The 1,017,707-nt window shown below is 46.8% G+C and overlaps 2 protein-coding genes across 9 annotated transcripts; one reads left to right on the top strand and one right to left on the bottom strand.

The window, feature by feature from the left end:
* Window positions 1–90,062: 90,062 nt before the first annotated feature.
* On the bottom strand, window positions 90,063–187,807 carry COPS3 (COP9 signalosome subunit 3). Its single transcript, XM_078665212.1, has 12 exons — window positions 187,264–187,807; window positions 155,446–155,575; window positions 144,956–145,068; window positions 144,819–144,868; window positions 139,863–139,955; window positions 136,562–136,741; window positions 116,886–117,026; window positions 111,641–111,814; window positions 107,253–107,339; window positions 94,929–95,042; window positions 92,468–92,548; window positions 90,063–90,329 (listed from the first exon to the last, which is right to left on the bottom strand). Exons 1-12 carry the CDS (start codon window positions 187,316–187,318, stop codon window positions 90,276–90,278), a joined length of 1,272 nt encoding a protein of 423 aa, XP_078521338.1. The 5' UTR covers window positions 187,319–187,807; the 3' UTR covers window positions 90,063–90,275.
* Window positions 187,201–588,699, top strand: NT5M (5',3'-nucleotidase, mitochondrial). Of its 8 annotated transcripts, none has more exons than XM_078665214.1 (7): window positions 187,346–187,480; window positions 341,623–341,715; window positions 471,082–471,343; window positions 510,130–510,230; window positions 522,316–522,376; window positions 577,912–578,026; window positions 587,565–588,699. In XM_078665214.1, the coding sequence occupies exons 2-7, from the start codon at window positions 341,690–341,692 to the stop codon at window positions 587,732–587,734; spliced, it is 735 nt and encodes a 244-aa protein (XP_078521340.1). In that variant the 5' UTR covers window positions 187,346–187,480; window positions 341,623–341,689; the 3' UTR covers window positions 587,735–588,699. The 8 variants fall into 8 exon arrangements, with proteins under 8 accessions (XP_078521346.1, XP_078521340.1, XP_078521345.1 ...); XM_078665217.1 differs by lacking the exon at window positions 341,623–341,715 and adding an exon at window positions 368,180–368,322 and having other exon boundaries at window positions 187,376–187,480; XM_078665216.1 differs by lacking the exon at window positions 187,346–187,480 and adding an exon at window positions 368,180–368,322.
* Window positions 588,700–1,017,707: the final 429,008 nt, after the last annotated feature.

Here is a 1,017,707-nt window from a genome sequence, read left to right as displayed (position 1 = left end):
GGCTGATTGCCGTTCTCAATGGAAGGATAATAGGGAGGGGTAGGATGAGAAGGAGTGAAGATCTTTGCACAAAAAGCTGTCCGGGCGAAACCCCTGCTAATATTCCCAAACACATACCCTCGCTGATTTATTTATTTATGCGATTTTATTTAGCGCGTAAGTTACCAGAGCCGTCAGAGAGCTTTACATTAGAGCGCGGAATGTTACATGAGAAGGTTTGGAGTAACAATGTAGTAGGGGACCAAACTCATGGTTATTACGGTTACTCAGGGTGAGAGTTACGTATCTATAAGATTACATATTATATTACAGGTAATATGTTTAGCAGGTTACACAGAGAAAGAATACATATTTACAGAGATAAATACAAGTTGTTATACGGTATAGTTAAACAATTTAAGATACACCATATTAATTCACCACTAATCCTTTATGGACTTCCGGAGTAGCGTGCTTCAACACCCCATCAGGGGTAACAAGCGCTACATAAATACAAACCTTTTTTCCTCCTCTATCCTTCTGCTACTCGCCGAAAAAGCGCTTCGACGCCTCATCAGGGGTAGTAAGTGCTATATAAATGCAATTACAATACAATACAATATAATAGAAGCCTATGTTCTGTTATGTTATAGAGTAAGTTCATTCAATTGTTGTGAAACAGTCAGGGTCATGCCATTGTTATAATTTTTTGTTGTTGCAGATTTCTATAGCGCAAACTCCACCCGAAGATATTGGAGCGCTTTACATTGACCAGTTACGTTACACAAGGACACATACATTTTTTTGGGTAGGCACGGGCAGGGGCGGATTGGCAAGGCGGGCATTCGGGCATGGGCCGAAGGGCCGGTGCCTCAGTGCCCTCTGTGGGCCGTTTTTTTCTCCCCTGTCCCAGTCCACAGAGAGTGGACTAGGAAAAGGGGAGAAAAAAACCGGCCCACAGAGTGCACGGAGACAGACAGAGAAAATGAAAGCAGCCTCGCTGTGTGGCCTCTCCTTCACCCCTGCCCTGTCAAGCAATCAAGCTGAGGCTGGGTTGGGGAGGGGTGATTGTTTGCAAGAATCGGCCTCCCTGGGGGCCAGGTGTTTCTCAGGCCTTTGAGCCATTTTCACCTCGGCCCCCCTGGGGCCCATGCAGCCCAGAAACGGTGTTAGTCTTAACACCTCGCCCACAGCCCTTCACATTCAGGGCATAGTGGGCGAGGAAGAATGGGTCTTGCTGTGGGGGCCAGGTGATGTTTGGAAATTTTTTATTTTATTTATTTATTTATGCAATTTTGTATAGCGCGGACTTTACCCGAAGGTGTCAGAGCGCTTCACACTAGGAACAGCAATAATACATGAGGAGAAAAATTACAAGTGGACAAATTCCAAATGCAAACGTTAAGTTACATGAATCAAAAGTGACAATAGTGAGCAACCAAAATAAAAATACATGAGGTAGCAATCGGTACATTACAGGAGGAAAAAGTGATATGTGTGCAGGTTAAAAAAGCGTACCAAGTACAAGTAGAGGTATAATACTGCAATAAATGGCAGACACTCCAGCACAAGAACAAACGTTACGTAGGCAATGGTGGCACTTGTGCAAGTATCTAAAGCAAACAAAAGTGAGAGGTAGCATACAGTGTGATACCAGAGAAAAGTGACGTGTGCAATTTACAAAAGGGTACCATACACAAGTACAAGGGTAATACTACAGTAAATGGTAAACACTCAAACTGCCAGAACACACTGGGAAGGCACTTCCCATGCTCCAGCTTCACCTCAGCCTCCCCCCTGGCTACCTGGCTACCTTGGATGACCCAGAAAGCTGTGTTTTGTGCTCCCATGCCAGGACATTTTCCTGAGGCCTGGAGGGCTGATTAATTTACTAATTGCAGGGGCCTTACCTCTGTTCATGTGCTCCTGAGCTGAAGGTCTGGGTAGGGCTAAGTAGGTTAGTAATAGCAGGGGCTTTGCTGCTTTTCAGGTGCTCCTGTGCTGGAGGGCTGGAATAATTTTGTGACAGAAAGGGGCCTTGCTATTTTTTTTAGTTGCTCAGCATGTAGGCCATTGTCACCTTGGCCCTGTGTCCTGTGCAAGAACAGTATCCTCCCACTTTCATTCCTTGTCTGTGCAAATGGTGTTTCATGAAAGGGCATGCCCCTTAAATGTGGGCCACGCCCCTTAAATATGGGCCACGCCTCTTGAATGTGGGCCACTTTTTTCGTCAGTGCCCGGGCCGAATTGTGATCCCAATCCGACCCTGGGCACGGGGAGATTACGTGATTTGCCTAGAACTAGGGGCGAATGCCTGCTGAGGAGTGTTATTGCGAAATATGACTTTGGAAGAAAGGAGTTTTGAGATACGATTTGAGGATCTGCAAAGAGGTGGTGGTGTGCAGGTTAGGAGGCAGTGAGTTCCAAATTCTAGTCGCATTCCCTGAGAACAATTACACTTCTGTCTTTTCTAAGCATTCTATTAACAGGCTTTACAATGACAAGCTTTTGTGCTATGCACCGTGTGGGAATGAGAAAAACATGATCTACTGCCTGACTTCATTGTGCCATTATGTCTGCGTAGCGCCAGGACACCTCCGGGGGGGGGGGGGGATGTATGGTTTATAATTATAATTCATTAATTTATTCCATAGTAAAATATACTTTAGTACTCTTCTAATTGCAACCACTACCCTTGTCAGAATATCCTTAGACTTAGCACTGGATGTTCTGGCGCGAGCCTGGGGGAGAAGCAGGCAGTTTTGAGATTTATGAGACCTGTGCCTTGCCACTTAAACTGCTTCTGAACTTGTCTTCCCCTTGCTACTGCAGATGATCTTAAAAGAGTTGAGAGGTCGTAGGAGGGGAGAGAAGATGAGAGACAAACAAGGAGAGTCAGAAAATGTATAGGGACAATGAAAAGGCACTGATAGCCTGCAATAGAAACATTAAAAGCAGGCAGCTAGGTCAACGCCTAGTTGGCCCAGTCCCAAGTCTGGCCCTGTAGACCTGTCACGGTGTCTTTGCGACAGGCAGGCAGGCAACCCCTTTTAGCTTCTGCCCACTTTCCTGGGGCTCAGGCCGAGCATGATAGCCATATAGTGTATAGCTAGATACAAGGTGGCAGTTGTCTAAGGCATATTGAATTGTAATTGCATGCATAAAGCACTTACTACCCCTGATGTTATATTATGTTATTTGAATTTATAAGGCGCACAACGACCCCAAGAGGTTTCCCGGTGCCAGCCTGGTAAGGAAAGAGAAGAGGAGCAAAGACGTTACAAGTTGAACAGCCAAGTTTTTAGACATCTACGAAAATTCCCATAAACCGTTTCTTTTCGTAGTGAAATGGGAAAAGAGTTCCACAAGGAGGGTCCTAGGTAAGCAAAGGATCAACTCTCACATGTGCATCAATCTGATTCTGGGAACAGTAAATTTAGACTTGGTAGTGGAGCAGAGGGGGCGTGAAGGTATATAAGGTTGAACTAAGGATTGCAGATATTGAGGGGCTAAACCAGTTTTGATTTTGAACATAAAGCTCAAGGCTTTGAATTTAATACGATTCTCCACCTTTAGCCAATGAAGGTCGGGAAGAAAGACTTAGATAGAGGCAGTCTTGGGAACCTGGCAGAGCAGTCTGGCAGCCGCATTTTGCACCACCTGCAATCTTTGTATCACATCTTTGTTAGAACCCAGATATAGGACATTGCCGTAGTCCAGCCTTGATGTAACAAGGGCCTGGACTACTGTTCTCTGAGTAGAGAAGGGTAGCATCCAAAGAATTTTCTTTAGCCATTTGAGAATGGTGAAACGGATTGAGGCCACCTTCGTGACGATGTTTCATTGATAACTGATCATCGATGATAACGCCTAGTTTACGTACTTGATGAGCAGACTGGGGTAAGACACCCATTTCCAAGGGCCAGTGCTGGGGACCCCAAAGATCTTGTTTTTTCCCTAAGATCAGAACTTCCGTTTTTTCTCCATTAAGTTTGAGTAAATTATCTTGCATCCAAGACGCGATTTTCCTCAAACTAGCCGGGAGAGCCGACTATTCAGATTCCTTAGCTGCAGAGAGGGAAAAGATTATCTGAGTATTTATTTTATTTATTTTAACGACTTGTAGAGCGCCTGGTGACCCGAAGGCATCCCCGCGCTGTAATGATTTTGATATCCAGATGAGATGGAGGAGAGAAAAGGAAGAAAAAGAAAAAAGGGGGGGGACGTTATTTCGGAAATAGAAGTGTTTTCAAATTTTTTCTAAAAATAAGATAGCTGGGTTCCAGTCTGAGGGAACGGGGGAGTGAGTTCCATCTGGTGGAAGCTTTCACAGAGAAGCGTCGGCCACCAGTGCGTGTCTTTTTAAATTTGGGGATGATGGCTAGATGTTCATTCTCGGACCGCAGGGATCTGGGAGCTATATAAGGCGTTACCAGGTCGCTGAGAATCGGGGGGCCAGCTCCATTAATCAGTTTGTAAGCCGTGCACATGGCTTTGAATTCCACTCTTTGACGCACCGGGAGCCAGTGCAGGGCTTTGAGGGCAGGTTTAGCTGACACTCTGGAGGGAAGGTTCATGAGTAGTCGGGCTGCAGCGTTCTGTGTTCGTTGTATTTTAGCCAAGGTGACCTCAGGGGCACCCAGGTAAACCATGTTACTGTAGTCCAGCCGTGACAATATTAGCCCTTGGACTAGGAGTTTTCTGGAGGTGGGCGGGAGTAGGGGAAGAATCTTGCGGGTGGTGCGCATAAGCCCAAAACAGGTTCCTGCAGTTTTGGCCGCTTGTGTTTTCATTGATAGATCGGGTTCAAGCCAGACTCCTAGGGTCTTAATTTCTTTTTTCGGGGTGGGAATTTCCCCGAACACGTCTGGCCAGGCTGATGGGGGGATGGTCACCCATTGCTTTCCCATGAGCATCACTTCGGTCTTCGACCCGTTTAATTTGAGTGAAGATTCACACATCCAGCTGTAGATTTTCGTAAGGCAATTTGCCAAATTGTCTGGGTGATCGTCTAGTTGGGATAGGGAGACGACCAGCTGTGTGTCATCCGCGTAACTCACAATTTTGATGCCGAAGGGTGTCACCACGTCTTCAAGGGGGGCCATATAAGCATTAAAAAACGTAGGGCTTAGAGATGATCCCTGGGGGACTCCGCTCGTGAGGGGGAGGGTGGACGAGTGGTGATTGCTGTCCCATACCTGGAACGTGCGCCCGTCAAGGAAGGACTCTATCCACCTGAGCGCCATCCCGGTGAGCCCTGCTGCCGCCAGCCGTTGGATGAGGACACGATGGTTGACTGTGTCGAAGGCTGCACTAAGATCCAGGAGGATCACTGCCACTGACCCTCCTGAATCCAAAATGCGCCTTGCCTCCTCGATAACGGTCAGAAGGGCGGTGTCAGTGCCATGACCCGGGCGAAACCCAGTTTGGGATTGCCGTAAGATGTTATTTGCCTCGAGAAACTGAGACAATTGTCCGTTGACCAATTTCTCAGCTACCTTGCTGATGCCAGGGAGGAGTGAGATTGGCCGGTAGTTTGCCATGTCTGCTGGGTCTAGCTGGGTTTTTTTAAGGAGTGCTTTCACGACTGCGCTCTTCCAGCTATCGGGGACAGATCCTTGGGCAAGCTAGCTGTTAATAAGCTCTGTGATCGTGGGAACTATGACAGGGGCTACGGTTTTGAGGAATCTAATTGGTGCTGGATCCAGAGGTGATCCGCTTTTCATTTTGGCCAAGGTTGCATCTACCTCGTTGCAGGTTACTGCCCTAAATGTAGCTAGTTGGGGGCGCATGCTGCTTCCTGGTTGGCTGGAGGGTGATTCATTGTCCGTGTGACTAGAGGGACAGGGGGGGGAAGGGATGTTAAGATTCGGGCAATTTTGTCATTAAAATAGGTGGCTAATTCGTTGCTTCGGTCAACAGGGGGGGCGTTGGAGGAAGGAGTGGTTGGTACTTTCAGTAGCTCTTTTACGATTAGGAAGGATTCCCTAGCTAAGTTGGTAGATTCTCTTATCCGAGTGTCGTAGTGGGAGGCTTTAGAGTGCTTAATGGAGGCTTTGTAAAATCTAACAGAGTTCTGGTAGGCTTCCTTGCTGGCGTGCTGCCAGTCTTTCCTCCATAGCCGTTCGGCTTTCTTGCATTTTTTACGTAGTAATCGAAGTTCCGGGGTATACCACGGGGCGGAACCTGGTTTCCCGTTTTTGTCCTCCCGGGTTCTAAATGGGAGTACGGAATCCAGGGAGGTAGTAATCCAGTCTCTGAATTTACTATCGGCGATAGCCGGGTCTTCTGCATGGGCGGGGATAGTGGACTCTAGGGTCCTGGCCCAGTCTTCGGTGGGGAGCTTGGACCAGGCCCTGTCCCTGGTGTAAGAGGAAGGTTTTTGAGATTTCCTGAAAGGTCCTAGTAGTTGGAAAGAGACTAAAAAGTGGTCCGTCCAGGGGAGGGGGAGGGACTCGTTGAATTGCATGGTGGGGGTGCTTGTAAACACCGGGTCCAGCAAGTGACCTTTGTTGTGTGTAGCTCCGGAGTTTAGGAGGTGGAGGTCGAGAGCCGCTAGATCGGTGATCAAGTCGGCTGCCCCAGTATCTAAAGGGTCATCGAAATGAATGTTCAGGTCTCCTAGTATCATGAAGTTGGTGATGGAGTGGGCCTGAGTTGCTACCGTGTCCAGGAGAGCGCTAGAAAAGGAACCAGGGTGACCGGGGGGGCGGTACAGTAGGATGCCTGTGAGAGAGTTAGTCGGGTCTAACTTAATTGTGAACTGTAGGCTTTCAGAGTCGGGAACCTGCGCGTCGTTGAATTTGCAGGGGAGATAGTCCCGGTGAATAATGGCGACCCCACCACCTCTGCCTAAAGGGCGAGGTAGGTTCTGAATGAGGAAGCCCGGAGGGGTGGCTAGAACCATGTCTGATGCCGAGTGTGGGGAAAGCCACGTTTCCGTCAGAAATAGAACGTCGAGAATAGTATCATCAGCATAGCGGAATATGAACAGCCCTGCCTCTTCGGCAACAACGGCCAGTGGGCGAACGTAAACATTAAACAACAGAGGGCTCAGTACAGAGCCCTGGGGCACTCCATATGGGGATAAGTGGGGTTTAGAGCTGGCCGTGGAAGAAAAAAACCTGAAATGTACGGTTAGTAAGAAAGGAGTCAAGCCATTGGAGCGCTAGGCCCTCAATGGATTGCAAAGCTTTCAGCAACACGGTGTGTGACACCGTGTCGAATGCAGCTGTCAGGTCAAGTAAAATAAGGACCACCTTGTCACCAATGTCCAGTCGGTGTCATAGCATTTCAGTGACTCCTAATAGAGTCGTTTCAGTAGAAAACCCCACTCTAAAACCTGATTGAGACGTGTAGGAAGTTCTGGGACTTAACAAAGGAGTATAACTGGGAATTTACATGTTTTTCAAGAATTTTAGAAAAGGCCGGAAGCAGTGAGATCAGTCGGAAGTTGGAAGGCTGAGAAGGGTCTGCATTGTCCTTCTTTAAGAGAGGGAGAACCATTGCATGTTTCCATTCTGGCGGGACTATTCCCACCTGTAAGGAGGCGTTGAGGAGTCCCATAATTAGCATAAGTGAACAAGACTCAAGCTGCTTCAGTACAGAGATAGGGAGTAAATCCCACGGAGAGCCAGCTTTAAAGTTAGCCAGGAGCTGATTAAAAGAGCTAGTTTCCAGGAGAGACCAAGCTTCCAGTTTGTTAATGGATTTAGTATTCCTACAATTCTCCGCCAATTATTACTGGCTGCATTGGGAGAGGTGTTGGCCAGATGTAAGATATTAGACAGATTGTCACCAGCTAGTGCAGAATATATTTAATCGAATTTGCTCACCAAAAAGTGGGCAAGATCCTCACATTGTGCGTTTCATTGAGGGTAAGAGGGATAGTCTGACTATCTGATTCGGATAGTTCTTTGACCACCTTGAACAGGTTCTTAGAGCAGCTTTGCGCTTGAACATTGTAGAGGAGACATATTTAGCTCAAGCTTGTAGTAGTAGTATCGGATTTGTTCCATCTTGTTGTGTTGTTCTTTGGTTCATCAATATAGAGCCTGCTTGCATCAGGTCTGGTTGTTCACCCATGGCACGCGCCCCATTAACCCTGCCTTTCATCTATAGTGTCCCAGCTCAAGGGGCGGTATCGATTATAAAAATGTAGGTGCTCGTAGACCCTTAAACCTAGGGTCGCGACCTTTCGCACTCAAATATACAGGCCGTTTAGGGATTCTAGAATGGTTAAAAACGCTTGAATAGTGTTTACAATAAAATGTATTTAGAAATGCAGACAATCGTAAATGTGCCCCCTCTCCCCATAATGAAATAGCTTTAATGCCCGTGGGTCTCTGTACTGCTGCCAGTCAGGTCTCAAGGGAGGGGCAGACTAGGGCCTGGAAACGGAGCACGCTGCTTTGTCAGCCATAATACCACGAATCTCGCGCTATGACCCCCAGACTCGCTGTCGGTTATTTCCCCTCTGGCTGTGTACACAGAGATTCAGCACGGAATGAACACTTGCTTAAAACAAATAACTGTTGCTGTAAAAAAACAAAAAAACTCACACATTATGATTGTGTGTGGATGGAGGGTGTGACTGGCCGAGGTTAGTGAGGGGCAGGAAGGGGAAAATTGCAGGCAGGGGGACTGGAGCCCCCGTACAGGAGCGCCAAGAAGGTTTTGATATTAATTCGATCAGATTCCGTCCACTCTAACTCTGTCCCACACAGATGGGATATTTGGGCGATGATGTCATCACCCACCACACTCCCCTCCCCCACGGGGTACTGGACAATTGGGTAAGGTCATCAGCAGCCAATCAGGAGCCACCCCGAAAATGATTTCAGTATCGAGAGAAAGGCAGGGTGGAGTGCGGTAGAAGTGTGCCATGAGAGAAAGACAGCGTTGTACATACAGTATGAAGCGGGGGAGAGGACAAGAGAGGGAAGCAGATGCATTACATGTGCGCGAGAGGGTGTAGGAAGACTGGCATAGAAAGGGGCATGCGAAGGGGTGCGGGCAGAGAATCCGAGAGAAAGAGAGAGAAGGCAGTTTTAGAGAAATAGGACCGAAGTAGGGCCTACAGCAAATGAGGTTCTCCGGGAAAAACTCAAGATTTTTGTAAAGGGCAGGAAAGTCTTTGGTTATTTTTCAATTTTATATTTTAGTTATTCAGCAAATCTGTTTCCTTTATACCAAAGCAGAATACTCACACTCAAAAAATGGGTAATTTTCACAACTCTCCTCTTTTTCTCTCACACTCTTAACTCTCTCACTTACGCTGTGTCACTAATCCCAAAACTATGCTGTAGGAATGAAGGTTAATTTGTAACTGGAACCCTATTCGCGAAATGTGTCCCTCGCCTTGTCATATAGAAGGAGACGTCAAGAAGTGGAAGTGCTGGGATGAGGACCCAAAAGTGATAGTGACCACGCTAAGGCCAGGCTGATTAGAAACAGATGGCCCCATAAAGATAAGAAATTGCTTCACAACAGCCGTGAAGCAGACGATCCAGTCCAGATGGGCCGGACGAAAAGGAGAAAGGGCGGGAACAAAAAAGCATCCTTTTCAATGGGAAGCCAGCGTTTAGCATAAACGCGGACGCGACCCAATGAAAAGCATGGGCGGGGCTTCAAGCTCCCTTCTGAAATCTCCTCATCCACAATATCTCTCGCACAGCGAGCAGCGCATGTGCGCTGAAACGCTAGGCGAGACCGAAAAACGAAGTAACATAAAAAAAAATGTCTAGGTTTATTGTCCTTGCAATGCTGGCAACTTCTTTCTGCCTGTTCTAATGCTTGTTTTTTATACCTTTTTTTTGTTAGAAGGGGGTGCGGAGGACATGAACCATGGGAGTGTGGAGGTTGGGAAATAGTACCTGAATTTACAACACGAGCAGCGGACAGACACTAGGGGAGACTGAGGTGGTGCTGAGTAATGCTGAGGTGGTGGTGTGCTGGTGCGGAGTTGATGCACATGTGAAGCTGAGGCGGTGCTGAATGATGCTGAGGTGGTGTTGAGCGATGCTGAGTCATGCTGAGGTGGTGGTGTTCCACTGGTGCTCAGGTGGTACTGAGTTGGTGCTGTTCTGAGGTGGTATTGCGCTGATGCTGAAGTGGTGCTGCGTTGGTGCTGAATTACTACTGAGGTGGGGCTGCGCTGGTGGTGCACTGATGTGGAGATGGTGCTGATGTTGAGGTGGTAGTTCGCTGGTGCTGCACTGGTGGTGCTGCACTGATGCTGAGACAGTGCTGTGCTGATGGTGGTGCTCAGGTAATGCTGAGTGATACTGAGTTGATGCTGGGTCATGCTCAGGTTATGGTGCCGCGCTGCTGCTCAGGTGGTGCTGAGCTGGTGCTAAGTGATGCTGAGGTGGTACTGTGCTGAGCTGAAGTGATGCTGCCCTGATACTGAAGTGGTGCTGTGTTGGTGCTGAATTGCTGCTGAGGTGGGCTTGCGCTGGTGCTGTGGTGGGGCTGCACTGGTGGTGATGCACTGATGATGAGGTGGTGCTCTGCTGATTCTGAGGTGGTGCTGTGGTGGTGCTGTACTGATACTGAGGTGTGCGCTGATGCTGAGGTGGTGCTGCGCTGATGCGGAGGTGGTACTGCACTGGTTGTGAGTAATACTGAAGTGGTGTGCTTGTGCGGAGGTGGTGCTGAGGGATACTGAGGTGGTGATGAGTGAGGCTGAGAGGGTGCTGAGTGACGCTTTGGTAATGATCAGGTGGTGCTGTTTTGGAATTCAGGTGGTGCTGAGTGATGCTGAATTTGTGCTGTGCTAGTGCTCAGGTGGTGAAGCGGTGCTGAGTGGTTGCTTAGGTGGTGCTGAGGTCGGTGCTGATGCTGAGTTGGTGATGTGGTGGTGGTGCAGTGATGCAGAGGTAGTGCTCTGGTGGTGTTGAGTAATGCTGAGGAGATGGAGATGCAGAGCTGGTGCTGAGTGATGCTGTGGTGGCGCTGAGTGATGCTGGGCTGGTGCTGAGTGATGCTGAAGTGGTGCTAAGTCATGCTGTTGTGATTCTGAGTAATGTTTGTCGTGGTGGTGGTGCACTGATGGGGAGGTAGTGTTGAGCTGATGTTGAGGCCTCACTACGCTGGTGCTGAGGTGGTGTTGCACTGGTGCTGAGGTAGTGCTGAACTGATACTGAGGTGGTGCTGCACTGGTGTTGGTACACTGATGAGGAAGTGATGCTGTGTGGATGCTGAGTTTGTGCTGCACTGGTGGTGGTGCACTGATGAGGAGGTGGTGCTGTGTTGATGCGGAGGATGTGGTGTTCACTTAATGCTAAGTGATACTGAGGTGGTGGTGCTGCGCTGGTGCTGAGGTGGTGCGGAGTGATGTTGACTTGTTGCTGTGCTGAGATGATGCGCTGGTGCTGAGGTGGTGTTGCACTGGTGCTGAGTTGTTGCTGCACTGGTGGTGGTGCACTGATGAGGATGTGGTGCTGTAGTGGGGTTCAGGTAATGCTAAGTGATACGGAGGAGGTGCTGAGTGATGCTGAGGTGGTGGTGCTGCGCTGGTGCTCAGGTGGTGCTGAGTGATTCTGAGTTGCTGTGCTGAGATGATGCGCTGATGCTGAAGTGGTGCTGAATTGCTGCTGAGGAGGAGATGCGCTGGTGCTGAGGTGGTGCTGAGTCATGCTGAGGTGGTGGTGCTGCGCTGTTGCTAAGGTGGTTCTAAGTGATAGTGAGTTAATGCATTGCTGAGGTGATGCACTGATGCTGTCATGGTGCTGAGTGATGCTGTGGTGGTGGGACTGCGCTGGTGCTCAGGTGGTGCTGAGTGATGTCGAGTAGTTGCTGTGATGAGATGATGCGCAGGTGCTGAGGTGATGTTGCACTGGTGGTGCACTGGTGGTGGTGCACTGATGAGGAGGTGGTGCTGTGTTGATGCCGAGGTGGTGCTGTAGCGGGGTTCAGGTGATGCTAAGTGATGCAGAGGTGGTGCTGAGTGATGCTGCGGTGGCGGTACTGTGCTGGTGCTCAAGTGATGCTAAGTGATGCTGAATTATTGCTGTGCAGAAATGATGCGCTGATGCTGAAGTGGTGCTACTTTGGTGCTGAATTGCTGCTGAGGAGGAGATGCACTGGTGCTGAGTCATGCTGAGGTGGTGGTGCTGCACTGTTGCTAAGGAGGTGATGAGTGATAGTGAGGTGATGCAGTGCTGAGGTGATGCACTGATGCTGTGATGGTGTGGTGGTGCTGCGCGGGTGCTCAGATGGTTCTGAGTGATAATGAGTTGGTGCAGTGCTGAGGTGATGCGCTGGTGCTGAGTTGGTGTTGCACTGGTGCTGAGTTGGTGCTGCACTGATGAGGAGGTGGTGCTGTGTTGATGCTGAGGTGGTGCTGTAGTGGGGTTCATGTGATGCTAAGTGATACTGAAATGGTGCTGACTGATTCAGAGGTGGTGCTGAGTGATGCTGAGGTGGTGGTGCTGCGCTGGTGCTCAGGTGGTGCTGAGTTGGTGCTGAGTGATGCTGAGTTGTTGCTGTGCTGAGATGATACGCTGATGCTGAAGTGCTAATTTGGTGCTGAATTGCTGCTGAGGAGGAGATGAGCTGGTGCTGAATCATGTTGAGGTGGTGGTGCTGCGCTGTTGGTAAGGTGGTGCTGAGTGATAGTGAGTTGATGCAGTGCTGAGGTGATGCACTGATGCTGTGATGGTGCTGAGTGATGCTGTGGTGGTGGGACTGCGCTGATGCTGAACTGGTGCCGAGTTGCTGCTGTGGTGGGGCTGTGCTGGTGGTGGTACATTGATGCAGAGGTGGTGCTGTGCTAATGCTGAGATGGTGAGCTGATGCTGAGATGGTGTGCTGATGTTGAGGTGGTGCTCTGCTGGTGCAGAGGTGGTGTTTGACTGGTGATGGTGTATTGATGAGGAAGTGGTGCTGTGCTGATGTTGAGGTGGTCCTGAGTCATGCTTAGGTAGTGGTGTTGCACTGGGTACTCAGGTGGTGCTGAGTGATGCATAGTTGGTGCTGTGATGATGCTGAGGTGGTGCTGCACTGAGGGTGAAGTGCTGCTGCTTTGGTGCTGAGTTTCTGCTGAGGTGTGGCTGCGCTGGTATTGGTGCACTGATGTGGAAGGGGTGCGATGCTGAGGTAGTGCTGATGCTGAGGTGGTGCTGTACTGGTGCGGAGGGATGTTGAGTTGTGCTGTGCTGAGATGGTGTGCTGATGCTGAAGTGGGGCTGCGCTTGTGCTGAGGTGATACTGTAGTGGTGGTAGTACACTGATGAGGAGGTGGTGCTGTGCTGATGCTAAGATAGTGCTGTGCTGATACTGCTGCGGTGCTGTGCTGAGCTGGTGCTGTGCTGGTGCCAAGATGGTGCTGCACTTGTGCAGGGGTGGTGCTGAGTGATACTGAGGTGGTGGTCTTCTTGTGCAGAGGTGGTGTTCAGGTGATGATGAGTGATACTGAGGTAGTCCTGAGTGATGCTTTGGTGGTGCTGAGGTGATGCTGTACTGGTGTTCAGGTGGTGCTGATGCTGTGGTGGGGCTGCGGTGGTGATGAGTTGTTGCTGCGCTGATGGTCGTGCACTGAAGCAGAGGTGGTGCTGTGGTGGTGTTGAGTGATGCTGAGGAGATGTACTGGTGCTGAGTAATGGTGTTGTGGCGGTGTGTGATGCTGTGCTGGTGCTGCGCTGATGCTGAGGTAGTTCTGTGCTGGTAGTAAAGTAGTGCTCAGGTGGTGCTGAGTGGCGCTCACTGGTGCTGCGCTGATGCTAATGTGGTGCTCAGGTGGTGTTGCACTGCCTACTTGCAGGATATATCGTTAAGTAACAGCATTACATGCAACGTTTGGAGAGCACAAGGAGGCCTCCCTTGATATTGGTTTTATTTCACCAAAGATTGGAACCAAAAAGAAAGCATCAAACGTTAAAAGTGTGGAACTAAAAGCTGCTTCCATTTTCATAAAACAGAGCAATAACAATTTAGCTAGGTTGATTCTACTGTTTATTCCGTCTTCTTAAACAACACTTCTATTAAGTAAGTACATTATACAAGGTAAGGACATTTGATCTAATGAAACCAAAAATGTGTTAAGATGAAAAACAACATATCCTTTGGCTGAAAAGTGCTTGTGAATCCAAAGACAGTGGAAAACAAGATAAGGACATGATTGCAGCCCTCAACTGAGCATGTTCGGAAACAAGCCCTGGCAAAAGAAAAAGTAGTGCGCTGAAACTAACTTATATGGGCAATAGTGAAGTGATCCATGTAACAGGTCCAGTCTCCAGGGCATGGGCAAAACAGCAAAAGGAGGGACCAATGTACACTATTCACCAACGGAAACAAAAGAATTTCAAAAGGCACATGAAGGAACGAATCAAATCAGAGGTGTGTGCTGAAAGCCCATACAGTAGATACAGCTTGTGTCAAGAGACAGCGTATTCGCTGCCTAGTCAAGATCTAAAACAAACATTTGCAATGCAGTAGGTCTTGCATTTGCAAGAGTTTAAGTTATTGGCATTGTTAATGACAATGCATTTTATTTATCTGTTTTGAAGCACAACACATAAATAAAAGGCATGGTCATTTACAATGACAATAGCTCAAACTCTCGCAAAACGAGACCAATTGCATTGCAAATGCTTATTATTATTTGTCATCCGGGTGATGGGGACACAATGAGAAAAGTTATAAAATATAGATGAGACAGACTAGAAGAGGCTGCATTTGGGGGGGGAGTTAAGCAAGCTAGAATGCCTTTTAATTTGATCTCTCAACATACTCACGTTTTGTGCAAAAATTAATTGACTATTATAGTTGACACAATACAGGTAGGCCAGGCTGAAATTGGAAAGAAACACTTCAGTCCCAGGTGTGACTGTGTGTAAGAACAAGCACAAGGCCCTTTGAACTTAGATATTATGACAGCCAATTATCAATCAAAGATATATATATATATATATATATATATATATATATATATATATATATATATATATATATATATATATATATTGTTGTCCAAATGCCCGAAAGCTTTTAAAGAACGCACTCCCAGCAGCTTATACCGACAGGCTTTTATTCTTAAGGAACCGGCATCTACATTTGAGGCAAGTTCTCGCCGACGCGTTTCAAGGACACAGCCTTTTCTTCATGGGCAGCTTGCGAGCAAACACAGATGATTCCAATGTCTCATTATTATATGCAAATCCCCTCAGTGGTGCATGTGCAGTGCATTTGTATAGTATTTTGCATTATGGGACCTCGAGTCCCCATTGGAAAATAGTTCATACTCATAGTGAGCTCTGTGCAGTTCGTTTTAAATAAAAGCATATTAAACACCCTCCAGTGGGCCCCCAAATGCCTTGCCAGTTGTAGTGTCCATCACTGCTGGACTAGCCGCGGCTTCCGGCAAAGTTCCAGCGCCGCGTAGCCTCTCCTTTCTCCTTTGATGGAAACGGTGCGTTCTTACACGGCAGGGCAGCCGTGAGAGTTAATTGTTGTGAGGTACTGGGTTTTTAGGAACCGGTGCCGAACCGGTAACCCAGCGGTGCCAGGGGATCAACACACCAAAGACCTCGGGTTCTCCTGAGTCAGACCCACAGAAACTTCAGAGTCTTCTAGGTGAAGTCAAAGATTAGTTTATTGGCTGCAACCAAGGTGACAGGGTCCTAGAAGTACGATACAAGTATATTCAGGAGACTGCACACTTTCATGAAGTCAGGCTTCTCTTCTTATACCTAATATTCACCCTTTGGCGAAACATTCCTTGGGTGCGCGGTATTTCATTTATGGTTACTGATTACAAAAAGAAAGCAGAGTCATGATGACATGTACGTATTTCACGTCGTGCTGCCCATAACAAATCATCCGGCAAGGCCCAACATTTCATCAGATATCGCTGGACCCCTAATAAAAATGGTCACCTCCCCACCATAAAGTAAGTGAGGAAAAGGAGTGGAGAAAGATGTGAGCGAGATATGGCAGGTGTGCGTGCTGAAATGGCTTTATGGCTGGTTGGGCCTAGATACTATCTTGCTTGGCCACTGGGAGGGAACTGACCTAACGAGCTCGGCCTGGGGCAATGGTTCTAACTTGTACTGGGGTCAGAAAGAAGTCGATTAAGGAGTACGTGTCCTTGTGGAATCAAATTCGACTGGATTAAGGCCTATGTAGAGGGCAACATGCAACTAAGGGTTCAGAAGGTAAATGACGATTTCGAGGTGCAATTGTCACTCGAATATACTGAAAATACATGTGCTTGATGTACTCGTCATTTCCGGTCTTTTAATACCAACTTCGTCCTATTTCGACGAAGTTTTTATTCTCGAGTCCGGGACTATTACGGATCCATATTTTTCAGAACCACAGACCCTCCTTTTGCCCTTACATAGGCAATTAATCTACCCTTATGTTAATCCGAGTCCAGATCTATATTCCTAAAGTCATTGAGGTGTTGCTGCAACATCATTCTAGTGCTGGGTTCGTGTCTTGACACAGGCTTCCTTACACATGATGTAGCACAGAGGCCGCATATTGCAGGAGCACACTGTATGCATAGACAGAACAGGAAAAGAATGGTTAAGACCATCCCAATGACCATCAGAATTTTCCATCCCCAGGCAGATATCAGCCCCCAGAACCATCCCATTAATGACCAATCTCCTTTGTCCACATGGATAGATTCGGAAATCTTATGTAGTTTGGAGATGGCCCTGTACACTGTTGGAGCATTATCTGGAATAAAAATGCAACAACTGGACTGGATCAATTTGCATACCCCACCCCGGTCCGCAAGTATTACATCCAAAGCGACCCGGTTCTGAAGGGTCATCAGTCGATCCGACTGGAGCTCAGCAGTCAGGTTACTAAGGGCACCAGCAGTTTCAATCACGGTGGATTCAACTACCCTTGTCAATTGCCTTATGTTTCTGCTGTTAACCATGGCTCCCCAGAACGGCAGAATACCCATTGCAAAGTCACCAAATTCTTGACCCGCAGTGTCTTCTTTACTCAAAACACCTCTAACTACCCTTGTCCGATGGTAATCCGCCGCTGCTGTGTAGGTGGGAGGTAACAGGAATGAAACAAAACATGAGCCCGAGAAGTCAGGGGGCAACCATGTATAGGCTCTATCGTGGCAGATGAAATAAGTACCCTTTGCGGCTAAAAAGGCAGGGGAAGTCTGAGATCCAAAAACATACGTTTCTGCGCAGACACTCTTCCCTAGCTGAGCTCTGGGATTCCTACCAATACCTTGCAGACACAGGTGACCTTGATGGGGTACGATCCAGATAGGGGACGATCTCTTGGCTTGCTGTTTCTCACTTAGTGTAGTGCCATATCCGGTCACATTCCAACCTACATATGCAAGTATCTCATCGTCTGGGGTATCTTCGTAAGAAGTCACTTCCTTGATCATGTCAACTATACCCTTCACTAGGGCGCTAGTCTTGAGGTTGTCTTTCACAGAACGTAGGGGTTGGATTTCTCGTGCATATATGAACATTGTCCTATATGCCCATACTGACCCATTGTGACTAAATGGCAGGACCAAATAGGGGATACCTCTATCCGTGGTGTGGGGCATGAGACCACACACCCAACAGTTGGTTGTGTTCATTACAAGTTGGTGTTGGTGTAATAGCTGAACGAAGGAGTTATTAATGAACTCTAATCTCCTATTTGATTCGTGGTCAGGCAGAGAGTGGAAAGAATGAGAGGAAACAGTAGTGGGAGGTATGGGCGATGTAGTAGGCGTGAATGTCATATGAGAAGAAAATAAAACATAGCTTATCAAAAACACCATTACGCTAAATAGCATAAAAATACACATCATTATAAAAATTTTCTTTCTCATTGTTTTCAAAAGTCTCTGCTTAAAGTTCATTTGTCTGGCAGTTCTCTCCACATCAGGAAACTCCATCCTCTCTAAGGTACTGCCCGCGGCGGTAGGTTGTTTCTGCTAAAGGATGCTTCCGTCAGTCTAGGGTGGCTCCCTTCGACCAACTGGAACCAGCAACCTATTGTTGTCAGCTGCACCCAAAAGTCTTTAATCAACCGCGACCCTAGCAGCGGAACCCGGATGGCGGTTCAAAAAAACCAAAAATAAGCAAGTTACCTAGATGGGAGAATCTGCATTTTCAAAATAGCATTTTGGAAGGAAAAACTTATTATTTTATTAGTCCACAGGTTTTTCTCTCGGATCAAAAAAAAATAAAAATAAATCACTTTTACTTTAGTCTGTTTTTCTCGGTCGTAAATTATAGCGTCTTTTCCCGGGTGCTGTCTGGTCCGGAAATAGTAGCTCAGGTTCCACAGAGTTCAATTGTTCTGATGGCGGCGTAGTTTCTTGAAAAATGTCCTTACTGTCACAATCGCGTTTAGCTTCTTTTACGCGTTCATCAGTTGTGCGTTTTGAGTCAGTGCCTCCTGTCCGGACCCATTGGTCATGTGGCAGAGGGAAAGGTATTTTCTTACAGTGGATCCCGTGGACCCAATTGGCCTTCCCCTCCACTTTAACAGTCGACCTTGTAGACAGGAGGACGAGGTGAGGTCCGGTCCATCTGGGCTGGTCGTTTCTTGTCCTCTGGAAATTCTTGACCAGAACCCAGGAGCCAGGGTCAATGGAGTGACCCGGTGTCTCGGAAACCGGAGGCAAGGTGTTGTGGACCTGTTGATATAAAACATGCAATTTAGCCGTCAATTCATACAGATAGTCGAGCAAAATGGGGTGTTGCAGCTCGCTAAACTTCGTGGGCCTAGGCACTCCCCATATGTTGGCTGGCCGACCAAAGACTATTTCATAGGGGCTGAGTTTCATTCGCGAATGCACAGTCATTCTGGTGGACAGGAGTGCTAAGGGTAGAGCGTCGGGCCATTTAAGACCCGTGCTCGCTTGGATTTTGGCCAATTTAAGTTTAAGCGTGCCATTGTAACATTCCACTAATCCAGCTGATTGGGGGTGATTTGCAGCGTGGAACTTCTGACTAATGCCTAGCCCTTCACACACTTGTTTCATCACACAACCCACGAATTCACTTCCGTTGTCCGACCAGACCATTCTAGGCATTCCGAACCTGGGGAAGAACTCTTTCACAAGGGCTTTCGCTGTGGACAAGGCAGTATTGTCCCTTAGGGGATAGGCTTCTACCCACCTTGAGAAGGCGCAAACAACCACGAGCACATATTTTAAGTTGTTGCACCTCTCCATGTGTATGAAATCTAGCTGCAAAACCTCGAACGGATACGTAGGAGGTGCAAAATGACCAGCTGGAGTTGGGGTTCCCCTACCAGGATTGTGTTTCAGACATACCATGCAATTCTTGACAACATTCTCTGCATACTTGGGAATCCCTGAATTCTTCCACACTGGGGCCAACGACTCGCAAATCCCTTTCGCGCTGATATGGGCCATCCCATGAGCCATTGTAACCACTGCAGGCACATATGCATCGGGTAACATCCATCTTTGTTGCTCTGTCGATTCAATCCAACAACCATTTGCATCCATTCTCCCTGTACTTTCTCTCCACATGCTTAACTCTTTCTCCGTGGCCTCAGCTTGGATGGACTTCACACTCTCTATCGTGTCTTCACATATTCCAACATCATCAGTCCATCTTTCTGGGCTCGCAACATACATTCGGCTCATCACATTCTTTGCCGTTTCTTTAGCAGTTTCATCAGCAAATGCATTTCCACGGCCAACATCATCGATCACTTTCTTGTGTGCACTATATTTTACAACTGCTACTTTCAGGGGCAACGTCAGTGATTCAAGAAGCTCATTCACCAACTGACCATGCTGAATCTTAGCTCCATGCGACGTCAGGAACCCACGTTCTCTCCACAGTCGTCCAAAACTGTGAGCCACTCCAAAAGCATACTGACTGTCGGTATAGACAGTCACTTTCATTCCTTTTGATAACACACATGCTCTCGTTAACGCCACGAGTTCGGCGGCTTGAGCCGAACCATGTGGTATTCGCGCAGTTTCAACGATTGTGTGCAGAGTTGTGACAGCATATGCTGTAGTCACGTTACCATTTGGGAGTTTAAAGCATGAACCATCCACCCATAATGTACCATCACATTCGGCGAGAGGAGTATCGGATAGATCAACTCTCCCTTTGGTCTCCTCCTCCGTTCTGAGGAAACAATCGTGCTGTTCTGAAGCATCCGATTCCTCAGTAATTGGTAACAATGTGGCTATGTTCAGAGTACTGCACCTTTTGATGTGCACATGGCTTGCTAGTAGTGTCAATTCATAACTGGACAGTCGAGCACTAGTTAAGTGCTGTGTCTTGGTCCTATTTAGCAATGTGTCTACTGCATGTGGGACCATCACGATTAGTGTATTATTCATTACTAACCCTGCAGACTGTCGAATAGAAACAGCTGCTGCTGCTGTGGCCCTTAGACAACTTGGCAATGCTCGTGCTACCGGATCCAAAGTTGACGAAAAATAGGCGCATGGCCGTTGTCTATCTCCGTATAACTGAGTCAGCACAGACAATGCACAACCCTCCTTCTCGTGGACATATAATGTGAAAGGTTTATTGTAGTTGGGGTTACCTAACACAGGGGCCGAACATAATGCTGTGCGTAATTCGAGAAAGCTTTTCTGACACTCATCGGACCAAGGTATGGGATTGGGTGTATTTGTACACGTTAGTGCCAATAAGGGTTTGGCTAATAACGAAAAATTTGGGATCCACTGTCTGCAGTACGATGTAATGCCCAAGAAAGCGCGTACTTCTCTCTGCGTTCTTGGCACATTTAATTTTGCTATTGCCTGAATTCTTTCTGGGGTCAGTTTCCTTCCCTCCTTCGATAAGAGATGACCTAAGTAGGTCACTTCTTGTCGGCAATATTGGAGCTTGGAAAGTGACACCTTGTGATGTAGATCACATAGATGACGCAGTAGTGCTAATGTGGCCATTTTACATATTTTCTCAGTATCCGCGGCTATGAGCAAATCGTCCACGTACTGTACGAGAGTGGAACCTTTGGGCAAAACCATTGCGTCAAGCTGACTTTTCAGAGCTTGACTGTATATTGAGGGGCTTTCACAGTAGCCTTGAGGAGCGCGTTTAAAGCGAAAGCTGCGACCACCTAAACTAAAGGAAAAAATATCCCTGCTTTCCTCAGCAATCGGGATACTGAAGAAAGCATTCTTCAGGTCAATCACCGAAAACCAGGATGCAGATGCTGGAATCATAGTCAATAATGTTGTAATGTCGGGGACAACTGGGAATTGTGGCACCACTATCTTATTTACTTCCCTAAGATCAATCACAAATCTATACACAGGTGGCTGAGAAGGGTCAGTTCGTTTTAAAACAGGCAGAACAGGACTATTGCAAACATTTCCTCGTGTTTCCTCAATTACGTCTTTCTCAACCAACTCGTAAACAATCGCTAGCAAAGCTTTTTCGCCCTCATTGGATATCCTGTATTGGGGAATTCGTGGCATTTTGACATTCGACTTCAATGTTACAACATACGGTGGAATTTCTAAAAGACCTACATCATTCGGACCAGTAGCCCAAAGAATATCCGGAAGAAGTGTCAATTCTGTTGGAAGCGTATTTCTCGACAAATACATGGGAGAAACCACTTTCTTACCTAAAGTAAGTTGTACTCCTGAGGGAGAACAGTACAAAGTCGCATACAATCTTTTTAGCAAATCTAATCCTAGCAAATTTTCACCACAACCTGTTGTCAAAATAAGGGGTGCTTCGAATTCACAAGGACCAACAGAAAGAGATAAAGGGTCAGAAATCGGATTTCTAACCGGGGCGCCAGAAAAACCTACGGAAACGTTCATTTCGCCAGACAAAGGTGCGCCAGGGAGTTTGGAGTGCATAATAGAACTCTTTGTAGCACCAGTATCCAACAGAAAAGGTTCTGACACACCCGATGTAATCACCTCGACGTAAGGTCCACTCTGATCTACTGGAACTGAAACGACTCCCTCTCTTCGTCTAAGGCTGTCCTAGCAATCGTTACTCTCCCACTGCTCATTTTCTGGGTAATACTCATCGACGTAGTATTGCGCTGTCCTGTCAGATACGTCATTTTGCTGGTCAAACCTGTTCATAGAGTTTTGTGGTGGAAGGGGACGTGCGTCCTGAGGGGTGTTTCCACGCCCTCTACCTCTGGGCGCTTGCTGACTACCACGACCTCTTACACCAGAAAATTCGTTTGTTCGTTGTGGCAGGGCAGGACAGTCATATTTGTAATGACCTTCTTGTTTGCAGTATAAACACTGATTGGGACCTATGCGGTTTTGATTGTAATCGAATCTCTGCAAGTTTCTCTGCGGCTGCTGAATAGTGTTCCGGTAGTGATTCGGACCATTATTATTTCTATTACCACCACCACGTGGAGGATAGGCTTGCTGTAGCAAAACCTTCGTTTTGAGTTCTCTAGTTTTCTTTTCTACTTTATCTTTCTCATCCTTGTCTCTATTCTCGTAGTACTGTGCGGTAGCTAATATCTGGGCTGAAGATGAGACTGCCCAAGAGCTTTCTGAATCTTTCAATTTTCTACACAAGTCTGGAAGCAGATTGTGCACAAATTTATCGACGAACAATCTCTGACCACCTTCTGTGGTCATATCTTGACCGCTGTGGTCAATGAATGTTTCTTCAAATCTGGTGAAGAAATCTGACACAGTTTCTTCTTTCTTTTGCTTGCATGCAGATAACTTATCCCAATTTACACGTATCGCAGGCATTATTGTCTTCATGTAATCTACTATCCTACCAGGTAGTTCCGCTATCAGGGGCTCAGGCTTTGCACCACCAACTTGTCGTGCATCTGCAACAGTAATATTAGCCCACGTGTCACCTAATTCCTGGTCATGATCTTCATGACGAATTTTTCCCCATAAAGGCTGTGGAACAACGTTCCCGAATAACATATCGATATCGGCTAAATTCATAATACATGACCCAGCAGTTTGCGATAATTCTTTATAGTACCCTGCAGGATTTTTACGCGGATCTGGTAGTGTTTGTTTGAGTGCTAAAACTTCAGCTCGCTTCCATGGGACATGTACCCATACACGGTGAAAGTGGGGCAGGACAGGTGGGACAGCTGTCGCGTCACCCTCTCTCCACTGTGGGGGAACTTCTCTCATAGGGTATTGTCGTGCCTTTTTCCTACTAGATGCACTAGATTCTGATGATGACCCAGAACTACTTCCCTTACTTCGATGTGATAATAGCATTTCAACTGCTTCTTCCACATCGGGACCTACAATCATACCCAGACTAAACTTGAACCTTATACGACACATCTCTTGTGGGAGGCACTCCTGATCATTGTCTTCTAAATCTTCGCAAAGAAAAACACACATCTGTTCGAACACATATCTCTGTGTCGCTGTTTCCCATTGAGGAAAAACTTCCATGACAGACTGTAAATCATATTTTGCAGTGTCCATGACCCATTTCCGAGCTAAATTATTCAGGGAATCTCTCTCTTGATAATCGGGCAGTTGACTTCGCAACTGTCTTCTTCCTATGTTAGGGGTCGTAGCAGGCGACCCGAAAAGTGGTAAAAGAAGATTAGTAACAGTACTGGCCATTTTCTGCCGAAGGGAAGGTGAAACGGAAGAACAAACAGATGAAAGAACGGGGTGAGGTAAAGCGGATGCAGAGATGGCAGAAGAGGTATGAGGAATAATAGATGTGGTACTAGGCAAAATCATAGAAGGGGCATTTGTAGAAAGTACAGTAGGCAAGATCGTAGAAAACACGGGAGCAACAGAAGTGGTCGGTGGGCCTGGAGGAGGCTGCACCGAAGAAGTAGGAGCCAGCTGAAAAACAGCTGGTGGGTGCTGTGGAAAAGCCAGAGGCGCAGATTGTGCAACTAAAGGTTGCGGGGGTGCTGTAGCATTCTGCGCATAGGGCGGTGGCGAAGTTAACAATTGCGACATTAATTGGTCTTTTTCACGCTCTTTTGCTGTCCCTTGCTGAAGAGACGGCAAAACTGGATAGCACTTATCTATTGCCATTTTACGTTGCCTGTGCAATTGTTCATTTATCTGCTCTTCCTCATTATCTTTAAACTGCACGGCAGCTTGCATTACTGAAAGTCCTTCTTCTCTCTTATTTTTCTTAGCTAATTTAATTTCTTTTTGCTTGGCTTCTTTGCGCCATATGCGGAAAGAGTCAAACATCGCCGGCCGGGCTTTCTTTTTGAAGAGTTTAACTTCAAGGTTGTCTAAGATTTCAGAATCAAAGCTACCATATTGGGGCCATTTTAAAACACCGTCTTTCCTAGTGTATTTAATCCATACCTCGTTGTAAACGATGGGGCCTACCCCATGTTTAACGTATAGCTCGTAAGTCGGAGTTCCAACTGGAGGAACCGGACATGAGTCCTCCAATCGGGAGTCCCTATTATTACTACCAAGACAAAACAAATTTCCGAGTCTAAGACTAGGCATCCTTCTTCTCTAGTCTAGTTCGAAAACTTCAAAGGAGTTATCGATTACGATATTGCTCGTGAAAACACGAGTCCTTCGGTTATGGTACTTGCAAGAACCAATAAAAACCTTTATGTATCTCTAAGATATCACAAAAGTAAGTCCAACTAAGGACTAGGAGACGCTCCACTTATACTTAACTGAAAATTATCGATGGCTTCACCAGAAGACTCGTCTCAGCGTTTCGCTCTACCGAAAATGTCAAGGGTCCAACATCAGAGCGATAGCCAGGGCAGCAGTCCTTGTAGCCGTCGGGAAGCGGGGAACCTCGTAGTAAAGACCTTCGGACCACGTCGACATGCAGGGGTCGATGAGGTGGTGGGCCCTCCTCCGGAATTTTCACACGAAGCTCCTCACGATCTTCAGGCTGATTGGTACCACTGGAATCGCCCCACGTTGGGCGCCAAATGAGGTACTGGGTTTTTAGGAACCGGTGCCGAACCGGTAACCCAGCGGTGCCAGGGGATCAACACACCAAAGACCTCGGGTTCTCCTGAGTCAGACCCACAGAAACTTCAGAGTCTTCTAGGTGAAGTCAAAGATTAGTTTATTGGCTGCAACCAAGGTGACAGGGTCCTAGAAGTACGATACAAGTATATTCAGGAGACTGCACACTTTCATGAAGTCAGGCTTCTCTTCTTATACCTAATATTCACCCTTTGGCGAAACATTCCTTGGGTGCGCGGTATTTCATTTATGGTTACTGATTACAAAAAGAAAGCAGAGTCATGATGACATGTACATATTTCACGTCGTGCTGCCCATAACAAATCATCCGGCAAGGCCCAACATTTCATCAGATATCGCTGGACCCCTAATAAAAATGGTCACCTCCCCACCATAAAGTAAGTGAGGAAAAGGAGTGGAGAAAGATGTGAGCGAGATATGGCAGGTGTGCGTGCTGAAATGGCTTTATGGCTGGTTGGGCCTAGATACTATCTTGCTTGGCCACTGGGAGGGAACTGACCTAACGAGCTCGGCCTGGGGCAATGGTTCTAACTTGTACTGGGGTCAGAAAGAAGTCGATTAAGGAGTACGTGTCCTTGTGGAATCAAATTCGACTGGATTAAGGCCTATGTAGAGGGCAACATGCAACTAAGGGTTCAGAAGGTAAATGACGATTTCGAGGTGCAATTGTCACTCGAATATACTGAAAATACATGTGCTTGATGTACTCGTCATTTCCGGTCTTTTAATACCAAATTCGTCCTATTTCGACGAAGTTTTTATTCTCGAGTCCGGGACTATTACGGATCCATATTTTTCAGAACCACAGTTGTCCAAATGTCCGAAAGCTTTTAAAGAACGTACTCCCAGCAGCTTATACCGACAGGCTTTTATTCTTAAGGAACCGGCATCTACATTTGAGGCAAGTTCTCGCCGACGCGTTTCAAGGACACAGCCTTTTCTTCATGGGCAGCTTGCGAGCAAACACAGATGATTCCAATGTGTCATTATTATATGCAAATCCCCTCAGTGGTGCATGCGCAGTGCATTTGTATAGTACTTTGCATTATGGGACCTCGAGTCCCCATTGGAAAATAGTTCATACTCATAGTGAGCTCTGTGCAGTTCGTTTTAAATAAAAGCATATTAAACACCCTCCAGTGGGCCCCCAAATGCCTTGCCAGTTGTAGTGTCCATCACTGCTGGACTAGCCGCGGCTTCCGGCAAAGTTCCAGCGCCGCGTAGCCTCTCCTTTCTCCTTTGATGGAAATGGTGCGTTCTTACACGGCAGGGCAACCGTGAGAGTTAATTGTTGTCCAAATGCCCGAAAGCTTTTAAAGAACGCACTCCCAGCAGCTTATACCGACAGGCTTTTATTCTTAAGGAACCGGCATCTACATTTGAGGCAAGTTCTCGCCGACGCGTTTCAAGGACACAGCCTTTTCTTCATGGGCAGCTTGCGAGCAAACACAGATGATTCCAATGTCTCATTATTATATGCAAATCCCCTCAGTGGTGCATGCGCAGTGCATTTGTATAGTACTTTGCATTATGGGACCTTGAGTCCCCATTGGAAAATAGTTCATACTCATAGTGAGCTCTGTGCAGTTCGTTTTAAATAAAAGCATATTAAACACCCTCCAGTGGGCCCCCAAATGCCTTGCCAGTTGAGAGGATTTGCATATAATAATGAGACATTGGAATCATCTGTGTTTGCTCGCAAGCTGCCCATGAAGAAAAGGCTGTGTCCTTGAAACGCGTCGGCGAGAACTTGCCTCAAATGTAGATGCCGGTTCCTTAAGAATAAAAGCCTGTCGGTATAAGCTGCTGGGAGTGCGTTCTTTAAAAGCTTTCGGGCATTTGGACAACAATATATATATCTCAAAATTCCTTCGGCAACAAGAGAATCGACCGCACTCCACTGCTGGAAGTTAAAGACCGGATTTATTACTCTGTCAATTCACAACAGGACGCGTTTCGGCTTCGCGCCTTCTTCTTACTGTTATGGCACACATTGGAATTCAAACATTTTAAATAAAGTTTTGGATTTCGTCACATCATTTCCTGATAATTCATGAACACAAATAATGCACTCATCGTGACTAAATTCTGTGGCAGCCATCTTAGCGTGTGTTTTGGTGCAATCTCAAATTTAGGGACAAAAGCATTTTTTAACCATGATTCGTCTATCACTACATGATTAAATATTTACAATACAAATGTTCAAATTCATTCAAATACGGACATTTAAATCAAATGTGCAATTTCATAACATAATTTCTTGTTACTTTCATTGAAATAAATAATGCACTAAACATAAATAATTCATATGGCGGCCATCTTACATGTGGCAGTACTTTTCTGAACGCAGGAACAAAAACCTGATTAAGCCGTGAATCGGCTTTTTAAGAAATCAAGCCTTGGATAGGCACTAACCTAATTCCTGAATACCAGCCTCAGATCCTGACCAATAGGTTGATTATTTCAAAGGGACAGATTGTGGCTAACCTAGATGTATTGATAGTTCCTCTTCCATATTGAGGCCTACTGGTGTCTTGGTTAGTAGGTCAATAATGTACCTGGATTCTAGCCTGTGTAATTGTAATTTTCTGTCCCCCCCACGATCTTTGATGGCAATGTGATCAAGAAAAAAGAAACGGAGGAGGTTCCGATACTCTGATGTTTTAGGGCAAAATGCCTAGCTACAGGATAATTCAGGTCGTTGTGTTCAATTGCTCTGGCATGCTCCAATACTCTCCTTTTTACGGGATGTATAGTACTGCCTATATAGTGCAGCTTGCAAAGACTTTCAAGACAGTATACACAGAAGGGAGTAGTAAAAGTAATGCATTTGTTGATCTTTCTGTTTGAGGTACTCCCAGCGATTTCATAATGAGTGACTTTGGGACTGTTCTTACATGCTTTACATCGATGACATGGAAAAAACCCCGTGAGGTTCCCTAATCTGGGGGTTCTGGGAACTGGATCAAAGTGACTATGTACAAATAAGTCCCTCAATGAACGATTTCGTCTATATGTTATCTGTGGAAATTCTGAAATTTCAGTACCTATAGTACAGTCTGATTTGAGGATATGCCAATTCCGTGAGAGAACTTGGTGGATGCTTTTAGAATCTTGAGAAAAAGTCATAATGAAACGAATAGTGCTTTTCGTAACTGTTTCTTGTTTCCTTCTGTCTTTTAAGAGACATATTCTAGGGATTTTCTTGACTTTCTCTAAAGCTTTCACTAAGACCTGGTCTGAGTAACCCCTTATTTTAAAACTTGCTAGAGAATCAGATGCTGCTGTCTCAAAATCCTGTTCTATGGAACAATTCCTTTTCAAGCGCAGCAATTCCCCATAGGGAACGCTGTTCTTGAGAGGTTTAGGATGACAGCTGGTTGGCTCCAAAATGGAGTTACCAGCTGTAGTTTTACGAAATAAAGAAGTGTAAATCTTCCCTTCCCCGATTGTAACTTTCAAATCTAGAAAGTCAACCTCTGTGTCACTGATCTGTCCTCTGAAATGTCAATTCAAGTTGTTGTTATTTAAGTGTTTGATGTACATTTCTGCCTGAGTCTTAGTACCCTTCCAGAAAATAAAAAGATCATCGATATATCGATGCCAAACGATAACTGATTGGATATATATATATATATATATACATATATATATATATATATATATATATGTAATTAATTGGTAATTGGCTTTCATAGTACCCAAGTTCTCAATAAAGGGCCTTGTGTGTGTTTGTGCATTAATAAAATACAAAAATATGCACAATACCTGGGTCCTCTCTCGTTCGTTTGTCTTGAACGACTGATGTGAACGAGGAATCGTTATATATATACATATTACCTACTGGCGGTCGCCAGTAGGTATATATAGTTAGGATTTTTTCTCTATGGGTTTTTTGAAAATTCTATGTCTAATAACTTTGGCGTTTGTGGACGGAATCGGCTGAAATTTTCAGGAAAATGGCACATTTTGTTTCTGAGCAGCCCTTGAAAATTTGGGGGGGGTTCGTCCAGTGGGGGCCGAGAAAAAAGGGGGGTCCCAAAACGTGTTTTTAACATTGAGTTTTCCATAGGGCGGTTGGCCTCACTTTTAGCCCGAACGGCTGAATGGATTTGCACGAAACTTGGCAAAATTGTAGGGACTGGTAGCCCGATGTGCCTTTTGTAGGTCTCAATATATGTGCTCCAGTGGATTTTGAGAAATTAACGTTTAAAAAAAGATATATATCTGTAACAGCGGACCGGTTAGCGCTCTGGTTCGCGGACTTTTCGCGCAACGGAGCTTTGTGAAGCGAAGCTGATTGGTTCTCCGGCGTCTGTCAACATTCCAAACAGTCCGTAGCGGCCGCCATCTTGTCTCTCGGTAGGATCGAGAGACAAGAGGAGGTCAAAACAAAGGGGGAAATAACTATAAGGGGGCATAGTAGATCCTCGCTGACCCCCTAGGTTTGATGTGGAGGTTTTAAAAGGGCCCCGCGGGGCAAAAAAAAAACAAAATAATAATAATCGAACGGCTGAATGGATTTGCACGAAACTTGGCAAAATATTAGGGACTGGTAGCCCGATGTGCCTTTGCTAGGTCTCAATATATGTGCTCCAGTGGATTTTGAGAAATTAACGTTGAAAAAAAGATATATATCTGTAACAGCGCTCCGCTTCGCGTACTTTTCGCGTTACGGAGCTTTGCGAAGCTGATTGGTTCTCCGGCGTCTGTCAACATTCCAAACAGTCCGTAGCGGCCGCCATCTTGTCCCTCGGTAGGATTGAGAGACAAGAGGAGGCCAAAGCGAAGGGGGAAATGACCATAAGGGGGCATAGTAGATCCTTCCTGACCTCTTAGGTTTGATGTACCATTTTGCCAAGTTTGGTGTAATTCCGTTCAGCCATTCAGGCTGTAGACGTATGTAAATGTCCTATGGAAAATTGCATGGGGAAAACACATTTGAAAGTGTTGAAATTTAGAACCAATTAAAATGTTACTTTGGTTTTGTATTTGTGTGTGATGAAAGTTAATTGGTTATGTATATATGTCAAATGAGAGGAAACCACAGCCATTTTGTGATACTACTGTCTGAGGTACATTTGTGAGGAATTTTTGGTGGTGAATTTCTGGTGTTTGATTTACACAGTACTAACACTTCTGCTACTTTTAAAAAGGTGAGTTGTTAATTTGTAAGGGGAACTATGTTGTACACTTGAAGATAATTTGAAAAATGTTTTCTGTTATTTATTTGCAGTCCTTCTGTTATACTAAATACTTGATGAAGTTAGTTTTATATTATGTATTACTAAAAACGATAAATGAAAGTGATTATTTTTTTCTGCAATTTACAGCAAGCAATTTCAAAATAAAATGGCTCACAATGAAGAGACCGTGGCAATTTCTTTTGAATTGTCCACTACATTGATTGAAATTGAGAGCACCAATAATGAAATATTGTCACAAGGAGGACATGACTTGTATGATTCCATTAGATTGATTGAAATGGACAGCACCAAGAATGAAATATTGTCACAAGGAGATGACTTGAATGATTCCACTACATTGATTGAAATTGAGAGCACCAATAATGAAATATTGTCACAAGGAGGAGATGGCTTGTATGATTCCATTAGATTGATTGAAATGGACAGCACCAAGAATGAAATATTGTCACAAGGAGATGACTTGAATGATTCCACTACATTGATTGAAATTGAGAGCACCAATAATGAAATATTGTCACGAGGAGATGACTTGAATGATTCCACTACATTGATTGAAATGGACAGCACCAATAATGAAATATTGTCAGAAGGAGGAGATGACTTGAATGATTTTTTTGATCAATCTCTTGATGGCGAATTTATCGAGTGTTTGGAGACCATAGAGTTACAAGAATCATCATTGCAGACTTTTAATGAGGAGATTCCAGATGAGATGATTGAAGAGGAAATTACTGATGAGGACATGTTACTAGTTGTTTCAAATTTAGAAAATTCTGAAGAATAAATTTATATTTAGAAATCAAAAATTGTTTGAGACATTATTTATTTTTAATTTATGAGGTTGTAGCGAAGTGATTGTAGTATAAAATGAGACTTATAGTATAGAGTGCAACATTTTTATGTTACATGGTAAGTTTACTCATATTTACTTCCCTTCTGCCACTATATTATCTCCAATGTGTATTTGACATGTCTTCTTCATCTCCGGCCTCCTTTCTCTCACTGTGTGTCTCCGATGCATCTTATCGCTGGTATTTTGTGTAATTACAGAAGAGAGTAAAATAAAATAGTTCGGAACGTGAAAAGGGGGCAAAGTAGAGTACTCCTCACCCCCTAGGCCTTTTTAGGCGGTCCCAAAAGGATCAGTTTCTGCTTTCCTGAGAGATTATGGTATGAGTTCCATATACCACAATAACTTGCATTACAACATGCAAGATATCTATCTCCTATTACCAACTTTTGGAGATATTCGCGCTAAGCGCGAATATCTCCAAAAAGTAACACCTGCCCTGAGCAGTTCTTAGCCATGTTATCCAATGGGAGGTGGATAACATGGCTAAGAGTATTAGCTCGGTAATGCATGAATATCGCTGAGTTTTTAGCGATATTCATGCATTGCGGCCGTTTATTATCGCATTTGCGATAAACCTTGATAATAGTAAGGTTTATCTTCGATAATTTCTGACGATGCTTAGTGGTAAAAAATTGGTTGGTAAGCATCGTTAGCGATAAATATCGCTTAACTTTGGTAATATGCCCCAACGTCTGTTAACGTTCGATTCGAAGGAAATGAGGAAGTGTTGAAAAACATTGTCTGCGCCATCTTGCCTTTTTTGAAATGCCACACTTTTGTCGTGCACGGCAGCCATTTTAGATGTCTTGACCAGACTCACTCTCTGCACGCTGTCGATTCGTAGCATGGCTCCTCACCCTCGTAAGCATCTCCCCCAGGCACTGGTCACCACCGCTCTCTGTCTTATGCATGGGCAATAAACCTTCCCCCATCTGCGCTGCTCTTCCCTGAGAATCACACTCTGTGCCCGCCCGACACCTCCCTTTCGCCCTATTCACTACCGCACCCTCTGACACTCCTCTTCCTCTGTGTCCGAATGTCCAGGCCGGTCCTAGGCTATCAGCTAGCCCTGCAGATGTAGTTTATGGCCCCAGCTGTAAAGAATCACCCCTCTTCAAAGGAGTTATAGTAGATCAAGGCCCACACCCGATGTGATCCGTCACAGCACACGCGTTCCTACTATCTGAAAACCATCCTGTATTGTGATTGGGGAGGGGACCGAGCCTGAAGCGGAAGATTCCAGGAATGACTCTTTGTACATCAAAGTTTTTACAATTATGTGTCACATTAAAAATATATAGCACTCCAACAAAGTAGTAGGAATATAAAACTTTAATAACATATAAATATATACAACAAAACAAAAACAGTAAAAACATTTAAACAACGAAGAGACCGTGGCAATTTCTTTTTAATTATCCAATAGATTTATTGAAATTGACAGCACCAATAATGAAATATTCTTGTCAGTAGCGGTCTGTTGTGCGAATAGTTCCAAGGCAGCAGAACGCGCTGAAATCTAGATGGCACGAAAGTGATGTCTAGTAAGTTGCCGCCCAGCAAAAAACGGCGTGGGGCGCCGCGGGGGTGAGTGAGTCCAGTAGGCACCACAGCTATTCTTACCGGCATTGCAGAATTACTGCTGGGGACAATGCCTGTGCTGTAGCAGGGTCACAGCAGAAACAAAAAGGATTCTGTTGAAGATGTTGTTGGTTTTCAATTTGAAAACAGTTCTGGTGTCAACTGCTATGCTAATGTAGTGGTTAATGTTTTGTTTTCTCTAGAAAATGTAAAAGAGGGGGAGGCAGTCCAAAGTTCCGTTAAAAGGGCAAAGGAAAGGATCGGTGGTTTGAACTATCAGTCAAAAAGGGGAGGGGGTGCAATAATTTTTCCTACCGGGTCACACTGTGCTTTCACCGGAAGTAAGGTCTGCAGGATTGTAGTAATTCAAAGTGAGGCTGGCGCCAGCATGGGAGCGCCGACGTCCCGCGGATACAGTTTCGTCACTCCACGGGCGATCATGGCAGTCATTCCCCATCGGGGGTCGGAGACTCCCGCGGCTCCTCTAGAATCTTCAAGGTCGTGGAGGACTACGGTGGTGGAGTCAACCAGTGACCGGGCCATTTCTTTATGTTGGGCCCGCTCTTGCCAGGTCGACCGCCATTTTGAGAGTTCGGCAGCTACCGGCGATCGCGGGGTCACATGAGCGGACGGGCTCCACCCTGCCGGGCGAGACGTTGCAGCATGGCCACAGTGGAAGAACCGTTATCTAGGTCGTTCCGAAACTGTGCAGCACTGTAGTTGTTAGGATGCCACCGCCTGGAGCGCTGAGGGTGCAGCTGGGAAGCCTCCACCTGGGGAGGCGGGAGAGGCCTGTTCGCACCGTCTCTCCCTCCCAGTGCACCCCACGGCGTCTCGCTTGAGATTTGTTATGGCCGGACCAGGCGATGAGGACGAGGGGGGGGTCGGAGGCATGTGCAAGACATCCCCCTCCAGTGTTGTCGCAGCCATTATAAAAGAAAGAAGTGTCCCGTCCGTCTTCGGGCCGGGCTTCCGGTGGATGTCGGCCGGACGCCCCTGGCTCTGGCCCCATGAACGGGTTTCTTGGTTTATCGGCTGCAGCCGGATCCCGTCGGCCTCGGCCCCCCGACCGTTGGTGGTCGGACCGGAAGAGCATGTGGCGGGACTACCTGCAACTCTCAAGGGCCACCGCGGCCGGACTGGGAGAGAGAGGGGAGGGTCGAGGAGACATTCCCCCCCCCTGCAACTGTTCAGCGTTGTAAAGGCAATCCCCTGGCCGGGTCCCGCTGGTCTCGGCCTCTCCTCCGGCTACACCCTACGTTAGGATCTCCTGGCCGAGGCGTGGCAGCAGGACCTGCCTTATATGGGCTGCTCCCGGCTGGGCGTAGCCGGAACCCTGCCCCACCTTGGAAGTTTCCAGAGTGGGGGTGGATGTTCTACTGACTTGCATTTTCCCTAGTCTATCGATTTTTTTGGCGTGGCAGGCGGTGGGACAGCGAGGGGTGATTTGGTTTCTCTTACTGTTTTTCTGGTCTCTCACCACTGGCATATTTTAACGTTTTCTTGTTTCTAGGACATTAATAGGTTTTATCATTACGTTATGTTATCGTTTCTTTGTTCGTTGTTTAATAAAAGTTCATGTTCATCAGTGGCCTACTGATTTTCGTTTTCCTATTTTTTTCTTTCCAGGTTGTTTCATGGTAAAGTTTCTGTTAACAGGATACAGTGATCACTTCGTTATTATTGCATATGTCCTTTTCACTAGGGGTGCTCTCTGGTCGGGCCAGATGACGTATCTCTAGTAAATGGTCCGGGTGAAAAAGGTGCATCAATCAGTGGGGAGTAGATAGGCATGACAGATTACAACGGGGGAGAACGGTCCGCATTACGTACCCTTTCACTACTTGCAAAGATTTTCCTACGTTTATTTGCAAACAGGGAATACCTCCAAAAAGAACTAATTCCCAAACAGTCAATGTTCGGACAATCAATCAATCAATGAGGAATGAAATAGGTACGACGTGTTAAAGGCTTGCGTTACCTACCCTTCACTATCTGCAAAGGGAGATAGAATATTCCTATTCTTCCTCGTTTGCAGGTAGAGAAGATCGTTAAGAGAATTAACTTCGAACAATTCAATGCTCGATTGAAACAATCAACAAGGGGTACTGTGAACACAAATGAACGCCGCTTATATACATACGCATTGCTATTTTCAACAGGTTGTTCCTAATGTTTCTATTTTAGCGAGGTCAAAAGAGATCCCATTAGTGGCCTACTGATTTTGCTCGATTCCTTTTGTTTTTTTACACGATTTTTCGCTATCTGCAAAGACTAAACAGAGTATTGCGACTCTGTGCTTGTTTGTAAATAGAGAATGAACCAAAGAGAACAATCAATCAAATGGAGAGAGAAGCAGGCACGACGGATTACAAAGGGGGAAAGGGCTGCGTTAACTACCCTTCACTATCTGCAAAGAGAGAGTACTCCTAATAGAAATGAGGGGTGGGGGGCAGCAATCAAAGCAGATCAGTGTGCATAAACACGAAAAAAAAAATTCTTACCACGTACTTGACATTCGACAGCTTATGATATTTGCTATTAAAAAACCATTGAAATTCACTGAAAAAACCATAGGTTATAGACCATATATAGTTAGGAATTAGCATTTACAAAACCTTGAAAATTCACTGAAAAAACCATAGGTTATAGACCATATATAGTTAGGAATTAGCATTTAAAAAACCTTATTTTACTCACACAAAACCATTGAAATTCCATATATAGTTAGTTGCACTAACTATATATCGCGCACCCGCAATCCACTGCTGATCATGTCACATATTACATCATTCATGACATGGTCAGTGACATCACTGATGACATCACTGATGACATCTCAAATGACATCACTGATGACATCACTGATGACAACATCCAGTGACTGTATGTTTCTGTAAAGTTAAAATATGTCTTACATATTGAAGAATGAGTGGATGTATAAGTGTCTGGATGAAGGATTTAGTAGGTGCGTGACTGACTGTATGAGTGAGTGATTAAATGTGTCTCACTGAATGCATGGGTTAGTGACTAAACTGTCTTAATTTGTGCATCATTATGTCTGTTGTTCTGTAAACTGCTGCATGTGTTGATCATTAGCTATACGAGAGGCTATATGTGTTATTAATTGGTTGCCCAAGTATTTCTATGGGAGATTGAGTTTGTGTGGGGGTGGCTGGAAGGTGTGTGACTCTATGCATAGATGTGTGAGCAGTTTATTCACTAGGTGTATGAGTTCAAGAGTGCATGTGGAAACAGCTACATGGGCAGTTGACTGTGTGCATGAGTGTATTGATGAGTGAATGGATATCTCAATGCTACATGTCATAGTAAGTACATATGTAAAACACAGTACATGTGAGAGTTGGCATATATAAATAACTGTGCATGAGAGCCACTGAATGAGTGAGTGGTTGTATCGATCATTGGGAACTTGTATCAGGGATTGTATAAGAGAGTAAATATGTGTTAGTATATGTTTCAATAAGTAAGGTGAGTTTAACTGTATAGTTGAAGAAATGGAGGTGAGATTGTTTCTTTGCATGACTGACTGGGTGTGTGAGTAACTCCATGGATGAGTGGCAGTGTGTGAGTGTCTGTATACACTGAGTGTATCTAAGGTTATATTAGAGTCTGAAGAGGTTTATCGTATTAGCACAAGAATGATGTCAAATGAGATGTCATCAGTGATGTCATCAGTGATGTCATTTGAGATGTCATCAGTGATGTCATCAGTGATGTCACTGACCATGTCATGAATGATGTAATATGTGACATGATCAGCAGTGGATTGCGGGTGCGCGATATATAGTTAGTGCAACTAACTATATATGGAATTTCAATGGTTTTGTGTGAGTAAAATAAGGTTTTTTAAATGCTAATTCCTAACTATATATGGTCTATAACCTATGGTTTTTTCAGTGAATATATATATATATATATTACCACGTCTGTCCACACCATCAAGGAGGCGTGATTGATCCCTGATGGATGATTACATGTTGATAGTGCCACTGTGTCTATAGAATATTACATGGTATGGCTACCTTTACCTCTAAATTGTACACGTTTTACAAACTGATATAGGAGACTTCAAATCCCAGCAGACATCTTGGGCAACGTAAAGCCCCAGGCACAGAATACTGTGCAGAGAGCGCATTGTTCATACATTTCTGCAACGTTATGGCTTACCCTCTTAATGATACCACCCTGATTATTGTTTAGAGATCTGTACTATGTGATACTATTTATGGAAACAAGCCACTGTATCCTTTAATGAGTGCATCTCCCAATTCGTGACTACACACACATGTATCAGTATATCATGTATTCATTGTCTAAGCTTGTACTGGCATTGTTTCTAAAACTCCTGTGGTCCAATGCCTATATAGTTTCTAAGAATCCTGTGGTCCAATCTTCTTGACATTTGTGCTTACGTTGTACTTGAGAATGTGCATGATTCATAGATTGCTATTAGTATGAATACACTTGAATATGGCAGCCGTCCTCGGTCACAGCTTGCAAGGCTTCGGCCGAAACGCATTGGCGAGCCTACACTTTGCCACAGTAAACGCTCCTAAGCAACCTGCAGTATTTTACGACTCCTGCTTCAGCACTCGTCAGGGAAGCAGCAGTTAATTATTTCATTGAAGCAAGATGCATTTCACCCCTTTATTACTATTTTGCATCAAATGTTTGTCTGGTGGGGTCTTCCACAGACGTCCATGGAGTAAGGGAGTTTCTATGCCTGCTTCATTGACTTTTGTATAATATTTATCAGGGTGAACAAGTCTTTGTGGTGAAAATTGCCAGCGACAAAGAGCTCTTACACGCAACAACTAGAGTGATGCCATTCAAGACCAGAACAAGAATAAAATGTGCAGCCCATTTCATTGAACCTTCCTGCAAAACTGGCTCATTTCATCGTTAAACTCACCACAAGAGGACTAAAGCACTCTGTCTGCAAGCCAACAGCATCACAATGCGAGGAGCGGTCTGTAAATACAAAATAACAGAATACAGATCCAATCTGTTTGTGATATGCATTGCCAAAACTCCATCAAACTTTAAGAAGGTGGGACACAAGGATTATGTATTCTTCTATAGCACCATTTCCAGCAGGAACACTCTTATCTAGTAAAAACACGGGCCAAAGAGTGTTCGCGGATTGTGTCAAAAAGGCCAGGACATTTCTAGAGGAGATTACAAGGGATAAATGCTTTAAGTCAGAGCACGTGAATATGCGTGCAAGCACCTCACACGAGCACTGTGAAAACAAGTAACTACAACAAATATTATCACTGGGGAAAGCACCAGGCACTATAAACGGATGAAAACTACAGCTCCGAAAAGCTAAAAAACCAAAGAAATGATGCACACCAGGCGCACATTGCCAAAACGGTGTTTACTGACTAATGAAGGAGACCGTGTAAGCCGCAGGTAAATGATCCAGTCCTGATGGGCGGTCACAAAAGGAGACAGGGCGGTAACAAGGAGGGACTAAGAAGCCTTATTGTCAATCGGAAGCCAGCGTTTACCAAAGACAATGGCACCAGCCAATGAAAAATATGGGCGGGGCTTCCACGGCACTTCCAAAACAACCCTACTACAAGAGCGAGCAGCGCATGCACTGCAACGCTAGGCTCGACCTAAAAAGGATGATAAAAGGGCAAGAATGGAGTAGGTGGCATGAGCAGTAGCCATGAACCTTTTTATGGCAAGTATGCTGCTTACTGCTTACAAATACCCCCAATGAACAAGGAAGGAATCTGCAGAGCAATCACAGCTGGCAACTTTCGCAGTAGCTAAACAATGTTGGAAGGCCCATAATCCATTTACTCCTGCAAGGCTGATGGAAGCAAAAAATGTTGAGCTGGTGTTAACAACCTAAGCACCTCTTCAACTCCGAAAAAGCAGACAAGCACCAGTTAGTCAAGTCCTTGTCAGCTCGTGGCTCAGACCATAGCCTGATGGCACATGTGACAGTGAGCACGAGGTGGTTGGTAGGTTTCTCCCATGACAGTGTTGGAGCAGATCAGCCTGCCTCATGCTACCATTCCATCCTCAGCCCTCCCTCAAAGCCAATACTTTTACTAGATCACAGAAACGGTTAATCTTCTGGTTTACATTAGGAGGCATCCTCCAGTATTCCGAGTTCCTTGCCTTGAGCTGCACCATCACTGCAGCACATTCCATAGTGCAAAAATACCACTTTTCAATACTTCCTGAATGTACTCTGGGTATTTCCAACTTTCACCAATATATTCCTGAACTAGAGTTAAAATAGTAAATAAGCCTGGAATACGTGGGTTAAAGTTGCGCTTTACCCAGAAATTCTAGAACTGAAGGTAGAATAGTTAAACTTAACTCCCAGTGTCCGCCATGCACACCTCTGCCCTGAGGGTTGCAGTTCAAGGCAAGAAACACAAACATGCACATACCCCTGCCTAAAATTTCCTCCCAGATAACTTTCAATGTTATTATTAGCTGTGAATAAGGATTAGTTACTTGCCTGTAATCCTAGATTTCATCTGGTCTTTTACATTGAGGTGTCCAGTTGATTGCCTTTTGTGGGCTGTGTTACAGTTTCACCATAATCTGGTATGCCCATCTCCTGACCCCACCCCCTGCCCTTGTAATTGAGTCAGAGCAGGTCAGAGTAGATACCACTGTCATATGCTCACCCTCAAAGTAGCCACCTTCAAAGAAACAGAGCCACAAGGAGAGAAAAGAGGCAAACTTAACTTGTCAAGATTACCACCAGAACCATAAAATCCATAAATAGGGGATAACTCAGGGAAGGAGATGACACCTACCTTTAAAATACCGAACACTTTGTGGATCATAGTACCTTGTTGGAATGTCATCCTCAATGAGAAGCAGCAAAATAAACCGTTTTTTTTCTCCTTATCCCTCTCCTAAGTGTCCTCATTTTCCACTATCTTCTGCATTTTAAATTTGTAATTCATCATCTACTCTTGATACGTAAATGCTCCATGGCTGAATACAATTAAAACGAGCTATTGGAGTTGTTAGTGACAATGTTTTTACTTCTGTTTTTGTGTTTGCAAGCGTTTACCAATCCTGCACTGGCTAGAGCTTTGGTGAGAAAAAGGGAACACTGAAAAAACAGGGGACATGCACTTTCAATGGCAAACATAAACACTAGGATCACGGAATCAGAGAACATGTTGAGCCATTGTCAGTATCTATGCATACAATAAGTAATGGGTGATAGCATGTCTTGACAAAGCATGGACCGCCATTCTAATAGATAAGCAATAGTGTGCTGCCAAATCTCCCGGGACCTAGAATAAACACATTCATGATGTAGCCATAAAGGAGATTTTAGTCTCTCACCATCTTGGGCAATCACAGTATTTAATTACTGTATTAACACCGGTCACTGTTAGTGTGTAAACTGTCACATTAGCACCACATATTGTCGGTATAAAATATTTACTGACCGCAAAGTTCCAGAGGTTTTGCCTCCACTAATTTTCAGCCAACATTATCAAAGACACTGCTGCAATCCAGACCACACAGAGTCTAAATTGTGTTTCCCTAAGTATAGTCCCAATTAAAATATGTAAAAAAAAAAAAAAAGGAGTAATAATCACCCCCATGAGTCTGGATCCACATTAGAGACACATGTGATGCAAGGAACACTGAGGACTTGTGTCCGTACCTCTGGTGTAATTTAAATACCAAAATGATTGACATAAAAAGAGGAAGTGAAGTCAAAAGTCCCGTCTGGATCAGCCGTCAATGGTGGCCAAAATTGAAAAAAATATATAAGCTCACGAAACGTGTTTAAAAATACAAATTTTCACATTAAGGCGGTTAGCAGATTCCTTCAATTCATGGATTTGGAGCTCAAATTCAAAGAAGTGCTACGTTATATATAACCCAGATTTAAAAACAAGAAAAGAACTATTGTATGTCGTGGGCAGTATGCAAAATACTAGAGTCTTACCCTTAAAACAATAATATAAAATGCGCTTGTTGTTCTCTACACCAACGCATCAATGATGCAGGTAATTACCATCCTAGTGCCAGGTTATATATTGGCGGAAATTCCAAACAAGAGGTGGAGATGGTGGGGCTGTAGCAGGAGCAGAGAGGCCTTCGGAGGCTGGAGCCATGGAGGTCGCACTAAACACATGACACAAAAGGGGTGGATATCAGTAGCAGCCAAGTGTGCAGCCTAGTCCTGGTCATGGAGCCGAGGTGCACAAGAGCGATGGGAGGTAGTGGGGGTTGCAGAAGAAGACGGGCTCATGACCATTTAACAGTCCGAGTGGCGTGCAACAAAGCTGCTCAGTAGAGTAGTCCGAGGCATGAATCCCTAAAGAACCCACCGATGTAATTGGATATTCTGACTGCGTCTCACCATTTACATGACGTTACTTACAGGATTCCTGTGCAACAGCTAAATGATGTGCCTAGGACTTGTGTGGTCTACAGGAGGCTCAAGCTTGCAGGACAGCTTGTGATTGGGTGCAAGTTTACCCATAGAGCGATGTGACGTAACATAAAGAGCTGCCGACTTTGGGCCTGGGGAACCGGGTTTGAGTCTCTGCCCTACAAAAAAACAAATGCTGATGGTAACAAATGTAAACGCATAACAAATATAATTATACAGTACAGGATCGGGTGAACAAACGTTCTGGGAGCAAAAGAAAACAAGGATGAGGGGGAAGTACACATAACAGGTCCCTCAGACTGCGTCTGATGAGTAGAAAACAAAGAAATGCAAATGCTGCTCGAAAGCCAACCCAGGAGGGGAATTGCACGGAACAGGCACGCTTTGAACACATCTTATTAGCAGGAAACAAAGAAATGAAAATGCTGTATTTGCTAAAAAATCAACAAAAAAAGTGTGCCCACAAGTTATGGTAAATAAAATTAAAGCCTAAGAGCACATGTAACAGGGGCAATCCTCATGGGAGGTTACAAAAATGTACAAAAGGAGGGACTCCTTGGTGTACTCACCAATCAAAAGCCGGCATTTACAAAGGACCGTTAGAGTAACCAATGAAAAAGATGAGCAGTTCTTGAAGCCCATATTCTAGATACAGCGTGTCCTGAAGAGACAGCACATGCTGCATAGGCGAGACCTAAAAAACAAATGGCAGTTGCGACTTTGTGACAGAATGAGGAATGTTAAGGTTTTTTTTTTTAAGCGGAGTAGTACAACAGCCCTTTTTACGTCCAAAGTAAATGTGCGCTTATTTAATGAAAAGTCAGAAACTTTTGGAATAAACGTATGATGGGAAGTAAAAGTTGAAGGCTGACTAGAATATGATGTTAAGAGTCATAGGAAATGGGATTTGCGAACATAGACCAATTTAGTGAACCTGGCTATAGTAAACTTAAAATTTAAATTTAAACTTTCATCTGGTTAGGGAGAGATTAGTGGTTGATATCGAAAGAAGCTGGATTTTTTGTAGTCTTCTCTAACAAGGCTTGTTCAGAGGTGGAGGGACTGATTGCAGAGGGAAGTGAAATCAGTAAGTAGACCAGGATTTTCATGAGTGTGGAAGGGTGGTGTGTATACTGATGAGTGATCCAAACGTTATTGATCTAGAAGTGTGATTGTTTTCTAAATTAGGGTTTGGCATCTGAGAATAATGTAAAGAGTGGCAGATGGTCAGATAGGATGTAGTCTATTGTTAAGGTCCCCGAAGAAAGAGCCCCAATATCACCAAGAGCATTATAGATAGTTCCCATATATAGCGGTATCACAGACCTTGATACAGGTTTCTGTGATGGTTAAAAATCGGAGAACCAAAAGCAAAAGTCACAATTGTCTCTTAAATCATTGTTTTATTCCACAAATAGGGAAGTTGAAGGATTGATAAGTCTTAGTATCCGGTGGATATTTAGCTCTGGGAGGAAAATTAAGTTTCTTATGAGTCGTTTATTAAGTAAGACTTTTTTTTTTCATAGCACACGTTCGGCCAATATTATGGCCTCCATCTGGGTCCAGTACATTCTCGTCCTGATGTTGATTATTTTGACCTAGATGGGTTTACGAGCTGTAACGCTATAACAGTGCTTGTGCTTCTTTTGTTAATTATAGTCAGCATTTTAGTAATGGGCATGCCAATTACTTTATGAGATATAATGTGTGTGACGGGTAGCGCTGATGGCTTGCCCGCTTCATAGCCTGTTGGGTGAGTATTAACTGGAATTGGAGACCCATGATATCCACCTATTGGCCTATGAGGTCTGACTAGATCAGATTTCTATTTTACGTATTCTATTCTCGCCTGGCTTGTGATCTGTAAGGTTGGGCATGTGCTGCTGTAATCACAATAATACCCAACTAAATGGCATAGCTATACTGTATTTAGAAGTGGGTGATAAGTTATGTCTATTGTGTATGCTTTGTGTGACGGAAAACATATAACACATTAGCATGTACCTAATCAAGATCTTGAGTGACCAAATCTTGGAAAGAAAGATAACATATTTTACTTCTGTGTCCACTAACCAAACCCATACAAATATGGAGCATGTTTATTAACGGACGTTTGACCCCCATCAGTGCCAAACACATGAATTGCCAACATGTCCCTGCGCAGGGAAGTAGCACTCACCTCCAGGAAACAGTCCTCCAGAATTTAGAGTAGTTGATACCCAGTGAACCTTGCCCAGTCATTTGGAGCAGTTGCTCTCCAGGGAGCAGTGGCACAGCATTTTGAGCGATTAATATCCAAGGAGCAGCGTCCAAGGATTTGGAGTAGCAGTTGTTGCTTTACTAAAAGAGTTTGTAATCCTTATACGTGTGGAATAAAAGATCACAGAACAGAAAATTAGACTGTCCAATGGCCTAATGCATATCTTTATAAAACATTAGTAAGAAACCAGTTTTCAGTAGAGTGTAAACATTAAATATGAGTTGCTGCAAGAAAAATCAACGTAAGATTATAAATATTGAAATACAGCCAGAAAGACATACTGTGTTGTAGAAGTAAAACTTCATCATGAAATGAAAAACACTGAATTGACTTCCGGTAGGTACTGTCCAAATAGATAACATAATTCAGCAGTAACTCACCTTCCTCCCCATCACAGTTTGTAAACGGACCAACTACCCCCCATAGGCGGTGAGGCCAGAACAAGGACCCCTTTTGAGGTGCTTTCAGATCTAACCAGAAATGTTATTCATTAAGATATAAATTTCAGATTCTTGCTCCCGCAGCTACAATTTAGTCCACTTTTTCAAGCTACCATTAACTCAAATGTCCAATTATTCCCGCTTTAGTGGTATTATGTAGAGGTTCCAACTTGTTGTACTCCACCACTGGCATGACTCAGCTAAAGAACCTTATGCTGAGGTCAACTTGAGATTCTTGCATTAGTTTCTGCAATTTCCAACCATATGATGGAAAAAGAAAAAAAACACTTGTTCAAGCAATCTTCAAATAGAAATTAACAACCGAAAAAGTAGAACAACTGAATCACACATATTTAGTTTCAAAAGCAGTTGAGTTCCTCCAGGACTGCAGACAGTTGTCTAGCTACCAACATTCGTAAGATTATACCTAGGGTTGATAGAAGTGTTATCGGGAGCCAATGTTTATGTCAGATGCATCCAGATTGGGGTTTTTTGTAGCGGGTTGACCACATCATGGTTCTGTGAGGCCTCAACTACACCAGAAAGATGTTAAGCAGTTCAACATTATTACCTGTCAGTGCAGGAGCTGGGACTTTAAGCACAGCAAGGGGACAGGGGACACCAGGGGAACTAGCTTAACAGAGGAAAAATGGAACTATCACTTCCTCTGATTGTAATCTGAAGTTGGACCCTTCTACATGAAGGTCCTCCACAGCGCATGGTAAAGATATTCTACTATGTATTTTACTATGCATGATTTTTCTACCTTGTATATGTAAACATTTCAAACAGTTGGATTGTAGGTAAGTTATTCTTCACGCACTGTGGCAGATATTTTCACAGCTATCATTATTTCATATTCTGCTTCTGATAGCATTTATATGTACATCACAAGTTTAGGTATCTATTCTTTTCTCTGGGTGCACCATATATATGCAAACTTTGGGGCTAATTTACAAGTCCCTTACGCCGCCGATGTTCCACTTTTTTATATGGGGAAAAAGTGACGCACCAGCGGCGCAATGAGCTCGTAAATAAGCCCCCCTGTGCTCTGTTTCTGCATTTTATTTCTTAGCCAACATCTTTACAAATGTGCAGCATATCAAAATCAAGAATATTTGAACTGGAACATGGTGCTATTACATAGGACCAGGCTGCACAGTTGTTGCATTTAATGTTTTTTAGAGCCTAGACATGAGGCATCTTGCCCATGACAGGAAAATCATTATTTTGTGTGTTAAAATCCTTTCTGTTGTAGGGGATCTCTGTGTATAGTCATAATCTAGTGAATAGTCCCTCCCATGTGCGTGGACCACGGAGCAATCAAAAATAATCTCTTTATCTGTCTTCTTTGCAGTCTTGCATAGACACTTAAGAGAAAATCAAGACAAATAATGCAGCCTAACACTTCCAAGGCTACAAAGGCCACCATTTCATCTAAACAGTGAAAAGGATAGCCAACAATGTCAGATTTTACACATTTTGACCAAGTTTCCCTCATAGAGAAAACTCCCCTTCACCAAAATCCTTGAAATGATAGAGAGGAAGGGTTGGACAGACAAGCCCCCATAGGCTGCCATTATGTGTCTGGAAAAGGGATACCGTGCCTTTAAGGAACTCTCCAGAGACCCTCGGTATCCCAGGATACACAGCCAAAGTCCTTTTACTTTCAGTTCTTTTTTCCGGCTCCTGCTAGCAGGACCCTGGAGCATTGAGCTCTCCCTTCTTTTGGTATTTCTTAAATTTTTGACACTTCAAGTGTTTTGAGTCTTTCACTCGACGTCTGGGGCCCTCCTCTTCCTTTTGCTATATTTTTTAGCCAGTTTTGCCCACTCTTTCTGTCGAATATGCCAGCTCTATTCGACAAGTGCCCTGAGTGTGCCAGGAAGAAGGCTAAATCTGACCCCCAGAGAGTATGCATACTCTGTCTCCCTCCCATGTCCCTGAAGCCTGTGAGATTTGTCAATCTTTCTCCAGGAGCACCCTGCGTGACAGGAAGAAGATTCGTCTCCAAGGCCTGGAGCAGAGGAGACATCAGGAACCAGGTGAGTCTGGGCATGGAGGGACTCTGCCCGTGCTTCGGCCTCTGGGGGGCTCTCCAGTCAAGAAAAGGCCCAGAAAAGGCACTGGTCCCAGTCGACGTCGATGGCTTCGACGTCGGCGTCGAGCGGCATGACCACTATCTGTTCCCGTCGAACCAGGACTCTGGGTCGAAGCGTCGTCGACGTCGAGGGGGAAGGACGTCGAGACCTCGGACGAGGTCGACGTCGAGAACTTCACCGGCGTCGACACATAATCGACATCAAGATGAGTCCAGGAGGCACCGGCGCTCGCCGTCGAGGCAACACCGCCGTTTGCCATCGAGGTCGACTAGACGTTCGACGTCGAGGAAAGACAAGTCGACGTCGAGAAGAGAGTCGACGTCAAGGAGTTCATCGACATCGAGAAGCAGAAAGGCGAAGAGGTCGACGTCGAGGAAGGAAAAGTCGACGTCGAGGAGGCGTTCAAGGGCCAGGACGGTGTCCTCTGCCTCAGTAGTCAGCCTATCTTCTGCATCTACGAGTCACCGGTCGCAGCAGCGCCAGTGCTCGGATGAAAAGAGGTCTGCCTCCAGAGCATCCTCGTCAAGACCTGCGCAGAAGAAGAGGAGAGTGGTCAGGTCTTCGGAATCCGAATATTTCAGGACCTATTCGCCTTCTAGGCCCAGGACGCCTACGCCTCCCCATTACCTATACCATTGCCTCCGAGGAAGCCTCCTCCGCTACCTCCCTTGCCTCCTCCTTCAACTTTTCTGCCTCCTCCTCCTCCTCCTCCGCCTCCACTGCTGTCTCCTCCATCTCTGCTGCACCTTCCGTCACCGCCTACGAGGCCTCCACAGCCTAGGACTCCGATTCTTCCTCCGCAGCTTCCGCCTCCTGTAAGGCCAGTGGATCGCCCAAGGCCTAGGAGGTCTAGATCATGGTCCAGAGGGAGACATAGATCACGGAGTGACCGTCGGTCTTCGACACGGTCCCGTCATCGTCACCAGAGGGATAGGTCACGGTCCCGTCATACGGACTCTTCAAGTGGCCGGAGGTATTCCCCCACCTTGTCGGATTCCCCCCATACGAGGGTGTCACCGGTGGATGACATAGTAACATTTCAGGAGGTGCTACTGCGAGGGGCAGCAAAGTTGGGGATCACTTTGACGGTACCCACACCTTCTACATCGGTGATATTTGAAACCTTACACAAGCTGTATTTGTCTCACCCCTTGTTGCCCTTGGTGCCAGGACTGCAGGAACCGGCTATGGAGCTTTTTCTGACTCCGGCCTATGTGAAATCCGCTCCGTCCATTCCAGAGGCGGTATGGTTCTCAAAGACGAGGGCAGGGTCATTAGGCTGGTCAACAGCAACAACAGCAGCAGTACCAGCGGCAGCCATTCCAGAAGCGCCAGAGGGGCAGAGGCGGACAGCAGTCCTCCTCGGCGAACAAGGGCCCGGATGGGTCTAAGCCCTGAGGTGTTACTTCCCCCTCTTCCGTTACCCACTCCGGTTGGGGGAAGCATACAGAATTACTTGGCAGAGTGGAGAAAAATTACTCAGGATAAGTGGGTGCTGAATATTGTTTGCAATGGATACAGTCTTCGTTTCGTCAGCCCTCCTCCAGCGATTCCACTGGTTTGCTCGCAGTTCCAGCTGCGCGAGCTCCAAGCGGAGGCCGATACCCTGTTAAGAAAAAGGGCGATAGAAGACGCCCCTTTGTCTCAAAGGGGAAAGGGTCTGTACTCTCGGTTCTTCCTGGTGCGCAAGAAGGACAAGAATGAGTTCAGGTCCATTCTGGATTTGCGACAAGCAAACAAATAGATTCGCAGGGAGAAGTTTTGCATGCTGTCTCTGCACCAGATTTATCCTCAGCTGCAAAGAGGAGACTGGCTTTGCGCAATAGATCTGCAAGATGCGTACTTCCATGTGCCCATTGCACGGAAACATCGGAAGTTCCTGCGATTTCAGGTCGGCACCAATCACTATCAGTACACCGTACTACCGTTTGGACTGAAGTCTGTGCCCAGGACCTTTTCAAAGTGCATGGCAGTGGTGGCGGCTCACCTGAGAAAGAACAAGGTGTTTGTCTACCCGTACCTGGACGACTGGTTGATCAAAGCCTCCACCTTCCAGGAAGCACAATTGCACTTCAACAGGACGGCCGTTCTGTTGAACCAGCTGGGGTTGCACATAAACATTTTCAAGTCTGTTCCGACTCCTGTCCCGTGGCTACAGTACTTGGGAGCTGTAGGAGAGTAGGGTCTGCAATCCTATGATCACCCAGATTTTTGCTTTTTGCTGCACTGGTTTACGACTTTCCCTGGCTGTGGGCCTGCTAATCAGACCCACAGCCTAGCTGTTCTCTCTATCCAAATTGTACTCAGGTACTGAATTGGCACTGGGCCCTCTCCAAGTCCCTGTACCCAGGGCTGAGGTGCACCCAGAAGTCTCCCAGGGGCTGAAGCATGTATTATGCCACCCCTGGATTGACTAACTAAAACTGACACAACTGGCTGCACGACAGCTGGGGCAAGGTGGTGTACTCACCCTTTGCTTTAGATATAGTATACCTATATCTAACCCTAAAATGGACACACAGATCTCCTATCAGTCACTCCTATGGCAGGCCTTAACAATCCTGAAGGCAGAGTGCTTGGAATCGTGTGAGATGGTGTTCTGGCATGAGCTGAGCCTGTCTGCGGCTTTCGGGATCTATCCCTTAGCCGTTTCCATGATATCGCATACCATATACTCTTAAGTGCATTATAATCCTCGCGGTTATGTGCCAACTCTGGTATCGCTTTATCAAAACATGTCGAGTAAGGTGTCATACGAATTGGAATACTAACCCCTCGCCAATTCTGGCGACGGGGTTAGCATTCCACCCTTCTAGAGGGACACGACATGCCTGTAACCTATAACCCGGTTAAAAGTCAGACAGAGCCTTAGCATTCACAAAATGGATGCTGCCACCGAGACACAAGTCTGCCCTCCTGCTGCTGGGAGTCCTCCCAGAGCAGGAGATAAGGACAAAGGGTTTCCTGCCAGGGGCGGTGCCAGCACCGTCCCAGACAGGGTTTTGTGTATTGTAGGTAGGCAGGGCTTTAGAGGAAGGTGACTGCACGTGGCACCCCGGTGCTCACTGTGCATAGGCTGGCTGAAACCAGTTCCAGGGTCACTCCAGACCCTGTGCTGGGGAAAAGCCCGCCAAGGAAGTGGGTGTAACCACCCCCCTCCTAGTCCCACCCATAGGGCAGGACTTAGTCGCGTGCCAGCCCCTTTTTACAGGATAAAGGTAGAGACTGGCCCCCTTCCAAATCAGATCATCTTTGAATCCTGAAACTACTTTCTGCGAAAGGAACTCAAGACTTCTTCCTAAGATTTCTCCCTTGTGACTAAGGAGTAGTCACCCTGCATCCGCAGGCACCATCTAAGAACACTGCGGTCTGCTGTAAGTCCTTCCTCCGGAATCCGACTGCCCAGCTCGACGAGAACCGGCTTCCCTGGCACCTCTGACCTCTACCCACCTCTACAGCCCAGCTGAGAACCGTGGGTGCGACGAGACCTCAAGGGACCGGCCATCTGCAAGACTGCACGACTTCTTTCCAGCAAGCCCGCCGAGTAATCTACTGGTGAGTGCTTTGGGGTCCGAGAAGCCCCGACTCTGAGCAGCTCCAGCTCCGAAGTGCAGCCCCCCAGCATCTCCACGATCTGCGTGGGGCCCTTCTGCTTTCCGCTGCTCACCGCGTTGTTTGGCTACTAGCCCGTTGGCTTGTGGCCTTCCTGACGACGCCCGACGACATTTCTGCTGCTGGTCTGGTTGCTCCAGACTGGCCCTTGCTCCCTTCCCGAAGAGGAGCCCCCCGGACCCTCCTGGTCCACTCAAGACGCCATTTTGAGTCCACCGCGTGGGCTTGAATTAGCCAAGGCTTGTTGCCCAATCCTGGGTAACTTCGACGCCGACAACTTCATCCGTCGTGGGACAGCTCGCACCTCCATCCTGGTCGCCGACAACGCCTCCTGGTCCGAGAGACTGCAGAGCCCAGCAGCGCCCACTCACCTGACTGCGGTGACTTCGCCCGGTGCCATCCTGGTGCCCACTTAATCACTGGCTAGTGATTCAAGAACTTGGTCCCCTCTGCTTTCAGGTTTCTTCTTCCTTGATCCAGGCTTGGATCCATCGAACTTTCCTTCACTGGTCGCCTGCCAGCAACTTCTTCCTTCCAGGCTCCTGGTCCGGCAACGAGATCCCCGACGTCTTTTCAGACCTATGCAGCTGCAGCCCCTGGGCTAGGTAACTTCGGCACTCCGGTGTCCCAGCATAGCCTCACTATCCAAGGGTCAGGATCCACTGTCGTTTTCTTCCCACCAGGTCGGGTTCGCCCGTGAACACTAACTTTACCTTTACTAGCCTCCATAGACTTTGTCCCGCATCCCGCGTGAGAGTGCACACTCTGCACCCGAGTCCCCTGGGCCTCCTAGTAGTAATCTAACGATTCCCTAGTCCAGTCCTAGCGATTCCAAAGCCTATTAGAACTGTTACTTACCTGCTAGTAATTCGCATTCCACTTTGAAAGTATATGGTTTTTCGTGCCCCTCGGGCATTTGTGTAACGTGCTAACTTAAAAGTATTTTCGTAAGAGTTTTGTTGTGTGCTTAGCACCCTGTCCTCATAAAGAGTACAGGGTTGTTGTGATTCTAATAAATACATTGTTTATTTTCATAACACTTGTGTGGTGTCCTTTCACTGGGTGTTCAAGGGGTAATGTGATGGTAAAACAGCTGGCTTAACACGCCCTCTAGAGTCTTAGCCTTAGACTGCTCGTATCCATGCTACTAGGATAGCTGGTCCATAAGGTTGACTTACAACCAATCATCAATAAGGGTTGTTTGGACTGATATATAGTGATCACTAGAATAGTGAGCACTGCACATCAGGCCAACTTCTCACATTGGTGAGCAGCGGTTGGGATTTGAGCTTGCTGTTGTTTTACCACACATGCCCTAAGAATATCTTGTGAAAGATCACATAAGTACTAAAGGTACATATAACTTAGCTTAGAATACTCTGAGTTCTACTGAACCAGCTGTTGTAGCTCCTAGGGCCTAGCACACCCTAAACTACAACTCTAGCAAGGGATCAGTAGGCAAACATATAGTGTAGGTAAGTGCACCACTTACACCTCACTAGAAAAGCATGTCGACTCAGGGGGACTCTACTGAGACTCCCCTGGTCAGTGTTGACCCTCCACAGGTCACTTCAAGATATGCAGCTCTCAATTTTCAGGAGATGAGACAACTCTGTGTCTCCAGGAAACTGAAGCAGGGGTCTAACCCCACCCTTCCCTTTCTGATAGGTCTCTTAGAGACATATGATGCCAGAAAGCTCTCTCAGTTACATGAGAGCATGCCAGCCTTAGAGGGAACCTCTGGGGATCCAGACCTCCCCAACACTGATTCAGCAGTTGAGGAGGAGGATGAGGAGGTACTCTCTGGGGATGAGGTAGACAAGGGTCTTGAGGTAGTCAGAAGGCTAACTAGGACCAACTTAGACTTACTTGGGCTAGGATCTGGGGGCCCCCCAGTACTAACCCGAAGTGGGCCTAACCTTGGAGTTAGGAGAGATAGATCTCTTTCTAGGGACTCCAATAGATCTCTGCACTCTAATGCCTCTTCTCAGGGGAGAAGGAATCCTCCACAGAGGAGATTTACTTCCCCTCAGAGAAGGGAGCATGAGGCTAGGATGAGACAAGCTGAACTGAGGATTGAAAGGGAAGAAATTGCCCTGGCCAAAGAGAAGCTTGCCCTGGCAAGAGAGCAGCAGATGAGTGGGCTAGCTCCCACTGGTGGCAGCAATCTCCCAAGAGATAGAGAGAAGGGTTTAGATACTAAACACCTGACTAAAATAGTGCCCCCCTTTAAGCAAGGGGATGACATCCAGAAATGGATGGCTGCTCTGGAGAGGGCCTGCACTGTGCAGAACATTCCCCAGAGTCAGTGGGCAGCTATACTGTGGCTCTCCTTTGATGGTAAAGGTAGAGATAAGCTCCTCACTACAAGAGTGGAGGATGCTAACAATTACCAGGTCCTGAAGAATACACTGGTTGATGGGTTTGGTTTAACCACTGAGCAGTACAGGTTGCTGTTCAGAGACACCCAGAAAACTCAGTCTCAGGACTGGTCTGATTTTGTGGATTGTGCCACTAAGGCTTTGGAGGGCTGGTTGCTGGGTAGCAAGGTTACAGATTACACAGGATTGTATAATCTAATGATGAGAGAACAAATTTTGAACAATTGTCAGAACCAGTTGCTGCACCAGCACCTTGTTGATTCAGATCTGACCTCTCCCCAAGAATTGGGAAAGAAGGCAGACAAATGGGTCAGGACAAGGATCAAGCAGAACCAGAACCAGAACCAGGGTGGTCAGAAGAAAGCAGACCAGAAGGGTAATGTTAAGAATGAGCAAAATGACCAGAAGTCTTCACCAGGTCCCCAACAAACCAAAGAGGGTGGGGGTCAGGCTTCCCAGAAGAAGAAGACTCAAGAAGGCCAGTCAAAAAGGTGGTGCCAGTACTGCAAAAGTAAATCTCACTGGTTTAGTGAGTGCACCAAAAGAGGAGGACAAACTCCTGCCACTACAGCTCCTAAAGCAACTGCACCCCCTAGTACAGTCAGTAGTGGTAGTGTCACTCCCAAGGCATTAGTTGGGTTAACCTTGGGTACTGAGGGGTCTGACAACTTAGTTGGCACACTCACTCAGGCTGTCCTTGTCTGTACAGGGGATATGGATATGTCCCCTGAAATAAGTCCCAATACTTTGGGCAAATACAGGCAGACACCTTTGATTAATGGCAAAATGGCTCAGGCCTATAGGGACACTTGTGCCAGTGTCACCATGGTGACACCTAACTTTGTGGACCCTGGACAGATCATGCCAGGTACTGATTTCCTGGTGACCAATGCCAGCAATGTCACTACTAGTCATAGTGTGGCAATTGTGGCTTTCTCCTGGGGTGGGGTGAAGGGACAAAAGAAAGTTGTAGTCAGTTCAGACCTCCCAGTTGATTGTTTGTTGGGCAATGATTTGGAGTCATCACAATGGTCAGAAGTGGAGCAGAGGACTCACATGGAGATGTTAGGCTTGCCAGCACATGTGCTTGCTGTGACTAGGTCACAGGCCAGAAGATGCCCCACTGAACAGGTGCTGGATCCTGAAACTATGGACCAGACACCTCCCAAGAAGAAGAGCAGTAAGGGTAAGGCTTTGCCTTCCCCCTTGCCCCAGGTTGAGGATCAAGTCTCTGAGGAGGCTGATCTAGAAGAGCTGAGGGAAACTGAGCCTAAAGAGCTTGAACTTGATCAAGTTGAGTTTCTGGGCTCAGGGGGACCCTCCAGAGCAGACCTGGGGAAGGAACAGTTGAGCTGCCCTTCCCTTGAACCCCTCAGACAGCAGGCTGCTGCTGAGGCTGCAGGGAATGCCACAGGTGCCCACAGGGTATACTGGGAAGATGGACTCCTGTACTCTGAGTCAAGAGACCCCAAGCCTGGTGCAACCAGGAGGCTGGTCATCCCCTTGTCTCTGAGAGGTTTCCTTCTCACCTTGGCCCATGAGATTCCCCTTGCAGGTCATTTAGGTCAGACAAAGACTTGGGACAGGCTTGTCTCACACTTTCACTGGCCCCATATGAATGAGAATACCAAGGAGTTTTGTCGCTCATGTGTCACTTGCCAAGCCAGTGGTAAGTCAGGTGGCACAACAAAGGCCCCCCTCATACCACTACCTGTGGTGGGGGTTCCCTTTGAAAGAGTGGGGATTGACATTGTTGGTCCAATGGAACCCCAGACAGCATCAGGACACAAGTTTATACTGGTGGTGGTGGACCATGCCACCAGGTATCCTGAGGCTATTCCCCTTAGGACCACTACAGCCCCTGTAGTGGCAAGAGCCCTAGTTGGAGTGTTCTCCAGAGTGGGTTTCCCTAAGGAGGTCGTTTCTGACAGAGGTACAAACTTCATGTCAGGATATCTGACTGCCATGTGGAAAGAGTGTGGTGTGAACTACAAGTTCACCACACCCTATCATCCACAATGCAATGGGCTTGTTGAGAGATTCAACAGGACCCTGAAAGGGATGATTCATGGACTACCTGAACCTCTTAGGAGAAGATGGGATGTCCTGATCCCCTGCCTCTTGTTTGCTTACAGAGAGGTCCCACAGAAGGGGGTTGGCTACAGCCCTTTTGAGCTTCTGTATGGGCATCCTGTAAGAGGACCCCTGTGTTTGGTGAAGGAAGGATGGGAGAGACCTCTCAAAAAGCCTGCAACCAACATAGTGGACTATGTACTTGGTCTCCGCTCCAGGATGGCTGAGTATATGGAGAAGGCATCTAAAAACCTTGAGGCCAGCCAGGAACTTCAAAAAGCTTGGCATGACCAAAAGGCTGTACTGACTGTGTACCAGCCAGGACAGAAGGTGTGGGTGCTGGAGCCAGTGGCCCCAGCAGCTCTGAAAGACAAATGGTCTGGGCCCCACACCATCATTGAGCAAAAGGGAGAGGTTACCTACTTGGTGGACCTTGGAACTCCCAGGAGCCCTCTCAGAGTGCTCCATGTTAACAGGCTCAAGGCATATGTTGACAGGAAGGACATGAGCTTGCTCATGGCCACAGATGAGGGACAGGAGGAAGAGAGTGACCCTCTCCCAGACCTGCTCACTCAGAATCCTGATGATGGGTCAGTTGATGGTGTTGTCTTTTGTGGCAGCCTCACTGAACATCAGCAACAGGATTGCAGGCAAGTTCTGCAATCCTTTCGACATATGTTCTCTCTGACACCCAGCCAAACTGATTGGTGTACCCATGATGTTGACACTGGAGACAGTCTGCCTGTCAAGAGTAAAATCTACAGGCAGCCTGATCATGTTAGAGACTGCATCAAAACTGAAGTGCAGAAAATGTTGGAACTGGGAGTCATTGAGCCCTCAGACAGCCCTTGGGCTAGCCCAGTAGTTCTAGTGCCAAAGCCTCACACCCAGGGTGGTAAGAGAGAGATGAGGTTTTGCGTAGACTACAGAGGCCTCAATGCAGTCACTAAGACTGATGCCCACCCAATACCAAGAGCAGATGAGCTTATAGATAGATTGGCTTCTGCCAACTTCTTAAGCACATTTGATTTGACAGCTGGGTATTGGCAAATCAGGTTAGCTGAGGAAGCCAAACCTAAGACAGCATTTTCTACCCCTGGAGGGCATTATCAATTTGTGGTAATGCCCTTTGGACTGAAAAATGCACCTGCCACCTTCCAAAGGTTGGTGAATCAAGTCCTCACTGGGCTGGATGACTTCTGTGCAGCTTATCTTGACGATATTGCTGTCTTTAGCTCCACCTGGGAGGATCACCTGGTCCACCTGAGGAAAGTGTTAGAGGCCCTGCAAAAGGCAGGCCTCACTATCAAGGCCACCAAGTGCCAGATAGGGCAGTCACAGGTTGTATACCTGGGCCACCTTGTAGGTGGAGGCCAGGTTCAGCCACTGGAGAGTAAGATACAGGCCATCAAGGACTGGACTCCTCCAATCACCCAGACTCAGGTTCGAGCTTTCTTGGGCCTGACTGGGTACTATAGGAAGTTTGTCAGAAATTATGGGTCCATAGTGACCCCCCTTAATGACCTGACAAGCAAAAAGATGCCAAAGAAAGTTCAGTGGACAGCAAGCTGTCAGAAAGCATTCAATGACCTAAAGCAGGCCATGTGCACAGCACCTATCCTCAAGAGTCCAGATTACTCCAAGCCATTCATTGTCCAAACAGATGCTTCTGAGTTGGGTGTGGGAGCTGTTCTGTCTCAACTGAATTTTGATGGTAATGATCAGCCTATTGCTTTCATTAGTAGAAGGTTGACACCCAGAGAGAAAAATTGGTCAGCTATTGAGAGGGAGGCCTTTGCTGTGGTCTGGGCCCTGAAGAAGCTGAGGGCCTACTTGTTTGGCACTCACTTCACCATTCAGACAGACCATAAGCCCCTCTTGTGGCTAAATCAGATGAAGGGTGAAAACCCCAAACTGCTTAGGTGGTCCATTTCCCTACAGGGGATGGATTTTACAGTGGAGCATAGACCTGGGACTGATCACAGCAATGCTGATGGGCTCTCCAGGTATTTCCACTTAGAGCAAGAAGACTCACCTGGTCAAGGTTAGCTTATTGTCCCAAAGTTTGGGGGGGGGTCATGTAGGAGAGTAGGGTCTGCAATCCTATGATCACCCAGATTTTTGCTTTTTGCTGCACTGGTTTACGACTTTCCCTGGCTGTGGGCCTGCTAATCAGACCCACAGCCTAGCTGTTCTCTCTATCCAAATTGTACTCAGGTACTGAATTGGCACTGGGCCCTCTCCAAGTCCCTGTACCCAGGGCTGAGGTGCACCCAGAAGTCTCCCAGGGGCTGAAGCATGTATTATGCCACCCCTGGATTGACTAACTAAAACTGACACAACTGGCTGCACGACAGCTGGGGCAAGGTGGTGTACTCACCCTTTGCTTTAGATATAGTATACCTATATCTAACCCTAAAATGGACACACAGATCTCCTATCAGTCACTCCTATGGCAGGCCTTAACAATCCTGAAGGCAGAGTGCTTGGAATCGTGTGAGATGGTGTTCTGGCATGAGCTGAGCCTGTCTGCGGCTTTCGGGATCTATCCCTTAGCCGTTTCCATGATATCGCATACCATATACTCTTAAGTGCATTATAATCCTCGCGGTTATGTGCCAACTCTGGTATCGCTTTATCAAAACATGTCGAGTAAGGTGTCATACGAATTGGAATACTAACCCCTCGCCAATTCTGGCGACGGGGTTAGCATTCCACCCTTCTAGAGGGACACGACATGCCTGTAACCTATAACCCGGTTAAAAGTCAGACAGAGCCTTAGCATTCACAAAATGGATGCTGCCACCGAGACACAAGTCTGCCCTCCTGCTGCTGGGAGTCCTCCCAGAGCAGGAGATAAGGACAAAGGGTTTCCTGCCAGGGGCGGTGCCAGCACCGTCCCAGACAGGGTTTTGTGTATTGTAGGTAGGCAGGGCTTTAGAGGAAGGTGACTGCACGTGGCACCCCGGTGCTCACTGTGCATAGGCTGGCTGGAACCAGTTCCAGGGTCACTCCAGACCCTGTGCTGGGGAAAAGCCCGCCAAGGAAGTGGGTGTAACCACCCCCCTCCTAGTCCCACCCATAGGGCAGGACTTAGTCGCGTGCCAGCCCCTTTTTACAGGATAAAGGTAGAGACTGGCCCCCTTCCAAATCAGATCATCTTTGAATCCTGAAACTACTTTCTGCGAAAGGAACTCAAGACTTCTTCCTAAGATTTCTCCCTTGTGACTAAGGAGTAGTCACCCTGCATCCGCAGGCACCATCTAAGAACACTGCGGTCTGCTGTAAGTCCTTCCTCCGGAATCCGACTGCCCAGCTCGACGAGAACCGGCTTCCCTGGCACCTCTGACCTCTACCCACCTCTACAGCCCAGCTGAGAACCGTGGGTGCGACGAGACCTCAAGGGACCGGCCATCTGCAAGACTGCACGACTTCTTTCCAGCAAGCCCGCCGAGTAATCTACTGGTGAGTGCTTTGGGGTCCGAGAAGCCCCGACTCTGAGCAGCTCCAGCTCCGAAGTGCAGCCCCCCAGCATCTCCACGATCTGCGTGGGGCCCTTCTGCTTTCCGCTGCTCACCGCGTTGTTTGGCTACTAGCCCGTTGGCTTGTGGCCTTCCTGACGACGCCCGACGACATTTCTGCTGCTGGTCTGGTTGCTCCAGACTGGCCCTTGCTCCCTTCCCGAAGAGGAGCCCCCCGGACCCTCCTGGTCCACTCAAGACGCCATTTTGAGTCCACCGCGTGGGCTTGAATTAGCCAAGGCTTGTTGCCCAATCCTGGGTAACTTCGACGCCGACAACTTCATCCGTCGTGGGACAGCTCGCACCTCCATCCTGGTCGCCGACAACGCCTCCTGGTCCGAGAGACTGCAGAGCCCAGCAGCGCCCACTCACCTGACTGCGGTGACTTCGCCCGGTGCCATCCTGGTGCCCACTTAATCACTGGCTAGTGATTCAAGAACTTGGTCCCCTCTGCTTTCAGGTTTCTTCTTCCTTGATCCAGGCTTGGATCCATCGAACTTTCCTTCACTGGTCGCCTGCCAGCAACTTCTTCCTTCCAGGCTCCTGGTCCGGCAACGAGATCCCCGACGTCTTTTCAGACCTATGCAGCTGCAGCCCCTGGGCTAGGTAACTTCGGCACTCCGGTGTCCCAGCATAGCCTCACTATCCAAGGGTCAGGATCCACTGTCGTTTTCTTCCCACCAGGTCGGGTTCGCCCGTGAACACTAACTTTACCTTTACTAGCCTCCATAGACTTTGTCCCGCATCCCGCGTGAGAGTGCACACTCTGCACCCGAGTCCCCTGGGCCTCCTAGTAGTAATCTAACGATTCCCTAGTCCAGTCCTAGCGATTCCAAAGCCTATTAGAACTGTTACTTACCTGCTAGTAATTCGCATTCCACTTTGAAAGTATATGGTTTTTCGTGCCCCTCGGGCATTTGTGTAACGTGCTAACTTAAAAGTATTTTCGTAAGAGTTTTGTTGTGTGCTTAGCACCCTGTCCTCATAAAGAGTACAGGGTTGTTGTGATTCTAATAAATACATTGTTTATTTTCATAACACTTGTGTGGTGTCCTTTCACTGGGTGTTCAAGGGGTAATGTGATGGTAAAACAGCTGGCTTAACACGCCCTCTAGAGTCTTAGCCTTAGACTGCTCGTATCCATGCTACTAGGATAGCTGGTCCATAAGGTTGACTTACAACCAATCATCAATAAGGGTTGTTTGGACTGATATATAGTGATCACTAGAATAGTGAGCACTGCACATCAGGCCAACTTCTCACAGGAGCCTCCATGGATACTCTTTCAGCAAGCGTGTCTCCTTCGGAGGAGCGACGCTTATCGATCCTTCGGAAGGCTCAGGCTCTCATAGCTGTTCCATCTACGTCAGTGAGGACGGTGTCTTCTCTACTGGGGTCGATGGCCTCTTGCATCTTCCTCACGCCACACGTACGCCTCCACTTGAGGCCGCTGCAGGAATGTCTGGAGGATCAGTGGGACCAGAAGCGGGGGAGCTGGGACGACAGGATCCGGCTGTCCCTTCACGCTCCACAGTCCCTGAGATGGTGGTGCTCAGCAGAGAACCTCCTCAAAGGGATTCCATTCCACAAGGACATTCCCATTCAGACTATCGTCACGGATGCTTCTCTCCACGGCTGGGGAGCGCATTCAGGCCATCTACAGATCCAGGGAACTTGGTCCCTGGCGGAATCCACGTATCACATCAATTTCCTGGAACTCAGAGCTGTTCACTTGGCACTGAAGGCCTTTCATCTGTCCTTCCTGACCAACTCCTTGCTTGTACAGATGGACAATACGACCACAATGTATTACCTCAACAAGCAGGGGGGCTCGAGATCGCGCACACTGTCACAAGAAGCGCAGGCAATCTGGCACTGGCTGCTAGCCAGAGGACTGACGATAACGGCTACCCATCTGCCAGGTGTGCAGAATGCTCAGGCGGACGCACTCAGCAGGCTGGTGCAAGAAAACCACGAGTGGGTTCTAAACGACGAAGTGCTAGGAGACATCTTCGACAGATGGGGCACTCCGGACGTAGATCTGTTCGCCACCGCCGAAAACAGAAAATGCTGAGACTTCGCCTCCAGGTATTACCAACCGGGGACTCTGAGGAACGCGCTATGGATCAGCTGGTCGAACAGCTTCATGTACGCTTTTCCACCCATTCCCCTGATTCCGGCCGTACTCATCAAGCTGTCTCAGTCCAGAGCACGGATGGTCCTCATTGCTCTGGAGTGGCCCCAACAGTGGTGGTTCACGGACCTGCTTCACCGGTCTCTCCTACCCCACATGCGGCTGCCGTGTTGGCCAGACCTTCTCACGAAGTTTGGGGGGCAGATGGTGCACCCCAACCTCTCATCGTTGAGTTTGGCGGCATGGCTCCTGAGATAGTGCAATATGGACACCTGAATCTTCCTGATGATTGCATGACTATACTTAAGGAGGCTAAGAAACCTTCCACTAGGTTTTTCCTATGCCTACAAGCGGAAGAGGTTCTGCATCTGGTGCACTTCCAGGAACTATTATCCGACAACCTGCAAGGAAGATGTCATTCTTCCATACCTTTTGCATTTGGCTCAGTCTGGCCTTAATTTTCATTCTATTAATGTTCACCTCGCAGCATTGACTGCGTATAGGAAATGCCCTTCACAGACATCCTTCTTCCAGATCCCTGTGATTAAAGATTTTTTGGAAGGATTGAAGAAAGTGTTTCCTCCTATTTGGTGTCCTTCGCCATCATGGGAGCTGAATGTGGTGCTGTCCCGGTTGATGAAGGAGCCTTTTGAATCTATCCATAAGGCTTCTCTGCAGCACTTGTCATGGAAGGCGGCCTTCCTTTTGGCCATTACATCGGCCCGCAGGGTGAGTGAAATTCAGGCATTGTGTTGCCAGGAACCTTATACTGTATTTCATGCTGCTAAGGTTGTGATGCGTACTCACCCTAAGTTCCTTCCAAAGGTGATTTCTGATTTCCATGTCAATCAGACTATAACTTTACCTACTTTTTTCCAAAATCCTTCCACTCCAGCGGAAAGGTCTCTTCATTCCCTGGATGTCAGAAGGGTGTTGAAATTCTACTTGGATAAGACCAAGGACATTCGTAGGTCAGACCAATTGTTTGTCAATAATGGGTCGGTCAGGACTGGTCTTGCCACCTCGAAACAGTCCATTTCTAGATGGATTGTGTCCTGTATTCAGTTATGTTACCAGAAGGCTAATAAGACCTTAGGGGGTAAGCCTAAGGCTCATTCTACCAGAGGCAAAGCAGCTACAACAGCTTTGCTTCGTAATGTTCCCATTGCAGAGATCTGCAGGGCTGCCACTTGGAAGTCGGTCCATACCTTTGCTAAGCATTACTGTCTGGACTCTGATGCCACAGCAGATGCTCAGGTTGGCCAGGCTTAATTGATAAATCTGTTTGCACAATAGAGGTGTTGTCTGTTTTTTCTCCACCGCCGGGCTGGTTTTTGGGATGGGCTTGCCATTCTATTCACTAGATTATGACTATACACAGAGATCCCCTACTACAGAAGGAGTAGTTTCTTACCTGTAACTCCAGTTCTGTAGTAGGGGTATCTCTGTTATAGTCATAAGCACCCGCCCACCTCCCCGGTGGAGAAAATGGTACTGTAATGTATGCTACAGGCCTTGCTTTATACACCTTCAAAAAGAACTGAAAGTAAAAGGACTTTGGCTGTGCATCCTGGGATACCGAGGGTCTCTGGAGAGTTCCTTAAAGGCACGGTATCCCTTTTCCAGACACATAATGGCAGCCTATGGGGGCTTGTCTGTCCAACCCTTCCTCTCTATCATTTCAAGGATTTTGGTGAAGGGGAGTTTTTTCTATGAGGGAAACTTGGTAAAAATGTGTAAAATCTGACATTGTTGGCTATCCTTTTCACTGTTTAGATGAAGTGGTGGCCTTTGTAGCCTTGGAAGTGTTAGGCTGCATTATTTGTCTTGATTTTCTCTTAAATGTCTATGCAGGACTGCAAAGAAGACAGCTTAAGAGATTATTTTTGATTGCTCCGGGATCCACGCACATGGGCGGGACTATTCACTAGATTATGACTATAACAGAGATACCCCTACTACAGAACTGGAGTTACAGGTAAGAAACTACTCCATCTTACGAATACTATAAAGGTATTATATTCTTAGAAATGGAGTATGGATACAACTAAAGAAATCTACTTAAACTTCACCACTGGCCACTCATTATTTTTAAATATTTTGGCGTGAGGAAAGTGAGTTATCCCAAATACATTAAAAAGATATTTTAGGCCATATTCATCTGGCCCCGTTGTCTGCACAATTTGCTAGTGATCGTGTCAGAAACTGAACCATGAACTTCAAAGTCACATTGAGTATTAAAGTCAAACATTTATCAGTGAAGGGAGCCCCCAAGAGTAGCTGTGAGTCTGAATTTGATGATGAGCCAGACTTCCACCATTCAAATCTTACTCCACCCGCAACAATTTCGGTCTAGTTGCACCTCTGAAGTCAGTCATGCCACAAACATTTGTCATGCCAACATGTCAGGAAGCAGCCAATGTAGCAGCAGGGTACAAATCGAACCAGTGTTAATAGTGAAGATCTACCAGCTGGCAGGACTCAGCCTGCCTTCATCTTTTAATGCAATAAAGGCATATTTATGGTTGATCAATCTACAATGGAAAGGGTCAGCAGGGTGGGACCAAGTGCCCAGGAATCAGCAAGACTAGGCCAAAACATGGTGACCAGCCTTAAAGTAGTAAGGGGTACAAAAGGGGGTGGTGATGGACGGAGCATCTGAATCAATCAAACACTCACACCCAGTCAAAAGATCTGGGTTTAATCCATCACCGTTCTTTAGCCCACTCTGCCACCCCAGTTCAGACATGGCTATATGCAAATCAGTCTGACCCTGTGCGTCATGGGAACAGTCCAGCCCGAACTGCCAAGCCATGTCTTCCCTGGACCGGAAACAAGCTTCCAAAGACCGGTTTCTGGCTATCAGCCTTCTTCAGCCTGGATAGCTTGACTCCAGTGATGTGGAGAGCCTGGGACTCACGTCTGAGCATACCCAGCCCACTCGGGGTGAAAATTGCAAAAACCACAGTTGATGGACAGAATGTAGAACAATGTCTTACATTCACCCCAGTACAAAGATCTGGGCGTGTGCTGATGACGGCCGGGAGCCGTCATGACCACGCCTGCGATCGGAATGTCAGCACTGCGGCGGAATTCGCGCCGCAGTGATGAGGTTAATGGGAGGGAAGATGAGAGTAGGGGGGAGGGTAGAAACGTACCAGACAGAGGCGACGGGAAGGAGAGTTTACTTGAGTAGACATATGAAAAAACTCAAGGGTCAGAGAAGAGTTTTGCTAAGATTGAACAAAATGAAAAGTTCTAAGTATGTGCTATATTCCTGCCCTTGCCAAAACTATATAAACAAAGAAAATCCAACTTTGGGGGGGGAAAGGGAAGAGTGATCAAAAGGATATTGAAGCACTCAGTGTTTGATAAAATACCCCTCACACACCAAAAGGCCCCTTGGTGTCATGCTTCATCATTGGGGTCTTCGCACCCCTCTATCGGGATGCGGCGTGCTGCGACCTACGGATACGCGGGAGCACTTTCAAGTTGGCTATGTGTAGTGTACAGTGTGTGGGGTATGTGAATAAAGTGAGTAGGGAACGTAGTGAAGGTTTTAAAAAGTACCTGGCACTTGAGAGAAAAAAGAATTTTATTCCGAACTCTGGCTGGTACTATTAAAAATAAGTGCAGGGCGAGATCAACCTGTTGTGTTAATGAACAGGATCTCTGGTGTGCTATGTTGTCGACATGTTTCGAACAGTTGCCCACTGATGCTGGTCTTTTCCAAAAGGAACAAAGATGGGTGTTCCGTCTGGGCACCCATATCATTGGGCTTAATGATGATGTGCCCTGGAGCCAACTATCAGCATAAGTACCACTAAAACATCAGTACTGTACTTGATAGAGGTATTCCCATCTGTCAAAAGGTTCCCCTGCCATGATCCACTGTCATTTATTCTCAACCTTAGCAAGGGGTTACTAATCACTTCGGATGTATAAGGTCGCTATCCTCACTCAGCGCCATTCAATAAATAACTGGTGCATCTAGCAGACACGTGGACCGTAATCGCGCTCCTCCGATAAAAGAACCCAGTGCGCTTGGCGCTTGGGGCTCACCGCGCATGCGCGAGTGATTAGACAACCTGAACTCGCTCTACGCATGCGCGAAGACATAGCGGCACAAAGGGAAACTAACCATACCAGACAGACACTGATCCTGTGCTCACGCAGCAGTAACATACGATCGCCCTGTATGGCTGACATGCGGAACACCCATACATGGTGTCACTCCCGTTTCCGCCCAATTAACGAAACAGAGTATAAATACCCATGTCCTTCGCATGACTCCACACCAGCGGAGTAGCGCGAGGGGTAGGCGGCGATCAGAGTGTCCAGACCTTGTGAGTATATCACCTAAAAAAGAACATCCTACAAGAGATCCTCTTTTTCCTCCAAAGTAAGTGAGATTGAATTGTAAAATTACAGCTACATCATTCTCTACTACAGATAGCCATTGGAGCAACACCCCTACACGCTGTTCATGAAGCCCACCAACCAGGCTTCACAAGTATGAGTACAACTGGCAGTAAAATCCTAGTTTTATGTGTTTTATGTTGTATGTGGTGTGAGTCCGTTTTTACTAGCTTATTATCAAGCAAATGGTGTGGTTCAAGGCGACTGCGTCTTGCAACTACCCGCTACATGGGTAACCATTAGTCTTTTGGTTTTTGTCTTTCTGCAGGTCATTGTACTTGTAGCAGACCGCTGTAGGCACACTTAGCCTATTCCTACAAAAATTTCACTTTTCTGTAAAAATCACACTTTTTTTGTAGAAGAAGACGTGAGTAGGGAAGGGAGTTTGTGCCCCTGTCCTGAAGAAGGAGCCAGTCTCCGAAACATGTCGACAACATAGCACACCAGAGATCCTGTTCATTAACACAACAGGTTGATCTCGCCCTGCACTTATTTTTAATAGTACCAGCCAGAGTTCGGAATAAAATTCTTTTTTCTCTCAAGTGCCAGGTACTTTTTAAAACCTTCACTACGTTCCCTACTCACTTTATTCACATACCCCACACACTGTACACTACACATAGCCAACTTGAAAGTGCTCCCGCGTATCCGTAGGTCGCAGCACGCCGCATCCCGATAGAGGGGTGCGAAGACCCCAATGATGAAGCATGACACCAAGGGGCCTTTTGGTGTGTGAGGGGTATTTTATCAAACACTGAGTGCTTCAATATCCTTTTGATCACTCTTCCCTTTCCCCCCCCAAAGTTGGATTTTCTTTGTTTATGTAAGTATCAGAGTGGAGCACAAATCCGACGAATAGCTCTACCTCCCTTTTTTTGGTTTAAACTATAGTCTAGGCAGCGTGCAGCTGCGGGAGTATCCCTATCACACCACAGACACATAATCACATACACTAGGTAACTGTAGACCACAGCGGTCTCTCTGAAATGGAGGACGAACATGGCTTAACCTTCGGCGAGGATGAAATTGACAGGATCTTGGCAGCAGTAAATCCTTTTGAGGGCCTCACTAACCCTGAAACCGGCCCAAACATTGATGATTGGAATGAATTGGTAAAACTAAGACGCAACCAAATAAAGGCAGCTTTACATGGTTTGATAATGACCGGGTACCTGAGGAACAAGATGGGACCAGCTGGACTAATTGTAAAAAATGAACCGTTTATCTTCCAGACTGATATGCAATTTAAAAAAGAATGGTCGTTGATCTCTTGGCATTGTACCAGGGACTGGTTGGTTCTAATAATTAAAACAGCAACCAGAATCACACAAGAACTTAAAATAGAGATCGGTAAAATTGAGGTCAAACTCAATACATACATGTCAACAGAAGACCTTAAAATCAGATTGGATGAATTGAACCAACAAATGACAGAATTTGAATTTACTTTGAAACAAAGCAAACTTAACAAATTGAGTAAGGACAAAGACAAATTCACACCAGAGGGAACCTACCCCTACACTAAGGCGGACTATGTGTCCACGAGAAATGACACAGATAGTGATGGGTCAGACGGTAGCTCCACCGGTTCGAATTCCAGCGGTGGCAGAAGGAACCGCCCGAATAGAGGCGGGTGGAGACAAAGACGACAACAATTCCCAAGACAAAGAGGATGGAGGGGATACCCGCCCCAGTACCCACAATTTATGGCACCCCCACCTTTCCAACCTTTCCAGTTCAACCACCAACCGGATATACAGGGTTTCCCACAATGGAACCAGGACTTTAATGGAGGTTTTTACGATCCACAGCCTTTTTTAGGCTCCCACCCAGGAACACGGGGAAAGAACCGGAAGGGCAACAACGTCACCTGGGAATCAACGGACCAAGGGAACCCCAGACAAACCAGGAGCATGACAGGCTCCCTACCCAACCAGGCATCAACCAGCAACCAGAGAGGGACCTAGTGGTAAATCTCACTTCCAAACCTCTGACGAGTATCCAACGACAGGTACTAAATAAAGGTTTGGGATTTGTACCGACACAAAAACCGGACATCTTCAAAGTAAACGTGGAAATGAAGGAATTTGTACGAAAACTAAAACTACAGGTCTTTTTCAGTGACAAACCAACACAAGCTGTGATGACAGACACTGGTCTGAGACCAAAATCGACCTTCACACCTCCTGACCCTACACTCCCCATTGAGCTACTCGCTTTTGAGAAGGCAGTTATGACGGATGTCAATAAATTGGATGTGTCACCCACACAAATCTTCCACAATACGACCAAGGAGGAGCAGCTTGCCTTAAGGAATTTATCTGAAGATATCAACATGGTAATAAAACCAGCGGACAAGGGGGGAGCAATAGTATTACAGTCCACTGAGGACTACGACAATGAATGCATGCGCCTCCTGTCTGACAGACGAAACTACATGGTTTTACAACAGGACCCAACTGAACATCTCAGGGTAAAAATCGGATGCATGATTGAGGAAGGTTTGACACACAATTGGCTGAGCAAAAAGGAAGGCGAATTCCTTATGCAAAAGAAACCTCGCATTCCATATTTTTACAGTATCCCCAAAATACATAAGGACATCAGAAAACCGCCGGGTAGACCAATAGTCTCGGGCATTGGATCTATTCTAGAACCTTTGTCGAAGTTTGCGGACGCATTCCTGAGACCCCTGGTGCAGTCCACAAATACGTACCTAAAGGATACCAAGGCAGTACTACAACTCCTCCAGGAAATGACTTTTGACCCTCAAACCCAACTACTAATGTCTCTTGACGTGGAAAGTTTATACACCAGCCTGCCCCACGATGAAACTTTGATGATCATCGAAGAAGTTCTCTTTTCGACCCAATGGAAATACCAGACACCACGTAACTTAGTTCTGGAATGCATCTCACTGGCCCTGCAGAAAAACTTTTTCCAGTACAAGTCCACTATTTACCAACAATGCCATGGGACCAGCATGGGAAGCACCTTTGCTCCGAGCCTAGCTGGTCTCTATGTGCACCACCTCGAGACCAGTAAGATACTCCATGAACACAACCCGTACTGGCCAAATATAAAATGTTGGAAAAGATATATAGATGACATCCTGGTCATATGGCAAGGCGACCGCCAATCAGCGAAGCTCTTTTTGGAATGGCTGAACACCCAAAACACATTCCTGAAATTTACGAGCACCATTTCAAACCAAACGTTGGTGTTCCTGGATCTCAACATCTATGCAGATACTGGTTTACTTAAAACAACCACCCATTTTAAACCTACTTCCAGGAACTGCCTACTAAGGTACGATAGCTTTCACCCTCGCCACCTACGAGAAAACCTGCCCTACGGGCAGTTCCTACGGCTCAGGCGAAATTGCACTGACGTGTCTGCTTTCAAGGAACAGGCGACCGACCTTAAAGACAAACTCAGACAAAGAGAGTATCCAGACAGGATCATCAACAAAGCACTAAAAAGAGCTAGAAACAATAACAGGGAATCATTACTGGAGGAACGAACCAAGGAACCCACTCAAAACAAAAGACCAATCTGTGTGACCACTTTCAACACAATGTCCAATGCAGTATCCAAGATTGTGAACAAACATTGGAGAATACTGACGAGCGGTGATCTGGATCTAGACAAACCAATGTTTGCCCACCGCAGAGGACGCAACCTCAGAGATATTTTGGTACACACAAGACCGAAACCTACAACAGCATACCCTCAACCATCCATAGGGATTCAAGGTCATTTCCCATGCGGTAATTGTAGCAGCTGCCATTTAACCGAAAAAAGCAAAAAACTCACATTCCGTAATGGATCGACATGGGAGCAGCGGAGATTTACGAACTGTAACTCCAAAAACGTTATCTACCTCATCAAGTGCCCATGCAATCTTGAATATGTGGGAATGACAACACGAGCCGTCAAAACACGATTGAATGAACACAAAAGCAATGTGAGATGTAAGAAAAGTACGACGAAAATGGCCACACATTTCCTCACTATGCAGCACTGCGTCAACGATTTGAAATGGACAATAATCGAACAGTTGCCCACTGATGCTGGTCTTTTCCAAAAGGAACAAAGATGGGTGTTCCGTCTGGGCACCCATATCATTGGGCTTAATGATGATGTGCCCTGGAGCCAACTATCAGCATAAGTACCACTAAAACATCAGTACTGTACTTGATAGAGGTATTCCCATCTGTCAAAAGGTTCCCCTGCCATGATCCACTGTCATTTATTCTCAACCTTAGCAAGGGGTTACTAATCACTTCGGATGTATAAGGTCGCTATCCTCACTCAGCGCCATTCAATAAATAACTGGTGCATCTAGCAGACACGTGGACCGTAATCGCGCTCCTCCGATAAAAGAACCCAGTGCGCTTGGCGCTTGGGGCTCACCGCGCATGCGCGAGTGATTAGACAACCTGAACTCGCTCTACGCATGCGCGAAGACATAGCGGCACAAAGGGAAACTAACCATACCAGACAGACACTGATCCTGTGCTCACGCAGCAGTAACATACGATCGCCCTGTATGGCTGACATGCGGAACACCCATACATGGTGTCACTCCCGTTTCCGCCCAATTAACGAAACAGAGTATAAATACCCATGTCCTTCGCATGACTCCACACCAGCGGAGTAGCGCGAGGGGTAGGCGGCGATCAGAGTGTCCAGACCTTGTGAGTATATCACCTAAAAAAGAACATCCTACAAGAGATCCTCTTTTTCCTCCAAAGTAAGTGAGATTGAATTGTAAAATTACAGCTACATCATTCTCTACTACAGATAGCCATTGGAGCAACACCCCTACACGCTGTTCATGAAGCCCACCAACCAGGCTTCACAAGTATGAGTACAACTGGCAGTAAAATCCTAGTTTTATGTGTTTTATGTTGTATGTGGTGTGAGTCCGTTTTTACTAGCTTATTATCAAGCAAATGGTGTGGTTCAAGGCGACTGCGTCTTGCAACTACCCGCTACATGGGTAACCATTAGTCTTTTGGTTTTTGTCTTTCTGCAGGTCATTGTACTTGTAGCAGACCGCTGTAGGCACACTTAGCCTATTCCTACAAAAATTTCACTTTTCTGTAAAAATCACACTTTTTTTGTAGAAGAAGACGTGAGTAGGGAAGGGAGTTTGTGCCCCTGTCCTGAAGAAGGAGCCAGTCTCCGAAACATGTCGACAACATAGCACACCAGAGATCCTGTTCATTAACACAACAGGTTGATCTCGCCCTGCACTTATTTTTAATAGTACCAGCCAGAGTTCGGAATAAAATTCTTTTTTCTCTCAAGTGCCAGGTACTTTTTAAAACCTTCACTACGTTCCCTACTCACTTTATTCACATACCCCACACACTGTACACTACACATAGCCAACTTGAAAGTGCTCCCGCGTATCCGTAGGTCGCAGCACGCCGCATCCCGATAGAGGGGTGCGAAGACCCCAATGATGAAGCATGACACCAAGGGGCCTTTTGGTGTGTGAGGGGTATTTTATCAAACACTGAGTGCTTCAATATCCTTTTGATCACTCTTCCCTTTCCCCCCCCAAAGTTGGATTTTCTTTGTTTATGTAAGTATCAGAGTGGAGCACAAATCCGACGAATAGCTCTACCTCCCTTTTTTTGGTTTAAACTTGCCAAAACTATGGCAGCAAAATAAGTCACCTTTCACCTTATTTCTTTTTTTAACATGGATTGTTCTCATCCAGGGGATACACAATTAGTGTTAGACTGGGCACAAGCTAGTTTGTATTTGAAGATTAAAGTTTGTTGTGTGCCACGGAGGTATCACCTGGTCGGTCAATGGGTGTGGGGTACAAATGAAAGAATAGCGTCTGATCGTATTGTATGTATTGTATCGTATTGTATGCAGCACGAGAAACGTGCGGCGTTTCTCGTGCTGCATACAATAGTCCGTCTTTCTTTTTCATAACCTGGGGTTACCCGACCGTAGGTGGTCATTTTATAGAGCCGAGTTACTCGATACACGAGAATCCTGCTCAGGAAACATTTGAGAGACCGTAAACCTTGTTAAGCGATTCCCCTGATGAAGCGCCTGTTATGGGCGCGAAATGCATTGGGAATATGCCATTTCAAGTGTCTTCATGGATGTAAAACATGATTTATAAGCAGAGAATTCTTGGATGTGATATTGAACATCGAGTCTCATGCTATTGATACATTAAATTCAACCTGATGAACTTCACAAATTGTGGTTTGAATATTTAAGCTCAAAGAACTTTGATGAATTAGTAGTAGATCGGTTGATCTCTAAAGTTGTGCCCAGAGGGTCGTTCCCTATACCCAGGGGACGCTATTCTTTCACTCATCCAGGGGATACTCATCAATAGTCATAATCTATTAATAATCCCCGCATATGTGCGGGATCCCTGAGCATATAGAAAAAAAATATATATATATGTATATATATAATATATAATAATAATCCTGAGCTTATACAGCACCTGGTTACACTAGCCAGTGTGTCCCCGCGCTAGTCATTGGCCCCCAGCCACCAAACTGTTACAGCCTCCCCCAGCCCGCCCCAATGGATCTAGTCCCTAGGGAATAAATAGGTTTTTAGTTCTTTACGAAAAACCACCTCAGAGGTTTCCACGCGAATCCTAAGAGGTAGGGTATTCCAGCGCCGGGCAGCCAAAAAACGGAAGGATCTTCCTCCCCTTCTGGCCCTTCTAATTTTGGGAACCTGCATCATGCCAGCCCCTTGCTATCGCAGCAGCCGAGTCGGAGTGTAAGATGTTAGCAGATTGCGAAGAAAGCAAGGACCTTCCCCCCTGCGCAATCCTGTGACTAACATAGAGGGCTTTAAACAGGACACGCTCCCTAATGGGAAACCAGTGCAGCGATTCCAAGGCTTTTTTTGAGGTGCCTGTTTTAGGTAGCATCAACACCAGGCGGGCGGCAGCATTCTGAATTTATTGTAGTCTCTGGAGACATTTCACATTAGCTCCCAAATAGAGGACATTCCCATAGTCCAGCCTGGAAGTAACCAAAGCATGGACTAGGGCCTTCCTAGCTGTAACAGGGAGCAGATCCAGCGTCTTTCTAAGACTGCGCAGAATGCCGAAACAAGTTCCCGCCACACGTCTGTGTGATACTCATAAGATATTTTAGAATCGATCCAGATTCCAGATTCTTAACTTGATCCTTAGGCACAGGTAAAGGATCCAGTGACTGGGGCCACCAGGCCGAGGTCCAGACTGACGGAGTCTTACCCACAATCTGCACCTCCGTTTTATCACCGTTCAGTCTGAGACAATTATCGGCCATCCAGCCAGCAAGGTCTTGGAGACAAGACGCAAAATTGCTGGCTGCGCCCTCAGCAGGCTGTGCCAAAGCCACAACCAGCTGCGTATCATCTGCGTAAGTCACCACTTCCACCCCATATTGCTCAGTTATTATTGCCACAGGCGCCACGTAAAGATTAAAAAGGGTAGGGCTCAGGCTGGAACCTTGTGGAAACCCTTGATCCAGGTTAATAGCCTTAGACCTATGGGACCCTTGCTTGACACGAAAACTACGCTCGTGGAGAAATGATTCCAGCCAATCCCATGCCTTCCCTACCACTCCACCCTTCCTCAGACACTGCAGCAAGGTGTGATGCGCCACAGTGTTGAACGCGGCACTGAGATCAAGGAGAATCAGTACCGCGGTATGCCCCTCATCCACATGTCTCCGTAAGGCCTCTGTGGAGAAGAGCAAAGCTGACTCCGTAGAGTGACAGGCTCGGAAACCCGACTGTGATGGATGTAAGAGCCTATGGGTTTCAATGTGAGCTGACAGTTGCTGATTAACCAACTTTTCAGCTATTTTAGCAAAGTAAGGAAGGAGTGATATGGGACGCAGATTACTCAGCTTATCCATACTAATCTGTGGCTTTTTCTTTAGTGGAAGAACCACCGCGTCTTTCCAGGTTATCGGCACCGTGCCAGATCCAAAAGACCGCTCTAACGGGTATCTAATGTAAGGTGCTAAGGCCTCAATATTTCCTCTCAGGATTTGAGCTGGAGCAGGGTCTTTAGGTGAGCCGGATTTCAGACCCCTGGCTACTTTATGCAGCAAATCATCATCTGGAACCCTGAACACCTTCAGGCATTCTTCTTCCATTAACCCACCCATGGGTGTCTCCTCACTACCAGATCGGGCCCTAGCCTCCCTCGGGAAGGTAGAGTAAATATCCTTCACTTTGTTGGCAAACAATTCTGCTATCTGATTACAAGATTCCGCAGAGCCAGCCTCTGGTTCCCCAATAGAGGCCAGTGAGGATAACTCTTTATATACCAGGAACAGTTCTTTGGCGGAACAGTCTGCCTTATCAATCCGCTTTGCATAGTAGGCGGAGCGAGTTTTCCTTATCAAGGTATGTTATATCTTGAGGCTAGATTTATATACCCTCTCCGGGGCTGGCAGGTAACCATTTCTCCAGCTTCTCTCAAGTTGCTTACAAACAGTCTTAGTCTCCCTTAATTCAGCATTATACCATGCGGCAGATTTGGTTCGGCGTGTGGGGCCCGTACTAGGCCAAGGCACTGTCCTGTCCAAAGCGAACTCAATGCGATGGTCCATGGCCTCACAGGCACCATCAATCTTGGCGCCTAATCCTACCGGGGGCCCACCCTGAGCCAGGGCGGTACGAAAGTTCTCAGAGGAAAACTTAGCCCATTTTCTCTGCCTTTTGTTAGTGCCTCCCGTTTTCCCAGAGGTATTACCCAGGATATAATTAATTTGGAACAGAACCAAAAAATGGTCCGTCCAAACCATCGGCATTGAGGGTTCAATATTAAGAGCTTCCCAATTGCAAAAAATAGGATCCAAAAGATTTCCCAACTAATGTGTAGGAAGCTCAGATTTTAGTAATAATTGCAGAGTTAACAAGTCCTGTCGAAGTTCTTGGGCAGGTGCATTAGAGGCATCCTCAAAGTGCAGATTCAAATCCCCTAACAAAATGAACTTCTAATATCGCATAGCGGGGGGCATTAAATTATGAATGAGGCTTGCGGTGAATTGAGTGCTTCCTCCCGGCGGTCTTTAGACTAAAAGACCCTTGATTTTATAATTATTCGACACTGTTATAGAAAAGGCACCTGCTTCACTATCAGATATTATCACTGGCTCCAGAGTACACTTTATGTTGCCCTTGTGGATCACAGCGATCCCTCCCCCCCTCCCGCAGGGTCTATCCAACCTACATATCCAGTACCCAAGAGGAAATGCATCCAATATTTCTGGAGCAGAATCCTCATCCAGCCAGGTTTCAGTAATAAAAAGTATGTCCAGCTGACTATCAACCAAGTAGTCTCGTATTTCCACACTATGCTTCTTAAGACACCTACAGTTGATCAAAGCGCATCTGAGCTCCTTATTAGTCCCACTTCTCCCTAAAAAAGTATTAGTAGTAAATCCGCAGTACCTACAATCCTTAGTTTGGTCAGCCCCGTTAGGGTCCATACTATGTCTGCAATTGACCATCGCACCAGTGCCTAGAGCCAGCAGCTCCTGCTGCGTATAGGTTTGGCCTACCTGCCCTCCTCCAGGGGTCCTGGCCCCAGGCCCCGTCCAGCCGCGGTCGCAAGGGCATGTGGAATTTATGCAGGATTCTCCCCTGCAACTAGACCGCTAACCTGCTAAAGCGGAAGTGCCTGACTCTACCTACCAGGCCCTCCGCGCAACGGTACTAGCTACCGCGTCGGACCAGGGTGGGTAGGACAGGTCACAGAGAACAGGCCGTCGTTCCTCCCAGGTAAGTGCCGAGTGAGCCCAGTTAGCGCGTGTGCAGCAGGCTAAGTGTTCCCCGCAAATAGCAGAGTGTCCCCTTCACGCGTAAAAACACAGAGTGCGCAAATTACTTAAAATTCCATCAGGTCAGGGTAAAAGAAGCGTAAAGTAGGATCACCATAGTCCAGCAAACGATTCAGGAGGGAGCTGCCACCATCCCCCTTCCTCGCAGCGCCGCCACCAGTCCAAGCGGAATTTATGCAGGATTCTCCCCTGCAACTAGACCGCTAACCTGCTAAAGCGGAAGTGCCTGACTCTACCTACCACGCCCTCCGCGCAACGGTACTAGCTACCGCGTTGGACCAGGGCGGGTAGGACAGGTCACCGAGAACAGGCCTTCGTTCCTCACAGGTAAGTGCTGAGTGAGCCCAGTTAGCGCGTGTGCAGCAGGCTAAGTGTTCCCCGCAAATAGCAGAGTGTCCCCTTCACGCGTAAAAACACAGAGTGCGCAATTGACTTAAAATTCCATCAGGTCAGGGTAAAAGAAGCGTAAAGTAGGATCACCATAGTCCAACAAACGATTCAGGAGGGAGCTGCCACCATCCCCCTTCCTCACAGCGCTGCGCCGGTCCAAGTGGAATTTATGCAGGATTCTCCCCTGCAACTAGACCGCTAACCTGCTAAAGCGGAAGTGCCTGACTCTACCTACCACGCCCTCCGCGCAACAGTACGAGCTGCCACCATCCCCCTTCCTCGCCTATATCTATATAGCCTCTCCTATACATATACATGAAACAACATCCCTCCACTACGAAGAAATCTGAGGCCAGAGGGGATTCCTTGGGAGACAGCTTGTTTAATTCAGCACAGCAAACAGTGGCGGCGAATGCATTTCGGCGATGTGCCTTCCTGCACTGATTTGAGTCCTTCATTCCAATGCACAAGTCCTGCTACTCTTTTGATCGTATCCTGCAAGCTCCTCCCCCTAGCTGATACGGCTCACCTGTCGGTTGTTTGCTATGAATGAGCAAAACTTCAACTCCCTGAATGCAATATGTTAATGCATCTGGGTCGGCAGTATGGGGGAACATGTGTCAATTGGTACGAGCTTGTCAGTCTTATGCAGGTAGTGGCGAATGAGTCCCCAATATAGTGCCAAAGTCCACAAATAGCTTCCTTGGGTCCCCTCGGACTGCTGCCGCCCAACAAATCAGGAAAGCGAGTAAGCAGGGGCAGCCATGCGCACCATAACGCCCTGTTGGAGGTAAAATAACTCGCTCCGCTTGTGCCATCCTGATAATAGTGGCGGACACCGGACTTCTCTGTACCACAAGCCTCCAAGTCCAAGTCGCATATGTGAAAACATATATGCAGCCTAGAATGTTTCCAACATGCCAATTATGCCGAAATTACATAGGTTTGCATTGCAAGAACAATGCCCTCCTAACCTACAAGGAAAAGAGGAAGCACTGAGAAATTGTCATACAACAATGCTTTATTGCCTTAAGGAAAGCTTCTTATTGCAGGCAGTTGCCTGTTGGCTGCATAGAAGAGCAATGCAACAAAGAAAAAACTGACAGCTTGCCTTTAAGGCTTTCAAGAGTTAGGGTACCGTGCCTTTAAGACCTGCAGGAGACCCTCTGCTCCAATGATGCACCACAGGTGACAGTTAGGTCTGTTCTTTTTTTCCGGCTCCTTCTGTGAGGATCCTGGAGTTTTAGCTCTTCAGTTTTTTGACTGAAAGTGATATATTTGATATTTTCTCAGAAAATTCGACAGTTTCTGATACCTAGAGGCATTTTCTACTGTTTTTTTGGTTTTTAACAATTTTTTTCCAGTCAGAATGCCTGCTTTTTCTCGGAAATGTCCCTCCTGTGGCAAGAAAATGGCACTGTCAGACCCACACTCAGTGTGTATTGTGTGCCTTCCAACTTCACACAATCCTGACCAGTGTTATCATTGCCAGAAGTTTTCTAAAAGGACTCTGCGTGACAGAGAACGCATCAAGCTTTATACACAGCTGGAGAAGGACAGAAGCCATCATGGAGGTGACAATGGAGACTTCAGAGCGCCTTCTTCAAGTAAGCAACAACGAAAACGGCGTCATTCCACCTCCCCTGAGTCCAGGAAGAAGAAGGTGACTGAATGTTTGCCGTCGACGTAAAGATCGCCGTCGAAGAGGCCGAGGCACTCTTCAGCGTCGAGGGACAAGTCATCATCTCGACGTCGAGACTCCCCACCGCATCCCAGTAAGTCTGCGTCGAGGCACAGCACTTCGGGCTCGAAGGCTGTGGGTCTAGAGAGACCTGATAAAGCTCCGTCGACGTCGAGGCATTCTCCGCCACCCCCGAGGGGGTCGACGTCAAGAGACTCGCCGGCGAAGACCAAGCCGCGACTGGAAGCCAAGAGCATCGTCGAGTTCACATCATTCGACGTCGAGGAGATCAACATCAGCCCGACGTCATGGGAGGTCGAGGTCTCCCCATCGCCGTTGACAGTCAACGTCAAGGTCCCCACATTGCCGTAGGCGATCGACGTCGAGACCCATGTCGAGGACAGGACGGCGTTCCCACAGCAGATTGCCGGCGAAGGTGACGCAGACCTCATCGACGTCGAGGCGTTCGACATCGGGACAAAATTGCAGAGGCCACTGAGGAGGCCCGGCGCAAATCATCGTCGAGATCCCGATCGAAGTCAAGAGCCCTGTCATCATCTTCAGGGCTGAATATTGTGCAGATTTCTCCAGAGAGATCTCCTAGAGCTGGCGAAAAGAGGACCTACGGTCTGTCGCCTTGATGGCTGAAGGGCGTCGGAACAGGTGACCGCAGAAGTCCAGGCTTGGACTACTCTTGGACATACTCACCAGCCAGAACCTCAAGAGACCCTGATAGAGGTGCTCCTGCAAAGCCTTCCAAGTCACCTCCCAGAAGACCAAGGTCGCCTTCAACACGCCGATCACGGTCAAGGGGTTGTCACAGCTCGCACCACGAACCTCCACACAAGAGGAGGCGCAGAAGATCATCCACCTGGTCTTCTTCCACGAGGTCTTCTGTTCGGGACTATTCACCCACCTTTTCATCGACTCCACCTTCAAGGGTGTCTCCCATCGATGACATCGGGACTTTCTCTGACGTACTTGATAGAGGAGCAAATAAGCTGAATATCAGTTTGCACACTCCTGTGATCCCTACGTCAATTATTATTGAGACATTGCACCATCGTACAGCTCCCAGACCGCTGCTGCCTCTGGTGCCAGGGTTTTTAGAACCAGCTATGGCCACGTACCCCACCCTACCACAGTGGGGTCAGTTCCGTCAGGGATCACAAAGAGCTACAAGGCTTTAGCCGAAGATCCCTTTTTTCTTAGGTCTGATCCCCCAGCGGACTCAGTCATTGTGGCAGCCGCCATGAAAGCACACTCCGCATCCTCGTCAGCATCAGTTCCTCCAGAAAAGGACAGTAAGCAAATGGACTCTTATGGTAGGAATATGTGCAATACTTCTGCATCATTTATGAAGATTGCAAGTGCCTCAGCCCTTCTCGGGCGATATGACAGATCTCTTTGTGACTCCCTGGTTAGGTTTACTGACAAGCTCCCCAAAGAAGATCGACAGGACTTCCATGAGATCCCGCAGGATGGTGGTTTAGTAGCCAACCAGGTCATCAGTGCGGCAGCAGACGCCTCAGATCTCGCCACGCATGGCTACTCACAAGGCATCTGTTTGCGGCGCTCAGCGTGGTTGCGCCTCATAGGTCTTAAGCCAGACGCTCAGAAGAAGATCCTTAAAAGAAGTCTCATGTTTGAGCTCAATATCCCGTGATCAAGCCTTCAGGGCAAGGCGAAACGCGTTGGGTTATTGACGAGAAGCAGGGCAAAAATAAAGCTGCTGGTCTGAGCAAATATACCTGAGTGAGTGCCTTCTTCATTTACCGACCGCGTGTCGGATTTGTTAAAAAAAAAAAAAAATATATATATATATATATATATATATATATATATGTATATATATGTATAATTTCCAACAAGGCCCACTTTTAGGCTCCCGGGCACTCTGAGGCTGTGCGTCTGAAGTACGGCAGAGCCGCGGCGTGATTCAATTCAATCAAATTTCCCAAAGGGCATTCCTCGCGCACTCTTGGATTTTCAATAAGCACAGTCCACACAATCCGTGCAGTTCAGGTTATTTTATTTCATAACAGCCCAGCCAGCAGCACAACTCAATGCGTTTCGGTCTCTTCGGAGACCTTGCTCCGTAGAGACCGAAACACGTTTAGAGTGCGAGAGGAATGCCTTTTGGGAAATTTGATTGAATATATATATATATATATATATATATATATATATATATATATATATTTTCTATATGCTCCGGGATCCCGCACATGGGCGGGGATTATTCATAGATTATGACTTTGATGAGTATACCCCTGGATGAGAATGGGCCATTATCGTCCTATCCTTTCCCAGGTAGGAGGCAGGCTCTAGCAAAAAGAATGAGCACACAGCACCATGCCTAGAACTATAGCCCAGCTTAATCCTTCAGTGTAGTGGTAGCATGGGATCTCAGTGACCAGAAAAGAAACTGTGCCCACCTTTGTGAAGCAATTGAGTTTCTAGAGCAGTTGCAGTTTGGTCTCAAAGTTACTGCTGGTTTCTTCTCCCCTCTATGATACCAGGGTCAGGTTGATAAGTCTGATCGAGAGTGCAACCATGTGCCATGTGCTTTGGTCTTTTACATGGTAATTAGCACTACTTCGGTGGAACCATTGAGACTAACTTTCACATGGTTGGATCCCAGGTGAACAGGCATATTAATGTGAGACAGTTTTCTTACTACATGGAAGTACTAGCCTCTACTCCAGTGTGTGCTATTTTCTGGCATCTAACAGTTTATTTAGTACATATATATTTAGATGTTAAAATCATGGCACAGGGATTGTGGATCAATCCAGGCTTTGTACGGAGTATTACATCAGTCTTGACGCTGCTCCAGTGAGAACAGTACAGCTTAAACTGTCAGACCAGGTCCACCCTTAACAGGAAGACAAGAAACCCTTATTAGGGCTTAGCAGCCAGATATAGCTTAGTTTCAGTAGCACAGTACCTACAATTGGGCACATACATGATACTTAGAGCATCAAAAACAAAGTGATGGTTGGAATGCTTGAATTAATCTCAGCCAATGGCAATTGCTTAGGGCTTCATCCCAATCCCTTGTTTTTCATTTACCATGCTACCTCAGTTTGGCCCCAGCCATATGAAAATCCGTCTTGACCCTGCGCTAATGGGAACAATCCAGCCCGAACTGCCAGGCCAGGTCCTCCTTGAACCGGAACACAAGCAACCCAGGAACGATTTGGCCCTTATTAGGGCTCATCAGCCCGCTATCTCTTGGTTCCAGTTTGCAAAATAATGACGGCTTAGCATGTAACCGGAGTAAGTACCAGTGGCTGAGATTAATTTAAGCATTCCATCCATTACTTTTTTATATTCTTTAATCATCCTAAGTGAGAAGGGTATGCCCAGACGGCAGTCATGTGCAGACTACCACTGGAAATATGCTATATCTGGTTGATGATCTCTAACTAGGGCAAAACAAGTTCTGGAAGGACACCTGGAAGCCTCAAAAGGGAGATCAATGGATATCAACTGCTGCCGCTCAGTCTCCACACATGGAGGTGCAGATTGTTCAGGTCCAGGAGCAAGACCCTGCCCTGCTGCTGCGATAAAAGTCCTCGCGAAGAGGCAGCCTCATCAGAGTACAGATGCTTAGGCCCAGAAGTTAGGCTAAAATAATTCTCAGCAAAATCTGGAGCAATTAAGGTGACTTGGATCCGGTTGTTCCTTATCTTCCTCAGAACTCTGGGCAGGAGTGATAGCATTGGGAAGGCATACAGAAACCCGTCCTCAGCTCTAGGTGGAATGAGTCTGAGCGCGCCTTGGAAAATCCAACACACAGAAGTGTTGACACTGCACATTCTTAGTGGTGGCAAAGAGATTGAGTCAGGGGATTAAGCTGCACCCCACCTCAGGATGCAGTTGCCATTTGTGATACGCTATGTGTTGCCAGCTTAGTTAATCCGCCCTGGTGTTCAAAGATCCTGCCAGGTGGTGCACTACCAGGGAGACACCCTAATGGCTAAGACCGTACCAGAGGCAAGGAGCAAAGCCTCTTGGCACAGGACCTAAGACCACATCCTGCCATGCTTGTTGCAGTACTACGTGGTGGTGTTCACGAGAACTTGCACCAACCTCCTTTAGATAGTTTGCAGGACACCCCACAAATAGGCTAGTGCTTCCTTTTCCATCACAGAATTCTCTTCGGTTCCCTTTAGGGTCCTTGAATCAGACGCAATAACCATCTATTCCATGATGTATTTGCACTCGTACTGCACCCAGCCCATACACGCTCACACCTGTGCTGAGTATGGTTTTGTACTCTGGATTATAGGACTTCAATATAGTAGCTTTAATTATACACTCTTTCAGCCCACAAAATGATCTTTCACATTCATCAGACCGCTCATACTTTTCTCCCTTTTTCAGAAGTAATCTCCTGGGTCTGGTCACATCAGCAACACGATACACATTTGCATAATATTTGGCTAGGCCAAGGAGTGATTTGAGTTGTTCCTTGTTCTTAGACTGGGGGCATGTTGTATGAGTTACTTACCTTCGATAACTATGTATCTGGTAGAGACGATTCTAGCCGCAGATTCCTTAACGTAGAATAATCCCCAGTCGTGAGACTGGATCCGGAAAACTTTTTGCCACAGCATCCCTGCGCACCGGGGGGACGGCGCCATGTGACTCCGCCAAGACGTCGTCCATGACGTCAGCGAGGATACACAAGTCCCACCCTGGCGGGCCTACGTCAGTTTTCTTCAGCGAACTTTTCTATGCCACAACACAGAGCCATCACTAACAAAACGGTGAGAATACTGGAACAGTGTGCGAAAAAAACGCTAAATAGAAGGGAAGAAACAATAGTGAGGAATAGCACCATCCAGAATAGAGCCAGGCACTGAGGCACCAAGATCTAGAATGAAAGAACAGGGCACCCCTACTGGAGAGCAATCCTGCAAACAAATACAACAGCCTCCCCGGGTCAGAAGCATGGGAAAAATACACAGCAGGCATTCCGCAGAAGAGAGCCTTGAGGAGAAGGGTGGAAGGAAAGACAGACAGGGTCATGCGGAGCAGTGGGTGGCGATGCAGAAGCGACTGAGGCACTGGATCACCCGTAGCAGGGCGCCCCCAAGCCCCCATAAGAGAATTGTGGAGTGAGACTTCAAAGGGAAGAAACAACTCCCATCCACCAGAGCCCTGGTGGAAAACTTCCAAAAGGTTGTCCACAGGAAACGGAGTGACAGGTTCACCCATCCGCAGAATACCAGCGGCTGTGGAAATGGCCCGAACAAAAGCAACACTAGCCTCGGAGGGCACCGCAGAGGAGAAAGTAGTTCCTCCGTGGGCAACGGCTGCAGGCTGGGCTGTCTGTCCCCATGTCTAGGTGGAAGCGGCCAGCCCCGGAATAGTGGGGGGTCCACAGATGAATGGGGAATCTGAGGAGCCCCAGGAGGTAGAGAGGCAGGGGGGGGGGGGGGGGACCAACCGCGAGTCACAAAAAGAAGGGTTCAAGGATTTAGGACGTGGGGGCGGCGAGGAGCCCTCCCTGGAAGATTCCGGTGAAAAGGCAACAATACGGCTCCCTGTCTCCGGGGAATAACACCAACAGATGGCCAACCTCCAAAGAAGAAGGGACCCAGATGGGGCAGCCTCCCACGCCGAGGACCGAGGGGGACTCGGGAAAGCAACCTAGGTCCCTGCCTCCAACCATGACTCCAACGGGGCCAGGGAGGAAGGCTCCTGGCGCCGAAACAGCGCCGGCTCGGCCTCTGGCGAGGCAGCTGCCTGCTCAGAGGACCGAGCGGGACTAGGTGGCAAGCCCAGAGTCACGGCGGTCTCCTGCGAAGCCACAGGGAGCCAAGTCGGAATCTACAGCGAGGCAGGGATGCCAGGCGCCGAAGAGGGGAGCCCCGAAGGACCACACCTCGACGGCACCACCCTCCTACAAGCTGGAGCCGGAAATGCCGGAGCCGCCGGCGACTCCACGCGAGGCAAGGGTTCAGCGGACATCTCAGGAGGTGGAGAAAGGGCCAAAGAAGCCTGCAGCGCCGCCGCGTAGGCTTTCATTTGGGCCCTAGTCGCCTCTGCGCCGGGAAATGGCGGGTAGGAAGGCGACAGGCAGGGGCGCATGTTCGGGGGAGCAGGCGCCCACAGCGAAAAGCGGACAAGGCCTAGGAGACAAACGAAAGGACCTACCAGCCGGCGTGTGTATATTTCTGCATTCTTTTTCAGATCCTCATTGAAGGCAGTATCTTGTTCAAAGCCAGTTACCACCATAGTTACATTTGGCTATGTTCTACACAGAATATTGTCTGTGTACAAACCGTACTATACTGTCTCATGTGAGTAGGGTAGGGATCTGTGCACCCCGTCCTGAAGAAGCTTTATGCTTCGAAACATGTTGACGCACATAGGAGGTTATGTACATTAAATACAAAGACCTCCACCACACCTTTTTTAACAATACCAGCACGGAGGTATATTAAAACTTTTTCTAGCCCTCACATGCTAGGTATTTTTTAATACTCACATATCCACTCACTATCCTCACGCACCACACATAGTGATTATATCAGTGCTACCGCCTAATCATAGGTTAGCAGCACGCCGCGTTCCGTAGAGGGACGCAAAGACCCCTATGATGAAGCATGACACCAAGGGCCCTTTTGGTGTGTGAGGGATATTTGAGGGATATTTAAAGAACACGGTGTGCTTCCCACCATTGTAGGAAACACACCCAATCCTGGACCTTGTGTCCTGGCTTTCATCTATACTGTTTGGGTGGATTCTATTTGTTTATAAAGTACTCAAAAACCTACATATTGTTCAATACTTTCTCCTGGTACTCGGCACCTTCAAAAGAACTTATGTTGCTCTACCTCAACATTTAACTTTTTGCTATAATGTACATGTAAGGCCCTGATGGCGTTGTCATACTCAATGACATCCTCCTTCTTCCTCCTCCTCCTCATCATCATCATCATCATCCTGCCCTTCGGGTAAAGGCAAACTTTTCAAAATGTTCCGAACCTCAGTACCTAAATTATGTTATAATGATTTATAGAGCGCAAACAAATACCCGTTGGTGTCAAGATGCTATCTCAAAGCACTTTATTGGTTTCCTAATAAGCAAAAAGCCATGTTTTTAAATTATGTTTAAGTAATGCTAATTTCTATTTGGGAACAAAACTGTCACCTCCTAAGGCTTCTAAATATGCCTCAAAATCATCCTTCCAATCGTCCCACAAAATAACCGGATACTCAGGATGTTTTAGAAACAGGTGGTCTATAACAGATTCCATTTCAAAGATTTATTCTAAAAGATTCAGCACAAAAAACGAACAAAACTCCAATTCTTCTTAAGTCTACTTTCTATGTTCATGCTGCAACTTGAATCAAATTGTTCATCTTCAGTGTCGATTAACAAAAGTCCTCCTTCAGTGTTCCCTGAACTGCTCCATACTTAGTTGCATTCTTCAAGTCGTGGCTCCCAAAACTCATCGGCCTCTATTGCAGATGCTTTCGACTTGGTAAACGAATAAGCTTTCCACGTTCACTTTTCTAAACTCACAGATAGCATTTCCTTTTCTCCAGCAAGTCGCATGGGGATTCACGATGAGCTGCAGGCCGCTCTTAAGCTGAGAGTCCAGTGTTCTGGGCTGTGCGCACTCAGCACTTGGAAGCACAATAGTATGACAGTTTCTAGGCTGCATGTACAGCATTCTGAGCCGTGCGCACCCTGCACTTGTCCTCAAGGCAGCTCGTGGCAGCGCAATGATTTGCAATGCTAGAATACAATGGCAATGCAGTGGAAGCCTTTAGTAATAAGGGCATCATTACATGAATTTTTTAAATATTGCATACTCTGCGATAGCTTCTTTGGAGACAAATTTACAATTAACTATTCAAACTTCACGTCCTATGCCTTCAAAATATTCCAGGTTTGATTATTCAAAGCTGCTTACCACCACAGGGCATGACAAAGTCCTTCAGTACACAGGGTTCAACAGAAACGTGTTGTCGGTGAAGGAGCTTCTCTGCAGCCAGTTAGTTTTTATATGTTTTATTAGATGAGAAAAGTGCCATATACAACTGAACCCCAAAATGCAACAACATCCACTACCTCCATGGAAGTTCCACTTTTTACATAGAAAAGTTGCACGTAGTCTGACAATTAAAGCAAAAGTAACCACAGAATATAACCTCAGAACACAAGAGTGGGTTTGTACCGGAGACCAAGGTCCCTTGCTCTTCAACTCTCCCTAATGGCCTTCGCAAACCAGTAGTGATGCGTATGTCACCACCATCAATTCCGGGTGGGGAGGGGGGGTTGTGTATGTGTGATGGGGACTGCTCCATTTGCAGTCAAACAGCCACCACTGCAGATCTTCTGCAGTCTCTTTCGAAACTTGGAAGTAGTCGCACAGGTTCCCCTGGTGCTGGGCCCACTGAGACTTCAGCTCTCATTGTCCAGCTTGAATGTGCCATTTGGAATGGTTGGCGAGCAGGATACAGGAGGCCAATAAGCCTCAGAGGCAACCTCATGGACACCTAGGACAGAGGTTGAAACATCGGGATCATAGCCCTAGTGTTCAGTAACGTAAGAAAGGATTCTGTATTGTGAAAGCCTGTATTCAGCTTACTCTTCTAGCTGAAGTGAGCACCAACAGCAAAGTTACCTTCCATGTGAGAAACTTGAGTTCCACTCGGAGGATGGATTCTAATGGAGGTTCCATAAGCTGAGAGAAGACTACATTGAGATGCCATTCTGGGGGTGGAGCTCGTACTGTAGGGAAAGCTCTAAACAACCCCTTCATGAATTGTTTGATGGTTCTTGTGGAGCAGAGAGAGAGAGGGGAAGAGCGTCTATAACTTGATATCGGACCGAGATGCACCTTGATGGAGGCATGAATCAAACCTGATCGAGCAAGCGAAAGGAGATGAGGCAGAATCTGCTTAGCTGATGTCTATAAAGGATGCAGATTGACTTGCTGACACCATAGACAGAACTGTTTCCATTTTAATTTGTAGGTTTTGATGGTGGCTTCCACTCTTGGTTTTGCTAAATATCCCTGCAGTCCTGAGGGATATTTAAATGGTGGAATTAATTGAATTTAGGAGCCATGCACATAAGTGAAGTGGTTGGGTCCAGATGCAGAACTTGGCCCTAGTTCATCGTCAAAAGAGCTGGCATTGTCCGTAAGTGAACGGGATTGGACTCCAACAGCAGGAGAAGCTCCCTGAACCAGTGTTGTCTGGGTCACTTGGGAGCAGTCAAGATGAGGCTACAGCATTCCACTTTCCTTTTGTTGAGAACCTTCAGTATTAGTGGTAAGGAAGGGAAAATATTATGCATAGATCCTGGACCATCTGATCAAAAGGTCATTCCCCCACGACCTGGGGAGCAAGTTCTCGTTCTCATTGGTAGCGAAGAGATCCAGTGCTTGCTGTCCACATAATGAGACTATTTTGTACGGTTCTGACTGATTCCATTCCCACTCATGACATCAGCCCTTGGCTGGAGTGTGTCCGCCTAGGTGTTACTTGTGCTGGATACGTGCTCGGCTCTCAGAGAAATGTTGTAAGTTGTGAGCCAGCTCCAGAGCTGTTGGGCTTCCTGGGAGTGCTAGCGATCTTGTGCCCCCTTGCTAATTGACATAATGCATGCTGGTCATAGTGTCTTTACGTACCAGCATGGATGACCCTGCTATCCTTGGTAGGAATGCTTGCAAGGTGAGAAAGATAGCTTTCAGTTCTAGGAGGTGGATATGCATTGTTTTCTTAAGCACCAACCACTTTCCTTGGATTTGTAGGACTTGGAGATGACCGCCGCATGCAAGGCAAGCAAGAGGGACCAGATTTAGTGGAAGACATTATTCCCATCAGCGACCTGTACAAGCGTACTGAAAAGGATTTTCTTCTGGAAAGTTTGATTGCCAGATGTGCTAGTCTTTGTTGACCTTACTGCGAGAGAAAAGCTTTGTTTCAGATTGTATCGACGTTGAAGCCTAGAAACAGCATCCAGTTTGAGTAGTTTTTCATGGTTGACAGAGACCCAGCTTGCGAGGTGAGGCAGTGAGGCAAGCTTTCATGGCTTTGGACGCCTGTGATGGTGTTGGACCTTTTATCAGCCAGTCATCCAGATGGGGAAATACCGGGTGACCTTGCTTTCTAAGTATGAATGATGGTGGAACAAGGCATTTGGTAAAAATGCAGGGAGCTGACTGGAGGCCGAATGGGAGGACTCTGAACTGGTAATGGGTACCAGCTACGGTAAAGCAAAGATATTTGTGGTGTTTGGGATGAGTGGGAATATGGAAGTATGCATCCTGTAGGTCCAGAGTTGTCATAGAATCTCCTTCGTTTAGGGGATGCAGGATGTCTGAGAGAGAAACCATACAGATAGATTGTTTCCACAATAATTTTTTCAACTTCCTGAGGTCTATAATGGGTCTCCAGTCCCCCGATTTCATCTTGATTAAGAAAAACAGGAGTAAAAACCCATACCCTTCTGGTAGAAAAGGAAATATTTCGATTGCTCCCTTGGCAAACATAATGAGGGCTTCTTTCTTGAGTAACTGAAAATGAGGGGGTACGCTCCCCTTGGCGGATTGTTGGGAGTCTTTGGATAAACTCCAGGGTATGGCCATAGGTTACGAGATCCAATACCCATCTGTTTGAGGTTATCTGGGGCCAGAGGCCTTGGTAATGTTCGCACCCACAGGATGGGAGGAAGTGGAAGTAGCCGATCCCTGATTTAGGTCACTGTTTACGACCTGTGTCTGGACTCCGAGAGCGTTCTTCTTTCGAAGTCCTTGTTTTGTATATGTGGCCGTGGGCGGTATGGTCGATGTTGATAAGGAGCTCTGATTTGAGAGTGTAAGGGCCGATACTGTTGGGAGCATTTGTATTCTTCTCAGTAGGTTGAAAAACCTCTTCCAAATGCTCCTCGAAAAGGCATCTTCCTGAATTGAAGTGTACCAAGTGACCTGGCCGTGTCTGTGTCCATTTTGATGGCCAGTACAGCATCATCTATGCGCTTCCCAAACAGTGACTCCTCATCGTAGGCCATATTAAGAGTTTTTGAATGGAAATACTGGTCTGAAAGTTGTTGCTTTTAGCCAGCCCTATTGCCTTAAAACTGCTGCATCAGTTAGTTGGCGAAAACCAGTGGATGCTATGTCCATTGTGAAGCTCTCGGCTGAAGTGCACTCACCCTCTTGTAGCAATTTCCTTACCTCAGAATTTCTTTCTTCAGGCACTAGGTGAATGAGGTCCCCAATGTTGGACCACATCTGCCTATCATAGCTGCACAGGATTGCTAGTGAATTGGCCACACGCACCGGGATAGCAGACATGGCAGAGAACCTCTTACCTATGTTGTCTAGCCACCTGCCCTCTTTATCTGGTGGCATAGATATAGGAGTTGAAGGATTCTTAGAGCAGCGTTGGCCCACCTGGGTTATGACCGACTCTGGTTTGGGATGTACTGAAAGGCAGGAGGGAGAATTTTCTGGAGCCTTGTATTTTTTAATCAAATAATGCTGCCTCAGAGATTAGTTTGCATTTCTCCTTCTTCACAGATTCTCTGTGGTGGGACGTCTTATGGGCTTTCTGCTTTTTTCAGAGATCCTTTGGTCCTGGGAACTGTATCTTTTGTGAGACCTTGCGGAGGTATCACTGTCCTCTTCAGAAGATGTCAGTTTTTTACTTCTGAAGCTACTGAAGAAACCTCCCCTGTCTGTCCAAGGTTTTGGTGGGAAAAAGTGCAACACATTTTACACTACTTTGCCTTTTGTTGGGGGTAGAGGCAGTATAGACAGTCCTTATGTGGTCATCTACATAAACCCTGTTCTTTTTGCAGGTCTTACAGGGTCTGAATACTGCTTTCTTCATTGTATCAGACATTGCAGGAGAAGTAGAAATAGCTTTTCAAGATTTGGAAGTAGAAAACTGAGCAGAGCTCAGGGAGACTCCTTTTACACATGATGTGCAGTGAAAATCTGAAGGAATCTGCCTCTCTTCTGAGTTTACTAGAGGGTGCTAGCGCCTGAATGGTTAAGGTTTGAAGTTTGGTCCTTTTACTAAAAAAGGACCGATGGGCTATCTACGTGATTTTTCATTACCATGGTCGCCAAATATAGTGACACAAACTGCTTTATTATGGTACTGTGGGACTCCCACTTTGATGACCGGGAATGATTCAAGCAGGTGAATCTATGAAAGATCCAATACTGGAGAAAGGTACTCAAGCTGGCTGTGCTGGTGGAAGATCTTCGATCTCCAGCTCTGAGTTGGAGCTGTTGTCAGGAGAGAAAGCTTCCTCATCTCCAACTGACAGTTGGGGGGTGTTTCCTTGATGTCCTCTGGGACGAAGCAGTCCGGGGTGTCGTCTGCGCTACTACGTGGCATCTTGAGATGTCAAGCCAGACAGCTGCAGAGGATCTTCTTAGAATAGAAGGAGCAGCAGGCGCCGCAAGCAGCCTTGTTGAGTTCGGAAGACAGATCAAATTACAGACCTGATGGAGATCGGTGTAAGGGAATTTTGTATGGCAGCGAGGACAGTAGCAGAATGGTGTCTGTTCCATCACTGTGGAGGCATGGTTGCAGGGGGGGGGGGATGCGGTCAGGAGACGAAAGGAGACCCCGAAGGGTGATGGCCCATATGGGGCCGATATCGACCAAGAGTTACCCGGAGGAAACTGGAGTCGTTGACCCACAATGCAGGGAAATGCGATCGAGAAACAATACAGATGGAGGGAAGGAGCCCGTGAAGACCTAAGAAAACACAGAGACTGTGTCGAACTGGAGAACACTGCCAGATGGCGGAAAGAAAACAATCTAACAATGGTGTTGATGACTATGAGAATTACAAGCAAGAGGAGGAGTCGCAGTACCTCGTGACTTGAAAGACTTCTTCGATGAAAAAAAAAAACTTGCACGCATCCTGGCCCAACACTAGATGGCAGGAGTATGCAGAGTATGTGTATCTACAGCCACACATGCCTCGAGCATATATTTCTTTACCTTCAGTTTAGTATTGTTTGTTGGATGACCAAAAACCTAATTGTGTGAGAATTTCAGGAAACATTTAAAACTATAAAGAACTAATATGAACAGGGCTTCTGAGTAAATAAAGTATTTGTTACAACCGACTCGGAGAGGCTCATGATAAAAGTTTTATCCTGATGCCAAAAAGTGACCAGTTACAACTTTTTTACTTTGAAGCCTTACATTGCAAGTTTACAAAATTCACGGTATACATAAAAATGTACTGAACACAAAAAAGGGGATGGGGGAATGCTTGCGAATATTGTAAAACATTGTTGGTCGCTCTGGTAAGTATTCCAACCCATTGTTTTTAACCAGCTGTGCCACTGCAGACACTGGAATTCAGTACTGGGCCCTGCTCATGGGAACAGTCTGTTCCACACTCCCTGTTGAGCACACCTACACAGATTCTGACTTTGTTACAAAGTCCTTGCTTGGTACCAGTGGCACAGCGAACATGGGACAAATGCCTGGGCATTCCCATAGCCACTTGGGGCATTACACAAAACACACTAAGGTGATGGGAGGAATACTTACAAATAGTCTAAACCACTGTGTGCTTGATACAGAAAAATGCAGCCATGAACATACCACAATTTGAAGAAATTGATCTCAACGGCCAAAATGGGTTGTGGTAAAAACAACGTCTGGCTATTCGGATTATGGGTGCAACTTGAGCTCAAAAGAGAATGTTGACTATCAGCTCATACACACAGAAAACACAAGTAGGTATTCTCCCCAGGCATTATTACACATATTATACCTTAAGGTAAACGAAATTAACAAAATTTGATCATGGAATTTGTACATCATATACAGGAGTTTTCAAAAGATATCCCAACTGCACCATTATCAGGACGTTTCTTTGTTTTAACTTTAATTTTATTGCTTTTTGTGCTGAAGTATTTGGCCGGAGGTTTAATTTAGCCCATAATTCATACATAATTCTTACTCTGGACCACCAATTCAAATATTACTTATGAACTAGCTATTCATCCAGAGGTAAACAAAACTAGGACATCAAGAATGCTTAGAACCCAACTCAAATGTTCATGGTATACATATTATGAAGTAGTTTAAAAAAAAGAATTTGAGCAGTATGAGAAAATACCTTTTCCAGGCTGACAGACAAGAGTAATTAAACGTCATTGTTTGAATACCAAAAAGCCGCTTATAATGAAAGTCAAGGTATTTAATGACAATAACTGCAGTTAAATCCACCACAGATTTTATTTTTGCATTTTATTTTCTGGTCATAGCTGAATATTTTGGAAGGTACACAGCTATGGCGAAGACTTCATAAATATTTGTTGATTTTAATTAAATGTCCAAGCAAGAGTCTCCTTTCTCTTCGGAGGACTTCGGGCAGGGGTTCCAGTCCTGATGAGCCACAAATGTCCAGGAGACACAGTGCAGTGTTGTGGTTAAGAATAGCTGGACGGTTTGTTTCCAGAGTCGTCATCTTGGGAGCCCATACTCTGTTGAAAAGAATATACAGTGAAAAAGCCACGTACATTTTACAATGGTTCTCCAGTTTCGGTCAGGGCTGTGCATTCACAGGTAGTTTATTTTTAAAACCTGATTTTTTTAACATTTCAATCATTTTACACTATTTTAGCATGCACAACCCCATAATGAGGACTGTAGGCCTCTGCCATGGTGGAGTGCACGCTTCAGTGTGCCACTCCTGAACCAGGACTGAACTGTATCAAATGTAGGCTTAGCCATTCGCGCATATGCTGGATCGGCACAAGGCTGGGGCCCAAACAAAAAAAGCATTTGCAATGCAATTGGTCTTGCATTTTACAAACTTTGGCCTATCGGTATTATAAGTGACAATGCCTTTTATTATTGTAGGTTTTTTAATCATACCTAAAAGGCATTGTCATTTACACTGCCAATAGATCAAATAATCGCAATTGCGTGACCTATTGCATTGCAAATGCTTGTTTTGGGTGGTACAGCTACCCTTTAAATTCCTGATGTGTTCGGCTTCACCTTACATAAGCGCATGGCCTGGCAGAACAATTTCCTGTTGCAGAATCTCTTCCACTTGCACATTAAATTTGATCTTGGATAGTCTCTTCACATTTGTTTTCTACATAAAATGTGAAGGAAGGTCTATGTGTCTAATGTAGGACTTCAGAGGTCAGGATCTCAAGATCAGGGATATTAGATTGTGATAATAGATTTTTGCCTGTCGCATGAAAAACTCACCCAGCGACCATGCCAGCCTACAAAAAGGTTGATTCAACAACTAAAGATATGGAAAACCATCACTGGATGCACCAACAAGGTTTTTTTTTATAAGAAAAGTGCTGAAAACCAATGGGAAACTAAATAAAAGATGTGAGAGAGAGAAAATGAAGCCTAGCTGGCTATTTTTTATATGGCAAACAACAAGTCTCCAGAAAAGCCAACAGGTCAATCATGGGTGTGGCAACATCTTAATTTAAATACTATTAATCAATTTCCCAGAGAAGCACCTACGAAGGTGTTCAGCTACTGAAGAAGCTGAATTAAGGTCTAACAAATCATATATTACATGCTCAATATCACAACACTTGGGGTTCTCTGGAAAGAAGGCTCAAGCTTCTTATTTCCACTATTACGGTCTGGCAGAAATGTAGATCTGACGAACTAGCAGAAGACGCGTGTCAGGCTAAGACATTCAGTCCAGACTGGAGGATTATTTATCTCAGTCTCTCTAGGAGTTTGAGTTTCATTGTTTGAGTATGCTTGCAATATTCAATACTGACATATTGTAAGCAAAGAAGCCTTGAAGAGCAATTTTCATTGCACACCTTAATAATGGATTTGGTACAGGTCTTAAATTGGGCAGAAACTCTAGGAAATAAATGAAAACATAATTGTAGAAAAAGAAGAATGGTGGAAATAGAAGTATTTCTACGAATACTAAGCGCACATAAAACCATACAAGAGTATTATGGAATCCTTTCCAGTTGAGGAAAACAAAACCAGTTTTGTGACAGAGTGCATGCATCATGGCAGGAACGTTTAAAGAGGCAGCACACAATTTCTTGGGAAGCCTCTATTACTGGCTAAAATGTCATTCAAAACAGTTGTTGTGAAAAAAGTAATGTAAAACTAACTTTGAGGAGCAAATAAAAATGTGTTCTTGTAACTTTTTTTGGGGAGTTTTATATAGCGCAACCTCGAAGACCTGAAGGCATCAGAGCGCTTTACATGAGCACCAGTTTCGTAATAGATGGACACATTTATTTTTTTGTTAGGGACGGGGAGATAAAGGGATTTGCCCAGAATCACAGGATGTCGAGCATCCCTGTCGAAACTTGAACCCAGTTGCCCAGGTTTGCGGTCGACTGCTCTAGCCATTAGACCATATCCTCTCCCCCACACAAGTTATTCTTCCAGTCAACATATGAAACCATGAGGATCCCTTGATGAAGAATTATACTTTTGCCCTTCACAGTTTACTGAAACATCTGTTTCAGCACTAAATAACAACAGAATACGCACCTTAGAAACTGTAATAAGCTGGTTATAAGGCAGACAATTAAAAGGGTCCTGCACCACCCAAAGTGGCTTAATCTAGCTCTCCCATCCCATGGCTTGAAATACACATAATAATTACCTTCTGCACAAATTGAGGGTTCACAGTGATCTCCTGATCCATTGCTTTCAGCCGCTCATCTAGTTCTATACATCTCAGCATCTGAGAAGAATCAAGGAGCATACATGCCATTAGTGAAAAACAAGTCAATGTCATAATCCCATTCCCATTTGCTGCACTTTAATCAAGCATGACCGTACCAATTGTTGCACATGAATGCCATAACAAAATGTAAAACAGCACATAACACAAGTATTAGGATCACATAGTAAAATATCAACACCATGGCAAACCTTAAGGCACAAAAATGTAGTTCATGCACAAATAATGCAATTGAGTTGAATTGTACAAACTCAATAGCATAGAGTCGAGAGACTTTTTACCACACATAAAAACAAGGATTCTATGTCGGGACCGGAGGCAAGGATAATGCTATTCTTTCTTCACTTTATTGAATAGCAGCAGGATTTGTTAGCTCGAATATTTCCCATAAAAAATAGTGGATAGTGACTGCACTGCTAGCTTATCAAGATTTTATGCACTGTTGTCTTATTAAAGCTAGCATGTGGGTGCGTTTTACCTAGATGGCCAAGTTAATAGAATATCTCCCGCTACCTCACAGGGGGTTCCTTTAATTTGGGGAAGAATTGCCTTGCATGTTAAAGATATCCACACTGGAGTTAACTGGAGATCACATTCAGCGCACTTGACTGGTGTGGATGGGGGAACCTACAAAAAGATACTTTAATCCGGATTCTCCAACACAGCAATCTTCCCTGAAGTGATCAACATTGAATCTGCCCTGCCATGTGCCAGACCCCAGAGTATTAAAAGATACACATCTCTTCTATTTATATATGCTTATGTGCAGGCTAAGTTAACTGCATTTTGTTCTTTCTTTTAAAAAAGCCAATCGCAAATGAAAAACTGTCTGCAATGTAATAAGCGTGGAGGAACCATCAAATATTAGTCCTTTTAAAAAGGGAAACAGAAGAAATATGTTGAGGCTAGCATGACCATTTTGTTGAGAAGAAAATGTAACCCTGCACTTTTTAAACCACAGCGAGTGGTAAGGTAGAACAAATGACACACGGGTATCTCAGAACACAAAAAAGGAGAATTATCGTTTGTACAATTCAACGACATTCAAGCAGTACATTACAATTATTGAAATCACCATCCAAACTCTAAGCTGGTAATATTCTTAGGCAAATTAGCCCAGGCATTTTCCCCAAACCCGTCCATATTTGTGGTGAAGCCTCTGGCCTCCTAGACTGTATGTTCTTGTTGCATGCACCAGCCCACACAGTGCATTCTAATGTACACAGTGGGATCACAATATCCGAGTCATCGGAAATGATAGAGCATTACACATTAAGTATGACAGACTCCCATCACCTTCCCTAAATCTTACTGTACTAATGTGGGCAACCTTGTAAATTAGCTGTAGGAGGTGCCGGCTGAAAACCAGGCAACTGCTGTACCAATTCCTACGAGAGTACACGGCCCTCTACAAGCCCAATATCATCCAGGATACCATTAGCATAGTTACATCAAACGCATTGGGTTAATTGGCCAAATTATAAAAATGCATCCCTACAGTAGCAAAATAAGTAATCAAGATACATAATTAACAATGATGTGAAAAGACCTATTGGAATCCACTGTACCACTAAAAAAGTTTTGCAAATTAATAGGGATGATGTTCAAGCAAGGTGTCCAGAACATTGATTTATAGATAACTATCAACACAAACTATGAGGCTTCCTTTTTCAGTCATATCATGACTAGGATAACACAATTGCAGTTTTCTATTAGTTGGCGGAGTGAAAGGGGTTTGGAAAAGGCAAATATTATATATTTATATATACACATATACATACACACACATACATACACACATACATACATTGTTTACTACGAGTTCAGTTAAACACACAATAGGCCCATAACTTGCAGTGGCCCTTTCACTCTTTGCAATAGTTCAGTCCTCTTCTGTTACACTGAAGTTGCTTTGCATAGCATGGGGGTAGCAGACTAATTAATGAAGATCAGAACCTCTTATAAATCATTTAAAAGGAAATCCATTGTAGCATACTTGGGCACAGAACGTTATAAAACCTTTAAAGTAACAATTCATTTTAGAGAAGGTTTTTCTGGCCCTGCCTTGCCCTTGTAGGCATTACACAGTAAAGTGTAAACTGCATGACTGTAGGAGGTCAAAGACCAAACTGTATTCAGAAAAAGGTTCTGTGACAAAACCTCACACTCCAACTTAAAGACCATCTCTTGCTCCCACACCCTCGGATTTCTCCCACTCAAGCCCTCACTTTCCTGCCAGCACTTCTGGACATTCTGAAGTAATCTTCAGGAAGCATGCTGAAGAAATAATTAAGACATGCAGACACACAAAAAACACTGGGCAGCTATAAACATCCATACCATATAGTGAATGGTAGCTACACAGACTTAGAGTACTTGCCTCCTGATCAATATTATGGAGCATTGCAGGATTGTTATATTTCTCTGGATTGTCATGAAAGCAGACCATCCCATCCTTCTGGTTAATACTTGCAAAGATTTCACCATCATCGATCTGCAAGGGTCAAGAAATATGAAACTAAGGATTAGCGGGTGGCAAGGCGTATATTTTATCACGTAATATTGTTGGAATTCCCTCCTCAGTCTTCAGAAAAAGCAAGTCATGCTAAATAAATGTACCTTCATTTGATTTTTAAGTCACTAGAATGTATTCAGTTTCAGCACTGATGGAGTCTTACATTTGCTGCCTAATGAAAATCATTGAAAAACTAGGTATGATTTGGATTACTAACTTTTTCAAGACGCAAAGTGCGTACAAATGTCACGTCTGGTTTAAAATGAATCAATCTGTGTTTTACCTGATAAATGCGAATTGAACATTTCAACTGCATCACCTTATTTACTAGGAGGTTAACTTCCAACATCACAAGTGATTCTACTAGTTAATGGAATTATCTTCACAGATGTGTTTAATTTTCGTAAGCATTTTAAACATATAAAAACTCATCTGATTAAATTGTCTCATGGGTTGCTGTAAATTACTATTTAGCTGTATGGTCGATGCATGCTATGGGTTTAAACAGGAAAGGATATATTATTCTTAATAAAGTCTACCTTTTTATTTTCATGGCTTGGGGGGGTCAGTTTTTATTATGGATACATGAGGTGTAGCTTTATGTGCGCCTGCAGCCCAGATCAATGGTTTGGAATGGTTGCGCTTTATATATAAAATAATTATATATACCTACAATAGTAGAAATGCAAAAAAAGCCTTACGTTTCTTCCAAACACAGTAGGTCTATCAGGGATATTCCCGGTCTTAGTGGTATGAAAAATATCTTCATGAAGGTTGACAGTAGTATTTTGACGCAGACACTGCAGCGTGCCCTCGGTGTGCGACATTAGGCGTAGAATTAGATCATATGCTGTGGACATGACTGATCTTGGAGAAGTATTGGAAGGAGGTGGGAACCATTTTGAACACGATTACAGAGAGGGGCTTAGAATTTGACATGGCAGTGAGTGTCCTACACTGGTTCCCTCATACCCCCAAGAATAAGGTCACTAGCAAGTTTATAGACATGGGGCTCATATTAGCAAAGCGAGAAATTACGAGACACTGGAAAGCACCGATGGGACTCAACGACACTAGATGGAGAAATGAGTTTCTTAAGTGGGCTCAGGGAGAAAGTATGTTAAGGTTTCACACTGCACGGAGGCAATGTAATGACAAAGCTCTAGAAACAGCTCAAGCTTGGGACGCATTAGTACAAGCATTGCGCGATTATGATACACGTGACGAGGCGACGGCCTAACACTCTGCCCAGCGCACTCCCCCCAAGACACGCCAGGTACATCACATTGAGCATCTCCCAGCGGCTCCTGTACACACACGCAACTTTGTTGACTGTTATCATTAATATCCATCGATGATGAGGGTTCAGGGAGGGGGGAGGGAATATGGGATTTCTTGTTAGTTTATTGGGCGAAGGCGCACCAGGGTGTATTTGTAGGAGAGCTCACACACATGGTCTGACTATCATCCTGCTCTACTGCCTGAAAACGTGACTTTGGGCCTTACTGGGTGTTAAGGCACTATAGAAAACGTAATTGAATTTGTATGTTCTGTGTAACAAAACCCAATAAAAATTTGTTTAAAAAAAAAAAATGAAGGTTGACAGTACATCCATCAGTGACATGCAAAAAGGATAAGGTGTTAACCGCTGGTTATGTGTGCACAGCCTAACTAGCATGTAGTTGAAGTATTCAGGAATAGTAAAGCTTCCAAAAGACAGTTGCAGCAAAGGAGACAAGAGGAACAGCCAACCAGCCTTGTAAGGCAGAACGCAACCGCCTGCACTTTATAAACTTAAAAATGTAGTTGTTCAGACTAACTTTGGACTAAAGACTAGACTTTCTGCTATCAATCTGGGAAAACAAAATAAGAGGCATGCCTCACATTTGATTGGCTTCTTACTACCATTCTATCGCTTAACATTTACCTCAAACTTTGACATGTATAGCACTATCAAGTTGCTCTAAGGTGCATCGCTGTGCTTTACAAAACTCTTAACTAAAACACAGTAGAGCACACAAGATTCCTCTGTCTCCAGGTTGGCAAAACTATGCATAAAAGTGGCACAGGTCTTGCACGTAGTTCTATGGAAGATATTTGCATCAAATGCCACTGCTCATGTGTAAATAGTAGTAGAACAAGTTAAAACTCTATAACTTTATGAATTATTCAGACATGTTGCCTTCATCTCCTGTAGCAGAGTCTGGGAACTGGAGAATGGTGAGCGAGGGAACAAAAGGGATGGAAAATCTTATGAAGCTCACTTGTCAGTAAACTGAATTCCTCAGTCTCTTTCAACCATGCTCTGAGATGCCAATTTCAGCCACAACTATTTTAAAGAACTATTTAACATCATATTAGAGTAGGCTTTCTCCAGAGATAGTAGGCCGTAAGGGCAGTAACACGTTTGAACTGAACGTGAATGCATCTGCCAAAGGTTAAGAAAAACTATTTATGCCTCAATGCTCAGTACTCCGGGATTAACTCAACAGTCCACTTTACAATTATAGGCATGAGTTGAAGGAGAGGGTGCATAATGAGGGGTGTAGGAAAATGCCCCTTTTTGTCATTGCCACCCCCACTTTTTGCCAAGTACTGATGTTTTCCTGCTGATGTGCGCTTGGTCCCTGCTAACCAGGCCCCGGTCCCTGCTAACCAGGCCCCGGTCCCTGCTAACCAGGCCCCGGTCCCAGTGCTCATTCCCCAAAACAAGGTGAAATGGTCTAATGTCACACAACTGGCACACGCTTTGACACCCTTGTAAGTCCCTAGTAAGTGGTACCTAGGGAATGGGTACCAAAGAGTGGCCCCAAGGACTGCAGCATGTATTATGCTACCCTACGGAACCCCCACACATATTGCATGCAGCCTGTCATTGCAGACTGCGTCATGGTGCAAGCCATGAGTGAAAACATGACATTGCACAATCACTGTGTGCCATGCCAAAGGCACTGCATGGAAGATATGCAAGTCACCCCTACAGCAGTTCTTATAGCCCTAAGGCAGAGTGCATTATATTGCATGTGAGGCAGATATGCCCCTGTCCTGTCTAGTTCAACTGCTAGATTGTACAGGTGAACAGGGAAGCCATCTTAAGTACATGTACTGGGCACTGGTCATTACGAGTTCCCCAGCTACATGATGGCTTTACTGAAACCTATGGCATTTTGTATCAAACAATTTGTAGTGATAAATATGTACTATTGCCAGTACAAGATTTATTATGAAATGCACCCAGAGGTGCCCCCTGAAAACTTACTAGTCCTCAAGTGTGCTGGCTGACTGGTATCGACAAGCCTGCCACCAGAGAGGACTTCTTGACCTCCTGGAGGTGGAATCCCACGCTCGGAGGCCAGAAATAATGCCTGCTCTGGATGAAGGTGTTCCCTTCTCCTCCAGCAGGATGACTGGTGAATCTGCATACCTAGGCCAGGGGCTTCAAAGCCCCTGCTGCCTTGGATATGCAACCCTGGCTTCCCCAGACCTGGAAGAATCTACCCCCTGCCCTGGGCCCATTTGGCACCAGTACAGGCAATGAATTAGCTATGCAAGTAGACGTGTTGCATAACAGGCTAATAACACCCTTAAGGTGGCCTGCTTGATGTGCTCCACAAAAGAAGGTTTCCACCATTTTGTTTTTGGTGGAATTAGGAACTCTGGGACAGGGTTATGCCCACTCCCCACATGAAGTGGTCATATGGAAGGATGTAGTGGCCCAAGGGTGAGTGGCCCATTGGCTACTACCCTTCACTCCCCTGAACACACCTAAATTCAGTATAGGAGGCCGCCTGGGACCAGGAACTCAGCTATACTTGACTGAAAAGGGACAAAGAAGACCCAAGGCACGCAAGAACTGTGGACTAGCTGTGGACTTGGTGCCAAACCCTGCCTGCTTCTGTCTCGACAATTGCAAATACCCGACTCGTCCTGCAGCTGTGCATCCTCCAAAAGCCTACGAGGGATACCAGCACTTCACCAAACAGCCAGCCAGCATCTCCTTTGAAGTGGAGGAGCCACTTACCTACAGATTGCAGGCACTGACTGCAGCATCCGGTTCCCCAATCTGCTAAACACCTGCCATGGAGGAGGTCACTGTGCTTCAGGAGGTCAGATCAGTCTCCCCACCAAGTCTGGATACGCCAGAAACTGCCCTGCACCAATACCGGGGTACCAGACTCCTTGCAGCAGCCAACGCTTGTTCAGTGTCCAGCCTGGACACAAACACTAGTACCCCTATGCAGTATATGTTTCTCCCATAGGATAACATTGCTTCGTTCAAGGCTCATGCTTCAAATATGACAGCTGCATTTTTTGTATTTACTGAACATTAGAGAGAGAGAGAGAGTGTGTGAGTGTGTGTGTGTGTGTGTGTGTGTGTGTGTGTTTGTGTGTCCTCCGTGTGTGTGTCCCCTAACACTTCCCTATGATAAGCCTAAGGCTGACTGACCAAACTACCACAAATAGATCACCTTGAGATTGTTAAAGCAAGCCCTTTTACGTTTATAAGTGACACCTGGACTCTTTGCACAGGGCAACTCACTTTGGTACACTACATAGAAAGCCAGCTTCCTACAGGGGGTAGGGTAATCAATTAAAACCGGTAAATAACAGACAGCACATGGCCTGTCACTTAGTACATGTTTACCTAATTTCACCAAAGAAATCGAGGCAAAAAACAAATGGCTACTTACCTGTAGGAGTATTTTTGTAATGGAAGGATTTTATTGGCTTTACATGCTGTGATATTCCGCCATCTAGTGGTTGAGTCCTGAATGGTCTCTTTTCTTATGTTCCTTTTTTGGGAGCATGGGTGTCATTGATCACCATCTGGTGGTATGTCCACCCTCCAATGACTTCAGATGTACACTTTAGAAGACTTTGCATGAGGTCATCATCTTCAAAATATTTTCCCCCTTGGCTACTCAAGTGTTGTTTGGCTTACCTATGAACAGTCTGCACTCCCTCCTTTCCAGTTCCAAGTCACCTAGTTTCTCGCGGAGGTGGGAGTGTAGCATGTAAATCCTGAGAATGCTTCTAGCTGCAAAAATACTCCTCCAAGTAAGTAATCATATCGTTTTCCAGTGTAAATTGTATCTTGATTCGCATGCTGTGCATAGATTGTGTAGCTTTGTTCCTTTGGCAGGTTAAGTTGAAATTAGGGTGCGTTTGCGAATAGATGTGTAAGTATGTGTTGTCATACTTCGCTGCTTTGTTAGCTTGTATATCTACAAAGAAGTGCTTAGTGACTATATGCAAGGAGGACCATGTGGCTGCCCTTCAAATGTCATTATCTGAAATATTAGAGGTAAAAGCTAGTTGTATTCCTTTCTTCCCTGTTGTGTGCACTCAAGACTCTTCCCTGAATGCCAACACTCCTACCTTGTAGCATATTTGGACATCTGGATGGTTTGTACTATTCATCTTGCAATATTCCTTTAGTCACAGGTGATCCTTTGCTTACCATTGCAAAGAAAACTAAGATCAGATTACCCTCTGCACTGATTTGTTTCCTATAAGTAGGACATCACTGCCCTTCTGTCATCCATTGTGTGAAGGGCCCCTTCTGCTTGCAACTTTGGTTTATGGGAAAGAGCTGGTACCTGTATAGCTAGTTTTACATGGAAGCGCAGGAATACTTTCTGTTGAAATAGTGGGTCTGTTCTCATCACCACTCAGTCCATGTAATCTGTAAGTAAAGTTCTTATGTAGCAAAAGCTCGTAGTTTGCGCACTTTCTGTAAGGATGACGGAGATGAGAAAAGGCCATCTTCAGTGTTACATATTTGAATCCACCTTGTGTATGGATTTAAAGGGCTGTTTCATCAACTGTGTGAGTAGAAGACTCAAGTTCCATAGTGGTGTGGGTGTTGACCTTGGTGGGGCTTTTCTCCATTTTCTTCGCCCCTTCCAGGAACCGCTTAATTCCTGCAATTGAGGAAGAAACTCCTTCCTACAATGCCACTATGGCTGACAAGTGTACTTTTAGTGAGGCGTAAGAAAGGCCCTCATCTGCATGTAAGGTACCTGACAATGGTAATGTCCTGTGCCCACCCGTTTCTGCGTCCAGCTCTAATGCATCAGTGAATAAACCGGTCCTATTTTGCTGTGGAATACTTTCTCATGATAGACCTTCTAGCTTCTCTTAGAACTTCCATTGACAATTGTGGTAGTCCTAGATAACCAATCTCTAAGTCTTCAGGAGCCATGCCGCTAGGCTGAACATTGCATGTTCTGAGTGGTAACCTGACCCCATTGGGTTGTCAAGAAGTACAAGTCCTGATTAGCCGGTAGTCTACTCACTCTGCCCTGTGCCATTTGCACCAGCTCTGAGATCTAGGTCTGTCTGGTTCATTGTGAGGGCTATCAGAATTATTGTACTCTGTGTTTACTTTGTGAGTCCAGGACAAGTATTAGTATGGGATTTCTAACCTAGTCAAACAACAGCCAGTCAGTGGAATTGGGGAACGGCATATGCAAATTTTCTTGAGCAGTCTACTGATCAGGGATTCCCTAGTGATAGGAGTTCTGGACAACTGGATGTGAAGCAATGGCATTTCACATTCTCTTGTGGACTAAAGATCTGGATGGAGTGTGCTGCTTCTGGGCACATTGAAACCGGAGTGCTGGACCTGGGCAATTCTTCTGCTATTCAGAATAAGGAGGATACATACGGCTAGGAGTCCAAGAAGACTCAGAACCGTCCTCACCAAGACCCAGGATTAATCCCAAACCATGGGATTTATAACCAGGAAATCCTGAACTCGCTGCAGCAGTAAAAAGGCCTTGAACGCCACAGTGTGTGGAACAACCTGAATGAAGGGAATACTCTGTGTGGGACACAGGTAGAACTTCAGCTCCTTGATGGAAAACCTCCAGGATGTCCAAACCTTTACTGTTGTCTGTGGGTGTTTATGCAGCAAGACCTTGAGGTATGGATATACATGTATCCCCATTTGAAGAAGGGCAGCAACTACAGCCATCATCTTTGTAAAGCAAGGCTGAAGGGGAGCACGATAAAATGATAGTGTTCCTGTGCCGCCTTGAACAGCAGATAACACCGGCTGAACTGCTGGATGGGTATACGGAAATAGGGGTACTGCAAACCCAGTAACAACAACCAGGCTCCTGTGTTCAGAGCTGAAAGGACCTAACCCAAGGTGAGCATTGTGAACTTGTCCTTCCTCAAAATGCAGTTTTGCATGCAGGGATCCAAGATGGGTGTAAGTCATCAGTCCTTTTAAATGAAAAAATAGTGTGCACAGCATTGTTACCACACCTGCCCCCACCCTCACTGTGTGACATCCGCTCTATAGGACCTTTGAACAACAGAAGAATGACTCTCTCAGTCAGGACTGTAGAGTGCTCCTTTGCAAGTTGCTCTGCCGTTGGATGAAGATGGGTGGGACTGAAAGGCAAGCTGTCGCCCCTTTGAACACTTTGTAAGAACCACTGGTTGATGTAATGTATCGACAAGACGTGTAGGGAACAGGGTTTTTGTTGCAGCAACCCTATCCCCCCCACCCTCCACCCTCCACCCCCCCACCCCTTTTAGCTACAAGAAGATATGATTTTTGACTCGGACAGTGCACTGTGGCCTGCTAACCAGACCTCATTGCCAGTATTCCTTCCCTAAAACAAGATGAAGTTTAATAGTGCTACAATTGGCTAAGGACTTAACACCCCTGGAAGTCCCTAGAAAATAGTACTTCAGGTATGTAGGAAGGTGGCTCCTTTTTTGATACACCACTATGTGGTTATAACATGCAAAGAGTCCAGATATTCCTCCACTTCCTGACACTTACATTATCTAAGAATAGATACAAATAATGTAGGGGCATATTTGCTCATGCAGATGTGCCCACACCAGAGTAGTAGTGCACCCTGCCTTAAGGCAGGAAGGCCTGCTAGAGGGGTGACTTACTAATACCTTAAGCAGTGCTAGTTTCACAGGTAAGTACACCCAGTTGTGTACTTACCTGTCAAACTGCATTCTTGTTTTCCTCGCATAGGATAACGTTGCTAAACGGTCTACTTTTTAAAGTCGAAAGTATTTTTCCTGAAAAACATATTACCTTTTTGCAAACATCTTGGTCTTAAAATAAATCTTGAAAGAATCTTGATTTTCTAATATGGAGCTCCTTTTTTTGAGTTGTGTATCATTTGTTAGTTAATGTGTGCACAACTAATGTCTTACACCCCTCTGTGATAGGCCACACTACCACAAATAGAGCACTTTGGGTTTGCATTGAGCCGTGTACACTTCTGGGGGAATCTGTGCACGGTTTAACCACTTATTAGAATACAAAGAGCCAGCTTCCTACAATGGAATTCTACTTTTTGTGTTTACTTCAGGTAGTCCATCTAAGGGGTGTAATTAGTCTGTTAGTGAACACACCTCCTGGCTAGCTAATTTTCCAGGCTGTGCTGGTGCTAAATGGACCCTAGGCAGGGACTGCTAGTGACCCTGTCTGAGGGAAGCCAGGGTGCATATCAAATGGCGGTAGAGGCCTTAGCAGGCTATTGCCTTGATATGCTGATTACTACCCATCCTGCTTGGAGGAGGGGATACCAACTCCGGCCAGAGCAGGCACTGTTTTTTTCCCCTCAGAAAACGTGGGTTCTCACCTGCAGGGGAGTTAGAATCCTTTCTGTGGTGACAGGCTGGTCTTCACCAGTCAGCCAGCACACTAGAGGCTGGTAGATTTTCAGGGGGCACCTCCAAGGTGCCCGCTGGGTGCATGTCTTAATAAATTCACTACTGGCATCAATATGGATTAATTTAGACAAGGTGTTTGATACCAACCACCATAGGTTTTCAGTGAAGCCATCATGTAGCTAGGGAACATGCAATGACAAGTGCCCAGTACATATACTTTAGATGGCTTCACTGCTCCCTGGCACTGTCTAGTAAATGAACTAGACAGCACAGGGGTATATCTGCTCATGCAGATATGACCACACATGTAATATAATGCACAGGCCTTAGGGCTGTAAGGCCTGCTGTAGGGGTCATTCAATCAGGGTTTATTAAGCGCGCTACTCAGCCATGAGTGTCTCACGGCGCTGGTGGGGGTGGGGGGGAGGGGAGAGCCAGGTCTTGAGTGCCTTCCTGAAGGCGTTTCGGCCAGTGCGAGGTTGGAAAATCGGAGGTTTCTTTTGGGTACATGGAAGTTGATTCTGTCGTTGAGGTATTTGGGTCCGGTGTTGTGTAAGCATTTGTGAGGATTTTGAAGGAGACTCTTTTCTCTACAGGGAGTCAGCGGAGCCTTCGAAGGTGTTGGTGGATATGTCCGTGCCGGGGTTGCAGAGGACGAGTCGGGCGGCGGTATTCTGTATCGTCTGGAGTTTTCAGAGTAGGGACTTGTTTATGCCGGGGTATAGTGCGTTTCCAGGGGTGACTTCCATATATTTCATGCATTGTCTGGTCTGGGGTCATGGTGCACAGGGTGTGGGTGTGTACAATTTTGTGTTTTCACTTTTGTCTCACCATTTCATGCATCCTGCAGTGGTAGTCCCTTAGGATCGCACAATGCATGCTGCAGCCCTTAGGGACCCTCTTTACAATTTACTAGGGACTTACAGGGGTGCTAAAGGTCTTGCCAAATATGGAACAGTTGCAAAGTTACCTTGTTTTTGGGAAAGAACACTGGCACTGGGGACCTGGTTAGCAGGAACACTGGGCACTTCAATCAAAGTTGCATCAAATACCAGGCAACAAATGGGGAGACCTTGTCAAAAAGGGGCCTTTTCCTACATTTGGCAAAAAAAAGCCTCGCCTACTGATACTCAATATGCATAAAAGCCCAACTTTAAGAGTTGTAGCTAGAGCTCAAGCAGCACAAACACACATTGTGCGGATCTATTCATGTGGTCTTGGTTTGGATTGGACCCTGTTGTTTTCAGTGGGTGCAACATTCACTACCACACTGTTGTAGAATTCTGGAAGTCTTTGGAAGACAAAGTTTGGAGCAGAGCTCCAGGTCCGCCTCAAAGGATGTGAAAAGAAAGGGGCTGATAACAGCACTGCAGGGGTAGTGCTTATGAGACTCTGCCCTATACTTCCGGGGTGGTACAGACTAACCGCGGAGCAGCACAATGCTACCTATCAATGTGCTGGAACACTGCTAAAAAAATCTTGAGATACCATCTGGCATCTGTGGATATTCTTAAAGTAAGGAATCTGCAGTAAGATGTACCCATCATTAGTATCCCCATTTCTCTTAGATGGTCCTTTGCATTTGTAGAACATTTTGTGGTAAAGTCTGGTGGTGCTAGGCATAACAGCTGGATTCTAAATTAGTCATTTTGTTCCCAAATACAAAATATAATTTCTCTGTATCACCTTGAACTTTATCTAGTAGTATGCATGTCTCAAGCATACACAGATTTGAAAACTATATGAGAAATTTGCAGTGTTTCCACAAATACAGAGTGAGCACTTCTAATGTCCTTTCCTAAACATGTTAAACAATATCGCGCTCCGAACTGTTTTTAAACACTAGGCCTTAATTTAAACAAAAGAAGTAGTGTTGGGTATACAATGTTCTCACTTTACTAGATCCAAACAACTGACAATGCTACTTTAACGAAAAATTAAATGGTCATTGTGGACGTTAGCAGGGTCTTGACATTTTGAAGACTTGCTAGAGAGGTGGCCCTTATAAACTGGTTCCTAGAACTGATTGCTCTGTTGAAGAATGTGTGGAAGTCTCATTCCTTCGGTTGATGGCACTGGTAACAAACCTCCAGTGGATTTAACTTGCAAGCAGCCCAAGTTGTTCCTCCGAAAGTTGCCTACACCTTCACTAGGTGGGTAGGGCCTGGAGAAATGTGTATGCCACTAGTAAACTGTAATGCACTGCTAGTAGGCTCCTGAAGGTCAGGGATTAATTATAGAATAGTGAGATCTTTTAATGTAAAGACCTCCACTTACTCTGCTTTATACATTTCTAACATTATTCTCTCCAGAACCTGGTCAACTGGTTTGTATACATAAAAGCCAGACATCGCTAACCTAAGTCTCTGAGCATTCCTGTTGCTATATAATGCGTTCATGTTCTCAGGTCACATTTGACTTCCTTCCACTAATAGGACTTTAAGCTCTGATTGTAGGTCGCCAAGAAGGAGTTATATAAATACTTCCATTGCAACAGTTTTATTTGCCAGATCTTGAAAGAAAAGGGCTCGTTTTAACCCACAGTGTATTAAATGTTTATCTTTTTTACAACATTTTATGAAATCCCATAAAAGTTCCCAAAATGTTAAATAGATAGCGAAATGTGGTTCACAGGTATCCTTTATGACCTCTTCTTTGTAGTTGCATACATCACTGACCCACGGACAGCAGATGCAATTGATTTATTTCAGGAACCGGACCTTTCCTCAATATTTGAGTGATAACTCACTTACTCTTAGATGAAAGGCTCTAGGTTTACAGGAACAATTGCCATTTCTTGATAAAAGTGTTTCTGTATACATTTGAAAAAGAGGCTATTGAGCTTATGACTAATGATAACTCCCCTGAACGAGAACTAAGCCTACAAGCAAATACGTTTCGCTACACAAAGTGGAACTAGGAAGGTCTACAAAATCGTAACCCACAAGGACTGAAATCTAGAAGTAGATGGAGAAGGCTCTATTTTCAAAATTATTATTCATTTTTCCACAGTTAACCCAGGCTAATGTTTTCTGTCTAAGCAATTTTAATGCAGCCTAACAGTTAAACACGGAGAACTTTTGAAAAAATAGCTCTCCAATGCACCCCTCCAGGTGCAAAAGGAAAATTTCAATGATCGCACCATTTAAAATGTTAAAGAGAAAAATCTCTGGGCCTCGAAAATATTCTGCACGAGAGAGAAAAAATATTTAAAAATATTTTTTTTTTAAATGCAACCCAATGAGATGTTCGATATTAAAAATTAGCAAACTTTGTGGGGAAGAAAGTATGCTTGTGAAAATGAAAGGAGCTTGTAGCACAAATAACGTAATTAAGGTGCCCTTGCTTTGTGTTTTACATCCTGAAACCTCATGAATGTTCCTTCTATTAAACATGTTATATATAAAATCCCGGTGGAATTATTCTTTAAAGTATGCCAATTTAACAAAGGTGTAGCAAAATTACTTGTACCTCTCATAACACATACCACAAATGGCTGACTGACTTCGTACAAATGATGAAACATTTTCTTACCATGTGAAGGACATACTTTTCGGCTTCCTGGGCTCCTGACAACTGTACTCTACTTGCCATGTCTTGCAAGGACAGCGTCAAAAAAGTCTGAAATTAACACCAATGATTGCAATGAAAATCCCTGTAATTGTATTATTCTTACTAAATGCATGTATGCACACAGAGGAGAATAATTGGCAATTGTCATATGATACATGAATGAAAACAATATAAATGACTATAATGGCCTGCATGTAACAGTTTATAGTGATACAGGTTAAAGGTGTGGTATTTAGTTTATTTACCAGAAGGGATTTGGCACTGGGCTTTCGACTTTCCTAGAAATTCTGGTAGATCAGACGGCAAAATCTACACCAGAATGTTGCACATCTGTTTGCTGCAAGTCTTAGGCTAGAGTACATCACCTGCTGAACCGAAATAATCTGCGGGTCCCAAGTCATCGGACTGTGTTCTAAACCACTAAATGGGTATTTTCAAGTATGTGCGCTTGGAGGATTTTCATACTGAAAAGGTGGTAGAAGAACTCTGGAATGGGGGTGGTACTCCTCACCCAGGAAGTAGTAAGGAGACAGACTAGTGCTGTCTCTTCTCAAGACAAAAAGTTGTTTAAAAAACGATTTTCACTTTGTGTTTACTGTCTATGCCTGTGGTTGTTACAGTTTAAAATTGTAGTTTTAGCCTGCCTGTAATTGCATATTTTATCACCTGTGTGGTTTTCCCTGCCCATGATTGCCTTCATTTAGTGTGTTGAATTGTGGGATTTGCAGTCCAACCCCCCCCCCCCCAGCAACAGGGATTTTCTCCATCAGAGGGCGCTTCTGTGAGCGGTTTAAACTGTATTTACTGGGGCCTGTGCACTTCGTTTTTTGGCCAGCAGGGGGAGTAAAGCTTTATTCAAACAGTATTGTTAGATTTCGAGTTAGTGAAGCCTTTACCTGCTAAAGTCCAAAGTTGTGGATTGAGCCTGTGTCTCCTAGGAGATTCTGAACAGGAGCAAGCAGCTTCCAACTCCCTGGCCAGCAAACCTTGTCTGAGGTTGCTGGGACCTTATGTGGTGTCGTAGTGGTTGGCACATGTGTACACTGATTGGTGGTTGTATCTGGTGTTTCTATTGGGTTAGGGTTAATGTCCTCATTGGTTGGGTATTTGAGGGTTCTGATTGGTTTCTCGGTCTGTGATTCAATCATTGCAGGGTTGGAACTAGGGCTAGGGTTAGGATTTCTATTGGAAGTAGGGACTAGGGCTTCCTATGTTATTGGTTGTTGGGAGTAGGGTGGGACTAGGGCTAGGGTTAGACCTTTAATTGGAAGTAGCTATTTAGGGCTTCTGGTGTGATTGGTTGTTGGACCAGTGGTGGGACTAAGAATAGGGTTAGGCTTTCTATTGGAAGTAGGGACTAGGGCTACCTGTACCATTGGCTGCTTGGACTTGGGTTGGGACGAGTGGTAGGGCTAAGGCCTTTATTGGACGTAGAGATCAGGGTTTTTGAACTGATTGGGTGCTTGGACTAGGGTTAAGATTGGCTGCAAGGTCCTGGTCTCCTATTGGTTCTAGATGTTAGGGCTAGTGTTGTGATTGGATAGTGTTAGGGCTAGGGTTCCCATTGGCTGAAGGGGTCACTTGATTACTAGGGTACAAAAAAGGTCAGGCTTAGGGCATCTCAGCCCGGGCGTCGAGGCTAAGGGTGGAGAGGACAAGGGCAGTTGCCTGTTTGAGCCTGTTAAGGGTGGAGAGGACAAGGGCAGTTGCCTGTTAAGGGTGGAGAGGACAAGGGTAGTTGCCTGTTTGGGCCTGTTCGAGACTGGTCGGGACAAGGGCCAGAAATGCTGCCCTTCTTCACATTTAACAATACCCAGCCCACACCATCCACAACCACAAACAGAGCAACACACTCACACCAAATATACACCACGCACAACACTATGCACAGATTATTATACCAGCATGCACCATCAACCCAACCAAACCACATCTACACACCCTACTATCCCAACTACCACACATATCCACCATCACCCACAAACAGTACACAACTCTATCCTATACCACTAACCAATACACTCATTACTAACACGCCAATCAACACCATAAATAACTACATCCCACTCAGACACACTCTCCCTGCTGTAATTACACCGAACAGTCCACCTTTTATCACTAACAAATATATAATGATCCTTCCATCAGTTGACTTAAAAAAAATCCTTCACTCTTATCCCTCCACTATCCTTTTTCTATCAAAATTAACAGACTAACATGTTCACTTCTCAAATTCCATATTCCATATTCAACTATACTAATATACTGCCCAAATAACTGAATAACATATCTACTACTCAAATTACTTCATATTTATACTATACTAATTTTCAACACTAATCCTTTATGGGTTCCAGAGTGGCGTGCTACTCGCCAAAAAAGCGCTTCAACACCCATCAGGAGTAACAAGTGCTATATGAATGCAAATCTTTCTTCCCCTTTTATCCATCCGCCATCCTTCTCACTCCAAGTAACAGACTAATATCCACCACTGAAATTACCTCATATTTCACCATATTAATTCACTACTAATCCTTTATAGGCTCCCTGAATAGCATGCGTCAACAAGCGAGCGATAAATAAATACAAACTTTTGTCCTACTCTATCCTTCTATCATTCCAAATCCAAATAACTGACTAACCTATCCACCACTTAAAATGTACTTGCATGTTTCACTGTTCTAATTCAACACTAATCCTCTATGGGTCCCGGAGTAGCGTGCTACCCGCCGAAAAAGAACTTTGACGCCTCGTCAGGGTATACAACCTTTACAACGCAACTTTTACCACGACCTACCATTACCACGCATTTTTTACAACGCAGGATCCATGACAACGCATACCATTACCACGCATGTATTTACAACGCAGGTACTTTTACAACGCATACCATTACAACGTAAGTATTGGTAAGTATATTATTTTATTAAAAATATTATTTGTTTTTTTTTGTAAAGGGGTATTTTTTGGGTTCAGGGTCAGTTTTGGGTTTTTGGGTAAAGGGGTATTTTTAGGGTTCAGGGTCAGTTTTCAGTTTTTGGGTAAAGGGGTATTTTTAGGGTTTAGGGTCAGTTTTCAGTTTTTGGGTAAAGGGGTATTTTTAGGGTTCAGGGTCAGTTTTCAGTTTTTGGGTAAAGGGGTATTTTTAGGGTTCAGGGTCAGTTTTCAGGTAAAGGGTTATTTTTAGGGTTCAGGGTCAGTTTTTGGGTAAAGGGGTATTGTTAGGGTTCAGGGTCAGTTTTGGGTTTTTGGGTAAATGGGTATTTTTAGGGTTCAAGGTCAGTTTTGGGTTTTTGGGTAAAGGGGTATTTTTAGGGTTCAGGGTCAGTTTGGGGTTTTTGGGTAAAGGGGTATTTTTAGGGTTCAGGGTCAGTTTTGAGTTTTTGGGTAAAAGGGGTATTTTTTGGGTTCAAGGTCAGTTTTGGGTTTAAATTTAAATTACATTAAATTAAATTACATTAAATTAATTAAATTAAATTACATTAAATTAAATTAAATTAAATAAATTGATTAAATTAAATTACATTATATTAATTTTAATTAAATTAAATATTAAAAAATATTATATACTTACCAATACTTACGTTGTAATTGTATGCGTTGTAAAGGTATATGCGTTGTAAATACATGCGTGGTAATGGTATGCGTTGTCATGGATCCTGCGTTGTAAAAAATGCGTGGTAATGGTAGGCGTGGTAAAAGTATGCGTTGTAACGTCATACATCCCCTCGTCAGGGGTAGTAAGTGCTATATAAATGCAATTACAATAAAATTAGAGGCTAGGAAGATACTATGGAACTTTTTGAATCGCTTGAAACTAGTCTTCATTGGCATCCACCGGAGAGACAAGACTTATTTTGTTAATCAAAAAAAAGATGTTTGGGAAAAAAACGCCCTTTCACTAATGGAAAGGCTGCAAATGGGACAAGAATAAAAGCGCATCGAAAGGTAGAACGAAAGGGGTATGATCCTTGACTAATTTTCAGCTGACCAGAGGGGAAAAAAAGGAAATGAGTTGTGTAAACTGGTAATGGATAGGGCCAAAGCTAGCACACAGGGCAGGCATATTCATGTTGGAAGTCAGAGGCTCATCTTCCATCCTAACTATGATGCAGGCCATTCACACCCATTATTGAAAGAGGAGAAGCAAAAGAGTAATAAAAGGTAAACTCATTAATGGTTCTAGTTTACAAATTATCGACAGTTGGCTATGAAATCAGAACCCAGATTGATGAACCCGCAGCACCTGTGAGGCCTTTAACTTCAAAGATCAGTTAACGTCAATATGCATCAATAGTTGTTTATAATACAAACGTAGACTAACAAAGAAAAATAACTAAGCACCTTACCTTTGTTAGCCTCTGAATATTCTTTTTATAAAGAGATGACAAGCACTGTTTCACCAATCCCATGTTGTTCTCCCTGGTAAATGTCTCGCTGTGCTTATTTACTAGAATTCGGAGCTCTGCAGGATTGTTGGTTGCATAAACTTGTGCTAATTCATGGTAAGCATTGCTCAAGGGCTGCAAAGCAAATGTAAAGATATTGACAGTGAGGCAGGATGTAGTGCTTTCAAAAGTAAAATAGGTATTTTAACCTACATGACTCACCACTCCAAAGCATTTCCGTAGGGGCAATACATATCAAACACCACACAGAAGATAGAACTTTAAATCAGAATTGAGAAAGTTCCCCAAAATCATTTAGTACAATAAAATCTTTAAAGATGTCATCTACCACTAACTGGGATTTTCCAATTACAATGGCATATCTTTGCCCTCCAACTTTCCATGTGCAACTCCCCATCACATGTTTGTCTTTGCTAGCTATATCCAAGATGGTGGGCACTAAAAAATGTGCTTCACTTCGCCTCCAGCACCTGAGGGGTGGAGTTGGGGAGGGCTCACCTCTTCTCACCAAGTTTCCCGCCGGTTCTCCTGCCATAAAGTGGGAGTTTGAACCGGGGGCTGCCATCTGCTGCTAGCAGCAAATGCTGGGGTTGCATTACAAAGGCGGAAAGGCCTTTGAAGCTTCCCTCTCGGGCACTGTGCTCATCCTGGGGGAGGAAGTGTGACACCTCCACCCAGAACAGGCTTTATTTCTGACCTCAGAGAGCAGGGGCTATCGACCCAGCGTTCCAGAAACATGTCTGGTGGTGGCAGGCAGCCTAAAGCCAGTCAAAGACCACACCAGGGTGCGTAGGTTTTTAGGGGGCACCCTTCAGGTGCCCTCTGAGTACATGTTTTAATAAATCCAACACTGGCATCAGTGTGGGGTTAGTTAGAGGAATTGTTTGGTACGAAACACTCCTGGATTCAAGGAAGCCATCATAGTGCTGGGAAACTCGAGTTGTCGAGTTTCCAGCCCATGTAGTGGCTATGGCTTCCCTGACCCTTACGTTATCAAGAATAGACTTAAATATTATAGGGGTATATCTGCTCATGCAGATATACCCACACCGGAGATATAGTACACCCTACCTTAGGGCGTGTAGACCTGCTAGAGGGGTGACTTACCTATATCTTGGGCAGTGCTGCTTTCACATGGCACACAGGCAGTGTGCCATGTCGACCTGATCGTTTTTGCCTGCACCAAGTCATGCAGGATGCAGTGGCAGTTAGCATGGCCTTGGTGAGGGGAATCTAGGGGACCCTCTTCAGTCCAGACCAGGGTACCATTTACTAGGGACTTACAGGGGGGTCTGAAGTTGCCAACTGTGGTACAGTTTTAGGGAAGGAGCTCTGGCACAAGGAACCCGGTTGGCAGTGACCCTGTGCACTTTCAATTGAAACCACACAATTTTCCAGGCAAAAAGCCAAGGCTAAACACACAAGATGATCGACGGAAAACATTCACCCCCAGTCACAGATCTGGGTTTAATCTATTGATATTTTGCTCACCACGCCACCCCAGTTTAGACATGGCCATATGCAAATCAGTCTTGACCCTGTGCCTCATGGGAACAGTCCAGCCAGAACTGCCAAACCATGTCTTCCCTGGACCGGAATCAAGCATCCTAGGACCGGTTTCTGTCTATCAGCTGTCATCAGCCAGGATAGCTTGACTCCAGTGGAGTAGTGAGCATGGGACCCACGTCTGGGCATACCCTTCCCACATAGGGCGAACAGCAACACACAAGATGATGGACGGAATGTTGCACAATGGCAAAACATTCACCCCCAGTCACAGATCAGGGTTTAATCCATCGTTATTTTGCTCACCACGCCACCCCAGTTTAGACATGCCCATATGCAAATCAGTCTTGACCCTGTGCCTCATGGGAACAGTCCAGCCCGAATTCAACCCAGATCTGTGACTGGGGGTGAGTGTCTGAAAAGTTTCAGCGCTCCGTCCATCATCTCCTTGTGTTTGCAAAAAGCGGAGGCTAACCAGGTCAGAAGAGGCACTTTCAAACTCACGTGTTTTTCCCATTGACCGCAACACTATTGTTTTACACTGGTAAAGTACTGATTTATTTAATGCTTCAAAACTGATAAGCCTGGTACTCCTGTAGGTATCAAATTTAGTTTTGGTGTCTAAAAATTTATAAAAATCAGCTTTATTTTTTATAAATTGTTGTCTGATTACTCTTAGGTCGTGTCAATTACTTATCGTCCATGTTGGTGATGTAAAATACTTAACACGTGTTCTTTTAAGTACCCGGTCTGCTCTTTTACACTTTAACAGGACTGAGTCAAGGTGTACAAGTGAGTACCCAAGGTCCATCTTTGGGAATTGAGCTATTATTATATGGTAAGACACCCCTGCCATACCACATAATACTTTCACCTTGCAACATTGTGATTCTCTCTGACCTCGCTCTGAAGAAAGTCAGTGTAGTAAGGCAAAGTAACAACAGAAGCTTCCCTGGAGGCCTTTCACTTTTCTTCTCTTTGGCACTATGGCTGATACGGCAGAATCCTTCCAGTACTTATCCAGAAGCATTTAAAGAACTTGCCAACAGATGCTCTGACTTTGCTAGAAGTTTGAGAAAAAAGTGCATAATGTTTACTTTGCCCAAGCGAGATATGTTTGAGTGATAAAACAGAATTTTAGTAAGATATCTTGTTGGAAGGTAGAAAAGATGACAGTGGAAATAAGGTCTGGACAGTCCATTTAGACTGCAGAATGTGATCATGAGTGAGAAATGGATGTATATTCTATATGTCCACATACGTGATTTTAGTGACAGTTTAATAGATGGAAAGTTACTCTGCTTGTATATGTTTCAATTACAGGAAGCTGTATGCATCTTGTTATAAGACAACAGATGCCTATGGAGCGTACATCTAACCGAGAACTTTAAGAGACAACCTGTGTGATGCCCATCTTGGGAAGATATCTATGTCAAATTGTAGGAAAGTGCCCCTTTTGTCATGGTCATCCCCACTTTTTGCCACTGGTACTGATGTTTTTCTTCTGATGTGCACTGGGTCCCTACTAACCAGGCCCCAGTTCCAGTGCCCTTTTCCCAAAATAAGATAAAATGGTCTAATTTTCAAACAATTGACACACATTGTGGCACCCCTGTAAGTCCCTAGTAAATGGTACCCCTGTAACTAGGGCATGGGTACCACAGAGTGTTTCCTAAGAGCTGTAGCATGTATATGCCACTCTAAAGGACCCTACTACAAACTGCATAAGCCTGGCATTGCAGACTGGTCATGGTGCAAACCATGAATGAAAACACGTGGCAAACTCACTGATTGTCATGCCTAAGTCACTGCACATAATATATGTAAGTCACCCCTACAGCAGGCCGTGTAGCCCTAAGCCAGTGTGCATTATATTACATGTGAGGGCATATCTGCATTAGCAGCTATGCACCTGTGCTGTATAGTTCAATTACTAGATGGTGCAAGCGAACAGGGAAGGCATCTTAACTACATGTACTAGGCACTAGTAATTATGAGTTCCCCTGCTACATGATGGGTTTATTGAAACTTATGGTGTTTGGGATCAAACATCTTGTCTTAATACATCTGTACTGTTGTCAGTACAATATTTATTATGGCATGCACTCAGAGGGCACCTTAGAGGTGCCCCCTGAAAAACCTATCACTGTCTAGTGTGCTGGCTGACTGGTAATGACAGACAGCCAAATACATACATGGTGATAAGTGTTATTGACATATTAAGATGTAGTGAGAATTTGTGAAGTGAGTGGGTGGGCTATAATGAATAACATGTATAATATTTCAACTGAATGGTGTATGAAACATATTGAAAAACGTTTCTAATATTTACTAGATAATAAAACTGTAAAAAGGTTTCATTACATCTGAGAAGTAGGAAGAGTGTTTTTGTAACAAAAATATGGTGTACACATGACAGTTTTCGTATTTTTTTTTGTTATACTGAAAAGTACTTCCTTCACCCAATCAGATTCTCAGTGAGACTAGGCTTTTTATTTTGCACTTGTGCTGGATACAGGATGGTCTTTGTGAAACTGATATGAAGGGGGTGAGGAGTTAGCCTAACGGCTGGGGCGGTCAACCTAGAATCTGGGGAACTGTGTTGGAGTCTCGGCAATGATGCTGAACATCCTGTGATTCTGGGAAAATCACTTAATCTCCCCATGCCTAACAAAAATGAATGTGGCCTCATGTAATGCAATGTAATGCTATGTAAAGTGCTCTGATACCCGATTCAGGTCAAGTCCCCACTATATAAAACTCAGTAAAAAAAAGGCCTGAGTCGAGAGAAGGAACAGAGTAGATTAGGAAGTTTAGATGATAAAGAAGACTTCAATAGTCAGTCGTCAAGTTACGTATTAACCAAGATGCCCTATCTTCTTGGGATAGCCATGATTTCTGCCATGCATTGTGAAAATAATTGAGGTGCGGATTTCAGGCAAAAAGGAAGAACACTGTATTGGTATTGAGAGTTGCTTGTTTATAATTTAACCTCTATGAATGATATTCAATCTTTCTGTTGAAAATGTGGTTATATCGGTCGCACTGCATTTAGCATACATGCTTCCAAACCCCACATGTTCAATCTATAGTCATACCTAGAAATCCTATTGGGCTTGAAGAAGTTCTAGAGACAATATTCACACTTCCATACCTATAGAGCAACATCTGATGCGGCCAGCCTTCTGCTCAAGCTGTCTAAAAGTCATCAGAAAAATTCAGAAGTAGGAGACAGGCACTCCTCAGCCTTTGGCACCCTCACCTGTCTGTAACGATCTCCCTGCAGACATCTGCAAGACTTCGATTCATGTTTCTTTGGGCAGGGTTAAAAACCCTCAAACTCATATCATGTTCGATTAAGCCAGAGCTTTTAATGTTATGCACGTCGATGAGTTGAATATTTTTTTGCCTGAATAGATGACTCTTATTTCTTCATGTAAGAAACTGTCACTGTGAATGTGGCAGTACCTATTTAAATAAATGTGGCAATGTGCAAAGCAAATTGTGCTTCAACTTTGGCAAACATATTAAAAGGGAATTCTAGGTAAAGCACTTCTCAATTTATAAGGAACCTTTTTCCCACCCGATTCAAGACACCTATAAGCAATGATGTTATATAGTTTGCACTACACAAACAAAATAAACACACATAAGATATATAGATACGCTCTCTGCTCACCTTAATGAATCGACCTACTATCTGTGAGGTGTATTTCGGCAGCTGCTGAACTTTGCCATGTAATATCAAAGAGACTAGTATATACTTTTTATACGATTCTAGCATGATATGACTGACTGCCATGGCTGGTGTTGTTATTGCCTGAATGAAACAAAACAAACATAAAAACTGTTAGCGCATTCTTTAAAATATCCTCCTGAAATGTAACACAAGAATGCTTAAGAAAACATGGGGGCATTATCAATGCAATTTAACATTTTATGCAGTATATGATCACCAATTACTGGATTTCTTAATGTTTCTGTGCAGAGCCTGTCCATTATTGTGGGATTACACAGATGTCAAGGGATCCCTGGTGTATGCCTACCAATAAGCCTTTGGCCAAAGTGTAAATATGGTGTGGAAAGAAGGGAGACAGCTTTGATTCTGCCTGTTGAGTCTGTAAGGAGCAAGGGTAACTCTTATGTCCTACGTCACAACACCTTGTAAAGGGAGATACATTTAGGGTGTTTGTGTGAAAGCAGTGAGCACAAGAACCATTAGACCTCTGCCAAAGCAGTCAGTTGAAATCATAGCTCGACCTTGAACAACCCTTCCCAGGGATACTTCTGGCAAATGCAGTCCAGTGCCCTGACAGGCAGGCCAGTTCTTCCTCCTTCCTTACCAGGCAGTTTTCCCCCAGACTTTGGTATAATGATAATCAGAACTAAGAAGGTCTACCACAAAGTTAGTCCTGGTCCAGTGCATTTCTTCCGTTCACCGGCAGGCCTCGTTGGTATCAAAACAATCACAAAAGAGGTGATTTGTGTGCTTTACTTCTTGCTATTGGGTTGTGAAAGCAGCATAAAGTCATCAGAAGGTCTATATAGCCATCAGAGGGTCTGCAATGTTTGTAGAATCCTCAAACTCTAGAGAAATATTTGATCCTGTTGCTGGCCTGATTGTATAGGCTTTTAACAACAGATTATCCAGTCAAACTAGTTTAGACTAGCCAGGGTGGGATGAGAATTGGCCTCAGAAAACACACCTACATCTGCTCTTATTGCCAATCAAGTTGGGTGCAACACCAAAAAAGTAGGAAAACAGAGTTTCACTGTAGAATATTGGCTTTTCACATGGTTCCCATAATTCTCTGCCAGGTACTACTGGTATTTGGACGGTCCACACTGAGAAAGCACAGTCTAGTTTCTCAATGCACGTGTTTGCTTTATACCAAGTAAGTTAATGGTACCAAGTTTCACAGCTGAAGGCCTGCAACTTGCCAATTCTTTGCATGAAAGGGATGCAGGAGGGCTGATTCCATTTGCCGGACCTCACAGGGTTCTGAGTTCTTACGTTGGATGGGAGGAAAGAGGAAAAAGAGGGGTGATAGCCACACCCTAGGAAGCCCAAAGAAATAAGAGGAATGTGTATGTGCAGGACGATGTCTATGCTACAAGGAGTCATAAAGGACTAGCAAAGCTCCGATTCAAAAACAGGGAGAAGAAAAAGACTAACCTGTAAGCAACTTTTAGTAGTGTGTTTTGCTCTAGATCACAGGCTCTGCATACCCCTGCCTTCTAGTGTTGTTGGGACGCTAAGTGTTTTAGCCAGCAGGTGTACTGCTCCCTTTCTGCCCGCATTACTGCCAATTTTGGGAGCCTGCACATTTTAAATGAGGTATTTTTTACTTCATTTTATTCCTATGTGTTTTAATTGAATTGCGCTTTGCACTTTCCCTTAGCTGCCTCTTGCACAGTAGTTTTGGTCTTCCCCGGTCCACAACGGCGTCAGCTGATTGATGCAGAGGAAAGACCACAGTTGTTACACTTCTGGTGTGTAACTTCCACCCGGTGAGCGCTCTAGGCTCCAGAAGCACCTATTTAATGCGCGCTGGAGCATACGAGCGCCACTGGTGTGCCTAAGGCAAGCCCGTCCGCATCTGGACCACGCCTAGGGCCAGGATCCCTGGCCCAAATACTAAATACAAACCTAGTACAACCTACTCTAAGGAGAGCCTTTTTTCGCTTGGTTATCCTAGGGGCACGAGATAACATCAATTTGCATGTGAAGAGATGTTGCGGCTAGAAAACCCCCAATGTCCAGAATGCTTACTCAAAATTCACAAGAGTTGCAGGGAGAGGATGAAATTTGACAGAAACTTGAATAATGTTAGCACACGGAACACAGAACTTCAGCTATTGCTTATCAATGCCAGGTCATTAATACTCATAATAGTCAAATACTAACCCCCCCTGCTCAAACCTCAGCAGCCCTTTCTTATTCAGAGCCTTGATATCCCCTGGGATGAATGCCGCGCTCTACAAATACCACAAATAAAATAAATAAAATTAATTAGACATAGATATGAGATAGCAAATTACTGATAACAAGTTGGATGTTATGTTTGTTACAGAAACCTGGGGCGAAGAATCATCCGACCCAGATTTTAATATTGCTGTGCCCTGTGGGTATAAAGTCTTCAGGCATGATAGACCTATAAAAAATAGACGGAGGCCTTGCAATAATTCATAGGAGTGAAATTATATCCCACTGTAGAATTCTACCTGCTCCAGACTGTGAAGCTCTTCTTTTTATTATTGGTGTATCTGATCAAGAAACATTTAAAGGATTATTAATGTATCACCCACCAGGTGCTAGAAGTGGATTTCAGAACTTATTTCCTTTGCTTGAACTGGGTATCCAATCTAGATGTTTCACCTTGCTGGGCGATATAACTTTTCACTTGGAAACACTAGCTGATAAAGAGACTAAGGAACTTCTCAACATTACATCAGATTTAGGACTCCAACAGCTAGTCCAAGGCCCTACGCATCAAGCAGGACATACCCTGGATGGAGTGTGACTAATAATCCAGCCATCTCTATCACATCTGTCCTTCCTCTCACGTGGTCCGATCACCACGCTGTTCTATTTCGATATGACTTGCCTGGATCCAAGGCAACTAACACAGCGAGTACCAATATTAGCGTGAGAGCTTGGCACAATATTGATTTAGGCGTACTGGAAAGCCAGCTAGTGCATAGTCTCCCAGACCCAGAGTTGGAAGTAGAGGTTTCAGCTAGAAGTTATACTTCTTGGCTGGAATCCAATTTTGCTCAATTAGCACCTGTCATGGACGCCATCTGCCCCATGGTTTTCTGAAGCTCTTAGATCAGATAAAATAGCCAGTAGGAGGCAAGAAAGAGCCCGGCGTAAAAATGAAGATGCAGTTGAGAAAGAGCAATATAAACGAATGTTAACTGATTATAAGAAAAATATAAATCACTGAGAAAAGCCAATATTTTACGTTGAAGATAGAAATGGTGGGTAATTCAAGTAAGGAACTTTTCAAGGTCATAAACAACTTGACAACCATTAAAAAGGATGATGCTGCCAACTGCACTCAAGATTTCTGTAACACTCTGGCGCAGGCGTTTAAATCAAAGGTTGATCTAATTTATTATCAATTTACCTTGTATACACCTAGCACTAATGTTACAGAACAGGAAGCTAAGACCGCAATGCCGCTCTTAAATTTTACCCCTACCTCCCCAGTGCAAATTGCCACCCTTTTGTTAAGGACTAAATCTGGCTCTCCGGATGATCCCTGTCGTCCGAGGATTCTACATAATATCAGCCATATTATTAGTCCTCAGCTATCTGACATCTACAATCTGATGCTCTTACAAGGAATGTTTCCAACACTGTGGAAACAGGCCTGCATCTTACCTTTATTAAAAAAACGAATCTAGATATAACGGATCCGGACAACTATCAACCCATTGTGAGGCTCCCGCTTCCTGCAAAAATTCTAGAGGAAATTGTAAATTTAGAACTTTCTACCTACATCCTAGAAAACCACATTTTAGACCACAGTCAGTTCGGTTTTAGGTCATGGCACAGCACTGAGACAGCTCTGATAAAGACTATAGAGGAAATACGCACCGCATTAGATGGCGGAGGGTCTGCGGCTCTCATCCTCTTTGACCTGTCCGCGGCATTTGATACTGTGGACCAAATCTTGTTGACTGAACGTCTAAAGACCATAGGTTTGGGAGAAAAGGCCCTTTGACTTTTAACTTCGTTTTTAGTAGACCGGACACAGACAGTGCAACTAGGCATTTTAATTCTGCACCTTTTGCTCTGCCTTGTGGGGTACCACAGGGCTCTTCATTGAGCCCTACGCTTTTTAATATTTATGTGTCTGAACTAGCACCTTTGATCAGAAGTTTTGATCTAATCCCAACCTCGTATGCCAACAACACCCAATTGGTTATTTGAAAAATAGACAAGGATATTAACTACTCCACCAAACTTCATGATTGTATGGTCTTCCTAAGCAATTGGATGAGTAGGCATTGCTTGAAGTTAAATTCAATTAAAACGGATGTGGTGCTATTTGGAAAGCTGTTTCCTCTATGGTCTCCAGTTTGGTGACCAGGTACACCTTGGGCCCCCTTACTACACCGGTAGCAAAGGCTACGATTTTGGGGGGTCTTAATAGATGAAAAGTTTAATTTTAAATCTCAGATTTCAAAGGTGGGGCCTTCTGCATCTAAACCGTGCGTAAAATTCTTCCATTTATCCCTAAAAATCGCAGAAAAACTGTTTTAACTTCCCTGGTTTTATCAAAATTGGACTATTGTAATGCCTTCTATATTAACGTGCAGTCCAATCAGCTCAGAAGACAACAATAAGTGTAAAATGCCACCGCCAGATTTGGACGTTCCCAAACACCAGTCCATTAGGGCTGGGATTCAAGAGTTACATTGGCTTCCAGTCGCCCACCGCGTGAAATTCAAGGCACTTTACGGAGAAGGACCACAATTTCTTTGGCACGCTTTTAGCTGGTCTCTCCTAGTATATCACTACGGTCGGCCAATGATCTCCTAATACCCGCCTCCAGTGTCAAAAAGACGAACTTTGAGAGGGGGGGGATGGGTTTCAGACATAGTACTATCAGGATATGGAACTCTCTTCCACTTTCTCTCAGGAAGATTTCATCCCGGTTTAAATTTAGAACACCTAAAAACCTGTTTTAAAAAAAAATTAGCTTCCCTCTTACAGCATCGGACCATAAGCGCCTAGACACCTAAGGGTATTAGTGCACTATATAAATTGTTACAACATTACATAGTGTTGGGCTTGGAAGTTTGCAGGTTCTATTTCATGTTTCAAAGTCTTTCGAGACACAGGATGCACAGTGACTCAGCCTTTAATGGACAATGTGCAAAGGTACCAACTCTGTTAGATTGTTTTTCGCACATCGGGTAAATAGGTTTGGAATGACGGTTGAACATAGCATGTGCACCATGTGTATTGAGCAGTGTCAAACAAGTTATAAGATAAGAGATCAAACTAGAAGGTTATGTAACCATAGTTTGCTGTCAGGCCAGGAAATCCACACTTCAGCTTGCGAGCAGGATATTACCCAAAAAGGCCATGGTTGCACTTTTTTTTTTAAGGGTGGAGTGTGCCCCAGGATGGAGGTAGTTTGGGGTTAGTGGTAGGGTCTTTTGAGCTTTGTGTTAGCAGGTCTGAATGCCATTGACTACCCACTTAGTTATGCCAGCCTTCGAGAAGGGATGGCCCTTGTGGCATTTTGAAAAGGTAGAAAGAGATGGTCAGACTTGCAGAAGGATTTGTTTTTTTCAATACTGTGCATGTGGCATGTTTAACGTCAAGGGCAGTGCTCGCCAAACTTTTTGGAACCACAACCTTCTTTTTAAAATGACAAACTTTCACGACTCACCTAGCTTTAAAGGACATGAGGCGGTCTATTTTTTAATAACTAAAACATGTGCGGCTTTGCACTGTCATTTCCTGATAGTGCATTTTCAATTGAAATGGCCACTAAATGTGCAGAGAGAACAAGTTGTACTGATAAACCTATTTTGCACGCAAATGATAATGTGTGGAAATCAGGTTTCAGTGATTATTTATCATTTGTGCATCACCGAGAAAAGTTGCTTGAGTTGTTTTGTTTCTATTAAAATCTATATTTCCATCATACTTCAGAATTACAAAAAATGAGTGTAGGAAAGTGCCCCTTTCTGACATGGTCACCCACACTTTTTGCCTGATAAACCAGGTCCCAAGTGCCAGAGCTCTTTCCCAAAACTCTACAATTGTTCCTGCCAATTGGCAAAACCTTTAGCGCCTTCTGTAAATCCCTATTAAAGGTACCCTGGTACCTAGGGTCTGAGGTATTAAAGAGGGTTCCTAAGGGCTGCATGCAGCACGACTTGTGCCATCCTAAGGGACCCCTCACCAAGCACATGCAAGCCTCCCACTGCAAGCTTCGTGTTCCGTGCAGACAAATGTAAAAACACGACGTGTTACATTCCTGTGTGCCATGTTCCTAACACTGCATGTAATATTTGTAAGTCACTCCAACAGCAGGCCTGACAGCCCTAAAGGCAGGGTGCAGAATATTACATGTGAGGGCATACCTGTATGAGCAGATAGGCCCCTGTACTGGTCAGTCCTATTACTTCCAGTACAAGTTACCAGGTAAACCGTTTTAAAACATGTGCATGGTATCAAACATCTCGTATTGATAAACCCACACTGATTCCAGTGATGGATTAACCAATACATGCACCCAGAGGACACCTTAGAGGTGCCCCTTTAAAACCTACCAGCTTCTGGTGTGCTTGCGAACTGTTCTGACCTCCTAGGGTCTCTGCTATTAGACGACCCAGAACAAGAGCCTGTCTGGAATGAGGTTGTAACACCCCCTCCCACAGGATGACCTGCTGATTAGCCTTCCTTCAGCGGCAAGCCTCAAAGTGCTGCCACCTTTGAAATTCGAATCTGGCTTGCCCTCAAAGGAGAGGAAGCTGACGCCTTTGTCCAAGGCCCCCTTGGCACCTGGACAGGTGGGAAAATTAGCTAGTCAGGTAGGCGTGCAACCTCCAAGCTAATACCACCCCTAAGGTGGGCTACTGTGAGGTGTGATGGCATACCTAGGAATTCTGGGACAGGGTTAAGCCCACTTCCCACAAGAAGTGGTCATACAGGTGGCATAGTGACCCCAAGAATCAGTAGTCCATTGGCTACTACTCTACACTCCCCTAAATTCAGTATTTAGGGGAGCCCCTGGCACCAGAGAAGCAGATCCTGACGACCTAAGAAGAGTGGACACCAAAGACCTGCAAAAGCAGAGAGGAGGGAAGAAGCAGCTGACCTGGTCCCAACCCTGCCAGCCTGTCTGCATCCCTCATCGGAAACTGCGCCAGAGTTGACTGGTCCTGCAGCTGTTGCTTCCAGAACCTTGGGAGGACTGCCTGCCTTCGATAAAGACCCAAGACATCCTGTGAACAGCAGACCTGTTCTCCTGCTTCCTGCAGAACCTCCAAAGCAAAACTTAAGTCATCCGGAACAGAAAAAACCTGACATCTGAAGCAACCACTGCACCCGTCGCCCCGAGTTGAAGTGGGCCGACGGTGCCAACAAGGACCCCCGGCCTCAAGAGCTTGAGTCCATTGTAGTTTCACCCCTCGTGGACTCCCCCACGGTGCCTGTAGCCTCTGCACGCAGGTCCCCTCGCCTGTAACTGCTCTTGGTAAGAAAACGATGTCTAAAGTCACCTCTGCAGCTGTCGCCTCCGGGCCGTGGACAAGGCCCCAGGTACCCCTACGTTCCCGAGCATCGCTAGACTTGAACTGCCCTATTGGTTCTACGCGACTGGCCTTCCAGCCAGAGCCTGCAGCCTCTAACCTAGCTTTCAATCTCGATCTTTAATGCGCAGTAAAGTTAACCAGATAAGTACAGAGTTTAACAACATCTTTATTTATTGCTTGGACTTTCATGTCACACCGAAAATAAGGCTCTCCCCAATACAGAGTCTGGCGATCTATAGTCTGAGGTGGAAAGGGGATACAACCATGGGGGACAATCTTGGGGTTAGTTCTGAGAGCAACCCTGTCTCTGTGAACCTGAAGGAAAGTGCCTGCGGCTCACTGGTGCATCTGAGATAAGTTAAGGCTATGTGGAGAGTCACCTTCCATGAGAAGAACTATAAAGAGCAAGAGTACAGGGGTTCAAAGGTGGAATCCATGATCCTGGGTAGCACATTAAAGTTCCATGCAGGTACAGGGTCACCCTGAGAGGTATGATTCTCAAGGCTCTTCAAGAATGCTTTGATGACAAGAATCCGGAAAAAGGAAGAATGTTTCCAGTTTTGCATGTAGGAAGTAATTGCGGCTAAGTGCAGCCATATAGAAGTGTAAGTGGGGACTAACTTTTTCAGGTGCCAGGTGCAAGAGGTAACAAGCATTTACAATGCAACGGTCTCACCTTTGCAAAAGTTAGAGTTATTGGCATTGTAAATGACATTTATTTATGTGTTGGTTTTGAAAACAGATAAATAAATGGCATTGTCATTTACAATGCCAATAGCTTAATCTCTCACAAATGAGAGACCTATTGCATTTGCACCCACACACATACACACACACAGAGCCACAAACACAGAGCCACACACACAGAGCCACACACACAGAGCCACACACACAGAGCCACACACACAGAGCCACACACACAGAGCCACACACACAGAGCCACACATGCCGGAAGTTGCACAGCTGGGGCCTGCCAAAGAGACACACAGAGAGGAAGTCCCCTCGATAATTTTGAAATACAAATCAACGTACAGTCAAAACACTATGCTCAAAAGCAATTCAAACGTCGCACAAACTACAGCCACAGTGCTGGGGAAGTTATGTGAAAGAGTAAATTATCCACACCAATAAACGTCTCCAAGGCCTCCAAGCAAGGGATGTGAAGCTCCATCCCGCATGCACACAGTGCACACAACCCCACACTCCGCATACACACAACCCCACACCCCGCATACTCACAGTGCACTGATCCCCACAACCCGCATAAACGCAACCTCACACTCTGCATACACAGTGCACAGAACCCCACATACTCACAGTGCACTAAAGCCCCCACCGTGCTTATACACTGCACAGAACCACACCCCGCATACTCTCAGTGCACTGAACCCCACACCCTGCATACACACTGTGCACAGAACCACACACCCTGCATACTCACAGTGCACTGAAGCCCACACCTAGGAATGGGACATGCCCCCATGGAGCCACACGAGGACTCGGAAGCTTTTTTTGGGCACCGTTGGGGCGGCCAGCTGCCATCCGGGGCCGCCCCAGCCCTAACTCACCGGGCTGCTCCATGCGCTGGGCGGGGGAAGATCTGTGGCCTACGCGGCGGGGCAGGCACCGGCAATGTGCCTCGGGCCCCTCCGCGTCTCTGCAACTCTCGGTGGCGCCTGCGGGGCTCTCACTCCTCAGGAGAGCCGGGACTTTGAAAATGCAGCCCGCAAGGCTCCGGGCGCATTCTTCCTCCGGGGCTCCCCCATCATCATGGGAGCCCCGCAACTCCCTTGCTGCTTCCGGCGGCGGTGAAGAATCTCTGGTCCCCCTCCATCCCTCGCCCATCATCATGGGAGCCCCGCAACTCCAATGCTGCTTCCGGCGGCGGGGGTGTTGGGGGGGGGGGGGGGGGGGGGGGGGAATCTCCGGGGGAAGCGGAAGTTGCCTCCTTCAGGCCCCGCCTCAGCGAGTTGGTCCCCCATCCAGGGCACGGGGTAGGCACAATACGTGTTGCTGCCGGAAAGGGTGCCGTGGGCTGGTAAACTGCACCGCCTCTCACCAAGGGATACATCCACCCGCCGGACCGCAATCATCGCACCCGCCCCAGCTCCATGAAAAAAAAAAAATGTCGCCCGCAAATATCCGGAAAAAAAAAAAGTAAACACCCACATGTTCATGACGGCAAAAAAAGGGCGGAGCGAGAAAAAAATCACCGGAATGCCCACGAATCTGCTCCGACAATTATTGACACATCTCTCTTCCAATGGCTAGCCTCCATTTATGGAGCTAGCCAATGGAAGAGAGAGGCGGGTGAAAGCCCCTTACTGAAAAACATAAGATTTCGCTTGCGCGACACTGCTGCGCAGTAAACGCCAGGCAAAACCTAAAAAATGATGTCCTGAACCATAGGCTTTAGCGGGCCCAGTTGCTTGGGGATGCAATAGCGGACAAATCCTAACCACTTTGCAGCACAACAGGCCCTTGCAGTAGGTCTGCAGGTTTCCTGCAGGATCGTCGTGCACTCCAGCTGGAGATAAAGATCGCCAAACTTTAAAACCGCAGGTGACAGGTAACTAGGTTGAGCGGTCTGGATGCCTGATTTTGCTTTGGTTGTGTGTGAGAAGGTCCAGTATGTAAGGGAGCTTCCCGTTGGGACTGATAAAATTCTTGAGGAGGGTTGAGTACCAAGGGCTGCATGGCCCACGTGAGAGCCACAAGGATCGGTGCGAGGTGACGTTTGCAGCATCTTCTTTACGACGCACAGAAGGAGGAGGAAAAGCATAGGCAAATATCCCTCACCAGTTCATCCCAACAGCATTGTTCATGGACTGCGGTGAGGTTACCTGGATCAAATTGTGGGTATTTTTTGTTTCTGGAGGTAGTGAACAGTACGGTATTTGTGGGCACCCCAACAGACTTGAGTGGGGTTCCCGCTCATGGACTTGATTATACATCCAGCTGAGCAGTTTCTCAAAGTCTTTGTCTACATCCAGAAGTTACTTCCCCAAAAGGTGTATACAGTAGGGGGATGGTCCAGTGCCAGATCTTTTGCACTAGTACTGATAGCGAGAGAAAGTGCACGCCATGCCACCTTCCTTCTGGAGGCAATATATGGGAGTCATTGTCTGTCTTGTTGAGGATTACTTAGCCCTAAATGACTTGAAAGAAGGCTCAGAGAGCAAGGCATTTGGCCAGTATACTCATATCATCTAGATGCGACGACAGAGAGGCGTTCAAGGTAATGGTCACCTGCGGGACCCGATTTGAGAAAGGCCAGGGCCCGAAATATCCACTCGTATTGTTGAGCAAGATTAAATAATGACGAGCGATTTCTAGGAACTACTCCCCTGAAAATCCTCTAATGTCTGTGGAAGACAAACTGACTTTTGACCTCTGTCTCTGAAAGTGGAGCGAATGTGTCAAGATAAGATTTAAAGGCATCTTTATTGCTCACAATGTAAAAGAGCAATAAAGATGCGTTTAAATCTTGTTTTCTTGTCACAATTGCTGGCTTTTAGAGACGGAGGTCAAAAGTCAGTTTTTCTTTCTACATTTATTTTTCTGTGACTGAAGTTGAGGATTTTGAAAAGTAAACTTGTTACAATTGAACTGCTCAAAGCATGTGAAATGAATGGCTGTAAGATGTCAGGCTTTTTTCTAATACAACACTGAAATAGCTAACCAATACAACAATGAAATAGCTAAGTGAACTGTTCAAACAGTTCAAATGTATTTCACTAGTTATGAAGACATGTTTGTAATTCTGCTGTGCAAAAATATTTTTATAGGCTCAAAACAAATTAGAACACTTTCCTGGGTGATTTGCAAATTTTAAATATTTGTTCTGAAACACAATTCTCAAACATTGTTTATGCACTATTATCAGTGAAGCTACATTTTACTGGGAAAGCTTTGTGGCCGTTTCAATGGAACATATGCTATCTGTAAATGGCAGTGCACTACCACATCATGCTTTAGTAATATATTTATGCTCCTGCCCAGATGACAGTGCTAATAGTGAACTAAGGGCCAGATGTACGACCGTTCCATTCTGCGATTCACAAAATGGAATGTACAACAGTGTCAGACACGGTTTGCGATTCTCAAATGGGTCGCAAGGGACCTGCCTCTTTAATATTCATGAGGCAGGTCGCAATTTCCAGCCCATTGGGAATGTCTGGAAACACCAGGATGGTGGCCTGCTGAAGGCAGCAGACCCCCATGTCTGATTTTTCAATAAAACAACCTTTTTTTTGTCCATATGCAGCCTGTTTTCCTTAGAGGAAAATGGGATGAATTTAAAGAAAAAATGTTCTTTCTATTTTTTAAGGGTAAGCAGTGGTCCCTGGGACCACTGCCTGCTCTTAAAAATATGTTTGCACCCATTCACAAAGCAAAAGTGGTCCCATTGGGACTCCTTCCCGTTTGCGAGGGGCTTACTTGAAGTAGGCGGTAAACTTCAAGTAGTTTTCGACCTAAACAATGGTACATACACTTCTGACTCGCTATTAGGAAGAGATGACCTTGGCATGCCCCTTCCTAATAGTGACTCACAAACACTATTCTGCAAGTCACCTACTTTCAAAACAGCGTTTGTACATGCCACCACCCTTTTTTGCGGTTGCAAACGGGCCTTTTTCCCATTTATGACTCTAAAAAAAATGTTGTAGATTTGGCCCAAAGAGGCATGCCAGGGATCATGTGCACCCTCCCTGTATACGGGCTTGATTCTTGTTATTCATGGAGCAAACATGGAGTCTAGAAAAAAAAGGTTTTTTGGACAGCAGAAACAGTGGACTTCAACATTTGAATGTGCTCTCTTATGTGATAATAAAGAAAAGGACGGCTCCATAACACAAAATATTTGCATAGGATCACACAATTTTAGACCAGTTCACGGGTCAAGCACATTACAGTTCGGTCGAGTAGATTAATCAAATTACTAGACCTGCAGGCCTAGTAACATTTTTATGTATTTTTGAGCCCTGAAGGCCTACCCTGCAACAGATAGTTGCTGCTCCAACACTGCAGGAAATGATGGGTACTTGCTTTAGCAACAATAGATCCTCAGTGAACCTCTACGTGTGATCACTGGGCCAAGAGGCGCTACTGCAACAGGCACATATGAAACCTGGCATGGGCACTAGAGCGATGCATTATGCCATCTTCCTGAGGAGGTGTATTATGGTCCTGACCATAAGTTGACCACTGGGCTCAGAAAGAGGAAACAGCTGCTGAAATGCGAACACCAACTGCTGGCTGGTGTAGGCTTTGAATGCATCTGTGTTTAGGACCGACCCCAGGACAGGATGGACCTGTAGGGGATTAGAGGTAGAACTTTGAGGCATTACTGGTAAATCCCAGACTGTGGAGCAGGGAGATTGCAGTACGAGCGTAGGCTAGGCAGTGCCGCCCCTTCTTCGGTGAGTGGCAACCATCGCCATGCACTTTGTGAACACCCTTACAGCAGTTGTAACCTTGAAAGGAAGCAATTTGAAACAGTAGTGTTGTCCACTTACCACAAAGCCAAGGTAGCACCGATGGGCGTGCTGGATGGGTATGTGAAAGTAGGCATCCAGAGAGGTCATGTAGTCACCGTTTGATTAGAGGAATGACGTCCTGCAGGGAAGTGGAGTGAAAATGTTCTCACAGGATATGGTTGTTAAGGGCCATGAGGTCCCGGACTGCCCTCTTCTTGCGAATGAGGATGTTAACAGAGTAAACTCCTTTCCCCTGGGACTAAGGGGATGCTCTTTCCATCACGCCCTTGTAGACGATCACTTTCACTTCTTCCTCTAGAAGGCAAAGGTGTTCACTGGTGATAAAAATTTGGGGAGGGGTTGTGTGGACTTCTAGGCAGGGAAGAGAACATTGTGTAAACCTCTCTTCTCTCCCACAGGTGACATGTGAGTGGAGTGGTGGACGAGGAAAGTCAAGTGTTTGGAGCGGACAACCCCTTTATTTCCACCGGAGCTACCTCTACCCCTTTCGACGCTTGTTGTTGGCCCTGTAACGCCCTGACAGCCTTCTGGTGTGAATACTTGTTGACTCTGATAAGACTGTGGCAGGTCAGGGGAAGAGGCTTTAGCTACTCGTGGCTTTTGCCTTTGAAAAGATTCCCTAGCAGCTGGAGTTTGAGTGGCACCTATGGAATTTGCAATGTTGGTGTCCTTGATCTTTTACAGCACATCATCAACCTGTGGCCCAAAGAGTGGTTTCCCATCTACTGGGAGGTTGAGGAGATGTTGTTAGATGTCCGGTTTAAAATCCAGGTTATAGAACCATGCAGGACATCCAAGGAGGATGCTGCTATTGCCGCCTCAAGAGGCTCTGTCCGTGGCATCGAGGGCACACTGGATGTTGGTGTTACAGATTATTTTGCCCCTGGAAACCATCTACCTTCCCCACCCCTTTTCTGAACTCCTCAGGAAGATGTTTAACGCACTCCTGTATTTCCTCCCACTGGAGCCTGTCACTGCTGGAGAGCAGAGGCCCTTTTCCAGGCAGCACGAACCACCAGAAATGCAGAGAGACCCTGGGTGTTACTAACCTCAACTTTACAAGGTCTTTAACCATTTAGATTTAAGCATGTCTATGAGCATGGAGAGGAATTGCACACTTTGCTCAAATTTAGAGAAAGTCCTCTTCTGCGTGGTGAACATTAATGTCCACCTTGTTGAAGGTGGCGGCTTGTTGCAGGCCCTCGTGGTAGGCGATGTTATCATGGGTGTCCCAGACAGGATAGTGATCGAGGTGTCATCTGTAGGCCGTGTCTAAAAGGGCATGTCAGAGATCAGCAGGACAGAAGGGCTGCCTGAATGTGAAAAGAACGGCGGGGATCCCTCGGGTGACTGTGGTGGAGGCAGCGGTAGGGGTGATGTGCCTGGAGGCAGTAATGATGAAATGTATGCAGGAGAGGACTACTGCTCTTGTCTCTTCGGCATCGGATCCCGGTCAGACCTCCAATGAGGTTTCCTCCTCTTGCAATGCAGAATCTCTGCTGGGTATGCAAAGATTGTTTAGCCAAAATTTTCCAGGTGACAGGATGAATGAAGAGATATCTCTTCCTGGCATCAAGATCTTCTTGGATCCTCTGAAGGATGGCCTTTTCTGAATCCTCAGATCCGACAGTTCTTTCAGCATTGATGAATTGATGGAGGCCTTGGCGCCGGCTTCAATGGTGCGTTCAGTGACAGCTTAGAGTAATGAAGAGGCTGGTAGGCGCCTTTGGACCATGTTAGGGTTCAAGGGCTGAGAGGGATAGATGCCCTTGTATGGGTCCTTCAGATCTGAAGCCTTCTCGAAGTGCCGACCGTAGCCCAAGGGTGGCAGAAGCTCTGGAGGTGGGAGTCTTTCATACACAGGATTTGACACCAGAATATCAGTAGCCGTCCTCTGCCTCGATGTGGGATCACTTTTGAGGCTTCAAGATCAGAGCAGTGCATTCTGAAGACCTTGGGTGTGGTCTTCATTCAAGGACCGCAGGTTTTGGGTGTCAGCAGAGCTTACGCTTCATCCTCTGGTACAGAAGCATTGGAGGAGGTAGAATTTGGGCTACGCATGGCTTGCCGTACCGAAAGAGCCATCGTCCTTACATTCTTCAGCGCATGCTGGGAGTATCAGTGGACGACAACTAGTGAGCCGCGGTGGACCCAGTCCCTCACTATTCGGTACTGTATGGTCTTTTTGGAGAGGAAGGTGAAGCAAGATGAGAGGCACATGTTTTGGATCTTGTGAGGGTCCAACCACACGTACCTGGCATGACTTCAAAGGTCAGCTCTGGAAGGAAGTATTCTTCTTCACCCTTTAACGATCCACATTCCCCGGCACAAAAGCTCAATGAAATGGGCATGCAGTCCTCAACGCTTGCTGGAGACCCAGCATGTGGGTACTAGGTCGCTGTAGTTTTTGGAGGGAATATGACAAAGTAACCTGATCAAGGATAGAAGCTATGGAGCACTAACTGATCGAAGCTATGGAGCACTGACTGATCCCTTCAAATGTTCGGTATCTAATTTCCACCGTGTAGGGCCAAAAAAGAAATGAGACACTAAAACCAGAAAGAACATCAGCATACTTTCAAATCTGAAGGGGGGAGGGGGATAAGGTAGGGTTTCAATAATACAATCTAACTTTGATTGGGGCTCATGTGCATTGTCCACTAAGCGAGGAATCACAGTGCATGCAGTGACTCGAAAGACTTTTTGAAGAAAAACAACATGCAAACGTCTGCGTTCAACACTAGAACAGGAGTATGCAAAGCATGTGCGTATATATACTCACACATGCTTGAGAACATGCATCTGACCTTCTCTTTCATGGAAGCCTAAGATCAGTGGTCACCAAAGCAGTTTGGGTGAGCCATGGGAATCAATATGAATAGGCTATGCAAGGGAAACTCGTTACAGTGGTGGTATATTCAATGCTTCGAAATGGCCATTCAGAGTTTTCACCGTAAATCAGAGCCTGTTGTAAATCATAGATCGGGAAATTATACTACGGGCATTCCCTCCCACCTCTGCAAGGAGCTATATAGGATGGCATTTCAGACATAATTGTTGGATTGTATACAAGCAACTTCTGCTGCATGTTGCTAACAAAACTGGGACACAGTCCCATGCCCAGAAGGAAGCAGTGGGACATGCATGTGGCCTGTCGGTCACTGTGCCATAGCTAATAAGACTCCCAAGAGAAACAACACAGCAGATCACCTGAACACAGACAGAAGACCAACAGACAGACCCGCAAAAGTGCCATCTGCAGAGCTTAAAAGGAAACAAGACTATGGAACCATGGGTGGGAAAGTGAGCTCACTGAGCAAGTCTTGTATATTTTGTTCTATGAAAGGATCAGTGTTGGTTGATCGCATCAGAGGTCCCAGGGTCATAACTCCTGTTGCAAAGCAGACTAGTTGTGACATTTTTGGCATTAGACTTGAAGATTCAATGCTGGAACGGAACAGGGAAGTGAGTGACAAAGGCAACTTACACTCACTGAAATTATATCTTGAAAGGAGAGGACTAGGGGCATAGTCTACTGGCTAAAGCAGTCTTGGATGACCCAGAAGAGATTCTCTTTGCCGATAAGAAAATTAGAGAAACACTCACAGGAACTCTGAAGTTTGGAAGCCGTGCCTGCCTGTATAAGGTGACAGGCTCATCCAGCCCCTCTGGCTGGACTGGAAGCAAGGCACCATCCGGAGCAGGGCATCATGCTGTTTTACTGAAGTAGGAAGCCTCCAGTGGCTACTTTTGAGCCTGGTTCAGGAACTTTCATGGACTGTCCATGCAGAATGGAGAAGCCACTTATAATATATAATTTAGCAGTAACTGATCAGTTGTTAGTCTCCTTCGTCCAGCCTCCTGGTCCGAGCCTGCAGCCTCTTTGTGTGACGAGATCTCCATTCACTTGCATTGGACGCCCAACACTGATTTGCCCCCTGCACTCGGCCGCCCCTGTGCCACTGGTGATGTATGGTTTTAGCTGCCTTGTGGCCCCCCTCTCCTTTGTACTTGCCTAAGCCCCTGGGGCATGTGCCCTGAAATCACGGGTACCTACCTGCAACCAGCACCTCTGTGGTTGCCCCCAGGCTCCATTGACTAACATTGGGCCCAGGGACCTCTGTACCCTGCTGTCCCCAGTGCCGCTGGTGGTGTAGGACCTGCTTTGATCTGACCCTTGCCCAGTGCTGATCCAAACCTCTGAAGACTGGATGTGTAAGTCGAGATCTTACCTGTAAATGTGCATAACAGTGTTTCTCACAAGGGATTGCATTTCTTGATATTGCACCAAGGGCCATATGTATCAAGCCAAATTGACTTCGCAAACGCCGAAATTCGCAGAATTTCGGCGTTTGCGAATGCAATTTGGACTAATGGTATTATCAAGCAAATCTGCTTGTAAAATAAGGAATTGCAAAAATTGCGATTTCTTATCTTGCGATTGCATTTAAGGAATCGCAAATTTTGCGATTCCTTTAATGCAATGTAAGAAGCCCAAAAAAATAGCTAATTGGCCTTAAGGAATCGCAAATTACCACCAACTTCTAGTTGGTGGTAAGTTGCGAATTCCTTTGAAAATGCATATTTTTTCATTTTCCAAAGTGCCATGTGACGCACATACATGCCCTTAGGGCATGTATGTGCGCCACATGTGCACCCATGCAGATTTCAGGGATGCAACAGGGTGTCCTTTGCACACCCCTGCACCCTTGAAAATATTCTCAATTTGCGATTAGCAAATTGCGAATTGCAAATTTCCCCTTCATTCCTATGGGCCTCCTGGCCCATAGAAATTAATGGGAAATTATTCCTTAATTGCGATTAGCAATTTGCTAATCGCAATTAAGGAATTTTAAGGAATCGCTAAAAAAACGATTTTCTACATACATACCATTTTGCAATTTCTAAATAGCGATTCCTTAAAAATCGCTATTTAGAAATCGCTAAACGGAATGTTGATACATAGTGTCTATCTTTTACATTGCTAAATTAACGCTATTCTGGATTGACACCAGAGTATTTTCAGTACAACTAACGTATTTTTATTTTCTTTGCAAATACATTCACACTGTAACTGAAAAGTATTGCTGTTTGATAACCGATACTTGCCTGCAACCGAGTTTCTCTTTGTTTTAAAATAAAAGTAACAATGTAATATTTTTGTACAAACAATTGTTCTTGGATTCAGTCTTTGAGTGTGTATGTGTAATCATTTCTTGCCCGAGTGTGTACAACAAATACTTAACACAGCCCTCTGATAAGCCTAACTGCTCAACCACACTACCACAAACGAGAATAAGCTATTATCTACTTTAACTTCTGGAAAGCCTTCGAGGGTCCACTGGACTGTGCGAACACTATACCTTACTATGGTATAGTATATTCAGAGCCGGTTTCCTACAGGCTGTTTTAGGGAAACGGTGCTTGCCTGACTGGGAACTAGGCACCAGGACTTCCTACAGGGTGGTGTCCAGAGCCAAGATTCTGACCTGGGCAATCAACACATTACAATCAGGGGGTCAGGAACTAAAAGTCCCTTGCCAGATATTTGCCTTTAAATTTGGAACAAGTTTATTTTAACGGATGAAAATGGTGTGTGCCTCTTTTTCGTATAAATGAAGGTTTATCTGGCAACCTTGCCTGCTTGGACAAATTATAGATGCAATTTTGGGGTTGAAGAATAGTCCATTACAGCAAAGCAAATTGAACAGCTTGAAACTGCATTGATAACACGCAATGAAGCTCATCTACTGCACATCACTCCAGGGGACACAGTGGGAAGACGGGCACAATCTGAAGGAGTACAAGAAACCAAATGGACATGTCCCATAGCTCTGCCAGAAAGAGTCCTTCACCTACACCACCATAAACAGGAAGTAGCGAATGAGCTCAAAATATGAATACGGCTGACCTGGATGCATAGCATGGAATCTGAGGTGAGAAAGCTGGCACCAGAAGAGCAGAAACTGGTGGCTAAGGAGTGTAAAGCAGATTTTAAATAAACCTTGCCCTGGAAAAAGTAGTAATCTTGGAGTACAAGACTGAACTTGAACATATGGACTGGAAGCTCAGAGAGCTTCTGTGACCACTAAATAGCTGCTGTAGATGAGAAAGTGCCTCTAGTTGCCCCATTTGCTCTTGTTAAAGGCTAGGCCAGCTTTTGCTCTTAAAAAAACAAATTAATTGCTCACACATTTCCTTGCTAATGGGTGGCTAAATAGATAAGCAGCACGTAGTTCAGGGATCTGTAGTAGTGTACTCTCTTCCACCTTAACTATTCTGCAAATGTGGGCAAAGTACCTACATGAATTCCCAGAAGAAATGAAATGCAGCCATCAGGGGAAAAGAAAATTATCCCGCAAATATATACAAACATAATAAAATCAAGGACAAAAGAAAGTTGTTTTTTGCCTCAGGTGAGCAAGTATCTTTTCTCACTCACTAAACTTTGTCTCAAAAGGTGCATGTCTTTACTATCATAACCGTCTAAAATGTTTCTATTTGTGATTAAAAACCAAAATAGCTGGCCAAAATGTGCTTTAATGAGTTCCATTAGTATGTCTCTTACCTGTTCATAAAAGTAGAGCGCTCTTTCAAAGTTCTTCAGACCTGTGTAAATCATTCCTCCATAGTAGTAATAACATAAAAAGTGCTTAGCATCGAAAGCCCCATTTTCTTTACAAATGTCCATCATGTCGACATCTAGATATGCAAGGGCAGGTTTGAAACATTTTGCCAACAAGCAAAGCTATAAGGAAATGAAGGGGGGAAAAAAAGGCAAAATGGTGTGAACTCAAATTGTAACATTTTATTTCAGAGTTATTCTTCGGAGACTACGAAGAAGAAGAGAACCATGACACAGCAAAAATAAAAAAATGTCACAGGTCTGCACAAACATCAAAAACACACCCATACAGCACCAAGCTCTCTTTGCAAATCCGGGTTTCATAAACCTACATTCCTTATTTTGTGGAAAGGGTGATAATTATGTTGTATTGCGACATTTAGTGTAGGAAACTGGGTTTTTGTTGTAGTAACCCCCACTTTTTGCCACCTTATTAGCTACTGGATGGTGGTTTTTAACTCGAACAGTGCACTGGGTGACTATCTGCATATTGCCCTGGAAACACTAGAGATCGAGGAAGCTTGGAACAGCAATTTGGAACTAACATCATTTAATAAAGTGTGTAATACCAGGGCTAAGTCACTATCTTTTGCGGAAGATAAAAGGAGATTGGCCAAACGCCGTCATGCATGGGTGGTAATAAATTCATATAAAAGACCAAAACCACAACCCTATTTAGCAGCCATTTCCGTCTATCACTAAAAAGGAGGTTCATGGCACACAGATTAGGTGATTACTGCTCAAAGGATCTGGTCCCTACCTGGAAAAGCAAACAGCAAGCAAAGACATGCCATCTATGTGGGTACCATACAGAAACTTTATGCCACCTAATGTGCGCCTGTGAGTCCGTAAAAGAAGAAAGGAGGAAATTGTTGAAAACACCCTTAAATGACAAACATTCGTACTTGCCGATATGCGGTAACAAGTTGGATGGGTGCCTCATCGACCATTTTAATATGCCGCGGGGTAAAATTTATGACACTAGTAGATAACCTACTCGCGAAAGTAGAAAAAGATCAAATGCTTGGGGCTGGAAAGGGAATTTTATAGAAACTGTAAATATTTTAAAGTATGACTAAGAATATGTTTTTCTTTTAATTTTGCCAGTTACAATTTTTTTTTAATGTATGCTTTATGGTTGTGACAAACCAAATTAAGTTATCTTTGACTAAAAGTGTAGAACAGTGCACTGGGCTTGTTACCCACACCTCAGTCCCAGTGTTCTTTCCTTTAAAACAAGGTGATATCTAATTGGAACACAACTGACAAATGACTTCAGTACCCCTGTAATTCCCTAGAAAATGGTACCATCTGTACCTCGGGCATGGGTACTAAAGAAGGTCCCAAAGGGCTACAGCATATCTTATGCCACCCTAAGGAACCCACACACAAATTCCACATAGATTGCCATTGCTGGTTCAAACCATTTAAGGTAAAATCATAAGGGTGTTCTGGTAGGCTGTAGGCAACCCCCATAATCATTGGCTGACATGATAGTCTTGTATGAAATCAAACATCTTATTTACACAAGCTCAATAAGGGTCTCATTCTGATCTGCAATAGTAAAATCTGCCAGTTATTTGTTTTACTGTACTGCACACACAATAAGAGAATCAGAATCCTTTTCTAGAAAAAGGATCTATGTCTAGAGCTCTCGATTTACTTTTCTGCTTTGGTCTCTGTTGACTTGCTCTACATGCATGGTAAAATGAAGCAAAAAAAAAACTGAAAATCAGAAGAACCTTAAGACTGTGGTCTTCCAAAGTTCACACTGCTGCCTCTTTGAATGGACCAGAAAAAAGAATGTTTAGTTTCACCACCAGCCTTCTCATTTCTGTGAAGGATGTTAGGTCATTAAACAGACTGCACTTTGAAGAGAACTAGAGAATTCTAAAGAAAGGTTAGCAGCCATTATTGCGCTGCATTCTATATATTATGTTGAACTAGTATGAAGTCATGGAGGAATGAGAACCCATTAGTGAGCTACAACTCCTTAGATCCAGAGAAGAGAACTTTCATGACAACCTGCTGGAGAATCACAATACAATGTTCTGGGTTAGGCTACATTGATACAGACTAAGAGTTTCTCCCTCTTGTTAACAACTACTCAATCCAATCTTGTTTCTTCATCAGTTCTTTCTCACTCATTTTTGCAGTTAATCAACCAGCGTTCAAGAGTGTTAGCAAAAACCCATACAGAATTCCATTTGACTGTTCTCATGAAGGAGAAAATATTGAAGAAAAAAGGAAATAGTAAAAAAGGCAATGAATAAAAGATAAAAATGCAAACTGAACGAGTACGATTGAGAATACATGATGAAATTCTGTGTTTTTTTTTACATAGGATGGTAGAGTTGAAAAAAAGAAAATTGTGCAATAAAATTCATTTTGTTTGAACACAATGGTTAGACTTAAGGTTATACTTAAGGTTAACTGCAAATATCTCCATTGATTCAGAAGTGTTTCATGATGATGTGCATACGCAGAAATAATGTTCATGAATATTAATGAACACTTCATAATGGAGGAACAATGCATCTGCCTCTGCATGCATTGTTAACATTAAAACAGTGACAAAATATTTTGCTAGAGATGGTGAATATAATGACTTGTTTTTAGAAGTTTTGGAACTATTGTAAAGTCACTTAAATATTAGTACACAGTTTAATAGCACATTTAGACAGATTTTAGTTTCTGGTGTGTACTTAAGAAAAAAAAGATAATAATCACACCGCAAATCTCAGCAAAAACAGCAAGATCCACTTCCAAAATGGGTCCATTCAACACGCATTTCGTTTGGACAGCATATTTCGGAAGTGGTTTAGCCAGCATCCACGTTGGAATTTGGTGCACTCCCTCCTAGCGACATATCGTTTAAAGTAGAATTAGTAAATTGCATTCGTGTCACTTCAGCTCCTGTCTAATGTCTCTATGAAACAAATAAGCTAAAGACCAGCATTCCTGGGCATTCTACCAGTCTAATGAATTTACCACAACTGGGATCTGAAGCGGGTAAGCATTACTTGAGGTAATGTTAAGCCAGTTAAATTAAGGATGTTTTCAGAACTGTTTTTGCATGGAGATATTTAACCAACAGAATATCAAAAAAGGAATTTGAAAATATGAAAAATTATTTGATTTGCTTTTTAGAATTAAAACGTAATTTATTTATGGAAAACTTTCAGACATTTCATTCCTTTCCAGTTCAACGAATATCAATGAACTATGAAAAATGGCTTCTCACCTGGCAGAGATCTGCATGTATTGAGGTTAACTGGTTTGTATTCATCTGCATCTTGTCGATGGCTTGCCTGAGAATGCCGATTCCACGCAGGGGCTGTCAAAAAGGACATCTTTCAGACAAAATAGCAGCACATGGCGGCTTTTGTTGACAGGTACAACACAAATACAACACATTGATTGTTAACTGAACAGGGTCTTACACAAGAGAATCTGAAATGAACAAAACCGACAACTTTTAACTCCTAACATGTTAATTCTAAAAGTAGCTTTACAGGGCAGTGCAGTTTCTCACAGAAAACAGCTTTTTTATAACCACAAACAAGCGGTGATTTGCAATGTAAGCTTAGGCTTTTACACGTACAGAATATTCGAAGAATCCACCAAGAGACTTTGTCTTCAGTATAACGAATCGGATGAACAAACAATGAATGAAGATTCCAAAGTATTACCTGCTGTGGGCATGAATCAATAACACCTTTACGACACATCTAAAGACTGGTGAAAGATTTTAATGCTGGAACTGTATATTGAGGGGCAGGATCTATCCTTAGACCTGGATCACAGGGACCATCTGCATGGCACTCCAGTGTAGGTATTTTGACAAATGAAGCAGATCTGTGAATCATCCCTAGCAAGACAACCATGGAGCAGTCAAGATGAATATTACCTTGAACTGTTTTAACCGTATGATCACAATGAGGATCGGGGAAAATAGTTAGAGTGAAGTGTCCGACTAGTTCATTGAAAGTGGTGTTGTTGAAGGTGACTAACTGTATGCAACAGCCATAATTTATGATATGGAGTATCCATTTGTCGGAGGTGATCCTCGTCCATTCTACAGATTCTTGCTCCTACTGGTGACGTGTGTTGGAGGGTTCCCTGTTGGTAGTGTTGATTCCCCCGGTAGCCCCCCCCCATTCACAGCTGTGAAAGGGCCGGCTGGAACTTGAGCGATACTGCCATTGTGGGGTGGGGGAGGGCTCACGGCGCTGGCTGCTGAATCTTATGTGGGACACATGTGGTTGCATAGCTTCTTTTGAGGAGGTTGTTCTCGTCCTCTGGGTCATCCCTTCCGGGAAGATTCCTTTGTATTGTAGGACTCCCATTACCTTGGAGGTCACACAGTCCTTTTTCATGCGCTAATGCGCTTTGTCTACCACCTCTCCAAATAGGATGTTCCCTGTGAAGGGCATATTGATAATGGTTGACTGGACTTTCTGCTTGAAATGAGAGATTCTCAGCCAAGCGTGCCAGCACAAAATTGTGGCTGTGCAAAGCGGTCTATTAACCATGCTCGCTGCAGTCAGCACAGATTTCAGTCACGTGTTTGCAACTGTGTTGCCCTCCTGAAACACTGCGCGTGCCCTCTTCTTGAACTCCTCTGGGAGATGTTCCATCAGTTTCTCCATCTCGTCTCACCAGTGGTGTACATATGTATTTAGCAGGGTATTTGAGTTGGCTAACCTCCACTGCGTTGCTGTGGACCTTTCCAAATTCCGGCCCACCAAGTCTACTCTCTTGCTTTCCCTGTCAGGAGGTTTTCCTGTAGCCATGGGTGTGTTAGCTCTTTTTTGTGCTGTTGCCACGATAAAGGAGTCCACTGGCACATTACCCCTAGTGTAAGGTGGGTCCTATGATGAGAAGCGTTTACTTCTTATCGAACCTTGGGGTTACTGCCTTAGCCACAGAAGGTTTCAGAAATATTTCCATGTCCTGGTCCAGCACGCTAGAAGCATTGGGATAAACTGGTTGCTCTTTTGTTCAAGCAGTAGTGACTGAAGGAAGAAACATGTTTGTAACTAGAGGAGGAACAATCAGAAGCATAAGTGGCTGCAGCCCTCTAGAAGTGGAGATACCACGAGGAGCACTCTCCCCATTGTTTGAAGATACATAATTTGCCGACTGCTATTGAAAGATAATGAGGAAGTAAGAGATTAAGTACTGGGATGTAGGTGCTTGCGAAAAACTATGTTTTACAACTGAGGACTGAACTGGATTATGACTTATTAGCCCAGATGAAGTCGGTGGAAATTATCCACAAGACGAAAAATGTGTTGGCTGCATTCTGTTCAGACTGGCTGTGAAATTACCTATTTGGAATTCTGACATTTGGAATTAAACAAAGAAATTACCATAACTAGGGACTGCTGGATTTACTATGGAATTGACATTTGCTCGGTATAAGATTTTGTTTGTATTGTTATTTGGGGATTCCATCTCTATACCTTGGAACGTTGGGTGGCCGCTCCACTTATCCTTGGAGGAAACTTTGGAATTTTGATTGTGCTACATTGCACTGACTCAGGGCAGAGTTGGCCCTGCCACTTTTAGACTGTTTTATTACTGCATTGTATGCAGTGATGTCAACTAGTTGTGATGGTTTCAAAGGGTAAGACTCCACCCCTTCATTTGGGGAGTCTGCATAAATGTCCTGCCAGGCATCTGTTTCCCCTATGTGTGAGAGGCCTTCTTGTTGTTCTTCCTGCAGATCAAAGAACTCCACTTCCAACTCTTTCTACAGCTCTTGGGTAGCTGGGGTTTCCAGCTCCTGAGTCCTCTACTTCCACTTGTTTTTTCCAGTGGAATTCTGTAACACTGAAGGGAGTTGTCGAACTCTCCCTTTTTAATTAGGACTTTGAGTTTGGCTTCGATGCGCTTTCTTTTTCCCTCTACCTCAAGCGATTTTCTTTCTTCATCAAGCTCCCTCTTGGTTTCCTTGTTTCAGTGTTGATGCCGAGGAATTTTTCGACATCTAGGTCGGGTGCCTCTGTGTTTCAGCATCAATGTTTTTTTCTGTGGCGCTGTGGATCCCGTCTTCGCAGATGGCGTCCAGCTGGCTTTCACCATCTCCCTCCCATCCCTTTGATCCTCTCTTGAGCTGGAAGCAGGTGTCAATGGTTTGCCTCCATCAGTGTCCCTTGCATTAGACCTTTGTGGCTCCTCGGGCTTCACTCTGGAATTGATTTCAGTGTTGTTTCTGGTTTCTTTGCATCAGAGGTCTTCTGCTTGACTGTGTCTCGGCTCTGAGAAGTTACTTCTGGTCTGTGTTCCTCCCTCGATGCCTTGTTGTGGCTTTTGCCGGACTGACCCTAGATGATCTCCTAGAGTTCTGGTTCATCCCCTAGGGCCTCTTCCGTCTGCCTCATCGCTTGACATGCCGAGGTCTTTTAAGTGCTCTTGTTTCCTCTGTGGTGACGTCATTGTATAGTGTGCCCACCTCTGTTTCCATTTAGCCCTGATGGCCTTGGGTAAGAACTCTGCGCACGCCTCTGGACTGTGGGCCTTATGGAGGCAGGGGTTACAGTCCTCCTGAGAGTCCTTCTGTGCGTACCTGTGGTGGCATTTGGGGCAGAATCTAAAGGGGATATGCGCCATGTCCATTTCACATTCTCTAACCACACTGTCTTTTTGAATCAGTCTCTCACCCGAGTGTCACTGTGATCTTCAGTGTTTTCTCTGGGTTTATCCGGTGTTTTATGTCCTATCAGTCGTCACCAATCCTGTTCCCTCAAATGGGATACTCAGTGAAAAGAAAGATTTTTTTTTCTTACAATTCCTTCTTTCCTCCTCAAATCCAAAGCTCTCCCCTAGGCTTCCAGACTCAACGGCGGGAAGAGAAAAAAATCTTAAGATGGTGCTGCATTGAGGGGTTTCCGGGGCATACGTCTGACATCAGACCAGGAAGGGGTTAAACTCAAATGGTACACAAAAACAAAAGTGAACTATTTCAAGGAGACTTTCTGGACCCAACCACTAGATGGCAGAAAATTGGGCTAATAAGAGATTTCTATTGAACAGAAGTTAGTCTCTCATTAGTTTGATTACCTTTTGCCACCGTTATCCAGAAAACCTCCCAAGCTGTCTACAATGGAATGGTGCACAATAAGCAATGACTATTCTGCAGCAGTACAAAAGAGGATTTGAGGTTGTGTGAAAATCTGAGGACGTTTGCAAAGTCAGGCTTCAAAAACCCATTCCTTGATTCATTCTTCCCAACACAGGTACTAAATATTTTTAAAATGGACCTCTACCACGTAATCATATGGAAAAGGTGTGTTTTGGCAGACTTTTGTCCAAATGGTAAGACTACTTTTTGAAAGTGTTAACTCTTCCATGTGAAGCTCAAAAAATATATTTTTGATTCTAGGAGGAAGAGAGGTTGAGGGAAGAAAAAAAATAAGAAGCACCCTCCAGCTCTAAGGGATTAATTGATTATTGGTAATTTATCACTTTTCTATTGACGCTACGGGATATTTACGTCCTCTGCCTTTTGACTTGTGTCTCTGCATTTGATGCAAAGATTTTTAACCCACTTTTCAGTGGCCCTCTACTCAAGCATTACTGTGGTCTGCAAAATTCCCCTCCATAACACCCCAAGATAGGATGCTAAATATTATACTCGTGCTCTAAGAGTGCTTCTCTTTCAACTCCGATAGTTTCTACGTATTTCCAGCCATCTTTCGAACTCTAACCACTGACATTGAAGAAAACCCATCTTCATACTCCAACAAGTGCATGTAAACCCGTACGGTCAGCACCTATGGAGCCAGTACCCTTCATAATAACACAGCTTGCACTCTGACAAGGTTAAGCCACATTCATGAGAGCCAATCTAAACCACAGATTTAAGTATCCAGCTTAACCTAAGATACATATCACCCTGTTTGCAAGCTTTATTTTAAAACTACAGACACGAAATAAAAAATAAAAAAATAATAATTTAAATCATACAAGCAGTACTACTCTGAAGTGCTGGTAACTTTAGGAAAACTCAGCCCAACAATAATGCACCATTTAAAGATTTAAACGAAAAATACAAAGTCCTTTCACTATATGGGAAAGTAGTCTAGATGCAAGTAAAATATAAAATATTTCAATCCCCTTGAAAGGAAACAGGCTTTTAGCACTTGCTTTAATTTCTACTGTACAATTTTGAAAGGAATGATTAGTTTCTTACCTGTTTTCGTTCCAACAGAGCATTTGTTAGCTGATGACAAAGGCCAGCAACTAAAAGTAAACATACAAAGCATTAAAACGTAACTGGATAAAGGACACAGATGAATACCATGTAGTGCGTCTTGAAATATCACTTACAAGTGTCTGTGGCGTATCTAATGTGCTCGCCGTTACAAGTGCTGATAAAAATCTGGACCTGCGAGAATAACGTCTCAAAGTCAGGGATACTGGGCATAGAAAACTTCACAAACCTACGGGTGCAAAGAGACAAACAGAATCCATGCATTTGTACCTTAAAGTGATTAACTTGGAAAGATAATATCTTGTACGCACATTTATTACATTAGAAGGCAACCCTGTACATTTGCACTCAATGGAAAAAGGCTGGTCATTCCCCAAACTCTTATCCAATCACCGCATTGTGCCATATTCAGTGACAAAGAAATTGATTTAAATGTGTCAAAGGCATAAGAAGTGCAAAGGCAAAAAAAAATCATAAGGTGCCAGAGAAAATTCAACCCCAGCACAGGACCAGAGTCTGGTTTGTGAATGAATGAACCAAATATAAGTTCACACTTTCATCTTACAACTTAGAAGAGCACCAAGAAGGAAATCTTAAACAAAAAACAAATGCAAGAGAGGTAGCGTTTAAAGAAGGTGCCTGTTCTGTAACACAATGCCCACCCAATACAAATATTGTATATGAATATTAAAAAGGGATTGAAAGCAAATACTGCCAAAGATTTTGTAATTTATCTGGGAAGCGGATTGCCACAAAAGTGTCTGATGGCTGCTACTGCCTTGCGGCTTTAGAATGCAGCCATGAGACTCTGAAAAACCAGGCTACTGCCTGGAAGCAAGACAGCAACCAGATTTGGCCAACATAACCTGTATCAGCATTTATGTGCCTCAGAATATGGACAGTATTACTACACCATGTAGTAAGGGAACGTAGGGGTGGTTGGCTACTCCTGAAAATGAAGGGGGATTGAAGGAAAAGATGGCCTGCACAAGTGTAGTAAGAGGGTGCAGATGCTGCATTTGTTAGTAGATTAGTAATGTGATCTGAGCTCATGATGGGAGATGCGACTTAGTAGCCAACTGGGACATGGTATTGGAGAGGAAGAAGCTACTTGTGAGGATATGGAAAAGAATGTGAATTGGAACTTGAGGGAAGTAGAATGCACCAAAATCCAATAAACACACTACCAAACGCATCTGGGATCTGTAGTAAATGGCCACATAGTACAAAATAGAGTGACACAAGCCCCTCCTGTTACGTCCAACACATCCTACAAGCAACTCACTAACCTATGCCACCAGCTTAATGGTGGTAGATTTTCAATCTGGTCTTCCTACGTAAATATTGTGCAATAGATGAGAAGATTAAGAGACATACTTTTTATTATATGGCCAATATTGGGAATGACGTAACAAATGAAAACCGAAAGGGTTCGATCTTAATATGGAAGCACTTGTCAGCAGATTGATCCGAATATGTTTGGACTACTGAAACATGCTTTGTATCTCTCCATTTGACTAGAGAGGAGACTTAAGGTTACACTGTGTAGTAAGCTAGCTCTTTATATGGTATACCAATAGAAAGTATACCGTGCAAAGAGTCGAGGCAAACCCCAAGGGAAATACAGAGGAACAAGTGACACCTCAAATGCTCTTTTGTGGTAGTATGGATGAGTAGTTAGGCATATCAGAGGGTAGTGCTAAGCATATATTATATATATATATATATATATATATATATATATATATATATATATATAATATATATATATATATATATATATATATATATATATATATACACATACATATACACACACTCATGCACGCACACACACCCATACACACAAATAAATTTAGATACCAAGATAATCAAAATCAGGGAAGTAATTTTGTTTTTCTTCACAGTTTTCAAAAATGGACACTACATTATCTGGATCAGTATTGTTATCCTATAGAGGGAAAAAATGTGTTGGTTTCTGTACTTGTTTGCGACTTACGGGACTGTTCTTCTGGACTTTTAGGTGAATATGGGGCAAGGTCTAGGCCACACCAACAGGTCACCTTGGGGAACTCTGGGGCATTCAGGTTCACTGGCGTGTCATGGTGTCGGGTGTCCCATGCACTTCAATGGAAGAGCTGCTGCAAGCTGGTACTAGGGGACAAGTCTGGGAGAACCCACAGGAGGGCTTAACTCTTGAGATCCTCGGGCACACAGGGACACCCTTGGTCCACTTCTCCTCGGGGTGTGGGTCTCGGGTGCAGTGGTTTCTAGGAGTCAGATCCGGTGCTGGAGTTTGTCGCGGTTGGAGGGGGCATGCAGAAAGAGACTGCAGGTGGCGACTGGAAGTCTAGTCTGGGCAAACCCAAGTGTGGGCTTAGCTCTTGTGGGTCTTCAGACCCCGTCGGCACAGTCACCTCCCTTGGACTCACATCTGGGTCTTTGTTTTGTAGAAGAGGGGGCAAACTGGACAGCTGGGCCACTCTTAATTTGGGTCTCTCTGTCCGTGAAGTTCTACTGCAAGGGAACTCCTTTGGCAATTTTCCAAGCACTGGCAGTCCTCGGGGTTTCTAGAGGTCTGCACAGTGGCAGGACGAATCAGTTGCTCCACGAAGGTCGGGTGCAGTAGACAGTCCAGCAGTGTTGGCGTCAAGTCAGCCATGCTCCTCGCTTTCCTGGTTCAGCAGTCTTCATCCACTCCTTTTGTGTCCAACGAAATCTGAAGATCTGGTATCAGGGGGGCCTTATACATTCAATTTAGGGGTGTTAAGGGTAGTGAGGGGAAGTGCCAATGGGCTACTTACCCTTGTGGTCACTACATCCCCTTGTTGACCACTTCCTATGGGGAGTGGGCATGACCCTGTCCCAGAATTCCCAATTCCACCACACACAATAAGGTGGCAGTTTCCAAAGATGTATTCACGTCAGACTCAGTCACCCTAGAAGTGTGTACAGCCTGGCAGTGCAACACACCTCATGCATAACTTATTTTTACACTGGTCTAGGCGCAGGGGTTGGCATCCTCTCCAGGGAGAGAAGCCAGACAGGTATAACAAAAGGCAGTGGCTCTTTGAAGCCCCCTGCCTTGGAATGCTAATTTTTCCAGCCTTTCTGGAGGGGGAAGAGGTGATAACACCTCTCTCCGGAGCAGGCATTGTTCCTGACCTCCTGAGAGTGAAGGCTCTCACCCCTGGGGGTCAGAAACTCGTCTGTGGCAGCAGGCTGGACTGAACCAGTCAGCTAGCGCATTAGATGGCTGGTAAGTTTCAGGTAAATCTCTAAGGTACCCCCCCGGGTGCATGTATTAATAAATCCATAACTGGATCAGTGTGGGTTTATTAATATGGGGTGTTTGATACCAAACACCATATGTTTCAGTGAAGCCATTATGTAGCTGAGGAACTCGTTTTCACAGGTGTCCAGCAAGAGCTTTTAAAATGGCTTTCCGGATGCCTTGCAATATCTAGTAATAAAACTAGACATCACAGGGACACATCTGCTCACGAAGATATGTCCTCACATAAAATATAATAAACCCTGCCTTGAGGCTCAAAGGCCTGCTGTAGGGGTGACTTACATATATTAGATGGGAGTGACTTTGGCATGAGACACACGAGTGTCTCATGTCGGATTTTCACTCATGGTTTCCACCATGCCACGCAGCCTGCAATGACAGCCTGTGTGGAATTTGTACGTGGGTCCTCTAGGGTGGCATAAGATATGATGCAGTCCTTCGGGACCCTCTTTAGTACCCATGCCCTAGGTACCAAGGGTACCATTTACTAGGGGCTTACGGGGTGCAAAAGTCCTTAGCCAATTGTGGCACAACTAGACTATACCCTGTTTTAGGGAATGGAGCACCGGCACGAAAGTCTGGTTTGCAAGAGTCAGCGCACTTTCAGAGTCAGAAATCAGCCCCTAATAGCTAAAAAGGGGGCAGAAAGTGTGTGTGTGTGGGAGGAAAGTTGAGGGGGAATAACTGCAACAGAAGCCCAGTTCCCTACACATTGTAAAACATTTGTAGCATGCTTTAACTTTGATTGTTTAATGGTCGTTGTTATCGCTCGATTTGCGTCACAGATCTAAAGCATCCTTGCAAATAATAGTTGAAATGAACAACCTCACCTTTCAACTGCACTGAGCCGAGTAAAATGTAAGCACGCAAAATAATAAAAACGTACACAAAAGAAAAAGTTATGTTTCAGCCAATTTACACTCAATTTCTCAGTAAATAACTTTTTAATTTTGTCCTTACTACTTACTCAACCGGTCACTAAGCACCCCAGAATCTGACAAGAAGATAAAGAACCAGGTACACAAAATGAATATAAATATGCAAATTGTTGACCTTCATATAAGATCAGCAAACAGTTCCATATTTTTTTGCTGATGCACAAAATCCAAGAGCCCATATTGAACTTCATGTAGTAAGATTTACAGTCACAATTTCCGTCCACAATGCACACTTTAGTGGTTCGAACACATTGCAGACGATCCACTAGAGTATGCATACAAAAAATGTGCAGACACATTTGTATTTTTATTTATCCACAGAGAAAACATGATCCCTTGCATCTTCCTCATTCCACACTTTCATGAATTATGGGTGTGCACTTTTTATTATTGTATATATTTTCATCACATTTTGCAAGCTTAAAACCTACTTCGCCACAGAATTCGCACTTCCCCACTCCTACAATTAATAATGTGTACTGTCTCACTACTTGCAAGTCATTCTGATAATGCTGACTGGTCGCAATTCTGTAAATCAAGATGAAGCAATTTCTACTGTCAAATCTTTTTTGTGCACGTATATTTTCACTTATGTACGTAGGCTCCAAACATTTTGAATTTTGTTCAAGGTGATATGAGTACACAATGGTCAGGATGAGAAGCTAGTATTAGAATCCAGCGTAAAAACTAGTCATGTAGTCGCTATGCCACATCATCCCTCTCCTTAATCCTCCTATCTCATCTTCTAAATGCCTTCATCTCCACCTTTTTCTACATCCTTTCCTTCGATTGCATTCTTAATATGTATTTTTTAATCTTCTCCACTTGCCTTCTTCCTTTGAGTCTCCCTTTTCTTCCTTCTTCCTTTGAGTCTCCCTTTTCTTCCTATCAAATATTTTTTCTTCATCTTCCTCAAAAGCCCATTTTTTGCTTTGTTGTATTCAAAGGTATCTTAATCACTTCCCCCTCATTTGTTACTTCTTTCTTTTATTTGGTATTTCCCATATCACAATTTCCCAATTGTTTTCTTCTTCACCTTTATTTCATCTCCTTTTCTCAAATAAAACCCATGTGTCAAAAGATGGTGTCGCTCTACAGGTTAACAGAAGGGGTTACTCGCTTTAAAATGTGTCTTAAAAGCTACACACAATCAAGAGGCTGAAATCATGATGGGCCGTTTCATGAGTTGATCAGTTGAAGGTCGAAAAATGTCTATGCATAATACCCACACCCTTTAGTGCAATACCTGTGTGTGCCATAAGCAGGTGTATTATGCCATACAGAAAAATGTACATCCTTTGGATCGGATATTTCTGGTTAATACTATATCTTCCAGAAGATACTTTACCTTATGAATATCTTGCAAAGGAAAGACTGGGTCTAAGAAAACACTTTCACCAAGGAACAGTTCCCCAGTATCACCACGTGGAACCACTATTGCGTCCATCCTGGACGCAGTAGTGGCCTATACGTGGCTCCTTCAGGCACACTAAGCTTGCATTTTTTCTGTGCCCAACCAAAGCGTGCAGAGGGAAACGGAGCTTAATAACCGTCACCACAATTTATATTTTAGTGCATACCATGGGATCTTATTTTAAAACAGCACTCACCCATAAGGGGAAAGGTTGTGGTAAAGAATCTGTGGGAAGATATTGTACCCACAGGAAATATTTTCACTGAAGATAAGTAACTTTCTTCTGATGGTTCCTACTTCCTACATATTTTCCACCTAACGAGAAATAATTGCTCCATCCCAGCGACTTCACAATAAAGGTGGGTGTAAATAGTACTAATTAATCAAGGAAGTCATGCAGCACAGCTCTGGCAACATATCCCTCACTGCGTGCCCATGCTGTAAAGCAGTAGTGATTTGCGAAAGTATGCAAAGACCACCAAGTAGCTGTCCTGGAAATACCAGCCACTGGGATGCTCCTGGGAGAAGCAGTGAAGATGCCGACAGTCTTTGTGAAGCACACACAAATCCCAGCCAGAGAATGTTTCTTGGCCAAGGCATAACAGAACATTTTGCAAAGGAGAACCAAACATGAAATAGTACACTTGGACGACCCCTTTGCCTTTTTCTGGTTCTAGTGAAGTCCATAATGTGCTATTAGTCCGCTGCATCTTGTCTGGTACAGTTAATGTAGTAAAAGACATGAGCTTCTGGCCCAGTCTGTGTAATCTTTATTTTTCCTTGAAAGGGTAAGGGGAGGAAAGAAGGATGAAGAGTGACACAATGGCCTAAAAGGAAGACAGATACCACTTTTGACAAAAAATTGTGGGCAGGTAGAAAATAAATCAGTTTGTTTTGGTATAAAGCAGTTAATGTTGGCCAGAACGATGGGGCCTGCAATTCCCTAGCCATGCAGGCTAAAGCGACTGCACCTAAGAACAGTCTTCGTATTAAGTAGACTACCTGAGTAACTGTATATTCATTTGAACTGCAAAGCCTAGAGAAAGGTTATACACCAAATTAGAATCCACCTGCTGAATAAAGGGCATGGAAAGACACAAACATCAGGTGTTTCAGAAAACACTAAGATGACCTAAATAAAGACGACTAAAAGTTCAACTGCTAAGCATTGTTCAGCAAGCAAAAGTGCAAAGCACAGAACATCAGCAGAAAAACAAAGCACAAAGAGGTTTAATTTCCTCTGCATCACACAAAAAAATACAATTTAGACTGCAGCTCACTTAGACTGAAGGCAGGTTTACTGGCAGTCAGGATGTCAGCCACTACTTTGGGTAGCAAAACATTTCTTACACCGCTCAACCTCCATGCATGCAAATAAGACATCTAAGAAGAATGGAGTAAAGGACTTGACCATCATGATCTGAAAGAAGATCTATTCTGTGTGAAAGAAGAAGTCGAATACAGCATACCAAACCCTCACCGCCTAATTTTGGGAGCAGAGAAGAATCGGTTGTGCGCCATTTTCTCACACCTTCTGCCTGACCTTCTATAACAGAGAAATTAGTGGGAACGTGCAAAGCAGAACCTGAGACCAACTGAACCGGACGGTGTTGCCCAGGAAAACATTCGGATGGAGGTACAGAGCAAAGAACAGAGAACACTGCCTGGTGAGATCTGTTGCAAAGAGTTCGGCCATTGACATAATCTTGAGAAGAAGGTGCCCATCACTTTCAGATGAAGTTCCCAATCATAATCACAAGAGGTGACTCAATGCATCTATCCTGTCACGGAGGGAGCCCTCCAGATAGACAGTAGCCAGAAAAATGCTGCAGAGCGCACGGCCACTCTTGCAAAGCCTCCCAACACAGGGCACAGGAACCCATACAGCATGGCCTGTTGATTTAATGGACTGTAGTTGTTTTATCAAATAAGGTTTTGAATGATGTTGCCTGAAATGGAAGGAACATATGCCTTCAAAGCAAGTCAGACTGCCCCCAACTCTAGCACACGCACATGCAGTTATCTGTCTAACATGGACCAAAGGTATTGAGCAGTCCTCTCCCCTGACATTGGCACCCCAGCCTGACAAGGAGGTGGCAACAATGGTGGGCTGTGGCTGAGCAGTCTTAAGACCAAATGGCAGTGCCTCAAATTGGTAGAGCGGAGATCCGCACTTTGAATCCGAGGTAGAGGCTACAAGCAGTGAGGATTGGTAGATGGAAAAAAAATTTCTGGGGATCCCGAGGTACCATCCAGATCACTGCATTGTGGGCCATGAACACTTGGTTAAGAAGTTAATTTTTTTAAACTGTACTGCAGAATGAAGGTTTAGAAACCTCATGTCCAAAATGGGTCAAAGATCCTACCCTTCTTGGTGACAAGGAAGTATATGGAGTAAAATCATGTGCATTTCTCCCCCAAGGGCACCCCTTCCACGGGCACTTTAACAGAACAAAAACATCCGCACACAAGATTGAGGAATGTGCTGGAGAGTACTTCCTTTTGGAATGAGGGTGGACTGTGGGGAGAGGGAACATAGAAGAGGTTGCAGCCCTTGCTGAAAAACTGGAGCACTCAAGAGATCGGTCGTAATCATTTCCCAATTGGTGAAGTATAAGACCGTCCCCCTACTGCAAGCTGGTGGTGGATGGAAAAGGAGTAAAGGTGGATTTAGGGCAGCAGATCCAGTAAAAGATGAGGAGACAAGAGCAACTGATGCTGCTGGTGTCCCTGAAGCTAACCTCTTCCCAAGAAAGGAGGTGTGGAACAGCTGTAGGGTTTGGCCTTTTTGAATGCTGATGTGAACACTGACCGGAAATGTTCCTGAAAGCAACAGAATCGTTGGTGGAAATGTTTTGCTGGGAAGGCAAGGACCAACAAACAAGTTGTGGGGCAACTGTTCTTGAAACATTCACAGAAAGAAACAATTTTCTTTCCAAACAGCCGTCCATCCTTTAAGGGCACACCAATTAGTCCGGCCTGCACATCGGAGACACCATCTAAGTGCACCCAGGCGTGACTGTGGACAATGCCTGCCACAGCCATTGGTCTCACCATCATTACAGCAGAAACCAAATCACCCATCAGCAACTGTGTGGAGACATCCAAACCGCTGATCAACATGTTGGAGTAAGGTTTCTTCAGGTGGTAAAGATGGCTAATTCGTTCACAAGCGTGGACATACATTACAAGTGCACAGGCTAAATTAAACTGTTTGATGCAAAAACGTTCTCAGTGTCCTGGAGGGATAAACCTAGAGTGCAGGGCAACCACTCAGTAGGAATTGAGTAGATCGACAAGTGGGAAAGCAAAAGCAGTAAGTGCTGGTGTTTTTTTTTACCTTTTTCGTGAATTGGAATTGACTCCTAGTACTTCTAAGCACTGGGGGGTGGTGGGGTTTCAGCTATCCAAGCCATCCTATCTATATTGATTCCAACAGCTTGCTGTATGTGTGGTGCACACGTTTTGAACAGCTACTTGCTCCCCACAGGAGCAGAGCTCTACCACACAGAAGGAGAAGTCATCCAGAGAGGAGCAGATGTCACAGTGAGACAGGGCTCGACAAATCTACTCGCCCACTCGCTATGGCAAGTCAGATTTGATCAAGATGAGCTATATGCAGGGTCCACTCGCCTCTTCTGGCGAGCTTAAAAAATACAGGTGTTCTATTCACTCACAAAGTGAAGAAGCATTAAAGATGCCTTTAATCTGGTTTTTATCTTGGCACATTTATTCTGTGTTCAGGGACAGAGGTCAAAAGCCCACTTACATCTACAATTACTTTTCTTTCTTTGACTGCAAAGTTCGAAGATTTTGTAAAATGAACCATCTGACAAACGTGCTGTACAAAAAGTGTGAACGAAAGGCTGTAGGACATCATTTATTTGAAGCCATTTAATCAATTAAAATGTGAACTGTATAAACATTTGAAAATACATTATGAAATCACTTGTTTTGTAATTCTGTGCAATGAAAAAATATAAATAGGATGAAAACACATCAGAACACTTTACTTGTTGATATGCACATGATAAATCTCTTTGCTGAAAACCAATTTCCACAGATTGTTTACATACTATATAGTCTTATAAGTAAAACTGCATGTTAGTGGGAGCGTTTTGGCTATTTCAATGGGAAATGTGCTCTCTGTAAAGGATAGTGCACTACCACCTCATGCTTTGGTAATATATTTATTAAAAGCGAGTTTAAGATGAAACTTGAGACATTCCTGCCCCTGCCCTGATGGCAATGCTATTAGTGAACCAAGAGGCAAGTCAGGGGTCATGTGTACCCCATATGTGGGCTAGGTTCTTGTTATGCATGGAGAAAACTATTAAATCAAACCAAATAGGTTTTTTGTACAGCAGTAATGCTGAACTCACATTTGGAAGGTGCTTTCATATGTGATAAACCTCAGCAAAATAAAATATTTGCCTTGGATGAAATGAGATCCAGTTTATCGGTCAAGTACATCACAGTTAGGATGAGTAGATTATTCAAGTTACCAGGTCTGCAGGTCTAGTAAAATTTTTATGATTTTTCGAGGCCTGCCATAGCAACAGCTGCTCCCAACTCCACAGTGCAAGTCTCTGGAATGGGAGGAGACCATTGACTGGGGCACTCACCTAGGAAAGTGTTGGAAACTACCCCCCCCCCCCCAGACAATGGTCCCAAAGCCCTGAACCAAGGAGAGACAAGGTGGATCCTTGATGCAACAGTGGCTTGATGGCTGTGCCCGAGTGGGACCTGGGTTCAAATTGATGGTACAAAAGACCCTCCAGAGCAGTGACACTTCCTCTGGGCTGGGACAACGTGGATCGGCGGGATCCAGCCTTCAGGCACTGGAACAAAATGCAAAATCTATTTTCAGAAGTAAAATGCAACAAGAAAAAGCACCAACTGTGTTACACCTAACCCTCCCCCAGACCCAACAGCGTTAAATACAAATGTGGTACTTACAAAACAGCCAGGACTCCCAGGGAGTGTTCTTGTACATCAAGAGCTCCAAGCACTGTATCCAGGTGAGACAGATTTTTTGCTAGCAGCTCCCCACTCTTATTGATTAACTCACATAGCTGGGTCATTTGACCTAGAAAATAAAACAAACATAAAATAAGTTACAGCAAGTCCCCTTCGTTTCTTGAATAATAAACAACGTTCTAAATTAACCAAAATATGAAAAAATAAAATAAAACACTGTTAAATCAACCACCCATTAATGCTAGGACAATAGCCACCCAAGCAGATATCGGTACGGTTTGACCCCTGGCAAGGTACATAGAACGAAAACTACTCTCCGTAAGGGACTAATGTCACGCGCCTGCACCCTTCCTTTGCTTGTTTTCTCTGAAGCAGTTACCCAACACTTATAATCACAAGGTGCTACGCCATCTCTCAAGGTCGGTGTTCACAGAGAATATGGCACTTGCATGCTTCCTCTTGTTACTAACAAACCACTCAACATGTCAAACTGCTGTTACTCCTATCTGAACATATCAAGTACCACATATGAGGTATACAAAGAGTAGTCCTATCTCCAACCATAAGATCCCATTTGGAACTACAGATGTCGCAGAATGGCTAATAAAAATTCACACCTGAAACTAACAGAACTGGCTCTGCTTAAAAGGAGCACATACTGTAAATATTCTAGGGCAACTTCAATTTAATAGAAAAATCAAAACATGTCAAATAATAGTAGTGGCACTAAGAATTAGAAAAATACAAGACAATTTTAATATTATATACGATTTTGTTGAAAATTTCAAAACATGATAAGTATGAATTACAGAGACAATTTGTGCAACATACTCACTGCATACATCCATCACACATACGTACCCCAGTCTAATGTTTGTTTAAATTGTCAATATACATGATAACATAATTCATTGGTTTATATAGTAATTAGTCAAAGACAATACATTTAGAGTATGACAGAGAATCCAATTAATCATATAATTTTCGGGTGGTTTCCAAGTTGTCTCAACGCGCCTCCTCAGAGTTCCACCTCCAAATTTGTTCTCGGTTGGTAAGTATCTCAAAAGATGAGGCTGATAATTTGTGGGTGTTGCTCACAGACTCTGTTTAGGCCAATGATTTCAGACCAGTAAAGTCCAGTATCACAGAGATTGATAAATGCATCAATATATTTAAAAAGACGGACCAATGGTCATATTGTTCCTACTTAATATGATTCTTATTCCGAGCTTATAGTAGTGGTTGCTTTCATAGTGGGAAGATTATAACTCTTCTAGATGCCGATAGGTCCTGTGAAGACATGCCTTGCACAGGGAAAACATGCGTTTTAGTGGACAACAATGAAATTATTCCAAGATAGTCATATGAAGTTAGGGACACTTTAAAAGCTGTAATAATACCTCACGAAAATTATTCCTTTCAGGATGGGCAATCTGCTACTCCACTAGATGCCACAAAATGTTATTGGTTCGTTCTATACGGACTTTGATGCAGGCAGCTCTAAATGGTGCTGGTCATCACAGATGAAGGGAGATACTCTAATGGAGCCAGCCATACCAGAATATGTCATTCTATTTCCATCCTGTGTCACACAAATGAAGACGTATCTTTCAGGCTCCTGATAAACTGTATCAAAAGACATTTTCATGCACCAATTTTTTTAAATATTTTAATTTAAATGATATTCTGAATGTATGTTTTAATAGTTCAAATTTCCCATAATGATGATTTTCATATTTCTACTTCCCAATGGGTGGTCTTATATTGCTATGTTTATTAACCAGTGTTCTGTATGATCTTGTACCTCTTTCTTGACTCGGATGTTAATATCTTGTAAATTAAAATGTGCTTTTATGGCTGCAATAGCCGACAAAGTTTTTTTTTAAGAAGAAGAAATAGTTGGCCAGAGGAGAGCAAGTTACAGGAAGAACAAAGTAAAATCAAAGATGATTTAAGCATTTAGATCGAGGTGGTGTAGAAAGGGGGACAGGGTGGTACCTCCAACAGGTGTAAGAGTGGGTGGTGTGGTTAGCACACGCTGGTTGCGTAAGGTTGACATCGATGAAGAAAAAAATCAAAGCTGTATTATTGGTGGCCTAGCATGGATGTTTTTACGGACATTTAAGGGTTGTATTCTACACATCAAAATGCAGACAGACACTGTGTGGTTATAAACACAACTTTATTTCTGGTTCTTGCCATGGGAGAAAGTTGCAATAGCTTTTATGGGTCCTATTTCGGTTTTCATTGATGGTGTGACGTTCTTAATTGCTCTTACTATCATTCAAGGGGGTATTTTACAAATTTGTTGACTGGGCTGATTGCAAGTCAGTGGTTGATTTTTCTTAAGTCTGTATTCTTTATTGGAGGGTACCCTATCTGGACAGTATCCGATGATGGTGTGCAGCATATTTAAGTCTTTAGGCATTTCACATATCATGGTTTCATTATATAGTCCCCAGTCAAATAGTTTGGTTCAGGGGGACAATAGAAAGTTCAAAGAGTGTCTGCAACTAGTTGTGCAACCAAAGTAGAATACTGAAGCTACTATTCACGAGAGAGTATGGAACTACCACATAACACCTCATACGACAATTGGAATATCCCCTCTCCAGCTGATGCGAGGTAGAGAATTGTGGTCTAGTATTATACTCGGATGGATAATGACAAGATGGCATGTGAAAGCGTAGATAAGGACCTGGTTAAGCAGAGGGTGGTAATGAAACAAGGGAAGAGTAGGGTGTATTAAGATTCTAAATGGTGTGCCAAGCAACTGATATTAGAGCCTCATGACATTGTGAAAGTCAGACAACCTGGTAAAATTAAGAAAGGTTTATCTAAATTCTATTAGTCTATGATAGTGATAAAAGTATCAAAGGGGGTCAGTGAAGGTGGAAGATGGAGGACGGTAGATTAAGAGGAATGTAGTGTTAATGAGGAGAGGTGTTCGATCCTATAAGAGGGAGGGTACTAGTGGAGGCGAAGGTTGTGTTGGATTCCAAAGGTGATGCACGTGTGAGCAGACATTTTTGGTGTAGTTCTGATCTACCTGTGGCTTGGGAGGACAAGGAAGATGTAAGGGTTGCAGATGAATTGTCAGTGAGTTGTCAAAATATGGGTTCTTGCTTATCAGCGGAAAGTAGTGTCAGGTTGGAAATCATACAAGAGTTGCGAGACAGTGATGGTAAAATAAGGGGTTTCCAGGTGATAGGTGTGTGAGAGCATGGAAAATGCGAGGGAAACCAGATTTAGAGGGGAATCTAGACATCTATGTGATTTTGTGTTATTGTTTTGAGGGCCTATGCATCTCTTGGATTTAATGTGATATGCTGAATCTTGATGTCAATTGTTAAGAGAGGAGTGATATATAATGAGTTAATTCACAACTGTGTGCTATTTATAGTTATACGCATGCTGTTCTCATGGAACATCAGTGTGAGAAAGCTCCAGAGCGCCATGTTCCATTGTGTATCAACTAGGTGCGGAGTTCTGACGAGTGAAGCAAGCAGTTGCAGGAATCACTCTGTCAGGAAAACACATTATGTTTTTATGCTTCATACTTCTCCAATAAACCCAGAACTATTCAAGCAGTGTGTGTCCAGAGAACTTCTTCATAACACACATATCTGGGTTAAAGCTGTATGGCATATCAATCTTCAGCAGAGCCTACAGAATAAAGGTGCCATCTCCTATTGGCCTTGAATCCCCTTGCAGTGGACGGTTGCTCACATCATTCTTATGATGCAATAGAACATATGAAACCAATCAAACGTTACTAAAAGAGCCAATGGTATCCAACACTTGTAATATAATGCTTGAAAAGCCCTCAAATGTCTCTGGGTCTAGCTGTTATTGCTTTTCATTACAGAATATAACATCCTTGAGTCAGTCGCAAAGTCTAGGAATGGAGGCTTTCAATCATGCTCCTTCCACTCGGAGTCTAGCCAGTAAGAGGAACAATGCCACCAGTTTCCTAGTATGACGAGGAACATCAGCAACACAGCCCAACATCAGTGGTAGCAGTGTACAAGTTAACTGGGAAGCAACAATCTCATTGACGACTCATGTGATTTCAGACCAGAATTCATAGTATCGTGGGGTAATGGCAAGTTAGGTGCATAAAATCCACTTTATCTACAGTGCATCTAACACAGCGAGGGCCCAGCACCACGGCTATTTGATAAAGTATCTTGGAGTATGTAATAACCTATGTATGAACTGCAAGGTTATGTCAATGGTTAATGGACACTTGTCTTGTGCAATCAGTTGTAGCACTGCACTTTATTAGCATCTTGTCCAAGTCTGTCTCCCATTGCGTTTTGACAATGTTGCTGGTTGGGGTAGGGGCGGGGGGATAACAGTACATCTCCCATTATCTTATACAGTCTGGAAACGCCAATATTCGTAGAAAATACATCTGCTTCAGTGAAAAAATTCAGCAGTATCTTGGAAGCAACTGTCCCAATATTCCAAAGCTTCCTAGTGCAATCTATAATAAGCAAAGAGGTTCACAACATTTACCTCACCACAAGCACAGAACTGTTCTAGTGAGATGAATCTAGTGTCCCTGAAGAGTTGTCCCAGCTTTGTTAGGATCAGTAGAATAAGCATTATTTGCACTGATTTAGTCAGTAGATGGATTGCATCTAGCCATTGCAATGCATTTACCTGGCTGTGCAGTCTGTAAGCCAGTATGGTGTCCCTGTTCCCTTTTCTAGTTGATCCCGATCAAATCGGAAGATGTGGGACTGTGCGGTGTGAATTAATCCAGTAAATAGCATAATGTGCCTTAGGTGCAAAGAAATATCTTTTGGGGTCAGATACGGCAAATCCACCCCGCTCATATTATCGTGTCAACGTTTCTAACCTTGACCGTGGAGTTTTACCACCCCAAAGGAGTCTAGTGAGCATGCATTACAGAATGGTGAATACACACTTCGATTAGGGAGTACCGGCATCTTTGTCAAGGGTATTCTACCTGCCATGGAGAGAGGAAATGAAATTTAGCACTCTACCTGTGCGTCCAGCTTGTCCAACACTGGAACGCAATTATCTTTTAGTATTGATTCACAGTTCGTTTACACATATACAAAGATAATGGATCGGACCCTCTATCCATAAGCAGGTATTCAATGGTAGTCCTCCAAGTACTCTCCATCGGGTGGAACACAATGGACCTCCTTAAGTTAATTCATAGGCCGGCGTAATTTTCTTTACGGCAACTTAAATATGTTCCTAAAGACTGTACGGAAAAACACTGGCACTCGAAATGATAAAACATAAGAGAGCACCGATTAAATGAAAGAGGAAACCAGAAACAAGAACTGGCAAAGCCAACAGGTCTCGCCATTGTGACCTATTGGATTTGCAAATAGTGTTAGCAATATGTTACTGTATATTTTGCAACTTTTAAAGAAATAACGACTCTTAATTTGTTAAAAAATGTAAATTCTGCTTAGTGCAATTTTGTATTGTAACTTGAATTTATGTTACTAAGTAATGGCAAAGCCAAGAGGTCTCTACTCTAAATGGCTGAGCTACTTGGTTTTCCAATGCTTGAATGGTACATGTGAGGGGAGATGAATTTAGGTGTTCAGGTGAGTTTTGTTTGTGGGATGTGTTCATAATGGGGCAAAACGGACAGCTCTGACAAGGAAGCTGGAGGCAGTGGGCAATAACGGTCTTCGGATTAGAGGCTGATCCTATCCTTGGCCTTTCGCCAGTGCACACATCTTGATGCTCGCATGTGTACCATTTGAACTGACCAATTCTTATCATTTACAACACAATCATTGTTACTCGTGTATATCAAACTGATAAAAGGCACTCATAAGGCCAATGGGTCTGTTTGTTTTAGGTATATGTTTCTGGTTGTGTGGTATATCTAGATGCGGTAGCAGAAAACTCACAAAGAGGCACTTAAATGCTGATCAGGCAACATGCTGTGTAAAGCTCAGGATTGTAGGTCACATATTTTAAATCACGATTGTAAGAAATTGGATTATTACTCGGGGTGGTGGACTACCCACCCCAAGAAATAATCATAACCCATGGCAGGGTGAAAACCTAAGGGCGCTAGATTAATTTGAGCTCAACCAACTGGTAGCTATGGCACAGAGCACACAGGCTTAACTCAGGACAATGTGTAAAGTATTAATGCAGTACCAAACATTGATAAAGTCAAAACGTAAAACAATAACAATCTCAAATAGAAAAAAAAAAAAAAACATTTTTTTAAATGACAAATCTAATAAGAGGAACTAGAGATATGAATTTTTTAAAGTTTTAAGTACGAATAGCACCAATAAGCACAAAATGCCAATAATAGTCAAAGGTAACAGTAGACTGGGACCTAGGTGCAATTTGAGGCTGATGTCAATAGAGCACTGGTTGGATCACAAATCAGGTTTATCCTAGTCAAATATTTTACCTTCTGACTCAGTCTTTTAAGTCCCAATCCACCACAGGAGTATACTTTAAAACCCCACAGGAACTCAGTGGAGACACTCTATTAGGGTGTCAGGCATAGGTGAACAGCAGGGTTCAGAGGCTACTTCCAGAAAAAGGTCTCTTGTAGCTTGTTGTACCCTTGTAGCTTGAACAGGAGGTCATGCTTATGACCCTGAAAGTCAACTTGATTCTTCTGGGTAGAAGAGGGAGCAGGTACAGTCCTCAGGGCTCCTCTCAAGTCACAAACAGCAGGTCCAGTTCTCTTCTGATCTTCCGCAGATCCAGAAAGTGTTTTCAGATGGGTGCCTAGAGGTGCCACATTTATGCCTGGCACTACCTGGACTCCTGCACAAGCCCTAACAAGTGGGGAAAAACTTTGAGGGCAACCTTACCCATTTTGGGCTTTTGAGTTGGTGAGTCTTCAAGCACAGTAAACTGAGAGCTGGAGATGCGCGGGTGGAGTTTACTACGGTAATCCTAGTGTGCTCCCACTTCTAACACTAAAACCCAGTTTGAGGCACCCACTGTATCCGTAATAAACCAAGAGACAGACGTCTGGCAGGACAAAAGCAAAGTCCTTCAGCAACCTGAGAGTGGATACACAGGAAATGTCTTGGCATCCTGTTCTCCTACCTTTAAATACCAGACTGCCTTCCTTCTGTGCTTCAATGCTGACATAGGGGGGGTTTATTAATTTTTTTAATGGTGTTTTTTTACTTGTCAAAAACAGTTTAGTTTGACAGGTCACAGTGCACATTTTTCAATGTTACCGTCAAGCTACAGTGGCAGGCCTTCACCCATGTTTGCACTGCCACTGTAGTGGATGGCTTAATAGGTGCTACAGTTCACTAAGCGTGCTTACCTTCTAGGCTCTGAGTACAATTGGTGCCATATACTAAAGACTTGTAGGCAAGTTAAATATGCCAACAAGCCAATTCAACCATGCTTAAAGGTGAAACATCAATACTTTATTCCTGGTTAGAAGGGGTAAAGTGCACAGAGTTCTTAAGCCAGCAAAATTATAGGGTCGCGTAAAAGCAACAATTCACAAGTGGCCATGCAGAAAAGGCAGATTCCTACAATGTCCTTACTTACTTAAAAGTCGGGCACCACTGTGCAACGGATGCACTCAATATCCCAATCATCACCATACTGTCAGGATCACTATTAAGCCATAATTGGGCACTACTATCACATGGATGTGCCAAATATGTCCCAATGACCACTATTCTGTCAGTGCCTGCATGTTGCCAAAGACAAGCATCTTTCCATGGATGCCCCTGGTATGCCAGGAATTACCACGTTGTGCTAAAGCAAGCAAGTTACCTATGATGGCCCACATAGTGTGAATGCCCAAAGGGCCAGAATTTGTACATTGATGACCTATGGGTACAGATCATGAATGCCCACAATACGTCAACTACCACTCCTGTTAGAGGGCCAGCATTTAATCACAGGTGGGTAACATACATCATGCCACGGATCCCTTCAAGCCGTCAAGAATAATCACATTATCATGGGACTCAAGGGAATAATATAAATTTTGCTTGCTGGACCACATTTGTAAGGAAGGCGACCACACACCAATTTTTTCACCTTTTCCATGGAAAAGCCAGTCCAACAGCTGGAAGGATATCCTAAAGAATTGGGTCACAAAGTATATTGTTATTGATATAATATGATTTTTGTTGAATTATTTTGTGAACTTGTGCCATTGTTCTCGAAACATGCACTTGAGGGAATGTAACATTGTGATAATTGTGCGATTCTGTTCTCACTACCCTCACCCTCCAACAGCCAGAAAATTAGCAGGTCTTCCTGTACCTTAGATCTTGGTTCCGGAATGAAGGAGCAGAACACATGTGCAAATGTAATAGATTGCAGGAAACATCAACATTTTTCAGTTGAATTAGGTTTGCTCCTAGTCTTAGATCTGAGAACTGATGGGCTGGGGTACCGGGAAAACTAATAAATAATTATTATTCCAAATAAATTAACCACTGTTATTAAGTGATCAGCCTTGGTAGGCAATCAGCATTACCCCAATGAAGCCCACCAGTGCCAAGAACTAGCATCCTTGTTCCATGGCCAGCGTGTTACCAGGGATAGGCAATGGGTATTGTATCATGGATGGCCCAATTTGCTGCACCTATGTTGCCTGAGATCCAGTACATAAAGCTTCTCAGATCTGTAAGATGGATCTGATTGCAGGGGTCTAAAGAGCTGGATGGGCATTGACAACAGCACAGCCCAGTTCATTACTTTGTCCGACACTGATCTACATGTCTGGCATCATCACTCTGATGGTTTGGATTGTGTCAGTCTAGTGTGAAGCCTCTGTGAGATATTGTAACGTGATGAGAATCTGACGACTAGTCTCCCTCGCCCCTGCAGAGCAACGAATGCATAGGCTTAATAGCTGGCGCACACTATGCACTGCACACCATACAATGCATGGATACAGTACAGACAAGCTTTATTAACTGATCATTTTTGTTAAACTTGCCTAGATAATAGAATCAGATGCCAGCAAGCTAGCCTAATGAGCTTGTAGTGAGGATATCACAAAGAAAAGGGAAATGGTCACATGGCGAGTTATACATCAGGTATTTAGAGCTACTAGTGGGCAAAGACACACCAAAGGACTGAGTCCAACACTGTATCCTATGGACATGGACAAATAAATACCTTGTGGTAAGATATACAAATGAGCTAACAGATAGGAGCTCCAGAATTCCAGAGAACCCAACAATAGTTTAGTACCTTCGACCACAGACGTACAGTACTTGGCTTGTTAAGACAAGCACACATGGTCACTGAATGCTGAACCTGGTGGTGTTCCAATTACTTTGAACAAAATGGTGTTTTATAGGACTTTGGCTTGTGTTCATCATCATCAATGGAGGATCTCTGTAGGTTGGTTGCCTGGAGTATTTCTGTAGACAACATCAGGTCCCTGTATTTTCAAAACAGGCTGAAATGTACAGGCAGTCCAGTTTAATAGAAGTAAGATATTGTTAGACACAGAAGGAATTGTCTGGTGTGCAGATTAAAAAAAAAAAAAAATTATCATGCTGATGCAGACAAGGTGGCCATTTCAACTAATCACAGTTGATAAAGGAGGAAAACCCCATCGAACGGCAAACATGATCATGTTAACCGTTTCTGAGGATCACATTCCTGTAGCAAGTGAACCGCTGGGGAAACATCGGCCAGTGTATCTCCTTCATCTGGGTATTACGTTGGCCTTGTTGTAGATATATAGAGCTCTGATGTTAAAGTAGTATTTATAGATGGGCAAACCAATAAAGGCTTGAGCAAGACATATGGTTCTGATTCGGCCTAAAGTTCTCTAGAACTCCTGGACTGAAATGAGCTTAGCTTTTGTTTTTACCTTTACAGCTACTGCTTTCCTCTTCCGCTATGTTTCTCACCTTCTGTCAGATCCCTTGGTGCAGCAGAGGGGTTGGCGAGCACAACAGGAGTACTTTTTTATCCTGAGAGCTTGTTTTGAGGTGCAGGGGAAGATATGAGCAGAGTTAAAGTTACCAAGGTTTCGGCACCTCTGTCCCTTATTTCTAATTTAGATGGAGCACCGCAGCAAAATAATATTTGCAGAGATAAACAAGCATTGTAACTTGTTTGTATGCAAAACCCATAATCACTGTTACAATACATAGTTCGTAGGGCGTAACTTGAGTTGGCCTCTTGACTGATTTAGATTAATGAGGGGGAAGAAATGATCGGAAGAGGGCTGCAGTGTTTAGGTTCTGCACTAACAGGGGACATTACAAAGAATGCATTTCGAATTATGTAGCAAAAAGCTTTAGACAAAGGAGGATATATGCCCTAATGGCTTTGCCACAAGGAAATCAGTAGCCTATTCTCACTTATTTCCCTCAACTAAGGTGGGTCATCCTTGGCTTGGCCTATCACAGTTTCCACCTTAGTCCGCAATCTAGTCTCTAAGCAAATAGGCGCCCCTTAGAAACAAAAGATAAATAACATTTTAAGCAGTCTGAACAAATATGTACAATGTCATTAGTATTTCCTCAAAAGGAGAAAATACTTTTATGAAATTGGTACAGTTAGAACACGTAAATGTGCATACAATGCGGCAAATAGGAGCTGTAATATTTGTTGAGCTATAAGCAACAAAATGTTTAATTGGGTGAGGCGTTAACATATTTCATAAACCAGGGCTCTGAAACGTTATAAAAATATCAACTTTACCAAGAGGCGAAATGCGTTGAAAACCTACTTGATGTGTAAAAAAATCCACGTGTTCCTTCTGGTGCCATGCAGTGTGATAAAGAATTATGTCAGCACATTGGAAACTTACTCCTGACACTGGCAGGGGTAAAACCTTTTTCAGAGGATTGTGAATTCCTGAAGTTTTAAATCTATTCTAGACCAATACAATGACATATACCTATGGGACACTTTTGTTGTGAATTTGGCCCCTAATTCGTTTTGATGTAACCCATAATGGTTTTACACTGATTCGCCATTATTAAACTTTAATTGCAGCCATGTTCTGCTAAATGATACACGATCAATTAAAAATATTTATTTTCAAGTTGTATTTTTTGTGTAACATTTTATTTTGAAAGGAAACAATCACCAATCTTGCCTTCCAATCAGTGAAGTTTACAATTAGCCTCAAACTGCTAAATTCTGCAAACCTATACAAGTTTTTATACCCGAACTACAGTCCAAGGCAAGGGGAGCTCTCAGGTCACTGCGTTCCCTTAGAGCTTTCACCCTCACAGCGAAGGCTTTTGCATTAATGAATCACATATATACCAGTTTGAACAACTTATATATATGGATACAAATCTTGCCTCATGTCAGACAATCTTCTTTCACAGATTTCAACTTTGGTACTACGAAATCACAATTAAGGATTTGTGCTGCACTGGTTTAATCATATTTGTCTAGTGGGCACAGAGAACATTAAAAGTTGTTGTCCTTGATCCCCAATAATGTATCCTTGGCATAAGGCAATAGAAATTCTTCACTCCTGACAAACTGAATACAAAAATACATGATTCTGATAAGCGATCTTACATTTTAGCAGTGAGGCACCCAAATCAATTAAAGAAGCTTTTTTTGCATCACAACCTTCACCTTGTGGGCTAATGCTTTGGCATGTCTCAGTCATGCAACGTTTCATGCACGAATTACTAGCAGTATTACTACAAGTACAAATTACTCAATAAAATCAGCCAGTACAAATATTGTTAAACTAGTGTAGGAATGTGCCCCTTTTGGACAAGGTACCACCACTTTTTGCCGGATATCGGATTCAATTTTGACCAATGCCCACTGGCTTCCTACTGTTCAGGTTTCCAGTGCCAGATCTCTTTCGCTAAAACTGAACATTTGGTCCCACAATTGGCAATACCTTGGGCACACCCTGCAAGTCCCTAGTAAATAGTAATCCTGGTACCTAGGGAAATGAGGCTTAAAAGGGTCTCTAAGGGTTGTAGCCCCAGATTATTCAAATCAGTTCATAGTGCAGACGGATGTAAATGTAAATGTGCTGGATTTGTAGAGCGCACGGCTGCCCGTGAGCGTCCCGGCGCTTGCTTAGGGAACCCGTCCTGGTATTCCCCTGTGAGAAACCCCGGCAGGGTGTCCACAAGGTGAAAGCCAGGCATCCCGCCGCGAGGGGCCATAGTGGAGATTAAGCAAGCTATTGCCCAGAGTCGCAGAGTGTGACCCCGTGGGTTGAGTAGGCACCAGACGAGAATTGTCGAGTCCATGGTATTTTTGAGCCCGAGACCCGCCGAGGCGGGGAATCGAACCCTGGACATGGAATTGGAGCGGTCCTTTCCTAGACCAATGATGATGGCCATGACCAGCCTGTTGCTTTCATTAGCAGGTTACTTCCCAGAGAGCAGCGTTAAGAGTGCCATAAAGAGGGAAGCCTTTGCTGTGGTTTGGTTCAGAGAAGCTGAGACCATACTGGTTTGGTACTCACTTCCTTGTCGAAACATACCAAAGGCCTCTCAGATGGCTGATACAAATGAAATGTGAAAACCCCAAACTTTTGGGGTGACCCATTGGCCTATAACGTATGGACTTCACAGTGGTGCACAGACCTGGGACTGACCATGCCAATGCAAATGGCCTTTCCAGTTTTTCCACTTAGATGACGAAGACTCTCTTGGGAAAGGTTAGTCTCATTCTCTTTTGTTTGGGGCGGAGGTCGTGTAGGAAAATGCCCCTTTTGCACATGGTCACCTCTACTTTTTGCCTGCATCTGATGCAATTTTGAAAGAAGTGTACTGGGTTCCTGCTATCCAGCTGCCCACTGCCAGATCTTTCTCTAAAACTATACAATTGGCAAAACCTTTTTGCAACCCCTGTGAGTCCCTAGTTAATTGTACTTCTGGCACCTAGGGCAAGGAGGCTAAAGAATGTCTCTTAAGGGCTGCAGCGTGTATTGTGCCACCATAAGGGAACAATCAGCACCAACATGCAAACTGTCATTGCAGGCTGCAATCCATGGTGAAGAGAAAAGTGAAGACACAACATGGCACACATCCTGTGTGCCATGCCTGCAGACACTGGATGCGGTATAGGTAAGCTACCCCTACAGCAGGCCTAACAGCCTCTAGACAGGGTGTACTATACGACATGCATAGACACATCTGCATGAGCAGATATTCCCCTGTGATGTACAAGCCTGTTCTTAGATATTGCAAGTGAACAGGGACGCTATTTTGAGCATGTGTTGGATACTGGTGCTTATGTGGATACACAAACTAGAGCGGTTTGGTATCAAACATCTTGTATTAATAAACCCACACTGCTTCCAGTGATGTCATGTACTAATACATGCACCCAGAGGGAACCTTAGAGGTGCCCTCTGAAAGCCTACCATCTACTAGTCCACTGGATGACTGGTGTAGATGAATCTGCAACCACAGACTGGTTTCTGACCCCCTGCAGGTAAAAGCTAGAGCTCTCGGAGGACAGAAACGATGCCTACTCCGACCGGAGGCGACTCCTCCTACAAGCAGGATGGCTAAGTGATTGGTATATCAAGGCAAGAGGCTTCAAACGCTTCTACTGCCTTGATATGTGACCCAAGGCTCCCCCCGATAGGAGAAATGCCACCCTCTGCCCCTAGCCCTATGGCACCAAGAGAGGCAGGAAAATTAGGTAGTAAGGTGTGTTCTCCCTCAGGCTAGTTCCACCCCTAAGGTGGCCTACCTGATGTGAATACGAATTTTAGGATTCCATCATCTTGGTTTTGGAAGAATTAGACTCTCTGAGTCAGGGTTGTGCCCAGTTCCCACAGGAAGTGGTCATATAGAGAGTGTAGGTACCCTAAGGGTAAGTAGCTCATCGACTACTACCTGTTACTCCCCTTAATGCCCCTAAATAGAGTATTTAGGTGGCACCCCGACACCAGGAACTCAGATTCAACGGCTCTAGCCGAAGAGGACAAGGAAGAGACATGAGAAAAGTGAGAACTGGAGACTGCTGTGGATTTTTGGTGCAAACCCTGCTGTCTACAATAGTCTCACCAATCGTGACCATCGACTTGTCCTGCAGCTGAACATCTTCCAAGAACCCCTAGAGCTTGCTAGCCCGTTGCAAAGTGCCAGTAATCTCCCTTGGAGTAGAGGAGTTACTCAACTGAAGTCCACAGGCACCAAAGAAGAAATATCTGGTTCAGCAAGTTGCCGTCCCTTGGCCAGCCCGATACAGCAGCCCCCTAGGAAAAGGTACCTGTGCTCCTGAAGGTCGGATCGGTCTACCCACTGAGTGAATGAATAAAACCATAAACATAACTAAAACCATAACTAAAACCATACAATACGAGACATTTACTGCAGCTGCAATCATTTCACCTTTAATAGGAAACATTCTCATTATTTGCTGCCCTTCATGAATTTAAGAGTAAAAATACTAGCATACAAATGATGAAAGGCGGTCGGGTGAATGAGCCAACCACAGCACCTTCCTACTACTCGAAAGTTGATTGGTCATAAACTGGCTTTTTCCCTGATTAGTTAGCGTGTATGTTCTTTACTATGTAGCCAGCTGTAATTCTACCAATAAAGTGCCAGTGTGCAAGACTATATGCGGTTAAAATGCACATGTGTAAGTCTAAGGTGCGAGTAAAGTATTTGTGCTTTACTATGCAGCCAGCTGCAATTTGACCGATAAAGTGCCAGTGTGCAAGACTATATGCAGTTACATGTCCATGTGCAGGTCTACAGAGCGGGTAAAGTGCTAGTGTGAAAAAAGTAACTGCTTGTTAGGCGGTTATTGCCACAGCATGACCAGATAGGGAGCAGCTGTTCACTCACTGGAGCTCAAAACTGCTGATCCTTTGTTTTCGATTCTACTGTGCAAGTAAACCGGCTTTATCGTCTACAACCTGTGCTGGCTGTTTGGATCTGACCCGGATTGTTCATCGTACCGTGGTGCTGCCTCCCCCTGACTCGCTGGTGTGAGCGTGAGCTGCACTCGGCACGCTCTGTCTGTCGCTCCCAGCTGGAGTCAGAGGGGTTGAGGCCAGGGTGCAAACAGTGGGTGCACCTAGCCTGGGGGACTGCGAGGACCAGAAACCTTAGCGGAGATCACCTGGCTCCTCTTCCCCCAGGCGACCCGCCCACGGACACGCCCCCAACGAGCTGGTTAAATATTCGTGACACCCGCTTCGCGGGCGCCACTCACTGGAGCTCAAAACTGCTGATCCTTTGTTTTCGATTCTACTGTGCAAGTAAACCGGCTTTATCGTCTACAACCTGTGCTGGCTGTTTGGATCTGACCCGGATTGTTCATCGTACCGTGGTGCTGCCTCCCCCTGACTCGCTGGTGTGAGCGTGAGCTGCACTCGGCACGCTCTGTCTGTCGCTCCCAGCTGGAGTCAGAGGGGTTGAGGCCAGGGTGCAAACAGTGGGTGCACCTAGCCTGGGGGACTGCGAGGACCAGAAACCTTAGCGGAGATCACCTGGCTCCTCTTCCCCCAGGTGACCCGCCCACGGACACGCCCCCAACGAGCTGGTTAAATATTCGTGACACCCGCTTCGCGGGCGCCACTCACTGGAGCTCAAAACTGCTGATCCTTTGTTTTCGATTCTACTGTGCAAGTAAACCGGCTTTATCGTCTACAACCTGTGCTGGCTGTTTGGATCTGACCCGGATTGTTCATCGTACCGTGGTGCTGCCTCCCCCTGACTCGCTGGTGTGAGCGTGAGCTGCACTCGGCACGCTCTGTCTGTCGCTCCCAGCTGGAGTCAGAGGGGTTGAGGCCAGGGTGCAAACAGTGGGTGCACCTAGCCTGGGGGACTGCGAGGACCAGAAACCTTAGCGGAGATCACCTGGCTCCTCTTCCCCCAGGCGACCCGCCCACGGACACGCCCCCAACGAGCTGGTTAAATATTCGTGACACCCGCTTCGCGGGCGCCACTCACTGGAGCTCAAAACTGCTGATCCTTTGTTTTCGATTCTACTGTGCAAGTAAACCGGCTTTATCGTCTACAACCTGTGCTGGCTGTTTGGATCTGACCCGGATTGTTCATCGTACCGTGGTGCTGCCTCCCCCTGACTCGCTGGTGTGAGCGTGAGCTGCACTCGGCACGCTCTGTCTGTCGCTCCCAGCTGGAGTCAGAGGGGTTGAGGCCAGGGTGCAAACAGTGGGTGCACCTAGCCTGGGGGACTGCGAGGACCAGAAACCTTAGCGGAGATCACCTGGCTCCTCTTCCCCCAGGCGACCCGCCCACGGACACGCCCCCAACGAGCTGGTTAAATATTCGTGACACCCGCTTCGCGGGCGCCACTCACTGGAGCTCAAAACTGCTGATCCTTTGTTTTCGATTCTACTGTGCAAGTAAACCGGCTTTATCGTCTACAACCTGTGCTGGCTGTTTGGATCTGACCCGGATTGTTCATCGTACCGTGGTGCTGCCTCCCCCTGACTCGCTGGTGTGAGCGTGAGCTGCACTCGGCACGCTCTGTCTGTCGCTCCCAGCTGGAGTCAGAGGGGTTGAGGCCAGGGTGCAAACAGTGGGTGCACCTAGCCTGGGGGACTGCGAGGACCAGAAACCTTAGCGGAGATCACCTGGCTCCTCTTCCCCCAGGTGACCCGCCCACGGACACGCCCCCAACGAGCTGGTTAAATATTCGTGACACCCGCTTCGCGGGCGCCACTCACTGGAGCTCAAAACTGCTGATCCTTTGTTTTCGATTCTACTGTGCAAGTAAACCGGCTTTATCGTCTACAACCTGTGCTGGCTGTTTGGATCTGACCCGGATTGTTCATCGTACCGTGGTGCTGCCTCCCCCTGACTCGCTGGTGTGAGCGTGAGCTGCACTCGGCACGCTCTGTCTGTCGCTCCCAGCTGGAGTCAGAGGGGTTGAGGCCAGGGTGCAAACAGTGGGTGCACCTAGCCTGGGGGACTGCGAGGACCAGAAACCTTAGCGGAGATCACCTGGCTCCTCTTCCCCCAGGCGACCCGCCCACGGACACGCCCCCAACGAGCTGGTTAAATATTCGTGACACCCGCTTCGCGGGCGCCACTCACTGGAGCTCAAAACTGCTGATCCTTTGTTTTCGATTCTACTGTGCAAGTAAACCGGCTTTATCGTCTACAACCTGTGCTGGCTGTTTGGATCTGACCCGGATTGTTCATCGTACCGTGGTGCTGCCTCCCCCTGACTCGCTGGTGTGAGCGTGAGCTGCACTCGGCACGCTCTGTCTGTCGCTCCCAGCTGGAGTCAGAGGGGTTGAGGCCAGGGTGCAAACAGTGGGTGCACCTAGCCTGGGGGACTGCGAGGACCAGAAACCTTAGCGGAGATCACCTGGCTCCTCTTCCCCCAGGCGACCCGCCCACGGACACGCCCCCAACGAAAAGTATATAAATAACATCTCGCTCCCCGCGACGCGGGACGCGCGCGGGACTAAGCGCGGGGAAAAGCCCGGGCAAAGGGCGGGCCGTCTGTGGCCGTCCGGGGACGTTTGAGGACGGGCCGGGCCCCCCCCCTTACATCCCGACTATCATTACAGAGAACACCGCACTTGGTAAGTTAACTAACAGCTTATATTAGAGCTTACATCGGTGTTTTTGTCCGGGAACCCATAACCAACAATAATCTAAAGTATATAGGTAAACAAATGGGCTTCAAAAAACTACGTTCCCGCACGATATTTATGAAAAGAATGGGGACAGAAAATGCTGTTCGGAAATCTACTGACAAGTCAATTAAACCTGGTCGGATAACGCTAACACCAGCAATTAGCAAATACTTCACTTCACTTACAACTAAAGACACTCAAGAATTGAATACATTTGTCAGAGAAGTCTCTCCCAATGTTTCCGTAATTTTAAGGGAATTAGAAAGCACCCCAACGATACCTAACCAACAATCAAATCTGTGTCCTCTGACCACCGATCCAAGTCGTAAATCACTTTCCATCCCAGCTGATTTACTAAACTCTCAACAAGAACAGACTACTCAAAAAACTTCTACTCCTATCAAAAACGGAGGGAGTTCAGCGCTTTTCGATACCTCGAATACCAATAAATCAGTTCTAGGACTGCAAATCTTGGAACATGCAGCAAGCCAGAACAATAAGGATAAAACATCTCTTCCAACAACCTTAATTGATCCTTCATCTGATCCTTTCAATATCAATTTCAAATCAAGTAATAATATTACTAACACAACATCACCTATATCAAAAGCCCTGTTTTCGCTGCAAGAGATTCTAGAATCGGTTCTCTCTCACCTGGGTAATATTCTTGATAACTCTGATCAAACCCTGGACGTCCAAATAGGGATATTAAAACATCTAGTTAATAAAAAAAGGAAAAAAGACCTCCTCTTAGTAGAGGCATACAATTTACCAACGAAAATAAAATCTGAGCAAAATGATATATCGAAAGAACATAATAATGAACAGAAAAAAAGTACACGTGATTTCGGTACCCAAACTTTTAAAACTCAAATACAACAAAAACAAAAGAGAGAACTTCCAAATGACACAACAATATACTCCTTGAAAAAACTTTTCAAAGAAGAACATCAGCAAAAAATTAACAATTTCCCAATCTTCAAAAAAAGAAGTGAAACTACTACATTGGTAAATAATTCCGTATCAGATAACCAGGAATTACATACGTCTAATATATCAGTACAAGATAGCGGAAAATCTACAGATAAAAAGAATCTGGAAAGTGACATAGAAGGAAGGAAAAAAAGGAGAAAAAAACCAATCAGGAGGATTCAAAAAAAGAAAGCTCACAAACTAAAATTTCGAAAGTCAGTTTTAAAACAAAACCCTGAAGAGGAACAAATTGGAAAAATAATAGCAATTGAAAGTATTGCAAAATCAGCAATTAGGAAAAACCTTGAAGAGAAGTCGCCACAACTAGATCCAAGTGCGCAAGAATTTGTCTCTCTCAGACTTCTAGAGGAACCAACTCAAATAAATAATAATATAATCATGGAACATCTAGACAGGAAAAAACAAAGAGAAAAAGTGTCTTCTCCTAAAATTTTACAATTTGAAGAACTGTTTCCTAGTGATTCATCCCCACTTAACAGAAGAAGGATAATACATCTACTACGCCATATCAAGCCTCTACAATCTTTGAGCAGTAACGAACTGGATTTAGTAACTTTTCCCATTAAAGACAACACTAAATTAGCAAGGGTAACATTTTGGTCGTCTGTCATCCCAGAACTTATCCTGAATGATAAGGAGATACTTTACAAACAAGGCTATGATGTTGTGGAAAGAAAAGAACCAATGATCAGTACAGTTCCAATTGGGTTTGATGCCCAGATTAGTGCACTTGCCAATTCATACAGGAAAGAATTTCCAAGACAAAATGAAGCGTTGGAAGATCAAGCAATCATGCACTCAGATACCTATTCTGTAGGGCAAGAAAAACTAAAAATCCTGGTAAACAAAGGTCAACGGGCCGTCTGGTATCAAGCTTTTAAGATATCTGTGAATGATAATAGCACAAAATCTTGGGCTTGGGTTTCAGAGACTCTAAATAATAACAAACCCAAGAGATCTCAACAACAATATGTTTAGCACTGGCATAAAAATAACCTCCTGGAACATCGCTGGTGGAACTAAGAACAAATTGTCCACGGCTATCAGAAATCGGCCGGATATCTTGATTTTACAAGAAACATGGGCAACCGAACCTATTACTGTTCAAAACTATTATGTTTACGAAAATCCAGCAATAAATACTCATCGAGGTCATGCTAGAGGCGGCCTAGCTATTCTATTAAGTGAAGAACATCTGTGGACCCAGGAACTATTAGATACCAACTTAGAAAACCTACAGTGCATCAAAATCTCCGCTAAAACCTGCAAGACAGCTCTCCCTAAAACAATTCTTCTTTTTAATGTATATGCTCCTCCAGGTAAAAAGCATGATACAATACTCTTAAATATCATGGAAAGGATTGAGATCATAACAGAAAACGATCCTCTCTCATCCTTTTTAATTGTCGGCGACTTCAATAGTAAAATTTCTAATTTTGAAATTAATAAATGGGCACAACAACACTCAGAAGAAGGTCTGGACATCATAGCTCCACAATTCCCGGAGGGCATACTGACTGATAAAAGAGGGAAACTGTTATTATCAGCATTAACAAACATAAATGGAGTAATATTGAATGGTAGCATGGAAGGGGACATCCCTGCAAATTATACCAGACAGGGAAATGGGACATCATCTATAATTGATTATATAATCACAAGTAATGATTTGTTAGAAACAGTCTCATATCTGCTCAATCAGTTCTGCCAAGAAAGCGATCATACCATGATGCACCTGACAACAGAATGGTTACCCAAATCTTCTGCAGCCTGTCACATAATATATCAAAAAAGCAAGGTAGTGGTGAACAATGAAAAGAGACGCATATTCTGGAACTCTCATACAATCGACAAAATTACGTCTCTGATTGACCATTCACAACTTTTGACGAGAATATACTCAGAAAATCTCATTGAAAATTTTGAATCCATTATAAAAGAGTTTAGATCTCTCATCCTTAATATGACAGCAATGGATTCAGCAGGCAGCGGTAAGAATAAAGATAAAAATCAGCGCACCCTTAGGAACTCTGAATTAAAGAAAAAACTAAACAAATACATACGCGCCCAATATATGAATCCCACTCTTGAAATAAAAAAGGTCATAAATCAGATCAAAAATCAATTAAGACGCGAAAATCTGAGAAATAAAAAAATATTACAAGATCGTAACTGGGTAGATATACAGACTGCGGCAAACAAGAATGACCAGCGCAAATATTGGTACCTAGTAGGAAAACTTACTGGATCCAAAGAGAAATTACAACCAATACCGGTCCCTCCGGATGCCTGGGAAAATTTTTTGACAAACCTCTACAAACCAAACTCAATATCTCCATTGGAAAGTAGTGGGGTTTACAATAAAGAAAAAGATAAACTTTCATTAAGTAAAATTACCGCAACATCTGTCGAACTAAACATACGTAAAGCAAGATCAACAGGAGCGTCTGGTCCTGATCAGATTCCGATCAAAGCACTAAAAATCGCCCCGAAGGAATGGAGTCAGTTGCTGTATCCCCTTTTTAATTATATCTTAGATACTGGCCAAATTCCAAAATCATGGCAGGGAAGTATAATCATTCTGATTCATAAAAAGGGAAGTAAAACCCAGGCAAGCAATTTCCGTCAAATAGCACTTATGGACTCCGTGGGCAAGGTATTTGCAGCAGAAATCTTACACCGCCTAAAAGAATGGGCCTTCACGACTGGTCAGATACCGATGTTTCAAGCAGGTTTCAGACCTAAACATTCGGTGACTGACAACATCGCAGTTATCCAAACCATCTTTGACAAATATATAACACAAAAAAATCAGGTTGTATACGCTGCTTTTATAGATTATTCAACGGCGTTTGACCGGGTAGACCGACCAACATTGTGGGAAAAATTGAGGAAACTTGGCATAAATGAGCAACTACTACAGTCTATAATTAGCTTGCACACCAATACTTGGTGCCAAGTTCAAATGGGGGGAGAAAGAGGTTACACTGAAAAAATCAAAACTGAAAACGGACTAAAGCAAGGGTGCCTCCTAGCCCCAATATTATTCTCCCTCTACCTAAGCGACTTGTGCCATTACCTGCAATTAGGCTCCAATCTACCTCCAAAAATTGCTGATAAAAAAATAATTGCTTTACTGTATGCCGACGACATAGTGTTGTTGGATCTTACCCCCTTCGGACTACAAGCGTCACTTGACATTCTGCACAAATACTCTAAAGAAAATTATCTAGTCCCAAATATTCAAAAAACAAAAGTGCTGGCTTTCTCGGGAAGGAAACAAAGCGCAAGATATTCCTGGAGATTAGGAGGGGAAAAGATAGAAGAAGTTAAGGACTATCCTTACCTTGGCAGGATCCTTTCAAAAAACGTATCTAACACCGCGCAATTGAATAATTTGTCAAGGAAAACAGATATACATGTCGCGGCCCTTCTGAGACTTTATAGCGCAACAGGGAATAGACATTTCTCCTCTCTGATAAATCTATATAAAGTAAAAATATCTCCTGTACTTTCTTACGCGATGGAGTACATCCCCGTAAAACAATGGGCTTTCATGGACCGAAAAGAGGGGAAGATCTTAAGGAAAATTGTGAAACTGTCAGATGCAGTCCCTGTCCAAGCACTGAGATTAGAACTATCAGTGACAAGTTCCTATGCAGTAGCAATTGCAAATGTAATAAGGTGGGCCTACAACTTATTGCACGCAAAAAGGAACACATTAAGAGCACTGTTGAAAAAAGAAACCTTTGAGTATGATGCTAAAAAGCAAGTCTTCAGAGAGAATATGGTTGAAGCATTTCGAGTAGCAAATATTACCGTTGAAATGCTGTTAAATTGGTCACCAGCACAACTAAAACTATTTTTAAAATGCTTCACCCCAAAACTCAGCTACGAAGCGGACTCTCGACACTGCACCAAATTATCTACCTATAAACCATTTATTGATTCCTTAGAATTTAAACAGAGTCGGCCTTATATGGGGCTAACCTTAACACATGGTGCAAGGAGAACAATTGTTATGCTTCGACTGGGCATCCTCCCCTTACTTTCATTTACCTCAAGATGGTTCCCGGGGGAATTGGCTGTATGTACATTGTGCGCTGGGGGGGGATCAGACTCTGGAACATGTTCTATCTGTATGCCCGAATCAGATCGTAGTTTCTGCTCGCACTAGATTTTTGGCACCAATATATCGCTCTTGTAGAGTCACGACAGTGAGAGAACTTATCGCTCTTTGCAAGCAACCTCCGAACGAATTTGTTTGTTTTAATTTGTATAAATTTCTAAAAACGTTTTTATCTTTGTATTAACGAAATTGAATCTCTTTTTATATGTAACTTGTATAATATATTTTGTGGTCCTCTGTTGAGTACCAGAACAAATAAAAAAATTTGACTTTTTGGAGCAGCTGTTCTCGCTTTCCCTAGCAGCCTGTCCTTGCATGTCCATTTACCCGCTTACAATTATTTACATAACTTGACTGGGTTGGCAGAGTCTTATGTCAATTTCTCTGGCAACCGTTACCAACAGGCCCTAGAACCTACTAGGAGCTTATCAATTCTCTTCACAGCACCCCCCCACCCCCACCCCCACCCCCCAAACACACATTCACCCAGCACCCGACCTAGCATCAATCAGGTCTTTAAAGATGGCCAGGAACTACACTAATCAAATGTTCAACATTGTATTTCTTGGGTACAGCAAATCCACCAATGCGGTCCTGCAGGACCTAATTCCCCGTCAATTAACTCTCTTCTTAAGAGGCTCCTTCGTTGGTTGACCATTACTGAACAGATACATATGACATGCAGCAGCGTCTTGATCTCCTGATGGCATAGCCGGCAGTTCTCAATTTTGGCAGAAAATCTAATGTGTTTATCTCACCAAGTCTGAGAGACAGGAATGACTGTTTAACTTTCCGATAAGGTGCTGTTCCGATGATAAGTGCTAGCAGCAGCGCTATAGCAGTGAAAAGGCGTGTTTGTTTGGGGATGTTGTGTACGTAACTTATGAAAATGCATAGCTGATAGCCTGCTCTTTTCCCTTGATCACCTATTTCCGGGATGCAAATGTGCCATTTGCATCTATTTTGACCCCTGAATACGCGTAGGTGGCAGCCTTTTCAATTTTGTTTCCACTGAGTTGCACTGAGTGAGAGGACACCAGGACCGACTAGAGCCACACGGGACCAATACCTGGGATACAAGACCCCTTGCAGCAAACAGCCCGTGGGAGTCCAATCTGGGCTCCCACTACACCGAGAAGCTGCCGAGGGCCGTCAGCACCACAGAGACCCACCTCCAGACTGGTCCAGCTGTCCTGATTTTGCACCCTCAACCGCAAGGCACTAGGATGCACAAAGCCCAGCCCACCTTTCCACTCTGCACCGAGTGCTCCAGCGAGAGTACCGGCGAACCAGCAGTGCCCCTTTGTTCCCAGGACCCTTGTGACCCAAGCCCCCCATTGAGAGCTCCCGGACTTGTCCCCAGCGCCCCTCTGCAGCAGTGTTCCAGGTCCCTCCCCCTTTTCTTTCCACTGGCGTAGTAAGCACAACTACCAACTCAACCAGCACCTCTGCACCCAGACGCCCCAGGGAATGTTACAAGTAACTAATGGTTGTACTCTGGACATTGGCCCCCTATGGCCCAAATCCCAAAGGAGACTCCCAGAAACATACTGAAAATAACTGAATGCAACATATGCCTTTTCTCCCATAGGGAAGCATTGCTGTGGAAAGACGCATTTAAGTGAACTGTTTACTTACCTGTGAAATTCAATATTTTAAAAAGTACTTCTCATATAACGAAGTTCTTGGTATCAACATTTCTATAAAAATACTAAATTGATCTCGTATTTATTGTTGAATGTGCATTTCATTTTTTGCCTCTGTAAGTACAACAAAAGCTTAGCACTACCCACTGATAAGTCAAAACTGCCCAGCCACACTACCACGAAAGAGAGCATTTACTGTTTACTTTTTGCCTCTTATAATCCAATAAGGGTTGCCTGGACTCTTTACACAGCATTCCTCGTTTTGGTATACTATATATAGAGCCAGCTTCCTACAACTAGTAAATCCTGCATTCATCTATTCTCCTTGCCTGTTAAGATTTACTTGTGTGTGCCATCTTTACACATTATGCAATCCACCATTGGTGTCAATCTCAATCTGTATTTAATATGTGCTGTATATGTGTGTCTGATTCACATAACTTCACTAATGTTCATGGAGAGTGTATTAAATTCAAACCAAGAGAGACATAAGGGCAGACTGTATAACATAGCAAATGAGAAGTCTACCTTCTGTTAATGTTGAAAGTTAGAATGCATGGGTTTAAAGCATACAATATATTGGGTTACTTCCTGCTGGGCTCCACAGAGAGGCTCTGGACCTTTTTAAAACAGTCAGCGGTGTGCTTGGAAGGGACTGGGACTCCTCTTTCTGGAGGAAATTATATTTTTAAAGCGGCGTTTAACATTATTTGTAGGCTCGACTTCTGCTTTGGCTTTTAGATCCAAGCTAAACCTCTTGCTCAGCTCTCCCGTTGAGTTCTCGGTTTTACCTAATAGAATTTACTCACTTGTTGGGCCATCCCCCACCAGCTAAGCACAAATGGGAAGGCATGTTGGGACACCCACTCACTGACGAACAATGGTCCTTTTGCTGTCGCCAAACTGGGGAAATCACCATGAGCAGACTGCGTATCATACACTACAAATATTTACACGTTTGTACTATAGACCAGCACGTTTACATCGCCTTCACTTGAGTGTACTATAGACCAGCACGTTTACATCGCCTTCACTTGAGTGATAACGATCAATGCGATAGATATGGGGAGGAGGGAGCTGATATCAGGCACTTGGCCTGGGACTGCACGCCTGTTCGCCGGTACTGGGGAGAAGTTATGCTGGCCTTAGATAAAATGATAGGGACATACGTTCTGGAAGATCCCCTTACTGCACTCCTGAGATACACTGAACCACCACCTGCAAAGATACTGCAATATATTTCCCTGGTGCTTCTCCTTGCTAAGAAGCGAATTGCCTGTAAATGGGGCAGAGGGAGGCCCCCTAAATTTAAGGAATGGCTACACGACCTCATATATTGCCAAGAACAGTTACATATATATGCTGAACTCTTACCGCCCTCCTCTCGCCCGAGAGATATCTGGGGTCCTCTCCAAACTTACCTCCTGGAACACATCACCACTGTAGATACAACCACTGACTCCCGCGCTGAAGGGATTGACACACGGGATGGAGGTGGGAATTGATGCATGGGGGACACCACACAGGAAGGGACAGGACTCCTAACATGTAACCTCAGGGGTTTGGGCACACCATGTGTGAAAGTATTTCAGAGGATGGACTTACAGATTGCGGCTATTTAACTCTGTAAAACCTGGTGAATAGTGGGACTGTACATATGTTATTAGAATTTTAGATCATACATGTTTTTACAACCTTTTTTGCGGCCAGTTACAATACATACCCACCTGACGCGGCAGGCCTGAAGTGGTTGTAGGCGGCTTGCTGTGTACTCTCCCTTCCGCCTCTAATACTATATCATATGTTAATTTGCATTGCCGGCCCGCCGGGGATGTAGGCACTATGCTGTGTATGGAACCATCTGGAACCAATAAAGGTTTTTAATACCAACAAACAAATTTACTCACTTGTTGAGAATGCGACAGAGCAACTCTGGTATCAGATGCTCAAACTAAGGGCATGGGCCAAAAGGATTTTTATTAGCAGGGCTAATATTCAAATTCTCCACGAGCACCAAGTCCAATACTCCGTCCACGTTTTCTGGCCCATCCAAATCTTTGTATGGTTCAGGGCCGAAAGCACATTAAGCATAGTTAAGACCAAAGTCAGCCTGGCAGTTATTCTTGACCACAAAAACCTTTTTTCCCCAAGCAACAAAAGTACTTCCTGGGTGCAGGCCAGATGGGTTCAGTGGATTATACAACTCATCAGGTTAGATACCTTTTAATATAAGTCTAATTTGCTGAGTGAGGAAATGGCCTTCAAAGCTATCTCACCGGGTGTAATCGGAGTAAATCCTACGGAAGAATATTAGTCGTGGAAGTTGATATTTAAAAGATTTTACTGTAAACTTATTTTACAAAACTTCATATGCGGAGAATTACCGTAAACACAAGCACATCATGCAGTTCCTGTCCAGGCAGATCATGGGTTTACTTAGGTTTAGGAAAGTTTCAAATCTAATAATGACAACGAAGCAAGGGTTATATCCCATCTGAGGTGAAAATGTATTTGCTTCTCTGCATATGCTGTACTAACTATAGCAAAAATAATGTTTAGTAATGCTGCATTAACCATCGAAAAATTTATAGCAATTCAAGGTTTTCTTCTTGCCAAGTTGATATTTTTAATGCTATAACATAGTTAGTAAATACAGCTTTTGAAACCCTGCAAATGAATTATTACAATATTTGATGTTGCAGGTTTGGAATTTAAGTATAAAGTACAAACATATCTGCTTCAACAGAGCGGGCAATTTAGTCTTTATGGCACTGGTGGAGCAAAAAAAGAACTAGATAGAAAAAAAGAGGGATGGATGGAACTAATACAGAATGTGAACTGAAAGAAATCAGTAATTAAGTCTTTTTACCAGGACATGTTTTTTTTAAAATAAATTAAATTAATAACATTTGTGATGCTGATTGCCATCAGCAGAAAAGAAAGTTGAAAAGCAAACTTAATCTCCTTGTATATGACAGAATTAAACTTCTTTCGCTCTAGCTAGGGAAATTCACATTCTGCCGATATACAATATTTTTAGGTCTCGGACCTATCGATGCGCGCATGCGCATCGAGCGGAGCGAGAATTCAAGTGGCGAAAACATCATGAAACCACCAGCTTTTTGCTGGCGTTTTCATGCAGTTCATGTGAACCACGTGTTCAAACATGAACGCGCATCAGCCTCCCTCCATTTGCCGCACAGCACATCAAAGGGCTTCGCCCAGCGTGCGCTCTGCGGCTTCTCGGCTTCTCCTCCCCTAATTACGCCGCACACAGCCTTCCTTGCATTTCTCCTCCCCCTCCCCAGCCAGCTTCCCCCAGGCCGTGTTCCCTCATCCCTCGCACCCCCTCGGCTCTATTTCTCCGATTCCTCTCCATTTGTTCTTCCTTCCTCTACCTTTTCACATCCTCTCTCTTTGCCTGTCCTACTTCCTCTTCATACCGCTACACCTTCAGTATTTGCACAGACTGTGACTCCTCAAACGACCCACCACACCTGGCTGTACATCTCCGAGTGCTGTTGAAAGAATTGAGTGAAACCAACCCTTCAGGGAAAAAAAGGTAAACTGTCTGCCGCTTTCAAATGTTGAGTGCTTTGGCCTCCTGACGTTGGCGTACGGCTCAGTTAGCTAAATGCTCTCTGCTGAAATCTGTGTAGCTTGGAAGTCACACGTTTGAACTGTGGCAGCAGTGCTTTCTTCTTTCAAAGGCTGATGTATATATGTACGCTTACACGCAGCGCTATTAAACATTTAAACATGTTGGTTCGTGAGCACTATATAAAACACTTCACTGCAGTCCTGATGAGAAGTAAAATTAATAAATCAGCAAGTGACTTAAAACGTACTGTAAATATCAACGACCACATTCCACAGCAACTGCCGTGTTAACTACATCAATCGGATGCCAAACACTGACAGCAAAGCTACAAAACAATTTCTTAAAATGGGAAGCGTTCAGAAACCTTGATTTAACACACGAATAAAAATAAACAAGCATTGGCATAGCCAATAGGTCTCGCTTGTGGGACCTTATAAGTATTTAGTTACAAGGATATTGTGCTGCAAAACTAAATACTTATAAGGTCCCACAAGCGAGACCTATTGGCAATGCCAATGCTTGTTTAATTTTACACTTCTTTAAAGGGACTACATATGGTGAATAGATTCCCTGCTTTAAGTTACCTTTGTGTGACCCCCAATAAATCAATGACTTGGCCTACAATGAAGTAATTTTTTTTCACTTTAATTTTGTTCCCTCCACATTCCCTCCATTATCAAGGTTAGAGGTAGTGTGCTCTTAGAATTTAAGTCACCTTTATAAAGGGCCTAATTCAACACTTAACTGGTAATCACATGACACTTTCCCCCAAAAAAGCACTTGCATATTATATAGGCTAAATAGGCTCACAAGGTGAGCCTATTTATGTTATGTGACACTATATGCAGGTGAGTAACGTTCGCAGTGATTATGCATGCCACCCAACGGTAGCTGAAGCCCAGTATCCTTTAAGTAATACTTCCTTCACCTCACACAGTTTTGGAGTAACTGTCAATCAACAGGAAGACAAACACAGGAGATCACATTTTATATTCTGGCTTGACCCTCCTATTCTGCACCCCATTTTTTCTGTTTTTTTAAACTTATAAAGCTCTCAGCTACCCCCAACGGGGGTTTCCCGGCGCTGCGACAGGCGGCAGTTGCAGGTATCAATAAAAGGCTATGGATTGAAAAAAGCCAGGTCTTCAGGATATGTAGAAAAATGGTTTCAGATTCAGCCATGCGCAGGTTATTCCAAGTGTTGGCAGTAATCACTGCAAAAGCTCTGCCACCCATTCTGGAACGGCGGAAACGGGGAGTCATCAAGAGGCGGAGATGGTCCGATCTAAGTGAGTGGTTGGATTGAGAATGCTTAAGTCGCACTCTAAGGTATGTTGCAGCCCGACCCTGAATTGCTCTAAAAGCAAAAACCAGCAACTTAAACTGGATACGTTTAATCACTGGAAGCCAGTGGAGCTTCTTCAGGTGGGGTGAAATCAAGTAGAGATATGGGATGTTACAGATCAGCCTTGCAGCCGCATTCTGAACAATCTGCAAGCATCTGATTAGGTAGGCTGGAGCCCCGGCGTACAGACTATTTGCATAGTCTAGATGTGAGGATCAGGGCATGAATAATGATCCGGCAAGACTCCAGAGGAAGAAAAGGAAAATTTGTACGAAGCATGTACAGTTTACCAAAACAAGCAGAGGAGACCTGGTTTATTTGAGATTTGCAGGATAACTCATTGCCAAACCAGAATCCAAGATTCCTAGCTGAGTCCACAGGTTCCGGAGGGGGATTCAACTCAGATGGTCACCACCGTAGTGGCAGAAGCGGATTTTTTTGATTAAAGAACACCACCTTGGTTTTGTCTGAGTTGAGCCGGAGCATGTTTAATGACATCCAGGAGGAAATGTTACACAGACAGCGTCTGAAATTGGAAAAAGTTGCTTCAGAGTGATCTTTAAATGAAAACACCAATTGTGTGTCGTCAGCATAAGAGATCACTCTGACTCCGCAGGATTCTACCAAAGTGGCCAGGGGAGAGAGATATACATAAAAAATAGTGGGGTCAGAGCAGAGCCCTGAGGGACTCCACAACTCCGGGGTTTCTCCTCGGAAGCAAATGGCTGAACGTGGACTTGTTGAGTGCGGCCACTTAGGTAGGATCGAATCCAGGACAGAGGGGTGCCCTGAATCCAGAGACTGCAGAGTCTCACAAGCAAGATGGCATGAAGAGACCGTGTCGTATGCCGCGGACAGTTCAAGAAGCACCAACATTGCTGCTTCGCCTGCATCCACGCATTCGCAAATGGTCTCAGAAACCTCAAGAAGGGCAGTCTCAGTGCTATAAACGGATCTAAACCCGGACTGCGAGTCATGGAAAAGATGACGGGACTCATAAGAGCATCAATCAATGGATAGTGAGAAAATAGGCAGCGTCTCAGTTGATTAGTAACGCCCACTCGTGTAGGCTTATGATCCGATTCTATTGGAGGACCCAATAGACTGCAATGTTTGTCATTAACTTACATCACGCCCTAATGCTCACATGTGGGCTTTAACTCAAAGTTAAGCAATCATATAACCAGCACATCTCACCGATGTACTAACTTATAGCTCCATAAAAGTAGTTCCTGTGTTCTTAATAGTCGATACAGTGGTTTTGGTTAACGGCTGCAACAGGGTAGAACCAATCTAGTTCTCCCTGGTTACTTAACAGTGCCTCAAATGTGGTTGTTCCCCTAACAATCCCAAGTAGACTCTATTTATCACGATCTGTTGCTTGACACTGACCCAATGGAGTTGGTCTCTGGTTTTTCCTGGGCGGACGCCCTATAGAACTGCCTGATTCTTTAACAACGCCTCCAATGTTGCCATTGTGTGGACGTCTGTAGTTTGCCCTAGTAGTTTAGCACTGTCCTAATTAGGTTGGGCCACTGTCACCCCTGGATGGATTCCATAAACTGCTTACCCTGGTGAACCCCACAGATGAAAAAGCATAGCAGTCACTACCCATCATGCAGTCCATTAACACATACGGACAGTAACTACAAAGCTGCTTAAATGTTCACACTGTGTAACTAGCCAGGATTATGCGCCATGTATTAGGTGCACCATACTTACACAACGCCTTAAAAGCTCACCCAATATGTCCCATAAAGGCTAAACTACAATCAACACCCTTACATCCTCTAAGATGGGCAACTAGTAATGTAGCACAAAATGGAACGCATAACGGCCTAGTATCAAGCAGTATGTAAATTACACATCGAAGATTCCCGTTTCACCTTAAGTACACATTTGACCTCGCAGTATGTGGGGAAGCGGTATATAAACATAAATAAAATACATGATATGGGGTATGTTGCCTAACCTAAAATACCTCACCATCCACCACAACACTGCAAACGTGTGGGCAAAAATAAAAACAATTCTCACTATTTAATAGTTGTATATGTTTTGTGACGTGCAGGGCTATTCCACCCATAAAACGAATACGTCTGTCTATTGGCAATCAAAAACAAAGAACGGCTATCAATCACTACAGTAATCAATCTATGGGTAACAGGAGAGTAGGTGGGCCCAGCCAAAACTTACTGTCAACAGCTCAAACATAGAAACCTCAAGAGCGTGAATGGGCGGGGCCTTGTCCAATGAAGCAACCATGTTGGGGTCAAGCGAAATGTCAATACCGCATCAAAATGTAACAAGCCGGTGGGATCGTGTACAAAACATTTATATAGCAATGACATTTCGCCTGACTGTGGAATGGCCGCAAATCAGGACAACAGGTTTTAAGGCATGCGCATTATGTTTTCTAGCTGCCTGAGTCTCTCGAACACAAGAGGTTCTCTCACTCCTTCACGCGCACACAAGGAAAGGAATGCAGGAAAGGGTCGCGCACAAGGGTAGGGAAAGAGATTCTTCTTTTACCTTGAGAAGATAACTGCCGGACGCTATTCACGAACTGCTCCAGGGCAGACGCCATCTTCGCAGCCACCACCTCCTCCTCCTCGCTCTCTATCCTGTAGAGGGGCTCAGGGATCCACTGGCTGCCGGAGCCAGTGTGGGAGAGGAGTGAGGGGAGCCACACCAGTTGCGCTGAGAGCTCAGCTCTCGGCAGCAGCAGTCACGAAGCTTCAGCCGTTGGGTAAGCGTGAAAACCTTCCCCTACTGCGCATGCGCTCTGTCTGTGTGAAGGGAGTTGACTAGCTGACCCACGGAAGCCGACGAGGATGGATTGGAAGATTTTGTTGTTATTGTAATTTTAGATAACGCGAACTCAACCCGAAGATATTTAGGCCCATCACAGGAGCACTTACATTACGCAATGTCACATTCCCTTTTTTACGCAAGGGGAGGTTTAGAATTTTGGAATCAGAGATTTTTGAGCCACGGTAGATAGTCGAGCCCAACCGGTTCCCTAGTCTCAAAGTCGGCAGCGCTGGCCTTAACACCTCATCCTCGCCCATTGATTGAAGTTAGCATAGAAATGGAAGATAGACTACAGCGCTTGCTTCAAAAGTAAAAAGTTGATTTAGAAAAAAATAATGTTAGCAGTATTTCCTGCACCAACCCAAGCGGCTCTCTAGAATTCAAAATTTGCAAACATTTGTGACTAGAATTTTCAATTCTTTTAAAGACTGGGAGTCAAGGGATATGCTTCTCTATTCTTTACCACTTTATTTTTCAGCAGCCAATCACAATAAACTTTGAAAAAAAACATTAAATATCCCATGATACTCTATAATCACGTGACCAACCAAAGAGTAGGTGCCTGTAGTATCCTTGAAGGAATCAGAATAGTCTTGTAGAGTAGAATATCCAATGTATTGAATAAGCAAGATGCAGGAACAAAAGGTACAAGCAGCTCAGTGTAGCTGACTGCACAACCATCTGAATAATAACATTCTAATTAACTACAGTAACAGTGATTACATATACAGAATTCCATAGTCATGAATTCCACATTGCATGTATACTGTTCTACTATTGTTCTTAAAGAAACAAACACTTACTACACATCCCCCTTTCTTAATTAATATACAATTAAAGCTAAATAATGAAAAGGAAATACATAGAAACAAAATCAAGAACGGATAAAATCCTGAAACTTCTTAGGAGTGACTACACGTCTACCAACCCTGGTGGATTTGTTTCCATACTCTCTACTAGGTTCCTCCATACTTTGCCCAACAGAAGATTCCTCTCTAGGTAAAGGTTCCTGAGATTTACCAAGATGAGAATCATGGACAGCATGGTTGTCTTCTCCCAAAATATCAAAAGATGAATCAACCAAACCATCATCAGATACCAAATGAGGATCAACTAAACTTCCTTGAGGAACCAGATCTTGTCTTTGATTTTCAACAACAACTCCAGACTCACCCCTTTCTTCCAAATTCGGTAAAACTTCTAACCACCAATAATTCTTTTCCTTAGAACATGTATTCTTCTCTAAAACTCCAGACTTATCAGATAAAGCAATGCGATTTAAATGATGAATAGTTCCATCATCTAATTCAACTGTGTTCTTCATAACCTTGGTGACAATTCTCGGGTTGGAAAACTTAGGTTCTAATTTCCCAGTTTTTCTACTAGTTTTGACTCTAACGTACTGTCCAACTTTGATATTCACCTCCTTGGTACCATGTTTGGCGTCAAAATAAGATTTATTCTTATCCTGAGATTTAATGATGGCTTGTTTAACCTGATCAGGATCCCATTCATATTTCTCACCTCTACCAATCCAACCAGGATTCAATCTACAATGGGGAAATCTACCTCTCATCAATCCAAACGGACTCTCCCCAACAGTGTCATGAACTGTGACCCTATACGACCAAATCAATTTGTTTAGCTCATCATCCCAATTCTTATTACCCTTCTTTGCCAATTGCAACAAACCTTTCAAAACTCTGTTCATTCTCTCCACAACAGAATTCCCTCTAGGATGGTACAAGGCTGTAAACTTCTGTTCTATTCCTGTGTAAGACAATTTTTTTTTCATGAGTTCAGATTTAAACTGTACTCCATTATCAGTTAAAATTGAAACAGGAAACCCTTCCCTTAAAAAACATTTATCTAAGAATTCGATGATCACTTGTGTATTAACATTAGTGACTACTTCAACTTCTATCCACCTCGAAAATAAATCCACAAGAACCAAAATGTACTTGGAAATACCATCCTGCCATACAACAGGACCCATTATATCCATCGCAACATGTTCCCAAGGTAAATTTGGACAACCTAACGATGACATTGGTGGATTAAGAGTCTTTTGTGACTTATCAGCACTTTCACACAAAATACAATCACAAACGTGCCTTTCAATATCCAAGTCAATTCTGGGCCACCAGTACAACACTTTGATATTTCTCTTGGTACGAGAAATACCTTGATGGCCTTCATGACCCAAAACTATCACATTGTCTCTTATGCCCATCGGAGGTACAATTTTGCCTGCTCTGCACAGGAATGTACCATCTATACTCAACTCGTTACGAACTTCCCAAAAAGGTCTGAATTTAGGATCCAATTTACACTCTTTACCCCACCCTTGAGTGACTTTGTCTTTTACAGTTTGTAGCAGTTCATCCTTCAAGTTTTCTTCCTCCCACTTTTCTCTAGATAAACCAGGAGTTTCAGCAAAGATTGTCGCTACGCACATATCATTCCAAGGGTCAGGATCGATTTCTTGAAGAGGTAAGGGAAGTCTACTGAGGAAATCTGCGATGACATTTTTAACCCCAGGTACATATTGCACTTCGTACACAAAATCCTGAATTCTCATTGACATTCTAGCAATTCTTGCAGAGGCTTTGGATAAACCTTCCGTGGTAAGTAACTTTGTCAAAGGTTTGTGGTCTGATCTCAGTAAAAATTTCTTGCCCCATATGAACTTTCTGAAGTGCTCCATGGCCCACACACACGCTAAAGTTTCTCGCTCTATAGCTGAATACTTGGCTTCAGCAGGGGATAAAGAGCGAGAAGCGAAAGCGATGACCACTTCACCTCCTTTTTCTGAGATTTGAGACAAAACACCTCCCAAACCTGTACCACTGGCATCAGTAGTGATAATATTTTCTGCACTGGGATCAAAACCCTGCAATGCAGGTGCATTTGCAATTGCACTCTTGATGCTGTCAAACGATTTCTGACACCCTTGATTCCAAAGAAAAGGAACCTTGTTTTTCATTAGCAACCGCATTTCATAAGTTTTCTGCGAAAAATTACAAACAAATTTCGCATAAAACTCGGCCAGACCTAAGAATGAACGTAATTCATCTTTTGATTTAGGAGCAGGGGCATTGAGAATAGCTTCTACCAAGGTACTCTTAGGTTTGATGCCTTCGCCCCCAATTTCATGGCCCAAATAAATGACAGACTTCTCTGAAAATTTACATTTAGCACTCTCAGCTACTAATCCATTGCTTCTAAGAATACATAAAACTTCTCTCAATAATTCATCATGCTGTGTTTTGTCTTTTCCCATGATCAATATATCATCTTGGAAAAAACCAATTTCTTTGATATGGCCAAATAGGTTAGACATAATCCTCTGAAAAACGGCCGCTGCCGAAGCCAATCCAAAAGGCATACGTATAAACCTATAAAAAAATTGTAGTATCCTTGAAGGAATCAGAATAGTCTTGTAGAGTAGAATATCCAATTTATTGAATAAGTAAGATGCAGGAACAAAAGGTACAAGCAGCTCAGTGTAGCTGACTGCACAACCATCTGAATAATAACATTCTAATTAACTACAGTAACAGTGATTACATATACAGAATTCCATAGTCATGAATTCCACATTGCATGTATAATGTTCTACTATTGTTCCTAAAGAAACAAGCACTTACTACAGTGCCCTATATAACACATTTCTCACATAAACGTATCTTCTTTCTTTGTAAAGATCTCAGAAAAACAGTTCATGCAATTAAAAATTATCCAACGCCAGAAACATCCAGAATCAGGATCCTGTAACGACAGGAAGCCCTTTCTCAAGTACAGTCAAGGTAAGACCCAACGTGGGTCTGCTTCATAACTCCAACCAACGAGAAACGCCCCCCTGGGAGAGCCAAGATAGACATCATCTTTTTGTCGCGCATGAAAGCTGGGTGGAGACCTGGGGATTTGTTTTAACACCCCTCCAACTAATGACACAGGTGGACTGTGGTGCCCAGTACAGGAGTGTGGGAGCATGTGTGCAGCAGTGGTGAAAGGAGGTGCAAATACTGAAGATGCTCCTTCTTTTGACTGTCTGTCTCCTTTTCCCCTCTTGTTCTTCCTCCGTTGGGTCGGCTCCCTGGTTTTCTTTGGACTTGGCCCTCGTAACTTTTGGACTGGAATTCGAGGGTGCCCCGCCATTTTGGGACCCTCTCCTGTTGTCGCTCTTGCCCTAGGCGCATCTTGCCATGTTGACATGGTTACCATCGATGCCTATGACCCGGGTCCGCCATTTTGTTGATTCTTGTCCTTTCCTTTGGACCCTTGGATTCCATCCTGCTGACCTTCAGACATTTCTCTTACGCTGGACTGCCTTCTCTCTTTCTCCTCTCACCAATCTCAGCCTCCAACTCTTCTCCCCCACATACCGCTCTACCCCTTTTTATTTACATTTAAAAAAAAATGTATTTCTCTTTTCACTCTGTAAATATGTGATATGTACTTGTCCAAGCCGAATCGCTGGTAAAATAGAATCCTGAGAAAATCTACTATTTGTATATATATGTATATAGAGATAACTCTAACCACTAGTATATGTAGTAGACCTTTGTACTCACTACCATTCCTATGTGATTCTTAGAGTTTATCCATTTGTATCTCTTCCTTGAGTGACTTTACAACTTGTACATTTGCATTTTTTTTCTATTTGTATCTCTTCCCTGTGTGACTTTACAACTTGTACATTTACAATTTTTGTTCCTGTTTGTATCATTTATATAACTCATGTAATCCTAAGTCCTTATGTATCGCAACTGGTTCTTTTGTAAAGCGCTCTGACACCTTCGGGTAATGTTTGCGCTATAGAAAATCGCATTAAATAAATAAATAAAAAAATAAATAAAAAAGAACATCCGAAGTCGATCTGACCTCTCCATAAAGAAACATGTCTTCACCAAACCAGGGGCCCATAGCTCAGGAAGTGCCGCCACTCCAGCGATCATTTTCCATCAGAACCTGAAAAAGGGAAAAGCAAGCCGTACAACTGATTTCACCAACATGTCACCAAACCAGGACAATTAAATTAGGGAGGGAATATTAGGAAACTGATCCATTATATACAATAGCTGTACAACACATTATACATTGGGTGGGATAATCCTCGCCTCGTGTCCTTAATAGAATTGAACATTCTTGTCACAAATGTTTTCAAACTTTGAATTCTATGTCAGGACTGGATGCTCCGATTATGCTTGTTAAAGCTTAGCCACCCAATCAGAGGGGGGCCCTGAGGCGAATAGGGCAGAGAAAAATTAGAGGGGAAAAAGCAAGCTACTCCAAACAAAATTTCTCTACCAATATACTTAACATGCGCTATAAGTCGCTAATATACATACACCGAGGGAGCTGGCCAAAAAGACAAAGGCATGTCACAACGCACAAATTAGAAACATATCACATTTATTGGTAATTCATTAACATCTTATTTGTAAAATGGACGTATATAACATCCCACACCACACTCACTCACACATTCACACCAACAATTTCATACCAACAGATTCATACTCTCACGTACCAACACATCCTGAAAATCAGGACTTCAATCATACTCATACCAACAATACAGGAGATAAGAACAGATGGACAATTTTAACAGATAAAGATGACAATGATAATAATCTAAAAACAGATAAATACTCCAACATTTATGTGACACCAAATATATCCAGGGTCCTCAAGATACATTAGAATTAGGATGATAACCAAGAGTATAAATCATGAATTAGATGTGGTCCATGAAGTAGAAACAACGCCGACATGTGTTTCGGTGATGGACGAGGTGCGGGTCCCACCTTCCTCAGGGCGAAGAGATCCAAAGGCGTGGCTGTGGGACGAGCCAAAATCTGGAGACCGACTAGAAGGACCTCAGGTTCACAGAACAAAAGACTAGGATTAAAGTAGAATACTTATCTCTATAGGAAACCTAAATAGTAATGCAGGAATCTAAACAAAAGAAGGGGAAGACTCCATTTTGGGTAAGTGCGATGTATATAGAAGAAGAAGAGAAAGATAGGTCCTCCACGTATATTAATGGAAGCGAAACTCCATCTTGAGGTTACCAAAAGCAATCCAATCGTGAGTCCGGTTTAATTCAGAGGCTCTGATGCAAGGAAACGTTCAGTGAAAGGATGAAAGAATCGCAGTCAGTATCCAGGGCATAGGAGAAGGGATAGTGATAATCGTCTGAAATAGTGTTCCTATGCGTAGCATACCCGTGTCAGATCTTGTTTTGAGTAGCTAAAGCTTAGCCACTACCACAGAAGCTACATCAACAATGGATTTACAAAAGAATGTTTTAAACGTAGACTCTGCTGACCAGTCATCCACTTTCAAAATATCAGAGTGTGTAGAACCCAAGGCAAAAGAGTTTGAAGCTATTGCACCATGTGCTGAATGGGCCCCAAACATGGACACATCAATGCCTACTTTGCCTATAATCCAACGCACCCATCTCGCCAGCGTAGCCAGGGTCACAGGCAAAAGGGTTTCTGCAAGGCGATCAACAATTTCCCTTTCATATCGGAACGAAACTCTGCAGTACTCACCTCGTACGCCTTCAAACATTGTACCATGCACAGCTTAGAATTTTTCCGGAAATGCAGGATAGGGAACTGAATCAGTATCGCATTTGGTCCGTCTAGAAATGGCAAAAATTACCCCTTCAGGGGAAAAGGCACGCCATGGCAAATCTAATGCATGGATGTCAGACACTGTCTTACATGAAACAAGACAAAGCAGCATGGTAAGCTTGGCTGACAGCTGCTTCCTCGACAGACACTAATTGCTCGGCCACGACTCAAAGAATCATAGGACAATGGATACATCCCTCAACACCGAGTACTTAGGACAAGGCGGACAGACTATACGGATGCCCCTCAAAAGCTTGCAGACTATAGGATGCTCCCCTATTGGTTTACCATCGACTGGAGCTTGTCCCGCAGAAATGGCCGATCCAAAGTTATTAATCGTTCTGAATGCTATACCTACTGAGGTGAGGTAAGACAGAAAATGAGTCACCAAAGAGTAATGTGCTCCAACTGGATCAGCGTCCTGTTCATGGCACCAGCTACCACAACGTTTCCAAGCGGAGGAATATCAGTTGTCAGTGTTATGTTATGTGATAGCCATTTCTAAAGCGCAGCAATTACCCGAGGGTGTCCTGGCGCTAACCACTATTCTCTGAGAAAATAAGATAGGAGGCAACGTTAAACTGTAAGAAAACAGGGTTTCAGTCCTTTCCGAAAAGTGAGTAGGTCAGGAGCCTTTCTCAGATATAGGGGGAGACCATGTCAGGCCTTTGCTGCGCACACCGTAAAGCTTCTCCCACCCCAAGAAGACTTTTTGATGTGTGGTACTTTCACCAACTTGGCTCCACAGAAGCAGGGGGTTCTCCTGGGTATGTAGTGTAGTTCCTATTATCCCAATAGGCTCTGCGCATTGGAATAATATCTTCAATAGTATAGACCTAGGGCAGAGGTTAACTAGGTCTTCTACCGACGATATTAGACTTAAAGTTTTGTGTTTGCCAGCTAGCTCAGAGTTCACTAGAAACTTTCTCGAATAGGCAAGGAGGATTTTAACCTCCCTGGATAGACAAGAAGGGATTTAGTTTCTGACAACCATAGAACATGACAACTTTGCTCTCCCCTAATCAAGAGTGTATCTCTAGAGTCGTGTGAAAACAAAAGACAACTTATTTTACTCAGTTAGTTCAGTGCATTCTTAGTTTCACCAGATTGTAGAGAAAAGGAAAAGACGGGCGTGTTCAATAAAAGATGTTATTTATTGATCAGTCTCCTTTCTCATACAAGAGAAATGAATCGCTATTATTGTAATACTTATAGTTAAGTAAAGTGCATACAGTAAAGACAGAATTATAAAATAATACTGTAAAAGCATTGATATGGTTTCTAAGCCATATGATACTTTAAAATGGATAAAATAGATACATACATATATACATTTGACTAATCATACTCAACTGGTGCTTCTAACCACGCCTACCCCAGTGTACCTGACCTAAGCCTAATACGTGGGCGGGAGTAGATAAGTAGCAGTTTAAGTTAAGTTTGTTTGCCAAGGGACTGATTCGAGAATTCTTTGCAAGGGGTTATTCAGTTCTGTACCTGAGATCTAGAATGATGGAGGGCTGGTATCTCTTATCCCAGGTCTTGATATTCCAGCTGCCTGCGAGGGCTGCTTGGAAGCGCCAGAGCTGGATTTCTCAGCAGGAGAAAGGCAGCGTCTCGTTCTCAGCGCGTCAGGAAGGCGGGGCAGCGCCTGTGGGCTTCGCTCTCTGCTGGGCTCTTCGGCATGTCTCGCTGCTCCGATCTCGTCACCACCGCATGTGTTTGCTTAAGGCAATGTCGGTAATATTTATACCTGAAAGGTGCCGAGATTGACGTAAGGATGGACATATATACGTCAATAAGGATGTCATATGAACGGGCTCGTTCGCACATTCTTTTGCTGAAGTTCTCTGTGAAATCAAAACAATGGCTATGGGAATTTCCCAGGTCGCTGTAGGTTTGATTTGTTTTGAGAACTCCGTATGCCTTTTCAGGGGCTGGAGGAATATCGCTTGTCTAATTAGATGGCATGCGTTATGACCTAATCAGATAACGCGCTTCTGTGCCGTGGTGTGGCTTAATCAGATAACGGTTTTTGCACCGTTGGCTGGCTGCTAGTTAATTATTAACCAGACCAGGGTCCGGAATAGGGGAATCGATACAGTACCTATAGGAATACATCACACCCACTCCACGTAGACTATGTCCATATTTACAAATCTAGGCATAGTGAAACCAGTAGCGTTTGTGTATATCGTACCACCCCAAAATACATTCATATGTATCCTGAAAATTTTGAACTACGAAATATACGAAACATAATCACATGTACTATCACATCTATCATATGCACAAGCAGTCTAATAATGCTAAACATATAACGCATATTTTAAATTTATCATGAAAAAATGCGAAAAATACACATGAAATGGCTCTTAATACAGAAAAAAAAAGGTGCGAGACCATTTCATCACAATCATAAAGTTATGTATAATAGTGCTAGAGGATAGCGAATGTCTCGTGACTACCTAAAATAGAAATTTAGTTCTCTAAGAATAATGTCTACTTTAAGCAGAAGATAAGTGTCCCAAAAAATCGTAAATATTTTTGAATTGGGGAAAAAAAAACTCTTGCAGTCTGAAAAAATGATGAGAAAAAATATTTTCATATCGCTTTTTGAGAAGTTGAAGGCCAAATTCAGCATGTAGGGAACTCCGAGTGCTAGTTTGCTCAAAGTTATTCCTGCTGCTCTGGTGAAAACATCATATCATTTAGACTGTTGAAAAAACTGTCAACAGCTTCTTGCGTAAGTTCCACTAATTCGGGAAAAGTTGTTACCATGCATTCATGAGCCTGAGCATGATTGCCTCCATTGATGTTTTGATCAGCATAGCTGACTGAAGGTCGTACCTGATCGATGCTGCTTTCATCTTGTGCTTCACTACCCCTCAATCGTAGTGGTGAAGTCTCCACGAATGCCGTCATCAGGATTGGTAGCCGCTGGGGACAGCACAATGCATGAGCCGTTACCGGACCCAACAAGGTATCTGCGTCCATTGGCACATCCGATAGTAGTGCCAGACAGGTGTCCAACACGCATTCTTCGCCGCATAGCAAGCACCTTAATACAGGCATAACACAACTTTGCCACATTGGTCTAAATGAAAGAGACCAAGTCATGTTCAGGTCTCTAAGCCGGGATAGTCCAAGGATTTTAGTTACCCGGTCCCGGTAGCCAATGGCTAGGATCATTTCTTCCCTTGTCGCAGGTGTTTTGTCTGTGACATGGTTTGCCATAGCGAAATAACAGGATCAAAAATAGAATACCCGCTACTAGTCCCAAAAGGAGTGGAAGTCCGCCAAAAATGGAATGGACAAAGTCTGGAAAAATACCCAGGATGGCTTTGAATGGAGTTAAAGCACCCGAAAACACTGCTTTAAATACACTGGAGACACCAGTGGTATCAGAAATATTTAAGATTTCGTTCAGTATTTCTGCGAAATGTATGGGGGAATTAGTTGATAATAATGAATGAATCTCTTCTGTTGTCCTTGCAACTTGGAGATCATACGTTTCTTTTGATGACGTCAGCCTGGTCGGCGTCTGTAGGAGCACAGTCTTCATTCTGCTTAAAGTATCTATTCGAATAGAAGCAATTTTCAAATCGGGCCATAACCTTGCCTCCCTGTCTGGAGAATCGTTCGGGAACAATACTCGTTCACAGCACATGACCTTCCTAGTCACGGTTATGAGATAAGGTTTTCCGGGCAGCAAACTACAACATCTGCGATCTACTATTAGAATGTAACTCCCGTTCGAGAGTCTCCTAAAGAATGGTGCTATTTGTGTTGCAGGTGTGCCTAGCTGGTAACATGAAAGGTTATTTGAAGTCCCTTCACAGGCTCCATGCAAGCTAATACCCTGACACAGAAGTGTACCGCTTAGTGATTTTGCACAATTATTGCCACTGAGAAACACTTTCTGGGCTTTATTACTGACACATTCGTGTGTATAGGGTAAGTTCCATATTGACTTAATGTACCCTTTACCCAACCTTTCATACTGGCCTGCCTGTATATATTTTTGGCAGAATTGAAACTGGAAAGTAGTTATCGGAATATTTATTATTCCATGTATTATCCATTCAATGACAGGTCGTTCTGACATTGTCAATGGTAATCTCTCAAGTCTTTCAATGCTCAGAATTGTATAGTCAGCACCCTTCTGCGCCAAACTGATTTGTTTATCAGTAATGTTAAAGATATTAAATAATGACGTTGTGTTGATTAAACGCCAAGGCACATAGCCAGAACGCAGATTTTGTAACGTCCAGCCAAGCTGTACAATAGAACGCAATTGGGACTGACCGTGTTGTAACATCAGTAAGTCTTGCAATATTATATCGATTGCTGAAGACACAATGCTGTCCAGAGAATATATTCTGGAGGACAGAGTCATTAACCCATTGTCCACCACAGAAAGTGATTTTTCCAAATTAATACGGTCAATTTCCCGTATTTTTTCTGCTGTCTCAATTTGAGTTACTTTCCAAACTTCGTTATAAGCTGCATATATAGAGGCCGCTATGAAACGTTTTTGACGCTGTTTGCGTGGTCCCAATATGAAATCACGCAAGTCAGCACCTTCTGTAAGTAAAGTTAGGTGTTGCTTAATTTCAGCCAGTGTGGACGTTCGTAGCCATTGAAGGCAGAGCTTGCCCACGCTGTAAGTGGTTACTATCCCTGGATGTTGTCTTTGGGAATATCTAGGGTCTGGCCTAGTCAATGTGAACCCCTGTTTTTAGGTCTCGCCTGTCGATGCGCATGCGCATCGAGCTTGCGAGACTATTGCGGCTTAACCACTCTTTAACTAACAAGCAAGGAATCGTGGCGATTCCTTGCAGTGCCCGTGACTTTTAAGCTCAATGCGCATGTGCATTGAGCTTAAAAGCGCGTGCACATCAGTTCCCTCAGCCGCAATCGCCGTCTGTTCCCTCAGCCGCATTCCTCCGACACCTTTTGAAGTGAAGCTTAGCTTCACTTCAAAGGCCCCGGCTTCTTCACACCCACATGCCGCTCTCCCCGCTCCGCCCCCTCCCCTGCCCGCCGTGTGCATTTCTCCTACACCCCCTCCCCACAGCAATGCCCTCCGTCTGTTTTACAATTTGCGCACATGGGGTTGTGTGGATAAGCGACTTTTCAGAGTTCTTGTTAATTTCAATGTATTCTTGTTTAGGAGTAGAAAGCCTGGCCCTGCTTGTTCATTTCGTGAAAAACAATATGATTGGAAAGGCGAGGTTGTTGGCCTATTACATTCAAGAGAGACTATCTTGCCGTTGTCTTGCATCCATGGGCTGCAATCATGTCTGGGATATTTAAATAGCTTGCATACATTTTAATTGTGGAGTTAGTGTTTATTGTGAATTTAATTACGTTCAGTTTTGAGGGGGATATTCGTGTGTCATCGGGCCTGCGACGAATTCGCTATGGTTGACATATTTTCCCCCTCATATGGTTTATTGCTGGTGTGAAACTGATGTAAAGACATGAAAGGCTGGCAATGGATGATTGTTGTGCTGTTTCAAATTTGTGTTGACTGACCGTTTGTTTGTTTTTTACCTTTCCTTTATAATGTTTTTATTGTATGTGTTTTTTTTCAATGTAAACACATTTATTTAACGTCCTGTCAGATTTCCTGTTTTTTTTTGTTGCACATTTTATGAAGTGCGAGCTCTACCTGAAGGTTTTGGAGTGATTTTCATTAGCACCATTTGCATTACACAAGAAAACTTTCTTTGCCGAGGGTCAATAATGCTGATGTTATGGGGGGAGTTGCACTCCCTAGACACGTGGTAGCCATGTCGAATTTGGAAGGCCAATAGTTTTCCTAATAAATCAGTTTCTGCTTTACATTTAGTGACTAGATTAAAATTGTCTTTGCCTAAACGAAGGTAGACAAGATTCTGTAGGCTTCATTAAAAACAAGCATTGGCATAGCCAATAGGTCTCGCTTTTGGGACCTTATAAATATTTAGTTATGCAGCACAATATCCCTGATGCAACAACATCAACCGCTGCATGGCTAAACATTTGTAAGGTCCAAAAGCGAGACCTCACCCTCACTCACCCTCAACCCCTCACCCTCAATCACCCTCACCCTCACTCACCCTCAACCCCTCACCCTCACCCTCACTCACCCTCACCTTCACCCTCTCACCCTCAACCCCTCACCCTCACTCACCCTCAACCCCTCAACCACCCTCAACACCTCACCCTCACTCACCCTCACTCACCCTCACTCACCCCCACCCTCACTCACACTCACTCACACTCACTCACCCTCACTCACCCTCACTCACCCTCACCCTCACTCACCCTCACCCACACTCACCCTCACCCTCACTCACCCTCAACACCTCACCCTCACTCACCCTCAACCCCTCACCCTCACCCTCACTCAGCCTCAACCACGTACCCTCAATCACCCTCACCCTCACTCAGCCTCAACCCCTCACCCTCACTCACCCTCAACCCCTCACCCTCACTCACCCTCAACCCCTCACCCTCACTCACCCTCAACCCCTCACCCTCACTCACCCTCACTCAGCCTCACCCTCACTCACCCTCACTCACCCTCACCCTCACTCACCCTCACTCACCCTCACTCACCCTCACTCACCCTCACCCACACTCACCCTCACCCTCACTCACCCTCAACGGACCTAGCGAGCACTCGGGCAGTGTGTCATCTCACTGCTGAGACACCTACTCGAGGAGAACAGAATTGCCGATTTTTTATTGAAGTGAAAGTTTTAAAATTGTATTGTGTAATTGAGTTGAACTAGCGCATTTTATTAAAAACACAAATATTGTTATTAGCATACTTGCCTGCTACCTGCACTCACTGTAGCATACACGCGCTCGATGCCTGCCGATTCAGGGCAAGGCACCGAGCTTCAGGGAATCTGTGGCGGCCATCTTGGGGCGGGACAGAGCGGCGAGAGCGCTCTAGTGTGAGGGATAAAAGGAAACAGCCCTACTCCGCGATAGCGGACGCGTTTTGAGCGGACGCGCCTCGTCTTCGCCGGAGTCCAGCCAGAGTCAGCCCGTCTGTGCCCGTCCGGGCCAGGCCGGGACATAGGGCACGACCCTCCGCCCACCTCATAGTAAAGATATGCTAACAGGTAACCAACTCAGGGCGTTACGCCCTTTTAGCCATGACATGTGTATAACTTTGAATCCTCTATTAGCTGGTGCACAAACATGCCCGAAGTGTACCCTTACCTTGACTAATTACCAGCCTTATCTCGATACCCCACAGGGGACTGTTTTTAAATCCCATCACCAGAAAGTGAATTCGAAGGAATTTTTATTCCTTCTGATTAACTGCCGTTCACTGCCCCAGCATAAATTAGATATTTTTCACCTATTGATTGATATAAAGCCCACCGCCATATTTTTAACTGAGACATGGCTTCATGATGGATCGGGCCCTGATGTTGCAACTGCCCTCCCCCCGAGCTATGCTATAGCTAGGAGAGATAGGGTAGGACAAATAGGAGGGGGCATTGCTATCATCTACAGCAGAGACTACGTGTGCACTTTCGAACCTGCAGCTATCCCTAACTGCGAGGCTGCCTCCTTTAAAATTTTCCTCAGTCCAAATTTCACCTTTTCCGGCCTATTAATCTACCGACCACCAGTAAACAACCCCTCTTGGTCAGTTGACTTGGCATATTTTATCCTACCCCTACATCTAAAAGCCCAAAACTATACTGTACTAGGAGATTTGAATCTCCATCTAGATGACATCCAAAATAAGACCTGTAAAAATCTAATAGATGACCTCATGGTGTTGGACATGACATTACGAAATAGTGGTCCAACTCACAAAGCCGGACACTTGTTGGACCCTATAATATCAAACATGAACGAACTTTCATGGCTTAACACCACGCCTGTGCCTTGGTCAGATCATTTTCTTCAAAGGTTCGCCATTTTGCTAGAGCCCAAAAAAGGTTCAATTTCGACTCCCAGAGAATCTTTTAGAAGAAACTGGAAATTCCTAAACTTGGATGACCTGAACAATGCTTTGAAGGATGATCATCCAAATTTGGATGGAGACATGGATAGCATTGCAGAGTTAACACAAAAGTGGCTAACTGGTGCCGTTGACACCTGCTTGCCCCTAGCTCGTTGCAAAGGGAAAGTCCATCGCCCTCCTGCTCCCTGGTTCACAGAAGCCTTGAAGAAAGAAAAATCTACCTGTAAGAACCTAGAGAGGCAGTGGCGAAAAAATTACGATCTTTATCAAAAAGAAGTTTACCGAAAGGCCAGAAACTGTTACCATTCAGCATGCATGAAAGCTAAAGCTTGCTATGTTACCAATACTATTAACATGGCCGTAAATAAATCCCAGACTCTCTTTAACACGGTAAAAGAGTTAGCGGGGGATAACGCTAGAGCAGAATTTACCCCTCTTAATACCCAGCAGTGCCAGGACTTGGCCTCGTTCTTTACGAATAAGATTGAGAACATTGTCTCTAGTATTAAAAATGCCAACATGTCAACAGACGAACAAGGGAATACTACCTCAGCCCCTAGAGTAAACTGTCGTCTTGAAGCCTGGCCGCCTATTAAATTAGATATACTGAAGGAATTATTAAAATCAATCAAATCGGGTTCCCCACGGGACCCTATTCCTGTCAGTATCATAAACACATTAGAGGATGCTGCTCTAACTCCCATAGCAGAAATACTGAATGCCTCCATAGAGCAAGCCATAGTTCCTGCTCTATGGAAACATGCTATGGTCAGCCCCCTACTTAAAAAACCAGGCGCAGACCCTATGATATTGGCTAATTATCGCCCAATCTCTTTGCTACCGGCCTTTTCCAAGATCTTAGAGAGGCATATCCACAAGGCACTCTCAACCTATGTAGAAAACAATAATCTCCTACATTCGTCTCAATCTGGGTTTAGGAGTGGTTTTTCTACTGAGACGGCACTGCTCGGGGTCACAGAGAAGATCAGGGAGCTTATGGATGACGGCCAAACAGTAGCACTGGTCTTGTTAGATCTCAGTGCGGCCTTCGACACCATTTCTCACTCCATACTGTTAGACAGGCTGGGGGAGAATGGTGTCGAAGGCAGAGCTCTGGAATGGATTAGATCCTACCTATCCCTCCGCACTTTTCAGATCTCCTCTTCGGAGGCATGCTCTGAGGTATTCCACTCTCCTCACGGTGTGCCACAAGGATCAATTTTGAGCCCTCTGTTTTTTAATTTATACCTACGCCCACTGGCCAACCTTGCAGAAAATTTTGGCCTAAGTGTAATGACCTATGCAGATGACTCACAAGTCTTATTCTCACTTTCTAAATCTGATGTCTCTACTCCATCTGCATTAAAAGTAGGTCTCCCAAAAATTTTTTGTTGGATGTCAGACAACCAACTAAAACTAAATGGAGATAAAACAGAGGTTCTCCTGTTAGGAAATAGCAAAGATCTCTGGAATGATTCCCATTGGCCACCATCATTGGGTAAACTTCCACCTCCAGCCTCTCAGGTTAGAAACCTTGGGGTCACCATTGATGACTGTTTATCCATGTCCCAGCAAGCTAACAAAGTAGCAGGTATATGCTTCGCCATTCTCAAATGGTTACGCAAAATCATCTGGATGCTGCCACCTACTACCCAGAAGACCGTGGTCAATGCCTTAGTGACATCCCGGCTTGATTACGGTAACATCTTATACCTGGGCTCAAATAAGGCAGTGATAAAGCGTCTGCAACTAGTGCAGAACACTGCGGTTAGACTGCTTTGCAAAATCCCCAGATCTGCTAGGATCACTCAACATCTCAGGGATCTGCACTGGCTTAAGGTCGAGAACCGTATTCGTTTCAAAGCCTTGAGCTACCTATTCAAAATTAAAGCTGGCACGGCCCCCAAGTATCTTCAGGCCCTTGCTAAGCCTTACCTCCCAAACCGCAACTTGCGTTCAGGTACAGCGGCAAACTTTGTAGTACCAAGGTTTAAACGAGCCAGAATAGGCGGGAGATCGTTCTCTTACCTGGGGCCAATGCTGTGGAACACACTGCCCATCCACATACGCAAAGAGGAAAGCTACGTGAATTTTAGAAAGAGCATAAAAACATGGTTGTTTAATAAATAATTGCTTTGTCTGTTTCTCTCCCTAGTGATATTTTGAGTGTTTTGCAGTTCTGGCGCCGGGAAACCCTTTGTGGGTAGCTGCGCGCCTTACAAATGCTATAAAATAAATAATAAATATAAAACTCACTCTCAACCCCTCACCCTCAACACCTCACCCTCAACACCTCACCCTCACTCACCCTCAACCGTTCACCCTCAACCTCTCACTCACCCTCACTCTCACTCACCCTCACTTACCCTCAACCCCTCAGCCTCACCCTCACTCACCCTCACCCTCACCCACCCTCAACCCCTCAACCCCTCACCCTCACTCACTCACTCAGTGTGGAGAAGTGTGGCTCACTGGTTAGAGGAGGCAGACCTGGAAGCAGAGGCCAGCCCGGGACCAGGGTTCAATTCCTGGCTCGGCGGGGTCTTGAGTCCTAAAATGTCCATGGACTCGACAATTCTCGCTCCGGTGCCTACTCGATTCACGGGTTCACACTCTGCGACTCTGGGCAATAGCTTGCTTAATCTCCACAACGGCCCCTCGCGGCGGGATGCCTGGCTTTCACCTTGCGGATACCCTACCGGGGTTATCTCACAGGGGAATACCAGGACGGGTTCCCTAAGCAAGCGCTTAGAAACCGCTTGGTGATTTGCGCTATATAAATTCCTGTACATTTACATTTACATTTACCCTCACCCTCACTCACCCTCAACCCCTCACACTCACTCACCCTCACTCACCCTCAACTCCTCACCCTCACTCACCCTCAACACCTCAGCCTCACCCTCACTCACCCTCAACCCCTCACCCTCAACCCCTCACCCTCACTCACCCTCACCCTCACTCACCCTCAACCCCTCACCCTCAATACCTCACCCTCAACCCCTCACCCTCACTCACCCTCACAACACATATTGTGTTACAATAGGTGACACATTTGCGGAAGATAAAACTATCTAGAGATGTAGCATAACGACCAGAGCTGCCATATAAGTCACGTAAATACAAAACATGTTGCATTCCAAATGCTATAGGTGTCACATTTGCAAACGTTATAACTATTGGCATTGTAAATGACAAAGCCATCAATATAGCAATCTTAACAACGCAAAAATAAATAAATTATGTCATTTACAAGACCAATAACTAGAACTTTTCTAATGCGCGACCTATTGCATTCCAACCCCACTTATCCACGCAACGCCACTCACACACGCAACGCCACTCACACACGCAACGCCACTCACACACGCAACGCCACTCACACACGCAACGCCACTCACACACGCTACGCCACTCACACACGCAACGCCACTCATACACGCAACGCCACTCACACACGCAACGCCACTCACACACGCCACTCATCCACGCAACGCCACTCATCCACGCAACGCCACTCATCCACGCAACACCACTCATCCATTTGCAAAACGAAAAATGTCTAACTATTCTATTGCGAGACCTATTGCATTTTCAATGCTTGTTTGTTCAGGAATCTGTCTTGACAGTTATTTGTATCTGTGGGCCAGATCAACCATTTTTTCCATTCAGGATGTGTTCTGTTTTGGTTTAATATATGGTTTACGTCTATCTCATCATCTATAGAGCTATTACTGTTCACTGTTGGCTTTGGAATAGACGGTTTGTTCAAATCTTTGATTTTGGCTAAGCCAAGACAGGTAGTTTGTTGAATAGTGTCATTCAAGAATATAATTTATTCTGGGATCATGCAGGCTCTAAACAATGATTCTATACCTTGTACTTGCCAATCTCTTGTACCCCAAACAGTTTTTGCTTCAATATTATTGTTCCAGAAATCAAACCCAAATGTATTCATTTGTTCAAAGAATGAATCGGAATATATCAATTTTGTGTTTGTAAGCATGGTCTTCATACCTGTCTTATTTGACAATTTGAAATAAAATGTTTCTGCATTACTTGTGTTAAACCCTAAAAAGTATGAATATTTATCATAAAATGTTTTTGAGCTGTCTTTTGGAGGAGTAGCACAATGTTCCCATTGGTTATAATTCTAAAACATTTCTAGGTTGAGCAGATTTATGTAGATAATGGTTACCATAGTGGTTGTAGCAGAACATCTGATCATAATTAGACGAACCCTGCAAATAATCATGTTCTGTAAATTTAGCAGACATCACAAGATCAGACATCATATCATTAATACTTTCAAAGTCCCAATCATCAGCAAATGGGCTCGGTTTTACAAAGTCACTCAATGAGATCTTGAATTGGTGTGGATACTTCAGGATTTCAACCGGACCATAGATTTCATAATCAGTTTTGTCCCATGCTACACCGCCTGGTATAGGATTGGCTGTGAAGTTCACTGAAGAAAGTTCTCTTTTCTCGATGTGTGAAGATGTGTGTGGTTTAAGGACCAAGTTGATTTTCTGGCTTGCTGTGTCCATTTTAGCATATTTTCCTTCAATGAAATGTCCCAAGCATAGTACCATGATGAGCCAAAGAATGAGGATAAATGCACCTAAGGCCACCCAAAATTCAATCCATGGAGAAATCAGATAGGTTTCTTTCAGCTGTTGAAAAAGTTCCTTAGCTTTGTCTTTAAAAGTTTTTGTTGATGGCTGTTTCTTTGCTTCACTCAGGTCTTCAGATGAATCATCGAAGTTGATGAAGTAGCCGGATGCTGTTCTGTCAATTGTTCCAATTGCTTTTGGATTTTGCTTTGTTTCATTAGCAAAGTCTGCAGTTACATCATCATAGGTTGTTGTTTCTTGATGAAAAGCTTTGATTTGGGTTTTAAGAGGTTCAAGTTCCATTGCTTTGTTGCATAGTCCTTGTTGATTCACTGTAGATTTTCCAAATGTGATCAGTCTTCCAGTTTGAGCCTCTGTATTCGTAGCAAACATTGGTGTTCTGCTACTTCTTGGGAGTCCACTTGGCCTACTGTTTGTTATCGGCCACATGATTGTGGTTTAACCAGGTCGATGGATACAACTCGGTTCTCCTTTTTACCAGCAAGGGGCGGTAGTACTACTGATCTTGTCCTGTTGACAGACAAGACAGGAACTGCTTTTCTGTAAGAAGGCCCAAATTCCTTCTTTACCGCGATCTTCTCTCTGACTAGATCCCCGACTTTTGGAATCCAGACAGGCCTTGCTGGGACAGGTGGTTTCTCTTCAGTGGTTGTTGGCTGTTGTTTCAAATTATGTTGCTCAGGTCTTTTCTTGTTTCATTTAAGTCCTGTAAAATAGCCAAACGATCTTTGATATCAAAGCTTTTGTCTTTAACCACTGAAGTCTGACTATCAAGATCTTGGATCATCATTCTAGTCCCGAACAATAGTTCGTACGGACTGAACCCTTTCAGAGAATTCCTTGGCAGGTTATTTAGACTACGTTGGACACTTATTAAATGTTTGACCCACCCAGCTCCCGAACCTAATACCTTTTCCGTTATAGATTGCTTTATGTCTTGGTTTTTTCTTTACACCATCCCGTATCCCTCAGGAAGGAAGTGAGAAGAGTCCCGCTATGCAATGCTCATTTGGCCATGCTTCCCTATAAGCCTGAGGGCTAAAGGGAATACATTATTCAAAACGTAGCATGCTCCTAGCGTATATGCCATTATAGACTTGCAAATCTTTTTATAACAGTCCAGACGTCAGCCGAGCGCTGGGGTCTACATATAAGTGAAAATTAGTCTTTTTATGTTAATATGACGCTTTTTCATGATGGGTACTTTCTTATTGTTGTTGTTTTTCTGGAGCGAAGTGCCATGGCAATAGTCCTCCTCGCTCGCCACTGCGATCTCTATTGCAGTCTGGGCAGTTTTTTACAAAAATGTGATGATGCAGGCTCATGCCTGGCCACCAGTACACTGATTGTAATTCTTCCAGAGAATCTTTTAGCTTAAGGTGTCTGAGACCCTCACCCATATGTGCGTCTGCTATTAACAAGCCTCTCCTGTCCGTGTTTGGAATTACTCTATCCCCCACTCCAGGGATTCGAGCAAAAGGGACTGAGTTTGCATCGATTATGTATGTATAATTGAGTGGATAATTGATCGGTAGTGCTGAACAGTCGCCTTTTGATGATGTTTTCACCGCCAGCACAGTTTCACCGTCAATGTGTTTTACTGCACGCTTTTTTGTAGCTACGGAAGCCGATTTACTTGCTACCGCTGTGGCTGTCTCAGCCAATGAATTCCCTGCAACGTGAACGCCATCACGCTGATGACTCAGTGAATGTATCACGTGAGTTTTTGGTAGTTCTTTCTTTAAAAGAACTAATTGTTCCCAAAGCGCTTTCTGCTTTATTGTGGCACCTGTGTCATCTTTGTAACCGTTTTTAATCCATTTCTGTAAGTCGTTATTGTATGATTTGACGCAGTAATACGAATCGCACACTATAAGTGTCGGGAATTCGCGATCGGCATTATCTAGCGCCATTTTTAACGCTATTATTTCAGTTTCTTGTTCTGAATTATTTTCCACTGAGTGTGTTTTTGTAAGTAGAGGTCTTAATTTGCCTCCGCGCCACACTTCTTTTACAATTTCGCACGTGGCGTTGTAAGCCAGCTCTCCCCAAACTGAGGGTTGAGCATGTCCATCTGTATATATTACACAGGCGTATTGTCGTAAAGGCAGAATGTCGATTCGCAGAGGGTATTCTCTCTCATATTTTAGAAATTTTAATTCTTTCATTTCCGGGTCAAAATAGTATTTTACTTTGTCTGTAGCAACAGAATTTACCCATTGTACCCATTCTGGATCTGGATTTAGTTGTCGGTAAATTACATGGTGTTGTTAATGCCTCAAAAGCTGATTCTGCTGTTCTGACTGTAACCTGTCTACCGTCTGCTTGGCATTTTTCCTTTGCTACAGCTGTTTGAACCGCATGAACAATGCTTTCCTTAATGCTGAACCTTTTTTCAGTTTCTGTGTACAAATGTGATTTGTATGCTATTGGTACCTTCTCTCCCTCATTAGAGGTCAGATATGTGAATCCGCATCTTCCTGGGATGACTCGAATCACAAGGTTGCGTGTGTTGTCACGTGTTTGTAATTTTGTTTTAATTAACATATCTGTTTGTAAAGATCTCAAAATTTCTGTGTGTTTTTGAGTCCAGTTGATTCTTTTAAAATCTGGTTTTATTAGATCATAGAGAGGTTTAATTCTTTCTGCATAATTTATAATGTAAGTTCTTCCGAAATTTAGGAAGCCTAGAATTGATTGTAAGTTTTTCAGTGTTCTAGGTGCTTGGATTACAGCACATTTCTCTAGGAAATTGTCAGCCAGGCTTTTGCCTTCACTTGATAGTTCATATCCTAAAAACAGGACTGTTAGATGGGCAATCCTTGACTTTTTAAAGTTGAATTTGTAACCCTCTGCTGCGAACCCAAGTATTATGGTGTTCACTCTCTTCAAGTGAGTATCCAAGTCATCATCTGTTAGATAGATGTCGTCGACATAAGATAATGCCTCGTCATCATATGTTTGTAGTAATTCTGTTACTCTCGCTTAGAATAATCCTGGGCTGTTCTTGAACCCCTGGGGCAAACGACAGAATTTTTTTTGCGTGCCATTTATTGAGAACGCCGTCAAATATCTGCTCTCTGGTGCTATATTTTGACAAAAGAATCCATTAGAAATGTCTAATGTGGTTTTGTATTTTTTGCGCACTATGTTATTCATTAGTGCAGCACTATGCGAGTTTTGTACTGCAAATGTTTTGCAACATGAGTTAAGGTGTCTGTAGTCCAAAACAAGACGATATGAATTGTCTGGTTTGGAGACAGGAAACAAAGGGTTGTTCATTTGTGAGGTGCAAGTTTCAATCACCCCCTGGTATTCAAGTTGATCTAGGATCTCTTTTACCTGTTTTTTAGCTTCTTGCTTAATCAGGTACTGCCTCTGTGCAGTAGGTTGTGATTTTAACTGGATTTTGTGAGGAGGAGAGTCCTCATCCCATCCCACATGATTTTTATATAAGGCAGGGGCTTGAGCTACTGCCCACTTTCTTGCAAGTGTATATTTTTTATGAATTGGAATATGGTTTGAGAAGGCAGGCATAATTATTTCTTCGCCATGTGGGCACTCCCTGACAAACTCTGGAGGTCAGTCTCGTTCAGCTAGAAGGATGTCATAGCCCTTGGAGAGATTATCCCAAAATAGACCCCTTATTTTTCTAGTCTTATCCCCCTCTATACGCAATGTTATTTCATATATTTTATGAGGTTTGCTAACTCTGGTATCTGCAATTTCCACCTGAATGTATTCATTCGTGTCCACTGTCTCCAGATGATTCATAAGGACTTTGCGAGCTATGCTCACTTCTGCTGCGCTGTCTAGCATTGTCTGAGCCCATTCTCCGTTTTTCAGCTGTGTCCTCAGTATTCTCGGCATTGTTAATTACTTTAATACTGGCTACCTTCTTTTTTGGAAATTGTAATTTTTTATTCAGATGAGCAGGTTCTTTGTCTTTGGACTTGACGTGCTCTTCCCTGTGTTCTGATCGTCCTCTTCTTTCCGATTTCTGCGAGGAAGTCTGAAAAGATTGAGAGGGACGTGTATCAATATCTTGATATCTATCAGGTTTTTTTATATTATCCCTATTTCTAAGGTTGTATTTTTTCGCAGAGGGCTCCCTTTGGGGAGACTTGCATCCTTGATCAGGAGATCTTTCTCTCTGCCGAGGAGACCTTCCTCTGGACAGGAATCTTTTTTCTTTAGGATTGGATTGTTTATTTCCATTCCAGCTCTTTTTTTGAGTGTTTAAATTATTTTTTATAAATACCTTTTCAGGACTTTCAACTAGTTGAGGTTTCACTGGTATTCCACCCAAACTATCTCTTCCTAGTTCTTCATAGGATTTTTCTATGATTCTGGCAATTTCAGATGGTTGGTCTGCTATATTTGTCTCTTTTAACCTCTGGCGAATCGCCACATTTGCTGCTTCTCCCTTTATGTTGGCTAATAATATTGCAGAGACCTGATTGAAATCTTTCAGTAGTTTCATACCGAGAGTTAAAGCGGGTTCTGGACCGTATTCATCTTGAATCTGTTTTAGCACATCTGGTATTACTGACATGGATGGTACACCATGTGTTTTTGTGTAAATGGAAGCAAAGACTGTTCCCCAAGTGTCACAGTCCTCCACATGTGGTGCGATTCCCATTGGGAGACAGATAGTCAGAATCCTATGTTTCTCAACAGGGGTGGTATCTGGAAATACCGCCTCTATTTGAGTGATTTTTTGTGCTAGCCAGAAAGGAATTTGTTCACGTTTTGCGGGTACTTTACCTAGACAGGACTGTATGTTCTGAGGTGTCATTTTATTTGTGTTCCCCTGATGAGTGGTCAGCTGTGGAATTTTAATTGCTGGTTGGATTGTTGAAGTCCGCATTACATATTGGACTAATTGTCTATGTATTTTTATTAATTGTTTTAGCTGTGCTAAAAGCTCTGGTGCAGGCATTTCTTCAATGTCTGGATGTGGTGTATATCCGGCTAGGACCGGCCACGTTGCTCCTGGTCTACCTAGTGGACCGAGCCTGGTGATGTGATTATTATGTTTTAGGGCGCCATGAAACAAGAGCAGGTGCTCTTGGAATTTGAGTGGTATTTCCACCTCCTCGAAAGGAGTGTACTCATTAGGAGGTTCCTCTATTTTGTAATAGTGGAAGTCCTTTGTTACAGCGTTTGCTGCTGGAAAGTTTATCCATGAATAGAATACCTCTGTCTGCCGATATTCGTGTGCCTCAATTACGAATATGACTGTACCACCTCTTGGTGTCAGTCCATTTTCTATAAGTTTTAGGGTTATAGATTTCCTTATGTTGACCGGGATGAGTATTGCATCTGGGTCATTTTCCAGCAGAGTATTGTCTGCTACTAGGAGTTCAGCTGCTAGTCTAACTGTCTCCCTTTCTTCTTCACTTTCTGTCATTTTACTGACAGGAAGGTTATTCTGTTTGTTTGCAGATCAGGTTTCTATGGAAACAAAGATTAGATGCACAATATTTTGGAACAGTGTATCCTTCAACGTTGAATAAACCAAGAACCATACATAGGAGTCTCCTCCTGCGAGGTTTGGCGGATATGACCTTTCACCCACTCCAGACGTCTTTGGAGTATTATGGGAAAAAAGGGGTTCTGTGTGAAAAAGCACGACTGAGTTACTCTAATGTCTTGCGTTAGTTTTATCGCCTATCCAAACGTTGGGCGCCATGTAGTGTAGTTCCTATTATCCCAATAGGCTCTGCGCATTGGAATAATATATTCAATAGTATAGACCTAGGGCAGAGGTTAACTAGGTCTTCTACCGACGATATTAGACTTAAAGTTTTGTGTTTGCCAGCTAGCTCAGAGTTCACTAGAAACTTTCTCGAATAGGCAAGGAGGATTTTAACCTCCCTGGATAGACAAGAAGGGATTTAGTTTCTGACAACCATAGAACATGACAACTTTGCTCTCCCCTAATCAAGAGTGTATCTCTAGAGTCGTGTGAAAACAAAAGACAACTTATTTTACTCAGTCAGTTCAGTGCATTCTTAGTTTCACCAGATTGTAGAGAAAAGGAAAAGACGGGCGTGTTCAATAAAAGATGTTATTTATTGATCAGCCTCCTTTCTCATACAAGAGAAATGAATCGCTATTATTGTAATACTTATAGTTAAGTAAAGTGCATACAGTAAAGACAGAATTATAAAATAATACTGTAAAAGCATTGATATGGTTTCTAAGCCATATGATACTTTAAAATGGATAAAATAGATACATACATATATACATTTGACTAATCATACTCAACTGGTGCTTCTAACCACGCCTACCCCAGTGTACCTGACCTAAGGCTAATACGTGGGCGGGAGTAGATAAGTAGCAGTTTAAGTTAAGTTTGTTTGCCAAGGGACTGATTCGAGAATTCTCTGCAAGGGGTTATTCAGTTCTGTACCTGAGATCTAGAATGATGGAGGGCTGGTATCTGTTATCCCAGGTCTTGATATTCCAGCTGCCTGCGAGGGCTGCTTGGAAGCGCCGGAGCTGGATTTCTCAGCAGGAGAAAGGCAGCGTCTCGTTCTCAGCGCGTCAGGAAGGCGGGGCAGCGCCTGTGGGCTTCGCTCTCTGCTGGGCTCCTCGGCACGTCTCGCTGCTCCGATCTCGTCACCACCGCATGTGTTTGCTTAAGGCAATGTCGGTAATATTTATACCTGAAAGGTGCTGAGATTGACCTAAGGATGGACATATATACGTCAATAAGGATGTCATATGAACAGGCTCGTTCGCACATTCTTTTGCTGAAGTTCTCTGTGAAATCAAAACAATGGCTATGGGAATTTCCCAGGTCGCTGTAGGTTTGATTTGTTTTGAGAACTCCGTATGCCTTATCAGGGGCTGGAGGAATATCGCTTGTCTAATTAGATGGCATGCGTTATGACCTAATCAGATAACGCGCTTCTGTGCCGTGGTGTGGCTTAATCAGATAACGGTTTTTGCACCGTTGGCTGGCTGCTAGTTAATTATTAACCAGACCAGGGTCAGGAATAGGGGAATCGATACAGTACCTATAGGAATACATCACAGGTACGTACCACTGCATTTGCCGTTTCAGGTAGTCTTGACCTACGCCTTGTAGTGCCTTATAGACGGTGCAGAGCGCTTTAAAGTGCACCAGTTTCCTAATCGGCAACCAATGCAGTTTTTTGATTTCCTTAGAAATAGAAGCAACTTTGGGAATGCCAGTGAGCAGCTTTGCTGCCGCGTTTTGCAACAGTTGCAATTTATTAAAAAAACGTTCCTGTATGTTTAAAATAAAGGCGGTTACAATAGTCAAGTCTGGACATAATAAGTGCAGTGACTACAGTCTGCTGGCTATCAGCCGGCAAGAAGGGGAGAACTTTCGGATTGATGAATTCATTAGTCTTGTGCGAAAGACCTGGGGCGCTCCATCTGTCCCCAAAACTCTCCAAGCCACTAGGGATAGGTGTTGTGACAAGATCAATGGACGTGGAAGTCCCCCTGGATCCAGAAGGAGATTCCAACATAAGGGAATCCGTATTGGGCAGGCACAAGTCAATACCAGGAGAACTGGGAACTAGGCTTATGCTCTCCAAAAGGGCTTTACTAACACTAGTTTTGCTCGTTGATGACGCACTTGTACCAACACTCTGGGAATCATCAAGAACGGAGGAAATGTGTAACACAGCTTGGGAGCCCAGGCTTGAAGAAAGGCATCTGTGGCCAGGGCTTCTGGGTCTGAGCGCCAACTGAAGAAGGCTGGGATCTGCCGACTCAGACGTGAGGCAAACCGGTCTATCATGCAAGAGCCCCAGAGATGATTCAATACATGGAAAACTCTTGGATGGAGTCTCCAGTCGAAGAAATCCCGCAAGTGTCTGGACTGCCAATCAACCACTGTATTGCTCTGGCCCGGAAAATAGTCTGCCACCACTGAGATCCGATGCTGAAAGCAAAAGTGCCAAAAGTCTTTGGCAATCTCCACCAGAATGCAAGATTTTGTCCCCCCCCAGCTTGTTCACATAACAAACCGCTGAGACCGTGTCCATGTGCAGCAGGATGCAGCAATCCATTTTCACCGGCGGGAGACTGCGAATGGCACAGGAGTCCGCCAGGAGCTCCAAACAATTGATGTGTAGAGAGAGGTCGTCTTGAGACCAGCGCCCTCCCCCGTGGAAACTGGTCCGCAGCTGGCTCCCCAACCCCACCAGCTGGCATCTGACTCGATCATAATTTCCGTAGTTGAGCCAAAGATCGCTCTGCCATTCCAGGCCTCCATGTGATCTAACCACCACAACATCTACAACTTCGCTTCCTCTGAGAGGAAAACCTGTTCGGCATACTTGAGGCCTCTCCGGAGATGCCAAATTTTTAGTCTCTGCAGTGCACAATAGTGAAGGGGGCCAGAAAAATGGCTTGTATTGATGAAGCTCGCAACCCCACTACCCGGGCAATCGATCGCAATGATACAGTCTGCCTGCTCAGAATCAATCTCAACTCCTTCTTGATATTCTTGACCTTTTGAGGCAGAAGAATCAGGTGGCATTTGAGAGAGTCTATCTGAAACCCCAGAAACTCTATGCTTTCGGTTAGGTTCAGAACTGATTTCTGTGCGTTCACAATGAAACCCAATTCCTGGAGCAGGGAGATCGACCAGTCCAGGTGAGTGACCACTAGATGAGGGCATTGCACCATGATGATGATGTTGTCCATGTAAACAATTAGCCGGACACCTGAGCCCTCAACAACTCTACTACTGGGCGTAGGAGCTTTATGAAGCACCACAGAGCAGAGGACAGACCGAAGGGGAGGACTTTGTATTCGTAGCAGACGTCTTGCCACATAAACGTCAGAAAGCGCCAGTGGGGTGGGAAAATGGGGATAGAAAGATATGCGTCCTTCAGATCCAGCTGGACCATCCAATCTCCCTGCCAGAGAAGACACCTCAACAGATGGATGCCCTCCAGCTTGAAGCGGTGGTATAACACACAGCCATTGAATTCCTTTAGATTTAGTACCAGTTGTGAGCCGCCCCCTTTCTTCTCCACCAGGAAGACACAACAAAGAAACCCATGAGGATGAGGGTCTGTACTTACCAGTGCCCTTTTTTGTAGGAGGGCCTGGACCTCGGAGGAGAGAAAATCTTGCTTGTGATAGGAAAAATACATTACAGGGGGTAACAGCTGTCTGGGAGATCTGTACAGTTCTAGTTTGTAGCCCTGCACAGTCGCTAGGACCCAAGCATCCTGCGTGATTGCTGGCCAAGCCTGCAGAAAAAACTGAATCATGCCACCCAACACCACTTCTGAACACAGAATCCGTCTCACCTGTGGTTCCTGAATCCTGAATGGCTCCTGCGGATCCTCCATAGTGACCCATCTTGAAGCGGTTTTTGTTTGCCCGGCGGGAGGGGTAGAAGGTGGGGTTGTTTGGGTCCTGATACCCTCCACGCTGTTGTTGATAATAACCCCTCTGAGGGCCCTTCTGGTACCCACGGCCAAACTGACACCCTCTAAATCGTCCGGCCCTGTCAAAAACCCGTCTGAACACCTTACAAAGGGATCCCTGTGCTTTGTCCAGGTTGCTGAAGGTAGCAACAAACCTTTAGAGCTCTGCACAAATGGACCGGCCTCCAAGGATGCGAGCTCGGGGTCCAGCTTCAGCAGAATGGACCTTCATCTCTCGCTGGACATGGCACAGTTGACATTGCCCAATTGACAGACTGTACATTGTGCCCACCCTATGAGCCCATCAGGATCAATCGCCCTGGCCGATTCAGTCACTCGGCGCATCACCGCAACGTGCAAAATTAACGCAGGATGGTTGCGCCGAATTTACACCACGGAAGATTTTAAAATACAATACATTTGCATAAAGATAAGCAATCCCTTAAAGAACAGCATTAAACAACAACGCTATAAAGACATTACATAACAATGCTAAAAAGGTAATAAAGGTGAAGTGCACTTAACTGGCTGCGAAGAAGCAAAGAAAGAGGATATGTTTATGTGAGAAAGATGCTATATAGGGCACCTACTCTATCGTTGGTCACATGATTATAGAGTATCATGGGATATGTAGTGTTTTTTTAAAGTTTATTGTGAATGGCTGCTGAAAAATAAAGTGGTAAAGAATAGAGAAGCATAATCGGAGCCTCCGATCTTGACATAGAATTGTAATTCTATGTCAGAACCGGAGGCTCCGATTATGCTTCTCTTTTCTTTACTTACTTTTACAGCAGCCAATAACAAAAAAGTTTTTAACAGAACTACATTTCCCACGAATGACCAACCATAGAGTCACTGTCCCCCATTAACCCCTCACAGTGTCTGTGGCCTCTATCTTTGCTGCTTCGAAGCCAGTTAAGTACAGCGAAAATTTGCCTTCAATGGTAATGGTCTATTTTATTGATCGTGTTTGGCTGAGTTATTAGCGCGACTCGCATCGCTTTGCCGTCTCATTGTGCATGCATATTTGTGGCCCTTGGTTAGACATTTATCATGGGCGTGCGCAAAGTAAAGCAGCGTGCGGTAGGTTTCTGTGTGTGGGGAGTGCTTTGCATCCTGACGGGGCTCTCGGCGCACGCCTCTCGATACAAGTGGAGCAGGAGAAGAGAGCAAGGACGCGCCTCTGCCTGGCGCTCGGTCCTCTTTTCATGCCAATGTAAGGTTAGCACCTCACATGCGTGGCAGACACTTTTATGCCTTTCTCAGTCGGAAGGCTTGAATAGAATGCGGGGAGCTGCGTATAACTGCTCTTTATGCCCTAGACTCTCATGGCTGCTCTCACCTGACGCCCTGCATTAATAGAATTCAGCATGATTGGAAAATTCAGCATAGGCATTGCCTAGAGTAACAAGCCCTCCCTCCACCCTACATTGATATATATTTATTGGATTCGGTGATCCTGTGAACTGACTTGTCTGGGGTTGGCTCTACTCCCCAGGATTGCTCCTGATTCAGGGTGTTCCCACCCTTGTCTGAAAGTGTTGGTCCCTGGTCTTTCCTCTGGGCACTCCTCCCGCACTGCAGAGATACATAGTATGGCAGAGTATTACGAAGAGGATTATTTGTACGAGGAACCCTCAGGTCCCTGGGGCAAGACCTAGTGAATGCATTGGATGTGAGGGTACAGCATTCTGTCAACCTAGCCTTGGTACGTGCCATTGAACCCTTTAAACGCCATCTATGTGGCTACGCTGAACAGCAGTGTTGGCTGCCTACCCCTCTATTGCCTGCCAGGGCCAGTGGGAAGACCCCCAAGGGTCCCCAAGCAGCAGATTTTTCCAGGTTTGCTTCCACCCTGAATTCAGACCACGATTATAGCACTTCTGATGAGGCACCAATCTCTGAAAATTTCCAAGAGTTCGAGGAAGGCTCCTCTTCTCATCAGAGCTCTGATCAAGAAGACGCCTCGGGACCCAGTAAACGTCAGTGTAAAGAGCCTCATACTGACCATGCCCCAAAACTCCTGACCTTTGTGCCCTCAAGATTGTCCACCGCAAATCTACTGCCTGGCAGCCCACCCAGGAAGTGGCCGAGTATATGCAGGCTCACCTGCTTCAAGCTTTTGACCAGGAGGTACAGGCTAGGTTACGGTAGAAATGCCCAAGGCCAGATCGCCAGGTTATGGTAGCTGACACCCCAGAAGTAGATCCCACAATGGTTACCTATCTTAACAAGCATTTACAATGCAGTGGTCTCGCCTTTGCAAAAGTTAGAGCTATTGGCATTGTAAATGACAATTTTTTTATTTATGTGTTGGTTTTGAAAACAGATAAATAAATGGCATTGTCATTTACAATGCCAATAGCTTAATCTCTCGCAAATGCGAGACCTATTGCATTTGCACCCACACACACACAGAGCCCCACACCCACACACACACACACACACAGATGTGGTGGATGTGGTGGTGGTGGATGTGGTGTTGGTGGATGTGGTGGTGGTGGATGTGGTGTTGATGTATGTGGTGGTGGTGGATGTGGTGGTGGTGGATGTGTTGGTGGTGGATGTGGTGGTAGTGGATGTGGTGGTGGTGGTGGATGTGGAAGTGGTGGATGTGGTGGTGGTGGATGTGGGTAGATGTGGTGGTGGTGGATGTGGTGGTGGTGGTGGTGGAGGTGGTGGTGGTGGATGTGGTGGTGGTAGATGTGGTGGTGGATGCGGCGGTGGAGGTGGATACGGTGGTGGTGGATGTGGCGGTGGATGGGGTGGTGGTGTATGTTGTGGTGGTGGATGTGGTGGTGGAGCAAGACCACTGACTCATTGTCAGTGAAATTGCTCTCCCACCCTCGCAGCTCCACCATTAAGTGAGGTGCCCCTGCCCCTGCACTCTTGAGTGTTGGTGATTGAGGCCCTCCTCCACCCGCAGGTTTCCCTGCGCCTCATCCCTGGTGGTCCAGTGGACCTCTGTCTCCTTTCTTTCTTTCTGATCCTTTACTCGTTTTTCTCCCCTTTCTATCTTTCACCTTTCTGCACCTCTGCTCTTTTGCGCCTTATTTCTGCCCATTTCCCTTTCTCTCCCTCTACTCCTTCACTCGTTTTCACTCGTTTTTTCCCCTTTCTATCTTTCACCTTTCTGCACCTCTGCTCTTTTGTGCCTTATTTCTGCCCATTTTCCCTTTCTCTCCCTCTGCTCCTTCACTCGTTTTCACTCGTTTTTTTACCCTTTCTATCTTTCACCTTTCTGCTCTTTTCTGCATCTCTGCTCTTCTGTGCCTTATTTCTGCTTATTTTCCCTTTTTTCTTTATCCCTTCTTTCCTCCCATTACCTTTCCCCGCCGCTGCTGCCCCCGCGGCCCCTCCCCCCCCAGCACGACCGGCCCAATCCAGCTCCCCTCCCCGCTCCCGCCTCCCAGCTATCCAGCCCTCCCCGACCCCTACTTAATGGCGGCCACTGCGGGGACAGGCGAGCAAGACCACTGACTCATTGTCAGTGAAATTGCTCTCCCACCCTCGCAGCTCCACCATTAAGTGAGGTGCCCCTGCCCCTGCACTCTTGAGTGTTGGTGATCGAGGCCCTCCTCCACCTGCAGGTTTCCCTGCGCCTCATCCCTGGTGGTCCAGTGGACCTCTGTCTCCTTTCTTTCTTTCTGCTCCTTCACTCATTTTTCTCCCCTTTCTATCTTTCACCTTTCTGCACCTCTGCTCTTTTGCGCCTTATTTCTGCCCATTTCCCTTTCTCTCCCTCTGCTCCTTCACTCGTTTTCACTCGTTTTTTCCCCCTTTCTATCTTTCACCTTTCTGCACCTCTGCTCTTTTGTGCCTTATTTCTGCCCATTTTCCCTTTCTCTCCCTCTGCTCCTTCACTCGTTTTCACTCATTTTTTTACCCTTTCTATCTTTCACCTTTCTGCTCTTTTCTGCATCTCTGCTCTTCTGTGCCTTATTTCTGCTTATTTTCCCTTTTTTCTTTATCCCTATTTTCCTCCCTTTACCTTTCCCCGCCGCTGCTGCCCCCGCGGCCCCTCCCCCCCCCCCCCAGCACGACCGGCCCAATCCAGCTCCCCTCCCCGCTCCCGCCTCCCAGCTGTCCAGCCCTCCCCGACCCCTACTTAATGGCGGCCACTGTGGGGACAGGCGAGCAAGACCACTGACTCATTGTCAGTGAAATTGCTCTCCCACCCTCGCAGCTCCACCATTAAGTGAGGTGCCCCTGCCCCTGCACTCTTGAGTGTTGGTGATCGAGGCCCTCCTCCACCCGCAGGTTTCCCTGCGCCTTATCCCTGGTGGTCCAGTGGACCTCTGTCTCCTTTCTTTCTTTCTGCTCCTTCACTCGTTTTTCTCCCCTTTCTATCTTTCACCTTTCTGCACCTCTGCTCTTTTGCGCCTTATTTCTGCCCATTTCCCTTTCTCTCCCTCTGCTCCTTCACTCGTTTTCACTCGTTTTTTTCCCCTTTCTATCTTTCACCTTTCTGCACCTCTGCTCTTTTGTGCCTTATTTCTGCCCATTTTCCCTTTCTCTCCCTCTGCTCCTTCACTCGTTTTCACTCGTTTTTTTACCCTTTCTATCTTTCACCTTTCTGCTCTTTTCTGCATCTCTGCTCTTCTGTGCCTTATTTCTGCTTATTTTCCCTTTTTTCTTTATCCCTTCTTTCCTCCCTTTACCTTTCCCCGCCGCTGCTGCCCCCGCGGCCCCTCCCCCCCCAGCACGACCGGCCCAATCCAGCTCCCCTCCCCGCTCCCGCCTCCCAGCTGTCCAGCCCTCCCCGACCCCTACTTAATGGCGGCCACTGCGGGGACAGGCGAGCAAGACCACTGACTCATTGTCAGTGAAATTGCTCTCCCACCCTCGCAGCTCCACCATTAAGTGAGGTGCCCCTGCCCCTGCACTCTTGAGTGTTGGTGATCGAGGCCCTCCTCCACCCGCAGGTTTCCCTGCGCCTCATCCCTGGTGGTCCAGTGGACCTCTGTCTCCTTTCTTTCTTTCTGCTCCTTCACTCGTTTTTCTCCCCTTTCTATCTTTCACCTTTCTGCACCTCTGCTCTTTTGCGCCTTATTTCTGCCCATTTCCCTTTCTCTCCCTCTGCTCCTTCACTCGTTTTCACTCGTTTTTTTCCCCTTTCTATCTTTCACCTTTCTGCACCTCTGCTCTTTTGTGCCTTATTTCTGCCCATTTTCCCTTTCTCTCCCTCTGCTCCTTCACTCGTTTTCACTCTTTTTTTACCCTTTCTATCTTTCACCTTTCTGCTCTTTTCTGCATCTCTGCTCTTCTGTGCCTTATTTCTGCTTATTTTCCCTTTTTTCTTTATCCCTTCTTTCCTCCCTTTACCTTTCCCCGCCGCTGCTGCCCCCGCGGCCCCTCCCCCCCAGCACGACCGGCCCAATCCAGCTCCCCTCCCCGCTCCTGCCTCCCAGCTGTCCAGCCCTTCCCGACCCCTACTTAATGGCGGCCACTGCGGGGACAGGCGAGCAAGACCACTGACTCATTGTCAGTGAAATTGCTCTCCCACCTTCGCAGCTCCACCATTAAGTGAGGTGCCCCTGCCCCTGCACTCTTGAGTGTTGGTGATCGAGGCCCTCCTCCACCCGCAGGTTTCCCTGCGCCTCATCCCTGGTGGTCCAGTGGACCTCTGTCTCCTTTCTTTCTTTCTGCTCCTTCACTCGTTTTTCTCCCCTTTCTATCTTTCACCTTTCTGCACCTCTGCTCTTTTGCGCCTTATTTCTGCCCATTTCCCTTTCTCTCCCTCTGCTCCTTCACTCGTTTTCACTCGTTTTTTTCCCCTTTCTATCTTTCACCTTTCTGCACCTCTGCTCTTTTGTGCCTTATTTCTGCCCATTTTCCCTTTCTCTCCCTCTGCTCCTTCACTCGTTTTCACTCGTTTTTTTACCCTTTCTATCTTTCACCTTTCTGCTCTTTTCTGCATCTCTGCTCTTCTGTGCCTTATTTCTGCTTATTTTCCCTTTTTTCTTTATCCCTTCTTTCCTCCCTTTACCTTTCCCCGCCGCTGCTGCCCCCGCGGCCCCTCCCCCCCAGCACGACCGGCCCAATCCAGCTCCCCTCCCCGCTCCTGCCTCCCAGCTGTCCAGCCCTTCCCGACCCCTACTTAATGGCGGCCACTGCGGGGACAGGCGAGCAAGACCACTGACTCATTGTCAGTGAAATTGCTCTCCCACCTTCGCAGCTCCACCATTAAGTGAGGTGCCCCTGCCCCTGCACTCTTGAGTGTTGGTGATCGAGGCCCTCCTCCACCCGCAGGTTTCCCTGCGCCTCATCCCTGGTGGTCCAGTGGACCTCTGTCTCCTTTCTTTCTTTCTGCTCCTTCACTCGTTTTTCTCCCCTTTCTATCTTTCACCTTTCTGCACCTCTGCTCTTTTGCGCCTTATTTCTGCCCATTTCCCTTTCTCTCCCTCTGCTCCTTCACTCGTTTTCACTCGTTTTTTTCCCCTTTCTATCTTTCACCTTTCTGCACCTCTGCTCTTTTGTGCCTTATTTCTGCCCATTTTCCCTTTCTCTCCCTCTGCTCCTTCACTCGTTTTCACTCGTTTTTTTACCCTTTCTATCTTTCACCTTTCTGCTCTTTTCTGCATCTCTGCTCTTCTGTGCCTTATTTCTGCTTATTTTCCCTTTTTTCTTTATCCCTTCTTTCCTCCCTTTACCTTTCCCCGCCGCTGCTGCCCCCGCGGCCCCTCCCCCCCCAGCACGACCGGCCCAATCCAGCTCCCCTCCCCGCTCCTGCCTCCCAGCTGTCCAGCCCTCCCCGACCCCTACTTAATGGCGGCCACTGCGGGGACAGGCGAGCAAGACCACTGACTCATTGTCAGTGAAATTGCTCTCCCACCCTCGCAGCTCCACCATTAAGTGAGGTGCCCCTGCCCCTGCACTCTTGAGTGTTGGTGATCGAGGCCCTCCTCCACCCGCAGGTTTCCCTGTGCCTCATCCCTGGTGGTCCAGTGGACCTCTGTCTCCTTTCTTTCTTTCTGCTCCTTCACTCGTTTTTCTCCCCTTTCTATCTTTCACCTTTCTGCACCTCTGCTCTTTTGCGCCTTATTTCTGCCCATTTCCCTTTCTCTCCCTCTGCTCCTTCACTCGTTTTCACTCGTTTTTTTCCCCTTTCTATCTTTCCCCTTTCTGCACCTCTGCTCTTTTGTGCCTTATTTCTGCCCATTTTCCCTTTCTCTCCCTCTGCTCCTTCACTCGTTTTCACTCGTTTTTTTACCCTTTCTATCTTTAACCTTTCTGCTCTTTTCTGCATCTCTGCTCTTCTGTGCCTTATTTCTGCTTATTTTCCCTTTTTTCTTTATCCCTTCTTTCCTCCCTTTACCTTTCCCCGCCGCTGCTGCCCCCGCGCCCCCCCCCCCAGCACGACCGGCCCAATCCAGCTCCCCTCCCCGCTCCTGCCTCCCAGCTGTCCAGCCCTCCCCGACCCCTACTTAATGGCGGCCACTGCGGGGACAGGCGAGCAAGACCACTGACTCATTGTCAGTGAAATTGCTCTCCCACCCTCGCAGCTCCACCATTAAGTGAGGGGCCCCTGCCCCTGCACTCTTGAGTGTTGGTGATCGAGGCCCTCCTCCACCCGCAGGTTTCCCTGCGCCTCATCCCTGGTGGTCCAGTGGACCTCTGTCTCCTTTCTTTCTTTCTGCTCCTTCACTCGTTTTTCTCCCCTTTCTATCTTTCACCTTTCTGCACCTCTGCTCTTTTGCGCCTTATTTCTGCCCATTTCCCTTTCTCTCCCTCTGCTCCTTCACTCGTTTTCACTCGTTTTTTCCCCTTTCTATCTTTCACCTTTCTGCACCTCTGCTCTTTTGTGCCTTATTTCTGCCCATTTTCCCTTTCTCTCCCTCTGCTCCTTCACTCGTTTTCACTCGTTTTTTTACCCTTTCTATCTTTCACCTTTCTGCTCTTTTCTGCATCTCTGCTCTTCTGTGCCTTATTTCTGCTTATTTTCCCTTTTTCTTTATCCCTTCTTTCCTCCCTTTACCTTTCCCCGCCGCTGCTGCCCCCGCGGCCCCCCCCCCAGCACGACCGGCCCAATCCAGTTCCCCTCCCCGCTCCTGCCTCCCAGCTGTCCAGCCCTCCCCGACCCCTACTTAATGGCGGCCACTGCGGGGACAGGCGAGCAAGACCACTGACTCATTGTCAGTGAAATTGCTCTCCCACCCTCGCAGCTCCACCATTAAGTGAGGTGCCCCTGCCCCTGCACTCTTGAGTGTTGGTGATCGAGGCCCTCCTCCACCCGCAGGTTTCCCTGCGCCTCATCCCTGGTGGTCCAGTGGACCTCTGTCTCCTTTCTTTCTTTCTGCTCCTTCACTCGTTTTTCTCCCCTTTCTATCTTTCACCTTTCTGCACCTCTGCTCTTTTGCGCCTTATTTCTGCCCATTTCCCTTTCTCTCCCTCTGCTCCTTCACTCGTTTTCACTCGTTTTTTCCCCTTTCTATCTTTCACCTTTCTGCACCTCTGCTCTTTTGTGCCTTATTTCTGCCCATTTTCCCTTTCTCTCCCTCTGCTCCTTCACTCGTTTTCACTCGTTTTTTTACCCTTTCTATCTTTCACCTTTCTGCTCTTTTCTGCATCTCTGCTCTTCTGTGCCTTATTTCTGCTTATTTTCCCTTTTTTCTTTATCCCTTCTTTCCTCCCTTTACCTTTCCCCGCCGCTGCTGCCCCCGCGCCCCCCCCCCCCAGCACGACCGGCCCAATCCAGCTCCCCTCCCCGCTCCTGCCTCCCAGCTGTCCAGCCCTCCCCGACCCCTACTTAATGGCGGCCACTGCGGGGACAGGCGAGCAAGACCACTGACTCATTGTCAGTGAAATTGCTCTCCCACCCTCGCAGCTCCACCATTAAGTGAGGTGCCCCTGCCCCTGCACTCTTGAGTGTTGGTGATCGAGGCCCTCCTCCACCCGCAGGTTTCCCTGCGCCTCATACCTGGTGGTCCAGTGGACCTCTGTCTCCTTTCTTTCTTTCTGCTCCTTCACTCGTTTTTCTCCCCTTTCTATCTTTCACCTTTCTGCACCTCTGCTCTTTTGCGCCTTATTTCTGCCCATTTCCCTTTCTCTCCCTCTGCTCCTTCACTCGTTTTCACTCGTTTTTTCCCCTTTCTATCTTTCACCTTTCTGCACCTCTGCTCTTTTGTGCCTTATTTCTGCCCATTTTCCCTTTCTCTCCCTCTGCTCCTTCACTCGTTTTCACTCGTTTTTTTACCCTTTCTATCTTTCACCTTTCTGCTCTTTTCTGCATCTCTGCTCTTCTGTGCCTTATTTCTGCTTATTTTCCCTTTTTTCTTTATCCCTTCTTTCCTCCCTTTACCTTTTCCCGCCGCTGCTGCCCCCGCGGCCCCTCCCCCCCCAGCACGACCGGCCCAATCCAGCTCCCCTCCCCGCTCCTGCCTCCCAGCTGTCCAGCCCTCCCCGACCCCTACTTAATGGCGGCCACTGCGGGGACAGGCGAGCAAGACCACTGACTCATTGTCAGTGAAATTGCTCTCCCACCCTCGCAGCTCCACCATTAAGTGAGGTGCCCCTGCCCCTGCACTCTTGAGTGTTGGTGATCGAGGCCCTCCTCCACCCGCAGGTTTCCCTGCGCCTCATCCCTGGTGGTCCAGTGGACCTCTGTCTCCTTTCTTTCTTTCTGCTCCTTCACTCGTTTTTCTCCCCTTTCTATCTTTCACCTTTCTGCACCTCTGCTCTTTTGCGCCTTATTTCTGCCCATTTCCCTTTCTCTCCCTCTGCTCCTTCACTCGTTTTCACTCGTTTTTTTCCCCTTTCTATCTTTCACCTTTCTGCACCTCTGCTCTTTTGTGCCTTATTTCTGCCCATTTTCCCTTTCTCTCCCTCTGCTCCTTCACTCGTTTTCACTCGTTTTTTTACCCTTTCTATCTTTCACCTTTCTGCTCTTTTCTGCATCTCTGCTCTTCTGTGCCTTATTTCTGCTTATTTTCCCTTTTTCTTTATCCCTTCTTTCCTCCCTTTACCTTTCCCCGCCGCTGCTGCCCCCGCGGCCCCCCCCCAGCACGACCGGCCCAATCCAGTTCCCCTCCCCGCTCCTGCCTCCCAGCTGTCCAGCCCTCCCCGACCCCTACTTAATGGCGGCCACTGCGGGGACAGGCGAGCAAGACCACTGACTCATTGTCAGTGAAATTGCTCTCCCACCCTCGCAGCTCCACCATTAAGTGAGGTGCCCCTGCCCCTGCACTCTTGAGTGTTGGTGATCGAGGCCCTCCTCCACCCGCAGGTTTCCCTGCGCCTCATCCCTGGTGGTCCAGTGGACCTCTGTCTCCTTTCTTTCTTTCTGCTCCTTCACTCGTTTTTCTCCCCTTTCTATCTTTCACCTTTCTGCACCTCTGCTCTTTTGCGCCTTATTTCTGCCCATTTCCCTTTCTCTCCCTCTGCTCCTTCACTCGTTTTCACTCGTTTTTTCCCCTTTCTATCTTTCACCTTTCTGCACCTCTGCTCTTTTGTGCCTTATTTCTGCCCATTTTCCCTTTCTCTCCCTCTGCTCCTTCACTCGTTTTCACTCGTTTTTTTACCCTTTCTATCTTTCACCTTTCTGCTCTTTTCTGCATCTCTGCTCTTCTGTGCCTTATTTCTGCTTATTTTCCCTTTTTTCTTTATCCCTTCTTTCCTCCCTTTACCTTTCCCCGCCGCTGCTGCCCCCGCGGCCCCTCCCCCCCAGCACGACCGGCCCAATCCAGCTCCCCTCCCCGCTCCTGCCTCCCAGCTGTCCAGCCCTCCCCGACCCATACTTAATGGCGGCCACTGCGGGGACAGGCGAGCAAGACCACTGACTCATTGTCAGTGAAATTGCTCTCCCACCCTCGCAGCTCCACCATTAAGTGAGGTGCCCCTGCCCCTGCACTCTTGAGTGTTGGTGATCGAGGCCCTCCTCCACCCGCAGGTTTCCCTGCGCCTCATCCCTGGTGGTCCAGTGGACCTCTGTCTCCTTTCTTTCTTTCTGCTCCTTCACTCGTTTTTCTCCCCTTTCTATCTTTCACCTTTCTGCACCTCTGCTCTTTTGCACCTTATTTCTGCCCATTTCCCTTTCTCTCCCTCTGCTCCTTCACTCGTTTTCACTCATTTTTTCCCCCTTTCTATCTTTCACCTTTCTGCACCTCTGCTCTTTTGTGCCTTATTTTTGCCCATTTTCCCTTTCTCTCCCTATGCTCCTTCACTCGTTTTCACTCGTTTTTTTACCCTTTCTATCTTTCACCTTTCTGCTCTTTTCTGCATCTCTGCTCTTCTGTGCCTTATTTCTGCTTATTTTCCCTTTTTTCTTTATCCCTTCTTTCCTCCCTTTACCTTTCCCCGCCGCTGCTGCCCCCGCGGCCCCTCCCCCCCTCCAGCACGACCTGCCCAATCCAGCTCCCCTCCCCGCTCCTGCCTCCCAGCTGTCCAGCCCTCCCCGACCCCTACTTAATGGCGGCCACTGCGGGGACAGGCGAGCAAGACCACTGACTCATTGTCAGTGAAATTGCTCTCCCACCCTCGCAGCTCCACCATTAAGTGAGGTGCCCCTGCCCCTGCACTCTTGAGTGTTGGTGATCGAGGCCCTCCTCCACCCGCAGGTTTCCCTGCGCCTCATCCCTGGTGGTCCAGTGGACCTCTGTCTCCTTTCTTTCTTTCTGCTCCTTCACTCGTTTTTCTCCCCTTTCTATCTTTCACCTTTCTGCACCTCTGCTCTTTTGCGCCTTATTTCTGCCCATTTCCCTTTCTCTCCCTCTGCTCCTTCACTCGTTTTCACTCGGTTTTTTCCCCTTTCTATCTTTCACCTTTCTGCACCTCTGCTCTTTTGTGCCTTATTTCTGCCCATTTTCCCTTTCTCTCCCTCTGCTCCTTCACTCGTTTTCACTCGTTTTTTTACCCTTTCTATCTTTCACCTTTCTGCTCTTTTCTGCATCTTTGCTCTTCTGTGCCTTATTTCTGCTTATTTTCCCTTTTTTCTTTATCCCTTCTTTCCTCCCTTTACCTTTCCCCGCCGCTGCTGCCCCCGCGGCCCCTCCCCCCCTCCAGCACGACCAGCCCAATCCAGCTCCCCTCCCCGCTCCTGCCTCCCAGCTGTCCAGCCCTCCCCGACCCCTACTTAATGGCGGCCACTGCGGGGACAGGCGAGCAAGACCACTGACTCATTGTCAGTGAAATTGCTCTCCCACCCTCGCAGCTCCACCATTAAGTGAGGTGCCCCTGCCCCTGCACTCTTGAGTGTTGGTGATCGAGGCCCTCCTCCACCCGCAGGTTTCCCTGCGCCTCATCCCTGGTGGTCCAGTGGACCTCTGTCTCCTTTCTTTCTTTCTGCTCCTTCACTCGTTTTTCTCCCCTTTCTATCTTTCACCTTTCTGCACCTCTGCTCTTTTGCGCCTTATTTCTGCCCATTTCCCTTTCTCTCCCTCTGCTCCTTCACTCGTTTTCACTCGTTTTTTCCCCTTTCTATCTTTCACCTTTCTGCACCTCTGCTCTTTTGTGCCTTATTTCTGCCCATTTTCCCTTTCTCTCCCTCTGCTCCTTCACTCGTTTTCACTCGTTTTTTTACCCTTTCTATCTTTCACCTTTCTGCTCTTTTCTGCATCTCTGCTCTTCTGTGCCTTATTTCTGCTTATTTTCCCTTTTTTCTTTATCCCTTCTTTCCTCCCTTTACCTTTCCCCGCCGCTGCTGCCCCCGCGGCCCCTCCCCCCCCAGCACGACCGGCCCAATCCAGCTCCCCTCCCCGCTCCTGCCTCCCAGCTGTCCAGCCCTCCCCGACCCATACTTAATGGCGGCCACTGCGGGGACAGGCGAGCAAGACCACTGACTCATTGTCAGTGAAATTGCTCTCCCACCCTCGCAGCTCCACCATTAAGTGAGGTGCCCCTGCCCCTGCACTCTTGAGTGTTGGTGATCGAGGCCCTCCTCCACCCGCAGGTTTCCCTGCGCCTCATCCCTGGTGGTCCAGTGGACCTCTGTCTCCTTTCTTTCTTTCTGCTCCTTCACTCGTTTTTCTCCCCTTTCTATCTTTCACCTTTCTGCACCTCTGCTCTTTTGCGCCTTATTTCTGCCCATTTCCCTTTCTCTCCCTCTGCTCCTTCACTCGTTTTTTCCCCTTTCTATCTTTCACCTTTCTGCACCTCTGCTCTTTTGTGCCTTATTTCTGCCCATTTTCCCTTTCTGTCCCTCTGCTCCTTCACTCGTTTTCACTCGTTTTTTTACCCTGTCTATCTTTCACCTTTCTGCTCTTTTCTGCATCTCTGCTCTTCTGTGCCTTATTTCTGCTTATTGTCCCTTTTTTCTTTATCCCTTCTTTCCTCCCTTTACCTTTCCCCGCCGCTGCTGCCCCCGCGGCCCCTCCCCCCCTCCAGCACGACCGGCCCAATCCAGCTCCCCTCCCCGCTCCTGCCTCCCAGCTGTCCAGCCCTCCCCGACCCCTACTTAATGGCGGCCACTGCGGGGACAGGCGAGCAAGACCACTGACTCATTGTCAGTGAAATTGCTCTCCCACCCTCGCAGCTCCACCATTAAGTGAGGTGCCCCTGCCCCTGCACTCTTGAGTGTTGGTGATCGAGGCCCTCCTCCACCCGCAGGTTTCCCTGCGCCTCATCCCTGGTGGTCCAGTGGACCTCTGTCTCCTTTCTTTCTTTCTGCTCCTTCACTCGTTTTTCTCCCCTTTCTATCTTTCACCTTTCTGCACCTCTGCTCTTTTGCGCCTTATTTCTGCCCATTTCCCTTTCTCTCCCTCTGCTCCTTCACTCGTTTTCACTCGTTTTTTCCCCTTTCTATCTTTCACCTTTCTGCACCTCTGCTCTTTTGTGCCTTATTTCTGCCCATTTTCCCTTTCTCTCCCTCTGCTCCTTCACTCGTTTTCACTCGTTTTTTTACCCTTTCTATCTTTCACCTTTCTGCTCTTTTCTGCATCTCTGCTCTTCTGTGCCTTATTTCTGCTTATTTTCCCTTTTTTCTTTATCCCTTCTTTCCTCCCTTTACCTTTCCCCGCCACTGCTGCCTCCGCGGCCCCTCCCCCCCCCCAGCACGACCGGCCCAATCCAGCTCCGCTCCCGCCTCCCAGCTGTCCAGCCCTCCCCGACCCCTACTTAATGGCGGCCAATGCGGGGACAGGCGAGCAAGACCACTGACTCATTGTCAGTGAAATTGCTCTCCCACCCTCGCAGCTCCACCATTAAGTGAGGTGCCCCTGCCCCTGCACTCTTGAGTGTTGGTGATCGAGGCCCTCCTCCACCCGCAGGTTTCCCTGCGCCTCATCCCTGGTGGTCCAGTGGACCTCTGTCTCCTTTCTTTCTTTCTGCTCCTTCACTCGTTTTTCTCCCCTTTCTATCTTTCACCTTTCTGCACCTCTGCTCTTTTGCGCCTTATTTCTGCCCATTTCCCTTTCTCTCCCTCTGCTCCTTCACTCGTTTTCACTCGTTTTTTTCCCCTTTCTATCTTTCACCTTTCTGCACCTCTGCTCTTTTGTGCCTTATTTCTGCCCGTTTTCCCTTTCTCTCCCTCTGCTCCTTCACTCGTTTTCACTCATTTTTTTACCCTTTCTATCTTTCACCTTTCTGCTCTTTTCTGCATCTCTGCTCTTCTGTGCCTTATTTCTGCTTATTTTCCCTTTTTTCTTTATCCCTTCTTTCCTCCCTTTACCTTTCCCCGCCGCTGCTGCCCCCGCGGCCCCTCCCCCCCCAGCACGACCGGCCCAATCCAGCTCCGCTCCCCGCTCCTGCCTCCCAGCTGTCCAGCCCTCCCCGACCCCTACTTAATGGCGGCCACTGCGGGGACAGGCGAGCAAGACCACTGACTCATTGTCAGTGAAATTGCTCTCCCACCCTCGCAGCTCCACCATTAAGTGAGGTGCCCCTGCCCCTGCACTCTTGAGTGTTGGTGATCGAGGCCCTCCTCCACCCGCAGGTTTCCCTGCGCCTCATCCCTGGTGGTCCAGTGGACCTCTGTCTCCTTTCTTTCTTTCTGCTCCTTCACTCGTTTTTCTCCCCTTTCTATCTTTCACCTTTCTGCACCTCTGCTCTTTTGCGCCTTATTTCTGCCCATTTCCCTTTCTCTCCCTCTGCTCCTTCACTCGTTTTCACTCGTTTTTTTCCCCTTTCTATCTTTCACCTTTCTGCACCTCTGCTCTTTTGTGCCTTATTTTTGCCCATTTTCCCTTTCTCTCCCTATGCTCCTTCACTCGTTTTCACTCGTTTTTTTACCCTTTCTATCTTTCACCTTTCTGCTCTTTTCTGCATCTCTGCTCTTCTGTGCCTTATTTCTGCTTATTTTCCCTTTTTTCTTTATCCCTTCTTTCCTCCCTTTACCTTTCCCCGCCGCTGCTGCCCCCGCGGCCCCTCCCCCCCTCCAGCACGACCTGCCCAATCCAGCTCCCCTCCCCGCTCCTGCCTCCCAGCTGTCCAGCCCTCCCCGACCCCTACTTAATGGCGGCCACTGCGGGGACAGGCGAGCAAGACCACTGACTCATTGTCAGTGAAATTGCTCTCCCACCCTCGCAGCTCCACCATTAAGTGAGGTGCCCCTGCCCCTGCACTCTTGAGTGTTGGTGATCGAGGCCCTCCTCCACCCGCAGGTTTCCCTGCGCCTCATCCCTGGTGGTCCAGTGGACCTCTGTCTCCTTTCTTTCTTTCTGCTCCTTCACTCGTTTTTCTCCCCTTTCTATCTTTCACCTTTCTGCACCTCTGCTCTTTTGCGCCTTATTTCTGCCCATTTCCCTTTCTCTCCCTCTGCTCCTTCACTCGTTTTCACTCGGTTTTTTCCCCTTTCTATCTTTCACCTTTCTGCACCTCTGCTCTTTTGTGCCTTATTTCTGCCCATTTTCCCTTTCTCTCCCTCTGCTCCTTCACTCGTTTTCACTCGTTTTTTTACTCTTTCTATCTTTCACCTTTCTGCTCTTTTCTGCATCTCTGCTCTTCTGTGCCTTATTTCTGCTTATTTTCCCTTTTTTCTTTATCCCTTCTTTCCTCCCTTTACCTTTCCCCGCCGCTGCTGCCCCCGCGGCCCCCCCCCCTCCAGCACGACCGGCCCAATCCAGCTCCCCTCCCCGCTCCTGCCTCCCAGCTGTCCAGCCCTCCCCGACCCCTACTTAATGGCGGCCACTGCGTGGACAGGCGAGCAAGACCACTGACTTATTGTCAGTGAAATTGCTCTCCCACCCTCGCAGCTCCACCATTAAGTGAGGTGCCCCTGCCCCTGCACTCTTGAGTGTTGGTGATCGAGGCCCTCCTCCACCCGCAGGTTTCCCTGCGCCTCATCCCTGGTGGTCCAGTTGACCTCTGTCTCCTTTCTTTCTTTCTGCTCCTTCACTCGTTTTTCTCCCCTTTCTATCTTTCACCTTTCTGCACCTCTGCTCTTTTGCGCCTTATTTCTGCCCATTTCCCTTTCTCTCCCTCTGCTCCTTCACTCGTTTTCACTCGTTTTTTCCCCTTTCTATCTTTCACCTTTCTGCACCTCTGCTCTTTTGTGCCTTATTTCTGCCCATTTTCCCTTTCTCTCCCTCTGCTCCTTCACTCGTTTTCACTCGTTTTTTTACCCTTTCTATCTTTCACCTTTCTGCTCTTTTCTGCATCTCTGCTCTTCTGTGCCTTATTTCTGCTTATTTTCCCTTTTTTCTTTATCCCTTCTTTCCTCCCTTTACCTTTCCCCGCCGCTGCTGCCCCCGCGGCCCCTCCCCCCCCAGCACGACCGGCCCAATCCAGCTCCGCTCCCCGCTCCTGCCTCCCAGCTGTCCAGCCCTCCCCGACCCCTACTTAATGGCGGCCACTGCGGGGACAGGCGAGCAAGACCACTGACTCATTGTCAGTGAAATTGCTCTCCCACCCTCGCAGCTCCACCATTAAGTGAGGTGCCCCTGCCCCTGCACTCTTGAGTGTTGGTGATCGAGGCCCTCCTCCACCAGCAGGTTTCCCTGCGCCTCATCCCTGGTGGTCCAGTGGACCTCTGTCTCCTTTCTTTCTTTCTGCTCCTTCACTCGTTTTTCTCCCCTTTCTATCTTTCACCTTTCTGCACCTCTGCTCTTTTGCGCCTTATTTCTGCCCATTTCCCTTTCTCTCCCTCTGCTCCTTCACTCGTTTTCACTCGTTTTTTCCCCTTTCTATCTTTCACCTTTCTGCACCTCTGCTCTTTTGTGCCTTATTTTTGCCCATTTTCCCTTTCTCTCCCTATGCTCCTTCACTCGTTTTCACTCGTTTTTTTACCCTTTCTATCTTTCACCTTTCTGCTCTTTTCTGCATCTCTGCTCTTCTGTGCCTTATTTCTGCTTATTTTCCTTTTTTTCTTTATCCCTTCTTTCCTCCCTTTACCTTTCCCCGCCGCTGCTGCCCCCGCGGCCCCTCCCCTCTCCAGCACGACCTGCCCAATCCAGCTCCCCTCCCCGCTCCTGCCTCCCAGCTGTCCAGCCCTCCCCGACCCCTACTTAATGGCGGCCACTGCGGGGACAGGCGAGCAAGACCACTGACTCATTGTCAGTGAAATTGCTCTCCCACCCTCGCAGCTCCACCATTAAGTGAGGTGCCCCTGCCCCTGCACTCTTGAGTGTTGGTGATCGAGGCCCTCCTCCACCCGCAGGTTTCCCTGCGCCTCATCCCTGGTGGTCCAGTGGACCTCTGTCTCCTTTCTTTCTTTCTGCTCCTTCACTCGTTTTTCTCCCCTTTCTATCTTTCACCTTTCTGCACCTCTGCTCTTTTGCGCCTTATTTCTGCCCATTTCCCTTTCTCTCCCTCTGCTCCTTCACTCGTTTTCACTCGGTTTTTTCCCCTTTCTATCTTTCACCTTTCTGCACCTCTGCTCTTTTGTGCCTTATTTCTGCCCATTTTCCCTTTCTCTCCCTCTGCTCCTTCACTCGTTTTCACTCGTTTTATTACCCTTTCTATCTTTCACCTTTCTGCTCTTTTCTGCATCTCTGCTCTTCTGTGCCTTATTTCTGCTTATTTTCCCTTTTTTCTTTATCCCTTCTTTCCTCCCTTTACCTTTCCCCGCCGCTGCTGCCCCCGCGGCCCCTCCCCCCCTCCAGCACGACCGGCCCAATCCAGCTCCCCTCCCCGCTCCTGCCTCCCAGCTGTCCAGCCCTCCCCGACCCCTACTTAATGGCGGCCACTGCGGGGACAGGCGAGCAAGACCACTGACTCATTGTCAGTGAAATTGCTCTCCCACCCTCGCAGCTCCACCATTAAGTGAGGTGCCCCTGCCCCTGCACTCTTGAGTGTTGGTGATCGAGGCCCTCCTCCACCCGCAGGTTTCCCTGCGCCTCATCCCTGGTGGTCCGGTTGACCTCTGTCTCCTTTCTTTCTTTCTGCTCCTTCACTCGTTTTTCTCCCCTTTCTATCTTTCACCTTTCTGCACCTCTGCTCTTTTGCGCCTTATTTCTGCCCATTTCCCTTTCTCTCCCTCTGCTCCTTCACTCGTTTTCACTCGTTTTTTCCCCTTTCTATCTTTCACCTTTCTGCACCTCTGCTCTTTTGTGCCTTATTTCTGCCCATTTTCCCTTTCTCTCCCTCTGCTCCTTAACTCGTTTTCACTCGTTTTTTTACCCTTTCTATCTTTCACCTTTCTGCTCTTTTCTGCATCTCTGCTCTTCTGTGCCTTATTTCTGCTTATTTTCCCTTTTTTCTTTATCCCTTCTTTCCTCCCTTTACCTTTCCCCGCCACTGCTGCCCGCGCGGCCCCTCCCCCCCCAGCACGACCGGCCCAATCCAGCTCCCCTCCCCGCTCCTGCCTCCCAGCTGTCCAGCCCTCCCCGACCCCTACTTAATGGCGGCCACTGCGGGGACAGGCGAGCAAGACCACTGACTCATTGTCAGTGAAATTGCTCTCCCACCCTCGCTGCTCCACCATTAAGTGAGGTGCCCCTGCCCCTGCACTCTTGAGTGTTGGTGATCGAGGCCCTCCTCCACCCGCAGGTTTCCCTGCGCCTCATCCCTGGTGGTCCAGTGGACCTCTGTCTCCTTTCTTTCTTTCTGCTCCTTCACTCGTTTTTCTCCCCTTTCTATCTTTCACCTTTCTGCACCTCTGCTCTTTTGCGCCTTATTTCTGCCCATTTCCCTTTCTCTCCCTCTGCTCCTTCACTCGTTTTCACTCGTTTTTTCCCCTTTCTATCTTTCACCTTTCTGCACCTCTGCTCTTTTGTGCCTTATTTCTGCCCATTTTCCCTTTCTCTCCCTCTGCTCCTTCACTCGTTTTCACTCGTTTTTTTACCCTTTCTATCTTTCACCTTTCTGCTCTTTTCTGCATCTCTGCTCTTCTGTGCCTTATTTCTGCTTATTTTCCCTTTTTCTTTATCCCTTCTTTCCTCCCTTTACCTTTCCCCGCCGCTGCTGCCCCCGCGGCCCCCCCCCCCCCAGCACGACCGGCCCAATCCAGTTCCCCTCCCCGCTCCTGCCTCCCAGCTGTCCAGCCCTCCCCGACCCCTACTTAATGGCGGCCACTGCGGGGACAGGCGAGCAAGACCACTGACTCATTGTCAGTGAAATTGCTCTCCCACCCTCGCAGCTCCACCATTAAGTGAGGTGCCCCTGCCCCTGCACTCTTGAGTGTTGGTGATCGAGGCCCTCCTCCACCCGCAGGTTTCCCTGCGCCTCATCCCTGGTGGTCCAGTGGACCTCTGTCTCCTTTCTTTCTTTCTGCTCCTTCACTCGTTTTTCTCCCCTTTCTATCTTTCACCTTTCTGCACCTCTGCTCTTTTGCGCCTTATTTCTGCCCATTTCCCTTTCTCTCCCTCTGCTCCTTCACTCGTTTTCACTCGTTTTTTCCCCTTTCTATCTTTCACCTTTCTGCACCTCTGCTCTTTTGTGCCTTATTTCTGCCCATTTTCCCTTTCTCTCCCTCTGCTCCTTCACTCGTTTTCACTCGTTTTGTTACCCTTTCTATCTTTCACCTTTCTGCTCTTTTCTGCATCTCTGCTCTTCTGTGCCTTATTTCTGTTTATTTTCCCTTTTTTCTTTATCCCTTCTTTCCTCCCTTTACCTTTCCCCGCCGCTGCTGCCCCTGCGGCCCCTCCCCCCCAGCACGACCGGCCCAATCCAGCTCCCCTCCCCGCTCCTGCCTCCCAGCTGTCCAGCCCTCCCCGACCCCTACTTAATGGCGGCCACTGCGGGGACAGGCGAGCAAGACCACTGACTCATTGTCAGTGAAATTGCTCTCCCACCCTCGCAGCTCCACCATTAAGTGAGGTGCCCCTGCCCCTGCACTCTTGAGTGTTGGTGATCGAGGCCCTCCTCCACCCGCAGGTTTCCCTGCGCCTCATCCCTGGTGGTCCAGTGGACCTCTGTCTCCTTTCTTTCTTTCTGCTCCTTCACTCGTTTTTCTCCCCTTTCTATCTTTCACCTTTCTGCACCTCTGCTCTTTTGCGCCTTATTTCTGCCCATTTCCCTTTCTCTCCCTCTGCTCCTTCACTCGTTTTTTCCCCTTTCTATCTTTCACCTTTCTGCACCTCTGCTCTTTTGTGCCTTATTTCTGCCCATTTTCCCTTTCTGTCCCTCTGCTCCTTCACTCGTTTTCACTCGTTTTTTTACCCTTTCTATCTTTCACCTTTCTGCTCTTTTCTGCATCTCTGCTCTTCTGTGCCTTATTTCTGCTTATTGTCCCTTTTTTCTTTATCCCTTCTTTCCTCCCTTTACCTTTCCCCGCCGCTGCTGCCCCCGCGGCCCCTCCCCCCCTCCAGCACGACCGGCCCAATCCAGCTCCCCTCCCCGCTCCTGCCTCCCAGCTGTCCAGCCCTCCCGACCCCTACTTAATGGCGGCCACTGCGGGGACAGGCGAGCAAGACCACTGACTCATTGTCAGTGAAATTGCTCTCCCACCCTCGCAGCTCCACCATTAAGTGAGGTGCCCCTGCCCCTGCACTCTTGAGTGTTGGTGATCGAGGCCCTCCTCCACCCGCAGGTTTCCCTGCGCCTCATCCCTGGTGGTCCAGTGGACCTCTGTCTCCTTTCTTTCTTTCTGCTCCTTCACTCGTTTTTCTCCCCTTTCTATCTTTCACCTTTCTGCACCTCTGCTCTTTTGCGCCTTATTTCTGCCCATTTCCCTTTCTCTCCCTCTGCTCCTTCACTCGTTTTCACTCGTTTTTTCCCCTTTCTATCTTTCACCTTTCTGCACCTCTGCTCTTTTGTGCCTTATTTCTGCCCATTTTCCCTTTCTCTCCCTCTGCTCCTTCACTCGTTTTCACTCGTTTTTTTACCCTTTCTATCTTTCACCTTTCTGCTCTTTTCTGCATCTCTGCTCTTCTGTGCCTTATTTCTGCTTATTTTCCCTTTTTTCTTTATCCCTTCTTTCCTCCCTTTACCTTTCCCCGCCGCTGCTGCCCCCGCGGCCCCTCCCCCCCCCCAGCACGACCGGCCCAATCCAGCTCCCCTCCCCGCTCCCGCCTCCCAGCTGTCCAGCCCTCCCCGACCCCTACTTAATGGCGGCCAATGCGGGGACAGGCGAGCAAGACCACTGACTCATTGTCAGTGAAATTGCTCTCCCACCCTCGCAGCTCCACCATTAAGTGAGGTGCCCCTGCCCCTGCACTCTTGAGTGTTGGTGATCGAGGCCCTCCTCCACCCGCAGGTTTCCCTGCGCCTCATCCCTGGTGGTCCAGTGGACCTCTGTTTCCTTTCTTTCTTTCTGCTCCTTCACTCGTTTTTCTCCCCTTTCTATCTTTCACCTTTCTGCACCTCTGCTCTTTTGCGCCTTATTTCTGCCCATTTCCCTTTCTCTCCCTCTGCTCCTTCATTCGTTTTCACTCGTTTTTTCCCCTTTCTATCTTTCACCTTTCTGCACCTCTGCTCTTTTGTGCCTTATTTCTGCCCATTTTCCCTTTCTCTCCCTCTGCTCCTTCACTCGTTTTCACTCGTTTTTTTACCCTTTCTATCTTTCACCTTTCTGCTCTTTTCTGCATCTCTGCTCTTCTGTGCCTTATTTCTGCTTATTTTCCCTTTTTTCTTTATCCCTTCTTTCCTCCCTTTACCTTTCCCCGCCGCTGCTGCCCCCGCGGCCCCTCCCCCCCCAGCACGACCGGCCCAATCCAGCTCCCCTCCCCGCTCCTGCCTCCCAGCTGTCCAGCCCTCCCCGACCCCTACTTAATGGCGGCCACTGCGGGGACAGGCGAGCAAGACCACTGACTCATTGTCAGTGAAATTGCTCTCCCACCCTCGCAGCTCCACCATTAAGTGAGGTGCCCCTGCCCCTGCACTCTTGACTGTTCGTGATCGAGGCCCTCCTCCACCCGCAGGTTTCCCTGCGCCTCATCCCTGGTGGTCCAGTGGACCTCTGTCTCCTTTCTTTCTTTCTGCTCCTTCACTCGTTTTTCTCCCCTTTCTATCTTTCACCTTTCTGCACCTCTGCTCTTTTGCGCCTTATTTCTGCCCATTTCCCTTTCTCTCCCTCTGCTCCTTCACTCGTTTTCACTCGTTTTTTCCCCTTTCTATCTTTCACCTTTCTGCACCTCTGCTCTTTTGTGCCTTATTTCTGCCCATTTTCCCTTTCTCTCCCTCTGCTCCTTCACTCGTTTTCACTCGTTTTTTTACCCTTTCTATCTTTCACCTTTCTGCTCTTTTCTGCATCTCTGCTCTTCTGTGCCTTATTTCTGCTTATTTTCCCTTTTTTCTTTATCCCTTCTTTCCTCCCTTTACCTTTCCCCGCCGCTGCTGCCCCCGCGGCCCCTCCCCCCCCAGCACGACCGGCCCAATCCAGCTCCCCTCCCCGCTCCTGCCTCCCAGCTGTCCAGCCCTCCCCGACCCCTACTTAATGGCGGCCACTGCGGGGACAGGCGAGCAAGACCACTGACTCATTGTCAGTGAAATTGCTCTCCCACCCTCGCAGCTCCACCATTAAGTGAGGTGCCCCTGCCCCTGCACTCTTGAGTGTTGGTGATCGAGGCCCTCCTCCACCCGCAGGTTTCCCTGCGCCTCATCCCTGGTGGTCCGGTTGACCTCTGTCTCCTTTCTTTCTTTCTGCTCCTTCACTCGTTTTTCTCCCCTTTCTATCTTTCACCTTTCTGCACCTCTGCTCTTTTGCGCCTTATTTCTGCCCATTTCCCTTTCTCTCCCTCTGCTCCTTCACTCGTTTTCACTCGTTTTTCCCCTTTCTATCTTTCACCTTTCTGCACCTCTGCTCTTTTGTGCCTTATTTCTGCCCATTTTCCCTTTCTCTCCCTCTGCTCCTTAACTCGTTTTCACTCGTTTTTTTACCCTTTCTATCTTTCACCTTTCTGCTCTTTTCTGCATCTCTGCTCTTCTGTGCCTTATTTCTGCTTATTTTCCCTTTTTTCTTTATCCCTTCTTTCCTCCCTTTACCTTTCCCCGCCACTGCTGCCCGCGCGGCCCCTCCCCCCCCAGCACGACCGGCCCAATCCAGCTCCCCTCCCCGCTCCTGCCTCCCAGCTGTCCAGCCCTCCCCGACCCCTACTTAATGGCGGCCACTGCGGGGACAGGCGAGCAAGACCACTGACTCATTGTCAGTGAAATTGCTCTCCCACCCTCGCTGCTCCACCATTAAGTGAGGTGCCCCTGCCCCTGCACTCTTGAGTGTTGGTGATCGAGGCCCTCCTCCACCCGCAGGTTTCCCTGCGCCTCATCCCTGGTGGTCCAGTGGACCTCTGTCTCCTTTCTTTCTTTCTGCTCCTTCACTCGTTTTTCTCCCCTTTCTATCTTTCACCTTTCTGCACCTCTGCTCTTTTGCGCCTTATTTCTGCCCATTTCCCTTTCTCTCCCTCTGCTCCTTCACTCGTTTTCACTCGTTTTTTCCCCTTTCTATCTTTCACCTTTCTGCACCTCTGCTCTTTTGTGCCTTATTTCTGCCCATTTTCCCTTTCTCTCCCTCTGCTCCTTCACTCGTTTTCACTCGTTTTTTTACCCTTTCTATCTTTCACCTTTCTGCTCTTTTCTGCATCTCTGCTCTTCTGTGCCTTATTTCTGCTTATTTTCCCTTTTTCTTTATCCCTTCTTTCCTCCCTTTACCTTTCCCCGCCGCTGCTGCCCCCGCGGCCCCCCCCCCCCCCAGCACGACCGGCCCAATCCAGTTCCCCTCCCCGCTCCTGCCTCCCAGCTGTCCAGCCCTCCCCGACCCCTACTTAATGGCGGCCACTGCGGGGACAGGCGAGCAAGACCACTGACTCATTGTCAGTGAAATTGCTCTCCCACCCTCGCAGCTCCACCATTAAGTGAGGTGCCCCTGCCCCTGCACTCTTGAGTGTTGGTGATCGAGGCCCTCCTCCACCCGCAGGTTTCCCTGCGCCTCATCCCTGGTGGTCCAGTGGACCTCTGTCTCCTTTCTTTCTTTCTGCTCCTTCACTCGTTTTTCTCCCCTTTCTATCTTTCACCTTTCTGCACCTCTGCTCTTTTGCGCCTTATTTCTGCCCATTTCCCTTTCTCTCCCTCTGCTCCTTCACTCGTTTTCACTCGTTTTTTCCCCTTTCTATCTTTCACCTTTCTGCACCTCTGCTCTTTTGTGCCTTATTTCTGCCCATTTTCCCTTTCTCTCCCTCTGCTCCTTCACTCGTTTTCACTCGTTTTTTTACCCTTTCTATCTTTCACCTTTCTGCTCTTTTCTGCATCTCTGCTCTTCTGTGCCTTATTTCTGTTTATTTTCCCTTTTTTCTTTATCCCTTCTTTCCTCCCTTTACCTTTCCCCGCCGCTGCTGCCCCTGCGGCCCCTCCCCCCCAGCACGACCGGCCCAATCCAGCTCCCCTCCCCGCTCCTGCCTCCCAGCTGTCCAGCCCTCCCCGACCCCTACTTAATGGCGGCCACTGCGGGGACAGGCGAGCAAGACCACTGACTCATTGTCAGTGAAATTGCTCTCCCACCCTCGCAGCTCCACCATTAAGTGAGGTGCCCCTGCCCCTGCACTCTTGAGTGTTGGTGATCGAGGCCCTCCTCCACCCGCAGGTTTCCCTGCGCCTCATCCCTGGTGGTCCAGTGGACCTCTGTCTCCTTTCTTTCTTTCTGCTCCTTCACTCGTTTTTCTCCCCTTTCTATCTTTCACCTTTCTGCACCTCTGCTCTTTTGCGCCTTATTTCTGCCCATTTCCCTTTCTCTCCCTCTGCTCCTTCACTCGTTTTTTCCCCTTTCTATCTTTCACCTTTCTGCACCTCTGCTCTTTTGTGCCTTATTTCTGCCCATTTTCCCTTTCTGTCCCTCTGCTCCTTCACTCGTTTTCACTCGTTTTTTTACCCTTTCTATCTTTCACCTTTCTGCTCTTTTCTGCATCTCTGCTCTTCTGTGCCTTATTTCTGCTTATTGTCCCTTTTTTCTTTATCCCTTCTTTCCTCCCTTTACCTTTCCCCGCCGCTGCTGCCCCCGCGGCCCCTCCCCCCCTCCAGCACGACCGGCCCAATCCAGCTCCCCTCCCCGCTCCTGCCTCCCAGCTGTCCAGCCCTCCCCGACCCCTACTTAATGGCGGCCACTGCGGGGACAGGCGAGCAAGACCACTGACTCATTGTCAGTGAAATTGCTCTCCCACCCTCGCAGCTCCACCATTAAGTGAGGTGCCCCTGCCCCTGCACTCTTGAGTGTTGGTGATCGAGGCCCTCCTCCACCCGCAGGTTTCCCTGCGCCTCATCCCTGGTGGTCCAGTGGACCTCTGTCTCCTTTCTTTCTTTCTGCTCCTTCACTCGTTTTTCTCCCCTTTCTATCTTTCACCTTTCTGCACCTCTGCTCTTTTGCGCCTTATTTCTGCCCATTTCCCTTTCTCTCCCTCTGCTCCTTCACTCGTTTTCACTCGTTTTTTCCCCTTTCTATCTTTCACCTTTCTGCACCTCTGCTCTTTTGTGCCTTATTTCTGCCCATTTTCCCTTTCTCTCCCTCTGCTCCTTCACTCGTTTTCACTCGTTTTTTTACCCTTTCTATCTTTCACCTTTCTGCTCTTTTCTGCATCTCTGCTCTTCTGTGCCTTATTTCTGCTTATTTTCCCTTTTTTCTTTATCCCTTCTTTCCTCCCTTTACCTTTCCCCGCCGCTGCTGCCCCCGCGGCCCCTCCCCCCCCCCAGCACGACCGGCCCAATCCAGCTCCCCTCCCCGCTCCCGCCTCCCAGCTGTCCAGCCCTCCCCGACCCCTACTTAATGGCGGCCAATGCGGGGACAGGCGAGCAAGACCACTGACTCATTGTCAGTGAAATTGCTCTCCCACCCTCGCAGCTCCACCATTAAGTGAGGTGCCCCTGCCCCTGCACTCTTGAGTGTTGGTGATCGAGGCCCTCCTCCACCCGCAGGTTTCCCTGCGCCTCATCCCTGGTGGTCCAGTGGACCTCTGTCTCCTTTCTTTCTTTCTGCTCCTTCACTCGTTTTTCTCCCCTTTCTATCTTTCACCTTTCTGCACCTCTGCTCTTTTGCGCCTTATTTCTGCCCATTTCCCTTTCTCTCCCTCTGCTCCTTCATTCGTTTTCACTCGTTTTTTCCCCTTTCTATCTTTCACCTTTCTGCACCTCTGCTCTTTTGTGCCTTATTTCTGCCCATTTTCCCTTTCTCTCCCTCTGCTCCTTCACTCGTTTTCACTCGTTTTTTTACCCTTTCTATCTTTCACCTTTCTGCTCTTTTCTGCATCTCTGCTCTTCTGTGCCTTATTTCTGCTTATTTTCCCTTTTTTCTTTATCCCTTCTTTCCTCCCTTTACCTTTCCCCGCCGCTGCTGCCCCCGCGGCCCCTCCCCCCCCAGCACGACCGGCCCAATCCAGCTCCCCTCCCCGCTCCTGCCTCCCAGCTGTCCAGCCCTCCCCGACCCCTACTTAATGGCAGCCACTGCGGGGACAGGCGAGCAAGACCACTGACTCATTGTCAGTGAAATTGCTCTCCCACCCTCGCAGCTCCACCATTAAGTGAGGTGCCCCTGCCCCTGCACTCTTGACTGTTCGTGATCGAGGCCCTCCTCCACCCGCAGGTTTCCCTGCGCCTCATCCCTGGTGGTCCAGTGGACCTCTGTCTCCTTTCTTTCTTTCTGCTCCTTCACTCGTTTTTCTCCCCTTTCTATCTTTCACCTTTCTGCACCTCTGCTCTTTTGCGCCTTATTTCTGCCCATTTCCCTTTCTCTCCCTCTGCTCCTTCACTCGTTTTCACTCGTTTTTTCCCCTTTCTATCTTTCACCTTTCTGCACCTCTGCTCTTTTGTGCCTTATTTCTGCCCATTTTCCCTTTCTCTCCCTCTGCTCCTTCACTCGTTTTCACTCGTTTTTTTACCCTTTCTATCTTTCACCTTTCTGCTCTTTTCTGCATCTCTGCTCTTCTGTGCCTTATTTCTGCTTATTTTCCCTTTTTTCTTTATCCCTTCTTTCCTCCCTTTACCTTTCCCCGCCGCTGCTGCCCCCGCGGCCCCTCCCCCCCCAGCACGACCGGCCCAATCCAGCTCCCCTCCCCGCTCCTGCCTCCCAGCTGTCCAGCCCTCCCCGACCCCTACTTAATGGCGGCCACTGCGGGGACAGGCGAGCAAGACCACTGACTCATTGTCAGTGAAATTGCTCTCCCACCCTCGCAGCTCCACCATTAAGTGAGGTGCCCCTGCCCCTGCACTCTTGAGTGTTGGTGATCGAGGCCCTCCTCCACCCGCAGGTTTCCCTGCGCCTCATCCCTTGTGGTCCGGTTGACCTCTGTCTCCTTTCTTTCTTTCTGCTCCTTCACTCGTTTTTCTCCCCTTTCTATCTTTCACCTTTCTGCACCTCTGCTCTTTTGCGCCTTATTTCTGCCCATTTCCCTTTCTCTCCCTCTGCTCCTTCACTCGTTTTCACTCGTTTTTTCCCCTTTCTATCTTTCACCTTTCTGCACCTCTGCTCTTTTGTGCCTTATTTCTGCCCATTTTCCCTTTCTCTCCCTCTGCTCCTTAACTCGTTTTCACTCGTTTTTTTACCCTTTCTATCTTTCACCTTTCTGCTCTTTTCTGCATCTCTGCTCTTCTGTGCCTTATTTCTGCTTATTTTCCCTTTTTTCTTTATCCCTTCTTTCCTCCCTTTACCTTTCCCCGCCACTGCTGCCCGCGCGGCCCCTCCCCCCCCAGCACGACCGGCCCAATCCAGCTCCCCTCCCCGCTCCTGCCTCCCAGCTGTCCAGCCCTCCCCGACCCCTACTTAATGGCGGCCACTGCGGGGACAGGCGAGCAAGACCACTGACTCATTGTCAGTGAAATTGCTCTCCCACCCTCGCTGCTCCACCATTAAGTGAGGTGCCCCTGCCCCTGCACTCTTGAGTGTTGGTGATCGAGGCCCTCCTCCACCCGCAGGTTTCCCTGCGCCTCATCCCTGGTGGTCCAGTGGACCTCTGTCTCCTTTCTTTCTTTCTGCTCCTTCACTCGTTTTTCTCCCCTTTCTATCTTTCACCTTTCTGCACCTCTGCTCTTTTGCGCCTTATTTCTGCCCATTTCCCTTTCTCTCCCTCTGCTCCTTCACTCGTTTTCACTCGTTTTTTCCCCTTTCTATCTTTCACCTTTCTGCACCTCTGCTCTTTTGTGCCTTATTTCTGCCCATTTTCCCTTTCTCTCCCTCTGCTCCTTCACTCGTTTTCACTCGTTTTTTTACCCTTTCTATCTTTCACCTTTCTGCTCTTTTCTGCATCTCTGCTCTTCTGTGCCTTATTTCTGCTTATTTTCCCTTTTTCTTTATCCCTTCTTTCCTCCCTTTACCTTTCCCCGCCGCTGCTGCCCCCGCGGCCCCCCCCCCCAGCACGACCGGCCCAATCCAGTTCCCCTCCCCGCTCCTGCCTCCCAGCTGTCCAGCCCTCCCCGACCCCTACTTAATGGCGGCCACTGCGGGGACAGGCGAGCAAGACCACTGACTCATTGTCAGTGAAATTGCTCTCCCACCCTCGCAGCTCCACCATTAAGTGAGGTGCCCCTGCCCCTGCACTCTTGAGTGTTGGTGATCGAGGCCCTCCTCCACCCGCAGGTTTCCCTGCGCCTCATCCCTGGTGGTCCAGTGGACCTCTGTCTCCTTTCTTTCTTTCTGCTCCTTCACTCGTTTTTCTCCCCTTTCTATCTTTCACCTTTCTGCACCTCTGCTCTTTTGCGCCTTATTTCTGCCCATTTCCCTTTCTCTCCCTCTGCTCCTTCACTCGTTTTCACTCGTTTTTTCCCCTTTCTATCTTTCACCTTTCTGCACCTCTGCTCTTTTGTGCCTTATTTCTGCCCATTTTCCCTTTCTCTCCCTCTGCTCCTTCACTCGTTTTCACTCGTTTTTTTACCCTTTCTATCTTTCACCTTTCTGCTCTTTTCTGCATCTCTGCTCTTCTGTGCCTTATTTCTGTTTATTTTCCCTTTTTTCTTTATCCCTTCTTTCCTCCCTTTACCTTTCCCCGCCGCTGCTGCCCCTGCGGCCCCTCCCCCCCAGCACGACCGGCCCAATCCAGCTCCCCTCCCCGCTCCTGCCTCCCAGCTGTCCAGCCCTCCCCGACCCCTACTTAATGGCGGCCACTGCGGGGACAGGCGAGCAAGACCACTGACTCATTGTCAGTGAAATTGCTCTCCCACCCTCGCAGCTCCACCATTAAGTGAGGTGCCCCTGCCCCTGCACTCTTGAGTGTTGGTGATCGAGGCCCTCCTCCACCCGCAGGTTTCCCTGCGCCTCATCCCTGGTGGTCCAGTGGACCTCTGTCTCCTTTCTTTCTTTCTGCTCCTTCACTCGTTTTTCTCCCCTTTCTATCTTTCACCTTTCTGCACCTCTGCTCTTTTGCGCCTTATTTCTGCCCATTTCCCTTTCTCTCCCTCTGCTCCTTCACTCGTTTTTTCCCCTTTCTATCTTTCACCTTTCTGCACCTCTGCTCTTTTGTGCCTTATTTCTGCCCATTTTCCCTTTCTGTCCCTCTGCTCCTTCACTCGTTTTCACTCGTTTTTTTACCCTTTCTATCTTTCACCTTTCTGCTCTTTTCTGCATCTCTGCTCTTCTGTGCCTTATTTCTGCTTATTGTCCCTTTTTTCTTTATCCCTTCTTTCCTCCCTTTACCTTTCCCCGCCGCTGCTGCCCCCGCGGCCCCTCCCCCCCCCCAGCACGACCGGCCCAATCCAGCTCCCCTCCCCGCTCCCGCCTCCCAGCTGTCCAGCCCTCCCCGACCCCTACTTAATGGCGGCCAATGCGGGGACAGGCGAGCAAGACCACTGACTCATTGTCAGTGAAATTGCTCTCCCACCCTCGCAGCTCCACCATTAAGTGAGGTGCCCCTGCCCCTGCACTCTTGAGTGTTGGTGATCGAGGCCCTCCTCCACCCGCAGGTTTCCCTGCGCCTCATCCCTGGTGGTCCAGTGGACCTCTGTCTCCTTTCTTTCTTTCTGCTCCTTCACTCGTTTTTCTCCCCTTTCTATCTTTCACCTTTCTGCACCTCTGCTCTTTTGCGCCTTATTTCTGCCCATTTCCCTTTCTCTCCCTCTGCTCCTTCATTCGTTTTCACTCGTTTTTTCCCCTTTCTATCTTTCACCTTTCTGCACCTCTGCTCTTTTGTGCCTTATTTCTGCCCATTTTCCCTTTCTCTCCCTCTGCTCCTTCACTCGTTTTCACTCGTTTTTTTACCCTTTCTATCTTTCACCTTTCTGCTCTTTTCTGCATCTCTGCTCTTCTGTGCCTTATTTCTGCTTATTTTCCCTTTTTTCTTTATCCCTTCTTTCCTCCCTTTACCTTTCCCCGCCGCTGCTGCCCCCGCGGCCCCTCCCCCCCCAGCACGACCGGCCCAATCCAGCTCCCCTCCCCGCTCCTGCCTCCCAGCTGTCCAGCCCTCCCCGACCCCTACTTAATGGCGGCCACTGCGGGGACAGGCGAGCAAGACCACTGACTCATTGTCAGTGAAATTGCTCTCCCACCCTCGCAGCTCCACCATTAAGTGAGGTGCCCCTGCCCCTGCACTCTTGACTGTTCGTGATCGAGGCCCTCCTCCACCCGCAGGTTTCCCTGCGCCTCATCCCTGGTGGTCCAGTGGACCTCTGTCTCCTTTCTTTCTTTCTGCTCCTTCACTCGTTTTTCTCCCCTTTCTATCTTTCACCTTTCTGCACCTCTGCTCTTTTGCGCCTTATTTCTGCCCATTTCCCTTTCTCTCCCTCTGCTCCTTCACTCGTTTTCACTCGTTTTTTCCCCTTTCTATCTTTCACCTTTCTGCACCTCTGCTCTTTTGTGCCTTATTTCTGCCCATTTTCCCTTTCTCTCCCTCTGCTCCTTCACTCGTTTTCACTCGTTTTTTTACCCTTTCTATCTTTCACCTTTCTGCTCTTTTCTGCATCTCTGCTCTTCTGTGCCTTATTTCTGCTTATTTTCCCTTTTTTCTTTATCCCTTCTTTCCTCCCTTTACCTTTCCCCGCCGCTGCTGCCCCCGCGGCCCCTCCCCCCCCAGCACGACCGGCCCAATCCAGCTCCCCTCCCCGCTCCTGCCTCCCAGCTGTCCAGCCCTCCCCGACCCCTACTTAATGGCGGCCACTGCGGGGACAGGCGAGCAAGACCACTGACTCATTGTCAGTGAAATTGCTCTCCCACCCTCGCAGCTCCACCATTAAGTGAGGTGCCCCTGCCCCTGCACTCTTGAGTGTTGGTGATCGAGGCCCTCCTCCACCCGCAGGTTTCCCTGCGCCTCATCCCTGGTGGTCCAGTGGACCTCTGTCTCCTTTCTTTCTTTCTGCTCCTTCACTCGTTTTTCTCCCCTTTCTATCTTTCACCTTTCTGCACCTCTGCTCTTTTGCGCCTTATTTCTGCCCATTTCCCTTTCTCTCCCTCTGCTCCTTCACTCGTTTTTTCCCCTTTCTATCTTTCACCTTTCTGCACCTCTGCTCTTTTGCGCCTTATTTCTGCCCATTTCCCTTTCTCTCCCTCTGCTCCTTCACTCGTTTTTTACCCTTTCTATCTTTCACCTTTCTGCTCTTTTCTGCATCTCTGCTCTTCTGTGCCTTATTTCTGCTTATTGTCCCTTTTTTCTTTATCCCTTCTTTCCTCCCTTTACCTTTCCCCGCCGCTGCTGCCCCCGCGGCCCCTCCCCCCCTCCAGCACGACCGGCCCAATCCAGCTCCCCTCCCCGCTCCTGCCTCCCAGCTGTCCAGCCCTCCCCGACCCCTACTTAATGGCGGCCACTGCGGGGACAGGCGAGCAAGACCACTGACTCATTGTCAGTGAAATTGCTCTCCCACCCTCGCAGCTCCACCATTAAGTGAGGTGCCCCTGCCCCTGCACTCTTGAATGTTGGTGATCGAGGCCCTCCTCCACCCGCAGGTTTCCCTGCGCCTCATCCCTGGTGGTCCAGTGGACCTCTGTCTCCTTTCTTTCTTTCTGCTCCTTCACTCGTTTTTCTCCCCTTTCTATCTTTCACCTTTCTGCACCTCTGCTCTTTTGCGCCTTATTTCTGCCCATTTCCCTTTCTCTCCCTCTGCTCCTTCACTCGTTTTCACTCGTTTTTTCCCCTTTCTATCTTTCACCTTTCTGCACCTCTGCTCTTTTGTGCCTTATTTCTGCCCATTTTCCCTTTCTCTCCCTCTGCTCCTTCACTCGTTTTCACTTGTTTTTTTACCCTTTCTATCTTTCACCTTTCTGCTCTTTTCTGCATCTCTGCTCTTCTGTGCCTTATTTCTGCTTATTTTCCCTTTTTTCTTTATCCCTTCTTTCCTCCCTTTACCTTTCCCCGCCGCTGCTGCCCCCGCGGCCCCTCCCCCCCCCCCAGCACGACCGGCCCAATCCAGCTCCCCTCCCCGCTCCCGCCTCCCAGCTGTCCAGCCCTCCCCGACCCCTACTTAATGGCGGCCAATGCGGGGACAGGCGAGCAAGACCACTGACTCATTGTCAGTGAAATTGCTCTCCCACCCTCGCAGCTCCACCATTAAGTGAGGTGCCCCTGCCCCTGCACTCTTGAGTGTTGGTGATCGAGGCCCTCCTCCACCCGCAGGTTTCCCTGCGCCTCATCCCTGGTGGTCCAGTGGACCTCTGTCTCCTTTCTTTCTTTCTGCTCCTTCACTCGTTTTTCTCCCCTTTCTATCTTTCACCTTTCTGCACCTCTGCTCTTTTGCGCCTTATTTCTGCCCATTTCCCTTTCTCTCCCTCTGCTCCTTCACTCGTTTTTTTCCCCTTTCTATCGTTCACCTTTCTGCACCTCTGCTCTTTTGTGCCTTATTTCTGCCCGTTTTCCCTTTCTCTCCCTCTGCTCCTTCACTCGTTTTCACTCGTTTTTTTACCCTTTCTATCTTTCACCTTTCTGCTCTTTTCTGCATCTCTGCTCTTCTGTGCCTTATTTCTGCTTATTTTCCCTTTTTAGGTCTCGCCTGTCGATGCGCATGCGCATCGAGCAAGCGAGACTATAGGGGCTCATCCAGACTTTATCTAACTTGCAAGGAATCGTGGCGATTCCTTGCAGTGCCCGTGACTTTTAAGCTCAATGCGCATGTGCATTGAGCTTAAAAGCGCGTGCACATGCCCCCAGCCGCCTGCCTTGCCTACTCTCTCTCACAGCCTCCCCCAGCTCCGCCCCCTCACTACTTGATTGCACGGCCGCTAGGCCGTGCCTCCCCTACTCTCCTCCCCCCTCCTCCTCTCCTCCCCTGCCTGCCTGCCGCTAGGCCGTGCCTCCCCTACTCTCCTCCCCCCTCCTCCTCCTACTGCCGTGTCGCACCTCTCCCCTCTCCGCCCCCTCCCCTGCCAGCCGTGTTACGGTGAAAGGCTTGTATTCTCTCCCTGCTCGTCATTTCTAGCATGTTTCCGTCCCCACCGCCATATGTTCACCTCCTCTCCCCCCTCTCCATCCGCCCTTCTCATCTCTTTCTGGCCTCACCTCGCACCTTATTTTCTTCAGGACAGTCTGGATGCTTCACAGCTCCTCTGGCCTCCCTGCCCCCTCCCCCCATTTGCTCCCGAGCCGCATTTCTCCGCCCCCCCCTAATCACAGCAATGCCAAGAGCTTGTTGTTTACAGGAATCCTCTCTACAAACCAGCACATTTATTGCAGCCAAAGCAAGTATCTTTACTTTCCAGGAGGTTCGTAATGTTCATGTTTGTAATCGTACTCCTTGCTCTACTGAAAATACTTGACGGCAGAGAGCAAAACAAACTGGACTCCAGGAATTTTACAATTCCTAAAGCGGACTTCATTTACTTATTTATTTAATGCGCTTTTATATAGCGCAAACATTACCCGAAGGTGTCCTTCCCCTCCCTTGTTCCTCCCCTCCTTCCCGCGTGCACCATGCAGTCCTTCCGCGGCTCACTTCTTTCCCCACATTTCTACCTGGGCTGCTTCTAATCCTGTGACCACCCTCTCCACTTTGCTGTCTCTTACTCCACGTGGCCTGTCTCTTTTCACTTGTTCTCTGACTGCCTTTGTCCCAGTGCCTCCTGATGCACACCACCACACACGTCACTCTCTTGACCTCTCTGCGCAGTCTCTCGTGCTCCTTCACTCCTTCCGCTATGCCACTTCCCCTCACCATTCCATTGCACCTACTCCTCCCCCCCTCCTCCTCTCCTCGCCTGCCGCTAGGCCGTGCCTCCCCTACTCTCCTCCCCCCTCCTCCTCCTACTGCCGTGTCGCACCTCTCCCCTCTCCGCCCCCTCCCCTGCCAGCCGTGTTACGGTGAAAGGCTTGTATTCTCTCCCTGCTCGTCATTTCTAGCATGTTTCCGTCCCCACCGCCATATGTTCACCTCCTCTCCCCCCTCTCCATCCGCCCTTCTCATCTCTTTCTGGCCTCACCTCGCACCTTATTTTCTTCAGGACAGTCTGGATGCTTCACAGCTCCTCTGGCCTCCCTGCCCCCTCCCCCCATTTGCTCCCGAGCCGCATTTCTCCGCCCCCCCCTAATCACAGCAATGCCAAGAGCTTGTTGTTTACAGGAATCCTCTCTACAAACCAGCACATTTATTGCAGCCAAAGCAAGTATCTTTACTTTCCAGGAGGTTCGTAATGTTCATGTTTGTAATCGTACTCCTTGCTCTACTGAAAATACTTGACGGCAGAGAGCAAAACAAACTGGACTCCAGGAATTTTACAATTCCTAAAGCGGACTTCATTTACTTATTTATTTAATGCGCTTTTATATAGCGCAAACATTACCCGAAGGTGTCCTTCCCCTCCCTTGTTCCTCCCCTCCTTCCCGCGTGCACCATGCAGTCCTTCCGCGGCTCACTTCTTTCCCCACATTTCTACCTGGGCTGCTTCTAATCCTGTGACCACCCTCTCCACTTTGCTGTCTCTTACTCCACGTGGCCTGTCTCTTTTCACTTGTTCTCTGACTGCCTTTGTCCCAGTGCCTCCTGATGCACACCACCACACACGTCACTCTCTTGACCTCTCTGCGCAGTCTCTCGTGCTCCTTCACTCCTTCCGCTATGCCACTTCCCCTCACCATTCCATTGCACCTACTCCTCTACCCCCCCCCCCCGCCCCCAATCTCTGGCTACGCCTCACTTCTTCCACATCATTATTTCCCCAGCCCTCCCTTTGCTCCCTCTCACCATCTGTAAGCATCTTCAGGTGCATTCTTTGCATGCCCTGTCCTCACTCTCCTCGTGTACCCTCTAGAGCAGCACTCTCTTTTATAATGTTCTCTCATCCATTTTCTTCACATCACTTCTCTTTGCCTCCCATTTCTTACAATATTCCACCCTAGAGTCCTCACCCGTCACTCTTTCTTTCCTACCCTTCTTACGCATCCACATTTCATTCTTGTCTCTCTTCCCTCTGCTTCTCCTTTCTCTTCTCCCCTCCACTATTCCCTCAGAATCTTTTTCCCTCCTCCTTCCTATGCTCGCTCCCTCACCCTTCTCCCGCCCTCCATGCCCTTCACTTCTCCAGCCTCCTTCCCATCCTCTCATCCTTATCTCATTGTTTTCGTCCCCTCCGCCATCGTCTCTTCTGTATCTCGTTATCTTCTCCACTCTTGCCTCATTTTCTTTATTTTCTCTCCCTATGCTTATCCGTCCTCATCTCCTTCTGTTCTCCCCACCCCTCTTTCTCATCTTACGATGTTCTTTCCTCGCCTTGCAGCGTCCTACTTCCCCTCTTCCTGCGTAAACCCCTTCTCTTCCCCACATCTGTTTTATTCTCTCCCTGCTCGTCATTTCTAGCATGTTTCCGTTCCCACCGCCATATGTTCACCTCCTCTCTCCCCTCTCCATCCGCCCTTCTCATCTCTTTCTGGCCTCACCTCGACCTCGCACCTTATTTTCTTCAGGACAGTCTGGATGCTTCACAGCTCCTCTGGCCTCCCTGCCCCCTCCCCCCTGATCTCTTTCTTGCTCCTCTCCTCTCCAGCCTCCTTTTCCTCTATAGTCTCTTTCCACTCCCATCTCTTTTGAGTCTGTCTCTTCCACCTACATCCTCGCCCTTATCTCATCCACCCTCCTTTCACCACCTTCCATCCTTTTCTCCTGGTCCTTCTATCCAACTCTTTATCCTCTCACCCCCATCTCTTTCCTGCCCACTCCCCATGCTTCTCCATTTCTTCTATTTTTTGTGCCTTCTTCTCCTCTGATTGTACTCGTTTTTCGTGCCTTCTGCTCCTCTGAAGGCACTCATTTTCTTGCCTTCTGCTCCCCTGATTGCACTCGTTTTTTTCTTGCCTTCGGCTCCCCCACTCCATCCATCCATCCATCCATCCCCCCCACTCCATCCATCCATCCCCCCCATTTCATCCACCCCCCCACTCCATCCATCCCACTCCACCCATCCATCCCACTCCATCCATCCACCCCCCACTCCATCCATCATCCATCCATCCCCCCACTCCATCCATCCATCCCCCCACTCTATCCATCCATCCCCCCACTCTATCCATCCATCCATCCATCCATCCCCCCACTCCATCCATCCATCCCCCCAATCCACTCTATCCATCCATCCCCCCACTCTATCCATCCATCCATCCATCCATCCCCCCACTCCATCCATCCATCCCCCCACTCCATCTATCCATCCCACTCCATCCATCCATCCCCCACTCCATCCATCCATCCACCCCCCCCACTCCATCCATCCATCCACCCCCCCACTCCATCCATCCATCCATCCCCCCACTCCAACCATCCATCATCCATCCCACTCCATCCATCCATCCATCCATCCCACTCCATCCATCCATCCCACTCCACCCATCCATCCATCCCACTCTATCCATCCATCTATCCACCCCACTCCATCCATCCATCCATCCCCCCAATCCATCCATCCATCCATCCCCCCACTCCATCCATCCATCCCCCCACTCCATCCATCCATCTCACTCCATCCATCCATCCCCCCACTCCATCCATCCATCCATCCATCCCACCCCATCCATCCATCCACCCCACTCCATCCATCCATCCATCCCACTCCATCCATCCATCCCCCCCACTCCATCCATCCATCTCACTCCATCCATCCATCCATCCCCCCACTCCATCCATCCATCCATCCATCCCCCCACTCCATCCATCCATACCCCCACTCCATCCATCCATCCCCCCACTCCATCCATCCATCCCCCGACTCCATCCATCCCTCCCCGCCCCACACTCCATCCCTCCCCCGCCCCACACTCCATCCCTCCCCCGCCCCACACCCCATCCCTCCTCCGCCCCACACTCCATCCCTCCCCCGCCCCACACTCCATCCCTCCCCCGCCCCACACTCCATCCCTCCCCTGCCCCACACTCCTTCCCTCCCCCGCCCCACACTGCATCCCTCGCCCACACTCCATCCCTCACCCACTATGCGCTACCACAGCATCACTGAACGCCACAGCATCACTCGTCGCCGCCACAACATCATTCAGAGCCACCACAGCATCAATCTGTGCAACCATTCAACAACAACTGATTCAAATATGTTCTCTCAATGTTTCAAACTTTATTACAAATGTCACAAAAAAATGTTAATATTTCACTTCTGTTCTTGTATTTTCATCACAATAAAATACACTAAACATAATCTTCCAAAAAGTTATTTGCAAAAGTTTAAGCTATTGCAATTAGAAATGACAATAACTTTTATTTAAGTATTAAATATTGGAAAAAATACAACCCATTGTTATTTTTAATATTAATACATCTAAGTCATGTAAATACAACACATATTGCATTACAAATGCTATAGGTGTCACGTTTGCAAAAGTTAACACTATTGGCATTGTAAATGACAAAGTTATTAATTTCGTTATTTTCAAAACAAAAACATAAATAAAAAATTTGTCATTTACAATACTAATACCCCTAACTTTACTAATGCGAGCCCTATTGCATTGCAAACGTATTATTTATAACATTTTTAAAAGATTGTGATTTGTCAGATCAATACATGTAAGACAGGGGAAAACTAAACATGTACCTTTACTAATGCCATAGATGTAACATTTGCTAAATGTATAGCTATTGGCATTTCAAATAACAAAATTAATACTTTTATAATTTGTAAAACATAAACAAAAATTAAAAAATATTTACATTTACCACACCAAAATCTTAAACTTTTCTATTGCGAGACCTATTGCATTTTCAATGCTTGTTTCTTTATCCCTTCTTTCCTCCCTTTACCTTTCCCCGCCGCTGCTGCCCCCGCGGCCCCTCCCCCCCCCCAGCACGACCGGCCCAATCCAGCTCCGCTCCCCGCTCCTGCCTCCCAGCTGTCCAGCCCTCCCCGACCCCTACTTAATGGCGGCCACTGCGGGGACAGGCGAGCAAGACCACTGACTCATTGTCAGTGAAATTGCTCTCCCACCCTCGCAGCTCCACCATTAAGTGAGGTGCCCCTGCCCCTGCACTCTTGAGTGTTGGTGATCGAGGCCCTCCTCCACCCGCAGGTTTCCCTGCGCCTCATCCCTGGTGGTCCAGTGGACCTCTGTCTCCTTTCTTTCTTTCTGCTCCTTCACTCGTTTTTCTCCCCTTTCTATCTTTCACATTTCCGCACCTCTGCTCTTTTGCGCCTTATTTCTGCCCATTTCCCTTTCTCTCCCTCTGCTCCTTCACTCGTTTTCACTCGTTTTTTCCCCTTTCTATCTTTCACCTTTCTGCACCTCTGCTCTTTTGTGCCTTATTTTTGCCCATTTTCCCTTTCTCTCCCTATGCTCCTTCACTCGTTTTCACTCGTTTTTTTACCCTTTCTATCTTTCACCTTTCTGCTCTTTTCTGCATCTCTGCTCTTCTGTGCCTTATTTCTGCTTATTTTCCCTTTTTTCTTTATCCCTTCTTTCCTCCCTTTACCTTTCCCCGCCGCTGCTTCCCCCGCGGCCCCTCCCCCCCAGCACGACCTGCCCAATCCAGCTCCCCTCCCCGCTCCTGCCTCCCAGCTGTCCAGCCCTCCCCGACCCCTACTTAATGGCGGCCACTGCGGGGACAGGCGAGCAAGACCACTGACTCATTGTCAGTGAAATTGCTCTCCCACCCTCGCAGCTCCACCATTAAGTGAGGTGCCCCTGCCCCTGCACTCTTGAGTGTTGGTGATCGAGGCCCTCCTCCACCCGCAGGTTTCCCTGCGCCTCATCCCTGGTGGTCCAGTGGACCTCTGTCTCCTTTCTTTCTTTCTGCTCCTTCACTCGTTTTTCTCCCCTTTCTATCTTTCACCTTTCTGCACCTCTGCTCTTTTGCGCCTTATTTCTGCCCATTTCCCTTTCTCTCCCTCTGCTCCTTCACTCGTTTTCACTCGTTTTTTTCCCCTTTCTATCTTTCACCTTTCTGCACCTCTGCTCTTTTGTGCCTTATTTCTGCCCATTTTCCCTTTCTCTCCCTCTGCTCCTTCACTCGTTTTCACTCGTTTTTTTACCCTTTCTATCTTTCACCTTTCTGCTCTTTTCTGCATCTCTTCTCTTCTGTGCCTTATTTCTGCTTATTTTCCCTTTTTTCTTTATCCCTTCTTTCCTCCCTTTACCTTTCCCCGCCGCTGCTGCCCCCGCGGCCCCTCCCCCCCCCCCAGCACGACCGGCCCAATCCAGCTCCCCTCCCCGCTCCTGCCTCCCAGCTGTCCAGCCCTCCCCGACCCCTACTTAATGGCGGCCACTGCGGGGACAGGCGAGCAAGACCACTGACTCATTGTCAGTGAAATTGCTCTCCCACCCTCGCAGCTCCACCATTAAGTGAGGTGCCCCTGCCCCTGCACTCTTGAGTGTTGGTGATCGAGGCCCTCCTCCACCCGCAGGTTTCCCTGCGCCTCATCCCTGGTGGTCCAGTGGACCTCTGTCTCCTTTCTTTCTTTCTGCTCCTTCACTCGTTTTTCTCCCCTTTCTATCTTTCACCTTTCTGCACCTCTGCTCTTTTGCGCCTTATTTCTGCCCATTTCCCTTTCTCTCCCTCTGCTCCTTCACTCGTTTTCACTCGTTTTTTCCCCTTTCTATCTTTCACCTTTCTGCACCTCTGCTCTTTTGTGCCTTATTTCTGCCCATTTTCCCTTTCTCTCCCTCTGCTCCTTCACTCGTTTTCACTCGTTTTTTTACCCTTTCTATCTTTCACCTTTCTGCTCTTTTCTGCATCTCTGCTCTTCTGTGCCTTATTTCTGCTTATTTTCCCTTTTTTCTTTATCCCTTCTTTCCTCCCTTTACCTTTCCCCGCCGCTGCTGCCCCCGCGGCCCCTCCCCCCCTCCAGCACGACCGGCCCAATCCAGCTCCCCTCCCCGCTCCTGCCTCCCAGCTGTCCAGCCCTCCCCGACCCCTACTTAATGGCGGCCACTGCGGGGACAGGCGAGCAAGACCACTGACTCATTGTCAGTGAAATTGCTCTCCCACCCTCGCAGCTCCACCATTAAGTGAGGTGCCCCTGCCTCTGCACTCTTGAGTGTTGGTGATCGAGGCCCTCCTCCACCCGCAGGTTTCCCTGCGCCTCATCCCTGGTGGTCCAGTGGACCTCTGTCTCCTTTCTTTCTTTCTGCTCCTTCACTCGTTTTTCTCCCCTTTCTATCTTTCACCTTTCTGCACCTCTGCTCTTTTGCGCCTTATTTCTGCCCATTTCCCTTTCTCTCCCTCTGCTCCTTCACTCGTTTTCACTCGTTTTTTCCCCTTTCTATCTTTCACCTTTCTGCACCTCTGCTCTTTTGTGCCTTATTTCTGCCCATTTTCCCTTTCTCTCCCTCTGCTCCTTCACTCGTTTTCACTCGTTTTTTTACCCTTTCTATCTTTCACCTTTCTGCTCTTTTCTGCACCTCTGCTCTTCTGTGCCTTATTTCTGCTTATTTTCCCTTTTTTCTTTATCCCTTCTTTCCTCCCTTTACCTTTCCCCGCCGCTGCTGCCCCCGCGGCCCCTCCCCCCCTCCAGCACGACCGGCCCAATCCAGCTCCCCTCCCCGCTCCTGCCTCCCAGCTGTCCAGCCCTCCCCGACCCCTACTTAATGGCGGCCACTGCGGGGACAGGCGAGCAAGACCACTGACTCATTGTCAGTGAAATTGCTCTCCCACCCTCGCAGCTCCACCATTAAGTGAGGTGCCCCTGCCCCTGCACTCTTGAGTGTTGGTGATCGAGGCCCTCCTCCACCCGCAGGTTTCCCTGCGCCTCATCCCTGGTGGTCCAGTGGACCTCTGTCTCCTTTCTTTCTTTCTGCTCCTTCACTCGTTTTTCTCCCCTTTCTATCTTTCACCTTTCTGCACCTCTGCTCTTTTGCGCCTTATTTCTGCCCATTTCCCTTTCTCTCCCTCTGCTCCTTCACTCGTTTTCACTCGTTTTTTCCCCTTTCTATCTTTCACCTTTCTGCACCTCTGCTCTTTTGTGCCTTATTTCTGCCCATTTTCCCTTTCTCTCCCTCTGCTCCTTCACTTGTTTTCACTCGTTTTTTTACCCTTTCTATCTTTCACCTTTCTGCTCTTTTCTGCATCTCTGCTCTTCTGTGCCTTATTTCTGCTTATTTTCCCTTTTTTCTTTATCTCTTTTTTCCTCCCTTTACCTTTCCCCGCCGCTGCTGCCCCCGCGGCCCCTCCCCCCCCAGCACGACCTGCCCAATCCAGCTCCCCTCCCCGCTCTTGCCTCCCAGCTGTCCAGCCCTCCCCGACCCCTACTTAATGGCGGCCACTGCGGGGACAGGCGAGCAAGACCACTGACTCATTGTCAGTGAAATTGCTCTCCCACCCTCGCAGCTCCACCATTAAGTGAGGTGCCCCTGCACTCTTGAGTGTTGGTGATCGAGGCCCTCCTCCACCCGCAGGTTTCCCTGCGCCTCATCCCTGGTGGTCCAGTGGACCTCTGTCTCCTTTCTTTCTTTTTGCTCCTTCACTCGTTTTTCTCCCCTTTCTATCTTTCACCTTTCTGCACCTCTGCTCTTTTGCGCCTTATTTCTGCCCATTTCCCTTTCTCTCCCTCTGCTCCTTCACTCGTTTTCACTCGTTTTTTCCCCTTTCTATCTTTCACCTTTCTGCACCTCTGCTCTTTTGTGCCTTATTTCTGCCCATTTTCCCTTTCTCTCCCTATGCTCCTTCACTCGTTTTCACTCGTTTTTTTACCGTTTCTATCTTTCACCTTTCTGCTCTTTTCTGCATCTCTGCTCTTCTGTGCCTTATTTCTGCTTATTTTCCCTTTTTTCTTTATCCCTTCTTTCCTCCCTTTACCTTTCCCCGCCGCTGCTGCCCCCGCGGCCCCTCCCCCCCAGCACGACCTGCCCAATCCAGCTCCCCTCCCCGCTCCTGCCTCCCAGCTGTCCAGCCCTCCCCGACCCCTACTTAATGGCGGCCACTGCGGGGACAGGCGAGCAAGACCACTGACTCATTGTCAGTGAAATTGCTCTCCCACCCTCGCAGCTCCACCATTAAGTGAGGTGCCCCTGCCCCTGCACTCTTGAGTGTTGGTGATCGAGGCCCTCCTCCACCCGCAGGTTTCCCTGCGCCTCATCCCTGGTGGTCCAGTGGACCTCTGTCTCCTTTCTTTCTTTCTGCTCCTTCACTCGTTTTTCTCCCCTTTCTATCTTTCACCTTTCTGCACCTCTGCTCTTTTGCGCCTTATTTCTGCCCATTTCCCTTTCTCTCCCTCTGCTCCTTCACTCGTTTTCACTCGTTTTTTCCCCTTTCTATCTTTCACCTTTCTGCACCTCTGCTCTTTTGTGCCTTATTTCTGCCCATTTTCCCTTTCTCTCCCTCTGCTCCTTCACTCGTTTTCACTCGTTTTTTTACCCTTTCTATCTTTCACCTTTCTGCTCTTTTCTGCATCTCTGCTCTTCTGTGCCTTATTTCTGCTTATTTTCCCTTTTTAGGTCTCGCCTGTCGATGCGCATGCGCATCGAGCAAGCGAGACTATAGGGGCTCATCCAGACTTTATCTAACTTGCAAGGAATCGTGGCGATTCCTTGCAGTGCCCGTGACTTTTAAGCTCAATGCGCATGTGCATTGAGCTTAAAAGCGCGTGCACATGCCCCCAGCCGCCTGCCTTGCCTACTCTCTCTCACAGCCTCCCCCAGCTCCGCCCCCTCACTACTTGATTGCACGGCCGCTAGGCCGTGCCTCCCCTACTCTCCTCCCCCCTCCTCCTCTCCTCCCCTGCCTGCCTGCCGCTAGGCCGTGCCTCCCCTACTCTCCTCCCCCCTCCTCCTCCTACTGCCGTGTCGCACCTCTCCCCTCTCCGCCCCCTCCCCTGCCAGCCGTGTTACGGTGAAAGGCTTGTTTGTTTATTTTACCCGCCGTGTCTCTGCTGCTTCCCCCTGTCCTGTCTCTCCTCCTCTCCCTCTCTATACCCTCCCCCTCCCCCCCACCACTCCCATCAAGTCCCTCTGGCCCTTCCCTCCTCCCCGGACCCCTCCTCCCCTGCCCCCTCCTCCCCTGCCCCCTCCACCCTTTCTTGTTTCTTTTCTTGGCATAGCTGATGACGTTGGTGGCCTCTGCTGCGCGAGCTCAGTGATGAGCGCAGACTTTACCCGAAGGTGTCAGAGCGCTTGTTTAACTAGCCGCCTCTTCCCGGCTAGCCCCACACTCCTCTGTGATCCTCAATAGAGAGCAGTCCTCGCACAGCCACGATAATGGAGAACAGGGTGTTCTGCTTTTCCGCCTTCTACTCGTCGGCCCTGGTGACCCCCCCTGACCTGTGCACGTGATCTAGCCTGATGGACCCTCCCCCCCCCCCCCATCACTGGCCTAACACTCCCTGCTGGCATGTGTGAGTAAGTGTGATGGAACCGCACACCCCTTGTGGCATGTGTTCCTCAGTGTGATCGACACTGCCCCAGGCTTGTGCCCTTGCCCCCCTCATCCTGCCCACCCCCACCCCCCCATTGACTGATTCTTACCAAAGTTCGAGGGGACCATTAAGAGGAGACAGTTCTAGCCGGTCACATTGGGTGTGAGGTATTGCGGGTGTCTCGTGTGTGTTTGTCCCTGTGTTCGACTGTACATGTCTCTACGTGCGTTTGTGTATTTCTTTCTGTCTGCCTAGTTGTGTGCCTGTCTGCGGGAGTGCATTCGGACTGTGTGTCCCCATTTGTTTATGTGTGTGTGTGTGTGCGTTTGTGTATATTCCCCATCGAGGATCTTATCCAGTCTTTCCTCAGCCTGTAGCCGATTGTTTCTTTCTCCTGTTTGTTGGTTGCCTCTCCACAGTACTCCCTCTGTTTCATGTAGAATTTACAGCGCTTTGGAGCCCTCTGAGGCGCTGCACAAAGACCGCGTTATGGTACTGAGCAGATTATGCCAAATTTCCCTTCCTTCTGTTGCTCCTCGACCTGGGGCGCGCGGACCTGGGCGCTGGCTGACCCTCCCCGGGCCGAGGGGCGGCGCTGTCCACTCTCCGCCAGCTGGACCCCCCCCCGACCTGTGTACGTGATCTAGCCTGATGGACCCTGCCCTCCCCCCCTTTCACTGGCCTAACACCCCCTGCTGGCATGTGTGAGTAAGTGTGATGAACCCTCACACCCCCTGTGGCATGTGTTCCTCAGTGTGATCGACACTGCCCCAGGCTTGTGCCCTTGCCCCCCTCATCCTGCCCCCCCACCCCCCCCCATTGACTGATTCTTACCAAAGTTCGTGGGGACCATTAAGAGGAGACAGTTCTAGCCAGCCACATTGGGTGTGAGGTATTGCGGGTGTCTCGTGTGTGTTTGTCCGTGTGTTCGACTGTACATACCTCTACGTGCGTTTGTGTATTTCTTTCTGTCTGCCTAGTTGTGTGCCTGTCTGAGGGAGTGCATTCGGACTGTGTGTCCCAGTTGGTTTATGTGTGTGTGTATGCGTTTGTGTATATTCCCCATCGAGGATCTTATCCAGTCTTTCCTCAGCCTGCAGCCGATTGTTCCTTTCTCCTGTTTGTTGGTTGCCTCTCCACAGTACTCCCTCTGTTTCATGTTGAATTTACAGCGCTTTGGAGCCCTCTGAGGCGCTGCACAAAGACCGCGTTAAGGTACTGGGCAGATAACGCCAAATTTCCCTTCCTTCTGTTGCTCCTCGACCTGGGGCGCGCGGACCTGGGCGCTGGCTGACCCTCCCCGGCTGAGGGGCGGCGCTGTCCACTCTCCGCCAGCTGGTCTGTTGAACAAGGTAAGTGGTCTGTGTTTACTTTTCCAGAGCGCGGCGCCAACCACGTGTGTATTATAATGTTGGACTTATGCTTTTTTGTGAGACTGTGATTTTAATGCACAAAGTGTTGTTTTTATGTTGCATGTAGGGTGCTGTGAGCATAGGAGTGTGCATCCCAGAGCAGCCCGGGGACTGCAGCCTGGAGGGTGTTTTTCTTCCTTACACCCAAGCGCATGCCTTTCAGCCAGAATTTAATGGATATAAGTGTGTGCACAATTACATGTTGGTGGTATGCTTAGCCAGGGCTTGGTGGTATGCTTAGCCAGGGCTGTTGTATGCAGTTAGGGAGTGCAGGCATGGGAACTGTTTCTGCAATGATGCAGGAATAGTGTTCAGGGTGATGTGGCCCCATGACATTAATGTAGGTCCTTGCCCTGTTCCCCTGACTTTTGCATCAAGGAGAAACTATGGCATTGTCATACACAATGCCAATAACTCAAACTTTAATGCTGCGAGACCTATTGCATTGTAAATGCTTGTGATAAATTATGTTTAAAAGCATGTTTAAAAGCCTAATCAAAGGTCAATTCTTGTGTCTCTAAAAAAATATTCACCAAAAACTCTACCGGTCTTAATTTTGTTCAGTTCTGGTAAAATTTTCAGCGTTGCAAAAGTGTCATCAGAATTAGAATAATAGTACTCTAATTTACCTGTTTTGTAAAACAAACTAGATAACACACTACAAGTAACGTCAAAGGGAGATGATGGTAAGTTACACCCTCTGATACAGATGCAGGCACCTTCATACAAACGTAGCAGTCACTTGCGTCCATAGTTTTCACATATTCAGACAGAAGTCTAGAAAAAGGGTTTATCGAAAAATCACTAATGGAATTATCTCTATGCAAATCAGGATTATATACATGTTTCACATTACTCTGACTCATAAGCCTTTTCTTTTATACTCTCATTTGTCTTTGCATGCTCAAATTCAGGTCCGAAAGGAATCACAATTGTGAATATTAGCCATACTAACATTAATAACCCTGTACATTTTAACCACATCTACACCATTTTCGAAAAGTAGCACATTTTGACCTTTGTACATCATTAGTAGGCATTTTATTTTCAGCACACTATTTTATTCAGTCTTTTATCACCACTAAAGTGTCTTTGAATTCCTTTTGCACTTAAAGTGTCTTTAATATCAATGTTTAGGTTCGTTCTTTATTTCTTTCTTTTATCCTCCTTTTTGTTTCCATGTTTTACACAATTCTTTTGTCCTTTATCAATCTTTTAATCACTTTGGTAATTCAGATTTTCTTGACTACTGTTGACTTCCTCTATTGAGGGCAATGCAACATATGTCCACTCAGGTGACTTATACTTTTGATTTGGTCTCCTTACTCTTTTTGGCCTTTGCAAAGTCTCTTTCCTTTCTTTCGACAACTCCTTTTGACTTGTTATCTCATTTACTTCTTCTTCTTGATTTTTGGATTTATTGATCAGTTTGGACTTTAGTCCATCATTTCCTTTAGGCCAATTGTCCCCTGTACGTGGTTTCTTACTTTCAGGCTCTATATTTCCTCGTTCCAATCTCCAAGCTCTTTTCCTTGAGCTTCTCCTCAATTTTGTTTCATCATCACTGTCATCCGACTCAGTTTTAGACTTTTCATCACTTCCTCTTATTCTGAATGTTTAATGTCTCTTTCAGGCACCAATTCAGTTACTCTGTTAGGAACTCCTCCATAGCTTGTACTTGGAACCTCATCCTGTTCGTGAGTCTTTTCCTTCTCACCAGTTTCAAGATTTACGTTCCTTCTTTCAGAGCTTTCAGATTGGCTTTTAGAACTATTCTCGTTACCAGTTTTCCCTTTACTTTGATCAGTGTCCAAACTGGTACTTGGATTTACCAGATGTCGACTTCCTGGTCGATCTTCAGAATCTGGTACTTCAATTATTTCCCTTTCTCCTTCAGATGCTGAACTAGTATCTGATATCTCCAGATGTCGACGAACAGGTCGAGCTTCATGATCTGGAGATTGGTCTTGTTCACCTTCAGAATCAGTCAGTACTACTTTCTGTTTCTTCTGATTGCTGATTTTCGGGTTCAGGGACACAAATTGTATGACTCGCATGAATCCATCTCTTTACTCCAGCACACTTGACTACAGTGGTGCAAACTAGGATGACTTGCCTCGGCTTCTCCCTGCGAGGAACTAGACAGTTTCTTCTCCTGTGCACCTTTATCCGAACCCAATCTCCAGGGACTAGATCATGAGCTGGATGTTTCTCTTTTGTGCTTGCATCAATTCCAACTTGATGGAATACAGAAGTCACCACATCAGAGAGGTTCTTGCAGTAATCCAGTATGATATCATCAATAGCCAATAGTTTATCAACTGGTACAAATGCTTGTCTCATTACTCTTCTCATTAGTATTTCATGAGGACTCAATCCTGTCTTTCAGGTTTACTTCTCAGGGTCATCAGAACAAGTGGCAAAGCATCAGGCCATTTTAGTCCAGTGGCCAAACACATGTTTGCAATTCTGTTCTTTATGGTTCCATTTACTTGTTCAACTACCCCAGAAGCCTCTGGTCTGTAAGCACAATGCATATTCTGACAAATGTCCAGTGCTTCCCAAATCATCTGTATCAGCTCATTCTAAAAATGTTTGCCTCTATCTAACTCAATCGTTACTGGGAAACCAAACCTTGGAATGCTCTCTCTTAACAAGACCTTTGCAACAGTCACTCCATCATTGCGTCTGGTAGGGAAGGCTTCAACCCACCGTGAAAACAAACAAATGATTACAAGTACATATCTGAGTCGATTACATGGTGGCAGTTCAATGACGTCAAACTGCATTCTAGTAAAAGGACCTCCCTCCCGTCCTATGGTTCCCAAACTCACAACAGTTTTTCTTCTTTGATTCAATTGTTGACAAACCAAACATCGCTGACACAAGCTTTTAGCGATCATCCTGAACTTGGGATTATACCAAGTCTGTCTGAATAAACGAATCATCGCATCTCTACGAATATGGGCGTGACCATGATACATTTGGGCCCTATTAGAGATCCTGCTATCAGGCATTACTGGTCTTTCATCTTTGTAAACCCACATTTCATCCTCTTCTCTACAACCTGCCTTTAACCTTATGTCTTGTTCTTCCTCACTTGCTTCTTCCTGCATTTGTTTTACTTCCTGCCACATCTCAACCACAGTTGTTAGAATCAAAGGACTTGAAACATGTTCTTTTTCCCTGTCCCGATTGATAGAAGCAACATTTTTAGCACAATATTTAGCAATCGAGTCAACAAAACGGTTGCCTTCAGTGATGTAGTCATCTCCATTTTTATGAGCAGCACACTTTACAACAGCATTTTTCTCAGGCAACTGAATCTCATCATCAACATTTTTACAAATTCAGCATTTCTAATGGGGGATCCTGCAGAGGTTAGGTATCCTCTTTGGGACCACTGTTGTCCATAGTCATGAACAACCCCAAAGCCATATTGACTGTCAGTCACTATGGTTACTCGAATTTCTTTTCCCAGGCCACATGCTCGAAGCAAAGCAATCAATTCCGCTACTTATGCAGAATGAATTCCTTTCAAACAAGATGCTTCTAGGACATCTGCCACTGTACATACAGCATATGCAGCACTCAAAATGCCATCATCAGTTCTCAAACATCACATAGTCAGACTCTTCCAATGGTTCATCCTTAATATCAGGTCTTGGTTTGGTACAGTAGCACATCCAAACACTTGTGATCAATTTCATCTTTCACTTCCACATCCAAGGTGCCTGGTAACAATGTCGATGGATTCACATTTACACATCTTGCCACTGTCACATTGTCTGCTCCCAGAATTATGTTCTCATATCTGGTCAGTCCCAGTTTGTTAAAAACTGGGGTTTAGTTCTAGTGAGGAGAATTTCAACCGAGTGTGGTACCTATACCTTCACTGGGTATCCCATCACGATACCTTCACTCTGCTCTTGGCTTACACTTGTAGCAGCAACTGCCTTCAGACATCCTGGCAATTGCCTTAGCAACTGGGTCCTAAACTGCTGAAAAATAGGCAATGGGGTCTTCTCATTTTTCCATGTCTCTGAATTAGAACTGATAATGCACATCCCTCTCTCTCACTGCAATATCGTTCGAATTCTTTCTCATAATCCGGCATACCTAGTACTGGTGCTTCACACAGACTGGTCTTTAGCTGTTCAAATGCTCCCATTTATTTCTCATTCAACACTATGGGGTCTTTCACATCTCCTCTAGTCAGTCTCTGTAAAGGCTTTGCAATCAATGAAAATCCACTTATCCATTGCCGACAGTACCCCACCATTCCTAGGAACATTCTCACCTGTTTCTGTGTCTTCGGGGGTTTCATTCCTTGAATAATTCTGATTCTTTCAATGGTAACCTGTCTTGCTCCTTTTCCAATCTTGTGACCTAAATACTGCACTTCTTTCTGGCAAAATTGTAATTTTGATGGAGACACCTTGTGTCCTCCTCCTGCCAAATAATTTAGCAATGCAATTGTCAGAAACTTTTGCATCTTTGGTTCTTGATGCAACCTGTAGGTCATCATGTATTGAACAAACACAGATTTTCCTGGTATATCTAGACTCTCTAGTGACTACTTTAGCAACTGATTGAAGATAGAAGGACTTTCAGTATATCCTTGAGGAATTCGGCACCATGCCAAAATACGCTCTCCAAACCGGAATGCAAATATTGGTTGGCTGTCGGGATGTAATGGAACTATGAAGAACGCATTACATAAATCAATAACGATATACCTTTCTGCATCATGTGAATTTGTATATAATATTACTGCTGGGTTTGGTACAATAGGACAACATGGGACAACGATTTTGTTTATCTTTCTCAAATATTGCACTATTCTAAACGTTCCATTTGGCTTCTTCAGTCCCATTATAGGTGAATTACATGGACTACTCATTATTTCTCTCAGAATTCCTTGCTCAATAATTTTGTCAATAACAGGAGTTATTCCTTCAATTATCTCTTGTTTCAATTTATACTGGGGAATATTTGGATAAATAGCTCCTTTTACAGAAATTTTAACGGGACTCACATCTCTCATTATCCCTGTTTCTTCACCTGAAAAATCCCATACTTCCTCTCTGAATGTTTCTTTTAGTTCACCAGGTATCTTCTCTCTGTCAAACATAGGAAACATTTCATTTCGTTCTGAATCTATTATTGACATGGTCATTTTATACAACCTGCCTTCATCTGCAGTTTGAAATTCAATGCCATCTGGTGAACAGTAAATGGCACAGTTCATTTTACAAAGAATGTCTCTCCCAAGCAAGTTTAACAGGACTACTTTCACAGATCACAAATCGATGCATCTCTCTAAAATTACCAATTTTAACTTCTACTGGTTCGGTAAGGGGTGTTTTAATCTATTTGCTACTCATACAACTTGGATGTACTCACCTGAGAGGAAGGTTTTGAATTTCTACTGATCTAATGGTAAAACGGGTAGCACCTGTATCCACTAGGAAGGTCATATTTACACCATTCACCTTTCCATTTACAAAAGGACCAGATTGATCTATCTCCAGAGTTGCGCCAAGCACGCACTCCACTTCCTCGCCTAGGGACCGTCAACAACTTTCATTTGACTGATTTCCATCTGACCTCAACCAATACTGCTGGATTGAATTTACATGTGGTGATCTTGTTACCTGTTCTCCTCCGTCGAATCCTGTCTCTGCACTGTATTTCTGCAGATTTACACTGTGTGGGAGTGGTGGCTGTGGCACCTGACTCTGCTGATAACTACCTGTTGCTGTGGCGATGATTGTTGATTCACCTCATTCTACACCTGTGGATTCAATGATTTATTTTTGGGATTAACCTTTTGAGGTAACTTACACTCGTTCTTCCAATGCCCTAACTTGCCTCAGTTGTGACATGGCCACTTCTTCTTTGCTTCATCTAAATGTAATTGTCCCTTGCCCTTATTTAGATTACCTTTCATTTTTGCTTGACTCCCGTCATTACTTTGGTTACCAAGCTGAGCTCCTTGTGGTTCAGCCACTTTCACTTGTGCCCACATAGCTTTCTCTTTAAGCCTTTGTTGTTTGGCATCAAGTTCATCGCTACAATATTTTGCATATCTTAAAACTTCATCCACAGAGCTGGATTACCAGCACATCATATGGTGTTTTATCATGTCACCTATTTCTGGTCTTAAACCAAAGACCAATCTGTATCAGTTCTTCATATCCACTATACTGTTTAAACACCGAAAGTAATCTCTCATAATACGAATGTACAGATTCTTTTATGTTCTTTTATGTTCGGTCAATTTTTACCCAATCTGTTTCTTTTGGAGGAATTTTATTTTTCAAGAACGTAGTTACCTGGTCATATTTACGCATCACTTCAGGCACAGGAGCGCCTGTTTTAGTATCTGTTGGATATTCAGCTTTTGGCCAGTCAATTGTAATTTTACATTTAGACCATACATCTGCTGGAGAACTATGTCAAACAATCCATCCAAATTTTCCCATAACCCTTTTGAAACCTTCACAAATTGATCTACTTGTTTGTACCATTCCACTGGTTTCTCTCGTAATCTGGGAAAATCATTTGTAAATGACACTATATCTTGCCTAGTCCAAGGTACATGTACATAACCTCCTCCCGGTATTTCTCTCATGGGGAATTTGTTCACTACAGGTTCCTTTTCTTTAACTGGAAATGCTAATGACGTTTTATCACTACTCTCCCCTTTTCATTACCAATTTGCTTCTCCATCGTTCCACATCTCCCCACTTTCTCAGTAACACAATTAATTATTTTATTTGGGTCAACATCCCTGAAGTATTTAGGTTGTCTATATCCTTCTCAGTAAAGTCTGCTCTATAGGGTTTCTGCAACATTTTAATTTTTGCAAATTCTATTCAGAGTTCAGTTGCTGTTTCTTCCAGTCTGTCATGCAAATTTGTAGCCCTCCGTGTAATACTTTTACACATAAACATGAGTTCATCATCTTGGTAGGTTTTTAACCTTTCAGTTCCAATTGTTCCAATAATTAATTCTTCCATGTCTATTTTTAGTCTAACCACATCTAAAAGTTTAGGTTCCTGATGTTTTAACCCAATCACTTAATTCTTCTGCTGTTGGTCCTATCAGAGTTTTGGTCAGATCAATTTTATCTATGCTCCTTTCGGATGTTACGGATTCTGATTCTGCACCCATAGGAATCCTATACACAGGATTTTTATTTATAGTTAATTCAGATGGGGTCATACAGCTGGTATTTCTAACTTCAGACAAATCTGGGTAAACCTTTTCTCCTACTTTTTGCAAACTTGGGTTCAAAGGGATTGTTAACGATGGTTCTTTTATCCTCTGATTTTCTAAAACCGGAATTACGGAACCTATTGTAACAGGCACAGTCACAGCTTCTATGTATTTAGTAAGTTCTTGTATTTTTTCAGTCAATTCATCTGTGGATCGCATTAATTCAGAGGTACTTGGATTTTCCTCAGGTTTCTGCTCTCTTTTATCAGAGATACTTTTAATTTCAGAATACTGTTTTAGAGTACCAGTAAACCTAGTCTTCATTGGCGGAGCATTTGGGGTCACTACTACAGAATTTGGCTGATACGGAGGGGGTCTTCTATTTAAAATCTCCATCAGCTCAACCTTTGATCCCATAACTCTTTCTCTCCGTTTCCACATTATTCCTTTTCTCCATAAATGTCCGTCCCACAATCTCAACTGTTCTCACCGGATACATTCCGTCCCACATGTCCGCATTTCTCCATCTTCTCATTCTACTCTCATGAGTTGTTCCCCATAAACCTCTCAGATTACACCTAGGTTCTCTGAACCCATCAACACTTTCTCACTCTAATTCATGCATCTCCTCTTCCCATTCTGTCAATGCCTCAAATTGAGTCGGTCTCGGTTCAAGCTTTGTCATCTTTTCTCTTAAATTTCGCAAAACGGCCGTACTGAATGAACCTACCTATGGAAATGCTAATAATCCATCGTTTTTAGTATATTGTGCCCAATTCTCTAACCAAATACAAGTGTGTTAACCATATTTTGTCATCATGTATGATGCAGGCGTTTTAGGTGGAGGAAGCAATTTTCCCTCTCTGGTATCTATTTCTTTGTCTTTTTTTAAACATGTTCTTAATTTTTTTAAACCACGTAGGTTTCTCTTTCTTCTCCGTAATAAAACTCAATTTTCTGCAGATTTCTTACTTCCAAACAAATGTACGCTCCTCCCCAAACGGCTTCACTACACCAACCTATCACAGTGCGATTCACCCTAATGCACCAATCAGAACAGAATACGTCACAGTCCCATCGACCTATGCTGGCACAGTCCTCTCTAACGCACCAATCTGCACTCAAAACGTTTTAGTCATGCTGACCTATCCCAGCGCGACACTTTTGACGTCGGCCCTGCTCCGGCTTCTGTCTCTGCTGACGCCTCCTTTACAAAATGTATCGGCACACTGTATTTATACTTTATACAACTAAAACCAGTTAATAACCACCTTAAACATTTCCATTTGTCTGTTTCGCTAAGACCAAAGGGATAGTTTGCTAAAACTTGCAAGAATTCTGTATTTCTGGTAGACCGCGCTTACCTCCTTTTCTACCACAGAATTTTAGCTTCGCCGATAAAGTAGCACTTCCCTCTACCTTACCCTTCTCTCAAGCTTGGGTAACAACTCTGCTACCCTCTTAGGGATGAGTTTTAATCAAAATACATTTGAATCCTGTGCTTAGAGCCAAGATTTTACAGGTGTCCTTCGCTATACATTCACCACTTTCACACGGAAAATGTCCCTAACTTGTAACGCACGACGATGTTACCACCTTGAAACAGACTATGTGATGTGCGACTTCACTTGCCACACGTTCCCCTCTGCCTGCAGACAGAGTAACCAGCTTCCTACTTCCCAGAAGCTTCAAAATTCCGACTACACATAACGTAATACAAACTCAACATATAATGTTAGTCATAATTTATGTACATCAGACACTATATACATGAACCTAGCCAAATCAATACATTGCTTATCCAAACTAACCTATAGCAACCAGACTCCTGCTACCAAGAAAACTGATCCAGCGCTGCTCTCAAACAACCCACCAAACCATCACGGAATACTCGGGAGCTATCGCACTTCACTCGTCTGTGGGGCCCATAACACCGCGAGTCACTCATTCCCACAAATCACACTGCTCCCAAGATCAGTGAAAACTGGAGGATGAGCGGCTGGACAGCGGAGTACCCTAATTAATCTACAATTTTATTTCTATATATTATATACATGTACATTCTATGGACATCGCCATGGTATTTTAAATTCATAAAAAACATTAAGGCACCCCACTATTTTGGTCGATGGACCAGCTAGTAGAAGTTAGTTGATGGAAATCAAGATCAGCTTAATTCACCATTTATATAGCTTTATATCTCTTATTAACTCATAGTTTGTCATGACTTTAAGTTTAAACTTCTAACCTTTCTTCATAAATTTTATTAAAACATGTTTCTATTAATTATTCAAGAAGGGAAAAATGAATAAAATAATTTTATATTTATTAGTAATACAATTTAAAAAGAAGAAATTTGAAAGCCATATTACCAATTGTCCTTGTCATGAGGAAAAGAACAGGAATAAACGACACAGGTTCCCAATATCAGCCTCTCTATCTTCCTCAGTGTCTACCTCCCATCAGTACTCCACATTCAATTCTATACCCCGTCAAAAGTTAGGAAAATTTCAAAGTCTTTTTGCACCCAGAAATCATTCAGTCCCACAGCATGTCGTGGTGTGAAAAAAAAATTCAGAAACAGCTTTTTTTCTCTCTCCCGTACTGGTTCTTTTATACCCTTTTTCACTAACTATCTAACTAAAATTTGAAACTTTAGGGTCCATCCTCATTTCTCATTGGTCTATTCGAGGGGTGGTGAAGATCACCACATCTCCTTTTTGTCCAAAATTTTGCTAAGTCACTTCCATATTTCTCATGTGGTAATAATTGTTCATTGTCAATACACATCATCCTGTCCTTTATGTCGATACTTCCCTCAATTTTCTCGGGCTCACAAACTCGAGCATCTTTTTGGCATCAATCCACTTTTCCGGGTCAGGCTTACCTTGACATCAGTAGCCCAGGCACAGGCCGCTCATACATCTCTCGAGCGCAGTCGCGCATGCGTAGAGCCATACTCTTTAGGAGTCTCGCAAAATTGCCATTTTAATGTAGGCCGCACCGGCTTTAATGGGAACTAACACAGAAACAAACACAACAAACGTTATATTTTGAAGTAAAGCCCTTCTGTTTACCTCCCACCATTTTTACCCTGTTATTGGTTACCTAGCAAAAAGCAACAAAAATGCACGGTTTACTCACCAATTTTGTTCGTTTTGCCACGAAAATACTTCTAACAAGCATACATGCATAGCTCTGCTCACTTGAAAGCAATATTGCACTATGTTAGTATGACGATTTCACAGGATTAATGTATTACAGTTTGCAACATGTGCAAATTAATATCCCATGTGTACTTTTCTGTGTGTGCTTTTTCTCTTTTTTGATTAGTTTTAACACTCCACTCGATTAATACATGTTATAGTTATGGGAAATTAACTTTAAAAGGGGTACACAAAAATTGTTGTCACTTCCTTGCTCCATCAAATATTCTACACCTAACAGGCTCTGGGCGATGGCTGTTAGCTTCTGAACATTCACAGCAAGAGCTGGGAAAAGGGGCTAAAGTCAGCCCCTTTTCACAGCATGGCTGAACTGCATTTTGAAGTTGCCGCTTTCCCCCACCCTCATTCCGATGCTCAAGTGACGAGCAAGGGAGGCTCCAGTGCCCTGCAGCACTTCCTCTGCCTTTCGCTTACCCTGCCCACTCCTGCATTTTGGAGAGGCAGGGATAGAGAAAGGCAGAGGCTGTTTATTAGTACTTTGAAATATTGAGCGCCAATAGCAGTTCATATGGGCCACTGCTACTGCATTGTCGTCAATGGAGCTCTCAACCTTCCAATGTTCTAATAGAACTTGCTAGAGTGTCGAAAAATAGAAACCAAGAATGTAGGAGGTCCTTTATCCTTGAAGTGTAGGTAGGAGGAATGGTCTTATGGGAGATTTAATCTGACATTATTTTTTCAAATGAAAGATCTTGCAGCATAACAGGGTTATGTGCCCAATGGTGCAGTTGCATACACTGGTATATATTTATCTCCGATCTTAGTCTAGTTAGCTGTCTTCAAGGAAATGTTTCCCCTTTTATGTACAGTTGACATGACGTACATAAGCTCCCTCTGTCTATCATAGTCACCAAACAAGTCCAAGCCTGGGCGAAATTTCAAAGTTGCCAAGTTGTAAATAATCTGAAGGAAGTGAGCAGGGATGGGGGGTAAGTAAGTTCGTTTCAGACATAATCAGTGCAAATTTCTTAGTTCATAAGCCTGATAAGCCAATATTACTTTACATAGCGATATTTGCTGTTTTTGTTGTTGTTTTTTGCGCTTTATGTGATGTGAGTTTTATATGCAAACACATAGTTTTCTATCCACACTTGTAGACCATTTGCACAACGGTTTGAGTATGGCATCCACTATATAGTGTTGCGTGTGAGTCGGAGAGGCCTCCCTTTAGAGAAAAACCTAACATTATCCTTTAGGGAATGCAAATGAAGTTAAGAATCCTGTGCTGTGCACTCTTGACTATCTCTCTTTGGTTTAACTGCTGGTAAGCATTCAATGGTGTATAGTAGTAGTCTAATACATCTTTATGTTGATAATCCTGCCAAGCCAAACTATTTATAGACCATTCTACTTCTGAGGTCCCTGAAGATATCATTAATGAGAGGCAGGATTGTTGTATTGATATGGCTAGAAGTGATATATCCCCCAACATGGTTACTGTAGTGTTTCACCCACCAGATATCCTAGCATTGTTTTGGTGTGACAACTTCTTAGGCCGGGCTACTTCTTTTTAGGTCTCGCCTGCTAATGCGCTTGCGCATTGCTGGCGAGAGATATAGGTCTTGACCAGAGCTTAACCAAACGGGCGATTTCATGCAGTGCCCGTGAAAAGCGCGTGCACGCATCAAAGCCACCAGCCTCACTCCCATAAGCTTCCCTCAGCATGCGCTCTGCCTCAGGCATTTCTCCTCCCCTAATTATTCACGGCCAGCCGGCCGTACTTTCACTTTCACGGCCGCCAGGCCGTGTCTCGCGTTTCTCCTCCCCCCTATTTAAGATCGCACATATAATCCTTTATTGTTAAGTTACAATAAGATTTACATAGATAGACATTCTTTTTATTGTTACATCTACTTCCTGCTCGTTATATCTCGATGTGTTCTCTTAACACACCCCCATCACGTGACACACACAGCCGCTTCACTAACATCATGTGTTGAGGGCTGTGTCAGTATCACATGATCGCGACGTCACACGCAGCCCCTTTAACGCGGGACCATTTCGTATTTAAACCCCGGTGTCAACAGCCCCTATTTCACCGCATCCAGGAAAACTACATTTACAGAGAATAAGAAGGAGATATCACCGCCAGCCTAAGACACACAGTAGGTACGTTCCACCATATGGCATGCGCTTAGATGTTTGATCGCTCTGCACGCTCTGCGAGTAGCCACCCGCACCATTTCACACAGTGCAGCATATCGAGCATGCTATTTTCCGTATAGCATACCTTAGATCTTTGTAATTAACATAAAAATCCCCCAACAGAGCATTGCTTGCATACGGAGCATACGGAACCATTCTGAGAATGCTTTATTATTAAACGTTTATCACGCATATTATGTGATATTTCCCTACACATAACCATGGCTCCACAAACGGCACGTTTGTCCTGCTGACCATGTCTTATGAGTCCACCCTATGTGTGATATCTATCACTAGTTTATTTTATCGGAGCATCGCGGTATACCTTTTAAACTGATCCATACCTCCTCCTCCCCGTCTGCATACAAGACTCATCTGCTTTGGTCCCTAAAACAAAGTAATCCCTTCCACACCCCTGCCACGTCGCATTAGTAGGCAGCCCACCCCCCTCCCTCTCCATATGGTCGCTCGAGCTGCAGGCAGCCCACCCCCTCCCTCTCCAGCGCCTGCCTCCTCTCTGCCCACGCATTTCGCGGCCGCTATTGCTGCCGCTAATGCTTGTTAGTATTGCTTCCCTCTGTCCGGGGTACACCAACCCACCAGAAGTGTGCCAGTACCCTGCTCTGCCCCTCATGCCCCCTTCGTCGAAAGCCTAATGGCTCTCTTCAGTTCTGTCTGAAAGCCAGCATCTGCATCTACCATCTCTTCCTGCAGCCAGCTCTGATTTACTGACCTCATGTCTTCTAGATTATCAGACAATGGCTAATAAATGATTTTAAGGTGAAGGGCTTTCATCTCGTTTTCTCTATTTTTTTAAAAAATGTAAACAACTTTTATTTTGCTTCACAATTACCTAAACCTACATTTAGAAGATCGTGATTGCCCAATGATAGTCAACTTTCTTTCAGATCTAGAGGCTTTAAACATCCACCTGTGGAACTCTGTTCCTTCCCATCAGGCTGGCCACCTATTGGACCCCATATTTGCAAATTTTGATCGCATTAAATGGGAATCGACATTACTCATTGTGTGGTCGGACCACTTTCTTAGTAAATTTACTATATGGGCTCCCCCTCACAAAAATATTAAAAAATCAGAAGTGTGGCTCAGAAAATGGAAAAACTTCAGATAAAAGATCTAGATGAACAACTAACCAGATCCAACCCAGGCTTTGAAATAGATATAATTAGAACTGAGGATCATCACAGAATTAATAGCTGGATAGCAGATGCTGCTCTGACGGTCGTTCCCCCATCCCTAAGTAAACTAAAATCATGTAACCCTCCAGCTCCCTGGTTCTCAGATAAGCTAAAAGAGGAAAAAAGCCGATGTAAGAAGTTAGAAAGACAATGGAGGAAAAATTATAATCATGTTAATAAAGAAAAGTATAAGCTAGCGCTCAATACATCTCACCTATCATGTAAAATCGCCAGGGGAAACTTTACCAAGAACACTATTTTAGAAGCGCAGAATCATTCAGGGACCCTTTTTAAGGTACCTAAAAAATTAGCGGGAGCAGCAACTCTACCTGAACCTCCTGTATTATCACCTACCCAATGCAAGAACATTGCTATTTTCTTTCATGAAAAAATAGCTACGATATACACTAATTTTACACCCAATAATGATGATATCAATATCAGCTCCCCTACACCTCTCGAAACAGATCAATGTGAGCTCCCGAGGAATCAAGAAATTAGTACATGGCAACCAATAGACGCCTTGGCCTTTAGAGCTGCCTTGAATAGCATAAAATCAGGTTCACCCCTAGATCCTCTACCTGCACATGTTCTTAAATAATTAGACAGTTCTACCCTGGAGGTACTTAGAGCATTATTAAATGCCTCCCTAGAGGAAGCTATACTACCAAATGACTGGAAACACGCAATGGTAGTCCCCTTGCTAAAAAAGGCCAATAGCGACCCCGAAGTGTTTTCTAATTTTCGCCCGGTATCTTTACTACCGATCATGTCTAAAATTTTAGAAAAACACGTCAACAAGCAGTTATCAGACTTTATCAATAACAATAATCTGCTTCATTACTCACAATCAGGCTTTAGAAAAGGTCACTCCACGGAGTCCACCCTACTCGGGGTTACTGAGGTCATACGACAAGAACTGGACAAGGGAGGCACGGTGGCACTCATCCTGCTTGATTTGAGTGCCGCATTCGACACCATATGCCATACCACCCTCATCAAATGTCTAGAAGACATTGGTATTAGAGGGAAAGCATTAAAACTGTTGGAGCAATTTCTCCTACACCGTACTTATCAGGTCTTCTCTAAAAGCAACCGGTCTGAAATACATACGTCCCCCTATGGAGTACCCCAGGGCTCTATATTGAGCCCCCTCCTTTTTAATGTGTATGTCACGCCCCTAGCTAAAATTGCAGAAGAGATGGATCTTACCATCCATTCATATGCTGACGACACACAACTTGTGTTCTCCCTTACACCTTTAGATAAATCTGACATCTCTCCCCTTCGATCAGGTCTACTCAAAATGGCCAACTGGCTCCACTCTAAAAAACTAAAACTGAATGGGGGAAAAACAGAGTTGTTAATTTTTGGCAATCAAAAGAATCTCTGGGGCCCAACTCACTGGCCCGCGGAAATGGGTGCCATCCCTACCGCAGTTCAATCCGCCCGTAATCTAGGGATTATAATTGATGATAAACTGTCCATGCAGACACACACATTCAAAACGGCCTCCACATGCTTTCTCATCCTTAAATGGCTGAGAAAAATATTGTGGCAATTGCCAGATGGGGCCCAGAGGACTGTTATACAGGCATTAATTACGTCTACACTAGATTACGGTAATATACTATGTCTAGGAGCTACGAATAGAACTCTGAACCAACTACAAGTAGTACAAAATTCCACGGCCAGAATGCTCCTCAATCTTCCAAGACGCACGAGGATGACAGACCATCTTAGAAATCTACACTGGCTGAGAGTGTCCAGCAGAGTAAAATTCAAGGCACTGTGCTATATGCACAGAATTAGCTTAGGAACAGCCCCGGAGTACTTATGTAAAATGGTCCAGAAATACCTACCTGCGCGTAACCTGCGCTCAATGAATCGAGCAAAATTCATTGTGCCCAAGATAAAAAGGACTCGACTAGGAGGTCGCTCTTTCTCCTTCTTGGCGCCGACGCTATGGAATTCACTACCCTCCAATTACAGCTAGAACCATGTTATTTACGCTTTCGTAAAGGAGTGAAATCATGGTTGTTTAATTAATAACTGTTCCCTGTCTCCTTTCAGTAACATTGATCCAGGGCGCCGGGAAACCCTCAGGGTAGCTGTTGCGCCATATATAAATGCAAAAATAATAATAATAATAATAATAATTACTGGATTCATGTGAATATTGCACACTCCCAGGTGTATTGTTAGGGTACCTCTTATGAGGTGGGAAGGTACACAAAATGGAATTCTTACATGGACGAACTAGATTCTTCATCTGACGACTGCCCCTTGAAGTAAGATGCACGTTTTCTGTGGTGTTGTTTTTTTTTTTTTATAACAAATGGTTGAGTACGTTTTGTTCTTTCTGATGAGCAAATGGCAGTGATGTTGTGATGCTGTAATCTCAGCATGCGCCCATTATGTTAAGTTTCGGTGCCACTGCGAGATTAGGGAAGCTTTCGTGCCAGGGGTAGGCGGTGTTTCACCAACACCATGTCAAAGGCCGCTAAGAGTGTGCCATGCTTTGTTTTTTTTCGAATAAGAGCAGATCTCCAATAGCAATGGCGTAGGTCATACAATAGCAGTCCACCTGTAATCTCAGAGATGCAATGCAGCACTTCTTTCCAAAACGCAGCAATTATTACGCACTGCCAAACCATATGATAGAAATCTGCTATTGGTTTAGTATATCTGGGGCGTTTACTATAAGCTGCCGGGGTCTAGGCCTCGGGGTCAGGTTTGTGTGATGAATGTAGTTAAACCGCTTATAACTTAGACCCGCATTTTTTGAAATGCTTTTCGCCAATCCAACAATGTTTTTCCATGATGAAGTTGACATTTCCTGCCCTAGTTTGGCCTTCCATGATTCTTTGGGTGGAGCCAGTTTTATATCCCTACACTGTAATAATGCATGACATAGGACAGTTCCCGCCTTTTTATTTTGCTTGTTTGTTAACATTAACGTGCTAAAACATCTCCCGACGTGCCCCACGTTTCGTGTGTTTAGTAAGAATTATGTGGTCCCCAAGCCACATGTTGTCAAAGGACCGCAGATGGCCATCATCTACTAGGTCCACCCACACCTCCAGTCCCTCATCCTCCCAGATGGCTGTACAGCTCAAGGATCGTAAAGCTCAGTGTGCAATATTTGCTAACGTCTCAAGGATCTGTTTTATCTTTCACTTCCATGAATGTTCTTTTGGCTGCAGTGTGTGTACGAAATCGGGATTATACTCTATTTAAGATACCGTGATATAGGGATCTATGTAAACAAGGTCATCCAACCTAGATCACTGCCTTCTACTTTGAATCTTAATGTTGTTTTTGCCCTCCTTTTTGTGTACAGTGTATCTGAAGTATACTTATAACCTCAGATTCCTCACCTTTAACCCCTTAATTGCTGCGCACGTTCAGCGGCCGACGGCACCACTACCACCGTAGTGCTGCCGTCGGCCGGTGAACGTTCGAACCTCACCTGCACAATGGAACGTCCAGCACTGGAGCTGGACGTTCCATAGCTTCTATGAGGTTAAAATATTCCCCTGGCTTCAGAATGGATCAAGAAGTTTTCAGAGCAGTTCTCCTTTGAGCCACTGAGTGGCTGCAGCTTGACCTCAATATGCCCAGAAAGTGACAGAGGATCTGCATATAAGCTCCAACCCTGTGTGACGACGTCTGTTCCTTTCTTTCTGTACCTTTGAATGCTGTTCCAGAGCACCGCTCCCTTCTTCGTTGGTTCACGATTTTATCTAAACTAAATTGCAGATCTGCTCATTGTGGAAACGTGCTTATTTTAGAGCGCTACCCCAGGATCACTCAGCACAACCACAGCACAACCACAGCACCACCCAGCACCACCCAGCACCACCACAGCACCACCACAGCACCACCACAGCACCACCACAGCACCACCACAGCACCACTCAGTGCAACCACAGCACCACTCAGTGCAACCACAGCACCACTCAGTGCAACCACAGCACCACTCAGCGCAACCACAGCATCACTCAGCGCAACCACAGCATCACTCAGCACCACCACAGCATCACTGGTTCAACATGTTCTCTCAATGTTTCAAGCTTTATTACAAATGTCACAAAAAAGATGTTAATATTTCACTTCTGTTCTTGGATTTTCGCCACAATAAAATACACTGAACATAATCTTCACAAAAGTGTTTTTACAAAAGTTTAAGCTATTGCCATTATAAATTACAATCACTTTTATTTCAGTATTAATTATCTAAAAAAATTAAAAGCCATTGTTATTTGTAATATCAATACATCTAAGTCAAGTAAATACAAAACATGTTGCATTACAAATGCTATCGGTGTCACATTTGCAAAAGTTATAACTATTGGCATTGTAAATGACAAAGCTATTAATTTACCTATTTTCAAAAACAAGACCTAAATACTAAATAAAAAAATGGTCATTTACAAGACAAATAGCTCAAACTTTCCTAATGCGAGACCTATTGCATTTCCAATGCTTGTTTCTTTATCCCTTCTTTCCTCCCTTTACCTTTCCCCGCCGCTGCTGCCCCCGCGGCCCCTCCCCCCCTCCAGCACGACCGGCCCAATCCAGCTCCCCTCCCCGCTCCTGCCTCCCAGCTGTCCAGCCCTCCCCGACCCCTACTTAATGGCGGCCACTGCGGGGACAGGCGAGCAAGACCACTGACTCATTGTCAGTGAAATTGCTCTCCCACCCTCGCAGCTCCACCATTAAGTGAGGTGCCCCTGCCCCTGCACTCTTGAGTGTTGGTGATCGAGGCCCTCCTCCACCCGCAGGTTTCCCTGCGCCTCATCCCTGGTGGTCCAGTGGACCTCTGTCTCCTTTCTTTCTTTCTGCTCCTTCACTCGTTTTTCTCCCCTTTCTATCTTTCACCTTTCTGCACCTCTGCTCTTTTGCGCCTTATTTCTGCCCATTTCCCTTTCTCTCCCTCTGCTCCTTCACTCGTTTTCACTCGTTTTTTCCCCTTTCTATCTTTCACCTTTCTGCACCTCTGCTCTTTTGCGCCTTATTTCTGCCCATTTCCCTTTCTCTCCCTCTGCTCCTTCACTCGTTTTCACTCGTTTTTTCCCCTTTCTATCTTTCACCTTTCTGCACCTCTGCTCTTTTGTGCCTTATTTCTGCCCATTTTCCCTTTCTCTCCCTCTGCTCCTTCACTCGTTTTCACTCGTTTTTTTACCCTTTCTATCTTTCACCTTTCTGCTCTTTTCTGCATCTCTGCTCTTCTGTGCCTTATTTCTGCTTATTTTCCCTTTTTTCTTTATCTCTTCTTTCCTCCCTTTACCTTTCCCCGCCGCTGCTGCCCCCGCGGCCCCTCCCCCCCCCAGCACGACCTGCCCAATCCAGCTCCCCTCCCCGCTCTTTCCTCCCAGCTGTCCAGCCCTCCCCGACCCCTACTTAATGGCGGCCACTGCGGGGACAGGCGAGCAAGACCACTGACTCATTGTCAGTGAAATTGCTCTCCCACCCTCGCAGCTCCACCATTAAGTGAGGTGCCCCTGCCCCTGCACTCTTGAGTGTTGGTGATCGAGGCCCTCCTCCACCCGCAGGTTTCCCTGCGCCTCATCCCTGGTGGTCCAGTGGACCTCTGTCTCCTTTCTTTCTTTCTGCTCCTTCACTCGTTTTTCTCCCCTTTCTATCTTTCACCTTTCTGCACCTCTGCTCTTTTGCGCCTTATTTCTGCCCATTTCCCTTTCTCTCCCTCTGCTCCTTCACTCGTTTTTTCCCCTTTCTATCTTTCACCTTTCTGCACCTCTGCTCTTTTGTGCCTTATTTCTGCCCATTTTCCCTTTCTCTCCCTATGCTCCTTCACTCGTTTTCACTAGTTTTTTTACCCTTTCTATCTTTCACCTTTCTGCTCTTTTCTGCATCTCTGCTCTTCTGTGCCTTATTTCTGCTTATTTTCCCTTTTTTCTTTATCCCTTCTTTCCTCCCTTTACCTTTCCCTGCCGCTGCTGCCCCCGCGGCCCCTCCCCCCCCCAGCACGACCTGCCCAATCCAGCTCCCCTCCCCGCTCCTGCCTCCCAGCTGTCCAGCCCTCCCCGACCCCTACTTAATGGCGGCCACTGCGGGGACAGGCGAGCAAGACCACTGACTCATTGTCAGTGAAATTGCTCTCCCACCCTCGCAGCTCCACCATTAAGTGAGGTGCCCCTGCCCCTGCACTCTTGAGTGTTGGTGATCGAGGCCCTCCTCCACCCGCAGGTTTCCCTGCGCCTCATCCCTGGTGGTCCAGTGGACCTCTGTCTCCTTTCTTTCTTTCTGCTCCTTCACTCGTTTTTCTCCCCTTTCTATCTTTCACCTTTCTGCACCTCTGCTCTTTTGCGCCTTATTTCTGCCCATTTCCCTTTCTCTCCCTCTGCTCCTTCACTCGTTTTCACTCATTTTTTCCCCTTTCTATCTTTCACCTTTCTGCACCTCTGCTCTTTTGTGCCTTATTTCTGCCCATTTTCCCTTTCTCTCCCTCTGCTCCTTCACTCGTTTTCACTCGTTTTTTTACCCTTTCTATCTTTCACCTTTCTGCTCTTTTCTGCATCTCTGCTCTTCTGTGCCTTATTTCTGCTTATTTTCCCTTTTTTCTTTATCCCTTCTTTCCTCCCTTTACCTTTCCCCGCCGCTGCTGCCCCCGCGGCCCCTCCCCCCCTCCAGCACGACCGGCCCAATCCAGCTCCCCTCCCCGCTCCTGCCTCCCAGCTGTCCAGCCCTCCCCGACCCCTACTTAATGGCGGCCACTGCGGGGACAGGCGAGCAAGACCACTGACTCATTGTCAGTGAAATTGCTCTCCCACCCTCGCAGCTCCACCATTAAGTGAGGTGCCCCTGCCCCTGCACTCTTGAGTGTTGGTGATCGAGGCCCTCCTCCACCCGCAGGTTTCCCTGCGCCTCATCCCTGGTGGTCCAGTGGACCTCTGTCTCCTTTCTTTCTTTCTGCTCCTTCACTCGTTTTTCTCCCCTTTCTATCTTTCACCTTTCTGCACCTCTGCTCTTTTGCGCCTTATTTCTGCCCATTTCCCTTTCTCTCCCTCTGCTCCTTCACTCGTTTTCACTCGTTTTTTCCCCTTTCTATCTTTCACCTTTCTGCACCTCTGCTCTTTTGTGCCTTATTTCTGCCCATTTTCCCTTTCTCTCCCTCTGCTCCTTCACTCGTTTTTTCCCCTTTCTATCTTTCACCTTTCTGCACCTCTGCTCTTTTGTGCCTTATTTCTGCCCATTTTCCCTTTCTCTCCCTATGCTCCTTCACTCGTTTTCACTCATTTTTTTACCCTTTCTATCTTTCACCTTTCTGCTCTTTTCTGCATCTCTGCTCTTCTGTGCCTTATTTCTGCTTATTTTCCCTTTTTTCTTTATCCCTTCTTTCCTCCCTTTAGCTTTCCCCGCCGCTGCTGCCCCCGCGGCCCCTCCCCCCCCCCAGCACGACCTGCCCAATCCAGCTCCCCTCCCCGCTCCTGCCTCCCAGCTGTCCAGCCCTCCCCGACCCCTACTTAATGGCGGCCACTGCGGGGACAGGCGAGCAAGACCACTGACTCATTGTCAGTGAAATTGCTCTCCCACCCTCGCAGCTCCACCATTAAGTGAGGTGCCCCTGCCCCTGCACTCTTGAGTGTTGGTGATCGAGGCCCTCCTCCACCCGCAGGTTTCCCTGCGCCTCATCCCTGGTGGTCCAGTGGACCTCTGTCTCCTTTCTTTCTTTCTGCTCCTTCACTCATTTTTCTCCCCTTTCTATCTTTCACCTTTCTGCACCTCTGCTCTTTTGCGCCTTATTTCTGCCCATTTCCCTTTCTCTCCCTCTGCTCCTTCATTAGTTTTCACTCGTTTTTTCCCCTTTCTATCTTTCACCTTTCTGCACCTCTACTCTTTTGTGCCTTATTTCTGCCCATTTTCCCTTTCTCTCCCTCTGCTCCTTCACTCGTTTTCACTCGTTTTTTTACCCTTTCTATCTTTCACCTTTCTGCATCTCTGCTCTTCTGTGCCTTATTTCTGCTTATTTTCCCTTTTTTCTTTATCTCTTCTTTCCTCCCTTTACCTTTCCCCGCCGCTGCTGCCCCCGCGGCCCCTCCCCCCCAGCACGACCTGCCCAATCCAGCTCCCCTCCCCGCTCTTGCCTCCCAGCTGTCCAGCCCTCCCCGACCCCTACTTAATGGCGGCCACTGCGGGGACAGGCGAGCAAGACCACTGACTCATTGTCAGTGAAATTGCTCTCCCACCCTCGCAGCTCCACCATTAAGTGAGGTGCCCCTGCCCCTGCACTCTTGAGTGTTGGTGATCGAGGCCCTCCTCCACCCGCAGGTTTCCCTGCGCCTCATCCCTGGTGGTCCAGTGGACCTCTGTCTCCTTTCTTTCTTTCTGCTCCTTCACTCGTTTTTCTCCCCTTTCTATCTTTCACCTTTCTGCACCTCTGCTCTTTTGCGCCTTATTTCTGCCCATTTCCCTTTCTCTCCCTCTGCTCCTTCACTCGTTTTTTCCCCTTTCTATCTTTCACCTTTCTGCACCTCTGCTCTTTTGTGCCTTATTTCTGCCCATTTTCCCTTTCTCTCCCTATGCTCCTTCACTCGTTTTCACTCGTATTTTTTACCCTTTCTATCTTTCACCTTTCTGCTCTTTTCTGCATCTCTGCTCTTCTGTGCCTTATTTCTGCTTATTTTCCCTTTTTTCTTTATCCCTTCTTTCCTCCCTTTACCTTTCCCCGCCGCTGCTGCCCCCGCGGCCCCTCCCCCCCCCAGCACGACCTGCCCAATCCAGCTCCCCTCCCCGCTCTTGCCTCCCAGCTATCCAGCCCTCCCCGACCCCTACTTAATCGCGGCCACTGCGGGGACAGGCGAGCAAGACCACTTACTCATTGTCAGTGAAATTGCTCTCCCACCCTCGCAGCTCCACCATTAAGTGAGGTGCCCCTGCCCCTGCACTCTTGAGTGTTGGTGATCGAGGCCCTCCTCCACCCGCAGGTTTCCCTGCGCCTCATCCCTGGTGGTCCAGTGGACCTCTGTCTCCTTTCTTTCTTTCTGCTCCTTCACTCATTTTTCTCCCCTTTCTATCTTTCACCTTTCTGCACCTATACTCTTTTGCGCCTTATTTCTGCCCATTTCCCTTTCTCTCCCTTTGCTCCTTCACTCGTTTTCACTCGTTTTTTCCCCTTTCTATCTTTCACCTTTCTGCACCTCTGCTCTTTTGTGCCTTATTTCTGCCCATTTTCCCTTTCTCTCCCTATGCTCCTTCACTCGTTTTCACTAGTTTTTTTACCCTTTCTATCTTTCACCTTTCTGCTCTTTTCTGCATCTCTGCTCTTCTGTGCCTTATGTCTGCTTATTTTCCATTTTTTCTTTATCTCTTCTTTCCTCCCTTTACCTTTCCCCGCCGCTGCTGCCCCCGCGGCCCCTCCCCCCCAGCACGACCTGCCCAATCCAGCTCCCCTCCCCGCTCTTGCCTCCCAGCTGTCCAGCCCTCCCCGACCCCTACTTAATGGCGGCCACTGCGGGGACAGGCGAGCAAGACCACTGACTCATTGTCAGTGAAATTGCTCTCCCACCCTCGCAGCTCCACCATTAAGTGAGGTGCCCCTGCCCTGCACTCTTGAGTGTTGGTGATCGAGGCCCTCCTCCACCCGCAGGTTTCCCTGCGCCTCATCCCTGGTGGTCCAGTGGACCTCTGTCTCCTTTCTTTCTTTCAGCTCCTTCTCTCATTTTTCTCCCCTTTCTATCTTTCACCTTTCTGCACCTCTGCTCTTTTGCGCCTTATTTCTGCCCATTTCCCTTTCTCTCCCTCTGCTCCTTCACTCGTTTTCACTCGTTTTTCCCCTTTCTATCTTTCACCTTTCTGCACCTCTGCTCTTTTGTGCCTTATTTCTGCCCATTTTCCCTTTCTCTCCCTATGCTCCTTCACTCGTTTTCACTAGTTTTTTTACCCTTTCTATCTTTCACCTTTCTGCTCTTTTCTGCATCTCTGCTCTTCTGTGCCTTATTTCTGCTTATTTTCCCTTTTTTCTTTATCCCTTCTTTCCTCCCTTTACCTTTCCCCGCCGCTGCTGCCCCCGCGGCCCCTCCCCCCCTCCAGCATGACCGGCCCAATCCAGCTCCCCTCCCCGCTCCTGCCTCCCAGCTGTCCAGCCCTCCCCGACCCCTACTTAATGGCGGCCACTGCGGGGACAGGCGAGCAAGACCACTGACTCATTGTCAGTGAAATTGCTCTCCCACCCTCGCAGCTCCACCATTAAGTGAGGTGCCCCTGCCCCTGCACTCTTGAGTGTTGGTGATCGAGGCCCTCCTCCACCCGCAGGTTTCCCTGCGCCTCATCCCTGGTGGTCCAGTGGACCTCTGTCTCCTTTCTTTCTTTTTGCTCCTTCACTCGTTTTTCTCCCCTTTCTATCTTTCACCTTTCTGCACCTCTGCTCTTTTGCGCCTTATTTCTGCCCATTTCCCTTTCTCTCCCTCTGCTCCTTCACTCGTTTTCACTCGTTTTTCCCCTTTCTATCTTTCACCTTTCTGCACCTCTGCTCTTTTGTGCCTTATTTCTGCCCATTTTCCCTTTCTCTCCCTATGCTCCTTCACTCGTTTTCACTCGTTTTTTCCCCTTTCTATCTTTCACCTTTCTGCACCTCTGCTCTTTTGTGCCTTATTTCTGCCCATTTTCCCTTTCTCTCCCTATGCTCCTTCACTCGTTTTCACTAGTTTTTTTACCCTTTCTATCTTTCACCTTTCTGCTCTTTTCTGCATCTCTGCTCTTCTGTGCCTTATTTCTGCTTATTTTCCCTTTTTTCTTTATCTCTTCTTTCCTCCCTTTACCTTTCCCCGCCGCTGCTGCCCCCGCGGCCCCTCCCCCCCAGCACGACCTGCCCAATCCAGCTCCCCTCCCCGCTCTTGCCTCCCAGCTGTCCAGCCCTCCCCGACCCCTACTTAATGGCGGCCACTGCGGGGACAGGCGAGCAAGACCACTGACTCATTGTCAGTGAAATTGCTCTCCCACCCTCGCAGCTCCACCATTAAGTGAGGTGCCCCTGCCCTGCACTCTTGAGTGTTGGTGATCGAGGCCCTCCTCCACCCGCAGGTTTCCCTGCGCCTCATCCCTGGTGGTCCAGTGGACCTCTGTCTCCTTTCTTTCTTTCAGCTCCTTCTCTCATTTTTCTCCCCTTTCTATCTTTCACCTTTCTGCACCTCTGCTCTTTTGCGCCTTATTTCTGCCCATTTCCCTTTCTCTCCCTCTGCTCCTTCACTCGTTTTCACTCGTTTTTTCCCCTTTCTATCTTTCACCTTTCTGCACCTCTGCTCTTTTGTGCCTTATTTCTGCCCATTTTCCCTTTCTCTCCCTCTGCTCCTTCACTCGTTTTCTCCCCTTTCTATCTTTCACCTTTCTGCACCTCTGCTCTTTTGCGCCTTATTTCTGCCCATTTCCCTTTCTCTCCCTCTGCTCCTTCACTCGTTTTCACTCGTTTTTTCCCCTTTCTATCTTTCACCTTTCTGCACCTCTGCTCTTTTGTGCCTTATTTCTGCCCATTTTCCCTTTCTCTCCCTCTGCTCCTTCACTCGTTTTCACTCGTTTTTTTACCCTTTCTATCTTTCACCTTTCTGCATCTCTGCTCTTCTGTGCCTTATTTCTGCTTATTTTCCCTTTTTTTTTATCTCTTCTTTCCTCCCTTTACCTTTCCCCGCCGCTGCTGCCCCCGCGGCCCCTCCCCCCCAGCACGACCTGCCCAATCCAGCTCCCCTCCCCGCTCTTGCCTCCCAGCTGTCCAGCCCTCCCCGACCCCTACTTAATGGCGGCCACTGCGGGGACAGGCGAACAAGACCACTGACTCATTGTCAGTGAAATTGCTCTCCCACCCTCGCAGCTCCACCATTAAGTGAGGTGCCCCTGCCCCTGCACTCTTGAGTGTTGGTGATCGAGGCCCTCCTCCACCCGCAGGTTTCCCTGCGCCTCATCCCTGGTGGTCCAGTGGACCTCTGTCTCCTTTCTTTCTTTCTGCTCCTTCACTCGTTTTTCTCCCCTTTCTATCTTTCACCTTTCTGCACCTCTGCTCTTTTGCGCCTTATTTCTGCCCATTTCCCTTTCTCTCCCTCTGCTCCTTCACTCGTTTTTTCCCCTTTCTATCTTTCACCTTTCTGCACCTCTGCTCTTTTGTGCCTTATTTCTGCCCATTTTCCCTTTCTCTCCCTATGCTCCTTCACTCGTTTTCACTCGTTTTTTTACCCTTTCTATCTTTCACCTTTCTGCTCTTTTCTGCATCTCTGCTCTTCTGTGCCTTATTTCTGCTTATTTTCCCTTTTTTCTTTATCCCTTCTTTCCTCCCTTTACCTTTCCCCGCCGCTGCTGCCCCCACGGCCCCTCCCCCCCCAGCACGACCTGCCCAATCCAGCTCCCCTCCCCGCTCTTGCCTCCCAGCTATCCAGCCCTCCCCGACCCCTACTTAATGGCGGCCACTGCGGGGACAGGCGAGCAAGACCACTTACTCATTGTCAGTGAAATTGCTCTCCCACCCTCGCAGCTCCACCATTAAGTGAGGTGCCCCTGCCCCTGCACTCTTGAGTGTTGGTGATCGAGGCCCTCCTCCACCCGCAGGTTTCCCTGCGCCTCATCCCTGGTGGTCCAGTGGACCTCTGTCTCCTTTCTTTCTTTCTGCTCCTTCACTCATTTTTCTCCCCTTTCTATCTTTCACCGTTCTGCACCTCTGCTCTTTTGCGCCTTATTTCTGCCCATTTCCCTTTTTCTCCCTTTGCTCCTTCACTCGTTTTCACTCGTTTTTTCCCCTTTCTATCTTTCACCTTTCTGCACCTCTGCTCTTTTGTGCCTTATTTCTGCCCATTTTCCCTTTCTCTCCCTCTGCTCCTTCACTCGTTTTCACTCGTTTTTTTACCCTTTCTATCTTTCACCTTTCTGCTCTTTTCTGCATCTCTTCTCTTCTGTGCCTTATTTCTGCTTATTTTCCCTTTTTTCTTTATCCCTTCTTTCCTCCCTTTACCTTTCCCCGCCGCTGCTGCCCCCGCGGCCCCTCCCCCCCCCCAGCACGACCGGCCCAATCCAGCTCCCCTCCCCGCTCCTGCCTCCCAGCTGTCCAGCCCTCCCCGACCCCTACTTAATGGCGGCCACTGCGGGGACAGGCGAGCAAGACCACTGACTCATTGTCAGTGAAATTGCTCTCCCACCCTCGCAGCTCCACCATTAAGTGAGGTGCCCCTGCCCCTGCACTCTTGAGTGTTGGTGATCGAGGCCCTCCTCCACCCGCAGGTTTCCCTGCGCCTCATCCCTGGTGGTCCAGTGGACCTCTGTCTCCTTTCTTTCTTTCTGCTCCTTCACTCGTTTTTCTCCCCTTTCTATCTTTCACCTTTCTGCACCTCTGCTCTTTTGCGCCTTATTTCTGCCCATTTCCCTTTCTCTCCCTCTGCTCCTTCACTCGTTTTCACTCGTTTTTCCCCTTTCTATCTTTCACCTTTCTGCACCTCTGCTCTTTTGTGCCTTATTTCTGCCCATTTTCCCTTTCTCTCCCTATGCTCCTTCACTCGTTTTCACTCGTTTTTTCCCCTTTCTATCTTTCACCTTTCTGCACCTCTGCTCTTTTGTGCCTTATTTCTGCCCATTTTCCCTTTCTCTCCCTATGCTCCTTCACTCGTTTTCACTAGTTTTTTTACCCTTTCTATCTTTCACCTTTCTGCTCTTTTCTGCATCTCTGCTCTTCTGTGCCTTATTTCTGCTTATTTTCCCTTTTTTCTTTATCTTTTCTTTCCTCCCTTTACCTTTCCCCGCCGCTGCTGCCCCCGCGGCCCCTCCCCCCCCAGCACGACCTGCCCAATCCAGCTCCCCTCCCCGCTCTTGCCTCCCAGCTGTCCAGCCCTCCCCGACCCCTACTTAATGGCGGCCACTGCGGGGACAGGCGAGCAAGACCACTGACTCATTGTCAGTGAAATTGCTCTCCCACCCTCGCAGCTCCACCATTAAGTGAGGTGCCCCTGCCCTGCACTCTTGAGTGTTGGTGATCGAGGCCCTCCTCCACCCGCAGGTTTCCCTGCGCCTCATCCCTGGTGGTCCAGTGGACCTCTGTCTCCTTTCTTTCTTTCAGCTCCTTCTCTCATTTTTCTCCCCTTTCTATCTTTCACCTTTCTGCACCTCTGCTCTTTTGCGCCTTATTTCTGCCCATTTCCCTTTCTCTCCCTCTGCTCCTTCACTCGTTTTCACTCGTTTTTTCCCCTTTCTATCTTTCACCTTTCTGCACCTCTGCTCTTTTGTGCCTTATTTCTGCCCATTTTCCCTTTCTCTCCCTCTGCTCCTTCACTCGTTTTCTCCCCTTTCTATCTTTCACCTTTCTGCACCTCTGCTCTTTTGCGCCTTATTTCTGCCCATTTCCCTTTCTCTCCCTCTGCTCCTTCACTCGTTTTCACTCTTTTTTTCCCCTTTCTATCTTTCACCTTTCTGCACCTCTGCTCTTTTGTGCCTTATTTCTGCCCATTTTCCCTTTCTCTCCCTCTGCTCCTTCACTCGTTTTCACTCGTTTTTTTACCCTTTCTATCTTTCACCTTTCTGCATCTCTGCTCTTCTGTGCCTTATTTCTGCTTATTTTCCCTTTTTTCTTTATCTCTTCTTTCCTCCCTTTACCTTTCCCCGCCGCTGCTGCCCCCGCGGCCCCTCCCCCCCAGCACGACCTGCCCAATCCAGCTCCCCTCCCCGCTCTTGCCTCCCAGCTGTCCAGCCCTCCCCGACCCCTACTTAATGGCGGCCACTGCGGGGACAGGCGAACAAGACCACTGACTCATTGTCAGTGAAATTGCTCTCCCACCCTCGCAGCTCCACCATTAAGTGAGGTGCCCCTGCCCCTGCACTCTTGAGTGTTGGTGATCGAGGCCCTCCTCCACCCGCAGGTTTCCCTGCGCCTCATCCCTGGTGGTCCAGTGGACCTCTGTCTCCTTTCTTTCTTTCTGCTCCTTCACTCGTTTTTCTCCCCTTTCTATCTTTCACCTTTCTGCACCTCTGCTCTTTTGCGCCTTATTTCTGCCCATTTCCCTTTCTCTCCCTCTGCTCCTTCACTCGTTTTCACTCGGTTTTTTCCCCTTTCTATCTTTCACCTTTCTGCACCTCTGCTCTTTTGTGCCTTATTTCTGCCCATTTTCCCTTTCTCTCCCTATGCTCCTTCACTCGTTTTCACTCGTTTTTTTACCCTTTCTATCTTTCACCTTTCTGCTCTTTTCTGCATCTCTGCTCTTCTGTGCCTTATTTCTGCTTATTTTCCCTTTTTTCTTTATCCCTTCTTTCCTCCCTTTACCTTTCCCCGCCGCTGCTGCCCCCGCGGCCCCTCCCCCCCCAGCACGACCTGCCCAATCCAGCTCCCCTCCCCGCTCTTGCCTCCCAGCTATCCAGCCCTCCCCGACCCCTACTTAATGGCGGCCACTGCGGGGACAGGCGAGCAAGACCACTTACTCATTGTCAGTGAAATTGCTCTCCCACCCTCGCAGCTCCACCATTAAGTGAGGTGCCCCTGCCCCTGCACTCTTGAGTGTTGGTGATCGAGGCCCTCCTCCACCCGCAGGTTTCCCTGCGCCTCATCCCTGGTGGTCCAGTGGACCTCTGTCTCCTTTCTTTCTTTCTGCTCCTTCACTCATTTTTCTCCCCTTTCTATCTTTCACCTTTCTGCACCTCTGCTCTTTTGCGCCTTATTTCTGCCCATTTCCCTTTTTCTCCCTTTGCTCCTTCACTCGTTTTCACTCGTTTTTTCCCCTTTCTATCTTTCACCTTTCTGCACCTCTGCTCTTTTGTGCCTTATTTCTGCCCATTTTCCCTTTCTCTCCCTATGCTCCTTCACTCGTTTTCACTAGTTTTTTTACCCTTTCTATCTTTCACCTTTCTGCTCTTTTCTGCATCTCTGCTCTTCTGTGCCTTATTTCTGCTTATTTTCCCTTTTTTCTTTATCTCTTCTTTCCTCCCTTTACCTTTCCCCGCCGCTGCTGCCCCCGCGGCCCCTCCCCCCCCAGCACGACCTGCCCAATCCAGCTCCCCTCCCCGCTCTTGCCTCCCAGCTGTCCAGCCCTCCCCGACCCCTACTTAATGGCGGCCACTGCGGGGACAGGCGAGCAAGACCACTGACTCATTGTCAGTGAAATTGCTCTCCCACCCTCGCAGCTCCACCATTAAGTGAGGTGCCCCTGCCCTGCACTCTTGAGTGTTGGTGATCGAGGCCCTCCTCCACCCGCAGGTTTCCCTGCGCCTCATCCCTGGTGGTCCAGTGGACCTCTGTCTCCTTTCTTTCTTTCTGCTCCTTCACTCGTTTTTCTCCCCTTTCTATCTTTCACCTTTCTGCACCTCTGCTCTTTTGCGCCTTATTTCTGCCCATTTCCCTTTCTCTCCCTCTGCTCCTTCACTCGTTTTTTCCCCTTTCTATCTTTCACCTTTCTGCACCTCTGCTCTTTTGTGCCTTATTTCTGCCCATTTTCCCTTTCTCTCCCTATGCTCCTTCACTCGTTTTCACTCGTTTTTTTACCCTTTCTATCTTTCACCTTTCTGCTCTTTTCTGCATCTCTGCTCTTCTGTGCCTTATTTCTGCTTATTTTCCCTTTTTTCTTTATCCCTTCTTTCCTCCCTTTACCTTTCCCCGCCGCTGCTGCCCCCGCGGCCCCTCCCCCCCCAGCACGACCTGCCCAATCCAGCTCCCCTCCCCGCTCCTGCCTCCCAGCTGTCCAGCCCTCCCCGACCCCTACTTAATGGCGGCCACTGCGGGGACAGGCGAGCAAGACCACTGACTCATTGTCAGTGAAATTGCTCTCCCACCCTCGCAGCTCCACCATTAAGTGAGGTGCCCCTGCCCCTGCACTCTTGAGTGTTGGTGATCGAGGCCCTCCTCCACCCGCAGGTTTCCCTGCGCCTCATCCCTGGTGGTCCAGTGGACCTCTGTCTCCTTTCTTTCTTTCTGCTCCTTCACTCGTTTTTCTCCCCTTTCTATCTTTCACCTTTCTGCACCTCTGCTCTTTTGCGCCTTATTTCTGCCCATTTCCCTTTCTCTCCCTCTGCTCCTTCACTCGTTTTTTCCCCTTTCTATCTTTCACCTTTCTGCACCTCTGCTCTTTTGTGCCTTATTTCTGCCCATTTTCCCTTTCTCTCCCTATGCTCCTTCACTCGTTTTCACTCGTTTTTTTACCCTTTCTATCTTTCACCTTTCTGCTCTTTTCTGCATCTCTGCTCTTCTGTGCCTTATTTCTGCTTATTTTCCCTTTTTTCTTTATCCCTTCTTTCCTCCCTTTACCTTTCCCCGCCGCTGCTGCCCCCGCGGCCCCTCCCCCCCCAGCACGACCTGCCCAATCCAGCTCCCCTCCCCGCTCTTGCCTCCCAGCTATCCAGCCCTCCCCGACCCCTACTTAATGGCGGCCACTGCGGGGACAGGCGAGCAAGACCACTTACTCATTGTCAGTGAAATTGCTCTCCCACCCTCGCAGCTCCACCATTAAGTGAGGTGCCCCTGCCCCTGCACTCTTGAGTGTTGGTGATCGAGGCCCTCCTCCACCCGCAGGTTACCCTGCGCCTCATCCCTGGTGGTCCAGTGGACCTCTGTCTCCTTTCTTTCTTTCTGCTCCTTCACTCATTTTTCTCCCCTTTCTATCTTTCACCTTTCTGCACCTCTGCTCTTTTGCGCCTTATTTCTGCCCATTTCCCTTTTTCTCCCTTTGCTCCTTCACTCGTTTTCTCTCGTTTTTTCCCCTTTCTATCTTTCACCTTTCTGCACCTCTGCTCTTTTGTGCCTTATTTCTGCCCATTTTCCCTTTCTCTCCCTATGCTCCTTCACTCGTTTTCACTAGTTTTTTTACCCTTTCTATCTTTCACCTTTCTGCTCTTTTCTGCATCTCTGCTCTTCTGTGCCTTATTTCTGCTTATTTTCCCTTTTTTCTTTATCTCTTCTTTCCTCCCTTTACCTTTCCCCGCCGCTGCTGCCCCCGCGGCCCCTCCCCCCCCAGCATGACCTGCCCAATCCAGCTCCCCTCCCCGCTCTTGCCTCCCAGCTGTCCAGCCCTCCCCGACCCCTACTTAATGGCGGCCACTGCGGGGACAGGCGAGCAAGACCACTGACTCATTGTCAGTGAAATTGCTCTCCCACCCTCGCAGCTCCACCATTAAGTGAGGTGCCCCTGCCCTGCACTCTTGAGTGTTGGTGATCGAGGCCCTCCTCCACCCGCAGGTTTCCCTGCGCCTCATCCCTGGTGGTCCAGTGGACCTCTGTCTCCTTTCTTTCTTTCAGCTCCTTCTCTCATTTTTCTCCCCTTTCTATCTTTCACCTTTCTGCACCTCTGCTCTTTTGCGCCTTATTTCTGCCCATTTCCCTTTCTCTCCCTCTGCTCCTTCACTCGTTTTCACTCGTTTTTTCCCCTTTCTATCTTTCACCTTTCTGCACCTCTGCTCTTTTGTGCCTTATTTCTGCCCATTTTCCCTTTCTCTCCCTATGCTCCTTCACTCGTTTTCACTAGTTTTTTTACCCTTTCTATCTTTCACCTTTCTGCTCTTTTCTGCATCTCTGCTCTTCTGTTCCTTATTTCTGCTTATTTTCCCTTTTTTCTTTATCTCTTCTTTCCTCCCTTTACCTTTCCCCGCCGCTGCTGCCCCCGCGGCCCCTCCCCCCCCAGCACGACCTGCCCAATCCAGCTCCCCTCCCCGCTCTTGCCTCCCAGCTATCCAGCCCTCCCCGACCCCTACTTAATGGCGGCCACTGCGGGGACAGGCGAGCAAGACCACTTACTCATTGTCAGTGAAATTGCTCTCCCACCCTCGCAGCTCCACCATTAAGTGAGGTGCCCCTGCCCCTGCACTCTTGAGTGTTGGTGATCGAGGCCCTCCTCCACCCGCAGGTTTCCCTGCGCCTCATCCCTGGTGGTCCAGTGGACCTCTGTCTCCTTTCTTTCTTTCTGCTCCTTCACTCATTTTTCTCCCCTTTCTATCTTTCACCTTTCTGCACCTCTGCTCTTTTGCGCCTTATTTCTGCCCATTTCCCTTTTTCTCCCTTTGCTCCTTCACTCGTTTTCACTCGTTTTTTCCCCTTTCTATCTTTCACCTTTCTGCACCTCTGCTCTTTTGTGCCTTATTTCTGCCCATTTTCCCTTTCTCTCCCTATGCTCCTTCACTCGTTTTCACTAGTTTTTTTACCCTTTCTATCTTTCACCTTTCTGCTCTTTTCTGCATCTCTGCTCTTCTGTGCCTTATTTCTGCTTATTTTCCCTTTTTTCTTTATCTCTTCTTTCCTCCCTTTACCTTTCCCCGCCGCTGCTGCCCACGCGGCCCCTCCCCCCCCAGCACGACCTGCCCAATCCAGCTCCCCTCCCCGCTCTTGCCTCCCAGCTGTCCAGCCCTCCCCGACCCCTACTTAATGGCGGCCACTGCGGGGACAGGCGAGCAAGACCACTGACTCATTGTCAGTGAAATTGCTCTCCCACCCTCGCAGCTCCACCATTAAGTGAGGTGCCCCTGCCCTGCACTCTTGAGTGTTGGTGATCGAGGCCCTCCTCCACCCGCAGGTTTCCCTGCGCCTCATCCCTGGTGGTCCAGTGGACCTCTGTCTCCTTTCTTTCTTTCTGCTCCTTCACTCGTTTTTCTCCCCTTTCTATCTTTCACCTTTCTGCACCTCTGCTCTTTTGCGCCTTATTTCTGCCCATTTCCCTTTCTCTCCCTCTGCTCCTTCACTCGTTTTTTCCCCTTTCTATCTTTCACCTTTCTGCACCTCTGCTCTTTTGTGCCTTATTTCTGCCCATTTTCCCTTTCTCTCCCTATGCTCCTTCGCTCGTTTTCACTCGTTTTTTTACCCTTTCTATCTTTCACCTTTCTGCTCTTTTCTGCATCTCTGCTCTTCTGTGCCTTATTTCTGCTTATTTTCCCTTTTTTCTTTATCCCTTCTTTCCTCCCTTTACCTTTCCCCGCCGCTGCTGCCCCCGCGGCCCCTCCCCCCCCAGCACGACCTGCCCAATCCAGCTCCCCTCCCCGCTCTTGCCTCCCAGCTATCCAGCCCTCCCCGACCCCTACTTAATGGCGGCCACTGCGGGGACAGGCGAGCAAGACCACTTACTCATTGTCAGTGAAATTGCTCTCCCACCCTCGCAGCTCCACCATTAAGTGAGGTGCCCCTGCCCCTGCACTCTTGAGTGTTGGTGATCGAGGCCCTCCTCCACCCGCAGGTTTCCCTGCGCCTCATCCCTGGTGGTCCAGTGGACCTCTGTCTCCTTTCTTTCTTTCTGCTCCTTCACTCATTTTTCTCCCCTTTCTATCTTTCACCTTTCTGCACCTCTGCTCTTTTGCGCCTTATTTCTGCCCATTTCCCTTTTTCTCCCTTTGCTCCTTCACTCGTTTTCACTCGTTTTTTCCCCTTTCTATCTTTCACCTTTCTGCACCTCTGCTCTTTTGTGCCTTATTTCTGCCCATTTTCCCTTTCTCTCCCTATGCTCCTTCACTCGTTTTCACTAGTTTTTTTACCCTTTCTATCTTTCACCTTTCTGCTCTTTTCTGCATCTCTGCTCTTCTGTGCCTTATTTCTGCTTATTTTCCCTTTTTTCTTTATCTCTTCTTTCCTCCCTTTACCTTTCCCCGCCGCTGCTGCCCCCGCGGCCCCTCCCCCCCCAGTACGACCTTCCCAATCCAGCTCCCCTCCCCGCTCTTGCCTCCCAGCTGTCCAGCCCTCCCCGACCCCTACTTAATGGCGGCCACTGCGGGGACAGGCGAGCAAGACCACTGACTCATTGTCAGTGAAATTGCTCTCCCACCCTCGCAGCTCCACCATTAAGTGAGGTGCCCCTGCCCTGCACTCTTGAGTGTTGGTGATCGAGGCCCTCCTCCACCCGCAGGTTTCCCTGCGCCTCATCCCTGGTGGTCCAGTGGACCTCTGTCTCCTTTCTTTCTTTCAGCTCCTTCTCTCATTTTTCTCCCCTTTCTATCTTTCACCTTTCTGCACCTCTGCTCTTTTGCGCCTTATTTCTGCCCATTTCCCTTTCTCTCCCTCTGCTCCTTCACTCGTTTTCACTCGTTTTTTCCCCTTTCTATCTTTCACCTTTCTGCACCTCTGCTCTTTTGTGCCTTATTTCTGCCCATTTTCCCTTTCTCTCCCTATGCTCCTTCACTCGTTTTCACTAGTTTTTTTACCCTTTCTATCTTTCACCTTTCTGCTCTTTTCTGCATCTCTGCTCTTCTGTGCCTTATTTCTGCTTATTTTCCCTTTTTTCTTTATCCCTTCTTTCCTCCCTTTACCTTTCCCCGCCGCTGCTGCCCCCGCGGCCCCTCCCCCCCTCCAGCACGACCGGCCCAATCCAGCTCCCCTCCCCGCTCCTGCCTCCCAGCTGTCCAGCCCTCCCCGACCCCTACTTAATGGCGGCCACTGCGGGGACAGGCGAGCAAGACCACTGACTCATTGTCAGTGAAATTGCTCTCCCACCCTCGCAGCTCCACCATTAAGTGAGGTGCCCCTGCCCCTGCACTCTTGAGTGTTGGTGATCGAGGCCCTCCTCCACCCGCAGGTTTCCCTGCGCCTCATCCCTGGTGGTCCAGTGGACCTCTGTCTCCTTTCTTTCTTTCTGCTCCTTCACTCGTTTTTCTCCCCTTTCTATCTTTCACCTTTCTGCACCTCTGCTCTTTTGCGCCTTATTTCTGCCCATTTCCCTTTCTCTCCCTCTGCTCCTTCACTCGTTTTTTCCCCTTTCTATCTTTCACCTTTCTGCACCTCTGCTCTTTTGTGCCTTATTTCTGCCCATTTTCCCTTTCTCTCCCTCTGCTCCTTCACTCGTTTTCACTCGTTTTTTTACCCTTTCTATCTTTCACCTTTCTGCTCTTTTCTGCATCTCTGCTCTTCTGTGCCTTATTTCTGCTTATTTTCCCTTTTTTCTTTATCCCTTCTTTCCTCCCTTTACCTTTCCCCGCCGCTGCTGCCCCCGCGGCCCCTCCCCCCCTCCAGCACGACCGGCCCAATCCAGCTCCCCTCCCCGCTCCTGCCTCCCAGCTGTCCAGCCCTCCCTGACCCCTACTTAATGGCGGCCACTGCGGGGACAGGCGAGCAAGACCACTGACTCATTGTCAGTGAAATTGCTCTCCCACCCTCGCAGCTCCACCATTAAGTGAGGTGCCCCTGCCCCTGCACTCTTGAGTGTTGGTGATCGAGGCCCTCCTCCACCCGCAGGTTTCCCTGCGCCTCATCCCTGGTGGTCCAGTGGACCTCTGTCTCCTTTCTTTCTTTCTGCTCCTTCACTCGTTTTTCTCCCCTTTCTATCTTTCACCTTTCTGCACCTCTGCTCTTTTGCGCCTTATTTCTGCCCATTTCCCTTTCTCTCCCTCTGCTCCTTCACTCGTTTTCACTCGTTTTTTCCCCTTTCTATCTTTCACCTTTCTGCACCTCTGCTCTTTTGTGCCTTATTTCTGCCCATTTTCCCTTTCTCTCCCTCTGCTCCTTCACTCGTTTTCACTCGTTTTTTTACCCTTTCTATCTTTCACCTTTCTGCTCTTTTCTGCATCTCTGCTCTTCTGTGCCTTATTTCTGCTTATTTTCCCTTTTTTCTTTATCCCTTCTTTCCTCCCTTTACCTTTCCCCGCCGCTGCTGCCCCCGCGGCCCCTCCCCCCTCCAGCACGACCGGCCCAATCCAGCTCCCCTCCCCGCTCCTGCCTCCCAGCTGTCCAGCCCTCCCCGACCCCTACTTAATGGCGGCCACTGCGGGGACAGGCGAGCAAGACCACTGACTCATTGTCAGTGAAATTGCTCTCCCACCCTCGCAGCTCCACCATTAAGTGAGGTGCCCCTGCCCCTGCACTCTTGAGTGTTGGTGATCGAGGCCCTCCTCCACCCGCAGGTTTCCCTGCGCCTCATCCCTGGTGGTCCAGTGGACCTCTGTCTCCTTTCTTTCTTTCTGCTCCTTCACTCGTTTTTCTCCCCTTTCTATCTTTCACCTTTCTGCACCTCTGCTCTTTTGCGCCTTATTTCTGCCCATTTCCCTTTCTCTCCCTCTGCTCCTTCACTCGTTTTTTCCCCTTTCTATCTTTCACCTTTCTGCACCTCTGCTCTTTTGTGCCTTATTTCTGCCCATTTTCCCTTTCTCTCCCTATGCTCCTTCACTCGTTTTCACTCGTTTTTTTACCCTTTCTATCTTTCACCTTTCTGCTCTTTTCTGCATCTCTGCTCTTCTGTGCCTTATTTCTGCTTATTTTCCCTTTTTTCTTTATCCCTTCTTTCCTCCCTTTACCTTTCCCCGCCGCTGCTGCCCCCGCGGCCCCTCCCCCCCCCAGCACGACCTGCCCAATCCAGCTCCCCTCCCCGCTCCTGCCTCCCAGCTGTCCAGCCCTCCCCGACCCCTACTTAATGGCGGCCACTGCGGGGACAGGCGAGCAAGACCACTGACTCATTGTCAGTGAAATTGCTCTCCCACCCTCGCAGCTCCACCATTAAGTGAGGTGCCCCTGCCCCTGCACTCTTGAGTGTTGGTGATCGAGGCCCTCCTCCACCCGCAGGTTTCCCTGCGCCTCATCCCTGGTGGTCCAGTGGACCTCTGTCTCCTTTCTTTCTTTCTGCTCCTTCACTCGTTTTTCTCCCCTTTCTATCTTTCACCTTTCTGCACCTCTGCTCTTTTGCGCCTTATTTCTGCCCATTTCCCTTTCTCTCCCTCTGCTCCTTCACTCGTTTTCACTCGTTTTTTCACCTTTCTGCACCTCTGCTCTTTTGTGCCTTATTTCTGCCCATTTTCCCTTTCTCTCCCTATGCTCCTTCACTCGTTTTCACTCGTTTTTTTTACCGTTTCTATCTTTCACCTTTCTGCTCTTTTCTGCATCTCTGCTCTTCTGTGCCTTATTTCTGCTTATTTTCCCTTTTTTCTTTATCCCTTCTTTCCTCCCTTTACCTTTCCCCGCCGCTGCTGCCCCCGCGGCCCCTCCCCACCCAGCACGACCTGCCCAATCCAGCTCCCCTCCCCGCTCCTGCCTCCCAGCTGTCCAGCCCTCCCCGACCCCTACTTAATGGCGGCCACTGCGGGGACAGGCGAGCAAGACCACTGACTCATTGTCAGTGAAATTGCTCTCCCACCCTCGCAGCTCCACCATTAAGTGAGGTGCCCCTGCCCCTGCACTCTTGAGTGTTGGTGATCGAGGCCCTCCTCCACCCGCAGGTTTCCCTGCGCCTCATCCCTGGTGGTCCAGTGGACCTCTGTCTCCTTCCTTTCTTTCTGCTCCTTCACTCGTTTTTCTCCCCTTTCTATCTTTCACCTTTCTGCACCTCTGCTCTTTTGCGCCTTATTTCTGCCCATTTCCCTTTCTCTCCCTCTGCTCCTTCACTTGTTTTCACTCGTTTTTTCCCCTTTCTATCTTTCACCTTTCTGCACCTCTGCTCTTTTGTGCCTTATTTCTGCCCATTTTCCCTTTCTCTCCCTCTGCTCCTTCACTCGTTTTCACTCGTTTTTTTACCCTTTCTATCTTTCACCTTTCTGCTCTTTTCTGCATCTCTGCTCTTCTGTGCCTTATTTCTGCTTATTTTCCCTTTTTTCTTTATCCCTTCTTTCCTCCCTTTACCTTTCCCCGCCGCTGCTGCCCCCGCGGCCCCTCCCCCCCTCCAGCACGACCGGCCCAATCCAGCTCCCCTCCCCGCTCCTGCCTCCCAGCTGTCCAGCCCTCCCCGACCCCTACTTAATGGCGGCCACTGCGGGGACAGGCGAGCAAGACCACTGACTCATTGTCAGTGAAATTGCTCTCCCACCCTCGCAGCTCCACCATTAAGTGAGGTGCCCCTGCCCCTGCACTCTTGAGTGTTGGTGATCGAGGCCCTCCTCCACCCGCAGGTTTCCCTGCGCCTCATCCCTGGTGGTCCAGTGGACCTCTGTCTCCTTTCTTTCTTTCTGCTCCTTCACTCGTTTTTCTCCCCTTTCTATCTTTCACCTTTCTGCACCTCTGCTCTTTTGCGCCTTATTTCTGCCCATTTCCCTTTCTCTCCCTCTGCTCCTTCACTCGTTTTCACTCGTTTTTTCCCCTTTCTATCTTTCACCTTTCTGCACCTCTGCTCTTTTGTGCCTTATTTCTGCCCATTTTCCCTTTCTCTCCCTCTGCTCCTTCACTCGTTTTCACTCGTTTTTTTACCCTTTCTATCTTTCACCTTTCTGCTCTTTTCTGCATCTCTGCTCTTCTGTGCCTTATTTCTGCTTATTTTCCCTTTTTTCTTTATCCCTTCTTTCCTCCCTTTACCTTTCCCCGCCGCTGCTGCCCCCGCGGCCCCTCCCCCCCTCCAGCACGACCGGCCCAATCCAGCTCCCCTCCCCGCTCCTGCCTCCCAGCTGTCCAGCCCTCCCCGACCCCTACTTAATGGCGGCCACTGCGGGGACAGGCGAGCAAGACCACTGACTCATTGTCAGTGAAATTGCTCTCCCACCCTCGCAGCTCCACCATTAAGTGAGGTGCCCCTGCCCCTGCACTCTTGAGTGTTGGTGATCGAGGCCCTCCTCCACCCGCAGGTTTCCCTGCGCCTCATCCCTGGTGGTCCAGTGGACCTCTGTCTCCTTTCTTTCTTTCTGCTCCTTCACTCGTTTTTCTCCCCTTTCTATCTTTCACCTTTCTGCACCTCTGCTCTTTTGCGCCTTATTTCTGCCCATTTCCCTTTCTCTCCCTCTGCTCCTTCACTCGTTTTCACTCGTTTTTTCCCCTTTCTATCTTTCACCTTTCTGCACCTCTGCTCTTTTGTGCCTTATTTCTGCCCATTTTCCCTTTCTCTCCCTCTGCTCCTTCACTCGTTTTCACTCGTTTTTTTACCCTTTCTATCTTTCACCTTTCTGCTCTTTTCTGCATCTCTGCTCTTCTGTGCCTTATTTCTGCTTATTTTCCCTTTTTTCTTTATCTCTTCTTTCCTCCCTTTACCTTTCCCCGCCGCTGCTGCCCCCGCGGCCCCTCCCCCCCAGCACGACCTGCCCAATCCAGCTCCCCTCCCCGCTCTTGCCTCCCAGCTGTCCAGCCCTCCCCGACCCCTACTTAATGGCGGCCACTGCGGGGACAGGCGAGCAAGACCACTGACTCATTGTCAGTGAAATTGCTCTCCCACCCTCGCAGCTCCACCATTAAGTGAGGTGCCCCTGCCCCTGCACTCTTGAGTGTTGGTGATCGAGGCCCTCCTCCACCCGCAGGTTTCCCTGCGCCTCATCCCTGGTGGTCCAGTGGACCTCTGTCTCCTTTCTTTCTTTCTGCTCCTTCACTCGTTTTTCTCCCCTTTCTATCTTTCACCTTTCTGCACCTCTGCTCTTTTGCGCCTTATTTCTGCCCATTTCCCTTTCTCTCCCTCTGCTCCTTCACTCGTTTTTTCCCCTTTCTATCTTTCACCTTTCTGCACCTCTGCTCTTTTGTGCCTTATTTCTGCCCATTTTCCCTTTCTCTCCCTATGCTCCTTCACTCGTTTTCACTCGTTTTTTTACCCTTTCTATCTTTCACCTTTCTGCTCTTTTCTGCATCTCTGCTCTTCTGTGCCTTATTTCTGCTTATTTTCCCTTTTTTCTTTATCCCTTCTTTCCTCCCTTTACCTTTCCCCGCCGCTGCTGCCCCCGCGGCCCCTCCCCCCCCAGCACGACCTGCCCAATCCAGCTCCCCTCCCCGCTCCTGCCTCCCAGCTGTCCAGCCCTCCCCGACCCCTACTTAATGGCGGCCACTGCGGGGACAGGCGAGCAAGACCACTGACTCATTGTCAGTGAAATTGCTCTCCCACCCTCGCAGCTCCACCATTAAGTGAGGTGCCCCTGCCCCTGCACTCTTGAGTGTTGGTGATCGAGGCCCTCCTCCACCCGCAGGTTTCCCTGCGCCTCATCCCTGGTGGTCCAGTGGACCTCTGTCTCCTTTCTTTCTTTCTGCTCCTTCACTCATTTTTCTCCCCTTTCTATCTTTCACCTTTCTGCACCTCTGCTCTTTTGCGCCTTATTTCTGCCCATTTCCCTTTCTCTCCCTCTGCTCCTTCACTCGTTTTTTCCCCTTTCTATCTTTCACCTTTCTGCACCTCTGCTCTTTTGGGCCTTATTTCTGGCCATTTTCCCTTTCTCTCCCTCTGCTCCTTCACTCGTTTTCACTCGTTTTTTTACCCTTTCTATCTTTCACCTTTCTGCTCTTTTCTGCATCTCTGCTCTTCTGTGCCTTATTTCTGCTTATTTTCCCTTTTTTCTTTATCTCTTCTTTCCTCCCTTTACCTTTCCCCGCCGCTGCTGCCCCCGCGGCCCCTCCCCCCCCAGCACGACCTGCCCAATCCAGCTCCCCTCCCTGCTCTTGCCTCCCAGCTGTCCAGCCCTCCCCGACCCCTACTTAATGGCGGCCACTGCGGGGACAGGCGAGCAAGACCACTGACTCATTGTCAGTGAAATTGCTCTCCCACCCTCGCAGCTCCACCATTAAGTGAGGTGCCCCTGCCCCTGCACTCTTGAGTGTTGGTGATCGAGGCCCTCCTCCACCCGCAGGTTTCCCTGCGCCTCATCCCTGGTGGTCCAGTGGACCTCTGTCTCCTTTCTTTCTTTCTGCTCCTTCACTCGTTTTTCTCCCCTTTCTATCTTTCACCTTTCTGCACCTCTGCTCTTTTGCGCCTTATTTCTGCCCATTTCCCTTTCTCTCCCTCTGCTCCTTCACTCGTTTTTTCCCCTTTCTATCTTTCACCTTTCTGCACCTCTGCTCTTTTGTGCCTTATTTCTGCCCATTTTCCCTTTCTCTCCCTATGCTCCTTCACTCGTTTTCACTCGTTTTTTTACCCTTTCTATCTTTCACCTTTCTGCTCTTTTCTGCATCTCTGCTCTTCTGTGCCTTATTTCTGCTTATTTTCCCTTTTTTCTTTATCCCTTCTTTCCTCCCTTTACCTTTCCCCGCCGCTGCTGCCCCCGCGGCCCCTCCCCCCCTCCAGCACGACCGGCCCAATCCAGCTCCCCTCCCCGCTCCTGCCTCCCAGCTGTCCAGCCCTCCCCGACCCCTACTTAATGGCGGCCACTGCGGGGACAGGCGAGCAAGACCACTGACTCATTGTCAGTGAAATTGCTCTCCCACCCTCGCAGCTCCACCATTAAGTGAGGTGCCCCTGCCCCTGCACTCTTGAGTGTTGGTGATCGAGGCCCTCCTCCACCCGCAGGTTTCCCTGCGCCTCATCCCTGGTGGTCCAGTGGACCTCTGTCTCCTTTCTTTCTTTCTGCTCCTTCACTCGTTTTTCTCCCCTTTCTATCTTTCACCTTTCTGCACCTCTGCTCTTTTGCGCCTTATTTCTGCCCATTTCCCTTTCTCTCCCTCTGCTCCTTCACTCGTTTTCACTCGTTTTTTCCCCTTTCTATCTTTCACCTTTCTGCACCTCTGCTCTTTTGTGCCTTATTTCTGCCCATTTTCCCTTTCTCTCCCTCTGCTCCTTCACTCGTTTTCACTCGTTTTTTTACCCTTTCTATCTTTCACCTTTCTGCTCTTTTCTGCATCTCTGCTCTTCTGTGCCTTATTTCTGCTTATTTTCCCTTTTTTCTTTATCTCTTCTTTCCTCCCTTTACCTTTCCCCGCCGCTGCTGCCCCCGCGGCCCCTCCCCCCCAGCACGACCTGCCCAATCCAGCTCCCCTCCCCGCTCTTGCCTCCCAGCTGTCCAGCCCTCCCCGACCCCTACTTAATGGCGGCCACTGCGGGGACAGGCGAGCAAGACCACTGACTCATTGTCAGTGAAATTGCTCACCCACCCTCGCAGCTCCACCATTAAGTGAGGTGCCCCTGCCCCTGCACTCTTGAGTGTTGGTGATCGAGGCCCTCCTCCACCCGCAGGTTTCCCTGCGCCTCATCCCTGGTGGTCCAGTGGACCTCTGTCTCCTTTCTTTCTTTCTGCTCCTTCACTCGTTTTTCTCCCCTTTCTATCTTTCACCTTTCTGCACCTCTGCTCTTTTGCGCCTTATTTCTGCCCATTTCCCTTTCTCTCCCTCTGCTCCTTCACTCGTTTTTTCCCCTTTCTATCTTTCACCTTTCTGCACCTCTGCTCTTTTGTGCCTTATTTCTGCCCATTTTCCCTTTCTCTCCCTATGCTCCTTCACTAGTTTTCACTCGTTTTTTTACCCTTTCTATCTTTCACCTTTCTGCTCTTTTCTGCATCTCTGCTCTTCTGTGCCTTATTTCTGCTTATTTTCCCTTTTTTCTTTATCCCTTCTTTCCTCCCTTTACCTTTCCCCGCCGCTGCTGCCCCCGCGGCCCCTCCCCCCCCAGCACGACCTGCCCAATCCAGCTCCCCTCCCCGCTCCTGCCTCCCAGCTGTCCAGCCCTCCCCGACCCCTACTTAATGGCGGCCACTGCGGGGACAGGCGAGCAAGACCACTGACTCATTGTCAGTGAAATTGCTCTCCCACCCTCGCAGCTCCACCATTAAGTTAGGTGCCCCTGCCCCTGCACTCTTGAGTGTTGGTGATCGAGGCCCTCCTCCACCCGCAGGTTTCCCTGCGCCTCATCCCTGGTGGTCCAGTGGACCTCTGTCTCCTTTCTTTCTTTCTGCTCCTTCACTCATTTTTCTCCCCTTTCTATCTTTCACCTTTCTGCACCTCTGCTCTTTTGCGCCTTATTTCTGCCCATTTCCCTTTCTCTCCCTCTGCTCCTTCACTCGTTTTCACTCGTTTTTTCCCCTTTCTATCTTTCACCTTTCTGCACCTCTGCTCTTTTGTGCCTTATTTCTGCCCATTTTCCCTTTCTCTCCCTCTGCTCCTTCACTCGTTTTCACTCGTTTTTTTACCCTTTCTATCTTTCACCTTTCTGCTCTTTTCTGCATCTCTGCTCTTCTGTGCCATATTTCTGCTTATTTTCCCTTTTTTCTTTATCTCTTCTTTCCTCCCTTTACCTTTCCCCGCCGCTGCTGCCCCCGTGGCCCCTCCCCCCCCAGCACGACCTGCCCAATCCAGCTCCCCTCCCCGCTCTTGCCTCCCAGCTGTCCAGCCCTCCCCGACCCCTACTTAATGGCGGCCACTGCGGGGACAGGCGAGCAAGACCACTGACTCATTGTCAGTGAAATTGCTCTCCCACCCTCGCAGCTCCACCATTAAGTGAGGTGCCCCTGCCCCTGCACTCTTGAGTGTTGGTGATCGAGGCCCTCCTCCACCCGCAGGTTTCCCTGCGCCTCATCCCTGGTGGTCCAGTGGACCTCTGTCTCCTTTCTTTCTTTCTGCTCCTTCACTCGTTTTTCTCCCCTTTCTATCTTTCACCTTTCTGCACCTCTGCTCTTTTGCGCCTTATTTCTGCCCATTTCCCTTTCTCTCCCTCTGCTCCTTCACTCGTTTTTTCCCCTTTCTATCTTTCACCTTTCTGCACCTCTGCTCTTTTGTGCCTTATTTCTGCCCATTTTCCCTTTCTCTCCCTATGCTCCTTCACTCGTTTTCACTAGTTTTTTTACCCTTTCTATCTTTCACCTTTCTGCTCTTTTCTGCATCTCTGCTCTTCTGTGCCTTATTTCTGCTTATTTTCCCTTTTTTCTTTATCCCTTCTTTCCTCCCTTTACCTTTCCCCGCCGCTGCTGCCCCCGCGGCCCCTCCCCCCCCAGCACGACCTGCCCAATCCAGCTCCCCTCCCCGCTCCTGCCTCCCAGCTGTCCAGCCCTCCCCGACCCCTACTTAATGGCGGCCACTGCGGGGACAGGCGAGCAAGACCACTGACTCATTGTCAGTGAAATTGTTCTCCCACCCTCGCAGCTCCACCATTAAGTGAGGTGCCCCTGCCCCTGCACTCTTGAGTGTTGGTGATCGAGGCCCTCCTCCACCCGCAGGTTTCCCTGCGCCTCATCCCTGGTGGTCCAGTGGACCTCTGTCTCCTTTCTTTCTTTCTGCTCCTTCACTCATTTTTCTCCCCTTTCTATCTTTCACCTTTCTGCACCTCTGCTCTTTTGCGCCTTATTTCTACCCATTTCCCTTTCTCTCCCTCTGCTCCTTCACTCGTTTTCACTCGTTTTTTCCCCTTTCTATCTTTCACCTTTCTGCACCTCTGCTCTTTTGTGCCTTATTTCTGCCCATTTTCCCTTTCTCTCCCTATGCTCCTTCACTCGTTTTCACTAGTTTTTTTACCCTTTCTATCTTTCACCTTTCTGCTCTTTTCTGCATCTCTGCTCTTCTGTGCCTTATTTCTGCTTATTTTCCCTTTTTTCTTTATCCCTTCTTTCCTCCCTTTACCTTTCCCCGCCGCTGCTGCCCCCGCGGCCCCTCCCCCCCTCCAGCACGACCGGCCCAATCCAGCTCCCCTCCCCGCTCCTGCCTCCCAGCTGTCCAGCCCTCCCCGACCCCTACTTAATGGCGGCCACTGCGGGGACAGGCGAGCAAGACCACTGACTCATTGTCAGTGAAATTGCTCTCCCACCCTCGCAGCTCCACCATTAAGTGAGGTGCCCCTGCCCCTGCACTCTTGAGTGTTGGTGATCGAGGCCCTCCTCCACCCGCAGGTTTCCCTGCGCCTCATCCCTGGTGGTCCAGTGGACCTCTGTCTCCTTTCTTTCTTTCTGCTCCTTCACTCGTTTTTCTCCCCTTTCTATCTTTCACCTTTCTGCACCTCTGCTCTTTTGCGCCTTATTTCTGCCCATTTCCCTTTCTCTCCCTCTGCTCCTTCACTCGTTTTCACTCGTTTTTTCCCCTTTCTATCTTTCACCTTTCTGCACCTCTGCTCTTTTGTGCCTTATTTCTGCCCATTTTCCCTTTCTCTCCCTCTGCTTCTTCACTCGTTTTCACTCGTTTTTTTACCCTTTCTATCTTTCACCTTTCTGCTCTTTTCTGCATCTCTGCTCTTCTGTGCCTTATTTCTGCTTATTTTCCCTTTTTTCTTTATCTCTTCTTTCCTCCCTTTACCTTTCCCCGCCGCTGCTGCCCCCGCGGCCCCTCCCCCCCAGCACGACCTGCCCAATCCAGCTCCCCTCCCCGCTCTTGCCTCCCAGCTGTCCAGCCCTCCCCGACCCCTACTTAATGGCGGCCACTGCGGGGACAGGCGAGCAAGACCACTGACTCATTGTCAGTGAAATTGCTCTCCCACCCTCGCAGCTCCACCATTAAGTGAGGTGCCCCTGCCCCTGCACTCTTGAGTGTTGGTGATCGAGGCCCTCCTCCACCCGCAGGTTTCCCTGCGCCTCATCCCTGTTGGTCCAGTGGACCTCTGTCTCCTTTCTTTCTTTCTGCTCCTTCACTCGTTTTTCTCCCCTTTCTATCTTTCACCTTTCTGCACCTCTGCTCTTTTGCGCCTTATTTCTGCCCATTTCCCTTTCTCTCCCTCTGCTCCTTCACTCGTTTTTTCCCCTTTCTATCTTTCACCTTTCTGCACCTCTGCTCTTTTGTGCCTTATTTCTGCCCATTTTCCCTTTCTCTCCCTATGCTCCTTCACTCGTTTTCACTCGTTTTTTTACCCTTTCTATCTTTCACCTTTCTGCTCTTTTCTGCATCTCTGCTCTTCTGTGCCTTATTTCTGCTTATTTTCCCTTTTTTCTTTATCCCTTCTTTCCTCCCTTTACCTTTCCCCGCCGCTGCTGCCCCCGCGGCCCCTCCCCCCCAGCACGACCTGCCCAATCCAGCTCCCCTCCCCGCTCCTGCCTCCCAGCTGTCCAGCCCTCCCCGACCCCTACTTAATGGCGGCCACTGCGGGGACAGGCGAGCAAGACCACTGACTCATTGTCAGTGAAATTGCTCTCCCACCCTCGCAGCTCCACCATTAAGTGAGGTGCCCCTGCCCCTGCACTCTTGAGTGTTGGTGATCGAGGCCCTCCTCCACCCGCAGGTTTCCCTGCGCCTCATCCCTGGTGGTCCAGTGGACCTCTGTCTCCTTTCTTTCTTTCTGCTCCTTCACTCATTTTTCTCCCCTTTCTATCTTTCACCTTTCTGCACCTCTGCTCTTTTGCGCCTTATTTCTGCCCATTTCCCTTTCTCTCCCTCTGCTCCTTCACTCGTTTTCACTCGTTTTTTCCCCTTTCTATCTTTCACCTTTCTGCACCTCTGCTCTTTTTTGCCTTATTTCTGCCCATTTTCCCTTTCTCTCCCTCTGCTCCTTCACTCGTTTTCACTCGTTTTTTTACCCTTTCTATCTTTCACCTTTCTGCTCTTTTCTGCATCTCTGCTCTTCTGTGCCTTATTTCTGCTTATTTTCCCTTTTTTCTTTATCTCTTCTTTCCTCCCTTTACCTTTCCCCGCCGCTGCTGCCCCCGCGGCCCCTCCCCCCCCAGCACGACCTGCCCAATCCAGCTCCCCTCCCCGCTCTTGCCTCCCAGCTGTCCAGCCCTCCCCGACCCCTACTTAATGGCGGCCACTGCGGGGACAGGCGAGCAAGACCACTGACTCATTGTCAGTGAAATTGCTCTCCCACCCTCGCAGCTCCACCATTAAGTGAGGTGCCCCTGCCCCTGCACTCTTGAGTGTTGGTGATCGAGGCCCTCCTCCACCCGCAGGTTTCCCTGCGCCTCATCCCTGGTGGTCCAGTGGACCTCTGTCTCCTTTCTTTCTTTCTGCTCCTTCACTCGTTTTTCTCCCCTTTCTATCTTTCACCTTTCTGCACCTCTGCTCTTTTGCGCCTTATTTCTGCCCATTTCCCTTTCTCTCCCTCTGCTCCTTCACTCGTTTTTTCCCCTTTCTATCTTTCACCTTTCTGCACCTCTGCTCTTTTGTGCCTTATTTCTGCCCATTTTCCCTTTCTCTCCCTATGCTCCTTCACTCGTTTTCACTCGTTTTTTTACCCTTTCTATCTTTCACCTTTCTGCTCTTTTCTGCATCTCTGCTCTTCTGTGCCTTATTTCTGCTTATTTTCCCTTTTTTCTTTATCCCTTCTTTCCTCCCTTTACCTTTCCCCGCCGCTGCTGCCCCCGCGGCCCCTCCCCCCCTCCAGCACGACCGGCCCAATCCAGCTCCCCTCCCCGCTCCTGCCTCCCAGCTGTCCAGCCCTCCCCGACCCCTACTTAATGGCGGCCACTGCGGGGACAGGCGAGCAAGACCACTGACTCATTGTCAGTGAAATTGCTCTCCCACCCTCGCAGCTCCACCATTAAGTGAGGTGCCCCTGCCCCTGCACTCTTGAGTGTTGGTGATCGAGGCCCTCCTCCACCCGCAGGTTTCCCTGCGCCTCATCCCTGGTGGTCCAGTGGACCTCTGTCTCCTTTCTTTCTTTCTGCTCCTTCACTCGTTTTTCTCCCCTTTCTATCTTTCACCTTTCTGCACCTCTGCTCTTTTGCGCCTTATTTCTGCCCATTTCCCTTTCTCTCCCTCTGCTCCTTCACTCGTTTTCACTCGTTTTTTCCCCTTTCTATCTTTCACCTTTCTGCACCTCTGCTCTTTTGTGCCTTATTTCTGCCCATTTTCCCTTTCTCTCCCTCTGCTCCTTCACTCGTTTTCACTCGTTTTTTTACCCTTTCTATCTTTCACCTTTCTGCTCTTTTCTGCATCTCTGCTCTTCTGTGCCTTATTTCTGCTTATTTTCCCTTTTTTCTTTATCTCTTCTTTCCTCCCTTTACCTTTCCCCGCCGCTGCTGCCCCCGCGGCCCCTCCCCCCCAGCACGACCTGCCCAATCCAGCTCCCCTCCCCGCTCTTGCCTCCCAGCTGTCCAGCCCTCCCCGACCCCTACTTAATGGCGGCCACTGCGGGGACAGGCGAGCAAGACCACTGACTCATTGTCAGTGAAATTGCTCTCCCACCCTCGCAGCTCCACCATTAAGTGAGGTGCCCCTGCCCCTGCACTCTTGAGTGTTGGTGATCGAGGCCCTCCTCCACCCGCAGGTTTCCCTGCGCCTCATCCCTGGTGGTCCAGTGGACCTCTGTCTCCTTTCTTTCTTTCTGCTCCTTCACTCGTTTTTCTCCCCTTTCTATCTTTCACCTTTCTGCACCTCTGCTCTTTTGCGCCTTATTTCTGCCCATTTCCCTTTCTCTCCCTCTGCTCCTTCACTCGTTTTTTCCCCTTTCTATCTTTCACCTTTCTGCACCTCTGCTCTTTTGCGCCTTATTTCTGCCCATTTCCCTTTCTCTCCCTCTGCTCCTTCACTCGTTTTCACTCGTTTTTTCCCCTTTCTATCTTTCACCTTTCTGCACCTCTGCTCTTTTGTGCCTTATTTCTGCCCATTTTCCCTTTCTCTCCCTCTGCTCCTTCACTCGTTTTCACTCGTTTTTTTACCCTTTCTATCTTTCACCTTTCTGCTCTTTTCTGCATCTCTGCTCTTCTGTGCCTTATTTCTGCTTATTTTCCCTTTTTTCTTTATCTCTTCTTTCCTCCCTTTACCTTTCCCCGCCGCTGCTGCCCCCGTGGCCCCTCCCCCCCAGCACGACCTGCCCAATCCAGCTCCCCTCCCCGCTCTTGCCTCCCAGCTGTCCAGCCCTCCCCGACCCCTACTTAATGGCGGCCACTGCGGGGACAGGCGAGCAAGACCACTGACTCATTGTCAGTGAAATTGCTCTCCCACCCTCGCAGCTCCACCATTAAGTGAGGTGCCCCTGCCCCTGCACTCTTGAGTGTTGGTGATCGAGGCCCTCCTCCACCCGCAGGTTTCCCTGCGCCTCATCCCTGGTGGTCCAGTGGACCTCTGTCTCCTTTCTTTCTTTCTGCTCCTTCACTCGTTTTTCTCCCCTTTCTATCTTTCACCTTTCTGCACCTCTGCTCTTTTGCGCCTTATTTCTGCCCATTTCCCTTTCTCTCCCTCTGCTCCTTCACTCGTTTTTTCCCCGTTCTATCTTTCACCTTTCTGCACCTCTGCTCTTTTGTGCCTTATTTCTGCCCATTTTCCCTTTCTCTCCCTATGCTCCTTCACTCGTTTTCACTAGTTTTTTTACCCTTTCTATCTTTCACCTTTCTGCTCTTTTCTGCATCTCTGCTCTTCTGTGCCTTATTTCTGCTTATTTTCCCTTTTTTCTTTATCCCTTCTTTCCTCCCTTTACCTTTCCCCGCCGCTGCTGCCCCCGCGGCCCCTCCCCCCACAGCACGACCTGCCCAATCCAGCTCCCCTCCCCGCTCCTGCCTCCCAGCTGTCCAGCCCTCCCCGACCCCTACTTAATGGCGGCCACTGCGGGGACAGGCGAGCAAGACCACTGACTCATTGTCAGTGAAATTGTTCTCCCACCCTCGCAGCTCCACCATTAAGTGAGGTGCCCCTGCCCCTGCACTCTTGAGTGTTGGTGATCGAGGCCCTCCTCCACCCGCAGGTTTCCCTGCGCCTCATCCCTGGTGGTCCAGTGGACCTCTGTCTCCTTTCTTTCTTTCTGCTCCTTCACTCATTTTTCTCCCCTTTCTATCTTTCACCTTTCTGCACCTCTGCTCTTTTGCGCCTTATTTCTGCCCATTTCCCTTTCTCTCCCTCTGCTCCTTCACTCGTTTTCACTCGTTTTTTCCCCTTTCTATCTTTCACCTTTCTGCACCTCTGCTCTTTTGTGCCTTATTTCTGCCCATTTTCCCTTTCTCTCCCTATGCTCCTTCACTCGTTTTCACTAGTTTTTTTACCCTTTCTATCTTTCACCTTTCTGCTCTTTTCTGCATCTCTGCTCTTCTGTGCCTTATTTCTGCTTATTTTCCCTTTTTTCTTTATCTCTTCTTTCCTCCCTTTACCTTTCCCCGCCGCTGCTGCCCCCGCGGCCCCTCCCCCCCCAGCACGACCTGCCCAATCCAGCTCCCCTCCCCGCTCTTGCCTCCCAGCTGTCCAGCCCTCCCCAACCCCTACTTAATGGCGGCCACTGCGGGGACAGGCGAGCAAGACCACTGACTCATTGTCAGTGAAATTGTTCTCCCACCCTCGCAGCTCCACCATTAAGTGAGGTGCCCCTGCCCCTGCACTCTTGAGTGTTGGTGATCGAGGCCCTCCTCCACCCGCAGGTTTCCCTGCGCCTCATCCCTGGTGGTCCAGTGGACCTCTGTCTCCTTTCTTTCTTTCTGCTCCTTCACTCATTTTTCTCCCCTTTCTATCTTTCACCTTTCTGCACCTCTGCTCTTTTGCGCCTTATTTCTACCCATTTCCCTTTCTCTCCCTCTGCTCCTTCACTCGTTTTCACTCGTTTTTTCCCCTTTCTATCTTTCACCTTTCTGCACCTCTGCTCTTTTGTGCCTTATTTCTGCCCATTTTCCCTTTCTCTCCCTATGCTCCTTCACTCGTTTTCACTAGTTTTTTTACCCTTTCTATCTTTCACCTTTCTGCTCTTTTCTGCATCTCTGCTCTTCTGTGCCTTATTTCTGCTTATTTTCCCTTTTTTCTTTATCCCTTCTTTCCTCCCTTTACCTTTCCCCGCCGCTGCTGCCCCCGCGGCCCCTCCCCCCCTCCAGCACGACCGGCCCAATCCAGCTCCCCTCCCCGCTCCTGCCTCCCAGCTGTCCAGCCCTCCCCGACCCCTACTTAATGGCGGCCACTGCGGGGACAGGCGAGCAAGACCACTGACTCATTGTCAGTGAAATTGCTCTCCCACCCTCGCAGCTCCACCATTAAGTGAGGTGCCCCTGCCCCTGCACTCTTGAGTGTTGGTGATCGAGGCCCTCCTCCACCCGCAGGTTTCCCTGCGCCTCATCCCTGGTGGTCCAGTGGACCTCTGTCTCCTTTCTTTCTTTCTGCTCCTTCACTCGTTTTTCTCCCCTTTCTATCTTTCACCTTTCTGCACCTCTGCTCTTTTGCGCCTTATTTCTGCCCATTTCCCTTTCTCTCCCTCTGCTCCTTCACTCGTTTTCACTCGTTTTTTCCCCTTTCTATCTTTCACCTTTCTGCACCTCTGCTCTTTTGTGCCTTATTTCTGCCCATTTTCCCTTTCTCTCCCTCTGCTTCTTCACTCGTTTTCACTCGTTTTTTTACCCTTTCTATCTTTCACCTTTCTGCTCTTTTCTGCATCTCTGCTCTTCTGTGCCTTATTTCTGCTTATTTTCCCTTTTTTCTTTATCTCTTCTTTCCCCCCTTTACCTTTCCCCGCCGCTGCTGCCCCCGCGGCCCCTCCCCCCCAGCACGACCTGCCCAATCCAGCTCCCCTCCCCGCTCTTGCCTCCCAGCTGTCCAGCCCTCCCCGACCCCTACTTAATGGCGGCCACTGCGGGGACAGGCGAGCAAGACCACTGACTCATTGTCAGTGAAATTGCTCTCCCACCCTCGCAGCTCCACCATTAAGTGAGGTGCCCCTGCCCCTGCACTCTTGAGTGTTGGTGATCGAGGCCCTCCTCCACCCGCAGGTTTCCCTGCGCCTCATCCCTGTTGGTCCAGTGGACCTCTGTCTCCTTTCTTTCTTTCTGCTCCTTCACTCGTTTTTCTCCCCTTTCTATCTTTCACCTTTCTGCACCTCTGCTCTTTTGCGCCTTATTTCTGCCCATTTCCCTTTCTCTCCCTCTGCTCCTTCACTCGTTTTTTCCCCTTTCTATCTTTCACCTTTCTGCACCTCTGCTCTTTTGTGCCTTATTTCTGCCCATTTTCCCTTTCTCTCCCTATGCTCCTTCACTCGTTTTCACTCGTTTTTTTACCCTTTCTATCTTTCACCTTTCTGCTCTTTTCTGCATCTCTGCTCTTCTGTGCCTTATTTCTGCTTATTTTCCCTTTTTTCTTTATCCCTTCTTTCCTCCCTTTACCTTTCCCCGCCGCTGCTGCCCCCGCGGCCCCTCCCCCCCAGCACGACCTGCCCAATCCAGCTCCCCTCCCCGCTCCTGCCTCCCAGCTGTCCAGCCCTCCCCGACCCCTACTTAATGGCGGCCACTGCGGGGACAGGCGAGCAAGACCACTGACTCATTGTCAGTGAAATTGCTCTCCCACCCTCGCAGCTCCACCATTAAGTGAGGTGCCCCTGCCCCTGCACTCTTGAGTGTTGGTGATCGAGGCCCTCCTCCACCCGCAGGTTTCCCTGCGCCTCATCCCTGGTGGTCCAGTGGACCTCTGTCTCCTTTCTTTCTTTCTGCTCCTTCACTCATTTTTCTCCCCTTTCTATCTTTCACCTTTCTGCACCTCTGCTCTTTTGCGCCTTATTTCTGCCCATTTCCCTTTCTCTCCCTCTGCTCCTTCACTCGTTTTCACTCGTTTTTTCCCCTTTCTATCTTTCACCTTTCTGCACCTCTGCTCTTTTTTGCCTTATTTCTGCCCATTTTCCCTTTCTCTCCCTCTGCTCCTTCACTCGTTTTCACTCGTTTTTTTACCCTTTCTATCTTTCACCTTTCTGCTCTTTTCTGCATCTCTGCTCTTCTGTGCCTTATTTCTGCTTATTTTCCCTTTTTTCTTTATCTCTTCTTTCCTCCCTTTACCTTTCCCCGCCGCTGCTGCCCCCGCGGCCCCTCCCCCCCCAGCACGACCTGCCCAATCCAGCTCCCCTCCCCGCTCTTGCCTCCCAGCTGTCCAGCCCTCCCCGACCCCTACTTAATGGCGGCCACTGCGGGGACAGGCGAGCAAGACCACTGACTCATTGTCAGTGAAATTGCTCTCCCACCCTCGCAGCTCCACCATTAAGTGAGGTGCCCCTGCCCCTGCACTCTTGAGTGTTGGTGATCGAGGCCCTCCTCCACCCGCAGGTTTCCCTGCGCCTCATCCCTGGTGGTCCAGTGGACCTCTGTCTCCTTTCTTTCTTTCTGCTCCTTCACTCGTTTTTCTCCCCTTTCTATCTTTCACCTTTCTGCACCTCTGCTCTTTTGCGCCTTATTTCTGCCCATTTCCCTTTCTCTCCCTCTGCTCCTTCACTCGTTTTTTCCCCTTTCTATCTTTCACCTTTCTGCACCTCTGCTCTTTTGTGCCTTATTTCTGCCCATTTTCCCTTTCTCTCCCTATGCTCCTTCACTCGTTTTCACTCGTTTTTTTACCCTTTCTATCTTTCACCTTTCTGCTCTTTTCTGCATCTCTGCTCTTCTGTGCCTTATTTCTGCTTATTTTCCCTTTTTTCTTTATCCCTTCTTTCCTCCCTTTACCTTTCCCCGCCGCTGCTGCCCCCGCGGCCCCTCCCCCCCTCCAGCACGACCGGCCCAATCCAGCTCCCCTCCCCGCTCCTGCCTCCCAGCTGTCCAGCCCTCCCCGACCCCTACTTAATGGCGGCCACTGCGGGGACAGGCGAGCAAGACCACTGACTCATTGTCAGTGAAATTGCTCTCCCACCCTCGCAGCTCCACCATTAAGTGAGGTGCCCCTGCCCCTGCACTCTTGAGTGTTGGTGATCGAGGCCCTCCTCCACCCGCAGGTTTCCCTGCGCCTCATCCCTGGTGGTCCAGTGGACCTCTGTCTCCTTTCTTTCTTTCTGCTCCTTCACTCGTTTTTCTCCCCTTTCTATCTTTCACCTTTCTGCACCTCTGCTCTTTTGCGCCTTATTTCTGCCCATTTCCCTTTCTCTCCCTCTGCTCCTTCACTCGTTTTCACTCGTTTTTTCCCCTTTCTATCTTTCACCTTTCTGCACCTCTGCTCTTTTGTGCCTTATTTCTGCCCATTTTCCCTTTCTCTCCCTCTGCTCCTTCACTCGTTTTCACTCGTTTTTTTACCCTTTCTATCTTTCACCTTTCTGCTCTTTTCTGCATCTCTGCTCTTCTGTGCCTTATTTCTGCTTATTTTCCCTTTTTTCTTTATCTCTTCTTTCCTCCCTTTACCTTTCCCCGCCGCTGCTGCCCCCGCGGCCCCTCCCCCCCAGCACGACCTGCCCAATCCAGCTCCCCTCCCCGCTCTTGCCTCCCAGCTGTCCAGCCCTCCCCGACCCCTACTTAATGGCGGCCACTGCGGGGACAGGCGAGCAAGACCACTGACTCATTGTCAGTGAAATTGCTCTCCCACCCTCGCAGCTCCACCATTAAGTGAGGTGCCCCTGCCCCTGCACTCTTGAGTGTTGGTGATCGAGGCCCTCCTCCACCCGCAGGTTTCCCTGCGCCTCATCCCTGGTGGTCCAGTGGACCTCTGTCTCCTTTCTTTCTTTCTGCTCCTTCACTCGTTTTTCTCCCCTTTCTATCTTTCACCTTTCTGCACCTCTGCTCTTTTGCGCCTTATTTCTGCCCATTTCCCTTTCTCTCCCTCTGCTCCTTCACTCGTTTTTTCCCCTTTCTATCTTTCACCTTTCTGCACCTCTGCTCTTTTGCGCCTTATTTCTGCCCATTTCCCTTTCTCTCCCTCTGCTCCTTCACTCGTTTTCACTCGTTTTTTCCCCTTTCTATCTTTCACCTTTCTGCACCTCTGCTCTTTTGTGCCTTATTTCTGCCCATTTTCCCTTTCTCTCCCTCTGCTCCTTCACTCGTTTTCACTCGTTTTTTTACCCTTTCTATCTTTCACCTTTCTGCTCTTTTCTGCATCTCTGCTCTTCTGTGCCTTATTTCTGCTTATTTTCCCTTTTTTCTTTATCTCTTCTTTCCTCCCTTTACCTTTCCCCGCCGCTGCTGCCCCCGTGGCCCCTCCCCCCCAGCACGACCTGCCCAATCCAGCTCCCCTCCCCGCTCTTGCCTCCCAGCTGTCCAGCCCTCCCCGACCCCTACTTAATGGCGGCCACTGCGGGGACAGGCGAGCAAGACCACTGACTCATTGTCAGTGAAATTGCTCTCCCACCCTCGCAGCTCCACCATTAAGTGAGGTGCCCCTGCCCCTGCACTCTTGAGTGTTGGTGATCGAGGCCCTCCTCCACCCGCAGGTTTCCCTGCGCCTCATCCCTGGTGGTCCAGTGGACCTCTGTCTCCTTTCTTTCTTTCTGCTCCTTCACTCGTTTTTCTCCCCTTTCTATCTTTCACCTTTCTGCACCTCTGCTCTTTTGCGCCTTATTTCTGCCCATTTCCCTTTCTCTCCCTCTGCTCCTTCACTCGTTTTTTCCCCGTTCTATCTTTCACCTTTCTGCACCTCTGCTCTTTTGTGCCTTATTTCTGCCCATTTTCCCTTTCTCTCCCTATGCTCCTTCACTCGTTTTCACTAGTTTTTTTACCCTTTCTATCTTTCACCTTTCTGCTCTTTTCTGCATCTCTGCTCTTCTGTGCCTTATTTCTGCTTATTTTCCCTTTTTTCTTTATCCCTTCTTTCCTCCCTTTACCTTTCCCCGCCGCTGCTGCCCCCGCGGCCCCTCCCCCCACAGCACGACCTGCCCAATCCAGCTCCCCTCCCCGCTCCTGCCTCCCAGCTGTCCAGCCCTCCCCGACCCCTACTTAATGGCGGCCACTGCGGGGACAGGCGAGCAAGACCACTGACTCATTGTCAGTGAAATTGTTCTCCCACCCTCGCAGCTCCACCATTAAGTGAGGTGCCCCTGCCCCTGCACTCTTGAGTGTTGGTGATCGAGGCCCTCCTCCACCCGCAGGTTTCCCTGCGCCTCATCCCTGGTGGTCCAGTGGACCTCTGTCTCCTTTCTTTCTTTCTGCTCCTTCACTCATTTTTCTCCCCTTTCTATCTTTCACCTTTCTGCACCTCTGCTCTTTTGCGCCTTATTTCTGCCCATTTCCCTTTCTCTCCCTCTGCTCCTTCACTCGTTTTCACTCGTTTTTTCCCCTTTCTATCTTTCACCTTTCTGCACCTCTGCTCTTTTGTGCCTTATTTCTGCCCATTTTCCCTTTCTCTCCCTATGCTCCTTCACTCGTTTTCACTAGTTTTTTTACCCTTTCTATCTTTCACCTTTCTGCTCTTTTCTGCATCTCTGCTCTTCTGTGCCTTATTTCTGCTTATTTTCCCTTTTTTCTTTATCTCTTCTTTCCTCCCTTTACCTTTCCCCGCCGCTGCTGCCCCCGCGGCCCCTCCCCCCCCAGCACGACCTGCCCAATCCAGCTCCCCTCCCCGCTCTTGCCTCCCAGCTGTCCAGCCCTCCCCAACCCCTACTTAATGGCGGCCACTGCGCGGCCGCACAGCGGCCGCGGGCTGCGAGCGCGCCGCTGGTGCACCGAAGGCGCGTCAAAGGCAAGCACGTCTGTGCCCGTCTGCGACCCGTCCGCGACCAGCACCAGGAACCCTGGACCTCCGCCCCGCCAACGCTACGACCCAGCAGCACTCCACGCACTCAACCCAGGCTGCAACAACAACTGCAAGCTAGCATCACCAGCCGACACCCATGGACCCTTCAGCTGTCACCGCTGCCGGCACACCTGCAGCACCGCCAAGAACACGGATCCAGCACAATCCGCCCACAAGAACACAACCGAACCGAAGACCCTGCAATGCATCCTCCTCAACGTCCGATCCCTCCACAAACACGCCACAGAAATCTGGGACCTCCTCGACAGCACAACCCCAGACGTAGCATTCTTCACCGAAACCTGGACCAACACCACCTTGGGACCGGACATCGCCATCGCCATCCCCCAAGGATACAAGATCTCCAGGAAGGACCGCCCCATCCACCCAGGAGGAGGAATCGCCATCGTCCACAAATCCAGCCTCCGCCTGAGCACACTCCCTGACGAGTCCACAGAACTGATGGAACACCTTCACTTCAAGATACTGGCCAGCCCCACCGCAGCCCTCCGAGGAACCCTCATCTACCGACCCCCTGGACCCCGCGGACCCTTCGCCAACTCCATCACGGACATTATCTCCCCGCAGGCCATCGCATCTACCAACTACACCCTGCTGGGAGACCTCAACTTCCACCTCGACAATCAACTGGACCCCAACACCACATCCCTCCTGGACAACCTCCACAACATTGGACTCCGCCAGATCGTGACCGAGCCCACGCACTCAGCAGGACACACCCTGGACCCCCTCTTCACTACAGGAAACTCCATCACCTTCAGCCACACCACCGAACTCCCATGGACCGACCATCGTTGCGTCCACTTCACCTTCAGAACACCCACCATCCACAGACACCAGCACCTGCTTCCACAAAGAAACTGGACCAAAATCACCGATGACCAGCTCACCTCCTCACTCAACAACTCCACCCCAACCATCGCGGAAAACGACGACCCCAACACCGCAGCCCGAACCCTGCATAGATGGATCTCGGACAGCACCAACACCATAGCCCCCCTCAAGAAAAACAACAATACCCGTGCCAAGAAAGCCAGATGGTTTACCACCGAACTTCAAGAGTCCAGGCGCACATGCCGCCGCCTCGAAAAGGCCTGGAGAAACACCAAATCCCCAGAAGCCCACAACAACTTCAGAGCCGCCACCAACGCCTACCATCAACTCATCAGAGAAACAAGGAAAAAAGCGATTGAAGACAGAATCTCCACCCACGCACACAACAGCAAGGAACTCTTCAGCATCATCAAGGAGTTCGCCCAACCCACCAGCGAGTCTACCGACATCCCTCCCTCACAAGACCTCTGCGACAAACTCAGCATCTTTTTCCACCACAAAATCAAGAGCATCTACGACAACTTCGACGAAGACAACCAACACACTGAACCCTCACCAACCACCCCCGACACCCGGAAACCAGCGATTGATGACTGGACAGCCCTCACCACCGAAGACACACTGAAGACAATGAAGTCAATCCACTCAGGGGCCCCCACGGACCCCTGCCCCCACCACATCTTCAACAGAGCCGCCAACACCATCGCACCCATGCTCCGCCAAACCATCAACCGCTCCCTGGCGACCGCCTCATTCCCCGACGACTGGAAACACGCCGAGGTCAACCCCCTCCTAAAGAAACCCTCAGCGGACCCCACCGACCTCAAAAACTACAGACCCATCTCCCTGCTCCCGTTCCCAGCGAAAGTCATTGAGAAAGCCATCAACAGCCAACTCGCCACATTCATTGAAGAACACAACATCCTCGACTCCTCCCAATCCGGCTTCAGAAAAAACCACAGTACGGAAACCGCCCTCCTCGCCGCAACAGACGACATCCGCACCTTACTGGACAAAGGAGAAACAGTAGCCCTCATCCTCCTCGACCTATCAGCGGCGTTCGACACAGTCTCCCACCGCACCCTAATACGCAGACTCTACGATGCAGGAATCCAGGACAAGGCCCTCGACTGGATCTGCTCCTTCCTCTCCAGCAGGACGCAGCGGGTCAGACTCCCCCCTTTCCTCTCGGACCCCACACCTATCACCTGCGGAGTCCCCCAGGGCTCCTCCCTCAGCCCGACGCTCTTCAACGTCTACATGGCTCCACTTGCCCCCATCGTCAGAACCTACGGACTCAACATCGTGTCATATGCAGACGACACCCAGCTCATCCTCTCCCTATCCAACGAGCCCAACACCGCCAGACGCAACTTTCGAGAAGGCATGGAAGCCGTCGCCAACTGGATGAAAAACAGCTGCCTACAACTAAACACCAACAAAACAGAAGTACTCATCATGGGCCCAAACCCCGACGCCTGGAGTGACACCTGGTGGCCCACCGCCCTCGGAAACCCGCCAACCCCCACAGACCACGCACGCAACCTGGGAATCATCCTGGACTCCGAGCTCAAAATGGACCGCCAGATCAACTCTGTCTCATCTTCCTACTTCCACACCCTCCGCCTCCTTCGTAAGACCTTCAAATGGATCCCCCTCAAACACCGAAAGACAGTCACTCACGCCCTTGTCACCAGCAGACTCGACTACGGCAACGCACTCTACGCCGGAATAAACAAAAACCTCATCCGCAAGCTACAGAACATCCAGAACGCCGCCGCAAGACTGGTCCTCAACCTGCCAAAACACTGCCACATCTCCCAGCACCTGCGCACACTTCACTGGCTCCCCGTCGAGGCGAGAATCACCTTTAAGATGCTCACCCACGCACTCAAGGCCCTCCACGGCACCGGACCAGCATACCTGAACAGCCGACTCAAATTCCACGCACCCCAAAGGACCCTACGATCAGCCCAGCTTTCCTACGCTGTGGTCCCCCGCACCAGAAAGACCAGATCGGGAGGCCGCTCCTTCTCCTTCCTCGCGGCCAAAGCATGGAACGCTCCACCTCAGACAGACAACATCGCTCCCCATCTTCGCAAGAAACCTCAAAACCTGGCTCTTCGACAGACCCCCTCCTTGATGGAATGGAACCTGCACCCCCCCAACTCCCCCCCCCACCCCTAGCGCCTTGAGACCCTTACGGGTGAGTAGTCGCGCTTTAACAAACTCCTGATTGATTGATTGTGGTGGTGGATGTGGTGATGGATGTGGTGGTGGATGTGGTGGTTGTGGAGGTGGTGGTGGATGTGGGGGTGGATCTGGTGGTGATGGTGGATGTGGTGGTGGTAGTGGTGGATGTGGTGGTGGATGTGTTGGTGGTGGTAGATGTGGTGGTGGATGTGGCAGTAGTGGTGGATGTGGTGGTGGTGGATGTGGTGGTGGTGGTAGATGGTGTGGTGGTGGGGGGTGTGGTGGATGTGATGGATGTGGTGGTGGTGGTGGATGTAGTGGTGAAGGTGGTGGATGTGGTGGTGGGTGTGTTGGTGGTGGATGTGGTGGTGGTAGACGTGGCGGTGGAGGTGGTGGTGGATGTGGTGGTGGTGGTGGATGTGGTGTTGGATGTGGTTGTGGTGGTGGATGTGATGGTGGTGGATGTGGTGGTGGTGGTAGACGTGGCAGTGGAGGTAGATGTGGCGGTGGTGGTGGATGTGGTGGTGGTGGATGTGGGGGTGGATGTGGTGGTGGTGGATGTTGTGGTGGTGGATGTGGTGGTGGTAGTGGTGGATGTGGTGGTGGTGGTGGATGTGGTGGTGGTGGTGGATGTGGTGGTGGTAGATGTGGTGGTGGTGGGGGGTGTGGTGGATGTGGCGGTGGTGGATGTGGTGGTGGATGTGGTGGCGGTGGATGTGGTGGTGGATGTGGTGGTGGTGGATGTGATGGTGGTGGATGTGGTGGTGGATGTGGTGGTGGTGGATGTGGCGGTGGATCTGGTGGTGGATGTGGTGGTGATGGTGGATGTGGTGGTGCTGGATGTGGATGTGGTGGTGGTAGTGGTGGATGTGGTGGTGGTGGTGGTGGATGTGGTGGTAGTGGTGGATGTGGTGGTGGATGTGGTGGATGTGGTGATGGTGGTATATGGTGTGGTGGTGGGGGGTGGTGGATGTGGTGGTGGTGGATGTGGTGGTGGATGTGGTGGTGGTGGTGGATGTGGTGGTGGATGTTGTGGTGTTGGATGTGGTGGTGGTGGATGTGGTGGTGGTGGTGATGGATGTGGTGGTGGTGGATGTGGTGGTGGTGGATGTGGTGGTGGTAGTGGTGGATGTGGTGGTGGTGGTGGATGTGGTGGTGATGGATGTGGTGGTGGTGGTGGGGGTGCGGTGGATGTGGCGGTGGTGGATGTGGTGGTGGATGTGGTGGTGGTGAATGTGGTGGATGTGGTGGTGGTGGTGGATGTGGTGGTGGTGGTGGATGTGGTGGTGGATGTGTTGGTGGTGGATGTGGTGGTGGTAGATGTGGCTGTGGAGATGGATGTGGCGGTAGAGGTGGATAAGGTGGTGGTGGATGTGGTAGTGGTGGATGTGGTGGTGGTGGAGGTGGTGGTGGATGTGGTGGTGGGGGTGGATGTGGTGGTGGATGTTGTGGTGGATGTTGTGGTGGATGTGGTGGTGGATGTGGTGGTGGATGTGGTGGTGGATGTGGTGGTAGATATGGTGGATGTTAGACCCGGCCTCGTGGTGTGGTCCTCCCTGACCCATAGTGACCCAACCCTGACCCGTGCACCACACCAGGCCCCTGATTATCACGGCCTGCCCGACCATTCCCTCCATGATCCACACACACGGCACTGGACTTCCCCGTCCTCCCCCCTCCATCTTCCCGGTACCGGACGCACCCAAACCCTATAGGCCCCAAAGGCCCCCGGTGCCCATTCCCCTGCACCTAAGATGGTCGCCCCCGGCCCCAGCACGACCTCGGCCCTAGACGCGCCATACCCGGCTGGGGGGTAGAGCGCTCCCTGTGAGCGAGAGAGGGAGGAGTCGTTCGATCACACCTCCCACCTCCCCTCGAGAGATGAGTTTCGATCGCCCATACGGCCTCCCTGAGGGCTGGCTCCAAGCCTGCTGCGTGTCTGGGATCCCTAAAGACCAAACTTGAAAGGATGAAAGAGGCCGCGTGGGAGGAACCCCCAACAAGCGGCCCCTAGGTGCTAAGACCTCTGCCTGCGAGGACTCCGGACATCAAAGAAGAGCAGTCATATATCATGGGGTGCTCTGGGACGATCAAGTTAGTTGAATCCTGGAACAACGAGAGCCCTGCTGACATCGTCGCTGCTGCTACCCGGCAGAGAAGGACTTCTGCCCGAAACCATCTGAGCCCTGCAGACATCGTCGCGGCTCCTACCCGGCAGAGAAGGATTCTGCCCGAAACCATCTGAGCCCTGCAGACATCGTTGCGGCTCCTACTAGGCAGAGAAGGACTTCTGCCCGAAACCATCTGAGCCCTGCTGACCCCATCGCGGATCCTACCCAGCAGAGAAGGACTTCTGCCCGGAACCATCTGAGCCCTGCAGATTTGGTTGCGGCTCCCTCGCAACCTTGAGAACACCTGAGCCTGCTGATAAGACCGTAAGAACTGCCACATCCTTGCTCAAGCCCTGCGGACGTGGTCGCGGCTCAGAGACTATCCTGGTCCGGCTGGACCCAAGATCTACTCGTATCCCCCAGCTCGAGAATTGAGAGCTGTGCGCCGGATACGCACCTGCATCTATCTTGAACACTAAGACTGTCCCGCTACCCTAATCCCTACCGAGACTCTTTGAGCCCTTACTCTACGTGTACATAAGAATCTTGCGGATCATAAAGATCCATTTACTTGAGATATAAAGAATACGTTCTCCTGAAACCTACAGTGTGGTGTCCCTTTGTCGAGTGGTGCTAGCTCAGCGCGTGCGATCCTAGATTCGAGACTCTCTCCCGGAAGGGTCTCCCGCGAGTGCTCGGCAGTGTTCCTAGGAGAGGTGGGTCACAGGGTGGTCAGGTACATATTCTGGCCTCCCCTGGGATCGCCCTTCTAACAGTGGATGTGGTGGTGATGGATGTGGTGGTGGTGGTGGATGTGGTGGAGCCCCTTGTGCACACATGAACTGTGATTAATCTCAGCATCAGGTACAACCATGTAAAACTTCATTGTGACCATCTTTAATGGGAAACAGTCCACCACTGGAGGAATGTTAGTAATGCACCATTTTCAGCACCTGTTGAAGCTACACTACTGCACCAAATTAAGGTTATGGACATGTAGTATGTTGTTAGACTAAGGACACCATGAAAAACGCGTAAACCAAATGGATTCAAAGACAGGCAAAGGCTGTCATCATATCGCACACCTAGATTTAGCTCAATATATTTCTTTCTGGTAATGTTTGGTCCCCCTCGGAACGTACAGGTAGGTGTCTCAGCTTAACACACCTGAGCTTAAGTTAGTTATGAACATCCAAGCAGTGACCGCGGCCAGGCACGCTAACAGACTAACCTAATGTGGAAGAAATGTACGATACTAACCTTGTGAATGTCAATGCACCCTTCGAGCACTCAGCCAACCCAGCATGAAAATGTAAAGATGACATTCTCAGAGCTGGGATTTGAGATTATAGGTAAAGCATCCAATAGTAAATGCCAGAATGACTTCTGATGATCTTGCATGTGCAGGTGTTTAATTTGAATAAGCATATTCCAGTAGAACGCAAGTCCCAAAACCTTTTCCACTGCCCCATATAAAATACATTGGGTGTGACCTAACTGTATAAAATATATCTACTCTGTGAATTGTGTCACGTGTAAAAACCCTGTAGTTTTTTGGCAAACATGCAACACTGTCCATAATTTCCAGACATGGCCTACAGTATATGAAGTTTATTTCAATACGCCATTATTATCGCTCTCTCCGCTTTGCAGCACTTTATTGTGTTTTTGATCAATCAATATTGCACTCATATACATTTTTTTATTGTCTTGTTATTGGTATGAACAGGAATAGCAAATTCTTGTACATTTCGGCACTCATCACTAGCTTTCTATCAGACACAATAAAACCACAGCTTTTCACAGTAAATACTGCTGATGGTGTCAAACAGCAGACAAAGTAAAGAGCTACAAATCACAAAAGCTGCTGGGCTGATACTATGTTGTATTACTTACAGAACAAAATACTCCCTTTGCATAACTCAGTGTATGAATCTTCAGCGTCCTTCTCTGGAAAAACCCTTGACGTTGGAATTGGATAACTACGAAGATCAGAAATTTCCTGCCTCACCGTAATGAGTGTAGTCAATGTCTGGTTCATGTGGATACTTTTAAGATGATTATTCCATGCACCTATGTTGTGTCTGATATGTTTTTTTTTTTACTGTATACCATCACTGTATTTGTGTATTACTATACATTAATTTTTCATTTTAATATTTAATTTAATAAATCACACCCTTTGCTATTTTTAAGGTACTAGGCTTATGTAAACCGCTCTCTCTCCCATTGGTTCTTCTGTGTACTATATGAAAATGACAAATAAATAAATACATTACATCTAGCAAATAGGTGAACAGCCTAGAAGCCGTGATTCCCATGATACTTGTGTATTTTTCTTTTAGAAGTTGTGACTCGCACATGTAAATGTTCTTGCTAATTCAAACACAATTTAGTGAAATGTAAATATAGAGATAATGAAAATTCTAAAAGGCCCGGCTCTAGTGGTTTCAAAGAAATAATTGCATGCTTACATGTGGGTTCAATACAATCTCGCTTCTTATACATATACTTTTAGGAGTTGAAAAAATAATAGTGCAGAAAATTGACAATGCACACCTGAATCTTTACTTTCTGTAATGACTTTTCATGTTTAAATGCATGTGGTTATAATATATCTCATAACAGCCGCTCGTAATTCCCGGAGGTTCGCAGATGCTGCCTAATTAAATCATTCAATCAAGAAGCAAATTTAAATGATATATCAGGGCAGCTCCCTCGGGGGAGAGAGTCGGTTCAGGCCAGCTCTCTGGCAATTGGAGGAGACCCGAAAGGACGTGACCCCAACGATGCTCTGCGCTTCCCGTCCTGTCAGCGTTTGTCGGAACATGTTAGGCACTTAAACAGCTCAAGCATTGCTCCGTGCAGCAGTTATCGCCTTACTTTCTCCAAGGTAATGAATTATATTCTGCAATATCATTCGAGCCCGCCTAAAGGAGAGCTGGTCCCGGAAGTGTGCAGTACTTTTCAGTGCGGAATGCGTCTTCTATACGAAGTGTTTCCGTGGTGCAGAAATATACAGAAGAGAATTATTTAAACATATCGCTTTCAGAATCATAAAAGTACTCAAGAATAACATAAAACAAAACCTCCTTTCCTTTTACAGCATCCTGCGCTATATTTTGCTTACTGTGGTAACAACCATTGGGTAGGCTCACCGAGGAGTCTATAAGCCCTGTCCTTTTCAGACTGGGGGCGTGTTTTTGAGGAGAGAAAGATACGCAAAAAACACGCCCCTCAATCCGAAACGGACGGGGCTTAGCTACAAAAAATGACGTCCGAGAAACCGCTTCTCAAATGGCTGGCCGCCGTTTAGGGGGCCAGCCAATGGAGAAGAGGGGTGGTTTAAGACTCGCTACTCTGAGACATGAGATCTCGCCAGCGAGACTGCACATGCGCAGCCTATGCTAGCCGAGTCCTAAAAAGTACTCAAAAGACCCTTTAAGAAGGGGATCGATGATGCCTGGCGATCCTGCCAGGACAACTTTTTAGACTTGACCGGCCCCTTAACAAGGATACTTGAATTGGGGTTCCGGGCTAATGAATTAGCCATGTCAATAGATCCAGAAGAGCACATTGGGTGGGCGCAATGACCCATATGTCAATTAGGGAATGCAAATTGCGCGATGAGACGGCAATCCATCCTATTGAAATTGGACCCTAAGCTCACAGACATTTCCATTTCAGAGGCCGGTCCCATGGCTCAGGGCCTTCTATTTGGGCAACCATTCCTCAAGGAGCTGTCCAGATTCGTAGCAACCTCTAGCGGTCTAGATAAGGCACTGGGATCCCTTTGTAAAGCCTTCCGACCGGTTTTCGACAGGGCTGGACGATTTAGAGGGGAATCGTTCGGCCGAGGTTACCAGTAAAGCAACCACCGAGGACACTGACAGCAACAGCATGGAGGCTATCAAGACCCCAACAATCCCACTCTCTACCCAACCTGACGCTTCAACAGAAATCGTTTCAGGAAGGGTAGATATGGAGGGAACCAAGGAGCCATCCAGCATTCAGGGACCACAGGTGAGACTTATTCTGTGTTCAGAAGTGGTGTTGGGGGGCAGGATTACATTTTTCCTTCAAGTTTGGCAGATGATTTCACAGGATGCATGGGTTCTGAAGACAGTGCAGGGGACAAATTGGAGCTCTACAGCTCCCCCAGGCAAGTTTCCCTTCCCCCAAGAATGTATTTTTCCCATCAAGAGCAAACGTTTATCGCCCCCGAAATTCAGACCCCTTTACACAAATTACGGATTACGGAACCTCATCCAGTCGGGTTTCTCAGCAGTGTCTTCTCAGTAAAGAAGAAAGGGGGGCGGAGCACAACTAGTTTTGAATTTGAGAGATTTCAATGGTAGTTTAAAGACATTTCAAGATGGAAGGCATCTATCTGCTCTGCGATCTACTTAAAGAGGGGTCTGCATGGTCTGCTTGGTCCTGAAAGACACATAACTTTCCATCCCCATTTTCGGACCTCACAGGCATATCCTGCAATTCATGTGGCAAGGGATATGTTACGAGTACAAAATCCTTCCCTTCGGTCTCTCATCTGTGCAATTATTCTCCACGAAACTCCTGCGTACAGAGTCCGTGAGGGCTTCGGGGATCCGACTGATTATTTATCTGGACGACATAATTATCATGGCTCGTTGTCCTCAGCTGGTGGTCACTCATCTCGAGTGGTCAACCACTCTCCTCTAAAATTTGGGATTCATTGTGAACCCTCAGAAATCGATTCTGTTACTGTCCCAAGTGATAGAATTTCTAGGGTTTCAGCTAGACTCTTGCAGTTGCCAACTGATTCTACTGTTACAGAAGGTCAGGACCATCAAGAGAGAGTTGAGATTGATTTTGAGCAGACAGACTGTTTCTTTACGATCTGTAGCCCGAGTGGTGGGACTACTGGTCTCCTCGATATAGGCAATCTTTCCAGACCCCCTGCACTACAGAGCACTCCAGAGACTCAAGATTCAGCATCTCCGTAAAGGCCTTGTTTATGCAGAACAGATTCTCCTCTTGGAGAAAGCGAGATCGGAGATGTTGTGGTTGGATCACATGGAGGCATGGAACTGCAGGACCATCTTTGGCTCCACACAATAGAGATAGTGATCAAGTTGTTTGCCAGCTGGTGGGGCTGGGGAACCAGGTGCAGACCGATTTCCACGGGGGGCAGGTGGTCCAAAAATGAACTGACCTTACATATCAATTGTCTGAAGATTCTGGCAAGCTCCTTTGCAATCCGCAGTCTCTCGCCAATGAAGACAGATTATTGCATTTTACTCCGTATGGACAATGTCTCAGCGGTTCGCTCTGTGAACAAGCTGGGGGGAACTAATTCTCGGGTGTTGGCAGAGATTGCAAAGGATTTTGGCATTTTTGCCTTCAACACCGGATACCGGTAGTGGCGGAGTATCTACCGGGCCGCAACAACACAGTGGTGGATTGGCAGTCCCAGCATCTCCGGGACTTCTGCGATTGGAGACTTCACCCCAGAGTTTCCATGCCATGAATCATCTCTGGAACCCATGTAAGATAGACTTGTTTGCATCCTGCCTCAACCAGCAAGACCCAAACTTCTTCAGTTGGTGTCTGGACCCAGAGCCTCAGACGCCTTTCTACAAGACTGGAATTCCAATCTGTACTATGCGTTTCCCCCCTTCTTGATGATTCCTAAGATACTGGCGCAAGTGCGTCATCAACGAGTGGAATTAGTGTTGATAATGCCTCTTTAGAGAGCACAAGCATGGTTCCCAGTCATCTGGAACTGTCTTGCACATCCTGATCCTTCTACTATTCCGCTGGAATCTCTTTCTGGATCAGGAGGCTATCCTCATCCAATGATATTGTCAGGTCATCTTTCCCTAGTGGCTTGGTTGGTTTCTGGTACAGATGGAGTATCTCTGGGCTTTCATGAGAAGCTAACAAATTCATTAGTGAAGCCTGGTCGGCCAATACCCACAAACGCTTCTCTTCTGCTTAGAAACAATGGTGTGGCTGGTGCTGTGAATGGAATGTCAATCCTGTTGGAGCACATTACACTCTGGTAGTCAATTTTCTGCCTTACCTCGCCTCTGCAGGTATGGCTTACAGGACGGTTAATAATTTCTGATCTGCCATTTCGGCAGTCCACGATCTGGTGGATGGCAAGCATTCTATGGCGGTTGGAGAACAACCAATAGAATGCAAACTCCTTAGGGGCATCTGTATGGTCTGGCTCCCATGTCCAAAGTACTCAACATTATGGGACATGTCCGTTGTCCTGCGGGGTTTTTGGAATCATGACCAGCCAATAAATATCTGTTGAGGAAATAATTGTCTGCACAGTTGAGTTTCAGATGTCCACGTTTAGATTTCGCGGGACACAGTGTTTCCCCTGAAAGAGTTACATTCTCCATTTCCAGGCGGACCAAATGCAATACGGCCTCGGTTTCTTACCAGGCATTCCCAGAAAATCCCAAACTTTGTGTGGTACAATGTTTAAAAGTGTATGAGGTAAGTACTGTTGATTTTTGTACAGATATGAAAGGACCATTGGCGGGACTCAGCTTGCCTAGAACCAAGATTGAAGCAGAGTAGGAGAGCTCCGGCGACCGCCCGAATAATTTTGCAGGAATCCGCTTTTATTTCAGGCAACAATCGGAACAGCTGAGCTGCTTAAGAATGCCTAAAGCAGCGCATACCATAGTGGTAACATGGGCCGTAGTCGAGCCCAGCATAGTTCCATTATCGGCGCAGGATGATCCCCACCCGCACCAAAAGTAAGAAAGGCATGCATAAATAAATACACCACACAACTTTTTTGTTTGGAGAAAATTATGGCTGCAGGTTTATTACATACAACAGTATGCAAATTATGGTGGGTTATCTTATGGGCCATCAAAGGGCAGGGAGCCGTACAAACCTATGCTACCCTGCCTGCCTGATGAGCCAAGCACTGTGGAAACCCAATCAGCGCTACCCTTGTAGGGTGATCCCCTTACTGGATCATGTGACACATTGGTTCCTTATTACTCGCGCCCCTTTCAGGGCAGAGCGTAGCAAGGCAAGCCCCCGGTTGTTCAGGTTCACAACCCCTCGAAGGACTTACGGGGCGCCAACGTCATTGTTCCAGGACCCTCCCCTGTGTTTCCTGGGATTTGGCTCTGGCTCCTTCTTGTGCTCTTGCAGAGGTATCCTTCTGTACTCAGCTGCTTCCAGATCACCCTGTAACTCCGCCACAGCTTTGGAGGCAGCCCGTCGCCTACTGAGCCCCCCACCACCAACAGCCCTAAACTCACTTGCAACCGGCTCCTTCAAGTGTCTCCTGCAAGTCCAAGAGCATCATGTCCATACTAACCTGTGACAAGTGCACCTTATCGGCATCAAAATAGCCTCTCAAATGTATCAGCTCATGCCCAATGAACCCAAAACCTCTCTGGTCTGCGAACTTGCGCATTGCGCTGTTAACCCTTTTGCGTGAATGCTCCACTGCTTCGTTGGACCTGGCCCCTTGCCAAGACAAGCGTGGTACTATTGCCGACCAGAAAAGCTCGCATTGGCCCATGCGTTTGCTGATCTCCCCCAAGTCTGCCTTCATTGCCTGTAGGAGAGCACCCCTGCCCATGGAGGTGAGATCGTTGCCTCCCAAGTGGATGATCAGAACGTTGGGAAAAGATCCCTGACCCGCCAAGCACCGTTCTAATTTGTTCAATAGGCTGGCCCACCTCATGCCGGGGAAACCCCACCACTCAAACTTGGTTTGTGGGAACTTTTGCATCCACTTCCTTTGCGAGGCCCACTGGGCTAGTCTGGCGACGAACGAATGGCCGATCACCCCCACCTTGAAACCTGGTGAAATAAACGGATGCCATTTTCACACACCGAACTTTAATAATCATTTATGCTTGAAAATTGCACCACAAGTTCTATTGATCAGCTTCACTGCACGCTCATTATATACTTTCTGCATAAACAGAAACGAATTACACTGCACACAAATTATTTACAATAGTCCCCTTTAAGCAGAATGGGCGGAGCTCCAGTTCACCAGGTAATGGGTGTCCCACTCAAGGACGGATGTAGCGCTTAAAACAGCCGGACTCCCACCACCCTACTTTCTTGATGCCTCCCTGCCCCATGCCTGCCTTAAATGCTGCAGTGGCCGCCCCAATCCTAAAAGAGTCTGAGCGGGCAAGGCCAGCCCGCCTGATGCAGCTGCTCATGACCTTATCCATTTGGAATTTTGAGAGGGGTACCTGGTCCACATGTATGGGGAAGTAACCCGGGACATCGGGGCGGACCGCCAAGTATTGTTAGACTCTGGAGCCCGGGCAGTATCTTAAATCCCCCAGTGGCATTAGGACTATGTTCCTCCCCTTCGCAGTTTGGTCCGTTTTCGACCTTCTGAGGTTAATCACTAGTTTGTCGGACACATTCACATCATGACTGCATAATGCGTCCCCCGACACGTCGGTTTTCGCCCTAGCCACCAGTTCACTACTTCGGAAAGCCCCAAAGAATGTGAGGCAGAAAGCTGCCGCAAAAAGTCTAGAATCAAACTGAGAGAGGGTAACCTCCCTTATCAACAAGGACATTGATATAGCAGTCCTTACTGAAACATGGCTTACGGAATCCTCATCCCCTACCATGGATCTCTTAGTACCACCCCAATATAACATTTTGAGACTTGATAGACCCATAAAGTTAGGAGGAGGTATAGCCTGCATTTACAGATCTGTTATTGAGGTCAAACAAATCCAAGCAGACCCTCTAGAATCCAGCGAATACCTAGGTCTTAATATAAGAACAACTAACAACCAAAGATGCAACCTGCATTCTTTTTACCACCCACCAGGAGACAGCGCAAAGTTTACAGAGGAGCTAATGGAGATCATAACGACCAACTCTAACGACGGCGTCAATAACATATTTCTTGGCGATTTCAACTTACATTGGGAGGACCGCAACGACAAACTGGTCAAATCGCTGAAAGATTTCCTCGATGAACTGAACCTTACCCAACTATGCACACAACCCACTCACTCGAAAGGAGCGACGTTAGACTGGATTATTTCACGAAACAAAGATACATCAATCCTCTCCATAACACCATGTGACTGGTCGGATCATCATGCCATAACATTCGTGATACCTATAATGGAAAAAGGCAGGGCCAGACAACCCCTCAAGACCAAAAAATGGGTTAGAGACACAAGAGATGCAAACTTAGAGCTACTAGTTGAAAGCTGTGAAAGAAACCTAAAACCTCCTAACAACCTGCAGAATGTGAACGAGCTGACCGACCACTACATAACAACTGTCGAAAATATTGTCAATAACACCATGCCATTAAAACTGAAAAAAATCTCGGAGAAGACAAAAAATCCATGGTTTAATGAATCACTAAATGAAGAAAGGCGCAAATTGAGAATGGCCGAAAAAAAATGGAGACAACACCCTTCATCCCCCGAGCTGAAAGCACTCAGAAAAATTAGAGGCCAATATAATAAAAAGATCATCAACTCAAAACAAGAATTCATACGTTCAGAACTGGATAGTGCCAAAAATAGACCACGAAAACTCTTTGAAATCCTAAAGCAATAATCAAACAAACTAGCCAAATCCGTCCATGAGAACTCAAAAACACCCCTAAATTGTGAAGAATTTTCTACATTTTTCACGGAGAAGGCGAAATCGCTAGAAATAGAGCTCAAAAACGCCGTGGCAAACCTTCCCACTGAACCAATGCCTACGAGAGATACCGCCGCTACAACGGAGAGTACCATGGCAAAAAATGAGGCAAGTTGGGATACGTTTGAACTATATGACCAGCACAATATCGCCAAAACTCTTTCTGAAATAAAACCAAACAACCACTACCAAGATCCCCTTCCTGCAAAATGTGTAAAAGAAATCAATCACGTTTTGGTTCCAATATGGACCGAAATTATAAATGCCTCACTATCACAAGGGATCCTCCCTGACTGCCTAAAAACAGGTCAAGTTGCTCCCATAATCAAAAAACCCTCAGCAGATACATCAGTCCCAAACAACTTTCGCCCAGTGACCAACATCCCGTTACTGGCCAAACTAATTGAGAAATGTGTACAGAACCAACTAAGCCAACACATCACCAAGTTCTCATTGCTTGATGAATGCCAATCAGGATTCAGAGCAGGGCACAGCACTGAAACAGCGATCCTCCATATTGTGGATGATGCACTACAGGCCCTTGACCAAAACAAAGCATGCCTACTGATTCTCCTAGATCTGTCCTCGGCCTTCGACACGGTAAATCACGAAGCATTACTGACCAGGTTACGGGACAGGATGGGACTGTCAGGAACTGTGCTGAAATGGTTTAATTCTTTTCTACAGAACAGGACGCAGCGATTCCTGGTCAACCAGTCAATCTCACCTCCATGCCCTATTTCAATAGGAGTCCCTCAAGGATCAACGTTATCCCCAGATCTGTTTAACCTTTACGTCGAACTGCTTACAGAAATTCTCCAAAAATCACAGATATCCTATCACATGTATGCAGACGACACGCAAATATACTTAAAGATCTCATCCCTAAAAGACATGGAACTAATGAACAAGACCTTAAAAATGGCTCTACAATGGTTAACTACCAACCAGCTGAAGCTGAATGCTCACAAAACAGAGTTCCTACTAATCTCACCAGCTAGGAGCCATACGGAAATAAAGGAATGGACGAAAGTCGTGACTGCGCTAATCTGCACCCCAACACTAATCAAGTCAGCGAAATCGCTAGGAATCACACTGGACGAGAATCTGGACATGAAAGCCCACATCAACTCAATGGCTAAAAATGCCCGATTCCACCTGAACTACTTAAGAAAATTGAAACCATTCATCTCAGAGGCGGATCTCAAATTGGCAATCCAATCCTTAGTTATCTCGAGGATTGAATATGGCTGCACCACCTTAGCTGGATTACCAAAAATGTCCACAGCGCCACTGAAAGCATGCCTAAACGCTGCGGCAAGAATTATCACCGGATCTAGGAAATACGATCATATATCGCCACACTTGAAAGCTTTAAGCTGGCTACCTTATGAAGCAAGAATCCAAATGAAGATAGCATGTATCACCCATAAAGCGCTACACCACAATACCCCAAGATACCTAGCGAAGAAAATCCAGCTATCGGGAGGTAATCGACCAGCTAGGAGTACTGAGGAATTGCTATTACGGCCAGCCTTTTTCCACAAGAAAAAAACCTATGACAGAGCGTTCTCAGGAGCTGCCCCCAGAATATGGAACTCACTCCCTCCTAACATCAGGAAGATCCAAAATGTGGCATCATTTAAGCGAGAAGTGAAGAGCTTTCTGATGAAGAAATACACTACCTAGAGTAGAACATTCACGAACTGATAATGACCTAACTATCATACTTGCTTACACATTTTACTTATGATAGAAGTATACCCACAATTGACTACTAACGCTAACTACACACGTGTTCTTGTATATTTATCATCTACCTCATATTTGTTGTCCGTATAACTGTCTGATATATGTGTCTTTCTCCTACGCCTTCTTTGTTAAGCGCTCTGATACCCACGGGTCTTGTTCGCGCTATACAAAACTTTATAATAAATAAATAAATAAATAAATAATAACCTGCTCCACAACGTCCAGTATGGCCTGGAGTGTGTGAAATTCGATGGGCGCCCTGGTATCTGGGCCTCTTACTTCTTCTCCGGCCCACCCCTTTAACGCTGCCCTGATCAAAAAAGAATTAGTGGGTTCCTGTTTTCCACGTAACCTGGCGTCATGAGTTAGAGCTGCCAGATGACCCCGCACCCATGAAATACTCTTTGTCTGCTTCTTGGCCCAGAGTATTAAAACCTTGCACCCGTTGCTCCAATGGATGCTCTGCTTGGCCTAGAGTCAGTGTAATCCTCTGGAAAGTGGCAAGCTGATTCCTGTATTCCTTCCTGGCCCCAGGTGCGAGAGACCGTTCGCCCATCGCTCTTAGTTCTTGTTCCATTGTAGCAGGAGCCAGAGTCGCGCAGGGAAGGGGGTCATTGTCGCTCTAGCTCGCGGCCAGGCCTCCTGGAAACGGAGCCACAGAAAACGAGAGAGAGTGTCAGCTGCCACATGCTTGACCCCCTCAATGTGTCTAGCCCTAAATTCTACATTACAGTGCAGGCAGACCCTGACCAACTCTCTCAACAGACATAACACCAGCGGGCATTTTGCTGTCTTCCCATTGATGGCCTGGACCACTGCCATGTTGTCGGACCAGAACACCACCCTCCTGTCTGACAGCGCCTCTGGCCATAGATGAAGTGCGATGGCAATGGGGAATAGTTCTAGCACAGTTATGTTTGCAGTCACTTTCTTTTTACGGCAAGCGTTGGGCCATTTTTGCGTGCACCACTCGCAATCCATTATCGAGCCAAAGCCCTCCCTGCCTGAAGCATCGATGAAGAGGCTAATTTCCGGGCTGCCAGCCCAGGGAGCCCTCCAGATGACTACCCCATTAAATTGTAGTAGATACCCATGCCACATGTGTAGGTCCTCTTTTAAGCCCCTCTCTAATCTCACCAAGTGATGTTTTTTGCGCACGTTAGCTGTGGCCCTTGCTAGTCTCCTTGCGAAGACTCTGCCCGCTGGTACAACCCTGGCTGCAAAGTTCAGCTTCCCTAAGAGGCTCTGGATGACACATAGCGTCGCTTTGTCTTTGCCTAGGAGAGCCTGGATATCCAGCCGCAATGCCTGCAACTTCTCGTCCGGAAGCCTGGACACGCCCTTGACCGTGTCCATCTCAATGCCCAGAAAAGTGAGGACCTGCGCTGGACCCTCAGTTTTCCCTGGCTCCAAAGGCACCCTCAAGTGTCCTGCCAGCTCCTGAAAGTGAAGTAGTGCTGTGCTGCACTCCTGTGTCCCCGCCTTCCATATGAAGAGAAAGTCGTCCAGGTAGTGCGTGACTCCGACAGTGTTGTACGACCAGGTGAGTGCCCACTGCAAGAAACTGCTAAACACCTCAAAGTACGCGCAGGAAACTGCGCAGCCCATTGGCATGCATTTGTTGAAATAGAATTTGCTCTGCCATTTAAAACCCAGTACGTGGTGACTCTCGGGGTGTACTGGGAGCAGGCAGAAGGCTGATTCTATGTCTGCCTTCGCCAGCCATGACCCCTTTCCTGCTCTACCTGAACATGTTAACCGCCATGTCGAAAGAACAGTAGGACACTGAGCATGTTCCTTCCTCCAACCAGTGGTTGACCGAATTGCCTTCTGGGTAGGACAAGTGGTGTATGAGACAAAAGTCCCCAGGTTCTTTTTTGAGGACCACCCCTAGCGGAGAGACCAGGAAATTTTCTAGTGGGGGGGTGTCAGAAGGCCCTGCTATCCTCCCCAAGACCTTCTCCTTCAGGATCTTCTCATGCACCACCTGCGAGAGTTCCCAGGCAGACCTCAAATTATCTGCATCCCTGCACATCCGTAGCCCTAGGTATGGGATCTTGAAGCCATCTATGAAGCCCTCAGCCAGGATCCTGCCATCTTTCGTGTTGGGGTATGCTCTGAGCATGGGGATGAGGGTGTCTATGCAAATTGGTGATGGGCCTTTTCCAGATGAAACCTGAATGGGAGCAGCTGCTGAAGGTGGGATGTGACCCGGGCTAATGTCGCAGTGATGGACTGGCAGCGGTGGGGGGCTCTGGGGGGGGGACTGCGCTACTCATTTTGTGTCTTGTCTTGCTTGGTGGCAGCTGGCTTATTGCCACAGGACGCTGCTGGGAGACCTGCCCCACACTTGCTGAAAATGTGCCCAAATTTGCAGGCCTTTCCCGAAGAGCAGAAATCTGCGTTGTACATTCTACAAGAATTTGAGTTGAAACGTTTGCCTCCCCTTCCTTGGTGGCCACCTCCTCGGCCTCCACGAAAGGACTGACGGAAAGGATGCCTAGCCGGATGTTTCTGACCCCTGACACTTCCCTGTCCCTTTCTATATTTTGAGGTGCCCTTGACGTCTGCTGTGAACTTCCCCATGTGCTCCACCCAGAGCTGGATCTCCTTTTGATCCCAGTTCAAATCTGGACACATGGCCATTCTCTTTCTGAAATCTCGATCGTAATTGTACCACCCGATGCGCCCTGTTGTTTCGGCCTCTTCATGTATTACGCGAGAGTACTGCCACATGGCGGGGCCTGCTCTGGAAATTTTTCAGACACCACTGCTGCCATTATAGCGAAAGCGTCGCCCCAATTCTTAATTGTTTTCTCCGGCCAATTCTGGAATTTGACCTTTTTGTCTTCATCCTTCCCCCCCATCCTCCTGGTATCTAGACCCTCTACCCCATGCATGAGCAGGGTAAAAATGTCCACAAATTTGCGCCTCCATATACCCTCTTTTGCCGCCAAAGGTACCTCCCAGTCCAGAGAGCACCGACCCGATTTGAGTGCTGCTACTGTGACGAGCGGCGCTGTTGGTCCTGTCTCCCCCTTGCCTGCCTCTGTCGGTACCACTGACTTGGTAGCGTCCAAAGATCCGCCAGAGTGTGTTGTAGCCGTGCCCACTGGACTGAGGGTGGGAGGGGGAGGGGTTGCTGGTCACTGTGCGGTGGTAGCTGGCCCTGATAGCACACTTGAGGTTGAGCTGCCCCTGCAAATGTACAAAAGAGAGTAGATATCTATACTACTATAATAAAGGAAGAACTTTCAGCCTTTGAGGCGGGTAAACTCGGGAACCACAGCGCCAATCCACACACCCGATACACCGTTGGAATCGTCAGGGTGTGTAGATGGTTATAGGCTATATAAATAAATAAAAAACGTTATTTAAAAAAATTTCAGTAAAAAAAAAAGTAGTCCCTCCAAAGTAGCGCCGGCCGCGACGTGCGTGCTCACGTCAGGAGCGCGGGGAGGAGCGGCGTCCAGGAGCGCGACGAGGAGCGGCGGACATGGCACGGGGGAGGAGCAGTGACGTGAGGAGCAGCGGACAGGCCAGCGGCGGTGCGAGCGGCGGACAGGCGGGAGGAGCGGCGGCTCAGGTAAGGGGACCCATGTCGGGGCAGGCGGGGGTCGGGGCAGGCGGGGGTCAGGGCAGGCGGGGGACAGGCCGGGCGGGGGCCCGGGCTGCTGCACAATGTCGGGGCGGGCGGGGGTCGGGGAAGCCTGTTGCACCCGGACAAGGTCGGGACGGGCTGCTAGTACTAATATAATAAAGAGAGAGCCCAAACCTTTGAGGCGGGTAATCTCAGGAACCACAGCACCAATCACAACACCCAATACAGCGTTGAAAAGGGCAGTTGCAGCAGAAGGACATAGGCTGTGCAGACGCCCACCATATACATTTAAAAGGTAAAAGAACCGTGCCAGCAAAGTAGTCCCTTGTGGGCGTGTCTGCGTTGTGCTGTGGGCGTGACAAACACTGGGGGCGTGTGGTACATTCCGCCCTTCATGCCAGGTCTCATATCGTGTGCTGTGGGAGTGTGCTGGGCGCGTGGGCGTGTGCGGGGCGCGGGATTATGGAAAAAAAAGCGAGCGTTGTGCCCAATATTTCATTGTTTTTTGTTCCCAGGTTCTGTACATTCCAGCTCCGGGTGTCCACCCTGCTCCCTTTAAATACCCCTGCACCCCATAATCATAACCCACCCTTACTCCTTAAAATACCCCAACACCCTTAAACACTAACCCATCTTAACCCTATAAATATACCCTGTACCCAAAGACCCAAACCTATCCCTAAACCTTAAAAATACCCCTGTACCCCAAAACCCAAACCTAGCCCTGAACCCTATAAATACCCCTGTACCTCAAAACCCAAACCTATCCCTGAACCCTAAAAATACCCCTGTACCCCAAAACCCAAACCTACCCCTGAACCCTAAAATACCCCTGTACCACAAAACCCAAACCTAGCCCTGAACCCTTAAAATACCCCTGTACCCCAAAACCCAAACCTACCCCTGAACCCTAAAAATACCCCTGTACCCCAAAACCCAAACCTAGCCCTGAACCATAAAAATACCCCTGTACCCCAAAACCAAAACCTACCCCTGAACCCTAAAATACACCTGTACGCCAAAACCCAAACCTAGCCCTGAACCCTAAAAATACCCCCGTACCCCAAAACCCAAGCCTAGCCCTGAACCCTTAAAAAAACCCTGTACCCCAAAACCCAAACCTACCCCTGAACCCTAAAAATACCCCTATACCCCAACATCCAAACCTAGCCCTGAACCCTAAAAATACCCATGTACCCGAAAACCCATACCTATCCCTAAACCCTAAATCTACCCCTGTACCCCATAACCCAAAACTATATCTGAACCCTTAAAATACCCAAACACCCCAAAACATATACCTCAGTACCCCAAAACATATACCCCTATACCCATACTTACCTTATCCAAACATTAAAAAAACATGCTTTTACCATTCATGCATTTACAACGAATTTCGTTGTAAATGTATGCGTGGTAAAGCATATAAAATGTAATGCCATGCGTTATAATGGCATTGCGGAGTCTTGCTACTTTCGAAATAAAAGTATGCGGAGTGATGGTATGCGGAAATAAAGTTGCGGAATAATGGGTGTTTACCCACCCCCGGTAAGTACATTGGTGGCACGGAGGCCGCCATCTCCAGCAACATACTCATATTTTTTCACCACCGATTTGAAAAATGCACAGGTCTCTCTCATTGATGGCCAGCACCGACATACACTTTTAGACACACCTCCCGCCACAAGTTCTAGAATTGCAAACATTAGAGCTGGGGAGCTACGTTCGAATCTCGGCATCAGCTCAACATCCTGTGATTCCAGGCAAATCGCTTTGTCTCCCCGTGCCTACCACAAATGAATGTGTTCTACTGTAATATAAATTGTGCTCATGCCATGTTGTCGAGTTCGCGCTATATAATATTGCAAGGAAAAATAAAGTAGGGAAACTCGAGTTCACACACTACTGAACGCGCACTCTTAAGTGCATCAGCAGTGCACTGTGAATCGGAGCGTTTCACAGGCCTGTCACAGATAAGAAATGCTATCAAAACGAAATCTTACAAAACAATATACTACTGGCTGGCAGCAATTCATACCCGGACAACGTCGGGACGGGCTGCTAGTCAGTAAATAAAACAATCAAAATCTGTGACAGCAGGCAGCCGTCATGCGAGTAATGGACGTGGGCCAGATGAGGCACAGGGGGCAAAGATCCTGTGACCTAAGGCATACATTTGCCCATGAGTAAAGACTTCACTTCTTACTCGAAGGAAGCAGTTGGTTTCTTGGTGCAGTGAGTTCCAGATCCTCGGGGCGATCCCAGAGAAGGCTTGGTTGTATGTTTATTTTGGGAAAATCTTTGTGGTTTCAGCAGTAGAGTGCTGACGCTTCTGGAAGATCTATCACCACCAGAGAGCACCAACTTCTGAGCCAGATATCGCGGGATATTGTAGATATGTGTGATTCTGCACATCTGCTGATGATTTTACCTGATTCTGGGAGTTTGATTCATGAAATTCCTAGTAATCGTATGCCAAGTGTGTCACAGCCATTTCAGCTTAGTAGTTCTGTGAAACCTTCACAAGTCAATATGGCGCTGATTCCTTCCTGTGATTCCTCCCCCCATCGTCGTCCTACTTAACCACATCGCTGCTTGATAGTTTCCCCTGCTGTGCTGGACAGCAATGAAAACGGGTGTGGTCATGACGAGCTCAGCATGGAAGGGGTTAACTGGTTTTAGAATGTGATGATTCAATGCATAGCAACGATTCTCCAAATGGCTCTCTCTCTTCTTCCTTCTGCTACCTCTTGTTCTTGCTACGTCTGCTGTTCCTGTTTCCTATCTTGATCCGCTTGCCTGAACTGCAAGAGGTTTTAGTCTACTCTGGTTTTACTCTAGAAAATGGAGTTTTCTCCTATCTGAATTTCTCAAGCCCCCCTGCTTTGGTGTTAACATATCATTCTGGAGTAAGGAACAAATAAGAAGAATGACAAACCATTTCTATGAAACCCAGAAAAGAAATAGAGATTTAACTTCACATAAGAACAGCAATTGTGAGTATTTGTCACCAAGCAATTTATGGACAAGAACCGGCGCATCTGGTTCTAAGATTCTGCTGGTCTCTGAGTTGGCAACTAAGATTATCCATCATCTTCTTATCTTCTGTTCTGTATTATAGGAAAAGGAGTGGACCCACCTTCTCTGCGGATTCGTGTAGACTTCCCATACTCCTATTCAGCTAAAGGCCACTGATGACAATTTTATATTTGGAACATACTTTAGCATGTTTGGCTTTTGCACTTTTGAAATACATTTGTAGATGTTATGATTCAGCCACACTTCCACTGAACAAGCATTTTTTAAATGTGCATGTACCTTTTTCTTTTTGTCCAGGTGGATGGCTTTGCACCAAAAATAGCATTCAGTTGACATAGTCATAAGGGCCAGCGTGCTCAGTTTCATGCAGATCTGTGCAGGGGTGAAAAGGTAAGCAAGTGAAAAAAAAGCTGTATTTTATCATTTTAGCTTCCATAGGAAATTGAGCTTTTGCCTACAGTCCAAACCGCAAATTGAATTTACTCTACACTTGGCACGAAAGTAGAATGTTAAACACAACGTGTGATTTTGTTTGTTTGGTGTAAATTCATTCAGTAGTTTTTGAAATATTAGCGTTAAAACAGAGTTTACGGTTGTGCTTGAGAGGGTTAACAAAGTGGTATTACTGTCACATGTGGGGTTCGTGGATGCTCCGTGGATCCAGAATTTCTAAACAAATTCTCATTGAATGAGGATGCCTTTTCTCCCATCGTGCCTTTCAGATCTGCAGTTCCAGAATTGGTACCGCACATTCGAGTGATCAGAATGGCAGCTGCCAGAGAAAATTTAGCTTGTGGTGGCGTTTCAGTATACAGAGAAATGTCCCTGTGCCCAGAACAAAAAAAGTGAAAGGTTGTGTAAGAGGACAGGGTAGGCATACCATGAATTCCAGGGCATCGTAGTTGGACACCCAAAGCATTCTCTAGTCAGTAAGTGTAAAATAAAATGTGTTACAGGATCTGCTGTACTTTTTATGAATCTGTCGATCTCTGACATCTAAAATGCTGGCCAGTGTTTGCTGTAAAAAGAGAGGTACTGCTTACCCCATCGGCATTTTAAAATTTGGGGATCCTGAAAATGTTCTCTGATCAATGCATCGTGTTTTGCAGAGGTGCAAAAATGGATTTGGCACTGCAATCTTCCATAAGGGTGACATGGGTGAGAGATGTTTGCAGTACCCAAACATGACACTCGCCCTACATTGGCAAGTCCAAACAAGGATCTGCGAATCCCAAAAAAGCTAGGCTAAAGCTAAAAATCTATTGGCCAACACTTTACCTCATGCATAGTTGGGCACATGACTGACCAAGGATCAGGCCCTACGGCCAACCACTGATGTGCACAGCTGAAGGCTTTGCGAAACGAGTGTTGACCAACCCCCACTGCACACAGCCTTGCACCATATTCAAAACAACAATTTGCCAAAAGTACTGAAACAAAGAAAAGAGCTATCAAGAGAACAACATGCTGGCATCACGAGCTATGGCCTATTCTGCATGCGTTGTTAAACATAATTTGAGAATTTCAGTGGCTTTCTGCGTTTTAGCCAAATCCATAACTTTTAACTATGGTCCAGTAAATATATATGTACCAGCAGCCCATCCCGACGTCGTCCGGGAGCAATTAGGCTTCAGGCCCCCCGCCGCCCCGACGTTGTCCGTGGGTCCCCCGGAGCCTTCCTCCCTATATTGCAGTATTATACCTCTATGTTTACTTTGTATGCTTTTGTAACCTGCACACGTCACTTTTTCCTCCTGTAATGCACCGTTTGCTACGCTCACGATTGTCACTTTTGTAATGCACCGTTTGCTACCTCTTGTATTTTTTTGGCTCACGATTGTCATTTTTGCTTTTGCTTCATTTAATGTAACGTTTGCTTTTGTTTTTTGCTCACTTGTAATGGTCTCATGTTCTCATCCGGCGCTCCCCGCTCCTTAATAAATAAATAAATAACCTACCTCATCCGCCGCTCACCACTCCTCCCCGCCGCTCCTCACCGCCTGTCCGCCGCTCCTCACCGCTCCTCCCTGCCTGTCCGCCGCTCCTCACCGCTCCTTCCAGCCTGTCCGCCGCTCCTCCCCGCGCTGATGTCCGCCGCTCCTCTTCCGCTCCTGCACGCCGCTCCTCCCCGCGCTCCTGATGTCACCACGCAGGTCGCGGACGGCGCTACTTGCAAGGGATTACTTTTTTTTTATCGTCAATTTTTTACATAACGTATATTTTTTTTATTTATATAGTCTATGTCCATCTGCACACCCTGACGATTACAATGATGTATCGGGTGTGTGGATTGGCGCTGTGGTTCCCGAGTTTACCCGCCTCAAAGGTCCAAAGTTCTTGCTTTATAATAGTAGTATAGATACATACAAACACATAGATGAATGTGTGTATACATCTATATTTATATCTAATCTAAATATGTTCACTGAAAAAAAAACAATGTCAGTTAAAACATATCATTTTAAATGAGGAAAAACACAAAATTTGGCCAGTTATAGTTATCTCAAGTAACTACAGCTTGTGCCATAAAATAACTGTTAGTTATAACTTTGCACCCATTTGACGAATGCCCACAAAACTTTCCATACCTACTACCCCCATTTTCATTCTCGGAGTAGTGAAAGTTTTGCAGCGTTTGGTCAAGGGGGTGCAAAGAAAAATGGTGGGTCACAAAACGGGCGTAAAAGCCAATGCATTTTACACACACTTTTGCATTTCAGGTAACACGAAAACCATCAATCGAACTTTGACGAGATTTGGAAGAATTATATATTATGATGCACACATGATTCTGTGGGGTTCTGCAGGTAAGTATTTCACATGTTTTAAAGTTGTTTTTTTAGTTAAGTTTGTGGTACAGTAGTACCGCAACACTCCCAAGGTACATAGCATCGATAAGTCATTAGCTGATTGACTAATGACTGCCTTTACAAAAGTTAAAGGCAGCCATCTTGCTTTCAACAAGAGTTTCACTGTGTTCTGTGATACGCCTTGTAAAGGTGGTAAGTATTAGTTTTGGTATATTTCCAATACCTATTACCACTTTGTTAAAGTGGTAATAGAGAGGGAAAAATATTTCTACGTTTATATATATATATTTTAAAACAATTACGGAGTACTGGGGTTCTACTGTGGTACCAAAAAACAATATATTAAAAAAATGTAGTTTAGAAAAATACTATAAAATTTAGTGTGCTAAAGTGTATTTTCCAATTTGAACATATTTAGATATGTTGAAAAAAGGGTACAAAGTAGTGTGTTAATTACTGAAAAATTACTGTGCTACTTAAAATAAAACTCTGCTCCTCTTAGAGTGCTGCAAAAATAGAGAGAAATTAGAAATAACAATAGTAACCTTACAAAATAATTTTTGGGTACCGCAGTAGTACCACGCAACTCCCTATTTATACAAAAAAATATAAAGAAACGTATAAATATTTTGCAAAATCTATTACCACTTTAGTAAAGTATTAATAGGTAGGGCAAAAATACTAAACCAATTACTCATCTACATCTAAAAGCGGAATGGAGAACACTGGAAAACGTATCTAAAAACAACATGCCAGCCTTGAAGTTTTGTAAATGGCAGTCATTAGCCAATCAGCTAATGATTTGGCATCACTATGTACCATGGTAGTACAGCAAAATACACCCATATTTCACAAACATACTGCATAAACTGATCTAAAAAACTTTAAATGAATGAAGAGTTCTAAAACAGTTACACTACTTACCTGCACTACCGGACAAAAAGCATCTGCGCACCATAATATCTACTGCTAAGTTTAAACCATATCCGAATGACTGATTTAGCAATACACACATTTAAATTAATTAAGCAATATGCACTTTTTTAACCACTTTTTGGGCCCCCCAACATTGACATATTATAATATATTTTGGCAAAAAAAAAACCATCTTTGGACACACTTTAATGCTACATTTATTTTAATTTACACACTCCACTTTACGCCACAACAATGTACAGTATTTACAGTATGCTCCTCCACTTTACGACTACAGTATACAACACTACAGTATACTCTAATCCACTGTACTTTATTACACTCTAAACTACCGAACAGGACTGTACACCATTGCAATGTACACCACTATATTTTATGCTAGTATAATGTTCCCCACTGTATTCTATTACACTTTCATGTACGACAATTTAGTGAACGCCCCTAAACTGTACTGCACACAACTCAACACTATTCCACTGTACCCTATTCCAATTTACGCTATTCCACTACATGCTATTCTAGTATGTCTCACTTGATGGTACACTACTAGAATGTATGTTTTTTTGCAGTCTCCGCTACTACACTCTGCGACACTGCATTGCATAGAAATGCTCTATACGTCACTGCACTGTACTACACTCAACTGCATGCTTTATCGTTTTTCAAGAACACATTCTGCGCCCTGTACGTGACTACCCTCTATGCTTTTATAATTAACTCAATTGATTTGGACACCACTGTACTGTATGCTACACCCCTATATAGCACTCCACTGTATGTCCAAACTGTTAACGCCACTAACTGAACTTTATTACATTAAAAACTACTAAATTCAACGGTACTCCACTCTATTGCACTATAGTTCATGCTACTCCACTATATGCTACTGCATTGTACTGTATTACACTGAACCCCACTGTAGTCTACAGTACACCACTTGGCACGACTGCACTGTGCGGCACTCCAATATGTCACTCCATTTTACGCAATTTTACTTTGCAACAATACACTGTACCACACTCCACGTTACGTAAGCCAGCTGTACACCACTCAACGTTACCCCACTCCACTCAATAGCACTCCAAAATACCGTGCTCCAGTGAGCGCTATTCCATTTACACCACTCCACTGCATTCTATTTCAGTAAGCAATATTCCAATAAAGGGCCCTAAACAGTACAACACTCCAGTGTATAGCACTACACTCTACATTTCTATGTTGTATGCGAAAACATTCTAAAATATTTACACAACATCAATCCACTTTACCACACTCCAGTGTATGCTATCCCACTGGGTACCTCTGCACTGTACACCACTATACTCTACGTAACACCGGCTGCCTCCCTTCACCTCCGCACCTAAGGACATCAGATGCTGCATACCCCAATGGTCATCCATCGGCCCCACCTTGTTCAACACCTACATGACCCCCATCACAGACAACCCCTCCAACACCAAAACCCATTCTGTGACACCATGACCATCATCATCACTGGATGAGAGACAACTGCCTCAAACTCAACTCTGACAAGACGGTAGTACTGATCTTCGGGAAGAACACCTCCATTTGGGACCACAGCTGGTGACCAACAACCACACCAACAGACCATGCATGCAACCTAGGCATCATCCTCAACAGCAAACTGACCATAAAAAACAACAAGTCAGCACAGTTGCCTCCTCCTGCTTCTACACCCTCTGCATGCTCCGCAGAATCTTTAGGTGGATCCCAGTCAACACAAAAAGACCGTCATTCAGGCCCTTGTCACTAGCCACCTCAATTACAGCAATGCTCTCTACGTGCCATTTCCAACCATCTCCTCAGAAGACTCCAGACTATACAGAATGCAGCAGCCAGACTCATCCTGGGCCTCCCCAAATGGTCCCACATCACAACCACCACACAAACCTCAACTGGCCTCCCACCCAGAAGAGATGCCAGTTCAAGATCCTTACTCACGCCTATAAGACTCTACCTGATCAAGTACCAGCCTATATCAACCAGTGACTGACCTTCCATCTACCGACTAGACACAACTGCTCCTCATTACTTGCCCGTGTGCACCCCCGCGTCCGTCGCAGCTGCAGCAAGGGCTGCTTCTTCTCCTACATCACCGCCAAGAACGGGAACGACCTGTCAGCCCACCTCCGAACAGCACCCTCCCTGGCAGACTTCAGATAGAAACTTAAGACCTGGCTTTTTTTCCCAAAACATATTTTGTTGTATGTTTTGCCATGGTTTGACCTGGAAGGCCCAAGCTGACCAGATTTATGGCTTTACATATGGCATAATTGCTTGCATTGATGCATATCAAAGACAAACTGCTATTGAATAAAACAACCCAGTGTGTAATGTCCCATCTGTGCTCCCCAAAGGTAGCCTTCCCATATCTAACGGTCTCCGCTCCTTGTAAGAAACATAGCTGACTCGAATAGCAGGAACTAAGATCATGATTTATAGATTTCGCAAGCCATTTCACACACTAGAATTACAGTGCTTACTGCAACATGGTTGGTAACTTACAATCGAGAGTACAACAAATTATGCAAAGAACTTAAAACAGTGCAATAAAATTGTATTGTTCGTCTTTAATCCGCACAGTTGCCCAGCCAACACATGTTTCATCAGGGGAAGTACCCCATGACTTCTTCAGGGCTTCTGGCAACGAAAGGATAAAATGCGCTCTTCCCTGTCGGTTGTAATGTTGCCAGGCACCGGTTAACGAATCTTCGTGCAATTTTCAAAACTAATTGGGTGCTCATGTCAGCTCCTGTCCTGAAGGTTTCGGGGTGATTCGTCAAGCGGGGGCATAGAAAAAAGGGGGGTCCCAAAACGCGTTTTCCCCATGTTAATTTTCATATGAACTTTAGACAAGGCTACAGCCTGAACTGCTGAATGGAATTGCACCAAATTTGGCAAAAAGGTAGGTCTTGGACCAGAAAATGTGTAAATCCATGTAGTAGTTGCTGAGAAATTAAAAAAATAAAAATATCGATATCTGAGCACCGAGGAGGATTCGCAAACCCGCACGAGCTTAATTCTTATTGGCTGCCAACACTCCAAACCAGGAAGTGTTGGCAGCCATCTTGTGACTCGGTAACCGAGTCACAAGAAAACAGTTAAAAAAAAAATTTAAACAAGAAAAGGGGGCTGGATAGAAACACCCTGACCGCCTAGGCCTGGTCAGGGGTCTCACAGGGAACGCCAGGCCCCCAAAAAGCATTTTTTAAAAAATTATTTCGGCCTAATTTACGTTAGATCCACGAATCCGGACAAAATTATTTTTAAAAAGCGAAGCGTGGTCTCTCTTCTCTGTGTATATATTTATATATATATATATATATATATATCAAATCAAATCAAATCAAAAGTAGCTTTATTCGGGTTCAAAATTCAGAATCCATAAAAGCACAACATTACATACTTTTAAAACACCACTAAAAAACACGAATTATACAGTCAATTAAAACCATATTCATAGACAGAAGAGCAATTTGATTACATAGGGTTAAGATCAATCAGTTCATTGTTAATCTAAATCTTAACAGATGCTTTAAAAATGTTGATACTGCATACAGTGTCAGCTCGTCTCCCAACATTTGTAATCTAAGGAGCGCTTTTCTACATTGCCTAAGTCCCCATTTCTTAAGCAGTGGTAGTAAGTACTTCTTTCTAATTAATGTGTAGTATTTACAAAACAATATGGAGTGTATCAAGGATTGGTGGGAAACGCCATCACATGGGCACAGTATTAATGACTTTGACCAGATATTTACGACAGGGAAGGTTACTAGCCTATATATACTTCCTACCCTGAACCGTGTCAATATCATCCTAGTGTAACTGCTTTTTATACACACAAGATAATGCTGAATGCCCTCATTCTGTAACATTAGTTGGTTTTGAATCACAGAGGTTTTCTTGGCCTCTGCATCCCACCTCTTATTTTCCAAGAAAGTTAAACACAATTCCTTCAGCCGTTTTCTCGGGATTACTGCCATGGTCAGCCGGCTCGCAAAGAATTCCAGATGTCCGATATCCGTTAGGAATTTCTTCACGTATTTAAACCATTCAATTTTATGGCTCCCTTGCAAATTCATACAATCTAGAATGGCGTCCCTATTCAAATCAGTCTCCTTAGAGACCCATATCTTGTGCCATAAAGATAAAGGACTGACTTTGATGAGATCAGTTATATATGTCAAACCCAGCTCTTGATGGCAAGCATACGTGGAGGTGGATTTGGGTACTGCAAGTAAGTATCGCACAAAGGCATTTTCACATAACTGAATGTCACTTATGTCAGTAATACCCCACAAACCTGCACCATAGATAACAGTAGATATACACTTCGATCTGTAAATGTCCAATAGTATGTTTACAGGACGCCCTCCAAGCCTAACAGCAACATTTCTAACTGCTCCAAAGGCTCGTGCAAAAGCAAGTTTCCTAGCATTGGCAGCAGCGGTCCATGTGCCGTTTTTGTCAAAAATTATTACCAGATAGGAGAAGGTATTTGTGGCTTCAATTCTTGTCCCTGAGAGCGAGATATTACACTGCACGGTCCTCTTTTTGGAACAACACATACTAAAGGTTTTACTACTATTTATTTTCAAACCTCTCTCCCCTATATAATCTGAGAAGGCCCGTAACGACCTTTGAAGCCCCACTTGGGTCCTAGCCATAATCACGGCATCATCCGCATATAATAGGATTGGTACAGGATTACCTCCAATTTGGGGGTAATCCTGTTTGCACTCCACCAAACGAGATGCTACACTATTAATATATAAATTAAATAAAAAGGGGCCAGGATACATCCCTGACACACTCCCTTTTTTATTGGGAACTTCGAGGTGCATTCTCCCTTGGCACCAAAACGAACCTTTGCTCCAGCCCCCCTGTAAAGCTCTTTTATAAAATTCAATAAGCTCAAATCAACTCCCAAGCTGGATAAAGTTTCCCACAAAATGTCATGACTTATGCAGTCGAAAGCAGAGCTTAAGTCTACAAAGACTAGAAGCAACTTTTCTCCCTTTGCAACAACATATTTTCCAATAATTGTTGCTAAATTCAAACCTTGCTCCACTGTCCCCAGACCAGATTTAAAACCATATTGGACTTTAGATAAAATACCAGAAGAATCTGCCCAATCTTGGAGCCTATTTAAAATGACTCTCCCTGCCACTGAAATATGAAATCCAGACATTTTCTGCTATAGCTATTTCTACACAATCCCTTGACTTTTCTACAAAGAATGGTGCATTTACCGTCTTCCAGAAGCTAATGTTATCCTTCTGAAGACAAGCTTGATGAAGGGCATTCCACGTCTCCACTTTAATTTCCTGTTTCCTTTTCTTTATAGCATTAGAATAAACAGATCTAGCTTTCTTAATCTCTGAAACCGATTTTGGAGCACCCTTAAGTGCTATCTTTAAAGCCCTATGGCCTTACTACATTCATGATTGAACCAGCCCTCAGGTTTATCCCCATTTAATTTCTTAAGTGAGTCCTCCAGGCATTTACTAATTTCCTCCGCGATGTTACAGTAGGCCGAAGTAACGATCGCTCCTTCATTTGTTTCTGTGAGGCAAGTCATGAAATCCTTTAACTTGGATTTTACTAAGCCTTGTGTGATGTATTCCTATAGGTTCTGTATCAATCCCCCTATTCCTGACCCTGTTCTGGTTAATAATTAACTAGCAGCCATCCCACGGTACAAGAAACCGTTATCTGATTAAGCCACACCACGGCACAGGAACGCGTTATCTGATTAGGTCATAACGCTTGCCATCTAATTAGGCAAGCACTATTCCTCCAGCCCCTGATAAGGCATACGGAGTTCTCAAAACAAATCAAACCTATGACAACCTGGGAAAATCCCTGCGGCCATTGTTTTGATTTCACCGAGAACTTCAGCAAAAGAATGTGCGAACAAGCCCGTTCGTATGACATCCTTATTGACGTATCCATGTCCATCCTTACGTCAATCTCGGCACCTTACAGGTATAAATATTACCGACATTGCCTTAAGCAAACACACGCGGTGGTGACGAGATCGGAGCAGCGAGACGTGCTGAGGAGCCCAGCAGAGAGCGAAGCCCACACGCGCTGCCCCGCCTTCCTGACGCGCTGAGAACGAGACGCTGCTTTTCTCCTACCGAGAAATCCAGCTCCGGCGCTTCCAAGCAGCCCTCGCAGGCAGCTGGAATATCAAGACCAGAGACGAGAGATACCAGCCCTCAATCATTCTAGACCTCAGGTACAGAACTGAACAACCCCTTGCAGAGAATTCTTGAGTCAGTCCCTTGGCAAAACAAACTTAACTTAAACTGCTACTTATCTACTCCCGCCCACGTATTAGGCTTAGGTCAGGTACACTGGGGTAGGCGTGGTTAGAAGCACCTGTTGAGTACGATTAGTCAAATGTATATATGTATGTATCTATTTTATCAGTTTTAAATATCATATGGCTTAGAAACCATATCAATGCTTCTGCAGTATTATTTTATACTCCTGCTTTTATTGTATGCACTTTACTTAACCATAAGTATCGCAATAATATCGATTCATTTCTCTTGTACGAGAAAAGAGACTGATCAATAAATAACATCTTTTATTGAACACGCCCGTCTCTTCCTTTTCTCTACAATCTGGTGAAACTAAGAATGCACGTACTGACTGAGCAAAATAAGTTGTCTTTTGTTTTCACACGACTCTAGAGATACACTCTTGATTAGGGGAGAGCAAAGTTGTCATGTTCTATGGTTGTCAGAAACTAAATCCCTTCTTGTCTATCCAGGGAGGTTAAACTCCTCCTTGCCTATTCGAGAAAGTTTCTAGTGAACTCTGAGCTAGCTGGCAAAACCTAAAACTTTAAGTCTAATATCGTCAGTAGAAGACCTAGTTAACCTCTGCCCTAGGTCTATACTATTGAAGATATTATTCCAATGCGCAGAGCCTATTGGGATAATAGGACCTACACTACATGGCGCCCAAACGTTTGGATAGGCGATAAAACTAACGCAAGACATTAGAGTAACTCAGTCGTGCTTTTTCACACAGAACCCCTTTTTTCCCATAATACTCCAAAGACGTCTGGAGTGGGTGAAAGGTCATATCCGCCAAACCTCGCAGGAGGAGACTCCTATGTATGGTTTTTTTTTTTTTTTTTGGGTTATAAACTTTTATTCATCAATTGTAAGCCAGTACACTGCTATTTAGCCAACAACCCGGAGGCAGGCAGCATTCGTAATTCCAAGTGGCCCACATAATGTGGACCTCAGTGCATGCAGATGTACAAAATACGTTATATCCATATGTAGGACCCTTATACAACTAAAACAATAACGCTTACACTGTCGTCATACACAAATTGTCACTTTCAAGAGTAGGATGTCATCAGTACCATGGCCACTCGGCCTCAACCGTGTCAAATGCGGAAAGGGGAACGCAGCGAAATTCGTGGGGAGGGAGGGGGTGTGGGGGAGGGGGGGCAACACGGGTAGGGAGGGGATCGAACCAGGAGACAGACCATTCAACGCCAGACGTGTCGTCGTCTTTTCGCAGGCATACTACCGCGGGGCCAGCCGTTCACAGTCGCCACCACTCCCATTCTGATTCTCTGTGGTCCAGCCCAGTGGCCCGGTCAGTCCCCCACCACGTCCATCATCCAACATCAGTCATTCTGCGCACTTTGTCCGTTCCTAATCATCCACACCACCACCAGCCAGCCAGGTCGTCAAGGGTTGCCAGATGTCTGCAGGTCTAGATCTCAGTGGCAATAGCTCTCCATATGTGGTCAGCTGATCCCGACAGTATAGCGCCGACTGAATCCAGTGCTCCACCTTCGGGGCGTGTTTCCGCTTCCAATGTAGCGCAATTTGCCTCTTCGCCAAAAGGAGTAGCAAGGCAGCTAACTTCCTCGAGGCCTTGGGAACATCTGCAACAAAGCCCAGAAGGGCCATCAGTGGATCAGGAAGTGTCGTTACCCCTATTATCTGCCCCATTCTTGAAAATATATCTACCCAGTACCGTCGCACCGGCATGCAGCTCCACGTGAGGTGGAAGAAATCAGTATCTGCTGCATTGCATCTCCAGCACCGAGACTCAGACAGTAGCCCTATCTTAAAGAGTTGCGCAGGCGTGCGGTATGTTCTATGTAAGAAATTGAAGTGTATTAAGCGCAGTCTGTAGTTCGGCGACAAGTTTTCTAATTGAGTGCAGCAGTACACCCATTGCTTGTCGGTGATACTTATACCCGCCTCTACCTCCCACTGAGATTTCGAAGGAGGTCGTACCCACGGTGCCGTGTCTTGTGTGATTTTATAGATCCGGGTGATCAGTTTTTTCGGAGAACTGTTCGACAGTACTTCCTCCAGTGCTGCAAGTGTCGGCGGCGCCATGGGGAACATCGGGTAACTGGCCTTGCACACCGATCTCAATTGGTAGTAGAGCAACAGTTCTGAGGCCGTGGGGATCTCTGATTCACATATATCCCCCAGTTCCACAAACGCGTCGTCTGGGTATAGGTCGCCGGCTTTCAGGAGGCCGCACTTTCGCGCCCTTTCAGAGAACTCCTATGTATGGTTCTTGGTTTAGTCAACGTTGAAGGATACACTGTTCCAAAATATTGTGCATCTAATCTTTGTTTCCATAGAAACCTGATCTGCAAACAAACAGAATAACCTTCCTGTCGGTAAAATGATAGACAGTGATGAAGAAAGGGAGACAGCTAGAATAGCAGCTGAACTCCTAGTAGCAGACAATACTCTGCTGGAAAATGACCCAAATGCAATACTCATCCCGGTCAACATAAGGAAATCTATAACCTTAAAACTTATAGAAAATGGACTGACATCGAGAGGTGGTACAGTCATATTCGTAATTGAGGCACACGAATATCGGCAGACAGAGGTATTCTATTCATGGATAAACTTTCCAGCAGCAAACGCTGTAACAAAAGAGTTCCACTATTATAAAATAGAGGAACCACCGGATACCTACACTCCTTTCGAGGAGGTGGAAGTACCACTCAAATTCCAAGAGCACCTGCTCTTGTTTCATGGCGCCCTAAAACATAATAATCACATCACCAGGGTCGGTCCACTAGGTAGACCAGGAGCAACGTGGCCGGTCCTAGCCGGATATACACCACATCCAGACATTGAAGAAATGCCTGCAGCAGAGCTTTTAATACAGCTAAAACAACTAATCAAAATACATAGACAATTAGTCCAATATGTAATGCGGACTTCAACAGTCCAACCAGCAAGTAAAATTCCACAGCTGAACCCTCATCAGGGTAACACAAATAAAATTACACCACAGAACATACAGTCCTGTCTGGGTAAAGTACCCGCAAAACGGGAACAAATACCCTTCTGGCTAGCACAAAAAATCACTCAAATAGAGGCGGTGTTTCCAGACACCACCCCGGTAGAAAAACACAGGATTCTGACTATCTGTCTTCCAATGGGAATCGCACCACACGTGGAGGACTGTGACACTTGGGGTACAGTCTTTGCTTCCATATACACAAAAACACATGGTGTACCATCCATGTCAGTAATACCAGATGTGCTAAAACAAATTCAAGATGAATATGGTCCAGAACCCGCTTTAACTCTTGGTATGAAATTACTGAAAGACTTCAAGCAGGTCTCGGCTATATTATTAGCCAACATAAAGGGAAAAGCAGCAAACGTGGTGATCCGCCAAAGGTTAAAAGAGACAGACATAGCAGACCAACCAACTGAAATTGCCAGAATCATAGAGAAATCCTATGAAGAACTAGGAAGGGATAGTCTGGGTGGAATACCGATAAAACCTCAACTGATTGAAAGTCCTGAAAAGGCATTTATTAAAAATAATTTAAACACTCAAAAAAAAGAGCTGGGATGGAAACAAACAATCCAATCCTAAAGAAAAAAGATTCCAGTCCAGAGGAAGGTCTCCTCGGCGGAGAGAAAGATCTCCGAACCAAGGACGCAGGTCTCCCCAAAGTGAGCCCTCTGGGAAAAAATACAACCTTAGAAATAGGGATAATATAAAGAAACCTGATAGATATCAAGATAATGATACACGTCCCTCTCAATCTTTTCAGACTTCCTCGCAGAAATCGGAAAGAAGAGGACGATCAGAACACAGGGAAGAGCACGTCAAGTCCAAAGACAAGGAACCTGCTCATCCAAATAAAAAGTTACAATTTCCAAAAAAGAAGGTAGCCAGTATTAAAGTAATCAAAGATGCCGAGAATACTGAGAACACAGCTGAAAAACGGAGAATGGGCTCAGACAATGCTAGACAGCGCAGCAGAAGTGAGCATAGCTCGCAAAGTCCTTATGAATCATCTGGAGACAGTGGACACGAATGAATACATTCAGGTGGAAACTGCAGATACCAGAGTTAGCAAACCTCATAAAATATATGAAATAACATTACGTATAGAAGGGGATAAGACTAGAAAAATAAGGGGACTATTTTGGGATAATCTCTCCCAGGGCTATGACATCCTTCTAGCTGAGAAAGACTGGCCACCAGAGTTTGTCAGGGAGTGTCCTCATGGCGAAGAAATAATTATGCCTGCCTTCTCAAATCATATTCCAATTCATAAAAAATATACACTTGCTAGAAAGTGGGCAGTAGCTCAAGCTCCTGCTTTATATAAAAATCATGTAGGATGGGATGAGGACTCTCCTCCTCACAAAATCCAGTTAAAATCACAACCTACTGCACAGAGGCAGTACCCAATTAAGCAAGAAGCTAAAAAACAGGTAAACGAGATCCTAGATCAACTTGAATACCAGGGGGTGATTGAAACTTGCACCTCACAAATGAACAATCCTTTGTTTCCTGTCTCCAAACCAGACAACTCATATCGTCTAGTTTTGGATTACAGACACCTTAACTCATGTTGCAAAACCTTTGCAGTGCAAAACTCGCATAGTGCTGCACTAATGAATAACATAGTGCGCAAAAAATACAAAACAACATTAGACATCTCTAATGGATTCTTTTGTCAAAATATAGCACCAGAGAGCAGATATTTGACTGCGTTCTCGGTAAATGGCTCGCAAAAAAGTTTCTGCCGTTTACCCCAGGGGCACAAGAACAGCCCAGGATTATTCTCAAAGAGAGTAGCAGAATTACTACAAACATACGATGACGAGGCATTATCATATGTCGACGACATTTACCTAACAGATGATGACTTGGATACTCACTTGAAGAGAGTGAACACCATAATACTTGGGTTCGCAGCAGAGGGTTACAAATTCAACTTTAAAAAATCAAGAATTGCCCATCTAACAGTCCTGTTTTTAGGATATGAATTATCAAGTGAAGGCAAAAGCCTGGCTGACAATTTCCTAGAGAAATGTGCTGTACTCCAAGCTCCTAGAACACTAAAAAATTTACAATCAATTCTAGGCTTCCTAAACTTCGGAAGAACATACATTGCAAATTACGCAGAAAGGGTTAAACCCCTTTATGATCTAATAAAACCAGATTTTAAAAGAATCAATTGGACTCAAAAACACACAGAAATTTTGAGATCTTTACAAACAGACATGTTAATTAAAACAAAATTAGAAACACGTGACAACACACGCAATCTTGTGATTCGAGTCATCCCAGGAAGATGCGGATTCACATACCTGACCTCTAATGAGGGAGAAAAGGTACCAATTGCATACAAATCACACTTGTACACAGAAGCTGAAAAGAAGTTCAGTATTAAAGACAACATTGTTCATGCAGTTCAAACGGCTATAGCAAAAGAAAAAGACAAGCTGACGGTAGACGTATCACAGTCAGAACAGCGGAGTCAGCCTTTGAGGCATTAACAACCCCATGTAATTTACCAACAACAGCGTTGAATCCAGAATGGATACAATGGGTGAATTCAATTACAACGGACAGAGTAAAATACTACTTTGATCCAGAATTAAAGGAATTAAGATATCTAGAATATGAAATGACATACCCTCTGCCAATCGACATTCTGCCTTTACGACAGTACGCCTGTGTAATACATACAGACGGGCATGCTCAACCCTCAGTTTGGGGAGAGCTGGCTTACAAGGCCACCTGCGAAATTATAAAAGAAGTGTGGCGCGGAGGAAAATTAACACCTCTACTTATAAAAACACACTCAGTGGAAAATATTTCAGAACAACAAACGGAAATAATAGCGTTAAAAATGGCGCTAGATAATGCCGATCGCAAATTCCCGACACTTATTGTGTGCGATTCGTATTACTGCGTCAAATCATACAATAACGATTTACAGAAATGGATTCAAAACGGTTACAAAGATGACACAGGTGCAACAATAAAGCAAAAAGTGCTTTGGGAACAAGTAGTTCATTTGCAAAAAGAACTACCAAAGACTCACGTGATACATACACTGAGTCATCAACGTGATGGCGTTCACGTTGCAGGGAATTCATTGGCTGAGAAAGCCACAACGGCAGCAACTGAATCGGCTTCCGTAGTCAAGAAAAAGCGTGCAGTAAAACACATTGACGGTGAAACTATGCTGGCGGTGAAAACGTCATCGAAAAGCGACTGCTCAGCACTACCGATCAACTATCCACTCAATTATACATACATAATCGATGCAAACTCAGTCCCTTTTGCTCGAATCCCTGGAGTGGGGGATAGAGTGATTCCAAACACGGACAGGAGAGGCTTGTTAATAGCAGACGCACATATGGGTGAAGGTCTCAGACACCTTAAACAAAAAGATTCTCTGGAAGAATTGCAATCAGTGTACTGGTGGCCAGGCATGAGCCTGCATCATCAGATTTTTGTAAAAAACTGCCCAGACTGCAATAGAGATCGCAGTGGCGAGCGAGGAGGACTATTACCATGGCACATCGCTCCAGAAAAACAACAACAATAATAATATACCTATCACGAAAAAGCGTTATATTAACATAAAAAGACTAATTTCCACTTATGCAAGTAAGACCCCAGCACTCGGCTGACGTCTGGACTGTTATAAAAAGATTTGCGAGTCTATAATGGCATATACGCTAGAGGCATGCTACGTCTGGCTGAATGTTTTTTCTTCTTGCCCTAAAGCGTATGGAAAAACATGGCCAAATGAGCCGGGCCGAAGACGGCTGTAATGCCAGAAACCGGTCCCCGGAAGCTTGTTTCTGGGATGGTGCAGTGAGCTAAAAAACGGTGATGGATCAAGCCCTGATCTTTTGACTGGGTAGGAGTGTTCTGCTTAATTCAGATACTCTGTCCATCACCACCCCCTTTATGAATCGTTTTGGCCACCACAAGTGTGGAAGGGTATGCTCAGATGTGAGTCCCTTGCTCACTGCACCATCAGGATTCAAGCAAGCCGGGCCGAAGACGGCTGTAATGCCAGAAACCGGTCCCCGGAAGCTTGTTTCCTTTCCAGTAAAGAATTGGCTTGGTTGTTTGGTCTGCCCTGTTCCCATGATGCACTGGGCCAGGGTCAGACTAATTTGCATGTAGCCAGGTTCTGAGCTGGGATGGTGCAGTGAGCTAAAAAACGGTGATGGATCAAGCCCTGATCTTTTGACTGGGTAGGAGTGTTCTGCTTAATTCAGATACTCTGTCCATCACCACCCCCTTTATGAATCGTTTTGGCCACCACAAGTGTGGAAGGGTATGCTCAGATGTGAGTCCCTTGCTCACTGCACCATCAGGATTCAAGCAAGCCGGGCCGAAGACGGCTGTAATGCCAGAAACCGGTCCCCGGAAGCTTGTTTCCTTTCCAGTAAAGAATTGGCTTGGTAGTTTGGTCTGCCCTGTTCCCATGATGCACTGCCCCAGGGTCAGACTAATTTGCATGTAGCCAGGTTCTGAGCTGGGATGGTGCAGTGAGCTAAAAAACGGTGATGGATCAAGCCCTGATCTTTTGACTGGGTAGGAGTGTTCTGCTTAATTCAGATACTCTGTCCATCACCACCCCCTTTATGAATCGTTTTGGCCACCACAAGTGTGGAAGGGTATGCTCAGATGTGAGTCCCTTGCTCACTGCACCATCAGGATTCAAGCAAGCCGGGCCGAAGACGGCTGTAATGCCAGAAACCGGTCCCCGGAAGCTTGTTTCCTTTCCAGTAAAGAATTGGCTTGGTAGTTTGGTCTGCCCTGTTCCCATGATGCACTGGGCCAGGGTCAGACTAATTTGCATGTAGCCAGGTTCTGAGCTGGGATGGTGCAGTGAGCTAAAAAACGGTGATGGATCAAGCCCTGATCTTTTGACTGGGTAGGAGTGTTCTGCTTAATTCAGATACTCTGTCCATCACCACCCCCTTTATGAATCGTTTTGGCCACCACAAATGAGCATAGCATAGCGGGACTCTTCTCACTTCCTACCTGAGGGAACGGGATGGTGTAAAGAAAAAACCAAAGGCATAAAGCAATCTATAACAGCGAAGGTATTAGGTTCGGGAGCTGGGTGGGTCAAACATCTAATAAGTGTCCAACGTAGTCTAAATAACCTGCCAAGAAATTCTCTGAGGGGATTCAGTCCGTACGAATTATTGTTTGGAACTAGAATGATGATCTTAGATCTTGACAGTCAGACTTCAGTGGTTAAAGAAAAAAGCTTTGATATCAAAGATCGTTTGGCTATTTTACAGGACTTAAACGAAACAAGGAAAGACCTGAGCAACATAAAGTTGAAACAACAGCCAACGACCACTGAAGAAAAACCACCTGTCCCAGCAAGACCTGTCTGGATTCCAAAAGTCGGGGATCTAGTCAGAGAAAAGATCGCGGTAAAGAAGGAATTTGGGCCTTCTTACAGAAAAGCAGTTCCTGTCTTGTCTATCAACGGGACAACATCAGTAGTACTACCGCCACTTGCTGGTAAAACGGAGAACAGGGTTGTATCAATCGACCTGATAAAACCACAGTCATGTGGCCGATAACAAACAGTAGGCCAAGTGGACTCCTGATAAGTAGCAGAATACCAAGGTTTGCTACAAACATAGAGGTTCAATCTAAGAGGCTACTCACATTTGAAATGCCAACAGAACAACAACAAGGACTATGCAACAATGCTATGGAACTTAAACCTCTAAAAACACAAATAAAAACATTTAGCAGAGACACACCAATCTACAATGAAGTAACAAATGACTATGCTGCTGCAACAAAACACACTAATAAAGCAAACAGCAATCCTGAAACAATAGGAACAATAGACAGAACGGCATCCGGTTACTTCATCAACTTCAGTGATTCATCTGAAGACCTGAGTGAATCAAAGGAACAAACATCAACAAAAACCTTTAAAGATAAAGCTAAGGAACTTTTTCAACATCTGAAAGAAACCTATCTGATTTCTCCATGGATTGAATTCTGGGTGGCCTTAGGTGCAATAATCCTCATACTTTGGCTCATCATGGTACTATGTTTGGGACACTTCATTGAGGGAAAATATGCTAAAATGGACACAGCAAGCCAGAAAATCAACTTGGTCCTCAAACCACACACGTCTTCACACGTCGAGAAAAGAGAACTTTCTTCAGTCAACTTCACAGCCAATCCTATACCCGGTGGGGTAGCATGGGACTATATTGATTATGAAATCTATGGTCCGGTTGAAATCCTGAAGTATCCACATCAAATCAAGATCTCATTGAGTGACTTTGTAAAACCAAGCTCAGTGGCTGATGATTGGGACGTTGAAAGCATTAATAATATGATGTCTGACCTAGTGATGTCTGCTAAATTTACAAAACATGATTATTTGCAGGGTTCATCTAATTATGATAAAATGTTCTGCTATAATCACTATAGTAATCATTATCTGCATAAATCTGCACAACCTAGAAATGTTTTGAATTATAATCAATGGGAACACTGTGCAACCCCTCCAAAAGGTAGCTCAAGAACTTTTTATGACAAATATTCATATTTTTCAGGGTTCAACACAAGCAATGCAGAAACATTTTATTTCAAATTATCAAATAAGACAGGTACAAAGACCATGCTTACAAACACTAAATTGATATATTCAGACTCATTTTTTGAGCAAATGAGTACATTTGGTTTTGATTACTGGGACAAAAATGTTGAAGTAAAAAGTGTTTGGGGTACAAAGGAATGGCATGTACAAGGTATAGAATCATTGTTTAGAGCCTGCATGATCCCAGAACAAATTATATTTTTGAATGACACTGTTCAACAAACTACCTGTCTTGGCCTAGCCAAAATCAAAGACTTAAACAAACCGTCTATTCCAAAGCCATCAATGAACAGTAATAGCTCTATAGATGTTGAGATAGACGTAAACCATATATTAAGCCAAAACAGAACACATCCTGATTGGAAAAAGTGGTTGATCTGGCCCACAGATACAAATAACTGTCAAGACAGATTCCTGAACAAAATCCAAGGGTTCACATTGACAAGGCCAGACCCTAGATATTCCCAAAGACAACACCCAGGGATAATTACCACGTACAGTGTGGGCAAGCTCTGCCTTCAATGGCTACAAACATCCACACTGGCAGAAATTAAGCAACACCTGACTTTACTTACTGATGGTGCTGACTTGCGTGATTTCATTATGGGACCGCGCAAACAGCGTCAAAAACGCTTCATAGCAGCCTCTGTATATGCAGCTTATAACGAAGCCTGGAAAATAACTCAAATTGAAACATCAGAGAGAATACGGGAAATTGACCGTATTAATTTGGAAAAATCACTTTCTGTAGTGGACAATGGGTTAATGACTCTGTCCTCCAGAATATACTCTTTGGACAGCATTGTGTCTTCAGCAATCGACATAATATCGCAAGACTTACTGTTGTTACAACACGGTCAGTCTCAATTGCGTTCTATTGTACAACTTGGCTGGACGTTACAAAATCTGCGTTCAGGCTATGTGCCTTGGCGTTTAATCAACACAACGTCACTGTTCAATATCTTTAACCTTACTGATAAACAAATCAGTATGGCACAGAAGGGTGCTGATTATACAATCCTGAGCATTGAGAAACTCGAGAGATTACCATTGACAATGTCAGAACGACCTGTCAGTGAATGGATAATACATGGAATAATTAATATTCCAATATCTACTTTCAGGTTTCAATATTGCCAAAAATATATACAGGCTGGCATGTACGAAAAATTGGGTAAAGGGTACATTAAGTCAACATGGAACTTGCCCTATTCACATGCTTGTGTCAGTAATAAAGGCCGGAAAGTGTTTCTTAGTGGCAATAATTGTGCCATGTCACTAAGCGGTACACTTCTGTGTAATGGTATTAGTTTACACGGAGCCTGTGAAGGGTCCTCAAATAACCTTTCATGTCACCAGCTAGGCACACCTGTGACACAAATAGAACCATTCTTTAGGAGACTATCGAACGGGAGTTACATTATAATCGTAGACCGCAGATGTTGTAGCTTGGTGCCCGGAATAGCTTATCTCATAACTACGACTGCGAAGGTTATGTGCTGTGAACGAGTATTGTTCCCCAGCGCAATGCCAGACAGGGAGGCAAGGTTATGGCCGAATTTGAAAATTGCTTCCATTCGAGTTGATACTTTAAGCAGAATGAAAACAGTGCTCCTTCAGACGCCGACCAGGCTCACGTCATCAAAAGAAACGTATGATCTCCAAGTTGCAAGGACAACGGCAGAGATTCATTCATTGTTATCAACTAATTCCCCCATACATTTCGCAGAAATCCTGAACGAAATCTTAAATATTTCTGATACCAGTGGAGTCTCAAATGTATTTAAGACAGTGTTTTCGGGGGCTTTAACACCATTTAAAGCCATTCTGGGTATTTTTCCGGACTTTGTCCATTCCATCTTTGGTGGACTTCCTCTCCTTTTGGGACTAGTGGCAGGAATCCTATTTTTGATTCTGTTATTTCGCTATGGCAAACCGTGTCACAGACAAAACACCTGCGACAAGGGAAGAAACAATCCTAGCCATTGGATACCGGGACCGGATATCTAAAATCCTTGGAATGTCCCGGCTTAGAGACCTAAACATGACTTGGTTTCTTTCATTTAGACCAATGTGGCAAAGCTGTGTTTTACCTGTATTAAGGTGCTTGCTATGTGGAGAAGAATGCGTGTTGGACACCTGTCTGACGCTACAATCGGATGCGCCAATGGATGCAGAAACTTTGTTGGGTCCGGTCACGGCTCATGCATTGTGCTGTCCCCTGCGGCTACCAATCCTGATGACGGCATTCGTGGAGACTTCACCACTACGATTGAGGGGTAGTGAGGTTCAAGATGAAAGCAGCATCGATCAGGTACGACCTTCTGTCAGTTATGCTGATCAAAACATCAATGAAGGCAATCATGCTCATAATTGCATGGTAACATCTTTTTCCGAGTTAATGGAACTTTCGCAGGAAGCTGTTGACAGTTTTTTCGAGAGTCTAAATGATATGATGTTCTCACCAGAGCAGAAATAATGACTTTTGAGCAGGCTAGCACACGGCGTTCCCAACACCCTGAATTTGGCCTTCAACTCTGATAATAAAGTATCATGAACAATTTTTTCCAGTTTACGGACAGCGGAACATAATTTTTTCAGCGGCCCCAAAAAATTTTGCAGTTTTTCGGGACACTTATCTTCTGCTTAAAGTAGAAACTATTCTTAGGGAACTAAATTTCTATTTTAGGAACTTTAGAGACATTAGCTGCCCTCTGGCATGTTCATAAATATTTTATTTTGTGATGAAATGGTCTCGCATTTTTTTTCTCTTCTGTATTAAGAGCCATTTCATGTGTTATTTTTCAATATTTTATTAATAATGATGTATGAATATGCGTGATTAATTTAGCATTTTCTACTGCTTGAGTGCATATAATGCATATATTTATCTTTTAGTATACTTCATGGTTTCAAAATGCATATGAATGTATTTTGGGGTGGTACGGTATACACATGCTCTACTAGTATATTTACTATGCCTAGATCTTGTAAATATGGACATAGTCTGCGTGGAGTGGGTGTGATGTATTCCTATAGGTTCTGTATCGATCCCCCTATTCCTGACCCTGTTCTGGTTAATAATTAACTAGCAGCCATCCCACGGTACAAAGAACCGTTATCTGATTAAGCCACACCACGGCACAGGAACGCGTTATCTGATTAGGTCATAACGCTTGCCATCTAATTAGGCAAGCACTATTCCTCCAGCCCCTGATAAGGCATACGGAGTTCTCAAAACAAATCAAACCTATGACAACCTGGGAAAATCCCTGCGGCCATTGTTTTGATTTCACCGAGAACTTCAGCAAAAGAATGTGCGAACAAGCCCGTTCGTATGACATCCTTATTGACGTATCCATGTCCATCCTTACGTCAATCTCGGCACCTTACAGGTATAAATATTACCGACATTGCCTTAAGCAAACACACGCGGTGGTGACGAGATCGGAGCAGCGAGACGTGCTGAGGAGCCCAGCAGAGAGCGAAGCCCACACGCGCTGCCCCGCCTTCCTGACGCGCTGAGAACGAGACGCTGCTTTTCTCCTACCGAGAAATCCAGCTCCGGCGCTTCCAAGCAGCCCTCGCAGGCAGCTGGAATATCAAGACCAGAGACGAGAGATACCAGCCCTCAATCATTCTAGACCTCAGGTACAGAACTGAACAACCCCTTGCAGAGAATTCTTGAGTCAGTCCCTTGGCAAAACAAACTTAACTTAAACTGCTACTTATCTACTCCCGCCCACGTATTAGGCTTAGGTCAGGTACACTGGGGTAGGCGTGGTTAGAAGCACCAGTTGAGTACGATTAGTCAAATGTATATATGTATGTATCTATTTTATCAGTTTTAAATATCATATGGCTTAGAAACCATATCAATGCTTCTGCAGTATTATTTTATACTCCTGCTTTTATTGTATGCACTTTACTTAACCATAAGTATCGCAATAATATCGATTCATTTCTCTTGTACGAGAAAAGAGACTGATCAATAAATAACATCTTTTATTGAACACGCCCGTCTCTTCCTTTTCTCTACAATCTGGTGAAACTAAGAATGCACGTACTGACTGAGTAAAATAAGTTGTCTTTTGTTTTCACACGACTCTAGAGATACACTCTTGATTAGGGGAGAGCAAAGTTGTCATGTTCTATGGTTGTCAGAAACTAAATCCCTTCTTGTCTATCCAGGGAGGTTAAACTCCTCCTTGCCTATTCGAGAAAGTTTCTAGTGAACTCTGAGCTAGCTGGCAAAACCAAAAACTTTAAGTCTAATATCGTCAGTAGAAGACCTAGTTAACCTCTGCCCTAGGTCTATACTATTGAAGATATTATTCCAATGCGCAGAGCCTATTGGGATAATAGGAACTACACTACACTTGGATAAACCTTTCTGGCTCAATCTTATTCCACTTAAGTGAATAACCATTTCTTTTAGCTAGATTTATCCTATGGCGATACAGGGTATTCGCAATTTGGGATTTATTTTTCCCCTGAGACGTTACTTCAATATCAAGGGAGAAATTAATGGGGTAATGATCGCTGATTGCAATTTCGGCTGTTTCAAAATGTACCACATTTATCGAGATGCTATTTGAGACCAAAACAAAATCTATCAAGGAATTACAACCCCTGCCGTTATATGTAGGTGAAAAGTCAACCTGCGGAGTACATACTTCGTTTGCAAAGCCTAGATCCATCTCAAACATCAAATTATTCACTAGGTTCCCTGTCAGGGAATGGACAAAATGACTACAGGGATCACCTTCCTTATTGAATAGTCCACATATATTTGCGTGGCCTTTGGGCACAAAAAACAATTAAAATCTCCCAACAAGACGATTCCCCGTGTAGCAATCCACATCAGATTTCAATATTATATGTGAAAGATATTCAAAGACATTTGGCAGTTCATCATCAGGGACATTGTTATAAAAATTAATCAAGGTTATAGTCTCTTGTACAACACGAAAGTCAGCTCCACACTCTGAAAGTATTTTGAGATACTATTATGTTTGCCGACCCTAACTTTGGAAGTGTTTGAAATGTACACACAAAGCCTTCCTTTATTTCTGCCCCTGTTTGATTGTACTGCAGCATTGTGGAAAGTTCGAAACCCATTTATATGTAACTCCTCCATCTCCCATGTTTCTTGGAGGCATATAATGGAGAATTGGGTCAAGAAAGGCAAAAAAGCTGGGTCATTCAATTTGTTAGATAACCCTGCCACATTCCAGGACACAAAGGTTGTAAGTTTGCTGTCGTCCTTATTAATATGGCTTCGCATAGATGGTGACTGAGTATTTGCCCCCTCAGGGTTATTATATTAGGTGTCATAAAGAGATGTTAAATCTTGACCCTTAAGGTCTACGCCCTCCTTCCCAATATATATATATATATATATATATATATAAAGAGTTTTTCAAGAGCCGGAGCGGCAGGGCATGCATATTTGAGACCAATACCAGCCAGGTCTTAGCTAGGTTCAGGAGTGAACCTATAGTCATCAAACACAGATTGACCTGCAGGACCGAATACGCAGTCTATGTTTTGAAATGCAAATGTGGTCTTAGGTATGTGGGCAGCACCAAGTTGCAGGTACAGCTCCGCATCCTACCTCATCTGAGGGCAATAGTGAACAGCAACCCCACGTACCCTGTTGCAAGACATTTCAAGGAAGTCCATGACAACAATCTGGACCACCTCAGATATTTTGTAATAGACCGCGTACCACCACTTAGGCGGGGTGGGAACAGAGACAGAATGCTCCGACAGCTTTATTCGAAATACATTCTAGAATTGAATTCCAAGGCACCTGCAGGACTCAATATGAGAGAGGACCTGCATAACTTCCTTTAGATCCGTTGCATGTTTACCATCCACAGGAGGCACATATTTCAGCACTTAGCCCATACGCCTCGCTCATTTGGTCATAAAACGTATATTTTTGTGCCTATTTTCTGTTCATTAGCACTGTCACTATTTACCTTTGGACTTTAGATACACAGTCAGTTCTCTTATGTATGTTAATTTTCTCTTGAAGAACAAGCCGGGATGCACCACTAATTTGTGGCCAATTTATGCGTGTTTACATGTACTTTGCAGCTTCAATCTGCACTTGTTTTCTCTCGCACTTGCGTCTTTATTTCCTGCATCTTCATTAATTCTCTGCATCCATTGCACTTCTGTTTGGTTGTCTTTTTAAAGCACTTTCATGTACAGTACACACACTAGATTTTGACCCACACATTTGAATTCATCAGTATTGAGCTCATCCCATACACTTGTTTCAAGCACATCATCACATTCCCAGTCTTCCTGATCCCCCCTTTTTCCTTTATCTTTTTTTTAAACATTGTATATAGTCAATGACTCTCACTTAGCAATACACCTTGTCTTTGACGTCTAACACTAAGCAGTTAGTATGTTGGCATCAGTCTTTTGACTTCCAGCACTAGGCAGGTAGTATGTTGAGGTTTCATGTGATGACTCACCTCAGTATGTGGCGTTAGACCCATCCATTCAGATTCCCTGTGCACTTCGGACCCACAGTATCTGGTGCCACTTTTGCCCGATTCCTTTCTCCTTGTGAATTCATGTTTTCTGGCAGCTCCTTAGATGCAACACATCTTTTACAGCTTTGGTCTTTCCCACATCTGCGCAATCCCAGCGTTTCATTTCTGTCTTCGACCGCACTCATCTTTGGTCTCCTCACACTTGGGAGAAGTGTTTCTTCCTGTCTTATGTTATTGATATTGCATAGGCCCAGTTTTTTCAGCTGAACAACTGATTTTGTTCCTCTATGAATTCCTTGTATTTTAGCCACATTCTTTTTCATTTTACATTTTACATTTGAGGTTATCAGCCGCAATGTTTAAGTCTATCGTTTATGTCAGTCTGTACGTTGCCTCACGGTATGTGCTCAGTCATCGGCCGCTGACACTGAGAATTTACAGCATTTCGTAAGGATTACACTACATGTCACTCAAGTATGGAAAGAGTAGAGTCACTACTCTGTTACCCTATATATATCGTGTGCTTCAGTGCAGCGCATTATATGATCAAGACCGCAGGCTTGCGGTCGAAACGCGTCATCTTGACATGTATATGAAATAAACTTTCCTGTTTGCATCGATTACAGAGTCTGTGCCCGTGTTTGACCCGGCGTGGTCTTTCCTTGGAATCCTGGATATATATATATATATTTATTCATTCATTCCTGGGATTCCCTCGCCTCCGTGTGAAGGTCTTTGATCACGGCGAAAGTCACGGCACCACAGCAAGGTAACTGATTTTTACAAATTAATTTATTAACACACCATTGTGCAAAAGTGAGCAAAATAGGACCGCCTATGCGTTTCGGCTACCACTAGACTGCTACTGGACCATAGAGTCCCACGCATCTAGACTGTGTTTAAAGAAAGTGCTTTGTGCTTATCCCTTTCTTTGTGTTTACTGCTTCTTAATGACTAGACTGCTAGCCTCAGTTAACATCCATGGTTCAATTCAATCACCATTTTGACAATAGTTGTAAAGTACATTCTTATATCAAGAAAAAAAGTGCTAGTGCAGGATAAAATTATATTTTTCCTCTCAAATTGTACAATTTAAAAACGACATGCAGCCATTTCATTCTGTTCTTATGTTCCTTCCCTATGTGTATTTTAAGATATATTAGTCAATAACTTATCATTTTCAAACCCATTTGCGGTGTCCGCTGTGAGAAATATATTATTATATCACATAAATATTCATAATTTTTGTCTAATTCAGTTCATTGTGCAGTACATTTCAAGATTGAATTTGACCTTCTTCTCAATTTCATGATTATGTCAGATGACAAAAATTAATTAATTAATCGAAGTAAATGTAAAGTTCAATTTTAAAGCCAAGATCAATTTAAAACACAGCTCCAGTGACCATTTCCATGGATATCAAGTTTTTGACAGTTCACAAAACAATCTTAAAGGGGAGGGAGATATACAACAACCTCTGCTTAAAATTCATCCTCCCTCTCATACTGATCCTTGGAGGGGTGAGGTCGGACCTAATCTATTGTATTGTACAATTATATCATCATTTAAATGAAAGTTGTTTTCAAGGTTTGTGCAAAGTTCTGTATACAGTGCCAGGGAATTCATGAACAGAAAAGTAGGAAAATATATGTATATACGCTAAGTTAAAAAACGCAATTATGATTCAGCTCTGTGGTTAACTTCAGTTAATTTTTCGCTATTTACAAATGTACAAATAGTTCTGCATCTTGCAGGAGCATGGTGGCAGATGGAAGGAACTGAAATTCTATGCTGTGGAGTCCGTGGGGATCCATCCGAGAGGTGGAGACTGTGAAAAAATCCTCAGGCAGAAAGAATCTAAACATTTCTTGAACTTTCAAACATTAACCCTGCATGGACTGAACGAAGATGAGGAGTTACATTATCGCCTGTAGAAGATCTGGACTTGCCTCAGTACCCTATATAAAGAGACAGGGATGACACAAATGGCCTCTCCATTATCATTAGTTTTTTACTCACTAGGGTTTAACAAACCTGCACATACACAATTAGTCACTGTTGGACTTGGCCCTTTTTGCAGGGTCATCCCTGAACTTTTTGCCTTCCTCCTACATATTTTCTGACCTGTTGTTGGCTATTTTATGACTCTGGGCACTTTACCACTGCTGATCAGTGCTAAAGTGCATATGCTCTCCCATTGTAAATTAAATGAATGTATTAATTAGTGATTCCATGATTGGCTATATGGTTTACCTGTCAGACCCTAGTACAGTGCACTGAGTGTGCCCAGGGCGTGTACATCCAAATGCTGCTTGTGGGCTTGCAGCACTGGTTGTGCCACCCACAGAAGCAGCCTTGTAAAACGTGTTTAAGGTCTGCCATTGCAGAGCCTGCATGTAGTCTGGTACTGTCATGCTGACTGGGCAAGTGCACCCACTTGCCAGTCCCGAAACCTTCCCTTGACTTCATATTAGTCACCCCCTATGGTAGGCCCAAGGGCAGGGTTCATTGTATGTACAAGGTAGGACACGCCCTGATGGTGTGGCATGTCCTAATAGTGAATTACATCCATTTTCGTTTTTCACTATTGCAAGGCTACCTGTTCTCTATATAGGCTAGAATGGGCTGTTGGAATTATTACACTTTATAATCCTAGCAGACTCAGAGAACATGGTAGAAAATCGAGTTTAGTATGCCTGGACTCAGAATAATAAAATACATATTTTAGTAAAGTTTATTTTAATATTCTTTGTTTGCAAATACCACTTTTAGAAAGTAGGTATTTACTTGACTAACCATTTGAGCCCGCCTCTGCGAGGTTGTGTATTCCTTGTCTGGGTTTGTGTGTGACAGGACTGGGGAATTCCAGGAGACAGACTGGGGCAGCCCGGTGGTGAATAGGGAGATCTGCATCTAGATGGGAGGGAGGAGTTGCACCTGGGACCTGAATAGGGCTGGGCCTTCCCTCTACAATGCTGGCTCCACCCCTGTGGTGTGTCTGATGTCTCTGCCCTGCACACTGAAAGAAGAGAAGGAAGACTGTCAACAAAGTGCTCCAGGACTGTACTTGCCTTCCACAATGCTGGCTCCACCTCCTATGGGGCGTCTGACGTGCCTGCCCTGCGCTGTGAAAGGAAAAGAGAAGTTTGGTAAACAGAGTGCTTCAGAACTGGCTTGAACTGGGCACAGGCCCCTCTCCCCTCAGAGAACAAAGGATTTTGGGGTATAAGTATTGGGACCCTGAGCCCATGAAATTAGATCACTCCTGGAACTGACAAGATAAAATCTCTGCTGAGGAGAAGGAACCTGAAGAAACTGAGGAGAGTCTATTCCCAAGCTGAAGTGCTGTTTGGGGGATTGGCCTGCAGTGGTTGCCTTGCTGCAAAGGGAGGAGAAAGACTTTGTGGACTTTTCTTTTCAACTTGTGCAAAGATCTCCAAGGGCTTGGAAGAGAGCTTGCCCCCTGTCCGAAGTCCCAGGACCAGTGGACTTCACCAGCCTTTGTGAATTGCTGCTGGAAACAAGTGGCTACAGAGGCAGGGAGCTGTGACCGACCGGCCAGGTGTCCTGTAGGCTCCGCACCGAGCAACGTCCGCGTCGAACAACGCAAGCTCTGCGCTCACTGACTCCGTCCCGATGCCGTCAACGAGCTGTAGCCTGCACCGCGACTGGAAGGACACCGCGACGTGCAACGCCTCGCTACACCGAATCGAACTGGTCTGACCGACGCGGTCACTGCTGACTTCGAGTCCTGTGACCGCACCGGAGTTGGGCACCGCCTCGCACGCTTTGCGACGCACCGCCCGACTTGCACCGCTGTCCGGACTGACCGACGGCAGCTCCCGAACTCCGCTCGTTCTCCGCACCGTAAAGCTGGAAGCACCGCAACGAGCAACGTACGCCTCGAACAACGCAAGCTCTGAGCTCACTGACTCCGCCCCGACGCCGTCAACGAGCAGTAGCCTGCACCGCGACTGGAAGGACACCGTGACCTGCAACGCTTTCTTTTTCTACACCGCGGTCCACCCCGGAACCGGCTCGCACATCCGTGCCGACCGCCTCAAGGAAAAGGTACTGTGACTGAGTCTGTCTACATTTGAGTGGGCCGTACTGCCACGGTCCGCTGGATTTGTTAGACTCTGTGTTCTTTTTAACAATGCTGTAGCCCGTCCGGGCTACCGACTCACACAGAACTTTGATTTAAGCCTTTTTAACCTGAACTCTTGAAATTTCATAGTACTGTGGATTCTTTTTGTCATTTATTGGTCTTGTGATAACTCTATATAAAGAACACTTAGTTTTTATATATAAAACCTAGTGTGGTGTCCATTTTTTAGTGCTGTCACTGGGTTACTGTATGTGGTCACAACTGCTTAACTTACATCGCCTCTGAAATAAGCCTTGACTGCTCGCGCCACGCTGCCTAGAGGGTGAGCAGGGGTTATTTTGAGAGAGTAATTCCCTTGCCCTGACTAGAGGAGAGGGTCCCTGCTTGTCACAAGTACCTACCTGTGCCAACCAGAGACCCCCAATTCTAACAGTCACCAATTTTATTGGGTTGGGGTGAGCACAGTAATTCAAAAGTTTAGTTTGTTTCTATACCCTTATATTTCATTCTGGTCTACTTAACTTAAAGGAAGAGCATAACTGAGTAGAGTTAGTTGGTGTGTTAATTTGATAACACAGGATTAGTGTACTGCAGTTAGCAGCGGGAGCTGGGATGCAGGCCCATGGAGGGACAGACGGCGAGAATTAGCCTAAGTAAATGGTATTGTACCCACAAGGCAGAATGTTGAAATAACACGAATACCCACTAGAGGGCGAAAGCAAGAATTAATATGCATCAAGAACTCTGAGAATCGTAAAATTAACAATTTTTTTCAGATTGGATTGAATAGCAGGTACACAATAAATATAAAGTGATGATAGAATACAATTTGTAATATAATGCACAGGTTTATTATTGCACAATTAGTGGTGTCAAATCATTATAATCTGATCAAACTACATTAACCAGAATGCTTAGCTACCCTGAAGAGGATGTGATGTCACTTTTTGAGCTATGTTATTTAAATACACAAAACAAATGTGGTTTTTGTCAGTCTCGTGAGCAAGGTCTCCATAGAGACCGAAACGCATAGAGTTTTCTGCTGGCTTGGCTGTTATGAATTAAAGAAATTGAACTACATTGCTGGTGTGGAAAAATACTGATTGATATCCGGAAGTGCGCAAGGGAGCCCTGTAGGGAAAAGGAATGCATGTTGGAACGGCGTGGCTCTGCCGTACCTCGTACGCACCGCCTAAGAGCATCCAGGAGCCTGGAAGTGGGCCGTTTGGTAAAGTATATATGTCTATATATGTATGTGTATATATATGTGTGCATATATATGTATGTGTATGTATATGTGTGTATATATATATATATATATATATATATATATATATGTATATGTGTGTAGAGAGTGAGAGACCTATGGCTGGTGGGAAGAGCAGGTGCTCAGAGCCAAGCATTCAAAGGAATCGAATGAGAATGTGGTTATGTGGAAAATGTTTACCGATGACCTTTTTGGTCTGGGAAGGCTCAATGGAGTCTGCAAAAGATTTTGTAATGCAACTAAATCACAACACACTTAATCTAAGATTCACAGACACAATAGACAGGGAGTCAGTAACATTTCTAGACCTGTAGAGCTATGTAAGAGACAACTTACTGCATACACGCACTTATAGAAAAACAACAGCAGGAAACTCAATCCTGCTTGCGAACAGTGTCCAGGAACTGGAAGGGAACTGGAGTTGGTGTTCATATATGTATATATATGTATGTTGTATGTATATATATATATATATATATATATATCTGTATGTGTGTGTATATATATATATATATATTGCCACCGCTTCCAAACACCAGCCAGATGCACACGTGAGCGGGTGCACACAAAACGGGGGTGTGCCCGTTAAAATAATCCAAGCTCCAAACATCCAAGGATCCTCAATCCATAAAGAATGTAGCACACACAGGGGGTAGTTCCACAGAAGATTTATTGTGGGAACTTAACAGCAACGACGCGTTTCGCCTTAGGGCTTTGTCAAATTGTGCAGAGAGCCGAGGCGCCCGTCTGCCTTAAAAGACGTCATTCATGTCATCAAGTGCAAAGAAGGACTATAGTACATATCTTAAAAGTGGCCGCCATCTTATCACGATGTAATTAACTAAATGGATATCACATATGCGACTCAGGTTTCAGAATAGTTCGCATGGCCAAATGCAAGTGTACATACATACATCAAAGATTATTATAAATATGATAATCATAACGCCCAGAATGGGCTGATACAGTCCAAATACTTGCACATAATACTAATCACGCCCTCAATGGGCATATCTAAGGCATTATCGTCATTTCAGAAATAGAGTGCGGAAAGATTAGGGTACATGTTACAGAACGCAGCTATTATCTACTGACATGAAACACGCTCTGAACGCTATTACCGCTTGAAACTGCACGTTTAACCATAATGCGTGCACAAAAGCATTCTGAATAAAACTTGGAAATGCATGTCTATAGCTTTAATGCTGCTGCTACTGTCTCTAATGACCTCACTCAAGTATCTATCTCGCCCTGGATGGGCAAATCTGAAATGACACCTTCAAATATACAGTTCATATATCCATCAGAATGACATCAATTCATTTAAAATTCTTGCATATCAATCATAATATCATCAGGGATGATCAAACAGGGAAGAAGATTCAAGGTACAGTCAATAAATGTAATAATTTCAGAAAAATATCTCAAAAGACGGTTTCAACTATCCTCAGCCCAAATGTACTGATAGCTCTTCGTGCATGTTAAGACCGTTAGGATTTTTGCTTTGTAAATCTATAATGTACCTGGATTCCAGCCGTCTAAGTTTTAAAAGGCGGTCACCCCCCCTGATGTTGGCCGGTACACTATCAAGGCAAACATAGGATAACAGGTCCCTGTTACTTCTATGCATCCTTTCAAAATGCCTGGCTACAGGGTAGGATTCATCTTTCTTGGCAATGGCACGCATATATGCTCTAGAATTCTCAACTTTACTGCGTTGGTAGTACTGCCAATGTAATTCAAGCCACAAGGGCAGGTGAGGCAGTAAATAGCATAAGGCGTAGAGCATGTCAAGAATTTCATGATCCGTTTAGGAGTCGCCAAGCCAGGTATCTTATAAGTAAGCGTCCGCTTACTATATTTGCAAGCCTTGCAACGGCCACACGGGTAAAACCCGCTGAGGACAGGCAATTTCGGGGTTCTCTCTGGAGCTTGGTAATGGCTGGAGACCAAATGGTCCCTGAGTGATCTGGCCTTTCTAAAGGTGACTAAAGGATTAGCAGGTAAGTCAGCCTTGATAACATTATCAGACAATAAGATGTTCCAGTTTTTCTTTAATATCTTCTTGACTTGCCCTGCATTCTGTGAGAAAGTAGTGATGAGACGAAAAGACCCATTGTTTGATTTCACTGTCTTTTTGGGCTTTAACAACTCATTTCTTCTCATCTTTTTAGCTCTCTCATAGGCACGTTTTAGCATACCATCACTGTAACCCCTTATCCTGAATCTTTTCAGGCTAGCGTCGGCCGCCTTCTCAAAATCACCATCGTTAGAATTATTCCGCCTTAACCTTAATAGTTCTCCGTAAGGGATACTATCAATTAATTGGCGAGGATGACTACTGGTAGCAAAGAGCGTGGAATTCCCCGCAGTCTCTTTTCTATACAATTTAGTCTGCATTTTACCGTCCTTATCAATATATACTGTCAGATCTAAATAATTTACAGAAGTCCTACTGATGTGACCAGAAAATTTAAGGTTCACATCATTGTTGTTTAGAGCATCAACAAAAGTGCTAGCAGTTTCTACAGGGGTTTCTAAGATGATAAAAAGATCGTCAATGTAACGATGCCACCCTATAATCCGGTTGTCCCACTCCTGATTGGCACTGCTCCAGGCCACCTGCTCCTCCCACCAGCCTACGAAAAGGTTCGCAAAGCTGGGGGCGGAGCAGGCTCCCATCGCAACTCCGGACATCTGCTTATACAGCTGTTTGCCGAATAAAAATATGTTATTGTTCAGGCTAAATGTCATGAATTCTAGTAACATTTTGTTGTGCTCATAGAATCGTACTGGACGTTTTTCTAAGAAACTGGCCATTGCTTTCAAACCATCACCATGTGCTATGCACGTGTATAGACTGGTGATGTCAAGCACCATCATACAGTATGTATCTTTCCAGATGACTTCATCAATGCAGTTCAAAAAATGCTTTGTGTCTCTTAAATAAGAATTCAAAGACATTACCAAAGGGGAAAGAAATGAGTCCACATAAATAGAAAGGTTCTCTGTAAGACTCCCATTGGATGCTACAATGGGCCTACCTGGTGGATTGCACATATCTTTATGAACCTTGGGGAGGTAATAGAAAGTTGGAATAACGGGACTTAGACGGCGTAAGAATAAGTATTCATCAGTATTTAGCATGTTGACATTGTACCACTTTAATATCATATCGTGATATTCAATTACGCTCTGATTATACACTTTTTCACTCACAGTCATGTAGGTATTAATGTCTCCCAATAGACGTAAAGCCTCCGTTTCATATTGGGTAGCTGTGAGGAGGACAATATTGCCCCCCTTGTCAGAGGGCTTACATACCAAACCTGAGTCCTCGCACAGAGTTTTTAATGCCATCTGTTGTTGTTTGGTAAAGTTACCATTAGACGGCACGTATTTTTTCGTATTTCTCAGCCTGGCGAGATCCCTCACAACGGCATCGGAGAAGGTGTCTATGTCATCAGTTCCCATGATAGGCATAAAGGTAGAAGCCGGTTTGAAGGCACTGGCCCCACCTTTTTGTTGTACATCAAAGTTTTCCAACATTTGGGTATTAGTTACTTCACCATCACCTCCTATGTTGATTTCCTGATGTAGGCCCTCTATCGCTCTAAGGCCCCCTAAGTCACCGCATCTCAGTTCTGCATCCCCAGTGTCTGTAGCCGACACAATATTTTCACAGAGTGGTTTCAGTTTGAAAAATTTGTGAAGTTTAAGTTTTCTTGTGAATTTAAAAACGTCAATTCTTGTCTGTGCAAATTCAAATTTTCTGCGTGGGCAAAAGGAAAAACCCAATTTTAATATGGAATTTTCTTCTTTAGTCAACACTTTATTCGTCAAATTAATGATGGGCAGATTGTCCTTGTTGTCCTGGTCCAATCTCAGTTCTTCTTCTTGTAGAAGTTCTTCCTGCTGCGTGTGACGGGTGGGGATCCTAATGGATTTCTTCCCACTGCCCCCCCGCCGCGTCTTCCTCTTGCCGCTTGATTGTCCGGAGGCTTTCCCCTGCCTCCCTCTAGCTGTTGTTTTCGCATAACTTTGTACTCTACATGAAAAGAAGAAGCATCTTCAGTGCCATCCTCACTGACCACCTCATCAGCAGTGGCATCTGATTCAGATGTTGCAGGTTCAGCAATTACTGGTCCACTTGCCTTTGTTCTTAATTGTTTCTTAGTGTTCTCATACTTTTTCGCAAAGGTCAGGACTCTTCCCATTTGGTAATCGTTTTCATCCCTTTCAAATTTTTCTTCTTTGCGCTGTTTGATTTTTTGTTCGTATTTCTTTAGACGTTTTTTAATCTGTTCACGTTTTTCTCCCAGGTTCACCTGGTCTTCCTCCTTTGATAATTCATCCTCGAGATCCTTGATCTGTACCAATGCTTTATCCCTGTCACTCCAGGCAAAGCGTACTAGTATTTTTAGACTCCCTTTGCATGACGCTGCCGTGTGTTCTGCCCATGCATCCAGCAACTGAGGATCGGGGTTCTCGTACGCTGGGATAGTATAAATCCTCAAGCCTCTGGGGACACGATCGACATCAATATAATTTTGTAACGATGTCGCCTCCCACCATTTCCTAATCTCTCGTTCATACAAACGTTCCAATGAGACCAGTTTGGTGTTCAGAGTCGTACTGCCCCCACTAGCTTGGCTAGTGCCTGCCTTTTGTGTACCATCCGATTTTTTCTTATTTTTGAACATGCCTTGTTCGGCTTCTCTTCTCTCTGCCTCGCAAAACATACTTTAATGGTAGCGCAGCCGCAACTACCAGCAATGTAAATGCTGTATCCCCCTTCGCTCTGAGTTTTATGCCCAAAATTCAAAATCTTAAATATCAAAGTCTCTGATGCGCTCACCGTGCCTTACCCGGGTAAATAGAACTGCCTTTCCGAGTGTGGTAGACCTGTAACGGCAATAACTCCGGGTTTCGGCAATACGGGACTTCCTCCAGGGCAAACTCGGTGCAGCCGGTAAATAATGCCACCGCTTCCAAACACCAGCCAGATGCACACGTGAGCGGGTGCACACAAAACGGGGGTGTGCCCGTTAAAATAATCCAAGCTCCAAACATCCAAGGATCCTCAATCCATAAAGAATGTAGCACACACAGGGGGTAGTTCCACAGAAGATTTATTGTGGGAACTTAACAGCAACGACGCGTTTTGCCTTAGGGCTTTGTCAAATTGTGCAGAGAGCCGAGGCGCCCGTCTGCCTTAAAAGACGTCATTCATGTCATCAAGTGCAAAGAAGGACTATAGTACATATCTTAATAGTGGCCGCCATCTTATCACGATGTAATTAACTAAATGGATATCACATATGCGACTCAGGTTTCAGAATAGTTCGCATGGCCAAATGCAAGTGTACATACATACATCAAAGATTATTATAAATATGATAATCATAACGCCCAGAATGGGCTGATAAAGTCCAAATACTTGCACATAATACTAATCACGCCCTCAATGGGCATATGTAAGGCATTATCGTAATTTCAGAAATAGAGTGCGGAAAGACAATCTGACCATCATTAATTTGACGAATAAAGTGTTGACTAAAGAAGAAAATTCCATATTAAAATTGGGTTTTTCCTTTTGCCCACGCAGAAACTTTGAATTTGCGCAGACAAGAATTGACGTTTTTAAATTCACAAGAAAACTTAAACTTCACAAATTTTTCAAACTGAAACCACACTGTGAAAATATTGTGTCGGCTACAGACACTGGGGATGCAGAACTGAGATGCGGTGACTTAGGGGGCCTTAGAGCGATAGAGGGCCTACATCAGGAAATCAACATAGGAGGTGATGGTGAAGTAACTAATACCCAAATGTTGGAAAACTTTGATGTACAACAAAAAGGTGGGGCCAGTGCCTTCAAACCGGCTTCTACCTTTATGCCTATCATGGGAACTGATGCCATAGACACCTTCTCCGATGCCGTTGTGAGGGATCTCGCCAGGCTGAGAAATACGAAAAAATACGTGCCGTCTAATGGTAACTTTACCAAACAACAACAGATGGCATTAAAAACTCTGTGCGAGGACTCAGGTTTGGTATGTAAGCCCTCTGACAAGGGGGGCAATATTGTCCTCCTCACAGCTACCCAATATGAAACGGAGGCTTTACGTCTATTGGAAGACATTAATACCTACATGACTGTGAGTGAAAGAGTGTATAATCAGAGCGTAATTGAATATCACGATATGATATTAAAGTGGTACAATGTCAACATGCTAAATACTGATGAATACTTATTCTTACGCCGTCTAAGTCCCGTTATTCCAACTTTCTATTACCTCCCCAAGGTTCATAAAGATATGTGCAATCCACCAGGTAGGCCCATTGTAGCATCCAATGGGAGTCTTACAGAGAACCTTTCTATTTATGTGGACTCATTTCTTTCCCCTTTGGTAATGTCTTTGAATTCTTATTTAAGAGACACAAAGCATTTTTTGAACTGCATTGATGAAGTCATCTGGAAAGATACATACTGTATGATGGTGCTTGACATCACCAGTCTATACACGTGCATAGCACATGGTGATGGTTTGAAAGCAATGGCCAGTTTCTTAGAAAAACGTCCAGTACGATTCTATGAGCACAACAAAATGTTACTAGAATTCATGACATTTAGCCTGAACAATAACATATTTTTATTCGGCAAACAGCTGTATAAGCAGATGTCCGGAGTTGCGATGGGAGCCTGCTCCACCCCCAGCTTTGCGAACCTTTTCGTAGGCTGGTGGGAGGAGCAGGTGGCCTGGAGCAGTGCCAATCAGGAGTGGGACAACCGGATTATAGGGTGGCATCGTTACATTGACGATCTTTTTATCATCTTAGAAACCCCTGTAGAAACAGCTAGCACTTTTGTTGATGCTCTAAACAACAATGATGTGAACCTTAAATTTTCTGGTCACATCAGTAGGACTTCTGTAAATTATTTAGATCTGACAGTATATATTGATAAGGACGGTAAAATGCAGACTAAATTGTATAGAAAAGAGACTGCGGGGAATTCCACGCTCTTTGCTACCAGTAGTCATCCTCGCCAATTAATTGATAGTATCCCTTACGGAGAACTATTAAGGTTAAGGCGGAATAATTCTAACAATGGTGATTTTGAGAAGGCGGCCGACGCTAGCCTGAAAAGATTCAGGATAAGGGGTTACAGTGATGGTATGCTAAAACGTGCCTATGAGAGAGCTAAAAAGATGAGAAGAAATGAGTTGTTGAAGCCCAAAAAGACAGTGAAATCAAACAATGGGTCTTTTCGTCTCATCACTACTTTCTCACAGAATGCAGGGCAAGTCAAGAAGATATTAAAGAAAAACTGGAATATCTTATTGTCTGATAATGTTATCAAGGCTGACTTACCTGCTAATCCTTTAGTCACCTTTAGAAAGGCCAGATCTCTCAGGGACCATTTGGTCTCCAGCCATTACCAAGCTCCAGAGAGAACCCCGAAATTGCCTGTCCTCAGCGGGTTTTACCCGTGTGGCCGTTGCAAGGCTTGCAAATATAGTAAGCGGACGCTTACTTATAAGATACCTGGCTTGGCGACTCCTAAACGGATCATGAAATTCTTGACATGCTCTACGCCTTATGCTATTTACTGCCTCACCTGCCCTTGTGGCTTGAATTACATTGGCAGTACTACCAACGCAGTAAAGTTGAGAATTCTAGAGCATATGCGTGCCATTGCCAAGAAAGATGAATCCTACCCTGTAGCCAGGCATTTTGAAAGGATGCATAGAAGTAACAGGGACCTGTTATCCTATGTTTGCCTTGATAGTGTACCGGCCAACATCAGGGGGGGTGACCGCCTTTTAAAACTTAGACGGCTGGAATCCAGGTACATTATAGATTTACAAAGCAAAAATCCTAACGGTCTTAACATGCACGAAGAGCTATCAGTACATTTGGGCTGAGGATAGTTGAAACCGTCTTTTGAGATATTTTTCTGAAATTATTACATTTATTGACTGCACCTTGAATCTTCTTCCCTGTTTGATTATCCCTGATGATATTATGATTGATATGCAAGAATTTTAAATGAATTGATGTCATTCTGATGGATATATGAACTGTATATTTGAAGGTGCCATTTCAGATTTGCCCATCCAGGGCGAGATAGATACTTGAGTGAGGTCATTAGAGACAGTAGCAGCAGCATTAAAGCTATAGACATGCATTTCCAAGTTTTATTCAGAATGCTTTTGTGCACGCATTATGGTTAAACGTGTAGTTTCAAGCGGTAATAGCGTTCATAGCGTGTTTCATGTCAGTAGATAATAGCTGCGTTCTGTAACATGTACCCTAATCTTTCCGCACTCTATTTCTGAAATGACGATAATGCCTTAGATATGCCCATTGAGGGCGTGATTAGTATTATGTGCAAGTATTTGGACTGTATCAGCCCATTCTGGGCGTTATGATTATCATATTTATAATAATCTTTGATGTATGTATGTACACTTGCATTTGGCCATGCGAACTATTCTGAAACCTGAGTCGCATATGTGATATCCATTTAGTTAATTACATCGTGATAAGATGGCGGTCACTTTTAAGATATGTACTATAGTCCTTCTTTGCACTTGATGACATGAATGACGTCTTTTAAGGCAGACGGGCGTCTCGGCTGTCTGCACAATTTGACAAAGCCCTAAGGCGAAACGCGTCGTTGCTGTTAAGTTCCCGCAATAAATCTTCTGTGGACCTACCCCCTGTGTGTGCTACATTATGGATTGAGGATCCTTGGATATTTGGAGCTTGGATATATATATATATATATATTACCTACTGGCGGTCGCCAGTAGGTATATATAGTTAGGATTTTTTCTCTATGGGTTTTTTGAAAATTCTATGTCTAATAACTTTGGCGTTTGTGGACGGAATTGGCTGAAATTTTCAGGAAAATGGCACATTTTGTTTCTGAGCAGCCCCTGAAAATTGGGGGGGGTTCGTCCAGGGGGGGTCGAGAAAAAAGGGGGGTCCCAAAACGTGTTTTTAACATTGAGTTTTCCATAGGGCGGTTGGCCTCACTTTTAGCCCGAACGGCTGAATGGATTTGCACGAAACGTGGCAAAATTGTAGGGACTGGTAGCCCGATGTGCCTTTTGTAGGTCTCAATATATGTGCTACAGTGGATTTTGAGAAATTAACGTTTAAAAAAAGATATATATCTGTAACAGCGGACCGGGCAGCGCTCCAGGACGCGTACTTTTCGCGCAACGGAGCTTTGTGAAGCAAAGCTGATTGGTTCTCCGGCGTCTGTCAACATTCCAAACAGTCCGTAGCGGCCGCCATCTTGTCTCTCGGTAGGATCGAGAGACAAGAGGAGGCCAAAGCGAAGGGGCAAATGACCATAAGGGGGAATAGTAGATCCTCGCTGACCCCCTAGGTTTGATGTGGAGGTTTTAAAAGGGCCCCGCGGGGCAAAAAAAAAATAATAATAATAATAATCGAACGGCTGAATGGATTTGCAAGAAACTTGGCAAAATTGTAGGGACTGGTAGCCCGATGTGCCTTTGCTAGGTCTCAATATATGTGCTTCAGTGGATTTTGAGAAATTAACGTTAAAAAAAAGATATATATCTGTAACAGCGCACCGCTTCGCGTACTTTTCGCGTTACGGAGCTTTGCGAAGCGAAGCTGATTGGCTCTCCGGTGTCTGTAAACATTCCAAACAGTACGTAGCGGCCGCCATCTTGTCTCTCGGTAGGATCGAGAGACAAGAGGAGGCCAAAGCGAAGGGGCAAATGACCATAAGGGGGCATAGTAGATCCTCGCTGACCCCCTAGGTTTGATGTGGAGGTTTTAAAAGGGCCCCGCGGGGCAAAAAAAAAAAATAATAATAATAATCGAACGGCTGAATGGATTTGCACGAAACTTGGTAAAATATTAGGGACTGGTAGCCCGATGTGCCTTTGCTAGGTCTCAATATATGTGCTTCAGTGCATTTTGAGAAATTAACGTTCAAAAACAAGATATATATCTGTAACAGCGCTCCGCTTCGCGGAGATAAAATTATATCTGTATTACCTAGCTGTTGCTAACACCAGTTAGCGACGGCTAGTAGGAGATAGCGACCATCTTGGGCCCCACTTTGCATGTGAGTGATATTTATCACTAATGACATGCAAAGTGGGCATGCCAAGATGTTAGCGACTGGAAACAGTCGCTAACATCGCTATCTCCTATTATCAACTTTTGGAAATATTCGAGATAAGCGCAAATATCTCCAAAAAGTAACAGCTGCCCTGAGCAGTTCTTAGCCATGTTATCCAATGGGAGGTGGATAACATGGCTAAGAGCATTAGCTCGGTAATGCATGAATATCGCTGAGTTTTCAGTGATATTAATGCATTGCGGTCGTTTTTTATCGTATTTGCGATAAACCTTGATAATAGCAAGGTTTATCTGCGATAATTTCTGACGGTAAAAAAATCTTTGCAATGCATCGTTAGGGATAAATATCGCTTAACTTTGGTAATATGCCCCAACGTCTGTTAACGTTCGATTCGAAGGAAATCAGGAAGTGTTGAAAAACATTGTCTGCGCCATCTTGTCTTTTTTCAAATGCCACACTTTTGTCGTGCACGGCAGCCATTTTAGATGCCTTGACCAGACCCACTCTGTGCACGCTGTCGATCCTTAGCATGGCTCCCCACCCTCGCAAGCATCTCACCCAGGCAGTGGTCACCCCCGCTCTCTGTCTTATGCATGGGTAATAAACCTCCCCCCATCTGCGCTGCTCTTCCCTGAGAATCACACCCTGTGCCCGCCCGACACCTCCCTTTCGCCCTATTCACTACCGCACCCTCTGACACTCCTTTTCCTCTGTGTCCGATTGTCCAGGCCGGTCCTAGGCTATCAGCTAGCCCTGCAGATGTAGTTTATGGCCACAGCTGTAAAGAATCACCCCTCTTCAAAGGAGTTATAGTAGATCAAGGCCCACACTCGATGAGATCCGTCACAGCAGAAGCGTTGCTATTATCTGAAAACCATCCTGTATTGTGATTGGGGAGGGGACCGAGCGTGAAGCGGAAGATTCCAGGGATGACTCTTTGTACATCAAAGTTTTTACAATTATGTGTCACATTAAAAATATATAGCACTCCGACAAAGTAGTAAGATTATAAAACTTTAATAATTTATAAATATATACAAGAAAACAAAAATAGTAATAACATATAAACATTTTTAGGGAAAAACAACGAAGTAGCGGTCGGCTGTGCGAATAGTCCCAACGCAGCACAACGTCCAGATTTCCGGCGTGGGGCGTCGCGGGGGGTGGGTCATCAGTAGCAAACTGTTGTGCGAATAGTTCCAAGGCAGCAGAACGCGCCGAAATCTAGATGACACGAAAGTGATGTCTAGTAAGTTGCCACCCAGCAAATAACGGCGTGGGGCGTCGCGGGGGTGGGTCATCAGTAGCAAACTGTTGTGCGAATAGTTCCAAGGCAGCAGAACGATGGCACCAAGGTGATGTCCAGTAAGTTGCCGCACTGGTTTTGGTATCCTACAATGCTGCTCCGAATAACGGCGTGGGGCGCCCCGGGGGAGGCGGCGTGAACGGGCCTCTCCAGGTGGAGTGTCATCTGTTGTAGTGGGGCGCCCCTTTACCGTTTCAGTTGCCATTCCGTCCGTTTTTGGTCCACTGTGTCAAAAGCCGCAATTCAGCTGAGTTGCGCCCACTCTTGCGGTGCAGCGATAGGCGGCTGTCACAGGACTCTCAAAATGGCGGCAGGCTCTTTCCTTTTTGGGCCTGGTCCACTGAAATGGCCCTGGGACACCTTGGAAATCGGACGCTTGTCTGCTAGGTCTTGGACCCCATTCTCGAAAGCGTCCCCTCCGCCTTGAGAATTCATCAAAAGTTTAGGGGGCCCGACTCCTGCAGGCTTCTGGTGGGGAGCGGCTGCCATGATTGCTCGCGGAATGACCACGACGGAGCTACGAGATGGTGGTGCTCTCATGCTGACGCCAGTTTAGTCTGAAACATCCAGAAACAAGGTGGGGCTTTCATCGTTTGGGAAAAAAAAAAGTTTTCATCCAATGAAAAGTGTTGTTTTTAGGTCATATGATCAAGCCTTCCATCATTAGGAAACCAAACGTAAAATGAACCAATGAAAAGTTTTATAAACAAGTCACATGACCTGTTATGCGGCATAGGGTATAAAATGCGGAGAAAATACGTTGGCACGTGAGGCGGCGTCAGTAGCGGACCGATGTGCGAATAGGCCGAAGGCAATACAACGCGCCAAGATCCGGATGGCACCGAGGTGGTGTCCAGCAAGTTGCAGCACTGGTGTGGCCATCCTACAATGCTGAAAGTCGGCGTGGGGCGCCCCGTTGGCCTGTGAGTTTGCGTCAGTAGCGGACCGATGTGCGAATAGGCCGAAGGCAGCACAACGCGCCAAGATCCGGATGGCACCGAGGTGGTGTCTAGTAAGTTGCCGCACTGGTGTGGCCATCCAACAATGCTGAAAGTCGGCGTGGGGCGCCCCGTTGGCCTGTGAGATGGCGTCAGTAGCGGACCGATGTGCGAATAGGCCGAAGGCAGCACAACGCGCCAAGATCCGGATGGCACCGAGGTGGTGTCTAGTAAGTTGTCGCACTTCTGTGGCCATCCTACAATGTTGAAAGTTGGCGTGGGGCGCCCCGTTGGCCTGTGAGATGGCGTCAGTAGCGGACCGATGTGCGAATGGGGCCAAAGGCAGCGCAACAATATTTTCTGACTGACACCACAAGGCGCTGAGATGCCAAGATCCGGATGGCACCGAGGTGATGTCTAAGTTGCGGACTGATGTGCGAATGGGGCCAAAGGCAGCGTAACAATATTTTTTGTATGGAAGATACCACTAGGCGTTGAGATGCCAAGATTCGGATGGCACCGAGGTGATGTCTAGCAAGTTGCTGTACTGGTGTGGTCATCCTACAATGCTGAAACTCGGCGTGGGTCGCCCCATTAGCCTGTGAGATGGCGTCAGTAGCGGACCGATGTGCGAATAGGCCGAAGGCAGCACAACGCGCCAAGATCCGGATGTCACCGTGGTGGTTTCATAGTTGAGAGGCACTTCATCTGCAGTGGGGCGCCGAGATCCGGATGGCACCGAGGTGATGTCTAGCAAGTTGCTGTACTGGTGTGGTCATTCTACAATGCTGAAAGTCGGCATGGGGCGCCCCATTAGCCTGTGAGATGGCGTCAGTAGCGGACTGATGTGCGAATGGGGCCAAAGGCAGCGCAACAATATTTTCTGAAGAGAAGACACCAAAAGGTGCTGACATTCCAAGATCCGGATGGCACCGTGGTGGTGTCTAGCAAGCTATGCAGTTGAGTTGTGTGCGCACTTGCGGCGAATAGGTCGAAGGCAGCATAACAATGTTTTTTGAATAGAAGACACCACAAGGCGTTGAGATTCGGTTACCACCGAGGTGATGTCTAGCAAGTTGCCGCACTGGTGTGGCCATCCTACAATACTGCTCCGAATAACGGCGTGGGGTGCCCGAAGGGGGGGGGAGCCGGCGTGAATGGGCCTTCCTAGGTGGAGGCTCGTCTGCTGTAGTGGGGCGCCCCTTTACCGTTTCAGTTGCCATTCAGCTGAGTTTCGGCTGCTCTTGATGCTACAGCGACAGGCGGCTGCAAGAGGACTCTCAAAATGGCGGCCTGTTCTTTGGATTTGGGCCTGGTCCACTAAAATGGCCCTGGGACACCTTAGAACTCGGACGCTCGATTTTTTTTCCCTTTCCTGTACATGCAAAAAAAGGTAAATGCCCGGTACGTTACACGCTTCATCTGCCACGATGAACTCTCCAGAGGAACCGAAAAAAAATATAGTTGTGGTAACTATACCATGCATCGTCATATGGAGAGGTGGCACCAATTAATTATAGTGCTGCATAAAAGAGAGATTTGGAGGAGAACCCCTGACCTGCTAGTACATTCATCAAAGAAGTGGCACTGAGAGCTTCAGAGGCAAGGGAAACGGTCCCAAATATTTAGAAGAACTTTGGAAAGATTAAAATGACATGTTTAGATTGTGGCAAATTAATTTCATGTGGACAGATGAGTGTTACTCTAATAAATACAGCATATGAACATCATCATAGTCGATGGTTGGTAGAGACATTTTGACTATATCCTGGACCTGCCCGTCCTCGCCCAAAATGGCGCCGGAATAAATGGGACTCGTAACTCCTTGTTGTGTACTGGTTGCAGAACCTTGAAATCACGAGATACGTATGCAGTTTTGAAGCACATGGCGGGCGGGGACGAGAATTGATTGACTATTTCGACATCCCTATTGATATTACGTTCTGATGTGTTATTGATTACTGTACTGTTGAAAGTTCGAATTAACGTCACCCATGGTACTTGCCCGCAAATGTATATCTTGATAATTTTATTGTAACTGGCCCTGTCGTATTTTAATTATAAAATGTACGTCCACCGATTCCGTAACTGTTAGACACCTTAGTTCTTGCAACCTAATGGCCCGCCCGTTACGTTCCTCTACAGTGTAAATGTCTATTCATCATATACGATTACAGTTTGCTCTGTGGCAGGCCCACGTGGTTATAGGCTCGTATTTGTATAATGAAATTTTCACAATAAAGGTTTTTAAAAGAAAACATGGTAGTAGTATATACATTGGTAAAGTTTTTAATAATAGTGACTGTTTTAGAATCATTAAAAGGCAAGTGAAATAAAGCAGACCAATTACATGAAGGGTAAAAGGTATAATACGAAGGAACGCAGTAAAGATAAATGGTCAAGGGCTGTTGTGTTTTCTATTCCTGCAACATAAAGTGATCGATAAGAATCTCATATTCAGGCGTATCGGCGACTAAGACAGCAGGTCGACCCTCTTTTGCTCAACGGCTCCGTCATGGGACGAAGAAACGCTCTTTTTCTCGAAAAAAGAATATATTTTACTTGCAGGACAGTTGTAAAATTTCCGGGAAAGTACATTAGCCTGGAACATTATAACATATATTTAAGAAAAAATAATGTTCGGAAGTAATGAAAAGCGTAATTTTTAGGTCATATGACCAAGCCTTTCATCATTACAATAAGAAAAGTAAAATGAACCAATGAAAAGTTTTATTAACAAGTCACATGACTTGTTATGCTTACGTTACGCGCTGCGCGCCCCGGATGACTTCCGGATGCGCTAACGCGGCGCGTCATATGACGCATTACGCAACAACGCAGGTACAGAATATAGTCAAAATGTCTCCACCAACCAGCGGTCGGAACACAACCCCTTTCAGCAGGCTAAATAGTTCTGTTAAATGACAACAGAGGGGACAGGCAACAAGAACCATCAGTCAAAGAGGGGAGGGCTAGTTCTTCTCTACCGGGTTACATTGGGGCGCTACCGGAACTGATCGAATTGGTAGTCTACAGTGTTTCTGGATGTTTCAGACTGAAGCTGGGGTTAGCATGAGAGCAGCACCATTTCGTAGCTCCGTCGTGGTCATTCCGCAACCAATCATGGCAGCCGTTCTTTATCGTTATTTTGGGCGGGGTGGGTGGCGGAGCTGAGCTGTTTTGCAGCCATCATTGTGTGGAGTTCAGTTCATCTCACTAGTTTTGTATTTGTCATGAGGGGTTGTTCCTAATGTTTCTATTTTAGCGAGGTCAAAAAGAGATCCCATTAGTGGCCTACTGATTTTGCTCGATTCCTTTTCTTTTTTTTTACACGATTTTTCGTTATCTGCAAAGACTAAACAGAGTATTGCGACTCTGTGTTTGTTTGTAAATAGAGAATGAACCAAAGAGAACTAATTCTAAAACAGTAAATACTTGGATAACAATCAATCAAATGGAGAGAGAAGCAGGCACGACGGATTACAACGGGGGCAAAGGCCTGCGTTAACTACCTTTCACTATCTGCAAAGAGAGAGTACTCCTAATAGAAATGAGGGGGGGGGGGGCACCATTGAAAGCAGATCAGTGTGCATAAACACGAAAATGTTTTCACTTACCACGTACTTGACATTCGACAGCTTATGATATTTGCTATTAAAAAACCATTGAAATTCACTGAAAAAACCATAGGTTATAGACCATATATAGTTAGGAATTAGCATTTACAAAACCTTGAAAATTCACTGAAAAAACCATAGGTTATAGACCATATATAGTTAGGAATTAGCATTTAAAAAACCTTATTTTACTCACACAAAACCATTGAAATTCCATATATAGTTAGTTGCACTAACTATATATCGCGCACCCGCAATCCACTGCTGATCATGTCACATATTACATCATTCATGACATGGTCAGTGACATCACTGATGACATCACTGATGACATCTCAAATGACATCACTGATGACATCACTGATGACATCTCATTTGACATCATTCTTGTGCTAATACGATAAACCTCTTCAGACTCTAATATAACCTTAGATACACTCAGTGTATACAGACACTCACACACTGCCACTCATCCATGGAGTTACTCACACACCCAGTCAGTCATGCAAAGAAACAATCTCACCTCCATTTCTTCAACTATACAGTTAAACACAACTTACTTATTGAAACATATACTAACACATATTTACTCTCTTATACAATCCCTGATACAAGTTCACAATGATCGATACAACCACTCACTCATTCAGTGGCTCTCATGCACAGTTATTTATATATGCCAACTCTCACATGTACTGTGTTTTACATATGTACTTACTATGACATGTAGCATTGAGATATCCATTCACTCATCAATACACTCATGCACACAGTCAACTGCCCATGTAGCTGTTTCCACATGCACTCTTGAACTCATACACCTAGTGAATAAACTGCTCACACATCTATGCATAGAGTCACACACCTTCCAGCCACCCCCACACAAACTCAATCTCCCATAGAAATACTTGGGCAACCAATTAATAACACATATAGCCTCTCGTATAGCTAATGATCAACACATGCAGCAGTTTACAGAACAACAGACATAATGATGCACAAATTAAGACAGTTTAGTCACTAACCCATGCATTCAGTGAGACACATTTAATCACTCACTCATACAGTCAGTCACGCACCTACTAAATCCTTCATCCAGACACTTATACATCCACTCATTCTTCAATATGTAAGACATATTTTAACTTTACAGAAACGTACAGTCACTGGATGTTGTCATCAGTGATGTCATCAGTGATGTCATTTGAGATGTCATCAGTGATGTCATCAGTGATGTCACTGACCATGTCATGAATGATGTAATATGTGACATAATCAGCAGTGGATTGCGGGTGCGCGATATATAGTTAGTGCAACTAACTATATATGGAATTTCAATGGTTTTGTGTGAGTAAAATAAGGTTTTTTAAATGCTAATTCCTAACTATATATGGTCTATAACCTATGGTTTTTTCAGTGAATATATATATATATATATATGTGTGTGTATATATATATTATATATATATATATATATATATATATATATATATATATATTGTTCACCAAATTGCCCTTAGCATTTAGGAGGCACACGACAGGTCTCCGCCTTTCCCGGCTTCACATTCAGCGCGTCACCCCACTTCGCAAGTCATTAAAATGCCCGACGCGTTTCTGGGAATCACTCCCGTCATCAGGGGCTGCCATCAGCGAGACTCGTTCGTGCAGCGGTGTATTCTGGGCTTTTTTATTCATTCAAGTCCCAACAGTAGGCATGTGCTAAGTGCGCCGTCATACTAAGTTTGGCTGGGATTTGTAGTCCTTTACGCTGCACTGTAAATGTTCTCTTTTAAGTAAAGACAAGAGTCACTGACCATTGAGGCACATTTCAAACCTATAGTAGGCTGCGTTGTGGTTCGATGCGCTGTGATTTTCATCGAGGAGTCCTGTGCCACACCTCCAACCAGTTTGGAAGCGCCGGCCTCAAACTGCTGTCAGACGTTTCTTGTTGCAGCAGTTGATGATGCTCTCCTCACGACTAGGCTGCCGTGCTGTAGATTGTTCACCAAATTGCCCTTAGCATTTAGGAGGCACACGACAGGTCTCCGCCTTTCCCTTTCACGAAGGAGAGAGGCTGCTGGTGGGAACTGTGTCCACGCCTGTTGCAGAACAGCAAGTGAAGGAAAAAATGATCAGCTCTGCACTCTGGGCCCCACTGAGGTAAATAATGGATTTTAAAAGTGTGAAGTTTTGAACAGAACCTACCCAAGGGAATGACTGGTATTAAATTGGACTACCTATTCCAGCATGCTTTGAAATGAAAAAAACGCACTGAGCAAGGTAATTGATGAACATTACATGCAGCTGGGTTTAAAATCCATTCTGGAAAACATTCACAATCTGTAAGTCGCCTCTGAAGAAAGGCAGGAGCCTTGAAACGCGTCAGGCGCTATGAATCTTTACTGGAATGCAAATGCTGGTTCCTCTGTTTAAATAAACCTTTTGGTTTTCATTTGCTGTCGTGTGCTTCCTGAAAAGCTTCTGGGCCTTTGCAAACACATATATATATATATATATATATATATATATATATATATATATATATATATATATATATATATATATATATATATTCACTGAAAAAACCATAGGTTATAGACCATATATAGTTAGGAATTAGCATTTACAAAACCTTGAAAATTCACTGAAAAAACCATAGGTTATAGACCATATATAGTTAGGAATTAGCATTTACTAAACCTTATTTTACTCACACAAAACCATTGAAATTCCATATATAGTTAGTTGCACTAACTATATATCGCGCACCCGCAATCCACTGCTGATGATGTCACATATTACATCATTCATGACATGGTCAGTGACATCACTGATGACATCACTGATGACATCTCAAATGACATCACTGATGACATCACTGATGACATCTCAAATGACATCACTGATGACATCATGACACACCAATACCAGTTACTACATACGCACTCACTGATTCCTACGTCTACACACACATTCACTCATTCACCCATACAATAACTCATACATACAGTCACTTATTATTACAACACTATCATATGCACTCATACACCTATGCAGACAGTCACACACTGCCACTCATCCATGGAGTTACTCACACACCAAGTCAGTCCTGTAAAGAATCAATCACACTTCCATTTCTTCATCTATACAGTTAAACACAGAACACCATACTTCAGTGACATCACTGATGACATCACTAATGACATCTGAAATGACATCACTGATGACATCTCAAATGACATCACTGATGACATCATGACACACCAATACCAGTTACTACATACGCACTCACTGATTCGTACGTCTACACACACATTCACTCATTCACCCATACAATTACTCATACATACAGTCAGTTATTATTAGAACACTATCATATGCACTCATACACCTAGTCAGTCCTGTGAAGAATCAATCACACTTCGATTTCCTCATCTATAGTTAAACACAGAACACCATACTTTTCACACATATACTAACACATACTTACTCTCTTATACAATCACTGATACAAGTACACATTGATATGCACAGAGTCACACACCTCCCAGCCAGCCACACACACACTCAGTCTTCCATACATCCAGTCATTCTTCAATATGTAAAACGTATTTAAACTTTACAAAAACACACAGACACTAGATGATGTCATCAGTGATGTCATTTGAGATGTCATCAGTGATGTCATCAGTGATGTCACTGACCATGTCATGAATGATGTAATATGTGACATCATCAGCAGTGGATTGCGGGTGCGCGATATATAGTTAGTGCAACTAACTATATATGGAATTTCAATGGTTTTGTGTGAGTAAAATAAGGTTTAGTAAATGCTAATTCCTAACTATATATGGTCTATAACCTATGGTTTTTTCAGTGAATTTTCAAGGTTTTGTAAATGCTAATTCCTAACTATATATGGTCTATAACCTATGGTTTTTTCAGTGAATTTCATTGGTTTTTTAACAGCTAATATCTGTAGCTGTAAAATTTATTCTTCTTTAAATCCAAAAATATATTTTATATGTTTATGAATAATTATTTTTTTAAATATTTTTTTTTCTTCGTTCCCGCTTCGCGAATCGGGAACCTTACAGTAAAAAAATGTTCAGCAAAATAAAAAAAAAAGTTCTTTTCAGAACTACCTCCCCGTTATTAAAAAATTGGTACAATATTTGGAACTGTGCCAACCTCTATTTCTCTTAGTTCGCTTCCTAGTTCGCTCGCTGGTACGCGAACTGGAAGCGAACCAAAAACAGTAAGTATAAGGGAAGGAAACACACACTTATGTTAAAAGAAAGACAGCTATAGGGGAGTAAACTAGAGATACTATTACCCATAATCCACTACTGATGATGTCACATATTACATCATTCATGACATGCTCAGTGACATCATCAGCAGAGGATTGCGGGTTTTTTGGCAACATGCCTTATCGACGGTTTAATAACGCTGCCTTTTGCTTTATATAAGTTTTCAAATTGTATGAAATATATACCAATAGGTCTTTATGAACCTTTAGGTAGTGCTTTTGTTCATGAGGTCTGGTCGCTTCCATACACATACAGATGTTTCAAAGATGATCAAGAAGTTTATCTGAATGGAGAGGAATGCACTGAGACGCCAGATCATTCACTAATGTGTAGGCACATACAGTTACACGATTCATGCAACAAACAGCGACCAAATATGGCTTGCGTGATGCAAGGCACGCCAGTTCCTGCTATCATCCCCACGTTCAAGTTGTTGGAAAATGGTAGTTATTTGATGCTCAATAATGAAGATTGTTCTGAGTTAATTAAAAGTATTCCTTTTATCGTAACAGTAAGTGAACGGGTTATTTGCTGCAGAAATGTTCTATTTCCTCCCACACATGAACATAGGGAGTTTTCAATCTGGCCACAAATACCAACCTTGGGACACGTTTCAACAGCATGACAAGAATAAGAGCTCTTTTGTCTCAGAGAGAGGTGGCCTTGAGTTCGGCCCGTGAAACTTTCGTACTTCACATAGCGAACACCCGTACACAGGTTTGCCTTTCAATTTCAGCAACATGTTTCCGACTATCTTTAACGCATCCTCCACAAAATCCCTGGCACACTTTTTTAAAGTTGTTACCAGTGGTCTCGTGACTTCATTTGAGAAAATCTTTGGAGTCATCCCTACTCCCTTTCATTCCATTTTCTCCACTCTGGTTCGTGGATTGCATTTTTACTTGCATTACCAGCGGACGCTCTTGTACTTTTTTACATTTTTAAATATGGATGTCCCTCCTATGCAACCTCCGACCCTGCAGCTGCTGACACTGTTCCGCAATCGCATGCTAGAATATTATGGCACAATGCCGTTGGCGATATTAAGCACGGCATATGGATTATCTTTTCGGTTCTCCTACTTCACCTGTGTCCAGCCTGTATTTCACTGCCTGACCTGTGATTTCGATTGGGCCATTGATTTGTGTCTCTGCGGACCGGTTTCTCCTGACGTCGACTTTAATCAGCTGATGACTCCTATCATTACTCACGAGTTGATTTGTCCTGGCGAAAGGATTATGGCTGTGGCATTGATGCATGGACTACTTGGTCCCTGGAATTTACTGGCGGCAGCACAGTCTTTCTTGGAACACAGCTTTCTTGAAAACCCACCGAGCTGTCCTCTGATGGTGATAGAGGATCCGGTGCTGGGAGAGCACGTATGTTCTTTTCCGCTTTTAAATTGGATGGCTGAACTGTTTTCGGATGAAGACGGTGACTTCCTGTTGGAGGCTGTTGCAGCTTATTTTGCATACACAGTTATGTCATAGACCTTTTTCATGTTTCATATGCTGAGTACTAGCATTTCATTGACAATTCATTGACTTAATTGTCAAGTTTTTATTATTTACCTTGCCTATTGGCTTAAGACTCGATAAAGTACTTGGCTGTTTTATTTTTCTTTAGCATTGAATTTTCCTAGTTTTTAATGCTTTACCTTGCGGACCGTCCACATATAAACTTGCAATCTGCTCTCATGAGATGGCACTTCTATTATCTTATTCAGTTCGTTTCCGGATCATGAGGAGGTGTCATCTAGGTCCTGGATATCTTTACACCGTGTTAAGTTAGCATGGGCTCATTACCGGTTTAAACGCCATTTTTCCTTTTTTGCAACTTCTGCACACGACATTTAGTTGTTGCTTTAGCTTTCCACCTAGTAGTTCATCGTGGTTTACATGAGAATAATATGTTATTGCTCTACTATCTGCTTTGCTTGTTAAACTATATCTGTACAGCGAGTGCTAAAGTTTCAAGAACAACACGATACAGAATTGTTATGAGGTCTGATCTCCACGACTTCATACTCATAACATAAGTGCAACTTCTGCCAATTCTGGGCATGAGGCGGGTTTTATATTGCTTTGCCGAACACACATACACAACAGTTGATGCGGTTCACATGAAGAGAGAGCTGGTGTATGCTGATGTGATTCCTTCAAATCTAAGACACTAAAGTATGGGCACGCCCTAAACCAACACAAAGAGACCTTCTTAGCAAATAATATAATATGTGTATTAGGGAGGGTGAGATATAAGCAGCCGCGGGCCGTGGAGGGAGTTACGGTGAGGCAGGGAGGCGGGGAGGGGGAGAAGCAGGGTGGAGCCCTCTCTACCTTGCCCCTCCCCCTCCCCGCCTCCCTGCCCCACCGTAACTCCCTCCACGGCCCGCGGCTGCTTATAAGTGTTGCTAACTCTTATTCATTTACAGCATGTTAACATACTGTCACCATTCGCTTTTTATGTACTAGTAACTATGCTGGTAATTTTGCTACTGATAATATGTGTACTTGTATTCTCCACCCTGCTTCTCCCCCTCCCCGCCTCCATGCCTCACCGTAACTCCCTCCACGGCCCGCGGCTGCTTATAAGTGTTGCTAACTCTTATTCATTTACAGCATGTTAACATACTATCACCATTCACTTTTTATGTACTAGTAACTATGCTGGTAATTTTGCTACTGATAATATGTGTACTTTTATTATCTAAGGTACTACGCCTGAGAAGACGGCATTAGTAAATAAACATTTCAAATACACATGTGTTCTTCTTAACTCCATGTTCTGGTTTCTAAGAAATATATAACGACCGACTGTTCATGAGTTCCACGTATCCTGAGGTACTATAAGTTCATATTCTGGATTGTCTAAACATTGAGAGTTTGTTATATCCAATGTGACACTGTACCTAGCTTGCTAAATAGTTTTTGATTACTAACGTGAGTTTTGGGACACCCTAATTCGCCGAGGTTCCAACCCTCTGTCCACAGTTCTGTGTGAGAACAGAAACCCTGCGACAGGGGCACCCCCGACCCTTGCTGGAGCTTCATCACACTTGCGATACAACTCCAGCAATGCGCCACCTTTACGGCACAGATACATCACGCATCTGTGCTGTTTTTGCCCCGTGATGCGCCGCATTGTAAATGCAGCACACCATAGGTGACGGAACAGCGGCACAGAATGACTAACACATCCCTGGTGATGCGCCAGTCATCATAAATCTATCCCTATGCTTCTTATCTTGTTAGAGATGAACCGCCATATGTATCATCAAAGTTATTTGCATTTCCTAAATAGCGAACTTTAAGGAATAAATAGCGATTCTTTACCATTCCTAGTTTGCGATGAGCTATTTGCTAATTAGCCGAATGTAGCCCAATGAAGCCCAATGTAGCCCAATGTAGCCCAAAGATGGCCGCCAGACACACAAAAAAACAAATGTAGCCCAAATATCAGCCAGATGTAGCCCAACTATAGCCCAGTGACAGAATGACCAATCAGCTTCGCAAACCTCCGTTACGCGAAGCGGAGCGCTGTTACAGATATATATCTTTTTTTGAACGTTAATTTCTCAAAATCCACTGGAGCACATATATTGAGACCTAGCAAAGGCACATCGGGCTACCAGTCCCTAATATTTTGCCAAGTTTCGTGCAAATCCATTCAGCCGTTCAATTATTATTTTTATTATTTTTTTTTGCCCCGCGGGGCCCTTTTAAAACCTCCACATCAAACCTAGGGGGTCAGCGAGGATCTACTATGCCCCCTTATAGTTATTTCCCCCTTTGTTTTGACCTCCTCTTGTCTCTCGATCCTACCGAGAGACAAGATGGCGGCCGCTACGGACTGTTTGGAATGTTGACAGACGCCGGAGAACCAATCAGCTTCGCTTCACAAAGCTCCGTTGCGCGAAAAGTCCGCGAACCAGAGCGCTAACCGGTCCGCTGTTACAGATATATATCTTTTTTTAAACGTTAATTTCTCAAAATCCACTGGAGCACATATATTGAGACCTACAAAAGGCACATCGGGCTACCAGTCCCTACAATTTTGCCAAGTTTCGTGCAAATCCATTCAGCCGTTCGGGCTAAAAGTGAGGCCAACCGCCCTATGGAAAACTCAATGTTAAAAACACGTTTTGGGACCCCCCTTTTTTCTCGGCCCCCCCTTGACGAACCCCCCCCAAATTTTCAAGGGCTGCTCAGAAACAAAATGTGCCATTTTCCTGAAAATTTCAGCCAATTCCGTCCACAAACGCCAAAGTTATTAGACATAGAATTTTCAAAAAACCCATAGAGAAAAAATCCTAACTATATATACCTACTGGCGACCGCCAGTAGGTAATATATATATATATATATATATATATATATATATATATATATATATATATATAACCTACTGGTGATAGCCAGTAGGTATATATAGTTAGGACCTAGCTACCATTGGAATTCCGCAACATTCTATTGGGAATAACTTTGGCGCCGGTTGAGGAATTTGCGTGTAATTTTCCAAAATCTTGGCCAGCTCCGCTGCGCTCCTTCCCTGAAAGTTTCGGGGGGATTCGTGAAGTGGGGGCTGAGAAAAAAGGGGGGTCCCAAAACGTGTTTTCCCCATGTTAATTTCCATAGGACGTTCTGACAAGGCTACAGCCCGAACCGCTGAACGGAATTACACCAAACTTGGCAAAATTGTAGGGACTGGTACGCAGAAGTGCCTTTGCTATATTTGGTGAAAATTGCACCATTGGTTTTTATGAAAATTAACTTCAAAAACACATATATATCTGGGCGGAGCCTAACCACACATCTCATCGTGAGATCTGATTGGCAGTCAGCACTTCATCCAAGAAGTGTTGGCAGCCATCTTGGGACCAATATACACGATAGCACCTCATTAAAAAGCATTGTAGTTAATAGAGGGTTTTAGGACTTTAGTTACATTATAAATCATTTGTTGATGGTACCATACTCATTTTAGGAATTGTGGTGTGTTCTAAGGTGATTTTACCATGTGAAAAAGCCTTCTGCTGGGATATCATGAATCATGTTTGAAAGAAAACTATTATCTCATGCTTTTCCCACAGTGGTTTGGAAGGGGATCTATAAGCTAAACTGAAAGCATATTTTCTGTAAATTCACATTATCTTTCTCAGTCATGTGAGAACGAAGTCTGACATTCTTAGTAAAACATGTACATCCAACAAGGACAGAGACTGTCAGTTGATTCCTTTGTGTTCTCCTGCAGCCTCCTAGAGTGTTCTAAAGAACAACTAGAGCGCTAACAGTCCTACTTATTACAAAGGTATGGCACACCTGAAGCCATCTTGATTGGAATAAAGTGGTAACTCTTAAAACATTTAATTTAAAAAGGAACAAAATGAGGGGGTATATTTTGCCATAGAAAGTATGATTAGTGCTGCAGAAAGAAACATTAGGGCACATTTTGAGTGACTTCCCAAATCCTCTTCTATTTCATTAAAAAATTCTGACATGCAGTCTCCCAAGATGGCCACTAGAGACAAAAGAGCCCAAATGTAGCCCAAATATCACCCAGATGTAGCCCAAGTATATCCCAATGACAGAACAACTAGAGCGCTAACAGTCTTACTTATGACAAAAGTATGGCACACCAGAAGCCATCTTCATTGGAATGAAGTGGTAAGTCTGAAAACATTTAATTTAAAATGGAACAAAATGAGGGGGTTCATTTTGCCATAGAAAGTATGATTAGCAGCAGACTTCCCTGGTGAGCAGTAGCTTTACTACAGTGATCTAATGAGCAACTAGAGTGCTAACATTCAGAATTTATGGCAAATGTGTGACACATCTGAATGCCTTCTTGATGGAACCAAAGTAAACAAGCATTGAAAATGCAATAGATCTCGCCCTCGTTTAAGTTAAAGCCATTCTGTTTGTAATGAGGTGGCTTTTTAGCTTTGCTTTTATTAGTGTTTTTAAAACTTTCATGTAAATAACATGCATATCTATACTACTATAATAAAGGAAGAACTTTCAGCCTTTGAGGCGGGTAAACTCGGGAACCACAGTGCCAATCCACACACCCGATACACCGTTGGAATCGTCAGGGTGTGTAGATGGTTATAGGCTATATAAATGTAAAAAAAAAACCGTTATTTAAAAAATGTTCAGTAAAAAAAAAAGTAGTTCCTCCAAAGTAGCGCCGGCCGCGACGTGCGTGCTCACGTCAGGAGCGCGGGGAGGAGCGGCGTCCAGGAGCACGACGAGGAGCGGTGGACATGGCGCGGGGGAGGAGCGGTGACGTGAGGAGCAGCGGACAGGTCAGCGGCGGTGCGAGCAGCGGACAGGCGGGAGGAGCGGCGGCTCAGGTAAGGGGACCCATGTCGGGGCAGGCGGGGGTCAGGGCAGGCGGGGGTCGGGGCAAGCGGGGGACAGGCCGGGCGGGGGCCCGGGCTGCTGCACAATGTCGGGGCGGGCGGGGGGCGGGGAAGCCTGTTGCACCCAGACAAGGTCGGGACGGGCTGCTAGTACTAATATAATAAAGAGAGAGCCCAAACCTTTGAGGCGGGTAATCTCAGGAACCACAGCACCAATCACAACACCCAATACAGCGTTGAAAAGGGCAGTTGCAGCAGAAGGACATAGGCTGTGCAGACGCCCACCATATACATTTAAAAGGTAAAAGAACCGTGCCAGCAAAGTAGTCCCTTTTGGGCGTGTCTGCGTTGTGCTGTGGGCGTGTGCTGGGGGCGTGACAAAGGCTGGGGGCGTGTGGTACGTTCCGCCCTTCATGCCAGGTCTCCTATCGTGTGCTGTGGGAGTGTGCTGAGGGCGTGGGCGTGTGCGGGGCACGGGATTACGGAAAAAAAGCGAGCGTTGTGCCCAATATTTCATTGTTTTTTGTTCCCAGGTTCTGTACACCCTGCTCCCTTTAAATACCCCTGCACCCCATAATCATAACCACCCTTACTCCTTAAAATACCCCAACACCCTTAAACACTAACCCATCTTAACCCTATAAATATACCCTGTACCCCAAAACCCAAACCTATCCCTAAACCCTAAAAATACCCCTGTACCCCTGTACCCCAAAACCCAAACCTAGCCCTGAACCCTATAAATACCCCTGTACCCCAAAACCCAAACTTAGCCCTGAACCATAAAATAACCCAGTACCCCAAACCCCAAACCTACCCCTGAACCCTAAAATACACCTGTACCCCAAAACCCAAACCTAGCCCTGAACCCTAAAAATACCCGTACCCCAAAACCCAAGCCTAGCCCTGAACCCTTAAAAAAAACCTGTACCCCAAAACCTAAACCTACCCCTGAACCCTAAAAATACCCCTGTACCCCAAAACCCAAATCTAGCCCTGAACCCTAAAAATACCCCTGTACCCCAAAACCCATACCTATCCCTAAACCCTAAAACTAACCCTGTACCCCATAACCCAAAACTATATCTGAACCCTTAAAATACCCAAACACCCCAAAACATATACCTCAGTACCCCAAAACATATACCCCTATACCCATACTTACCTTATCCAAACATTAAAAAAAACATGCTTTTACCATTCATGCATTTACAACGAATTTCGTTGTAAATGTATGCGTGGTAAAGCATATAAAATGTAATGCCATGCGTTATAATGGCATTGCGGAGTCTTGGTACTTTCGTAATAAAAGTATGCGGAGTGATGGTATGCGGAAAGAAAGTTGCGGAATAATGGGTGCTTACCCTCCCCCGGTAAGTACATTGGTGGCACGTCGGCCCACATCTCCAGCAACATACTCATATTTTTTCACCACCACCGATTTGAAAAATGCACAGGTCTCTCTCATTGATGGCCAGCACCGACATACACTTTTAGACACACCTCCTGCCACAAGTTCTAGAATTGCAAACTTTAGAGCTGGGGAGCTACGTTCGAATCTCGGCATCAGCTCCACATCCTGTGATTCCAGGCACATCGCTTTGTCTCCCCGTGTCTACCACAAATGAATGTGTTCTACTGTAATGTAAATTGTGCTCATGCCATGTTGTCGAGTTCGCGCTATATAATATTGCAAGGAAAAATAAAGTAGGGAAACTCGAGTTCACACACTACTGAACGCGCACTCTTAAGTGCATCAGCAGTGCACTGTAAATCGGAGCGTTTCACAGGCCTGTCACAGATAAGAAATGCTATCAAAACGAAATCCTACAAAACAATATACTACTGGCCGGCAGCAATTCATACCCGGACAACGTCGGGACGGGCTGCTATTGTATGCATATATGTATATGTATGCATGCATTTATATTTGTATTTATATAGATATGCAGATTATATATGTTTATATATGTATATATATATATATATATTGTTGTCCAATGTGCCTAAGCTTTTGGGGAGGCACTCGACATTCTTCCGCCCTGCGGGCTTCTCTCTTAGCGCACTGCCTCATTTCACATAAAATCAAATCTGCCCGACGCGTTTCTGGGAGCTTGGTCCCGTCATCAGGGGCTGCATTCAAGAAATGTTCGTTCATGCGATCGTATTTACCGGGCATTGCTTAAACCACACCCATGGGAGGCGTGTGTTCAGTACACCGTCTTGCCATGCTTTCTGGGATAGGTAGTCCGTTTGATGCATGTAGTTTTAATTAGGTCATTCTTGAAGAGTGATGCTAGTGTTCAAACCTTAGTAGGCTGTGTTAAGGTTCAGTGCGCTATAATTTTCTCATGGAGTCCTGTCCTCAACCTCCAACAAGTTTGGAAGCGATTAGCCTCGACTGCCGCACTTGGTGTCCGCTGCTGCAGTCGATGGTGCCATCCCCCCGACCGGGCGGCCGATGAGAATTTTGTTGTCCAATGTGCCTAAGCTTTTGGGGAGGCACTCGACATTCTTCCGCCCTGCGGGCTTCTCTCTTAGCGCACTGCCTCATTTCACATAAAATCAAATCTGCCCGACGCGTTTCTGGGAGCTTGGTCCCGTCATCAGGGGCTGCATTCAAGAAATGTTCGTTCATGCGATCGTATTTACCGGGCATTGCTTAAACCACACCCATGGGAGGCGTGTGTTCAGTACACCGTCTTGCCATGCTTTCTGGGATAGGTAGTCCGTTTGATGCATGTAGTTTTAATTAGGTCATTCTTGAAGAGTGATGCTAGTGTTCAAACCTTAGTAGGCTGTGTTAAGGTTCAGTGCGCTATAATTTTCTCATGGAGTCCTGTCCTCAACCTCCAACAAGTTTGGAAGCGATTAGCCTCGACTGCCGCACTTGGTGTCCGCTGCTGCAGTCGATGGTGCCATCCCCCCGACCGGGCGGCCGATGAGAATTTTGTTGTCCAATGTGCCTAAGCTTTTGGGGAGGCACTCGACATTCTTCCGCCCTGCGGGCTTCTCTCTTAGCGCACTGCCTCATTTCACATAAAATCAAATCTGCCCGACGCGTTTCTGGGAGCTTGGTCCCGTCATCAGGGGCTGCATTCAAGAAATGTTCGTTCATGCGATCGTATTTACCGGGCATTGCTTAAACCACACCCATGGGAGGCGTGTGTTCAGTACACCGTCTTGCCATGCTTTCTGGGATAGGTAGTCCGTTTGATGCATGTAGTTTTAATTAGGTCATTCTTGAAGAGTGATGCTAGTGTTCAAACCTTAGTAGGCTGTGTTAAGGTTCAGTGCGCTATAATTTTCTCATGGAGTCCTGTCCTCAACCTCCAACAAGTTTGGAAGCGATTAGCCTCGACTGCCGCACTTGGTGTCCGCTGCTGCAGTCGATGGTGCCATCCCCCCGACCGGGCGGCCGATGAGAATTTTGTTGTCCAATGTGCCTAAGCTTTTGGGGAGGCACTCGACATTCTTCCGCCCTGCGGACTATAACACCCCTAAAACTTATAGTTTTTTGAGTGAATTTTAAAGGTTTTTTAAATGCTAATTCCTAACTATTTAAGGCCTGAAACCTATGGTTTTTTCAGTGAATATATATATATGTAGAGACAGAGAGAGAGACCTATAGTGTCGCAAAAATTTAAATTAATCCAGTCTTGATGTCTCGTAGATTGACAGATGTTATACCCTAACAACTAAAAAGGTGTTAATTTCTCACCACCAATATAATCAATTGACCATACTCACACGTCACACCCATGTCACAATTCCAATAAACATAAGTTTTCTTTATACACAACATTATCCAGATACAATTTTACAACATGCCTTCGTTCATACTCATTCCTGTTTTAGATAGTGACTGAGAAGTTCATTTTTACAGTGTTAGTATTTTGGAGACCTGTGAAAGTTCCTGTTTGGCTTTATGTTTGAATTGTTGATGATGGTGATATACATTTGATTATAGTTTATGTTTATTAAGTTTTTTTAAAGGTTAGAAATACTACTGTGAGGTTGAGTGTTATTCAAGGTATGTTGTGAAATTATATGGTGTAGACTGCCCTCCGGTGCCAGGAACAAGCAACTGCAGCTGTTCCCTGCTCCTGTGTGAGTACAGCCATGGCTCCTGTGCCTGGAACTGGCTCTGGATCCTCGCCTTCGGTTGTGCTTCTCAGTCCCGGTGTACAGCGCGGCTAGTACAGTTACGGCCGGACTGGCCCTAGTGGGCACCGTTCATTTTCCGAGTGGGCCGCCAGGATGGGGGCCGGGTTTGGGCCCCTGGGCGGCCGATTTTGTTACAGGGCCATATTTACAGCATAGCTGCAATATTGGCCCCTGTAACAAAATCAGCCGTAACCGGCCCTGACAAACAGCTCGTTCGCACCCCCACCACCCCCTGGTGGGCTGGTCAAGCACTTTGCCAGGGCCAGTTTTGGTTTCCAGTCAGGCCCTGAGTATAGTGCCTCAGAAACATCGTGTTTCCATACGTGGGCCTGGGGGGATTCCCAGGAAGTGGACAGGACATCGGATGGTGTATGGGTGGAATCTAATGATGGGTAAGTGCCTGTTTCTGAAAAGTCAGTTACCCTCCAATTAAAGGTATTACGTCTCTCTTGAGAAGGGCCGGTACTCTCCCTCCCAAAATAAACAAGAAAAACGAGGGAACAGAGGGCAAGAAAAACGAGGGAACAGAGGGCAGGAAAAACGAGGGAACAGAGGGCAGAAAAACGAGGGAACAGAGGGCCGGAAAAACAGGGGAACAGAGGGCAGGAAAAACGAGAGAACAGAGGTGAATTGATTGACTGAGGCAACATTGAAAACATTATTTCCTGGTACCAATGGTCTCTTTAATAAGGCTTTTGCTAGCGCACTTTAAAATAGCTGCTATGTACAGTGCTGCTATGTCTGCTAACCAGCCAGTGCCCAGCTGGTTTGGTTAAGCTGCATGTGGTGTGTCTTGGGCCCTATAACTTCTGTAACAGATCATTAAGTGGGTGGCGAAGCCTCTTCACGTTGTACATTTACCAAGCACTCATGTCTAATAGCTATAATGGAGTCACAGTTGAACTTAGCAGCAATAAGGAGGCATTGGTGAGGTGAAATGACAGGCACATTGCTGTTCAAAAGCAGAACTGTGGGTAGGCTAATGAAAACCAACTTTTCCACCGAACAGAACCCTGTTAACAAAGAGCCGGAAAATAAACGAGATGAGAAAAAAGAACTGGGATCTCCATAAAATCAGATTGGGTTTAATGTCTTGTGATTTGGACATAAATAAGAATACCTATTGTAAATAAAATGAGAACTACTTGGGGACTTGGTCCAGCCACTTGTTTGACCGTGTTATTGCCCCCCTCCTCCCCTTCATTGCAAATAAATGTTTAAAATGTTCGAGTAGAGGTTTTACTTTCAAACTGGAGTTCTTATTTTGTATTTTTTTTTTATAAATAAAAGGATACCCCTAATCATATAATTGGCCAGCTGGTAATCTTAGCCTATCTGTGACACGCCAGTTGGCAGGTACAGTGAAACCGCCGCCCCGCCCTCATCCCCTGGGACTGCCTCAAAGCTCCCCTGTCTCATCTCTCCTGGGGACCGTCCCCAAACATTTTGAAGTTCTTTTTGAAAAAGGGGCGGCCAGCTGTCTGAGCTAATGATTGTCGGCGGACATGCAGATGGAGCGGGCGGGAGGCGGTCAGCCCAAGAGCACACCTGAAATATGGCTTTCCATTCAGCAGCTGTCTTGCTCACCCCAGTGCCCATCTTTGTCTGACTTGCCCCGTGGCCCAAACCGGGCCTTTTTAGGGCTCGGGCCTACGTCACACACTGCGAAGCAGTGTGGGCGGAGCCAAGATTCCTATAATCAGGGTCTCCGAAAAGCAACCCAAACATTCCTGAATGCTTGTGATTTTTCGTGTTCGTTTTTTGCCATCTGCATGGCAATTGGGCCTCGCATGCCTGTCTTTTTAGAAGTAAGCACGCAATAGGCCAGAGCTGTAGAGTTGCTCCACTTCCTGCATATTCCGTGCGGACACGAGCAGCAGAAGGGCATATATCATCAATTACCAGCTGTCAGGGGCAGCGGTAATTGAAGCCAGATGGTCGGCGCGCATTCAGCACTCTCCAGTTAATTTTTTTTTCAGCTGTGTGTGCGCGCATGCTGGCTCCCTGCCAAAGCTTGTTTACAATTTGATCGCTTTCGCAATCGGTTGAAGTGCCGCTTGTTTAATGTGCGGCGGTCCCGAGATCAGGTTGGAACTGTAAAAGCAACTCGTAACAAATACTGAGCGTCATTTGTAAAGGTGTTTTAAAGAGAGTTAAAACAAACACTTCTGTTACAGCCTCGGCTTTCTGTGGCAGTAGCTTAAAAGTGCGTACCCTCCCACGGTTTACAAGCCGGGGTCGGTTTTTTCTCTCCTTTTAGATTTATGGAAACCCCTTGTGAATGTTATATCTCAGAGAGTGTTCTTCGCGAGGTATGGGTCGGAGTCGCCTTTCACTGCCTGCCACTGCCTGCCACTGACAGATCCAGCGCACGTCTCCTCAGCCAGCACTTGAACTTTATGGGTTTCCTAATCCCCGCTCCCGCCCCGCTTTCAAGGAGGGAGTTTACTTCCAGGGAGATGGATGCGCACGGTCCGCACAACAGAGGCTTGTGTGAGCATCGGGCCGCTCCACGCCGCCACTTCACTTTTTCAGCAGATCTGCGCTCACTGCTGCAAGGCTGCGCGCTTCTCCTAACAAACAAAATAGGAAGGCCCTCATTTAATTCGGAGTAAAAAGGGCGCGAAGCAGATAAAATATCTGGCGATTAGGAAACCGGGCATTCTGTTCTTTCAACACAACTGACAACGTATTGGGTGTGTAATCAGGGCCACTGGAATTATGGGATTTTGCAACGGCGACGTTTTCCGCATAATTATGGATTTGCACTGCAGCATTTTTCACATAATGCATCATGTGCTGGTGCATAATTTGCAGGTTTTAACAAAAAAATCGTTTAAAATTGAAACGGATCAAAAGTTAACAAAAACATGCAACCCATGTTGCCTCGCAGTGAAAGGCCCTTTCCAATAGTTGACTGTTTCTGTTGCTTTTTATGTAGTTGTGTGTTAAACTGGTACTAGTGGGGTGAAACCTTTGATCAGGCAGTCTTAACCTGTGTGGCAATATGACAAAATAAGGAAATAATACTATCAATTAATGTGCTGATTTGTGCTGCATAATTGTTTTTTTCTTGTTACATAATTTGGTCATCATCTGCAGCATAATTCTAATGCTCCTGGGTACATGTATTATTTGTGAGCCGTACCTGCTAATTTTGCAAATATTTTTACGTGTAAAAGGAGAAGTCAAAGCCTCGGGACAGATGGTGTTGTGCTTCGGGCTCATCACTTCCTGGCAAACCATTAAGCTGACATGACCAAGAAGAGGAAGTCGGGCTTAGAGCCCAACTCTCTAAGAGTATACCCTCCCACAACAACAAATATCAGAGGCAACCTAGATTCTGAAGCTGCAGTCAATATCCTGGACTGGCTTCAAAACCCCAGAATCACGTTAGCAGTGTGAAGCCTCTTCACATGAACTGGGAACCCGCTTTCTATAGGGGTGATGCATGTTCTTCACTGGGAGACACCGTGTGAACAGAGCAGATATCATGTGACACCCGCGGGCACTGTGTGAGTTGGCAGGCCTGCTAATGAATACTTCTAATCACAGATTCTTCACCTTCTTTATCTCCCCATGCACCAGACTGGATCTGGAAACTCTTGCAATAGTTCCTATGTGCCAACATGTGACATCATCGATCTCCATTGTGATTTATCCCGTCTCAGGATATCATGACTGATGACTCGAAAATGCATAAAGTGTTACTCCTGCGCACTGATGTCAGTTCCTCTATTTTCATGTCCAAAGACGTGGATATGGAGCTTCGCTCCTACTTATTTCAGTTCTTCAACAAATTCTCAAATCCTTATCTTTGGCAATGTGCAAGACCGCCGCACCTGAAAATGACAAGTTTCAAGCCATGTGATGGGTTTCTGAAGCAGAGGTATAGATTGCATTGGTGCAGCAGCTGCTTTGGCACAGTGGCCTATTGAACCCTGGTGATTGCTGTATTATAGAATCCAAAGAGCAGCCAGGTGCACCCAGTTCCTTCTTTGTACTAGTTTTTTTATTGATTTGCGTTCGGTAAATATGTGTACCTCAAAGGGTCATTTACATTAAAAACCATCAGTACGCATTGCCTTGCCCTCAGTTGTTTCGGTGCAGACATTTGCCCTTTCCTGCTTGGTGGCTGGCGGCAGGTTTTTTTTTTCTTCTATTTTCAAGTGACTGCAAGGTGAGACTGGCAGCATGAGTGACGGCAGAATGAGAGTGACTGCAGAGTGAGAGTGACAGCATGAGTGACTGCAGAGTGGGAGTGACTGCAGAGTGGGAGTGACTGCAGAGTGAGAGTGACAGCATGAGTGACGGCAGAGTAAGAGTGACTGCAGAGTGAGAGTGACGTGAGAGTGACGTGAGAGTGACTGCAGAGTGAGAGTGACTGCAGAATAAGAGTGACAACATGAGTGACAGCAGAGTGAGAGTGACAGCATGAGAGACTGCAGTGAGAGTGACTGCAGAGTGAGAGTGACTGCAGAGAGTGACAGCAGAGTGAGAGTGACAGCATGAGTGACTGCAGAGTGAGAGTGACTGCAGAGAGTGACTGCAGAGTGAGAGTGATTGCAGAGAGGGACTGCAGAGTGAGAGTGACTGCAGAGAGTGACAGCAGAGTGAGAGTGACAGCATGAGTGACTGCAGAGTGAGAGTGACTGCAGAGAGTGACAGCAGAGTGACAGCAGAGTGAGAGTGACGTGAGAGTGACGTGAGAGTGACGTGAGAGTGACTGCAGAGTGAGAGTGACTGCAGAGTGAGAGTGACTGCAGAATAAGAGTGACAACATGAGTGACAGCAGAGTGAGAGTGACAGCATGAGTGACTGCAGAGTGAGAGTGACTGCAGAGAGTGACAGCAGAGTGAGAGTGACAGCATGAGTGACTGCAGAGTGAGAGTGACTGCAGAGAGTGACTGCAGAGTGAGAGTGATTGCAGAGAGGGACTGCAGAGTGAGAGTGACTGCAGAGAGTGACAGCAGAGTGAGAGTGACAGCATGAGTGACTGCAGAGTGAGAGTGACTGCAGAGAGTGACAGCAGAGTGAGAGTGACAGCAGAGTGAGAGTGACTGCAGAGTGAGAGTGACAGCATGAGTGACAGCAGAGTGAGAGTGACTGCAGAGTAAGAGTGACTGCAGAGAGTGACAGCAGAGTGAGAGTGACAGCATGAGTGACTGCAGAGTGAGAGTGACAGTATGAGTGACAGCAGAGTGACAGCAGAGTGAGGGTGACAGCAGAGTGAGGGTGACAGCAGAGTGAGTGACAGCAGAGTGAGAGTGACAGCAGAGTGAGAGTAACTGCAGAGTGAGAGTGACTGCAGAGTGAGAGTGACTGCAGAGTGAGAGTGACTGCAGAGTGAGAGTGACTGCAGAGTGACAGCAGAGTGAGAGTGACTGCAGAGTGACAGCAGAGTGAGTGACTGCAGAGTGACAGCACAGTGAGTGTGACTGCATGGGTGACAGCAGAGTGAGAGTGACAGCAGAGTGAGAGTGACAGCATGAGTGACAGCAGAACGAGAGTGACAGCATGAGTGTCGGCAGAGTGAGAGTGACTGCAGAGTGAGAGTGACTGCAGAGTGAGAGTGACTGCAGAGTGAGAGTGACTGCAGAGTGAGAGTGACTGCAGAGTGAGAGTGACTGCAGAGTGACAGCAGAGTGAGAGTGACTGCAGAGTGACAGCAGAGTGAGTGACTGCAGAGTGACAGCACAGTGAGTGTGACTGCATGGGTGACAGCAGAGTGAGAGTGACAGCATGAGTGACAGCAGAACGAGAGTGACAGCATGAGTGTCGGCAGAGTGAGAGTGACTGCAGAGTGAGAGTGACAGCAGAGTGAGAGTGACAGCAGAGTGATAGTGACAGCATGAGTGACAGCAGAGTGAGAGTGACAGCAGAGTGAGAGTGACAACACGAGTGACAGTGACAGCATGAGTGACAGCAGAGTGAGAGTGACAGCATGAGTGACAGTAGAGTGAGAGTGACAGCATGAGTGACATCAGAGTGAGGGTTACAGCAGAGTGAGTGACAGCAGAGTGAGAGTGACAGCATGAATGACAGTAGAGTGAGAGTGACAGCATGATTGACAGCATGAGTGACAGTAGAGTGAGAGTGACAGCATGAGTGACAGCAGAGTGAGAGTTACAGCAGAGTGAGTGACAGCATGTGTGACAGCAGAGTGAGAGTGACTGCAGAGTGAGAGTGATTGCAGAGAGGGACGGCTGTGTGAGAGTGACTGCAGGGAGTGACAGCAGAGTGAGAGTGACAGCATGAGTGACTGCAGAGTGAGAGTGACTGCAGAGAGTGACTGCAGAGTGACAGCAGAGTGAGAGTGACAGCAGAGTGAGAGTGACTGCAGAGTGATAGTGAGAGCATGAGTGACAGCAGAGTGAGAGTGACTGCAGAGAGTGACAGCAGAGTGAGAGTGACAGCATGAGTGACTGCAGAGTGAGAGTGACAGCATGAGTGACAGCAGAGTGAGGGTGACAGCAGAGTGAGGGTGACAGCAGAGTGAGGGTGACAGCAGAGTGAGAGTGACAGAGTGAGAGTGACAGCAGAGTGAGAGTGACAGCAGAGTGAGAGTGATTGCAGAGTGACTGCAGAGTGAGAGTGACTGCAGAGTGAGAGTGACTGCAGAGTGACTGCAGAGTGAGAGTGACTGCAGAGTGACAGCAGAGTGAGAGTGACTGCAGGGGGACAGCAAAGTGAGTGACTGCAGAGTGACAGCACAGTGAGAGTGACTGCATGGGTGACAGCAGAGTGAGAGTGACAGCAGAGTGAGAGTGACAGCATGAGTGACAGCAGAACGAGAGTGGCAGCATGAGTGTCGGCAGAGTGAGAGTGACTGCAGAGTGAGAGTGACAGCAGAGTGATAGTGACAACATGAGTGACAACAGAGTGAGAGTGACAGCATGAGTGACAGCAGAGTGAGAGTGACAACATGAGTGACAGTGACAGCATGAGTGACAGCAGAGTGAGAGTGACCGCATGAGTGACAGTAGAGTGAGAGTGACAGCATGAGTGACAGCAGAGTGAGAGTTACAGCAGAGTGAGTGACAGCATGAGTGACAGCAGAGTGAGAGTGACAGCATGAGTGACAGTAGAGTGAGAGTGACAGCATGAGTGACAGTAGAGTGAGAGTGACAGCATGAGTGACAGTAGAGTGAGAGTGCCATCATGAGTGACTGCAGAGTGAGAGTGACTGCAGAGAGTGACAGCAGAGTGAGAGTGACTGCAGAGTGACAGCAGAGTGAGAGTGACTGCAGAGTGACAGCAGAGTGAGAGTGACTGCAGAGTGACAGTACAGTGAGAGTGACTGCAGAGTGAGAGTGACAGCATGAGTGACAGCAGAGTGAGAGTGACAGCATGAGTGACATCATAACAAGAGCGACAGCATGAGTGACAGCAGAGTGAGAGTGACTGCAGAGTGAGAGTGACAGCAGAGTGAGAGTGACAGCATGAGTGACAGCAGAGTGAGAGTGACAACGTGAGTGACAGTGACAGTATGAGTGACAGCAGAGTGAGAGTGACAGCATGAGAGACAGTAGAGTGAGAGTGACAGCATGATTGACAGCAGAGTGAGAGTGACAGCAGAGTGAGTGACAGCATGAGTGGCAGCAGAGTGAGAGTGACAGCATGAGTGACAGTAGAGTGAGAGTGACAGCATGAGTGACAGTAGAGTGAGAGTGACAGCATGAGTTACAGCAGAGTGAGAGTGACAGCATGAGTGACTGCAGAGTGAGAGTGACTGCAGAGTGAGAGTGACTGCAGAGTGAGAGAGACTCAGCAGTGTGTGTGTTCCAGAGAGAGCAGGGTATGCTTGTGCGCTGAAAAACAAGAATATGAAAGGGGTCAGAGGAGATATAATTAAAGACCTGTCATCCCATCTCCTAAAACAACGTCTTATATACCAAGGAGGACGAAAGGTCTATAATGCGTGGTTGTACAAATAGCTGTGAGAACAGGCTTAGGCAAGTATTAGAGTAGCAGTAGGCTGAGATATTCCCATCAGACCACCAATTTTTGGCGGAGTCTCATCATATGGGATATTTGTTGGAACACCCAACTCTACCGCCCAAACCATCGGCTGATGGTGCGGAAGTGGATGAAGTAAGTACACTCTAGCCAAACTGCTGCTCATAGGGTGGTGCTGAAGGTATGTGTGCAGTGCTGTGGTGAAATGCTTGTGCGCTTACACAGTGCAATGACACACAGGAGCTAAAACAAAGAACAGCTGAACACGTGTCTTGGGAGCTTCATGGAGGCAGCCAGCCCTCTGTGAGGGGAGCAGCAAGGAGGGGACGCCCCAAACAATCAAGCACAACTACTCACAATTTACTGTACGATTACAACACAGGCCAAAGGGCAGAGCTAGGTCTTTTTGCATTACATAGGGTGAGCAGTGTGTGAGTGTGTAGGGTGAGCAGTGTGTGAGTGTGCAGGGTGAGCAGTGTGTGAGCGTGCAGGGTGAGCAGTGTGTGAGCGTGCAGGGTGAGCAGTGTGTGAGCATGCAGGGTGAGCAGTTTGTGAGTATGCAGGGTTAACAGTGTGTGAGCGTGCAGGGTGAACATTGTGTGAGTGTGTAGGGTGAGCAGTGTGTGAGTGTGCAGGGTGAACATTGTGTGAGTGTGTAGAGTGAGCGGTGTGTGAGTGTGTAGGGTGAGCAGTGTGTGTGTGTAGGGTGAGCAATGTGTGAGTGTGCAGGGTGAGCAGTGTGAGAGTCTGCAGGGTGAGCAGTGTGTGTGTAGGGTGAGCAGTGTGTGAGTGTCCAGGGTGAACAGTGTGTGAGTGTGCAGGGTGAGTAGTGTGTGAGTGTGCAGGGTGAACATTGTGTGAGTGTGTAGGGTGAGCAGTGTGTGAGTTTGTAGGGACAGTGTGTGAGTGTCCAGGGTACAAAACTCGAACTAAGTCCACTACACACACACATAAGACCACACACATAAGACCACACCACACACACACCACACCACACACACACCACACACACACACACACACACATACCACCACACACTCACAGCCACACACTCACTGCCACACACTCACCGCCACACACTCACCACCAAACACTCACCACCAAACACTCCCCACCAAACACTCCCCACCACACACTCACCACCGCACACTCACCACCACACACGCAACCACACACACAACCACCAGCCGTCAGTGCACGCTTTCACTGGGCACAAACACCACCAGCCATCAGTGCACGCTTTCACCGGGCACAAACACCACCAGCCGTCAGTGCAGGCTTCCACCAGGCACACACCACCAGACATCAGTGCACGCTTTCACCAAACACACACACACCACCAGCCATCAGTGCACACTTTCACCAAGCACACACAACACCAGCCATTAGTGCACGCTTTCACCAGGCACACACACCACCAGCTGTCTGTGCACGCTTTTACCAGGCACACACACCACCAGCCGTCAGTGCACGCTTCCACCAGGCACACACACCTCCAGCCGGCAGTGCACGCTACCACCAGGCACACACACCACCAGCCATCAGTGCACAATTTCTACAGGCACACACACCACCAGCCATCAGTGCACACATCAATTGTTAACGCATCCACAATTAACTATTGTAGCAATCATAGTATGGTGCACTTTACTTTTAAACATATTCATCTAAAGTGCAGCATGCCACCATTGCTACAATTCCACTCCAACCCACATAATTCCACTACACACCACATGCATACACTCCATAACACATGGCTAAAATACATGGCCATTTACAATGCCATTAGCTCTAACTCAAATAAATCCGAGACCTATTGCATTTCCAATGCTTGTTAATTATCCAAGCGTTTGCTTGCTGATCTGCCTCCCTGCGTGCATCCCCGGCCCCCCAGGCATGGAGGCATCCCCGGCTCCCCAGGCATGGAGACATCCCAGCCCCCCCCAGGCATGGAGGCATCCCCGGCTCCCCAGGCATGGAGACATCCCAGCCCCCCCCAGGCATGGAGACATCCTCCCCCTCCCCCCCCCCCCCCCCCCCCCCCAGGCATAGAGACATCTCCTCACCAGACTGACGCCGGCCCTGGAGGGAGTTGGATGGGGAGGATTTTAGAAAGTTCGGGGGTCGCGAGCGAGGGACCCCCCAGGACAGCTGCTGACAAGTGCAGTGATCAGCAGGCGCCGAGCTTGAAGCTCTCCTTACAATGCAGGCTTCCATCACCCCTCCCGGAAACGAAGACACGGGTATTATTTACTGCATTTTAAATGCAAGTTGCTTTTTCATTAATTATTGTTTAATTGTTTACTTCCTTTCTATCTTTAATGTTCAATTTGTGGTGCTTGCTGATCTGCCTCCGTGCGTGCATCCCCGCCCCCGGCCCCCCAGGCATGGAGACATCCCCGGCCCCCCCAGGCATAGAGACATCCCCCCCCCCGCTCTGCACCAGACTGACGTCGGCCCTGGAGGGATATGGACGGGGAGGATTTTAGAAAGTTCGGGGGCCGGGAGCGAGGGACTCCCCAGGACAGCTTATGAGCAGGGGGGGCTATCTACCCGCCCGGCCCCCCCGACTCCTGCCCCGATGATCCCCTCAGAGGCGCTACTCACGATGAAAGAACTCCGAACAGGGAAGTGGAAATGGAGCCCGCGAGGCTTATCTCTTATCTCGGCCGGCCCAGCCCACCGTCGGGCGCCAGCTTGGGCTCGTGTTTTCCTTTTTTTCTTCCCTCAATGCGGGGTGGGCCGATAAAAAAACAAGTCCAGACACCGACACGGGGTGATGGTATTTTATTTTATGCGTCTTTATATAGCGCGGACTTTAACCGAAGGTGTCATTTTGGGATTCGGGGCGTGTTTTTCTTTCTCTCCTCTTCCCGTTGGCTGGAAGGTAAAATTTCAGCCAATGGGAAGAGGAGAGAAACAAAAGAGAAAGAAAGTTAAAAACACATCCCGAATCCCAAAAAGACGGGGCTTGAACGGAGTGACGCCCCCCTCCTCCAATGTCTGGCCTCCATTTAGGAAGGCAGCCAATGGAGAAGTGGGGCAGGTTCAAGCCCCACTCTCTAAAACATCACTTTTCTCCCAGCGAGATTGCGCAAGCTCAGCCTTCGCTAGGCGAAACCTAAAAAGTGTCTGTACTCCGTACTAATCTGTACCGGCCCATGTAAAGCCTTAGGTAAGTGGCCATTTCATGCTAGGTGTGTGTGGTGGGCATGCGATGGTGGGTGTTTGGTTGCCTGGTGGTAGGCAGGGGTTTGCATCGGAAGGTGCGTGCATGTCTGATGGGTCACTATCAGGAGTTTTTTTAAGGTTTGGTGCAGCGCAAAGCTGTTCACTCTTTACACATGACGAAATATGATGCAATACGTGAGCAAATGTTCACAGAGATATGCCATGAACGTGCACCTTGCACACGTTTATTACTTAATTCAATGATTTATGTGAAACGTTATACTCGACATTATATTAAAAGAGTACATTTATTGTAGAATTAGAGAATCTATTCACAAAAATATGTCTAGCCATGCTGATAAAGATGTTTTAATAAAGTTTGACTCATGTAGGAACCATCCTCCTGTGAGAAGACCTGATTTTCTTAAACGTGTGCTACGTTTATGTTACTATTAGCAATTTTTTTAAATTTATTAACTACCATCCTCACGTGTAGAAACGTTGTGCAAGCTAAACGATAATGAAAATGAAATGTACTCATTAATGTTACATGTATGTACTGTCAAATATAGTTCTCAGTTATACTAATCTTTGACTATTTTGAGTTATTTGCAGTATGAAATAGGAACTGAAATGTATTAATGAACTTAGATTTTGTTGTTAATTTGTGCTCACGCATATTAAATCTAAACCATTGAATTAAATGTTTAACTGAGCTTGACTGAAGGCCTGTATTTCTTCATGCTGTATTTCACAAAGTACTGTGTTCCCTTTCTGCTAACGCGACAATTCTTGCAGATATTCATATGCATTGTTAGTTGTGGAATAATACATTCTGTACGAGCAATAGCTTCCTGCTTGCCGCCTTCAGCGGCCGCTCCCCAGGCCACGCCCACTTCTATTGGCCACGCCCACTTGGGGCTTTAAAAGGAGCTGAATACTAGCTCTGTGCATCGGATTGCTCCCCTGCCTTCCGCGAGAGCCACAGCCTTAGACAAGCCCATTTTAAAAAAACTTTATTTCACTTATACAGCGCTCGCTCGCGCTTTATTTTAAAACTGCCTACCTGCCTCCAGGGACTCTCCCTTGCCTCTGTTATCGCCGCGCAGCCCAAGGTGACGCTGCAGCGGCCATCGAAATTCCTGCTTGCCGCCTTCAGCGGCCGCTCCCCAGGCCACGCCCACTCCTATTGGCCACGCCCACTTGGGGCTTTAAAAGGAGCTGAATACTAGCTCTGTGCATCGGATTGCTCCCCTGCCTTCCGCGGGAGCCACAGCCTTAGACAAGCCCATTTTTAAAAAACTTTATTTCACTTATACAGCGCTCGCTCGCGCTTTATTTTAAAACTGCCTACCTGCCTCCAGGGACTCTCCCTTGCCTCTGTTATCGCCGCGCAGCCCAAGGTGACGCTGCAGCGGCCATCGAAATTCCTGCTTGCCGCCTTCAGCGGCCGCTCCCCAGGCCACGCCCACTCCTATTGGCCACGCCCACTTGGGGCTTTAAAAGGAGCTGAATACTAGCTCTGTGCATCGGATTGCTCCCCTGCCTTCCGCGGGAGCCACAGCCTTAGACAAGCCCATTTTTAAAAAACTTTATTTCACTTATACAGCGCTCGCTCGCGCTTTATTTTAAAACTGCCTACCTGCCTCCAGGGACTCTCCCTTGCCTCTGTTATGGCCGCGCAGCCCAAGGTGACACTGCAGCGGCCATCGAAATTCCTGCTTGCCGCCTTCAGCGGCCGCTCCCCAGGCCAAGCCCACTCCTATTGGCCACGCCCACTTGGGGCTTTAAAAGGAGCTGAATACTAGCTCTGTGCATCGGATTGCTCCCCTGCCTTCCGCGGGAGCCACAGTCTTAGACAAGCCCATTTTAAAAAAAACTTTATTTCACTTATACAGCGCTCGCTCGCGCTTTATTTTAAAACTGCCTACCTGCCTCCATGGACTCTCCCTTGCCTCTGTTATCGCCGCGCAGCCCAAGGTGACACTGCAGCGGCCATCGAAATTCCTGCTTGCCGCCTTCAGCGGCCGCTCCCCAGGCCACGCCCACTCCTATTGGCCACGCCCACTTGGGGCTTTAAAAGGAGCTGAATACTAGCTCTGTGCATCGGATTGCTCCCCTGCCTTCCGCGGGAGCCACAGTCTTAGACAAGCCCATTTTAAAAAAAACTTTATTTCACTTATACAGCGCTCGCTCGCGCTTTATTTTAAAACTGCCTACCTGCCTCCAGGGACTCTCCCTTGCCTCTGTTATCGCCGCACAGCCCAAGGTGACGCTGCAGCGGCCATCGAAATTCCTGCTTGCCGCCTTCAGCGGCCGCTCCCTAGGCCACGCCCACTCCTATTGGCCACGCCCACTTGGGGCTTTAAAAGGAGCTGAATACTAGCTCTGTGCATCGGATTGCTCCCCTGCCTTCCGCGGGAGCCACAGCCTTAGACAAGCCCATTTTTAAAAAACTTTATTTCACTTACACAGCGCTCGCTCGCGCTTTATTTTAAAACTGCCTACCTGCCTCCAGGGACTCTCCCTTGCCTCTGTTATCGCCGCGCAGCCCAAGGTGACGCTGCAGCGGCCATCGAAATTCCTGCTTGCCGCCTTCAGCGGCCGCTCCCCAGGCCACGCCCACTCCTATTGGCCACGCCCACAAGCAACCCTACAAAGCATGTGCTTTCACCGTACGTGCAGCGGACGGGCGCAGCGGGCGCGCCTAAGGCAAGCCCGTCTGCGCCCGTCCGCGCCCAGACGGGCCCTGGGCCCCGGGATGCTGCCCTTTTTATATCATACTCACCTGCTGCACTTAGAACTCTGCAGCAGCCTTCTTGCGCTCTCTCATCTACAACCTGGGACCGCCTGGCATCTCTCGGCATCGCGGCCGACTTGCCCTCCCCCAGACTCTCCCGTGCACCTGAGTCGCCTCTTGCACCGTCGGAAACTCGCATCCGCATATTATATCTCAATACTCGGTCTTTTCCCCAACACCACATCGATATTTTTCTCCTGCTAACCGCGGAAGATCCAGACATCCTGTTGCTCACTGAGACCTGGCTGACTGATCTTTCCCTCCCTGACATCTTGGCCGCTCTACCCCCCAACTACTACCTGTTGAACGCCAACCGGCCTCACGGCCGCCGTGGCGGCGGGGTTGCAGCAATCATTCGCAAAGACCTACCCCTTATTAAGTCTTCATCTCTATGCCTTCCCGACGTCGAAAATCTGGTAATCAGCCTGCCAACCGAAGCTGGGGCCTTGACCCTCATTGTCTTATATCGTCCCCCTACCCCCATGCCCCTGTTCCCTGCCACTCTTTGTGAACAGCTCACTTCCCTAATGACTTCCTCAGCCCGTGTTGCCATATATGGCGACTTTAATTACTGGTTCAACCACGCTGATGCTGGTCCCCACGCTACTGAATTGTTTGAGGCACTTTCCAGCCTCAACCTGACACAGCATGTTACCTTTCCCACTCACACTGGGGGCAACATCTTAGATCACATTTGGACTCAGGGTATAGCGCTCCTTGGTCCTACCATCTCCCCCTGTGTCTGGTCAGACCATTTACTGATTGAGTCATCTATTCTTATAAAGGGCCTGGTCAGGCCCACCCTCCAGCATGGAGGGTCTGCTCCGAACTGGAAGACTCTCGACTCACTTGCTTTCTTCTCTTTACTCGCCAAAACTCAGCCTCTACTTCTTGAGTCCTCAGATGTCAATACTATGGATGCCAATATTTCACACTGGCTAACGACGGCTAGCGACGCATGTGCACCTCTAATCCGCTTCTCTCGCTCTCACCCTAATAAGTCCCACAAATGGTACAACTCCATTTTAAAACAACAACATCTGGAGCTGCGCCGATTGGAGCGTAGATGGCGGCGCCATTATCTTGGCCCCGACAGGGAAGCATATGTGTCTGCGCGCAAAGCATACAAAGTCGCAATCACCACTACCAAAACCACTTTCATTTCTAACAGAATTTTAACAGCCCCCAACAGATCTAAGGAGATATTCAAAGTCCTTGGCGAACTGACATCGGACGCCAGGACACTCCCGAATCCGCCGTCTTCCTTAGAATCTTGTTCCGCCTTAAACTCCTTCTTCATCGATAAAATCACTACCATTAAGAATTCCATTCCTCATTCACTTTTTTCTGTTACAACAGCTCCACTTCCTGTTAACACATTCACTCTCTCTCAGTTCCCCGCGCTCGACCCGGATTCTCTTGCCAAACTGTCCACTCGCGTGAAATCTGGATCCCCTAAGGACTGTTGCCCTCCCTCCGTGCTTCGCGACATTTGTCACTCCCTTCCCCACTGTATTCTCCCTTTACTTAATTCCTCCCTTAACTCGGGCATAGTCCCCAGCTCATTCAAAGAGGCCGTATTGGTGCCTCTCTTGAAAAAGCCAGGTGCCGATCCAGTAGCCCTGACTAACTACCGCCCTATTTCCCTCCTGCCCTTCCTATCTAAAATCCTCGAGGCTCACGTCACGACCTGCCTCTCACATTTCATCGAGGAGTCCAACTTCCTGGCGCCCAACCAGGCCGGGTTCAGACCAGCCCATTCCACCGAGGCCGTGATCCTCGCTGTGCTGGACAACCTTAGACGCAATGATGACAGAGGACTACCCCAGGCATTAGTCCTACTTGATCTATCGGCGGCATTTGACACGGTGGACCATAACATCTTAATCCACCGTGTCGAATCCGCTGGAGTCTGTGGGGTCGCTCTGTCTTGGATTAAATCCTTCCTAGAGGAGAGGTCCCAGGCAGTTAGCATGGGTCCTTTTTGCGCCACCAGCGTCTCTTCATCCTGTGGAGTCCCTCAGGGATCTTCTCTGTCTCCCCTTCTTTTTAATTTGTACCTCCAACCACTCCTTCACTCCTTAGGCAAGTGGGATATCACCGTGTTTAACTACGCGGATGATTTACAAATTATTTTTCCCCTCACTTCTCCTGATGCTGTCATTAACTTCCAGACTGCCATGACACATATCCAGCACTGGATGAACCAAAACCAACTCAAGCTCAATCCGGGCAAGACTGAGCTCCTTCTCCCTGGGAGAAGTGCCACTTTCTGGGGCCCTCAGTACTGGCCGAGTGAGTTCGGAACACCTCCCTCTCCTGCTGGATGTGTCAAGAGCCTCGGAGTCTTGATTGACTCCGGGCTCACCCTCAAGGCACAGGTGAGCGCAGTTACATCTTCTTGCATGTTCCAGCTCTACAGGATACGGAAAGTCGCTCACCTCTTATCGCCTGAAGCCTTGCTGCAGGTCCTAATAGCCCTGGTGATGTCCCGGTTGGACTTTTCGAATTCAATCTACTACGGTCTCCCTAAATGTCAGCTGTCTAGGTTGCAGATCGTCCAAAACCAGGCTGCTCGGCTGGTCTTTAAAATCCCCAAATGGCAGTCGGCCCAACCTCTACTACGCCACCTTCACTGGTTACCAGTGAACGAAAGAATCTCTTTCAAGGTTCACTGTCTGGTTTTCAAAGCTCTCACAGGTCCCGCCCCTGCGTTTCTCAAATCCCTAATCTCCTCCTACTGCCCCCCTCGTACCTTGAGGTCCACCCACCTCCAGCTCCTTGTCGTCCCCCGTTTCAAACTCTCTAGATCGGGTGGCCGCAGCTTCTCTTGTTTAGCCCCTAAGCTGTGGAACTCCCTCCCCCTCTCTCTCAAGTCATCTTGTTCCCTTCTCTCTTTCAGGAAATCCCTAAAAACACTACTTTTCCCCCACTAATTTTCTTTTCTCTCCCTTGTCCCTCCTCCTCTCTTCTTAATCCGATTAGCGCCAGGAAACCTATGGTGACAGTGCGCTCAAGAAATTTGTTATAACATAACATAACATAACATTGTTAGTTGTGGAATAATACATTCTGTACGAGCAATAGCTATGAGGAACATTCCTTGACGACGAGCACACAAGAAACCAGGATGCTAATGAAAGGACCATTATTTCTTAACCTGAGTGTGAGGAGCTGTAGTTCCCATGTCTAGTGTGGGATTCAGTAGCGGCCGGCATGTTTCGTGGATGGTGTGGCGAGTGAGGGGGGTCATAATAAAAGAAAATATTAAAAACTTACCTTTCCGCCAGGTCCAGTGTCTTCACTGCTCCTGCTCGCCTGCCTCCAGCAGGAACAGGAAGCAGACAGCCAGGATCCCTCTCCTAAGCCAATCACAACGCTGCATGCAGGGTTGTGATTGGTCTGGAGTGCCATGACACAGTGCTCAGCCAGGGGCTAGAGGCATGTGCATGTTCTCCATGCACGCTGCAATGCAATGCATCCTGCATGGAGAAGGGCAAAGTGAGCATGACTGGTATTGTAATAACTAAAAGTTATGACCATTTTATGTTTTGGCTCCTCGCACCGAGAGAAAGCAGTGGGCCGACGCTCGTCTGCCATAGCGGAGGAGCAGCTCCTGGTGGGATTTGTGCCTCGATGTTGCAGTATGCAATGTGGGGATTGAAACATGGACAATGGACATCTATTGATGGTGTGACCAAATGGGTGTTGCATATGGACTTTTTGGACAATAACTTACTGACAACACCGCTGAATTTCAGAACTTCTTCAGAACTATTTCAGAACTGCCCCATATCCCTTGCATATTGCTTTGAACTTTTGTGCAGACTTCTTGGCCAACCCCCTTTCTGCAGACTCTATGGAGAAGCTTACTTGGACTTCTACCCGAACTCTTACATGATTCCCAACTACCCCTTGAATGGATGCTGAGAGGTTTACCCTGCATGCCCCTCTTGGTCTGAAGGTGACTTAGGTTAAAACTTAATCCTGACCTATTGAAGACTCTTGACTGAGCTTCTGAGATGCTAACGCTTGTCCTACTTATACTCCCATGCCTTGTCTCTATTTCCTATGTATCATCCCAAAAAGTATACGCAAAGTAGGGAATCTCAATTTTTGAGATTGCCTATTTTGCAAATGCATTTAGAGAATCGCAATTTGCGATTCTCTAAATACAATGCAGGAAGCACTTTTCAAATTGCGACCCTACTTTAAGGAATCGCAATTTACCACCAATTTCAAGTTGGTGGTACATCGCAAATCCTTAGAAAAATGCAAATGTTTGCTTTTTTTTAAGTGCCATGTGGCGCACATGCATATTTCAGGAGTGCAACAGGGTGTCCTTTTGGCACCCTTGCACCCTTGAAATTGCATGCGCAATTTGCGAGTACCTATTGAGTACTTCCAATGCGTAGGATTCGCAATTTTATTTGCGAATCCTTCATACATTGCATTTTGCGAGTCCATAATAGCGAATCGATAAAATTCGCTATTAGGGACTCGCAAAATACAATGTTAATACATCTGGCCCTAAATCTTTTCATGGTTGTGAGATGTGGTTGGTATCGTTGATCTCAGTGCACAAGGAATAACTGTATCAATCCGAGTGAGATCCCGCTGGTCGAAGTTTTGTTTGGAATAAATGTTTAGGATAGGTCTGAAAGTATTGTTCCAAATTGTCTCTTGTGTGTATGAACATCTATTTCTTTAGTGAATCAGACAGAGCTAGTTGTTGAAATTGCTTGTATTATTTGTGCTGATTGCTTAGAAAACACAGTTGAGAGAAATTGTAGGGGAGGTTTGTAAGAAAGTGCCCCTTTTCGACATGTTCACCCCCACTTTTTGCCTAGTATTTGATGCGATTTTGACTGGAAGTTCACTGGTTTCCTGCTAACCAGATCCCCAGTGCCAGATCTCTTTCCCAAAACTGTTATGGTTCAGGAGCTTGACCTGGCCCATTATCTGCAGCTTTCAATGCAGCAGCTAAGGAACCTCTTTAAAACATATAAAATCGAAACAGGCTCAACTCCTACCAAGGCAAATCTCCAGGAGCTCTTGACGGAATATGAGAAAGACTATCCAAAGGAGGAAACTGTTCCCCCTTAGGGTCAGGATAGAGACAATGGACAGAGGGAGTGCTAAGAGCTTCCCTCCTGGGGAGAGAAGACCTCTTACAGCAGGATCTTGCTTTTGAGACAAGCCAAGAGGGCAGCTTTAGATGCCAAAATCCTGGCTATAGAGAAAGAAAGAGCGAAGTTGGGCTTGGGACCAATCTTTGGTAGTAGCACAATAACAAATAGGGAGAAAGATTGCAAAGAAGGAGTTTTGCAACGTCTGTGCCACCTGCCAAGCCAGTGGAAAAGCAGATGGCCTCCTAAAGGCCCCCTTAATTCCACTTACAGTGGGGTTCCCTGTGAAAGAGTAGGGGTGGAGGCTATTTACCCCTTAGACCCTCCTCCAGCAAGAGGAAACCAATGTATACTGGTGGTAGTGGAACATGCTACCAGGTACCCTGAAACAAATCTCCATAGGACTACTAGTGCTCTTGCAGGGTCCTCATTGACATCTTTACCATAATGGGTTTTCCTAAGGAGGTGGTGTCAGACAGAAGTACAAACTTCATGTCTGGCTACTTGGAAGCCATGTGGCCTGAATGTGGGGTAGTATTCAAGTGTACCACTCCCTATCACCCACAAACAAGTGGTTTATTTGAAAGATTCAACAAAATCATTAAATGTATGAGTGGTGGACTCCCAGAAAAACTCAGAAGGAGATGAAATGCCTTACTACCATGCCTGATTTTCACCTACAGAGAAGTACTGCAGAAGGGAGTAGGGTTTCCCCCCCCCCCTTTGAACTTCTGTTTGGTCATCCTGCAAGGGGACTTTTGTGTCTAGTGAAAGAAGGCTGGGAGAGACCTCTCAAATAGCCTAAGCAAGACATTGTGGACTATATACTTGGCCTTCATTCAAGGATGGCTGAATGCATAGAAAAAGCATCCAAAAACCTTGAGCTGGGTCAAAGTGTAGAGTTGCACCTAGCCCCAGTTATTCATACAGTGAGGCAGGACTTTGATAGTATGAATAATTTACATCTGTCAATTGTTAGCTCGTGTAATATAGTCAAAATGATCTTCTTATCCAAAGTCCTCTATTTTTTTTAGAGCTATACCACCGTAGATTGAAAAGCACTGGTTTAAGGTAACGGAGGAGATGATTAATAGATGTATATGGGAAGACAAGGAGGGCCCTGAAATACATCACACTTCCCAGGGAGAGAGGGGGATGGGCCGTGCCGGACTTGAGGATGTTTTATTAGGCAGCAACGCTCCAATATGTGTGCCCTAGTGGAGGGAAACTCGATGGATCAATGAAGTCAGAATCGGTCACCAGATATTTATGAATTATTACTAGGAGATGACGCCAAAAATTGTTTTTTGAAGTATAATGAACCTAGTTTCTATAAGAAAGTAAGATTCAAAACCCTCTCTGCAGCATTTCGGGTATAGGCGGCTCTGAAGAAAAAAATAGGATTTGGGAGAATTAATTGTTTTTTACACCCCGCTTTTTAGGAACCCAGCACTTCCAGAAATGTTTCCCTGTGTGGTTATGTCACGTTGGGAGGATTCAGGCGTTAGGAGGATGATGGACCTCTTCGATGCAGGGGTAATAATCTGATTTGAGGAAGTTCAAGCCAATTACGGGGTTGATCAGAAAGATTTCTTTAAGTATTTACAGATACAGAGTTTTTTAGTTAAGAAAACTGGAGGGTCCAAGAGGTTTTACTAAAGATACTATAATGGAGGTTCTAAGGGATAACGAGGGCTGCACAATTAGTCGAATATATGTCGGTCTGAATCAAATGTTGCAAGATGACCTTGAGAAACAGGTTGAGAAATGGAAACAGAGACTTGGTGTAACAGGCGGTTGATTTTTAGAATCTTTAAAACTAGGTCTGACTATATTGTGCTCAGCCAGGTTACAGGCTCAAAATTATAAAACAATTTCTAATCTCTATTATACAACGGCTAAAATAGCCAAATCGGGGGGCGTGGCCAAGATGGCGGCTCAGTAGGACGTGTTTCTCTGTCCCTTTGGCTTCGCCATTCATTAGCCTTGTTATTGCCCCATCCCCGGGTCTACTCCCGATGAGAACAAATGCTCCATGTCTTGCGGAATCTCCAATGAAGCTTGGGAGGTGTTTTGCTGCCGCGTCTGCACCCTACACGGGGTGAAGATTTGACTCAAGCCGGGTCTGAGCGGGAAGCGGCTACGGAGGAGACTACACTCCCGGCGGGCCTAGCGCGAGGACTGTGGCAGCGCTGTACCCGTGCTCCGTGCGGCTGCCTCTGAGGAGACCTTTCCGGGGACTGACTTGCGGCCCGACTGAAGACGGACCGCGCAGACACGATGGCGGCCCAGACCGGAGGTAGGTGAGTGCCTGCCATTTCGCTCACCGGACTGCTGAGTCGGTGCCTCCCTATCGCCGGCTCGCGGCAGCGCTTTGGGGCCCAGCGCGTAAAGACTTTGTTGAGGGCGAGCCTGCCCCCTTTGCCTGTCTCTGAACATGACCCTGGCCTCCATCGCACTGTGGGCGGCCCTCCTCCTTGGGGCAAGCCTGCTGAGCATTGGCCATTTTAGGTGTGGGCCTCTCCCCTCGGCCCGCCATTAACTCGGTGGGAGTGCCGGGCTGGCCAGAGCCGCGACCCACAATCTGCTGCCCTCTCCAATACATCTCCTGACAGGAGCTGCTACCTCCGGACTTGTGTGCCTTCCCCGGGTGCCTGACGAACCCTCAAGTGGTGACTCCAGGGACATAGTGAACTACCACTCTCCTTCAAGTGCCTGTCACCACTTTGGACCTCCAATTACAGAGTGACACTTCGGCCTGCGTCAGGGAGAACACCTTGCATTGTCTTTGGGATCTTCGCCGCAACTCTGCCTCAGGAACCCAAGAGACACGTACCTCACTCCTCGCTACACAGGCCCTGGTTCCTTCCGGGGCAGGACCCCCATGGCTCCCCTACCGCAGTCTCACTAGCGCGGGCCACGCGCAGCTTCCTGGTGGCCTGGTGGACGGTTGTGTTCTCTCGTGCGAAGGTGCCCAGACAGATTCCTACATGGGCGATCTCCCATACTTGAACGTGCTCCCTCCTATTGGCAGGCTAACAGTTGGGTCCTCCTGGTGACGCGACGGCTCGGTCTCTTAGGTGCTGGTTATCTCGCTACGGCGAGGGGTCACATTGTCGACACCAGTCAGGGCGCTAACATACTGTATTCACCAGCACTGAAGCGATTAGAGGTTGAGCTCCTGGTGCAGATAGGAGGCCTGCCGCTTGGCCCTGGGAACGAGAGCAGTGCTGCACACTACACGTTTCAGTAGCTCCCGATATGCGGCCCCCCGAGCCCGAAGGGAGAAAACCCTTAAGGACCTCTTAGTGAAGCAAGTGGGTTCCTACGACACCACCCAGGCAGGCTCCCCAGCACCGGGCCACTCCGAGTTGGTGGAAAGCACAAACGAACCGGCCACAAAGGCTTTCATGATGGAGCTGTTCGCTGCTATCCTGGACCTTAAAGGTCAGCTCACGGCCAACCTCAAAGAGGTCAGGAGGGATGTCGATGAGATGGACAAAAGGGTGGCGGTCCTGGAAGAACATGAATTGACGCGAGAGGGCGATCTCCATCAACTTCAGCAGGAAGTGCTGCGGCTGCAGGGCCAGACCCTGGACCTGCAGGCACATGCGGAAGACCTGGAAAACTGCTCCCGGAGGAATAATGTCCGCATTCGTGCTGTGCCCTGGAAAGCAGAGGGAGAAGACTTGCGGTCCTATGTCCTGGCCCTCTTTAGACATATTCTAGATGACGATGGTCAACAAGAAATCCAGATGGATCGAGTACAATGTGTGGGCCTTCCTAGGGGAGAGAAAGCACCCCCGCCAGATATCCTTGTGTGTGTGCACGACTTCCAGCTTAAAGAACAGATCTTACGCAGGGCTCGGCCGATGCAGCCAATACAGTTCCAAGGACATTCTCCAGCCCTCTTCCAGGACCTAGCCGCCTCCACCTTGGCCAAGCGACGGGAGTTCCGAGCGGTCTTTTCCTTTCTGCATGACAAAGGCATCCCATACTCCTGGGGCCACCCTTTCCGAATCATCTTTAAGTACCAGGGGAGGCTCCGACAGATCCGCTCACTGCGGAAAGCTATGGAGTTGCTGGGACTAGATTAGGATGGCGATGCAACTAAGAGAGATAGCCGCAGGATTCACTCTCCGCCGCAACTGCCCCGTTGGCAGACAGTCGGGAAGGACTCGGCCTCCTTGAAGCCTGATCCGGCCGGATGAAGCAGCAAAAGGCCGCGAGGCAGTGCTCTCTTCCCTCTCACAGTCTCAAGGTTGCTCAGCTTCCCCTTGGGCATTTCAGCACAAGACCACCGGGGATGGATGTCATAGAGCGCGGTCGGAGGGGCACTTAGGATGACCACCTCTCCTGAGCCACGTGGGTGCCCCTCCGCGGCTCTTGGTTCTCCAGGACTCCTACACTATGGTCCTCCTCAGAACCATGTTCCCTTTAGATTATGCCTACCAGACAAACTGTTGTCACCGGTTTCTTGTTGGGATTGAGTTTTTATGGTATGTGTTTCCTTCAGTTTTTTCTTGCCTTTTCTTTTGGGGGCCCGTACCTGTCTCTGCGATCACACCCTGCACTTGAGGACCTACGTTCCCTTCCGCCCACAGTACATGCTCCACTCTCTGCACGCATGCTGTGCCACCTTCTCATAGTCTTTACCCGCCATGGTTAGACTTCTAAAGATAGTCAGCCTCAATGTAGTGACCTTAACCACCCTACAAAACGAACAGCGATTCTCTCTTTATTAGAACAGTCCGATGGAGACATTTGTCTCCTGCAAGAGACCCACCTACTTACCAAAGACACCCCCCATATGCGCTTGCGGCGCTTTCCCCATCAATACTGGTCTTCTGATTCCTCTAAGAAGAATGGGGTAGCTATTCTGCTTGGGACTAAGTTTGAGGGTAAAGTGCTGTCTACTCTGTACGAGCTCAAAGGCAGGGTCCTAGCGCTTCCCGTTCAATGGGGATACACTATTTTCACACTACTCAACATTTGTGCACCTAATGTTCACCAGGAAGCTTTCCTTCACCATCATATTTCCAAGGGTCTTTCCTCCCCAGACGCTGCTTTAGTGATAGACGGTGATTTCAATTTAGTCATGGATGGTGAATGGGATCACTCGGGACAGCCTGCTCTCAGGTGGAGGCTCTCTCCCCGGAAGGGAACAAGTGGATGGCCGATGTAAAAAAAATAAAAAAAATCTGTTTATTGATTTTCAACCATCATCAACACACCCAATAGTTAGATATTATCAAACAGGCACTACTGTCTCAATTGAAATAACAATAAAGCCACATGGCATGCAATGATATAGTCTATGTACGAGGTCAGGATAAATAATAAACAGTTGTCCAAGAACATTTAAAAAGCCCCAACATCCTCATATTATTAACAGTGCAACCAATTGCAGCCTATATATACATGTGCTGTAGAACTATACAATATTAATGCAACTACTCATCCCCCCCATAGCCCTCCCTCACCCACCCACTCTCACCGGCGTGCGCCCACTAAAAACGTAACTTATCTCAAAAACCATTTGTAGCTACATGACTGTTCAGGGTATTATACATACAATTACCATAGAAGATCATGACTATGATAGGGAAGGGGGCTCACTCGTACAGTTCGTTCCTTATGTTGTTGCCGTCATCTGTGAAGTTCCACTCCCTGAGTGCTCACTCAGATCCGACCCAGAGTCCGCATCAGTAGCCTTCAATTCCGTAACTAGGGCTTCCCACGCCCGGGCGGCATCTAACGCTTTCTCATTGTGGGACCTCTGGGCCTGTTGCAGGCGAATCACACTCTCACTCCCCGCCCATGTAAGCATTGCGGCCTTCCACCTAGCAAAACTAGGCCCCCCTACTGCCTTCCAATGGATTGTGATTTCTCTTTTGGCCAACACCAGCCCCAGATCTTGGAATTTACTCATTATTTTGGTCTTAATGGTATGGGGGAACCAGTGCAATAGGCAGGTACCCTTATCCAGAGTAACCTGCCGTTCCGTGACATTGCTTAGTATCTCCACCACATCTTCCCAGTATGTGCCCAATTGCGGGCAGTCCCACAACATATGTAATAGGCCCGCACCCGCAAGCCTGCAACGAGGGCACTGCGCTGTGTCTACATGAAAATATTGGTTGATCCTCGCCAGGGTGAGGTAGGCCCTATGCAGTATAAAGAAATGAACCAATTGAAATCTGGCATTTCTGGTGCTCTTCCATGCCCTCCTAACGATCTGTGACCAAGTCGGGTCCGGTATGTCTTTACCAATGTCTGTCGTCCATTGGTCACGCAGCTTCTGTAGAGGCTGCGATCCCTCCCCAAGCATACACCTATATAAACAGGTGACGGCCTTGTAGGTGCCCGCAGCCATCACCACATATTGACACGCCGTGCTTACCGGCGGCTCCGAAAGGCCCTCACCCCAGTACTTCCGCATTGCAGCTGTCAGGGCCGAATGGAGTAAGTAGTGACCGCGTGGGAGCCCGAATCTCTCTATAGGGTAACAACGTGCCACCCTCATATAAGTCGCCTACTACCTGTAGTCCGAGGGACTCCCACTCCGCAAGGCCCAGCCAGTCCCCACCATGTGGAAGGGCGGTACACATACCTACGGGTATTTCCGGGGCATAGGGGCTCCGCACCTTGATACCAAAATAACGTTTCCAGCAAAGCTGCAGAGTGCGTTCCTCTATGGACAGCGACTTCACACGCAATTTCTGCTGGAGTACAATAAACGATAGCACATGCCGAAGTACCTCCGCTTCATGGTCTCTTTCAGGGCCCCTGAATTCCATTGCCACCGCTTGAGTAAGCACCTGAAACTGTGCAGCTAGATAATATAATTCGAAGTCAGCGACCGCAAGACCCCCTTCTTCTCTCGAGCGCGTTAATGTGTCAACTCTACGTCTTCCGCTCCCCCAAATGAAGCCTTCCACCATAGACCTGAGCTGTCGAAATAAGGAGGCAGGTATCCACATCGGCAACGTTTGAAAATAATAAAGTAGCCGGGGAAGTGCTACCATTTTTAGCAGGGCCACACGACCTGCCACTGATAAAGGCAATGTCCCCCAGAACTGCATGCTGTTCTTGAGGCCTCGCATCGCCCGACCAATATTGCCGTCTAGTAGGTTTTCCTGAGTATGATAAATATGTGTCCCTAAGTAAGGAAGACAGTGAGGTTCCCACGCGATGCCCCACACAGCGGCAGGCAGGCCACATGCCGGATTAACCGGGAAAACACAAGTCTTCGCCCAGTTGACTCTGAGTCCAGAGACGTCCCCGAACTTATGGGGCAGTGCTCGAGCCCCTTCCAAGCCGTCTCCCGCGTCTTTTAAAAACAGCAGGAGATCATCCGCATATAACAATATAAAATGCATCTGACCTCGGAATTGTAAACCTTGGAATGCCCTCCCCGATCTAGCTCTGACAGCCAATGGCTCTATAGCCAGGGCAAACAACAACGGGGAATGCGGGCACCCCTGTTGTGTGCCTCGGCCCTCTGGGTAGGAAGAGGAAACAACTGTCCCCACTTTCACTCTAGCGCACGCAGAGGAGTACAATATTTCGGTCCAGCGAACATAACCTTCCCCAAGCCCGAAGGCTCTCATAACAAAAAATAAATAGGGCCATTCCAAACTATCAAACGCTTTTGCAATATCCACAGATAGGATTGCTGCCATTGGGTCCCCATTGTGGTCCCCTCCCAATATGCGTATCAGCCGGCGCACACTGCCTGCAGTATTACGGGTACGGATAAAGCCCGCCTGATCAGGATGAACCAAACGTACCATGTGCGGGAGGAGTTTGGTGGCCAATACGCGACTCAGAATTTTGTAATCGGAGGTGAGCATAGACAGGGGGCGATATGCAGCAGGGTCAGTCGAGGCTTTCCCTGGTTTCAATAGGGGAATGATGATGGCTTCCCTAGTCGAGGTCGGCAATATCCCTAGTTCTCTAGCTTCTTTAAAGACCAATAATAACCTAGGGGCAAGAAGCTCCGCATATGTTGCATAAAACTCTATGGGCAGGCCATCAATTCCCGGAGTTTTGCTTTGGCCATATGCTTGTTAGCGCTTCTAATTTCAGATAGTGTGATGTCTCGGCCAAGGGAGTCAGCTTGTTCTGCATCCAGTGCAGGAAGCTCCAAATCTTTCAAAAAAGCTCGGCCGTCCACCTCACCGGTCCGCAGCTTTGCTATCATACAGATCCGCATAATAGTTGCGAAAGTGGGTATTAATCTGACACTGAGTATATTCCGTTTGTCCCGCCGGGGAGTTCAACGCTTAAATGGGAGCGCCTCGGGGGAGGGGGTCGGCCAACCAAGCCAATAAGGTACCCACCTTATATCTCTGTCGGCATGCGCTCTAGCTAGGTAAGCCCTATTGTCGAAAAACCTCAAGCGTTCTACAACTACCACCACAGCCTCCTTTGATCTCAACACTAAGTCCCGGGCCTCAGGGTTAGTCGAGTGCGCTCTCTCTGCCTCTCTAAGTGTCTGTTCCGCAGTGTTGATTTCCTGCAACATCAACTTCCGTACGCCCACCCATTTGGTAATACACAAGCCCCGGATCACCACTTTAAATGCATTTTATTCCAGGGCAGTTGTCGTGGCTGTAACCTCATTGTCAGCAAAATAATATTCAATTCCCGTTTCCAGCTCAGCTCGGAAGACCAGGTCTTCAAGCATCTCCGGACGCAGTCACCAGGTTGGCACGGCCGGGCGCTCCTAAGCCCAGCAGAAACTCACCAATTGCGGGTTATGATCGGAGATAGTGCACGCCGGGTATTCGCTACGAATCACCATAGTAGCCAGGCCGGAGCTACACAACACTGCCTCAAGCCTCACATGCAACTCGTGCAATGCTGAAAAGTAGGAGGAATCACGTTCATCTGGGTGTTGCGTCCGCCATATATCTATAAATCCCCAACTATCCTGCCACTGTGCTCTGACCTTTGAAAGCCTATTTATGGGGGCATCAGGCAGCGGGGGCTGGGACCTATCCATGGTCACACCTGTTATGGAGTTGAAATCGCCCATCTTATTACCGGGGTTGTGGAATAAACTGCCAGTTTTTCAGACATATGAGTGAAGAAGGTCGCCTGCTCCACGTTGGGGGCATAAATACTGCAGAGGGTCACGTCCCGCCCGTGAAGGCGTCCTGCAACCGACCTCTGTAGATCTCTGTCTCTGTAGTGAAGAAGCCGTGCCACCATCGGTCGAGGCGGGCGTCCCGGATCCGGCGGGGGCGCCGGCACCCTATGAGCCCTTTCCAGCATGTAGAACTGTGATAGGCCTTCTGGCGCGACCACCTCCAGGAACCAGCGCTCTAGGTAGCCTACCATATCAGTCCCCTCAATACGTTCCGACAAGCCCACTACTCAGACGTTATTCCTCCTATTGCGGCCTTCCGCATCGTCTGCCCTCTTTTCCAAGGTCTGCAACCGGGCCATAACATCCACCATCTGAGCGTCCAACTTGTGCTGTGCTGGCTCCACGTCCTTCGATGTAAGTTCCATTTGTCGCACCCTGTCCGATAATTTAGCATGATCAGCCCTCAAGAGCCCCAGGCCCGTCGCCACCTACGCGATATCTTGTTGAAGGGCCGTTCTAGTGTCCGTTATAGCCTGTAGAATCTGGTCCACCTGGTGTTGCGGGAGCGATCCAGGATGAACGGTGTCCGGGTCTCGCCGGTCCCCGCTCCACATCCGGCTCCGCGCCGTCCAAGGAGGTCCCCCCCTGCTTTCCTCGGGGTTTCCCCATGTTCAAAGGCTGCCGGCCCAGGTCAGTCCAGGAGGCGAGCACCCTCCTTAAGCCCCGGGATAGTCTATTGCGCACACCCCTATGGGGAGTAAGGGACTGCCAAGCACTGCAGATATGCACCCGGTCCCCGCAGCAGTAATTCCCAAATTCAGGTAGGGTCAGGCCCAGCAGGGCCACTACAGCGAGTCGAAACCACCCTGGAAAGTCCAAGAGTTACAGGGTCCCCAAACGGTCCAGCTATTAACAATCTTCGCTGTTCCTGCACTGCGCCACTCAGCCACGCACAGAGTGCCTCCCGCTAAAGCCGTTTGTGGCGGAGCAAGAGGCGATCCATTTGTGAAGCAACAAGTCCATCGAGGCAGGGAAGGGGTACTCGCCCCCCAGCGCAGGGCCCTCTGCAAGGGTTCTGCCCATGTCGCAGCAGTTCGGGTGCCAGGTGCCCACAGCAGTCTAGTCCCACTAGCAGCCCCAGCGTCTCAACTCCGCCGCCACCAACTCACCCCCATAGTCATTTTATGCCACCATCGGGGAGGGGAGGGAGAAAAAAGGGGGAGTCCCCCCGCTGGGCCGGTCACGACCCCCCTCCACTCCTCAGTCGCAGCCCACTGCAGGGAGACCAGACAAAGTCTAAACAACGTGCCTTATAGGGCGGGGATCCGCTCCGCGCCAAGCCCCGCAGCGCCGCCGTCCCAACACGTCCCTCCGCTGCTTGCGCCCCAATGAGCTCCAGCGCCTACTTGGTCCCGGGTGAGTCTCCCATAGCCCGGTCGGGCCGCACCGCCATCCGCAGCATCCAGTGGGTTGCCGCCAATGTGGGAACAGAAAGGAACCCAATGGAGGAGGGGGAGAAGGTGCTCACGACCCTCCGCGCCACTCCCATACCCCCCCTCACTGATCTTTCGGCCTGGTTAATCAGGCTCTGGATGATCTTGGCCATGGAACGGATTGCGTTAAGCCAGGGCCAGGGTTACCAGAAATTCCTCGAACTTTGGACCCCTTTTAAAAATATGCTCACAAAGGACTTGCGTGAGGTTACATGCCCCAAACTCCTACAGGTGCTGCGCCTTATCCCTCCTCCTCCAGTCTTAGTGGCCCGACCTGAGTGGGCAGGGAGGTTTGGGTGGCTACCATCGGGCTCTGCGGGGCTTCCCACGTTTCTTATGTAAACTAGGTACGGTTCTCCCCCTCCTCTCCCCTCCCCTTCTTTTCTCCTTTTTATTCTTTTGTGGGGGTGGGTGGGTTTTTCTTATTTTATTGTCGTCAGATTCTGGCAGGTCGGCTTGCTATAGCCTAGGTTGTCTAATGTTCCATTTTCCCTGCCTGTTCTACTGGGCCTTTAGTATCACCGGCCTACCAATTGTTGGACTGCAAGCAACACTGTGATACATATCTATGTGGCAGGTCTTCTTAGCCGCCGGCCCCTGTGGTTGTAGGCGAATGGCTGTGTTCAGGTGTGACAGCACCGTTTGACTAAAATCAATAAAAGATTTGTTCCATAAAATAGCCAAATGGGGGGCTCAGTCGGTGTTCGGTGCCCTCGCTGCCGAAGCATAGAAGCAGATGTCGTATATTTGTTTTCTACCTGCCCTCTTAAAAGTAACCGTAACACCTGAATTAATGCTGTTGAGTATTTGTAGTGAAAGAATAATGGGACTACATCAATACTTTTTGTTTTTGGCCAATGCTCCCACTGTCCATCAATGACGTGCTCAGCTTTTATCAATATTTAATCTTGAAAAGGGGTTTGGGAACGGAAGGGGTGGAGGACTAAAAAATTAGGAAAGTGTTTATGGGCACTGATTTATCGCTGGAAAAATGATATAGTAATGGGTTAAGATGAATTATGAATTGTTTTTAATGATTGTATATAAAATTATATTTATGGTTTTTAGCACTAGGTAGCTCCTTGATTCCTATTTTTCTTAATGGTACTTTTTTACGGTTGAATGTCCTCATGTACATAACAGTGATAAAATCTCTAATAAAAATGTAGAAAAAAAAGAAAGTAAAAAAAAAAATCTTTGAGAGCAGCCAAGAGTTCCAGAAGCTCTGGTATGAACAAAAGGCTGCACTGGGCAGAAGGTGTAGGTTTTGGAGTCTGTGGCTCCCAGGGCCCTCCAGGGCAAATGGAATGGACCCTATCCTATACTAGAAAGAAAAGGTGAGGCCACCTATCTGGTGGACTACGGATCTTGCAGGAACCTTCAGAGGGTCATCCATGTCAACCGCCTTAAACCCTATAATGACACCACGCTGATGGTCACAGATGAGGATCAGAAAGAAGAGACCATTCCTCTCCCTGGCCTCTTCTCTCTTAACCCTAAAGATGAGTCAGTGGGGGTCTTTTCAGACACCCTCTCTGCCAGCAGCGGCTGACTACAGGCACATCCTGCAACAGCAAGCTGTGCTCTTCTCTTTGAACTCTGATCAGACAAGATGGTGTACACAAAATGGGGAGACTGGTGACGGTCTACCTGTCAAAAATAAAATCTGCAGGCAGTGTGAGAAAGTGCCATCTTTTTTGCATTGGTATGCCCCCACTTTTTGCTGGACTGCTGATGTGCTTTGACTGAGTGTTCCCTGGGCTCCTGCCAACTAGATACCCAGGGCCTGTGTTCCTTCCCTAAAACTGTTGAAACTAAAACTTATTAGCATCTCTAGCCACCTATCAGCCCCTAGTAAATGGTACCCTAGGTACCCAGGGCATGGTGACCAGGGAAGACCCCTAAGGGCTGCAGCACTTATTGTGCCACCCTTAGGGGCCCTGTACCCTGACACCCACACACTGCCCTTGCAGGCTGAGTGTCTAAGTACAGAACTAAACCAAGAGTCGACATGGCACACATCCCTGCCCTGGCATACCTCAGCACCCCTCTTGCTGGGTGCCCTATGCTAGTGGTGTGGGTACAGGTGCATGAGCCCTGTGCCCCTACAGTACCCAGGGCCATTCCTGGGCACTGTAAGTGCAGTGCTGCCATTAAGAGTATATGGTGCTGGAAGGCCGACATTACCAACTCCACAGCACCCTGATGGCCTCACTGAAGACTGAGAAGTTTGGTATCAAACTTCTCAGCACATTAAACCTGCACTGATGCCAGTGTGAGATTTAATGTAAAATGCACCAGAGGCCATCTTAGAGATGCCTCCTGAAACCTAACCTACAATCCACGTCTAGACTGAGAGGCTGCTTAGACTGCCACACAGCAGACATGTTGCTGGACCCCTGGGTGGAGAGCCCCCGCTCTCCTGGGCCTGCAACAATGCACATCCTGGGCGAGGTGCTAGGTCTCCTCCCCCAGGATGGGCAGGGGGAAGCTTCAAAGGCCCGCCGCCTCTGTAAGCTTCTCCAGACCATTTGCTGTACCCAGCAACTGGTCTGCACCGGTTCTGATCCCCACTCTGGCGGGAAGACTGGCGGGAAACCCTACATCAGGAAGGGGGTGTGCCAGCCTGTGCCAACCCCACCCCTCAGGTGGGAGAGGCAAGGTGAATCACGACCCCGGGCTCCGGCCATCTTGAGGATGGGGAGCCCTGCCCAATGACAGCCAGGCTTCTGCCCACCTCCCACCGGAGAGGAGCAGACTAGGGGGTGTAACCACCCCATGAAAGGGACCTATTGGTCCCTGCCCTTGCCCTACCTGTAACGCCCCTGAATTCAGTATTTAGGGGCTCCCTGAACCTTCCTTCCTTAGATCCCGATAAGAAAAGAAGAAAGAAGGTCCAGAAGAAGAAGACCCGCCGTGCAGCTGCTAACAGGACAACACCAACTGACTTGGCCCCAGCCCTACCGGCCTGTCGATCCTGGAACCTGCTCCTGCTTAATCCCGGCGACTCCTGCGGACAGCAACCTTGGGACCCCCGGAGGACCTGCCTGCCTTGACCCTCTTAAAGTCTAGGACTCCCATAAGCATAGGCTCTGCTTCAACACTGGTCCAAGGATTGAGCCCGTTCCTGGGTCCCACGGGACATGACACAGGGCTCCGCTGCCCAAGGCTCCTGGGATGCCCCTGTAGCGACAGGCTGTTCTCGCCAGCTCGGAGCACTCTGGGGACTAGTTACAGTCTGTCTTATAGCGGGATATTGGTGCGAGTCCCGAACTCTGTTCCGTTGTTGCCACGTCGAGACACGCTGACTGCACCGAGTCTGCAAAGTTCCCTGACTTTTCAGTTAGCCCCCGCTGCTCGACTCCGCCCCCCCGCTGGCTCGGTTCTGCTACAGTTGTATACACTGGATAAATGTAGGTAAAAACTCACAAGGTTGAATCCAAAGAATTTCTACAGTTTGCTCAACCCCCTTAACTACAGCTCCTCCTACAAGGGAGAACGAGTTCAGGACTCCAAAAATACGACGACCACATCAAGCTCATTGTCTCAAGGTATTACCACCTTTCTCCTTGCTGGCTCTTTGTGTCTTTATTAGCCCGCACTATATTATTATTTTATCTCATCTTCGTTGGCCTATTACTCTCCCAAAATGGCCGTGGCCGAAATCTAAACCCTCGCTGTTGACCTAAACTAATATCAACTGAAAGAGGACTATCCCCCTTTTATTACTTTTCTTTACCTCATTGGCTCTATTTTCAGTTTCAATTGAAAGAGGACTAGCCCTCCCTTTACAAGTCCATAGACATTGAAAGAGGACTAGTCTGGCTATCCATCAGAATGCCACTAGTCCGAAAGAGCATAGAAATAGGACTTAATTGATCTCCATTGCACTCATTGGAGATAGACAAAGGACTACACTGCACACCAACCCGAAATAGCATAGAAATAGGACTTAATTGATTTCCTTTGCACTCATTGGAGATAGACAAAGGACTACATTGCAGTATATCTTCACTTCAGATCAACCACTAACCTTATGGAAATAGGCAAAGGACTATACAACATCATTGGGTCGGCCATCCTAGAACGATCTCCATCAGTAAGAGCCCTTAGACATTCACTGCAGTTTTAGAATCCCCCATGGTGCACATGCTTCAATCCTGAGTCGTTCCCCTCCCCCACTCCAACTCTCTCCCCGTGATCCCACCCCCTTTTTCTCAACACGACTACATAAGCTTCTCCTCATAGCCTTTTTCCCAGCCTCCCTCAACTCGCCCACTCGGGAACTCATCCCTAGTCTGCACCCAGCACCCTGAGGATTACAAATTGACTCTCGAATTCCCGCCCTCACTCAACACGCTACTACCTCTCTTTCCCTCACACCACGTTCCCCTAAGAGGTCCATGCCTCCTCCCATTTCTTCTCATCTCATACCAGCTCACACACTGCACTACCCTGATAATGGAATTAGCTGGCACACACACCTACAACATCATCTACCCCCCCAACCACACAAAAAAATCAGCCAAACGCTTCAAACACAACTTTATAAAACAACACCCTGAAACGCTTTTTGCCGACCCCTATTTTTCATCACAAAAAGGGATCACAATCACTGATCTCATTTTTCACACAAAACGAAGAGCCCAATTGAGGATCCCCGGGGCCCTGGTGCTGCTTGATCTCTCCGCGGCATTCAACACTGTGTGTCACAGTTAACTGCTGTCGCGTGTGAGAGATCTAGGCATCGGGGGAACCGCACTAGGTTGGCTTACTTCTTTCCTGCAGGATAGATCGCAGAAAGTACAGCTTGCAGACCTAGTATCAGCAGCAGCGGCCATCACCTGTGGAGTGCCGCAAGGGTCGGCGCTCTCTCCGCTCCTTTTTTAATATTTATCTCCAGCCTCTGATTTCAGCGCTTAATCAGATGGATTGTCAGATCTATAATTACGCTGACGACACACAGATCATCATTCAAATAGAGGACACTCCTGGAGCTCAAGCACGCTTGCATAACATCCTGAGATACACAGTAAACTGGATGACTGCCAACTCCCTGAAGATCAATCCTGACAAAACAGAGGTGCTGCCAATTACCACCGCTGGCAGCCCCTGGCACGATGGATTTTGGCCCAGGGAGTTGGGCAGGACGCCGGTTCCAGCTACCGTGGTAAAAAGCCTGGGCATCCTCATTGATGGCAATTTGACCATGAGAAAGCAGGTGTCCACAGTGGTGGGTACATGCATAGGCCTCCTTAGGCAACTTCGCAAAATCTCCAATTTACTGTCCTTTTCTACTCTAAGGAGCGCAGTGACAGCCATGATTCTGGGGCGACTGGACTACGGGAATGCGTTGTATTTGGGTCTGCCCCAGCAACAACTGTCGAGGCTTCAAACAGTGATGAACGATGCAGCAAGACTAATCTATAGGAAGCCCAGGAAGGCGCATGCATCTCCTCTTCTGCGCCAGCTGCATTGGCTCCCTGTTAGACAGAGGGCATTGTTCAAAGGCCTGTGTATCTCCCATAAGGCTATTTATGGCTACATTCCAGGTAGGGCACTGAGGTCTTCAGAGGCCACGCTCCTGACTGACCCACGCTATCGTCTGTTGACCCAGGGCGGTCGAGCTTTCTCCACTCTGCTCCCGGCAGCATGGAATAAACTTCCACCTGATCTCCGTAAGGAACCAAAGCTGCTGCCTTTCCGACGGATGCTAAAAACAATACTGTTCCGAGAAGCCTGGGGAGAGTTGTAGGCTAGCTGTCTGTTCTATGGAGTTGTATGTCTGCCTGGTACAAGCGCTTAGAGACCCCCGGGTGATAATGCGCTATATACATTGAAATAAATAAATAAATAAATAAAAGCCTTCCTCACCTCACTCTCGATCTCCTCCTCGAAGAAAACAGCACAAGGATTCATTTTATCTATTTACCCTTCCCTGCTCTTCCAGGCGACAGCAACCCTCCCCATATACAACAATGGCATCATCCTTATCCAAGCTCAGACCACAATCTTAATCTCTTAGATAACATCTTCCCTGCCATCAAAAACCTAGTGACCATTGGATAACATTGCTAGATTTAAACTGAAAAGTTTCTAAGTGTGAACTTTTGAAATACCTTTTTATTCCTGAAAAAGCATTGCAATAACCAAAACGTTTTTACCAAACGGTTTTCAGCTTACACCCCAAGACTGGAACTAGGATCCAGTCCTGGAATTACAAAAGTAATCTACAAAGTAATTAATTCCATTTTTGTAGAAAAACCCATTGAGCTCAATGTTAAATTGTGTTTAGAATTGTGTTGCCTACAGCACCCACTGTACCTATTGTGTTTACCCAGTTATTACCTTTCTGCAAAGTAATTACCTGAGATCACCCATAATCGAGAAAAGTATATTTTGATATCTGTTGGTTCTAAAAATAAAATAACTATATCTTGTGATATATAAACAATTGGCCTGGAGTTCAGTCCTTGAGAGTATGAAACCTTTTGCTGACTGTGTACAACAAATGCTTTACACTGTCCTCTGGAACTGCCTTACTGCTGGACCAAGCTACCACTTTTAAGAGTAAGGTCAGCCCTGACTTTAACCTCTGTTATACCTCTGAGGTTTGTGGCCTCTATACACACTGTACCTTCCTTTGGTCCAGTACAAATAGAGACACTTTCTCACAGGCAGTCTGACAGAGTCAAAGAGCATCAAAGCTGAAGTAAGCCAGATGTTGGAATTGGCTGTCATTGAGCCCTCTGATAGTCCCTGTGCCAGCCCAGTTGTCTTAGTCCCCAAACATCATACCAAGGGTGGTAAAACAGAGCTGATGTTTTGTATGGACTATAGAGGCCTCAAGGCAGTAACCAAGACAGATGCACACCCAATTCCTAGGTACTTTTGATTTTACACCAGGGTCCTGGCAGATTGGTCTGACCCCGGAAGGAAAGTAAAAATCTGCATTCTTAACCCCAGTTGAGCATTATCAGTTCACTGTTATGCCCTTTGGACTAAAGAATGCCCCTGCCATCTTCCAAAGGTTGATGAACAAAGTGTTGCTGGGCCCGAGGCCTTTAGCATTGCATATCTAGGCTATATCGCTGTCCTTAGCTCCACTTGGCAGGATCACCTGATCCACCTTGGGAAGGTCCTTGAGGCTCTGCGGAGTGCAGGCCTCACTATCGAGGCAAGCAAGTGCCACATAGGGCAGACCTCTATTGTATACTTGGGACACCTTGTAGGTGGAGGCCAAGTTCAATGCTTACAACCCAAGATCCAGATAATTGTGGCAAGGGTAGCTCCAACCACCCAGACTCAAGTCCTGGCAGTCCTTGGATTGACTGGGTATTACAGGAGGTTTGCGAAGGGATATATATGTCCATTTTGGCCCCCTCACAGAGTTGACCTAGAAGAAAATGCCAAAGAAAGTAAACTGGACAGTGAGCTGTCAAAAGGCTTTTGTCTCTGAAGGAAGCAATGTGCTGAGCACCCATTGTAAAAGCTCCAGATTATTCAAAGCAGTTCATAGTGCAGACAGATGCCTCTAAACATGGGATAAGAGCGGTCTATCCCAAACCAATGACGATGGCCATGACCAACCGATTGCTTTCGTTAGCTGGGGGATACTCCCCAGACAGCAGCGTTGGAGTACAATATACATGGAAGCCTTTCCTGCGGCTTGGTTCCTGAAGAAGCTGAGACCATACGTGTTTGTCTCTCACTTCTTTGTTCAAACTGACCACAGGCCTCTCAGATGGCTGATGCAAATGAAAGCTGAAAACCCCAAACTGTTGCGATGGTCCATTTCCCTACAGGGGATGGACTTTACAGTGGGACACAAACCTTCAACTTAGAAGATGAACTCTTTCTTGTGAAAGGTTAGTCTCATTCTCTTTTGTTTGGGAGGGGGTTATGTAGGAAAGTGTCCGTTTTCGACATGGTCACCCCCACTATTTGATGTGATTTTGACTGGAAATGCACTGGGTTCCTGCTAACCAGGTCCCCAGTGCCAGATCTCTTTCCCAAAACTGTGTGATTGTACCCCCAATTAGAAATACCTTTGGCTCTCTCTGTACGTCCCTAGTAAGTGGTACCCCTGGTGATGGAGCGGTAATTTCTTCTGGTAGTTTCTCAATGCAAAACCCTCATGCTACCTCTAATTTACCACTCAAAGGGTGTTGGGCCCTTCACACCATGTATTACCTTCAGGAGACTTTAAATAAAGATGAACAGTCAAAAATGCAATTATTATTTTAAGCCAATAAAGAGAGTTGTTGAGTATTTAAAGGGTTTTATTTTCTAGTCAAAAGTTAAGTTTTTCTCTGACCCTTTATTCATTAGTAAAATATCAATCAGGTTACAGAATTTGGAAAACAGGAAAAATAGCATTAATTCAGAACATATTACAGTCTGCATATAAGCATCACACTTAGAAAAGCAAATGTGGCGCAAAATATCAGTCAAAATTCTTAAAGAGTTTCTAAGAAAAATAGTCTTGCAAAGCTAATCAATAATTAAATAGTTGGCAAAAATCTCCCATTAAAAGAAATAAATGCATAAGTCAAATAAATCTTTTCAGACCTAATTAATTAGTCAAAGCATAAACTTAAAGTTTAGCATCTAAATCTAAAGAGCCTTTCTATCTGTTGCTGCTCTGTGCATCTCTGTGTCTAAAGAGCAAAAAGGAGGGAGACAGCCCGCCCTTCACCAGACCTCAAAGGAATGTGGCCTGCAGTGCCAAGATATGACGTGGAAGCAAGAAACCTCCCCCTGAATCTCCTCGGACGCACCTCCCCTTCAGCAATCTCCCGGGACGTTTCGCGTACCTAACCCATAGAAGCCAGCTGAGCTGAGAAAGCCAGCCCCCATCCAGAGAGGACATTATTTTATACTCTAATTATTGGCAGACTACACAAAGATGTAGCATCTTTCAGGAAAACCTGTACGTGATTGGTCAGTCATGATGGCATGAGTTCTCACTACCCTGACGCATTCTAAAATCCTGACTTTACCAGTTTTAACAAAAGAAGCATACATGAATAACTACATTTATAAACATTTGCAACATTTACTAAGAAAAATGTTTCATTCTAATTCTCTTCCTTCCCTTCTCAGCGCAATCAGATGGATACTTTTAACTAACTGGTACATTGGCACAGTCACAAGAATCTACAGTTCAAGATGTCCTTCACTTCTTGTCATGAGGAAAGCTGCCACAGTCTGCGCATGCTCCCTTCTCATTAAATTGCAAGCCATAGCCTTGATGGATTCACAGGCAGCCATGTTTTGTGTAGGCCCCAAAAATAAAACAAACACAAAGATAATATTAATTTCATGTAAATCAGCCCATTATGTTTCCTAACTCCATACTAATACCCCTTATAAATGTTTACCTAGCCAAGTTATTAGTATAAAGCTGCTTTTTCTAATTTGTGTACAACATGCAAAAATGTGCAATGTGCAAAATAGCATCTTCATGCTTTGGTGTAAATTTTAAAAGCACACACAATTAATATAGTGCACACAGCAACATGCATTAGTGTTTTAGATAGCTTTTCATGCAAAAAGTATTTAGTCCCCTGTGAAGTGTTTGGTGCATTATTAATTCACACACATTATAAAAAGAGGTGTTATTAACTGAAAATATTTATCAAAATATGCAACAAGTCAAAGTATATTAAGACAGGAATAGTAAATTTAGATTGTAAGGGATGAGCTGGGAAGAGAGAAATACATTCTATTAATCTTCAAAGCTAAAAAGGCCACTTTTCTCTACATTGCAAAAAACACATGTTAATTCAGCAAAAGCATTTCAGACTGAATAGGCCTCACTTTCATGTTTTTCATGTGCCATGTTTTTAACTAGCACCAAAATGTGTGTGGCAATTTAAATGCAGTCTGATGCACAAAAAATAAAACAATGCCTGACTACAGATGAAATCTGCTCCATCACTGGTACCTAGGGCAAGGAGGCTAAAGAAGGTCCTTAAGGGCTGCCGCACAAATTGTGCCACCCTTAAGGACCCCTTATCAAACACATGCAGACTGACACTGCAGGCTGCGTGTCTTGGTGCAGACAAAAGTGAAAACATGATATGTCACATATCCCTGTGTTCCCCGTCCACAAACACTGCATGCGGTATAGGTAAGTCACTAATACAGCAGGTCTTACAGCTCTAAGGGAGGGTGCACTCTACTACATGTGGGGACATATCTGCATGAGCCGATATGCTCCTGTGCTGGTCAGCTCTATCCCTCAGACACCTATTGTTCCAATGCAAGCGAATACCATAGGTATTTTGAGTGCAAACCCTACATATAATCAGACTGGGATTGATTGGTCAAAGAGATTTCCTCAGCGATCATCACCTTTTTTCCTGCCCAACATGAATACCCGCTCCAAATGTGAAATACAGTGTCCCTCGGACAGAGGTGCCTGCGGGAATGTGGTAAATGCAAAAGGGACATGGCAGAAGCGGACGTGCCTATGGGAACGTCAGCTTCTGACATGTCCCTTTTGCATTTACCACCTTGTCTGAGCAATGGTACCTACAGCAGAGAAATAATTCTTCATACCCCAGCTGAACAACCAGGTCTGACTGCCCGAGAATTGATGATTGGCTCAGAGGCATAGAGACCCTAAAAAATAATGCAAATTCTGGAACGAGTGGGACATCAAGTCAAGTCCCAGATAGAGAAAGAGTTATGGATGTGGCCAAATTGAGACTACAATTAGAAGAAATGATCATTGGAACCCTTGGGTTGTCTTGCTAGATGCCTTTCAGGATGATGAACTGTTATTCCTGTGTAAAGACATTACTAGGCTTTCAGGAAAAGCTCATGACAGATTATCAGAACAAGCTCAGAAACATTGGATTGACATACAGAGGTGAAAAGTACTGCAGATAAGCTACAGATTGAGTTCCAGTGACCGAGATCTAGCAAACATGGGACCACCTAGAATAAAATTACAGATAAGAGAATTAATTTATGTCCGAAAATTGAGTGATTTGGATAAATGTGAAGGTAGATGATCAAACAAAAAGGAGCCAAAGAAAGTTAGGTTACAAATGCCTCCATCTGGGACATAGGAGGGTGTGGTTGTGTGTGATTGTGTTTGGTTGTGTGTGTGTGGGGTTGTGGGTGTGGGTGTGGTTGTGGGTTTAGGTGTGGTTGTGGGTGTGAGTGTGGTTGTGTGTGTGATTGTGTGGTTGTGTGTGTGGTTGTGTGTGGTTGTGGTTGTGTGTGTGGTTGTGTGTCGTGTGTGTGTGGTTGTGTATGTGTGGTTGTGTGTGTGTGGTTGTGTGTGTGGTTGTGTGTGTTTGTGTGTGTGGTTGGTTGTGTGTGTGGTTGAGTGTGTGTGTGTGGATGTGTGGTTGTGTGTGTGGGTGTGTGTGTGGTTGTGTGTGTGGTTGTGTGTGTGGTTGTGTGTGTGTTTGGGTGTGTGTGTGGTTGTGTGTGTGGTTGGGCGTGTGGTTGGGCGTGTGGTTGGACGTGGTTGTGTGTGGTTGTGTGTGTGTGTGGTTGTGTGCTTTTGGTTATGTGTGGGTGTGGTTGTGTATGTGGTTGTGTGTGTGGTTGTGTGTGGGTGTCCTGGTTGTGGGTGTGGTTGTGTGTGGGTGTGGTGGTGTGTGGGTGTGTTTGTGTGTGTGTGCGTACTGTACTCCATGCAAGTTGCGTGTTGAGAGCAATTAAATTAGGCGCAATACCAATTTGTATAGTTGGTAGGCATTGACGAGCAGAGTAAATACGTGGTCGTGCATGGAAAAGACTACAAAGTTTGAGACCAATAACTTTATTCACTAATAATAATAAGACTATTTTGGTGCAACTCGAAAAAGTTTGCACACCATGGTAATTTACATTTGGATTCAAACGAAAGTGAAAGTGATCGGACGGAGGCAGAGGGGAAAGCACTGGAAATAAAAACAAGCAACTTATTTCAGAGAGACTAGGGAGCTTGTGGAAGACAAAGGGATTCGACAAGTGGGATTTTATCTGGATTACACAGATTAAAGACATGTGGGGAGGGGGAGCAGTGCATACATTCGCCTCTCTCAAGCAGCAGTACAGCCTGCATGACAGCGAGTTCTATCGGTCCCACCAGATCAAACACGCACTCCTCACACACATACCTAGAGACGCAGCTCTTCCCAAGGCCTTTCTTCTGGAGGATCGCGTGCTAGACGGCTACCTCCTCGAGAAGATAATTTCTTTAATATATAAAAAGCTTATTAATAATATGGAAGACCCGCTGGGAAGAATTAGAACGCAGTGGAGTGCAGATGGGGTGGAGCTCGATGATGAAGACTGGACGGAGGCGATCTCCTCTCTGAGAGTGGTTGCGATTCAGATGCGACTTCGATTGGTACAATTAAAAATATTGCATAGGTCATATATCACAGGGCCTCGCCTGGTACGGATGGGTTTAACGGAGAGTGGTGAGTGCCGAAGGGGGTGAGGAGAGCTCGGCACCTTTATGCATATTCTATAGAGCTGTGCGGAAGTGCAGGAGTATTGGACAAAGATTCATGACGAGATGCGAGGCGCTTTGGGTGTGGAGATATGGCCGGAGGTCCGGAGATGTATACTGAATGTGTGGGAACCCACGGACTTGAAACAATGGGTAACACTGGCGTGTATGGTAGCGAAACGAAATATCGCTCAGTTGTGGGGAGCCAGTCAGCCACCCAGGGTTTCCAAGTGGGTGGAGGACTTGGACTGGTGTATGTTTCGGTAGAGGTCGGTGTATGTGGCCAGGGGTTGTCCTGAGAAATGGGGAAAGGTTTGGGGGACTTGGAATAGTTACCGAGGAGAGATTTGTGCGCCCCCGGCGCGACGAGTAGAAGTGGCAGCGCAAGAATCCCTGTGACCTGATACGTTTATACTGTTTTTATAATTTGGCGTAAACGAGACTGTGTCTTTGTCAGCTGTTGTAACTGTATTCCACCTGATGCTTTTGTTTTGTTTTGTTTATTTCTTTTGTGTTGTTTGTTAATAAAAAGATTTTTTTTTTTTTAAAGTGTAATGACCCGTGACGGAGGCGACAGATGGCGGCTGCGCATGTGCAAGCTATCTTGAGCGCAAGCGCTAGGCCAGCCAGTAGCACTTTCAAAACTCACCTACTAAATGTCTCGGCCAGACCAGCGCATGTGCTGGATCAGGTGAGACCTAAAAACATGCCTTGAGCAGCACAAGAGAGTATCTTACACCAACAGAGCACTTCTCATGCCCATGTCACATTCTGTTTTTTAGCTGTGGCTTTGTCACTACTCCCACATCTACCCGTCGAGCGCAGCGGTGTAATGAAACTTGAAGGGGCCCCCCTGCACAGTTCACAGAGGGGGCTTCCCATGCTCCGGACTCAGTCAGGAGGTTTAAATCCAAGGGCCACTGGTGCACAGTGCCAGAGGAGGCCCTCGTCCCCCCCCCCCGACCACTGGGGAGACTGCAGGGCTATTGTTACGGCACTGCCTGAGCGTCTTTTGTGCACTGAGAGACATGCCTCCTAGGTGAAAAGAAAAATACATCAGCAGAAACCAACTTCCACGGGGAACATCTAGGCATGAGGAAAAAACAGTGGATGCCTTCGAATGAAAGAAAAGAACAGACATAAAATACGTTTCAGGGCAACGAAATGCTGTGACTATTCCAAGTGGCAAACTAGAGCAGCAAATTCGACAGCACATAAGGTGAATATACACACACTACATGAAGAAAATCCAAATTACAGAAAAATAAACTGCAATTCTTCCTTGATCCCAATCAATGTCGATTGAAACGTGACAGCTACAACATTCAATTATAGCATCCGTTTATTTACGGCCTGCATCAGTGCTGTACGCTGATGAATTGGCGCAGGTCACTACCGGTTTCGGCTTGTTTTTTAGGGTGCCCGGTGGACACAAGTGTACATTTTAGGGAACATGCTACTTGACAGGGCCGGCTTTAATGCTGGTGGCGCCCAAGGCAACAGTGTTTGTTGGCGCCACCCAATGACCACCTCTGCCACGAATTCCCTCACTACCACCCTTTAAAAGTGCTCCTCAAGTCTCCATAACCTCTCTCTCCCAGATACATTTAATTTGTTTTATAGTGCCATTCATGCCTTTGTAGAGTGTCAGAGCACTTTTCATCTAAGACTTACATAAGACAAGGTGTGGGAGTCACAAGTCCTCCATACTGGTAAGCAGTATAGTTTAAGAGTGCTTGGTCTGGAGAAGCACAGACTCAGAATGTAAAACATACTGCCATGGTTGAGGCTTCTCTTTAATAATCAGAATTGCTTTCTTCCCATATGAACGCTTTTCTTTCACATTAGGATAATGAAAGACGAGAACAAATCATAACACTCTAATCTATTCCTTGCAATTTGCATGCAGCTCTTTGAAGACACTTAATAACTCACTGTTCTATGTTAGGATTTTAACTTATACACTCCAAGTAGCAAAAGGATCTCTCTGACACAAGCAGTAACCCACTGACCTATTTACATTATGTGCACTTTGTGATCTGCATGACACACGTTCTTTGCAGCGGGCATATTAACCCTCTGTGTTACCTTATGATGAGTCAAAACGTCCACTAGACAAAACTCCAATCTCTCCAGGAAGAACATTAATCACTGGAGTCATCTTGATATTGTAATTGTTGCCTGAAAATTGCTGGAGGCAAGAAACGCATCCGCAGGTGCTTTTAAGGCCATAATCTACTTTCAAACAGGGCGCCCCCACCCGAAGTCAGTGCCAGGTGCGGTGGCACCGGTTGCACTGCCATAGAGACGGCCCTGTTACCTGAAATTACTGCTGTTTACTCCAGTGCAGGCTGAAAGCCAGAAACCGGTCCTTGGATGCTTGATTCCGGTCTGGGAAAGACATGGCTTGGTAGTTCGGACTGGACTGTTCCCATCAGGCACAGGGTCAGAGCTGATTTGCATATAGCCAGTGTCTAACCCAGGGTGGTGTGGAGTGCTAAAAAACGATGGATTTAGGCCCAGATCCTTGTACTGGGGTGAATGTATGACATTGTTCTACATTCTGTCCATCAACTGTGTTTTTTGCAATTTTCACCCCGTGTGCTGGGTATGCTCAGACGTGAGTCCCAGGCTCTCCACACCACTGGAGTCAAGCTATCCAGGCTGATGAAGGCTGAAAGCCAGAAACCGGTCCTTGGATGCTTAATTCCGGTCTGGGAAAGACATGGCTTGGTAGTTCGGACTGGACTGTTCCCATCAGGCACAGGGTCAGAGCTGATTTGCATATAGCCAGTGTCTAACCCAGGGTGGTGTGGAGTGCTAAAAAACGATGGATTTAGGCCCAGATCCTTGTACTGGGGTGAATGTATGACATTGTTCTACATTCTGTCCATCAACTGTGTTTTTTGCAATTTTCACCCCGTGTGCTGGGTATGCTCAGACGTGAGTCCCAGGCTCTCCACACCACTGGAGTCAAGCTATCCAGGCTGATGAAGGCTGAAAGCCAGAAACCGGTCCTTGGATGCTTAATTCCGGTCTGGGAAAGACATGGCTTGGTAGTTCGGACTGGACTGTTCCCATCAGGCACAGGGTCAGAGCTGATTTGCATATAGCCAGTGTCTAACCCAGGGTGGTGTGGAGTGAAAAAAAACAATGGATTTAGGCCCAGATCCTTGTACTGGGGTGAATGTATGACATTGTTCTACATTCTGTCCATCAACTGTGTTTTTTGCAATTTTCACCCCGAGTGTGCTGGGTATGCTCAGACGTGAGTCCCAGGCTCTCCACACCACTGGAGTCAAGCTATCCAGGCTGATGAAGGCTGAAAGCCAGAAACCGGTCCTTGGATGCTTAATTCCGGTCTGGGAAAGACATGGCTTGGTAGTTCGGACTGGAATGTTCCCATCAGGCACAGGGTCAGAGCTGATTTGCATATAGCCAGTGTCTAACCCAGGGTGGTGTGGAGTGCAAATAAACGATGGATTTAGGCCCAGATCCTTGTACTGGGGTGAATGTATGACATTGTTCTACATTCTGTCCATCAACTGTGTTTTTTGCAAGTTTACTCCAGTGCAAGCAATAAAGCTCAACCCTTAGCCAAGCTATTTACATGAATGCTGAATTTCAGAGCGATGGCTGCCTTTCCCAGCCGTGTGTTTGATGTTTCCTCCAAATCAAAAAGATGAAAGGCACGGAGTGTGGGGACGGGAAATCCCAGGCTCTTCTCCTACCTGTCTTTAATATATGTTAAAATCTTGGCCAAGAGATGGAGAGGGAGCCAGGGAAGGAGGGAGAGGGAGTGGGGATGGATAGACAGTGTTTGTGTGGTGTGAGAGTTCATGTCATTTGTGCGTTTGTTTGCATGTGGCCGTCTGCATGTATAAGTTTGTACAAATTGTGTCTGTGTGTGTGATATCACTAATTACTAATGACATTTCAACCTGACAATAGTTCCCCACTTCCCGGTCCCTGAAGTTAGAGTGCGATATATTTGAACACAAGGCGCTGGGTATTTTCCTGTTACCAGCTAACATATCAACTGTGCTGCTGATAACACAGGGACTGTTAATGGTGTCTTAAAGAGGTTCCAGCCTGAAGGCGGAGACAGCCCTTTGGAACTTATGGATGCTTTGCTATAACAAGAAAAAGAAGTAATATGGCGGCGTTACCAGCTGCACACAACCTATATTACAAATGGAGAGCTTACCAAGCAAAAGCAAAAGTAAACCAGCAGGAGAGAGACTGTGGCGTAACCTACATAGCTGCTGACTTCGGACCTGGGGAACCGGGTTCGAGTCTCAGCGTCAGTGAAACATGGGGTACGCAGGGGGGGTGGCAAGGAGGGGCGCTTGCCCCCCCCTGGAGTGACCCTCCTTGCCCCCCCCTGCTGACGCCCATGAAAACAGTGACTTCAAGACGGGGTTCTCACTCTCTTTCCTCTCCTTTCTTTGCTTTGCTTCCCTGTGAAATGGATCCAAAAGATAAAGACACTTTTGCTGGAAATGTCATATTTTTCTGACATTTTAATTCCAAAGTGCAGCATTGGGAATAAAAGGCTAAAAATATGAAAAATAGATAAATAACTAAATAAAGTAAGACAGAGTGGTAGCAAACTGGCCAAACTGATTTTATTCACACTGAAACACATTAGCGCCACTTTTACAAAGTTTGCCAGTGAAGCGCTATTTTTGTTTTCTTGTCTTTGTTTTCCCTGGACTTGGAACTAGTGCACCAATCCTGGAGGTACTGCAATGTGTGGATTGGAAAACAAAATGTGTGCTGCCGCTCTGCGTCCAGGGACGTGGTCTTTTTACCCTACTGCTTACGTTTTATAAGGATATAAGCAATGGCCACTGAAATGGGTCCATTTAGGGCCCTGTAGTCGTGTCCTTAACTTTTCAGGCAAAAGCACTCACTGATTTCTGAATAGTGAGTGCAAAAGCATTAAGGTAACCATGTTGTTCCTGCTTACATTTCCCATGGTTTGCTAAATTTTGCATTCCCTATAAGTGTTTGCTTTTTCCAGGATGTTGTTACTTTTTTTTTTTGTAGGCCACATATTGCTCATGTCTAGTGCGTAATTTAAATTGAGCCGCATCCAGGTGTTTATAGCGGGCAACAATTGGGTTGTAGTTGAAGACAGTGGGAGTTTTTCTCTGTGGGGCAGTACGGTGTTCAGTGGGGGAGAGGATGTGGCACTATGGTCAGAGCTGCTGAATTTGGAACTGGGAACCAGGTTCAGCCTCAATAACCAGTCCACCAGACCACTCTCCTGGAAGAGCACATTCACATGCTAGACCTTAGAGGGCTTCGCAACACCTTAGAAGTCCTGGTGTCTTCGCACCAGCAGGTGGGCCCTAGCATGACAAGTGTAGGTTAACCTTCAAGTGTTGTCCACCACTATCCATACTGAAGTTCACCTCCAGTCTTGCGGGCAGGCCTATGAAGCAGCACACACTAAAACAACAGTCACTGAGGTCACAGGACCCTTGAGAACGGCCAGCTCTAGGGCAGTGCAACCAGTGTGACCGCAACGGGTGCTGACTTTAGGTGGAGGTATCATGTTTGCAAGTATATTATGGTTTTAAAAACGCTTGCTGCCTCCTTCCTGAACTCCAGCAATTTTCTGCAACAATAAAAATGTCATGATGACTCTGGTGATTAATGTTCTTCCTAGAGAGAGATCAGAATTTTGTCTAGTGGAAGTTTTGACTCATGGAAAGGTAGCTCAGAGGGTTAATGTACCGGCTGCAAAGAACTTGCGCCATGCAGATCACAAAGTGCACATAATGTAAATAGGTCAGTGGGCTACTGCTTTTGTCAGAGAGACCCTTTTGTTACTTGCAGTTTATAAGTTAAAATCCTAACTTAGAACAGTGAGCTATTAACTGTCATCTAAGAGCTGCATACAAACTGCAAGGTATAATTTAGAGCGTTATTTCCCCCCCCCCCGTTCCCCCCCAGTCTTTGATTATCCTAATGTCCCAAAAAGTGTTCTTTTGGACAGAAAACAATTCTGATTATTAAGGAGAACTCTCAACCATGGTATTACGTTTTAAATTCCGGGTATTGTGTTTCTCCAGACCAATCACTATAAAACTATATGGGCTACTAGTATGGTTGTCATGTGACTCCTACACCTTGTAGTCCTTAGTCTTATGTAACATTTTCTATACAGTAATTTACACACATATTGATTGTCTCTGTGTAATGTGTGTGATGTAAAGTGCTCTGACACCATACAATGGTATGAGTGGCACTGTAAATCAAATTAAATGCATCTGAGAGAGAGTGGTTATGGAAAATTGGGGGGCACAGTTAAAGGGTGGTAGTTAGGGAATCCATGGCAGAGGTGGTCATTGGGGGGCACTAACAAACATTATTGCACAGGACACCACCAGTGCTATGGCTGGCCCTGCCCTTGAGGCCAGTCTGCCTCACCCATAGGTACCTCCATTGGCCTTGTTTCAGCAGTAGTAGCTGCAACTCACCAGGGATTGGCAATGCAGGATTTGCACGCACACCAAACTAAGTTCGCAAACTTACAGTCACCCGGCTTCATTCACAAGCACTTTTAACATGTGCTGCCTGCTGTGGGGCCACTGGAATTAATTATGCAGCAAAGGATGACAACATTATGCCGTAGTGTTGACTAAATTATGCATTAAAAAAAGGCTGCAGCGTAATGCATTATATTTTCAAGATATTTTATTATTTTGACGTCTGTACACATGCTAACAGTCTCTGGAAAGATTTTGCATTATTAGTACCAGTGTAACGTAAAAACTCAGCAGTGAGAAAGGTGACCAGTCAACCTTTACAATAGGCCATCCACTCCGCAGCAACACAAGTCACATTTTATATTAACTTTTGATATGTTTGAGCTACAAACAATTTATTAGTTTAAATGGTCAGATCATGCAGCAGATCTTGCTTTATGAGGCAAATATGGCAGAGCCATAATTTTAGAGAAAACATTTGCAAACTAGGATATTTTGCCATTCATGTTTGAACTGCTGTTGTGGAAAAAGAGAGTAGTGCTGATGACAGAAACTCCATGGCTCTGAGACAAATGGCTTGTGTTTCCACATGTTATCGTATTTGGTACATTCTGTGATTAGAAGCATATCCCACTTTGTGAATATATTTTAATGTCAATAACTCATTATAACCTTAAATAATCATGTGTATCCATTGGTTGATTAAACTGGGCAGTGAAATGCCAAACAAATAGTAAAAATTGGGATGTCTGCGCATTCTGGCCACACCTCTGGCTCCACCCACAGATCCAATCCTTGGGTCATTCGCGCCCTTTGATTCTCCGCCCACTGTTCCCCTACTTTTTTTCCCCCCACTTCGACCACTGTGTATGACTCAGTATCCCTAGACCTGTGATGTGCCGCCGCTATTGGGATGTCTGCGCATTCTGGCCACACCTCTGGCTCCACCCACAGATCCAATCCTTGGGTCATTCGCGCCCTTTGATTCTCTGCCCACTGTTCCCCTACTTTTTTTCCCCCCACTTCGACCACTGTGTATGACTCAGCATCCCTAGACCTGTGATGTGCCGCCGCTGCGGTCGCCGCATGTGCCACACATTTACGGTGCCGGGCTTCCGCATAAGGGAGCTGGGCATTATTGTATCCCTAAACGTGGGCACGTTGTCAGTTTGACATTGACTACACGTAGAGGGACTCTAAGTTTCTTTTAAAAAATATAGCTAACATTTGGACCTATACATTTTATTTTGTATAAATTAATTGAATGTGTGTAAAATTTAGCACTGCCCGGGGAATTCTAGTAAAGGGAGCACCCATTGGCGAATCACTTGCGTTTGTGATTGCTGCATTATTTATTACTAACTTTGACGTTGTGCTTTAACTTTGGATAAAAGTTATCATGAATTCTAGCACCAAGAAGCCAATATTGGTAAATATGTATGCTACAAATAATCCCTAACATACACTGTGCATACAGTATATTTAATCTGGTGCTTTAATCATAGGCTGTTTTAAAGTATTCTGATGAAAATCGAATCGTGCTAAAGACAGCCTTGATTGGTGTTGGTTCGAGGACCCAGAAGTCTGCACACCTAGCAGACAGACATAAAGCACCTTGTCAGAAAGTTTAGCATTTTCCCTACAGGTGGTGTTTGTTGGCCTGTGGCAGGGTCAGTCACATGTCCTGGACTCCTGACATTTAATTGAGTCTATCCCAGTTCTGCGCCCCAGTGTTTCTTATGCCCCACCTGGCACACATCATGTCGGAGGATGGTGATGACGTTAACATTTTGCCTGCCCCTGGAAAAATTTCTGCGGACCCCCATGCAGTGAAACTCTGCCTTTCAAAATAAAAGATAGAATGAAAATACATGATCGATCATCACTAAAACAATGTCAGGAATGACGATAAAATAAAAATTAAATAAATATATATATCCAGCAGGATCAGCTAGAAGCTGCGCCAAAACAATAAATAAATGTAGTTAACATTGCGCAAAGCCTGTAAAAGTTTAAATAAACAAAGTGTGAAGCGTGTGCAGAATGCGCATCAGCCATAAAGCGGAAGCACTCGTTAATGATTCAACCGGTAACGTTTCAGTCTGCGGAAGTAAAGATATCAGGCACGAGTAGAGAAAGGCCAACAAAAAGAAAAGCGGGCTCTCCAAGGGGCATATTAGCAAGGACCGGTGTTCAAATTATCGCCGTTTTATCGGCAGTTTCCTGACGATAAAACGGCGATAATGGGCTTGACAATATGCCCTTGTTAATTCCCATAGACGCTCATGGTCTGATGTTAACATCTATGGGAATTAACAAGGGCGTATTATCAAGCCCATTATCGCCGTTTTATCGGCAGGTTCCTGGCGATAATTTGAACACCGGTCCTTGCTAATATGCCCCTCGTCCCATAAATTAACATGAAGAGTAACAGAACATGTAATAGGGGCAGTCCTCATGGGAGGTTCCAAAAGTAGAAAACGAGGGACTACTAAGAGTATTGACCAATGAAAAGCAGGCATAGACAGCAAAAGGAACCAATGAAATAAATGGGTGTTTTTTCAAACCCATATTCTAGATACATCATGTCTCGAAGAGACAGCGCCAGCGCTGCCTAGGCAAGACCTTAAAAACACCCTTGAACGTGGCTACCGATTCCTGGTCCTTATTGTGTAGCCAAATTAGTTACACTGTAAAAAACGCACATTCTACAATTCTTTAAACTATTGTACATTGCACCTCAACAAAACCTTCTATTTAAAATACATTCTCATACACATTCTACTCAAACATTCATCCCACTTCATACCATTCCATACATACTCATGTTCTGTTCTCACTCACTCACCACATCACCAGCATTCACCCCGTACAACAAAATGATTGGTTTCTCTTTAGAAATGTTCAACTAAATGCCATAGAAAACGAGTTGCAACATAAATGCACTGTGTCAAAATAATTCGACTTTGTTCATAATTCTTATGGCCGAAAAATAGCAGTTCCTGCTTTTTTTCGGCCATAAGAATTATGAACAAAGTCTAAAGAGAAACCAATCATTTTGTTGTACAGAGTGAATGCTAGTGATGTGGTGAGTGAGTGAGAACAGAACATGAGTATGTATGGAATGGTATGAAGTGGGAGGAATGTTTGAGTAGAATGTGTATGAGAATGAATTTTAACTAGAAGGTTTTGTTGAGGTGCAATGTACAATGGTTTGAAGAATTGTATAATGTGCGTTTTTTATATGTGAAAAACAAATTGACATAAATAAAAGGATTCATTTCGGACAGAAAAAGTGGTCTGTGGCACATGTTGTTGGACTTTCGATGTGGCCCCTCGAAAATGAATGAGTATTAATAAGGTATCAGTACTGGCAATTGTTTTGTTCTTTGTTAAATTGAGGCTTAGCCTTACTGTTTTGAGCCCAAACCCAGTCTTGGTATTGGCTCACTGAAATCTCAGCACTGTAATTCCTGCAGATATGGTCCAAACCCACTGAGTGCAGTTCGGCACCTACAATAGTTAATTCCATGTACCTGTCATTGAAAGGGGTTATCTAGCGCCTTGGCATTCTGTCAGGCCCTCCTTCACCTGTTCATGAAAAAATCCCAAGGCAACTATTGGTCTATTTAATATACGAGACCATTATTACCACATGATAGGAGAAGACTCAGTGTGCCACATATATCAATAAAAAATCTTTTTATTCATACAAACTCACTTAAAGTCCACAATTTATTCTGTTTTTATTTTTGGATCGACATATTTAAGACAATAACATAACATTAACAAGCATTGGAAATGCAATAGGGCTCGCATTAGAAGAGTTGGAGCTATTGGTCTTGTAAATCTAATAATTTTTTAAGTATTAATTTTGTTATTGTAAATGGCAATATTTATAGAATTTGCAAATGTGACACCTATAGCATTATTTAATATTTTTTGTGTCATTTGTAATAAAGCTTGAAACATTGACAGAACATATTTGAACAAGTGATGCTGTGGTTGCGCTGAGTGATGCTGTGGTTCCGCTGAGTGATGCTGTAGTTGCGCTGAGTGATGCTGTGGTTGCGCTGAGTGATGCTGTGGTTGCATTCAGCCAAAAAAAAAAACATCCTGCCAAATAAAAAAAAACACGGTTTTCCGCATCGCAGACACTTAAGAAAAAAGTATTTGCTTGCACAAGGCCACTGCATAAAATAAAGTTACTCAAATTAACTCATTGAACCTATAATGTTTACAAAATCATACATGCTGAAATCACAGGCGGGTGCGTAAACACATATGGTAACATGCACGCAAACACACACCAGAAGCTCAAACATATGCAGAAAACATGCACATGCACACAAACGTTTCACACACACACGACAGAAGGCAGGAAGGTTTAGAAGGTAATTGGACCCAGAGCAGGGAGAGTGGACCGAGCACAACGAGTTGCAACACAGCCGTGGAACAAAAGCTTGGCCACCATGTCAACAGATGAAAGGAAACCTGATCCAAGACATAATAACTGTGCCCTAATGCACGTAATAGCATAAAACGAAAGTGTGTATGTGCACCTCCAAGACGAGACAGAAGCTGCCAGAGTCCCTTGCCTTCTATGGCGGTGAGAGGTGTTTATTGACAGAATTGTGAGAAGCAGCTGATGTAAACAAGACTGAAGAATTGTGATGACCTGCTGCATTAACTATAAAGTAGCAAAGAATAGTATCTCTCACAACGTGTTTTAAAAAAACTGAACACCTCCAGAGGGCAGCAGAATGAGTCGGGGCATCGCATCGCCAGACTGATTGGCAAGAAATTCCGCAATAAAAAAAAAAAAACTAGCAAGAGCTATCAGATGAATGCAGGAACAGGCTGCCAGATGGTGCGAAAGATAGCATTTACAAAACCGTGTTTGAAGCAGCCAGAAAGGGCTTGGCGGACCGCAGGCTTGTCAACGAGCTCTGCTCTTCATCATGTCTGTCACTGCTGCTGCCTGCCCGCAAGCTTTTACTGCCAGCAGCTACAAGCAAATGCATACAAACATATACACAGACACGCACACACAGGTGGGTGCGTAAACACATAAGGTAACATGCACGCAAACACACACCAGAAGCTCAAACATATGCAGAAAACATGCACACGCACACACACAAAGGTTTCACACACATACGACAGAAGCCAGGAAGGGCTGTGGCATGGGTGACCAGCCTGCCGTTTCTGCTAGTGGAAGTGAAGTGAATAAATTAGGGGAGGAGGAATGCCTGAGGCAGAGAGGAGAGCACACGCTGGGGGATGCCTGTGGGAGGGGAGGCTGGTGGGAAGAAACACCAAAAAGACGCACGATTACTCTGATTCCTATCGGTATTTCCTGCGAAAACAATGTGAAACCATGTAGTTTTTAACAACATAATCCAAGAAACTGAACAAAATCAGTGCGCAGAACGCAGCAAGCTCTCTAGGAAAACAATATCCGTTGAAAACACAGTGTTAATGAAAGCACAATAATTCATTATTTTATGCTGTGTAAACCATCGCATTGTGACCTCGTGCATGCAAGTTCTTTACGCTTGTACATAGGCAGGTGAATTAGAGGTGAAAGTTTGTAGTATGACAGACTGAGTTGTGGCAGAGTTTTTACTCTACGTTTGAAGCGTCGTAATACAGAAATATAAACAAGATTAATTAACAAGTTACAAAAGAATAGCATGGCAGCTATTTTTAGTGCTGAGGCTGCTGCGATGTTAAACAAGCTGTCGCACCGGGAAGTGAAGTGAATAAATTAGGGGAGGAGAAGCACACGCTGAGAATCTTGTGGGAGGGAGGCTGGGCTGCCTTTGATGTGGTAATGCGAGGCAGGCAGGCAGGCGGCTGGTGGCATTGTGCACGCGCTTTTTAGGGCTTGCGCTTGCGCAATGACCTAAAAAGCACATGCACTTCATGGAATCGCCAGTGAAATCGTGCTCAGTTAAACTATGGTTAAGCCACTTGCCACATGCGCATCAGCAGGCGAGCCCTAAAAACAGCAATTATGATGAAATTATTGTTTACACAATATCTCATACAACAAGCACAGCTGTATGTCCAATAGATATGGTCCATATATAAAGACCTGTTCAATCGATCAATAGGTTAACTGAATACAAAGTATAAAGACAATAATAAGCTCAACAAAACAAATGGAAAAAACAAAAGTACAAAGAGTTTGAAAATACAATATGGTGGGTTTTAATTCAAATTATGAATCTTCGTAGTGTTGCCGGCCCTCTTTCACCTGACATAAAGGACAGTGAAGGAGGAAAGTCACTGTGTACACTTATTCCACTGTCCTGTTGTGCGAACAGGTCAGCAAAACAATTCAGTCCTGGTGGTCTGATCGTACACAAGAACAGAGGTGTGTGAGTAGATGTGGAGCCCAAGGTCTGCCTGTTACACATACTGTAACAGTGGATTCTCTGCAGTGAGGCTGGACTTTTCCTTTTTGTCTTTTTCCCTTTCTTCCTTTATTTCACTGACATCTGAGTGTGGGTGAGGGATGACTGTGGGTGAGTATGCACCGCGCACACAAATACATACTTGTTTTAAACGCCTGGTTAGCATACCAGTAATCTTCATTTCTCCGACTATTCCTTCCAAAAAAATAACGAAAACCATAGGAGAAAAGAAATAACCTTTTATTATCACACTCCAGCAAAAGATTAACAGAGACATCTGCCATCAACTTACACCCGTAACAAAATTACATATTGGCTGCCTTAGAAGTAATCTTTGTACCAAAACATAATTCAGTTCCTTGGGCCACATTTAACCACCAATGTGAAATAAATGTAGACGGATGCCTGGACATTCTGCCCTGAAAGCTGTCATACCTCTGGTAGAATGAACCTGCACCCACCCCAGAGGATCTCTGCCAGAGTCTGACTATAACAAAGAGATGGCTCTTTTTGATCCATCTACTTAGAATAGCTTTTGAAGACTTACAGCGCTCTTAGCTGCTAAAATTGATATACAGACTGCCAGTTTGTGTGAAATCAGCTGCTCTCAGCAGATACATCTTCAAAGCCCTCAAAATATCCAAAATATGAACCAATGACTAAGATTCCTATTGGAAACTGGCACAGTCGCATGAAGGATACTTTCCTTGTCCCTATGAAATGTTGAATTAACGGACAGAAAAAGATTTGACTGACAACCAAGACAATTGTTTCATCAAACGTTTCTAAGTAGTGTTGATGAGGGAATCACAAACCTACCTTTCAAATTCTCCTTTTTGTAGTAATAGACTCCAAGATTTTTTTTATGGTTAGGGACTTATCTAAAAACTGTCTGCAAAAAGAATGAAGCCAATGGTGGATCTCAAGAAGGATGTAAGAGCATAGACATTGGCCTTAACAGTCCAAAACCATTTTATAGTCTATAAACACCAGGGTCTCAAAAGATGAAAAAGCTCCCCAAGAGGATCTAAAGGTGTTTAATGCGTACCATTGAAATCCCAAGGTGGCTACTGACAGATTCTTGTCAAAAGCATCCTGAAGAAATTGCTGAAGACATTCAGGAGAACAATTTATTGGAGAAAGATGTTTCTCCACACCACTTGTCAAAAGATGACCAATGATGGTTATAGGCTTTTGTAGTAGAAGCCCTGAAAGAGGATTTGATTGACAGAGAAACAGGAAGAAAATTAGCCTTATTCAGGAGATGTAATCACTCAAACTCCAGACCGCCAGATTTAGGTGGCTAGAGGAATCAAAGGATGGGTCATAGGAGGAGGGGACAAAAAAGGATCTGGTCTTTCTCCACAGAAAAGAAATGGAAGAGAGGGACCCATGTCTTCCTCAGCCAGCAAGGAAGAACCAGGATTACCTCTTGTTCTTTCTCAATTTTAGTCAATGGACTGGAAGCAAGAGGGATTGGGGCGAGGGGCATTCACAAGAAAGATAAGCATCCATCCACGTCGTTTGAGGATCCTGAAACCTTCAAACAAAAAATGAGGCAGCAACGTTTTAGCTCTCATTGCAAAAAGATCTATTTTTGGGACACCCAGCCTGAGGCACATTTTCTAAAATACAAGGGGACTGATAACAAAGTCCTGTGAACACGGAAAGTCTGCCAAAATATTGTGAACTCGAATGTGAATTGCTGTAAGATAGATGGTTTCATCTCAAAGGCAAATTTCATGAGTTGTATGGTTGAGTTGGTATGTACTAACTGCAACAGAGAGGTGGGTTTGGTGGCAGGATAAGTGCAACGGCTTTTATTCCTAACAAGTGTAGTTGCCTGCTTTTTCGCCTTGAAAGTGTGGACAGCTTCTGTGAAATATATTTGACAATGGTAAGAGTATATGGTAGAGGTGGGAGGTAAGATTAGGTTACTACAGTATGGGTGGCAAAAAGGTTAATGCATGTCCTAGCTTGTTAATTTCATGTCTGCATAGATTTTGTACTGTAGCCACTTTTAACACCCTGTCACCCTTAACTAACCTTTAAGATTTTCGGTGTATCTGTAGATTTAAGACTCTTACAGTGGGTGCGGTGAGCATAATCTTGAGTGTTTTTGCTTTGTACAGACGTTTGGAAACTTCATATAACATTAAGTGGTATAACATTTTTATTTTTAATATGTATATGTTCAATAACATCTTTTTGACAAGTATATATTTAAGAAGCTGATGTGTGCTTCTGTTTTGTCATACAACTCTGCATGTGTTTAGTTAGTTTAAATGGCTAAAAAGTGAAAAGCTTTTCCTGTTTGCCCATTCTTGCATCATTCACAATCACCACAATGCCTCTTTGTTTGATGTCTGGCTTGATTAAAGTAAAATAGTTAGCTGAATATGTCAGAGACAACAATATTGTTTTGAACTAAAAAAAACACAGAAATTCACCAGTTATATTTAGTAGAGCTATCTAACTTGCACTCCCACCATTAACTGCTTAGACCTCACATATTACATCACTCATGACATGTTCTATGACATCATTTATGACATCACTGATGACATCTCAAAGGCATGATTGATGACATCACTGATGACCTCATTCAATGAGTGTGTTAGTTTGCTTTATAGATTACATAGTAGCGGGTAACTACCATATTACTTTTCTACCTAGTTATCTACAGCCTGTGTCCAGCTAATCGATGTAAGTGTATAGAAAACGCATGTGCTCCTAATACACCATAGGTGTGTAGAGGTATTGAACATGTTATAAACCTTTGTATTGAAGAGTAACTCTGTGGGCAGCTGACAGTTGACGACTTGTGTTCATTACATTCCACACATTTTTTGGTTCTGCAGAAAAGGTTTCCAGCAGGGCAAAGATTCTATCTACTATGTACCAAGCATTGTAAGCAGCCTTGAGCTATGAGACAGATTCGTTTCAGCATGACAATTTCTACTTAACATAGAAGACTGTGTGCACCAGGTAATAACAAATGTAAATATGCATGTTTTGCTTCAGAAGATGGGCTATCTGTAAAGTTTTCACCACAGTATTTAGGCAGCAGATGGTAGGGTGTTTAACATCTTCAGACCTTGGTTATTTTAAATAAATAGTGCTCTTTGGGCAAGTTTTGCATAGATTGTACACTGTGTTTAGTATGCACTTTTTAATACTCTGTGGTATGTATTTCTCATTAGAGTCTCACTGTCTTCAAACAGTGTGGTACAGAGTACATTCTCTCCATAGAGTAAACAGTGTTAACAGAACCCACATTTCTACGTATGTCCACTTAATTTCTCAATGTAGGTTCAATGATTGTCAAGGGTTTGAGTCAAGTAAAGACTATCCATAGTAGGGCATTAGTTATGTAACAGGGCTTGAGTATCTGGAGGAACTTGGTCTTCTATGAACAGTTGTATACAGATTGAACACTGTGTGAAGTAGAGGTTACCCTTTCATCTGTGGCTCACAGTCAAAATGAACTCGGCTACCCACGAAGTGTATGGTATAAGGTCAATGTTGCACATAACACAAGCTTGATTTATCTATGGGGGTTGTATGTATGATAGCAGTCATGATGTTTCATAGTATTCTGAGCTATTATGCTCTTACTTTCATAGCTTTAATGCTATACCTGTTTATAGAGCAATGTGTACAAAAGAAGCTTGGATGATGTCACCAGTGGTGTCATCAATAATGCCATTTGAGATGTTATGAGTGATGTCATCAATGATGTCATAGAACATGTCCTGAGTGATGTAATATGTGAGGTCATAAGCAGTGCATGGTGGGGCGCAAGTTATAGTTAGCACTTCTAACTATAACTGGTGAATTTGTATGTTTTTTAGTTCAAAACGTTAATGTAGCCACTGAGATATTCACAATTTTAACGTTACTTTAAGCTTTGGATTTTTTCAGTGGATTTCTAAGGTTGTTCTTTAAACAAAAACAGATTTTATTTATCACAACTAACTGTACCATTACTTTAACCATTGTTTTCTTCAGTGAATTTCTAGTTTTTTTTAAATGTAATCTTTTATCACCCTACGTAAAGCCAACCCCGCCACTCACTGCTATAGACCGTGCACGGAGTGGGGTTAGCCACAGGGTCTTATTTTTTTTAAGTGGAGGGAACCATGTGGCCCATCTCCCGAGTCTTATTAGCCCTGGGAACGCCCTCCCCAAGGTTCTTTTTAAAAAAAAAAGTTTTGGGGGGCAAGTTTTTTCATCAATAATTTCACTCCAAATGTTAAAGTGATATTATCAATAATGTCATAGAAGGTGTCATCCGTGATGTAATATGAGACTTATTAGAAGTGCCTGGTGGGTGTGTGCACTTAGAGTACCTTCCGATAACTGTAACTATAGCTGGTAAATTTCAATGGTTTTTAGAGTGTAAAACATTACATCATTACTAAAAATTTCTCCTAACTATAATGTTACTTTAACCTTTGGTTTTTCAGCGAACGTCTCTTTGTTTTAAACGTAAAGTAATATTTAATTACCATACATAAATCCAAACCGCGCCGTGTGTGCTGCAAGGGTTGGCTGCAGGACCTGGCCCTGTGGCCAACCCCCTGCAAGCAGCCAACCCCACGCTGCCTTTGACAATATAAAATAATGGTTGGTTCTGTCGAGCAAGACGGAATTTCTTTAGTATTTTATTCATAAAGTTTTATATAGCACGAACTAGACCCGGTGAGGCTATCAGAGCACTTTACAAATGTTACACCAAAAGAAATAAAGTGAGAACTAGGCACATAGATATGAGTAGCTGACAGGAGAGTGTAAATGTTGTCCTTAGTCAAAGGTCCAGATGTATTCAGGAGTCCGTTAGGTATTCTCGCTTAGAGTTCATCGTGGATCCTTGTAGGTGAGCTATTTGTATTGGTCCTGATCAGTAGGAAAGACCTATCGATGGAATATAGTTACCATACCATACAGGCAAACTGACAAATGGAGACTGACAAAATAAACTCCAAAAAGTGGCTGATATATTTTTTGTCATATATCGTATCTCACATTATATGTACAAGTGTAAACAAGCAGAAAACCATACACAAACATTGACATACATCAGCATGTGCAGTGCAATACACAAGAATTAACATGGAACATTTACAGTACACAGTGGGGGGAGGGGAAAGGAAAGGAATCTCCACAAAGCATCTGCAGTAACTCACCCATTATTTAGCACATGTAGCCTTGACATTAGGCATCACTATGTGAAATGTTGGTACAGGATGTCTTGTTCAGTACGTCGATGTTTCGACGCGTATGTTAAGAGTGTTAGAAGAAAACATCTCCACGGGTTTTCTTCAGGACTGGGAATGTATTTGGACATAGCCTGTATGGTAAAGAGACGGGAATTTGGGTGTTGAGAGTCACAACATAATGAATATATCACATCGGTGAGAAGAGATGCACTTGACACCATGCAAGCCAAGCACCTTGGGATTGCTTGGTTTGCATGTTGTCAAGGCCAGCACTTTAGACAGGAAATTCATTACTATTTCCTGTTATCTTCAGGTATTACGTTCATCCCCGGATTACCTCTCTGGCACCCTGGGCAGACCCAACTTTTGGGCTCCATGACTCCCAGTACCGTTAATTAAGCATACGGTTGCCGCAAAGGTGAGAAGTGCATCTCCTCTCACCGATATACCATTGATTGGTCTTTCCTACTGATCAGGACCAATACAAATACTAAATAAATTCCATCTTGCTCGACAGAACCAACCAGTATTTTATACTGTTATAGTACCCTAGGTTCTGTGAGATACTGGGCCGCCCCATTAATTTTTAATGGGCACACAGCCTTTGGCCATGTGCGGTGGGGGTTGGCCAAAGGGCCTGGCCCTGGGGATCCCATCTCCAGGGCTTTTTTTTTTAAGGGGAGGAGGGCCATGTGCCCCCCTCCCCCAAACCTATTATGGCCCTGGAACCCCATCCCCCAGGGCGCTGTATATTTTGAAAGGGGAGGGGAGCCATGTGTTGCCCTCTCCCTGAGCCTCATTGGACCCTCAGGGCCCCATCCCTTATGGCCCTATTTATTTTAAAGAAGGGGGGGTGCCCCCCCCCCCCCCCTGAGCCTTACTAGGCCATGGGGACTCCACCCCCCAGGGCCTTTTCTTATTAAAGTGGAGGGGGGCGTGCAACCCCTTCACCTAGCCTTATTAGGCCCTGGGAACCCCATCCCCCAGGCCCACTACTTAAAATAAAGGTGAAGGGAGCAGCATAACCCCCTCCCCGAGCCTATTATGGTTCTGGGGACCCCATCCCACTGGCCCGTACAGATAAATTAAAGGGGAGAGGGGGCCGTGTGACCCCTCTCCCTGAGCCTTATTCGGCCTTGTGGATCCCATCCACCAGGACCACTCTTAAAATAAAGGGAAGAAGGGCCTTGTGGTCCCCCTCCCCAAACAGTTATCATTCGCTGGGGCCCGGATTACTTATGGTGGGTGCCCTGGTGCCCACCACTAATCGAGTGATGCTCCCTCTCTTTTACTTAGTATAGCAGCCCGGGGAAGGGGTCCCTCGGGCCTTCAGAGGCTCAGGGGGGCTGTGATTCCCCCTCCCATTAAAAAATACAGCGGGCCTGTGCGGAATAAGACCTTGGGGTGGGGTTCACCCCCCTTCCTTTAAAGATATTTCGGGCCTGGGAGACAGAGTCCCCAGAGCTGCAAGTTGCTCCTGTAGGGGGGAGCACGCGCCCCCACTCCACATAAAACATAATTTGGGTCCCGGGGGCTGAAAATGGCTTGGCTGAAGTGGTAGCAGCCAATCAAATCTCACTTTATCAGTTGGCTCCGCGGATCCTCCGTTGCGTAAAATATACCATTTTTTTAACTTTCATTTCTCCCAAAAATATTGAACAGAATGACACTGAAACACAAAAATACCTTTTTCTAACCAAGATCTAGCTTTCATGTCAAATTTGGTGTTGAGCAGTTTGGCGTGTAGTGGTGTCTTAAGTTCCTATAGAAAAAGGAATAGGAAAAAACGCGTTTTGGGTCTCACCCTTTTTGTCGGACCCAGTTTGATGGATGACACCGAAACTTCCCATGTGCAAACTAGTCAAACAGTAGCACTTTCTGGGAAAGTTTTGTGGAGATTACTCAGACGTGGCCAAAGTTATTAGCAACACAATAAATGCATTTCCTATTGAAACACTACCTTAACCATAACTACCCAGTGGCGACCATACAACCCTATGTTTATGACCAATGTATGTTGTACAAAGTGAAAGAACCTGGCCAGGGGCTCTGCCCAATAGGCTGTGGTTTGTTCAACAACCGCTTTTCATGGCATTTGACTGTGCTCAGGAAGGGTTGTCTGCAGGACCTGGTCTACAGCCAGATCCTGCGCCAAATATTCGGGGTGATTTTTCCAATGCTAATTGGCCCTGGTCCATGACATACATAGTGTAGAATTGCGGCAACTTAGAATCCCCAGGCAGTGAAATGTCTGAAAATTGCTAGAATGCAGTATATATACTGCTTCCCGACGCGGATTCCTATCCACAAGCGAGACTTTGAACCGCCCCTCGGCCCCCGGATTCACATGGTGGACAGACACTATTATTAGGTACCAATTTTTGGACACAGGCAGTGGATCGATTGTTCCTGACCCTGCCTCCTCATCCACTACTTAGGCAAAATCCCTGGCCAGATCGGGGCTCCGTTTCTGTGCCCACGTCTCCTGCAGTCATTACGAATAAAGATTCGGAATCCGTTGAGCCTACACTGATTTTCTTCTGGACCCCATCGAGTCACTCCGCGGTTACTGGGTACTTTACCTCGCTGCCTACAGGAACACTTGAACACCCCCGCCGGCACTCGCCGTTCACTCATCAAACTGGCAACCCGGTCCTGATGATGATCCTGACTAGATAGGATCGAAACGCCGTCGACCCTGCATACAGCGCGACTCATGGCGCGCCATCAACCTTGGTTCTCAAACAAATATTATTTACTCATTTATTGAGGACGAACCATTGCTTCTGTATATATTGTTGTTTTTACCTTTTCACCTGCGTCCTTCGCTGTGTTCACCCATTTGTCACTCGCGCAGTCACTCTTTGTTTCACTAACACCAAGTGCACAAAGCCCCCTTGGGTTGCCACCGCATTTTATGCCAAAAGTGCTGCTACAACTGTCCTATATAAAATGTATTCTTAATACATGATGCTATATGCACTTTCGAAAACGGAAATCAAAAGTCTCTCTTCTTTTTTCGCGTTCTTGTAATGTCTTGTGCATACATGTATACTTGCCTTTTTATTGAATCCGATTAAGATATTGTTGTTCAAAACATATGTACACCCAGATCTCAATCTGGTCTATGGGTTATACTCCTGTTGCTTTGCCCTGAAAATTGCTGTCATTCTTGAACACTGAGGTCTTTGGGAGTTTCTTGGTTCATGTGCATCATAAAATTGAACAATTTGCCCTAACTGCAAGAAACAAGAACATAAAAAAATCCTATTAATTGGGTATAAAGTGTGAACAAGACTAGTGATCAAATTCATTTGCGGAAAACATGGTCACATACATTTTTGAAAGAAATGTTACAGTATGGATTCAGTACTGTGCGGGGGAGATTAACCAAACAAACCTGTGTTTGATTTTTCTTGGATACTGGTATGTTTTAAGTACCAGACAGCGTTGATGACAAATATAATGTAATAATCTCAGTACCCTCCCCCAGTTTGTCACGTTTCATATTGTTAGGATAGCTGCCATTTTTCCAGTTATTGCTTTAGAGCTTTGTTGATTGTAAACCAATAAGAGGTATGTTGGGTTTTGATACATAGCCTATATTTGAGAGTTATTGCTTATATGTTGTTTAGTTTCGAGATCGGAATTTCCTTAAAAAACACAGAAGACAGGAGGCGTTTGGCAAATAAAGAACAGCTTGTTTAATTTAACAGTTTTGCCGGGAGAACAGTCACAGGGTCTAAGGAATGTCTGAATTTATATTGAGTTTGTGGTTGCATACCATATATGATGAAGAATGTTGGTTGCTGCCTTTAGAGTCATAAATCAATGGTTAATACAGGTTGGTCTTGAACTGCATGGATACAGTGTGTCCAGTGGTGAATTTGTCCAGATGTCCACCATGGGGAGCACATGATCACTATATTTGCTAGGCCCTGATTGGCTATGTGTTCTTAACTCATGTGGCTTCTCACTTTATGGTGTGTTTTGAAGTGGCCATGTGTGCTTTATTGGGGCAATGACCCTTGAACATTGTAATGTCACTGCACCTATCTGTGGAATTGATCAAGAGTTTCCTGTCCGAGTGTTTGCCTGCCAGTTATGCACCCTCCAACCTGAGACCCATCAATCAGTAATCCCGGTTGTAGGGCCTGCCTGACTACATAATTGTGTGTCGAGGTAGATCAGAACGGGTGATTCTATCAGGGATGATACTTCATTTTTATAGTTGAATGAATCGATATTCATATTAACAGTTTTATTGATGGTACACTAATAAAAAAAGATTGAAACCTACATTGTGATTCCATCCATGTACAAACAGTAATGATATCATTAATAATAGCATAGAAAATGCACCATTGCTGCTTTGAAGGCACCAAATGTGTTTGCTCAACTTATCTGAAAGATAGTGTTTCTTACAACGTTCTAAATGCAAGCAAAGTACAAGGTCAATTGCATAGGTTCTGAACATCAGGTTACAGCTTCGAGCACGTAGTATATCTATGTCCAATTGCTCAAACGCAAAGAAGAGCAGCTTTTCTAAGGTCATGCCCAGCACTCTATAGTAAAGGGATAGTAAACACTGGTTCAGCATTGGACTCAGTGACCGCAGTCAAACGTAGAGATCTCTAGGGCTGTTAGGGCTACTGCAGTGGAGTGCATTTGTTCCCGGAGGCTGTTCACTACTACAAGAGCTGTTGGCATACTAGCAAGATATGTGCAGTAAGTCCTGAAGGATGTGGTGCTAATACTAGACCTCATGTGCACAGACTTCCTGAAGATTGTCCCAAGCTTTCAGAGAGCTCTCACCATAGGCAAATATTTTAACCAGTGAAGGCTTGGAGTACAGATGGTTAGGAGCACCCTACACACAGGCATCATTCATAATCACCAAGGTATTGCTCTTACATCTTCATTACTTTCGCTTTGTGCAGCAGCAGGTTATAGAGGCCTTTTTTTACATTCTTAGAGCATTCAATACAGCTATAATGATTTCTACTTTATTAAACATCTATAAGGATTTCTACTTTATTCAACATTTCACCTTCTGTGTATAGCATGTTCAAATTAAAATTGCCAGGCCTTGAGAGGCTGTTTTGTATCCTAGTTTAACATGACACTGCCATCCATACTTTCACCATTGGTATCAATTGTGAAGCGATTTGTGATGTCACTGGTGATGTAATCAATTTAATCACTTTAATGTCACTTGAAGATATGAGCAGTGTATTGATGGGCTCTTCGTAACTGTCATTTTTATATTTTTTATGTTTGAAATTGTAAGGGAAATTCTGCGTTTTAACAGATTTTTTAATGATGCACATGGTCCCCTGGGCAAACCAAATGACCACTGTGCCTGGTTCTGTGTTGTCATAAACTACCATGTACACACCCTTCAGCCATGTCCCCGGATATGGGGGGAGGGTCTACCATAAAGTTTTTTAGTGCATGATTCATACATTCAGTTCACAAATCAAATAATGGTGGGAGGAGAGAGAAAAAGTGATGTCCAATTAACCATCAGATTAGTTTGGGTGGATAGCGTGCCCAAATCCTTTTTCCAATAAATGTTTTTCTAGCCCTAGTTCATGAATAGGTTAAGGAACTTAACCGTGTAGATATAAGAATGTGAGTGTCAATTTTTATTAGCAACTACATGAAAAAGTACACCAAACCTCAAAAAGGGTCTATTCTAGAACACATTTATGCCTTCATGCCAAGGTTGTTGGAACTCTGGCCAGTATTGTGGGCAGTAGTGAAAGAAACTTTTAACATGGGGATTTAGTATATTCCCAAAACCGTTTTTTACGTTAATAACCTGTAAACGCCTTAACCATTCAGCACCGCACTTGGAAAACAGTCAAAACTAAATAGATATTGGATGCCTTTGCCAAGTTCGAGGACGTTTGTCAGACGAGGCGAAAATTATGGGCGGAACTAAAAAAAAAGTGCACTTTGTGTGAAAGAAACGACTCCTAAAATATCTACTTGCTGTAACAAGTATTTACTTGCACGTTTTTAATGTGACGTGTTTCATTTTAAATAGATACGACTGAAAATACCCGAGCGGCGGTTTGCTTTTTAAAAACGCATGAAACTTAGCAACAGAAGGGTGGGAGATTCTGGGTTCAAATTACTTACAGACCCGCTCCTCGCACTGACCACTTCGAACTCGATTTAAAGGGGTGTTCTGAGTTCTCAATATATTTGCCTCAGTGGTAAACAATTTCCTAAATGCAATTTTTGAGGCGAGCAAAAAGGTAAAATGCATAACATATGTTTACGTCCAATTTATTTTTTGCTGAGGTCAGGGGCGAAGTACAAGTTGGACTTGGCGCAGCGGGGACTGCCCCTTTAAAGGAGGTGCTGCAGCTGCTGCTAGGCAGAGGGGAGGGGGCAGGAACTCTCCGCCGGTGAACACTGCCGGGTTGAAGCGGTTGTTTATTCTCGAGCTATTTGCTGGGGTAGGACACCCTGCCCTGCAGAGCTCTGTCCCAGGCACAGGGCCCCCCGCCCCCGCCGCAGTGCCGTGGCCCCACACACCTCCCTGTCTTCAATCATTTACCAGCCTGCCTTTGCACAGCACTCTCTGTCCACTGCCGGGGGAAAGGGGGCTGGGATCTTCTGCCAGGAGAAGACACTTGTGCCATCTTTTGCGGGAAAATACAGAATCCTTTTCTGTACCAGCTGTTGTCCAAATGTGCCCACCCCCCGTGGACCCTGTTGCATTGTGGGGGACATTATCAGGGGGAAGCTATTACCCCTGCGCTGAAACGTTTCCCACTGTAAACAAGCAGGCAGTGTCAGTCACAGAAATCAGGTCTTGCAAAATGTAGATGACTGTCAGTTTTGCTCATGATTTCGTTGACAGTGTAGGGAGGGATCTCAGAACTGGGTGGTCCATGATTGTTGCTTATTTGGGTGCTGATAACCAAAATGGAGCTTTCACGTTCATAATACAAAACTCCTGTGCAGTGGGACTAAAGTGTATAATTTTTTTATGTATACGGTAGATGCTTATTTTTTTTAAGGCAGTTATGATTTTACTTTCTAGGTTTTTGTCTCTGCAGAGAAGGGGTGGTATCCTTATGTCACTGGGTGTAGGGTACTCCTCCCTGCCCAGGACAAGGTCATGTGATGCCAGGTTCAGGCCACTCCGTGTTTTAGTGGATATGGATGGGGTGATAGCGGATTTCGAAGGTGGATTTCTGAAGAATTTCAGAGCCCGCTATCCAAATGAGCCTTATATTCCCCTGGAGGATCGCAGAGGTTTCTGGGTGTCGGAGCAGTATGGGACGTTGAGACCAGAACTTTCTGTAAGTACATACATCTTTTTTGTTTATTTGTTATTTGATTGTGTAGCCCTATAACGATGCTTATATTCATAGTGATAAGCCATTTTACAGGCCTTGTTTGCATTGCACCTTTCCTTCTGTGTTGTTATATGTCAACCTCAATACTATGTTAGTATCAATCAAGCAGTGTTAAATGTTCTTGTATAGCATTTCATATCTGTGTATGCCTATTCCCGTTATACATTCTGTATACCAACCACAATTGCAGGTTTGTATATGCCAGGCCCCACTTCTCCATCAAAGCTCTTGATTGACAACCTCCATTTTTATTCACTCAGGTAAGTACCCCTGCAGGCTGATGTTTGCATAATGCACCATGAGACCAAGTAATTATGAACTCTGCTGTGGAAGAAGCAAGTCACATTGACTTCTAAAAAAATTGTTTATCATGCAAAACGAGCAAAAATGCTAATATTGCAGCTAAGAGAGACAGTGTTTCATCTCCCCTAGCATTTGAGCTTCTAATGCTAACTCCTCCAGAAATTTCCCCAAGACTTATAGATTTTCTGTACATGGCAATCGAAGGAGGGTACATGTGCCAACAATCAAAACTCTAGTTAGTGGTGTTAGCAGGTGCATTGCTTTCTTACAGGAGAGTGGAATAGACCTTCAAAAGGATACAACAAAGGAGCTCTCCAGATGCTGAGATGGCTCAATTGAGAATTCTTGCTTTGCTGTGCCAGGCTTGAAAGTGAGACTGTGTATGTCACAATGGAGATGGCCCAAAAGGCTTGGTTTAACATAGGCATACACAATGAAATGGCTGCACTCTAAGCAACTTCAGTAAATGTTCTGTTTTGGTTGAATTCACACAGTGATATATAGATATACCTAGTTCTCCAGCATCTTTCATAGATTCACATGCTTCGAGGCTGGAAACCATTGGAGGTCAATGTTAACACAGCAGCATCCCAATGCAGCAACTAATGTTAAAAATAAATTGAAAACATCCATAGACAAAAGTAGTCAGTCCAACTCATTTTATGTCATGAAGACCTGCCAAGCAGGTGTATGAGCTCAGAGGTACAACCCTCCTCTCAGACACCAGCTGTCAGATGTTCTGCTGCACCCCTGGTGAATGGTTGGGAAATCCTTTCTGCTGTTCTCCAGAAGTATTTCTTTAGTAGAAGGTCAAGATGTTGTCGCTGGCCGTATAGCTTTGTAGAAGGAGAGTTGTGTGCTTCCTTTTGTGGCTGGGAGGCTGATCCACGAACCTCTTTTTTTCTGCAACATGGCAGAGTCTCCCAAGAAGAAACATCTGCTCATCCTCTGTGACCCCTGTGGGGCTTGAAAGAATTCTGTGGATGATTCTCACACAAATGGTTTACTTTGCTTCACAAAGATGGAGATGCAGTAAAGAAGTGCTTCTAATTTATGAACATTAGTGCCAGAACCTTAAAAGATAAGCTTCTTTTAGCTCATAAAACATCTTCGCTTGGTGGTGAATCTGTTGAAAGAGCCTCCCCCCACCCCGGCTAAATCCAATAAGAGGTACTTATACCTCCAGAGATTCTACTTTGGAAGAGCCTTCTGGTTGTGTCAGCTCCTGGCACAGATCACAAGCCCTCTGCTACATTAAGAATCCAAATCTTACTAATCTTCAGCAGTGTTTTCTCCAGGTAAAGCTATATACTTTCCATCACTGAAGACATCACTGTCGACCAATACTGCATCCATGATGATCATCAAGATCCTGTTCAGGGCAGTCAAGAGACAGACGCTGACAAACGAGACCTTGACGTCAGTGACAAAGACATCTTTGTTGATGACATTCTTGCCGATGACAAAAGTACCGCAGTGACCCTGATGGCAGAGCAACCACCAACGATTGTATTGACAATGGTGACATCGGTATACGCCGTTGACAACAACTTTGCCCTTAGTGCTAGCAACTGGTCCATTGATACTCTGCTCTAGTCTGTTTTCTAACCGATTTGGATCACACAAGAGCCTCCTTCAAGGTTTCTTGGAGGAGATGATGATGATCTTTTAAACGACAACGAGAATGAGCTGATACAGGTGGACTCCGACAGCAATAACAGTAAGCAAGAAGCTTCTGTGAAACGCTCACATGAGGACCTATAAATACAATTTATACATGATGACGACTCTAGGAAGAGGCAACTTTAAATATTTAATGCCTTCGTTACAAGAGGCGTTGCATTGTTGAACCGCCATCATTCCCTGTGCTGCCAAATGTTGAAGTGTCTGCCAATTTCCTCGAGTCATTAAGCCCCACAGAATTTTTTTAATAGGATGCCTCTGTCTGAATAGTATCCATTGCATTATAAGCTTTATCCTTCTGTTTAGGCAGTACAACCTGTGGCCCTTGCACCACCACCACCACCTCCTCCTCAGACTGAGTCTGTCATCGATCCTTCTCAATGGATCAGGCCTGACCCTGAACTTCCTGTTCCAGCTCATGAACCTCAGAAAGACATAGGTGACGAATCTTCTGCTGTTGATGACAACAACAGTCCAGATCACTCTAATGATGATGCGGATGGCAACCAAGGCGATGACCCATCACCTACAGATGACCACATGCCTGAGTAGTATGCGTATGTTCAAAGGATCGCAAGATCCCAAACCACATAGCTAGCCACCCAAAAACATTTTTTAATTCTTTTTATTTATTTATTCAAGTTTTCAGATATGAACAACAAGACAAAAACATTATAGCCATTATTCAATTACAGAGCATTATACAGCATGATTGATACAATACATCGATCCTTAATTACCATGTCCTATTTAAGGAATTTACAGCAGGCAACGTCTCTATACGTTAACCAGCAGGTATGGTGAGTAGCTATGGAGTGAAGGGGCCCCATACATCCGTAGGACGTGAAGCGCAGGGCAGTTCCTCAGCATAACAATTAAGTTGATCACGGCAATACGTCATATGCTGTATCCAGTGTTCTCGTTTCGGACTTGCCTTCCCCGCCCAGTGAATAGAAACCCTCCTTTTTGCTAGTAATAAAGTTATAGCTACTATTTTGCGGTTGGTTGGCTGTATGGTTTTAATTAGACCTAGCAGAAACATTTGTGCGGTGCATTTCACCAGCTCCATGACCATAGCAGTGAGATTGCTTGTAACTTGTTCCCAATATTTCTGTACCCCTGGGCAGGTCCATGCCAGATGCATGAAGTCTGCATGGTGCACCCTGCATCTGATGCAGTCCACTTTTTCTCCTAACCCAAACTTACAGAGCTGTACTGGAGTATAGTATAGTTGGTGTAGGTACTTGAAATGTATAACTCTAAGATTACCATTTGCTGTCAGCTGTCCCTTTAGGGTACAGCATGCCTTCCAATCGTCCATGTTAAGTGGTGTGGGAATGTTGGCATTCCACTTGGCCAGAGGTCCCTCTACCAGTGTCTGTGCATCTATCAGTGATGTGTTATACAGGCGTGTGATTAAATGTTGCAGCGTTTCTGTCAGAAGGATCAGCTGGAGCCACCCCAGGGCCCGTGGTTCATCTGGGAATTGTGGGTATAGTGAGCGCAGGGCTGCATGAAGTCTGCTGTATGCGAAAATAAGCATGGGGTAAGCGTTACTTTCTGCTGTTATCTCTGAAGAGTCTATAAATTTGCCCTCCTGATAGACATCTCCCATAGTCCAAAGTCCCGTTGCTTGCAAAGTAGTTATTAAACCCCCCTCTCGCGTCACGGAGATATCAGAGTGATGCACTAGGAGCATGGCTGGAACATGCAGTGAGATAATCTGTGCTCCTCGGCCAAGCGCGAAACATGCATTTATTTATTTAATATATTTGTAGAGCGCAAAACCTGTCACCCAAAGGGCATCCTGGCGCTTTGATCAAGGAACCGTGCACTTTAACCGCTCAGGCCGTTTATGGGAATAAGTAAGTTTTTAATGCTTTCCTAAGCGGAAAATAGTCCTTGTAGCTCCTCAGAGAAAGTGGGAGGGAGTTCCACAATTTGGCCGCTGCCACGCTAAAGGAGCGACCACCCATCCTCACTCTATGAAACCTTGGAACCACCAGGAGGTGAGCCGATGAAGAACGAAGGAGCCGTGGAGCCGAGTACCACGCGAACATGTTTTGCAAAGGAATGGGGCCCAAAAGGTGTACCGCTTTAAACACCAAGCATGTAGCTTTGAACTGTACCCGCAAACCTACCGGGAGCCAGTGTAGGTCTCGTAGAGCAAGAGTTGAAGAGCTGGACCTAGGGCGGGAAAGAGCCAGCTTGGCGGCCCTGTTCTGCACCCGTTGTAACCTCCCCAACAGATTTTTTGGAGCCTCCAGAAGAAGCCCGTTGCAATAGTCAAGACGACTTAGTATGGTCCCACGGACTACTTCCGGCCTGGCTTGAGCGGGGAGAAGGGGCAGGACTTTGCGTAACATGCGTAGCAACATCATACACGTGGCGGTGGTTTTATTGACGTGTATGTCAAGTTGTAAGTTAGGGCCAAACATTACCCCCAGGTTACGAGCTGATTCCGCTGCCAGCACTGGTTCAGGGAAGGTACTGGGCCAAAAATTCTCAGGGAGTGCCCGTGGAATCCGGTCGGTGGAACAGTGGAGCACCTCCGTCTTCGAGCTATTAAATTGCAGGGAGTTAGCTCGCAACCAGTCCGCTGTAGCTGCCATGCAGCGATGGAAAGTGTCCAGCGAGACCGCATTGTTCCCTTCCAGAGAGAAGACCAGCTGGGTGTCATCGGCATAATTAAATGCCGAGACACCGAAAGATTTAATTAGCTGGACTAGGGGGCGGAGGTCCAGGTTGAACAATATAGGGCTGATGGCCGAGCCCTGAGGAACCCCCTGTCCTATACTCCTTGGCTCAGAGCTAAATGGCGGAAGTGAAACCAACTGTTGCCTGCCACCAAGATAGGATATCAGCCAATCTCTAGCCCCCTCAGTGACCCCACATTCCTCCAGCCTCCTGACCAGGGTCCGATGGCAGACCGTGTCGAACGCGGCCGACATGTCGAGCAGCACTAAAAAGGCTGCCCGACCACTGTCGACACGCAAACGAAGGTTGTCCAACACGGTCACCAGCGCGGACTCCGTCCCGTGTCCGGGGCGGAAGCCAAACTGGGTCTCATCGAACCACCCGATGTTCTCCAGGAAGCCTGAGAGTGAGCGGGTCACCCACTTTTCTAAGATCTTAATCGGAAAAGGGAGCAAAGAGATCGGCCTGTAGTTGGAAAGGCAGGCCGGATCCAAAGTTGGCTTTTTTAGCAGAGGTGACACTACTGCTAACTTCCAGCACTCTGGCACCGATGCCGACTCCAAAGATTGAAGACAGATCGAGAACAAAGGCAAGAAGAGTTCTGCGTGGAAAACCTTCCAGAATTTGGGGGGCAGCGGATCAAGCGGAGACCCTGAGGACACCGAATGAGCCACCTGACAAAATTCCTCAAAGGAAGGAGAAGGGAAAGACCTCAGCCAAAGTCGGCTGGGTAAACTGGCTAAACTGTCCGGGGCTCCCAGACCAAGGGCGACAGTGCCCGTCTGAGGTCGATTGGGCAGCTCCACCGGAGCTCCCACACCAATCGGTTGGGGTCGACTGGGTGAGCTGCCCGGAGCTCCCAGACCAAGGCCAGCAATGCCCGTCTGGGGTCGACTGGGCCGCTCCGCCGGAGCTCCCACACCGACCGGCTGGGGTCGACTGGGAGAACCACCCGGAGCTCCCAGATCAAGGTCAGCAGCACCTGTCCGGGGTTGACTGGGCATATCAGCCGGAACTCCCAAGCCGGGAGCCGCAGGTAAGGGGTGTATTAAGCCCTCCAAGATCTTAGCAGTCTTCTCCTCAAAAGCATTTGCCAATGAGTCACAGAGAGCCTGCGACGCACGAACCGTGTTAGCCGCACAAGCAGGATGTGACAGGTCCTTGACAATTTTGAACAGGGCTTGAGATTTATTAGGCGCCTGAGTCAAGGAGGCTTCTAAAAATGCTGCCTTGGCCTGCTTGATCTGATCCTTATAGCCTCTTAGTGCAAGCCTAAACGAGGCTTTAGCCGAGGTGGAGTACTCCCTTCTCCACACTCTCTCCGCCCGTTTACAGTTCAGCTTCAGCTGTCGTAGCTCCTCCGTATACCAGGGGAAAGCCCGATTCACTCGCACTCTCGCTCTGCGAAGGGGCACCATCTTATCCAGCAAGTCGGTAATAGACCGGCATAAGGAGGAATAACTCTCTTCCACTGAATTCCTCAAGCAGAAGTTAGCAGGTATTAAGGAGGGCAACGGAGATGAACTGAGCAATCGAGACCAAGGTCGACCCAGTTTCGAAAGTCCCACCCCGGCGACTTCCGAAGAGTGGTCTCCTAAGCATAAGGAGAAAGCCACCAGCGCATGATCGGTCCAGAATTGAGCTAAGATGTCATTAATCACTGCCGAGTGAGCGCCAGCGAAAATCAAGTCCAGAACATGACCGCCCCTATGAGTCGCCGAGCAGACCAGTTGCTGCAGTTGGATGTCAGCAAGGGCTTGACAGAGTGAAGTAAGCGCTCCGTCTAAAGGACCCCCCTGCCATAAATTGAAATCACCCAAGACTAGCAGCTTAGAGTGGGTATTATATAGGTCGTACACTAAGTCAAGAAACTCTGGCAAAGAGGAAGCCGAGCCCGGCGGCCGGTAGCACAACACCCCCGAAATCAGTGTTCTCTCCAGGTTTCTGAGAGAAAAACCCATTAACTCGAAGCCCGATACCTCGCTGATTTTAAGCTGGAAAAAGTCCAACTTTTCGCGGTAAATGATGCCAATACCGCCACCACGATTCTTCGGCCGGGGGGTGTGGATGATTTTAAAACCCGGGGGACAGGCCAAGCCCAGTTCAACTAGGCAGTCCTCCCGAGTCCACGTTTCAGTTAGAAACAACACATCCAGACCGGACGAGTCGACCAAAAGGGCAATCTCCGTGTGGTGCTTACAGAGCGACCGTACATTAAGCAATCCACACGACAGAGATTGAGGCAGAGATGGAACAGTGGCCCTCTGTATCAGGGGCGCCTGGGGCGGTCTTAGATCCAACAGGTCCGTCCATGCATTGTACTGTGCCTATTTCCCCATGTTTAAAAATTGAGCTTCTATTGGAGAGCATGGCTTTGAGCGGGACAGGGCGTACCGCGTCACCTTCCGCAGCTATGTGCGTGGTGTAGTTCGGAGCATGGTGCCAGTAATGGGCAAAGTGTGCCTGTGCACATAAGTAGTACGAGTGTAGGTCTGGGGCCGTAAATCCTCCCTGGTCATATGGGAGCGTACGTATCTCCCATTTAAGTCACGGTTGTATCCTCGCCCAAGCCAGCTTAATTAACAGTGATCGTAGGGTAGGGAAAAAAATTTGTGTTAAGAGTATGGGAATATTAGTATATGAATATAAGAATTTAGGCAATACTATCATTTTCATCAGTGCTATTCTATCGGCAAAGGATAATGAGAGTCTGATCCACCTCGTCACTTGTTCCTCCAAGCTCAAGATCGCCCTGCCATTTTGATTTTAGAACCACCTGTGGGTGTGTAAAGATGAGGCTGAGGCGGATAAGATGTTCAATGAATGGTTTATTAATTCCTTAAACCATAGACCCACCGGAGCAGCTGGGCAAACGTCCCGACTCTCCAGAAACCAACCGCCTTCTCCAAACAATACACCAAGCTCTAACATTCTAAATTACATCACTACATTCTAACTATGACATATACATGTAATACAGTTTGATTGGACATTACATTTACATTGACTCTAATAAAAGATATAATCAACTACCACATGTCTCTTTTATACAAAAATAACAGAATGAAATAAATCAAACATCTAAGATGTAATCGTCAAATTTCTTAGGAACTTTAGGAATCCTCTTGAGGGGTAAATGATCAACCTGAGCAGATGTTCCAATAGACTCCTGAAGATTGGAACCACCCTCACAAACACTGGAACTCTCTGAAGAAACAACAGTTCCAGTGCCAGCATCGTGAGTAGAGTCATCAGAGAACACATCAGCCACATCAGCAGCATGAAACTTCCCATCACAACCAAGGTCATTCCAAGTGCAACCACCATCCTCATCTTTGTCAAAAAAATGTTCTTGCCCAGGTTTGAGAAGAATAACTGAACCCTTGCTCCACCAACCCTTCTCAGCCAACAGAACAGCAGACTCAGTTACCCCTTCAACCTGAAACGGATTGGAAAACTTGGAAGAACCTTTGGGAGACATGGTAGGTTTCACCACCCGTACCCAGTCACCAACCTTGATGCATTTATCTTTGGACTTGAGAGAAGCATCATGATAACTTTTACCAGTGATGCGAGACTCCAGAATGTTTTGTTTGACTTCATCAATGATAACTTTCATGTTAACTTCCTCCCCCACGCTTTTAACAAAGTTGGGCCTTAAGACAGATTTAGCTTGTCTGCCTCTCATCAATAGATATGGAGAAAAACCCGTGGAGGAATTTGGAGTGATGTGGTAACTCCATAATTTCTCCTTCAAGAATTGCAGAACATCCAACTTGCTCTCTAAGGCAGCCTGAATTCCCTCCTTAATAAATCTATTGGCCCTTTCCACTTGGCCATTGGCCCTGGGACAATACAAGGGAGTGGTTTCAGACTTTACTCCAAACTTTTCCAAAAATTCTTTCATTTTCCTGGATACAAATTGCACCCCATTGTCAGATAATATGAAATTTGGAGCACCCTCCAAACTGAAAACAAAATTCAAAAAATCAATAACAGCATCAGTATTGGGATGTTCCACAAAGGTGTAATAAATCCATTTGGAAAAATTATCAATCAATACAATGGAGAATCTTCTCTCCCTTCCCAAACATTCAAAGGGGCCAGAAAAATCAATAGAAATTCTATCCCAAGGGCCAACAGCTCCTTCTTTAAGAGACAAAGGTTGGGTTGAAACCTTCCAGTGCTTATCTGCTCTGACACAAACAGAACAGTTGTCAATGACCTTCTCAATACCCGCATCCATACCAGGCCACCAATAGTGGTTCTTGAGAATCTTCTTGGTACCAGAAACACCAGGGTGACCAACATGAGCAAGCTTGATGAGTTTACTTCTTAAACCATCAGGAGGAATAAACAAGTGTTGACGCAACAAAATATTCCCTTCAATGCTAAGCTCATCAGCAACCTGGGCGAAACTCCTGAAACACTCCTCCAAATTCCTAATGGGAGGCCAACCATTACCTACAAAATTTTTAACTCTATTGAGTACCAGATCCTTGTCCATGGCCTCAATCCAACTTTCCTCTGAAATGCCTGATTCAAATGTGCTCACAGCATCGACCAGTGCCACTACACATTCATGTTCATCCAAAATATCATTGTTATCTTCCTCACTGGGAGGAAGCCTGGACAAACAATCAGCGGTGAAATTTTTTCCGCCTGGAATGTGCTGCGTTTCAAAATTGTATTCTTGAAGTCTGGCAATCAACCTCACCAGTCTGGAAGATGCTTTGCCGCTCTTTACACCATCCATCATAAATACCAGCGGTTTATGATCCGTGACAAGTACAAAAGGTCTGCCCCACAGAAAACTCTTGAATTTTTCAACGGCCCAGACACACGCTAAGGCCTCCTTTTCTATAGTGCTGTAATGCTTTTCAGCACCCCGAATAGCTCTTGAAATAAAAGATATTACTCTCTCTCTGCCCTCAACCATTTGAGAAAAAACAGCACCGAGACCAACAGTACTGGCATCCACGGTGACGAAGGATTTGCCCTGAGGATCAAAGGTTTTAAGACCCGGTGCTTTGGAAATAAGCTTCTTTACATTGACAAAAGCTTCATCATGGCTCTTGTCCCAACTAAACTGAACCCCCTTTCTAAGAAGCTGTCTAAGAGGCTCCACCACTAAAGCGTACCCTTTCACAAACCTTGAATAATACTCTCCCAAACCTAAGAAAGAGCGCAAAGAATCTTTATCCTGGGGTGTACTGATGTTATCTAAAGTGTTGACCAAATCCTCTTTTGGAAAAATGCCATCGGCCGTGATTTTGTGCCCCAGGTAATTAAGTTCTTCAACTAGGAATTTACACTTTTCTTTGCTGACTGTCATGCCTTTACTACCAAGAATATTGAGAACTTTGTTGAGAATAACATTGTGTTGTTCACAAGTCTGGGCAAAAATTAAAATGTCATCCTGGAATGACTGAACACCAGTGATGCCTCGAAACAAATTCTCAATGAGCTTTTGAAACACACTGGCTGCAGACGCCAGCCCAAATGGCATTCTTTTAAATCTATACAACCCAAAGGGAGTAGTGAAAGTGGTCAGATCTTTCGAAGAATCATCCAGGGGTACCTGATGGTATGCAGATTTGAGGTCTATGATGGAAAAATACCTGGCACCATTGACCGCTGACAACATATCCTGAATGCGAGGTAACGGATGCGTGTCAACGACAATGTTCTTATTGAGAGACCTCAAATCTACACATAGCCTCAAATCTTGATTCTTTTTAAGTGCCAAAACTATGGCCGACACCCATTCAGAACTATCAGTAGTCTCAATGATACCCTCTGAGCATAACTTGTCCAGATGGACCTTCAGTTTCTCACGAATGCCCAGCGGAACAACACGCACTTTATGTTGAATGGGAATGGCATCCTTCTTTAGCTTAATTTTATGCATATACCCTTTCACTTGACCAACAACATTTTTGAACACATTGGCATGTCTCTTTATAATCATATCTAAACTACATTTGTCCATGTAGATATTATTAACATCAAATTCTCTGAGTTGCAGGGGACGATCAGAACCAGGACACAAAATTACTCCCAGCCTTCCTAAGTCAAACCACCCAACTAAATTCTTACCATCAATGGCAACATAAATTTTGGTGAAAATTTTCCTAGACTCAAACTGAAGGGAATCTTCAAAGTAACCTAACATGGTGATATCAAAGTTCCCAAATGCTTTGGGATTGATGTCAGATTTATGGAGAACAACATTTTTCCAATTGTCCCTAAAAAACACATCAGACAGGATGGTGATCGGTGAGCCAGAATCAGCCATGGCTTGAAAAGAAATATCACCAACTAAAACCATGCCTAACGGTGCTTTAAACGGAAAACTGACATTGTTTACAGAATAGTCAAAAACACAGTCATAAATGGTTAACAACATGTTCTGCAGATCTTCATCAACAACGTCAACATTATTGACCCCCGAGCTTGAAGAACTAGCACTCCTCCTAGGTGCATGGCAAACAGAAGAAAAGTGGCCAACTTTCCCACAATTAACACATCTTTTTTTTACAGCAGGACAGTTGACATTGTTGGCAAGATGTGCTTTGGAACCACACCTATAGCAGGCAGATTTATTGACAGCAACCTGTTTAGAATTTGACTTTCCTTTGTTGGACAATTGCACAGCACATACCGAAGAAGCAGAAGATGAAGAATTGAAAGACTTGGCATTCTCAGCAGAAATGACTTTAGAAGATAAAATGGATCTTTCAATCCCCTTCGCTAGATCAACAGCTTCACTTAATGTGGGATTTCGACAAGCCAGAAGTCTTTCTTGGACCTTTTTTGATTCACATTCAAAAATCAATTGATCTCTAATACAATAATCCACAGTTGCCCCATAGTCACAATTAGCAGCTAGCACTCTTAAAGCAGCCACATATTCCTCAATTGTTTCATCAGGAAATTGTTTCCTCTTATGAAATGCATGTCTTTCAATAAGAACATTTGGCTCATCCTGGAATTGTTTTTCGAGTCTGGCTACTGCTTCCTTGTAAATATTCCAACCATCACCACCTCCACTGGGTGGAGGAATGGGAATCAAGTTTTTAAAAATCTCAATAGCTGCAGAACCCAAATAACTGAATAAAATGGCTTTTAATCTTTCAGCTGAAAACTTGGACCCATCAATAGCCACAATATAATTTTCGAAACTTTCAAACCATTTCTTCCATTCTAATTTAGGCTTACCTGGAATTTGTAGAAAAATTGTGGGCTGATTGCAGATTTGAGCATTTGCCATGTTACAAGTCTCTGAAACCCTGAATAAGGAGATAAAGTTAGTAGTGGCACCCACCTCCTAAGGAACTGTAAATTAAATAGACCGTGGAACTAAATCAGAATTACTCAGAATAAACTCTGAAGGAGTAAACAATGCGCCAATCTCAGAAATAGCTCAGGAAGACCAGCATATCAATTACATTGAGCATAAAAGTGAACATGCATTTGAGTGAAAGTCATCAAGTTGTTAAAGTGTGCGCATCATTGAAAACGCGCTGTTCAAAGAAATTAATAGTGTGCGTATTACTGGTTAGGAAAAGCTCATGAAGTAACACCTTGAAATTTGAAGTAAGATGTCAAAGTGCGCGCATCACTGAAAATGCGCAAATGAAGAAAATGGCCTGAACCATGTAGTAACACAATGACTTAGGATGAAAGTGTGCGCATCACTGAAAATGCGCTAATAGGCAAAAGCACGGAAGCGTGCGTATGTCTATTGCTGACGTAGTAATCGATCGGAGCCACAAGAAGAGTCTCACCGTTAATGATAAGTAAATAGCCTTGGATAGATACGCGAGGCAGCTGGACTGATCCTCGGTGAATTGCAGAAAATGGCCGCCAAGCGTGAGCACGTGATGACGTCACTGAAGCGCAGACAAACAGCAAACTCCCCACAAAATGGCTGAAGCAGCGTAGTGACGTTATCAAGTCACTGACGCACGCTGAAACGCACTGCGGGGTTATTGATGACGCTGTCAAATGCTGTGGCGGTTACTCACGCGCTGGAACTCCGGGCTCGATTTGAAGTTAACGATGTTAACTGATCCCACGAAGCAGGTAGGAGACTCCCAAATTAGATTAAAATGAAGTAACAGTACCTGGAAGATTGTAGAATGCAGCTGAAGTGATAAACAATTTTCAGATGAAAGAATTGAGTCTTGGGTTAGAATATCCGGTAACTGGTGGCAAAAATTACCGAAAGTAAAAATTTGCCGATCAATCCAGTGGGTCTAGTTGAACCATCCCATCCTCGTCGCCAATGTAAAGATGAGGCTGAGGCGGATAAGATGTTCAATGAATGGTTTATTAATTCCTTAAACCATAGACCCACCGGAGCAGCTGGGCAAACGTCCCGACTCTCCAGAAACCAACCGCCTTCTCCAAACAATACACCAAGCTCTAACATTCTAAATTACATCACTACATTCTAACTATGACATATACATGTAATACAGTTTGATTGGACATTACATTTACATTGACTCTAATAAAAGATATAATCAACTACCACAGGGTGTATGTGAATCCATATCGCCAGATACTTCACGGAGTCCTCACACCATTCCGGTGGATATCCTGATTCATGGGTGCTAGAACCGGGTCATCGATTCCGACACGGTAGCTTGGAACGAGGCAGGAAGGCACCCGAAGGCAATGAGTAAAGCATTGGTGCAGCACCCACTCACACTGACACAGTAACTCGCACGCAAGGAAGTGACACAACACCAGGTTGTTTTATGTAATCAGATTCTTTATCTACTTTAAGTTCAGGTAGGTAATGCTGGGCTCTCACCTAAAACAGGGTAACCCGTTCTCATAACCATAAATCAATGCAAGTACACTTCCTAGGCATACATTCAATTCAGGTAACATTTCTTATATGCATGGCCATAGAATGCAACACTTCGTGGGCCTGAATGTAACATCAATAACATTTCCCATGCATGTGGGTCGTCCCAGAAACATTTCTTGGGCATGGGGATCATATAGGCAACATGCACAACATTTCCTAGGTTCACATTCAATGAAGGCAAGATTTCCCATGCAGGTGTATTCTAGGAATAACAGTCCCTATGCAAGGGTTAATTCAGGGCATACTTCTGCGGCAGTGTGGACACAACTGAGCAACACTTCCAACCCACCAGGCTCTTACTCAGAGTAGGCGTGCAGACTCCTTCAGGCCCAGTTTGTCATTAATGAGGGCAGTTCTGCGCTTACTTTAGGCCCAGTTCACATCAGCTCCAAGAGGGGGTTAAACAGGGCATTCGCTGCTCGTTTTACGTCTCTAGGAGTGAGGGGCAGTCACTGGGCTGCCATTCCCATCTAATTGGGCTCCTCGGCAGCCCCAATATTAACACTGGAATTTCCTTATGAGGGGAGTACTATGAGAGTGTTCTATTTTCAAATCGCTCTTGTTCACTATGCCTCGGTCCATAGAGGTGTTTTCACTGGGGTACAGCCCCACCACAGTGCAGCGGGCCTCCTACCTATGGCGGTGTCGATCCAGCTGCCGCTCCCGCAGCCATATCGTATTCCAGCCTCCCTTGTCCAGGCCCGTTCGCGTTTAAAATACCCAGCCAGGTGAAAAGGGCTCCGTCCTAGCTGTCATTCAGTGTCACAGGCCGCTTGCGATTATACTCCGCCGTGTCCCCTCATTGCTTCCTGCCTGTGCACCACTCTTTCATTTCAGGCTTCACTCCCACTGGGGCAGTTGAGGCGACTTACCAGGCCGTTTTCCGCTCCAGTTAGACGATTGGGTCAGAAATAGCAATGCCTCCTCGTTCTGCCTTTTTATCTATCCCAAATGGTCAGTAGGCTTTCTTCAGGACCAATAAAAAGTGCAGTGAATAAGAGTGAAAGAATAAGTAAATGTATAACCTGATTCTTCGGGTGGTAGAGGGTCGAATTGTACCTCTACGAATTGCGGAGTTTGCTTCTTCAGGGAAGGGGGCACACAGAGGGAGGTTGTACTCAGACCTTCACCTCCGTTTTTGCAGCATGTGCTGTCTCTGCCACTCAAATGACGTGGCGGACCCGATCACACTTCTCGTTTATCCCCGTGTTCGGCGCTATCTACAACTTTGTATGGAGGCCGCCATTTTCTCCGGGTCCCACATTTGTTCATAGCAGGGGGTTACTGGCTCGTTTCACGTCATGCAGGCCGTCAAGTTTTCCTTTGGGACATATCTGCACTCTCCCTGTTCTGTTTCATTCTCGATGGCAGCTCTAGTGCAGGATTTTAAATGGGCTTGTAGCCCGACAAGCCAAGCAGCACTAATGTGCGGCCATCTTGCTTCGGGCTCTCTAGCGCCCCCCTGCCACCCTAAGACATTGGAAAGTTCTACAGCCTCCTACATTGAGTGGCTTACCAGTTTTACATACCAATACAATGTGAACGAAAAGAAAATTGAATTTGACTTTAAAGATAAAGTAAGGAAATGTTTCTAAACCACCCAAACTTCAACGGCTTGTGGGACCAAGGTCAATCTCATATGAAAAATCTGGCCACAGTATCAATATCAGTGGCATGTGTAGAGAAAAAATATAAGGCCCCTGTTTCTTCCCTAGTTTGCTTTCTGAATAATCTCTGCAGTAGCACTAAACCTTTTGGCTACTTGTACTACTCCACCTGATCAAGAGGGTTGTGGCCTGGATATAATAGGCAAGTGCATAGATGTATTTGTTGCACAGCCAAACCTGCCAATGCCTCTCTCATATTCTTATGGTACAATAGGCAGCTCTGGTATGAAATATTCCTTCTTCTACATGAACACTGTGCCCAGACCAGGGCTATTTTCAAACAGGGAGAACTTACATTTTCAGCCGTTATTGACACATTGTTAGATGCATCAGAGCCTTATACCAGATATCTGCAGGAGCCAACCTAAGGGGATATTTTGAGAAATAGGTTTGTTGATTGAAGGGAGTGTGAGCCCTTCTCAAGCAATAGCCATAATCCTTGTCGGGGTGAGCCACAAACAGTCACTAAACTAACATGTGCTAACCCTCTGGTAGCTTGGCACACAAGCACGCAGACGTAACTTAGACGCAATGTGTTAAATATTTATGCAGTACACAAATAGTAATTAAGTGAGAACACAACACAAGAAAAATCTCACACCAATTCAGAAAATTAGTAATAATAAATTATTTGACACCAAAATGACAAAAATCCAATCAGTAGAACTGGAGATGTTCAATTAAAAAGTTTTAAAGTAAGTATAGCGCCTAAAAGCACAAATCGCCCATTGTAGTTATCTACACAGTCACAAGTTCAGGCTGACGGCGGTGGAGCGCTGGCGGTGCCATGGACAACGTTTTTCCCAATGAGATTGTATCGTATGTCCTTCATGCGGGGCGTTGCACTGCTCTGGTTCTGGCGATGAGCTGCAAGGGCTGCGATGCGAGGTCCTGAATCGGTTTTGAGGAAACTCACATTTGGACCAGGCGGAGTACACTGATGCCAGCCAAGCATCCAGGACCTGGGGGCATGTCTTGGGGATCAGTGTTCCCTCCGGCAGAGGCCAGCAGCAGGGCAAAGGTAGGTCCAGGTGCAGCTGGGCAGATGCAGGACAGATCTCTAGAGCATATTATGTCCCTGGAGCTCAGAACAGAAAGCCAGTAAGCTAGCCTTTGAAGTCACACTGGTGGTTCTGGGTTCAACAAGCAGGCCCAGTCTTCCTTCCTCAGGCAGAAGGGCAGTCTTCTTTCAGGTGGGTAGCAGGAAAGTCCGCCTAAGAGCAGAGCAGTTCTCCTTCTGAGTCTTCCACAGGTCCAGAATTGATTTGAAGAGTGTATTTGAGGGTCATACTTGTATACCTGGTGCTAGCTTTGAAATGGGAGAAGCTTCTGGAGTTTTCCTTCCACAGAGGTGTTTGGAATTTCCTGCCCCCTGCCCTAGTCCCAGTCTGTCTGCAGTCACAATAAGCTAATGTGAAGTTCTTTGTGTTTGTGTGGCAGGTGACAGCTCTGCCCCTTCCATCAAGTCAGGATAGCCCAACCTGCCAACACCAAGGCCCTCCATTGTGATACTGCCTGGGAGGAACTCACAAAGGCCAACTACATCTAGTCATGTGACCCAGGAAACAGACTGCAGACACCGATGGTCACATGTATGTAACTTTTTTAAGGTTGCAAATGGCCCGGTTTGCAGAATCGACTGTTTGTGATTGTAAAAAAGGCTTTCCCAATGTACCAAACCCTATTTTGCGATTTGGCAACCTATTACCGATTTGCAAAATGGGTTAGCGCTTCGCTGTTAGGAAGGGGCGTATTTAGGGCATCCCTTCCTAATACCTAATTGCATCGGTATGTAGGAATGTCCTGTGACTGAAATGCAGTTACAAAACATTCACATGTTACCACCTACTTCAAGTAGGTCGTAACCCATTTGCAAATGTAAAGGGGTCCCCAAGGGGACCCTTCCCCTTTGTGAATGTATGCAAAAACGTGTTTTAAGAGCTGGCAGTGGTCCCATGGACCACTGCCTACTCTTAAAAAATTAAAAGAAAACTTTTCATTTTTTTCAAAGCGCAACCCGGTTTCCTTTACCAAAAACGGGCTGCATTTAAGAAAAAAAAGATTGCTTTATTTAAAAGCAATCACAGACATGGTGGTCTGCTGACCCCAGCAGGCCATCATCCCTGTGATTTTAGCGATTTCTAAGGGGTCGCAAATTGCGACCTGCCTCAATAATATTAATGAAATAGGTCGATTTGCGACCCCCCTTCGAATTGCTATATGAATCATTTGGGTTTCTTACATTTATAATAGCGATTACCTAATTGTGATTAGCAGAAAATCGCAATTAGGTAATCACTAATACAAATGTTGATACATGTAGCCCTAAATGGACAAGGAAATACCAACTTTTTAAATGTGTCATTTTCAGACTTGTGACTTAAAATCCGACTTTGCCATTTATGAAGGTTTTAAATTACAATTCCTCAGACACCAAATATAACATTCCAACCTGTTCCTATACAAAGGTTATCACTTATTAAAGGTAATAGGGTAAGCTGATGTTATCCTATGGGAGAGTTAGGCCTTGCAATAGTGGAAATGAGTGTAAGAGTTTTTCACTACCAGGACATGTAAAACTTTAAAGCACGTGTCCAACATTTCAAATACAACGCACCCTGCCCAAGGGGCTGTTTAAGGCCTACTCTAGGGGTGTCATATGTATTAAAAAGGAAGGTTTAGGCCTTTTGCCAGGTTGAACTGTACATTTAAAACTGCACATATAGGCTGCAATGGCAGACCTGAGACATGTTTTAAAGGGCTACCTAAGTGGATGGCACATTAAGTGCTGCATGACACTAGTAGCATTTATTTAATCCAGACCCACTAGATCCAGCAAATTACCATCCAATTTCCCTTTTGCCAGGGCTCAGCAAAATAGTGGAAAAACATATCAATCACACTCTCTCATAATTTATTGAGAACCATGACATCTTGCAACCCTCCCATACCGGATTTAGCTCATATCATGGCACAGAGATAGCTTTATTAGCCGTGGGGAAAGAGGTGAAAAGGCTGATAGATAGAGCAGAATAGGCTGTAAGTATCCTCCTTGATCTTAGTTCAGCTTTTGACGTCGTAAATCATAATATTCTGTTGGAGAGACTACGAAGTGCTGGAATTGGTGGTTCATCCTTAGTCTGGCTGATGTATTTCCTGAAATATAGAACCTTGCGAGGGAGATTGAACTTCAGAGAGCCTCCCCCGTTGATGTGGAGTGCCCCAGTTCCCATTGTTAAGTGCTGCTCCGTTTAATTTATACATGAGACCACTGGCAAATATTGTTCTCCCCTTTACCTCTAAAAGATTGGTAGTTCAGTCGGTTATTCTCTCTCACCTGGACTACAGTAATTCACTCTATCTGGGAGCTCCTAAAGCTACTGTAAAGAAATTGCAGGTGGTTCAGAACACTCTGGTGTGCACATTTTTTGGGTATACCTAGAAATCAATTGGCGCTTCAAGCTCTCCTTCTTCTCCATTGGCTTCCGGTGGAAGAGAAGATACATTGTAAATCTCTTTGCATCGCCCGTAGAGCACTTCTTGATAAAGGTTCATCTATCTCTCGGTCTCTGCTCTTCCCTTATAGACCAAGTAGATCCCTGCACTCCTCTAATGCTCATTTGGCTATGATCCTGGTCACCAGCAGAGAGATGTGGAGGGAGATCCTTTTCCTTTACTGCTGCAAAACTCTGGAATAGCTACCCCTCTCGCTACGCTCTGTGGATAGGGAATTCTCCTTTCGTAAATTATTAAAAACCTGGTTCTTCCAGACTATTTATATGTAATTCCTTTCTGTGTGGCACTGATACTAATAGCTAGTCATGCACTATAGAAGTGCTCCCAGAATAGAATAGAATGGAATTTACAGGCCCTAGGTACAGGTAATACCTCTTTACTAGGGACTTGCAAGTAATATAAATGTGGCAATTTGGTGTAAGCCAATTTTGCCATTTTTGAAGATTAAAGCACAAACACTTTAGCAGTGGATAGCAGTCCTAAAAGCCAACACAAATTGGTTTGGAAACAGAAGGGGTGATGGCAAAATGTTTGGGGGTGACCCTGCAGAGAGGGCCAGGTCAAGCAGATATGGATCGCTACACAGCACATCATGTGGGCCAGAAGTCTAATCTGGGCGTTTGATTTACACGTTGATTGCCAATACCTATTTGGCAGGCAGATCACACCTTGAAAATGCAGAGTATGCTTGGCATGATGCCATTTGCACTTCAGTGCCGTTTGTGAATGCATCCATTGTAGTAGCAATTAAACCTTCATTGGCAGCACCTCAACAGCAGCCTGGCCCTTGCAGGTAAGAGCAGTGGCCGTATTTGACAGACAACCAAGTCTTCGTCTGTCGAAATTCCCCCCACCCGGCCCACCACTCTTACCTGTATGGGCCGCTGCTGCTCAGCAGTCACTGGGATGAGTCTGTGGTAACTCCTGTCATAAAGCACTCACAGGGTAGATGTTTGAGAACGCTTTATTTGCAGGACAAGATCTGCACGTTCAAAATTACAGACAGTGTTGGCAAATGCTCTAAGAAAATATCAATTGGCCATTAATGGGAGATAGGATCCAGACAACTACAGGTATTGTTTCAAAGATGAGGCACTCCTGAGTTAGACCTCTTTGCAACACTGGAGAATACAAAATGACTGCCCTTCAGAAACACTTGTTGATGTCAAGGAACTCAAAGGAATGCGCTTTTGATGCGTTGGTAAACAACATTTGCCTACGCCTTTCCACCTATTATGTTGATCTCCAGGATCCTGTGGAAGGCCAAACAAGAATCCTACTGCCTCATCCTGGAGGCTTGGGTGGGGGTCAGGCAGTTCTGATATACAGATATATGAGACCTTTCGGTCAACAGACCACATCAGTTCAAGGCAGATCCACACATCCTAAATAAAGACAGCGACCAAGTACTATGTCACAACTATCACCTGACTGCTTTCTGGAGGTTTACATTGCCTCTGGAATGTCTGCAGGTCTAATGGCAGCACACGCTAATTCCTCTAATTTTACATTTGAGTAGGATAACATGATTTAAATCAAATTGAAATGGATCCAAACGTTTTCTTACTGCACTTCCTTAAATTGGATCTTTCATATTCTTCAATATGAGTACATTTGGCTGCCACATCAGTTTTTTACGTTCTTCTTCGAAACCTTCTCTGTTGTCGGCCAGGAGCATTAAAGAATTTAGGAAATTTATTTAGACATTATCCTCCACAGTTTCAAAGGCCTTCTTGAGGCTTAAGCCTGTTCATAAGTTATCCTTAACAACTCGGTCACAGACTTGTTGTGTTACAGCACAAATGGTGCGGACCGGCTAGTGAAAGGCGTCACTCTCTGTAATGACCGAATAACCCTTGATTCTGTGTGTGCATAAAGCAGCTCAATATCTGATTGGATAATGTGCTTGTCAGGCAGCTGTGTGCATGTTAGATGTATGTGTTGTGTCTAAAACAGATACTTTCCCTTGGTCCACCTTAGACGATGCATGCTAAATTGACTTTGTCTTATGAGAGACGTTGTGTGTGCCAGATATTTAACTTTTAAAGTGTGTCTTGTTATTATCCGCTTTTCTTCTTCGTCTATTCATTTATGCTTGTATGGTGTAAACCTATCTGCAGAGGAGCAACGGTGCCGGGGTTTTCTTCAATTGTTGTGCGCATGAGGCTGCCATTGGTTATAATCAATGGAGAATAAGAGGATTCATTGGAGCTGTAAGTTTTCAGCTCTTTTCAGGAGAGAAGGCTAAGCAAGTCAGCCCTGAATTTATTTGATCTCAGATCAAAAGTGAATACTGTATAAGCCTGTTTTTCTATCCTTGTGTACTGGCTGGTTTCCAATCTACTGATAGCAAACTAGTGTGGTGCATTGGCTACCAGAGATGTTGCTTTTTTTCACCAGGTAGCGTATTGTGAGGTTCAGTTACTGACGGCTTCTGTTTGATTTGATCTCTCGCAGTGTGAGAGGACTCTGGTTTCTCTTGTTTACTCAGTGGAGTTCAGTCTGTCCCTTCTCGGTGTACTATAGTACTGTCTTATATACTCTTCTTGTTGATCCATTGACCGCTCTGAAGGACCATTTAACTTCTTATCTCACAAAGCCATGATAAGGCTGATGATTCTTTTTGTGGTAGACCATGTTCTCCTACCTCTAACGCCAGCCGTTTGGAGCAACAGTGTTTCTCCATTTTTTGAGAACTATTTGATATATGGGATCACCTATTCTTCTGTATTTATTTAACTGTTTTGAGGGTTCCTGGTGTCTCTCTTAAAATGTATCAGAGGGGTGCAGACAGTTGACAATAATATTTTCTTGAAGGTTAGGTACTGTCTGTATAGCACAAGCCTTCTGCGTAGGAGCTTGAACCAAAAACACTTTGAAACACTAGGGCTGTACAAACAATATGAGGGATGGTGTGGTGTGGCCTGTCATAGCTCCAGTCACTCAATATATGTGGGCTACATTAAAAAGCATGTGCCAGCAGTGAATCTTTTGTACCTTGATTGACCTGAAACTAACAGTTATTGAACATGATTTCGTGGTGGCAAATCAGGAGGTAAAATTGGTGGGTAGATCAGCAGGTCTCCTGAGTTGGATGTAAACTTGGGTGTCATCAGCAAACAAATGGAGTAAGGCATTAAAATAGTCAAACAATGGAAATAGAGGGAGACGTGAACATTAGGGTAAATTGTAATTGTAATTGCATTTATATAGTGCTTACCACCCCTGATGAGGCGTCAAAGCGCTTTTTCGGCGAGTAGCACGCTACTCCAGGACCCATAGAGGATTAGTGTTGAATTAGTATAGTGAAACATGCAAGTACATTTTAAGTGGTGGATAGGTTAGTCAGTTATTTGGATTTGGAATGATAGCAGAAGGATAGAAGAGGAAAAAAGGTTTGTATTTATATAGCGCTGGTTACCCGTGATAGGGTGTTGACGCATGCTATTCAGGAAGCCCTTAAAGGATTAGTGGTGAATTAATATGGTGAAATATTAAGTAATTTCAGTGGTGGATATTAGTCAGTTATTTGGAGGGAGAAGGATAGCGGAGGGATAAAAGGGGAAGAAAGGTTTTTATACATATAGCACTTGTTACCCCTGGGGGGGCGTGGCTAGCTGCCGGAGAAGATGGTCGCAGCCTAACGAGGCTCCCGACCCCTCCGCCCAGTACTCCGGAAATTTAATCCTTTACCTGGCCTGGGATCCCCGAAAACTCCGGGCGATCCCAGGCACTACATCAGCGCCTGCTCCGGTTTGTTCGGCGCGTCGGTGGCTGCCCTGTGGGAGGCACATTTCGGTTGAGAAGGAGCGAATATCCGGAGCGCAAGATGGCGGCACCCGCGAAGCCGTCGATGGAGTGAAGGCTGCGACTCTGGCCCTGACGCCCGACTGCGGCAGACCGATCGAAGCCCGGAAGTCCTGAGGAGAGCGGGACCGGCTGATGAGACCCCCGACTCCTCCTGCCGGCGAAACTGGGGCCGCACTCCGCGCTCCGATACTCCCGGCGAGGCTCCTCCCTGCCTGAGAGGCAAGAAATCGACCCCCCGGCTTCCCGAGGCCTGCCATTGCTGGGAGTGCTGAGGGGCGCTCCGGGACCTTTCCGGCGATCCTGCCGGGCTGAGGCGACTGTGACGGGCCTCCGGCGACAGGGTCTGTGGTGCCTGGCGACCCCGGCGCCCCCTGGGGCTGACTCCACTGCGGGACGGCGACCCTGGTGGTGGCGGCCATCTTACCTTCGCCGCCCATAGGGGAGGACATCCACGAGCTGGGGCCTGGAGTGCTGTGGGGCCCGTCGGACCCGCCTGCCCCCTGTGGGATCTACTGCCACCCGCTCCATCTGGGGGGGGGGCGCTCCTCCGCCACATCGGTACCAGGGACGGGGGAAGCCCTGGGAGTCCTGGCTGCCTGCAATCACACGAAGCACGCGGTGCAGAAGGGCCTCCACAGACGCTGGACGGGGCCCTTCCCACCCGGGCGTTGCTGAGCGAGCCCCGTCCTGTGGAGGCGACTGGGGCCTGCGGAGCGGCCGAGGTGGCGGAAGCTTCGACCTGTGCTTGCCCCGGCTGCTGATCGATCACCGCAGCTGCGAGAGATCGGGGATTGGAAATATTCCCCTGTGTTCTGGACCACCATCGCAAATGCCAGGCCGGTGCCGCCCTACGGATGTACTGGTAGCAGGACTGTGGGGAGGACACCTCTACCAGGCGTAAGGTGTATACCAGAAGGAGGCGCGGGACACAACCCCACGACGAGTGCTGAACAGCGCTGGCTTGGACGCGTGGGATCCCTTGAGACCCGAATCTCCCAGGGTGCGGCTGAACCTGATCCTAGGGGGGCCGACCAACCTGACTTACCTGACCGCCAGACTGGGAAGCGCTGGTGCGTGTGTGGGGACACGGGCCTGTTATCACTGGCACCTGGAGGGGCCCGGACCGCACGCAGAGACGCATGATGGGGAAGCCCAGGGGTCCAAAGGGCGAGGGGGGCCCTAGCTCGGAGGTACCTGACGAGCCTTCGCGGCCCTCGACGGACCTACAACAGATGCAGAATCGTATCCTGGAGGCCATTGCTGCCACAAAAGACGCTCTACACCAGGATATAGCACAAGTGGCAACGGGCCTGGGCCTGCTGCGCGCAGATCACGGGAAATTGTCGGATAGGGTCAAGACAACGGAAATCGCTCTGAAAGACCTGGTGCCTGCACACAAATCCATGGAGGGTCGGCTGACAGAGGCGCTAGACCGCATACAGACCCTGGAACGGCGGGCGGAGGATGCTGAAAACCGCAGCAGGCGCAACAACGTGCGCCTGGTGGGCCTTCCGGAACAAAATGAGGGCCCTGATATCGTGGAATATCTAACCGACTGGCTGAGGACGGTAGTGGCACCGGAGGGGCTTTCACCATTCTTCACGATTGAACGAGCGCACCGAGTTCCAGCCAGGCCGCCTAATCCGGGACTACCTCCTCGCCCAGTGGTAGTTAAACTGCTGCACTACAAGGACAGGGACTGGCTACTGCAGAGAGCGAGGGGGGCAGGCCCCTTTCAGGTGGACAATAGCAGGGTGACGCTGTTTCCAGATTATACCTTCGAGACTCAGAGGCCTCTTTCTTATCCATCAAAAGAGAAATGAGAACGGAGGGCCTGCAGTACTCGCTCCTCTTTCCAGCCAGGCTACGTGTGGTGGTGGATGAGAAATCACTATTCTTCCCTACTTCGGCGGAGGCATGGGCTTGGTGGGACACTTATAAAGCTGGCACGGACGGAGCGCGGATGAGAGCGGAGGAAGCACGACAACAACTGCCGGTGAGGAGATCGCGGAAGGTCCGGAGACGTCAGCAGAAAGCCGGTAAACAGACGATTTCCCAGACGGAAGATGAGCGAAGAGCCGCTCTACAGGCAGTACTGGACTTGTCGTCCACAGCATTGACTCACCCGGGGCGCGCCTCGGGTTCGGAGGATCAAGCAACGGGCTCGGAAACAGAACTGTCGGAACTAGGCAGCACGAAGGGCCCAGAGGTCACGCCACAAACGTCGGGAGAGATTATTGAAGGCTGAGAGCGGAACATTACCCCTCTGCTAACTTTCGGCTACTGGAGCTTGCAGGGGCAGCAACCGGAGCGGGCAACATCTTTACTGTGATATCGTGAGTTACGAAATACATTGCGGGGCGGGGGGATGGGCCCACGGTTCAGGCCCTTAAAGCCAGTTCACGCTCCTTAGGGCCCTTAAGGTGGGTTGTAGAGCACGGTTGCTCACACACTGTTTGGATGGGAGCGGCTTTCGTGAAGTTAGGTCCTGTTCTGGGGAGGGGGCCTGGGGGAGTTGGGGAGATCCGAGGCACAGTTGAGGGTGGGGGGAAGGGGATGGTTTTTAAGGGGAAGGGGGAATGTTCCGCCACGAGCGCCTGGAGCCGTTACGAAGCTGCAATGTATCGAACGACATGGGACAATGGCTAATGCAGGAACGTTAAAATGTGTGACATGGAATGTGAGGGGGCTCCACACCATGGCACGACGACACAAGATTCATGCGTACCTGGTTCGTAGAGGGGTCCATATTGCGCTGCTGCATGAAACACACTTGACGAAAAAGGAGGGAATAGCGCTACAGCGTAGGTGGAGGGGACACTTGTTCAATACCACGTACTCGGCCTTTGCCAGTGGGGTACTAATTTGGATAAGGGCGGGTACACCTTTTCAGGCGATCAGACAGATGGTGGATCTGGAGGGGAGATTTGTGGCAGTGGAGGGGAACCTCAGGGGTCGACGCATAGTGCTTTGCAGCGTATACGCACCTAATGTGGATCAAGCGACATACTTTGCAAAACTGTCTGGGGAATTGGCTAGTTACCTTGCGGGTCCTATCTTGATGGAAGGGGACTTTAATTCGGTGGCAGATATCGCACTAGACAGGTCGCACCCACCACTACACACTTCCCCGGTGCGCAGGCTAGCGAAGTGCAGATCAGACTGGCAGGAGCAGTGGGAGCTTGCCGACGCTTGGCGCACACAACACCTGCTAGAGCGGGATTACTCGTTCCACTCCGGCCTCCATGACCCCCACGTCCGTATCGACGCCTTTCTGTGCTCTCCGACGGTGCTCCCTGCAGTGGCCCGCACCGAATACCTGGCGCGCACGCTGTCGGATCATAACCCCCTGCTGTTATCACTTGATTGGATGACCGAAATATCCCGTGTCTCGACGTGGCAACTGAGGCCGGACACATTGGACGACCCGCCGTTCCGCGAGGCGCTGGGGGAAAGAATTGGCCAATACTTCACGGAAAACGAGGGTTCCACTGACTCCAGAGCTACGGAGTGGGACGCCTTCAATATAGTAGTGAGGGGACATTGCATAGGAAGGTACGCTGGGGCCCGTAAAACTTTACTAGCTGACCTGGATAGAGCGGAACGCGCACTACGCGAGGCTGAACTGGTGCGCCCTAATCGGCCCAAGCTCCAGGAGAGCCTCTGCGAGGCGCGGGAGGCGATGGCGGTTGAAATTGAGCGACTCCGCAGTTACGATTATAAGGCTTATCTAACGAAAACGCATGCTGAGGGGGATAAAGCCGGAACATTGCTGGCTTGGCTGGCCGACCCCGCCAGGCGTAGTCATCCGATCCTAGCCATTTCAGAGGGAGAGGATCGCATGAGTGCCACGCAACCAGAGATCCTCAATAGCTTCAGGTCCTACTATGGAAAGCTATACCAAAGTGCGCTAGGTGACAGGGGAGAGGACATAGACGCATTCTTGGATGGCCTGAACTTACCGCACCTGGAACAGGCGCAAGCGGACGCCTTGGGCAGCCCGATAGATCTGGCTGAAATCAGGGGAGCAGTGAAACACATGGCCAGCAATAAGACCCCGGGACTAGACGGACTGCCGATAGAATTCTATGGGCGATACATAGAACAGCTGGCCCCGCGGCTCCAAACGGTCTACAACGAAGCCAAGGACAAGGGGCGGCTGCCGCACTCTATGCGCGAAGCCCTGATGATTCCCCTGTTGAAACCGAGAAGGGAGAGCACCAGCACGGCGTCATACCGACCGCTATCAATGTTGACAACTGACTATAAAATTCTAAGCACTGTGTTAGCGTCCAGGTTACTGCAACACATGCAGGAACTAGTCCACAGGGAGCAATCTGGGTTCATTCCCACGCGTAATACCACTCCCAACATCCGAAGGCTAACCCGCTTGATGAGCGACCCGTCGCCGGAGGCTAGAGCACCCCTAGTGCTGGCAGTTGATATAGAAAAGGCTTTTGATAGCTTGGAGTGGGGGTACTTGTACAAGGTGCTGCGGCGCTTTGGTCTCGGAGAGGGCTACATAGAATGGACGAAAGTGCTGTATGCGGCAGCGAAAGCGAGAGTGAGGGTGGGCACCCTAATATCGAACCAATATGACGTGTGTCGCGGTACTAGGCAGGGGTGCGCGCTGTCCCCGCTGTTGTTCGCCCTGGCGGTGGAGCCCCTCGCGGCGATGGCTAGGAAGGGCGGATACTACAGGGGACTGGAACAAAATGGAATTTGCCACTTTATCTCGCTGTACGCGGACGATCTTCTCCTCTTCTTGGAGGATGCCGACGAGGCTGTGGAGGGGGCGGAGAGACTTCTCGTGCGCTTGGGCAACGATTGGCAATCAGAGACCTATCCATGGAGGAAGGAACTTTCCGTCTTTGTTGGAACCGGGCGCACAGACGAGTGGTAGTCAGACATCCATACGCACCCGAGATCCCACTGGGCATGGTGACAGCACTCCCACACGGTGGGGATTGGTCGCACCTGCAACACTGGGAGGACGGGGGACTACAGATGGTGGGGGACTTATACGATGATGGGGCACTGGCCCCATACCAAACGCTGCAGGAGCGCTACGACCTGCCGCGGGGGGACTACCTACTGCACGCGGCGGTGGTGCGCGCCATCCAGGCGCACTGGGGCGAGGGACTAGTGGAACCACCAACGTCGCTGGTATGCCAGTACACTATGATGTCTGCAGGTACCCACAAGGCTGTCACATGCCTCTATTCTAGATTACTAAAAGAAGCCTTGCAGCCTCTGACCCGGCTGAAAGCCAAGTGGGAACTGGAAACTGGACCTGCAAATGGAGATCCCAGATACCGCGTGGGCACAGCTGGTGAGACGCGCTAGAAAGAGTACGAGGAACGCACGATTCCAGCTGATCCATTTCTATATCCTCCACAGGGCATACCTTACCCCAAGCAAAATAAGGGAGTACTTCGGGGCGGAGGAGGCAGCCTGCCCGCGCTGTAATAGAATAGGAGCGGACCTGACCCACATGCTCAGGGACTGCCCTCACCTACAGAATTACTGGGAGGAGATTGGCGACACCCTGAATGAAGTGGCAAGTAGGGACCTCCGCTACGATATAGCCGTCAGTATATTGCACTGGTTCCCGCACACGCCCAAGAATAAGATATCGAGCAAATTCATTGACATGGGCCTCCTCTTAGGCAAAAGAGAAGTGACCAAGGGATGGAAGTCGAAAACGGGCCCCACGCATCGGAGGTGGCTGAATGAGTTTTTGAAATGGGCGGCGAGCAAGAGCACACTCAGGTACCAACTGGCACGCCGAAAAGAGGACGAGAGGGCTCAGGAGGCGGCAATGGAGTGGGAAATCTTAGTGCAAGCCCTGCAAGATAGCTCAGTTGCGGAAGAGGAAGAAGAGGGGGAGGCGCCGGATGACGCGACCGATACACCCACGGCGATAGCGCCCTCACCAGGCACACACACCTAATAGACGATTATGATCTCCTGCTAGTCACTGCATGAACACATATAGGCTGGCTAGGCGCGAGTGGGGACGTTTGGGGGGGAGGGAGTTGGGGGGATGGGGGGGTTCCTAGATTAGGCGGTGCATGAGAGGCGATTCTATCGTGAGACACCGGGGGGGGGCCGAAACTCAAATGCAGACAGCGGACCTCCTCATACGACGCACACAGCGACTATCGGATGTAAAGATTTTCTTGTTTATGAGTATTCCCGCCCGGCCTCCGGGATGTGGGCTGAATGGCTGTGTATAAAGGATGGATGTACGGACAAGGGGACGGGGATCCAACGCTGATGACATGATACCTGTTTAAGATGCTATGCCTTTGGTTCTGCAATAAAAACGGTTTAACAAAAAAAAAAAAAAAGCACTTGTTACCCCTGATGGGTGCTGAAGCGCTTTTCTGGCGAGTAGCACGCCACTCCGGAACCCATAAAGGATTAGTGGTGAATTAGTATAGTTGAATATGGAATTTGAGAAGTGAACATGTTAGTCTGTTAATTTTGATTGAAACGGATAGTGGAGGGATAAAAGAGTGAGAGAAGTTTTTTGGGTTTTTTTTGCAGTAGGAGGAGGTTTTTGGAGGGGAGGAGTCCGAGGGAAGAGTTTAGAAAGGTTTGTTTTAGAGGATCGGTATAGTAAAAGAGGTGTCAGATGATGCAAGGAGGGGTAGAGTAGGAGAGAGTCTAGAAAGGGGTATTTTGGGGCTCATAGTAGTGGTATGGGGTTTGGGATAAATGAGAGAGTGGATGAAGAAGATATATTGATAGATGTAGAAGATATATTATTAGATGTATAGGATGAGAGATAGGGTAGTGCATTGGAAAGAGTAGTAGAAAGATGTTTGAGATGATTCAGGAGGTTGGGCTAGAAGACATATTGAGCGAAGTATAGGACGAGGAAAAGGGTAGTGCATTTGAAATGCTAAATTAGAAGAAAGTGATAAATATATAGATCCATAAGTACCATACGTTTGTGGATGTGGATGGTGTGGGCTGGGTATTGCTAAATAGGTTAATGGGCAGCATTTCTGGCCCTGGCCCTGATCAGTCTCGAACAGGCTCAAACAGGCAACAGTCCTTGTCCTCTCCTCCCTTAACAGGCTCAAACAGGCAACAGCCGTTGTCCTCTCCGCCCTTAACAGGCTCAAACAGGCAACAGCCCTTGTCCTCTCCGCCCTTAGCCTCGATGCCCAGGCTGAGACGCCCTAACCCTGGCCTTTTATAGCCCTAGTAATCAGGTGACCCCTTGAGCCAATGGGAACCCTAGCGCTCGCATTATCCAATCACAACACTAGCCCTAAAATTTAGAACCAATAGGAGACCAGGACATTACAGCCAATCGTAGCCCTAGTCCATGCACCCAATCAGCTCAAAAACCCTGATCTCTACGTCCTATAGAGGCCCTAGCCCTACCAGTAGTCCCAACCCAAGTCCAAGCAACCAATGGCACAGGAAGCCCTAGTCCCTACTTCCAATAGAAAGCCTAACCCTACTCTTAATCCAGCAATCAATTACACCAGAAGCCCAAATGGCTACTTCAATTAAAGGTCTAACCCTAGCCCTAATCCCACCCTATTTCCAACAACCAATAACATAGGAACCCCTAGTCCCTACTTCCAATAGAAATCCTAACCCTAGCCCTAGTCCCAACCCTACATTCATTGAATCACAGACCCAGAAACCAATCAGAACCCTCAAATACCCGACCAATGAGGACACTAACTATAATCCAATAGAAATTCCAGATACAACTACCAATCAGTGTACACATGTACCAACTACTAGCAGACCATATAAGGTCCTAGCGACCTCAGACAAGGTTTGTTAGCAAGGGAGTTGGAAGCTGCTTCGCCTGTTCAGAATCTCCTAGGAGACAGACAGGCTCAATCCACACTTGGTGAAAAAATATGCAATCACAGGCAGGTTAAAACTACAATTTTAAACTGTAACAACCACAGGCAAAGACAGTAATCACAGAAAGGGAAAATCGTTTCTTTAACAACTTTTATTTTGGGGAAGAGACAGCACTAGTCTGTTTCCTTACCACTTCCTGGACTCTGCTCATTGCAATCTGGGGCAGCCGCGGGCCGTGGAGGGAGTTACGGTGGGGCAGGGAGGCGGGGAGGGGGAGGGGCAGGGTGGAAAGTGTTAAAAACCGGCATATGGATAATTGCAGGTAAGTAAACAATTTAAGTATTAAAACGAATTTCGTAGCGCGCCCTGCATCGCAAAATGCGATGCAGTGTGTGCTATGAAATTCGTTTTAATAATTAATCTGGGGCACAGGTAGGCTGCAACTCACAAGATGGAGGAGAATGATTTGGGGTGCACCCAGCAAAGCCTTAAGGGGCCTGGGCAAGTGTGAGGGGAGGGGTCAGAGTTGCCTGGTAGTTGAATAGCCATTGGTCTGCTGGCCTGGTTGTGCGGGCTGGGGAGCTGCTTCTCCTGTTTAGAATCTCCTAGGAGACAGACAGGCTCAATCCACACTTTGGACTTCTGCAGGTAAAGGCCTCACTAACTTGAAATCAAACAATACTATTTGAATAAAACTTTACTCCCTCTCCTAGCCAAAAAACGAAGTACACAGTCCCTAGTAAACACAGTTTAAAGAGCTCACAGAAGCACCCTCTGATGTAGAATATCCCTGTTGCGGGGGGGCGGCAGGGGGGCTGGTTTCACTGGCTTGTGAACACAAAATGGTGGCTGGGGTGCACCGTTCTAACATACTGGTGTTAGCACAGAGCAAAGGAGAAATTTGGAGGGAAAACTGAATTGTCACCCCGAATGAGAGGGATAAGCTACAGAGTTTGGACTACAAATCCCACAATTCAACACGTTAAATGGAAGCAATCGTGGGCAGGGAAAACCCCAAGTTTAAAACACAAACAGGTGATCAAAGATCCAATCACAGGCAGGTTAAAACTACAATTTTAAACTGTAACAACCACAGGCAAAGAAAGTAATAACAGAAAGGGAAAATCATTTTTTTTTTAACAACTTTTGTTTTGGGGACGAGACAGCACTAGTCTGTCTCCTTACCACTTCCTGGACTCTGCTCACTGCAATCTGGGCACAGGTGGTCTGCAACTCACAAGATGGAGGAGAATGATTTGGGGTGCACCCAGCACAGCCTTAAGGGTCCTGGGCAAGTGTGAGGGGAGGGGAGGGCTCAGAGTTGCCTGGTAGCTGAATAGCCAATGGTCTGCTGGCCTGAGGGTGGGGACAGGGGAGCTGCTTCGCCTGTTTAGAATCTCCTAGGGGACACCCTCTGATGTAGAATATCCCTGTTTAAAGAATGTTGTTTATTTTTCAATTTCACAGTTGTTGAAATACATTCATAGTTTTATACTCTACAATGTTTATGAATGAAGAACACACTTTTAGCCATCCTGCTCCATCCCATGTAGCTGTCAGAGACGTTTCCCCATCCCTAAAGTTCCCTAGTTATACAGACTGTGTTCAGTATGGGTAATATTGCAGTCTACTATATTCTTATTCCTAAATCCTCTCCAGGTCTTGTTGCATCTCCCCTAGTCGGAGCCTGAGTGCATTGGAACACACTGTAACAGTAAGGAGCATTTATCAATTGAAAAGAAACCTATTAAGCCACGAAAAAGCGCGAACACTCATTTATAGTGTAGAAAGTAACTAGACTAAAACTGTCTCATTATGGACAGATTTATGGACTCATCTGAGAGAGTGGCTTCTCCAGGATTTCAGATACAGCTTAAGTGTTGTTTAGGCCTGGTAACATGGTGTTTTCTTGAAATCCTCAAGTAGCTCTGATAACCTGAGATCAAGAATGGAGTGGCTTCCAAAGAGAAATAGTGCACTAATGGGAACCTGCAGAGGCATGAGTGTTGCAAGCTTCTGTGTACAGAGCTATGGCTCAGTTAAATGGGCACGGGCTTATTCTGGCTGGATAAGTTGGAGTCGGACCATGCAAGATCCATAAGGAGATAGAGGAGTTGCCTGTGGCTCTACAAGTGCAATCTAAGATGCTACTGGGGTGAAGATGCCTCCCAAGGTAAATGTGCAAATGGGAGTTGTTAGAAATGGGGATCTCTAGTTGGCAGCGGCTGGCGCCGAGGTCCAAATAGGGATCCTTCTTCCTAAGTCAGAGTAAGGGGGCTACACCCTTTGATAACCCCTTCTCAACCCTGTGGTAACGTAGCACGAGCAGACAGGCCTATCTCAGAGGCAGTGTGTGAAGCATTTATGACCATACACAAAAACGCAGGAAAGACTCTACAAATGGACACCACAAGTAGTTATAGACTGAACGCAAGGCTTAAAAGCGATCAAGAAACCACAATGCACATAATTACAGATTCACTTCAAAAGCGATTGAGGACTCAAAAAGCGTGTGGAAAGAACTTAGTTTGAGGCCGAAGTCTACACGATGTACCTGAGATTTAAAGGGGCATGGTACCCAGCCTCACAAGGAAGTCGCGGTAATGACAGGCAAGCTTGCAGCGGTCACCGCTCCCAGCTGTAGCTGTCCAAGGCGTGCACTCACGATAATCCTGGGACGGGGCTTAAAGGCGGGCATCCAGCGGCACACGCAGGTGATAACAAGATCCTTGAAGTGGTGACTTGTGCTGGCACTTAGCGGCACAGCTCAGCATGCAGGGGCCCACAATAGCGATAGCGATGATTCTCGTAGGACGGCAAATGCGGGCACTCAGCGGCACAGCTCCTCAGCTGCAGCGGCCCACAATAGCAATTGCGATGATTCTCGTAGGACAGCATATGCAGGCACTCAGCGGTACAGCTCCTCAGCTGCAGCGGCCCACAATAGCGATTGCGATGATTCTCGTAGGACGGCAAATGCGGGCACTCAGCGGCACAGCTCCTCCGCTGCGGCGGCCCACAATAGCGATAATGATGACTTTGGTAATACAGGCAAATGCGGGCTCTCAGAGGCAACAGCTCCTCAACTGCAGCGGTCCACAATAGCGATAACAATGACTTTGGTAACCCAGGGAAATGCGGGCTATCAGCGGCAACAGCTCCTCAGCTGTGTCAGCCCACAATAGCGATGCGATGATTTTCATCCCGCGTTCACCGCAGTAGAACCAGAGGCTCTAGAATTCTCAACAGAGGCCTTACCTGCGAGTAGAATTCCCCTCAAATAGGAATTCAGAAGGCTGATGGGTGAAGTCTAATGACCCTGATACTTCAGCAGGAGGCAAGCTCAAATCAGGCCCTTGGGTAGTTGCTTCAGCAAGATGAAAGAAAGTTTCAGAGTCCTTTCCCTCTAGTTACACGGACAGAGGTTCGTCTTGACATCCAGAAGTAACACACCATGTAGGGGTTTCAGCACAGATCTTTATACCCCAAAAGTCTTTGTTCTCAAAAAGTCACAAATCACTGAACCCAGCCCGAACCTGTTTGGTGTCATCCTGGAGCACTTTATTTATGAGGCGGCATCCTGCCTTTCAGGAAGAGGGGGTCTGCCATCAGATGCCCAGTGGAAGGTGGAGCCATCATTCACCTTGCCAGGCACAGCCCAGCTCAGATCAAAGAGGTCACCCCTCCCCATACTCCAACTGCATCAATTCAATTCAGGTCAGCCTCAGTCTGCCCTGACCTTCCAAAACCAGACAGCCAATACACATAACAGCAGAGCACACGGGAAGGCTTAGGCAAGAAAATACCTACTTCCCAAAAGTGGTAGTTTTAAACACAGAATATAAAAATAACCGTCACTAAAAGATGCACTTTAATATTTGGAGCTCAGGCATACTAAATTCGACTTTCCTATCATGTTCCTTGGGTCAATTAGGATTATACCAATTCATACAGTCAATTTACAGTAGGGAGCATTCACGCTGTGGCACAGAATGGCAGTGGCACAGCGCCCAGAGCATCTAACACCAACAAAACACTGAGGAGACAGAAGCGAAAAATGGAAGGGAGACCCACGCCAATGGTGCCAGGTTTAATAGGAGTGATGCGATCATGCACACGCTCATTCTTCTGGCAGTGTCTAAAGACTGTAAATGTGTTGTCAGCTACTGGAAAATTTCATGGGCAGATGTCAGGATTTTCTTCATTGCGATTAGGGGTCATGCAGGTAGTTGTCTAAGTTTGTGCTTTTGCCAAATCTTCTGTCTTCTGATGGCAAATCTGAGTATGCCTGCATTGCCACTATTTCCCTAACCTCTTCCATGCAATGTTTACTGCTCAAGGACTGATTTTCTGACATTCAGTTACTTGCCTGCCTTCAGTAGTTTTTTTCTACGCTACAAATATAAAATTCTCTTACATGAACTTCAGCCATAAAACTCCCTGTGATATTGGAACGGAGATCCTTAGAATATTTCTTTTTCTGTTATACTTTATCTCATGTTTCAATGGACTCCTTTCTGAAATGCCCTATAGGCATTAGCTGTTGTGCCAGTGATAAAACCCATGCATCTAGATATTTCCAGTGATGAGAGCCTTACTCAAGAACAAGGTATTGTTCTACATGTAGGTAGTGGGAGATCTTGACGTTTTAGGTCATTGGTAACTTTTTTCTTCTCTTTCCATATATGTCCCTGTCTGATCCTTCCCATTGGCATATCACACATCATGTGCCCAATTCTGCTCTGTTGAGTCCCTCCCAGCCTTGTGGGTGTTTATATTTTATTCAGACTTTTCTAGTGCCAATTGATGGCCTGAATACAATCTTGAAAGCTGGTGAAAGAAGGACAGGGGCATTTTACACAAATCTACCACTCCCCAAATCTTGTACCATAGTGGCAAGCATGAAGTCCGAACCAATGTGAATCATCCTGCAGTAGAGGCTCAGTTGAAGGCTTGACCTCCTCATTTGTTTGTTAAAGGCAGTTCATAAGCGAGAGACTGAGAAGTCTAAAGTTTTGCATTGTTTGTTTGTGTTTGCCTTCTTGCATATGTGTGTTTTGAATTGTAAATGATTGGTCGCTTGACATTATTTTAACTTAAAAATAATTTTTTTCCTAGTCAGTGGGCGATCATCATCAATGAGACAAAGATTTCAGTAATGGTTTCATTTATTTTTTTCAAACTTTATTGAGAGTTTCCGGTGTGCGCAAACACTTAATGTACACAATGAAGAGAGAAGATACATAACAAAAGATACAACGAATCAATCGTGAATTATACAGTCAAGTGAAATCTTCTATATCTGGGACTAACCCTCCCTCCCATCTTATGACTAAAGGAAAAAAGGTAATAAAGTATTTCCCTCATAATTGTCGCAATCGCATAACATTCGCTCCAGTGTAATTTCTAATCATAGCACTATTATAACCTCCAGCTCCCACCCCCTTCCCTCACCCATCCCTCCACCCGAGGTATGTCCCTCCCAGCTCTACATACACACTACAGCGTAGGTCCACTGCACTTGAATTTCGGTAATAGGTTGTGGATTGTAGTGCACTGGTGAACGCCCAGCAATTGCATAGTCCTTTTGAAAGACGTGACTAGGGGTAACTTATCAGGTCCCACTCAAAGGTGATTGTCCCGATCCGCTACTTCTAGAGCAGGGGCAGTACTCACGGAATCCCCGTCACTATCACTTCAGTCATGGTTTCATGGGGAGTTACCCACTTTTTTGAAGAGAGAGGAAACTGGGGTCTCCAAAGGGTAACCAGGAGCTACGAGCAGCTAGCCAGTGATTAGCTCCTGGACATGAAGCCCAACCTTGTACATGACTAGGAATGGAGCAGTGCTTAATTTGAGCTGGTGCTTGAGGTGGGGCCCACCTGCTCTCATTTTGGGGGGCCCACACAGGCATGATAAAGAGAAAAATAAACTTGGGAAAATAAGAAGTATGAGAAAGACTGACAAGGGTGACATAGGGAGATAGTAGGATCCTGCATGAGTGGAATAAAGGGTAGTGAGTGACTGGTGGTGGACGTAAGAGGCATGAGGCTGTATCATGTTATGTTATGTTATGCACTTTTGTATTGCGCACAGCTGCCCCAGCTAAGGGGCGTCCTGGCGCATGGCAGGCAAAGTGCAACAGTTAGCAGAGACACAACACAGATAAAAGAATTTATTTAAAAAGGAAGGTTTTCAGGGCTTTGCGGAAGGCCAGGAGGTCATGACTCGGCAGCCTTGGTATTCAGCTTGCTCTCATTCAGTAGCACCTTCTGCAGGATTCTGAGCAAAGCTTTGGGCCCCAGCACTTATTCTTTTACAAACTAAGCACTGCGTGTGGAGTATGGCATTGCTGCCTTTTTCATAGTGCAGGTGGCTGTGCCGCTGAGCTGGAGTCCCTTGAAATGGCAGCCTCCCAAACCAATGACAACACAATGTGACAGACAGCAAGTAGCTTGCAACATGACAAACTGCCATGCAGCAAAGCTATCTGTTGAATAGAAATGTTGCCGAGCGCTGTCACACACAGCAGAGCACTGTAAATTGATTATAAGGCTGCAGAAACTGGGGTTGGTGAGTACGAACTGAATGAAAACGACAATCTGATGACTATCTGGTTGGTCACTGTTGTTAGAGTTATTAAGGTGATATACTTGGTATTAGTTCAGGATGGCTGTCGTAGATCATAAGTAGCTCTCATAGAAGAGTTTGGAGATCCCTGGATTAGAAGATGAGGAACAAAATCTGTCTGCACAGTAATTTTGGAGATGTGCACGCTCCATGTTATGTTATGTTAAAAATGCTTATAGAGCACACATACACCAAATGGTTTCTTGGCCCTAGGGTCAAGGGAATCCTGCCGCTAAGTGATTCATTCATAGGCCTGGTGGAACAACCACGTTTTTAGAAGTTTCTTAAATTGAGGATAAATTGCCAGGGATCTGATGTTCAAAGGAAGAGAGTTCCAAAAGTGAGGAACCAAGACAGCAAATCTTAGTCCCCCTAATTTCTCCCGTTTAAAGGTGAAGGTATATAATGAACAAATCTGTCTCTTTATGTCTCTACCCACCTGTATTTATGACATCCTGAATTAGGATCCTTCAAGTCTTCCATGTATGATCGGGTGCACCCATAGAATCATCTATTTCACTGATACTTTGTAATCTATACCTAAGCTTTTTAGCATTTTTGTTATCAGAACATGGTATCAAGATATATGTAGATGACATACAATTGATTTATGGTTTGCCAAGAATTGCACCAGTGGATAGTTCCAAGATAACTGATGTGTTAAATTTAACTCAAAAGTGGATGAAAGATATTTATCTGAAACTTTACCCAAGTATGACAGAGATCGTAGTCAATAAGAAGATAAATGGTTAGGACCCATAGTTAAGGCATTTTTACCTGGGGCAATGGCCAATTTCCAGTAATCGTTCCTGAAGTTTAGGCATTATACTAGATTTTATCCTGAATGTGGAACCTCAAATAGGGGCTGTAATGCAGACTGCTTTTTCCATTTAAAATAACTCAAGGTCTAATTGCCGGTTTGGCGGATGGCTTAGCTTGTCAAAAACAGGACATCTATCCCGTCCGCTTTATTAAAAGTGTATTATCTGCTGTGGCACTTGTAATGAGACGGATAGGATAGCCATCAGCTTTGGTAAGGAGTACACGTCACCCAACCCATAAATCAGGCCATCGGATGGATTTTTCCTTTCCTTCAACCCACTCATAGGGTTGTGGTAGCCAATTAATTTATTCACTCCATATTAGACTTTGGCTCTTCTGCGTTTCAGGATATTTCTTTAAAAAAAGTATTGATCAGCTCTAAAAATACAAACTGCAACTGCTAGGCTCATTTGTAATTTGAAGAAATGCGACCATGTCTTACAGGTCAGGGAACAGCTTTACAGTGAGAAAGCAGAAAAAAGTTAAGGTAGAGTGTTTGAAGCACAAATCTTTATATTGAATGATGCTAGCGTTTATTAGCAGCCAATTCAAGAAACCTACATGATATCCTATGTTCAACTAAGACCACCTTTGGGTTCATAAAGCTAGACTCTCTAAATGGGGAGGTAGAGTCATACATCTGCAAGGGCCTTTTTCTCTGGAATTGTTTGCCCACCCATATCTGCGCAGAACAAGATCACCTTAAATTCCTAGAAAATGGTGAAAACCTGGCTGTTTGCAGCTTAATTTGTATTTGTTGTTAGCTTGGTGTGCCCTATTTGCAGTAATTCATAGTGCCTTGAGATACTGTCAACGAGCGTGTGTGCGCTATGCAAATGCCAAAAAAAAAGAATAATGTTTGCTCTTTCTTGCAGGAGAAAGCCATAAGTATCTGGGAGGCCAAGAACTTCTTCCTCGAGTTGGATCCAATACCAGGAGCTGTGGATGCAGTGAAGCATATGGCTACCTTGGATGAGTGAGTTATATCTTATTATCATGAATATCAGCTTGAGTGCACACTAGGTGGGACCTGGTTGATTTTCAAACCAGGTCACCTTATGGTGCCATTTTTGCAGGTTTGTCTTGAAAAATTCGACTGTGTACATTTTCATATACAAATCTGCAGATTATAGCGTAACCTGTGAGTGGACTATTGTAATTCCATTATTTTGCTCTTTTCCTGCTCAAATTCGTGGACTGTTTTGGTGAAGGTGTTGGATTATGCTTTTTTTTGCCCATGCTTCATGTTCCTGTCCTTGCATAAATGAATTAAGACTACATTGAATTGATAAATTGTGCATGAATGGGTTCAGGGATTATGTTGTCTTCATTAGCCAAAACTCAGAAGATTACAGTGATGTTTCCTGTCTGCATCAGTAGGTCACACAGGTTGCAGGATGCCAGTTTTAGTGCACCATTGGGAATGCATTATTTCTGCAATGTATCCTGCATGTAATGTATTTATTTATTTATTTTATTTTGAGAGTTTTATATAGCGCAAACAAGATCTTTGCAGATATCAGAGCGCTTTACAACAAGGGGTAGGAGAATCAAGAGAGCAATTAACAAGCTTTTGAGCGAAGGATAGTTGAAGGTAGTAGATGAGTAGCAAAATAGGGTAGATACAAGAGGGAGCATAAAACAATCAGTTAAACCAATAATACAAGTAGACAGTCTGAAAAACGACATGTACTGGTGGCATTTCCTAAAGCAGGCAATGTCCAAGCTCTCCCAGGAATCTTATGCATTCGGAATCTGTTTTTTGTTATACAGCCATAGTAAACATAGTTCCTACTTACTCTCAGTTGAGAATAGCACGCAAAGAGCTTTACAGACAGTCGTCTTACACCTCTTTGACATTTACTGAGAAATACATTTTTAGTGCCTGCTTTTGTGTTCTGATGGATACTTCTTACTGCAGATTCCTCACCTCTAGAAAATTCCCAGACCCCATGCTGGATCTGGTATTCTTTAAAAAATATATGTTTTTATTGGTTTTCACTTTAAGCGTAGTTACATTGAGTTCAACAGTTGACTCAAGCCTTTTGGGGCCCATATGATGTAGTGGCGGCCGAAGCTGTTCTCACCAACAAACCCAGTGACCTTTTACATCTTCCTCTCTGACTCCAGGCACCACCAAGCTGCTCTGACTTGGCCTTTATGGACCACAATGAATCAGTAGGGACCACAAGCCGGTTTACCTCCACAGCTGTAAAGCTGTCTCCTCAAATCGAGGGGTATTGTAGATTGGGTAGTGAGACAAAATATCGAACTTAAAATATCGATATACAATAATATCGATGTTTTAATTTCGATAGTAAAGAATATCGATGTCCAAAATATCGACAGACAGAATATCGTTTTTGTAAGGTATGTATGTTACTAATATCGAATGTTACTAATATCGAAATTTTGTTTAGTGTTATGTATTTTAATGTGTTGTTTATATGTTTGTTAAACATGTTTTGTAATGTATGTTTGAAAATTTGTAAATTTGTGTACATTTTGCGTTTTAGTATCAGAGCGGGTTGTGGGTTTATAGGGGAATAGGGTGGGAAGTAATTTAATAATAATTAATTAATTAATATATGTTTGTAATTTTTTTTAATTAATACTTAATTGGTAATTAATTAATATTAATTAGTTAATTAATTTAATTTTGTACATATTTTTAATTAATAATTAATTGGTAATTAATTAATATTAATTAGTTAATTACATTAATTAGAGTAATTTTTTTATATATATAATTTTTTGTTATTGTTAATTAATTAATTGGGAAACTATAATATTAATTAGTAAATTAAATTATTTACAGCTAATGTGCTTATATATTTACTTTATTGTTATTGTTAATTAATAAATAATTGATAATTAAATAATATTAATTATGTAATTAAATTATTTAGAGTTCATGTGCTAATATATTTAATGTGTTGTTATTGTTAATTAATAATTAATTGGTAATTAAATAATATTAATTATGTAATTAAATTATTTAGAGTTAATGTGCTAATATATTTATTTTTTTGTTATTGTTAAATAATAATTAATTGGTAATTAATATTTATTAAGTGAATAAATGATATGATTTATTTCTGTGTAGTGGGTTGTGTGTTTATAGGGGGATAGGGTGTGATATATTTAAATGTAAGTAATTAAAGAGATTGTAATTTTCTTTGGTATTTATTGTTAATTAATTAGTAATTAATATGTGCTATTTAGTTCTTTTATAATTACATCAATTTAGTAATATCAATTGTTATTAATTGATTAATTGAAATTTATATTAATTGTCTTTTTTATATGTGTAGTGTGTTGTGTGTTAAAGTGGGAGTAGTGTGGGAATTAATTTTTACCCCCATGCTATCCAACGCTTTCCCTACTGTTGCACCCTCTGGAGTGTGAATAGTACATTTTTACCCCTACGCTATCCACCGGGGAAACAACCTTTACAACGCAAGTTTTACAATGCATACCATTACAACGTAAGTATAGGTAAGTATATAATAATATTTTAAATTGTATATGTTTTAGTTTTTTTAAGGGGTATTTTTAGGGTTCAGGGTCAGTTTTCAGTTTTTGGGTAAAAGGGTATTTTTAGTGTTCAGGGTCAGTTTTCAGTTTTTGGGTAAAGGGGTATTTTTTGGGTTCAGGGTCAGTTTTCAGTTTTTGGGTAAAGGGGTATTTTTTGGGTTCAGGGTCAGTTTTCAGTTTTTGGGTAAAGGGGTATTTTTAGGGTTCAGGGTCAGTTTTTAGTTCTTGGATAAAGGGGTATTTTTTGGGTTCAGGGTCAGTTTTCAGTTTTTGGGTAAAGGGGTATTTTTAGGGTTCAGGGTCAGTTTTGGGTTTCTGGGTAAAGGGGTATTTTTTGGGTTCAGGGTCAGTTTTCAGTTTTTGGGTAAAGGGGTATTTTTTGGGTGCAGGGTCAGTTTTCAGTTTTTGGGTAAAGGGGTATTTTTAGGGTTCAGGGTCAGTTTTGGGTTTTTGGATAAAGGGGTATTTTTTGGGTTCAGGGTCAGTTTTCAGTTTTTGGGTAAAGGGGTATTTTTAGGGTTCAGGGTCAGTTTTTAGTTCTTCAATAAAGGGGTATTTTTTGGGTTCAGGGTCAGTTTTCAGTTTTTGGGTAAAGGGTTATTTTTAGGGTTCAGGGTCAGTTTTGGGTTTTTGGGGTACAGGCGTACAGGGTAAAAATAAAATAAATTTATATTTAAATTAAATCAATTAAATGAAATTAAAAAAATTAAAATTACATTAAATTATTACATTTTTAATTTATTTTAAATGTATATGTATTAGTTTTAATTTTTTAATTATGTTTTAATGTTTTTATTTAATATTTGTAAAATTATATGTATTTTAAAATTAATTTTACATTATTATTTATACATTTAAAAAAACGATATTTTTTATTTCGATATTTTTGTACTACGATATTAATTTTTCGATATTTTTGTACTTACCTTTATGAAGATATGACTCCGATATTTTTGATTTCGATATTTTTGTGTCGATATTTTTGTATGTAGATATTCTGTCTGTCGATATTATGTCATAGATTCTGTAGATTGTTCTCAGGGCACACCTATCTTTCATTTCATCCACCCTTCTCATTCCATCTGCGCCGAACAATGTTTCGGCACCCCATTCTCCCAATCTGCTTCTGGCCATTGGTGCCATTGAGAGAGCACCTGAGTCAGAAATAGGCCATTGCAATGGTCACAGCTTCTCTTTGGCAATTAGGGATGCATGTGTTCCTGTACCTTGGCGACTGGCTGCTCAAGATGGGCTTGCTGCAGTTGCAGACCATTTCCAGATAACAGTTGCCCTTCATTCATCCTTGTGCTTTCAATTGGTGTACTCAAATCTCACCTGACACACTTACAGAGGATTCCCTTTATAGTGGTTGTCTTGGCATTCAGGCCCTTTTCACCACCACAGTAAGTCTAGGACTTTCAGGATATATCCCTGATGTTTCGGTGCAATCCTTGATTTGTGAGGATGGTTCTAAGGCTTTTTGGGCTCTAAACCTTGTGCATCCTTCTTGTTCCTTTTGCCAGATGGCATGTGCATACTCTACAGTGGAACTTTCAGTTTCAGTTGGCCCAGTACTGGGCAGTCTGTCCTACATCATCTGTATTTAATTGGTGGTCTGCAGATACCAGTTTGTGGAAGGCTGCTCTCCTTATCCTGCCCAGTGCTGAGAGTAGTGAGGGATGAGCCATCATTGGGTTGGGAGGTCGGAGAGGTGCAAATCAAGGGTCTATGGTTTTTAGTTAAGCACCAGCTCCACATCAGCCTGTTGGAGCTTCGGACTAGGAAGCTGGCCCTCAAAGCCTTCCTCCCAATCATCAAAGTGAAGTTGATGCAGGTTTTCTCAGACAGCAAGGACGCCATGTAGAACTGCAACAAGGAGGAGGCTGGATCAGCAGTAAGCACCTGCCTATGGTCTCTGATAGCCATAGCAGACAAACTGAGGAAGCGTTCTCTGGGAGATCATGGATGGCGCCTTCATCCCGGGGGTGACTCAGCATATCTTCCACCAGTGGGCATGCCCTAACTGGATCATTTCGCCACATCTGAAAACGTGCAGTCTTGAGACCATTACGCTCTGGAGTTTCCCCCAGGAAGGTCATTAGGCATTTTGCCTGTATGCATTCCTACCTCTTCTGCTTCCAGTCCTGAACAAAGTCACGACATACTGGGCCCTAGTCATCTCAACCGTATATTGGGTCAGGAGAGTGTGGTACCCAAATCTCTTGAGACTGAACATTTGCCCTCCAATCCAGCTACCCCTTTCGGGAGAATCTCTTGTCTCAGCAACAGTGTAAGATTCTGCAACCAAATCTTCACAATGTATGCCTTCAGGCATAGATATTGAACTGCGACAAATAGGCAATTTTGATTTGCCATCTGAAGTGGTGTATCTGATCCTTGCAGCCAGATGCCCCTTGACTAATTTCATTTATTCAGGGTGATGTGAGAAGTTTGTGGCCTAGCCTTGATCTCTCAGAGGCCAAGTTATCAGATGTGTAATTGTTTGTTTTTTGGTAGCCCATCACGGCTTTTCAGTGGGTCACCTTGAAGGGTATAAGCCAGCCAATACAGCTTTTATATGTTTGCCAGATCCGCCTTCCTTGTTTAAGTCACCAGTTGTGATACATTTTCTGAAAGGCTGACACTAGGTTCCCCCAAACCCTTGATCATGCCTCAATGGGATCTTAATTTGGTCCTCACATTTCTCATGTGCACGTCCTGTGAACCCATGCACCACTGATTCTTGAGGCATCTGACCATCATGTCATTTTTTCTTTTTGCTCTTACTTCTGCACCTTGTGTCAGTGAACTGCAGGAGGTTTCAGTGCAGTGTCTTTACACTATGTTCTTTTCCGACAAATTGGTGCTGCAGAAATGCTCTGTCTTTCTGAATAAATTGGTATATAACTTTCACTTGACAATCCATTACCCTTTCAGCATTTTTCTCTTTGCCACACCCCTCAAAAGATGAGAAGTAACTCCCATTGGCTTAATCCCTAGAGACCTTTAACGCATGGAAAAAATATTGTGTTGATGATCTACGTCTGTGTGCTATAATATTGGAGGCAAAAATATCACCACACCATATACCAATGTTGCATAAAAAATATTGAGAATAAAAATATAGATTTTAGATTTTTATGCAAACTGCAAAGATCTTGCCAAAAAATGTATATCATTATGTGAAATGTATTTCAATTATTACAATTTAAAATAACATAATTACAAATAATATATACAAATATTTTTAGTACTTGTAAAATAAAATATATACAAATATACTGTTAAAAATAAAAACAATACGTAAACAATTTACAAAATATATTAAAATCATTACTAATTATAAAAAGAAAGCAATCGTACGTGTGTATGTGTGTGTATATACATGTTATTATACGAGACCATTATAAAAATACAATAATGAATATATATTAAATTAATTAAAAACAATATTTCATTCAACTTTCCTAAGGAAAATTATACCTTGTACAAAGATGTATATTTCTTTAAACTCTTTTAATTGGTACATCGTCAATGAGTAGTACATATAAGGAACAGGTATATTGTGTTGCCATTCCCTTTTGTTATAGACTTGAGCAAAACAGTGATATTTACTACAGCGATATCGATTGGTTTTGACCCTTCAATTACATGGAACTCCCTACAAGCCTCTGTAAGTCTGTCAAGCCCTCATATCTTCTCCCTATTCCTCAGATATCCTTTGCTCTTGTACACCGTGCATTCTGCCTGTCAACACCAATCCAAATAATGTTTCCATTCCTCTACTGTTTGGAATGGCAGTTGGCCCCAATTTCTTTGCAATATTCCGTTTCGCAACCACAGCTGCTAATACCAACCACTGTCTTACATGTCTCAGCCAGTCCTATTCTCCTGAGGTCAATAATAGGAACGATTTTGGCTCCATCCTGACCTCTATGCCTACAACTGCTCCCATTACCTCAGCTACTTTCCTCCAATATGTCTGTAGGATTGGGCATTCCCATAATAAATGGTAAAAGGTCCCTTCTGACCCACACCCTCTATGACAGTGTGTGCTTTCACTACGTCCCATTTGATGCAGCACTGATCTGCGGTAATACACTCTATGTAGAACTTTTAGTTGTATCAATTGGAACCTTGCGCGTATTGCCACCTCTCTCTGGCCTTGTAAAACCTCTGTCCATTCCTCTTCCTCCATGTGCCCCACATCATGTTCCCGGGTGTTCCTCAGTCTGCCTAGTGTGTCTGGGGCATTGTTGATTATCTTTCTGTACAGCAAGGAAATGTTTTTTTCTTGTAGCTATTCCGTCAGCTTCCTGTCTTCTAAAGGACAGGCTTCCTCCAGAGCCTGCCCCTCACAGTTCTACCTCCGCTGGGCATGCCCTAACTGAGTATATCTTAGCCATTCCCCATTCCCCATTTCATATTCTGTTTGTAGGGTCGTGAATGTGATTTATACCTGTCGTCTAAACACGTCCCCCAGAGTCTCCAAGCCCAGCAGCTCTCACTTTGTGAAGCCCCCAGATCATATACTCCCTTAAGGCGGTCGCCCTCCCACAGGGATGTCATTCCTGTAAGTTTGCCTTTCCTTCCCAGATATTTTGTTTCTGCGTGCCATACTTTTATCAGTGTCTGAGTGTGTGTTAGTAGATTCATCCTTGCTCACTTAGTGTATAGTAACGCCCGTGGCCGATCTGTCCACCCTGTATGCTGGTTCGCCCCTTTCTCTGAACATCCATCCATTTATTGTGACCAGTTGGGCTGCCCAATAATAGCCACGGATGTTGGGCACCGCTAGTCCCCCTTCATAAATCCCTCTCTGGAGTTTGTTCATGGCTATCCACGACGCAGAACCTCCCCACAATAAATCTTTCAGTTTGGGGGCACCTCATGTGGTGTTTTCTGCATCGCGTACAGCAGTTGGGGGAGAGACATCATTTTGAACAGCGCTGCACTGCCCGCATGGTTAGAGGCAAGGTTTGCCAATGTTTGGCGTCTGTTATGAGTCTGTCTAGTTGCAGGCCCAGATTATTCCGATAGAACTCCTGGGCATCTTTTGTTATATAGATCCTTAGTTATTTAAAGCCTTGCTCTACAATTGGCACTACACACCTGCTGGCAGATGCATCAAAGTTATGTTTTGCGAGTCCTTAATAGCGAATTTTAAGGAATCTCTATTAAAGACTCGCAAAACGGGATGCATGTAGGAATCGCAATGTTATTAGCGATTCCTAAACATTCCTTATTAGCGATTCGGTAATAGCTAATCGCTAATCGCCTAAAGGCCCATAGGAATGAATGGGAAAGCCATTCCTTATTAGCGATTAGCTATTACTGAATCGCTAATGTTCCGCTATTTCAAGGGTTCCAGGTTGTCCAAAGGACACCCTGTTGCACCCCTGAAATGGACCTGTGCACAAATGTTACACACACACATGCCCTAAGGGCATGTGTGTGCGCAACATGTAACTTTGAAAAATGCACAAAAGTGAATTTTTCAAAGTTTTAGCAAATTACCACGAAGTTCAACTTCATGGTAATTTTCTCCCCCTATTAGCGAATTCGCTATTTTTTTGGGTTTCATGCATTGCATTTAAGGAATCTCATTTTGGGATTCCTTAAATGCAAGAGCAATTTAAGGAATCGCTATTCAGAGATTCCTTAAATTGCGATTTCTGCATTTGGGATGATGCATCCCAAATTCAAAAATACCGGGAGCAAACGGCCAGATTCTGAGAATCTGTCCGTTTGCTCCCAGTATTTTCTTTGATGCATCTTCCTGCTGGTTGTTAACACAGGAATCCCCCTGCCAAGGGGAAGAGAAGCGATTTGTCCCTGTTGATTCGGTACCCTTAGCATTCTCCGTAAATGCGAAATATTTGTAGTATTTTGTCTACCTTTTCTCTCGGTTTCTTAACATTTAGGAGGATATCATCTGCATATATCGATATCTGTTCTTCCCACTTCTCCCCGATTGTTATCCCCAGATTAATGGGTCTTCACCTATCCATGCCGCCAATGGCCCCAGGGCCGAAGCAAATAAAATTGGGTACAGTGGGCAACCTTGTCTTGTCCTTCTTTGTAAAGCGAACTCTCGAGACACTGTGGCATTGAGTCGCATTCTGGCCAATGGTTGTTGGTAGTGAAGTTTAACCCACCCTATGAATTTGGGCCCCATACCAAACAGATCTAAGACTTCAAAGAGATAGTTTCATTCCACACTATCAAAGGCCATCCTAGCGTCTAGGGAAAGGAAGGTAGACTGGTCCTCGGGGTTTTCCTCGGTTAAATGTAGGACCCTGAACAGTCTCCGGAGGTTCAGTCTAGTTCCTCTGTGTGGCATGAACCTTGATTGATCCGGGTGTATAAGCGAGGTAATCACTCGGGCCAGACCCAGGGACAGGAGTTTTGCCAGGACTGTTACCTCATAAGTAAGCAGTGAGATTGGTCTATATGACCCACACTCCGTTGATGGTTTACCTGCTTTTGGTATGACCACTACTGCCGCGGTCTGTTGATCCAACAGCAGTTTTTTGTCTTATTTTGTCTCTCCAGCATACCCAGCATGTGCTCTGCTGTTTCATTTAGCACAGATTTATAAATTTCCACTGGGAAACCGTTAGGCCCCTCTGTTTTGCCCAACTGCATGGCACGGGACGCTGCCTTTATTTTGTCAATTGTCAGCTTGCCCTCAAGCATCTCTCTATCCTCCACTCTTAGCCGTGGCAAAGCAAAGTCACTACAGTCCTTCTCCGCATTTGCTGACAAGGATGTGTAGATTTCCTCATAATACGCAGCAAATTTCTCCGCCCCTTGTGTCCCTGTTTCATATCTGCCTCCCTCTTCATCTACCAGTCCTGGGATCCATCCCCCATGGATCCTTCTTCTGTTTAACATGGCTAGTAGTTTATTCGCCTTGTCCCCCACGTCATATAGCTTATGCTGCATGGCTAATGCCTGGGCCCTTGCACTATCTTCTAGTAGGTCTCGTAATTCCTTTTGGCGTAGTCTTAGGCGCTGTCGTTCTTTGGCTGTTTGAGAGTCCCCCCCTGTTGCCGGGGATTCCAGGGCTGTTATTTCGCTTCAAAAGGTGTGGCATTTAAGTTGTTTTTCCTTCCTGATGGCCCCTGTTTTCGCTTGAGCTCTGAGGACTGTTTTAAAGGCCTCCCAGAGGGTCACTTTGGAGTCGACCGATCCCACATTATCCTTGGAAGAATTGCTTTGCTCATTTCCTCCTATCCTTCCTAAATTCCTCCTCTCTAAAAAACATGGGTCTATTTGCGGGGATAATGTGTAGTCTTTTTAAGGGCCCCTCAGCCTTGTTTCTCCGGGGAATGGTTTGACACACCTCGTGCTATTTGTATTGCCTCTGAATTCCCCCAGCCTCGGGTGCGGTGAAATAAGGTAGTCGAGTCAGGCTTTCGGTCACTGCTGACAGGTGGGTATATTGCTTCAGTTTTGGGTGTTGGTGCCTCCATACGCCCCACAGGCCCATGGCCTCGGGAAAAACCCAAGCTGACCTGCATTTCGTCCTGTGTTTCTCTCTGGAATTCCACTTCTTGCCACATCCATCTCTGCAGATAAGATGTCGTTCATGTCACCTCCCAAGACCAGCCGGCCCTCTGGGAGTTGCAATACCAGGAGACCCAAGGCCTCTAGTGTAGTGGTCTGGAGTCATGGGGGGAGTAAACCGAGCACAGAATAAATCTTCTCTCAGGTCCGATTAACCACCACGTATCGCCCCAACATGTCTCTCCATACTTTGCCTTGGATAAAAGAAAATGCCCTTCTACAAAGAACTCCCACCTCTCTGGATTCCGATGTATATATATCCTGAGTGTGCTAACAAAGTGTAACCATATCTATCTAGTGCTTTGCAGTAGTTAACTTTAAAGTGTGTTTCCTGTAGGAGAACCACATTGGTGCATGTCTCTTAATGTATTGCAGGTCCGTTGACCTTTTAAGTTTACTATTGAGTCTGTTTACATTCCAGGACCACACTTTCAATGAGGTCATCTTTAATTTATGTTCCACCTGCGTGAGTAAGTTCTGAGTCAAGTGTCCCTTCCTTTTATATTGGTCATACGTTCCCACATTGACTATTCCACTGTCAACCTGTTGTTTGCTCCTATTGTACGTTCTTTTAGTGTTGTAGCTAACTAATAAATTACCCCATCCCTCACCCCCACCCCGCTACCCTGCTTTTAAGGTTGTGACATCCCCAACTCGCCAACCTTCAGAGCCCCTGTGGCCCCAAAACCTGCATAACAACTCTATATATTCACTTGGGGGGTGTTCGTCCCATCAAGACAGTCAATAAACAAACACAATTTCGCTCCCTCCCATCCGAGCCCATTGCCGGATGGCAGTCTCTATGGACCCCATGGGGGGTATCTCTTGGCCTGCAGTCCCAACCAGGCTATCCCCAATGTCTCAATGTTTGTGCCCGCAGCCGTGGTCCTGTACAAAGATATTTGAAACAACAATATTGTATACCTAAAAAGATACTCATACCTTCTCTAGTCTATCCCAAACTAAATATTTTTGAGTTGGCACCATTTATGACATGATATTCTGGCATCACAATATTGTTTCCTCAATATTTTGGCAGAGTCCCTGATAGGATTTTAGTGGGGGTTGTGGTGCCAAAAATGGAAAAGCTGTATTAAAGAGGATTTGGTTGAGGTGGAGTGCCCCATGCATAAAGAAGTTCTGCGCTCTAAACAAGAAGAAACCTTCAGAAGGCATACATGCCCATATCATCTGGAGTGGGCGTCAGTGCCCACATTCGCCAAGAATGACTTCCTTTAAAGCCAAGCTTGCAGAGAGGCTCATTTTACCTTTCAGGGAGACACGAGGTTATTGCAAGGTCACTGTGGAGTACGACGGTGCCACCTGGTGGCACGCAGGAGCTACTGCTTTAAAGAATTCCAGATCCAGTCGAGAATCTGGGATTGTTCTGAACGTGAAGAATCTGCTGTTAGATAATCTATCCACCAGAAAGAGCATTAGTGAAGGTAAGTAACTTGATTATCAATACACGAGAACGGGATTTTGTTGATGGTTACAGTGTGGCATTGGCTTCACAATATGACTTGGTGAGGTGACACATCACCTTTGGACTACTCCAGAGCTCCACAAGTCCCTGGTAAGATGAGGGGGTGAAGGCTAGGAAGGGCATACAAATGTGGAGTACAGAAAAAGAGGATGGGCGAGGTTTCTGTACTCCACATTTTTATACCCACTCGTTTTTCCAGGGACTTGTAAAGCTCTGGAGTGGTCAAGAGGTGACGTCTCTAAAGCTAATATGGAAAACAACAGTAATACATATACCTCCTCACAGCTTGTTTGAATTTTGAGTGGGAGGCTTACCAAACATGAGATCTGGGAGAGAGCCATATTGAACCTGGGCTCCTCAAGGCCACCAGGACATATCACAACTGGGTCATAGCACAGGATGTGAATGAATTTAAAAGTCAATGATATTACACATTTCTAATGTTATTTCATTATCTCTTCCTTAGCACTGATGTGTTCATTTGTACGAGTCCAATTAAGAAGTACCAGTATTGTCCTTACGAGAAGGTAAGTTTGAATCCTTTATTTAACACATAATGCAAATTACCTGGTAGGAAGGCATTGTGTATGGGTCAGGTGAGCTTAGAGATGAAGGGAGGAAATTATTGTATGACTGAGAGTCATTTTTTTGTCTAAGATTTTATTAAATATTCTTGAGATGGCCAAAAATTTACATCACAACAATTTACCAAGATAACAGAGAGATTACATGTTAACGCTTTATGCAACTGTGAAGCTGAAAATTCGAAGACAGTGAAAATCGTTGAAAATAAATCTATCTTGCAGTGTTTTTGAAGCAGAAATATGACAGTTGACCAGTGAACCATACCAACATGTTTTTGTCCACCTGAATGAGGATGTGGATTAGCTGAGAGCTTGAAGAAAAGGTCACACCATCAGAAGAGTTTCAAGTAAAACGGCATAAATGCTGGCCTTTGGTGTGGGATGTAGTGTTAAAGACAATGCGAAGACAAGAGACTGATGGAAGTTAATAGGTGTATGAAATATCTATAAGTGTTTTGGGACTCCAGCAGCAAAAAAGATCATAAAATATAAAAGATGGTTGAGTAATTGTAGAATAACGAAAATTATCACCCGGGGGATAGATTACAAAACATTATTCATAACTTATTCATGTGGGCCAGTTCTAGGATTATTGAAAGTTGTATTAAAAAAGAATGACTGTGCTTTTTTCCTGCTGCTGATTCACATATTCTAGTCATGGGAAGAGAATAAATCCTAAACTGAAAGATAATTTAACAGCATAAAATCATTCTATTAATGCTGCTTTTTTATCATCAGCAGTATATCAATATATTGTTTTAATATCGATTAAGTAGAACGTCTTTTAAAAATTTACTAAGAGTATATGTTTGCTTTTAAGTTTACAGGACATGTTACCGTGAGTGCCATTTGATCTCATAATTAAATTCCAGATCTGTACAAAAGTGTGCACACACACAGATGCACACACGCACGCACACCCACACACACACACACACACACACTGCATCTTTTCATTTGAAAATATTGATTATTTTTTTTCAGAGTTAAGTATTTTTTTTGTATCAAGTCCCCATGCAAATCCTTAGGATATCCATGGAGCATAGTCTACTTGCATATGTATTGCCTGTGCTTCCGTTTTGTATAACATTTCTCAGATCTGAATGTAAATTTTTTTTCACATTTGAGTGCACTGCTAATCTTCAAGTTCCAGTTATTGTGCTTTAGCAGAAGCCCTGGTTTTCCACAATCCTACAACCACATGAATTGCTCACATTAGAATGAAGTAGATTGGTTTTGCATCTCATTGCGCTGTAGGAATCTTCCCTTTACAGAAGCATAACCCCAATTAATATAGGCTCTGTTGGCATCTGGAATCTGGCGATCGCCTCAATAACAAGTGCCAGCTTCTCTTAGAGCTATAATTCAGGCACTGTCATCAAAGGCAAACATACTCCAGTTGTAAGAGCAGTAGAATGTTTTGAATTTGGTGTCAGTTTCCAAAATTGTTGCTGGTTTAGAAGAGAACCGTAGATCTCTTACATACTTACTAGTAGGTGTGCAATCTGTTTTGTACAAAGATAGGGGTTGTCTCTTGTTTTGCTCCATATTTGGTCCCAGATAATATTGTCCAGGTCCTTAGTCACCTCTCTGTGCGAATATGAACAATTTAATTTCACTCTTTTCAAAATTGTGCATGATGGATTTATAGCTGCCTTTTTCATCAATAATGGTCAGGTCTCCTTTCATCTAGTCTAGACTAGATTTGAGGTTGTCCCGATTTGAAATGCATCAGGCAAGGTCAAACCCAAGGTCAAACCTACCTTAACATCAAGCTGGTGCCATACTTTTAGCAAAGCCTTGTTAAATCACTTATGAGCCTCTCAATCTGAGAGACCTATATTTGATAGGTCAATTGTGTCCCTTAGCTGTTTCATGCTCTAGTCTTTCACATTTGCTTCCTGACTTTTTGAATTCCTCAAGGCACCAGACTGGATCTGGAAATTTTCCTGCAACAGTTTCCACATACCGGCAGGTGGTGCTAACAGACTCCACGGCGGCTCCATCCTCTCTCCGGAAGTGATGACACTGAGCTGTAAATACGCCCCATCCCTGTGCCGATACCTCAGTTCTTTTGTTTATCCACTGTCCAATTCATATATGGAGCTCCTCTCCTAAACATTTTGTCAAGGTTCACCTACTCCCGAAAACCATGTATGACATAAGGAAAATGTCCTCGTCGAGGACTACAGTCTTTGAACGGTGCCACTCCTGCTGAAAACAGATGTCAGTCACTGAGCCACACAAAGTCTGCCTTGGCTGCTTAGGTTCTAAGCATGACTCGAAGTCCTATGACAAGTGCTCCATGATAAACTTGTCGGTCACCAGGGAGAATGAAGCTGTACGTCACCGAAAACAAAAATTGAGGTTGGTCAAGCTTGAAGTGCCAGGCCTGCTCCAGATCCAAGTTTCAGTTGTGATCCTCTGGTAAGCCCAATATGAAATTAAAGGTCAAGGCAAGAATATCTGAACATAACACCAAATTCGGATCAGAAGCTGAGTTTGGCTCGCACTCGACCAATATCACAATATTAAATCACCATACCATAACCCAGAGTGTAACGGCCATTCATTGAGGCCCTAACAGAGGCTTGATGGCTTTTTGGTTTAAACCTTGCCCAATACTGCCCCTGCGTCAATCTATTGCTTGGCGTCGCAGCCTACCCAATGGGAGCCGGCCGTTCTGGCACAACATATGCAATACCCCAAATGACTAATTATACAGGTGTCTGCCAGTAAGGTAAACACAAATGCTTTCATGAGTTTGACACACTGGGAAAGAGTATTCTCCACTGCGAGTCTGGCTCCGAGATGGATTAATGTTATTTGATTTAGGGCTGGTACGCTCTTGCACTCTGGAATATGGCGAACGGGATCTTGCACCTCCTACCTAGATGATTTCAGAAATTAATTTACTCAGACAGTACACAACTACATTGACCGTGCAATGGGACCCAGTGAAGTGGTCTGGCACAATGACTGTAGGTTTTTATGGTGACACATAGACGTCCTTGATGGATATGTCTTTTGATGGCTCCAGGATATTTGGAGAGAAGGCTGACGCAGACTTAGAGCGCTTGAAAGATAGTTAAGGTATGGCTTGCTTCTTGGGTGTGTTGTCTTAGGTCCACCAATTTAACCAGTAGCACTGAAAATTCTGGGCCCACTTGAAGGGCCTTACGGCTCACCAGAGACAGCACTTGTAACCTGTCCAACAGGCCGTTCAGCCTTTTCGGGGGCTGCAGTGGATAAAGTGGTGACAGAGATGGGGTCCATCGGCAAGGGCAGCAGTCCTTTTCTGCATCACCTGCTGCAAGTGCTGCCAAATCACTCAGTTCCCCTTCATCAGTCGTATGCTGATGGTAGAGGGCGAGTTTGTTTTTATCTTCCCCCTTTGCTTGCTGTTAGCCTGTTACCAGTGGATTTTAGAGGTAGTTCAGTATGGTTACGCCCTCCCATCAATCCACCCCTCTCTTTTTAGGGCTCGCCTGCTGTGCGCATGCGCATAGCTGGCGAAGCTCTATAGGGGCTTAAACAGCGTTTACCCAAGCACGATTCCACTGGCGATTTCTTGAAGTGCATGTGCTTTTTAGGTCATTGCGCAAGCGCAAGCCCTAAAAAGCGCGTGCACAATGCCACCAGCCGCCTGCCTGCCTGCCTCGCATTACCACATCAAAGGCAGCTTCTCAGCGTGCGCTCATCCCCTAATTATTCACGGCCGGCCGGCCGTACTTTCAGTTTCAAGGCCGCCGGCCGTGTCTCCTTTTATGCTAACTCCCTCTGTACCTCTCCTTGCATCCTCCTCTTTACTTCGATTCCTGCCGTTTTCTCTCTTCTCCGGCTGTTTGCTTTGCTTCTTTGTTAGGACGTGTGCCCCCCTCACCCTCACACTCACTCACCCTCACACTCACTCACCCTCAACCCCTCACCCTCACCCTCAACCCCTCACCCTCAACCCCTCACCCTCACTCACCCTCAACCCCTCACCCTCAACCCCTCACCCTCAACCCCTCACCCTCAACCCCTCACCCTCACCCTCAACCCCTCACCCTCAACCCCTCACCCTCAACCCCTCACCCTCAACCCCTCACCCTCAACCCCTCACCCTCAACCCCGCACCCTCAACCCCTCACCCCTCACCCCCTCACCCTCACCCTCAACCCCTCACCCTCAACCCCTCACCCTCACCCCCTCACCCCCTCACCCTCAACCCCTCACCCTCAACCCCTCACCCCCTCACCCTCAACCCCGCACCCTCAACCCCTCACCCCCTCACCCTCACCCTCACCCCTCACCCTCAACCCCTCACCCTCAACCCCTCACCCCCTCACCCTCAACCCCGCACCCTCAACCCCTCACCCCGCACCCTCAACCCCTCACCCTCAACCCCTCACCCTCAACCCCTCACCCTCAACCCCTCACCCTCACCCCCTCACCCTCAACCCACACCCACCTCACCCTCCACCCCTCCCACCCTCACCCCCACCCCCCTCACCCTCACCACCTCACCCCTCACCCCCCTCACCACCCTCACCCCACCCTCACCCCCTCACTCACCCTCACCCACCCTCACCACCTCACCCTCACCCTCACTCACCCCTCACCCTCACTCACCCTCACCCTCACCACTCACCCTCACCCACCCCCCCTCACTCACCCTCACCCCACCCCACCCTCACCCCACTCCACCCTCACCCCCACCCTCCACCACCTCACCCTCACTCACCCTCCACCCTCACTCACCCTCACCCCTCACCCCACTCACCCCACCCCTCACCCTCACCACCTCACCCCTCAACCCTCACCCCCCCACCCTCACCCACCCTCCCCACCCTCAACCCCTCACCCTCAACCCCTCACCCTCAACCCCTCACCCTCACCCCACTCACCCTCACCCCCTCACCCCTCACCCTCAACCCCCTCACCCCCTCACCCCACCCCATCACCCTCACCCCCTCACCCTCACCCCTCACCTCACCCCTCACCCCCACCCCTCACCCTCAACCCCTCACCCTCAACCCCTCACCCCCTCAACCCCTCACCCTCAACCCCTCACCCTCACCCACCCTCACCCTCACTCACCCTCATTCACCCTCACCCACCCTCAACCCCTCACTCACCCTCACCCTCACTCACCCTCACTCACCCTCACCCTCACTCACCCTCACCCTCACTCACCCTCACCCTCACTCACCCTCACTCACCCTCACCCTCACTCACCCTCACCCTCACTCACCCTCAACCCCTCACCCTCACTCACCCTCAACCCCTCACCCTCACCCTCAACCCCTCACCCTCAACCCCTCAACCCCTCACCCTCAACCCCTCAACCCCTCACCCTCAACCCCTCACCCCCAACCCCTCACCCCCTCACCCTCAACCCCTCACTCACCCCCTCACCCTCAACCCCTCACCCCTCACCCTCACACTCACTCACCCTCACACTCACCCCCTCACCCTCAACCCCTCACCCTCAACCCCTCACCCTCAACCCCTCACCCCCGCACCCTCAACCCCGCACCCTCAACCCCGCACCCTCAACCCCGCACCCTCAACCCCTCAACCCCTCAACCCCTCACCCTCACCCTCACCCTCAACCCCTCACCCTCAACCCCTCACCCTCAACCCCTCACCCCCTCACCCTCAACCCCGCACCCTCAACCCCGCACCCTCAACCCCGCACCCTCAACCCCTCACCCTCAACCCCTCACCCTCAACCCCTCACCCTCACCCACCCTCACCTTCACTCACCCTCATTCACCCTCACCCTCACTCACCCTCACCCACCCTCAACCCCTCACTCACCCTCACCCTCACTCACCCTCACCCTCACTCACCCTCACCCTCACTCACCCTCACTCACCCTCACCCTCACTCACCCTCACCCTCACTCACACTCACCCTCACTCACCCTCACCCTCACCCTCACTCACCCTCACCCTCACTCACCCTCAACCCCTCACCCTCAACCCCTCACCCTCACCCCCTCACCCTCAACCCCTCACCCCCTCACCCCCTCACCCTCACCCCCTCACCTCAACCCCTCACCCCCTCACCCTCAACCCCGCACCCTCAACCCCTCACCCCCTCACCCCCTCACCCTCAACCCCCTCACCCCCTCACCCTCACCCTCACCCCCTCACCCTCAACCCCTCACCCTCAACCCCTCACCCTCAACCCCTCACCCTCAACCCCTCACCCCCGCACCCTCAACCCCGCACCCTCAACCCCGCACCCTCAACCCCGCACCCTCAACCCCGCACCCTCAACCCCTCAACCCCTCACCCTCACCCTCAACCCCCTCACCCTCAACCCCTCACCCTCAACCCCTCACCCCCTCAACCCCTCACCCCCTCACCCTCAACCCCGCACCCTCAACCCCGCACCCTCAACCCCGCACCCTCAACCCCGCACCCTCAACCCCTCACCCTCAACCCCTCACCCTCAACCCCTCACCCTCACCCACCCTCACCCTCACTCACCCTCATTCACCCTCACCCTCACTCACCCTCACCCACCCTCAACCCCTCACTCACCCTCACCCTCACTCACCCTCACCCTCACTCACCCTCACCCTCACTCACCCTCACTCACCCTCACCCTCACTCACCCTCACCCTCACTCACCCTCACCCTCACTCACCCTCACCCTCACCCTCACTCACCCTCAACCCCTCACCCTCACTCACCCTCACTCACCCTCAACCCCTCACCCTCACTCACCCTCACCCTCACTCACCCTCAACCCCTCACCCTCACTCACCCTCAACCCCTCACCCTCACCCTCAACCCCTCACCCCCTCACCCTCAACCCCTCACTCACCCTCACCCCCAACTCCTCACCCTCAACCCCTCACCCTCAACCCCTCACCCTCAACCCCTCAACCCCTCACCCTCAACCCCTCACCCTCACCCACCCTCACCCTCACTCACCCTCATTCACCCTCACCCTCACCCACCCTCAACCCCTCACTCACCCTCAACCTCACTCACCCTCACTCACCCTCACCCTCACTCACCCTCACCCTCACTCACCCTCACTCACCCTCACCCTCACTCACCCTCACTCACCCTCACCCTCACTCACCCTCACCCTCACTCACCCTCACCCTCACTCACCCTCAACCCCTCACCCTCACTCACCCTCACTCACCCTCAACCCCTCACCCTCACCCTCAACCCCTCACCCTCAACCCCTCAACCCCTCACCCTCAACCCCTCAACCCCTCACCCTCAACCCCTCACCCCCTCACCCTCAACCCCTCACCCCCTCACCCTCAACCCCTCACTCACCCCCTCACCCTCAACCCCTCCCCCTCACCCCCTCACTTACCCTCACTCACCCTCACCCTCAACCCCTCACCCCTCACCCTCACACTCACTCACCCTCACACTCACCCTCAACCCCTCACCCTTACTCACCCTCAACCCCTCACCCTCACCCACCCTCAACCCCTCACCCTCACCCACCCTCAACCCCTCACCCACCCTCAACCCCTCACCCTCACCCACCCTCAACCCCTCACCCTCACCCACCCTCAACCCCTCACCCTCAACCCCTCACCCACCCTCAACCTCTCACCCTCACCCTCAACCCCTCACCCTCACTCACCCTCACCCACCCTCAACCCCTCACCCTCACCCACCCTCAACCCCTCACCCTCACTCACCCTCAACCCCTCACCCTCACTCACCCTCAACCCCTCACCCTCACTCACTCACCCTCACTCACCCTCACTCACCCTCAACCCCTCACCCTCTCACCCTCACCCTCACTCACCCTCACCCACCCTCAACCCCTCACCCTCAACCCCGCACCCTCAACCCCTCACCCCCTCACCCTCAACCCCTCACCCTCAACCCCTCACTCACCCTCAACCCCTCACTCACCCTCACCCCCTCACCCTCACCCCCTCACCCTCAACCCCTCACCCTCAACCCCTCACCCTCAACCCCTCACCCTCAACCCCTCACCCTCACCCCCTCACCCCCTCACCCTCAACCCCTCACTCTCAACCCCTCACCCTCAACCCCTCACCCTCAACCCCTCACCCTCAACCCCTTGTTGAAAGTTAGGCTGAAACCGTCAACATTATCGGCGCCCTCTTGCTCTCCTTAACCTTTTTGTGCGCGTAAACCAGCCGCCATTTTGAACACCATGGCTTCCCTGCTCCCGCCGAGAGCCAGCGCGCCTCTCTCCCATTCCTAACTTCGCCGGCATCCCCCGCATACTGACAACCCCCCCTGCCTGCACCTGCCGCGAATCATAAAACCCCTCTTCAGCGCTGCTCTGCCCCAGACCCTCGTCCTGTTCCCAGCGCGACACCTCCCTTCTTCCCATTTATGATCCCCGGCCCTTTGATGCAAACCCCTTTTCCCCGTGTGCCCGTTTGTCTTCCCCGTTCCCAGACCGACACCTAGCTCTGCCGATACCAATCCCTTGCCCCTCCCCATACAATAGAAAGCTTCCCTCCTCAAAGGACCCCCGAGATGATCAAAGCCCCCCATCCCACGAGATCCGATCGAAACCCACACACTCCGTGAATCGGCGGAATATCCAGCTGCGCGATGATCATCACCTGTTGTGAACGGGGCGGGGACTTCCACTGTAACCTTGCGTGGGAACGGGCTGGGAAGGGGGGGATTCTGAGGATGTCTTTCCGTACATCAAAGTATCGACGAGAATGTGTTACATGTAATAAAGAGATAAACTTGTGTATAAGAGGCCAGGCCTCAGGGATGCAGTTAGAGCACCTCAGAACGATACCTTCTGTCCGTTTCGTTGTGTTCTCCTCCGGAGAGAATAATAAAAACCTTGTTTCCTGCCTTCCAGTCTCCAGCGCCTGCCTCTTCAATAGTTTAACTTCTTTGTGGGTTCAAGAGGCGACACCGCCGGGCAATAATTAAGGATCTTATATTCTGGTTGGTAGTGCCCCCCAGTTTAGTTTCCACAATTGGCGCCCAACGTGGGGCCCATCAGCGACCCATGGATCCAGTGGGAGAGGTCCTGACGACAAAGTGAACGACTGCAACGATCGGGAACGCGTCTGTCCGATAGACCCTCGTCTGACAGCCGATCATCCGAACTTCACTGGTTCCGAACAGACCTCTCTCGAGTGATCTACGGTCCTGACTGGGAACCATCAGGAGTGCCGCGAGGATAACGGAGAAGAGAGGACGATCGGGCGCTGGATTCGGAAGACAGGAAACTGTCCATGCGGTCCGGGTAAGGTCGTGTAACCACGACAAGTCACGAAATAATTGTTTGATTGCCTGTTTGTTTAAAAATACTAGTATTGCTCTTTTTGTTGATTTGGAGATTCACTGTCTGCAAACGGAGAAGCAACGGTCTCTCTCTTTGCAAGCAGTGGAGGATAGGTAGGCCAGAGGCGTGCTTATTTTCTCCCCCACTCAATAATCACTTGAAACTGAACTGTTGTTCACAAACTATTGTTTCCTGGAGATTCCCTGTCTGCAAACAGGAAAGAGACCACCCTCTTTGCAGATAGTGAAAAGGGTAGGTAACGCAAATCTTTGCGGACCAACTCATTCTCCCCATTGTTATTTATCGGTCTTTTGTTATCTTGATCTATGAGGGATTCACTGTCTGCAAACGGAGAAACAACGGGCTCTCTCTTTGCAAACAGTGGAGGATAGGTAGGGCAGCAGCCGTGCTTATTTTTTCCCCCCGCCCAATAATCACTTGAAATTGAACTGTTGTTCGCAAACTATTGTTTCCTGGAGATTCCCTGTCTGCAAACAGGGAAGAGACCACCCTTTTTGCAGATAGTGAAAAGGGTAGGTAACGCAAATCTTTGCGGACCTGCTCATTCTCCCCATTGTTATTTATTGGTCTTTGGTTTTTTGATCCATGAGGTATTCACTGCCTGCAAACAACGTAGAATAGAAATATTCTGTCCAGTCTTTGCACCTAGTGATAAGATAGGCAGTGCTGACTTTTTAGTCCCTCGTTACGAGCCGTCATGTCTGTCTTCTCCCCACTGATTAGTAGCCTGTTTAGCCCGGACCGCTTATTAGAGATGGACCATCCAGCCCCACTGGAAGGCACCCCTAATAAGGACATGTTCATGAAGCATGGATTGACCGCTATTGCCTATAGTAAACTATGGCATAAATATACAAAACAGGGTCAAGAAAGTCAATGGCCCCTGATAGGATCCTTCGATGATGATAAAATAAAAACGCTAGAAACTGCCCTGGGTAAAAACAAGACAACACCTACTATGCTTGATAGCTTCGGCATGAGGCGAAAAGAAACTGAACAGCGTAAAAAGAAAACTGAGAGTAGGTTGGAAAAAGAGCTGCAAAAAGCAGCCCACCTAGCTGCTCAGAAACTAAAAAAGGAGATAGAGGAAAGAGAGAAAGCTAAACAGAAACTAGAAAGGGAAACGCCAAGCCAGTGTCCGGTTAGAACCCCCTCCATGCTCTACCCTGATTTACCCTCGAAACGACAAGCCAATGAGGACCTGCTGTTAGGTCCTCCTATCGTCTACATGCCCCCTCCATATGCCCCTTCTCAACCCTTGGCGCAGCACGTGCCACCCCCAGGTACAAACAAAGGTACCGCCACAGCGTCGGCCCCAATGGCCTCTGTGCCGGCCGAACCCCTTGTATTAAAACCCGCATCAACAACGACGTTAGACGACCATGAGACTCGAGGGGCTGGCTCTGCAAGAACAAACAGGCTAGACAAAGATGAGCGAGCGGGGATCGACAAAATAGCAAGGACACTGGTAGAAAGGAAGGATGATGAAGAGTACATCACAGATATGTTCAGCTCGTATACAGGGGGTCACAGACGACATTTTACCGTACGACTGTGTTATCATGTCTTGAATGCATACGAGGACCGATATCGAGACAAAGGCCCCGAGAGCCTAAGGACTCTGTACCGGAAGGTCGATATCGGGGATGAGGGCGAGTGTGATGTGTCGGACCTCCTTACGCGTACGCTTGAGGTTTTCCGCCACCTCACTGAACGAAAGCCGGGAGCTAAATCCGCAGCCCCCGTAGTGACCGAACCACCAACCGAGCAATCTAACACCATGAGGCCGATACGTGAGGCTGCCCCTTACTGGGTTCCTCCTCGGGGTACAGGGACTCACGATGATGCAAACAACCAAGATGCGAAGGGAAGGGTAGTATACAACTGGGTCTACCAGCCATGGGACCGGCAAGAGATACTGACATTCCGGAAATCTCTACCCGACCTACGTAAAAACCCCACTGCCTTCTATACTGAATTGGGTACAGCCCTGGGTTCAACGATCATGACCCTGGCTGACATCGACTTGTTCTTCGGGTTATGTCTACCAGCTGATGTGTGGAAGCAAATCCGGAAAGTCGACCACCTTGAGCTGTTCGGACATACCTGGTCACAACTCGATGAACTGGACAAACAACGGGGACCAGGACAAAAGCCGTTGAAATCCATTCTAGACCTCCCAGATAAAATCGTAGAGAAATTAAAAACCCAAATCCCAGAAAAGAAAGTGGACTGGTCGATAGTAACAGCCTGTCGCCAAAAACCCCAGGAGGACGTATCGGAGTACTTCTCCCGGTTTGAAACGGTGTTCTCCGATTACAGCGGCCAGGACATGACCACTGCAACCGGACACCATCTGTTTGTCCAGAATTATGTTAAGGGCCTATCATTGGAAATCTCCCAGAAACTACAGGCCAGCGAGAGTAGTTGGGCAGCCTCCAAACCTACAGCGATTCTCCAAATGGCCCAATATTATGAGCATCAGAAAAATGAAAACGATAGAGCGACAGAGAGAAAGAAGAAAGACTTAAAAGAGAGGGTGATGATTGCCAAACTACAAGGGGTGACTATAGGACGAGACCAATACCGGGGAAACTACCAGACAAACGTCCCTAAGACTACATTTCCCCAGGACCGCACTCTGACTCCCTACAGTGGACGCACAGACCTTAGAGAAGACCAGTGCGCTTTCTGCAAAGGGACTGGCCATTGGAAATCCCAGTGCCCAGTTCTTCTGGAAATGATCAGAAACAGAGACCCCAGGGATGTAGCAAACGGACCGAGACCTAAGGGACCACCACGAGGGCCCCCAAATGACGCAACGAACGACAGATCAAGCAGACCAAATACGTTCGATCGACCCAGACAGAACCAATATCAACAATCTGACTATGACGACACTCACACCTTTGCATAGGACAGCCAAGGGCGAGGGAGGGATCCAGTCGAGCTCTATGTTGACCAGCAGGGCCCTTATGTCACTGCTAAGGTCCTGGGTACCAAGTCTCCATTTCTGGTAGACACTGGCGCAACACGTAGTGCGTTATCTAAACGACTGATTCCAAGGGCACCCTTGTCTGGCTCACTCATAACATCGACAGGTTTCGATGGAACGCCCTCCACCAACCCTTTGTCTGCCCCGATTCTCTTTGACGTAGAAAACAACACCACCGACACCACGTTCTTGCTTTCCTCCAATAGCCCTGACGCCATTATGGGACTTGACTTACTGAAACACTTCCGAGCGACGATTAGGTGTTCTCAAGATGGAGTTCGAGTGTTTCTTTACGACAACCCCGTTCTGCTTAGACATTGTTCCCCCCGACACATGTTTTCCATCACCGACGTTGACGCGTCCCTGCTTGACACTCTACCTCCGTATCTGTGGGCCAAAGCGGATTCGGACGTAGGGCGTATGTTAATTGACCCAGTGCACATTACTGTCCGACCAGACGCAACACTCCCAAAACTCCCACAATATCGGATATCGCCAGAGGGCGAGAAGGCATTGGTAATGATTATCCAGTCACTGATAGACGCAGGAGTGGTAGAGGAAGTGGTTAGCAACGTTTGCAACAGCCCTATCTTGCCCATTATCAAGAAGCAGGGAGAGGGAGATGAGAAAGCATACCGTTTCATCATCGACCTCCGAGAGATCAACAAAGTGGTGGTACCCCAGTACCCTGTGGTCTCAGACATCACCACCATCCTGACCTTGATTCCATCCACTGCCACCACCTTTTCCGTCATCGACCTCAAGAACGCATTCTTCTCCATCCCCATCCACCCAGACAGCCGATATCTCTTCGGCTTTACCCTAAAATCCTGCTCATATAGGTTTTGCCGAGCCCCTCAAGGCTACACGGAGAGCCCTAGCATCTACAGCCAGGCCCTCAAAAGACAACTAGACCAAGTCCGGTTACCCGACGGGGTGGTGTTGGTACAATATGTCGATGACATCCTTTTGGCAGCCAACACCACCCCTCTAGCGGTTACCGCCACCATTCAACTCTTGCACTTCCTTGCGGAAAATGGCCACAAGGTCTCCAAGAAGAAGTTGCAATTCTGCCTACCCCAGGTCACTTACCTAGGCCACCTTCTGTCCAAAGATGGAAGAAAACTCACCCCTGATCGAATCCAAACCATTCTAGATACCCCTGTCCCTAAAACCCAGAAGCAGGTTCGCTCCCTATTAGGCCTCACCTCCTTCTGCCGACAATGGTTGCCAAACTTCAGCCTCGTTGTAAAACCACTGCTTTCTCTGCTAAACAAAGACGTCCCTTTCCCACTCCCTTGGACTCCTGAGTGTCAAACTTCCTTCACGGAACTACGAGATGCCCTTTGCTCAGCCCCTGTCCTGGGTACCCCTGATTACAGAAAGCCCTTCTCCCTTTACACTCACGAAAGGGAGGGGTGCGCTTTATCTGTCCTGACCCAGGCCATCGGCCCTAAGCAACGACCGTGCGCTTATTTCTCTGCCACTCTTGACCCTGTCGCCAGAGCCTTGCCTGCCTGCCTTCGAGCTGTAGCTGCTGCTGCAGTCTCTATCCGACAAAGTGAGGGGATTGTACTCTCGAATTCCCTCACGGTACTGGTACCCCATGCAGTCGACACCCTCCTGAACCAAACCAAGACGCAACATCTGACGAGTGCACGACTGACTGGATACGAACTAACCTTGCTTGCCCCCCATATCACCCTGAAAAGATGCACCACACTGAACCCAGCAACTCTGTTACCCTTGCCAGAGAACGATCCCAATGTGCACCCCGTACATGACTGCGTGACTCTTACGGACGAACAGACCAGGAGTAGGGTCGATCTCAGAGACACAGCTTTCCCTGACCCCGACGGGGAGTTGTGGGTGGACGGTTCTTGCATCAAACTCTCCGATGGTACCACTTCCGCTGCCTATGCAGTCACCACGGCTCGAACTGTAGTAGAAACAGCCCGCATCACCCAGCGATCTGCCCAGGCAGCGGAACTGATTGCTTTGACGCGAGCCTGCATCCTGGCAACAGGAACCACAGCGAACATTTACACTGACAGCCAGTATGCCTTCGGGGTGGTTCACCATTTTGGGCTCCTCTGGAGGGAGAGAGGATACTTGACCTCACACGGCACACCCATTTTGCACGGAGATTTAGTCTCCGCCTTAATCGAAGCTGTCCTCCTCCCCAACAGACTTGCCGTTATCAAATGCCAGGCACACAAGAAAGTGACAGACATTGTCGGACAGGGAAATGCACTAGCCGACATTACCGCCCGAACGACAGCTGAAAATAGAACGACAACACATATGTACGTGACCAGGTCACAAGCAGAAAACTGGACTGACGCCAAAGACACAATTAGAGACATACAAACGACTAGCACACAGCACGAATTGACTGAATGGACACGGGTGGGATTGAAAGACGATGAAGGCTGCTGGCGGACAAAAGACACGAACAAATGGCTACTACCTGATTCGTACTTGATTCCCATATTAACCATGGCACACTCCCCTGCCCACATAGGATCAGCCCCCATGATCGAACTTGTCTCCAGGGTTTGGCACAATGACAAGATCCCAGATTCCGCCAAACGCCTGGTCCAACAATGCTTAATATGCCTGCAACACAACCCCGGGAAAGGAACTGTAGTACCCCGGGGGGGATTTGGGGTCCCAAACCACCCATTTGAAGTCCTGCAGATGGACTACATCCAGCTAGACAGATGCCAAGGCCTGAAATATGTACTTGTCGTGGTGTGCGCATTTAGCAAATGGGTGGAAGCATATCCAACCCGTGACAACACCGCTATGGCCACTGCAAAGGTCCTGTTAAAGGAGTTTTTCCCCCGTTATGGCCTCTGTCGTGTTTTATGGAGTGATAATGGCCCCCACTTTGTAGCCAACGTTATCCAGCTCATCCTAAATGGGCTGGGTATTAAACAGAAATTCCACGCAGTCTTCCACCCTCAATCTGCTGGGCTTGTCGAACGACACAATGCCACACTCAAGCTTAAACTGGCCAAAATAGTGGCTACGACGGGCCTGAAATGGCCAGACGCCCTCCCACTGGCATTGCTATCGATGCGCTCCACCCCCACCCGACATCACTTAACCCCTTATGAAGTTGTCTTCGGTCGACCCATGAGCGTCTGGTCTGCCCCGAAACCAACTTCCATTCATGACGTTCCGGATGTCCTAATGTCTGATTATCTGTACAAATTGACTAAAACTTTGTCTGTCCTTCATCAGCAGGTGCAGCAGGCCATCCCCGATGCTTCCAGGGGTCCGGGTCACGCCATCCAGCCGGGGGACTTCGTGCTGATCCGAAATTTTCAGCGATCAAAGAGTTTGGAACCCGGTGGACGGGCCCCTGGCAAGTGCTGATCACCACTCGGACCGCACTTCGAGTGGAGGGGAAGAAACATTGGCTGCACGCCCATCACTGCAAAAAGGTCTCCCCAGCCCTGGCCACGACAGACACCGTCAACACCCAAGAAGAGCTCCTGAACCAGGACCGACCATCGTTGAACTGCTATCCTGACATAGAGACACTTGAACTTTCAAAACATCCTGACCCCACTGTGCCATCTCGAGAAGGGTATTTCCTGCGGCGAAAGGAGGGAGCTTCGGCTAAGTAGGCCACGGACTAGGTTAAAGAATCTCAGAACGGTGACCCAAACTACCAAGGGTTACCTGGAGAGAAGCTAAAACTAAGTCTGTGGTCCTGCCCACTACCGAGCACCTTGAAGACGAAGATGATGGAAGCGCCAGATAAGAAGATGATGGAAGCGCCAAATAAGAAGCCGACGGAGACAGCAGGAAATACCCACTACAGAAACCCGAGAATGGACAGACTCCACAGCTCAAAGACAATTGCACTCTTCATCGTAATCCTCCTCTGTTTTCTCCTCATGACTACGCTCTGGATTATGGAAGAACACGCACCTGCTCACGAAACATTCCTAACCACTGCTCAGCCTACCACCATGAAGGAACATTATCTAATTTCGCTCTCTCCCCAACTAAGAGAGAGGCGAAAGGAGTTTTGGAACAACTCCTTCGTGCAGCTACTTCACCAGCACAATCTTGCCACCAACGCCTCCAACTGCTGGATCTGTGGGTTGCTACCCCATGCCACTGGACATTCAATACCATTCATCCCTTCACCCTTCTCTGTCCACGGCTCCTGCCTTGCCTGGCTGATCCTCCTGCAAGAGAGCTATACGGGAAATGCCACCTCCAGCAGAACTGCAGCACATTCTTCTCATGGGGCCGGGCGAAACAAGACAAAGACACACTTCTGCCCGCTGACCCCCAGCGACTCGATCCAAATGGACATCCCGGCCAAAGAACGAATCGAAATGCAGGTGTTCAACAATCCAACCAGACCCACCTTCTCCTATCTGCGGAAACGAACGGCTGCCACTCTGACTGTGGCCCTGACGGTCATCAACGTCACAGGCCACATGTGTGTAGAAGGACTTGGGACACAGCTGGTGGGTCGCAGCGCTTGTCGTTTTACCAGCACTCTGGATTCCACGGATCCACCTTCCTTTGTGTCATCTCCAAACATGTATTTCATCTGCGGCACGAAGGCCTACACCTGGCTCCCCAAAGGCTGGGGGGGCACTTGCTACATCTCCTTCGTCCTTCCTCCAACTTATGTGGCCCCAGCGAATCACCACAGACAAAAACGGGCCAAAGACGTTGAGCAAGCCGACTCAACAGGGGCACAGTTCCTCGATGCTATGAAAGGACTCGTCCCCCTCTGGGGCCCGATGGCAAACAGCCGTGCCATCCGACATTTGACTCAGGCAGTCGAGACAACCATGAACATCACAGCGGGCATCTTTGCCAACAACACTGCCGAGCTCCAAGCGGTCCGTTTGGTGGCTCTTCAGAACCGCCTCGTTCTAGATGTGGTTCTGGCGGACCGTGGAGGAGCATGCCGCATTATTGGAGCCAGCTGTTGTACATACATACCGGACAACTCACCCTCAGTGTACAAAGCCATCGAACATCTTCACAGACTCTCTTCGGAAGTTCACCAAGAGCAAGAAGAATGGTCGCTTGGTGGTTGGTTCTGGGACACCGTCAAAAGCTGGGGCTGGAGACTGCTCACCATTATCCTGATTCCCGTAGTTGTAATATGTGGCCTATGCTTAGGAATTCAATGTTTGCCACCCATGTGTTCTTTATGTGCGAGTTGCATTTTTCCCAAAACTGTGGACATTGGAAGCGAACATATGAGAGCATTGTATGATACCGAAGTTAGGAATTTGATGAAAATTGACATTGAGTAAGCAAGTTGGCTAGATATGTTGAAAAGGGAGGACTGTTGAAAGTTAGGCTGAAACCGTCAACATTATCGGCGCCCTCTTGCTCTCCTTAACCTTTTTGTGCGCGTAAACCAGACGCCATTTTGAACACCATGGCTTCCCTGCTCCCGCCGAGAGCCAGCGCGCCTCTCTCCCATTCCTAACTTCGCCGGCATCCCCCGCATACTGACAACCCCCCCTGCCTGCACCTGCCGCGAATCATAAAACCCCTCTTCAGCGCTGCTCTGCCCCAGACCCTCGTCCTGTTCCCAGCGCGACACCTCCCTTCTTCCCATTTATGATCCCCGGCCCTTTGATGCAAACCCCTTTTCCCCGTGTGCCCGTTTGTCTTCCCCGTTCCCAGACCGACACCTAGCTCTGCCGATACCAATCCCTTGCCCCTCCCCATACAATAGAAAGCTTCCCTCCTCAAAGGACCCCCGAGATGATCAAAGCCCCCCATCCCACGAGATCCGATCGAAACCCACACACTCCGTGAATCGGCGGAATATCCAGCTGCGCGATGATCATCACCTGTTGTGAACGGGGCGGGGACTTCCACTGTAACCTTGCGTGGGAACGGGCTGGGAAGGGGGGGATTCTGAGGATGTCTTTCCGTACATCAAAGTATCGACGAGAATGTGTTACATGTAATAAAGAGATAAACTTGTGTATAAGAGGCCAGGCCTCAGGGATGCAGTTAGAGCACCTCAGAACGATACCTTCTGTCCGTTTCGTTGTGTTCTCCTCCGGAGAGAATAATAAAAACCTTGTTTCCTGCCTTCCAGTCTCCAGCGCCTGCCTCTTCAATAGTTTAACTTCTTTGTGGGTTCAAGAGGCGACACCGCCGGGCAATAATTAAGGATCTTATATTCTGGTTGGTAGTGCCCCCCAGTTTAGTTTCCACAGCCCTCACCCTCAACCCCTCACCCCCTCACCCTCACACCCTCACCCTCAACCCCTCACCCCCTCACCCTCAACCCCTCACTCACCCTCACCCCCTCACCCTCAACCCCACACCCTCAACCCCTCACCCTCAACCCCTCACCCTCAACCCCTCACCCTCACCCCCTCACCCCCTCACCCTCAACCCCTCACTCACCCTCACCCCCTCACCCTCAACCCCTCACCCTCACACCCTCAACCCCTCACCCTCAACCCCTCACCCTCAACCCCTCACCCTCACTCCCTCACCCTCAACCCCTCACTCACCCTCACCCCCTCACCCTCACCCCCTCACCCTCACCCCCTCACTCACCCTCAACCCCTCACCCCCTCACCCTCACCCCCTCACCCTCACTCACCCTCAACCCCTCACACTCACACTCACCCTCAACCCCTCACCCTCACTCACCCTCAACCCCTCACCCTCACTCACCCTCAACCCCTCACCCTCACCCACCCTCAACCCTCACTCACCCTCACCCTCACTCACCCTCACTCACCCTCACCCTCACTCACCCTCACCCTCACTCACCCTCACTCACCTCACCCTCACTCACCCTCACCCTCACTCACCCTCACCCTCACCCTCACTCACCCTCACCCTCACTCACCCTCAACCCCTCACCCTCACTCACCCTCACTCACCCTCAACCCCTCACCCTCACCCTCAACCCCTCACCCTCAACCCCTCAACCCCTCACCCTCAACCCCTCAACCCCTCACCCTCAACCCCTCACCCCCTCACCCTCAACCCCTCACCCCCTCACCCTCAACCCCTCACTCACCCCCTCACCCTCAACCCCTCCCCCTCACCCCCTCACTTACCCTCACTCACCCTCACCCTCAACCCCTCACCCCCTCACCCTCACACTCACTCACCCTCACACTCACCCTCAACCCCTCACCCTTACTCACCCTCAACCCCTCACCCTCACCCACCCTCAACCCCTCACCCTCAGCCACCCTCAACCCCTCACCCACCCTCAACCCCTCACCCTCACCCACCCTCAACCCCTCACCCACCCTCAACCCCTCACCCTCAACCCCTCACCCACCCTCAACCTCTCACCCTCACCCTCAACCCCTCACCCTCACTCACCCTCACCCACCCTCAACCCCTCACCCTCACCCACCCTCAACCCCTCACCCTCACTCACCCTCAACCCCTCACCCTCACTCACCCTCAACCCCTCACCCTCACTCACTCACCCTCACTCACCCTCAACCCCTCACCCTCTCACCCTCACCCTCACTCACCCTCACCCACCCTCAACCCCTCACCCTCAACCCCGCACCCTCAACCCCTCACACCCTCAACCCCTCACCCTCAACCCCTCACTCACCCTCAACCCCTCACTCACCCTCACCCCCTCACCCTCACCCCCTCACCCTCACCCCCTCACCCTCAACCCCTCACCCTCAACCCCTCACCCTCAACCCCTCACCCTCAACCCCTCACCCTCACCCTCAACCCCTCACCCTCACCCCCTCACCCTCAACCCCTCACCCTCAACCCCTCACTCTCAACCCCTCACCCTCAACCCCTCAACCCCTCACCCTCAACCCCTCACCCTCAACCCCTCACCCTCAACCCCTCACCCCCTCACCCCCTCACCCTCAACCCCTCACCCCCTCACCCTCAACCCCTCACTCACCCTCACCCCCTCACCCTCAACCCCACACCCTCAACCCCTCACCCTCAACCCCTCACCCTCAACCCCTCACCCTCACCCCCTCACCCTCAACCCCTCACTCACCCTCACCCCCTCACCCTCAACCCCTCACCCTCACACCCTCAACCCCTCACCCTCAACCCCTCACCCTCAACCCCTCACCCTCACTCCCTCACCCTCAACCCCTCACTCACCCTCACCCCCTCACCCTCACCCCCTCACTCACCCTCAACCCCTCACCCCCTCACCCTCACCCCCTCACCCTCACACTCACTCACCCTCAACCCCTCACCCTCACACTCACCCTCAACCCCTCACCCTCACTCACCCTCAACCCCTCACCCTCACTCACCCTCAACCCCTCACCCTCACCCACCCTCAACCCCTCACCCTCACCCACCCTCAACCCCTCACCCACCCTCAACCCCTCACCCTCACCCACCCTCAAACCCTCACCCTCACCCACCCTCAACCCCTCACCCTCAACCACTCACCCACCCTCAACCCCTCACCCTCACACTCACCCTCAACCCCTCACCCTCACTCACCCTCACCCACCCTCAACCCCTCACCCTCACCCACCCTCAACCCCTCACCCTCACACCCACTCACCCTCACCCTCACTCACCCTCACTCACCCTCAACCCCTCACCCTCACTCACCCTCAACCCCTCACCCTCACTCACCCTCACCCTCCCTCAACCCCTCACCCTCACTCACCCTCACCCTCCCTCAACCCCTCACCCTCACTCACCCTCACCCTCACTCTCCCTCACCCTCACTCACCCTCAACCCCTCACCCTCACCCTCAACCCCTCACCCTCACTCACCCTCAACCCCTCACCCTCAACCCCTCACCCTCAACCCCTCACCCTCAACCCCTCACCCTCAACCCCTCACCCTCACCCTCAACCCCTCACCCACCCTCAACCCCTCACCCTCAACCCCTCACCCTCAACCCCTCACCCTCAACCCCTCACCCTCACCCCCTCAACCCCTCACCCTCACCCCCAACCCCTCACCCTTCGGAGAAAGGGAGTTCACGCATTCCCCTATCTCAGCGACTGGCTTTTGAAGGCGGGCTTTCCACAGTCCGTAATGGACCACCAGAAGCTGACAATTTCACTGCTGTATTCTTTGTGTGTCTCTAGAAAACGACCCAAAATCCTAACTTTGGCCAGTGCAGAAGATTCAGTTTAAAGGGCTGGTCTCGATGCAGTGGCTTTCAAAGCAATTTCTCCCCCCTAAGTGAGCCCAGGACATTCAGAGCACGATCCTGATGTTTCGGCTGCGTCCTGGCTTGCTTTCTGGACAGTTCTGAGGCTTCTAGGCTTCCAACTTTGTGCATCCTGCTAGTGCCTCGTGCCCGATGGTACATGTGAGCTCTGTGGTGCCTTTGCCTTCAGTGGTTTGAGCACCGGGGATGTCTGTCGTACAGCATCCGTGTTTTGAACGAGGCAGGCTAAAACCTTAAAAAAAATGATCCAGCCTACCTTGCATGAATCCATTCCACCAGATTGGTCACGCTGGTGCCTCACTATTGCTTGATGTATGGTTGTGACACATAGTTGTCAGTCCATGTCAACACCACTATCTCACCAAAAGATGAGAAAGTCATAAAAAAAACCAGCTAAAGTCTGCTAGCTCATTCCTTTTAGAAGAGCAAGTGTACTCTACTGAGTTCCATCACCTCTAGTTGGATATGTAATTCGCAGGAGCCCCATCGCATCAGATTTAGATATGTATTACAACTTATGAAGTTAGGAGAGGGAGAACAGGCAACAAAGGGCACTTAACACCATCTAAGACCATTGCAAATCTCGAAGATGACTTCAGTTAGATCTTTCTATGGTACAGAGGAGTGAGTCCACTGGAAAGAAGATGACAAACCAGGAGTTTTTGATGCCGGTGGGTAATATGAAGCACTTGAGGGAAGGTAGCCACCTCTCTCTGGGTCTACAACCAGTTCTTAACCCTTATATTTACAAACCTGCAAATGCTAATTGCAGTATTCGGAGTTTCATTTGCTTCTGAGGCCTTTCCAGAGTTTCCTGTGGGAGATTGCAATAAGGTCCAAGTCATGAATGAGTGTGAGATGTTAAGCAACCAGTGGTTCTGTAGACACAAACAAACCCCAAGAACATTGAACTGAGCATCTGGAACAGAAGGAAAAGAAGGGGCAGATAATATCTAGTCATCAAAATGAATAAATACAGAGTACCTCGGCAGAAGACACTCCCGGGGGGCCAAAATGTTGGGAAAGGTCCCCGGTGCTGAGAATTTAATGGTAAGGAAGGCTAGTAAAAAGCAAATATTAGATACCCACTGTAAATATTAAGTACCACTGAAAAGTTGGGTCAGTTGACTTGTGTGATACTTTTCTAGATTTTCTAGAAATGCAGAGTGCAGTTTTTAGACCCCATAGCACCAAGGAATCAGTCAATGTGCCAAGCCATATCAGAAAAACCAGCTGTACTGCAACCAACCTGCAATCCACTGAACAATGTTTGAGTGAAATATGTTTCTGATAAAGATCAATCCCACGAGACATTACAGGGATTTCTAGTGGAATCCCAAACCCTCTTTCATTAGGGAATGGAATATTACTCTCAACACCAGACTACGAGGAATGCATTTTAAGTATGTACTTTAATCATAACCTAGTCTCTTGCAAACAATAAATATTGAAACGACAATATAAGCACATGAAATGGCAGCAGCAACAATTACTAAAGTGTGAATAAGAGGAACCACTCCAGTATGATTGCTATATACATTTATAGCAATTCCAGCCCCATTTTCTACATCTAAGCACTAAGCTAATTCTGGCACAGCAGAAAATGAACTTCTTTCAAGTTTCTGAGCTGTTTTACTCCTGCATACCTGTTTGAACAATAGGACTTATGTTTTATATAATAGCAAGGCCTGCTATTCTTGTCTCTCGTGGCCAGCTGCACTGATAAGTCAGCGGAGAGGCGACTGTTAAGTGCCTCTCCAGTAGCCTTCCATTAGAATTGGTGCTATGATTCTGCACAGCCTTTCCCATTGTCACCTGCCATGAAGGTCTTCTCTCTAAACCTTCGTGCTCAGCTTTTATACCATTATTTCACTGTTTTAGAAACTCTCAGAATAACCAGTTAGCAGAGAGTGAAGTGATGCCCTTTCACTTATTTTCACTCTTAATTTATTGACACATTTAACTCAAGCAGGTGAGAAAAGGCATAATATTTATGAATTGTGAACATATATATTCCGTAAGTCCAATGCAGACCAGGAAGTCTCCCAGCTATATCAATTAAGTAATGGTTTGAATGGAGCCTATGCTGTGGAATAAACTAGATTAATCACTTGAGGTACGGAGCTTATCTGTAATTCCTTGATGGATTCTGAACTAGGAACAAGTTGTTAATTTGAAAGCTTTTGAAATCAGAATCATTGTTAGTTTGGATAGATGATCAGTGCCCTCCTCTTATGGCCCCTTAACCCTCATCACTAACCGATGTGGTGCTGATTATGTTTCTGTTCTGAGGGGTGTTTCAGCAAACAAATGATGGATGGAATGCTGACAATGCAAACATTCTCCCCCAGTCAAAAGATCTGGGTTAAATCCATTGTTCTTTTGCCCACTACGCCACCCCAGTTTGGACCCAGCCATATGCAAATGAGTCTTGACCCTGTGCCCATGGGAGCAGTCCAGACCGAACTGCCAGGCCAGGCCCTCCCTGGACTGGAAACAAGCATCCTATGACCGGTTTCAGGGTATGTCACCCTTCTTCAGCCAGGCTAGCTTGAATTCAGTGGCACAGTGAGCAAGCGACCCATGTCTGGGCATACCCATCCCACTTAGGGCGAAAAGTGTTACAGCAAACAAATGATGGACGGAATGCTGACAATGCAAACATTCTCCCTCAGTCAAAAGATCTGGGTTAAATCCGTCGTACTTTTGCTCACTACGCCACCCCAGTTTGGACTCAGCCATATGCAAATAAGTCTTGACCCTGTGCCCCATGGGAACAGTCCAGACCGAACTGCTAGGCCAGGCCCTGCCTGGACCGGAAAGAAGCATCCTGGGACCGGTTTCAGGGTATGTCATCCTTCTTCAGCTTGAATCCAGTGGCACAGTGTGCAAGGGACCTATGTCTGGGCATACCCATCCCACTTAGAGCGAAAAGCATTACAGCAAAAACTGTTTGGAGGGGACCTGGCCTAGCTGTTTGTGTTGGGCTGTTCCTATTGAAGAAGGAAGAAGACTGATCTACATACCTCTGACAATGGTGGCCTTGTGGGAGATAAAATCATGATCCCTGTTGTGGCCCAAGCGATCACCGGTGGCTGAGATTAATTCATGCATCCTTCCATCACTTTGTTGTTTGTTGCAGCAGATGCCATGGGTATGTGCACATGTGGGTCCGGTGAGGATGCCAAAACCGACTGGGGTTCCTTGTGTTCCCAACTGGAGATGATTTGGCCTGGCAGTTCGGGCAGTACTGTTCCTATTGGAGCAAGCCCAAGATTGATCTGCATTTGACTGGTCTTTTTTTTAAAGTAGCATAGTTGTTAGAAAAAAAATGTCTAGAATGTATCCTGGTAGAGCACCATTGGCTGAAGTCAGTTCACGCATTCCTTTAATCAATTTGACTGTTGTATAGATGGGAGCAACATGGGGGCAGGGGAGTGTAAAACAAAATACCCGATATTCACTTCTTTCATTGTGAAAGACTCAGAAATGCAAGAATTACTGTTCTTTTCTTCACCATGCATTTGAAACAGGCGGTGGAGTTAAGGTATGACAGCTTGGTAAAGAATTACAAGAGCTAGGGTTTTTTTTACCATGGCCCACTGCCTAATTTTTTACCCATTGTTGAAAATCTATTGTATAAAAGTTTAGTTAAGAGAACAACTTTTTATAACCAGCAATTATTATTATCACGTAGTTTTTTGTTGACATTTGCCTTTGCTGTTGAGTGATATTTAGTAACTTCAATTGTAGTTATTCTTTTTTTTTTTGTCTATAGGAATGAATGAGAGGAGTCATGTAAAAGCTCTTTTAATATAAACCAATTAGTAGCCTATTTTCTAAAGCGTAGTGCTGGAATATGATGGGAATTGATTTTGAAGTTAGGTCAAATAAATCTAAAACCCATTCATCTTACCTTAGTGTGCTGCACAGGAGACTAAATCCACTTTGAAGTGATCTTGATATTTTTTAAAAAGCTTCTTTTTATTAAAAGGAAAATTGCACTGTAATTGGTCCTCAACCTTAGTGTGTAGTATTGTCATTAAATATCTATTGTCTATTGGGAAAGACGCTGAGCATGACGCCCCGACTGGGCTTGCTTAATGTATGGGACGATACAGACCTAACTGAAACAGAACGGCAGTTGGCAACGCTAGGCTTTATGTTAGTCAAGAGGGAGATAGCGAAAGGGTGGGGCGGATTGGCGCCGCCGGCAGCGGCAGTATGATTGAAAGAATTCGATAGATGTATGGTAGCGGAGAAAGAAGTCTTTATAGCTAGGGGGTGCCCTAAGAAATGGGATAGGAAATTGTCGAAGTGGAATTTGTGCAGGGGGGAGATATGTGTATCACCTGTGGTGGAATAGGAAATGCGTAGAGGTGGAGACAGAAAGGTAACTGTTTAATATATATGCTTCTCCGGCCTTTGTCCCAGGTGCGGTGCTAAAGGTAACTTGCAAGTGCTGTATGTAATTAATGTCTATCTGTCTGTCATGCACTTTATTAATAAAAACAATACAAAAATATATATCTATATTCTACACTTTTACACATTTTGTTCCTCATTGCGGAACTACATATAAAGGCCGCACATACCATAACATGTCTCTTCATATTCCTGGTCGCAGTTGATTTAGTTATTTTTGTAATAAAAATAATGCTTACGAAATTCAGCACATTCCTTGAAGCTACACATTAAGATTGACAAGTTGGTACTACCTTTCTAAAATTGGAAAAACACTCTGCAGTAAGAATCTTGGTGCCACAACATGCCCACAATGTGCCAGTTTTATTGTAAATAATTTTCTGACAAATTTTTACCACATCTTACTTACACTTGATTTTGTAGGGTGATTGGGAAAGATAGGAAGACTCCCATGGTTGGCAAAGGACAGGCTTAGTGTGGCTGTTCCTCCTACTGCAGATGGCTCTACCACTTCTCTTTAAAGTTTGATAGGTACACATTTTCTATATAGAGCATGGCAAGCTCTTTGCTTGATGACCTTTTTACTGCTAGAGAACACTACGTGAGAAGACACGGCGAAGGCTCTGTTTGTGTTTGGGAGAGCGATGGGATATGGCAGAACATTACTCAGTTGACATTAGCAACTGCCAATAGATGAAGTGGGCCACCCCCTCAAACCCTGCTTTGAGTGAGACCAAGGATTGTGGATTGTCAGAAGCAGAGCTCTGAGTAAGTCTGTGTAGTATCAGCAGCATAGCGCTTAGGGAGTCCGTTTACAGTCAGGATCCGATCTCGGGTTCTTCATTTTCATATTATAAAGACCACAATTTTGGGTCTGGTGTGAACCACAATGCAGTCGGTAGGTCTGTATTATCAGCCGCAGAGCAATAACTGAATGTCTATTATTAGCAGCAAGGTTTTGATTGAATCTGTGAGTTATGCGGAGCATAGCTCTCGGTGACTGCATATTATTAGGATCAGAGTTTTGAGTGAGTGAATCTGGAGCACAACTCTGATGGACACACATATACAATTAGTTAGCCTGGCTGCCATCACACCAGCTGGGGAAAGTTGCTGAATTTAAATATGTGCAGTCTTTGTAGGATTTTTACTCCCCTGAAAACAGCCGCCACACATAATGGGGAACATTTTGGGTAAACATTATCCATGATGGCAGAACAACCATGCCCTGCCAGCATGGCTTATCTAGATCTAACAAACAAAGGGAGCCTGTTACCAAAGTTACAAATCTTGTGATGCCCCTCACTCTTGTGAGTTGGGAAACCCTATAGCTTTTTAAAAGAACCCTCACCCACTAACACTAGTTAGTAGCATGCTTCATTGTAGGGTTCCTATCCGAGGCACCTGGCACAACTGGGTGTCCTACGACACCTGAATTACAGCGGAGCAGGCTTTTTGGGGGTTTCACAGGGATTACACAGATAAAGTTACCTCAAGGTTTCCCACCACTCAGGGTAATATTTAATAATGGGATCCTTAGGTAAGATTAAAAACATAGGTAGATGAGATAAGTGATAGTAATGATCTCCCACATCCTAGGTCTACACGTTTCAGCCAACTGCAAAGGAGCCCACAGGGTCAAAATGGCTTTCTTCAGGACCAAGATGTCCCTGTTAGTAATGAGTCGCTCCTAGTCAGTGCCCACATGCACACTAAGACTTGCGGCACAGGTATGATAGTTTGTAACTTACGATCTTCATTATCACTCGGTGCGGTTATCTGTAGTAAATAAAGTGAGAGACCTCATACAGGTTATTTGGTAGCTCTTTGTGATGCTGAATCATTTGGACACTCCAATCCAAACATGCTAGAAACGTAAAAACCACAATGGGTATCTATTGTCAATTGTCTGTTAACCCACAGCATTGACTTTCATGCAGTAAGCATTTGTAATGTGCCTAAACGCGAGACGTGTGTGTCTCCCGGAGCAGCATTCAAACTTAGCAGTTATCATTTTCAGACAGTGAGATACATGCGTTCCATGTATCGCTGCACACAAGGCTCATGTGAACACAAGTGGTGAGTTAAGTGCATTTCATGTTTCGCTTTATCTTATAAGGAACATGTAACCTACTTTTAGTGTGTTATTTCTTTTAGACATGGATACTCAGAGAAGTCAAACCCTGTAGTCGGTCACTGAGGGAGTAAAAGCATGTCAGATAATGCTCTCAATCCTTCATGAAATTATTATCAAAAGTACCCACCCCCGACTTACTTCGCCAAGGCGTCACATGTGTTTACTATCTCTTTGGTGCTCCGAGCTCCGCATGTTACTCAGCCACGGTCCCATAGGGACTAAATACAGTTACTAACAAGGGGAGAGGACTTCTGTGTGTGTGCATGGCAGTGCGTGAAGTCAACCTGTGGGCTGGCGTACGCGCATTGTGGTGTGGGTGTGGCGGTCAGCATTAGAGGTAAGGCTCCCAGATATGCCCATGCGAGTCCTAACTGCGGTCTGATTCGCCTTTGCAGTCTAGCCCTAATCTCAAAGTGGCATAATGCAGTTTTTCTTAATGCTGGAGTAGGCAGGCGCGGAGTATGGACATGTTTTAACATATGAGAACCGTTTTGGGACTTTCTGAAATTTTTAAATTTTTGACTGGGTCAAATAATCCTTATATTCAGTCATCTCTTTATTTATTTCCTCCTACTTCTTATTAAATGTTGCTATTGTGGTTTTGAAATGATTTTCTGATATCTGGATCTCTTCCAGCATTGCCTCCGATATGTAGGCTATTTTTATAATAAGCATTAACCAGTCTCTGGTCCTTTCTGATAGAAGCATCTTGGTGCGTTGATGGCTATAAGGCCTCTTGGGGCAGAATTGGATCTTAAATATTCTGTCATGATCACCCCATGTAGTATTCTTCTGGTTCGACTGCATTTTCGATCTGTAAATGTGTCCCAGTCCTATGTCTGTACTATGGCTTGTGCCACATTAAGATCAGATATTAGAGGAGGACCAGAGAGAATGTGCTTCACATACTCTTCAGTGAAAGTTAAGCCTTAGTTATGTGTCATTTTATCTAGTGAAGTGAATACTTTTTGTTCACCTAATATTTACCCCTGAAGGGGTCATTTTATTATTATTGTTTTTTACAGTGTGTGTAGATCCTACAACTGTAATTCATAAAATAGATTTGAACATTCTGAAGTTGGACTGTTTTTGTAAGAATATAAACTCCTTATATGTGCATACCCTTAATGTCATATAGGTTGCTGCACTATGCATGTGCCAACAGATTACCTTGTAACATACCAAGCAAAGGGTCTCTTAATATGATTTGAACCAAAAGCTCCCCCCACTTTTCTGTTTGCCACTATCAATCAATCAATCAATCAAGGAATTTGTAGAGCGCACTACTCACCCGTGAGGGTCTCAAGGCGCTAGGGGGGCGGGGGATGCTGCTATTGCTCAAACAGCCAGGTCTTGAGTAGCATCTGAAGATAAGTCGTTCTTGGGTCTGCTGTAGGAAGATGGGGAGGGTGGTCCAGGTCTTGGCGGCGAGGTAGGAGAATGATCTGCCGCCGGAGGTTGCTCTTCGGATTCGGGGGACGGTGGCGAGGGCCCGGTCGGCAGAGCGGAGCTGGCGGTTCGGGGTGTAGAAGGTGAGTCGTCTGTTGAGGTATGCTGGTCCGATGTCGTGGTGTGCCTTGTGTGCGTGGGTGAGGAACTTGAAGGTGATCCTCTTGTTGACAGGCAGCCAATGTGGGTCTCAGGTGGGGTGTGATGTGGCTGTGTACCGGGATGTCAAGGATCAGGCGGGCCGAGGCGTTCTGTATGCGTTGCAGTCGTTTCAGTAGTTTGGCTGGGGTTCCTGCGTAGAGGGCGTTTCCGTAGTCCAGCCTGCTGCTGACGAGGGCCTGGGTAACCGTTTTTCTTGTGTCGGTGGGGATCCATCTGTAGATCTTGCGGAGCATGCGGAGGGTGTTGAAGCAGGAGGATGAGATGGCGTTGACTTGCTTGGTCATGGAGAGTGTTACTCCATGTGCACCCCACATGTACTGCACCCCACATATACTGAATATTGTTTTTTTTTAATTGTTTTATTTGGCATTTTCATCATAGAAACAACAAAAAAGAAATAACAAACATTGTAGTGCTGTACTATGAGGATTGAGCTGACATGACTGGGTAACGCTTACGCCCAGTAATCCTGGGGTCTCCAAAGTCCCATCTACAATATGATACACGAGTAGATACAAATAAACTAGAAGACGTTTCAGCACCTCTACTCCGCACCAGCACATTACAATACCATTTAGGAGTGGTTTCATTGGGTACACTAGGCATGTAATTGATACATTAAACAGCTACTTTTCTCGAATTCAACCAGGTTACGTATGGTTCCCACATATCCTTGGGTCGGGATCTGGTTGGTTGGAGTTCCCAATATGTGGAAATCTCTGTGCTGCAGACTTGTGCAATCCAGTCTTTGGCTAACAGGGGTCGCGTTGCACCCCAATGTAGAGCTACCTGCCTTTTTGCCATCAGTAGGAACAGGGAGGGCAACTTGCGCAATTTAGGGGGCACTGTCTGTAACACTCCGAGCAGGGACATGAGTGGCATGAGGGGGAGGTCTTGGCCGGTTATGTCCTTAATATGTTCGTAAACCTCCAACCAGAATTGTGCTATGGGCCTGCAGCTCCAAGCTAGGCATGTAAAGTTAGCGAGGGGGGAACCGCATCTCCAACAACAATTGTCTTCCCGCAATCCCATTTTGTACAGGTGTATGGGAGTGCGGTTTAGACTATGTAAGAATTTGAAGTGTATGACCCGGAGGCGATAATTGGGTGACATGTGCTCAAGCTGCTGGCAACTCAACTTCCATTGTGTGTCTGTGAGGGGGGCATCCAATTCCACATCCCAAGCAGCACAGGAGGGGGGAACTAGGAGTGGGGAGGCTTTTTGCGTGTTTTTATAGATTTGTGATATGAGTTTCAGTACCGACTTGACCATCAACACGTTTTCTAGCGCCGGCAGGGGGGGTGGAAGGTCTGGAAATGTGGGGAATTTGCTTCTACAGGACGGGCGGAGCTGGTAATACAACAACGTGTCTAGTGCCGTCGGCTCTGTGGGGGAGCACATTTGTTGAAGTGTTAAGAATGTGTTGTTAGGGTAAAGGTCTCCACCCGTTGCTAGGTTATGTGTGCTTGCGCGTTCTTGAGCTTTTCGCTCCAGTAGTGGGGGAAACATGGGATTGTTAAAAAGCGGTACGGATCGTGCGTATTATACCTCTAAATGCGCTCTTTTGCGGATACCCTCCCATGCCCATCTCATAACTTGTGTAGTGTCTATTTCCCCCGTGGATGCTTGTATGGTTGATAAAGCGCCATAGATATTGGTCGGGGATCTGCGCAATCGATTTCTATAGCTACGTGTGGCTGGTAGGGTGTGGGATGTGCCCAGAAATGCAGGAATTTCCCCTGTGCGCTGTAAGCGTATAACGCGAAGTCCGGGGCTGCCATTCCACCTTGGTTCTGCGGTAGTGTCAAAATTTCCCATGCCATACGTGGTTGACGCCCAGCCCACACCAGTTCGATCATGAGTGACCGTAGTCTTCTAAAGAAATGCAATGGCAGTGGGAGTGGCAAATTCCCGAAAATGTATAATAATTTGGGCAATACAATCATTTTTGCTATCGCTATGCGGCCCGCCAGTGATAGTGGTAGTGTCTTCCATCTCTTGATCCTATCTTCAAGCCATGCAACCACCTTCCCATAATTAGCAGTCCAAACTTCTTGGAGGTCCGTGGTTAGCCATACTCCTAAGTATCGGACTGGTTCTGAAGCCCACCTCACCGAATATTCGGTATCGAATTTCTGTGTGCCAGACGTGAGAGGGAGTATCACAGACTTGTTCCAATTGGTGTGTACTCCTGATAGCCCACCAAAGCGGGTCAACTCCCTTATCATGGGGGCCAGGTTGTCTTTGGGTCGTACAATGAACAGCGTAATATCATCCGCGTACATGGACACGGTAAGAGCTGTAGTAGTGAAACCAATTCCCCTGTTGGCATGGTGTTCGCTTAGGTGCGCAGCTAGGGGTTCGGTCGCAATTGTGAATAGCAGGAGCAATAATGGGTACCCCTGCCTGGTGCCACGGGTTATGGCGATCAGCTCCAATATTAACCCGTTTACCCTTAATCGCGCTGTGGCTGTGTGTAAAGGAGTTAAATTTGTTTTATAAAGGTCGGGCTGAGTCCTATTCTGTTGAGCAGGGAAAAGGGAAACCCCATTCCAATGAATCAAATGCCTTTGAGGCATCTAGTAGCGCAGCGGCAGCAGGTAGGTTTGGCGCTAAGTAGTGAAGCAACCTAAATATGGTTCTGATGTTAAGCGAAGTTGCTCTGCCTGGCACGAAGCTGATTGGTCCAACAAGACTATCGTTGGGAGCAGTGGTTGGAGTTTAGTAGTCAAGAGTTCTTGGCGTCCAGATTAATCAATGAAAGAGGACGGTAAGATTCACAACTCCTGGGTCCTTATCGGGTTTGAGGATAATAATCGCCTCTCTCATCCATGCGGTAAGGATGCCACTCTCCAATGCCTCCTGATACACCTCTAAAAGGCGGGGGCAAGTTCCTCAGCATGTACTTTATAAAATTGCGCTGTGAGACTATCTGTCCCTAGCGCCCTGTCCGCTCTCATTTCACCGATCACTCGCTGGACATCTTCCACCGTGAATGGTATATCAAAATATTCTCGGTATATATTGTTGAACCATACCAACCCTATAGAGTCAAAATATTCTTCTAGTGCCGAGGTCGCGGGTGTTGCTTGTGAGCTGTACAATTGGGAATAAGAATAGCGCATAGTGTTTAAAATGTCAGGGGGGCGTGTACTATTTCATGGGTTGTAGTAGTGAGTGCAGTAATGAAAGTGCCCCGCGTGGTGGTTTCAGTAGGTTCGTTAGCATTTTTCCCGGTCTGTCGCCTTCACCATATTTCTTTGCAATCGCATATTTCTGTAAAAACGTCACCTCCCTGTCCGCCTCCTCCTGGGATGCTGTCAATTTCTCGTGGATCTGACCATTAGTCCCGCCAATGGTGTTGTGTAGAATTGTTTTTCAAGCGTGTGCAGCTCAGATTCAAGGCGTTTAAGGCTTTCTCTAATGTCCCGAGCACCCTATTTTGCCCCGCTATGCACTGTCTGTGCACAACAACTTTGAAGGCCTCCCACAGTGTGCCGACTGAATCTACGCAACCCGTGTTTTTGTCAAAGTATTCTTTAATGTGTGTGTGCAGTTCCTCTTTGAATGCTGAGTCGAGTAACGCATTAGGGGGTAAGCGCCAGGCAAAGGGCTGTCTATATGGCTGTGGTACTTGTAGGGTCAGAGTAACTGGAGAGTGGTCAGACAGCGTACGGGCGTGATGGGAGGCGTCCGACACCTAGGAGTATAATTCAGGGGAAGTAGGCCAAAAGTTCAGCCTCGACCAGGCATTGTGGTGGTATGTAATACAAGTTCCCTGCCGGACTTGGGGGTGGAGGCTACGCCAGGTGTCCACTAGTCCGTAGGCACCCACTAGTTGTTGTAAAACCTACGCTGCTTGTGGGTGATGCGTGCGTGAGGTTCCCACCCTATCGCACCTGATGGACATTACCGTATTAAAGTCCCCACCCCCAAAGCAATGCCGAGTCTCTCATGGACTGTATGGCATGCCACAACTTCTGGAAGAAGGAGGGATCGTCCACGTTTGGCCCATATACATTAGCAATTAGAACCTGCTTATGAAACAGCGTTCACAACGCCAGCACATATCGCCCCTCTGTGTCACTGACCACTTTTGTGGTTTTCCATGGGGTGCCCCTTTTAATTAACGTCGCCACTCCACGGGAGTAGTTGGATTTGCATGAAGTAAACACTTCACACCATCTGTTAGATCGCAGCCTGTGACAGGTAGTTACTGTAAGGTGTGTCTCCTGGAGGATACATATCGCAGCCGAATGGCTCAACGGATGGGACTGTATTAGACTTGCCTTTCTATGGTCGTTTAGACCGCGCACATTCCATGTTAGACATGTTAGAGTAGACATCTGGATATTGAAGAGTATGTACCCCTGGTCATAGACGGTGTCCCCACAGTTCGTAGTGTTCTCCAGTGTAGCAAAAGGCCTCGAAGGAGATTCGTGCCCTGTCTAACAAGAATTTGTACAGAACTGAGAGATGAAGCACATTGCAATGAACAACAAACTATTTCAAACAGTCCCCCCACCCACCTCCCACTCCATTCATGTTGAGTCTCAAAACTGTCCACCCCCCAGATTCGAACATCTCCTGAATTATACAAATAGGGGAATCATCCCAGAGGGGCGTTAGGTTTCCGGCATACTGCCCCGTCACATCGTAACAGGGTGGCCGAGCGTCATGAACAACTAGCAAAATTCTTGTCCTGCAAATATTCAACTTAACTAATGCAACATGTTAGATTGGCCCTGTCACACATTAACAAAGATCCAGTCACCTCTGTATATGGCGCTATGGCGGGATAGAGACATTAGTCATTGTCACTTAGCTGGCTCTGTGCCTGAGTGTCTGTGTCCCGCTTCTGGTCTCTTTGCTGTCTTTGACAGCAGTCAAAAAGGACAAGGAGGCTAATGTGGGTTGTGCATCAGGCCTTACTAACAACGCTGTGAATACCAGATACGCGATCCATTTCAGAGAGTATCACCAGCTCTCTCCAATCTCTGCAGGACCGTGAAGACAAAAACAGTGTTCTATGCATGGTGCGGCCACTTCCAGTCCGCAACCAGGTCTATGCGCGGCAGCCGGGGACAGAGCTGTCAGTGACCACCATTTTGTGTGGCCTGGCGCCCTAGCAGCGAGACATCGGGCCGCCAATTCCTCCTGACCAGGACTCTCCCGAGCTCCAGGGCCTAGTCAGAGTATGTAAGGGTCAAGCGGGTGAGTGCTCAGCTCGCATCCACGTCAGCATCAAGGATGGTCTGCCCCACGGGTAAATAGAGACAACCTGCCCGTCGCATCTCACAATATTGTTGGCGGCCCCCAGGGTGGGGTGATATTGCTGGCAGTCGCGGGGGGTTCTGCAGTGGGGTCTGAGCAGTTTTCTTGCGCGGCAATGAGCATCCGTTTCCCCGCGTGTTTACAACCTCCGCCACCCGAGCGTAGCACTTGGGCCTAATCTTTGCTCCCCTCGCCGCAGGCCTTTCTTCCGGCGTGGGTGCGGCAGCCGCGATAGGAGCTGGCCACGTCTCTGAGGCACCGCCAAGCCCCCACAATGCCTTCCCCGCTCACCGCAATAACTTCGGCCCTACACCAGATGCTCTGCTGCCGTGTGCACCGCGTTCCGGCCGCAAACGCACTTCCACAGCCTCCGACCTCCCTCAGGTCTGGCCGCTCCGCAGGGTTCAGCCCAGCCTCTCTCTGCCTCCAGCCAGGCTGTCAGCCGCCAGTGACCGTTCAGGTATTTCAGCAGCGATTTTCACTCCGGAAAGCAGGTATTTGTGTGGCGCTTAGCGTTATGGGCACGTTTTCAGCACAGCATTTTCAGGATATGTAGTTTTAAGTAGGATTTATGCCGGATTTTGTGCTCGACCAGCAGAGCCCCTTATCTAAGCGGCCATTTTGCAGCTCGGCTTGGCCACGCCAACCCACATATACTGAATTTTGGAATGTCGCCTCACACGTTCATTTTTTTGTTTGAATATTTTTATTGCATTTTTTGTTATTTTGCAGCATTACACATATGGATAATTAACCATGCCGTAGTACAGGATATTCGTTACATATCGTATCAGTTTTACATATACATAAATGAACCCGATTGTGAGGAGCGAAATAAAAGCAAAGTATTGAGAACAGCATGTCATAATCATCGGCTACAGTTATGTCAAGAAGAGAATATAGAGCAACAGTGGCAGTTCACAGAATAAAACAACTGTTTCCTCGTATCACACCAGTGAGTTGTTCAGTTTGGGGCACATGCTATGCTATGGCAACAGATCGAGGTAAATCAAGTACATCAGCAATGCAATATATATTCAGATCTTTTATTCAAAACGAGAAACTGTGAAGAACAACCTGAGAATTCAGGAACGAGAGACTGGGTGGTGACAAACGATGAATGTTTGTGTACGTGTGGTGCCCACGGAGCAGGTAGGGGGCAGGTATGTGTGGTACTATGTCAGTAGTGGGGGCCGCTCAGCGCGACTAGCAATATATGTAACGGGAGGGGGGGAAGGAAACCAAGCCGGCACAATGCGCAATATGGTATGAGTGTCTAAATAATGCCTCTCTGTAGGCACACCTGGTGGTAAGCAGCCAAGGCACTATCCCAGTCCTGCGCTGTGGGATACATGCGGAGCCCCGCCGTCTCCTCTCTGTGTAATGCTACACTTTCCGCCCTTGCCCAATTGTCAAACGAGTTACGCCAGTGTATCGCCTGGGGGCGTGCACCATTCTTCCAGCGCTTGGTGATGAGGCGTTTCGCAGTTATCAGCCCCAGGTCCCAAAACCTCGCCTGGACCTTCGTCTGTTTCGTCCTCTTAAATAAGCCCAATAGGCAAACTTCCCATGTGTGTGGCAAGCTACCTCCTGTCGCTTTTGCCAAAGTGGCTGACACTGTGGTCCAGTAAGTATGTAGGGAAGGGCATGTCCAGAGTACGCGCAGGAGCTGTGCGTCTACAAGCCCGCATCTGGGGCACGCCGATGAGTCAAGCCCAAAGTAGCGATTGAGTTTATCCGGAGATAAATACGCACGGTGCACAATATAATACTGTATAATCTTAAAACGAGCATTGCGCGGAACATTCTTCGCCCCAGCTAGCACCTGCGCCCATTCTCTATCAGTCCAGTCCTGGCCTCTATCTACTGTCCATTTGTCTCGCAGCCGCTGTGATGAGAATTGCGTGTGTAAGTGTAATGCCTGGGCGAGCTGTTTCCCATCACGTGTAGGTACTGAATAAGCAGATGTGTTGGTAGCTCCTCTGTTAGGACTCCCCAGGCCTGTGTCAATGCACGGAGGAGCATCGCTTGTGTCAGGAATTGTCCAGCAGGCAGTCCTGTGTGGGCCGCCAGGGTCGCAAAAGAAAGTAGTGTGCCCTCTGCAAACAGGTCACCTAGGCTATCTAAATCAATGCCCGTCCAACTGCCTAGTGCAGTCTCCGTAAGTGCGCCTCCCTCCCAGGGCGTCCCCAACAGTGGTAGATTAGGGGCATATGGTTTAGTAGAGTTTGTAAGCTTTAGGCTCCTCACATAGCACTTTCTCGCTACCGCAAGGTGCAATTGATCAGGGCAGCGGACTTTAGCTAAAGGGTGAAACAACGCGTGTAACTGCGCGACCGTCATGACTGTGTCGTCCGAGGCAGTATCACCCAAGTTCTTCCCACTCAACCAGTAAGTAACCCACTGCAACTGCGCAGCCAGGTAGTAGAGCTCCTGATTAGGAACAGACAGCCCCCCATTTTCCATTGCAGCATATAGCGTCTTCAACGCGACTCTGGGCCGCACTGCATTCCAGATCAATCGTCTGGTCAGGGTTTCCAACTCCCGGAAAATTCGGGCCGGGACATACACCGGAAGATTTGCATAAAAGTACAGCAACCTAGGCAGTGCGACCATTTTCGTAAGCGTAATACGACTTGGGACATTCAACGGAAGGGAGTTACAAAAGGACACCTGGGCCGTAATTGACGAAATTGCTCTAGTGAGATTACCCTCCAATAGGTCAGCGGGCTCGCGATAAATATGGATCCCCAAATAGCGAAAAACGGTTGGATACCAGAGGAGTCGCTCGCCCATTACTACAATATCGCACTCCGGCGTGTCTGCAGCTAAAGAATATACACCTGACTTCGCCCAATTAACGCGGAGTCCCGACACATCACCGAAACTGCTAAATATGGCAGTGAGCGCGCATGGGAAGCAGGTCAGGTCTCTAATGTAGATCCGTAAATCATCCGCATATAGTGACACTGAGTGTATTCCGTCAGCCAAGGGATACCCCAGTCCGCACCGGAAGCACGGAGTTGCGTCGCCAAGGGTTCCATCATGCGAGCAAAAATTAAGGGGGAAAGGGAGCACCCTTGTCTAGTGCCTCTGCGAACACTGACCGGGTCTGAGAGAAGCCTGTCTGTGCGTACACGCACCACAGGATAATGGTATAGGAGTTCCACCATCTGAAGGTAGGCGGCACCCAAACCAAACTTCTCCAGCACCTGCATCAGGTAGGGCCACTCCACAGAATCGAACGCTTTCTCAAGATCGAGAACCACGCACCCCGAGCGAGGCCATCCGGATATGGCCAGACTTTGTACTCGAAATAGGCGTCTAATGTTATAAGACGTGCTGCGGGTTGGCACAAAACCGTTCTGGTCAGCATGTACCAGCGCAGGAACCAGAGGCGCCAATCTCTGAGCTAGTGTAGACGCCAGGATCTTATAATCCGTATTAAGGAGAGCAAGTGGCCTGTATGATCCCATATTGAGCACCTCCCTGCCAGGCTTCAAAAGCGATATCACGTTCGCCTCATTCAGGGTTGGCGGGAGAGCAGCATCCGCAATTGCCACCCCATACATCCGTAATAGTTCGGGGATGAGGATGGCAGAGTAGGCCTTATAGAACTCCGCAGGTAATCCATCTGGACCTGGGGTTTTACCGTTGGAGAGGGAAAATATAACTGTTCGAAGCTCTTCCGCCGTTACTGGTGCGCCCAATTCTTCCCGCTGCGCATTGGTAACCGTTGGCAGGGGTAACTCCGACAGATACCCTGAGATATCATCCTCGCAAACGGGAGCGGTATAGGCTCTCGTAATGGTTCGTGAAAGCCTATTGTATAGCCCTCTGTGTGTAGACAGTGGTGCCCTGAGTGGTACGGACAGACAGTACCGGCGCCGTTTGGGTGTCTCGCCGTATCAGCCAAGATAACAGCTTACCTGGCTTATCTCCAATGTGGTGCGTGCGCTCCGAGTGTGCAGCATAATTTAAGTTCTTCAATCTATCTAGAAGTTGAGTGTGTTGTTCTCGAGCCATCACCAACCTCGTATCGTCTCCCCCAGTTGCCTCCTGTTCGCCGGTCAGTAAGGTGGATTCTAATCTCGTCAAGTCCTTTTCCACCTGGCATCGCATTCCCGCCTGCATGCCTAGGCAATGACCTCGCGTGACCACCTTAAACGCGTCCCACTCAACCTGTGGGGTGGATGCAGTGTCGTTATTGTCCTCAAAATACTGCAAAATGCGAATCGAGAGCGCCTCTCTATATGGGGCGTCCAATAAGACATCCGGTTGGAGTCGCCATGTGGGGATCGGCGGGTGCGGGCGCTGCCAGGCAAAGTCAAGGGTGTGAGGGTTATGGTCTGAGTGAGTGCGACCCAGATAGCAGGTGTCTGTGACATGGGGTAGTAAATCGCTTGACAACATGAATCTGTCTAGTCTGACATGTAGCGCATGGGCACCCGAATAGTATGAATAAATTCTCATGTTGGGATTGTGATTGCGCCAAACATCATGGAGGTCCCACTGTGTCGCCCAGTCTATGAGCGCCTTCGATGCTCCACTCACCGGCGCACTGGCCAAGGGGGGGGAGCGATCGATCCAGCGTAACATCCAGAACGCAGTTATAGTCGCCTCCAAGCAAAAGTGGCACACCCGGCCATGGCGCTATCACCGACGATAATCGCGAAAGGAATCTCCCCTGATCAGTGTTAGGAGCATAGACAAAAGCTATAACTACCTGCTGTCCGTCTAGTCTACCCTGAAGAATCACATATCTGCCCTCAGTGTCTATTCAACTGTGAGCGAGTGCAAAGGGAACCCCAGGGCGAATCCAAACTAAAGTTCCACGCGCATAAGCTGAGAAGCCTGTGGCATACAGCTGCTCCCTCCACCTGCGACGCAGCGTGAGTACCTCTGGGTCAGTCAAGTGGGTCTCTTGCAACAACGCTACTTGCACCTGGTGTCGTCTAAGATATGAATAAACCTGGTAACGGCGTTAAGGGGTATGCATACCACGCACGTTCCAGGTACAGAATTTAATCGTAGCCATTGCATCTCCATTCTCCCGTGTCCCATCCCAACCACCCACCCCCAGCACATAGCCCGGCAGCGCAACAGATCAGACACCCACTTAAATCACAGCAAATCGTTCGCATTCGTCCGCTGCCCCGTAAACACACATCAGGGGAAAAGGAAAAAATCACCAGCCTTATAAACATGGGAAACATAACCACAATTCCAAAAGGTCGACAGCGGAACATGCTGTCGTCCAAACGCTCTAGTGAGCACTAATAATCCGTAAGTTCAAGGGGGGGGTCACTGAGTCCTTAGTCGCCTCACACGTTCATGTGCAAATCTACATAACATTCTGATAATTTTAATCTTGATACTTTTAAACCGGGTACGCTTTTAATACCTAAATATGCTTTCGATATTATGTCACTTTAAGATTAGGGATAGACTGCGATCAGACCACACTTAGAACAAGCCCATTCTTAGACTTGCATGGGCCTGTCGGGAGGCCATACCTCTAATGCCGGCTGCCATACAAATGCAGCAATGTGCATATGCCATCCCACCGGCTCACGTCTCAAGCCGACATGCGCCGACGTGCACACATACGGAAGCCCTCCTCCTTGCCGGTAACTGTATTTAGACTCTTCCTTATTGGTCAGGGGGGCTGAGTAACATGCGGAGCTCGGAGGATAAAAGAGGTAGTATATGGGCAGGACACCTTGACGAAGTAAGTCGGGTAGGTACTTTTGGTAATTACTTCACGAACAATAGGGGGCATTATCTGACACGCTTCTACTCCCTCAGGGAGCGACTACAGGGTCCACCCCTCCCTGAGTCCCCTTGTCAAAAAGAAATACCTCACTATAAGGAGGTTACATATTCCTTAAAAGATAAAGTGACTCATGAAAAGCATTTAAATCACCACTTGCGTTCACATAAGCCTCATAGTACGCCACAATGCATAGAACGCATGTATCGCACAGCCTGAAGACGATCACTGATCAATTTGAACGTGGCTCAGGGACGCGCACACGTCTCCCGTTAGACGCATTATGAATGCTTACTGCATGCAGGTCAATGCAGTGGTTTAATAGATAATTCAAAGAGAATCCCATTGTGATTTTTACATTTCCAGCATTTTTTAAATGGAGTGCATGGCAGATGCGCAATGTGCTTGCCATGCCCAAATGATTCAGCATTACCAAGAGCCACCAAATAACCTGTATGATGTCTCTCTCCTACTTTATTTACTACAGATAACTACACAGAGTGATAAGGACGATCGTAAGTTACGGTCTATAATACCTGTACCGCATGTCTTAGTGTGCATGTGGTCAATGACTAGGAGTGACTCATTACTAACAGGGACATCTTGGTCCTAAAGAAAGCCAGGTTTAAAATCCAGAAACTCTATGGTTAAACACCCCCTTGATGAGTTGGAAAGTGAAGCCTGCATTGCCCACTCCCAGTACTGCTTTTTAAATAAATCTTTACTGGGGAGCAGTGCTGGGCCCTTTATATCCCAATAGGTCCCAAGCCCTATTGCGGCATTGATTTCCCATTAAAAATCTAACCTATCTTATTAGAGCAATCAAGAGCGCTAAGTTCCATAAGAGCAGAGTCATACGAAAGCAACTCAGGAGTAGATCTAATGCATAACCAAAACAATATGGGACGTAACTTTGCCTTCTCTACAATAGGGAACCTATCCTTATCCAGCATCAGTGGGTGGAGTGGCGTACTCTGAGGTAGCGAAACCAGGGACCTCAAAAATGCATTCTTGGAATTCGAAAGGACAACCATCTCCTCGAAGCCCCAGAGTTCGGCTCCATAGAGAGCAGAAGCCACTGCCTTAGAATCATAAATTTGGCGAGGTGCAGCCACCGCTTTAGTAAAAGAAGTGCCATGTTATTTTATCAAAGCCCCTGTTATTTATCTGTGTTTTAAAGTCAGTGTAGCTCTGTGAGGTTTCCAAGACAAATCTTCTGAAAGGTTAATAATACCCAAATATTCATTATTATAGATTACCTAGAGTAGTGGGAAACCTTGAGGTAATTTTATCCGCGGGATCCCTGTGAAACCCCCCAAAAAACAGCTCTGCTGTAATTCAGGCATTGTAGCACACCCACATGCTCTAGGCATCTCGGATGGGATCCCTATGATGAAGCATACCACTGGTGAGGGATCTTTTAAAAACCTATAGGGTTTCCCAACTCACGAGAGTGAGGGGCATCACAAGATTTGTAACTTTAGTAGCAGGCACCCTTTCTTTTGTTTGTTATATTCGATAGGGAAGTAAGTGAGCATTTACTCTTCTCACTCTCTTTTAGGTCTCGCCTTGCGTTAGCAGCGCGCAGCGCTGCTCTCCCCATGCAAGAGCCTTTTGTAATCGATTCAAGATGTGCACGCGTACGGAGGGATAAAAAAATGCACGCACATGTGGACAGCCCAACACCATCTTTGTTTACTTTAATTAGTGTAAGGGTGGACAAAATGTGCACACGTACAAACAAGAGATGTACACACTTGTGCGCATGTCTGCATGCTTTTGCTTTTTCTTGTCTTGTTTATTTATATTTTCGCGGCCCACCGCCCTCGCGCTCCGCCTTCACAGCTTGCTTTTTGAATGTATGTATGTTTTTTTTGCTTTGAAACGGTTTCTTTATTTTTGAAACTGCGCCAGGTTGGTTAATTGTTTCCGTATTACTTTTCTGTGGGCCAGATTGTAATAGCTTTCTTTTTATATTCATGGTGCTTATGCTTTTAAAATACGTATGCTTACTGTCTATTTATGTTTAAATTGAATGTGCAAAGTAGCGCTGCACACAAGCCCCAGCTTTCGCATACCCACAGATGCGGTCGTCACGACCCCTGCCTGCTCACAGAGAATTGTGTGATAGGCGCAACATTTTTGCAAGATCCATGAGCCTACTAACGCTGCCCCATTTGACGACTTGTATAGTCGATCCCTGGACACCATGATTGTTTCCTAATTGATAAATGCTGCTTCTGTGCACACTCGTGCTCATCCCCTGCACTTGGTAAACAGATCTCCCGAATGACCACCCGCCATTATCTGTGTTATATACCCTCCGTAATGCCTCCCACCCCGCACAATTAACTAAGGGGTATGGCATGCCCAGTGCAACTGCTTGTTATCAGCCCACAACACTGTTATGCATGTTGCCCTATCACAAGCCCTCTCTTTCCTCCCACCATCCCTCCAATCACCAGTCATATCGAAAACACAACTATTCAAACCCTCCACTGCACCCGGTAAACAGATCATCCAAATAGCCACCCGCCATTGTCCCTGTTGAATACCCTCTGTACTGCCTCCCACCCCATAAAAAAATGTAAGTGGTCTGGCATGCCTAGCGCAAGCTGCTTTTATCAGCCCACGCCACTGTTATCCATGTCTCCCCACCACAAGCTCTCTTTGTTTTCTCCCGGTATCCCTCCAATCACCAGTCACACCGAAAACACAACTTTCAAACCGAAGGCCTCCTACCTACCCATAAATACCTTTGAAAAAGCACGATAAGAGACTTCTTACAAGTAGCGCTGTCCTCACGTGCAGAGCCCAAAGTATCAGTAAATGGCGAAGCTTGCCCGTGCTTGTTGAAGAAATTAGGGTACTTGCATGGAAATAATTATTTAAACATGGTACAATATATGAAAGAATTTCTCAAAATCATTGGGATGTTTACAATCAAACAAAATACTGACACACAGCGCTGCTGTGCAAGCAGACTGGCATTCATTTCCGTAATGTCTTTTTTTTTAATAACGTTCTTAATGTGCTTGCTCCCTTGTTTAAATTACATACATTATGTACGAAAATGCCTTGGCGAATGTGGTCATGTGCCCACATATGCACATGTAAAACAAACATTAGGGCACGCAATGTAACAGCAAACAACGAGCATGAATCCATTCCTAATTATGAGCCTTTTGTAATCGTTTCAAGATGTGCACGCGTATGGAGGGACAAAACAAGCATTAAAAATGCAATACGCCTCGACTTTCATTAAGTTAAAGACATTTGCTTTGCTATACAAAACCATTAGCAAAGCAAATGGCTTTAACTTAATCAAAGGCGAGACCTATTGCATTTTCAATTATTGTTTATACTCTCTTATCTAGATATGCCTCCACAGTGGATGGTGAACTTCCTGGACTAATTTGGTCTTGGACAGTCATGATGTACATGGAGGCCCAGGTCTGAAAGGCAGTGGTGCAAATGATGTTGGAGGAGTTGACATATTTTGGGCATTTCTCCCGAAGACATTTCCATAGGTATCTGATAGACTGACAGGGATATTAATTATAATGGTGCCCGCTGTGGTTCAGCCTTTGGGAATATCCTATTACCACCCACTTTGAAGTCAGGCAGAGTTTGTATTTTATTAAAAACAGACCTCTTCCATGTAGTTTGAGCCCCCGCAAACCCATTGAGGATGATCCCTCCGGAGAGACCACAACCTGGGACCCCATCCCAGGAGATGGGACAGGGCCCTCAAAGCACCATGGACTGGCAGATCTAGGCTAATTTAAGCCGCCAGTAAGCAGATTCCCCTGGGTCCAAGACACTCTCTGAGATGGAAGAGCTGCTGGTAAACTGAGTGTGTTGGTACTCTGTGAGTAGGTGACTAGGTCGTCAAGGCAGCGTCAGAAATGTGGGTCGTTGAGATAAAGCATAGTTGAGACGCGACTTACATATCAGGACATGTTGGTCTTCTTGAAACCTTGCACACAGGCACATATTAAGTCACAGTTTGTCACAAAGGGAAAATAAGCCTTGTTAAACATCTTTGGACTCGCAAGGGGCATGACAGCATCTCCCTCATACTTTGCTCAGTCCCTACTTCACTGCTTGATTGGCCACATCCTAGGAACTGTGAGACCCTAGAATTAATTTGGAAAGACTGAAGTGCCCCAGTCCGAAATTGAGAGGAATATCCTATATATAGGCATATTCTGATGAGGTAGAAGCTAATGCGGCCAGTAATGAGCTTGAGGGTGGCTCGCCGACTTCGTGTCCCATCTGTTATCCTTATATGACTCTGCTGACCAGTGGCCATAGAACATTTCTGCTGTACATATATGAAGTCTAGTGAATTATCTTCCCATAGCCATCGAGTCCGCACATATTGGGCTCTGACATATCATTGTGCCCTGTTAATTGTGACTTTGCATGTATTCCTGCCTTTGCACGTTTGCAGGATTTTGCAATCTTTTGCTCATGAACCCACCCACCTAGGTCCACCTTTCTACATGTCCCAAACTGGGAGTTTGCTGCCAAACACCTCTTTTCTGAGTCTGTGTTCAGCAAAATGATTTTGGCCTCTCAAATTTCGATTTATGTGCGCCTCATAAGTACTTGGGCCACAAAAATGTGAATCAGGCCTTGAGTATCTAAGCCGTAGCTATGTTCGTGTAAGTATGTTGAATCTGCCTGGTTAGTGACCTGGAGACCAGAAAGGTAATAACATCTTTTTTTTGTTACATGGAGGTTCTAGACCGAGATCTGAGCAGCATCTATGGCAGGAAAAGACCTCCCAGCTAGGAACATCATTGTTTTTTGGCAGTCTTTATGGTTTATTTTGGCCTTCCTTTAAAAGGGAGGTTAGCCAGCATGTTTTTCGGCAGTGAAAGGCCCACAGTAAAAAATCATCATCTAGACATGCAACTTCCGTCCCATTCTTACAACCTTAACAGCTGAAGGGTTGCCATTTTTCATCCCCATTTTTACAGTTTTTTTTCATACATTTCAAGTGGGAGAAACGCACATTTTAATTTCATACTTTATGTTAATGCATTGATGTGTATGCTGCACATAAATTAACAAAGTAACGTGCTTGTCGTCCATAGCAAATATGTTATAGAACAGCAAGGGGGAGAAAGATGGCGGACAATCCGGCTAAGCTTTCTTTGGATCTGGAGTGGCTCTTTTCCAGGGTCGTCCAGAGATTAGGGCCTTATTTAGAGTCTGATGGACAGGATACTCTTCCCCAGACGTGGACTTTGCTCCATCCCCTGTATTACAAACACAATATAGTCAATGCCACTTGTAATACGGCAGACGGAACATCCGCCACATTGGTGCGAGGCCCTCTCTGCCAAACTCTATATGGCCCTAGGTCTTTTGGTAGGAATCTCTAAAACTGATTGGAAAAAATGATTGAAACACAGTTTGGACAAAGGAGTTTTTAAAGTGAAACCACTTTAACAAAACTGAATTCAAATACATTTTATCATATATTATGGTATTTTCAAGAGTGCTTTGCCTAGAGTCTTTCCCCGAACACTTACAAGATTAATTTATGCAATCCCAGAATACTAATGGAGAACTTTTAGATAAACTCCGACATAAATGTTTTCAACAAAAACTTTCCAACCTAAAGCATTTTGTAGTATAAAGTATATTTTTATCAAACATTTGTATTTTTTTTAATATATATATTTATACTTTAAAGTCCTTTGAGCAATTTCCTTCGACTACAAATCCAGCAGTTCCAGCAGATAAGAATAATTCAAAACTGTTTGGGTCAGACAGGATATACAAACCTTCCTGTATCAGGCCTGTGTAGTTCAACTTTTTACGAGGCCTGGGTGGTGAACTCCATTCCGTTCGGGGAGTTTGCAGAGTTTTTCGCACTCCATATATTTTGCGGAGTTGGAGCCGAGTTTTTTCAACTGTAAATTTGCGAGCCCGAGAGAGGAATATCCAATGCTAGACCGCTTTCCAGTAAGATTTCTCAACGCGGGCGTTTGTGGATGGTCTCTACCGCTTGCGTTGAGAAACCTTCCGTACACGTTGAGTAAGCTGCGGCTCGAGTACAACTTTCACTCGAGCGGCAGAAAGAAGAAGCGCCCCCTTGCTAATGCGTGATGCCATTTGTGCTGATTTTATAGCGCGGGACAAACACCTGGTGCTAAAATTCAGCGCGAATGGCACGAAGTAATGCACTCCGCCACTCGCGGAACTCCGCGTAGCTTGGCAGACTTTTTTGTCACTTTGCGAACTCCGCCAGCTCCCCCCAGGCCTACTTTTTACATTGAAAGAAATGATGCAGTTGAAGCAACACACCCAGTAGCTGTAGTAAGATGCATAACGTGAGGCCTAGGTGTAGCCATTTTTCAAGGGGGCATCCAGGGACAGAAAAGAGCTGCTCTTCTTTTTTTTTTTTTTTTTTTACCCATTCTTGCATCACTTACAGTCACCAACAATAAGTATTCCAGAATGATCTTTGATGACGTCAGCTGAGGTTAGGAGGCCCATTGTGACCTGATTCACCGAATGGCCCCTTTATACAACACTGGGTCGGGGCTGCATCCCAATGGCAAATGACCTCTGAAGATGATGGTTACAGTCATGCTGGACTGAGCTGCAGAACTGCCCCTTTGGAGCTCTGTTTCTCAGAGCTGGGAGCATTCAGATGTCAGCGTGAACTGTGATTGGCCTCTGATCCCAACCAGCACGTTCATAGGCGATTATGTCACCGAACAGCTGGAATAGAAGATGACGCTGCATGTCAGCCGAATGTCTTCTTAGCTGACGCATCACAAATAGCTTCTGCGCAAAATATTGAATTCACAAGTCACAAAAAGCCTCATTCAAACCTTGGACAGCAACTGCCTCGCTCGAAGAATGTTCTGGCATCTGCGACGATCCCTTTAATGGCGAGTGCGTCACCGGGCTGTTGCTAAGACACCCAGTCTGAAAATCGTACATTTTGTACAAAAGTTTTCAATCAATTAATTTCCCAAGAACTCGTTTTTGTACACGATGTTTCATTAACAGATCTGGCTCCGAGAGCATTAACTGAGAAGCAGAATGCCGCATGTTAATTATTTCTGTGTTGTGTATGCTGCATGTTAACTCTGAACGACTTTGCTTTGTTAGAAAATCCATTTTGGCACCTGTCAATTCTTTTTCAAATTTTTTTTTTTTACTTGATTCACTTTTTTTGTAGCATTTGTGGAGTGCTTTACACCCCTACTGAGATGGCGGAGCACTTCGAGTGACTGGATAATATACTACCATTTTTTTTGTACAGGGTGGTCGCGTGTGGGATTGTAGTGTGGGCTATGTTGGAAGTGTTGGGTGTGGAGTGTGAGGTTCAGAGGGGCGCTCCAGTTTGTAGCAGTGAATTTCTAGCTTGCGAAAGCATGGAGTGATGATGCAAGTTGGTAGACAAATACTAGGTTATGGCAAATGGTTTATGTGACGTGGAAAAATCTACCAATTTAACAAAAATTTGCAAATGAAAGTAGTAGACACCGATAGATTGTTAAAACCAGCTCCTCTTACCAGAGTACCAGCTTTTTCTCCTTCCAGATGACATGGTACAAACAGTTTCAGAATGATTCAGATGAGGCTAATGTGTTCAACAGAAAAAAAACCAAAGGAAAGTCATAGTTCTTAAAAAAAAAAAAGAAAAACTCAATATGCCCCAATCTCAGTCCCTTTAAACAATGGGAATAGTTTCGTCATACCAGTGTATTATGGAAGCAATATTATATGCCTTGTAATCCTCCAATGACCTTTAAAAGTGACATCTTTTGACCTTTGACCAAGACAACCGCCTAATCTATGTACTTTCTGGGAAATTTTAATGCTAAATTTAGGTCGCAATATCCTAATAGGCAGCATTTTAGGAGGCACAAACATAAAACCATTTATTGAAAACTGTGTGTACAGATTAGTTAAACAGCCAATAGGAAGCAACGTATCCATAGCGGCTGCCACTCGGGACTACTTCTAACTCACGCTTACATTTTTGGCGGCATGATTAAAAAAGTTATTAAGTCAATAATGTAGTCCTTAAATTTTAGAATAGTATTATTGTAACAGATGGATCCACCGTGTGCATCAGCAGCAAATCAAGCATTGCCAAACTGCATTTCAAAACAGCCAGCTGCTTCTCGGCAACCAGTTGCCGTGTCATCTCAAGCACTCATTTGCTTTTATTTATTTAAAAGCAGCATATAACCTGGCTCTAAAAAGTTGTACTATAGGACAAATTTTCATTCGCTCCACATCCACATGGTTTGTCCTAGGTGTGGCAGTCCAAGAGAGGACGCCGTACATATGTTTGTGGAATGTCCAGAGATTCAGCCTTTCTCCCCCCCCCTCCCATTTTGCGTTTCGGCGCGTGAGAGAGAGCAGGGGAGAGGCAATAAGAGAACATTGGATGTAAGTTGGGGCTTCAAATAAACAAGGGCTCAAAAGGATGAAGCCGGTATCCTTCCTTTCCTATTCTCTGTCTCCTTGTTTCCAGCACAAAAGGGCACAAAACCCTTTTTCACGTGTGCAAATGGAATGGAGCTTTTGTAGAGGCAAATGAGGACCAAAATAAATAAATAAATAAATAAATAAATACATTTTCATTCGCTCACTTACACACCGTTGTAAATGATATATTTTAAGAAAGTTAGTTTAGGAAAACAAAAACAGCATGAATAAACAGCTCTCTAAGTACAGTACAACGTGAATCATAGACAGTAGTCTGAATGTTGCAGCAAATAGCCCCATTTTGGTATATAGGCAGATTAACATGTTTACACTGTTTGCAATAACTGTTGGATATACAATCTTTGAAGTTACAGAGGTGACATTGTAGTGTTATTTTAATTTTCTGTAGTAATGGATTGACCCGACTGGCCAGCCGAAGTGAATTCCAGTGGCTAGGTCATAGAACAGTAGTTCTTAACCTATAGATGGGGCACCGGTGAGGGTCCACTGACTATACTGAGAGGGGCTACAACTACTTAGAAAGTAAATAATAGCAGATTATGAAAGTGTATATAAATAAGAAGAAAAATGTAAAATTGATAATTGAAAAACGTTCTGTAAATGTGAAGGCTGAAAATTTAGTTAGTATCCTCAGATTGATTCGTGGGAACAGTGCAACTGTGTCCAGCAGAATATATTATGGACGATGAGTGGCCTACAAAGAATTCAGAAAAGCTTTAACATTCCCATTATAATTTATGTATACGTGTGTGTAGATATGTGTATATATCTTAGAGTGTATATATATGTCTGTGTGTGTATATGTGTATATATATATATATATATATATATATATAAATATATATTTATATGTGTGTGTGCATATATGTATATATGTGTGTATGTATATTTCCTACTGCTGATAGCCAGTAGGTAGTAATAGTTAGGACCAACTTTTTCCATAGACAAAGTATTTTTTGCTTTGCTAATAACTTTAGCGTTGTTTGACAAATCTTAACGAAATGTTCAAAACTGGTACATAAGTTAGTTCAGCTGCTGTCTGGAAATTTTCAGGGTGATTCGCGAACCGGGTGCCGACAAAAAGTGTGGGCCCAAAATTATTTTTCCCCATGCAGAGTCTATGGGGATTTTGCAAGTTTTAGACACGGCTACAGCCTGAACCTGCTAAACGGAATTACACTATATTTGGCAGAACGCTAGATCATGATCCGCAGATTGTGCTTTTTGTGATTTGGGGTAAATCTGTTCAGTAGTTTAAATTTTTTAAGAGAAGAAAAATATAGATATCTAGGTACGCAGATCCGCGGGTACTCGTGGGGATCAGGAGAAAAGCAAGGCTTTGATTGGATGGTCGCAAACTGAAAGGAAAGTTGCATTAACCATTTTGTTTCTTGGCTGGGTCCCTGGGGAGAAAACATAAATAAAAACACACATAAGGGTTCAGGATAGAGCTATCCTGAACCCATAGGACACATGGCGTGGTCTCTGAGGAACCCCTCATAGGAAAAAAGGTACCCAATTTAATCCACTGCTGCCCACAGCGCAACACCCAGTGTAAAACTGCAATAGATCCGAAGCCCAATCGAAAAAGAAAAAATACCCTCATCCACTCACACACCACATACGGGCAAAGTCTGTGCGCTGTGTGGGGTTCGATGCATGGGGGTAGGTTGGCAGTAGGGCCTGGCCGCTGCCGTGCGCGGCATAACTTTAGACCACGAGTTATAGTTTCTTAACATAAGTATAACTATAACTGCTGAATTTCTCAGTTTTTTGTGGGTAAAATGGCAACCTAACTATAACGTCTCTGCAACGTTTTTTTGTTTTTTTTAGTGAAAACATTTGTGAATTGAATAAAATATTTCATCATACATGTATTTGTATGATCGATGCTTGGTTCTGTATTTTGTGTGTATTGTTTTACGGTTCAATTCATTGAAAATGCTTAGGCCGGGGTCCCCAGCTTCTTGTAATGACTCAGTGGGTGTTCGTGGATTCCAATAATGATGGAGTGAGGGAGTCCCTGGGTTCCAGTGATAATTATGTGAGGTCCACAGAAGGCAAAAGTTTAAGAATCACTGGCCTAAAAGGTTGAAGTACCTAAACGTGGAAGGCGTGAAGTGTTTGTTAGCTGATCTTAGATTGTGGATGGGATTGTCCCCTAAGTGGCTTTGAAGGCTAGTGTTAAAAGGTTGTTGTGGATGTCCCTCTTTTTGGCAAACATCCAGGTAGTCTGCTGGCAATAATGTGAACATGGGGTGTTTCTGGGGAGATGATACAAGACTCTAGTAGTGAAGTTTAAGACTGTCAAAAGTAGAGAAAGTTGTGTGTACTGCTTTAGTCCCCTTTACTTTTTGGCTGACCACTTATGAATGGAACGTGCCACAGTTATGTTTATACCTGTGTTTATAGCAGAGCCCTTTTTAACCTCCGCGGGCATGTCAGAAAAGCCTAGCAAACCAGAATGACAGACTGTGGGAGCCTGCTGCATCTGACAACCCCAACATCTGGGCAGTAGCAGTAGCCTCCGCCAGACTTACTAGCATAATGTATGGTATTTTTTAATAATCACTGTCATTGGACAAACCCCTATGAAGTACCTAGGCTGACTATAGTGTGTGTTCTGCTACTTTTACAGGTGTCATTTGGTGTATTAAACTCCTTGTTATGGATAACGTAGAGCCCAGTAATGCAACAAAATGTACCTCTTGGTATAATTACTTCTTTCTAATTTTGAGGCTTTGTCACTATATTTACCTTATCGCCCTAGCTTGTTATTTCAGTTTGTATATATTGTTATTAATCAAACAGTACATGACTTATTAGTATGATATATATATCTACACACACACACACACACACTTACTCATTCAGCCAGCCCAAGTCATCCAGTGCAGTAACCAGCTAAGCAGACTATACTAACAAGACATACAATGAAGGGAACTGCAAAGCTGTTCAAAACTACCAGCTTACTGAAAAACCATAAAACCGCATACCTGTGCCTCTCACACCTCATCATCCAACACACTGCTATGCGCTGCATCTTGTAACAGCTAAATACCGCAAAGACAGAGCTTATGCCCTGTTGACAATGACAGAAATACCAGTGTACCGCCATGTGGTCTAATGAACATGAGGACCCTCCAATAATATTAAGACAAGTCAGAAACTCAGGGGTAAACATAAATCCAGACCTATATTTGATACCAACATAAAACAGGGTGCCTTCTACATAATGAAAACATGATGTTGCACCCTCACATTACTGTGAATACCAATAGAAACTGAAGGCTATCTTCACACTTGTAATCTCCTAGTTTGACTATGCCAATTGCCTATACCTGTACGCACCCTCATTCATAATACACAAAATAGAACTCATCCAAATTGCTGCTGCAAGATTGCTTCTCTGCCTTCACCCAAGAGAGCACATGACTCCAGTCTTGCAATCACTCCACTGCCTACCTGTAACAAGAAGGTCAGTGTTCAAAGCACTTTGCAATGTTCCCAGAGCCTCCAAGGAAAAGGACCTCTATACCTACAGGCTATATTCAAGCACTACAAACAAATCAGAACACTGCACTCCATGTTCACACCACTTATCATACCACTGTACCATAAAAATCCATAAAAGGCACTGCTTTCTCAGTACAAGCCGCCAAGCTTTGTAACACACTGCCAGCCAGCAATTGAAGTATCCAGGAGCAGAGTTACTTTAGAAAAAAAGTTGAAAATATGGCTATTTCCAAGACAACTATACCAACACACATAACAGCAACAGAACCTGCAAAGAGAGTTGTACCCTCAATCTCAATCTTTAGTTTATAATCCAGTTTGGAAACAACCCAACCAGCAGACTACTTTCGATAAGCAGATAAGTTAAGGAGCACTGACCTATGCTTCGCCGGGGTGTTATATAGTTATGTAAATTCATAGTCCACACTAATACTAATACCATAACAACCAGCGGTCGTCAGCCAGCTGTAACTCACACCTCTTACATTCCATTAAAGCATATATGCAACGAGGATTGTCCATTACCAGTACTTAGCAGTGAATAAACCAGCCATCACTAAATGAATGGGCATGGAATAATTGAGAGATCTGTCTGTCATACACTGCGGGTCAGTCGTAGGACGTTCATCTAGTCCATGACTAACTTTTCGCAGCTTCACAGTGACCAGTGCGGTTTATCCACAAAAGTGTCCTCTGATTGCTCCTCTAGTCCCCAGACACGCTCCACTAGGAGAGGCTCCACTGACCAAATACCACAGTCACGATCGTGAATGAAAATACTTGCTCTATGCCGCATCTTCCAATACCACACCTATATGACGTAGCTTGCTGCCCATGTAGGTAAGCGCTTCAGTGCAACACATATAGGTAGTAAGTGCTATACACATGTTCAATACAATACAGTATTTGTCACTTGTGCATCACCAAGATTTGTTTTGATTTTATTAAAATCTTTGTTTCCATTACACTTCAGAATTGAAATGTGCTTCATTTGTTCTTTTATACCTGCTTGTATGTGTTGTAATATTTGTACAATTCATTTACAGGTATTTACATTTTTCTGTGAATTAGAAATAAATTGACATCCTACAGTATTTCTTTGTGTACTCACTGTTCACATGGCCACTGGAATTCTGCGACAGTGTTTTCCTCAAAATTATGAATTTACAGCATTTGCCACATAGTCCATCAGCTGCTGTATAATCTTCAGATTTTAGCACAGCAATAAATGTTTCTAGCTAAAACAGATCAAAATGTACTAAAAATGGTGCTGCACGTGTTGATGTGCAGTAGAAGGTCCTTCGCAAAGGTTGGCAGGTCACCTTTCAGATACTTACAGTGTATTTGGATGTGGAACTGCCACTAATGTGGTGAAAGCTTTGCCAGACAGAGCTAACGTGTAAAATGACAATATCATGAAATGATACTGTTAAAAAATGTGCAGCGTTAGGCTGTATAATTTTAATTTTCTTGCTGCATAATTTAGTCAACATTGCTGCATAATTTGGGCCTGCTCTGCCACCTATTTCCAGTGACCATGTCTGTACCACAGGGAGATTGTCCCATAGCTCACTTTGAAAAAATCCTTTCGCTTTGCAGCCAAAGGAATAAAGTAATCAACATCTCCATGTTAAAAGAATAAGCTGTAATTTGTCTGAAGACATAGCCTGGTATTTAACCTGTGTTGAACACACAGTAAATGTATCAAAGTAAAAACTAAATGTAAAGGTATTTTTATTGCTCATTCTGATCTCCTGCACCTCTATGCTGTGGCAGGTGCCTTGGTCGTTTGTGGGGGGGGGGGCAAAGATTATTATGGACTGCCCTGGCCCTCAGATATCGCCCACAATGTCCCAGCGTGATTACATGCCTGATCCGAGGGCTGGTGTAACTTCCAAAAGGGGAAGGGACCACCCCCACATTTGGTGGACGTGTACTGGTGGCTTTTTCCCCATCGAAAAATGTTTTCTCTGAAGCAATAGGTGTGTTTTATACATATGCGCAGTGGGCTTCATTGCACCTGTGTGGACTTCTCTGCTTTGGAGAACTTTTTACAGGTGGAATGGGACTCACAGGAAGAGTCACCTGACAGTATGCCTTGAAACCTACACCCGGCACAGTTTCTAGGTGTACTCTAGGGAATGGTGGTAAGTACCAAATAGTAATAAATCTGCCCCTGCTGGTGGACGTAACCTACAGACCCAATTTGGCCCAATGTATAGGAGGCTGGGGGAAAGGAAAGAGAAATGGCCTAATAAGCTTTGATTTGGGGGGCAGAAAAATTCCTAGCCTACAAGTTTTGTGACGTTAGCGAGTTGAGGTTGGAAGTCAAGTGTTGAAAAGACCAGAGGCCACCCTAGGTATTGAAGTTACCGACAAGGTTTAGGGGAACAAACAATTTGTATTAAATTGACTTTAGATTCAGTGCCTGGAATTTGGTGGCTCATTTGTGGTGAAAGGTTGGCTGGGTAAGGCGGGAAACAGACTCAACAGAAATTTGCCGACATTACATGGTTGTCATCAAATCTTTGTTTTAATGGGATTCCTGAACATATATATGCCGAAGGTGCCTTTGGAAATAGAAATGCTGTTGTGAGTTGGCTTAGTCATCCTTTTGCAACAAAAAAAAACAGATACCCAAGAGGGAACGCAAATTTATACTATATTTTTTGTTTCTTCTGTTTATAGGACTATATTTTCCCATTGCTTTTCAATGCGTTTTATGATTAGATGCCCACCAGCATTAGAAGCTTTTAACTCCCCACTTTGAGTGACTTTTTTTTCCTTTGATTTCAGTACGCCTGGGTGGAGAAGCATTTGGGGCATGAGTTTCTGGATCAGATTGTCCTGACCCGGGATAAAACAGTGGTCTCTGCTGATCTGCTGATCGATGACCGCCTAGACATAACAGGTAAGGTGAAGGACTTGAACTGCCGAGAGGATGAGCCCTAAAGCATGGTAGCCGTGGACATTCCTGTTTGGGTTCACCCCTTCTAATCAATTTTACGCACCTCTGTCCAACAGTATCCAAAACACCAGATAGGATCTTTGGATCGAACAGCAACTTCATTTGTTCCTCTATGAATTAATTAGAAATTACAATGGTCTCCAGAGCACTCGTAGAAAGCTTTGACAGTCACAGGATTCCAGGAGTATGTCATGAGAGGTTTTGTGAATTCCCAATTCCATTGATACAAAGGATTCCCGCATTTTCAATTGCACCCAGTATATTCACTGAGCCATTTGTCTGGTCCATGTGTGGACAACCAGCACTTTGTGTAAGGGAGGAATTTTTCAAACTTGTGTATGATTTTAATTTTTTTGTTTAAATCTGTTTTATTAGAAGTTTCATTAACAAAAGTAGACATGCACAGTTGTCATTACATATTATTACCTTTTCTCTATTTGGGCATGTTGTACAATATGTGTAATCATGCAGTGCCTATTTAAGTGTAACGGCTGCCTGGATATGGCGTTTACCAGTATCTCATGGGGTTCTACATATCTCTCGTTCGCCTCTACTGCCCTATGCAGAGCTTTGATCTGTCAATGTCCCGTTGAGGTACTTGTCCTGGCATCTGTGTAATGGTCTACTAACTTGAGAGGTGGGTAATAATGTGTGGAACAAAGAAAAATAAATAGGTGACAGTATAACATGATTGGAGCACCATCCGATCCCCCACCCAATATGCCTATTTACTGCCTGTGTTCTGGAATATGTAGGTGTGTATGCGGATGTGTACTGTGAGTGTCTCTGAGGTGTATCAACTTGTAGCAGCCCCCATGTCTGCGACGGTGTTATGTTCGCCCTGGAAGTCTCTTAGGATTGTGTCTCCGTTTGCAGCAATTGGAATCTTGCGGAGGCCCAATGTGTCTTCCGGGTGTTGTGCTACACATTCCGCTTTCGCCCATACCTATATTGAGCGCTACCAGGCCAGTAACATCCGCTTCACCACTACCATTACTAGGTCGATAAAATGAGAGGTCACTCAATGACGCTTACTCCTGCGATATAGATGTAGAATACAGGTTTCCCATTTGAGGCAGAGCATGCGCCCTGTGCATCGGTTCAGGGCCTCCACTACTGCACTCCAGTATTCTTAAAGGCGCGGGCTGCTCCACAGCATGTGTAGCAAGTCCACTTCCGCAAGACAGCAGCGTGGGTAAACAGCAGCAGTGCGAATGAAATATTTGTTGATCTTGGCCGGCGTAAGGTTCGCCCTTTGCATAATTGTGTGTTGTATTAGCCTGAAATACATATTACTAGGAACGTACGTTGGGCTCTCTAGTACAGCTTCACACTCCGTGTCCGTAAATGATCGGTGCAGGTGTTCTTCCCATGGCTGTCTCAGTAGTGATAAAGCTATTGAGGTGTGATGCCTAAGTGAGGCCAGTCCTGCCAAGTATCACGCTTCCAGCGTGATACTAACGCATTTCAGTGTGGTGATCCGCATCACCGCACTGAAATGCATTGTCACACATTTGCATATTATCTCAGCAGCCTTGGCACTGCCTAAATATCATGGAGTCAGTGAAAGTGTGGCAGGCAGGGCGCCGTTCCTGGTGAGCGCATTCTGTTCCCCCTGCAGGCTTGAGTCTTGCCGAGTGTTGAGGCTAACTGCACAATGCATCAATGTTTCATAGTGATTTCCGGAGCCGCGCGGCTTTCACGCAACCTGACGTCAAGGCAGTGGTCCAGTATTATTCTGGCGCCGAGGGGCTGGGAGATGTTAATTTTCTGCTTGCGAGGCGGGGAGTTTGTTTTTGGAAGAAACGGTTTTGGCTGGTTAAAGGTGCGCAGGCTCCGACGCAATCTTGGCGCTCGCAGCACTGCCTTTTGCTTGCACCTGCCCAGGCCGCCACTGCGTGCTGTACCAGGGTGAATAACTCTTTTTATCACCGGAGCTCTTGCTCACGTTAGACCCAGGGCACTTTCAATTGCACGAAGACTGAGGCAGATGGTTGCGGCAGGCCGCAGCTTTAGCCAGGACTTTCACTTGACCCGAGTCCAGGCCTGGCCCAGAACATAGCTGCCAAGGTTTCAGATTGCTACGTGTGACATTTTCAAAATGTCAGTGTAATTATGAGTGACATTTCAACGACTAGGAGTGACTCTCTCTCACAAGCAAAATAAAGCAATGACGATGAGGGAAACCTATAAATATCAGAAATTACACCCATTTGAGCAACAAGAAACTCGAAGAACATCTTTAAAGTGCCGCAAAGCACTAGAAATGGTCTCTGTCCACATGGGACCCGGCCCAACAGGAAGGATGTGTGAGGCACCAACATGAACAAGTTACCCACGAAGCAATCTCAGTTATCTAAGTGTCACACTGTCTCAGCTGACATGTGCACAGACAGACTAGACTGCCTAGCACCATGATGCATTATCTTTACAGGCTAAGGCCGGTGCAATAATCTCCCATACAACATAGAGGATAGCTTATTGCTGTCAGAAACCTGTTTTAAATTACCCACTGCAGTTTTGAGAAATAAACCGCAAACTTAAAGGAAGGCAGGGATACACACACTTGGTTACAGCTATTATCATTCTTTTAGCACTAAAATATGGAGGTAAAGGGATCAGAAGGAAAAAGAGAAGGAAGAAGAGAGAAAAATGAAGGAGAGAGAGGAGGAGAGAGACAATGGGAGCAGGGAGATGGGTGAGAGGGGAGGAGGTAGACAAAAGGAGGAGAGAGGGAAAGAGATAAAAAGAATGGGTATGGTTGAGATTGGAGGAGAGAGAGATGGCGAAAAGCAGAAATGGAAGGGAAAATGCAAATGTGAGGCACTTGACATATTGCAGCAAATAAATATAGCCAGACATGCGCTGGACACCTCAGTTGAATTAGAGATGCAGCAGGTGGGTGTGAACAGGGGAGTAGCGCTTCAGACCTCGGCCCCTCGTCGTGAGTGTCAGCCCGGGCTCACGGGCTGAGACAGCTTCCCTGGCGCACACAGGTCTTTAAAAGACCATTTGCTTCTTAGTGAGGCTTTGTTGTATTTCAGCCCTTCTTAGAGCCCCTGCTTCTCCACCATGCCTACTTCTGGAAGAATCAGCCCTAACATCACAGCCATTTCATTTTTCACTCCTACGTTTCTAATTGAAAGAGGCCCACTTCACCTTTCCTGAGGAGGCTGCGTGATGCGGCATTTGGTAAATGCTGCGGTGGCTCGAGCTCCTGCAGCTTTGAGAAGTAAGTGGGAGAGCGGTGCTGCAATGAAACCTGTGCGTGTGTGATTATGCAATTCCTTCAGAGAGCGCGCGATCGGCAGATGTCAAAGTGGGTGCCAGTCGTGTACAAAAATCACTGTGATTCACAGAAGTTTTGTAGTGTCCTGGCATGGCTGCATGTTGCTCTATTGCTAAGTTATTTACCATGTTTGAAACTGTTCTTGTCTGCCTAATTGGGGTGAAAGGTGAAGTGGGCCTCTTTCAATTAGAAACGTAGGAGTGAAAATGAAATGGCTGTGATGTTATGGCAATGATGTTGAAATAACGTTAATTTTACTCTGCTCCACAACTGTTCACACCCAGAGGCCCAGGTAGATCCAAATTGTCTACCTCCTCCCCTCTCACCCATCTCCCTGCTCCGATTGTCTCTCTCCTCCTCTCTCTCCTTCATTTTTTTCTCTTCTTCCTTCTCTTTTTCCTTCTGATCCCTTTACCTCCACCTTTTAGTGCTAAAAGAATGATAATAGCTGTAACCAAGTGTGTGTATCCCTGCCTTCCTTTAAGTTTGTGGTTTATTTCTCGAAACTGCAGTGGGTAATTTAAAACAGGTTTCTGACAGCAATAAGCTATCCTCTATGTTGTATGGGAGATTATTGCACCGGCCTTAGCCTGTGAAGATAATGCATCATGGTGCTAGGCAGTCTAGTCTGTCTGTGCACATGTCAGCTGAGACAGTGTGACACTTAGATAACTGAGATTGCTTCGTGGGTAACTTGTTCATGTTGGTGCCTCACACATCCTTCCTGTTGGGCCGGGTCCCATGTGGACAGAGACCATTTCTAGTGCTTTGCAACACTTTAAAGATGTTCTTGGAGTTTCCTGTTGCTCAAATGGGTGTAATTTCTGATATTTATAGGTTTCCCTCATCTTCATTGCTTTATTTTGCTTGTGAGAAAGTGTCACTCCTAGTCGTTGAAATGTCACTCATAATTACACTGACATTTTGAAAATGTCACACATAGCAATCTGAAACTTTGGCAGCTATGTGAGGCTGCAAACCAGTTCGTAAGATGCTTGCCCTGTCCCATAACATCAGCATTGGATTGTTAAGTGAGTCGGCGGTTCAGTTGTCATGTTGCCTCATTAGCTAGTTAAAGCTGCTAATATCGAGTGATGTAACAGAAATTGGCCCGGTTGCAATCCTTCTTTAGCCATCAGTGTGGCGTATGGCATTAAGGCACCCTTCCTGTATAGGTCCCCCACGTCATGGATCCCCCCCGCCCTCCAGTAGCGTAATACCACCGCCGTTGTGACTGTGCGCCTTCTGGGTGTGCCTAGTAACGTCATAGCAGGCGCATATGGCCTCACTTCGAGAAAAATACAAGGACCTACGGTAGCAGCAATACGCCGCGTTAAGCAGTAGTGGAGCCGGAGGTTTCCCCTTTACGCAGCGATGGAATAACTTGATGAGGGCGTTCAGGGACCAAGATGTGTCCGATAAGTTGTGGCTTGCCAGCCACCGGGCCACCCATTGCAGATGCACAGCAAGATAATAGTGTTCCATGTTCGGTAACACCAGGCCACCCTGGTTGGTCGGTAGGTATAGCTTTTTGTTAGCTACTCGACAACGAGTACTCCCCCATAGGAAGTCCCTGACGGTGCTCTCCAGAGCACGAAAGAAGGGCGCGGGTGTATAAGGGCAGATTTGTGAAGTAATATAGGGGGATTGGTGTCACTACACCGCGGTTTTTTACAACGCATTCCGTTACATCGGAATTTTTACAACGCAGGATCCATTACATCGGATGCCATTACAACGCATGGCATTACATAGCAGATGCTATTACAACGCATGGCATTACATCGTAAGTATAGGTAAGTATATCTTTTTAAAAAAAATTTAATTAAGTTAATTTAATTAATTTAATTTAATTAATTTAATTAAAATACATTTTAAAATAGTAATTAATTTAATTTAATAAATTTAAATCTATTTATTTAATTTAATTTTAATAAAAATTGTAATTAATTTTAATTAATTAATATAATGAAATTAATTTAATTTAAATATTTTTACACATTATAATTAAAATAAATAAATTAAAATATTTAATTTAATTTAATTAATTTAATTAAAAAATGTAATTAATATAATATAATTAATTTAATTTAATAAATATATTTTAATTAATTTATAAATGGTAAATATAATTTAATTAGCCCTAAGCACAAACCCAACCCTGAACCCTAAAACACCCCTGTACCCCAAAACCCAAACCCTACCCTGAAACCTAAAAACACCCCTGTACCCCAAAACCCAAACCCTACCCTGAAACCTAAAAACACCCCTGTACCCCAAAACCCAAACCCTACCCTGAAACCTAAAAACACCCCTGTATCCCAAAACCCAAACCCTACCCTGAAACCTAAAAACACCCCTGTACCCCAAAACCCAAACCCTACCCTGAAACCTAAAAACACCCCTGTACCCCAAAACCCAAACCCTACCCTGAAACCTAAAAACACCCCTGTATCCCAAAACCCAAACCCTACCCTGAAACCTAAAAACACCCCTGTACACCTGTACTTATTTTAAAAATTACTTTAATTAATATAATAAATAATAAATTAATAATATTAAAAAACATAAATAAATATATTTAATTATAATTAATATTAATACATTTAAATAATATAAAATACTTACCTATACTTACGATGTAATGCCATGCGTTGTAATAGCATCTGCTATGTAATGCCATGCGTTGTAATGGCATCCGATGTAATGGATCCTGCGTTGTAAAAGTTCCGTTGTAAAAGCCTCCCGTTGTAAAAGTTGCGATGTAACGGTGCATTACCAATATAGAAGTCTTGGCCGCACCACCATTTTAATGAGCACCACCCGGCCCCTGACCGTCAGCGGGAGCGTTCTCCAAAAAGACATATGGGATCTGATAGGCTTGTGTATGACCTTCATAAGGCCCAGAAGTGAATGAATCTCCTGTATGTGCGAAAGGACAGATTCTTACTATTGAGGACATTGAGGGTTCAATTCACAAATGAACTTACGACTTGTAAAGTTATGAATGCTGAGTGTACGCATTCAGGGCGGAATCTCCGCACTGAGCACTGCAGTGTGGAGATTATGGGTTGACTCAACACTCATAACCGGACGAGTCTCTTTGTGAATCGGATGCTGAGTGAGGACATTTGGTAAAATGTTCTGTTCATAGGCAAAGAGGTGGATGTTCCATGTACCAATGCTCCAGTTTCAGTCACTGGGATTCAGTTCCCAAGTAAATAAGCTTTAACAAATCTAATAGCTCTGGATTTTGTGGAATGCAGGGAATGCAAGCATGCATACAGGCAAATAGAGGTGGGCGAAATATTCGGATGAATGTTGAAACGTGAAATTTGTTAATTGTTTTCCGCTTATGAAGTGGAAACAGGGTTGGCTTGCTACTCCTTAGGCAGAAAAAGAAGCCCAATAAAACTCCATTTAGAAGCGCTGTAAAGGCTTGGCAGTGTATGTTCCTTTAGGATATTTTTGTTAAAGTAAATTCCCTGCCAAGACCCCTGACATTGCTGTTAAAAGCAAACCTCCCCAGCAGGAAAGCTTGTGTGGAGTGCTTGCTTGCTTGCTGGGCCTACATGGCAAGTTGGCTGCTGGTGATTTTGTTTGCATGCACCAACAGAGAGCAAGATATTTTATGTAACCTTTACGGACAGTGCTTTTAATGGGCCGGGTCTGTCCGGTACAGAGTACCTTCACTTTTGAGAGGCAGAGTACCTGCACTTGTCGGCAGAAGGGCAATACTTTTAATTGGATAGTGCCGCTACTTCTCCGAATCAAGCAGGTACTCTGGTATGGGGTTTCTACGCTTCTATTTTTCCTTTCCAAGCACTGATTAAGTTAAATTACCTTGTCCGATCCTTAGCAGTGCAGGTCAGCACAAGAATACCTCCTCCATGGAACACGCCATTCTCTTGTAGAGCAGCCTGTCTCAAATCCCCCTGTTTTTTAAAAATTCATGGCAGGTGGATTCAAAATCCTGAGAAATGGGCAGGATTTCCTGATGGTTCGCATGTGTTTACAGCGGAATAACAAACGAGGAACAAGCTCACTTTATGTACAGAGTGAAACAGCTATCAGCACTGATGCACACAAAGTGAACACCTCTCTATCATTTCAAGGATTTTGGTGAAGGGGAGTTTTTCCCTGTGAGGAAAACTTGGTAAATAGTGTAAAACCGGACATGATAGGCTATCCTTTTCATGGTTTAGATGAAGTGGTGGCCTTTATAGCTTTGTATATGTTAGGCTGCATTATAGTCTTAATTTTCTCTTAAGTGTATGCAGGACTGCAAAGAAGACAGCTTAAGAGATTATTTTTGATTGCTCCGGGGTCCACGCACATGGGTGGGACTATTCACTAGATTATGACTATAACAGAGATACCCCTACTACAGAACTGGAGTTACAGGCAAGAAACTACTCCTTCAAAGGCATTGGGGTACTGAGACAACATGCAGACACACACTTTTCAAATACATACACACATTCGACCTGCATAGCTGCTGTGTTATACCTGCACCCAGTAGTGGGTTTTTAGTTAACAGCATTTTGATGGCCCTAATGTATAATGGTAAGATAAAACAACAAGTCCAAGAATGCTCTGTTGGCTACAAAGACAGAACTGGGATACGGTATTAAAAATGACTCTCATACAGTCCTTGTAATGCTGACCCGTTTGCCCTGTTTCTATCTTGCTGCTTTCAATAAATAGATTTTTTTTAATATTGATAGTTTGCAGCAGTACTTGTTTGGAAGATTCTCAATTTTTTTTCTCTGCCCCACATTCTGAGCAAAGGTGTACCTAAGAACCGCTCCACACACAATCCAAAGAAACGTACTGCATTGAAAACTCGCAATGAATGCTTTTAATGTGACTTGTACTGAGAAAACATACATTTAATTATAAACCCAAAGACTTCATAGTGAGCTGCAGAAAATCTGTTTCAGTTTAGAGATAAAAACACATATACATGTTTCTTTGAGTTTTCTTTGTTTTAGGCACAGAAGGCGGAGTAGAGCAGTGACTGAACACTGAAAGGAGAGTCACGTATTTAACCTGGAGCACCAGCAAAAATAAAGGCTGCCATAGCCTCACTCTAAAATCAGCAGCGGCTCCTTCACTAAGGCAGAGAAGCATCGCCCCACTGGATTCTGAGCAGTGTACAAAAGGAAAAATAAAATGATAATAACATAACAATATTAGGATTTTAATTTTAGTATGGGCTACGGCGAGGTGAGGCTGGGATCACAAGGAGGAGGAGTGGTTGGTCCACCATAAGTGCACATTACAGTTTGGCTGCCGGTCTTGGGCCGGCCAAACAGACATACACACTTAGGCACTGCCCGAACGGCCCAACAGGCCACTCAGACCAATCATGATGCCTTTGCTGTGCTGGTGACAGCAGGTCGTGATTGGCTTAGGGGAGTCTGGGAGCCTGTGCGCTTCCATGCTGCCGGGAGTCAGGAAGGGAAGAGGATGGAGGAGAGGCAGCGACAATTCACAGGTAAGTAATTCTTTTTTTTTCCAACCCCCTGCTTCACCACCCTTCGATCCGGAGCAGCCGTCACTTTCTAAAATACTTGCATACCTCTTTCTCAGACGTCTGAAAAGCCTGCAGTTCAAAATATCACACCCGAGTCCCATATTCGTTAATCGTGTGAAATGTGTGGCATGAAACACGACTGCAAGCAGCATTCATTAAGAAAACCAGAGACCAAGATGTGTTATGAAATCAATCTTTTGCTTTCATTCTTACCAATCGCCTCAGCAGCTGTAGCCCCACAGCTCGCCATCTTGTGGCTCTTCGATCCCTGGCATCCTCATGCTTAGAAGTAATACCACTTTTGGTAAATACCGACACCGTGAGATGCAATGTTTAATGGGCGCCATATTACCTCTCCATTCCAAGTATTACACCTTGGAATGGGAATGAGGTGGTTAAACAGTGATGTTTCTCTGTCCGAAGTGCAAACCCTAAATTAGTGTCCTTCTCCCTGGTGAAATTTGTGGTGGGGAAAACACTGAGAGATAATTTTGTACAAATTGTAAAATGGATTTGGGCATAAACTCCTTTTTGCACCCAAATTCGGACTACCGGCTAAAGAGAAAAGTAGGCCTCTGTGTAGCTCTGCTTCTCAGGCCTTTACCACCATTCTTACACAAGCCATAATTATGTGTTTTTTTCTTCTCCTCCAGGTGCTGAGCCAAACCCCACTTGGGAGCAGATCGTCTTTACGGCCTGCCACAACAAGCACCATCAAGTAGCCCCACCGGGCAGGAGGCTGGACTCTTGGGCAAGTGACTGGAAGGCCATCCTGGACAGCAAGCGGCCACAACTCTGTCAAGCTGTGATACAGCCGCACTAATAGGACTGCGCCAGATATATGCGTTTCCTGTGTTCTTTTCAGTTAGGTTTACCCCAACGCTGTGTTCACTGCATGGGCGGATACACTGTGCCAATTCACTAGGAACTCGACTTTCAATAGGTAGAAATCCTAAAATATAGGACTTTTAACTATTTACAAACCCTTACTAAGCTGGTTCTGTTTGGAAAACAGATGTGAAGGAGTAACTCTGTCCTCAGCCCCTCTTGTGCATCCTATCTCCTACGTCATGCTACCACCATAATGTTGCTGGGTCTGGAATTAGACCTTTTGGCTGTACTAAAATTATATGTATAATATACTTACCTATAGGGGCTTTAAGCCAACCCTTTTCCATACTGGTCTGTTGTTGTGTTAGTCAGATTTTCTTCTTTCAGTATAGCACTTCGCGTGGAGCAGTGGGTCAGCCCAGTTCTGCCATTGGCTAACTTCCCTGGGAGTAGCAGCATTCTGCTCTTTCACATTTTTTTGTATCGAAACCATATTTTTTCTTTTGGCCCGGCAGCTCCTCCAACATCAATTTCTTTTCATAAAAACCATGACAAAACCCAACAAGCATTGATAAAGCCCAAAAACTAGTTGGTAACGTTAGACCTAATGGCTATGCAGGTGCTTGTTTTTTATATGATGTTTGTAAGTTTTATCATTTTTGCCGGCATTCCTTTTACCATTTCATTAGGAAATGTCTCTCTACTCTGTGTAATGTTTATAAAACAGCCAAAGTATTACAGGAATGGACAAAAAAAAGCAGAGTTTGACAAAAATAGCCTTTTATTTTTGTTTTTAATGTTTTCATACCTTTTTTTGCGAAGTTACGAAACATGGAAAAACAGTGGACAATTGTTTAACCTTTCAATGGCACTTTGAAGGTAAAAACACATGTTGCATTATCTTTGTGCCTCAGTCTTAACTTACAACAGTGGAGTAAAATGCGCTGATGCCAGTTATTCACTTGAGTTGGTTTTTATTAAATACAAACATAGACCCAAACCCCTCACTGTAGCCTAGAGGGAGGTGGCGGTAGCACTGAAGTCATTGGCTGGGATGAAAGTGATCCCAGTGCATGTTGTAGCTATGATCATACTCACTCACTGAGCAAATAATTGGCCCAATCGGTGCACTGAAGTAACCAAAAATGGACACAGAAAGCTTTACAAAACTCCTAGATAAATACTTTGTGACCCTCGACAGGTGCTCCGATACTAGTTATACTGCCCGTATCTCTTCATAGGGCCCGATTCTGATGTGGTTCGGAAAGCTTCCCGACTGAATGGGTTTGGGAATGGTTTCCAACCGAATCAGATCAGGAGGGTCCAACCGACTGAGTACAATGCATCCAGATGCTTCCAGATACGATTTGGTTGGACTCCCATTGACTTCAATGGGAGCCTATGTTCCTAACCGCATCGTAATCGGGCCCTCGGTTTGAATGCTTTCCTAACCGCATCGGAATCGGGCCCTCAGTTGCAAATGCCGTTAGGAGGCCTTCCTAACCGCATCAGAATCAGGCCCATAATCTCAAGAGCCAGTTTTAGCATAGATGTCCTGGAAATTGCATCCACATTCCATCCATTTTAGCAAATGCTCAGCAGTTTCCGAATTGCAGTGGGCGACAAATTCCCACTTTTGTTGAGTGACAGTGCCTATATTCCACTGTATGTTAATGTAAAAAAAGTTCAGAAGACTAGTTTCCTAGAACATCTGTCTATGGTTGTGCTCAGGTGGTGATTGTAGTGAAGTATCACTGTTGGACCTCTTCCGTTTTGCAGGTTGGCCTTTTGTTGGGTACCTTGACCCAGATGTAAGCTTGAGTGATGCCTAGTGGACAGATTCATTATTGCTTTGCATATCACAGGTAAGATTAAAGCCATAATTTAGAGGGTTGGGCGGCATTCTTGGTTGGTGAAGGCCCATCGCCACCCTATTAACAGAAGACTGCCAGTCCAATATAGAGATCGGAACTCATTGATAATAATGTTTTTGCCAGTGTGGGGAAGCATAAGATCACTGTGTCATCATGAGGGTCCCCAGGCAAGTTTTTGGGGGTTTGCAGAAACAAGTCTCCAAAGCTAGGTTTATTTCTGTACTTCAATATGTTTGCCTATGGCCTCCATGTGGAGATGGGTGTAGAAGAACGCATGAGAGAAAGTGCACAAGTACCTCTTGTACATTTGCCCTAGACGAGAGAGTACAAACTGGATGTACAATGAACACAGACAGAATATTTCCATTGTGACATGAGGACACACCAGTGTGGTAAAGGGCAGCGTGATTATGCTCAGACTGGGAACCACAGAGGATTGATTATTTTCTGTACACAACCTCTGTATACTAAGCAGATTCCTCATAACACTTTAACCTCCTGATTCAAAGATTGGTGATAGTGTGAAGCAGATTCCATTCACTAACCTCGGCGAAAGGAGGGTGAGGGTAAAACGTCCACTAGTTTCAGTGTGTATCTGTCGGAGTCTCAAGAGGAAGCCTTCTCCAAGCTTAAACTAAGACATGTGGGACATTTTAGAGAGTATCAAGATACTAAAGACATCCTCCTATAAAGGTTGACTTGATCAAAAGGAGGCCACTTTTGTTGGCTTTTTGAGTAGTGCATTATGACTGCTCTTGAATTCAGAGGCAGAAATTGTGTGTTTTTGTTGTGAACTATTTGCATTTTCATTTACTAAGTACAAAGTATGGAAAGCTTCTCTGTCAAACTATAGAGCAGATACTGTGTTCAAGTAGATAACCCTGCCTGCAAAGATCCCTTGCTATAAGTAAACACTATTGTCTTGAAAAGATTGATTCTCTTACAAACCCTCTTCTACAGAGGCAGAATGAACAAGATAAACACATGTGTAGTAGCGAGAGAATAATAAAAAAGACTCAGTTCACTTGCCCCTCATTAACTGCAGCAATAGACATCATAGATCTCTGGACCAGCCAGATCAATGCATATGGGTAGAGAATCAAAAATTTGCTAGCATTCGCGCCAAGAATTTTCAATTCTATTAAGGACACGGAGGCGAGGATTATGCTTCTCAGTCTTTACTGCAATAAACACAGCAGCCAATGAAAATATGTATTTTCATAAAAAACAGTAAAACAAACAACATTTCCCATGATACACATGAGTATAGGCACGCCCCCATAGTCCATAAGAACCCATTGCGTGCTCCCATCATCCTCTTTCTTTGAGGCGAACCTAGTCCAACAATAACTTGAATAAGATCATAACTCCTCCAACATGGAAGAAACAAGGTTTCAGGCCAAACATCCTGTAGTCCGTCGTCAATCAGTCAGACTTCTTATCTGATCCTGAAAGAAAGGAAATAATACCACCATAATCACTGCATAATTGGGTGGACAAGCTTATTACTGTAAACTAAGCCGGGTGGGATAATCCTCTCCTCCGTGTCCTTAATAGGATTGAAAATTCTTGGCCCGAATGCTAGCAAATTTTTGATTCTATTACAGGACTGGAGGCTTCAGATTATGCTAGTTTAACGCTCATTAAAAACCACAGAAGTAATATCACCCACCGGCTTATAATAAAACGTCTTAAACGTTGATTCAGAAGACCAATCTGCACAACGCATAATGTCTTGGATACTAGATCCCAAACCATAAAACTTTGACGCCATAGCGCCTCTCACTGAATGAGCACCAAAGATCTGTGTATCAATATCTGCTTCCTTCATTATGAAGCAAAGCCATCTGGCAATTGTGGCAGCAACCACTGGTTTAAACGGCTTTTGCAAAGCAATCAGTAATTGTGAACAACCTTGAGGCCTCAAGGCCTTTGTACATTCCTCATATGCTTTTAAACATTTGACTACACATACTTTTTCATTGTCAGGAAATGCATTATAATCAATATGTCGTGACATTGTTTTTGTACGACCCGTAATAGTAAAAGAAACCCCTTCCGGGGTAAACACTCTACCTGTAACGTCGAGTGCTCTCTCATCCGAAGTCCGTCTGCATGATGAAAGGCAAAGTAACATGGCCAACTTGGCCAACAATTGTTTCCTAGACAAGAGTGCATTATCAGGCCATTTGTTGAACAAAGAGATGACTAGAGAAACATCCCACAAACCCGTATATTTGGGTTTAGGGGGATTAGCTACCCTAATCCCCTTCAGCAATTTACAAACCATCGGATGCATGCCTACCGGTTTCCCGTCTATCTGGGCATGCCCCGCCGAAATGGCTGAACAGAAATTATTCACCGAGCGATAAGCCAGACCGCTAGCTGCCTTATCAGACAAAACAATTAACACGTGGGGTAACTCTGCCCCCACGGGATCCACCTGTCTTCCCACGCACCAATCCACCCAGTTCTTCCAGGCCGCGGAGTAACGCTTCCTGGTGGATGGTGCCCATGCCTGCTTGATAAAATCTGAAGTTTAGCTCGAAACTCCTGGCAGTTGCCACTGTTCCCTGAAAGCCTCCATGCCATCAGCGTTAGCCTGCCTTCCAACAGCAACGGGTGCTGCTCCTGACAAGGGCCCTGCAATAGCCACTTTGAGTTCGGCAGTAACCGGGGGCGATCGCAGCTCCACTGCAACAATTTGGGGAACCAAGCTTGGGACGTCCACCATGGTGTCACCATGACCACCTCCGCCCGTTGTCTGATCACCTGCGTCATCACCCTGGGAATTAGTAGGAACGGGGGAAAAGCATACTGTATCCCCTGCGACCAATCCTGGAGAAAGGCACCGGTTGCAGTCGCAATCGGATCTGGCCTCCAGCTGAAGAACCTGGGAATCTGGCAGGTCAGCCTGGAGGCGAATAGATCCGTCTGAAACGGACCCCAAATGGTCTGTAACCACTGAAACACCTGGGGAAGCAGCTTCCAGTCGCTGTAATCCCTGAGATGCCTGGAATTCCAGTCCGCTACCTGATTGGATTGCTCTGGGATGTACTCGCTACCACCGAGATCTGATTCTCGAGGCAATAATGCCAAAAGTCCTTGGCCATTTGAACAAGAAGAGATGACCTCGTGCCGCCCAACTTGTTGATATACCTCACTGCTGACACATTGTCCAATCGCAGTAGGATGCAACAAGATGTCTGCCTCAGGGATAACGTGCGAATCGCAAATGATCCTGCGAGCAGCTCTAAGCAATTTATGTGTAGTGAAAGTTCTTGCGTTGACCATCTGCCTCCTGTGGAAATATCTCCGCAGCGCGCGCCCCAGCCCCATCTGCTGGCGTCTGACTCGATTACCACCTCTGGCTGCGATCCGAAGATCGCTCTGCCGTTCCAGGCCTCTACATGACCGAGCCACCACTGCAACTCGGTTCGGACCTCCTCCGACAGTGGGATGGAGTCCGTGTATGATAGACCTCTCTGAAGATGCTTGATCTTCAGGCGCTGAAGTGCCCTGTAATGAAGGGGACCCGGGAATATTGCTTGAATGGATGAGGCCAATATCCCCACTACTCTGGCAATCGCCCTGAGCGTAACCGTCTGATTGTCCAGCAACTTGAGAATTTCCTTCTTCAAGTCCTTCAATTTTGCCTGAGAAAGACACAGTTGTGCTGCCTGGGAGTCTATCGTGAACCCTAGGAAGTCTATCACCTGTGTCCGTACCATCACCGACTTCTTCTGATTGATAACAAAACCTAAGCTCTGAAGCAGCGACGTTGTCATGTCTAAATGCTGATAGAGCGTGGACTGGCTCTGAGCCATGATCAGGGGAGCCACCACTGGCTTCATCACCTTGTTGAAGCACCAGGGAGCTGGGGAGAGCCCGAAAGGAAGAGCCAAATATTCGTAACACTGGCCGTTCCAGAGAAACTGCAGGAACCTGCGGTGTGGAGGAAAAATTGGTATGGACAGATACGCGTCTTTGAGGTCCAGACGGACCAACCAATCTCCGTCCTGTAACAAATCCGCTAACAGATGAATACCTTCCATTTTCAAATGTTGCTGCAGCACCTGTTTGGGCCGCCTTGGCATTGCACAATCGCGTGCTTCTGCAGCAAGTCCGCAATTTCTTTGTCTATGAAACTGCGATCTTGTTGGGAAAAATGGAGAGCTGGTGGAAGAAACACTTGTGTCGGGTGAGAATAAAATTCCAACTGAAACCCCTGGACAGTCTGCAAAACCCACGCATCCTGAGTCAGGGCCTGCCACTGTGCAAGACAATGTCATGTGCGACCCCCCCAGAGGAAGAAGACAGAGATCTGTTACACTCACCTGTCTTTTGCTGGGACTTGAAATTCGCCCTTTTGTTTCCCGATTGGGAACGGCCCCTGTTGAAGCCTCTGCGGGACGGGTAAAAGGTACCACCGTGGGTGGAATCCCACTCTCCTCTTCCGCGACCATAGTCGCCTCGCTGAGAGCCTTGTTGAAAGCCTCGGCCTGACGAGCGGCCCCCGCCTCGCCCGGCCCTGTTGAAAATACCCTGGGGAAGGGCTCGTTTGATACCGCTCTGAGCTTTGTCCAAAGCAGTGAATGTCCCAACATATTTGGAAACATCCTTGACAAATCGGTCACCGAACAAATGACCGCCAGCCAGAGGGCCTGGTTCTGCCTCCGCCAGTTCCGCCAGATTGCTGTCCATTCTTAGGAGCAAGGACTTGCGTCTCTCCGAGGAGACCGCACAGTTTGCGTTGCCGATGAGGCAGATAGCGCGCTGGGTCCAGCCAGCCAAAATGTCCGGATCGACTCGTGTTGCGCCTTCTTTGGCCGCCAGCGCCATCTCTAGTATCTTCGCTAGGGGACCCACAACGTCGAGCATTTTATCTTGGCAACCGTGCCAAGCACGGTCGAGCCCACGTTTGGGGTCTTTAGAGAATTTTTTCAGAAAGGTGAGCATGCTGGCATAGATTTCTGGATTTTCTGCCACGTTGTCTGGCAGTTCCGGACGTGGACACTCTGATTTTAGACGATTGCGGACTTATCTAGAGAAGCTTTTCCGCAGGTTTTCATGGAGATAGTCCGACACCGCAGGGGGCGGGATCCAGTCCGAGGACCGGGGGTGCATAATATCTGATGGGTCAAAAGTGAAAGGAGTGCTGACCTGTTCCGCCGCAGCCTTAGGGGCAACGTTGGCCTTTTTTGGAAGAGGAGGCTCCTCCGAGGTATCAGTGTCTGTGTCCGTGTTGGTGGTAGTAGTATCGGTATCCACCGGAGCCGGGCGTTTAGCTTTCGCCTTCCCGCCTGCGTAAGCGTGGTCCGCCGCACCTGTCGCTGGCAAGGATGCCATTGCCTGAGAATGCGGCCATTGGTCCTGTTTAGTCGAGGTAGTGGCGGTAGAAGGGGCCTGCGCCTTCTTCTGTTACTTCTGTTTGTCATACCCATGACGCTTAGCAAACCCTTCTAGTTGCTTCCTAATAGGGCGAAGGGCCACTGCTAGTGCCTGCTGCACAGTTTGAGGGACCTTAGTCTCCATGGCTTTATTCACAGAAGCCTGGACCGAAGCATCTAAGGCTTCAACAATGTTGTCTTCTAAAACAGCCTCCTGCTGTCCATCACCAATTTCCTCCTCTCCTCCATAATACTCCTCAGGGTGCTGGTCCTGGGCCCACTCTTCCATACTGATAAGGAGTAAGTTTTAAATGTTCACACAGGGCTAACACCCTATTTTGTACAAACCAGGAGGGGTAATGGGGGGGTCAGCCCAAAGCACACTTAAGTAGTTGAAAAAACGATACCCAAACCCCCTCAGCAAAGCTGTAATCACTAGGTCAGAGACCTTGGCCAAAAGTATAAAGAGCGTGTGCACACTCTGAGGCCTTTCTTTTTTACAACCTGGAGCAGGCGATCTGACAGGGAGCCTGCCGGTGTGTAGAACACACTAAAAAACGCGTTCGAGTGAGCCGTGGAAATTGCGCCGAGGCGCGCAGCCCAAACGCGACCAAAAACGCCCAAAAAGCTGCCCAAATTGATCGCGTTTGGGCGCGCGCGTCGGCCGTGAGCCACCCGGCCTGTGCGTGCAAGGGCGTATGAGGGAAGCCCAACGCGCCCTGAAGCACTGCCGGTAACGGGCCCCAATGCTTGAACGCGGCCGGCTCCCTGCCGGTCAAAGACCGTTTCTCTGACGCGCAAGGCGTCGCACGCCCTAGCCAGTGAGCTGTAAGTCGCCGGTAATTGCAATGTGACCCTGAAGCCGGCGGAATGCCGCGGCTGCTGAAGTGAAGCACCAAACACACGGAGGTAACAACACTCACAAATGCACCAAGAGAAACACAATGATGAGGTAAACAGTATAAGCAGTCTCTACTGAGAATAAAATAGGCATACAATGTAGCAATCGTTATAAATTATATCCCCATGCACAGCAGATAAGGGAACCGAACTAGGTGCACTTAACTCTTGCTGTGAGCAGCAAAGAAAGAGGATGATCGGAGCACGCAAGGGGTTCTTATGGACTATGGGGGCGTGCCTATACTCATGTGTATCATGGGAAATGTAGTTTGTTTTACTGTTTTTTATGAAAATACATATTTTCATTGGCTGCTGTGTTTATTGCAGTAAAGATTGAGAAGCATAATCTGAAACCTCCGGTCCTGTAATAGAATCCATGAATAAAGGCTCCTTCATGGGCAGCTGTTTATACAACTAGCTTCTACTTTAAATTCTCCTCTCTTCCCTTCTCTTCAAGACCTTCTATGAACCAGGTTATTACAGTCACCTGGGAAATAAAGAGGTCTTGTTTCTGAGCCCCACTTCCAGTTTGCGAGGCACATCCCCACTGCTTGTGCGGACCGCTCTAACAGGTCATTCCTCAAGCCCGGCGTCTGTCTTTTCACTCTGAATGTCCAGCGGAGTACATCAGGGAAACTACAAGAAGTCCTCGATCAAGGACTTTAGGTCAAATCCAGCCTTTATCGCCAGCTGTCCATTTTTCCTCAAAATGATCATCTTCCGTAGGTTTCACAGTCTTTTCACATGCTGCCTCAAGCGAACCCGAAAGATCCTGCACAGTGTTGGGAGTTCAATGGGCTGTGTTGCCTTTCTCCAGCTGGTAGACCCCCCAGTCGCTATTCGTTCGCTCTCACTTGTTTTCTATTTATTCTATTTTTATCCATCTCGAAGATCCTGGGGATGATATTATTCCTTGGCCTCGTGTGCTGTAGTTCTTTCCACATGCCTGATGCTTGTTTATTTCTCTCCATGGAGCATTACTCCTCCTTTAATGATCATTATATTTTTTCCTCTCATTCAGAGGGATGCTCTTCCCTCAAATCTTTTGAGAGCAAGCACCATTGGAAAACCTGCTTTTAGGGCATGGCTGTTTTTGGACTTTTGGGCTGGCTAGTGGTTCAGATCCAATCTATGTGCGGTTTCCCTCATCGGGCATTGTTGAGGTTACACTTTGCTTACAAATCTGAATTATATTCCAGACAGTGTTCACTCTCTTATACAGAGAAGGATTTGGAGGGTGAATTATGGGTGGGTTTCTCACTGGCAATCCTCTATTGGTTCACATTGAAGCTCAGCATTTCTCCACGTGTGCGTTCACCCCTGGCCAACTGTGGTAAATCAGTCTGCCGAACAGGCTCAGATCATGAGGTGCCAGAGAATTATAACCTTGTGAAAGAGCCGCAACACTTTCCTCACCTCCAAGTATCTCGCACTGAGAAGCAAATTAAAGTATGCTGTTTTCTGCTTCAAGTGACTTAGGGCCTTATTACGATTATGGCGGTCATTAGGATCGGCGTACTCATGGTGGCGGTCGTACCACTGCCACACTGCAGGTGCGCCTGCAGTATTCTGAGTGTGGCGGTCGAACTGCCACGAGACGGCAGACTCTTCCGGTATTAAGGATCCCACTATGCTGGTGGTCTGATACTGGCCTGACTATGCTGCCGGTGCACCGCACAGCATTTTACAAGTTGCTTTTTCACCGCCCTTTTCAGGGCTCACCTTGAAAAGTGGGATGGAGGGAGAACTAAGGAGACCCTAACAGGGAGCCCCGCTGGATGTGGGCCTGAAGGTGCATGCGAGGGGGGCGGATGTTGTGCCCCCCTATAATTGCACCCCCGTTCCAGCACCGAGTGGCATTCATGCCACACTGTGCAGAAACATGCAGGCGCTGTCACTGTGGCCTCTGCAGTTATGGCTCATCTGTGAGTCTTATAAAGCTGCCGCCGTGAGACAGCCACAGCACCGCCCGCCAGCCATGGATTATAGTTGTAATCCAGCGGGTGCGCCCTCAACAGGTTTGGTGGTCCTCCTGTCGGCGCGGCGGTGGCGCGCCGACAGGAGGACTGCAAAACTTGTAATAAGGACCTAAGTATTTCTGCTTCAGCTACCCTCCAACGCCTTTAGTGTTCATAATTTCACTCGCCATGTCCCACAGTCATTGTGCTGAGGCTCCGCTGCATGTGCAGCCCCATCTTCATCTCAGTTGACGTCAATGAGATGTGCTGTCTTCGCCTGCATCAGTTTGAGACCATGGTATCGCCAGCAGCAGTACAACTATGCTTCCAATCCCAATCAACGCCCACACAGACTCTGTCACCAGAGTTACCAAGTTAGTTACTGAGTGGAGACAAAAGTACATTCACTTGTACAGCACAGCACGACCCGAGAGGCAAAATAAGTGCTGTGAGAGTAACCTCAGGAAGGTGAGAAGGTACACAGAGAATAGACAGATTTTCATGGTTGTGAAGAATTGTTTGTTTCTCCTTTGGTTTAGACGCCTTTTCCTAAGTTTGGTTATCTGGACACGATGGGGCCAGTTTACATTGGCATTCATTAGTATGTGAAATAGTACTTTGTGAGTATTATTTCACATACAAAGGTCCCAACATGTCCAACACACAACTTGGAGATGTGCAAATTGGGTACAGCCTTTTTTATTTGCATTAACATTTCCTGAATAGTCCTGGTTTATTCTAATTTTAGATGTGTTGGGGCCAATTCACAAAGGTATGTGAAGGAGTACTATAGGAGTACCTTTTCGAATTGACCCCCTTACCATCATCTAGCTATATTGACAAATCATTGCTTTGAGATGGTACACAGCAGAAGTGAAAGAGGTGATTGGGTTGGTAGTGATAAAATTGCTGTGGTCACAGCAGGGTTTGGGAGCCTAAATACACTGATGCAAAGTGTCTTTAGTTCTGTAATATTGCTTGCAATGATTGGAACATATGTACACCGATTAAATGGAAATCCTGCCAAACTCATGTTTTTGAACAGATAAACATGACTCCAAAATACCTCCTTTCACTTAAATATTTTGGGGAACTGGCATTTTGCCATGGGACACCAGAGCTAGAGTGCCTAAGAGATGCACCAAATGTTACCATGCTTATTTTTTGTCTTTTAAGGCCCTATTGTGAAAATCAAATTGAGAAATACTAACCACAAAGGTTTGAGACCTTGCATACCTGAATATATATGATTTTTTGGGACTTCACAGTGGTGTCCCAACAGACGACTGAATTTGAGGCAATGACGGTTTTCCAGGTATTCCTCCTGAAAAAGGTTTGTCACTTCCAAGATAGGTGCTTGTCCACATATCTAATTTCACATAGTGAACAGTTGTTCAAGGATAAACGTCTTGTTATGCATGTAAGTGCATTTTCTTCTGTTCTTTTATCTCCTCCAGGGAAAAGATTTTTTCTCCGGTGGAGAAACGCCCTAATCATGCACTCAGTACACCTTTTAATGATTCTCTTCTCGTTTCCACCCTAAAAAGCGATTTACTGCTTGATAAGATTACATCTCCCATTGTTTTTGAGATCGAAATGAGTAAGAAAATAGTTTGTGAAGGCCAACAAACAGATACGATTGTAGGTGTGTAAAAAGTCTCAGAACTTTCCCACACTAGAAAACCCAATCCCTAACCTTAAGAGTAGATTTACTCTCACAAAAATCTTTTGTAGATTAATCTTTTTGCAAGTGTAAAACCACACTTTTTGTATTGCAATATTATAAAAGCAGATACCTTTGGAAATCAGGGCTTTTGAGTTTTGTCTTGTTCTAAATTTAAAAAAGGGCTCCTTTTGACCACATTACCAGAGATTTCAAGTGTTCAGTGTAATCTGTGACACGGTCATCTGGCATATATATTTCTTTTTTTACGAATGAGCTATTTTTCTTAACCTGTCTTCAACCTGTAAGCATTGAAAAAGTTGGACTGGTTGAAATACTCGTGCTTGAAATCAGACCATATGAGAATAATATGCCTTACTCTCACACTTCTGCACACATTTGTGGTCATATACTCCTGCAGGTGTAACTTATAATAGTGGTAAATCCACAAAGATGGAGGATTTTCTGCTGTAATAAGTGTTGGCTTAGAGACCATTTCATGGTGTTACCATGAGGAAGGGCAGGGTGCTGCCATCTGGAAAGTGATGGGCATCCAGAAAATCATACCTTCTTTGTTGGCATTCACTAATGCTTGTGGTGTTTTTTATCCTATTTACAAATCTTATGTACTCCTTAAAAGGCTTGAAGTTACTACAATAGGTTGTAAATTCTTTTCCAACGCTCCACAATTTCTGCAGATCAAAGGCGAAGGACTTTCCCATTTAGAAAAATATTTTCCAGGTATGAAAAAAGTAGAGTTAAAGTGCAAACGCACACTTCCTACACATTTACTCCTGCAGATTGTTGGTGTGCATGTGTTTGTGGTAGTAATACACTTGGAAATCTGCCGCTTCCTTAGATTTCATGTGGATTGTTTGTGACTCTCCTAAAAGTCAGACATCTATGCAAACCATTGTTGGATTCACCGGATTATGAATGTCCTATGCGAAGGGTAAAATCCATTTAATAATCCGGTGAATCCAACAATCTGCAACTATTTACTAACTCTGGATAATCCAGCGTCTCACCACGAATTGTGAATTAATATACCTGGACTTAACGTAATACTTTGACTCGCCACTGAGTCCCAGAACCTTGGTTGACAGGCAAATGCCTCAGGGACTCAATTGCTCTGTCCTGAAGATGATCCTAACATTTAGTTAAAGGGATCGAAACGTCATTGACTGTACGGACTCTGACATAAAATGTATATCATATATCAATGTGTGCTAAGAGTGTTCTTACATATCTGATGTTGGCCTAAACTGTTATCATTTTTTCTGGCCATGCCTCCATTTATTGCCTGAGACTTTTTCACGATACACATGTCCCCACTTGTATGTTTTCTTATACATTTTCATTAAACTATGATGTCCAGTTGGGCAATTCAAGTATAGATATCATTGTATTTCTACTTAGTTTTTGTTGTTCATCCGTCAGGGCAATGCTGGGGACTTGTAAAGACAGTGCTGTTTAAGAATGGGGACTTCACCCAGTCTGGTGACTTGCTACCATGCTCAAGCCACATGAACTGTGTCACGTGCAGATATCTGGCCATGTGGCACTGTCATTATGCAGGGTTAATTATCAACTTATTTAGTTTCTATTGAGCAGGTGCCTTTGACCTGCATGATGCCCCCTCCCCCTCAGTCGCCCACCTTCGTTCTTTACAGAGCACCATACAAAGTCTTGATTATGGGATTCTCCTTGTAACATCTGCACTTAAGCCAAAAGTGTTAGAGCACTGCTGACGTACGCAGGCTCGGAGCACGTGCGGATAAGGCAGGTGTCCCTCGGTTGGAAAGCTTGTGAAATCCACCGCCAATATTTAGCCTCATGAATGAAAAGCAGAAAAACTCTATGAATATCGCTTTCTGCAGAAAATTGGTCTCTGTGCTTAAGAACCAGTGTTAATTACTCTAATTTGTCGCTGCCTAACAATTGAGCACCCTTCACTGGTGTGAAGTCCTGCTCTCTCATTGGAGCGAATATATCTATGCTTGGCTCTGATTTCCAGGCATAGCTCTGAGGGTATTAGGAGAAACTTCAACACCTCCTTTCAAGGGTTACCTATACTTGTACCAGCCCTTAACTTGTTAAACAGGTGTAAGATTATTCTTTTAACGTATGCAGAACTCTCACCACAGATAAAGGCTTCAATGGTGGCATTGTTTATAAGCTTTTCCCCTACCAGTGTGCTTAAGCTGTTTCATTTGTCCTCCAGGACGCTATGTTTTTTCGAATATGGAGACCAGTTGGTTCAATTTCAATGGGACAACATGGTTCTGGATACTGGCTTTCACACCATTGACTGCTGGTACACAGATTTCATGATGTCCCCATGTCAGGTGTTATTAGCTGCACCAGTGTGGCAAAGCAAAGATAAAATATCAAGTTCAGCTTTTCTTCTTCAAACCTGGATATGACTTATTGAGCTTTATATCTGGTATACACAGATCCATATCAATAACCTGAGGCCGTATTATGAATACGGTGCGCTTTCCCTGTTTGTGCCACGGTGCACCTTAAGACAGGTGCGCTGGGCGCAAACGGGGAAAGTGCGCCCTATTAAATTGAATGCACTGCCCCCAGGGCAGCTGCAAAGTCGTGCTGCTCTTGTGGCAGTGCATTCAAGTGAAAGACGTGTTTCACAGGGCAGGCCAAAACCTGCCTGCACTTTGAAGCTGGGAGAGAGATCCCCTTGCAGGCAGGTGCAGTGAGTGGCTGCCTGATTCTGCAAGGGGATGTCTGGGACGTCCATAGGACCCCCCCCCTCCTCCAGAGGGCTGCTATCAGGGGGCGTACTAACAGTGCGCCGCCTTGCACCAACTGATATGTTTTTTGCCTCTGCGCCAACGTCTATAATACAGTGCAAGCGCAGAAGCGAAGGGATTACCTAATTTGCATGGGGCCACACCCCCATGCAAATGATCGAACACCCTCTTGGTGTTAGTGCTAGCACCATATGTGCACCGGCGCTATCTGTTTTACAGAAAGGGCCGCACAAGCGTCAGCGGCCCCTTCTGCAATACCTAAGGGTCCCGGGGGCGCGCAAAGCAGGTGCTAACGCCTGTTGCACCCCTGGAGCACTTCCGTAATATGGCCCCTAGAGTGTTCCAGGAGTAGAGTTTCAGAATGCTTTAGTTTATTAAAAGTAATCCCTAAAACTGTAACATCTTGGGCCTGATTACGAGTGCCCCAGGGGTTATACAAAATGTATTGCACCAGTTAAAAACGTATATCACTGAGTATGGAACTGATCAGGTTTGAATAATTCCACCTATTATCAGAAGTAATGGGGGATGAAAATGAGGATTTTGGTGCAAAACCTGCATGTCCCTGTCATTATCAAGCCCCCTCCCTCTATTGAACTCTGGCAGGTTTGAACTATTGAAATGTATCAGCAGTTGCTGACTTTAGCACAGCCGGTAGGTACTGAGAAGGGTGGCTCAATGGTTAGAGCGGCAGACCCTGATGCAGAGGTCTAGCCCGGGACTAGGGTTCAATTTCCTGCCTCGGCGGGTCTTGAGCTCAAAAATTCCACGGACTTGATAATTCTCGCCTCGGTGCCTATTCCAATCATGGAGTCCCACTCTGGGCAATAGCTTGCTTAATCTCCACCATGGCCCCCACAACGCTAAGGATGCCTGGCCTCCACCTTGGGGGTGCCCAGGAGTGGACACCTCACAGGGAAAGCCAGGATGGGTTCCACAGCGGTATTCGTACAAGCGCCTTGAGACCCTTGCGGGTGAGTAGCGCTATACAAGTATCAATTTACATTTTACATTTACTGTGCTCAACAAGCTCTATAGAACCCAAGTTATCTTGTCCCAATCAGGCCTTTTGTCTCTGGTGGCTTAAAACCATGTTGACCCGAGTTTGAAAGGGTTTCACTTAAATGCGGTGTCAGTCATCTTCACTTGCAAGCTCACTTGCAGGATGTTCGTACCTTTGATTTGAAGGAGTTTAATTTAAAAATATTAATATTATGATTTCCATACGTGTGTTCAAAAGCATTCGGTCTACTTCCCAAATCCCGGTATTTTAAGGAGCTACATGGCTGGGCTTGTCTCCGCATGGAGATATGCTTTCCATAGGGAAAAAATAAGATGTTCAAGTTCATATTTGAGCAGTACTTGTTCAAGGGTTTGCACTCTAGACATTTCTCAGGAGTATGTGAAGGGAAATAAGGGTGCCTATGCCTACATCGGGTCGATTTATAAGACATTTAACTTGGAAAAAAAGGAAAACTTTGCGAATCCTATGCAGATATTTATGATTTTTCGATTTTCTGAGTCTGGAAATATGTTTTTTGGGAATTGGTAGTCAACCTCTTTTAATTGAAACGGATGTGGCAATTTAATAAACATACAGAGCAAATATAACAAGCATTTGCAATGCAATAGGTCTCGCAGCATTAAAGTTTGAGTTACTGGCATTGTAAATGACAATGCTTTGCATTAATTTATTTTTTTATTTGCAATTGGTATATAAACATTGTTTGTGAATGGTTAGCTGTTGCTTATGCTAACAGATTGGTCTGCTTGTCGAGATTTGTTTTTCATTATCCAACCTTTGTGTTTATTCTCTGTCTGAACAGAGCACTGATTCCTTGGTCTTTGCAGCATAGGCGCAGAAGGAATGTCTGCTCTGATTGAGTGTGTTCCTTTGCTGGATGAATGACGTTACAACGCAGGCTATTACAACGCCTGCCTTTACAACGCGGTTTTTACATCGCAATCCATTACAACGCATAGCGCTTTGGGGTGCTGGATAGTGAAAAGTTTAATTTACTATTCCAACACCAGTCCCCGTGGACACTAGGGAAGGTGTTGGATAGTAAATTAAACTTATTCCCTATCCTATAGCGCCCCCCAGCGCAATGCGTTGTAATGGTTTGCGTTGTAATGACCGCGTTGTAATGGTAGTGCGTTGTAAAAGTTTAGTTGTTAAGGTTGTTTACCTCTTTGGCTGGTATATCCAGGTCGTCTTTGGGGTTGTCGATCCCACACGCGTCTCTGTGCTCTAAAGGTTGCCTTCCTTTCTTCCCTGCTGGTACCACAGTCTACAGTCCTTTCGTAGCCGGTGGTTAAACGCTGCCGCTCTCTCTTGGTTTGTATTGATTTATCTGCTGTGTCACAGTGCCCAAGAGATTATAAACAGGCAATTTGCCGCAGCAGTACAAGTGATGGGACAGTAAGTAAGGCAGCGGCTTGTAATGCGGTCTGTCACTTCATGCCCAGGGCCTCTTGTTCTTGTGATAGGACTGCAGTAGTTTCGTCATCCACTGTGTAAAAACTGAAAGGGTCCAAAGTCAGTTTGGTAGTCGGACATTTTATATTTATCATCGGGGGTAAGTACTCCTCGCGGTTGCAGTGGACTGATGGAAGCCAATTGTCCTGGGTGTTTGTGTACAATGCTAAGTTGTGTTTCGTTACAATGCCATATGCTTGCTTTTGAATGAATGGGTCTTTTCGTGAGAACGTACTACATACATACCTTTGAGGTAAAAATATCAATGTTTTCAAAGCATTCACGTGCAGACCGTTTTGAGATTTTCAATGAGAAAAATGAAAGCCCAAATGTCTCCACGTGCAATATGGTTTATTGTTGCGTGGCACTTCCACAGTGAACCAGAAAACACAATCGCTCAGCAGAGACGGTGTGCGGGTGTGGAGTGGTACCATGCAAGCCGTAAGTTTGATTCTCGGGAGGACTGACTCAGACTTTCATACTTCCGAGACTGGTATGTGTATATAAGGTTAAGCAGAGTCGGCCAAGTTTATATGCAGACAATACAAACGTTTGGTGCTTTTATTCTCTTTATTGCAACATCCGCCCCCGAGGGGTCCGAGCGGTAGATCCCCCCCCCCCCCCCCCCCCGCGCCAGCTGTAAGGGACAGAGGCAATTGTTAGTTTAGGCTGACAGCTGAAACCTGCTCTGCCTTTTCAATCTCTACAAACGGCCGGGAGGGGAGGGGGAACCCCGTCAAGGTCAACAGAAGAAACCAGTTGTGTATTCCTTGCTTATGATGTAATCCACCTAACAGTGTGGTAAGTGCAGAGATTTCGGGGGTGCCCGTGTTTGCGTATCCATGGGAAATAATGCATTCTTTGCGTTCCGTTCTGCACACAAAAAAAAATTCTTTATGAAATAATCACCCGCTTGGAATGGTTTAAGTAGTTGCAGACTCGACGCTCAGAGATTCATTGGCGCTGGTGTCTTTTTGAAAATACCAGGGGGGGGGGGGCAGGCCCGGTTCCAGGAATTTTCATTTGGGTGGGCCAAGGGTGCATTCGGGTGGGCCACTGCGGGCTCGATTTGTCGCATATATGTCTGGGAAGGTCTCCGTCAGGGCCCTCCTTCATCTCTTCTTAGTCTTACAAGGCACAGTAAAACGCACTCTTTCCCAAATCTCTTTCTAAATGTTATCACTCTCAAAAAGTGTTTTTTCCATGTAATGTCCCTTTGATGGGAAGAGGAGGTTTCTGAGGTGGGAGTATCAGGCAAGTGACACTTCTCGGGCTCCCTCTGTGCGAGCCTTCAGGGAGAATCCCCCTTCATTACTACCTCCACCTGACCACGGACTCTGCAACGCACTCCCTTACAGGCTTGATTATCCACTGTTCCTCTCCAGTGCACCGTATCTCACAGATGACCTTGGGCCTCAGCCCCATATCAGGCACCATCGGGCTCCACTTTCATTTTTCCCGGTCAAAAACATTAGTAAAATCACCTTCAAACTTAAAGCATTGAATATAGTAGTAAATATAATTAGCACGCACTTTAAAGTATGTTTCACAGTAGCCCTTATGACCCGACTGCTAATTAAATAAACAGAAACAGAAAGGCCGACTTCAGCGCTGATGCCAAAGTCTTTTTGAGCACTGCACCAGAACCTCTTTCTCCGTAAATACCTTTACTCCCACCTTCCAACAATGCCCCTCATCTCCCAATGACCCCCACTATTGACCTGCTCCTCGGATTCCCTCACAGCCACATACCACAAGTGCCCCTCATCTTCCTAAGCCCCTCCCCCTATTGACCTCCTCCTCGGGTTCCCTCCACTGCCACCCTCCACCAGTGCCCATCATCTCTCTGTAGCCCCTTCCCCTCATGACCTCCTCTTCAGACTCCCTCACTACCACCCTCCAACAGTGCCCCTCATCTCTACTGCCGTAACACCCTCCTCTATTGAACTCCTCATCGGACTCCCTCAATACCACCCTCCACCATTGTCCCTCATCTCTCCCTAACTCCCACCTCCACCCCATGACCTCTTCCTCAGATTCCCTCACTACCACCCTCCACCAGTGCCCCTCATCGCTCCATAGCCCCTCCCTCTACCTCCTCCTCGAATTCCCTCACTGCCCCCCTCCAACAGTGCCCCTTATCTTTACGTAGCCCCTCTCTCGTATGCATTTCATTTGTTGTATAGCGCTACTCATATCAGTGTAGTGTGTGTCAGTACTTTACACAATGCATACATTATACAGAGACAATGAATCATACAAGTATGTAAATCAGTCTATAGGGAATGTCATATAAGCCAATGAGGATTACAAGGTGTATGAATCACATGTCACCCATACTGGTGGGCATGATATTTTAAGAGGGCTTGGTCTGGGGAAACACAACCTTAGGATTTAAAGAGTATACCATGGGGGTCAGCTTTACTGATAAAAATGTATATCTGCCCAAACATACTCATTTTAGCAACATTAGAATAATGAAAGACTGTGGAAGTTCCAACTATATCACAAAACAAAAAAAGCGAAGTTTTAACTAGACCATTCATGTTTGTATGCAGCTCTTTGATGACAGTTCATTGGTTACTGTCCTATGTTAGGATTGTAACTTCTGAACTGCAAGTAACACAAGGATCTCTGTGACAAAGGCAGCAACCCACTGAACTATCCAGGGCTTTAAGTGGGCCGGGTCTCACTGGGTCTGAGCACCGGCAGTTTTTTTAAGGGGGTCTCGAAACGGCTCTCTATCGGGTTCTGTTTTGTGCACTGGTCACATGTAGTCCGTTTTTTTCCGAACTGCAGTGACAGCAGTTTGCTATCACTGCAATCCGGAAAAAAGTGTCTGGGCACAAAACAGAGCCCGATAGAGACCTATTTCGAGACAGCAGGCACATCGGTGTACCCTGCTCACACTACTCACAAGTGGAAAGTTACGGCATGACGTCATGCCAGGTGAGCGTTGTAGGGGGAAGGGAAATCCTTTAAAGAGAGTCATTTTCTCTCTGGATTTCCCTTCTCTTTTTGAAACTCAAGAGCAGCAACATTGTTGTGATGTCACCAGTGCTTTAAGTGGAAGCTTTTGCAATATTATATACAAGCCTTAGTTGCTGCTATTTATCTTATGCAACTCACAACCATTGACAAAGCCGATAGTCCTGACTTGTAGGTATGATGTTACTTGTTGTATCCTATACCTGGGTGCAATGACAGAAACAGCAAAATACAAGTCTGGCGGCACACTATGCTAAACACAGATTTTTAACGTACTGTTTTTAAGCCACGTCCTCAATTACATTGGCCACGCCCCTTCGAGAGACCCCCCCAGGTTTTTCATCCCACTTAAAGCCCTGGAGCTATCCACATAAAATACAGTTCATCAGCATTTAAAAACTACTGACAGACAAATGATTGCTCTCCAGCTGGATCATTAATTACCAGCGTTATCTGGACATTTTGTATTATTATTGTTGTCCTGCGGTAAACAGCACTTACAACGAAACTTTTACAACGCACTACCATTACAACGCGGTCATTACAACGCAAACTATTACAACGCATTGAGCTGGGGGGCGCTCTAGGATAGGGAATAGGTTAATTTACTATCCAATAACCTTCCCTAGTGTCCACGGGGACTGGAGTTGGAATAGTTATGTTATGTTATGTTATATTAATTTATTATGCGCGCAGATACTCCAGCCAAGGAGCGTCCCGGCGCAGAGACAAGGTAGTACATAACACAACAAGAAAATGATGATACAGAAAAAACACCTTAAAACAGGAATGTTTTTATAGCCCTCCGGAAGGTCAAAAGGTCCTCCAACAGGCGAATTTCCACAGGGAGGGAGTTCCAAGCTGCTGCAGCTTTTACACTAAAAGAGCGGCCACCCATACGGCTAAGTCTGAATCTGGGGACCACAGCAAGGGCCAAACCCTGGGAACGGAGGATACGGGTGGGAACATAAAAGGAAAGACAACTGGATAAAATTTCCGGGCCAATACCTCTCAAGATCCTGAAAGCAAGACACAAAACCTTAAAGAGGATACACTTCCTTACAGGAAGCCAATGTAGGGAGCGCAGAACATTTGTCACCGAACAGAATCTGGGCAGGCCGACAATCGCCCTGGCCGCAGCATTCTGAACGCGCTGCAGGCGAGTTAACTCGGCCTGGTTGGCCCCGGCCAGAAGAGAGCTAGCATAATCCAGGCGAGAGATGATAGTTGCCTGGATCATCAGCTGCCTGGTTGGGGCGTCGAAGAACTTGAGAACAGGTCTCAAGCCTCTTAACAGACCAAAGCAGCAGGCAGCAGTTTTTTTGGTGTGCCCTACAAAGGTGAGGCCCGCATCCAGCCAGACCCCCAGATTTTTCACCTCCGACACTGGGGTCGGAGTGGGTCCCAGCTCTGAAGGCCACCATTGGTCGCCCCACAGCTCCACTCCCTTACCGACAACCATCACCTCTGTTTTAGTGGCGTTTAGCTGGAGACAGTTACCTGTCAACCAGCTAGCCACCGCCTTCAGTCCAGACTGAAACCTAGGGGCCTCGGTCGCCGCGTCCCCGCTGAGAGTAACCGCCAGCTGTGTGTCGTCGGCATATGAGACCAAAGTTAGGCCCCACTGCCTAGCGACATCAGCCAGCGGTCTCACGTAAAGATTGAACAACGTGGGACTCAGCGAGGACCCCTGCGGAACCCCCATGGCCAGCGGTTGGATTTTGGACTTGAAGGGAGGAATGGCAACACAAAAGGAGCGGTCATCAAGAAAGGAGCGGAACCATTGCAACGCCAGGCCGCCAATGCCATACTCCTCAAGCCGATGCAGGAGGATGCTGTGAGATACCGTGTCAAAGGCAGCGCTAAGGTCTAACAATATAAGCGCCGCCGTTTGACCAGCATCCAACCTTGCACGGAGATGTTCCACCATCACAAGTAACGCGGTCTCCGTGCTGTGACCAGCACGGAAGCCGTTTTGTGTGGGGTCGAGGGCATTGGTCTGGACAAGATGTTCAGACAGGGCCAAGTTGATATGGGCCTCTGTGATCTTTGCCGGCCAGGGTAGCAACGAGATGGGACGGTAACTTTCAGGCTTAGACGGGTCCAGTGAGGGCTTTTTGATGATTGGGGACACCACAGCTTGCTTCCACCTAGCTGGAACTACACCCGATTCCAAGGAAAGGTTGACAAGGGACCGCACAGCTGAGCGTCCCATAAAAGCCTGATCTCGAAAGAGAGCGGGCCTTACTGGATCGGAGGGAGATCCAGATTTGATCTGCAACGCAAGTTTGTCAAACCCATCCATGGTAAGAGGGGGGAAGGCAAGCAGAGTAGTCTGATGAGGTGGCCCACTGGTACTTTCCCAACCGGACCCTATGCTAGGGAATGTCCGATATATAGCTTGGACTTTCCCCAAGAAATATGAAGCAAGGGATTCACAGTGGGAAAGGGAGGTTACAGTCAAGGAGGTCGTCCGCTTTGCCATAAGATCTTTCACGGCCTTAAAAATGGCCTTAGACGGATTGGCACTGTTCCTGAATTCTGCGGCATAAAAAGCCGCTCGGGCTCTACAAATAGCCCAATGGTAGAGCTTTACGGACCTGGCATATTAAACTATTCACTATCCAGCACCCAAAAGCGCTATGCGTTGTAATGGTATGCGATGTAAAAACCGCGTTGTAAAGGCTGACGTTGTAATAGCCTGCGTTGTAACGTCATACATCCTGTCCTGCATCAGCCATGATAACGATAAAAACTGTTTAAATGAAACACACACGAAGTATTTGTCCTGCAGGGCCTGGGCAGATGTTAAAAAGAAAAAAATGTAGTAACACATTCTTTTACCTACTACATTAGTCAAACTGTGTGTCACAGCCTTATGTGATATGCACTGCAGGGGTCTGGAAAGGTGAATAGAAATAAACAAACTTCTTTTCACCTGCGCTGCATAGAAAAAGAAATATCAATGCAGCAGGACAGTAAGCAAAGGTTGCCAGAGGTTACCATTGTCAAAGAAAGGATTCGTCAACTTTCGCCATGCAGAGACGAAGGGGTGAAAAAATAAACAAAACCTCGTTAACATGTACATGGTCGTGTAAAGACCTGTGAAGTACTCGGGGGCGGCTGTGATACTCTCTAAAACTGTCTCTGTGTGTGCGCCCGGGAGCTGTCTCGGCCCGGGCAGACACACACACGACAGAGGAGGGTTGAAGCACTTTGATCCCAAAGGTGTTGCACGCCTGCTCAAGCCCTCACTGCCAAGGATCCTCTTTGGGTGGGCCAGGCTCATGTTTGGGTGGGCCTGGCCCACCTGCTAGAACCGGGCCTGAGGGGGGTGGGGGGTCGGTGGGAGGGAGCCCAGTGGGAAAGGAATCGCATTGTTACAGGTAGCCCCCTGCAGCCAAGGTCCACACTTTGACACAGCAAACAGACACTCAAAGGGTGGGTCACTGGGGCATAAAAGCAAACACCCCTCGTTAAAATACGCCTCAAACTGCCACTGTCACCTCAGTAACCCAGGGCACACTTTAATTCACAGGACTGTGTCTACCGCTCTCGAAAAGTTGTGAAGCAGTTTCAACAACAAAATATATATTTTTTTTAATCATTTTTGTCCATATTTACAAAATATGTAAATACACGCACTCCAAGAGGCACACGCCCACTTAAAGAGGATTCGCGATTTTTATTACCGGTCGTGTTAGTTTCCAGCCTTTTACATGCAGTGACCGTAGTACTGACTACTGCATGTAAAAGGCTGTTATGGGGTCACAGTGGCAGAAAGTGAGCGTGTCTCTCTACCTCTATCGAACTGTGAAATACAACAATAATCAGGGGCGCTTCGAGCTTCTGAGCCCCGGTGCCACTGCACCTGCTGCACCCACGGAAGCCTCGCCCGTTTCCATGCCTTCCGCTACAGCTGTTTTGTGGCGCAGACGCCTGCCTGGCAGGCTGGATTACCTTCGGAGCTCGGCGCCACTTTTTAAACCACCGTCTGTGCAGGGCACCCCTGCACTTCCTGAAACTAATCAGATCTCTGCAGAAATGCGCCCATTGTCTCACCCCGCGGCAGACAGCCTTTGTTTCTATTTGGGCGACACCATTGTACTGGAAAGGGGCGTATTTGCATTGATGCAGTCAGAGGGGTAGGACTCTCGTTGGGTGCTACTGTGCTGCCCCTCACCCCCCACACACAGGGTTTATTGTTTTTCTCTTCACACAATTGTGCTAAAGTTTTTTGATCCGTGTGACGTGCTAAATAAGGAACGTTTTTGTCTGAACTTTTGCAACAGTGAAGCACCTGTTTGAACGTCTTGTATTTCCCACAGCTGTATGCGGCTGTCTCCCCTTTTTTTAAACCTAACATTAGCCGGTCGGAGCCTTCATTAAATGGAGACAGACTGTGTTGCCGCTTGAAGAGTCTAGCGCCGAACTGATTGCTCGCTGTACCAAGTCTACTCACCAAAAAGATGCGAGACCGCTGCTCTTTACAACTGCGAGGCAGCCAGTATACACACATAAATAAACTTAGAACTTAGAACACCATAGCCTGAACAGTAGAGCACAATTACACACCTGACAGAATTGGTAAAGTTTAAAAACGAAGACGTGCGCGTGACGAAACCTACCGTGGGGCAGGACTTCCGTTTCGTGCTGGAAGCTCGCGCCCACGGAGTGGCTAGCCAGGAGACGAGCAGTGGTGACGCGGGGCTCCCATGCCCGAGGGAGAGCCCCGATGTGGCGGCTGAAGTCCGGAGTGGCGGTAAGTGGGCCTTAGTTGTAGGAGGTAGGAGGGGGTCTTGGTGCACTCGTGTGTGTGCGCACGTGTGTGTGTATATGTGTGCGACGGCGGGGGGGGGGCTCGGTGCACGCGTGTGTGTGTGTGTGTGTGTGCGCGCGTGTGTGTGTATGTGTGCGACGACGGGGGGCTCGGTGCACTCGTGTGTGTGTGTGCGCGCATGTGTGTGTGTATGTGTCCGACGGGGGGGTGTCTCTGTATGTATGTGTGCGTGCGTGGATGGGCGCTCGTGTGTGTGTCTCTGTGTGTGCGCATGCATGTGTGTTGGAGCTTCCCAGGAGACAGGAGATGGCCACAGCGAGCGCGTTCGCGCACACGTGGCCCGCTCCGATCGCCATGCGCCTGGCCAGGTCCTGTCTCCTGGAAAGCTGCTTCGCTAACAATAGGTCTCTGGCGAGACCGCGCTTTTGCGCGATTAACGCCACAAGACCTAAAAACGAGGTGTACGAAATTCGTGTAACAACACAAAAGCAGAAAACAAGTACAGCATTTAGTGTTCTATTTTAGAACAAAAAGCATCCAGATGTGAGGAGCATTTTACACTTAAAACTAGCACCAAAAACACAAACACTGTGGATGACAGTCACTCACATTCTGGGAATTTGCTTTGCTCCTGCTGTATAAATTCGCATGAACTCAGCGTAATTATACAATGTGGTGTAATGGCGTGATTTCGAAATTACTCTGATGTAATTGAAATTTGACAGAGGCCTAATAGAGAGACATCTGAGAGGACCCCAATTTGCCTGAACTCCAGGGGCGGCTGGAGGATTTGGAGGGGTGGGGGTGCGGCGGGCGCATGCATGCAAAAAAAGTATATAAATAAGCAGGTGCGTGCAAATAAAATTAAAATATAGAAAAAACACTTACCCCACTACAGGACCTCGTTGCGACTGCAGTGCAGGCCCCAGCAACTCCCTTGACCAATCCTGGCGCTGCTCTCACCAGCATGAGAGCAGCGTACGATGGGAGGGAGCGGCTTGTCTCAGCGCTCCACAGTGCTCTGGAAACTTCAAAGTGCACATGTCTGGATGGCCGTTGCAAGTAAAAGTATTACAGACTCTTAATGGTGTGCAACTTTTCTGCTCTCTGCTTACCCAAATCCAAAATTCTTTGCCTGTCCTAAAACGCCTTAAATGGTAATTCGAGGTTTAGCATCTGACTCAGCAGGTGGCAAGCCTTTGGTTTCGCATTAGAAAATTGTAAAAGCAGCTTGGACACACTGCAATCTATGCCCCAATAGATTTCTTAGTGCCTTTTTTTGTTGACGAGAAGACAGAAGGTTGTGTTGTTGGAATTGGTGATGCCGGGAACGCCTTATTTAGAGCTCTGGAGTTAGATGTTTTTTTCCTCTGGAAGGAGGGTAGAGGAGGCTCAAACACCCTTTTGGGTACATCCATCTAAGCCTTAAGCAGTGTTCAATCAAAGGAGATCAGACATAAAAATCACCCAGTTCTGTTAATCTTCCGATGATAACCTTATTCCCATTGCAGAGGACATTTTTAAGGTCATAGTCTGGTACCAGTAAAACCAGAGACCATCCCTTCACTTCCCCGTAGTCCCTCCTCCTATTGGAGACCAACCCGGATCCTAAATCATCAGCCTTAAGGGAAACAAAACGATGGATTAGGTGTTTCAAAGTACTTCGGTTTAACTGTAGTAGACCGAAAGGTCTCCTTTCACTACTCGCAGGAATGCCTTCCAGACTACCACTCATGCTACAAACAATTCCTCACCAAACCTTTATCCACCCTGTACCAGCTAGATGACACTATACGCCCTCCCTTCACACTGACAGCTCTCTCAACACTCGCACCCTCCTCGTAACTCACACTGTAAGGTTTCCCTTTGGAGCCCCCACATCTAAATATGTTCTCCGCATATGTTCCACACACACATGCATACCCTCCACATGCTCATGCATGTCGCCCTTCATATGCGACTCGTGTTCCTTGTCCTCAGTTTTTCCTCATACTCCACAAGGTCTCCACACACCTCATCCCATCTCATGAAGATCCTTGGTTAGGAAAACCCCCAGTCGCAGCCCACCTCACCACCTAGAAGCATACAGTGCATGCGATACTCAACCGTATTAAGAAATAAATTAATAAATAAGTGCCACCTTAAGCAACAAGCGACCATGTAATTGGTCAGTGCTGTTCTTCACAACAACCATGCAACATGACGTTGGCACAGTGCGCCCGAGTCCCCTGTCGCAATGCACACTTTACACATAAATAAAAAACAATGAATACATTACTTGTGGAAAGGGGTGGTAATTTTGTACTGCGTATGGAAATAACTTTTGTCACATAGTGTTTATCACAGTAAGAACACTGTACAGTGAAACTGCATAAGCAAAGCACATTTGGTGCCCTCCTTGAAGACCCTCAATAAAGCTGTATTGAGAGAAGATGCAGTCAACGCGTTCTTCAAGACTTGTGCTTATAATTGAGTTATTACAAAAAATACTTATCCTGTCTTTTGAAAATCAAGTTCAATTATGTATACTTATAGCAAGTGTGGGGACTGTTGTAAATACTACCTAATGAATTCCATTGTGCCAAGCAGCCAATCACAATGCAGACACATATTAGACTACAGGGTACCCTTGTCACATGTGATGTCATGAGCTGTGTGCCTCCTTCTGACCTCTGTGTTCATCTAACCAATGCCACAGGTGTTGTACCAGTCCAAAGGAATGCTGTCATAAAAGATACTTAGGCAGAACAGACCTTAAGGGCGTTGTTATTCCCCATTATCTTGTAATCAGGAGTAATTCCCCAACCTAGATTTACTGATTGCCACAGTATCAGTAATTTTAGGTTGCTAGGCTTTTGGGGTGATAGCCGAGCCACAATGATCAGCCATTTCCCACCAGGGTAGACTAGAATGCTTAATATGATGTATGTGTTTACCTTGAGGATATTCCTTATAAGATGCATTGTAGTCTGGTTTCAGTTTTTGGCTGAGAAAACCTCTTTGTAGTCACTACCCCCACCGACATTTTCAAATAAAGGTACTATTTTAAGACAAGTAAACAGGAAGAGTTTCAGCTCTCCAAGCAAAATAGCTTTTTGCATATGGATTGCTCCACAGGCAAATAAAAAACACATTTTCAAGCATCCTGTAGTAATTTGGTTCCCTAAGTCTGCTTTCTAACTTACCGTAAGAGAACTCTAGATCTTATGTGAACCATATCTTGGTACATTAGCATTCTCTGGCCTTGCCTACCGTATCAAACCTATCATCCAATGAACAAATTACTTTGTACCCTCGAAACATAGCTTTAAGGGGCTCATTTCAGTAGTGTAACAAAACTAAGCTATAGTTAAAACATGCAGACAATCCACTGTAAGGTATAGTAGATAGGAATCATTTTATCAAATATTGTGTTGCTGTTTCTTTTCCATCATCCTCCAAAAGTTTTCTACAGCTGTGAAATCAGCCAATGCATACAACAGAAAGCCCTCTTTTAAAAACACTGGTATTCGTCCTTTCTGTTTCTCTGTTATTGTGTTTGTTTTGCAACTGCATACTGCTAGCCTTCACATACAGGAGGCTGGTATATGATGGACCCCGCATGCTAACGCCCATAGAGCACCTCCTGACAATCAGTCTCATCAACATGTACATCTTTGATGGACAGCATAGCTTGGTATGTGACCATGTGTTTGACCACTTCCCCCATCAAGGCAGCTGGCAGTGCACTTGAACCTCTCATTTAGAGTCTTGCATTAATGCAATGCAGATTTTAAGTGATGGCCGAATAGTATATCACATCACAAATAATTCCTATAAGTTGTATGACCTTGGTACACATGCGTGGTGTTTGTGAGCAAGAGTACTGTAGGCTAACTGGACCCATTCTGGATACCTATGGCATTGCCTATCGCAAAGTGGAGGGTGAGGACTGTGTTCCCATCAGTTGTATGACGGAACCCTGCATGCATTTACCCCGCATGCCTTTACAACGCAGTCACTACCCAGACTGCAGTGTTACCATGTGTTACTTTACCAGACAAGTTGTTACAACGACTTGCTTTAGGGGGCGCTGGACTTTGAAACAGTATAAATTACTAGAGAAGTGTGGCTCAATGCTTAGAGCGGCAGACCCTGATGCAGAGGGCTAGCCCGGGACCAGGGTTCAATTCCCCGCCTCGCCGGGTCTTGGGCTCAAAATTCCACGGACCTGATAATTCTCGCCTCGGTGCCTATTCCAATCATGGAGTCCCACTCTGCAACTCTGGGCAATAGCTTGCTTAATCTCCACAACGGCCCCCACAACGCTAAGGATGCCTGGCCTCCACCTTGGGGGTGCCCAGGAGTGGACACCTCACAGGGAAAGCCAGGATGGGTTCCACAGCGGTATTCATACAAGCGACTTGAGACCCTTGCGGGTGAGTAGTGCGCTATACAGGTATCAATTTACAATTTACAATTTACTATTGCAGCTCCAGTCTACGCAACAGTAGGGAAGGTGTTGGACTTCAAAATCCAACACCAGTCCAACAACACGCCCGCTACAGCCAGTCGTTGTAGACGTGCGAGTTAAAGTAACTCATGGTAACATCGTAGTTGGGGTAGTGACTGCATTGTAAAGGCTGGTCATTGTTGAGACTGTGGTGTAAAGGGTGTTTCCCTTCCCTGACAGGTTCCCTATAGGAAATGGCTGTTGTTAACAAAGTGCAGATTAACACACATGAATCTCAACTTGTGGGTAACAGTGAGATAAGGTTATTACTGCATCTCGTTATAACCCCCCCAAAAGTAGTGCTAATTTAAAAGAGGGTCTACATGGCTACCGGGGAATTCAAAATTGGCCTGATTAAAGATGTACAATCTTTTTTTGCTATGGGCAGTTTTCTTCTCAGGTACTCAGTTTTCAACTTTGGGATAAAAAGTGCTAACCTTTATTCCACCTCAAAACAGAAACCCTACCTGAAAAGGTCATGCTTTATTTTACGCTAATATAGAATTATATACATTGGGTTATAGGCATAGATATATACATGTATAAGTATAGGAATTTATCCTTTAATGTCTGAAAGTTCAAAATCCTATATTATATTTTTAAAAGCCTGAATTTTAAGTGCATGTTAATATTCTACAAGTGAAGTTGTTCTCTCCCTTATTTTTTTATGATTTAATGCGCACAATTCTTATTCTGTACACCTATCTGTCTTCGGCAGACTGTATTGCACAGATTGTTAATGTACAGGGTGTAGCCACTATTGTTCCTTTATATTAAATACCTCATTGATCCTAAGAATAAATTGCTATTTAAATCAATTCATTGCAACTCCGTGTAATTTTTGTTCTAATCAATATGCCAAGTGGTGTTTATTGGAGATGGTATTTTTGTGAATGTAGTTTTGCATAGAAAATGTACCCATTGTTAGCATAATCAGAGACTAGACACTGTATTGAGCATATAGCCACTGATTGTCCATTTGGTGTATTTTTTTGTAGGTCCTTACTCAAACTTGTGGACAAACTGCAATTTAATTACACCTATAATTGGCAACCTATTTCTCCAAAAATTTCCAACGTTGCTTGTGTGCAGTACTGTACTGCACACATACAAACTTGGAAAAGTATCAAGCTAAGTTTAAGCATAGTATTTTTTACTGAAAGGGTATCATTACAAAACCTATGCCAGACATCAGGCACACAGCCGTGCACTGATGTGCAAGAGTGTGTGCGTGGCACAAGGTAGCCAAATGTGTGCCACCGCGGGGAGATAGAGCAACAGTGTCATATCTTAGTATAATGGTGCTGTCATTCTCTCTCTTTCCTTGATGCAATGCAACGCTGCAACTTTGCTGTGCTGTGTTGTATCAAAGCTTAGCAATTGGGCCCCATAACATCTTTACACTTAGACTCCTACCTCTTCAGTTTTAATCATTCAATTTCCTTCATGAGGAATCTTCAGAATATTGTTTATTCAAACAATTAACAGTTGTTCGTATATATAGGCCTCATAAAAGTATCTTGCCACAATGTTCACATCAACTTTTTTAATGGCTCTTTTATGTTCCAGTTTGTGCTGTTTGAATTCAAAGTTGGGGCTGCCCAGCTATAGTTTCACACACTGGTATTCCAAAACATATTTTACAATGTCTCATAAGCAAGTGATATGTGATACTTTTATTTTGTTTTGCTTTTGTAGATTTCTGTATTAATCCAGTTCTGACAAGCCTTGCTGCTCATCCATTAATTGAATATTAGAAGCCAAATGTGTGGACTTTTTTCTCTAAATGGCAGAGTAAAAACATTTCACGTAATGACCTAGATGTGCTATAGGTTGTATGTCAGAATATTGTTGAGAAAATATTTCCTGACGTAAGTATTGTATGCTAAATGCAGTTTACTAAAATATTATCCCATTGAGTGTAGACATTCTATATAATTAACGGCAATGGCATTCGATATGTGATACTGGATAGTTATGTCAGATAATTACTACATCATGTTTTGGTATCATAGCTTCCTTTATGTGATAGATGGATGCTTCAAGTCATCATTTTTGCAATGTACTTCAATGTATTTATGTATATGGTATTTCTACAGCTATAATCTAGACAAAAGGAAGTGGAGCGCAGTATTTGGTCCCAGGCTAGCTTAAAGTTGGCGAGCAATTATGAGAAGAATTTTAGGTATGGACACATAATTCATTGTGATGTAGTGTTCTTTAAAGGGGTGACTCTTCAACTCTTTCCTAAATTGGATCAGTGTTGGGGTGGGCATGATGATACAGGGATATTTTTCCAGATCCTTGGTGCATAGATGGAAAAGACCTGTTGTCTTGTTTTTTCTTTTTTATACTTCTTAATCTGTAGTGTGAAGGTGTCCTGGCTGAAGGTGTTCCAAGAATCACCAGACAGGGTGAGCTTGTCTGCAAGATAGGCAGGTGTTCTTGTTGTGATGACTTTGTAAATGATGCAGCTAGTTTTGAAGATGGTGCAGGTTGGCACGAGGGGACTGGGGATTCCATCAGGATGGGGCGTTCAGGTCATATTTCTTCAGGCCCTGAATGAGGCGCGCTGCGGTATGTAGGATGCCCCTAAGGAGTGCCAATGTGGAGTCTCGGACCACAGAGTTGGGCATAACCAACATCCAGATCTGAGAGTACAAGGAGTTTAATGTCAGTTCTGATGTCACTTTCTAGAAGAAATGGTTTGACTTTCTGTAAAATAGAACTGATACCAGGCCGTCTTTGTTTTTTTGTTGCTTGTTTTTTGACAATATGTCACTTGAAGGAGAGGTTGGTGTCCGAGGTGAATCCAAGATATTTGGCATACAGTGAGAGTCATGGTTCATGCTATTGAGCCAGTTTTGGACTGTATCTTGTTTGTTGTTCTTGACAAATAATGAAATAAATTCTGTCTTGTGTGGGTTGATCTTCAGGTATGCACTGGACATCGAGGTTAGTGTTTGAGGCATTGGATGTCTAATCTAAAGCAGAGGAGACTTTCAGATTGATTGTGTGTCATCATCATATTGGTGAATCCTAATGCTGTTATCTGTGAGTAGCTGAAAAAATATGACTGAGAAGCAGGAAAAGATACAAGCATTACTACATCTAATGATTACATAATTTAATCATTGATACGACTCGAAAAATCTGATATTCTTCTTTTATTGAATCCATCCAAGTATTCACATTTTATTCATATCGGAAGTGAGCTAATGTAAGATGTAGCATATAAAACATTCAAAACCTCCTATATACAAAAACTTTACAAAATAGTGCAGAACATTACAAATGGATTCATACAAAACCAAATTATATCCCTCTAAAAAACACTCCTATCTTCGACACATATAGTTATTGGGGGCTGTGCATAAAATTCCTGCACAATCGCTCTAACTGATAGTCTCTGGGGTCCGTATGTATATACAGAATGAGAATCATTGATATTCGGGCAACATACAGTGTATTTAATACATTATATAATCCAAGCCTTCCAGAGACTTCATAAACGAGGTGTCTAACTGTGTTTCGGCCTTTGACTTATAGGCCTCTTCATGACAAAATGAAAGACGGAGCACCTATACAGAAATATATATACAGAAATCTATACATAATTTACAAAGTGAATCACAGTAGGGCACATATAGACTCATTTTGACCCTCGTGTGTCAGGCAACATCACCAAATGACCATATAGGTGACTCAAGGTTACCGAACCGGGTCAAAAAAGTGCTCAAATGAAGATGGTATTAAAAGATTTCTTACAACACAGTGACGGTTGTCATGCTCATAGGTGAAAGTAGAAATGAGTAAAGCATAAAAGACTGACCAAAATCAGTCCTATTAATCATGCATCAAGTGCACCCAAAGGGGTTAACCTGTTTATAGCCCAAACTGAATGTGTCTCAGACCAAAGTCAGGCCAACCAAACATGGAAATCCACAACCTCTAAGATTGACAAATAAATCCAAAAATCCACACTAGGTACCTGTAACAGAATGTGTAACCTGATTAATTCCACAGATACAAAAGATCGGGACCAAGCACGGCTCTATTCCCACTACAGGAAATATAACCATAGTGCTCTGAGGTAATTACACAACCAGACTCCCACAGCACCTCAAGTCGAGGTGTCCACTGCTTACCAGTGGGTATCTGTGAGTAGAGCACCAAGTGGCTCTATGCAAAGGTTGAAGATGACAGGACAATATGGATCCCTGGGGGCTCCACTTGTGATAGGGATCTGTTGTGACCTCGAGGTGCTCATGTGAACAAACTGGCGTCGGTTGGAAAGGTAGGAAGATAACCTGTGAAGGACACTGCAGGTGAATCCCATTTGTGACCCAAGGTGACTGTGAGGATGAGTTGGATCGACTGTGTCGAAGGGAGCTGAGTGGTCCACCAATATCAGGAGACAGGGCCCCCTTAATCTATAGTCAAGAGGGCATTATCTGTGTTGTGTAAGTTAGCGGTCTCTATGTTGCAGTGTGATGTGAAGCCAAACCGGTAATTGTGCAGGAGATGGTTGGCATTGCTGTGATCTTGGAGTTGAACATAGGTTGATTTTTCAATGATCTTGCCAAAGAATGGTAGGTGAGTGATGGCCGGTAGTAGGCGAGGTCTTCAGGGTCTAGTGTAGCTTTCTTTAAGAGTGAAAGTATCTGGGTAGTCTTTAGAGTTTCTGGGAAGATGCCCATAGTGACGAAGGCATTGACAATCCCCAGAAAGGGCTTTGAAGAAGGATAATGGTAAGACATCATCTTTATAAGAAGTTTCTTTGAGGATGGTTTTATTATGTAAACAGCATCCATGCTGTATTCGGTGAGAGACACTTCACGCCGAAGAAGGAAGACAGCCATGCAGAAGAAGTGTGCATGCTTGCGTACTTAGACATGTGTATTTGTTAATTCACTGTGGCCAGCTTCCTGACGCATAATGCCAAGGTATGTGGTTAGCTCATTCCAACAGGTCTGATAGAAGGGTACTCAAGTTATGCTCTCTCTAGTTTTGAGGTACTAGTGATAGATAGGAATAACATTAGGAACAATTTACGTGGTTGAATTGTTTGTGTTTTTCACCATTCTAATATTGCTCATAACAATGATGTTTCTCATCTGTATAACCGTAACTCATGTTTTATTTACAAGAATTCGAGCTTTTCAATAAACATTTGAAAATGCAATATAGGTTATTTTCTTTGTAACACCTTGGGCATGCAAAAATGAAAAACGAAAGGGTTAGATCTGTTTCCATGAATTCGTTTGGAACCTGAGTGGTCATATTAGAGGTTACCAGTAACATCTATAACTCTGAAAGGTTAGAGATTTGATGTGGTACTGTGAGCAAGCCTAAACCAACGTTTAAGGTGATGATATTAGAAGACCCAGGCTCTATATTGTGAAGTTTTGTGGTATTAAACAGTCCTGCTAAATACGTAGGAATCATATAACAGTGTTACCATCGGACATGAGTTTTAGCATTAGCGTTGTGCTTGGAGAAGTCTCTGAAGGATCTGAAGGCTTGGTCTTCTCGTTTGTGTTGACCTTGGTTTGTTGGTAGTACTCTGTGCAGGGAGCTAGGGATGGTAGAGTGATCAGTTCAGTCGAAGGCAATGGCTGATTTGCATTGGAAACATGAAGTTGAGTGTTATTTGCTTACCTAATATGCATGGTCAGGTTGTATGGATGAAATCTCTTATGTGTGTGATCCAAACGATGGATGCTGTAGCCTGTGGGAAAAAGGATGTCTAAGATGTGTAAAAATGTGGAGATAACCATGTTTGTATGCTGAAGAGGGTGTTAAGGTTGATAGGTGATGAAGTCTGCAATGCCTTTTATTTGAAGTACTGCAGAGCGAGAATTTATTAGCATGAGTTGGAATGTGTGTTTTGTAGTTTGAGGGCGTGTGATAGTGGATGGGTATGAGGTTGGTTTTATGTGTTGTTCAAAACCTTTGTGAGTGGCTGGGTGTTATTGGCTGGGTGTAATCTTTTTGTGTGATCTTAGGGTGTGATCTTAGGGGAGTGAGGCACATGATTATATTCTTACCTTGTAGGTCTCACTAGAACAAAGGTTCTGGTCCAACGCTCTTTTAGGCCCGAACAGGCAATGCCCTTGTCTGTGTCCACTCTTTACTTGAGACACTCTGGCAACGGTGTACCCTAAAGAGTTCATTGAAGAAGGGAGAAGGTAGGAAACAATGTTGATTTGTGTGCAGATGGATGGCAGGAAATGCAATGATGTCACGTCCTGTGCAGATGGATGATGGGAAATGAAGTCCTCTTTCTTGGCTTCTTTTAAAGATGGTTTCGGTGGGAAACCAGTGATGTCATTTCCTGTGCAGATAGATGATGGGAATTCCTGCGATCTTACTTCCTGGGTAGATGGATAATGGGAAATGAATTCTCTTGCATGGCTTCTGTTAAAGACGGTTTTGTCAGGATACCAGTGATGTCACTTTCTATGTAGATGGATGATGGGACACCCAGTGAGATAATTTCCTGTGCAAATGGATAATGGTAAAATGTTGTTTTAGGACTTAATTTCATTAGACTAATAGTTGTGATAAAATTAGTTATATCATTACCTCATTCCTTGTATTTTCACTTGCTGAAAGCAACTAATTTCTCTGTTTCAAGACTTTTTTGGTGCGCAATCTCACGTTTGTGGTGGGTGTGATACTTTGTATCCAGTGGCAGTGAAACACTCTTCTGTCTCTCACCGCTTCCACCAGCGTCCACATGCAAGAATCCGAGGATCAGTGGTAGAAATGGGGAAACAGGAATGGAATAAGAGAGAGAAAACTGTTACGGACACCACCACGCTGACTCATGACTGATGCTCGGCACTGATATCTGAAGGGCGAAACAGATATCTGAAACCACTAAGAGATATCTTAATAACCTGTCATGAAGGTATTGCATCTGACTTTAACAGTGAATAGCTACCCCACAGCTTTATTTTTCTGTTCCCTGATGAGAAACATGTTATTCCTCAAATAAAACACATAAGAGATGAGTACTTTGGATATATGTACTTCAGCCTTCTGCCTATAGTAAGAACTATTTCAAGCTTTATGATTACATGGTCTATGGAAGATGAGTTTACTTCCTCCTTGAGTCTGGTGACACTGCTAAATGGAATTGTCAGGCATTAATAGTCTACGGTCACTTGTTCAGCAGTTCTTATATTATTTACTGACACTCTGAATATATTATGTATAATCCTGTCCATGCATCATGTGTGCGTCACTCCTGTTACATCACAGGAGACAAGCAGGTGCAATGCAAAAATATTGCAGTGATTAGGAATGTTCAAAGGGTTTGTTCCAAAAAATTCAAAGCTAAATGTCATAAACAGTGCAAATTTCAGTTTCACTGCACAACTTGACTTTCATAATGCATTCTCTGTATTCCCAATTTACTCAAACATAACTCCATTGTAAGCTACAGCTCTTGCCAACAGGACATCCTAGTCTGCGTAGCAAGATCCTGACTGCGGTACATTCCATCACAATGACCTGGCAAGGATGCTGAACGTTGAAGAAAGTTTTACACAGATAACCAGGATGGCCGCTGCCATCTTCGAAGTACGTCAGAGTACGGGGACTGCTGGAAAATGTAGTTCATCTTCATGCGCCATTGTGTAATGCGTTTACCATACATGCTAAGCCTCGCACCAAACGTACTGATATTCTGCGAAGAATGATAACTATCGCTCTTCTGCACCCCTTGGATCTTTAGCTGTAAGCCATGCCTCCTGGCATACATATACCTTTCCTACTCCTCACTTCCCATTCTGTGTTTCACTTTTCCATTTTATGTCTCCCTTTACTCTGACTTTTCTCCTGTGTTATTCTTGCTGTCACTCCATTTCTTTCTTGCACTGTCTCTCCCTTGGTTTACACCTTTCCCACACTTGCTCTGTCATAATAATGGGTGAGAAAAAAGGACCGGTTACAAAAAGTTCTTAAAATGCTTAGTGGAGAATTGTTTTCCAACAAAGACATTAATATTTTAGAAAACAACCAATTGTGAGAGTGCTCCAGGTAGCTTGGTCCTAGATAGGATAATTTTGAACAGGCTCTAAATACTGTGGGGAAAAACTAATTTTCTGCAGAAGATGGGTACATCATCAAATGGGAAAATGTGCATGCTTCTCATGAACACTATTGATCATTTTGAGATCTTCAAATACCTAAGAGGTCCATCGTCAACTTGTGATTTCAACATTGTGGCTAAATCCCTCCCACCCACATTACACCCTCCAACAAATTGACGAAGGAGATCCTCTTCGGTGTTGGTTGCTTCTGGAAGGCAGTGTGCACCAGAGCACCACCTGAAGTTCCATTCATTTTTTTTTTGCTTTGCACTCCCTGCAGAAGTGACATGTCTTCTGAAAAATCTAACCTGGGCACTGTTAGCACAAACTGCAGGTAAGAGACAGATCAGACCAGTATGCAATGGAAGTGAAATCCCACACTTGGTGAATACCGGCCTGTGGTCCAGAGTGGATGTCGATGTGTTATCCCTGTCCTGCCTAGCTGCTTTAGCCAATTAGAGGACCGTGCATAAGGGGGTAGAAAGGTTGACTAGTTAGGACTTACTACAGGACTGAAAGCGGGTTAGAAATCAGGTTCAGTGTGACAGAAAACATGCCATCAATGTTCAGTCAGTATGTTTTAATGTAGCAAAACAAAAGTACTTAACAGATAACGTAAATAGTTCAGTTAAATCAAAGATCTACAAAAAAAACTGGGAGCCTTCCTGCTGTGCTGCAGTGTGAAAATAAAAGGGCAGGAATGCGCCGTATATACAAGCTATGGAGCATTCATGTCCTTGTCCCCTGCGCCAGCGCACAAACAGCAGCCATGCGCCAACGCAGACTCTCTTGTGCCATTGTGCAAGGGTGCCTCTTTTGCAGGGATGATTGTAGGGGGTATGTTTACTAGGAAATGTGGCAGGGTTGCCCTGAGAGCAATTTTGCTGCGTTGCGCTGTGTCATTTAAAAAATGCAGGGATGTACCGTATTCACAAGAATACGGCACACCACTGTGTTTTTCCTTGCGCCGGAGATAAAGATAGCTGCCTAGCACCAGCGCAGATGCCCTTGCATGATTATGCAAGGGTGCCTGCATTGTAGGGAAGATTGTTTATGTGCAGGAAGGTGCCCCTTACTCAATAAAGGTGATTTGCTACTTTTGTGTGTGATGTTTTCCGCTCACACATAGAAGTAGCAAATTCCTATTTATTTATTAACCCCTTCGCTGCTAGGCCTTTTCCCCTCCTGTGCTAAGCCTTTTTTTGGCGATTTGGGGTAGTGCGCGCTTAGGCCCCTGTAACTTTTTGACCACATAAGGTATCCACGCCAAATTTGCGTCCTTTTCTTCCAACATCATGTGGATTCTAAAGGTGCCCAGGGTTTGTGGATTCAATTGGAGGGGTCCCAGAAATTAACCAAAATATAGTGAAATGTTTGTTTTTTTCAGAAAAATGGGAAAAACGGGCTGCAAATGAAAGCCTCTGGGTTTTTCCCTGCAAATGGTATCAAAAAAGGGTTTGTGGGGCTGAAATCTCAATTTTCTCAGCTTTTAGGGAATGACAGTCTTTTGTCAGAGAACCAACATTTTTCACACAGTTTTGGCATTTTTCTGGGACATAGCCTATTTTTGCTATTTTTAGAGCTTTTCACCTCCTTCCAGTTAATGGTAGAAATGAGTTTGAAAGCAATAAGGGATCCTGGAAAGCTATACATTTTCGAAAAGTAGACAAATTTCTGAATTCAAAAAGGGGTCATTTGTCTAAATCCATGAAGGTTTCTTTGTAGAAACTAACAGTTAAATATTGGAATAATTGAAAATTTGTTGAAAAAAAACAGCCTTTTGTCTCAACGTTTTCACCTATAACTTCTTGTAATTTTGACAGCTCTTGGAAATCAATGTACCATTACATTCATTAGACCTTCCTGGTTGTGGGGATATATAGGACTTGTAGTTTCTCCAAGAACCCGACGAACCCAGATCCAAAAACTGAGCAGCAACTTGCAATGATTTTTTTTTTATTTACTGGGTATAGAGCACTTATTCTTGGAAAATGTATATGTGGAAAAATCGGTATGAAAGACACCTATTTATTTCTGAATTGGGTACAAATTATAGAGTCTAGAAACAGTATATAGTTGCACATTTTCAAAATTGGGAATACTGATACTAGCATGAGAATTATTGGTCATTTTTGAAAAAGATTTTTCTTTTACACAATGTCTTTCATTGGGAAGGGAGAAATGCATGAAAACTCAATTGGTAATAACAGTTAATTTACAAATCTGAATTACCCTAAGGCTCCCGATAAAAATGGCACCTCACTTGTGTGGGTCGGCCTTGTGCCTGCGACAGGAAACGGCGCAAAATGCAATGTGGTCACACCTCAAGTTTGCAGTTAAAAATTGACCCTTTTATGGCAAAGTGCCTACCTGTAGTTTTTGCACCCTAGCTCAGCCGGCACCTAGGGAAACCTAGCAAACCTATACATTTTTGAAAAGTAGACACCCAGGGGAATTCAGGATGGGGTGACTCGACTGCCTACCACCAGGTTTTGTTACCCAGAATCCCTTGCAAAGCTAAGAATTTGGTGGAAAGTTCTGGAATCTGCGTGGATCAACGCATTTCCACCCACCCAGCGTTCCCCCAGGTCTCCCGAAAAAAATGGTACCTCACTTGCGTGGGTAGGCATAGTGGCTGCGACATGAAACAGCGCAAAACGCAACGTGGTCGCACCTCAATTTCCCAGTGAAATCTTGCCCTTTTTGGACAAAGAGACTACCTTTTGTTTTTGAGCCCTAGCTCTGCCAGCACGTAGGGAAACCTAGCAAACCTATTCATTTTTTAAAACTAGACACCCAGGGGAATTCAGGATGGGGTGACTCGACTGCCTACCACCAGGTTTTGTTACCCAGAATCCCTTGCAAAGCTAAGAATTTGACAAAAAAAACACATTTTCCTCACATTTCTGTGGTGGAAAGTTCTGGAATCTGCGTGAATCCACAAATTTCCACCCACCCAGCGTTCCCCCAGGTCTCCCGAAAAAAATGGTACCTTACTTGCGTGGGTAGGCATAGTGGCTGCGACATGAAACAGCGCAAAACGCAACGTGGTCGCACCTCAATTTCCCAGTGAAATCTTGCCCTTTTTGGACAAAGAGACTACCTTTTGTTTTTGAGCCCTAGCTCTGCCAGCACCTAGGGAAACCTAGCAAACCTATACATTTTTGAAAACTAGACACCCAGGGAAATTCAGAATGGGGTGACTCGACTTCCTACCACCAGGGTTTGTTACCCAGAATCCCTTGGAAAGCTAAGAATTTGACAAAAAAAAAACATTTTCCTCACATTTCTGTGGTGGAAAGTTCTGGTGGGTGGATCAACAAATTTCCACCCACCCAGCGTTCCCCCAGGTCTCCCGAAAACAATGGTACCTCACTTGCGTGGGTAGGCATAGTGGCTGCAACAGGAGAAGGTTCAAATCGTACGGTGATGAATTTACAATACCCTATAGCAAAACTACCTTGATTTTTTGGGGGGGCACCTGAGTTTTTGGCCCGGGGCTCAGTGACTATCTTTTGAAACTACCAAACCCAAACAGTTCTGAAAACTAAACACCCGGGGGAGTCCAGGGAGGTATGGCATGCGTGGGTCCCCCAATGTTTTCCTACCCAGAAATCCCTGCAATTCTTAAATTACCACCCAGCGTTCCCTTTGTTCTCCCGAGTAAAATGATACCTCACTTGTGTTGGTGGGCCAAAGGCCTGTGACTAAGGTGGGGTGCTTAATTTGTCAAACTTAAATACTACATTTTTTAAAAATTCATTTTTAGCCTGTTCTGCTTTGGGGCACCCACACAAGTGAGGTATCATTTTACTCGGGAGAACAAGGGGAACGCTGGGTGGTAGGACATTTTCGCCGGCACGGAGATCCCACGCTAAAAAGTTTGGAAAAGTTATATTTTTACCTAATTTTAAGGTTTGCAAGGAATTCTGGGTAGGAAAACATTGGGGGATCCACGCATTCCATACCTCCCTGGACTCCCCTGGGTGTCTAGTTTTCAGAACTGTTTGACAATGGTGACAATGTCAAAACCACCAGCTTTTGCAAGAGGGGTTACCTGGGTTTTTGGCCCCGTGCTAGACGGCCATCTAGGGAAACCTACCAAACCCACATATTTCTGAAAAGTAGACACCCGGGGGCTTCCAAGGAGGTATGGCTTGCGTGGATCCTCCAACGTTCCTTTACCCAGAATCCCTTGCAAATCTCGATTATAGCTAAAAAAAAATCTGATTTTTCACACATTTTTGTGTGGGAAAGCGTGGCATTACTGAGCTCACACAAATTTCCTCCCACCCAGCGTTCCCCAATAAAAATCGTACCTCACTTGCGTGGGTAGGCATAGTGGCTGCAACAGGAAAAGGTCCAAATCGTACGGTGGTGAATTTAAAATACCCTATAGCAAAATAACCTTGATTTTTGGGGGGGGGGCACCTGCATTTTTGGCCCGGGGCTCGGTGGCCATCTTTAGAAACTAGCAAACCCGAACAGTTCTGGAAACTAGACACCCGGGGGAGTCCAGGGAGGTATGGCATGCGTGGGTCCCCCAATGTTTTCCTACCCAGAATTCCTTGCAAACCTTAAAATTAGGTAAAAATATCACTTTTCCAAATTTTTTTGCGTGGGATCTCCGTGCCGGCAAAAATGTCCTACCACCCAGCGTTTGCCTTGTTCTCCCGAGTAAAATGATACCTCACTTGTGTGGGTGCCCCAAAGCAGAACAGGCTAAAAATGAATTTTTAAAAAAATGTAGTATTTAAGTTTGACAAATTAAGCACCCCACCTTAGTCACAGGCCTTTGGCCCACCCACACAAGTGAGGTATCATTTTACTCGGGAGAACAAGGGGAACGCTGGGTGGTAGTGAGGTACTGGGTTTTTAAGAACCGGTACAGAACCGGTAACCCAGCGGTGCCAGGGGATCAACACACCAGAGACCTCGGGTTCTCCTGAGTCAGACCGACAGAAACTTCAGAGTCTTTCGGGTGAAGTCAAAGATTCGTTTATTGGCTGCAACCAAGGTGACAGGGTCCTAGAAGTACGATACCAGTATATTCAGGAGACTGCACACTTTCACAAAGTTAGGCTTCTCTTCTTATACACAATATTCTCCCTTGGGCAAAGCATTCCTTGGATTCGCGGTATTTCATTTATGGTTACTGATTACAAAAGAAAAGCAGAGTCATGATGACATGTACATATTTCACGTCGTGCTGCCCATAACAAATCATCCGGCAAGGCCCAACATTTCATCAGATATCGCTGGACCCCTAATAAAAGTGGTCACCTCCCCATCATAAAGTAAGCGAAGGAAAGGAGTGAAGAAAGATGTGAGCGAGATATGGCAGGTGTGCGTGCTGAAATGGTTTTATGGCTGGTTGGGCCTAGATGCTATCTTGCTCGGCCACTGGGAGGGAACTGACCTAACGAGCTCGGCCTGGGGCAATGGTTCTAACTTGTACTGGGGTCAGGGAGAAGTCGATTAAGGAGTATGTGTCCTTGTGGAATCAAATTCGACTGGATTAAGGCCTATGTAGAGGGCAACATGCAACTAAGGGTTCAGAAGGTAAATGACGATTTCGAGGTGAAATCGTCACTCGAATATGCCGAAAATACATGTACTTGACGTACTCGTCATTCTCGGTCTTTTGATACCAAATTCGTCCTATTTCGACGAAGTTTTTATTCTCGAGTCCGGTACTATTATGTTATTCCAGATTTTTCAGAACCACAGACCCTCCTTTTGCCCTTACATAGGCAATTAATCTATCCTCATGTTAATCTGAGTCCAGATCTATATTCCTAAAGTCATTGAGATGTTGCTGCAACATCATTCTAGTGCTGAGCTCATGTCTTGACACAGGCTTCCTTACACATGATGTAGCACAGAGGCCACATATTGCAGGAGCACACTGTATGCATAGACAGAACAGGAAAAGAATGGCTAAGACCATCCCAATGACCATCAGAATTTTCCATCCCCAGGCAGATATCAGTCCCCAGAACCATCCCATTAATGACCAATCTCCTTTATCCACATGAATAGATTCGGAAATCTTATGTAGTTTGGAGATGGCCCTGTACACTGTTGGAGCATTATCTGGAATAAAAATGCAACAACTGGACTGGATCAATTTGCATACTCCACCTCGGTCCGCCAGTATCACATCCAAAGTGACCCGGTTTTGAAGGGTCATCAGTCGATCCGACTGGAGCTCAGCAGTCAGGTTACTAAGGGCACCAGCAGTTTCGATCACGGTGGATTCAACTACCCTTGTCAATTGCCTTATGTTTCGGCTGTTAATCATGGCTCCCCAGAACGGCAGAACACCCATTGCAAAGTCACCAAATTCTTGACCTGCAGTGTCTTCTTTACTCAAAACACCTCTAAGTACCCTTGTCCGATGGTAATCCGCCGCTGCTGTGTAGGTGGGAGGTAACAGGAATGAAACAAAACATGAGCCCGAGAAGTCAGGGGGCAACCATGTATAGGCTCTATCATGGCAGATGAAATAAGTACCCTTAGCGGCTAAAAAGGCAGGGGAAGTCTGAGATCCAAAAACGTACGTTTCTGTGCAGACACTCTTCCCTAGCTGAGCTCTGGGATTCTTACCAATGCCTTGCAGACACAGGTGACCTTGATGGGGTACGATCCAGATAGGGGACGGTCTCTTGGCTTGCTGTTTCTCACTTACTGTAGTGCCATATCCGGTCACATTCCAACCTACATATGCGAGTATCTCATCATCCGGGGTATCTTCGTAAGAAGTTACTTCCTTGATCATGTCAACTATACCCTTAACTAAAGCGCTAGTCTTGAGGTTGTCTTTTACAGAACGTAGGGGTTGGATTTCTCGTGCATATATGAACATTGTCCTATATGCCCATACTGACCCATTGCGACTAAATGGCAGGACCAAATAGGGGATACCTCTATCCGTGGTGTGGGGCATGAGACCACACACCCAACAGTTGGTTGTCTTCATTACAAGTTGGTGTTGGTGTAATAGCTGAACGAAGGAGTTATTAATGAACTCTAATCTCCTATTTGATTCGTGGTAAGGTAAGGAGTGGAAAGAATGAGAGGAAACAGTAGGGGGAGGTATGGGTGATGTAGTAGGCGTGAATGTCACATGAAAAGAGAATAAAACATAGTTTATCAAAAAGACCATTACGCTAAATAGCATAAAAATACACATCATTATAAAAATTCTCTTCCTCATTGCTTTCAAAAGTCTCTGCTTAAAGTTCATTTGTTTGGCAGTTCTCTCCACATCAGGAAACTCCATCCTCTCTAAGGTGCTGCCCGCGGCGGTAGGTTGTTTCTGCTAAAGGATGCTTCCGTCAGTCTAGGGTGGCTCCCTTGGACCAACTGGAACCAGCGACCTATTGTTGTCAGCTGCACCCAAAAGTCTTTAATCAACCGCGACCCTAGCAGCGGAACCCGGATGGCGGTTCGAAAAAACAAAACAAAAATAAGCAAGTTACCTAGATGGGAGAATCTGCACTTTCAAAAATAGTATTTGGGGGGAAAAACGAACTCTTTATTAGTCCACAGGTTTTTTCTCTCGGATCATAAAAATAAATCACTTTTACTTTAGTCTGTTTTTCTTGGTCGTAAATTATAGCGTCTTTTCCCGGGTACTGTCTGGTCCAGAAATAGTAGCTCAGGTTCCACAGAGTTCAATTGTTCTGATGGCGGCGTAGTTTCTTGAAAAATGTTCCCACTCTTACAATCACGTTTAGCTTCTTTTACACGTCCATCAGTTGTGCGCTTTGAGTCAGTGCCTCCTTGTCGGACCCATTGGTCATGTGGCAGAGGGAAGGGTATTTTCTTACAATGGATCCCGTGGACCCAATTGGCTTTCCCCTCCACTTTAACAGTTGACCTTGTAGACAGGAGGACGAGGTGAGGCCCGGTCCATCTGGGCTGGTCGCTTCTTGTCCTTTGGAAGTTCTTGACAAGTACCCAGGAACCAGGGTCAATGGAGTGACCCGGTGTCTCAGAGACCGGAGGCAAGGTGTTGTGGACCTGTTGATATAAAACACGCAATTTAGCCGTCAATTCATACAAATAGTCAAGCAAAATTGGGTGTTGCAGCTCGCTAAACTTCGTGGGCCTAGGCACTCCCCATATGTTGGCTGGCCGACCAAAGATTATTTCATAGGGGCTGAGTTTCAATCGCGAATGCACAGTCATTCTGGTGGATAGGAGTGCTAAGGGTAGAGCGTCAGGCCATTTAAGACCTGTGCTCGCTTGGATTTTGGCCAATTTAAGTTTAAGCGTGCCATTATAACATTCCACTAATCCAGCTGATTGGGGGTGATTTGCAGCGTGGAATTTTTGCCTAATGCCTAGCCCTTCACACACTCTTTTCATCACACAACCCACAAATTCACTTCCGTTGTCCGACCAGACCATTCTAGGCATTCCGAACCTGGGGAAGAACTCTTTCACAAGGGCTTTCGCTGTGGACAAGGCAGTATTGTCCCTTGGGGATAGGCTTCTACCCATCTTGAGAAGGCACAAACAACCACGAGCACATATTTTAAGTTGTTGCACCTCTCCATGTGTATGAAATCTAGCTGCAAAACCTCGAACGGATACGTAGGAGGTGAAAAATGACCAGCTGGAGTTGGGGTTCCCCTACCAGGATTGTGCTTCAGACATACCATGCAATTCTTGACAACATTCTCTGCACACTTGGGAATCCCTGAAGTCTTCCACACTGGGGCCAACAACTTGCAAATCCCTTTCGCGCTGATATGGGCCATCCCATGAGCCATTGTAACCACTGCAGGTACATATGCATCGGGTAACAACCATCTCTGTTGCTCTGTCGACTCAATCCAACAACCATTTGCATCCATTCTCCCTGTACTTTCTTTCCACATGCTTAACTCTTTCTCCGTGGCCTCAGCTTGGATGGACTTCACACTTTCTAACGTGTCTTCACATATTCCAACATCACCAGTCCATCTTTCTGGGCTTGCAACATACATTCGGCTCATCATATTCCTTGCAGTATCCTTTGCAGTTTCATCAGCAAATGCATTTCCACGACCCACATCATCAATCACTTTCTTGTGTGCACTACATTTTACGATCGCTACTTTCAGGGGCAACGTCAGTGATTCAAGAAGCTCATTCACCAACTGACCATGCTGAATCTTAGCTCCATGCGAAGTCAGGAACCCACGTTCTTTCCACAATCGTCCAAAACTGTGAGCCACTCCAAAAGCATACTGACTGTCGGTATAGACAGTCACTTTCATCCCTTTGGATAACACACATGCTCTCGTTAATGCCACGAGTTCAGCGGCTTGGGCTGAACCATGTGGTATTCGCGCGGTTTCAACGATTGTGTACAAAGTTGTGACAGCATATGCTGTAGTCACGTCACCATTTGGGAGTTTAAAGTATGAACCATCCACCCATAATGTACCATCACATTCAGCAAGAGGAGTGTCAAATAAATCAACTCTCCCTTTCGTCTCTTCCTCCGTTCTGAGGAAGCAATCGTGCTGTTCTGAATCATCCGATTCCTCAGCAATTGGTAACAATGTGGCTATGTTCAGGGTGCTGCACCTTTTGATGTGCACATGGCTCGCTAGTAGCGTCAATTCATAACTGGACAGTCGAGCACTAGTTAAGTGCTGTGTCTTGGTCCTATTTAACAACGTGTCTACTGCATGCGGGACCATCACGATTAGTGTATTATTCATTACTAGACCTGCAGACTGTCGAATAGAAACAGCTGCTGCTGCTGTGGCCCTTAGACAACTTGGCAACGCTCGTGCTACCGGATCTAAAGTTGACGAAAAATAGGCGCATGGCCGCTGTCTATCTCCGTATAACTGAGTCAGCACAGACAATGCACAGCCCTCCTTCTCGTGGACATATAATGTGAAAGGCTTACTGTAGTTGGGGTTACCTAACACAGGGGCCGAACATAATGCTGTGCGTAATTCGAGAAAACTTTTCTGACACTCATCAGACCAAGGAATGGGATTGGGTGTATTTGTACATGTTAGTGCCAATAAGGGTTTGGCTAGTAACGAAAAATTTGGAATCCACTGTCTACAGTACGATGTAATGCCCAAGAAAGCGCGTACTTCTCTCTGCGTTCTTGGCACATTCAATTTAGCTATTGCCTGAATTCTTTCTGGGGTCAGTTTCCTTCCCTCCTTCGATAAGAGATGACCTAAGTAGGTCACTTCTTGTCGACAATATTGAAGCTTGGAAAGTGACACCTTGTGATGCAGATCACATAGATGACGCAGTAATTCCAACGTGGCCATTTTACATATTTTCTCAGTATCCGCAGCTATGAGCAAATCGTCCACGTACTGTACGAGAGTGGAACCTTTGGGCAAAACCATTGCGTCAAGCTGACTTTTCAGAGCTTGACTGTATATTGAGGGGCTTTCACAGTAGCCTTGAGGAGCGCGTTTAAAGCGGAAGCTGCGACCACCTAAACTAAAGGAAAAAATATCCCTGCTTTCCTCAGCAATCGGGATACTGAAGAAAGCATTCTTCAGGTCAATCACCGAAAACCAGGATGCAGAGGCTGGAATCATAGTCAATAATGTTGTAATGTCGGGGACAACTGGGAATTGTGGCACCACTATCTTATTCACTTCCCTAAGATCAATCACGAATCTATACACAGGTGGCTGAGAAGGGTCAGTTCGTTTTAAAACAGGCAGAACAGGACTATTGCAAACATTGCCTCGTGTTTCTTCAATTACGTCTTTTTCAATCAACTCGTAAATAATCGCTAGCAAAGCTTTTTCGCCCTCATTGGATATTCTGTATTGGGGAATTCGTGGCATTTTGACATTCGATTTCAATGTTACAACATATGGTGGAATTTCTAAAAGACCTACATCATTCGGACCAGTAGCCCAAAGAATATCTGGGAGAAGTGCCAATTCTTCTGGAAGTGCATTTCTCGACAAATACATGGGAGAAACCACTTTCTTACCTAAAGTAAGTTGTACTCCTGAGGGAGAACAGTACAAAGTCGCGTACAATCTTTTTAGCAAATCTAATCCTAGCAAATTTTCACCACAACCTGTTGTCAAAATAAGGGGTGCTTCGAATTCACAAGGACCAACAGAAAGAGATAAGGGGTCAGAAATCGGATTTCTAACCGGGGCGCCAGAAAAACCTACGGAAACATTCATTTCGCCAGACAAAGGTGCGCCAGGGAGTTTGGAGTGCATAATAGAACTCTTTGTAGCACCAGTATCCAACAGAAAAGGTTCTGACACACCCGATGTAATCACCTCAACGTAAGGTCCACTCTGATCTACTGGAACTGAAACAACTCCCTCTCCTTGTCTAAGGCTGTCCTAGCAATCATTACTCTCCCACTGCTCATTTTCTGTGTAATATTCATCAACGTAGTACTGAGCTGTCCTGTCAGATACGTTATTTTGCTGATCAAACCTGTTCATAGAGTTTTGTGGTGGAAGGGGACGTGCGTCCTGAGGGGCGTTTTCACGCCCTCTACCTCTAGGCGCTTGCTGACTACCACGACCTCTTACGCCTGTAAATCCATTTGTACGTTGTGGCAGGGCAGGACAGTCATATTTGTAATGACCCTCTTGTTTGCAGTATACACACTGGTTGGGACCTACGCGGTTTTGATTGTAATCGAATCTCTGCAAGTTTCTCTGAGGCTGCTGAAAAGTGTTCTGGTAGTGATTCGGACCATTATTATTTTTATTACCACCACCACCACGTGGAGGGTATGCTTGCTGTAGCAAAACCTTCGTTTTGAGTTCTCTAGTTTTCTTCTCTACTTTATCTTTCTCATCCTTGTCTCTATTCTCGTAGTACTGTGCGGTAGCTAATATCTGGGCTGAAGATGAGACTGCCCAAGAACTTTCCGAATCTTTTAATTTTCTACACAAGTCTGGAAGTAGATTGTGCACAAATTTATCGACGAACAATCTCTGACCACCTTCTGTGGTCATATCTTGACCGCTGTGGTCAATGAATGTTTCTTCAAATCTGGTGAAGAAATCTGACACAGTTTCTTCTTTCTTTTGCTTGCATGCAGATAACTTATCCCAATTTACGCGTATCGCAGGCATTATCGTTTTCATGTAATCTACTATTCTACCAGGTAGTTCCGCTATCAGAGGCTCAGGTTTGGCACCACCAACTTGTCGTGCATCTGCAGCAGTAATATTAGCCCACGTGTCACCTAATTCCTGGTCATGATCTACATGGCGAATTTTTCCCCATAAAGGTTGTGGAACAACGTTCCCGAATAACATATCGATATCGGCCAAATTCATTATACATGACCCAGCAGTTTGCGACAATTCTTTATAGTACCCTGCAGGATTTTTACGCGGATCTGGTAGTGTTTGTTTGAGTGCTAAAACTTCAGCTCGCTTCCATGGAACATGTACCCATACGCGGTGAAAGTGGGGCAGGACAGGTGGGACAGCTGTCGCGTCACCCTCTCTCCATTGTGGGGGAACTTCTCTCATAGGGTATTGTCGTGCCTTTTTCCTACTAGATGTACTGGATTCTGATGGTGACCCAGAACTGCTTCCCTTACTTCGATATGATAATAGCATTTCAACTGCTTTTTCCACATCGGGACCTACAATCATACCCAGACTAAATTGAAACCTTATACGACACATCTCTTGTGGGAGGCAATCCTGATCATTATCTTCTAAATCCTCGCAAAGAAAAACACACATCTGTTCGAACACATATCTCTGTGTCGCTGTTTCCCATTGAGGAAAAACTTCCATGACAGACTGTAAATCATATTTTGCAGTGTCCAAGACCCATTTCCGAGCTAAACTATTCAGGGAATCTCTCTCTTGATAATCAGGCAGTTGACTTCGCAACTGTCTTCTACTTATGTTAGGGGTCGTAGCAGGCGACCCGAAAAGGGGTAAAAGAAGATTAGTAACAGTACTAGCCATTTTCTGCCGAAGGGAAGGTGAAACTGAAGGACAAACAGATGAAAAAACGGGATGAGATAAGGCGGGGGTAGAGATGGCAGAAGAGGTATGAGGAATGATAGATGTGGTACTAGGCAAAATCATAGAGGGGGCATTAGGAGATGTAGAAAGCACTGTAGGCAGAATCGTAGAAAACACAGGAGAAGCAGAAGTTGTCGGTGGGCCTGGAGGAGGCTGCACCGAAGAAGTAGGAGCCAGCTGAAGAACAGCTGGTGAGTGCTGTGGAAGAGCCAGAGGCGCAGTTTGTGCAACTAAAGGTTGCGGGGGTTCTGTAGCATTCTGCGCATAGGGGGGTGGCGAAGTTAATAATTGCGACATTAATTGGTCTTTTTCACGCTCTTTTGCTGTCCCTTGCTGAAGAGACGGCAAAACTGGATAACACTTATCTATTGCCATTTTACGTTGCCTGTGCAACTGCTCATTTATCTGCTCTTCCTCATTATCTTTAAACTGCACGGCAGCTTGCATTACTGAAAGTCCCCCTTCTCTCTTATTTTTCTTAGCTAATTTAATTTCTTTTTGTTTGGCTTCTTTGCGCCATATGCGGAAAGAGTCAAACATCGCCGGCCGGGCTTTCTTTTTGAAGAGTTTAACTTCAAGGTTGTCTAAGATTTCAGAATCAAAGCTACCATATTGGGGCCATTTTAAAACACCATCTTTCCTAGTGTATTTAATCCATACCTCGTTGTAAACGATGGGGCCTACCCCATGTTTAACGTATAGCTCGTAAGTCGGAGTTCCAACTGGAGGAACCGGACATGAGTCCTCCAATCGGGAGTCCCTATTATTACCACCAAGACAAAACCAATTCCCGAGTCTAAGACTAGGCATCCTTTCTCTCTAGTCTAGTTCCAAAACTTCAAAGGATATATCGATTACGATATTTCTCGTGAAAACACGAGTCCTTCGGTTATGGTGCTTGCAAGAACCAATAAAAACCTTTATGTATCTCCAAGATACCACAAAGTAAGTCCAACTAAGGACTGGGAGACGCTCCACTTATACTTAACTGAAAAATATCGATGGCTTCACCAGAAGACTCGTCTCAGCGTTTCGCTCTACCGAAAATTTCAAGGGTCCAACATCAGGGCGATAGCCAGGGCAGCAGTCCTTGTAGCCGTCGGGAAGCGGGGAACCTCGCAGTAAAGACCTTCGGACCACGTCGACATGCAGGGGTCGATGAGGTGGTGGGCCCTCCTCCGGAATTTTCACACGAAGCTCCTCACGATCTTCAGGCTGATTGGTACCACTGGAATCGCCCCACGTTGGGCGCCAAATGAGGTACTGAGTTTTTAAGAACCGGTACAGAACCGGTAACCCAGCGGTGCCAGGGGATCAACACACCAGAGACCTCGGGTTCTCCTGAGTCAGACCGACAGAAACTTCAGAGTCTTTCGGGTGAAGTCAAAGATTCGTTTATTGGCTGCAACCAAGGTGACAGGGTCCTAGAAGTACGATACCAGTATATTCAGGAGACTGCACACTTTCACAAAGTTAGGCTTCTCTTCTTATACACAATATTCTCCCTTGGGCAAAGCATTCCTTGGATTAGCGGTATTTCATTTATGGTTACTGATTACAAAAGAAAAGCAGAGTCATGATGACATGTACATATTTCACGTCGTGCTGCCCATAACAAATCATCCGGCAAGGCCCAACATTTCATCAGATATCGCTGGACCCCTAATAAAAGTGGTCACCTCCCCATCATAAAGTAAGCGAAGGAAAGGAGTGAAGAAAGATGTGAGCGAGATATGGCAGGTGTGCGTGCTGAAATGGTTTTATGGCTGGTTGGGCCTAGATGCTATCTTGCTCGACCACTGGGAGGGAACTGACCTAACGAGCTCGGCCTGGGGCAATGGTTCTAACTTGTACTGGGGTCAGGGAGAAGTCGATTAAGGAGTATGTGTCCTTGTGGAATCAAATTCGACTGGATTAAGGCCTATGTAGAGGGCAACATGCAACTAAGGGTTCAGAAGGTAAATGACGATTTCGAGGTGAAATCGTCACTCGAATATGCCGAAAATACATGTACTTGACGTACTCGTCATTCTCGGTCTTTTGATACCAAATTCGTCCTATTTCGACGAAGTTTTTATTCTCGAGTCCGGTACTATTATGTTATTCCAGATTTTTCAGAACCACAGTAGGACATTTGTGCCGGCAGGGAGATTCCACCCAAAAATGTATGGAAAAGTGGTTTTTTTAACCTAAATATAAGGTTTGCAGGGATTTCTGGGTAGGAAAACATTGGGGTACCCACGCATGCCATACCTCCCTGGACTCCCCCGGGTGTCTAGTTTTCAGAACTGTTCGGGTTTGGTAGTTTCCAAAGATGCCCGCAAAGCCCCGGGCCAAAAACTCATGGGAACCCCCTTGCAAAACCAAATTGTTTTGAATAAATTAAGTTTTCAATTTGAGAGCGTGCGACTCTTGGGACAATATTGCATGGAAATTGTGACAGACAATTTCAAGTTTGCAGGAGATTGTGGATAAAAAACAACAAAAGAATTCACCAGAAACACATGACCATATACTTCCTTGTTTTAATAATAATATCTAAATTTAGTAAGTTATTTATAGCTATAATGTACACCTTACCAGAGTTACTCAAAAGACAAACATTCAAGCACGGCTATCTATTCCTCAAAGACACACACATACAGGTTGGATTTGGCACGAGGGCGAGTGATGGGTCAGTACATAAAATTTTATTAACAAGATATTTAAAAAAAAAGAAATGCTCTGTCAATAAATAAATGCATAAATACCGAACCAGTGACTCTCAACTCGTGAGCTGTAAAGCCACGACAAGGCACCAACCGTTTTACAGGCCATTCACACACCTTTCATACCTGATACAAACCAGACCATTGACACCATCCGGAAGGAAAAGCAACACATAACAACAATCACAATAAGGGACAAGGTACACCCTACTTCAGAAAGAGATAAAAGACAAATATTACTGCACAGCCATCTACTCCGCAAGCACACACACATACTGGTTGGATTTGGCACTAGGGCGAGTGATGGTTCAGTACATAAAATTTTATTAACAAGATATTTCAAAAAAATGAAATGCTCTGTGTTACAGGTGCGGGATGAAGAGGTAACAAATGTATTCTAGTTTTCTTATCTTTTATTTTAAAGAATAACAAGTCTGAGCTTTTCTTTCCCTTCGGTATAGTTCCACAAGGTGAACGGCTCCTCGCTGCTCTTCTATGGTGGGACTCGGGGTGTTCTACTCGACGGCCTCTTTCGGGTGTCCGTCGATACAGGGACTTGTCCGGATCCGTCTTGTAGCTCAAGGCAAACAAAAAGGAGAATACACCGTATCAGTTGAAGGTTCACTGTATCTACGATGCTTTAAAAGGGAAGGGAGTGAGGACCTAATAACACGTGCCACACACCTTAGTAACTACCGACGCCGTGAGAGGGAAGTGCTCAGGGAGGGGTAACACAGTGCTAAGGATGTGGGAGTGCTCAGGTTATCCAGCGGGCTTTCCCTTATAATGCACCCAGCCCCTGATCTTGTCTCGTACCTGTGCTAGCCATACACCTCCCTCGGGTGTATGGCTGGGCGAGTCGCGGGGTCGTTGGCCTCCTGGCGTCTCCCGAATCTCGTCTTCTTCTTGGCGTCGCTTCTCCGTCTGTCTCTCCTCCTCCGACCTCGTCTCCGCGTTGTTCTCTCCTCTGTTTCTGCTTCCGCCTTCTCCTCTCTCCCTCCGGGTGAATAAACACGCTGTTGATTCGCCCTTCTCTGTATATGACGCCTCCGCGTCCTGACGTGACTCCTCCCACTCGCCACTCCAGTCAAAGTTAAAGGGCCACTGACCCGTCTCCTCATCTTGTTGCTCCAGTTCGTCGTCGACGTTCTGTGGGGAGTATAATTGATGAGCAATGGTATCAGCGTTCCGTTCATTCCTTCTTTGTATTTTCCCCTGGTTTAGGGATAGACCCGGCCCGTTACATACCTCCCCCTCAGGACACTCACGATCGGTGAGTGGATGACGGGACAAAAAGTCAGCGCCTACGTTCTCAGTGCCTTTCCTGTGATGTATGGAGAATACATAAGGTTGTAGCGACAGGAACCAGCGCAAAACTCTAGCATTATTGGCCTTGTTGCGAGCCATCCACAGTAGCGGAGCATGATCCGTAAAGAGGTCAAACTTCCTTCCCTCGAGATAATAGGCCAGTTTGTCAATAGACCATTTAATCGCGAGGCACTCCTTCTCAATTGTAGCATATTTCAATTCACGTGGGAACAGCTTCCTGCTGACATAAAGTATCGGGTGATCGTGCCCGTCCGAACCCATTTGGGAGAGCACGGCACCAATACCATAATCAGAAGCATCCGTATGCAATGAAAATGGCCGAGAAAAGTCTGGGGAAGATAGGACCGGAGTAGATGTGATGATGGATTTCAATACTCTAAAGGCTTCCAGCATTTTATCGGAAGGTCTCATCGGTGTGGACGATTTCCCAGCTTCCCTCAGTGCGTCCGTAAGGGGGGCGGCAATTTCCGCAAATTGAGGAATAAATCGCCGGTAGTAGCCGACGAGCCCTAGAAAGGATCTGACTTCCTTTCGGGTTGATGGAAAAGGGGTGTCGGCAATAGCCCGGACCTTTTCAATCTGAGGTTCAATGAGTCCGTGGCCCAGAACGTAGCCAAGATATTTAACCTTTTGAAAGGCCATCTTACATTTTTTTGCGTTGACAGTGAGCCCCGCTTTCCGTAGTGCACTGAACACTGTGTGTAGATGGCCCATATGTGTATGCCAGTCCGGACTGAATATCACGATGTCGTCTAGATATGCCGACGTGAACTCAGACAAGCCATCCAGGACAGTGTTCATTAGACGTTGGAACGTTGCGGGCGCCCCATGCAGACCGAAGGGGAGCACCGTGAATTCAAAATGTCCCTCATGTGTGGAAAAGGCAGTTTTCTTGGCATCATCCGGATGTAATGGAACTTGCCAATAACCCTTAGTCAAATCCAGGGTAGTGATGTATTTCGAGCTGCCCAGTTTTTCAATCAACTCGTCCACCCTGGGGATGGGGTATGCATCAAAGAGCGAGATTTCATTCAAAGCCCGAAAGTCCATACAAAATCTCCTGCTACCGTCAGGTTTGGGCACCATGACAATGGGGCTAGACCAGTCAATTTTAGAAGGACGAATGACCCCTAGACGAAGCATTTCCTCCACCTCATGTTTAATGGCCTCTCTCCTTGCTTCAGGGACTCTATATGGTCTGATTCTAACTTTCTTGCCCGGAGGGGTCACAATGCAGTGTTCAGCCAGGGATGTACGTCCCGGTTGACTGGAAAAAACACTCTCATAATGTTTCAGCGTACCCATTAGTTCACCCCGTTGTACATCTGTCAACTCCTCATTATGCGTAAGCAACTCCATAGTTGATTCACCGGGGCGGGAGGCATCCGCCAGGTTCACCTGAGATGGGGGAGGGCCTAGCCACTTTTTTAAAAGGTTGATATGGTACGATTGTCGTTTGTCACGGTTAATCTGTAACCTATAGCTAGTGCGACCAATCACTTCTACCACCCTATATGGACCCATCCACTCGGCCTTAAATTTGTGGGAAGAGGAGGGCAGTAGAACTAAGGCCCAGTCATCGACCTGGAGCTGTCTCCATTTTTTTCCCTTGTCATATGCAACCCTTTGTCGGCGCTGACTATCTTCCAAATTGGTAAAGGCAAGATCCCGTAATTTTCCCAATTTAGATTTCAGATCCCTAGCATAGTCTAGAGTCGCAGCCGTTTCCTCTGTAGCTTCATTCACCCATGCATCTCTAGTCATCTCTAAAAGCGAGCGTGGTTGTCGTCCATAAAGCAACTCGAATGGCGACGTCCCCATACTGGACTGCTTTTGAGCTCTTATGGCGTAGAGTGCTAGGGGTAGCATTTTATCCCAATCCGCTCCGCTGACCACCATCATTTTTCGGAGCGTGGCCTTCAGGGTGCGGTTGTAACGTTCCACCAGTCCGTCTGTCTGGGGATGGTAAACAGAGGTACGGATCTGGTGGATGTCCAACGTTTTGCAAATTTCCTTCATCAGTTGTGAAATGAAGGGAGTACCCTGGTCCGTTAAAATTTCTTTGGGAAAACCGACTCTACTAAACAGTTCGATCATCTTATCCCCAATTTGTTTGGAGTTCGCCACTGATAATGGAAAAGCTTCCGGAAATCGAGTCGCATAGTCGACTATGACCAAAATGTGTTGGAAGCCTTTTTTTGTCCTAGGTAAAGGGCCAATAAGGTCCATTCCAACACGTTCAAATGGCGTCCCAATTATCGGCAACGGTTGGAGTGGGACAGCCGGGGGTTTCGTCATATTGAACCGTTGGCAGATTTCGCACTTCTTACAATATGAATCGGTATCTTTATAAATACCTGGCCAAAAAAAATTTCTGAGTATAGTTTGGGTCGTCTTTTCGGCGCCAGTGTGACCGGCGATCAGATGGCTATGACCGAAAAACAGCACTTGCTCCCTAAATGAGACAGGTACCAGGAGTTGAGGTGAATCCCCCCTTTTTCCTATCCTATACAATAGCCCATCTTGAATAACAAACCCGGGATATGAATTCGCCTCCTCGGGCCTCCTGTGTGCCTGTTCCCATGCATTGAAGAGAGTGGTGTCATTTATTTGCGCGAACTTAAAGCTTTTATCGAGAACCCAGGGGTCCTGTGCCAGAACCGCATGTATCGGTTCGCTATGTTGTCCGGAGGACCCAAATCCCTTCTCTCCGCGACCTGTGTCATTTAGTTTCCCCACTTCCTGTATTATAGGTGATGCTATCCGTTCACATATAATTTGTGCCACTCTGTCCCCTTTTCGTACCAAAAATGTCTCCGTCCCAAAGTTGAAGAGGAGAATAATTACATTACCCCTGTAATCGCCATCAATCACGCCTGCCCCCACGTCTATGAAGTATTTAGCGGCTATACCAGAACGAGGAGCGATTCTGCCATAGCAGCCGGGCGGGACTGCGATTTGTAGGTCGGTCTTAACTAAGGCTTTTTCTTTGGCCGGTATTTCGTATTCATACGCACTGTACAAGTCATATCCGGCAGCTTTGTCCGAACCTTTGGTGGGGGATGTTGCGTTTGCTGATAACTTTACAAAGTTCAGACAGGTCAACCCTGGCTCTACCCCCTGTTCCTCGTTACTCTCCCGTGTAGGGATGGAGTTGTTTATCCCTTTCTTGGGAGTATCTTCCAATTCTTTTCTAAACATGTTCAAGAAGCGGGGATTATCTGTCCCAATGATTATATCTTCAGGCAAGTTGGACATCACCCCCACCCTCACTGTCTGGGGAGTCCCCACTGTAGGTACTATGTCAATGTTAGCTATAGGATATAACTTGATATCCCCGTGAACACATTTAATATTAACAGTGCCCCTAGGAATGTATTGCTTTGAGGTGACGTATTGTGATTGTATGACCGACTGTCTACAGCCGGAGTCTAACAATGCTAATAGTGAATTCCCATTAACTTTCACACTTACTCGGAAGGCACTGCCAAGCTCCGCTGAGTAGAGAACAGTTCTGGGGAGATACCCAACTTCCATAGGTTCCTCATCCATTCTTTTTTTTGGACATAAACGGGCGATATGGCCCCACTGACCACAATCGAAACATTGAGGGCCAAATGTCCCTGGGGTCTCTGTCCGCCATGTACGGGTTCTTACTGGTTCTTTTCCCTTAGGGACATTTCTTTCCGGTCGTGTAAACATTTTTTTGTCTCTCTCCAGGTCAAATGGGACGTTTCTTGGCTGGGCTCTGGAAAAGGATGATGCCATCTCTACGGCTTGGGCGGTGGTTAGGCTATGGTGTTGTCTAAGCCATTTTTGGGTAGCATAGGGGAGAGCCTCCAGAAACTGCTCCAGATATATTCTGTCAAGTATTTCTTCTTTGCTACTAGTGGCAGGGGTGAGCCACTTATCCGCGGCCATTTTCAAGCGTACGAACAAGGTTTTTGGATTTTCTCCCACCGTGCCTCTCTCCTTACGAAACCGCAGCCGGTAAGCCTCCGGATCTAGTCCTAGATGGTCTAGTATAATTCTTTTTATTTCTACATATGTAGTATCTCCGTTGGGGTTGGCCACTTGATAGGCGGCTTGCGCCTCCCCCCCTAGTAGTGGGGCTAAGAAAAAAGGCCATTTCGTTACCGGCCACCCACATGCTCTAGCTGCCCTTTCAAAGTTTAATAAGAAGGCATCCGGGTCTTCTCCTGACCTATATTTTTGTAGTGACACGGCTGGGGCTCCATGGGCCACGGGTCTTTCGGCTGTTCCTCCCCTAACCACTGGGTCACTCCATGGCAGATCCGTTTTTTCCTCAATGGCTTTTTTAAGTGTTTCTCTATCTGCTTGGGCGGACACCAAATGTTGTTCTAGTACCCATTCGAGTCTTTCCTGCCCTTTTACGAGTTGTTGTACTACCGATTCCATCTTTTCTTCAGAGATGGTATCTATGCCTGCATTCTCCACCACTGTTACAGGTGCGGGATGAAGAGGTAACAAATGTATTCTAGTTTTCTTATCTTTTATTTTAAAGAATAACAAGTCTGAGCTTTTCTTTCCCTTCGGTATAGTTCCACAAGGTGAACGGCTCCTCGCTGCTCTTCTATGGTGGGACTCGGGGTGTTCTACTCGACGGCCTCTTTCGGGTGTCCGTCGATACAGGGACTTGTCCGGATCCGTCTTGTAGCTCAAGGCAAACAAAAAGGAGAATACACCGTATCAGTTGAAGGTTCACTGTATCTACGATGCTTTAAAAGGGAAGGGAGTGAGGACCTAATAACACGTGCCACACACCTTAGTAACTACCGACGCCGTGAGAGGGAAGTGCTCAGGGAGGGGTAACACAGTGCTAAGGATGTGGGAGTGCTCAGGTTATCCAGCGGGCTTTCCCTTATAATGCACCCAGCCCCTGATCTTGTCTCGTACCTGTGCTAGCCATACACCTCCCTCGGGTGTATGGCTGGGCGAGTCGCGGGGTCGTTGGCCTCCTGGCGTCTCCCGAATCTCGTCTTCTTCTTGGCGTCGCTTCTCCGTCTGTCTCTCCTCCTCCGACCTCGTCTCCGCGTTGTTCTCTCCTCTGTTTCTGCTTCCGCCTTCTCCTCTCTCCCTCCGGGTGAATAAACACGCTGTTGATTCGCCCTTCTCTGTATATGACGCCTCCGTGTCCTGATGTGACTCCTCCCACTCGCCACTCCAGTCAAAGTTAAAGGGCCACTGACCCGTCTCCTCATCTTGTTGCTCCAGTTCGTCGTCGACGTTCTGTGGGGAGTATAATTGATGAGCAATGGTATCAGCGTTCCGTTCATTCCTTCTTTGTATTTTCCCCTGGTTTAGGGATAGACCCGGCCCGTTACACTCTGTCAATAAATAAATGCATAAAAACCGAACCAGTGACTCGCAACTCGTGAGCTGTAAAGCCACGACAAGGCACCAACCGTTTTACAGGCCATTCACACACCTTTCATACCTGATACAAACCAGACCATTGACACCATCCGGAAGGAAAAGCAACACATAACAACAATCACAATAAGGGACAAGGTACTCCCTACTTCAGAAAGAGATAAAAGAAAAATATTACTGCACAGCCATCTAATCCGCAAGCACACACACATACTGGTTGGATTTGGCACGAGGGTGAGTGATGATTCAGTACATACAATTGTATTCGCAAGTAATTTCACAAAAATGAAATACACTGCGTATAATTGAAAGTATGATAAACTGAACCACTGACTCACAGCTCGTGAGCTGTAAAGCCACGTCAAGGCACCAACCTCTTTACAGGCCATTCATACACCTTTCGTACGTGTGACACATACAAAACATTCACACCGCCAGCCGCGGACCCATCACATTTCAACACTCACACCAGCAGACAGCGCCATTCAAGGGCCCATCACTTTCACACTCCCACATTTCTGACATTGCAACTACACAAAATGATGGACTGCGTGGAGTGTCACTCAACTAGCAGTGTGTGTAGTGACCAACAGAAAGTAACTACTCACACACCGCCAGCCGAGCGCCAGTCCACCCACACCACCATCCAAGCAGCAGACCATGCACACCGCCAGCCAAACACCACTCAGCGCACACCGACAGCCAAGTACCACTCCACACACACCACCAGCCAAGCATAGTTCAAGTTCAAGTTCAAGCATTTGTATAGCGCACTACTCACCCAGAGGGTCTCAAGGCGCTTGGGGAGGGGGTCGTTATTTGTCGAATAGCCATGTTTTAAGTTCTTTTCTGAAGGCGGTGTGGTTTTGAGTAAGGCGGAGGTGAGTGGGGAGTGAGTTCCAGGTCTTGGCAGCAAGGAATGAGAATGATCTGCCACCCATGGTGGATCTTCGGATGCGCGGGACAGCGGCGAGGGCTTGATTGGACGATCTTAGTTGGCGGGTGGGTTTGTAGAATGACAGTCGAGTGTTGAGGCATTCGGGTCCTAGATTGTAGAGGGCTTTGTGTGCGTGGGTGAGAAGGCGGAAAGTAATTCTTTTGTTGACGGGAAGCCAGTGAAGGTCTTTTAAGTGTCCGGAGATGTGATCTTGGTGAGGGACGTCTAATATGAGTCTCGCTGATGCGTTTTGGATGCGTTGGAGTTTTTTCTGTAATTTTGCTGTGATTCCGGCGTAGAGGGTGTTTCCATAATCCAGTCGACTCGTGACCAGTGCGTGGGTGACAGTCTTTCTTGTCTCGAGGGGGATCCAGCGGAAGATCTTTTTGAGAATGCGAAGTACGTTGAAGCAGGAGGATGAGACTGCGTTGACTTGTCTGGACATCGAGAGAGAGGAGTCTAGGATGAAGCCAAGGTTACGTGCATGGTCTGTGGGTGTGGGTGCTGTGCCCAGAGCGGAAGGCCACCAAGAGTCGTCCCAGGCAGTGGGGGAAGATCCTAGAATGAGCACCTCCGTTTTGTCTGAGTTGAGCTTTAGGCAGCTATGATTCATCCATTCGCCTACATCTTTCATGCCTTCGTGAAGATTGGTTTTGGCGGTGTTGGAGTCTTTGGTGAGGGAAAGGATAAGCTGGGTGTCGTCGGCGTAAGAGATGATGTTAAGGTTGTGTTGACGCGCGATGGAAGCGAGTGGACTCATGTAATTGTTGAAGAGGGTGGGACTGAGTGAAGATCCTTGTGGTACGCCACAGATGACTTCGGTGGCTTCAGAGTTGAAAGGGGGAAGTCGGACTCTTTGGGTTCTCCCAGCGAGGAATGAGGTGATCCAGTTCAAGGCTTTTCCTTGTATTCCAATGTTGCTGAGGCGTTGTATAAGGGTACTGTGGCAGACTGTGTCGAAAGCGGCGGAGAGGTCGAGTAGAATGAGGGCCACTGTTTCACCGTTGTCCAGTAGAGTTCGGATGTCGTCAGTAGCTGCAATTAGGGCAGTTTCGGTGCTGTATTTGGCTCGAAATCCGGATTGGGATGGGTCTAGGGAGTTGTTGGATTCAAGGAAGGCGGCGAGCTGGCTGTTGACGGCTTTCTCGATGACTTTGGCCGGGAATGGGAGGAGGGAGATGGGCCGGTCATTTTTAAGTTTAGAGGGGTCTGCTGTGGATTTCTTCAGGAGGGCGCTGAGTTCGGCGTGTTTCCAGCTTTCTGGAAAGGTGGCAGAGTTGAATGAGCAGTTGATGACATCACGGAGATGGGGTGCGATGATGGAGTCTGCTTTGTTGAAGATGTGGTGGGGGCAGGGGTCAGTTGGCGAGCCAGAGTGGATTGAGTTCATTAGGCGGATGGTTTCTTCAGTTGTGATTGGGTTCCAGGCGCTAAGGGTGTTAGTTGGTGGGGTTGGATCTGAGGGGGGTGGGGAGGGATGAACGCTGTGAGTGTTCTTAAAGCTGTTGTGGATGTCGGCAATTTTGTTGTAGAAGAAGGAGGATAACGCGTTGCAGAGGTCTTGGGAAGGAGTAATGTCGTTGGATGCTGCGGTGGGGTTGGGGAATTCTTTAACGATGTTGAAGAGTTCCTTGCTGTTGTGGGAGTTGTTGTCGAGGCGATCCTTGAATGCTGATTTCTTGGCGGATCGGATCAGTTGGTGGTGTATTCGGGTGGCTGCCTTAAGTGTGGCCATGTTGTCTATGGTCGGGATTTTTCTCCATGTTTTCTCCAGGGTGCGGCATAGCTTCTTGGATTTTTTAAGGTCATCGTTGAACCAGGGAGCCTTTTTGTTGGTTGATTTGATCTGGTGTTTTTTCAGGGGTGCTAATTCGTCAGCACTGTGGGTGATCCATTGCTTGAGATTGGTGGCTGCTTGGTTTGGGTCCAATGAGAGGGTGGGAGGGTTTTGATTGAGTGATGTGAGGAGTTGGTCGGAGGTGATTTTATTCCAGTTTCACTGGACTAAGTGAGTGAGTGAGTGAAAGTGAAAGTTAGTGAGTGACGCTAGCCTTTATATATTCATCTGCGCACTGCTAGGCTAGATATTGCCTCACTGTTTAGCAATTACTGAGAGCATCTATTTGTTTAGCATTCCGAGTTCGATTGCGCACTGCTGGGCTTTGTGTGATTTCACTGATTATTGACTGCTGAGTGCATTTTACGTTCTGCATTTCCAGTTCTTTTGCGCACTGCTGGGCTCTGTATTGGTTTGCTGATTGCTGATTGTCGAGTGATTTTTGCCTCGCTTGCCTGTCTATACAATTTCATTACTGTGTGCATTTTATTGAAACTGCTGCCAAATTTCATAGCGCTTTTAACGCTACCATTGCGCTTTGAACCGCTAGCATTTGCTGCATTTCTTCCCCATAGCGCTCCTTTTTGCCCAAGTTTGCCCAAGTGAGTTTCACTCACTAAGCATCACTCCACGCACACCACCAGCCAAGCGCCACTCCACAAACACAACACCAGCCAAGCACCACTCCGTGCACAGACAGCCAAGTACCACTCCACGCACACCATCCAGCCAAGCGCCACTCCACACACACCGCCAGCCAAGCGCCACTCCACGCACACCACCATCCAAGCACCAGACCATGCACACCGCCAGCCAAACACCACTCAGCGCACACCGACAGCCAAGTACCACTCCACACACACCACCAGCCAAGTACCAATCCACGCACACCACCAGCCAAGCACCACTCCACACACACCACCAGCCAAGCGCCACTCCACAAACACAACACCAGCCAAGCACCACTCCGTGCACAGACAGCCAAGTACCACTCCACGCACACCATCCAGCAAAGCGCCACTCCACACACACCGCCAGCCAAGCACCACTCCGTGCACAGACATCCAAGTACCACTCCATGCACACCACCAGCCAAGCGCCACTCCACACACCACCATCCAAGCACCAGACCATGCACACCGCCAGCCAAACACCACTCAGCGCACACCGACAGCCAAGTACCACTCCACACACACCACCAGCCAAGCACCACTCCACGCACACCGCAAGCCAAGCGCCACTCCACACACACCGCCAGCCAAGCACCACTTCGTGCACAGACAGCCAAGTACCACTCCATGCACACCACCAGCCAAGCGCCACTCCACACACACCACCAGACAAGCGCCACTCCACAAACACAACACCAGCCAAGCACCACTCCGTGCACAGACAGCCAAGTACCACTCCACGCACACCACCAGCTAAAGACAAATCCAAACACAACACCAGGCAAGCGCAAGAGCACGCACACCGCCAACCAAACACCAGACCACGCACACCGCCAGCCAAGCACCAGTCCATAGACACCGCCAGACAAGCACCAGTCCACAGACACCGGCAGCCAAGCGCCAAACCATGCACACCGTCAGACAATGGACACTACACGCAAACCAACATCATACTTTAGTTTTTTTTTTTTAATAAAAGAAAAACAAAAACAAATTGCAAATTGATACAAATCTACTAACTCAACAACTAAATCTAAAAAGACTACACAAATGCAAACTTTGAAACTGAACAATACGTTTTAAAGAATAAAGACCAACCAGTTCACTTTACCACTCATTGATACTCCCAAAAATTCTTTTGCGTGTGGTACAATCTAAAACAAGCAGGTACACACAGCCCGGGGTTTGAAGGGCAGTCGGGGCAGTACATACGAACCTCCTTCCGCAAACCTCTTCGCCAACAGACTCTACATCTCCGACTGGGAAAGTCTTTTGAGGTTGTAGGAGGAATTGTATCAGGAAAGTGGCGATCTTTCAATCTGGCAACATCCTCCACCACTCCAACTCTAGGAACGCTTGCCTGTTCCACTAAAACAAGGCTGCCTACTACAGACTCCTGAAACTTCACAAAAGTCATCTTTGACTGGGGACAAGATTTCTGGAACACAACAAAAGCATTAAAGATTGCCAAGTGGAAAAGATGGATAGCCAACTTCTTGTACCAAATGTAAGCCTTACGAAGCGCAGCATCCGGTTCCAACCTCTGATCTACTCTGTCAACACCACCCATGTACTTATTGTAGTGCATTATGCACACAGGTTTGCGCACTTCTGCAACCTGACCCCAAACAGGCACCGGTTCAGTGCTTTCATCATGTATTGTAGTCAACATGTAGACATCTCTCCTGTCTGAAAACTTCACAGCTAGAAGCTCCTCACAACGCAATGCACTGCACTGTCCACGAGCAAGCTTTCGACAAACAAGTTCTTTTGGGAAACCTTTACGGTTTGAGCGGATTGTGCCACAAGCAACAGTGTCCACTTTGGCCAATTCCCTGAACAACCGCACACCAGTGTAGAAGTTATCGACATACAAATGATGGCCTTTGTTAAAAAATCCACGACCAAGTTCCCACACAATTTTCTCAGTCACTCCAAAAGTCGACGGACAACCAGGGGGGTTAATCCTGGATTCCTTACCAGTGTACACCCTGAAATTAGAGACATATCCAGTCTCACTGTCACACAGCATATACAGTTTGATTCCATAGCGTGCCCTCTTACTAGGAATGTATTGCCGAAATACCAAGCGGCCCTTGAACAACAGCAAAGACTCATCCACTGCAATTTCTTTCCCAGGATAAAAGATCTCAGGAAATCGATCAACAAAATGATCAATGACAGGTCGAATCTTTAAAAGACGGTCACATTCAGGGTGATCTCGTGGCAAAGCAAGACTATTGTCAACAAAATGCATCATCCGAAGCAGAAGCAAATACCTATCACGACTCATGACTGCCGGAAATATAGCTGTTGCCATAAAGGGACTAGTAGACCAATATGAAGCCATTGATGGTTTCCTAAGCAAGCCCATCAAAAAAGATAAACCCAAAAACTTTTTCATCTCCTCCAAATTTGTGGGAGTCCACCGGGTAGCTCTAGCGTGGGGCTTAAGGCTGGCACTGTTCACCCTCAAAAAAATTTCAGCATACAGATTAGTCTGCTCTACAATCTCTGCCAAAAACACATCATCCATAAACAACTTGAAAAAATCAATAGGCAAAATGTTTTCAGTGTTCACCCTACGCCCTGGAACACCAGTAAATTCAGGCAATGCCGGCTGCACCATGCCTGGTGCAACCCAGAGGTCAGAACTTTCAATGTCAAGTCTTGCAGCCGCAGGCTGCCGCATAGCTGCCTCTTGTCTCACTACACCAACTGGAAGTCTAGCAGCCCCAGGCTGCAGCCCAGATGTCTCTTGCCGCACTATTGGCACAGCAATGTCCTCCGCAACCACAGGCACAGCAATGTCCTCCGCAACCACAGGCACATCATTCACACCAAAAGTAGCTTCAATGGCACTCAGAGTGTCTTCATCATCAGATGAAGCCATGTGTAGAGAAAACTCACTACCTGAATCTTCACCTCCCACCTCTGGCTCAGATTCAGAGTCAGTCTCTGGACCATGGTCAGAGGAAGAATCAAAAAGCATTTCAACAACTTGCTGAGCAGTAATCCGGCGGCTAGCCATTATCCTTACAAATAAAGGAGTCTGCACAAACAACTCAACAACCCCAACACAGCGCAAAGTAAGATAAAAAATGTAAGCCTTTTTCACAAAAAACTATATTTAGAAAAAATATACAATTCACTTACAAGACACAACTACACTCACCAGCACCTACTCTGCCAAGACACAGCAAATAGGCAACGATATCCCACTAGAAAGAAGAAAAAAAAACTTACATCTACAGAAGGACACATCAAAAACAAATGCCAAACATGTTTTACAATCACAACAAACAGAAACCAAACATACTCGTATTACTACACACTTTGCAAAATAAACAATTACATTACAATTGAACAAAAAAGAGGTCTCTTACCAAACACATGCAACTACAGAAACAGCAGAACAACAGAACCACCAGTAACGGAACCGCACACTGCAACAATCTAAAGAGAAAAAAAACAATACACATTAGAAGAAACAAAAACAACACACATTACAACAGGCTATGTCACAAGGTATGTCACAAATGGGGTGTCTGTTCCCAAGGGGGGAAGATTATAAATCATTAAAAACGTGGGCCCCCTGGAAGCAACCCTACGGAGGGCAGAGAGGCCAAATAAAGACACGGCAGAACATACTTTAGAAAACAAATGGGCCCAAGGAAGCAACCCTTGGCCAAGGGGTCGCTCCCTATTTATTTTATTTATTTATTGCATTTGTATGGCGCTACAGCTACCCTGAGGGTTTCCCGGCGACCTGGATCAGTATTACTTGTAAGAGAGCAGGAAGCAATTATTGGTCAAACAGCCATGCTTTCACTCCCTAGCGGAAGCGTAAATAACAAGGTTCCAATCTTAGTTGAAGGGGGAGTGAATTCCACAGTGCCTGCGCTATACAGGAAAAAGAGCGACCTCCTAGTCGAGCCCTTTTTACCCTGGGCACAATGAATTTCGCTTGATTTGCTGAGCGTAAATTACGCGTGGGCAAGTATTTTTGGACCATTTTACATAGATACTCCGGGGCTGCTCCTGAGCTGATTCTGTACATATGGCACAGTGCTTTGAACTTTACTCTGCTGGTCACCCTCAACCAGTGTAAGTTTTTAAGATGTTCTGTCATCCTTGTCCGTCCTGGGAGATTGAGGAGCATTCTCGCCACGGAGTTCTGAACTACTTGCAATTGGTTCAGGGTGCTATTCGTAACTCCTAGAAATAGGACGTTACCATAGTCTAATCGTGACGTAATTAAGGCCTGTATAACAGTCCTCTGGGCCCTGTCTGGTAATTGCCATAATATTTTCCTCAGCCATTTGAGGATGAGGAAGCATGTGGAGGCAGTTTTGGCTATGTGTGTCTGCATGGACATTTTATCATTGATAATTATCCCTAGGTTGCGTGCGGATTGCACCGCAGTCGGGACAATGCCCATCTCCTCGGGCCAGTGGGCTGGGCCCCAGAGATTCTTTTGATTGCCGAAGATTAGTAACTCTGTTTTGTCTCCGTTCAGTTTTAATTTTTTTGCATGAAGCCAGGTGGCCATCTTGAGTAGTCCGGAACGGAGAGGAGAGATATCAGATTTATCTGTAGATGGCAGGGAGAACACAAGTTGCGTGTCGTCCGCGTAAGAGTAAATGGTGAGACCCATCTCTTCGGCAATTTCGGCTAGGGGAGTGACATACACATTAAAAAGAAGGGGGCTTAATATGGAGCCCTGGGGCACTCCATATGGAGATGTGTAAAAAAAAAAACCCTGGAGTCTAGTGGGCTTTTCTATCCCCCCCTGGGTCCAGAAACGGTAAAAAAAAACAGCAGATCTGCCCCCAGGGGGGGCAGAAAAGTCTAAAAAAAAATTAGGGCCACTAGGAAGCGACCCTTCCCCAAGGGGTCGCTTCCTTTTCAAATGTAACCAAATCCCTGGTGACTAGTGGGCTTTTCTGCCCCCCCTGGGTGCAGATTGGCCAAAAAAACAGCCGATCTGCCCCAGGGGGGGCAGAAAAGTCTGATAAATATTATGGCCCCAAAAGGAAGCGACCCTTGCCCAAGGGGTCGCTTCCTGCACAAATAAATATGGCTAAACACAATCCCTGGTGTCTAGGGGGGCATTCCTGGTGCACGATCGCGACGCTGTGCGCGATCGTGCACCAGGAATGCCCTGCATTGGGACATCAGGGGAGAGGAAACAGAGTTTCCCCCCCCCCCCAATGCCTCAAGGCACCGAAAAATGGCCCACCCGCCCCCCCCCCCCACCGGAGCACCGAACACCGACCTGTCTGCTGGACGCGCTGGAAACAAATGTCTTCCAGCGCGTCCAGCGCTTCCTGACGACGTCGGCGCGCGCTGTGCGCGCTGACGTCACCAGGAAGCGTGGGGGGGCCAGGGGGTGGCAGCGGAAAGTCTTCCGCTGCCACCCCAGGTACAAGCACCAACATCGATGCCCCAGGGGGGGAAAGCCAGCGCTCCCCCCCAGGGCTGTACTGATGACGGAGCGGTTCCGTCATCAGCACAGCCCAACCAATGCTGATGACGGAACCGCTCCGTCATCAGCATCGAAGGGGTTAAGAAGGTTTTATATAGTGCTAGCGTGACTCTTGCGGGTATTATTTATTGATTGTTTTTGTGCAGGAATGGAACCCTTCCTGCACAAAAACAATCATTAATGGCGTTTTCCTCCTTCTATGTGTGCTACAGAATGCAGCACTCCTATAAAGAGCAAATAACAAGGAGAAATAAAAGTATTTCTCTTTGTTGTGCCACTCTAACACCTGCTTTTCACTGGTGTTCGTTTTTGGCGGTGCCTCAGATTTACAGATTCTTGTAAATCTGGGGCAGCGCCAAAATGCAATAGGTAATGCATTGAAACGCCCAAAGCAACACCCATTGCACGCCCCTTTCATGCAAAGTAATGCGTGAAAAGGGACAGTATTTATGTTTTCTCATCTCTCGATTGGTCATCTTTCAGCTGTTAGTGGGCACCGTCGTCTTTTGGTGTCTGTTTTTGCAGATGGTGTGAGTCTTAGAAGAAGAGGACATGTTGAACAAAGTGGAAAAGGAAACACTCAGAAGGGTAAACAATGAAAAGGATTATCAGGACACTTAGGAATGATAGGTACTTCCCCTGGGGATAGGTGGGAAATCATTTGCCAATTTTACAATATGCTGCTGACACTGTCCTTTTAGACAAGACATGTGTCTGCCTACAACTTCTTCTTATAGCCAACAATGAAGATGCTAACAATAAATACAGTAGAAACCATGGCACCTGGATGTATAAGGGAGCCCCAATAATCAGGCCTATAGGACATAAATACACTGGCGTATGGCTAGAAGAGAGAGGCGGCCATCACCTCCAACTAGCAACTCTGGTACCAAAATCAGTCTCCCTCTTAACTTTGTTGTCTCGCTTATCCAGCAAGTTAACTGGTCACTTTCTCACTCCTACCTTGGAAGTAATAAAGGCAAAATGTCTTCCATCTTTGGGCTACGGGAACAAATTATTTCACGGCAGACTATGCCCAAGGCTTGACCGTGCCATGTTTTATTTATGCAGGCAACTAATTTGTCTTTCAGACTCATCACCGCAAGTACAGAATATGTTAGAGTTTGGCTAACAAACCAACATTGGCCGGGAAAAGCAGCAATATTACACTGCTGGTACAGGATTAACTATGCCAGACCCACTCCCTAAAAGCCACTTTATGAGATGAGCAGAATACCCTGAATGCAATCCATAACAGCTGGCATGGACCCTTGAAAGTTGTCCTAGGTTATTTAAGCATGGGACCCATTGGAGACCCAGGCCTTTCATACAACCACTTTACAAGCCTCTTGAAAAGAGAGGTGAATCACTTATCATTTAAACAGGACCTTCATATATTTAGCAGCCATAAAATGTTTAGGTGGGTGGGGATCTTCTACTGAAAGCCAGAAAGCCAACCGTACCTTGCATTTGTTTTAAGAAAGTCTTCAAAATGTATTCCCTGAGAATGGGGTCCACTCTGTGTGACGTCAGTCAGGCCGGCCAAAGCTGGAATCATGAGGTACACTGTAATCAATGTATTCTGTGTAACACTAGATCAAACGGGGTCTTGTTACCTTTGTGTCTGCCCGGCCCTAAAAACCTACTGAAGGCAGTGTTCCACAAACTTGGTGTGAGAACTTGTAGGGAAGCTGCAGAAAAGGTATTAGAATGAAGAGCGGCTTGAGGCAGAAGTTTGCAGCATGCACAAAATAAATATGTGTCTGCATTACAGTGTCTTGAAGTCCTCACCCACCTAACACCACCAATGACTGTGATGGGGCTGGCTCAGGAGTCGCGGTTACCTGAAATTTAGAATTGTATTGGTGTTTTCTGGGTCTGCTGGTTAATGTTGAATACATTACTGCACAGAACCTGTTTTTGGTCCTTGATTTGCACCTAAAGTTGCTTCCCAACTTCACTGTCATTTTTACATTGATTTTATCTAGCTACATGTATTATTGTAATAGTTTTAATTACCTGAACCATAAACCTGAAGGGATATATTTATTTCCCTGCACTGGCGCACTTGTGGCTGCCTAGGGCCAACGCAGACACCCTTGCACCATTGTCCAACGGTGCGGGCATGACAGGCAGGATTGTTTTTATGCAGGGATACTTTCCTGTACAAAAACTATCCAAAGAGGTATATTCCTGTTTCTATGAGTGATGCAGAATGCATCAAGCATTGAATTAGGAAGTACAGCGGAGAAATGAACATATTTCTCCCCATTATGCCTCTCTGTGGTACGCGTACCGATTTCAAGCAATTCCATCTTTGCAAACCTTAGTAAATCTGGAATTGCCAGAAATCCATGGGAGGATGCATGGGAACGCCCATGCTTCACCCATGGAATGCCCATGCTTCACCCATGGAACGCCCCAGCTTCACCCATTGAACACATCCTTCACGCATGGAACGCCCATGCTTCACCCATGGAACGCCTATGCTTCACCCATGGAACGCCCATCCTTCACCTATTGAACGTCTACCACTAAGAAATGTAGCGCAATTGAGAGCAAGTGCTGTGTTGTGTTGCATTTCTTTTAAGGCTATGCAAGGCTACGCAAACCAAGCCTTGCATGGCTTTGTAAGTCCAAAATAAGCCTTTGTGTTGCCTTGCGCAAGACAAAAATGACGCAACAGCTTAGTAAATCTTGGTCTAACTGTCGACCTTCCTGTGTCGTCTCTGTCGTTACATCTGGAAGTGGTTGGTGAAGCTAACATTAAATTCCACCTTCATCCCATCCACCTCTAATAATGCTGTTGTGTAAATGGTTCATGTTTATAACACCACCAAGATCAAGAATATATATATTATGCTTTGGGCATATGTTCAGTCTTTTAGCCTCCCAAAATCTACTTCCAGGCACTAAAAGTTAATTTGGGCAGTGAGGATCTGTCCGGTCCTACCAGGCTCTCCGTGGCTAACACCTGTCATGCTACTGACTCTCCATCAGCTCTAAAAGGAAGTCAGAAGCACTTATGGAATGTGTAGCTGACCATGCCCTTAACCTACTTGTCTTACAGAGATACAGGCTACCATGAAACTAGCTGCGTAACAGGCATTCCAAGGCACAAGCAGGAAATGTGACTAGCTGTTCTCCAGGGTTAGCCACATTTTGGTAGCACAAGCATGGTAAGCGATTACTATCAGCAAATCATCCTCTTCTCACACCAAATTGGTCCTTTCCTGCATGAATAAATCATCCTCTTCTCACACCGAGCTGGTCCACTCTTGCATGGATACATCATCCTCTTCTCACACTGTGCTGGACCATTCCTGCATGGATAAATCATCCTCTTCTCACACCGAGCTGGTCCACTCTTGCATGGATACATCATCCTCTTCTCACACTGTGCTGGACCATTCCTGCATGGATAAATCATCCTCTTCTCACACCGAGCCGGTCCACTCTTGCATGGATAAATGATCCTCTTCTCACACTGTGCTGGTCCATTCCTGAATGGATAAATCATCCTCTTCTCACACCGAGCCGGTCCACTCTTGCATGGATACATTATCCTATTCTCACACTGTGCTGGTCCATTCCTGCATGGATAAATCATCCTCTTTTCACAAACCGATCTGGTCCACTCTTGCATGGATACATCATCCTCTTCTCACACTGTGCTGGTCCATTCCTGCATGGATAAATCATCCTCTTCTCACGCCGAGCTGGTCCACTCTTGCATGGATAAATCATCCTCTTCTCACACTGTGCTGGTCCATTCCTGCATGAATAAATCATCCTCTTATCACACACAGTGGTACACTACTGTATGAATAAATCATCCTCTTATCACACTATACCGGTCCATTTCTGCATGGATAAATCATCATCTTCTCACATTGTGCTTTTCCATTTGTGTATTGATGAATCATCCTCTTCTCACACACAGCTGGTCCACTCTTTCATGGATAAACAAGCCTCTTCTTAAAATTTGCTGGGCCATTCCTGTATAGATAAATCATCTTCTCACACTGCTGATCCATTCCTGCGTGGATAAATCCCCCTCATCTCAGACAGTGCTGGTGCAGTCCTGCTTGGATAAATCATCCTCTTCTCACACATCAGCTGGTCCACTCTTGGATATCACACTGTGCTGGCTCATTCCTGTATTGATAAATCAGGTTCTCACGGGGTTACTGATCCATTTTTGCATGGATACATCGTCCTCTTCTCAGATTGTGCTTTTCCATTTGTGTGTTGCTAAATCATCCTCATCTCACACTGAGCTGGTCCACTCTTCTATGGATAAATCATCCTCTTCTCGAAATATGATGGTTAATTCCCGTATGGATAAATCATCTTTGCACACTGTTACTGGTCCACTCTTGCATGGAGAAATCATCCTCTTCTCACACTGTGCTGGTCCATTCCTGCATACATAAACCATCCCCTTCTCACACCGAGCTGTTCTACTTGGATAAATCGGCCTCTTCTCAAAATATGATGGTTCATTCCTGTATGGATAAATCATCTTCGTACACTGTTGCTGGTCCACTCTTGCATGGATAAATCATCCCCTTCTCACAGCATGCTGGTCCACCCTTGCATGGATAAATCCTCCTCTTCTCACACTGTGCTGGTCCATTCCTGCATACATAAATCATCCCCTTCTCACACCGAGCTTGTCCACTCTTGCATGGATAAATCATCCCCTTCTCACGGCGTGCTGGTCCACTCTTGCATGGAGAAATCAGCCTCTTCTCAAAATATGATGGTTCATTCCTGTATGGATAAATCATCTTCGCACACTGTTGCTGGTCCACTCTTGCATGGATAAATCATCCCCTTCTCACAGCATGCTGGTCCACCCTTGCATGGATAAATCATCCTCTTCTCACACCGTGCTGGTCCATTCCTGCATACATAAATCATCCCCTTCTCACACCGAGCTGGTCCACTCTTGCATGGATAAATCAGCCTCTTCTCAAAATGTGATGGTCCATTCCTGCATAGATAAATCATCCTCTTTGCACACCGAGCTGGTCCACTCTTGCATGGATACATCATCCTCTTCTCACACTGTGCTGGTCATCTCTTTCATGGATAATTCTTCCCCTTCGCATACTGAGTTGGTCAATTATCCTCTTCTCACACCGAGCTGGTCCACTCTTGCATGGATATATCATCCTCTTCTCACATCGAGCTGGTCCACTCTTGCATGGATATATCATCCTCTTCTCACACTGTGCTGGTCCAGTCCTGCATGGATACTAGACGATTCCTGAGGCGGAAAGCCGGGAATCTTAGCCACGAGGTTTTTAACTCCTTGGTTGTTATATTTTTAATTCTGTGTACTATATTGCTCCTATTCATTTCCTGCTGTTCCTTGCCATACTCTGCTCCACAGCCGATTAGGAGCTGCGGGGAGACCTTGGAAAACTTCCCAGCGCTAACTTTAGGCGCCATCTTAGGGGAAGTGAAGTCAGCGGGCTAGTTTCTTTCTGCAGCACCTGAGATTGGGCATAAAAGCAGAACAATTCTGCTTTGCGCATACTAGACAATTCCTGAGGCGGAAAGCCGGGAATCTTAGCCACAAGGTTTTTAACTCCTTGGTTGTTATATTTTTAATACTGTGTACTATATTGCTCCTTTTCATTTCCTGCTGTTCCTTGACATACTCTGCTCCACAGCCCATTAGGAGCTGCGGGGAGACCTTGGAAAACTTCCCAGCGCTAACTTTAGGCGCCATCGTAGGGGAAGCGAAGTCAGCGGGCTAGTTTCTTTCTGCTCCACCTGACATTTGGCATAAAAGCAGAACAAGTCTGCTCGCGCGCATACTAGACGATTCCTGAGGCGGAAAGCCGGGAATCTTAGCCACAAGGTTTTTACTCCTTGGTTGTTATATTTTTAATACTGTGTACTATATTGCTCCTTTTCATTACCTGCTGTTCCTTGTCATACTCTGCTCCACAGCCGATTAGGAGCTGCGGGGAGACCTTGGAAAACTACCCAGCGCTAACTTTAGGCGCCATCTTAGGGGAAGTGAAGTCAGCGGGCTAGTTTCTTTATGCAGCACCTGACATTGGGCATAAGAGCAGAACAAGTCTGCTCGCGCGCATACTAGACGAATCCTGAGGCGGAAAGCCGGGAATCTTAGCCACAAGGTTTTTAACTCCTTGGTTGTTATATTTTTAATACTGTCTAATATATTGCTCCTTTTCATTACCTGCTGCTCCTTGCCATACTCTGCTCCACAGCCGATTAGGAGCTGCGGGGATACCTTGGAAAACTTCATAGCGCTAACTTTAGGCGCCATCTTAGGGGAAGCGAAGTCAGCGGGCTAGTTTCTTTCTGCACCACCTGACATTGGGCATAAAATGACTCCACCTTCCCGTTCGCGCAGCGGACGCGCCGACGTCGCACCGAAGGCGCCCCAAAGGCAAGCCCATCTGCGCCCGTCCACGTCAGTCCGAGCCGGGAGGCGGGAAATGCTGCTAAATTGGCTCAAAAGTCCCAGTCCACAGGTATTATAACCTATACGAGTGAAGCATTGCATGGGATTGGTACTGTGGCCTCTAACAACCAAGATACGACAAATACTTGCCCCATTAAATTACCAGCAGTACAAGAAGGGCCTGTATGCTGCTATACTTGCAAGTTTCAGTGTTTGATTGGGAAGACGGGTATTAAAGAACATGGCCAGCGACCCCATAGTGGCCCTAGCTATATCCTATGCAATGTTAGATCTCTGGTAAAGCATGCTATTCAAATCTGGGATATGCTGTCCACTTACTCCCCAGACATCTGCTTTTTAACAGAAACTTGGTTAACTCCCCACAATGGTCCGGTGATCAATATAGGGGTCCCTGATGGGTATAAGTTCATTCATTTGGACAGAGAGGGGAAACTAGGAGGGGGCATTGAAATAGCTTTTAAAGATCACCTAAAAGTCCAATGGTTATCCATGATTAGGAACGACATGTGGGAAGGTGCTTAGCTCAAAGAATGCGGGGGCGTCAGACTGCGCAGCGTATAACATCCATAGAAAATAGTCAGGGTACTCTAATTGAATCAGCAGAGGGTATTCTGCAGGTATTTCATGAGTACTATACAGATCTTTATACCCAAGAAAATTTCTCTTCTGATTTACTTGATCAATATATAGATAAACTCGATTGAACTCAACTAGATTCTGTGCATCAGGAAGAACTAGAGCTTCCAATTACAATGCAAGAACTTGAGACCTCCCTTAAAGAATTGGCCCTGGGGAAGGCCTCTGGCCCCGATAAACTTCCGCTAGAAATATACCATGTACTATTTCCTATTATTAAAGTTGATATGTTGGCGACATTTATAGAAGCCCAAAATGGGAATCCACCTCCATCATGGGATGATGCAAGTATAATAGTGTTTAGGAAAAAAGATAAACCTTCGCATCTTCCTGGGTCATATCGACCTATCTCACTCATCAATGTTGATTCGAAAGTGTACTCTAAAATTCTTGCAAATCGGCTGATCCAAGTCGTACCTGCTCTTGTCTCTGAACAACAGCATGGCTTTCTTCCAGGGCGTGGTATGATTAATCATATACACCGTGTTATTGCAACGTTAGACTATGCTACCGCAAATCACCTGAACGTTGGATTAGTGTTTTTAGACGCTGAAAAAGCGTTTTATCGCGTTACATGGGCATTTTTATGGGCGATCTTGGAAAAAATGGGGTTTGGACCACGATTCATATTTGCTTTACAAATCATGTATAGACATCCAAGGGCCAAGGTATGTGTGTCGGGGCAAGAATCAACAGCAGTTAATATCACGCGGGGCACACGGCAGGGGTGCCCCTGTTCACCTCTTTTATTTGCCATATACATAGAACCTCTGTTAAAAACGCTGATGTCATCCCAAAATATACAATCTATGGTTTTACCCGGGGGTAGTATACGTGTGTTAGCTTATGCTGACGATGTCGCGGTTATAACATCGGATCCAGAATCTGCATTACTTGAAATTGAAAACGCGACTCGTGAATTTGGTGCAGTGTCAGGGTACAAACTTAACATTCAGAAGACACAGGTTATATGTTCAGCAGGATTATGCACCAATGATAGCCGTGTTACCCAGGAGGCCAAATATTTGGGCATTAAAATTAGACTGTCACTTCAACAGTTAATTATGGTGAACTGGTCAGATATATTGCAATCGGTCAAAAATCAACTAGAGAAAATTGAATGCTTACACTTGTCATTAGTTGGGAGACGCAATGTTTTAAAAATGTCTATCTTACCAAAAGTTTTATAGTATTTTCGGGCAGTGCCATTGGAGATACCTGCAGTACAACTGAGGAAATTACAATCTATAACTGATCGATTCTTATGGGGTTGGAAATCGGCGCAAAGGGCGTCCAAATTTATGACATTGCCAATTTTAAGTGGAGGATGGGGAGTTCCAAATTTTGCACTATATTACTTCGCATGTCTTATGCAAAATATAAATTTTTTTGCAATTGGTGGAACCCCACCTATTTTTGAAAGCCCTGATATTTTTTTTTCTCTTACTTGGCCCACAATCTCGGCAAATGTTGCTTTCCTTTTTAGAACCTAGTTACTATAAAAGAACTAGATTTAAATTAGTATTGTCCGCCTTCAAAGGATGGCGGTATATACGGAAGCTTATCTCTTTGGGACGTATTCATTTTTATACCCCCTGTAACTCTATAGAATTGCTTCTGCCAATATTTAGAGATCGCACTATGTGTACATGGAGGGGAAAAGGCATGATAGCTATAGGTAATATGGTTAAAGACGGTACAATTGCCTCATTTCAGGAGCTAAAAGATAAATATAGTCTTTATCAACATGACTTTTTTAAGTATTTGCAAATACATAATTTTATTCTTAAACATCCAAATGCTCTACCGCTTTGTCGTAATGACTTTATTGAAATACTTAAAAAATCTTCACGTATAGGGACTATATATAATTATTTGTTAAATCTACAGCAGGATGATATGGCATTGCAGGAATCTAAATGGTGTATAAGATTAGGCACATCGGTAGTACCCTTTCAAGAATCAATCTATATAGCAGATAAAATTATTTTATCTGCCAACCTCTATTCACAGCATTACAAAACCTTATTCAATCTATATCATACACCATTTAAAATGTTAAAATGGGGTAATGCTAATAATGGGAAATGTTATAGATGTCAATCTGATTTGGCACATATTGTACACATATTTTCAGACTGTCCAATATTAAAACTTTTTTTTGTATCTATAGAAAAATTCTTAGCCTATATTACAAAGTCTGATGTGATAATCTTGAGAGAGATGATTATTTTTGGTTTATCTAATGATAGTAATTTGTTTCCAGGTTATCAAAAAAATAGATATGTTCTATTTATGGCTATGGCTGTAGCTCGCCTATGTATATCTTCAATGTGGTTGAAGCCTGAAGCACCTACATATGAAATGTGGCGAGCGAAGTTTTATAATGTTTTTTATTTAGAATTTAATCTTTATCAGATTAAATCAGTCAGGAAAATGCAAAAGGGGTACAAAATCTGGCAGGTAATGATAGACCATTTAGAACCTTAAGAATTATTATTACCCTCGCTGTTAAATATGATAATCTGCTGTTTAGATAGTATTTTTTTATATTAATATTGCTTCTATTGTTTGTTTATTATTCTTCTTTATTTTTAATCATTTATGTTATATTTGCACCGTATATTTGTGTGTTAGTATGATGATTTTGCTATGATATAATGGTTTTATATTTTTTTGTCTATGTGGCTTTGAACTGAATTAATAAAAAATAAAAAAAAGGAACGACATGGTGGAAATGGGCATTTTTAGGGTTTCCATGTCACCTACTGAAACTTGGGACGGAGCCCTTTTATACCGTTCACCTGGCCCGAAATTGAACTTTGTCAACTATCTGACAGAACTCATAGCTACACAGGCTCTGGCATCTAGTAGCTTTATTCTATTGGGTGACTTTAACTATCATGGAGAAGCCCTACACAATTCGGAAGTCTCTCAGTTGACCTCAAGCCTAAGTGATATGGGTCTTTTCCAACATGTATGTGGCCCTACTCACACTGCGGGGCATACATTGGACCTGGTATTCACAAATATGGAACATTTACAGTTTCTTTCTTCGTCTTCGTATACCCTGACATGGACGGATCACTATTTGATCCTATTTTCATGCCCTCTGGAAATTAAGTCTTCCAACAAACTGTCGTCTTTACCTTTAAAACCACAAAGGGGTAGATCTTGGCAGAAGCTCACTCCGGAAGCATTTAAGGAAAAGTTTCCACTTCGGGATAAGGATGTTGATGATAAAAATCCTCAGGACACCGACGTTCTACTGGCCAGATTTAATCTGGCTATGACTCATACTCTGGACGAGGTTATTCCTGAGTGTAATAAGAAGCCTGGTCTCCAACGGAAATCAGCTCCATGGTACTCGGGGACTTTAAACATTGAGAAATCTTTATGTAAAGCCCTGGAGAGACGTTGGAGTCGATCTAAAGAGGAGGCGGATAAGCTGAGTTATAAACTGGCCTTAGCCTGTTACCATCAAAATATCAAAACCGCCAGATGTGTATTCATACAGCTGCAAATAGAACAGGCTGGAAATTCATCCAAGGCACTGTTTGATATTGTTACGGGTTTTGCTTCTCCTCAAGCATGTAAACAACTACCCATAGAAACACAGGAGCTCTGTGAGGCATTAGCGACTTACTTCCAGAATAAAATCTCTTTAATATATGAGACTTTTTCCACCAAGAGCACTTCACTTGATAAACCTATTGGTTGTCATGATGCCTCTGTGCCAACATCTGGGTACACTCTTAATCACTTTGACCCTATCTCACTAGAAGATGTAAGCTACCATCTTCAAGCATCAAAATCGGGGTCTCCAACTGATATATGTCCTCCAAATACTATGGCCCTGATTGCAACTATTTGTGCCCCTTCAATTCAGGAGATGTTCAACTCCTCTATTGCTAATGCTTTATTCCAATAGTGTGGAAGGAGCCCATGTTTGCCCAATCCTTAAAAAACAAACAGCAGACCCTAAGGTCCTGAATAACTACAAACCGATATCGCTGCTTCCTTTGTTGGGGAAAATACTGGAAACCCACATAAATAAGCAATTGAGCCACTATCTAGAGTCTAATAATATCTTGGATCTATCACAATCCGGCTTTCAGCCGGGCTTTAGCACCGAGACTGCCTTACTCGCAGTCACAGACTCAATTAGATGGACCCTTGACAAAGGAGGTTCTGCAATGCTCATTCTATTGGACCTCTCCGCAGCATTCGATGCTGTTTCTCATCGACTGCTTGTGGAGAGGCTTCAGGATTGTGGGGTAGGGGATCTTGCCCTGAAATGGCTATTGAGTTTCTTGGCCGACAGGAAACAACTGGTTATGTTGGGCCCTTTCAGGTAAAAAAAAATTCAGCTTGATAAGGGAGTTCCGCAGGGCTCATGTTTAAGCCCTATTCTCTTCAACGTTTATATGGCCCCATTGGCTAAGTTTGTGCGATGCTACGGGTTTGAGGTCGTCTCATACGCAGACGATACTCAACTGGTCTTTCCCATTGGGTCAAATTTAGAAGAGGAGAAAGTGCGCTTCTTGGCGGGAATGTTGGCTATCTCAAATTGGATGGCAGAATCCTGCCTCCAACTGAATCCCAAGAAAACAGAGATGATGTTTCTGGGGAAAGCGCAGGATCTAAATCTGGCTGACTGGTGACCTTCCCAGTTAGGAATGGCTCCCATCCCTTCAACATCAGTAAAAAGCCTAGGAATACAACTGGATGACAAACTGACTATGAAAGATAATGTCAGAAACATTATGAGTTAGTGCATGGATAAATCATTCCCTTCTCACAGCTTGCTGGTCCACTCTTGCATGGATAAATCATCCTCTTCTCACATCCAGCTGGTCCACTCTTGCATGGATAAATCATGCTCTTCTCAAACCGAGCTGGTCCACTCTTGCATGGATACATCATCCTCTTCTCACACTGTGCTGGTCCACTCTTGCATGGATAAATCATCCTCTTCGCACACCGAGCTGGTCCACTCTTGCATGGATACATCATCCTCTTCTCACACTGTGCTGGTCAACTCTTGCATAGATAAATCATCCTCTTCGCACACCGAGTTGGTCCACTCTTGCATGGATAAATCATCCTCTTCTCACACGGAGCTGGTCCACTCTTGCATGGATAAATCATCCTCTTCGCACACCGAGCTGGTCCACTCTTGCATGGATAAATCATCCTCTTCGCACACCGAGCTGGTCCACTCTTGCATGGATAAATCATCCTATTCTCACACTGTGCTGGTCCACTCTTGCATGGATAAATCATCCTCTTCTCAAACCGAGCTGGTCCACTCTTGCATGGATATATCATCCTCTTCTCACACTGTGCTGGTCCAGTCCTGCATGGATAAATCATCCTCTTCTCACATCGAGCAGGTCCACTTTTGCATGGATAAATCATCTTCTTCTCACACCGAGCTCGTCCACTCTTGCATGGATAAATCATCTTCTTCTCACACCAAGCTGGTCCACTCTTGCATGGATAAATCATGTTCTTCTCACACCGAGCTGGTCCACTCTTGCATGGATAAATCATCTTCTTCTCACACCGAGCTGGTCCACTCTTGCATGGATAAATCATCTTCTTCTCACACCGAGCTGGTCCACTCTTGCATGGATAAATCATCTTCTTCTCACACCGAGCTGGTCCACTCTTGCATGGATAAATCATCTTCTTCTCACACCGAGCTGGACCACTCTTGCATGGATAAATCATCTTCTTCTCACACCGAGCTGGTCCACTCTTGCATGGATAAATCATCTTCTTCTCACACCGAGCTGGTCCACTCTTGCATGGATAAATCATTCCCTTCTCACAGCTTGCTGGTCTCCTTCTGCAAACATAAATCACCCTCCTCGTTTGTGGACGCCTCCTTGGTTGTTGGAGGTTTAGTTGTGTATTCACAGCCGCTAGGAGTGCCAGAAATGCTTCCTTGACTCCAGAAGTAATATCCACAATTTATGTCACGCTGAGGCAGCGCTTGTTGTGCCTTCTTTATACAGTACACGGAAACAATGCACTGCACAGAAAGATGGGCTGTGCACCCAAAGCAGAATGTTTTCGTCTAACGGCTGCAGCCATCTGGATTCATCCGAGAACCACCCCGCAGCTTTTTTACAACCATGAAGCAGCTTCCTAACACAGGGATTTCAGTATGATTTACGGTGGAGACAAAAGACAGAACAAACGTCACTGGTTTCATTTAATTTCTCCCTCTCTTATTTATTTTATTCATTTATTTATTTATAAAGTTTTATATAGCGCAAACTTGATCCCGAAGGATATCAGAGCGCTTTAAAATTTGAGGCAATTAAATAACTTCCCACCCTTTTCCCCTATAAACCCACATCCCACTATGGACCTAAAAATGCAAAATTACAAGAAGAAAATTGCAACAACCACCAAAACTTTTACACAGACAACAAAAACAAGCGCCTGTCATCAACAACCATTAAAGTAATGAAAACAGTATCTAGCAAAACAGCGGATGATACAACGCTTTTCTTCTGGTTTCTCCTTCTCTTACCCTCTAGATTTGTTTTTCTTTCTTCACCCTCTCCTTTGACTTTCTTTGGCTGTTGTTTTTACTTCTGCCTCTCATTTCTCTTTCTGTCCCTCTCCTCTACCTTTTGGTTCACTTTCTTTCCATCTTGTTTCTTTCTCTCTTGTTTTGCTTTCTCTCCCTTGGATTATTCTTTTGCACTCTTGTTTGTGCATTATTATGCCATTTATATTTCTCTTGAACTCTGGTTCCTGCTTTTTCTCTTGTTTCCCTTTCTCTCCTCATTCTGCTTCCTATATATTTCTATTCTTTCTCTTCCAGTCTCTGACCGTCACCCTTCCTCACTCATTTCTTGTTCTGTCTAACTTGCTTCTCCTCTTTTCTCACCTTTCATCACCTTGCATCTATTTCTTAACGCTTCCTCGCCCCCGTTCTCCTATTTATCCGCCTCTTATTTCTCTCTTAGTTTGCACTTCCTGAACTCTCTTGCTCTCCTTTCTCTCCCATATGGTTCCCACTTTCTACTTTTTCAGTCTTCGCCTTGGACTGCTGCATTATGTGTTGTATGGCTAAACACTCGTAAGGTCCCAAAAGCGAAGGACTTTTCACATAACTTTGCACAGACAAACATAATTTTGTCTAGCATTTACACTGATGGATTGATGCAATAAATGTGTTTTTGTTCCAAACAGCTCATGCACATCTTGTTTTTTTTCACGGGTTGATTAGTGTAAACTGTTATGTCAAATTGGCATTCTGATGCAATCTGTACTGAATCGAATTAATGCATTAATCTATGTTCATATACAGTCTGTGCTACAGTTGTCAATTTAAATGTATCCTGCCTCTCTATGAAGTGCTCTGCTGCCTTTCGGCCATGTTCGCACTATAGAAAACTGCAACAAAAAAAAGTAACTGAGGTCTATTATACTTATGCATCAGTGCCAGCAGCTTATGCTGACCAGTAGTGCTCATCCCACATTGTGTTCACCGGTGTAGAATAGTACAATATCACATGTCAGAAAATCCATTCGCAGAACTTGGAATGGCCTTTCCAGGCGCTGCATACTTTAGAAGGCTGCTGAACAGCAACAAGCAAGCATGTCCACCTTGGATATGATCTAACATTTAGCCTTATCCTTGTCAGGAGAAATTTGTTTTTAAAGTTGAGATAGGGCGGGAACACTGTCAAATTTTCTAGGGGTGTCAGAGAATGGATTTGTTTTTCCTTTGGGAAAAGTGAAAAAAGAGTTTGCAAGTGCAAATACACATTTTATAGCTATTTAGACAACTGTAGCTGTTCCCCCTCTTACTTTTACATGTTTGTGAATAGCTGCAAATATGGATACATTTGCAAAGCTATAATTATCAGAGCACTTTAGTTCTCTTTTAGTGCACCAGTGAAGCACCACCTCAACATCAGCACAGCACCATCTTGGCATCAGCACAGCTACATGTCCACGTCAGTGCACCACCACCAGCTCAGCCCCACCTCAGCAGCAACTCAGCACCAACGCAGCACCACTTCAGCATCAGTGCAGCACTTCCTCTGCATCAGCGCAGCATCAGCATAGCCCCAACTCAGCATCACTCAGCACTAACTGCGCACCAGCTCACCACCCGAGCACCACAGCATAACTCTGCACCACCACAGCATAACTCAGCACCATTAAGCATCAGCAAAGCACCATCCCTAATCAGTGCACCACCACCAGCGAATCACCACCAAATGCACAAGTGCAGCACCAACTCAACATCAGCACAAAACCACCTCAACATCAGCACACCCCCACCTGCGCATCAGTGCACGACCACCACCAGTGCAGTACCACCTCTGCATCAGTGCAGCATCACCTCAGCACAGCACCAACTCAGCATTACTCAGCACCACAACAGCATCACTCAGTGTCACCACAACATCCCTCAGCACCACCTCAGCACCATAGCAGCCTCTCTTAACATCACTTAACACCACCTCAGCACCACCACCAGCACAGCACCAACTCCGTACCACTTCAGCATTAGCACAGCATCACCTCAGCACCTGCGCTGCACCAACTCAGCATCACTCAGCACCACCTGAGCACCACCTGAGCACCAGCCCAGCGCCACCTGAGCACAGCCAAAGCATCACTCTACACCACCTTAGCATCACTCAGCTTCACCTCAGAATCACTCAGCACCACCTGAGCACCATTTCAGCATAAGCACACCACAACGTCAGTATCACTCAGCACAACACCATCCCAGCATAAGTGCACCACTGCCTCATCAGTGCACAAGCACCAACTCAGCACCAGCACAGCACAACCTCAGCGCCACCACTGCACCAAATCCGCATCAGCATAGCACCATCTCCACTTCAGTGCACCATCACCAGCGCAGCCTTACCTCAGCAGAAATTTAGCACTGAGCACCAGCTCTGCACCACCTGAACACCACCTCAGCTCGACTCAGCACTACAGCATAACTCAGCACCACCTCAGTATCACTCAGCATCACCTCCGTGCCAGCACACCATCAACACCAACTCAGCCTCACTCAGCACCACCTGAGTATTATTCAGCACCACAATAGCATCACCGTTGCACCACCACCTCAGTCTGCCCTCGGAATCTGGAATCTATTGATTCTTCCCTAGAGTCAGCCCGCTGCTGTGTTGTAATACGGATACTATTTCCCAACCTCCACTCTCCTGTTGTCTCTCCTCCCGCTACCCCATAACAAAAAAAAACTATAATGACCAGCAATGTAAGGACAAAAAAACTAGAAGATATTTTTTATGTTAATTCTTTTTTTTAATTGGGTCGTTCAGTTGTACATAATATCTTCTTGGTTATATATAAGGTAGCAAAATTGCTTATAACACTTTTTTTATTATAACTTTTCAAATTGCTACACAGCAGCCACAGTGCTGTACAACATAAGACATTGGCAAAATCAATAGTTCTGGTGAAACTCGTATAAAGTCCCAAAGGCGAGACCTATTGGCTATGTCATTGGTCATGGTCTGATAGTCTGATGATAAAAACATAAACCGATTCCCAAAAATGAGTGCTGGTGCCTGTCACCTGCTACCATTCGCAGCAATGTTTGTGATTCTACCCTATAATTTGTTTAATTTGAGATAAACCGGTCCACGAAAACAATGACGGGTTCAAGAGAACTGAAAAAATAGATCCATGTGTTTCTTTCGTCAACATAAGCAGGCCGCCGTCCAATAAGGTTTCGTGGGTTTGTTTTTAATTTTCCACAGTCTTTCCCGTTATTTCTTATCGCAGGGGCTCGCTGTCCTTCAAAACATCCGGGGGCAGATTTATGAGGCACTTGCGCCACGTTTACGCCGCTGTTGCGTCACGCAAGGCGGCGTAAATGTGGCGCATCCCTACGAACGATTTACAACGTGACGCATCTAGGCAGATGCGTCACGTTGTAAAGCCCTGCGCCGCTTGTGGGCGTTCCGGCGCAGGGTGGGCGTTCCGGGGCAGGTGCGCCTCGCAAAAGTGGCTGAGTGAAATCTATAAGATTTCACTCAGTCACTTTCAGGCCAATGCTGCGTCAAAAGCCTGCGCCTGCTTGAAGCAGGCGTAGGTCTTGACGCAGCATTGTGGAGATGGGGCACCCCAGAGCCTTGCTGGAGCTGCGTCGCGCTTGCGACGCAACTCCAGCAATGCGTCACCTTTACGGCACAGATGCGTCACGCATCTGTGCCGTTTTTGCCCCATGGTGCACCGCATCATAAATGCGGCGCACCATGGGTGGCGGAGCTGTGGCGCACTGTGGCGCATGTTAACTGGCGCATCCCTGGGGATGCGCCAGTTAACATAAATCTGCCCCCCGGTCCTTATCGGATTTAAGCCGAGTGCTGATAGGAGCGGAAATGATACTGTATTTTCATATCGGAGTGAGGACTCGCGCCGGGTGAATCAGCCGCAGCGCAAACAATGGCGGCCTCTGGCCTGTGACTAAACGCACATAGCGCCCTGAGGTAAAGTGAAACTCGGCCGCGAGCCTGCTCCTATCACCAAGTGCTGGGGGAAACTGGCACAAGAGGTGTGACTGACTCATTGCTAGCAAGCCTTCTTCCCACGAAACCTATTGGGGGCAGATTTAAAAGCCCCTTGCGCCACTTTTGCGTCACTTTTCCCATGTTAAAAGTGACGCAAAAGTGGCGCAAGGGGCTTGTAAATCTGCCCCTTGGTGTTTATTCGCCTTTCAATCTTTTGACTTGACATGGCTAACAGCATAGTGGTTCAAATCTAGCGCCTAGTGGCCAGTAGCGTAGGTGTAGCTAAACTCTATTCTCATCTTGGCGGCCCCTTGGCGGCGGCGGCGGCGTTGACTCATTGCTAGCAAGCCTTCTTCCCACGAAACCTATAGAGGGCAGATTTACAAGCCCATTGCGCCACTTTTGCGTCATTTTTCTCATGTTAAAAGTGACGCAAAAGTGGTGCAAGGAGCTTGTAAATCTGCCCCTTGTTGTTTATTCACTTTTCAATCTTTTAACTTGACATGGTTCTTATCTAGCGCTTAGTGGCCAGTAGCGTAGGCGTAGCTAAACTCTATTCTCACCTTGGCGGCCCCTGCTATTGCCAACTGCACCTCCTCGCTACCCCACTGGTAGTGGAGACAATGGGGCATATTACCAACAACCAGCGATAATTATCGCTACGTTGGCTTAGCGGCAATATTTTTATCGCCGAGCTGCGGCGATTTTTATCGCTTAGGAACCTTGCTATTATCAAGGTTTATCTCCTAAGCGATAAAAATCGGCCGAAATGCATGAATATCGCTGAAAAGTCAGCGATATTCATGCATTAACGAGCTAATGCTCTTAGCCATGTTATCCACCTACCATTGGATAACATGGCTAAGAACTGCTCAGGGGCAGGTGTTAGCTTTTGGAGATATTCGCGCTTAGCGCGAATATCTCCATAAGTTGGTAATAGGAGATAGCGATGTTAGCGACTGTTTCCAGTCGCTAACATCTTGGCACGCCCACTTTGCATGTCATTAGTGATAAATTTCACTGACATGCAAAGCGGGGCCCAAGATGGTCGCTATCTCCTACTAGCTGTCGCTAACTGGTGTTAGCGACAGCTAGGTAATAGGGAGATAATTTTATCTCCGCTTTCTTGGCTTTTAAAGCCAATAAAGCGGAGATAAACCCCCTTGATAATATGCTCAAAGAGCCTTTGCCATTTGATTGCTGTGTGTGCAGTTCAGTTTCTTGGGCCGAGATTATTTGTTTCACTTTAACACACCATAGCCCCGAATGGGGAAGGCATTAACACACTTAACCACAATCATACTCCTTCCGGTTACAGGTTCAGCACTGACCTGCTTCCATGTCTACCCATTCCATTATAATTCGCAGCACCAGAAGCCATGCAGGTAACCCTTTGTCTTTCATTGTGATTCTCATTGAGGTGATACTACCCCCTCCACCATTGTTTTGCCTCCTATTTTAATTCATGACTCTCTCCTGCAACAGACTGCACCTGCACCAAAGTGATTGCTCTACCAGTATTGGCAGAATTTACTTACCCAATTTGATCAGCATTTTCTTTGGATACAATTTGATATGGTTCTTTTTATACCGTCTTTGCAATTATGATAAATGTCATACTAGTGAAGCACGGTACTCATGTATGTACCCATTGATGTTTGTCTTTATTGCTTTATTTGATTTTCATTAATTTTTTGTTTGTTCTCTCAGTATGTCTGTACATGTTTTATAGTTACAATTACTCATGCCTGTATCAAGCTTATCCTGATGACGATCCTACCAATGTTAAGGATGGAAATACGGTCAATAAATGCATACAGACCCAATTCCTATTAATTTATTGTACGGTTTATGGACTGTGTTCCTGCTGTTGTTTTTGTGAAACAAATATTGCAACACCAAGTCACCTGTGCCACATTTTATGCACTTTTTTCACTTCACGTTTGTTCACAACCCAATGCAGTCTCTGTTTATGAAAAACATTAGTTATGAATCTTTGTACATTTAAAATATATATATATTTTTTTAAAATATTTTTATTAGGTATTTACTCCACATTTTATCCCCCCCCCCCCCCCCCCCCCCACGGCTGCATGGCACTTTACAAGCAAGGAAACGCAGTTATTGCTATACATATACAAATTCAGTACTTGTAATAAGAAGCAAAACTAAAAGAGAACAGAATAGAGAAAAAAGAAAAGATAAATAAAAAGAAAACCAAAAGAAGAGAAAAAGAAGCATAAGTTTTTCCTAGAGCCCGTACATAAGACTATTTACAAAAGTAGATGAATAAGGAGATACGAGAAAAGCGACCCCTATATCCGTAGTCCAGCTATTCTATCTATTCTTCCATGTTTCAATAGGTTCCCATTTTTTTAGACCTAACGCCCTCCCCTTTTTACCTATTCTTGCATATATCTCCCTTTCCAGATTGTATATAGAAAGTAACCTAGCTAGCCATTGATGAAAGGAAGGAGGGACAGTATCTTTCCACGCTGTCACCACGCAGAGTCTCCATACAGCCATTGCAACAAACAAGAATTTGTTGGCTACGCACTGCCCATCCACTCCCAGGATCACCCTTGCTGGTGTCAGCTCGGTAACAATACCCAGTGCGTTTCCCAAAAACTTTTCTATTTCCTTATGCACTGGTAGCAGTATTGGACAGGTAGCAAACATATGCGCCATCCCGGCTTCTGAGCTATTGCAGCGCGGACATGTGATTCCAGATGTGCCTCCCCTCTGCGCGATTTTTGCTGGCGTGTAGTAGAGTGAGAAGATGGTTTTATAGGGTTGTGCCTGCAAGGCTGCACAGCATAGTGTATTCCTACTCAGTTCTAGTGAGAGCCAGAAGTTTTCCTGTCCTACCCCGAGTCTCTCTACCCATTTATCTCCTTGTTTCCCTAAATCATCCTCTCTGCTTTTTATCAGTTCAAAATAAATCCTTTTTATCGTGCAACCCCCTTGTTTCTCGATATATTCCAACACCACATTTTCACTGAATCCCATTGGACCCCCATTCTTTGTGGCCAAGAAGCTCCTCACTTGTAGATATTTATAAAAACTTTTTGTATCAACTCCATACAGCTTTTGTATTTCCGCAAATTGATACATTCCATGTTCCCCCATCAAATCCTTGATGCTCGCCACTCCCTTCTGTCCCCACTCTCTGAAGACTGAATCCGCAAATATCTCTGCCGGGAGTGTTTGGTTGTCTAATAGCCGTGTGTATGCATTGTATCTCCCTAATCCATATTTCTTTTTAAATGCAGCCCATATCTTATAAGCCGCAATCAGAGTCTTGAATTTTGTCCTTTTGTAATAACTAAAATCAGTGTACTTTAAGAACAGATTTTTTATTTCTCCCCCCATTAAGACTGCATATACCGAATTACCCTCGCCTATTTATTCCGGTGCCCCCCCCTATTAATTCCACCATATATTGAAAAAACGCCGCCCAGTGATGCATTTTAAAATCTGGAAGCCCCCACCCACCTTTATCTCTAGGGAGTGTCATATATCTCTGGGCCCGCCTTGTTTTTCCATGCGCCCATAGAAACCTGTTTACCATCTGCTCCAGAGCAGTATATCATTTTTGGTCAAATGTTAGCGGGATTGCCCGGAAAATGTATAGCATTTTTGGGAGCAGCATCATCTTTATTACGTTTGCTCGTCCCACTAAAGTGAAGTGTAGATTATGCCATCTGTCTAGGTCTCTTTTGGCCTTTTTGATTATCGGTTCAATGTTTCTTTCCACCACGCTGTCTAGATTCGCCGTTATTTCTACTCCCAGATTTGTACCTGACTCTACCACACGGCTATCTAAACACTGGACCTTATTGTTTATGATGATCTGTGTTTTAGTTTTATTCAAGCAGTAACCAGCTACTCTACTGAACAGCACCGCTTCTTGCTCTATTTCCCTTATGGCTTCCCTAGGGGCCGATGAAATAACCGCGACGTCGTCGGCATATGCCAACACCTTATCTTCACCCCCCCTGGATTTTACTGGGGTAATTCTTCTATTCCCCATTAATCTACGCAATAATGGATCCAAGTACACGGCGAAAAGCAACGGGGAGCATGGGCACCCCTGTCTAGTACCGCACTTGATTTCCAGCTCGTTTGTATATTCCCCATTAACCCTCACCCGTGCTGTTGGAGCTTGGTAGAGCACCTGGATAGCGTTTATAAACTTGTTCCCTATACCAGCCCAACGCAATGATGACCACAGATAATCCCAGGAGACTCGGTCAAACGCTTTCTCTGCGTCTAACAGCATAACCGACATTGGGTCCCCTGAGACTTCTGTGGCATCGAATAATGTAATTACTCTCCGTATATGCTCGGTTGTGCCCCTCCCTGGAATAAAGCTGTGCTGCGTTTTGGTTACAATAATATCTATCACCCTCGAAAGCCTAGTGGCCAGAACCTTGGAGTACATTTTGGCATCGGCGTTTAAGAGTGTAATTGGCCGGTAAGAGCCTGCCTCTGTTGGTATTTTGCCTTTCTTAAGAATAATTACAATCTCTGCCCCCGACAATGACTTTGGTATTGACTGACCCTCCTGCGCCTGCTGCACTGTTTCCCAAATATACTTAAATATTTCTGCCTGGAAGGTTCTGTAGAACTCCACCGGCAGCTGATCTGGCCCTGCCGCTTTCCCTGCTGGTAGGCTAGTCAGTGCCTGCCTGACCTCATCTTCCCGTATCGGCGAGTCCAAGTCTTCACTGTCTTCCTTAGTGAGATTTGACGCTACTATGTTTGCCAAGTATTCCTGGGTTAAAACCTCCTCAGTCTCCTGCTCCTCGTTGTATAGTCTGGTATAATATTGCCTGAATACCTCTCTGATTCCAGATGGTTCCGTGGTCAACCTCCCATTGCTGTCCGTGATTTCCTTTATCTCCCTCCTAGCCTCGTTCTGCCTAGTCCTGACCACCAAGGTGTGTCCCACCCTTTCGCTATACTCGTGACAATGCTCCTGTCTTGTTGTGTATAGCTCTGCTGCCTTTGCTGCAGCATTTTCCCCTGCTTCCGCTTTTGCCCTAGCTAAACTAACCAAGGCCTGCTCTATGGGTGCCCCTGCCTGAATTAACGCCTCCAGGTCTGTCTCCATTTCTGCAACCTTCTGATATAGCGTAGTTATCTTGACCCTCTCTTTTTTTTGGCTTGATAAGCTATAACTAAGAGTTTCTCCGCGTACTTCTGCTTTAAAGGCGTCCCATGTAAAGCCCGTGGTGGTACTATGCCAGTTCGCCTCCCAATAATCTTTAATCCATTTTTCCATGTGCTCAACATACTGTTTGTCTTTTAATAACTTACGATCGAATGTCCATTTTTGTGGAATCCTGGTTTTAACTATGGTCTCTAGTGTGAGTATCAGTGGGTTGTGGTCTGACACAATGCGAGGTTTCCTTTCCAGTTTTACTTTCCCCATCAACCTGTTAGATATCATAAAATAGTCTAGCCTGGCAAAAACTTTGTGTGGAGTGGAAAAATATGTAGGGCCATCCTCCTGTGGTCTGATCGAGTACCAGACATCCTCTAATGAATTATTCCTTGCCATCTCTATGATTGCCCTACAGACCCTTTTCTTCCGCCCCTGGTATTTCCCTGACCCGCTTATACCTAACCCTCCGAGTCCATTGATGTTAAAATCCCCCCCCAAGATTACTGTGGGGGCCCAAGCTGGGAGTTCGGTATCTAGAAACGAAAAGATCTCTGGGTCGTCCTCTGTCGAACCGTAGATAGATCCTAGCGTGATCCAGTCCCCATTTACTTGGCATTCAACTAAGGCCCATCTACCCCATACATCCTCTATTTTTTCCTAACAATTACCTGGTTTCTTTTAGCCAGTATTGCCACCCCTCTTGTCTTTGCCCCCTGTTTAGAACATGCCAACACCTGAAAGCCTAGCTGATCCAGGAGGTACCTCTTACTGCCTTCTATGTGTGTCTCCTGTAGGCACATGAAATCCGCTCCTGTTGCTCTTAGATAGGCTGCCACACGCTGTCTTTTAACTCGGTCATTCAACCCACATACATTAATGGTGATTATTCTGGTGCTCATTTTTTTCCCCCTTTTTTATCCCACTGCGTCTTACTCACCCAATTTGTGCATACATCCTTTCTTTTTACTTGTACCCTTAACATATCCCCTAAAGTACTCCAGATGTCCAACTTCCCTAGTGCATCATGTTCAGTCCCCCACTTACATCCTCCCAAGGTGTGCCCTGCAGCCCCCCCACCCCCAGCCCCCCATCCCACAGACACCCTCCCCCCCTACGGGCAAATAGGTCACGCATGACCGATGTGTAGCTGCTGTGTGTCCGCAGGTAGCCGCGTCCTCCCCTCCCTTCAGGTTCCCTGCTCCATTTCAGTCCCCCGTGACCCCCTTTATCATACTGCACCGTATCCTTAAATCATCTTACATTAATCCTACATGCCCTATCACAAAAGATTTACTAGAACTCCCGCTAGAATTTCTAATGTATGTAATTATTTGTTGTTACATACTTATCCTTGTTGTCCTAGGGATTGCTGTTCCATAATATTAATACTCTCCCCGTTGTCTAAGGGACCCCTGATCTATAATATTTATAGCCCCCTGTTGTCTAAGGGACCACAATTCTATAATATTTATACCCCCCCACTCTTGTCTAAGGAACCGCTGTTCTATAATATTAACACTCCCCCCTGTTTTCTAAGGGACCGCTGTTCTATAATATTAATGCTCCCTCTGTTGTCTAAGAAACCACTGTTCTATAATATTAACACTCCCCCCTGTTTTCTAAGGGACCGCTGTTCTATAATATTAATGCTCCCCCTGTTGTCTAAGGAACCACTGTTCTATAATATTAACACTCCCCCCTGTTTTCTAAGGGACCGCTGTTCTATAATATTAATACTCCCCCCTGTTGTCTAAGGAACCGAGGTTCTATAATATTAATACTCCTCCCCTGTTTTCTAATGGACCACTGTTCTATAATATTAATATTCCCCCTGTTGTCTATGGAACCGCTGTTCTATAATATTAATACTCCCCCATGTTGTCTAAGGTACCGCTGTTCTATAATATTAATACTCTCCCACGTTGCCTAAGCGAACAAAGTTCTACAATAGTAATTCTCTCCCCTGTTGTCTAAGGGACCGCTGTTCTATAATATCAATTCACCTCTGTTGTCTAAGGGACCACTGTTCTATAATATTATTACTCTCCCCCTGCTGTCTAAGGGACTGATGTGCTTTAATATTAATACACCCCTGTTATCTAAGGGACCGCTGTTCCATAATATTAATGCTCCCCCTATTTTCTAAGGGACCGCAGTGCTATAATATTAATACTCCCTCCTGTGGTCTAAGGGACCACTGTTCTATAATATTAATACTCCCCCTGCTTTCTAAGGAACTGCTGTTCTATAATATTAATACTCCATCCTGTGTTCTAAGGGATCGCTTTTCAATAATGTTAATACTACCCCTGTTGCCTAGGGAACCACTGTTCTATAATATGAATACTCCCCCGTGTTGTCTAAGCAACCGCTGTTCTATAATAATAATACTCCCCCTGTTGTCTAAGGAACCTCTGTTCTATAATATTAATGCTCCCCTCTGTTCTATAAGGGACCACTGTTCTATAATATGAATACTCTCCCCGTTGTCTAAGGAACCACTGTCTATAATATTAATACTCCCCCGTTGTATAAGGAACCACCGTTCTATATTAACACTCCCCCCTGTTGTCTAAGGGACCACTGTTCTATAATATTAATGCATCTCTGTTGTCTAAGGGATCACTGTTCTATAATAAATAATGCACCTGCGTTGTCAAAGGGACCGCTGTTCTATAATATTAATACTCCCCCCTGTTCTTTAAGGGACCGTTCTATAATATTAATGCACCTCTGTTGTCTAAGGGACCGTCTTTGCAATTATGATAAATGTCATACTAGTGAAGCACGGTACTCATGTACGTACCCATTGATGTTTGTCTTTTTTGCTTTATTTGATTTAAATTTTTGTTTGTTCTCTCTGTGTATGTCTGTACATGTTTTATAGTTACAATTACTCAGGCCTGTATCAAGCTTATCCTGATGACGATCCTACCAATGTTAAGGATGGAAATACGGTCAATAAATGCATACAGACCCAATTCCTATTAATTTATTGTACGGTTTATGGACTGTGTTCCTGCTGTTGTTATTGTGAAACAAATATTGCAACACCAAGTCACCTGTGCCACATTTTATGCACTTTTTTCACTTCACGTTTGTTCACAACCCACTGCAGTCTTTGTTTATGAAAAACATTAGTTATGAATCTTTGTACATTTAAAATATAATTTCTAATGTATGTAATTATTTGTTGTTACATACTTATCCTTGTTGTCCTATGGATCACTGTTCCATAATATTAATACTCTCCCCGTTGTCTAAGGGACCCCTGATCAATAATATTAATAGCCCCCTGTTGTCTAAGGGACCACAATTCTATAATATTTATACCCCCCCCACTCTTGTCTAAGGAACCGCTGTTCTATAATATTAATGCTCCCCCTGTTGTCTAAGGAACCACTGTTCTATAATATTAACACTCCCCCCTGTTTTCTAAGGGACCGCTGTTCTATAATATTAACACTCCCCCCTGTTTTCTAAGGAACCACTGTTCTATAATATTAACACTCCCCCCTGTTTTCTAAGGGACCGCTGTTCTATAATATTAACACTCCCCTCTGTTTTCTAAGGGACCGCTGTTCTATAATATTAATGCTCCCCCTGTTGTCTAAGGAACCACTGTTCTATAATATTAACACTCCCCTCTGTTTTCTAAGGGACCGCTGTTCTATAATATTAATACTCCCCCCTGTTGTCTAAGGAACCGAGGTTCTATAATATTAATACTCCTCCCCTGTTTTCTAAGGGACCCCTGATCAATAATATTAATAGCCCCCTGTTGTCTAAGGGGCCACAATTCTATAATATTTATACCCCCCCACTCTTGTCTAAGGAACCGCTGTTCTATAATATTAATGCTCCCCCTGTTGTCTAAGGAACCACTGTTCTATAATATTAACACTCCCCCCTGTTTTCTAAGGGACGCTGTTCTATAATATTAATGCTCCCCCTGTTGTCTAAGGAACCACTGTTCTATAATATTAACACTCCCCTCTGTTTTCTAAGGGACCGGTGTTCTATAATAATAATGCTCCCCCTGTTGTCTAAGGAACCACTGTTCTATAATATTAACACTCCCCCTGTTTTCTAAGGGACCGCTCTTCTATAATATTAATGTTATGTTATGTTAATGGCTCTTTTATCGCGCATGACTCACCCAGGGGCATCTCAGCGCTCACCAGAGAGGGAGGGAAATCCAGAGATTAGAAGGTTCAGAACAACCAGGTTTTTAGTTGCTTCCTGAAGATCAGGTAGGTTGGGGATTTTCGCAATGACACTGGAAGCGAGTTCCAGTACTTTGGTGCTATAAATGAAAACGCTCTGCCGCCTGTGCGAGTGCGCCGGATTCGAGGTATATTTAGGAGAGCAAGGGTATTTGATCTTAGATTGCACTCGCTTGTGTGCTTGACAAGTTTGTCCCTAAGATATGCTGGGCCTTCCCCTCTTAGGGCCTTAAAAGACAGACAACATGGCGCGCTTTTGGATTGGCAACCAGTGCAGTTGACTGAGCAATGGAAGGGAGGGGGTACCGGGGGGCAGTTCAGGACCATTCTGGCCGCGGTGTTCTGTATTACTTGCAGCTTAGATAGAGTAGAAGTTCCTACCTCTGCTAGTCAGGCATTGCCATAATCCAGCCTACTTCCTATCATTGCCTGTACTACTGTTCTGCGGTGCTCCAGGGGAAGATAGGGGATAATTCTGCGTAGTAGGCGCAGATTGTAATAGCATGAGCCTGCAATGTTTTTCACATTTTCTTTCATGTCTAATTTGGCATCCAATTGGATTCCCAGGCTTTTTACTGAGGTAGAGGGTGTAGGTGCTAGTCCCAGTTTGGGGGGCCACCAATCTACTGCCCCTGTTGTCCCAGGAGCCACTGTTCTATAATATTAAGACTCCCCCCCTGTTTTCTACGGGACCACTGTTCTATAATATTAATACTCCCCCCCTGTTGTCTAAGGAACCAAGGTTCTATAATATTAATACTCCTCCCCTGTTTTCTAATGGACCACTGTTCTATAATATTAATATTCCCCCTGTTGTCTATGGAACCGCTGTTCTATAATATTAATACTCCCCCATGTTGTCTAAGGTACCGCTGTTCTATAATATTACGATTCAGAAAAGGGGGTGGTGATGAACAGAGTGTCTGAATTAAGCAGACCACTCTTACCCAGTCCAAAGATCAGGGCTTGCTCCATCACCGTTATTTATCTCACTGCCCCATCCCAGCTCAGAACCTGGCTACATGCAAATTAGTCTGTCCCTGGCCCAGTGCATCATGGGAACAGGGCAGACCAAACTACCAAGCCAATTCTTCACCAGAAAGGAGACAAGCTACCGGGGACCGGTTTCTGGCATTTCAGCCTCTTCGGCCCGGCTTGCTTGAATCCTGATGGAGCAGTGAGAAAGGGACTCATGTCTGAGTATACCCTGCCACACCTATAGTGGCCAAAAACGATTCAGAAAAGGGGGTGGTGATGAACAGAGTGTCTGAATTAAGCAGACCACTCTTACCCAGTCCAAAGATCAGGGCTTGATCCATCACCGTTATTTATCTCACTGCCCCATCCCAGCTCAGAACCTGGCTATATGCAAATTAGTCTGTCCCTGGCCCAGTGCATCATGGGAACAGGGTAGACCAAACTACCAAGCCAATTCTTCACCAGAAAGGAGACAAGCTACCGGGGACCGGTTTCTGGCATTTCAGCCTCTTCGGCCCGGCTTGCTTGAATCGTGATGGAGCAGTGAGAAAGGGACTCATGTCTGAGTATACCCTGCCACACCTATAGTGGCCAAAAACGATTCAGAAAAGGGGGTGGTGATGAACAGAGTGTCTGAATTAAGCAGACCACTCTTACCCAGTCCAAAGATCAGGGCTTGATCCATCACCGTTATTTATCTCACTGCCCCATCCCAGCTCAGAACCTGGCTATATGCAAATTAGTCTGTCCCTGGCCCAGTGCATCATGGGAACAGGGCAGACCAAACTACCAAGCCAATTCTTCACCAGAAAGGAGACAAGCTACCGGGGACCGGTTTCTGGCATTTCAGCCTCTTCGGCCCGGCTTGCTTGAATCCTGATGGAGCAGTGAGAAAGGGACTCATGTCTGAGTATACCCTGCCACACCTATAGTGGCCAAAAACGATTCAGAAAAGGGGGTGGTGATGAACAGAGTGTCTGAATTAAGCAGACCACTCTTACCCAGTCCAAAGATCAGGGCTTGATCCATCACCGTTATTTATCTCACTGCCCCATCCCAGCTCAGAACCTGGCTATATGCAAATTAGTCTGTCCCTGGCCCAGTGCATCATGGGAACAGGGCAGACCAAACTACCAAGCCAATTCTTCACCAGAAAGGAGACAAGCTACCGGGGACCGGTTTCTGGCATTTCAGCCTCTTCGGCCCGGCTTGCTTGAATCCGGATGGAGCAGTGAGAAAGGGACTCATGTCTGAGTATACCCTGCCACACCTATAGTGGCCAAAAACAATTCAGAAAAGGGGGTGGTGATGAACAGAGTGTCTGAATTAAGCAGACCACTCTTACCCAGTCCAAAGATCAGGGCTTGATCCATCACCGTTATTTATCTCACTGCCCCATCCCAGCTCAGAACCTGGCTATATGCAAATTAGTCTGTCCCTGGCCCAGTGCATCATGGGAACAGGGCAGACCAAACTACCAAGCCAATTCTTCACCAGAAAGGAGACAAGCTACCGGGGACCGGTTTCTGGCATTTCAGCCTCTTCGGCCCGGCTTGCTTGAATCCTGATGGAGCAGTGAGAAAGGGACTCATGTCTGAGTATACCCTGCCACACCTATAGTGGCCAAAAACGATTCAGAAAAGGGGGTGGTGATGAACAGAGTGTCTGAATTAAGCAGACCACTCTTACCCAGTCCAAAGATCAGGGCTTGATCCATCACCGTTATTTATCTCACTGCCCCATCCCAGCTCAGAACCTGGCTATATGCAAATTAGTCTGTCCCTGGCCCAGTGCATCATGGGAACAGGGCAGACCAAACTACCAAGCCAATTCTTCACCAGAAAGGAGACAAGCTACCGGGGACCGGTTTCTGGCATTTCAGCCTCTTCGGCCCGGCTTGCTTGAATCGTGATGGAGCAGTGAGAAAGGGACTCATGTCTGAGTATACCCTGCCACACCTATAGTGGCCAAAAACGATTCAGAAAAGGGGGTGGTGATGAACATAATATTAACACTCCCCCCTGTTTTCTAAGGAACCGCTGTTCTATAATATTAATACTCCCCCCTGTTGTCTAAGGAACCACTGTTCTATAATATTAACACTCCCCCTGTTTTCTAAGGGACCGCTGTTCTATAATATTAATACTCCCCCCTGTTGTCTAAGGAAACGAGGTTCTATAATATTAATACTCCTCCCCTGTTTTCTAATGGACCACTGTTCTATAATATTAATATTCCCCCTGTTGTCTATGGAACCCCTGTTCTATAATATTAATACTATCCCATGTTGTCTAAGGTACCGCTGTTCTATAATATTAATACTCTCCCACGTTGCCTAAGCGACCAAAGTTCTACAATAGTAATTCTCTCCCCTGTTGTCTAAGGGACCGCTGATCTATAATATCAATTCACCTCTGTTGTCTAAGGGACCACTGTTCTATAATATTATTACTCTCCCCCTGCTGTCTAAGGGACTGATGTGCTTTAATATTAATACACCCCTGTTATCTAAGGGACCGCTGTTCCTTAATATTAATGCTCCCCCTATTTTCTAAGGGACCGCAGTGCTATAATATTAATACTCCCTCCTGTTGTCTAAGGGACCACTGTTCTATAATATTAATACTCCCCCCTGCTTTCTAAGGAACCGCTGTTCTATAATATTAATACTCCATCCTGTGTTCTAAGGGATCGCTTTTCTATAATATTAACTCTTTCGACGCTATTGATGGAACCGTTCCGTCACGCCCCTCGGGTGGGCTGTGCTCATGACGGAATGGTTCCGTCACGGCCCGCTCGCTGCGCCTGCGCGGCGCGTTTCATTAAGCGGGCGGGGCCGTGACGGAACCGTTCTGTCACAAGCACAGCTCACCCGCAAGCCGTGACGGAACGGTTCTGTCACCCGCGCAGGTGAGCCGCGCGCCCCCCCCCCGCGACCGTTAGCGTTGCGGTGGAATAGCCGCCGCAGCGAAGGTGTTAATACTACCCCTGTTGCCTAGGGAACCACTGTTCTATAATATGAATACTCCCCCCTGTTGTCTAAGGAACCGCTGTTCTATAATATTAATACTCCCCCCTGTTGTCTAAGGAACCGCGGTTCTATAATATTAATACTCCCCCTGTTGTCTAAGGAACCGCTGTTCTATAATATTAATGCTCCCCGTTGTCTAAGGAACCACTGTCTATAATATTAATACTCCCCCGTTGTATAAGGAACCACCGTTCTATATTAACACTCCCCCCTGTTGTCTAAGGGACCACTGTTCTATAATATTAATGCAACTCTGTTGTCTAAGGGATCACTGTTCTATAATAAATAATGCAGCTGCGTTGTCTAAGGGACCGCTGTTCTATAATATTAATACTCCCCCCTGTTCTTTAAGGGACCACTGTTCTATAATATTAATGCACCTCTGTTGTCTAAGGGACCACTGTTCTATAATATTAATAATCCCCCGTGTTGTCTAAGGGACCACTGTTCTATAATATTAATACTCCCCCCAGTTGTTTAAGGGACCACTGTTCTATAATATTAATAATCCCCCATGTTGTCTAAGGGACCACTGTTCTATAATATTAATGCTCCCCCCTGTTGTTTAAGGGACCACTGTTCTATAATATTAATGCACCTCTGCTGTCTAAGGGACCACTGTTCTATAATATTAATAATCCCCCATGTTGTTTAAGGGACCACTGTTCTATAATATTAATGCACCTCTGTTGTCTAAGGGACCACTGTTCTTTAATATTAATGCACCTGTGTTGTCTAAGGGACCACTGTTCTATAATATTACACCCCCCTGTTCTCTAAACCCTCGACTGGTGAAAACCTGCTACAGGAAGAGTAAGTAGTTGATAAGATTTAGGGGTGTATTTACATTTTGACAGATACATGACGTCCGCCAAATAGTGGCGCCTGTCGTGTCCGCCTTATTTTGAGTGTGTAGGGCTTCTGCACACTCAAAATATGGTGGGCAGGACATCCACTGCTTTTTGGTGGGTGTCCGCTTCAACCAAAGTCTAGGTAAGGCCTTAGTGGCTACAGAGCAGATAGAGACAATATATGCTAGAAGGAGATTGTGAGAACAAGAACCTTTTTTATAAACACATTTTTATTGATTATGAAGATGAGATACGACAATAAAATAAAGAATTGCTTTCCAATCAAAGCCACATCATCCTACATGCCATAAATCTCCTGCGATTATGAAGGAACTACAGGACCTACAGGCACAATCTCCGGCGAAGAAGACAAACCGTAATACTCCCACCATTTTCCCCAAATCTTGTGGAATTTTGTGAGGACAGCCTCTAGCGATATAAGTCGGCTCTTCCTGTTTGGCACACCAGTCCATGTCAGAGAACAGCAAAGTTTTGAGACTAGTTTTAAAGTGAGCCAGCGAAGTTTTTTCCTGAGTTACTTCACCCCCTGAATGGTTGATAGTTGAAAAGATGACGGTCTTAGAATAACTTTGTAATAAACTTCAAGCTCTCATAGCTTGCGGTAGCAGTAGTTGGTACAGCAAATAAGGCGCAGCAAGATTATGGGCGCATTTCATAAGTGTAGACAAGGCAGCCTTCTAGCTTAAGCCAGTGCAAATTTCTTAAGGCATCATAGGCTTGGCCTTGTGAAGCCTTGTGTTTAATCAGGCGTATGCATTTTGCATAACCTAGAGTAAGGTCCTTTGCCTGCTCCTGATACTTCACATTTGTATATTTAACTGAGGAACCTACCACCATTTTGAGAACTGAGGGAACGAGAAGATGGAGGCTTTTCTCCACCTGCGCCACATAGAAAAATGTTATTTTAGAAGACATAGGTCATCTGTGCGTTCATTGATAAATGTTCAGCAAGGAGTACTCCTATGTTCATGATCTTTGTTCTTGGCATAATACATTGTGGGATAGGCCATGATTCTCCTAGGTAATGCACGGTACCTTCTGTGCTCAACATAATAGTATGTTTTATCCTGGTTCAGCTATGGCCAACTATTGAGCAGTTTTTAGGGAGTCATATTGTTGAGTGCTTCCATCCAGAGATATCATGAACTCTGTATCATCTGTATATCATTAGTGTCTCAGTCTCCTCTGGTGGCGACTTACCTGGAATCTTGTTTCATATGTCTAAGGTCTAGAGGAGGACAAAATACCTTAAAGCTACTAGTGAAGACATCCTCTAGGCACAATATTTGCAAGTCAATGGGTACACTCACCAGGCAGGTGGACGGCATTGGCAAGGAAGGATCTTATATAAAGACCTCAGGGCAGATAGAATGAATCTGCGGTGTCCTCTGAGCAATGCCGCTGTCTGATAAGTGCTAGAACTTTTAGCTGTCACATATATGAAATAATATGTATTTCAGTTCCATGCCCAGACAAGGATGGCCTTTCATTAATGATTCTTGGGTCTTAGGTAGCCCACAGGTCTAGGACAAGTTATCCGCATTGGTTTTTATTATGACTAGGCCAGAAAGTAAAATGCACGTCATATTGTATTTTTCAAATTTTATATTGAAAACACTTAATTTGTCTATTTTTATTGATATTGTTCTGGTTTCTTAAAATGTACACCACAGAAATGCTTGAGGAAGTAGAAAATGATTCATTCCTGAATTGAAGAAAATATCAAATTTTTAAAGGCCTGTACCTATTTCTGTTTCCATATCGTTTTCTAGTTTTTTTGGTCTTTCATGTGTAGAATATGTACCCAAATATAGTGACTGTTGTGTAAGAAACTGCCTTCAGCTTCTTCTGTAATATGGAAGATAAGGTAACATTGAACTGTCAATCAACACTTGTTTCCATATCACGACCAGTATACATTGTTTCCTCATCTTTCTAATGTGCCATCCTAAAAGAAAGTAATATTTCAAACCTTGTCATGTAAAATTTATTTCAAAGTCATTGTGAAAACCAAATTGAACAATGTCCCAAATCTTTCAAGGTTATGAAAGCCAACATATCATGTTTAATTGACACTGACATTGTCAACTGGTGGGCATTGGATTACCCAAATAGTCAGCTAGTTCCTTTGTAAACAAACATTGCACATATTTACATTACACCCTAGAAGACAATTCACAGGGGTAAAACGAAGATGCTGAAGGATAACACGGCCAGAACAACTTCAGTCACTCTTGCTGGCAATGCACTCGAAGAGGTTGAGGCTTTCACCTACCTGAGCAGTGTCATAGACAAGCAGGGAGGCACACACGACAACGCCAATGCAAGAATTGGCAAAGCAAGGGCTGCTTTCTTTCAGATAAAGACGATCTAGAGCTCCAAGGATCTAGCACTGCAAACCACGATAAGGCTTTTTAAAACCAACTTAAAATCGGTCCTTCTGTATGGAGCAGAAACCGGGAGGACAATAGTGACCAAGACTACAAAGCCCAGACCTTCATGAGCACCTCCCTGAGGAAAATCCGCCAAATCCACTGACCAAACACCATCAGCAACAACGACCTACGGCAGCATACTTTCTAATTCCATGCTCATGAAGAAATCACGAAAAGACGCTGGTACTGGATAGATTACATCCTCCACAAGCCCGTATAAAACACCTCCAGGCAAGTCCTGAGCTGGAACTCTCAAGGGAAAAGGAAAAGAGGAAGGCCAAGAAACACTTGTCACCAAGGCCTCAAGGCTGACTGCAAGGAGATGGGTTAGACCTCGAGTTAGATTGAAAGACAATCACAGGGTAGAGGTGGCTGGAGAGTCCTAGTTGAAGGCCTATACCTCAGGAGTGGCAGTAGGCATAAGTAAGTCAGGGGAGAGGAGTTGGCCTAATGGCTAGGGCGGTCGCCCTTGAATCTGGGGAACTGAGTTTGAGTCTCTGCAACGATGCTGAACATCCTGTGATTCTGGGCAAATCACTTAATCTCCCCGTGCCTAACAAAAATGAATATGTCCTCATGTAACGAAACTGGTGCTATGTAAAGCACTCTGATACCCGATACCTTCGGTTCAAGTTTGCGCTATATAAAACTCCGTAAAAAAAAAAAAGTTAGAAGATCATGGTGTGTCTAGATTTGTAATAAAGCACTGTATAACTTATGTTAGTTTTGTGGTAGATTAAATCCAATGCAGTCACTTTAAAATGATTTCCTTCATAGAAGGCGGGACGAGGAACTGAGTAATGTTTACCATATTTGTAAGAGCAGATCTCTCTGGCTATGGAAGAAGAGGTTAATGGAGTTTACACTTTGTGCGCAGATTGACTATCTTTGGTACACGTTGACATTTAATGAATATGTGGAACACATATTCATGAATTGCCACGTTCCTCCTGGAATACAGCAGGGATTTTTCAAATTAGTGTATTTGGACTTGGTGATGTCCACAGAAGGCTGTGATCGGACTCTGTGGAGGCCTCATCATTCAAACTATAAATATTAACTATCAAATGTATTTAATGGTTGTTGGTGATTTGTATGGTGCTATGTGTCACCAAAGGGCTGATTCAGAGTCCCAAACGTATTAAAGTCAAAGATGGCAGTAGTATTGTCATAGTACACCCCATCTTGAGATAGTGAAGTCTCTAAGGGGATCCTGATGGGACGTCGGGAAACAGCCTTTACAATGAGGTTTCTAGCATGCATAATTTTACAGCGAATATGCATTTACAACACATGCCAATACCACACATTTAAGGCAAGTTGGGGGGGTTTCCCCCCCCACAAATACATTGTTTTTAAATCTAAAAAACAATGCATGGTATTGGCATGCGTTGTAAATGCATATTCGCGGTAAAAACATGCATGCTAAAAAATGCGTGGCATAGGCATACAATGTATTTACCTGCGTTGTACCATCACCTTCTATTGACCCTGCTACAGAGTAACATACCTAAGTGCAGGTCATGATGTGTTAAACACTTATAACTCCACAGATGTCATTGGGCACTGCCATTCAACGGCAGGGAAAAAAAAAGAAAACACATTCAGGTCACCAGTAATACCTCTGGGGTTGTCAACTTTGTTGTTGGCATGCCAACAGAAAATCACAAGCTGCCCAGCCTCAGAATTTGAGCGGGAGGCTGATCATCAGTGGTTGACCGGAGAGCGGACCGCTTTCAGGGTTGCTAGGTTGAGGGGCACATCATCCATCCAGTCCTAAAAGCAGCCATATGGAGCAGCAGACAATGTTTTTATACATGAGTAAATAATGTTCTCCTGAAGAGACATCATGGTAAAATGTGTTTATTGAATGTATACTTATCTAGATGATACAGTAGAAGTTACACTTTTAAAGGCCGATGTTGTCTACCTCGCTATAGTCATACACAACCCTGCTTTTAGCTACCAAGTTGAACCCCTGGCCTCAAAGTTAAGATGGGGATGACCATGGAGGTATCAGTGTGAGGCAGAAGGCACAAACATTATTAGAGATACTCTACCCCACATTCTGCAGCAGAGAAAAACTGTAGTGTGTGCCTGGGCTTTTGTTACTTAAATAATTACTAGATGTGCAATGGTGGGAAAATGAAAAGAAACCAATACCTTAGGGCTAGGAATTTGAAGACCCTCTGAGTGTAAGAGGGGTAAACAAAATAATAAACCCCTTCTGCTCAATTTCAGTCTAGGGCCTCACACTGTTTCAGAGCTAGGATTCACCTGTGCAAACTGGCACATTTACTTTTCCAATGTCACCCTGAAACATTGATAGTCACAGTACATCTTAAAAACTCATTTATGAGGCTGTGCGTCACTTTTACGCCGCCGCACCAGTGGCGTAAAAAATGCACCTTGTTGCGCCATATTTACAAAGAGACGCATCTAGGTAGATGCGTCACTTTGTAAACCCCTTCGCCACATTATACCTGCGCCAGGTATAATGTATGCAAGGGGGGCGAATTGGCGCAAGAAAGGGTCGTAGAAGTGACGCAGTGAAATCTATGAGATTTCACTGCGTCACTTTCAGGACGCCATTGCGTCAAAATCTTGCACCTGCCTCACAGCAGGCGTAAGACTGACGCAGGCCCTTTCACATGGGGCTTGCCCCATGTGAAAGGTCGCATTGCTGAAGTTGCGTCACTTTTGTGACACACTCCAGCAATGCGTCACTTTTGCGCTCACAGATACATCAGAAATACTGACGTATCTGTAACTCCCTGCGACATGATGCGTCATACATTAAATATGACGCTTCAGGAATGTCGCAAGGAGTGCGCACTGAGAAGTGACGCATCGCTGCTTTCACGCAGCGATGCGTCATTTCTCATAAATGAGGCCCTAATTGCTTACTACAGAGAACGATGCATGAAACTGGGTGCTTTGTGATACAACAGAAGGTGTGCACCTCTTATTCTTTTCATTGGCACACATTCAGACATTCAATTAATCTTGACAGAATGGAAAGAAAGTCCTGCTTACAACAAAAAGGAAAATACAAAACAGGAAAATGGGAGGGAGGGTCATCGTTCATTTAGAATAGCAGCTTTGAGACAAGCACAGAAGGTTAATGTGAACAATTAGCTCTGGGTGTTCCTGCCCTTCAAACACCATCCACGACTGAATTCTATTACTAAGAAAACTCTTTCTGCTAAAGAACACATTCCTGCTCTTACGTTAGTTCTTTGTTTGGTGCCATTAAAGCTGGTACTTGTTGATCTAAGAGGCTAAGTCTGCCCTGTCTTTTCTGTCTGTTTTATTGGCCTTGGCACCTGGCATCCATTACACCCAACAGTGCCAAAACATGCTGCCCAAGTAAGTCACAGAAAAAATCCCATGGCGTGGAGAAGGACCTTTGTGTGAGAAGCAGTCTGTGAACCTGGCGCCAGGTCAACGCGATCCCGCAGCACTCCCCGGTATGGCTTGGTATGGGACCTACTCTCATCCATCATCTGATTTGTAAAATCCTATGTCGCATTGTGTGTGACACGAGGTAAGTGCTGTGTGGTTGATAGAAATCAGGGGCTGGATATTATACAAGTTAGAACAGCAATTAATTGATTGTTTTCAAAGGCCCGCCACACATCAGGGGCCGTATTACATAAAGTGCCCAAGGGGTGCAACGGCATTTGCGCACCAACGGGGCACTACGGTATTACAGAAGGGCCCGCAGACGCTTGTGCAGCCCCTTCTGTAATACTGATAGCGATGCCGCACATAAAGCGCCAGCGCTATCTTCAATGGGGCGTTACCTCATTTGCATGAGGGCGTGGCCCATGCAAATGATGGAATCATTTTGCCTCTGCGCCCGTGCCTTATTTCCGACGCAGACGCAGTGGCAAAGAAGCCCTCAGGAGGCGCATTGACAGTGAGCCAACAAAAAGGTGACGCAGTGTCAGTGCGCCTCCTGAGAGCAGCCCTCTGCAGGGTGTAAAGGGGGGGACCCAGACATCCCCTTGCAGGCGGGTGCAGTCACTCACTGCACCGCCTGCAAGGGGATCTCTATTCCGCTTTAAAAGGGCAGGCGGGTTGCCACCTGCACAGTGAAACATGGAGCAGATTTAAAGCAGCCGCTCCGTATTTCATGTAAAAGCGCTGCCCCCAGGGCAGCACCAGTTCGCGGTTGCCCTGCGGGCAACGCATTCCCCATAATGTGGCGCTTTTTCCGTCATTGCTCCTGGTGCACCTTCACAAAGGTGCGCCCACGCAATGAAGGAAAATGCTCAACATATGTAATGCGGCCCCATGAACATTTTTCAATTTTCAGGTCTGAGTGACTCATAACAGAAGACTTAGGGCCACATGTATCAAAAATCCATTTTGCATTCCTTAAATAGCTAATTATAGGTAATTGCTATTTAAGGATTTCAAATTGGTATGTAAGAAAATAGCGATTACCTAGTAGTGCATCCTAATGATTCGCAATCGCAATTAGGTAATCGCTATTAGGTAATGCTACTTCATTCGTTCCTATGGGCTCAAAGGCTCATAGGTGCAAATGGATTTGCACTAGCCAATTTGCAATTACCTAATTGGTAATCACAAATTAGGTAATGCAAAACCAAGGGTGGCCGGGGCCTAAGGCCCCCCTGAAGTACCCCAACAACAATAAAATGTGTGCATGTGTGCGCTACATTGCACTTTGAAAAATGCATTTTTTTTAAATTGCACATGGTTACCATCGACTTGGAGTCATGTGCTTACAGAATCGTAAATTGCGATTCCCTATTTGCATTCACAATTTTAGGTAATCAATAAAAATTGCGATTACTTAAAATTGCGACTACAAAGCCTTTCATACATCTTGAAAGGCTATTTTGCATCCGCAAATGGTCGAATTTAGCGATTGCACTATTTGCGAATGCATATGGCCCTTAAGAAGCTCTCTTTCTTCAGTGAGAGGTCATATTGTGCTAGACCGTAAGAAAATGGCCGCCGCTCAGTCATGCTTCTATGCTTGTCTTCTGGGATATCCTTACCACTTAGCTATTGAATGCATATCTTCACTTTTTAAACCACCCAGATCAGCTCCCACGTTTTTAATATTTATTTATTTATTTTATCTCATCATAGAGCAGACGAGGTTCTGCTCTCAATACAAGATTCAGGTAGAGATACCTGGGTGCACGGAAGGACTAAAGTACATGTCATAAGTGACAGCTGCATAAACTGTCCAGTTGGTTGGAAAAGGTCTTACAGCAAACAAATGATGGACGGAATGCTGACAATGCAAACATTCTCCCCCAGTCAAAAGATCTGGGTTAAATCCATCGTTCTTTTGCCCACTATGCCACCCCAGTTTGGACCCAGCCATATGCAAATGAGTCTTAACCCTGTGCCCCATGGGAACAGTCCAGACCGAACTGCCAGGTCAGGTGCTCCCTGGACCGGAAACAAGCATCCTGGGACCGATTTCAGGGTATGTCACCCTTCTTCAGCCAGGCTAGCTTGAATCCTGTGGCACGGTGAGCAAGGGACCCACGTCTGGGCATACCCATCCCACTTAGGGCGAAAAGTGTTACAGTAAACAAATGATGGACAGACTGCTGACAATGCAAACATTTTCCCCCAGTCAAAAGATCTGGGTTAAATCCATTGTTCTTTTGCCCACTACTCCACCCCAGTTTGGACCCAGCCATATGCAAATGAGTCTTGTCCCTGTGCCCCATGGGAACAGTCCAGACCGAACCGCCAGGCCAGGTCCTCCCTGGACCGGAAACAAGCATCCTGGGACCGGTTTCAGGGTATGTCACCCTTCTTCAGCCAGGCTAGCTTGAATCCAGTGGCACAGTGAGCAAGGGTTGGAAAAGGTCAGCATAAGTTCATCTGGTTTCCATTACACAGCTACATCTTGCATTCATTATGGAGTTTGTCATGGCAAGTGTTAACATTTTTATAAGTGTTTCCTTCATTTTCCATCTACACCCTTCCTGTGAATGTTAAAAATAATGCTAATTGCATTTTTCATTCTCTGGGTAAACGTTTGTCTTAAAAAGCAGTTCTTTTAATATGTCCTGTTTGGAGCTAAACTCAATGATAAGTTCAATAAAGAACACCTCTGGTCTACCTCCGTCATCTCCAGTCTGGGTTTCCATCTAGGTGCTATCTCCAAACAATCCCGATCACCTTTTAGTTCTCCAAATACTCAATTTCCGCAATTCTCATGCGATTCTTTATAGTCTAAATCTTCCAAATTTGTTCTCCTTTCCAAATTCTAGGTTGTCTCCACCGAAAAAGTATTGTTGGATCTCATTTCGAAATTTCCCACAGGTCCGTCCCAAGTTTCCAGTCATTGTTTCTAATTCTAGATCTTTCACTTAGATCTTTGTTCCAGGTCCTTGGCATATCTTTGGTCTAGCACCGGCAAACAAATGTAGTTATTATAACCCTTAAACCTAGGTTTCTGAATTCCCATATCTTGCCAGTAAATTGTTTTAAACGCAAGCCGTTAGTTTAAGTCTCCATTATAGGTAATCAATAATTGTCCTCACCCAAGTATTTGCAATTAGTCTATTTTCAGCAACATAAAAAAAGTTGTTGAAAGTCATTGAACAAAAGTCTTATGGGAAAATCCCTACTACAACATTAATCTCAAGCGATCTCTCAGGTTTCATTGGTTGATTATATGCTCTTAGCAGCATTCGAAAGACCTATCGCTGACTTCCCAATCATTCCTTCTCACCTGCTCACTCGTCTATGCCAAGGCTCAATTCCGGCAACCCTGTCCATTAGTATATTGTTAAAGAGAAGAAGTATGCTCTTCCTAGGGGTGGCGGCGTAGGGGGGGAGAATGAAAGGAGGGAAAGAAAAGAGGCGGGCTGCGTCAGTGGTGGCTGATTTCCATCAGTTGCCAGGTTGAGCAGGGGTGGGCCTGCTTGTCCAGGGATAGCTCCTATAAGGAGACCATTAGTAATTTGTCTCATCTGCCTTTGAGTTCCTTTTGACCAGATTTCTGCTTACCAGTTCCTACGTTGGCCACCAAAGTTGTTTACTCGTGTTCATGGTGTAGACTGGTTACAGGCTAATCTAGAGTGGATAGAGGAGGGCACGAGGCCCGCCACCTTCACTTATCTTTTAATTGTCAAGCTAATTTATCATCAATACATTTACATTTACTTGCTTGATTCACAGTGTCAGTGTCTCAGACTCACCTACATAGTGATGGCTTATTTCATGTTTTCTCTTTCTTCTTTTCCTGCTCACCTTACATATCAATTGGGGGCAGGAAGAGGTGGTGCTTAAAAGGAAGAAGGGATCCTATTTTCTTTTCAAGGAAGAGTGTCCATCATCACTATCTCATTTGTCTTACCCTGTGCATAGGCAAATGATCGATAGCAAACTTGTAAACTTTTCATCCGGGCTTTGAAGGACTAACAGCTGATATGTGAAATGACTATGTCCCACCCAATCATTCCTTCGCTCAGAAAATCATTTGATTTCTTTGGCAACCAATCTGCTCTGATAACATGTACCTTCTTGACGTTCTCTTCCCATCAACTCCCCGCTGCCCGGACATTTAATTTTCTTTCCTGTAAAATTAATGTTTTTTTTAAATGCAAATAAATTTACAGTTTGAGATAGAGCCAGAAAATATCATTTTGGGCTAATCGAGTGGTCAAATAAGGAGAATTTGATATAGGTCTATTTTTGTGTATCTTTTTGTTGCTTGTGGAACATCAACTTCTACTCAATTCTGCATTTTGCAGCACACACATTAAGAGGAAAATTCCTCAAAGGATTGTTTTTGTGCAGGAAGGAGCATCTCCCTGCACAACAACAATCCTGCTTACAACGCAGGCACCATTGCACCACAACGCAAGTGTGCCTGCGTTGACGCTAGGCAGCACATGTGCGCCAGCACAAGGAAAAGACAGGAATGCACTGTTTAATGTTAAATATGGCACATTTCTGCCCTTTCAAGCAGCGCAGCAAGGTGGCTTGCTGGGCTACCCTGCTTGAAAGTTTGATAAATCTGCCCCACAATTCTTAAACTGATGTGTGCTGGGTTGTGTCAGAGATAGGGCCTCCTTTACAGCCTCTGACAAAGTATTTTGCAGTTCATGCAGCGGTCAAAGTGCATTAAAAAAACATGCTTGCAACTATGTTGTTGGTATTTCACTTTCAGGTAAATACCTATAATATACAACGCAAGCACCTTAAATGAAAAATAAATGCAAATTCGAGTAATTGTTCGGAAATGCATTCTTTTATGTTGTGAAACTTCAACTGGTTAATGGGATCACTGCAGATGTTGTGTGTGTAACCAGACAGTCACAGAACTGAATTGTGGTTTGTGCACTTGGAAATAGTGATGTGTATTTATAGTGCTACGAGGTCGCAGCCTGTTGACTGTGAGCACTGTGAAAATGCAAGTCATTATTGTAAAATTGTATAACACGCTATAAGATAGGCTACCGCATAATGATTAAGGGTCTTTTTTAGATTATGGCAGCTGGGATACTCCATCAAAACATGATATCCCCTCCGCCTTTTACATGTGCCTTAAGATATACTGCACCTCTAATATGGCAGACCGGACACCAGTCACATTATGATGGAGTATCCCATCTGCCAATCTCTGATTAAGGTCCTTAGTGTTGAAGATAAAACAAATGCCTTAGTTTTAGCTGTAAGCAGTCTGACTGTACCTAGAACAAACATTTTTGATAAGTTTCCAATAGAAGCACTTAGGTGATAACACCCCTATGTTACCTCTCAAAAAGAATAAATCTTTGCCCACATGAAAGCTAAAATGACTCTATAAATTAAAGACATATACTGGTTCCATTGCAGCCTTCATATTTGTTGATTACCCAATTGCACACATTTATCTGTTTTTTCAGGTTTCAGACACCCTGGAGAGAAAGCTTCTTTCTTCTTCTTTGTCTGTCTCTCCTTTGTGATCACAGAGCACGAGACCCCATCCCTTTCATTTATGGAGCGGCATCTGAGGGGGGGCATTATTTTCTGGACTGGTTGTTTTAAAATTTTTTTTTATGAAAACTGTAAAAGACTAAGAACATCGGTTAGATCCCGGCCAATTCAACTTCTGAGGTCATCCAAAAGCCATTTGCGGTGGAGGAGACTTTGTTTGCTGTTACATTTCCTCTTATGGTTTATAGTGTTGCACTCTCTGCCTCTTACGCACACTTAAAAGATGCGGGCCCTGACAGGGAACTATGGGGAGTAGGATTCCAGTGTGCATTTGTGTTTTTTGTCATGACTTTGTCTTGCACACTGGCAATGACTCGATCGGTGCAGCTCTCAATTCACTGCGGCCCTTCTCTAGCATATAAGGGTCACCATCTTTATCCTGCACAGGGGCAACAAGCTGATTGGTGCCGCTGTCTCCTCACACCTCACGAAAAGAGGCCACTGGACAGGGCTCTCCACTGGAGCATGTTCCCTCCAACGCTTTTTTCTTCGTCACAGTGCACACGTTTCTTGGCAAACAGGCAGGCACTGGTGCTCCAGGCTCCAGCGCAGGTGGTCTTGGATTCCCTGGGTGGTGATCCCTCAACCAACAGGGAAACTAAGAGGCCTAGATCCCCAGTCCTGGTCACAGGCAGAAACCTTGGAGCTTCTCCTCCTCAAACATTCAACATTCAATCTGTCTGCTTATGAGACGACAATTTTTTGGGGTCTCAAACACCCTTTTTTGTAGTCCCTTTCCAGACACCAAAAGTGATTTAAGGTCTGAGTCTTTGAAGTTTGTGCTGGGGGTCTGCTTCCTTTTGAAGTGCCCACTCCTCTGCTCTTATCTTCCTCTTGAAAGCATTCTGTCACAGCAGCTGCTACTCCAAAGCTGATAGCCCACAACACAGGCCTTAGGAGTGACTAGAGTTCACACCTGGATGTCAGCCCCAGTGATATCTGTATCAAAAAGGTTAGTCCAGGGCCTCTGTCCTACTCTTAATGACACCGTTGTCAGCCCCATCCCCTTCCAGAGATGTGCCCAGGTCCCTTCCTAGTGACCACTCTCTGAATCTAACAGCACCCTTTGAAGTGTACAGGGGAACACCCAGCACATTCATTTTACAAGCATGCATGGTGCAATACTTGATCCTCCATGTATGTACAGAGGGAACCTGGCTCTCCCCTCTCCAGTGTGTGTCCCACCCAGCTAACAGGAATGCAGCAATACACAAATCTGTCTGGGGGAATTTCTCTACCTCCTCTGCAAGTTTTACCATGCAGGCCTAGGCCTCCAAAAATGGAACACAGGGCCCTCCATGTATGGTTTTGAAATAATCGTCAACCTTTGTAAATGCACGTTATGAGCTCCCTGCCCCTTCACTAGTATAGTAGGAGCCATGATAATGAATTCATCATGGTGGCACTCCATGAGTAATAGATTTGTCAGATACCGAGGCCATGAAACTTACGAATGTATGCGCTTTTGTCTGTACCTTACCCTCTTTCTTCCTAATATGGTGAATTTGACAACACCAGCCGATTGTTGGTAGTGCGTCCTAGTGGTGACTAGGAATGATGTACCTTCATGAGGCCAGAGTTGGTTTTGCCCAAGTTCTACAGCTTGTAGAGGCTGACTACTGGGCAGTTTGAGAAAGGGATCCTCATGCAAATGTAGGGAGCGTGCCTCACCAGTCGGGCAAGATGGGGCTGGTAATTCAGAAATGATGGCCTCGAAGGAATTTGTGGAGACATCTGGTCCCACTATTCGTCAATACACCAAGTTATAAACATATAAGTAAAAATGGAGAGCACCTTTGAATCAGAGTGCAAGCTAAACAACATGTACTTCTACTAATCTAGCAAAGAAAAAATGGACCATAAAAGAACATAATGTACACAGAATGAATACATGTTCCAAATTTTATGAGGTACCTGTCCTTACTGAAAGAGTTCCGGGAAAGTACAATCGCGCCCTGTGACGTGCGTGCCCAGTTCACTCTAGTGGAGCTCTGCCAGCAGCTTGAGGGGCATCACTGAGGCTTTGCACCTAGTGCAAGGGTTTATTCTCAAGCAGACCAATCCAGGCTGGGGCTGGTAAATGGAAACTCTGGATGGCCGAGCTTCAGATGCTGAAGGGCAGGGTGGTGCTCTCAGGGCCTTCAGGCAGCTGCAGGTCAGACCTCAGAAGATCCACTGGGTTACTGCTTGAACGCTCCCCGTCCACCAATAAAAAGGTTATTTCTTTGCTCTTTTCTTGTCATTTGGCTATACCTAGTGTATGAAGGCCATCTGATGGGGATGCCTAAGGACCAATTGAGGGTGTCTATTCTCTGAGGGCTAGTGGTTGTGTCTGGGGAGACCTCTTAGAACTGGCTGAGGGTCTCCGAGAGTGCAAGGAGAATCTTTTGAGAGCCTGCTGGGGGGTGTTTATGCGGTACAAAAGGGGGTGGTGATGGACGGAGCATCTGAACCAATCAAACACTCACACCCAGTCAAAAGATTTGGGTTTAATCCATCACTGTTCTTTAGCCCACTCTGCCACCCCAGTTCAGACATGGCTATATGCAAATCAGTCTGACCCTGTGCCTCATGGGAACAGTCCTGCCCGAACTGCCAAGCCATGCCTTCCCTGGACCGGAAACAAGCTTCCGAGGACCGGTTTCTGGCATTACAGCCGTCTTCAGCCCGGCTTGCTTGAATCCAGTGGCAAAGCGAGCAAGGGACTCACGTCTGAGCATACCCTGCCACACTTATGGCACAGGGTCAGAATGATTTGCATATGGCCATGTCTGAACTGGGGTGGCAGAGTGGGCTAAAGAACAGCGATGGATCAAACCCAGATCTTTTGACTGGGTGTGAGTGTTTGATTGGTTCAGATGCTCCGTCCATCACCACCCCCTTTTGTACCGCTTTGGCCGCCATAAGTGTGGCAGGGTATGCTCAGACGTGAGTCCCTTGCTCACTTTGCCACTGGATTCAAGCAAGCCGGGCTGAAGATGGCTGTAATGCCAGAAACCGGTCCTCGGAAGCTTGTTTCCGGTCCAGGGAAGGCATGGCTTGGCAGTTCGGGCTGGACTGTTCCCATGAGGCACAGGGTCAGACTGATTTGCATATGGCCATGTCTGAACTGGGGTGGCAGAGTGGGCTAAAGAACGGTGATGGATCAAACCCAGATCTTTTGACTGGGTGTGAGTGTTTGATTGGTTCAGACGCTCCGTCCATCACCACCCCCTTTTGTACCGGGGGGTGTTTAAGGGCAGACTGTGGGTCTGCAAAGGACTGTGGGGGTGGTGGTGTAAGGTCCTGCGGAAGTAACTAAAATTAAGGGCCGTTTGAGGATGGTGCACTCTAAGGGCCTGATTTACAGATAGTTTGCGATGGACTTTAACCCAAAGTAACGCAAAGCTGCTCAATGCACTGCCTTGTGTTACTTTCCATCTAGTGGGCGTTCCTGGATGGTGAATAGGCGTTCGGTTCCCATGCAACCACTCATAGGTTTTGATGAAAATCACTATCTACAAAGAACTGTAGACTTGGATTTGCACCCACATTCTGTGCTTCCTTAAGGAAGCCATAACAAGGAGAAATGGTTTCATTTCCCTTCGTTTTTCACACTTTGCCTGTGTGGTGTGGGATGTCTGAAGAGAGAGTGAGGGTGTCTAGGAGCTGGTTGGGGGAGTCTTAGGCTCTGCTGGGCAAGCCTAAAGTTAGGCTCAGCATTTCTTGGAAACATCTGGTGAAAGCTAATGGGAGTCTGAAAATGGGCAGAGGGCTGGTTGAGGTAGTAAATAATTATTTAAGGAGGTCCAAAGGTTGGCTGGGCATTAGCGTGTGTGGGGATATGGGGAAGACCTCAGAGGACCGGTTCAAGGAGTTTGGTGTTGGTCTAAAGGCGTTTGTGAGTGGACTGGTGCTGTCTGTAAGGAGACTGAAGGTTTCTCCAGCTGGCTGAGGATCCCTGAGGGGATGGTGGCAGTGTTTGAGAACCATCTTATGGCCCTGAAGGAACACATAGGGATCTCTAAGAAAGCAGGGGGCACTCACTGCAAGTCAACAGTCTTGGAGTGCTTGCTGCAGGTAACACATGCCTATTTAAGGGTCTCTAAACCTCACTGAGGTCAGTGAGGGCTGCTGCAAAACTCAGGTTGGGGGTTTAGGGGAGGGATTAGGGAAATAATGATAATTTTAAAAACCTTACCTGTCCTACCACTAATGCTGCTGGGCACCTCGGTGCTTTCCTTCTTGCCTGCTGCTGAGGGTGTCCCAGTAGATCATTATGAGATGTCAAGTATAGAGATTTGCCAAGATGCACAATGTTAACATCATCCTTTTTGTCAAGGAAGGATGTCAGTGCTCAGAGCATGTGACTATTTGGGCCTGCATGGTGGACTATGTTTGAGCTGCTCCGCTGACCTGCAAATGAAGGCAGAACTCTTTGGCCTTGGCAGCCCTGACTGGTTAGTATTGAGTACATAGTTAAGCAGGCTGGTATAGACAGGATCTGTGCTGTACAGTTGCCAGTGGGTTCCACTGGTTCTTTCATATGCTGTATTCCTGTCCCATTGATGATGAGAGATAAAGTAGTTAATTGATATATATCACATGACATGGATTATATCAAATTGTGACTGGGAGGGTTGGCATAAAGACTAGAGTTAATAGCTTTAGGCAAGTTCTTCAGGTGCAGAGTGGCAGTGAGTACTTCTAATGTTGACTGGGGAGGCACATAGTAAAGTAGGGATATCCTAGTTATTAATGCCCATGTAGAAATTTGAGTGAAACCTGCAAATCGTACATTCAGCCTGCAAGTCGTACTTCCATATCTCAACAGGGGCTGCTCCTTCTTTTGTCCTTTTGATAAAACGAGTAACTACAATTCTAAATCCTATTTTTTCTAGACACATATAACCTTTCAACTCTATCTCTCAATTACTTATTATTAAAGTACACAAAAGAGGCGCAGACGATCACTTGTCCGCTAGAGGACACTGCAGGATCATAAAAAACATCTGAACCGTGCCGAATTCTTGAATCCGGAGCCAATGTAGAAAACATCTCTACTGCTAATCTTAGATATTCCACATTTCTGCAGCACTTTGTTCTTTACTATATTGATATATTTTCAGCAGTATTGTATGTAATTCACTGAACGTTGTGAAGCTAACCCAGATGTCCAGGCTGTTTCCTGGTCCTATTTTTCACAGTGCCTTTAAGTTAGTTTGGTTTGTTTTGTAGCCAAAAGCATTAAGGATTTGGAATCTGTAAACTCACAATAGTTTCAACATGCATGCTTACTGCCATAGGCTGAAAAATAGGGCACTGGCGAATAAAAATTCGATATACTGGGGTCAGGTGCACCCTAGAGATGGTGGTGAGAAGGGGGAAGGAGGAAAACAATATTTTCTATCAATTTCAAAACAGATATTAAGGTAAAGGAGATTTGGGCTAATTTTGGCTACTTTCCATGGAAATTTGGAATCAGAAGACGAAACGGATGGGAGTTGATTGTGAAATAAATTTAAATTTTTGATTGGTTTTCGGACAGTTTGTGGCCGTTGTGTCTGCTGTGAAAAAAAGGACCTCGATGAGTTTGGGCCACTAAGGCCCTGATTAAGACCGTAGGTGCTTTTAGCGCACCTGATTGTAAAGTTAGAGGTGGAGGGCCCTAGGCCCGCATGTTAGGAGCAGCAATGACGGACGCAGACACCAGATGAGGGTAGTGGGAATGGCCTCGAGCACGTGCGCTCGGCCCCTTTTATTGCCAGCGTCATGTGACACCATGACGTCTGTGGTGGGTGGGTGTAAAGTGTATTACAGACACTCTGGAACACTAGACTGTGTTCAGGCTAGGACACTACATCCCTCCCTTTTTTTAATCGCAAAGACCCACATACGGAAATCAACCTGTGGAAAAACAAACTGTATCAGGATGCAGTAAAGTGTTCAACGTCCGCTGAGTCCCTTTTATCCGCCGCTGCTTGGCATCACAGATAGTGTTCAATCTGCTGCGGGGAACGTCAGTTCACAGTGGCACCGGTGTGGGGGTGCTCGATGGAACCAGTCTATTGACGACTCTGCGACAAGATTGTCCTCACAGTCCTTCTTTTGCTCACTTCCATGGCGACGGGTGCAGTTAGAGTTCTTGTGGTTCGTCGGGAAATGATGCACGATTTCCGGTCTTGGCCTTAGCTTCATTTGTAGTCTGTGTCCTACTTGGCAAAAGGCAGATCCGTTGCAAGGCATCCCTCTCACTAGGATGACCCCTCTCGTCGGTGTTCCCCTGCCACGGGATATCCTTGAGGTCCTCTTTCTCGGATTCGCGCTGGGCTGGATGTGTCCACATCAGTTGTTCCTGCGCCGCCGTCAGTGGGGGTATGGAAGAGACGATGTGTCTCACCTCAGATTCCGCAGCCTCGTCCCAAGGTAGCTGTTGGTTTCTGTCTTTGCTTGCGATGTCTTCGCCCTCCCCGGACCTTTCGGATGGGCGTCGGAGGACCGTCTCTCGTCGCGGGGACTGCGTCCCGGAGGCCTCTGCCCCTGGGTCACCACGGCTGGCATGTGTCCAGTGTCCGTGTGACCCCAAAGGTGGATGTCACTAACGGTCTCGCTTGCTCCTCTCCGCAGATCCTGGGTGTGCGGAAACATCGTCTGTCAGCTGGTCTTCTTTGCCACTGGTGTTCTTCCGGCCTCGTGTTCCTCGCACCGTTGTCCTGGCACTTGTCACCTTACTTCTCTTCGGGAGTGAGTGGTCTTCGTCTTCCTGCACTCCTCTCTGTCTTTCCTTAGTTGTTTCCCTGTGAGGACGTTGCTTCGCACTGACTTCTCCTTCTACTCTTAATTGTGGCAACAGGCCACATGGTTATACTTCCTTCCTTTTCACGGTGGCAGACATGCCACTCAGATTTCTCCTTTTCTTCCTTCCTTTTCACAGTGGCAGACGTGCCACTCAGATCTCATCATTTCTTTCTTCCTTTTCACGGTGGCAGACGTGCCACTCGGATCTCTTCTTTTCTTCCTTCCTTTTCGCGGTGGCAGACGTGCCACTCAGATCTCTCCTTTTCTTCCTTCCTTTTCGCGGTGGCAGATGTGCCACTCGGGTCTCTCCTTTTCTTTCTCCTGCATCGCGACATCACTTGGACCGATCTTGTGTCTTCTCTTCTGACCTGGGTCCTCCATGCAGTGCGCGCACCCTGCATGTGTATCCTTGGTCTTGTCCCCGTCGGGGACACTTTCTCCTTCTTCCTCAGCAGCCAGAGTTGGTGTTGCGAACCTTCTTTTCTTGATGCTGTCTTTTCTTGATGCTTGTTGGTGACGTTCGGGGGTCCATGTTTGTAGACCTCTTCATGGTTGAACGTCCTGGACCGGTTGGTGGTCCACTTCTGCCGATGCCTGGCAGGTTGCTTTCGGTCGTTCTGTCGGACTTTGCGCTACAACAGTTCCTGGGGGACCCGTTGTGGGTCAGCACTTGATGGGCGATCATTCTGCGGATCGGCTCCTTGGAGACGCCATGGATCTGTCGCGGGTCGGCACTTGATGGGCGATCGTTCGCGAAGATTGTTCTGCACGATGGCGCTGCATGCATTCTTCTTTCTGCTTGCGGTGGCTGTGCGTCGCCACGTGGCGCGTTGTTTGCGCACTTACTGTTCAGGGTTCTGGGACGCCTGTTGCAGGACGTTGGGTACTTGCTGCTTTGGCTGTCGTCAGGTACTTGATGCCTTGGACCGTTGGCGGGAGTAGTTGATGCTGCGGTGAGCGCCTGTGGCCACAAGGCGTCGCTGCTCTCTCCGTCCTTTGATCGCGGCAGTCGTTTCCCTGGACGTTCTTCTAGTGCTTGGCAGTCGTTTCCTCCAGACGTCAGTGCTTGGATGCTTTGTGAGGCATTGGTGCCTTTTCCCACGTCGCGTTGGAAGTGGCAGCCGCCGACTCCTTGCTGGTGTGTGTGTTGCGCAGTTACTTGCTGCGTGAGGTTGGATGCTTTCTTGCTGCGGGAGTTTAGACGCTTTCGCTGTCACTTGCGCTGTTGAGAACTTACTTGCTGCGTGAGTTTTCTTGCGTTGTGCAATGCTTGTTTTAGTTCTGGTGGATGTAGGTGCACTTTTGCATTTGGCCACTGGGTGGCAGTGTTGCTGGATTCTGGTAACAGCTTGTCTTGTCTTCCCCTGATGTGCACTCTACTGCCTCAGTCTCTCAGTGCACAGGGGGGGGGTGGGGTGGAGATGCTGCTGTGCATCGGCCCCAAGGACTGGACGCCAGGGGCTGGAGCTACTGCTGGGAACCTGGCCTCATGCTGTCTTCCAGGTGAGTCCCTTCCCTGTTTTGGTTTGTTTGTGCAGGGAGGGGGTGGCAGGCTTTCAGTGTCCTGCTGGGTAAGTGGTGTGCAGGGAAGACGGCTCAGTGTTTTGCCCAGTTTGGGGTATGAGCTTAACTTTGGCAGCGCTGGCAGTTTACAGGCATTTTGTGTGTTCATGGAGCCCACGAGGTGGAGGCGGCTCTAATCTGCAGCCGGGAAGCCTAGGAGGTGGGGCTCATTTGGACATGGCGGCGCTGGCCGCATGCAGGCTTTGCAAACCCTCTCCACCCTCCTCGCTCGCGGCAGCCTCCGGCAGTCCTTGCGCGGGCGGGGGGGGGGGTGCATTGATGCTTCTCTGCTCTGGTGGGGGAGCGCGTTACTCCGGTCTCTCTTCCCTGAGCGGGGGCGCCTGAGGCAGACCGCGGGTAGGCTCCGCCGGCTCTGCCCGTGTTTGAAATGCTGATGAGGCTCCGGTCACTTGAGGCAGGCCGCGGGTAGGCTCCGCCGGCTCTGCAGAGTCTTTCCTCGGTGGGGATGCCACCGGCAGGCCGCGGGTGGGCTCCGCTTGGTCTTGATCACGTCGCGAGGGGGGTCGGGAGGCGGTTAGCTACTCCGCTCCCTCCCCCTCGTTGTTGACGGGTGTTGCGGGTCCGGCCGCGCTTCCTCACGCCGCCATTAGTCTCTGTGCCCCGCCGCTTCTAGGCACACACGCGGCGGGGGCGGGGGACGACTCGGGCAGGCCGCGGGTAGGCTCCGCTGGCGCTGCTTATTGATTGGCACAGTTCATGGCGGGCACTTCGCCCCTGGGGCTCACCTTCGGCCGGCGGGCCAGATGCTCCGTCACGGTCGCGGCGGGTGGGCTCCGCCCGGCCCGTGTACCTCTCCGGTGGGGGTTTTCAGCCACGCGGCCGTCGCAGGTGGGCACTGGGCGGTCCGCAGCTGCTTGGTGGCACTCGGTGGTGGCGGTCGACGCGGGTGGGCTCCGGTCGGCTTGCTGTGGGGCTCCCGGTCACTGCGGGGCTCCGACGTGCCCACCGGCTTCTCGGCGCGCTGCGCCTCGCTGCAGGGGATGCCCTCTAGGCGGGCAGCTCTCTTCCCCTTTTTTTTTCTCCTTGTAGATTAGCAGTGGGTAGTGGCACGCATGGGCTGCACTACCGGCCTCGTCGCCATTGTAAAGTTAGAGGTGGAGGGCCCTAGGCCCGCATGTTAGGAGCAGCAATGACGGACGCAGACACCAGATGAGGGTAGTGGGAATGGCCTCGAGCACGTGCGCTCGGCCCCTTTTATTGCCAGCGTCATGTGACACCATGACGTCTGTGGTGGGTGGGTGTAAAGTGTATTACAGACACTCTGGAACACTAGACTGTGTTCAGGCTAGGACACTACACTGATAACTACGCCACTGGGTAGGTTATTTATTGGGTCCGATAAATAGCACCTATTACGAATCATTGCTTTGCTGTGTACTATATGTTGTTTTCATGATCCTGGAGATTGAAAATTAAGCTTTTCATTCAAATAAGAATTTATGGGGAATAACGTGGATTTTGGGGTTTAAAGCACCAAAGTCTGCATGATATGGTAATTACTGTATGCTTTTTCTGTTCAATTTCAGCAGGTTTGTCCTGCCATAATTGAAGGAGCCTTGAGGTATTTAACTCACCCGATAATTATTGATACGCTAAATACCTTTTAATTTGTATTCCAAACCGTGGATTAACAGGGGTTTACGCGCGGGTCCGAATTAACTGCACAACTCTGAATCAAACCCTACGTTGGTTGGAATCAGATGTCTTTACTTCAATCATGGCCTTAGGTGGATTGAGCAAGCCTCTAGTATGTGTGGTCCAACAGCGGGAGGGTATGCCTGGTTGGGAGTTGGCGAGTGGGCGGGTCGGAGTGGCTTGCACCACTCTGAGTACCCTAGCTGTTTAGTCGTCCCTCTGGGCCGACCAAACCAGGCATGCGCACTCTACATTTTCTCTATGTAGGCTGCATGCAGCCTCCATAGAGAAATGGCCTCACTACAGGCGCCCGGCTGGGAACTGTCCTCACCAATCACAAAGCTGCCATTGCAGCGTTGTGATTGGCGGAGGGGAGGGAGCATGCCAGTTTCTGTTCTTGTTAATTCAAAGAGGTTCAAAGGGAAGTGTACCCAAACTTGGTAGGACATACACAGTGTTTGCTTAAATACCCCTCACACACCAAAAGGGCTCTTGGTGTCATGCTTCATCATAGGGGTCTTCCCGCCCCGCAGCGGGACGGGGCGTGCTACGACTAGCGACTACGCTGGAGCACTGTTATTGTAGTGCTATGTGTGGTGTATGTGTAGTGAAAGAAATGGTCAGGGGTGGATAACATGAGTGGGTTAAAAAGTACCTGGCCTTATAGACTAAAGGAATGTATTAGATCATGACAAGCAAACACTGTGTATGCCCTACCAAGTTTGGGTACACTTCCCTTTGAACCTCTTTGAGGTGGATCCTTTTGTTTTGAATTAATCTCGCTGAGGAGGACGCATCACCCCAGTGCCCTTGAGGGGCATAACCTCTTCACTCTCTAATTCTGTTCTCTTGTGTTTCTGTACTTGTTCAGGAAAACCAAACGCGGGACCCAGCCCGGAGATGCGGCGTGGGACTGGTCAGGTACGTTATTTTTTCTTTCTTGCCCATGTCTGCCAGAGTCGAGATGTAAGCTTTTCAAAGATACCTTCCCGTGGGTGGCTGCAGATACTCTGTAACTTATTCTGTCAAACTTCTCTGGTTCTGTGCTGGTAGGTGAATCCAGTGTAATCTTTATGAATTACTATGTAGGGTCATAGGCAAGGCAAGAAATGTTGCTTTGAAAGAACTAGTTTACTGGATTCCTTCATAATGTAGGTACATTTGGGAGCTATTCAGTGTGCCTGAAGGATTTCTTCCCAGCAGGCGTCCATCACATAATTAGTGTTTGTAGAGTTATGTTTTAAAGTCTGGCGAAGACTTTGTTGGCTGCACTAGATCCCTTATGTGGCAGACGGCCTCGATCCCTCTGGATGAGAAAGCAGAGCAATTTGACATTGCTTTTTACCAGGGGAATAAGGGAGGTCCTGCGGAGCGGGGTGCCCCCACACCGTTTACCTCAAAGGGTTGGCCATCTGCAAACAAATCAAACACCCAGAAGCAGCAAGCCAGTTAGGGAATGAGTAATGGGGACCCCTTCACCCTACCTTTCAGCGGGGCCCCCTGAGGTTTTGTTATGCCACTGCTTTTTAGGTCGAGGTAATATCCGGTCTGCCAAAGGCAGAACCGGAAGTACAGAGATTTAATGTTTCTTAGTGTGGACTATTTGTCCCGCCTCTGTTTTTGCCTCTCTCCCATTGGCTGGCTTCCTAAACGGAGGCCAGCCATTGGAGGAGAGAGCTGTCCCTCCGAATAGGCTCCGTCTTTTTCGGATTTGGGGGCGTACATTTTGCTGTTCTTTCGCCAGTGACGTCACCCGTCACTCAGAACAACAAAACACACGCCCCGAATGCGAAAATTACCATGCTTTCTCCGAGGCATTTCTGCTTTGCCTCGGAGAAAGACGGTGGTGGTTTCCAGATCTGCTCTGCTCGTCCCCCCTCCCTCCGCAGCTCTCCTCTGTCCCGCTCCCCCCCTCCCTCCGCAGCTCTCCTCTGTCCCGCTCCCCCCCTCCCTCCGCCCGCAGCTCTCCTCCGTCCCGCTCCCCCCCTCCCTCCGCCCGCAGCTCTCCTCTGTCCCGCTCCCCCCCTTCCTCCGCCCGCAGCTCTCCTCTGTCCCGCTCCCCCACCTCCCTCCGCCCGCAGCTCTCCTCTGTCCCGCTCCCCCCCTCCCTCCGCCCGCAGCTCTCCTCCGTCCCGCCACCCCTCCCTCTACCCGCAGCTCTCCTCTGTCCCGCCCCCCCCCCCTCCGCAGCTCTCCTCTGTCCCGCTCCCCCCCTCCCTCCGCCCGCAGCTCTCCTCCGTCCCGCTCCCCCCTCCCTCCGCCCGCAGCTCTCCTCTGTCCCGCTCCCCCCCTTCCTCCGCCCGCAGCTCTCCTCTGTCCCGCTCCCCCACCTCCCTCCGCCCGCAGCTCTCCTCTGTCCCGCTCCCCCCCTCCCTCCGCCCGCAGATCTCCTCCGTCCCGCCACCCCTCCCTCCACCCGCAGCTCTCCTCTGTCCCGCTCCCCCCCTCCCTCCGCCCGCAGCTCTCCTCCAGGATCACACTCACAGTCAGCTCGAGTTAGAGAGGCATGGGAAGGTGAAGGTACTCCCCCGGTCTTACCAACATTCAGGGGCAGAGCTCAGGCTAGACTGGGGAAGGGTGCCTAAAAAGACTCGCCTACGATCACACGGTGAGGCAGAGCTCGGGTTAAAGTGAGGCCCGAGAGATGAAAAGACACGCCATGACCACGCACAGTCAGAGGCAGAGCTCGGGTTAGACCAGGGCAAGGGGAGGTGAAAGGACACGCCTCAGATCACACACTTACCCTGTAGTACATCCAGCATGAGACTGCAGTGAGGGGCAGGCAGGTGAAGAGATTGCCTGACGTCACATGGTCTGTGGCAGAACTGTTACAAGCTGGTCTACCCGCCCAGGGTTACAAAGAGAGTCAGCGTTATAAATGGCACCATGGGTACCGATATATGGAGGGATTTTCAAATGATATTAGAGTCAAAGATGTTGACGGTGGTGACAGTTAATAGCACACTATGCCACAGGTCTCTGGGCGCAGTAAAATCTGCTCTGGGCCATTTGACGAACGCAGATCAGTTTAATTCATGTAGTCAGGGGTATGGATGTTTTTCGAGATTTATATGGGAGACATTGGGTTGTTTGCCTAACGTCACGCTGAGAGTCAGAGGCAAAGCTAGTATTAGACTCATGCACAGGTCTTGCTGAGATTACAAACGGAAGCTGGGTAAACTGGAGGCACTGAAGTGCTGGCATCTGCAGGGACTCGCCCGAGTCCACACAGTCTGGCAGAGCCCTGACTGAACTGACGCATTTGAGGAGAATGTGATTCGTCTGAGGTCAGTCAGACAGCTGGGATTAGCCAGCTGTCAGTGGCAGAGCCAGAGAGGTCACACGAGGTTGAGGCAGAGTTGGGGTTAGACTGACACACACGTGAAGGGCTCATCTGAGGTCACAAACAGTCATTTTTTAGGTCGAGGTAATATCCGGTCTGCCGAAGGCAGAACCGGAAGTACCGAGATTTAATGTTTCTTAGGGCCGGTCACCGCCTGAGAAACAGTAGTGAGTGCAGAGTAGTGAGTGCAGAGTGCAGAGTAGTGAGTGTAGAGTGCAGAGTAGTGAGTGCAGAGTAGTGAGTGCAGAGTAGTGAGTGCAGAGTAGTGAGTGCAGAGTAGTGAGTGCAGAGAAGTGAGTGCAGAGTAGTGAGTGCAGAGTAGTGAGTGCAGAGTAGTGAGTGCAGAGTAGTGAGTGTAGAGTAGTGAGTGCAGAGTAGTGAGTGCAGAATGCAGAGTAGTGAGTGCAGAGTAGTGAGTGCAGAGTGAGTGTGCAGGTGCAGAGTGGTGTGTGCTGTTGAGTGCAGAGTGCTGTGTGCTGTTGAGTGCAGAGTGCTGTGTATTGGCAATGTAAATGACAATGCCATTTATTTATGATTTAAAGAAAAAAAAGAAATGTCATGAGCAATGCCAATAGCTCTACCTTTAATGATGCTGAGACCATTGCATTGTAAATGCTTGTTCCAGTTTCCATTGAGTTAATCTCATGTTGGACAGCCCACAGCTTGACTGTATAAAGTACAATAGATTAAATCCCAGTTTAAATGATGCTTGTGATGTATTACATGGGGCTAAGTTGGACGTGAACCTATTGATCCTTTTTGATGTTTTCTCTATTTTCTTCTTGGACGTCTCCAGCTAGTGAGACCTAGATAGTAGAGAGGCGAACCAGACGCGCAACTAAAGGGATCTGATTGGTTTTCCCAAAGTGTTGCTGTTCAGCATTCAGTTCTATCACTTATCTCTGTTTTTGGCTGCTCCTCCAGTCATGATATGTAATTTGCCATAGTTTATGGATATGTGGTTAGTGTTACAGATGACTGACACACCACCCAGCAATTTCTGAAGACATTATGGGTTCCCGAAGGTGCACGTAATCATCAGTGTATAGTAGTCTGCAGATCCTTCCACGGCCTATTGTGGAGCTTACAGTCAGCTGGTACTGCTCCTGGTTCTGGCTGCAGATTTTCATCAGTGGTCATGCAAACAACCAGGCTCCTATAGAATAAGGTAACTGCCACACTCCAGGCAATTACAGACACTGCTTCTGGTCCTGCACTTTTGTGTGCTAACCTAATGCCTTCTGGGTTTTGAATTCTTGCTCTGCCTTTATTGACTCAATTCGGAATGCACCTGGAAACAGTGAGATGAAGGTGAAAAGTTTGGATCTGGAGACTATCTGTAATGACCTAGAGTGAGGTGGTCACCCTTCTCCAGACTCGGCACATGGATGGCTCCCAGTCGCTCAGTGAAGCAACGATATCCCTTCCTCATTCATGGTGTACTAACTGTTGTTCCCAACAGGTGCAGGGTAAAGACTGGTTTGCATATGGCTGGGTCCGAACTGGAATTGCATGGTGAGCAGCAAAACAATGGATTTAGGCCCAGATCTCTGTACTGGGGTGAATGTATAACATTGTCTGCATTCTGTCCATCAATTGTTCTTTTTGCATTTGTCACCCGGAGTGGGACGGGTATGCCCAGATGTGGGTCCTGTGAGCTCCATGCCACTGGAGTCAAGCTATCCTGGCTGATGAGGGCTGAAAGCCCGAAACTTGTCCTAGGATGCTTGTTTCCAGTCCAGGGAGGACTTGGCCTGGCAATTCGGGGTGGGCTGTTCCCATTGGGCGCAGGGTCAAGACTGATTCGCATATGGCTGGGTCCGAGCTGGAATGGCATGGTGAGCAAAAAAACAATAGCTTTAGGCTCAGATTTCTGTACTGGGGTGAATGTATGATGTTGTTCTGCATTCTGTCCATAAATTGTTCTTTTTGCATTTGTCACCCCAAGAGGGATGGGTATGCCCAGACGTGGGTCCTGTGCTTTCCATGCCACTGGAGTCAAGCTATCCTGGCTGATGAGGGCTGAAAGCTCGAAACCGATCCTAGGATGCTCGTTTTCAGTCCAGGGAGGACCTGGCCTGGCAGTTCAGGCTGGACTGTTCCCATTGGGGCGCAGGGTCAAGACTGATTTGCATATGGCTGGGTCCAAACTGGAATAGCATGGTGAGCAAAAAAACGATGGATTTAGGCCCAGATCTCTGTACTGGGGTGAATGTTTGACATTGTTCTGCATTCTGTCCATCAATTGTTATTTTTGCATTTGTCACCCCGAGAGGGACGGGTATGCCCAGACGTGGGTCCTGTGCTCTCCATGCCACTGGAGTCAAGCTATCCTGGCTGATGAGGGCTGAAATCCCGAAACATATCCTAGGATGCTTGTTTCCAGTCCAGGGAGGACCTGGCCTGGCAGTTCGGGCTGGACTGTTCCCATTGGGCACAGGGTCAAGACTGATTTGCATATGGCTGGGTCCAAACTGGAATAGCATGGTGAGCGAAAAAATGATGGATTTAGGCCCAGATCTCTGTACTGGGGTGAATGTATGACATTGTTCTGCATTCTGTCCATCAATTGTTCTTTTTGCGCTAACTGTTGTAGCCTAGGGATGTCCTGCAATTGCTCAGCACTCCTGCAGGCATACACAGAAATCATCCTCTGCACATTTATGGTGAATGTACTAAGATTTGTGCTAGGTTGGCAATGAAGACAATCACTTAGTACAATTCGGTCGACAACTGCACAACAAAATATCTGAGGTTTATTGAATGTGTTACTTCAGTTTGAGATCCTTCTCTTAGAGCTGTGGTTCCCAAACTGTGCGCCGCGGCACCCCAGTGCGCCGTAATGAGGTGCCAGGGGCGCCGCGCACACTAGGGTGACCAACCCTCCGTAAATTCCACGGACCGTCCCTACGCCTTTTATCTGTCATTTTGGCCATCACAGGGAGCAGCGCTGCTCCCCTGTGAGAGGCCTCACCCCCGCTGCTGGAGCCGCCTCGCACTCTTCCAGGAGCACAAGAGCAGCCCCTCCCGCCCATTGAAATTCTGTATGGGGCTGATTGACACATACAGAATGGCAATGGGGCAGTCTGGAGTGTGGCAGCATGTAGAGGCCTCCTCTGAATGGCTGGCATGTCTGAATGGCTGGATGGATTACTGAAAGGATGAATGCATGAATGAAAGGAGGAATGGATAGATAATGAAAGAAAGGATGGATGGATGAGTGAATGAGTGGAAGTATGGATGAGAGAAAAGGTAAATAGATGGATGTATGGGTGGAAAGGTAGATGGATGGGTAAGTGTGGATGGGTGTGTGAAAGGATGGATGGATGCGTGAAAGGGCAGCTGATGGGTGAGTGAATTGGTGGATGGGTGTGTGAAAGGATGGATGGATGGATGGATGAATGAAAGGGTAGATGATGGGCAAGTGAATGGGTGGATGGATGAATTGATAAGTGAAATGGTGAATGGGTGGATGAGTGAAAGGGTGGATGTAAGGATTGATGAGTTAGTGAAAGGGGGTAGATGGGCAAAAGGATGGATTTATGAGTGAAGTAAAAGGGTGGATGGATGAGAGAACGGATGGCTGGATGAGTGAATGGATGGTTGGATGAGTGAAAGAATGCGTCCCAATTACTTTAAGGAAGATAACAGGAGGTACATACCACCCACCCACCGGTAAAAAAATGGTGGGGAGCCACGGCCAACTGCCGATTAGGTCAAGGGAGCCACAGGTCAAAAAAGTTTGGGAACCACTGTCTTAGAGGGACATCCCTGGTCAGTTCCCTGGAATACTCGTCAAGAGCCACTGCAAGAGGTAGTCGCCTGTACATCAACTACAAGCCTGTGATAACTTTGAGTGCTCTTGCTCGGCTAACCACTTGGCTGTTTTTTCCAGGGACTGTCCTAAATTTGAGACAGGGGTGGGTAGCAACTGTGAAAATCAATGGGACGCAGCGTGCCTTAAAGCTCACGGATATGTTGCCTTTCTCCTCTCCCCTCTCCCTATGACGACGACGAGCAGGAAGGAAGGTGGTTTACTTCCTGCATATGAATCCAACCAATTCTGATTGGTTGGAGCAGGATAACCCAGCACTCATTTTGAGGCTGGGGGCCTGTGCCTGCAATCCCTCAGATGTTTTAAAGCACTGGCATGCAGGCTTTAAAGAGCGCATTTCAGATTGCCTGGCTGCAGACAGCTGGTCAGTCTCGCATGTGCACAGAGCAGTCATCTGGCAATATGTAGGAAAAGAGCATGTGAGCACGTTGTTTTTCTTTTCAGTGTCTCTTAGTACTGATTCGGTTGCTGCTGCTTTCAGTGCTCTGGTAAAGAAAGCCCTTTGTTTTACAAGGAGTGTAAATGATAGTCCATTAGCAGTGAAATGCATTTGCATTTGAAAGGCTATCTCTGTCCTTTCCCCCATGGGACTGTTTAACCATTGACTTCCTACAAGAAAACAAGCATTGGCAAAGCCAACAGGTCCCACCTATAAAAGCTACTTACTTTATCATTGATTTTCAGCCCTACTATACAGCAGCGCAGATGCTGTGCAGCATGGCTAAAAATAATGAAAAAGAAAAAGTGCTATGAGGCGCCCAAGCCAAATTTGATTTTTTTAAATAAAACAAACTTTCAGAGAGTGGGTTGGGGGACAAGTCAACATGGAGGTGAGGGGGCGGTAGAGAAGGATGCAGGTGCAGGAGAGGACACGCAAGAGATGTTAGCATGATGGGCTGTGGACGCAAATGGACAATGAAGGGTGGGCGGTAGGGGCTGGGGCAGCCAGCTGACAACTGAGGGTGGATGGGAGGGATCGGGGAAGGAAACTGACAATGTAGGGTAGGCAATGGGCTGATATAGCAAGCTGACAACGGTGGATGAGCTCAAAAATTGTCTATGAAGAGTGGGCAGTAGGGAATAGGGCAGCAAGCTGACAACAGAGGGTGGGCGAAAGGAGATGTGTAGAAAATTGATAGGGGAGATGAGTTGGCCTAATGGCTAGGGCGCTCGACCTCGAATCTGGGGAACCGTGTTTGAGTCGCGGCAATGATGCTGAACATCCTGTGATTCTGGGCAAATCACTTCATTTCCCCGTGCCTAAAACAAATGAATGTGTCCTCATGTAACGCAACTGGTGCTCATGTAAAGCGCTCTGATACCCGATACCTTCGGGTCAAGTTTGCGCTTTATAAAACTCTGTTAAAAAATAATAATAATGGAGGGTCGGCTAGATGGGATGGGGCAGCAAGCTGACAAGGGGGGGTGGAGAAAAGGGGATGCATTAGAAAATTGATAACAGAGGGTTGGCAGGAGGGGATAGGGCAGCAAGCTGACAAAGGAGGATGGGACAGCATGGCATTTTGATGAATTGATGTTCATGATGTAATCAATCAATCAATCATTACATTTCTAAAGCGCGCTACATACCCGTGAGGGTCTCAAGGCGCTGGGGGTGGGGGCGCTACTGATCGAAGAGCCAGGTCTTGAGGAGTCTTCTGAAGGCCAGCAGATCCTGAGTCTGTCGTAGGTTGGTTGGGAGAGTGTTCCAGGTCTTGGCGGCGAGGTAGGAGAAGGATCTTCCGCCGGCTGTGGTTTTCCGGAACCGAGGGACTGTGGCGAGGGCGAGGTTGGCTGAGCGGAGGCTTCGGGTGGGGGTGTGGAAGCTGAGTCGATTGTTGAGGTAGGTGGGTCCGGTGTTGTGTAGTGCTTTGTGTGCGTGGATGAGGAGTTTGAAGGTGATCCTCTTGTTGACGGGGAGCCAGTGCAGGCCTCTCAGGTGGGGAGTGATGTGGCTGCCACGGGGGACGTCGAGGATCAGTCGAGCCGAGGTGTTCTGGATTCGTTGTAGTCGACTCAGGAGCTTGTTTGTAGTTCCTGAGTAGAGAGCGTTCCCGTAGTCTAGTCTGCTGGTGATGAGGGCCTGGGTGACGGTTTTTCTAGTGTGGGTAGGGATCCATTTGAAGATTCTGCGGAGCATTCGGAGGGTGTTGAAGCAGGACGCAGAGACGGCGTTGACTTGCCTGGTCATGGAGAGGGTGGAGTCGAGGATGACCCCCAGGTTGCGTGCGTGGTCTGTGGGTTCCGGGGCTGCGCCTAGCGATGTGGGCCACCAGGAGTCGTCCCAGGCTGATGGGGTGGGTCCGAGAATGAGGACCTCCGTCTTGTCTGAGTTCAGCTTCAGTCTGCTGTCCTTCATCCAGTCGGCTACGGCCTTCATTCCTCTGTGGAGGTTGGCTTTGGCGGTGTGGGGGTCTTCGGTGAGGGATATGATCAGCTGGGTGTCGTCGGCGTTGGAGCGTTGGAGATGATGTTGAGGTTATGTTGTCGTGCGACGTGGGCGAGCGGTGCCATGTAGATATTGAACAGCGTCGGGCTGAGGGAGGATCCCTGTGGGACGCCGCAGATGATCTCGGTGGATTTCGAGCGGAAGGGTGGGAGGCGGACGCTCTGGGTTCTGCCAGGGCCTTCTCTTGAATTCCGGCGTCATGGAGGCGTGTTGATAGGGTGCGGTGGCAGACTGTGTCAAAGGCTGCTGATAGGTCCAGGAGGATGAGGGCGGCTGTTTCTCCTTTGTCCATCAGGATCCTGATGTCGTCAGTGGCGGAGATAAGGGCGGTCTCGGTGCTGTGGTTGCTGCGAAAACCGGATTGGGAGGGGTCCAGGATGTTGTTGTCTTCGAGGTAGCGGGTTAGCTGTTTGTTGACGATCTTCTCTGTCACTTTTGTCGGGAACGGAAGCAGGAAGACGGGCCGGAAGTTCTTGAGGTCCTTGGGGTCCGCCTTGGGCTTCTTCAGAAGGGCGTTGATCTCGGCGTGCTTCCAGATTTCCGGGAAGGTTGCTGTCTCGAAGGATCTGTTGATTGTTTTTTCGGAGGTGGGGCGCGATGGTTGTGCTGGCTTTGTTGAAGACGTGGTGTGGGCAGGGGTCAGATGGGGATCCGGAGTGGATGGAGTTCATGGCTTTGATGGTGTCTTCGTCGCTGACGTTGTACCAGGCGGTCAGGCGGTTGGTGCGGGTGGTCGCAGGGGTGGTGGGCTCGGTGGTGGGTGCGGGGGTGTAGGAGTTGAAGCTGTCGTGGATGTCGGTGATCTTGCGGTGAAAGAAGACAGCCAGGGAGTCGCACAGGTCTTGTAATGGTGGGATGTCGTTGGTGTTGGAGCTGGGGTTGGAAAGTTCTTTCAAGATGCTGAAGAGCTCTTTGGTGTTGTGCGCGTTGTTGTCTAGCTGGTCCATGAAGGCGGTCCTCTTGGCGGTCCTGATGAGTTAGTGGTGCCTGCGGGCGGTGCCTTTGAGGGCTGTGTGGCTGTCTGGGTTCGGTCGTGGAGCCATTTCTTCTCCAGCTTCCGACAGGTGTGCTTGAAGATCCGGAGGTCTTCGGTGAACCAGGTGGCTTTCTTGTTGGTGTGGTTGGTTGTGGCGGTCTTGAGAGGGGCGAGGGTGTTGGCGCAGTCGTTGATCCACTATGTGAGGTTGGTTGCGGCGGTGTCTGGGTCGGTGGGTGGTCTCCGGGCGAGGGTGGTTGTCAGTTGGTCTTCGGTGACCTTGCCCCAGCAGCGGCGCGGCAGCTGTTGGGTGCGGTGGTGTGTGGTGGGTTTCCTGAAGGTGAAGTGGACGTATCTGTGGTCGGTCCAGTGGGGTTCGGAGGTGTTGTTGAAGGAGACGTGCGGACTTGCGGAGAAGATGGGGTCGAGTGTGTGTCCAGCAGCGTGGGTGGGTGTCGTCACGAGCTATTTGAGTCCGAGGTTGGCGAGGTTGTCGATCAGGGTGGTGGAGTTGGCGTCGTTGTTGTTCTCGAGGTGGAAGTTCAGTTCCCCGAGGAGGATGTAGTCCGTGGAGGCGAGGGCCTGGGTGCTGATGAGGTCGGTGATGGTGTCGCTGAACTGTGTTCAGGGTCTGGGAGGTATGTAGATGAGTGTTCCTCTGAGGGTCGTGTTGGGGTTGGTGTGAATCTGGAAGTGCATGTGCTCGGCGGTGGAGATGGTGTCGTCGGTGTTAGTTGAGATTCTGATGGAGTCTTTGTGGATGATGGCGATTCCGCCTCCCACTCCGTTGGTGCAGTCTCTGCGGGAGATCTTGTAGCCCTGTGGGATGGCTATGGCGATGTCTGGTGCTGAGGTGGCGTTCAGCCAGGTCTCCATCAGGAAGGCGACGTCGGGGTCGGTGGAGTCTAGGAGGTCCCAGAGTTCGATGGCGTGTTTGCGAGCGGACCGAGTGTTGAGGAGGATGCAGCGGAGGTGGTTGGGTTCTTTGGCTGGTGTTTTGGTGGGCTGGATGCTGGTGTGGCTACAGTTGCGGCAGGTGAAGGGTCCTTCGGTGCGAATCGGGGTGGGCTCGTCCGGTGTTGAGTGCGCGGAGGGTGCTGGAGTCGTAGTGCAGTCTGGTGCTGCGGGGGGCACGGGGTCCAGGGGTTCTGGCGCTAGGGGCGGTCCAGGCGCGGATGGGCGCAGACAGGCTTGCCTTTGGCGCGCCTTGGGCGCGCCAGCTGTGCGCGTCTTCTGGGCTTCCGCGCGACATCCTCCATAAATGACGAAGTGGGAGGGAGGAGCAGCTGGGAGGCGGGAGCGGGGTGGCCAATGGGCGTCAGAGGGAGCGTGGCACAGAAGGGAGAAGGGGCGGGGCCGCAGGGGAGCAGCGGCGGGAAGCGAGGGGCACAGAAGCGGGAAACAGTCACGGAGGGTACAAAATAAACAAATAACAAAATAAGCAAAGTAACTGGCAACAGGCACTAAGAGGGCACAAGGCAGCAGAAGAAACACTGGGGCAACAACAATGATACTTCACAAGTGCAGGTGTGGCGGCGGGCTTGTGGCAGCAGCGGTGAGGGCAGGAGTCCTGGTCACCCACAGGGGGGAGCCGTGCGGTGTGTGGAGCGACTGGCTCTGCGAGCAGGGTCAAGGGTCACAGCTCACCACCGCGCGGCGTCCTCCATAAATGGCCACGTGGGAGGGAGGAGCAGCTGGGAGGCGGGAGCGGGGTGGCCAATGGGCGTCAGAGGGAGCGTGGCACAGAAGGGAGAAGGGGCGGGGCCGCAGGGGAGCAGCGGCGGGAAGCGGCGGGGCACAGAAGTGGGAAACAGTCACGGAGGGCACAAAATAAACAAATAACAAAATAAGCAAAGTAACTGGCAACAGGCACTAACAGGGCACTAGGCATCCGAAGAAACACTGGGGCAACAACAATGATACTTCACGAGTGCGGGTGCGGCGGCGGGCTTGCGGCAGCAGCGGTGAGGGCAGGAGTCCTGGTCACCCACGGGGGGGAGCCATGCGGTGTGCGGAGCGACCGGCCCTGCGCGCAGGGTCAAGGGTCACCTGTAAGGGAAGGGGTTCTCAATTGGCAAATATTTTCATTGTATAGATACACAAAAACAATAAATATGTTAATGCATTACAATCAGCTTGATAATATCCAAATGGAATCATTAAAATGCCGGGTCATCACAGAAGAAATTATCACAATAGACCACAGCCTGTAGCCAAGCAAAACATCTTTTTAGACAAAATCTGAAAACAACCTTTTCAAACCAGCACTCCAGATCTGATAAAGAGGTTTCTCTAGTGTTCACCTCCCACCATCACCCCAATGCAGAGAATGCACTTGAAAGTAACATTATTACTGTTTTCTGTTTATATTGTTCCAGAGGTGCTGTGAAGTGATGTGAATGTAGCAAGTCGTAAGGACAAAAATTCAATAAATCAATAGCCTAACTTAACTTGTGTCCTTATTTTCTATGTTTATTGGTACTGAATGTTAATTTTGTCCCTGCGTCCGCATCTTTAGTTCACTCTTCAGCGTTTCATCCTCTCGATATGAAACGGAAAATAAATATGAGCATCTTTTAACAGTCAAGTGCTTCTACCATTCACCTCTAGGGGCCAGTATTGGACCGTGTGCACAACGTATAAACAACACATTGAAAAGCTAAATTATAAACGTTTTGGTTTTTTTTTTAATAGAGGCTCAGGGTGATTCCTTCTTTCAAAAACAACTCAAAAAGATTGCGGATTTCTGAAAAACAAATAATTGACCCCATTTACAGCAAAGTCAGTTTGTGCCTTTTCAAATAAAAACAGCAGTGCTAGCAAAACGAATCTCAGCTATCTCTGTAAGGGGAAAGCTGAAGGCTTGGTTTACCTATGAGATTAAAAGATTTTTCAGTCGGTTAAAATATGTGTCAAATGTCCCATACACAAACTAGTGTGTTTTACTTAATGCATGAAATAGCCAAACCTACGACTAAAAAATATGTATTTTTATGTGTTGGATTTTAGTAAATAGCAAACAATATAGTCAATTCCTTATGACAGTTTACACTTGTTTAAGGAAGATATTTTAGGAATTACACTCGAAACACAATTTAAAATGATAGGTTTTGTCTATTTATTTGTTTTTTAACCAAAGCAATATTTGAAGTCATCGCTCTCTGCGCTGAAGTCAACATTATCTACTGGTAAAATGACTTGTTGGGTTGAATAGTCGTTGCTGAGGCTTGTGTGTAACAAGCAGGCCAAAGATTTGAATACAGCTTGACTCTGCCTTTCATCATTCCTAGGTCAATAAAATGGACATATCTGAGCTGGGTAATCCTAAAATCTACTGTAACCAGCATAAAGGGGCAATCCGGCCTGGGTGCACACTGTGTGAATAGTGAAAGCCATTGTTTAGCACAACAGTGGTGCTGATATAATAGTCTAACACCCCCCTGAGTCAGAAATAAGGTACACTTCCACGAGGCAGGCCGTACAAGAGATAACCAATGAGATACCTGCAAGCATCCTGGTGCTGCTGGGCTGTTTGCTATCAGACCGGTGTGCTTGAATCAGCAGGAAATACAAATATGAACGTAAAATGCACACCAGGAAAGAGAGACCCGAGGAAAATGTTTTTAAAGTCACGTGGGACAATTTTAAAAGAGGGTCTGCCAAAGAATGCCTGGAACTATAGAAATGACAGCCGGTGACCAAATTGCAAGTCTGCACCAGATCACAATTTAAACAAGCATTGGCAAAGTCAATAGTGCGTGCCTTTTGAGCCTATTGGCTTGGCCAAGGGTTTTAAGCCACCCTGCATAGTATCCGTGATGCTGTGCAGCAAGTTTTACGCACATGCCCATGTCATTTTATAGGCGTGGGCACCACGCATGGCAGTTCCTACAATATGATGCGGGCACTTTTTTCATTTTTTTTGTGTCTGTTCCTAAACTGAGGTTGATTGGTAACTTAAAAGAAAAACAATGAAAAAGAGTTTTAAAAAAATGCCGGTGGTGGAAGCAATGTGGGTGGGATAGCAATGGGGGGAGAAAGGAGGAGTAAGTGGCATGGGTGGGGGAGCGAAGCAGTATGGAGCGTGAGGGTGGGGAGAGGAGAAGCAACGGGCACTACAGCACATGGGCAAGCAGGCGATGGTGGGGAGCAGGGTTCGAGTCGGGGTAGCACGCGGGTGGACGGCGTCCCCCCACTTAGTTTACCAGGAGCTCGATAACTGGAGCAAATAGAGCCACACATTCACTCTTTGGCCTCTCTGGGGCGAGATCTCGCCCCAGGGAGGCCAAAGAGTGAATGTGTGGCTCCATTTGCAAGGGGTGAGCGAGGGGAGGCAATGAGTCTGATAGTGCAAGCCACCTTTCCTGACGTCACTTCCTGTTGTGACGTCAGCGTCCCCCCACTTCTTTGAGATAGGAGGGCACGGGGTTGGATAGGAAAGGCAACAGGCAAGAGAACATGGTGGAGAGGGAGAAGCACATGGTTGAGTGCAACATGGAGGCAGCTGGGGAGAAGCACATGGACGACAGATAGCAACACGAAGAACAGGGTCAAAAGAACTACATGAGGGAAGACAGCTGGAAAAAACATGTACCCTCTTGGAGTGCTTAACCAAATCCGAAAAAGCAGTGGAAGCACAGAAGACACACAATCAAAAGTAATAGTAAAGAGTCTATGCTCCATGGTAGGGAAAACACACAAGAGTGACAAGCTGGGGCACAAATAAGAAGTAGCCAAATGAGAGTGACAGGTTAGCCAACCAACGGTAAGCGGTGGGTGGGCTTCCAAGCCCCTGTATGTTCTTGGTACACCCTCAATATATGTTTTTCAACAGACATCATGTATCGTCTAGTAGGCGAGAATAAAAAATGTATGGTGAAAGCACAGAGCGCTCCAGTTTTATTTTTTTATTCTTTTTTAAAATGTAAGTGCTTGACAAACTTTATAGCAAAAAAACCTGGTTTCCAGACCCATTCTTCATTACGATTAATCTTCCATGATTACAAATAAAATGCATTATTATTGTGAGTTATAATCTCAGGCAATTGAAGGCCTAGCTTCTGTCACACTAATTAGCTCATAAACATTGTAATGTATTGAGATAGTGAAAGCATAAAGCGACATTCCTCAGCTTCATGATTGCTTGTTTAATTAGCATTCTCTCAAGGTAAAAACAAACCTGAGCGTTCTGATTGCAATTTGGGTCAATATTTACATCAACATTGCTGAAGGCAGCTGCAAACACCTTTGCTGTGTACGTGTATGTTTCTTACCACAGCAAAACCTTGTTTCCGTACTAAACTCCAACTCTCGGAAGTGGAGAGGAGTTCCGGGAGCCAGTGACGTAGACTGGGTGTCGGGGTCATGATGCATGCAAGGAAAATAGCCCCAGGGTCGGTATTAAAAGAAAGATATAATTGGCACACACCTGCTACACTAAAGACAGCGCGCCATGCTTACGGGTCTGGGTTATCGATTTACCCTGTCTTTCCTTTTCTACATTCAGTCTGCACCCCTCTCCCATCTCCTTCCTCTCTTCACACTCTACTCCCTCACTCCTTCGTCTGTCTTTCTTCCCCTCCTCTGTCCACACTCCTCCTTACCTCTTTCTCCCTTTTCTTCCAACATCATCACTTTTGAGCCCTTTTTCTCTTCCCTTGCCACCTTGTTTCTATCTCTCTCTGCTCCTTAATTATCACTCCAATTTGGTTACATTTACTCTCCTCCTCTTCTATCTATTTTTTCATTCTCCCACATTCTTTCCTTCCTTGCCTCTTCCACATTTCTTTCTTATTTTCCCCTTCCATCCTCCCCAAAGGGTAAAAACAATGCCAGGCTTCAGGCAGTATCTGACGTTTTTTGAAAGGCCAGAATGTAAAATAATTGCAGATGGTAAAGGGCAGACAGAACCCCTCGTACCTCTAGGCCCTGGTGCAACTGCACCAGCTGCACCACTGGTAGCTAACCCCTTGGACATAGAGATGCATAATTATAGACGAAATTCAGTGGTTTCTGGGGTTTGCGTTGTAACCATACTGTCCCTTCAACTAAACTAACTTTTATTTAAAAATAAGAGTGTTATTTTCTCCTCTGACTAGACAACGATAATCGCACCCAGCCCTCAAGTCCCCAAATCAGATTTAAACAGCCTTTGGTGCTCAGCGTGGAATCTGGGTGCAGAGGCGACACTGACCTCAGTACCGCAGCGTCAGTTTCAGCAATGAGGGCTGTCTACTTTCTTATTTTTTTATTTCAAGATTCTCTAGTTGCCAAGCCTCAATGGTGGATGCAATAAAATGATCCCTTCATGACCAGCGAATCACATTATTTCAACCTGCAAACCCTTCTGGATCCCATGGGTACCGAAATTCTCAAGCTACTCCCTCATCCAATTCAGAATATGTTATATCCTAAGATCCACCACAGATCTCGGTTTGTAGATGATTCACAAATTAACTAGCCGAATATCCAAAAAAACGTAACCTTTTAAAGCTCGCCCAACACATATTTATAACACAAATATCTCGAAACCTATTGAATTGGTTTACAGCACACCACAAGCATTTGCAATGCAATAGGTCTCGCATTAGTGAATCTTTTAGCTATTGGCGTTGCAAATGATGTTTGTTAAATTTCTTTTTGTTGAAAAATATCCCAGCAGTAGCTTAAATAATAAAAGAAAATCCACGAAGCAGGAAATGGGTGCAGTACCACAGGCTGTTACTAGGTGTCCCTGTGGAGTTGTAAATGGACCTCTATTATCCACATAAGGTACTGCAGCCTTAATGCAATTATAAAGAGAAAGATTGCAGCTGAGCATATGTTTCTATTTGTTTTCATTGGCAGTGAGTTTTATAATCACCAGTAACACTTCCATGTCTCCAATTAACATTTTTACCAGTGCCTGTGTGGATTGTGGTGTGCCCCACCCTCCAATCACATCATCAAGACAACAACTACATGAACTTAAAAAAACAACACAATCTATCACGCAGTGCATTTAGTTTATTAAGGTGGATTAAATCTGGATCTGGTTCCTCTATAAATAATAGTGCTGAACACTAAGAGAGCGGTGTGGCTTGCACTGAAGGCCTACCCAAGTTACTAGTGTGGGTTGATGTTTACTGAGCTGGAGCAGTCAAACACATTCACGTTCAAATAGACTGGGTTCAGTTTCAAAACACAACAGAGAAATAAAACATATTTTTTATACCAGGTTAAAAGAGCAACCAAAATGTACTTTTTATTAACAGCTTTTTATATGTTGTTTTTACATATACATTGATGTTTACATCTGATGTGTTCTCTGATCGACTGAGGCCAACAGCCTTTCCAGAGTGTGACTAAGTTGAGGCCACACAAGTGATTGGAAGGTGGGTAGTGCCCAGAACAGCCGTCTACTAAAAATGACAACATTGTGGCCAAGAATGTGTTTGGGGAACAACTAGATGACTGTGGTCAGTGTTTAGCCTGGCTGCAGTCAAGGAGTTCCTAGCCACCATGAAAAAGAGGCCATTTCTCAACAGACACTCTAGAGGAGAATTTGATAAATGCTCCCCCTCTCCGCTACCCAAAGGATTGTAGCAGTCCTGACCATGGCACAGTGAATGCATCATTTACTGAACCATGCTTTTGAGAAGTCAGATTCTAACTAGTCAGATCAGGAACTTCAAAAAGAGTAGAACTTAGGGCCTTTTTTAAAGTTTAGGGGATGCAGGACATTCATCTGTCCTTATGAGTACATAGATGTGAACAGCATTCCAAATACAGAGGACCGGGGGCGTTGCCACTCCGGCGACCAAGATGGCCTTCAAGATCCGGTGAACGCGACCCCTGAACATTGCGATTTGGTATCCGATGGCATCTGGAATGCTGCCCTGCACACCCCGAGGACTGCTGCATGAGCTGGTGTGATTTTTGGCGCTGTACCCCCAGCGGAACATTGAATTGGCTTGTGCGAGCGGTGGCCCGGCATCCATCTTGGAGGCCCCGCGGCAACAGGAGCCACGTGTGAGCCTGACGTACGGCCCTGCCAAGCCCCGCCAAGCTGCCAGTGCGCTTAGCACCCTACTTATGTGCCCCCAGTGCTGTGTGGTCATCTCCGGATCGACCTTAACGGTACGGCTCGCGTGTGTGAATAACCAGCGCATGCATTCGCTTTTTGCAACCAGTATGCCAAGGAGCGATCTCCTCCCTGCCTCGACACACCTGAACCTTCTCCTCTGAACCTGCATGCCTCAGCCAATTTGGACTTTTTCCCTCAGGACTCATGGTCATCTTGTTCATGCATTCCATCCCCTTTCACGCTTTTTCCCCTGGCTGTATCGGATACGATTTACAGCAGTATTATCTGGTTTGAGCCCGACTTTGACTGCATTTCAGATCCATTGAGTGACCCATTTCTTCGCACCCACTATCAAGACACATATGCTCATGGGCTTGTTTGCTGTAGTGTTGCCCATCGCCTTAGGTGTACACCACCTTGCAGATTGTTGGACTTGATGTTGTTTTGGGTTTTAGTTATCTGTTCAGGGATTCGCTGGGTGGTTTAGCGCCCAGTGTGGGAGAGGTGTGGGGGGTATTTGTAGGCTTGCTTTTTTTCTGTCAAATGATTTCTTTTGCAGGAAGGAGCCTACACCAGGGGCCGATACACATATACCACACACTCATGCCCAAATGATGCACTCACGTATTAATAGGGGGTCGTGGCTGAACTTATGTTCCTTTCTTGGAACATTAGAGGCCTCAACAATATGAGCAAACGCAAGCAAATTCTAGACTGTCTTACCCAGAATGGCACAAAAATTGCATTCCTACAGGAGATACATCTCTCCCCAGGGACATCCTCTACCTTTACATCCATCTGGGGTCTCCACAAATACTTTTCGAACTACAGCACCTACTCTAGAGAGGTATGCACGTTAATACATAAGAGTCTCCCCTTTCACCCCACTGCCAGCTTTCATCACGACGAGGGCAGATACATGGTGGTGGCGGGCACCTTAGCGGGCCAGCAGTTGTTGCTGGTTAATATACACGCTCCAAATGTAGACTCCACAGAATTCTCTCACAAACTTTGGTCTCTTTTGGGACATATTGACGCAGGTAATATATAATTATGGGGGTTGACTTTAACATAATGCAGGGTCCTTCACAAGACACCCCTGCCATGGCACTTAGTTGTATGCCCCGCTCGCTGCAGGTGCTTAACGACCTCTCTGATGCATATATCCTCAAAGATACCTGGCGCCAGCTGCATGACACATTCTACTCTGCACTCCACCACACCTGGACTTGGCTGATCAGCGACTTGCTCCATGGCTGGACAGTGTAACCCACATCTCACACACACTCTCGGACCATTTTCCAGAGCAAATAGTTTTGAAGATACCTTTTGGAGGCGGAATCAAATGTCAATGGCGCTTCCCATGCACTGCGCTCCATGACGAAGTATTCTGTTCCAAACTTCACGATTCTATAGAAGAGTACTTTAAGTTCAATGTAGGCTCAGTATTCAAACAAGTCCCTATGTGGGAAGCCTTTAAAGCTTATATACAAGGCGTCTGCATCGCCAAACATGCGGGTGTACTGTCTGACTTTCATCATGGTCTGACTCAAGTAGAGGCTGAGTCGGCAAACACAGATCGGGCAGCCACTCATCAACGGCATGAACCACAACTTTACCACCAAGCTGCACTATTAGAAGAATATTGTAAACTAGCCAAGCATGAGGTATCCTATCTGGGCAATTATGCTAGACTGGGCACTATGGCAAAGGTGAGCGCCTGGACACTCACTGGCAAGACTTTTCTGCCTGCCCATGGGCAGTAATTACACACCGGAACTCCTTACGCCTGATGGGGGAGTGGGTGACAAATATTGGTGGCATCCTTGCAGAACTTCTTAGATATTACACAAACTTGTACACCTCCTGCACATCCTGGGACAATGCTACACTTGTGGCCAACATCTCGGAAATTGCAATGGTATGGATCACAAATGCTCAGAGGCAATTTCTCGGTGAGCCGATCTCGAGCGATGGGATAGTGCAGGTGACTGTCTCCCTTGATGGGCCCAGAGCCTCGAAGGGCTCACCGTGTCTTTTATAATACCTACAAGCAGCAGGGCACAAGTCCTAACAAAAGAAGTGGGGGGACGCGGACGTCACAACAGGAAGTGATGTCACGAAAGGTGGCTTGCACCATCACACTCATTGCCTCCCCTCGCTCACCCCTTAGATGCGATTGCATCAGAGAAGCCAGTGCGTGAGCAGCGTTCTGAATGAGCTACAATCTCGCCCCAGAGAAGTCAAAGAGTGAATGTCTGGCTCCATTTGCTCCAGTAATCGGGCTCCAAGTAAAATAAGTGGGGGGACGCCGTCCACCCGCGTGGTATCCCGATTCGAGCCCTGATAAGCAGCTATTTGTGCCACACTTACTGGCGATGTATGCTGAGTCACTGGACTCGGGCATTCTCCCCCTGACACTGAAAGAGGCAGTAATTACTCTTTTGCTCAAGCCTGGTAAAGATATACGAAGTTACGCTTCATATCGCCCGTTTTCGCAACTGAACTTTGACAACAAAATACGTGCTAAAGTCCTTGCTAATTGTTGTTGCTGCTGCTGGAGCAAATAATATTGCCCATGCAGTTGGGCTTTGTGCCTCATAATTCCACCTCTCTAAACTTGTGTGCTGTGTTTTCAGTGCTGAATAGAGTCTGCCTGAACTTACCTGTTGCCCTCCTGGACATAGAGAAGGCGTTGGACTTCCTGTAGTGGCCCTTCCTACGTGCAACACTGCACAAACTGGAGTTGCCGCAGGGGTTCATCTCACTGGTAATGCTACTGTATTCACAACAGGTGGTCCACATTTGGGCTAATGGTTCTGTTACCTTCTTTCCCATTTACAGGGGGACCAGGCAAGGTTGCCCCCTAACCCCGCTACTCAACATCATTGCTATGGACCCAATGGGTCGGCATTTACAAGAGAAACACCTCCACTGGGGAATACACTTCCAACCTACCATTGTCCTAATACGCTGACGATATCTTGCTATTTGACTGCCACCTCGCAGACAACCTGTTCCCACTCATCCGGGAAATTATCAGATTTGGTGGATTCTCTGACCTTACAATAAATTGGAATACGTCTGAACTACTCCCACTCACGGGTGACACCGCTCCAGTTTCATGTGAATTCTCCCTGACATGTTATGACAGCTCATACCATGTATTTGAGCATTATGCTTCATTGGGAAAAAGAACAAGCTATATACTTGAATTTTGGCCCTGCCATTGACAGACTTACTCCCCAAATTGAGAGATGGCTCTGACTCCCTCTTTCTATGACTGGTCACATTGCCATCATTAGGAGGGTGGTGCTCCCCAGATTCTCGTACCTCTTCCTAAACATCCCCATCCCACTTACAAACACAATTTTTACTAACTTGAGAAGCCTCCTACTGTGGCTCACCTGGGTGAGTCGTAGACCCCGGATCAGCTGGAATACCATAGTACTCCCCTATGAACACAGTGGGTTTGGTGTTCCCAACCTCCAACTATACTACCTGGCCACACAGTGTCACTATGCACACCACTGGTATTAGGCAGACACACACCTTCCATACACTAAACCAGAGAGAGAACTGGCATAGCTGTTGCCCCTATGCTCTCTTCTCCCAAACAGCCTACCACTTGATAAATGCTGCTATACAAACCCTCCCGATGAACAGTTTGGTGTGGAGAAAACTCATCCAATGCTTGGGAGGGTGCCTCCTCTATTCCCCTGTCTGTCACTGGCAGATAACCAATGGCTTCCTATCACCCAGGAGAAACTAGTCCAGCGCACATTTGCATGACACAACTTATACAAATTTGAAGAGGTATTCCCAGATGGGCACACCCGCTCCCATGCTGATGATGCTAGGTTTACCTGCCACCCACCTGAATCTTTTTGTTCTGTGGCTCATGCACAGTGCACTGCGTGCCCAGATTTCCTCCTACCTGTAGGCCCCGGGGGAGTTCACCCCATTGACGATGGGGATAACCGACAGTGAGGCGGTGAACCTAGTTTCCATAATCTATCACACTAGCATAGGCTTTCTGCTCCCCAGAGTTGAGGAACTGCAGAAGACTTGGGAACTAGACTTAAGATGTCCTCTGACTGCCATGATCTGGTACTACTGTTGGAGTCAAACTGATCTTGTCTCTGCAAATCACAGACATAAACTCATACACTACACATATCTCTGTAGAGCATACACTACATCTAGTGCACTGGCAAAGGTGGACCCTTCAAGAACTGCCAATTCCCCTATGCCGATTTCGCAAACTTGATATGGAGATGCAGTGACATTGGGGAATTCTGGTGTGGTTTTCTCCAGGCTCTCCTTAATGATCGGGTCTGAATAGTCCCTGACCCACTCCTGGCCAAGCTCAGTTATGTAAAAGATATCCCAGACAGAGTCCCTAGATTCACTGCTATTGTATTACTGTTAGCAGAGTGGGAGATTGCACTACATTGGGGCAGCAAATGTTCCCCGACCACAGCTGCATGGCTGAGCAGTCTGGTGTATTGTGATACCACCAGAGAGATATATGCTATGTTGCAGCCCCCAACTTCCAATCCTAAGGATAATTAGCAGTCACTTTGCGCATACTTATTGACTTTGGAGCCCACCTCTTCAAACTAAACTGTGATTCTACAGAGTATATTTTCATTCTACTGAATGTATTTGTATTATCAGTACATGTAACGTTGTCCTCATACAAAGCTTGCTTCTGTCACTGTCCCGCTCCCCTTTCTTCCCCTCACTATCCTTGATTTGCGTATGTGGTTATATGTGCTCAGTTACTGGTTGCTCTTTTAAGCTGGTATAAAAAATATGTTTTATTTCTCCGTCGTGTTTTGAAACTGAACCCAGTCTATTTGAACGTGAATGTCTTTGACTGCTCCAGCTCAGGAAACATCGACCCACACTAGTAACTTGGGTAGGATTCAGTGCAAGCCACACCGCTCTCTTAGTATTTAGCACTATTATTTATACAGGAACCAGATCCAGATTTAATCCACCTTATTAAACTTGTGTTATATATATGGCACATTCCGATTACATCACTGTAACCTTGCAATTCAACGTTACGCCCACTGCCTGCTTTTCTGTATGTCTTCTGTGGTTTATCAAAAAAAGATGAATAACGTTGTTTTTTAAATACAGGGGGCCAGGCATCCATCACTTTTTAGTGGATGTCCTACTCTACTGAACTCAAAACAAGGCTTAGTTCCCCACTTCACAATTCAGGTGTTGTTGAAGAAGTTACTTATCCATGGTAACGCATTATCTAATAGAAACTTTATCTAGCTGCAGATTCCTTACCTTTGAATTTTCCAGGCGTCAGGCTGGATCCGGAAAGTTTTGCTGAGCAATACTCATGGCGTGCGCCGTTGGGTGGCTCCATTTGACTCTGCATGACGTCGTCGTTATGTAGTCATGGTCATGGCCACACATGCGCATAGATGTCAAAGGTCATTCCTTATCTTTGAATTGATACCCAAGCCATTTCATCCTGCCGGTGGATTGTGGACGAATACCTTACACTAGGAAGTCCTGCAGAACTGAACAGGCAAAATGCCCATTCCAGCGTACCTGACTGTCCACGCAGTAGTGCTCGGCAAACGTGTACAAAGATGTCCACCTTGCTGCCTGACAGATGTCCAGGACTGGGACACCCCGAGCCAAGGGCGTAGTCCCAGCCTTTCCCCTAGTGGAATTGGCCCTTGATCCCAGAGGGGGGCTGCTTCTTGGCCAGGGCATAGCAGTTCTTAATGCAGAGATGACCCAGCGAGAGATGGTCCTTTTCTGCACTGCCCTCCCCTTCTTAGCTCCCACGTACCCCACAAAGAGTTGGTCATCCACCCAGAACTCTTCAGTATATTCAAGGTAGAATGACAATTTTTTTTTGGGTCCAGGCAGTGGAGACGCTCCTCTTCCTTAGAGGGATAAGGGGGAGCAAAGAAGGTGTGTAGTGTGATGGATTGACCTATATGGAATGGGGACACAAACTTTAGCAAGCAGAGATGCACGGGTGCGAAGCATCACTTTGTCTAGGAAAGACATCATGTAGAGAGGCGTGCAAGATAGACCCTGCAGCTCACTCACCCTTCCGGCAGGTGTTATCGCCACAAGAAAGGGTGTCTTAATGGTAAGCAGCCAGAGGAGACAGTTGTGTAAAGTCTCAAAGAGAGCTTAATAAGATAAGTGAGGACCAAATTAAGGTCCCACTGTGGAATAACAAAGGGCGTGTATGGTAACAAGTGAATCAACCTTTTTAGAAACCTATGTACAATTGGAGACCTAAAGTGAGAGGGTTGGTCTGGCAGCCACAAAAAATTGGTTAGAGCAGAAAGATAACCCTTGAGAGTACTCGAAGCAGAGCCCAGCTGTGCAAGGGTTAGAATGAATAGAAGAATAGTGGAAAGAGACGCAGAAAGAGGGTCAATAGACCTTTATGTACAGTTTAATAAATTTTTTTGCCAACAGCAGGCATATACTGTCTTAGTGGAGGGATGCCTGGCCAACAAAATAACGTTACATACTTTGGAAGGAAGGTCAAAAGCCATCAACTGCCACCGCTCAATTTCCACTCATGGAGGCACAGAGTTGACAGGTTTGGGTGGAGGACCCTCCCCCGCTGTGACAGAAGATCCTCCAGAAGGGGTAGCCTGATCGGAGGATTGATGCTCATTTTCAGAAGTTCTGGATACCAGACTCCCCTCGCCCAGTCTGGAGCCACAAGAATGAATTGGGCCTGGTCCCTCCTAATCTTCTTCAGAACCCTGGGTACGAGTGGTATGGGTGGAAAGGCATACAGAAGGACTACGCTTCACTTGTGACAAAAGGTGTTGCCGAGCGATAGCTGCCTTGGAAACTCCCACATTCAGTATTGCTGACACTGACTCTTCGGAGGCGAACAAATCTAACCAAGTTTCTCCCCACTGCTGAAAGAGACCTAGCGCCTCCTCTGACTGGAGACGCCATTCGTGATTCGCTAGGCATCGACAGCTGAGTTTGTCCATCCTGGTGTTCAGAGAACCTGCCAGGTATTGAACTACCAGGGTTATGCCCTGCTATTCCAGGCATGTCCAGAGACACAGTGCCTCACGACAAAGAGTGCACGGCGCCATCCCACCCTGCTTGTTGCAGTACCACATGGCGGTGGTGTTGTCTGTGAACACATGCACTAACTTACCCTTGACAGAGGAAAGAAATGCCTTCAATGCCCACCGTATTGCTCGAAGCCCAAACACATTGATGTGGAGCCCTGACTCTGCCGGAGACCAGTGACCCCTGATCTCCTCCTCTCCCAGATGGCCGCCCCATACCAGAAGTGACACATCTGTCCCTACTGTGAGATCTGTTTGGGGAAGGGAAAGGGGTCTGCCGTTGACCTAATCATGGCTCGTCATCCACCACTGCAGAACTCTTGCAGTTCCTTCCGAGATCTGGACAACACCAGTGAGATTTCCACTATGTTGTGCCCACTGGAACTTCCGGTCCTACTGCACAGCCTGCATACGCCACCTGGCATGCCTTACCAATAGGATGCAGGAGGCCATGAGGCCCAACAGCTCCAGAGTCAGTAACACCGCAATCCAGGATAGAGGCTGAAACATCGGAATCATAATCTGAATATACTAGACTCGCTGCTCTAGAGGATTGGCCCAAAACGGCACTGTGTTAGAACAGCTCCGATGAAAGGGAGCGTCTGAGAAGGAGTCAGGTGTGACTTTGGCACATTTATAGAGAACCCAGGTGAATGCAGGAGGTTTGCCGTAGTCTGAGGATGGGAGACAACAGCCTGGGGTGAAAATGCCTTCAACAGCCAGTCGTTGAGGTAGTGGAAGACTGACACGCCTAACCTGTGAAGATGAGCTGCGACCACCGCCATCACCTTGGTGAACACCCGAGGGGGACTGTTAAGGGCAAAGGGGAGCGCGGTATACTGAAAGTGCTCATGACCGACCTTCAACCACAGGTTACACCTGTGGCCCGGCAGGATGGGGATGTGAAAATACGCATCCTACAGGACCAACGCTACCATCCAGTCTTCTTGGTCTACGGCAGACAAGACCTGAGCAAGAGTGAGCATCTTGAACTTCTCCTTCTAGAGGAGGAGATTGACAGTCTAAAATATGCTGCAACCCTTTGTTCTTTTTTGGAATCAGAAAGTAGCGGGAATAACAGCCACTTCCTACTTCTGAATCTGGGACCCTCTCAATAGCTCCCTTGGCCAAGAGAGCTGTAACTTCCTCTTGGAGCTATTTTTAATGATCCTCCGATGTTATGGACCTCCAGTGGGGGAGATGATGATGAATTCTCCCGCCAACTGGAGTGGTGTGGTCTTGCAGAGTCAGACTAGGAGTGCTTGAAGGCTGTGGCTGCCAAAGGCAGGGAGGCCGACAACTTTTGGCTTTCATTCCTAGGTCTCAGTGAACCGTGTCCACGTCCCTGCATGGCTTGGGAAGCCTGCGCAGGACGATGGCTGGGATAGGGCTGACGCGGCTGGGAACCCCTTCCGTTGCCACGAAAGGGACGAAATCTAGACTGGCTGCAAGGTGTAGAAGAGAGGCCCACAGATCTGGGCGTAGCTTGAGAGTCCTTGAACCTCACTATAACCGCATCTGCCTTCTCCCCAGAAAGATGAGTTCCATCAAACTGCATGTCCATCAATTTTACCCACCCGAGAAGCCAGTTGTCCTAAGCCAGGCATGGCGCCTCAAGGCCACTGTCGTGGAAATCGATCTGCCAAGCGAATCCGTCGCATCAAGGCCACACCTGAATATTGCTGCATCTCGCCCATCCTTACTTGCCTGAGAGAGCACAGCCCGGGCCTCCTCAGGGACTTGTGGCAGCACTTAATAAGCATGCGATATTCACTGACCGCAATGCCAGGCTGTAGGAAGAAAATATCTTCCTACCAAGTGAATCCAGCCTCTTGGATTTCCTATCTGGAGGGGCAGAAAGGAACGTGTCCTGGGATCTAGGGGCCTGCCCCACCAAACATTCAGGGATGGGGAGTTGGCTGAGGAACGTGGAGTCGCCCAGAGCTGGGCAATGGAGGCGTGCAATTGTCCTATTCACAGGAGCCCCTGGGCTAGGCTTGGAACACGTGCCTAGTAGGATATCAGTTATTGCTTTATTAAAGGGCAAATGGGGTTCGGAGGTGGAAGCCCCAGGCTGAAGCACTTCAGTCAGGATTTTAGTCCTGACCTGCATGGAAGGCAGCTCTAGTCCAAGGACCTGAGCTGACTTTTAACCGTAATGGCATAAGATGCCCCCACCTCCGTAGCCACAGTTGGCGGAGAGCCATGCCAGTCCAGTGGCTTCCCCAAGTTCCCCATACCAGTCCAACAACTCTTCAGAGTCATCCTGGTGTTCCAAAGGGTCAATAGACCCCTCCCATACCTCTCCCGAGCCTAACACATCCTCAAAGTTTTCAGGCGATAACATAGAACCCTTGGGTTCAATCAGCTTAGGAATTGGTGTTGAGCAAAGATGTTCCGACTCTGTGTCATAGGAGATAAGGATGGGGCTGGCACCGCCGGCGTCCTCCTGGATTTGATCCCCAACGCCCCACCGGCCATCCTCAACGCCCCACCGGTGCCAGAGCCGATGGCGTAGAATCCAATGGGGCCCCTTCCAACCCCACAGGGCCCACGGGCTCACCAGAGAGGTTAGGCCACTCAAACACGTATTCTTCAATTTGAGAGGGGGTCGCTCCAGTCCCAGAAAGGGTGGGCGGTGCGAAGTTGACCCAGACTCCATCTCTGTAGAACTGTGCCTAGAGTGTTGGTGCTCTTTACCTCTTTTGTCAACAGATGACAGCCGAGGGGAAGATGATGTCCGCTTGGACTTCTTCTTCTTCTTGTGCCTCTTCCCTGAGTGTCCAAAAGACCTCAAGTGGGACGTAGAGTACTTTGGGTTCCGGTAGTGGTCCCACAACCTCCTCTTCTTTGATCGAGACCTGAACCTCCACAGAGTCTCGCTGGATGGTGTTGACTGCCGGGCCACAAGGAACTTCCTAGCCCGCTCCCGCAAGGCCTTCGGAGCCATAGCCTGACAGTCCAAGCATGACTTTGAATCGTGATCGCACTCGAGACACCAGAGACAGACAAGGTGGGGTCAGTAACCGACTTCATGCAGTGACAGGCACAGAACAACTTGAACCATGTCTTCCTCGAAGACATCCTCGCACACAAAGTTGGAAAAATTGCGAAGTTGACAAAAAATAGAGAAAAGGCCTGTCAAAAAGCGACAGAGCGGTAGCTCTTCCCGGATCATTGCTTAACTGGCGCAGAAAGAAAAGAACTGTTGTCCGCGCACCTGGTTGAAGGCTATATAGGTAACTGTGATGTCATAACCCACGCTATCGACGCCGACGACCTCACGTGGAGCCGAATGGAGCCACCCGAAGGTGTGTGTAAGGGGTATTGCTAAGCAAAAGTTTCCCGATCTAGCCTGACGCTTGGGAAATTCAAAGATAAGGAATCTGCAGCAAGAAGTCTCTATCAGATTTGATTCACATGCCCTAGAATTCAGTCAAGGATCTATCCCGTGCAGACCTATGGGAAAAGATTTTATAGCTAATCTTGAAGGAAGTGAAGTTCAGGCTCCAAGCAGTGGGAAGTGTGTCGGAGCCTACACACTGATATTCTTTGTCCAGCTGGCTCTGAGGGAATTTGCACTTTCCCTAGAGGCCAGTAAGGAAAACACTCAGGCAAGATCCTACTTGAAAAGACAAATGGACATTGCTAGGAGCGCTGGTTTGCCATGTCTCCTGGAAGTGCATGGACATAGAGTCATTTACAAGCATTACTGTAGGGCATGGTTAACTGGAGTATTACCTAAACTGAGTGCTTATGCATTCGTAAGAGTTTTCATCTGTCTCTGGAGACGTGTGCAAATGCTCAGAAAACCCAACGAAGATTGCTTTGTGGACTAGATCAATGAGCTTGTGTCTTCTGCTTCTAGTAGCTCCATAAGGAGGTGGTCTGGTGGATTCATGTGTTTTTCTTTCAATGGGTTAATCAGTTCTTGAATACTTTACTGCCTTTCCCACTCATTGTCATGCTGCAGGCCTGTATGTAGTGAAATGGTAAATAGAAGTCATGTTGCGGTGCCAGTTTGGACACAACTGTCCTGTGGTGGGACACTTTCACTGGATCACTATCTCCTTAGGTGACCAGAATCTATACCTCTCCATTTTATTGTGCCATCATCTGTATTTGTTGATGTTGCTGTTGAGAGGTCAGGGTTACAGAGCCTAGTACTTTCACAGGAGCCGCTCATTTCTGTTTGCACGTCCTACAAGACCTCCTCGCTATAGTCCTATGATGTACTTTTGAATCTGCAGTTACACCATTAGGACGCCCTAGGTCCTGCGGTGTCAAGAGAACCTCAATGAGGGCATTTTGATTAATTTGAGATCTGTCTACCAATGAGGGTCTTGTGAGCTGACTCAGTGGTTTTGCTCTCATATATCCTGTTTGGAAATTCCTTGCTTGTATCTGGGGTCTTCTCTGGTCTTTGCTTATTTAAAACCCCCAATATGAATGCCTCTTAAAGGCAATAGTTACATTTAACAGAATGAGGGTGTTATTTAGTATTGACAATTCTGGCCAGGTGGCTGAAGTTGTGGGTCAAGCGTTCTTACCGTCAGATATTTGCTGACAGACTCATCGTGGCCTGGGCCTAGGATTTGTCACAAGAGCCATTCCTTCTTTGAATGTTGAGCGGGAAATCACTCTTTCCTATTTCCCAAGCTCTCTTATTTTTATTATTATTAAGATCTTCTATTTCTGTAGGTCCCTGACAAGGGTTTCTCAGGGCTTTTGAAGCAAGTATGGCACAGTGGACAAGAACAGATTAAAACAACCAAGTTTTCAAGTTTTTGTGAAAAGTGGTTAGTGACGTACAGCTTCTGAAGAACTCCGCGAGAGTTTTCTGTAGCTTTGGTCCCAGATAGGAGAAGGAATTACCACCCATCTGAGTATGTTTGATTCTTGGGACTTTATAAAGGGATTGATTGCTTTAGCGCAGTGCACGTGAGGGCGGTAGGGCACCACCAGCTCTTGTAGGAACTGTGGCCCAGTGTGCAAGTTGACTTTATGCATAATGCATAGTGCCTTAAATACGATTTGCTTGTCTACATCAAGCAAATGAATGTCGCGAAAGAGGCCAGACACAAAAGCATGTTTTGGGAGTCGAAACAGAAGCCTGGCGGCAGAGTTCTGGACCACTGGCATTGCTGCACTTACAATGTCTAAGAATTGGTCTAGACACTGTAGGGATACAGGGCTCATGCACCTGTACCCTCACCACTGGCATAGTGCACCCAGCAGGATGGGTGGCTCACCTATGCCAGGGCAGTGGGCTGTATGGCATACAGGGATGTGCGCAATGGCGACTCTTCACTTTGTTCTGCATAACACGCAGCCTGCAATGGCAGTGTGTGTGTGTAAAGGCACAGGGCCTCTAAGGGTGGCACAATAAGTGCTGCAGTCCTTAGAGGCCTTCCCTGGCCACAGTGTCCTTGGTACCCATGGTACCTTTAGCAAGGGACTGACATGTGGCCAGAGAGGTGCCAATTGGGGCTACAAGGTACAGTTTTGGGAAAGAAAACAGGCTCTGATTGGCAGGTACCCAGGGCACATCTAGTCAAAGTGCTTTAGAACTCTGGCAAAAAGTGTGTGTGTGTGGGGGGGGTTACTGCAACATAAACCCATGTCCTACACTATGTAATGGTTTACATTTTGCTCTGCTATGCTAAGTACAGACTGATACAATCATGACCTTAGTGTCATGTGACAGAGTTGAGATAACTTTGCCAAAGCTGTTTGGGTGTCATTAGAAGGGATATGTTTTCAAGCAGCCTAGTGGTGTGATTTTGTATGTTGGCCTTTGTGATCAAGATGAAAGAATCTGGCTTAGGTACATTCTAAAACAAGTAAGGACTAGGATGAGGATTAGGAATCTGAAGGAGGTAATGCCTGGAATACTGATGACTCTCACTACTCTTATTCTAAAAAAACACACACAGACAAACTCTCCCTACCCCGTGCCCCCCCCCCCCCAACACCAAAAAGAGAGGCGGTCCTTTATGGCTGCTACCCAGGGCCGGACTGGGAACCAAAACCAGCCCTGGCAAAGTGCTCGGCCGGGCCCAGGGGTGGCCGAGCTCTTTGCCGGGGCCGGTTTTTGGCCCGATTTTGTTACAGGGCCGATTGCTGCAAAAACGGCCCTGTAACAAAAACGGCCCCCAGGCAGGGGCGGCCTTAGGCATGTGCAAGCTGTGCACCTGCACAGGGCCACCAAACCCCAGGGGCCACCAAGCCAATATATATCCTTAATATAATAATCCTCTGAGGACGGATACATATTTGCGTGGCGGCCCCTGGCAGGGATTTTGCAGACTCTGGCTCTGTTCCACTTCTACACCCTGACCCTCCCCCCTCTTCACTGGCCTCTGCGCTCCGCCCCGCCCGGACCCCCTCTTCTGGGGCCCCCTACCTACGCTCCCTGCCCAGGCCCGCCATTAGAGCCTAGAGCCACCCCTGCCCCAGGGGCCCCAAACCGGCCCCCACCCTTGTAGCCCACCAGGGGATTGCCCGGTGACCGCAACGGCCAGTCCAGCCCTGCTGCTACCCAGTAGAGGGATGGCGTTAGAAGATATTGCTGCTGTGAAGTACTGTACTTTCTAGACAATAAATCGCCAATGCAAGATGCAGCCTCACTTAGTACAAGACAGGACGAGGAAAGTGGAACCGGAGTTCCAACATTTTTTTCCAAGAGTCAGACGTCCAAGATTGCGTTCACAATAATTAAAGGAGGGAAGGGAGTTCCCATGTGACAACAGAGTGAGACCTTGTTCAAACACTGCGAGCAGAGCAGGAAACGCTCTGTGTCCTTCTGAGCCGGTACAGTCATCGTTTCATAGTACTGCATACTGTATTTGTCCAATAAAGAGCAATAAACAGATGGTTCCAGGATTCACGGTCCCATGATTCAAGAGACTGACAGGGATTGTAAGGCGTCGATGGAACACGTGCGCGCGCTGCGTGAGCGTCGCTGGTGCAGAGCGTGTGGGCGTGTCCTACTCGACGCAAACCGGAAAAAGACGGATGCGGAAGGACAGCGAGTCCCTGTAATGAAATTATCTGTATGTTCATTTGCCCCTGTGAATACACTGAACACTCAAAGGCTGAAGAAAAGAACTGAAGACGAGTAAGAGAAGAAAGACGAAGAAGAGAAAGAAAAGAGGAGACATATGAAAGATATCCATTCTTTAGCCTGGTTATCATACATGCCAACATTTTAGGATAGTGAGGTTAAAAATAAAATAATTTTTAAAATAAAAAAAATCCCCCAAAAATCGGGAAAATGAAAATTCCCCATTGACTTCTGTTGTAGAAAATACAATTTCAGGCGAGAGACAGCTAAAATAAAGCAATTTTTGGCTTAAACAATCTGTAGTCCCCTGCCTGAATCGGGTCTACTGGCATGTATGGCTTACGAAGTACAGCTTTTGCCAGGCCTAATAGTGCAGTGGCGGCGATTTAATAAATCCCACCTTTGTAAACCGCAAATTTACCACCCCTAAGGTTATCGAGGTGCTGGGGGGCCGTTGGGGAGATTAAGGGAACTATTGCCCAGAGTCACATGATGCTGAGCTGACCCCCGCGATCGAACCATGAGCCGCACGCTCTGGGGTCAGCCACTGCCACGACTATGCCCTCTCACTCAACAGATGGTATTTATCAAAATGATGAGCCACTTTCTGAGGCAAAGAGCTTTATTTTTTTTAAATAAATATTGTTTTCAATTTAGTTCATTAAGTTATATTGCTGAATTATGTGACATTTACTAAGCGTAATGATTGATAAACAGAAACATAGAAAACTTTAACTGTTCCTCCCCGTATACCCTGATTCCATTGCCATAATTCAGCAAACAAGGAAGACAGTATGTTGTGGGCAGTTCAAATGGTGAATATTATTATACACAGAGTAGCATTATAGAAAAGACTCTGGGCCATATTTACCAAACATTCGTGCAATGAAATGCAGAAAGCCACCTTGCTCTGCGGCATGAGAGGGAAAGGGCAGGAATGCGCCATGTTTAACATTTTACACCACAATCCTGTCCTTTCCTAGCGCTGTTGCACTTTTGGCTGCCTAGTGCCAAGGCAAGCACCATTGCCTCATGTTGCAAGGGTGTCTGTGTTGCAGCCAGGATTGTTTTTGTGGAGAAAGGGACACCTTCCTGCCCAAAAACAATCCCCAGAGGCGTTTTCATCTTTCTAAGTGTACTGCAGAATGTAGCACCCTTAGAAAGAGGAAACAACGAGGAGAATAAAGTTATTTCTCCAATGCTGGTAAATCTGGGAAAGTGTCAGAATCCGTGGGTGGATGCGTGGGTACACCCACACTCGACCCATGGCACGCTTCCCTGAGTTCTACCAGGCAGTAATTTGCGCTGCCTTGCGTTACACCCTAGATTTATCAAGCCACTCAGGGTCACGCAAGGTGACCGAGAGTGGCTTGATAAATCTCATTTAGGTTTTACGTTGCCTTTGCGTCCCTATGTGTGGTGCAAGGCCAACGCAAAACCTTGATAAACATGCTCCTTGGCGCTAAATCACCTCTAGGTGCTCCACAATGTTGCTATGAATGACAAAGAGGCACTGTGAAGGGATTTGCTAAAGAACATACATTTTGGTCAAGTCTTATACTTCGATTTGTATTTCAGCCACTGGAATATTATTGTAGCCGTATTTACACCAAACACAGTTGTGTGCATAGCTGTATTGCAAGAAATAAATCAGCACATTGTGATCAGAAATACTGACTGGGAAAGTGCACTAATCACAGGATACATTAATCAGCCTCTAAATAAGAACTGTTTCTAGAAACAAGTTAGGCAATTGGCAAGATTCATTCACAAACTAGAGAGATTAACAATGCACATATATTGTCTTCCAAAGTACAAAGTTAAGTATAAGAAAGAAATAGCACTGGATTCACAGGTTAGTATTCATGGCCTAACAAACGTAAGTGCTATTTTTAAGTTTAAATAATATGTGCTTTGTAACATGAAGATTTTGCAATTAGTATAACAATGCAGGGATGTACTGGGCTTAGTTTTCTTGGCGTAGGCCGAACTAGGCAATGATTAGGCCTCAAATCCATTTTTAGCAGTGCTTAATTTGTAACAAAAACAAGTGCCAGGGCTCTAGTCAAGAGGCCACTAAAGCTTGCAACACACATTGCCCCTCCTATGCTGCCAACAGAACTACTAACCATTACACTCCTACCAGTGTGACAATTTGGACTATTCTATGCCCCCAAAGCTATCAGAATTGCTTGGGTGGCAGGTAATTTTCATTTTAATGGATACTGAATTAATAATTGGCTGTTGTTGTAGTAATTTCAGAGAGCGCCACCTTTTGGCAGACTGCTATAAGCGCCAGGGTTGACAATTACGTGCCGGTGCCAAGCACCAGAAACCACTGGCTCAAATTAAGCACAGATTTTTAGAAATAAACATGATTGTCTGCACTTCTCATCGACACTACTGTAGTTTAATGTGCCCCGATGCTTTGTGTTGACAGCCTGTGAGGAGCCTCGAAAGAAGTCATTTAGTTAGAATTGTTTGAATGTTGCTTTCCTAGGTGTCTTCCTCTTCACACACTGTAGGCACATTCACTCATAAGGTTGCTATTGTTTATGTAACTAGATTTCTGCTAACAAGTCCTTTGACATTGTTATTTAGTTTGGGGGAAAGTGCTCGGCTAGTGGTGCATATGATGTTTTTATAATCCTGCGTTATGATTCCATGTTGTGTTGTTATATTTCCTCACCCTTTGCACTGTGCGATTTCCATTGCTTTCTATGGTGAAATTGTCACGTTTTTGGGGTTGAACAAAATACTTTGGAATCTCTACTAGGGATACCGCCATATTTTCTTTCCATTTACCTCACATACTGCACTTATATTGATATGGATTTCAGATTTTGCTCATTTTGTTTTTATTCTGATTGACCTCTGAGCATAGGCTGGTGACCGAAATATTATGCACCTTTATTGACTTTGAAGTATTTTTGCCTTCTATATTGCTCGTGTATATTTTTAATACCAAACCTTCATGGTTTCTAAAATACTAATCACCATCCCTTTTTGAGTCATGGCTTGTATCCCTGAATTATATGTAGCACTTTTGCACTTTATGTACACATTTATTGCACACGGAATTTAAGCAACCTTCGGGGGGGGGGCTTGGTTTGTACATATGTATTATACGTAAGTGAAATGTATTGGCTACCCTGTGGATAATTTTTATATTTTTTTGTCAGTCATAATGTGTTGTTGTGACTAATAATTATTGTAATTTGCTGTTTTGTTTTTTGTTTGTGCTTACATGGATTGTTATGACAACCCGAATAAAAGCTTTTTTAAACTGAAACTGAGTCATGGCTAATTCTTATTGACTGCCACTTGAAATGCTGTTTTGAATCTTATCTTTAAAGACACATTTCCTCATCTATTCTCGAGGACAACCCCATCTTTGACCCGCATTGGACCCTTTAATTCAAAAATGTCAGAATATTATCAGAAAAAGTGCCAACACAAGCAAACTAATTTCTGGAGAACCACAGCACCCCCACAAAGAAAATAAAATCGATCACAAAAGAAATAGGCCAATGAGGTCCCACACAGAACCCACTGTGTTGGCTTTCAAGATACTGTCTTTGAGTGCTCTCAAGTTACTGTCTTTGAGTGCTCTCAAGATATTGTCTTTGAGTGCTCTTAAGATACTGTCTTTGAGTGCTCTCAAGTTATTGTCTTTGCGTGCTGTCAAGATACTACTGTCTTTGAGTGCTCTCAAGTTACTGTCTTTGAGTGCTCTCAAGATACTGTCTTTGGGAGCTCTCAAGTTACTGTCTTGGGTGCTCTCAAGATACTGTATGTGAGTGGTTCAGACTTACCAAGTTCAGCAGGGATAGAATCTATAGATAAACTTTGCCTTATCAGCTATCAGCAATGTCAGTGGTGAATACTTAGCCGTAAAATAGAAATTTCATAATGGATGCATGCCCAGTTATAGGGAATACTGTCTTTGGGTGCTCTCAAGTTACTGTCTTTGTGTGTTCTCAAGATACTACTGTCTTTGAGTGCTCTCAAGTTACTGTCTTTGAGTGCTCTCAAGATACTGTCTTTGGGTGCTCTTAAGTTACTGTCTTTGGGTGCTCTCATGTTACTGTCTTTGCATGCTCTTAAGATACTACTGTCTTTGAGTGTTCTCAAGTTACTGTCTTTGAGTGCTCTCAAGATACTGTCTTTGGGTGCTCTCAAGTTACAGTCTTTGGGTGCTCTCAAGTTACTGTATTTGAGTGCTCTCAACATACTGTCTTTGGGTGCTCTCAAGTAACTGTCTTTGAGTGCTCTCAAGATACTGTCTTTGAGTGCTCTCAAGATACTGTCTTTGAGTGCTCTCAAAATACTGTATGTGAGTGTTTCAGACTTACCAAGTTCCGCAGGAATAGAATCTATAGATAAACTTTGCCTCATCAGCTATCAGCAATTTCAGTGGTGAACACTTAGCTGTAAAATACACATTTCAGAATGGATGTATGTCCAGTTATAGGGAATCTAGGGTGTTGAATCTCATGTGTTTCCTAAATTGCATTAGGGATGCGATAGAGGGAGCAGTGCACTGGATGCTGGGCTCATCTATTACTCTGCAGTCCCACAGCGGTGTGGCTACCAATATTGCAGCAGGTGCAGTGGGACCCTTGGCTTTGAGTGCCCCCCTGCACCTCATTTATAGTTGTATTTCAGAGCCTAAGTAGGTGTTGGGGGCCTATTTAGCTTTCTTGCTTTGGGGTCTGTGACATCCTTTAAATGAAACTGGTCCCACAGGACCAAGGGCCAAGCCGGAACAACATCTGACTTGATCTTTCCATTTCTTGCCCCCAGTAGGTGTAAAAACAGAACCAACCAATGTCCGGATGGTACCTGAAACAGTATTAAAGCTTAATGTGCAAAGGCACATTCACATTTCTCCCATATGCCTAGAGCCCACCTACAAATGCATTCTCTCCACGCCTTATCTCCAGCGGCGGCCAGCATGGATCAGCGGTAGGGGGGAAGGGGCAGGGGCGGGAGGGGAGGAGGACGTGGGGGAAGTGGGCAGCAAAAAATAAAATAAAAAATGTACCTTCTTGCTGTTTCCTCGCCATGTCTCTCCTCCGTAGACCTCCCTCGCTGACCTGAAGAGCAGGAAGCACACCCAGGCTCCCAGCCAGCCAAACACAATGCTGCCTTAGCAGCATTGTGATTGGTCTGAGCAGGGTGCTTCAGAACTCAGACGCTGACTGGGAGCCTGGGCATGTTCTCCATGCATGCTGTAATGCTGTTTGCAAAGAGAACATGTGAAGTGCACAAGACTGTTTTGGGCAACCCGAGCGTGCCTGCCAAGCAGTCAATGCGCAGTTAGAAGGGTGCAACCACTCCTGGCCTGCACTGCCCCCCACCCCCTCACGCAAAGCTGCGGAAGCGGGAGAAGACAAAATTATAATAATGCAAGTTATTATCATTTTATTTTCTCTTTTCACTGCTAAAAAGCAGTGGGGTGGCGCTCCTCTGCCACCACTGCTTATCTCTGAAATACTTAACAGTGGACTAGCAGTAGTGTACGTTTAACTGAGGCTGAGCTTTGGAAATGGCTTGCTTCAATAAATATTTTACACTGCACATTGATCCCGCATAAAGATCCCTTAAATAATCGTTAAATAGAAAAACATTTAAATCCAAGCGGAGAGACATTCCCGACACAAATGTGTCAGTCGGCATGTTAAAATAGGCTTGGTTAGGTGCAGTACAGGTTATTGTGAATGCAACCACACAATTCTTTCGACACAGCCCTGTCACTGATACCCCCACTTATCCTTAGCAGACACTCGGCTATTGCCACAGTCTTCAAGTGGCTCTCCCTCTATCTTCTTTTACGCGTCGCAGAATGTCCTAATCCTTTCTACAAGTGCCCTCTACAACCATCCCAAACACACCACCATCACCTAGCGGGCTGGCTGCCGGCTAAGACTGGAGCTCTCTGTAATTGATACTGTTAAGTCATTCATGACTTCTCTCTGTACTATTTCTACTCAACCTTGAGCAGATACATACCAGCTAGGAATGTGTGCTCAGCCATCCTTAATCTCCTGGTCACTCCCAGACCACCATGTGCTGCATACAGATTTCTGTCTTTCTATTTACTGGGACCGCTTCAAGTAACTCTCTCCCAGCTGAAACTAGCTCTATTTCCCAGCTCAACACCTGCAAGACTTCTCTCAAGGAACTCAAAGAAATTAAAATAATCCTAGGCGTTAGCCTCTGAACAATGTGCCCATCAGCCTTGATTGAGGCTTAGGGTACCATGCTTTCAACATATGCATTCTCTTGTCCACCCTGACTTATCCATGGCTAGAAGGTGTAGGTTCTCCCTCACCGACAGGTTCTGAGGAATCTTATGACGCGCCACGTTCATGTGTGATGGTTGAGAGTCCTAGTTTGACCGCCTCATAGTGGTAATCAGACCTTTGCAGCCTATAGTCCTTATAGGAAGACGATCAAAGGACTCTAAACTTTCCTGTTATCAGGTATCTTTGATTACTGAAAATCCCTCTTTTCCATGTCTCTCCACCCCACTAGGGTTATCCAAGTAGTTCCCTTAGTCACAAAACACCCGTAAGACCTCAGGTGTCTTAGAGATATATTCTGGCAGGTATTGGACATACGTAAATTACAAAAGCAATCTCCCTATCAAACCAGGAAGACTGTTGGCCTCACGCCTGTGAAGTCAACAGGTGTAAACAGTTCATACAGACGTTGAAGATCTGAGATCAAATGAAACATGTGTAAGGTCAATCAAGGCGCAGGCTGTATCCATCACAGCAGGTGCGCCAACATTATTGCCTATGTAGGAAGGACTGCTTATAAAAATATTTCCAGATTAAATCATAGATTATCCATGAGCAGTAGACAGGGCTCTCCAAGGGGTTCCCTTGTGACGATAGCACGACCTTATTCAAACCCTCCAAAATCGCAGTGGTGAAAGGCTGTGTGCTGCCGAGCAGGCACCCTCATTATTGATTCATCATTTCCAAGTACATGCAGCATACTGTAAACATCTGATCAGAGAGTGAGATATTCAGACTATTCCGGTATTCATTCTCCACTAAGCTGGAAAAGATTGACATTGTAATGCGAGGAGTGTATGTGCTTGTGTGTACTTTTTTACCACAATATTGAGTGTAGAATATTGACTAGCACTTAACTTCACATCCATGTTCTATCTATGTTGCCAGTAGGTAGTCATAGTTAAGACCATGTTCCATAGGAAAAGTGTTTTTTGACTTGCCTATATCTTTGGTGCAGTTTGACGAATCTTCAGGAAATTTCCCCCCCAAAAAGTGCCCTTGTGATTCTTGTTGTGCATGGAAAGGTTCAGGGTGATCCGTCATGCTGGGGCCGAGAAAGAAGGGAGGGGGTCCGAAAAGTGTTTTCCCCATGTTAATTTCCACGGAGATTTTAGTTATGACTACAACCTAAACGGCTGGATGGAATTCACCAAATTTGGCAGAAAGGTAGGTCTAGGTCCAGAAAGAACCCTTTCAGTTATCTGGTGTAAATCCGTTCAGTACTTTGGGAGATATTTAAAAAAAACGAATTTGTATATATAGGAACGCTGATTGTGAAAGTATCTGACATTCCCGATGCTGAAATCTGATAGGCTGCTAACATTTCAACTAATAAGTGTTGGCAGCCATCTTGGGACCGAGTCCCACAAAAAACGTTTAAAGAAAAGGGGACAGGGTAGGAATACCCTGACCCCCCTAACTGTGGTCCTGGGGCCCCCTTTTGACCCCGACAGGGCCAAAAAGCACTTTTTAAAAACATTTTTGCCTTGGGAATGTGACGGAGCCGTAAATCTGTGGCAACATCTAAAAAAAAGAAGCGTGGTCTCCCGTGCTTGTTTACATTGTAGGCCTGGTCCTGGGGGCATGCAGGCTTTTATTTTTTTTAAAAGGAGGGGGGGCGCATGGGCCCCCCTTCCTTGGCTTTAGTTATGCCCCTGGGACCACCACCTCCCCGGGGCTTATTTTTAATAACGCATGGTGGCATCTCATATCTCCCTCCGAGCCATGGGGAACACTGCCTTCCTGGTGCCTTAAATAAATTGACATATGGGGCTGCGCAGTCCCCTGAGTACCGGGGCACCCCCACTTCCCCAGGGCCTTTTTTTTATTAAAAAAAAAAGGAATGGGGTCACTCTGCCCCCCCATCCTGGGCCGTTCTCAGCCCCAGGTACCACCACCTACCCGGGGCGGCTCATGCAAACAGAAGGAGGGGAGGGGGCCATGGGCCCCCCTCCTAGAGCCATACATGGCCCTGGGGACTGCCACCCCCCTGGGTCGGCTCCTGCTATGCTGACCCCCGAGACATGGCTGTTTGCTTTAGCTTGGCGGAAGTTCACAGCTCCCACCAAGCTAGAGCGAACACTCCAGTTACAGGGGGTAGGAGCTGTCAAAGTACTCCTGCCTGCTGGAAGCGGAGGTTTCATCTCTTTTCCTGCCTGCAGGCACAAAAAGAGATGAAATGATTGCTTCTTTCATGGAGGGAGCTGCCTTTCCTGCAGCTACCTCCTTGAAGCAGCAATTTAGGCTCCCGCTTTAGGCAAGGAGCTGACGGAACCTTGGGGGCCTTGAGGCTCCCCTCGCTGTTCCGGGGAAGGAGGCACAATAAAGGTGAGAAAGGAGCAGAAAGAGGCAGACTAAAGGTCAGCAACAAGCATAAAAAGGCAAAATAAAGGTGAGCAACACACAGAAAGAGGCAAGATAAAGGTAGAAACCAGCAGAAAGAGGCAGGATAAAGATCAGAAAGAAACAGTAAGAGGCAAAGTAGGCATCAGAAACCAGAACCAAGAGACAAAATAAAGGTGAGAAAGGAGCAGAAAGAGGCAAATCAAAGGTGAGGAATTAGCAGAAAGAGCCACAATACAGGACAGAAGGGAGCAGGAAGAGCCAGAATAAAGATAAGAAAGAAGTAGAAAAAGGCAGAATAAAGGTCAGAAACTAGCAAAAAGAGGCAAAATAAGGGTAAGAAACAAGCAAAAAGAGGCAAAATTAAGGTCAGCAATGAGCATAAAAAGGCAAAATAAAGGTGTGAAACAAGCATAAAGAGGCATATACAGGCCAGAAATTAGCAGAAAGAGACACAGTAAAGGGTCAGAAAAGAACAGCAAGAGGCAGAATAAAGGTCAGGAACTAATCGAAAGAGGCAGAATAAAGGTCAGCACGGAGCAAAAATAGGCAGAATAGAGATCAGAAACCAGCAGCAAGAGGCAGAATAAAGGTCAGAAACTAACAGAGAGAGGCAAAATAAAGGTCAGGCCGAGCAGAAAGAGGCAAAATAATGGACAGAATGAGGAGAAAGAGACAAACAAGATGTTAGAAACAAGCAGCAAGAGGCAAAATAGAGTTCAGAAAAGAGCAGCAAGAGTCAGAATAAAGGTCAGGAGTGAGCACAAATAGGCAAAATAACGAGTAGAACGACCAGTAAAGGCAAAATGGAGGCCAGGAGCAATGAGAGATGAGGCAGAAAAACAAGCAGAAAACAAGACGGAGGAGGCACAAATCCGAAGGCAGCAGAGGGTAGTGGACTGCAAGCAAGATGGACAGGAGGACCGTCACAGGGGTAGCTGGCATGATGACCCATTCCTGTGTGCTCACATACCCCCACAAACACTCATGAATTCACTCACAGACCCACTCAGAGACTTTCACACCCATCAGTGAGCCACCAAGGCCAGGTTTAGGAACTCAAACCTGTTGGTTTTAGGAATCGCCTAGGCAGCGCTTGCGCTGTCTCTTTGAGACATGCTGTATTCAGGCTATTGACATTAAGCAACACCCATCTCTCTAACTGTGACCGTTTACTGTCCTCTGTAAATGGCTGCTTTTCATAGGTTAATTTAGTCACTAGGCCCTCATTTTTAAATTGAGCCTAGGTCAGTGTGGATGCGCTGCTCTGCGAGCATGCTGTATTGCAGTGTGTACTTGTAGCCCCGCCCACTCTGTCCATTGGCTTGTGTCACTGTCCTTTGTAAATGCTGGCTTCTAATTGTTTAATAGGCTTGTTAGTCCCTCCTTAGTACCGCCTTGTCTTCATTTGTAACCTCCCATGAGGACTGGCCCTCTTGCTTCGGTTGTTACACGTATGCTGTAATTAGAGCCTAGGAGCACTATTTTCCCAATTGGCTTTCTTCTGCCTGCTGCTGCAGGCAGGACACTCTCTCTCTCTCTCTCCCCCAATGCTTTTTTAAAGTTAAGCAGCACAGCACAGCCTCAGATGGGATAATGGTGGATGTGCTTTTCTTTTACCTGAACATGGCTGTGCTTGTTTTGTTATAGGGGATCACCAGCTGTCCATTGATGTCACCACTGCCATACGACTTGCTCATATTTCAAGCAGCAGTGTAGGATTTAGCTTAGATAGTTTATTATGTTCATTAGGTTCCTCTAGGAGCAGCTTGCGGTACTGCGCCTAGATATGCAGCGCTGGTGCCTTGCTCATTAAGGACCTCTAGGAGCAGCTTGTGGTACTGTGCTTAGACATGCAGTGCTGGTGCCTTGCTCACTAGGGACCTCTAGGTGCAGCTTGTGGTACTACACCGAGACATGCAGTGCTGGTGCCTTGCTCACCAGGGACCTCTAGGAGCAGCTTGCCGTACTGCACCTAGACATGCAGTACTGGCGCCTTGCTCACTAGGCCCCTCTAGGAGCAGCTTGCGGTACTTCACTGAGACATATAATGCTGGTTCCAGGCTCACTACGCAATCATTTGCAATGCACTAGGTCTCACATTACTGAAAGTATGAGCTATTGGTTTTGCATTATTATTTGCAATGCCAATACCTCCAACTATCAGTAATGCAAAACCTATTGCACTGCAAATGCTTAATTCCTTGTGTACCCTACCACGAAGACTGCCTCTCTTATGTGTTGTTTTAATCGTTATCTTATTTATTAATGTCTGAGCACTGTTTTCTTTTGTTTTTGCTTTTTTAGACTCTAACTCACTCGTGCCCATGCTTGCTCCCTCTCCTCATTATTCTGAACAGCTGCTGTTCATATTTGCGACGCTCACTCCCTCCTTTTTTGTCTCACTTAAAGCACTGCTCTCCGAAGCCCCTTCTCCACCCAAAGCTCCTTTCACTCATTTCCCAGGTTCACTTTTTAACTCTTACAAACAAAAGTAAAAAACATTGTCATTTTCAACGCCAACAGCTCTAACTTTCACAAATGCAAGACCTATTGCATTGCAAATGCTTGTTTACTTGAAGTTCTATGCCGAATGTACTGGTCAAGGGAGTGGGGGTACTTTGATATATAGTTCTTAACTGTTTTTGCAGTTTTATACGATGTTGCTCAGAAGCCAAGATTTTAACAAGTTCAGTCGCTCTAGGCCACATCTCCTCTATATAACAATATGCCGAAAGTGCTACAGAAGGGCTCACATCAGGGCCCTGAGACTAAGTGCCTCATTAGGATGTCAGTGGGCCTGCCATCTGAAGCAGCGGTCAGGCTGCCGCATTACAATGCGGTCTGTCCGACTGCATGGGTGAGGGACTGACCGCTGCAGTTCCTAGGGGCTCAAGGAGCCCAACGGACCTGCGGTCGGAATGTAATCCCTACAATGAGGGTGGTGCCTCCTCAGGCACGCCCGTGGGGATTAGAATGGGCCTTTCCGACTGCCTTTCAATTGTGGTACAACCGCCATTGAAAGGCTGGTGGGAACAGGTTTTTGGGGGCCCCTAGCAGAGCCCCGTCCCTCCGCGGCCTCCGCTATGATGCCCGGGGGCACAAACATCCATGCCCCGTGTGGCAACTGAACAATGTACCCATCAGCTATTCCTTGATGTTTACAAGTCCCAAGTCCTTCCACATGTGTATACTCATGTCCACAGGGGCCTATCTGTGGCTATAAGGCAGAGGCTCTCGCTCTCTGACTGTGTAAGGTGCTGAGGAGTCTTATGACCAACCTCCTTGCTCATGCTTGATGGCTGAGGGTCCAGGATTGACCGCCTGCAACAGGTAATCAGGCGTTTGCAGGTTGCAGTCTTTATAGGAGTACCAAAACCATGAAACATGTCTAAACTTTCCTCATAACAGATGTCTTCGATCACTGAAAAATACTCTTTTTCCATGTCCCTGTACCCACAGGGGTTGGTCTGGTAGTTCTATTAGCCCTGAAACACACTTAAGCCCTCAAGTATGTTGAAGACATGATCTGCCTTGTGTAGTCTATATCTATACTAATAAAATAAAGAGAGAGCCCAAACCTTTGAGGCGGGTAATCTCAGGAACCACAGCAATAATCACAATACCCAATACAGCATTGGAAAGGACAATTGCAGCAGATGGACATAGGCTATACAGCTGGCCACCATATATTTATTTATTTATTCAAAGTTTTATATAGCGCGAACAGGATCCTTACAGATATCAGAGCGCTTCACAAAGACAGGGTAGGGGCAGTAGGAGTCAACAGAGATAATGGGAACAATATAATAGTCAATAACATGGTAATAACATGGATAATAAAAACATACATAAAACCAATCCATATACAATCAGGTAAGGAAGTAATATAGGACAGCACAAGTCATTGATCCCACTACAGAGGTGTTTAGGTGGATCAGTAAACCAACGTGTAACATATCTTGGTCGGTAGTAAGAGAGTAGCGTAGTAGTGCCCCCAACAAGTAGAGTATAGTGCCAAGGGATAGGGTGAGCAGTGGTATAAGGCAATGCAGAGTCTCTGAACCAACATCTATAACGATCAGGAGATCTTGGCCAGAAGGATTGTTTTCACCTCTTTCTTGAAGAGTGCAGTGGAGGAGATCAGTCTGGTTTCAGGAGGGAGCGCATTCCAGATCCTGGGTGCCATTCCTGAGAAGGAGCGCTTGTAAGTTTTCACTTTCCGGAATCTACGAGGTTTCAGGAGTAGATTTTTTGTACTCCTATTGGATCTCGAACCTCCTGATATAGACAGCTTTTGAGCGAGGTAGTTGGGTGCCTTGTGGTGCACGGCCGCGTGTGTCATAACTGCAATTTTTAGCTGTATTCTGGCTTCAAAAGGCAGCCATTTTAGAGACTTTAAGTCTGGGGATATGTGCGAATGCTTTCTAGAGCCAGTAATGAGTCTCGCGGCAGCGTTCAGGGAGGCTCTTAAGGGTGCTGTTGTGGATAGCGGGAGACCGCTGAGGGCCGCAATTCCGTAGTCTATTCGAGGGATGACTAAAGCTTGTACAGCAGTTTGGAAGTCTTTGGCCGGGAGGAAGGGTTTAATTTTCCTCAGCGTGTTAATTTGGAAATTAGCTGCTTTTGTGGCTTTGCTGACGTGCTGCTGCATGTTGAGCTTGGCGTCGAGTGTGATGCCTAGGGATTTCGCCGAGTCCACGATGGTAGGTTGGACATTGAGTGCTGTTAGGTTGTTGAGCCAGGTTTGGGTGGTGGAGATTTTCACCGGGGGTGAGATGAGTAGGAACTCAGTTTTCAGGGCATTTAGTTTGAGGTGATTATCGGCCAGCCAAGATTGGGTGTTAATAAGTGTGGAATTCAGATGTTTGATATCTTCCGGGGATTGTAACTTTAGATAGAGTTGTGTGTCATCGGCGTACATATGGAATTGAACATTGGAAGCTTGAAGCAAGGTGGCGAGCGGTTCCATAACGAGGTTGAACAGTGTAGGGGAGAGGGTGGAACCTTGTGGAACACCTAGATCTGCAGGCACAGGTGTAGATAGCACATTGTCGATCTTGAACCTCTGAGACCGATTGTGAAGGAAGGACGAAAACCACTTGAGAACAGTTCCCGATAGCCCCTTTCTAGTACTTAGCAGCTCTAGCAAGTTCTCATGTTTGACCGTGTCAAATGCTGACGAGAGGTCAAGAAGGATGAGGAGGCAGGACTCATTGCGATCCAGAATTTGGAGGGCATCATCAATTATGTGTGTCATAGCTGTTTCCGTGCTATGTTTCGCTCTGAAGCCTGATTGATGAGGGTTGAGGAGGTCATATTGATCAATGTGTTTTGTTAGTTGGAGTTGGACACATTTCTCCAGCAGTTTGGCCAGGGTGGGGATATTGGTGATGGGCCGATAGTTGTTTAGGTCAGACGGATCAGCTGTAGGTTTCTTGAGTATAGGCGTGACTTGCCCCACCTTAAGGGAGTCTGGAATGTGGCCTTGTTGCAAAGAGCTGTTGATGATCTTGGTCCAGAGAGGGAGGAGCAAGGGGATAAAGTCTTTTACAGCATTAGCAGGTAGAGGGTCTGTGAGGTGATTAGAGGGCTTCAAGGTGCAGAGCAGTTTGTGTATTGCTTCTTCCGAATAGGTATCGAAGTGCTGCCAGGATGCCTTGTTTTTAGGTTGAATGTCTGCCATTCTGGTGTGGTTGGGGTATCGGCTTACATCCATGATGAGGTCATTTCTTATGTTGTCAGTCTTTAGTTTAAAGAAAGCAGAGAAGGCTTCACAGTGTGGGGTGTCATTTGTTGTGCTGTTTGATTGTGTGGGTTGTGCCTTTGTTTGGGTCTTGATTAGCTCGAACAGCTTTCTTGGCCTGTTCTTCGCTTGGTCCAACTGGCGGCTGAAGAAGTCCGACTTTGTGCGCTTTATTTTCCTAAAGTAGGCATTTCTCTTGTTCTTAAGCTTTTTGAGATGCAGTGCTGAGGGGTCCGATCTCCAGGTGCGCTCTGCCATTCGCATATTACGCCTTTCGTCATTGAGTCTGTCATCATACCAGGGGTTAGAAATTTTGGTGGAGACTCTCTTCAGTTGCAGAGGGGCGACTTCATTGACTATTGTATTCATAGAGTCATGGTAGTGGTCAGTCAGTGATTGAACATTTGGGGCCCCTGAAGGGGGAAGGAGGAGGTTGCCGATGTGGGGAGGTAGGGTAGAGGGGTTGAGATTCTTCAAATCCCTTTTCCATGTTTTGGTTTTGATTGGTTGAGTAGGGTTAGGTTTAACTTTTTCGTTGATAAAGAAGGTGATAATGTAGTGATCTGACCAGTCGCAGGGTAGAATCGCCTCCAGATGAATAGCGTTCTCTTTGGCAATGATGAGATCGAGTATCGCGCCTTTGTCGTGTGTTGGTTTATCGCATAGTCAAGCGCATTGAGGAAAGTTTTGAGACTATTCACCACGGTGTCTTTCTGATCGTTCCAGTGGAGATTGAAGTCACCCAGGTAGACTTGAGTGGTCTGCCGACCGGCATTGGAAGTGATCAGGTCCATGAATTGTTGGGTGAATATGAGATTGTCACCAGGCGGGTGATAGATAAGATGTAAAGCACAGACTTGTTTGCCCTCACTGGTGATGTCGAGGCAGAGTAGTTCACAGGAGGAAAGGGAGGGGGAGGTGACTTGAGTAACGGAGAGGTTGCTCCTAAAAATGCATGCAATTCCCCCGCCCGTCTTGCCAGGAGACCTGTCCAGCCTAATGATGTGATAATTGGGGGGGACTAGTATGTCCATAATCGGGGTAGAGGCTTCAGTGAGCCACGTTTCCGTTAGAATGGCTAGGTCCAGATCCCTATTTGAGACGAGATCCGCGATGTCGGAGGAATGTCTCTGGGCCGATCTGCAGTTTAGTAGGATGCATTTGAGTTTGGGAGAGAGAAGGGTGGTCGAGCTTTCTAGTGTGAGGGGAACTTTTCTGAGGTTGTTAGGGACGGAGCCTCTGTTGTTGAGTGTTGGGAGCCTTAGAGGGTTTGTAAGAATTGTGGGTATGGGGATGTGTGAGTTGGAAAAGTCTTTTACCGGACCTGGGCCATAAGAGCGTAGGAGAGAGCATAGGTCGCGGTCCGACAAGGGGTTGAGAACACGACGGGGGCGGTGGGAATTATTGCGAACGGGGATAGTAGGCCATTGCTGGTGTCGTCGGGGGCGAGGGTATGTAGGGAGGGTGCGTCGTTTGTAGGGTAGTGGGATGGTGGGAGGTAGACTGGGCTGTGAGGAGAGAAGGTTTTTGATTGCGTGGATGTCTTTTTTGATTTGTAAGATTTCCTCTTTGACTTGTTGGAGGGTGGATAAAGTCAGGTCAGGAGGGTCATTGGGGAAGGTGTTGGTGGAGAGAGCCGTTGGTGAGTGGTTGAGTAGTGTGCTGGAGAGCAGGCAGGGTATCGGGGGGTATACTAGCCTTGTTGAGGGGTTCCGCGGTGCTAATGAGTGGGATGGTATTCACGGTGTGAACGTGTTTGTGGGCGAGGGGTGTGGGTGATGTAGGTGAGACAGGCGGTGGGTGGGAAGCATAGGTAGTGACTTCAGTGGGAGACGGTGCCGGTAAGTAGAAGAGTGAGTGAAGGCTGAAGACAGTGGGGGAGACAGGAGGGTAGTGAGGGCTGAGAATAGGAGGTGGGAGAGAGGGGGATGCTAAGGTAAGGGAGGAGGTATGTTCTGTATCTTTTGTTGGGAGGGAGATAGAATTGTGAGTGGGAGTGGGGAGGGAGCAGGGAAGGGAGAGTTGTCTGCCGTGGGGGGGATGGGTGGATAAACTCCGAGTGATGGTGTGTGCAGATGTAGGCGTGTTGTGGGTGGGAGTTGTTGTGTCAGGTGTGAGAGACTCGTGGGTGGGAGTGGGGAGGGAGATGGGGAGGGAGAGGTGTCTGTCGTGGGGGGGATGGGAGGGGGGGTGGATAAACTTTGGGCGGTGGCTTGTTCAGATGGTGGTGTGTTGTGGGCGGGGGATGTTCTGTCCGGGGGGGGAGGGATGGAGGGGGTATGGGTGGGGATAAGAAGGGTCATGTTAGAGGGGCTGCTAGTATGTGCGGTGGAGTTATTTGTGACTGTCCTTGGGGAGTGGGGGGCGTTAACAGCAGGTGGGCCATTTACTGGGGTGCTAGGGGTAGAAGTGTAGTAGGTGGTGGATGCGACGTCAGGGGTGATAGTGCTGGCGGAGTTCTGGGTGGGGGTCCTCAGCTTGGAGAGGTGCTCTTTGAACTTGGGGAACAGGTTGTCTAGTAATTCCAGGTTCTTGTCCGTGGATTGGATTAGGACAATCCCGTTATTGTAGATAGTAATGGTAGACCTGCCCGGGAAGAGGTGGGAAGGTGTGATGGTGAGAATTAGGCCATGAGTTGTTTTCCTGGTGGTGGAGACTGTGAGTAGGGATAGGAAAGTTTTCCTCCATTGGGCTCTGCGTGAGGTGTGGAAGATGATATCAGTATTCAGGGCTCCATTGCCCAGTGAGAAGTAAGTGTCGGCAAAGGGTGTTTCAGGGTGCGACCTCAAGAAGTTGTGTTTAAAACGTTTAGTGGCATTTTTGGAGAGAGGAGTGGAGGGGTAGTTAATTCTAAAAGTGTGCTTGCCGTTGAGCTCCATTTTAGAGAGGCTGTGGTGTTAGAAGTAGGAATACATTTTTTTTCTTTTTTATAAAGCTCATGGTTACGCCATCTCGGCGTGTCCCCGCGCTAAGTGAGAGGTTGGTGGCATTTACCGCAACAGTGGGCCAAAGAAAGAACGTTAGGGGAAAAGTAGTCCGTTGTGGGCGTGGGCGTTCTGCTGGAAAGCCATGGGCGTGTGCATGGGCGTGTGCATAGAGCTTTGGGCGCGGCATGCTGGGACTGCCGTCCCGAAACGAGGGGGAGTTGCATTTACTATTTGGGCGTGTGCATGGGCATGTGCATAGAGCGATGGGCGCGGCCTGCTGGGACTACGAGGGGGCTTTACATTTACCATTGTTGTAGGCGTTGGCCGTTGACGCGATGTGGGGCGTGTAATTTCCGTCGGATGGAGCCGAGCCGTCCCAATACGAGTGGGCGTCGTCCCAATACAAGTGGGCGTTGCATTTACCATTGTTGTGGGCGTTGCATGTTGACGCGATGTGGGGCGTCTAATTGCCGTCGGCTGGAGTGGAGCTTCAGGTGGAGCGCACAAACACGTTCGCGTCTGCAGCGGACACAAACGTTCCCATATTGCATTGAGGACACGGCTTCACAGTGGACGCATTCTTCTGCGGGGCTGAGCCGGGTGATGAGGCGATTCTGAGTCGCGGGGCCTGAGCCGGGTGATGGGGTGATTCAGAGTATGTTTAAAAAAACACGGGGCCTGAGCAGGGTGATGGGGCGATTCAGAGTACGTTTTTTTTAAAAACGCGGGGCCTGCGCCGGGTGATGGGGCGATTCTGAGTACGTTTTTAAAAAAACGCGGGGCCTGAGCCCGGTGATGTGGCAATTCAGAGTAAGTTTTAAAAAAACGCGGGGCCTGAGCCCGGTGAGGGGGCGATTCTGAGTACGTTTTTTAAAAAACGCGGGGCCTGAGCCCGGTGATGTGGCAATTCAGAGTACGTTTTTAAAAAACGCGGGGCCTGAGCCCGGTGATGGGGCAATTCAGAGTAAGTTTTAAAAATACATTGCCTTGCAAATTGAAAGCATTGCAGACATTCAATTTCATCCCCGGACAACGTCGGGACGGGCTGCTAGTCATATATAAAAAACAAAATAAATCTCCTTGTCAAGCCAGGAAGGCTGTTAGCCTCATGCCTGTGAAATCAGCAGGTGTTAATTGTACATACAACTACTGAAGAGCTGAGATCAAGTAAAACATTTGTAGGGTCAAGCAAGGCGCATGCTGTACCCATCACAGCAGGTGCACCAATATCATTGATTTTCTATGTAGAAGGGATCTACTTAAACACTTATTTTCAAGTGAATTAATAGAAATTATTCATGGGCAGCGGATAAGAAAGGAAGAGAGGAATCTTTTTAACAATAGCACGACCTTGTTCAAACCCTGCAGAACCACACTGGATACAGGGTGTATACTGCTGAGCAGGCACCCTCATTATTGATTCATCATTTCCAAGAACAGGCGAAGCAAGATATACAGGCTATGCCAGTATTTATTGTCCGCTATGTTGGAGAAGATTCACATTCTAATGCGAGGTGTGTGTGTACTTTTCTACCACAATACATATATATGCACTGAAAAAACAAAGGTTAAAAATAGGTTATAGTTAGGTATGGCAATAACTTACTTTGCATAAAACAAAATCTCAGAAATTGACTGGAAAAACTAAGGGTCAAAGTGATGTTATAGTTAGGTGAAAATGTAATGTTCAGCATAATGTTTTAAACGATAAAAACACTGAAATTCAACCGTTACAATTATTTCAAGTAACTGTAACTAGCTCCCCACAACGCAGTGTTGTCATCAATGCTTTCTGAACACTTGCCATCAGTAATATTATCAATGATGTCACAGAACATGTCATGAGTGTTGTAATATGTGACGTCATAAGCAGTGCATGGCGCGGACTACAAGAGCCATCGTTCCATTGAATGTTGAGCAGGAGATCACTCTTCCTTCTTCCCAGATTCATCTTCCTCTGAGAAGTCTAGACTCCACCTTTCAGATGTCTCTGGTGTGACGGGTACCTGCGTGGACTGTTAGGCATTCTCATCTCACACACTCTCTCCCCCTCCTACCCTCAATGAGGGAGAGGCGGCCCATTATGGTTGCTACCAGTAAGCAAAATGTGCTTAGAAGATATTGTTGCAAAGTACTGTACATTCTAGGCAATGAGAGACTGTCTTGTGAGGTGCAGCCTCACTTCACACAAGACAGGACTAAGACGAGGAAGGGAGTACTGGAGTAATGAAGAATGCCCTTAAAGGGATCTCCAAACCGGTCCTGGAGGGCCGGATCCATGCCAGATTTTGTGCATATCCCCATTTAGATACATGTAGTTAATTTAAAAATCTGGCATGGATCCGGCCCTCCAGGACCGGATTATTTTCCATGAGAGAAACTTCAAATATTATGTTCACAATGATGAAAGCTGGGGAAGCGATTACCATGTGATAACAGTGAGCCCTTGGTCAAACACTGCAGAACAGTGCAGGAAACACTCTGTATCTTTCTGAGCCTGTACAGCCAATGTTTCATAGCACTGCATGCTATACAGAGGCGCAACTAGAGCCACATTTCGGAGGGGGGCTAATACATTTTTTTGGGGGGGGGGGGGCTAATTCTTCCAGCAATAGGGAGAGTGGAGATGCAGGGGCTCTAAGAAGGGGTGAAAAACAACAAAGCCTCGTTAACAAGTGAATGGTTTTTTTAAAGACCTGTGAAGTACTCAAAAAATGTCTGTGTGTGTGCCCGGGAAGCTGTCTCAGCCCTGGCTGACATAAACGATGTGGGGGGGCTGAAGCACTTTTATCCCAATGGGCATTGCGTGCCTGATACTGTACATGTCCAGAGAAGAGGAATAAACAGATGGTTGCAATTTGTATGGTCCCTTCAGCTTCCCTTGATTCAAGAGAGTGACAGTGATTGTAAGGTGTGGATGGAACATGTGCGCGCACTGTGTGAGCGCAGCTGGTGCAGAGCGGATGGGCGTGTTCTACTCGACCCAAACCGGAAAACGGCGGTGGGAGGACAGGAAATGATCTGTCTGTTTATTCGTTTCTGTGAATTCATAGCCACACAAAGCCTGGAGAAAAGAACTGCAGACGAATAAGAGAATGAAGGCAGTTGGGAACGAGGGAGAGGAGCAGAGAAATACTAAGCAGTTCATGTTACTGTGAGGTGTAGAAATGAAATTAAATATTTGTATAGCGCTACATATACTCAGAGGTATATTGCAGTGGAGGTCCCTAAAATAGCCAGGTTTTCAGTCTCTTCCTAAATGTAAGCTTTATTATATATTAAATATTGACCATCTTCACTACATATTTTTCATTGGGCCGAAGTTTTATACTTCCACTGATACTGAGTGCTTGATTTGGCTTTTGGGAAAGCTTAGGCTCAAAACAGAAGGCCTGCGCTAGCCATAGTGACAGGCATGGATCAAGGATATAACCCTGTTCATTCAGAAAATTTACATCAGATGCTATAGGTCTGAGCTGTTTATTTTGCAAAGATAATGGAAAAGCAATAGGCCAGCCATATTTATTGTGAAAATCATATGTTAAAGGAAATATGCTCTTATCAGTGGATTAGTATTACATAGTATTAAAGTCATGGACAGTTAATCTGTTGCAAGGAAGCTCAAAGATTACGGTAGTAGGCAAAGGTTTTGGCTTTGTTTCACCTCTCCGGACAAACTTGGGGTCAAAAGATCTGCACTGTGATAATCCATGTTCACCCTTCTAAGGAGGGATTGTTTATTGTATTACCAAATATAAATTTGCACATATAAGTAATTTTGGGACACTGTTCCTACCTTATGGGAAAGCATGTATTCAATACAGTAGGATTGAGTTGGTTATGGTGACAAACCAGTGATGAAGGGTTTGGCCTAATTGGATCATTGGCAAACGTGATATCAGATGCCATAGGTATAAACTCTTATTATGAAAAAATTACAACGAAGGCAGTTGACCTAAAGTGTATAAGGTGAAAAGCACATGTTAAAGCCGTTATTGTGGATGGATGAGTGATTACAAGAATTAAATAGTGGTGGATAAATGGGCGCATGAGTGCAATGATGAAAAGAGGAAAGGTAACATTTTCTGGGAAGGAGCTGGAGCTCCTGACAGAAGAATTTGTCTCCGCTATGGACCAACTGTTTGGGAAGGCCTCCTTCACAGTACCAGAGAGCCAAAATACAAGGATCTAGACCAGCATGCTGGAGAAGGTCAACTCCTTGGGAGTCACCCAGAGGGCCATCCCAGAGATCCGCAAAAGTATGACCTGAGGTCTCGCACGAAGGAGAAGGTGCCCAGTATGATGGCTGAGGGACTTGGAACAGATGGAGGACCCTCTAAACACCCCCCTCCAACTCCCATGGAGACACTCATAGAGGGGGTCCTGGAACCAGAGAGTGTGGCCAGAGTAGCTGACATCAACATCCTCCAATCCAGCAGGCACCAGCCAGAGTAAGTCATCTTCCCGTTACTTACCTAACAAAACATAATGTAAGCTAATCCATATATAATACATTAAACCCAAATAACTCCACTGAGATGCCTTCCCCACCTGGCAATGCATCATGGGAATTGAAGTACACATCAGTTGCCTGCTTTACTCTGTGCTGATGACTACACCAAACATATCTGTACAACATAAACATGTCACAAACATATGAGGCAGGGTCACAACAATATTGTGGACAAACATTAACCATTTATTTACACAAATTATTTACATGCATTTTCACAGATCATAGCCCAGACGTGTCAGGAACCATTAAAGTCGAAGGGGCTACTGACACTGATGTGGTTATTGAGGGCACAACACCGCCATCCCCTCAGCCCATCACACCAACTCCGCCTGCCAAGACAGCAACCATCTCACCACTGCTAGAGTTAGTGGACAGTAATGAGGGACAATAGCAGCGCAAGGACTGCACAACATTGGAGGGCAGGACACACAGACAGCGCAGAGGCCAAACATTAGCAGTCCATACTGATAACGTGTCTGACAACATGTCTGAGGGTTCTCCTGTGTATGGTAGCTTGGAGAGAACCATCATCTCCGTCCAGCGCCTGTAGACAAAACAAAAATAGACTGTCAGTAGTCATCTGCTACGAATGTCAATAGCAATGCAGAAATTGTAGAAAGAGCAGGATCGTTGGCTCGCAGCAATGGAGAAGGAGCACCGTGTACAGGGACAGAGGCACAGGCAGTACCTGGCAAGGTTTGAATCTTTCACCCAGTCAATCAACCACTTGGCAGTAGCCATAACAATGCTAGCAAGGCGGACTGTGAACATTCAGACTGACATGAGGCACTGCTGTCCAGCATTGCACGTGGGCTAGTGCAAGTGACCTCATCCTTGAGAATATCCAGACCGACAACTTCTGTGTCCCCAACATCTTGCCCCCACCTGAGAGCGCAGAGGGCTCTAGCCTCAGTGGCACGTCCATTCAGGAGGCATGCAGTTCCAGACGTTCACGCCGGCAAACTTCTGGGACTGACATGTCAACAGTCCCACAGTCCAGTGTTGCTGACAAGGCACCAAACTCCAGAGGCCGAAAGAAGTGAACAACTGTACACTCAGAGGAATAAGTTGCATTTATTTTGTTTGGCATTTGTATTTTGTTTGACATTTGTTGTTTCTTTTTAACAATGTTACATCCACAAAGATACAGTTGATTCTTGAGTGAAACAATGTTTGTTGCTACCTGAACAAAAGGTGCTCTTTCAGTTATGCACCAAGCATTATCATCATGTGTGATGTCTCATTATTAGATGTTTTAATTACTTTAACCTCAGAAATAATTGTTGGGGATCTCTGTGTGTCGTGCACGTCCCTCTGCTGCATGTGCACCCTCCTGCTGCACCTGTAGTGGTGGAGTGGTGGTAGTTCATCATCAGAGTCGGAATCAGGATCTATGGAGATTTCGTGCGGCCACTTCTTCATTGCGATATTGTGCAGTATGGCACATGTGGCGATGATCTTGCAGCATATATCCGGTCTGTACAGTAGTGCCCCACGGATCTTGTGGAGGCAGCAAAAACAGGACTTCAGGATCCCAAAGCCCAAAGGTCCTCTCTATGATAGAATGTATTGTCCTGTGTGCCCTGTTGTACTGTCTTTCACTTCTTGTCCTTGGAGTCAGATATGGTGAGTGTATCCAGAGTTGTACGGCATATGCACTGCCACCATATGAGCATGAGAAGGAACACATTAGATCACATTAGACACACTGTCCTGGCCACTGTATTAATTGAGTCTGCAATTCTCTTACCTAGTAGGAAACCATCGCCAAATTCACCATGTGACAGTCGGTTTTGTATTCCACTATGGCGGAACATGAATGAGTCGTGGGTGCTGCATGGGAATCTTGCCACATGGTATGTTATGATAAAGGAGGCATCACACACGACCTGCACAGTGAGTGAGTGTGAGATTTTCCCCCTTCCTGTATATATTTTCATTTCCTGAGAGGGGACATCTGGCAAAATGTGTGCCATCAACACAGCCAATGACATTGGGAAATGGTGCTACCCTGCAGAACACCAAATTTGGTTTGTTGCAATAATTGGGGGTTATTGGGGAATTATATATATTGGTTAACTTTGATCACCATGATGTCCAGAAACCTGCGAAAGAACTGGGAAAAAGCACTGTGTGATACTGTTATGACTGCCTGGTAACTGCCAAAAGCGAAGAGGTGTAGGCAACACAATACCTGCACATGTGGTGGAATTGCATTTCTTCTGAGTGTTGGAGCCTGTAGCTGAGGTTGTAACTCAGCAATTAAATCAAGTATTACCAGACTACTGAGTCTGTACCTCTCATGAATCTCTTCCTCAGTCTGTTCGAACAGGGTGGCCCTTACCCCGAATATCCTCTCCTGTCTCCTCCTCCTTCTCTGCCTTCCATCTCATCCTCCTTGCCAGAACGTAAAAAGTGCCATTGTGAAAGAGCCTGATGCATTTTTTTTTTCAGAACAAGAAAAGAGCCTGATGCATTTTGAGTGCTTTTTTGTAGTTTGCACCTGGTTACCACCTGATTCGAATTAATGGTAATTGCACTTCCTAAATGGCCCTTTTGCAACTAGTCTCAATTAGGAAATCTGTTGTACTTGCGGTAAGTAATTTGCAATTTTGAAATCCCTATTTGCGATTTCCAAAATGCAATTTCCACTATTTATTTTATTTTTATTTTATTTTATAAAGTTTTATATAGCGCGAACCAGATCCCGAGTGATATCAGAGCACTTTACAAAAGGACGAAAGGGAGAGTACTACTCCAGTAAAGAATGCCAAACAGCGAGAGGAGAGGGAGAATACAGAGCCAGTAACAATATCATATTAGAATACCAAACAGTTACAGTCACAATAATCACAGACAGGTGGTAAACAGCAAGTAATGAAATAAGCAGGTCAATAACAGGCTGCTACAGGGGGCAAGCCTTACATCCGAGAGGAGCATGGAGCACAAACACATGATGGTAAAAGGATGTAGAGTCAATCAACACCTGTTGTGTGATCATTGGATGTGCGCGAATGCACATCGGCCAAATTAGGGTAAAAATTTGTTAATTCGGAAACTTTTGGCTTCAAGTTTGAAAGCAGTTAACGATGATATTCTGCGCAAATCCAGTGAAAGAGAATTCCAGATCTTTGGTGCAGCACCTGAGAAGGCTCGATTACAAGATCTCTTTTTTTTTGTAAAACATGTTTTTATTGTATTTGTTCAAAGTTTTAGTAGTTAGGGAAGAAAGGGGACAAAGAAAAGAAAAAAAAAGGGGCGACAACTCCGCCACAAATCCCACGCAGGGGAATATGATACGCATTGAAAATAAATGCAGTGGGCAACCCAGAATAATAGAGGCTCCATCAATAAGGTTCAGTCTTGATGCGAGTGCCTTCTCAAATGTTCGCAATAAACTGTCAGAGAGCGGTAGAAGATGGGTGCCTGATGCCATAAAGGTCGTGAGTCCCCAGGCTAAGCACAGTCGCAACAATGGACATAAACAAAACCCCAACTAGTTCCCCCCCACCCCCCACCCTCCCTGAGTGGTGACAACATAGATACTCTCAAACCATATTCAGTTGGGAAGTCATGCAATCCTTTCATACTTGAAACAAGTGTAGTGCACGTAGCGTGGGTGGGCATACCGCAGACGGTAATCCAGATGACAAAAAGCGGACTAATGGTCCCCATCGAAAAAGGAAATTCTTAAAGTTGCCCAGAAAGATGTCCGACATTCTCTCCATGCTCAAAAGTCCCCATAGCCTCGAGTGCCACAGTGATACAGCTGGGGCATGTGGTTTCTTCCACGCCGCTGCCAATGTGAGCTTAGCCGCCCCTAGGCATAGCCATTGAATACGCTTATCTGCCGTAGTCTGATGTTCCAACATTGGATCTCGGAGACCCAGTAGAACATGAGCCACTGAGTCCGAGATCGGGTATCCTAATATCTCCTTGATGTGGGAGAGTATCTCCGTCCAGAAGGGGCGAATGATTGGGCAATCCCACCAAATATGGTGGAAGTCGCCCAGTAGGCCACATCCCCTCCAGCATCTATCCGAAGACGTAGGGAATATGCAATGGAGTCTAGACGGATACAGATACCAATCATACATGGTTTTCAGATGTGCTTCCCTAAGACTCACGGAGTGGTTGTGCGCCGCTATATCCTTCCAGAGGTGCTCCCATTCTGTATCAGAAATATCTCGATCCAGAAGAACCTCCCAATGCTCCATATATCGAGGGCGCGGGGCGACGGCAGTGTGCAGAAGCAGTCCATACAAGAAGGAGACTGCCCCCCGCATCGCAGACGTGCGAAGGAGAAAGGACTCGAAGGGGGAAAGTGGACGAGTAGCTGCCTCGCGAACTCCCGCCGAGGTCGCCCAATGAAGAAGCTGGGCATAGTGAAAGCGCTCTGTGGTCGGAAGGCCATAATCGCGCATGCAATTGTGGAACGTGAGGGGGACGCTCCCATGAAACAAGTGCGTAAGCGCTCGGCATCCACCCTCACGCCACTGGCGATATGGTCCCTCCTGTACGGCCGGGGGAAAGGCCGGATTGAAGTGAATGGGAGTGAAGGGGGACGGAAAAGTGGTCCAACGATCGTCACAAGTGACCGTGTCCCACACCTTCAGAACTGTGCTAGTGGGAGTGCTGATGTAAGCATTCTTCGGTCGGTCTGCTTTGGGCTTCCAAATTAAATCCCAAATCGACCTCCCCGCCACTGCCCTGTCCATATGCAGCCAGTGTTTCTCTGAGAGCTGTTGGGACCATTCCACTATCACCCGCAACTGCGCAGCTTTATAGTACAGGTGCATGTCCGGGAGCCCAACCCCCCCCTCTCCCCTCGGCCGACGGAGAGTCGTAAAGGGTATCCGAGCCCGGCCACCCTGCCATACAAACTTCAACATCATCGTCCGTAAGCGGCGGAAGAAGTCCATGTCCACAGGTATAGGGAGGGCTTGGAAAAGATATAAGAACTTAGGGAGGAAGACCATTTTAAGGGCATGTATCCTGCCGAGCCACGAGAGGAATTTCGGCTTCCACCGGTCTAGATCGCTTCGCACCGAAGCCAGCAAGGGGGGAAAGTTAGCCGCAAACAGGGAGCCTACAGTAGGTGTTAGGCGCACCCCCAGGTACATCAGAGAGGTGGACGCCCACGACAGGGTCGTCAATACGCGCACCCGGTCCACGTCCGCAGGGGACAAGGTCAGGTTCAGGATCTGCGATTTGTCGAAGTTGACCCGGAAGCCCGCCACTGCTTCAAACCGGGAGAGCTCCTCGTGTACGGGTGGTAGGGATTGAGTGGGATCTCCTAAGGATAACAGGATATCGTCCGCAAAGAGGGATATTTTGTGCTGTTCCCCCGTGAAGGGTAGGCCCTTGATCCGTTCATTCTCCCGGATCGCCAGCGCCATGGGGGGTAGGCCCTTGATCCGTTCATTCTCCCGGATCGCCAGCGCCAGGGGTTCGATACTCAAGGCAAAGAGGAGAGGGGAAAGGGGGCACCCCTGTCTCGTACCTCTAGAGTGAGGAAAGCTAGCCGACCGATGGCCGTTGATCAACACCCTCAAGGTAGGTCGATTATAATTCGCCTGAATCATCTTGATGAACTGGCTCGAAAATCCAAAGGCGGATAGGGTGCGAAACAGGAATCCCCAGTCGACCCGGTCGAACGCCTTTTCTGCATCCAGACCCACCAGTACAGCTGGGATGCGGAATCTGGAGGCTTTCTCTATCAGGTGTAATACCCTCCGCAAGTTGTCATGGGTTTGCCGCCCCTAATGAAACCGGATTGGTCCGGATGTATAATGGCCGGCATCAGATCCTGCAACCGGCGGGCGATGATAGAGGAGTACAACTTGGCATCTACATTCAACAAGGCTATAGGACGGTATGAGGTACAACTGGAGGGATCCTTCCCTTGTTTGGGGATCACAGTGATCAGGGCCTCGGCCATAGTGCCAGAGGTCACCCCGCCGGCAGCCATTCCATTGAAAAGCGAGACTAGGCAATCGACAAGCTCAGAGGCAAACGACTGGTAGAAGTAAGCCGTATACCCGTCTGGGCCAGGGGCTTTATTGGGGTTCAAGGCCTTGATCGCCTCAAGCACCTCCTCCCTAGTGAAGGGGGCAGTCAGTTGTTCGTTGCTACCAATAGAAACCTGTGGGAGGGGGAGGCCCGACAAAAAAGCCTCTTGCGCTCTCGAATCGAGCGAGTCACCTTTATAAAGCTTCGCGTAGAATCGTCCAAAGATATCCGCCTTGTCCCCGTCCCGATGATGGATCGAGCCTCCCAAATCCCGGATCCCCCCTATATATTCCCTTTCTCTCTTCTCACGAAGCTGGTGAGCCAGATGGCGGCCCACTTTGTTCCCCCTGAGCGTACGACCCCCGACGAAGTCGTAGAAGGGTTAGCTCAGAACGGTTGTTGTAATGCGCCTTCAGCTTCCCCCTAACAGCCGACAGTGGGCGAAGTGTCGTGCGAGAGAGGTTCAGCTTGTGGGCCCGCTCCAATCTCTCAAGCTCAGCCTCCAAAGTCTCCCGTTCCACCCTACGCAAGCGGTTAAGAGCCGCATTAAGTCCTATGCAAGTGCCCCTCAGGGAGGCCTTACAGGCATCCCAAGTGTTAAACACAGAGGTGTCCGAGCTCGGGTTGAGCGTCAAGAACTCCCTAATGGCTTTCCTTAGTGCCTTACATGAGTTATCATCCCGTACTAGAGCCGCCGGGAAGTACCACTTCCGATAGCCGTCCCCCCTCACTGACCACTGAAGCTGGAGTATCAACAGGCCATGATCCGAGACAGAGAGCGGAAAAATCGTAGAATCCCGGACATCTCCCCTGAGGGCCTGACTCAAAAATACATAGTCTATGCGGGAGTAGGTGTGATGTACATGGGAGAAAAATGTATAGTCCCTGGTCTGCGTATTTACAGCACGCCAGCCATCGATAAGTCCCAACTCCTCCATCCTGGTTTTAGTCGCGGCGGAGAAGACACCAGATTCTGTCCTCTGAGCACGGGAGCTATCTAGGGCCTGATCCGATACCATATTAAAGTCCCCCATAACAACTAGATGACCCTCCACGAAGCTTCCCATCTTATCCAACAGGTCTTGAAAAAAGTTATTTTGCTGGGCATTGGGCACATATACTACTACAAATGTACACAGGCGTCCATGAAGCACCCCCCTAACCATCAACCACCTGCCATCTTTATCACTACTCACTCCCAAGGGCTGGAATTGAATGGAAGATCGAAATAAAAGAGCCACCCCTCTGTGTTTAGTACAAGCGGAAGACCTATATATGAGGGGATATTGCTTATGTCGGAGCCGGAGCTCGTCCCTACGGGCTAGATGTGTCTCCTGGAGACCCACGATATCTAGATGATGATCCAGCAGATATTTCCACAACTTCTGGCGCTTCTGCGGGGAGTTAAGGCCCTTCACGTTCCAAGTGCCCACGCTAAGAGGCATGCAGATAAATCAGGCCCCCCTGCTCTACAGTAGCTAGGTCCAGAAGTCCCCCAACTCCCCAGAACACACTTCCACAGACCTCACGCACATCGGGCACCCCTCTCATCTCCCCCCGGGACAGGTCCCACCCGGACCACTCTCTGCTCTTGCTCCCAAGTTGATAGCCGGTCCTCAGGGCCCAGCACGGAAAGACAGACGCCACCCAAAACCAATAGTAGCGAGCAGGCAAACCATCCTGTGCGAGAACAACCATCCATTCGTCGTCGCCACCCCCAACCCCCCCCAAGCACCTTCGCCCCCCCCACCTGCCCCCCTACCCCCCCTCCCTCCCTGCCCCCGCCCCCCCCCAACTTCCCAATAACCCAAAATACAAACAAAATGAGTCCTGAAGCAAACATACCCCGAACAAAATCTCTCAGGGGGCGTAGACGGGGACCCAAGAACGGATCTCCCAAGGCCAAAGATCGAGGTGTCTTCTCGGAAAGTACATTCATAGCCCCGTTACCTGAGTGTGCGTGCCCCTCCGGCACCAAGGCAGGCGGCTCGAAGATCAGGCCGCCCCAGAGCTCTGTTGTGACGGCGTAAGCGTGGCAGAGGCCACAGAAGCCACTGCATTCCCTCGCTCCTGTAGGCTAGTTGTGCGGTCAGGCCTCCTGCGGTTCATGTCCGGGCCCACCCTGTGCCAAGACGAGGAACGGCGTCTGCTCCGTGGCGAAGGGCTGCGACGTTCGGGCTCTGGTGTCTCGTCCTCAATCCCCAGAAGTTCCTTCGCCTCCCGAAGAGATCGAATCTGTGCCAGCCTATTCTGCCATCGAAAGATGATACGAAAGGGGTGGCCCCAGGAGTAGGAGATGTTGTGCTCCCGGAGATAGGTAGTGACTGGACGAAACTCGCGCCTCTTCTGGAGTGTCGTTGCTGCCAAGTCCTGATAAAGCTGAGGGCGATGATCTCGGAACTGCAGGGAGGGAATGTCATGGGCCTTCCTCAGAATTCGTTCCTAGACTTGGAAGTCGTGAACACACACCAGTATGTCAGGAGGAGGACCTCCATTCCGCCTGGGCAGCCCCACTCTGTGTACCCGATCCATCCTGACTACCTGCAAGTCTTCCTCGTCCAAAATCTGAAGGAAGAGCGCCTGCACATACTCCCGGAGATCTCCTGCTTCACCATCCCACGGGACCGCTCGAATGCGGATGTTGTTCCGGCGGGAACGATTCTCCAGGTCTTCAGCATGGGCCTGCAGATCTATGTTCTGTTCCATGAGACGGAGCACGTCCTGTTGCAGCAAGTGGACATCATTGGCCATACTGAGGTCATGATCTTCCAGAGTGGCCACTCTTTCCCCAAGTCCGTCGACATCCCTCCGCACCTCGCGGAGATCCGATGTTAGCTGGGTTCGGAGCTCAGATATATCGTCCCTGATGGAGGTGAAGAGTTCCTTCATGAAGGCCTTAGTAGCCGGAGCCTCATCATCAGACCTCCCCGGAGATGCACTAGGGCCTGGGGAGGCCGGAGCCTGAGAAGTCTTAGTAGTCTCTTTGCCAGCTTTCACCTTGCGTTGGTTAGAGGCCATCGCTGTCCCAGTTCCCCGCCTGTAGCAAGGAGAAGGATCGTCACGCAGTGGAGCGGAGGTCGCCAGAGCCCGCTTCTAAGACAAGGCCAGATTATCGCTCAAGGCCACCAGACGCCCTGCGGTTCCCCAGTATCCAAGAAGAACTTGAAGAGTCAATCCTTTAGTCCCCGGGGGGTCCAACACCCCGGAGGCGGCGCGTAGAGATAACAGGCCCGCCCAACGGCGTAGTTCAGCTAGGCCCACAGGCCCCGAGGTCCGATCAGCGCTCTCCCCCCACGCCCCTCCGATCCGCCTCCAAGCCCGACCGTGGCCCCGCAAGCTGCCCACCGGACCCGTTCGGCCCCTGGGGTCCGGCTGTCAGGTAGACCCTCCGCCGGGGAGCTCTCTGCTTCTCGAATCAGCTACTGCGTCACCACTTCGGTCCCCCGGCTGAGCAGCGCGCAGTATCTCTCCTATGGGGGCATCCGGCACAGGTGCTCCCCTCCTCAGTCCCCAGCAACCGGGACAGGCTGATCAGATTCCCCCGGAGCCAAGCAGGGGCCTCGCAGCGCCCCACAGCCGATCCGCTGTTACACCGCACCACGGGGGCCGAGCTTTCCTCCTCGAGAGCATCCCTACTGCAGTTGGAGGTCCGGGCTACTGAGCAAAGGCCGGGACCCGAGAGCAGCGCCGACCGCCTCCCGGACCAGGCCTCAATCCCCGGCCACGATTAGTCCAACGGCTGCGTCACCACTCCAATAGTCCACGGGCTGTAGGCCCCGCCCCCTCCCGGGGCTCAAGGTCCCGGTGCCAGGCAGACGTCCGCTCGTCACTGGATGGACCCCCGCAGCACCTTCAGGGAAGCTCGGGCTCTCCCTTCCGCCTCTGGCCGCCGAGCAGCACCAGAGCGTTTCCCGCCGCAGTCGGGTCCCCAGCCTGGAGCACCGCTCAGGCCTCCGGCAGCGCCGCCGTCTCAGGGCTCACTTCCCCCGGCACGAAAATCCTCGTAAGTCGCTCTACTGCTGGACCGCGCTCCGAAAGGGGTCTGGAGCAATACACCACCCAGGGAGACTCCGGGGGCCGCCACTGGACAAAGCTATGTAGGGCCGGGCGCCGGAGGGGACTCGCAACACGTCCTACTCTGCCGCCATCTTTGCCACGCCCCCCACAAGATCTCTTTTTATTCATGATACGTGGTTTCAGGAGGAAGTTGTTAGCGCTTTCTTGATGCTCTCTCGCCACATGATAATTCAAGCTTTTGTGCTAGGTACCTGGGGGTGTTGTCGTGCAGGGCTTTGTGCACCAGAACGAAAATCTTCAACAGGATTCGGGCTTCATAGGGCAACCATTTAAGAGACTTCAAGACTGGGGAAATGTGCTCATTTCGTTTGGTACCAGTAACTAGTCTGGCTGCAACATTCAGTGCTGACCTCAGTGGAGCCAGGGTGTACTTGGGAAGGCCACAGAGCATAGCGCTGCCATAGTCAAGCCTTTGCAAGATCAGTGCTTGGACTGCTTGTTTGAAGTCATTTTGTGGAAGGAAGGGCTTGATATTTCTGAGTGTCCTCATCACGTGAATAGCTCCCTTACATACGTTACTGATATGATTTTTCATATTCGGTTGCTTGTCCAAGGTGATTCCGAGGGATTTGGCAGAGTCTATGATGAGAGGGGTGCAATTGAAAGCAGTGAGGTGAGTCAACCAAAGGTCTAGCTTGAAGGGTGGTTCGGAGGAGAGATGAGAAGGAATTCAGTTTTGGAGGTGTTAAGCAGGAGGTGGTTCTCAGTTAACCAGTTTTGAGTAGAGGTTAAGGCAGAGTTGAGTGTGACTATGTTATCCAGGGATGAGATTTTTAGGTAAAGTTGTGTGTCGTCAGCGTACATGTGGAAGGGAATTCAAAACCAAAGGAAGGTGAACTTCATAGAAGTCAGGACAAATAAATACTTCATAAGTTCTTCTTTTTATTAAACACCGGCACACAGCCAACGCGTTTCATTTCCCAGTGCCACGGGAACTTCGTCAGGGCTGTAACAATTACAAAAGACTGACATAAATATACAAACAAAGTGACAAATATATACATAGTGAGATACATTTAAAATTAAAAAAACACACAACAAGCATATGGTTTGCACAGATGGCCCACGACATAATGTCACATAAGGTTTGTTTGTTAGAACACATCCAACCACAGAAAGTTGGCCCAAAACATAGTGTACAAAAACCATGTTTGTTTGTAAAATAGCATACAATCACAGAAAATTACATAGAAAAATGACAAGATAAAAATGACAATTGTATGGTAACAATACATCAATTTGTTATACACACAGTTCTATTTTAGAGAAGCATCTCAAGTGGCTAAAAACACGGTACATTTGTACGTAGTGGGAAAAATAAATAAAAAGAAAAGAAAAGATATAGAACCAAGGGAACCAAATAAGCACCCATAGCAAGAAAAAGGAAGAACAACAAAGCAGCATGTCTATTAATACTACATCAGATGAAGAAGCCCCCGGCATATCAAAAATATTGCAGAGGCCACATACTATAGATCCCTACTGTACATCAGATCGCACCAAAAAAATTCCATATATTTCTCACCTTTTAATATATAGAGTTTCAGTAACCCGAAGGATAAATTATTTCATAATCGTCATAGGTGAGTAATCGGAGAGTCACAACCAAATCGGGTCGTCCTACGAAGGAGAAAATGGGGGGAATCGCATTTAAAAAATCAACATTAGAATCAAGGGGAACACCAACAGAAAAAAGGCTGGATAGTCAACACTTATAGGGAACAGGTGGACATATCTCGAATCGCCTTATAATGCCACTAGTTCCCTGGGTCATCTAGGGTGAAGGTTAAATGAGTTTGATATCAAAATCTCACCTGGTTCAGTGGTTAACCTTTGCGAGATTCGACAAAGGACTTCGGACTCCTCCGGAGTTCATATCCTTTGCGTTACAAATCATAAAACTGATCATCAGTCAAAGCTAATAATGAGACAGATCTAAGAAGTCTGTAATTCTATATATTAGCTACAGAGATGGGTGGTGTAAGTGAACAGAATACACTAAATATTTGATTAGGGTCGGAGGCCTGAAGTTTAAAGACTAATCGGGATATGCAGCCCCACAAACTAATAGCCTCCCCGACGGCTTAGAAGATAGCCCGAGGTACCGACGGAAAGAGCGGTGCCTCCTTTGCCCTGAGCTTGTTGCCAGGTGGGGTGAGGCCTTTCCTCCATACTCTTGAGATTGTCCGAGAGGTTGAAGGAATTGTCACTGGGTAAAGACTATTCTACGGAGTATCTTTTTACAGTATTTATATTATTTTTTCACTGTTTGCAGTAGCAGTTACAATATCATTTAGGTCCTGATGAAAGCACTTGGTGTCCTTTTCACCGCTTGGGCTGAAACATGTTGACCACTATACATTCATGGATGGCTATTTATTAAAACTATCCTCCTGCACTGTTTTTAACCATTGTACGTTTCAGACAAAAATAAACTAGGCGTCTGATAACGCTTCAATTTTAGTATTCACCTCACATTTTTTGCACTGCACCACTTTTTCCCATACACTCCATAAATTACATCTGCTCACATCTGTATTTACGAACTTTGAAAACATCCTTGGGCTCCTCCATCATTAGGGTGGAGTGTTAGCCCTGTTAAAGGAGACCCAGATGATGAAGCATGTCACCCGGAATGGTGAGTGATGGGAATCCATACAAATTCGTTGTATTCCCTGAGAAGTCTTAGTTTTGGTTTTTGCATTTGTTTGCCTTTTATTTTGAGACTACGGGCTATATAGTGTGTATCGGTGTAAGTGAACAGCCTGTTCCTCCCGCCTCACGCATCACTAATTTAGTACAGGCACGCTGCAGATGAAAGAGACCTGAAACAGAGATGACTCTATGTAAGCTTAGTGCTGGCAACCTAAGAACAAGGTCCCAACTCTACAAGCACTCTCACCTTATTTAGCGGGTGAAAGCGAGTCCAATAGTAGTGGCAACGAGATGAGTGCTTATCTCAAGTGCACCCAAAACCAGTGCGACCTGTCACACGTATCTAGGGGCAAGAGAAATAATTAGGTAGCATAAGTGTTATTAGTTTGAATTCATAAAAATAGCCCTGGTATAAAACACGTCCCACCCGGCAGTTAGTTATCCTATTGTGTGTCGTCAGCGTACATGTGGAAGGGAATGTTTATGTCATTTAGAGAATTAGCAAGAGGTTCCAAAAATAGGTTGAAAAGGATAGGAGAGAGGGAAGACCCTTGGGGGACACCCATGAGTACTGGAGAGGCCTGGGAGAGGGAGTGGTTTGCCTTAACTCTTTGTGTTCTGTGGTGGAGCAAGGAAGAGAACCATTGTAGCACCAGACCCGAGAATCCCATCCTGTTCTTCAGAGTGGAAAGGAGGTTGTCATGATTAACCGCGTTGACTCCGGAGGAAAGATCAAGGCGGATCAGGAGGCAGGAGTCATTTTGATCGAGTATATTTAATATGTCTTTATAACAAGCCTGAGTGCCGATTCTGTGCTGTGCCCCTTCCGAAAGCCTGACTGATGTTGGTTAAGGAGTTCGAAACTATCCATGTGAGCACAGAGTTAGGATTGTACACATTTTTCAAGTAATTTACCTAGAGTGGGGATGTTAGATATGGGGTGGAAATTATTGAGATCAGATTTCTCAGCAGTTGTTTTTTTTTAATATGGGTGATACCTGCGCTGCTTTTAGACAGTCTGGGATCTTGCCTTGGCATAGAGAAGCGTTTACTATCCTTGTCCATGTGGGGATGAGAACATTCTTGATCTCATTGAAGATGGTCGAGGCAAAAGGTCACTGAAGTGGTTAGATGGATTGATGTTCTGAAGAATCCTGTAGATGTCTTGTTCACTGAGTGGGGAAAAGGTGCTCCAAGAGGCTTTATTCTTGATGATCAGGCTTGTGAGATTGGGCTTTTCTGTGACACAAGATGGAGCGGACCCAGAAGCTGGTAGTAAAGCCTTCTTGGAGGCAAGTTCACTAGAGATGAGTCTTGATTTCTCAATGAAGAAAGCAGAAAATTCATCGCCAGACGGTGGACTGACATTGGAGACAGAGTGATTAGTAATCACAGTTGATTGTTGTTTGACCAGTTCAAAGAGTTTCTTTGGGCGATTCGCTGCTTGATCAAGTTGTTGTCTGAAGTAACTAGCGCACTTGACTTGCTTGTTGTAAATATTCCTAACATCTCTAAGGATTTTTAGGTGTTCCAAGGAGGGATTTGACTTCCAGGCTCGTTCAGCTGCCCTAAGGTTGCGTTGTTCCGTGTTTAGATTGTGGTTGTACCATGGTTTGCATTTTTTTGTTGAGGTATTTTTTAGTTGAAGTGGTGCAATGTCATCCAATATGTTAGACATGGCTGAGTTGTAAGCGTCGGTAAGTAACTGAACCCCACCCAAATCGGCTTGGGAGGAGAGGGCAGTTTTACAGTGGGCAGCTAATTCAACTGGGTTTATTGATCTGAAATCCCTTTTCCAGATCTTAGATTTAGTTGGAAGAGCCTTCCTCAACTTCACCTCCATGTTGATATAGAAGAGAATGCAGTGGTGGTCTGACCAATCGCAAGGGGTAATGGATTCCAAAGTGATGGACTGCCCTTTCGAGATCATAAGGTCTAAGGTTTCACCTTTGTTGTGTGTTGGTTGGTCACAGTGTTGCTTAAGATCATGATCCTTCAAAAAGTCTTTAAAGCAGGTAACCGCTTGGTCATTAGGATTAGACCAGTGGAGATTGAAATCGCCAAGAAAGATTTGGGACATAGCTGAGTCGACATTACTGGAGATAATCTCCATTAGTTGTTCGATGAAGGGGAGGTTGTCTCCCGGAGGGTGATAAAAGGTGTGAAGTTTGCAGACCGGCCGGTTGTTACTTGCGATGTTGAGACATAGATATTCACAGGCAGAGGATGGAGAGGACTCTATGTGGAAAATCAAGACTGTGTTCCACATGGAACCCACGGCAGCTGCAGCCAAAGCCTGATGGGATTTTTCTGAGGGATTGCCTGGCTGGAAAAATCCATCTGGTTCTCCCACACCCAGAAAAAACTGATGTGGAAAAATCTACCAACTTAGAATCAGTTATAGTGAAATTCCATGTGTTCATTTCAATCAATCAGTACTCATATTGCATGGCTAATCACCTCTGGGCATATCCAGGTGCTGTGGTATGGCAGGTTTAGCCGAAGGGCTAGATCGGGACCCCCTTTCTAAAGTCTGCGAATGAAAGTGACGTCCGCAGGTGGAGGTCGTTCCAGAACTTGCCAGCGAGTTAGGAGAAGGAACGACCTCCGCTGTGGCTACGGCAGACGCAGGGCATGGTGAGAGAGGCAGAATGCAGTTGTCTGGCGGGCTGGTGAAAGCTCAGGCGGTGGGTGAGGTCTTCTGGACCCTGGTTGTGGAGGACTGTGTAGTTGTGGGTCAGCATCTTGAAAGGGCATCTCTTCTGGATGGAGAGCCAGCAGAGGCTCCTCAGGTAGGGGGTGATGCAGGTTCATTCGGGAAGGTTGAGGATTCGGCTGGCTGCTGCATTCTGAATGATCTGGAGTCTCGAGGGGTTGGGTGGAGATTCTGGCATAGCATGCATTTCCATAGTCCAGCGGCTAGTGACGAGGGCTTGCATCACCTCTTTCCTGGTGCTGATGTGGATCCCTCTGAAGATCATTCGGAGCATGCAGAGAGTGTTAAAGCAGGCAGATGAAACTGCATTGACCTGTAGTTTCATGGTGCATTTACTGTCCAAAATGATGCTGAAGTTGCTAGCGTGGTCAGTTGGAGTGGGTGTGAGTACGAGTTCGGGGGCCACTAGGTGTTGTCCCATGGGGAGGTGTTGTTTCCCAAAATCAGTACCCCCGTTTTGTCTGTGTTGAGCTTCAGGCAGTTGGTCTTCATCCCGTCGGCGATGCTTGTTATGGAATTGTGGAAGTTTGTTCTGTTGGTGGCAGGGTCTTCCATGAGTGAGAGGATGAGTTGGATGTCGTCTGCGTAAGAGATGATGCTGAGCCCATAGGTTCGGACGATATAGGCCAGGGGTATCATGTTGTTGGGACTGAGAGAGGAGCCTTATGGGATGCTCCAGATGATGTTCTTGGGCTCAGAGGTGAAGGGCGGTAGGCAGATTCTCTGGGTACATCCTGTGAGGAAGGATGTGTTGCATTTGAGTGCATCTCCCTGTACGCTGACGTGGTGGGGTCTTCTGAAAAAAAGGAATACAGTGTTGAATGCTGCTGAGAGGTCAAGGAGGATCAGTGCCGCTGTTTGACCCTGGTCGAGGAGGGTTTGTTTGTCATTGGTTGCAGCGATTAGGGCGGTTTTGGTGCTGTGGTTAGCTCGGACGCTGGATTGGAAGGCTTCAAGTAGGTTGTTCCTTTATAGTGGCTGGTGAGCTGGTGGTTAATTGCCTACTCAAGGTCTTTGGCGGGGAAATTGAGCAAAGAAATGGGGCAGTAGTTTTTGGGTTCAGTAGGGTTGGTGGAGGATTTCATCAGGAGGAGTTTGACCTCTGCGTGTTTCCATGCATCAGGGAATATGGCCCTAGTGATGGATGCATAGAGAATGGAGCTGGGTGCACTGCTTATTTCTTTGTGTCCGAGGGTGAAGGTGTGGTGGGGGCAAGGGTCCATTGGTGCTGCGGAGTGGATGGAGGTCTGTCTGGTGTGAGGATTCTATGCGGTAATCAGGTGGCTGTGGGTGGAGTCTGTTGGTGTCAGGAGTTTGGCAATGTCAATGGGTTGGAGATCGAAGTTGCTGTAGATGGGAGATATCTTGTGGAAGTAGGACAACAGTGTGTCGCAGAGCTCTTGGGAGGGCGGATTGTGTTCTCTGTGGCAGAACGGTAGGACAACTCCTTAGTTATGTGGTGTGGTTGGCACTTGCCTTGATGCGGTCGGTCAGGGCATCACTCTTTGTATCCTTGAGGCGTGGTGGTATATGTTGAGGGATGACTTGAAGGCGATGTAGTCTCTGGGATTTCTGTTGGAGCACCATCATCTTTCTAGTCACTTGCATTCACGTTTGATGGTCCAGAGTTCAAGTGTGTATCAGCTGAGGTGTCTTTTGGATCTGCTGGTATTGGCCAGCTTCATGGGGGAGATCTAGGTGGAGAAATTCTGGGTGACCTCCTCCATGTTGGTGGTGGTGTCAGGTTGGGTGGTGTTGAGGGCTTTCATCCATTGGGTCTCTATTACTTTGCTTTAGTTGCGGTGGGCACAGCACAGGGGCTTGGTGGTGGGGACTTGCGAGCCTGCGATGGTGAAGTGGACGGTTGCATGGTCGTTCCAGGTGAGGTTGGTGACATGGCTAAACTTGACTTGTTCGCTGGCTGTGAAGATTGGGTCCAATATGTGTCCTGCGCTGTGTGTGGGGCAAGTGACCAGCTGGGTGAGGCCAATGTTACTCCTGCTTTCCAGGAGGTCAGTAGTGTTGGCTTCTTTGGGGTCATTGAGGTGGAAGTTGAGGTCGCTGAGGAAGATGTAGTTCTTGGAGTTGAGGGCTACCGGGCGATGAATTCGGCTATTGTGTTGCAGAAGTTGGGAAGGGGACCTTGGGGTCTGTAGGCAAGGGTGCCTCTGATGGTTGTCTGGGTGTTGGTTTGAAGTTGGAAGTTGAGATGCTCGATGATCGGTGCAATGTTGTCGTTGGTGGTGGAGCAGCAGAGGGTTTCCTTGTGCACAATGGTGATGTCTGCTTGGGTTTGTTGGTGCAATGCCGGTATACGTTCTTGTAGCCTTGTTGCATGGTGTTGCAATGGCGATGTCAGAGGTTGAGGACTGTTTGAGCCAGGTCTTGATGATGAAGAATATATCGGGGTGAGGGAGGTGATTGTGTCGCAGATTTTGGTAGCATGTTTGCAGAGGGACTGGGCTTTGAGTAGGATGCACTGTGGAGGTTCCAGGGGGCTTGTGGTTAGTGGGGTGGGTGCAGCGGCAGTTCCTGAGCAGACGAGGGGTCCTGTGATGCATGTGGAGTGGCAGCAGCAACAGGTGAAGGGTCCCGTCGTTGATCAATGGAAGGTGGTGCAGGAGTTGTTGTTGCGACGTCTGGGGTCCAGGGCCAGGAGCTCATTAGTGGTCTATCGACGGGTGGCTGGAGGGCCAGTGTTCCTGGCGCTGGCTGCTCTCCCAGCGCTGATGGGTGTAGACAGGCTTACCTTTGGTGCACCTGCTGCACAGTCCTGCTGCAGCCTCCATTAAGTAGGTCCTGGGTGAGGGAGGGACAGGCGCACCCGTTTACCCAACCCATACCCAGCCTAAACCCTAAAATTTCCCTTGCCACCCTAAACCCTAAAATTATCCTGGCCACCTAAAAACCCACACCCACCCTAAACCTGTTATTTACACAAAAAAGGACTATGATGCATCCAGTGCTAGCCCATTAGCCCATTAACCCTGGCTGAAACAAAACGGTTTTTAAAAACAATTTTAGCCACACTGCAAAGCCCACACTGTTGTACAGCATGGCTACAAACAATTGACAAAGCCAAACTATCTCATAGAGGAGACCTATTGATTTTGCCTGTGCTTGTTTTTCAGCATATTCAAAAAATGTATCGTATATCTCATAATTTTTCTTAGTTTTTCCAAACATTTTCCTGAAGGGCGTCAGAATTCTTCATGCTTATTCACAACAATGTATGGCTAATATATGTTTTTTGCTAGGGATGCTTTTGATTTGCAGATTGCCATTTCCTAACACCCCAGAGAAGATAACGGGGTAGAGGGCTTCTTTTATCGACGGGTTCCAGAAGAAGCACCAAACAAATGGTACACCTGGAAGACGGAAGATGAGTTGAAGCACTTCTGGTTCAAGGCAAAGGAGTCATTTGCATGTGTTAATGCATGTCTATCAACTTAATCTTCAACGTGAAACAGATTTTATTCCACATACTTATTAAGAGATGGTTCAGGTTTGTGCCTGATTAGTCAATAAAGCTGGACAAGGAGTTCTGCCGTGACCCAGGGCGACATTATTAAAATGCTTTAGGGCTGTGATGCAAACACTTTGCATCCTGTTCAGAGAGCACAGCCACCATTGCCAAGAATGAGACACAGTGAAGGCCAAATTAAATCGAAATAAATAAAGCATTCCAGAGTTGCATGGGAGAGGCAGAGCCAGAAAGAGAGAGAGAAAGAGAGTGATACCAATTGTGCACACTTTGCATGCATCACTAACAACCTGTCTTTTTGTCGAGTGTGGCCTTCCTACTTGGGGTCCTCTTTAATTTTTACCTATGTCGCAATAGGTCAGTTTGGGAACCATTACTCTTATTTGGTATTTGAATAGCCAGCAATAATAGTAATCCAGCTATTTAGCATTTACATAAGTAGATGCATTAATTCCTTGGTGGGGATATATTTGTTTTACACCTTTATTCTTGGAGGAGCAAGAACGTCAACTCGACAAATATAGGAAAAGTAGTGTCATCTCCCTGAGCCCAACTCTATTTAATCTATAGAATCTATTTAATCTATAGAGGTCGAGGAGGATCAGGGCTGCTGTTTGACCCTGGTTGTGGAGGGTTTGTATGTCACTGTTTGCAGCGATTAGGGCTGTTTCCGTGCTGTGTTTGGCACACATGCTGGATTAGAAGGCTTCGAGTAGGTTGTTCCTTTCTAGAGTTTGGTGAGCTGGTTGTTGATTGCCTTCTTGAGGACTTTGTCGGGGAACTGGAGCAAAGAAATTGGGCAGTCGTTTTTTAGTTCCATGGGGTTGACAGATGATTTCATCAGTTGGAGTCTGACCTCTGCGTGTTTCCATGCATCAGGGAAGGTGGGCGTAGTGATGGATGCATTCAGAATGGAGGCGAGTGCACTGTTGATTTCTTTGTGCCTGAGGGTGAAGGTGTGGTGGGGGCATGAGTCCATTGGTGCTCCGGAGTGGATGGAGGTCTGTGTGGTGAGAGGATTCTATGCGTTAATCGGGTGACTGTGGGTGGAGTCTGTTGGTGTCAGGAAGTTGGCGATGTTGATGGGTTGGGGATCGAAGTTGCTGTAGATGGCAGATATCTTGTGGAAGTAGTTCAACAGTGTATCGCAGAGTTCATGGGAGGGCGGATTGTGTTTCGGTGGCTGAAGGGCAGGACAACTCCCCGATGAAGCTAAAGAGTTCCTTGGTGTGGTTGGCACTTGCCTTGATGCGGTCGTTCAGGGGGTCACTCTTTGTGTCCTTGAGGCTTTGTGGTATTTGTTAAGGGATGACTTGAAGGTGATGTAGTCTCTGGGTTTTCTGTTGGCGCACCATCATCTTTCTAGTCACTTGCATTCACGTTTGATGGTCCAGAGTTCAAGTGTGTATCAGCTGGGGTATCTTGTGGATCTGCGGGTATTGACAGGCTTCTTGGGGGAGATCCAGGCGGAGAAGTTCTGGGTGGCCTGTTCCAGGTTGGGGGTGGTGTTGAGGGCATTCGTCCATTGGGTCACTGTTACTTTGCTTTAGTTGCGGTGGGCTGAGCACAGGTGATGGGGACCTGCGAGCCTGCCATTGTGAAGTGGACGGTGGCATGGTCGTCCCAGGTGAGGTTGGTGACATGGCTAAACTTGACTTGTTTTCTGGCTGTGAAGATTGGGTCCAATTTGTTTCCTGCACTGTGTTTGGGGCATGTGACCAGCTGGGTGAGGCCAATATTACTCATGCTTTCCAGGAGGTCGGAGGTGTTGGCTCCTTTGGGGTCATCGAGGTGGAAGTTGAGGGAGCCAAGGAAGATGTAGTGCTTGGAGTTGATGGCTAGCGGGGCAATGGATTCGGAGATGGCGTCGCAGAATCTGGGGAGGGGACCTGGGGGTCTGTAGACAAGGGTGCCTTTGATGGTTGTCTGGGTGTTAGTTTGAAGTTGGAAGTTGAAATGTTCCATGAACGGTGCAATGTTGTCGTCGTGGTGGAGCAGCAGAGGGTTTCCTTGTGGACAATGGTGATGACTGCTCCGGGTTTTTTGGTGCAATGCCGGTGTATGATCTTGTAGCCTTCGGACATTGCAATGGCGATGTTAGAGGTTGCGGAGGGTGTGAGCCAAGGCTTGGAGATAAAGATCATGTCAGGGTGAGGAAGGTGATGGTGTTGCAGATTTTGGTCGCGTGTTTGCAGAGGGACTAGGCGCTGAGTAGGATGCACTGGAGTGGTTCTGCGGGGTTTGTGGTTGGTGGGGTGGGTGCAGCGGCTGTTCTGGAGCGCACGAGGAGTCCTGTGATGCATGTGAAGTGGCTGCAGCAACAGGTGAATGGTCCTTCCATTGATCAAGGGAAGGTGGTGCAGCAGTTGTTGTTGCGGCGTCTAAGGTCCAGGGCCAAGAGCTCATTGGTGTTGTATAGACAGTGGCTGGAGGGCCAGGTTTCCTGGTGCTGGGTGCACTACTTGTGCTGACGGGTGCAGACAGGCCTACCTTTAGTGCGCCTGTAGCGCAGTCATGCTGCGGCCTCCGTTAGGTAGGTCCTGGGGGAGGGAGGGTCAGGCGCACCTGTTTACCCAGCCCATACCCAAACTAAACCCTAAAATTACCCTTTCCACCTAAAAATCCACACCCACCCTAAACCTGTTATTTTCACAAATAAGGGCTATGATGCATCCAGCATTAGTGCACTTTAAAAAAAAGCCCATTAACCCTGGCTGGGACATAGACCTTTTTAAAAACTATTTTAGCCACACTGCGAAGCATCCGCACTATTGTACAACATGGCTACAAACAATTGACAAAGCCAATAGATCTCATAGGCAGAACCTATTGATTTTGCAGTGTTTGTTTTATAGCATTTTCAAAAATTGTATAGTACAATTCATAATTTTTCTCAGTTTTAAAAAAACATTTTCCTGAAGGGCGGCAGAATTCTTCATACTTATTTACAACAATGTATGGCTGATATATGTTTTTTGCTAGGGGTGCTTTTGATTTGCAGACTGCCACTTCCTAACACCCCAGAGAAGATAACGGGGGTAAAGGGCTTTTTTTATCGACGGGTTCCAGAAGAAGCACCAAACAAATGGTACACCTGGAAGACAGAAGATGAGTTGAAGCATTTCTGGTTCAAGGCAATGGAGTCATTTGCACGTGTTAATGTATGTCTATCATCTTAATCATCAACGTGAAACAGCTTTTATTCCACATACTTATTAAGAGAAAGTTCAGGTTTGTTTGTGCCTGATTAGTCAATAACGCTGGACAAGGAGTTCCGCCGTGACCAATGGGGACATTATTAAAATGTTTTAGGGCTGTGATGCAAACACTTTGCATCCTGCTCAGAGAGCAGAGCCACCATTGCCAAGAATGAGACACAGTGAAGGCCAAATTAAATCGAAATAAATAAAGCATTCCAGAGTTGCATGGGAGAGGCAGAGCCAGAAAGAGAGAGAGAAAGAGAGTGATACCAATTGTGCACACTTTGCATGCATCACTAACAACCTGTCTTTTTGTCGAGTGTGGCCCTCCTACTTGGGGTCCTCTTTAATTTTTGGGCCTTGTTACCTATGTCGCAATAGGTCAGTTTGGGAACCATTACTCTTATTTGGTATTTGAATAGCCAACAATAATAGTAATCCAGCTATTTAGCATTTACATAAGTAGATGCATTAATTCCTTGGTGGGGATATAATTGTTTTACACCTTTATTCTTGGAGGAGCAAGAACGTCAACTCGACAAATATATGGAAAGTAGTGTTTATTCATTGAAGCACACAATACTTCTACGGACGCCAACACACTACACCACAGATTGACAAAGGACAGCTTCTTACTGCACAGTATATATGGATAGAACATTAACACTGAAGAAGGACCGCTGCTATCTGCATTTGAATGCCCTATGTTATGGCTTCTGCTCCGCCCTTACCATTACCTCTCCTCAAGACCCGTGGAATTTGGCTGGACGTGGGGGGAGCAGAGATTGCAGTCATGGAAAGGGAGAGGGGGGATTCTTTCTCACTCCTCCAGTGAATGATGTTTGGCGTTAGGGCCGTGAATGGCAGCATGTGCGCCTGAGAAATGCCATTTGAGAGAGGGTGCAGCCATGACACGGACCACTTCATATGTGTGAAAAAGGCTGCTTTATTGAAACCTGCACATTAAAATCAAAATAACCTGCAACTGCTTTACAAAACTAAAACCTGGCTATACATCCGTTAGACTGCCACCTGACCCCACCCCCCTTCCTATGATCCCCCCAACCTGCCCCACCCTGCAATTGACACATTACATTTAATTTAAAATTACTGAATTCTCTTAACCCTACATCGTATGCCTGCAAGTATGAAACTGTTAATAACCAAACGTCCTAAACTGAAACTTGAACTATCTGCCTACCCTTCCCTTGCTCATGGTTCACTAACCTTCAATGCCAAGCAAACGTCTGCCAACCCCTGGCAATCTTTGCATGCCCCCGCTAGGCACCTGCTCCAAGCGACAACTTACAACTTACACCTGCGCACCTGTCCCAACCAAAACAGCCACATGATAAAAGAAAATCGTCCGATAAATAAACCCCCCTTAACCAAAATGCTCTAGGGACGGGAGGGCGGGAATATATTTGCTACTACTACTCCTTGCCACCAACCACCAGGTCACCATAACCTAAAATGGAGGCAGGTAGTCCAAAACCCCTTCTCTAAATAGCCTTTGGGCTATTTTAGGCCATACCGATGTAGCCCAACATAATCTCAAAATAGCAGTCCCCTGGACTGCACCACCCTCCCAATCTGCCCTGGAGGCAAACCTCCCTCCTGTCAGCTGCCTCCCAAACCTCTATTAATTGACAGTAGCACGGCCAAGAAGAAAGGGGAAGCAGCTGGACTGCACCACCCTCCCAATCAGCCAGGGGGCAGACCTCCCTCCTGTCGGCTGCCCCTAAACCCCTATTGGGAGAGAGGGTGCAGCCATGACACAGACCAATTAATATGGGTACAAAAGGTGCTTTATTGAAACAGGTTCACATTACAACCAAAATAACCTGGCAACTGCCTTACAAAACTAAAACCTCACTATACAACCATAAGACTGCCACCTAACCCCACCCCTACGATTCCACCAAACTTCCCCACCCTGCAATTAACACATTACAAACATTACAATGTATTGCATTTAAAATGATCACATTCTATTAATTCTACATCCTATGCCTGCAAGTATGAAACTGTTTGTAACCATACGTCCTCAACTGAACCTTGAACTACCTGCCTACCCTTTCCCTGCACATGGTTTAGTAACTTTCAATGCCAAACAAACTTCTGCCAACCCCTGGCAAACTTTGCATGCCCCTGCCACCCGGAAAAAGGGGGTGGCACACAGCCTTTTTCTGCCCACGGCTGATGCTAAAATTCACATATCCTACTGTGTACCGCTGTACATTCAGTGTTCAAGATAACACCTCTCTGATCTCCACCAAGTAAAGATCCATACCTAATCAGGATAGGTGAACCCCGTTGCCCCGAAAAAAACTCTACCTTGTCTGCTCTATCTACTGCTCCCGGCTTTACCACACCTCTGCAAGACCTCCTGGGCACAAACTCCTCCACAGGATGAAACACCCTGCCCACTATTCTTTAATGAGGGTTGTGAGAAGTTGGCCTGGTATATGCTGTCCACTATTCTAGTGGGCACCTTGCACCAGTCCAAACGACCATTATTGATGGTTGGTTATAAATTCAATCTTATAGAGAAAGCTATCCTAGTAGTAGCTGTGGAGAGCAGCCTTCAGGCTAAGACTTAGAGGCGAGTTAAGCTAGTTGTTTTACCAATTATAATCTCTTGAATGATCAAATGAAAGCACACCACACAAGGTATATATCAAATATATATGTATTTATTCTAAACACAACCCCTCTGGACTCTTTATGAGATCAGGGGTAAAAGTACAATACAAAGAACTTAATTAGCATACGATAAGTTGCACAGTATACGTTATGCCCTAGGGGCCTCACAAACCATATACTAAAATAGTGGTATAAGAACCACGTGAGAATTAGAAAGCAGGCCTGGGGCCTGTGGAATTGCTGGGGCTGCCTTGAACCACCAAAGGTTAGGATGTAGGAGGCCCACGGGAGACGCGTGAATTGTCTAAACACAGCTGCGGGTTACCATTGACTTTCTATAGAGAACGAACAAGTTACAATTTTAAAGATTAAGGGTACTTCTAGGAGAACTACGATGGAACCCTTTTAGACTAGGACACTTCCAGAGTCAAGACCCACGGGAGCAGAGCACCGGAGTACTCGTGTTACCTCACCCAGGGAAGCCGGTGCATAGGTGTCTTTTGGTATCGGGTTTCGTCGTTGATTCCAATGGAGAGCTGCGAAGAAGTGCTGCAGGCGAAAAGAGGAAAAGTGTCCGGGTGGATCCAAGGGTAGATTAGAGATGTGAAGAACCTGAAGCAGAGGAGACAGAGTCTGGGTCACTAGCCAGTGACTAGGATGGCGATAGGAAGATGCCAGCCGATGTCGGGTGTTTTCAGGTGAAAAGTTGAAGCTTGTCTCTTCAGCCACGAGGACCAGGAGGTGTCGACGATGACCAAGAGCTGGATTTGAGCTTGATTCGAGCTGTCTCTCAAAGGATCTAGTTCACTGCGGTGTCGGAATCCAGATTGGATCCAACAAGCCTTGGCAAACGCAATCCACACAGGATATCGAGATGGGCTTCGGTACAGACCAGCAAGGTCTGTGGAACTACTCCTTTGGAGAGGAGTGGGAGCAAGTCTGGAGCAACTGGGAAAGCTCAAGAAAGTGAATATTGGTCTTCGTGGGGGCTCACTAGCTAACGGACTAGGAACCGCAAAGACGCGTCGAGCTGAAATGCACAAAGCAGGCCCACGGGACACTTGTGGAGTGTGGGCCTCTGAGCTTCGGTGCAAAAGGTGCTTGGGGCAGGGCATCAAATACCCCAATGCACAACTTCGGGATTCTTCGGGAAGTAGGTGCAGTAGCAAAAATGCAGGATGTCCAGGAGTTCCAGTCCCACATCTCTCGTGTCCGCCACAGGTCTCAGCTTTGCTGGGAGCGCAGGTCAGTATCAGAGATGTCTGGAAGTCTGTGTCCTGTGTCGCAGATTCTTCGGGATCCGGCAGGAGCCTTGAAAATGCAGACCAGCAAAGATGCTGTTGGTGCCTGTTTGGACAGGGTGGTCACTCCTTGACCACAAGGGAGATTTCTTCTGTCTTCCAGTCAAAATGGAATGTCGAAGGTCCAGGAATTATGTATCAGAGTTTCGCCCAGGGTAATCTAAAGTCCTAGGGACTGGGGTTCTATACTTTTAGCAAGTTTAGGGGTTGGACTAACTCTAAGGTCCCTCCTATGGGTAGACCTGGGGAGGGGGTGGTTGCACCCCTTCCCCTTTGTCCAGTTTCGCGCCAGAGCTGGGGCTGAGTGCCCCAGCAACCGGTTTGAACTGGGAAATGCATGGAGCACCTTGTGTGCCCCACGCAGTGTCTGAAAATCATTCACTGAATGCAACCCACCCTGCCCCAATACACTAAAGCCTGTCTGGGGAGGTGCTGGCACCTCCCTGGACAGAAAAACCTATTGTCCAGGCCTTCCCTGCCAGAGTTTCGTCCAGCAGCACAAAGGCAGACTTGTGTCTGTGGCAGCAGCATCCATTTTGTGATGCTGGGGCTCTGTTTAACTTTAACCGGGTTTACCAGTAACTACATGTCTTCTCCCTCTAGAAGGGTGGAATGGGGGGGGGGTAGTATTCCAAAGTGTTTGACACCTTACACAACATGTTTTGATGAAGCCAACCCAAAGTTAGCATTAACTGCGAGGATTATGATGCACTTAAGAGTATATGGTATGGTTATATCATAGAACAGCTATAAGGAGATGGTTCCGAAAGCTGCAGAGGGGCTCAGCTCATGCTAGGGCACCCTCTCACACAAAACCAAGCACTCTGCCTCCAAGATTGTCAAGGTCTGCCATAGGAATGACTTATAGGTTAATATGTGTCTATATATATATATATATATATATATATATATATATATATATATATATATATATATATATATATATATATATATATATATTCACTGAAAAAACCATAGGTTTCAGGAGTTATATAGTTAGGAATTCGTTTTTAAAAAACCTTTGAAATTCACTCAAAAAAATATAAGTTTTAGTGGTGTTATAGTTAGCTGGACATTTTACTCATACAAAACCAATGAAATTGCTCCTATATAGTTAGTTGTACTAACTATATTTCGCGCACTCGCGCACCTTGGTCAAGTAAACAGTCAATTACACTGCTACTAAATCCTCCATCCAAATATTTATTTATATATATCCACTCATTCTTCAATGTAAATTGCTATATATATAATGCATATTTAAATAACGAAGCAAACCACATTCACTGGATGATGTAATCAGTGATGTCATCAGTGATGTCATTTGAGATGTCATCAGTGATGTCACTGACCATGTCATGAATGATCTAATATGTGACATCATCAGCAGTGGATTGCGGGTGAGCGAAATATAGTTAGTACAACTAACTATATAGGAGCAATTTCATTGGTTTTGTATGAGTAAAATGTCCAGCTAACTATAACACCACTAAAACTTATAGTTTTTTGAGTGAATTTCAAAGTTTTTTTAAAAACTAATTCCTAACTATATAACTCCTGAAACCTATGGTTTTTTCAGTGAATTTCAAAGGTTTTTTTAAATGCTAATTCCTAACTATATAAGGCCTGAAACCTATGGTTTTTTAAGTGAATTTCAAAGGTTTTTTAAATGCTGATTCCTAACTATATAAGGCCTGAAACCTATGGTTTTTTCAGTGAATTTCAAAGGTTTTTTAAATGCTAATTCCTAACTATATAAGGCCTGAAACCTATGGTTTTTTCAGTGAATTTCAAAGGTTTTTTAAATGCTAATTCCTAACTATATAAGGCCTGAAACCTATGTTTTTTTTAGTGTTTTTAAAAAAAAATTGATTGGTTAACTGGCTTATTAAGTGTATCTTAGTGAATACATATATTAGCGAGTAATGTTTAAATATTTAAATATATGCATGAGTGATGTAATATGTGACGTCATCAGCAGTGCATTGCAGACGTGCAAGTTATAGTGAGTCCAACTAACTATAACGTGGGAATTTCAATGGTTTTATGCGAGTAAAATTCCCAGCTAACTATAACTGGTGTGAAACCTATGGTTTTTTCAGTGAATTTCAAAGGTTTTTAAAATGCTAATTCCTAACTATAACTGGTGTGTAACCTATGGTTTTTTCAGTGAATATATATATATATATAATTTCTATGGCAAAATGAAACCCCTCATTTTGTTCCTTTTCAAATTAAATGTATTAAGTGTTACCACTTTATTCCAATCAAGATGACTTCAGGTGTGCCATACTTTTGTCATAAGTAAGACTGTTAGCGTTCTAGTTGTTCTTTAGAACACTCTGGGACATTCTGTCATTGGGCTATAGTTGGGCTACATGTGGCTGATATTTGGGCTACATTTGGGCTCTTTTGTCTCTGGTGGCCATCTTGGGAGACTGCATATCAGAATTTTTTTAATGAAATATAAGAGGATTTGAGAAGTCACTCAAAATGTGCCCTAATTTTTCTTTCTTCAGCACTAATCATAATTTCTATGGCAAAATGAACCCCCTCATTTTGTTCCTTTGCAAATTAAATGTTTTAAGTGTTAACACTTTATTCCAATCAAGATGACTTCAGGTGTGCCATACTTTTGTCATAAGTAAGACTGTTAGCGCTCTAGTTGTTCTTTAGAACACTCTGGGACATTCTGTCATTGGGCTATAGTTGGGCTACATCTGGCTGATATTTGGGCTACATTTGTTTTTTTTGTCTCTGGTGGCCATCTTTGGGCTACATTGGGCTACATTTGGGCTCTAACATATATTTAGCCCAATGTAGCCCAATATATATTTTTTCAAAGTAAATTTTCGTAAAAACCACTGGAGCACATATCTTGAGACATAGCAAAGGCACATCGGGCTACCAGTCCCTACAATTTTGCCAAGTTTGGTGGAAAACCATTCAGCCGTTCGGGCTAAAAGTGAGTCCAACCGCCCTATGGAAATTAACATGGGGAAAACACGTTTTGGGACCCCCTTTTATCTCGGCCCCCGCTTGACGAATCCCCCCCAAACTTTCAGGGAAGGAGCGGAGCGCCGTGAGGCAAAGTTAGGGAAAATTTCAGGAAGATTCCTCAACCGGCGCCAAAGTTATTCCCAATAGAATGTTGCGATTTCCCTATGGAAAACAATCCTAACTATATATACCTACTGGCTATCGCCAGTAGGTAATATATATATATATATGCAAACAAGATCGCGGGTCTCTGAGCCACTTAATGGTGGCGGGCTTGAGGTGAGTTTGCGACCCTCCACACAAGATCCTTGGATTTTCACCAACTGTCAACTCAAAAATCCACTCAAGCCCCAGAATAGTTCTTGATACGTGAGTTTAATTAATTAACAAAACATCCCACAAGTAAACGCCCGACGCGTTTCAGTGCCAGAGCACCTTGGTCACGGGTCAAAGTAACGTTTGTGCAATACCAATACAAATAGTGCAATTCATTTTCATAGAAATAGGACTACTCTGTCCTTACATCCAGCCAAGTGTGGCAGACATCTTGGAATGGTGTTTTTTTACCAGTGTTTCAAACAGTATAAATAAAGTTTAAATAAAGTTTTTACAAAACGACTTTTTTGTATATTTACATGAATGACATCAATGGTCAATGCCCGTAGTATAAACAAATTGACAAGTGCGCTAGTTGATCGCATAATATATTCATATGTTTGCGCTCATTGTGGTCTAACTGGTGTTACATGAAAAACATTTCATATATATTGATACCGCCCAAGTGGGCAATTATTCAGACCAATTTATTATACAGTACTGCCCTAGTGGGCTTTGAATAAAAAAAATCCACGCACACGGCCACCGCAGACGATCTTCTGATTAATGTACGACCCACATGGCATGAAGGGCGGAACGTAGCACACGCCCCAGCGTTTCTCACCCCCCCAGCGGGCCCCTTGATGCGGTGCAATTGCGTTCACATGGCATGAAGGCCGGACACACGCCCCCAGCGTTTCTCACGCCCCCAGCGTGTCACGCCCCCAGCGTGCCCCTTGATGCTGCGCAGCAATGTAATTGGCGCTTGTATGTACGACTCACATGGCATGAAGGGCGGACACACGCCCCCAGCGTTTGTCACGCCCCCAGCGTTTGTCACACCCCTAGCGTTTGTCACACCCCCAGCACACGCCCACAGCCCACGATGTGATGGCCGTACCACACGCCCCCAGCGTTAGTCACGCCCCCAGGCCACGCCCACAGCACAACGCAGACACGCCCACAAGGGACTACTTTGCTGGCACGGTTCTTTTACCTTTTAAATGTATAGAGGAGTTGGCCTAACGGCTAAGACGCTCGACCTTGGACCTGGGGATCTGGGTTCGAGTCTTGGTAACGACGCCAAACATCCTGTGATTCTGGGCAAATCACTTAATCTCCCCGTGCCTAACAAAAATGAATGTGTGTCCTCATGTAACGTAACTGGTGCTATGTAAAGCGCTCTGATACCTGATTCAGTTCGGGTCAAGTTTGAGCTATATATGGGCGTGGCCAGGCATCAGCGAAGATGGCCGCCTGAGACCCGAGCTCCGCCGGGACCGAGGCTGCCCCCTTTCAAATTCGCACAAAATCCTGGCCAGGGCGCCTCTGCACTAGCGCCCCAACCCCCTGCTGGTTAGGGCCATCGAGCGGTGCTGAAACCGGAGCTCCGCGACCTGGCGCGGCCGAGTCGCGGCCGTTTTTCGGGCCGAGGCGGACCCGGGGCTGTCGCCTGGAGCCCTCGGGCCGGGCGAGTCTGCACTTGAGGCCCCGGCTTGGGGCCTATCCATACAACGAAGGCCAGAGGAGGGCTGCCGGCTTGTGGAAAGGCCTGTGGACGTGGCGCCCGGGCCGCGCCATCTCTCCTGCACCCGGTGAGGACTGTCAGCTGCTGAGCCTGCAGGCAAAGGGCCGAGTGGAGCTACATTCGAGGGCCCCGGCTTGGGGCCTACTCATGCCACGAGGGCAGGAGGAGGGCCGCCGGCTTGTGGGGGAGGCCTATGAACGCGGCGCCCGGGCCGCGCCATTCTGCCATTACCTGGTGAGGCCTGAGAACTGCGGCGACAAAGGGGGGGGACGCGGAGAGCCCCCGGAGGCATCAAACCACACCCTGTTGATCCGGTTTGTGGCCACAGTAAGAGAAGGGCCCGGGGGCCCGGAGAGAGAGGAGTGCCCGGTGGGCTGCGCGGGGCCCATGCAGGCCCCCCCTGGCGAGGTGAGGGCTCCAGACTCGGAGGAGGGGCAGCGGATACCCCGTGGCGGCGGACGTGCCGGACCGGCATAGCTGGGTGCCATCTGACAGGCCTGACGGGGGAGCTTTGGGGGGACGTGTCCCCATGCAGCGCTGGGCGAAGGGGAGATGAGCCCTACCTGAGGTTTTGGCACCAGCAGCAGTATTGAGAACTGGAGGCAGTGGGAAGGCCAGTGATAGAGCCGTTCAAGTGTAGGTGCAGTGGTGTGGAGCTGGTCCCCTGGCGGTACGATCTCCAAAGTGGTGACACACTGGACCCGTGGGCGGCTTGCTTGGACTGGTGGCGACCGTGAGGGGACGTCCTTGGCCAGGGTCAGCGAGCTGGAGCCGGAGGTGGTGCACCTTCCGTCGCCGTACGATCTGAGGAGTTGACTTGGGGCTCCCCCAGCTACGGGACGACACCCACCGCACGGACTCAGGGGCGGAAACGTCGGAGCTCCCCGCGGCCGCCCATCGCCCGCACGGCCCTGACGGCTGGACGGTTGGGGCACCACCTGCTCGCCATGAGGCCAAAGGGAGGTACGTCCACACAGACTAATAAACTGGATAAATACGCGGTGCCACTGGGCCAGGGACCAACAGGGGCAGCTGAAGGGGACCAGACGGGCCAAGTGGAACCATCCCTAATGTCAATAATGGCCGCGATTCAATAACCAGGCACCAACCTCGAAACCAAAATGGACAAAATCTCCATCGAGGTAAATCTACTTCGCATAGACCTGAGTAAGACCACGGACAGATCGAAAGCGAATGAGACGGACATCAAAGCGCTGCAAACGTCTGAAAAACGGCTTGAAGGCAGGATTAATGAATTAGTGCACCAACATCGCCAAATGGCCCTCCGCCTCGAGGACCAGGAAGGGCGGGCCCGAAGAAGTAACATTCGCGTGGTGGGTGTGCCGGAGGAAACGGAAGGGCCAAGTGTAGAACTGTTCCTTGAAGACCTGATCCTCCAACATTTGAAGCCCAAACGCTTGTCAAAAATGTTCACGATTGAACGGGCCCACCACTCACCGGTCCCCAAACCCAAGCCGGGGGCACCGCCCAGAATGATCATTGCCAAAATATTGAACTATAGAGACCGTGACGCCATCCTCCAGGCGGCAAGGCAACAGGGCGACCTGCAATACGAGGAGGCCACCATCTGTTTCTTTCCTGACTTCACCCTGCAGGTCCAGCAGGAGCGGCGCTCCTTCTTGGGGGTAAAGGCGGCACTACGAGACAGGGGCATAAAATATATGATGTTCTTCCCAGCCAAGCTAAAGATCATCATGGGAGGCAAATCACTCTTTTTCACCACTCCAGATGCGGTCCAAGAATGTCTTGACACGGCGGCACCGACGGCCCAGGGGCGACAGGATCGAGGCACATAGAGAGAGGCTCGGGGCCCGTCCCCCGGGTCGGCTGCGGACAAATCGGAAGGGGACACACGAAACCAGCACTCATGGCGCTCCAGATCTGCTAGCCCCCGGGGGGGTTCGAGCCGGGATTCGGCTGCACACCGAGGACCTTGATAGCAGGCCCTACCCTGCTGAACTGTAACGTATACTGCAACTGTGATGTTTATGACATTTGAGTTAAGGTGGGGAAGGTCAATATCCTGCCAAGTGGCTCCAGGACTCTGCTAGTGGTTGGTGGTGCTCCATTACTTCAGGGACTTTATAGACTGGGGGCAGCGGAGGCACGGTGGCCGGAGTCGGGGCTGGCACACGTTCTCCCTAACAGAGTTTCCTCGGGAGGGGAGTTTCCCACTCCTGGGTTGGGTTGGGCGAAAGGCGCTCTGCTAATTGGGGCAGTGGGTAGTTTTGAACCTACAGAGCAGGGAGCAGGGAGGGGGGTTGTTTTGAAGGGGATCCATGAGTCCAGTTGGGCAAGGAAGAGACGGGGGTGTGAGGATGAGTGGGGGTGGGGGAGGGAGGGGGGTGGAGACGGAGGGGGGGGACCAGGGGGGATGGCGGGGGTGGGAAGTTGTGGGGAGTCAGAGAAGGGGGGAATGTTTGTTTGGTCACAAATGAGAGGTCCTCAGCAGATCTGGTGGGCAGAGGTTCGAAGATCCACGCCGGGTGTGAGCGATCGCTATGGCTAAGAAATGGGACAAAAGCCTCAGGATACTAAGTTGGAATGTGAACGGGATAGGGGACAAACTAAAGTGCACCATGGTACTCCAGTTCCTATAGCGCAACCAGCCTGACGTTGTACTATTACAAGAGACTCATTTGCTGGGTAATACTTGTCACGCTCTAAACAGATATGGCTATGCTTTGGTAATCCACTCCGGCTTCACCACGGGGTCTCAGGGAGTGGGCATCCTTCTTCGGCGCACCTTTCCCTTCCGCCCAGACCACACTGAAACAGACTCGCAGGGCCGCTTTGCCACAATATCGGGTAAATGGGAGGGGCGCAGGCTAACTTTGATATCCACATATGTCCCTCCAGGACTCCAGTCGCAAGCATATACTGACCTGGTTAAACTTCTCCTATCCCTCTCAGACGGGCAGCTGTTCATTGGGGGGACTTCAACGCAGTGGTTTCCGGCACACTGGATAGACACCCACCCAGGGAAATACCTAGGGGACATAGATGGTTAGGAGATTTCCTGGATACGTTTGGCCTCACTGATATATGGCGTCTGGCACATCCCGCTGACACTCAATACACTTACTTTTCGGGGCCGCACCACTCCTTCTCCCGCCTAGACTACATCCTTACTCCTCTACACCAAGATACCACAGTGCGCACAGCCACGCATCTAGTGAGAGGTATCTCTGACCATTCGCCGGTTATGGCCCACTTAACTATAGGCACCAGACGAGAAGGGTGCGTGGCACCTATTAATGCCTGGTACCTCCGTAATGAAGACTTCAGAAGGCATTGACCCTGTCCATAACAAACTACTTTGATAGTAACGACGGTTCAGTGGAGTCGGCGGTTACACTGTGGGACGCCTTTAAGACGGTTCTCAGAGGGGAGGCCCTGTCGGCCATAGAGGGCCGGCGGAAGGAACGGGAGGCGCAACTAGTGGCAATCAAGGCAGACCTGGAGGCGCTGGAGACGGTGACGCGTACTCATGACACGCCAGGGACGCGGCATCAGCTGTCCCTCAAAACAGTGGAATACCAGGCGATGGTGTTGGAGTCAGCGAAGAAAATGGCTAACACCAGGGAGGGCAGGATATACGACCAGGGAGACAAGGCGGGCAAGCTTCTAGCACGCCATTTCCAGACAGTCTACAGCAGGGGGTCTGACCGTCCAAAAGAAGACTCGGACGCACTACTGGCAGAACTTAAGATGCCGGCCCTCTCTGACTTAGAGCGCGATCTCCTAAAGGCGCTGCTCACTGCGGCAGAGGTGGAACGCGCCATCGGGGATCTCCGTCCTAGAAAGGCGCTGGGGCCTAACGGCCTCCCGATTGAGCTGTACAAGCTCAAGCCGGATGGCATTAGCTCCTATCTCAAGCGCATGTTTGACGAAAGCAAGTTCAAAGGGATATTACCCCGCGACCAAAGGCTAGCAACCATCGTGGCGATTCCTAAAGAAGGGAAGCCAAGGGAGCTGTGCGCCTCGTACAGGCCCATCTCCCTGCTAAATGCGGAACCAAAAATACTGGCTAAAGTTCTTGTTAATAGGCTCCAGCCGGTTCTCAGTACCCTGGTACATCCGGACCAATCAGGATTCATGCCCCATCGTAACACGGCGCTTAATCTCCGTCGGCTGAATGGGGTGCTGGGGAGAAGCCATACGATAGGGGAAGATGCAGTAGTGGTATCGCTTGATGCTACAATGGCCTTCAATACCCTTGAATGGCCCTACATGATGGCGGTCCTTCGCAAGCTGGGTTTTGGTCCCGGTTTCATCTCTTGGGTTCAGCTCCTCTATTCTAAACCGCTTGCCCAGGTCGTTGTGAACAACAAGGTCTCAGAGGCCTTCGCCCTGGAGAGGGGGACCCGCCAGGGGTGCCCGCTCTCGCCCCTCCTGTTTGCCCTTTCCCTTGAGCCGCTGGCCACCTGGATCAGGCAAGATGTCTCCCTTAGAGGTCTGCATTGGGCTGACGGCTGGGAGGACAGGATCTCCCTGTACACGGACGACATACTCCTCTACCTCTCCAGGCCCCGGAAATCTCTGATTGTGGCCCTCGACATTTTTACGAACTTTGGGAAAAACTCCGGCTACAGGAAAAAATCCCTATTATACATCCTTCAGGGAGCCATCTCTGTACTCCCTCGTGACTGTCCCATAAAGGTGGTCACAGACGGGTTCATGTATTTGGGCATTTTCGTATCTACATACAAGACTGCCATGTATGAAAAAAACCTGCTCCCTCCCCTTATGAGGCTCAAGCGCGACTCTGCTGTCTAGCAGAAACTCCCGGTCTCCCTGTTGGGCCGGGCAGCACTTTTTAAAATGATGGCGCTACCGCGCTTTCTCTATGCCCTGCAGAACTACCCAGACATGATTCCCTCCTCCTATTTCACATCCGTTGAGGCGGCACAGAGACACCTCTTGTGGTTCGGCGCATCCAGAATAGCTCTGCAGAAGCTGACGCTGGGGTGGTACGATGGAGGGATCGCCCTGCCTGACATTCGTAGGTACTACTGGGCCGCACACTTATCGGCCATTAATCAGGGCACCTACTGTGACGGAAACGACCCCGGATACGGCATGGACAGGTGGCTTTTGCCGGGGGGAAATTATGAAGCAGCACTGTACTCACGTCCAGGCAAGCATGCGCTTACGGGCCGACTCTCCATACAGTGCAATTGTGGCACATTGTCCAACGAAATATGGGCTGGCACAACAGGCTTACCCTGGCCACTCCACTCTGGGTTTCGGAACGACTTGGCCTCTTGGGCCGTACGAAGAGGTTCCGGAACTGGGACATCATCGATATCTCCCGGTTAGGGGATTTATGGGACTCTAATGGGGTCAAATCCTTTCCTTCCCTATAGACTACATATGAGCTAGCAGACACTGAGTACTTTCGATACCTCCAAGTCCGTCACTCACTGCAGAAAAACATTCCACAGGGCACGGTGCCCCCGCAGGCATCCTCCCTCGAAGATAGGCTGTTAGATGGGCACATTCAGGAACACGCAATCTCACTCGTCTATAAGAAGTTGATAAATAATCTACCAGATCTACTCCATGACCTTAAGGGACGGTGGGATGCTGATGGGCTGGAAATTGATGAGGAAGAGTGGAAATCGGCACAAGCCCCCCCGAAAGAGGTGGCCATCTCGTCTAGGCTGGGGCTCATCCAGCTTAAGATCCTGTACAGAATGTATATATCGAACACGCGGCTAAAAGGGATGGGCAGATGTGAAGGGGATGAGTGCAGGAGAGGATGCGGAATGACTGGCTCTTTCTTTCATATGCTGTGGGAGTGCCCGCTACTACAGGCCTATTGGGTGAAAGTAGTGCGTTGTATGTAGGTTGTTTGGGGGAAGGAGTTGCGTCCTGAGGCAAAGCGATGCATTCTAAACATTTGGGAGCCAACGGACTTACCAGCTAGAGGCAGGCTCTGGGTAACACTCGGCCAAATGGTGGCTAAGCGTAATATTGCAAGACTCTGGGGGGCTGCTGCGTTTCCGCGTCTCTCTGAGTGGAAACGGGACATGGACTGGTGCATGTTGCAAGAGAAGACGGTGTATGTAGCCCAAGGGTGCCCCCGTAAATGGGAGGAAATATGGAACAATTGGAACGAATACAGAGGTAATATCTGTGAACCCCCCCCTACCTAGTAGACAAGTACATGAGGCTGAGAACTAATGTAATGACCGTTTGTAAGCTTTTGCCATGATGAAGGTGGAACACTAGACCCTCTGTAAGATCTGCTGTATAAATGTATAACCCTTAAATGTGACCTTGTTGGCCGCTGTTTGGTCGTCATGTCAATAAAAAGATTTTTTTTAAAAAGTTTGCGCTATATAAAACTCTGCAAAAAAAAAAGGTGGCCGTCTGCATAGCCTATGTCCTTCTACTGCAACTGCCCTTTCAAACGCTGTATTGGGTGTTGTGATTGGTGCTGCGGTTACTGAGATTACCCGCCTCAAAGGTTTGGGCTCTCTCTTTATAATATTAGTATGGATATATAGGTATACTATATCTAAGTAAGGGGTGATTACACCACCTTACCCAGGCTGTAAATACAGACCTGTATTGTCAGTTTGGAAGGCTAACCAGGGGTGGAACAATACATGCTGCAGCCCCTGGTAGGCCTAGGGTGCACCTATGCCCTGGGTACCTAAGGTACCATATACAGGGACTCACAAGGGTGACCCAGGAACCAATCTGGTATGTACCTAAAGTACATGGTATCAATTTAGAGAGAGAACAGCTAGGCTGTGGGCCTGATTAGCAGGGCCACAGCCATACTAAAGTCGAAAAACTAGTGAAACACAGCAAAAAGTGGGGGTAACCATAGGAAGCAGACCCTACTCTCCTACAAGGGCTAAATCTTTCTTCATGCTAAGCATCAGCACAACCCTTTTCTCCTTGCAAAGATCGTTCTCCCCTAAGTGCAGAACTAATATATCTGGGAACTGTACGCCCACCAACATACTATTCAAACAGGGGACCAGCTCTCTCCAACACATGCCTTCTTTCCCTGTGATCTTGAACAAACGCTTGTTGAAACCTAAATTCTGACCAAAGTAATTCCGACGAGTTTGCACTTGCGCCCATTTAACAAACGAGTGTCCAACTACCCATCTCCTCTGCCTCTGAGCCGGATACTGAACCTGCAAAAAACAAAAGGTAGTAAATATCACGTATTGTCTACTGCGCGCATTTCATCCCCCTCACATAACATCTATAACACTGTAATGACCAGGGGCCTAGCCGCATAGTTTTATCTTGAGAACAACCTCTATGGCCTGCCTCCAACGCAATCCCTGCTAACTTCCAGGCAATGGTAACCCCCATAAGACCTCTCTCAATAAGGTCTAATATATATTGTAGGACGTCCTCAGCTCGCAACCACCATTCGTCCCGCTGCTGCGCAACCGAATGTAAAAACTCCACCCAGGCCAGGATATACATAACCCTTGTGGATTCCACAAGTGACCCTACCACAAATTGTAACGTCCGACGTTGCCTATGTACCACAGATGCTGACACATGGGTGTTGGGATCCTGTTGTCATCCTTGGCCAGGCCAAAGAATCTCCCCCCCTGTGAACGAGACAAAGCATACACAATGTCAATGGCCATACCCGGTACATGGAAAGCAATGACGTAACAACGAAGCATAAATTCTCTCATCGGTTTCAGAACTTGCTCATCCCTGGCGGATTGGCAATTGATAATCTCCTCCGCAGTGACCAGGTCCATAGGCCAGCTTCTTTCAGGATGAGCATCGCCTCACGAACCCTTACGTCTTCCATACTTAGGTATGGCATAAATTACTACCTAAATCGCTACACTGCTCAAACAAGCTACGCTCAAATACCTGCTGGTTAATTCAAATCCACAAAAAGCTTGCTATTACTACTCCTGGTCACCAGCCACCAGGTCACCAGAACCTAAAATGGTAGCAGGAAGCCTAAAACCCTTCCCTAAATAGCCTTTGGGCTATTTTGGGCTACAGAGATGTAGCCCAAGTTAATCTTACAATGGCAGTCCCCTGGACTGCAGAACCCTCCCAATCTGCGCGGGAGGCAAACCTCCCTCCTGTCAGCTGCCCCCCAAACCTCTAATAATTGACAGTAGTACGGCCAAGAAAAAAGGGGAAGCAGCTGAGAGCTATGTGGGTGTTTTTTATGTGCCTTGGCTCCGGGTGAGTTTTTTTTTAATTAGGCAACTTTTTCTCCCCATTTCAGACTGTTCTGAAAGTTTATAACTGCCCACAGTGGGCGGCAGGCAAACTGTTCTCTCCCCCCTGTCAATAGCCCTCATTTGAAGACTACAGTGGGTGTTTAATGCCAAATGTACTCCCTACGCTTGACTGTGAGGCTAATAGCGGTCAGCCAATGAGTTACCTTATGACAACAGAAACACCTTTATCAAACACTGTAGAATAAGCCTGGCAACACACCATCTCTGTGAGCTGGTGAAGTTTCATTTACCTGCGCATCATACAGTAAACTGCTAAGTAAAGAGAACTAAACAAAAAACGCTCTAGAATTTCTCCTTCCTTAAGCATATCTTAAATTAAGTGAGGGATTTTGTCGGGTATGGACAGTGGAATAAGTTTATGTCTTTGTATCTGTGTCACAATTATTATTACGTTATGTGGGTGTGTACTTTGTGTGCACAATGGAAAGGGAGGAGGACAGTTAGGGGGTCATTATAATAGCCAACGATCTTCCTGCGCCGGAGGTGCTTTAAACCATTAATGAAAATGGGTGGCCCAGTCAGTCCAGGACCTGGGTATTTTACAGTATTAATAAACAATGGTCCAAAGACTACTATTTTCCAGTGTCGCAATTAGTCAACAATTTTATAATTCAAAAGGTGGAATAATCTCATGAAAACAACACAACAGCAACAACCAGCAAATTGAGTGGTGATTTATTTGTTTTCTACCACTTCTTAAACAATATAAATGTTTAGTACAATACATAGGTCATAACGGTTGCCCCAAAGGGAGCGTGCAAAAATAGAAAAGTAAGGTGGATTTGGTGATGGAGAAAAAAGAAGGAATTACACAGAATGTGACATAAAAACAATTTTATCAATTCAAATCAGGATCAGTAATCATCCTTACACAAAGGCCTGACCCTTAAATCAATTCTAAGGTGTTCTCAAGTTATTGCAAAGAAAGGCCTTATTAATTGATAGGTCCAATGCACACAAAAATTGGGAATTATATAGGTCCAGGTCAATATTTACAAAGAGCGTCGACGTTTCGACTCGACTTTTGGCCTCACGGTGAGTTAAACCTGGGGCGTGCGAGTCTTCATCAGGACTTGGGAAGGGCAACCAATTATTATTAGATGACCCCTGATGTTGATAGAAGATTCTATTGTAATTTTCTTCAATTAATGAAATGTCCTCCTGCGTGGTTAAGTTCCCTTGTCGAAGGATCACTCTTGAAAAACAGGTTAATTATATCTCCTAGTTCCGTTTTCCAAATGATTCATGTAATTCATTAGCACCACTCAGGTTCTACAAACAGTCAAGGGACCGTGGATGCATTGTAACCCCTCGGGCAGATTGGGTTATTTTTGCTCTTCACCGCTGATACAAACTAGTCAATTCAATTGCTAAGCTCGAGATTTTTAGCCCGCAGTTCACACAATTCGCGTCTGCTCACTCAGTGAGGATTTCTGGGGGGAATAAACTAACGATGTATCTGCTCACCAATGCGCCCCGATGCAACAGGGGGATAGAATTGTTGGACCATGTATGTAACCACAACTTAGTTAATCCTATGGAAATCGCCGCAGCACTCGACGAGGATAATTGCATTGAACCGACAAATAGAGGCAGGGGCTGCACCTCCACCATTGATCATGTTTTTATTTCTTCTACTTTGGAAGATTGTTTGTTAAAAGCTGAGGTTATACCAACTGTTCATGGTGACCACAATCAAAATAACACTGAGAATCGCCCCCAAGCCCATATACACTAAGGAGTGTGGTGCTAGGAATCTATCACCATCCACTGATAATCTAAGGTTGAAGATTACATTAGGTCTCGCCCAGCCCTATTCTAGCTCGCAATTTGGAAAAACTTGGCAGCAACTCTTATTAGAAACATAATAATTGACTGTCTTAAATGCGAGAAGGGAGGGGATATACCTTGGCTTGCTGCCGTAAGAGAGAGCTTAAAAAGTGTGAAACTTCTGCATATTTTCCTAAATCCATCCGATTCTGATGCTATAAACAAAAAAGCGTTACAAGAAGCTCTGTACGAACACTACAGTGATGCCAGACATGGGAAAGAGGCTCAGAAAATCTAAGTTGTCAGGTATATGTCTATTGAGGACACCTCCTATTTGCCAGCCCGATACCTTTTAAAACCCATAGGTCATTGGGAGAGAGGGCGGTTCTTCCGCCTAAGGGCTGGCACTCTGAAGTTCCTATTATGTTTCCCTCTAGGATATAATGGTAACCTCAATGAGTTGCCATGCCTGTGCAACAAACAAAATAAACAAACATCGTTACACTTTTTATTCTTTTGTAGTTACTATTCTAAATTCACAAAAGGATTCTTGAAGCCATTTTTTTAGAAACATGCTATTACTAATTACAAAGTCACCTACAAGGAAATCCTTAGATTGGAAGAAGATGAATTAATTTTCCGTGTCGGCTCATTTTTTAAAGCAGCAGTATGCACACGCAGATCTATGTGTACTCCATGACGGCCGACTGAATTGTATATTAATCGCATCATGTTAACTGTTTTTTTAACATTTGTATATTTGCTTTTTCATTATAATTGTATTTTTTTATGGGAGATACCCCGCATAACTCATGGCCTATATTAGAAACGGTTTCTCTTAAAATATTGCACTACCTCTTATTGATCATGTATGGCTATGGTTTTATTGTTTGATTTTATTTGTGCTTTTATGGATACATCATATCCGAATAAAAAATTTAGATTGATTGAGAGGAATGTACATGCCTGTGATGAGTGACTGAAGGTGCTTTACTGCGGAAGGAGTGGCCATGAATGTTCTGATAAGGGAGTTGCTTGGATGGAGTAAGAGTTAGATCTGAAAGAGACTATCAAGCTTCCAATGGTGACTTTTGAGGGCCCCTTGCTGCAGGCGTTTGCTCTATTGATGGGCACAAGACCTGCTTATTGAAAAGCAGATACCTCAGGATTCTATACTCTGGAGCATAAAATGCATAACGATGACTGACCAGAAGGTAAAAATTGGTTCTGTAGAAGCTATGAGATGTACTACTGTGTGTGGTCAGAGCTGTGGGGATTGAGGAGGAAGGTTGGAAGAATTAAGAATGAGATGCATGGATAGAAAGGAAGTCAACAGAGTGAAAAAGAATCAGAATCAAAGTAGAGAGGATCCTTGAGGGAGAAATTATTAGATTTTTTTACTGAACTTGGTGGCACACCGCTTCCTCACTCATGCACGCACTTATGACCCTGTTCTCCAGTTGCACAGACCACATGATGACTGAGTTATGAGGAACAGTACTATGAACATGTTCCTACCTCACTAGGCAGCTGCGGGCAATCCTCAATTCCTTTTATTTATCCCTCTATGAGGTTACGGAGAGAAAGGTGAAGAAAAGGGAGTCAATGATTGAGTGGTGTATCAGTTGTAATAAATGTACGAGATATACCGAGTGTGACGATAGAACTTATATTCACTGAATTAAACTTTTACAGAGTCTAGATAGAACAATGCCACATCACTAGCAGTGAAAGTTAAACATTCCAGCTCAGAAGGACAGCAGAACATAGCAATATCTCTTGTGGATGTAGACAGCTGAGATTTAATTGATTTTTATCTAACCACTACTGTGGTAGCCATCTCCTGTTTGCCTATATAGACTATAGGCCCTCAAAATCTGGGCCTACTGTGGTCAAATTTGCGTTCTTTGTAAACTCTTCAATCTTTGGTTATACAGAGGTCGACCAAGATCCAAACAAGGTTCAAATAGTAGTAATGCAACAAACTCAGGTTGGTGGAGGGCTGTAAGTCCCAAACATCTACTCAAAACACCACAGTAATATAACCCATGAAAAATATTACATCCACATCATTTAGGTTAGAAAGTCATAACATTCTGCCCCACCGCACACCTACTATGGGGAAAATTCTCACACTTAAAATCACCTTACCTGCACACCCTTAAACCAAGAGCTGGTCGGACAACCACCCTTCTTTAGGACTACATGCTAAGGAAGATCCTCATTTGGGAAATCAAGCAATGCACCAACACTAATCTTCCTCATGAAGCGGCAACAGGACATCGAACTGGCACATGCTGTCTTATCCAAAAAGCGCATAAAATAACATAACAACTCATGCCGTCATATGCCTGTAATTTCTCAATCCCTCTCCACTCTACCTGGGTGGTCAGTTGCTACTCAAGCACCAGGAATCATCACAGAAGTACACACTAGTGCTAATAACATGTTAAAATGCTTCACTCAACTTCTAGCCTCATTTTTAGGAGGATAGTTATGGGGCATCTGCCAAAACTTGGTTGAGATCCTGTCTGGTCTCTGCTCGGATCCTCCACCTTGTTTTGAGATGATGGCAAAATTGCTGATGGTTGTGCCATCAGAAAAACCCTTGGGTGGATGCAATATTGGCAGGAATGGCATCTGATGAACAGTTCGAGGCAGAAAAGGTCATGAAAAGGGACATATATGAGTTATTTATGAAGATGGATGCTGTTTTAAGGGTCTGTCTAAAGAAGTAAAATAAGGGAACCTCGAGTGCAAAACGAGCTGAGCTTTCATGGCAAGTGATTTGGCCTGGTAGTTACTGCTGCCGACCATGTATCACCCGGATCAGGATTCGAATCCCGATCTCGGGTCAGTATGCTGTGACTCCTGGCAAAACTCTGTGGCAAAAAAATTACATAAAAGATAGTCAGTATTTGTTGTGAAATGCTGTTATGTCCTTGGACAAGGTTTCGATATGTAAATCTGCCCAATATAAAATGTGGGTTCTGCCTGTCACCCAAACTCTAATGTTATGCTACAAGAATTAAAAACAAAACATTACCCTTTCACAGCAGAAAGTGATACCAAACTTGTGGCTGAATTGCACAGTATGAAACTGGAAATCTGGAATCAATCCCAGTTTCCCTTCTTGGCAAAATTGTCTGATCCTAAGCAATTACTTTATTTCACTGAGCATCCTTTTTGTTAGTTATCACATAAGAGAGAACCTTGAAATATTTGATTTTAGGATGTGTACTGTACAAAAATATATCTTGTGTTTGACTGAATAGCTTATAAAGTTGGACCCATCTGTAAAACAATTCTAGACCACATACACTGTATACAAGACAAATGACTTGCCTCTTAGTTTCACTAATAGCATTGTCATCAGGGCGGGGAAAGGAATGTTTCTCAGTTTGTGTTTAAAAACTCCTACTTTTAAGAAAAACTTTTCAAATAATCTGAAACACTTCAGTGTGTTAAAGAAATATCAATCAATCAATCAATCAATCAATATCACTGTATTCGGTCTAAATAAAAGTAGGAAAAGTACATAGAAGTATTGCACATAGCTATAGTCTCATATAAAAAAAAGATAATACTTTAAAAACTATGATAAATAATTGTGTAAAAGACTTTATGGTTTCAAAGCTCCATTACAATGATATTGGCAGTAGCTGTAGATAGAAAAAAGTATAAAGAGGGGACAGAGAGAGAGAACAAAAGCCTCAAATAGGGCCCGCTATGTGCTCCTAATGTCCCCCAAAAGTAAACCCAACATCTTCTTCTAACTCCATATACTGAGCCACAATGCACATACAATTCTAACAGATTAGTCCATCATGGTGTGTCTTTCCCTGAGTGCTGCTTTCAGTTAGGCACAGACACTGAAATAGTTTCTGGTGAACATAGGAATTCTGAATGAATGAGAGCTGGTCTACAACATTGGTTGCCTAGCCTCCTTAACAAGGGTATTAGAAAGTGTTTTCATGCTGGGCTGTGCAATTTGTAGAAAAACATAAAGTGCAATACTGATTGTGCAGAATGATTATCACAAGGGCATGAGGAGACTGTGTTCTCCTCTGGATCTAAAAGGTGTTTGAAGAATAGAGACCAATACATTGTCCCTGCCCTGAGGCAGAAGAGGAGTGAGCACTTCCATCTTGACAGGTCCAGAGACAGATACAAAGGGGGTTTGTCAATATATAAGAGACTATAGGAAAGCGGCAACGACTGTTAGAAATGGGATTTCCGGCTGGCTGAGGCTTGCGCCAAAGCCAGGCAGAAACCACCACTCTAGTCAGGGCAAGGGAGTTACATGCCAAAGATAACTCCTGCTCACCCTCTAGGCAACGTGGCGCGAGCAGTAAGGCTTATCCCGGAGGCAATGTGAGTTAAGTGTTTGCGCACGCACCCCCAGCAACAACACCCAAGGCCCACCACAAAGGAAACTCCACACAAGGTTATATGTAAAAATAGCCTTTGTATTGTACAAAACACATTAGATAATAAATACACACTTTACAATGTGCCATAGGCACGGGCAGAATTTACAGGGGATAAGGTACATGGGACAGGGCCACGGGCGCCACTGTCAAGAATAAACACTTTTAGAACTAGCACTTGGTAGAATTAGCACTTTGTTGAACATGGAATAATAATCACTTTAGCACAAAATAGAAAATAGAGCACACAACCAAGCACACAACCAGTAACTACTGGTAACAGGTAAGTACCACCTACGCAACCCTAACCACCTTAGGAGAATGTCACGCAGGGAACCAGGACCTTACTAGCAACACCTGTACTAGAAAGAACAACCACCTAAGTATCACTATACATTTAGGGGTATAGGCATAAGAGCATTACACATGATGCATAACAACATACATTCAGCGGTGTAGGAAAAAGCACATGATGCATTAAAAACACATTCAGAGGTGCAGCAAAGAACAATTCGCAGAAATTACATAAGCCACAACCTGTGACTTGTCCCCAGGCCAACTGGCCTCTCTGGGGCTAGGACTCCCTGTGTCCCAAATGTCAGGGCCTAAACAGAGCAGCTGCCCACTAAGTGCTGGGCAGCTGGAGAACTGATGGGGCCAACATGGTGGAGCCTCGCAGGCTCTGGCCACCAGAGCCTCGTGGGCGCGAGAATAACTGGGGGGGGCAAGTGGGAGCGGCCCGCTGTCTTCCGGGGCCGCTCTCACATGAAGGACAATGCCCCCCTCTTACGGTGGAGTCCCTCTCGGGGGACTCGAGAACAAATGGGGCCCTTGGGAGCCTCTCAGGGCTTGTAAAACAAATATACCCCCACGAGCCTCTCAGGCTCGTAAATCCAATAGGCTGCCTGGAGCCTCTCCGGGCTCAGTAACTTAAGTAACGAGCCCTGAGCCTCTCTGGGCTCTTCAACAAAAGGCGCCCATTGGAGTCCCGCTCGGGGGACTCAGACTCAAGTGAGGCCCCACGGGCCTCGCACTGGAGGAGAGGGGCGGGCACCGGCAATGTGCCCCGACACCCTCCTCTCCTTCAAGGAACTCGCAGGGTCTCGCGGCGGCGGTCTGGAGAGCTCCCGCTCCTCGGGACTCTCTGATGTCGCGGCCTTCTCTCGCCTCTCTGGGGCTCTCCCTCGCTCTTGGGAGCCCCGGGGGGGGGGGGGGGGGGGCGGCGACGGTGATCTTGGGCAGGGCAGGAGCGCGGAGTAGGCTCCCGCCGCTTCCTGCTTCTTCGGCTCCTCCCCCGATGCAGCGGCGGGAGGCTGGGCCGGCTGGGCCAATCCCAGCGCGCCTTGGGTTGATGCCAGCGGCTTCCTTCACACGGGAAACTCGGCCTCGGGGCCGCGGCGGTAACGAGGGGTGGGCACCCTCGAAGTAATTAAATTAGTGCCAAGGTCCCTGGCGGGTGGGCACCTGCCAGGGGACTTAAGAGGCCGGCACACGGCAATAAGCGGCGAGGGCAGCCGCCAACGTGAAAATAAAGCGCTAGGGGCAGAATAAAGCGCTCCCAGGCGCTAGGGGCTCAAAAGTAAAAGTGCTCCCAGCGCTTCTGTCCCCCAAGTCCAGGGACAAGTACAGCACAAAGTCCTTCAGGGGGTGGGGGGGGCAAGGCTTGACCCAGAGCCAGCTCACAGGTTCCTCCTAGGCAGGGAGGCAATCCCCAGTGGCGGTCCTCCTGGTGCCCAGCAGCAGCAGCCCCCCTCAAGAAAAGGATCCAAGAAGAGAACATTTTGTAAGAGGTCACAGCCTCTTTTTATACAGTAAATCCCTTTGTTTCAGGGTGCAGGGTGGGGGAAAAACCAGTCGCAGCTTGTTTTGGAGCACTTTGTTTTCCTCAGCCACCCTTTCCTTTCACTAGGCAGGCTAGGGTCATTAACGCACCACAGGGGGCGGAGCCAGCATTGTGTGGGGAAAGCCCAGCCCTATTCAGGTCCCAGGTGTACTCCTCCCTCGTATCACTCATGCTAGTCTCAACACTCACCACCGGGGCAGACCCATTATGACTCATGGAGCCAGGCTCACCAGCCAGCTCCAGCCAATCACAAGCCAGACACAAATTACACCAACATGCCAACTTCTAGAAGTGGCACTTCCACATTAGACACAATCACGCTGCATACATCATTGTGCAGCATTTAATCACACGAGTCCACACATACCAAACTCGCACCTGCACTCCCCACGCATAAGGAACTACATACATTCCCCATGCATTCCTATGGGAGGGCAGGCCAACCTCACCACACGCACGCACTTTACCCTGGGACACAGTGGTAAAGTGTGCAGAAACCAAAACAATCACTATCACCAGGTCACCATTAAAAAGCAAAAAGTTCAGGGGTGAACCTGCCAGAAGGGCCAAGTTCAACACCGACGGTTTGGATAACTCATATTTCAGCCTGATGTTTGCACAATAGCCCTACTAAATAGTGCTTTGACCTCCAACTTAGCATTTTTGGGGATACGACTGGGTTCGGTTAACCACCATGATATTCCGAGAGAACCAAAAGTATCCTGTATATAACTGAACCAGGGTATGGAACGCGACTTATCCAACATCAGGCAATCAGATATTATGTCCTTACAACCAAATACTAACCCATAATAAAAGTGGCGCCAGCTGAATCTTATCCTCTATGAACCCCTGGTTTAACTCAAACTGGGTAATTAAACTAGAAGTGGACGTCAGTTAAAGAACCGGGGTTTAACCCAGCGGCGTCAGGGGCACGCCTAAGATCTTCGAGTTCACCTGTCATGGTATTCAAAGACACGGAATACTTCTGGATGGCGTCAGAGACCAAGTTTATTAGCTGCAGCTAGTAACAGTGATCCTAGAAATACATGACGGTGTTAATTCTCAGGAGACTGCTCATTTTACTAAGGCGAGACGTCTCCTTTTATAGCCAATATTCATATAAATGTACACCCACTGCACAAAATTCTAGCCAATAAGATACATTTTCAAACAAAGTATCACATAGCAAAAACTCAATTTACAGTATCCCAACCCAAACAGTAATTATTAGGAATGTCCCAAATTCAATCTCCACAAGCCGGACAAACCTATAATTGAAAGCATAACCCATGTAATGAAGAAACATAAAAAAAGAATCAGTAACAGATGCTGAACAAGATAAAGCACGTGCAAGGAAACTAAAAAGTTAACGATGTCCTGAACATTAATTGGCAATCTCAGATAAAGATCGATCAGGGAAATTGGCTTTGCGAGGTCAGTTTCAGGTGAAGAGGTCAGTTTCTTACAGTTCATTTCAGAGTCAAAAAGAAACCTAGTTAATGTATACATGAACTAAGAAGGCCAGGCCACTTCGTTCGCCAGGTTACCTTTACAGGCCTACGTGAGGGCAACACAAAATGGTGGCACAGAACATAATGGAGTCAGACTTGAGAATTACAGAACCTCAGACCCTCCTTTTGCCATTAGTAGGCAATAACCTAAGACTCATGTTAATCTGAATCTAGGTCTATATCAATATTCATTAGGTCATCAAAGTGTTGCTGTAGCATCATTTTATTATTCTCTACTTCTCTCGGGACAGATCTCTGAACACACATAGTAGCACAAAGACTACAAAGGGCGGGACCACACTGGATGCAAAGACAACAAGAGAAAAGGAAGGCTAAAACCATACCAAGGAATGTCAGAATCTTCCATCCCCACTTAGACAGCAGTCCCCAAAACCATCCCGTCAATGACCAGCCTCCTTCGTCTACATGGATAGACTCAGAGATCTTATGCAACCTAGAGATGGCTTGGTAAACTGTAGGGGCATTATCTGGTATGTAAACACAGCAACTGGATCCAATCAAATTACATACTCCTCCTCGATCTGCAAGTATGATGTCTAATACCATATGATTCTGCAAAGTCATAAGGCGGTCCGCTTGAAGCTCAGCTGTAACATTACTAAGAGCACCTGCTGTCTCATTATTAGTAGCTTCAACAACGCGGACAAGCTGTCGAATATGCCTACTATTGATCTTAGGACCCCAAAAGGGCAGGAAGCCCTTGAAGAAATCTCCTACTTCATGTGTTGCAGTATCTTCCTGATTGAAGACACCTCTACCATATCTCGTTCTATGATAGTCTGAAGCAGTAGTGTATGAAGGGGGAAGCAAAAACTCCACATAACATGTTCCTGAAAAATCAGGTGGCAACCATGTGTAGGCTCTGTCATGACAAACAAAATATGTGCCTTTAGCTGTCACAAACGGTGGAGAAGTCCGGATGAATAGACATAGGTTTGAGCACACACACTCTTACCTAGCTGAGCTTTCGGATTCCGCCAGTACCTTGCAAACAAAAATGGCCTCGGTGGGGTACAATCCAAATAGGGGGAGACCTTTTTCGTCTCTCCTTCTCTGTCAAGCTGGTACTATATCCAGTCACGTTCCAACCAACATAAGCCTGCACCTCATCCTTAGGGATAGCATTATATGCATCAATATCTCGGATCATAGCTACTATTCCCCTTAACAAGGCATTATTGCTGGAGTTATCTTTAAGGGAACGTAAGGGGCGTACCTCATTTGCGTAGATAAACATGGTCTGTAAAGCCCACACAGACCCATTAAAAGAAAAAGGCAAAACCAAATATGGCATACCTTTATCTGTCGTATGAGGCATAAGACCACAAACCCAACAATTAGTGGTATTTACTACTAACTGATGCTGATGCAACAACTGTATGAACGAGTTGTTGACAAATTCTGATCTCCTTGTTTGCTCATGTTCAGGCAACGTATAAAACTGATGCAAAGAAACAGTAGTGAAAGAAAGCATAGGTTGGGAGGTGGGTGCAGAGGTCTGTTGTGTAACATAGACAATCCAACCCACACAAGCTAATGTGATACTTAAAAACATCAAAAAGCACAATATTATAAAACATTTGCTACATATCAATGTGCAAAATCTTGTCTTAAGATCTATTCTCTCAACATCTCTTTCAGTTGCAACAGACTCCATCCTCTAACGTGCTGCTCGCGGCAATTTTCCTTCTTCACTCAAGTGTGCATCCAGGCGTCCTATAGGTCCCTAGAACCCGCGGGCCACCCCTTAAGTCTTATACCGCAACCCTGAGGCTGAACCCGGATGGTGGCTCAAAAAAGAAAAAGAAAAATAGTCTCTTGTCTGAAAGAGTGTAATTCACCCAAAAATTCAAATTGTATTTGTCCTTTTTAGACCTTAAGTTGTATCGTTCTTTACCAGGCACAGTTTGATCCTGAAAGAGCGTCTCTGGATGCGTAGTATCAAATCTCAAACACGGCGGCACAGCTTCTTGCAAGACTTCATTATCCGCACGTTCTGACTGAGTCCATTCCAGATGTGCATCGCTAAAAGGTACAAATCTTGGAACCCTTTCACTCTCGGAATCGGCAACACCTTCCCGGACTCACGTATCGTACGGTAAGGGGAAAGGTATCTTCTTGCAGTGGGTACCATGTACCCAGTTTTTCTTGCCGAACACCTTAATAGCAGTCCGAGTTGATAACAGAACTTGGTATGGACCGGTCCATCTTGGTTCCAAGTTCCTTGACCTCTGGAAATTCCTGGTTAGAATCCAGTCGCCAGGTTGGATCGTGTGACCTGCGTCTACAGAAACTGAAGGCAAAGTGTCATGGACCTGTTGGTGAAGAACACGCAATTTAGCAGTCAAATCATGTAAGTAGTTAACCAACATAGGGTACACGATATCACTGTACTTCTTAGGCCTCGGGACACCCCAGACATTCGCCGGGCGTCCAAAAACAATCTAGCATGGGCTAAGTCCCACATGAGAATGTATTGTCGTTCTTGTGGACAAAAGTGCCAATGGTAAGGCATCGGGCCATGTAAGACCAGAGCTTGCTTGCACCTTGGCCAACTTCAGCTTCAGATTGCCATTTTAGCACTCGACCAGGCCTGCTGACTGGGGGTGATTTGCAGTGTGAAATTTCTGTTTAATACCTAGACCTGCACATACTTTCTTCATAATCTGACCCACAAATTCACTTCCATTATCACTCCATACCATCCTCGGCAAGCCATATCTGGGAAAAAATTCTTTGAGCAAAACCTTGGCTGTGGACAAGGCAGTATTATCCTTTAGGGGGTAGGCCTCTATCCATCTGGAAAAGGCACAAACAACCACAAGGACATACTTCAAGTTATTGCATCTTTCCATATGAATGTAGTCTATCTGCAGCACCTCGAACGGATACGTTGGAGGAGCAAAATGACCTGCTGGAGTTGGGGTTCCCTTTCCAGGATTATGCATCAAGCAAATCATGCAGTGTTTAACCAAATTCTCAGCACACTTAGGAATTCCACCATTCTGCCATACCGGAGCCAACAACTTACATATCCCTTTTGAACTAATGTGAGCCAGCCCATGAGCCATAGTAACCACCGGGAGCACATATGCATCCGGCAACAACCATCGCCGGTGCTCTGACAACTTAACCCAACAGCCTGTTGAATCCAACATTCCCGTACTCTCTCTCCACATACTCAATTCTTTCTCAGTAGCTTCCGCCTGAATCATCTTCACACTTTCTGTTCTATCTTCACACATTCCTCCTTCCACAACCCATCTGGCAGGACCTGCAACATACATCCGACTCGTCACATCTTTCGCTGTTTCTCTCGCTACTTCATCTGCAAACGCATTCCCTCGACCCACATCATCCGTAACCTTCTTATGCGCACTACACTTTACTATCGCAATTTGGGTCGGCAAAGTAAGAGATTCAAGAAGTTCACTCACTAATTGTTCATGCTGCATTTTCATACCATGGGAAGTAAGAAATCCTCTCTCTTTCCACAAACAACCAAAACTGTGAGCCACGCCAAATGCATATTGGCTATCAATAAAAACATTCACTCTCTTTCCTTTTGATAACACACACGCTCTAGTCAATGCTATCAACTCCGCTGCCTGTGCTGAATTCTGTGCAATACCTGCTGTTTCAACAATCGTGTGCAAAGTTGTGACAGCATATGCTGCAGTCGTCTCTCCATTCGGAAGCTTAAAGCATGAACCATCCACCCATAGAGTACCATCAGGGTTCGAAAGAGGAGTATCTTTCAGATCAACTCTACCCTTTGTTTCCTCCTCTGTCCGGAGAAAACAGTCATGCTGTTCCTGAACATCTGTCTCTACAAAAATTGGCAACAATGTAACTGTATTCAATGTGTTGCACTGCTTGATGTGCACATGACTAGCCAAAAGCGTCAACTCATAACCTGACAAACGTGCACTGGTAAGATGTTGAGTCTTTGTTCTGTTCAATAGGGTATCCACTGCATGTGGAACCATCACAATCAATGTATTAGCCAATACCAAACCAGCAGACTGTCGAATAGAAACAGCCGCTGCCGCTGTAGCTCTTAGACAACTAGGCAATGCCCTAGCTACCGGATCTAAAGTGACTGAAAAATACGCACATGGGCGCTGCTTGTCTCCAAATTGTTGCGTCAACACTGACAACGCACAACCTTCTCTCTCTTGTACATAAAGTGTAAAAGGTTTACTATAGTCGGGGGTACCCAACACCGGAGCAGAACACAATGCATCACGCAATTCAGAAAAACTCTTCTGACATTCGTCAGACCAAGGAAGAGGGTGTGGTGTGTCCTTAAGAGTAAGTGCCAACAAAGGTTTTGCTAACAAAGAAAAATTCGGAATCCACTGTCTACAATAGGAGGTGATACCTAAGAAGGCACGCACCTCTCTCTGTGTGCATGGCACAGTCATTTGGGCAATCGCTTGAATACACTCTGGGGTCAATCGTCTTCCCTCCTTCGACAAGAGATGACCTAAGTAGGTCACTTCTTGTCGGCAATACTGCAACTTTGAAGGTGACACTTTATGATGAAGGTCAGACAGGTGTCGCAACAAAGAAAGAGTAACCTCTTTACAAATCTCTTCATAATCAGCAGCAACCAACAGATCATCAACATACTGGATAAGAGTAGCACCAGAAGGCAATGCAAAAGTATCAAGCTGAGTTTTCAAAGCCTGACTATAAATTGAGGGACTCTCACAATAACCTTGAGGAGCGCGTTTAAACCGGAAACTGCGGCCTCCTAAAGAGAAGCCAAAAATATCCCTACTTTCCTCAGCAATCGGAATACTGAAGAAAGCGTTCTTCAGATCAATAACAGAAAACCAAGCAGCTGAGGCAGGGATCATAGTCAATAAAGCAGTAATGTCTGGAACAACAGGAAACTGTGGCACAACAATCTTATTGACCTCTCGAAGGTCAATCACAAACCGATACACAGGTAGCTGAGAAGAGTCAGTACGCTTAAGGACAGGCAGAACAGGACTATTACACACATTGCCTCTCGTTTCTTCAACCACACCTTTCTCAACCAAATCATAGATAATCGCTAAAAGAGCTCTTTCGCCATCACTGGAAATTTTGTACTGAGGAATGCGAGGTAATTTAGCATTCGACTTAAGGGTAAGAACGTAAGGTGGAATCTGCAAGATACCAACATCATTAGGACCTGTAGCCCAAAGTGTATTAGGGAGAGAACGCAGTTCCAGTGGAAGGTGATCCTTAGACAGATACATTGGGGAAATCACTTTCTTACCCACTGTAAGATGTACTCCCAAAGGAGAACAATGTAATGTCGCATGCAATCTTTTCAATAAGTCAAAACCCAACAGATTCTCACCACAGCCAGTCGTTAGAATAAGGGGACCTTTCAATTCACAAGGACCAATAGAAAGTGGCAAAGGACAAGAAACCGGGTTACGAACTGGGGCGATAGAAAATCCTACCGAAACATTAGTCAAGCCAGACAAGGGTGCGCCAGGGAGTATAGAGTGCATGATAGAACTCTTTGCTGCACCAGTATCCAAAAGAAAAGGTTCTGCCACACCTGATGTAATCACTTCAACATAAGGTCCCCTCTGGTCTACTGGAACTGACACTACTCCCTTCCTTTGTCCATGGCTGTCCTAACTATCATTAAAACTAGCACTCTCACTTTCAACATAATAATCATCAGTGTAGTACTGAGCGGACTGAACGGTCGGAACATTCTGTTGGTCAAAATAATTTATAGAATTCTGAGGGGAAAAGGAACGTTCATTCTGGGGAAACGTACCACGTCCCCTACCCCTAGGTACTTGTTGGTAACCACCACGACCTCTCAGACCAGACATACCATTCGCACGCTGTAGCAAGATCGGGCAACTATTCTTGAAGTGACCTTCCTCTTTACAATAAGCACACTGATTAGGGCCTAGCGGGAGTCGCGAAGCAAAAGACTCAGGCTTCTGCAACAGTTTCTGAAACTGTGGGGGTTGCTGAAACTGACGCTGATTAGGGCGAGGCGGATAAGCCTGCTGCAGAAGAACTTTCGTTTTTAATTCTCTAGTCTTCTTCTCTACTTTATCCCTCTCGTCTTTATCTCTATTCTCATAGTATTGTGCAGTAGCCAATATCTGGGCTGAAGAAGAAACAGCCCATGAACTCTCAGAATCTTTTAACTTAGTAGAAAGTTCAGGAAGTAAATTAAATACAAACTTATCTACAAACAACCTCTGACCACCTTCTGTACTCATGTCCTGACCACTATGATCAATGAATGTTTCCTCAAACCTAGTGAAGAAATCAGACACACTCTCATCTTTCTTTTGTTTGCATGCAGCTAACTTGTCCCAATTCACCCGCAAAGGAGGCATCATAGTTTTCATTACATTAATAATCCTACCAGGTAGTTCTGCAACTAAGGGTTCAGGTTTGGCACCTCCTACCTGCCGACCATCTGCAGCAGTAATATTAACCCATGTATCTCCTAACTCTGGCGCGTGATCCTCATGACGGATCTTCGCCCACAAGGGTTGAGGAACTACATTACCCATCAACATATCTATGTCAGCTAAATTCATAACACATGCATCAACTGTCTGAGACAACTCCTTGTAATAACCAGCAGGATTTTTACGGGGGTCAGGCAAGGTCTGCTTAAGAGCCAGGACCTCAGGTCTCTTCCAAGGGACATGCACCCACACTCGCTGAAAATGAGCCGGTGCAGCCACAATACCATGAGCGGCATCAGCCACAACTGCCTCTCTCCATTCAGGGGGGACCACTCTCATAGATACTGCTTCACTTTTCTCCTAACAGAAGGGTCAGGTTCGAACAATAACTGAGGTGGAAGTCTAGACCTAAAAGTGAGTAGTGTCTCTACCGCTTCCTCAACATCGGAACCCACCATCGTTCCTTTAGCAAATTCAGACTGAACATTAATCAATTCCAATGGAATTGAACCCAACTCATTATCTTCCCACTCCTGACGAAGGAAGGTACACAAAACATACCTTTGTTTTGGTGCCTCCCAATGTAGGAAGATATCCATAACCACTTGTGGACCGTACTTGGAGGCATTCGAAACCCATCTATGAGCAAGGAGATCTAACACTGCCCGCTCTTCGGGACCAGGAAGCTGACTACGTCTCTGCTTACGTTCAGAAACAGGGGTCATATTTAGTGACCCAAAGAGAGGAGACAAAAGACTAGTGACAGTCTCAGTCATTCGTTGCCGAGCAGAAGAAGAAGAAGTTGACATGAGGACAGGAGACAAAGTGTTTTGAGGCAAGAGAGACGTAGGGACAGAAATAAGAGAAGTCGAAGATAAAGGAGTGTAAGGCAAAGGAGTTTGAGGCAAGGCTGGTGACAAAGCTGGTGGCCCTGGAGGGGACTGCGCAGCGGAAGGAAAAAACACCTGTGAAGCAACAGGTGGCGGAACAACAACAGGGGGTTGAACGACAACAATGGGTGCAACAACTGGAGGTAACAGAGGTGCAGTAGCACCCTGCACATAATGGGGTGGTAATCTCAGTAAATGTGACATCAAAGGATCCTTTTCAGGGTCTTCAGTCACATTTGAAAGGGGAAGTGGCAAAGCCGGGTAACATTTGTCAATGGCCATGCAATGTTGTCTATCTGACACTTCAATCGCACAATCTTCTTCATCTTCCTTAAACTGCCTAGCAGCTTGCATTACCGACATATTCCTTTCCTTCCTATCTCTCTTAGCTTGCTTAATTTCTCGCTGTTTGGCTTCCTTACGCCAAAGGCGAAAAGAGTCAAACATCGCCGGCCGGGCTTTCTTCTTAAATAGCGCAACTTCTAGGTTATCTAAAACATCTGATTCAAAACTACCATGTGGGGGCCATCGTAAAACACCATCTTTCCTTGTATAACGGACCCATACTTCATTAAAGGTAATGGGACCCACACCATGCTTTGAATAGAGCTTATAGGTTGGAGTTCCAACCGGAGGTATCGGACACGAGTCCTCCAATCGGGAATCCTTATTACAACTACAACAAAACCATTTCCTAGTTTTGCCAAAACCAGGCATCTTTAGCTCGCTAGTCTTGCTTCAAACTTCAAGGGGTTATCAAAAATGATACACTCGTAAATATACGAACCCCTCGGCTTCGGCTATTGCAATGGCCGAATCAAAACCAAAAAACAAAACAAAGTCGTGGGAGCGACCCACTTATACTTAACTAAAATGTCTGTCACGCCACCAGAAGACCGTCTAACGTCTCGCCTTACAAATCATCACAAGAGGGTCCAAGACAGGGCGACAGTCAGGGCAGCAGTCCTTCGCAGCCATCGGAAAGGGAAAGCCTCGCAGAAAAAACCTTCGTTCCACGTCGACATGCAGGGGTCAATGAAGTGGCGGCCGTCCTCCAGAATTTCCTCACGGGGCTCCTCACAATCTTCGGGCTTGGACCAGTACCGCTGATGTCGGCCTACGTTGGGCGCCAGTTGAAGAACCGGGGTTTAACCCAGCGGCGTCAGGGGCACGCCTAAGATCTTCGAGTTCACCTGTCTTGGTATTCAAAGACACGGAATACTTCTGGATGGCGTCAGAGACCAAGTTTATTAGCTGCAGTTAGTAACAGTGATCCTAGAAATACATCACGGTGTAAATTCTCAGGAGACTGCTCATTTTACTAAGGCGAGACGTCTCCTTTTATACCCAATATTCACTTTATAAATGTACACCCACTGCACAAAATTCTAGCCAATAAGATACATTTTCAAACAAAGTATCACATAGCAAAAACTCAATTTACAGTATCCCAACCCAAGAGTTAATTATTAGGAATGTCCCAAATTCAATCTCCACAAGCCGGACAAACCTATAATTGAAAGCATAACCCATGTAATGAAGAAACATAAAAAAAGAATCAGTAACAGATGCTGAACAAGATAAAGCACGTGCAAGGAAACTAAAAAGTTAACGATGTCCTGAACATTGATTGGCAATCTCAGATAAAGATCGATCAGGGAAATTGGCTTTGCGAGGTCAGTTTCAGGTGAAGAGGTCCGTTTCTTACAGTTCATTTCAGAGTCAAAAAGAAACCTAGTTAATGTATACATGAACTAAGAAGGCCAGGCCACTTCGTTCGCCAGGTTACCTTTACAGGCCTACATGAGGGCAACACAAAATGGTGGCACAGAACAAAATGGAGTCAGACTCGAGAATTACAGAACCTCACAGTGAACTCAGCAACCGTCGCAAAAAGCGGTTTTCCTCGGCCTGAAGAGAACAGCATTTACTGAAACCCAAGATTCCAGCTACGTAGAGGGCTACACTGATGCATTGCAAGTTATAAACTTTCAGTGGTGGAAACACAGTCCCCCCTGATAAGTGGTCAAATGAGGTTGCAGGCTGTACCTGCAGTGTTATTTAATTTAACGCTGGCCTGAGCAAGATGGGGATTCCACAACCCTGATGAACTCAAATTTATCCCTAAATTATAAAAGTTGTAAACGGTCGTCAAAACATGCCCATTAGTGCTAATTTTATTTAGCCTTAGTTTACCCGGGCCACTGGACATATGTGTTTTAAAATAATTAGTATTTAGGTTCAGATTGTACATAAAAGAAACAAAACAGTCTATGTGATGTCTCAGTGCTTTTGGAGTAAGGGCTAGCAATACCGCATCATCAGCATACAGTAAAGTGGGGATTGGGGAGCTCACGATTCTGGGTATGTCTGGGTTGGAAGTAGATAAGTGGGCTGTTAAACCGTTAATATATAAAATAAATAATAAAAGTGCTAATATACATCCCTGCCTCACGCCCCCCTCTTCAGAGAGAAATCAGAAGAAAGCTTCCCATGAGAATTTAAACTGACCGAGCTGAAAGATCTGAGTACAGTCAGTACAAGAAATTTACCAGAGGAGGGGTCCACGCCTTGATCCAGCAACATTACCCAGAGTTTGGTTCTGTTCACTGAATCAAAGGCGGTGGATAGATCCATGAGGGCACCTATGCGCCTGAGTGGTACTAAACCTGGCAGATATTTGGCAGCCACTGGCAACCCCAGAACACGGCCTATCCCTGCTGACGAGGGGTGATACCCTGAAACACGTGTCCAGGGATGGCAAAGACAGCGAAGATAGCAGAGAATCGAAAGAAGATGCATCACAAAACACGTAACTACATTTACCATAGTCCTTAGGGGCGATATCGCTGGTGTGTGAGTAGTGTGCGACCCCACCCCCAATTGTAATGTTAAAGCTCCCTTGAGCAGTTGGCTGACGAGCCTGGGACCCCGCACCTACGCGCCTGAGTGGTACTAAACCTGGCAGATATTTGGCAGCCACCGGCAACCCCAGAACACGGCCTATCCCTGCTGACGAGGGGTGATACCCTGAAACACGTGTCCAGGGATGGCGAAGACAGCGAAGATAGCAGAGAATCGAAAGAAGATGCATCGCGGAACATTAACTACATTTACCATAGTCCTTAGCGGCGATATCGCTGGTGTGTGAGTAGTGTGCGACCCCACCCCCAATTGTAATGTTAAAGCTCCCTGGAGCAGTTGGCTGACGAGCCTGGGACCTCGCACCTACGCGCCTGAGTGGTACTAAACCTGGCAGATATTTGGCAGCCACCGGCAACCCCAGAACACGGCCTATCCCTGCTGACGAGGGGTGATACCCTGAAACACGTGTCCAGGGATGGCGAAGACAGCGAAGATAGCAGAGAATCGAAAGAAGATGCATCGTGGAACACGTAACTACATTTACCATAGTCCTTAGGGGTGATATCGCTGGTGTGTGAGTAGTGTGCGACCCCACCCCCAATTGTAATGTTAAAGCTCCCTCGAGCAGTTGGCTGACGAGCCTGGGACCCCGCACCTACGCGCCTGAGTGGTACTAAACCTGGCAGATATTTGCCAGCCACCGGCAACCCCAGAACACGGCCTATCCCTGCTGACGAGGGGTGATACCCTGAAACACGTGTCCAGGGATGGCGAAGACAACGAAGATAGCAGAGAATCGAAAGAAGATGCATCGTGGAACACGTAACTACATTTACCATAGTCCTTAGGGGCGATATCGCTGGTGTGTGATTAGTGTGCGACCCCACCCCCAATTGTAATGTTAAAGCTCCCTCGAGCAGTTGGCTGATGAGCCTGGGACCCCGCACCTACGCGCCTGAGTGGTACTAAACCTGGCAGATATTTGGCAGCCACCGGCAACCCCAGAACACGGCCTTTCCCTGCTGACGAGGGGTGATACCCTGAAACACGTGTCCAGGGATGGCGAAGACAGCGAAGATAGCAGAGAATCGAGGAGTGTGGCTCACTGATTAGAGCGGCAGACCCTGATGCAGAGGTCTGGCCCGGGACCAGGGTTCAATTCCCGTTGCGGCAGGGTCTTGAGCTCAAATGTCTGCGGACCGATAATTCTCAGCACGGTGCCTACTCTAATCATGGGGTCCCACGCTGCAACTCTGGGCAATAGCTTGCTTAGTCTCCACACCGGCCCTAATCCCTAAGGATGCCTGGCTTCACCAGGGGGGTGCCCAGGAGTTGGGTGCCTCACAGGAACTGGCCAGGACGGGTTCCTCAGCGGTTTATTAAGCGCGGGGACACACTGGTAAGTGTAACCATGTGCTTTATAAGCTTCAGAATTACAATTACAAGATGCATCGCGGAACACGTAACTACATTTACCATAGTCCTTAGGGGCGATATCGCTGGTGTGTGAGTAGTGTGCGACCCCACCCCCAATTGTAATGTTAAAGCTCCCTCGAGCAGTTGGCTGACGAGCCGGGACCCCGCACCTACGCCCCTGAGTGGTACTAAACCTGGCAGATATTTGGCAGCCACCGGCAACCCCAGAACACGGCCTATCCCTGCTGACGAGGGGTGATACCGTGAAACACGTGTCCAGGGATGGCGAAGACAGCGAAGATAGCAGAGAATCGAAAGAAGATGCATCACGGAACACGTAACTACATTTACCATAGTCCTTAGGGGCGATATCGCTGGTGTGTGAGTAGTGTGCGACCCCACCCCCAATTGTAATGTTAAAGCTCCCTTGAGCAGTTGGCTGACGAGCCTGGGACCCCGCACCTACGCGCCTGAGTGGTACTAAACCTGGCAGATATTTGGCAGCCACCGGCAACCCCAGAACACGGCCTATCCCTGCTGACGAGGGGTGATACCCTGAAACACGTGTCCAGGGATGGCGAAGACAGCGAAGATAGCAGAGAATCGAAAGAAGATGCATCGCGGAACATTAACTACATTTACCATAGTCCTTAGCGGCGATATCGCTGGTGTGTGAGTAGTGTGCGACCCCACCCCCAATTGTAATGTTAAAGCTCCCTGGAGCAGTTGGCTGACGAGCCTGGGACCTCGCACCTACGCGCCTGAGTGGTACTAAACCTGGCAGATATTTGGCAGCCACCGGCAACCCCAGAACACGGCCTATCCCTGCTGACGAGGGGTGATACCCTGAAACACGTGTCCAGGGATGGCGAAGACAGCGAAGATAGCAGAGAATCGAAAGAAGATGCATCGTGGAACACGTAACTACATTTACCATAGTCCTTAGGGGTGATATCGCTGGTGTGTGAGTAGTGTGCGACCCCACCCCCAATTGTAATGTTAAAGCTCCCTCGAGCAGTTGGCTGACGAGCCTGGGACCCTGCACCTACGCGCCTGAGTGGTACTAAACCTGGCAGATATTTGCCAGCCACCGGCAACCCCAGAACACGGCCTATCCCTGCTGACGAGGGGTGATACCCTGAAACACGTGTCCAGGGATGGCGAAGACAACGAAGATAGCAGAGAATCGAAAGAAGATGCATCGTGGAACACGTAACTACATTTACCATAGTCCTTAGGGGCGATATCGCTGGTGTGTGATTAGTGTGCGACCCCACCCCCAATTGTAATGTTAAAGCTCCCTCGAGCAGTTGGCTGATGAGCCTGGGACCCCGCACCTACGCGCCTGAGTGGTACTAAACCTGGCAGATATTTGGCAGCCACCGGCAACCCCAGAACACGGCCTTTCCCTGCTGACGAGGGGTGATACCCTGAAACACGTGTCCAGGGATGGCGAAGACAGCGAAGATAGCAGAGAATCGAGGAGTGTGGCTCACTGATTAGAGCGGCAGACCCTGATGCAGAGGTCTGGCCCGGGACCAGGGTTCAATTCCCGTTGCGGCAGGGTCTTGAGCTCAAATGTCTGCGGACCGATAATTCTCAGCACGGTGCCTACTCTAATCATGGGGTCCCACGCTGCAACTCTGGGCAATAGCTTGCTTAGTCTCCACACCGGCCCTAATCCCTAAGGATGCCTGGCTTCACCAGGGGGGTGCCCAGGAGTTGGGTGCCTCACAGGAACTGGCCAGGACGGGTTCCTCAGCGGTTTATTAAGCGCGGGGACACACTGGTAAGTGTAACCATGTGCTTTATAAGCTTCAGAATTACAATTACAAGATGCATCGCGGAACACGTAACTACATTTACCATAGTCCTTAGGGGCGATATCGCTGGTGTGTGAGTAGTGTGCGACCCCACCCCCAATTGTAATGTTAAAGCTCCCTCGAGCAGTTGGCTGACGAGCCGGGACCCCGCACCTACGCCCCTGAGTGGTACTAAACCTGGCAGATATTTGGCAGCCACCGGCAACCCCAGAACACGGCCTATCCCTGCTGACGAGGGGTGATACCGTGAAACACGTGTCCAGGGATGGCGAAGACAGCGAAGATAGCAGAGAATCGAAAGAAGATGCATCACGGAACACGTAACTACATTTACCATAGTCCTTAGGGGCGATATCGCTGGTGTGTGAGTAGTGTGCGACCCCACCCCCAATTGTAATGTTAAAGCTCCCTTGAGCAGTTGGCTGACGAGCCTGGGACCCCGCACCTACGCGCCTGAGTGGTACTAAACCTGGCAGATATTTGGCAGCCACCGGCAACCCCAGAACACGGCCTATCCCTGCTGACGAGGGGTGATACCCTGAAACACGTGTCCAGGGATGGCGAAGACAGCGAAGATAGCAGAGAATCGAAAGAAGATGCATCGCGGAACATTAACTACATTTACCATAGTCCTTAGCGGCGATATCGCTGGTGTGTGAGTAGTGTGCGACCCCACCCCCAATTGTAATGTTAAAGCTCCCTGGAGCAGTTGGCTGACGAGCCTGGGACCTCGCACCTACGCGCCTGAGTGGTACTAAACCTGGCAGATATTTGGCAGCCACCGGCAACCCCAGAACACGGCCTATCCCTGCTGACGAGGGGTGATACCCTGAAACACGTGTCCAGGGATGGCGAAGACAGCGAAGATAGCAGAGAATCGAAAGAAGATGCATCGTGGAACACGTAACTACATTTACCATAGTCCTTAGGGGTGATATCGCTGGTGTGTGAGTAGTGTGCGACCCCACCCCCAATTGTAATGTTAAAGCTCCCTCGAGCAGTTGGCTGACGAGCCTGGGACCCTGCACCTACGCGCCTGAGTGGTACTAAACCTGGCAGATATTTGCCAGCCACCGGCAACCCCAGAACACGGCCTATCCCTGCTGACGAGGGGTGATACCCTGAAACACGTGTCCAGGGATGGCGAAGACAACGAAGATAGCAGAGAATCGAAAGAAGATGCATCGTGGAACACGTAACTACATTTACCATAGTCCTTAGGGGCGATATCGCTGGTGTGTGATTAGTGTGCGACCCCACCCCCAATTGTAATGTTAAAGCTCCCTCGAGCAGTTGGCTGATGAGCCTGGGACCCAGCACCTACGCGCCTGAGTGGTACTAAACCTGGCAGATATTTGGCAGCCACCGGCAACCCCAGAACACAGCCTATCCCTGCTGACGAGGGGTGATACCCTGAAACACGTGTCCAGGGATGGCAAAGACAGCGAAGATAGCAGAGAATCGAGGAGTGTGGCTCACTGATTAGAGCGGCAGACCCTGATGCAGAGGTCTGGCCCGGGACCAGGGTTCAATTCCCGTTGCGGCAGGGTCTTGAGCTCAAATGTCTGCGGACCGATAATTCTCAGCACGGTGCCTACTCTAATCATGGGGTCCCACGCTGCAACTCTGGGCAATAGCTTGCTTAGTCTCCACACCGGCCCTAATCCCTAAGGATGCCTGGCTTCACCAGGGGGGTGCCCAGGAGTTGGGTGCCTCACAGGAACTGTCCAGGACGGGTTCCTCAGCGGTTTATTAAGCGCGGAGACACACTGGTAAGTGTAACCATGTGCTTTATAAGCTTCAGAATTACAATTACAAGATGCATCGCGGAACACGTAACTACATTTACCATAGTCCTTAGGGGCGATATCGCTGGTGTGTGAGTAGTGTGCGACCCCACCCCCAATTGTAATGTTAAAGCTCCCTCGAGCAGTTGGCTGACGAGCCGGGACCCCGCACCTACGCCCCTGAGTGGTACTAAACCTGGCAGATATTTGGCAGCCACCGGCAACCCCAGAACACGGCCTATCCCTGCTGACGAGGGGTGATACCCTGAAACACGTGTCCAGGGATGGCGAAGACAGCGAAGATAGCAGAGAATCGAAAGATGATGCATCGCGGAACACGTAACTACATTTACCATAGTCCTTAGGGGCGATATCGCTGGTGTGTGAGTAGTGTGCGACCCCACCCCCAATTGTAAGTAAATGGGGGAGTTCTTGGTCTTAGTATATTTAGAAATAGTCTGAACCAAGTATAGACATTGTTCGTTGGTTCCTAGTTTTGGCCGGAATCCAAGGGGGAGAGTATGGCCTTGTCAGATGCCCATTCGACCAAACGATCATAGATTACTCTTCCGATGATTTTAATAATGCTGTCGATGAGTGAGATAGCTCGATAGCACTTGGGCGACATACGGTCATTCTTTTTAAATATAGATACTATCGTTGCGGTAGCCCATGAGGGGGAATAGTAGTAGATAGGAAGTGTTAAATGTATTCGTGATAATGGGACCCCAAATTTTGGGCCTGGATTTCAACAAATCCATCAGTACCCCATCTGGACCTGGAACTTTCCCACCCTTACTGTGATAGATAGCTGACTCGACTTCCTGCAGAGTTAACAAAAGTGGGGGAAGAGTTCTGCAATCTGTTAAGGAGGGTAGCAGACATAATTGGCGCGTCCTCAGAATGATAGATAGAGGCGAGGTGGGTAAACCAGTCTGCCCCCTGGATGTTATTTTGCAGAAGGGGGGTTGATGGGGAGTTCCTGGATCTGATTAACTTTACTAAGTCCCCGAAGGATTTACTACCCTTTCCCTGGGGCACATGTTCCAAAAGTTCCCAATCTTGATTAAATACTTCCCTCTTTCTGTTTATAAGTGCAATTTTGTACTCAGTACATACCAGGGAGATTTCACTCCTGTTCCTGGGGGGAGCGTTTTGGACTTTCCTCAGCTTACTATTTGCCAGGAAACAGGCTCTGTCGAACCATCTTGGGTCCGTGTTCGAAGTACAGATTGGCTTAAGCATGGAGTCCCTGAATGTGTGTATTAGCCTATTGTAGTGTAAAGACATAGGGCCCCATTAGGATGGTGGGCAGATTGCCCCTGCCAGGCCGGCGGTGGTCACCACTGGCCCGGCGGGGGCAACCCGCCCGCAATCCGTGCAGAAAAGACCCCCGCCATATTATTATGGCTGGGGGGTCCGCGGCGGACGGAAAGACAGTCTGCCGCATTTCAGCCCCGGTGGACTTGCGACCGGGCCGGAAAAGGCTGCAATATTGTGGCGGTGTCTTTCAGACACCGCCAGCCATATTACAATGTGCGCTTAGGAATGCCTTTCCATGGCGGCAACGCCACCACGGAAAGGCATGCGGAGTCTGCTAGGGGGGGGCGTTTTGGGCACCCCTATGGTACCCCCATGCACTTCCATGCACAACATGCCTCCCTAACATTGTGCACCGCCCACCACAATGTTAGGGATGCAGGATGCGCCCGCCACTGTGGCGGGCGCATCCTAATGGCAGGCACGGGACCCCCGCCCTTATGGTGGGCGGTCCCTCTATACGACGGGATGGCGGGCGGACCTGATGCTCTCCAATTTTTTACATGTCAAACAAATATTTACAAGGCTGAGCTTATTTGCCAGAGCTTACCCTTAGTTCAGCTTTACGTTCATTTGTTGCTTCTCCCACCTCTAGTTGTCAGGTATCAAGGAAAAGAGACAGATTACAACCTTCCACAGGTGCATCTGGTTTAGCTATATCCCAGAACTTTCCTTGTTGGTGAATGTTCAGATGAAGTCAAGTGAACAAAACCGGTTAGAGTTCCCTCGTCACCTTGTTCAAGTGCTGGGAATACTGCTGAGCTGGCACATTTAATAATTTTCATGTACAAGTGACTGCACTCTTTTAAGTACAGAGATCAGCAGGTAATTCAATAGAGATACATCATTAAGGGGAGTGTATGTGGGAACCCGCGCCCATATGCCTACGTGTGCACGAGTCTTAGCCTTTGCTATTGTGTGCAGTGTAGGCATGTCCTACTGCATGCAAAATGGGACAAAGGCAGCAGGACAGAAAGCACCTCTTAAATTAACTTTAGGTAGGGTGACTAGGCGTCCTGAATTTGCAGGGACATTCTGGTTATCATCAGCAGTCTTCTGGAAATTTTGCTCATATCCCGATTTTTAGAAAGGGTCGACTGAAAACAGAGGGAAGTGCTTTTTTATTTTTCCAAAGCAGGGTTAGTTGACAGCTCTTATAAGAAAGCAATTTAATTAACAAAGGTGATATTGGCTCTGAAAATTGCATTTTATTTATATTCTTAGTGCCTCTTCTGTAATTCTATGCTGATGAGCGCCATCATTCTGTGCTCTGGGTTGATGTAAAATTGTAGTCCTTCTTCTATTTTTGCGAAATGTTCTAGTTTTTGGTTTTAAAAAATCTGGTCACCCTAACTTTAGGTTCACTGATTCCATGAGTATAAAGGCCATTTAAAAGACTGACCAAGGAGATTACAGATGATGAAATGAGTCATGAGTATGTAGTGAGCAAGGGAGAGAACAAACAGCACAGCACATATAGCAAATTCATTCTATAATTAAATTAAACAGAAATATAAACTATAGAGTGTGAATGCATTTTTAAGGCCTCCAATATGTCTTTGGCGTTCTCTGTACTTTCTTGCTGTTTTATAAAGTGCAAACTAGACTTGAATGTATTGAAGTGCTTTGCATGAACACCAGTTGCTTTACATAAGGTCACATTCATGTTTTTTAGGCACAGGGAGATCAAGGTCCCAATTATGATATTGGTAGGTCTGACATGACGCCACGTCAGTGTCGGACACACCGACATCTGGTCTCGCCGCATTATGATGCGGCAGGCGGAGGCATCGAGCGGAGGGACTGCCATGGTGCTTCCAATGGGCTCAAAGAGAACGTTGATGCGTCGGAAGCCTAACATAATTTTTTTATGACGATTCCTCCACTGTCGGGATTATGATGTCGCTTTCCGACAGCCATTCCATGTCAAGCCTTTCAGACATGGAAAGGTTGTCGGAAAATGACATTGGGAGCCCCCAGAAGTGCCCCCTTCCCTCCTGGCCTTCCGCTCTGGGGGGGCAAACATTCCTGCACCCTGTGGCAGGCACTGTGAGGTGCCTGCTACATGGTGCAGGGATGTTTCAAAACATCCTTTGCACTATAGCAGCTTGTGGTGCAGGCCTTTTTTCCACTCACAGCACAAGCTGCCATAATGAAATGGATGTTTCCAAATGCCCTACGGGCGGTTGCATCCAAATTGGAATGTTGGAACTGCCTACCTATGGTCAGGCGGTTCCTGACTGATACAGGTTGGGCAGACTCAGGTTCGTCCGCCATCGTAATTACGGCCTAAGGGGCTTATTCACAAGCCCTATGTGCCCGGTGCATCACTTTTTGTGACGCTCTGGCGGCGCATTTTGGTGGTCCATATTTACAAGGACAGGAAAAGCCACTGTGCGTAGCTTTTCCTTTCCTTGTAAATACAGTCCCTTTACACGCAGCACTTTGTGTGAAAGGGGCGCTCCATGGGTGTTGCTGTGGGTGTTCCCACACAACACCCATGGAACGTGACACATTCCCAGATTTAAGAGAAATCGGAAACCTGGAAAGGTGTCGGACTGCTACCCCTTCACAGGGGAGGTGTAGGGAGGCGCAACGAGGAGAAATGTATTCATCTCTCCTCGTTTTTTCCCTTTTTCTATGCAAGCTGCATTCTGCTAATGCAGCCACATAGGAGATCAAAAATATCAGATTATTTATGTGCAAAACGGAAAACCTTCATGCACACAAAGTGGAGAAGTGTGGCTCAATGGTTAGAGCGGCAGACCCTGATGCAGAGGTCTAGCCGAGGACCAGGGTTCAATTCCCTGCCTCGGCCTCAAAATTCCACAGACCTGATAATTCTCGCCTCGGTGCCTATTCCAATCATGGAGTCCCACTCTGCAACTCTGGGCGATAGCTTGCTTAATCTCCACAACGGCCCCCACAATGCTAAGGATGCCTGGCCTCCACCTTGGGGGTGCCCAGGAGTGGACACCTCACAGGGAAAGCCAGGATGGGTTCCACAGCGGTATTCGTACAAGCGCATTGAGACCCTTGCGGGTGAGTAGTGTGCTATACAAGTATCAATTTACATTTAAATTTTTTTTTTTACAAACAATCATCCCTGTGACGCAGGCATCTTTGCACCATGGTGCAAGGGCGCCTCCATCAGTGCATGGCAGCAAATTATGTGCCAGCGCTGGGGAGAGCAAAGGGATCTGTCATATCCTTGTAGATATGACGCATCCCTGTGCTTGGAAAGTGCCTCAGTGTGGCGCAGCCAAAGAGCTTGCGGTGCTGCGCTGTGGCACTTTCTGGTAAATGAGGCCCTAAGTGATTTGCCCAGACTTACTGGATGTTGAGCCGTCGCCGAGACTCACACCTGGTTGCCCAATCTCAAAGTATCCATGTCTGGCCCGCGACGGTACCTCATTTGGTAAAGATATAAAGCTATGAACTTAACCCTCATTGTACCTTTACGATTAATTACCATAGAAGGTAAGCGGACAATGAATTACTAAACCCCATCTGGTGTAACACTTTAATAACATCGGCATTTTTTTGTCACTTTAAAGATGTAACTTCAGTGCACTGGCAGCTATTTTGCCCAGGCACCCACATTGGCGTTGAAGTCGGATTTCCATGAGTGAAAAGGGATGAGATAAGACCGTCCATCAGCCTCCGCATACCAGGCCTGGCCTTTCTCTATTTTTATTTGATCAACAAACTCAGCTGCTGCCCTCAATTGAACCACGCGCATGTTTTCTCCCCGTGGACTTTCCCCCCGTGGACCACTTTTAACTTTGAGAGATGCAAACACAGATGCTTGCATTCCAGATTGCACCAGAGATGCTCGCGAGGCTAGCATTTCCGTTCTTCTGCTCGGTTCTCAAGACCGAGGTCTGCCGGAAACGGATCCCGTGTGCCCTAGTAGATGTCGCTAGTCCCCCAGTTCCAAAATGCCTTCAGAGGGGCGCGCTTCTTGCGTGACATTTAATCCTGTTTCTCAGGCCCTCGTCGCTAACCCGGGAATCTCTTTGTCGCAGTCAGACTTCCTTCTTCAATCGGATTGGTTGATCTTCGGAGCAGAGGTTGCAGTGTTGGAAGTTGAGTTCACCTGCAGCTGCATGGGCTGTAATTCACCCCCCCACACAATCTGCTCAATTTGGAGCCTCCCAGAAACTCTGACACTTGCAACCCTCTCGATTTCCCAGGGCTCTCAAATCCTGGTGTTCCACAACCCATGTGTATGTAAAATTATATTTTTCTATATACAATAAAGAATTTCAGAAATCAAAAAGAAACAGGTCTTGAATGCCGAAGTTGTAGGTGTGTCTTCCTAAACGTAAATAAGGGAGCTTGATTGAAAGAAAGAGTGCGCGAGGGACACATATGTGTAGTGTCACGTGTCCATGATGCTTCTCCTTTTGGGGCCCTGTGGTTGTGCCTTTAGTTGAAGGGTTGTCTATACACATCAGTTGTTGACCTTCTTGGAAACCCTATGTCTCCTTCCTTCAATGGAGAAAGAACTGCAACCTAGTGTTGTAAGTACCTGCACTAAATCCTCACAGTTACAGTGAGCAGGAAGGGGGCCTTTGTATTTCGCAATATTGGTCTGATCAAGTTCCAGCTGGTCAGCCTATGGCCTGCAGGAGCACAGCCCTCGTATTTCCCACCTGGAGGTCACCGTGACCTCTGTGAACCTCGATGCATCATCACGAATTAAGGGTAACCGGGCAGAACACCTTAGTGTTGCCCTCCCTAATTGGGGATGCTAGTGAAATGGTCAAGTTTATATTTGGGGATTTGTTAATTTGACGAATAAGTGGTAGAAACTTTTCATTCTCTTATATGATGACTCAAGTTATAGGATGGTGCAAGTATGGAAATACGATGGTGCAAGTTCATCGCGAGTCAAAAATAACTCCCACGGATTTCTGTTTGTGTGCAAAATGGAATTATGTCACAGGTGAGTCAATTATTGATCAAAGAATTTTCTGGTTGTGTACACCTGAAATCAGATGACTTCTGACATCAGCCAAAGGAGGTGTGTGTCAGAGGGTGCTTGGGGGAGGACCCAGGCAGCGTCCTGTTTAGTAAACAAATGAAATGGCCCTCGTTAACTTCCTCAGTGCAATCAACAGCCACAAAACTGCTGATGGTGAAAACTCTGGAAGTTTCTAGCATGATGCAGACTAGCAGGAAGCCTCTCGCCTCATTAAACAGATGGACAAAAAATGAACAGGACACTGCACAAGACAGACGACAAAATTACTTATAGAGTTGTATCACCCAAGGTATCCAAGGTATCCCTTTAGGGAGTGAGTGATACATCCAAAGGAAAACCCGAAGGTGGATCTTAAATGTAGGGATAGGATGTTGGAAAAAATTCGTCCACACAATACTCCTACAGGTGTACCATTATAATCGGAGGATTTGTCATTCCCAACACTACGCCAGGGTCCAAGATTTTAGAGGATGATTCCCCATGATCTTTTCTGTGGAGTTTTCTTAATGGAGTTGTTTCGGGTCATGAATCTGGATGGCATTTAGGTCTTGAGGATGTGGAGTATTGTGCGCAGCTAGGCTGTGTATAAAACAAAAACAGTATTTACTCTGTCTTCACCATGCTAAGGGACTCTATAGTTTCCCTAAACCAAAAAGGTTCTCTTCTGTGGCGGCTCTTCTGCTAAGGCGTAGGAGTTTCACCCTACTGGTTTATGCAGTGTAAAAAAAGGAAAAATAAAATGATAACTCAAGGTTATTATAATTTTATTTTTTCCCATTGCGGCGTCTTTTTTGAGGCGGGGCTGCTCTTAGAGCAGGGGGAGGAGTGGTTTACACTCCCCTTCTGAGCACGAGTCATTGGCCGTCTTGGCTGCCCAAAACACTCAGGCGCACATAGCATATTCCCCATGCAGTGCATTACAGCCTGCAGGGAGAACATGCCCACCCCTCCAGCCCCTGACTGAGCGGCGCTCAGACCAATCACAAAGTTACACCTTGCAGCATTGGGGTTGGCTGCGGGGAGGCTGGTAGCCCTGGTGCTTCCTGCTTCCTCTTTCCCAGAAGAAGCCAGGAAGAGGATATGTAGGAGAGGCAGCTGTCGGGAAGACGGCCAGCTGAGGAGTAAGTGATTTTTCTTACCCGATTTCACTCCACCCCGTCCCGTCCCCCCACCCCGCCTCACTGCTGCTTCAAGGTAGTCTCCACCGCTTGTTCGCTGTTTTGGCTATGGGACATTAAACGTTAGTTAAAAGAATGTCATGTCCACTTCCTCAGCTTGTGGCACGTTTCATTGGTGGGTCCACTCCTGGATAGGAGCGGGCATCCACATCATCGGTGTGAGGCATCAAGATGATTCAGAGGGTGAGCAGTAGCAACATGAAATAATCTGTGTACTACAAAGTGAGCCCTATCACCTTATCTGTCTACCTCAGCCTATCACATGGATTCCCTAGGTGTGGTGTAATCAATGAACTACCCTAACCACAAAAAGACCCTAGAACTAAATTTGCATCTGAGTGGATATTTTCTAATCTTTATTTGCACCCCCTTCCCAAACATGAAAGAACATAATGGAATCTCCACAGTATCCAGGAAAAAGTGTTGACATGTTTCTACACTATCATATGCACAGAAAAGGCCACACGCTTCATCTGGGCTTATTAAGAGTCAAGTATTTCCGTTCTTTTGCTCAATTGTCAAGCCGGAGGTTGGTCGGAAATGGATCCTGTGTGCTTTATATGTCGCTAATCCCCCAGTCCCAAAATGCCTCCGAAGAGATGCCCTTCTTGCATGACATTTAATCCTGTTCCCAGGCCCTCCTCACTAACCCATGAATGTCTTTGACGCAGTCAGACTTTCTTCTTCAATCGGATTGGTTAATCTTCAGAGCAGGGTTGACAGTATTGGAAGTTAAATTCTCCTGCATTGGCTGCAATCCCTACCCTCCCCCCTGCTAAATTTGGAGCCTCCCACTAACTCTGACACTTGCAACCCTCTTAATTTCCCAGGGCTCTCAAATCCTGGTGTTCCACAACCCATAGAAACAGGTCTTGGATGCCTAAGTTGTAGGTGTGCCTTACAAAATCCTAAACGTAAATAAGGGAGCTTGATTGAAAGAAAGAGAGTGTGAGGGACACATATGTGTAGTGTTACGTGTCCACGATGCTTCCCCTTTTGGGGCCCTGTGGTTGTACCCTTATTTAGAGGGTTGTCTATACACATCAGTCGTTGACCTTCTTGGAAATCCTATTTCTCCTTCCTTCAATGGAGAAAGAACTGCAACCTAGTGTTGTTAGTACCAGCACTAAATCCTCACAGTTACAGTGAGCAGGAAGGGGGCCTTTGTATTTCGCAATATTGGTCCGATCAAGTTCCAGCTGGTCAGCCTGTGGCCTACAGGAACACAGCACTGGTATATCCCACCTGGAGGTCACCGTGACCTCTGTGAACCTCGATGCATCATCACGAAGTAAGGGTAACACGACAGAACACCTCAGTGTTGCCCTCCCTAATTGGGGATCTTAGTGAAATGGTCAAGTTTATATTTGGGGATTTGTTAATTTGACGAATAAGTGGTAGAACCTTTTGCTTCTCTTATATGATGACTCAAGTTATAGGATGGCGCAAGTATGGAAATACGATGGTCCAAGTTCATCGCAAGTCAAAAATAACTCCCACGGATTTCTGTTTGTGTGCAAAATGGAATTATGTCACAGGTGAGTTAATTATTAATCAAAGAGGTTTCTGGTTGTGTACACCTGGTATAAGATGTCTTCTGCCGTCAGCCGAAGGGGAGGTGTGTCAGAGGCTGCTTGGGGGAGGAACCAGGCAGCGTCCCGTTTAGTAAACAAATGAAATGGCCCTCGTTAACTTGCCTCAGTGCAATCAACAGCCACAGAACTGCTGAAGGTGAAAACTCTGGAATTTTCTAGCATGATGCAGACTAGCTGGAAGCCTCTCGCCTCATTAAACAGATGGACAAAAAATGAACAAGACACTGCCCAAGACAGACGACAAAATAACTTATAGAGTTGTATCACTCAAGGAATCTCAGAGAAGAGAAAATGAGCCCGATTTATGATTGAGTGGTAATGAAAATCATCAGACTCCTTGAGGGAGTGAAGCATCCAGAGGAAAACCCAATGGTGGAATCTGAAACGTAGGGATAGGATGTTGGAGGAAATTCCACCAGACAATTCTCCTGCGGATTTAACATTATATAATCAGAGGATTTCTCATTCCCCAACACTGTGCCAGGGTCCAAGATTTTAGAGGATGAGTCCACGTGGTCTTTTCTTTGGAGTTTTCTTAATGGAGTTGTTTCGGGTCATGAATCCGGAGGCCATTGAGGTCTTGAGGATGTGGATTATTGTGCTCAGTTAGGCTGTGTATAAAACAAAAACAGTATTTACTCTGTCTTCACCATGCTAAGGGACCCTATAGTATCCCCAAAACGAATAGGTTCTCTTCAGTGGCGGCTCTTCCGCTAAGGCAGTGGAGCGTTGCCCTACTGCTTTATGCAGTGTAAAAAAAGGAAAAATAAAATGATAATAACTCAAGGTTATTATCATTTTATATGTTCCAGTTGCGGCGTCTTTTTTTCTTTTTTGCGGCGGGGCTGCTCTTAGAGCAGGGGAAGGAGTGGTTTACAATCCCCTTGTGAGCACGAGTGATTGGCCGGCCCTCTCGGCTGCCCAAAACACTCATGCGCACATGCATTGCAGCATTGTGATTGGATGCGGGGAGGGTGGGAGCCCTGGTGCTTCCTGCTTCTTGTTTCCCAGAAGAAACCAGGAAGAGGATGCAGGAGAGGCGCCGGCCAGGCAGCTGGCCAGCCGGCCTCGAAGCGATGTTTTTGTACCCGATTTCTCCCTGCCCAACTGCTGCTTCAAGGTAACAGCCGCCGCTGGTTCTATGTTTTGGCTATGTGATGTTAAGCGTTAGTTAAAAGGATGTCATATCTTCTTACTCAGCTTGGGGCATGCTTCATCGGTGGGTTTACTCCTGGATAGAAATGGACATCCACTTCATCTGTGTGAGGTATCAAGATGATTCAGAGGGTGAGCAGTATTGACATGAAAGAATCTGTGTACTACAAAGTGAGCCCTATCACCTTATCTGTCTGCCTCAGCCTATCACATGGATTCCCTAGGTGTGGTGTAATCAATGAATTACCCTAGCCACAAAAAGACCCTAGAACTAAATTTGCATCTGAGTGGATATTATCTAATCTTTATATGCATCCCCTTCCCAAACATTAAAGAACATAATGGAATCTCCACAGTATCCAGGAAAAAGTGTTGACATGTTTCTACACTATCATATGCACAGAAAAGGCCACACGCTTCATCTGGGCTTATTAAGAGTCAAGTATTTCCGTTCTTTTGCTCAATTGTCAAGCCGGAGGTTGGTCGGAAACTGATCCTGTGTGCTTTGTGTGTTGCTAGTCCCCCAGTCCCAAAATGCCTCCAAAGAGATGCCCTTCTTGCATGGCATTTAAGCCTGCTCCCTGGCCCTCCTCACTAACCCAGGAATGTCTTTGACGCAGTCAGACTTTCTTCTTCAATCGGATTGGTTGATCTGTAGAGCAGATTTGACAGTGTTGGAAGTTAAATTCTCAGGCATTTGCTGCAATCCCTACCCCCCTGCTAAATTTGGAGCCTCCCACGAACTCTGAAACTTGCAGCCCTCTCTATTTCACAGGGCTCTCAAATCATGATGTTCCACAACACATAGAAACAGGTCTTGAATGCCTAAATTGTAGGTGTTTCTTACAAAATCCTAAATATAAATAAGGGAGCTTGATTGAAAGAAAGAGAGTGTGAGGGACACATATGTGTAGTGCCACATGTCCACAATGCTTCCCCTTTTGGGGCCCTGTGGGGGCCTGTGGTTGTGCCTTTAGTTGGAGGGTTGTCTATACACCTCGGTTGTTGACCTTCTTGGATACCTTATTTCTCTTTCCTTCAATGGAGAAAGAACTGCAACCTAGTGTTGTAAGTACCTGCACTAAATCCTCACAGTTACAGTGAGCAGGAAGGGGGCCTTTGTATTTCGCAATATTTGTCTGAACAATTTACATTTGGTCAGAGGACAGAACACCTCAGTGTTGCCCTCCCTAACTGGGGATGTCAGTGAAATTATCAAGTTTACATTTGGGGATTTGTTTATTTGACGAATAAGTGGTAGAACCATTTGATTCTCGTATAGTTGAGGTCACATTATAGGATGGCGCAAGAATGGAAATGCGATGGTGCAAGTTCATCCCAAGTCAAAAATAACTCCCACGGATTTCTGCTTGTGTGCAAAATGGAATTAGGTCACAGGTGAGTTAATTATTAATCACTGAGTTTTCTGGTTGTCTACACCTGGAATCAGATGACTTCTGACATCAGCCAAAGGAGAGGTGTGTCAGAACCTGCTTGGGGGAGGAACCAGGCAGCGTCCTGTTTAGTAAACAAGTGAAATGGCCCTCGTTCACTTGCCTCAGTGCAATCAACAGCCACAGAACTGCTGAAGGTGAAAACTCTGGAATTTGCTAGAATGATGCAGACTAGCTGGAAGCCTCTCGCCTCATTAAACAGATGGACAAAAAGTGAACAGGACACTGCACAAGACAGACGACAAGATTACTTGTAGTGTTGTATCACCTAAGGTATCCCAGACAAGAGAAAATGAGCCTTATTTAGAATTGAGTGGTAATGGAAAATCATCAGACTCCTTGAGGGAGTGATACATCCACAGGAAAATCCAAAGGTGGACCCTCAAATGTAGGGATAGGATGTTGGAGGAAATTCCACCAGGCAATACTCCTACGGATTAAACATTATAATCAGAGGATTTTTTCATTCCCCAGCACTGCGCCAAGGCCCAGGATTTTAGAGGATGAGTCCCCCTTGGTCATTTCTGTGGAGCTTTCTTAAAAAAGTTGTTTCAGGTCATGAATCCGGATGCCATTCTGGTCTTGAGGATTTGGATTATTGTGATCAGCTAGGCTGTGTATAACACAAAAACAGTGTTTACTCTGTCTTCACCATGCTAAGGGACCCTATAGTATCCCTAAACCTAAAAGGTTCTCTGTTTTGGCTAAGTGATGTTAAACTTTAGTTAAAAGGATGTCATGTCCCCTTCCTCAGCGTGTGGCATGCTTCATCGGTGGGTCCACTCCTGGATAGGTATGTCCATCCACATCATCTGTGTGAGGTATCAAGATGATTCAGAGGGTGAGCAGTATCAACATGAAAGAATCTTTGTGCTACAAAGTGAGCCCTATCACCTTATCTGTCTGCCTCAGCCTATCACATGAATTCCCTAGGTGTGTGTTTAATCAATGAACTACCCTGACCACAAAAAGACCCTAGAACTAAAATTGAGTGGACATTTTTTAATCTTTATTTGCACCCCCTTTCTAAAAATGAAACAAAACAAAGGAACATAATGGAATGTCCACATTATCCAGTAAAAGTGTTGACATGTTTCTAGCTATCATATACCAAATAGGTCACACACCTCATCTGGTCTTATTAAGAGTCAAGTAATTGCTCAACGCAATCTTGTAAAGTAATTGAAGTATATGCCTCTGTGATGATAGAACTGTGGACTTGGACGCACTTTTTTTTATCTCAGGAATATACATCCTCATAGCTGGGGTCCTTCTTTGGATTTTTTTAAGTCACTTATGTGCTGGAAGTTTTTGCCCACTGCTTGGGTGATGTTCCAAAACTTTTCCAGCTTGATCGTCATGTCCTGTGGTCCTGGACAGGAAAAACTCCACAGATATGATGTTTGAAGACTTTACTATTGGGTGGTAATTGCAAACACAACAGTGATGGACAGAATGTGGATCAATGTCACACATTCACCCCAGTCCAAAGATCTGGGCCCAAATCCATCGTTTTTCCACTCCACACCACCCTGGGTTAGACAATGGCGATATGCAAATCAGCGCTGACCCTGTGCCCCATGGGAACAGTCCAGTCCGAACTACAAAAGCCATGTCCTTCCCAGAACGGAATCAAGCATCCGAGGACCGGCCCGGTTTCGAGGGTGGGCATATCAATGTTTATTCATGAAGGCTGAGCAGTGGGTTTTGCTGTCAGGAAAGCATGCATCCTCAACCTAATGTGGCAGGTTATGCATGACCTGGGCTAATGGAACAAATTCCACCTCCGGACGGTAAAAATGGTGCTGTCCCTCAAACACAGACTTCCTGGTTAGCTTGTTGGGCCCACTAAGGTTAAATTAAGTCACCAAATACTTAATGTGTTTGATACAGAGGACCTGGCCCACATTTTTAAACTTGTGGGATCCGGCCTTGTCACCTCCTTTCAGACTATTTTTGGAGTAATACCAGCTTTGATCCCTTCTATTTTTTCCAGCGCCTTCGGAGGGTTCCCCCTCCTGTTCCTTTTGATTTGCGGCATACTTGTACATCTACTCCTGCTCCGCAATGGCTGCTCGACCTATCGAGCTGCCAAACCGGATCCAGTTGCAGCTGTACAGTGATCGTATGTGGCAGCTTTTTGGTTTGATGCCATTAGAAGCTCTTAACATCGACTATTGGCTGACCTTCCGTTATGCCTACTTTAACTGTGTGCAACCTGGGTTCTACTGCCTCCTGTGCCCTTTTAAATGGGCCCTGGATGTCTGCCGCTCCAATACATCACATGCTGCCCTGGATTGTGAACTGTTAATGGGTCTGTTGATGGCCCGTGACCAGGACTTTTCTGTGGGTAATCGCCTGGTGTGTGATCCTCTACTTGCACCAACATCAGGCTTGAGTACCTGTGCTTGTGCACAGCGCTTCTTGGATCGGAGTTTCATCTAAGTTAACGCAGGCTGCACTGATATGCTCCTAACGGCCTCTGGATATGAGGAGCATGTGGCTCGTTCAAATTACTTAATTAGATGGCATACCTTTTTACTATTGAAGGTTCAGACAACCTCCTGGAGCTTTGGGCATTCCACTTTTCCCACAAAATATTTGGCTCTGAAGATTCGATATGAATGGATATAGTTTTGTGTACGTTTTTGGCTTCCTTTTTTAGTCCTTCAAGATGCTACTTTGGAGTTGAAAGGCTCTTTGGCCTACCACTGAGACACTTTGCCTCTGCTTACCTCAGACTTTTGTTTTTGCCCTGAGCTAACGACCTGACCAAGGGGAGGGTGTCACATGACCCATGGGGACATTGTTGTCATCTCTAAGTTAGCATGAGTACGATTCAGATTGCCTGCTGCTTTGCGCACGTTCCTATAGGACCCTTTAGAATTGATAACCAGGTATACACCAGGGCGCTCAACAAAATCAGGGAAAGTACAATATAATGCGTCTCCACCGGTGCTCCTAGGGGAAGCGGGGTTGGTTACCACACAGCCCCACCACAATCCACAAATGCAGATAACAAATAACAAAGTACCCTCCCCGAGCACTCAATTTATAATAGATAAATAGTGTCCATTTTTTAAATTCTTTCTCCAACTTAGTAGTATTCCTCAGTTGGCACAGTTTTGTCCATGTATCCGTATTCCGTATCGGCAAATAACACAATTCATATAATCTGTGAATTCCAAGTTTTGGTTATTTATCAAAAAATTCTCAATCCAAAGAAACAGCAGCAACACGTGTTTTGTCATGCTTACATCTAGCACATTGACTTCTTCAGGGCTGCAACCCAAAGTAACAATACATAAGCATAATTCAAAGGCATCTAATTCAACACTGCTGCAAACGTCTAAATGATACAATAAGATGATTATGGAGATAGTACCAACGCAACCATCACCCAGTGCTCTCAGAATAGAACAGAACCTAGTTACCAATAAAGCCTCACCCAAAGTAGGTGGAAATCACTAATTTCCCTTGCGGCCTAAGAGCAACATCAATACAATATATTAATGTAATGCAATGTATAATCACCTGGCATATATTACAATCCATCAATAAATCCGTCAATGATCCACAAATTCTCTCCAGAAACCAATGTTCCCTACATGAAAATCAAATCCTTAATAATTACACATTCTGGTGCCCTAACGCCCTTCAATTAATTATCAAAATTCCAAACTCTCACAAGTTATCCTATAAACTCGTTGTTATCTATTAATTACGCAAAGGACATATGCATATCGGAACCGATTACTATACTCTTACTTCCCAACTTCATTTAAACTCAATTCAAAATTATAATAGTAATAAAGCACAAGTTACCGTCTTGAAAAATCCACCTCCGTGAAACCGTTTACATCATTCACTGTCCCTTTATCAATCTTACGACGTCAGGTATTCTGTAATCAGAATTGTACCCACTATTCAAAAACACGTGAAAACTCCAATAAAGAATAATCTTATGTAACGTTAATCCTATTGCTTAGTGTACATTTAAAAAATACACATGACAATCTCACCCCATTCACTCATGTTCTGATCAGGAAAAAGTCGTCTCACTCTAATTTCAATAATAAACAATGCACAATGTCACGAGTACGTGATCTGCAAAGTTAGAAAGACAAACATGTAAGGCTATAAGTCCAAGAGCATCCTCCACTCGTATTAAACATATGAAGTCACCAAGAACCGAGTCCCCTACACTCCCCTTGTATCACGAAAACAGCATCCTGCTTTCGGCGCAGTAACGGGTGTTCTACTTGAGCGCCATCTTGGTATTCCAATTTATCCGTAAATTTTGTAAGCACCATCTTTAAATGTCTAGAAATGCATTATTCTTCCGATAGTAATAGAAACGCCCAGTTCTCATAACTATTCTTATTCAGTCTCTTAACCAATTCAATTCAATTCAAATAATCTTAATTCGGATACAGGTATCTGTCGTATCGCCTCTGCCTGACCCTATGTCGAGACAGGGCAGGCGGAATGGGAAGGGGCGGGGAACAGGAAGTGACCTGGGTAAAGACAGTATGGAGGTAGGCACAGAAAAATAAAGACGTGCCTAACTACAGCTCCTGGCTCCGAGTCTTTCTTGGGGGTATAAGACGGTACACTGGTGACGAGGGTGGGATATCTACAGCCCACAGTACATACGCCCCTGCCGTAAGTGTACGGCCGAAGACTGGAAAGCCGGCAGCACCGTGACAGAAAAAGGCGCGAAGAAAGCGTGAAAATCGCGGAAGAGCTCCGCACGTCGCCTGGACACTGCCCAGCAGGAGCGCTGCCTAATAAAAGGCAGCCCAAGCGCAGGAATCATCATCTTGGCTCAGATCGCACCGGGAATCAGCTGAGCCTCGGCAGTGCACGCAGAAGGCGCGAAAGGAAGCAAAAGAAGCCTGGAGCCTTCCCCAAGTGCTGTAAGTGAAAACAGAGCAAGCGAGGGATGTGCCTGAATGCCGTGTGAAATCGGAAGCCTGGAACGCTTTAATCCGATTGAAGAGAGGCAGCTCGAGATTCAGTGTGAAAGAAGAGTTTGTCCTACACGGCGGCCATTTTGAAGTCAGGCGCGGGCCATAGACTCCCATTGGATTTTCTGTGGCGGTCATCTTAAGGTCAGGCAAGACCTAACAAGTCACCAAAAAGCACAAAATCTAAGTGGCAGTCAGTCAAACAGTTGATAAGTGGAATCAGGATGACCGCTCAGTCTAATACCTCGCAACCCGCAAGTAATGGGGCGGCGGCCCAACTCCAACCATCGCCTCAAGTATTCATGGGGGTATCCTACCTACGTCCACCAGACCCATTGGAACTGACTTCCGGAAGCAGTATGGGACCCAAATGGAAAAGCTGGGCGGAGGATTTTGAAGACTTTATGACAGGATCCCTGGTGCAGGATCCCAAGCAAAAACTAATAGCGCTGCGAAACCTGGTTGGGAAGGACACAGCGCAAATCATCAAAGAACTGCCCGCTGCCAGCACCGCCTCCTATGAAGATGTGAAAGGGGCCCTGGACCAAAAATTCCTACACAAGCATTACCTGGATTATGAGCGGTATACGTTCAATTTAGCGTCACAAGAAAAAGATGAACCTATGTGTGACTTCATTGCGCGCATCAGACGCCTAGCCCGACACTGTGAGTTTGACACCTTCACCACAGAAGATGCGTTGCGATTACATATAATTGAAGGCTGTCAGCCCGAATCCCTGCGTCGGCGATTACTAAAAAAACACTACACTCTGGAAGAAATAGAGGAGATGACACGAATAAATGATCAAGCGGAAGATCACGTGAAAAAAATGGAAGCCAACAAACCTGAAAAGAAAGAACATGTGTTCAGGATGCAAGCCCGCACGGACACGAAACGTCGCTCGGATCACCACAAATCAAGAAAATTCACACAGACCTCCCGGAGGACGTCATCGCGTCATGAACCACGACATAGTAGAAACAGCAAACCTGCGTCGAGGTGCTACAGGTGTGGCCAAGAATACCCTCACTCGGGACAGTGCCCTACCATTGGCCAACAATGCCACCGCTGTGGCAGAGAAAACCATTTTGAGGTAGCCTGTCAAACACGACAGTCAGAGCGGAAGTCAACCATGTCACGGCCAAGCACGCGTCACCAGGCTCGAGCGATAAAAGGGAGAGAAGGGCGCTCCTCTAGCTTGTCAAGATCAAGTACTCGCACAGCCAGCTCATACAAATCTCGAAGATCAACATCTAGCGAATCATCGTCACCCACACCCGTGTCGCAAGACAGCGACGAATATAATTGCATGGTGTCAGATCCGGATCGACTAAAGAAGTACCCCAAATTGAACATTCGAATGGGAAATCACCCTGCTAAATTTGTGCTGGACTCAGGAGCGTCCCTGAACTATATCTGCACCCTTGAATACCAAAGCATGAAACCCAGGCCAAAACTAGAACCAGCAGCCGTCTGAGTTTACACATGGATGTCCAGGAAACCGTTGCCATGTCTAGGCTGGTTTAGCACGACACTAGCCTACAAAGACCGACAGATCCAAGCCTATGTTCATGTAGTTGAAGGTCCTGACGCAGCAGACTGCCTCCTCAGTTTGCCAACTGCAGAACGCCTCAAGCTTGTTGAACTCCTCTACATGATAGAAGATGTCCCAGATATCGTCAGTAAATTTCCGAATCTCTTCAAGGGTCTAGGGAAGCTCAACCAGTTCAAAGTCAAGTTGCACATTGATGAGCAAGTAACACCTGTGGCGCAACATCACAGAAAGGTACCATTTCACCTACAACAGGCAGTGGATGATGAACTACAAGACCTGCTAAAAGCAGACATCATCGAACGCTCCTCGGGACCCACACCCTGGGCATCGCCGGGAGTGGTGGTACCCAAGAAAGGGCAAGATAACAAAGTGCGTTTGTGTGTGGACATGCGCGTGCCCAACACGGCCATCAAAAGGGAGCGACATCCTGGACCCCACATGAGTGACATGATCGCTCGCCTCAACGGGGCGACAGTTTTCTCGAAACTGGATCTCAACAAGGGATACCACCAGTTAGAACTGCACGAGAAATCACGTTACATCATAACATTCACGACTCAAGGGCTTTTCCGCTACAAATGCCTAAACTTCGGGATATCCTCGGCTGCCGAGATATTTCAGGAAGCCATCCGTCAAGTGATTCAAGGTATCCCGAATACTTTCAACTACAGCGATGATATCTTGGTATTCGGAAACAATCAAACTGAACATGACACAGCCCTAGACAGAGTATGCCACGCACTGCTAAACGTCAATCTCACTTTGAACCCAGACAAGTGCGAATTCCACAAATCAACTCTAAAATTTTATGGTCACATATTCTCAAAGGATGGCATGAAACCAGACCCGGAGAAAGTATCAGCCCTCGCAAATACTCCGCAACCACAAGACGTCAGTGACCTCCGATCATTTCTAGGGATGGCGAGCTATTGCGCACGCTATATCAAAGACTACGCAACTATCAGCTACCCACTCCGAGAACTCACTCGTCAGGGTCAACAATTCCTCTGGACATCTGCCTGTAACCAAGCATTCAACAAAATCAAGAAGGCTGTAAGCTCTGCTATCAACCTAGCATATTTTGACACCAAGAGAAAGACTGAAATACCCGTTGATGCCAGCCCGGTGGGACTAGGCGCCATCCTTGCACAATACCAAGAGGACTCTGACCAATGCCACATAGTCGCCTATGCCAGTCGCAGTCTCACTGACACCGAAAAGGCATACTTGCAACCTGAGAAGGAGAGTCTCGCTGTGGTATGGGCCTGCGAACATTTTCATCTTTTCGTGGACGGAAAGCACTTTACTCTCATCACAGACCACCAGGCCCTCATCACAATATTGGGCAATCCCAGAGCTAAAATGCCCCCGCGCATAGAGAGATGGGGATGATTGCGTCTCCAAGACTACGTCTATACCATCGTCCACAAGCCTGGAAAATCAGAGAATCCGGCGGACTACATGTCCCGACATCCTCAACCAGATACCAAGGAAAAGTGCTCCCTGGCAGAGGAATATATCCATTTCGTCATAGACAATGCTTGCCCTCCTACTGTACCACTGGAGGCTATCCGTGAGGCATCCACTCAAGACCTCACGTTTCAAAATGTCATGGACCGAATACGTACTAACTCATGGAGACACGTGAAGGACAGCTCTCAAAACACAGCTCACGACACCCAAGAACTTGTAGCATTCAAACATATTCAAGAAGAGCTGTCAATCAGCGCGGATGGTTTACTACTGAGAGGAGGGAGGATAGTAATCCCGCAGAGATTACGACAAGGAATCATCAACCTGGCCCTTTAAGGCCACAGAGGAATCATCGCCACCAAGAAAGTGCTCCGGGAACGTGTCTGGTTCCCGCTGCTTGACCAGATGGTGGAAAACACATTCAAGGACTGCATCTCATGCCAGCTAGTAAGTCGTGACGAACCGCCGGCTCCTCTGCAGATGTCGGAGCTACCGGACGGGGTATGGCAACTGGTGGCCATCGACTTCTTTGGCCCTCTAAAGTCGGGCAAGTACATCGTCGTCATCATGGACGAATACTCTCGATTCCCCATCGCACATCAAGTATCCTCTACCAAAGCGACAGCAGTAATTCCGGTCCTTGATGAGACCTTGGCAGCCTGGGGTATTCCCATAGGAGTAAAATCAGACAATGGGCCACCGTTCAATAGTCATGAGTTTGCTGAATTTGCAAAGCACCTAAATTTCAAGCACAGGAAGATAACACCGCTGTGGCCCCAAACCAACGGCATGGTAGAGCGATTTATGAGGACACTCAAGAAGGCAGTCCAACAGGCCGAACTCACTCGCCGTGACATACAACAAGTCCTGAACGAAGTACTGCGAGCGTACCGCACCACGCCTCACAGTACCACAAATCAATGCCCGGCCACCCTAATGCTCGGACGAGTTCCACGCACACGGCTACCTACTCTGAACAACGTCTCACAATCTCAAACTGTGACCACGGATCATGACACACTGGTCAAACTAGACCACGACAAGAAGCTGAAAATGAAAGTCTACGCTGGCAAACGGAGGCATGCAAAACATGCAGACATCCAAGAAGGAGACTGGGTGATGGTCAGGCGCGATCGCAGAACAAAAGCAGACAGTCGATATCTTGCTCACCCCCTGCGAGTCTCCAGTCAGAAAGGGACCATGATCACAGCCGAAGCTGATCACAAACGAATAACCCAGAACATATCACATTTCAAAAGGTGCCCACTCACCATCTGTGATGAAGCTCGAATCTATGACTCCAGCGCTGGTTCCCTGAGTCAGAGCGAGAACAGCGACCGAGAATGCTCCAGCCCGTAAAGACATGAAGACGTTAAAGGCCACCGGACACAGGAACTGGAACAGCCCAGCCGTCCACGACGTCACATCAAACGACCAGCACGACTCATTGAAGAACTCTAAGAGACAGTAAGATTGTTTGTACAAAAGGGGGAGGTGTTGTATCGCCTCTGCCTGACCCTATGTCGAGACAGGGCAGGCGGAATGGGAAGGGGCGGGGAACAGGAAACGACCTGGGTAAAGACAGTATGGAGGTAGGCACAGAAAAATAAAGACGTGCCTAACTACAGCTCCTGGCTCCGAGTCTTTCTTGGGGGTATAAGACGGTACAGTATCCATAAAAGCACAATTCATCACCACCAACAGGAAAACTACAGTACGAATTAAAGAACATAAAGATCCACATTAAAATCCCATGCAAATACTGAGCTACAGCAATAAGTTTACAAATAAAATAACCAAATTCATACTCTATCCCTGTTCTTTAATATCCGAAACAATGTATAATTGTGTTCAATACCGTGACCAGATAATACTCGTCAGGTTATACAATATATATTTTCACATATAAACTAATTTCCTCTAAAACAATAGTTGTAAACACATAATAGGTCACTTCCACGTAAGGTAAAATGTTATTCTTCCATTTCATCGCTAGTTGCCTACGAATTAGTCTATAGTCCAGTATGTCAAAACCAAATCTTATTGCTCCTAGAGTAACCTCATTCCAGTCCCTTCCTCATTTAAAGGGATATCGGTTTGCAACCACGTTAACTATTAAGATGCACAAATTATAAAATTCAAGATACCAGGTTATTTACCCGAAAAAAATATAATAATATCCATCACTATCATAAATGAATTGAGTGCTTGGGGAGGGTACTTTGTTATACATTACTATAAGACTTTATTTTTGAAACTGTCTCTATTGCCGTTTTGACATGAGTACCCATCGCTGTGTTCACACTCTGCAGGTTCCTTAGATTTTGTCTGAACATTGTGGGCAAGGTCGAACAACAATGCCCCTTGTTATTTTGTTCTGGCCAGGCCTTAGAGCCTAGACAAAACATACCGATGCAGCTGTTGTTTGGGACAACGTACTTTGGTCTTATTGGAATACACGAATAGTTAGGACACTCTTGGAGAGGGACCTTTCCAGGGAGAAGAGCGAGACAGCACTTATGATGAAGATCTACTCTTTATAGGTAAGGTATGGGGTCTGCAGACAAAGCCCGGAGATCTTCTAATATATAATAATATTACTGCTATGCAAGGGGAGGGAGGTTAGGCTTCATTGTCTTTTCATAATGACATCTCTTTTTATGATTTATGGACTAACTGCTATGCTGACAGTATTTGTATTATGCATTTTTCTGCTTGTTGTAGCACGTACACTGCATATTAGTGTACGTTATTTAAAATAAACATTTTAAACTTGTTTGTGTCTGTCCAATCTTATTATGTACAAGTACAAGAGTGCAAGCAAAAGGGTGTGTCTTGCCACCGCGATTCCTGTGAGATTTGGGAGTGTTGTGTTCTGGGGTGTCTAATCACTTGTTTCTCTGCGAGTGACTAATAGAGCAAGTGAGACACTATAGCTAGTCGGTCTTGGGCTCATGGGTACTAAGGTGGCAGAATGACTCAACCCCTATACACTAAGGTCCCATATTCCTATGCATAGTTCTGTTTTTGAGCAGAATCCCTGCAACAGTTCAGTGCTCCAGATGTGGAAGACAGCACTGTGGGGTTTTATCTGCCTCTGGTGTATGTACAGGTCTGAGCGGTGGAGCTCATATAGGTATCCTGGAAGCATGCACAGGCTGGTGGACAGCAGTGGGCCCAAGCAACTCACCTGGATATGGAACAGCATGGCGATCCAGAGACCTATGAAGTGGGCACTACGGTTGAGCCCAAAATGAGACCTACAGGACCTTTAGTGGAGGAGAGTGGTACACTTGAGCGACAATGACAGGCATAGGGGGTGGGGCGAAGCGAGGGCGGAATCTATTCTGAGATCACTTGATGCCAAAGTGGTCCATGGTGACACAAGGTTGCCTGCAGAAAGACAGACATTCATATGGATGGTTGTGGAATGAAAAAGAGCCTAAGGCACAAAAGAGAACCCCCACCTGATGTGCAAAAATATTAGTCGCTACAAATCCTAAAAATGAATAAACGTGCTAAAGGCTCAGGAGGACTTTGTCACCATTTCTAATACTTTATTTCATTAATACATAATGTCGTAGTGCTTTCATCCTCTCACCACAACACACATCGGATGCACCCTTTTGGCGTGGGGACAACTTGTATACACTGTCTCCTGCATGAAAATTATTGTTTTTCTAATAACAGGCACAAGGGAGCATCTGCTGCTGTGCCCCAATTGCAAAAAAACAAATTACAAGCAGCTGTCTAAACAAGCAACCACTGCTGGAAAAAATAACAAGCATTGGCAAACTCGATAGGTCTTACCCCGGGAGAGCTTTTGATTTTGGCAATCAGGTGGGGGAGTGGCTAACGGGGGATGAGGAGTGATTTTAAAATGGGACCAGCGCTGGCCATTCCATAGCGCTTTTTAGGTCCAGATTGCAGTGAAGGGGCGGGTGGGAGGAGGAGAGGAAGGAGGAAGAAAGAGAGTATAGGAGAGGGCAATGGGAAGTGAGACAGTGGAAAGGAGGGAAAAAGCAAGAGGGTGGAGAAAGCGGGAGAAGGAGAGAAAGAACGAGTGAGTGATAATGTTTGGGGAGAAATAGAGACAGAGATTGGAAGTGTACCAAAGAAAGCCAAATTATAGGGTAAAGCATTGAAGTGTGGCATGGGAACAAAGCACTTAAAAAAACACACCAGACAGCAGCGTCATGCAAAGACACAGATACGCAGGCAGTGGAAGGGGGAGAAGAAAAAGGGACGGGGTGGAGGGTGGAAGGGGAAAAGAAACAGGGGAGGGTGGGGATAAGTTAAATGAGTTTTAAAATGAGAGTTATAGAGAAGGCAGCAATGAAGAGCAACAATGATGCAAACGTATGGTACTCTACGGGCGGGTTCCAAGCCCATTAGTAGAAACAAGAGGATTCCTCATCTAGCAAGCCTCACCCTTTTTGTATCCTGTGGACGGAGCTCGGCTCCCTGCCTGAAGCTGCCGCTGGGTTCCCCGCTGTCACCGCAACGACTGGCCGGACCCGCTCCGCGGGTCCCGCTGCGCGGTTGACAGCCTTGTCAACAGCTGTCCAGCAAGCGAAGGTTTGGGCGTTTCCTTGTCCGGCAGGGCTGCGAGCTTCCAGCGGGGGACTCCAAGGACCAGGAGCCCCCGCGCGCCCGTCACCACCTGGGCTGCTCTCCCTGCCGGCTCCGCCCCTACTGCTGTCTTAACGGGCGACTGAACTTTGGCCCAGTGGATTCCTCATCTAGCAAGCCTCACCCTTTTTGTATCCTGTGGACGGAGCTCGGCTCCCTGCCTGAAGCTGCCGCTGGGTTCCCCGCTGTCACCGCAACGACTGGCCGGACCCGCTCCGCGGGTCCCGCTGCGCGGTTGACAGCCTTGTCAACAGCTGTCCAGCAAGCGAAGGTTTGGGCGTTTCCTTGTCCGGCAGGGCTGCGAGCTTCCAGCGGGGGACTCCAAGGACCAGGAGCCCCCGCGCGCCCGTCACCACCTGGGCTGCTCTCCCTGCCGGCTCCGCCCCTACTGCTGTCTTAACGGGCGACTGAACTTTGGCCCAGTGGATTCCTCATCTAGCAAGCCTCACCCTTTTTGTATCCTGTGGACGGAGCTCGGCTCCCTGCCTGAAGCTGCCGCTGGGTTCCCCGCTGTCACCGCAACGACTGGCCGGACCCGCTCCGCGGGTCCCGCTGCGCGGTTGACAGCCTTGTCAACAGCTGTCCAGCAAGCGAAGGTTTGGGCGTTTCCTTGTCCGGCAGGGCTGCGAGCTTCCAGCGGGGGACTCCAAGGACCAGGAGCCCCCGCGCGCCCGTCACCACCTGGGCTGCTCTCCCTGCCGGCTCCGCCCCTACTCCTTACTCTCCCAACTACATAAACAACGTGACCCTCCCGCTGCGCGGGAGCGCGCGGGAGAAGCCCGGGACAAGGGCGGGACCGTCTGTGGCCGTCCGGGGCAGGAGGAGGCTGGGCCGGGCCAACCCCCTAACATCCCTTATCCTACGTTGCGGCATAGACAAGGTATTATTATTGACTCATAGACACTATTGTAAGAACCTTTGATATTCTGTGCCTTTGTACACTGTTGTTCAATCCCCAACTTATAGTATCCCTCTATTTTCCTCCTTGCCGCCAGACGGGGGTCAGTGGGTCCTTCGCAAGCACCCATTGAATCGCCCAGGCGCAAGGTTGAGTAAGGGGGGTAAACGAGGTTGGGTTGGGTCCAGTTCACTTGAATATCTGTCCTATATCCTCGCGAACGCGTATTCTGAGGCTCAAATACCTGCCCTTACAAAATGGCCCTTAGATCTGGAAAACAGCGTCTAGTGCACATTCAAACTTCGAATGGGGTAGTCTCAGGCCCTTTAGATGCCTTTATTACGAGAGCAACCGGTATACTGGAAAAAGAAATTGAACTGGTTGAACATAGATTGTCTCTGGACCTAGTTACTGGTAAACGCTCTTCAATAGGTGATTTGGCTCGTGTCAAAAGTCCCCTAACTAATGCAGCATTTAATTGCATTTCAACATCAGACACCGACATAATTATCCATGAAGAAGGGATTGAAGTCCCCACATCTAGGCTACACGAAAACATGGACGTGACCTCCAAAAGTAATGTGACCAGCATAGAAGAAAATAGCCAATCTTCTGCGCTTGAAACCTCCCAAATAAATGCCTCTACTTTACCTTGCACTCCTGCCCCACCTATAGAAATCATCAAACAGGTACCACGGAAAAGAAAATATGTATCCAGCCCCGAGGGAGGGAAGACACAGAAACAACCTAAAATAGATTCCGAGAATAGCCCCTCCCACTCCCAGTCCATCCAAATACCACAGATAGTGTACTGTCCATCATTGGCCCACTCAGGATCCTCTAACCCTTGTCCAACTTGCTTTAGCAGTGATGACATCCTGCTGGCAAAAATGGAAACTATAGTTAAAAATTTATTGCTTCCGGTGGTAGAAAATATAAGGATATTGTCCGCTAAAATAGATGTCCTAGAAGCGGCAACCAATATTAACATGGACCTCTTACAAAATATATCTGGCACTAAGCCAAGAGGCCAAGTCTCTAAAGGGGGTCCTATCCAAAGCAACGGGACAACCACAATAAATCCCGCAGTGATGTCATCCACTAATACTAATATTAATAAGAAATCTCTAACAGGGCCAAAAACAACTCCCATATCTAGAGCCACCAATAAAGACACGTCGAAGGTTAAACCTGCAGCGGTGGCCAACAACGCTTATGGGGCAAAATATAAAGCTAATACCGCTCCAAAGCAACCAATAAACAACACAGCAGGCGCCCCTGTGTCAAATAGGGATAATAAAACACCAAACCTAGATAAGAACAGGAGGTTAGATAATAAAAACTTACATAAATCCCAGAGAGTCAACCTACCCCCAGAAGCGGCTCAGTACACTATTGTATTAACAGGAGTGGCTCCACTCAAAGAGGGCACTAGAGAATCCCAGGTGGATCTGAGGAACAAGGTTACGTTCTGGTTGAATAAACATCGCCCACTCCCTCCGTCGTCCCCCACCGAGATCTTGTATGTAAGGAGAGTAGATTGGGTTGGAAAAGAAGAAAAAGATCTAGAAGGGGATTGCATCTTAATTTCTTTTAGAGATCCATGGGTAGTGGATAGAATCCAACGGAAAGCTAGATTTGCCCGTTTGGGAGATGTCCAGACTTTACATCTTGGCTACTTTTATCCCTATATAAATCAAAGAAGCCGAACGGGATATAACCCATGGAAAGTCAAAGGGGGAAGACCCATAGTGCCTGTAATATATCACCCCCCATATTACCCCCCCCTCTACAACCATTTTGAGGCACTGTCTGATCTAGAATGGGTTGACTGACTACGTGCATCTAACAAGTCACCCAAACTAGCACTGGTGAAAGACGAGGGAGTCCATACCTCATCTATCTCCACCCCAGAACTGGTAGATGAGTGCCACCCAACTCACGAAACTAGCGGGCCAGTAAAGGGTTTTCTTGGGGTTAAAGGCACTACCCCGATTGTAGAAGAAGTAGAACTAATAAACAACCACCTATCGAGCCCACAATCCCCGTCTACTGATGGTAACAGCCCTACAGAGATAGACCTGATAAGTTCACATTTGGTGTCTTGGAATATCGCTGGAGTCAAAGCACGGCTGGTATCTGACGACTGGTCGGAGTTTATAAGTAGCTATGAGGTAGTGATACTACAGGAAACATGGGCTACAGCCCCGTTTTACATGGCTGGCTATATTAATTTTTTTAAACCAGCAGTAAAAGGTGTAAAGGGGCGGGCGTCTGGGGGTTTAACCACATGGGTTAAACAGTCCTGGGGGTTTACAGCTTCTGAAATGTATGTGGACAACCCTGATATACTGGTTGTAAGGCTGAGCAAAACAGGGGGGCAGGACATGCTCATCATTAACATATATTCCAGGGGTCTCCCAGGTGGCAGATGCCCCAATTTGATCGGCGAACTGGATACGCTGTTAACGGGCTGGGATAAAGCCTCCTTCATTATGTTAGCTGGCGATATTAATTGCACAATTGAGCCTTTGTATCAGCCAGAGGATAATTGGGGGTACGAAGAAGATGTCACATGGAAAATTCCTGAACTTTCAAACAAGACCATAGTCAAAGCAACGGAGGCGGCCTTGAACTGGTCTTCCTTCTGCCTCACTTGGGGTTTAAGGGCTGTGAACGGTCGCACAAAATCAGATTTTGGAGCAAACCCTACCTTTGATAATGGCGTAAGAAAGAGTCGCATAGATTACATCTTTATAAAAATGGAACATTGGAATGTTATCAATGACATGGAAATCATAACACGACCTGAGAGTGACCATAACCCCCTGTCCTTGAAATTCTTAATGTGTGATCAGATAAAAGCAATGGAACCCGATCCTAGGGGGCAAGGGGTGATAATGGTATCAAATGATCGGAGGAGAGTGAAGTGGTCACTAATCTCAAACGATGTAATGATCCAGACCAACATTGAAAAGGTAGTGACTTGTGCTCTAATTAACATGAAGTCTATTGCTGTTGAAAAGGACCAGGAAGCTTTACAAAAACTGATGGGTATTCATGATAATTGTTTTTCTGAACTTAAATTTATCCTATCAAAACCATGTAACCATAACATCGGACACTTGAACCCCCCAAGAAGTAAGTGGTATAATAGAGCATGTAGAGATGCACACACCAACCTCATAGAAAAAGTTAAAAATAGAGATATCTGTGCTGTTAAAGAGGCAAGGAAAGCGTATAAAAAAGTTCAATGGGTGGCAAAAAAGGAATGGGAAGACGAGTTTTGGGCAGACCTTCTGGAAGCTAGTAAATCAAACGACCATGTCAAATTTTGGGACATCGTCAAAAGTGGTAAAGATGGCGAGTTTTGTACCCCATCAAACCATGTTTGCCCGGAAGACTGGATCAAACATTACTCTACCCAATTCTGTACAGTGGCCCATGATTCCCCGTCCAGAGTGTCAATGCTGCCGATTATAACATCAGGCAATCCGACCCTGTTATTCACCGAAGCTGAAACAGAATATGCATTGAGGCTAACAAAGAGGGGGAAGGCACCTGGGTTGGACCAAATCCCGGCCGACCTCTTCAAAGCGAATATGGGTCTGTGGGTACCCTACCTAACTTACATAGCTAACAGCATTGCACGAGGTGCCCATATCCCTAAAACCTGGAAAGGGGCGGAGATTCTCCCCATACACAAAAAGGGCGATAGGACAAACCCAGGGAACTATCGCCCGATCAGCCTTATTGATTGTTTTCAAAAGGTTTTTTCACGTATGATTTTGGTGAGGGTCCATGGTTGGATGGATATGGAAGGTATACTATCCCCTTTACAGGCAGGCTTCAGACCTGGCACGAGTACTTTAGACCAGGTCTTGAGGTCTTGAGGTTTTGTATGATTTTTTGGAAATTTGTTATACTTGGTGGCGGGACTATCTTTGCCGCATTTATAGATTTAAAATCAGCATTTGATTTGGTGCCGAGAGGAAAACTGTGGCAGGTTTTAAGAGATCTAGGAATGCCAGGGGAATTAGTGGACATCATCATCAGACTACATGAAAACAATTTCGCCAGGGTCAGATGGGGGGCACAAGGCCAATTTACGGACTCTTTTCCAGTCTCTCGAGGAGTCCGTCAGGGGTGCGTTCTCGCACCCACCCTATTCCTATTATTTATAGACCAGGTAGTGAAATTTTTTGGGTCCATTAACACTGATGCTCCGTCTCTGGCGGGGACAAAATTCCCACTGCTGATCTTTGCGGACGATACCCTCCTCTTATCTAAAACGAGGGGGGGTCTGCAGAAGGCATTGAATCACTTCGAGGAATACTGTAATCGCAATGACCTCCAGATTAATGTGGGGAAAACAAAATTTATGGTTTTTTCCAGAAAAAAATCTATACGTAGTAGTGTACAACTTAATGGGGTAAACCTAGAACAGGTTAACACGATGACGTATCTGGGGGTCACTCTGGATTGCCGATTGTCCTGGAAACCACAAATTGAGACTCAGCATCTAAAACTGTCCCAACTCACCGGTTGTCTTTTGCGGGAGCAAAAGAAATCGATCACTAAAAGGGTTGCCCCGGCTTTACAAATTTACGATGTCAAAATTAACGCTGCGACATTGTACGGGGCAGAGTTATGGGGTTTTATGGACCTTTCAAGTCTGTACAAAATACAGTGCAGATTCCTTCGCAGTTTGGTGGGACTCCCCCAATCAACACCACTGATCCCTCTTTGTCATGACATGGGTTGCCGTCCAATAACAGATATGGCACGTTACAGAGTAGTGTCTACCTGGAGGCGTCTGTGGACCACGGAGGAGTTGTCACTTTTTGCAAAGGAAGTATCCGAGGTAAAGGATATAGGTGGTTCAGAGAGAATCCCATGGCTACAGATGGTGAAAAAGACCCTGGTTGACATGGGCCTTAGCCACCTGTGGTTCTCGCCAGACATTAGTAATTTTCCCACTAAAAAGGAATTTAAGAGTCTATTCTGGGCTTCCATCCGCCATTCCCTGGTCCAGGCATCCGGTTCAGAAAATCTGACAGGGCGATTTTTAAAATTTAAACTGGATCCAGTTCGGGAGTCATATTGGGATCTTATTTCAAAGCCCCTGGGAAAAAAACTGTATCACCAATTCCGGGTGGGCACCTTACCCCTAAATTCCTTCACAGCAACATGGAATAACAAAACTAGTAATCTTTGTAGCCATTGCTCTGGGTGCAAGGAATCAGAGGGACACTTTTTGTTTGCTTGCCCGCGATATAGTGAACCCCGTTCAAAGTGGTTAAAACCCATTTTTAAACGTATAAACTGCAATAAATCTTTAGACGCAATATGGGTTTTAAAAACAAATACAACTGATTTTATTGTGATATGCTTGGCTAAATACCTGGGTTGGGCTTGGGTAATCAGATCAAGATGGAATCTTACCGCTATTTGACAGAGTGTAAGCTGTATAGTGCCCACCACTAAAACCTGTCAAACCTATTTTAGAGCTTTTTAACTGTTATGAAATGATATTATATCTGGATTATTTAATGTCTTGACTATTGTCGTTGATGGTTTAATAACTTTTTAAACTTTAGACCCAAGTTTGATGTACATTGTTGTTTTTATATATATGTATGCTTTGCAAAGCTGTCTTTTATGATTTTATCTATCGAAATAAAGACATTAAAACCTGAGAAACAAGAGTCTTGCAAGCAAGAGGACATACTTTTGAAGGCTTCACCTAACAAGCATTTGTAATGCAATAGGTCCCGCATTTGCGAGTGTTTGAGCTATTGGCCTTGTAAATAACAATGTATTTTATTTATATGTTTTGAAAATCTGCAAGCAGTGCGTAAACATGCACTTTGTACTTATAGTAGTTGCTTTCTAGAAGCAAGGCTGGCAGTACCTGCCCCCCTTTTACTGCCAGCCTTGCTTCTCGTAAGCAAGGACTACAAGTACAAAGTGCGTGTTTACGCACTGCTTGCAGATTTTCAAAACTCATAAATAAAAGACATTGGGGCATATGCATAAAAATTCGGTATTCCATGTCCTTATTAGCGAAAAAAAAGGAATCGCTAATAAGGACATGCAAACCGCGATGCATCAAGAGATTCGGTAATAATTACCAAATCGCTAAAAATCGTTATTCCACAGCGAAACTACGATAGCGAGACACCATTAGCAAATACCGAATTAGCAAATACCGAATCGGTAAATGTGAATTCGGTATTTGCGAATTCGCAAAAAGACGCGACGCATCAGAAGCAGGCTGATGACATCACAACCAGGAAGTTGGACAGCCCATGCTCCATTCAGTGCCCGAGGAGCTGTGGAAAATGATTATTTATCATACAGTTATGTCCCATCATACACCCTCTTCCGTCACGTCCCCGAGCCCATCATGCCAAAACACGAGCACACGAAAACACGAGCACCCGAGAAAAACGAGCACGAACCGATCACGGGCTGATCATGCGCCTCATGTAGTTACACACGCGCTCTCCTTCCCCAAAAATAAGTCAAACGCTCATCCTTATGGTCAAAGCGACTCCGAGAACCAACTGCCTCACTCAAACCATGCATTACTGTGGTTAAGCCGATGCCGAGAACAAGACCCTCCCCCCCCATCTGTAACCATTTCCCTACAATCGGGCCAATTCCGAGAAATAGGCCCCATTCTGTTAAACCACGATAACCAATTCCGAAAAGAAGAGCCCCCGAATGCTGAAACACGACAAACAGACATCCTGTCACGACCACCTCTCCCTTATCTAAGGAACCAGCCTAGTGTTATTTCTCCACACCTTCGCCTCTCTTGTGCTTCCTCATTCTAAATCATGACTCAGCCTTATCTCCTCTACCATGTCTTCACTCTTTCATGACGCTGCCTCCTTTTATGGTCATGACTTCTGTTTTATTGCAACATATGATCCGGGCCTACATGACTTCTGTTTTATGTTAACGTATGATCCGGGCATGCATTGAAGGGAAGCTCCTTCCTCTTTTCCTGCTATCAATACTGTGTGTTCAGATAATAATGTTAGAGATTCTTCCGATCCTCCTCAGGTGACGGAGCGCTCTCCCTTAACTCGAGTTACTGAATAAAGACCCTGAATTCGAACCACCACGGACTCTGCTCTTCATACTTGAACTTATTGATATTGCCTAGAAATTCTGATCAAGGTAAATTACTAAAATATTTACCACAGAGCTCAGAGGAGGAGGCAGAGCACAGGAGCTGAGGAGCTACACAGAACCAGCAGCAACCAGGACCAGCCAAGCATTTGATGATGGAGAAGGAGGCACCCCAGCAGGGAAAGGACACACCCAGGAAGAGAAAGCGCAAGTTCTCTGATAAGGAACTTGAAATACTAATTGAGGGTGTCAGCAGCAAACATGATAAGCTGTTTGGGAAGCTGTCCCTGAAGGTGCCTGAGGCAGAAAAAAGAAAGATGTGGCTGCCCATCAAGGACAGGGTCAATGCTGTCGGAGTCACCCACCGCAGCATTGACGACTTAAAGAAACGCTGGTATGAGCTCCGTAAAAGGGCAAAGGAGAAGATTGCTCAAAGGGTCAAGGATGCAGCAGGCACAGGTGCGGGGTCATCCAATGTGACACCAAACACAGCCCTGGAGGACCTTGTGGAGTCAACAATTGAACCTGAAGCTGTTGTGGGGGTCACCCAACTGGACACCTCTGGTGCTGCGGAAGGAGGACAAGGTAAGATGCATGGCAGCGTAGATATGCAGCGTGTTGTCAATCCATGCCCACTCCCCCATGCCAGACACAGTGCACATATAGCCGTGCCTAAAGCACATACCCTCACCATAGTGTTGCATCATGGGAGTTGTAGTCATAACATGAATGAGTGCATGTCTGACCCCAGAGGTGAATGATATGAAAACAGCAGCAAAGGGCCAAATGTCAGTCCAAATATGTACTTTATATAGACAAAAGAATGCAATACCCACATATAATGACAAAATAATAACAATGCACTGTTTCACACACAGATGCATCCCCCATGGAATCTGATGACAGCGGCCGCCTCGTCATCTCTGAGACCCCAGTGGTGACCGATGCGGAGTACCCACAGGGACATGAAGCCATGTCCTCCCCTTCACCACCACCGCGGACACCACCTCTAGCACCGCCATCCGTGCGGACAAGAACACCACCTCCACCACCACCACCAGTGCGGACAACTCCGCAGAGCCGCAGGGCAGATGTCCCCTCCCTGCACGAGATAGAGACGGAGCAGGGTACAGCAGCCCCAAATGTCCCACGACAGGCTGTCGTCACTCCAACCACCCTAACAGCAGCACGTCAGCGTGTCAGACAGAGGTCCGGGCCCCTGGGTAGGGCTGCAGCGAGACCAGTGGATCCGGCAGATGTGTACGGAGTCGTTGAGACCCGGATGCTGCGTTTCCAGCGCCTGCAGGGGAGACACATGGGTGCAATTAATCTCACCATGACAAAACTGTCCAACAGAATTGGCACCATGACTGACGCTGTGCATGAGCTCACCACAGCCGTAGCTGAGGGCAACAATGACATTAAGCTATGCCTGCAGGAACTGACACGTGCTGTTGTTACAGGCCAACAAAGTGAGTGCCGGAGACACAGGCAGAACATGCTCAATACTAATTACACTATTAGGGCCATCACTAAGCTGTACAACAGCACAGCTGTGCTCTCCCGCAGGTCCGTGTCCCTGCAGGTGGACTTAGGGCATTATTGTGGGGATGTGGCAAGGGCCCTCGAGAGAGTGACCACTGCAGTGGAGCATCTGCAGTCTGGAACTGTCAGTGTCAGCAGTGTGGGAGTGGATGAGGGGAGTGAGGCAGCCTCAAGTGTGAGCAGCGTCTCCTTGCCGGAGACCAGCGGGAGGAGGCGCAGTGTGCGCAGCGCAACAGCCACTGACACTCATCGTGGAGATGTGGAGGAGTCACGGGACAGGAGACTGGGGGTACGTGGCAAACGCAAGTAGCCATGTGGCAATGTCTCCCTATCCATGGTGACGTAACCATGGGCCAACTATAGTGCCACATGCAGCACCCGTGTTGACAACGGACAATTTAAGTTTTGCTTTTATTTCAGCTGCATCATGTTTGTGTTACATTTATCTGCACTAGTCAGGTGTTCATGTACATTAAACCATTGCAAACCAGATCATGTTGTCAAGGCTATTTCTTACCTGTCTCAGAAATTATGCCATGTGATATATGTCCGCCTCCGTTGCCCTTCTGCTGTGTTGAGCACATGTGCCTGTTGGTGTTGGGGGGGGTTGCTGTGCACGTAGTTCATCCTCTCCGTCCACCTCTATGGGTATCCCCTACGAGTGGCGATGTTGTGCAGGATGGCACAGACAGCTATGATCTGGCAGCAGGTCACTGGGTCGTACTGCAAGGCACCTCCTGTCTTGTGCAGTATTCGGAAGCGACTCTTAAGGATGCCAAATGTACGCTCCACCACATTCCTTGTGCTGATGTGTGCTCTGTTGGAGCGCTGCTCTTAAGGTGTTGCTGGGTTGAGGTAGGGAGTGAGTAGATACTCACGCAAGGCGTAAGCGCTGTCACCTGCAGGATGGGGAGAGAATGGTCAGCAGCATGAATGCAATGATACATGTGGGGATGGAGTAAACGATGATGCATCAATATGTACCTAGTAGGTGTCCTTCTCCAAAATCACCGTTGATCAGGCGCCTGTGGATGCCACTGTGACGGAAGATGTATGCGTCGTGTGTGCTTCCTGGGAATTGGGCTACGAGGTCCGTTATGATGTGCTTAGCATTGCACACGACCTGCACATTGATGGAGTGATATGACTTCCGGTTGCGGAAGATGTATTCGATGGCTGAGGGAGGACAGATGGGGACATGCATGCAGTCAACACACCCTATCACATGGGGGAATTGTGCCACCTGGTAGAACTCCCATTTGGAGCGGGTCAGCTGCTGCGGGGTTGTGGGGAAGGTGATGTGGCGATGTATGAATTTCTTAAACATCAAAGAAGGTGGTCTGCACACCGCTATTAGTCCCAATATAATCCATTTTTACTTTAGAAAGTTGCGTGCAAGACTGGGATTGTGCATCGCCCTAACTGCAACATTTAGTATCAACATGTTGTGGGGAGCGCTTCAATCGCGCTCCACTCCCAGCTGCACTGCTATGTGGGATACTAGACCCATTCACGTCCATTTACCATTTATGCAAAAACTGCTTATCTCCATTTTGACCAAAGTTTTTTCTCTTTTCCTTTCTTTTTAATTCCGTTCGTCTTGTCCAAGTCCACATATTACACAAGTTGCATTTTTATCAAGCTTCTCATTCTCACGTGTGCCCATCCGAGCCTCTTCCGGAAAACGATAACAAAAAAGCAAATAGTAGTTCCGAGGAGCAATTCTTTATTCAGACCCAATGCATTTCGGGCATATTATTAGCCCTTCGTCAGGGGAAACTGTGAATCAATAATTACAAAAAACTCATTAACATTCCATAAACCTCTAATTTGTGCATATTTAATATATTCCTAGAAAACGATGGCTTATCATATACATTAAATCAAAAAATCAAAATATCGAAGTGAACCCTCCGTATTAAGCTCGCTCTTTCTGAACGGAACCATAACACTTCGTAACCCGTGATCCCCACGAACCATTTAATATCCTCTTTCTTTCTACCTCTCTCAACTGACCCTCCCGCTCGGTTGATGAATAGTCTGGCGCTTTCTCTAAGTTCGCCTCTGTTCGGGTATGCTCTCTAATACAATCAAGATCCTACTCCTATCCCGTGCTTCCCCCAATTCCGCTTTCAGAAAAACCTCCGTTTTAAACACTTACTCCCCTCCCATTGCCTTCTCACATTCCTGTTGCTATCTTTACTCTACCCGAGACAACTTGCCAGTGTATCTACAAACCCCTCCATTCCCCGTACCTGCTCATTCTGCCGTAACTCTCACTGCGCTACGCGCACTGGAAACAGTTGTTAATCTCCCGTCACCCACTTGCGAATTTAAACGGTTGTGCTCCACCCCCTTCTGTGTACATTAATTAATCACCTGACACCCTCCATCTCCCTTCAACTACAACTCCCATAGTGCTCTTGTGACTCACAAAATATATGCATAAATATATCAATTAATAACCATGAGTAAATTCCTTTAAGTGTACAATTATATCGATTTTATAAACTTTATATAAATTCGTATTTTCACTACTTTGATCCACAGCATGTCCACTTCTGCTGCTAGGAACTCGATGTTCTCGGTATGTGGATACTTCGACATTCAAAAAGTCATACATTTTCATCACTATTCAATTGGGTGCAATAACCAACGTGGGGCGAATTAAATTTGTTAAACATCAAAGAAGGTGGTCTGCACACCGCTATTAGTCCCAATATAATCCATTTTTACTTTAGAAAGTTGCGTGCAAGACTGGGATTGTGCATCGCCCTAACTGCAACATTTAGTATCAACATGTTGTGGGGAGCGCTTCAATCGCGCTCCACTCCCAGCTGCCCCACGGGAGCTCACCCCACGTTGGTTATTGCACCCAATTGAATAGTGATGAAAATGTATGACTTTTTGAATGTCGAAGTATCCACATACCGAGAACATCGAGTTCCTAGCAGCAGAAGTGGACATGCTGTGGATCAAAGTAGTGAAAATACGAATTTATATAAAGTTTATAAAATCGATATAATTGTACACTTAAAGGAATTTACTCATGGTTATTAATTGATATATTTATGCATATATTTTGTGAGTCACAAGAGCACTATGGGAGTTGTAGTTGAAGGGAGATGGACGGTGTCAGGTGATTAATTAATGTACACAGAAGGGGTGGAGCACAACCGTTTAAATTCGCAAGTGGGTGACGGGAGATTAACAACTGTTTCCAGTGCGCGTAGCGCAGTGAGAGTTACGGCAGAATGAGCAGGTACGGGGAATGGAGGGGTTTGTAGATACACTGGCAAGTTGTCTCGGGTAGAGTAAAGATAGCAACAGGAATGTGAGAAGGCAATGGGAGGGGAGTAAGTGTTTAAAACGGAGGTTTTTCTGAAAGCGGAATTGGGGGAAGCACGGGATAGGAGTAGGATCTTGATTGTATTAGAGAGCATACCCGAACAGAGGCGAACTTAGAGAAAGCGCCAGACTATTCATCAACCGAGCGGGAGGGTCAGTTGAGAGAGGTAGAAAGAAAGAGGATATTAAATGGTTCGTGGGGATCACGGGTTACGAAGTGTTATGGTTCCGTTCAGAAAGAGCGAGCTTAATACGGAGGGTTCACTTCGATATTTTGATTTTTTGATTTAATGTATATGATAAGCCATCGTTTTCTAGGAATATATTAAATATGCACAAATTAGAGGTTTATGGAATGTTAATGAGTTTTTTGTAATTATTGATTCACAGTTGCCCCTGACGAAGGGCTAATAATATGCCCGAAATGCATTGGGTCTGAATAAAGAATTGCTCCTCGGAACTACTATTTGCTTTTTTGTTATCGTTTTCCGGAAGAGGCTCGGATGGGCACACGTGAGAATGAGAAGCTTGATAAAAATGCAACTTGTGTAATATGTGGACTTGGACAAGACGAACGGAATTAAAAAGAAAGGAAAAGAGAAAAAACTTTGGTCAAAATGGAGATAAGCAGTTTTTGCATAAATGGTAAATGGACGTGAATGGGTCTAGTATCCCACATAGCAGTGCAGCTGGGAGTGGAGCGCGATTGAAGCGCTCCCCACAACATGTTGATACTAAATGTTGCAGTTAGGGCGATGCACAATCCCAGTCTTGCACGCAACTTTCTAAAGTAAAAATGGATTATATTGGGACTAATAGCGGTGTGCAGACCACCTTCTTTGATGTTTAACAAATTTAATTCGCCCCACGTTGGTTATTGCACCCAATTGAATAGTGATGAAAATGTATGACTTTTTGAATGTCGAAGTATCCACATACCGAGAACATCGAGTTCCTAGCAGCAGAAGTGGACATGCTGTGGATCAAAGTAGTGAAAATACGAATTTATATAAAGTTTATAAAATCGATATAATTGTACACTTAAAGGAATTTACTCATGGTTATTAATTGATATATTTATGCATATATTTTGTGAGTCACAAGAGCACTATGGGAGTTGTAGTTGAAGGGAGATGGAGGGTGTCAGGTGATTAATTAATGTACACAGAAGGGGGTGGAGCACAACCGTTTAAATTCGCAAGTGGGTGACGGGAGATTAACAACTGTTTCCAGTGCGCGTAGCGCAGTGAGAGTTACGGCAGAATGAGCAGGTACGGGGAATGGAGGGGTTTGTAGATACACTGGCAAGTTGTCTCGGGTAGAGTAAAGATAGCAACAGGAATGTGAGAAGGCAATGGGAGGGGAGTAAGTGTTTAAAACGGAGGTTTTTCTGAAAGCGGAATTGGGGGAAGCACGGGATAGGAGTAGGATCTTGATTGTATTAGAGAGCATACCAGAACAGAGCGGAACTTAGAGAAAGCGCCAGACTATTTATCAACCGAGCGGGAGGGTCAGTTGAGAGAGGTAGAAAGAAAGAGGATATTAAATGGTTCGTGGGGATCACGGGTTACGAAGTGTTATGGTTCCGTTCAGAAAGAGCGAGCTTAATACGGAGGGTTCACTTCGATATTTTGATTTTTTGATTTAATGTATATGATAAGCCATCGTTTTCTAGGAATATATTAAATATGCACAAATTAGAGGTTTATGGAATGTTAATGAGTTTTTTGTAATTATTGATTCACAGTTTCCCCTGACGAAGGGCTAATAATATGCCCGAAATGCATTGGGTCTGAATAAAGAATTGCTCCTCGGAACTACTATTTGCTTTTTTGTTATCGTTTTCCGGAAGAGGCTCGGATGGGCACACATGAGAATGAGAAGCTTGATAAAAATGCAACTTGTGTAATATGTGAACTTGGACAAGATGAACGGAATTAAAAAGAAAGGAAAAGAGAAAAAACTTTGGTCAAAATGGAGATAAGCAGTTTTTGCATAAATGGTAAATGGACGTGAATGGGTCTAGTATCCCACATAGCAGTGCAGCTGGGAGTGGAGCGCGATTGAAGCGCTCCCCACAACATGTTGATGTATGAATTTCAGCATGGCCTCTAGGAACCGGTGGAAGAAGCGTGATAGTGCACTTTGCGACACGCCTCCGGTCTCTGCTATTACCCCCTGGAAGCTTCCAGATGCCAGCAGGTGCAGGCTGCATAGGATCTGGACATGGGCTGGTATGGCGTTGGTCCTACGGGTCTGGTGCTGCAGTAATGGTTCCAGATCTGCTATTAGGCGCATGATCATGGCACGGTTGAGTCTGTACTTATCGTACACCTGTTCCTCTGTCTGCCCCAGCAATGTGATGCGCACCCTGAAGACCCTGTCCTGGATCATCCTCCTGCGCTGAGCCTGGGCGTTGATCCTCCTCCTCCTAGCAAGCACGTAGGGGGCAGCCATTTTGGTAGACTTGTGGGGTTTCCAGGGGCATTTTTAAAGGGTTACTCATTGTCAGCACCTGGAATTTTTTTTTTCTTCTCCATTCCTTCAAATAACTTTACCTCCAGTTTGAGATTCCCTTATTTTGCTCATGCAAAATTGCGATTTTGGGCATTTTCGGTATTTACGATTTTTCATGCATTCCATTGCGTTTCTTTATTAGCGATTCGGTATTTCCGAGGTCAGCTTTGGTGTTCGTTATTTCCGATTGTCTGAATTGCGATTCGGTAATTTACCGAGGGGATTTTTTAGCGATTCTTTATTTTTTACCGATTTGGGGTTGATGCATAGCATTTTCTGGTTTTGCGTTCGGTATCGGCCTGTTTTACCGATTCGCTATTTTACCGGGAGGTATTTTGCTTGATGCATCTGCCAGATTGTCATTTACAATGCCAATATCTCTAACTCTCACAAATGCTAGAGCTATTTATTTTTTTTTTTAAACAGTTTTTATTGCGGAATTAGAAACAAGACCTCAGAGCAGGTCAACCAATACACTTACTACATCATCAAGCATACAGTTGGCATACATATCGTACACAGCCATTTAGCCCACAACCCGGGGGTCGGGCGGCGTGTCAGGTCACAGATATAAGATGATGCCACAGCGCTCACCCATCACGGGTGGTCGGTTACCAGTATTATCCCGTTTCCGCTTTTAACTCCCCTAACTTCAAACTTCCCTTGCATCACCAACCACAAAAACAGCTTACGGAGTTAGTAATAGTGTGGAGTCCCTATTGCTGTATGATCCTATCATATCTGTTAGTTACGGATCATTTGGTAAGAGTCTATGCACTCCCCCCGGGTCCCACCCAAAACTTCGGGGCTCTTGCCCTGCCGTTCCCGGCGGTACTATCTCCCCGCCCTCTCTACAATTGGAGCAGTGTGCAAAACTTCCCCTATGCGACCCTCCCTCCCCCACCCCTTCCTCCCCAACTGCTGCTGCTGCGGGCTCACTTATGAAGTAGTAGGATCGGATAATGCCACTAATCGGGGGTAACTACTGCTAAGTTGTGCCTCATGGAGTCCAGGACAATTATTGCTCTTCACCTTCATCCTCACCCTCCACCATATAATCACGCAGCGCTTGGACTATCGTTTCCCACGCCCTCGCCATTTCCAAACTTTTGTCATTATCAGTCTTGGCAGCCTGTCGCATCCGAATAGTACTTTCACAACCGGCCCATTTCAACAGCACAGACATCCACCTTTTCACTGATGGGCCTTCCCTAGACTTCCAGTGCCAGGTAAACTCCCTCTGAGCCAGCATAAGCCCCAGGTCGATAAATTTGCTTGTGATCTTCGTCCTCTTCGTGTGAGGGAACCACAGCAGCAAACAAGCCGCCATGTCAAAGTCCACCTCCCTGTCTGTTACCATGTTCAGAAGATCCCCTACCTCAGGCCAGTATGACCCCAGTTTTGGGCATCCCCACAGCAGATATTCCAGATCCACCGCAGGTGCCGAACACCTTGGGCACACAGCGTCTCGGGCCCCGAAGTATCGCGTAATCCTCTCCGGTGTCAGGTAAGCTCTATGGATAACGAAGAAGTGTACCTGCTGGAATCGGGCATTCCTAGTTCCCTTCCACGTACGCCCCAGAATGTGACCCCAGATCGTATCCGGTATGGGCTTGCCTATACTATCCTCCCATCTCGCCTTCAGTGCCATCAGCGGTGCTAATCCCTCGCGTTGCATTCGTACATGAAGGCAGGTCACTGCCTTGGTAGTGCCCGCAGCCATAACCACGTACTGGCACGCCAAGGTCGTCTCCGGTTCAGCTCGCCCACCTACCCAGTGCTTTTGCATCGCTGTAACCACCGCTGCATGAAGCAGAAAATGTCCATCCGGCAATCCAAACTGTTCCTGCAACGACCGGAAGGGGGCCAGCGTCCCCTCAATATATAAGTCTCCCACCATTTGCAATCCCAAGTCCTCCCAGTCAGACAACGGAGACCAGTCGCCCCCATGTGGCAGCGCAGTCAGCATCCCCAACGGGATCTCTGGTGCATATGCTCGGGTGCTGGTCGCTCGCTTCAGACTCCTGTTCCAGCAGAGTCTGAGCGTCCGTTCCTCCATCGTAAGGTCCCTCATATCCAGTTTCTGTTGCATGATTACATAGGATAAGATATGCCTCTGTATACCGAGGCCCCGATCGACGTCCGGTCCCCTAAATTCCCTGGCCACGTGCTGCGTCAATATCTGCAATTGAGCCGCCAGATAATATAGCTCAAAATCAGGTACCGCCAGCCCCCCCCTCAAGCTTGGGCCTAGTCAGGGACCTCAATGCCACCCTGCGACGACCTTGACCCCACAGGAAACCAGTAACCAACATCTGTATGTCCTTAAACACACTCTGCGGGATCCACACCGGTAAAGTCCTGAAATAATAAAGTAGCCTCGGAAGTGCGACCATCTTCAATAACGCTACTCGGCCCAGTACAGATAAGGGGAGGGACGCCCAAAAGGTCATGCAGCCTTGCAGCGCACGCACGCATCATCCCACATTGCCTTCCAATAGATTCGCAATCTCATGATATATCCGAACGCCCAAGTATGTAAAGCTGGAAGGTTCCCATATCACGTCCAACCCAAGGGGGGGGCATAACACGCCCTCCTTTAACGGGAAAACACAGGTCTTAGTCCAGTTCACCTTAAGGCCCGACATCTTACCAAATCTGGATAACATTCCCATAGCTCCCTCCAGTGCTCGGTCGGGATCGGCCAGGTACAGTAATAGATCGTCTGCATACAGTGATATGAAATGTGACTTCGCTCCCTGCGTCACTCCCTGAAATTCCGCACCTAATCTCGCCAGCGCCGCTAAGGGTTCAACGGCCAGCGCGAACAGCAATGGAGAGAGCGAGCACCCCTGTCTCGTCCCCCTACGCACAGGGTAAGCCAATGAGACTAACGGACCCAGTCGCACCCTTGCCGTTGCGGAGGAGTACAGAACCCTCGTCCATCTCCTAAAACCTTTTCCAATGCCAAATTTCGCCAATACCACATCCAGATACGGCCACTCAAGACTATCGAAGGCCTTCTCGATGTCGACTGACAATACCACCGGATTATGCGGTGAGTCCCTGGCATTATCCATTATCTGGATCAGGCGACGTATATTCATGGATGTGTTCCTGGCAGGGATAAACCCTCCCTGATCTCCATGAACTAATCCGGTTATAAATGGTAACAGTCTGGTGGCCAGTATACGGCTTAGGATCTTATAATCCACCGTCAGCATGGATAGGGGCCGGTAGGACGTCACATCCAATGCTTCCCTGCCCGGTTTCAGTAATGGGACTACCAGTGCTTCCCTCATCGTTTCGGGCAAAGAACCTTTCTGGTTCGATTCCGAATACACTATCAATAGCCTGGGCGCTAATATGTCAACATATTTCACGTAAAATTCTATAGGCAGGCCATCCACCCCCGGCGTCTTGTTTCTGGCCATCTGTTTAATGGCCAGTTTCATCTCTGATATCGTTATGGGTCCCCCGATATCCTCCGCATCCTCAACCTCAAGTACCGGTAATGGGACAGATTCCAGATATGCATCTATCTCAGCAGTCTCTACCCCTAGTTGACACTCATATAAAGCCGCATAGTAGGACGTGAAGCGCTCCAATACCGCTGACTGCGAGTAAACTATGTCGCCAGTCTCCGTCCTTATGCTCATTATCGGGCACCCTCTAGGTTCTGGATTGGCAAGCCTGGCAAGGAGTGTACCCACCTTATCTCGTTCTGCATGCACCTTGACAGTATACAGCTTATAATCATAGCACCGCAGTCGCTCAGTTTCCCGTGCCACAATCTCCTTAGCCTCAAGCAACCGCTCCTGCAATTCAGGCCGTTCAGGTCTACGCTGCTCCAATCCCCTTAGCACATCCTCAGCTTTCACCAGAACACTCAGAAGTGACTTCCTCACAGACGAGAATCTGCCCATACACACACCTCTCATCACCACTTTCATCGCATCCCATTCCACCGATCTCGTGGCTGCCGTGTCCTCATTTTCCCCAAAATATTGTTCAACGCCCCGTTGGACTACCTCACCAAACACCGGATCTTCCAGTGTGCAGGGCTGCAACCTCCAAGTGGGGATCACTGCTCTCACCTGTTGCCACTGCACGGAAACCAGTAACAGATTATGATCTGATATTGTCCTAGTTAAATATTCTGTGTGGCTAACCAGGGCAGCCAAGGGACCACTACATAGGACCGAATCTATTCTCACATGTAATGCGTGTAGTGCTGAGAAAAACGAATAATCTCTCGTTTCAGGATGCTGTTCTCTCCACACATCTATCAATCCCCATCGCTCCTGCCATTCCTTCCTCTGAGTGGCTAGCCTGCGTACCGTTGACGCAGCTAAAGGCGGATGCGATCTATCAAGGTCCACATTAAGTATCGAGTTAAAATCCCCTCCCAGAATGATGGGGCCCGCCAAGAAATGGGCCAGTGAGCTCGAAAGTTTATCAAAGAAAAGGGCCTGATCAGCATTTGGGGCGTAAACACTACAGAGTGTTACCTCTCTACCGTGCAGCCTCCCTTCTATCACCACAAATCTACCCTCTGGATCCATCCGCTGGGTTAGGACCTGAAACGGTATACCCGCTCTTACCCATATCAATACCCCTCTGGCAAACGCTGAGTACGTGGTTCCAAACACCTGCCCACGCCACCTCCTCTGCAATGCGGTGCACTCTTTTGCAGTCAAATGAGTTTCCTGCAACAGTGCAATCTGAACGCCACGTCTCACCAAGTGGGCATGCACCCTGTGACGCCGTACCATCGTCCGAAGTCCACGGACATTCCATGAAATGCATTTCAGACTAGGTAACGTCCCCATAGTAGTCATCCCCGGAGAAAATCAGCACCAATCCAGTTCCCCACGCATCGCAGCAGTTGCTACCCCCCACCCAAAACCCCCAAAAAACTCCCCAACCCCCTCTCCCCAGGACAGGACGTACTAACCCAGCTTCAGCCCCGTTCCAAACTTGTAACACAACACACATTATACTACTCCGCGGTGACTACCGCAGAAGGCCGTAAGGGCCACTAGGGGGTGTATCGGCACCGACCCAAAGTCAGTCGAGCCCCCACCCCACGCCCTCGATCCCACCTCGTAGTCTCAGCCCCATACCTGAGTATCTGTGCAGCAGTCAGATAAACCGCCCTGTACAAAAGGCAGAGATGGGTGCCGTCCACATACATCACTCATTAAACAGTCCATCCGAGGTCTGTGGGGTGACCGTTGGGCGTGTCGAACCCTCCGCCTCCGACTCATCCCCTCCGGTTTTTGTTCCCTCTTCATCAGAGTTCGACCCCTCAGATGCCCTCCCCTGCTGCGATCCCGTGAGGATTGCCGTCGCTGCTAACGCTCCCTCCCTGTCCGCGGCCATTTGTGCTTCCTGCAACGCTTTTTTAAGTTTATTCCGCTTACGTATGCGTTGAGATTTTCTGATCCGGAGCTGTGGTTGCGTGTCCCTACTGCTTTTACCAGCGCGGTCCGTCCCAGCACGATAATGTTCAAGCCACGACCAGGCCTCCTCCGGAGTCGGAAAGAATTGTGTCTTCCCATCCAGGACCACTCTCAGCTTCGCCGGGAAAAGCAGGGAGTACTGAATCCCCTCGTCCCTCAATTCTTTCTTCACGGACAGGAAGGACGCCCTACTTCTCTGGACTTCCTGAGTATAATCCGGAAAGACCGTCACCTTGCAGTTGTCCACTTGAAATGGGCCTTGCGAACGCGCTCGCTGTATCAGGAGGTCCCGGTCCTTATAATGTAAAAGCTTAATCACCATCGGTCTAGGCGGTCGGCCCAACTGAGGCGGTCGGGCCGGAACCCTATGTGCCCGCTCAAGGGAGAAGAAGGGAGAAAGGCCCTCCGGCGCTACAACCGTTTTAAACCAGTCCTCCATGTAGGCCACAGCGTCATCTCCCTCAATTTTCTCCGGAAGGCCCACGACCCTCACGTTGTTCCTCCGGTTGCGGCTTTCGGCATCCTCCGCACGTCTCTCCAGAGTCGCCAACCGGGTCTGGATATCGCTCAGTTTATGTTCCACAGTGACCACCGCCGGTTTCAGTTCCTGCAACAGTTGTGCATTGTCCTTCACCTTGTCAGAAAGCTTTGCATGATCCGCCTTTAGGAGCCCCAGCCCTGTAGCGACCTGCGCAATGTCGTGGTGTAGCGAGTCTTTTGTCGCAGTTATCGCTTCCAATATGCTGTCCAGCCGCCGGTTCAGCCTTTGTTCCTGCGTCGTCCCTTCCAAGGGGGCCGGGGCCCCGCCATCTTGGGCCATGGAAAGCACGTCTACCTGGCCTCGTTCCACATCGGGTGCCCCACCAGTAGCGGCCATCTCAGGGTCCCCCAGCACCTCCTCGGAGCCACCCCAACAAGCAATCCTGTTTACCGCTGTGGGGAAACCGGTTTCTAGCGTTATTCAGCAGGATCCAGCGTAGAACGGCTTCAGAGCCAAACGCCCGTAGTCAACGAACGTCTGTAGGGTGCTACTTCTCCTAGTACCTCCAGCACACCCGACCTCCGGGCGCTTCCCACACTATCGGAGCGTGATAGCGCCCCCTCAATTGCCAGAGAACATGCGGGGCGGGTACGTGGGCATCAGCAGATGGGCGCAGCGGTGGAGGTGGTAGTCCGCCCCAGGAAGGGGCTCTGCTCACCTAATGAAACTGAGCCCCTTAAGAGCTCTCCGCACCTTCCCCCAACCGGCACGCCAGTAGCGCCTCAACGATCACCTGCTGCCTTCAACCAGGGTCGCCGCCAGTTTCAAGCGCCAAGCCGTCAGTGCTGAGTCGTCAGAGCCCCTCCATACCCCCGGAAGCCGCCGTCGTCCTGTGGAGTCGTGCGGTCGGCAATCAGTCCAAATCAGGGTGCGCCCCCCGCAGAGCAATGGAGGGCCACCTTAACATCCCTCCGAGGCAGCACCCAGCCGCAGGCTCCGTAGCTCTCGATATGCCCACCTGCACGCAAACCAGCAGTACCGCACCCTGTCACCAGTGCAGGAAGGTGGGGGGATGGGCACTCCGCCCGCAAGCCTCTCGGTCGGTTAAAGCCGTGCACCCGCCCGCTCAACACCGGGATGTCTCTCCGGGTGACCCGCTCCACTCGCCGCGGCCAGGCAAGCGCGGCGCTCCAGCTCCGCTCGGTCCCCGCTTCCGAACGATCTCCGTCTCCTCAGCACTGCGGCGCCGCCATCTTTCCTTTGTGTGCGCTCAGCTCCACTGAGGTCCGGGAACCATCCACTGCGTCGCGCCCGGGCGCCAGCTGACCCTCCACCGAGCACCCTCGGTCCCGCGACGCCCCGGGCGGTATGAATACACCACTCAGGGGGGCTCAATCACGGCAATAACAGGATAAATGGTGGGATCCGGTGTGGAGACGATCGCTCACACCACCTCCATGGTCGGCATCCAAGCCACGCCCCACAAATGCTAGAGCTATTGCGCTCCAAATGCTTTTTTAATGACGTCTTTTAAAAGTACACACTTCAAAGTTTAGCTGGCATCTCCTTTACAATACCTCTCAAAAAGAATATTCCAATCGGATTACCAGCCAGCAGTCCTGACTTCAGGTGTGGTAGTCAGCGGTTCAGGTATATCACAATTTCTTGAGAGATAATTTCGTTTCATTTACTATGTGGCTGCTCTAAATGTACGAGGTCGTCAGTATTTCAGTTGCACAAGTCTGTGTACCCGATTTTGTGCAGACCATACCCCGGTTTCAATTTGCAGTAACTGCTGGTATTTATAGCGCCTAGAAACAGCCAAACACTTCTCTGCAGCTCTCAGTGAACACTGTGCATGTCCGAGGGGAAATACTTCAAAACTAGCAGTGAGCCTGTGCTGGAATGAGATGAGAGACAGAAGGTCACCTCCAGCTCCTTCAATAGCTCAGTTGGTAGAGCGGAGGGCTGTAGGAGAAAAGCAGTGATCACTAGGGGCCATATGTATCATCAAACAATTTTGCATTTCCTAAATAGCGAATTTTAAGGAATCGCTATTTAGGAAATGCAAAACGGTATGTATGTACAAAAACGCTATTAAATAGCGATTCTTTACCATTCCTAATTTGCATTCATTTCTATGGGCCAGGCCCATAGGAATGAAGGTGCAATTTGCGATTAGCAATTAGCTAATCGCAAATTAGGAATTCCTTCAAGGGTGCAGGGGTGTCTCAAGAACACCCTGCTGCACCCCTGAAAAAGACATTTGGGGGCATATGGCGCACATACATGCCCTAAGGGCATGTATGGGCGTCATATGGCACCTTTGGTTTTTTGTAAAAAAGCTTTTTGAAAAGGATTCGCAAATTACCACCAACTAGAAGTTGGTGGTAATTTGCGAATCCTTAATGACATTTTTTGAATATTTTTTGTTTGATACATTGCATTTAAGGAATCGCAAAATTTGCGATTCCTTAAGTGCAATCGCAAAATAAGGAATTGCAACTTTTGCTATTCCTTATTTTGCATCAAACATGTTTGTTACATACCATTTGTCAAATTAGCATTCGCAAAGGCCGAAATTCGCAGAATTTCGGCCTTTGCGAATGCTAATTAGCTTGATACATATGGCCCTAGGTCACAGGTTGTGAATCTGTCGTGAAATACTTTTTTGTTTTTCGCGAGTCGCCCTGTTAACATGTCTGTGAAAGTTTTAATTTCCTTTCCGGGAGGTTGTGGTTGGAAGGTTAGTAGACTGTATGAGAGGAGGACAGGGAGCTAATGGGGCAGAAGAGGGGTTGAAGAGACTGTAGGATGGGTGGAAAGGGACGTAACAAGGACTTACAGCGTTTCCCATTAACACGGCTAGCATGGCCTCAGACACCCTAATGTGGAAAGTGGTGTTGGCTAAAAAGCCTGGACTGGCAGGAGTGTTGAGTCCCTCATGCAGCTGCTTGTAGATGGCAAGAAAGGGACACCATGTACAGAAGTGCTGCAGGGAACCAGTGCTCCCCACACTGGAACTATTTAAAACAAGGCTGTCTTCTTCACTTGAGAACTTTGCAATAAATAACTTCGAACACTGTGATCTCCGTCTTTTAAAAAAGACAAACCAGCCAGTTGCCATGAGGCACATGAGTTAATCTCACGCTAAATCCATTACCTCACACACACACACATGCATTCATACTCACCAGTTGTTGCCATGTTGCTGCCACCACTCTGGTCACCACTTGCAACAACAGGAAATGTTCATACATCAACTGCCTGGCCAAAACACCTAGCTTCCTATCAGAGAAACAGATTAAAGGCAAACAGGAAGGGGGAAAGCGACGGCCATTTCTGAAAGGTAATCTTCTAGTTGTATGTGCTGGAATTATAATCTGTATCTGACAGGAATCTGTTTAGAAATAGAAACCATCCTCCCTGCTCTTGTCTGCATATAACAGGTGGTTTGTTGTTGCTTAAGTAGACTACGAATATTTAATAATATTTGCACACCCTGGAGGCACTTTTACAGCTGCAGCATTTTCCCTGCATGAGCGCCTTCTGAAAGCGTTCGGGAAAGGCCGGCTTTCCCATAGAAATTACAAAGTTAGACACACTTTCAAGCATTACAATACACCCACTCCTAGTATTTGTTGTTTCCTTACCAGACTGACAAACGTCATAAATAGCACCACCTTTACACCCGACAACCAGTTGGTGTTGCCCGCCGCCAGGACGCTGTGCTGGGACCCCAAACCTTCCAAACCCAACGCTTCCGAGCTCCCCAACTTACACCACTGCCCGGAAGAAGTCTTCATAACCCTCCTCACGAGACTAAATAGGCGTGGAGAGAAGGAAGTGGAGGGTCAGTACGTCGGCAACCTGCATGGCAAATTAGAAGAACTGTAGAATGAATGATGCGGAAAGAGTACTTGCATAAATATACTACGAATATTTAACAATATTTGCACACCCTGGAGGCACTTTTACAGATGCATCATTTTCCCCGCATGCGCGCCTTCTGAAAGCGTTCGGGAAAGACATTTTTCCGCACAGAAATTACAAAGTTAGGCATACTTTCAAGCATTGCAATACACCCACTCCTAGTATTTGTTATTTCCTTACCAGACTGCCATATGCCATAAATGGTACAAAAGGGGGTGGTGATGGACGGAGCATCTGAACCAATCAAACACTCACACCCAGTCAAAAGATCTGGGTTTAATCCATCACCGTTCTTTAGCCCACTCTGCCACCCCAGTTCAGACATGGCTATATGCAAATCAGTCTGACCCTGTGCCTCATGGGAACAGTCCAGCCCGAACCGCCAAGCCTTGCCTTCCCTGGACCGGAAACAAGCTTCCGAGGACCGGTTTCTGGCATTACAGCCTTCTTCAGCCCGGCTTGCTTGAATCCAGTGGCAAAGTGAGCAAGGGACTCACGTCTGAGCATACCCTGCCACACTTATGGCGGCACTTTACAGGCACGGGCAGAATTTACAGGGGATATGTACAAGACGGGGCCACATGGACCACTGTCAGGGATCAGCACTTTTAGAACTAGAAATACTGTTAGAAATAGCACTTAGAACATAGAGTATAAAACACTTTAGCACACAACCAGTAACTACTGGTACCAGGTAAGTACCACCTACGCAACCCTAACCACCTTAGGAGAATATTGCGCAGGGAACCAGTACCTCACTAGCACCACCTGTACTAGCAAGAACAACCACCTAAGTATCACAATACTTGTAGGGGTATACGCATAGGAACATTACACATGATGCATAAACAACACATTCAGAGGTGCAGGAACAAGGCACATGGCGCATAAAAACACATTCAGAGGTGCAGCAAAAGAACAATTGCGCCAAACTCACATAAGTCACCACCTGTGACTGTATCGAGGCCAACTGGCCTCGCAGGGGCTAGGACGCCCTGTGTCCCAAAGTCAGGGGCCTAAACGGAGCAGCTGCCCACGAAGTGCTGGGCAGCTGGGGAGACAATGGGGGCCAACGCTGGAGCCTCTCTGGGCTTGAAGGACAAATGGGGCGCTGTGAACCTCTCTGGGCTCCTAAACACATGTGGCACTGAAGAGCCTCTTCTGGGCTCGTACTACAAATATGCCACCTCGCTAGGGGAGCGGTGGGGTTCCTCATGGGGGACCCGTGAACAACTGTGGCGGCTTGAGCCTCTCGGTGGCTCGACCAGCAAAATATGCCCCCGGAGCCCTTCGTGGGCTAAAAATGACCAAATGCCTCTGAGCCTCTCAGGCTCGAATTACCAAAGATGTGCCCGAGCCTCGCAGGCTCTAAACACTCGGTGGCGCCCTTCGTGGGCGCGGGCAATGATTCTATGCCCCGACGTGCCCCCTCTCTCCCTCGTCAAGGGAGAGCTTTGTGCACTCACTGGGCTTGTGTGGCGGCTGTTCCTGGGGTGGCTCTCCTCTGCACGGCTCTTCGGCGAGGGCAGCGCCCTCTTGGTCACCCGGTCCCGCTCCTGGGGACCGGGTACTGCTATAGGCGGCGGGCGGGCTCTGGGAGCAGGGCGAGGCTCTCTACAGGTGGCGGACTCTACTCTGCGGGGCTCTCCCCCCCTCACGGGAGCCCCACAAGCCCCGGCCACCCTGCTCCTCTCGTCCTCACGTACCCGGGCGGGGTAGGCTCCCGCCTGGGCTTCCGGATGTCCGAATGCCCCGCCCCCGGCCTGCCTGACTTCCGGCCGGGCGGCGGCGGCGATACTTGGCAAGGCAAAATGCGGCAATTTCTTGCGGCAATGCCGGGTGGGCACCGGCTGTGGGAGATAAAGCGCCCCCAGGCGCTAACAGAAAATAAAGCGCTCCCAAGCGCTGTAAGGGAATAAGGAAAGCTCTCCCACGCGCTACAACAGCAACCAAAGCACTTCCAGGCGCTAGAAGCGAGGTACAGCGCTATTAAGCGCTGGGGGCCAAAATAAAGCTCTCCCAGGCGCTAGTTGGTTCCAGGGGCCAGGGCAAAGCGCTCCCCAGCACAAGGATGCCCCAAAGGGTAGCAACAGTCCTTCAGTAGGTGGAGGGGGGGGCAAGGCTGGGCCCAGAGACAGCTCACTGGGCCTCCAGGCAGGGAGGGGTGTATGTGTGGGGTTGTGTGGTGTGTGTGGTTGTGTGTGTGTGGGGTTGTGTGGGTGTTTGTGTGTGGTTGTGTGTGTGTGTGTGGTTGTGTGTGTGGGGTTGTGTGGTTGTGTGGGGTTGTGTGTGTGTGGTTGTGTGGGGGATTGAGTGTGGGGGTTGTGTGTGTGTAGGGGTTGTGTGTGCGGGTTGTGTGTGTGGGGGGTTGTGTGTGTGTGGCGGGGGTTGTGTGTGTGTGGGTGGGGGGGTTGTGTGTGGGGTGGGTGTGTGGGGTGTTGTGTGTGGGGGGCTGTGTGTGTGGTTGGTTGTGTAGTTGTGTGTATGGGGGTTGTGTGTGGGGAGGTTGTGTGGGGGTTGTGTGTGTGGGGTTGTGTGTGGGGGGGTTTGTGTGTGTGGGGGGTTGTGTGTGTGTAGGGTTGTGTGTGGGTGTGGTTGTGTGTGGGTATGTGTGTGTGGTTGGCGTGGTTGTGTGGTTGTATGGGGTCATGTGTGTGGGGGGGTTGTGTGTGGGTGTGTGTGTGGGGTTGTGAGTGTGGTTGTGTGTGGTTGAGGGGTTGTGTGTGTGAGGGGTTGTGTGTGTGGGGTGGGTGGTGTGTGTGGGGTTGCATGGTGTGTGGGGTTGTGTGTGTGTGTGGGGGGGATGTGTGTGGGGTTGTGTATGTGGGGTTGTGAGTGTGGGGGTTATGGGTGTTTGTGGGGCTGTGTGTGTTTGTGGGGTTGTGTGTGTGAGTGGGGTTGTGTGTGTGGGGTTGTGTGTGTGGGGTTGGGTGTGTGTGGGGTTAGGTGTGGTTGTGTGTGTCGGGGGTTGTGTGTGGGGTTGTGTGGTTGTGTGTGCGTGGTTGTGTGTGTGTGGTTGTGTGTGTGGGGGTTGTGTGTGTGGGGGGTTGTGTGTGTCTGGGGTTTGTGTGTGTGAGGTTGTGTGTGTATGTGTGAGGTTGTGTGTGTGTGGGGGGTTGTGTGTGTATGCGGGGTTGTGTGTGTGTGCGGGGTTGTGTGGGTGTGGGTGTGAGGGGTTGTGTGTGTGGTTGTGTGTGTGTGGTGTTGTGTGTGAGTGTGGGGTTGTGGGTGTGGGGTTGTGAGTGTGTTTGTGTGTGGTTGTGTGTGTGGAGTTGTGTGTGGGGTTGTGTGTGTGGGGGGGGTTCTGTGTGTGTGTGGGGTTCTGTGTGTGTGGGGGGTTGTGTGTGGGAGATTTTGTATGGGGTTGTATGTGGGGGTTGTGTGTGGGGGGTTGTGTTTGGGGGGTTGTGTGTGGGGGGTTTGTGTGTGAGTGTGTGGGGGTTGTGTTTGTGGGGGGATGTGTGTGTGGGAGGTTGTCTGTGTGGGGTTGTGTGGGTGTGTGGGTGGTTGTGTGTGTGGTTGTGTGTGAGTGGTTGTGTGTAATTGTGTGTAGGGTTGTGTGTGGGGTTGGGGTTGTGTGTGTGATTGTGTGGTTGTGTGTGGGGTTGTGGGTGTGTGTGTGGGGGGGGGGGTTGTGTGTGTGGAGGGTTGTGTGTGGGTGTGTGTGTGGAGGGTTGTATGTGTGGGGGTTGTGTGTGTAGGGTTGTGTGTGTGGTTGTGTTTGGGGTTGTATGGTTGTGTGTGTGTGTATTGGGTTGTGTGTGGGGTTGTGTGTGGGGGTTGTGTGTGTTGGGTGGCGTGTGTGGGGTTGTGTGTGGTTGTGTGTGTGGTTGTGTGTGTGGGGGGTTGTGTGTGTGTGTGGGGTTATGTGTGTGAGGTTGTGTGTGGGTGTGTGTGGGGTTGTGTGTGTGTGGGGGGGTTGTGTGTGGGGGGGTTGTGTGTGTGGGGGGCTGTGTGTGTAGGGGGTTGTGTTCATGTGGGGGGTTGTGTGTGTGGGGGGGTCATGTGGTTGTGTTTGTGGGTTTGTGTGGTGGTGTGGGGTTGTGTGTGTGGGGGTTGTGTGTGGTTGTGTGTGGGTGTGTGTTGGGGTTGTGTGTGGGGATGTGTGTGTGGCTGTTTGTTGTTCTGTGTGGGGGTTGTGTGTGTGTGGGGGGGTTGTATGTGTGGAGGTTGTGTGTGTGGGTGGGGTTGTGTGTGTGGTTGTGGGTGTGTGTGGGGGTTGTGTGTGTTGGGGGTTGTGTGTGTGGGGGGTTGTGTGCATGTGTGTGGGGGGTTGTGTGTTTGGGGGTTGTGTGAGGGGTTGTTTATGTGTGGAGTTGTGTGTGTGGGGGGTTGTGTGGGGGGTGTGTGTGTGGAGGAGTTGTGTGTGTGGGGTTCTGTGTGTGTGGGGTTGTGTGTGTAGGGGGTTGTGTGGTGTGTGATGTGTGGGCCTGTGTGGGTGTGTGGGGGGTTGCGTTTGTGTGGGCTGTGTGTGTGGGGATATGTGTGTGGGGTTGTGTGGTTGTGTGTGATTGTGTGTGTGGGGGGTTGTGTGTGGGGATGTGTGTGTGTGGGGTTGTGTGGTTGTGTGGGGTTGTGTGTGTGGGGGGTTGTGTGTGTCAGGTTGTGTGTGTGCATTTGTGTGGTTGTATATGTGGTTGTGTGGGGGGTTGTGTATGGGGGTTGTGGGTGGGGTTGTGTGGGGTTGTGCGTGGGTGGGGTTGTGTGTGGTTGTGTGTTTGTGTGTTGTTGACTGGTGTGGTTGTGTGGTTGTGTGTGGGGGGGTTGTGTGTGTGGGGTTGTGTGTGGTTGTGTATGGGTGGGGTTGTGTGTATTTGTGGGGTTGTGTGTGGTTGTGTAGGGTTTGTGTGTGAGTGTGGGGTTGTGTGTGTGGGGTTGTGAGTGTGTGGTTATATGTAGTTGTGCGGTTATATGTGTGGGGTTGTGTGTGGGGGGTTGTGTGTGTATGGTTGTGTGTGGAGTTGTGTGGGGTTGTGTGTGGGGGTGTTGTGTGTATGGCGCTGTGTGTATGTTGGGTTGTGTGGTTTTGTGCGTGGTTGTGTTTGGTTGTGGGATTGTGTGGGGTTGTGTGTGTATGGTTGTGTGTGGGTGGGTTGTGTGTGGGGGGTTGTGTTTGTGTGAGGTTGTGTGTGTGTGAGGTTGTGTGTGTGGGGTTGTGTGTGTGGGGTTGTGTGGTTGTGTGGGGTTGTATGTGTGGGGTTGTGTGTGTGGGGTTAAGTGTGTGGGGTTGTGTGTGTGGGGTTGTGTATGTGGGGTTGTGTGTGGGGGGGGTTGTGTAGGGGTTGTTTGTGGTTGTGTGTGGGTATGTGTGGGGTTATGTGTGTGAGGTTGTGTGGGGGGTTGTGTGGGGGGCTGTGTGTGAGGGGTTGTGTGTGTGGGGGGGTTGTGTATGTGGGGTTGTGTGTGGGGTTGTGTGTGTGGGGTTGTGTGTTTGTGGGGTTGTGTGTAGGGGGTTGTATGTGGCTGTGTGGGTTTGTGTGGTGGTGTGGGGTTGTGTGTGTGGGGGGTTGTGTCTGAGGGGTTGTGTGTGTGTGGAGTTGTGCGTGGGGTTGTGTGTGTGGGGTTGTGTGTGTGTGGGGGGGGTTCTGTGTGTGTGTGGGTGATTTTGTGTGGGGTTGTATGTAGGGGGTTGTTTGTGTGGGGGGTTGTGAATGGGGGGTTGTGTGTGGGGTTGTGTGGTTGTTTGTGTGGTTGTGTGTTTGTGTGTGGTTGTGTGGTGTGGTTGTGTGTGGGTGGGGTTGTGTGTGTTCGTGGGGTTGTGTGTGGTTGTGTGTGGTTGTGTGGGGTTGTGTGGTTGTGTGGGGTTGTGTATGTGGCTGTGTGTGTGGGGTTGTGTGTGCGGTTGTATGTGGGAGTTGTGTGTATCGGGGGTTGTGTGTGTGTGGGGGGGGATTGTTTGTGTGTGTGGGGTTGTGTTTATGAGTATTTGTGTGTGGGAGTGTGTAGGGTTGTGTTTGTGGGGTTGTGTGTGTGGTGTTTGTCTGTGTGGGAGTTGTGTATGGGGGGTTGTGTGTGTGGGGGGGTTGTGTGTGTGGGGTTGTGTGTGCGTGGGGTGTGTGTGTGCAGTTATGGTTGTGTGGGGGGGTTGTGTGGTGTGGGGTTGTGTGTGTGGGGTGTATGTGTGGGGGGTTGTGTGGTTATGTGTGGGGTTGTGTGTGGGGTGTTCTGTGTGTGTGAGATTGTGTGTGTTTGTGGTTGTGTGTGTGTGGGGTTGTGAGTGTGTGGGGGTTGTGTGGTTGTGTGGGGTTGTATGTGTGGGGTTGGGTGTGTGGGGTTAAGTGTGTGGGGTTGTGTGTGTGGGGTTGTGTATGTGGGGTTGTGTGTGGGGGGGGTTGTGTAGGGGTTGTTTGTGGTTGTGTGTGGGTATGTGTGGGGTTATGTGTGTGAGGTTGTGTGGGGGGTTGTGTGGGGGGTTGTGTGTGGGGGGTTGTGTGTGTGGGGGGGTTGTGTATGTGGGGTTGTGTTTGGGGTTGTGTGTGTGGGGTTGTGTGTTTGTGGGGTTTTGTGTAGGGGGTTGTATGTGGTTGTGTGTGGTTGTGTGGGTTTGTGTGGTGGTGTGGGGTTGTGTGTGTGTGGGGGGTTGTGTCTGAGGGGTTGTGTGTGTGTGGAGTTGTGCGTGGGGTTGTGTGTGTGGGGTTGTGTGTGTGTGGGGGGTTCTGTGTGTGTGTGTGTGTGGGTGATTTTGTGTGGGGTTGTATGTGGGGGGTTGTTTGTGTGGGGGGTTGTGTATGGGGGTTGTGTGTGGGGTTGTGGGGTTGTTTGTGTGGTTGTGTGTTTGTGTGTGGTTGTGTGGTGTGGTTGTGTGTGGGTGGGGTTGTGTGTGTTCGTGGGGTTGTGTGTGGTTGTGTGTGGTTGTGTGGGGTTGTGTGGTTGTGTGGGGTTGTGTATGTGGCTGTGTGTGTGGGGTTGTGTGTGCGGTTGTATGTGGGGGTTGTGTGTATCGGGGGTTGTGTGTGTGTGGGGGGGATTGTTTGTGTGTGTGGGGTTGTGTTTATGAGTATTTGTGTGTGGGAGTGTGTAAGGGTGTGTTTGTGGGGTTGTGTGTGTGGTGTTTGTCTGTGTGGGAGTTGTGTATGGGGGGTTGTGTGTGTGGGGGGGTTGTGTGTGTGGGGTTGTGTGTGCGTGGGGTGTGTGTGTGTAGTTATGGTTGTGTGGGGGGGGTTGTGTGGTGTGGGGTTGTGTGTGTGGGGTGTATGTGTGGGGGGTTGCGTGGTTATGTGTGGGGTTGTGTGTGGGGTGTTCTGTGTGTGTGGGATTGTGTGTGTTTGTGGTTGTGTGTGTGTGGTTTTGTGTGTGTGGGGTTGTGAGTGTGTGGGGGTTGTGTGTGGGGGGTTGTGTGTGTGGGGTTGTGTGTGTGTGGGGGGGTTGTGTGTGGGGGGTTGTGTGGGGGGGGGCTGTGTGTGTGGGGGGCTGTGTGTGGGGGGGCTGTGTGTGGGGGCATGTTGTGGTATGTGTGGGGGCAGTTGTGTGTGTGAATGTGTGTGTGGGGGGTTGTGTGTGTGGGGTTGTGTGTTTGTGGGGGGTTGTGTGTGTGGTTGTCTGTGTGGTTGTGTGTGTGTGGTTGTGTGTGGGGTTTGTGTGTATATGTGGGGTTGTGTGTATGTGGGGTTGTTTGTGTGGGGTCATGTGTGGAGGGGTTGTGTGTATGTGTGTGGGGGGTTTGTATGTATGTGGGGGTTGTGTGTGTGTGTGGGGTTGTGTGTGTGTGGGTTTGTGTGTGCAGTTGTGAGTGTATTCGTGTGGTTGTGGGGTTGTGTGTGTGGGGTTGTGTGTGTGGGGTTGTGTGTGTGTAGGTGTGTGTGTGGGGGGGTTGTGTGTGTGTGTGGGGTTGTGTGTGGGGGGTTGTGTGTGTGGGGGGTTGTGTGTGGGGGTTGTGTGTGGGGGGGCTGTGGGTGGGGGGTGTTGCAGTGTGTGTGTGTGGGGCAGTTGTGTGTGTGAATGTGTGTGTGTGTGGGGGGGGGTTGTGTGTGGTGTGTGTGAAGTGTGTGTGTGGGGGGGGTTGTGTGTTTGTGGGGGGTTGTGTGTGTGGTTGTCTGTGTGTGGTTGTGTGTGTGTGGTTGTGTGTGTGTGGTTGTGTGATTGGTTGTGTGTGGGGTTGTGTGTGTATATGTGGGGTTGTGTTTATGTGGGGTTGTTTGTATGGGGTTGTGTGTGTGGGGTCATGTGTGGAGGGGTTGTGTGTATGTGTGTGGGGTTGTGTGTGGGGGGTTGCATGTATGTGGGGGTTAGAGTGTGTGTGGTTGTGTGTGTGTGGGGTTGTGTGTGTGGGGTTGAGTGTGAGGGGTTATATGTGGGGGGGTTGTGTGGGGGGGTGTGGTGTGGTTGTGTGTGGTTGTGGGCTTGTGAGTGTGTGGGTTTGTGTGTGCAGTTGTGAGTGTGTTCGTGTGGTTGTGTGGTTGTGGGGTTGTGTGTGGGGGGGTTGTGTGTGTGGGGCTGTGTGTGGGGGGTTGTGTGTGTGGGGGGCTGTGTGTGGGGGGCTGTGTGTGGGGGGCTGTGTGTGGGGGTGTTTTGCGGTGTGTGTATGGGGCAGTTGTGTGTGTGAATGTGTGTGTGGGGGGGTTGTGTGTGGTGTGTGTGAGGTTGTGTGTGTGTGGGGGGGGGGTTGTGTGTTTGTGGGGGGTTGTGTGTGTGGTTGTCTGTGTGTGGTTGTGTGTGTGGTTGTGTGTGGTTGTGTGTGTGTGTGGCTGTGTGTTTGGTTGTGTGTGGGGTTGTGTGTATATGTGGGGTTGTGTGTATGTGGGGTTGTTTGTGTGGGGTTGTGTGTGTGGGGTCATGTGTGGAGGGGTTGTGTGTATGTGTGTGGGGTGTGTGGGGGATTGTATGTATGTGGGGGTTTGTGTGTGCGTGGGGTTGTGTGTGTGGGGGGTTGTGTGTGTGGGGTTGTGTGTGGGGGGTTGAGTGTGAAGGGTTGTATGTGGGGGTTGTGTGTGGGTGTGTGGTGTAGTGTGTGGTTGTTGGGTTGTGTGTGTGTAGGGGGTTGTGTGTGTGGGGGGGGGTGTTTGTGGGGGGCTGTGTGTGTGGTTGTCTGTGTGTGGTTGTGTGTGTGGTTGTGTGTGTAGGGGGTTGTGTGTGGGGTTGTGTGTGTGTGGTTGTGTGTGGGGTTGTGTGTGGGGGGGTTGTGTGTTTGTAGGGTTGTGAGTGTGGTTCTGTGTGTGGTTGTATGTGGTTGTGGGGTTGTGTGTGTATGTGTGTGGGGTTGTGTGTGGGGGTTGTATGAATGTGGGGCTTTGTGTGTGTGTGGAGTTGTGTGTGTGGGGTTGAGTGTGGGGGGTTGTATGTGGGGGGTTGTGTGTGGGTGTGTGGTGTAGTTGTGTGTGGTTGTGGGGTTGAGTGTGTAGGGGGTTGTGTGTGTGGGTTTGTGTGTGCAGTTGTGAGTGTGTTTGAGTGGTTGTGTGTGGTTGTGGGGTGCTGTGTGTGTAGGTTTGTGTGTGTGTGGGATTGTGTGGGGGGCTGTGTGTGGGGGTTGTGTGTGGAGGGTTGTGTGGTATGTGGGGTTGTGTGTGTGTGGGGTTGTGTGTGTGTGTGGGGTTGAATGTGGTTGTGTGTGGGTGTGGTTGTGTGGGGTTGTGTGTGTGGGGTTGTGAGTGTGTTTGTGTGGTTGTGTGTGGTTGTGGGGTTGTGTGTGGGGGGTTGTGTGTGTGTGGGGGGGGGTGTGGGGGGGTTGTTCGGGTTGTGTGTGTGTGGGGTTGTGTGTGTGGGGATGTGTGTGTGGGGTTGTGTGGTTGTGTGGGGTTGCGTGTGTGTGGGGTTGTGTGGGGGGGTTGTGTGTGTTTGTGCAGTTGTGTGGTTGTGTGTGTGGTTGTGTGTGTGGTTGTGTGTGTGGGGTTGAGTGTGGGGGGTTGTATGTGGGGGGTTGTGTGTGGGTGTGTGGTGTAGTTGTGTGTGGTTGTGGGGTTGAGTGTGTAGGGGGTTGTGTGTGTGGGTTTGTGTGTGCAGTTGTGAGTGTGTTTGAGTGGTTGTGTGTGGTTGTGGGGTGCTGTGTGTGTGGGTTTGTGTGTGGGGGGGATTGTGTGGGGGTGTGTGTGTGGGGGTTGTGTGTGGAGGGTTGTGTGGTATGTGGGGTTGTGTGTGTGGGGGGTTGTGTGTGTGTGGGGTTGAATGTGGTTGTGTGTGTGTGTGGTTGTGTGGGGTTGTGTGTGTGGGGATGTGCGTGTGTTTGTGTGGGTGTGTGGTTGTGGGGTTTTGTGTGCTGGGTTGTGTGTGGGGGGTTGTGTGTGTGGGGGGGGTTGTGTGTGGGGGGGTTGTGTGGGTTGTGTGTGTGTGGGGTTGTGTGTGTGGGGATGTGTGTGTGGGGTTGTGTGGTTGTGTGGGGTTGTGTGTGTGTGGGGTTGTGTGGGGGGGTTGTGTGTGTTTGTGTGGTTGTGTGTGTGGTTGTGTGTGGGGGGTTGTTTGTGGGGCGTTGTGTGTGGGGAGGTTGTGTGGGGTTGTGTGTGTGTGGGGTTGTGTGTGGTTGTGTGTGTGGTTGTGTGTTTGTGTGTGGCTGTGTGGTGTGGTTGTGTGTGGGTGGAGTTGTTTGTGTGGGGTTGTGTGTGGGTGGGGTTGTGTGTGTTTGTGGGGTTGTGTGGAGTTGTGTGGTTCTGTGGGGTTGTGTGTGGTTGTGTGTGTGTGTGGCGTGGTGTGTGGGGGGTTGTGTGTGTGTGGTTGTGTGTGTGTGGTTGTGTGTGTGGGGGGTTGTGTGTGTGGGGGGGTTGTGTGTGTGGTTGTGTGTGTGGTTGTGTGTGTGTGGTTGTGTGGTTGTGTGTGTGTGGTTGTGTGTTTGGTTGTGTGTGGGGTTGTGTGTGTATATGTGGGGTTTTGTGTATGTGAGGTTGTTTGTGTGAGGTTGTGTGTGTGGGGGTGGGGTTAAGTGTGGGGGGTTGTGTGTGGGGGGTTGTGTGTGGGGGTGTGTGTGGGGGGGTTGTGTGTGTATGTGTGGAATTGTGTGTGAGTGGGGTTGTATATGTGTGTGGGGTTTTGTGTGTGGGGTTGTGTGTGTGGTTGTGTGTGTGTGTAATTGTGTGTGTGGGGGTATGAGTGCGTTTGTGTGGTTGTGGGGTTGTGTGTGTGAGGGGTTATGTGTTTGTGGGGGTTGTGTGTATGGGGGTTGTGTGGTGTATGGAGTTGTGGGTGGGTGTGGGGTTGTGTGTGCTTGTGTGTGTGTGGGGTTGTGTGGGGGGGTTGTGTGTGTGTGGTTGTATGTGGTTGTGTGCGGTTGTAGGGTTGTGTGGTTTTGTGGGGTTGTGTGGGGGGGGGGGTTGTGTGTGGTTGTGTGTGGGTGTGTGTATGTGGGGTTGTCTGTGTGTGGTTGTGTGTGGGGTTGTGTGTGTGGGGGGTTGTGTGTGGGGGGGTTGTGTGTGTGGGTGGGATTGTGTGGGGGGTTGTGTGTGTGGTTGTATGTGATTTTGGGGTTCAATCAATCAATCGATCAAAGACATTTATAGAGCGCACTACTTACCCTCAAGGCGCTTGGGGGGGGTGCCGTTACTGCTCGAACAGCCAGGTCTTGAGCTTCTTCCTGAAGGAGAGGTGGTCTTGGGTCAGGCGCAGGTCGGTCGGGAGGGAGTTCCAGGTCTTGGCGGCCAGGTAGGAGAAGGACCTTCCTCCTGTTGTCGCTCTTCGGATGCGGGGGACGGCGGCGAGGGCGTGGCTGTCTGATCGGAGGTGGCGTTTGGGAGCGTAGAAGTTGATACGGTTGTTGAGGTAGCTCGGGCCTTGATCGTGTAGGGCTTTGTGTGCGTGGGTGAGGAGACGGAAGGTGATTCTTTTGTTGACGGGGAGCCAATGCAGGTCTCTCAGATGTCCGGAGATGTGGCTGTTTCGTGGGATGTCGAGGATGAGTCTGGCTGAGGCGTTCTGGATCCGCTGGAGTCTCTTCTGGAGCTTGGCGGTGGTTCCGGCGTAGAGGGCGTTGCCGTAGTCCAGTCGGCTGGTGACGAGGGCCTGGGTGACAGTCTTCCTGGTCTCGGTGGGGATCCACCAGAAGATCTTCCGTAGCATGCGCAGGATGTTGAAGCATGACGAGGAGACGGCGTTGACTTGTCTGGTCATGGAGAGGGAGGAGTCCAGGATGAAGCCCAGGTTGCGTGCGTGGTCCGTCGGTTTGGGTGCGGTGCCCAGGGCGGGGGGCCACCAGGAGTCGTCCCAGGGGGAAGGAGAGGAGCCCAGGATGAGGACCTCCGTCTTGTCTGAGTTCAGTTTCAGGCGGCTGGTCGTCATCCACTCGGCTACATCTTTCATCCCTTCGTGCAGGTTGGCTCTGGCGGCGGCGGGGTCGTTGGTCAGGGAGAGGATCAGCTGGGTGTCGTCGGCGTAGGAGATTATGTTGAGGTTGTGTTGGCGTGCGATGGCCGCGAGGGGGCTCATGTAGACGTTGAAGAGGGTGGGACTCAGCGAGGATCCTTGAGGGATGCCGCAGATGACTTCGGTGGCCTCTGACTTGTACGGTGGTAGGCGGACTCTCTGTGTTCTTCCGTTGAGGAAGGAGGTGATCCATTCCAGTGCCTTCTCCTGGATTCCGACGTTGCTGAGGCGCTGCACTAGGGTGCGGTGGCAGACAGTGTCGAATGCCGCGGAGAGGTCTAGGAGGATGAGGGCCGCTGTTTCTCCGTTGTCCATCAGGGCTCGGATGTCGTCGGTAGCAGCGATGAGGGCGGTCTCGGTGCTGTGGTTGGCTCGGAAGCCAGACTGTGAGGGGTCGAGGGATCCATTTGTCTCGAGGAAGGCGGCCAGCTGTTTGTTGACGGTCTTCTCGATGACTTTGGCCGGAAACGGGAGGAGCGAGATGGGGCGGTAATTCTTGAGTTCGGTGGGGTCCGCTGTAGGTTTCTTGAGTAGAGCGCTGAGTTCGGCGTGCTTCCAGCTCTCAGGGAAGGTGGCGGTGTCGAAGGAGGTGTTGATAATGTCCCGCAGGTGGGGTGCGATGACAGCGTCGGCCTTGTTGAAGACGTGGTGAGGGCAGGGGTCGGTCGGAGATCCGGAGTGGACGGAGTTCATTGTGCGGACGGTGTCTTCGGTGCTGATCGGAGTCCAGGCGCGGAGGGTGGTGGTGGGTGGCGTTGCTGCGGTTGTGGCGTGCGTCGGTTGGATGCTGAAGCTGTTGTGTATGTCCGCGATCTTGTTGTGGAAGTAGGAGGCGAGGGAGTTGCAGAGGTCTTGCGATGGGGTGATGTCGTTGTTTCCGGCGTTGGGGTTGGAGAGCTCTTTCACGATGTTGAAGAGTTCCTTGCAGTTGTGTGCGTTGTTGTCCAGCCGGTCCTTGTATGCAGTTTTCTTGGTGGCGCGGATCAGTCGGTGGTGCTTCCGGGTGGCAAGCTTGAGGGTGGTCATGTTGTCCAGTGTTGGTTCCCTTCTCCAGACTTTCTCGAGGGCTCGGCAGTTCTTCTTGGAGCTCTTGAGTTCGTCGGTGAACCATGGGGCTTTCTTGCTGCCGGGTCTGCTGGGCGGGGTCCTCAGAGGGGCGAGTTCGTCCGCGCAGTTGCTGATCCACTTCGTGAGGTTGTCGGCGGCCTGGCTGGGGTTCGCTGAGCTGGCAGGAGGGTGCTGGCTCAGGGAAGCGGTGAGCTGGTCGGCTGTGATCTTGTTCCAGCTTCTTCGGGCAACCTGTTGCTGGTGGTGGTGGATCGTCGTTCTTTTGAAGGTGAAGTGGACGCAGCTGTGGTCCGTCCAGTGGAGTCCTGTGGCGTGGCTGAAGGCGATGTCTTTGCTGGATGAGAAGACGGCGTCGAGTGTGTGTCCGGCTAGGTGGGTGGGGGTGGACACCAGCTGCTTGAGTCCGAGGTTGGCGAGGTTGTCGAGCAGGGTGATGGTGTTGCGGTCGCTGTTGTTCTCCAGGTGGAAGTTGAGGTCCCCCAGGAGGATGTAGTCAGCGGAGGGGAGGGCAAGCGGGCTGATGAAGTCGGCGATGTCCTCGCTGAATTGTGTGCGTGGTCCCGGGGGTCGGTAGATCAGGGTGCCTCTGAGGGTGGTCTTCGGGTCGGTGTGGATCTGGAAGTGCAGGTGTTCGGCGGTGGTTAGGGTGTCGTCGGTGTTGGTCGTGATGCGGATGGTGTCCCTGTGGATGATGGCGATGCCTCCTCCCATCTGGTTGGCGGTGCGGTCCCTCCGGGTGATCTTGTAGCCCTCTGGGATGGCGATGGCGATGTCGGACGCTGAGGAGGCGTTCATCCAGGTCTCCGTGAGGAAGGCGACGTCAGGGGCTGTGGTGTCGAGGAGGTTCCAGAGTTCGATGGCGTGTCTGTGGACGGAGCGGGTGTTGAGCAGGATGCACTTGAGGTGGTTGCTGCTGGTGTTCGGCTTGGCGGGTGCTGGATCAGGGCAGGTCCGGATGCAGGTGAACTTGCAGGCGTGGCAGCTGAAGGGTCCGTGGGTGTGCTTCGGGGTGGCTCGGTAACATCCAGGGATGCCGTCGGTGTTGAGAGTGATGAGTTCGGTGGCGTTGTAGGTCAGTCGGGTCGTCTTCTGTCGGTGGGGGCCAGGGGTCCTGGCGCTGGGCGCGGTCCAGGCGCGGACGGGCGTAGACGGGCTTACCTTTGGCGCGCCTTCGGCGCACAATCGGCGCGCCCGCTGCGCGTGACCGCTGCGCGTTCGCACGGTCGCCATATATGGCGAAGTGCGAGGGAGGGCGGAGCAGCTGGGAGGCGGGAGCGGGGAGGGTACACAAAGAAAAAGGGGGCGTGGTGAGCGGCGGTGGCGGGAAGCGGGCAGGCATTACACGGGGGAGCGAAAAGCAGGCACAAAAGGGAAAAAGAATACAGTTACAAGATTAGACAATATTAAAACAGTACACAATGAATGCAGAGGGGCACACGGCAGGACAGCGGGGCACAGGAGCACAGACCACGCCGCTCGGCGGTAGGGGGGCGTGGTCAGACTGCGGCAGCTGAGGCAGCTAGGCAGGCAGGCGGGAGGCGCACGCGGCAGCTGGTGGCCGTGCGGCGCGGGGGGTGTCCTAAACTAGGTTTGTGTGTGTGGGGGGTTGTGTGTGTGGGGTTGTGTGTGTTTGTGCAGTTGTGTGGTTGTGTGATTGTGTGTGTGGTTGTGTGTGTTGTTGTGTGTATGTGGGGGGTTGTTTGTGGGGGGTTGTGTGTGGGGAGGTTGTGTGTGTGGGGGGTTGTGTGTGTGGTTGTGTGTTTGTGTGTGTGGCTGTGTGGTGTGGTTGTGTGTGGGTGGGGTTGTGTGTGGGGTTGTGTGTGGTGTGGAGTTGTGTGGTTCTGTGGGGTTATGTATGGTTGTGTGTGTGTGTGGCGTTGTGTGTGTGCGGGGGGGTGTGGGGGTTGTGTGTGTGGTTGTGTGTGGGGGGGGTTGTGTGTGCGTGTGGGGTTGTGTGTGGTTGTGTGTGTGGTTGTGTGTGTGTGGTTGTGTGTGTGGTTGTTTGTGTGGTTGTGTGTGTGTGGTTGTGTGTGTGGTTGTGTGTTTGGTTGTGTGTGTGGGGTTGTGTGTGTATATGTGGGGTTTTGTGTATGTGGGGTTGTTTGTGTGGGGTTGTGTGCGTGGGGGTGTGTGGGGGTGGGGTTAAGTGTGGGGGGTTGTGTGGGGGGTTGTGTGTGGGGGGTTGTGTGTGGGGTTTTGTGTGTGGGGTTGTGTGTGTAGGGGGATGTGTGTGGTTGTGTGTGGGTTGTGTGTGTGTGTGTGGTTGTGTGGGGTTGTGTGTATGGGGGGTTGTGTGAGTGTGGGGTTGTGTGTGGGTGGGGTTGTGAGTGTGGTTGTGTGTGTGGTTGTATGTGGTTGTGGGGTTGTGTGTGTATGTGTGTGGGGTTGTGTGTGGGGGGTTGTGTGTGTGGGGTTGCATGCATGCGTGTGGGATTGTGTGTGGGGGGTTGTGTGTGTGTTGGGTTGTGTGAGTGTGGGGGTTGCTTATATGTGGGGTTGTGTGTATGGGGGGTTGTGTGTGGGGGTTGTGTGTGTGGGGTTCTGTGTGTGTGGGGTTCTGTGTGTTTGGGGTTCTGTGTATGTGGGGGATTGTGTGTGTGGGGTTCTGTGTGTGGGGTTGTGTGGTGTGTGGGGCTGTGTGTGTAGGGGGGTTGTGTGTGTGGGGTTGTGTGTGTTTGTGGGGTTGTGTTTGTCGGGTTGTGTGTGTGGGGTTGTGTCTGTGGGTTTGTTTGTGTGTAGGGTGGTGTGTATGTGTGGGGGGTTGTGTGTGTTTGGAGTTGTGTGTGCTGGGTGGTGTGTGTGTGGGGTTGGGTGTGTGGGGGGTTGTGTGTATGGGGGGCTGTGTGTGTATGGGGGTTGTGTGCATGTGTGGGGTTGTGTGTGGGGTATGTGGGCTGTTTGTATGTGTTTGAGATTGTGTGTGTGAGAGGGGTTATGTGGTTGTGTTGGTTTGTGTGGTTGTGTGGGGTTGTGTGTGTGTGGTTGTGTGTGTTGGGGGTTGTGTGTGTTGGGGGTTGTGTGGGGGGGTGTGGGGGGTGTGGGGGGGTGTGTGGGGGTTGTGTGTGGTTGTGTGTGGGGCTGTGTGGGGGGGTTGTGTGGGGGGTTGTGTGTGTGGTTGTATGGTTGTGTGGTTGTGTGTGGTTGTGTGTGGTTGTGTGTGTGTGGTGGTGTGTGTGGGGGGTTATGTGTGGGTGGGGTTGTGTTTGTGGGGCACTTGTGTGTGTGGGTTGTGTGTACATGTGTGGAATTGTGTGTGTGGGGTTGTATTTGTGTGGGGGGTTGTGTGTGGGGTTGTGTGTGTGATTGTGTGGGTGTGTGTGTGGTTGTGTGTGTGGTTGTGTGTGTGTGGTTGTGTGTGTGTGGTTGTGTTTGGGGTGTGTGAGTGTGTTTGTGTGTGTGGGGTTGTGTGTGTGGGGATATGTTTTGGGGGTTGTGTGTGTGGGGGGTTGTGTGGTGTGTGGGGTTGTGTGTAAGTGGGTGTGTGTGGGGTTGTGTGGGGTTGTGTGTGTGTGGTTGTGTGTGGGGGTTGTGGGTGTTGGGGTTTGTGTGTGGAGGGTTGTATGTGTGTGAGGTTGTGTGTGTGTGGGGTTGTGTGTGGGGGGTTGTGTGTGGTTGTGTGTAGGTGTGTGTGGGGTTATGTGTGTGGGGTTGTGTGTATGGGGGGTTGTGTGTGGGGGGTTGTGTGGGGGGTGGGGTTGTGTGTTTGGTTGTATGTGGTTGTGGGGTTCTGTGTGTGGGGGTGGTTGTGTGTGTGGGGCTGCATGCATGTGTGTGGGATTCTGTGCATGGGGGCTTGTGTGCGTGTGGGGGGGTTGTTTATATGTGGGGTTTTGTGTGGAGGGTTGTGTGTGTGGGGTTCTGTGTGTGGTGTGTGGGGCTGTGTGTGGGTGGGGGGTTGTGTGTGTTTGTGGGGTTGTGTGTGTGGGGTTGTGTGGGTGGTTGTCTGGGGTTGTGTGTGTGGTTGTGTGTTGGCGGGTTGTGTGTGGGGGGTTGTGTGTTGGGGGTTGTGTGTGAATGTGTGGAATTGTGTGTGAGTGGGGTTGTATGTGTGTGGGGTGGTTGTGTGTGGGGTTGTGTGTGTGGTTGTGTGTGTGTGTGGTTTGTGTGGGGGTATGAGTGCGTTTGTGTGGTTGTGGGGTTGTGTGTGTGAGGGGTTGTGTGTTTGTGGGGGTTGTGTGTATGGGGGTTGTGTGGTGTGTGGAGTTGTGGGTGCTTGTGTGGGGGGGGTTGTGTGTGGGGGGTTGTGTGTGGGTGTGTGTGGGGGGGGTTATGTGTGTGGGGTTGTCTGTGTGTGGTTGTGTGTGGTTGTGTGTGTGTGGGGTTGTGTGGGTGGGTGGGGTTGTGTGTGTGGTTGTGTGTGTGGTTGTATGTGGTTGTGAGGTTGTGTGTGTGTGGTTGCATGCATGTGTGTGTGGGATTGTGTGTGTGGGGGTTGTATGTGTGTGGGGTTGTCTGAGTGTGGGGGATTATTTATATGCGAGGTTGTGTATATGGGGGTTGTGTGTGTGGGGTTCTTTGTGTGTGGGATTGTGTGTGGGGGGATTGTGTGTGTGAGGTTCTGTGTGTGGGGTTGTGTGGTGTGTGGGGCTGTGTGCGTGTGTGTGTGTGCATGTGTGTGTTGGGTTGTGTGTGTTTGTGGTGTTATGTTTGTGGGGTTGTGTCTGTGGGGTTGTGTGTGTGTATGGTGGTGTGTATGTGTTGGGTTGTGTGTGTGTGGGGTTGTGTGTGTGTCGGGGGTTGTGTGTATGGGGGGGCTGTGTGTGTGGAGGGAGCTGTGTGCATGTGTGGGGTTGTGCGTGGGGGTGTGGGGGGCTGTTTGTATGTGTGGGGTTGTGTGTGTGTGGGGGGTTGTATGGTTGTGTGTGTGGTTGTGTTGGTTTGTGTGGTTGTCTGGGGTTGTGTGTTTGTTGGGGTTGTGTGTTTGTGGGGGTTGTATGTATGGGGGGGTTGTGTGGTGTGTGGAGTTGTGGGTGGGTGTGGGGTTGTGTGTGCTTGTGTGTGTGTGGGGTTGTGTGGGGGGTTGTGTGTGTGGTTGTATGTGTGGTTGTGTGTGGTTGTAGGGTTGTGTGGTTGTGTGGGGTTGTGTGTGGGGGGTTGTGTGTGGTTGTGTGTGGGTGTGTGTGGGGTTGTGTGTGTGTGGTTGTGTGTGGTGTGTGGGGTTGTGTGTGTGTGGGGTTGTGTGTGGGGGGTTGTGTGTGAGGGTGGGGTTGTGTGGGTGGTTGTGTGTTTGGTTGTATGTGATTGTGGGGTTGTGTGTGTGGGGGTTGTGTGTGTGGGGTTGCATGCATGTGTGTGTGGGATTGTGTGTGTGGGGGTTGTATGTGTGTGGGGTTGTCTGAGTGTGTGGGGGTATTTATATGGGGGTTGTGTGTATGGGGGATTGTGTGTGTGGGGTTGTGTGTGTGGGGTTGTGTGGTGTGTGGGGCTGCGTGTGTGTGTGGGGGGGTGTTTTTGTGGGGTTATGTTTGTGGGGTTGTGTCTGTGGGGTTGTGTCTGTGGGGTTGTGTGTGTGTAGGGTGGTGTGTATGTGAGGGGTTGTGTGTGGGGTTGGTTGTGTGTGTGGAGTTTTGTGTGTGTGGGGTTGTGTGTATGGGGGCTGTGTGTGGAGGGGGCTGAGTGCATGTGTGGGGTTGTGTGTGGGGGTGTGGGGGGCTGTTTGTGTGTGGGGTTGTGTGGTTGTGTGTGTGGTTGTGCTGGTTTGTGTGGTTGTCTGGGGTTGTGTGTGTGGTTTTGTGTGTAGGGGGTTGTGTGTGTGGCTCTGTGTGTGTCAGGGGGTTGTGTGTGTGTGTGGGGTTGTGTGTGTGCGTAGGGTTGTGTGGGGGGTTATGTGTGTGGGGTTGTGTGGTTGTGTGGGTCGGTGTGGTTATGGGGTTGTGTGTGTGTGGTTGTGTGTGTTGGGTTGTGTGTGTGCGGGGTTGTGTGTGGGGGGTTGTGTGTCTGTATAGGGTTGTGTGTGTGTGGGGTTGTGTGTGTGGGGGGTTGTGTGTGTGTTTGGGGTTGTGTGTGGTGGGGGGGTTGTGTATGTGTGGGGTTGTGTGTGTGGGAGGTTGTGTGTGGGGTTGTGTGGTTGTGTGGGTTTGTGTGGTTGTGGGGTTGTGTGTGGTTGGGTGTGTGTTGAGTTATGTGTGTGTGGGGTTGTGTGTGGGGGGTTGTGTGTTTGTGTAGGGTTGTGTGTGTGGGGGGTTGTGTGTGGTGGGGGTTGTGTGTGTGGGGGTTAGTGTGTGGGTGTGTGTGGGGGGTTGTGTGTCGGGGGTTGTGTGGGGGTATTTTGTGCATGTAGGGGGGTTGTGTGTGTGGGTGTGGTTGTGTGTGTGGGGGGTTATGTATGTGTGGGGGTGTGGGGGGTGGTGGTTGTGTGTGCATGTGGTGTTGTGTGTGGTTGTGTGTGGGGGGTTGTGTGTGGTTGTGTGTGGGTGTGTGGGGTTGTTTGTGTGTGTGGGGGGTGGTGTGTGTGGGGTAGTGTGTGTGGTGTTATGTGTGTGTGGGGTTGTGTGTGTGTGGGGTTGTGTGGGTTGTGTGTGTGTGGGGTTGTGTGTGTGGGGATGTGTGTGTGGGGTTGTGTGGTTGTGTGGGGTTGCGTGTGTGTGGGGTTGTGTGGGGGGGTTGTGTGTGTTTGTGCAGTTGTGTGGTTGTGTGTGTGGTTGTGTGTGGGGGGTTGTTTGTGGGGCGTTGTGTGTGGGGAGGTTGTGTGGGGTTGTGTGTGTGTGGGGTTGTGTGTGGTTGTGTGTGTGGTTGTGTGTTTGTGTGTGGCTGTGTGGTGTGGTTGTGTGTGGGTGGAGTTGTTTGTGTGGGGTTGTGTGTGGGTGGGGTTGTGTGTGTTTGTGGGGTTGTGTGGAGTTGTGTGGTTCTGTGGGGTTGTGTGTGTGTGTGGCGTGGTGTGTGGGGGTTGTGTGTGTGTGGTTGTGTGTGTGTGGTTGTGTGTGTGGGGGGGTTGTGTGTGTGGTTGTGTGTGTGGTTGTGTGTGTGTGGTTGTGTGGTTGTGTGTGTGTGGTTGTGTGTTTGGTTGTGTGTGGGGTTGTGTGTGTATATGTGGGGTTTTGTGTATGTGAGGTTGTTTGTGTGAGGTTGTGTGTGTGGGGTGTGTGGGGGTGGGGTTAAGTGTGGGGGGTTGTGTGTGGGGGGTTGTGTTTGGGGGTGTGTGTGGGGGGGTTGTGTGTGTATGTTTGGAATTGTGTGTGAGTGGGGTTGTATATGTGTGTGGGGTGTTGTGTGTGGGGTTGTGTGTGTGGTTGTGTGTGTGTGTGAGATTGTGTGTGTGGGGTTATGAGTGTGTTTGTGTGGTTGTGGGGTTGTGTGTGTGAGGGGTTTTGTGTTTGTGGGGGTTGTGTGTATGGGGGTTGTGTGGTGTATGGAGTTGTGGGTGGGTGTGGGGTTGTGTGTGCTTGTGTGTGTGGGGGGTTGTGTGGGGGGGTTGTGTGTGTGTGGTTGTATGTGGTTGTTTGCGGTTGTAGGGTTGTGTGGTTTTGTGGGGTTGTGTGGGGGGGGTTGTGTGTGGTTGTGTGTGGGTGTGTGTATGTGGGGTTGTCTGTGTGTGGTTGTGTGTGGGGTTGTGTGTGTGGGGGGTTGTGTGTGGGGGGTTGTGTGTGTGGGTGGGGTTGTGTGGGGGGTTGTGTGTGTGGTTGTATGTGATTTTGGGGTTGTGTGTGTGGGGGGTTGTGTGTGTGGGGTTGTGTGTGTTTGTGCAGTTGTGTGGTTGTGTGATTGTGTGTGGTTGTGTGTGTTGTTGTGTGTATGTGGGGGGTTGTTTGTGGGGGGTTGTGTGTGGGGAGGTTGTGTTTGTGGGGGGTTGTGTGTGTGGTTGTGTGTTTGTGTGTGTGCCTGTGTGGTGTGTTTGTGTGTGGGTGGGGTTGTGTGTGGGGTTGTGTGTGGTGTGGAGTTGTGTGGTTCTGTGGGGTTATGTGTGGTTGTGTGTGTGTGTGGCGTGTGTGTGTGGGGGGGGGGGGGTGGGGGTTGTGTGTGTGGTTGTGTGTGTGGGGGGTTGTGTGTGCGTGTGGGGTTGTGTGTGGTTGTGTGTGTGGTTGTGTGTGTGGTTGTGTGTGTGGTTGTTTGTGTGGTTGTGTGTGTGTGGTTGTGTGTGTGGTTGTGTGTTTGGTTGTGTGTGTGGGGTTGTGTGTGTATATGTGGGGTTTTGTGTATGTGGGGTTGTTTGTGTGGGGTTGTGTGCGTGGGGGTGGGGTTAAGTGTGGGGGTTGTGTGGGGGGTTGTGTGTGGGGGGTTGTGTGGGGGGTTTTGTGTGTGGGGTTGTGTGTGTAGGGGGATGTGTGTGGTTGTGTGTGGGATGTGTGTGTGTGTGTGGTTGTGTGGGGTTGTGTGTATGGGGGGTTGTGTGTGTGTGGCGTTGTGTGTGGGTGGGGTTGTGAGTGTGGTTGTGTGTGTGGTTGTATGTGGTTGTGGGGTTGTGTGTGTATGTGTGTGGGGTTGTGTGTGGGGGGGTTGTGTGTGTGGGGTTGCATGCATGTGTGTGGGATTGTGTGTGGGGGGTTGTGTGTGTGTTGGGTTGTGTGAGTGTGGGGGTTGCTTATATGTGGGGTTGTGTGTATGGGGGGTTGTGTGTGGGGGGTTGTGTGTGTGGGGTTCTGTGTGTGTGTGGGGTTCTGTGTGTTTGGGGTTCTGCGTATGTGGGGGATTGTGTGTGTGGGGTTCTGTGTGTGGGGTTGTGTGGTGTGTGGGGCTGTGTGTGTAGGGGGTTGTGTGTGTGGGGTTGTGTGTGTTTGTGGGGTTGTGTTTGTCAGGTTGTGTGTGTGGGTTTGTTTGTGTGTAGGGTGGTGTGTATGTGTGGGGGGTTGTGTGTGTTTGGAGTTGTGTGTGCTGGGTGGTGTGTGTGTGGGGTTGGGTGTGTGGGGGGTTGTGTGTATGGGGGGCTGTGTGTGTATGGGGGTTGTGTGCATGTGTGGGGTTGTGTGTGGGGTATGTGGGCTGTTTGTATGTGTTTGAGATTGTGTGTGTGAGAGGGGTTATGTGGTTGTGTTGGTTTGTGTGGTTGTGTGGGGTTGTGTGTGTGTGGTTGTGTGTGTTGGGGGTTGTGTGTGTGGTGTGTGGGGGGGGGTGGGGGGGTGGGGGTTGTGTGTGGTTGTGTGTGGGGCTGTGTGGGGGGTTGTGTGGTTGTGTGTGTGGTTGTATGGTTGTGTGGTTGTGTGTGGTTGTGTGTGGTTGTGTGTGTGGTGGTTGTGTGTGTGGGGGGTTATGTGTGGGTGGGGTTGTGTTTGTGGGGCAGTTGTGTGTGTGGGTTGTGTGTACATGTGTGGAATTGTGTGTGTGGGGTTGTATTTGTGTGGGGGGGGTTGTGTGTGGGGTTGTGTGTGATTGTGTGGGTGTGTGTGTGGTTGTGTGTGGTTGTGTGTGTGTGGTTGTGTGTGTGTGTGTGGTTGTGTTTGGGGTGTGTGAGTGTGTTTGTGTGTGTGGGGTTGTGTGTGTGGGGATATGTTTTGGGGGTTGTGTGTGTGGGGGGGGGGGGGTTGTGTGGTGTGTGGGGTTGTGTGTAAGTGGGTGTGTGTGGGGTTGTGTGGGGTTGTGTGTGTGTGGTTGTGTGTGGGGGTTGTGGGTGTTGGGGTTTGTGTGTGGAGGGTTGTATGTGTGTGAGGTTGTGTGTGTGTGGGGTTGTGTGTGGGGGGTTGTGTGTGGTTGTGTGTAGGTGTGTGTGGGGTTATGTGTGTGGGGTTGTGTGTATGGGGGGTTGTGTGTGGGGGGTTGTGTGGGGGGGTGGGGTTGTGTGTTTGGTTGTATGTGGTTGTGGGGTTCTGTGTGTGGGGGGTTGTGTGTGGGGCTGCATGCATGTGTGTGGGATTCTGTGCATGGGGGGGTTGTGTGCGTGTGGGGGGGTTGTTTATATGTGGGGTTTTGTGTGGGGGGTTGTGTGTGTGGGGTTCTGTGTGTGGTGTGTGGGGCTGTGTGTGGGTGGGGGGTTGTGTGTGTTTGTGGGGTTGTGTGTGTGGGGTTGTGTGGGTGGTTGTCTGGGGTTGTGTGTGTGGTTGTGTGTTGGCGGGTTGTGTGGGGGGGTTGTGTGTTGGGGGGTTGTGTGTGTATGTGTGTGGGGGGGTTGTGTGTGGGGTTGTGTGTGTGGTTGTGTGTGTGTGTGGTTTGTGTGGGGGTATGAGTGCGTTTGTGTGGTTGTGGGGTTGTGTGTGTGAGGGGTTGTGTGTTTGTGGGGGTTGTGTGTATGGGGGTTGTGTGGTGTGTGGAGTTGTGGGTGCTTGTGTGTGTGGGGGGTTGTGTGTGGGGGGTTGTGTGTGGGTGTGTGTGGGGGGGGTTATGTGTGTGGGGTTGTCTGTGTGTGGTTGTGTGTGGTTGTGTGTGGTTGTGTGTGTGTGGGGTTGTGTGGGTGGGTGGGGTTGTGTGTGTGGTTGTGTGTGTGGTTGTATGTGGTTGTGAGGTTGTGTGTGTGTGGTTGCATGCATGTGTGTGTGGGATTGTGTGTGTGGGGGTTGTATGTGTGTGGGGTTGTCTGAGTGTGGGGGATTATTTATATGCGGGGTTGTGTGTATGGGGGGTTGTGTGTGTGGGGTTCTTTGTGTGTGGGATTGTGTGTGGGGGGATTGTGTGTGTGAGGTTCTGTGTGTGGGGTTGTGTGGTGTGTGGGGCTGTGTGTGTGTGTGCATGTGTGTGTTGGGTTGTGTGTGTTTGTGGTGTTATGTTTGTGGGGTCGTGTCTGTGGGGTTGTGTGTGTGTATGGTGGTGTGTATGTGTTGGGTTGTGTGTGTGTGGGGTTGTGTGTGTGTGGGGTTGTGTGTGTGTGGGGGGGTTGTGTGTATGGGGGGCTGTGTGTGTGGAGGGAGCTGTGTGCATGTGTGGGGTTGTGCGTGGGGGTGTGGGGGGCTGTTTGTATGTGTGGGGTTGTGTGTGTGTGGGGTTGTATGGTTGTGTGTGTGGTTGTGTTGGTTTGTGTGGTTGTCTGGGGTTGTGTGTTTGTGGGGGTTGTGTGTTTGTGGGGGTTGTATGTATGGGGGGTTGTGTGGTGTGTGGAGTTGTGGGTGGGTGTGGGGTTGTGTGTGCTTGTGTGTGTGTGGGGTTGTGTGGGGGGGTTGTGTGTGTGGTTGTATGTGTGGTTGTGTGTGGTTGTAGGGTTGTGTGGTTGTGTGGGGTTGTGTGTGGGGGGTTGTGTGTGGTTGTGTGTGGGTGTGTGTGGGGGTTAAGTGTGTGGGGTTGTGTGTGTGTGGTTGTGTGTGGTGTGTGGGGTTGTGTGTGTGTGGGGTTGTGTGTGGGGGGTTGTGTGTGTGGGTGGGGTTGTGTGGGTGGTTGTGTGTTTGGTTGTATGTGATTGTGGGGTTGTGTGTGTGGGGGTTGTGTGTGTGGGGGTTGTGTGTGTGGGGTTGCATGCATGTGTGTGTGGGATTGTGTGTGTGGGGGTTGTATGTGTGTGGGGTTGTCTGAGTGTGTGGGGGTATTTATATGGGGGTTGTGTGTATGGGGGATTGTGTGTGTGGGGTTGTGTGTGTGGGGTTGTGTGGTGTGTGGGTCTGCGTGTGTGTGTGGGGGGGTGTTTTGTGGGGTTATGTTTGTGGGGTTGTGTCTGTGGGGTTGTGTCTGTGGGGTTGTGTGTGTGTAGGGTGGTGTGTATGTGAGGGGTTGTGTGTGGGGTTGGTTGTGTGTATGGAGTTTTGTGTGTGGGGGGTTGTGTGTATGGGGGGCTGTGTGTGGAGGGGGCTGTGTGCATGTGTGGGGTTGTGTGTGGGGGTGTGGGGGGCTGTTTGTGTGTGGGGTTGTGTGGTTGTGTGTGTGGTTGTGTTGGTTTGTGTGGTTGTCTGGGGTTGTGTGTGTGGTTTTGTGTGTAGGGGGTTGTGTGTGTGGCTCTGTGTGTGTCAGGGGGTTGTGTGTGTGTGTGTGTGTGGGGTTGTGTGTGTGCGTAGGGTTGTGTGGGGGGGTTATGTGTGTGGGGTCGTGTGGTTGTGTGGGTCGGTGTGGTTATGGGGTTGTGTGTGTGTGGTTGTGTGTGTTGGGTTGTGTGTGTGCGGGGTTGTGTGTGGGGGGTTGTGTGTGTCTGTGTAGGGTTGTGTGTGTGTGGGGTTGTGTGTGTGGGGGGTTGTGTGTGTGTTTGGGGTTGTGTGTGGTGGGGGGGTTGTGTATGTGTGGGGTTGTGTGTGTGGGAGGTTGTGTGTGGGGTTGTGTGGTTGTGTGGGTTTGTGTGGTTGTGGGGTTGTGTGTGGTTGGGTGTGTGTTGAGTTATGTGTGTGCGGGGTTGTGTGTGGGGGGTTGTGTGTTTGTGTAGGGTTGTGTGTGTGGGGGGGGTTGTGTGTGGGGGGTTGTGTGTGGTGGGGGTTGTGTGTGTGGGGGGTAGTGTGTGGGTGTGTGTGGGGGGTTGTGTGTGGGGGGGTTGTGTGTCGGGGGTTGTGTGGGGATATTTTGTGCATGTAGGGGGGTTGTGTGTGTGGGTGTGGTTGTGTGTGTGGGGGGTTATGTATGTGTGGGGGTGTGGGGGGTGGTGGTTGTGTGTGCATGTGGTGTTGTGTGTGGTTGTGTGTGGGGGGTTGTGTCTGGTTGTGTGTGGGTGTGTGGGGTTGTTTGTGTGTGGGGGGGTGGTGTGTGTGGGGTAGTGTGTGTGGTGTTATGTGTGTGTGGGGTTGTGTGTGTGTGGGGTTGTGTGTGGAGTTGTGTATGTGTGGGGTTGCATGGTTGTGTGTGTGGTTGTGTGGCTGTGTGTGTGTGGTTGTGTGTGTGGGGGTGTGTGTATGGGGGTTGTGTGTAGGGTTGTGTTTGGTTGTGTGTGTGTTTCTGTGTGCATGGTTGTGTGGTGTGGTTGTGGGTTTGTGTGTGTGGGGTTGTTTGTGGGGTTGTGTGTGTGTTTTTGTGGGGTTGTGTGGGGTTGTATGGTTGTGGGGATGTGTGTGGTTGTTTGTGTGTGTGTGATTGTGTGTGTGGGGGGTTGTCTGTGTGGGGGGGTTGTGTTGGGGGTTGTGTGTGGAGGGATGTGTGTGTGGGGGTTGTGTGTGTGTGGGGTTGGGTGTGTGGGGTTGGTGTGTGGGGGGTTGTGTGTGGGTGTGTGTGGGGTTGTGTGGGTGTGTCGGTTTGTGTGTGGGGGGGTTGTGTGTGTGTGTGTGGGGGGGGTGTCTGTGTGGGGTTGTGTGTGGGGTTGTGTGTGTGGGGGGTTGTGTGTGGGGGGTTGTGTGTCTGTGGGGTTGTGTGTGTGGGGTTGTGTGGTTGTGTGTGTTGTTGTGTGGGTTTTTGTGGTTGTGTGGGGTTGTGTGTATTGTGTGTGTGTGGGGTTAGTGTGTTGGGGTTGTGCATGGGGGGTTGTGTGGGGGTTGTGTGTAGGGGGTTGTGTGTGTTGGGGTTGTGTGTTGGGGTCATGTGTGGGGGGTTGTGTGTGTGGGGGGGGTTGTGTGTGTGTGGGTTGTGTGTGGGAGGGTTGTGTGTGGGGGTGTTGGGGTTTGTGTGTGGGGGGTTGTGTGGGGGGTTGTGTGTTTGGTGTTGTGTGGGTGTGAGTGTGGTTGTGTGTGGGGTTGTGTGTGGGGTTGTGGGTTATGCATGTGGTTGTGTGGTTGTGGATGTGTGTGGGTGTGGGTGGGGGGTTGTGTGTGGCTGTGTGTGTGGCGTTGTGTGTGTGTGGATGTGTGTGTGGTTTTGTGTGTGTGAGGGGGTTGTGTGTATGGGGTTGTGTGTGTGTGGGGTTGTGTGTGTGGGGGTTGTGTGTGGGGGGTTGTGTGAGTGTGGGGGGTTATGTGTGTGGGGATGTTGTGTGCGTGGGGTTGTGTGTGGTGGGTTGTGAGTAGGGGTGGGTGTGTGGGGTTGTGTGTGTGTGGTTGTGTGTGTGGTTGTGTGTGGGGGGTTGTGTGGGGGGTTGTGTGTTTGTGGGGTTATGTGTGGTTGTGTGTGTGTGGGGTTGTGTGTGTGCAGTTGTGGGGGTGTGTGTGGGGCGTCGTGTGGTGTGGGGTTGTGTGTGGAGTTGTGGGGTTGTGTGTGTGGGGTTGTGTGTGTGGTTGTGTGTGTGGTTTTGTGTGTGTGGGGGGGTTGTGTGTATGGGGTTGTGTGTGTGTGGGGTTGTGTGTGTGTGGGGTTGTGTGTGGGGGGTTGTGTGATTGTGGGGGGTTATGTGTGTGGAGATGTTGTGTGCGTGGGGTTGTGTGTGGGGGTTTGTGTGTGGGTTGTGTGGGGGGGTTGTGTGTGGGGTGTGTGTGTGTAGGGTTGTGCGTGTGGGGTTGTGTGTGTGTGGGGTTGTGTGTGTGTGGTGTGTGGGGGGTTGTGTGTTGGTGTGTGTGGGGTTGTGTGGGTGTGTGGGGTTGTGTGTGTGGGGTTGTGTGTGTGTGGGGTGGTGTGGTGTGTGTGGTTGTGTGGGGGGTTGTGTGTGTGGGGGGTTGTGTGTGTGGGGTTGTGTGGGTGTGTGGGTTTTTGTGGTTGTGTGGGGTTGGGTGTGTTGTGTGTGTGTGGGGTTGTGTGTGTTGGGGGTTGTGTGGGGGGGTTGTGTGGGGTTGTGTGTGTAGGGTTGTGTGTGTGGGGGGTTGTGTGTGTGGGGGGTTGTGTGTTGGGGGTTGTGTGTGTGGGGGGGTGGTTGTGTGTGTGGTTGTGTGTGTGTGGTGTGTGTGTGGGTGTGTGTGGGGGGTTTGTGTGGGGGGGTTGGGGGTTGTGTGTGGGGGGTAGTGTGTTTGGTGTTGTGTGGGTGTGGTTGTGTGTGGGGGTGTGTGTGTGGTTGTGTGGTTGTGGATGTGTGTGGGTTTGTGTGTGTGTGTGGGTGGGGGTTGTGTGTCTGTGTGTTTGTGTGTGTGGGGTTGTGTGTTGTGTGTGTGAGAGTGTGTGTGGGGTTGTGTGTGGGGTTGTGTGTGTGGGGTGGTGTGTGTGGGGTTGTGTGCGGGGGGTTGTGTGTGGCTGTGTCTGTGGTTGTGTGTGTGGGGGGTTGTGTGTGTGCAGTTGTGGTTGTGTGTGGGGGGTTGTGTGGTGTGGGGTTGTGTGTTTGGTTGTGTGTGGGGTTGTGTGTGGGGGGCTGTGTATGTGGGGGTTGTGTGTCTGTGGTTGTGTGTGTGTGGTTTTGTGTGTGTGGGGGTTGTGTGTGGGGTTTTTGTGTGGGGGGTTGTGTGTGTGGGGGGGGTTGTGTGAGTGTGGGGGGGTGGGGGGAGGTTGTGTGCGTGGGGTTGTATGTGTGTGTGGGGGTTGTGTGTGGGTTGTGTGTGTGGGGGGGGTTGTGTGTGTGGGGGAGTTGTGTTTGGGGTATGTGTGTGTGTAGGGTTGTGTGTGTATGGGGTTGTGTGTGTGGGGGGTTGTGTGTGTGGTTGTGTGTGTGTGTTTGTGTGTGTGGGGGGGTTGTGTGTGTGGTTGTGTGTGTATGTGGGGTTGTGTGGTTGTGGGGGGTTAAGTATGTGGGGTTGTGTGTGTGTGGGGTTGTGTGTATATGGGGGTTGTGTGTGGGGTTGTGTGTGTGTGGGGCTGTGTGTGGGGGGGTGCGTGTGTGGGATTGTGAAGTGTGTGGTGTGTGGGGTTATGGGTGTTTGTGGGTGTTTGTGGGGGGTTGTGTGTGGGGGGTTGTGTGTGGTTGTGTCTGGGTGTATGTGTGTGTGTGTGTGTGTGTGGTTGTGTCAGGGTGTGTGTGGGGGTTGTGTGTATGTGGTTCCGTGTGTGTGGGGGTTGTGTGTGTGTGGGGTTGTGTGTATGGGGGGTAATGTGTGTGAGGGGGGAGTTGTGTGTGGGGTTGTGTGTGTGCGGTAGTTGTTTGTGGGGAGGTTGTGTGTGTGTGGTTGTGTGTGTATGGTTGTGTGTGTCTGATTGTGTGTGGGGTTGTGCATGGGGTTGTGTGGTTGTGGGTGTGTGGGGTTGTGGGTGTGTGTGTGGGGGGGGTTGTGGGTGTGTGTGTGTGGGGTTGTTTGTCTGGGGTTGTGTGTGTTTGTGTGGATGTGGGTGGGGTTGTGTAGTTGTGTGTGTGGTTGTAGCAGGGAAAGGAATGGTGAGGGGATGGGATGCAAGGGTGTAGTGGGAGAAGGGAAGGGGAGTGGAGTAAAAGAGAAGGGAAGCAGAGGGAGGGGAGAGGTGAGAAGGGAAGGGAAGAGGGATGGAAGGGAAGGGAAATTGAGTTTCAAGCCAGTATCAAGTCAGTTTCAAGTCAGTATCAAGTCAGTTTCAAGTCAGTTTCAAGCCAGTATCAAGTCAGTTTCAAGTTTCGTTTCAGTTTGGTTTCAAGTTTGGTTTTCAGTTTGGTTTCAAGTTCGGTTTATAATACTCACCTTGTCCTGTTTGACACAGCCTCACCCACTTCTTTTTGGAGCCTGTGAGGCCCCGGCCCCCTCGGCATCTCGGGGGCCTCGGCTCCAGCCGCCAGCTGTGGTCCTCTCCGCCCGGTGCTCATGAGTGCAATGCTGCGGCTGCCTGGTTACCAGCCTTGTATACCACGGACACGTCACAGTAGAGACCTTCAACGTGTCACCATGCTTCACCGGTTTATGGGCGATGACAGGTGTGGCAGTGTAAGGGGGGGGGGGGGCGAACAGTCGAGACACAGTTTTAATTCCCTGCAAAAAAGCAAAAAAACTATTTAATGATAAAAATGATCTTGCGATGAACCTCAAAGACAATCTAATCCTGCCCGACCGTCTTCCCCCACAGTGGCCTCTCCTTGTCTCTGCTGCAGCGGAGGCCTCCCCTCTGCACTTAGCCTCGACCTCGTGACTTCACACTGGAGGGCTTGGCCTCTCACAGGTGTTCCATTCTCAGGATTCTGCTGCTGCTAGCATGGACCTCGTGACGTCACAATGGAGGGCCTGGCACGTCACAGGTGTTCATTCCACAGGATTCTAGTGATGGGGCCGCTGGAAAGGCGTGGCCTTAAGGCTGTCACAACTTGCTTGCACACACAAATCCATACAGGCACGTGCGAAGACACTCACACAGGGGTGTCATTATCTGGCCTTTATTACATTTGACAAGAGAGCCCGGCGAGGGCCGCTCTCCAGGGACAGTGAGATCATTTTAAACCAATCACACCCAGGAAGAGTTGTTGCTTCTCTGCTGATAGGAGGGTCTCACCCCAGGGAGGATATACAATTCACAGTAGGAGCTTTTATTCATTACCAGGCTCGTAACGGGGTCTCACTGCTGTGAGTTTCTAGAACATGAATCTTTACTGTGTGTCGCTATTGGGTCCTTCTACTTTTCCTGTGAGTCTTAGTCATCATAGCTGTCAAGTTGGGTCAGTGCGTGACGCGCTGCTCCGGTCCAGCTTTTTTCCTTTAATTATGGGACGTGTACTTCTGTTTTATAATGAAATAAACAAGACTACAAGTCCCAGAATTCAAGGAAGAGGCGTGAACTGGAGCAGCACATCAAGCATGGACCTGGGAAACCTGGCGGGGCTGCTTATGTTGTATTTTACCTATCCTAGTAACTTAAGACCTAAGGTTTCTCTCCCCTACCCCGGAGTGCAGACAAAAGGTATTGAGACAAAGGCTGAGTTGAGTGAGCTGGCTGACTTTAGAACTGCCGGTGCTGAGCACTGGCAGGCCCCGGGCCTCTTAAAAGCCCTGGGTCACGTGTGCCCGTCTTTGTGTGTGCCACTGTCTGTGTTTATCATTTCCGTATGTGCGAGATAGTATGCTTGTATGTTTGGGTGCGCCCGTCTTTGTGTGTGCCAGTGTCTGTCTGTGTTCATCATTTCCGTGCGTGCGTATGTGAGAGATAGTATGCTTCTATGTTTGGGTGTGCCTATATTTGTGTGTGCCAGTGCATGCGTGTTTATCATTCCTGTGTGTGTGTACATGTGCGAGACAGTAAGCTTGCATGTTTGGGTGTATCTTTGTGCGTGCCTGCGCGTGTGTTTGCCATTCATGTGTGTGTGCTTGACTGCATAGCTGTGTGTTTAGGGGTACCTGTGCCCCCCTTTCTTGTGTGTGCGTATGTGCGAGATAGTATGCTTGCATGTTTTGAGGGGTGAGCCGAAGTGGAACGAGGCACAGATGTACAGGCCCGGTGTAAAAAATGTTGGGTTATGTTCAAGACTGATTCTCGGTTTCCTCCACTATGAAACTCAATATGAAGCCACTTACATTTGTTTATTGTTAGCGCCCTTTTTAAACATTATGTTGCGTTATTATATTTCGAATCCATTAATGAACAACTGATGAAAGCACACACCCGCCATCTTTGCTGCCTGCAAGGATCAAGAGGGGGGGGCGGGGGGGGGGGGGGGGGGGTCGACCTTGATTTTGGATCAGAATGCAATGTCCACGTGCCCCATGGCCACCCCTAAAACCTGCACTTGGCAGCACCTGGTAAATCCGGGCCTGTTAACTTCCGTCAAGAGACTGCTTCCCTGCAGACAAGAGACCGCTTCCCTCCAAGCAATGGACTGCACCCATCCTAGCAAGAGTCTGTCGTCATTCCATCCAAAATGAGGCAGCATACTTTAAACCAGGAGACTACACGTCTTCAAACACGAGACAGCATCCCTCCAAACATGAGACTGCACCTCTGCAAAGAGACTGCTTCCCTCCAAGCAATGGACCGCACCCATCCTAGCAAGAGTCTGTCGTCATTCCATCCAAAATGAGGCAGCATACTTTAAACCAGGAGACTACACGTCTTCAAACACGAGACAGCATCCCTCCAAACATGAGACTGCACCTCTGCAAAGAGACTGCTTCCCTCCAAGCAATGGACCGCACCCATCCTAGCAAGAGACTGTCGTCATTCCATCCAAAATGAGACAGCATACTTTCAAACATGAGAATACACGTCTTCAAATATGAGACGGCATCCCTTCAAACATGAGACTGCACCTCTGCAAAGAGACTGCTTCCCTCCAAGCAATGGACCGCACCCATCCTAGCAAGAGACTGTCGTCATTCCATCCAAAATGAGACAGCATACTTTCAAACAGGAGACTACACGTCTTCAAACACGAGACTGCCTCCCTTCAGGCTTAAGACTGCACCCCCTCCGAACAGAAGACTGCTTACCCCCTCAAACAAGAGATTGCCTTCCTTTAATCCTGAGACTGAAGCCATGGAACTGAGGGATTGCAACCTCTGCAAACATGAGTCAGCATCCCTCCAAACATGAGACTGCACCCCTGCAAAGAGACTGCTTCCCTCCAAGCAATGGACTGCACCCGTCCTAGCGAGAGACTGTCTCCATTCCATCCAAAATGAGACAGCATACTTTCAAACAGGTCTTCAAACACGTCTTCAAACATGAGACTGCCTCAAGACTGCACCCCCTCCGAACAGAAGACTGCATCCCCCCCAAACAAGAGATTGCCTTCCTTTAATCCTGAGACTGAAGCCATGCAACTGAGGGATTGCAACCTCTGCAAACATGAGTCAGCATCCCTCCAAACATGAGACTGCACCCCTGCAAAGAGACTGCTTCCTTCTAAGCAATGGACTGCACCCGTCCTACCAAGAGACAGCCTCAAATCCATCCAGCATGAGGCAGCAAACCTTCAAACAAGAGACTACACGTCTTCAAACATGAGACTGCCTCCCTTCAGGCTTAAGACTGCACCCCCTCCGAACAGAAGACTGCATCCCCCCCAAACCAGAGATTGCCTTCCTTTATTACTGAGACTGAAGCCATGCAACTGAGGGATTGCAACCCCTCCAAACATGAGACTGCATCCTCCCAAGCACAAGACAGCATACCTTCAAGCTTGAGACTGCACTGCTCCCATCAAATAAACAATTGCATCCCTTCAAGCTTGAGACTACGGGCCATATGTATCAAGGAACCATTTTGCGATTCTATAATAGCGATTTTTAAGAAATCGCTATTTCAGAATCGCAAAATGGTATGTATCCAGAAAAATGCAATTGTTTAGCGATTTCTTGATATTCCTTAATTGCGAATTTGCAAATTGCAAATTCGCAATTAAGGAATACTTTCCCATTCATTGCTATGGGCCAGGAGGCCCATAGGAAGGAATGGGAATTTTCTCTCAATTTGCGATTCGCAATTTGCTAATCTCAAATTGAGAATAATTTCAAGGGTGCAGAGGTGTCCAAAGGACACCCTGTTGCACCCCTGAAATAAGCATAGGTGCACATGTGGTGCACATACATGCCCTAAGGGCATGTATGTGCGTCACATGGCACTTTGAAAAATGCAAAAATGTGCATTTTTCAAGGAATTCGCAACTTACCACCAATTAGAAGTTGGTGGTAATTTGCGATTCCTTAAGGACATTTAGCACATTTTTTTGCCTTCTTACATTGCATTTAAGGAATCGCAAATTTTGCGATTCCTTAAATGCAATCGCAAAATAAGGAAGCGCAAATTTTGCAATTCCTTATTTTGCATCGGGATTTCCTTCATACATATCATTTTGCGAATTCGCATTCGCAAAGGCCGAAATTCTGCGAATTTCGGCCTTTGCGAATGCGAATTTCAATGATACATATGGCCCTACATCGCTTCAAAATTAGACTGCCCCTCCCTCTGAACAGAAGACAGCACCCTCAAGCAAGAGAATGTATTCCTCTAGATTGAACCCTTCATGCATGAGACAGCAGACCTCTCAAGAACAGACAACTGTATCCCCCCCAAGCAAGAGATTGCATGCCTCCAAACACGAGTCTGCCTCCCTTTAAGCTTAGACTGCACCCCCTCCGAACAGAAGACCGCACCCCCAAGCAAGAGATTCTATTTCTCTAGTTCAAACCCTTCTGAGCATGAGACAGCATACCTTCATACAGGAGACTGCATGTCTCGAAACACAAGACTGCCTCCCTTTAAACTTGAACTGCCCCCCTTCAAAGACGGGACTGCATCCTAACAGGCTCAAGACTGCATCCCTTCAAGCATGAGACTGCATCTATCCAAGCATTAGACTGCATATATGTTATGTAGTAATGTAATGTTGTTATTATTTATTTAATATCGGCACGGACCTCGGTTCTACTCTATTGATGTTCTAGAGTCCCGAGTCCGTGCCGTGTGGTTCTGTGGGCAGTTAGGAAGCTGGTTGCGTTGCTGGTGGATGTCCTTTGGTGGTGCTGTCTCTTTTCCAATAAATGTTGATTCCAGCTTCATTTAGGCTCGGCTCTACTTAGCAATATATCCAAGCAACAGGCTGTATCCATCCAAGCATGAGACTGCATCGATTCAAGCAATAGAGTGCATCTATCCAAGTATGAGACTGCATGCCTGGAAGCATGAGACTTCATCCCACCAGACATGAGACATCATCCCACCAAACATGGGGCATCATCCCACCAAACTGTAGAGGTCATCCCCCCAAACATGAGACATCATTCCTTCAAACAAGAGGGCTTCATCTCTCTGTTTGTAATACTGTATTTAAAAAGGTTTAAATAGAACTGCGAGTCCTCCCATTTCAAGACAAGTTGTATCCAGGGCGATGTTAAAATAAATTTTATATATACTTATAACACAGCGATATAGCGTCATACTTTACAGACAAGCGATTTACACAATATACAAGCAGCAACATAAAAAATATTTATCGTTCCACATTTGAAGGTTAGGCGAGTGTGTCACAGTCACCCCTCCTGGCCTTAGACTGCATCCGTAGATTAGTTTTGGAGGTTAGGCAAGCATTTTGGAATCATATATTTGCCTAAGTCTGGTCATTTCGTCAGTCTGCGATTTTTTGATCGTAGGTGGAGGCCCGCGTGTCCATGCCGCTGTATTTCTACTCATGGCGAGGAGCGACAGATTGGCTATGAACTTGCTTCTGCACAGTGGCAATCTTACAAGAGGGGACGTATCCGTTTGATAGTCGGTGATGTTACGGATTATTTCAAAAATAGGCTGTGCCAGGCCAAATAAATAAAAGCAGCCTTTCAATATTAAGGGTACACCCAGCATGCTCGCGACCACCATATATGCTGCATACTCTAGATATGAGTGTTCCACAGTAAATGCCCCTGTACGACACACACACATTTTACATGAAAACTGGGCATCACAAAATCAATAATTCACTCTAACACAGATTAGGAGGTGACTGGCATCTCAGATCTACCAATCAAGAAAACAGTATTCCCCGGACCCCACAGTCAAATGGTACCATGAATACAATAATTCACAGTGCATTAAAATATATAAAAATACATAATGTACTACAAGAATATTTTATTATTAGAAAAAATAAATTGAAATGTCATTACACCTTTAAAATCTCTTGTACGGGCTGGACAGTTAACCTAGTTAGACCAGTCTCTGCCTCATATATAAAACACATATACTTCCCCAAAACAATTACCATAAATGGATTATGACCCGCATAATCGAGACAGACAAAGTATGGAAGACACAAAAACTTGTCATATCCTGATGTGAATCTAAAAATCTAGAACCACATTGGTTAATACATTTATTAAATCTATATTTGACACAAATGCGTTGATCCTTTTGATTGCACCGTTTAATTGCGTTGACACGTTTCGATGGGTTTCTGTTTACTGCACCATCTTTTTCAAGACAACCAATAGCTCTGTCTCCGTATAATAAAATACTTTCCTCCCTTGTATTTATGGGATGTAATCTTTTTCTCCTTCACTTTCTTTGCGTCTCACTAGTTTAGACGTATTATTCATGTATCAAGTAAAGCATCGCTTGATCTAATCTTTTTTTTAAAAGTTCATACAAGGTGTACTACGGGTTCTGCCTGCTGAGTTTAGTCCGGCTGTATCACCAATGTATTTCAATTATGACTCTGGCTATATATCGCTCTTGTTCCCAATGTCCGTGTTGGCGGCTTATATTATAGAAGGGAAGAATTGCTGTACTTTATGTTCACGACTGATCAGTGTCCGTGAACTTTCTTAATGCCAGTACAATCCTTAGGAATGGCGGTAAAACTTTCAGCGTCCCGATGTCTCGTATCGTTTCAATTCAAGCGATATTGAAACGAAATTCAATGTAGGGAGCACTCAAGTGAGAGCATTTGTGATTTGAGGATTTGTTATTTACCACCAACTACAAGTTGGTGGTAAATATCGAAAACCATTCAAAAAGCAAATTTGTGCTTTTTGAAAAGTACGATGTGGCAGACATACATGCCCTTAGGGCATGTATGTGTGCCACATGGGCACACATGCACGAATCAGGGTTGCAACAGGGTATCAATGTGACACCCTGCCACCCTTGAATATGTTCCCCCTATTACCGATTCGGTATTAACCGAATCGGTAATAGTGAATGACTTCCCATTCATTCCTAGGGGCCTCCAGGCCCATAGGAATGAATGGGAATTACCGAATCGGTAAATACCGAATCGGTAATACCGAATCGGTAATACCGAATATTACCGATTCGGTAAAATTTACCGAATTTTTATCTACATACTATTTACCGATTCTGAAATACCGAATCGGTAAAATTCGATATTTTAGAATTGGTATATAGGGATTTCCTACATATGGCCCTATGTGTTTTATCGATCTCAGTACAGTGATAGGCTGAGCTGTCCTACCCTGGAATCAAATGTGTGCCATAGGTCAGACATGATGTCAACAGCAAATGGTTAGCTCACTGAGCAATCTTTTTTCCAGTCCTGGACTTTTGTGTGATAGCCTGAGGCATTCTGAGAGGTTTGTTCATTCATGGCATTAAAACGTGTTAACTAACATACCTGTGACCAGCAATTGGTAGCAGAAAAGTCCAGGACTTTAGGGGGTGGGCTCGATTTAGTGTTTGTGAACCAGGATGAAGTCCTCAGAGGCCGTCCTGACCTGGAGGGAGGTGCTGTGCTCATCCTACTGTTTAAAACAAAATATTTAAACTTTTCAAAGGCGTTCAACTATCACAGACACATTTTGCCCTGTCTGAGGCTTATCCCTTAAAAGGAGGAGGAAGACTTTGTGGTCAGCAAACAGGGAAGGGCTGCGAGTTTCAAGAAGGAAAATAACTCGGCTTACTCACAAAAGGTATTTTGTGATCTGGGTGGGAGAGGATATGGATTCTTTATTTTAGCCAACATCCCCCACAAAGCCCCCAGCTGCTTTTGAATTGCGGAATGTCCATTTTTATGCTTATACAAATGGAAGAGACTCAGGACAGCTGCGCTTGTCAGATTCGTGGCTTGTCCGTTTCTATGCCCATTAAGTGAAGTGCTTGGGAGCTGAACCCTCGGTGCTAATTACCTCTGGGATTTGGTGAGGTCGCACTTCCATTAAGAGCGAAAATATACGTTAAAGAAATTCACTCATGTGATCATCGGTCAACCGCTCTCTTTATCTCCCTCTCTAATTTTCATATAATACTTGGTTCTTTTTTGTACAATTAATATAAAGCTTTACCATCCAACAATGTGTTTTGGCTAGCCCTAGTAACAAAGGGCCTAAAAATCCCTTAGTCGTGGTAGAGCAAAATAACAATCAATGATTTATACATATTTTGATGAGTCTTAGGAGAAGTCTGGTTACCCAGCGTGGACAGCTGAAAACATATACCAAAGATATATATTATCTCTGTGCTTGGAGTTCTAGCCATCGCACGTTTATAACAGCGCTGTGTCAAGAGGCAACTGTAAATGTGACAAGAACTGCTGCTGAGGTCTCTGTACCCAAAAGCCACACAATATACCAGCTGGAAGTAGCATCTTTGGAACCCATGAGGCTGACTCTGCCCTTTATTCTTCTGATGCTGATAACATGAACACATTTATGTTGATGCTCAGGCACACCTGTAATTTCCAGGGTTGCAAGTATGTAAATATAGAGTATATAGGCAGATATCTTGTTTATTACCACGGCTGAGTGTAGGGAGCGGCCTTGACTCACAAGAGGGGGAGCCATGATGACTCCCCCCTCCCATGGACCCTGGATTCAAACCCGTTCTAAGGCTTTGTACAGGACCAGGTTCAAGGCCAGCTCCTCCCCTAAGGCGTAAAAGCGTCGCCACACTGCGGAAAAGGGCAAAATAAAATGCTAATAACGACGTTATTATCATTTTATTTTTCGTAGGTACCGGGCTGGATTAGGGCGGGGCTGGTGGCACAGGGAGGAGGAGTGGTTTGTGCACAATAAGTGCGCATGCCAGTATGGCCGGCCGTCTTGGGCAGGCAGCGAAACAGTCACGTGCACTTTGCATGTTTTCCACCGGGCTGTAATCCACACCCTGGTGTAGAGACATGGACAGGCTCTCTGTCCAGACCAATCACAACACTGCTAACAGTAGCGTTGTGATTGGCTTAGGGGAACCTGAGTGCTTCCTGATTCTTCAGGACTCCGAGTCAGGATGAGAAGAGAAGCGGAGAAACGATGAGGAGAGACGGCAGACAATGTAACAGTTTTTTTGTATATTTTGTACTTTTCAAACCCCCTCCCCCCTGCCCCGCCATCCCCATTTCCTACTAGCCGCCACTGGCCAGGTTCAGGGCCGGACTACGACAATAAATAGGCATTGTAATCAGGCAGGTGGGACCGACATATAGTCGATCGGACATCTCCCTGAGGCGATGGGGGTCAGAAGCTCGTTCAACCGCCATCCTAATGAGGGCCTAAGTGTTCAAATAGAATAGCTTTTTGCCCCAGACACACCCATGCTTTCTGGGAGCTTAGCAGATTTTATTTCTCCACCTGGCAAAATGTCCCAATGTCTTCGGATTTTGTGAAACCTGAAAAGTGTAGAAATTCAAGTAAATATTAGGAACAAAACCTATAACGTGTAGGGTTCTACTTTTTTTAAAACTCAGGTCCTGTATGTCTTCACTCGACCCAGGAGGAATGATTTCCAGAAAACTGGTAATTTCTATCCTGGGGTGGTTGGATCACAGCAAAAAAAACCTTTTCTTTAAGGAGGAATAACTAAAATGCACAATTCCACCATGCTTCCTTGGTAATGTCCCACTACACCCCAATTTAAACTGATCTTTAATGCCAAACCTGGGGACAGCAGGAGAAGGGTTGGCATTACGTATTAGGGCCCTTGACACTCTGCAACATTTACGCATTAGGGCTCCTGGCATCCTTTGTCTGTAACACATCAGGAGCCATGGCATGCACTGTCATTTGCTCCTTAGCTGCCATGGCACCCTCTATCATTTAAACATTAGTATTCATGGCATCCTGTGTCATTTACACATTAGGAATCCTTGTACCCTGTGTTATTGACTCATTAGGAGCCATGGCACCCATTGTCATTTGCTCTTTAGAGGCCATGGTACCCTGTGTTATTTACACATTAGGGCTCATGCCATCCTGTGTCATTTATGCTGTAGAACACTTGGCACCCTGTGGTGTCATTTGCACTTTAGAGGCCAAGGCATGCTGTGTCAAGTAGGCATTAGGGCTCATGGCACAATGTGTCATGTACAAAAATACGGTCCACTGCATCCAATTTCATTTACTCTTTAGGCCCCATGGCACCCAGTGTCATTTACTCTTTAGGCCCCATGGCACCCAGTGTTGAATGCTCTTTATGCCCCATGGCACTCAGTGTCGTTTACTCTTTATGACCCATGGCACTCAGTGTTGTTTACTCGTTAGGCCCCTTGGCACTTAGTGTCATATGCTCTTTAGGCCCCAATACACTCAGTGTTGTATACTCATCAGGCCCCATGGCACTCAGTGGCATATGCTCTTTAGGCCCCTTGACACTCAGTGTTATATTCTCTTTAGGCCCCTTGGTACTCAGTGTCACATGCTCCTTAGGCCCCATGGCACTCAGTGTCTTATGCTCTTTAGGTCCCTTGGCACTCAGTGTCATATGCTCTTTAGGCCCATGACCCTCAGTGTCATATACTCTTTAGGCCCCTTGGCATTCAGTGTCATATGCTCTTTAGGCCCCTTGGCACTCAGTGTCATATGCTCTTTAGGCCCCATGGGACTCAGTGTCATATGCTCTTTAGCCCCCATGGTACACAGTGTCATATGCTCTTTAGGCCCCTTGGCACTCAGTGTCATTTACTCTTTAGGCCCCTTGGCACCCAGTGTTGAATGCTCTTTACTCTCCATGGCACTCAGTGTTGCTTACTCTATATGCCCCATGGCACTCAGTGTCGTTTACTCATTAGGCCCCTTGGCACTCAGTTACATATGCTGTTTAGGCCCCATGACGCTGAATGGCATATGCTGTTTAGGCCCCACGACACTCAGTGTTGCTTACTCTTTTGTAGCAGGGATTCCGTTCTCCTACAGAACTGTGCATAGAGATTTCGAACCTCAGTGAATTAGGGTGACCCAAAACTCACCTCAGTACCCAAAATCCCCTTACCGAGCTAGCTACAGTGTCTCATTGGTCATAACAAACTCCCAATGTTTAGACAAACCAGAACATGAACTTACAATACCTCAGGTCACGTGGAACACATGAGCACTCTTTAGTTATACAATCATTTCAAACCAGAACGTGGAGTAAATGAGGACACGTGCATATTTGAAATATTTATTTACTAATGCCGTTTTCTCAAACGCAGTATCTTAGATAATACAAGGAAACATATTATCAGAAGCAAAGTTATCAGCATAGTTACTAGTCCATAGAAAGCAAAAGGTGACAGCATGCTAAAATACTGTAATGAATAAGGGTTAACAATACCTAATTCTCACCCTCCCTAACTAGCATATTATATTAATATCTAAGAAGGTCTCTTTGGGTTTTAGCAGGGTGGCCCCCATACCTCAAGATCCTAGTGGGAAGGGATCACATCAGCTTCCTCCAGCTCTCTGCATGCAAACCGCATCAAGTGTGTAACGTGTGCTCTAAGCAAAGCAATATAAAACGCGCCTAAAGCCAGAATTTGGCAGGAGCTGCACTTATGTTATGTATATGAAGGTACGAAGATCAGACCTTACAACAATACTGTGTCGAGTTATCCTTGAAGCTTCAGCACTCAATGTACAGACATAGTTTACCAAGCAAAGCTGATATCAGAGCAATAACATATTATTCTCATGTAAATCACAACGCTCTTCTAGGCTGAAAGCTAAAACAACAATTATGTGCCGTGTGCAGAAGCAGCAAAAAGGGAAAATGGCGTTTAAACATTTAATAAGCTCATGCTAACTTAACACGGTATATAGGTAAGCAGTAACTATATGACACCCCCCCATGGTCCGAGCACGGATAAGATAAGATAAGATAAGACAAGGGGCAAGTCATGAAAGCAGAGTTCAAGAACAATGAGCAATGAGCAATGTCAAAATCTAAAAATGATGGAAAAAAATCTTCATAAGTCAAAACAGTGGTCATTGTCACTCAAGCCAATAGGTGTGGGTGTTGAAAAATGTAAGCATAATTCGTAAAAAGTTATGTAAGTAGAAAAGGGGTGTGATCTGAAACCTGGAAAGCTTTTTAGGGCAAGACCGAAGATGCAAAATATGCAGCAACAGCCTCCAATATGAAGTCACCGTCTTCATCCGAAAACAGTTCAGCCATCCAATTTAATAGTGGGAAAGAACATACGTGTTCTTCTAATATCGGAGCCTCTAGCACCATCAGAGGACAACTCGGTGGGTTCTCAAGAAAACTCTGTGCCAATAAATCTTGCCATTAGTCCATGCATCGCTGCCAAGGCCATAATCCTTTCGCCAGAACAAACCAACTCGTGAGTAACGATGGGACTCATCAGCTGATTAAAATTGATGTCAAGAGACACCCTCTTGCAGAGACACAAATCAAGGGCCCAGTCGAAATCGCAGCTCAGGCAATGAAACACAGGCTGGACACATGTAAAATAGGAAAATCGAAACGATAATCTATATGCCGTGCTTAAAGTCGCAAGCGGCAGTGTGCCATAGTATTCAAGCATCCTGTTGCGAAACAGTTCCAGGAGGGGCTGCGCGGCGTCTAGCACAGGAAGGGCATCCATTTTTAATAAAGCAAAATATCACCAGAAAGCCTGCCACCAGTGCCAGTAAAACCGGGAATCCACCAAACAGACTTGAAAATATAGAATGGAAGAAAGCAGTAATGACCCCAAATATTTTTTCAAATGAAGTCACAAGACCACTGCTAACTATCTTAAAAAAGTGCGCGAGCCCAGTCGTGGAGGACGTGTTAAAGATTGAATGAATCAGCTCGCTGAAATGCAACGGCAAATCAGTATTTAAAAGGGCATGTACTTCTGTGCGGGTGTTAGCTATGTGAAGCACAAATGTTTCTCGAGCCGAACTCAAGGCGACTTCTTTTTGGGACAAAAGAGCTCTTATTCTACTCATGCCATTGAACTCTGCCGTCAAGGTTGGGATGCGCGGCCAGATGGAAACATCCCCTTTCCCATGCGGGGGTGGGTACAGAACATTTTTGCAGCAAACCACACGTTAAGATCCAGTCACCACATAAGCAACACCTTTAATTAACCCACAACAATCCTCATTATTTAAAAGTAAATAACTGCCGTTTGCCAGTAATGTAAAAGTGGGGATGATTGCGGGAACTGGTGTTCCTTTCAAAACACAGGCTAGATTAGGCCGGTCCTGGTTGCAAGAACCGTGCAATTGAATGTGTCTACACATTAAAGAGTGATCTGGTGTCTCTGTACACTCCTCTCCATTCAGATACACTTCTTGTCCGTCTTTTAAACATCTGTAAGTAAATGGGAGTGACCTGACCTCATGGAGAAATGCATTACCCAATGGTTCATATCGACCTATAGCAACATATCGCATACAATTTGTAAATTTATATAAAGCAAATGGTAATGTTATTAAACCGTAGATAAGCCACGTTGCAGCAGTGGCCTCTGCCACAGAGAAAGGTAAGGATTCCAACCTTTAAATATGTAACATGGAAAAAGACGCATCACGCATGGAAAGCAATCGCTGCTTGTCAGTCAAATTAAAAGGGGCGAAGAGGGAGGACACATTCATGTAGGTCCATGGCACCTTGCCAGCCTTCAGCGTCTGCAGGGTCCACGCAAATTGCATAATAGAACGCAACTGATTTTGACCATGGTACAACATAGACACTTCATCCTGCACTATATCCACTACAGAGGACACAATATTATCTAACGTGTAAATGCGGAAAGAAAGCATGTTAATACTATTATCAACAACGGCAAGAACTTTTTCTACATTAACTTGATCAATAGCTCTAAGGCGAGTCGCCGCCTCAATCTGTGATGTCTTCCAGATTTCATTGTAAATCGCATATATCCATCTTTTTGATCTACCACTAGCCGGGCCTTTTATGAAATCATTTAAATCCACATCTTCATTCAGCGTTTTATAGATGCAGTTTAACCACAGCCAAGGTAGAATGTTTCAGCCAATTTTGACATAATTTGCCTACTGAATAAGTCGTGACAGAATGGTCAATTTCAAAACGTGGATCCGGTCCGACCTGTTTAAAGCCATCAGATAAACCCAGAAAACGGTGCTGGCATGAATCAGCACTTCTGTGCCACATCAGCCAACCTTTTGGATCCATACTGGATATGTTAAAGGATGAATTTAGCAATAGGGTTTGCAATTCCCTAATGGAGAACTGAGTAAAATTACTCCAGCCAGAATATTCTTCTAACTCAGGGACGGTAGGTGTATTTTATTTTTGAGAAGTAGCCAATCCAAAGCATGTTGTCTGTGGAATAGAAGAATTCAAAAACAACATATGATTTGGGATGAGGCATGCTCGGTGCAAAGCCTCAGTGCCTTGTACCTGCCAGCTTTTAGAACCCCAAACAGATTTAAGGTCAATAGTTTCCTTCCACAATTCGTAGCCGCCAACAGCCAGCTGATCAAGAAAGGACTTCGAGTACAATAATTTCGTATCGGTAAGTCTAACCTTGGACATCGGCTTCTGTGTCATTTTAAAATAAAAGGACTCGGGATTGGACTGATTAAAGTCGGTAAAATAAGTGTACTTTTTCAAAAAAGTGGTCGAACTGCCTTGTAAAGGAGCTGGGCAATGCTCCCATTGCGTATAAATTACAGTATTCCTTCTGGAATTAGTTTTATGTAAGTAGTGATTGCCAAAATGTTGGAAGCAAAACAAATCACCATAATTAGCAGATTCTAAGTACAAATCCTCAGCATCAAAGGCAGCATAATATTTCAAATCAGAAAACAAAGCCTCTACGGCCTGAACATCCCAATCATCAGAACGTATGTTTTGTTTCACTACATCCCCCATGTTTACCCTGAGCACATTAGGGACATTAACAACTTCAGTAGGGCCATGGATTTGAAATCTAACAGCATCCCACACAATCCCATCAAGGACAGGCCAAGCAGTGATGTTAACAAAAGTCAAGTCTCTTTTCAGTCTGTGTGCTGAATGCGATGAGGAAAGGGGGGCCAAAGTTCCATTTAAATGTCGAATGCATGTTCTCTGCTCGACATAGTGTCCATTGACAATTCGAAAAAAATAAAACACAAAACCAATAGACATAAAAAGGTAAATTGAAAAAAGCACCAGCCAAATATATGTCCAAGGGCGAATCAAAAAATGTTTTTTAAATAAACTGGCATACACTGCAAACCGTGAGGGCTTCTTAGAGGCATTTGAAACAGTGTCAAAAGAAAATCTGGACTCTGTGGCCAAACATGTTTGCAGATCAGGCATCGATAAGTCAGTGGGGTAAGTGTAATCAATTTCATCATGGTCTGTACCAGGCAAAGTACTCAATAAAGGACTGGAAATTGTAGGCAACTCGATGGCCACTTCTGATTCAGGATTAGAAGCAGTGGCCAAAACAGAATTTCTCACAATGGAAGGACAGGAAACTGCCGGTGTCATACTAGGAAGAATCGGCCACTCTGTGTATCTTGACATTGTCAATTGAGATAAACCTGTTATCCTTAGGACCTGGAAGCGGTGTTAAAATGACTGTTCTTGTGCCCTTCACTCCAAGGACGGGAACCGGAGCTCGGTAGGAAGGACCAAATTCTTTCTTGTTATCGATCTTCTCTCGAACCAGTTCTCCAACTTGGGGTAGCCAGCCAACTACCAGGATCTGCAACGCAACATCCGATGTGGAGGACAAATGTTCCTTTGCAAGACTGTCTCTGGTCTTTTGTAGATCCTGTAAAACATTGCAATGTTCATCTACGTCAAAAGTTGTGGCGCGAGCCACGCAGTCTAGACCGTCACGGTCAGGGACGCACATCTTGATGCCAAAGAGCATTTCGTATGGGGTCCGCCCACCCAGAGACCTTCTAGGGAGATTATTAAGAGCACGCTGCACGCCATTGAGGTGGGCCAGCCAGTTTCTGCCAGTGCCTATAACTCGAGCTGTCAGTGATTGCTTTAAGTCACGGTTCATTCGCTCCACTACACTGTTACCCTCAGGTCTGTAGGGAGACGAAAACTTGACTTGGACCCCCATCGAAGTCATGGCATCCTTATACGTCTAGAGGCGAAAGCCGGACCCTGATCCGAATGGAAGGTACCACAGGCAAAAATCCCTACAAAGACACGCAAATCTCTTATGACAGTCCGTGAATCAGCGCTGCGATGGGGCCATAACCACACAAAGCGTGTGCATGAATCAACTGCTACTAAGATGTACTTATACGCAGTATCAGAAGAAAAAGGACCGCAGTGATCTAAATAAACACAACCTAGCGGTTTATTAGATATGTACAACTGTGTCTGTGGTGGACGCGCAGCAGTCGAAGGTTTAATCTGCTGGCAAATGTCACATTAAAGGACATAGTCTCGCATCTGTTTGTACAGTCCCCGCCACCAGAAACGTTGTTGTAATTTAGCGACAGTGGCCGAGACGCCCGCAGACGCCACATATTCATGCGCCGCTGTAATCAAGCTAGCTCCGCGATCCGAGTTGGGAATCAAACGTTCTCCAACTTCAGGAATTTTCACAAAAGGAACCTTATTGGGACTTAAGTGGTATGTGTACTTCGAAGGGAACCCGTAGGATGTTTACCTCCCTTCTCAGTGGCAGCAACAGCCGCCAAGATGTCATCATCAATCTCACTTTTGGACCGTGTAACTGCAGCAACTAAATATGTAGATACCGCTGATTTCGCCGCTTCATCAGCAAGTGAGTTACCGACAGCGTGAACTCCCACACGCTGATGGCCGAGAGTATGAATCACAAACACTTGTCGCAACTGCGCTTTGAGCTCAGCCACTCGAACCCAGATCATTTTATGTTTTATTGTGCTACCCTTGGAATCACGAAAGTCATTCTGAATCCAAAAGAATAAGTTTTCATTGTAAGACTGGACACAGTAAAACAAATCACTCACAATAAGAGTCGTCACACTAGGATCAGCGTACTCCAATGCTAGCAAGAGAGCACGAAGCTCTGCCAATTGTGCGGTGCAGTCCCCTAAAGTCTGCGTGTGCACGACTCTGGACTTGAACTCATCGTTCACCATGGCACCGACCACAATGGCGCATGCGGAAACGTAGGCGTGTTTAGAGCCATGCGCAACCTGCGCCGAACCCTCAGTGTAAATGGTGCAATGGAAGTCCTCCAAAGGTCACATAGCCAGAGGAGCAGGATGAACGAATTCATACTGCAAGTACTCCTGCGACCATAATGAGGCGTTAAAAATAAACGTGACATCCGTGGACGTCAAGGAAGCAGCCCATTAAATCCACCGAGGGTGCAAAGCTTTAGAATTTGGTACACTGGCTTTTGTAACTGCCTCCAAATGAGGACAGGGGGTAACAACCAACATGCGTTTTCCCTGTGACAGAGCACGTTCCTTAAGAATCGCCATCTGTACAGTTGTTAAAACTTTCTCCACAGTGGAAAACCGCATTTCAGCCAAAGTGTACAAGTGTGACTTGTAAGCAATAGGTACTGTCTCTCCTTCATTAAAAGTTAGGTACGTGAAACCCACCGTCCCAGGAATGAATCTTATCACCAGGTTGGTGTGGTTGTCACGAGTCAGTAAGAATTTAGAAGCGAGCATATCAGCCTGCAAGGATTGCAAGAAGGCTGAGTGCTCAGGCAGCCAGCATGATTTGGTAAAAGTTGGGCATATAAATACGCTGGGCATATTCCGGAATGTAAGTTCTCCCGAAATTTAAAAAACCCAGTAAAGACTGTAATTTTTTCAGTGTTGTCGGAGCGCGCAGTTGTGCGCATTTCTCAAGGAAGTGAGGAGCCAAACCTCTGCCTTCGTTGTTGAGCTCATAGCCCACGAACAACACTGTGTACTCCGCAATGTGCGATGGTGCAAAGTTGAAATTGTAACCCATGTCTGCAAAGGTACAAATTATGCTGTTTACTCGACACAGATGCTCCCAAATTTCGTCATCTGTGAGATATATGTCATCCACATACGAGCATGCATCTGGGTCGATTCTCTCCAAAAGAGAGACGATGCGGGCGGTAAAAATCCCAGGGCTATTCTTTTTTTTTTATTTTTTTTTTTAAACCTTTATTGTGCACCAATGGTATACAGTTACGGGCCCACAACCAATCTGGCCGGCCTCGAAAGCAAGTCATTGCACATAAGACAACCATAAGAAAGAAATCTCAGCAGTCCCCAAGGACAAAAACAGCAAGTATCCTAAATCTCACGTAAGGGGAATGGGACCACCGAGTGTAGGAGTAAATAAGGTTCATTTTCTAAATTATAAAACAAGAAGGATCAGAGACCATACAGTCCATCGAAAAACACAGAGTGGGCAATGTACACAGCAGGATGTCGACAAGGCAAAAGAATCATAATCGGGATAGCGGCACAAGATTATACTGGGCAGGATAAAAAGCATACAATCAAATTTCGTACCTAGCATTACCCACCTCATATACGTAGGACAATCTCAATATTGTGAATGTGGACACCAAAAAGAGAAACGGCAAATGGCATAACACCCAGCCTCCATACTGACCCAAGAGAAGAAGGAAAAAGAGAAGAAGAACTAAGAAGAGAAGAGAGAAGAAATAAAGGACCATAGAAACTGAAAAGGACAAAACAAAACCCCTCCCCCCACCCCCCCACCCCGCACGCATGTAGAGGCTACGGCCCACCCCCCCCTTAACAGTGTGCCTGTCGCCCAAAAAACGAGTACCCGAAATATAGAGACAGAAAAGAGAAAGGAAGAAAAGGAAGAAAAGTTATATATAACAAACTGGAGGAGGGCCGATCATGCACACAGGCTCCCGGTCTCCCCGGCCACGTATTTATCCTCTGCCCCAAAAGCCACAGTAAGCAACAATAATCGAGTAATACAATAAGAAATGGGGAGAACCATCATGCACTGCGCCAAGAAGTATATCACAGGAGCGCGCCAAACCGCTCCTCCGCCAGCCACACAAATGTCAATCGGTAAAGAAACCCACCTAGCCCTGGCCTGATCTTATAAGTCCCCCGAGGCATGCCCGCCGAATAAGTCCCGTCCCAGCCGATCTAGGAGAGCAGAGTGTCCACACATAGTAGAAGAGCGACATGGGAATACAAAATGGACGTCGCCGACCACCGACAGAGTCATCTTCACTGACGACCCGCACCCCCAGGTCCATCTCATGACTCGTAGTCCATAGCAAGAATACAAGGGCGAGGAAAAAGGAAGCAGTCACAGGAGCCAACCGTTGCTGAAACAGTGTCTGGGCCATTAGCGGCGTTACGATAGACGAGGCCACCATCCCCTGCCGGGAAGGGAATCCTTCAGGATAGTTGAGGGATACGGACAGCTGTTCATAAGTACCAACACAGTCTAGGGTCTTCCGGTCTCCACCGCACCCATGCGCAACCACAGTACGCCCCTCAAAAACAGTAAAGGGCCAGCCCTCACGCACCGGAGAGCCATCCGATCGCAGTCGCCCCGGTGTGAGCGTAATATCGTCAAGCTTCTTCCCCAACGCTTGAAAACCAACCTTCCAAACGGACTGTAGGTCATCGAGAGCAGCCAGAATATCACTGCAAGATAACGTGGGCTGTGTGTCCCTCACCTCAGCACTACTCGGTAACTCGCAGTCCCAAGCACAGTGTGTTGCGAGAGGCAGGTTAATACGCTGCATCTCGTTCAGGCAGCCATTACGCGGTTCCATCTTGTAGGGAGAGTGAAGGTAGGACAGGGACGAGTCCGGCTCGGATAGACAACAATCCGACTCTCGGGGGCCTGCAAAACACACATCCAAGGAGCGGTATACAGTGATGGTCATCTCCACTCCGAGTCAGCGCTCGCAGCAAATTCGGGAGCGTCCCATGAACACCGGGCAGAATCGAAGACGGAGCGGACACAGCGCACCCTCAGCGCTCCTCAGGCAGACAGTATTTCCAGCAAGCCCCCACCTCGAGGATGCAATCCGGCCGCGTCGTGTAGCAACCAGAGCTCCTGCTGTAAATTTGCCCCCTCGGTATTCACAGCGTCCGGCGGACCGACTCCGCCCAGGCCCGGCTGGCCGTTGTTGACAAGCTAACACCCGGCCATGTTTCGCGGCCGAGGTCGCGGCTTCAGGGTCGCTGGGGCCGCAAATCAGTCTTGCGGATATCTCCGGTTAGAAGGCCGGCAGAGGCTACGGGATTGCGCGAGCGATGTCGGCGCATATTCACCGTCACCCCGCTGCAGTTCAATTTCAGGATCGTGAACAGGATGTCCGTGCGGGGCTCGGAGGCTTGAGGAGCCGGGAGCCTACACTTCCAGTCCGGTCGCCATCTTGGCTCCTCCCCCCCCAGGGCTATTCTTATAGCCCATAGGCAAACGCCGAAATTGTTTTTGGACACCGCCGCAAGTAAAGGAGGTCCATTGGGAACTCAGACCATCCAATCGATGGGCATAAAAACCGTTGGAAATGTCAAGCGTGGTTTTAAAACGCTTACGCACAAGACTATCCACTAGGGCAGAGCCGTGAGTATTTTGTACTGCACAGTTACGGCAATGCGAGTTTAAATGCCGGTAATCCAATACCAAACGATATGACCCGTCCGGCTTGGTCACAGTAAAAAGAGGGTTATTCATCGGTGAAACACATGTTTCTATTACTCCCTGATATTCCAATTGTTCAAGGATTGCTGCGACGGAAGCCTTGGCTTCAGGCCGTATGGGATATTGAGGTTGAGGCTGCGGCTGAGACCGTAAAGGAATCTCGTGGCATGAGGACAATTTATCCCAACCACATTGGTTGCGGTACAGAGCCGGTGCTAGAGCCTTAGCCCACTCTTCTGCAAAGTGCAGCGCATCCTCTTTCGAGACTGTGTGCGCGAAGCTGGGGAGGATTACCTCCTCCCCTCGTGGCGCTGCGAGCACAAAAGGCCAGTCAGCCTCCGAAAGCAAAATGCCATACGTAGACGAAAGATTTTCCCAAAATACCCCTTTTATGGTACATTGTATGTCACCTTCAATTAACAGGACAATTTCATAAAGTCTATCAGGGGGAGCAACTCTCGTATCAGCTGTTTCTATCACAACATAAATATCAGTCGCTGTCACCTTCAGTAGTGGACGCAGGGCCTCTCTCAATATGGTAATCTCCGCCGCGCTGTCCAGCAAGGTCAGAGCCCATGTCAGATTCCAAAGCCGCGTTCTCACTATGTGTGGCATATTGATGCGCTGTTAAAGCCGCGACTTTCTTCTTGGCAAACTGCGGTCTCTTCGGCGTAGAGCCGTCCTGCTTTCCTGCACCGTCTTTCGGGCGGGGCTGGTCACGTCCTTTCTGACCACCCCGACCTCTTCCACAACCGGTCTTCGAGGCCGAAGAGTCCTGAAAGGAACGAGGAGAGCGTTGATCAGAAATCTGAAATCGATCAGGTGATTTAATCGTCGCACGATCGCGCAAGTCATAAACACGTTCTGTTTGCGCAGGTCATGGAGACGCAGGACGAGATTCCTGTGTCTGCTGTTGTTGCTGTTGCTTTCCCTGTTTCTGTTTTTTAGGCCAATTTTGTTTTTTGGACTTGGGCTGAACTTCCGTTTCTGAAGTCTGCCCTTGGGGTTGCTTTTTCTCTTTAACAGAAAAAGGCTTGAGACCCCTACTATTGCGACCCACGGTCTTATAAGGCGCCACAATAATCCTCGCTAACTGTCGGGGTTTCTCGGCATCGGGAATTGCCGCCAAAGCATTAGCCACCTGAAAGTTCACTGCATCCCCCTTGACATTAGCAAGAATGAGATCGCAAACCACATCAAAGGTGCCACACAGGCGCATACCCAATTCAACCGCAGCCTCTGGTCTGTGATCATCCTGAACACGTTTAAGGACCGTAGGCAGGACAGCCATAGACGGAGTGCCGTAACACCTCACATAGACCGCCGCAAATGTTCTACCCCAGGTTTCACAGTCACCGATTTCAGGGGCCAAATCTTTTGGCAAACTAAGTGTCAGAATCCTGTGTTTTTCACCAGGAGTCGTGTTAGGAAATACAGCTTCCAGCTGGTCAAATTTCTCTGCAAGCCAGAAAGGAAACTCATCCTTATCCTGGGGACGCTTGCCCATCACTGCATTGACCATTACGGGACTGAACTTCAAACCGCCCTGTCCGGCCGGAAGCGCCGCACCCCCCGGGGGCCCACCCGGAAGATTGCGGGCTATATATTGCACTAAAGCTCTAATCACGGCAATAGAGACCACTTGTAGTCTACGAATTTCAGCAAGAGCACAATTGCCGTGTAGAGGGTGAGGAGTAAATCCAGCCAAAACAGGCCAATTTGCACCTGGAATGGACAAAGGACCTAACCTCGGAGCAGTTAAAGAATGGGGTAGGGCGCCACCAAATCAAACGCGATGCTGCCAAGTATCAATAGGTAATTCCTGTGCCCTGTACGGAGTATATTCATTCAGTACAGGCGAGGGAGTGTAAGTGTGGAACACACCAGAATTAGCGTCCACAGCCGGAAACGTCACCCACGAATAAAAGAGTTCGTATGGGTAAGCTGCTTCCGCACTCACCACCATTATCACAGCCAAGCCCTCAACGGGTACATTGTAATTCAGCAAATGATTGCGCACCGCAATGCGACTATGCTGCGGAATGTCCACCGGCTGGGCCATGACAGCACAGGAATGTAGAAAAACAAAGTAAACTTTGTAGCACAACTGGGTAGTAATTCAAGGAAACCGTTTTAGAAAGATTCAAGCTTGAAAAGTCCTATTTCAAAAATAGGTAGGTTTTGTCCGACACCACCGTTTTCCGGAAACAACAGTGAAGGGGTTAAGGATTGAATGATATACTACTCGAGTGTCATGATATAAGACCACCAACCATTGGGCGCCATGTAGCAGGGATTCCGTTCTCCTACAGAACTGTGCATAGAGATTTGGAACCTCAGTGAATTAGGGTGACCCAAAACTCACCTCAGTACCCAAAATCCCCTTACCGAGCTAGCTACAGTGTCTCATTGGTCATAACAAACTCCCAATGTTTAGATAAACCAGAACATGAACTTACAATACCTCAGGTCACGTGGAACACATGAGCACTCTTTCGTTATACAATCATTTCAAACCAGAACGTGGAGTAAATGAGGACACTTGCATATTTGAAATATTTATTTACTAATGCCGTTTTCTCAAACGCAGTATCTTAGATAATACAAGGAAACATATTATCAGAAGCAAAGTTATCAGCATAGTTACCAGTCCATAGAAAGCAAAAGGTGACAGCATGCTAAAATACTGTTATGAATAAGGGTTAACAACACCTAATTCTCACCCTCCCTAACTAGCATATTATATTAATATCTAAGAAGGTCTCTTTGGGTTTTAGCAGGGCGGCCCCATACCTCAAGATCCTAGTGTGAAGGGATCACATCAGCTTCCACCAGCTCTCTGCATGCGAACCGCATCAAGTGTGTAACGTGTGCTCTAAGCAAAGCAATATAAAACGCGCCTAAAGCCAGAATTTGGCAGGAGCTGCACTTATGTTATGTCTATGAAGGTGCGAAGATCAGACCTTACAACAATACTGTGTCGAGTTATCCTTGAAGCTTCAGCACTCACTGTACAGACATAGTTTACCAAGCAAAGCTGATATCAGAGCAATAACATATTATTCTCATGTAAATCACAACGCTCTTCTAGGCTGAAAGCTAAAACAACAATTATGTGCCGTGTGCAGAAGCAGCAAAAAGGAAAAATGGCGTTTAAACATTTAATAAGCTCATGCTAACTTAACACGGTATATAGGTAAGCAGTAACTATATGACACTTTAGGCCCCATGGCACTCAGTGTCATATGCTCTTTAACCCCCATGGTACACAGTGTCATATGCTCTTTAGGCCCCACAACACTCAGTGTCACATACTCTTTAGGCCCCATGGAACACAGTGTCATGTGCTCTTTAGGCCCCACGACACTCAGTGTCATATACTCTTTAGGCCCCATGGCACTCAGTGTCATATACTCTTTAGGCCCCATGGCACTCAGTGTCATATACTCTTTAGGCCCCATGGCGCTCAGTGTCATATACTCTTTAGCCCCCATGGCACTCAGTGTCATATGCTCTTTAGGCCCCATGACACTCAGTGTCATATACTCTTCAGGCACCTTGGCACTCATTGTCATATGCTTTTAAGGTCCAATGGCACACAGTGTCATATACTCTTTTGGCCCCATAACACTCAGTGTCATATGCTCTTTAGGCCCCATGGTACTCATTGTCATATGCTCTTTAGGCCCCACACCACAACACTGAGTGTTGTTTACTCTTTAGGCCCCACGACACTCAGTGTCATATGCTCTTTAGGCCCCATGGTACTCAGTGTCATATACTCTTTAGGCCCCATGGCGCTCAGTGTCATATGCTCTTTAAGCCCCATGGTACACAGTGTCATATGCTCTTTAGGCCCCATGGTACTCAGTTTCATATGCTCTTTAGGCCCTATGGCACTCAGTGTCACTTGATCTTTAGGCCCCATAGCACTCAGTGTCATATGCTCTTTAGGCCCCATGGCACTCAGTGTCATATGCTCTTTAGGCCCCATGGCACTCAGTGTCATATGCTCTTTAGGCCCCATGACACTCAGTGTCATATACTCTTTAGGCCATATGGCACTCGGTGTCATATGTTCTTTAAGCCCCATGGTACACAGTGTCATATGCTCTTTAGGCCCGATGGCGCTCAGTGTCATATGCTCTTTAGGCCCCATGGCGCTCAGTGTCATATGCTCTTTAGGCCCCATGATACTCGGTGTCATATGCTCTTTAGGCCCCATGGCACTCATTGTCATATGCTCTTTAGGCCCCACCCCACGACACACAGTGTTGTTTACTCTTTAAGCCCCATGGTACACAGTGCCATATGCTCTTTAGGCCCCATGACACTCATTGTCATATGCTCTTTAAGCCCCATGGCACTCAGTGTCATATACTCTTTAGGCCCCATGGCGCTCAGTGTCATATGCTCTTTAGGCCCCATGGTACTCGTTGTCATATGCTCTTTAGGCCCCATGGCACTCAGTGTCATATGCTCTTTAGGCCTCATGGCACTCGGTGTCATATGCTCTTTAGGCCCCACGACACTCAGTGCCATATACTCTTTAGGCCCCATGGCACTCAGTGTCATATGCTCGTTAGGCCCCATGGCGCTCAGTGTCATATGCTCTTTAGGCCCCATGGCACTCAGTGTCATATGCTCTTTAGGCCCCATGACACTCAGTGTCATATACTCTTTAGGCCATATGGCACTCGGTGTCATATGTTCTTTAAGCCCCATGGTACACAGTGTCATATGCTCTTTAGGCCCGATGGCGCTCAGTGTCATATGCTCTTTAGGCCCCATGGCACTCGGTGTCATATGCTCTTTAAGCCCCATGGTACACAGTGTCATATGCTCTTTAGGCCCCATGGCGCTCAGTGTCATATGCTCTGTAGGCCCCATGGCACTCGGTGTCATGTGCTCTTTAGGCCCCATGACACTCAGTGTCATATGCTCTTTAGGCCCCATGGCGCTCAGTGTCATATGCTCTTTAGGCCCCATGACGCTCAGTGCCATATGCGCTTTAGGCCTTATGGCACTCAGTGCCGTATACTCTTTAGGCCCCATGGCGCTCAGTGTCATATAATCTTTAGGCCCCATGGTACTCGGTGTCATATGCTCTTTAGGCCCCATGGCACTCATTGTCATATGCTCTTTAGGCCCCACCCCACGACACACAGTGTTGTTTACTCTTTAAGCCCCATGGTACACAGTGCCATATGCTCTTTAGGCCCCATGACACTCAGTGTCATATGCTCTTTAAGCCCCATGGCACTCAGTGTCATATACTCTTTAGGCCCCATGGCGCTCAGTGTCATATGCTCTTTAGGCCCCATGGCACTCATTGTCATATGCTCTTTAGGCCCCACCCCACGACACTCAGTGTTGTTTACTCTTTAAGCCCCATTGTACACAGTGTCATATGCTCTTTAGGCCCCACGACACTCATTGCCATATGCTCTTTAGGCCCCATGGCACTCAGTGACATATACTCTTTAGGCCCCATGGCCCTCAGTGTCATATGCTCTTTAGGCCCCATGGCACTCGGTGTCATATGCTCTTTAGGTCCCATGACACTCAGTGTCATATGCCCTTTAGGCCCCATGGCACTCAGTGTCATATGCTCTTTAGGCCCCATGGCACTCAGTGTCATATGCTCCTTAGGCCCCATGGTACACAGTGTCATATGCTCTTTAGGCCCCATGGCACTCAGTGTCATATGCTCTTTAGGCCCCACGGCGCTCAGTGTCATATGCTCTTTAGGCCCCATGGCACTCAGTGTCATATACTCTTTAGGCCCCATGGCGCTCAGTGTCATATGCTCTTTAGGCCCACATGACACTCGGTGTAATATGCTCTTTAGGCCCATGACACTCAGTGTCATATGCTCTTTAGGCCCCACGACACTCAGTGCCACATGCTCTTTAGGCCCCATGGCGCTCGGCGTCATATGCTCTTTAGGCCCCATGACACCCAGTGTCATATGCTCTTTAGGCCCCACGACACTCAGTGCCACATGCTCTTTAGGCCCCATGGCGCTCAAGTGTCATATGCTCTTTAGGCCTCATGGCACTCGGTGTCATATGCTCTTTAGGCCCCACGACACTCAGTGCCATATACTCTTTAGGCCCCATGGCACTCAGTGTCATATGCTCTTTAGGCCCCATGGCGCTCAGTGTCATATGCTCTGTAGGCCCCATGACACTCAGTGTCATATACTCTTTAGGCCCCATGGCGCTCAGTGTCATATGCTCTTTAGGCCCCATGGCACTCGGTGTCATATGCTCTTTAGGCCCCATGACACTCAGTGTCATATGCTCTTTAGGCCCCATGACACTCAGTGTCATATGCGCTTTAGGCCCCATGGCACTCTGTGTCATATGCTCTTTAGGCCCCATGGCACTCTGTGTCATATGCTCTTTAGGCCTCACGACACTCAGTGTTATATGCTCTTTAGGCCCCACGACACTCAGTCCCATACACTCTTTAGGCCCCATGGCACTCGGTGTCATATGCTCTTTAGGCCCCATGGCACTCAGTGTCATATACTCTTTAGGCCCGTGGCACTCAGTGTCATATTCTCTTTAGGCCCCATAGCACTCAGTGTCATATGCTCTTTAGGCCCCATGACACTCAGTGTCATATGCTCTTTAGGCCCCATGGCACTCAGTGTCATATTCTCTTTAGGCCCCATAGCACTCAGTGTCATATGCTCTTTAGGCCCCATGACACTCGGTGCCATATGCTCTGTAGGCTCTATTGCACTCAGTGTCATATACTCTTTAGGCTCCATGGCACTCAGTTTCATATTCTCTCTAGGCCCCATAGCACTCAGTGTCATATGCTCTTTAGGCCCCATGACACTCGGTGTAATATGCTCTTTAGGCCCCATGGCACTCAGTGTCATATACTCTTTAGGCCCCATGACACTCAGTGTCATATTCTCTTTAGGCCCTACGACACTCAGTGCCATATGCTCTTTAGGCCCCATGACACTCAGTGCCATATGCTCTTTAGGCCCCATGGCACTCAGTGCTGTCTCTGTGCCCCCACCTCCAGCATTGTCCCTGTCTCTTCTCTTCTCTTGTGGGGTGGGCTTTGCTTATGGAGAGGAGAGAGTGGGGGCCGGGCTCTGTTCTGCCTCAGAGGAGCAGTGGAGGCTGCTGTCTCTGGGGCCCCACCCCCACCCTTGTCCCGGGCCGGCTCTTACTAAAGAGAAACAATGTTGATACTTAGTTTCTCTTCAGTCAGAGGGAAGGGGGAGGGGCTCAGAGCAGGCTACACCTGCTTCAGACTCGGAGGGAGAGAGGCTTGCTTCAGCGCAAGCTTCTCTCACAGCTCTCAGAAGAGCTGAGGGGCCCGGGCCCCCTTCATTAACTGAAGACAGTGGGCCCCCCCCCCCGCACCGCAGGGGCTGTGGGGGCGTTTGTTATGCCCCTGATCCAGATAATAAAACCGGAAAGTATAAAAACCTTACTTCCCATAAAATAATAAAAACATTCAAAATGTAAACAGCATATAAGAATACATTTCCACCCACATCAGAATATAAACAATACATTTCCACCCATCTTTTTTCACAGGAAGACCATCTCATATCTCTTTCTGATGGCTATTGATTTTCCTATAAAATTCAACACAGCGAAACAGGTGTCCCGATCCATAAAACTTTGGAAATATGTTAAGCCCTCCTGGTGTGTTCTCAATTTACTCTTCCTCAATATCGACAATAAAAATGCATTTCTAGGGTGTTGAAGACAGGGCAAAAAAGGATAAAGTGACTAGTGCGACCAAACACCTTGAACCGGAAAAAGCTACCTTAAAGTGTATCTTAAACAAGCATTTGCAATGCAATAGGTCTGGCATTTGCGAGTGTTTGAGCTATTGGCATTGTAAACGACAATGTCTTTTATTTATCTGTTTTGAAAATCTGCAAGCAGTGCGTAAAATGCACTTTGTACTTATAGTAGTTGCTTACTAGAAGCAAAGCTGGCAGTACCTGCGCCTCTTTTACTGCCAGCCTTGCTTCTCGAAAGCAAGGACTACAAGTACAAAGTGTATTTATGCACTGCTTGCAGATTTTCAAAACACATACATAAAAGGCATTGTCATTTACAATGCCAATAGCTCAAACTCTCGCAAATGTGAGAGCTATTGTATTGCAAATGCTTGTTTAATGACTGTCTTTTAAAAGAACACACTTCACAGTTTAGCTGGCAGCTCCTTCACAATACCTCTCAAAAAGAATATTCCAGTGGGATTACCTGCCAGCAGTCCTGACTTCACCCCTGGTGTCAATGGTTCAGGGATATCACAATTTCTTGAGGGATAATTTTGTTTTATTTACAAATGTGGCTGTTCTAAATGGACGAGGACATCAGTATTTAAGTTGCATAAGTCTGTCTACCCAATTTTGTGCAGACCTTAGCCAGGTTTAAATTGTGCTGCAGTAATTGCTGGTTTTTATAGCCGAACACTTCTCTGCAGCTCTCAGTGTGTGCTCAGTTAACACTGTGTGCACGTCGGAGGGGAAATACTTCCAAACTAGCAGTGAGCCTGTGCTAGAAGGAGATGAAAGATGAGAGGCAGAACGTCCCCTCCAGCACCTACAATAGCTCAGTTGGTGGAGCGGAGGGCTGCAGGAGGGAGGCAGGCATCCTTAGGTCTCAGGTTTGAATACGCAGTGAAAGACTTATGTTTTGTTTTTCTTCAAGTGTGTTTCTTATAAGATAAACTGATTATAAACGTGGGACATTCTAACATTTCTCGTTGGTCACCCCAGTAACGTGTCTGTGAACGTTTTAATTTCCTTTCCGGGAGGTTATGGTTGGAAGTTAGTATATAAGAGTAGAGAGGCGCACACAATGAAGTCAGTGGTACAAGAGAGTCCATGAAATGCGTAGATCTTCTGTTCTTTTTTTTAAAAGTATTCTTTATTTTCACATACAACGGCACAGCCAACGCGTTTCATTCCCATTCGTGCCTTGGGAATTTCATCAGGGCATATACTCGACAATCAAGTCCGTGCGAAGATTCTAGATGTGGTTCCTCTTAGGAAACTGATGTAGAAGAATGATCACAATAGATCACAGTGTATTCCTGAAAGGTGCTTCACACTCAATTCCAAGTGGAATGGTGGTTCGAGTCCCCCGGATTGGCTGGAAAATATCACTATGGAGAGTCAAGAAGTATATTTGTTCCGGACCCCTTAGGGGGGCTCCAAGGCGGAGAGGGGATCGGTAAGCTTGGGAAGATAACCGGCTTCGGTGAGGGTGAAGTTCGCGTTAGTACGCGACGGTACCTGTGATATGGTCTCCGTTCTCCGCCGCTCCTCCTCATGGAATGTTGGATGGTTGGAAGTTAGGACACTGTGCGGGAGGAGGGCGGTGAGCTAATGGGGCAGACGAGAGGTTGCAGAGACTGTAGGATGGGCGGAAAGGGAAGTAACAAGGACTTACAGAGTGTTTCTCTAACACGGCTAGCATGGGCTCAGACACCCAAATGTGGAAAGTGGTGTTGGTTAAGAGGCCTGGACCACTGGCGTAGCGAAAAGTGAGGGGGCCTCCCTGCACGGTACTTAGGGGGGCCCCCTCCGGGCTCAATCAGGAGCTCTCCGGCCAGAGTGCAGTGCTGAGGGGGCCCCTTGGAGCTAGGGGCCCCCCTGCACCGCGTGGGCTGCGTGGGCCTGTGTTACGCCCCTGGCCTGGACTGGCATGAGTGTCGAGCACGGCATACAGCCACTTGTAGATGGCAAGAAAGGGACACCATGTACAGAATGCTGCAGGGAACCAGAGCTCCGCTCACTGGAACTATTTTAAAATAAGAAGCGGTCTCGGTGGCTCTTGATCTCAGCACTGCACATATGCATTACTGATAGGGAATGAGGTAATGCCCTGCACAGTCCGGAGAGCCTGCCCTCTGCTCCAAGTGCTGCGCGCGCTGCTCTCCGGTGACATATTCGGGTCCTCATCAATCCAAACCTAATTACGAAGAACTCAATCTGGAAGGATGGAGGGCCAGAAGCAATTGCGCCATCTGGGTAAAGGCAGAGAGGGCGGCTGAGAAGCGGGCAGAGCTAGGACCCAGAGAGCGGCGTGCACAAAGCTGACAAAAACATTGGAAATAGAATAATAATAATAAAAACATGACAACGACAACTGACAGCCCACCACAGGCCCTGCGTGAGAGTCATGGGACGGCAGAAGCTACTTTCACTGAAGTATATTTACCCGCCCCAGAAGCGGACATGTTACTTAATTGAGCTGCTAAGCTGGCAGCATGGACATGAACCAATATCTAGCTAATGAAAAATAATTTAAAGTTATTAAAAGACATGGAGACTTTTATGGAGATGCAGTGTAATCAGCGGTAAGCGTGCGCTGTAAGGGAAGGGCATAGGAAGGGCTGTTCTCGCCAACGAGCAGCGCATAAGACTCCTGGGCGCTGTGTGGGTGGCATTTGCACTGGAAAAGGAACAAGCTCTCGGCATTGCGTGGTGGGGGCGGGGGAGCGGCATTGCGTGGCGGGGCGGGGGAGCGGCTTCCTTTGAAGCCTGATGCTGATGGTGTGCGATGTGCACGCCCCCGGCTCACATGCACTGTAGGCAATCCGCCTTTGGGTGCATTTTTCGGAGCCCTTACTTTAGATCTCTCCAAGCATCCCTAAAGGGTTGGCTTAGGCTCGACCTAAAAATAAATAAAACCACTTACCTTGCAACTGCCGCATTGCTTACTCAGCAGAACTTACAACGAGGCCTACAGAAATGCTGTTTGAATTGAGAGTAGCCATCTGAAAAAGAGGCCTGAAACAGTGCATTCAAATTGTAAATATGTGTAATGTAGTGTAGGCATTTGTAAGTGAGTTATATAATGTGTATATTTTCAAGTAACAACTAAATATGCAAAACAATATAACAACTCTACAGTGTACTGTATAGTGTGGAGCTAATTTCATGTTTTCATGCACACAATATTGTCTATGTGCAGGCAATTGTTTTAGATACTTCTGCAGTGCAAATGATCTCTGTAGTGCTCTCTGCTTCTTCTCGATGCTAGGTATGTGCTATATAAACTGCCCAAAATAAAATAAGATAAATAAAAAATACAAAGGAGAGGTGCTTAATTTGTAAAACAATTAGCGCCGGGGCCTGGAGTTTTGCCCCGAAACTCACAGTCGTGCCATCGACTACCAGGGGTGGATTCCTCCTGATGGTTCTTTAAAGCACCAGCAGACACTCCCTGCCTCTTTATCCCACTCTTTCATGTTGCTTCTCTTCTTTGTATTATTTCTTTGTCAGATTTTCGATCTTCCTATTCCTATTACTCTACCTTTTTTTAATTTTTCTCTCTATTGCTCTGGGTGGAAGTCTGATGGTGAAAAATAAATCCTGGTCCCTAAAAACGAGTACTGGTGGGCCCCACCTGCAACCACCGGCTCACATTAAGCACTGATAATAGGCATGCAAAAATGTACACAAAATGTTGCTTGTTGCAGAGCAACCGGCTTGTTGCGTTATTTGTGTTGAGGGTGGTAGGAGTTCAGCCTATGACCTGTCCTCAGAGACGTGTGTTTACAGGTGGTGATGGCGAGAGGCAGGCAGCCTTTGCTGCGTGTGGCTGAAACAGGAGCTACCTGGCTGAGATAAAGGCAACAGATAGTAAGTATTCTGAGAAGAAGATGGGGACCGAGTGATAACCACGGTTCGGAGAAGTGTTGACAGTGTCAATCTTGGAGGCATTACCTCGTCTGGAGATGGGACTCGCGTGGGAAATGATGAAAATAAAAATGTACAACTCATTTTACACCATTAACCCGTTCGGCGCAGCGGACGGCCCGCGGCCGTCCCACATGACGGTGGGCATGTGCGGAGGAAGGCCGGGGGCCATTCGAACTCCGCCCACTGATTAAATCACCCGCACCGCTGCGGAATTCGCGCCGCAGTCAATGGGTTAATACCCTTTATTTATAGATGTGTGTATTATGTATTTGTTTGTTTATGAGGTTGTATATAGTGTGTAGTATAGTTGGACAGGTGACAGAGGAAACCACTGCTTCTTTATCCTGAGATTTGCCTCTAAGAAAAACAGCAGTAGCCTAATATTCGAAATAATACAATCAATCTGTAGTGTTCATCAAATATATAGCGGTGACATAGGTTCTGTGGGATATGGAAAGTAGTTTAATCATTCATAAATCTTTATTCAGTTATTAAAATCACCATAGAAGAGTACAAAGCGAAAACTTCAGCATCAGGGTCATAGTTAATAAATAGCAGACAATAATATTACCCATAAAACAATGGACACCAGATCAATTAGTCAGGTCTCTGTCTCCTGGACACACAAAATGCTCGCGAGAAGGATAAAACTGTAAAAATAACATAATTGGTGGGAAGCGTCTCTCGGTAAATCAAAGCTGGCCTAATTTAGTTAAAATGTAATGATTTCAGCAGGGGAATTAAAAGTCGCTCTTTGGCCAGATAAAATAAGAGCAAAACATTATAAAATGCAGCGTGTCCTGTGGAGACTTATTGTCGCAGCCGCCGGGTACCCTCGCCTCAGGCCCTGCCCACCCACATGGAGATGCCAAGAGATGATGCTATTGGTTAAACCTAAACCAATAAAATCCTATCATGCTGTGAGCGAACATTAACGAGATACGGCACCATCCCCTGCACGGTTTTTAACAGCATATTACTCCGAACTGAAAGTAATCAGACATTCAAAAATATAAAAGAGAAAGGGAAAAGGGAAGACAATAATTCTGAAATTCACAATAATCAAGCTTGCTTTTTGTCCTGAACATGGTGCAGTTTGATAGGAAAAATGCAAAGCAACTTTCCACTGCCAATGAGGCTGGGAACAGTGCAGGGCAAAAGTACTAGATGTGAAAGAAAAGTACAATGGGGAGGAGGAAAAATGGAGTTGCAGAAACAAAACAGAAACAGAAAAGTGGAAAAGTGCCTGTCTCCCAAGAGTCGATGTTTCCTCATATAGTGTTCGCGCTTCCTGTGTTGGTCGTTTGAAGTCAGTGTCTCCCATCTGGCTTCCCAGTGTCTCCACAATTTATTCCTGTTTGCGCCATGTATTAAACTCACGATCAGCTTTCAATTTCATGAATAAAAGGCTAGCACACTTCAATCCAACACTGAGATTTATGCTAAGACTGTGTGACAAGACCATCACCCCAATCTTTTTTTAGGGGGCGTAGAGTGGGATCTAACAGCAGAAATGAGCACAAAGTAAGTGACAAGTCATCTACAGAAACACAGAACTTCTAATTCTGCAAACAACACCTCTGCGTACCCTGAAACTGACTACATTATGGGTGAACAGCAGGACTGTGCAGAGTTTACGGTTACTTAAGTGCCAGAATGATATCTTCTTTTTAGTTAAGTATTTTTATTGTTTAAATAACACATAAAAATCTGCTACATATATATATATATATATATATATATATATATATATACATATACATATATATATATATATATATATATATATATTCACGCTCCAAGGTTGTCCACCTTATGAGTAGCACGCGAGCAGCAGCTTTATTTATGTGTAGGTGAGGACGGGGATCCGCTCGTAGACGCCGCTCCATAATGGATCTGCCCGACGCGTTTCGAAGCTCCATCTGCTTCTCTTCAGGGGCTTTAACGGAAGCGGTGTGCGCACCCGTTACACTTCTCCAATTTCATATAACTCACCCGCCAATGGGAGGCTCCAATGAGACTTCTGGGAAGTGTAGTGCGGAAAGCACACAATCAAGTCCTGTATGGACTCCACGAGTGGGCCCGTCCTCACCTACACATAAATAAAGCTGCTGCTCACGTGCTACTCATAAGGTGGACAACCTTGGAGCGTGAATATATATATATATATATATATATATCACCTCAAACGCCTGGAGCTTCTAGGAGGCACTCAACAGTTCTCCGCCCTTTTACAGAGGAGCTCCGTACAGCGCATGGAACCTCAAATGCGACCTACTAAAGGAAATGAATATGTGCCCCAATTGACATTGAACACTCGACTTGACTCACAAGCATAACACACAAAGAGGCATCCAAAACGGACTACAAATCCCAGAAATGCTTGGTACGAAATGGGATTGAAACCACGCCTACCAGGAGATTTGTTATGTTATGTTATGTTAAATTAAATTTATTAAGCGCACGTACGCCCATAGGCTTCATGGCGCTGTGGAAAACTGGCACAACATAACATGTAACAGAAAAAAGAAAACGGGATTAACTAAGGGTAAGCTTGCTTGAAGAGCCAAGTTTTAAAAGCCTGTCTGAAGGCTAACAGATCTTCATGGAGCCTTAACGGCAATGGCAAAGAGTTCCACAGGGAGGGGGCCAAAAAATGGAAAGATCCACCTCCTTGGCGTTGTTTCCTGATTCGCGGCACCACTAACAGGTTCTTTTGACCTGAGCGGAGAGCGCGAGAGGGAGTGTAACTAACAAGCAGGCTGCTAATAAATCCGGGACCCTTACCTTGTAGAGCCCTGAAGATAATGCATCCTGCTTTAAAAGCTGCTCTCTGCGCTACTGGCAACCAGTGGAGACTGGCCAGTCCTGATCTAATGGACTGCCACTTAGGGATCTTGCAGATCAACCTGGCCGCTTGGTTTTGGACCAGTTGAAGTCTCTTGAGCTGCCCCGCTGGAAGACCCAAGTACAGACTGTTGGAATAGTCCAGACGGGACAACACAAGAGCGATAATGACCTGAATCAGAGCAGGGTGGGTTAAAAGGTGGGCGATCTTCTTAATCTTGCGAAGTTGAAAGAAACTTGCAGATACCACAGTCCCTACCTGATTTTTGAGCGATAGATCTTCATTAAAAGAAATTCCAAGGCTCTTAACTGTTTGGGACTTAGCCGGGGGGTCACCCATTTCTGGAGGCCAGAAATGTGGTCCCCAGTACAGTGCACTCTTCCCAGGCAAAATCAATTCAGTTTTGCCTGGGTTGAGTTTTAAGTGATTTAGGCCCATCCATCTCTGAATGTGAACCATGGTCTCCCGAAATTCGGTGACCGCGCCAGGTGTGTCTAAACAGAAGATCAATTGCAGATCATCTGCGTAGTTAAAAATTAAGGCTCTGAACTTTTTTAATGAGAATAGCAAGGGTCGTAAATACAAATTAAATAAAAGTGGGGACAGAGACGAGCCCTGAGGGACTCCACATTCATTTTTGATTTTAGGGGCTGTAAAGGTTCCTAATCTCACTGCCTGGGTGCGTTCCGAGATAAATGACTTCAGCCATCTAAGTGCCGAGCCTCTCAGGCCAGCCTGTTCGACACGGTCGACCAAGATAGTATGGTCGACCGTGTCGAATGCGGCCGACAGGTCAAGAAGTACCAGTGCTTGGGGAATGTCCTTGTCTGCATTGCATCTAAGTACATTCTGGACCGCCAGTGTCACCATCTCGGTTGAGTGCCCCGGTCGAAACCCAGCTTGATTAAGCTCCAGGTATCCAGTAGATTCAATGAAGTGAGAGAGACAACTAGCAACATGTGCCTCCAGGATTTTGGAAAGGAATGGCAACAAGGATATCGGACGATAGTTAGAAGGATCAAGAGGATCAAGACCGGGTTTTTTGATCAGGGGAATCAATAGAGCATGTTTGAACCCTGCGGGGACCTTTCCCTGGTCAAGAGAGTCGTTGAGCAAAGGGAGGATCCCATGAGGAATAGAGTGCCCAATCTCTGCGAAAATGTGGGGTGGGCAAATGTCATCGGGTGAACCAGACTTGACCCGTGCCAAGAGAGTGGAAAAGATTTTAGGGTCTATGGCAGGAAGGGTATCTAATGTAATAGGGTTATTAAAAATATCATCCAAAGGGGACGATTTAGGAGAGCTAGCAATGTTGCGTTTTATAGTTACAATCTTTTCTCTGAAAAATTCATTCAGAGAGTTACACAACTTCTGGGTAGGAACTATTGAGAGAGCTGTCCTGTCATCGTCACAGAGCTCATTGACTATATTAAAAACAACTTTAGTTTTGTTTGAAGAAGTTAAAATTTTTTGGGAGAAGTAGTTGGATTTATGTTGGAGCAAGATTTTTTGGTACTCCTTTCTTGCGGTACAGTACACTATCCTGGCTTGAGAGGAGTAACCTTGTCTCCATTTCCGTTCCTTCTGTCGGACCCCCAGTTTAAGTTCTTTCAGTTCTTGGGAGAACCATTTGTGAGCTTCATTCCCTCTGATATTAGGGACCAGTACCAGGGGGGCTGAGAGGTCAGCTGCGTTGAGTAGCCAGTTAGACAGCGCTCTCTCACTGGTGTCCAGGTCATCGTACGGTGGTGGTACGGTTTTACTTAAAACGTCAATAAATCCTGGAAGGTCCATGGTTTTCCACTTGCGGAATTCTTTGCTCTTGCATGGCTTGGATCTGACATTTCCACGTGTTTCTAGTGTAAAATAGATAGTAAAATGGTCCGACCATATACAAGGGCTGATAACTGGGTCGGATAAAGATAAATTATGCGTCCAAATCTGGTCCAAGCTGTGGCCTTTCTGGTGAGTAGGTACATTAATTTGCTGATTTAGATTGAGATCTGTAAGCAGGTCTTTCAGTTCAGCAGCTTGAGTGTCTATGTCTGTGCTGTCGAACCAGTAATTTAGGTCCCCAATGAGGATGATTTTAGAGTGGCTGACTACGTATGAAGCCAGCTGCTCCGCCAGGAGAGATGGATAATTGGCCATATATTGGGGAGGCCGGTAAATAAGAACCAAAATAAGGGACCCACTTTCAGTGTCAAGGTTAATCACTAGGTTCTCGGTATCCGGAAGAGTCAAGGAAGGTAATTCCCTGACATGGAGAGATTTCAGAATTATAGCTGCTACTCCACCTCCCGCCCTCCCAGGTGTACGGTTGGCTGTCAAGATATAATATTCTGCGGGCAGTGCAACAAGTACATCGGGGAGGGAGTGAAGGGTTAGCCAGGTTTCAGCTAATAAGAAAATGTCGGGTTTTACCTCCTCCAAGAAAAGAAAAATGTCTATTTGGTTTTTAACCAGGGACCGAGTATTGAGGTAGTAACAGCGTAAACTGTGCTTTGCCGTAGATGCAGATTGAGGCTCAGGAAGGGGTTGAATTAAAGCCTGGGCATGAGGCACAGAAGTGGGGAAAGAGGAAAGACCCAAACGTTGAATGCAAGTCAATGTACGTGGGGCAAGAGAGTGCTTGCAGGAACCCTGGAGAGTGTAAGGGCGTAGGTTTAGAAGTTCCAGCGACGAGTATTTTAAAAAGTGGCCAGGGGGAGTAGGCCCGGGTCCCGGTCGGCCGCGGACGGGCGCAGACGGGCTTAACTCAGGCGCAACTCCGGCGCGCCTCCGTCGCGCCCGCTGCGCTCGTCCGCTGCGCTGACACATGGTGGCCCGTTTAAGTAGGGGCGGTACTCGTGGGGGTGTGGCCAAGATGGCCGTGGCCTCGCCTCACCCGAGCAGCCCAATGCAAGATGTCGGCCCCAGCCGCTGCGAGCCGCCGCTGTGTTCAGCGCTGTGCCGTGCCGGTGCGCTCAGAAGGAGTGGAGAGTGAGCGTCAGGATTCCGTGAGGGAAGAGGTGAGCAGGGAAAATTAAAAGCGCGCCTCTGCGCTTTGTGCAGGAGCGCTAACTAAAACAGCGTCTCTTCCTGGAAACAAGTCAAGTGGTGCAGCTTCCTTTAGCTACAGGCGCGAACCCCCTGCCACAGGGTCAGCCGCCTGCTAGTGCCAAAGGTTTGCGAAGAACTGAGCTCCTAAGTAGGGGCGGTACTCGTGGGGGTGTGGCCAAGATGGCCGTGGCCTCGCCTCACCCGAGCAGCCCAATGCAAGATGTCGGCCCCAGCCGCTGCGAGCCGCCGCTGTGTTCAGCGCTGTGCCGTGCCGGTGCGCTCAGAAGGAGTGGAGAGTGAGCGTCAGGATTCCGTGAGGGAAGAGGTGAGCAGGGAAAATTAAAAGCGCGCCTCTGCGCTTTGTGCAGGAGCGCTAACTAAAACAGCGTCTCTTCCTGGAAACAAGTCAAGTGGTGCAGCTTCCTTTAGCTACAGGCGCGAACCCCCTGCCACAGGGTCAGCCGCCTGCTAGTGCCAAAGGTTTGCGAAGAACTGAGCTCCTAAGTAGGGGCGGTACTCGTGGGGGTGTGGCCAAGATGGCCGTGGCCTCGCCTCACCCGAGCAGCCCAATGCAAGATGTCGGCCCCAGCCGCTGCGAGCCGCCGCTGTGTTCAGCGCTGTGCCGTGCCGGTGCGCTCAGAAGGAGTGGAGAGTGAGCGTCAGGATTCCGTGAGGGAAGAGGTGAGCAGGGAAAATTAAAAGCGCGCCTCTGCGCTTTGTGCAGGAGCGCTAACTAAAACAGCGTCTCTTCCTGGAAACAAGTCAAGTGGTGCAGCTTCCTTTAGCTACAGGCGCGAACCCCCTGCCACAGGGTCAGCCGCCTGCTAGTGCCAAAGGTTTGCGAAGAACTGAGCTCCTAAGTAGGGGCGGTACTCGTGGGGGTGTGGCCAAGATGGCCGTGGCCTCGCCTCACCCGAGCAGCCCAATGCAAGATGTCGGCCCCAGCCGCTGCGAGCCGCCGCTGTGTTCAGCGCTGTGCCGTGCCGGTGCGCTCAGAAGGAGTGGAGAGTGAGCGTCAGGATTCCGTGAGGGAAGAGGTGAGCAGGGAAAATTAAAAGCGCGCCTCTGCGCTTTGTGCAGGAGCGCTAACTAAAACAGCGTCTCTTCCTGGAAACAAGTCAAGTGGTGCAGCTTCCTTTAGCTACAGGCGCGAACCCCCTGCCACAGGGTCAGCCGCCTGCTAGTGCCAAAGGTTTGCGAAGAACTGAGCTCCTAAGTAGGGGCGGTACTCGTGGGGGTGTGGCCAAGATGGCCGTGGCCTCGCCTCACCCGAGCAGCCCAATGCAAGATGTCGGCCCCAGCCGCTGCGAGCCGCCGCTGTGTTCAGCGCTGTGCCGTGCCGGTGCGCTCAGAAGGAGTGGAGAGTGAGCGTCAGGATTCCGTGAGGGAAGAGGTGAGCAGGGAAAATTAAAAGCGCGCCTCTGCGCTTTGTGCAGGAGCGCTAACTAAAACAGCGTCTCTTCCTGGAAACAAGTCAAGTGGTGCAGCTTCCTTTAGCTACAGGCGCGAACCCCCTGCCACAGGGTCAGCCGCCTGCTAGTGCAAAAAGAATCCGTGAAATTGGAGACGCCCAACGAGTGCTCCATGTCGGCAGCCCCTGAGGATGGGACAAGTTCCCTGAAACGCGTCGGGCAAATTTTAATGCAAGAAGGCGAAATGCGCTGAAGAGAAAAGCCCGGAGGGCGGAGAACTGTTGAGTGCCTCCTAGAAGCTCCAGGCGTTTGTGATATATATATATATATATATATATATACATATATATATATATATATATATATATATACATCAACAATCAAGTAATGGAGTAAAAGGTAAAATAAATAGGCGCCAATTACATTGATCTTACTAAGGTAAGAAAGAGTTTTAAAAATAAAAACTAAAGACGACAGAAAGAAGGAGGAAAGGGGTATTGACATATTATGACAGTTGAATTATTTACTTATAAAATCGAAGATACTATCCACTAGTTATAACAATTATACATAAATGCTATGAACCATATAAGAGCAACCGAAACGTCACTAATAAAAACATGTTAAATGGTTCAAATGAAACAATGTGAAGTCTATCTTGAATAATTAGTAACAGGAGGCCACAATCTATCCCATTTGATTGCTAAAGAGGTTGCATGAAGGTGATATGTATCTAATCTGTGATTGCAGCACATTAAATTCCACCAGTGTTGGAATGGGATATCTTCTTTTGTTTGGAAGTTAGATGAAATAACCTGTATAGCAATAGCAATCGGTAAATCTGTCTATTTTCCAAGAGAGATTATATCTGTAAATTCTGTTTCACTATGAAGTCTAAAGCCCCAAACGCCGCCCTTCACTGCCCAATGTTGACAGACCAAATAGGCAAATCACAACAACTCTTCGCTAGAACAGGAATTCACAGCCCAACAGTTGTCCTGGAGCAGCAGCAGCACCCAAAGAGAACCCCGCAAGAAAGATATGGAGTGCCAGGGACTTAGAACATCACCCAAAACTAGCACTAGATAAACGATTGGGAAAGACACCTGCTGCAGCACCATTCAAGACTATTCAGAGCATTTGTAATCTTTGAAAAAAATTAAAAGAAAAGAAAATTCAAAGAAAATAAAAAAATTCAAAGCAGAGATAAACTCCAACCACACACGGGCTTGAAAAAAACTGCTGCTCATAAATCGAAACCCATACCCAGAGAGAAAGGGGTCTGTCAATAGTGGGACGTGGGAGAACTAGACACCTGAGATTAGTTTTCTCCTTTGTTATTGCACCCACAAAGACATTCAGCATTAGTAACTTGTTTTTCATATAGGTGCTTCATGCTACAATTCTTGCATTTCTAATCATGTAAATAACAAAAGTGACTGTAACCCAATTTAAAGAAACTCAATTTCCTGAACTCGGAAGGACAGCAGGCTCAGGGCATTAAAAAAACGGAGCTAGCTTGCCATAATTCCTACTTCCCCACATTCTGCAAGGGAAATTAAGGGGCATATTAGCAAGAACCTCGTTAAAATTATCGCCGTTTTAGCAGCAGGAAATTGCTGCTAAAACAGCACTAATGGGCTTGCTAATATGCGTTATAGAATTCCAATGCAAACCCAGGTTAGATGTCCTGCATATCTAACCTGGGATTCTATTGGAATTCTATAACACATATTAGCAAGGCCATTATCGCCGTTTTAGCGGCAGTTTCCTGCCGCTAAAACGGTGATAATGTTTACAAGGTTCTTGCTAATATTCCCCCAAGTTTTTGTAACCAAAATTTACAAAGAAAAATTCTGTATCAAACTAGGGGACTTGGCAGGAAGAGTGGAGGTTATGTGCTCAGTATGGGATTGTGGCTTACGAAAGTCTCTTCTCTGTTCCTACCTAATATAAAACTTCATTTCATAAATTTTTGCTTCTTACCTTTCTTTAAGTATTAGATTAGATTTCATATGTAAATGTTTATTTACAAATAATTATTTTTGTTGGCTTATAAATAGGTCTCCCGGTTTTATGGTATTTATTTTTTTGCCATATTTGCCTGTATTTATCCATATTTATTTTTTAGGCATTTTATCTGTATTTATCCACATTTATTTTTCCCACAAGTAAAAGACGACGCTGCAGGTAGTATTTTTCCACATTTATTTAAATTGACAATGCACACATGCACTCGTTTGTTATTGGCCAAAACAATACATTCATCTGAAAACGTTGCCATTCGCAGAATGTCCCAAATATATGGCTAAAAGTGCTATCAAAAGCCATTTGTCTCAGAGCCTTGCAGTTTCTGTCATTGGCACAGAGTGCCACATCCTCTCCCACACTAAACACCATACTACCCCACTGAGTGAACCTCACACTGCCTTCAGATACAACCCAATTGTGCTCCACTATAAACACCTGGAAGCAACTCAATTCAAATTATGCATTAGACATGAGTAATATGCTGCCTGAAAAAACACGTCTATCTGTCCCCAACACTGCTTTCTAAACTGCATGTTCTCATTTTTGAATGGGGAAGAATATCGGGATTTTCCATACCCTAACTGACACAGATTGCACAGTGAGGGTGGCTTGCATTTTACTTTTTCCTTGTAATTCCATGGTTGTTTATATTTTAGTTTTTGCCATTGTCAGCTTGAGATCCTGGGCGTAATTATTATGGCCAGACACACAGGGGAAAGGGATGCACTAAGCAAAAAAAGAAACCCCATTTTAACAGTACAGGTTTGACTGAACTCTGTTCACAGTAGAGTATAAATCGGCACCAGGGGTGGGCTTCTAAGCAAAACCTTTAAGCCCCTCCATTTATTTTTTCTTACTTTTTACAAAAGATTTTAGACCCCTTTAAGCCAAGTGTTTTTGGATTGTCCTAATTATTGAAGGGTTAATGCATGATCCAAGAACAATATTTTTCTTGAGTGTGTTTTTCATTTAATAATTTAACATATATGATACAAAGCTGGAACCCAGTAAAAATTACTTAGGTGTATGCACTTTCTTGAAGCAAGTTAAGGTACCGTACCACCAGCAGGAGGCAGCATGGGAAAGAATGTCACAGCTAAATATTACCCTTTTGTCAGGAGTGGGGAATGATACATATTTGCCTGGGACTTTATAAATCCTTGCACCGTTCATAGAATTGTGCCTTCTCAGGTATAATTTTAGTTGATCATAACAGTCTTTGGAAAGCCGTCAGTTTTGTTGAAATGAATTATGGAATTGATGCAAACCCACGTCATTTCAGTAAATAGCATATAGAATCAGGCAGTTGGACTGCTGCGCCAGGTAAGATATTGTCAGAGTGAAGATAATTTTCATCAACTTCATGTTTTTGAAAACACCTGCTTCCTGATAGATGGATGAGCTTTACCGAAGTCAACATACAAGTGATGGTCGAATCCAATTTATGAATTATTATGAAAAAGGGACACACCATTAGAGAATGTATCCAGTAGGCCAGAGTTCACGCCCCCCTCTGTGCAATTTAGTTTCTACCTTGTGTGTTTTGTATTTTATGAAAATCTGCATAGATAAGGGTCTGGAATGGTAACAGAAGGGCACACTGTGTGCAAACCGCGTGAACTGCACAACCAGAGGAGTTACGCTGACATAGTTTTCTGTTTACAGAGTTCACTTTCTTCACTTGAACTTTGCCCTACTTGGCAGGCGTACAGTTCCAGAACTGAAGCTAAGGTAGCGTTGAGGGATAAGCTTGACGTTATAGACGCAGCGGGACCGCTCCACAATACCTCCCCCCTACGTCGTGTGTGTCAGCCCGGACTGAGACAGCTTCCCGGGCACACACACAGTTTCTGAGCTGCCAGCCGCACCCGAGTACTTCACAGGTCTTTAAAAGACCATTCACTTGCTAACGAGGCTTTGTTGTAAATACTTATTACACCAGAGGCGATACTTACTCTGTGAGCAATCACCGTACCCTGTTTTGAAACTCTCTGCTGGAGCACGGCAGCGTCACAAAATGAACTAGTATTTTCCCGTTTTTACATATAAATACAGACAAAGGAAAACTTGTTTTCCGTCTGTATTTATATGCAAGAATCAGTTTAAATGGAAAACCGGGAGCCCTACTTATAAAGCATAAAATATGCAATTAACAACATAATAAACATAGTGCATATAGCCTTTAGTTCCGGCATAAAGTTCGAGGGACTGCGGAGAAAGGGTGTGGCGTGGAGGCACATTTGGTCCTGAGGGTGTGGTGGTCCCCATCTACGTCAACTTGGAAAGCCCTATAGAGTGAAGTAACCACTTTATGCCCATTGCCCAACATCAATAGTGGGGTCAGTGTGTATCTGTTCTTAGACTCCAAGCACCATGGATGGTTTCTATCAGTCTCCCATACGTTATATACAGGCCGGGTGGGTTCCCATATGTTGCCATACCATTTTCTGTAAGGCCGTAGTTGCCAGCTTCCATAGAAGTGCCTCACTATGGATAAGCCATGTTGTTTCCAGATGGAGGACTCAGAGAATGGTCCCCCCCATGAGTACTTTCAACAAGGTTTCTGGAGAGAACCTCTGTTTGGTATGGAGGCCCCACTATCCCCTATTCCAACGTTGCTGGATGGTTGCTACTACAATTGATAAGTCCTTCTCCCTCTAGGGATACCTGGATAATAATAGTTTTTGCAAGTCATTCGGCTGGCAAGACGCTATGCCCATTTAATCTCTTAGGCCGTTTGGTTGCAAGCTATAGCCACCGCATAATAATAGGCAAATCTAGGAGCCAACAGTCCCACTTTAGTTGTGCGGAGCGGTGGAGTGTAAAGCACAACCCTTCATCTCCCAGTGTTGCTATCAGGGGGGTCACCAGGGAGTTGAGGTCCTGGAAGCCTTTGGGGGGATTTCAAAAAGGTAGGCTTGCTGAGTGATAAAGTAATCTGGGAAGTACTTCCATCTTTGTGATGGCCAATCTGTCCATTATGCCCAAGGATAGCTTCTTCCAGAATGACATGCTATTCTTAATTACCCACATAATGTTCCTGATATTAGCATCAATGATGTCCTGGAGCTCTGGGAGAACTTGACACTTAAGTATTTGAAGGAGCAAGGCTTCCACCGGAATCATTTGTCCCAGAGTTTTAGTGGTGCATTTGTGTCATCTGGTTTGACAAGAAACATACAGGACTTTGCTCAGTTAACTTGTAATTCCATTATGCGCCCAAACTCTTCAAGCTCTCTAGGGCAGAGTTCACGTCAGGTCAAGTGTCCCAGGTAAATCAGGAAGTTATCCGCGTAAAGCAAGACTACGTGGTAAATTCCCCCGTTTCTATGCCAAACCGTTGCCTTCTTCACAGAGTCTGGTTGCCAGGGGCTCCATAACTAAAGCAAATAAGAGGCGATAGGGTGCCACCCTGCCGGCCCGCCCATTGGTTCTGAGATGACCAGCCCGGTCTTTACTCTGGCCACTGGGTTAGTATACAGGATTTTAGTCCATCCTAATACCAAAACAGGGAGACAAAGTTTCAACCTCATTGCAAACAAGTAAGCCCAGTTAAGGGTGTCAAAGGCCTTCAACGGGTCAATGGGTACTATCACTGGTCTGGCCTTTCCATTCAAATTAGAGTTCAGGATATGAAAAAGGCAGCGAACATTGGGAGATGGGTTGTGGCCTGGCATAAAGCTAGGTGAGCGAAGTCCAGGAGGACCTCCATGATTTGTCTGGCAATGGCTTCTGCTCATTATTTTGTAGCTGTCATTTAAAACCGACAGGGGATGATAGTCTTCTGTCTCACCAGTACCCACTGGGGAGTGGAGGGGGACCAAAAGTGCCTCCCTTAATGAGGCCAGCTGCTGCTCCAGCAGAGCATAGCTTCATCAACGCAGGGGCAAGCCTCCCCGAGTACGCCTTATGGAACTCTGCGGATAGACCATTGGGACTTAGTTTTGCTAGTGGCTAAGACATTATCACTTTCTGTACATCTTGTGGTGTGACAGGGCCACCCATATCTTCAAGTTGTTCAGCGGTCAGGCACTGGAGATCAATCATGCTGTGGTATTCTTCAATAGCCTCAGGGGCGGGACCCAGGGTACAGGCTTAGAGGGATGCATAATTATCTCAAAAGGCCTCATTGATGCCAAGTTGGTTGTGGATGAGGCACCCATCCGCATCTCAGATTGAAGTGATGGGAGCTCGTTGCTGGTCAAAGCAGAGGAGCAAAGTCAGTAATCTTCCAGTCATGTCTCCTTCTGCATGACGTGTGATTGAGTAACTTTTGTAGTCGTGATGAGTTAGCTTGCTGTGTCATCACATCGGTTGTTTATGGTGTCCAATGTCACTAGCTGCTTTGTTGACCAATTGGTCAGATACTAGCAGTTGACTTTCCATGGTGGAAAAATCTGTCACAATAGGTTTTCTGATGTCGTAAGCGGTCTATCACGGTTTTAGAGGCATCCAGTCCCGTTTGTCTCCCTATACACATGGTCTTCTAATACCGTTTCAATTGTAAAGATTGTGGGTCTCCAGCTTCGCCACGCGATCCGCACCACACCAGTGGGTTTTAGCCTGAGTATGTCCTCCCCAGATACTGAGCACTGCAAATTTAGGGGAGGAGACACTCACTGCCATATTTCATGTCAAGGCAGATGTGAAGATCATGGCGGAGAAGCAGAAGGAGTACTCGGAGGATAGCGTGTATGTGGTGCCAGATGTCCGATAGCCTCCAATGCACCCATCAATACATCAGGACTCTGGCCATCCTCGCTGGAGGGACTGGGACCAGAGGGATGGTACCTCACTCCTGCCTCCATATGAGAGAGGCTGGGGGGAGGTGCAGCATCTCTGGTGGGGGGAAGAATCCACCCTCCAGCAGCAGGACCTTTGTTCAGGAGCCATCGCCTTCTTAGAGCTTCTGCAGTCAGGCTACGAACCTCAGCAGTTGATGTGCTGTCTTCCACTGGCAGGCCACGCCTTCCTGCACTCAGGGCCACCCAAAGGAGTTGTTAGTAGGGTCTGGGTCTACGTTGGATTGGTTGCCTGGGGCATAGCAGGACTGACAGTCTCAGAGAGCAGCAGCCCTGCGGTGCTTCAGCCAGCCCAAGTCCGGTGTGCCAGTCTGAGGTGTGTCCCTGGGGGATGATGTGTTGGAGCTGGGTGTGTGGGAAAGGGGAGAAAAATATTGGTTGTTGGAAAAGATATATGTCCCTGCTAAACACTCGTCCAGGGTCCAGAATAAATGGCCAGGCGGATTTTGTTGTGAATCCCTGTGGAGCCTAGGCAATCATGTCCACCATTTTTGGCGGAAAGGCAAAACCCCTATAAGTGTTTATTTTTTAGCTATTTTTCCCTTTTCTTCATACGCTGTGGTTTGTTTTGATCCTACTACACTTTCTTGAAGAAGTTCTGCATTGTCAAAAAGAGCGAGACACGTTGGCTGTTATGTGTTTTTTGATGAAGAATTAAGAGGAATTTGAAATTTTGACTTTTCATTACTTCATTACACTTTGAAGTGTGCTCTCCCCCAATTGGATTTATGGACTAATTCTGCATATGTCTGCAGTGGTACTCCTGGCAGCTGAGTACAGGGAGGAGGAGTACCTCTGTATAAAACTAATGTGAAGGGCTAATCAGGTGGTGTGCTGTTTTTCTTTTGCCTCACTACAGGTCCTTTCATTGTGTGTACACACACGAACCTCAAAACAAAAACAATGTCCTTTCAGGAAGAGTGCCGCATAAATTATGCAGAACAGGAAGCAACGAACTCTGGGTAGTTCTCAAGTTTAGCTGGAGAACAGTTCCTATTTAGAGCACCCTACAACACCAGCGGCACTCTGAATCTGCTCACTTCATATGCCTGCTTTTCTAGAAAAGTTTTTAGGCATAGGATTACAACCTAGGTGGTGTGGGAGTAGGGCTGCCATGCTGTTGCCTCACTCCTACACCGCTAAAGCCCTGTGATTACCGCCCACCAGATTTTTTGTGTCTGGTGTGTGTTTCTTTGGTGAACCCACGGCGGTGCCTCTGAAAAAGAGCACGATAATGGGAGCGTCAAAGACAGTTCCTGCATGGCATGGACTCTGCAGTTCATGCTGTGCAGGAACTGAGGTGCATGCACACAAGGGGCACAACAAGTGCCCCCTGGCATGCACACCATGGCCCTGAGGCAACAGGGGCCCCCTTTGTTTCCTCTCTACCACAGTTTACACGGCTGACTCACCGCCATGAAAACTGTGGTGGAAAGGAAACTCGTAATATGCTTGGGAGTGTCAAAGTGGCACCGGCAAGCATACTGATTCCCCAAGACCAACGCAACACTGCCATTGCAGCAGTCCCATGGCGGTTTGACTGCCCAACTTGTACTATGGCTGTTGGACCGCCAGTGCTACAGTGCCTGCACCACCACCGTGACTACAGCGATCCATAGGACCGGTATTCAGACAAAATATTGAAAAAATAATATTGCCATACAAAAATATGGAGTCAAAAATATTGTGATATGAAAATATCGTCAGCAAGAATATTGATGGCAAGAATATCGATTTTAAGGTAATCGATATTCAAAATATCAAAGTCATTAATATAGATTGCAAAAATATAGTTGTTTAAAATATCGTTTTTAAATGATTGTTATGTATTTTAGTATATATTTTAAATGCATATGATGTAATTTTATTTGTATAATTATTGTTTATGTTTTTTAATATATTTGTCAGTTAGTTAATTTAATTTAATTACATTTTGCCTTTTTTATTTCTGTAGCAGTTTATGGGTTTATAGGGGTATAGCATGAGAAGTAATTTAATTATAATAAATTAATGATTATTTTTTACTTAATATTATTTATTTGATTAATATTTAATTATGTTAATTGTGCTATAAATTTTGTTTATGTAAATTTTATGTGTGGGTTTTGGGATTTATAGGCGTAATGGGTGGGAAGTATTTTACTTTTAATTATTTAATAATTAGTTGTTAATTATTATTAATTAATTAATTGAAAATTATGTTCATTTTGTCATTTGTATTTGTTTTAGTTGTGGGTTGTGGGGTTATAGGGATAAGGGTGGGAAGTCATTTTTTTAAAGTTGATTAATAATTAGTTGTAAAACATTATTGATTAATTGATAATTAATTGTGTTTATTGTGTAAATATTTTTTTTAGGTGTGAGGTTTATAGGGGTAAAGGGTGGGAATGTAATTAATTTTAATGTATTAATATTTAGGGCCCTATTATGATGTTGGTCGAAAAGCTTCCGACTGCAGGTTGGATGCTTTCCGACCGCCATCTACGGTTTCAATTCCGACCACCTAATACCAATGTAGGCGGTTGGAATTGAAACCGGATGGTCATTCCGGCTAGATTCCGATGTGCTCAAGGAGCCTGTTTGCCGGTCGAAGTCCCCAACGTAATTCCTGAGGATAGCATTTCTGCCGTCGGGAGTATGATGTTGGTTTCTGACAGGCTTCCCATGTCGGGCTTTCCGACATGAAAAGCCTGTCGGAAAGTGACTTTGGAGGCCCCTAGCAGGCCCCCCCCATTCCACCATAGCCTCCAGTTGGGGGCTGAGGGGGTACCTATGGTGCCCTCCTGTTAATCACTGCACCGAGTGGGGGATTTCCAGAATCTCACATCTTTCCATGGGAGCTTGTGCTACGGCCGGTTTACGGACACAGCGCAAGCTCCCACAGGGAAATGGGAGTATGCGACAGCACCATGTGAGGTCCCATTGTGATGGCGGTGTTGGAATGGTTGGTTGGTCCCGAGACCACGTCCGCCCAACATCGTAATCAGGCCCTTTGTTTTTAAATGATAATATTGGTTTAATTGATAATTACATATGTTGATAGTGATATAAAAAAGAATCTTTAGATTTTAGATCTGGGTTGTGGATTTTGTAGTGGTATGGAGTGGGAAGTAAATCAATTGTAAGTAGTTAATATTTTTTAAATTAATATTATTTGATAATTAAGTATGTTAGTTGTATCAATAATCTTCTGTTACATTTTATGAGTGTGTTGTGTGCTTTGTGGGGGCATATTGTGGGAAGTACATTAATTATAATTAATTAATAATTACTATTTAATTAATGATAATTCGGTTGTTGATAATTTTTTACATTTAAAGTGCAAACTTTTTTTAGGGTATGTTTTAGGTGCAGGTTGTGAGTTTTGTGGGGCTATAGGGTAGGAAGTAACTAAATTAAATGTATGCAATAAATACTTTTTGTCAATAAATAATTTATAAAGAAAAATATTAATTTGTATGAAAATTATTTTTGTATTTTATTTATAATAATATTTGTAGGTATTTGTGATATGTATTTAAGATTGTAATATGTTTTTTTAAATGTAATATTAAATATATTTTTCTTTGCCTGAGTTTTTGCAAATAAAAAGATTTAAAAAAAGATATATATATTTTACTCCTCTGCAATCCAACACTTACCCCACTGTTGTCCTGCTTGGAGTTGGAATAGTAAATTCTACCCCTCCACACTCCAACAGTGTCCCTACTATTGTACTGGCTGGAATGGGTATAGTAAATATTACCTATACGCAATCAAACACTTTTACTACTGTTTCATTTACCAGATGGAGATTTGTAATTTTACCCACTTTTGTTATTTTTGTGCTGCGTGAAGTAGTACATTTTTTATATATTAACTAAAATAGTTTGCGTAGTTTTTTATAAATTGTAGTGGGAATAGTATATGTATTATATTTATTTATTTATTTATTTTATATTGTTATAATTTATAGTATTTATTTGTTTATTTACAACTAGATTTTTAATTATTAATGTTTTTAATGTGTAAAATTACTTTTCCCAAATTGTATGAATTTTAAGTTGTTTACTTTTTTTATTTAATTAGACCGGTTTGTTTTTTAAAGATTTGATGTTATTGGTGTCTGTGTATATAAATATATTTCTATATTATTTAAAACATTTGAAATTACAATATAAAGTGAAATGATTAGTTTAATAGTTGTTGAATAATTAAATAAGTGTTCAACTTTTTTAAATGAATTTTATTTGTTATATTTGTTAAAATATATATTAAATCTATTTTTAAAATAATGTTACTATTATATTTAATATTTTATATATATTTAAAAAACATTTAATACAACAATATTAATTACATCAATATTTGTTTTCTCAATATGTTTGTACTTACCATTATAAGTATAGGATGACGATATTCTTGACATCGATATTTTTGTATGGCGATATTTTGAGAGTTGATATTATGTCAGTCAACTGTCAAATGCCATTTTTACAGCTGTCTTTAAGCATAGGATTAGCTAATGCCACCCGTGCCGAGCTGAAAAAATTACAAAATCCTTTTACACTATGTTATGTTATGTTATATTGATTTGTTTGGAGCACAAATCGCCTGAGAAAGTATCCAGGAGCTTGGGCAGGTGTGGTGGTTTGTGGTCCCCAAGGTGCTTATACGAAGAGGCAGGTCATAAGCGTCTTGCAAAACTCAAGAAGTGAGGAGGAGGCTCTGATGTGTTCCATATCTTGGGTGCAATGTAGGAAAATAAGCGACCAACAGTTTTCCTTTGGTAGATGCGGGGAATGTGTGCGAGTGAGAGTGAGGCAGAGCTTAGGTGTCTGGTGGGATGGTGAAAGTGTATGTGGCTGTTCAGGTATTCTGATCCTGTGTTGTGTAGGTCTTTGTATGTATGCATGAGAAGTTTGAATTGGCTGCACTTGTGAATGGAGAGCCAGTAAAGCTTCTTGAGGTGCATTGTGATGTGGGTGAAGCGTGGGAGGTTGAGTATTAGTCTTGCAGCGATGTTCCGAATGGTCTGGAGTCTGTGTACGAGTTGTTTGGAGATTCCGGCATAGAGAGTGTTTCCGTAGCCCAGTCTGTTGGTGATGAGGGCTTGCGTGAGGTCTGTCTGGTGTTCTGAGGCAACCATTTGAAGATTTTTTGCAGCATGCGTAGGATGTGGAACCAGGAGGTGTACACTGCATTGATTTGAGCCATCATGTCGAGCTTGTTATCTAGGATGAGCCCTAGATTTCTTGTGCAGTCTGTGGGTGTGGGTGTTGGTCCTAGCTCTGACAGACACCAGGTGGAATCCAATGGGGAGGTCTTGTTGCTGAAGACAAGGCAGTTGGTGCGCATCCAGTCTGCTACCATGGTCATGCAGTCGGTGAAGTTGGTTCTGGCGGTGGATGTTTTGTCTGTCAGGAAGGGGCTGAGTTGAGTGTCATCGCCTAGGAGATGAAGGTGAATTCTTGTGATCAGATGATGTTGGCGAGCAGTGTCAACTACATTTTTAAAAGGGTGGGGCTGAGGGACAATCCCTGGCAACCTCTGCATATCAATTTCTTGGTCTCTGATGTGAAGGGTGGAGGCCTGACCCTAAGGGTTCTTCCCATGAGGAAGGAACAGATCCAATTGAGAGCGGATCATTGTATGCCAATCTCATGGAGTCTTCTGATGATGGTGTTATGGTAGACAGTGTCGAAGGCCACCGAGTGGTCGAGAAGGATGAGGGCTGCTGTTTCTCCTTGATCTAGGATGATTTGAATGTCACAGAACCCACGATGAGTGCTGTTTCGGTGCTGTGGATCTTTCTGAATCCTGATTGAGTGTTGTCTAGAAGACGGTGAAGTTAGAGGTGGGTTGTGAGTTGCTTGTTGATGGCCTTCTCAATCACGTTGGCTACACAAGGAAGCAAGGAGATGGGTTGGAAGTTGCTCAGTTGATTTAGGTCAGCTGTGGGCTACTTGAGGGGGCGTTGATTTCTGTAAATTTCAATTCATCCGGGAAAGTGTGGATGTGATGGAGGTATTCGTGATGTGGGTCAGGGTGGTGCTGATTGGTGATGTTCCCATTTTGTAGCTGTGGTGGGGGTATGGGTCAGTTGGGGCCCCCAAGTGGATGGTCCTCATAAATGCTGCTTTGTCATTTCTGGTGAGGGTTGTTGATTCAGTCAGGAGGCCGTCTTGGTTGGTGGTCGGTGGGTTAGCAACAAGTTCACTGGGGTAGGGTTGGTGTTCCAAGTTCCTGTAGATGTTTGTGATTTTACTGTGGAAGACGCTGGATTGTTGTCGCAGAACGTGATGGATTAAACCCAGATCTTTTGACTGGGTGTGAGTGTTTGATTGGTTCGGATGCTCCGTCCATCACCACCCTCTTTTGTACCGCTTTTGGCCGCCATAAGTGTGGCAGGGTATGCTCAGACGTGAGTCCCTTGCTCACTTTACCACTGGATTCAAGCAAGCCGGGCTGAAGATGGCTGTAATGCCAGAAACCGGTCCTCGGAAGCTTGTTTCCGGTCCAGGGAAGGCATGGCTTGGCAGTTCGGGCTGGACTGTTCCCATGAGGCACAGGGTCAGACTGATTTGCATATAGCCATGTCTGAACTGGGGTGGTGGAGTGGGCTAAAGAACGGTGATGGATTAAACCCAGATCTTTTGACTGGGTGTGAGTGTTTGATTGGTTCGGATGCTCCATCTATCCCACCCTCTTTTGTACCGCTTTTGACCGCCATAAGTGTGGCAGGGTATGCTCAGACGTGAGTCCCTTGCTCACTTTGCCACTGGATTCAAGCAAGCCGGGCTGAAGATGGCTGTAATGCCAGAAACCGTTCCTCGGAAGCTTGTTTCCGGTCTAGGGAAGGCATGGCTTGGCAGTTCGGGCTGGACTGTTCCCATGAGGCACAGGGTCAGACTGATTTGCATATAGCCATGTCTGAACTGGGGTGGTGGAGTGGGCTAAAGAACAGTGATGGATTAAACCCAGATCTTTTGACTGGCTGTGAGTGTTTGATTGGTTCGGATACTCCGTCCATCACCACCCTCTTTTGTACCGCTTTTGGCCGCCATAAGTGTGGCAGGGTATGCTCAGACGTGAGTCCCTTGCTCACTTTGTCACTGGATTCAAGCAAGCCGGGCTGAAGATGGCTGTAATGCCAGAAACCAATCCTCGGAAGCTTGTTTCCGGTCCAGGGAAGGCATGGCTTGGCAGTTCGGGCTGGACTGTTCCCATGAGGCACAGGGTCAGACTGATTTGCATATAGCCATGTCTGAACTGGGGTGGTGGAGTGGGCTAAAGAACGGTGAAGGATTAAACCCAGATCTTTTGACTGGGTGTGAGTGTTTGATTGGTTCGGATGCTCCGTCCATCACCACCCTCTTTTGTACCGCTTTTGGCCGCCATAAGTGTGGCAGGGTATGCTCAGACGTGAGTCCCTTGCTCACTTTGCCACTGGATTCAAGCAAGCCGGGCTGAAGATGGCTGTAATGCCAGAAACCGGTCCTCGGAAGCTTGTTTCCGGTCCAGGGAAGGCATGGCTTGGCAGTTCGGGCTGGACTGCTCCCATGAGGCACAGGGCCAGACTGATTTGCATATAGCCATGTCTGAACTGGGGTGGTGGAGTGGGCTAAAGAACGGTGATGGATTAAACCCAGATCTTTTGACTGGGTGTGAGTGTTTGATTGGTTCGGATGCTCCGTCCATCACCACCCTCTTTTGTACCGCTTTTGGCCGCCATAAGTGTGGCAGGGTATGCTCAGACGTGAGTCCCTTGCTCACTTTGCCACTGGATTCAAGCAAGCCGGGCTGAAGATGGCTGTAATGCCAGAAACCGGTCCTCGGAAGCTTGTTTCTGGTCCAGGGAAGGCATGGCTTGGCAGTTCGGGCTGGACTGTTCCCATGAGGCACAGGGTCGGACTGATTTGCATATAGCCATGTCTGAACTGGGGTGGTGGAGTGGCCTAAAGAACGGTGATGGATTAAACCCAGATCTTTTGACTGGGTGTGAGTGTTTGATTAGTTCAGATGCTCCGTCCATCACCACCCTCTTTTGTACCGCTTTTGGCCGCCATAAGTGTGGCAGGGTATGCTCAGACGTGAGTCCCTTGCTCACTTTGCCACTGGATTCAAGCAAGCCGGGCTGAAGATGGCTGTAATGCCAGAAACCGGTCCTCGGAAGCTTGTTTCCGGGCCAGGGAAGGCATGGCTTGGCAGTTCGGGCTGGACTGTTCCCATGAGGCACAGGGTCAGACTGATTTGCATATAGCCATGTCTGAACTGGGGTGGTGGAGTGGGCTAAAGAACGGTGATGGATTAAACCCAGATCTTTTGACTGGGTGTGAGTGTTTGATTGGTTCGGATGCTCCATCCATTACCACCCTCTTTTGTACCGCTTTTGGCCGCCATAAGTGTGGCAGGGTATGCTCAGACGTGAGTCCCTTGCTCACTTTGCCACTGGATTCAAGCAAGCCGGGCTGAAGATGGCTGTAATGCCAGAAACCGGACCTCGGAAGCTTGTTTCCGGTCCTGGGAAGGCATGGCTTGGCAGTTTGGGCTGGACTGTTCCCATGAGGCACAGAGTCAGACTGATTTGCATATAGCCATGTCTGAACTGGGGTGGTGGAGTGGGCTAAAGAACGGTGATGGATTAAACCCAGATCTTTTGACTGGGTGTGAGTGTTTGATTGGTTCGGGTGCTCCGTCCATCACCACCCTCTTTTGTACCGCTTTTGGCCGCCATAAGTGTGGCAGGGTATGCTCAGACGTGAGTCCCTTGCTCACTTTGCCACTGGATTCAAGCGAGCCGGGATGAAGATGGCTGTAATGCCAGAAACCGGTCCTCAGAAGCTTGTTTCCGGTCCAGGGAAGGCATGGCTTGGCAGTTCGGGCTGGACTGTTCCCATGAGGCACAGGGTCAGACTGATTCGCATATAGCCATGTCTGAACTGGGGTGGTGGAGTGGGCTAAAGAATGGTGATGGATTAAACCCAGATCTTTTGACTGGGTGTGAGTGTTTGATTGGTTCGGATGCTCCGTCCATCACCACCCTCTTTTGTACCGCTTTTGGCCACCATAAGTGTGGCAGGGTATGCTCAGACGTGAGTCTCTTGCTCACTTTGCCACTGGATTCAAGCAAGCCGGGCTGAAGATGGCTGTAATGCCAGAAACCGGTCCTCGGAAGCTTGTTTCCGGTCCTGGGAAGGCATGGCTTGGCAGTTTGGGCTGGACTGTTCCCACGAGGCACAGGGTCAGACTGATTTGCATATAGCCATGTCTGAACTGGGGTGGTGGAGTAGGCTAAAGAATGGTGATGGATTAAACCCAGATCTTTTGACTGGGTGTGAGTGTTTGATTGCTTCGGATGCTCCGTCCATCACCACCCTCTTTTGTACCGCTTTTGGCCGCCATAAGTGTGGCAGGGTATGCTCAGACGTGAGTCTCTTGCTCACTTTGCCACTGGATTCAAGCAAGCCGGGCTGAAGATGGCTGTAATGCCAGAAACCGGTCCTCGGAAGCTTGTTTCCGGTCCTGGGAAGGCATGGCTTGGCAGTTTGGGCTGGACTGTTCCCACGAGGCACAGGGTCAGACTGATTTGCATATAGCCATGTCTGAACTGGGGTGGTGGAGTGGGCTAAAGAATGGTGATGGATTAAACCCAGATCTTTTGACTGGGTGTGAGTGTTTGATTGGTTCGGATGCTCCGTCCATCACCACCCTCTTTTGTACCGCTTTTGGCCGCCATAAGTGTGGCAGGGTATACTCAGACGTGAGTCCCTTGCTCACTTTGCCACTGGATTCAAGCAAGCCGGGCTGAAGATGGCTGTAATGCCAGAAACCGGTCCTCGGAAGCTTGTTTCCGGTCCAGGGAAGGCATGGCTTGGCAGTTCGGGCTGGACTGTTCCCATGAGGCACAGGGTCAGACTGATTTGCATATAGCCATGTCTGAACTGGGGTGGTGGAGTGGGCTAAAGAACGGTGATGGATTAAACCCAGATCTTTTGACTGGGTGTGAGTGTTTGATTGGTTCGGATGCTCCGTCCATCACCATCCTCTTTTGTACCGCTTTTTGGCGCCATAAGTGTGGCAGGGTATGCTCAGACGTGAGTCCCTTGCTCACTTTGCCACTGGATTCAAGCAAGCCGGGCTGAAGATGGCTGTAATGCCAGAAACCGGTCCTCGGAAGCTTGTTTCCGGTCCAGGGAAGGCATGGCTTGGCAGTTCGGGCTGGACTGTTCCCATGAGGCACAGAGTCAGACTGATTTGCACATAGCCATGTCTGAACTGGGGTGGTGGAGTGGGCTAAAGATCGGTGATGGATTAAACCCAGATCTTTTGACTGGGTGTGAGTGTTTGATTGGTTCGGGTGCTCCGTCCATCACCACCCTCTTTTGTACCGCTTTTGGCCGCCATAAGTGTGGCAGGGTATGCTCAGACGTGAGTCCCTTGCTCACTTTGCCACTGGATTCAAGCAAGCCGGGCTGAAGATGGCTGTAATGCCAGAAACCGGTCCTCAGAAGCTTGTTTCCGGTCCAGGGAAGGCATGGCTTGGCAGTTCGGGCTGGACTGTTCCCATGAGGCACAGGGTCAGACTGATTTGCATATAGCTATGTCTGAACTGGGGTGGTGGAGTGGGCTAAAGAACGGTGATGGATTAAACCCAGATCTTTTGACTGGGTGTGAGTGTTTGATTGGTTCGGATGCTCCGTCCATCACCACCCTCTTTTGTACCGCAGAGTTGGGAGGCAGCAATGTTGGTGATGGTGGCGGAGGGAGAGGTGAAATCCTTAACGATCGAGAAGATCTGCTTGCAGTTGTTCGAGCTTCCTTCGATGCAGTCCACTAGTGCTTTACCACTCCAGCCACAGTATTACAGCTTTGGATTGATAAAATACCACCCAAGCCAACCTGGAATGAATAAAAGCAACCCCTGACATGTTTTTCGCTCTTGTTATAAGCTCTTCAGAGAGGTATAGCTTTGTCCAGACACAACGGAGAACCCAGTATAAGTCAAAACAATACCCTCTCAGGCTTAAAGTGCTGTATAAATTATGTGAAAAAGAAGCAGGTAACTCCTGGTAGATTCTACATTTAGGTGGAGAGCAGTTCCTATAGAGAACCCTACAACACCTGCGCCACTCTGAATCTGCTCACCTCTTTCTATCAAAGTTTTTAGGCATAGGATTAGCACAGTGCCATCCACATTGAGCTAGAAAATTACAAAGTATTTTGAAATTTTTACAGCAAAATCTTTAAGCATAGGATTAACTAGTGACATCCATGCCGAGCTGAAAAAATAAAAAAAGCATTTTACCATCCCAAGCACAGTATTACAGCTATGGATTAATAAAATACCACCCAAGCCAACCTGGAATGAATACAAGCACACATGTCTCACTCTTATTATGATCTCTTCAGAGAGGTATAACTTTGTCCAGGCACTAGGAAGCTCCCAGTATAAGTCTAAACAATACCCTTTCATGCTGAGAGTGCCACATGAATTATGCAAAAAAAGGAAGCAAGGAACTCTGGGTAGTTTCCAAGTTTAGGTGAAGCCAGTCAAGCCCCTGCAGGCTGCCCACAGCGTGCCATGCAAAGCCTTTGGCATGAACGGCGCTAGGTTGACCTACGGATCCCAGGGACCCCCATCTCCTGGGGCCAAATCATATATATATTAAGGGGAGAGGGGATGCAGCCACCCTCCCTAAGCTTAAATTGGTCCTGATGACCACTTCCCTGCTGCCAAATTCTCATAAAAAAGGGATGGAAGCCACGTGAACCCCCCTTCCTCCTTGAGCCTTATTAGGCCCCAGGGACCCCAGTCCCCAAGGATGAATTCCTTTAAAAAAGGGATAGGGCCCTGTGGTCCCCCTCCCTGAGCCTACTGTGGCCCCAGAGACCCCATCCCCTGGGGCCTCTCTAACTTATAGCTGGGTGACCCGGTGCCCATATAGGGCACCCACCAAGCAACATATACTAAGGGGAGAGGGCGCACAACCCCCTCCTCGAGCCTCATTAGGCCCCGGGGACACCATCCCATGGGGACAAATTCAATTACAAAGAGGAGGTGGCCCGGAAAGTCACACCCTCCCCGAGCCTTATTAGGCACCAGGGACCCTATCTCCCAAGGTCGAATTGAACTAAAAATGGGGGAGGGGATGTGCAACCCCCTCCCTGAACCGTCTTGGGCCTCGGGGACCCCATGCCCCCGCTGAATTGAACTAAGCAGGAGAGAGTGGCTGCATGCTCACCCGAGCCTTCTCATACCCGGGGGACCCCATCCTCCGGGGCCAGAGGTGGGAGCCTCGGTGCCCACCTAGGGCAATCACACGTTGGGGGCCATGGGGGAGATCAAGACCCAGTGACCATATGATATGATATGATATGATATGATAAATGGGACTTGTAACTGACCATAGCCTGTGATGGAGCGAGATTTAGAAATAATTTTATTTCAACTCGCAAAGTTAGACTTCCATAATAAAATAATTATACTAATGTGATTGGAGTGAATATTATTAATCAACCTAGATTAAATTGCAGATCATTACACGCGGGAAACTAATATATGTGCTCATATATGTGCTTTGTGTTGCAAATGCTTGTTTGTGAAAAATAATGAACTAATCTTGTTTATTGTTATGGTCAGAATTAAATGCGGCTGTTTTATTAATGGCATGTGCTTATTTCTGTGTGCTCATGTTTTGTCTTTTCGTCTTTATGTTGCACAAATCTGTTTGTTGCTTTATTTGCTTCTGCTAGGTAACATAGATTAATGGGTTAATAATTAGCAAAGGTGGGTGGGTAACAGAACGAACTTTATTTCTTTAATTAATCAATGTTTTGTGTTTGTTTATGCATTAGTTTTACGAATGGGCCTGACAAAATGGATGGCAGTCCTGCAGCTTGTGAAAACTTGACCAGAGTGAAAGTCTTACCCATGCGCAGTCGCGCAGACGAAAGAGTCATCTTTTTGCTGAACAAACAACGTTTAATGCAGAGACAAACGTGGTCGAGTTGAATGTGTTCTTGGTGTCTTTGCCAAGGACAGGATGCTGTGGGACTTGCCAAGATTAGGAAGTGAAAGATTCTCCTCGGAAATGTAACTTGTAAGGAAGCAAAGAGGATGGTAAAACTAAGAACAATAAGGGCTATGATGAGGCCCCGGACTTGGTCAGAGGACAATGACCTAATAGTGGACTGACATGGCTCAGTCAATTGCGAGTTTGGATTTTCGCAAAAACATCCGATAATGATACTTTAGCTAGTCAGAAAAGGTATAAAAACTGTCCCCATGGGAGGAAGGGGTCCCTTGCTGCTCATCTTCTCCCGATTCCTGTTAGGCATGACGTGCTGACGGACTCTTTGGAGCACGTAAGGATCAATAGGGTTAAATGACTTTTACCTTTATTCCTTTTAGATGAAGTGAGTTTTAGACAGGGAAGTTAGGGCTTTGGTGATGGAAAACTGTTTGTTCTTCTTTTAATCATGCTAATTGATTTTGCTTGAAACTGTTGATTCCATTTTGCTAATCCTCAAATAATGCTGCTATAATAAAAAGATTCTAATAAAACGCACTTTCCTTGAATAAATAGTTAATAAATAAGATTTTGAAAAGACAAGCTGGCCTTGTTATTTCACAGTCGTTACCATCTGCAGATCCATTTGCCTAAGTGGCTTAATTAAATGCAAAGATTTACAAAAACCATGGTGAATTTATTATACTGCAGTTGTATATAAATGTGTATATATTTTATGAATAGGTTTTATTAATTAGGTCACATGATTCAGTTGCCCAAAAATATGTTCCGTTAGTCTATGGGCCTTGTGATTGTTATATGATTAATGGTGAGTATTGTGGAGTTGGGTAGCGTTGCTTATGACATATTTTCTATAGGGGCGCTGGATCACCTGCATGCTGTAGGATCCAGCATTGCTTATACCCAGAGGTAGCAGCTGTTTTTGCACTCTCCCTCCGGACGGAAGCAATATCTGTTCTGCAGGAGTACAGGCAGGGCAACAGAACAGAAGCCTGCTCCCTACCAGGTGGAGCATGTTTAAATCTCCCATTGGGTGGAAGCAGACTTACCTTCCCTGCCCTCGCTCCTTCAGACAGGTAAGGCATGTGTGCTCAAGTCTGATGGGAGATTTAAAAATGCTCCTGCCATGTGGGAGCAAACAAATGTTTTCCTGCCTGCATCAGTGACTTACACAGTAACTGAGCCGACTCCGGGAGATGGCGTTCCATGCCCCAACCTTTAATTCTTGCTACGGCCCCAGGTGATAACGTCTCCGAGGCCTTTATAAGGCTCCCAGAGAGGGACTGTGAGCCCCCCACCCTTCACTTATTACTTCGACCAAGGGAGATGGGTCCTGCATGCTGTGGGAGCCAGCATTGCAATCCACCCAGAGGTAGCAGCTGTTTTTGATGCTCCCTCTGGGTGGAAGCAATATCTGTTCTGCAGGTCTAGAGGAAGGGGAGCAGAACAGAAGCAGCTCCCTCCCAGTGGGAGCATGTTTAAATCCCTCATTGGGTGGAAGCAGACTTACCTTCCCTGCCCATGCTCCTTCACACAGAGAAGGCATGTGTGCTCCCGTCTGACGAGAGATTTACAAATGCTCCTCTCATGTGCAAGCAAACATAATTTTTCTCTGACTGCATCAGTGCGCTACACAGTAACTGAGCTGGCCCCGGGGACAGGGTCACCGGGACCTTTAATGGCTCAAGGAAAGGGCCATGCGGGCCCCCTCCCTTTTAATTTATGTTACGACCCCCAGTTGATGGTGTCTCCGGGTCCTTTTTAAGGCTCCCAGAGGGGTTCCATGAGCCCCTCTCCCTTCATTTATTACCTCTGCCCAGGGGGATGGGGTCTCTGGAGCCTTTTAGGGCACAGGAAGGGGACCCACACTACCCCTCTACCCTTGTATTATACATTTTTGCCCCCAGGGATGGGGTCTCCAGGGTCTAATTAAACTCCTTCAGGAGGGCTGTGTGCTCCCTTCCCTTCTTTATTTAACCCCAGCCCCATGGGATGGGGTCCCAGGGGCCTCTCAGAGGCTTGGAGAGGGGTGTCACGTTGCCCCGGTTCCCAAAATAAAAACCTACATTTGCCCTCACCTGCCCTGCCCAGCCTGGGGGAAGTGTTTAAAAAGAAGCGTTGGAGAATGCACTTCTTTTTTTTATTATTTTGCTGCGGATTTGCAGTAAAATGTAAAAAAAAAGTTTTTGTCCACACCAGCAGGCCTAGTGAATCAGGGCATCCCTATTCTGCTCTCTTATTGTTTTCCATTTTTTCTTAGGACTTGGGACAGAGTCCTGAGTCCTAAGATGGCTGCCACCACATTGTTGTTGATGTGGTGGCAGCCAATCAAATCTCGGCTTGAGATCTCTTGGGTCCACGGAGCCTGTCCAGCATGATATAAACAACTGAATGGATTTACACCAAATCACAAAAAGCACTGTTTCTGGACCATGATCTACTTATCTATCTTTTAGCCAAGGTTGGTATAAATCTGTCCAGTGGTTTGAGCTGTAGCTGTGTTTAAAGTTCCTATGGAAAAATGAATGTGCTCTTTGGGACCCCCCTTTCTACTCGGCCCCCAATTGACAACCCCCCGACACTTTCCATGCCCAAACTAGTCAAAGTACCACCTTTTTTGTAAAGTTTCGTAGAGATTCGTCCAACGGCACCAAAGTTATAAGCAAACCAAAAAAATGCAATTCCTATAAAACATGATCTGACTGCCACTGGGTAATATATATATAGGTAAGTAGATGTGGGGTTAAAAATAGTAAATCCATAAATGATGACTATAGGGAACGTATGGGCGACACCATAGATGAATACCTGAGAGTGAATGTGGGGTCCGTTACTGGGTCCGATAAGGTGTGGGAGGCGATGAAGCCTGCCTTGAGGGGACGAGACATATCTTGGTGCGCGGCGGCTCGCAGAGCACGTGGGGAGGAGCTACTTCAGGCGGAGGCGCCACTGAAGATCTTGAGCATCGGGGTCGGGCAGCCGGAGGCGGGCAGACTTGGCGGCAATTGCTGCTTGCCCAACAAAATTACGCCGTGATCCTACTGGATGAGGACCGGCAGGCATGGCTGGCGACGCGCAGTAGAGTATACCAATGGGGTGACAAATCCAGTAAGATGCTCCACAGGCTCTGCCAAGGGGTATATCATCCACAGATCCTTCCGGGCATATTGGGCATGGCGGGAGAGCCACTCACGGATCCACGGGCCCTGGCGGAGAACTTCGCTACATATTGTGCAGACTTATACGCCCCTGAAAATGTCTGTCAGCCGACATGATTGATCCGTTTCTGGCCAACCTCCCGCCCAGGGCCCTATCAGATACAGTGAGAGAGGAGTTGGAGCTCTCGCTGACTGATGAGGAGCTGGGAGCTGCATTAGGGGAACCCAACTCTGGGAAGGCTCCAGGGCCCAATGGGTTTCCTAGTGCATTTTTTAAGCGGTACTTTCTACCGCAGGGTTCTCATTACCGCGCGGTGGTAGAGGAGACGCAAGTTCGCGGCTCTCTTCTCCCAGACTGGAGGCATAAGGAGGTGGTTGTTTTTCATAAACCCGGTAGGCCACCGGATCAACACCGATCATATAGACCCATTTCCCTTTTGAACGTAGAGGCCAAAATCTTGGCGAAGGCCCTAGCAAATCGCCTGTTACCTCACATTGCGACACTGGTCCAACAGGATCAGGCCGGTTTTATGCCTCAGAGGGCAACTAGGCACAACATTAGACGAGCAAATATTACAGTGACGGACATCCACACCCGCGGCACTGCTGCTAGCAGACATGGATAGGGCATTCGACTCCCTTAGCTGGGTATACCTCTTTGCACTACTGCGTCAGTAGAATTTCAGACCGCAGTTCCTATCTTATTTGACCCTTCTATATACTGACCTCACTGCTTCGGTGCGGGCAGCGGGTGCAGCCTCCTCCATGTTCTCTAGAGGTCGGGGAACGAGACAGAGTTGCCTCCTATCTCCGTATCTAGCCTCACTTGCAGTGGAGCCGCTGGCCTCGTGGGTGCGAGTGGACGTGCAGGTTCAGGGCTTTGAATGGGCTCAGGGGTTGTCGGATAGGATTGCCTTGTACGCAGACGATGTCCTCTTCTTCCTCACAGATGTGGATAGAACGGGACCATGGCTCCTGCGTATGTTGCAGATCTTTGGGGAAACCTCTGGATTATATATGAATACCCGCAAACCTACGCTGTGGATGCTTGGAGGTCGGTGTGATCTGGGCGACTGAGCACCATCGATCCAGCTGGAAACGGGAGGACTGAAATATTTGGGTGTATTTATAACACATATGCCTGCAGTCGCCTGGGAGCGTAATCTAGTTCAGGTCTGGGAGCGAGTACGCGACGATATTAAGACTTGGTCCCGTATGCCACTGACCATCTGTGGCAGATCAGCCATGTTCAAGATGGTTGCAGTGCCCCATCTTCTCTATCAGTTGCAGAATCACCCATATCCTATTCCCCACGTTGGTTCCGGCACGTAATTGCGGCCCTTTGGCAGTTCTTGTGGGAGGGGGGCATGGTGCATGTGACCCTGCGGGCATGCTTTTTATCCACCTACTGTGGAAGACTAGCGTCGTCAGATATCCGTTCATATTATCAAGCATCTCACCTACTTGTATTGAACGAACGGTGGTATGGCAATCGGGAGGATCCGGTATACGCGGTAGAACGGCGGCTTATAGGAGATCATTCGCTGCATACGGTTCTATACTCGGCACCGCTGCGAAGATCATTGCCTACGGCAACAAAGGTTGTGTTCCAGGTTTGGAGGCAGGCATTGCGTAGAATGGGGTGGTGGAATAAGTTGACACAGGAGACCCCTTTTGGGATAATGGGCGCTTGCTGCAATTAGCTGCTTTGCAGGGCTTCAGAGGGTGGGATCATATAGGGATTTCGGTCCTATGGGATGTTATGAAGGGTCCAGCACTGAAATTATTCCAAGACCTTCAGGCGGAATTCCATATGCCAAGGTCCCAGTTCTTCAAGTACCTCCAGTTCCGGCACGCTTTGCTGCCCAGTCTGGTAGGATTGGAGTCAGTAGCTGAGTTCAGCCCCTTGGAGGCAAAGGTTTTTATGGGAGAACTCCAGGACCGTAAGATATCCAGGATATATCAAACTCTAGTTATTCACTGCTCCTCCACTGGATCGTTTTGGAGGGGCGTCTACACTTGCTTATCGGAGGTTTTGGGCTGGGTTCTTCCCTGCTCGTCGAAACTAGCTCTGTTGCACGTCCTAGAAGGGATAGGCAGCAACGTCTATGAACGCCTTTTCTTATTGTTGGGTCTCACATTAGCAAAAAGGGACAGGGGTGCCCCCTAAAACACTTCAAAATATGTAAACGGTGGGCAGACTATTGGGGATTGCTCCTAGAGCCGGTTCCTGTAGATCGGGACCTGCAATTATAAACTTTGGGCTTGCTGGGGGAGATCCCGGGAGCGGGGTGGGTGGTGGAATCCTGGTGGGTAGTTTGACTGTAAATATTCAAATGGATCTGTCTAGGGTAGATGAGTAGTGCAATCGGGGGGAGTTAGATTTATATTGTATTTCCTTTAAGGGTTCTATTGGGTATAGTTACGAAAAATGTCAAAGTCAATCTTATATGCTTTGATTGTGCAGACGCCTCTGGGTTACAGGGCCCTGCTGTACATGTGCCGCTTGACCAATAAAATTTGTTTAAAAAAAAAAAGTAAATACATACTTATCTATATATACATACTTTCTCAGTTTTTATGTGCTTCATATTCTGATATACAACCAACCTGAACCGTCTCGTGGCACTTAAATAATAAATAGATTGTAAGTTGACCCACCCCTACTGTGATAATTTTTGCAAGCCTTGAAATAAACAAAAGCCTGTCCTGCCAACATTTGAACCTGTGATGGACAAATCACATTACAACCTTCTAGAAGCTTTATAGTAACCCAAACGGTGGGGAGAGAAACTCAGCAGATACACATATATGTTATGGAAATAAAGGGAGGATAGATACGACGTTTTTGGTGACAGTTTCAGCAACGACTTTGGATCCAATGAGGTGTGTCAAGGTCCAGTGAGAGATTTTGTTTTGGGGTGGTTAGCATAATTTGTGTGGGGTTTGGCCTCCTAAGGAAGAGAGGTGAAAGCAGTTCAGGATCCCCAAATAGGCAAAGTAGGCATCGGCCTATGGGCCCACTCCTTTTAGGGGCCCTCTGACAACGGATCAATATAATATTGATTTGATTTTGAAAGAAAATTACAATCAAGCTCTCTAAAAATTGTTTCCAATTAATTTTTGTTTAATAACATTAATAATTATTAATGTTTAGCTATGTGTAATGAAGTTGGTTTATTAAAATTGCTGGTTGGTTACATTGATAACTGTTGGTTGCTAAAATAAACGTATTAGGAGATAATTTGTGAGAGGAGCCCCAAAATCTCGACTGCCTACGGGCCTCCAAAGGGTTTAATCCGGCAATGAAGGTGTCAATTATGATATTTGCAAAAAAATGTAGGGTCCCTCGGGTCATCGACTGTCAAGGCCTTTCACTGCTAGCATGACATTCAGCAGGGCTTTAAGTGCACCGGGTCTCACCGGTGCTGAGCAGCGGCAGTTTTTTAAAGGGGGACTCGAAACGGGTCTCTATCGGGGTCGGTTTTGTGCTCCGCCACAGGGTCCATTTTTAGGTCTCGCGTGGCGTACTGCGCACATGCGCAGTCGAGCTCGCGAGATTTCATGTTTTTAGGAGACTTCACTAGCGAGGGTTAAGCCCCGCCCCTCTTCTCCATTGGCTGGCCTCCTAAACAGTAGCCAGCCATTGGAGAAGAGGTCCTAGTGACGTTCTCCTTTCTCTCTAAGCCCCGTCCTTTTCAGATTGGGTTCCTTGATTTACTGCTGAAGTAAAAGGTTTCTTATCTTCTTTATGGGTCCGGATGGCCCCATAAAGAAGATAAGGAACCTTTTAAGTCAGCAGGAAGTCAGGACGCCCAGTCTGAAAAGGACGGGGCTTAGAGCCAAAAGCCTGTGTCATAGCGGGTGCATGTTATGTTATCCCGAGGGTTGCATAAACTACGGAGGATTGGATTTGACCTCAGCGGACATCGTAAAATGTGATCAAAAGTTTAATATCTTTGGTACGCTACAATGGACAATGACCTCGGAATGTATTACCAGCGTGTATTTTGGGGCTCTTTACGTTGACTGTGTGTCTCACACATCGCAAAATGAACCTTTTTTGACCTTTTAAATGACAAAGTTCAGCATATAATCACATTTTAACGAACCATTAAAACTGTTAACTGGGCCGGCTTCCAATGGGATTTTGAACCAGTAACGCTGCCTGTTCCACTCAGGTCAATTATTTGAAATGCATTATCAGTGATCGGACAATTGTGCACTTCTGGCAGCAGCAGGCGCTGCACATACGAGACTATCGTAAGAGCCCGCCGGGCTGCCCCGCCGCTCGTGGACGGACACGGCTCCGCACTGCACACGAGTCGCATCCTCCTCGCTGCGGCAGCCCCCGGCCGCAGTCCTCCATTATTGATAGGAGTCTGGGCATGGTGCGGCCCTGGCCCCCTCGCTAGGAGGCGCACTGCCCGCCGGAGATGGGCTGAGGCATCCCCAGAGGTGAGGAGAGCCGTTGGCTCAGAGACGGTGGAGCAGCGCAGCGCGCCCTTTTCTTGCTCTGCGGAGAGGAGGGCTCTGAGGAGAGGCGGCAGCATGTGATGCGGCTCGGCTGCCACCTACCGCTCCTCGGCAGAGCAGCGGCCGCCGCCAGAGGAGCTGCGGTATGTGCAGAGCCGCCGACGCCCTCGGGCTGGGGAATGGGAGCCGGGGAGGCTCCAGGACCCCGCGGAGGCAAAGACGGGGGCATTCGACAAATGGAGGGGCGCCGGAGTCTTGGGGAGCTGACGCCGCCAGGAGCTCAAAGGGGCGCCTGTGGAGCCTGGCACGCTGAGCCTTTGACCGAGGCACAGCAGGAGCACAGGGGGAAGACCCCAACCAGGTAATCACCGCTTCCTTTTGTTCCCGCCGTGGAGGGCACGGTCTGACACCAGTTAGAACCAAACCGCTCTGTGTGATGCTCAGGAAGAGGAGCCCTCCACTCCCTCTGTGCCCACCTGGGCATTCACGGTATGTGGCACCGATGCACTGCCCTTACAGTCACTCGAGGCAACGGGAGTGACCAGCGCCGGCTAGCCGCCCCCACTAGGACCACCAGAGGACTGAGTATACTGCATCAGTGCACCCTTCAAAACCGACCCCCGGGCAGTGGGCACTGAAAAAACCCTAATCCCATTGTGTAAATCATGGTGACCACGGCGTGTGCCATCTTGGCACCCCAATGCTCTGACCAGTCCTTAGCGGGTGGTAACTGTGCCCTCCAGAGCGTGCCACTCCTGCACGCTCACTGTTCCTAACACTGGCCACCACTGGGCAGCTACAGGGCACAGTGCTTGCCATGGACCTGGTTATAACCCCGGCTGCTGGGCAGGCTGCATCTACCGAGTAGGGTTCGGGGCGCGGAGGACGGATGGGGTGTTACACAATGCGTGTACCTACACGTTTTCTTCTATTAATTGATACAGGGTGATGGGCAGAGACCTGAAGCCCGGAAACTGGTATGTTACCACCTGCCTGCCCCCTTCTCGCCCCCCTCACCTGTAGACTGGCAAGAGTCTAGAGTCGAGGAGCGGGAGGGTTATTGTGAGGGCCGCCAGTCTACTATCTGAACGATTTGTACCCTCTGGACATGTCGTCGTTATTTGGCGAGGTATGTTGGTGCTCGTGTTGTTTATTGCATTTTGTGTGTGCCTGAGCCGGTTCTTATTAGTCAGCGGGTTTGTGTAGTGTGTACCATGCCTGCGTGTGTGTGTTATGGTGCAGGCGTGCACTGTGTAAAATGCTGCAGGCTGTTCATTGTGTAAAATGCTGCAGGCTGTTCATTGTGTAAAATGCTGCAGGCTGTTCATTGTGTAACATTTTGTAGGCTGTTCATTGTGTAAAATACTGCAGGCTGTTTATTGTGTAATCTGTGATGCCTGTCAGTTCTTCAGCTGCTACAAACAGCGGGGCCCATGTCCATGCACTGCACAGGGCCACAGCTGCCATGCTCGTCACCAGGATCCTCCAGCCCTGGTGTCAAGGCTCCGCCCCTTCCTGTGCTAGTTAAAGCACTACAGGGGTGCTTCTCCCATAGTCGTGTAATTCGTACCCAGTTTAATCTTATAACCACATATCCCAGCTGCGTGCCCCAAGCCCCCACCCCCAGAGTGGGTATCGACGTGGTTGGTGCTTTTACATTTATATAGCCAGCAGGCCCTGTGCAGCCTGTAACCCCAAAAGAGACTGCGCATCTGCCCCAGGCATTTGGCTAATATTTAAACCCCAGAGTCATGATAACAAATGCCAAACGACAAGTCGCAGGTTGCTTAAGACTGACCGGGACAGTAGACAACTAAAGTACTGGGCCCAGAGACCGAGGCGGGCTGGGCTATCTGCAATGCTGGGTAGGTCGGTCTCGGGACGGGGGAGGGGCGCAGCTTGGTCTTGAAGGTTATGTAGCCAGCAATAGACACAGTGTGTGTGTTTGTGGGTCTCTGTGTGTGTGTGTGGGTCTCTGTGTGTGGATCTGTGTGTGTGTGTGTGTGTGGGTCTGTGTGTGTGTGGGTTTGTGTGTGTGTGTGGGTCTGTGTGTGTGTGTGTGCCTCTGTGTGTGTGTGGGGCTCTGTGTTGTGTCTTTGTGTGTGGCATTTGCGAGAGATTAAGCTATTGCCATTGTAAATGACAATGCCATTTATTTATGTTTTCAAAACCAACACATAAATAAAAATGTTGTCATTTACAATGTCAATAGCTCTAAGTTTTGCAAAGGCGAGACCGTTGCATTGTAAATGCTTGTTTCCGGACTGCAGTGACAGCAGGCACATCGGTGTGCGCGTGCACACACTGCTTACTTCTCACTAGTGTGCGCGTGCTCAAACTGCTCTCTTCTCACTAGCGGAGAAGTTACGGCATGACATCCTGCCAGGGGAGCGTTGTAGGGGAAGGGAAATCTTTTAAAGAGTCATTTTCTCTCTGGATTTCCCTTCTCTATTTGAAAATCAAGAGCAGCAACATTGTTGTGGTGTCACCAGGGATTTAAGTGGAAGCTTTTTCAATATTAAATACAAGTCATAGCTGCTGCTTAATTATCTTGTGCAACTAACAACTATTGACAAAGCCAATAGTCCTGACTTCTTGTAGGTATGATGTTACGTGTTGTAATATATATTTGGATGCAATGACGGAAACAGCAAAATACAAGTCGGGCGGCACACTATGCTAAGCAGTAAGCACAGATTTTTAGCTTACGTGTTTTTAAGTCACACCCTTAATTACATTGGCCACGTCCCTTTGAGAGACCCCCCACTTTTTTCGTCCCCCTTAAAGCCCTGACCTTCAGCAAGAGTTAATTAACAATCGTGAATCAGATGTCAAACCCCGCCAGGTGCCATCTGCACAGAACAGTGTCCCAACTCCCTGTAATCTGTGCCACTGTGTCTGCACTTGGGGACAGCTGAAAGCAATCAAGATGCCGCTGTGCAAAGAGAGTAATGAGGAGAATGAGCGGGAACGTAGTGTGGGCCGAAGCCGGTCAATACTATCAGGAAAAGATAAGGCGCTTTCTGTCAGACGTGCAAATATTGGCGGAGCTTGATTCGATAAAGGGCATCGTCTTCGCTCGGCTCCCATCCCAGTCGTGTGAGCTGGAGTCTGCGCGGTGAAAATGTTCTCTGATAAGACATCACAAAGGATGTTTCGTAACCATAATTCTGAATTATATAGATATTAAGCCTGCACTATAAATTCCCACTCGAATGAATAGTGCGTTTTTGTGAACTTTGCACGTGCCATTATTGAAGTAATATCTTGGCAAACCACTTTATCTAGGGCACAGCTTTCCAAACTTTTCATGTTGGTGACACACTTTTTGTGAAAAAAAATTCAGGGACACGGTAACGAGAGGAAGCGCTGCGAGCGAGCCCGAACCACCTATGGTGGGTTCAGGCCCCACACACACATACCCCACACACACCACCCGACAAACACACTACCCCACATACCCCACACAACCCCCCCACACACACAGCCCCACACACACCCCACACAACCCCCCCACACACACCCCACACACCCCCACATACACCCCTACAACCCCCACACCCCACCCACACACACCCCACACAACACACCCCACCCCCCCCCACACGCACACCCCACACACACCTCCCACACACCCCCCACACACAACCCGCCCCCACACACACAACCCCCCACACACACACAACCCCCCCACACACAACCCCACACACACACACAACGCCACACACACACACACAAAATGCAAGTGTCCATCTGTAACACAACTGGTGCTCATGTGAAGCACTCTGATACCTTTGGCTCTAGTTTGGATGTTTTCTACCATATCTCAGCTTGTAAAAACAAAACAAATGAAATGCATACTTCCAAGTGGAAATACTGGCCCCGGGAGAGAAAGAAAGGGTGGATATGCAAGAGGATGAAACATAAAAGGAGGAAGGCGTGTGAAAGACAAGTAGGGGGAAGGGAGAAGCATTGGCACTTTGCAGACTGCGCCTGACATGTGTAGGATCTTAAGCAGGAGTCAGGCACCAGGCACATCTATGAAACTCTACTTCAGAATTACGGCAATGCAATAAACACCCTGTGTGTGCCTGGACTCGTTGTTGTGACAGCAGGAGGCAGCTCCATCTGACCGAAGTGTGGGTCTGGGGCAAACTAATCCCCGCGCCCGCCCCCCCCCCCCCCTTAGCTACAGAGCTCCCTAAAAAGTCAGCATCGGGCGGCCTCAGGAAGCCTCCCTCCCAAGTGGCATATACATAATAATAAACAAGAAGTGCTAGTCTCACTACTGGCCCTGGTCTCCGGGGAGCTGGGCGGGAGCCTGCAGAGTTCGCGTCACTTTCGAACGAGTGTTGTTGTTCTTTTTCTGCAAAAGAGCAGCCCTCGGAATCGCTCGCTCCTCTAAAGGTGCTCGAGGCAGCTAGCTCCTCGAGCGGTGGTGGCAACGCTCCCCGCGGGAGCTTCAAATGGAACAAGTGGCAGAGTCCGGCAGGAGACTGGGGAGCCAGCGTCAAAAGACAAGCATTGAAGACAAAGGGCGCGGACACGCGGGGTGCGCACCCCCACTGACGGCTCGTCTTGAGGGTCTGCCATACATTGCAGTATTACACCTCCACTTGGAACCTGTGCACACCTCACTTTTTCCTCCTGTGTTGCGCCGTTTGCTGCCTCTTGCATTTGGTTTGCTCACAATTGTCCCTCGTGTAACTTAAGGTTTGCTTTTGTAATCTTCTCCTCCTCATGGATCATTCCTGTTCCTATTGTGAAGCGCTCCGACGCCTTCGGGTAAAGTCGGCGCGAAGAAAAACGAATCCCTGCACTGGACCGAAGATACAGAGCAGGCGGGCGCCATCTCCAGCTTTTCAGCCCCCACCCCCATTGGCATCAGAGGGTTTCAGCCCCCACTCATCTCCCAACCCCCCGTCGTGTGTGGCAGCCCGGGACCGCTCACAGCAGCACCCGAGCACTTCACAGGTCATAAAAGACCTTGTACGTTAATGGGGCCTTGTTGTTGTCTCACCCCTTCTAAGAGCCCCTGCAGCTCGACAGACAGACAGATGAGATGCCGGCAGACGGCATCTCATCTCATCGCGCGACACACCTACGGCTGGGGCGCGACATAGTAATGTGTCGCGCCACACAGTTTGGAAAGCTGTGATCTAGGGTGACCGACTGGCATGGGAGCAAAATCAGGACAGTGAGTGTAAAAATTCAGGACAAATAGTCAAAATTCAGGATAACAATTCTGGACAGGAGGTCAAAATTTAGGACAAAGGTAAGTTTTACAGACACATCAGTATGTAAATATATAGGTAAGTAAATAGACAACCACTTATGTACAAGTGAAAATAAGTTTATATTAGATTGAGAAAATTGTGCACTTCATGGTTTTTCAGTATGCGTGCAGCTTTAATCAAATGTGCACGTCTTTTTGTTGTAACAAAAACACCCCACCTCACCTTTCCAGCTCCCAAGGAACCGCATGATGCCCAGTCCGGCCAGTCTGGCCTTGCTACCGCCCTCCAATGGTGTCCCTCATCTTCACATAGACCCTCTCTCATGTGTATTTAATATCTTTTATAGTGCTACTCATCCCAAGTATGCAGGGCAGGGTGACAGAGTGTGTCACAACACACACTTATTATATAGAGACAATAACTCATATAAATGTGAAAGTCAATGTATAAGAAATGTTGCTTAAGATAATTACAAGGTGTAATCATACTTTCATCCATCATTGAGTCTTTCACCATTCATTCTGTCCTTCCATCTGTGTGCCTATCCATGTCCATATTGAACCATTTACAAACCTATCCATCATGTATCCTTCGATCCATCATTTCACTCATCCATCCTTCCATCCACTCTTTTACTCATCCATCCATCCACCCTTTCACCCTATCCATCCGTACACTCATCCATCCACTCTTCCACTCATCCATCCATTCACTCATCCACCCAGCCATTTACCTATCCAGCCATCCTTTCACTTACTCATTCATCCACCCACTCACTTATCCTTTCACCCATTCACCCGTTCAGTCATCCATCGACCCATCCTCCCTTTCTCCCTCCATCCCCCTTTCAGTTAGTCATCCATCCTTCCATCCACCCACCCATCCATCTACTAATCCACTCATGAATCCACCCATTGAACCTATCACTCATCCATCCACCCATCCTTTCTCTCATCCATCCACCCTTTCACTCCTACACTCATCCATCCATCCTTTCTCTCATCCATCCACCCTTTCACTCCTTCACTCATCCATCCATCCTTTTGTCCATTTACTCTGCCTCTCACTCACTCATCCAGCCTTACACCCACCCTTTCACTCATCCAACCATCCATTCACCCTTTCACTTATCAATTTATCAGTCCATCCATCATTTTACTCATCCATCCACCCATTCACTCGCCCATCATCCACCCTTTCACTCATCCATCTACCAATCCCTTGATTTAGTTTCTCACTCACTTTTTGACATTAATTATGAGCTGAGCTTTTGTCTGCTGAGTGGCAGAGAGAAGAGACCCATCTAGAACTCCACCCTCGGGGGGAGGGTTTACTATGCCCCTGCACACAGGCAATCTGAAAATGTGAAGGCATGAGTTATGCAAGATGCACAGTGTCGGGACAATGTGGCAACTGTGAAATGGGGTTGTTTCCAGAGCTTTAAGTGGGATGAAAAAACTAGGGGGGTTTCTCCAAAGGGGGCGTTCGATGTAATTAAGGGCGTGGCTTAAAACACCTAAGCTAAAACTCTTGGCTCAGTATAATGTGCCACCCGACTGGTATTTTTGTTGCTTCTGTCATTGCATCCAGATGTATAACACAACTAGTAACGTTACACCTAGAACAAGTAACGTTACACCTACAACAAGCCAGAATTATTGGCTTTGTCAATGGGTTTTTAGTTGCATAAAATAAAAAAGCAGCAACCATGGCTTCCTTGAATATAATATTGAAAATGCGTCAGTTCCAAAATGATGTTACTCTGAAAGAACTATAATCCTTTCCTTTGAACTTCTTTTACCGCCTTCCTTTGACGAACTGGATGCTCACGTAGCAGCAGCATGGGCGTTTTTGCACTTCCATGATGTGACAGAATGCCCTGCCCTAGACCGAGGCAGGAGGAGGCCATGACATGCTGTACCAGGCCTGACTGACCCATTGTCATTCTGTATGTGGCAATCAGCCGCAGGCAGAATGACAATGGGTAGGGTGGGGCTGCTCTGGTGCTCAGAGGAGTGCGAGGCAGCCCCATCAGGGGGCTGAAGCCTCTCAAAGGGGAACAGCTCTGCTCCTTGAAAGGCCCCAAATTACGGACAAAAGGCGTCCATAAAAGGGATCCTCACCAGGGCCGGACTGGGAACCAAATCCAGCCCTGGCAAAGTGCTCGGCCGCCCCCCCCCCCCCCCGGGGGGGTTGGGGAGCGGCCGAGCTGTTTGCCATGGCTGGTTTCGGCTGATTGATATTGCAGCTATGCTGCAAAAATGGCCCTGTAACAAAAACGGCACCCCAGGGGTCCAAAACCTGACCCCACCCTAGCAGCCCACTGGGGAAATGCCTGGTGCCCGCCAGGGCCAGTCTGGCCCTGATCCTCATGGACAACGGACGTGAGATCCAAATTATGGACGGTCCAGGAAATTTACGGACAGTTGGTCACCCCAACTTTATCGTGTGCACCAGGTAGAGAAAAGGGTATTGACTGAAATGGCAGCAAAGCGGAGGTGGCACACGCAAAGTGTCAGTGTGCAGGGGTGTTCAAAATGTAGGCTCTTACTGCGCTCCCTGCTGGGCTCTTAGAACAGAAGAAATAGCAGAATGACCATCAATAACCATCTGCACCCGTTTGAAATTTGGTAACCCTTCATATTTAGGATACAAAACATGCAATACCTTTTAGCCAGAATTGAGCTCAGTTTAGGCAGCACGGTAAATATATAGTTTGTCCCCTTCCGCAAATACCAAACAGAAGCAAAAAAGAACGTATCTTAAGAAAATTGAAGAAATGTAGTTACAGTGGTAACCTGTGAAAAGAAGCCAAGATCTCAGTGACATGATCCAATTACCAAGGGAAGTCACAAAGGGAAGGTGGCTGGGGCATTATTCCCAACATGCTACATTTGAGAGTGCCCGGGAAGTCTGTAGTTAATTTGCAGGTAATGCCAGCAGTGAAAAGTAAAAAAAAAAAAAAAACGTAGGCCCAGATGTACGATCGTTTTAGCGGTCATAAACAGAAAACTGGGCCGTTTGCAACCGCTAAAAAGAGTTGTATCAAAATAGGGTTTGCGAGTCGCTATTAGGAAAGTGCGTGCTAAGGGCGTCCCTTCCTAATAACGAGTCGCAGGGTGATGTACGGTTGCTTTGCGACCTCAAATGTAGTTGCAAAACAATCACAATTTCAAACTGCTGGTAAGCCAGTCGTAAACAGGAATGGGTTCACAGCAGACCCTTCCCCTTTGTGCTTGGCAGCAAAAATATTTTTCTTCAAAAAGTAAAAGAAAGCATTTCTTTTTTTTTTCTTTTAAACACATCCCGTTTTCCTTTAAGGAAAATGGCTGCATCTGGCAAAAACAAAAAACGTTGCTTTATTTAAAAAAGCAAACACAGACATGGTGGTCTGCTGTCACCAGCAGACCACCATCCCTGTGACTGTAGCCCATTCCCAATGGGTCGCAAATTCCGACCTTCCTCAAGAATATTGATGAGGCAGGTCATTTGCGACTCCTTTGGGAATCGCTAAATGTATCTGAGATGCTTTAGTAAATTCCGTTTTGTGAGTCATAAATTGCGAGTCGCAAAAAGTCGCAATTTCAACCTGCAAAACGGAATGGTCATACATCTGGCCCTTTTTACTTAATGCCACAGTTGCCTGCTTAATTCTGATGTCTAAGCTACTATGCCACTCTAACACAGACAGAAATGTCTCTGAAATGTACTGTTGGGGCCCCATAGGTACATTTCTCTAAGGCCCTCCAAAGGTTTCTGACAGGCCTGAAACTACTGTGATTGCACTACTAGCCAAATAACTGATGAGAAGCTGGAAAGGGGCTATAAAGCACACTTGGGTAAAGTGATCATGTTAGTGGCAGGGCCCACTTCCTTTACCTTCGTCTTCTTGAGAGAGGGATGATATGGGTGACCTTCAGAAGTCTCACCAGTATCTCCCAGATTCTCTGGGAGGATGGTAAAGAGACACCAAGCTTGCACCAAGGAAGTTGCCCATGACAGAGGCAACACAGAGGTATCTAATATAGAAAAAGGCAAGCAATTTGCAGAACAAAATTCCCAAAAAATGCATATGCTAAAACAGAAAAAATAAACAAAATTCTAACACGACTTCTAACTAAAGAAAAGACTTGAATCAGAAGTCATAACTTCTAACCAATAGACGCATAGTAGAAATAAGGGAATGCGGTGTAGTGATCAAAGAATGCAATAAAGACGATTCTTGAACATTAAGACACATGGAAGATCAGACTTCAGTACCTTTTATTGGAACCTAGTGATAACACCTGTTCCAATGACCCAGGAAACAGAATACCCCCATCTTGTATTGAAAAGACGCACAGATTAACATTTTACTTCCTGTCACTGAGAACCATGTTGTTTTGTCTATCTTCCACTATATGTCCCAGACATTACAAATACAGCAGTTGGCAACCTCTTTCTGTTGTTCAAAGAAGTGCAGCCTCAAGAAGTTGGTGTGTTGCCTGCAGGTAAGTGTACCTCTTTCCCCAAAAGTCTTCTGTTTGTTAACCGTGTTTCTAGGTGGCACTTGGGATCCACGTATCCTGCCACTCAAGGCAACTGAGCAGGGTCTGAGAAGACTCATGGTTCCAGTCCTCATCCAGCAGAGTCCGCGAAGACTTGCGAATCCTGTCAGGAGAGGCAAACAGACTGTTTGAGAAGGCTAGCTAGACAGGAGTTTCCTTGATAAAAATTAAATTAAAACCACTACCTGAATAGCTGATTCAAAGTTGTGTGGCTTAAAACTGCCTTGCAGTTTTATTATTTCGCTAAGTATGTCACAAACTTTATTTGAGGTTCATATTTTTATCTTGTGACATAATACGATTTGAGACAAGGCTTTTGTAGGTTAATTTCCAGTACACATCACTTATACATGTGTTCATTTATTTCATGGTATGTATGTATTAAGGTTAATTTATTAATGAAGTTATTGTTCCATTGAATTGATTTACACATTCATTAAATGTTATATCCTCACACAAAGACTCAATCCATAGTTTTATATAAACGATTCTGTGTGGTAAAAACAAGTTTCACACAACAATTGAAAGATTCGAAGAAAACCTGCCCGGTCAGTTGGTGTGTTGGATACAGCGAGATTCCTCTGTGATTCGCTCAGTAGGAAAAAAACGTTTTTCCTAGAGACCCCTCACCCACCAGGGTTGTCCATTGGTGGCATGCTTCATCATTGGGGTTCATCCCAATCCTCTACGGATTGAGGCGTGCTACGACCTGCCCAGGGAGTTGGTGTGTTAAATGATAATGAAGATCCTGAAGATGCGGTCTCCAGGGAATCGTGTAGGCAAGTAAGCCGAGGATGGCCTTGATGAAGGTTTGATTACAGGCCCCACATCCCTGGCAAAGACCATGACGCAATAGTATAGCGTCCTAAAATATACGGGACAATTCATTTGTAACCATATGTATATTAGGTGCATGCGCATGGCATGCAACCCAGTGTTTCCTTATCAGAGGATCTAGAGGAGTGGTACTATTGCGACTAGGTTCCCGGTAAGCCCTGAAGAAGAGCCAGTAGGGGAATGGCTCGAAACATACTGACTGCTTATTTCTGAAGCAAACAGACTCATAAAAGTCTGTGCCTTCAGTCATAACCCCTTATTTTAACCTTACCGGTTAGGGAATAAAACATTTGTCGTACTAGTCAGTTATTTTTAACTCTATTTTCCACTCCCGCCCACCTTACTATCATTATCATTTAACACACAAATAACTGCTCCTGTGTAATCGCTAAGTCGTAGCACGCCTCTAACCATAGAGGATTGGGGTGATCCCCAATGATGAAGCATGCCACCAATGGGCTACCCTGGTGGGTGAGGGGTCTCTCTAGGAAAAACATTTTTTTCCTACTGAGCGATCACAGTGGAATGTCACTGTATCCAACACAACAACTCTCTGGGCAGGTTTTCTTCAAATATTTTGGTTTTTGTGTGAAAGGTATCTGTAAGGAGGATAAACCTAACTTCTATCTCTACCTCAACTTCTTTAGCTAGAACCTCTGCTGGTGTCTGGAAGGTCTTGGACAGTGGATGCTGTAGTGGGCATAAAATCAGGGTAAATTCACAGTTAACACCAACCAAGTTGAACATCATAACCCCATGACCCCAGCGGTTAAAACTAAGTTCCTGACCCTAGGTACGACCAGTCAAGTCCCTGGTCAAGAAAAATGTTAAACTGTGCTTATCCATGGCTTGCCAATTATAAACCACTAGAATTTCATGACAACAAGAGCTCTTGGTTGTTATAGCCATGGTACTGTAAACCAGGAATTAGGAATTTGGGGCTGGTGTCCCCAATCGTAAAATTTATAAACTTATGTATGTCCGCATGTGACAGGGCAGATATATAGTTCATTTTTGCTTTATGAAGTAATCGATTCATGTAGAACAGTGAGAGTGTGCTATATAAGACCACGAGTCAAGTAAATAAATACATATAAGTATTTTTTTTAACAAATAAATAAATATATCCTATGTGAGTCTGACCTTCAGAGTCTGCTGGGAAATGTATAGCCTGAGTGATATTGCTTTACTAGAAGACAGATCAGGACTGTCTATTATTATTGATAGGATGGGGGGGGGTGGAGGTGAGAAAATGGGTTGAGTGAGAGGTTGGGTATAGGATGACCACCTCCCTCCAGGTCATTACAGACACTGTTTGCAGTGCTGGACCTTTGTCTCACAGCCTAATGCACTCTGGCTGCTGTAGTCTTGTTTTGCTTCCATTGAGTAAATTGGACCACATGAACTCAAAGATTTGTCAATGAAAAGCTGAGGACTGGAGACAGTGTCCGTAATGGCGTGAATTGATGTGTTCACCCTATGAAATATCGCTGACCACTAATGCATGTCACTCTTACAATGCTCTACCTATCCAGAAATATAGATGTAGCGAGAAGAATTATGCGTATCTGGAACGCCTTTCATCTAACCATGGGTTTACTGTATAAGCCAGGATAATCCAAGGTCTGCTGCATAATGTGAAATCTACATTGAAAAAAACATATTAAAAGTTACTAAAATTACTCCACATGGAATGTAACACAGATACAGAGACTCTGGACATGTTACAAGCCTACCTTTCACCAGGTGAGTGTTGTATTCAAGTTCTAAAGAGGGGAGAAGGCTGCAGAGATAGTGCTAATGTCCCCATCTTAATTTGCTGGGGAAGAGATTTTACTTCCAAGAGGAGACAAACCCCAATCATCTGAGAACAGTGTGAAAATGTATTGTTCTTTATTTGCCGTACCCATGTTTTGTTTCAATAGATATGCACAAATGATGTACACATGACACTGTTCTCAAAGCAGTAGTCACTTCAAGAGGGTCCTGACAGTTTTTTTGTGTTTTGTAATTCTTTATTAAGAACAAAACCATGGAGCAGGTGTACAATACGGAATAGAATACAGATTACAATGGGTAGGGAGGGGAAGGGGGTGGGGGTGGCAGAGGGGTAGGAATGAGATCGCATAATGCAAATAAAGTTGACAACAACTGTGAATTGTACGTCTTCCGTCATCATGTGTCGACATCCCTGGCAGGGAAGAGAACATGGTCAGCCGTCATCAAATTTAGGGAGGGTGCCTTGAATAGCAGAGTCCCAACAGAGTGAAACGTATCATTCCTTCTTTGTTGCAGCCATGTTTTCTTTCAATAGCCATGCACACATTATGTACACATGACACTGGTCTCAAAGCAGTAGTCACTTCAAGAGGGACCTGCCAGTTCTGAAGAATCCAGGACATTTTGCACTGCTTTAGGGATTAATATAGTGGATCTATAGGTGCATTCTCTTTAGACACGTACATGATGCAAATGTAACAGACAATACATTTTGCAGGGCAGTTTCTTGTTGCTTCCATAGTTTTATATGATAATTACTTACTTAAATTTCAAACCGAGCTCCAGAAAAAGCATAACTGGGATGCACAAAATAAAAGAGGAACGCCATTTTATTAATAGAAGTGGGGACATAAAGGCTGTTCTTCAGCTGGGTGCAACTTTGTATTTGCTATACACAAAAGACTTGATTATAAGGACACCACAGACTTGATTATAAGGACACCAGTAAATTGCGACCCCTGCAAACCCCTGTTAGTACAGGGACTACAATTCTAAGTGTGCAAGGTCATCGCACCTGTTCATTATATGGTGCAAGAAGGTCCACACTCCCTGTTAGATTTCGGAAGGTCACACCTATGGAATTTTATGAGGGGGCAAGGCACAGTAATTGCCATGACATTCGGATGTTGGTGCTGTAAGAACCAAAAACTGCATGATTTTCCAAAGAGTTGTAGTAAATGATACTTATCCAACCCGATAAAGTCTGGACGCCTTGATGTAACATTCTATTGGGTGCGACAATTATCAACCCCGATAAAGGGCACTCATAATCAGGCCCTAATCTTACACCCTGGGAGGTAGAAAGACAAAGCTAAACAAATGCAATTCTTGTAGGTCAATGCAAGATAAAATCATAATATTTTGAATAGGATTCCCTGTACGTTACCTTTGCTGGCTAGCTTATAAAGTACATGGTTTAAGTCTTATAGGTATTCTTGGCTGAGGGAAATTGAATATGAGCAGAAGGTCTTCCTTCTGAATAGCTCTATGTATCATATAGAAGGATATAAATACAATTTTATATGGAACTGACAGCTAGGTTTTTACTTCGCGTGTCCAACTCCAGCAACTGCATTTTCAGGCCTCTGTTTTTAACAGCATGTCTTTTAAACACTAAATATTTTTAGCTTAAATTAAGAAATCAGGTGTAGGCCATAGAAATTTATAAACTTGAATGAGGCAGAGGTGATTTGGTATCAAAACCAGCACCAAACTGTTTACCAGTGTCTACTCAACAAAACTGATGGAACAAGCTGTTATAGAAAAAATGCAATCTTTTGCTTTAGGTTATCAACTATTGATTCTGGCCAAGATAAGTACAGACCTGGCCATATGAGGCAGACAGTAATATCTTAATTCCAGTGATCCACCAGGGATGGTTGGGAAAGGCAGTGCCCTGATTTCATTAGATCCATTCTGGTTAACAATTTTTATAAAGGGAGCGGCAAATTGTCCCTAGAATGGTTTAAATTCTTCCGTCATGATAGGACACAAGCAGGGTATGGCCAAGCACAGATCAAACATGGTGCACTAGAAGAAAGCTCCCGCCGAAGGCGGAGAAAAAAACTTCTGAGATTCTGATTAATCACACCTGAGAGACTGCTGGTGGCAGCAGCAGCTTGAGAGAAGGTCCGGTGCGGCGTTTCCAGTGTGTAGTGTTGCCGTGGAGTGTTCCGCAGACGACTGTCGCCGAGCGGGCCGTGGCAACCTGGGTGGTGGCTGGAATGCCCAGAGAAGTGCAACGCTGGTGTCATACCCACTTGACAGGAAACCAGACCAGGCAGCAGAGGAGAGAGTTTCACGGGCCAATAGCCTTGGGTCTACATACTGTGGCCTGGTGCAGACCTCTCGCTCTCGATCTTAACCTACTGCGCACTGACTAACAAAAAATCCTGGCTAGAGTGGGGTCTACAGAAATTACACTGGAAGAACACACAGGGGCCATCAACCACTTACCGAGTGAGGTGCTCCTCCTCCAGGAGGTCCCAGCTCATATGCATGCTAGAGCTGAAGACGTGGAAGGGATATCAGGGAGAAATAACGTCAGTCTGATGGGCATCCCAGCGAAACTGGGAGGGGGGCAATGCTGAGTAATTTGTTGAAAACTTGATGAGGACATTCTTACAAGCTAAGCAGCTCTCAGCAAAGTTTGTGGTAGAGTGAGTCCACTGGATGCCTGGGGTTCTGTGGCTATTTTCAATGATTTTGAAACTACTCAACTACATGGAACGTGAAGCATTGTTGAAAGCAGCAAGACAGCAAGACCAGATTTGACTGGTAAAACAATGATATCTCAATCTTCCCTGACTACACCCAGTAAGTGCAGGCGCAGCGTTGCTCATTCAATAAAGGAAAAGTGGAGCTAAGAAAGAGGAATATTCAGTACCGAAAGTCCTGTCAGAACGGAAGTCTTGGTTCTTCCCATTCCCATTGGAGGACTGGGTCTGACTGGAGGGTTGGCAGCCTGTAGACAAAAGGGGATCATGGGATGCCAGTAGAGGCAGAGAGAAATCCCTGGGCGCTGCCAAATCTGTGGAGGGGGAGTGGGGGACGTGATGGCCCTGGAGTGAATAAGCATACCCACAATAGAGACATGGACAAGAGGTTTAAGTTAGAGGTACAGGAACCACAAGGTAGGGCCATGTAGACCCCACACACAAAGTTCATAGGACAGGGGTGACAGACGCCTCAAGCATTGGGGATGGGTAGTTTAGAGCCAATTGCATGAGGTAGCAGGGTGGGGGGTTGTTAGGAAAGGAGGGAAGTTCACAATGGCATCCGCGAGGGACACGAGTCAGAGGCTGAACACTACCGAAGGGACTCAAGGAGCATCAGAGACATGGCAGACAGGACAGGGATGACAGCCTGAGGACTCCTGAGTGTCTGGGTCTGTTAAAAAGTCAGCCCCTATCGCACCCGATGCCCAGGCTGCTGGTGCAGGGCGACTCTTCGTTCTCACCTTGAATAATTACCAAATAAGGAGACGGGCACTGGAAGTAGGAAAACAAGAACAGAGTTTATTACTCATGAGGAGAGCATGTCCTTTGGGACACTCGCATGGTGTCTTCGGGAGGTGCTCTAACAAGTTTCTCTGAGGCTTCGTCTTTTATACACAGGTTTATGGCACACAGGCATCCTTTATTACAATCAACACATTGTATAGTATGGAGGTATTCCAACACGTGGCTACAGTAGGGCCCTTATTCTCCATGCAAATAGGAGGGGGCTATCATGCGGCTGAGTGTTCTGCTGATTCCATTGGAATGTGTGTGCCTGATCGAGTCTCAGGGGGTGGGGTGGCCATGATCAATAGTAGCTTCTTCCAAGAGAGACGAGTGCATAAAGTAGTGGGCAATAAACCGTATCCTCAGGCTAAGGGATGACCAGCGGTCCGTGCAAACATTCAGGCTCGGAGGAAGAGGTCATCAAAGGAGGGGTATTCACGGAGGGACAGGAGGTGTTGGTCAGGCGCGGGGTGCGATTCTTAGGGACAGAGTCATGCGGGAGGGGCGGGCTCGTGACTCGCGCATGTGGGAGAGGGGGCAGTCAGGGTGCATGGGGGAATGCTTGCAGGGTCAGGGAAGTGCGCTGATGAGCGATCGTGAACAGGGAGACCATGGTACCTAAAATGGCTGTCATGTACATGTGTGCATGGATCTATGCTGGCGGGACAACATACTCAGTGTTTTCGCGATATCCGTTCTGCTTACAACAGGGGTGCTATGAACACAAATGAACGCCGCTTATGTACATACACATTGCTATTTTTAACAGTCGCCGCTTTTTACATAAGCAAGTTCAGTTTCTACCTAGACGATGTGATTGGCGGAATGCAATACATGTTAATTTACACCTGTCGGGTTCTTCATACAAGCCTAGAGATCGGCATAATGTTTAGTCGGTGTAGAACCAAGAAAAATGTTCCGATACATAAAAATCAGCTTCACATTTTCTCTCTAGTGACATCAACATACAGGAAGAACGCTCTGATACCTTCCGACTTGTCAGTACCATAGGGGATTTTGGAAAACTAACCACATGAGTGACCGACGAAACATTTCTTAAAAGGCAATACAAAATGGTTGAGGGAGGTATTCAATTTGATACAAGTAATTTAATCAGGGGCGAATAGAAAGTTCTGGAAAGGGGGGAGGGTCTTTGTCGCAATGTCTTTTAACATAGTCCGTCTTCTTTTGTTGGCGCTGCTGAGCACCGGCGGTGGAGCTATAGGTCCAGCTCGGATTCGTCCTTACACGTTGCAGGGTGCGATCAGTCCTCTGCTGTTAGATCACAGTCCTGTTTCCTAACTTATTGTCTTAGGGGTGCCTTATGCTGGGCACCTGCGTGTCTTTCCTTTTCCGTGACAAAATCCCAGTCCATAGTCAAATTTTATATGAAAGAGTTTGTTGAACAATCGAGGGAGGAGAGGGCGGAGTGGGGCCAGATCTTCGAACACACCAAGGGACCAAGGGAGCAAAGGACAATGAGCAGGCAGGCCCATAAGTCGGACTCAAAAAGGGACGGGAACTTCAGGCACGGGTGGGTCAGCAAGTCGAGGGCTTCAAGGCAGCCCCTTATTCCTTCATCAGCTGAACTTGAAAGTTGTGCCTCGTCCCGCGTCGCGTTGCTCTGCGGCTCCACCTTTGGTCGTCACACGTGCTCCATAATCTGTGGCCAGGCTGTGCGTCACGTCCAGCTCCTCTCCTTTGGCGATTGTATCTTTGAATGGGTGAAAAACAAGTTGTTAGACAAACTGGTCGGGAGAACAGATATACATCTCAATTCCTTCCCTATTCCTGAGTAGGTGGGGGATAGGTTCATCGGTCACAGCCAGAGGTCGTTATTTCTGGAGTCTGTAGAAGGGCATTGCATATTGAATTCATAGACTTGTTTGGCGTTCATTCGCGATATATGATAAGAGAAATTGAACTTTTGTACACAATGTATTACGTTACAAAAAATCGAGTCCTTATGGAGAGACTCGTTCTTCCCTTTAACCCAAGTATCGACAATATCACATCTCCTTTCGGGGTCAGCTAATTCTTGCAAGCAGGGGCATTATCATAGGGTTGATCGGGGCGAGTGGGTGCTTTTGGACAGAGAGCTAGGGTCGATCGGGGGAAGTGGGGTACTCTGGACATCCGCACTTAGGTGCAAGGGGGTGGGGCAATCGGGACATCGGGGATCGCATTTTCTAACGAACTGAGAAACAGAAGACCATTGACGTTATAGTTCCCCTATAAAAGGCCAGATTAGGGGACATCCGTCGTCTTACCCGTCCTTTCCTTCATTACCAACTCGGGTTCTATTGTTTGTAGAAGGGAGAGGTAGTAATATGGTAAGTCTCAATCGTTTTGGGTTTGGTCAATTTTGCTGAACACCTTTGCGTTCGAGGAAACCCAATTATGTTTGTGTCGGAGGGACACAATGCCATCATACAAGAAAAAGAGGAAACGGGGGGGCTTCTGGAGAGAGGGAGAGAGAGAGAGAGAGAGAGAGAGAGAGAGAGAGAGAGAGAGAGAGAGAGAAAAAGAGAGAGAGAGAGAGAGAGAGAGAGAGAGAGAGAGTCGTACTCTAAACGAACCATTCGGTACTCGTATGCCGTGAGGAGAGAGAGACATGTACAATAATGGTCCATTCAGTGCGCACACAACTTAGAACAGCAGGGGTTAAGTAATGCGTAAACACAAGCGGAGGGACGACGTAGATCCATACATCACGTACACACAAACTCAGACGGGGGAGACAGTACAGGTATTACATAGGGACGACGTAGATCCATACATCACGTACACACAAACTCAGACGGGGGAGACAGTACAGGTATTACATAAAAAGATCCAAGACAAAACATAAAACAGTTATTGGCCACAATTATCCTTTTCTGTGAGCTGAGCATCTTTATCATCCTAAGTTCTTTTTACCTTTTTCTTATCTTTTATTCGTTGGCTGCCTCTTGCTGGTGACTTTGATTGTACACACTTACGCCTTTGGCAACTGGTCATGGACTAACCTGGTCGGGCTAATGCTCACGGAGGTTTATTCGAGTCATTTTTAGCAAGTGCGTTTCCAGGCTGAGACAACAGTTGGTGTCAATTGGAGAGCAATGGGACAGCTTTTAGTTATATGCCTATGAGGATGCGGAAAAGGAGGTAGTAGGTTTTCAAATATTGGCAATATCCCTAGTCCTCTCGGCGGAGGATACTTGTGTAACCCCTACCTCGAAATACCCTAAACCTTTCCCTACTTAGTCAAACGTAAGAACGCTTAATCATGTGTGTACATTATTCTTCTTTACTTTATTCGGGGTTTGTCGTGGTTAGGTACTATAATAAGACCCCTTTTCCCGTCTCTTCGTCTGTTGGATCGCCGTTTTCGTCGGCATTCCGAGGTGACCTGCAGAGAGAGAGAGAAAAGGAGGGAAGGGAGAGCAAGCTATATTGATACGCACTCGCGCGCATAAACCCAGAAAGGTTTTTACTTACTGCGTACTCGGCCTATTTCCACAGGATGCAGTCACTGCCAACTGGGGCGTTTAAGCCCAGGTGGACCGTTAGTGTGATTTTTCTTATATAGGTAGCATATAAAGTGTGGGCTAAATACCTGGATCTCCAGCGGTTGCCTTTGGCTGTATAAAAAGGAAAAATACACAACTAAAATTCGACCCTTCATATTTGTAATATTTCTACGCGTTATACCTTTTTCAGCCCTTTATCTAACCGAGCTTAGTCATTCCACCTACATTTCAGTTATATCGAAAAATAGGGATTATTCATTCAAGACTTTATCAATTTACACGGACAACTATAGTTGCTTTCTCAAAAAATCTTTAATAAGAATGTCGATGTATAAATACGGGCCTACAACCCCGTGGACCGGCCACGGAGCAGGCTGGAGTGGAGTCGGTGGTCGTTTATTTCACAATAAAAGTGCGAAAAGCGCAATAAAATCATGTCGAGACTTCAGTGTGAGCGAATATCATAAGCATCGAAATTTCGAACTTTCAATAATCATGATGCGCCAAATTCAACAACAATTCATTGTCCGAATGTTCAATTAATACCCATCTGATGTCAATTTACCGTCTGCACACATAACCAGTACCCATCCAATATCAATTCTTCGTTCGAACATATAACCCGTACCCATCTCATATCAATTCATTTCCCGAACTGACAGTACACATCCTATATCAATCCATTGTCCGAACTCATAACCAGTACACATTCTATATCAATCTATATGTTTAAAAAGCTTCATACATATCCTATGACATCAAGGCTGAGCAATCGGGGTACAATAAGGAGTGTGAGAGTTTCATTTGCATCGGCGCCATTTTGGGTGCAGTCAGGCAGAACCAGGCATAGTCTAAATGTCTATTAACTCGTGGTTGGCTCAGAGCTTCTCTTGGCAGTCCAAAAGTTCCGTTAAAGGGCAAAAGAAAGGATCGGTGGTTTGAACCATCAGTCAAAAGGGGAGGGAGGCAACAATCTTTTTCTACCGGGTCATACTGTGCTTTCGCCGGAACTGATCCGATCTGTAGTCTGCAGGATTCTAGTCATTCAACCTGAGGCTGGCGACAGCATGGGAGCGCCGGCGTCCTGCGGCTACATTACCGTCGTTCCGAGGGCACTCATGGCAGTCATTCCCCATCGGGGGTATTTGCGGGAGTCGGGGACTCCCGCGGCTCCTCTAGAATCTTCAAGGTTGTGGAGAACTACGGTGGTGGAGTCAACGGGTGACCGGGCCATTCCTTCGTGCTGGGCCCGCTCTTGCCAGGTCGATCGCCATTTTGAAAGTTCGGCAACTATCGGCGATCGCGGGGTCAAAGGAGCGGACGGGCTCCCACCTGCCGAGCGAGGCGTTGCAGCATTGCCGCAGTGGAAGAACCCTTTTCCGGGCACCTGGAGCGCTGAGGGTGCCGTTGGGAAGCCTCCACCTGGGGAGGTGGGAGAGGCCTGTTCGCACCGTCTCTCCCTCCCAGTGCACCCCACGGCGTCTCGTTTGACATTTGTTATGGCCGGACCAGGCGATGAGGACGGGGGGGGGTCGGAGGCATGTGCAAGACATCCCCCCCCCAGGGTTGTCGCAGCCATTATACAAGAAAGAAGTGGCGCCTGGCGTGTGGTTGCTGCCATTACGGAAGAAAAAAGAAAGAAGTGGCGCCTGGCGTGTCGTCGCTGCCATTACGAAGGAGAAAAGGAAAAAATGTCCCGTCCGTCTTTGGGCCGGGCTTCCGGTGGATGTCGGTCGGACGCCCCTTGCTCTGGCCCCATAAACGGGTTCCTTGGCTCATCGGCTGCAGCCGGATCTCGTCGGCCCCGGCCCCCGGTCGTTGGTGGCCGGGCCGGGAGAGAATGTGGCGGGACTACCTGCAACTCTCACGGGCCACCGCGGCCGGACTGGGAGAGAGAGGGGAGGGTCGAGGACATAGACATTCCCCCCCCTGCAACTCTCCGGCATTGTCAAGGCAATCCCCTGCCCGGATCCCGCTGGCCTCGGCCTCTCCTCCGGCTACACCCTACGTGATGATCTCCTGGCCGACTGTTGGCAGCAGGACCCGCCCTATATGTGTTGTTTCCGGCTGGGCGTAGCCGTAAACTTGTTGCACTTTGGAAGTTTCCAGAATGGGGGCGGATGTTCTGCTGACTTGCATTTTCCCCAGTTTATCGTTCTTATTGTTTTCAGGTTTCTTATTACGGGTTACTAAATAGGTTTTACCATTAAGTATTGTTATCGTTTTCCTTGTTCGTTATTTATTAAAAAGTTCATGTTCATCAGTGGCCTACTGATTTTCGCTTTCCTATTCTTTTCTTTCCAGGTGGTTTCATGCTAAAGTTTTCTGTTAACAGGTTACAGTGATCACTTCGCTATTATTGTATATGTCCTTTTTACTAGGGGTGCTTTCTGGTCGGGCCAGATGACCTTCCTCTAGTAAATGGTCCGGGTGAAACTGGCGTATCAACCAGTGGGGAGTAGATAGGCATGACAGATTACAACGGGGGACAAAGGTCCGCATTACCTACCCTTCACTACTTGCAAAGACTAGAGTATGGCGACTTCTGTGCTCGTTTGCAAAATAGAGAATACCTCCAAAAAGAACCAATTCCAAACAGTCAATGTTCGGTCAATCAATCAATCAATGAGGAACGAAATAGGTACGACATGTTAAAGGTTTGCGTTACCTACCCTTCACTCTCTGCAAAGGGAGAGAGAATATTCCTATTCTTCCCCGTTTGCAGGCAGAGAAGATTCCTAAGAGAACCAACTTCGAACAATTCAATGCCCGATTCAATCAATCAATCAATGGGGAGAAAAAAAATAGGCACGACGTGTTAAAGTTTTGCGTTGCCTACCCTTAACTTTCTGCAAAGATTAAACAGAGTATGGCGACTCTGTGTTTGTTTGCAAATAGAGAATCTCCCAGAAGCAATCAATAGGCAATACTAGTATTTTCAAACAATCAATCAATTTCGCAATTTGTCGTGTGTCACGACCTTACCCGGACCGGACCATGTGGACAGTTCTTCACCTTCCTTTTTCCAGCGCCCGATCGTTCTCTTTCTCCATGTTTTTTTTTTACCGCAGCATTCCTGTGGGATTCCAGTCAGGACAATAGGTCACTTGAGAGAGAGGTCCGTTCGGAATCGGTGAAGCTCATTCAATCGGCAGCCGGACGAGGGCCCTCTCAAGGCAGGTATACTCCAATCATTTAGATGTTCACCCCATCGTCTGGACCTCTCTTACCGGACCTTATGTCGCTGATGGGCCCCGCGTTTTGGGCGCCAATTGTTAAAAAGTCAGCCCCTATCGCACCCGATGCCCAGGCTGCTGGTGCAGGGCGACTCTTCGTTCTCACCTTGAATAATTACCAAATAAGGAGACGGGCACTGGAAGTAGGAAAACAAGAACAGAGTTTATTACTCATGAGGAGAGCATGTCCTTTGGGACACTCGCATGGTGTCTTCGGGAGGTGCTCTAACAAGTTTCTCTGAGGCTTCGTCTTTTATACACAGGTTTATGGCACACAGGCATCCTTTATTACAATCAACACATTGTATAGTATGGAGGTATTCCAACACGTGGCTACAGTAGGGCCCTTATTCTCCATGCAAATAGGAGGGGGCTATCATGCGGCTGAGTGTTCTGCTGATTCCATTGGAATGTGTGTGCCTGATCGAGTCTCAGGGGGTGGGGTGGCCATGATCAATAGTAGCTTCTTCCAAGAGAGACGAGTGCATAAAGTAGTGGGCAATAAACCGTATCCTCAGGCTAAGGGATGACCAGCGGTCCGTGCAAACATTCAGGCTCGGAGGAAGAGGTCATCAAAGGAGGGGTATTCACGGAGGGACAGGAGGTGTTGGTCAGGCGCGGGGTGCGATTCTTAGGGACAGAGTCATGCGGGAGGGGCGGGCTCGTGACTCGCGCATGTGGGAGAGGGGGCAGTCAGGGTGCATGGGGGAATGCTTGCAGGGTCAGGGAAGTGCGCTGATGAGCGATCGTGAACAGGGAGACCATGGTACCTAAAATGGCTGTCATGTACATGTGTGCATGGATCTATGCTGGCGGGACAACATACTCAGTGTTTTCGCGATATCCGTTCTGCTTACAACAGGGGTGCTATGAACACAAATGAACGCCGCTTATGTACATACACATTGCTATTTTTAACAGGTCCTCTCATGGAATGTCAACATGCTGGGAAACAAGGCGAAGCCGGGGATGGCTAGGAGATTCACACACAGATACAACCTTGGTTTAATCCTGTTACAGGAAACACACCTAAAGGGCAATAACTGTGCATTCCTGGGACAGGGTAGATATAAAACAGTTGTTCACTCGGGGTTTACATTAGACTCCAGTCGGCACACTGGTGAAGAAATCCCTTCCCCTAACCATCACACAGGTATGGACAGACAAGAGGGGCTGTTAAAAAAACCATAAAATAAAGACTGGACACAAGCTTTGGCTATGAACCTCTATCAGTAGGCCCAGCCGGGTGTAAAGTGAAGAATTTGACAGTGTTGTTACCCCTTTTTATTTATTTTATTTTATTTATTTTATTTTGAAAGTTTTATAGAGCGCAAACAAGATCCTAGCGGATATCAGAGCGCTATACAAACATTAAATGTTACATATACAAGCAATAATGGTAGATCCACATAGAAGTACAAAGAATATGATAAAGAAAGACAATAAAGTTATATTAGCATAAATAAGTGTCTTGTGGTTAAGGGCCTAGCTGCCTTTCCCCACCTTGATTCAGTAGAACATACTCATGTGTAATGAGCCATGAGGATGGATTTAACTTCATTTTTAAAAGCGATAGTAGAAGGGTTAAGTCTGATTTCTGGGGGTAAGGCATTCCAAATTCTGGGTGCCATCCCAGAGAAGGATCTGTTATAGGTTTTTTTCTTGTGGAATTTTTGTGGTTTCAGTAGTAGTTTTTCAGCATTTCTTGAGGATCTGGTCCCACCAGAGATAGTCAGTTTGTCTGCCAGGTAGCTGGGGGTCTTTTGATGTAAAGCTCTGTGCTTCATGCACGCAATTTTCATCTGAATTCTCGCATCTAGGGGTAGCCAGTTCAGGGATTGAAGGTCTGGGGTGGTGTGGGAGCTATGTTTGGATCCAGTTATGAGTCTTACTGCCGCGTTGATTGAAGCTCTGAGGGGTGCAGTTGATGCTTTGGGCAGGCCACAAAGGGTGACACAGCCATATTCCACTCTGGGTATAACCAAAGCTTTTACTGCCTGCTTAAAGTCATTGTGTGGTAGGAAGGGTTTTAATTTCCTCAATGTGTTTATCTGAAGGTTGGCTCCCTTTGTAGCATTGCTAATATGTTTTTGCATGTTGAGGTTACTGTCTAAAGTTATTCCGAGTGACTTCGCTGAGTCCACGATGGTCGGTTGTACGTTGAACGCCGTGATATGTTTGATCCAATCTTGCATTTTCGGGATTTGAGCCGGCGGGGCTATTAGAAGAAATTCAGTCTTTACGGCATTCAGTTTAAGATGATTTTCTGCCAGCCAAGTTTGGGTGTTACTAAGAGCTGAGTTAAGTAGTTTAATGTCCTCTAGGGAGTGTATCTTGAGGTATAGCTGTTTATCATATGCATACATGTGATATTGCACGTTAGAGGTTTGTAGAATTTCAGTTAGAGGTTCCAGGAAGAGATTGAACAGTGTTGGAGATAGTGCTGATCCTTGAGGTACCCCCAGGGTCACCGGGACGGGTTTGGACAGGGTGTTCTTAATTTTGAATTGTTGTGTCCGATTTTGGAGAAATGAAGTGAACCAGCTTAACACTTCCCCAGATAGGCCCATTCTGTGTTTCAGGAGGTCTAGGAGGTTCTCGTGTTTAACCGTATCAAAGGCTGAAGATAGGTCATGTAGGATGAGCAGACAGGATCCATTTTGGTCAAGTATTTGTAGCGCATCGTCAATGATGTGTGTCATGGCTGACTCTGTGCTGTGACCAGCACGGAACCCTGACTGATGTTTGTTGAGTAGGTCAAAATGATCAATGTGTTTTGTTAGCTGTAGATGTACACATTTTTCCAGCAGCTTGGCTAGGGTAGGGATATTGGAGATTGGGCGATAGTTGTTTAAGTCTGAGGGGTCTGCTGTGGGCTTTTTTAGAATAGGTGAGACCTGGCCTACTTTGAGGATGTCTGGAATGCATCCTTGTTGAAGGGATCTATTTATGATCTTAGACCGGAGAGGTAGAAGCAGTGGAGTAAGGTCTTTGACTGCGTTTGCCGGAAGCGGGTCAGCGGAGTGGTTGGATGGGTTCAGTGCGCTGAGAATTTTGCCTAAAGCATCTTCAGAGTAGGAGGAAAATGATGACCAGCTTGCATTATAATCAAAATCATTTACTGGTTTTATGTGCAGCTTTATAGTGAGGAGAAGGTTCTCAGCTAATCTTTAAAATGCAATCATTGGATAGTTTTGGGAAGTTTAAATCAATTTAACAGATGCTTGTGAGCAGTCTGTGACTGGAATGTGAATGCCTTAAGGTGAACCCATCAATGACTGTGATTATCTTGGTGTCAGTGCCTGACTCCGGTTGTCTCCAAGAGAACCTGTTTCCTACAGGTGGCACATTAGCGATGTAATATGTGCGATCTTAAGCAGTGCATGATAGGCCACAAGTAATAGTTAGTTCACTTGAGTATAACTGGTAACTTGCAGTGTATTTTGGAATGCCACTTTAACGGTTGTTTTCAGTGAATCTCTGTTTTTTAGCATAAGTTAAGGTCTAGTCACTTCTTAACCTAACTATAATGTTACTTTAACCTTCGTTTTTTTCTATGCTAATATTTTAAAATTAGGGAGTTGTAAAGCAACTGAGAAGATGGGTAGGCTGAGTAAACAGAGGTGGAAAGGTAAGGCTGCACTTATGCAGACGTCTCTCTTCAAACATTTTGTTCCCTTTAAAAATACTTTATGCTTACATTTATTAAAAACCCATACCTCCACTCACTTTTTTACCCTGCTGGTTTCATGACTGCCATCAAAACATAGTGCTTAGTTACTTCACCTGCTACTCAAAAAAGGCTTTAAATTCAACGGCTCCTGCTCTAACAAAATAGTGTTCAGGAGCGCTTCACATTTGTCTTAAAAGCAAAATGTTAGCGCTCAAGTTGTTTAGCAGAGTTGTGTTCCAACACTGCTGTTGATTACTATAAAGTTAACTGATAGACTGCTGCTTGAGTTGGAAGTATATGTTTCTTTCTGCATTTCAAAATGTATTCCTGACATGGATGAGGAAGATATTTGAGAACTCAAAGAAAATGTGTCCTTATTTTACCTTCCCAGAGCTCTAACCATAATTTCTATTATGTCATATAATGACAAAACAAACCACCTCATTTAGTTAATTTCTAAATAAAGTGCTTTAAGTTTTAAAGCTTTGATTCCATCAAAATGGCAGTCAGGTGTGTCACACTTTTGTCATAAATACAAAATGTTAGCCATCTAGCTGTTTATTGGCACACTGCAGTAGAACACTGGGGAATCAGATGGCAGGCTGCTACAGCTGTTGGAAGTACATGTTTTACTCAGAATAACAGACTTTGTTTTGACCTGACTGAGGAAGTTAGTTTGAACTTATAGAAAATATATTCTCAATTTATCTTATGGCGCACCATTCATTACCTCCATGAGAAAATCATGGACACAATATTTTTCTCTCAAACATAGATCATCAAATTCTCAGCAGAGAGCTAGCTTTTTTCACAGGACAAGTTTACTAGAGAACTTACCAAAATTCCGAAAATCAGTATAACAGAGCCAACAAATAATTTAAATTAGAACATTGGAATGTGGAGCACTCCATTGAATACAATGGAGTGCTCTGTGCTTCTACGGGCTGGTAAAGGCCTGCAGAGCGACATTCCAATGTTTTATTAACAAAGGCCTATGGAGCCCGAGGGGATTTCAATCCCCTCGGGCTCGAGAGGCCTTTGTTTTATTTGTTAGAACATTCTACCCTCTAGTGGCAGAATGTTCTAATAGCCTTATAGCCCTTTATAGCTGGGCTATACCAGCTATTAAAGTCCCACTCCCTTGTTAAAGGCCCGAGCCGAACGCCTTTAATAGCTGCTATAGCCCGAAAGGATATATTGTGACTTAAGTCTGTTATTACCCATCATGTGTGCTCCTTTCTGTGACCCTCAAAAATAGGATTTCACTACAATGCATATCAATGGGGATTATGACCCCAAATCCTGTAATGGCTGCCATAAAATGTTGTCCATGTTGTGGCCAACCAACCAAGGGGATCCAGTTGTGGTCTCCAATATGGTTATGTCACATTTACCACATGGATTTTACCACACATTGCATTTACCATGCAGGTATGATGCAGGTAAGTGATTCCCATGGGTTTTACCTTTACCACGCAGTATTTCCCACCGCAGGAATTTTATTAAAATAAAGTTATTTTACTGTTATTGAAAAAATAAAGGTGGGTCAACATGCTGGAGAAGAAAGGGGGGCTATCGGTGAATTAGGGTTTAGCTTGCATGTGCAATTTATGCACAATTAGGGAAAAAGGTATCAGGCTGAAGCAACTGAATGCATGCTTCTTTGATATGTTTTAATATAGCAGGTAGCAAGAATGAGTCCTAGTGTGAGGAAACTAACAGTGAGGAAAAGTAATTAATGGTACCATTTGGATTTTACTCAAAACACCCAAATTGGAGCTGGGATACATTCCACAATGAGAAACCATATGTTTTAATAATTTGTATGAAGTGCTGAACTATATTCAGGATGCTAAGAGCAGGAGGAGGGGATGTTTCATTGTATATATGAAGTGCAGTGAAAGAGAAGCCAGAGGTTAGGACTTGATACCAGAGAAGTGCACTCAATTAGGCACCCGTGAATAGCCAGCAGTGTGCAGATGACTCTGCTGTCAGTTCTTGCTCAGCAAACTCATGAGACAAGCGGATCTAGACCATATCCCTCCTAGTCAGTGCTTGAAATGGAAACACAGAAGTGCAGGTACGCCTTGTCCTAGAGTACCTGGTTGCTGCTGACAAGTGCTTGACAAGTAGCAGACAATAATTATATCCAGGGAGGGAGGCCATGCATGCATGTGATGGAGCAGGGAGTTGATGGAGCAGAAGTTAGAAAAATATTTTTGTGTACCCCCTGTGAAGTTACACTCGCATAACTATAATCAATCTAATCGTTTAAAGCATGAATAATTAACCAACAAAATTGCACTTAGATATCAATATTACACGTGGGTACCAATCGCTTACTGCAAAAATTAATTTATTAACAATTGTAAACAAGTCAAACCTAATATAGTGCTATAATACAGGGGCGGTGGGTGACATTTGAAAGGGGTGGGGCGCAAAGTGATTTGCATACAGCACCGTAGCGGGCGAGCGCAGCGAGCGTGCCCGAACCCCCAAAAGGGGGGCTTGGGGGGCTAACCCCACCCCCCTGAAAATTTTGAAAAAAAAGAAGAAAAATCGTGCATTTTCAAGCAAATTTGAGAAAGCAGGAAGGTTAATAATTGTGAAAGTGCAGTTATTACATTAATAGATGGCATAAAATAGGTAGCTGCTTATTCAGTATAACCACAGAGCTTCATACAATCCGTCCTATTACGCTCAGGTGCTGAATTCAGACTGTAAGACTTTCATGAAAATCTCAGCTCTAAGAGTAGAAGAAGTTGCATCAGGTACATGTTTTTTGCAGCAGGCACATTAACCTTCTGTGCTGCCGCCTGCTGCTATTTCACTACTGGGACCACAAACATAGGCTAGCTCTGCCAGACTGCCAACGCACCTACATATATAGGCCAACAACTGATGTTTCTATTTTTTGTTTTATATAGCGAACTTGACCCGAGACATCGGGAATCAGAGCGCTTTACATGAGCACCAGTTTCGTTACATTACCATTAATGCCTAAATAAACCTTAGAATAAAGCTTAAAATCCATGCTGGGGTAATTTGCCCCAACATTGTCCGGAACGTGAAAACCACCATTTCCACAGACCGACCAGTGCAAAAACAACATTTCTGCCGGTTGGTCAATATTGATGCAAAGTCAGAACAGGAAGGTATGAAAAATGCTGGCATGCATCTTTGGACTTATAACAAAACCCCTCAAGGACCGGCTTTTTCAATGTTTTCCACCTTATAAGAAACAGCTGTGATTAAATTGTTCCACAAATTCTGCTGCATGCTGTATCCCCATTATTACCAGTTACTCATCTATAATGTTGTGTGACATATATTAAAGCAGATTGCTATTGCTGACCATAGAGGTTTTTGCTGATTCACAAAGTATCACCCCTGCAACGTTACTCTTAAGTTTGTGACATATTCCTGACTTTCTTGGAACTCACAAAGAATTCCAGGTGTAAGGCCCAGAAGCTGAGTACTCACATGCATAAATATTTACACATTCAGTAATATAACATGCATTTTTCTAAATGCTTACGATAAATTGCATCAATGTAATTGCTATTTTGTTTTACATCTAGCCCACATGAAAACCATTTATTTAATACCACTTCTAGCAATTTCAACATGTTCCTCCCCTTTCTCACCCAGAAAACGTTTTTACTCCAGTTTACTCCACTCCTTGACAGGAGTAAATCTGATTCTATTATCAAGGTGGGAAACTACCTGCAAATGGGTTCTGAATGGCCGCAAACTTGTGTTTAGTAATTTACCTCATTTTGCAAGGACCTCCACCCCTGTAAAACCGTTCACTACTCAACCCAGTGAAGAAATTCACTTACATTGATAACATCATACTGATATTTACTGTGCACATATGTGAAAATATTTACCAGTGCAAATGTATGGTTTGTGATTCACAAATTCCCACTAGTAAAACATGTCATTTACGCACATCTGGTGTGCAAACAGCTCCGTGATCCTGGCTTCTGGGCGGTAGGTAAAGAGATCCTCATGATAACGGTAATGTGCAGATAGTAAATTTTGTTAACTCGGCCACCAGTTTGAAGTCAGCGGTCTATACCAAGGTTCTCCAAAGTTGGTCCTTGAGGGCTGGATCCATGCCAGATTTGAAAGATAACTACATTTATCTAAATGGGGATATGCTACAAAATCTGGCATGGATCCGACCTCCCAGGACTGACTTTGGAGGATCCTGGTATATATTACAAGCTCGGTCTTATGTCTAGCTGATGAACATAACGTTTGAAAGGGGTGAGGTTACTTCTCTGTGGTAACTATTCGCTGCTAAAATCCTCTGGGTTTCCCTGCACAGTAAACAAATGTGGTGTGGTTTGAGTGTACGTTTCTTCCTGTATCTTACCCGAGTAGGTACGGGTGGGGGTGGACTCACATTCCAGATTGTAACCTCCAAAGCCTTTGACCAAGTGAACACTAGCCACCTCGCATTCTGCTACTCTGATCGTGATTCAGAATGGCTTTACCATGGGCATAAAGTCACAAGTAACCATTCCGACATGGTAAACAAGGGGTATCTGTGAACAGATAGCCTCTTCTGGAACAAAAACTGAAAAGTGCTGGTAGTGCTAATGGAAAGTTCTATTTTCTACCACTGGTTGCTTAATAGTCATATAGTGTGCCCATAAATCAAAACAGTGTGTGGTGCTGATATACAGGACCAGAGGGGATTAAGCGAGGCATCTGTAACCAGACAATTTTAACCTAATGCCAAGGATTGGTTACTAAGCACTTTGAAGATTGTCTTGCACACCCAGTCAGTTTGCCCTTATTACGCAGTCTCTCTCCCAGCATTATGGCTGTTCAATATACACAGTGTGGGTATCTGAGGTAAGTGCCTCTACACTCTACCAATGGGCTCTGTCTCTACTATGCACCGTTTCTCACAACCATAAGAACATTTCTAGCTCCAAGTCATTCTATTCTAGCCCTACATACATCCTGATTGACGAGAACTGGATAATTGCAGCCTCCCTGGTGACAAAGTGTATAGAACGTGTGGGACACCAGGACAAATCACATATCATAGAAACACACATAGACAAATCTGACTTATATCAGGTGGTGTGGCTTTCTGAGAGGCAAGAGATGCGATGAGTCTATGAGGGACGGTGTGTCCACCTTAGAATAGGTTGTCGCTGGAGAATACTGAAAGCCCATCAGAGAGCAGAAGGTAGGGATGCAAGTATTGACACAGTCTCAGAGAGGGGTACTGCTACCACATTAATGTAAGACGTCACTTGCCCAAATGTCAGAGAGGGATCATAGAGAGATCTGGGCATAGAGGGACACTGCTTTGGAACCACCTTCTCCGTTTATGTGGTCATTAGCACCTACTGGGGGTTATAATACTGAGGTGGGTGTTAAATTGCTGTCGGTTTAGTGTGTGAAAATAGAATAATCATGGCATTTTGGGACACTGCACCACTTTAGGAAAAGTGAACACTGGAGTCTAGAAGCAGTAACTAATATTAACCACAGATCCAGAGTTGGTGTGTGGGGGGGGTAAGACGAGCAATGTCATGTGTTCATAGATTGAACTAGAGTGACTAGGACGGAGAAGTAGGCTGACCATCAAAGGAAACACTGGAAGACAACAAGAGCATGGAGCCACCTTCTACTACAATGGAACCACATGAGGGTCAGGAGCCCATCAGGCGCTGCTTTGGCCATGCCAGTACAATAGGTACCACGAAAAAAAGGGCGAGTAGCTCAGTCACAGAAAGAGTGTTTATGTGACTTGGCGAAAGTGGTAGACTAAGCCCATGCATGGTAGCCGGTGTAGGTGAAGAAAGTAAGCTAAATAAACTCACCTAATGTTCTGCTGGGGTAGCAGTATCCTCACAATTCTGGCCCTTCTACAGTACATCAAAAGGGGGTGAGATGCACACCGAAGTAATCCCACTCTTCTCCTGAAATTTAATTCGTTTTAAACTTATTTTTGAACTGTAAGGCGTGCATGCCCGCTACGCGCTCCGTCCCATTGCGCTCCTTTTTACAATATGACAAAAACACTAGGGGAACTGAGGATCGGTTCCCCTTCGAGCAGCACAGCCAACTTTTCTTGAATGAATCCAATCAATCAAAACCTTTGTTAAACTTTCAGTTTGTTCATTCTTTCAATATACTCTTCATCTCTTTCATTTTAATTATTTCAATTCATTTTATCCATTCGAATCCAACGTAAAGATGTTTCATGCAAACACAGGAGACACGAAGGTTTCCACATGTCACGTCTTTTATTTGAAAAACACCCGATGCATTTCGGGATTGACCCTTCCTCGGGGGTGTCTATAATACAAATAAAACAATCCATGTATGAGACCATCATCACAGTTGTTTACTCTTTAAGTGTGCAATTCAATAAAAATTAGCACCATTTATGAAGACGCAAAGTATTTACCATGCAAGAGTTAGCCATGTTGCTATTATTGCCAATAGTCTCTTAAACACTAATTATGCATTTCATGAACAATCGTAATCCCCTCTACGAAACGCGCACATCACTTTACAATACCACCCTGTTCCCTGCTTCATTTAACGTTCTTCTGAAATCCTGTGGAAGGCGTAATCCATCGAATCCCCTTACCGTGACATGTAATCTGTATCCATTCTTACACAACCCGAGCTATTAACGTGCTGACTCGTTTTTCACAAGCACCCAATCTTTCTGGCACGTCAACATTTTCTCATGGCCGCAGCTTACATATGGTTACTTGTAAACCCTTTAAACAACTGTCCCATGCTATTTAGCCTTTGGGTTACTCCTCCCTTCCTACAGCCAGATGGTGTGTCACGAGTTTTGATTGCAAGATTCTACTGAACAACGGACTTTCAGTGTTTGAAACCCATCCTGCATAGCGTGATTTAAATATGTCCTACACATCCCAGAATACCCCTCCTGCGCTTCTCGTGATATTACGAACTACCTTAGTGACCCAATTATCCAAATAAAGGAGACCCGCCCTATCATCCTGAATATTTCTGAAGTAGCATAAAAATCAACCCTCACAAGTATGTATTGAATGTCATTGCATTTCTACAGTACAACATATCCACAAGGGTTGTAAATTTACTTCTGCACAGGGCAGGAGTAACTTCCCTTATGGAGTGGTAAGAGAAGGGATCACCCTCAGATTCGGTGGGTGGGTTTGGGAAGACATTTCTGCACAGTTAACACTATTTCCCACACAGAGAAATGCCAGTATGTAGTTGTACAGAGAAAGTCTCTCCCCCCTCTGTGGGCCTCTCTCAGCTCTGTAGAACTCCACGCAACAGAAATAGGGTCTCGCAGGAAAAGTCCCATGACCTTCCCAGGAGTATGCCTGGGGCGGCCTTCCAAGCACATGTCTGGAAATGTACATTAGGTTGGAGGCGAAACACCCCGTCCATCATTTTAATACATTTTGTGAACCGAGCCCTCCTGGATCTATTATGGGCACCTCTGCTATAATGGAGAATATTCCAAAATACTCACTTTCTAGAGGGGTGTTAAAACATTTTTGGTTTTGAGCATGTTTTTGTTGCCCTTCACTCTTTAAATCAAGTGTAACGTGTTATAAATACGGATAGCACTTTTCTCAGTTTTTCTGCAGTGGCGGGTCAGCCTGTGCCAGACCAACTTCCAGGGTAAACAGCACTATGTATGCGTATCTGGCACTGGTGGCATGTGTTTTCTTTTGCCAGGTCTGGTGGCTTAAATGACTAATTCGCCCACTGTAGAGGCATGTGTTAAACCACAGTTTAAAATTCCGGCAGGTCCACTCAGCCTTTCATCCTTCAGAGATCGATAAAACATGTATAATTGAATTGGGTAGGAAAAAACATCTGTTATCCAGCGCCAAGATACACTTGGGTAAGTGTGCGCTTTACAAATACACATGTTAAAGTAGCTATAGCATCTGAACGCGCCTCTCGTAGGCCAAAGACTCATGCCTGGCACTGGGGTCCTGCCTGTGACAGAAGAGCTGCCTCTTAGCGGGCACGGCTTGCAGATTCTAGTGGTGATGCCATCAGCGGGGTGGGGGCGGGCATGTAGTCGGCGGAGCGCAGCTGGCCAGCCGGACCCGCTGGCTCTGAATGGCACATGATGGCGTCTGTGTGCGGGCCCTGCTGGCGTGGGGTCTGTGGTCGGATGCTGAGCTGCCTCAGGGAAAGCCCCCGCTGTCACTCTGCACAACAGGAAACGAAAAGCAAGGGGGTACACACACAACACCGCACAATCAACCTGCATGCTCATTACTAGCAGTTTAAACAACCTCGGCTGAGCAGGCACAGCACACGCAGCAGACGATGGCAACCCAGACCGCACTGAAATGAGGCCCCGACTATGAAGGAGCCAGAGCACAAACCAATGGTACAAGGGCAGTTGTAGGACCAGGCCGCCGCCTACTAAGACTGACGCTGACTTTTTAAATGCACTGATCTGTGCTGTGGCCTTACCTGGTAGTGTAGTAGTAGGCGCAGTCGCAGGCAGAGCACGTGACGAGTCACGATAACAGTGACAGGCAGGCACACACTGTCAACTCAGCACAGAAACTTTCAGGAAGTCGTGGCGCCTCAGGCAGCAGGAGTCACGATCTGCGCACGAGGCGAGTAACTACAGGCTACAGAGGAGAGGAGGAGAGAGTAGCAGGGACTGACCTCACAGGCAGGCTCACAGCGCCATGGCCAATCACTGCATGGCTTCACATGAAGTCACACAGTGATTGGCCATTGCAGTGCGGCTGAGGCAGTGTGCCACACCAGCCAATGCTGGCGCTGCATGCAGCGCCCTGATTGGCTAGGGGGGCACACTGACTCCTCGCCCTGGCGCCTTTCTATACCACGGGCCCGGCTACAGCAGCACCCCTCCCCCGGCCCCTTTATGCCCTCTGAGCATCTACCCTGACGCGCATGCTCGGGCTAGGTGCAGCCCGAAATTCCTCATGCGCACCTAGTACTTCCAGTCTTCCAGGCCTACTGACGTCTGCAGAGAGCAGACTGTCACTCAGCAGACCAGCCAGCCAGCCCCACCCCCTGCGCACTCCCTATTCAATCGGGTGCGTCCCGCAACCCGGATTGAAGGGCTGCATATAAAATTATATTCATTGCTGCTGCTCTAGCAACTTGCGAGGTGCATCCAGGGGTTAGTGGGGCTACGCCCCTACGCCCCAATGGACGCACCGCGGCTGCTATAATATAAAAATAGCATGTGTGTTTTGCTTTGGTGAATGTGTATGTCTTATTGTGGCAAAAAGAAAATAAACACATTTGGTAAGTACATAAAGCTACATGTATGCTTCTGCTTGGTAACTTGCTAATAGGGAATATTAAAGTGGTGGGAGGTTAACAGAAAAATCTATAATTCTATATTTTAACATTCTATTGTGTTTGTTTTCATACTAGTTCTCATTGAGGTCTACGTGGCTTGGGTGCTGTTAATGGCTGCTGACTGCAATGTTAGCATTGGCCTGAAAGAAAGAGCCTTTACGCATGCGCACAAAAGAAATGATTGGATCAGCAGTGTGCCTGGTACACTGAGCGAAAGATGTCAAGGTCAGCCTGACTCAAGAGTGCAAGAGGATGCCAAAAGTTGTATTGCATCTGGGAACCTGGGAACGGAAGGCCATGTTGCAAATAAACTGAATGACAAAATAAAAAACGGAGATGACATCTATGAGAACAGCTAAAATGATTGTGCATTTTGGAAAACCGGTTCTGTCAAGGATGGATGAGGTGATTTTTGTCAACCCACTAATGGACCAATCAGAATGAACTATGGACCCTAAAAGTTTCAATTTTAGTCAGATAGTTAGTGAAAAGGGTATAAAAGATCTTGTTCGAAAAGGGTAAATGAGCTTGCTCCTTGGAATTCTTTTGCATCCATGACATGCTGTCGGTTTGAACTATGTTATGGTGCTAGAGACTTTGAAATATTTTTGGACTTTAACTTTTTGGAGCAATGAAGATGACTGAATGCAGAGATTTTATTTTGAGGCATTGAGGAAAATAGAGAGGCAGATTGAGACTAGTGCAACTCTGTTATTACTTTATAGCGGAAGTAGGTAATATGATTTCTAATTTTCATTTTCTTTAACATGTACTAAATAAATGGCTAAATTCTTACTTGTCTGAATAAACTAAGATTTCCGTTTCCTAAATGAACAGAGAAAGCAAAATTAAAATGTAAAAGTTGTGGTTTTATTTTAATTAAATGTCATGACAGAATAAAATGCTAATGTTATAGGAATTACCATGATTAAGCTGGTCTTGATCTCCATCAACTAACTTCTACTAGATGATCTATTGAACAAATAGTGGAGTGCCTTGGTGTAGGGTTTTTCCAGGTAACATGTTAGCATATAATAGAATAAAGCAAATGTATATTATGTATATAGCATAAATCCTTGGTACCCCGCTAACCAGCAGCTCTACCTCTTTTGTCACTGATTCAGATGTAATGTGTATGTGTGTGTATGACTCGTGGTGTTATGGGTCCCACCGATGAGTAAATAGTGGTTGCATCTGGGTTAAGTGAAATGAGTATTTAAGGTTGTTATAGAGCCACGCTGGATCACATGCACACACTCACTTCCATGCATTCACTCACGTACACACACACACCAATCCACAACACTCACTCAGAATTACATACATTCATACATACATGCATGCTCACATAAAAATAACCTTCACTGTATAGAGAGAAGCCTCGAAGGCAGCACTCCCTCACTCGTCACAGAGTGGGATGGTTCAGTAAGACTGTTAACCCCACCCCACTCAGTGATGAGGTTTCACTGATTGACAATCAGGCCTCAGCACTTCAGGGCTTAAATCTGAAACACCTAGGTCCGAGGCAATCAGTGACGTGTCCCCTCGTTAAAGTGTGAGGGCCTCTGGGCACTCTTCCAAGGATAATGTCATGCCCACAGGGCTGTGGAATCCTCAGCCTGGCAAAGTTAATCTCAGGCAGCCATGAGCCTGCGCATTTAGCACATGACTAGCTCCTGACCGCCTGATCTGATCAAGAAGAGTGTCTGTCAGGTTGCTTTATTAAGCCTGACAGACACTCTTCTAGCCGGAGAAAAAGGTATGGGCAAGGCCCCTCAGGCCATCTGGATGAGCATGACTGACTGGTAGTCTCCCAGTAAAAGCACTGGACCAGTGCCAGTACTTTCCCTTCCAAATTAAGGAAGTGATGCTCGTGAGTACCTGATAGCACCTGCTCATTTAAAGCACTGCTCATAGTCCTTACAGACACTGATGTAGAGAGCCATCCGGGCCCTCTACTACAATGTTGCATTTTTCACATGCATTCCTACACCCTTCGGGCGGGCTCGTTCCGAGGGTATAAATAAAAGGGGGCGAAGACCCTCGGGGTCTTCTGGCCACGAGTGAAAGTACTGCATCGTGTGTGTTATTTTAGCATAGCTGCGGCCTACCTTGACCTGGGCCCCGCCACGCTACATTGGTGATGAGGCCGGTCGCACCCCACGCGTGCCCGCCTACCTCGAGTGCTTCATCCGGGGAGCGCGCGGTGCCCACCCGCGTTGCCTTGCTCTCACTGGTACCAAGTGAAGATCGGAGGGAAGTCCGCGGAGCCTACCAGCATCCCTCCACGCGAATCGGCGCTTGAGGCCGCTGTGAGCCTGACGTTGGCGAGGTCTGCTGCTGCGCTGCCAGCTCGAGTCGCCCACGCGTCTCCCTGGCCATCGGGAGCGTGTTCAGCCGCTGGCGCTCGATGGCGTGGCGTTCGTTGGGGGGGGGTGAGTACCTGCTGCCCCGCCGGCACGCTGCTCCTCACACGCGGTAGTCTTCGCACCTGCCTCACTGCGGTGCCCGTACCACGACATGGCCTGCAGGCCCAAGATCCCTCACGCCCAACTCCAAGCAGCGAGGCCCCGAGTCTGGGCTGCCCCTTCCGCTGCCTGCGCCCACTGCTGCACCGGGGTGCTAAGGCAGGCTCTCGAGCCCCAGGATCCTCGTATGGGGCCACATGTGTCTCCGCGCAGGGGAGAGGACCTGAAAGACTCTTAAACAAGCACTGGCAGCTGCAAAAGGAAAAAAATGGAAAGACCCTCAAACAAGCACTGGCAGCTGCCAAAGGGAAAAAGAAAAGTGGAAAGAGAAAGAGGTGCAGGACTGAAGTAGGGAAAAGTGGAGGAGAGAGTAGCTTTTCTGGGACAGCAAGCGTCACCTGCAGGATCATGCCACTGGGGGGGGCCTAGCCTGCTCACGCTTCCCCACCCACACAAAGCTGCGCAAGAGGGTGAATCGCGCCCCCTACCTGCATGCACAAGGAGCCAATACACAGTCTGAGACACACATCCCAGAGCCGCACGTCAGCATGCAAGCCACGCCCTTGCGCCTATGCACCATTGCCCGGCCCCAATGAGCAATACGCTGACGACAGGTGCTGCCGCCCAGCAAGACGGAGGGCGCAATCCAGCCGTTGGTGTCAATCCACCACCACTGGTGCATACTCACACTGCAGTTGCATTGCTACCCCCTTTTAGGGAAGCCTCAGACCCTGCCACGGCCGTGGAAGGCCTGGGTCGCACAACTCAACTACTACTTCAAGGGGACAAGGGAGACGGATGGCACAGTGAAACGGTCACTCCTCATCTACTACGGGGGCGCAGAGATCTATGATCTGTTCGAGACGCTGTCCAACACCGGAATCGAGGATGACTACGAGGCGGCGGTCGCCGCGCTCAACAGACACTTTGACCCACAGCTCAACCATGATTTTGAGAAGTTCACGTTCAAGAGGGCATGGCAGACTGATGCCGAATTTTTCGATATGTTCCATGCGCGACTATGCCGGCTGGCGAGCACGTGCCCCTTCACAGACCAGCGAGATGAATTCCGAGATCAGATCATCCTAAGCTGCCGCTCAAAGCTCCTGCGGAAGCTAATCCTCCGGCAACCTGGAATCTCGCTGGACGAGATCCAGGTTCTAGCCCGCTCCCACGAACTGTCGGACGCCAGGGCAGAAGAGATGGAAGTCGCCCTACATACCCCGGTCGCCGCATCACAGGCTCCCAGGCACCTGCCAATCAAGAAGGAAAAGGTGGATGCAATCCAGAGATGCCCCATGACGCCTCGCCAGGCGCCTAGACCGTCACCAGGTGGACCGTGTGGTTACTGTGGCAAGGGTCACCCCGCGACGGCCATCTGCACCGCAAAAGGAAAAACATGCTCTTGCTGCGGAAGGCTAAACCATTATGCAAGAGTGTGCCACGGTGGGCGGTTCCAACCAACAGCGTCAAGACCCAGAAGTGTGTCCCAGCGTGTTCGCCAAATATCCCTCGATGACCCCCCGCCAGTGCCGGAGGACCAACCACAGGAACGACGCCCCATGTATGATGATGAGGACGACAAAGAAGTGTTTGTGGTGTCATACGTCAGCCGGACAGGGACTCGTCGAAGGCCACCTCCCATGTGCTCTGTTTCCATTGAAGGCACTGACGTACAAGCCCTCATTGACACTGGGAAATCCATCAACGTGATGGACTCTGACCAGTATGACCGCCTATCACAGCGACCTCCTCTTGCACCATCCACCGCACGGATCTACACCTATGGGGGGACGGACCCGCTTCCTCTCCGTTGCGTCATCCAGACCACTATCGCAAGCGGAAGCTACTCCACTGAGGCAAGGTTCCACATCACTAAGGGTAAAAAGGGAACTTTACTCAGCTGCCACAGGGCCGAAGACCTCAGACTTGTCTTCTTCGCCAACCAGGTCCATGAATCCCATGCGGAAGCGATGTTAAAGGAGTTTCTGCCTCTCTTTGAAGGACTTGGGAAACTCAGAGGTAAGAGGTTTAAGCTCCACATTGACCCTTCAGTACGGCCTGTGGCCCTCAGGCACCGTTGGGTGCCCTTCAACCTACGCCCGCAAGTGGAGGAAGAGCTGAGAAAGCTCGAAGACCTAGGTGTAATCGAGAAGGTCTCTGGTCCTACCCCGTGGGTGTCCCCGCTGGTCGTGGCACCCAAACCCAAACAACCAGGAGCCATTCGACTCTGTGCCGACATGAGACTGCCAAATACCGCCGTGAAGAGAGAATGCCACATCACCCCCACAATGGACGATATTGTAGCAGACCTAAATGGGGCAAAGTGGTTCCCCAAACTAGACCTGAACGCCGGCTACCATCAGCTGGTACTGGAGCCTGAGAGCCGGTACATTACCACCTGCTCGACGCACGTAGGCCTACGTAGATACGAGAGGCTTAGCTTCGGAGTGTCGTCAGCCGCTGAGGTCTTCCAAAATGCCATCCAGGAAGCACTGTCAGGGCTGCAAGGGGTGATCAACCTCAGTGATGATATCCTCGTATACTCCAACACGCTCGAGGAACACCACCAGCACCTCCAAGCAACTCTGAAAAGGTTGGTGGACTGTGGTCTAACTCTGCACAAATTTAAAAGCTCGTTCTATCAAGAGAGCATCGACTTCTTTGGATACACATTCACCCGAGAAGGACTCCTCGTGGATCCAAAGAAGGCCGAGGCCATCCGGGCGGCCAGTACACCTCGAAATCCCACTGAGGTGAGGAGCTTCTTCGGCGTGGCCATGTACTGTAGACGCTTCATCCCCAATCTTGCAGCCATGTCTGAGCCACTGCTCGCCCTTACGTGTCACGATCACAAATGGGAGTGGACGCTGGCAGCCAAAAAAGCTTTCCAAGACATCAAAGCGGGACTGCTAGACAAGACCGTGATGGCCTACTTCCACCCAAGACGACGAACAGAACTGGTCGTCGATGCCAGCCCAGTGGACTTAGGGGCGGTCCTCCTTCAGGAACGCGACCTGGAAGTGTGGAAGTCAGTCGCCTACACCAGCAAAGCCCTCACGGACACCGAAACCAGATATGCCCAAATCGAGAGGGAGGCGTTGGCTATCTGATGGGCGTGCCAGCACTTCCACCTGTATCTGTGCAGTCAGGAGTTCAATGTTGTGACGGAACACAAACCGCTGCTCCCGCTGTTTGCTGGCTCATCCCGGCTAGCACCCCCGAGGATCGAACGATGGGCGGTGCAGTTGCAAGGCTACAACTTCAAAGTGGTCTTCCGCCCAGGGGCACACAACCCTGCCGACTATCTGTCTCGCCACCCGGAGTCCACGACGCCATCTGACCCATTGGCGGATGCCTGCAGAACCGAAGCGTTTGTCAATATGGTATTGTAAGGGGCGTGTCCCAAGGCCATGACACTTGAAGAAATTGGCCGAGCCACTCAAGAAGACCCCACTCTATCCCAAGTCCGAGGAGCACTGAAGAACAATGGTTGGGCCCACTTCATGGACGGCACTCGCATCCTCTGGCTGGAGGTCAGCCATGCCCGCCAACAACTGTGGCAAGTTCGGAGCGAACTCAGTGTGGGGAAGAAGGAGTTGTCCTGAGGGGACACCTGATAGTGGTCCCGGAGAGTCTTCAGAAGAGGATCCTCGTGCTGGCCCACATTGGTCACCAAGGAATGGCAAAGACCAAAGCCAGGTTACGGGACAAGGTCTGGTTCCCGACAATCGACTCCATGGTTGAGGAGATGGTACGGCAGTGCCATTCCTGCACAATCTCCGGAGGGGACCCAGCACCGGCGATCACGGAAGAAACGAGCAAGGCTCTGTGGACGCACCTCAGCGTGGATTTCAGGAGTTTCCCAGATGGACGTCACATGCTGGTCATGGTTGACTCATTCTCGAAATTTCCCATCGTTGAAGTGGTGGCATCAACAGCTTTCCCTGATTTCCAGAATACCAACTGCGGCCCGTACACCAGCCTGAACCCGTTTCACACTACCCGATTGAATGCATCTCCCCTGATGAAGGGCATCGGCCCGAAATGCATAGGGAGTGATTGAATTATCTCATTCGGATACAATCAAAATGTTTATCATAACAATATGTGAATTGAATTGAATTTAAAGACGAACATTGTGATGCAACAATGGAGATGATTTGAGTTTTGGAGATATAATACAAGAAACTTCAAGTTTAAATCAAGTTTATTGTGATTATTCTATACTTTTTCGTTAAACATTGGGAGAATAAACAGAAGAAAACAGTCTCACAGTGAAGTGCTGTTTGGGCACATTGTCATTTAGGTGACAGTGCTTTCAATTTGCAGTTTGAATTCTACTCCCCTAGGTCAGAGGGAGAAACCCAGCAGCACCCAAACAATTCACAAAGGATTCAACATCCATTGATACTACTTACATTACATAGGAGAAAGCATAGTGTGCCACACACCCAATAAGCATCAAATCAACAGCTTTCCCACATGTGAAGAGGGTCCTGGACAGAGTCTTCGCAATGATGGGGTTCCCGGAAGAGGTCAAGTCCGACAATGGACCCCCCCTTCCAGGGGCGGGAGTTCCAGGAGTATCTCGAAAATCTAGCAGTGCGCCACAGAAAGATCACCCCGCTATGGCCCCAGGCAAACGGGGAAGTTGAACGACTGATGAGGACAATCAACCGTGCGTTGCGCATAGCAGTGGAAAATGGGAAAGACCCTGAAGCAGCCCTAGACCAATTCCTCGGTGTGTACCGACAGACTCCTCATAGCACCACCAAGTGTGCCCCGGCTCATCTTCTGTTCAAGCGAGCCCCAAGGGACAGTATCCCGTCAAACCCAACGTGGGTGCCCGTGGAGCGGGATGA

This window comes from Lissotriton helveticus, chromosome 10, assembly GCF_964261635.1.
Source record: "Lissotriton helveticus chromosome 10, aLisHel1.1, whole genome shotgun sequence".
In the NCBI taxonomy this organism is placed as follows: domain Eukaryota; kingdom Metazoa; phylum Chordata; class Amphibia; order Caudata; family Salamandridae; genus Lissotriton; species Lissotriton helveticus.
This window is presented reverse-complemented; position numbering and strand designations above follow the sequence as displayed.

Coding starts and splice junctions, on each gene's coding strand:
- NT5M (XM_078665213.1), top strand. CDS start 471,041: ATGCTTATTTTTTTTAAGGCAGTTATGATTTTACTTTCTAGGTTTTTG. Junction 522,377..577,911: donor AGTATTGTCCTTACGAGAAG/GTAAGTTTGAAT, acceptor CTTTGATTTCAG/TACGCCTGGGTGGAGAAGCA. Junction 578,027..587,564: donor TGACCGCCTAGACATAACAG/GTAAGGTGAAGG, acceptor CTTCTCCTCCAG/GTGCTGAGCCAAACCCCACT.
- COPS3 (XM_078665212.1), bottom strand. CDS start 187,318: ATGGCGTCTGCCCTGGAGCAGTTCGTGAATAGCGTCCGGCAGTTATCT. Junction 144,869..144,955: donor TAGATACGCCACAGACACTT/GTAAGTGATATT, acceptor GTTTACTTTTAG/TTGCTGGCCTTTGTCATCAG. Junction 117,027..136,561: donor CGCTCTACTTTTATGAACAG/GTAAGAGACATA, acceptor TGTTTCATTCAG/GCAATAACAACACCAGCCAT.